Genomic DNA, 1,090,271 nt, shown 5'->3' with positions numbered 1-1,090,271 from the left:
ATGGAGGTGTAGCTTATTCCCCTCCCCTGTACAGGAATAAGCTAAATCCACATTTAGAGGGGTAGCTGTGTTAGTGTGGATCTGTAGAAGCAGCAAAGAGTCCTGTGGCACCTTAAAGACACAGACATATTGGAGCATGAGCTTTTGTGGGTGAATACCCACTGCGTCCGATGAAGTGGGTATCCACCCACGAAAGCTCATGCTCCAATACGTCTGTTAGTCTATAAGGTGCCACAGGACTCTGCTGCTTTTACTAAATCCATATAAACACATTTATTCCTGTGTCCTGGTGCCCCCGTGTCAGCACAATAACGTCTGTGTGGAGACAAGCCCTCGCTAATATTTCTAACTTTGGTGCTTAAAGTTAGGTATCTAAAGAAAAGTGGAGGTGCAGAGGGGAAGAAAAAGATGTACCTGCAGCCAGGCGTGCTGGACTAATGTGTAGAGCGGGTGCTGAGAGCCATTGAATCAAACTGTAAACCCTGTATATCAGGGGTCGGCAAGTGGTGTGCTGAGTCTTCATTTATTCTCTCTAAGGTTTTGCATGCCAGTCATACATTTTAACGTTTTTAGAAGGTCTCTTTCCTTAAGTCTATAATATATAACTAAGCTATTGTTGTATGTAAAGTTAACAAGGTTTTTAAAAAGTTTAAGAAGCTTAATTTAAAATTAAATTAAAATACAGAGCTCCCCGGACCAGTGGCCAGGACTTGGGCAGTGTGAGTGCCACTGAAAATCAGCTCACATGCCGCCTTCAGCACACATGCCATAGGTTGCCTACCCCTGCTGTATTTGATGGAAAACACTTCAAGCTAGTGGTGGGTGTAGGAGTACCCTTAGTTCCAGCACCTACGCCTGCAGCACTAGTAGTGACTTGGTAGATTTACACTTCCTTTGCACTGGTGCAAATGACTGCCTGTGGAAATCAAACCCTGAGGGTTTCAGAAAGCACTTTTGACTCCACATACAGATAGGGAGGCTTTCTAGGCGCAGAACTTTTACAAGCCTACACGTATTTATACACCAACGTAATCAGATACACTGCACTTATCCATTAAGACATTTATATTTATGCTGACATACATTTATGCTGATATTTTACTTTACCATCAAATACTAAAGAGCTGTATGTCTTCCAAGGTAGGCACCATTTTCTGCAGTGGGAAAAAACATAAGTGCTAAATGAATACAAGAGGCCTCATGCATTTCTTCCCTCTGTAAACACAACAGGTCTTTGCACTAATTTTTCAGACAGAAAAAGGAAAGGTATTGAACAGAGACCAAAAAGCACCAATTTCCTTTAATGTTAAAGCTCCTATTGTTTCCTTTCAGGTAAGCTCTCAGCTTTGTTTTTGTGACCTACAGTGGGTGCATTGTTGAAGATCCATTTACAAATTATTTCACATCAAATCTCTGGCAAAATTATTGAAGTTAAAGATTAAGGATCGAGGGCCTGATCTTGTCTCCCTTAATCATTTGTGTCGTTTTTAGACCTGATTCTGTTACACCAGTATAAATCAGAAGTAATTCCTCTGAAGTCAGTGGTGTTACCCCAGTATAAAGCCACTGAAAATGAGAGGAGATTCCGGCTCATTGCATGTAATGACACAAAATGCGCCGGGAAGACTTCTTCCAAGCCTCTTCCATAGCTTCCCCTGTTCATCCTTGGAAGACAGTCAGGGACAAAGTGGGGCCAGCAGGACAACACAGAAGAAATAGATCTGTACTTCTTAGCAACTCCCTTCCACGGGGTTAGTAAGTGGGAATAACTGCTCCTCCTCCTCCCACTTAAAGGGCTGATTTTCTGAAAATTCTAGAGGGCAACCTCAGGGAGTTTCCTGCCCTCATTCTGCAGATTTCGTCATGGGAGATGATGATTTAACCACCAATCTTGTAAAGGCTGCTCAAAAGATAATACCTAAATCATTTACTTTCACCTTCCAGTCAACCCTTGAATTTTGTTGAGAGCCTATAATTTAAAAATCTTACATTATAATCATCCATTCACTTCTCTTTCTGCACAACAGTGCAGAGATCTCTATTTAGGGTGGGTTCAGCCAATTGCCAAGAATCCATTACATTAATTTACCATACAATGCTGACAAACCTGCAGCTGCAGGAGGCCCCCAAGGAGGGCATGGGCCCCCCACTACGAGTAAGATGTTTACTTCTCATGTTTCAGTGGTACATGGGTGGTGCATGAGATGATTTGTGCTGATTGAGCTCTCTGATGAAAATAGTTTGAGTTCTTGGGGAATCAAGATGCCTTCCCTTTACCATGTCCCTGGCAGAGCACTTCAGGTCCCTTTTACCCTCTTGTTTACAGGAAGCATTCATTCACTCATACGCAAACACACTAGTTGTGGACATGTTACTGAGAGCTTGTCAACACTACTGGCTATGTTGGTATAACTTATGTCACTCAGGGTTCTAACTAAGCCACTCCCTGAGTGACATAAGTTATACGGACCTAAGCACCGGTGTGGACAGTGCTATGTCAGTGGGCAATCTTCTCCCGCAGTGCGGACATACATATTGCCTCTCGGGGAGGTGGTTTTATTATGCTGATGGGAGAGCTCTCTCGTGTTGGCATAAAGCATCTTCACCAAATGCGCTAGAGTGGTGCAGTTGCATCAGTGCAGCCGTGGCCTTGTCGTGCTTCTAGTGTAGACTAGCCCTTGAGACTCGCTGATTTCCCAGAGCTGGCATATAGCATAGGAGTTTGGAGCAGAAGGAGGAAGATAAGTGAAGAGAAGATCACACACTGAATCTTGGTCCATGCAGCTGGGTAGCACCATTCACTCAAACAGCTGTGTAAGTGTGAAAGCACTGAGCCTGAGTGTTTCATTTGATTGTGCAGCTGGCTATAATTTTACAATACTTAACTTTAGATTTTGTGAGACAGGATGGAGATAGAAGGTTTAACATGCTCCTCATGGTTCTAACCACTGATCACACAGTGCTGAAAGTTAGGTCAATGTTACTCTTGAGCTTTAAAGTACAGTATATAGGACTTACATTTGGCATGTAAAAGGTAAAGCTTGTACAAATAAATTTGAAGGGTAAACCATCAACTTGAAAGTCAAATTTCTGTCTGAAACTTTTTGGCCAACAATTATTACAAGTAATATCTGAGATAACTACAACTAAAAGAAATTAATGGGGGGAAATATTTTTCTCTTTTTTTAGTTTGGTTATTGTGTACTTGACAGCATAGTGTAGTAGAGTTTTCATTGTTTTCCTCTGTATTTTCAGTTGGATCCTGATCCACGCCCCTAAATTATGTACAGGAGTATCTTTTGGGGTTACCCATGACTTAAATTCATCCCGTGTAGAGAGCCAATACAAGGCTTGTCCACCACTTAAATTCCACTGAAGCTCTAAGCCGCCTGCAATACAGGAGCAAATTGTATCCCAGGAGTGAAATCCTAGCCCCACTGAAGTCAGTGAGAGTTTCTGGTGTTGACTTCAATGGGGCCAGAATTTCACCCCAGGTATGTAAAGTCAGTGTTTGCTGGATCAGAACATTGGTAATGTCAATTTCTCTCTTGCTGAAAAGATCTTCATAAATATCACCAAGAAAGCTGAAAAGTCTCTCTCTCTCTTTCTCTCTCTCCTTTTTGTTGTTGTTAGGAGTTTCTTTAAAAATTAAGGGATGTTTTAGCAGACCCTGGAATATTTTGAAGTAGCCATTTTGACACTTAAATCCCTTTAAGTGAAAATAAAATGATGTAATCCTTTGGGAGAGTTTATATAATAGACAGGGTAGATTTATGTCAGCTTATTTTAGCTTTTTTCTCAAGAAGCCTCCAAAGCTTTCCTTAGAGTCTCTAGGATCCTTCTGTTCTGTTCTCCAGACATACATTATGCTCCCTTTCCTCTCAAAAGCCTCACATCACAGCCGCTGTCTCTTCAGTCTAGAATGGTTGGATATGGCTCCCATCAGTGCTGCTTCTTATATCAACTATTGTTAACTGCAAGTAACAGAAATGGCACTCCTTCCCCTCACCATGCCTCCAGCTGAGTATGCTGCCTCACAGCCAGGGGATGATGAGCCTTCCCATTAAATGAGTGCACCATACTAGACTTTTCTTGGACATGATTTTGGGTTGTAGTCAAGGGGGGCACTGACCACCCGCAGCTTCACCCTCTGTCCTGGCATCACAGCCATAATACTAGGCCAATGTAGAAGGGAGGCAGTGGGTAGGAGGGTAGCCCTGCAGCAGGGTCTCCTGTCCAGTGGGGCTGGGCCCAGCTCCCCACTCCAGGCATCACAGCCTGGCCTGTGAGGTCACAGCACCATTCAGGTTCAGTGCAGCCACTCCTCCTTCATGACAGTGGTGTGGCTGGGCCAAATTTGAGTGAATAGTGTTGCAATCTGGCATACAGAGTCACAGCACCACTCAGGTTTGGCACCCTGCCTTGATTTTATGATTTCTGTGGGTGCAACTGAACCTATGAACCCATGCTAAAGTTGCTCTGCTCACAGCACTGACAGCCCATAGAAAACATGACTGTGAAACACACATTCGAACTTTTTTGCTGCAGGTCTCACTTGTCCCATCCTCATTGTCATCTTTTTGTTTGTTTGTTTGTTTTTTGCATGTATTATGTAATGAACTAGCTGCTGTAGAGATGCCGCACTGCCCTCTGTAGAACAGAATACCAGACATACTCAAATGTTTATAGGCTCTCCCTATTGATTCATCCAGTCCATTGAGCACATAAAGGACTGTGTTTTTGCAGCCATTGGTTGCAACTTCTATTACCTGTACCTCCAGTAGGTGGTTAGATAATTGCAATATACATTAGGAACTTCCTTTTAAAGTTTGGATCAATTTGCGCGACTCATTCTTCCAGCTGGCCACTAGATCATTAAACTGCTTTGTGGCCCCTAGACACTTACTTAGATCTCCTTGGCTGAGTCTACACTACTCTTTATTCTTAAAATCTCCCACCATTGCTAGCAGGATGACAGCTTCACCAGTGGCAGCAACAGGGAGCCATCATGTAGACTGGATGCTGGCTTTTTAACCACCATGTTCCCTTGCTCCACTCAGAGCTAGTCTCAGTGACATGCTAGTTAAAATGCTGCCAGAAGCTGATGGTCCGTCTATACTCAGACAGACCTGCCTGCCTTTGCAGACTGAAAATCCAGAGATTTTTCTCAACATCTCCTCCCATTTTCTCTGTGGCAAATGACTGCAAATGACACGTGTCTGACGAAGTGGGTATTCATCCACGAAAGCTTATGCTTCTATACATCTGTTAGTCTATAAGGTACCACGGGACTCTTTGTCGCTTTTTGCAAAAAATCTGACATTACTGGAATTTATACACACACACATATATATAAGTTTGTGTGAAATATCAGATCATCATGAGATGCCACCTAGTGCATAGTCAAATACCAGTCTCCATTCTGGGGGACTTTATTGTTACTCTACTATGCAGGCTTCTGAGGCAGTCCTTTTTGATTGGAGTGAGGCATACATACTCTATTGCTAAAGTTAATCATTTTGAGGCTGGTTTTGATCCTTGTCCTTTAAATAACTATTTTAGTTGCATTACAAAAACTTCATGCTGTGACTGTCATCTGGAAAATTAGCAAATCTGTGATCCATATTGTCTCCAGAGGACTCTGAGTCATTCATTCAAGCCTTTCCTTCATCTCAACTGGAATTTTGCCATTCATTGTTCAGAAGCCTCCTTGACTGGTTTACATTGTAAGTTACAACTTATTCAAGACTGCTTTTGGAGCACTAGCTGTCTAATACCCAGCCAAAGCATCAGAACAGAGTTGAAAGAGATTTCCACCCTTGCTTCTAATGAAATTTCAGACAGATTTTCTTTTCATTTGTCTGATTTATTGGCTTTTGAATTTAGCTGTACCAGAGAAACTGTTGATACCATAGGCCCTGCCTACAATAGAGAAAACTGGTCTGTTCACCATCACTTGGTCCCCTTAACACAACTGTGACACATCACATATTCATGCTCAAAAATACTACAGACTGTGTACAGGCAATTACACCAGCAGGTAGATTAGATTTGCTCTGAGATAACCTAACCACTGTGCTAGGCTCTCCCATTGTACTGCCAGTGTGAACAGGAATCGCTGCCATAACAACTCTAACAGTGCAAATAATTCTCCTTCCACCATTCCACAGTGCACTAGTCACTACCTGACCTGTTTGCTCTACTTTTTGAATTCTTCGGAACAAGAGTCAAGTTTACCAGAAGTTACTTTTCTGTGCACTGCAAATACTGTAGAACTCATTTGTACCCTTATCTGGCTAGCATCAATGTCTTCCTTAGCAATCTACTCCACTGGTAGCAAGCATGCCTGAGATAAAAATTTCCTTCAGATGGGCTGCTAGCTGACAAGATGCAGATGAGTGGCACTAGTAACTATCTGATTTGATGAAAACATTCAGTGCCAGTTTGCCTCAGTCATCTTGAACACTCTGGCCTATGGCAAATTTTACCTTAAGATCCAGTCTAGTAAGTCCCGGGGTAATAATAGTGTGCCTGGTGTAAGGAGAAAAACCTGTCCTTTCTTTGAAGAGCTGGATTGAATCCTCATTGTTTGCTCTATTGGACAGCATAGAGGCTCAGTGTTGTAGTGATGAATGAGGAAGAGCAGAAGGAGAGCACCATTTCCATGTACCAGGCAGTGCACAGGAATGAGAGGCTGGATCAGGAAATGCTGAAGACCTTGCCAGGATCTCATACTATTCCGGGAGTCTGGGAATCCATTCAACATAGCGAAGATGGCAGATGAGCCACTTCAGGAGAAAAAGGAATCAGGGCCCTTTACACAAGGTATTTATTGTAGTGTAGTGTAGTGTAGTGTAGTGTAGTGTAGGGGACCAATTTTGCTGGCTCAGGTCAGAATTATATAGGCTTAAATAAACATTGTAATTAGTGTCGTTGCCTCACAAGGTTGGAAGTGTCCATCTCTCCTTCAGCTCTGCTAGTCCTCCTTCTGCCCCACCTCAACAGGAGAGACAACAACTTCTGAGCCTGTCCCCAAACCACTCAGCTCTTCTGTATTTATCCAGGGGGGACAAAAGAATAATTTACAGTTTCTTAATTCTAGGGTTGATTCTGCACCAGCCCTGGTGCTTTCTCTCATTCAGAACAGCCTCACCTAAGTAGTTTTCATGATCCTAGCCTCCAAGCTCACCTCTGTACCAACCAAACTAAGGTGCACCTCTGCACTTCATTCTGTGCTACCCCAACTATTCAGAGGATCAGTCATCATGCTGTGCTGCTAGGCAATGTGAGAGCAGACGTCTAACACAATTCATAATCTCATACAGACAGCCCCAGACTTATGCAATCGTTCCATTCCAGAAAGCCTTGCATAATTCTAATTTTGCATAAGTCGGAAACATACACACATAAGTTATGCAAAAAATTCCGCAACTTGAAAATCCTATTTCTGGCTTATGGAACTTTTTCCATAAGTGCAAATTCGCGTAAGTTGTGTCTTGCATAATTGGGGAGCATCTATATGGAGATGTCAGGATTTAGCCCTGTGGTAAAACGGAGTCAAGGATATCTCTTTATTTTTGCTGGCTGTAAAAGGTCCTTGGTTTATTACTGACTGACTTAATGACACTTAGTAAAGGAATTTTATCTAGAATTATACATAGTGGAATGAAGGGAAGGGGAAGGGAGCAGAGCTCTGGTGGCATTAACTTTTCACTAGTTTTGGTAGATCAGTCCTTTTCCTGAAGCATATAACTAGCTTCTTGGATTCTTGTAACACAGTTAGGACTATAAAGAAAATCAAACTAAAGGTTAATGAACTTGCTTTCATTTCTCCTATGCTTATAACACTGTTATGTAAGATACAATGATCAAGGTGCAGGATGTATCTTGGGGATTACTGCTAACCACAAGGAGTTGAAGGCCTGGGGCAGAGACAGTCATTAATCTTCAGAAAATGCGCTTTTGCCAGGATAACTATTGATCTTTTATACTGAATAAGGCAGTGCTGGCAGAGATAGCTGTATACGTTATTTTTATGGGTGATACAGTTTCAATTGAATGCCTAGAGCATTTCTAGAGAATTGGGGCTATTGTAGAAGTCCCAGTATGCAAAAATGAGAGTGCAATGAGCTACTGCAATTGTGTTGAAAACTGGGTACTTTTGTATACAAATGGCACCAAAACACATAACTGGCTGAACAATTTGCATGCACAATTGCATTCATTGCACACACAAATTAGACACACAATGGCCAACTAATTTTTGCATGTACAAGAGTGCTTTAATTTCTGCAATTCTGCCCCACAGTGCTTTGCACAGTTGCCAGATTTCTTGAGTACATGTCAATGGGGAATCATCATCACATAGGGGCATTTCTAGTGGAGTTCTGCAGGGACTGACACTATTCAATGTTTTCATCAGTGATCTAGAAGTAAATATAAAATCACTGCTAGTGAAATTTGCAGATGACACGAAGATTGATGAAGTGGTAAATAATGACTAGGAAAGAATAGTTTTACAAAACAATCTGGACCACCTGGTAAACTAGACAAAGTCTTTTAATTCAACCAAATACAAGATCATAATCTGGAATGGATTGCAGATCCATCAGAATGTGGGATTGTATCCTGGAAAGCAATGGCTCTGAATAAAAGATTCAGGGGTAATAATGGACAAACCACTCAACATGAGCTTCTGGTATGATGCCGTGGCAAAAAGGGCTAATGCAACCTTTGAATGTATAAACAGGGAAGGGTGAGTAAGAATGGGAGGTGATTTTACCTCTTTAAATGGTTTTAATGATACTGATGTTGGAATACTGGGTCCAGTTTCAGCAGCCTAATTTTTAAAAGGAAGTTGAAAAATTGGAGAAGAGCCACAAAAATTATTTGAGGGCTGGAGAAAATACCCTACAGTCAGAGACTTACAGACCTCAATCTCCTTTGTTTATCAAAAAGAAGATCAAGAGGTGATTTGAGCGTGATATCTAAGTATCCTCATAGGGAGAAAATACCAGGTACTAAAGGGTTCTTCAATCTAGCAGAGAAAGGCATAACAAGAAACAATAGCTGGAAGTGAAAGCCAGACATATTCAAATTAGAAATATGGCACACATTTTTCACAGTGAAGATAGTTAAGCATTGGAACAGATTATGTAGCGAAGTGGTGGATTCTCATCTCTTGATATCTTCAGACTGGATGCCTTTCTAGCAAATACATTTTAGTCAAACACAGGGCTCACTACAGGGGTAACAGTGCAATTCTATGCTTGTGTCATACAGGAGTCAGACTAGAATTAGATGATCCAATGTTCCCTTTTGGCCTCAAAAATCTATGAATCGCTGAATAATCTCAACATTCCATTCAATTTGTTAAGAACACACCCTGAGCAGCCCTTTATTGAACTGATTGGGAGTGCATGAGATGAAGCAAAAGTTACTTAATATGCTACCTGTTCATAACAGACAAATAATAGGCAGGTGGGGAGGATCTTTTAGGTATTAATAGTTTGTTCCTTGTGAAGACTGTTTATTAGTGTAATGGATGCACGATTACAAGCTGAATAGAAAAGAATATGAGATGAGGGGTCAAGTGTGATTTTAGGGGGTTCACATCCTGACAGAAAGGTGCGAGTGTGAGTCTTCAGAAGGATCTGCCAAATTCTAAAAGGGCTGTCTTTTAGAGAAACCTCTGCTCTGGCTGAATGACGTGTAGAAAAGTCACCACCCTTATGTCGTCCCAGAAGTTTATACTAAGGGTACTTATCTTTGAGATAAACACTCAGTGAGAACAATGGAACTCAGGTCCCCATGAGTATTTAATTACATCAGATGGATGCTTTTTTTTACTGTAAAACCTTGTCTGGTTCTTTAATAGTGCTGACAGGGTAAGGGTGTGGGAAGGGACTGTGGGGGGGATCAGCTTGATCACAGCAGCTGGAGTCAGACTGCAAGTAAAATTTTAGTTTTTATTTCTTTTGATTGTGTTAGAGATCCACAGAGCACAGCAGTGACTGCTCTCTTTGGGCTTGAGGGATAAACATTTAACTAAAGAAATGCCTGCCGCTCTCACCCCTTTGGTTTTCTCCCTGTATTTATTCAATTAGTGGTGTTTTCATTGAACAAAAGAGATTACAATCTCCACAGCTCCCCCTCAGCTCAAGCTCTGCATTTCTCCTGCATGAACAAACCTGAAGGGAATGACCTTGTAGCATGTTGCTGGCATCAGATGAGTGAGGCTGAGATAGGCTACCTGCCTACTCTATGTTCATATCACAGGTTCAGATCCTATCAGGAGTGATTCAGTCTTTCATCCTTCTGAGGTAAATAAATGAGTTGTGTGCAGTTTGCCATGTGCAGTGTTTTCAGATGTGACCTCAACTAACAGGTTCTGGAGGCTGACCTCATTGCACACACTAGGGGGTCCTTGCATCCCTCCATTCCCCCAACAAGCTCCTTGTGTGGCACCCTCCTATCCCCCTCTATTTCAGGGACTTCCTGCAACTCCTTCCACCCCACCCTCATGCCTGGGGCATTGGGCATTCACCATCCCCCTCTGGCAAGGGGTCTGTGTTTTTGCCCCTCCGCCACATGCCATGGTCACTTACTTTCCCCATTTCCCCATACCAGGGGGTCTGTCTGCTCCACCTTCCCCTCTACCCCATGCTAGGGGCTCTGTTTGATTCCCCTACCCCAGTTCCAGGATCCTACATTCTCAGCCCATGCCAGGGACGGTGCCTCCCAACTCTCCCTCCACCACATGCCAGGGGCCCATATTTGTCTCCATAACATGGGCTCTGTGTGCACCTCCTTCCCGCTATCCCCCCTTTCCCCCATTCTCTTCATGCCAGTGGCTCTGTGTGCTCCACTTCCTCCTTCCTCTGTATCAGAGCCCCACAATCTTCCTCCTAACTAGGAGTTCTGTGTACCCTTCATCTCCCTCTATGCCTATTCCAGGTCCCGGTCCCCCTTTCTCCTCTCCATGGCATGGGCTCTGTGTTCACCCTCATTCTCTCTTTTCCCCTCACATCCCCCATTTCTCCCTTTGACCCTATGCCAGGGTCCCTCTTTCCCCCCTGCCAGGTACTCCATGTGCATCCCCTTTCCCACCTTTCTCCCCAATCTAGGGGCTCTGTGTGATCACCAGTCTTCCCCCCGAGACTAAAGTCCACCAGTCTTCTCCCTGACAGGGGTTCTGTCTGCCCCCATTGCCGCTTCCCTTATTCCAGGGTCCCCGTATGACCATTGCTCCTTTCATAGGAGTAGGTGTTTGCCTCAGTATTCTTGGACTAAATTTGCTCTCCTCTCACTGCTATGCATTATACTGACTGACAGTTATCCAGGGCTAGTAGCACCCTACCTCCCAGAAGTGATTACATTTCAGTAGTGCTTGCTTGTGAAATATTTTGAGATCCTTCAAGGTGAAAGGTGATATAGAAATGGTTTTTTTGGGAAACAGCAGGTCTTATGGTTAGAGCATGGTACAGAAATCAGCATATATACACAGCAGTTCTGTTCCCAACTCTGTCACTGGTTCTTAAAGCTACTGTGGATAAATCACTTAATCGCTCTATGTTTCAGATAATTATGCACACATACTTCTTGTAAAGTGTTTTGAGATCTTTATATGAAAAGCACTGTATAAGTGCATGATATTATAAGTATTTATTAATTAATTATGTGGAACTTTCAAATAGAAATAAAGATTCTTCACTAACATAATATTTAGCAGACTTAGCTTTAACTTTTGTGCATGTTTATATGTGAAAGGTTCACCCCTCCTTCATCCCCTGGTAGGGCTCTGTCCCTGCATGGGGTAACCCAAACACAGAGAGTGGATTTTCCTTGAATTGTCCAGAAACAAATATTGTTTTACAAATAAAATAGAAAGAACAAGACGCATGGATTCTTGGCATTACACTGAGGGGAAGTAGTTCATGAATAGTGTAACTTTACAAAAATATTGCTCTTGCAATGCTTGCCTGGGTCATCATCCTGCCATATTTGCTGTTCAAACTATATTCCTACAAATTAGATGATATCTGGAACTAGCTTAATATGCACATCCAATTTACCCAAACATTTTCTTTGGTTTTTGTTTGTGAATTGGTGTTCTTTGCTCCTTTGTGATGGATTAACCCACTCTTCCTCTCATTCCCCATTTTCTTTTATGCTCTTAGCTATCAAATAATTAGAGATAGTGTGGTCATCTTTTTGGTATTTGAACACTTGGCTTGTACTATTCCTTGTTCTACTCTTGACTGCATACTAGAGGTGTGTCTCAGCATTCCAAAGGCAGCAAAAATGAAACTCCCAAAACAATGCAGTTGCGCAAGCAAAGCGTATATAAATTAAAATTGAAGTTTGTGTGGGTCATTAATCACTGAAATCCCCCAGGGCTCAGTCTCATCATCAATCTGCTCACACTGAATTTGTTTGTTGTACCCAGTGGCATAAAACTCAAACCTCAATCAGCTTATGGTACATTTCTTGCCAGCTGTACACTGGAACAAGCAGCAGTCATAATAAACAACTTCCTGATGCCAACATACCATATGTGTTTTCTAGGTTTTCTTCATTATCTTTATGTTCTTATTAAGCACTTTTATGGCTTTGCTTCACACAAAGCAACTGATTGACAATTACCCCTCAGTCAGATAAGAAATGGGGATCACTTTAAAACAGTGTACCATTGTTTAATGTTTGGTTGCAGTGCTATCACATGACGCAAACAGATTCCTGGTTCACTAGTGACTGGTCTAACTTCTACGATATATTTAAAGTAACTAGATTTAACTGAAAATGTCAATTGATGCTACATACTCCAGGACTCCCTGCAAAGTATCATTTTGAAGCTGTCAGTTACAATTCTGCAGTGTTCACATTTCCTTTTTTAATATACATCTGATGAAAGTGCAAATCCATAAGGTGGCATAGACCCACTTTTGTTATTTTGGGGTCTATTTAAAATGGTTGAATGATTCACATTTGGAAATCAGCTTTTACAGAGTCAAGAAACTTTCCCCCATATGTCATCCCTACACTACGTTTTATACTCTGTTCTGTGGTATAGATTCATATGATACTTAGTTTTATACTAAATGACTCACATTTTCAGAATGATAGGCCTTGTTCTTATGTACACTTATGTATAACAATTTTTTATTTAATGCCTATTTACACAGCCGAAGTGTACATAGGCCTCGGTTAAATGAGTCTCTGGCCCAATAATTGTAAATGAACGCGTATTTCTATGTGTAAAGATAAACGGCACTGTAGTTTATAATCTAGGCTTTCAAGATTTTTCATCATAAATTTTCTGGTTTATTTATCTTTTAAATTCAGAAGAAATAATGTGAATTTGCCCAGCACTTCATCTCTAAAGTAATATTAAATACTATCCTAATAAAAATAAGTTATGAGAGCTAGCTAGGGTGTTTACAGCCATCTTTTTTCAAACTTAAAATAAACCAGTAATCTCAAATTAGGTGTTTTTTATTTTGCCAATTTAACAAAAAGTATTTTTATGATCATATTTTAAACCCTAACTTGTCTTTTTTTCTTCCTCATCTTCACTCTCTGCACAGATCTAGCTGTGTTTTTGTTAGGAAATGCACAGAAAAGTAGCTCAAGGAAAGAATATTTATTTGGGGCTAGAATGTGGGGCTCAGCACCCACCAACATCCCTCCTATCAGCTCTCCCCCACCTCCCCAGTGCCTCTTACCTGCCGGTGGGCCCCGCAAATCAGCACCTCCCACTCCCTCCCCACACCTTCCACCCTCAGCAATCAGCAGTTTCGCGGAATTCAGGAGGCTCTGGGAGGGGGGTGAAGGGGAAGGACCAAGGATATGGCATGCTCAGGGGAGTTGGCGGACTGCGTGGGTAGAGGCGGGGCAGGCGTGGAGCAGATGCAGGAAAAGGTGGGGCAGAGGTGGGTCCTTGGGGGAAGGGGTAGATTGGGGGCTGGACTTGGGACAGAGCCGGAGGTCGAGCACTGCTGGCACTTTGGAAAGTCAACGCCTGTGCTCCAGTCATCTCACATCATGTAAAATACAACAGTCTCTGTAACAATGAAAATCTTCACTGCAATACTTCAGTTATTGAACTATTGGACTCGCCTCAAGAATAATATAACTAACCACCAGACTCCAGCTATGCTATCCAAAATCCCACAGTTCCACCTCTTAAAAATTCACAGCTTTCTCCAAAGCCTATGAAAAAAGATGAGCTTTGGAGCATACCTGGAGGTATGTCTACACAGCAGTGAACACAATTTCTAGCACAGGTGGGCAGACGTGTGCTAGGTCTGCTCGAGCTACTGTGCTAAAAACAACTGTGTGAACCTGGTAGCACAAGTCACAGCTTAGGCAAGCCACCCAAGTACGTACCGAGTCACTGCCCATGCCCGGGGCCACATTGCTGTTTTTGGCTTGCTAGCTCAAGCAGTGCTAGTGCATGTGTTTTACTTGTGCTGGGAAGTAACCTACCATATGCTGTGTAAACATGCCCTAGAGGGTTAATAAATCCAGACTATGCACAAGTCCAATTGAAAAAGAGTTGATACATTAAAAATCATCGCACGGAGTTGACTATCTATGTTCTAAGTTTGTACCTTGTGAATACAGGTACGAATTATTAATTCCCAATTAAGCAATGTGTAGATGTTATGCTGTATTTCTTAATGGAGTGAATTTCCTCCACTAAGAATACTTTGTACTGATATATATTATTAATATGCAAAACCATCAGCAAATAAAATAGAATATATTGGGCCAGAACTTCAGCTGGTGCAAATTAGCATAGCACCATTAACTGCAATGGAGCTATGCTAATTTATACCAGCTGATGATCTGGCCGGAGTGCACCACAGATGGAATAACATTCAAAATATAGTATTCCTCTTCTGGAAAGATCACAGCTAAATGGCATAGCTCCACAGATAATGGATGATCCATAACTGTTCCATCTGTGACAGCACAATGACGTGAGTTACAGATGTAGTGATTTGGCACTTCCTAGCTTTTGTTAGTTTAACTGATACTCTGAATAGTATATGAATATAATTATGTCTGTTGATTTAATGCATGCTACAATGTTGTAACCTAGAACATTGATTTAATATGGAAAATATAAACTGAACAGCAAAATGCTTTTCTTTCTAACCATTAGGTGGTGCTAAATATCCTATGCGGTTGAACCTCTGAGTTACGAACACCAGAGTTACGAATTGATTGGTCAGTCACCTCATTTGGAACTCAAAGTACACAGACAGGCAGCAGAATACAACAAAACAATTAATTAATTAATTAATTAAAAAGCCAGTACTGTACAGTACTGTGTAAAATGCAAATGACTAAAAAAAATAAAGGGAAAGTTTAAAAAAAGATTTGACAAGGTAAGGAAACTGTTTCTGTGCTTGTTTCATGTAAATTCAGATGGTTAAAAGCAGCATTTTCTTCTGCTTAATAAAGTTTTAAAGCTGTATTAAGTTAATGTTCAGTTGTAAACTTTTGAAAGAACTACTATAATGTTTTGTTTAGATTTATGAACATTTCAGAGTTTTGAATAGCCTCCATTCCCAAGGTGTTCATAACTCTGAGGTTCTACTGTAAATGGAAAAGACGTTTTTTTGAAAGGTTCTCTCACAATACTAATGGGGCTTGACCAAGATTTCATTTTTTCTCCTCTGAATGTGGCATTGTACATTAGGTTGCATTCAGAAAATCCCATCCCGTATTTCAATATTATCTGAATAATTCTTTAGAAACTTAATAATAAAGTCTTCCTGAGAATGAAAATCTCTTTAATTATATTGTGTTTTTATCTGCCTGTATTTTTGTACAGAATTTGAAGTGTAGTTGATTGTTTTGATGCTTTAATGGTAAGTCAGAGTGAATCAATAAAAGACATACCAAAAGGAATGGCCAGCATGGATGCGTCAAGAATAAACCATGCCAAATCAACCTAATTACCTTCTTTGACAGGGTTAAAAGCCTAATAGATGGGGGGAAGCAGTAGACATGATATATCTTGATTTTAGTAAGGCTTTTGATACTCCCACATGATATTCTCATAAGCAAACTGAAGAAATGTGCTCTAGATGTACTTACTATAAGGTGGGTGCACAATTGGTTGAAATACTGTACTCAAAGAGTAGTTATCAGTGATTCTTTGTCAAACTGGGAGGGCATATCTAGTGGGGTTTCCCAGGGGTCATTCTTGGGTCCGGTTCTATATAAATATTTTCACTAATGACTTGGATAATGGAATGGAGAGTGTGATGGGTTCCCCCCACGGTGACACCTGGAACTGGGGTACTACTGAACCCTGAGACTCACCAGCGTGGGCTCCCTCTCACATTGTACTTCTGTGACAAGCTGCAAAGCCCTCCAATCTGCACTTTCACCAGCATTCACACAGGCAGGACACACCCAGTTGCAGTTATACACAGGTTCTCTAAACACCAGCTTCCCAACCTCGGGTCTCAAAGCAGTGCCGTCCTACTCTGGTCAAATCTGGCTAGTATATGGGTTTAATACCCGGTCCACCTCTCACTCAGTATAGAGAGGAATATGCAATAGCCTTTTCCCCTTGAGCTACAATTTTCATACACTTCACTCCAAATCACTGGTTTAGATAAAGCAAAAACAAGTTTATTAACTACGAAAGATAGATTTTAAGTGATTATAAGTGATAGCAAACAGATCAAAGCCAATTACCTAGCCAATAAACAAAAAACACAAACTAAACTTTATATACTAAATAGATTTGATATGAACAGGAGATTCTCACCCTAACTGATGGTACAGGCAGACTTGTAGATTCTTAAGGCACAAGCTGCATTAGCTTTACAGCTTGGGTTTCTCAGGTCTTCACACACAGGCTAGAAATCCCTTTAGCCTGGGTCCAGCACTTCATCCAGTTCAATCTTTGTTCCTCAGGTGTTTCCAGAACTCTTCTTGTGTGGGGACTGCATACGGCAAGAACCCTTTGTTTCAAAGCTTGGTTCCCAGAACAGTTTGTGGAAAAATACTGACATCCCAAGATGGAGTCCAGCCTGGTCACATGTCGTTGTAGAGTCATAGTAGTCATTATTTACAGGTTGTCTGTAGCATTCTCAGGAAGGCTCAACAGGTGAGGGATAAGCTTCTCCTAAGGCTACTGTTTTTCCTAATGGCCCATTGCTCTGAATAGGCCCTTCCCCATGCACTATAGACTGAAAGCATCTTGTCTAGTGGGCGTTACCCAGTATAACTATATTTGAAGTACACACACGGTCAGTATTTATAACTTCAGATACAAAAATGATATATGCATACAAATAGGATAATCATATTCAGCAAATCATAACCTTTTCAATTACATCTTGCATGACCCATCTTGCATAAAATGCATCATAATTATGCCATAATCATATCATAATATCACTGTGAAGAATAGAGGGTGCACTGTCACAGAGAGTAGTCTTGCAAAATTTGCAGATGACACCATGCTGGGAGGGATCGCAAGCACTTTGAAGAACAAGATTAGAATTCAAAATTACCTTGACAAATTAGAGAATTGGTCTGAATTCAGCAAGATGAAATTCAATAAAGGTAAGTGCAAACTACTTCACTTAGGAAGTTAAAAATCAAATGCACAACTTCAGAATGGAGAATAACTTGATGACTTCTCAAGGTCCCTTCGAGCCGTACATTTCTATGATTCTATGAGCTTTAAAATGCACTGTGGCCCAGGTTCTATGAAACATTTAAGCACTTGTGTAAATTTAAGCATATGAATAGAGTAATTGAAATCAATGGATTTATTCACATGCTTAAAGTTATAGTACATGTCTGGTTAAGTGCTTTGCTGGGTGGGGTTTAAATATCTGCCTCAGTGGCTTGAGCTTGATGCACATAAATTGCCTCTATGTTGAGAACGAAGTCAATGGAGCTAAACTCATTTATATCATGCTTTTAAGTGTAAGTCGTTCTAGATATCCTTATAATGCAGATTTTATTATTAAGTACCATGAGCTACAACAGTTGTCTTGTGTAAGGCCATGATCTTGCAGATGGATTCACATGGGTGCACCCTTTACTCTGTGCAGTGTTCTATTGAAGTTAACTGGACTCTACATGGGTATAGGTGTCTTCCCACACAGATCCAATTCCAGGACCATAATTTGGTATATGTGTATTCCAGCCTTGTGTCTCAGAAAAGATACAACTGCTCCGTGAAAATAATATAGTCTTGTGATTTACAGGTTTTGTTATGCACTGAGGAAAAAAATTCAGATCATTCAACTTTAGCATCATTTTTGTAGAATAAGGGAAAATAGTTCAAATTTATAGTTATTTCCCCAAGTCCCTTGGTAGTATGCTTTAGATGATAAATTATCCATGGACAAAACCACAAGCTAAGTGTATATTTTGCCAATGTTCCATGTAGACAGTATAAAAGATTCTTTCCAGTGGGAGAATTTTTGGCTATTTTTCCTCATCCTTCTACGGTAGCCCTTCATGGCTCTGTGTAATAGTGTTATTTTTAATCTACAGGGCATTCCTGTGGAAGTACTTGCAATGTCTTTTAATCCACCAAATAACATTGCAGGCAAAGATTTCTCTTGTGTCTCCAGTGAGACAAACTTCTTTATATTTGTGTCTCACAGGTGAAGAAGTTAATATTATTTTTAATTAAAAAGTTTAATTCATATATTTTATATGGAAAAAATAAATTAGTGCTGTTGCTGATGATTTACGTAAAACCAATATAATTGTGCTGAATAGGCAGGGTGACAACTGGCAGTCAGAGCTGAAGCTTCCATCTGGTTTTAGTGACAGTTTTATTGGGGGTGGAGGGAGTTTGAGCATAACTAGAGTTGTGTCCACATATATACTATTTCTGTACTATTTTAGAGACTCATCTTACAAATCATCATTCCCACAAATAGGGCTCAGTACTGCACCCAGTGAAGGCAAAACTTTCATTGTTTTACAGCACTGTAGGATCTGGTCCATAGTCTTTACTCTCTTCGAATGTAACGCATCTCTGTGCAGAAGGCCAGTATAAAACCTTGACACCGCTCACATCCGCTGAGGGCTTCAGTGGAACTGATGTGTTGCATATGTACTTTCCTGACCTTCTACACTGGGTCAAATTGCCCCCTCAAATGTCCCACTGAAATCCATGGGCATTCTGCCTGTGTTAGGACTACAGCATTTCACTAAAAAACAGTGATCTGACATCTAACATAGTGAATTCCAGTGAAAATAGGTAGAGATCAGATGCTAAAATAGGGAAAGAACAAATTAAAAATTACTTAGACAAGTTAGATGTCTTCAAGTTACCAGCGCATGATGAAATGCATCCTATAATACTCAAAGAGCTGACTGAGGAGGTATCTGAGCCATCGGCAATTATCTTTGAAAAATCTGTACAGGAGAGATTCCAGAGGACTGGAAAAGGGCAAATATAGTGCTAATCTATAAAAAAGGAAATACAGACAACCTGGGGAATTACAGACTAGTCAGCTTAACTTCAGTACCTGGAAACATAATGAAGCAAATAATTAAGAAAGCAATTTGCAAACACCTGGAAGAAAATAAGATAAGTAACAATCAGCATGGATTTGTCAAGAATAACCTAATAGCTTTCTTTGACAGGGTAGCAAGCATTGTGGTAGGGAGAAGTGGTAGATGTGGTACATCTTGACTTTAGTAAGACTTTTGATACTGTCTTGCATGACCTTCTCATAAACAAACTAGGGAAATTCAGTCTAACTGAAGCTCCTGTAAGGTGGGTGCACAACTGGCTGGAAAACTGTTCCCAGAGAATAATTGTCAGTGGTTCGCAGTCAAGCTGGAAGAGCATATTGAGTGGATCCCACATGGATCAGTTTTGAGTTTGGGTCTGTTCACTATCATCATCAATGATTTAGATATTGGCATAGAGAGCACACTTATAACATATGCAGATGATATCAAGCTGGGAGGGGCTGCAAGTGCTTTGGACGATAGGATTAAAATTCAGAATGATCTGGACAAACTGGAGAAATGATCTGAAGTAAATAGGATGAAATTCAATAAGGACGAATATAAAATGCTCCACTTAGGAAGGAACAATTAGTAGCACACATACAAAATGGGAAATGACTGCATAGGAAGAAGCACTGCAGAAAGTGATCTGGGAATCATAGTGGATCACAAGCTAAATATGAGTCAACAGTGTAACATTGGTGCAAAAGACCCAAACATCATTCTGGGATGTATTAGCAGGAGTATTGTAAGCAAGACACAAGAAGTAAATTGTCCATTCTACTCCGCTCTGATTAGATCTTGACTGGAGTATTGTGTCTAGTTCTGGGTGCCACATTTTAGGAAAGATGTGGACAATTTGGAGAAAGTTCAGAGAAGATCAACAAAAATGATTAAAGGTCTAGAAAACATGACCTTTGAGGGAAGATTGAAATAATTAGGTTTGTTTAGTCTGGAGAAGAGAAGATTGAAGGGGGGACATGATAACAGTTTTCAAGTACATAAAAGGTTGTTACAAGGAGGAGGGATAAAAATTATTGTTCTTAACCTCTGAGGATGGGACAAGAAGCAATGGGCTTAAAGTACAGCAAGGATGGTTTAGGTTGGACATTAGCAAAAACTTCCTAAGCATCAGTGGTTAAGCATTGGAATAAATTGCCTATGGAGGTTGTGAAATCTTCACCATTGGAGACTTTTAAGAGCAGACAAATACTTGTCAGGGATGGTCTAGATCAGTGGTGGGCTGCAGCTCGCAGGCCACACGTGGCCAGTCAGGGTAATCTGCTGCTGGTCCGGGAGACAGTTTGTTTACGTTGACTGTCCACAGGTACAGCTGTTCACAGCTCCCAGTGGCTGCAGTTCACCATTCCAGGCCAATGGGAGCTGCGGGAAGTGGCGGTCAGCGTGGCCTGTGGCTTTCATTGGCTGGGAACAGCAAACTGCAGCCACTGGGAGGTCTGGACAGCCGTGCCTGCAGATGGTCAATGTAAACAGGAGTTCAAGTAGGGTGGTACGCTCCAGTATGCAGTACCGGCAAGAGATTTTTAGTGGTCAGGAGTCCTCCGGGGGGTGGGATGGGGACGGAAGGTGTTTAAACAGTGTTTTTGATTCCTACTCCAGCCTCTAGACTTTGAACATATACTGATGAGAGCATTCTAACCAAAGGACTGAGGACATTAAAGTAATCTGGAGCCTTCATATTTCCTTGATCCTTTGCAGACTATTCTAGACTCACTGATTGCTGATTTCTCCCTTGCAGTGGACAAAGATCAGATGTCTGCTGACTTTCTCACATGAGTCAGCTGCCTTTGATACTTGTGGTATAAGCAACATAGCCCTTGCTTGAGTGGTTTTGTTCTTTCCTCTCCAAATGTCAAAGCTTGTTCCCACTAAACTCAACAGCAAAACTTCTTTTGATTTCAATGGTATCAGGATTTGGCCCCAAGAGATCAGAGAATGTGATTTTGATCAATTGCTTATCTGTCCAGAGACAGTTCTCATGCACATTCTGCTAGGCTGATTTTGCTTGCCCTTCCTGTATGTCATGCTGAGGAAAATAATAAAACAATTTGGGGTGTAGTTCTATCAAGTTGCACATGGCACACACACTTTTCCATCAAACCCAGATGGCGCAGCATCTTTGCATTCCTAGTGCCTGGCGGAGAGCAATACTTAGGCCTTTTCTACACTGCCACTTTACAGCCCTGAAACTTTCTCACTCAGGGGTGTGAAAAAACACACCCCTGAGCGATGCAAGTTTCAGTGCTGTAAAGTGGCAGTGTAGACAGTGCACCTGCGCTGGGAGCCATGCTGGGAGCTACTTCCCTCATGGGATTTTTTTTACAGCACTGGGAGAGCTGTCTCCCAGCACTAGTGCTGTGACTACACAGCCATGTTAAAGCAATTCCGCAGCAGCGCTTTAACGTTGGTAGTGAAGTCATACCCTTAGATAAAGTAAAGTAAGCCGGCAGAAGCATAGTTTGGACACAAGGGAGTCCACCGCCTAGTGTGATAAGGGAAAGGCAGTGCTTGTCCTTCCAATCCTTCTTTCATTTAAGAGTTTTCAGTTTGGGGTGACTGCTGGAACCTCAGTGGACACTTGGAAGTACAGGTGCACCAGCGGCTCAAGCATCATGTTACAGCTGCAATTGTTTAACAGATGTAGTTGTAAAATTTAAGACAAGTAGGGAGGGTGTCGGAGGGAACAGGAAGAGCATGGCGACCTTGGGCTGGGGGTTGGGCAAGGAGCAGTCACATGGAGGATCATATTGGTAGGTCACGTTCCCCCTCTTGTGTCCCTCCAATGAGTGCAGTACCAGCAAGAAATGATTTCTACTTGTACCACTGAATGTAAACAAACTGTCTTGTGGTTCCCCTGATGGGCTGCGTGTGGCCCGCGGGTTGCAGGTTGTCCACCACTGGTTAGTTAATACTCAGTCCTGCCATGACTGCAGGGAACTGTACTACATGACCTCTTGAGGTTCCTTCCAGTCTTACAATTCTATGATTTGGCCCTCTAAAAATATTCAGCCACTAGGGTAATTCAATTGCTGGTCATCCCCTTCGTGATTTGTAATAGAAGTGAAAATAGCAGAGCTAATTAGAAGAGAGACAAATAAATAGGCAGCATAAAAAGAAAAAAACTGATATTACTGAACACTACTAATGAAGCTATTTCAAAATACCTTATGCATAAACATTGATTTAACAGGAAAGATCTTTTCACTGCAACACTGAATATCTGTTAAAACAGAAAATACCTCTGTCCTTATAATGTGGTTAGAGTTTTCATATGTATTTTATGAAATTTTCTTTCATATGCATCACAAGTCAATATTTAGGTTGATGCAGTGGATAGATGGCTGAACATTGAGGGTCACAAGGTGCTGCAGTCCACACTCCAATCTTCTAATGGTGCAGACTCCCACCACGTTTGACCATCTGCACTGCTGCTCTGCAGTCACACTGTGAAGACTGGACTAAGCTAAATTTCTGCATTGTGGTAGCCACTCTGGCCATCTAGACAGCAGTCTGTTAAGCTTAGTCCAAGATCTGCATACCAAGTTGCAAACAGGTGGATATAAATTAGGGTTTCTGAAGTTCGTCAGCATGCCTGTCTTGCTATCCCTGAGCTGCTGTCACTCTGAGAAAACATAGCTGTTGCTGCTGATATACCATTGTTCATCTGCGACTGGCACTGGCCCACTTGCACTGGACATGAACACATGAAAGGCTGTGGCAAAAGGATGGTGCAAAGTCAGTCATGGCAAGTCAGCAGGAACGGCAAGGGAAAGTATTTTCTCCTGGAGTTGGGCAGATCTTCTTGTGGAAAGTGTGCTTATTTGCACCTACTAGAACTATTATTAGGATTCAGCAAGTTGTTTTAATCAACCTTAGGCCTCCAGGCATTTTTAAAGGTGATGGCACCTCATCGAAGTTTTGTGGAAGCTATATGAGCCAACATACACACATTATATGTTAATGTGTGGCTAATGGAACTACTGATGATATGGTCAGTTGTACTCATCTCTGAATCAGTGAGATCATATGCCAACTTCTGTCCCAGACTGCTGCACAACATTCCAATGGAATGAATACCAGTGCAAGGATGGAGGTATGTAGAACATTTGCTTCTGCTTCCCAGGAGATTCCTGCTAGCCTAGCTGCTGGATCAAGGCAGTGTGGGAAGTGATCGGGGGACATATTTACTGCCTCCTTGTTGTATCAGCCATGAGTAGTGAAAAGCAAAACAAAAGTAAACAAAATGCAGAACTTAGGTTACACTTTATGCAATGTTGCATGGCGGCTGTTGACTAATTTCCCCTTAAAATATTATTTCCACTTTTTATGGGCTGCATACTTTTATAGTGATACCTGTTTAACTGTACAACTTAACTATTACATAAGCCTTAACCTTTGGTCATTCTCGTGGCAATTACACATTTACACTACACATCTACTGTAGACTTTCACCTAGGGTAAAGATCCCAGATTTCAATGACGATGCCACTTGTGCTGTGTCAGAACTAAGGGCTTCTCTATATGGAGTATCTAGTGCAGACAGCGCCGGCTCCAGGGTTTTTGCTGCCCAAGCAGCAAAAAGAAGGAAAAAAAAGGGGGAGGGAGGAAAAGTCGCGATCGGTAGCTCTACCACCACTACTTCAGTCTTCGGTGGCAATTCAGCAGCTGGTCCTTCGCTCCAAGAGGGAGTGAGGGGCCTGCCATCGAATTGCTGCCAAAGACCCAGACATGCTGCCCCTCACCATTGGCCACCCCAAGCAGCTGCTTGCTGGGCTGGTGCCTGGAGCCAGTCCCGAATGCAGAGTAGCTAGTACACTTTAAATTCACATCCTAGCTCACTCTGCACTAACTTCCCTGTATAGACAAAACCTAACAAATGGAACAATTGCTCAAAATGGTTTTCAGCAAGAATTCCCTTTAAACCACAATTGAAAACAATTTAAAATGTGTTTCTAACCTCAAAAGTGACTTTGTAAAAATGTCACTGCAGCTGACTGAGCTCCATATCAAATTAGCTATTTGCAAGTATCTACATACATACTTATATAACTGTCAACTCCTCCTGGACTCTGACTGTCAAGCTTGGGTTCTTTACATCTCAGAGAACACTAGCAATAGAGGTTCTTCAAGCAAAACTATGCCTTTGGCTACAGTTTACCTCATTAATCTTGAGTGGTTGTAACCAGGGGCCATGGAGAATATAACCTGAAGATAATGGGGTTGCACAAGTATAACTCAGGGTCTCATTTGGCCTGGAAAACTGTGATTACTGGCAATGATAGATGAGATGAAGGTCTAGCTTGACTGTCAGAACCATGCAAAGTTTATGGGGCTGGCAATTAAAAAAAAAACTATTTTTAATCAGTACATTTTATAAAGAAATCAGATCCATAGTAAAAAGGAACCTCACAATGCAATTATAAAAAGACAGAATTGCACATAAAGTGTTAGTATAGATATATAGACAAAACTGTTTTCAATACTAGCATTTACACTGTTTTCAATATTAGTCCAGGGAGACTGTTGTCAAAAACCACTTCCAGCAACAGCGTAATTATAAGGCCTTGCCTTAGCAAAATTTGTATCTATAGTTCAGCTCTTGTTTAGTTCCGTCAGCAGTAGCTACAGTAGAAGGAGTAGTGCAGGCAGACTGCAGGTATTTTAACCACTGTATTTTCTGTCCCTGAGGCCCCATCTACACTAGGGAAATAATCTAAAAATGTCCTGTCATTGCTAACACTGTTTCATCTCTGCTGGTGTTAGCAAAACTGTGAGTACTATCACAAAGACGTTGTTGTTGGCTGGCACAGATGTTTGACATGCTCTGAGCAGGGTTACATGACCGGGTGGTAAAAACACCAGCAGCATCTGATGACTCATCTACTCTAGGGTCCCCAACATTGCTACCATCAGTGGAGCTGCACAGGTGGGGAATTACAAGTCCAGTAGATTCACCCAAACTCTGTTGTTGCAGATGGGAATATTGTAGCACATCCACACTAGTCATCCTATTTTGGTTGCTTGTGCTGCATTACATCCACACATAGCACTCCTTATCATCAGTAGAGCAGATCAGGATTGTTGCACATCTCCCACAATGCTATACACAGATCCTTGGAGCTTCTTGGTAGCAGGTGCATAATATGTCTTTGGTAGGTAGGCCTCAATTTGGAGCAAAGCACTTAACTATGCACTTAACTTTAAGTATGTGAGTGGCCTCAGTGGCTACTCAAATACTTTGTTGCATTGGGGCCACAATGTCTGTTTGCACCTTGTTCACATTTTTTTTTCCCATTAGCTAATTTGAATGGTTAGATGAAAACATTAAGTGCTGTTCAATGCACTCCTTGGATATGCTAGAAGCACATCACGAGGCACCTAAAGTATATAATAATTAGAACCATCACAAAGTCTTGTTAGTTCTTTTTATTATGTATTTATATGGTAGAAGTGCCCAGAATATGCTATACACTTTCCAGATAATAAGAAACAGTGCTGTAGAATGGAGTAGGGAAAACAAATATTGCACCACACATACACATACAAAATGAGAAGAGACTGTCTAGGAAGGAGTACGTCAGAAAAGGATTTAGGGGTTATAGTGGACCACAAGCTAAATATGAGTCAACAGTGTGATGCTGTTGCAAAAAAAGCAAACGTGATTCTGGGATGCATTAACAGGTGTGTTGTGAGCAAGACACGAGAAGTCATTCTTCCGCTCTACTCTGTGCTGATTAGGCCTCAACTGGAGTATTGTGTCCAGTTCTGGGCACCAGGTTTCAAGAAAGATGTGGAGAAATTGGAGAGGGTCCAGAGAAGAGCAACAAGAATGATTAAAGGTCTTGACAACATGACCTATGAAGGAAGGCTGAAAGAATTGGGTTTGTTTAGTTTGGAAAAGAGAAGACTGAGAGGGGACATGACAGCAGTTTTCAGGTATCTAAAAGGGTGTCAGAAGGAGGAGGGAGAAAACTTGTTCACCTTAGCCTCTAAGGATAGAACAAGAAGCAACGGGCTTCAACTGCAGCAAGGGAGGTTTAGGTTGGACATTAGGAAAAAGTTCTTAACTGTCAGAGTGGTTAAACACTGGAACAAATTGCCTAGGGAGGTTGTGGAATCTCCATCTCTGGAGATATTTAAGAGTAGGTTAGATAAATGTCAATCAGGGATGGTCTAGACAGTATTTGGTCCTGCCATGAGGGCAGGGGACTGGACTTGATGACCTCTCGAGGTCCCTTCCAGTCCTAGAATCTATGAATCAGCTACTAGACATTCAGCATCAACTTTAATATAGGCATGAACATTCAAATGTTAGAAGAAACATCAGACACTTCTTCATAAGAACAATCATACTGGGTCAGACTAAAGATCCAACTAGCCCAGTATCCTGTCTTCCAACAGTGGCTAATGCCAGGTGCCTCAGTCTAGAGGGAATGAACAGAACAGATAATCATCATCAGTCAATCACTTCATGATTATCTGTCACCCATTCCCAGCTTTTGTCACCCATTCCCAGCTTCTGGCAAACAGAAGCTAGGGACACCATCCCTGCCCATTACGGCTAATCGCCACTGATGGACCTATCCTCCATGAATTTATCTAGCTCTTTTTTGAACCCTGTTATAGTCTTGGCCTTCACAACATCCTCTGGCAAGGAGTTCCACAGGTTGACTGTGTATTGTGTGAAAAATTACTTTCTTGTGTTTGTTTTAAACCTGCTGCCTATTAATTTCATTTGGTGGACCCTAGTTCTTGTGTTATGAGAAGGAGTACATAACACTTCCTTATTTTCTTCACACCAGTCATGATTTTATAGAACTCTATCATATCCCTCCTTAGTTGTCTCTTTTCCAAGATGAAAAGTCCCAGTCTTATTAATGTCTCCTTATAAGGCAGCTGTTCCATACCCCTAATCATTTTTGTTGCCATTTTCTGAACCTTTTCCAAGTCCAATATATCTTTTTTGAGATGGGGAACCACATCTGCACACAGTATTTAAGATGTGGGCATACCATGGATTTATATGGAGGCAATATGATATTTTCTATCTTATTATCTATCCCTTTCTTAATGATTCCCAACATTCTTTTCGCTTTTTTGACTGCCGCTGCACATTGAGCAGATATTTTCAGAGAACTATCCACAATGACTCCAAGATCTCTTTCTTGAGTGGTAACAGCTAATTTAGATCCCATCATTTTACATGTATAGTTGGAATACATTTCACTCCATGGTTGTTCTTGATTTTTTTTCCTTTAAAGTTCTGCTCCTGTTCTCTTCAATGTCAATGATATAAATTTCATTTAAATCAATGGGAGAAATAGTGAGTCTAAAAATCAATCATATTTTCTTATAAACACTGTAAATCCAAATGATCTAAACATATCATATAGCACTGAGTATATCTAAATAAAATATATTCAGTATATTTAAACAATACACATAGATTATTCTGATACTAATAGTTTCTTAGAAGTCAGTAATAAGAAATCAGAAGTATTTTTTGGAAATAACATTTTAACTTTGTAAAAAAAACATTCATGTCTACAGTGACTTCTGTAAATCCATTATAAAGTCAAAGACAATTGCATAAAAATCATTTTCCAGACCATATAAAAATGTAGCAAATATGTATAACACTGAAATAGCACACATGAAACATGCAGAAACTGAAATGCTTTGAAAATAGCTTACCATTCAAATACTGTATCTTTCCTTTTTCATAAAAACAAACATTAGTTCTACAGTAATTGTGAGGCATTTTGGAATGTTCTTTTAACCCATTTCACTTCAGTTCAGCCATAAGTACGGTCCAAGCATTAACACAGAGTTCTCCAGAGAAAATAGCCATATTTGACTCTTACTCAGAAAGGCATGCCAGTGGTATGTCCCTAGGAAGAATGCAAGAGATCTGGACAACACCTCCAGGATGGAGTTAAAGTTAAGATGTGGAAGAAAGGAGTAGAATAGACTCTCATAAGCAAATCTGTGTCAATAAAGAAGAGAACAACTTTACTTGGTTCAATTTTATTTTTATACTTAGAAAAAGGCTTCCTAAGAAAAACAGGTCAGAAACATAGGGTGAAGAGAATCAAAAAACGTATCAAAATGCAGTCAAGTTAAGTCAAAAAGATCAACATTAATAATACTTATATATTTGTATAACTAGCTATTACCTAAGCCTTTAGTGCAGGGACTCTCAGTTTTTAACCTAAATACAGACTGTTGGAAATTTGCCAGGAACCCAAAAGCTGTGTCTAATTTGGATAACAGTAGAGGTCTAATCACATAAAAAGTTGATATGTACTGTGGGAGACCAGGAGTAGAAAGCTTATGAATAAGTGATTTTTTCAATTCACTGGCAGTTTAAAAAAAAAGTGGTTAAACTAGAACAAAAACTGAAATTTTTCAATTTTTTTAGCAAATCGAAAAAGTCGTAACAATTTCATTTTGAGTTAAACAAAACATTACATTTGGGTTATCTTTAATAAAAGCAAAGGAAATGAAAAGCCAGATTCTCACAAAAACCAACCTCCCACTCCAAAATGAGGAATTGGTGTCCCCGTTATACTTAATAGTCCAGTGGTTAGGCTCAGTTCCCAGCTCTTCCACAGACTGTGTGTGTGACCTTTGGCATGTCACTTTAAGATATCTCTACATTGCCCACTAAACCTGGGCCCTGGTTTAGGTTCTAGCCCAAGCCCACTTCAACCTACACAGATCTCAGTCTGTCTCTGGTCAGCAAGCATTCAGGACCTGCTATAAGGGTGAGTCAGAGGCCAAGCCCTAGTCCAAGCCTTATCATTTTTCAGTGTGGATGCAGCTCAAACTGCAGATCTGAGTCAGAAAGTCTGTGTAGTGCAGTATGGACATGGAAGCACAGCTGTGAGACCCAGGTCCAGCAACTGTAGCCCAGATTGACAAGGTAGGGTGGCTGCTCAAGAGTAGGCTTCTAAACACCAAGTCCACAAGCCTGGGTCCCACAGACCTGGGTTTACAATGGTGTGTAGATATTAGGGGGTAATTGAAAGACCCTTGAGGTCAAAGGGAGTCTTTTCATTGGCATCAATGGGATTTGGATCAGTATTTAATCTCTTTGTGCTTCAGTTTCCTATTTGTAAAAACTGGGATAATATTTCCCTTTGCCCACCCTTTGTCTGCCCAATTTCTTTAGACAGTAAATTCTGCAGCGCAGGGACTGTTTCTCACTATATGTTTGTACAACACCTTGCAAGAATGGGGCCCTGTTCTAAGCTAGGGCCTCTCAGTGCTACTGTACTACAGATGATAATTGTTATGGTCCTCAGCTACACTAATTTACACTAGGAAGCAGACCAATGCTTGGCCTACTCAGAAGCATAAGCTTGTAAAAATGGATTAGAACCAGCATTGCAATCTCCTTGCCCAACTGCTCCAGGCACACCTGGCCCACCTTTTGTAAATGCAAAGTATTTTTATGGTAGAGGATGTTGCTGTTCCAGTTCTCCACAGAAAGTGCCATCAATGTGCCTGAAGAAAGCAGAGTGAATTTAGAAATATGTAGTGATGCAGAGAGTTAATAGTAGAGAATGAGAATTATGCATGGCTTCTTCCGGTGTGTGAGGAATTTGCAGCTGTAACTCCCATTAGTTAATAGTTCCTAGATTTAATGGTTTTTTATGGTGTAATTAAAAGGACAGACTTTAGGTCTGAGGTTGCTAGGATCATATTGATACAACTGAATTCCTTCTGGGAAAAGTAAGTTTACAAAGAAAGGGAAAATATTAGTATGCTTCCTTTTGCAATAAATTTTGGCTGAAGGACCTAAGATTTTTTTTTAAATAAGAGATGCCTAAATCTTCATTACAAATTGGAGGATGGAAAAACATCGACCTAGGAGATGAAAGGTGGAAAACAGGGAATGAAAAGCTGACACTTATAAAATCTTCTAGGAGATGCAAGATGGTACGTGGTGGTGGCGGTTGAGAAGCACCCAGGCAATTCTGAAAGGATGGTCATATTTGGGAGGCTGTTGTAACACCCACAGGTTTTTTTAAATTCTAAAATGGAACCCTTGCGCCAGCAAATGCTTAGGCATGTCAGGGCCTGCAGATATATTTGTGAAGGTATCTGTAATGTTTGTTTCTGTTGCAAGCTCCATGATCCTCGAACTTGATAAGAAAGATGGCATTGTTAGTGAGGGCCTACTGGAGGGATATAACAAGAGTTAGGCCATTGACATTGGATATCTGTTAGTTGTAAAGGGCTGGAGAGGTCAAGGATTATACATTTGTTCCCTAATATTTATGTCCTCAGTATTTGTATCAGTGTGGTTACCTCCCAGGCAACTGATAAAGAAAGGGGGTGAGGCAGGGGATTGTTGTCATTAGTTACTCAAACTGTTCCCTTTCCTTGTCATCTTTGGTGATCCGTGGACATAGGTTCTGATACAGGAGGCCTTAGGACTTTTGAAAATAGCAAGGAGAAAGGTACAGAGAAGTCAGCAAAAGGTCCAGTGATTAAATATGACACAGTCATGGTAAGGCTCTGCAACAAGCCTGACGCACCCCAGTCCCCACCACGTTAGCAGGTGTTGATGCTGCAGGAAAAGGGTGAGTGGGTTTTTCAGACCCACTGAAGCATATGGTTTCTTACCTTCCACATCCAGTCGGCCTGGTTCTTTAGAAAGGGAGAATCTGGGATTTAACCTGAGCAGTTTTGAGGGAGAAACCCTAGGAGCCACCAACTCTGGGGAGAAGGGTGGATGGGTGCTTTTTTACCTTATTGTTTTCTTTCTAAAGAAAGCCACGCCTCAGGATGGGGGTGAATTTTGACTCTATATAGTGAGCAGATTTTTTGTAGAGCAGGTTAGCCAAAAACCTGCATTCCCACAGTGCTACCAAGATTGTGTATCTAGAGCAGGATTTTGACAAGGGGAAAAAAAGAGCAATAACTATTACAAAAGTCACTGGAGACTTGGCAACTAATGTAATAAAGAATGGGAGAACCTGGGCTCAAATTGGGTAGCGTTTGTGAAATAGTAGTACTTTCCCAAACTCTGTCCACAAGCCAATTTCCACCTGCTTGAGCTACCCAAGTGAGTTGCCACTCACAGAGATTTCACAGATGCTGAAACTGTGATTGCTCATGATCTGCTGGTTCCTCTTTGGTGAGGTGGGATCTGCGGGGCTCAACACCCCCTCCCCCTGGGCAACAAAGTGGAAGGTTGCTCATGTAGAGTCTGCAGATCCCTCCTTGCTTTGGTCAGCAATGAAGCAGTTAACAATATTCACAGATAAATGATAATTACTGGACCTCTGACTTAAGCCTCATTGAGGTGAATGGGACAGGTCACACCTCTAAGGCTATGTCTTCCTAGTATAGAGAAGCGTAGAATGAAATCCTGGCCTTGTTTTCATCAAGCAAAAAGGTGTTCTTACCTCCTATTAGTTAACACATGGTAACTAAGATGAGGTAAAATTCCAGTGAAGATAAGGCAGTGCCAATACAAGCTAACACATCAAGATAAACCCTAGGCTTCCCCAAATCTTTACCTCAAACTGTTACTATGTGAAAATTACAAACTGGCCATTCACAAAATGGCAGCCTAATAAAAAGTACCAGGTCACGGGGTGGCCTACCCAGCCCAATTCAAGACCTGGGGAGAATCATTGATCATCTTGTATTTAGGAGCTGTGGGAGGAATACATATGGTTTGGGGACTAAAGGATCCCGGAAATAAGATGGATGATTCTCAGCAAGTTCTCTAGCCTGACCTGCTCCTTGTAGTTCTTCACCAGACCCTTTCCAGAGACATAGCTCCTGTTCTCCCAAGAGTGTGTTCACAGCTCTCTTTAAGTAGTCATCTGTCTGAAAACCCACAGTTGGGGTCAGTCATTATAATTAAATCTCCATCACAGGCAAGACTGAGCCCAGCTTGTCATAAAGAGCCAGGCAACCTGTCACACTCCCATAGTCTTTAATTCAATCTGCTACCTCATGTGAAACCTACAAACTGCCTTGTCTGCACTAGGATTTTATCTTGAGTTAGTTAACTCAGTTGAGAAAACACCTTTTATTCCTGAGTAAAGACAAGGCCTCAGGAGCTTAAGATTTGATCCAGCATCCATTAATGTTAACAGGAATCTTTCCACTGACTTCAGTGAGCACTGGCTTAATCCCTGAGCAGGGAGTTATTCTCGTTTGCTGGCAATGAGGTAGGGGCACTTTTAACCAAGCTCCAGTGACAGAATGGCAAAAGGAAGAGTGATCAATAGATCAGAACCTAGCTGTATGCATAAAAGGCTAAAACTTGCCCTTCCCCCCTCTGCAGAGGGCCCTCTAGCAGTGGAACTAGAGCAGTGCCACTGCATAGCATAGCAGTGGACAGGGAGCCCATGTGGAATCTTACATCCCCTGCATGCCACACAATCCCTGTGTCAGGGTGGTCCCTCCAGTTATTGCACATGAAAGATTCGGGGTATCTGGAGCTAGTAGAGCCACTTTCACACCAATCCACAGACCATTCTGCCACTCAGAGGACCACAAGCAACACAAGTGTTTATTCAAGCCCTGAAACAGAATAGCCATTGAAAAGCAGCAGTTCTGCCACTCTACGGCCCAGAGGGATGTTGCCGCCTTACCCCTCTCAGCCCCAAGTGAATGCTTCAGCATATAGTGCAGATGTTCGGACTGTGCTCAAAGCTCAGGATTTAGGTCAAAAGCAGGGCCTTAAAATCTTAGATGACAATATCAAAGTAGAATTTCAAATCAGTGCCAAAACCAATTGTTGTTTACTAACCATTAATAAACCAGCTGCCCTTGAAAAAGTATCTCATAACAGACTACAGCAATTAACATTTAGACATCAGGAACAGAATTTCCGCCAGAGGTGAAATTTGCATCCTATCTTCACTGCTGTCTCTCATGGCAGTCCTCTGCATTTTGAATTTAAAGCCATCACCCCTACTACAGAACTAAACTACAGAGCACCTCAGAAAGTGGGACCAATGTACAGAGGCATCACAGTGGTTTAAATAGCTCATTGTAGAGTAGATTTGGGCCTGTCTGGGAGCTTCCAATCAGGAGACCTTTTTGCCAGTAACCTCCCCTCCCTGGTGATTGGTCTCTCTGGATCAGCCATGAGCTTTGTTTTGAATGCAACTGTCCTCTCTACCCCACAGCCTCTTTGCAGTTACTTCTGTCCCAACTGGAATGCCATGAAAGTGCAGCAGTTGGTCAGAGATTGCTTACATGCATCCTTCTTTGTCCATCTTCATGGTGACCAGGCCAACTTTCACCTTCAGTCAGACCTCCCTTGTACCTGTGTTGCACAAATATATCTATCTACAGTTATAGATAGGCCTGATAACAAACTTTGGATCAGAATTAAATCTTTCCCAAAATCTGATGGTGCTTGGTTAGATCTTAGTATTGTGTTTTGATCCCCTCTCTCTACAACATCCATGAAACCCACTCTTAACAGAGTGAGTGCTTTAATTATCCTATGTAAAACTGTATGAACAAGTTGCCTAAAACTGACAGTTTATTCTTATAGACTAATTAAAGAATAATAAAATAACAATAATAATAATTAGTAATTATATTGTTATCTCTACCTCCGTTTTCCCATCTGTGAAACTGGGATAATTATACTATCCTTTGTAAAGCACTTTAAGAACTATGGATGAATAGCACTACATTATCACTAAGAATGTATTGTTTACAGAGCACCTTTCACCAGAGGATCGCAAAAGAACTTTATGAAGCCTTTGATTAATTAAGCAAATAGATTAAACCTCACAACATCCCTGTGAAACTTTTTACAGGTGACAGTGAGAAATCAAGTGACTTGTCCCAAGATACACTGAATTAGTGTTACAGTTGGATTTAGAAACTTGCTCCCTTGATTTGCAGCTCTATGTTGACTGGCAAGACCATATCACCCCAGTTACACGATATATAACTCTGGTGGACCATGCCAACTGTCTGCAGTACATTTCATTAACTAAAAGTCAGTCCAAACAACATTGTTTGATTTAGCAGGGTAGTGACCTTTGTATTACAGCAACAGATGAGTCATTTCTTATGAATCATATCATCGGAGCTAAGGTCCAATGGAGTTTAACAAGGTTCATTAACATTTGACACATTACTTAGTTGCACAACAGTATCTCATGTTCTAAGCTGATTTCTTCTCAAAGGGACACTGTGCAACGTCTGCTCTGACACTAACATGCTCCTGAGAGAACCAAATCTGGCCCTGTTCAGCTGAAGAGAGACTCACTGAGATGTGGAGCCATCAAAGGATGGAGGGATTGGGGAAGAGACCCCAGAGGATCTAATTTCTGATGCAACAAAGGGAATCTTGCAATGTTGTTACCCCTAAAATTTGATTTCCTTTCCAAAGCTTTTAAGGGTAGATCCTCAGATGTTTTAAGTCAGCATATCTCCAATGAAGTCCACAGAATTACACTGATTTACACCAGCTGAAAATGTGGCCCAGTCTTCTTTTTCTACACCAAGGAAACCAAGGTATAAATAGAGGGAGTGTGAATGGGTTCATATCACTCAGTCCTCACTGCCCTTTAACTTCTCCTGTCATAACTTTTCCTTAAATATGTTTTTTCCATAACCCCCCTGGTAGCCTTCTTCACAATAGCTTCCTTTTATAGCAAGCCCTAGGGAAACATTTGTGGTTACTTGTATCTTTATTAATTAATGCTTTACCCTGATAACAATCACACAGTATATTTAACGGGTATATGTTACAGACTTCTAAAACACAGCCATCCCATGTGTTTGTGGGACCCTTGAGCTTAGTTAGGGCCTGTTAGTGATAGTATGATAATGAAGTGTCATATTATCAAGATCTATACAGTGTTTGCAAAAGCATGGAGCACAGAAGATGTATAAATTAAAAGTTGTAGGCTGCTAAGAACTTATGGCAGGACTGCAGGAGGTATGTGATTGGTTTCATTTTCCTGAAGCTTTCAAACATTTGGGAAATACTACTTTAAATAATTCAAAACTGTATTGAACAAAGCACTGGAAACGGTGCTATACGGAACAAGCCTGCATTGCTAGAGGAACAGACTGGACTAGACAACATAAAAGGTCATTTTTATTTCTACTTTCTCTCATTGCACAAGTCAGGAGCTCAGTGATTCATGGTAACAGTTCCAGTGGAAATCCCCTGATCAAACATTTTTGAAGGATGTCCAGCTACAGACAAGGATTCAAAGATCATCTCCCTGGGTAGCCGAAGTGTTATATTTTCAGTGATTGTAGTTCTCTTCAAAAGCAATGTCAAAACAAGAAAAACACCACTGATAAAAGTTAATAGCAACACCAGAATGAACCAATACACCACACAGTACTAATTCTATTAGAATTTAGCAGGACACCTATAAGTAAAGAGAAGCAGTTTATGAACTTGTAACGCAGTAAAGCTAAATTTTCAAAGGCTTTGCACCATTACAGTGGGTTTTTGCCTCCGCATTTACAGGTGCAAGTAGAACTTGGGTTGCTGAGTATTTTCAGAGATGCAACGGAGGCACAAGAGAATTGCACCTGCCAGGAGCGATATGGGTGAGTGGGGCTAGGAAAAATGTGCACACCATGGAATTTTCAACCAATCACACTGGGAGAAGCAGAATTTAGTCTAATCTGTATACAGTGAGAAGCCCACACTTGCCTTATTAATCCCACCATGTTTTATGGGGCAGATATAGGAAAACCAGAACCAACTGTCAACTGGTGACAGAGACAGCATGAAACCTGTAAACATTTTGAGTGACACTGGACACTGAGGTCCCTGAAGGACGAGAGATCAGGGAAGGTGAAGGAAGGGGCCCAAATGACCCAGGCAAAACAAAGAATCAAACTGTTCTCTGCTAACAGGACCCACTCGGGGGGTGATGGGGAAGGCTTCTTGGATTTATCTGAGGAAGAAATCATCTGAAGGTACAAGTTTAACTCTGCAGTTGTCCTGCATTTCTCTGAGGTGTTGGCCAGGTTTTGAGAGTCAAACACAGAAGAGCCATACGTTACCTGTAGTAGTCAAAATCACCTCAGCTCTGAGATTCCTTCACAACAGGAGTATTTCAGAGATTGAGTGGTGGCCATCACAGGACTAAACCAGTCTGCCATCTACACCTGTGTTAATCAGTTTCTTTATGCCATTCTCAAGAGGTTTAATTTATATTGATTTCCTCCCACCAGCAGATGGCAAGTCCTATAAAATGTGGCCACCTGTGATGAATGCTGTACTTGTGTTCCTCCTAAGGGTACCTTCAGTCATTGAAATCTCCTTCAGAGACAGAAAAAAGCTCTACTCTATTCATATGCAGATTACCTACCATGCTAATTACATCATCACAGAAAAAACTGACCTGGTACTCAGAAGAATGACACAACTCCTCCATCGGCAGGTTCTCTGGACTAGCTGGGGAGTTTGGGACTGGCTGGAGTCCTACAGTCTGGGTAAATACAGATAAGTTAGTTACGGTAGCCTTAGAAGTCTTGGTAATGTGTTTACCATGTGCAAGACTGGTTGATATGCACATTTCCCTTTTGTTGGGGTCAGGGCCTACCGCTTGAAAATATGGATCATAACTCACTCTACAAAGCCCCCAGAAATAAACTATAATGCAGCTCTTCCTGACATCATTCTGTGATGCTTTGGGGGTTTCACCCAGACCAATAAGGGGTTGTGTCACTCCCTGCTCTGTAACCTTGGATGCCTCTGTGCTGTGCAGCTTTGGCTCAGAGCCCTGGCATCAGCAGCCTGCTTACAGCCTCACCATAGCTTCCACCAGCCTGGTTACTCCTTGGAGGGTGACACCAAAAGCCCTTCCAGTCTCAAGTGTCCCCAGAACTGTCTTTTCTGCCGTGCTCAGCCCTTCTCACTGTAGCAGTTACAAATCCTTATCAAGTGTGTTGCTCCTTTAAAGAGACAGTCCACGGAACCAGCCTGTTAGTTTGGCTGAAGATTTTACTCCTCAGTTTGAAACACTGCACTAAGATGGTTGTTTAATAAAATAAGATTACGCTTACTAACAAAGAACAGATTTTTAAATGATGTCATGTAGAATGAATTGGTTACAAACAAACAAACATACATTACTTACTAAGACCAAAACCTAACTTAACAAACGAGAGTCTTTTATTTAAAGTAGTTTTCTCACCCCCATTCTTCCAGCATGGTTGGCCAGTTTTTACTCAAGAGCCAACATATAGCTGAAAGTGTTTGGTTTGTCTTTTCAGATGAAGGATGCCAAAATGGCTTTTTCTCTGTTTATATTCTGAAAGTTTATTTTTGTTTTCAAAGCCAGGAAGCCCTCCCGGGGACTCAGCTTGCTGTGTCCTCCAGGGAGCTGGCATCACATTAATTTTTGCAGTCTCCTCCCCGTGTCACGACAGGTAAGTGGCTATCTTCCCCACTCGCTAATTTGATCGCTTTGTTCACCTTTTATGTAAATGTGCTTCCATGATCTCTCCTTGCTCAATTTACATTGGAAACCAACATTCAAGCAGACAAAACCACACTCCTTTGTCTACTGCCAGGCACATTTTAAGAACATATTTCCAGTACACATTTATAATTCTTTGTATCCTAACCATGCCTACTTCACACAAGGCTATTAATGATCAGTGAGATACTAGTTTTCCAGTGATATACAACAAGACACGCATTAAATTAATATCATGACAACACTGTGTGAGGTGCAATGAGCTGGTCAGACCAGCTGAGACACTCTGCTATATACCAGCGAGCCCTCTGGCATTGGTGTGTTCTTATGATCACACATTCCTTGTAAATTGTCCTTTTTGGATCAGCTCTGATGTGTTTGTCCCTGTGAATAGACACAGGAGAGTCACAGTGCTGCAGTGTCAGGGTGTGTGCTGGGGTGGGGTTATTGTGACATGCTGCAGTATGACATGGAAGCCTATAGTGATCTTCCTGGGAGGGTATATTGCTGCCATAGCAACATGCTTGTTGCCTGCCCAGTATTCCTCTGATACCTGGACAACAGTGGCTGAAGGAATGGTGACCTCCTGAACAATATGCAGGTACATGTAATTGATATTGTGCCTACACCTCCAACATGAATGAGCCACACTTCACTTCCCCTCCTGTGTGTCTTATTTCACCATGCTTCTCTCACCTATGACATGGAGCACTGTGCTGTCCCCTGTATGGACAATGGTGTTTATCTTTACCTAGTGATATTTTTGTTCCTCCATGGCTATTCTGTTTGTCTAGATGCTATCCTCTAAATCCTGGGAGGGAACCACATTTGAACCTGGTGCATGAGCACAGTGAATGCAAACTGGACACTTCAACATTATATCTATCTGCAGATGAAACTTCCTTATGTGATCACTTCCACCCTCTGCAGTCCTTTTTGTGTTTCCTTTAGTCCTGCATCTGTATCTCTCCTGGAGGAGTGGGTCGTTTCCCTTCTTCTTGCCATGCACAGGAAAATAAATTCTTGAATTACTACATCTGTCCATGGGTCCTTAAGTCATCTGCAGCCCAGCAGATTGGTCTTCTGCAACCTGCTCTTGCAGCTTAGGGACTGATCTGTTCCCTCCTCCTTTCTGTGCTATATTTTCTGGAAATCAGATGGGTGAATGGATGTATAATAGATACAGACAATTGTGCAGTTCTCTCTCCACTTGCTTTTACTCCCATCCATTGTGCTGCTCATAATTGTTGAGTTTGAAACTTTTGTTCCTTTTTGCTTATTTAAATTGACAGGACATCAGTGTAGCTCTAGCTTATGGCCTCTGCATAAATGATCGTAACAGGAAGCTGGCACGTTTGAAAATTTAGCCCACAAGACGCAAGCTGGTGGAAAGATTTTTGCAGTGACAACCACACGCGAAGGAACAGCAGAATGAGACAATATCTAAAACCAAGATAACTTGTGAACAGGACATACTAAAGGTAATGGGAAATCTCAACAATCAGTCACAAATTAGGGTCAAATTCAACCCTGCTATAACTGCACTGAAGCCAACAGTGTTTCACTGTAGAAGTAACAGCAGTTTTAAGGACGCAAATACAGGGCTGCTTTCTTGTACATGGCCAGACTGACCCCTTTCAAACAGAAACCCACAGGAGGCAATGAGACAGTCAGGAAAACTCTGGTGCCCTTAGTGTTTAAGGAAAGAAATAGGAAAGGGACAATTCTCAACTATCACAGGAACTCAGTCACCGTAGAATAGGTGACAAAGAAAAATTAGAGTGCCTAACTACTGATGAGACAGCCTCCCAGAGAAAGTAGAGGGAATGTCTGCTAGAGCAGGGGTTCTCAAACTGGGGGTCAGGACCCTTCAGGGTCACAGTCGCAAGCTGTCAGCCTCCACCCCAAACCCTGCTTTGCCTCCAGCATTTTTAATAGTTTTTCATTTATAAGGGGGAGAGGTCACACTCAAGACAGTTGGTATATGAAAGGGGTCATCAGTACAAAAGTTTGAGAACCACTGTGCTAGAGGATATATGCAGGATACAGTGATCAGAAACAAAAGAGAGGAGGACTTTATAGGAGAGATGCTGTCATTTGTAAAAACAGTCACCATGGAGTCACAAAGAGATCATGCCTTAAAATAGGATATAATCTTGTGAAGAAAAAACAAAAGAAGCATAGCAGGGAAGCTATGGATATGATTACCCTAGACTAGGAAAAAGCTTTTGATACTGGAACACACAAAGGCTTATCCACAAAGCCAACAAGTGCAGTAAAGGAAACAGACTACTTAGATGAATAAAGAATAAGTGTGGAATCCAAAGACAAAAGGATGCAGTGCAGGATTGCAAAACCTAGAAAAGAATTATGTGAGACTGGAAAGGATGAGGAAATGTGGGAGGGCCAATGGGGACAATCCTGAGTTAAGTTTGATGATGGGTAACATATCCCAAAGAAGGACATATTGATTACCAACTCAGAAAGAGCTCTTTAAATCACAGCTGGAGCCCTGCCGCCACTACCCTGGGGCTGCGACAGTGGGGCTTGCCAGCAATTTAAAAGATCCGGGGCTCTGGCTGCTGTGGGGAGCCCAGGGCCCTTTAAATCACTGCTGGAGCCCCGCCACCACTACCCCGGGGCGGTGGCAGTGGGGCTCCACTGTCGATTTAAAGGGCCTGGGGCTCCCCACAGCAGCTGGAGCCTGGAGCTCTTTAAATCACCACCGGTGCCCTGCTACCCTTACCCCGATATAACGGGGTTTCAGCTATAATGCAGTAGGGATTTTTGGTTCCCCATAACCACATTATAGCAGGATAGAGGTGTATTTAAATTTAAGTTCGTACTTAAGTACCTCATGGGGCCGATGTGTGCAAAGGTGTGCAAGATTGGAGCCTAGAGCACATGCATTTCTCATGACCAGATGCAGTAACATGAACTTATGAAGAACATCAGCATGCTCTTCTGGAGCTAATCTTGATGATGTGATGTCAACTATGATCTGAGATAATTAGTTGTAGTACTTTGTAACCCCTATTTTGAAATGCTGCCATTTATACCAAACGGCATTGTGTTATTACTGCAATAATATTGTGTTATCTCTTTTTAAAAGCACAGGAGATAAACCCACTCAGAGAAAATAAAAAGACTAACAATAATTTAAAATTGCACAACCATAGTGTTGCAATTTAAAATGTTGCTAGTGGAGGTGAACCCCAGGAGCAGGGCATAGGCTAATTTCCACTAGTTACATCAGCGTAAAAACTAAAGTGCTTTGTCTCTATTAGGATTTTACATTGAGATAGCTTTCTTGATGTAAAGATGCACCTATTTTTGTAGTGAAGACTTAATTTGCTGGCTTAGTGTCTTCTCTCACACACTCTTCAGTAACCCACAGGTCCCCTCACACACTCCAGCTCTGAAGCTCCTTGGCTGGTAATTGTCTCAGCAGCGCTTTGTTGAATGGGAACAAAATCTCTGCTCCCTCACCATGCTCCCCATACAGTATCACCCATGCTCACAGCCATGGTCCCTGCTACGTATGCTATCCTGAGCCATTTCCCCTCACCTCCAGTTGATATTCCCCTCTCTGTTACTCAGCTAGCAATTGGCTAAACATTTAGCTCTGAGGAACCACAAGAAGTTAGTCCAAGTGGAAATAGCAGCAGCCAGCTGAGACTGCAGCAGAAGCAGAGCTAGTAATGTGCTCCTCACACTCCCTCAGCTCCTCAGAACAGGGTTACGAAACATACTGGTAGGAATGCCTGAGTTCACGTGAGTATTGTCTACACGTCCGTTTCTTCCATTGCTACCACTGGTGGAGGAGCATTACAAGGCCCAAGAGTCTGAAACTTGAGTTAGTGTTTAGTAGGCAGGAAGCTATGGTGAAGTTGTAAGAAACACTCAGCTGGCTAACGATACAAGCTGGTTATCGTCCTTTTCCTTATCTATAGGTTAGTACCTCTTTAGATGAGCTCTGACTGAGTTAGGGCTGGATATGTTTACATGTTAGGGATTTTCAGCCAAGCTCATACAGTGTAGTGATGGGTGTGATATAAGAACTTAGAAGTTGTTTTAATATTATTTCCTAATCAGTCTTGTTTTAATAAGATGCATGTGGCCTTACATTATCTTGTTTGAGAAATTCACACAGCCTGTTGAACAAGTGATAACAAATCTTCAATCACTAAGTGACACTAAAGTAACAAAGGTGCAGACCCCCAGCCCTGAAATTTGTTGCATGAAAGTGAAGATTTGCACTAAGAACCACATTGAGTTAAGTGAGGCTCCATCCAGACATAAGTTACAGGATCTAAGCCTTACCTCTTGAGGTGTAGGAGGTAGACAAGGACTATGTCTTATTGTACATTCATCTATCCTAGCACAATGGGTCCCGGATTTCAGTTGGGGCCACAAGCTGCTATTGTACTACAAATAATAATAATTAACGTGATCTAGAACCTAACTCTGCTCAGAAATGTCAGACTGCACTGACAAAAGGGAACTGTCCTATAAGGTGTGTTTTGATGCCAGGGATACATGTGTTACATGGGAAATACCTCATCACTGTGGATGAGAATCAAGTTACAGGAGCCTAAGAACTGTAATGCAAGAAGAGATTTAGCATGCTAATAAGCAGCCAAAGTGCTTGGTGTAGGTTACAGTGAAAAGGCAGAATAGAGACACTGCGCTGAGATGAAGGCACCCCACTCTGGCTGGGCCAGGAAAGGATTAAAAGAACCTTAGAAGAAAAGGAGAGCCTACAAGCTCCCCTACAAAAACAGCCTATGGGTGCTGTCTGGGATCCTCTGCTTAGTATCCCCCTCTGGCTACCTTAGGGTGACCACATGTCACATTTTTAAAAGGACAATCCTGTTTTTTCTAATATAGGCACCTACTACCCCTCCCTCCCATCCCTCTTTTTCACAGTTGCTATCTGGTAACCCTACTTATAGTCCCGTGACCCTCATGCCTGTTTTATCATTAGTTGTCCACTGGAATTGCTTGGACTTTGGATCCAGTAGCGCCTCCCCTTAGGCTGGGGTGGGAGGAACTTTTAGCTGTGGGTGGGCTTGTACCCTCCCATCCCTGGATTCCCAATAGGTACAGAAACGGCGCTGTCTGGGGTTCTCTGCTTGGTGTCCCCTTCTGGTTCCCTGCTTGTGAGTCTGTAACCCTCATGCCCATTCTTGCATTGTCATTTGTTGTTGCCTGACTTTATTTGAACCCTAGGCCTAGTGGCGCCTCCCCTTAGACTGGAAGATAGACCTGCGAATGCAGGACAGTGCCAGTAATGGGTACCCTTAGAGGCCAGGCCCAAGAGCTGACCACAGGGAAACATGAACTGATCATGGGATGTGAGTAGCATAGACACCTAAGCAGAGGTGAAAGTAACTCAAGGGACTTACCAGTACACAGGGCTGGGGTCCTCAGTGGGGGGCAGGGGAGCTTCAACACAAAGAGGCCAGGCCATTAAATCCCTGGGACTTTTAAATCCCGATTTAAACAGCCCAGGGCTCTGGATGCAGTAGCAGCAGCTGGGAGCCCCAGGTCCTTTAAATTGTCGCTAGAGCCCTGGGGTTTCCAGCCACTACCCTGGAGCTCCAGCAGCAGGGCTCTAGCAGCGATTTAAAGGGCCCGGGACTCCGGCTGCAGAAGTGGCGGCTGGGAGCCCCGGCCCTTTAAATCACCACCGGAGTCCCGGGGCTCCCAGCCACTACCCCAGGGCTCCAGCAGCGGGGCTCTGGCGGTGATTTAAAGGGTCAGGGGCTCAGGCTGCTGCCCGGAGGCCAGGGCCCTTTTAAATTGCCGGCCTGGGGAAGCTACCCCGTGCCGGTATGGTCGGCTGCGTACTGGCTCTTGCCCATACGCCATAGCAGCTTAAAGTACGAACCCCAGTTTGGTGGGAACACTTGAAACTAGCGCCTATACACAGATCACTTCAAAACGGCCTCCCTTCGCCTTCTGTTGCCGCCGATGCCGCACGACAAAGCAAATACCGGCTTGACCCTAGGGAAGGCAGCGGCCGCAGGCTTCTCGCCCCACCCCAATCGATCCCCGCCTAGCGGGCAGCCCGGCAGCAGCGGCCGCGCGCACGCCGGACCAAGCGCGCGCTCGCCAGCTGGGCCGGATCAGCTGACAGCGCGGCCCTTCCGAGCGGCAGCTAATCACGTGAGAGAAGGCGGGGGGAGCAGCAGCAGCCACGCTACGCAGCGATCTCGCGAGAGGAGAAAGCGGCCCAGGGGCAGCCGCTCTGTATAAATAGCGGGGCAGGCTGCCCTGGGTCGCTGCAGCGTTCGGGAGTCGGCTAGAGACAAGCGAGCGGTCTCAGGGCAGCTTGGCGCTAGCGCAGGGGGTGTCTCTAGGCACAGGAAGCCCAGCGGCGGATCAGCAGCGCTCTTTGCTCCCGGGTGAGTGAAGCCGCCCTTGGCAGCGCGGGACAGCCTGTCATCTACCGCGGTGGCGCATTTTAAGCGGCTGCGGAGCCGGGTTAACCCCCGTGGCTCGCTGCGGAGCGAGTCGCCGCTAATAGGGCTCGCCCCCCTTCGCGCACGGAGCTAGCATAGCGCTATGGTGGCTCTGGCCCTCCCGTGCCGCAGCGCCAGGTTGGCCGCCAGCGCAGCTGCTGACTGACACCCCTGCGGTACGCTTACAGGGGCTAGGGCACAGCGCACGCGGGTGTGGGGGGACTGGGGAGTGGCTGTATTTCTGGCATGTCCAGTCTAGCTGTCTTAATCTGCAGTTTCCCTTTCAGCCGCACTCCTGTGCTAACCTGGGAGGCTGTTCAAGTCCGTCTCCCTGGTGGCAGAGAGGGTTTTTTTCTTGCTTTAATGGGGCATTTAAAATTTCAGTCCTAACGTTGTGACGCCTGCTTCATTGAGGTGGCCCTAGCAGGAGAGTTCTGTTGACAGTGGTCCTTGTATCTGGAGTAGCCTGTGGGCATGACCGGGTGCCCCTCTCCTGTTAGCACACATTACTGGGCAGAAACTGGACCAGTACAGGTCACTGAAAAGCTGCAGTTGTGAAATCCATATACAGGTGTTTGTCTGCAGTTTACACAGAGCAGAGAGACTAACAAGTAAGTGGGCACAGGAATTTGTTCCTAAGGTGCCACAAGTACTACTGTTCTTTTGTCTGATACAGACTAACAGGGCTGCTATTCTGAAATGTTTACTCAGTGTATTGAGTGGAAAGGGGGTTTCTCCTCATCTTGCTTAAAAGTTGAAAACTATTCACTTCTGTTCCTTTTTATGAAAGTAGGAACAAAACTTCTGACTCAGTCTGCTTATTCATTTTCCTGTCTATGGATCTAAGCTGTCTCTAAAATATGCCTTCAAACATGTGGGTCTGACTCAAACACATTTCTCAAATATGCTTTCTTTAGTAAGGCCCACATTGACTCTTAACTAGAAGGGACTGTAAAAGTGGCTGAAAATACACTAGCATTATTGTGGGGTTATATTCATGTAGTGAACTCTAAAATATTTTGGGACCTGCAGGAAATAGTCAGGAGATGGCTTAAACATTAGGTTAGCTCTTGGAATGAAAGGTTAAAATCATGCCAGGAATGGCTTAACTCCATTTTTCCATGAGAGAAATTCAGTATGTCCTCTGTGGTGTGGCTCTTTTGGATGAGACCTTTTAAAAACTAAGGTCCTGTCTGGTTTGCATAGATATTAAAACTATGAAAAGCTGTGCAATAGTAGGTTTCTTAGTGTCTTTGCTTTTAGCTATGTGCTGCTATTCCATCCCAGTGTTGTGGTACTTTGCAGTCCAAAGGTGGTGGGTTTTTTTTCAGTTGTGCTCTATGCATATAGTTCAGAGTGGATTTGATTTCAATCTGAAATAACTAGTCAGGAAGACTCAGTTTAATCATGGATTTTTACGTAAGTGCATTCTTGTTGGATCTTAACCTTAATACATTTTTCACAACTCAGATATAGGTTTCATTTTTAGAAGGTACACACTATATATTTTTAAAGTGATCTATTTTGAAGACTTTTCAGATTCATTTTACAGCTATATCAGAAAATGAATGATTGGTTATCAAATTTTCAATTACCTTTTGGTAACAGATATTTATGAAGTCATTGGGAGGTGAACCATCTCCAGTTCAACAGGTTACTCCATTAATATTTAATCAATTTTCTTGCCATGCTGTATTAGGAGGAGAACATCACCAGACACTTAAATTGTTTAACTAAAACAACAAGATTATGTATTCTGGATTTTTTCTTCAACAGCAAACATAGAACAAAACAAGCATATGACTTTTTTTTAATTTAGTTAAACATTCAAGTTTTTGAATTAAGTTTAACTAAAATATTAAATCCTCTATTAAAAAATAAAACAAATTAAACTGACTGTCAGCCAGGTCAACATGAGAAACTTAAAATATTGGCTTCTGCAGCTAACAGTCTTTGCCTTCATTTTCCTGTTTGTTCATAATCTGGAAAAGGAAAAACAAGCTTTCCTGCTTTTTCAGGTCCCAAACAGTTTCTCAACTTAGAATATTTTCTTCCTTTGGACTAATTCATTCCTCCTCCACCAGCGGAAGAAGCTACTGCTATTAAAAGTGAGATTATTGCTTCAGCAGTCTCTGAATCCAAGTGCTTAAGTGACTGACTTCCACCAGTTGACTGGTGTTACTTTCTTTAAAACATCAGCAAACCTTTCTTATGGCCTGCTGTCATAGGTTTTCCCTCATAGTGAGAATGGTATGGTAGATCTCAAATCAATGAAGGCCACACTCAGACTTCTAGAATGTGCTGCTCAAACAGTTTCACTTCTGTTTCTACTGCCTGTCCCTCCCTTCTCACATTTACCTCCAGAGCTGTTCGGCCCCAAACAATCTTCTGTTCATTGAGCTTTTTGAAGCTTTGCACTTTTAGAGGGACAATGGGGTTGAGATCCATTTTCTCAACATAAATATATAAACATTTTTGCTGTTAACAAGCATGTTATCTCTCTGGAGACACAAATCCACAGTTTGAGAACTGCAAAACTAAGCATCTCTGATATCTTCTAGACTGAGACCCATTGGATAGATTAACCTAAATCTATACAGAAGCCCCTAGAACCACATAAGATTGGGTCCCTAATCCATGAACTATTTGAATTTATTTACAAAACTTTTCCTAAAAAATTACATGAATATATTGTCTCAGATGGAATAGGGATTGTAAATTCTATTCTCTGATTTTTAATATTGCTTTCTCCTCAAAGCATTTTATCAAGTTTTTTAAAATATGAATTTTATCCACCCTGATAGTCTATAAAGGAATTTAGTAACATTTTATATGACTACAGTATTGTCATCTGATGTGGAATCTATCCTGTAAGTCTTAACACTTAATATGGAGGTTTTTTCATGAGTCTTTGTATTCCTTAAAAATAGTCTGCTGAATGACACACTTGTTCTGCATACAAATAGTGGCTGATCTCTCTATATGAGAGGGGAGAAATACAAAAGGCATGTGTGCATGGTCATTCCCTGTAGGTCACCTGGCAGTGGCCACTGTTGGAAGGCAGGATACTAGGCTAGATGGACCACTGGTCTGACCCATGTGGCTGTTTGTATATGCCATCACTCTGTTTTGCATACTGGTTTGTTGGGCATTACAGGAAAAAGCTGTGCTTGTTCTGCTTACAGCTTCAATCAAACTGAAACAGGAACTCTAATGTGCCACAGAGTTAGTATAGTAGTTAACATTAAATGTGGAACTGCTTGTCAGGAACTCCAGACAGACCCACACTGAGGGTGGTGGGGTGTGGTTTTTGGCATGGTTCTTTTGTGGACTAAACTTTACAGTGGTATTCTAATGTCCTGAGACATGGGTCTTTTGAGAATGAACAGACCCTTAAAAAGGCATGGTCAAATCACACTTAACTCTTACAAATAAAGAGCACTTATTCTTGTGGCTTAGTTTCAGTGTCTTCTGTCATACTTCTCTGTACTATGGAAGTACACCATGGATTGGTCAGGAGTACTAGTATATCCAGTCGTAACTGAATTATCTACTCCCCCGATACCTCCACAGGCAGGGATGAAAGCCTGGCAGATCTAGGGGAGTTGTGTGGGAGGACTGCCAAACCATTTCCCTGGCACTACAGATGTCTGCCTGTGGAGAAGCAGGATGGGTGGGTCTTGGTGTGACAGCTGCTTTCTCTTCCAACCCATGTGACTTGGCAATAAATGTTTACTCTGCCAATTAATTCAGGGCTCTCTGCAGTGAGGAAACCCTGCTCTGTATGTGGGACAATGGCTTGCTCTAGAATGTCTATGTGGTGGGCATGACCTTGGCACAAATAGCTCAGTCCTAATGATCTACAGCCTACATGTCTTAGGAGCAACAGGCTGAAACCCCCTGCCATTTTGAGGCAGGTGAGGAAGGAAACAGGAACAGATGCCAGCTATAAAGACACCACCAGGCTATGAGTTTGTTTATGCCTCTACATTTTAAATCCTTTGTAGGGGGTGGGATGATACACTGCCTATTGTACAGCAATATGTACACTGGAATCTGATCCAGCCAAAACACATGTTGAACTTAATCTCATTAACAACACAAGTTACTTGTGTGCTTATTGACAAATATATGCAAGTGTCTGCAGGATTTGGGGCCTGAGATACAGGAGAACCTTGAAAAATGTTAGGCATGTGTGAGCTGACCACTTTAAAAATCTAGTCTATTTTGAAATATTACTTAAAAGTAGCTGCAGATATTCCATTTTACTCAGTCCTCCCACCTAAAATCACAATTTTTTAACTCTTCAGTATTTCTTTCTTTTGCTCCATGGAAGATACATCCAAACAGGGGTAACCTAGATTAGAGAGACAGAGCTGTCAAATTACTGAAGTTATTAAAGTGGAACCGTGGTATGACTATTTGGGACCTGATTTTTAATTTGGATTATCTTGTTCTTGTAGGCTCTACAAGATTCAAGACCTAAAAAAAATGGCATCAGTAGCAGCTGACTCACAACAGGTATGTATGAGTTGACAATCAGTCAGTCTTTGTCACCTAGCCAAGACAGATGTGGGTTTAACCTTCTCTCTGTTTACACAGAATGTGGTAGCCAGGGTTGTTAACCTTCCCTTGGTGAGTTCTACCTATGACATGGTGTCCTCTGCTTATGTCAACACAAAAGATAACCATCCCTATCTGAAATCAGTATGTGAGATAGCTGAGAAAGGAGTGAAGACCATGACTGCAGTGGCCATGACAAGTGCTATGCCTATCATCCAGAAGCTGGAGCCACAAAGTAAGGCATGACTCTACTTCTTTGTGCATTTATGCTTAACTATTCCATTGAGTTCAGATAAATATATAGGCTTTTTTGGGGGAGGTGTTGAATCTGGGGGCACTATGAGTTAAACCTACTTGTAAGAAGTTAGTGACAGCAGAAACTGTTACCTTGCTTTGTGCAATAAACTATGAGCAACTGTAATTAAATGAGCTTTCATAAATAAAGTCTGAAGTCAAGCAAGGTCTGTATCTCCAAGAGTAAACCTCTAATGACTTGTTCCTAACAAACATTGATTTCTAAGATGATTGTTTGAGTAAGAAGCCTCTGGCTCAACTTCTGTCCTAACCCTTCACCCAGTTTTGAGCTCTGCATCATACTTCCCTTTCACCTACTTCTGAGTAAAACTTGCAGTTACAAATTTGGCAACTGTTTCATGGCTGCTTGCTCTGGTGTTAGCTCAGAGCCTATTATGAAGAATTGGCAAATAGCCAGGAGATATTCATCAGTCTGTTCACAAGGTCACTTCCTTGAAAGAGATGTGAATTGTTTTTTACTTGCAAAGCACTTGAAAGCTGTTGTAGAATTAAGCTGCATGAACTTTTTCCTTCCTACTTTTTAAGGAAGAAACTAACCAAAATGTTACTTGTTTGGACTAGGCTTCCTGTTTCAACAAATGTTAACCTTTAGCTTTGTGTGGGTTTTTAAAAAAAAAAAAAATCACAAGGGCAACTTAATCATTCTTGAAACTTCTTTAGTTGCAGTTGCCAACAGCTATGCATGCATAGGACTGGACAAAATTGAAGAGAGGCTGCCTATACTATATCAACCAACTGACAAGGTAGATTCAATTACTGCATTTAAGTCTCTAAGTGGGACAACCAGAGATTCAGTAATTACTGAAATAGCAAGGCTAGGAGCAGAGCACAGCATTGAAAATTTGGAACCTTGGATTTGTCCTGGACGCCCTATGGCCTTTGGAGTGACTTAAGGCCTTCTCTTCCTCCCCTACCCCAAGGTGTGAGTAGCCATAACACCAACTGAAGTCAGTAGCTGCATGGCACTATTGTAATTCAGGCTCTCCGTTTCCCTCCCCCACTTAAATGGGGAAGAGACTTCTCCTGACCAGGGCTGTCCTTAGGATTTATGGTGCCCTAGGCAGGATTATTAAACTGGTACCCCTGTGCCTGACTTGCTCTTAGCAACACAAACATACGCTTACATATTGGAAAACTTGCCACATGCATGTTATTAAAACCAGTTTAACATAGTTAAGCCACTGTAATGCTGATGGACTAGCACTAAAGAAGTAGCACTATAGAAAAAATTCTGATTTGACAGAATGATGCAAATTTTTTTAATTTGTCAATCTTTTATTGGAAATTTCTATGCAGAGGTATTGAAACAAGGGTTGTTTTTAATTAAAAGCAATCTTTCTGGGTTTTGGCTGCAAAATCAGTAATGTCATCGTATGACAAAGACAAAGTGATGTCTTGTTTGATTGCAAGAATAGCAAGACCAGTCAAGTGTTCCTTACTCCTTGTAGAGCAAAGATAGTTTTTAATGAGCTTTAGTTTTGAGAAAATCCATTCTCCTGATGCTACTGTTACAGGAATTGTCAGTAGAATACAAGTGGCAACATACACATTAGGATATGTCAACAAGTTTGCTGGTATGAGTAAACTGGACAATGTCTGTCTATTTTTTTTGCATGTGGCAACATTGACAGTGTACTCAATTCTTGTGCAGTTCAAGTCCATTTAAATCAAAACGATTGCCGTGCTTCAGGAGGCTCTCTAGGTCAGGGGTCCCCAACGCAGTGCCTGAGGGTCCCATGACACCCACAGTGGCCTCTCAGTGCACCTGTGTACTGGCTGGCAGATGAGCATCCACCAAAATGCTGCCAAAATTCAGTGGCATTTTGGCAGCAATGCCTCTGGATGACCGCTTGCCACCAATAAGCAGCAGCATCCAGAGGTGTCACCGCTGAAATGCATTTTGGCGGATGCTCGGCTACCGCCACAGTCCTTCGTCTGGTGACCACCAGACCAAAAAGGTTGGGGATCACTGCTCCAGGTTCTTGCACTTTGTCATTAGTTGCTCTTGTTTTCCTATTTTGTTGAATTTAGTCCCGCTCAGCCCACATACTAGCTGAGTGAATGCAACCCCAGGCTGACAGCGGATTGAGTGGCTGAGCCACTCAATCAGCTGCTGGCCTACTTAGCCTGCTGCCAGCCTGGGGTTCCTTGGGGGTCCCCAGGCCAACAGCGGGTGCTGAGTGGGGCTGTCAGCTGGGACCCTGGGTGGCAATGGGACAGCAGCTGGAACCCCAGAGCAGTGGCAGGCTGAGCCACTCAGCCCACCACTGCATGCCATCAAAAATCAGCTCGCATGCCACCTTTGGCACGTGTGCCGTAGGTTGCTGACCCTTCCTGTATACATTAGTAAGGAGATGAGCATATCACAGTTGTTGGAAGGCTCTATTTAGTAGTAACAGGGCTATAGGAAAGTCAGTCAACATTTTTCGTTTCTCTGATGAAAACTGGCCCACTTCCTTCCCCATACCAGCCTTGTCAAAAATAATTGTCAACTTAATTTTCTGTTTTTCTTTTAAAAAAAATATATATATATATATATAAATCTAATTCAGGATTGTTAGCAAGCATTTTTGGCAAACAAATTTGTTAAATGACAATCTCAATGGCAACACAGTACTGCTTCCACGCTTGGCTCACCCCCCCAGCCTGCTGGTCCAACAGCTACAGTAGAGAAGGGGAGAGGTGGAAAACTGCACCTCTTGGGGTGCAGAGTGGCAACAGCAGTAGCAAACCCTCTTGTCCAATCACATGCCAATGGGCACTACCACCAGCCCAGCAGACCATGGTGAAGTTAGCACAGCATCTGATCTCAGGGACAGGGCACTCATAGAGCCACAACAGCTCATCCTGCCCTGTGCAGCTTCCCCCAAATGAGATGGATCACTTCCAGCCTGGGGGAGAGATGTGCTCCCCAGCTAAGGTGACCAGATCCAGATGTCCTGATTACCCCCACCAAGGGTGACCAGACAGCAAATGTGAAAAATTGGGATGGGGTGGGGTAGAATAGGAGCCTATATAAGAAAAAGACCCAAAAATCAGGACTGTCCCTATAAAATTGGGACATCTAGTCACCCTACAGGTGACTTCCTTCCCCCACCTCTTCCCAGAGACCCCAGCAGCCAATCCCCTCCCTCAGACTGTGCTGCATTCATCTCTCTCTAGGACCCAGCAGCCCTGCTCTTACATGCTCCACTGGTTCCTATCTGTCCAGGCTCCCAGCAGAGTGGTGCCCTAGGCAGCTGCCTGTTCTGCCTATGGCTAAGGACGGCCCTGCTCCTGACTTACCAGAGCAATATAAGGGTTAATACTTTTGCAGTGCTTCAGATATCTAGGCACTATATGTAAATTGAAGTAGAAAGCTTCCATGTTAAAAATGACTTGAACATATAAACACTTTCTACAACTTAAACGTTCTCTAACTGGAGAACCAACTATGAAGCAAAAGTTTGTAGCTTTCACTATTCATTTAGGTGGAAAGGAAAACTAGTGAATTTATAACTTGACATATTGCTGTAGTGCCCAAGGGTTCCATTTAGTATGAGGGCCCCATTGTGCTAGGTGCTGTCCAAGACAAGACAGTCACTGCTCGAAAAGCTTAATCTAACCTACTTCCCAGGGGCTTAGCATACTGCAAAGTAGGAGGATCTGCTTTCATCCACTGCTGCCATGTGAGTACGATGAAAATACCTCTTGTGACTGAGCTCACTGTTTGCTCTTGTAAGACTCCAATGAAAGTTAGGGGAAAAAAACCAATCTTTCAACTCAACACTGCTTCCTCCTAGCCTGAAGCCTTTCAAGGTCTTCTGATAAACCTAATTTCCTGGTCCTCTCTTCATATCGAGTTACTGTCTTTTCCTTAAGGTAGCTGGAAGCTTCTTTGCAGGGGTTTGTTTTTTGTTTGGGGGATTGGGGGACCTCATCAAGCCTCCTGTATAGGGCTACCAAATGGGCCACATAGCTGGGTTACTGTCTATTATGCTACTTGGGTTCCTTTTGGTAACAGTGCTTCAGTATTACCTAAAAGCTTCTCTTGATATGGAGAGAGACCTTCATTTTGACAATTTAGTATAAATAGCCTAATTATGGCCTGGTGGTATAAAATCCATTATAGGAAGAATAAATCTTCCTAACCCAAAGGACTCTTGATCAGAACAGGGCATTAACACCTGGTCCCTCTAAAGAGTCACAGGTTAGGCACCAAAAACTTCTTGGAAAATATGTTCCTTGAAGGAACACAAGTCTTGGGTGTGTTTTTTGTTTTTGTTCTCTTCTTCTCCCCCCCCCCCACCCCACCTACTCATTCTAGGCTTGCATCAGTATAAACTACTAATCCACTTGGTGGTGGAAATGCCTCCTCTAATGCTGATTTTGAGTAGCTATAGGTTTCTGCTTGTTAAAACAGACAAATTTCTATCCCTGTAGTGAATGCCTTTTAAAGAATCCTGAAACCAGTTGTACTAAACATTAGTTGTCTCTACTTTTGGAAAGTGTATAGAAATCCAGAACTTAAATACCTCCCATTATTAAATGAGGAGTCTGCGTCTCTTCCTTGCAGGTGGTCGCCAATGCCAAGGATGTAGTTGTTGGTGCAAGAGATGCTGTAACAATCACTGTGACTGGTGCCAAAGATACTGTTGCCCATACAATTACTGGAGTCATGGACAAGACTAAAGAAGCTGTGCATGACAGTGTGGAAATGACTAAGTCAGTTGTCAGTGGCAGCATTAACACTGTCCTGGGAAGCCGTGTGGTGCAGATGGTGAGCAGTGGGGTGGATAGCGCACTCAGCAGATCAGAGACTCTTGTAGACCATTATCTTCCACTTACTGAAGAGGAGCTAGGTAAGACTACTTGAGATGAGACCCTAACTGGGGATGGGGGATTGGGAGCGGGGGAGAGACAGTGTCACTTGACAACACTACTAATTGAATGGCATGACACTGTATTGACACTAATCTCAGACATGGCTCTTCATCATGCCAACTATGATGCCTTCTTGTCAGCAGGGAAGGTATACGAAGGAAAGTGGCATATTAGGAATGAAGGGGTAGGTTTTTGCCCCATCCAGATATAAATTGGACTGCCATGTAATCCTTTAGAGGCTGGACTGCTAACCTAACTTTTAGTCAGTCTAAACTAACTTTTCTCTTTCTAGCAAAAGAAGCTACAAAGGTTGAAGGATTTGAAGCTGGAGTTCAAAAGCCAAGCTATTACATTAGACTTGGATCCTTGTCTTCAAAGGTCCGCAGCCGTGCCTACCAACAGGCCTTAATCAGGGTTAGAGATGTTAAGTACAAAAGCCAAGAGACCATTTCACAGCTCAATTACACTGTTAATCTGGTAAGTTAACAAGAATTCTGATTTGGGGTGTTTGAGGTGTAAATGCAAAATCTCTTGGTAGTCTTATCTTTGAACTTATATCAAAGAAACATGGATAACAAACTAAAACTGTTTAAATCAAAGGTTCTTAATGGTCCAAAACACATCCGTTATCTTTCAAGTTCTCATCTCTTACACTGACAGATTCAGTCTCCACTCCCAAAATAAGTTCGCATCCATTTTGCAAGACTAATAGGAAAATGTAGTTATTAAATACCAGTTGCTGTTTAAAGGACCACCTTAGACCCTGAAGTGAAGAATGTCTTGCAATTCTATTCAAAATCCTACTCCATTCATTAGTAGAATAGGATTCTTTAAATCTTGCTATGACTCTTGAAGTTGCAACTACTTGTTAGAATCATGCAACAGAATACTCGTTCTGAGTCCATGTATATACAGGTTCTCACTACTTTACTTCAACACTTGCACATGATACTACTAGAAAACAAGGAGGCAGACATTTCTTCCCCCTGCCCCCTCTATCACTCTAAAACTGTCTACCCAACAGAACTGTCCTTCTTGAAGTGACTTTTTGGAAAGAGTGGGAAGGCTAGAGAACTTATAATCACCCTAAACTGTTTGAGATCCTTGCTTCACTACCTCATTGTTTTCTAGATCGAGTATGCCAGAAAGAACATGAATAGTGCCAACCAGAAACTTCATGATGCCCAGGAAATGCTATTCCAGTCCTGGGTAGAATGGAAGAAAAACACAGGCCAAAGTGATGGTGACTCTCTCAGTGCTGAGGTAAGTAAATGCAATATGTCACTTATACTCTTGGTACAAAGTGCATGCATGCATGCATACAAGTACTTTTTTTTTTTTTTTTTTGGTCCTTGTGTTTTCAAAATGATTCATGGAACATCTTGCTAAGACGCATTGCAAGCATAAAGAACCTGAATGGTGTCTTGCCCCTTTTCTCTCTCCCACCCCCATTGCTCTGCAAAATTAAATTTAGCTCTATTGTGGCCAGTTTAAGTAATGACTTGGTTATTGGCCCCAGACATAATTAGTGATGCAAGCTAATTGGCTACACCTATTGTGTTCATTTCAACAAATTAGTCTAACTAGATGCAGAGTTTTCTAGAAGAACCCTAAACATTGCATTAAACCATTATTGCAGTAACTGGGTGCCATTTTCTACTACATTCTCCAAGTGCTGCTATAATTTTAGCCAAGCTTTGGCATATTTATTGCAGCCTCACTCTTAGAGTAGCTTTTTAAAAATTGGCCTCTTGACCTCAGCTGCCATGACCTACTGTCCAGAGACTCACCAGCTCAAACTATTGTTAGGGGATAAGCTACTGATGACTTGCTCTCGCACACCTAGTCAGACACTCAAATCTGTCCTGGACATCTTCTCATCTAGCTTATCTTTGGAAGGTCAGAACAACTTGGGTGGGACTGACAGTGCAATTTTCCAATCCTCTACTCTTCTCCTTGCCCTGCCAGACTATTCCCTCTCCTCCCAAGCCTCTTAGCAACCAATCCTGATAACTGCACAAATGCAGTAATTGATTAGCTGAACTTAAAACACTATCTCAAGTGTTTAATGCTTCCATCTTAAAGCTGCAGTTGTTTCACTAAAACCAAGTGAATTGTTGAGCTTGTAATACAGTACAGTTAGCTGAGAAGGAACAGAACAGACCTTTTCTGTACATGACATATAATGTGCTTCAGAGACTTTTAGCCTTCAAGGGTTCATGTATCCTGGGTCTGTCAGATATGCTTTTCCAAAAGCAAGGACCCTAGTAAATTCTATTAAGCTGTTGGCTTTAAGGTTTCATTTCTATGAAATGAAGGCCCTGCTCTCATCTGCCACAGCTTCAGTTCTCTATCTCTCCTTAATTCCATGGTGTGAGCTTGCAGCAACTGTACTGTTGCTGCAGTGACCAACTCTCTGGTCAGTGAAATACCTAACTCTAAAGTGCTATTATGCTTTGTTTCCAGTACATTGAGTCACGCACACTAGCCATTGCCCGGAGCCTGACTCAGCAGCTTCAGACCACTTGCCTCACCCTGGTGTCAAGTATACAGGGGTTGCCACAGAACATTCAGGACCAAGCCCATCATATTGGGGCAATGGCAGGGGACGTCTATAGAAGCTTCCACTCTGCTTCATCTTTCCATGAAGTATCAGATAACCTTCTCACCACTAGCAAAGGACACCTGAAGAAAATGAAGGAGTCTCTGGATGACGTGATGGATTATCTTGTTAACAACACACCACTCAACTGGCTGGTAGGTCCCTTTTACCCACAACTGGCTGGATCTCAGCATGCTGAGCACAAGGGTGAAGGGGAGAAAAATGCCAGCCAGGATGACAAACAGCATGAACAGAGCACAGATTAAATTGCATAGTGCACACATACTCTGCAGTCTGAACTAACAAGGTGACTTGACTACTGTAGCTGTCAGGTGACCTATGGGGGGAATATCCACAGTTTGGGGATGGTGGAGGCCTAAAGATATGAATGTGTCCTTTCTCCTCTAAGAGGAACTTTCATAAGAGAAATGATTTTGCTGTCCTGTCTAAGTGCCTCTGAAAATAATGACCAGCATAATGTGCCTTGAGGCTTGAAACTTCAGCTTACAGCAGTGAATCATCTTGTTCAGTTACCTGTTTAAGAAGCCTCTTGTCTGACAGCTAAAGTGTCCAATATCTTAAATGGAACTAATTGCAACCAAAAACTTTGACTAGTCAATTACCTGTGCAGGAAAAATACTATAGTATCTCATTTGGCACTCCATTTAAGTCTTGCTGCTCAGCAAGAGAACCTTATCAAATTTTCACTGTTTTCAGTATTGCAGATGGTGCACTTGGCTAGGATGGCTCAGATTGTAAAATTGTCTTAATCACCTCATTGGACAAGTCACAAAAGCATAATGCCTTAATATGAATCTGCCACTTGCATTGCTTTCAAGTAAGGCTTCTAACTTGTTCAGCCAGAGTTGATTTAAATGTTGTCTTCATTGCCCTGATTTCTTTTCAAATCTTTTTCTAAAATCCTTATTTAACTACCCAATAAACTAAAACCAGTACTGAAAATTAAATCTGCAGTATGGCATATGAACACATGTTTGTACCAGGGTGCCTAGTTTCATGTGTCTCTGTAGTGCTTTTTCACTTTTTTTGTAATTCATTTTGTATGTTCAGTAATAAATGCTTCAGCAGCCAAAGTCTGTCTCATTTGAATGGTGTAAAAACAAACATTTTAGCACTTCCTTATTAAATATTGTGACTCACTGTCTCGTTAAATTGAATTGGGGCCAGGCAAAGGCAGGCTTGAAATGCCAACAAAGTAGATACAAACTACTAGTCAATAACCCACATCAGATGCATTACACAGAGATGGGTCAGATGTTGCTGCTGCATTTGTTTCCTATTCATGAGTCCCCATCCACCCTTCTGCTCCCTCTTAGCTTTATTCCAGCTTGTCTGTGCTTATTGTCTGCCTTAGAGAAAACTTGACTGTAGAAATGACTGCTCAGTAATATAAAGGAGATCTGTGCAGGATGGCCTGGACAGACGTTTGTCCTGCTTGCAGTATGGGCATTCCTGAATGTGACTTCTAATACCTACTGCATTGGCAGACTTCCCCCTGCAGTCAATATACTTAACCATTTATTTTCAGTTCTGATTTTTCAGACTAACATGTATTTTTAATCAAACATGCATTTGAAAATACATAGACTTAATCTGATTATTACATGTACTGCATATTGTACACTCTGGAGAAAAATGAACTTAAAAGAAACTTCTGATCAAGTACTAATGGACAGTAGCTAACTATTCTACCCTAGGTCAAGCTTAACCAACCTGTTCAGCATCTGGGCTCTCCCTACTGGCACAACTAAAGCCTCAAACCACTGAATATCCACTATTCCAAGTAAGGAATACCATGCCACCCTTCCTTCTGTGCTGCTGCCTTCACAGCAGGGCTCCCAGCCAGCAGCTGCCATTCTCCAGCTGCCCAGCTCCAAAGGCAGCACAGAAGTAAGGGTGGCAATACTGCAACCCCCCTAAAATAACCTTGTGCCCCCTCAAACTCCCTTTTGGGTAAGGACCCCAATTTGTGATACTGATCACCCCTGTAAAATCTGAATAGTACACGGTAAAAGCACACAAGACCAATTTTTGGGGAGAGACCAGATTTCATGGCTCATGACACACTTTCATGCCTGAATTTGGTAAGGTGATAGTTAATAGTGGACTCAAGTCTTCTAATGGATTTGTTTAAATGTACCATGACATAGGGACTGATTTCTGCTGCTCCCTTTAAAGATTTTACAAGGTAAAATACAGGCTAATCTTAGGTTTTTGGGGGTTGGTTTTTAATTTATTTTACAAATGTAAGGACTGTGTAGACACTGGAAAAATTGTTGGTAGCTCAGAGACAAAGTCCTAAATCAAACTAAGGCACTCACAAGCAGGTGTAACTTACATATTGAGGAGACCAAAAAGATGCAAGAGGAAAAGCCAACTAACAGGAGCTTATAAGGTAAAGTAGGTGTTATAGTGCCTCCTGTTGGACCCTCTTTTGGGCCTTTCTGGCATCAAGTTACATACCAACTTAGACTATGGGATGAATTCTGAGGATGTGTAAGGAACTATAGCACACCAAGAATGAGCAAGTCTGTCTGCTTAACTTGAAGGTATGGAAAATCTAAAGCATCTTTGATCTCTGAAGTGGCCCTAAACTTTCTGCATGGTCAGTTGACAGTTTAAGAACTCCTTTTAAAAAACAATAATTCCTTATACAGAAGCAACACAATAGTTTCATGATCAGTTGGAGTGTGTTTTTCATAGAGGATTATTAGTAAAAGCAGTTGTAGCTAGGACTGAAGACAAATGCGTTGTACTGGTAGACTGGGGTAGTCACTTGGACCATGGGCTAAATCCACACTGCCAGACGCTGAACAGACTGCAAAATCTTATTTACTTACCATTGTTGCAGTGGGAAATGGGTTTTTCTGTAGTCTAGACCCTGACTATACCTTGATCAACAAATTTGAACTTCAACAAAAAGTCAACTATCCCTATCCTAGACTCCCTCCAGATGGGTGCCTGTGAAAGCATGATGCTGTCAGGTGTCTCAGTCTGAGCCCAGAGACAGCCTTGGGCAGTAGAGGGAAGACAAAACCAACTGCTACTCCCAGGTAGGCTGAGAGACTCAGGATTGAACTTACAAATGTCAATCTGTTTAAGGTTGGTGGATCTCTGGGAGTGGAGCTCTTGAGCATCATGCTCAGCCATTCTCCTGAACCATGAGACTGAGCAAAAGTATTCAGCTGGCTCACTGAGCTGACCTTTTTTCCAAGAAGGTGAGACTTGCCTTCTGAGCAAGAGCTCAGAAAAGGTTTCCAGGAAGAGACAGCTACTACAGGACTAGAAGTTCTTTCCTTAGATAAATAGGGAATGAAGTTCAAACAAGTGGATATTCTGGGTTTTGAACCTTGCCCTCATAGCTGAAGGGGAGTAGTGTGGTTCACAAATGCCAGTTAAACTGAATCACAACTAACTCATTCAGCTCTTTCCTTGAGACAGTAGCCATCTGTATACAGCTATTCCCTAAGCAGCACCTGCTTCTGCCACATGATTCAAGACAAAAAGGTACTAAGATGTCAGCTGTGCTTAAGATCCCATTAGATAGCTCCAGCGCTAAATCACAATATGAAGTGCAGATGCATCTGTGGGCTGGTCTGCAGTTTGACTTCATTCATATTTGCCTGCCAAACCATTTTGATTGAAGAAACATTGTACTGTATTTGCTATGGGACTATTTTGAAGCTATAGACTAAAAGTATAATCTTCAAATTGGAAGAATCTGTACAGCACTTAAAGCCCTGTTAAGGGCAGAAGCTGTTCATATAAATGTCTCTCTTTTTTTCCTCTAACTTACCTCACTATGCTTGCATAATGAATAGCTCAACTACAGCTCATAGAAACTCTCCACTCTACCATCAGCCTGAGAATAAACAAGATTTCATCTTTTTTTAAACATTGTTTGTGGTTTGATACATTGTATAATGACCTACTGGAATAGTGTAAAATGATTGTAGTGTCACAATGATTAGGTGGTCAGAGAGTATGGCTTTAGCCCTCCATCTGAAACAACCACACACTTCTCTAGATGTGGAAAACAAAAAACCAAACCACTATACATCTCAGCTATTGATTTCTACAGTCAGCTTTACCTCATAGCCTCCTTTCCTATACAGTGACAATCATATGTAAACTACCAGTCTTAAATATACTGACCCCTAGAATGAAGTGTTATAACAGTAATTGGTAAAGTTAAGCCTCACTTAATTGTAATGCAAGATCTTTGACATGAAGATGAGCCTGACTGATGCTACACCCACTTTTAGATACTAGTTACTTCTATTATGACTTCAGGTTTTTGGTCTAGAATAACCATTTAAGGTTCCAGAAAACACTTGTGCACTGCAATAGTTTTCCACCCCAAAAGTGAATACTTAACTTCCTTAAGTTACATGCTGGAATCTGTACTTGGACATTATTACAAAATGTCACTACTTTACACAGTGCTTTCCAGAACACAGAGCTTTCAGTTTCCATAATAACATAGTGACAGCTTCATCTTTACTGGGGATCAAGATGGGTTGGAACACATTCTACTCGCAGCAGACTATCTTAATAAAACATCTGTATTATTACTGGCTACACCAGGACTCTAAGCCTCCCTAATGCATTGACTGAGTGCTGCTTAACAAATCTGTTTCCCCCCAGCCCCAATTGAGCTGGAAAAAATTGCCAAAAAGTGTCATCCATAAAAATGAGGACCCATATTCTAACCTGCAATTATCAATGAATTTTTACTTTCTCAATAGAGTATTAAACTCAGGCACTGCAGTGCTTGTTATTTTAACATCTAGTCAGTACTATTGTGAATACTCATTAAATATTGATATCTGTTCTGAATGTATTCTGTTCTGAAACTTACTAGATTGAAATTTGAGTTTTTTGAAGTTTTCAGTCTCAGATGCATGCAAATAAAGGCAAAATCCATGTGCTAAAACTGTAAAGTAAGGAACTGCTTTTTTTATGTTGATTGTATGTAGTTTTGTTTCAAAAGTCTCTTCATAACCCCCACATTTTTCTTACTAAAGTTACAAAATACACAATAAATTCTGATAAGATAGTGGCTAAATGCATATATCACTAGAGTACAGTCTAACTTTTTATGGATTAAAGTAACTTAATGGAGAATGTAACTAGTGTCCAGAACACAGAGCTTTCAGTTTCCATAATAACATAGTGACAGCTTCATCTTTACTGGGGATCAAGATGGGTTGGAACACATTCTACTCGCAGCAGACTATCTTAATAAAACATCTGTATTATTACTGGCTACACCAGGACTCTAAGCCTCCCTAATGCATTGACTGAGTGCTGCTTAACAAATCTGTTTCCCCCCAGCCCCAATTGAGCTGGAAAAAATTGCCAAAAAGTGTCATCCATAAAAATGAGGACCCATATTCTAACCTGCAATTATCAATGAATTTTTACTTTCTCAATAGAGTATTAAACTCAGGCACTGCAGTGCTTGTTATTTTAACATCTAGTCAGTACTATTGTGAATACTCATTAAATATTGATATCTGTTCTGAATGATTCTGTTCTGAAACTTACTAGATTGAAATTTGAGTTTTTTGAAGTTTTCAGTCTCAGATGCATGCAAATAAAGGCAAAATCCATGTGCTAAAACTGTAAAGTAAGGAACTGCTTTTTTTATGTTGATTGTATGTAGTTTTGTTTCAAAAGTCTCTTCATAACCCCCACATTTTTCTTACTAAAGTTACAAAATACACAATAAATTCTGATAAGATAGTGGCTAAATGCATATATCACTAGAGTACAGTCTAACTTTTTATGGATTAAAGTAACTTAATGGAGAATGTAACTAGTGTTGATGGAGGGGGGAATGAGTGCAGGAGAAGTTTTACCTGGCTTTTTTGGTCATAATCACACAAAAAATGAGGATTCCATGTTTTCCCATTCCTCATCAAATATGAAACAACTGAACTATGAAGGCAAATATAGAGATGATGTAGAAGTTAGACTCTCTTACATTGAACGCTTATCATTGGTAGGGGATTTTGCCTTGATCTATATGGGGGGGGTTGCATAAATGTATAAATATGTGCTCCACTAGTGCAACTTATCAGATTCAGAATAAAGATAAATCTGATGCAAACCCTGTTGTAGGCTAACAATAGTGCATTTACACAGGGTTTGCATCTGGTGTAGCAACCACTAATATTAATAGGCCCTAATTTAGAGTCCCTTAGAGCTACTTATATCCATTTTTCTAATATCTAAAGGATTTTAAGTGCAAGTAACTTGACAAGGTGACTGGAAAAGGTGTAAATGATTGTGACTTAAATGCAGAGTACCTTAAATATGAGTATAGTGGGTAGAAGTAGTTCTGCAGGAGTGTATTGTAAGTCTAAGGCTATGTCTACACTGCGCATCTTACAGCGGCACAGTTGTACTGCTACATCTGTGGCACTGTAAGGTTCTCCGTGTAGCCCCTTTGTTGGCAGGAGAGAGCTCTCATACCAAGAAAATAAAGCCACCTTCAATGAGGGGTGATAGCTTTGTTGGTGAGAAAGTCTCCCCCGTACACAAAGTGCTGTCCACACCGGTGCTTTTCGTTAGGAAAACTTTTGTTGGTCAAGGGTGTTTGTTTTTTTTCACACCCCTGACTGACAAAAGTTTTACTGACAAAAGTGCAGTGTAGACATAGCCTAACTTACGTATCACCTCCACATTTGGCTCCTGATATCTTGGTTACATTGTTTTAGATCTCCAAGTCTGTTACTAGCGGGGCAAGGAGTGCAAGGCACAGCTCCTGAAAGTATAGAGTTATTTTAAATGTGTTACTATGTGGAGTCTTTCTTACGATGTGGATCGTGCAGGGTGCAGAGTAAGTTCTGCCAATAGAGGGATAGAGCCTCATTCTTGCTGCCATCTGAAGTCAGTGGGATTAATGCTATTGATCTCATTAGAAGATCAAGCTCTATCTAAAACTAGTCAATGGCTGCTGTAAGCCTTCATGCTGCACTCCTTATGCTAAGTGTATCATCCTGGGGCTCAAACAATGTCTTTTGAAACCCAGTTTTATTTTACAAGAGGCACTCATATCTCTGGAGCCCTGTTCTAGATTCCCTACATGTAAATCAACTTCAGAGCCAGAGCTTCACAATCTATTCGAGAGGTTGCACTAAGTAATGTGAGGAGCCACTTCCTTTGTGGGCCCATGCCTCCCTGTTCCAAAGGTGTCATCCCCTGACAACAAGGACTGAGCATAGTTTGCTGCATAGCAGCACATACAGTGCCATCAAGATAGTTCTTTAAAAAACAATCTTAACAGAGGGGAAAAAATAAACTGGGTTGCTTCTCAGTCTAGCATGTTTCAGATAGTTCAATTGGAGTAGGAGATTTGTTGGTATTTGCTTGCTATTTTACCCTAACTGTAAACCCAAGCGCTATACACATACTGCAGTTGCTGCACAAATGCTGTAGCTGAGTTTGTTTTCTCAGCTTGCCTACATTTAAGCCAACTCTGCATTAAACTGTGAAAAATATATTTACTTTGCTCAGACTGGGTAACATTTTAAAAAAATGCCTGAATCAGCTAGCGTAAATCCCATTTTCAAATGCTCCCAAGCTCCTAAATCACATACATGTCACTGACAGGAATGGAAATTAAGCTCCTAACTGGCTTCTGAAAAATTTGCCCAACATCTAGATGTGCAAAGAGCTTTACTAACCCATTTAACGCACATATAATAATCACTTTGACCATCATTGCTCACCCATTAGCTAACAGTCCGTACTAATTCTACATACCCAGGTAGGGTAGCAATTGAATAATATGCAACATTGAAACTGAGGAGTGCATGAGTGATGGAATGGGTATTCTCCACTTGTAGTAGGGTAGTGTCAGTTCTGGTGGGGTGATGGTGGTTGGTTTAAAAATATATTATTAGTAGCTCTTGAGTTGATAACTATGATGAAGTTACTTGGTGGCAGATTTGAGCTTTTACAAATGAAAGTTTAGCCATGTAGTCTGTTTCTTAAAATGTTGATCAGTGTGAGTCGATTACAAATATAAACTTTCCTTGGCAAACTATTGTGAAATGTTAATTTCTCACAATTAGAGGCAATCACTTCCCCATACCATTTCTTCAGAACAAGACTGAAGCGTACTGCCTCAATTGAGTGCAGTGTAGAAGAGCTTGTGTTGATATCACCTGTGCTGTATCTGTTCTGTGAATAACCAGGCTCTCCAACTAGCTCCTTACATAACCATTAATTTTTTTCTCTATCCCTCATTCCCCTCTGAAGTTTGAAGAGGACTGAAGATAAAGATGATATAGCAAACATATATAACACCTCTAAATTGATGTGAGATATAATATACATTGTCTCTGCAAGAGACCAATCTTATTAGAAAACCTTCTTAACATACCACCCCAATATATTATGAAATGTTCTGTTTGAATGCAGTTCTGTTCCGCCTTTATAATAAGAATGTATCCACTAATACACTAAATTATATTACTTAAGATGTTTCTGTCATTCTATCTATTTATCTATAATAAGGCTGAGAATGTTTGATTTTTTTAATACTTCGGGGCTGATTTTCAGAGGTACTGAACACGTGTGGCCTTGGTTGACTTCAGTTGGAGGCATGAGTGTTCAACTCTTTTGAAAATCAGGTCTTTCAGTTTTTACCTTCACATTTATTTAGATTTCTTCCTCTGCAGGTGCCAGATTTCACTATCACAGACTTGTCTTCAGAATCTGATGATATTCCAGACATTTTGGGTTTGGATGAGGAAGACCAGCAAGATTTTTCACGCACAAATGGCCCTATCACCATGGGAACAAGAGCTGAATAAACATCAGGCACAAAACTGTTCTCTTGATTTGATGTGGGTTTTTTTTCCATGTTAACTTATATTTCTGCTTTTTAAAAATAAATCTATATAGCTCTTGGAGTGTACAGTTTTTGGATCAATTTTGTTTCACTTAGCTGCATTGAAATTCTGATTTGCATCTCTTTTTTTAAGGATGCATTTTAGTGTAACTCTCTAGCACGGGTGTCAAACTTCCATCTTCCTGGCCTCCTATGGCCCAATCAGTGTAGCCAATTGGTATACACACCCATTTAAAACTGCACTGCTATTTGGTTTGCTGTCAGAAACAGCCAAAACAGCACTCCAGCACTTTGCACAAATGACTGTCAGCAAAAGGAAACTGACTAGGATTTGCTGATAAGTTTCCCTTTTTAGTCTATGTGTAAAGCACTTCTGCATCTACCTCTTTGCTGCTGAAAAAGACTACAGGCTTGGCTTGACCATGGGATCCTAGTCAGCTTTGGTGAGACTGTCTAAAGAGCTTGAAACTGTGTCCTTTGTAAGAAGTGTTTATAATGAAAGAACTCCATTTCCCATTGCATCCCTTGCATGTGTAAGTACTTCTGCTGCCTGGGGGAGACTAAGAATGGGAATTGGGGTTAGAAGAGCCCAGATATGTGGCAGAGTGCCGAAAAAATACAAATAAGAAGGCAGGGAACACAAAGGGAGAAAGGAGACATAGGAATAAAAAAGAGTGAAAAGGGGAAAATGAAGTATGGAGGAGAGATACAAATAATCATGGGCAAAAGACAAACAGAAAGAAAGACAGAGGAGAAACTGAATAGAAGGAGAAACTTTGGTGGTAGTAACTTAGACACACACCATCTTTTGCTGAGTAACCAAACAGAGTGATTAACTTTAATAACTTAATGGCCTGATTCTGCACTTCTTGCACGCACCATTGACTTAGGTAGGAGTTTTGGAGTATGCAAGGAATGCTGCAGGATCAGACCCATTCAATGTTATGTTATTATTTATAGATCATGTTCTACTCTTATTCTTTGTGCAAAAATCTTAGTGTCATCCCTGGGAAGCCATTGTGGATTTGTGGGTTTTATATGGTGCTAATTTTGTAGACCAGGCCCACAGATCCTGAATAGGCTCTCGCTATAGAATGAGGTTGACACTCCTACTCTGTCATAATGTACTATCTGATTTTTGTGAAAGCTTTTAAGTAGTCACTGAAATGCCTTGAAATAAAGTTTGATCTATAAATTTTAGAGTTGGTGTGGTTGGACTTCTCTTCTTTGTTGTCTCTTGTACTTAATTCCTGTCTAAAGAGCTCTCATTTTGATTATTTGAAGCAGGGGAAAGAATGCACTTTAAAAGGACCAGATCGGCTTCTGATTCACAGGCTACGTCTTCACTACCCGCCGTATTGGCGGGTAGCAATCGATTTCTCGGGGATTGATATATCATGTCTCATCTAGACGTGATATATCGATCCCCGAACGAGCTCCTGTCAACTCCGGAACGCCACCAACGCGAACGGCGGTAGCGGAGTTGACAGGAGGAGCCACAGACGTCGATCCCACGCCATGAGGACGGTAGGTAACTCAATCTAAGATACTTCGACTTCAGCTACGCTATTCACGTAGCTGAAGTTGCATATCTTAGATCGATTTCCCCCCCTAGTGTAGACCAGCCCACAAATAGTCAGATATACACTGAGTTGCACCTGCCCCTATGCAGGCAAGGGACAGACTCACTTGTGGGGCTCACAGATATCCATTTGTGGGACAACCAAAACTGATTCCTGTATTCGGAATGCAGATTCACAAAGCCAGATAGGGACTGATTATATTTGTTGTAATATAACAGGTGCTATGGTGTGATGATTTTATTTGCAAAGTGATAGATAACTTACGACAACACTGTGGCATGAATGACTTTGACAGGCAAGCTATGTCTAAGCTTAAAATGCTACAGCAGCACAGCTGCAGCACTACTCCTGTAGCTCTTCAGTGTAGATGTTCGCTACAGTGACAGGAGCGGTTCTCCCATCATTGTAGTTAATCCACCTCACTGAGGCTATGTAGAAACTATAGTTTATGTTAATACAAGTTATGTTGCTTAGGGGCGTGAATAAGCCACCTCCCTGAAAGACATAAGTTACACTGACCTAAGTGCTAGTGGAGACAGCGTTATGTGGGCAGGGGAGCTTCTCTCGCCAACATAGCTACTCCTCCTCGCTGGCGCTGGATTAATTAAGTGAGTGGGAGAGTTCTCTCCATAGGCTTAGAGCATCTGCCCTAGCAGTGCTACAGTGCAGCACTGTAAGCTATGTAGTGTAACCATGGAGTGTTGCCTACACTGGGGGTTAGACTGGCATAGCTGTGTCTCTCAGGTGTGGATTTTTCACACCCCTCACAGATGTTGCTATGCCAACCTAAGTTTTCAGTGTAGACTGGCCTGTATTAAAATATTCCAAAATACAGCAATGTCTTTTTGGAGTTGCCCAAAATCTGCTTGGCAGAGGGAGGTGTGTTTAATATGCATTAAATGTTACAACTTTTGGTTTGTAATCTTCTTTAGTTTAAAGGTGGTGGGGGGAAGAGTTTGTCTGTTTGTTTATGACACATAGAGAAGTCCTAAACAGTTATTGGTGGGTTGGCTATATAAGAAAACAATGAGGAGTCCGGTGGCACCTTAAAGACTAATAGATTTATTTGGGCATAAGCTTTTGTGGGTAAAAAAAATACTCCTTCAGATGCATAGAGTGAAAATTACAGATACAGGCTTAAATATACATTGGCACATGAAGAGAAGGGAGTTACCTTGCAAGTGGAGAACCAGTGATGACAAGGCCAAGTCAGTCAGGGTGGATGTGGTCCACTCCCAATAATTGATGAGGAGGTGTCAATACAATACCAAGAGAGGGGAAATAGCTTGTATAGTGAGCCAGCCACTCCCTGTCCCTCTTCAAGCCCAAATTGATGGTGTTAAGTTTGCAAATGAATTGCAGCTCTGCAGTTTCTCTTTGAAGTCTGTTTTTGACTTTTTTTGTTGTAGGACAGCTACTTTTAAATCTCTTATTGACCATCCAGGGAGATTAAAGTGTGCTCCTACTGGCTTTTGTATGTTACCATTCCTCATGCCTGATTTATGTCCATTTATCCTTTTACGTAGACACTGCAGAGTTTGGCCAATGTACGTGGCAGAGGGAGCACTGCTGGCACATGATGACATCCAAGTAATAAAGCCTTTATCCCAAGGACAGGCACGTGTTTAGAAAGCCAGAGCCTTGTTTTTCCCTGCAAGAGTCTCTCTGAGAGCTTCTGATTCACCGCACCGAAGTCGGGGCTCCCCATACTCCTCTGAGGCATCCCCGGCCCCACCCATGGCCAGAACAATAACTTCCCCTAGTAGTTCATAGCCATAGAGACTTCAGTTCCCAGCTGGCAACACGGCTAAGACTACAGCTCCCAGCAGGCCATGCTGTATTCAGGAGGAAGGGAGTGTGCCGCGCTGCACGCTGGGCTTTATACTTCTGCATCTAAGAATTCGGGTAGTGGAGCGTTCTTCCCTACAGCTGCGCGGGAGGATTTGTTTCCAGGCTCTGATTGGTCGGCGGCGGGCGCGCTCTTATGCTGTCACTTCCGCGGCGAAGAACGTTCTGTGCGCTGTGTTTTTTCTTTGGCGGGTTAAACGAAATGGCGGCCGCGTTAGGAGGCGGGAGCAGCGGCGACAGAGGGCCCCGCCGGAGAGAGAAACCCTCGGAGTAGAGACGTACGATTCCTCCGGTCCCGCCCCGCGCTCCCGGCCCTCAGCATGAGCGTCTGGGAGAAGGAGCATCTCTGGCTCTACCTGCTGGCGCTGGGCTTCGAGCCGGGAGCGGGAGCCGCCGCCGGGAAGCTCAGCACCCACCTCAGCCTGGGAGTGTGAGTGCAGGGGGGAGCGGCCCCAGGCCGCGTGTGCGAGCATTTCAGCCGTGAACTCCCCCCCCCCCCAGCAGGGTGCCCACTACTGCGAGCCTGGAGGCTTCCCTGCTAGTGCTGGCAGATTTGGCGGGCGGGCGGGAGGGGGTCAGCGGGCCGCGGGATCGGTTGAGCAGGAGATGCTTTGCTTGGGTCTCTCCTGGCCTGGTCACCTGGGAGCATCACATGCGGCCCCGTCGGGGCTGCGGGGCGCAGGCGCTGCACAGTAGGGTTACCATCTTTCGTTTTTCCAAAAAGACGATGATGGGGGGTTGGAGGAGCTGAAGGGAGTATCTGCGGCGGGGATTCCACAGGAGGTGGAGAACAGTGTCACTCCCTAACACAGTGGCAGGCTGGTGCAAGCCCAGGACGTGTCAGTCAGTGCCTTTCTGCGGGGCCCCCTGCCCAGAGCTGGGTGCCAGGGCCTCAGTGGGCAGCTGTGGATGCTGGGGAGTGACCAGCTAGGAAGCGGACCAATCAAGGTTCTTTCTGAGCTGCAGCGTTTGCGCTGAAAAAAATCTGGCCATTTCCTCTTGTTTGAAAAATCTGCATGGAGGTTGGATCCTCCAAAAAGAGGAACTAGCCAGAAAAACCTTGACATATGGTGACCTGCACAGAACCTGGCTCTTCCCCAGTGAGCCCTGCCCATGACAGATGGTCAAAGGGAGTGGGGCGCCCATCTTGAAGGCAGGGTGGGGTGTGTCAGTTCTAACACAGTGGTTTGGAGAAGACAGTCCCTGACTTGCTGTGGCACCACAGCTCTTTCACCAACCCCACATCTGCCAACATGGAGCTAGCTGTCCCTGCAGTCCCTTCTGTTGTGGGTATCAACCAGTGAAATGTGATGTTATGCATGTTGTTGTTCACTGCTTTGTAGAAAGGCCTTTCACATGGAGCAGTCAGACTTTACAATGCCCTGCACCATATCTCTAGTAAACAAAATGGGCTTTTTATTGGGTTGCTTCTCACTACAAGTAATAGTGTACATGATATTTGTTAGAAAAAAATGAGGTCTGGAAATAACAGCTCTTGCTGTGTGGATTTGACACAATTGGATGCAGTTTATATGGAAACAGTCACTTTGGTAGTGTGTTGGCACTGAACTGACATAACTCTGCTTTCAAGACAGAATAAACTCTTGATGGGCTTCTCTAAATGTTATTAAGGAGACTAAATGCTGCAGATTCTTTCACTGGATTAAAAATTGTTAAAATAATCTGGAAGGGTTCTGCCAAATTTGAAGACCAAAGAATTTGAGGGGTTTTGTAGTCTTAAGTGCATACAAACCTTAAATTAGTTTGTTTGAATGCTTAAATGTCAATTATTTTGGATGTTTTCACTAACTACTTTATATTTCTCAGGAACATGTTTGACAAACCAAACAAGGATGCTTTTCATGTGGTTGCACGCTTCTTGTTTACTAAACTGGATCATCCACGCTCCATAGAGATCTTCCGGTACACACAATTTTTGTGTAATCAATAACAAAGTTCTGTATACACACCCAATAGGAATAATCACTGATGTAGTCTCTGGGATAGAGGTAACTTGTTTGGAGAATGCGTTACAAAAATCACTTACAAAACTACCATCTGTGTAGGTTTCTCACACTTGGATTACAGCTTCTTAATGCATGACAGACAACTGACCTAGCTCAAATTTTTAGGGCAGTAGTCGTAACGTAGACAATTTTGGAGAAATTTTCAGAGATGGCAAAAGGCACATCTCTTCACCCTCTAGCCAGATTTCAAGTATCAGGTTCAAGCCATAAAGCCTCTCAATGAAATAACAAGCATTTTTTTACTATGGGCAAAAGATTTTCTCTAATCTGGTTCTCAGGAAGCCAAACTGTTTTATCAGAAACTTTCTAAAAAAGAATTCCGTCTAAAGCAGACACCTGGCATGAGAAATTTGAGCCCAAACAGCTGGGCAAATTTATAAGCAGTTGGAAATAGGGCCTTATAATAGGAACGGGCAATTTTAAATATAGGTGGCACTACCAGCTCTGTCTATAATGTATTTACTATGAACCCTATAGCAAAAATCTGTGCGTGTGAACTGTTTCACTGCTAGTCATTTTAGAAAACTTCCAAGTACGGTTTGATCATAGTTTGAGTACTGCTACTTCTTTCCTCCCTTACCTTCCTCCTAAAAGGAATCACTACAAACCTTAGTTTTTCAGCTACATATTTAAATAGGTAAATTTAAATTATTTACAAATATACTGAAACTAACTTTTCTTCTTTTGAAATGGAAAGATTTTGTTGCCCTCCAGCAGATAAAAAGGGAGATGCTGAATTCAGGAAGCAATGCTGCGAATGGCTAAAAAAAATTTCTGTAAGTATTGGCAAGAATGAAATGATCACTGCAGGGAGTTCTTGTCTGTTTAGAGTACCGCATATATAGGTAGTGTTTTAGGTTATTAAACAAAGTATCTGCCACCAAAGAATAACTCTAACTTTCCCAAGTACAATATATGTCATAGATTTTTTTAAGACTTATTTGAACTAAAAGTTACAGCATGGTATGGTAAAGCTAAGACTGCAAAGTTGATACATTTGGGCTTCTTGCATGCAAAAAGCTATAGCCTTACACTTAGTTTTCTGTGTATTTCATGCCTCAGACAAACCTAGAGGTGAACAGGCTTTCTTAAGAGGTAAGTTAGGAAGAGTTTTTCAACATAGATATTGTATGTTTCAGTTAATTGCAGCCATCATAGAAGACATTGATATTGAGAGTGCAATTTTACTGATACAAGAAACTTTGCAGCTGTAGAATATTAGTCTGTCCTGGGTAAGGGCAAAGCTGCTAAAGTTTATACAAGCTTCTTGAATTGAAATGATGATCAGGCTCAAAGCAAAATTGGTTCCCTAGCTGTATCCTGGATCTTTCCTCTACATTAGCTTCTGTCTAAATGAGGTTCTGCTAATCATGGCCTTCATGCTTAGAGGGTTTCCAGTATGTCGCAAGATCCTAACCCCTTTCCATAATGGCAAGTTGGGTGAACTCTGTTATGCAAAATCATTGAAGAAAAGGAAAAAGTACAGTGAGCACCTTTGATATGGAAAAGAAACAGTGGCTAAAGTATTTTCTAGAACACTGTAATTGGAGTAGAGTACTTACCTATTAGGGGGTTGGGACAGCAGAGGAAGTCTAACAGGTATCCATAACTAATGCTGACCATATTCTTAAAAACAATTTGTTCCCATCCTGGAGGTGGGGAAGAGGGGATCCAAACTTTCAAATTACCATATCACAACTGTCAGTTCTTTTAACAACACATAGACTGGGTTTGCTTCAAAGTTATGTAGCAGCTAAAGGCCTTTATGCCATTACAATGTCCTTATTTAATTAAATATGTGGTAGTTTTTGCTTTGACAAAATCACTTCTTGGGAGAATTTATTAATAGAACCAATTTCATTTCCTTAGGATGAATGTGGAAACAGCTTTCCTCCGGTTGTAGCCTCACTGTTTCTTTCTCCTGGTGGTCCTAAATTTATTCATTTAATGTACCACTTTGCAAGATATGTAATAGTACAACATATGAAAAAAGATTCTGAAGGTAAGTTTTTGTTGTCTGTGTGTGTGGTTTTTGTTTGTTTGTTATCACTTCATTTATAGTAAGTAACACAGTGTGAAACTGTTTAGGGCTTAGTCTATTATAAAAATCTTAAAAGGGCCTGAGTTGTTAATCCAGATCTTCACAGGAGGTTGGAAGAGAGTGGGTTCAGATCTGGTCTCATTTTAGACCCATTTTCCATTACCAGTAGTATTGCTGCCCCATAGTGTAATAGTTTTGTTTGGAAATTGATTTATCTGATATTATCTTTTCTAGTTCCTAACAAAAAACGCTTGCCTGTATCTTGGTGCTAAAACTTGTGTGTGTTCTTGCTCTGTGTAGTTCTAAAATACTCATCCTCAAAGAAATGGCAGCCATTTAGAGCTCCCCCCCCTTTTTTTTTCTAAATGGAAAACTGGTAATCAGACAGTACAAATCTCCTTAAGTAATAAAGGTGTGTAAGGTTCTACAGGTTGATTTTTATTCATACGATGGAGTGATAAACAATACTTCTGTCTGCATGTTTCAGAATATTCTGTGAACTGAGCTGGTAGTTTGTCTCCAGTTGTCTGAATATCAGTAGCACTCGCTGATACACTTGTTCAGCAGTGAGTCAAGATATGTGCATGAGCATGGAGACTAAACTACTCATTTCACTCTTGCAGCTTGTGTTTAGACAAAGTACACCAGCTTAAATAAAGTGGTCTGGAAACAGGTTTGAGACACAATGACAGCAGCTTAGGGATCTGATGACTGTTCTGTCTTTATGTAGAGAATTTGTCTCCTAGTGTGTACATCAGGTACCTTTTGTAAATACTAAATGCAGTGGTATGGGATGAGACCAGCAAAGCTTTCTTCTGTTTTCAACCACCTCTGGTCCAAGCTGAATGAAACTTGATGAATGAAACTAAGTGAAAACATGACTTCTGAAATATCTTTTGCAAGTGATTCAGAAATCATAATTAAATTCATTCTGATTCCAGTGCAGGTGAGCTGACAACGCATGCAGGTTATAGCATTATACAAGTTGTGTAGGAGCTTAGGAACTGCAGTCTACGCTCTTAGTAGTGTTACCTACTTTTGTATTGTTTCCAGTGTTAAACTTATTTTGCTAATAATGGCTGCAGGAAGGGTCTTGGGAAGACGGCAGAGTTTTATTACGGTCTAATTGGAGACTAGAACAAGCATGTTGTCAGAAATAAGACTAGCCTGCTATTCTTGGTGGTCTGAGTTACTGCTTACTAAAATTCTTTATCATGACACCTGTTTTTAAAATGGGAACTAAAAACACTTAGATGGATGATTGTGATCTCACTGTAGTTTCTTTGGGTAACTCCAGCTCTTAGGAAAAGCTGCCTTAAGTTAAAGGGACACTGTCATCTTTGTTTTTCTATAGCTAAAGTAATTGTTTACTGTAACTGAAAGACCAGCTTTTCATAGCTGGGTTGCTGGGCACACCCGACAGCACTTTGTGCATTTATAGTGGGGTGGTAACACCAGTAGAGTTAAGATGGTCTTGTGGAAAGAATGAGATGAAATTTAAATGTGACTTATACTTAAACTGGCAGGGGGAATTAGTTTCCCTAAAACTAGTTAAATCATTTTCTGAAATTGACTAAGTTGAGTTTCCCTCTGAGCAAACTTAGTCAAACACAACCAAATACCCCTCTGTTATATGCAGGTACTGAAGTGAAGTAGAGGAACCAGTTTCTTCATGCTTTATGAGATTCTGTGTTAGTGTTCCCTAATCTGGGGGTGAGTAGACACCATATTGGTCCAAGAAGGGTAGTGGCATGAAAGTTACGTCTACACAGCAAGCAGAAACCCACAGCAGTGAGTCTCAGAGCCTGGGTCAGCAGACTCAGGATTGCACTACAGTACTAAAAATAGCTGTGTATATGTAGCTTTGGCCCTGAAATGTAGAGAAGGGGTTGGGATTCAAGCCCAAGCCCAAACGTCTACACCAGGGATCTCAAACTCAAATCACCATGAGGGCCACATGAGGACTAGTACATTGGCCAGAGGGCCACATTACTGAAACGTTTTCATACAACAATACAAAAGTATAGTAAAAAATGAAGAGTAATACAGTATGCTATTAAAAGTCAATGTACTAACTTTTAAAAACTGTAATGTGAAGAGGGGTTTAATAAAATATAAACACTCAGTAATGCACCTTAGTCAAATGACAAAACATGCATTTACTTTTAGAATTACTTCAGTTAAAGACCCCCGCAACTGCCTCCGGCCCTGCCCCCATTCCACCCCTTCCATGAGGCCCCGCCTCTTCCCACCCTTCCCCACCCCCATTCCAACTCCTTCCCCAAATCCCTGTCCCAGTCCTGTCTCTTCTCCACCTCCTTTCCTGAGAGCACCACCTCCCCACTCCCTCCCTCCTGGAAAGTCCTAAGTGCCAGGAGGTAAGCGGTGATGGGAGCTTGGTTGCCAGTGGAGTCAGCACCTATGGCAGGCTGCAGGAAATAACTCCCTGTGCTGCACGTGTTTGAGATCCCTGTTCTACACAGCTATTTTTAGTGCTGTAGCATGAGTCCAAGTCTGTAGACCAGGGTTCTGAGACTCGCTGCTGCGGTTTTCTGCTTACCGTGTAAACATGCCCTCTTGTACAGTATGCTGGAAGGGAAAGGTCTATGTCATACTAGTCCTCCTCCTCTGCCCCATTGCAAAAGTGCTCATGCAGCAGCAAGAGAGCAGGCAGGGTCTTAAAATCTGCCTTTCCTTCCCAGCTCCTATAGTGGTCCTTGCTGCAGGGGCACTTTTCCTCTACTCAGCTTGGACAAGCTTGGGCAGGAAAGCTACTGTCTTCTCTGTTCTGATGGCACTCTTCACAGCACATGTGGGTCGGCTCTGTGGAGTCCCCAAGGAGCAATTTCCCCGCTTTCCAGGGAGCGTGTAGTCTTCTGGTAAGATGGTGAGGGAAAAATGCAGAAAGAACAAATGTACCCTGAAGGGGAAAAAGGCAAAGAGAAATGGATAAAAGGACAAGGAGAATAGGAGCCGTCTAAAGAGATGGGAACCTCTGTTTTATATTTTTCATTTAAATTAAATCACCTAAATTAGAAACATGTCTTATTTACCTATAATTTTGAAGGCACATTTTGAACTTTGTTTAACTGATTTATATAGACACCAATATACATTTTCCGGAAGCTGTGAATTCAAGGCCTCATGACTCATATAAGGCAGCAGCAAGATACAGAGTGGCATGTATTAGATTTTTACAGTCTATACAAAGGGAAGATTTTGTAATTCGAGAGTACCAGAGAAAAGCACAGTAAGTAACTCTTGTTGGGGAGGATATTTTTAATTGAATGTCTTCAGAAATATTACTTATTACATGTGTGGCAATATAGATAGACATTTCCAGCTTAAGGTAACATTTTTGCAAATGTCTTGCTTACTAGTATTAAGAACTTCCAGCATTTTTTGCAATTGACAACACTTTGTGCATATAAGTTTCAATTGTTCCTTGTATAGTCTTGCTGTTTTTGTGGACCTTTACACATAACATCAGAGAAACTTTAAACATTAAAATGTGATTATTCATCCACCAAAATGGCTGGAGCACTCTGGGATGGGTATAGAGTAGACTTTAAGTTAATAGTGTACTTAAAGCCACTGCTGTTTAAAACACAACTAGTAATAATGTTGTAGTTATAACAGCTGTTTGACCTCTGAAAGCATATCCCAAACCAATGCACTATCAGTATCATCCTTTAGTTGTCTTACTAAATTATCCTCTTCAGTCTTCACCAGGGGACACACTCAGTTTTTTCCTGCTGGGGAATAATTAACATCCCGACTTCCACTGAGTGATATCTTTTCAAAGCTTCCTCTACTTTATTTTTCCTCTCCCATCAAAAAACTTCAGAATACTTGAAGATCCCATTGTACTTCTGAAAATCAGGCTATGTATAAATGGCAAAACAAAAAATCAAGCTGCTAGGCTCTTGGGTCTTGAAAAGTTTAGCCACTGCAGCTATGTAAATCCCAGTGCTCTGGCTCCTAGTGGATACTAGTCAATTGGAACACGGGTATTTGTAGCCAGACAGTTGAGAAACTATATATTAACATGTAAATTGGCCCTCAGCCATAATTTAAGTACTTGGATAGCTGAGAAACTATATCATTTCTGTAGCTACTGAAAATTGTATTTCAGTGTAATGCAATGGAAGACCGTCAAACTTTCAAGTCTTTGGTAAGATCTTTAGGAAAGATCTTGCACAAAATAACTTGTGTGAGCCTATACATAGTGAACTGTGTAAGGCTTCAGAGCTATCAGGATATTCAGGTTTGGGCTGGAACAGCCTGCAAAGTAAATGGCTATCTTCTTTCCTTCATATTTTCCAATGTCAATGACCATTAGAATTGAGATGTCAGAACAAAAATGAAAGTCTTCAACTTGATATATCAGCTCTGTTTTGCTCATTTGTTTTTTGCAGATTATTGACTAAACAAATAAGAGACCCAAGAGCTGAATGTGCAGAGCTGCACAAACTGCTTCAAAAGTAGGTATTCCGTCCTAACTGTTCTTCAGATTTATGAAGCTAAAGGCAGACTATTGTAAACTTTAATGGTAGTTTCATCATGGCTAACTCAATTATCTATTTTTTTTAACTAGAATGGAGCAAAATAGCCAAAAGCAAACTGACCAAGCAGAGAGAGTTCAAAAGGTGAGGATTTTCTTCTTGATGGCAGATGACTGACTTTATTTTTTTAGTTAACATACCCCTCCACCAATTTCTCCATCTCAGATACTTCTCTCTACTTCAAACATGCTAGTGTTCCTCATTTAACTGTATGCTTTGCTGGTCTTTTAGCCAAGATAGTGTGGCAAACGTTTGAGCCATGACATTTTTTTTTTCCTCCCCCATTAAGGTTCGCTCCAGGTGGGCATCTGTAATGGAAACACTTACATGCTTGGAAAAGGAGAAAGAAGTTGTAGATTCTGTTGTTGATGGTCACGTGGACCAGTATGCTTTAGATGGAACTAATGTCACTATCAGCGTTCCAAGGCTGCTGCTTGACAAAATTGAAAATCAAATGTACAAAGTATGTGATTGTCTGTCTTTAAAGTACCTAATACTTGTCTCTTCATGTTTGTGCTTTTTATTCATAGAACTCCTAGTTGCCTTACAAAAGCGACAAGTGAAATTATCACTTAATGGAGCTGCACTTCTGTTTTGTTATCTGTTATGTGCCCAGAGTAATGCAGCATACTGCTCATAGACCTGCGAACATGCCTTGATTAGTTTTGCATCAGATGCCAAGTATTCTTGCGTAGCTGTAACCTGCCCTACAAACATGCACAGATGCGGGAATGATATCATGTTTGGGTGAAGGAAAGGCCTAGCTTACTTTTGGAAAAAAACATAGGGGGAATTTCTAAGACATACATGAAAAACATGATCTTTCCTCAAACTTTTTTTTTTTTTTTTTTTTTTTTTTTTTTTTTTTTTTTTACGTTTAGAGGAGATGTTGGTCATTGTCAAAATTGAGGAATAAGGAAAAGTAACGAGACAATTGGTTGAGGGCTTATTTTCTTCTACATTCAAATGTGCTTGTAGGTATTGAGGTAAAATGTCTTTCAGTATGGTGTTACAAATATTCTTTATTTGAAGTCCTGTTTCAAGTGTAAACCTCACTAAAACTATTAAATCAATAACTGCACTGCTAATCCCATATTAAAATGAACGCTTAAAACTAACTTTATTTTTTCTGATTACATTTTGCATTTCACTCTGCTTGGACAACAAAACTAGACTGGTCAGACTCGTGCATTGTGTATGTTGTTCAGGTTCATAGAATTGCTGGGTGGTTACCAATGGTGTTTGTTAAAATGTTTTCATTTCATATTAATACTAAGTTAATATATAACCCCTGTAAGCAGCCTTAATTTTCTGGATCTAAACCAAGGTGAGTGTCTCTTAATTTAAAAAAAAAAAAAAAAAAAGACAGATTCATAATCATAATCCATAAGTTTTTTTGTTTTTTTTTTGTATCCGTATACTATATCTCTTCATAGAAAAGGTAGCGGTCTAATAACTGATGTATCTATGTAACTACTAATCGGTTTTCTCTTATTTTCAATATTTGAAGTTGCATATAGGAAATGTATATGAAGCTGGAAAACTCAATCTGTTAACAGTCATTCAATTATTAAATGAAGCATTGAAGATTTTAAGATATGAACGTCAACAAGTTGACCATGAGGCACTAAAACTAGATCTTCAGTACATTGAAGGGAAGACCAAATTTCAGAATAAAATGTTATTGGGTCTGAAGTCCATGAGGTAAAATCTTCAAATTTTTTTCTGAGGTTCTTTATGCTTTATTTTCTTGCACAAGGGAAGCTGTAGTTTCTTGTGTTCCTCTTCCAAAATAACACAACACTTCATATTTTGGCCGTATTTGCTTTACTGAGAGAACGTGCTGACATCAACTCTACTCTTGATAGATATTTTGACTGACAAATTCATTGGTGTTACTTGGGGTTTTACATCTACAGAGGCATCTGCAAACTTCAGCATTTCCCCTCTTCTCTCTTTACGAGCAAGCCAGCTTTGCTCCTGGCTGTGTGAAAATGGAGGCTGGGCATCTTAGTTCAGTAGTGAAGGTTTCTTACTCATTTGATCTTAAATGATAGGTGAGAAATCTATGGTACTGGCTACATTTTAGCATAGTAAACTGAAATTAAGATTTTAAATCTCTTGTATTCACCCTTTAATTATTTTAGGTATTGTGTTCTTTAAAGACTCTAATGACAGTTTTTGGTCAGCGTTGGTATTTTTAGTCTGTGCTTTCTTTGCTAAGCTTGTATTTGCTATGTAAAGCTGGTTTGTAAAAAAGAAACAGGAACTTAAGTGGATGATACTCTAGAACTCTGTGTCTTGTTACATTTCAGTGACTATATATTCACATTACTTGATGATTGTTACAAGATAAACAAAACCAGCACCCAAATATACTTTGTGACAGGACAAATTTGTCCACCTCAAGCCAATTGCAACATACCCAGGGAAAACATCTGATCTCTATCAAAGTCTGCTTTCTATGTAACATGATTTTACTTCCAGTATGGATACTTAAGGTCTTTTTTTTAACGTTGCAGGCACAAACTGAAGCGAGAGGATCACGTGTCCATAGTGGAATCAATTGCTGAAAAACAAAAAGAGTGGGATATGAAGTGGGAAAACTTCCTTGGCCAGTCTCCCTTCAGTTTAATTAAAGATCAGAATCCAGTAAGTAATATGAGCTTTTTAGAGAAGTAGACTATGGCTGTTTTCTGGGGTTGGGAGAGCTGAAGCAGGCTTTCTAACAAATATATAACTGCAGTAGAATCCTTTTAATGCTTCCAGTGTACCAGATATTAAAAATGTTCTAGCCTCTTTGGCCTTTTTAAAATGTGTAGGTGGAAGTTTAGTTCAAAGTAGACATAAGTCCTTTATGATAACCTATCAAAGTTGGTACCCTTATAGGTAATTCAAAGTTGGTCCCTTTAGGTCAGGAGTGAGTCATAGTAGCAAGTCAGTGAGCAAACTTGCATAGCAATTATCTCATGTTAACTCTCTGTAGTTCAAAGAGCACTTAATTTTCAAGTGGCATCTGTCTTTGAGCATAAAATGTACTTTATAAAATTTGACCAGGTAAGTTTTTATTCTGTTTGTTTCCAATGAATGTAAGATAACAGTTTCATAGCATCTGCTAAACACTTGCTTGTAATCTCGCTGTGTGCGGCCTTCAGTTAAAAATATTGTATCACTTTCAGTAGTGTCAAATATTACTGATCTGAAGGCTTTCACAAAAATAACTATTTAATCATTTATTTTTATTTTTAAAAGGTACTTGATTTGTTACCAGCTATGTCTCCTCTTTCTTTTGATCCTGCAACAGAAGAGGCTTATAAAAGCAGTGTCTTCTGTAAATACCCAGCATCAGTTCCAGGTGAGTAAATTGGATAAGGTGTTTGGTCATCCCTAGGGTGTTCCATGGCCTAAAAGGATTCTCTGCTTGCCTTTGATACTCCAGTCCTCAATAGTTCCTTGTCATGGCAGTCTTCTTTCTGACAGATGAGTGCTGAGCACTTATTTGGAGCCTTTCAGTACTGCTCTTTGTGTCTGCCAAAAAATAAGACTTTCTTGTTCATGGAGGAATAAGGAAACTTGGGCTGAGAACCAAGCTCTTATCAGAGGAAAACTGCTAATATGTCTAAAACCTGGATTTCAGTGCCACTTTCATCTTACTAATGCATGGGGAGCATTTAAAGTATATTGTCTCTTGCAATTGTCATGGGCCTTGTTTCTCCCCCATGTAGTCAACATTCATTTAAAAAAAAAAAAAAAAAAAGTAAAACCCTTATGGGTCTAGTTAATAGATTTCTAACTACAATAACTTAAACCTGTTTCTAGTAGAAACATTCATTCCTAGGCAGGATGGTAACACTACAAAAACCCAAGGAAGTCTCAGAATGCTGATGACACTTCCATAGCATGTATGTTTGCCTTGGCTTTCTTGCATACAGATTCCCTGCTGGAAGTTCTTTTAATTTGCAGTTTTTAATAATTCTAGAGAACCATCCTGGTTATTAACTCTGCCTTTGTGATCTGTCTGTTGCATTAGCAAAATGTGGTTTTTAAGTTGGTTAAAATTGTGTTCACTAACATCCATTTCTACAAAGAGCTGCCTGCATATTAACTGTAGCTAACTCCTAGAGCTTAATTTAGAATATATTGGCATTATAAATGTAGTGATATAGTAAGAGTTTCTTGTTGTTGAAGTGGCATTATCTTTGACTTAATTTAAAAAAACCCCTATCACTTGGGTTGAATTTTTATGCCTGCAATGAATCAAAATACTGAATTTCTGTTAATTGAAGAGCCCTTGTACTAAACTGTGTGTGTGTTTGCTGTTGTTTCATATCTGCACACTTTTCTGCCCACTAACTTCATGTCGTGACACATTTTCTGGTATTGGCAAATCACTGTAGAGTACATAAGGGTTTTGTTAAACTGGCATTTTGAATAGCCTTTTGAACTTGCTGCTTATAGCACTCCCAGATCTAAAATTGTTGTCACCTCTGGTCCTCTATAATCAAAGAAAACAGACCAGGCAAAAAGTGGTAACAAATCTCTTCCATTCTCTCTTCTAGATACGCCAAAAAAGGATTGTCAAGCAAATGATAAGAAAGAGGATGCAGCATTTGAAAGTATAATGGACACAACACCTACAGGAAGGTATGATTAAAAAACTATCTTGGGCCATTTAATACGTGAGTAAAAGAGGTCAACCGGTGCAGATGGTTACTTTCCTCATTTAAGATACTTCCTCTAAACACTTCCTTCTATGAAGCTTTTACATAATCCCTACAAAGGGATACTATATAACTATCCCTATTTTGAGGGTCCCAAGTTGCATGGCAGCTGTTTACTCTAAGAGGTTCTCTATGGCATTTTAGAAGGTTGTATTTTTCATGGATCCACATAAGGACTCCTACAAACACCTGAAAGCTGTTATGTTTGAAAAAATGAAGGGAGTAAAAATTTCAACAAATTTTGACTAGTTCTCTCATTCCTAGAAATCAGATCACTTCATATCTGCATCTGAGTTCTCTTTAGATTATCAAAGCAGTTAAAGCTAAACTTGTGTTATACTGAGCAACTTGATGTAATTCTCTGAAAATTCCAAGAAACTAAATATGTAACATTGATGAATACCTATGTTATAAAAGGTGGTAAAACAGGTAGAAATATTACTATACATAATTACTTGCTTCCTAGTGAGTGAACTGAATTTTAATAGCATAGTTTTTAAAAGAGAAATAGGTAAAATTACTTGGAAGCAGTGATGGTATTTAGTTTAGCTTTCTTCTGCTTTGCCCATCGGAGCTGGCTTAAATTTGTACTAGTAGCCAAGTATCTGACTTCATAAAACACCTAAAACACAATTCAAATCCACAACCACCAAAAGGCTTACAGACAGGTTACTTAACACTTGAAGAATACATACTTTCATGTGGTATGACAAGTGAACTGAAATACTTAGATACTTAAAATGGTGCCTTTATCCTTCAACCATTTGCTGTAGAACTCAAGTTGATCTCAATTTCCCAATACAAGTAATACACTTCTCTTTAGAAGTGTGTGGGGGGGAGGGGTTCATATTTATTACTGCTTGGGAGACTGATACACAAATAGGGCTAAAATTCGCTCTAATTGTCACAAGTCCCTCCCTATAGTAAAACTGCCTTCTGATGACCGGGATGAACTGAGGGAAATCATAACGGACAGATACGGGGCAGACAATATACTGAGCTTCATAAGACTTACATGCAGCGTGTTTGGTTTAGTTTCAATAACTGAAATCTTGTCTGTTTTTAGGATGCTCTCACACTTGCAGTCAGCTAGACAGAGCTTTCTCACAGCTGAACCCAGCAGTATAGTACTTGAAAAGGTCGGTTTTTAATAGCTTAAATTGTCTTTGGAAAAAAATTAAACACTTGAGAAGTTTATATTCTGTCTGCATTAAGAGATTGCAAGGCTAACTTGGAATACTTTCCTGGGTCCTGCTGGTAGATTGAAAATGGTTATGATGTTGGCAGAGCCATCTACCAGAGGATTCCCCAGCCATTGGGAAAATTGCCAGGCTGCATAGCACCTGTGATAAGTTTCCAAACCTGACTCTCAGCATAGGAAGTGTCTGTACTACACCATTAATATCTGGTTATTGAAACAGCTCCTTATGGGGACTGTGAAGTGGCAGCACAACTTGAGCACCATCCATAGGGACAATCTTAAATTATGCTTTGGGGTTTGCATGGTGGTCCCAGGTTGAGGAATGTAAGTATGGTCTAAAAAGCACTTTTGCTGCATCTTGGCTGCACTGGGCACAGAAAGGGCAAACCCAAGGGCTTGCAGTTATCTATATGCAATGCTTTACCTATGTAGGCTTGCTTTGTGTCTACTTGAAATCTGACTGGAACAAATGTTTTTCAGTGTTTGATTTACTGTTTGATTAAACTAATGCTGACAGTACAGGTGCTGTGCAGTTTAGTATGGTAGTTTCTTCAGGTTGTACATTTTCACAATAGAAGACTTAAAAACTTTTTTATATTCCTTTAGGATGTACATACTACACCTCCAAAAAGGAAGGAACAATCTGTTTCTCAAAAAATCTTAAAATATACAGTGCACAAACCTAGACCAATAGAAGCTTGGAAGAACGGAGATACTCATGTACTCCAATCACCAATTGCAGTTAAAAGAGAAGACCCCATTAAGAAAGCACAAGAGCAACTGGCAGAAGAGGTTAGGAGAGGCTTTACTTCTTAATTACACTTCATTCACTAATCCTGATCTTCTAAAGATAATTTGATCTTGGTACTCATTTGTTTATGATAACGGTTCTTATTTAATTGTAGCTGTCTAAGCTTTCTTTTCAGTCCCTTTAAGAAGAAAAGGATGAAGGCTATAATTTAAAAGTACACTTTGCTCAAATACAGTATTATCAGTAGCTACCGGTGTGGTGCTCTGCACTTGTTCAATGATAACAGTCGGCTGTGTACGTGTTCCCTCTGTGTGCTGCCCTGGCTCTGTGCAGATAGCTGACGCAGCAAACCCTGACAGAACCCCCAAAGACCACAGACTCTAGTAAGGTACAAAGGAACCCAAGCCAGGTTTATTGTCAAACGAAGCACAGTAATAGTTTCCTATAGACTCTATAGGACATACTACAAATATGTGCCCCCTGGCAAGGGACACAGCTCAGTCAGTGGCGGGACACTTCACTGCCCCCTAGGCTGGACAAAGATGCACACTCCGGGACCTACTTTTATACAGTTACAGGACTGATTACTCATCCCTACTGATGTATTGAGGTACAGCCCCTTGGCTCATTAGGGTGCTGTCTCCTCCTTTGATCATGTTGTTCTAGACAAACAGAGCTATCCATCATGCTGTCCTGTACTTAAGATGCACATGCCTGTTCCTTGTTATGTCTGTGGAGTGTCCTGATGTCATCTTGGCACAAGTTCCTTTTCTCGCCACTTCTTTGAGGTGAGGCCTGCCTCTGGCTCACAGCCCAGCATTTGCTTAGCAATGCCTGGAAGTACTTTGGTTCAGGCTTCATGCCTTAGACTGGGCCTCTGACACAATAGGTTATTTTTCAGGGCCTCATCTTACTACATACAGTACAATAGAATACTCTTAATTGGAATATCCTAGTGGGTGATGGCCTTTCTGATTTACCAGAAGAAAGGTAATGCTGCTGTGCATGAATCTATAAAGCCCATAATATTACTGGAGAGTATTTACAGTGCTTGGATATTTCTAAGGCATCTCACTTCTGTATTTGTATTAGATTTCTGTAAATAGGCCTACTTCCACTGGGCGGGGGTCTAAGCCTGTCCCTCTGTTGTATCTACTGCTGACACTGTGCAATAAATAGAATAATAGTCAAGTATATGTAGCTGTTGTTGATGGAACAAACTAATAGCTCAGAAGAGGGAGGGTAGAAAGTTTGAATTCCTTTTCTATATGACACAAATATAGAAGGGACTGAAAGCTATTGAGGCAACAAACTATTAGAGCCAGTATAAGATTCATGAAAGCGTACCAACTAAACTGTGCTGTTAATCAAAGATTACTTGTTCTTATTAAGCAGCTGTCGTTGATCTTCCTTGAGAGACACATGATTAAGCATACCCTAGGTGACATAGAGCTTACTGTACTATTCATGTATTTTTTTATATGCTTGATAGAGTTGATGATTTTCCTTTATTTCATTTACTGAAAGCTTTCTGCAAATTACAAAACTGATCTTAGGTCTATAACTAGTACATATTTTGGCATTTAGCTATAGCATCTGAATATTGTTGGACAAACATTTGGACATGGCAGATGTGTGCAGGCACTTTGTCCTTCGAAGGGAATTTTTGTTACAAGAACCTCAAAGTTGTGCTATATAGTGAGATAAAGACTAAGTGTCTTCATCCCTGAAATGGTGTAGTTATTTGTCAACTGCACTCAAGAATATTTGTTCATTAATAAAATATTGACATCCTAAGTGATGTGATTTTTCCCATAATTGTACAGATTGGACCTGTCGAAATGAAGGCTTAATACTTCTCTTAAATGCCTTTCTTCCAGGACTCTCAATTCCTGGTTAATAATTAATCTCACTTCTTTGTGTCTCGGGGAATCTTGTCTCCATTTTAAAGAAAGATAGGTGAACTAAAGCATGGGCTGAAACAAGTTAGTGGTAAATTAGAGAATAGAATGCAGAATTTGATTTCCAGTCTCGTATTCTGACCAGGAAGCTTTCTGTTCTTTTTCACACTTCCTCACTTTAAAAGGCACATTTTCCATAATTGTGTACACACACATTTAAACAAGAGTTGTGGAACTGCTAAAGCTCTGGAGTGGGTGGACAGAATGGGATTCATTCGGTGCTATTATTGGCAGGAACAAAAGTTATCTTCCTCAAGAGTTTCCATTCTCTAAACTTCCTCCTACAGGTTGCAGATGTAGTGGTGTCAGAATCGACTCAGGGTGATGGTGGAAAAGGAATGGAGTTAGATGACCTAATTGGCTCATTGGCTTCTAACCCTTTCTTAACAAGGAAACAGATCCCACGAACTCCAGAAAATCTGAGTAAGTTCCGTTTTCATAACGTAGAGTAGTTAAACAGAAATTCACTGAAGTTTAATAGAGATGGTGCCATGTTAAAGGACAGCCCCACTCCCACCCCTCCAAACACTGCTCAATCACAATGGCTTTAACTCCTAACAGTTGTCTTCAGGATGACATACCTATTATCTGTAACACAACATAGTACCTGTAGCAAAATGAACATAGTATTGCTAAGGCAACATAGAGCAGTGTTTCTCAGTGACGGGTGCACAGACCAGCACCAGTCCCAGAGATCTCCTTGACACAGTTTAGGAAGGCAATACGTGGTCTCTGGTATCTAAAAGGTAGAGAAACACTGGTATAGAACTCCTGTGCCATCACCTCTGTGCTGTCGGCATTCAGGGCATGGGTGGGGAAACATCAGTAGTTTCAAAGGTAGCATGTTTACACTTTTATAAAAGTAGAAAAATAGGTGGCTAAACAATAGGGAATTGCCCTTAAGTATGTTCTTAATTTTGTTTCAATCTTAGTTACTGAAATTAGAAGCTCATGGAGAAAAGCTATTCAAACTGAAGATCCTTCAGATATAGAGTTGGCTCAGACTGAAATGGTGACAAAAGAAGCTCCATTGGATCTAGAGTCTGCAATATGTAGCCGAAGAGATTCTAGTATGGCCTGCTTTATGTCTTCATCTCACATGTCTGACCTTAATGTTTCTAACTTACTAGAAAGGAAATCTGCAGTAAGCTGGATGACACCTGCACCTAAAAAGCAGGTAGTGGTTAGTCATGTCAGTGAATCGCCAACACAGATACCAGCTACAAGAATGCCAGATAACGAAAGATCCTGGGAGCTTGGATCAAAGCATACTGTTTCAAGTAAAAGTCTCACAGAAAACCTAGAAGAATCTATCTTTCCAACTGTAGATAAGAGCATGAATCCTCTAGATAATAGTGCAGAGAGAGATATTAAAACAGATGCTCTATCACCTTTTTTTTGTCAGAATTCTTCAGTGCATACAACTCTGTCATGGGATGCTTCTCAAATGGTAAGTAGTACTAGTTCTGACAGTAATGAAGTTATCCAGTTTGGAATACTACATGAGACTCTTCCAGAGGAACTTGGCAACATAAGTCTTAATAGCTCTGAAAGTTTAGAGACTGATGATGAAATTGAGTGTAACTCAAGGGATAACAAGTCCTTAGAAAACATAGTGAAAAATGAATGGGCTGCTCAAGAATGCAAACAGGATTTACAATCTATTCGCAACAGATATGAAGCATTGAAAAAGACAGTTTTCAGAAATGAGGAAGATTCATTTCAGTCACCTAGAAAACAATTTCTGAGGCACAGATCAGAGAGGAACCTTATTCCAGGATGCAAAGAAACAAAAGAAGTATTTAGTCCTCTAGGAAAACTCTATGCATTGGATGCAGAGTATATCAAGACACCTTCACATATGTCTGTTTTTGAAAGAAGGCACACTCTTTCTCCACTGATTGCATTTTCTCCAGTTCAAGAGAGACTAAGGTCAATGACACAAAAGAAACCTGGAGACTTCCTGCATAACTTGAAGGGTAAGCTCGTGTTTATGCTTTTGACAGGATTGTGCCATATGTGTACATGTGGAACTCTTCACTTTTGGGTTTCCTAGACATAATCTGACAACTTGGCTTCTGCTTTAGGAGTTAGGGGGAAGAAGGGAATCACCAAGGTAGTGGATTGTTGCCACAATTACCGCTACTGTCATTTTCCCTGGAAGGAGCAATGTAGATAAATATAAAAAATATGAGATCATGTAAGGAGTGAGAAAGATGCAGATCTGGTCTTTGGGTTATGTGCACTTTCTGATGTCTTAGTCTTTTCGGCAGTGGAGCAGAGGGAGCCTATTAAACTTTTTAAAAAGTGTATATTCAGGACAGTCATCCTCTAATATACTAGTTTCTAAAGATTTCACACATGCAGAGTTTTCCTTTCTTGAAAAATGACACTTCTCCCTAGAGGTGGGTGATTAAATTGATAAAGTCCATATCTTGCAAGTTACATTTTCCAAATATGGAACTATGGGAGTCTTTTTTCCAGACAATAGACAGCAAAATATGAGACACACCTAGGTAATACTTACACTAATGAAACACAGTAGCTTTCCACACCAGAAACAGAAATACAGTGGCACTAGGCAGTTACTGGTACACCTGTAAGCATCAGTCAGTATACTTGAGTAATTAGCATGACAGGAATTAGCTTTGTAAGTGCACTTGCATTTTATGTGGCCCTTATTCAACTGTCAGTCCACAGTAAGTATCCAGGACACTTTTTCACTTAAATGTCAAATGGAAAAGTGGATAAATTGAATTTAACAGGTTAATCTTAAAAGGACAATGACAGACTAGAAGATTGCAGTGCACTCTATGGGGCTGCATCCTGCAATTATCAAGAAACTGAAGATAGTAATGAATGTAACTGCTTGGTTAAGTGGTCCTCCATAAATTGTACTTGCTGTCGGTTAACTTATAAACAGCTTAGATGACACCTGAAAGCTAAATGTCCTAAATGGTTTGGGACCGGATTGCTTATTACAAATACAGGCAATGCCATGGAAGGAAATTAAGCAGATGCTTAAACTAGTTCTCCCTTGCCCTGCTTGCTGGGAGCTCTGAGTAATCTACATTCAGTAATGTTCTCATTTATTGGAAGTGACTTAAACATCATCACTCCTGTAGTCCGCATTTGATAAGCCTTTTCTCCCTCAGCAGCAGCGGGTAGTTAATATATATTGCTACATAACTGATGCTTTTACATATACTAAGCACCAATAACACTTTAAATTGGTTGCTTACAGGTTGTATTTCCAGTGTTGGTGTACCCCAGAATCCTCTCTAGTTATTAGTTGCAGCTTCTTTGGTTGTGCAGATATGGGAATTTTTCCTTTCCCTGATTTGGAGCAATGACATCTGTAGGAAGTGTCCCAAAACACTACAGTGTTTTTTCCTAAGGGTATCTGGTATGTCAAATTTTTTTAATACTATACATTTATATAACAATACATTCTTTTTCTAGAAGAAGAGAATTTGAAGGAGAAGCTGGATGCAAAAGAATCATCATCTGATATAAAGACACGTAAAGATGAAGCAGTTTCACACTTAATAGAATTATGATGCACTTGGATATGTAATGCTTGTGTACTAAACAAATTAGACTTATAATTTAAAATGCTATTTGTAATTCACATTTTTCAAACTCATTCTTCCATTTCAGACAGAAATTCTGCCAATACATCCATTTAAATGCTTATTTTAACTAACCAGGGAAGAAATTTCCTTAGTGTACAATGTCCATTAAGGCTGAATTCTTTCTTTGGTCATTGATCAGAGGGACTTATAGTCAGATGTGTGGAATCAAACATTTTGTTGGATTGTGTGGTTAAGTCATGCACACTGAAACTCCTGAGTCTGACACGACTTCCTAAAACAGTTCACATTTTAATTTGAAGTATTTTAAAAAAAAAAAAAAAGTCAAGGACCCTGTTGAAAAATGACATTTAACCACATGCATTATAAGAAATATCAAGGATATCATCCTCTCAATTTTCGAAGTCTAGCAAAATTGGAACTTTAATTACCACACAAATTGTGAAGGGATTTTGTAGGAGAAAAAGGATGGATTCTTGTAAAGGCCTCCTCTCCCCAGTTCCCTGTTTGCCTCCCAATCTGACCTGTCAGATTTATTTTATGGAGGCCCTTTTTCTGCCACCAGCTCTGGTGCCCTAACTCCACAGCAGCATGGTTCCACTGGTAGTACCCTTGGTTGGTTATAGCATTGTCAGGAGAAATGATGGGGCTGTTCAGAAAAGTCCTGGAGACCTTTCCAGGTTGGATACCTGGGACTGAAAAGGGATATATTTGTATCCATCCTGCCCTGCCCATTGTAAGCAACTGAAAACTTCTGTGTATTCAGATCAAGGTGGGGGTATGATTTAGCCTAATATATTGACTGGCAAGGGAAGAGAATCAATTTGGTAAGATGGAGCACTGATGGTCTATGGCCTCACTACTCACCTTCCATAAACAAACCTCTTGACTTAAAATTCTGGGGACCAGTGACTGTTCAAGTAGAACTAAAGGTAAAGTGAGGAAAGATTTAGGGAGAGGGGAGTCAAGTGGAAGAAAGGCACATGAAGAGTAGGTCAAAAGAGTGCTCCCAAACACTGTAACTAAGCCCACTAACAAGACCAATTAGAAATCCACTTGTGTGTTTAAAGTAATTTAGGATTTTTGTTTAACTTTAGATTTCATGTTTGACTTTGTCTTGTGTTTATTTAAACTTTTGTTTTTTAAATAGTTTATTAAAATGAAAAACAGTTTTCAATCTTGTTGCAGAAATATTTAATTTTATAAACTTCATCCTGCAAACCCAGTCTAAGATTTGTCTACTTGTGTTCTAGGCAGTGAAATGGGACTTGATATCTAAACTGACTCTGCATTACTATGAAATAAAGAGAATTAGCAGTATATTTACTCTAGAAATCATAAACTGAGCTCCAGTCCAGCACCAGGCTCAGGACTTTGTAGAGTTGTCTTTATCATGGTTAAACAAAATATGTTTACAAAATGTTTGTGAATTTCCATTTTAAATGGTCACAGTAATTGACACCAAATGGCCAGGATTTGCTGGGTAAGGTATTCTTGTAGAAGACAAGGAGGTGGAGCAAGTACAGCAAGGACTAGATAATCCTTTTGTCCTCAGGAGAAACAATTGGATATAAGGTTTTAATTATAAACATATTAGAAGGGTTGGATTGTTTAATCATGGAGACAAGTTGTTTTTTTCCCATCAAGCTGTGGCTGCCTCCCTTCATATAATTCTCCACTGCTATAAAAATGCTTACACAAGTATTTCTTTGCCCTTGTTTGTTTGTTTTTTCAAAATCTGCATTCCATGCACTAGGAAAGATGGAATTTCTCTTCAGCAAACAATGCAAGAGTGAAAAAATTAAGCCTTTTATACAAGTCTTTGACCTCTTAGGCCCTCTATGTGAATTTTGCATTGTGCCTTTGTGACGGCAAGTGATTTAGCAGTTCAGAAGGCGTTGGCCCTTTGCTAAGTAAAATGTCATCTTAGAAAATTATATTTCCATTTTTTTTGCCATCAAATTTCTTCTACCAGATTAATTCACTAGTCCCACTTTTTACATAGTGAATTCTGATGACAGCTAAGTCTGAATGTGGAAGGCAGAGCAAGATTGCTTTCACTAGCTGAAGTTGTTACTCTGGAAAAAAAAATGTACAGTGTGGGCTTGTTTATCCTTAAAGATTTTTTATATCGGTATACATTGATCCAAACAGTCAGTCACTCATTCTGTAATCCACATTTACCTGCCACTGTTGATGCATGATTCTTGCTCACTCTTCAGTATTAAACATGTAACTATCATATTCAGTATACTGATGCTTTGTGATATACTAGTGGGGTACAAGGTGAGGATATGGAAGAAAAAGATTAATGGTGCCATACTAAAGTTGCTTTAATCTAAGAATCTGAAATATGATATGAAGTACCTTTAAAACTGCATAACCCACTCATCGTATAAGCTATGTGGTCCAGACTCTACGTGTTTGCTATATTGGCAATATTGTTAATGGAAGCAGAGTAACTGTTGTTCAGTAGTCGAAGCTATGTTGCCTTCACATTAAACTAGTGTGACAAATCAAGATTAAAAAAGAACATAGCCTTCATGGAGGCCAGAATCTGTGCCCTGCAACAATTGAGCAGCAGGTGCTGCTGTCAAGGCCATTCAGAGTGCCATCAGCAGCAGGTGGATTGCAGAATAAGAATTTGAGCAGAGAAGGGAGAATTCAAATATACTTGCTTAATGTATTGACAAAAACAAATTTCCTAGTACCAGCACTGGTACTACATTGATAGTTGATCCAGTGCATTGACTGTTTGTTACATATTTAATACATTTAAATATAGGAAAGGTTTATTGTTAAACTACATTATGTGCAAATGCATTTTGCATGTTTACTACAGTGTATGTGTACTGCAGGCTACTGCCCCAGTCACAATATGGCAGTAATAGGTTGCAGTGACTTATTTGTAAGACAAAGCCATGGGATGTCTTTGCTGGTGGGGGAACCTTTCACACCCGCCACAATGAAATCATTAGCGGTGGATGTCAGTTCATATTTTATTGATGCCTTTTTATTTAATCCCATACTTTAGGTTATAAATGCATAACTATTTTAACCACTTCTCATAAAAGCAAATATTGTGTACTAATGATTTTACTTTTATGTACTTTAGCATTCTTCCACATCATATGAGCTCTTGCATGCTTCAGTTGCACATACTACTGCCATGTATCCATCTCTTTGGGAAGAAACATATCTACTGTCTACGAACCTAACACTATTCTTCTGTCCTGAATTGTTGGTGAAAGTATCCCAGTGTTTTTCTAACTCTTCTGAAGTTAGATGACTTCTTAAAACAAGATGTGCATTGCCTAACCTCCCACTCTGTTTCCTCTCTCAGAAATATAGCCTGGTGCAATGCCAGAGGAAGTGCAGGTAGAGTGTACTCAGGTTGAAACTGGGCCAGATCAGCTAGGGTTAATTGTGCTACCTCCTATGCAAAATGCTATTGTTGGAAAGGTCACGGCTGCTTAAAGCCTTGAGTTCATCTTATCCAAAAGACAGCTCTTCCAGTACCACAGGGCTCCCTAATACAGGATTGAGGCAGTCATTCAAGACTGACACAGAGAAGAGCAGGCACTGGACCATTTTCTGTAGCTCCGGTCCCTTTATTCTACAGGCTGGGCTGTGTTCAAAAGCATTTCTGAAGCAGTTTCAGGTAATGCAGTTTTGCCAGCCTGTGTACAGCTTTAAACTAATTAAACTGCTCACGCCAAAGGCTATGCCTACCCTAGACTTTTCTCTTCAACTTCCCCACTCTGGAGGAGGAAATTTCATTCTTTCTGATCCAGCAGTCCTACTCTACCAACTGTGGCAGTGCAGGTGGGCTAGTGCCTAGATGCCAGCATTTTAATGCTATCTAGAAGAACTGGTCCTTAAAACATTAGTGGCAAGTCTATACGTGTGTGTCTCTCTTCACCCATCCCCACCCCCCATAACATTTTAAAGTAGTGTAGACAAGGCCCACTGCCAATCCAGCCTCTTTCTGTCCATCCCAGGTGTCGGGGAGTAATTACCTACATTGTAGGGACTATGCTGACAGCAGAGCTGAACGCTAAGGCTTGCCCTGGTGACCTCACAAAGGCTCCCTGGGTGACCAGGTGGTTGTAATCCCTGGGACCCCCACAGTGCTGTTGCGGGCTAGATGAGAAGCAAGAGATTGAGGGGAGAGAGGCTCGAGAGCAGAGGTGGCCGGGAAGCAGGCGTGCGGCTGCAGGGAAGCGGACGAGCTGTGCTATGCTGTTCACTTAGTACCGTTCTCACCTGCTGCAGCGAATCCGGCTTCCGGACGGGTCTAGCCCTGTCCCTAGGCACTTTCTCTGAAACAAGCCGTTGGAGGGGCTGCTATTAAAGCAGCTCTTAGTTCCAGAGCTGCCGCTGAGGGGGACAGACGACTGCTCTAGCTCTAGCCCGTCGCAAGGATGTCTCCTCCTGTGACTCCGCCCAAGACCCTGCCCAGCAAGAAGTGCATCTGCCAGCTGTGCTCCTGCGGGTATGTAAGAGAGCTGGCCAGACTGGCAGCTTCAGGGCAGGACCCTGCTGTGCCGCCGCCATAGGAGTCCATGAGCATTTAGCCGCTCTTATCTAGGAGTATCAGGGGGTAGCCGTGTTAGTCTGGATGTGTGAAAAGCAACAAAGAGTCCTGTGGCACCTTAAAGACTAACAGAGGTATTGGAGCATAAGCTTTCGTGGGTGAATACCCACTTTGTCAGATGCATGTAATGGAAATGTCCAGAGGCAGGTATAAATATGCAGGCAAGAATCAGTCTGGGGATAATGAGGTTAGAGTAGTAGCGCCCGCGCCCCCGCCCCCCCTCCGCAAATCATAGGTTTTCAGGCTGGATTTTGGTTAAATGTTAAATCCCTGTGGGCCTGGGGCACGTGTGACTACAACCAGGGCCGGCTCTGGCTTTTTTGCCGCCCCAAGCAAAAAAACACCTGCGGATCGGCCGGAGCAGCAAAGGGGAAAAACAAACAAACCTGTGAGCCGGCAGGAGCAGCGAAGTGGGCAGGGGGAAACAAAGCTGCGGGCCTGCCGGAGCAGCAAGGGGAAAAACAAACAAACAAACCTGTGGGGTAGACGGAGCGTGGGTGCAGGGGGACTCCCGGCTCTGCAGATGTGCCCCGGGCAGCGGGGGGGAGAGAGAGAAGGGGGGTGGCCAGGGCTTCCTTCAGTGGGGCCCTCACCATGCCTCCTGCCAGGAGGGCTCTGCACCGCTCCGGTGGACGGGCAGGGAAGGATGCGGGCTGCCCTGCCGGGCTTGCTACAGATCTGGCACCGCTCCCAGCAGGGCACTCCCCTCCTCCACGCCGCCACACCCTACAGGGCATCCAGAGTAGTGAATGAAAGAGGAAAAAGAACCTGCAGGGAGGGGGCAGAAGCAGCATAGCCCCCCCCCCCCCCCAAAAAAAAAAAAAAGGATTGGCTGGAATGCCGCCTCTTGGAATCTGCCGCTCCAAGCACGAGCTTGCTCGGCTGATGCCTGGAACCAGCCCTGTTTGCAACTGGTAGGTAGTGCCCCAGTTGCTAAGAGTTCACAGGGGATGAGTAAAGGGAAGAGGGCGAGAGAGGAGTTTGAATGGATTTAAATCATTTCTAAAATAGTCTTATTAAAATAAACAGATGTAACTTTTCTGTGTTGTGTCCTCTGCGACTGTATCACTCCATTGTTTGTAACTTGTTTTATATTTATTGTAAAAATCTTCATTCTAACTGTTTATTATTTATTTCTAAACTTTCTTATAGGTAACTGAAATGTGCCCCCAAGAGCACTTTAAACTTCTTGGCTAGAGCCATTCTGGGGGACTGGTATTATTGTTACAAGTCTTTGCTCTCCTGTAGTGAAAAACAGTAGTGCTGCTAAATGTGCTTGTTCCACAGGGTATGCAGGGTGAGAACGTTCGAAATGGAGCAGATATCTAAAAATAACACTGTTCATTCCCAATTTTCTAAATCTCAATTCTCCAGTGGCTGCTTGTTCACAGCAGTGGTCCAGAAATAACCAGATCTCCTTTTTCATAGGATCCATCTTCCCAAATCTGCAAAGGAAAGAATAAGATTATCAATCAAAACACTCTTTCTGGCTGCAGCTCAGTTCCAATAGTCACCATAGATTTAAGACTATAAAACACATGCCTCAAGGCAAAGGAAAGCTCTGAATAATAAATGAGGGGAAATAAAAATACTATAGTTCATAAATTTATGTGAATGTTATCCTGAGATTCTGTGTTCCAACTTGCTTGGGCTTGTTAGTGAAAAGAATTCTAACACACTTTTGTATTTCAGCTATGACAATAGATAACTTTTTGCAAAATTTCTATTGTTCCCACTTATAGTCTGTCTAATCTGTCTGTCAACAATTTATAATTTTTTTTTTTAATTTAACATTTAGATTGTAGTAGAAACTAAAAGGTCACAACCAGGTTGGGCCCCATTGTGCTAGGTCAGGGGTCGGCAACCTTTCAGAAGTGGTGTGCTGAGTCTTCATTTATTCACTCTGATTTAAGGTTTCATGTGCCAGTAATATATTTTAATGTTTTTAGAAGGTCTCTTTCTATAAGTCTATAACGTATAACTAAACTATTGTTGTATATAAAGTAAATAAGGTTTTTAAAATGTTTAAGAAGCTTTGTTTAAAATTAAAATGCAGAGCCTCCCGAACCAGTGGCCAGGACCTGAGCCGTGTGAGTGCCATTGAAAATGAGCTCGCGTGCCGCCTTCGGTACCCGTGCCATCGGTTGCCTACTCCTGTGCCAGGTGCTGTGCAAACATAAGAAATGACCATCTCTGTTCCCAAGAATATAAAATCTAATATAATTGTGTGAATCTAATCTACCTGTCCAGGTACTTGTATCAAACTCATAGTAATATATGAGCATCTCTGTGTTCATTCCTGTCATCTTTCTAGCTCTACTTTTTATTTATTTATTTATATCTATGTTAACTCCACATTTGGCTCTGTCTGGGAAATGTAACTGAAACTTCAAGCAGTGGTGTAGCTCTGACTGACATTGTACTTGGGTTGTGGTGATGGAGTTAAGTTTCAAGCTTTATGGACTGGATCCACCATGAAGATGTGCATTTGTCCCCAACAGAGCAAATTTATCTTTAAGCATGTAGGTAATCTCATTGAAGTCAGTGGAACTACTCAAATGCTTTAAGTTAAGCCTGTGGGTGTTTTGCTGGACTCGGGCCTATTTTGGCAAAATCTGTGCCATGGTCTTTGGTACATTTTATCTTTTGATGGCAATGAGCTAAGAGTGTTGAACATCCAAAAATGTTTCCACCTGGGTTGTGAAGCTCAGGTATGCAGTTAAGGCTATGTATTTGGCTCTGAGGGTGAAATGGTTGTTCACTTCTTTTACTGCTTGCTGACTTGTGGAGTTGTCAGTGCTGAAGGCAGCTACTTGCCCACCTCTCAGTTTAATGAGGTGTGCAGCAATCTTGTTTTAGCTTAACTAATGTAAAGTGTTTTTATAATTATGCAAATTACTATTGGCATTTACCCAGTAATAAGCAATGTTCTCATTGAGGATTGCAGTGACTTGTGTCTCTAATGGCCAATACGAGTTTAAAAGTCAGTCTTGTATCTTTTTCAGAATTAAAATGGAACCTGAAACAATGCACTCTGCTCCTCTTGGGCAAAGACTGCCTCATGTTGTTTAACTGAACAGTTAGCGAGGTGGAGTGGGTAAGCCCCCAAAATATTCTTCCCAAGATGTTGGCTGGTGGGCATAGATACAGTGTTGCACACGTCTTTGTGCATCTTACTCTGAAAATCAGACCTTTAGTGTCTAAAGCTATATCCCACTGCAGAACTATGTCACAGCCCAGATTTAGCATGCTGGTGTATAGAGGACCATTTTATTTACATCTCACAATATCGAGCTGGAAGGGACCCTGAAAGGTCAGTGAGTCCAGCAAGACCAAGTACTGATTTTACCCTAGATCCCTAAGTGGCCCACCTCAAGGATTGAACTCACACACTAGGCTTAGCAGGCCAATGCTCAAACCACTGAGCTATCCCCAAACATCAGAAAGCTGTTCTTATGTTCCCTCCTCACCAAAGGGGATAAGCATTGTCACCAGAGGATGTTCCACAGTGCAGAGTATACATTGGTTTCAACTAACATTACCAAGCATTCACTTTCTCTAATATAACATCTGGTGTATGTAGCTAAACAGAATACATCTGTCTATAATTTTAAGCAGGACAGCAGAGATCAAAATTTGTGATGTTGTTGTAGAATAGTCTATTAAAAAATGCTGCACTTCCAGTGCCAATATATTCTCCCATGCTTTATTCTGTGTTTAAAAATAAATAGCCTACAGGATAACATGAGTGGGGTGAGGGTCCCAATGAGGGGCTTTTCCTGTATGTCTTACCTGACTTTCAAACATACATTGGTCCATAAAAAAGTACCCTAAAAAAGTAAGAAGGTGAAACATCCCCACTCTCAGAATAGGAATACCCATTCTCCTCTTCTGAGGGAGGGGATGGATTGGGCTCGACTGGGGGATGATGATGAGGAGGACCAGAGTAACCCCCAGGTGACTTGCAAAGCATCCCCTTATTGACAGAAACATCTAATAAGGGGGAATTGGACTGCATGGAAATGGCCAAATCACTATGTGCCATTGATATCGGCCCCAAGTGGTTCTGTGCTATAGGCTGACCTGGTTATAACAAAGCCCCTGCTGCCTGGCAGTGGTGGCTCTGCTGCTGGAGGAGTCAGAGCTCGTATGTTAAAACCAGCCACAGCAGCAGGCTCCAAATGATAAAGGCATAGAAAGTTGCTGCTCTGAGCATGCCTGGAGCAAGTCAGCGCTGCATGGGTCCCTGTAACTGATCTGAGTGTTGGAGGATGAGCATTCTCGCAGGGAGCTGGTGCTGCAGACTGACAGAGCTGACCCATAGAGCAGAGGATCTGGCAGCAAACATGGACACCAGTGAAGTCTTCTGGGTTGCTGCCTCCCGCTGAGAGGAGGAGTGAGGGGCTGCTTTTCTTCTTCCTGCAGATAGCAAGGGGTGAACCAACCCCTTTTCTTTCTGAGGAGATCTTTTGAGGAGATCTTCCTTTGTACTCCTCAGAGGAATGATGCCTGTTACTGCTCGCAGCCACAGAGACAGGAGCAGGCACCACCCTGGAGATTAAAGGCATTGTTGGGACACTTTTCATAGAGGACTCTCAAAATTTAAAGTTTATTTTTGGGGGGAGAGGAGACAACATCACACCTGATCCCCTTGTACAGAGCAAAAACTAACCCAGAAAAAGCTAAAACTTCCTAAAAGCACTATACTAATTACTATGCTAAATACCTCACCTAAATCAGTAATTAACCATTTGCAAAATTGTAATAAAATTTGCATTTGGGAAAAAAAGAGTGGACACTGCCACCTGGATCCACCTCACAGCCAGGAGTGGTTGAAAGGAACTGAGAGGCAGTTGGTTGCTCTGTCCCCTTGCTACCCTCAAAGGGCTAAGGGCTCTATGTCATCAGGGGAACAGGTGCTACCAATGGGCACTGCTGGCTGTTAGACCCTCTAGTCTCTGGTGGTGCATGCACACCGGAAGTGGAACACATGTAAACAAGTACTCAGAGCAAAAAAAGGTGGCTACTGTGTCCTTAAGAATGATTATAAGAAGGAGAACACAAATATAGTTGTATTCTGGCTTCATTCCTCATTCAGAACTTCCATTAATGCCAGTGCGATTTGTGCATGCAGTTTGAGCGAAGTATATGGGCCTTAAGGAAAACAAGTTATACATACTTCTGCACCGTCTTGTTACAGTACTCTTCTGGACAGAGGGAAGATATGATTTTTCTTCAACCACCAGGGGGAGTCAGAAGGACATTTTTGAAGCTCTAAGACAGTGTTTCTCAAACTTTTTTGTACTGATGACCCCTTCCACACAGCAAACTTATGAGTGTGACCCCCCCTCATAAATTAAAAACACTTTTTTAAATTTAACACTATTATAAAAGCTGGAGGTAAAGTGGGGTTGGGGTTGGAGGCTGACAGCTCGTGAGCCCCCATGTAATAACCTCATGACCCCCCTGAGGGGTCATGACCCCCAGTTTGAGAACTCCTGCTCTAAGAAGTTATGTTCAATTTTGTTAGCACTTTCAGAGGGTAGGGAAGGAATCTCATTTTCTCTAGCTTTAGTATAATGAGTGAATTGCTGGGATGTTGATCCCATTTGGCTTCCCCACATTTTCTAAAAATTGTAATGATGCTCAGCACTCATCTAACATGTTGTATCTGGAATGCTCCCAAACATCTGCTAATTAATTATAAATAGTATTTATGAATGGTTTTAGATCTGGTGTATATCTTTTGTTCCTTTAGGGGCAAACCCAGACACCCCCCGCGTCCCCCATGAGTTCATGAGAGCTGAACAAACGGTGGAATGGCACAGATTCTGTTGCCTGGAGCATGTGGGAAATGATGCTGGGGTTCTGTCAGGGTCTGTATGCCATGGATCAGTGCTCCACGTTGGTTCTCTGTGCAGTACCACAGTGAGGAGGGGGGGTGGGGTGGGGGAGGGAGCATAGTCAGTGAGTTCACAGCTATGTGGATTGTGATGGGGCCCACAGCGAAACAGGGCAGGGAGTAGAGAAATACTGGGCTAGGGAGGCATCACTTCTCAATAACTGGAAGGCATGCTCTCTGTAGAGGAACAGTTTAAAAGAACACTGGTAGCCTAGGAAAAGGGAGGGATTAGCTCTATATGGCACAAAAAAGAAAGACTGATGCTGAGCGCTGTGCAGGGAATGGCAATGGCTTTGTGAAAGCTGCTCTAGCAGCAGGGACTTGGGTCCCCGTGCCATTCAGAGTTGAAGGCCCTGGGAGAGAGGGACTGACTCAACTGGATGCTAAGAAATGGAGGAGAGCCTACTAAGTCTGCGGCCATGCGCCAAATTGAGGCACTCCAGACTAGTAGGAAAGTGACCTAGGAGAAACATTATTTTGGGGTAACTCAGTGACTGGGCTGGATGCTTTGAGAGACCCCTAAGACCCTGGGTCAGGGCCCAGTGGAGTGAGTGGGCCTGGGTGCCCCTACCTTGCTTTCTGCCATTGCCCCCAAGCTCCTTTAGTCCCTCAGAGCTTGGTTACTACAATCAGAGCACCAGGGGGTGAATGAGGCTGCAGCTGGGGTCCCCTTTGGATGCCTAGAGTGGCAGAAACTGTAAGGCCATGAGCTGACCAGTAGGCAAGCTGGCCACCAGACCTTCCTTCTACATGGATCCACAGGATCCCCTTGTAAGGAGAGCTTAGGGATGAGCTGCTGTGAAGCAGCCAGCTTGACGCACTGTAACCTGAATGAAAAGTTCTGTTTTCCTTCTCCCTTGAGTATCTTGTGCAAAAACTCTTTACGCCCATGGGAGCAACATTTGGCCCTTAATAATTACATTTGCCAGTTAGGGTGACCAGACAGCAAATGTGAAAAATTTGGACAGGGTGTGGGAGGGTAATAGGAGCCTGTAGAAGAAAGACCCAAAAATCAGGACTGTCCCTATAAAATCATGGACATCTGGTCACCCTATTGCCAGTAGAGTGAAGCCTTCTTATCTGGTCACTGAAAGGACGAACAAAACTCAATGGCGGTAATCTTCTAGTAGGCTGGAGCAGAATTTTGTTTACTGCATCTGGGGATATGTTAAAAGTGTCTCATAAGGCTGGAGGTTGTCTAACAATGACCCTGTGCTTTCACTGAATACATTACAGGGAGAAAGGACCTAATTCATCTCTGGCCTAACCCTCATGTGTTTTCACAGGGAGGAATTTGGCCAACAAAACTAACACTGCTTAACTATACATGACAGTAAGCGGGAATTCTTGACCTGTTGGCTTAAATCCAGTGCAGTATAATAGCGTCTGATGCACCCTCTCTCAGGCATCCTTGCCCTTGGGGTGGGATGGACTCAGTGGTATGATTGGATGTATTCTATCTACCACTGCCATGATTAAAGACCATCAAGCCCTGACGTCTGCATTTCAGTCTCCCACGGGGGCAAGCATTAGTATTCCTTCAGTGAAATGGATTTATTTCAAAAAGTATTTTAAATATCTGCAAAGTATCATTTTGTAGGTCTTCTCTTTTCATTTTAGAGGGGGAGTGAACGTGAGTAGATGATGGTCCTTCTGGGTATGTCTACACAGTAAATAAAAACCCATGGCTGGCCCATGCCAGCTGACTTGGGCTCACAGGCTCAAGCTAAGGGGCTGTTTAGGTGTTTGGGCTGCAGCTCTGAGACCCTCCCACCTCCTTATACAGCCCCTTAACTCCTACCCTATGATCCCAGAATTGGAGAAACTTTCTCTTCTTCCCAGCCCTACCCTACCCTGCAAAGAGGCCTGGATGTGAAGGATGGAAGAAAGGTCCTGAGCTCAGACCCTTTGCATGGCTGTATGTTCCCTGCCACTAAACCACCAATTCAGATGTTTCCATTCTTTGTTTATTTTATTTTTTAAGCTGGGAAGGAATCCTGAGCCATGGGATGGCTGTGTCAGTGTCATCTTCATGTTAATCGTTTGCTCTTGAAACTGTGTGCACCCAGTCTCAGTTGCCTTCGTCCATTAGGGAATTAACCTTTTTGTCCTTTTTTCCTTTTCTATTTTTTTTTTTAAATCCTACGAGGTGTATGTGTGCTTTGGTTAAGGGGTCCAATGGGATCTTTGTTTGCAGGCCTGAGTGCGTTTTTGGCTTGATAGATAAACCGTGTCATAAAGCTAGAGACAATACTTGCCCTGAGGAGGCTGCCATTAGTTAGAGAGAGAATTGAACAACTCCAGACTGGATGCTGAGGAGGGAAGAATGTGAAACCTACAATGTCTGAAGAATTACTCTTGTATTTTGCATTAAAGCTAGGGACCAGTATCATAAACAGATAGCTAAGGGTTAATGTTCTTTTACCTGTAAAGGGGTAACACCAGTAACCTGAAACACCTGACCAGAGGACCAATCAGAAAACAAGACTTTTTCAAATCTGGGTGGAGGGGGGTTTGTGTGTGAGTTCTTTGTCCTTTGTCTTGTGCCTGACCCTCTTGGCTATGAGAGTGATTTTTCTATCTCCAGCTTTCTAATCTTCTGTTTCCAAGTTGTAAGTACAAAGATAGGAAGACCATAGGTTTATATTGTTTTCTTTTGTATTTACATTGGTGTAGTTGCTGGAATGTGTTAAACTGTATTCTTTTTGGATAAGGCGGTTTATTCATTTTTTTCTTGTAAGCAAATGACCCTGTATTTGTCACCTTAATACAGAGAGACCATTTTTTTTTGTATTTTTCTTTCTTCTTATAAAGCTTTCTTTTTTAGACCTGTTGGAGTTTTTCTTTAGTGGGAATTCCAGGGAATTAAGTCTGCAACTCACCAGGGAATTGGTGGGAGGAAGAAGTCAGGGGGAAAATCTCTTTGTGTTATATTTACTAAGCCTGACTTTGCATACCCTCTGGGTGAAGAGGGAAATACTTGTGTTTCCAGGACTGGAAACGGGGAGGGTAGAGTCCCTCTGTTTAGATTCACGGAGCTTGCTTCTGTGTACCTCTCCAGGAACCCAGGGAGGGAACACCTGGAAGGGGGGGGGGGATGGTTTATTCCCCTTTGTTGTAAGACTCAAGGAATTTGGGTCTTTGGGGTCCCCAAGGAAGGTTTTGGGGGGACCAGAGTGCCCCAAAACACTCTAATTTTTTGGGTGGTGGCAGCTTTACCAGGTCCAAGCTGGTAACTAAGCTTGAAGGTTTTCATGCTAACACCCATATTTTGGACGCTAAGGTCCAAATCTGGGAAAAATGTTATGACAACCAGATGCATATTTTCTGTCTCGGGTACAACACTGAACAATTAACATCTGCAGATATAGGGTGAATATGAAAAATGGTCAGTAAGTTTAGCATTTATGGTTTAAAAGATGAAGGGAGGTCACATGGGCAACTCATGCTGTGCAGGGAAGTGAGACAGCTCCAATGGGTCCTGTGTAAAGATCAAATTTGTGTGCGTTACAATGAGTAACTTGCCTCAGGTGGCTCCCCCTTTTGACTTAGGTTGGCATAGTGCTCATCAACACAGACCGCACATCAAGGAAGATGGGCATACGTAGGCTGCAATTGGAGTTGGGCCAGTGCCATAGAGCATGGGGAGAAGGTGTGATCAGAGGCTGGTTCACCATGAAAGACCTAGGAATAAAGGCTTGGGGAGGGAAAGGGGGGGGAATAGGTTCATTCATCTGCGTGTAGTATATCACTTGGGTGGAGTTGCCATGGGTTCCAGCTGTGCTGTGTGTGGTCTGGTGTGAGTTCTGCCTACCCAGCTGCAGTGCTTGTGTAAGTGCAGCTAGGATAACTGGGGACTCTGCCTGGCACTGGCTGACACCTTGTTTTAAGAGTGCTGCTGCCTGCACTGCTTCCGTATGATCTGAAAGCCCCTTATGTACTGCAGCTCACTTGGCCATGTGCTTTCGTGATCACCCGGATGCTGTCCTCCTCCCTATGCCCTTCCCCCAGTTGCTCGTAAACTGCTCTACAATCCAAGTAGCCGCAAATGTCAGTGGCTGACAGCATTTAGGAGTGATCTGGTTGCCTTGAGCCGGGGTTCATAACCTTGACGCCCCAGTCTGTGGGAAGCTGTTTAGCTGTCTGTGTCTGGAGCAATGTGTGTGGCCTCACAGCTGGGGAACTCCCTGTAATTGGCACAGAGCAGAGACACACATGCATCACCCACAGTTAGTACATCTGTGTCTTTTTATTTTGGGTATATTAAACTTCCGCATAGCATTTCACATCTGGTGGTACTTTTCCATGGTACCGACAGTGGTTTCTGATCATTTACACACAGTCACACCAGCCGTCAATCTGGTTCATGATTGCCTTAATCACTGATTTACCTACCATCTGGCTAGTCAACCATCCCATCCAGCTGCACACATTTCAGCAGTTAACATTACAGATGTCATGCCATGATAGCTGCGAGAAGCTGGGTTTAGGTTACATGTACAATGCTGCACACAGCCAGTGGCACCATAACACTATTGTGCAAATGATTTGTGTTTGCAGCAAGATGTTTATTGTGTGCAACACAACATTGCCTAGGCAATATTTATTTTATTTATAATTAAGCACTTACAAAGTGTTTGATTCTGTACAAGAGGCAAATAGACACAACTCTTGTCCTAAACATCTTGTAGTCAAAAATGTAGACAAAGATCTAACAAACAACCTCCCCTAAACAACAACAACAAAAACAACCCATGGCAAACAAAACAAACAAGCATGCACACACCAAAAGAAACCCCACTGGGTGACCCAGAGGATGGATGTATTTTTAAAAAGTGAAATCAGGATGGTCTAGTGTTTGTGTGTCTCATGGAAAAGATTTGAATAAAGAGAGGGAGGATACTTGGCACCCTGGACTAGAGAGGTTGTTTCAGACATAAGGGATGGCACGAAGAGGCGACTGAGAGAAAGAAACAAAGGAAGAGAAGGGAGTGGCATCACTGTTGAAGTGGGTGACGTAGGACATAAGAGACAAGAGCATAGATGTATGCAGGAGCAATGCTGTGCAGAACATAGCCTTCAATGTGACAAGGCACATAAGGGACAACTTACCTGTACTTTGACATGGCTTGGACCAGGATGTGCTGTAGCACTACACCTTTATGGAGACACTTTCCACATTTTTCCCCCTACCGCTCTCTTATGTTATGCACAACTACGTTTAGGATCTAGGAGCTTGTGGTAATGGAAAGAATGCGAAGAACTCTTGGCAGTAACACATCGAGGAGTCTTGCTCTGATTAGCAGTATTGGGTGCTGTAGAATTCAGGTGAGGGCATATTCAATTTGTAGATCATGTATGCAGTCGGCTACATTTCTAATAAAGGAAAACCAAATAGGATCCCAATACCAATACCCATAGCCTTACGCAAAAGATGCATTGCCTTCAGTTCAGGTATGTAATTCATTTTTGTCAGAGGCTAGACTGCAGGAAAAAAAGGTGGTACTTTTCCAAACTTTGTCCACAAAATAAGCTCCACCCATTTAAATTGTCAAAACAAGACTCCATTCATAATAGATCCTGCAGATGTTTAAAACATGATTGTGCAGCTCTTTGAGCTCAGCTGGACTCTTTTGCACCCTTGTGGTGGAGCTTGTATATGCACAGGGCATTGCTAGGCTCCTTGGGCTTAGCTCTTTCTTGATTGGGGAAAAAATTAATTAATGGTGCGTGTATTGTTCCATGCCCTCTGCAGATTCACATAGACCTCTCTGCATTGGTTACACTGCCTACACAGTTTTGAGATTTTCTTCACAAACAGCTTCTTCCTGTCTTTAAAAGTTGAGATTCTGAAGAATAAGATAGTAGCTTCAGAGAAGTGTTAGCAAGATGTATTGCCATACGCTGGCTGTTACTCAGTTGTTGTGTTTTTTCAAATGATATTGTAGCCAAAATTGTTGTTAGTGGGGGCTCAGCCCCTCTGAGTATCAGGCCTTTTACACCTCTACCTAGATATAACGTGACCCGATATAACACGAATTCAGGTATAACACGGTAAAGCACCGCTCCAAGGGGGCGGGGCTGCGCACTCGGGTGGATCAAAGCAAGTTTGATATAACGCAGTTTCACATAACGCAGTAAGATTTTTTGGCTCCCAAGGACAGCGTTCTATTGGGGTAGAGGTGTATTTAGATCTCTAGTAAGAATTTAGGAATCTAAATTCAGGCTTCCTTTTCCTTTTGGAAAATCTTGGCCTATAATGTTATGATGGCAATTTGGTACTTAATTCAGTTGTTGCAGTTAGTGAAGCATGAACAATCAAAGCCAGTCAGATAACACTGTATATTTTGGTCAGCCTAGCTTTGCATATATAGGCATCTATAATAAAAAACACCTATTTTTTTAACAAGCTGCATGTCACCACTCTGTCACTTGCAAGAGAATTCTTCTTCCAGTGCTGAATACCAAGTCCAAAAATATTGCTAATAATTCTTCTCCTGACATTCTCTTATACCAACCCCAGACATTCAGTGCAGTGATACATCGCCAGACAGTAATGCTAGGATGCTGAATGATTTCATTCCCCTGTGAAAGGGGAACTTTCCAGATTACGCTTGCCAGTTGTTTCTCTCTCCTCTAGCAGACCTTGCCAGCTGGAGTGTGCAGTTTTTAACATTTATTTTTAGATTTTTCTTGAGCCTTGCATGGAGTATTTACTCTCTTTTGCAGTGAGAGCTGGTATGGGACAGGGGCACTGGAATGGTGGGGAAGGACCGGGGGCCATGACCCCATCACTTTTTACCTGCCTTAAGGGTGAGGAGACAGAGAGGAATGAACAGGGGAAGGGGCAGAGTGGGACCAAGTTCTGGCAACCAGTGCCCCCACCATACACACTTCTAGGGAGCTTCCAGTGCTCTTGCGATGGGAACCACGAGGCTGAGAAACCTGCTTAAAGTTTAGATAAGCATCTCACTATTCAGTCCCGTCACCAAACTTTTTCTGAATTGGGATAAGTTGACATTTCAAAACTTATTAAGCAACAGAAATTCTGATTTTTTTCCCCCTGAAACATTAAAATAATCCTTTTACAAATGTTTTTATGTCAAAACATTGTAATTATATGTGTGTATATATAATATATAAACATTGAATTCAAAGTTAATTTTTAAACACTATCATTTTGGTTCAGCTTCTAAACTCAGAACAAAATGAAACAAGCAAGTTGAAAGAAAATTGAAATCTTGCTGAAATTGACACATTCCACAAAACATTTCAGACAGTATTTTCCAACAGAAAACTGTTCTGTTGAAAATTTTTTGAACAGCTTTAGTTATAATAGGGCTTGGGAATCAGCTGTCTGACAGTTAACTGCTCTGAGATGCTTTTAGAGGCAGTTTTCAGGAGCTGTAGGTACTGGTATAGCTGTTCTGAGGCTGCTTAAGTCAGTTAGGAGTTTATGGCCCTCAATTCATTCTCCAGTTCCTTCCTTGGATCTTATCTTTCTCTTTGATAAAGTCTCCATTTGAATTTTTTCAGGAGATATCAAAGTATTGTATTTCTTGTTCCTTGAGGTACCATAATATTCTTGACAGCCATGTGCTGTCACTTACGAAAGCCTCAGCTACAATGAGGGGATCATTGAGGGGGCACACCTAATCCTTCGCTACATGACCTGCCAAAAGTGCCGTGGCAGACAGTTCTTCATGTTGTACCTTTGGTACTGTTTGAGATTTAATTGACATTAATCGGTAATGTCTTCACTGTGGTCTGTAACAGCAACATGTATTTTAGCTTAAGTGTCTCATAGATAGTAGCCCTCATACAACTTACTTTTTGATCAATGAATTAAGTTCTAATTAGGTAATATTTGTAAAGTATCCTGAGATCCTTAGACAAAAGGTCCTAAATGATTTCAAATTATTATTATTTATTTGGTGTTCTGTTTGGAAACTTTAAGTATCTAAACTGATGCAGGACAGCAAATTTCTCATCCTCATTTCTTATCTTCTCTCCTACTTCCACTGAGACAGAGAGCACTCATGTGGTTGGTTCTGCAGATGAGTAGCTGTTTGTTGGAGTTAGGTTTCACATGCACAAGTCAATTCTTGTCTCCCCTTGTAGAAGGGAATAATCTCTCTCAGATTTCTAGCATCCCTGTGTATTCATTGTCTAGTAAGGAGGAACTATGCCCAACTGTCTAGACTAACACAAAGAATGTAAAAGAAACAAGATTTCCTAGCTGGGAAAGTGAAATAATGGACCAGATCCTCAGCTGTTGCAAGTCAACAGAAACTCTACTGAAATCAGTGGAACACCAGTTTTCACCAGTTGAAGATTCGGTCTGAATAATTTATAGATAGAATTGAAGAATCCACAGTAAATGGCAGAATATACTTTGAAAAGTAGCTGGGCTGACTGATTTGGCTAATTGAGTACAGTAACTGGTACCTTTTTTAATTGAATCAGGTTTATAACTCTGAGCATTTCCACCCACGTTACTTAATTATGACCTCATTAAAGATATTGTATACAATGGGAAAACAAGAGCTATGAAAGGAGTCACAACTTCCCTGAAAAATCACTAAAGGGAGAGAATCATGCCTGGTTTGTGTCTCTTGAGGTCTCTTCTACAGCACCTCATATACTGCTTGGACACTGTAAAGTATGACACAATGAATAGCGAGTAGGCCTATCTAGCTAGATCAAGCCTCTAGTCTATGGTTCAGTCACCATAAAAACTCAAAGTTGTTTTTAGCATTGTAACTGTGTTGGTCCCAGGATACGAGACAGACAAGGTAAGTGAGGCAATATCAGTTATTGGACCAACTTTTGTTCCACCAACTGATGCTGATCCAATAAACTATATTATCTCACCCACCTTGTGTGTCTCATAAAGTTTCATGCACTCTTTAGCATCCTGACTTTTTCTAACCAGAAGATGGCAGCATTCTACTAACCAACCATGTGCTGTAACTCCAGCCAGCGACTTTGTGTCATGCCTGTGTTATCCTTTGGCATATAAGAGAAGGAACAAATAATTCTAATCAGGCATATTTCTGTCACATAGTGTTGTTGTGTGATGGATGGATATGGTGTTAAATAGGTTTAACTGAATAGCTTGTCACAGCTCAACAGTTCACGGCAAGAAAGAGGAAATTGCAAAGACTCAGGTTTCAAAGAGTTCAGTAGGTTTAGAGATTTATAAATCTCTCTGCATCACATAGCTTTAAATGGCACAGACGTTTAAACATAGACTTACTCAATTCAGACGCAAAAATGTGCCTTGTGCAAACTGATAGAGGGACTGCTATTTACTATATGTATGTAGAGTGACTAGCACAATGGGGTCCTCACATAGTAAAGGTCTCTAGGCACTTCACAATACAATAAAGAAATAATATAAACAGATTCAAATGGTTTATTAGGCTTTGTGGCAATCCTTACACTGATTGATTGGTATTAAAAGGGGGGGGAATTAAAATTCTTCTAAGACATATTTAATAGATTTCTGAAGTCCGGACGGGACCATTGGATCATCTATTCTGGCCTCCTGGCGACAGGCTGTAGAATTTCACCCAATAATTTCTGTATCAAGCCTAGAACTTTTGGTTAAGCTAGAAAGTCTTTTAAACTCTTGCTTGAATGACCCCAAATGATGGGGAATCCACCACATCCCTTGATATTTTGTTCCAGTGGTTAGTTACCCTTGCTGGTAAAAATGTGTGCCAATTTCCACTTCGATTTTTGTCTAGCTTCAACTTCCAGTCACTGCATCTCAGACCTGTGTCTGTTAAATTAAAGAGCCCTCTGCTATTAGAAATCTCCATGGGTTACTCGTAGACTGTGATCAAATCCCCTCCCTAACCTTCTCATAACCATTTCCTGTTGGCAATTTTGGAACCTTAGTAACTTTTCAAATTACCTCGAGGGGGAGCGTTTCTAAAGCACTAAGGGATTTAGGCACCTAAGCCCCACTGACTTTCAATTGGATGTGTTCCTAAAACACTTAAATTGCTTAGAAAATCTCCCCTTTAGCCTGTATATCTATGAACATCAAAGGCAGACAAAGGCCTATTCAGCCACACATTCGTCCTTTTCATGTCATATGAACCCACCCGATGTGCCAGCCAGAACAGCATGCATAGTCTGCTGTCCATACTCCCATCTGATTGGTGCCACTGGGCCTCAACAAAGCCAAAATTCTCTAAGGGCCTGATCCAAAGCCTTTTGTAGTAATAGAAAGACTCCCTTTGATTTCAATAGGCTCTGGATCAAGCCCTAAGTGTCACCTCCTGCTTTCTATTTGGAAAGCTCCACCATGTGGCCTCCTGATGCATGTAATAGGATCAAGAGAGGGTTCAGAGCTTCACAAAAGAGAAAGGTGGTCTAAGAGCCTGAGCAGGGCTTACAAGAAGACAGTCATGGTCATTGGGGTTCCTGACTAGGGACATCCAGTCACAGTTGTGGGAGAGAGGCCCAGCACTTGTACTAGAGAGAACCTTGCCAAAGCTAGGGTCTGCTCTAGACACTGTACATGTCATGGGACAGTAAGGAGTGTGGCACAGGGTTGAGTGTGACATGGAGTCATTGAGGCATCTAACAAGCAGTAGGCTAGAGAGAGAAACATGGCGACAAACAGAATTTAGGTAGCTCCTCTGAATAAGATCTTGAATGCAGCTTCATCCAGCATGTTGCTGTTTTATGTGGGGTTTTTCCCAGCATAGCGAAAGGAATCAAAGGGGCTGAAAGGAATCAAGCACCCAACTCCCAAGGAATTTTGGTGGTATCTGGGCTAGGGTGGCCAGTACTGGCATTTCAGTACTACTTCACCAGAACTGCAGGGCATGGCATGGGCACGCCTCTATGCATGGAGGATGCCATTTTGAAGAGCACATCACAACAGCCCTGCCCGCCTGACCGTGTACGAAGTCATACTGGTGGGCTGGAGCAGCACACTCTTCAAAGTGGCATTCTTCCTGCATGAAACTGGACAAAAATCACCTCTGATTTTATAGCAATATTGGAAGAGGACAAACCCCCATTAAGAAAACAGAACTGTCTGGCTTAAAACCAGATGAATGGCCTGCCCAATCTGGGCAGCTGACTCCGTCAGACTCTTCTGAAAATCCTGGCTTTCATTGTTCCATAAAAGCATTTAACTGAAACCCGAGAGTCCCTGCTCCCTGAAGAATTCTATGACAGACTAAGCGCTAATAGAGCTGCTGCTTAAATCGTATTGCATTGGTTATGTATTGCCTTTTAATTCTGGAAAATGTTTGCTTCCATGCTTGGAATTAATTTCCCTGGCAATAAACTTTATTTAGTTAAATACATTGTGTGTTCACTCTGAAACAAAGAGAGAAAATGAAGGCGAGAGGACTGGAGTTGATATTACATGTTACAGGAAGAATTCTTGTTTTAATGAAAAGCCTGTCTAAATATTGATTAAATAAAAGGTGACATTGAACAGCTTTTGCAGATACTGTGCAGTATCTCTAGTGGAAAATTGTCTCTGTGAGCCAAAAAGCAAAAGTTGTTTTTTTCTCCTGCAGCCTTGAAGTAACCTTTATTGTACTAGCTGTTTTCCATGTTAATCAACATGGTATGTCAGTGTCTAGATACGTTACGGGTTGTCTCCTTTCTGCAGGCTCAAAACAATTACAGATAATTTTGCTGTTGGCAAAATTTCCTCTGAAGAATGTAACCATCTGCATTTTGTTTTACTTCTCGTCTAAGCGAATCCAAAATATAACCTATTATCAACCATCAGATTTTGGTTTGATAGAACCTTATATCAAGCCCTGGGATTGCAACATGCAAGGCAAAGGCCCTGTCCTTCAAAGTGATCCATGCAAGCAGATGCTCTTGGGGCTCTGAGATCATTGGGGCTCTACGTCAGCTTGCAGGGTTGGGCATCAACTCACTGACTGAGCCAGAGTGGCTAGGCTAGATATTGTGCATAACTGCACCAGACTAACAGTAGCATAAGCGGTGTTCATGGCGGCTATTACTCCGTCGCATGAGTTGATATCTAGCCTACATCTTCAGTAGTGCCATACCAGCAGCCATTTTTACAAAGCTATTTGACCTAAATAATCAACAGTCCCAAAACAATGGGCCTGATCAAAATCCCTTGGAAATCAAGTCCTAAGGAAATCTACCCAATGATTTTCATGGCTTCCTATGGAAAATGTGGTATGTGATCATGAAACTGAAGACTACCTCATAATACAGATATGCAATGGGGCTGAATTAAGGTGCCACTAACTTTTTAGCGTGCATGGCTCTGCAACTTTGATGTTCTTTAATGTAGTTTAAAAAAAAACATAATTATATGTATAAGCCTGGGTGAAGTCCTCGAGAGAAGTATTATCTAAGTCAACTTTCAGATCCATAAAGTGAATGCATCATTTGCAGTGATTACAGCTTCTGATGGCTACTAGGGAAGAGGTTTAATTAATTCATGATTTGCAATTAATTTAAGATTTGCACCTTCACCGCTGAGGGGAAAGGCTAGTGCACAAATCCCCTCACTACACAATGTGTATGTCTGTGTATAATAAATACCCACATTTTCAAAGAGCCTTCAAAAATGTGCTTGCCTAAAATGTGGCTATTCATCTGTTTGCACACTCAAAATCTGCAATATCAATATTGGTGCACGTCATTACAAGATATTTGTGCACAGATGATTTTGTCCACCTTTATCTCAGAATTTTTCTCTTTTGGTTAGCCATACAATCATGGGTATCACTTTATTGCTGTGCTCATAAAACTATTGTTTCATCTAAAGCAGGTGCTTTTGTGTCTTGTTTCTGAATGAAATCAAGTTCAGACCTGACTGCCCTAATTCTCTTGTCTTCCTTTTCCCTTCAAATAGTGGTAGCAGCTCTGAATTATTTTTTTTCTCCCGTTACGTCTTTGAATAACTGTTGTCTTTTGCCCTTTGTACAACAATATTGGCATGAAGAAATACCATGGGCATGGTAGGGCCAAAGAACTATTTTCTCAATAACATGCAAGACCTATTTCTATATAAATACATTCACTGCAGTTCTGGCTTGTGGGCAGAACACCGTGGGCACCACTAGAGGGTTCACAAACTATTTAAAGGGATACTGTTGTTTTTTTGTTCCTTCCTTTAAGCTTATTGTGTACAGAACTACTTGGGTGCAATGAGGACCTAGTAAGCCTATTTACTAACTATAGATAATGTAGCTATATACACTGCTGCTCTGGCAGGGTTCTTTGATGACTTGTACCACACAGAAGAGAGGGAAGGCCGTAGAGGGCTCACAGACTACTTAAAGTGCTACCATCTAATTTCTATACACTACATCTGATTGCTAAACCTCTCAGAAAAGCTTGTTAATGTTTTCCAGCACATTCCAGGGCCCATATGCTGTGCGTAATTATTTGTGGCCTTGTCCAATATAATCTTTGTCTGCGTTACTTGTGAAGAAGTCTATATCTATCAACAAAAAGGTATTTAGTCTATGCTGTGGAGCCAGTTTTGGGATCTCTATCGTAGCTGTGCAGAGTGCTGGGAAGTGGTTCAGGAATGTGTGTGTCAACAACGTCAATACATCTGTGGTTATATATACCCTCCTGCATGGCTGTGTTTAAATTTCCAGACTGAGCTGCACTTTGCTGGAGAGATTTAATCATATGAGAAGCTATTATTCCAGATTAGAGTAAAAGAAAAAGAGCAATTAAAATTCCACTCTTGTACATTGTGCAAGTAATTTGGAAAGCTGGCCAAATGCATAAAAATACCCAGTGTGACAGATTAATATGACTTTGTTTACTTTTAAAGAAGTCATTCAACACCTATCGGGGTTCCCATAATTAATTTGGACTAACAAGTGAAGACTGGACCCAATCCTTCCTACTGAACTCAATGGGAGTGGCTTTGCTGGGAACAGGAACAGACCCAGTAGTGGTATGTAGAGAAAAGCTAGGTTAGGGCTAACTTTATCAGCATTATAAAATATATTAAAATTGCTGTTAATAGCATGATCTGTCATATTGATCCAGAATTCTGAACACCCTCCCAAGATTTGTTCCTGGTATATGGCTGAGAAGGCTACTTCCATGTCTATTATTATTAATATTTTACTTATTTTTATAGCACCCACATATGGCCAGGAACTCCTTGGGAAACACCCATCTCTCCCTCCGCAGAGAGCGTGCAATCTAAATATGCACCTGAGACACAAGGGAGAACAGAACCTTCTACAGGAATAGCTCTTCCCGAAGGCTGTGGTTACACTAATAGGATTATATGGCTATTCAGTTTAAGAAACCAAGATGATTTGGGTTTAATCTTATTGTTTATTAGTTGTATTACCATAGTGCTTAGGAGCCTGGTGCCAATTTCTTATCTTTAAGGAAGCCCTCCCTTAATCTCTCAAGTCTAACACTTCCTGTTTTACAGTTACATGCTATTAACTCTGGGCCCAATCAATCCCTCCTGCAGGAAGAGCTGTTAGGGTCACTGGGGGCTCTCTCTGTGAGCTTTACAGGCATTTCTCCCTTGTTCTGCCTTGGGGAGTGGCCTGAGGTTGTCCCCAGTGGACAAGCCACAGGGCCTGTCTGCAAACCTTATTGGTCCCTGGGCAGACATCAGGGGATAAGAGAGGTCAGAACCTTCCACACAGAGGCTTTGTGCCTCTGTAGCAGTTTTGGCCCCCTGTGCCTCTGGTCTAGCTCCTTGGCAGTGTGGATTCAATGGAGCTGCAACCCTGGCCTCAGCTACAGCCAGGGCCTTTGTGAAAGAGAAGCCCCAGTTGCAGGCTGTATTACTTTCTGTCGTAAGCTGGTGCTCAAGGCTGATAGGGGGATGACATATGTCTCCCACAGCTGTATTTCTGGCCAGCCCGCTCCTCCTCTGACCCATCCTTCCTATGCTGCCCATCTTCTCTCTTCCATTGATGGTAGCTGACCCCTCTTTCTGCCAAGACAGGGAGAACTGTGTAGGGAATGTCACCTCTGCACTGGGATCTTGGGACCACATCTTTGGACCATCACAGCAATTACTTTCCTGCAGACAAACACAAAGCGTCAAAGTATTGGTACCTTCTATGGCAATGCTTCCTTTCATGGTTCTTTCTGTATGCTTCATACATTTGTAAAACAATGAGAAAATTGCATTGTGTTGTTTATTGTTTGTATTATGGTGACTCTCCATTGCACTAAGCACGGTGCAAACACAGTGAGAGACAGTCCCTGCCCTGAAGAGTTTACCATCTGGATAGTCCAGACAAACAAAGAGGATGCAGGAGAAAGTGAGACACAAGGAGATGAAGTGACTTGCCTGAAGTCTCTCAGAAGGTCACTGGCAGATCTAGGATTCCTCTACTCTTTAGTATCACCATGTTTTGTTGGCAGTGAGTAGCTTGGGTCTGATTAGTTGAAATAGAGATTAGTGGAAACAATAGCATTTTTTCTAGAGAGGTTTTTCCTATTTCTCATCAATTTGACACTGCAGCTGGTTTCCACAGGGTGGCAATATACACTTTAAAAAGCCAGTGATTTTCTGTAATTGCATTTGCCTATTTTCACTGCACCCACACAGCTTGGTGCATGTATTTTAAACTTCTTTCTTTATTTTAGAACATTTTCTAAAAATTCAAGCCAAAATTTAATCTATGTTCTGGGTGCTTCTTGCCTCCACCAGGCTGCTTTAATATAAGTGGCTCAATATGGATTTAGGTGCCTAACTTTAGACACACATCCATGAACATTTTGGCCTCAGTTTATATTGATTATACTTTGTGCTACTGATGATTTATTACATACAAATACTGTTTGGGTTTTTAAAGTACCACAGACTTATACTTTTAACATGCTACATAATAATTTGTAGATTTCATTCCTGGTGGAGAAACTGAAAAAAAAAATGAGAAAACATATTTTTACTCTAAATAAGCTCACTGCAGCTTTTATTAGGGGAAGTAGTATTGTCTAGTGGATAAAACACAGATGTTGGACTCAGGGATGGGGAAATGGAACTGGTAAAATGCCAGATTATGTACCAGTTGTTAAAAGGGACACACGGTCAAGTTAAAAAAAAATAATTAAAGAAAAGTCCTTTAACCCAATAGCACCTTAGTTATAAAAAATGGAATGAATCATACAATCGAATTAATTGTCACTGATGATGCCAACAGCCTGCCAGAAGACAGATTCATAGATTTATTTTATTTTATTTTTTTAAGGCTAGAAGTGATCACCTAGTCTGACCTCCGGTGTGGCACAGGCCATAGAACTTCACCAAAGTAATTCCTATAGTAGCAGATCTTTTGGAAAACATCCAGTCTTGATTTTAAAATGGTCAGTGATGGAGAATCCACCATGACCCTTGGTAAATTGTTCCAATGATTAATTACTCTGTTTAAAAATGTGTCCCTTATTTCCAGTCTGAATTTGTCTACCTTTAACTTCCAGCCATTGTATTGTGTAACACCTTTCTCTGCTGACTGGAGAGCCCATTGTTAAATATTTGTTCCCCACATAGGTACTTATAGACTATAATCAAGTCACCCCTTAACCTTCTCTTTGTTAAACTAAATAGCTTGAATTCCTTTAGTCAATTACACTATACGACATATTTTCTTATCCTTTAATCATCCTTGTGGCTTTTCTCTAAACTCTCTCCAATTTATCAAAATCCCTCTTGAATTGTGGACACCAGAACTGGACACATTAATCTGGGAATGGCCACACTAATGCCAAATACATAGATAAAATAACCTCTCTATTCCTGGTAGAGATTTCTGTTTATGCATTTCAGGATCGCATTAGCTCTTTTGGCCACAGCGTCACAGTGGGAGCTCATCCATGACAACCCCCAAATCTTTTTCTGAGTCAGTGCTTCCCAGGAGAGAGTCCCCCATTCTGTAAGTATGACCTACATTTTTTGTTAACAGATTATTCTAAATCTGTGACCTGTCCTCTTCAATCACTCCCTCACTGCAACCGTTATTAGTGATTTTGTGTTTTCTTTCTTTATCTTTAAGGGCAAAGAACTGTTGTCTGTGAGACTGCACTGGAAACAGTCCTGCTCGATGGCAATTCCCCATTTAGTTATATTTTGAGACCTATCAGTTAGCCAGTTTTTAATCTATTTAATATATGCCATCATAATTTTATATCATTCTAGTTTTTTAATTAAAATATCATGTGGTACCAAGTTAAATGCCTTACAGAAGTCTAAATATATTACATCAGCACAATTATCTTTATCAACCAAACTTGTAATAATCAAAAAAACATATCAAATTAGCTTGATTGGATCTATTTTCCATAAACCCATGTTGATTTTAGCTAATTTATTAATTGAGTCCCATATCAGCCTCTCCCTTATGTTGCTCGGGATCAATGTCAGGCTTGACAGGCTTATAATTATGCAGGTGATCCAGTTTATCCTTTTTGAAAATTGACACAGCATTATTTTATTACCAGTCTTCTGGAACTTTCCCAGTGCTCCAAGATATTGAAAATCAACATTAATGGTCCAGTAAACTCCTCAGACAGCTCTTTTAAAACTCTTGGATGCAAATTATTTGGAGCTGCTGATTTTTAAATGTCCAACTTTAGTTGCTTCTGTTTAACATTCTCCAGAGGTAGTAGTCAAATGGAAAGAGTGTTATCATCATGAGATTGCATCACCCAGCCCCCCCCAAATACAGAACAGAACTATTTATTGAACTCCGCTGCCTTTTTTCCATTATTGATGATTCTACCATTTCAATCTAGTAATGGACCTATACCATTGTAAGAGTTCTCCCCACCCCCAAGATAGTTTAAAAATTCCTTCTTATTGTCCTTAACTCTGCTAGTCATAGGTTTCTCCTTGTGTCCCAATGCTCCCTTTATCAATTTTCTACATTTTAACTTCTGATTTATATTCATTACTACATTTCTTACAATTGCCTTTACTTTCTCTCTAAAGCAGGTTGGTTTTTAAAACCAGCACATCCTTCTTCTTTGATCATAGCTTACTGGGTATCTTGTAAGGTGGTCTTAAATGCTTCCCAATTATCAGTCACATTTTTCTGATTAAATTCTTCCTCCTAGTTGATTTAGTTCATAACTGTTTTCAGCTTTGTGAAATTGCCCCTGTTAAAGCACCAAGTATATATATTACTATTCTGTTTGCACGGTTATTAATGTGGTCAAGTCATGATCATTTGCACCTAAACTACCATCAACTGTTAATTCTGTGATCAGGTCCTCTTTATCTGTTAGGACAAGGTCTAATATAGAATTTCCCCATGTTGGCCACAACACTTTTTGAGTTAGGAAATTGTCATCTCTAATGTTTAGAAATTCCAAGGATGTTTTAGTACTGGTTGCATGAGCCCTCCAGCATGTGTCACTCAAAGTGAAATTCCCCATGCTGTCACTGGTTTTTTTCTTTCTCACTCATAGATAGGCACATAAGGAAGTGATCATCTGGTTCCCCAGGGTGATTTGTTGGTCTGTAGCAGACACCAATTAGTATCCCTCTTTGTGCTTTATTTATTAAGACATTTATCCATAAGCATTCAAGATCATTTTCTTCTGAGTTATCGGAAACAGGTAATACTATTTTTGATAGTGCCACTCCCCTCCCCTTTTGGTTCTTCCTAAATAGGTTATAACCTTCAATTTTTAACATTCCAGTTGTGCAAATCATCTCACCAGGTTTCAGTAATACCAACAAGATCAAATTTATGCTCATAAATGAGCAATTCCAGTTTTAATTTGTTACTCAGGCTCCTACTATTAATGTATAGGCAATTAAAGAATTTCTGCTCTTCATGTCCTTTGGTTCCTTGATTAATTTAGTTTTGAGCATCTTAAATTTGTGCTGAGTGCTTATATCTTAAGTATGTATGAGTATCTCAACCAGAATGGCAGATCCAAGCCCTTTCCCCTATGCATGTACCACACATAGCGGATGTTGGTCATGTCACTTTATGCACTACTGGAATGCACTCAGTTACTATGGTGATGAGGGCAATATAAAACCTATATAGACTAGAATAGCACAGTGGTGGTGATCTTGATCATATGATGGAGGCTATGTAGTTCTAAGCACACTGTGAGTTGCATTTTTATCTTTTCTCCTTACACTCAGCCTTGTTCTTAAGGCCAGATGAGACCATTATGTTCCCAGATTTGATCACAGATTTCTTCTCTTGCTGCCAGTTCAGTATGTCAGGCACTGTGTTCCTTAACAGGACAGAAACACAAGAAGCTTTTGTGTATGCACAATATCAATCCTGTTTAATTTTTATATTCAAACTGTTCTCTGTTTAAATATTCTGATATCCTGAGGCCTGTGTCTTGGTAGGCATGGTTGATACAATTGCAGATACTGAAGGAAGGCAAAAGGGAAATCTTCTATCCAGTCTAGTTTCTCTTTTGAAAAGATGTAACATACAGGCTATTCCTGTGTGGCTCCTGGGGTCATGATGTGATACCTTGCAATTAAAAAAAATTATTTGAAATCATACAGTAATAATGGACTTTAATGGGAACTGGGTCTCTAAATCACTTAGGTGTCTTTGAAAATCTCAGCCATAGTTCTTAAGGCCAGATGGGACCATTATGTTTATCCAGTCTAATGGATAATCTAATTTGACCTCCTATATGATCAATAGAATTTCATCCAGTACTTTCAGTATCAAACACAATAAGTTGTGGTTGAAATACAACTAATAAGCCTACCTACTGTCCTGCATTCAACACTCAAAGATCTGCTTGAGCAGGGTATCCTTGTGCTCTCTTGATGTGGTTATTTGTAGCTACCCTCACATTGATAAAGTAAGGTGGCCTTTGATTAGGGCATTGGGATGGGACTCAGGCGATCAGGGCGCAATTCCTGGCTCTGTCATAGGCTTCCTGTGTGACCATGAGTAAATCTTAATCACTCTGTGCCTCCATTTCTCATCTGTAAAATGGGAATATTATTTCCCTTGCCTGTCAGAGTTATTTAGATTATAAACTCTTTGTGGCATGGACTGTGTGAATGTACAGCTCTGAGCACAATGGGGCCTCATTCTTCGTTTGCACCTCTAAGAGCTGTGTAATATAAATCTCCACTGTACACTCTATAGTTTAAATGATCAGTTCATAGATCTCTCTTGCTTTTCTTCCACTTTCCAGAATTTTTGGACAAGATTTTAAAGTCATTGTTAGGAAGTAAAATGGCATGGTAGCCAGAGCATTCTGTTAGATGTGCTGCTTAGATGGCGCATTGTTTGGCACCTTGTAAATCAATTAAATTAGATGTCAAGTGTGCAAAATCTTATGTGCCAGTAGAGAAGCACAATACCCTTATCAAAAACATGTCTCTTTTACCTAGAAGACATTATCTGGGCTTATTGTTGTTTCTCCATTTAGTCGGATGTGAAAATGTTGACCATGATTATTCAGAACCCAGCTTTAATTTGACTGGTGAAAGTCGGCCAATACAATAAACCTGAGATGAAAAATATAAAGGCCATTTTCACACAATGTGATGCAGAGCTAGAAAATAAATCTCCCCCCAGGAGGACCGAATATTCTTTTCTTTGAGAAGCATGGAAATGTTGAAACCCAGCAGCAAATGAAAAGAAGCGATTGTTTCAGAGAGGAAGAGAGCTAAAGAATTTCAGGATTTCTGACTGATTTCCCATGGCTGAACTTCTGGTCAGGGAATAGTTCAACCAGAAAAGTTTATTTTTCCTGATGTTTGGCCCATTTGTTTCCTCAGATGATTTAAATTCAAACTCTTTTTTTTTTATGACTACGAAACCTGTGTGTGTGGATCTTTAATTGTTAGCCAAAAAAGTGCCTGTAGATCCCTCAGCTAGAAAAAGTCCTAAAGCCGCTCACCACTGGGGTTCTCTCTCCAGGCTGTTTATATAATCAGTGGTGTATCTTCCTGCTACTAGCCAGATTTTCCCATATTGAGTCAGGCTGCAATTGACAAAGTTGGGGTGCCAGAAATAGGGCTTTTCTTTTGCGCTGAAAGGTGCTGGGTTGGTGAGGTGATGAGTTGTTTCTCAATCTCTATCCCTGCTGCTTATTCCTGTGCACATTCTGCAGAGTATATTAGAAAGAACTCAGTTCACAGCAAATAGAAGTGGAGACTGTCTGGCACAGTTTTATCAGTGCAAACCCTGGGCTTCCAGAATGCTGGGAACAGTTGGTTAAAGCAGCTTTGGAAATTGTTTTGCAAAGGCTTTTAGTTTCATATGGCATCAAACAGCTCAGGTCTAATAGCTGAGTCCCCTGTCCCCATTTTACACCAGTGTCACTCCATTGACTTCAGCTGAGTTACTTCTGATTTACATCAGTGTGAGAAGAGAATCAGGCCCACAGAAGCATAGCCCCATCATCGGACCATCCACAGCAGTTTTTTAAGACCATTTAGCAAAATAGCTGTTTTTCCTTAAAACTATTGGGACCCTGCCTCCTGTGTATAAACAACTTTATTTTATGGGTCATCTTTTACAGAAACAGTATCCCCCAAAACCTTTACAGAACTAAAAATGACTAGACCATGATGAATATATGGATAAATTACAAAAACAGGAGTATCGTGTATGTGGTTAAAGCATCTGCTTGGTCAAAAGAACAACAACAAAGGGAGAGAGAAATAAAAGGTACACCTCTACCTTGATATAACGCTGTCCTCGGGAGCCAAAAAATCTTACCGCATTATAGGTGAAACTGCGTTATATTGAACTTGCTTTGATCCACTGGAGTGCGCAGGCCCCCCCCCAGCACTGCTTTACCGCATTATATCCAAATTCGTGTTATATTGAGATAGAGGTGTTTCTGCACAGCAAGCAAGTTATGGGGCCAGGTGCTCAGCTGGTGTAAATCAGAGTAGCTCCATTGTCTTCAGTAGAGCGTCAGCAGCTGAGGCTCTGGCCAGTATATTTTCACGTGAGGTTTGGAAAGATACGGAGAGTCCTTGAGCTTGAGGGATGAAGAAAGGCTGTTAAAAAATGACAGAGCAGCTCGCGTAACAATAGTAGCGAGGCTGTGAGAAAAGACATCTAGTGCTGCATGAGCGTGGAGAGCCATCCACCACGCTACTAACTCATTTTCTTCCCTGGTGCAGAGGGAGGTACTGCACTGCTCCAATGCAGGGAAAAGGGAACGTAAGGTGTGCTGGGAAGCTGAACAGGTTGGAAAAGAGAAACACGCATTTGTTACGGAAGCAACTGAGTGAATAATTAAAGTAATGGAGGATCAAACGCTGATGGTGAAGTCCTTAATAATGCTGCAGACTGAGCAGAACCATGCTCCAGCTTCATGGCAGCACATTTAGAACTCCTTTTCCAGGCCCTCTCCCAAACTCCGCCCACACATTACTTTCCACTTCCTGGGACTTCTTGGTTTCCCTTTCACTCTACCACCTCAGACAACTTTCACAATGATAACTGGACCTACATACAGCTGTGAAAGTCTGTGCTTCCCTGGTTCCTCCTTTCCCAACAAGCATCTGTGTGTTTGTGTGTGTGTGTGTTTGTTCTGTTTCTTGGGCAAAAGTAAAGTTTTATAATGGTAAATCATCTTCATTTTTTTTTCTATAAATTGAGAATGCAGGCACTACCCATACACACACAGGCATTTTAATCATTTTCTTCCTGGAATATAAGGCACCAAATGTCACCATTGCCTGCTAGGAAAACTATAGTGTAAATTCATGGAGGTTAAGTCCATTAATGGCTATTAGCCAGGATGGGTCAGGAATGGTGTCCCTAGTCTCTGTTTGTCAGAGGGTGGAGATGGATGGCAGGAGAGAGACACTTGATCATTGCCTGTTGCGTTCACTCCCTCTGGGGCACCTGGCGTTGGCCGCTGTTAGAAGACAAGATACTGGGCTGGATGACCCAGTGCGGCTGGGCTGGATGACCCAGTGCGGCCATTCTTATGTTCTTATGTAACATTGAAGCACCTCTGACAGAGAGCTATGTTACTGGTGGTGATTGTCAAAGTGCTGCCTCAATGCCTTCCTGATTCAAATTGCCCCCTTCTGGCCTCCTCTGACAGCCCTGGTATCTGGCCCCTCAAAATCAGTGGCCAAATGGTCTGCCTCAGCACTCTAACCCCTGAGCAAGCCTTTCACCCTTTGCTTCACAGAGATTATGAAATGTACAGCCTGTGGCTATGACGATGAGAATATTATCCTCAATAAGGTCTAACATGCCATAAAGGCATCACCAGCACTCCTTTAATCTGCCAAAGGAATATTCGGCTGTCATCTGGCAGCTACTCAATCTGCTTTCCCTGTGTCCCGTGTAAGGTTTCATGAGCCAGGACTGTAAGGGGTATTCTGAGTCTCCTAGGATCACTAGGGGCATTTCAACATCCCCCCCACTGTACTCTTCTGATTTGGGAAAAAAGTCCCTGCTTGCAGCTTTCTGTGGAGGCCGGGGTTCCTGAAGATGCATACGTCATGCACCTTCCTGGGCTGCCCCCTGTTGATGTCAGTGAAATGCTCACAGTGATCCACAAGCATCTGCAATACCATGGAGAAGTACCCCCTCCTATTGATGTTCTCAGTTGCAAGGTGGCCTGGTGCCAAAATTGGAACATGTGTGCCATCTATTGCCCCTTCACATTTAGGGAAACCCACTTCTGCAAAGCCATTCACTATTTCACGGTTCTTCGTAGCAGGACGTGATTGATTGTCCTGCACACTTGCAAGAACACAGCTCCAGTGGTTGACTTACTACCAATTGATTCGTGACCAACTTCTTGCAGGCTGGAGTCGCCAGCTTCCATACAGTGATTGCCACACACTTCTCTACAGAGAGGGCAGCTCTCATTCTTATGTCCTCGTGCTGTAGGTGCGGGGCAAGCTCCGTACACAGTTCAGGAAGGTGGCTTTCCACATCCAAAAGTTCTGTAGCCATGTCATAAACAGAGAGCTAAGGGTTAATGTCTCTTACACCTGGAAAGAAGTACCTGAAACACCTGACCAGAGGACCAATCAGGAAACCAGACTTTTTCAGATCTGGGTGGAGGGAAGTTTGTGTGTGAGTCCTTTGTTCTGGGGTCTTCTGCCTGTCCCTCTCGGCTTTGGGAAGGATTTTTCTATTTCCTGCTTTCTAATCTTCTGTTTCCAAGTTGTAAGTACAAATATAGTAAGGCAGTAAGGTTTCTATTGTTTTCTTTTGTATTTACCTGGGTATAGTTGCTGGAATGTTTTGAATTGTATTCTTTTTGAATAAGGCTGTTTATTCATATTTCTTTTAAGCAAATGACCCTGTATTTGTCACCTTGATACAGAGAGACCATTTTTATGTATTTTTCTTTCTTTTTAAGACCTGTTGGAGTTTTTCTTTAGTGGGGAATTCCAGGGAATTGAGTCTGTGCTCACCAGGGAATTGGTGGGAGGAAGAAGTCAGGGGGAAAATCTCTTTGTGTTAGATTTACTAGCCTGACTTTGCATTCCCTCTGGGTGAGGGGGGAAGAGAGATTAGCTCTCGGTACTTTTGTTTTCCAAGGCTGGAAACGGGGAGGGTGGAATCCCTCTGTTTAGATTCATGGAGCTTGCTTCTGTGTGTCTCTCCAGGAACATCTGGAGGTGAAGGGAAAAGGTTTATTTCCCTTTGTTGTGAGACTCAAGGGATTTGGGTCTTGGGGTCCCCAGGGAAGGTTTGGGGGGGACCAGAGTGCCCCAAAACACACTAATTTTTTGGCTTTACGGTCCAAGCTGGTAACTAAGCTTGGAGGGTTTCATGCTAACCCCCATATTTTGGACGCTAAGGTCCAAATCTGGGACTAGGTTATGATAAGCCACCACTCTTCAGCCCACACCTGCATGATGATACAATCTCACCATTCAATGCTTGTTTCCCGAGCCTAAAAGCGATGGTCTACCCTGCAGCTGCTCTGTGAATGCCAAAAGCAATCTAAAGTTGCTCCTATCCATATCACACAGAATGTCAGGTGCCTGCAAGTCATCTTCAATTAAGAACTTGATGATTAACTGCACTGCCCTCTGCGATGTCTTCATGACAGTTAACAGAGCATAGGAGAGCACTGCAGGATCCAGCCTGTCTCACAAAGATATTGGGGTGCCCAGCAAAGAAGGGCCATTGCAAAAATGCCATGAAAGAAAGCCGGAAGCCTATGGCATGCTGGGACAGACAGCAATGCATCATTGGACACTGAGCCTGGTCCCAAGATGCACTGCGATCTGCTCTGCCTTTCCACAACACCTAGCGACAGACGGTGTCAAGCTGGACTGTGGGATAAGTACCCACAGTGCATTGCTCGTGCTGTCGATTATGGTGCCCCCAATGTGGACGCGATCTGCCGACAGAGGGCGCAAGTGTGACCATGCAATTCTGATTTCTATTATGTTCACTTTTGGGTATCGACATCACTTTTGTGGACAAAAATTGGTAGTGGAGACATGGCATTACATGGATGTATCTACGTCTCTCGGGGTGTGTGAACAATCTCCACCCCTGAATGCTGTAACTCTGTCAACCTGACCCCTGGTGCAGACAGTGCTAGGCAGCTGAAAGAATTCTTCCATCAACCCAGCTACTGCCTCTCAAGGCGGTGGATTAATCGCAGTGATAAGAAACAACAGCAAATGGGAGGAAGTTGAGTGTCTACACTGAAGAGCTACAGTAGTGCAGCTGTAGCGTTGCATCTGTGCTGCTGTAGGGGTTTAAGTGCAGATGTAGTCTAAATGAATTCCAAAGAAGGTTCTGAAAAATCTAGTCAAGCACCATGCAGGATACCCGAATTCACAGCCACATTACGTAACAAAGCTGTTCTGACAAAAGTCTATTACAGAGGCATGTTTTCAGATTGCATAGCTTTTTCACTTCTAACTTACTGCCCTAAAACATGATGCCAATCAGACATCAAAAATAAAATCAATTTTTATCAAATCATATTCATCTTCCTCTTTAATATTCATAATAAAGTGGTACCGAGAGGCAATGATCAGCATTGGGGCCCTGTTGTGTTAGGCATAGAGGCCAACACAGTCCCTGCCCAGAAAAGCTTGCTTTCTGATCATTGTTGTAGATGAATTCTTTCTTTCTTATCATTTGTATTGTGGTAGCCACTATGAACCACAGTCCTGGATTGGGACCCCATTGTGCTAGGCATTGTGCAAACACACAAGAATGGGTGGTCTGTGCCCCGAAAAGCTTACAATGTTTTGAGATTTACACACTAACTTATGAGGCCATGATGCCCCCTTTCTTCTTGTTTTTTTAGCTAAACGGGGGCCCCAACTAAAAGTGCCCTACAGATAGCCATAATGAGCAGAATATCAGTGCAAGGTTAAAAAAGACTCCAGCAAATGCGGTGGTGGAATTATGGGGCCACATTCTGCACTCAGCTCCTTTGGATTTACACTGGTGTAACTGAGAGACAATTTTTGTCCAAGATAATTGTCACACGTCAAACATGGACTCAACCAACGAAAACAAAACTCTTTGGAAAAGAGCTCAACCCAGTCTGATTTACATCCCGTGTGTTTCTTCAAAAGCTCATCAAGCCCATGGCACAAATTATGATGATGTTTTATAAAAAGGTTCAGTTTTTATATTATATAGTTCAGTGGGCGCCGAAGTACAAGCAATTGTTTTCTGCTATAGGAACACAGGGCCTGGTTCTCATTTACACAGAGATTCCTGTACATCACTCCATCTGTGTAAACTGGCCTTATATAAATATAAATTATACTGCTTTTAAGGTCCCTTTAGATTGCCACAGCAGTGTAAAGGGGCCGTAATATAAAAGGAGAGTCAAGCTATGGAAATTAAGAAATAGTCTTGAACCAAAACTCTAGATCTGAACACCCTCGTATTTTGCATAAGTCTCAGTCCAGACTCAGATCTGACCTTTGTGGCTCAAACCCACCTCTTGCACAGACTTGTCCAAATCTCTGCTTTAGTGACTACTGTGTGAGAAACCTATTAATTCCGCAAATAGTGAGAGGCATGCCCTTTCCCTCCTCAGATCATTACCTCCTGTGGCTTGAGGAGATATGTTTCGATGGCTCAACCTCAGGAGATTAATAGAACCAGAGCTCTTTGAGGGAGACTGCACATTATTTACATCCTGGTGGGACACCGTGAGTACCATTTGTCTTTGACTGTTTATCAGGTGGTTCCTAAAGTTTCCCCTCTCTGTTTGTGCCATCCTCACAGATCACTGTAGTTTACAGATAATCTGCTGCTGCTGCTACTCCTGTGCAGATAGTGGGCAGAGTTTTGGGAGGCAGTGTTGATTAGTGGATAGAGGACTAGACTGGGAGCAGAAGCCCTGGGTTCTATCCTTGATGCCTCTGGTATGCTGAGTGACCTTAGGTAAGTAACCACAATTCTATGCCTCAGTTTCCCCATCTGTAAAATGGGGATAATGCTATCTTTTGTAAAGTGCTAAAGATCTACAGATGAAATGTTCTGTATAGGTTTTCCTCTAGGATAGTGCAGCTATATACTCCCCTTCCCCAGGGCTAGTGGCAAAATCACTTTAGCCCTAAATGAATGACAACTCTCATATTAAAGACCCCTTCCTGTTTCATGGCATTGACACTGTATTCAGTCTCATCTGAATCTAGGTGACATTATACCTGAGAATTAAACTTACTTAATTCTTTATTAAGATTAATTAACAGTTTACAGCAGTGGCTCTCAACCTTTCCAGACAACTGTACCCCTTTCAGGAGTCTGATTTGTCTTGAGTACTCCCCAAGTTTCACCTCACTTAAAAGCTACTTGCTTAGAAAATCAGGCAAAAAAAAATACAAGTGTCACAGCACACTATTACTGAGAAATTGCAGACTTTTTTATTTTACCATATAATTATACAATCAATCATTTGGAATATAAATATTGCATCTATATTTGTGTATAGTATATAGAGCAGTATAAACTAGTAGTATAAAATTTTAGTTTGTACTGACTTTTTAGAAGTGCTTTTTATGTAGCTTGCTATAAAACTAGGCAAATATCTAGATGAGTTGATGTACCCCCTGGAAGACCTCTGCAAACTCCCAGGGGTATGTGCACCTCTGGTTGAAAAACACTGGTTTACAGCAAAAAGAGGTAGGAAATGCCCAAGTAAGATTTTTTTTTAATTTTAAAATTGATGAATTTCCTTTTAAATGGACATCTCAGACCCAGAAGGCAATATTCAACTGATTATCCAAGCAGGTTCCATTTCCCACATCTAATCCAGCTGAGCACCTGCATATCCATATCTCCATCAAATTCAATGAAAGTGCCATTAAGGTCTGCTCATTCCAGAAGCCACGCCTTCTACTAGCTGAGCCCTTCTGGTTGCCAAGAAAGCTACCCTCTTGCCTCGGGAACGCTGTGATCTCCCACATCCTTCCTCAGGGAAGCCTCTTTGTTAGATTTAGTTTCACCAAAAGCAGAAATATTATATTCCTCCCATTTGATGGATATTTGGGGTCCTAATAGTTGCACCTGCTTGCAAGTTGTACAGTTTAGGCCTTGTCTATACTGCCAGCAGCATGAAGGGTATGTGTAGATACATAACGGCAGTGAAAAGCAGACTGCAGGGTGTAGCTACACGTGGCTGGGAAAGGCTCTGGCAAGAGGAAGGCAGTGAGGAAAGTCTCCAGCAGTTGGGCACTGTGCTGCTAAAAATAGATGGAGGAGGAACTGGTTAGGTGTGTAGAGCCATATAGGTACATACTGATAGGTTCTGGTGTGTCAGTCCTCTACTCGCCTAACCAGTGCCTCACCATCTACACTGCTATATATTCCTGTGCTAGCTGGGCATGCGGTGTATGGACTATACACACTGTGGTGTGTAGACATAGCCTTAGTTAGCTACTCTCTACAGAGAGCCTGGCTCCTGGTCCAATGCCCATCTTGTCTCATTTTTTGAAGAGTTTGGCCTTTCTGTAAATTTTTTCCCCCCCATTTGCTATCTAGAAGGCTTCCAGTGCATTCATTGAATTGTTCTTGTACTGTTCATGTTGGATCCGAATACGTGACTGACTATTTGCACTATTAAATTACAAAACTTTCAGATTCAGAGTCCCCAAAAGAACCTATTTTGGTTGGGGATGGGTGACACCTGCCCTCAGACAATCAGGGCCCTTTAAAGGGTCTATGGTGAGGCACCTCAAATGGGCAACAGGCATGACAGCACTACCCTCCACAGGGAGGCAGAGATTTTAATGCAAATCCCTGCTCGTTTCCATTTGACTGAGTTGTGCTTTGCACGGAAGGGAGAGGTGTGCTCCTTAGACTGCATATGGAGAAGGTCTTCAAGACCGAGCCCTGCCTCCATCTTCCCATGGGAAGGTCTGTGCTGCTATAAGCTGGACTTTGCATGTACATTAATGCTGCTTCAGTAGCGTTGGCTTCCATCATTGTTCATGGATCTATACCCTGTCCCCATTGTGGGTCAGAAATTGGCCCATAGCTTTTTAACATCCAATCAGGTTTTCTTAGGCCAGGAGAGCTTCCAAAGAAAAGTGTTCACATACCTTACTGAGTCTTATCATGATACATGAAATGAGGCCGAACAATGCTTGTTCATTTATTGGTGTATATACATAGTCAAACCATTTCTCCCTCATTTCTTCTGTAATGATAACTCTCATATTCACACAGAGACTGGAATTAGAATTAGTATTATATTAATTTTTTTATGGTAGGTTCTAGAGCTCTCACAAAAGTGTGGGCCCCATTGTGCTAGGCATTATACAGACAAAGGGCCAAATCAAAGGTCTCTGAAGTCAGTGGAAAGACTCCCATTAACCTCAGTGGGCTTTTGATCAGGCCTATACAGTAAATGATAGTCATTGCCCCAAAGAGCTTGCAGGCTAAAAGATAAGACATAACAGGTGGATGAATCAAAGAAGCAGACTAATGGGGCACAGATGGTGGGGTAACACAAAAGATATTTTTAGCAGAGACAAATACATACATGTGACTGAACACATAATTTATATGAGGAAATGTTTACTAGTAACCTGGTTTTCTGAGTTGTTTGACTTTGTGTAAGTCATTCTATGGCTCAGTATTAGGTCCATTTTACAGATGAGAAAACTATCTACTTTACAGTGCTGGAAGGCTTAGCTCACCCCTGGAAGAAATTTGATTTAAAAGTATCCTATATTTTACACAATAAAACATATTATTTTGATTGCCTTAACATTGAGTTGAAATAATGCTCTCCCAGTGATAGGCTAGTCTCATTAGTTTACACAGTACATTCAGAAGTTCAATATCTTCTTTCTTCACTGTTCCTCTTAAGTCTGCACAGTGGCATTTGTTATGTGCTACACCATGTTTATTTCCACTGCAGTCATGATTTATTGTTGCTGCAGATGCTAAATTACCAACATAGAAAGGAGTTACCACATATGCCAATGAGGTTCTCAGTAGATACGTGGAGGCTGCACTTTTTAAATGATCACTTGGATCACAGGGGCACTCGTTTTAGCTGGGACTTGTCAGTATTTTCTGCTGCCTATGGGGTGCCAAATGAAACCATCTGGAAGGAGGATCATCCAATAATCCGGGATGTTTCCTAAGCATGCATATGGGGTTTGTATGACAAACTCACGCCATGTGTATCTGTGCATGCATGAATGTATTGTGACAACAAAGGGCCTGATTCTTCTCTCTCAATGTTTTTACACCTCTGGCATTCCATTTCCTTCAATGGAGTTACTCTCCATTTACATGGGGGTGAGAGCGGCATCAAGCCCCATTATTCTGAAACTGGCAAGCTCATTTTTTCCGTAGAGCTACTTTCAGTTTTCACAGATGTTTCACTTCTCTCAGCCAAACTTCTACTGCTTCTCCCCCTCTGCTTCATCTTCCATGTATGTGTCATTAAAGAGGATTTTGCTTTTGTTCTTACAAGTGCATACAGCAAAACATTAATTGAAATGAGGAGAGCAATTAATACAAATCTAACAAATAGAGAGGCACTGGAATCGTAAAGTTCTGCTCAAGATCCGAATCTGCCCTCCAAATCTAGGTGGTGTTAGCATGCAGGGTTTTGGTTCAGCCCGATATAAAGATAGAGGCCATACATGAAGCTTGGGTCCATACTTAAAGTCTGGGAAGTTCAGACCCTGGGACGTGGTTCACATGCATCTTTAAATACAGAATCTACCCACCTCGCTGTGTGCTTGTACGGTCATCAGCACTGAAAAAGAGTAAATCCAAAAATCACACCCACCCCTTTATGAAAACTGATATTTTTCCACTGATCTTTTTGTATAGTTCTAACCTAGCCTGAAGTGTTGAACAAGTAACAAATAGGATGGGGTCTACACTTATTTCCCATTTGTGATGACATGGTGATTTTACTGCAATCAAATGCAAGTTAACATTTGAAATTTTGCCATGTGTTTGAGACTGAGACACACACACTTGCACCCTTCCTCCACCCCAGCCTCCATCCCACACAAAGACCAGTAATAATCTGGTCCATGGTATTTACAGGAATGGTTGGGCACCTTTAAACTAAATCATTTTATATTAGTAACTGTTCAGTATAAGGTGTGTATATTACTGCCACATGAAAAGCCAAATGATCATAGTATGCATAGGAAATTAGGCCTGAAAGAACCATTATCCATCTAATCCATTCCCCAGGACCAACTGGCCTTTCAGCAGGCACATCCAGAAATGTTGGAAAGCCCAATATGTGACCTTTGCATTTATTTATATTTCATTATAAAGTCAACCGCCAAGAGCCTTTTACCAGACAGAAAGTCAAATACTGCCCTCCATTGCACGCACAGTGCTCCCATACAAATCAACGGAAAATGCAATGCTGGTCCAAGGACAGAACCTTGTGGCAGACATATTGTTGCCCCTTCTTCTGACATCAGTGTCCCACTCTCACATCGGCATTGTCTCTCTGCAGTGCAATAGCAGAGGTCTGGGGTCTTGTAGGTTGGCTTCCCAGAGGTGGAGAAATCAGCAACAAGGAAACTGGGTATATTCTTAGCATACCTGAGTTTATTTATACATATACTTGTCCTGGAACAAAGATGATCAAACAGCATACAGTACAATCCTTTTTTCTCAGGAATCTCAGCCCCACACCAGTGCCCAGTTCCTAGAGAGCAATTTTGCTTCAAAAAGTGACTTATCAGAGATCAAGGCAGAGAGCAAACTCTCCTGCTGCTCTCACAGATCTCACTCCAATGACCACTGGCTCTACACAATGTCTTGTACAGCCCCCAAACTAACAGTGCAGCATGTCTCTCTAAGACTGAACATTTGCTCACACACTAGGAAAAAGAACTTGGAAAACTATATGTACATGCACCTCCTGGTGATGCTTGCATAACAATATTCAATTCATTATATGTCCTCTTTCCATCTATCAATCCATTTGTTGTTATGAATAAGTCAAGTTCCCAAATCTGTCATTATGGAAGTTCCAGTTATGGTCCCATAGTGAAAGTTAAATGAGTTCTGCATGTAAAATAGGGCTTCAATCCTTCAATGTGAGGAATACAGCATGTTTTCCACAAAATTACTGCACTAAACTTTGCATATAAAATGAATTCTCTGAGAATTTACAAGTAAATCTATTAATTAGATTGAGTTAAAATTGAACAATTTTAAAGTATTCTTTTATATTTATGAGCTCTCCAGCGTTCAAATACACATGAAGTGAGTGTGTGTGTGTGTGTCTGTTGAAAAGCTTACTTTATGGTAGAACTATACAAAATAAATCACAAATATGAGGGCTCATGAAAGAGAGAGTGCTATCGGATGTATATGGTCCTGGTTCTGAGAGAGCTGTGTACACATGGGAACAGAATAAGACCTCACCAATTTTCACAATGGTAAGGCACAAAATCCATTATCGTGAGTTTGTGCAAAACATAATACGCAATGCATGTATTAATGTATTTAAAAATCTAGAAACCATTCAGACATGCCATGAGGGCATTATAACATGTCATGGCAGATCTAATTATCCTGTGATTGCTCTCTCTGGGAGGATAAAATCTTAGTCCTCAATAAGAAATCACAGGTAAATCAGTATTTTTAGTTTCTGAAAATAAACTCTGCTGTCAAGATAACATCTTATACCTATTTTAAAAGATAGTGTTCTTGTAAATAATTTACTTAAATGCTTAGAACATAGTGTGCTTTCTTGTGCTAATGATTTGTGTCCAGCTGCCAAAGCTAAGGCAGCCTTATACATTTATTCTGCACTCCTACCAATAATTCTGGGGCTCCTTGAACTAGTGAAGCTCTGTGCTGGCATAATTTCATCACTGTTTGCTACATTTGATAAATTTAGTCAACTCTGAAAAATCCAAATCAGTCACTCCCCTTTAAATCTATACACTGTAATGCGACAACTTCCCCACCCCAAATATGAATAAATGATAGCTAAAAATAACCATGATAATTTCTATTGATTTCAATGGTGCTGGATCAATCCCTGAATCTCAGCACTTGGTTTGTGCCCAGACTCGGAGCTCAGCATGTCTGAACTTTGGGAGTATTCAAAAACTGAACCGAGCTGTGAATTTTGAACGTGGCCCAGCTCTTGATAAGAGGCTGAACCAAAACCCAAGGTCTGGACACCTCCAATCTTCAGGCAATCGGCAGGTGTATGCCGGCACACACATGCTCTGTCACAATCTTTAAAAGACGTAAACATCAAGGAGAGAGCGAGAAATTATTTAGGATGGTCCAACGGCGAATGGCTAGGAGTAATGGGAAGAAAAGCAATATTTCAGGCAGAATATCACAAAAATTCCCTAACATTGAGACGTTAGATTGTGGAATAGCCCAAGGACAATGGTGGAAATCCCAGCTCTTAGACATTTAAAACTTCCCTTCATGTCTGGAATGCTTTGATGACAAAGCTGCTGCTATGTTAGACCATTCTGTGCCAGAGCAGGGCAAAAATCAGTCCTAAGCAAAACCAACCCCCCTACTCCCCCATATTCAATTGAGTAGAATATATGCAATGATGAACCAATTCTCTCATTATCCCTCCTCTCAAAAGTGGTTGTTCATTATTACAAGGAGGCCTTACTGGACTGGGGCCTGATCCTACCCCACAGGAGGGAATGGGCTTTTTGCCTTGACTTCAAAGGGAGTAGGATCAGGCCCTGGTAAATGGAGATGAGCCCAAAAGTCTGTACAATCTCATTTAAGATTATTAGGTCATTTGAAATCACCTATAAGGCCTGTTACTTTTTGAGAAGCCATTAGTTTTAACCATCATTGCTATGCCCACTGGGCTTTCTGTTTTAAATGGTATATGTAGTTAATCTCTACTTATATTATTATTTTATTATCATGCCAAAGTGGGAGGACATAGCTGTCATAATAATCATTAATACATACTTACCCTTTATATACATTTGAAGCCTGTTAATGGGGAAATATGGACAGCAACATGAAGACAGACATATAGCACCTCTTGAAATGCATTGGAGCAGATGGATTATTTTGGTGTGAGACAGCATGAAAAAAAGGGGAAAACTTTTGCTCACAGTAGAGAGAGACTGTCCATCCCAAAAAGGGATATTTGGCATCTTTGGGAGCAAATCTATGGAGTAGGAAGGTGAGGTTTGTGGGTTTTTTTGTTTTGGTTTTGTTTTGTTTTGATTGCTAGTGCACTTTGGCAGGGGGGGAGAGTGTATTAAGAAAAGAGCTGCTAGGCATTGGGGCTGCCTTGTGAAATATAGTGACCTCCTTATGGATCTTTTGCTGACCCAGTGAACGTTCACCAAAGACGATGACCTTGGCATATTATCACAGCTTGTAAAGGGACAAAATTCACAATGCTGGTTCATAACACGCTCCAAACTGTTGTCCTCTTTTAGGATGTTGAGCTCATTCCAAATGAATAAAGTGTTCCAAATTGTTGATCAGTGGTGGCAGAATCTGTCATGGCCTTCAGAGTTGGTCAAGAACAGAGTCTAAGCTTTTGCCTTTCACAGTTAATCCACACTTGAAGAAAACCCACAGCTTTATTTTGCCCACACTGTGCAGGGTGTGTGTGTGTGTGTGTGTGTGTGTGTGTGTGTGTGTGTGTGCGCGCGCGTGCGCACATGCCAGCTTCATGTAAAATAGAATCTCTCTTTACATATTGACCCATATGTTTTAACATGTTGGGGTGGGGGGCAGAGAAGTGAGGTTTATCACCCAGTGTGTAACATTACATCCATGACATGACGAAAACTGTTTCTGAGCTTTGTGGGAATTACAATTAGCCTCGTAAAGGTTTCAAATTAAAGTCTTTTGTATAGTTATAATCACAGAAATGTCAGACTTCTGCTCTCCTGATGGAACAGTTGCCTTTTATTGTGCATTTAAGTCTTATTTAAAACCATTTAAAAGCAACAGATTCGACTTTCCATATGCCTTTATGCACAATGTGTTTCCATTTTCCTGGTGGTGGTATCACACCCAATGTATGTATGTAATACATTTTGACAAATTATGCATGTATGTTTTTTTCCCCTCCCTAAACATCTATCTATATTCATATGACTGAACCTCTGATTGTTTCTCCATTGCTTGGGCTGACACTAGATTCCTGCTGTAGTGCTAGAATGTGCTCCCCAGTCCTTTGTTACTGCCTCTCTCTCACTTCCTATGGTGTTGTCCTAGGGATGGTATCATCTGATCTGAAGTAGAGATTTGTATAAACTTGGCTAGGCCTGGCCAGCACTTGAATGAGAAACCTCCAAGGCAAACCAGCTCCTGCAGGAAGTAATGCTGGTGACCCAGCAGGTGGACCTCTTTCCTCTAAGTCAGCACTGGATCAATGTCTTAGTGTGGCAGTAGGGAAGATTGTGCTGTTGGATACAATATAAAGCCAAGGCCTTTGGGATGCTGTGAGAACCACTTCTGGTTAATTCATGAGATGTTGCCCTTTAGTAACAGTCATGGTACCCATTGATAAGTTATCCTCAGCTATGTGTCCAGCTATAGACAACGAGACGGAAATGCTTTAATTAATAACAACCCAGTTGTCCTGGCCAAATTGTAATGTGGGTACTTACATTTTGCTTGCCTTACATTCTTGCTGCAGTTTCAGCTAGATACAATATTCTCCTTTACTTTGTTTATTATTAATAAATTTTTCTATGGCATCATTGCTCTAGTATGAGATGCTCACAAACATTACTGAATTTAGTCTCAACCTTCTGTAACTGAGAAATGTTATTAGCTAACTTGTACAGATGGAGAACTGGGAGTCAGCAAGACTGAGGGACTTCTCCAATGTCGCAGAGAATAGATTAGAATTGAACCCCAATGTTTTGAGTCCCAGTCCAATGCTATGGTCACAAGACCATCCTTCCTGACCTAAACAATTGTGTGGTGTGAGCTGTTGAATTGCTACCCTGTTTCACTCCAGTGCTGACTGCATTCCAGTGCTTAATGCAGTGAGTCTTGTATATATGTGGTCAGAGTCTTTACTAGCATAAATGGGTGAAATGCTCTTGAAGTCAATGGAGCTGTGTCAATGGAGCAGAGAATTTGGCCCAGAGCTTGTAAGGCACATAAGTCCTACTTGTAATCATCTTGCAATTTGCTTTTAATTACCAGAAGTGCTCTGTGCAGGACAAGGAAAGCTTCAGCGAGCACTCAACTACTCTCAGCTCACACAGTGAAGGATCTTTAATCCATACCTTTAGTCCTACATCATGAAGTGCCTTCTGTAGTGCAAGGTATTTCAGAGAAGCTTATTTAGCCATCAGCTAACACATGTTCTAACTGGCAAATCATCATGGCACAAGAGCCAGGCGATGACTTAGTAGCTGAACATATGCTGTTCCATGTCTCAATAAGCTTTTCTGTAATACCTTGCACTACAGAAGGCATGTTATGATGGAGAGAGAAAGATATGGACTGCGGATTCTTCATTGTGTGAACTAACACTGTTAGGTGCTACCCCTTATGATTTGAGAGTTTCTAGGAAGCTAGGAATTGCATTCCAGATGACATCAGTGGTCCATCTTGTCTAGTATCCTGCTTCTGATAGCAGCCAGCACCAGAGGCATCAATGGGCAATTTGAAGTAACCCTCAGCCAAAAGGGAAAGAATTTTCTTATGCCCTGAAGCATGAAGGTATATCACCATTATATATATTGCCCTTATCAAACAGTAGATGATCTTTCTCATTATCCATACAAATGTCCAATCCTTTTAGGAATCCAGACATGCTCCTGGCCTAGTAGCAATGAGTTCTACAAGCTAATTACATGTGTGAAAAGATATTTAATTTGTCACCTTTCAAATTCTTTAAACATCCCATTGTTCTTGTATCATGAGAAAGGGTAAATAGAAGCATTCTATTTACCTTCCATCCTACACACCAGTCATAGTTCTGAATGCCTCTATCATGGCCCCTCTTATTTGTCTATTTGCTAAACTAAAGCATCTGGATATTTTCAATCTCTCTTTGCATGGAAGTGTCTCCAGGTCTCTAGCCATTTTGTTGTCCACCTCTGCACCCTCTGTATTGCTGATAAATCCTTTCTGAGATGGGCTAGCAAGAACTCCCCCAGCATTCCAGGTGAGGGCATATCATTGACTTATGTAATGATGTTAAAATATTCCCAGTGTCATTTTCTATTTTATTTCTTATGCACCTTAATATTGTGTTTGCTTTTCTTGTCCAGTGTTGCACAATGAGCAGAGGTCCTTCCTCTGGTGCACTGTTTTGGGAGCCTTTGGAATGAAAGGTGCTGTAGAAGCATAAGATAGTATCATTATAATAGGTGGCATCTGGTGGCATTGTTACACACATCCTCCCAAGTTCTTCTTCATATGGGCTGAGCAAGCTTTGACTCTTGCAAAGACATGCTGGGTTGGTTTAAGTTTTGTGTAGAGGTGGCTCTGGGAGAGAGGGATCTGTGTGATCAGGAGAGGTTGCTCTCTGCTTGGGCCTCTGATTAGAGTTAATTCTTGAAGCACTGGGTGTTTGGCATTTGGTTGAGATTCCTGGGAAAAGGGATTGTCCTGCATGTTGTTTGACCACTTCCCTTCTAGGACTGGCTTGTATGTGTAAATAAAGCAAGTTACACTTAGAGTCTATCCAGACTCTATGTCACTGATTTCTCCTCCACTGGGAAGCTGACCTGCAAGGCCTGCTACGCACTCAGCAGAGGGGCAACACAGGTATCAGAACTGGACTTCTGAATAAGGGAAAACAATATTATACTAAAAAGAACAGGAGTACTTGTGGCACCTTAGAGACTAACAAATTTATTTGGGCATAAGCTTTCATGGGCTAAAACCCACTTCATCAGATGCATGCAGTGGAAAATACACTAAGACGACACAGACACAAAACATGAAAAAATGGGAGTTGCCATACTAACTCTAATGAGACTAATCAATTAAGGTGGGCTATTATCAGCAGGAGAAAAAAAATTTTGTAGTGATAATCAGGATGGCCCATTTCAAATAGGTGACAAGAAGGTGTGAGTAACAGTAGGGGAAAAATTAGCATGTGGAAGAAACTGCTATAGTACTGTCACTAACCACTTATACCATGCATCATAGGCCAAATTTGGCCTTAATATAAGTGGGTGAAATTTTGCTGTAGCACCCTCTTACACTAGGACTGAATCTGACCCTATGTCTTCAAAGAGCTGCAAGAAAAAAAAAAACACCTCTGTAACTCATGAATCCTAGAGTCAAGATCACATTTTGGTGCTGGAAGAGAAGAATTCAAGATTCCGTGTTCCTTTATGGGGTCCCTGAAATTAATGGGCCTTAGTTGTACCCTACAGTGGGAGACTAAGGTTGCTGAAATCCATGGGACTTGGCAGGAGAGTAAGATCCTGCAAAAGCTGTTGAACTCCGAAGTGACAATCATAATCTCAGCTATTGGAAGATACAGATAGTAGTGAGCAAGCTACAAAACATTAAGTGATCAGCCACTGTTGTTCTAGCCTTGTTTCAGAGCAACTTCAGAACAAGCCTTTTCAAAACAATTTCTAGGAGGATGAAAAAAGCATCCCCTGGGTTTAGTGGCAGAACACTAGTGCATCCTAACTGGTTCAAGCAAAATATGGGGCAAAGCCTCAGTGGGTGTAAACTGTCATTGCTCCATTGATGTCTATGAAAGCTGAAAATCACTCCCACAGTATTTTAAGATGTCTTGGTTGTTTATCAGTACAAAACTTGTATTCTGTATCTTGTTTCCCCACAAAGAAAATATATATGCTAACCACTTTCATGTAGGCAACACACTTACTTGTTTTCCTAATAGTGTCCATATAATATTGACTATGGAACCTGTTTTCTTCCTTCTAAAAATTACAAAAATCCTATGTGGCTCAGAGTTCAGCAGTTGTATGAGACCATATTATGATGACTATCTTACATCTACAGCTCTTCTTCAATATGTGGTTTAGCTTTGATTTATGATTACAAAACAATATTGCACATCTACCTCTAGTAGTGAGGACTCCTCCTTTCTTTGGATTTACATTTGGTTTTTTATGTAAGTGCTCTAATTTCATGGCCAGAGGATATAAAATTTGCTTGCTCTGTGTCTAATGACACTTGGAGAGTTGGCTGCCCTCGAATAGGTCTCGATCCTGCAATATGATGAGCATCTTCTAAAAGGAGGTGAATGCCCTCAGGAACAAGGTTGGGCCCTTTTAGGAATGAGTAGTGATTGCCTTCACTATGCTATTTTCTAATCAGGAATTTGTAAACTATTGTATGTGTAATTTGCATTAATGTAAAGATGGCCATAAAGTGGTACCTCTACTGTATGATTAAGATTGAAGCATAATTCTAGTCTTTTGGGGTCACTGATGAAATGAAAATGTTAGCTATGGATGGATAGGGAAGTATGTATTTCTTCTTTTCTCAGAGCATCACCCTGGAGGCAATTAAGGAATTTATGTGCATTGTCTGAGACTTGTAACCTTAATTCTGCATTTTTTGGGTTTCTGATGCTGCTTATTCATTTTCAGTTTTAATGTCCTTGAAAGGTAATGTGCTCAAATTTCCGATATGTGCTTGCAACCTTAACCACACCAAGGTTTTGTGTGGAACTATAATTCTTTTTTTAACTCCTATTCCGTTCCCTAGCCTCATGACATTGCCTATAGAAAAATTGCTTGGTTTTTTTTATATGACAACTCTCCTCAGTAATTAGGTGTACCACTGCAAGGAAAAATGCTAGTGAGTTACATTTTCTTAAATGAAAGCTTAGGTCTCTAGCACTCCTTTGATGTCCTGACCTAAGCTTGTCAACACCTGTACCCCATAGCTACATTATCACTCTTCTTACAGGGGAAAAAAAAATGAAAAGCCTTTTTGAACACTACTGAATATCCCTCTGTCTAGGGTTCCAACATTCAGGAGCCAAGGCCCCATATCCTCAAAGGTATTAGGTGTCTAACTCCCATTGATAACAATGGGAGTAAGGCAGAAAAATACCTTGGAGGATCTAGGCCCAAGTGTCCAATCCACTTCATGTTTTGTAGCAAAATTCTATGTTAGGCCCAGACCTAACCTACTAAATTTGAAGTCAATATTACTTGAAGGATTTGGGGCTGCAAAGTCAGAGTTACAATGAAAACTCTCAGAAGGTACTACCATTGCTTCCTAATTATTAATAGAAATTAAAAACATAGGGACTGATTCTCCTATTACTTATACCAGTGTAATTCAATTGACTCCAATGGAGTCATGTATAATTTGTGCTGGTGTACATCAGAGGAGACTCAAGACTATGAAGCATCCATGGGAACATAACAAATGTCACAGTTTATGGATAATCAGGGGTTAGAAATTATGGTACCAAAACCAACAGAATCCATGAGGTAATCTCCCTATCATTTGCCCAGCTGCATTAACTATTAAACTCTCACTGACATACAGACTCACCATGTTCAGATAACAGTGACTTCAGAGCCTAATCACTGTGTAATTGTTTTATAAATATTTACAGGGCCAAAAGGAACAGTAAAGTAGAGCTCAAAGTTTGCTTCAGTATTGGTCTACTCCTTGTTTTTAAGTATCTTGCTCTGTGATTTACAGTAATGTCCATTTCAAACAGTTTTTAAGAAAGGCTCTCTCAGTGCAAAAGTGGCTTGCTTTATCAGACATCAGTGGTGAATTAACACCAGTTTATCCTTTCCCCTACTCATTGTGTGTATGGGATTCAGTAAGTGTTACAGTAACGTGTGCATATGTCACAATTTTGGGCAAAGAAGTAGAAGGCACAACAATTCTTAGACATTTACTTTTCTACCCTGCCATGGATGATTTATTATCAGTAAGCATGTGCCTCAACAGCTAACTTTCAGACACCTCCAAGTGTTGTTTTCAAAATCTGATATTAAATATAGAACATACAAGCGTATAGCTTGGAGAATGAAAAAATAATTGAAAGAGGCTGAGTGTATATATTGAGGCAGGCAAAGAGTCTGGGTTTAAACCCAGGCCTATCTCCAGACCAAGCTAGGCTCTGCTCAACACAATAAATATCTGCCCCAGGCTGCCACAATTCCATGGGCCTGGGATGAGACTGTTTGCAGGAGACTGAGAATATTTCCAGGCCCTTTCGCATTACAAGGATCATCTCCCTCTTGAGGTCCACATCATTCAAGCACTACCTTACCACTATCTTCAGGGGAGCGGATTCCTGTGACCCCCTCTGTTCAGCAAATGAATGAAGGAGAGAACCAATGATAGACCAGCTAGTGAGCAAGGTGTGAGGTCAGGATAGAGGAAGGAGTCTAGAAGTCGTATGGAACAATTTCAGCTCAATTTGGTCAGGGATTCTGAGGCCGGAGCTCCGAGCAGCATTAATCATTGCGGCATTTTGCTGTGGATGGTAGGTCTCCTGTAATCTTACCAGGAGAACCTGCAGCTTCACAGCTCTGCACTTTGTTGGCACGGCAAACTCACCTATGTGCAATTTGTAGCAGAGCCCTCAAATGACCAATGTTCACATGGAGGGGCTGCCTTCATCTCCAGGCAGAGTGAGGGCCTTGCGCACACAATTGCTGCCCCCTTCCACGCTGTGCAGATGACGGGGTTATCTGCACCTATTAGATGAAACTAGAAGGCACAATGCAGAGCACAGCTTTGCAGAAGGGCGACTAGAGAGGCAGGACTATTGGGGGTGATGTTTGGGAAAAGTAGGGAGTACGGCTTACTTCTGCTTGGTTACTTAGCATGATTGTATGCCGTGGGTTTCTGTTTTTCCTTAGATTGATATGTAGCTGAGGTGCCGAGATTGATCAGAAACGTGTCTCCTGCGTTTTTACAAATCCAAATAAGTATATGAATGAAATCACTCCTTGACTGAATATCTTCAGCCTTTTAGGACATTTGATTAAGATTGTTTTACAGAAGAACAGAAGGGACCCTTCTTTATTATCTACTATCAACGGTACACACAGGGCAAATGGATTTTTAGCTAATGCCAGTAAAGCTCTGTGTTAAGTATCTATGCTCCTTGTAAAGCACCTGTTAGCTTGGCACTACCCCTGCTTAGTGGCATACCCCATACTTAAAAGGAAGTTAGGACCCAGTTCATTGTTGCCTTGCATTGCGTGCAGCCACTTACTCCAGTGTAAAGTGAACTCTCTGCACTTTCTTTGCTCTGGTGTAAAAGACTGCACACAACGCAGGGCAATGACATGTCCATCCTGCTCTGAATGCCTCCAGTTTTTTGCAGTATAGATGTTTTCTCCATAGTCTGAGTAGTAAGTAACAGTTGCTGTAGTGGATTCAGTGTGGTTCTGCTGTAACTGGCTGGATATCAGGGCCTCATGCACCTCTTGCTCACTGCAAAGCTGAAGTCAGCAGGAGTTCACTGTGTCCAGCCCGCAGAGGAAGGAAAGGAGCTTAAGGTCAGGCATGATGCCAGCACATTTGAGGCTGGAAGGATCCAGTAGCCATTTCCTCCCCTGGTGGGCTAAGGAGGAATTGCTGGGGATGCTATGAGACTGCATTAGAGGTCACTGTCTGTCTGTTGCTTCTGAGTGGCCTCTTGTTTGGGAGGATTGAGTGTTTTCTCCATCCCCTCAAAACACTCTGCACCAAGGCCAAGTTGGGTTAGGAGTAGGGGGAAGAGTTGCCCCTTGTTTTCCTTTTTGTCCTCTTTCCGTCTGAATAAATTCTGGGATTTTCAAAGGCACTTAAGAGTTGACCTTGAATGGGGGAGTGGTGCCATTTTCACTAGCCTTTCATTAGAAGATGGGTGCCTACCTCTCTTAGGCTTTTTTGAAATTGCCAGTTTAAACTTAACTCTTCAAACATGGTAACAAACTTGGATGATCTCCTTCATTCCACTATCCATCCAAGCCCTGAGGCCTCTCCAAAGCAAAGATGAATCTACCGGGGCTCTTTCTGACTTACAGTTTCATGGAAAGATTCATAGCCAGAGTAGAAAATTGGCTTGTCAAGCAAAGGCTAATTTTATCTGAGAGCAGAGTCTGTCCTTCCCTTGTGACCTGCAGTTTGGAAAATAATTCTGTGCGACTCCATACATAGATCAGTGGCTACCTCTGTAACTTTGGGTAATCAGACATTGACTGATGCTAGATAGACAAACATTTGATTTAACAGCTACTTTATTAACTATGGAAGCCCCATTATTTGAATAACTTGAAAGGAGACTGGACAGAGCACTGGAGAGCATACAGAAGGGAATAATCACACACTGGCAGGGATGATACACTAGACATAAAACCATAGGTCTTTTCTAGCTGTAATCTCTGTTGGCTCATTCCTGAAGTCTTTACGCAGCAAAACAGGAGGTTGAGTTAAAAAAAAAAAAGAGGGATATAAATCCCCATGTTTCAGGGCATAAACTGGTCACCGAGTACCTGGACAGGAGCCTATCTGAGACAACATGAGTCTTTCCCATATTGGCTTGTGAACACTGATGCTTGGAACAAGGTGTAGCAATAATTAGTCCCTTCATGCACTGTCCAGCACTCCCAAAGAGATGTGTCTGCCTCAAGCCCTGGCTTAAGGCCACAAACGAGCCATTAAACTTACTTGTTCTAATCAACACTTCTAGTGTTGTCTAGAGAAATATCATTACAATTTACCAATTAAGTCTTTCATAACAACTATTCTGAATCTGGTTTGAGATACTTCCTTAAAGGATCACTGCCACCTAAATTTGTAACCCTCTCTTTGGGACTGGGCCTATCATCTTTGTGTCTTGTTTGTACAGCACCTAGCACAAAGGGGATCCTTGACTGAGATTCCTGGATGCTCCTGTAACAGCAGCAATAATTACTACAAATAACTTGAAATCCTGTCAATTTCAAAAGATGAGTTAAAAGTAGCTCCTCTCTACACCTACCTCCAAGTCCCTTTGGGGCTGGAGGCGGGGAGGGCTACAGTCACATTTTCTATGGGACAGTCTCTCCTTTGCTGTAATGTGAAAGAGCCACATAAACAAGAGGTGAAACTGAGTAACTAAACATACAGTGAAAGCAAAGTGCTGTCAAATGAACAAAGAAAATATTAACACTCCCACCCGCCTTGCCCAATTTCTTTTGAATTGATTTCAGGGGTTACTCAGTATGTAAAAGCTTTCCAGACAGAAAAGTGGCTTTTTAAGTAGAGGGAGCCTCTTTAAAATTACACATAGCATCAATCAAGCTTTGGCTAATGGTTTTGAAATGAGTATATTATTTGATGATTTCCATAAAGTCCCTGACTTACTATCAGTGAAAAACAGAGTGACCTTGACTTTGGTTTTGATTTGCTTAATCTGAAAGAGAATGTTTGTTTAGCTCAGCACTAGATTTCAGAATTTTTTAAGCTTGTGCAGAGGGTACCTCAGGGATCCATTCTGAAAGGTTTATTGTTTACAATGCTGGCTTATGACCTGCATCAACTTGAAAATCCAAAGGTATGCAGATGTTTCCAGGCATTATGCTACTTTGCCAACGCAAGACGTGTCGAGAGCCAAAGGAATGGTTTTAAATGTGCTAGATGCAAGTGTGGTTTGTAAATAAGTTTAAAAGGAAGTAAAGCTCCGTAAATATGCCATTTGGCAGTAGACTGTAATAGAGTGTTTCACAACCTGACAGGCCTTCAGGGTTTCAGAAGACACTGCCAAGTGTCAATGGGAATCGAGCGCACTCAGTGCCTTGCGGTATAGAGTCCCTTTGCTTCTGTTCCTATTGACGGCAATGGAAATGTCACTGCGTCAATGGGAGCAGGTTTATGCTGTTAGGGCTGGATTCTCCCTCGTCTTGCACTTACACAACCATTTAGCGCTGGTGTGACGTGAGTGTGAAATGCCACACAGGGGTAAGTGCTGACTTGGTAGTACTTCACACACACTTTGCATGGCTTTGGACCATTGCACAAGATGCAGGCTGTGGCGACTCCAATCCTTAACCAGAACAACTGAGCAAAAGGGTGTTAAATGGAGTGCCCAGTCTGGCACAGTAGAGTGTATTTAGCTAAATCTAGGATGAGTTAACTTTTTCTAGCTTGAGTTAACTTACTCTTCTAACCTAAGGATGGTGTTTTTTCATAGGTTGTCATTAGTACAGGCCAGGACTTTGCCTGATGATTTGTAATGTCCTATAGTTAGTTGTAATTAGTTACTTCTGATGGTGGGTGATTCGTAACCAGTGCTGCTGAAGCCCTGCACCAACATCTCTGCTCTTCCCTGAGGCTCAGTTGATAACATCCATGCTACTCTTTTGCACAGGCGCCACCATTGCCCGCATCTTGCCACCAGGATCTATGAGAAGAGTGAGAAACCATGCTTCCTGTCGGAGTATGTGGAGCAATACCCTCTATATCCCTATGCTCATCCCAGAGACTCGTTCAAGCCCAAGGCAGAATACCAGAAGCAGCCAGTGGCTGTGGAGGGAATGACAACTTTCAAGTAAGAAACAGTGGAAGGGAGGGAGGGTGAGAGAATGAATGTGGGGGTGGGGAATAAGCATTGCTTCCCTCAAGGAGTGCCTGAGGAGAACAGTTAGTTACGTGCTCCATAGTGGGGCTGTGATAACTTTGCTGTGGGGGACAGGGATGGGACATTGGGGGATAATGTAAGGAGCCAAAATTTGGGGTGAGCTGCTGCTGTGAAGGCAGCTGACCCTTCCAGGATGGGGAAATGTTATCTGCTGAGACAGGGCATGGTTGGGCTCTTGGCTTTCACCCTCGTTTTTACTCACTTGCAGCATTGGGCAGACTCCCTGGGAAGTCGACAGGAATTCTGCATGAAAAAGAACTGAGTAAGGCTGGAAGGCCTAAGCTCATTGGATCAGGAACTATCTTTTTATACAGTACCTAGCACAACAGGGGGTTGGTCCAAGAGTGGGACTTCTAGATGCTAAACCGTACATACAATAACTGGCCATGTGGTTTTAATGATGATGGGGAAAATGAGATACACAAAGTATCATGCTGTGCAATGCTGAACCATTTCTGAATCCCAGCTGTGCTGCTGTTCAGATTGTGAAATTTAAATACAAGACCTCAGGTTTAACTGTGCCCCTTCCTGACTTCCCCCTAAATTAATCAGCAAACCTGCTCCCTGCTAGCGGAGCATGTGTTGTGTTATGCTACTGAAATGCAAGACTCTGAATCTTCAATACACAGCTGGCAATTTGATTTCTCTTTCCTCAGCTGAAGGCCTCTAGTTGATGTTTGAATATATTGCTGTTTACTCTGTGACCTCAGGCTCTGTCATCAATAATCCCTTTCTCATCTGTGCTCCATCTAATGCGAGACCCAAAGAGCTGCCGGGGAGGGAACTTTTCAAGCCCTGCTTCTCTCTGAGGTGGATGTGCTGTTGTGTGATGGGTCAAGCGACCTCTGCTCTTTCAGTAGATCCCAATAGCAATTTGTGCAGCCATGGTTACATTCATTGCTGAAGCATGAGCAGCTGGATGTGGAACACTTGTCCAAAGTTCATACAAATGCCAGACTCAAGTTCCGCGTGCAGGAGCCACTCAAGGCTTTCAATCATGGTATCTCTTTGTTAGTCTAGTGGAAATGTAAATTTCCATCTGAAATTCCATTTCCCTATTTCCAAAGTCGCAGTCCTCTGGTTACATTTGGTGACTTTTGTATAATCCGCAAAAGCCAACGGCCTAGATTCTTGCTACACACAGCACCACTCAGAGTGGGCTATGCTGTTGTGCTGGTTTGGTCCCCTGGCCTGTCACCCTAGGGACAGATACAGCAGCTAGGGAGCAATAGGGTACAGAGATGCCCCCGCTGTGCTCCCTCCACCAGCAACAAGGTGTAGTGGTACAGTGGTTGCTATGTTGTCTGATGTTGGAAAGATCTTTGGGGGACAGTTACTGTAGCTTTTGGGCTGGCGGTTTGGTGCAAAGTGGCTGTGGTACCCTGGAGGAGCTAAGCCATGACATAGGACCATGTTAATGAAAAAACAATAGACCGGTCATCCAGCACTGGTCTCTGGTTGTTTAAATAGTTACCTTAGTCCAGCAAAACTTTATATATATATATAAAGATATTGCATCAATGTGTTTTTTATAATGATACACACAGTAGAAGTTGATCCACACAACCACACTAAGAACAGAAAAACACCAGTTGAGGAAATGGTTAACATCTTTTTCATTAATAGTGCCCCATCCAGAAATGCAGCAGCCCCTTCGTTGGCTGGGCTGCTGGGGAATGCACTGTCAGAGGATACCTGCCATTCCCCCTGCACAGAGGGGGGGGTCTTGCATGTTTCCCAAAATAGTCACAGGGCTGAAATACTTTGACTGGGATTTTAAAAAATTCCAGCCTTAAAGAAATTATTGCTCATAAATATTACGGAGTGATGGCGTTGTCTCAGGCCATGCCTATTACAAGCCCTGGCTCAGCTCAGTCCTTAAGAGAAACATGCCCACCTGTTCCACCAACGTGGACCTTACCTGTAACATGGGCCTCTAAATAGTGTGGTGGGCTTTGTGATGTGCACAGATTAGAAGGAGTCCACGAAACTCATTGGCTAGATTCTTTTTTGGTCTAACTTCATTGAAGTCCATAATTAACTCTGTGTAAACCCACTGAGTTCCAAGGAGGAGGAATTTGGCCCACTTGAAGGAGTCCATGCTCCTGTTTCACACATATTGTAATTACAGGAGTACTGCCAGCTTTCTACAAGTGAACGTCTTGTGTATTGCATTAGCCACCTTTACTGCATTATCCAAACTTTCTTTGGGTGTCCAGCAAAAGGAATATATACTTAGTCCTCCAGACAAAGACACGAGTAAGATGTATTGCCTTTATTATTCACAGGAGAGATTACGTACCTCATGAAGTGTTGCCAGTGAAATTCAAACCACCTGAAAAGTATGTCAAGAGTGATGAGAACATGGATTTAATCTCAGTATATAAACAAGACTACAACCCCTATCCTATCTGTCGAGTTCCTCCCTGCTTGCCCCATGAGACTAACTACACCTCCAATGTCAAGATGGACACAATACCTACATACAAAGGTACGTGCCCTCGCTGCTGTTTTGTAGGAGGGCTTCACTTGTAACATCTTGCTTCAAGAGAACAGAATGAGATACACAGACTTTTGCATTTGTTATTTCTTATATTGCCCTGATAGGTTGGTTCTGTAGGAGCCTTAAGAGAACGACTGGAAAGTCAACTAACCTGGGTGCTTTGGGCTGCACTGAGGCTAAGGACAGAATTTTAATCTAATTTAACTTTCTGCTTAGTGTCAAGTTTGTTTGGCCCTTTTTTCAGGGTGGGAGTGGGCTGCCTGTTGTGTCTTTGCGGTGCCTTTTCCTTCTCTTGCCCCTTGCCTAGAGCATCAGTGAGAGCTTCAGCACTGCCCTAACATCAGCCATGGGGGGAAGAGCGCGTGCTGAAACACAGTGCTGAATGCTCTACAGGTGTGGGCCAGGCTAGCCTGGGATCGTAAGTAACTGCTGATTAGCTCAGTCACTCAGTCAGTGGGGCCAGTCCAGTTCAGAATGTCGTCCAACACAAAGCAAGAATCAGATCCCAGTGATGCTAGTATCAACTGGGAGCCATTCCAGTGTTTGTGAATTAATTATATATATTTTAAAGAATGAATAATTGCTGCTGTTTCATGTCATGAGATTGGGGGGCGGGGAGGGAGGCTCCTGTTGGGGCTGGAATGGAAGTGGCATTCTCCTTTTCTGTCCCAGGTTAAGGAGTCCTTTCATTTCTGACAACTGCTCCCACAGATAAGGTTCACAACTTCTATTGCACTTTACAATCGTAGCCCACAAAACACTTCAGATAGGTGGGCAAGTATTCCTACCCCCATGTGATGAGTGACTTACTTAATCTCTCCCTCTGTGCTTTAGATCTCCATCCAAGGCCATACACCAGATCAGGTGCAGAGTCTGGTCTCCCAGTCTTGTGTCTTGTTTACTGGACCATTACACCCCATTTAATTGTTACTGCCCTCACCAGAAGGTCTCTCACTGCAGGGATCATCTTTCTTGGCTCAGTGAGTGCTAAATGCTACTCCCTTCAGAACCTGCAAACACTACTCGTGAAACAGCCACAGAATGGCTACAAAGCCACCTGCACTGCTTCCCTCTCCCTAAGAAATGAGCACATTGGGACAAATACTGCACTGTTACACCAGCGTGAATCCAGAGCAACTCCATTTGCTTTAGAGTTGTTTGTCATAGAACACTAGGGCATTTTGCCTCTGCTTCTAACCTCTGCTCAGTCAGGAACTTGGTCTTAAACAGTTATCTGCTAATGGCAGCCTGTCGTGCGACCACTAGAGGGCTGGGCTTGCACTTTGTGTGTTACTTTAAATAAGGGTGGAATATTTTATTTTTTTCCTGCTGTAGAACAAGAAGTCTACTTAGGCTGATTGTTAGTATGATGGTTTGGCCCTATTCAGCATAAGCAATTCTCTATTTAAAATAAAAATCAAGCAAGAAAATAAAAATGGAAAAAAACCCATGTGACTGCAATGTTATGTTTACACAATTAAAATGACAAACAGCCAGAAAATGGCACTCCATGTTAAAGCACTCAAAGCCTCAGTGCTTTATACCAGCTGAGCATCTGTCCCTACGTGTTTAGCTATGCTTCCATTCGACCTAAGAACCATATGTAAATCTTTTTGTTTTATCCGTGTTTAGGTCAGGACCTTTACTAGTGCGCTCAGGAGCTCTAATAAAATGCAGTACAGCCACATTTGGTTGCAATTTGCAGTATTTTTTCAAAACACTATGCAAATGGAAATCTCCATCTAACAACCCCACACAGATTTGGTTCCATATTGAATTAATTCATTTTAAATGGCCATAGGTCACAAATGGGAAGGTTTTCAATGTGCTTTTACCTATTCAGCCTTATGGCAAAAAAAGGCTTTATCAATCACCTTTCAAGGTGCAATTTATTTGTAATGTGCTGCTCTATGAGGTTTCAAGAAATGCCACTTTGGGAATAAATGCCTTTCATATGAAGTCATGAGTCCACCCAACCCAGTGGTATAGGGTGGTTTTAAACGATGCTATCAGATATCACAATTAACATCTGACAGCTTTGCAACTTGATTTCTTAACACTGCATGAAACATGGTTTCAAAGTTTTCATCTCCTCTTAGTCATGCGTGTCTATCTACAGGTATATAATCGAATTAAAGTGTTGTCTAGCCTGGTTATATGGAAAGCTGCCTGAGCCTAGGAACATGTGGTTTGTATCGTAGGCTCCTTCCCATACCCCCTAAAGTTTTCAGGCTGGTGATACATGGGAAACCATTAAAATCTACTGGAAAAGAATTAGTTTCAATAAAACTGTAACATATTTTGAAAGGATAGTAGCATTGTTGGCTTAAACTAAAGTAAATTCATAATGGCTAGGAGGACTCCAAATGAGTGGCACTTATAGAAGTTTAAAATTGAAGACACATGGACACTATTTCTAATACGTTGCAAAACTATAGTCTCAGTGAAGTGCCTGGACTCGACTATTACAACTGACGATGGGAAGCCCTGACTGGTTTTGGAGTGCAGTTTGGTTATGATTAGCTTCTAAGGCTCATCTGAAATGTCAGGCCTTTTCAACTGGATCTACACTTGCTTGGAGACTGCATGTCCTAAGCAGTGGAGAATCCAAAGTCACCCACTTATTAATAAGCCCCTTACAGCCTCTCTTTCTATGATTCATCTTAACATGCACTCTTCGTTTCCCCTTCTAGACCTCCTACCCTGGTAAAGTGACGTGGCCCACCCACCTTTCAGGTGCAGTTCGACTGGCTGGCAGCCCTCTTGGGATGGGGGAGCAGGGCCGGCTCAAGGCACCAGCATCCCAAGCATGTGCTTGGGGCAGCACTTTTCAAGGGGCGACACTCTGGCTTTTTTTTTTCCTTGGGGCGGCAAAAATCCCAAAGCCAGCCCTTGCGGGGAGGACAAATGACTTCAATGTGCTTTGCCCATGGGCACTGAAGGCACAGCAGAGCATTCTCCCCTCCCTCCATACCTACATTACTAGGCTTTAAAGGTAGGAGAAAAGGAATCAAGAGAGGGGGGTTGGAGTAGATTGGGGATCAGTGAGAGGCTGCAATGGGCAGATGAACTAACTTAGAAAGGACAGGTAGGATAATAGCAAAGGGAATTTATCAGAACTAACATCAGCCTATTTGGACCAGTCCTTATAGTTTCCAGGACTAGTCCACCCAGTCTTGATCATCACAATTATACCTTTAGCTCATGACTCTCATCCAGGTGGGAACCACACCACTTTATATACTTAACTGGTTGTGCAAGCTGCACAGAGTGGCCATGGCCATGGCCATGCCAACAGTACACTTCTTGAACAACATCAAGGCCACTGCTATTTAGGTTCCTAGCAACAATCTGAGCATTGCTGATATCTTTGAGTGTCTGGAAAAGTTACTACTTCAGGTGTGCTGCGGGTGGCAAAACACCCTTCCAGATCTCACTATGGCTAGACATCCCCACAGATCTAGTAGTGGGGCCTGATGAACTTAGGCCTGGACTTTAGGGCCATATTTTTAAAGGTATTTGGGCACCTAAAATGAAGATTAATGATTAGTGGGATTTTCAAAAGCTCCCAAACTATCTGAATCCCACTGATTTCAACAGTAGCTAAGCTTCTAGGCACTTTTGAAAATCCCATTAGGGACCTATCTTCACCTTTAGATGCCTAAATACCTCTAAAATCTGGCCTTTAATACCTAAATATAAGGAAGGCTGGTACTATGTAAACACTTAAAATAAGTAAGGCCAGATTAGATTAGACAGATCTTCACTCTGAGGCAGAAAATAAAATCCTGGCCCCACCAAAGTTACTAGGAGTTTTGCCATTGACTTCAATGGGGCCAGGATTTCATCCAAGCTGAATTTTCAAACATCAGCCATGGCACTTGGAAGGTCTCCATGCTAGCAGGCCCCTCCTTGCAGTTTTGCATGGAGTTCATTTTTGCCTGGTGCACTGGGGATGCTAGGCTGAGGTCAGAGTATGAGCAGCAGCAGTGCTGACTACTGCTGCCATTTCATGCTGGGTGTCAGGGCAGAGAGACTGGAGAACAAATGGTTAATTTAAAAATAAGCTTTAATTTTTCAGCTTTGCATTGTATCAAGCACAGCTCTAATATAATTGTAATGGTGCTGTATTATAGCACAATCATTCAGAGGGACTAATACTGTTTGGACTGGAAAATTCAAATATCCCACTGCCTAACTGCATCATTTACTTTCTGGTACTTTGAAATCCAGACTTCCTTCCAATAAAGAATCAGCTGGAACGTTATTTGTCTCATGCCTCTCAATGTGGTTTGAAAGCAAAAGAATAAGAAGTGGGTTACTGCCACTGCTATTTCATTTCAACTTCCTGCCAGTAACCATATTGCTCTCTAGGGGCAATTGCGCAAGATTAGTAAGAGGGAAGAAAGATGGCTTTGTGGCTACAACACTGGTCTGAGAGCCAGGAGTTTTTGCCACAGATTTCCAGTGTGCTCTGGAAGTCACTTTAACTCCCTGTGCCTTGGTTTCCCCATTTATAAAATAGGATATAACATGCACCCATCACACAGAGCTCTACAGGGAGTGTACTAATGTTGGCAAAGTGGTAGATTATACTTAGTCTTATACTTAAGACTGTAAGTAGTTTGGGGTAGGGATCAACTCGGTTCTATGTTTGCACAGTGCCAAGCACAATGCAACTAATTAATAAAAATAATTGAGGTCAGGGTTGTGCACGTGTTGATAGCACTGCTAACATATAAACAGTGCAAAGAAAGTGGGAAATGCCTCTCTCTGCACTACTCTAGATGTCATCAAGAAGAAACCCTGAACTCAGTTCTGGGCAAGGAAAAACTGTCTAGCCAATTGAAAAGATCAGTTGTCACCAAAGAGGAAGACACAGCGAGAAAAGACTGGCTTGTAGCTGAGACTCTAGATTGAGACTTAGGAGCTTTGCTTCAATTTCCAGATTTCTCCCCGACTCGCTGTGTCACTTTGGGCAAGTCACTTAACTCCCAGTGTCTTATCATCATCCCCATCTTACTGAGATGATGAACTAATCCTCTCTTCCCACCATTCTCTGTGTGGTCTATTTAGACTGTAAACTCCTCAAAGGCAGGGATGGCCTCTCACAATGTGTTTGTATGGTGCCTACCTAGCACCTAGTAGTATGGTGCCTACTTGATTGACACGACTAAGACACAACAAATACTAATAACTAAAGCATAGGCTGTTATATTTTTAAACTAACTTCCGAACTTGTACATTGATGGACACTTAAAACAGATTCTTATATTTCAGGTGACTATGTGCCATGGAATGAATCAAAACGAGAGATGATTAAACCAGACAATAAATACCATCCATCAGAAGCAAAATTTGACTACAGAACCACTGTCCAGGATGATTATATATATAAGGGACCAGTTGCCACTCACAGCTGCAAACCTCTGAATCCAGCCCACATGACCAAGGCACCTTTGGAGGATCTGACAAATTATAAGTTGAATTATGTGCCACATCCCTTGGAGAAACGCTTTGTCCATGAGTATGAGAAGTATAAACCCAGTGAAACTCAATTTGATGGCCTCACCACCCACAAACAATCATACAAGGGTCTGGCTGGCCCGCCTGCCAAGACAGTGAAACCATACCAGTCAATGCCAACCCACGATCTCCCATTTTCCTCTTCCACAGAGTTTCGGGAAAAATACCAAGCTTGGCCACAGCACCCCATGTTCACCAGAAAACCTGATGTGTACGTGCCCCCCGTAGAGAAAATGGACCTTCAGACAACTACTCAGACTCATTACACGTACCCTAAGGGACAGCCAGCCAAGGTATGTCGGCCCTTGGGCCATGTTCCAAAAACCACTGCACCCTTTGACAGCTGCTCCACCATGAAGGATGATTACAAGCCATGGCATGGTAAGAAAGCAAAACCCATCATACCTGCCCCAGAACTTACTTTGCCAGCAGAACCAATGGAGAACCTGACCACCTTTCGGGCCCATTACGTGCCTCACCCCCCCACTTTCACTAAGAGCCTTAAGCCAGGTTGGTCAGCTGCACGGCCTAACATGCCATTCGATGCAGAAACCACCTACACCACCAGCTACACACCGAAGGAACTTGTCAAATGCCTTGCTGCCTACAAAGAACCCCCAGGCTATGTGTTTCAAGAAATCGATGCTGTTGGTCACAAGTTCTACTGCCCTGTTTCGGAGGCTGAACGCCCAATCAGTTCGAAGAGTAAAGAGCGAAGAAGCAGCTTTTCTGGGAACGGACTATACCTACCAGGCCCAAAGGAACTACCAGTGACAGCCTGATTTTTTTTAACCCTCTTTTAAACTGATCATTGATTTTATTCCTTTAAAGAGCTTAAAATAGCTCCCAGGGCATAGCTCCTGGTGGAACACCTGAGTAATAAGAATCCTAATGTCTGGAGAAAGAACATTTTAATCACCTCATTGTCAGTGTTTTTTCTATCTCCCAAACTCTGTCTTTAGTTAAGCAATGTCTATGTTGTGGTGACAGATTTCTTGTTCATAAACGTATCGGGCACGAAGTTTCCTCCATGTTGAGTGTGGTACAGCAGCCTGGATCATAGGTAGACAGATCCCTTACATTATAATAAAAACAGAGGTTAGTTTCGAGTGCAGGTAAATAGCACAAGCCCAAGGTCCATCCTTATTTATTGAGTCCATAAAAGACAAGAAAAAAAAGTTGTTTAAAATTAGATGTTTTTCAGGATTGTGTCTCCCTGAATAATCACAGAATTGTAGGGCTGGAAGGGATCTCGCAACATCTAGCCCCCTGTGTGGAGGCAGGACCAAATAAACACAACCTCTGCCTTTGAAGTCTATTCCAGCGCTCAACTATTCTTATAGTTAGGAAGTTTTTCTTAATAGCTAACCTAAATCTCCCTTGCTGCAGATTAAGCCCATTGCTTCTTGTCCTACCTTCTATGGACACAGAGAACAAGTGGTCACCAACCTCTTTATAACAGCCTTTAATACACTTGAAGAATTATTAGGTCCCTGCTCAGTCTTCTTTTCTCAACATTAAATATGTCCAGCTTTTTATTTTTTTATTAAACGCTTTCCTCAGGGGTCATCTTTTTGTTGTTCTCCTCTGAAATCTTCCCAAGTGATCCTCATCTTTCCTAAAGTGTGGGGCCCAGATGCCACAGTACTCCAGCTGAGACGGCACTAGTCCTAAGTGGAGTGGACAATTACCTCCCATATGATACTCCTGTTAATATACCCCTGAATATTAGCCTTTTTTTGCAACTGCATCACATTGTTGACTCATTCGTGATCCACCATAATGCCCAGATCCTTATCAGCTATACTAGTGCCTAGCCAGTAGTTCCCAATTTTGTAGTTGTACATTTAATTTTTCCTTCCTAAGTGTTTTGCACTTATTTTTATGAATTTTCATCTTGTTGATTTCAGGCCAATTCTCTATTTCGCTGCAGTTGTGTAGAATTGAAATTCTATCTTCCAAAGTGTGTGCAACCCCTCCCAGGGTGGTGTCATTCACAAACGTTATAAGCCTACGTGCCACTTGATTATCCAGGTCATTAATGAAAATATTGAATAGTACCAGATCCAGGACTGACTCTGGTGGGACTCCATTAGATGTGCCCTCCCGGTTTGACAGTGTACCATTGATGACTAATTTTTGAGTATGGCCTTCAACTACTTGTAGACCCACCTTATAGTGATTTCATGTAGACCACATTCCCCTATTTACTTATGAGAATGTCATGTGGCACTAGGGCAAATATCTTGATTTTACTAAGGTATTAAGTTACATTACTCCCCAGAACATTAAATGGGAAATCTCACAAAATAGGAAGGGTCAGTACTTGGATAGGTTTACCTTCTCTTGCTACAAGAAGTTGTACTAGTACCAGGAAGTCAATACCGTTGGGTAGCACAGTGGTTCTCAACAGGGTGGTCCACGAGGCCCCATGGCTAAAACCCTGAGCCCACTAGCGCCTTCCATGGGTCTGAAGCCTCAATCCTTGGTGCCCCCACAGGTCTGAAGCCACATGCAACAGGGCTGAATTCCAGAGCCCTGGTGCTCCCCACAGGGCAGATGCCCTGAGCCTATGGGCAGAGTTGGGGAGGTGGGACACGAGGGTGTTGCCCCTCCCAAAATTACAGTGCAAGAGCAGTGCAGCCCCAAGGCAGCTCCACTCCCCCCACCTTCTTCTCTCCCTGCCCAGGTCGGAGGTGGGAAGCCATAGCCAGGCAGTGGGGGACGGCTGGTGCCATGGAGCAGGCAGCCACAGCATTTCCTCGCTTCCTGCTGCTGCAGGGGGTTGAAGCTGCTCCTCAGCTCCCAGCCCCCTTTGTTCATGCAGCCGGTAAGAGCTGCCTGAGTAGAGGATCCTGCTTTGTGGCTGCAGAGCTCTCGGGGAACTGGGAGCCCTCCTGCCACATAGCTCCTCCCTGCACCCTGAGCTACTCCCCTGCCGGCACACAGCCCCTACCTATCTGCTGCCTGCACCCTGAGTGGTTTTCAAACTTTTTGAGTTGAGCCCCCCACCTCTGAGTTATAATTTTTGGTTTCCCCACTCTCCAACCCAGACAGGCTGGGTGGCCTGCTGAGGTGAGTCAGGGGGTGCAGGTGGTGCTCCCTCCCTGGACCCCACCTTGTGGAGCTGACAGGAGACCTGCCAGCCCCTGCCCATCCAAAATAGAAGTCAAACTACACCTATGCCCAAGGGTCCCCCCTCACTGGGCCCTGGAATTTTTATAGCATGTCATGGGGGGCCACAGAAAGAAAAAGGTTGAGAACCTCTGAAGTAGCACATTTCCCTCCGAAGTCAATGCTAAAGCAGTGCCCGTGCATGTTACTAGGTGGGTCACGGTGCAACTGGAGGTGGCATCTTCTGGCTGTGATGGAAAACCAAGGTTCTGACCACGGGTGCTTATTTAAGTTTCGAGGGTGCTTTTCTGCAAGATAGATACATTAGTTCTGTTATCCAGGCCAATCTTCTAAAATCCCCCCCTGAAATCAGTTGTAACTTGAGCAGTGGTTCTCAACCATTTCAGGCTCTCGACCCATCTGCAAACCTTGATGGCCCATCATGACCCAGAAACTAGCTATAGTGCAAAAAAAATCTGGCTTATTAAATATTTCTTACCCGCACTGTATAATGTACACATTAACATAGTAAGTACTAAATAAGTGTACTGTGTGTTCCATAATGCATATCCTGTCTGGCTGGGCTGAGCTCTCTGCTCTCTAGAGTTAAGAGTGCCGTTCAGGTTTGGCCCAGGCTCCTGATGTGGGGGCTGGTTGGACCACATTTGTGAGCATGGCACTGCAACCTGGAGGGGGGTTACAGCAGCACTCACTCAGATTTGGTGTGGGCGGCTCCCCTTCCCCCCTCCCCTCTCCCGCTCCCCCCCAGCATCAAGACAAAGCGGTGGCTGGGAGAAACCTGAGCTGCATTCTGACCCATGCACTAGGTTGCAACACCTTATCTCCCCACCCCCGACTGCTCATTCCCCACAGCACAGGAACTCCCCCCCAGCCATTTTGGATGGCTACCCACAGGCTGAGCAATCATGATCTAAAGTATTGTTAATTTCTAATCGCAAGCGCTAAGCATTGTTGCTGTGCCGTGTGGCAGAGAAGCTCTGTTTCAACCACAGAAGTGGCTCCACTTAAATAGACTGAAGTGATCCCTATGTGTAATATGCATTTTAGTTACACACATGAAGCCCTTGGGAATGGAAGCTCTATATCAGTGGTTGGAAACTGAAGCTAGACAAATTCAGACAAGAAATAAAGTGAATATTTTTTTAACATTGAGCTTAATTAACCATTGCAGCACTTGAAGTCTTCAAATCCAGACTGGATGCCTTTCTAAAAGATATGCTCTAGTTAAGACAGAAGTTCTGGTCTTGATGCAGGAGGTACTGAGAGAGATTACAGGATCTGTGTTATACAGGGAGGTCAGACTAGAGGATCAGAATGGACCCTCTTGGTCTTAAAATCTAGTAAATATTCTCTCACCTCTGATGGTGCAAGAACTCTCTCCTTTTACAGCTCAGGCCATCTGTAACAGACTTCATGGCATATCAACACACTATTAAGGTAAAATCTCAACTGAAAAGATTTTACTTGCTAATCTCTTTCTCGCTGTTTGCTGCTATTTACTACAATTATTTTGAAAACTCTCTGGAACACAGGTTCTAGGAAAGAGGCTACTCAGGTTAAGTGCTGGGAAAAGGATTTGTCTTCTTATACAATAAAGCTGTTTGCCCATTAATTTAACACTCTCACTTTAACCTGAGCATGAAAATGGAGCAGAGTGTGTCTAGGATGTAAGCCTATCTTTTTTACTGTATTTTGCCATATGGAATTTATCAGTATCAATATGGGTCTAAGTATAAATGTTACAGCATGTGAGTAACTGCTGGTTTTCAAACATTAATAACAAAAGTCCAGATTCTGCAAACACTACACCAACTTTCACTCCACAAAAGCATGTGCCAAATCAATGGAACTGATTTTTTTCCAGGGAATTCACAGCATGGGAGCTAGCTATGTATTTTTGCTGACTTGTACCTTAATAAAATGCTTTAACGTTTTTAAACTAAACCAGAATAATACAAGGAGCCCAGTTTATTCACATGAATAAATAATTTGCAAAATCCCACTAGAATGTCCTTTGGCTTTTTTTGGGGGGGGGAGGGTGGGGGGGAGTCCACACAACACCTTAAGTGTACATGGTGCAGTGTAACAGGTAAAATGACAACAAACAAACAAACCAACGTTCCTATCCAGAAGAGCTACAAACTAAACACACAAAAGCCCCTCACACAACAGGACTGCTACTACTTCTGAGTACAAGGAATTTCATGGACAACTTCTAAATTGCACAGTGTCTGTATTGACTTTTAAAATGAGCTTTAGTGACGTATCTAGGTTTGTCACATGCATAACATGAACATAACTAGGATTAGGACTTAAATTAGACCCGGTGACTCCACAACAGTGACAGGGTTTTTTTTCTCTGCCCTCGTGATCTACAGAAACTCAGCTTCTTTCCCTACTTGGGACACTGTGTGCCCTCCCATTCTCTCTCTCCTGCATGACAGGGTTCCCCATTCTCTGTGTTCCCCTATTCCTGAATTTTTTTGCATTCTCCCTGTCATAAACAGATGGTTAGGGTTAATGTCTCTTTTACCTGTAAAGGGTTAAGAAGCTCAGTAAACCTGGCTGACATCTGACCAGAGGACCAGTAGGGGGACAAGATACTTTCAAATCTTGGTGGAGGGAAGTCTTTGTTTGTGCTGTTTGTTTGGTTAGTTGTTCGCTCTTGGGGCTAAGAGGGACCAGACGTACACCCAGGCTTTCCCAATCTTTCTGAATCAGTCTTTCATGTCTCAAAATAGTAAGTAATAGCCAGGCAAGGTGGATTAGTCTTATGTTTGTTTTCTTAACTTGTAAATGTGTCTTTTTGCTGGAAGGATTTTTACCTCTGTTTGCTGTAATTTTGAATCTCATGCTGGGGGGGTGGGTCCTTCTAGTCTGTATGAATCTGAATACCCTGTAAAACATTTTCCATCCTGATTTTACAGAGATAATTTTTACCTTTTCTTTCTTTAATTACAAGCTTTCTTTTTAAGAACCTGATTGATTTTTCCTTGTTTTAGAATCCAAGTGATTGAGTCTAAACTCACCAGGGATTGGTGGGGGGAAAGGATGGGGGATGGTTAATTCCTCCTTGTTTTAAAATCCAAGGAGTTTGGATCTGTGTAAGCCTCTCAAGGCAACCCAGGGAGGGGAGAATCTGCAGGAAAAAGGAGGGGGATGGTTAATTTCTCCTTGTTTTAAGACCCAAGGGGTTTGGGTCTTGGGCTCGGATCTTGGGCTCCGCAGGGAAGATTTTGGGGGAACAGAAAGTGTGCCAGACACAGACTTCTGGCTGGTGGCAGCATACCAGATTTAAGCTAGTAATTAAGCTTAAAAGTGATCATGCAGGTCCCCACTTTTTGAACTCTAAAGTTCAAAGTGGGGAAAAAACCCTTGACACTCCCCATGCCAGGGGCACTGTGTATCTCTTTCCCTCCCCACCAAATAGCTTTCTTTCCTTGGACTGGAAGGGACAGGCCAACAACTGGCATCTTCCCACTGCATGAAGCACGCACTGGAGATGTTGTGAGCTAGGAGGGAGGAAGGAATGAAGCCTCCTTTACTCTCCTTTCCCTCTGTCTCCTCCTGCTGACTAAACACCCATCCCATAGGTGTTAGGGACTTTGCAGAGAGTTAAGAGCAACTTTTAAAATAATGATAGCTCTTCCAGTTTTCACTAAAGTCAACAAGGGTCTGCCTATTGATGCATAGAACATTGCCTAAACATTTGCAATCCATCAGATTTGGCATTCAGAAGTTATCATGTTACATCACGGGCAAACAGAGAAATGCTGGGCCTCATTTCGCCTGGTCCATGCCCTCATCTCCTACTCACCCGCTCTGCCCCACTGAAAGTAGTAAATAAAATACCCCCCCCAAGCACAGCTGTACTTAATTTGCTGTGATTTGTATATAATGGGTTGACACAGAGATTTTCTTTTTTTGGTATTGAAACCACTAGGATGGCCTGTTAGTTGAAAACTGACTCCAGAAATGTTTCAGTAAGTGGAGTGTTTTAACAAGCAGCCACCAACCTCAGAGGCTACTTAAACCAATAATGTATGCTTAAAAAAACAGTGCATGGAAAAGGAAAAAACAAACCTTTTGCACAGCCCAAACCAAATTACTCCTCAGCCCAACCATTAAACGTTTCCTTAAAGAAGGCAAGGAAAATGTCCTGGCTTCTGGCTTGGTAATTAAGCTCTTCGTGGCTTGTCTGGTCTGATCTTTCTGGTTCAGGTTTTATTTTTGTGATTCACCATTGGCCCTGGGGATTTGTAAATGAGGTCAGCCCAAACCCCACATGAGATCTAGAGGTAGCAGATGGTTTTATAGTACTGAGGAGGGTGCTAGGAGAAATTGTTTCCCATGCCGGTGTGATCTTAACCATGTATGTGTATCTAAATGCTGACCATGCACTCAATCACATCCTGCTAAGTGTTCTGCCTAAACAAACCCTATTTATGTGCACCAAGAGTACAGGCTTCCAGTGCCCACTTCCTTCTCAGCCACATAAAACTGCCATGTTTTATGTCGGCACAGAAAAAAAACATTTTGTTAGTAAAGGCTTAAATGCAGAGTTTATAGAACACATTTATATGTACATCCTTAGCAGAAAGGCTGGAGGACCACATCCAAAACAAGTGACATTTAGCTTGTTCACCTCTGTAGGGGCTTTTAGCTAATAGCACACATGAGCCATGCTCCTCCTGGCTTGGACCAGCCAAATTGCCCTGAATGGTTGAGAGCAAGTGCTCTGCAGTGTGCAAAGGGCATGGACTCTCTGGGAAGTCTCACAGAATAGAACCATACCAGTTCTGCAGCAACTCCTGTATAGGCTGAAGGATTTAGCTGAGTGCATGGATGTCTCATTGGCATCAATGGAAAATCTGTATAAAGAACAAATGTGGAATGTCCCATAATGCTCTACAGTGCAATTCCAAGAGGAGAATTTTGTCTCTGGTGAGGAACAAACCCTTAGTGATATCAGGATAGCTCCTGCCCTTAGTTACAACCGTGTAAAACTGGAGCAAATCTCCTGAAGCCAAAAAAAAAAAAAAGTTAACACAAAACCATCTTGCCTGTCAAATAGCACAAGTGGACACATCACAGGAAGTGCAGTATTGTGGCCTCCTTCTTCAACCCACTTGATGATGGAGAAGATAACTTTGGAGGAGACAGGGAGGGTGTGTGGTGGAATGGTACCTCTCCTTTAAAACATTGTACTATGCTTCGCTCTTTAAACAACTTGGTCTTGAAGCTCATAAATAAGTTCTCACTAAGCTGCAAAAAAAAAAAAAAAAGGGGGTCAAATCCTAAGCAGCCTCAAAGTCAGCATAACTGGCCCAGGAGCGCTGCAGATGAGGTGCCTCAGCAGCCAAAGACTAAAGTAGCAGCGACTGTACCATCATTACACCTCCCCATGACTGGGACAGAAAACATGGTTAGGGGTCAATGGGCATCCCCAGAGGAACCCAATGGTCTTAGTGACTCCTGTCTTCCATAGTTGTTCATTAGGGCCATTGGCAACTGGTGCAATTTAGAGAAGCCTTCAGGCTGTTTCAAGCTGTGCTGGGGGACTTACCTGGTGTAGATCAGCAGAGAATCAGGGGAGTACAAGACAGTCTTAAAGCCACCCTTGCACCACTCTGTCTAGGGAGGTATGCCACGGATTCCTCAGCCACCACACAGGATCTGGTCCAATAAATGTACACCAGTGTCAAACTGGTGTAAGTGAGGGAGGGGGAAACCAGGCTGTGTGTGCCTGTTGCAAAAGAAAAAAAAGCATAATTCACATGGGAATGAAGAGTCCCTTTTTAAAGTAATGTGATTATTATATTCAGCAAATATTCCAGCTTTTCATAGAATCATAGAACTGGAAGGAACCTCAAGAGGTCATCTAGTCCAGTCCCCTGCACACAAGGCAGGACTAAATATTATCTAGACCATCCCTGACAGGTGTTTGTCCAACCTGCTCTTAAAAATCCCCAATGATGGAGATGCCACAACCTCCTAGGCAATTTATTCCAGTGCTTAACCAGTCTGACAGTTAGGAAGTTTTTCCTAATGTTCAACCTAAACCTCCCTTGCTGCAATTTAAGCCTATTGCTTCTTGACCCATCCTCAGAGGTTAAGAACAATAATTTTTATCCTTCCTCCTTGTAACAACTTTTTGTATACTTGAAAACTGTTATGCACCCCATCAATCTTCTCTTCTCCAGACTGAACAACCCATTTTTTTCAATTTTCCCTCATAGGTCATGTTTTCTAGACTTTTAATAATTTTTGTTGCTCTTCTCTGGACTTTCTCCAATTTGTCCACATCTTTCCTCAAATGTGGTGCCCAGAACTGGACACAATATTCCAGTTGAGGCCTAATCAGCGTGGAGTAGAGCGGAAGAATTACTTCTCATGTCTTGCTGACAACACTCCTGCTAATATATCCCAGAATGATGTTTGGTTTTTTTGCACCAGTGTTACACTCTTGACTCATATTAAGCTTGTGATTGACTGTGACCCGCAGAACCCTTTCCGCAGTACTCCTTCCTAGGCAGTCATTTCCCATTTTGTATGTGTGCAACTGATTGTTCCTTCCTCAGTGGAGTACTTTGCCTTTGTCCTTATTGAATTTCACCCTATTTAATTCAGATAATTTCTCCAGTTTGTCCAGATCATTTTGATTTTAATCCTATCCTCTAAAGCACTTGCAACCCCTTCCAGCTTGATATCATACACAAACTTTCTAAGTGTGCTCTCTATGCCATTATCTAAATCATTGATGAAGATATTGAACAGAACCAGACCCAGAACCAATCCCTGTAGGACCCCATTTGTTATGTCCTTCCAGCATGACTGTGAACCACTGATAACTACTCTCTGGGAATGATTTTTCAACCATTTATGCACCCACCTTACAGTAGCTCCATCTAGATTGTATTTCCCTAGTTTGTTTATGAAATGGTCATTGGAGACTACAACAAAAGCCTTACTTAAGTCAAGATATACCACATCTTCCACTTCCCCCCATCCACAAGGCTTGTTACTCTGTCAAATTCATGCTGGCTGTTACTTATCACTGTGTTGGGTTCGGTCACAGAGACCTTCTTGGGACTGTCACCTGATGCACTGAAACTACCCCGGGCCCAGTTTCCCTGTCAGCTTGGGACTCCAGAACCCTGTCCTGTTAAGCCAGACACGTAACCCGGCTGCAACACACACCTAGGGTCTGAACCGCATCCCCAAAGCTTCAGGCTTTAACAGAAAACCACTCAGCAGATACTCCTGTCTCCAGCACCCAGATACCCAGCTCCCAGTCGGATCGAAACCCAAAATAAATCCGTTTTACTTGGTATAAAGCTTATACAGGGTAAATTCATAAATTGTCCACCCTCTATAACACTGATAGAGAGATATGCACAGCTGTTTGCTTCCCCCAAAGTATTAATCACTTACTCTGGGTTCAATAACAAACAAAAGTGATTTTATTAAGAATAAAAAGTAGGATTTAAGTGGTTCCAAGTAATAACATACAGAACAAAGTCAGTCACCAAGTAAAATAAAGCAAAACACCCAAGCCTAAGCCTAATACATTAAGAAACTGAATACAGGTAAATCTCACCCTCAGAGATGTTCCAATAAGCTTCTTTCACAGACTAGACTCCTTCTCAGTTTGGGCCCAATCCTTTCCCCTGGTACAGTTCTTGTTAGTTCCAGCAGGCATCTTAAGTGAAAAGCAGGGGATTCCACATGACTGGGACCCCTTTGTTCTGTTCCACTCCCTTTCATAGCTTTGGCACAAGGCGGGAATCTTGTGTTTCTCTCTAGGTTCCCACCCTCCTTCTAAACGGAAAAGCACCAGGTTAAAGATGGATTGGAGTATCATATGACCTGTTCACATGTCCTGTGAGACTTCATTACACACTCACTGGCACACACATATACAGGAAGGCTTACAAGTAAACAGAGTCCTCTACAACCAATTGTCTTAGTTTATGGGGGCCATCAATTTCCAAACCACCATTAATGGCCCACACTTCACATAACTACAACAGGACCTCAGAATTATATTTCATATTCCTAATTTCAGATACAAGAATGATACATTCATACAAACAGGATGAACATGCTCAGTAGATTATATGCTTTGTAATGATACCTTACAAGAGACCTTTTGCATAAAGCATATTCCAGTTACACCATATTTACACTTATAGACTCATAGACTCTAGGACTGGAAGGGACCTCGAGAGGTCATCGAGTCCAGTCCCCTGCCCTCATGGCAGGACCAAATACTGTCTAGACCATCCCTAATAGACATTTATCTAACCTACTCTTAAATATCTCCAGAGATGGAGATTCCACAACTTCCCTAGGCAATCTATTCCAGTGTTTAACTACCCTGACAGTTAGGAACTTTTTCCTAATGTCCAACCTAAATCTCCCTTGCTGCAGTTTAAGCCCATTGCTTCTTGTTCTATCATTGGAGGCTAAGGTGAATAAGTTTTCTCCCTCCTCCTGATGACACCCTTTTAGATACCTGAAAAACCTATTTATAAAATATATAAACCTTATAAACCTATTTCCATAAACATATGGAGTGCAACATGACACCTTCCTCCTGAACTTACTGCCGGAGTCTTTGACACTGTCCATGGCAGAGGCAGTACACGTAAAATCCCTCTTTATCTCTGGTCACACCCCCTTCCAATACCTTTAAAGCCTATGATGTCATAGGTGTCTTAGCAAAGTTCTGTGTTCCTGGTCCCTGAGTGCCTGAAAACATGTTGGGGTGCAGTATTGCTAACAGAATGCAGATAGCTATATCTGTTAAAGTGTAGGTGTCTTGGCATTTAGCCACCAATGCCATGAGGCAGCATGCCTCAGTTTCCCCATTCACACAGCAGTGTAGGCCTGTTATGCTGCTGTGCCAAGCTCTAAGCCTGTTTACAGGTATAAGCTGAAAAATATGCTGTCTTGTTACCATCCCTAGCATGTACAAAAGTTTTTTTCCACAAATGAGGAATGTTTCACATCTTTAAAAGGTTTACCATTAACTCCCTTCTCTTGACCCATAGATGAAGAAGCAAAAGACACAAGATAAACAGCCAGTTTATGACAGACAGACTTTGTTCACACAGTTTGATTTGTTCAGTGTCTATTCCATTTTCCAATCCCTTTGTGTACTATGGTAGGTGCTCAGATACAGATTCTTCTGCCCCTTTGGAGAAGGCTCTTAATTCCCTCTCTGGGCTCCCCTCTGATGCAGACACTCCTGTGTCCCCTAAAAGGGAAGGTGACCCTTATCCAGCTGTGGGCTCACAGCTACCAGCTATGACAGACTTTTCACTGGCCAGCAAAATCTCCCCATCCCCCCGTTCACTCAGGTTGGACTTGCTTTCAGCTACAGAACCCTTGGGGTCTGTCCCCACTGCAGCAGTCACCAGGACCCAAACTTCCATCTCTGGGATACATGGCTCTGTGCACCCCAGGGCAGGACCTGTCCCCTGCTGGCCCGCAACTCCTGGCAGTCAGCAGCTGGGAAGGCCTCCCTGTTACAAAGAGGAACATCCCCCTCCCCCAGGGAGATGATCACAGGACAGGAGCCGGCTCTATCCAGCCCTTCTCGCAGGGATCTGCCTTGAGCCTCCGGGGCTGTAGGAACTGGTTTTGACCATCCTTCCCCAAAAGCTGCATTCTCCACTGCAAGAGGAATTAAAGAGACACTCTCCTATTCCCCCAGCAGCATGTGTGACTTTAGCCTCCCCCCTGGGGCTTTTAGCACAAGATTCCTTCTTGCTGCTAAGAAACCCTGGGACAGATTCCCCCACATCGAAGAAATCATTTCCCAGTAGAAACAGTGGAAAATTATGTGTCACTGCTGCAATGGTCAGTTCAGCCTGCAAATCACCAGTTTCCATGTGTGCCTTAGCTAAAGGTGCAAGGACTTTGTAACCTCCCACCAATTCTAATTCTGCCATTTTTCCTGGTAACAAATCCTTCTCCTGGATCAGGTCCCTGTTGACTACAGAAATTTCTGCATCAGTGTCTCTCCATCCTTGGATCACTGTGCCATTAAGCTTAACAGTATGCATATGCTCTCTCCTTGCTGGTGTAGAAGCAACTTTTACAAATCCTGTGTGGAAAGAGGCAGCACCCTGGGATACCCCTGTTCTCTTGAGAAGCAGCAGATTCATGTGTTACCTGCTGCCTGTTTCCACTCAGCCAAGGACACTTATTCCTCAGGTGTTTTGTGGACTTAAAATGATAGCACCTTCTGGGCTCCTCTGCTTGTACAGGAGACTTGGGACAAGTAACAGGGGAATGGGGAGGTGAATGCCAAGCCTCCTTTTTCCCAGGGATAAAACAGTGATTCTGCTTTCCACCAACCCTGTACCCCTCTGCCAGTGGTTTATATTTAACTGCAGCTTGTGACTGCTCGTGAGAGTCTGCAAACCCAGCTAATTCCCCCGCTGCACCCACCTTTTTGTCCCACAAATACTGCTTTACATGATCACTGCACATATTCAGGAAGTGTTCCTGAGCAACCAAATCATACATTTCTTCCAAGGCTTGTAATGCCTTTTCCCCTCACCCACTTGTCTAACAAATCTTTCATTTCATTTACATAAGCCACATTACTCAATTCAGATCCCCTCTTAAGAGTCCTGAATTTAACCCTGTAGGTTTCAGGTGTAATCTGAAACTGTTTCAAAACCAGTTCCTTAAATTTACCATAGTTTGAAGCATCAGCAATAGTCATTTTACTGAATATGTACAGAGCTCTCCCAGTCAATTTTGCAACCAAAGTGGTCATTTTTTGATCTTCAGGAATCGCATGGAGAGTGCACAGTCTCTCCAAGGTGATGAAATGTTTGGCAATATCACTGGATTCATCATACTGCAGGCATAACTGCTCCCATTTATGGATTTTTTGGGAAGTAGAGCCAGCTACTGAACGGTTTTGTCTCTTCCACTCCATTACAGCCAGTTCATGCTTCTGGGTCTCAATCTGGGCCTGTATTTTTCTGTCTTTTAACTCCAGGGCTAGCTGCCTCTCTCTTTACTTCTCCACCTGGGCAGCTTTCTGGTCTTCAAGTTCTTTGTCTTTTAGCTCCATGGCTCTTTCGTGAGCTGCTTTCTGTGCTTCAATTTGAGCCTATTTCTGGGCCTCCATGGTTTCCCCGGCCACATCTGCTTTTTTGAGCCTCATTTCTGCCTGCCACATTTGAAACTCATGGTCCTTTGCCTTCTCTTCTGCCTCCAGTCTGGCCAGCTCTAGTTTTGTAGCTGCCTCACTGGTAGTCATGTTCCTGCTGTCTTGTGCTTATTTCCCTCACCCAAAATAAACAAACAGAAAATAACAAACCAGTAACCACTTTGTCTGTTCTCCGGCCATCACACTTAAAATCACTACCAGTGTCTCAAAGCAATCAGCTGTGCCCAGATCCCGCCAACACCACCACTGTGACGGGTTGGTCACAAAGACCCCATTTGAGACTGTCACCTGATGAGCTGAAACTACTCCTGATCCCGTTTTCCCTGTCAGCTTGGGGCTCCAGAACCCTGTCCTGTTGAGTCAGAGACACAAGCCTGCTGCAACACAGACCCAGGGTCTGAACCACGTCCCCAAAGCTTCAGGCTTTAACAGAAAACCACTCAGAAGGTACTCCTGTCTCCAGCACCCAGACACTCAGCTCCCAGTCGGATCAAAACCCAAAATAAATCCGTTTTACTTGGTATAAAGCTTATACAGGGTAAATTCATAAATTGTTCACCCTGTATAACACTGATAGAGAGATATGCACAGCTGTTTGCTCCCCTGGTATTAATCACTTACTCTGGGTTCAATAACAAACAAAAGTGATTTTATTAAGAATAAAAAGTAGGATTTAAGTGGTTCAAGTAATAACAGACAGAACAAAGTCAGTCACCAAGTAAAATAAAGCAAAACACCCAAGCCTAAGCCTAATACATTAAGAAACTGAATACAGGTAAATCTCACCCTCAGAGATGTTCCAATAAGCTTCTTTCACAGACTAGCCTCCTTCTCAGTTTGGGCCCAATCCTTTCTCCCAGTACAGTTCTTGTTAGTTTCAGCAGGCATTTTAGGTGAAAAGCAGGGGATTCCATATGACTGAGACCCCTTTGTTCTGTTCCACTTCCTTTTATAGTTTTGGCACAAGGCGGGAATCCTTTGTCTCTCTCTGGGCTCACTCCCTCCTTCTAAATGGAAAAGTACCAGGTTAAAGATAGATTCCAGTATCATGTGACCTGTGCACACGTATACAGGAAGGCTTACAAGTAAACAGAGTCATCCACAACCAATTGTCCTAGTTAATGGGGACATCTAGATTCCAAACCACCATTAATGGCCCACACTTTGCATAACTACAATAGGACCTCAGAATTATATTTCATATTCCTAATTTCAGATACAAGAATGATACATTCATACAAACAGGATGAACACGCTCAGTAGATTATATGCTTTGTAATGATACCTTACAAGAGACCTTTTGCATAAAGTATATTCCAGTTACATCATATTTACACTTACAAACATATTTCCATAAACACATGGAGTGCAATGTCACAATCACCTCATTGGCTTCAGGGTGTTTGCAAATTGATTTCTTAATTATTTTCTCCATTATCTTTCCTGGTACAGAAGTTAAACTGACTTGTCTGTAATCTCCCTTTTCATAGGATGGGCACTATCATTTTAAATGTTTTAAAACGTTGCTTTTCACATCTAGAAAATGTCCAGCTACTGCCAAGTTCAGGTCACAGTATATGGTCTTCACCTCAATTTCCATAGCAACTGTGCTTCAGGGGTATCTTTTATTCTCAAACAATCTTAGCCACAAAATAGCATGAAGCCATTTTACTCCTGTCCCTCCCCTCATAAAATCATCCCTTACAGGTGGATGAAATAATATACAAAGTCTGGACTTTAGGAAGCTGTTGTTGACAACTCTGTTTTAAATATGGCTCCATGTGCTACTTTGTTTCCAGAGTCCATGGAGCAGGGTAACATCAGTCTTTGTGTAAAGGGGTTTTTGTGGAACCCTTGTGTCACTGCTGAGCAGTATTCAGCTGCCAATAAATTCAGAAGTGACTGTTAAGGGTGAGGTTTTAATTAATCTCTGATTGATTCTGATTTTAGATTACACCTCCACCTCCAGTCACAAGTTTCCTCTCCTCTTTTAAACCACAGACTTTTCCATGTGGAATTTCCTGTGATACTTACAGTTAAAAGCTACCTATTGGAAAAAAACTAGATCAGGTTTTGAATTAGAGGAGAGTGAACAAAATCTCTATTCCCTTTGTAAAAGAGCTGCAACCTCACTTGTTTGAAAAGGGCTCCAGCAGAATCTTGACTCAGGCCATGTCTACATCTAAAATTTTGCAGCGCTGGTTGTTACAGCTGTATCAGTACAGCTGTATAGGGCCAGCGCTGCAGAGTGACCACACTTACAGCAACCAGCGCTGCAAGTGGTGTTAGATGTGGCCACACTGCAGCGCTGTTGGGCGGCTTCAAGGGGGGTTCCGGGAACGAGAGAGCAAACCGGGGAAGGAGACCAGCTTCGCCGCGGTTTGCTCTCGCGTTCCCGGAGCCACCCAGCAAACCGCAGGGAAGGAGACCTGCTTGCTCGGGGTTCCGGGAACCAGAGAGCAAACCGGGGAAGGAGACCAGCTTCGCCGCGGTTTGCTCTCGCGTTCCCGGAGCCACCCAGCAAACCGCAGGGAAGGAGACCTGCTTGCTCGGGGTTCCGGGACCGAGAGAGCAAACCGTGGAAGGAGACCAGCTTCGCTGCGGTTTGCTCTCGCGTTCCCGGAGCCACCCAGCAAACCGCAGGGAAGGAGACCTGCTTGCTCGGGGTTCCGGGACCGAGAGAGCAAACCGGGGAAGGAGACAAGCTTCGCCGCGGTTTGCTCTCGCGTTCCCGGAGCCACCCAGCAAACCGCAGGGAAGGAGACCTGCTTGCTCGGGGTTCCAGGAACGAGATAGCAAACCGGGGAAGGAGACCAGCTTCGCCGCGGTTTGCTCTCGCGTTCCCGGAGCCACCCAGCAAACCGCAGAGAAGGAGACCTGCTTGCTCGGGGTTCCGGGAACGAGAGAGCAAACCGGGAAAGGAGATCAGCTTGATTACCAGAGGCTTCCTCCTTCCACGGAGGTCAAGAAAAGCGCTGGTAAGTGTTTACATTGGATTACCAGCGCTGGATCACCAGCGCTGGATCCTCTACACCCGAGACAAAACGGGAGTACGGCCAGCGCTGCAAACAGGGAGTTGCAGCGCTGGTGATGCCCTGCAGATGTGTACACCTTCAAAGTTGCAGCGCTGTAGCTCCCTCACCAGCGCTGCAACTTTCTGATGTAGACAAGCCCACAGACATACTCCTAACTGAGGATGAATACCTTTGCTTGCTTTTAAAGAATATTTTGATTTAACGACTATATCACTTTTGTCAGTCTGAGCCCAGTGGAAATCAATAGCTGGGCACAAACAGATGCACCATACCTGTGTGTGCTGAATTCAGACTCATTGTTTATTCAGGATTTGTAGGGCTGAGGTGGACAAGATATCTGCCATGAATGACAATCCTCCTTCCCAACTGGACCTGGAGTATGGATAAGCTGTACAACCACTACACAGTCACTGTTGTTTGAGGCTATTCTAGTGGTTGCAACATACTACCCTCTTCTTGCACAGCAGGTGTTCGTGAGCAAATCTGCGTAGTTCCTGACTCAGGGCCCCACTCCATGCTCACATGGGGAGAGTTAGGCACACCGCTTTTCAGGCTCAGTGCGCCAGTGCAACAGAGGCAGGATTTCCCCCCAAGTGTGCATTTGATTGTTCAAGAAACTTACGAGCTCCATTGGTGACGGCATGGAGATGATTAGCTTTGCAAACCTGAGCAAACTGTGGAGATAGAGAAGGAGGCTGGAGAACCCTGAAAGCTCTGCCACCCTGGTAGCTCCTGTTTTAAGGTTAATAAAGAATGAGTCAGACAAAAGTAATTAAATAAGCAAGCTGCATTATCTGTACAAAAAATGACATAAATACAGGTTTTCTAGGGGAGGAAATCCTCCTTCTATAATACTCAGCAATCCTCATCATCTTATGGGGATGCTGCCAAGTCACAATTCATAGGACAAACATCTGAAATTATATTTATATGGTGTGAAGGGGACACAGTGGCCTTGCCAGACCTTGGCTCCAAATGTTTATCCTAAGCATAGTTACATGGCTAATATCCAACATGGGATCATCTGAATATGTTTTGCTATTAAAAAATGTAAATACTTCCCTGCACTGCTTTTCATTAGCTATTGTACTAGAAACAACCACCAAATCATTAGTAAAGAATTTGTCCTCCTTGTTCCATGCATAACTATAGTTTCACAAGTAGAAAAGCCTCTCTCCCCCAATTGTCATAGTTTATGAAGCAATCTTTACACAGTGAAATGTATCCAAAGTTAAATGAAAGTGCTAATAAAACCATGAAAATTACACTATTACCACTGATTTTAGAGGAACAAAATTGCAGGGAGATCACAAAAAAAGTCCCCAAAATAGTTTTTATCTGGACAACAATGTACAATTATTAATATTGCACTTTTTATACAAGGAATCCTAATAAATATACACAAAAAGATATACATTTACATACATAAAAATACTTTTTTTGTTTGTTTTTAAATAAAAGTTACACTGATTCTTAGCAACGTGATTTCTCAGAGACCCATTTATAGAGAGAGTGTTCCCTGCCACACACACTTTGGAATGACCAAACTGGAGGCAATTTAATGCAGTGGACCTGGTGTTAACCTCACAGGAGAACTTCCAGGCTTGTTGAAAAATCCACATGTAAGGTAAGCTGCAACATATCAATACTTGAACAGTGTTTTATTACTGCATCACAAGACGAGTGTCCCACTGGGGGTGACACAAGAGGCACAGCCAAACCTTACATTTAGAGATAGTCCTAAACCAAAACTCTGGATCTGGGCATCTCTCCCTCAAACTTTGGGGAAGTTCAAATCCAAACTTAGTATTTCAGGACAAATTCTGCAAGGTGCTGAGCAACTTGGATTTCCACTGACTTGAGGATGCCCAGCACCTTGAAGGATGAAGCACTTAATTTTTGATTATCAATGCAATTAGGAGAGAGAATCACAATGAGCAGGCAAAATCATGTTACAAATGGGAAATCTGACACTCACTTCTCAGATCACCTCTGACTGTAGAGTTCTATTCATGGACTAGAACTGCTTCACTTTCTAGCATCCACTTTTTTGTGCATCTTTTAGGAATCTGTGCCACCACTTTGGGGCCAAAGCTGATGATGCAGCATTCTGCATGTCTACGTGACAGAAAGAACTATAACAAATCAGAGCAATTGAATTCTCCTTCTTGATAAATTAATAGTTATCACTGGAGGATCTGGCTGTAATTGAGAGAAAAATTCCACGCTGGCAGGACATAGAAATCATTTCTATAAATTCAAAGTTAGAAATAGACCAAAACCCCAGATCTGAAAGCCCAATAACTCTGGGATCTCAGGCTTCTCTCTTCCCCAGATACATTTTAATCATGTTAAGATGCAGCACGGTAAGTAGCTCTTGTTGCCACAAATATATACAAGTCCTCCTACAAGTGCTCTGCACAGAGCAGTGATGGCAGATATGCACGGAGGCCTGTCAATAGCAGATCATTCTGTCATTCACTTTCCTTTTCTGCGTAATACTGTACTTCACTTTTTTATGTTGGGGGAAAAGCTAGGTGCACTTATTTAGATGCATTTTAAACTCACGCATGTTTTCGCACAATGTTGAACCTCTTTTTCAGATACTATCAGAGGGAGAGAGGGAGACAGAGAACAGGAATACAGCTTTAGGACAGCAGTTTTAAAACACCAAAGCCAGATGTTTATGTTAACAAACCCTTCTAGAACAGAATATCATAGAATATCAAGGTTGGAAGGGACCTCTAGGGCAAATGATGTCTCTGCCCATTGCTTAGCTGAATGTTTAGTTTAATTCCTTTTTTCAGTAGCCCATGATCTGTCAAGCTGTTTGATCCATGCCCTGGTGGTCTGATCTGCTACTAATGGGAGGTTTTGCTTTGATGTTTTTCCCCATCTGCTGGTTGATGTGTATCACAAGGCCTGTATGAGGATTCGTAGGCAGCTCTGTTCCACTCAGGCCTGACATGTTGCTTGTCTTCTCTTTCTTTTTGGTCTCCCACTACGACTGTGCTTTGCTGCATTCCACCTCTCAGCCTCACTGAAGGGAAAACTTGCCAAGTCCTTTACAACACCAATTCAGTAAAGTTAAAAAATACAAAATAAAAATAAATAAATAAAATGAAGAAAACTGAATTCTGTCCCATTTGTTTTGTAACAGTCCTTTCTGTAGTGAAGCAAAGGCTGATGCCTCTGATTCCCTATCTCAATTGCTCTCATCTTCATGCTTTTCCACAAGTCCCACAGCAGCGAGATTTGAACTGGGTGAGCTGGCAGAGTTTGAGCTGCTTCACCTTCTCACAGTACCTGGTGGTGTCTCTGCACTCCACTGGCAAAGGGGGAACAAAAAGGAGATGCAATGAAAGAACAGTGACTTACCTCCCAGTAACTGTGATTCTTCAAGATTTCTTATCCACGTGGACCTCCCCAGAGGTGCACATGCACCTCAAGAATCTACACAGACATGGCCTTGAAGAATTTAACATCCAGCGGTTGCTTTTAGACCACACAATCAGAGAGGGGAGTACTGGGTTAGCAGTAGTACTGCTGACAGGTTAGTGGGATACCTGCATCTTGGGGTTGTCACTGCACTCGTGGGAGTTTTGCTCTCGGGCACCCACAGGAGATATCCCCATTGTCAAGTTGGCATTAAAGATATAAATAAAATAAGGAGTTGCTTTTTAAAGAGAATCGCTCCATGGCACCTTTATGTACTTTATTGGCTTGGGAGATCCACACTGGTTGATTTGGAGCTTGGATGCTCCATACTGGCTAGTTCTGAAGTTATCAGGTGAGATTCTGTGCTGTGTTTCTAACAGATGGAGCACTGAACTTGCAGCCCAGGGAAGGGGTTAAGCAACCTTTGCACTCTCCTAATCCTGGGCTGTTTTGAGGCCCAGAAACCCTCCCTAGGGGCCCATCTCATTTACAGCAGCCTCTTGGTGTTGCCCTATGGGCTGCGGCACTGCCTGGAATCTCCACAAGGCTATGTGTTGTGGCCCAACACACCCTTCCTCAAGCCTGCTTGTGAGGGGATCTTCAGAAGGCAGCTTTATTGTTGTATGCTGTAGTGCTGGTGCCAAAGGAATTTCCCCCTGGCTGGAGTTGTGGCTTTTAGGGTCCTTTTATGCCACCCCAGCCATTTTGCTGGCAGAAAGGTGTCACAGAGAGGGTGAAGGTCTCAATCGCCTCCTTTAAGCTCCACTTCTGACAGTTCTGTCCTCCCTCAGCAAGCCAAGCCATGCTCACTGCGTTTGGGCTGGCTTTACCGAGCACCTGTATTTGCCTCTAGAGGGGGGCAGAAGGCCTGTAGCAGGCCCTTCTGTAGTCTAGTGCTGCAGAGTGGTTCTGCTGCTGCTCCACAGTGCCCAGCCTCTGTGGAGATCCCCAGTACTCAGCCTCAGAATTGCTGGCTGCACACTAGACTCCAAGTTTTGGCCCTTAAACTCAATGGTTCAGAGTATTTGGGAGCCATGACTGGCGAAGAGGTTGTGATTTACACTCATGCTGCTTTGTGAATACTGACATAACACTAGGCTTGGTTTCCAAAGAGTCACATCTGTTCCAGATCGTTTATTCTTTTTGCAGTATTTATAATATGTGCATTTTTTGGCAGGCCCAATTAAGTGCTAGTCACATGAAAGCCACTCCAGGAATTCCCAGTACTAATCAACTCAGCCACTTCAGCTTTGCTTGATGTTAACATCAGCTAACTACTTGTTTATGACTTCTTACTTCTCTCCATACCAATAATGGAAACTTAGGACAGCACCTATTACTTTTAGCCCTATTAGCAGGGAGATGAGATCCCAACTCTTAGAAAACAACAAACAACACTGGAGCCATTCCAATAGGAACACTTGATTTTGCAGGCTGCAATTTGCCATTTTTCAGACAAATGTTTTCCCAAGAAGCCCGGCAGTGGGGCCCAACACTGCACTCTGGGGACCCAGCTCTGTGGTGAAGATTCACAGATGGCTCCTTTCTCCCACAGGAACGTACTGTTTTCGCAGGGGGTGATGTTGCAGCGTTGCCAGTTCGCAGGTCTGGGCCTCCAGGAACAGTAGTGCTCTAGCACGGGTTTGTTGGTGCGGACATGCACGCATTCCACTCGCCTGGACTGGAAGCCGTAGTTCCCACATGTAGCTGTACACAGAGTCCATAGACTGACCCTCCAGTGCACACCACAGATATCTGTCCAGCAGTTCTGTGTGCTCAAAGGCCTGTTAATAAAAAGGACAGAGAAATTATTATAATACCAGGCAGGAAATAAGAGGCTTAGTCACACTGGGTATTCCTCAAACACTGGGGATACTATAGGCCCTATAGCTCTGATCCTGAACCCCTCTGAACACTTACTGAACCTGATCCACAGTGATTGTAAACTAGCATAGATCGATTGTCTTAATGGACTGGGTTGAGGCTCTGGCCCATTGACTTCAACTGGCAATTACAGAACAGGACTCAGAAGCCAGATCCTCAGCTGTTGTCAATTGGCATAGCTCCAATGGAGTCTATGGAGCTATGTATCCATTTACACCAGCTGAGGATCTGTCTCAAACAACTTTAGCACTTCTTCTGTCCATAAAGTAGTTTACAACCCGATACTGCCTACAGATCTACTGCGGAGTTGTAACAAACCAAGAAGTGGCTGATGTAAGCCACTAGAGCTTCGTTACTGTAAATCAGGGATCGGCAACCTTTCGGAAATGGTGTGCCAAGTCTTTATTTATTCACTCTAATTTAAGATTTCGCGTGCCAGTAATACATTTTAACGTTTTTCGAAGGTCTCTCTCTAAGTCTATAAACTATTGTTATATGTAAAGTAAACAAGTTTTTTAAAACGTTTAAGAAGCTTCATTTAAAATTAAATTAAAATGCTGATCTTATCAGTTCAGTGCAGTGGTTCTTAACCTGGTTTTGGCTGGGCTTGGGCCGCTGCAGCAGCTCGGCAGGGAGAAGCCACCTTCCGGAGGCACTGGAAAGCCAGAGTGTCCCGCTTGCGGCAGCAGTGAGCCCCAGCCATGGAGAAGCTTGAGCGGTGCAGGGGGGCAGCAGCCCTGCAAAGGCAAAGCTGCACCCTCCTCGCCCTTCTTGACCAGGCTGCAGCCTGGCGCCCCCCCTGGGGGCTCCTGCAGGCTGCAGTGGATGTATGTGGGTGCCAGCCCCCATGCACCCCCGGCTCTCCCCTTGCCTAGGGTTACCATATTTCAACAATCAGAAAGAGGGGAGACCACTGCCCTAGCTCCCATCCACTCCCTCCCACTTCCCACCCCAATTGCCCCAGTCAGAAGCTCCAGCCCCTCCCACTTCTTGTCCCCTGACTGCCCCCTCCTGGGACCCCTGCCCCTAACTGCCCCCCAGAACCCCAATCTCTACTAAGCCTCCCTGCTCCTTGATCCCTGACTGCCTCCTCCTGAGACCCCCCCAACCTAACTGTCCCCCTAGGACCCTACCTGTTCCAACCCTTATCCACACCTCTGCCCCCAGATAGACCCCCGTGACACCCACGCCCCATCCAACCACTCCCTGTCCCTTGACAGGACCCCCAGAACTCCCGACCCATCCAGTCCTCCCCCTGCTTCCTGACTGCCCTCTGGGACTCTGCTTACCATGCCCATGCTGGTCAAATGCTGGCTCCACATGGAGGCAAAACTCCAGGTGGAGTGCTGAGGCAGCCGCAGGGGCAGAACCCGAGCACAGTGACGGGAGAGCTGGGGGGCATGCCTGCCCGGGCTGTGGCCCAGTGCCTCCCGGAGGGGGCTCCTGCAGTGGATGCATGCGGGCAGCGGTCCCTGTGTGCCCCCTGGCTTCCCTCCTCACCATGCCTGGGCTCTGCAGCTCCCGGGAGAATGAGCCACTGCCCCTCCTGCAGCAGGCTCAGGGCCCCGTGCCCCAGTGACTCATGCTCCCGGGAGCCGCAGAACCCAAGCGTGGTGAGGAGGGAACTGGGGGGCACGCCTGCCGTCGGTCTGGAGTCTCGGCCTCTGGCCCTGCTCAGCCTCCTGCTGGCTGAGTGATTGGAACCCCAGGCTGGCAGGATGCTGAGCGGGGCCGGTGGCCGGGACCCCAGCCAGCAGCCACGTGCCAAGCAAATCGGCTCACATGCCAAAGGTGGCAGGCGTGTGGTAGGTTGCCGACCCCTGCTATAAATGCAACAAACCTGGGTTTCAGGTATCCTTGTTATGGTTTTACAAATGGCACAAACAAAAACCTGTGTTCAGAATCCAACCTTCTCCTTCTGTACAGCTAATATTCAAGAGCATTTGGTGCTCATTTAGTTATTGCACAGGATGCTGCCAAGCAATGCTAGTTGGGATGGCTTTGGCAATGCGAATACTCATCCACTAGCAAAACATTTGAAGGGAGAATTGGGGTTTCTCTGTAAAAATGGTCTCAAACACATATGGATCCTGATTCTCCTGTAACTTGTACCAGTATAACTCCATTGACTGCAACAGAGTTATTCCTGAGAAGTGAAAGGAGAATCAGACCCTTAAATCCAAAAAACTACAAAGGCAGTAAAATCTCTGGCCTAATTCATAGGCCTCTGTACAGAAGAGTTGTTCTGATGATGAGGGATTCTGTAATACCTTGGCAGGGCACTGCACTGATCAGAAGAGACAGAATTCCCATCCCTGGTCTGGCAGAAAATCTGTCTGTGCTGTACAGCTAGTCGTGGTCCGATGCATGGCCCATTACACTGCAAAAGTAGAAAAAGGACACTCAGTGGCGTAAAGAGAGAATATGCCCTGCTTTTATGAAGCCCTTCTTGGGAGCTGATGAGCAGAGATGTATGTTGCTGAGCTGCAGACACTCTCACTCACTTCATAGAGATCAGTAGGTTTCTAAGTCCAAGTGCACAGTTTTCTTGTATCCCACGCAGCCTCCCCAAGGCAGCATTAAAACTTATTTCTGCTTCTGCTCTGTAGATTAATTCCCCTCCCCCTTTGCCTATTTCAATCTTAAATCCATCTGCTTGGACAAATAAAAAGCTCTTATCTTATTAGCCCAGAGCTTGTGATCCATACAGGAAATCTTGCTACAGTCCCTTTACTGTGTATTTTACAGCTTGCACTATCACAATTTATAGCCAAATGGTTCAAGCAAGACTGAATCAGGCCAGCAATGTTTTTTTCTTTAACACAAAGATGTGCTAACTTATTCAAACCTGTCATTCAGCCTCCTGTGGTTTAATTTGTTTCCACTCTTGCCAGCTTAAATCACAGACAGCTAAAGGCATGAAGCATGTGACTATGGTACCATCTTTCATCAACTCTTATGAAACTGCTTGGTTTCCAGGCAGCCAATATCTGGAAACTGCTTTTGGCAGGGGACTGCTGATTTGGAAATGGACGAGAAGGGACATGAATGTAGGGATCAAGGAATTTCCATCAGTACAAAGGTGGAGCAGGCTGGGATTCCTACCTGGCACTAGCCCTCACCTGTGCCACCTCCCTACTGCCAGAAACCCTCTTCCACCCTGGCATGCCCTCCTCACATCTGGCATTAGTTCTCAACCAACACCTGGACCAGGGTCCAGCAGAAAAGAGGAAGTTTGGTTGGGATCACAACAACTAGGGTGAACTGGAGTGGAGAGACAGATGAATTGATTGCAAGAAAGTGTGTTTTGTGAAAAGATAAGTAGACATGGCCTCAGAAGGAGGAGAAGGAGTAATCACTAGCGTGGCTGGGGTCAGAGAACCACTTAGGTGGAGAGTGTGGGATCGAATATGCTCAAATTCATCTGGAATGTTCACCAAAGACCTAAGTGGTCTACAGAGTAATACTCTATTGTTAGGCAGCCTAATGCTTTGGTGCAAGCATACTAAGGAGAGCACTTCCCTGCAGGCTGGGAGAGAGACGCAAGTCAATGCAAGGCTTTCCACAGGGGGTGTTGGCTCAGGTGTATGTAGGTATCATTAATGTGTGTGCTTAGGGTGGGACTGCTCGAGCTGTACATGCAGGCAATCTTCATCATAAACAAGCCTGAGTGAATGGGAGTCTTAAGGAATATGTCTTGAAGCTTTGTTGCACTGTAAGAAAACACAGGCTGTGGAGGTTAAATAGCCACAGTAATCCACTTAAAACTAAATGAAAGAAGATGGGAGGTACAAGAAAGTAACTCATTTTGGAGAGGTCTAGGTCATCTATTTATTTTCACTTTAGTCTGGGAAAGCTAATCACTAAACCTGATCAATATGAACCTGATGTCCCTCGGGGTGAAACCTATGTCACTGATCCACAGCCAGTGGTCTGTTCCTAATTGTAATTAACGTAATTGTCTTGTAGACATGGCTTGGAACAGAGCTGTATAGGTTTACATGGAGCTTGAGAAATGCTTTTTTTCAGGTAAGTAGGAGAAATATTATATTATAAAGCACAAAGGTCAGGTAAAACAGATGAATTCATGCGTCTTTGATGACTGAGACTAGGTATGACATCATGAGAAATGATATACACCACCACAGGTTACAACCACCCATGTGAGTTAACTGGCCAACAGCTAGTATTACACAATCCTTACCTGAAATTTCAAAGAAAGTACAAATTGAGCAATTTGTTCCTCTGTTTTGAAAGAATGTTCAGCTCTTTACTCATAAATGCAGCATAACTCAGTCTATGTTCTGAGTGAACTTTCTCCAAAATACACATACATAGCATTTAATGAAGTTATTTTCAGTTAGCTAATAGTAACAAATCTCATCTTGATGATGGCGCTGGATGCTTTGCAATAACGTTTGTCCCATGAACATTTCATAAAATGAGTTACTGACCTTGATGGAACAAAACAGTCAATGTTGTATGCTGTGTAATGAGTAGCTTTTGTCTACAAGGCTGTATTTAGTATATTAGTTTATACTATATATATGAGACTATTATGGTCATATCAGAAATTACAGAATTTATGTGGTAAGGTCTACTATCATATCACTATGAAATCTAACAAAATGAGATAATGTGATTTATTTACCATTGTTTCCACATTGACTTACCAGGCAGTAATCTGGAAAAGCTGCAAAATATTTCATGGTAACGCAGTGTATATTGAGAATGAAGCCAAACCCTGCATGCACAAAGCTGACTCTGCATAATGTTTTTATTAGGCTTTTTGTGTGCTTCCCTAAACTTAATTTCCTTATTGTTGCCTGACTAGTACTTTTTAAGGATATTGATTTAAACATATGACCTCTTCAGATTTGTTATAGATGAACTGTTCTTCCATTGAAAACCTTTATTAAGCCAAAAGTGATGTTAAAATAACAACATTAATATCTGACTTTAACTCATAAAATCAAGTAAAACTAGCCTGTGGATTAAACTCTGGCCTTCACTTATTCCACTCTGCCCCGGATGAGTCATCATCAGCATGGACTGACCCTCAGATGTTTGCATCTAAATATATAACCCTCTTCTACTTAAGCTAAAACTCTTATCAGCCTGTACATATGGCCCAGCTACAGCTGGGAGGGACAGAGACAGAATACCACACTGACTGGGCACGGATTACATTTACAGCACATATATCCCACAGTCCTTTCTGGAGATCTGTTGGGCCACAGAGATCCACAGACAATAAGGGGATCTCCCATGGATCTCCCCAAGAGGAGGATTTCACTCATAAACACTATGAATCATTTACTATTTACAGAATATCTTTTTAGTATCTGAGCACAACATGAAGCAGTAAGGATGGAGTTTCAGACTGACTTGTGCGGGATTCTTAAAATGCTTTTAACCCTATGTCTTGTATCATCATTTCAGTTTCCCCTACATAGCGGTTCAAGTAAATCCTGATTTTATGAGGTGTTAGGGGATATTTGAAACTTTTGTAAAACTGGGGGTTTGTTAAAAAACACATGACAGCCCAGAACAGGACCAGATATAAATGTTGCATAACACAGACAATCAGGGTCTGGAAGTGTGTGTGTTTCACTGTGTCCAGATACATAGGTGTCAGCAGAGATAGCAAGGATTGACTAGGCCATGGAAACTGATCAATTTCTCCAGGTCATTACTGAGGCACATTGGCGAAACAAGATGGGGAAGCTTGAGCTGTCAATGTCCATGCTGCTCTGGGAGAAGAGGGAGGACTTTGCTCTACAGGCTTGTGTCCATCACTACAAATAAATAAACACATAACAAGAGGCTGCAAGAAGAAGCCTCTTCTTCTGTGAAGACAGTCCAGCGGAGAGGTGTGAAGGGCCAAATTGTGACTAGCTCTTCTAGGGTGTACACAGGTTTGGAGATGGGAGAAGATGCAAGGAACTCTCCTCTGCTCCTTGCTCGCCCCAAGCAAAGATTGATCACCACCACAGTCACTGTACTTGGAGGAGGGCTGGGACTGTTCTCTCAAGATTGCATATCTCCCCAAAGGAAACTGGGGAGAGAAGGAGGCAGGATCACATCCACCTTACAGAGCAAGCTGAGCACACTGTAGGGGATAAGGAAAACAGGCCGCACCGTCCCAAAGGATGCCTGCTGCCTCATTGAGCACTGGTGAGCAGTTATGCCTGCTGGAGATGTAATCCCTCCATGAGCTCCCCCAAGACAATGTGCCTCCATGCTCTAGGCAGTGCCAATCTGGCCAATCTAGCCCTGCCTTTTAGGCTGCTATCTCTTTCATGAAATGTGTGAAGCTCGGTTATCCCAATCATCCAATGTGTTAAACAAAGGAGATGAGTTGCCTCTTAAAAGCTCATACGATGCATTAATCACAGACGCAAAATCATTGCTCTCATCTTCAGGCACCTCTTCTCATCCAACTGTACAAGAAGATTTGTGTGTCTGTGTGGCTCTTACCTGACCCCAGGAGGAGGCCACCCACTCCACACACAGCTGTCTGTTACAGATCTGGGTATCCACTGGGCGTTTGGCAACCTGGGCACATGCCTCATTTGACATGGGGACAGAACTGCCTATAGCGGTCAACCTCTGACATGTCACCCGCCGGGTCTGGACCCCTCCACCGCAGCTCCGTGAACAAGGGGACCAGGATGTCACCATCCACCTGATGGGAGAAATGCAAAGGGGTCAAGGAGCAGTACAGAATTGCCAGAGGCAGAAATGACAGTGTCACAGGGATCTCATAACACAGCTCATCTGAAATCATTTAGTCACTTGTGGAAAGCCAGCCATTTGATCACTTTGGGCTCGATCTTGGGGGATGCTGAGCACCCTCACCTTCCACTGAGGTCAATGGGAGCTGAGGAAATCCAGCACCTCACAGGATCACGGGCTAGGGACGAATGTATGTTACATTTTAGTGCCTCTGTCAAGGGGGTTGGGCCCAGAATAGAAACTATTCTATATTTTCTTGGCTCTGTTTGCAAAACCCATGTAAATACTTCTAACCCTGGGGTGCGATGTGGTCACTTTGCAACATCATGCTGGCAGATTCTGGACCTAAGGCCAGTATTGCAAGCCACGGGAGGATCAGCCAAATAAGGGGACTCTTCAGTTATGTAAAGACTACACAACAGCTCCCACTCTCAACTTGCTGCTGACATCGATGCATGATTTGTACATCTCTAGCCCTGCTGACCCCTAGTTGCTCTATTGGCTCCTTGGGGTCACTGGTTCCCTGGATAACTTACAGCAGCTTCTAGGCTGCTCTTACTGTGAGGGAATGGGCTGGTGCACAGCCCGGCAGGGATTGGGGAAGCATAAAGGGCATTGTACCATTTTCCCTGAGCTGCATGGATGAAATAGAGGATCTGGCCCTATATGTATTGATTTTTTAAAAACACTAAAACAAATTAACAAAATAACATTTAATAAATAAATACATATGATATTATTATTAATTATTATTATTATACTGGTCTATCACCTACTACTAACTGGGTAACAGATTTAGCTGGTTGTTCAGAGATCAGCAACCTTCCTCCAATCCCTGGCTAATGTGAAATAGCCAGGCCCTCCCACTCAGCTAGTCTGCAGCTTATTACTGGCTGTTAAAACTGCTCTGTGGAATGTGTGAAAGAAGCGAGTCCCTTGATAATCATGAATCATGGGCCATGTTCAGGCATGCACATTGCAGATAAGGGTGATGCTGAGCACTGCAAGAGCTGGGCCCATGTGCCAAGGAGGCAAAGAGAGTTGTTTCCCAATGCAGTGGTGCGATATTTACCCAGATGGTTTTTGGAGAGAGTTTGGAGGAAAGGAGGGAGGAAAGCAAGGTGAAAATAAGTTAGGCCACTTACTGGTACAGGCTGGAGCGGGAGGGGGTGTGGCGGCTCCAGCGCCCAGAAGCGGTGGGGCCTCGGGCAGAAGGGGCGGGGATGGGGGTCAGCATCCCCCAACCAGCCCTTTCAGGCACCTACGCACTGCCCAGAGCCCCGTGTTGATTTAAAGGGCCTGGGGCTCCAGAGGCTGTGGCGGGGGGGGGACGGGGACAATGGAGCAGGGACATTAAAGCACTGCAGGGCCCTTTGCTGTGGATGGGGGGTGCATGATCCTTAAAGTGCCACCGCAGCAAAGGACCATCCTTAAAGCACTGTCGCAGCAGCGTTTTAATGTCACTGCCCATCCCCTGCGTTGGTGGCCCTGCCTGTACTGACCCTACCAGCAGGGCTGCCAACAGGCTGGGTATAGGCCAGTGCGGGTTCTTACCGGTACAGAGTACCAGCCCTTTCAGTACTGGCTCACTTTCACTCCTGGAGGGAAGTGATTATTAGTTCTAGGGGGAGATTTCTGGTCAAGTCAGGAGCTCTGCTGAACTAGGCTTCAGGCTACTTTGCAGGATTTGTGTGTTCTGGATGGTGGGGGGAAAAGCTCAGCATCTCCCCAACCAGCAGCACCATATTTATGATTACTTTACAAAATAGGCAGTAGGTGCTTTGCAGTCCCTTGGAGCTCTGATATTCAAGTAAAGGCATCCATTATATTTTTATTAACGCTCTGCTGACTGATTCCCACTGTTACAGAAACAATAAAATAAATAGAGTTCTTGGCAAGAACAAAAAGTACTTCTCCTCCGTGTATCATAGAGTTTGGCAAGGTTGATTGTGAAGCTTCTCTGCCCTTTGTAAAGCTCAGCTCTGCATTTCAATCAACTTTTATTTCCAAACATACACTTCAGCAGCTTTCTCAGGAGCTGGGAAGAGAAGCGTGGGCTGCATTATAGCTCAGGAAGGGGATAAAAGGACATAAATCATTCCTGTGGAAATATTCCCATCAGCAAGTCAAACTGCTGATATTAATGAGTGCGTTTCATATTTCATCAAGTCTCTCATGGTTTCAGCTGCTCCTTATGACTCAGCTGGCAATCCAGAAAATATTTGCCTAAATAGAGGTGCAGGAACACATTACAGAAAGGTAATGAAATGGGAGCTAGGCCTCCTCCCCAAGCCACAGCCAAAGCAAATGGCTGGAAAGTTGGCTGGCTGCTCTCTGCTCATCAGGATACTTTCTGATTTTCAGCTCCTCTGCTAGTGTCAGAAATTGTGGCCAGATTCTGATCTCAAATATATGAATGAAAAACCAGAGTCATGCTGATGATGTTACTGGAGTCACTCTGGATTTTAACCTGAAATTTGCAGTTTTGGCCGATCTCTAATTTTGATTTGTTTATTTTTGATTTGTTACAAATGTCCTATCACATAACATAATATTAATACTGATACCATTCTCAGGGGAGTCACTAGTTGGTGTGGTTATGCAAGCAACATACAGTCGTTGAATATATTGTATATTGTTGGTTTTGGGATGCAGTTTCATTTGCGGGACCTGTTGTAGGCAGCTGGAGAATTTACTCTCTCCCTTTATCTCTCTATCTAAAATCAATTCTTGGGGCAGAGTGGCTTCTTGGGAACTGAGCATTGGTGCTGGGGCTGAATCTCTGAAACATGGGTTTGCCTGCATGCTGTTTGTGATCACCTCTGTTTAGGGGCTGGTGTATACAGAGTACACAAAACCAGCCATGCTAAGGCTACGTGCACACTATGGGGATTATCCTGGCATAGTTATGTTGGCACAGCCTACTTGACAGGAGGATGCAGGAACACCACCTCTCTGAATGACATTAGGAACACTGGCAGAAGCACTCTTCCATCGACACAGATGCATCTACACTGGATGTGGGTGTGGGTGTGGGGTTGGGATTCATCAGCATAAATATGTCAGTCGGGTGTGATTTTTCACACTCCTGCCCGACACAGATATGCCTATATAACTTTGCAATGTAGACCAAAAGTAAGAAAATAAACAGACAACACATCACTGATTTCCCCTCCAATGGGAAACTGACTTGCAGAGCCCTGAAATCTGCTACTGGTTGGCAGAGGGACAAAATACATATATATTATGATAGTACGCAAAGGCTCCAATCAGGATCAAGACTCTCTTTCCTGGGTACGGTACAAACAAATAGAAGGGCACGGTCACGCCCCAAAACAGCATATCTTTAGTTGACAAAGGTATGGTTAACTAATGAATCAAAGACGAAAATTCAGTCCCCTGGCCAGCCACCTATAACGAACAGCATTCTTGGGTACTGATCCTTCCTGGGAAGGGTCCAAAAGACCATTAGGTTGTGAACTTTGCTAATAAAAAGATGACAAACCCCTTTAACAGAGAGAGTAGACATAATCTCTGTCATGTACTGTGAATGTTTTCCCCAATCCACCACCATGACCTCTAATTTATCTGGATTAAGCTTCAGTAAATTTACACTCAGATACAATTGTTTCCTGCACAGACATTAGAAAAGCAAAGATAACACATTGTCAAGAGCAGATTATTATTGAAAGCTTCGTAAAAGCATACGCAATATACTACAGCGCAAAGACAAACCTTGAAGGGCAGTCTCTTCTGTTACAAGCAACGGGCTGTAGCACTGGCTTGGGCTTCTCCATGCAGTGGGATGCGTTGACCTCAGTCCTGTCCAGTAAGCACCTCAGCTGGGGTTGCTGCACTCCTTTGTTACCACAGGAGGCCGAACACGCCATCAGTCTGTCTGCTGACCACCAATATTCTGCCACAAGCACAAGACACCCAAATTAATATTTAAAAATCAATCAGAAAAGCCAATTAGTGGTAAAATATCAGTGATTGATGCCACAGTGCTCCTGTCATTTTGGAGATGTTTTGTAAGCTAAAAACAACGAGGAATCCAGTGGCACCTTAAAGACTAACAGATTTATTTGGACATAAGCTTCTTCAGATGCATTCCCAGTCCCCAAATCTGAAATGGTTCTTCAGATGCAAAGTGGGTTTTTTTAACCCATGAAAGCTTATGCCCAAATAAATCTGTTAGTCTTTAAGGTGCCACTGGACTCCTCATTGTTTTTGTGGATGCAGACTAACATGGCTACTCTGATGTAAGATAAAAGTGACTCCAACAGAAATGCTTAAAATAGGTGAACTATGTATAAGAATCATCAGGCACTGAGAACAAAGAGAGGTGGGATACCAGCTTTAGACCGACCATAAATCGTCTCTGATATGGCAAATTCTATGTTTTGGAACTCATCATGGTAAGGCATGGAGACTAAGTGATATGTGACTTCAGTGCTGGCTAGTGGATGGTCCAGTAGTTAAGGTGGAAGCCTGAAACTCAAGAGACTAATTTAATTCTCTGTATGTGTGACTTTGGACAAGTCTCCCTATATCTGAGTTCCCAGTCTTTAAAATGGGAATAATAGCCCTTCCCCGTCAATGGGGTGGTGTGAGGATAAATTCTGATCATAATGGTCTCTTCTGACCTTAAAGTCTATGATTCTATGAATTCATTCCAGTTTGTTAGGTGCTCAGATACTGTGGTAATGGGGGCCATATAAATACCTAAGATATATACATACCACACTGGGGAAACAGGGTCTGGGGACTATTGTATCAGTGCCACATGATACCTATCCCTTATGGAAAAGTCCTGCAGAATTTAACAGAAAATAAAAACCTTTCTACTGCTTTTTAAAAATTCATCCTGAGGAATTTAAAGGAAAACATTTCTGATACAGAAGAGTATAGGACACTTACAACAGTATAGAAATTATTTCAATGTATATTAAATTCTATCATTTTTTAGAAGAATTTCTGTAGAACTCTATAAAATTTCTATAGATGCCCTTTAAAGTAATCCTGTTAAATTCAGTAAGACTTTCCCATACTAGGTAGGAAATAATCATATTATTAATCCATGCTGTAAATCAATCTTTCCATTCCTTTGCAGAAAGGTAGCAATCCACACACTAGATGTACTCCTGAAAGAATTCTGTGCCCCTTTGGGTTGGACCACATTTTTCTGTGCCCCCCAAGCAGAAAAACACAAAAATAAATCTGCCAAGGGACACACACACCTCTTCCCTGGCAGCCCAGGGTGCGCTACTGTTCTAGTGTGCCTGGAGCAGTCTCAGAGATGGGGGAGGGGGATTGGGCGTGCATGCCTGCGTGGTTGATCACTGTCAGGGCAGGGGTGGCTGGGCGTACTGCTTGCCAACAAGGGAGAGCGAGAGACTCTGTCCCTCTTGCTTGCTACTGCAGCTCACTGGCGTGGAAGAGTAGGGTTTTTTATTATGCATGAGGCATGGTAGAGGCAGAAATGTAGCAGCCTGCCTGTGTAGTAACATTGTTAAAGTTGCTGTTAACGGTTAATTGATCTCATTCTCTGAGGCAGAAACTTAGCAGCCTGCCTATGTAGTAACATTGTTAATGTTCCTATTATTAGTTAACTGTTCCCATTCTCAGTCAATTCCCCCAAGAACATAAAACCTGTGAAAGTTTTAAGACCCCAACATTGCCAGAGTGATGTAAATGAGCCTTATAATAAATGACAGTAAGGGAATCCTCAGCTAGGAAGATCTGTGGGCTCTCTCAATTTTTTCCTGTGTTAAAGTGCCACAATGAGGTTAGATTACAGCTCAGGATTTATTTCATTTACCTATTAAAAAAAGAAGACCTTGAGGGCAAATAAAACATTCGCCTTCCTCTGCAGCATGGGGCACAGGTCACTTGCTGGAGGATTCTCTGCAGCTTGAGGTCTTCAAACCACAATTTGAGGACTTCAATAACTCAGACATAGGTTAGGGGTTTGTTACAGGAGTGGTTGGGTGAGATTCTGTGGCCTGCATTGTGCAGGAGGTCAGACTAGATGATCTGACCTTAAAGTCTATGAGTCTATTTACCAAGAAATCAATAAAATGTCAGGACAATCAGAACCAAGCACTTCTAAAACTACTCAGCCAGGTCCAGGACAACGATTAGCAAAACTGTATGACTTTCATGTATGAAAGTCTGAGCAATTTAAAATGATATACTTTTTTTTTTTCCTGTTTGGTGTTCTGTAATATAATTTAAATTACAATCCAGAATTATAACCGGAATGAAGGGTATTAGTCACCAAGTGTCTGGAACTTAACTTTCATGTGTTTAGAAAATGCAGAATAGTAGTTGTGACTTTTTTCTGTATTGTAGTTTAAATAAATTACCGAAACAATTGAAACTGAAGTGATGCATTATTTTGACAAATAAATACGCAGAATTTTACAGAATTTTGAAATTTTTGGAGCAGAATTTTGAACTTTTTGGTGTAGAATGCCCCCAGAAGTAAACATTCCTCTTAAAAATGGAAAAAGAATTCTCAAGTATCAGAGGGGTAGCCGTATTAGTCTGGATCTGTAAAAGCAGCAAAGAATCCTGTGGCACCTTATAGACTAACAGACGTTTTGGAGCATGAGATTTCGTGGGTGAATACCCACTTCTTCAGATGCATCTGTTAGTCTATAAGGTGCCACAGGATTCTTTGCTGCTTTTAAAGAATTCTTAGTGGGCCACATCCTGAGCTAGTGTAAATCATCAGAGTTCCATTGAAGGCAGTGGAGTTACACAGATTTACAGTACTTGATGATGTGGTCCAGCGTCACTTAGAGAAAGGCTCAAACCAGAAAATGTGGATCCAGGTTTCAGACACCAGCAAATTATGGTATTTGAATTTCATGTTTAGGTTTGGTCCTATTTCTAATTTCTGCATGAAATAGTTCACCCACACAGATTAATTAGAGGATGATTGTAAAGCACTTTGAAGATGCAGCTTCACTTTCTTCAAGTATAATGTGCTAAATAATATTATTCTAAGAAAACGTATCTAAATATAGAAAAGAAATCAACATTCTTCATTTTAATTGTACACTTGCATTATCGTTAACTCCTAGATGCAAGAATCTCAAAAGAAAAACACTCGGTAATTTTGATGCACTGTACAAAGTTCTAGATGCTATTGGTATCATGGGGCTGAAACTCCAATGCAGTGCTTTCAAGGGACATAATTAATGGGGCACCAGAAATATTTCGTGATTTCCTTTGAAAAACCTATCCTTAAAACTTTAACATCAAAACCTACATTTAATGGAAATCTCTACCCCCAAAGTAGTCTTTTCAAGAGGAAAGGAAATATATGAATCACGCATTAAAAGATCAACTAGCAAGATTAAGCAATTTTCTTTGTTAGCACCTAGAAGGGATGCTGCCAAAACAAAATTCACATATTTACAATTAAAAACCCATTACCTGTATTAATAACAAAAGACTCAGATCAGTTTCTCTCAATTGGTGGGTCATGACCCCCCACAGGAGTGATAAAAGGTATTCAGGGAATGGGAGATCACGAGATGTTGAAAATATTATTACAATTTAAAGGAAAGAAACCTTTCTCCCCTACTCCTGCACACCCTTACTCTTCAAGGTCAAGTATTCTGTAAAATTTCTTGGAAAACATACACACATACACACACACACACACATACACTAGGTAGCTTGATCATTTTTCTCATTGATACATATTTCACTCTTATTGTTATATCAAATATAAGATGGTAACAAAATTTTTGGACTTCAGATAAGGTCCTCAGCCTGAAAAGGTTGAGAAACAAACACTGTCATTAGGTTATTAAAATCGGTGGCTTCTAAGATTGGCGGCCCATCTTGTAACGCCTAAGGCCTGACTTTCAGATATGTTGAGTATGCACAAGTCCAGCTGAAATTAGAATGATTTGTATGTGCTCAACAACCCTGAAAATCAGGTCCAATGCATCTCAGCATAGACCTCTAAAAACCAAGATACCCAGAATCATTGGACATATCTACAAATTCACTCTTCGTGGACAAGGTACCATAACATCCCTTGGTTGCCATTTCCTGGGGCCTCAGAATGAAGGAATCCAGAATGATGATGAGCCAGTTGACAGCACCATCCTGGCAATGCCAAGATCTTATAAAGGCAGCAGGATAGAATTATTTTACCTCGGATTGTCAGAGATGTTTTTTGCAGAAGTGAGCCAGCTTCATTCTGAGCCAGGCAGCTGAATTCACCTTGATAACCATCACTGATGTTGAGTAGCTGAAGAATCTGACCAGCTACCAGGATGTTATGGCTCATGCTGATGGGCTGACCAGCATAAAACCAAGTGATGTTTGGAGTTGGATGACCATCCACTGGGCAACCTAGAAACCAGGGAAGAGAAATAAGCCTTCTGCCAGCAAAATGAGAATAAAATCATCCACGAGTTACCTACAGCAGAACATGGTGTTTTGAAATCAGTAAAAGGAAAAAGAGGAGTTGTTGTCTGATTTTCCCTCTTCCTCTCCATAATTAAAGATCTAAGAGATGTTTATAATGGGTGCCTTCTTATATACGTAAAAACAGTTTTTAAATTGCCAATAATGCTTTGCATTTCCATAGTGTCTTTTATGTGAAGTTTTAAATCACCATACAAACCTGAGTGAATAATTCATGTTAAGCCTTGTAACCCTCCTGTAAAATAAGGCAGTATTATTTCCCTTTTTGTGATGAGGAAACTGAGGCACGGTGAAGTTAAGTAACATATCTTTGGCAGAGGCAGAAATAGAACCCACGTTGTTTGATGCCTAGTCCTATGCTTTAAACCACATGATCATCTTTCCATTTGTGATTTAATGGGAAAGAATTAGCATCCATAATAAGTGCAGGGATGTGTCAGTGTGCAGGGATGTGAATATAAACACACACACACACACAAAACTTGCAAAGTCAAACTCTCAAAAACTAAGAAATGCCAGCATTAAGGCTGTCAATGTATTTCCTAACTTTTGAGTGCTTTGACTTTATGTTCTTTTAACAGTGCCCATCATATTGACATCCACATGGTTCGTCCCTGACGCAAAGGCCACACTCGTGCCAAATTTCAGGTCCTTGCTCCAAATGTGGGGGAGTTAGAGCATCTCAAAGCAAAGGTCACCAGAATTTTTTTTAACATTGCAGAAAATATGCTTTCCCTCCCCCAACCTCATTCTTGGAACTGGCTGAACCATTTTGGCTGACATTTACCTTGACCTCCCCCCACCCAAAAGAAAAAAAATATTAGCCTGATGCAAACACCCAGCACTGGAAATTTTAGCCTAAATGTTTAAAGTCTTATAATGGAAAGTGTTGGGCAATCTTATTAATAGGCAGGGTCACTGGCCCCACATATGACATTCTAACCTGTATATCGGTTTTTTTAATGCGATTACAAAGAAGTCTCTCAAAGATCAACATACAGACAAGCAAGTAATTCAGTTTTACTGTGTGTCTACAAAATCAACTACCATGGGTTTAAAAAGGGGAAAGTAGAAAGATCAACTCAATAACAAGCAAATACAAAGGGCACTGAAATTAAACTACAATCCATAGCTGAGCTCTTTTGTTTCTTTTGAAGATTTTTCTGCCAAATAAATTAATTACTGCTCTTCCCATCACTGTATATTTTATTTGCATCATCTATATTTCTTTTTTCAGATCTATATATAAAATAATAAGCTACAGGAATAACTAGTAGCCAATAATAAGGGGAAAAATCAACCCCCCATTCTTTCCATATGTGTTACCAATGAATAATTAGTAATATTTTCCATTTCTAATGAAAAAACCTTGCCTGTACCTATGAGGCTCGTATGTAATGGATATTTCCCATTTGTGTACGCAGAATGAGCATTAATCACCCTTCACAGATGATATATCCTACATGTATTCACTTGGACAGATGCATAAACTGTGGGATAATATGTTAGGCATATTTAGCAAAAATGAGACTGTAATGAAACATAACATCTCTGTTCCCCTCTCCTCCCAGCAATAATATGAATACCATTTAATACAGATTACCAACACCTATTTTCCATTTCCTCCCAAACATGTCATCATTGACTGTTTTATCCTTCCAGTGTTTAACACCTGCCCCAAGCATGGGATAAACAGTATGGGAGTGAAAAACTGTCTTCATCTCTAGCCAGTGCAGTCACTAAGGAGTGTCAGTACAGTGGGACTCTTATGGTGGGGAAGCAGTTTCCTGACTACAGAGAGTTCTGGCAGTAGAAGACTCTTCTCTATCAGCCCTTCTTAATCAGTGAAAGAAAATATTGCTTTTAGGCCTCCTCTTCCAGGTCCACTGTGACTCTAAATTGATCTGAAGCCAGGGTATGATTCACAGATGTGAGAGATATTTTTTCTCTCTTTTTTTTTTGGAATTGCAAACAAAAACTTATATAAATTATATATTTTTGCGGGCGGTGGGACACCGGGGGGAAAGGGAAAGTTAATATTTCAAAGTTAGCAAAAAGGGCTTGGCCGGCGGGAGACTAAGGTTTTACAGCAATGCCAATGACTGCATGAGAGGAAAGAATAAATTAACACTGCAGGCCAAATCCTGTTCTCAGTTACACTAGTGCACCCTCATTGCATGGCTGTAACTGAAGAACAAATCGGAGCCAGCAGCGCTAAAACTAAGGGAACAAATCACAGAACAGACATAACTTCTCTTTTTCACCTGAAGGACAGAAACAAATGAATCCAGCCACACTACAGTTGTTCATTGGGTCCAGTTTATTACTGCATATGAACACAGAGCTCCTTTTAGAAGCCTGTTACAATTCCCAGCAGAGCCCTATGGCCAGTCAGCAGTGGTGATGTCAGATGTAAGCCTGGCATTTGAAAAAAATGAATGGAATTTTCTTTAAAAAACAAAAACAAAACCTCCAAAACAGTTACAAATTGTGCTTAAGCTCCTGTGTCTGACTAACAAAATGTTCTTTGGGATTCTCAACTTAATACTAGTGCCCACCAGATCTTTCTAATTGTTATTAGAGATTGGTCCAAAGTACAGAGTTCAGATATGGACCGGACGTGGGATAAGGGGCCCCTCTGGATTTTGTGTTTCAGTTTGGGCCTAATAATGACATACCGCCTTTATGTAGTGGTTTTTCATCCACAGATCTTATAGTGGTTCACAAAGGAAGGTAAGTATCATAATCGCCAATTGAGCAATGCATAAACTGAGGCAAAGGGAGGCGCTCTCCGCCTTCCATGCCTGACTGCGCCCCCAGGACAGACCCACCTCTTCTGCTACATGGCGCTGTGTCTTCCTGAGGCAACACGGGGTGGGGAGTAGGGGACAGGAGGTCATGCAGGGTCACATAGCCCCCGTCCCCAGATTTCTCTCAGGGTTCATACCAGAATGCGGCCAGCAGCAGGATTTTGGTACTGTGCGGGAGGGAAGGGATGAGAGTTGCTTGGGGGGGGGGGAGGAGGGGAGGAGAGAGGGGAGAGGTAACCTAGCTTGTGACTTTGCAGAGCTTATCTCTTCTCCACCCTCCACCGCCCCCAGGGCAGCTGGAAACAGCTTGCTCCTTCCTGCCCGTACAGAGTCGAAAGGTAGCTAACACGTCCAGGCTGCTGCTGGCCACTGACATAACCCAGCTGCCTCCTGTCCCTCAGCAACAGCATGGGCACGAAGGGGTTAAGACCTTACAATGCATTGTGCACAAGTGTCCAGAGAACCTAACTGCAGGGGCCTTCAGTGAGGGTCAGAGATGTGACTCACCAGGGGAGGGTGGGGATGGAGCAGGGGGGATTGGGAGGAGAAGACAGGTGAAGAGGGTGCTAAGCCCCTGCCCAGGAGGCTGCTGTGGAACCTGAAGGTGCAGGGCCTGAACAGGCTCGAAATCACTTCCTCCTCTGCCCCCTGCCACTTCAGAGCTCAGCTGAGGGGAGGAGAGCAGAGGCAGTGGGGGAAGGAAGGAGCCTGCCAGCCAGGCTGTTGGTGAGCTGAGCACTTCGACCAGGGGCTGGTTCTCTGCACAGTGCTGAGAGGGGGACACGCACCAATGGGGGAGATATGGAGGAGCAACGGAGATGGTGGCATGAAGGGGCAAAGCAGGGAGAGAACAGCAAGAAGGGGAGCATGTAAACGTCTGATGGGTGGGCAACAGAGGCGACATGTAGCCAGCCCCTGCCTGGGGCCTGCCCAAATACACCAGCCATCGCAGCTCACAGCCAGTGCTGGCCGGAAATGGGACAGGGGATGGAGCCTTGCTGGTCTAGAGCTGGCACGCAGTGGGGTTGCACTAATGGACCAGCAGGGGGAGCAGTTGGCCCTGAATGCTGCATCTTCTCCCTGACACCAGCCTTGCACACCCACCTCCCAAAGTCAGCCACTAGACCCCCCACTCACAGCTGGTGGGTGAGTGGCAGGCGAGCAGGGATCTGTCCAGCAGCAGGACCTGCCAGTACTGATGGGGGGGGAAGGGGAGGAGGAACAGAAAATATGTGACAATTAGCCAGTTTTTAAGAAAAATCAGGACACCTGCAGGAGGGCTTAAATACAGGACAGTGCCTTTAAAAACAGGACATCTGGTCACCTTACCCCTTAGCAAGGTAATTAAGCCAACCTAAGTCCCTGTGTAGACTGCACTAGGTTGATGGAAGTATTCTTGGGTTTACTACAGAACCCCTCCTGTTGCTGTAGTAAGTGTCTGTGCTGAAGAGCTACAGTGGTGCAACTGCAGCTGTGCTGCTGTAGCGTTTTAAGTGTAGACACAGCCTAAACCTCTCCCTATCTCCATAAAATAGATAAAATAAAACCTCCAAAGGAATATTGCGAGGCTTTATTAATATTAATAACATACACAGAGATCCTCAAAAGGAAGAAGCTGTGTAAGTGAAAGTATTATTTTTCCCAAACTGTATGACAAATTAAAATCAGGCAGAATTAGCATGAATTAGTCTTAGCAGAGTAAAGCTGAGTATTTAGCATTTCTTAATATATACCAATACAGCTGATGACAACCGTAAAAACCCTGGTATTTTAAATAAAGCTTTTATGGCACCAAAGAAGCAGTTAAAATCTATGGTATTACGTAAATGACATGGCTTTTAAACAGTCCACAAACACTTATCATAGAATCACAGGACTGGAAGGGACCTTGAGAGGTCATCTAGTCCATTCCCCTGCACCCATGGCAGGATTATCTAGACAACCCCTGACAGGTGTTTGTCTAATATGTTATTAAAAAATCTCCAATGATGCAGATTTCTAGATTCTAGATTCCTAGGCAATTTATTCCATTGCTTAATCACCCTGACAGTTATGAAGTTTTTCCAAATGTTCAACCTAAATATCCCTTGCTACAATTTAAACCTATTGCTTCATGTCCCATCCTCAGAGGTAAAGGAGAACAATTTTTCTCCCTCCTCCTTGTAACAATCTTTTACGTACTTGAAAACTATTATCATGACACCCCTCAGTCTTCTCTTCTCCAGACTGAACAAACCCAATTTTTTCAATATTCCCTTACAGGTCATGTTTTCTAGACCTTTAATCATTTTATTGATCTTTTCTGGACTTTCTCCAATTTGTCCACATCTTTCCTAAAATGTGGTGCCCAGAATTGGACACAATATTCCAATTGAGGCCTAATCAGTGCAGAGTAGATCAGAATAATTATTTCTCATGTCTTGGTTACAACACTTCTGCTAATACATCCCAGAATGATGTTTGCATTTTTTTTTTAAACTCATATTTAGCTTGTGGTCCACTATGACTCTCCAGTTCTCTTTCTGCGGTACTCCATTGGGAGTCATTTCCCATTTTGTATGTGCGCAACTGATTGTTCCTTCTTAAGTGGAGTACCTTTCATTTGTCCTTATTGAATTTCACCCTATTTTCTTCAGATCATCTCTTCAGTTTGTCCAGATCATTTTGAATTTTAATCCTGTTCTCCAAAGCACTTGCAACCCCTCCAAGCTTGGTATCATTCACAAACTTTATAAGTTGTACTCTTTATGCCATTATCTAAATCACTGATGAAGATATTGAATAGAACCGGACCCAGAAATTATCCCTGTGGGACCCACCTCAATATGCCTTTCCAGCTTGACTATATATCTTGGTTATATAATACCACACGTTATTTTTCTTAGATATCATGTATGTAGTGCTGTAAATTTATACAATATTTTACAAATAGATACAGATATGTTCCCTGCCCCACAGAGATTGCTAAAAATGTTCCCAAATACCTACACACATGGTGGTCACTTTAAGAGGTCAAAGGGGTTTCAAACTGTTGGGGGAAATAAGGTGCTTTATAAAATAATTCTGAAAAGGAGAAACTTATACACCAAGATACAACTTTACAATACCATTAAGAGTCAGGCTGAAGCCACCTAACAGTTATGAAAAATGGAAGCTGAAGTCTGAGAGGATGGAAACTGAAGGCTGAAACTCCATCCTTAACTCACTTTGATTTGTCTATTCATGGAGTAATACAGATTGAAAAAGAATATGCTGTAGTTCATCTCTGCTCCATCACCACAACAGCCACAGGATAGCCACATATTTATACATGAGATGAAGGATGGTTGATATTCACAGCAGGTATCCTGAGAGGCGCCACTGCACCGTGTGGAGTTCAACAACAAGTCACAGGAAGGAATGACTGCTCAATATGAACACCAGAGTGGATTACCAAGGTCAGGGCTGCTATGGAAGCATGAAGACCTTTCTGTATTCATTAAGCTGATATAAGCCTGCTGAGTCCTGAGTTTCTGGCAGCCCAGAAACTTCCCAATGAAGCAAGGAAAATCAGAAGCAAGGAAGAGAGGAGGTCGTGGTGTAGAGCACAGGAAAGCTATCGCTGTGTGTTTCTAACGAAGCTGCAGTGTAACTTCTGTCTGGCTAACAAGGTGTTCTGGTAGTGATTGGCAGGCTTTGGCAACCAACCCAGGATAGCGTATGACTTTTCAATGCCTGTAGCAGAGGAGTCCTAGAGACCACAGCTCAGAAACCCTCCAGTATTGGAAAGGCCATCTGGAAGTTCTCTTCTGCTTATCCTACAGCAATGCTTAGGGCGTGCACAAGAACCTCAACATGGCTAAAAGATCTTTTGACTGTTGTAGTAGGAGCCAAAAGAATGACAGATGCCCAGACTGTGATACACACCACCTTTACACCAGAGTAATTCCACTGAGTTTAGTGGAGCTATACCTGGTTTACATCAGTGCGCGTGAGAGCAGAATCTGGCCCAGCTAGTCTGGATGGGCTTAAAGCCATGAGCTTGTGGGTTGCAACCCTTATTCATGATATTAATCAGAAATGGCCCCAGACACTAGTAATATTATTTAATAAGGCAGCATGTTGAACCATTAGTGTAGAAAGAGGGATCCCAAGTTGCTTCATGCTTGACCGGTTCTTAAAAATGGAGATCATCTTCCAGACCACTTCCCTGCCTCTCCCAGCCCTAATCCCAGACCCTGACTATAGAAACAGCATTGGTTATTACATGAAGACAAAACAGTACTTAGATAAATTTGATCAAATATTTCCCCTTGAACCTTCTTCCCAATGGAAAACTGGGTTTTCAATGGTATAGATAATTTTTGAGTGGAAAATATGAGCTTTCCCTAAGAATTTCCTATATTTTGGCCAGGTCAAAAACCTGAAATTTCATCAGAAAACAGAATTGTTTTGGTCTCTGGGCAGTTTTTGGCCACATTTTTGGTGTCTGGAAGTTTTGGGGCAAATATTCTTGTGTTTCGGGTGCTAAAAACTGGAAAAATGTTGGCGTTTGGGTTTCCATTTTGATGAAAAGTTAAAATTGTAAGCAGAATCCCCTTCCCCCATTTTCTGATTATCTCTAATATTAGAAGAGTATAAAGGATACTCCATAAGAATCAGATACTACAGTGGAAATACACATCTGGCTGGTTGGATACACAGATAGAGCCAAGATAAAAATAAACCCACTTATATGTGATGCGTACACTTCTAGAGGGTGTGTCTAGACAGAGCGGTAGCTGGCCAAATGCTTGCATCAATTAAATTGTCAGTGTGGAGTATTGTGGGACAGCTTTTAAATGTCAACTACACTTGATGTAAGCAACACAGCGTCTACACACACACACACTACATTGACCTAACTACTTCAACATCGACTCTCTGCCTCTAGTGGAGATGGAATTATTAAATTGGTGTAGTGGGTGAGTTACATTAGGGGGAGTGAAATTTTGGTGTAGAAACATAGTTAGGTCAATCTAAGCTGCCTTGCGTTGCCCTAACTCTGTAGAATAGACCATGGCTTTGGGTCTGTCCTCCAATATTGACTACACTTTGCAACATTTTTCAGCTTTGGTGTTGTCTGCTAATTTGATCACGAGTGAATTCACACCAAAGAAACATCAGGCAATGAATGACATTTTGAAGGGAAGAAAAGGACTTTTTTTAGGGGTTTAACTCAAAAAGTTTGAATGTTTACCTGAATCTCTTCAGTCTGCAAAACTGTGCTGGAAATCTCACAGGAGCAAGAATTCATGAGAGATTACTCATGTTTCCTGCTTCCAATGAAGCTGGACACACTGAGACAACAGTTTTTCTTAGGGCATTTTGTCCCTTCCACTTTTGGACCCAGCAAGAACCAAGAACTGAAGAGATGAATGAAAATAAAAAACAAAATAAAAAAGGGTAATTGAACTTTTATTTTTTTCTCTTTGAACCTTTGAGAAGGTTAATTTTAAGTTTTGGACACATACATTCTGCTCAGGTCTTATTTTATCAGAATCCGTCCAAGCCTCACTATATGAATGTGTCTTCCACCTAACTCTGTCCCTGGTTTAATTTGGTCAAATCTGCAGGAACTAAGCCATGTGTGTTACAGAAGAATACAACCACTACAATTTATTTTGATTTATTTAGACCACGTTAGACAGATATTATTGGAAAATCCAATTACTAGCAATAGGGACTATTTAGGGCTGTAACTGAAATCCATATATTTGAAAATGTAGAAAAACATCCACAAATATTAAATAAATTTCAATTGGTAATCTATTGCTTAACAGTGCAATTAAAACTGATTAATCGCAATTAATTTTTTTATTAAGATTAATTTTTTTGAGTTAACTGCGATTAATTGATAGCCCTACTTTATACCAATGCTTAGTATGAAATTAGAGTGATAGTATCATATTGGTGAATGAATGATATGGTCCTATGAAGTAATATATATCCAGTGAACTTCTATTTGTATTTAACTTTGATCTTCACAAATATACAACTTACATGTGATTTGATTTATTATTTATATTTAAGAATAAATATGAATGGAAATGTTATTACGCAATCTAAAATTGCTCAAGTAACATTATTTAAAATGAATTCGTGCTTTCAAAATACACTGAAGTCCAACTTCTTATAATAATAAAACCCTCTACAATGTTCTGAAAAACAGCCCCTTGGATATTCCTGAATTTATCTCACCCCTAATATGCAATTTCTGTTTTTCCTTCCTTGGTTTAGATACTACTTAGTCCTGCCATGAGTGCAGTGGACTGGACTAGATGACCCTCATGGTCCCTTCCAATCCTATAATTCTATGATTCTATTCCACAAGGGAGCTGAAACACCAGATTTACCATAATTATGTGAGTTTTTCCCTATTCTGTTTCCTTGTGCACAGTGTAAATTATTCTGCATTTCTATCAATAACTCTTAAATCATAACACTAATTGCCAAGCCTAGGAAGATTTACATGAGAGAACTGGGGAGTGATGGGAGAGGGAACAGGACAGGAAGGTATTTAGGAAAAATTCTGATGTTTCAAGAGGATGAATTAATCGCTTTTGCGTATATTATAGAGCTTCACATTGGACTCAGATTTACAGCTCTGATTTTATTAAAGAGTATATTATTTTGGTTCGTTTCACACTGATTTTTAACAAATATTGATATTCCATGTTAAGAAGGTGAATTTTGTGAGACTAATGTCCTGAGTCCAAGGAAGTGTTGATACATCAATGCTGGCCTCTTCTGGTCAGCCAGCCACACTGGACTGTACTCACCATAAAACACCCCACGACATCCAAATGAGATGAACAAACTTCTTCTGTTCATCACCTCATTCAGCTATATTCCCAGATCTCCAGAGATGAAAATATTAACAATACGCCTGAGCCAAGCCCCTGGATTTGAACTCTGAACTTGGAGTTCTGCAAAATCCAGATCTCAATTTTTGCAGATTTATAATTAGTTGTTTAACCATACTGTGTAAAGAGAATGTGCCTATAAACAATAGCCAGAGCCAAAAAACAACTAACGAAATGACACCTGGCTACTGAACCTGTGATATCTGCTCTTTCTGGGCTCTATTCTCCTGCCACATCATCAGAGCATAGGAGAGAATGACTCCAACGGAAAATTCATGTGAGATACTGTTGTGGTAGAACTGAGCCATTTGTATCTTTCAAGTGAATTCCACTTTCTCTACTGATGTAAACTGGGTGGTGGTGGTTTATTAAACTAGCATCACCACCAAAGAGCCTGTTTATTTGCAGAACAGGAAATTGTAGTCTAACTCTTCTGTCTCCTGAATCAAGGGTGAAATTGGCAGCTAAGTTCTGACTCTCCAGTCATTGGGAATAAGGTATAAAAGTCGAAAGGAGATTGCTTTCCAAGACTGTGCTCCCACTGCTGTCAGTTAGGAAAATCTTGCTCTGACATGTGAACTGAGCAAATTTGATATGGAAGTCACCGAGGGAGAGCACAATACATAGGGAACAGCAGGATTTCCTTTTTACAGTCGATTGTACTTTTCTGGTAATAAAAAGCATACTTCACCATCTAACTTTATTGTTGTTGTTCAGTATCCCCTACATACAGGAATTTTGCTATTTTTTAAGCATGCCACACTCAACAGGCACGTCATAGTTTGGACCCCTCCATAACGACTCCAGTGCCTTCTGCTGCGATGATGGTCAGGTTTCCATTGAAAGAGCTGCTCTGTTGTGACATCCACGCATTCTAAAGCTCATAGTTATATGACCCCAGAGTATCTGGGCACCTCACATCTTTTGATGTATTTATCCTTAGAGTGCCCCTGTGAGGTAGGAAAGTATTATTGCCCCCATATTACAGAAGGAAAATGGAGGCAGAAACTCTGCCTGCGTAACCTTGGACAAGTCATGGACCACTGACTGTGGCACTAGCCTTAGAGTCAGAAGATTCTAATTCAGTTCCCTGGTCCATCCTCTCCTCATGCTCTCAGATACCCACTTTGGGTGATGGTCTGTGAAGGCTCCTCAAGATAGGTGTTACTCTCCTAGATTTGAATCCAAAACATTATGATCTTTACCCATAGACTCCAGACAGGCTTTGAGAAAACCAGTCATATTACAGCCACTTTGCATCAATCTTCACAGTCCCACGGCCATCATTTCCAGCATGATTGCTAAACATACTGCATCCCAGGGGCATTCCTTTGGCTCCCATAGATTTCATTGAGTGGCACGGAAACATCTGAGGGCAGCTGAGTCCAGAACAAAGCGAAAGCACCAGAAATGCTGGCTAGAGAACCAGCAAGTACAGTTGTAAAAAAAGGATTTGAAATAAAATATTACAATGAGATTTTTAATTGAAATATCAACCAGAACAACTACAAAATAAAGGCCTACAATTTTCACAAAAATGTTGCATCTTGTATTTTGGCCAGCTTTTAAGCCAAAATGTTTAAAATTCAGAATATCGACTTTATTTTTGTCCAAAAAATTCTGATTGTTCCCTCCCCCCCGATAAAATACCATCCGTTTTTTTGATGAGCTCTTCCTGCACGTAGGTTCCATGGAAATGTGTGCTTTAAAAATATATACTGATGGGCACAGCAGACACCAGTGTCAGAATATATTGTAGGTATCATTAGCAGGGGTATTAAAATACCCAACATTTGTTTGCTATTTTCTCTCTTCTTAAGGATGATGCTTAAATTCTTCTCACAGCTCTTAAGCAGTGGGTGGAGCAGACAGATTTACGATCTTTGTTTCAGTTCCCAGCTATTTTAAATGTTACCTATGTTCCAGTCTCCCTCTAAATTGATGAGCTTGAGCTTCATTCCAAAAAACTGCAGCATCTCTTCCTGTGGCTGCCTTGTAAATGCTGTCCAAAACATTTATTTGATTATATACAGCGCATGCTGCTGTGCTTCTCCCTCCTTCTATACACTTATCCTCGGGTGTGCATTATATTTTCAAAAATCACCACACATCAGGAAGATTGTATTTCTGCTGATCTAAAAAAACACGTGCAGGTTGTGGACGGATGCTTTGGGGAATGATTTATCAAATATTTCCATATCCATTTTCCATGCAACAACAAGCTGCTAATCTACAAGGAAATATTTAAATAAAGAAACAGATGCCAAGTAACCTCATGCTATTTTAAAAAAGTGGTCAAAATATATTCTTCCTCCTTCTGCTGTCCGTCATCTCTGCATCTGATAGTTAATCACTGTTTTCATCTGCAATGCATCTTCGGACTCCAATGCGCCTGAAGGCAAATGCCCTCACGCAAAGATTATGTCTCATGTATACAAAAAGGAGCCATTAATGATTCCACATTCACTGTGCCAAGTATCTGCTATAACCATGGTATTTTACTATACTTTGAGGCGGTATCATTATACCACAGTCATTGGGGAATTACACATATTATATTTTTAATGGCAACAAACTTCACTTAGGGCCCAAGCAAAGCCTGACTCCAACGAAACGTAGCTTTTCCAGAGTAAGGATTTCAGGAGAGACTCTGAGTTTCTAGTTGACATCTTCTCTAATGTAAGAAAATGATGATCTAGGGCCAGAAATGAGCAATTCTGTCTCTGTTTTAAACCTGCAACTTTTACCCTGTCTTCCGCTTCATAAATGAAGACATGAACTCAGCACCTGGCAGAAAGCATCTCAGGGCAGCAAAGTGTCTTCTCAGATTCATCAATGCACCATTAGACCTCACTGAATTCCAGGGGACAATCAGGCACCTCACTCAATGGGAACTGATGTGTTCAGTATCCGGAGATGCCCAGTATTTTACAAGACCAGCCTCCTTGCTTGCACATGGAATACAAGCATGTGCAAATGAGTTTGTGTAGTTCCTGCCTCCCAAATACACTTAACACATAACATGCCATCACTGGTACAGTTTGAGATGAGAGTCCATTGCCCAATTCATTTCAAAAGGTTTTGCTCACTTCTAACATTCATGGGTATGATGTTACTCACAGATAAAACATCTGTCTTCTTTCCCCCTTATTACTGGGCAACCTCATTTCAGTAGCAGCTATCACATGACGTATCACTCTACAGCATCACTTGCCACCATACTTCTCTGTGACATCTCTTCAGCACTAAGCGTTAGCAGCAATTGTTGTGTCAAAATACACCACCGCATTGCAAGCAAAACTGCTTGCTGACTTTCTGAACTCCAAACTTGGATAGGCCAAGGAATGATATTCCAGTGAGACTGCTTCCCAGTGATCTCATGTGGGCAGGCAAAGACTTGGATCTAAAGCACAGGTCTTAAAGAAAGTCCCCACTCCTAGAAATATGGATAAGGATTGACTGACACTCCCCTTGAGGTAACATAGTAGAAAATGTGTCTCTGCCTATTGGCCCAGAAGGCAGAGCCAGAGAGGAACGTAGCTCATTTATGAACAATAGAAGTGATTTATTTCCTTTCTAGCTGTGGGGACCTTTGCAAGCACCAGGGCAGAAACAGCCTGCCCCCAAGTCAAAAAAGGCATCATAGCAAGAAGATGCTATTCTTCAGCATGAGGCAGATTGTCCTTCATGTTTTCTCATATATGGGCAAGTAAAATGGCATTTCCCACCAAATCTACTACATCTCTTATTGTTGAAATCAAGGGAAAAGGAGCTTTAAAAAAGCATGCATGAGGAACAGCCAGGCATACAGCAGCAGAAATAGGAGTATGGGCGTGAAGATGCCCTTTAAGCCCTCTCTACACAGCATGGCCCAAGTTGCACTCTGCAGTTTGACTGCAGCTCAGACCTGGCCCATAGGTTACTCTTATGATTACATTTTGACTATGAGCCAAAGGATGGGCAGACTGTGGTGACTCCCAGCAATGACTTCCCTAGAGCTATTTGTGTGGGTAACTGCTGTCACCAGTAGGAGTAAAGGAGTCACAGCCTGGCCCAGTATAGGCCATGTACTCCATATTTTGTTGCCTGCATAAAATGGTGACAAAATAAAAGTTAAAAACAAGACAAAACAATGTCTTTAGTTGTTTTTTGTTGTTTTTTTTTTAAAGAATCGGGTATCTCTGAAAACTCCCCTCTTGGCAGCTCTCTAGCAGCTCTATGTAGCAGCCTGCAGAAAAGGCAAGCTACAGTAAACACTTTAGGACAGCACCTAATAATTGTTCTGCTAGTTTCAGAATTTTGCTGCATTGGTCAAATTTGGCTCACATTTTAGGTTTTATCCAAACATATATTTACTAGGTCTGTCAAGCGATTAAAAAAATGAATCGTGATTAATCACACAGTTAAATAAATGGTATTCAACTACTGTTTAAATATTTTTGGATGTTTTCTACATTGTTAAATATATTGATTTCAATTACAACACAGAATACAAAGTGAACAGTGCTCACCTCATTTATTTTTTATCACAAATATTTGCACTGTATAAAACAAAATAAATAGTATTAGGTGAACTGAAAAATACAAGTACTGTAGTGCAATCTCTTTATCATGAAAGTTGAACTTACAAATGTAGAATTATGTACAAACAAGTTTGTTTACATTTACAGGAGATAATGCTGCCTGCTTCTTGTTTACAATGTCACCTGAAAGTGAGAACACGCACTCTCATGGCACTGTTGTAGCCAGCATTGCAAGATATTTATGTGCCAGATGTGCTAAAGATTCATATGTCCCTTCATGCTTCAACCACCGTTACAGAGGAAATGTGTCCATGCTGATGATAGGTTCTGCTTGATAACAGTCCAAAGCAATGCTGACCGATGCATGTTCATTTTCATTATCTGAATCAGATACCACCAGCAGAAGGTCAATTTTATTTATTGATGGTTCAGGTTCTGTAGTTCCCACATCAGTGTGTTGCTCTTTTAAGACTTCTGAAAACATGCTCCACACCACACCCCAATCAGATTTTGGAAGGTACTTCAGATTCTTAAATCTTGGGTTGAGTGCTCTAGCTATCTTTAGAAATCTCACATTGCTACTTTCTTTGCATTTTGTCGAGACTGCTATAGCATGAAATATATGGCAGAATGCGGGTAAAACTGAGCTGGGGACATACAATTCTCCCCCAAGGAATTCAGACACAAATTTAATTAATGCTTTTTTTTTTTTAACGACTGTCATCAGCATGGAAGCATGTCTTCTGGAATGGTGGCTGAAGCATGAAGGGGCACACGAATGTTTAGCATATCTGGCACATAAATACCTTGCAATGCCAGCTACAAAAGTGCCATGCAAATGCCTGTTCTCACTTTCTGTTGACACTGTAAATAAGAAGAGAGCAGCATTATCTCCTGTAAATGTAAACAAACTTGTTTGTCTTAGCGATTGGCTGAGCAAGAAGTAGGACTGAGTGGACTTGTAGGCTCTGAAGTTTTACATTGTTTTGGTTTTGAGTGCAGTTATGTAACAAAAAAAAATCTACATTTGTAAATTGCACTTTCACAACAAAGAGATTGCACTTCAGTACTTGTATGAGGTGAATTGAAAAATACTATACTTTTATCATTTTTACAGTTCAAATATTTGTAATAAAAAATAATATACAATTTGATTTCAGTTACAACATAGAATATAACACAGTATATATGAAAATGTAGAAAAACATCCAATATATTTAATAAATTTCAATTGGTATTCTATTGTTTAACAGTGCAATTAAAACTGCGATTAATTGGGATTAATTTTTTTAATTGTGATTGGTTTTTGGGGTTTATTGCTTGAGTTAACTGTGATTAATTAACAGACCTAATATTTACAAAACCCAATGCCACTAGAAATGGTTCCATGGGGTTGTTTTAAAAATTCCAGTTTTTTTATTGTAGTGTAGGCATACCCTAAATACACTTAAATGGTTACTGCAGCTATAGCACTTCAGTATAGACACTACCTATACTGACAGGAGGGGTTCTCCCATCAGTGTAGGTAATCCACCTCTCCAAGAGGTGGTAGCTAGGTTGTTAAAATAATTCTTCTATTAGTTTAGTGCTGTCTGCATTGGAGGTTAGGTTGGCATACCTACATCTCTCGGGGGCATGGATTTTTCACACCTCTGAGAGACAGAGCTATGCCCTTGTAAGTTCTCAGTATAGAAAAATTCACATCTCTGAGCGGCATAGTTAAGTCGACTGACCACTGGCATAGACAATGGTAGGTCAACAGAAAAATTCTTCTGTCAACCTAGTTACCACCACTTGGAGGGGTGGATTAATTAAGAGACAGAACCTTCTTTTCACTGTAGTAAGGTCAAGTCTACACTAAAAAAGTAAAGTCGACCCAGCTGCATCACTCAGGGGAGTGAAAAATCCACATCCCTCAGTGATGTAGTTAAGTCAACCTAACCTCTGGTGTAGACAGTGCGAGGCTGATGGAAGAATTTTTCTGCTGAGCTAGCTACTGCCTCTCAGAGATATGGATTAACTACAGTGACAGGAGAACACCAGTCATCACTGTAGTGAGTGTCTACACTGAAGTGCTCAATGGTAGAGCTGCAGCTGTGCCTCTGTAGTGGTTTAAGTGTTGACATAACCATAGGGCCCTAAGCCACTTAGGCACATTTGAAAACTCCACTTATAGTGCTTACTACCATGAACAGGTCCCAGTGAAGTAAAAGTGACTACTCATTGAAGTAAGCACTATGTTTGATAGCAAATGTATCTGGCATGAGGCCCTTAGTTATTAAAATTATTTTAATTTGCATGAGTTTTTATTGGGAGTGTAGGTAAAGAAATTCTAGTTGAAGTATATTATTAATCTTAAATAGTCCTTTTAATCCAGAAAAATAATTCTGCATTTTGACAGAGGCTTAGGAAAGTGCCAAGTGGCCATAAATATGGTTATAAAATCCCAGCATGAGAGAGTTAACAGTAACAGCTTCTCTTTTCGCATACTTATATCCTTCATAGTAATCTTGTGATCAACTTTTGAAGAACTGTGTCCAAAATAAAAATATTTTTGTACTCCTGACAGAAAATCTTGTAAGAATAAGGACTAATCTGAAAGCTTTCAAAGGAAATAAGTGTAATTGCAGAAATTTACTACTGTTTCCCAGATATAAAAAATACATGTTAAACTTTCTATTGGTTTTCCATGATCAAAATTGGCTAAATGCTAAGTTTGTGTCACTTTAAAGCATTTATGGAAATATAAAGCAAAGAACTGGACCTGTGACATGAAATCTTATTTTGCACATACCACAAGTTAAGTAAATCAGAACTTATTGGCATACGTAATATATGGCTCATCACTCATTGCCAATTTCAGTTAATATAAAAATTAGGTAAGCTTCCAAACTGAGAGGTGTTGCAGGTTCTACTATGAGAAAATCTTGTCCTTAATAGTAGGAGCTGTGTTTGGTAGATAGCTGAGCAGAGCCTGCTATAGGGACATCAGAAAAGGATTGCGGGGAGTATGGCTGCATAGCTGGATGCATCTTATTGATGATTTGATAAGGAGCAATGGTACCCTCAAGTCACTACCTGAGAAAGATAACCATGTGTGCTAACTAGACAGCTGGTGAGCACGGCTATGGAGACAATTCTCTCTTCACCTCTAACAGTGATTTGCTTCTGTGATCTCTAAAAAGGACATTGTTTAAGGTTCTGCTCCTCCACCTTGGAAGACAATTGGAGTTTTGCCACTGATTCCAATGGGCAAAGGATGAAGCTCCAAAAGAATTCCCTCTCTGCCCCTGCAGCCAAAACGACACAGTTGGGAAGTGTGCTACTGAAGGACATCTTTCACCTGGTGAAAAGCAGCCTCCAAAACTTGGTACCCATGTTGTGGCCCCAAGACTCAGAGCTTTACCACAAGGGAGGTCCACAGGGGTTGAGACAGGATGGCAAATGGATCCATGTAGTCACTGAAAATATATTGGGGCAGATACACTAGAAGAACATATGCAGCATAAATGACAGGCTGCAAGCCATATCCTTCTGCTTTTAATTCTCACTCAATTAAGTAGTACATTCTTCTTCTCAATGTGCAAATTTAACCTCCTCATCTTCTCATGCTGCACATTTTTTCTTCTTATTATTAAGGAAGTTGTGTTTAATGAAGTAGCAGACAAACCTCACCAATTCAGATTCTCATTTCTCGTAAATCCTGAGAAGTCTGGATACTTATTGGAATTTATCCAAGGGTTTCAAAGTTCTCTTCTTTCCCTTGTCTCTTAATTCCCTCTCCTCACTGGATCCTTCTGCTCCCAGGATACCCAACTTTTCCCCAAGAGAATTCTCCACTTACATCCTATCTCCCAATCACTTGACTCCCAGCGTCCTGTTTCCTTGCAATTCCCAACAGCATCCTCTTCACTCACCACACCCTCCCACCATCAGGTCTCTTAGAATTAAATTAGAATATCACCATCCAGAGCATGTGAGATCTGTGCATAGAACAGGGGTCGGCAACCTTTCAGAAGTGATGTGCCGAGTCTTTATTTATTCACTCCAATTTAAGGTTTTGCATGCCAGTAATACATTTTAATGTTTTTAGAAGGTCTCTCTCTATAAGTCTACAATATATAACTAAACTATTGTATGTAAAGTAAATAAAGTTTTTTAAATGTTTAAGAAGCTTCATTTAAAATTAAATTAAAATGCAGAGCCTCCCGGACCAGTGGCCAGGACCCGGGCAGTGTGAGTGCCATTGAAAATCAGCTCACTTGCTGTCTTTGGCACACATGCCATAGGTTGCCTATCCCTGGAGTAGAAACTGGCTCAATGCTTAGCAGGCATTAAAATAGACCTTTCGGATTACACAATAGGAAGGACTAGAGGGGACAGCCAGATGGGGTAGCTGTGGAGAGGGGTTATGGAGACAGAATGGCTATTAGACAGCTGCAGAGAAACAGAATTTGGGATACAAAGGGGAGGGAGTCTTTTATCCCAGTCCATGCTGACAAAATCTTAAAAAGTAATCTAGTGTCAGTTAAAAGAATGGCTGAGATGTGGGCTAATTCTTTTTGCAGAAGTAAGTGGTCTATCTGTAGCTGAATGCAGGTAGGAGAATAATTGTTTGGATAATTTTTATGTGTATTGAATGCTTTGCGCATATGTTTTGGCTATGCCATACTATGTCACCCACTTACGTTTGGACATTTCGGTTGTATCTGTATGAATTCTAGCAGACTGGATATTTCAGTCCCAGCCCATCTCTTATTAGAATATCTATCAAGAACTTTCCTTAGATTTTTATAATATCAGGTCAGCTTCAGCAATGTGTATCTCCATGGAATAAATAGAAGTACATCAAGAATAAATTTGGCTTGATATTGGGAACTCCTAGAGTTTCCTGTCCCCTAAGCAGGAGCAGCAGTTTAGGAGATGATATGGCCCCACGAGACTGAAGTAAAGGTTATTATGTACAAACAGATGCAAAACCTATTTTATGATCTCTTTCAAATCTCAATAAAAAACTTCTAAAGATTTTGCTTTGAAAACCTGCGATGAAACGGATGAAACAGAAGTGTGACTAAGTCCTAGGACTGAGAGTGCAATAAAAACCACACCTGAAATGATTTATTGAATGCTACCAAATACTTTCAGATAAGTTTTCCCCGCAAAGAGCTCCTTGACTGCAGGTTTGGTGGAAGCACAAATGCAATCCAGAGCAGCTTGCTAAGCAACAATTACAGATGGACACAGATGTCAGCATTGGGGAAAAAATAAATCCCAAACAAATGAAAATGTAAATACCAGCTCCTCTTATAAAAATATTTGCTACTGAATGTAAGCAAAGAGCTGATAGGAGGCCTGTGGAGAGGAATACAATCATTCTTATCAGCACTGAGACAAGGTACAGATCCTCTGCTAAAGATTTACAATCCTGCTTCTGCAAGGCTAAAATCAATACTGAACTACTCTATGATTTTACTGAGAGTCATATGCATGATAAGGCTGCCTGAAAAGCTGGTTGTTTAACTGAGCCTCATATTAAATATAACCTCCAAGACATTGGAAGAAAGGGAGCTTAGAAATAACAACAAAAGAATGAGAATCTTTTTGTAAACAGACTGTGTCCATAGGCCTGAAAACATCCTACAGTATACAACAGGGGTTGGAGGACAGAGAAAAGAAAGACAAAACAGAAACTAAATAGAAGATGGAGAAGAATGAAATAATGGAAGAAGATTATTTCATTCAGAATTATTTGCTTGTAAATCTGTGAGCACACTTTGGGTGCTGTAGATGTGGTACAAAGAAGATTAAAACAAATACCACAATGGCACAAACAGTTTACAAGAGAAGAGTAAATGTGGAGAGATGGACAAAGCTCTGGGAGAAGCTCTGCAGAAAGAACAACAGGAATGGATGACTTTGAAAGGTAGAGACCAGTAGTTATGTGGAGAGGAAAAAGAGAGAGAAGCACAATCTAGAGTACCTTTAACCTCATCCTGACTCCTCCATCCTTCTGTTTGTTACATCCATTTGCTGTGGCTCTTTCTTCGTGTATGTACAGTGTCCAGAACAAAGGAGCCCTGATCCTGCTTGAAGCTTTTGGGAATAACAACAATAAACCCCACACTATGGTGGTATTTAAAATTTGAACTTGAGTCCCTGAATCCAGAGCAAGAATTTTCAAATGGCCCCCATTTATCATAGGATGACCCAGTCCCTCCACCCTCTCCCTCCCAATGCCCCTGATCTGGATGAACATCTGGATATGAATTTTGCATGTTCAGCCTATTTCTCATACTTTAGAAATCAACTTACCGATGAGGACAGAACTTCCAGGATTTAGCACCATCCTTGTTCCTGAAGGAGAGGTCAGCACTGAGGGAATATCTGGCCCCGTGATTAAAAGCATTGTTGTCAAATCTTCTAATTGAAGGAGGGTTTGTGGGGGATCTGGAAACAGATTGAGAGACTGAGATGACAAAGACGACCATAGCGGATAAGATATTGAGGAAGTTTTAAACCAGCAGTCACATTATTTGCTGTGCTGGAACATCAGCATTCCAAAGGGGACATACTAGGTAACATTGGACAGCATTAGAGGTGTGCTTTGCCTGATGTATCAGGTACGTGAGGAGGCAGGGAAGAGATTAAAATAATAATTCAGGGTCAGACACAAGCCCGCAAATGCTAGGAACATTTGCATTAAGGCTATCACAGCATCCTTTTTGTGACTAGCCAGGCACTGTAGCACATTTTGTTCAGTAACAGATACAGTAGCTCATAACAGATGGTAAATTCACACAGCACAGCCAATACAGTATCTAGTCATAACATACTACTGCTTGAAGTATGCCAAGCCACACACGAGGATAGTCACTGCTCTGTAACTGTGTCCACATGGGACGTTATCGAGTAGCAAGCTGGTACAATATAGAGTCACACCTTGGCTTGCCACCCAGAAACTTGCCACATAAAGAGGCCTCAAATCACAGTGACAATACTCATGGTCGGATCCAATGCCCACTGAAGCCAATGGGAGCCTCTTTATTGACTTCAGAGGACTTTGGATAAGGTCATAATTCAGGATTGCTTTAGCACTGAGCCAAATCCTGAAAGCTACTCAGGCAAAACTCCAAATGCCTAAGAGGCCAAAGTGACAGAGAGTTATTACCGTGAATACAGTTACTCTTGTATACTACTGAAGTCAATAGGACTCTGTGCAGGAGTAACTGTCTGCGAAAGGATTGTTTTTCACAGGATCGGTCCCTAAAGACTGTAGGATTTGGCCCATTATTAATTCTGATGATGACATTTTTGTATTTTGTTTCCTGTTTTCCCCCCACTGGCATTTTAATGATGGTAAATGTCATCCAGGACAGAGAAAGGGGGTGAGGTGATCTCTTTTACTGGACCAACTTCTGCTGGTGAGAGAGACAAGCTTTCGAGCTTACAAAGGTCAAGACCTAGTTCAATTAAAGATACTACCTCACTCAGCTTGTCTCTCTAATATCCTGGGACCAACATAGCTACTACAACACTGTAAACAGTAAACTTGATGTAAGTGAACAGTGGCACCTTCCCATTCAGTTAAATGGCGCTGCATGTTGAGCTGGGGTTGCTACCGCCACGTGTGCTCATTATGATATGTATGTGGCCCAGGTGTTTCGTACTATTTATTTTTATTAAAATGATTGTGAAAGTGATTTGCCTACAAATGGGTATAAGCTGCCTGGAGAAGCAACAGTAACATTGTATCTTTAAAAAAGAAGCCATTTTTCGTGAGCAGGAAAAGAGTCTGAAGCCATGTGAGAATTATGATCTGTAAGATGAAACTCAGTTTTCTTTTTTTTTTTTTAAATCTAGGCAGATAATTTTTAGATCAAGTTTCTAGGATTGATTTGAAGTCACAGGGGACCCATGTTCAGGGTCGGCTTAGGCTTTTTTGCCGCTCTAAGCGGCGAAGAAAAAAAAAAGCTGTGATCGGTGGAGCTCTACCGTGCCGCTTCATTCCTTGGTGGCAATTCGGCGGTGGGTCCTTCCCACTGGCCGCCCCAAGCACCTGCTTCGTATGCTGGTGTCTGGAGCCAGCCCTGCCCAGGTGAACATCAAACAGAGGCTTCAGTGCTGTCCATAAGACTGCAAGAACTTTCACTTTCAAATCTGCCCCAAGAACTGGAGCCACTGAGGCAGCAGATTCTGCAGGGCCTAGGTTCACCCTGCAAGGTTGAGTAGTGGAGATTTAAAACAGGCTATACATCAAGCCCTGAAAACAGAGTTCTGTAATGGACACTTTTTAATGGTGTTGCTGCAATAATATGTACAGGGTTACAAACCGTGCACACTTCATTACCCAACGTACAGTAGCGTTTACATAGTCCTGCCGGATCTTTCATCTCTCAGACAGCAGGAAATGACACAGATGTGTTATTAGGGAAGAAAATCCATCAGCAAGCACAATAAATCAGTCGTGGGTAACATTTCCATCCATGCTTTGGGCCTGACAATATCTTTCTAAATCACCTAGCTAGACATTCAGCCTGTTACCATGAAACCCAAGACAAAGTAAACTTCACCCTTCAATGAACTGAGTTACTGTTTTGTAAAAGTGCACAGGGTTTATGCATCTGTTAGTGAGGTGTGAAATTGCTCAGTGTCACTCAGTGTTTTACCAGGGGGAGGTCTGCTTCTCAGAGATGGAGCATTACACAGGGTATTCCCTTCATTTCACAGGTGCCATTTTGGGGAATGGTCAAACGAGGGGAATGGTTCTTTTATTAGCATTAAAATCTGCATGTGTGAAAATGACATATTAAAGGTTTTTTTTAGCTTATACTTTTTTTCCCTTCTAACTCATGCACCCATCCCCCCAATTACAATATCTTCTGCCTTCTCCACAAATGAAGGCAGCCTTGTTCCTGCTTATGTAGGCTGCTAACACAATTAGACGTATTTTTTCCCCACTGGAATACAAGGCTGTTTATATCACTTTCTCGTCTGTTATGTCCTCTGACTAGCTCCAAAGAGAGAGATCTGTTTGGTGCCTAGGTTTCATTATTACAGTGACACGTGGGAAATGTCATGAACAAATAGCCCTTCCAAAGGCCACGTGCATTTCTGTAACTTACCAAGAATCAGTAGCTGTGTGCTTTCAGTCACCTCCCCACGAAGATTGGCTGCCCTGCAGGAGTATAACCCCTGATCAGACAGAGTTACATTCACAATCAGCAATGAGCCATCATGTAGATGATAGGCAGGGGGCAGCTTGATCCTATTCCTCAACCAAGTAACTTCTGCTTCAGGTACACCTGGAAAGGCATTAAAAAGAATAGGAGCTGGATGAAAGTTTTACTACTAGGGACAGACAAAACAGTTGAGATAAAATAATAATCAAAACAAGCCTTTAACCAGACTTCCAGCCCAAGGCTTTTTGAGGTTCAAAAGAGTTTGGTCAACTCTTTCAATACATTAAAATATATATTAAGATAAAATAAATGCCCTGGATTTCCTGGATCCACTCTGGACTGGAAACAGAAGGGTCACACTTTTTGGAGGGATGCTTTTATAGTAGGATTTGTGTTCTGACTATAAGCAGGCAGCACCACTGGAAATCCTAAGAGAAAGCCTGTTCTTATGAGATTTTCAGTCCAATTTAGCAGAGGGAAAGGACACCCTTTTCTATAGCTTCTTCCCATGTCATGCTCTAACACAGGGGTAGCATACAAAGAACAGAACATCCCCCTCTGCAGCACAAGGATGGAGGTACCACCACCTGCGTAGGACTGTTTCACCTTCATTGACTGGTCTCTATATAATATCACTGAAGAATGTTCTGTATTTTACAATACTGTGCAGATAAACAGGGAAGAGATACGTCAGGATAAGCAGCTGATTTAGTGGAGCTACGCCTGGCTAGAGAATTTTTCAGATTTCCACACCTCTGGTTCAAATTTCAATAACTCCTTCAACTTCTAATTTGTTGTCTAATCCCAAGGTTCTCACACTTTTTCCACAGTGCGAAGCGCACGTGAAAATGGCAACGGTCTTGCGGGTCACCCTTGCCATCATGATCATATAACATCCTTGTGGCAATCGCTTACAGAGCAAAGTAATATTTAGGAACATATTGTATTTTTACCATCTTTTAAGATGATTTAGAAGCTGAAAACATGGAGCAGGAGACAGTACCATGCAACGAGCCAGCGGTTCGTGGGCCACTAGAGAGTGCTCTACAGACCACAAGTGGTCGATAGATGACATTTTGTGAACCAAAGGTCTAACTCTTTGATATACATGGAGGAGATTCTTCCTTGGGGCTGTTACCCCAACAGGAATTTTAAGTTTATGTTTATCTGTGACTATCTGTTCAGAAAGGTAGGTGTTCCCAACAAACGAATGGTTTGAGGCAGCTGGGAGGGTGCTGTACATTCTATGGTAAGAAGTCTATTAGACTAGAAGAGGTCAGTTATTTTTGGAGAGTATTAAGACACAAAGTAGCCTTTTGAAATCCCCCAGACCTGCTGTAATTGACTATTAAAGTGTAACCCTACCTTCCACTTCACTACAAGTAAACTGGCAAGGACAGAGTACAAAACTTTAAACAGGGTTTGAAGTCTGCCTGACAGTTATCCCAGTTTGTAAAACAGACAGTCTCCACCTCTGATCTCTGTCTTCACTGGGTGGCTCAAAGGCTAGAGACTTTTGCCTCTAAATTAGTGGTTTAAAGCCATCCCAGCGCAGGTAATTCCTTGCCATCGGACAGCCATTCAGTAGCCTAGGTGGAAGGAACTGGTGGTCTCAATACAATCCTTGTGGTAATGTGCCCACATCATGAAAACCATCAGACAATTGGGAATTTTGTTGTCAGTCACAGCAGAAAGACAAGGACCCAGAGAATGAACATATCTCTAGGGACTAGGCAGGCACTGCGTGAAGTCTCAATGACTAACTTATTCTCAGTGTTCCATGGGGCCAGTAAGCACCATACAGTGCTGAGCAGCCAGAGCTTGAAAGAGAACAGCTTGCCCACTGCAGCAGCATCAGGATGCTCTGCCTGTTTCCCATCCCCCCTGCACCACCTGCTGACTTTGCCAGCATGTGGCCCTTGCCTTCAGTGCCACGCCAATATAGGCACAATCCATTCTATAATAGGCATTTCTGCTTTCAAGTCTAATACAGTAGCTGCACTACTTCAGGCTGCTTACAATGAATCACATCTTCATGTTACCAGCACTGCCAACTCCAATCACTCAAAAATCATGAGCCAGGCTTTAAAAAAGATTTAAAAAAATGTTTGGAGCTCTTTCTCTTTGCTTTCTGAGCCTTTTGGGTGCACGTGGTCACATTTTCAAACTTCTATCTGCAACTGTGAGGCTAGAAATTTGCCTTTTTTTGTTAATGAAAGCTGAGATCTTCCATAATCACATGACTTCTGGAGCTGGGACTTTAACAAAAACATCAGATATGGCAATACTTGTGATCACAACAGTTGCCAACACTGTGTTACATTAACTCCTTTGCAGATGGCTGCATATCTGTTCAGATGGACCAAATCCTGAAAGCCTTACCCAGCTCTTACTCTGGTAAAACTCTCATTCATGTCAGAGAGACTTTTGCTTCAATGAGTACCACCAAGGATTTCAGGATCTAGTCCGTAATGCCACTGTACAATCTGCAGCTACCTTTGCTACAGAACAGATAACTTTGTACAGCCAAAGAGTCCAGAACATCTACAAACGCCTTCTCTGACCACCTGTACAGAAAGGTCACTCTTACTTTCTTCTTTAATCTAAAGCTTCCAAGTTAAACATAAATGTATTGCAACCAAATGTTATAGTACCACAGAGCAAACTGGATGGGGGAGGATGAGAAGAAATGTAGATCTCAATGAGCAGCAACTTTGTTTTTGTGTATCCTTCTTACATGAGTGGCTTACACAGGTTTATACTACAGAAACAGGTAATGAAACCAAGATCATAGCAAGCTGGCAAACACTTCTAAAACTGAAATATAAAGATGCAGGTGCAAACGTGTGCAAAGCCACTCTTCCAAACCCTCACCACAAGGGGGAGCAAGAGCATTTCAGTCAGCCCTAGCTCTCTGTTTTGTCATGCAGTTGTTGTCCAGAGGAAAAGCAGCCTAAATAATAGTGTCCAATATAGGAGAGAATGCAGTTTAAAGAAAATAATAATAGAAAATGAATGGCTGAGAGAAGGGAACTGAAACCAAGTCTCCGGTGTGAAGTCATAATACAATACTTTTCATAAATGTGAAGGAAAGAGCAGTCTTCAGGGTCAGATCCTCAGCTGGTGAAAGTTGGCATCACTAATTTGGTTTCAACAGAACTACATCACTTTACACTAGGTGAATATCTGGCCCTAAGCCATTTAAATTCCCCTTTGGAAGTAAGATTCTTTTGTCTTTGTCAACTTTTCTTCTGTTGAGCTGATTGGACATTGAATGATGGTGTGTACCCCGGCAAGCCAATACTTGCTAATAGTATTTATGCCCCCTGAAGACTTCCCTTTTATCCATTCTTCTTCAATAGCAGACATCAACAACTTTATTCCTCTACCTTTCACTGGACTTAGTATATCCCTCACGCAAAAGGCTGACTGGTATAAGTGACAAGCAGTGTGCTAATTCCGCTGCTCCTTTAGCTATATGATGTGCATATTATGTTAAAGTCAGCAGAGCACTTTGGAGATCTTACAACAAAAACTAGTTTTCAGTACTGGGATGTTCTGAAATAGTGATACTTTTATGGACAGTGTCGTAGTCTGATGCAGGTGATAATGAGCAACCAAGGCGTAAAGAGGAAGCCAGGAGCCCAAAAGAAAACTCTTGTGTTTGAATGAAACACAGAAGGAAGAAACTTAGGGAAGAGTTGGAGGAATGAAGAACATAAAATACAAGGAAAAGAGAGAGTCTGCAAAAAAACCAACCATTTGCCCTGAGTTGTGAGGTTGTTGAGGTGTGGAAAAGGCATGGGTGGTTGAGCCCATGCTTGGTCATACTACAAGGGTTGTCCATACCGAGGGTCTGACTGGGCAGGCCCATGTTGATACTGGGAGGAAGGATGATGAGTGTGGCGGGAGAGGACCTTCTCCTGGTCACTATCTGATGCTTCACTGGAAAACAATGAAGCTGATATGGAGAGTGGAGATGCAAGATGTGGTGCCAGTAGTGATTCCTGGGCTCGCGATGTGCACAGTACCGGGGATTCAGTACAGATTAGAGGAGACATTGGTACCTCAGACAATGTGAGGTCCTTAAAGAAACTAAATTCCTGTGGTGCTGCAGTAGTTGGTACCATCAGTGGTTGCTGGTATTGAGTCAGCAGTACTGAGAGAACCAGCAATCTTGTCCGCATGGAGCAGTCCAATGACGGTTGTCTCGCAGCTGTCGGCACTGAGAATGTCCGTATCAATGCCACCTGCCCGAAAGTGGTATGGTCTCCACTTCAGTACTGCTGCTTTGGTGCCTGTTCCCACAGGGTCTTTAGGTATACAAGTGCTTTCTCTTTCGCTGGACCCACACGATTGGTGGGTAACACGCTTAGACGCCTTTAGTGCTCTTGGTACTGCAGAGACTGAACATGCCGGAGATCTCCTCTCATTGGTTTGGTGCTCACTATGAGGGCTCGAAGCTTTCTTTTTAATCTTACGTGGGGAGCCCAAGGATTTCTTTCTTGGTTCACCTGTCTTGGAGGTAGAAGGCTGAGGAGATGACTTATGTTGCCTGGGAGTCTCTAGGCATGGGACAGTTGCAGGCTGAAGAGCTCCCTCCATGAGGAGCAGCTTTGTTTCAGAGAAAAAACCAAAGGAACCCCCCTAAAATTAAGAAGAAAAACACTAAAACAAGCTAGGAATGAATTTCTAAAGTAGTAATGCATCTGTGAGTAGACTGCTAATTGCTCCATGTCTAGCCAGGGGTGGTTGAGAAGGAACTGAGGGTGGTTCACCAGCATAGTGCTAATTAGCCTCGAGGCAGAGCATGAGGAGGGGAGAGATCACATGTGGGCCAAACAGACGCTGCTACCAAAGATCTCCAATCAGAAGCACAGGAATGCACATACACCTACAGTGGAGCACCCATAGGGACAAGAAGAAGAATTCTTTGTCAACATAGCTACCCTGTCAGGGAGATAGATTACCTACACTGATGAGTTCTCCTGTTATAAGGTAGCACTTCAAGTGTAGATAAGCTCTTAGGCTTAGTACCAGGTGTATCCTAGGGTTGGCCACCATCACCTACTAAGTCTTTAAACACGCCCTGGCCTCTCTAGACTAGGTGCAAAATCCCATTTGTTAAAATGTGTTTCTCCAGTATGACGTATAGTCCTAGGGGTGCAAACCCACAGCAGAGTCCTGGTGAAATGAGAGCAGAACTGGGTCCCACAGCTGCACATGCCTTGGGCCACATTCATCCTTGGTGTAACTCAGTCAAGGTATATCAAGCATCAAGTTCGCCTCTTTTTAAAACTACTATAATTTTTAACTACTTTTAAAAGCATCTATAATTCATTTCAGAGCACAGAATTTGTCAACATTTATGCCCCCTAAAAGAAATTAAAGAGCTATATAAAAACAGTTCCCCAGGCTCTAGTAAAGGTCTCTTTCATTATCTCTTATTTTTGAAGAAACCAGGCTTATCAGCACCTGTCAGCAACCAGTCCCTATTTCTGTCTCCTGGCTGCAGCAGCTATAGCAAATGTCATAATTAAGCCTTGCAGCTAATATTTCTTTTCTGCTGCCCTGCAGACTTTCATTAAAAGTATTTCTCTGCATGAGCCAGAGCTGCAAGTTGCGACCCTAGAAGCCCTCCTTCACGGACAATTCAGAGCAGACCATCTGCACAAAGCTTCTAAGGATGAGGTGAATTGGGCTTTCAGCTGAAAGGAGAAAACAGCTCCAAGGCTGCTTTTTGGAGCAATTCTCCAGTTGTTGTGCTACTGGCTGTGGTGCACCCCTGAGATTCATAGAGAAAAGAAATCAGGTTTTACAAATTCTGGGAAGTTTCTGCCTCTAGAGATTCCCGACATTGGCTCTGTAAACATCACTTTGACCTCTAATTCTCTCCTCTTACAGCCAATATTCTGTTTCCTTTCCTTCGATGTCTATAACAGGCTGTAGGATCAAGTACTCTATATGAATTTAGTAGCACTTTCCAACCATTCCTTTGCCTCTAGCACGTCGATGTTCTGGAGAGTTGCTCATAACACCTGGGGAACTGTGACATTACATTTTGCCATCAACTTTGTCTACACTGGGAAAATTCATTGGGTTATAATACTTTTCTAACCAACACAATGTCACACATGATTTTCTTCTTAGACTGGACAAGGGCAGTTGTGTTAAACCACAATCAGATAACACAATCCTTCGCTACAGTAAAGGCAAAATTGTATTTCATGTCATGCTAGTTTGCTGACATGTTTTCTAAGGCAGTGCCTTTTCCCACTATAGACAAGGCAGCAGACAGAAATCACTTTGTTTCTATGGCCATGTCTACACTACAAAGTTAAATCGATTTTATGTCAGTTGACACTGAGCCCCCAATTTAAGCAAGTCCATCTCATGTGTCTCCACTGTGCTCATTGTGTTGGTGGAGTGCATCCTCACTAGCATGGCTTGCATTGACGCATGGAGCACTGAACTGTGGGTATATATCCCACAGTGCATGTAGCTGCGTGGAATTGTTCAAGGTCGCCTGGGGTTCCTGGGAGGTATCCACAGAGTGTTTTGGGGTAGTGGCGGGGTTGTCGCCAAGAATCACATGCAGTTTCTCATAAAAGCGGCATGTCTGTGGGGCAGAACCAGAATGACTGTTTGCCTCCCTTGTCTTCTGGTATGCTTCCCGAAGCTCCTTTATTTTCACATGGCACTGCTGTGTGTCCCTGTTGCAGCCCTCCTCCCCCATGCCCTGCATGATTTTGGCGTAAATGTCAGCGTTTCTTCTGCTGGATCGGAGCTCTGCCTAACAGACTCTTCTCCCTACACAACAATAAGATCCATCATCTCCTGAGTATTCCATGCTGAAGAGCATTTGTGGCCTTGAGTCTCCATGATCAGCTATGTTGGAAAGTTCCCCCCAGTGATCAAACAGGAAATGTGTCCTCAGAAGTAAAAGATACTGTGGCAACTTTGCACTGCCACATCCTCCTCCCTGGCAACATCTCCACCAGGGTAGATTTGTCCTTTGGTTTATGCTGCTGGAATCCAATGTTAACTAAGGGTGAATCTGGCCACAGTTCCTTAACAGTATTCACCATCTGAATCAACGGCATTTCCCAGGTGCTGCTGCAAACAGCCCGGCATCCAAAAAAGGGAAATCTACATGTCCATATTTAATCTGCTCTCTTTTATATTCCATCAATGCTGGTGGCCATGAAGGTGCTTTGGGAAAGTTAACAGAACCTTCCTTAGAAGGCACTGAAGATCAGTCTGATTGCAAGGGACTTTGGCACGAGAATGCTGCAGAATTACTGAGTTTAATCCTCCTTGAGCTGCCATAATACTATAATTGAGCTGCCATAATACTATAATTTTCTTTCATTAATCCCAGAGACAGTAATTAATTATCAGGGATCCCATCTGTTGTACTCCACATGCCATTTGGACTGTCTTTGTCCCCGCTGACCAGTACCACATGTACCTTGTTAATTTAAAGAGAGATTACGCAATGGAAAGATGCTTCATGCACTCGTCACAGTCAGGAATTTTGGGGAGGGGACTGGAAGGTGGGGTGGAAGAAGGAAAATTCACACAGACAGTCTTGTGGAGAGACATGCTGTTTCTCCATAGCTAAGGTTGAAACAAATCTCCTGTCAAAGAAAGCAGATTTCCCTCCTCCTCCAATTTGGTCAAAAAGGAAGGGAAACAATCAAACTTGGAACTTATCTTCCATGGCCACAACATGAACATTTCCTACCAACTTTGGTGTAGGTTGGAAAACTGGATTTTGTGTTAGTGGATCATATCCTCCACCCTCATTCCAGCTGCTCTGCATTATGAATAATTTTCAGGTATCCCTTACACAAAGAAGTCCCAGCATGGTTATACCACCTCTGCGCCACCCATTTCTGATCTTCCTGGTGTAGAGAGCATATTACAGACTGGAGGGGGTATGGCCAAAAGCACCCTGTACTCCAGTGAGGCCTGGATGACAGACTATTTCTTAGGGGGCTGTTACTGTCAGCATCATTTAGTGATCGCTCTATATCTGACCTATCTGTCCTCATCCTCAAAGGAAATCTGCACACCGCTTTAAAAAGATGAGCCTGAGAGCTTGAATTCATAACTTTGCTAGACACAAAAATCATGGTCTTAACAAAGATCCTGGATTTATGGCTTATTACAACAAGCTAACCCACTAAATCACCATTTTTGTCTTCTTGATTACAAGGGTGTTAACAGGCCACTTCACCTTGAATGGTCCCTTATAATATATGCTAACTACTTATGTTAAACTATCTGTCTGTATTTATCTGTGACACCCTGGGTATGTCTACACTGCAATTAAAAACCTGCGGCTGGCCCATGCCAGTTGACTCGGGTTTGCAGAGCTCGGGCTAAGGGGCTGTTTAATTGCGGTGTAGATGTTTGGGCTTGGACTAGAGCCTGGGCTCTAGAACCACGTGATGCCCAGGGTCCCAGAGCCTGGGCTACAGCCTGAGCCCAAAAGTCTATGCCACAATTCAACAGCCCCTTAGCCTGAGCCCCGCAACCCCAAGTCAGCTGGCACAGGCCAGCCACAGGTATCTAATTGCAGTGTAGACATACCCTCTGAGTACCTTTCCCAGACCAGAGAAAGAGCAATTTGTATCTCAAAAGCTTGTCTTTCTCACCAACAAAAGTTGATTCAATAAAATATATTAACCTCACCTACCTTCCCAGCATAATTTAGAGTAGTTTTGAGCAGCTCAGTGTGTCCAAAGAATGTGGCCTATTGTATCTGATATCGTAAAGTCCACTCTTTAAACAATTATTCCAGTGTCTTATTGGCTGTTTCTCTCCCACTTATTCCTTCAACGATACACTCCATAATTGTCCTGTTTTCTCTGTTTCCATAAGAAATGGGGCCTTTAACTGTCCTCTCTCTCCCCAATTTACTGAATACCCATTGCACCATTCTCATCTGTTATGAAGTAGACAGTACTCGGCATGCCTTATGAAACAAAATTACATGCACATTTGCTTACTTTGCTACTCTGGACGTGTATTTTTCTATACAAGGATATATACAAGAATAACTGCAGTCTATAATTAAAATCAATGACAAATTCAACAGGGAACCCATGCATTTGTATACGTACATGAAAAAAAATACAAGGGGTAATTTATACACAAGGTAGAATTAAAAATGTGTAAGGAATATCAGCTCTCATACTTCAGGATAAAAGCCAGCCACTACCTGCCTGTCAAGTAAAATTCCCAAATTGGCATAGAATCACAGAAATGCAGGGCTGAAAAAGATCTCCGAAGAACACCTGTTCCAGCCTCCTGTAAATCTAGACCATTTCTGACAGGTGTTTGTCTAAACTGTTCTTAAAAACCTCCAGCGATAGGGATTCCACCTCTCCCTTAGAAGTCTATTCCAGCGATCAGCTATCCTTATAGCTAGACAGTTTTACCTAGGATCTTACCTAAAACATCCCCCAAAGTGCTAGCAACCCTTCCCAGCATGGTGTCATCTGCAAATTTTATAAGCATACTCTCCACTCCAATATCCATGTCGTTAATGAAAACATCGAATAGTTCCAGAATGACCACCAATTCTCCATTACGGGGGATTTTACACTTTCATCTGAAGTAGTTGTTATTGACCACTATTGGAGACAGAATATCTGGGTAAATGGACCACTGATCTGACATGGGATGACAACTCCAATGCTCCCATAGTATGAAAACAAAGAAAATTTTTGCCCGAAACCCAAAAATCTGAAACAAAGGCACCTGTGCACAGACACTGACATGCCAAGGAACTTCAGAGGAAATCTATAGCTAAAAACACACTTGCTACCTGCTAGCTATAAGGACCGAGCTGTCTCTCACCTGCAACTTGGCAGCTAATGGTAACATTTGCACCTTGGATTGTTTTCACTGTGCTTCCAATGTCAACCGTGACAGCAGAGGACTTTGTGTTGATCAGTGTAGCTCTCGATGCCTTGATCAGTGGTTTTCCTGTATATAAGAGATAACATAGTTCACAAAGCAAAGTACATGGTAGTCACAAAGGGAAGACTGTGAACAATATGCCGGGTATAGAAATACAAATGGCTGATGTAGGACAACTGTCTGCCAGCATGTGATGCTGGAGTATGAGTGATGCAGGCCACCTGCTCTTGGGCTTTACTATACTATGCAGGAGTTGCTCAAATTTCATAGTTGATGTTGCTTTGAAAAAAATCACTTAAAGCAGTGAATGAATAGCATTAAAGTCATGCCAACACATCTGAGAACCAGCTGAACCAATGAACAACAATGCAATTGGAGCTGCAGCAAGCAGTTCACCTGATATTGCAAGGCAGACAGTACCATTTGCCAAGGACCAAACATAGAACAAAGCCCCCAAAGGGTGGATACAGGCTCTTTAGCAGTGCGGGAGGCTTAGAACAACATGTGATCCATTTCTTTAACATCAGTCATATTTTTCATAAACTCCGTTTTAGGTGCACAAAATAATTGATAACAGAAGCGAGACAACATCAGTTCTGCATGGGACCGAGGTAAACATGCCAAAAACGGACAGTCACAAGTTCTAGCCCTTGACTGTTGCTCTTCTGTTCAACTATGGGGTTGTGTACCGTGTTGCTCTGTGACATTCTCGTAATGTATGGCATGGTGGCACCCTAAATGTAAACAGAGGGCAGCTGGCAGAAGAGAGAGAAGGGCAGCCTGTGCAGCAAGCCCAGCACGTAGAAAGCTGGGCCCAGCAGGGACTAAGATGCAATGGCAGCTAGCAATGTGACTGTAAGAGTGGCATTGGAGCAGCTGGTGGTGGAGGTGAGTGTGATGACATGAGGATTGGTACAACAGCATGACCATGAGGGTTGGGGCAGCAGGGGAAGTGTGTGTATTGAGGTGTGCATGGGGCCATAGATGTGTTTGAGAGTAGTGGCGTGAGAGCTGTATGACAGTGATGTGAGTGCAGGGAAGCAGCAGCATGTGTCTCTGCATTAAATGGGACTTTGGGTTGGTGTGGTGTATGGGTCAGTGCCAGGTTTAGGCAATCTGGGGCTCTAGACACAGCAGCACGTGGAGCCTTGGCCCTGTATTTTGGCCCACTCCTCTTGGGGATTGCAGTGGCCACTCATACAACGACTGTCTGATGGGGCCCACTACTGCTACATGTTACACAGGCTGGGCCTCCTCTCTCTGTTTTGAGGAGGCCTGCGTCCATCTTAGTGGAGGGAGAACTCCACCAACCAAACAGATGAGGGGAGGGGATGTCTGTGTGGTCCCTGTTGACACTTCTGTAGATCGATGACAGGATGGTAACAGCAAAATCCATCCTTCTTGGGCGATGGTAGTAAGGGACTGAGCTGTGGGGTTCAAAGTTAACAACCCATTAAAATGGAAATTTCAAACCTCTCAGAGCTATTTTTTTAGGTTGTCTGCATGCTCAGGCAGACGACATTGCCTCAGTTACACCTGACTTACATTTTCCAACTCATCTTCACCACCATAAGGGTTGGAAATGTTTTTATAAATAAAAGCTTAGATTGTGACAACATCATGCAACTTCAGGGGCCACGGCCCTTGGCCTGTGCCTATATTTCTAATGACTTAATCTGGCTATAAATCTGCAATGGCAGCAGAAGAGGAAACTGGCCTAAAAAGCCTGAGTGGAGATAAGAAAGAGAGAGAGAGAAAAAAGAAGAGTCCAGTTTGTTTTGGTTGGATGGATGATTTTGCTCGAACTGTTTCAATTGCCCCTAATTAAAATCCATAAACTGCCATGTGGATTTAGAGTATTTCCAGGACTGTTAAAAGCACTTTTTATATGGAGTTGCTAGTGTATCAATCCATCTATCCATCAACCTACCGTGTTTATCATGTGAATGGAATATCCAGCAACAAATGTTTCGCTTCACTGATGAAATGCTCACAAAGTTCTGATGTTTTAATGTAACTACTAAATCATAAAAGAAGTAAAGAGATCTCAAATAGCAACTCAGCTTTTATTTTCCCAGTGGGGGTTTCATGATTTCTTCATTAGATTAAAAATCTGTCAACTGTTCAACCAATAAAAAGTAGCAAACCACTCCAAAAATGGAAGCACATTTTCTCTTTGTCTCTGCATATGCTAAATTCATCAGAGAGGCCAAGTTGTTCATTTTTAATGAGATAAGCTTTCCCCACATTTCCCAGTTCCTCTGAAGAAGCTCTCTGGTGTCCAATGCATTTGGGAAAATACCTCTTTTGTGCCAAAAAGTTTTGTTGCGTTGTTTCAAGAACTGCCCATTATCTCATCCGTACAACTGGGGATCATCTTGCAAGGTGCTGGCAGAAGATGAAGATGCATAGCACCTTACAGGAGGAACTCCAGGGCCACCAAGATCACGTCTAGGAAGTCTGCAGTTAATAATTCACCTCAGAAAGTCGACCAAAGTCTTGGATAATTCATCGCCTCAAAAGGAGCTCTGGGTCTGTAAAATCCCCCATGCATGTCAGAGTCTGTGTGGACACTACTATAGCTTGAGATCCATTTGTCTCCATAAATTGCCTGAGATGAAAACTGATTTGACCGTAGAGGCTTCCAAATCCACATACACTAGTTATCCCACAAGGAATTCACCCATCAGGACTATAAGGACTGTAAAGCCTCTTTACCACTATGCAACTCCCTAAAGATGCCATTTTAAAATTGCATGTTAAATTCATCTCTGATGTAATTCCAGAATTACACTATGCATGAACTTTGTCTAATATTTTATAATATAGTATCAATACAAAATTTAGGGCCTTGCACCAGTTTTACAGTGACATAACTCCATTGAATTCACCAGAGATACCTATGCCTGTGTAAATCTGGAGTAAGAGTAAAATCAGGCCCTTTGTTTTTGCTAACTTTAAATGTTTAATAAAAATATTATTTTAGGTCTGATTTAGCTCTTCCCTTGTCCCCCAAAGGGCTCCAGCTGCTTCTGCTCCATGGGGTAGGTAAGGTGTCTTTCCAACCAACCTTATTAATTAAATGAAAGAGCTGCTTTCAGCCCAGGCCATGTCTCTCCTAGTACTCCCTTGCTCTAGAGTCAGCCTGTGTTCTGTGTTGAAACGCTCACTCACAAGTCCAATGATGCACCTCTGCCTCTCTAGTCAGCACACCCACCGTTGAATATTACTACTTACAGAGACACATACTGGGAAGCTGCAGCAGTGAAAAATGAGTGAACTATACTGTCAGATATGGAATTTCAAACTACTTCTTGGTAGTTTTACTAATATGTTTTCTTCGCCCCCCCCCTTAATAAACACATTCCACTTCTCCTTGACCTCTTTGTCTTGTTATAACCCCTGAGCTTTGACTGTCCCTCCTTCCTACTCCCCACTCCCTATCCTTTGCATCCATTCCCCATTCACCCTCTCGCTGCGTTGGCTTTCTCCTAAATGAACAAAGAATATTTACTCTGCTGTGGAACTGAACGATTACTGGATACATATGAAGCAGAAAGTCAATCCTTTATGAATCTTTATTTCTCAGTGGGTGGAAGAATGTCAGTCATGCTTTGGTGAGAACAGGTTAGAAAGGACATAGGGCTTGATTCTGAAAAGTGCCGAGTGCTCTGGTCCAATCCAGCGAAGCACTTAAGCACTTGCTTAACTTTATCTACTTGAACACTCCCCTTGACTTCAACAAAATCATTCCCAGGTTTAAAGTCATGGTTTATGTGCTTAGCTGGATTGAGACTAGAATGCTCAGCAACTACAGGATAGAGCCAACAGTAACTAGAGCCCCACAGGATGCATGCTGTTCAAGGGTGGTGAGACAACCACTGACGATTTGAAATAGTCACTGAAAATGCACATATTTTATAAATGAAAGCTCTCTACATAATTTGAAGCTTGAGCTTGGGACATGGCCTGTGGCTGTCCAAAATCCTGGATATTATCTGTCCAGCCTCGACATACATCTTCCCTCAAATTTAGCTCATTCACTGAGGCACCCCAGCTAATAGAGCAATTTCCAGCGGGAACAAAGCGGATTGACGTTATTTCCATACAGACATGAGAGGGAATAACTTATGTTGTCCATTTTGACATTCGGCTTAAGAGATCCCATGTTTTTAGTCACACAAGATTTGGAAGGAGGAAATGTTTTGGGGCCTAAGCACCACAGAGACTGCATGTCTCCACTGGTGTTCCCAGGGTAGTTGAGATTGTCCAAGCTGCTCAGGCTGCCATCCCCAATTTTAATTATGCACATGGGGAAGAGGGGCTAGCGGCAGAGTGCTCTGGGTGTGGGAACTTGTAGAACTGTGGAATGCATTTCCAGTCTCAATTTGCTGTAGCTGGAACTTGCTGATCTTCAGACCATGCTGCAAAGCCTATTTGTCTTTCCAGGGTTTTTTTGGAAGGGAGGGATACATTGTTAGCAGGGGGTTGAGAGAGAGTTTGGGGATTATTTTGGTGAGCTTTGGAGAGTTTTATTATTTTTTTAGGATTTTGCAATTTGTATTTTAGTTACATAATATCTGAATGCATGAACCCATCTGTACTTGATAATAACATACCAGTAGCAGAAAGAGTTCTGTGTAATTGATATAACTTTTCCGTTACCTGCTAAAGTGACTGCAATGGAGACAGAGTCAGATCCCAAAGCATTAGTTGCATTGCAGGTGTAGAAACCCACATCAGCTTCCACTGGTGCTAGAATCTGCAAAGAGTCATCTGGCTGAAGGAGTATCCTGGAGCAACAGAGAAATACAGAGGTGAAGGTCTCAGCAAGTCTTTGTGAAAACACTTTCACAAGGATTTAAGAGTTATGTTTAAAGAGACACAGAATGACAAGTAAATTACACAGTTTCTCACACTTTGGGCCTGCAGATTTTGTTTAAATAAAGAAATAAAGTTATGAAAATCAGGGGTTAAACATCTTATGTGGCGATTGTGATTATATGCAGGTTAATTTCATTCTCAACCCTGCTGCAACAGGTTGCTGACGGAAGAGGCAGAATGGTCCAAAGACGAGGGCACTAGTCCAGGACTTGGAAAAGTGGGGTCTCCACTCTGTCACAGACTTCCTGTGTGATCTTGGGCAAGCCACTTAGCTTCTCTGTGCCTCACTGTACAAAGGGGATAATAGCAGTGCCTTATGTCCTGGGGAATAGTGAGGATAAATACATTAAAGGTTGTTTGGTATTCAGATACTATGGTACTGTTGGCCTGGTAGAGTACCTTAGCTAAACAGAGGCTAGCTAGCTGGTTTAGCTAGACATCCCTTGGAGCGTGGGGCAGGTGTAGCATGTAAGAGCAGCTAGCTGCACTTTTTGGACTGGTTTCAGTATGAAAGCCCTCTTTCATTTGTCTGTATTGGACAATGAATCTGGTGAATCCTGAAGACCAATCAACAGCAAATGATGGGTCTGATTCTGCTCCACTGATTTTAAGCAGTATCAGGATCACGCCCTACACCATAAATAACTGAAACCCTGAGAATGATTCAATTGATTTTAAAGAAAAAGGTACCTTCACAACTGGATTGTAAGATACAATTTGTTTAAACTCTCGCATGGAAATCTTCAATGCTACCATTACTTAAGTAAATCAATTCACACAAAGAGCAGGACTCCAGTTCATGGCCTATACTGGCAATAACTACAAAGGCTTTCTAAACCTTTTATATTTTCCATTCTTTTTTACAGGTCACATTTTAAAATAATTGCCAGATTTGCTACAAATGATTTACCCTACCTTTTAACAACACTGCACAATAAGGTGGTACATATTTTTATTCATTCAAATTTTAACATAAAATTTTGCTTCTTACAAACTCTCTCACAAAAATGATATAAATTGGAGACAACTGCAAGGCTTGAGGCACTGCTAAACTGCTACAGTAATTGCACTTTAAAATATTAATTTAGTTTTTAGAGTGATTACAGATTCCAGCAATATTCACCATTTTAAGTTTAGGGACTCTCTCTCAAATGGGTAGTATCTTTTAAAATGGAACAAACCTCTATAATTAGTTATTGTTTGTTTTTTGGTGGCATCTGGATGCCTCAAGTGAAACTGAAACCCTATTGTGCTAGGCACTGTACAAAACCATAGCCAGAGACAGTCCCTGTCTCAAAGTGCTTACCTTCTAAAGAGACAAGATAAACAGGGAGTGGGAGTGGAAATGGAGGTATCACTATCGCCAATGCCACGTCTTCAAAAGTTATGATTCTGGACGTCCTAACTCATAAGTTTAGCTTGCAAATCAGGAGGTTTTAAAAATAATACATTTGGGGTTCTCCTTATTTTCTTTGTCTTTTTGGAACCTTTTGAAGTCACATTGTCAAGCTTTCCTCTGAAATAGTGGGGAATAGAACCTACTTTAGAAAAAAGAAAACAATTAAAGAAAACAGATTCCCTCAGAATCAAAGGGCCCTCAACTTGGGTCTTTAAGGAAAACACTGAACATTGAGAGACCTGTGATTAAGAATTGTGAGAGTTGACAACACTAGGCACAGAGAGGTGAAGTGAGTTGACCCAGGCCACATAGCAAGGCAGTGGCAGAGGTGGGAAGAGACTCCAGGTCACCCTGATACATACTGTGGAACTTTGTATGAACTGAGAGCACTAAAGCTTGGTTCTACACCCTCTCAAACTAGTTTTACGTCAGTGTAACTCCACTGACTCCTGATTTATGCTGTGTAAGTGAGATCAACATGGGCCCCGAGAGTTCAACCACTGCGTATATCAAATGTCCTCAACTGCAGCACTAGGTATTTCCTGTTAAGATAGGAATATAGAACCTACTTCCATTCAGTCGTAGATTTAACTAATGACAAAACCTAATGACAAATTTTCTTTATTCACCAGAAACTTTCAGCAGCTGTTCTGCATAAAACCCTTAGCCAAGATGGTGATCAACACAGACAAGGGTGGGAGTGGGAGTGAGAAGAGAGATGGAAGGAAAAAGCCCATCCAAGTCATGCAATCGAAGTCTGATCCACTAACCCTGAGCTGATGAGAGTTTTCTTTCTTGAATGAAAACTGCTGTCTCATGGACCACAAGGCTAGGGATATTTGATCCTGCTCAACACCATGGGTGGTAGCTCTCTAAAACAAACCAGATTCAGGCCACCCATTGAATTCTATTAGGCTCTGAGAGGAGTCTGATTTCCTTTAAAACCCATTTTTTAAATAATAATCACAATAATAAAGATTCAGCTTGTGCCAACCATGTCTTGCAAGTGCTTAGCGAAATGCAGAGTTATTTACAAGCCAAAAGGTTATTCATATTTAAGTTGCTGACATGCTTGTGTAGCAAAAGAAAACAATAGTTGATAGATGCCCCTCCTCCAGATTTAAGGATTGTTTTATATCTTAAAAAAGTTGTGAATTTAAGGGGCAAATTTTTAGTGAGCCGGTGAGATCATGCCAGCAATTTTTGCATATGCAAACAGCTGTGCATGCAAAAAATTGGTAGTTAGAGGTCTATTGGTTCAATCTGCACATAAAAATGACTTTAAACCCACAAGATTTTGCAATTTCCCCCCGCAGTAGCATCCTTCCAAATAACAACAAAGAAATGGTTTCACTTTGCTTTCGGGTATATATCAAAGAATCCAGACAACAGCAAAGCAAACACATTAGTACTAAGCATTGTGTTGATGTCAAAATGAAAAACACTGTATGTTGATGCATAACAGGTATCCTTGTATCCATCATATTTAATCATGGCTGATTTAACTGGTTTAAGCATTTCAGCTGACTCTTGATGAGGCTTCGTGGGCTAAAAATGTGTATGTTACAAACCCACTCACCTCACAAATATAGACTCAGCGCTTTATATAAACAGACAGACTGATTGATCCCTATGGTTAAAGTAACACACACTTAAAAAAACAAAACAGATACGAATCTTTTCTAAAAAGTCCACATCACCATCAGGGTAGGGATATATTTCTTTAATTTAGCTGGTCCTGGTTTTAATGCTACTATAGTGCTGGTACAACAGTTAATTAACTCTGGGTGTTTCCAATTTGTTTTGGGGTGAAGACAAAAACATAGGGGGCTAGATCCTCAGCTGTTGTAAATTGGCTCCATTGACATCACTGGAGCTGCTGATCCAGCTCAAGTCCTTTTAGGAACAGGAAAAGGCCAAATGAGTTCAACACACTTGCCTTAATAATAATAATAATAAAAAAATCTGCTTCATCTGACCTTCTGGCTTTTTCAGCATGTCTCTCAATCCCCTCCTTCTCCAAAAATAAATCTAAGTTTCTCTTGAATTCATTAACACTTTTTGCTTCAATTGCTTTCCTTGGAAACTTCTTCAACATTATTATCCTTTGCATGAAACCATACTGCCCTGAGATTCCTATTTACTCCTAGTCTCCTGTTTTTATTGTTAGGTTTTGAGTGTCTTATCTGTTGTGAAAAAATACCTACCAGATGTAACAATCCTTTTTATAACCTATGCCATTTCAAAAACTGTTTTCCCCTATGAAAATACCCCAATTCCCTTCACATTTTAATCTGTCTGATCTTGGTTGCCCTACACTGCATTATCTCCAAGAAAATATATTTTGAGCCATACTGACTAATTCTGTAGTTCAGATGGCATCTAACAAATGCCTAATATAGAAACTTCTCGTTCTCAGGTTCCCGTATTCAAAGGGTTCCTATCATTGGAAATTAGAGAATATTTGGAACACAAGACACTTTTTATAAAGTTATTGAAGTTAGAGCAATTGAGCAATTCACAACCTCTTACAAAGATCTGTATTCCTCAGACTTGATTTTTAAGATAGCTAATCTGAATTCCTTCTTTGTCTATATTAACTTTTCATCATTTATAGAAGGCCCAGGCACCAGAATTTGCACTTTCCTCCTCTGAAACTGAGTTGGCTCTGAATAGTGGATGAAGCTAGACAGAACACATGATGGTGTCAGCCTGGGTAACTCTTCTTTTAATACTATAGTGTAAAAAGTGACAATGTAAAGTCAAGGATCAGAATTCCTGCAAGTGCCATCAAACATATTTGTCCAGCCAATGAAACTTTTTACGATGTATGTTTGTTTGCATGAGCAAATACAAAAAACAACCACTGCTCTTATTTTTTTGGCCTGTCCAATATACAGATAGAAGTAGAACTTTATATTAGTAATCATGTATGCTTTTGGGTTGACTAGGTGGCTTGTTGGGCTAGATAATGGGTTATAAAGGCTTCCATTGGAAGGTCAAACTGATTCGAATTGAGTCCATATCACACAGGCCATTACCCTCTGAACCCACTGAGGGTTACCAAAAGAAACTACATCATCTGCTCAAGAAATTCCCTAAAGAAGCACAGGAACAAATCCTATCCAAATCACCACAGTCAAGAGCCTCTTTCTTCAATGCTGATGCAGGAAGCAGGATCCACATTCTTTTTCTCTTTCCCTTCTCCCTGGGAGGTGGGCTGGCAAATTAACATCCTCTCCCTTGTGTGGTCAGCAGAGCATGAAGAGAACAGACTGCAGAAACTCAGGCATACCTACTGGCTACATGCAGGCTGCCTTGTCACTCCTAATGGAAAACACCACTTTTGTTCGCATTTACACAGGTGATTGGCAGATAGAAAGTGGCTATTTAGCCAAGAAAGGAATGCTGCTTTGAAGCACCTCAAAACTCATCTGTGGCTTGATTTTCAAATGTTCTGTGGTCGCTCAGCTACCACTAACTTCAAAGTTATTGGTCCTCAGCACACCGGAAAATCAGGGCACTGGCATTTACAACTTCTCCCATCCCAGTCTAGAGGGAAGATCAAGTGGGGGCAGGATGACAAAATGAGCACTGCCTGCCTGGCTGTCTGTAGTACAGCTGCCAAATGGTACTGTGGGCCACCAAATAACTGCACGCCCCTGATAACATGTTTGAGCATGTGTAGTAAGTAGTCTGTTGCCAGCCTACCCAGAATGATAGCATATCATTTGATGCTATTCCAGCCAAGCAGAATGGAAAAAAATTGAAAAGCATAATACAGACTATTGCCAGGTGTCCAGTTTTTGACTGGAAAGTCCGGTTTTCAGAGGACAGTCTCCGGTCAGAAGTACTGACTGGATACCAAAAGAGCGGTTGCCACAATTTTATGGTCAATCCAACCCATAGCTCCCCTTTAATCCAAGAGTGCTGGGCCCAGAGCCAGGGAGGGACAGAGCTGGAAGCATTCCAGGTGCTAGTCCTGGCCAGGCTGGCGAGGGACACTTTGTCTTCCCCTGCAAGGGCTACTCCCTATCTCTGGGACCCTCTTCCAGCTGCAGGAAGCTCCCCCCTCCGCCCCCACTCCCATCACTCCCTGCAAACTCTTTACCTCAAAGCTGTTGCTGGATGGAGAAGGAGAGACACCGTCTCTTTCAACCTCTCTCTTCTCTTTATGGTGAGTTCAGCCTTTGGACAGGGAGGCAGGGGGCCTTGGTTTTGTAGTGTCCGGTTTTAAGAAACTAGAAAGTTGGCAACCCTAAATATAGTAAATATATATTATTTAAATTAAATTTTAGAAATCAAAGGCTATTTGTTCTTTACCAACAAAACAGTAAACCATCTGTTGCTAAATTATGGTTTCTTATATGGTGTGGGATAAATATATATTTTTCTCATGAGTCTAATATTCAACATAAAGCACAGGTGGACTTTATGTAACCTATATTCCCTTTAAAGCATGCCACAAAAATCACAGTAGTTTCAAACAGAAAAAATCACTTGATGGCAGATTTCCAGCAGGATGTAACTACTGGCAATGGAAATCTGTGCATGCAACTTTTTGGGGGCCAAAAAGATGTTTTCACAGGACTATGTCCAACCAAATGTATACCATAGGCCCAAGTCTTGATTAAGATTGCATGTGGTTTCCACAAGAGATACATTCTTGTTCTCATAACCAAGAAAATAGTTCTCATTTTTTGTCAAACTTAGCATTCTATCTGCCAGAAAGAGAAAAGAAAAAGAATCAGAAAAAGCACAGTTGAAAGGGCAATGACACTGCAAGTGCCAATAAATTATAGAAACTATTGAGTCTGGAAGTGATTCAACCATGAAAGTGAGAAAGGAGCAAGCAAACTAACTGTATATCTAAACCAGGGACAAACTGCACCTTTAATAAATTAACAATTTACTAGATGTTCACAGCAACTGTGCTTGAAATTAATGTTAGCCTTGAGACTAGACTCCTATTTTCTTCTCATTTCCCAGGCCTACCCTGCTGACCAGATTTAGATGTTTAACCTCACTCCTATAACTTATGCAGGGGGAACTGGCTGCGTATTCTTGGACAGCTGGCTTCTTCTACATCAGCTAAGGTAGCTGCCTCCAAGCACACCATCACCTCTTGTATGCTACTTGGAATAAACCATAAAATCCCAAGTATATACAGGATAACAACATGTTACCAACACATAGCCAAGCACATAACTAGAATATAAAGTGGCTGTGTGTTTTTGTGTGTGTGTGTTTAAATAATGGTCAGTATGTACTAGTCTTACATAGTGCTCCCAAAAATTTGTTGCAAATGGGTACTTGAGGGGGTCAGTCTAAAGGTTTATAGGAGTGTGCACATTTCTTTTCATTTAGCAAATAACGGAAGATAGGACACAGCATTCTTCATGCAATGAAATATGGCATTTTCATACAGCAAAGTTATTTTAGCAACATTTCCAAGGTCTAAGGGTTAAACAAAAAATGTGGCTTTTTCAAATCCTATTTCCTTTACTTGCCCCTTCACTTGAACTCCCATCTAGTGAAAACACCCTGAAAAATAAATAATTGTTCCCATATCAATTCTATAGGGGCTAATGATGGCTAGAAACGCAGCTCAACCCAATCTGTGGCTACCAGTCTGCCACAAAGCAGTGCAAACAGCAATTGTGTATGTTCTGTATATGCAAAATGTATTAGAGAAATATGTGCTACGAAGGACAATGGAGCAATCAAGGATAAAGGCTGGACTCAGCAGACGTTGCAGCATTTCAGCCATTAGCAAATTAACATGGAGGACCATGGACAGTATTTTTCCTGCAGTTGTTCTCAAGCCACACTCAAAGAGTAAAAAGAACAGGAGTACTTGTGGCACCTTAGGGTATATGTCTGCACTATGGGATTATTCCAATTTTACAGAAAGTGATTTTTTGGAAACAGACTGTATAAAGTCAAGTGCACGGGGCCACACTAAGCACATTAATTCGGCAGTGTGCATCCATGTACCGAGGCTAGCATCGACTTCCGGAGCGTTACACTGTAGGTAGCTATCCCATAGTTCCCACAGTCTCCCCCGCCCATTGGAATTCTGGGTTGAGATCCCAATGCCTGATGGGGCCAAAAATTTGTCGCGGGTGGTTATGGGTAAATGTCGTCAGTCAATCCTCCCTCCGTGGAAGCAATGGCAGACGATCATTTCTCACACCCTTTTCCCTGGATTGCCCGGGCAGACTCCATAGTACGGCAACCACGGAGCCCATTCAGCCTTTTTTCACTGTCACTGTATGTCTACTGGATGCTGCTGACAGATGTGGTACTGCAGTGCTACACAGCAGCATCCCCTTGCCTTTTGCAAGTTAGCAAAGACGGTTACCGGCTCTACTGTACCGTCTGCTGCTTTGCAAGTTGGCAGAGATGGTTACCAGTCATACTATACCATCTACTGCTGTCATGGTGCTCCTGGCCGGCCTCGGTGAGGTCGGTCGGGGGCGTCGGGACAAAAATGGGAATGATTCCCCAGGTCATTCTCTTCTTTAAGCTTTGTCTAATGGAGAGTCAGTCCTGCCTAGAATATCAGGCAAGCCTATTAAAGAACCAGAGAGGCGAATGGCCACCCCAGGTCAGAGCCCAGATATCCCGCAGAAATGATGAGCTGCATGCCATTCCAGGGGGTGCCTCTGGAACAACCCCATCCGTTGCTTCCCTTCTCACCCACCACTTCTGGGCTACCGTGGCAGTTATCCTCCCATTTCTATGATGAGGTAATAAAGAATGCAGGAAGAAGAAACAACACTGACTTTATTGCAAGCAGAGATCAAAGAGGGGAGGAGAGGGATTCTGGCTTACAGTGAAGTAGAGTGAACCACCATTCTGCACTTATTCAGCCTATGGCTGAAAATGGGAATCTGTGACAAGCACTAGGATAGAAGCACAGGCAGGACTGAATCTCCATTTGTGTGGGGGCCTTTGGTTGACACTGGTATAATACAAAATGTCCCAGGATATGTATGTTGGGGGACAGTTCTAAACGGCAGCTTAATTTTTTTAGTTGCAGCAAAATGTAGAGGTCTAAGTATCTGATTGTGAGCACTGGTGGCAAGGGGTAGGCTGGGATAGGCACGACTGCGCGGTGCTGCTGACTGGGAGAGCAGCCTGAGGCAGAAGCCTCCAGCTGCCATGATATTCCAGGTAGGACTGAATCTCCATTAGACAAAACTTAAAGAAGAGAATGACCTGCAGTCATTTCTTTTTTCACCCAGGTGCCCCCGGCCGACTTCATCGAGGCCAGTCAGGAGCACCCACAGGATGATGATGACGGATATCAGTCATACTGTATCGTCTGCCATCCGCAAGGTAAGGGGATGCTGCCGTGTAGCACTGCAGCACCGCGTCTGCCAGCAGCATCCAGCAGACATACGGTGACATTGAAAAAAGGCGAGAAATGATTTTTTCCCCTTTCTTTCATGGGGGGAGGGGAGTGGCTGATGACATATACTCTGAACCACCTGCAACAATGTTTTTGACCTTTCAGGCTTTGGGAGCTCAGCCCAGAATTCAAATGGTTTTCAGAGAGTGCGGGAACTGTGGGATAGCTACAGCCATCAGTCGCCCCTCCCTCCGTGAGCGTCAATTTAATTCTTTGGCTTTCTGGTACGCTTGGCTCAACTCCTTAAATTTCACGCAGCAATGTGTTCAGCTCCTGTTGTGGCCTCTGTCCACCATAGCCTTGGAGATTTTTTCAAATGTTTTGGCATTTCATCTTTTGGAATGGAGTTCTGATAGAACAGATTCATCTCCCCATAAAGAGATCAGATTCAGTATCTCCCGTACGGTCCATGCTGGAGCTTTTTTTTGATTCTGGGACTGCATGGTCACCTGTGCAGATCAGCTCTACCCGCTGAGCAAATAGGAAATGAAATTCAAAAGTTTGCAGGGTTTTTCCTGTCTACCCGGCCAGTGCATCCAAGTTCAGATTGCTGTCCAGAGCAGTCACAATGGTGCACTGTGGGATAGCTCCCGGAGGCCAATACCGTCGAATTGCGGCCACACTAACCCTAATTCAAAACGGCAATATCGATTTCAGCGCTACTCCCCTTGTTGGGGAGGAGTACAGATATCAATAGTAAGAGCCCTTTATATCGAAGTAAAGGGCTTCGTTGTGTGGACGGGTGCAGGGTTAATTTGGTTTAACACTGCTAAATTCAAGATAAACTTGTAGTGTAGACCAGGCCTTAGAGACTAAGAGACTAACAAATTTATCTGAGCATAAGCTTTCGTGGGCTACAGCCCACTTCATTGGATGCATTTCTGCATACTGGCAGTCATGATGCACCTAGTCAAAGCAGAAGACTTTGATGGAATGGAGAATCATATTGTGCTTGTAGCAATGATGCCTGAAAATAGCTGTTAAACATGATCCTACTATATTAAGAATAAATATGACTGACATGTATTTGCAAACACAGTAGCAGCCAACTCAGTTTGGTTCTCTGGCATGGACCATGCTTTGCTAAGTTGCCCAGTTAACTGAAACCATGTTCAATACCAAGACAGTTACCCTACCAATGGACTGAGTATTGTTTCCAATCACTCTTATAGCGCAACTGGTGATTTTGGATACAAACTATGTTGCTGCCATCTTCTGAAACAGTTTTAGATATGGTTACAAACTCTAGGAATATAGCCTCATCAGAGAACCTGGATAAAGTGCAGTTACAAACATCGCTCCAATTCATAGTGGAGATAGGACCCTAATCAGCAACCACAGAATTCACTCCTTGCCAGAAAATTGTACCCCAGAATCTCATTTTTACTATTTCATTGCTAATCATTTTAGCAGAAATATCCAGCAAATGTGTTTAATCCACTACCCAAAATTGCTCCCTGCACCTCCCCATGTGGGGAATTTAATATCAAAATAAATAATACAGAGCACTGTGCTGATTGTCTCATTTTCACAATTAATTGATTTTTTTTTTATTTAAATGAAACTGTCCCACAGACTCCTGTCTGTAACACCAGGCTGCTCCAGAATCCAGGTACCGAGCTACAGACTTAAAGTCCAGCTTGCCACTGCATAAGCGTGGCCTTATCTGTGTCATGTAACCAGACTAAAGCTAAATATGGTTCTATTGGTAATGTAGACAGGCCCTAAAAGAAAAGAGAAACTGAAAGTACTTCTCCTACCTGTCATTGTATTGCACCTCTGCTCCATTTTTAGCCCAGCTAATGGTGGGCTTTGGGTTCCCAACAGCCTCACAATGAAGCAGCACACTTAGGGTCCCACTGGCTAAGACGACTGTCTGTCCCAAGTGGGTGACAACTTCAGAGGCTGAAAGCTGCTGAGCTGCAGAAATCTTCCTGAGGATTGCAGGCTTTCGATGGGGCCTGCGTGAGCCATTCCCCACCTCCACTGAAGTAGGCAGGTGTGCTTCGGCAGACGACGTTCTCAAGGAACTGGTGAATCCCGACACATGTTTGCGGAAAGGGAACTCTGCTATAGCTGAACCAATTCTTCTCCTCTGGGGTATGAAACCAGATTCTTGATTTTCCAAATGGCTCTTGAAGATGTCATCAGCCAGCTGCACAACAAGCTGCTTGCTGTAGACATCTTTAAGTTCCTCAGGCTGCTGAGACAAATTCCTTATGATATCATCCAAGCGTTTCTGCTCCGTGACCATGGTAAACGGAAGGCTGTATTCCTGACTCTGCTCCTCTTCTGAAGAGGTATTTCTCTCTGTCGACTCCTGAGCCTCCCAGAATTCCAGGTTTTCCCCAGGCCAGCCTCTTTGCTTCAGAAGTCTTGAGACAATGTCATCGTACTGGCTGCTAGGATCAGCCAGATGCCCTCGTTTCTCGGCCTTGCTCCTATTGAAGAGAATCCCATTCTGATGCTTCTCCTGAGTGTGCAAGGCTTCATTCAAACTGGACTTCCTTGTACCCTCTTCCTCTCTAATCCCAGCTGGCTGGTTGATGATGAGCTTATTGTTGCCTCCAATTAGTTTAATCACAAAATGTTCCCGGGCTGACCCTGCTGTGCAGGTGTACGTCCCAGCATCTGAAGGCTTTAAACGATGGATCTTCATGTACCCGTATGGTGCAATGGTAATGTGAACTGAGCTGAGGAGTTGCTTGTTGTCTTTCTCCCAAGTGATCATTGATTTGCGGAACCTTCTCACTGGACATCGGAGGACAACAGAGGTTTTGGGCAGCAGGTAGGCATAGCCACCCACGATAAAGTGTAGCTTCTTCTGCTTCTTTGTCTGGATATAAACATTCTTCAGAGCCATTATATGGGGGCTTTGCTTTTGAGCCGGCCTGTTGTGCCCTGAAATGTAACTAATAATATTAGCACAGGGGTACTGTTAAACAAAACAAGCCACTTATTTTGGCACTGGCAGTAATTTCACCTATTACGTTTTATGGGAGTAATAGGTTACCAGCTGCTGAACATCAAACTACCACCATCAAAAAGCAAGAAATAACAAGGTGCAATTTAGCAACACGAATGTCATCCTGCTGAGGTTAAATGAAGGAGCTGTAGTGTTAGGGATTGGACTGAGAGGGGAACTTGGCGAGGAAACACAGTCCCTGTTGGGTGAGTATTTAAATGAAGAATGTGGGTTAATAAACATAGAGAAAGGACAAAGGGAAGGAGAGTTCCTCTTGTTAAATGTTTACCATTCAGGCTCTGCATGGCACCACAACTTTTTATCTCATAGCACTGAGAAGGAGTGAAAATGTTGCTACCTCAGGGATTCATATTAAACAGAACAAATCTGTTTACAGTACGTTTAAAACCCCAGAGTGCATAATATTAGACTTAATTAGTTATGTGGGTCTCTCCAGCCAGACAAAGGAAAAACATGTCTCCATGGGAAGCACAGCATAAAGCCGCATAGGTGTATAATTCGCAGAGACGTCTTGAATCTGGACATTTGGTTCTGGGTTTGGCTCTGGATTTCAAAGCTTCTGCTTCTCTTTCCCTCTCCACCCAAAGTTTATGAGGTTTTGAATCTGGGATTCTGGTTCAGCTCATTGTAGAGGTAGGGACATATTTGTTTTTAAATCTCCCTGCACCAGACTATCTCGCTTCATCCAAGTGTATTCAGGAGTGCTGCCTATTTCATTTTGCATACAGGAGTGCTGCCTACTGTCTTCCCAAAGGGTCTCTACCAAGAAAGCAGGTTTAATTTCTGCTGTAAGGTTCCTTAGGAGCCCAGTTGTCACAGGCTGCTGAGGGGATGTGCTAAATGAGCATGTCCTCAAACCACCATGACTATACACTCTCCCCAGCCAGTGCTTCACTGGTGGCCCTTACTCCTTATGGGCCTCTGGCAGAGAGGACATTGTAACTTCCAAGAGGGTATTATGCCTCTAAACCCTAATTGTGAAAGTTAGATCTGGGTTTCAATATGGATTACTCCTCATCAAAATGGAAGAGGTTCCGGTTCAGGGGGTTTGTTTCAGACCCACCTCTAATAATGACCATTAGAGGTCCCATTCCCAATTTTGTCTTGTTGCTAGGTTCACAGCCAACACTGGCAAAGCATCAGCCACTCAGCTCCCCTTATAAACCATGGGAGAAAGGCTCAAATAAGGAAATACAGGACCCAGTAGTCATTCAAGGTGCTGAGCACCTTTGACTCCCAGTGAGGTAGTTGGGAGCAGAGGGCTCCCAGCATCTTGCAGTGCACTTAGCAATCTATAGTACCAGATACTTAGTGGTGGAGCTCCTGCCCTCTCCCCACAAACACACTCAAGTTTCTTATGTACTCACTTGTGCAAGCAACTAGTGCACAGGACCTGACTAAAGAAGAGAGAGGCAAAGGTGGGCACATTGAGGAATTGATGATGACAGAACCTCCAGTTTTCAGCATCTTCCTGCAAATGGCATTTCGAGTCTGGGTGCCCTCTCCACAGCTCACTGAACACTAGAAACAAAACAAGAAACAGAATGTGAAGCATTAGGTTTGACATATATCCCATTGCCCAGATATAAAAATTTTATTTAAGTAAATGTTTGAAATGAAATATACACAGGTTGAGAGGGAAGGTACTGTACATCTGGGGTCAGGCTTGGGTTATGGGGGGTTACAGATATCATTTGTAAGGATGAAAAGATACATACATATCGCATAACCGGCACAGACCCAGATTGGGGTGCAGGGGCTTTTAAAGTGTCAGTGGATAAGTGGGCTTGGGTACGCCACCCATGGAATGAATAAGGAGTCCAAGTCAGTATCGGTGGAGCAGATAAGTTCATGGGTGGGGTGCGCCCCTTGGTCCATCAGGGAAAGGAGTGGGTTACTTGGTGTGGTATTGGCGGTGTCCGGTGATGTGTTCGGTATAAATGTCTCTGCACCACTGATGGTGTCGGACACCATGAGCTGTCTCATGAGCCGGGCGGAAAGGTCATTGAGTCCAGCCCTCTGCCTTCACTAGCAGGACCAAGTATTGATTTTTGCCCCAGATCCCTAAGTGGCCCCCTCAAGGATTGAACTCACAACCCTGGGTTTAGCAGGCCAATGCTAAGGTTGCACTGTTAATTTAGGTTGTAGTCAAACACACTGTACATCTATGTTATATACAAAAAAACTATATATAGGGTCCTGTGAAAAAGCAATACAGGCCAATGTAATTAAAGACTTTATAATAATGGATATGCACAAGCAGGATGAATTAAGGTAGCATGGGTAACCATAATTCTGGCATTTCCTAACTTTTGAGCGTTTGACTTTACAACTTCAGCATTCTTTTAATGTAGATTTTTTCTATGTAATTTCCTATTTTTTTTTAAACAAACTGAAACAACTAAAATACTATCATGTGGAACTACATTGACTCCCCAGTTTGGGTCTTCAGAAGGGTTGGATCCATCACACAGATTTCTGCCTCTTAAGACAATGGAGTAACTGGTAGCAATAGTAGGTTGTCATCCTTTGTGCAGACCCTGCACTAGCAGGGGGATAAGACACACACTTGCCAAAGGGTTTCATACATATTTGCTGAAAGCAGAAGAACGTAGAGACTCAGCCACTCTTGAGATCAACTCCAAGTTTTGGAGAGGAGTGTCCTCTATTGATTATACAAGCAATTGAAAACTGGGTCTTATACTGGGAATTGTCAGGCAATCTCAACTATAGCAGTGATGTGAGTGAGCTGCACTTGTGTCTGTTTCCATTATTTATAAAATCCCACTGCCAGTGTTTCTTTTTTGTCCTCTTCAAAGCAGCTCGATTTTGGTACTACATGTACCTTAAGATCAAGCTTTTAAACCACATCTCTGTAGAAGGGGAAGTGTGGAGCAGGGGAGGCTCCAGGCACCAGTGCACCAAGCGCGTACCTGGAGTGGCAAGCCGCGGGGGGATGGTCTGCTGATTGCCATGAGGGCAGCAGTCAGGCTGCCTTTGGCGGCATGCCTGTGGGTGGTCTGCTGGTCCTGCAGCTTCAGCGACAATTTGGCAGCAGATACGCCGAAGGCATGGGACCGGAGGAACTCCCGCAGGCACGCTGTCGAATCTGCCTTACCAGCGGACCTCTCGCAGGCATGCCACCAAAAGCTGCCTGACTGCCGTGCTTGGGGCGGCAAAATACATAGAGCCGCCCCTGGTGTGGAGCCATGCTCCACCAGGAAAAGCATCAAAGGCACTCTCTCTCCCAGCACTGTTCCTTATGCCTGGGGGTTGAGCAATTTGATGCACTCATTGGCACAGAGCAGATTGCTCTCCTTGGAGCATTAGCTCAGCTCTGAGTGCAAAGAGAGCAGGGCCATAACCTTTCTTCTTTCCTGCTTTCTCTTCAGCATACTTCTCTCTGGAAAGGGGAGCAGAAGCAAGCAGCCATTGGGCTACTTAAAGTGTAGGTAGCACAGCTATTGCTACTGCGTGTGGCTGTTTTGCAGTCACACAAAGTGGAGGGAAAGGTACTTGCTCACAGACATACAAGGGCAACACACAGTCTAGCCCTACAATGTCAAATTTGATGCAAACTGGCAAAAACAGGGCCGCATGGGGGGGCGGGGGGGCGGCAAATGGGGTAATTTGCCCCAGGCCCCACAGCGGCCCCCACGAGAATATAATATTCTATAGTTTTGCAACTTTTTTTTATGGAAGGGGCCCCCGAAATTGCTTTGCCCTAGGCCCCTTGAATCCTCTGGGTGGCAAAAAAATTTCAGATTGCATCGAACCTTTGATTTTCTATTTTACCGTTGTAAAACTATTAAAAATTAACCTAGGAGATTAATGATGCAATGATAAGATGCAAAAGAGATGCCCTTGTGCAGTTTTCCTCAAGCTATGGTCTGTGGATTATGGTCCATGAAACAACTGCTGGTGGTCCATGCAGTGAAAAAGTTTGAGAACCCTAGCTCAGGAGGCTCAACCCAATCCTGGACCTGCCACAGAGTTTCTTGGGAGCCACCAGACCTAGTATTTTTCCAGCATGTGTGGCTGTTGGTCTGTTACAGAATTGGGCACGGGAGACAGAATGAGAGGAAGGAAAAGAGTGATCAGAGAAAAAGAAAGAACCAAACGAAAGGCTACTTAGAGGAGAAAAAAAATCAATTTAAAAAGTGCCAGCATGAGAAACATGAGTTGTATGGATTTTTAATGTAAATAATGTACAGTAAAAATGTTAAAGCTGTACTCTTTGCGATGGGGATAGGCTGAGGGATGGGAATAGAATTACCCCTTTCCTGCCAGAATGGGTGTGTGTCCTGGCAGCAGATTTCATTAGAAAATCCATTTATTTGACTGGAATGTCAAGAGAGATCGCCACATGTGGGGTCGAAGTGGAACAGCTCCTTTCCCCAGCACAACTGGTGCCTCCTTCATGATGAAGTTATTAACCATCTCCTTGTGTGAAGGAAAAAGGGGGAATTAAAAGGGGGAAGAGTTTAAAAATATCCTGCCATTAAAGGACCAGAATCTGTTCTCAGTTATGCTGGTGTAAATGTAGAATAATTCCTTTGAAGTCAAAGGACCGTTTTCTGCTCTCACCATGCAGCCCCTTGACTTCAGTCGGGTTGCATGAGTGTGAGAGCAGAATTTGGTACAAGAAGAGCAGGGGCAATGTATCAGGGTGTACTATCCCTTAAAGTGCAGGGACAGCCCAGCATTTCTGTCACTTGACCTTGGTCTCTTTGAGGCCTGGTATTCTGGGGGTTGTGGACTCATTATGGAGCATGTGCCTGAGAGCAAGGCTTGCTGGGAAGAGGGAAAGCAGGATAAAAGATGGGTTGTTCCTCAGTAAGAGGAAAGACTAAGGATTTGTCAGGACCTGGGGTAGGGCTCTGCTCTAAGACAGCTGGAGAAGTAGCCCATGGAGGAGTTTGTGAGAAAGGAATGCTGTGGAGGCAAGAGTGAGTTCAGTGGAATAAAAGTCTGCTTGTGACACTGAGGGGGTGAAGTTCAGAGGTGCAGGAAAAGCAAGAGAAAGCACTAGCCTGGGATGACAGAAGAGGTGTAGGACTGAGGCCCAGATGTGTGAACCTTTTCTCTTTTAGCGGCCCAGGCTGGTGCTTCTACAGAGAATTGGAAGACGTTCCATTAACTTCCCTGTATCTAGGGAAAATGCCAAGGTGGGCTCTATTGGCATCAGCCTGCACCCACACAGGGAACCGATGGAGGAATCCTGGAGGAGGGTAAACCACTCTTTGCAACCATCAACAGAAGTGAAGGCGGCAGCCTGTGAAAGGTCAGTTTATTATTTTGTGTTTGGATTCTTGCTTATCCCAGAAGGGAAGGTCTCTGTGGCTTGGCTGGAGGACTACTCCACATGAGTGGAGCTAGTCTCCAAAGAGGGCCACAGAGCGAGTGGCCATGCTTGATGCCAATAAGATAAGAACCCCACCATAGGGATATAGCTGGGTAAAACTGACTCCTCTTTTTGCAGTCTGGACATAGGATTCCCATTGTTATAAATGGTTTCTGCTTCATCAGACCCTCTAGTGATGAGGATTTGCTTTTCATTTCTCATCTCAAGAACTTTTACCAGATATTAGTAACTCAAAAAAGACACTAGGAGATGGCCCCTCTGGACAATGAGATCTATTTCCAGTATTGGATACCTTACTTATTCAGATACCACATACCTGTGTCCATTCAGAAAGAAGCCATTCGCTGGGACAGTCTTTGTTTTTGCAGGCTTGTTGGGCAACTGGCCTCGGAGTGGAGCAGAAGGTTTCTGGAAGCTCCAAAAAACTTCCATCTGCCATACGCTGCTTACAGAGCACATCTCGCTTCTGAGTGCCAGCTCCGCAGGTCTGTGAACACTAAGGGAAGATCAAGAGAAGCTGAGGGAGTGGATGTTATAACCTAGCCCCAGATTTGGACCTCAGCGTCCAAAATATGGGGGTTAGCATGAAAACCTCCAAGCTTAGTTACCAGCTTGGACCTGGTAAAGCTGCCACCACCCAAAAAATTAGAGTGTTTTGGGGCACTCTGGTCCCCCCAAACCTTCCCTGGGGACCCCAAGACCCAAATCCCTTGAGTCTCACAACAAAGGGAAATAAACCTTTTCCCTTCCCCCCTCCAGGTGTTCCTGGAGAGATACACAGAAACAAGCTCCGCGAATCTAAACAGAGGGACTCCACCCTCCCCGTTTCCAGCCTTGGAAAACAGAAGTACCGAGAGCTAATTTCTCTTCCCCCCTCACCCAGAGGGAATGCAAAGTCAGGCTAGTAAATCTAACACACACAGATTTCCCCCCTGACTTCTTCCTCCCACCAATTCCCTGGTGAACACAGACTCAATTCCCTGGAGTTCCCCACTAAAGAAAAACTCCAACAGGTCTTAAAAAGAAAGCTCTATGTAAAAAGAAAGAAAAATACATAAAAAATGGTCTCTCTGTATTAAGGTGACAAATACAGGGTCAATTGCTTAAAAGAAATATGAATAAACAGCCTTATTCAAAAAGAATACAATTCAAAGCACTCCAGCAACTACACACATGTAACTACAAAAAAACAAACCTATCTTTTTGTACTTACAACTGGGAAACAGAAGATTAGAAAGCAGGAAATAGAGAAATCCTTCCCATAGCCGAGAGGGACAGATACCAGACAAAGGACTCAGACACAAACTTCCCTCCACCCAGATTTGAAAAAGTCTTGTTTCCTGATTGGTCCTCTGGTCAGGTGTTTCAGGTTTCTTCTTTCCAGGTGTAAGAGACATTAACCCTTAGCTATCTGTTTATGACAGTGGGAGTCATCCAAGTTGACCTTGAAGTCTGACTTGTGGCCATTTCCATGTAAAACGCAAAGAAATAAACAGGACAATGGAAACTGCCTATTGCTCTTTCAGCTCACTCTGAAACCATTCATTAATCAACAAATCCAAACTTAACTCCCCATCTGAAAATCCTGAATCTGAAATAAGTACTGCATTGTGGGATTTCTCGGATTTTTAATTCGTGGGAAAGCTGCACATGGCCTCTGATCTGCAGCTACGCTAAACAATTGGTTTATAAGGTTAGTATAATAAACCATTAAGCAGCCACATAGTCCTTTTTATTTATGACCATCAGTGACAACAGTGTATGTTATTTCCAAAAGGGAAGGAGGAAGGTTTATTTGACTCAATGTAGATCTGGGAGATTAACTTCTAGGGATTCCAGCTACCCTCTCTCCTAATATAAATAACCTCCTCCATATCCATTTCCACCCAAGGAGGGCAGGAACTTTAGAACAAGCATATTTAAGAGCTTTCCTTGACCCTCTTCTATAAACATGGCAGCTCAGCCCTACTTCCTGATGCACTTGTCATTTGGCTAGAAATACGCTCCTTTTCTCCTGTATGATCCAACTAACACAGTTCCAGGTCTGTCTCATCCGATCAGAGGAGAAAAGAAAATCTAAACTAATTTTCTGAAATCAGTGGGAGCTGCTTATAATCTGCAGCAGGGGAATCAGGCCTGAGAAGTAGAGCATGAAGTGGAAAAATATTAACAAATATATTCAAGTAGTTAAAAAAAGAACGCTCTATAAAACATTGTAGACATCTTGGGTCTCTCTCTCTTTCTCACACACAGACACACTTAAGTGCAGGCCTCATGTTACTAGAATGTAATTGGTCTTGAAAGACAAAGTGGGAAGTGCAGACATTAAAATTGTGTAAAAAGATTTGCATTCAATTTTGTTTTGCTCTCTGAGGACTGAAAACAGCTTTTGCCCAACAACAAAATTGTTAGAAAGCACAGAGGCTTCAAGAAAAGTTTAACCAAATGAGATACTACTTGAGTTTTCAGCAGATGAAAAGATTGAGAAGCCTTGTATTCAAGAACATTGAACAAGTAAAGCTTATTATTATTATTGGTAGAAGTAGTAGTATTGCAGGACCACCGAGGTACTCCAATCAGAGATCAGAGCCTCATTGTGCTACATGTTGTACAAACCTCCTAACAATAAGATGCTCTTTGCTCCAAAGAATTGACCGTCCAATGTTGGGGAATCACTCCTTCTTCCAAACCCCATTAATCTATTGAGGGTAGAGGGAGACAATTTTTCTACCAATTCTTTTTCTCCAGCCAGTCAGGTAATTTTGTTCTGTGAAAATTAACCAGCTAGTCTAAATCAGCCTCAGTATTTCAGAACACTGGATAGAATGCAGAAACTGCAACAGATTCCTTCTCTGTCCTGATGACTGTATCTAGTGCAGGGCTAGACTAAAACATGGGCAGTGTTAGCTCCCAGAATCATGTTATTACTTCAGACTTTTTTTTAAATGGAAGTTTCTAGCCTTCATGGCTTGCGCCTTGCGTCTCTATGGTGTGCGTTAACTCTTTCTACTGTTCTAGGGCCCTCCATCAACACCACTCCAGCAGAGGCCATTGTGAGTGTGGTAGGAGGAGAAAAGCCCATTCACCTAAGCAGGCACACTGGGTAAGTACTGGGGGGCCACCATGCTGCTAATCCTGCATCCCCTGGGGGTGGTGCACAAACTGTGGAGAACAGAGAGGTGTGGAGAAAGAAGGTGGGGAAATGGCTCTGTGCTCCATTTTTGCCAGTTCATGAAGCTGGCTGAAAGTTCTCATAGACTCCTGGGTCAGAAGGGACCAATGTGATGATCTAGTCCAACCCCCTGCACAAAGCAGGCCACAGAACCCTACCCATCCACTTCTATAACAAACCCCTAACCTATGTCCAAGCCATTGAAGTCTTCAAATTGTGGTTTGAAGACCTCAAGCTGCAGAGAATCCACCAGCAAGTGACCCATGCCCCACGCTGCAGAGGAAGGCGAAAAACCTCCAGGGCCTCTGCCAATCTGCCCCGGAGGAAAATTCCCTCCCGACCCCAAATATGGCGATCAGCTAAACCCTGAGCATGCGGGCTAGACTCACCAGCCAGCACTCAGAAAAGAATTCTTTGCAGTAACTCAGATCCCATCCCATCCAACATCCCATCACCGACCACTGGGCATACTTATCTGCTGATAATCAAAGTTCAGTTGCCAAAATTAAGCTATCCCATCATACCATCCCTTCCATAAACTTATCAAGCTTAGTCTTAAAGCCAGATATGTCTTTTGCCCCCACTACTCCCCTTGGAAGGCTGTTCCAGAACTTCACTCCTCTTATGGTTAGAAACCTTTGTCTAATTTCAAGTCTAAAGTTCCTAGTGTCCAGTTTATACCCATTTGTTCTGTGTCTACACTGGTACTAAGCTTAAATAATTCCTCTCCCTCCCTAATATTAATCCCTCTGATATATTTATAAAGAGCAAGCATATCCCCCCTCAACCTTCTTTTGGCTAGACTAAACAAGCCAAGCTCTTTGAGTCTCCTTTCACATGACAGGTTTTCCATTCCTCGGTCATCCTAGTAGCCCGTCTCTGAACCTGTTCCAGTTTGAATTCATCCTTCTTAAACATGGGAGACCAGAACTGCACACAGTATTCCAGATGGGGTCTCACCAGCGCCTTATCTAACGGTGCTAACACCTCCTTATCTTTACTGGAAATACCTCGCCTGATGCATCCTAAAACCGCATTAGATTTTTTAATGGCCATATCACATTGGCGGCTCATAGTCATCCTGCGATCAACCAATATCCCAAGGTCCTTCTCCTCCTCTGTTGCTTCCAACTGATGTGTCCCCAATTTATAACTAAAATTCTTATTATTAATCCCTAAGTGCATGACCTTGCACTTTTCACTATTAAATTTTATCTTATTACTATTACTTCAGTTTACAAGGTCATCCAGATCTTCCTGTATGATATCCCGGTCCTTCTCTGTGTTAGCAATACCCCCCAGCTTTGCGTCATCCGCAAACTTTATTAGCACATTCCTGCTTTTTGTGCCAAGGTCAGTAATAAAAAGGTTAAATAAGATTGGTCCCAAAACCGATCCTTGAGGAACTCCACTAGTAACCTCCTTCCAGCCTGACAGTTCACCCTTCAGTACGACCCGTTGTAGTCTCCCCTTTAACCAGTTCCTTATCCACCTTTCAATTTTCATACTGATCCCCATCTTTTCCAATTTGACTAATAATTCCCCATGTGGAACAGTGTCAAATGCCTTACTGAAATCGAGGTAAATTAGGTCTACTGCATTTCCTTTGTCTAAATAATCTGTCACCTTCTCAAAGAAAGAGATCAGGTTGGTTTGGCACGATCTACCTTTAGTAAAACCATGTTGTAATTTGTTCCAATTACCATTGACCTCAATGTCTTTAACTACTTTCTCCTTCAAAATTTTTTCCAAGACCTTACATATTATAGATGTCAAACTAACAGGCCTATAGTTACTCGGAACACTCTTTCTCCCTTTCTGAAAGATAGCAACTATGTTAGCAATTCTCCAGTCATACGGTACAACCCCTGAGTTCGGAGGGATGGTGCAGCGTATGCAGTTCTCCCTGCTCACTGGGGCATTTGGGAAGGGACTGTACCTCTTAAGGACAATCCCCCTGTCCCAAGTTCCTCCTGCAGCAATCCAGATCCGCAATGCCCCCAACACTATGTTGCTACAGTCTAGCCTTCAAGCATGGTTTTTACTGTCTAAAATGACTTGCTTCTATGGGTCTGTAGCAAGGCAGAGCAGCTGCTTTGGGAGCCTAGAGTAGGCCTCTTCCTGCCAGCAGCTCTGCGGGATACAGCTGGCTTCTAAGGCCTGGCACTTCTTAAATTTAAGAAGACATTTTAAAATAAGGAGAAAAATAGCTTGGAAAAGTATGAAGAGGGCAACGGTTTTCCAGTGCTGATCTAGGGCAGGAAATTGTTCCAGAGTAACCTTAGTGACAGGACAGACTGAGCACGCACAGAGAGGGACATGCCTGAGACTTTGGCCTTTATTCAGTAATATAACCAAGACAGATGAAGATTTATTAATGTGACATCTCCCACTTGATCTCTGCAGAGCAGATATTTACTAGGGCTTGTAAAAATTGAATACTGGTATCCACTTTCCTTCAGAAACACACTACTGAAAACAAGATAAACATCCTAATGGCTCAATCCTAGGAACACAACATTTTTAAAATAAATATAGTCTTGAATTTATAAGGATGCATTTTTAATCATTTGGAATGTTACATGCTCTGATGATTATCGGGACTTCATTTGCCAAGAACATTGGGGCTTTTAAACACATCTAATTCAGACCATCTCTCTTTAAAATACAAAGAGCCTCAGAGAAGAAAATATCATTCCTGAACCTTTGTAGATTAAAACTTTTGCTGCTGTTTAAAAATTAGCAGGAGGGAATGGCTATGAAAAGCAGAACCACAGACATTATATGGGCAAGATTCACAACTAGTCAGGAGGCAAGCACAAGGACCTGTGTGGCACTTTAAGGATTGAAGTGGGCCTCAGGGCTTGTCTACACAAACACTTAGACTGTGGCAAGCTGGGGTGTGAATCTACCCTGCACTAGCCTGCCATGCTGTAGTTGTAGTGGACCCTGCTGACGCACATTAACAGTTTGTTAATGCGCTTTGATCCAGTTCCATTTCAAAGAAGATTTTGAATTGCTAATGTGCATAAGCAAGGTCCACATGGACAGCTAAATCATGGCAGGCTAGTGCAGGGCAGATTCACAACCCAGCTAGCCACAAACCAAGTGTTAGTGTAGACAAGTGCTAAGTGATTCATCAGCTTAGCATGGGCCCTGCACAGGAGTAGATTTTGCCCTATGTAAATTCTACTTCAGATAAAATGCTTATAGGGAAATTGCAGCATACCTTGTTGTGGGAAAGGTGTGTGTTCCTACAGGGGCTTGATTCACCTCTGCTGGAAATCAACCCTCCCCTGCACCCTGGAAGAGGGATTCACCCTGAGTGAGGGCAGGCAGTGTTTGAACTCTTCATGGAAAGCTCTTCAGCTTTAAACTGTGACCAGGCCTTCACAGGAGCTCTGCCAGTGGAGGCTCCCTGGGAGATAAGCTGAAACAGTACATACCCCATCTGTCAGGCCAGACCCTGTACCCCGTACCGTGAAGGCTGCACTGGCCAGTTGTGGCTTCCCCAAAGGAGAAATGGCTGCTGCCACCTGGAGCCATCACCATCCAACTCTGGGTGTCCTTTCTACCATTATATGCTCTGTTCCAGAAGCCAACCAGTGCACTGTAGATTCCACAACAGTGAAGAGTAAGAGAACTCACAGCTAGGGACACCAGTGGAAACCCCTACTCTTACAAAAAGACCCTCGCATGCAGATAGGGCCTCAGCTTTAAAGCCTGGTTCCAAAAACCAGCCTCCCTACCAAACTCAATGTCCTAACGTAGATGGAACTGCAGCATACCGATATTCTAACAGCTCTCAAATACATTAGAGCAGTGTGTACTCTGCAAGAACTTGTTACATGCTTTTGGGTAGGTACAGGCAACCTTAAATCTGGCATTTCCCAACTTTTGGAGCACTTGACTTTACCACCCAAACATCCTTTTAATGTAGTTTTTTGGATGTAGTTTATAGTTATAGCGTGTATGCCCAGGGTGTGGGATAGACACATTTAAAAATACGTATGTGTAATATACATATATGCCTTCATATTTTAAATGTGTAGATAATGTTGAGTCTTTTTAAAGAGAAGTGACGGACTCATGCTGTGAGGTTTTAGCAAAATCAGAACTTTGTTGCAAAGATGGCTGCATAAGCCCTGAGCTCCCTCATATATTACTGCTGTACAAGTTTAATAGCACTACTAGGTGAATATATATTAACATGTCATCTAACTCAACTGACTTTTAAATAAGTGGCATACATTACAGCTGGAGCCAGGCATAGCATGGGAAAGCACTGGATAAAACTCCCACTCATTTCCTACTGGGTAAAATTAACCACATACAGAGGGCCAGCAAAAGGCTGATGTACCACTTAAATCCTACTCAAACCATATTTTGAAGGTTTTAATGAGAGGTAAGTGGTGCACTGGCCTTTTTTCTGGCCTCTCTGTTGGGGAGTGAATTTCACCTTCAGTCCTGACCTGCAAGACCTCTTGCTGTGCAGGGTTACATCTAACTCCAGCACTCTCAGTTGTGTCAAGAAGCTGAGAGTTTTCTTTTGCATCTAGATGGCAACAAATTCATTTCAGTTGTGATCTAAAATAGATCTTCCAATTGCCTTCCAAAAACACAGAGCTACCGCACTGATCCAAATATCACACAGTTTAGAAGGAGATTTTTAGACAGAAGGCAACTAGGCACCTACCACTACTACTACCACCAACTCCCACTGAAAGTCACTAAGACTGAAGTGTCTAAACCAACATTTGTGCCTTTGAAAAATCCCATCCTTAAGTAGGGGAAAAATCTCTCCACAGCTAGAATATTACTTTAATTTTCAAGGAATGCCCACAAACTTGTTCTATTCATTCTCTCCTTCCCCATCTGGTATTAATACAATCTCTGTATAGCTTGACTCCTATGGACCTTTGTGTGGCTACCCCGCAAGCCATATGACGGCAGCTAAGAATTATGTGGTGCGGCATCTTTTTTCATTACCCGTGACTCTGATTTATGATCCTTTTAGATTTGAAGCTGATTCAGACTTAATAATAGTCAATATTTATTTGTGAAAATCAATTACAAATTAATCCACTTTAGTGAAAAAAAAATTCTCTGTCTCTTTGTTTTTATATTGACCTTGTTTAAGATGAGATAACAAGATACCACTGTCCTGGGATCTTCAAGGGAGACATCTATGTTTCATTTTTTAAATGAATTTACCAGCCTGCCCTGTGTGATAAATGAATCTTCTTGCCTGCACTGAACGACTATGTATCACCGACTAAACTAGATCAAACGGGATACAATGGATTAGGTGCATACTCTTACCTGTTGCCATTCTCTATGGTACCAGGATGGTGGGCAGTCAAAACGATTGCAGGCTTGCACTAAGGTGGGCTTCGGTTTATGACACAGCTCATCTGCCAAAATCACCGTCTCATTCGTCTCTCTTGAGAGGAGGTGAGAGCAGAAGACATCTCGAGTCTGCAGTCCAACTCCACAGGTGAGACTGCAGAAGCTCCATTTCCCAATCTCCCACCTGAGAAGGGACCAGAAAGAGGAAGCCTTGAGCATACAATGAAAACAACATCACTCACTTCTTAGCCTAGTGATAGCTGGACTGGAGAAGCTGTAACTGAATGGAAACTGCTGAAGCTTTACTTTCAGATTAATTTGGGTTATTTTGCCCTCCTCCCCACCCCAGCATCCTCATGTCTGCACTATAGAAGCTAAACAGAACCACTGATTGATTATTGTTGTTTTGTATTGTAAATTCAGGTCAAAAGTTCTTTGACTTCAAGTCTCTCAGCAGCCTGCTGTCCCATGGAAACACTTCCGCCTCATTAAAAAGGGTTATTGCTGGCTGTAGCACTTGAGACTTATGAGCTCAAGATAGAACGAGCTAAAACAGATTGGCTCTTTTGTGGAAGGGCAGGGAGGAATAATCTAGTAGCAATTTCATTAGCGTAAATGCTGCTGGTGCATTGGGGAGGAATCTCTGCCAGGAGACTAGGTTGTAGGATTCCTAATTTACTTGCTGTTGCTGTTGGGGTTGGGGAATGCCAGAACCTTCATGAACGGCAGTAGGATGGCACCACTAGCATTGGAAGTCACTGGCTGGATGCCTAGAGTTACAAACAAAATGGTCTGCGGGGAGATGTTGGATGGAATGGGAACTGAGTTACTGCAGAGAATTCCTTCTTGGGTGCTGGCTGGTGACTCTTGCCCACATGCTCAGGGTTTAGCTGATCGCCATATTTGGGGTCGGGAAGGAATTTTCCTCCAGGGCGGATTGGCAGGGGCCCTGGAGGTTTTTCGCCTTCCCCTGCAGCGTGGGGCACGGGCCGCTTGCTGGTGGTTTCTCTGCAACTTGAGGTCTTCAAACCAGTTTTGAGGATTTCAATAACTTGGTCCTGGGACAGGGGTTGTTATAAAATTGGATGGGTGGGGTTCTGTGGCCTGCCTTGTGCAGGAGGTCAGACTAGATGATCAGATTGGTCCCTTCTGACCTATGAGTCTATGAGTCTAAACACCACCTCTGTATCAACAGAGGAACTGTAGGTGCCAGCATAAATTAGCCCTTAAAAATACCCTAATGCTCATCACAATAAACACAAAACTTTCTTGCAGCTGGGCCCCTCCCCAGCCCCATAGATTAATTTTGGGAACATTTACTAACATGGTCAACTATGCACAGACCCCAGCACAAATAGCTGAGCCCCACTCCTTGCATACCAGAGAAAGCCAGGGGCTGAATTAAGGCTCTGACTTACACACACATTATTAAAAATGAATCTTACGTTCTTGACAGGAGCCCAAAATGTCATCTCATCAACCTTCCCCAAAACACTAGGGCTAGACTTGAATGCTCCTATGTATATTTGGAAGACATGAGGGCTGGATTCTGCCATCTTTCCTAATATTGAGTCATACTTTCCTTCCTGAGTAGTCCTACTGAAATCAGTGGGGGTAAGGCAATATTCAACACCAAAAAGGCTGGAAGAATCTGTCCCTGAGGAAGCAAAACAAGATAGAAACCAACTCGTCTGGTTCTATTGGAAGGCTAGGTTCAATATTTGTTCTCTCTCTCAATTATGTCTATATCAAATCGTTCAGGTTACAAGTAAAAAGAGTCCCTCCACCAAATGACAGGGCTGAGCTGCTCAGAGTGGGACCCAAAAGCCACAGTATGCTCTTTCTGGGCCTGATCTGTCAACAAGGCTATGTCATTTGACACCAGCAGAGGATGTGCTTTGTACATCATCAGAAACAAAGATTCTGTAGGTGGAACTTAGATTCCCATTTGTTGCTGAAATCCAGCTCACCCTTCTCTAGCTGGTTTGGCTCTGCAGAGCTAGTGATAATAATAAAAACTTGTTTTTGTAAATAAAATAACCCTATATAACATGGAGCACATATCGAGTAAGAAGGTGCCATTTTTATAGTCACATTCCTAACCACAACACATTAAATACCAGTAAGTCTGATCATTGCACCAGCAGCTATATTTCCATTAAACAACAGTGACATCTGGCAGCCAGTTCCACTAATCCAGTGTGCTCCCCTTACAAATGAGAGTATTAAATCAGATTTTCCTATAAAGTTGTCAATCAAAATTAATGTAGATATCAGCTACTCTCTGTTCATTGAACATCTTAGATTGAGATATTTGAGTCGGGTGCTAAAAATAAGGCATTTTCCTCCTCATGAATTTATTTTGATACGGGTCTCATTATATCAGCTGCCAAAATTTCTTGTCTTCAAGAGTGGCTAGTCATTGTTTCCTCCAGCAACTCCTTGTTTGTTTTGGTATAAATGTTTCTGTTGACAGTTCACATCCAAGTGGCTAGAGTGCCACCATAATGCTTCCTAACTCTTGGCTTCTGCAAAAGAGGGGGTCTGTTTCTTTATACAAAGAATAATGTCATTTTTCAATAGGAAGAAAAGATTTGTCTTTGCAGCATTTACATTTTTCTGTTGAAAGTTTCATCTATTGCTCCATCTGTAACACTGGCTTGTTCAATATTCTCCATTGGCTCCAAACGGGAGAGTCTTAGAGGGGATCAGGAAATATGGGGTCAAATTCTTCCTCCGCTTACACTTGTGCAACCCCACTGACTTTAATGGCGTTTCAGGGATATAAGTGAGCTTGGTCCTTAATGGGGAGGTCTGAATAACCAGAAAAAGCAGGAGTTATGTGGATAATCAGTAGTATTTACAACCTAATAATAAAAAAGGACAAAGACCAGTGATAATGGGTAAGTCTACACTATGGAATTATTCCGATTTTACATAAACCGGGTTTTGTAAAACAGATTGTATAAAGTCGAGTGCACGCAGCCACACTAAGCACATTAATTCGGCGGTGTGTATCCATGGTCCGAGGCTAGCGTCGATTTCTGGAGCGTTGCACTGTGGGTAGCTATTCCGTAGCTATCTCATAGTTCCCGCAGTCTCCCCAGCCCCTTGAAATTCTGGGTTGAGATCCCAGTGCCTGATGGGGCAAAAATCATTGTCGCGGGTGGTTCTGGGTAAATGTCACCAGTCATTCCTTCCTCCGGGAAAGCAACGGCAGACAATCATTTCGCGCCCTTTTTCCCTGGATTGCCCTGGGAGATGCCATAGTACGGCAATCATGGAGACCATTTAGCTTTTTTTTTTTTTTTTTTTTTTTTTACTGTCACCGTATATCTACTGGATGTTGTTAACAGATGCGGTACTGCAGCGCTACACAGCAGCATTCATTTGCCTTTGCATGATAGCAGAGACGGTCATCAGTCGTTCTGTACCGTCTGCTGTGCGATTGTAAATTGGCAATGAGATGACGGTTATCTGTCGTTCTGTACCGTCTGCTGCTGTCATGGGTGCCTCTGGCTGAGGTCGACCGGGGGCGCAAAGACAAAAATGGGAATCACTTCCTGAGTCAATCCCTCCTTTATGGTATCTAAAAATAGAGTCAGTCCTGCCTAGAATATGGGGCAAGTGTACTAGAGAACCAGTGTACCAGAGAACTAGAGAGCACAACCGCTCCGTGTCATATTCCACAGAAATGATGAGCTGCATGCCATTCACGGGGGGGGTGCCCCTGCAACAACCCCACCCGTTGCTTCCCTCCTCCCTCAACCTTCCTGGGCTACCGTGGCAGTGTCCCCCCCATTTGTGTGATGAAGTAATAAAGAATACAAGAATAAGAAACACTGACTTGTTAGTGAGATAAAATGAGGGGGAGGCAGCCTCCAGCTGCTATGATAGTCCAGGCAGGACATTAAGCGGTGTGGGGGAGAGGAGCTCAGCATACCACTGCTATGATAGTCCAGGCAATACAGAATCTTTTCTTTACACATGAAAAGGAGGGGGCTGATGGAGCTCAGCCCCCAGTTGCTATGATGAGGACGGTTACCAGCCGTTCTGTATCATCTACTGGGAATGACCGGGAACCATTCCTATTTTTACCCAGGCGCCCCCGGCCGGCCTCACCTGAGGCCAGCTGGGGGCACTCACGGGCTCATGACGAGGATGGCTATCAGTCCTTCTGCACTGTACCGTCTGCCACCGGGGAGGGGTGGAGAAAGGATGCTACTGTTTACTGCTGCAGCACCGTGTCTACCAGCAGCATGCAGTATACGTAGGGTGACATATAAAAAATCAAGAAACCATTTTTTCCCCTTTTCTATCATGGACGGGGGGAGGGGGGTGTTAAATTGACGAGGTAGACCCTGAACCACCCCGGACAATGTGTTTGACCCTACAGGCATTGGGAGCTCAACCAAGAATGCAAATTATTTTCGGAGACTGCGGGGACTGTGGGATAGCTGGAGTCCTCAGTACCCCCTCCCTCCCTCCATGAGCGTCCATTTGATTCTTTGGCTTTCTGTTACGCATGTCATGCAGCACTGTGCTGTGGACTCTGTATCAGCCTGGAGATTTTTTTTAAATGCTTTGGCATTTCGTCTTCCGTAATTGAGCTCTGATAGAACAGATCTGTCTCCCCATACAGCAGTCAGATCCAGTATCTCCCATACAGTCCATGTTGGAGCTCTTTTTGGATTTGGGACTGCATCGCCACCTGTGCTGATCAGAGCTCCACGCTGGACAAACAGGAAATGAAATTCAAAAGTTCGCGGGGCTTTTCCTGTCTACCTGGCCACTGCATCCGAGTTCAGATTGCTGTCCAGAGTGGTCACAGTGGTGTACTGTGGGATACCGCCCGGAGACCAATACCGTTGATTTGCGGCCACACTAACCCTAGTCCGATATGGTAATACCGATTTTAGCGCTACTCCTCTCGTCTGGGAGGAGTACAGAAACCGATTTAAAGAGCCCTTTATATCGATATGAAGGGCCTCGTTGTGTGGACAGGTATAGCGTTAAATCAGTTTAACTCTGCTAAAACTGATTTAAACACGCAGTGTAGACCAGGCCACTATCACAGAAAATTATCATAGAAAATATGGATAGGGTTGGTTGCATCACCATTATTACTAAAACTGCCTAACACTTCCCACTGTAAGACCCTATTTTCTCAGTTGCTTACAAAACTGTCCCAACTTTTATAATGTTTTTTAATGTATGCATGTGTGTGTGTAATTTTCTAGACTTTTAAAATACTATTTTTCCACAGGACTCCTGCCTCATCAGTGCACCGGATGGACCTGCTCTGAGGATAAATCAAATTTGAGTGATGAAGGCTGTTGTTCGTAGGAGCCCTGCTTCATTTGTTGCAGTAACTGGAAGGTGTGTAGTGAATGAGGCAGGGGATTTGAGGAAGAGAAAGGATGGTCGTGTGGTTAAGGCAGCTGAATGATGCCCTAGGGAACTGGATTCTATCCCTGTCTCTGCCCCAGAGTTCTTAAGTGAAGCCAAAGAACTGACTTAAACCAAACTTCTCATAGGTGGCCACTAATGGTGTGTTCTTCATTTTCTGAGCTTGACTTCAGACCCTGGAGTCTGAGTTGCAGAAATGCTGAGCACTCACAGCTGCAAATGAAGCCAATGGGAGTTGTGCTTTGAACATATAAAATGCTAAATAATGCTACATACTCTGAAAAACCAGGTTCTAGGAGTCTCAAATTGGGCACCCAAAATTAGGGGACCTTAATATCTGTGTGTCTCAATTCCTCATCTGTAAAATGGGGTAACAACTCCCCCTACATCTCACAGGGGCGTTGTGAAAATAAATTTATGTTTGTGAAGCACTCAGACACTATAGTGATGAATACCATAGTGAAGGCCATGAGAAAATTAAAAATTCTGTCTTCAGAACAGGGTCTGAATAGTGTGTAGTAAATAAAATTCGGCGCCAGACATTGAACAATGGGGAGAAAAGACAATATCAAATAGCTGCTGATTAAATGAGCACCTCTATTCTGTGCATTCAAGGAGGCAAGGATCCTGTGGAAAATATATCTGTATGATAACGCATATGCCCAAGGGGCTGAATAAAGGGTGTGCAGGCAATCTTAATTCTGACATTTCCTAACTTTTGAATGATTGACTTTGCAATCTTGATAATGTTCTTTTAATCTGGTTCTTTGCTGTGTAATTATGTGTGTGTCTGTCATACTTCAGGTATTTCAAAGGATGAGTTAAAGACTGGTACTGCAGAATGGCTGTATAGGCAATGATTATATTCTTCCTGCATTAGCCCTGGGCATTAAAACTTGTTTTACCAAAACAAAGAATACTGATTAGGACAAAGGGTTAAATCCTGTTCTTTGCAGGATGTCATGGGATCTTAACTTCTACTTCAGCCACCAGTGATAGGCACCTGATGAGTGTAGAGACTCATCTGAAGAATGGCCGCTCTCCTGACACTATGGTGAAAGTTGCTGTATTATGGTTAGGTTAGACAGCACAACATCTCTTCACCCCATGGCTGTGGGCATAACTCAAATCCTGTTGCTGGTAACAGTACTGAATTATTATAATCAGTAAATTTTAGAGTCACTTATACACATGAATAAAGTTTGCAGGATCAGGAACTGAACGGAGAGAGGTTTGTTTAACTGGAACTGGTGTCTTAGTGAACTGACTGTGGCAGTTAGAATAAAATAACATATAAAAAGCTATAAGGAATATTTATTCTTGCTGGTTGACAGACCAGCTGACAGTTTTTGGCTTTGTACTCTCTCTATTGTTTCCTGAAAGTGAAAGAGAAAGATTGCATGATCTCTGTGTGAAACACACTTTGTCTCTCTCTCTCTCTCCTCCCCACCCCCACATCTGCCAGTGCCCAAAGTAACATCAATAAGTAGCAGCAGAACTGCAATGCCATTCCGGCTTTTTCCACAGAAAACATTGGCATGTGTGCACATCAAATCATTAGGCTGTGCTTGCTCTTGGTCTGTTAGTTTACCTGTAAGGGCAATGGCTTAAACAAGTAACCTCCCCAAAACGTCTCCTCACCTCACTTAAGTCCTGGAAAGCAGTTTTATATTTTAAACACAAATGAGATGCCTAAAAGCTGTCAGTGACCATAGCTCACAAGGACCAGAAGCAGTAAGTTTTTGACCTTTGCATAGACTTGTGCACATATGCCACACTGAACTTTTGAACTGGCTGAAGAAAAACTGTTCATACTGCTACAGAAAAACAAAGGCATTCAGAGATTGCTGAAAAGAGGAAGGGTAAAATGCGGGGGAAAGACCATTCACAGCGCTTGAGGTGGTTGGGATTTTTTTCCCCAGAGTTACTTTGCAAATGAGCATAAATGAAAGGAGGTTTATTTTCAAAGGTTCCTATGGAACTGCAGAGTATGCCGATGACAATCAAAATAATACATCCTGATTATTGCCATTGCTAGGTTGTGTGAAAAGTTTATGACAAAACTGAAATGCACTTGATTTTGTATCTTTACAAACTCAAAACAGATCAGTTTTCTTAAAAAAGTTTATGATACTTTCAAGTGAAGCCAGGCTCAGTTTCCCTGCAGATCTTTATTATTATTTAGCATTTGCTCAGCACTCACAATGCACTTAGAGTTGTATAGTACACATAAAGACAGCCACCAGCCCTTGTATTGAACGTGGGCTGGTTCTGCAATGAAATGGTCAAACAGTGCAGCTTCCAACACATTTTATTTTGAGGTTATGGGTTCACCTGTATGCAGCTTCAGAGGTACATTGGAACTGGACAAAATGTCCATTCAAAGCCCTGAAAATCAAAAGCACTAAGTGTCATGTAACTCTAATAAGTGTTAAAGAATAAAAGGGGAGTAGTGATGTATGGTGTGATGGATGTTATAAAGTCTGAGTAATTACAATTTCCAGACAAATTATGTGCACAGAAAAACCATCCATTTAGGAAATCTAGAGATCAGCTCTTGCAAGGAGCTGGACAAATAATGCGTAATGAATAATTTATTTGACTAATTCCACCTTTTTTTCTATTTTTCAAATTGTCCATGAACAGACTGATTTTCCTGAATGGATTCATTGTCCAAATTTAGGCCTGATCAAGCCAAGTACTTAAGTCTGTGCTTAACTTCAGGCATGTGAGCGGTTCCACTGAGTAAACTGAGGACCAGAGTGCTCAGCAATTTGCAGGACAGAGAGAACAGGATAGAGATAGACAACTCAAATCTAGCAGCAAAGGAGCGAATGCACCAGAAAATGCCTTCATTCTGCAAACCTTCATTCATAATTTGGGCATTAATTATACTATATTATTACTATTACTCATAATGTGAAACAGTTTCTAAAGCAGAAGCACACGTAGATAGTAACTTAGAGCTGCTCTAAATTAAGAGTATGATTCTGTAGCTGCTACACAGGAAAAGCTCCCAGAACAGTCAATGAGACTTTTGCCAGCAGTCCCTAAATCAAATGTCTTCATCATGTTATAAGGCATTTTTGGTTGTGTAAGAGCCTATAGCTTGGAATGGGAGATGACCCAAAGGTTTACATCCAACTCTTAAGTTTTACATAACCTAATATGAATGGAAAGTTTTAAATTGCCTTTTAAAATAATTTCAATGAAAGCATATTGTTTTTTATTTTTAGAACTAAAGAAAAGTAACAGAAATTATGACCTTGCAATACTGGACTAAGGCTCAGGCCATCTCGGCTCAGTTCCTGGCTCTGCCACAAACCCCATCTCTGACTTTGGGCAAATCTTTGAAGGCATGATTTAGCAAAACACTTCAGCATGTATTTGTACTTTAAGCATGTGACTAGTCCTATTGACTTCCACGGGAGTACACAAGTGCTTAAGTGCTTTGCTGGTTCAGGATCAATTGTTCTGTGCCTCAATTCCGCATCTGGAAAATGGGTATAATGAAACTTCTGTTCTTTCATCCGTTGTCTGTCTTAAGACTATGCTATTTGAGGAAGGGACTGTCTCCGACTATTTGTTTGTACAGTACCTAGCACAATGGGACTCTGATCTTGACTGGAGCCTCTAGGCACTACAGCAATATAAATAATAGTAAACAGTTAATTTTATTAATAATCCTCTATTCACCAGAGCGATTGGTGCCAGTATAAGATCCTAGATAGAGACATAGATCATAGTTTTAAAGATATGGGAACTAGGAAGTGATGATAACTATTAACTAACTATTCATGGAAGGTAAAACTGACAAATCTAATTTCACAGTCAAAACTGTGCCAAAAAAATCTAGACTTCAGACACCATGGGGATAAGCACAGTATAGATAGATTAGATAGGCAGAAGTTTAAAGATGTGAAGTGCCTGCTCCAAAGCCTGTTTGAGGCCAATGGAAAGAAGTCTTTTGGATCAGGCCATAAATGAAGATCAGAAATGATGAAAAAACAAAGTAGATTTTAAAACATTCTTATAATCGAGATGTTATAAGAAAGGAACAATTTGAAAGATATACGATCGTCATCTTGACAGTTTCCCTTCAAGTAATGCCAAGAAAATTGAACAGCACATGAGAAAAGCAAACAGTCTTCTACACAAAGATCTCCCAGCCCAGTTATATAAAAAAAAAAATGAAATTATCATTTTACATAGTTAAAGCCATATGAAAGTGATACAAGAGGACTTATTCTTTTTAAAATAAGCATTCTTCAGTTTGGAGTGAGGTCTGTCTGTGAGCCTCTTACCTCTTAACATATGGCACCTGCACATAGAGACCCTCTCCTTATTGTTAAGGAGCTGCATGGCAACAGTGTATATTCACACACACACACACCAGAGTGAATTAATCACATATTACATCAATAGTGGGCTTTTTCTCTCTGCCTCTCACCCTACACATCCTGCACCTGACATTGGAGACAGAGAAATCTCTGATGGGACAGCACACAACCTTTTGATTTCAGTTACAGTGCTTGATTTGTATTTGTGGCAATGCAACCCAATTATCTGTGTGCATATATGCTTGTTGGACACTTGATTATAACATCCACCATGGGGTGAATCCAGGGCCGGCTTTAGGAAGTGCAGGGCCCAATTAGAACAGTTTCGACAGGGCCCCATCAGGGATGACTAAAAAAAAAAACAACACACATGTAAAAAAACACGTGGGGCTTGTACTCACCAGGCGGTGCTCTAAGTCTTTGGCGGCACTTCGGCAGTGGGTCCTTCACTTGCTCCAGGGTCTTCAATGGCACTGAAGGACCTGCCACCGAAGTGCGGCCGAAGACTCAGAGCACCACCGGGTAACTGAAAATTAAAAAGATACCTCTAGCCAGGGAAGGGATTGTCACTGGGTGTGGGGCCCGATTTGGGGGAATTGGTGGAATAGGCCTGTCACAGTATAATTCCCAATTCTGAACCTTAGCGTCCAAAATATGGGTACTAGCATGAATTCCTCTAAGCTTAATTTCCAGCTTAGATCCTGTAGTGTTGCCACCAATCAGGACTTAGAGTAGAGTGCCTGATAAACTCTGGTCTCCCCCAAAACCTTCCCTGGGGACCCCCAAATTCCTTGAGTCTCACAACAAAGGGGAATAAACCATTTCCCTTCCCCCTCCTCCCTCCAGGTGTTTCTTCCCTGGGCTCCTGGAGAGATACACAGATTCAAGTTCTGTGAATCTAAACAAAGGGATTCCCCCTTCTCCTTTCTTCCTCCCAGATCTTTCCCGCCCTGGGTACACTAGGAGATCACCGTGATTCAAACTCCTTGAATCACAACACAGAGAAATCAGGTGGGTTCCCCCCCTTTCTCTCCCCCTCCCTTCTCCTTCCCTGTTAAGTACAGACTCAATTCCCTTGAGCCTCAACAAGGGGAAAAATCAGACAGGTCTTAAAAGCAAAACTTTTAATAAAAGAAAAAAAGAATAAAGAAAATCACTGTAAATTCAAGATGGAATATTACAGGGTCTGTCAGCTTATAGAAACTGGAGAAAAAAGCCTCCTCCAGCAGAAATACAATTTAAAATACTTTTAGCCAAATACACATTAGACCCCTACCAGCCAGATACACATTTGCAAATAAAGCAAAAACAATTAAAAAGACTAAACAGCCTTTCTACCTTTTGTACTTACTAAATTGGAATAGAAGATTAGAGAGCCTGTAGGTACATGTGGTCACTCTAAGAGCCGAGAGAGAACAAAGCAAAACCCAAAAAACACAAACAAAGGCTTCCCTCCACCGAGATTTGAAAGTATCTTGTCTCCTGATTGGTCCCCTAGTCATGTGTTTGGTTCCCTGTTTGTTAACCCTTTACAGGTATAAGAGACATTAATCCTTAATTATCTGTTTATGACATGCCCCCCAAATCGCAGACAGTGGGGAACCTCACTGGCGGTGATTTCTTCCTAGAACTTTAGAACAAACAGCTTAAAACAACACATGCACCTTTACATATACTACTAAGTATGCAAACTACAAGACTTTCTACATTTCAAGGACAAATTTCAACCAGTGGATTCTGGGAAACTTTCACGAGAGAGTGCATCAGCTACTTTGTTAGAAGCTCCTGAAATATGTTGAATTTCAAGATCAAAATCTTGGAGACCTAAACTCCAACAAAGCAGTTTTTTGTTGTTCCCCTTGGCAGTATGAAGCCACTTTAGCGCAGCATGGTCGGTTTGTAGCTGGAACCGCCGTCTCCAAACGTATGGCGTAGCTTTTCCAGGGCGTATACAATGGCGTAGCATTCCTTTTCAATGATTGACCAGTGACTTTCCCTCTCAGACAGTTTCTTGCTGAGAAACACGACAGGATGGAAGTTGTGATCTGGTCCTTCCTGCATGAGAACTGCTCCTATACCACGCTCAGATGCATCTGTGGTTACTAGGAATGGTTTGTCAAAGGCTGGGGCTCTTAGCACAGGGTCAGACATGAGCGTTGCCTTAAGTTGGGTAAAGGCTTTTTGACACTCATTAGTCCACTTGACTGCATTTGGCTGGGTCTTTTTGGTCAGGTCGGTCAGTGGGGCAGCGATTTGGCTGTAGTGTGGTACAAATCGCCTGTAGTACCCGGCCAAGCCTAAGAAGGATTGGACCTGTTTCTTTGACTTTGGGACAGGCCACTTTTGGATAGCATCCACCTTGGCCTGTAGGGGGTTTATGGTTCCTCGACCCACCTGGTGCCCCAGGTAAGTTACTTTGTTTTGGCCTATTTGACACTTTTTGGCCTTAACAGTTATTCCGGCCTGCCTGATGCGCTCAAAGACCTTTTCCAGGTGTTCGGGCCACGAGTCTGAAAAAATGGCCACATCATCGAGGTAGGCAACTGCATATTCTCCCAATATTGCTAGTAGACCATCTACCAGCCTTTGGAAGGTGGCGGGTGCATTTCGCAGCCGTAAAGGAAGTACATTAAATTCATACACGCCCACATGGGTGATGAATGCGGACCTTTCCTGGGCAGGTTCGTCTAGCGGTACTTGCCAGTACCCCTTGGTTAAGTCTATTGTAGATATGAATTGGGCACGTCCCAACTTTTCCAATAGCTCATCGGTGCATGGCATTGGATAGCTGTCTGGACGAGTTACCGCATTTAGCTTACGGTAGTCCATGCAAAAGCGTATTTCCCCATCTGGTCTGGGTACCAGAACCACTGGAGATGCCCATGCACTGGTAGATGAGCGGATTATACCCATCTGTAACATGTTCTGGATCGCCCGTTCTATCGCAGCTTGGGCGTGAGGAGACACTCGCTAGGGTGGGGTTCTAATTGGGTGAGCATTACCTGTGTCAATGGAGTGGTATGCCCGTTCAGTCCATCCTAGGGTGGCTGAGAACAATGGGGCAAAGCTAGTGCACAGCTCCTTGATTTGTTGCCACTGCAGACGTTTCAGGGTGGTGGAGAGGTTCACCTCTTCCACGCCACTTTCAGTTTTTCCTTCGTAGTAGACACCTTCAGGCCACTCAGCGTCATCTCCTCCCTGGGCTGTAAACTGACAAACCTGTAAGCCTCTGGAATAAAAGGGCTTGAGAGAATTAACATGGTACACTCTGGGCTTTAGGGAGGAATTGGGAAATGCTATGAGGTAGTTAACAGCTCCCAGGCGCTCTTGGACCATGAATGGCCCTTCCCATGATGCTTCCATCTTATGGGCCTGTTGCGCCTTCAAGACCATAACCTGGTCTCCTACCTTGAAGGAACGCTCTCTGGTATGTTTATCATACCAGGCCTTTTGTTCTTTTTGAGTATCCTTTAGGTTTTCTTTAGCAAGGGCTAAAGAGTGCTGGAGGGTGCCTTGTAGGTTGCTTACAAAGTCCAGAATGTTAGTTCCTGGAGAAGGCGTAAACCCCTCCCATTGCTGCTTCACCAACTGTAATGGCCCCTTAACTTCGTGACCATACACAAGCTCAAACGGTGAAAACCCTAAACTGGGATGTGGTACAGCCCTGTAGGCAAAAAGTAACTGCTGCAACACTAGGTCCCAGTCATTGTAGTGTTCATTGACGAATTTACGTACCATGGCCCCCAAAGTTTCAGTAAACCTTTCCACCAGGCCATTGGTTTGATGGTGGTACGGGGTGGCAACCAAGTGGTTCACCCCATGAGTTTCCCACAGTTCTTTCACGGTCCCTGCCAGGAAATTAGATCCTGAATCTGTAAGGATGTCGGAGGGCCAACCTACCCTGGCAAAAATGTCTGTTAGGGCCAGGCACACAGCTTTAGCCCTGGTGTTGCCTAGAGCTACTGCTTCCAGCCATCGTGTAGCAAAATCCATGAAAGTCAGTACGTACTGTTTTCCTCTGGGGGTCTTTTCTGGGAAAGGACCCAGAATATCCACAGCTACTTGCTGAAAAGGGACCTCAATTATGGGGAGTGGCTGGAGAGGGGCTTTGACCTTGTCTTGGGGCTTTCCCACCCTTTGGCATACCTCACAAGACCGGACATACTTGGCAATGTCCTTGCCCATTCCCTCCCAGTGGAAGGACTTCCCCAACCGGTCCTTGGTTCTGTTCACCCCAGCATGGCCACTAGGATGACCATGGGCTAAGCTTAAGAGCTTTTCCCGGTACTTAGCTGGAACCACCAACTGTTTTTGCGGATGCCAGTCTTCCTGGTGTCCACCAGAAAGAGTCTCCTTGTATAAAAGTCCTTGTTCTACAACAAACTGGGATCGATTAGAAGAGCTGAGAGGTGGTGGGGTGCTCCGTGCCGCCGCCCAAGCTTTCTGAAGGCTGTCGTCTGCTTCCTGCTCAGTCTGGAACTGTTCCCTTGAGGCTTGGGTCACCAGTTCTTCCTTAGACTGGGGATTTGGGCTTGGTCCCTCTGGAAGCGATGCAGGTAATGGGGTTGTTTTCGTTGCTAGTGAACCGCTCTCCGCTGGTGCACCAGGAAGTATTTCAGTCTCTGGCTGAGCCTCTTGGGTGTGGTTGTCTGCTGCTTCAGCCAGTTTAGGCTCGCTGGCGCCCTCTGGCGTTGGGGTTGAAGATGGATTTGCAAGCGCTGGTGTCAGTGCTGGCAACGATTCTGGTGCTGGTTGCTTTTCCAGTTCCTGGTCTGGGACTGGAGGCACAGTGGCTGTTTCAGTCGTTGGTAGGGGATTCGGTTCCACTACCTCAGTCCGGGTCTCTGGTTCCACTACCTCAGTCCGGGTCTCTGGTAACACAGACGGGGTCTCTGTGGACGGCTCAGGAACAGGGATGGGTCTGGAAGCTTGCCTGGTTTGGCTGCGTGTAACCATTCCCACCCTCTTGGCCCGCTTTACCTGGTTGGCCAAATCTTCCCCCAGTAGCATAGGGATGGAATAATTGTCATAGACTGCAAAAGTCCACATTCCTGACCAGCCTTTGTACTGGACAGGCAGTTCAGCTGTAGGCACGTCTACAGCTTGTGATATGAAGGGGTAAATTGTCACTTGGGCCTCTGGGTTGATCAATTTGGGGTTGACGAAGGATTGTTGGATAGCTGACACTTGTGCCCCCATGTCTCTCCACATGGTAACCTTCTTTCTGCCCACTCTCAAAATTTTCCTTCGCTCAGAGGGTATTTGAGAGGCATCTGGTCCTGGGGATCGTTGGTGTGATGGCGGTGTAATGAACTGCACTCGGTTGGGGTTCTTTGGGCAGTTGGCCTTTATATGTCCCAGTTCATTATATTTAAAGCATCGCCCAGCTGACTGGTCACTGAGCCGAGGTGGGTTACTGGAGACTGGTGAGGTGGGAGAATAGGTCGTCTGTGGCTTCCCTTGGGTTGTAGGTGGGGTCTTGGGCTGCCCTTGGTTATAGGGTTTATTGTTGGTCTGCCCCCTGGGGTATTCGCTCCCTTTGACAGTAGCTTTTTTCTTTTCTGCCACTTCCATCCATTTGGCTCCAATCTCCCCCGCCTTGGTTACCGTTTTGGGTTTCCCATCTAGGATGTGCCTTTCTATTTCCTGAGGAACACCATTTAAGAACTGCTCCATTTGTATCAGGAGGTGCAGTTCGTCCATATTGTTAACCTTTGTTCCTGATATCCAGGCCTCATAATTCTTTGCAATGTGGTAGGCGTGTCGGGGGAATGACACATCTGGTTTCCATTTTAGGGCTCTGAACTGCTGACGGGCATGTTCAGGTGTTATTCCCATTCTGTATCTGGCCTTGGTTTGAAAAAGTTTATAATCGTTCATGTTCTCCTTAGGCATTTCAGCCACCACCTCAACTAAGCTGTGGCCTCAGTTCTATCATGTACTGGCCTTCAGAGATATTGTACTCAAGGCAGGCTCTTTCAAAATTTTCCAAGAAGGCCTCAGTGTCATCACCTGCCTTGTAGGTGGGAAATTTCCTGGGATGTGGAATAGTAACTGGAGAAGGGTTGTCAGGGTTGACTGGAGCATGCTGCCTAGCCTGCACTAATTCCAGGGCCTACCAGTGGGCCTCCCTCTGGAATTCCAACTCTTTCTCTTTTATTTCCAGCTCTCTCCTGTGGGCAGCCTCTCTTTCTCTTTCTCTCAGATCCATCTCTTGTAGTTTTTTTTCCATGTCTCGCCTGTGGTCTGCGTCTTTGATTTGTGCCTCTGCATCCAGTTTTGCCCTGGGCCCCCGCACAGCCGCCATCGCTCCACCAGGCCCCGAGCCTGAGCCCATGGAGGTGGAAGAGGGCGAGCTGGAGACCGTCCCCATGCGGCGCTCGCTGTGGGAGCTGCTCCTGGACACTAGTAGAAGGTATGAAAACAAAGCTGGAAGTTTCATCACAGGAATAGATGTCACCTCCAAGGAAGCAATTGAGAAAAAGGAGCAAAGAGCGAAGCGCTTTCATTTTCGAGCTGAAGTGAACCTTGCCCAAAGGAACGTGGCATTGGAACAAGATATGATGAAGAAAGCAATCCCTAAAGTGAGGCTGGATACAGTCCACGTTTGCGGGGTAGATGAGATGAGTACCCAGGACATCTTTGCCTATTTTAAAGAGTATCCTCCTGCTCATATTGAGTGGCTAGATGACACATCGTGTAATGTAGTCTAGCTTGATGAAGTAACAGCAACACGAGCTCTTATAAATATGAGCTCTATGCCTGATCAGGATAAACTCAAAAACAGAGAAAATAACGAGGAGAAAGCAACTGAAATAAACAATTAAAAAGACTAAACTGCCTTTCTACCTTTTGTACTTACTAAATTGGAATAGAAGATTAGAGAGCCTGTAGGTACGTGTGGTCACTCTCAGAGCCCAGAGAGAACAAAGCAAAACCCAAAAACACAAACAAAGGCTTCACTCCACCGAGATTTGAAAGTATCTTGTCTCCTGATTGGTCCCCTGGTCATGTGTTTGGTTCCCTGTTTGTTAACCCTTTACAGGTAAAAGAGACATTAACCCTTAACTATCTGTTTATGACAAGGCCTAAAGCCGGCCCTGGGTGAATCAGTTCAGTCAATGTTAGATTTTAATTGCTGACAGGAAATCCAAGATCCAAACCTACCAGCGTTAATCCTGCAGAGGAAAGCATTGCCTTCTAATAGATCAGATCAGACAGGACTCTTGAGTTCTATTCCTGGCTGCTTACTCGTACTTGTTTCAAACTAGGATGCTTAAAGTTAAGAATCTAAATCCATATTCAAGCACGTAAAGAAGTGGCCTGTATTACAGATGCTGAATATCTATATTTCCCATTCCTTAGCTATAGGTGCCATGGATCCTCAGCACCTCCAAGAGCCAAGCCATATATTTAGGTATCTAAATATAGATTTGGGGGTCTAACTTCAAGCATCCAAGTTTGAAATTTTTGAATTTTTTTATTTTAATATTTCCATGCCTCCGTTTCTCCATCTGTAACACGGGGCTAATAATAAATGCACACATACCTCAGAGGAATGTTGTGAGGTTTCACTAATGTTTGAAAAACTACTTTGAACCTTAGATTAAAAAGGGCTGTATTTATGTCAAAAGTTATTATTATTAACAGTAACAACCATAAACAACATTATAACCATTCATGTTTATAGCACGTCAGTGCTAATCTGACAAACTAAGGCCCAGGGACTAAAGGTCTCGTTGTTTGATTACCGGTCTTGGCAGTGGATCAGAACTGCTCTGTACAACCTAGTGAGTTCTAGGGTTCTTTGTGAGCAAGGTAAAGAGATGTGCTTTTTCTCAGAAAGCATCCATCTCACAACTGAGGAGAACCTATGAAAAGTGATAATTGTACAGCATTTCAGCCACATAAAGCCAGTGCATGTAGAAATATCAAAGGCTTACTGAGATTACTTTGGGAGCAGAGAGAGGTGGCCTGCATTGACTCTGCAGTTTTATCAGTATCAATGAACACTGCAGCTCAGTATGAATAATTGTGGGAGGGGGCAATATTTCTATAACAAAGCAAAAGAGAGAAAAATGGAGGAGGAACTCTAAAGCCAAAGAGGGAGAGAAGTTACACAGAGCTGGTACTGCTGCCTCCTGGAAGCAGCATCTCCACTACTGACCATCTTGATTAGCTGATTTTTTTGGACTTTTTGATGAAAACTAAAATATTTCAGGTAAAATTTTTTGGATGAAAACAAAAAATGTAAAAATCTGGACATGCTGCCACAGTACATTATGGCAATAATAGTTCAGGTGCCTTATGCTCTATTTCTCTTCTATAGATCGAGCTCTTTGGCTGGACTACATCTCCCGTCATGCACCATATTCTCCCCTCTTGCTAGGCTACCATAGTGCATCATGGGAGTCCCTAACCATAATGCATCATGTAGTCTGGCTGCGGAACACAGACAGTAGAGGAAAATAAGTATGAGGTATCTGAACTGCAATTCCCATGAGACACTGTGGTGGCATTAAAAAATTTTTTTTTCAATTTTTAGCCAAAAATGTTCATTTTTTAGCCAAAATTAAACACATAAAACCATTGGGAATTTAAAGCAGATACTTTTTGTGAAAGAAAAATTACATCTGAAGACACAATTTTCCATTAAAAACCGTACAAATGGAAAAAATTTGATCAGCTCTAATAGACATCTCTTTTCCCAGTGTAAGAAGCCAAACAGATGGATGCAGTCTAACAGACAATGAGAGTTTCCTGGCGGACAACACCAGAATTGCACACACTACATGGACCACAAGGGAATTTGCAACAGAAATATAAGCTCAGCAAATTACAACAGTGAGAGAAAATGGCAACTGCATAGTTACCACACACAATTTTGTGACCCAATATAACAATTGAGGCAGTGAGGTATGATGGTGACAAGCATGATAGAAATAGGCAGACAGATTAAGTTAAACAGACACACCCATCTTGCTGATTCAAATCTAGGCTTTCACCCAAAACAGCAGTGATGGACAGTCTTTCCCATGCATCTGACGAAGTGGGTATTCACCCACGAAAGCTCATGCTCCAAAACATCTGTTAGTCTATAAGGTGCCACAGGACTCTTTGCTGTTCTTTCCCATTAGAAGATGGAGAACTGGTGAAGGACAGTTACAGGAAGGCGGTTACTACAGATGACAAGAGCTGCATTTGCACCATCAGAGTGAAGGACTGAGAGACAGCTAGTACAGGATGAGTGTAAGGTACAGGGATGACAGAGAAGGGTGCAAGGCCTGTGAGACAGAGCAGAGGGTTTTAAGGTGAAGGGATGGTCTAAATCCAGTTTCTTAGTGGAAAAGTGTCCACACCACAAAACCTATTATCCTATTGGCATTCTTGTTCAGAGTATAAACAGAAAGGCTACAGACTGAATGGGCACAGGAACTGTGAAGCACAATTCTGTCCTAGAAATGGTTCCTCCAGGAGTCAGAATGAGGAAGTTTGCATGGTTACTGCCCACATTGTATATGCTTTTTGGTTGGATTGTAGATTTCAGCTGCCAAAACTATCCATCTAATTGATATCTCCCACGGCAGGGGTCTTTCAGGGACTCCATCTCCTTCTATGGTAGTCAAATAAACCAACACCTTTCCCCTGCACTAAGTTAACATAATCTGGAAAGAGTGAAAACGCACAACATAACCCCACCTCCCACTTTAAAATGACTATTTGCAAAAGGATCCATTTTTAGTTAACATTAGGGCACCCAGTAAAACTGAATACTAGAGGGCAAACGTGTATGAAAGTGTTCAGTCAGTGGGGGAGAAGTGCAAGAAACTGATTTCTTTGTCATGGAGAAAAACACATTTTAGAATCTGCAATGAAATGTTTTTAAAATGAACAATGTATCATGTGTCAGCTTGAATTGTCTGTGAGCTGCATGGAAAAAAAAATCACAGACATAGCCTCGACTTCATAACCTGAAAGATCTATATTCATCAACATGAGATTTTATTCCACCATGTAACAAGACACTCATCGAGTTGAAGGATGCCTGTGCGGAAATGGAGAACAAAGGAGAGAGACGAGGTGTTACTGAAACAAATGAACAAAGAGAGTAGATTCACGAATGAAACAATGTTGGAAAAAGTGGTCTATGGATTGAAGTAACTCCCTGTCCAGTCTCACTTCTGCAACCAGCGCTGTGACCTAAATGGCAGATAGTGCAACTCTTGGTGACCCTTGGCTGGCAGCATTACAGAGATAATATTTGCACTGGGATGAACTGTTCTTGAACTATTTCCCTAGTGGATCAGGCACAAACAGTCTCTCTCAATTTCAGGCATGCCGGTCTTCTTGCACATTTATTTAATCATAAAAATATATTTACAGCATTGGAATACCCAACCTCTGCTTGTATTTGAGCTCCCCATCCTGATGCCTCTTTTGCAACATGCTGGTAGTGATGCAGCATAGAGGCTTGTTCCAAAATCATGTCCAAAACCAGTGTTTTCTCTTTAATTCTCCCTTTGAGATAATGCTGCCATAGCCGGACTAGTACTCTGTTTAGTAACCACTTCAGTTTTTTGGAACAGAAATTGATTTTCCTCATCCTGGCATACAGAGATCCAAACACATGCGTGCAGCTGCTCCAGATGCAGAGAGCCAGACTGCAGGCTCAGTTACATCGCTATAAATCTGGAACTAGCTGATGACGTCAATGGATATATAGCACTTAAAATGAGATCAGAATCCTGCTCAGAGGGTCTGGAGGCAGCAGCCTTAATGGTATCCAGGATGATGGCAGCAGAAGTATCATTATGAACATAAGCAGACTTATGCTGAGGCACTTCTACCAGATGCCCTGAAATGAGCCTGTTAGGCCTGGCCTACACACAAAATTTGTATTACTTTAACTATATAGACATAGTTAAAGTGCTATGACCCAGCTAATGTGTGGATGCAGTTACACTTGTATAGAAGTGCCTATTCCCACATGGGATGGGGAATAAACCATACTGGTATAAGGCACCTTTATACCAGTATAACTGTGTTCACACTAGAGGTTGTACTATTAATATAACTATTTCGGTAAAAAAATTTCATATCCCTATCCAACATATTTACACTAGTCCAAAATTTGTGTGTACACCATGGGATGTGGTATTACTGTGTCAGTGGAATGTGGGGGGAGTGTTCCTTTGGGTGGGACACAAATGTAACGGTGGACTGGTGCAGGCCTGTGGCAACAAAAGTTGACTCCTACCAACAAAACTCTGTAGCGTAGACCAGGCTTTTGGAGAATTAGATGGTTCAAGTAATTGTAATGAAATGTAAAGCCTTCACCTCTGTGTAAGTGGTTCAAATATCTCTCAAGGTTGTTGTTAACCAAGAGTTAACATCTGCTGCTATTCAGAGGTCTGTATGAAGTGAGTTGATCTTAATCCTGTCCCTACTGGCAACAGTGCACATGACAAAATCTACTACTACAGTTGAACCTTTAGGTTACCAGAGAGGCCAAGGACTTAATGGGAATGGAGCCTGAGGAGCTGCATCCTCCATCCCTAGTGGAAAAGAAAGTTTGATGGATACATGTGAGGAAGCTAATCCTGCTACTCCCAGGCTGCACCTACTTTGTGGATACACAGCACTTTGTTTTATCAATCTGGCACTTTTTGTGGGAACATACTTTACTCCAAATTCAATTACAAATGAAAATCAAGTTGTTTCTTCCCTTTATTTGATGAATAAATGTGACTGACTGAATTAATTTTACAGTTCCTTTAGAGTATGTTGGGTCTGCTTTTATTTGTTCTTCTAATAGAAGCTGCCTATTTTCATTAGTAAATCTTTATTGATTCCACAAACATCAGACACTTCTCAATTTACTACAGCAACAAGATGCTTTAACAGAGCTGTGACTGGAAGATAACAGGATGCTAGTATACCCTACTTCATGTTAGGCCTCACAGTGGCACACTGCTGTTTTTTTTGTTTGTTTGTTTTTAAATTAAAATAGTGGTTTCACAGTCAGATAAACCAACTGGGAGATCATGCCAGGTATTTTGTAGGATAACACAATAAATGTGAAATTAACAAAGCCCATTTTTGTGAAACGTATTGGACTTTAGCAATTTTATTTTTGGCTTGAAAGCAGAGACTCCCTCTTTAGAGTCACGATTGGGAAATAGTTCCTTTTGTAGTAAAAAATGTGAATTCTTTCTACTGAGGCAATTAAGAGGAAACCAAGAATAAAAAGTGAAAGTAGAAAATGGGAAACGGAGAGCACGTCTTTCAAATATTGAAAAATATTATATGGCAGCAAGTATTCGATTCTGATTAGAGTGGGCACTAGAAAAGAGAGGGGTGGAGTGAATAGACTGAAGCAGGCTGGCTGCAACCAGGAAATCAACAGTGCCAGGAAAAGGCAAATGAGGAGAAATTTTCCTCTACATGGCTCACAAAGACCCTACCACCGTGTAAGCACAAGCTCATCACAAACTATTCTATGAGGAAAAGTGTCAAATTATCAAATTATACTCCAGTTTGGGGATGTACTAACATGTCTGTCAGCGCCAAGGTTCGTGACCATGAGACCCGTGCAGAGAAAGGCATCTGTCTATCTGGTTCTTCGACTGAGAAGGGTAATCTGATGTCCTTAGAAGTCAGAGGGAAATGTGGAATGTCCAGAAGTCATTTTCAAAGATTTAAAAATGCGTTCTAATATTTCACAAGCATATTGGACTATGAACTGAACATGAGCTGAAGTGAAGGAGAACATCCATGGGTAAAAACCTATATTATTAAAGAACCAAAATGGCCAAAGAAAAGATGAATATTAATCTAGAGGAGTTGGATTGAGGAAAAAACAATTGCAAGGGAGCTTCTTAAACTGTTTTATTCAAACCGACAATTTGGAAGTTGTTGCTTTATTGACGTGTAACTGACTCTCTGGTAGGAATCTTAGTGCTGGAAATGAAGTCTCTGTCTGGGCATGATTGGGTAGGTGTACTGGGACTGCTCCAGAATAAGATGTACAGGAGTACATGTTTGATATTGAATCAAAACTGATGGCTATGAAGCTACTAATATATCCAAGTATAGCTGGGAAGGTAAATTTAAAAAATGAGCAGCTCTGAGCATGACAGTTGCTTGGCACCTTTTGGACAGCCATTTAAGGGGATGGTACCCTTGAAACTAGAAGGGTTGGCAATGCTTGCAGAGATTACAGAGAAGATAAATGATTCTCCAGGTCACAGATTTATAGATTTTAAGGCCAAAAGGGACCATTAGGATGAGTTAGTTTGACCTCCTGCATGCATAGCAAAGGCCATAGATCTTCACCAAGTGATTCCTGCACAATGCCCCAAACTTCTGGTTAAACTAGAGCATGTTTTAGAAGACAGTCATCTTGACTTCAAGTGAGGGAGTGTGCACCATAGAGGTGCTGGAACTAGGAGTGCTGCCGCACTCCCTTGCTTGAAGTGGTTTCCATCATATACAGGGTTTACATGTTGGTTCAATGGCTCTCAGCACCCTCACTCTACAAGTTATTCCAGCACCCGTGGTGCACCACGTCCCTTGATATGTTGTTTCAATGTTTAATTACCACCCTGCTCTACTAGACAGTGGAACAGAGAGAAAGTGAAGATAGGCAATGCATGACATAACTCAGGCTTTTTCTGGGAAATGGCTGTAATGAGGATAAGAACTGGTATTTCCTGCCAATGGAGCTGTATTGTAATATCAATGTACACAACAAGAAATCACAAGTCACAATTGTTTTTCAAGAAAGAGACCGAGCGGCTTCAATTCAGCCTGGCTGTGTAGGATGGGCAGGTTCTTATGCTCTCCCCCATGCACTGAGCACCGATGTATGGATCAGAGGAAGTACCTCAGGGTTTGACCCATAATACATGCTTAATTCATTTCAGTGTATAGGTGGAATTCACTTATAGTAGGTTGGGCCCACAAACAATCTGACACCTCCTAGTCCCAAAACAAAACAAAAAAAGTAAATTTCTGTTTTCACCTGTATAGTCTGAATTCAATTGGGAAATGAGAAAGAACAAAACGGGGAAGATATACAGCATCCAGCAGAGAAAACAATATATTCAAATATGTCCTATGTTCTACAAAAATAGAACAGGCAGCATCAGAGGAAAAAAAAGGAAAAAAAAAACCAGGTGGTTGCTGAGCATTGAGCGGGTGGCCCAGCCTGGCTTATGGTGCCTTGACACCTCAGCCATATATTGGGTCCATCAATTTACTCTTACAGTTTGTTCTCATTAGAACTACCGGCTTGAGAAAGAGGAGGTAGGGAGAGATGGGAAGGAAAATCTTGTGTTATTCCTGGAATGATGTGCTTTTTCTTCACTGTTTATCTGTTCTGTACCATTCAACTGTTCTTTGTTGCACAGGAATAAAGTTTAGTTTTGAAAGTATGTGAGAACAAAGCTGCAGAAATTGCCTGGAATTTCCTTCTTTTTCAGCCATCTGGCTTTCATTGCTTTTCTTCTCGCCCCTCCTCCACACACGTTTACCAAATCTTTTCAACACACAGCGACCAAGCTATTGAACAGTTATAATTAAGAACACAGCCATGGCACACTCTTTCTTCCTTTTGGTAGTGCTCAAAGGTTTATCATGAGCTGTTCATGCCATAGCAGTTATAAGCGAGGGTGATTATATCTGATTAAACGATGACTGCCTTTGTATTTTGGGCAGGGGAAGGAAACGTTTTTAGACATGAGTCAATTTTGCTGTCAAGAAGAGTGAAGACAACACTGGAAATTAATTCTTCAGACTATTTTTAGAACAATTTAAAATACAAACAAAGCAAGCAGAAGAAATGTGTGTTTTTATCTCTCAAAGAATCACTGTCCAAGTGCAGTGGGGGGAAATCTTTATTTTTAACTGATGAGTTATTCTGAGTCTACTACTGGATAGAGCTATTCTATCTTCACTAATCAGTTGCTTACAGCTTGATTCTGCACTCCTGTTACACCTGATTTTCACTGATGTGTGATCAGAATTATGCCCTGGGTGTATCTCTGTTGCGTGCACTCAGAAATAACAAATAAGGATACCTTAGTCTAAGGACAGGCCATTCTATTCTGTTAATTTCTAATACACCAAAAACCACAGTATTGAGGCACCAAGTTCAAAAATAAGAACTGCCAGTGTCCTCTACATTCCATCATTCCTTGTTTCAACAGTTATTATTTATGGGGAGGTTTTGTTTAGCTGTATCCAAGAGAAGTCACTGGGCTTTCCTTCCGCCATTTTTCTTGAAGGAAAAACTTCCTCACAACAAAATCCAAAACCATGGGACACCCAGCTGCTTTGAGCTTTGCACAAGGAAACAAAACCAGGCAAGTTTTGTGTGAAACTTCTCTGGGTTCTGAAAATCTTCTGTCTAAACTCAAAACATAACTTTCTGTTGATTCCATATAGCTGTGAATTTTTTAAAACTTGAGTTTTGTGGTTTGGTTTTGGTTTCTCACCAACAGATGATGTACAGTGTAAAGGTTCTAAGATAGCAGGCCAGGTTTACAAAGTTCTTCAGGCACCTAAAAATGAGGGTAGGTGCCTGGTGTATTTACAAAAGCGGCTAAAGCAGGGTAAGTGCCTCATTCTATTGGGAGTTAGGGGCCTAACTCACTTAGGTGCTCTTATAAATCCCATAAGTCTGCAGTCCTTCAGCCTACTCACCTTATCCTGACTTAGAGGGAGAAAAGTTGTCATACAGTAAAGATCCCTTCCCTGGGTTATCTCAAATGCCCAAGAAAAATGATGGAATAAAATGATGGAATAACAAACAGAGTGAAAGCCATTCTTTTCAATTCCTCCTATGGTAAGTAATTTTCTGTTTTGAAAGCGTCTTAAAAAAAATGACCAATCATAAAAATCTTCTAGAATTCTACTGTCTTGCACATATGGTATGTAACAAATAAAGCTGGTTGTTGCCCAGGAAAAGCTTGTTTTTAAGCCTTAGGCGTGGATGGAATAACCCTTTGAGAAGATATGGAGATTGCCATTGGTAACCTGAGAGTGTCTGTAGCAGAGGCAAAGCCCTTAAGCCTACAAATGTTCTCACTCTTAAACCAACAGGAAGTTCTTAAAGTGGATTAGACTCAAAATGTAACCATGTTTTGTCCCTTTGCTGGCTGAATCTCCACTGAAGCAGTTTCTCCTGACTGCCTAAACAGAAAGGGAGGGAATTCTCATTTTATAGGGCAGGAATTCTCAGAGTTTTTCACAGTGTGAACTACATTCTAGTATCTTAAGGGCCACCTGCCACCCCATTTGCTATGTCCAGTGGACTCACTCTCTTCTTATTCACAACAAACACAATTACAGCAGGCATTTACATGGCACAGTCATATTAGGAAAGAATTAATATATTTTTAGCTTCTTTTAATGTAGTTTAGCAACTGGAAACAAGGAGGAAGAGCCAGTCCCACGAGACGAGCCAGCTCTGCCCATAATTCATCAGCGAGAATACTGGGAATCAGTATGGATTTTGGTTTGGAAACCTCTGTCACAGAGGCCTCAAAGCACTAGAGGTGAAATCCTGTCCTCAGTGAGGTCAATAGGAATGCTCCCATTGACTTCAGTGCGGCAAGGATTTTACTCTAGATTAGGGGTCAGCAACCTTTAGAAGTGGTGTGCTGAGTCTTCATTTATTCACTCTAATTTAAGATTTTGCGTGCCAGTAATACATTTTAATGTTTTTTAGAAGGTCTCTCTCTGTCTATATTATATAACTAAACTACTGTCATATGTAAAGTAAACAAGGGTTTCAAAATGTTTAAGAAACTTCATTTAAAATGAAATTAAAATGTCGATCTTACGCTGCCAGCCTGTTCAGTCCGCTGCCGGCCTTGGGTTACGTTCACCTAGGCCGGCAGCAGGGTGAGTGGGACCGGCGGCCGGGACCCCGGCTGGCAAGGGGCCAGCAGCCAGAACCTGGGGCCAGCAGTGGGCTGAGCGGGGCCAGTGGCCGAGACCCCAGACTGGCAATGGGCTGAAGTGGCTCAGCTCACTGCCGCTCAGCCTGCTGAGGGTCTGGGGTCCCAGCCCTGCCCACATACAGTGGGTACCTACCTTCTCCCTGGTTCTGGCCCATTCTCCTCTTCTCTCTGCATTTAGCTGAGGGTGGGAGTGCACTGAGCACAGGGCTGGGGGTGAAAGAGCAGGCTGGGGGTTGAGGTGTAGGGTCTGGCCAGTAGCTAAAATGAAGGATGGGGCTCAGGGTTGCAGCAAAAGGTTTGGGTGTGGAGTGCTTACCTGGGCAGCTCGCATTTAGTGCAAGCTGTGCAGGTGGGAATGCGTGTGTGGGTGGGGTGGTGGTGCAGAAGCTCGCATTTGGGAGTGCAGGGGTCAGGGCAGAAGGCTGGGTGTGTGTGAGGGGGGTGCAGGGATCAGGGTAGGGGCTTGGTGTGTGTGTTGGGGGGTAAGGCACGGAGCGGGGTGGGAGTTGGGACTCCCAGGCTCTGGGAAGGGGCTGGTGTCTGACGCTCAGGGGAGGAGTGCTGAAAGCGAGGATTCTGGATTCCTAGGTTTCCAGCTGGGCTCAAGTTGTTTGATGGGATGGGAGGCAGACGGAGACTAGGGTTCCAGACTCCTGGGTTCTGCCCTTAATGCCAGAGGGGAGCAGAGCCCAGTGACCTGGGCTGGGGAAAGAGGCATGACCCAGCTGTTGCCAGAGTCCAGCAGGCGGCAAGCCGCAGCCCCTGGGCTTGGGTTCAGGCTGTGGGACGCAGCCTGCCCCAGTACAGAGCCAAGCTCCCAGCACCGGGGCTCCAGCCCCGGGGCAGCCTGCCTGAGTCCAGGAAGCAGGGCTGGCTGTGTTCAGTCCGAGCAGGCACACGGCGCAGCTGAGACCCAGTACTCTTCCCACTTACAGGCCTCGCGGACGCTGCAACTCCTGTGGGGCCGGGTCCCTCTTCCTGCCCCTGCTGGCGGGGCTGCTCAGACTGCGCAGACAGCAGGTAGCGGTATGGACACACTAACCCAGAAACACAACCTCCTGCCCGAAGTGATGGAGGTCAGGAAAACGCGCAAATGCCGGTGGGAGAAGCAGAGAAGAGTGGGCCCAGCCAGGCAGGATTTTTAATGATACACTGCTGCCTGCTGGGGTCCCAGCTGCTGGCCCCGCTCAGCTCGCTGTTGGCCTGGGTTTGGCAGCGGGCTGAGCAGGGCCGGCAGCCAGGACTCCAGCAGGCAGCAGCATGCCATTAAAAATTGGCTCGTATGTCGTCTTTGGCACGCGTGCCATAGGTTGCCGACCCCGGTCTATAATATATAACTAAACTATTGTTGTAGTTTATAAGTAAATAAGGTTTTTTAAATGTTTAAGAAGCTTCATTTAAAATTAAAATGCAAGGCTCCCCAGACATGTGGCCAGGACCCGGGCAGTGTGAGTGCCACAAAAATCAGCTGGCGTGCCACCTTTGGCACATGTGCCATAGGTTGCCCAACCCTGCTCTAGATTGCCACCAGAACTCCTGGATCAAGATTTCTTGAGTTAAGATTCTGAAGGTCCTTTCATTAGGATGATAGGATTAAAAAGCAAACAAACCTTTCTGATGTCATCTGTGCCCCTTTGGAGGCTGCGGATTGTTGCTATTAATATTACTTGGTAATTTATATTTATATAATGCCATTAGTGTAATGGCACTTTGTAAGCTTCTAGGAAACAAGGCTCCTGTCCTAAGGAACTTACGGCTTGATTCTCATTTACACAGTAAATGTAATTTATGCCCACCTTAAGGCCCCTTTACATGGCCAGAATTGAGTTCAGAGGCCTTAGCCCAGAAAAGAACCAGTCCCTTACAATCTAACCTAGATATACTTATCCAATGGAGCTATGCCACTACATCGACCACAACTTCTGTGAATCTGTCCTATTGTACATAGCACAACAGGTGACAGTTCAACTGCAAAGCAGTGCTGACAGCAAGAGAGAGGAGATCAGTGTTGGAAACTTCCCTGAAATTATGTGGTAAGGGAGGATTTCAAAGGAGAAAGGGAGGTTGATTAGTGCACGAGGCATGGGAGGCTGCCCCAAATCCAGGGGGCAGTATAAAAAGTTACAAAGCCAAGAGTGCAAGGTGGGAGGTAGGCTGGAGAAATGCACAGGGAAGGAGGGTGGAGAGAACATTTAGCAAGAGGTAGGAGGAAATGCGAAGAGAGACATAAGTGTGAGCAGACTGGACCTACATACTTCTTTTCCCACTCCCACCCTGACCTTCCATCAAAGGAGAGTTAGATATGGCTATGTCTGGAGAGGGGCAAAATTGCCACCTTTAAGTCTGTTACTGAGTGGCCAGAGAGGTTGAAGTGCTCTCCTACTGGTTTTTGAATGTTATGATTCCTGATGTCAGATTTGTGTCTATTTATTCTTTTGCGTAGAGACTGTCCGGTTTGGTCAATGTACATGGCAGACCTGGCACATGATAGCATATATCATATTGGTAGATGTGCAGGTGAACGAGCCCCTGATGGCATGGCTGATGTGATTAGGTTCTATGATGATGACACCTTTTCATGTTCTCTGTATGTGTGTATATATCTCCTTACTATATGTTCCATTCTATGTATCCGATGAAGTGGGCTGTAGCAGGGCCGCCCAGGGGTGGTGGGGGCAAGTGAGGCAATTTGCCCCAGGCCCCGCAGGGGCCCCCAAGAGAATATAGTATTGCAACTTTTTTTTAATGGAAGGGGCCCCCAAAATTGCTTTGCCCCAGGCCCCCTGAATCCTCTGGGCAGCCCTGGGCTGTAGCCCACGAAAGCTTATGCTCAAATAAATTTGTTAGTCTCTAAGGTGCCACAAGTATGCCTGTACTTTTTGTGGATATAGACTAATATGGCTGCTACTCTGAAACCTAAATCTACTGATATACCAACATAACCATACACCCCTGAGTATACTACTCATATATATAGTACCATACATGTGCATATGTAAAGGCTAAGAGATTGTCATTTGCACCAGTGCCCCTTTTTATACCACTCTGTCAATGTAAAGGGGCATTAAAGTGGGCTTATGTTATGTTTAAACCCATTTTAAGGTATTTTACATTGCCAGAGCAGTGTAAAGGAGCTTTGATGTAAAAAGAATCAGGCCCTAAATAATTACAAACATATATAGTACATTTACACAGATAATACAGTATAATTACCTATAGATTTGGAAAGGCCTAATCACATCTAAACACAGCCCCAAGAATCTTTTAAAAGCCATTTTGCTTCATGCGTGACACAGATATGATACCCTGCCTTTTTCCTGGAAATGGGAAAGTGTGATATCGTTAGGGTGATGGTTTTCCACAGCTTCCTCCACCATAGTATCTAAGTACTGGGAAGAATAGATTCTGGAGGACTTTTGAGGGCAAGGTGGACTGAGAGGTAGGAGGGCGGACAATGTGGGCATCCAAAAGTTTCAGGTAAGTTTGGGTAAAGTTGAGATGAGCAACCAAACATTTGGATGCTCATCTGATTTCAATGCATGAGCCTTCTGAGATATGCACCTCCATTTTAGCACGGTTCTGTGACTCTAAGAAAAATAGTACTATACACTGAAAAAGTTATAATACATTACACAGTGTGTGTTGTGTGTGTGGGTATTGTTTAAATAGCTTACACTGAAATCACCTCATGACAGTATATTTGATTTGTTTCTGCTGTGGTATCTTTAAATTCCATTGAAAAATCTTCAGGCAAAGCTCATGATCACGAGTCTTCCATCACCATGGTACGCAGCTAATCATTTTTAAAGCCAGTAGGGAGCATTAGGTCATCTAGTCTTACCTTTTGTATAACAAAGGCCGTAGACTTTCATCCAGTTAAATTCTCTCTCTTCACTTTACAACAATTAAAAAGAACCACGTGGGATTGAAACAAAACATTTGTTTAGTTTATGAGGTGCCACTGGGCTAAAAACCTCAGGCCCTGATACTGTTCTCAGTTATACTCATATACACATAGAATTCCAGTGAAGTCCAAGTTCACACAAGCAAATTTGGCCCCAAATGTCCTAGTTTCACAGATATTCAAAACAGTTTTAAGTGGGAGTTTGGGACATTGCAAATTAGTTTCAAGTATCAAATAACAATAACTATTCCTCTCCTGCATGCACAGGAAAGTGTGCTGGTGCTGAAGGTAAGGATATAAGCTGCTGCCTACCTTGGGGGACAGGGCTCCAGATTACAGGCTTTCAGTAGCTGTGGAGGACGGCGGCTGGTCACACACAGAGTTTCATCTGCAATCTCTCTTGTCTGTTTGTTCAAGCAAGTCACGACAGCCTCCTGGACACCTGCACACAACATTCCGGTCAGGACTCAGTGCATAGAACCCAAGGGGTGATGAAGTGCAGACATGGCACCTGCAGGGGTCCTGCTAAATTGCTGTGGAGGCCTCTGCACATCAGAAAATACAGTTTGATACTCAGGACGATCAATGAAGCCAGTTCAGACATTACTGACAAACCTGTAGATGGGGGCAAAGGGAGGGGCTCCCATGCCCGATGAGCTGATTGACATGCTAGCGTGACGTTTTGCTGCTCGTGCTCTACAGCTATGTAATGTGCAGGGCGAGGTGTTCCATGCTGACTGGAAGCTCAGTGAGGACATTAACTTGAGCACCTAAAGGCTAGGAATGTCCCTCCTGGCATGTTGGCCCTGAATGACTGGGGTGAATCACAGGCCTCCACTCCCTTTTGTTTTAACAGGAAACCTCCACCTATAATTCTTCTAACTCTCCAGAAACAAACACGCCTCTGGCCACATTCACCATGGCTTCTCCTTTCCTCCTATTCCCCACCTACCTGAAGATAGGGTGACCAGATGCCCTGATTTTGTAGGGATGGTCCCGGTATTCGGGGCTTTGTCTTATATAGGCACCTGTTACCCTGCACCCCAGTCATGATTATTCACACTTACTATCTGATCACCCTACATGAAGTTCCAATTAAATAACTAAAAAGGAGGCCCCGGCTTTGCTTCAATCAGCCATTGCTGTCAATCTCTTAAGAAACCTTTATTTGGGTGACAAATTCCTTGGTCCTCCACCTTCCACAAGTGTCACTGAAACAAGCAGAAGCACAAAACAAATGTCCTTCTAACACTGAAACAATGAATGCAACCATACTGCATATCGGCCAAGGCAGCGATGTGATCATTCAGTTAAGAGCGGGAGTGGTGTTAAAGATGGCCCATTTATATGTTACATTTTAAGCAGAACAGGACTGTTCTAGGTGCACAAAAAAAAGTGATGTGATAATATTCATCATTTGTGAACAATAGCTGTTGTCAGACTGCCGCATCCAGAGACTAGAGCTCTAATAGCCCCCAAAGGTGGTTCTATTTGATCTGGTAGCTTCACTACCTCTTTGTGGCTTCCCCATGTAGGAGTTTCACAAATAAATTGCTGTCTAACGTTATGTGCAACACAAAAGTGTTAGCATTTTCACAGTGCTTGCCTTGGATTTGTAATCCACGAGTGGTCTAATCCTGAAGGTGCTGAGTCTAATCCCTCTCCCCAAACCTCACTGCAACTGAGGAGTCTCTACAGCTCAGGATCAGTCTCTTAGGCTACTCTTTGCTGTACAGTATTTTTTTTTTCCTTTTTAACTTCCAGGCCCTGTTTGTGTCTCCTCCTTGCTTATTCAGTCCATCTAAATTGTCTCTCAGTGTATACCCAGTAGCTTTCTTGTCTATCCTGCCAGGATACTGCCCCACTCATTAGAAAGCTTGCAAACTTTTTAAGAGAGTCCAGATTTCATTTCAAAAACAGTTATGTCAATGAAGGGTGAAGTGTTTGAAACTTTCTACTAAACATCCCCTACCCATATGCTTTAACACTGACAGCAGGTTTCAGAGGGGTAGTTCGTTTGTATTTTGCTGCAACAGGCCACATGTCAATATCAAAATATTTAGCATGAACTGCAGACATATTAAGTAGCATGTTCAATTACAGCTGACTGGCAATGCCAACAGAATGTTTAAATTAATATTCCAACATATATACACTATTGTAACAGATGTACCCAAATATTCAAGATGTGCTGCATGCAGTCTCAGAACCTTCCAACAATTATCCAAGATAGGAACAGACTCAGGTATTATTTATTGCTTGTATTTGCCATCTAAGCTAACTACAAGCCAATGACATTATGATAACTTTGTAAGCTGCACCGTACAACTTCTACTACACAGACATACATGGTGGCAGAAGGGGTGTAAGAAGTCAAAATGCAGTGTGGGATTGTGGCGCTCATGATGTGGACTGGATACAACATCTAGTCATAGTGCACAAACTTGAACTGGCAGTTCCCCCACTCCTAATATGATGGGACAGGCACCAGGGCCACAAGGGTCATGATTATTCAAGCAGGGAACATGGCTAGCACTCAGCCCAGCAGACATGATTTCTGCCATCATCAGCAAGTGTAAACGGCAAATACATGTCACAGCACAGTATTCTGACCCCATTGTTAACACCTTGCCCAATGACTGCAGGGTGTCTCTTGCCTGCCCTGAACATGTCTGGCCCCCAGGCTGACTGAATTTTGCTGCCACAGGGAGGATTTGGATTTGGTCTTGGGAAATAAAAAAAATCTCTATCTGTCTAATGAAAATGGAAAGTTCTCAACAGAATGCACTGCAAACTGGATTTTTTTTTTAAATTGTTTTTATCGCTATGCATGAAATGCTGATTTCTCAATATAAATGTTATAGGCTAAATTCACTGGTGTGATACTACTGATCTGAGTTACCACAGCAGCACAAAGGAGCTGGAAACCTGGCTCAACTGGCACTGGGGGACTCTCCGAATATAGGGGACTTCCAGTGGCACAGAACCACCATAGTGGCTCTAACATGACCTGCCATCTTGTCTGCCAGCATAAGTCTTGTGGAAAACGGCGCTGGTGGCTAAGGAGCCCCTGAGTCCATCTAGGCCTGTCATAACCTTAGTCCCAGATTTGGACCTTAGCGTCCAAAATATGGGGGTTAGCATGAAAACCTCCAAGCTTAGCTACCAGCTTGGACCTGGTACTTGCTGCCACCACCCAAAAAATTAGAGTGTTTTGGGGCACTCTGGTCCCCCTGAAAAACCTTCCCTGGGGACCCCAAGACCCAAATCCCTTGAGTCTCACAACAAAGGGAAATAATCCTTTTTCCCTTCCCCCCTCCAGGTGCTCCTGGAGAGATACACAGACACAAGCTCTGTGAATCCAAACAGAGTGACTCCCCCTCTCCGTTTCCAGTCCTGGAAACAAAAGCACTTTCCTCTTCACCCAGAGGAAATGCAAAATCAGGCTAGCAAATTCAACACACACAGATCTCCCCTGATTTCTTCCTCCCACTAATTCCCTGGTGAGTACAGACTCAATTTCCCTGAAATTTCCCAGTAAAGAAAACTTCAACAGGTCTTAAAAGAAAGCTTTATATAAAAAGAAAGAAAAATACATACAAATGGTCTCTCTGTATTAAGGTGACACAATACAGGGTCAATTGCTTAAAAGAATATTGAATAAACAGCCTTATTCAAAAAGAATACAAATCAAAGCACTCCAGCACTTATATTCATGCAAATACCAAAGAAAAGAAACCATATAACTTACTATCTGATCTCTTTGTCCTTACACTTAGAAACAGAAGATTAGAAAACAGAACTACTTCTCCAAAGCTTAGCGAAAGCAGGCAGACAGAAAACAAAGACTCAGACACAAACTTCCCTCCACCCAGAGTTGAAAAAATCCGGTTTCCTGATTGGTCCTCTGGTCAGGTGCTTCAGGTGAAAGAGACATTAACCCTTAGCTATCTGTTTATGACAAGGCCCTACTGCCAGATTGACTCCTGAAGGTTATGGTCATAGGGTACAGGCTGCAGTAACCTGTGCCAGGAACCAAACAGTCTTCCGGCTTGGCCCAGCATCAGGGGAACATAAAGGTGGCTCAAAACAACTTTTGCTTGCCCATCCCTCCCCACACTCTCACACTTAGTGTGTCACAGCAGGCTAACATAAATTGTCCCTATATTTTGGGTAGGCCAATGCTTGTAATTAAAGACAAGTTTTAAATCAATACAAGAACCATTGCTTATGTTCTCCAAAATTCTTCAGTTACCTGTCAGAAACTGTGCAGGAAAGTACTAAGAAAAAATAAGAAAAGGCCACCCCTTCTACTTTCCAGAGGACACTTGCTTCAGATTCACTTCTAAATATTATTTATCACACAACATTTCACCATAATGAAGCTGTCCTGCTTCAAACTGTTTTCTTTCAAAATACCTATCAATTCATGAATGGGAAATTAAAATGTAACAGGGTACGGGAGTGGGACATCAATCTAAGAAGTTTAAATTCACTTTCAATATACCATCAAATGGGATTTTCTTTGTTTATATCTACCAGAATAGCATAATTGTTACATGATATCTGATGACAGCTCTGGGAAATACAACCACTAACGGCAGACAAAATTACTAACTAGTTCCTTCTGGTTGCTACCTCTCCAAGGTGAAAGGTTACTTCTATGTCTATCCAATTTCATCTCACGAGAGTACAAAACCAATAAAATTAGCTTGACTGGTCATGCAACTTAGCTACAAAAATTTTGATTTAGAATCTATTTCTTAATCTGGCATATTTTTGGTTGACCATATAAAAATAAATAAATAAATCTCCCGGCTAACCATTTTTGTCAATAATCAAAAGATCTTAAATTGGTAAAGCAAACTGTTTCTGTCATCATAATGTATGTATGTTATGTATGTTATATATGAAAATGTATACATATATATACATATTTATACACTATATATATTGAAATTGTTTCTTTTCGGTTCAAGGGGACATTGCTTGAGCTATTCAAGATTCCAGGTTCAAAATACAAGCATTACAAATCATTATTGGCCAGTCAGACTCAAAATACAGTGGTTGCTATTAAAAAGTCAGCATTTGCCACTAGTCAACACACACTGGTATAGTTAGATATAATTAGAGCAGGAAATAATGGTGGAAAACTGTATGTTAACTGCAATCAAATGCCAACTACTGTAGACAGCACTTTGTGATATGCTTTACATCCTTTTCTATCTTCTGGAACTTTTTTCTATTGTATTTGACTGCTGGAGGATCAATATTTAGCCAACTATCAAACTTCAACCCACTACTGACCTCTTTCCAATTCTGCAATATCATTCCCATTTAATATAGAAAATTGATTCTTTTGGCCATATTATTTATCTGCATTCTTTTGTAAACAGTCTGAAAATTGCCTTTAAAAGGGCAGCAGCTGGGAAAGCCTAGGGTTTTAAACAATTGCAATGGGAAAATATTTGAGAACCAACTGGACAAAAGATAGCATAAACTCAAATTAATACTATACAATGTGTAAATAATTATCATAATATGCATAACCTTTGACTTTCATCAACTTTTAGATTCTCCAAATGCAAAGTCTGTTAAGCTTTAGGCAATCGAATGGTTGGCTATTTTTGCCATATGTTTTCTTTTTGCATTGGAATCCAAGTTAATGTCAGATGGTAGCATAAGCTACAGAAACCAGCTGAGCCTCCAGTAGTTCAGTAAGCAAATGCACCTGCAGTGGCAGAACTGTGCATATATGACCATGTTAAGAGACAAGCACAAAAAATGATGCTAGTTCGTCTTATTAGGCTGCTTTATGTTATTCTTCCTAGTGTGAATATAAAATATGAGGAATCAAGAACAAAATGTAAACAGCAGTATTAGCTGCATCAATCATTCACAGCTGAGAGCATGAGCATGGCATTTGATACTCAATGGGCCCCGAGTAGGAAATTCATGTAGCTTTCCACTGTAGCCTTTTTTATTCTTCAAACAGACGTAGCAAAACCCTCTTTTAGACAGTGCGCATTGCAAAGCATGTATACCGGAAAAGGGGAAAGCAAATTAACCAGAGCAAAAAGCAAAATTGCCCTCACCTCCTCCACAGGATTCTGAGCATTCCGTAAAGCCCTCGTATTCCCAGTCATAGAGTTCATCAAAATCCTGGAGGCCCCCATAGATCAGTTCAATTTCCTCAGGGTTAGATTCAGCAGCCTCCCCACTGCAGGGGCCGCTGTAACAGGCTCGTTGTGATGCAGGTTTGGGACCTTCACATTCGTCAATAGGCAGGTCAGCCACAGACTGAGAGAAAGACAGGAGCACCTGACACTTCACAGGCCGCACCTGGCTGCCCACCCCACATGTGACACTACAGGCAGACCAGGCCTCAGGAATAAACCTATGGTAAGCAAGAGAGAGGGCAAAGTAAGCAGCAGGTCCAAGATAATTGGGCAGCATTCCTTGTCCAGTGGTTGCAAAACACATCATTATTTGTCTGGGAAACTAGTGTTTCATCTCATCATACAAGTACTTCTGTAAAGTGCTCATCACAGCCATAGGTCTTTGATACCTTATAGTTCTTAGGGCAAATCTCAGTATAGTTCTAATGTCTCTCTCACCCCCTTCCTCTCCTCTCTGATCAACACACACAACATTCAGAATCCCAGATGTGAGAAATGAAAGACACTTGTTACATCATCTAGTCCATTTATACTTAAATATATATAATACACAAGCAGACAAAAAAAGAAATACTATGTTACAACATCTTGGAGCTCTTTGGAATAGGAGTTGCTATATAAATGATTATTATATAATTTCTATTATTATATAATTTCACCATGCTCAGCAGCTGATAAGGCAAATACTGGAAATAATTTCAGGAATTTATATTTTTTGTTCAGCTTCCTAGACTCAAATTTTACATTATGAGTTCTAGGTCTGGAAGAATAGGTTTCCTCTACTATAATCACTGGCCTCGAAAGAACATAGGAATTTGGTGGATCTGAAAGCAAAAAAAAAACCCCATACATGGGTTGATATTAGAAATACATTTACTAACAGCAACCTCATAATAGTATCAAAGATAGTGCACTTTCTCCATACACTAAAACCAGGAAATAATGATGAGGTTTCAGATACTGTTGTGTAGTTATCATTGGCAAATGTTACTTACTGATTAGTGCAAAAGCTCACGACCATGGGAATGCAAAGTTTTTTTGTTTGATCTATACCTAACATATCTGTCTTCACTGACACAATGTGCTTTTCTGTGTATGAGTGACAGAGTAGCAGCATTATTAGCCTGTATCCGCAAAAAAAACAGGAGTACTTGTGGCTAATAAATTTATTTGAGCATAAGCTTTCGTGGGCCAAAACCCACTTCATCAGATGCATGCAGTGGAAAATACAATAGGAAGATATATATATTTATCTTCCTACTGTATTTTCCACTGCATGCATGCGTGTGTGTGTGTGTGTGTATTTACACACACACACACACACACACACACACACACACACACACACCATGAAACAATGGATGTTACCATACACACTATAACAAGAGTGATCAGTTAAGGTAGACTTGAGGTAATGGAGCAGATCTACCAAGCAGCAGTTACTCTAGGAAATAAGAAGTAACTGTGGTGTTTCAGAGCCTATGCTGTGGTAACTACTGGTAAATGTTGCCTTCTCAATTGTGTTCACAATAATAGTAATAGTCATCATCATCATCATCAATAACTCCCTAGAAGCCAGAATCATGGACCAGAACTCCACTGTGTTAGGCTCTATACAAATGCAGAACAAAAAGACAGTCCCCTGCTTAATTCTACATTTTTTAATGAATTAATAAATAGCAAGTTTGGAAAGCATTTTGTAAGTAACACAAACAAAAAGAGTACACTTCTCTGGCACTGGTTCATTGCTCTGTCATATCTAAAGTCACTTTCTCCCTTACTCCGTGCAGCAAAAGTGATGCTGCTTCTTCCCCGAAGCAATGATAGTATTGGCTTGCCCTTCCAAATGGATTCTGGGGAGATGTCCTTTCTTCTTCTCTTCCCCTCCCACTTTTTAAGAGGACTCACTCACTCTTTCAGGGGACCCACTATTGAGAAGAGAAGGGAAAACTGAAAGGAGGGCACTCGGTGACCTTGTTCTGTTATGACTGACCTTATAGTCTCTGTTGTTACTGAATGGCTGAAACACAGTTGACATTATGGAGCCCAGCTGTGGGAAAGTCTGAAGGATGCCATTGTCTGCCACCCCCCCAGCAGGCGTCTCTCTATCAGTGGCACTGACAAGCCAGTAAAAGGAGAGGGGTTGGGATCAAAAGTGGAATACTTGACAAAGAAAAATATGAGTTAAAAATAAATGGTTCTTGTAAAGAAAGCTATGTACTTGTTTCTTTTAGCTGCAGACACTCATCTGGTGGGCCACACAGCCTTCTCATATTACAAGAGTTTTCTAGGCTCCCTTGCAATGTGACTGACCCTGTATTTAAAAGAGGCAGTGTATTTTCCTATATGATTTCTTAGTTGCTGCTGCTGGGCATAGTGCACGGGACCTATTTCAGCTGAAAAGATTTTTGCTATGCCAGTTAGTATGTATGCAAGGTTCATAAAAACGTAATAAATACAGCAGGCCAGACTGTGCATGCTGGTATGTTGAATAAACCCAGAGTAGCACCATTGACTTCAATAGATTTACTCTGGATTGATGAGATTTTGGCTCATTGGTTTTGTAACATAGCTAACAAAACTTGATGAAAATATATTTTAAGGAAATGTGGGAATTAAAACAAAAACAACATAGAACATGAATTTGTAGGGCAATCAATAAAAGTGGGCCAAATATTAAAGGTCCCACCATCCAGCCTTCAGTTTGCATATGCAATCAGTTGCATGTGCAAGTGAATAGTGAATAGTGCTTTTATGTGAAAACCCAGCTGCGCATGCCAACTGATAGAAATCCATTTATCTACTTTGTGTATATAAGCACTGTTTGAACATATAGGCTTTTGCATGCAGAAATAATTGCACCACATTGTGGACATGAGAATCTTTTGAAAATTAAATTCAATTTTAATTTTTCCAGACTCATACTCAAAACATAAGATGTCAGCTCGCTTCCCGTCTCATGTGATATGCTGCGTGGTATTTTATATCTCTCCCTCTTAGTTTAGACAGCATGATCTAAGATCTTCTATAATTACATAAGGGAATTTATTTCAAAACTCAACATGATTGGCAATTAGAATGTGGCTTTTCAGCTAAAGATCATCTCATTTATAAAAACAACAGAATGGACTTTGCTATTTTAACAGATATTGGTGGTGAGAATGTCCATAATTTGTTTTGGCATGAAATGATCATATTAATTTAACTTCAAAACTCTCCAGAGGGCAGTTGAGCAGCACTGTATACTTTGCTTTGTGAAAGTAGCTGCAGGGAAACGGGTGAAGTGGGAGGCTGAAACAAAGCCTGATCCAACATTCACAGTCAACTCATGACTTCAGTGGACACTGGATGAGACCCACAGCTGGCTCCATTTTCTTTATGAGGAGATCAAGACCATTCTATTTGACTGTACATGCCATGGGCGCTGCTCCTTGAGAATCTGCATATCTACAGGTATATTATGAAGAATCAAAATGAATACTGACTGACAGAACATACATGATCTAATGGGCATGGTGCAAACCTCTTCTCTCTTTCTTCACTGCCACTCCTCCAGTTGTTCCCTTATGCTTCTTTTTGTTCCTTTCTTAAGATGCTATTTACATTTTTTAAATCTTCTTTGGGTTACTCTGGGGTTTAGCTAAAGATCTGGGTGCTCTGAACCTTTGAAAAAAATCACAGGTGTCAATTTAGACACCCAAAAAATCAAGACATCCCAAAGCAATGGCTATTTTTAGTGACTTGCCCAAAGTCCCAGAAGGTGTCTGCGATAGACCCACATTTCTTATTGTGGCTCTAACTTTGTGTGCATCACTCTAATTTGCTGCATCAAGGTCAGATTTTTGCAGTCCTGGTGCAATCAAAACTCCTACTGGTTTTACTAGGAATACAGGTACTAAATTGAAGAGAAAGTATTTAGCATTTTTTAGCTCCCTTTTTAGGTTGTTGTTGGAATGTTTTGTTTTAATTTTGCAGCAGTAGCTGTAATTGCATATTTTCCTTTAGTTACACTGCTAATTTTTCCATAGAAGCACTGCAAGCATGAATGGGAAGAAAATATCTGTATGGTTTCGAATGCAATAAATGAATAGATTTAGAAAAAAGGCATAAGGACGTTCCTTTAGGAAATCCTTTTCTGACTTTTAATTTAAGGATGTAGCCCAATCTGTATCCAAACGTGCCTGCTGCATGATGCAGGGGTACTACCTGGTCAATGGGGAGCAAGGTGTTAACCAAGATCAACTTTGCATAGGCACAATCGGGAAGAACTATAAACCAGATGCTTGGAAGACTGAGGGGAAGAACCCTTGCAGGGGTGACAGGATTGGGTTAAACCCTAAGGCTGTAGAGTTTTTTGATTTATTTTCTGCTAATGGTCATTCATTTCACTTGTTACCAGTGAATTAGCCCTTGAGAAAAAAGTCCTTGCTGGCTGCTTCTGTATTTTTCTCTGCTATGTAATTTCAGTTTTCAGGGCCAATCCCCTGAAAGGACTGTAGAATCTGTAAAGCATGTGACTGAACACCATTTGTTTTAAAGTGATGCTGGTCATTGGTCCAATGTATACTTTCCCAAAACTACTGCATTGTGTCTACTTGAGAGGAAGGATGGTCCAGTGGTTAGGGCATTAGCTTGGGAGACCTGGACTCAAGGCTCAAGTCCCTGCTGTGCCACTGATTTCCTCTCTGACCTTGTGTAAGTCACTTAACCTCTCTATTCCTTAGTTCTCCCACCTGTAAAACAGGGATAATAGTGCTGCCTGACCTCACAGGGATGTCACGAGGATAAAGAAAGACTGTGAGATGCTGTTATAGGTTGAGACCAAAGCCCAGAAAAGCTGAGAAGCACCGCCTCGGGCCTTTGATCATTTCCCATGGACTGATATTTTCTTTCTTTTTGTGTTGCCAAAAGGCAAATACTTCAGGGCATGTCAGTCCTTTATTCTGGATTTTCTTCAACTGTTGGAAAACCTGTCTAGCTGCCCGGTTCAGGGTGCTTTCTGCTCAAACACAGTCCTTCCACTGTTGACTGTTGCTGATTCATCCTGTGATCTATAAAATTCTGTCTCTTTCTCTCTGTCAATGTTCAAGAATTTTGTTCATAATTAAGACAAAATACTTTTTTACCCCAAGACATTCAGATCTTATTAATGACTGTCCTTCACACCCATTTTTAAATCTTTTGTAAATTTTTGAGGGTGGTGAGTTTTTGTTTTATAGGAAAGAGAAAAGAGGTTTCCAGAAATGAGGAACAGGGCCATACAAGTACCATAGACAGACAGACTTTCCACACAGCGTTATGTTAAATGCCTTTAAATAAAAGACATCATGATTATAAGTTTGCTTGAATTAAGTCTAAATCTCCAAGTACACCATACTCCTGTACTCAATTTCTCCATCTCTTATCTAGAGCCTGATGCAACTTTCACTAAAGCCCATTAACTTCATCAGGATTTGAATAAGGCCCTTATATCCTAATGAAAGAACCAAATACAATTCAGGGTAGAGGATTATTTTAATGCAGGCCCTGAATTCTGATATTACTATAGCGTGTTTTCAACAAATTATGTTTTAAGACTTACGATGGTTCTTCAGACACCATTGCTCCATCTTCCAGCTCTTGTGCCTGCTTGTACCATGGCAGTTTAGCTTCCACAGGAAGTTTCTCTAGAGAACATACACAGGCACATGAAAACAAAAACTGTATAGCTATGCACACTGCTTTGTTTCTGTAAGCGACTATATCTGCATTTCTGTAATGTTCTTGTGTGTATGGATGTACATGTGCATACGGAGCAGCACAGAAGGGGGCAAGGGAAAGAGAGAGACACTCCACTATGATGCAGAATATATAAAGAAATATGGAGTTTCAATGAAGAAAGAAAATTTGTTTTTATAATGCTAGAATGGCAAATTAAATGCCATTTTAGAGGCAAGCCAAGTGGTCTACACAGGTGGGCACTTTAGCAAAGTATTTTTCAAAAACTCTTCTAACATCCATGGGGAGAATCAGGTTTTCATTTACACTGCAGAGCTACAATATTCATGGTGGTTGTATTGGCTTTGAGTTTTGTATTTGCACAATAATTGCATTGCCAATAAGTGTACTTTCCACATGGAGACAAATAATTGGAAACTGCAGTGCACCAAATTCATCTGCTCAAGTAACTTTTGTGGGGGGGGGGGCAGCCCAGGCCTAAGCATGAATGAACCTCATGTAAGCCCCCAAATAATGCTTATTGGGGGCCTAAGTAATACATAAACCCTTGTGAAGACCGCACCCCAAAAGACTTTTAACAAGGGGGGAGAAGCAATCTCCATAGTAACATTGTTGCTGACTCTACAGCAGACCTTCACCAACCTTGCATTGGCCCTCTGTGTATCCTTAAATTTTACAGCCTCATAAAGTACACTAAATTCACTTTTGATAGATTATGACATTGAAGAAAATCCACATCTGATGAGTGATACTGCAAGAAACAGAGAAAGCAGAGTGAAATAGTTCAGTGATGTTCTCTGACTCTAAGCTTATCAGTTCATCAGCTATGTGGATTTTTAAAAAATGAGTTGGATATTTTTTTCTGTCATTTTTGACAGAAAACAGCACAGATGCTTTTTATTCTCCAAGATCTGCACAAAACATAAGAAGTTGCTTTTGGGGAAAAAAAAGCACTTTATGAGCCAAATTCTACTTCCACAGCAGTGTGAATTCGGAGTATCTGCACTGAAGTCAATGGAGCTGTTCTGGTTTTACAGTGATCTAAAGGGAGAGCAAGTTTGGCACAATTTCTCTGAAATCAGCTCTGCATTTCTTCTGAGTTGTTTGGGTCAGGATTAGAAAAAAACTGATAAAAACACAAAGAGTGGCATTGAGCCCTATACAGAGAACCAGTGCAGGGTCTGTGTACCATCTGAGTCCCATTTAAGCCTTTTGGGTTTAAGTGGCAGACACACCTCGCCCTGCCCTGCCGCAGGGGATTAATTTCACCCCAAATACATGAGAATTTTCAGGAACCTGGTGCATACAACACTGGATTTTTTATATAAACATGCAAACTACTGAAACCGTCAGTAGCACCATTAGCAATGTACAGGGATCCTAACTTGTCATTTGATTTCACAGCTACTGCAGCTTCAGCTGAGCAATACAAAGTTGTTTGGGAGTAAACCAGTGGCTGGGAAGAAAGGGTGCAGTAACAGTTATTATGCCTTCACTTCCAGAAATAGCAAGGCCAGGTTTCTGCTCTGATATATTTATTAGTGACATTTAAGGATGAATATGTGCCAGCACAGCTCTTAGTTTACCACATTTTTTATCCATAATATGTAAAAGATATTTTTATTTATATACCATACAGCTTATTTTTATGAGCTTTGGAAGGCCAGGTCTTACTCATTTGCTTTCCTTGTTAAATGCAAAGTCTTGTAAAAAGCGGTTTGTGCTTTCTTACACAGCTGACTGCAAAGTGACTTTTATTTTAACTTTCCCTTTTTTTGGAGGGCAGGGGGCAGTGTTATATGTTGGTGAGGAGAAGCAGGTCAAATCAATTCCAATTAACTGAACTGTAAAACACACTTCTGCGTTAGAGATGTTCACTTTGATTAATTAACTTGTTACAAATAATGAAACAAAAAACAATTTTGAAAGTAATTTAGTGAAAGAACCAAGACTTTGGAGATAAAAGAAAAGCCCTCTGCTTTTACAATAGATTCATGTTTTTAGCCTAGTACAAACTCAAACCCTATGCCCTGTGCTGTGCAGGAGGACAACTATATGAACACAAAAACAATCAGGAGTCCGGTGGCACCTTGAAGACTAAAAGATTTTTTAAAAAACCCACTTCTTCAGATGAATGGCAGGCAGAGCCACTGAAGAAGTGGTTTTTTTACCCACAAATGTTTATGCCCAAATAAATCTGTTAGCCTTTAAGGGGCCACTGGACTCCTCGTTGTTTTTGTGGATACAGACTAACACAGCTACCACTCTGATATATGAACACAGTGGTTCTTCCTAGCATTAAAAACCACAAATCACTATTTAAGTTAGGGATATCTTAAATTTTCCCTAGGATTCTCCAGTACCTTATGAGGCACCTAAGAGCTTTAATGAGCAAAGAGAGGGATAAGTTTCAGCAACTGCATACCCTTTGTTTTTATTTAGCAGACATGTATTAAGATAAAGACTGCTCAGTATTTTTTTCTTATAATCTTGACCAGCCATAATCACTGATTTTTTACCCTGTGGTAATCCATCTTCAGAATGCAATGGCAGGCTTTGTTGAAGTGTTGACTAGCAGATGCATACTTTGCCACAGGTATTGACTCGTTCAACTGTAATTTATAACTCTAAATTTATTAAGCAAATCACCTCTTTTTGGATAGATTTCTAGCAAGATTCAGCCCTGCAAGTGCATAAGGCAGGAAACTGTATCACCCGGCCCTTGAAAGGGCAACTGTGAAAGAGGAGACATTTGACCTGGAAAGGGCAGCAGAATGTATTTTTAAAATCACACCAACCCCTTCCTACTCACAAAACAAAACTCTATCAAACCAAAATGCTACACTGCATGCTCAAGTCTCCCCTCTGGGGAGCTGATAAGAGAAAGAATGAACTACGTGTCACAGATGTTGGTCACATCACTTAATGCGCTACTGGAAGGCACTCAGAGATTATGTTGATCAGGGTGGCATAAAAACCTACATAGAACAGGATAGAATAGAATACTGGATCAGAAGAGTAATTTTGCCATGTGGTTGGGGTTCTATAGGAGCCCCACCAGCAGAGGTTTCATCTTGGCATTTGGTTCTCTCATTTATCATGGGCCACTGGGTATGGAAATAAAAATTCCAACTTTCTCCTTTCCATTTGCTGCCACTAAAAGGTTATAGGCCACTTTTATTAGATTTCAACCATTCAAGTGCCCTTAATGTGTATTATCTGTAGTGATTTACAAAATTATATTAGTTTTATTTATGAGTGGCTCGTGTTGGGTCTGGAGCCTCCAACTCAGAGAAATTAAGGTCATATTTATCGTATTTCAGCCAGGAAAATTTCCATTAAAAATAAACTCACACCACATACCTGGGAAGGCTATATCCATGTGGAGGTGTGTGTATATATAAAAAATTGTAGAACCATATGATAATTTATCAAGCACCTTTGACTGCTGGCCCTGCCCCTTACTCCATTTACCCCAGGATTTACTCTTACATTCCAACCCCATGAGCAGCTTCATAAAACTGCCTTATAGAAATTAACATGGCTCAGCAACTTTTCCTCCTCCCCTCAACCAAAGTGGGGAATTCCTCCCAATATCCCCACTAAGGGGGGACATAATAGAGGTATATAAAATCATGAGTGATGTTGAGAAAGTGGATAAGGAAAAGTTATTTACTTATTCCCATAATACAAGAACTAGGGGTCACCAAATGAAATTAATAGGTAGCAGGTTTAAAACAAATAAAAGAAAGTTCTTCTTCAAGCAGCGCATAGTCAACTTGTGGAACGCCTTACCTGAGGAGGTTGTGAAAGCTGGGACTATAACAATGTTTAAAAGGGAACTGGATAAATTCATGGTGGTTAAGTCCATAAATGGCTATTAGCCAGGATGAGTAAGGAATGGTGTCCTTAGCCTCTGTTTGTCAGAGGATGGAGATGGATGGCAAGAGAGATATCACTTGATCACTGCCTGTTAGGTTCACTCCCTCTGGGGCACCTGGCATTGGCCACTGTTGGTAGGCAGGATACTGGGCTAGATGGACCTTTGGTCTGACCCGGTATGGCCATTCTTATGTTCTTATCTCTTACTGTCTGAGGCTCAAGACAGAGACTATTCAATTCTGCAGCAGCCAAGGGTTCTCTACACATAAAACTGTTGTGATTTTCAAGTCTGTACAATCTTGCAGCCTGGCTAGTAATAGGAGCTTCTCCATGGGACATACAGTGCTTGCTTTTAGCTTAGTTAAAGCTGCTGATTTGCCTGAAGACCATTTAAACTTATGCGTAACTTTAAGCTAGTCACTTTAAACATTTTTGTTTCCCTTTAATAAAGCACTATGGGCAAACTTTAGCCTTGAAGTAGTCAGTGAAGTTGTACCCACTTACATCAGAGCTGAATTTGGATTTTTTTCTAGGTTGGTGGCTCACCAGCTGACAGTAATAAGATCTGTTTTGTTTTGAAAGATCTACAAGTTGCCAGCATTTCAAACACCACCACTTACATTCAAACTGGTACAACAACGGCAGTGTCTCTCGATAGAAAGCCATGAATTACTGCATTCAGACAGACTTGGGAACTTGCAGCCAACAAGCAAAAACAGTTCCTTAACGTGGCAGAGCTGTAAAGATTCATCTGCCTTTTTACCTTTGGGTTTGTAGCAAGGAGTGGGTACAATGCATTCTTCTTTTATGTGAGGCTTTGTTTTAGGGCTGCAGCCTCCTGTGTGAATCCCTCTGTGATCAATGCAGAGAACCACACGGTATCTCAGCCCCTGGCCACATGTCACAGTGCACTGAAAGAAGAGAAGAAAAAGTACAAAGTAGCAATTAAAAAAAAAACCCAAAAAACACAGACAGACAGACACACCCTGTGGGAAAAATGGAGTATACAGCAATAATGTAACAGCATTAGAGGGCAAAACTTGGATCAGAAATAGCCTATATTGGCCCATAGATTACTTGTTTGATACTGGTTAGGGATAAAGTTGACAAATATTTACTGTTTTTTCCTTTCTGTTCTGCACAGTTGTTTGATTCAGAGATTCAGCTGCTGGATTTCTCTCTCAGTGTCACTCTACTAACTCTCTCAGCATTGGTCACTTGGCCTGTGGTCATCAGTCCCATACTGGATGTATTCACTAACACCTTGTCAATTTCATCTGTGGCCACTCCTGCTCTGCTTGGACAAGGCCCTGGAGTTTATGGGTTAACGGGCATAATAACTAAGCATTCTGGAACATGGGAATAGAGTGTATAGAGTGGGAAACTATTTGGGCTTTAAATTCCATGCATTTTCTCAAGTTGAATTCTTTTATATAGCATGTCATTTCCCCCCAGGATAGTGGGTTTCTTAAGCTGCAAGCACCAACCAAACAGGAGAGAGCAGAGAGTAATAATAATGCTTTGCACATATCTGCAATCTTTAATCTGAAAATCACCAAGCACTTTATAGATGATAATCTACCACGCCCCACATTTTGGTAAGTTAGGTAAGTTTTTAAAGTCAGCTTTATAGGTGAGGAAACTTAGGCATAAAGAGGATAAATGACTTGACTAAGCGCAGACCTGTTGGGATAGGACCCAGACCTCATTTCCCTCCAGTCTTGTGCCTTCAGCACAAGTCTTAAAGAAAAAGAGGTGAGTCAGGGCTAGACAAGTAGGTAGCGACTGTGCTACTAAGTGGTGATTACAGAGCAAAGAGCCTCCTGACTATGCTTGCATGGCTGCTTATATTTCAGACGGCAAAGCGGCAGTCCAGGATATTTGACTTGTGGACAAAGAGTACGAGATAAATGTGTATTAGAATGTGTCCATGAAGAGCTTGCATCTCTCTGCATGTGCATATATGTTTCTACTTCATCATTTATATCTGATTGTTAAACATGTCTGATCTGATCTGCTCTTCCATTATTCTCCTCAGCTAATGTTATAAATCCTGAGTATTCACTCTGCAGTAGGATAAATGCCATTGCTTGAAGCAGAAAGATCAGAAAATTCCACCAGGTAAATAAGCTTAGTGAATATTCTTATGCTACGACATTCTCTCACACAGGGCTTTGGAGCGGAGCCCGGAGCTGGAGCGCGGAGCAGGTCCAGAGCAGTGGAGCTGCAGGTTTTTGCCTGGAGCTGGAACAGAGCTGGAGCACAGCTCCAAAGCCCTGCTCACACACATTAACAAAACATATTTGTTCCCAATGCCTGGCTTAAATACAAACAACAACGACAACAAAATCCAACAAAACACTGTGTACCGGAGACCACTCCTGGGCCAGCCATTTTGGGCAGTCAAATATGTTGCAAGGCTGGACAATGGGCATCTTTGGTGTGTACATGCACTTCCACTCTTCCACAGGGCTGATGTGCCCCTGAATGTCCTCCTCCACACAAGAGACTGTGCGGCTCTGAATGCCCCCTCCACATGAGGAGGAGCAGGCTGTCCATGGAGTACTCTCCCATCTGCAAAAAAAAAAAAAAAGGAATCAATGAAGGGGTAAAAAAACCCCAAATGCTTGAAATTTCCTTGCGGTCTTTTTTTGTTAAGATTATTATTATGAGCAAAACTTGGTCATTTATATGTATGGCCCCAACAACCAAGCACTCTTACATCTGGTGCCTTTAAAAGTTTTCTTGCCATTAGTATTTAACTTATAAGATGTTCCTCCTTCTCCCCCACACCCAGTAGTCCAGGTTATTACCACAGATAATTTAACTTATGTTTATTAGGGAGACTATTACATCTTGGCACTATGTGCCACATATTGGGAGACCCAAGTTCCAAATTGTTGAAAGCTCAGGGCATGTCTACATGTAAAATGTTACAGCGGCACAGCTGCGCTGCTGTAGTGTACATACTACCTATGCTGATGGGAGGGATTCTCCCCTCGGGTAGGTAATCCTCCTCCCCGAGAGGTGGTAGCCAGGGCAGAGAAGAAAGTTTCTGTTGACCTAGCACTGTCTAAATGGGGACTTAGGTGAGCTCTATGCCTCTGCTCAGGGGTGTGAATTCGTTGACACCCCTAACCGATGTAATTGAACCCACTTAATTTTCTAGTACAGATCAGACCTCAGTGTGCTATGAAGTTGATGTCCTTTTCATTGCAAGGGGAAAGAGCAATGCCATCCTGAACTGCTAACGCCATCATATGCACAGTGGGTGAGGGGAAAAGAAAGATGGAAGCAATTTTCTCAAGAGAATAAAATGAGTGTGTGACAAAGTGTGTTTGAACAGGAGACAGAACTATAGCTAGCGTTACCCTGATATGGTTACTGACTATTAGAGAAAGACAGGTTAGTTTGGGAAACACTGTTGCTTTTGTCTGACTGCTATTGAGTAATGAGAAGAATATTTTAATTTGATTTATAACAAGTGACATTTTGTTGAGAAAAAAACAGTGAAATGTGTGTGCTCTGGCTGTTTTATGAGAATGTCTACATATATATCCATATACACATAGATTTCAGAAAAATATATATACTGTATATATGCATAAACAATGTGTGTGTGTGTGTATATTGAATACACACAAATGGAGTAACATTGATTTTCTTGAAGCAGTTGTATTAGCCATTGTCACACATAGGATCGAAGACTAAATGGGCCCTGGGTCTGATCCAGACTGGTGATTCCTGTATATCTGCCTGCACAGCAAATATATATTAGAGATAGTCAACAGTATTCAGTGAAACATTTTTCCTGAAGAAAATGCCTTTTTAATTAAAATGAAAGTTTTTGCAAAAACAAAACAAATAAAGTCTATTTTTTTTGACAAACAAAAACAAAAATTTCATTTTTAGGAAAAACTAAAATCCTCCCATCCCGAATTCTTTATTCCGGGAGATAAAAAAAAAGGCAATAAAAAAGCAAGAGAGGTGTTCCCCAATCAAAACAAAATCAATATTTTAATTAAAAACAAATGAAAAAAATCATAGAAAAATTCTGACAGGATGAAAAATTTTCAATTCTTCTCAAATGTTTCACCAACTGCACTTACCTTTTCCTGACCAGCTCTAATGTATGTACATTTGCACACACACTAGCTAATGGCTGATTGCATTCTATAAAGATTTTATTGACAACAGGGTGAAATGGCCACATCATTTACCAGTGGCAAAGCCATAGATGCGTTATGTAGCTCATCTCAAAGGAGTGCCAATAAAACTTTTACACCAAACCTTCTATTCTGCAACTGCGACAGAAGTTAAAGAAAAGGTACTTTTAGAACTTAGTTTTAAAGTATTTTGCTAGGGAGTCTCCCCCGGTAGAGTCAGAGTTCCACTGGAGCCCACCTATACAGGCCTAAAATTGGAACTAACAAACAAACATTAAAAAAGCCTCTAATAATTACCTACAATAACTTTTCCACACATAAAAGTGTGATGATTGGAGTCTGAGATCTTGGGACTTTCCATGGGAATCCAAGTCTGCCCTTTTATGGAAACTTTCCAGCTGCTTTGTGCTACCTCAATACTACAAAGCAGCAGAAACAGGGGGCCAAGAATTGGCCCTCAGGCACTAAATCAATATAAAATTTTTGAAAGGGTTTCTGGGATCATGGTTCACAAAAGCAGAGGTCACAGTTACCTGAGACTCAGGGAGGATTACCAACTACTAGGAATTTGGGAACAAAGTGGTGCCCAGTGAGGACTCTGGTACCAAAAGTGCGTATTACATGCAATGGACCACGTCCTCCTCGCTCTGTGATAAAAAGCAAAGCAGAGGGAAGTTCCTGCAAAGATTCCCTCTCAGAGCTCATCCCAACCTGCTCCCAACCTTTCAGATCCCGTGGAGCCTTGCTACCTACTCCACTTGGTGATAACTAGCCTTGCAGTGACTAGGCTACACAGACAAGACAATATGGCCTGGGGCTGTAGGCTCTATAGGTCCAGAGGAAAGAATTTGCATCCCCCTGATCCTGGCCCTGCCTCAAGTCTTCCCAAATCCTCCTTCTAGTCCCTTTAACCTCAGCCTATTCCTTCTCCAAATGGATCCTAGACCTGTCACATCTGGAGTGGGAGTGGTGATGCTAAGGAGGTGTCTGACCCTGATCCATGCACAGAGGGTTCCAATCCATTTGTGGATTTAGGGGGAGGGAAATGATACCACCCATGTATAGAATGGTGGTGGGGTTGGAATAGTGGATCTGAAGGGATTGTTATAGGTTGAGACCTAAAGCCCAGAAAAGCTGAGAAGCACTGCCTCGGGCCTTTGATCATTTCCCATGGACTGATATTTTCTCTCTTTTTGTGTTGCTAAAAGGAAAATACTTCAGTGCATGTCAGTCCTTTATTCTGGATTTTCTTCAACTGTTAGAAAACCTCTGTCTGGCTGCCAGGTTCAGGATGCTTTTTGCTCAAATACAGTCCTTCCACTGTTGACTGTTGCTGGTTTGTCCTGTGATCTATAAAATTCTCTCTCTTTCTCTTTGTCAATGTTCAAGAATTTTGTTCATAATTAAGACAAAATACTTTTTACCTCAAGACACTCAGATCTTATTAATGACTGTCCTTTACACTCATTTTTAAATCTTTTGTAAATTTTTGAGGGTGGTGAGTTTTTGTTTTATAGAAAAGAGAAAAGAGGCTTCCAGAAATGAGGAACAGGAAGTGTATGTGTGTGTACATATATAAGAGCATGTATAGTGAGATAAATGACCAATATATTAACTCTGTGTACACATGTAAACATGCAGGCACGGGAAAAGAAACCTTAACCTACCCAATATATGTATCTAATATTATTAGAAGGTGAGAAAGACAGGCATTTGGCATATAAATATAAACTATACAAATGATAGGTCAGTGGTGACAATGTGAGCAGCAGCCACAAATGCAAGCAAGAGCTGTTTTCCTCCCTGTCTTCCTACTCTGGGAGGTCTGTTGTGTGGTCCTCCACCATATTTCAAATCCGAATGCACTGCCTTTGTTCACACATTATAGCAAAGCTCTGTGGTACCTATGGTAGGACTCACTGTGGTTGGGGAGGGATCACTTTCTCAGCAAGGTGAGTAACACAATGGCTAGCAGGTGCCTTTAGTGCTAGGAGGCCCATGACAAACAAACTAACAGCAGGAAACAAAGCAGAAAAGCAATACTATTTCAAGCTATTGCCTCAAGACAGTGCAGATTCTGGTTATTGATGGGCTTGCTTCAACTGGGAGAGCACCTTTGTTAGCGCTCTTACTCTTACTTTATTATTAATACAATCACCAATGTAACAGACTTATATTTCCTGTTCGTTTATGTTCCAGGTTTCCAATGGCACACAGAAACATAGCTAATAACATGAGATTTTCAAGCACCCCCCTTGTGCTTTAAAGACATTATTAACCATAAGGTAATTAATAGGATATGTCAGAACTCTCTTGCATTGGCCATATTTTTAACAGAGTGTCAGTTCATCGCAAGCTGAGGTGTAAATTTATGATGCTCTAGCTTGCTGCACACTAACTGCTGTATGGAACTTGCTATGGCACACTAAAAATTCCATAGTGTGCTTACTTTTAGCAGATGGTAGCGGGGTCCACCCAGCCAGTTAGTGCTTGGCAAGCTATAGTGCTGTAGATTTACATCCCAGCTTGATCCTTCAAACTCAAGTGAGTACATTTACCCATGGAAGGCAAGCTGGGTGCAAACATACGTAAAGAAAAGTTACTCGTGTGGAAATGTTTGCAGGATTGGACCTTTGAACACTATTCATTTTAAAAAATAAAACCTCTCACAATTAATAAACTTGTGACTTTTTAAAAACAGAATTTAATACACAAAATGGAACTACAGAATCTGGAGTTCTACTTTCATAGCAATATAATACACTATGGCATACGCTAAACACTTTTGAGGGGGAAAAGCTGAACAGTTAGTTAGCCACAAAGCCAGTGCTTTAGGTACCATTCATGGAAGGGCTGGAGGGTGCGGGGCGGGGGGGGAGGGACTCAGAGATAGATATCCAGTAGACAATCAGACTGAATTACTGCTTCAACTTACTTTGATGTAATTTTAGCTCTGCTTCAATAGTCTTTATAGCAACAAGTTTAGCGCTTGACCAACTCATGATTATTCCATAGGAGAGTTCAGAACAAGGGGAAGGCAGCATCAATTGTCTTAGTTCTACAGAAAAGCAGCAATGCAGGAAAAAAGCAGTAAACTTATTTGCTAATCCTAGCATCTGGTTGATTGTTTTACATACCGAGGAAGGGGATGGTAGAGGTCATAGGGCATGATCTGCTTGTATCCATCACTGTTAGGAACAATAATGCCAACCCTCTGAGTAGAAGGTACACATAATAAAACAAACACTAAATGATTACATTATACAATTGTTTTTACATGGTATTAAAAAACTGTCAAAATATTCTACCTACATTGCTAACGTTTTGAAAACAAAATGTAAGAAACCTTTCCAGAGTAATTCTCGCAGTTCACAAGTTGTTCTACAAGTTAACTGCTTAGCATACCAATTAACCCTCTGCTTTTTATTAAGCTACCCCACACGTGACCAAAAAGTTGGTTCCACTGTTACAAAGGACACTAATAAACACATAAATTCTCTCTTCACTTACACAGTAATTACATGCCATGAGAGATCATTTTTATTAGTACTCTGAAAACATACATTAGAGCTTGATTCAAAGTCCATAGAAGCCAATGAAAAGACTCTCATTGACTTCAGTGGGCTTTGGATCAGACCCTTACTTAACAATTACATGGTTGTTTCTGCCCTGCAGATGAAACAGTTCACTGGATTTACAGGAACTTGCAATGCATAACTAAGGGCATTTTCCATGCAGGGATCCCTGACACTGGGACTCTCATCTCTCCAGTCCAAAGAAACTCAATTGTGTTCTTCTTCAGGGCTCATTTATTTACTTGGCCTTTTTGGAAGAAGTGTTTGTGTGGAGTGAGGAAGACTGAGCTGTTGCATTTTTTGTTGTTGTTTAGTGACTGTTTTTGGAGAGTTTATGGCATTCTTGTCTGATACGATATTATTGTTCATGTGTCTAAAGATTGCAATAGGCACTTATGTAAATCAAAATATGTAAAAACTAAGAATACCATGTAACATGTGAACATTTATGAAGTTGATTAGTTAAAAGGTTGACAGCACCTAGGAAATGGCCACTTGAAGGGGGGAGGGTAGCAGGAAGGTCTAACTAGAGGGGTCCTATTTGGTTAGGCCAGGATTTTAAGTTTTGGTGGGGTGATGGGGTTTGATGAGCTTCTTGCCTGGAGTGACTCCCTCCCTGCCATTGGAAGCTCTCAATGACCCTTGGTCAGTGTTCCCAGTGTCACCCATATACCATCCATTATCATTTTGTCAGGCTGGGAACCTGCCAGAGGTTTGAAGTAGGAGCTTGTGGAAGAGCTGAAGCAAGTCACATTGGAATGAAGGATCTGGATGTAGAGGCCAAGGCTGGGATGATTTTAGAGAGGATCTGATAGCTAAGAAAGGTTGGGTGAAAGCAGATGAGGGCATCTGTTAGGGGAACGGGTAAGAATAAAGAATTGAGAACAAGTATTCTTCATCCTCGGGGCAATGTACTGAAGAGACATTCTCCAAGAGTTAAAAAGGGTCTTGGTATGTTCTGTTCTCCTTTTGATGGGCAGTGTTTATGTGGATAATTTCTCCACTATGGGAGAATAGATCCCACTGTATTTCCACAGTGAGGAGTCACAGCTAGGTCAGTGTGATGGAATTTTCCAGCTAATGCATTAGAAGAAGCTGAAGCCACTGAAGTGTGTGAAATGAGAACTGGACTGCTCTCTGTCAGGTTAATAATTCTCTGACATGACAGCAGTCGTGTGCGCACATTGAGAGAAGTCCGTGCCTCCTCATCGACTTATAATCTGAGAGAGTTCCAAGATTTGGATAGGTTTGGAAAGGGAAGGATGGATCAATTAAAGTTTGTTCAGTAAGCAAATCATTCCAGTTTTGTTCCGACTGAACAGTGAGAGGGGTACTGATTTGGGAAGCTCTTGGTAATATTGTAAATATAATGGACATTTTGTAATGCTCTTGAAAAGTACACCCTCCTCCCCATCTCTCTACTAGTGCTGCTCCAATCAAAAGTTGTTACCTCACTCCAGCGCCTCAACATGCTGAGAAACATACAGGAAAAGATTAACAGCAAGTCCAGAATTGAAGAAATGGTATTGCCAATGAGGCTACATAGTTTGAGAGCCAAATGGGTTTCAAATCCTAATTTGTAACTCTTTGCAGTAAACAATTAAAACTTTTAAATAAGTTTTTCTTCTAATAAAACTCGGTTTGAACAATTAGTCAGGAGACTGGGTCTTGAGGTTACACACTGCCACCCCAGGGCTGTTGTGAGGATTAATTAATGTTTGTAAAGCACTACTGAAGGGCCAAACAACACTCTTATTTGGGATGTACAGAGTATTTGACATTGTAAAGCACTTTGAGGTGACAGTTTGTATTTTCATTCACATGTAATTTGTATCATATTGTTTATTCAATCACTGTGTATTTGGGAAATATTGTCAAGGGACAATAATACCATATCAGCATATAACAACAGCAAAAGTGCCAGAGAGAAGCTGAAAAATTTATTGAACTAAACCCCAAGATGTGATTTTTCAAAGCAGAACGTATTTAGCCTATTCCTTTGACAACTTTTACTACAATGACTTTACTTTACCGTTGTTATATGCTGACTAAATCGCCCCACCCCCGTGCACAAAAACTACCTAAGGGTATGTCCGCTCTGCAATCTATGGTGTGACTGCAGTATGTGCATGCACACACACACACCCTAGCTAGCTTTGATTTAGCCAGCGTGAATACAATAGCAGTGAAGATGAGGCACCACGAGCTGAAGAAGCCCACAGCCTGGATGTGTACTGGAGTGGCTAGTTTGTACAGCAACTTCGCTGCTAATGATATCTCTACAAGTGCTGTGCTCACATCTCTGACTGCAGTGTAGACATACCCTAAAACCGGTTCCCAAATAGGGGTATGCATACCCTTTGGAGTACATAAAGGTCAGGATCCTGGGGGGGGCTTGCAGGACGGGTTTATGGAGGGATTCGCAAGTGCAGGCCCAGCATTAAGGGGTGGCAATAGGGCAACTGCCCGGGGGCCCAGAGAAGCTAAGTTACATGCTTCAACTCTGGGTGGTGGGGCTCAGGCTTCAGACTCCTGAAAGGGGTAGTCAGGAAAGGTTGAGAACCACTGTCCCAAAAGACACAAAACAATACAAGATGATTACTGTAACATAACTGCATCCTAGCTAGCCAGTTTACACAATGTACCAATCAAAATAAACAAAAGCGATTCACCAAAAAATACATTTACTTAAAGATCTTCTCTACAGTTCTGAATTGTCTGGTTTCTGACTCAGCAAAGGATATTTCTAGGTTTTTAAAACTCTTATTAATCCATTGTAGCATCATTGAAATTAATGATGGAAGAGATCTACGGATCACGGACCCTGGCTCTGTTCACTTTGTGGTACTCTGACCATGCCAAAGGGATGCAGAGCTGCTCTAGAAGGGCGGCTGGATATTCCTCTGATGTAATGGAATCCCTAGGTGGCGTGAAGCTGCCATAACTAGTGCTATGCCACCTGCTCCCCATTTTGGGCATAAGGAGCAAGGGAGAGGGGTGGAGACAGAGTAAAACGTGCACCAGAGGCAGAGAAGTCTCCCGGGGACTGCTTCAGCCAGTATAATTTAAAGCAGCTCCCAAACTGCACTAAGATATATTGGGGTCCATTATGGTCAAATGGAAAAGTGTCTTGACCCACCATTCCTCACCCCTAGTTTCTGCACTAAGCACGGCTCAACTAGACTCAGGGGGCTGGGCCCAAAACGTTTAGGTGACATTTAATGATACTTTGGAATTCTCACATATGGAGGGGTGGGGAGAGAAAAAATTGTTTTATAAGGCTGTTGTGGGAGTAACAAATGGGACTTTTCATGCACCACATGACACAATCCTACTCCAGCAGGGGCATGGGCATGGACTAGATTTTAGAAGGCTGTCCTCTCGCTAACATGTAAATTATGTTTTCTCTCACTTGACAAGTTGCTTCGTTCACACTGCAGTTTTGCTTTATTTCTGTGTGGAACCTGGCAGGTTTGCTCTTCGAGTGCATCTGCCCAGCTGCCTTGGGAATGAAACATGCCAGGACTGGGTGCACTACGAAGGCCGGCTATTTACCTAGAATGCTCCTTTTCACTGTTAAAGCCACAAAGTTGGTCCTAAAAGCTGCTACTGTTCAGCTGTATGGAAAAGCACCACTGAACCTCCATGTGATGAATCTACCTTCTTGACAAGTGGGGCCTTATTCAGCCCTATGTCAGTGCAGGTGCTGACATAGGGATACAGGGTAGGCAGAGTGCCTCTTCCCCTGTTCACGATGACCAGGGGCTCAAACAGCCCCATGGTGCTTATTAAAGCAGACCTCAGGGACACAGATTATCTGGGACACAAGCCTGTCCAGGCCACACCCCCTCTTGCCTCTGATCTGTTGCCCTCTTCATCAAGGGCTCATGTGAAAGTGGCTTGGAATATGCCCGCAGGGGGAAATTTACACCTATGGAGACAGTGGAGCATTGCTAATGCTAATGACCAGAGGCTAACGATGGTCTTTTGTCTGTCTAAATGGATGCCTATTATTAGTTTAAATCAGAGATAATCTTTTAGGGGCTGGAGCCCCCCTTTGTGGGGGATCTGTACCTGGGCCCTACATGTACTTAGAGCAATTGCTGCATCCCACCTCTTCCCCATTCCCTCTCATTTCTCATTTTTAAAGATTTTGCTGTTCATTTGTGACTCTTATTTTTCCTCTTCCTTGCTCCTCTGTGAAGCCACCACTTCTTAACCCCTCTCTCCAAGTTCTCTCCCCAGATTCCTCTCCCCACTAGTTTCTCTTCACTCTCTCTCCTAGATCCCACTATGAAAAATGTGGCCAGGGACAATTCTCCTAATAATCAGGAACTCTGGGGTCTGCCAGGTCCCCAGCCAATAGACAGTTCTTCTGGCTTGGGGGTGAATTACAGAGGTGTTTTCTTCTTAGGAAGTGAGTGAAACATGGAGAGAAAAATCATTGCAAACTCACTAGCATGCATATCAACCCCTCAGCTGCCCCAAATTTCTGCTGATGTTTAGTGTAATCCCCTGAAAACAGTGTTTGCCCCTTTCTTCTCCTATAGATCCCTGGTCTCCCCTCCATCCCTTGTGGCTTAACTTATCTCCCCAAATGGCTTCCTCCCATAGCTCAGCCCATCTGCCCTGGAGACTCTGAGTGCAGGCTCCTCTCCTGGCTGTGAGTGCCCTCTTCCCCCGAGTTCACTACATGCATCTGGCTCCCAGATCTGCCACCTATTGAGCTGAGCACAGTTCTAGAAGCAGCTGCAGAGAGTTGGAGCTGCGAGCAGCAACCAGCAGGAAATAGAGAAGGGGACTGCCAAGCAGCTGTCTTCCTCACAATCTCAGGATAGTGCGCACATGACTTCTCTGTGATGGGCTCCAATTGGGTCTGTTCTCACCTAACCAGGACTGCTGGCAAGAATGCTGGCAGCTTCCCCAGCACTGCTTACTGGAAGGATCTACACAGGAGGCAAGGGCAGGATCTCCCGGTTCCTCTGAACTGTCTGTGAGCTCCAAAGGGAGCAAAGAAGAAAAACTTGGCTGAGCAGCTGCTTGAAGAGAAGTCAGGTTGGTGGCTTAAACAGAACCACTGGGCCATCTCCTCTCCCTGGTTTCAGCCTTCTAGCTAAAGAGCACTGGAGGTCACTTCTGCACAGAGGGCAGGAATCCTGTAGATCCCTCATCCCCAGTTCTCTCCCCCAATCTCTTCAAGACTTTCTGCCCCCACCCCCAAATCACACTGGGCTAACTGGAGACAGAAGCAGCCCCCTTAGAAATTACAGCTTCCCTTTTTTACTTTTTCCCTTTTTTTTTTTTTTTTTTTTAAAACACCATGGTGCAGGCTACACGGCTCCGGCAGCTATGCAGCTGGAATTGCTGTTTCCTACCCCAGGGCTCTGCACTGAAGGGGTTTAGATCATAAACTTTTCAGGGCAGGGACTCTGTCTTTTAAATAACATTCTGTAGGTCATCAAGCATATTGTGAAAAAGAAAAGGAAAAAGAAAAGTAAAAAGAACCAATGATAGTTCAACTTGGAGTGGGGTGTCACTCCTGTGGAACTCCTTGCTAGAGGATGTTGTGAAGGCCAAGACTGTAGCAGGGTTCAAAAATCAGAGGGGTAGCCATGTTAGTCTGGATCTGTAAAATGCGATAAAGAGTCCTGTAGCACCTTATAGACTAACAGACGTATTGGACCATAAGCTTTTGCGGGTGAATACCCACTTCATCAGACACATGTAGTTGAAATTTCCAAAGGCAGGTATAAATATAGAGATAATGAGGTTAGTTCAATCAGGGATGATGAGGCCCTCTTAGAGACTCATAGACTCTAGGACTGGAAGGGACCTCGAGAGGTCATCGAGTCCAGTCCCCTGCCCTCATGGCAGGACTAAATACTGTCTAGACCATCCCTGATAGACATTTATCTAACCTACTCTTAAATATCTCCAGAGATGGAGATTCCACAACTTCCCTAGGCAATCTATTCCAGTGTTTAACTACCCTGACAGTTAGGAACTTTTTCCTAATGTCCAACCTAAATCTCCCTTGCTGCAGTTTAAGTCCATTGCTTCTTGTTCTACCATTGGAGGCCAAGGTGAACAAGTTTTCTCCCTCCTCCTGATGACACCCTTTTAGATACCTGAAAACTGCTATCAGGTCCCCTCTCAGTCTTCTCTTTTCCAAACTAAACAAACCCAATTCCTTCAGCCTTCCTTCATAGGTCATGTTCTCAAGACCTTTAATCATTCTTGTTGCTCTTCTCTGGACCCGCTCCAATTTCTCCACATCTTTCTTGAAATGCGGTGCCCAGAACTGGACACAATACTCCAGTTGAGGCCTAACCAGCGCAGAGTAAAGCGGAAGAATGACTTCTCGTGTCTTGTTTACAACACACCTGTTAATGCATCCCAGAATCATGTTTGCTTTTTTTGCAACAGTATCACACTGTTTACTCATATTAAGCTTGTGGTCCACTATGACCCCTAGATCTCTTTCTCCCATACTCCTTCCTAGACAGTCTCTTCCCATTCTGTATGTGTGAAACTGATTGTTCCTTCCTAAGTGGAGCACTTTGCATTTATCTTTATTGAACTTCATCCTGTTTACCTCAGACCATTTCTCCAATTTGTCCAGATCATTTTGAATTTTGACCCTGTCCTCCAGAGCAGTTGCAATCCCTCCCAGTTTGGTATCGTCCGCAAACTTAATAAGCGTACTTTCTATGCCAACATCTAAATCGTTGATGAAGATATTGAACAGAACCGGTCCCAAAACAGACCCCTGCGGAACCCCACTTGTTATACCTTTCCAGCAGGATTGGGAGCCATTAACAACTACTCTCTGAGTACGGTTATCCAGCCAGTTATGCACCCACCTTATAGTAGCCCCATCTAAATTGTACTTTCCTAGCTTATCTATAAGAATATCATGCGAAACTGTATCAAATGCCTTACTAAAGTCTAGGTATATCACATCCACCGCTTCTCCCTTATCCACAAGGCTCGTTATCCTATCAAAGAACGCTATCAGATTAGTTTGACACGATTTGTTCTTTACAAATCCATGCTGGCTATTCCCTGTCACCTTACCACCTTCCAAGTGTTTGCAGATGATTTCTTTGATTACCTGCTCCATTATCTTCCCTGGCACAGAAGTTAAACTAACTGGTCTGTAGTTTCCTGGGTTGTTTTTATTTCCCTTTTTATAGATGGGCACTATATTTGCCCCCTTCCAGTCTTCTGGAATCTCCCCCGTCTCCCATGATTTCCCAAAGATAATAGCTAGAGGCTCAGATACCTCCTCTATTAACTCCTTGAGTATTCTAGGATGCATTTCATCAGGCCCTGGTGACTTGCAGGCATCTAACTTTTCTAAGTGATTTTTTACTTGCTCTTTCCTTATTTTCTCTTCTAAACCTACCCTCTTCCCGTAAGCATTCACTATACTAGACATTCCTTCAGACTTCTCAGTGAAGACCGAAACAAAGAAGTCATTAAGCATCTCTGCCATTTCCAAGTCTCCCGTTACTGTTACCCCCTCCTCATTGAGCAGTGGGCCAACCCTGTCCTTAGTCTTCCTCTTGCTTCTAATGTATTGATAAAAAGTCTTCTTGTTTCCCTTTATTCCCATAGCTAGTTTGAGTTCATTTTGTGCCTTTGCTTTTCTAATCTTGCCTCTGCATTCCTGTGTTATTTGCCTATATTCATCCTTCGTGATCTGACCTAGTTTCCATTTTTTATATGACGCCTTTTTATTTTGTAGGTCACGCAAGATCTCAAGAGTAAGCCACATTTTCTATCTTTCCTAACCATCGGAATAACTTGCTTTTGGGCCCTTAATAGCGTCCCTTTGAAAAACTGCCAACTTTCCTCAGTTGTTTTTCCCCTCAGTCTTAATTCCCATGGGACCTTGCCTATCAGCTCTCTGAGCTTACCAAAATCCGCCTTCCTGAAATCCATTGTCTCTATTCTTCTGTACTCCTTTCTACCCTGCCTTAGAATTGCAAATTCTATGATTTCATGATCACTTTCACCCAAGCTTCCTTCTACTTTTAAATTCTCAACAAGTTCCTCCCTATTGGTTAAAATCAAGTCTAGAACAGCTTCCCCTCTAGTAGCTTTTTCAACTTTCTGAAATAAAAAGTTGTCTGCAATGCAGTCCAGGAACTTATTGGATAGTCTGTGCCCCGCGGTGTTATTTTCCCAACATATATCTGGATAGTTGAAGTCCCCCATCACCACCAAATCTTGGGCTTTGGATGATTTTGTTAGTTGTTTGAAAAAAGCCTCATCCACCTCTTCCGCCTGATTAGGTGGCCTGTAGTAGACTCCCAGCACGACATCACCTGTGTTTTTTACCCCTTTTAGCCTAACCCAGAGACTCTCCACCCTTCCGTCTCCTATGTCCATCTCCACCTCAGTCCAAGTGTGTACATTTTTAATATATAAGGCAACACCTCCTCCCTTTTTCCCCTGTCTATCCTTCCTGAGCAAACTATACCCATCCACACCAACATTCCAGTCGTGTGTATTATCCCACCAAGTTTCAGTAATGCCAATAATGTCATAGTTGTATTTATTTATTAGCACTTCCAGTTCTTCCTGCTTATTACCCATACTTCTTGCATTTGTATAAAGGCATCTAAGGGCTTGTCTACATCAGAAAGTTGCAGCGCTGGTGAGGGAGTTACAGCGCTGCAACTTTGAAGGTGTACACATCTGCAGGGCATCACCAGCGCTGCAACTCCCTGTTTGCAGCGCTGGCCGTACTCCCGTTTTGTCTCGGGTGTAGAGGATCCAGCGCTGGTGATCCAGCGCTGGTAATCCAATGTAGACACTTACCAGCGCTTTTCTTGACCTCCGTGGAAGGAGGAAGCCTCTGGTAATCAAGCTGGTCTCCTTCCCCGGCTTGCTCTCGCGTTCCCGGAACCCGAGCAAGCAGGTCTCCTTCCCTGCGGTTTGCAGGGTGGTTCGGGGAACGCGAGAGCAAACCGCGGCGAAGCTGGTCTCCTTTCCCGGTTTGCTCTCTCGTTCCCGGAACCCCGAGCAAGCAGGTCTCCTTCCCTGCGGTTTGCAGGGTGGTTCGGGGAACGCGAGAGCAAACCGCGGCGAAGCTGGTCTCCTTTCCCGGTTTGCTCTCTCGTTCCCGGAACCCCGAGCAAGCAGGTCTCCTTCCCTGCGGTTTGCAGGGTGGTTCGGGGAACGCGAGAGCAAACCGCGGCGAAGCTGGTCTCCTTCCCCGGCTTGCTCTCGCGTTCCCGGAACCTGAGCAAGCAGGTCTCCTTCCCTGCGGTTTGCAGGGTGGTTCGGGGAACGCGAGAGCAAACCGCGGCGAAGCTGGTCTCCTTTCCCGGTTTGCTCTCTCGTTCCCGGAACCCCGAGCAAGCAGGTCTCCTTCCCTGCGGTTTGCAGGGTGGTTCGGGGAACGCGAGAGCAAACCGCGGCGAAGCTGGTCTCCTTTCCCGGTTTGCTCTCGCGTTCCCCGAACCCCCCTTGAAGCCGCCCAACAGCGCTGCAGTGTGGCCACATCTAACACCATTTGCAGCGCTGGTTGCTGTAAGTGTGGCCACTCTGCAGCGCTGGCCCTATACAGCTGTACTAATACAGCTGTAACAACCAGCGCTGCAAAATTTTAGATGTAGACATGGCCTAAGATACTTCTAGCAGTTGAGGTGTGAACACCAAGGGAGGAGAAACTGCTTTTGTAGCTGGCTAGCCATTTACAGTCTTTTTTTAATCCTGAGCTGAAGGTGTCAAATTTGCAAATGAACTGAAGTTCAGCAGTTTCTCTTGAAGTCTGGTCCTGAAGTTTTTTTTTGCTGCAGGATGGCCAATGGGAGGCCAATGGGAGTTGCTGGAAGTGGCAGCCAGTAAGTCCCTTGGCCCGTGCCGCTTCCAGCAGCTCTCATTGGCCTGGAGCAGCGAACCACAGCCACTAGAAGCCACGATCGGCTAGACCTGTGGACGGGGCAGGTAAACAAACTGGCTGGCCTGCCAGAGGCTTTCCCTGCACAAGCGGCGACCCCAGTTTGAGAAACACTGAATATTACTATCTGAGATTACCACGGTTTCCCCCAGTCTTAGGAGATATCTGTGTTAACTAATGATTGATAATGGCTTTTTAATTCAAACTTCAGTATGTGAGTGTAGCAAAGTGGTCACCCGCTCCAGCCCTGAAGGGCTGCCCCAGGGAGCCAGAAGACTAGGCTGATTGGGGAAGCCGCCACAGCCTGGGTCATGCCACAGCTGGCCCTATAAAAGGCTGTGGGCCAGGAGCTCAGAGTCTCTCTCTAGCTGTGGAGAAAGGAGGACCTGGCTGCCTGGGAAGCTGAGGAGGGTACCTAGGGTGGAGCTGGGGAAGGGCAGAGGTAGCTGCGGAGCTCCAGCCTAGCAATGTCCCAGGCTGCAGGCAGAGTTTAGGGCCCACAAAGAGTACTAGGACTGCAGAGGGGCAGCCTAGATATAGGCAGAGGCAGCTGGCTCAACCCCCTTTGCAGTGAGTGGGGGCTAAATGGAGACTGGCAATAGCCACTGCGGCAAGATGGGGACAGGGGGTTGGAGGTTCCTCTGGGAGGGGAGACCCTGAGTGACAGGGTACTGCGGTGGGAAGAACCCCTGGCAAAGGGCACCAGGGTCCAGAAGGGACACGGGGGCCAGTGGCAGGTGAGACATCGACCTGCAGAGGGCGCTCCGGGCTGGAAGGAGCTAATTCCCTGGATGACCAGCAGGAGGGGCTGCGCCAGTGAGTTGTTGCCCCACTACAGCGAGCAGCCTACTTCTAAAGTAGAAGTACTCCCATTTCTGGAATCTAGATCATCATGCTTAATCCCTAACTATATAGCCAAAGAACAAGTGCCTTACGCTTCACCAGGGTCAAAAAGCCACAAGGGTAATATTATATTTATTAAGTTGACAGTGCCTTACATCTGCCAGGTGCATCACAGATAGGTAAAACCCATTGTCGGCTCTCTAAGGAGCTTATGAAACTGAGCTGATTATCAGTGGCTACTTAAATAGTCATAATAAAAAACTGCAGATCATTTTGAGAAAGCCAGCTTCTCTCATATCTCTGGCTCAGCATTCTAGAGTGTCTCATACCTAGATATTGATGGATTCTCATCTCATCTATCTAGAGCTATAATGTCTTGTCATTGTAACAAATGAAAGCAACCTCCCAGGGGTGCATCACTTTCATTTTTTCTTGCAGAAATGTATTGCTAGCATTTACAGGCCACTACCACAGACTTCTGAAGACTATTTCCAGAATCTTCATCAGACTTTCTGAAGCCCTCAAAAAACTGAGGTTAATCAAAAGTGGCAAATGACTTTTTTTTTTTTTGAGAAGGGTTCCCAGAGTAATGTCGTGGGTTCTGATTAGGCTTGGCAGTTTATTTAGATACCTTGGAATGGATATTGTCAATTTAAATTGGGAAGCAGCAAAAGCACAAAAGTTACTTTTCTTTCTGTGGCAGATATAATAAAGTCCCTTAAAATATGCTGTGCCACCAATTAAAACAGAAGATGTCAAAATCAACAACATTTTCATCTAGTCTAACTTTTCCATAGTGATTCAGATGAGGTCTGACGTACATAGAGATTAAAATTAGCAGTATCGTCTTCCACTAAACCACAGCAGAATATCCATTGCAAACTGGCCGTTTCTACACTAGCAAGCTTACAGCAGCACTTATGCGGTTGTGTCACTGTAAGATTGCTCGTATAGCTGCTCTATGCCCATGGGAGGGAGCTCTCCCGTCGACATACTTAAACCATCTCCAACAAGCGCCAGTAGCTGTGTCAGCAGGAAAGCGTCTCCCACCAACATAGCACTGTCCACATTGGCGCTTCTGTCGGGGTAACTTATGTCGCTCAGAGGGGTGTTTTTTCACACCCTGAGCAACATAAGTTATACTGACAAAAGTGCTAGTGTAGACATAGCCGATCCCAGCAGTTAACTCTCTTTCTATATTCGCTGGCGTTTCATTCTCAACAAGTGCTTGATTAAAATAGCCTGCAATCAACTTTAACATATCTTGCTCTAGGACAGACAGAAATCTGAGTTTGGTGCTAATACTAGCATGGAAACTCTTCTCTGCCATGTAGCTTATTAACTGCTGCTGATGGCACCCTCCTTGTTTCCTTTATCTTATCTCATCCTTTAACATTAATTACCACTTTTACACTGATGTTACTCAACTGCACATAGCTTTTAATACCTTCCAACCCACCCTCCCTGCCTGTCCTAACACAATCATTTTGTGGCTTCATTTCAGATTCCTTCAGCAATATGCAGCATTTCTGGTTTTTACCTATGTCTGCAAAAGAAAACTGCTTCTTCAGGCAAGCAGAGCATTCACGAGCACAATCCTATTTTATCCGTCCTCCAATGCAGCTCTAATGACCCACTTGCTGCTACTCTGGTAACATCCTTGACTCTAACCTCATTCTCTTCCCATATTTCCTGTGCCTACAGACCTGTATATCATCATCTCAACTGCACTGCTCATACCTAGTATATCACAAATTCAATTCCACCCCTACTAAAATCCTCATCCATACTTTCATATCCTCTTGCTTTTACTATTCAGTTAGTCTCTTCTGGCTCCTAAATCCTACTTATGAAGATTGCAGCATGTACAGTACACCCTACTGTTCACCTTCTCACAAATACCAAGAAGGATGAACAATTTCAGTAATACCACCCGACAGCTACACTGGCTCTGCATTCATTTAAGAACAAATTAGAAATTGCCCTCCTTACTTTTATAATTCCATGCATTTCACTCTACCTTGTATGACAGAGCTTGTCTCCCTACTGTTATTTATGCACTCCCTATGTTTAACTAATATCAGCCTCATTTCTCTAGTACACACAATTTCATCTGCACTGATGTGAGCACTGCCTTCTTTGCATCTCCTACCACCTGGAAAAGGCTTCCTTTGTTTCATCACCTCACTGACTCGATCTACTTCTAAATTTAATCCAAAATAATCTTTTTACCTCTCTCTGGTTAAAGTCTGCAATTAAATTATGTACAGTAACTATAAGGCATTTGAGCCATTTAATATGGAAGACTATTCAAAATAAAGTTTATTGTACATCCCCAATGGAGGGCAATAGGGATAAGTGAACCATCATCTCTCAGAACCTCATAATCACAGATTTACTGTTGCTACTGCACGCATCAGAGAGGGCCCCTTCTCTTCAGAAATGTGCCAGAACTCTAATTTCATTTATCTTCTGACAAAGAGTGCAGTGAAAACAGGAATACTGATTTACTGTGGTAGTTGCCTCATAATTGCTATCAAATTAAATACATTTAAAGGAGGTGATGACAAGCTAAAAGGAAGGCAGTTGGCAATTTCCTGCACTGACTGCCAATATGTAATGATCCAAAGAGACCTTTATGATTAGTTAAGAAAATATCTTAGTCCGCTTTTTAATTGTATGTGTTCATTCACGATACTGAAACACTAGCTGCCTCTCTTATGCGATTCACAAAAGGTCATCACATAAATGTCTTCTATTGTTGTTGAAGAAATACTAGTGACCTTCACAATCAAATCATCACAGAGTGAAGTGGACTATAAAGTCCATGCGATCTTATTCTCTGATGGGTTTCCAAGTACTCTGGTTTGATCTGAATGGTCATGACATACTAGGAATGCTTTCATGTGCTGTGATTCGTAACATGCTGCTGCTGGTAGAATAGCTAAAAAGTTAACAACTAAAAAAAAATAGGGACAACAATTTTTATTTAATACTGAAGTTTCATTTTGCTTCTTGGTATCTATCAGACACTGTGCCAAATTAATATTACATATATTACGTACATGCACATGCGCATACAGAAATGATACATCAGAATGCTAAAGGGAGATAGTTTGTTGCAATTTTGCTGGGAATGCTAAACATTGAAGATATGTTTGGGAATGACCAGGTGTTGAAGGCCATGTCTGAGCCAGAAAATCTTCCAAAAAATTTCCACCAGTGTTAGCACCAGTTCTGGTGGGAGCCATAGAGGCAAGGTTTCAGGTGACTTCTGGCATTGCTACCAGTGTCCGTTACGCAGCTTTAATTGATGAAGTAGTCCAGCTGCCAGGGGCTTGTCACAGGGAATATTTTTTTGAAGTATAGACAAGGCTTATAGGTGAAATTCATCTTGGTGAAGAGCACCTGCACAAAGCCGCACATACCACTGAAACCACTCAATAAAGCAGTGGTTCTCACCAGTGGTCTGGGGCCCATTGATGGGCTGTGAGCAGGTTTCAGGTGGTCCTCCAAGTAGGACCAGCGTTAGACTCACTGGGGCTTAGGGCAGAAAGCCAAAGCCCCACTGCATGGGGCTGAAGCCCAGGGCCCTGAGCCCCGCCACCCAGGGCTGAAGCCAAAGCCTGAGCAACATAGCTTTGCGGGGTCCCTTGTGGCATGGGGCCCCAGACAATTGCCCTGCTTGCTACCCCCTAATGCCGGCCCTGGCTTTTATATGCAGAAAACCAGTTGCTGTGGCACAGGTGGGCCATGGAGTTTTTATATCATGTTGGGGGGGGAAGGAGGGCAGGCTCAGAAGGAAAAAGGTTGAGAACCCCTGCAATAAAGGCTTAAGTAGAGATTAAATGACTCAAAGGACCTTAGGTTCAGAGACAAAGGAGTTAGGAATGGTATAAGATCATGGAGTAGATAGAGTTCTGCACATCAGTGAATGTCACCTGAGATAGCTTGGGAAGCTGGAATCTAGATGCAACTTGGATGCTGGAAATGGAGGTAGGAACAGTGGGGATAGGAACTAAATAGTGACCTGGAACGGTGTGTGAAGTGAAAACCTTTCAAACTCTTGTTCTCAACACTGCTTTGAAGAATGCCTTTGAATTATGAAAGGAACAGTTTGTTCAGTTTACAGCATCTCAAAGATATAAGCAAGTCCACAGCACACCCAGTTAAGTCAAGTCCAAACAGACCTCCTTTCTCAAACAGGAATAAAATTCCATTCTCTGGTCATTAGAAAAAGGAGTCATTTTGTGCAGCCATCGGGACACTATTGGTGACACCTGAACTTCCCATCAAGTCTTTTTTCAGCTGAAAAGTCTCATTGTGTGAATGTTTTGGAAAGTTAAAAGAGGGATGCTATGAATTTAGCATTCATGAAAACCTCAAGGAGTCCTGTGGCGCCTTATAGACCAACAGAAGTATTGGAGCATAAGCTTTCATGGGTGAATACCCACTTCATCAGACGCATAGTCTATAAGGTGCCACAGGACTCTGTCACTTTTTACAGATTCAGACTAACACGGCTACACCTCTGTTACATGAAAACCTCAGTGACTGAAGTACTGAATTTTGCCACAGAGCAAGTACAGCACAGGATTTGGCAGTGTAAGCTTCCCCATGCTGCTTCTCAACTCTGAGCTGGAGGAACAACCTCTAAGGAAGAAAGGGGTGGTTCATTTTCCATGTCCATTCAATCCTTGGCTTCTCTGCTGCTGACACTGCCAAAAATGGTGCTAATTATTGCCAATAGGGAGCAACAAGCTAGAGGTAAAAGACCGTATGCTTTATCCACTGTAAATCCCCAGAACCACCGAACACAATTATTCGAAAACAATGTTGTCCTTCCTCTCAGTCTGAATTCAGATATAAACTCCATTACAGTAAAGCCACTTCATTTCTTTTTTCAAAACCACTTACATTTATCAGCTTTTCTATGGCACTTATCACCACAGTATATGAGCACCTGGCAAACATTAGTGAATTAAGCCTCACAGCAACCACATGAGATAGGGAAGAATTATTATCCCATTTTTGCAGCTTTGGAAATTGAGTCACAGAGATTGTGTGTTTTTTAGCTACTCATATAGTGAATTCATGGTAGAGACTAGAACCCAGAAATCCTGATCCCCCCAAGCCTATGCTTTAACAACAAGACCATTCTTATTTTTTATAGTTTTCTGAATCTTCTTATCTTCTAATCAGAGACTGTCCTTGATTCTGAGTCTGAGTTACTGATTCTGTGTGTTCTCCAGAAAGTCATGGTTGTCAGCAACTTGGCATTCTGTGGAGACACTTCCATTAGGCTGAGTCATTTCTGGTACTCCCTGTACATTAGGATAGCATAGCTTTGTTTCTAAATGACTTTCCTCCTCAGGGTCTTTATGTCAACAGCTCTACCTAGTTATGTGCCTTGAACAAAACAAAAATTACTTCCTGACATCTGCCCAAAAGCTTTTCTCTCTCTCTTTCCTCCCACGTACCTTGCAGCCACCTGCCTTAACATTTGAGCATGTGCAATTTCAGATGATTTAAAAAAAAAAAAAAAGCCTTGGGGTAAATGCCAGAGAGAAAAAGACATGTGTGATCCAGAACTGATTTTTAAAAAAACAACAACAAAAAGCAGGTCAGGTAACAGTTTCTCAAAATCATCGCATTAAAGTAGGCGCTGCTCATGCTTCCCTTCGAGCCAGTGGGATGAGTCCGAGCTCACGTAAACATACCAACACGAGCTTGAATAAAGCTAGCCTGATAAAATAATCAAGTGTAGCCATGGTGGTGCAAGTGATGGGCGGGGCTAGCCAACATGAGTACATGTCCACTGGAGACACTAGGTACATATTGGGGGCAGCAAGCTGTGGCTACATTTTTTCTTTGGCCCACAAGCTCTATGAGAACTAGCCTGAACAGGTTTCCTTGAGTGCAGAAATCACATCCCTAACTCAGAGCGTAGACCTGCTCACAATATTTGATTTCTATTATAGCCTGCTGTTTTTCCATAGTCAGGCTTTCTGAAATATTTTAGATCTAATACTTGACCACGGTCAGTCTGTACTCACTGGGAAATTTGTTTTGGGAAAAATCACCCCCGCACCTCCTCCTTCTCCCTTCCCCCAAATATTCTAATTGTTTCAGTGGAAAACCAGAGAGAGCAAAACCTGTAAAAAATGTACAAGGACAAGAGAACACTGAATCCCTGGGAGGGAGGGAGGAAGGCAGGGAGGGGGAGAAACGGATCCAGCAATTTCAGTCTGTCTTCCTTTATCTAATATATTGAGGGTTTTATACTGCTGCTCATTGCTGTAGTATCTGACCATCTTCTATGTAAAAATCAACAGGCACAGCAAAGTCCTTGGTGGACTTCATGGAATCTCTGGTTCTTTTCCCTTTCAGGGGTATGAAACCTCTGTTTGGAGCATAGTTATGTTTTTTTGATTTGTCAGTTATTTTGATGGTTGGTTTTTGTTTATTTTGATTGGGGGCGAAGAAGGCAAGTAGAAGAGTATGTTGACAGTGGGCGTCATTGGGCTTTGTCAAGAGAAGGTTTTGCAGTGTTTCCTAAAGATGACCAGCCTTTGGATTGGCCTAATCTTCTCTGGAAGTCTGTGCCATAACCTATTCTCAATTTGGCTGCATTCATCAATATTATGCTATTTTCTAATCTTTCATTTTTTTTTCAAGATAATGCTGCTTTTTGTACTAAAGTTTTGGGCATTGTATTCTATTCCTGGATCTATAAGAATCACCAAGGGAATAGTGAGAGATTGCAGTACTATGACTTTCTCCAGCTTCCCAGCTCATTTCCCTTTGCCACTAATGCATGCCTAACTAAATATAACCCCTTATTGGGGTTAGATGCACACAGAGCTCACAGTAATACCAACTGAGAGCCAGCGCTGTGTGTTAGGGGGTGACAGAAACACACGAAAGCCAGGAATATCAAGTCCATCATCTCCCATTGCATACTCCCTTCTCATCACAAGAGCAGTGCAATTTAAGGAAGGTTGAGACCAAATTCTACCTTGACTTAAATCACCTGCAATCCTCCTGATGTCATCTTTAACTTTGTATTTCCTGCTTTTATACCAATCTGTGTCACATCATTAATCGTATCTCAGTGGGTTTTGTTCCCCTCAGTCTTTTTGAAAGATTCTACAAGGTGTATTTATAAGAGTAAGAGCAAATGTACTTGAGGTTTTCTGTCAAGTGTGTAACATTACCTGTCTCCATGACTGTAGGAGCTTGAGGGTTTTCCCAGTTGTGACTATACCAATGGCTCCATGTCATTTTTTAAAGGGCTCAAGGGGCAGAGTCACCTAATGTCAGAGCAACTTTGTGCTCCTCTGCTGGTGCAAAGCTAGCCAAAAGCCAGTTTACCTGATTAGAGGAACACCACCCACCACTGAAGGGTCCTTGGGTGGTGCAGAGAAACCATAATGGCTCCAGACCATCCTCCTCCTCCCTGCAGCTGGTGCTGGAAAGGGAGCTGGAAGCGTCCTTACACCCTGGCATATCAGAGGGTGTATGTGCAGTGGGGCCACGGGAAGCCATTGAGGCTGCTTTAATTTGAGTGTGGTTTGAGCTCGGCACTGAGCAACCCCAGGGTAAAGCGAGAAAATAGGTGTCTTTGAGGCATATTTGCACCCTTAACTTCTAAGCTGTGTTGGGAACACTTCTGGCAGAGCCATGAATTGGGACACAGATGTTTAGAAGATGTATGTAATACATGATTTGTGAACAGTTACAGCCCCACCATTCAGGGTGCTGAGCACCCTCAATTTTCACTGAGTTCAGGGTGCTCAGTACCTCACAGGACTGACCCCTAAGTGACCCCTAAGTGTTGAATTTTAAATGGATCAGAGAGCTCTAATAAGCTGGTGGATGCCCTGATTTTGTGCATCTCCTGTTTCTGCAATTAGTTCTATGGGAAGGGGTTCTTAGCAGGGGACAGGGAAGGGTTCTTTTGCTTTTGGTGAAAGGTCAGAGGATGTTGATGATTAGACTATGTTCCTGCACTAAATTTTCACAAGCTGCTGTTGTGGCAAGCAGTCCTTTTTCAAAGGTGAAATTGAATGCTTATAAAACCAAGATCTACCCATTGCTAACCACATGTTTTCCCCTTCAGGATTTGTTATTATCTTAACACTTCTAATGACATGTCATTATCATAGGATATTATCCTGGGTAGTTTGTTTTCCCACACTTTACATTATACAATGAGGCAGAAAGTAATCTGGAGGAAAGAAACAACCATCCCTAAAACTGTTCTCTGTACTGTACATGGGAAAAACATGCCAATTTTACTTTACCCAGTACACACTGCCCAGCGAAAAAAGTGGAGATATTCTGTACGTCAACAAACAAACAGGAAAAGGAATAAATAGATATTTGGTTCTGTTCAAGTAAAGCCTGGTCTCTTCTAATAATAGAGACGACTGACCTGGCAGGACAAGGGTCCAAGTTGCACTCCTGAAGTTTTGGCTTGGGCTTAATATTTTCAGGGTAGTAGTGACAGTATTGATCAGCTACCACCCGGCTGCTTCTCAGATCATAACACTCAGCAGATGTCAGCTGGTAACCTGTGACATTCAAAGAGTCAAAAGACAGAGCATCTGAGCTCAATTTCTTTCTCTATATCCGTATTAAATACAAGTAAACCCTGGTTTTGTACAACATTATCCAAAATGACGGCCCCCCTCAATGTAACAAAAGTCTAACCCCAGATTTAACACACTTATTTTACAAAAAGATTAGGTGTCCCCTCAAACCTTCATAAAACAGATTTGCCCCCTTACATTACACATTAAATCTATTAAATATAGATAGGATCAATGTTTATAAATAGATCTACAAACACACACACATACTTTGACTCACAAAAATGCCTACCCTACTGAAATTACTTCTTAACTTTTATTTATTTATTTTACTTTAGAGCCACAGGAGCACTATAATTCAGTTAGCACTGCAAAGGTAAGTAGTCATGCTTCACAGTTCATATTATTGTATTATAAAAGCATATACATTAAAGACTAAAGGGCTGATTCATCTCTTACATGCACTATTATTTGTAGAGCTCTGCGCGGATACAAATTTATACCTGCGGATGCAGATATACATGGATATAAATCGGTATCCGCAGGGCTCTCCTGGGCACCACAGCAGTGAAAGAAGCAGAACATGGGGCTGCTGCTCCCAGGAGCCCAAGGTCCCGCTGTGAGTTTGTGGCAGAGTCAGGAATGGAACCCAGATCCCTTGAGTAACAGTCGCAAGACAATATTCCCTGTTAATGGTGTTATGCTGGTGTAAAATGTATTTCATTTGCGTTGGTGTAAAAACAGTATAAGTGAGATCTGCATTAAGGCAAGAAAGCCCAGTTTTCAAAAGCTTATGCCTAAACTGCATGTGCAAATGGACGTTTAAATGATAACTGTGCACCTCAGTGGCCATTTAAATTATAGACTTTACGGTCAGATAGGAGCATCATGATCATCTGACCTCCTGCAAATTGCAGGCCACAGAACCTCACCCTCCCACTCCTGTAATAGACCCCTAACCTCTGACTGAGTTACTGAAGTCCTCAAACCAGGATTTAAAGACTTGAAACTGCAGAGAATTGACCATTTACACTAGTTTAAATCTTCCAGTGACCTGTGCCTCATGCTGCAGAGGAAGGTGAAAAACCCCAGGGTCTCTGCCAATCTGACCCAGGGGAAAATTCCTTCCCAACCCCAAATATGGCGATCAGCTAAATCCTGAGCACATGGGCAAGCAGTAACTCGGAGTCCTCCCATCTAGTGTCCCATCACCAGCCACTGGAGATATTTACATGAACAACAGTAGATATAGTTTTAGTTAGTAAGCTATCCCATGTCATTCCTAGCATTTCAGTCTGCACTCGAACCTTCTCCTCTTTTGTAACTGTAATGCTGCCAGGCTCACTTCATGATCATGTAATTTTGTTGTTTTATTTTCAACTAAAAAAAATAGTTAAAAAAATAAGAAAGAAGGAGGAGAAATCGACCATGCAAGTGTTGAAACGCATGCAGCAGCTAAATGTATGTATAGTAAACAATTTTTATTACATTTAAAGCTACTATGAATGTGCAGGCCAGAACTTTGAAGGCTCAGTTCTTCACATGTAATTATTATATAAAATATGAAGGCAGTCAAGACTGTATTCTTAGTTTCATTTTAAGAAATTTTACAAGGGCCAAAGATTTACCAATACAGTACTTAATAAACTGCAGCAGAGGCATGACTAAGAAACAGATCCAAAATGTACTGATGTCAAAGGCAGTCTTTCAGTGGGTTTGGATTAGGGGTAAAATTTTCAGAAATACCTGTGTGACTTGGGACCCTAAATCCCATTTACAAAAGTGATATAGGTACTTCGAAAATGGGACTCCTAAGTGCCAAAGTCACTTTTGAAAATGGTACTTTGATGCTTTTGAAATGTTTACCTCAGACCCTAACAACCCAATAAATAACACTGTATGTGGCCAGCACTGTACTGGTACTTCAGGGAATTTGCATATTTTCTTTTCACTGAGTTCCTTTTGATTTGACTGCATATCTAATTATCTTATATATTCATTGAATTGTGTTATCTATTGTTGTAATTAACCCATATGTAATCAGTGTGTGATGAATAGATTAAATTTGTAGGCATGAGTATAGGAATATGTAGGGTAGTATTATAGAGGCATAGGATTGATAAGGATGTATTATCGGTAAGAGTTTGTTAGGTATATAAGAAATAAGGCAGTAAAGCAAGACCTACAGGCCTGAGGCCTGCCAAATTTCAGTTTAGCCATATCAGGTCTTAGGTCTGAAAGAAGTTGACAACTAGCTGACCCAAGGGCAACCTTGTAACAATAAAGTTTTAAGATTATTGTAACAGATGTGATAATGGGTGATGGGAAAATATGCCACAATATGCCCATCACTATGACAAGATGCCCAGTTGTAACATGATGGGAAATTCTGCATTGACTGCAAGTTACAATGGGGGCTTATTGATTTAAATGTTAATGAAGATAAGGGGAATTAAGAAGATGGCCTCTGCAAAGTGGAGCATCCCAACATTTATTCATAAGGGTTACGAGCGTGAGTGTAACTCAGGATAAAAGGGGTTCCCTGGCATGAATAAGGGAAGAAGAACCCGTCAAGAGATGCACCACAGATGATCACCTGTTGAGAGATCCACCCATTTCTATAGTACCCTTGGGGATGTGAATATGTAAACATTAATAATAGATTCAGACTAAGGTCAGAAGGGACCATTATGATCTTCTAGTCTGACCTCCTGCACAACACAGACCACAGAAACTCACTCACCCACTCCTATAACAAATCCCTGACCTATGTCTGAGCTACTGAAGTCCTCAAATTGTGCTTTAAAGACTTCAAGGTGCAGAGAATCCTCCAGCAAGTGACCCATGCCCCATGCTGCAGAGGAAGGTGAAAACTCCCCAGGGCCTCTGCCAATCAGCCCGGGAGGAAAATGCCTTCCTGATCCCAAATATGGCGATCAGCTAGACCATGAGCATGTTGGCAAGACTCACCAGCCAGACACCCAAGGAAGAATTCTCTGCATTAACTCTGATCCCACCCTATCTAGTGTCCCATCACAGGCCATTGGGCATATTTACTGCTAATAGTCAAAGATCAATTAATTGCCAGAATCAGGCTATCCCATCATACCATCCCCTCCATAAACTTATCAAGCTTAGTTTTGAAGTCAGATATGTCTTTTGCCTCCACTGCTCCCCTTGGAAGGCTGTTCCAGAACTTCACTCCTCTGATGGTTAGAAACCTTCATCTAATTTCAAGTCTAAACTTCCTGATGTCCAGTTTATATCCATTTGTTCTTGTGTCCACATTGGTACTGAGCTTAAATAATTCCTCTCCCTCCCTGGTATTTATCCCTCTGATATATTTATAGAGAGCAATCATATCTCCCCTCAGCCTTCTTTTGGTTAAGCTAAACAAGCCAAGCTCTTTGAGTCTCCTTTCATAAGACAGGTTTTCCATTCCTTGGATCATCCCAGTAGCCCTTCTCTGTACCTGTTCCAGTTTGAATTCATCCTTCTTAAAGATGGGAGACCATCATAATGGACATGTTATAGTTACTCTCCATCTTGATTCACATACCTATAACTGGCATTAGCATTGATTATCTGCATAAGAAGATTTGCAATAAAGGGAAAATTGATAACTTGTGAATGTTGATGAGGTCATTGATACTGTTCTTGGTGAGTTTCACCTTGCTCATTCTGATAATGTAGCCATTAGGGAATGTGAACCTTTGGCACCCGTCACTGTGGTTTAAGATATCACTGGTAATACCAACCTATCAATATTATAAAAGGCTACAACTATATATCCTTTAAAATAAAATTCCAAGAATTTCCAAAATTGCAATGGAAACTTCTTTGTCTACTGCACTTAAGTATGGTTACAGGTAATAAAATAGAGCAAGATCAAGGGAAAAACCCATATAGGGCCAGGAACTGTGTTGCAGTTTCACCTGAAGTTTTAAGCAGAGAAGGAGGAGAAGGTTGCCACACACATCCCCCCCCGTGGAAGCAGCAGAGGGTTATATGTCCCCAAGCTCCCAAGGAATGCAACAGTGGCCCAGACCATCCATCCTGAGACCCTCTGCCTTCATACACCCTCCTAAAGCCCCGCAGTTCTCCCTTAGTTTCTGTCAGAACCTGCCCCTGGAGCTCCCTCAATGAAGTCACCAATGGGGTATTGATTCAGCAAAAACTAGAGCACCAATAATTCTTGGGTGGATTCCCCTTTGGGCTTGGGATGCTGTGGATCCCCTCAGCCCTCTTTTTCTGTAGTAGCTGAAGGAAGAGAGTCACTGCCACAGATAACCTCCTTCCCTCTCACCCAGGCAGGAGAAGATCTGTGTCTAGAGGTACTGCACCTGGGCCCAATGCCAATATCATATACCATGGGACCTGATTGTCGACTCACTCTCCAAGCATCTAAGTTGCAGGTTAGTGTCCATCTTTTCATTCTGGGTGAACCTTTCCCCTGCCCTCCTTTGCCTCATTCATCCTCCTCATTCTTTTATAGCAGCAGCAGCAGCTGTGGTGACACCCTCTCCTTTGTGGAATTCTTGTCCTCCCTAGAAAAGGGGCTGTCATCAAAGCTGTTTGACAGATTGGCCAGCAAGGATTTATACCTTTTGGTATCTAATTATAAACAGTTGTGACAATCAACTTTGTAAATTAGTTTTGCACAAATGCAGTGTAGAAACTATGAGAAGAACAAAAAAGCAGTAAAGCTGCAAGATTTTCCAATCTGATGTCACTATATGTATTACTGGTGTCATGATGACATTGCTGCATAGTATCACGTGTTGACAAGACAGCTTCTCTTATAGTTTTTGTTTTCATTGTTGGTCTTCAAATTGGGAAAAGACTGGACCAGGCATAAGCAGGTTACTGGGAACTCCCTGAATTAAAGCCCTGAGGCTTAATATCAAGCTACAAAACTGATCACGTGTGCACTGATTAAGAGAATCAACACAGAATAGTCTAACTTCCCCAGATCCCTGGCTTGGGATGCACTAGGCAAAAGCCTGGAATGATTCTGTTGACAGCCTCTTCTTCAGTTGTTCCAGAGTCAGGAATCTGGAGAGCATTTTGCCAGGAACATGGATTTTTCTGCCTTCATCAGGAGGGTTAGAAGGCAAAGGAAAGTCAGTTTCCAAACACTGTCAAATACAAACTCAAGAGCCCAAAAGAAGAAAGATAAACTAATTGTTACGATGGCTTGCATACAAAGGCCCATATCCTTAGCCCTGGCTGAGGCATGCATAGTACAGCTCTGGAAGGGGAGAGTAAAGAAGACCTTTGCACTCCCAAGATTCTGGGGCTGCTGAATGGCACACTGGTTCCAGGAGTAACAGCTCTAAGGGGCCCAACAGAGCAGCCACAGATCAGCATGAAAAGGAAGTCCCTGGCTATGCTCTGTTTTCCTTAGTCACATCCCTAGGCCATCAGCAAGGGAAGACTGGAGCTGTTAACTACTTTATAATATGTATTATGCACACCATGTATGTATGTATGCATTGAGTATCAATAACATTAAGTACAAATACTGTAACAGTGATATAACCTAAACTGACTTAATCCTATTCACTTATGCTTAATATCTCATAACTCCTTGCATTTACAGAAGTGAGCATTTGGCATAAGAAGACAGGAAACTTGTCAAAAATCAAGACACATCATTGTGACTTAGTACAAGCTAGGGAAATACCTTTAGTACTAGTTGGGACACTGGCAGACCAGGTGCCAGCTGATGCCAAGGCCCCAGGCCTCACTGAACAGTGACATATGCATAGCTGGAAACTAGTCTGACTCACCTGCATGTTAGCACTGTTAAAATAGATGTTAAGTTTATAAGAATGTGTTTAGACTTTAGGAAATATTTGTAAATTGCTGCATGCATTAATCTCAAGCAATTAAAAATTAATCACACTGTTAAATAATAATAGAATACCATTTATTTAAATATTTTGGATGTTTTCTACATTTTCAAATTGATTTCAATGACAACACAGAATACAAAGTGTACAGTGCTCACTTTATATTTATTTTGGATAACAAATATTTGCACTGTAAAAAATGGTATTTTTCAGTTCACCTAATGTACGTACTATAGTGAAATCTCTTTATCATGAAAGTTGAACTTACAAATGTAGATTTATGTATGAAAAAAACTGCACTCAAAATAAAACAATGTAAAACTTTAGAGCCTACAAGTCCACTCAGTCCTACTTCTTGTTCAGCCAATCACTGAGACAAACAAGTTTGTTTACATTTACAGGAGATAATGCTGCCCACTTCTTATTTACAATGTCACCTGAAAGTGAGAACAGGCGTTCGCATGGCACTGTTGTTGCAAGATATATGCATCACAAGATATTTACATGCCATCTGCGCTAAAGATTCGTATGTCCCTTCATGCTTCAACCACCATTCCAAAGGACATGCATCCATGCTGATGATGGGTTCTGCTCGATAACGATCCAAAGCAGTGTGAACCAATGCTTGTCCATTTTCATCATCTGAGTCAGATGCCACCAGCAGAAGGTTGATTTTCCTTTTTGGAGGTTTGGGTTCTGTGGTTTCCACATCGGAGTGTTGCTCTTTTAAGACTTGTGAAAGTATGCTCCACACTTCGTCCTTCTCACATTCTTAAACCTTGGATCAAGTGCTGGAGCTATCTTTAGAAATATCACATTGGTACCTTCTTTGCCTTTTGTCAAATCTACAGTGAAAATGTTCTTAAAATGAAGAACATGTGCTGGGTCATCATCCGAGACTGCTATAACATGAAATATATGGCAGAATGTGGGTAAAACAGAGCAGGAGACATACAATTCTCCCTCAAGGAGTTCAGTCACAAATTTAATTACAACATTATTTTTTTATTGGTGCGTCGTCAGCATGGAAGCATGTCCACTGGAATGGTAGCCGAAGCATGAAGGGGAATACAAACAAGAAGTAAGACTGAGTGGACTTGTAGGCTCTAAAGTTTTATATTGTTTTGTTTTTGAGTACAGTTATGTAGCAAAAAAAATCTAATTTGTAAATTAGACTTTCATGATAAAGAGATTGCACTACAGTACTTATATGAGATGAATTGAAAAATACTATTTCTTTTGTTTGTCATTTTTACAATGCAAATATTTATAATAAAAATAATAATATAAAATGAGCACTGGTACACTTCGTATTCTGTGTTTTAATTTAAATTCCTATATTTGAAAATGTAGAAAAACATCTAAAAACATTTAATAAATTTCAATTGGTATTCTATTGCTCAAAAGGGTGATTAAAACTGCAATTATTTTTTTAAATCACAATTAATTTTGAGTTAATCATGTTAGTTAACTGCGATTAATCGACAGCCCTAGTAAAGAGATTTAGAATTTGTAAAATCATCATATAAATAACACCAGCTGAACTTTGAAACTTGGGAAGCACATAATGCTATAATGTAACAGTGCTGCACAAGACGGCTTCCCGGAGACTGGTATCATATAGAACCTTTCCCCCTATACTATATTATTATTGGCTTAGAGTGATAAACCTGGCTGACATTGGTTATTTGGCATCTTGAGTATATTTTAAAACAAGGAAAATTGAGGTCAAGCAACTGACTACAATTTATCAACAGCAGCCATCACACCAGGTTTATACCACTGAATCTGGGCCATTATTTGATAGCTGCATCATTCACTATGACCACATAGACTTCAAAGGTTTCAGCAACGATAGAATTTAGGACCTTATAATCCAAAAATACAGGCTACCACCATTGAAGTGACAGAATAATCTCCCTTACCTGCAGTAGTATTCGTGCTCAAGTTTTCTGTAGACTAGCCACTAAAAGGCCCCAGTCACAAATAACTGAGCAGGTCTGAGCTATCTAGTAGGTGGGATCTCTCTCTCTCTGTCTCTCATACATGCGCGCACACACACACACACACACACACACACACACACACACACACACACACACACACACACACACACACTATATATTACCTCCTCCACAGGATGCTGAACAAGGAAAGAAATCAGTTTCCCTCCATCGGTGAATGATGGGCTGATAGAAGATAAACTGTACCGTGCTGTCAGCAGCACCAGCATAGCGAACCTGAAAAAGATGTAATGATAATGGTAAAGCTGCCATGGTTTGCGACACTAACACTCATTCTGCTGTAAGGATCTTGTAAATACCATACATTACATGAAATACCAGAGGCATTTTGTAATTAAAAACTGAGAGGCACAAACAGAATGTTGCCTTTTCGGGATTCAGTCTGAACCATTGCCAGAAATTACACTCACACAGTTAGCAAGTTGGGTCCATGGTGCTTTACAGCTTGTGTTTTGTAATGATGAAGGAACAGAAGTGTTATTGCTATTGAATAAATTTATGGAGAGCTACCATACAGAGGACCTGGACTGAACTTCACAACACCAGGAGATCATCCACTGGCATTTACCGATTTAAAACAACACACCTTTCCTCTGCCTCACTCCAATGAAGGAGCTGGTCTACACTATGGGAGGGGATCGATCTAAGATACGCAACTTCAGCTACGTGAATAGCGTAGCTGAAGTCCAAGTATCTTAGATCGAGTTACCTACCGTCCTCACGGTGCAGGATCGACGTCCGCGGCTCCCCCTGTCGACTCCACTACCGCCGTTCGCGTTAGTGGAGTTCCGGAGTCGACAGGAGCACGTTCGGGGATCGATATAACACATGTAGATGAGACGCGATATATCAATCCCCGAGAAATCGATTGCTACTCGCCGATACGGCCGGTAGTGAAGACGTACCCAAGGTTACACTCTTAAAAGGGGAAGTGGCTTCAAGACAATGAAAGGCTAGACACTGTAGTAGCATTGACAGACAGCAGATTGTACCACAGAGAAACACATGCGCATAAAAGAAACATGCAACTATCAATGTTACTTTAACATGTACAAGGAAGTAAAATACTTCAGCTAGAGCAAACTAAAGCTTTCAGGCAGGTGTAATTCTTTACTGTGCCAGGAGTATCTCTTATTCTATCTGTAACGCATTCATATTCTCTCTCTTTACTGTGGTGCTGTTATATATTATAAACTTGTCCTTTTATTTAATTAAATTTTGGATTTGCACATACAGTTTAGAATCCTACTTAGGATCTGATTGTATTTTAAATTATAGGCTCAGGTTCTTGGTGGTGGCTAAGGTGCATATGCTGACACTCAGGAGGAATGTGTGCGCATGTGTACTAAAGTCATTCTTTGTGCTCCTTCTCCCCATCTTGGGTGATCTGTATGCAGGACTGGTCCCCTGGCATAAAGCAGAGTGCCTGGCTGATAATGACCCCACGGGGTTGACAACAATGAGGGACTGTAGGGCACAGGGAAGCCCTGGTCCCACACCCTTTCCCCCAGTGATGCTCCTTATTACACCGACAGCTGGGAAGGGGATAGCATGGGAGCTGCTGCGCCACTAGAGAATCTCCCTAGTCTGGGTGTTATTGACAGGGCTGACTGAGTCAGTGTTGCTAGGGCTGTTCTGCACCAGTGCCATGGTGCAAAGGGGACACAGCACAGTGGAGAATCTGACCCACAAGTCAGAAATGGAAATGGCTTATTAGGTCACCTAGTCCTTCCCCTTGCCAGTGCAAGATTGTTCCCTGAAGTGAGTTTTCTAGTGCTTTATCCAGACTAGTTTTAAATGTTTCACTCTCTCTCTCTTTTTCCATATAGTCAACTAGTTGCCCAATTTTAATTTTTGGGACTCTAATTGTTTTTAACTCTGTCTTTATTTCTCCCTCAAAAAATCAAGAGGCACTGACAAAGAGAAAAGGACTAGACAGAAAAACAGGAATGAAAAAAAAAATGAGAAATCAAGCTGAACTGAACAGCAGAATCTGTATTGCGGGTTTCTCCCCTGCCCTCCATAGATGGACAGAAACATGATAACAAATCACAGCAAATCTTGAACTGCATGAAGGGAGAAAGAAGAAAATGAAAATGCTGCAGGATATGTTGGAGGCCACAAGAGTTCTGGTCCACTGAGAGTATGCTGGTCTCTTCTAATTAGAGTAAACACTGAGGTAAATTCCCAACAGAAAAAATACAGCTGTAGCAATACAGGTTCCTCAGCAAATGAGAGGCCCCTTGTATGGATTCATATCATTTAGTTCTGTATGTCAGAAACAGGATATCTAATTCCTTGTGCTGGGATGGTCCATTAATCACACTCTTCAGAAAGACTTTTCTTAGTTCACAAGAGCCCAGCACACTCCTGGGACTAGTACGGTATCATGCTGGAAGCCATTAGAGAAGGTCTCTGGTTTGAACACACAGAAACAAAATTCACTGGGGAGAATTTACTTTTCCTCTTTAAAATCAAGATCAACAATGATGCTTAAACGAAAAAGATCCACTCAGCTGTGCGGTCTTAGGTGGAATGAGATAAATGAGAAGACAGATTACACAGGGCTCAGTAAAAGGGGGGAAAAGAGGTTTCACATCAAAAGTCAGGAAGACATAATAACCCATCTCCCCAAAGAGTATCCCTGTATGTCTGTGATTGTCTGTCTGATCTGACAGAGAGAAAAGGCAGATGCGGATTTTTTCCAGAGCTAGGTGGAAGTTACCCACACAACCATGACAACCACATGGGTACAAAGGAATCGCAATGAGCTACAGATGCGAACTGAATGATACTAAATAAGTCAGGTGAAAGAATCAGACAAATCACTGTTTATTTTCTCTATCGAGTACTATAAGCACAGAAAAGCCAGTGTATACTGATTCCATGCAGCAACCACGTCTTTTGAATTTTGTTTGACAATTTGTTAAAACTAAGGGTTTGATCCAGCAGAAAATATCAGTGGTTGTCTAACCCAGGCAAGACCCAGAAAGTAACACATGCTGGCTCTGCAGCATATCAAATGCTTCAGGAGACAGTTCAGATTGTTGCATAGGGCCAACTCCCACCCATACAGTCCAAACTGGAAGACTGGGAAACTTGTGAAGCTGTCCCATCTCCAGTAGCCTAGCTGTCCTTGTCCTAGACTCTGCTCTACCACTGGTGGTAGCCACGATCCTGAGAAGAGGAGGCAACATCTTGTGTATCTTTTAACATAATAATTAGAAGAAACTCTAACTGATGTTGATTTGCTGTGTGGTACTAGGGATATCATTGAGTCTCAAAATGGACAAGATGGTATATACCCATTTAATAACTGCATACAATGCCGAAGAAGTGCATAGCACTATCAGGACCAGAAGTGGCTGAGATGGTAAAAGAATTAGGTTGCTAGTGTAACACCGACAGACCCTCGTTGCCGGTGCGTGGGATCAAATGTGGGACCTCTGGAGCTTAGTCCATTAGCCTCTACAGCATGGCTGTTATCTAAGGCTGTAGAGCAGACTCATTAATTGCTCTCTCTTTAAGTGGTCTCGGTGCCAATAGATGGGATAGAACACCACACCCAGAAGGTGCGTAGGTTACACTGGCACTGTGCTTAAACCTGCTGGCTCTGGGGTTAGGTAGGCTGTGCATCCCAGCTGGTTGCCCTTCACTTCCATTGAAGTCAGTGGGAATCAGGGGAAGGAGGCTCAGCACATCGGATGGGTGCTTAGCATCTTTCAGGAACAAAACATAACAGAAGACCACCAGTTTTATGAAGATTTGGGAGAATGCATATGCTCACATCTGCCCCGGGGGAACCAACTGGTTACTTCCTCTTTGACAAAACAGTCACTACTGATTTGTTTTCTCTAAGGCAGAAAGGATGGGAGGCCCCCGTAATCAATTCTTACCCCACATTTCTCTGCTTTTTAAAACTGTTTTTGTAAATCATTTATCAAAGTGGTGCACATGTGTGTGTACAAAGGCACCGGCTGTTTAGCTCCCTGATGAATAACTGCACTTTGATAAAATACTATATTGATTTGGGAAAAACTGCAGCATCCTGAATGAAAATCAACAAACAACTTAAAATTTGAAGTACAAAAAGAACTGTGTTTTGGAACAATTAAATTTTCAAATGGCCCTTCTCTAGCATCAAATTGATATATTTAGGCTTTATTTTACATAGTGCTGAGCTGTCCTTTGAGTCATCAGAACAAAATTTGCCCATATCATTAAAAAAAAACCCTATTTGGTTTTTGCAATGTGTGCCTCTGCAATCTATTTATGTCTGTTATAGATCACAGCAATCTGACTGCCAGGATTGTACTAAGTTTACATCAGCAGTTGTGCTGTTTAATCAGCAGGCATTAACAACTCATCCTTTCCTACCCATCAGGTAGTTGTCAGTGTACGATATATGGTCAAGTAAGGATGTCTGCATTCTAATAAAATGGAATTTGTATGTGTGCATGTGTGCATTTGTGTTCTTTTTATGTATAATCCAAACCAGGGGTTGCATCATTCTGCACTCTCTTTTGTCTAGTCAAGTTTGATCTGGCATGTTATGACCTAACTCAGTCACCACCATCCCTATCATAAAAGTTCTGAAGGATTTTTCTGCATCATCATCACAAATGCTTTTGAAAGTGCCAAATCCCAAACCATCAAGTTTGATTTCTTAATGGTAAACTGAACATTAAAGCCTTATATTAAGTAATATATAAAGGGGGGGGGTAGGGAGTGAGCCACATCTGGCATATGTAATTTTGACCTTTTAATGTTAATAAAAACAAAAATGGCAAGACTCTTTAATACAAGACTTTCCTTTCTAGAGTTACAGTTCTTTAATATTCCTAATTATATCTACAATTACAGAGCTAGGGTGTGTAAGAGACTAATTGCTGTTCCAAATGTGTATATGCAGGAAAAACAATTTAAGGTCATCATTTAAAATAAAACAACAAGCACAACAGACTAAATAAATAGAGATGCTGAAGGCTTTCAATTGTATAGTATAAAACAGAATTAGAGGCTGATTCCTTTAATAACTTTTCTTTCCTTGGAGGAATGAATGCATGGCCTTTGAGCCCCATGGATTGCTCTCCCAGTCCATTTTTGCCCTCAACTTCCCTTAGTTTCAGAGGTACCCAGAGTGGGGCCAGCTGTCTTTCTGACAGAGGAGAGCTCCCTCTGGTGCCTGTCAATGTCACTTCTTAATCAGTCAAAGGAATCACCAAAAAACAGACAGGAGGCACCTTACTGACCAGAGACCAAGCACAAATCTTTGTAGTGGTGTCAACCTCTGCTCACCAGGAACAAGGGATCAAGCATGATCAGTGCGGCGACTATTAATATGGACTCTTTAAAGTGTCTTTGAACCTAAGCTTTCTCCAAGTCTAAAATAAAAAGCTATCAGGTTCAGGTGACTGCTTGACTCTCAGTAATGTCCCCAAGGAATGAACCAGCATGCAAATGAATGGAATGGAATGAAATGAAATGAAATGGGGAAGAGGGAGAAACAAATCACTGCAATGAACAATCTACATCACTCACACGCACACACACCAGGCCAGGGACGTTCTGTTTGTTTTTTTCTTCCCCCAATTACATTACTGAAATAGGCCCTTTTTTGTTACTATGGACTTCATGAAGACAAGCAAAACAAATATTTTTGAGGGCATTTTACTAAAGTTAATTAGCAAGTGTTCATTAAGTTGGTTGTAACTGTGACATTGTGCAGTCTATATGGTTTTATAAAAATATGGTAATGAGTGAATATAATGTAACTGGAATATGCTTCATGCAAAAGGTCTCTTGTAAGGTATCATTACAACGCTTATAGTCTACTGAGTGTGATTATCCTATTTTATAAATGTACCACTCTTGTATCTTGGACTAGAAATATGAAATATAACTCTGAGGGCCTATCGTAATTATGCAAAGTGTGGGCCACTAATGGTGGTTTGGAATCTTAATGGCTCCCATCAACCAGGACAACTGATTGGGGCTCAGTTTGCAAGCCAGTCTTCCTGTGAGTCAGACTGGGATGAATGAAGGCTTGGGGTTTTACAGTGACACATGACCATGTTACATGAACTGGAATCCATCTTTAACCTGGTGCTTTTCCAGTGGGGGGAGAGGAGGGTAGAAACCCAGAGAGAGGCAAAGGATTCCCGCCTTATGCAAAAGATATATAGAGGGGTGGAACAGAACAAAGAGAAAAAGCCATCATAAAGAATCTCCTAGCTACCACCTGAGCTGGAACAAGAGCTGTACCAGGGGAAAGAATTGTGCCAGGCCTGGAAGGTGTCCAGTCTGAGGAAAAAAACTTACTGAAGCATCTCTGAGGGTGAGAGTACCTGTATTCAGTTTGATTAGACATAGATTTGCACATTTTATTTTATTTTGCTTGGTGACTTACCTTGTTCTGTCTGTTACTACTTGGAACCACTTAAATCCTACTTTCTGTATTTAATAAAATCACTTTTTGCTTATTAATTAACTCAGAGTATGTATTAATACCTGGAGGAGGAAACAACTGTGCATTTCTCCCTATCAGTGTTATAGAGGGCGAACAATTTATGAGTTTAGTCTGCATAAGCTTTATACATGGTAAAATGGATTTATTTAGGTCTAGACCCAACTGGGAGTTGGGCTTCTGAGTGCTAAAGACAAGCACACTTCTGTGAGCTGTTTTCAGCCTGCAGCTTTGGGGCAAGTAATTCAGACCCTCGGTCTGTGCTGGAGCAAACGGGAGTGTCTGGCTCAGCAAGACAGGGTGCTGAAGTCCTGAGCTTGTAGGGAAAACAGGAGCAGAGGTAGTCTTGGCACATCAGTTGGCAGATCCAAGGGGGGTTTCTGTGATCCAACCCATCACAGTAATATTCTGTACAAGGCAATTAGTACATATTCAGAACCCTGTGCAGAGGGACAGCACCCCTGAAGATTCATGTAACCCTACCACAGCTGTGACATAGCAGGATGTCAGCATCACCATCATGGGAATGCACCCTTATCACCCACCTAATTTTGCTTGACTCCTGCCAGGCCCATTCCCCACACCTCAGTAGCTCAATTCACTCTCCCGAGCGGCTTCTCTCTTCTTCATAGAATCATAGAACTGGAAGGGCTCTCGAGAGGTCATCTAGTCCAGTCCCCTGCACTCAAGGCAGGACTAAGTATTATTTAGACCATCCCTGATAGGTGTTTGTCCAACCCGCTCTTAAGAAATCTCTAATGATTGAGATTCCACCACCTCCCTAGGCAATTTATTCCAGTGCTTAACCACTCTGACAGGAAGTTTTTCCTAATGTCCAACCTAAACCTCCCTTGCTGCAATTTAAGCCCATTGCTTCTTGTCCTATCCTCAGAGGTTAAGAAAAACAAATTTTCTTCCTCCTTCTTGTAACAACCTTTTACATACTTGAAAATGGTTATCATGTCCCCCCCCATCACCCGCCCAGTCTTCTCTTCTCCAAAACAAACCCATTTTTTTCAATCTTCCCTCATAGGTCATGTTTTCTAGACCTTTAATCATTTTTGTTACTCTTCTCTGGACTTTCTCCAATTTGTCCACATCTTTCCTCAAATATGGCACCCAGAACTGGACACAATACTCCAGTTAAGGCCTAATCAGCACAGAGTAGAGGAGAAGAATTACTTCTCATGTATTGATTACAATACATCCCAAATGATGATTGCTTTTTTTGCAATAGCGTTGCACTGTTGATTCATATTTAGCTTGTGATCCACTATGACCCCTGAGATCCCTTTCCACAGTACTCCTTCCAAGGCATTTTGTATGTGTGCAACTGATTGTTCATTCCTAAATGGAGCACTTTGCCTTGGTCCTTATTGAATTTCATCCTATTTACTTCAGACCATTTCTCCAGTTTGTCTAGATCATTTTTAATTTTAATCTTATCCTCCAAAGCACTTGCAACCCCTCTCACCTTGGTATTGTCCGCAAAGTTCTAAGTGTACTCTCTATGCCATTATCTAAATCATTGAAGAAGATATTGAATAGAACCGGACCTAGAACTGATCCCTGTGGGACCCCACTGGTTATGCCCTTCCAACATGATTGTGAACCACTGATCATTCCCAGATAGTAGTTATTTTCCAACCAGTTACGCACCCATCTTATAGTAGCTCCATCTAGGTTGTATTTCCCTAGTTTGTTTATGAGAAGGTCATGCAAGACAGTATCAAAAGCCTTACTAAAGTCAAGATATACCAAATTTACTGTTTCCCCCTATCCACAAGGACTCAAATTTACCACTCACTATTACAAAGTAAAAGAAACCAAAACAATTATTTCAGTACAACTCCTGTAGGATTTGCATGCAGTTGGTCCTGCAATTCAGAGCAATCAGTACCTAACAGTAAATGTTTGCATACCTGGGATTATAACAAGTTTGCTAATTTGACTCTTCTAGATGAAAACATTTTCAGCCAATCTAATAAAGATTCTAGGAGTGTTTCAAGAGATAGCAAGCCCCTGAACTAGAGCCCTTTTTACTACATTTTCACTTAGCTCTGTTTGCACAAGAATTGCTTTTCCAGGAAACTAAGTCAGGGCACTAAAGAGAGGACACCCCTTTGTGAGCAAAGCTGGCTGCTGTGACTCTAGGGCCTTTCATTGGTTTTTCAGAGATACATTAGCTCTACACATTGCAGGCAAAACACTCAGCGCTCTTGTGGGCAGGAAAGGTTGCGGGCAAGCCTGGTTTGGTGTGGAGATGCCTGCATTTGTATATTCTGCCTTCTGCAAAGTTAGTCTTAGGGTAAGTCTAATAAAGAGAAAATCTAGCAACTAAAGATTTTTAAAAAAGGACAAATTAAATAGCAAAGAATTATGGAGCAGGGTTTGTTGTGTTTGAGGATAACTGTTGGATAAATACATGTTCATCCAGTCTGCTCTTACATTTACTGTGAGTAACAACTGAAATTGTCTACATATTTAAATAATGAAGTGTGAGAAGGATTTTATTCCTGCTTCAAGGGCCTGATCTAAAGCCCAGTGAAATCCTTGGAAGGATTCCCACTGACTTCAAAGGGCTTTGGTTCAGGTCCTATATGCAAATTTCTATGCAACCTTAATGAGAAATATGCTAAAGTGCCTCCATAATTTTCTGTGTATTGTGCAGCACCAAGTACTTTATCAGCATTTACCAAATATCTCCTTATCTTGTTTCTTAGTCTGCACGGAACAATTCCCTTTTTCATACTGTAACACAGGGACATTGTTGAGTCAAATTTGGCCACAAATTTACCAGCAGGTTTTGTGAAGATAAGTCTTTACATAACTTAAGACCAATAGACATGTTTCCCTGCATTTATTTATTTTTAATTCCAAATGAGTATATTATAAATAGAAAACAAAGCCATAACTTTATGCTGGTACAACTGGAGCCCATACATAGCGGCCTGGTGCTAGGGAAAACCTGAAAGCATTATGGACTAGAGACACAAGATACCTTCCATTGAAATCAATGGCAAAATTTCTATTAAGGTCAATGGCAAGCAGGAGCAGACTGTAGAAGCTAACTAAGCATTTGCAAATACCACCACTTAGCTCTTATATGGCATTTCTCAACCATGGGTCTCAAAGCACTTTATAAAAGGAAGGGAAGATTTATTATCTTCATTCTACAGATGAGGAAATGGAGGCATGGAGAGGTGAAGGGACTTGTCCAAAACCACACAACTGAGCAGTGGCAGAGCCCGGAACACAATCCAGCAATTCTGATGCTCAGTTCAGTGCCCTGGACCATGTTGCTTCCAGCTATTATATTTCAATCAATCATCGAAGCTGAATGAAATTCCCAACTACCAATAAATAATGAAAAGTAAATTAAATCTAATGTTATTTTGGCTTTTATAAGTGAGGGTGTAATTTGTAAAACAGGAAAGGATTTTTTTAAATATATAAAACATTTTAAATTGAGAAAAGTCTTTTGAGTTGGTGACATTTAAGGGGTTGAACTGCTCTCTTTAAACTATTCCCGCCTTTGACCAGGAAGATATAACTTAAGCTTGTTTTCCTTTGGCTCTTTGTTCACCAGACACTTTTGGTTGCGGGGTCTGGACTGGATTAGGGGCTGCTACCATGCTGAGAGAGACAGAGGACAGTGCTTTAATGCACTGCTCCAATCCAATCACCTATCACATTTTCCAATACAGCATTCATACTTCCAGCTGCCACAAGGTCATCAGCATTAGCTTAAATCAAACATCCTCTGGCTCTAGGTCCCCAGATGAAAAATTTATGGAGTCCTGGACATGGTACAAGTTTTACAGCTTTATGGACGAAATCCTTCAGGTCTCTCTGACCTACTGAAAAAAAGATTTTATTTTATTGTAATCCCCAAATGTTCAGTTTTGTGTGCGCGTTTTTCCTACAGAATGTGTGCATTGCTTCCAGCAGTGTGTTTTGTATTACCTGGAAGAACAGAAAAGCACTAATGGGAGGAAACAACTCGATTCTTATTGCCAGTGCAACACAAAACAGAACCTCCAAACAATACAATGGCTTCTCGACCAAAGCCATCCTGGTTACCTTGGAGTCTTGGAGCCTAGTTCTCTACTCTATTACATCCATTTTACACTTTCAGTGGGGCTAAAATGGTATACAAACAGCATAATGAAGTGAAAACTCGCGCCCTCGGTCTTCTTATTTTTTTCATGTCACAAAATAAGTAAGCTGCTTGGCTTTCAGTTTATACTAGACAGCATCCAAGGAAAGTAATCTGCCCTCTCTTGCCATTAGTCCATCTTTTCTGTGTAAGACACACATGGCATGTGTGTTCCTCTCCATAAACTCAGTCTCCTTCCCAAAGAGCTTCCAGTGAAACTTTTATAATCTATTTATCAAGAAATTCAGAGAGGGTGCAGGAAATAGCCTTCTCTAAGCCCTAGATATAAACATTTCCTGACAAAGGATGCTGTCTAGGAAAGATCCCTGTGGTTTTTCTGCTGTACCAACCTGGTTTCACTTTGGGTTTTTGTTTTTACAAAGCCATGTTTGAGCCACCTCACCTTGACTGTGAAGTCTGCACTGAGAGGCCCAGATATTCTCAGTATCTCCTTGTCCGGAAACTTCTGGAAGTCGATGCTAGAATTGTCCACCAGGAAGGAGCCTGTGGAGCTGAGGCTGTTTTCACCCTTCACACCTTGTAGAGTCTTGGTTTCCAAATCTGATAACCACAAAAAAGACTAGCCAGAGGAGGCAAGAATGTGACAGTGACAAAATAATAATACCATGGGGCTGGAGTGTAATAAATAGTAAGGGAAAACCAGGCCAAAATTAACCAATATGCACTCAGTGCCTCTCGGGTGGGTGAGGGGACAACCACCAGATTTGTGTGGCTGCCATTGGAACTGAGCAAAACTGATTGGCGTTGCAGCCTTGTACAAAGGGTCACAGAGCCACGCAGGTTTGGCCTGGATGCCCCTCCATCATGACGGGGAAGGGTGGAGGGGGGGATTGGTCAGGACAAATTTGAATGAGTGGCATTGTGCCAAGTGATCCAAATCCAGATCTCAACCTAGTGACTTCATCTGTGCCCCACTGTCTCAAATCTTCGCTGAGGCAACATCTCATTCCAAAATAAAAAAAGATCCTGGATTGATCTTTTCTCTCTTACTTCTAAAAATTTCCTCTCTTGGCTTAATTCTAGCTTTATTTCCTCTCACAGTTTAATTCTATTGAAAAAGTTTGCTAGGTTGGGAAAGAGCATGTATGCTAGGAGAGAAGGCAGGAGCAAGGGAAGAGGGGAAGTCATTTACAGGGAAAGGAACAACAACTACACTAGAGCAGGCCAGGAAAACCCAACGGCCCACTTAAAAATTATGCATTTCAGAGGACTTGAACTTTTAAAAAAAAGTTATGTATTTTTTGTTCTAGTTTATAACCTGTAATTTGCTGGTCATTATTCACAGCTCTAAATCTAAACAGCTATAAAAAGATTATTAAGTAACTACTGCTGTCTCAGCACAAATAGCAGATCATATACTGGGATTTCCAAACACACCCTTTCCATTGTACCAGGATGCAAGCACTTTGGCGTGATTGCCTATGCATTTCAACTCTGCTATTACTAGTGCTCTGTTAAGGTTGACATATGGCTTGCTGTCTCTTACTGGGGTCTATGCTGTCAGAAAGTTGTATCCACACTTACGGGAAAAAAACCACTACAGTATTTTGTAATTGCCCCATATGCTACATCTTACCAGTTACACCACTTTGAGTGTTTGGGGCTATTGTTAGAAAATACTGCAGCATTTCCTTCTATAAATGCATGGGCAGCATATTCAGCTCACTTCCATTTTGATCTATCTTCAGTGCCACTGCTGAAAAAGAGGCAGGAGGTGGCTGGCTACTGCATAGGTATGAAAGAGAGGGGAAGAGTGCAAAGAGCTTTACTGCCCTGCCCTGTGTCCTTTCCCACAGACCGGTCAAAGCTGTGTTCTGAGTGCAGAGAATGTTCTCTGCTTGCACACTCTGGGGTACATGGCACTCCAAAAGGTGCAGGGAGGAAGCAGGGCCACCATCCCCTCTACCACTCCTGCCACAACAGCTGCAGATGTTGCAATCATGAAAGGGTTAGTCTAGTCAGTGGGCTCATCCCCTCTGGGGCAGGGTGACTCCTTAACTGCAACATTTGGCTCTACACATGTGTATCCTTTTTATTCTTCTCATCCTGGATAAAAAGAGCAAGAGATTTGCATACAAACAGAAGCATGTGCTAAACTCATGAGCAGTTTGATGACAGAGCTCAGCAGCAGGGAAGCTTGTTCTCTAACCTTCTCTGTATCACTGCAGTCAGTGGGATTTCTTTTTTTTTTAAACAGAAGTTTGGCATCGAATGAGTCAGCCAAAAGATGAATACACAGAAATGGTTGAAAAATTGTGGAGAGAGAGAAAGATTCTGAGCCTCTGGCCTCATTCTACTCTCAGATGCATGTGCAAGTCCACTGATTTCACCGGGATTGTCCAGAGACCCCAAGGCAGGATTCTGTCCCGTGTTGAAATCAGTGATTTGAGAGAAAGAAACCAGACATTCCTGTTGTAAATAAAACACCAGAGGATACCAAGGTTCTTATAAAGCAACACCACACTGGCTTTTTCTACTTACGTAAGTGATCAGGTCCTTTCAACACTAGACGAACGTGCCTACTTCCATAGGGAACAGCAACAACAGTATCTTCCGCTGCAGAGAAATGCAAAAATGCATTGAGTCAGTAAGCAAAGGAAACCCTCCTATCTCCAACCAAGCACTGAAAGAGCTGTTCACGGGAAAATTAAAAGCCAAGCTTTTGGTACCGTAACTCTTCTGCTGCCACCGCCCTCCCAAGTCATGACAAAAGGCAAAGGTCAGCAGCAGGGAAACTTGTCCTCTAACCTCCTCAGTATCTCTGCAGTCAGTGGGATTTTTTTTTAAAACAGAAGTCATCTTAAAGGGACATTCACATTCTGACCTACTGATTTTATTTATACTCCACTATTACTCAAGTGTCTAAAGAGGGACTGACAGCTTTTTATTTCACCCAGCCTCCAATTAAAACAAAGCATATCTTACTCTTCCAAATTATTTTGGCATATATATTTGTGCTGAATTAGGGAAGTATAAAAATATTCAAATGTTCAAAGGAAAAAGTTAAAACACTGAACTCTAGAACTCCCTGTTTGTTCACATGCCACATGATCCTCTCCCAGCTGAACTCCCAAAACCCTTTCCCTTCCACATGCCTTAGCATGCCACGTGATCTCCCAGCTAAACTCTGTAACGCCTTCCTGTCTCACAGCACACCCTACTAAGGCATGTCCCTACTATGGTGGTATAATTGTGCGTTCCTTTCCATACCACCCACAAAAAGCCATGGTAGTACACGTGCCCATTAGACCTGCAACACAAACTGGCTCTTGGGGCCTGATCCTGCACCACTGAAGTCACTAGGAGCTTTGCCACGGTGAAAGCCAGTTTGCGCCCTTAATGAGTCCAAGGTAGTAGTCACTAATCTGCTCTCTCCTGCAGTTTACATGCTACTGTTAGATCAATGATGCTAAAGAACCAACTATCTCAATAGCATCTTGGTGCTCTGCAGAGGTACAGGAAGGGAGAGTGTTGTGGCTCCAGGCAGCAGATTCCCCACCTTCCTTCTAATCATCTGCTAAGCCAGGCACACAGGAGAGTGCTCAGCTACACTCAGTAGCAGCCTCAGGCTGTTCCCTCCTCCTCTTTCTGCTTCCTGTCTCCTTCCCTCCTCTCGAACTTGATGCTGACAGTTGGGGGACAGGAATCACAACAGTGTTGCCCCCCTCAAAGCTGAAATGTGAATGGGAATGTTCCCTTCAACCCCCAATAAAAATAATTCCATGGTTGAATCATGTGACTCCCTTCGACTAGGAGCTATGAGGTCTTGCTTTGAAAGCAGCAGGGTGCTATTTTGGCACATGAAAGCAACACAGCCACTAAGAGGCTAGCTTTCATCGGAAGCTCTGAACTGTCACCGGGACTTTCTGAACAGTGGTCAGACATGGGCAAGGAAAATAAAAAGATTTACAGTACTCAGGCCCAACCCTGGATCCTAGAATGATGAGCATTTCTATTAAAAACAACCAATCATGAAATAGTTAACAAGGTCAACATTTTAACTGTCATTATTGTGGTTCAGAATCAACACCCTGTTTTGATGACTAGGGCAGTTCAAACATCTCTTAGAACTATTATGTCTGTCTGCAGGCTCAGGAAGATGACGTGCTCTGTTCTCTCTTCTGTTTTATTCATAATCATAACAGCCAAAAAGTTATCCACGGTATGACACTGCCTCACAATGATTTCCCATAAAGGAAAGCTTTGGGTTCTTGGTAGATATATTTAAAATGTTGCAGACAGTGGGGAAAAAAGGTTGATGGAGCTTTTAAAACTACATCTATGAACGTTTTTAGTACAAATGTATGTTCATAAAAGTTAATGGACTGAGAGTGCTGAAAATAGAAAGTCTCTGTTTATTCATAGGTCATGGAAAGTGCAAGCAAAGACAAACTCTCCATTTTAGCCCTCAATGTGCTCAACTCTGCCTTAAAAGGGGTCCGCCCCCCATGATTCCCCACCCTTATTCTCTTGCAAAAAGTGATTCCGTGTCCACACTACTGTATGACCCTCTGATGACCAGATATTAGCACCTGTGTCAAATTCAGTGTATAGTTATGGAGTCTGTTTATAAGCCAAGTTAAAAGTCTTGTAACTCAGTTCACTGAGTCATGTCACCGTCTAGACTTGTAGGTGTAAGACCAGTTCAGTATTTACAATACTTTCTATCTAGCTGCCTGATCAATAGGCTGTAAATCTCATCTGGTCCAGACACCACAAAACTGTTCCCTTTTTTGGCCCAGTGCAGCTTTCATAGCATGAGTGAAACCCTGAATAGAAGATACAGCTTCCATTTATGATTGGTCGGAATATCACTAAAGAAAGCTTTCTTCCTAGGGAAAATATTTGGGAGCCATTAAGCCATAATCAATTTAGGACTGTCAGAGCTGGGAAAAAGTTCAGCAAGCTTCCCTGCTGATGTCCTAAAAGATCTTTTATTAGCTGATGCCAGTGTGTTTTTGTGGAACAGTGGCCAAATAAGAGCTGACAGTAGATGTAGTGCATGGCGAGGAGAGGTGGAGTAGAAAGCCGGAGGAGGAAAAGACAGGGATTCTTTTATACAGTAACAATAGTAAGTTCATTCAATTAAAACTGGATTATCCAAAGCCTGGTTAACTAGAACACTTTCTTATCCAAGGTTTGGATATGTCCCTAGGGGTTTGCTGAAACTATTGCCCAAAAGCTCTCACAAATACTCTAGGACTAGATCCTAGAACAGCACAAGTCTGAGCTGGGATCCAACAGTACTGGACTGATGTCTTCTGCAAAACAATTGTACAGAACCCTTAGGCTCTGCAGGGCTAAAGCTCAGTCTCATGGAGCTCCTACACTTTGCAGAAGAGAAGCTGCAAAGCCAGCTAGACTTGGTGAAGCTGGCTAGTGTCTATAACCGAGAGAGCAGCCCAGAGGATTTGAAGATTGTGTTCAGGTTTTCCAGAAGCTAGTTAGTTTTCAAAATCTGCTGGGATAATTTTCTCTATTACCCTAACCCAAAATAATCCAAGGCTTCAGGTGTCCTCAGAGACTTTTAGAAAATTGAAGTTAAAATGGTCAACTGTGTTTTGTAATGTATCCTGCATGTGTGTGTCTGGTATCATTCATGACAGCAAACACAAATTTCTTTCATTTTTACCCATAGGGTCTTGTTCAATTATTTGACCAGCTATAGATTCTTACCTGCTTCACTGTGTATTAACAGATTTCCATTACTCTTGTTACAATAATGTTTAAGGAACCCAGCAGCATAAGTATATTTTCTTGCATGAGGTTCATGACTATGACATATAGTTTCCCTGCTTATCCAGTTTTCTGAGTGGGTTTCAGAAAACAGAATATAGTGTCATGTTTCCAAAAACGTTAATATTCCCTTTACAAATGTTATATTTTAAAAAAATCACTAGACCTCCCCAACTGTATTAGAAAACTTACTGTTCAGTAGCTCACACTGACAGGGTTCCCTTTGTTTTATGAGTTTTGTGCTGAAGAAAATAGAGAAAATTGTCCCAGCAGATTTTGAAAACTGTGATTAGTGTCAGGATACCTTGAACACAGTCTTCAAATTAAAGACCTACTAAATGTGCCATGGAACAATTGGAAAATATTATTGTTTGAAGACCACCCAGCTTATATCGCATAACTTCTTTGCATTCTTTCTCTCTCCATTTTATTACTAGGGATATAATTCACCTGCTCTTGTTGCTTATTCTCCATGTGAAATCATAGCACACTCTTTGTGAAATGGCATCTCTCCAGGGGATTCCTTATTATCATAGCACATCCTGGAAAGTCTCAGCTTATGCAAAGCAGCAGCAAGACAGTAGGGCCATTTCTTGGGGCTTCCTCCCTCATCCCCAAGAAGAGACATGCAGCAGCAAGAGACATGCAGCAGCAAGACAGTAGGGCCATTTCTTGAGGCTTCCTCCCTCATCCCCAAGAAGAGACATGGTGGGAGTGGGAGAACACCTGGTGACTGAACCCTCAAACAAACAATATGGAGAGAAGAGGGTCAGCTGGCAGCCCTATGAAGCTGAATGGAGAGAGAGAGGGGAAGAATATGAGGCCTCTGGCTCCTTCCTCAGAAGATATATAAAGGTATTGTGAAGAGGGAGCCCTGGTCTAATGGGTGAAGAGAGACAGAGGAATTGTGGAGGGGATACAAAAGTCCATGATCCACCCAAGTCTTGATGTTTCAAGAGCATGCATAGAAATCCAAAGTCAGATCAATTCTCCTGGCTTTGAATTTTGATTAAAAAAAGTCTGTGCAGTCCTATCAACAATACTCATGCTTAAGGGCAGAATCAGAAAAATAATTACCCCCTCCCATTGTTTAGTAGCATTGTATTGGGATGGGGGAGCTGTAACTACATTTGAAGTATGTGAGAAAGACAAGGTATATAAAGTAATATCTTTTATTGGACCAACCTCTGTTGGTGAAAGGTACAAGCATTCCAACTATACAGTATTCTTCTTCAGGACCTGAAGAATGAATGGGCTCTTCTGTACCAAAATCTTTTAATTATCTTAATGGGTGAAAAAGGGCATCAGCACAGGTGTTTCTGCTGTAGAAAAATGCAGGAGGGAAATCAAGGACACATCTTTTCCTACCCTGCTGCATTTCAATTGCTGATGCCTTTGGCACAGATATACCATCCCAATAAATGCTGAGGAAGTCATTTCTGTAGCAAGTGCTAACTGTTTTAAAGCTCTGTGAACTTCTTCCCTTTCTGGCACTGTCCTTTCTCCACCCATCTGCATGGTATAAACAGTGTGGAGAACAGAGCTGGATACAAGCACTAAGAGAAAATGAATTCAGTGTGATGAGCACAACAGCACGTTTGGGATCGTTTTGAGAAAATAAACAATTTCCAGCAACTCTTGGCAGACCAGAAAAAAGCCACTGCCCAATTCCTCCAGCACAGCCTGAGAAATGTGTGTTTGTAAATGTTCCAATGTACATCAAGGGTAATAAAATCATACACATGCTCAGGGGACACCTACGATGACTTCTAGCCACCTGCTTCACATATGCCGCCTACTGATTCTTCCTATCTCACGTAACAACATGGCTCAAAAGTCTTATTGCTGCCCTCAGAGCTTTCCCTGGAGGACACAGGAAAGACGCATGAGAAAAGAAATGTGTCCTTCCTGGGTCAAGCAATTCTTTTTAAAGAGAAGGCCTGAGATTAAATTGGCCACTACTCAAAACTCAGCACCCATCCCAGAGGACAGACTAAACCCTGATCCTGTGAACACTTGAGTATATGCATACATTTTACTCTTGGAATTAGTCCTACTAACTTCAGTGGGGCTATTCAGATGAATAAAGTTATCCATGTGCTTAAGCGTTTGCAGGATCAAGGTCTAAGAGTCCAATTCTGCCTTCAGACAGGCATGCATGACTTGCACTGGGTGAAATTTTTGGTCAAATAATAAATTTGTTGAAAAGCTCAGTTTTGGGGCCACTGAAAATATCTGCAAATGCTGGTTAAATCAATTATCCCCTCAGTTCTATGCATGACTCCAGTTTGTACCTCTGGAAGTTACACAAGTATATCTGAGAGGGGAATTGGGCTCTAACAGAATTTGTTAACCTGGTTTTTCTTGTCAGATGTTTGGTGGATGCTGAATGATATGGAGGGAGGTTACCTGGTAACTCACCGCCATGTATGTGTTTCTGCCTGTTGTTTCTTGTCTTATACTTAATTGCAAGCTCTTTGGATCAGGGACTACCTTTTAGTTATGTGTCTGTACAGTGTTAACAGTGTCCTGGTCCTTGATGGGGGCCTTTAGGTATTACTACAGTACAAATAAATGATAATAAAAATGAGCTATTCTTAAAATACATTTGTAAAGACATTCAGAAGTGATTTCAAGTCTGAGGACTGTGCAATCTGCTCATGAACATTTCAGAGGCGAGATTCCACTCCTTGCTTTGGTATGAATTATTCCCTCAGCTCTGCCATACACAGTCCTACCTCAACAATGCCAACTCCTTCCACAGATGATTCCTTTCCCTCTTCTGTACAGCAGAAGGTTTCAGCCCTCTCCCTCCCACCTCAACTAGCACATTAAGATGCAGAAGGGCGATGTGCTAATGAGTGGTGTGTGCTGTGCTCCCTGCTCAACAAGTTATTCTCTGTCAGAGCAAAATGTTCTGCAAACAAACACCTCTCATTGTTCCCCACAGAAACCAAATGCAAATATAAAGAGCAAGATATCCAACAGGAATCCACAAATGTACATACACACCCTCATGGGAAATTAGTGTTATTTGAAATGTTGAGATCATGCACCATGCAACATTAAAAAAAAAAGAATTATAAAAATATAGACCTGGCCCATGTAACTCCAATAGAACTCACTGAAAGAGTAAAGCAGGTGCAGGTATTGTGGGGAAAAGCATGAGCTCCCTTAGGGTTAGATTCAACTTATAGCATAAACAGCAGCATAGCTGCACCATCCCAAGAGGAGCTCTGGTGTAGAAATGTGCTGCAGAAAGACATGACAATTCCTCCCCTGCTCCCTCTGGCACTGGTGGAGTGGCATAAGTTACTACTTCACCCATATTCAGGATGCAACACACTCCAGGCTATGTGCCCAACCAGCTAACCTGAGTAGTGAGTGGAGCCAACTCTCTTCCCATTCCCCACCCACTACCCTGAAAGGGGGAGTAACGGGCACAAGTCCCTGCTTTCCCACTCTCTTCCCTCTGCAGACAGCACCACAATCTGAACAGTTCTTACTTAGCCAAGAAGGGGTGCTTGCGGATGGGGATGACGACATGGCCTGACTACCTTATTCCCCTGCATGGCTTAACGCCTGGGAACAATCTAGCCCTTAAGAAGCTTGTGTACTTCACTAAGAAGAGGAAAGTTGCCATTTTACCCGCCTACTTGTCCCTCTGACACCTCATCACCATTTTCAGTTCAGAGGGCCTGTTCTACCCTTTGAGGTTAAAGTCAACAGCTTACGTTTATTTGCTGAGAGCTGGGATTTATACTGGCCTCGAACCAGCCGGCAGGTGGACCCATCGCCATTGCAGACCCCACAGTTATCTTCCTTGACAGTGCTTCCCAGCTGGTGATCACAACCAACGATCTGACAAGAAAGAAAGATGTGCAGTTCAAACTGAGCACCTACTGCCTGCTGGATACATCTCTGCAACTAATTACTGCCAAATTTCTCTCACATCATCTCCAGAGGGCCATAAAGTACATTAGCAATGAAAGAGTCTGAATGAATCTGGCTGAGAGCTTGAACTGAACTCAGGAGCTAGATACTCAGCAGGTCTGCACTAAATGGTTTTTGCAGTTCAGAGAAAGAAAAAGCATGTTGATTTTTTTAGGGTCTTGTGATTGCTTCTTGGTAAGTATCCTATCAGAGACAACGTTTTTAAAAGGTTTGTAAAGAAAAATAAATGATTCTAGTTAGATTGATAGACACATACAGAACAGATAACTAAAAAGCTCTGCTGTGATCCCAGTAGTGTCTTACCTGATATGCAGTTGGGAAAACCATGTGGTTTTAACTACATTTGACAATAATCCCATTCCACACAATCAAAGCCAGCATTTGGATAATGTTAAGGATTTGATGAAGGAGGGGAAGAATGGTTAAAACAAAGGTCTGAGAGCCAGGAGATCTGGATTCTATTCCCAGCTCTGCAAAAGGCTGTCTCTCTTTGGGCAAATCATTTTAGTTAAAAAATTTTAAACTTGGGTGAACAAACTGGGCTCCTATATCCAGATGTAAACTTCTAAACAACTTGTAGTGCCCACTGAAGTAAATAGGGTTTAAACTTTTTTAAGCCAGGGATGAATTTGGCCTTTTTTCTGAACTGATCCTGGACCTGAAATTATGGAGTTTCACCCAACATTGTTTTAAAGCCAAGAAAATAAGCAAGTCCATATTACACATATTAAATAAGCATAAAAGGCCTCCTAGCACTCTGGCTTTCAAAGCCAGCCATGGACCAGGTTTGTACATAAAATTCTTCTCTATAGTGTTTGTGCTAAGACTTCAGGCCAAATTTAGAATACATGTAAACAGTAGTGACTTATGAATAAAGTGTTAACCTTAATTCTAAATCTGCATGCTTCTGTGGGCTTCAGTTAAATCCAAAGTGCCAAATTTTAGAAGGCGATTACAACAGGTGCAGCTGTAAAAAATGTATGCTCATCAGCTGGGCTCATAAAAACCCACATATATATGTGCAAATTGGATTACTGAGCACAAAAATAATGGTGCATGCAAATGGGTTTTTGGACACGAGTCCCTGAGTTATACGTGCCGTGCATACGGTTGTTTGTGTTCTGCTGGGCTTTGCTGAAACAAGGGGTGTTCCCATTATTTTTGTCTGCTCCCCCTTTATGCTCTCCTGGGAAAAATGTGGAACCTGTTTAATGTTATGACTTAATATTAACATTTTAGTGGTTAAGTTTCTCTCTTTCTTTCTCTCTCTTTAAAAAAAAAAAAAAAAAAAAAAAAAAAAAAAAAGTAAATTGTGTAGTAACTGTGATCCAGGAAGTCCCTCAATGCCAACTGGCAGAGGGCACACCATACCATAACTCACATCAGGCCTGACACACTCATTGCCCCAACACGCTCTTGTCAATCTGTATCTAAAAGGTGTCAGATTAGGTATCATATGCAAATTAGTAACTTGCTGGTCAAAAATATATATGGGAGGTGTATAAAGAATTAGAGATGTGTAATGGAAATATGTTCTCAGAAGGTGTTTTGCAAGAAGGGCATACACACAGCCTGTCCTAAACAAAGAAATGCTGTTTTGCCTGTCTTCCTGCATATTCACTATAAACTGAGTCAGGTAACATCTGAGAGGACAATGAAAAACAATCTACATAGCCATGAAGCTAATTGAGTATGAGAAAGATCTCTGAACAATCACAGGGGATGGAGCTTGCACCTTCAAGAAGCCTTCTAGATTCTTGAAATGGAAGAAAGGCAGAAAGCCATTTTGGCATCCATGATAGGGGACAAAGGATGAGCAGTGTTCTATGAGATCATGAAAAGTGGATCCTCTTAACCTAACAACAAAGAATAGCTGGAATGGACTATAGGTGAGAAATCTGCTTAGATAAAGATTATGAAGTGCTGAAATTAAGTTTTAGTCACTAGAAAGAATGTTTTGTTTGACTTGTAACCATAACTGTTTTCTGTTCCACTTATAACTTAAATATATGTTCTTTGTTAATGAACATATTCTTAGTTTTATTACAAAACCATCTCAGTGCTGTATACTAAACTGAGGGGTGAAGTCCTCAGCTACACAAACAGGCTGGTGCACTCTGCCTCTTTGGAGACAGTAAACTTAATACCTTCTGTGAGTAACCTGTGAGAGGCACTGGACGCTGCAGGGTAGATGGTTTGTGGGGGGATCAGGACCAGAAGCGCTGTTGGTGTCACCCTGGCAGGAGTAACCAGGCTGATGGAAGCTAGGCTGAGGCCATTGTGCTGCAAAGAGGCTACTGGTGCCAGGGCAATGAACTAACACCGCACAGCACAGAGGCACCCAGGGTTACGGGTCAGATGGTGGCAGAACCCCTTACTGGTCTGAGTGAACAGCCTGAAATGTCATGGTAATAATGACATTACTCTCTGTACAATGAAAGCTCCTGGAATTAATGTTGGTCACATCAACACACTGTGTAGACATTTTAAAACATGATGGGGTCAAATTTAGACTGGATGGAAGCAGACAATTTCTTTGATTTCACTCACTTCAACCCTGTTCTATTTGGCATACTATACTTATGTGTTAGGTCATAATGACTCTACAGAAGCCAACAAAGGCCACGGGGTAAATGTTAAACATTTTTGATCTGATATACATGCACAAAAACTGCCAAGATATAAAGAGACACTGTTCAGCTTTGTAACTATGTCAGATAAAGGTGAAATAATCAAGTTTATAGTTACTTCTAACCTGGCTCGAAACTACTTATTCCATTTGAAGCTCCTGCATATATATGTTTATGAATCCTGTGGGTAGAGCCATAATAGACCTAATTTTACAGTGTCAATCTTGACCATATGTTCAAGGCCTTGTCTACACACATATTTGCACAAAAATAACTAAACAAAAAGTGCCAATTAAAACCAGTTATTTCTGTGCAAATTCTGTGTATGGACACTTTTATTCTGAAATAAATACACATACACAGGCTTGCACTGAAACAACAAAAAAGTGTGAATTACAACTGATCAGTCAGGCTATAATTGGCTTTTTTTTTTTTGCCCTCATATTAGGACACTAGGATATGAAATCAGATTGATACAACTGTATGACAAATGTTTTTGCATGGAGCTGGATTATAGCCCACACTTACATACTAAGCAAAAAGACTCCTGTTGAAAATCCTGATGCCAGAGGAACTGCAGGCATTTCCCCTTCCTAGATCCTGGCACCATACAACAACTTAAAGGTATGCTCCACAATGGAATGCAAATCTAAATGTGCCCACGCATACCTCATACTGTAAAACACATCTAAACTCCTTCGGTGTGAAAGGGCCTGGATATAAAAACAGATTCTGTTCCATCTATCCAATTTCAACATCAACTTTTATCCCCTTGAGCCTTCATAACTTTGCATGTGACTCATCAACAATCGTATCACCTCCGGCTGTGATCTTCTTATATCTCATTTATAAATTGAGCAATGTTGGACCAGGTCAGTACTTGGATGGAAAACTGCCAAGGAAAACCTCAGGTGCTGGAGGTAGTTGTGTTTGTGATTCAATATTCTTTTTGAGACGGTATGGAGTCATTGCCCTAGGAAGGCACTTTTCTGCTGGAAATGCTGTATTTTAAATGGGACAAAACAGCACTCTCTAATCGCTTGTGATCACTAAAAATCCTATGGGACTGTATACAAGATCAAAAGTGTTAACCTCTTCTCCTGGCCAAATTCTAGTTTAGATCATTATATTCTGCCTGAGTAAGTTCCTCTGCAGCTTTAACTGGACACAGTATTTTTCTTCAGTTCTTCTCCTAAATTGCTGCCCAGTTTTGTTGTACTCTAAGTTATTTATGTCAATGTATTTAAAATATCCCTATCCAACACTCTGGGCCCCTGTACAGATTATAATAAAAAAATCCCTATAACAGATGAACTGGACCGATTGTTCCTTACAAGACAACAACTGGACCAAAATTAAAAATCTCCCCTCTTTTCTCCCCCCCCCACAAAAAAAATTCCCTTCAATTCATTCTTAACCCCCTCTCGGCTCCAGGAAAAGCCTGGGAAAACAGATGTATTATCTCTTAAATGGCTGCCACGTTCCATTCCCCAGAAGCATCTGTATTTAAGTGAGGTGGCTTGGGGTGTGGGGGAATGAGAAGCAATGATTTCTGCACAGTTTGTAATGAGACTGGTGATTCTTTAGGATGAGAAAAGATGTAGAAAATCCTTTTGTGGAGTTTACAGGAAAGAACTGTACAAGTTGGGACTGTACTTGAATATGGTAAGTCAACCTAAAAAACCACAGAGTTCCTGAAATACCTAAGGAGGCTGAAGCAACTTGTCTGAGTATAGATCTCTCATCTTCCTCCACTAGCAGAGGGAATCCAGTTCTGGTGGAGCTGGGGTAGGGACATGGCAGTTCTGTAACATTATTTTCACCTCCCTAGGACCTCACAAAGTCCTCTGCAAAGATCAAGACCAGAAAGAGGGTGAGAGCAAGGATATGGATATGACCACTGTCCATGGCAGTGTATCCCCAGAAGCCTGCACAGAATCAATGAGGAATGCAACGCTCACTCAGTCAGCACTCTTCCTTGTCCATCTCTGTGATGTGAATCAATTCCAGAGAAGAGGTTCAGGGCATTCATAGGAGCACAACTCTTAGAGAAATCCTTCTGCCATCGAGTCCAGGTTCAGTTGGGTTGAAATGGTTATGAAGTATTGCCAAGGCATTCCAACCATCTGTAGTCAGGACTAACTACTGAAAAGTGTACCACTGGAGATGTACTATGGCCAGAGTTTGCTCCATGAGGGAGAATGGGGCCATGAGACACTTGATGTACAACTCCCCTAAGGCACTGCGGCTGCTCAGGTGGACAGAGATTAATGTCACCATGACTTTAAACAAAAAAGTTTGACATTTCTGAATGACAAAATTGCATGATTTTCATTCCACAAAAAGTTTTGAAATTTCCACTTTTAATCAACAAATAAAACAAATGTCAAAAAATTGGAATTTCCCTTGGATGGAAATTCTGCTTTTTGATTTACTTGAGTCCTGACCTTCATAGATCTCAAGAGAATATGGAATATAAGGAGATGAAATCCCCAAGACTGCCCGGGGGGAAGGGCGGGAGGGCAAATGGGGCAATTTGCCCCATGCCCCGCAGGGGCCCCCACAAGAATGCTCCGGCCCCATCTCTGCCTTCCCCCATCCACTGGTGCCTCAGTGCGCCGTGTCCAAGAGCAGCCCTGGACAGAGCTAAAGTGGCATGGCTCCAGTGGGGCCTGAGCTCCTCCTGCTCAGAACTGCATGGTAAGGGGGGGGGGGCTGCAAGCTCTGGTCCCACCGGAGCCATGCTGCTGCAGCACTGTCCAGGGGCCAGGGCAGCTCCTGGACGTGGCACTCTGAGGCTCCAAGAGAGGGGAGAGGCAGGGGAGACCCACGAGTGACCTAAGCTCCTCCCTGCTTGGAGCCGTGTGATAAGGGGGTGGGCTGTGAGCTCTGGGCTGAGCAGTGGGAGCTCAGGCCCCACTGGAGTCAGGCTGCTGCAGCACTGTCCAGGGCTGCTCCTGTATGTGGCGCGCTGAGGCTTCGGGAGAGTGGGGAGATGGGGGTAAGCAGCATGGTAAGGGGGCCAGGGTGGTTGGATAAGGGGCAGGGAGTCCCGGGGACAGTCAGGGGACAGAGGTTCGGGGTGGGGCAGTCAGGGGACAGGGAATAGGAGGTTGGATCGTGGGCATTCTGCGGGGGGCAGTGAGGGGACAAGGAAGAGAATGGGTCAGGAATTCTGAGGGGGGGCAGTCAGGGGGCAGGAAGTGGATGGGAGTCGGATGGGGCCAGGGCCAGGCTGTTTGGAGACGCACAGCCTTCCCTACCCTAAAGCTCATTCAGCAGTTTGAGGCTTGCAGACAGCTATTTAACACAAAGAGCCAAGCTGTTATCTTTTCCATGGGGTAGGGACCACATGAGAAGAGCAATATCCTACACCACCTATCTCCTTCCCAACCCTATCAAGGGAGGCCCCTCCTCCCCTGCATTCCCCAAGGCTCCAGAGGGGTTAAATTCAGTGGTTCTCAAAACTTTTGTACTGGTGATCCCTTTCACATAGCAAACCTGAGTGTGACACCCCCCCCTTATAAATTAAAAACACTTTTTAAAATATATTTAACACTATTATAAATGCTGGCGGCAAAGCAGGGTTTGAGGTGGAGGCTGACAGCTCACAATCCCCAGTAATAACCTTGTGACTCGCTGAGGGGTCCCGACCCTCAGTTTGAGAACCCTGGGTTAATTTAATTTTAGCACCCTGTGTCCATTCACATGCATGTGCTATTTTGAGCATTTCAGTTTTCACAACATTTTCTGGAACAAGCTCAAATGCTCAGTTCGTGGAGTATGTACATAAGCTGTACTAAAGACAAACTCACAGTAACCATCTCCAGTTTGTGAGGGACCCCGTGGAGCCAGTCTCTAGGAAACAGATACATTCATGGAGGTTAAGTCCATTAATGGCTATTAGCCAGGATGGGTAAGGAATGGTGCCCCTAGCCTCTGTTTGTCAGAGGGTGGAGATGGATGGCAGGAGAGAGATCACTTGATCATTACCTGTTAGGTTCACTCCCTCTGGGGCACTTGGCATTGGCCACTGTTGGTAGACAGGATACTGGGCAGTATGGACCTTTGGTCTGACCCATTATGGCCATTCTTATGTTCTAAGCTAAATGAACCCAAAGTTATGGAGACAGATATGTTGTCAAGGAAGCCAGCAGATATCAGAAACCTGGAAAAATCTCTAACTGGATGGGATCAGGCGTTTGGTCACAAGTTGAGGTGGTTCAAAAGCTTTGGATTTTTTTAAGCAGATTTTTTTTTATTGTTTCTTTAAACAAAAACACAGCAAGTAGCAAATATTTGGCCACACACTTCTGAAACCCCAAACCATGTTTAGGTTTTGGCAGACTAATTTCAGCTTTTCAATTAGAAAAACCACAACAAATTTTGAAGGAAAGCAGATATTGTCCGTGATTTTTCTCTGCTTTTTAAAAACCTCTAGTTTTCAATCCAAAAAAAGTTTTGACAGAAAATATTTGTGCAACCCTTTTAATGAGCTTCAGTGCCTTTTAGCGTTAGCTGATGCTGAGAACCAGTGATACCTTGTAAAGGTGACTTGAAAAGAAATTCTCTCAAAACTGAGTTTGTGCCAAGATGCAGAACATTTTAAAATGTTTATTTTTCCCAGGGCTGCTGGGGGGAGGGGGAAGCAAGTGGGGCAATTTGCCTCGGGCCTCGCAGGGTCCCCTACGAGAATATAGTATTCTATAGTATTGCAACTTTTTTTTAATGGAAGGGGCCCCTGAAATTGCTTTGCCCCAGGCCCCCTGAATCCTCAGTGTGGCCTTGGAAATCCCTGCCCATTTTGCAAAGGGTGGGGAAAAGAAAACCTGCCTTATTCCACCCAGATAGGAAGTTGGAATTCTTGGAGTTTCTAATCCCTTCAATGCACTATCACAGTGCTGAGACAATCTGTGCACTGCAATATGCTACAGCATAAAGTGTCACAAGTAGCAATCATGACATTCATTTTGGGCCTGATCCCAAACCCACTGAAATCAACACAAAGGCCATTATTACGTCAGTGGATTTTGGATCAGGCCCTTATTTAGTTTTATAGGCATTTCTATGGTGCTTATGTCTGTAGTACATTTAATAGTATGAGGTGATTGAATACATCATGTCAAGCCTTGGAGGCACCCCAGACTTTAGCTGTCATCTTCCTTATATTATACACTTTGCACACCATACAACGCTGGGGAAATTACCAGTTAGATCAACAATAGTGTTTGCTCTCTGCACAACAGATGTTACCAAGTGTGTCATCTTCTGACAGTGCACACCCTTAGTGGAGCTGACTTTTAACTCTCCTTTTGGGTTTAGTAAAGAAATAGCCCAACAAGAAAAATCCAGAACAATAACAGCTCAGCCTCAGTTGGCTCAGACTATATTGTTCTCTGGATGCAGCACAATGGCTCTGCTCAGAGTTAAAGATTCAATACTGCGTTTTAGGCTGAAGTCCCATACTTCATGCTGTGTTGGATTCCCTCCCACCACCATACTTGACTGAACTGACAGCAAAATAAGTTGGAGGAGTTGGGCTACTCCTGACATTTAGCTACATACATAAACATATTTTTACAAGACAACATGACAAAGGAAGGCCACTGAGCTAACTAGGGTAACCAAATGTCTCGATTTTAGAGAGACAGTCCCGATATTTGGGGCTCTCTCATACATAGGGCCCCCACCCCGTCCTAGTTTTTGACACTTGCTGTCTAGTCACCCTAGAGCAAACTGCTTTTGTGCAGCTTAAAGATACCAAGGTCTGAGAAGAGGACTTGGAGCTGAGTGTGTGTTGCCCTGGTGGACATGAACTCTGGCTCTGCTTAGCAGTCTTTTCCAGGAATAAAACTCCACCAGCAATGACGTGTTCTGGTTGAATCCTGCCTGCCTAAAAATGTCCTGGAGTACGAAGTTTTTGTAATAATTTCTTTTCAGCACTGAGAAATCTTGGGCAGGAAATAATATGCTAAAAGTAAGCTTGCAAATCTAGCCAATTATAAATAAATCTCCTTTCCAAAGGCCCCGTCTACACTACAAATACAAACAGGTAAGACCCCGTTAGCAACACTGTTAGCCCTTAGCTGGTTACAAATAAGGCACCAAAGACTTGATTTGTGTAAGTTGTCATAGCTCAGCTGAAGTCAATGAAGCTGTGACCACTTACAAACAGCTGAGGAACTGGCCCGTGGGTTCAATTTGTACCTTAACCACGTTTTATAATCAGACTGACATATTATGTGCCCTTGAACTTTAGTCTATTTATGAAATAGGACTACGGTCCAAGTTACTCTGAAAACTCATACCACGTTTGTTACTGGGTTATGGGACCACTGAGTTGTAGCCCTTATATTCCTGGTCATTGCTGTATCTGCAGTGCAGCTATATAGACCACTTACATTCTGCATTTGTACTTTTTGCATTCTCTCTCAATATTTTTAATATATTTAAAAAATGCAGTCTTAATATAGTAAGTATGAGAGCTGAATTTGGCCTGCAGAGCCTTTGTCTTAGATGATTTATTACTGGTGATGACATTCAAGGAGGAAAGAACCCCATTTGTGATACAGATTCCAAGGTGGATTTTGCAGAGCTAGCAGTAAGACAACACACTTTTGATTTGTAAATTGAGTAGTTTCTATAGAATTTTTTGCAAAACGAACACAGAACCCCACAAAATCATTTTTATAATTACCTTTTAAAACTGAATTGCATTTTAATATTGCTACCACATTTCTCGCCATCTTCCACTGTCATTATCATTATTATTCATTATTTGTATTATAATTGCACCTAAGAGTCCAAGTCATGGACTCAGGATCCCATTGTGGTAGGCTCTGAACAAACTCACCGGATGGCACCTCTTGCTTGTCGTCTCAGGGAATTAGCTTCCAGCCTTCGGAGCACCCCCTGTCAGCCAGTGTCATGATACCGCTGGCCCCCATGTCCCTCCTGGACCCCAGGTAACCCTTTCAGTGGGTGCTGCTCCCTGACAATACCCCCACTGTTTCTCCAGGTCTCCCCGCTCAGGGGAACCCCCCACTCACTACCCCCACCTTGCCTAGGCTACTGCCAGTCACCAACTTACCCCCATGCATTGGGGCAGACTGCAGTGTAAGCCACTCATCATAGGCAAGGTTGGGTCTGGACCTGCTGCCTTGGCCTATTGCTGGGATGCCCCTTTTCAACCCCAGTACTTGCCTTAGGCCCTCAGCTAGGCCAGCAGCCTGGGAGTTTTCAAGGCTGGAGCTCCCCAGCTTCTCTAGCCTTCCCCTAGCCCTGCTCCACTTCCAGTACCCTGCTCAGTTCCCTAACAGCCAGGTCCTTCTCTTTCTACAAGCAGAGAGAGAGAGAGGGTGTTTGGGCTTCTAGCTCGTGGCCTCTTATCTGGACCAGCTGGGCCTGATTGGGGCATGGCCCCAGCTGTTACTGCCTTCCCCAATCAGCCCAGGCTTTCCTTCCCAGCCTCAGCCCTCTCCCAGGGCTGGCTTTAACACTTCCAGGGCTGGAACGGGCAGTCGCCCCGCTACACCACCAAAAATATGGTCCCTGACCCAAAGATTTTACAATCTAAGTTTGCTCTGCCTTTCTACCTATTATTTGTTAATCCTTTGTTAAGCCCAGACTATGACCTTAAGGGGCTGCATGCAGATGCCAGGGTCCATCTACGCAGACCATGCTGCAGAATCAAAGCCCAGGAGACAAAACAGCTACTGTTATAGTAGTAGGAAAAACACTGTAGACATTCCCAGTGGTCAGAGAGGGGAGGCATGGTGGCCATCATGCATCTTTTGTTACCAGTTACCCCATATTTAGAGGCTTCACATTTACTAAGCAATCCTCAGTGAAGAGAAATGAAGCTTTAAAAGATGTAGCATCCTTGTGAAACCACCCTTGATTTAAATGAAAATTATCAGAGGTGACCCTTCCTATGTGAAAAATATTGCCTTTTCAGGTGCAACCATTATTAGTACAGTAACTCCTCACTTAACATTGTAGTTATGTTCCTGAAAAATGCTACTTTAAGTGAAACAATGTTAAGTGAATCCAATTTCCCCATAAGAATTAATGTAAATGGGGGATGGGGGGGCCTAGGTCCCAGGGAAATTATTTTCACCAGGCTATACATACATATAAAATAAAGTTTTAAACAAACAATTTAATAGTGCAATGATGATTGTGAAGCTTGACTGAGGTGGTGAAGTCAAAGGGTGGAAGAGGTGGGATATTTCCCAAGGAACGCCTTACTGCTAAATAATGAACTAGCACTCGGATGAGCCCTCAAGGGTTAACACATTGTTGTTAATGTAGCCTCACACTCTACAAGGCAGCACAAATGGAAAGCGTGGAAACAGCATGGCAGAGAGAGACAGACACACCCTGTGTGAGAGAGAGCCATGCATTGCCCCTTTAAGTACACTGACCCCACTCTATTACATTGCCTTTTTAAGTGGATCAGAAATTAGTGACAGCAGCTGCTGCCAGCAAGCTCCCTCAGTCCTGAGCACTGTCCTGTCTCCCTCCCCCCTACACACACTCTGTGGAGATGAGATACAGAAGCAGGGGGAAGGGGACACCCTGACATTAGCAGGAGGCTCCCGGGAGCAGCTCCAAGGCACAGGGCAGGGCAGTCGGCAGAGGGACACCTGACCTGGCCAGCAATTGATAGCCTGCTGGTTGGCTGCTGCACAGGGAATTCAGGGGGGCTTCCAGTGGACAAAGCAATGTTGCCAAACAATGTTATAAGGGAGCATTGTGAAACTTTAAACGAGCATGGTCTCTAATTGATCGGCAACGAAAACATTAACCTGGACGAATTTAAGTGAGGAGTTACTGTAGAACATAGCCAACCTACCCATTGGGGCTAGTCCACAGACAAGGACACAAGAGTCTGGGAATAGAAAACCATAGCTTGTTAGCTCTCTGGTTACAAAAGAAATCCAGAAGCTGTCACATTCTATAATAGGCACCATTTAAACAGGAAACATTCCCCTGTGGCTTATAAGCAGAGGATGAGAGGAAAAAACTGCTGTGGAAGAAAAAAGCTTCTGTAATGTTTACTAACTCTTTTCCTTTCTTTTACTCGGTCACTTTGTTCACAGTTTTCTCTCTTTATTTTGCTTCAGTTTGGTTCTGTGGCCTCTATTTTGCCAGAGCAAAAATAATTTTCTGACCTTATCCCTTGGCCACTCAGTAAAATCTGTGGGTTGAATGTTAGAGCTAGTGTTGACAAGTGAGAATGTAAGTGACTTTTTTAAAAAATAACTTGACTGTAGTAGATTCCTACTGAAATATTTACTGATTACCTCTGTAGGAATCCTGCAGGTCCCTCCCTTGGATATTTAGCTCATTTAACTTTTTGAGGGGAAAAAGATGCCAGGTTTTCCAGAGGAGCAGGAAAATATTCCAGCAGAAGATTCAAGGATTATCTAGCACAGGACTGTATAAATTAAAACACAATGTTACAAAATGGTCAGGCCAACTCTGCACCAACATCCTCAGAACAATGTGCCCTGAGAAGTTGAAAGTTATATAAAAAGTCTGCCCTCCAGTATCACTCTGGTCTCTCAGACTGTGAAGTATTAGAATAGTGAAAGCATTTAATTTGCCCTTGTTTCACATTACACTGAATGTGATCCTTTGTCAATGGTGGTGAATTTATGGCATATCTGGATATCACCACTGAGTCCCCTTTTCTCTTGGGCATACACGCTTTCTGTTTAAGCACAGGGCTCTTTTGTTGATAGGAGCCAGTCTTCTGTCCTGATGATAATGTGGATCCTGCTGGAGTATGTCGTTATTGACAGAGACAATGCCAATGCAAGTCTTTCTGATGCTGCAGTCCAACAAGCAACCTGTCCTCTTGAGGAACAAATTACATCCACAGCTCACAGACTTAGAGATCCCAGTTCACCAAGCCATTAATAAAACTCCCTGTGCTGTATCATTAAGCAATATGGTATCACAGTCTAACCTCCATGTTGTAACGGAATAAGTGTGTGTAAAAGGAATGAGATTCTCAACTACTTCAGGGGACTATGGCCTAATCCTGGGAGCTTTGCCATCAACTTCAATGAGAGTACAATCAACCCTATGTTCCTTTCTTTGTAGATTCTTAAAACTGCTGCTTATTACAGATATCTCATTGCAGCTCACACAGCATTCTGTACATGACTAAGTTCATTAAGAAAAGATACCTTCTGAGGAAAATAATCAGAGCACCTTCTTCCAGCTCAGCAGGGGATAACAGAAACATTCCCGACTCTATCATGACCCTGACAGAACAGGTCTCACCTGGAGCTATCACTTTTCAAGCATCTCCCAATTCTTTTTTTCTGAGGAAAAACTTCCCCAGGAATCCTCAACATTAAATATTGCAACGTCTTTCCTTCCAGAAAAGGAACGTGTGACATGTCTCTCTCTCTGTGGAGCTCTTCAGCGCTATACCTTCCAGCAGACAGACAGAACGCTCACTTCTGAGCAGCACAAAGTACTCATTCTATTGAGTCACACAAACACATTGCTGCTGCAGTGCTGCCAATCTCAACAGGCTTAGAACAGAAAGATCTAAGCTCCAGGCCTGGAGAGAAAGGACCAAGCTAATGACTCAAATTCAGATTTTTCCACATGGCAGGGCCAGCATGTCTCTTCACTTTCTAAAGCACCTATTCTCCTGCAAGCCCATACCACATGCATGTTGGTAGCTGGCACCATGATGGCTATATATGCATATAAGTGCATGGCCCTGACTGACTAGAATACCTGTTGTGCTCGCCGTTTCATTCCTTTAGGGACGGTGCTGAAACTACACTGAGCAAAGGCTGTTTCTCCATGACAGAATGATGATTTTAAACAACAAACTCAAATTTAAACTACCTTACACACAAAAGGTCTTTAGATGGGGATGAAGGTAACATGGAGAGTGCTGGCCTAAGGGTATGTCTAGACTCCAAGCTAGAGGCGTGATTCCCAGCTTGAGGAGAGCAATGAGCTAATGTGCTACAAATAGAATGTAGCTGAGGCAGTGTGAGAGTTGAGATAGGTGCCCCAAGTACATGCCCATCAGAGATGTGAGGCATGTACTCGAGGCAGCTAGTCCCTTGCGATGCCCAGGCTACTGCAGCTACATTCTGTTTTTAGCATGCAAGCAAGATGAAAGTGTGACGGGTTGGATCACAGAAACCCTCTTGGGAGCTGCCACCTGATGTGCCAAAACTATCTCTGCTCCCATTTTCCCTGCCAGCTCAGGACTGCAGCACCCTGTCTTGCTGAACCAGATACTCTCATCTGCTCCAACAAAGACCCAGGGTCTGAATTACTTGCCCCAAAGCTGCAGGTTTACCTGAAAACAGCTCACAGAAGTGTTCCTGTCTTTAAAACTCAGATGCCCAACTTCCAATGGGGTCTAAGCCCAAATAAATCCATCTTACCCTGTATAAAGGTTATGCAGAGTAAACTCAAATTGTTCGTCCTCTATAACACTGATAGAGAGATATGCACAGTTGTTTGCTCCCCCAAGTATTAAATACATACTCTGAGTTAATTAATAAGTAAAAAGTGATTTTATTAAATACAGAAAGTAGCATTTCAGTGGTTCCAAGTAGTAACAGATGAAACAAAGTAAGTCATCAAGCAAAATAAAATAAAATACACAAATCTACGTCTAATCAAACTGAATACAGATAAGTTACTCACCAGTTCCAGAATGCTCCCTTTTACAGGCTAATCTTCTTTTAGCCTGGGTCCAGCAAGCACTCACACCTCTTGCACACAGTCCTTTGTTTCAGTTTCTTTCAAGTATCCTGGGAGTGGGGTAGGGTGGAGACGCTCTCTCTTTAGCCAGCTGAAGACAAAATGGAGGGGTCCCCCAGGGGTTTAAATAGACACTCTCCCGTGGGTGAAGACCCCTTTCTCACTCCTACGCAAAGTCCGGCTCCAAGATGGAGTTTAGGAGTCACCTGGGCAAATCACATGTCCATGCATGACTCTCAGTTTTTACAGGTAACATCCATTGTTTACATGCTACCTTGAACATCCTCAAGTAGACTTCTTATGTGAATTGGAGTATTCCAAGATCCATTGTCCTTTAAGTGTTTCTTGATTAGGTACTTAATTTCAACATTCCTTTCTCCAGGAACTGACCAAATGCTCTAAGGTTATTTAGAAATCAAGCCAGTACACAGCCAACATTCATAACTTTGAATACAAAAATAATACATGCATACAAATAGGATTAATACATTGAGTAGATCATAACCTTTATGGAGATATGTTACATGGCATATGTAGCATAAAACACATTCTAAGCATATTTCCATAAAGCCTTATGGGAGGTAACGTCACAGAGAACTAATAGAAGTACATCTCCTCGAGCTGGGAACCACTCCTCCCCCTCAGCTCAAAGTGTACCATTCACATTCAAAAGGCAATTCGTGATTTTGGATGCCTCAATTTTGGTGCCTGAGCTGAGAGAACATAAAAGCATCTAATTTTCAGAGGTGGTTGCTCAGTACTTTCTGAAAATGAGGCCTCATTCAGATGTCTCAAGTTGGCAACTAAAAATCGAGGCACCTCAAAATAATCAGTAACTTTTTGAAGATATAAATCTGGGAGCCTAGCACATACTTCAAGAGTCATGAAGCTCTCATGATCAGCACAGGAGGATGTTATGCCAAGATAAAACTGATTAAGGACTGATCCCATCACTAATGCCTTCTAAATTTTTGGGAAGGTAGCCACCCTTGTATCTAGGAACTACAATAATGGGTGCATTATAAATGTCAAAGTTTCCATTTAAGAGGAAAAATTAAATTACCAAAAAAGGAGCCAAGGCAGCTGAATTACAGGAGACTGAAATCTCTGCAACATTTAACTAACTATGCTTTGTTTTCAATGCTCTCTTTCATTTTAGTCTGACTTCTGCACTACTTCTGTCATTGCCTTGAGAAAAGAAAGAAAAAGTATCAACAGTAGCAGCTGGCAAGGGGAAATGAAGTCCCTAAAAATGAACAGATCTTGACAGCAGCCCAAATGCTGCTTGTTAGATAATTAACCAGAGTGTGTTTATTTCCAGTTCACCATCAAAGGGCCTGTGACAACTGTTCCACTCCAGCCTCTCTCGCCATGGAAAGTGAAAAGCAACAACCCAAGTATGACAATCTCAGGGCTCAGTTACACTGAAACGTCAGTCTCACTTAGTTGTCATGGATAGTTAACATGTTCTATTTAATGATATGGACACCTGCCACATCTGGTCTGAAAATAATGGTGGTAAGTGTTTAATAGCACTTTGCTGAAGCATATAAGAATATTTGCTACAATCATAGTCATGATTTTGCAGGGTGTGCAGGGGTAACAACAACAAAAGAGAAAAAACACACTGGTGAAAAATACACTTACATAAAAAAGAAATCATTGAAATGAATGGTATGCACAGAATGAGAGAGAGAATGAAGAGAGGAAGTAGAAAATAAAGCAGTCTGGAACTTTCAGTACTCTTATACAATTATAGACAATTGCATTTATTCTTCATGTGTTCTGGTTTTTAGTGTGTGTTTTTTTTAATTCTTCTTATATCGTCCCAAACCTTACTGCATTATCATTCAATCAATATATCATCTGAAAGGAAGCCATTTCTCCCATCTACTGAAACTAATCTTTTACTATTGGTGGATCTGGATCCATTATCTAGGTAGTGGTATACCAGTATTACGTTTGGAAAAGTTGTTAGTGTTATATGCTTCTTCAACTGTGATAAGTTCTGAATTGCAATGAAATAATGCAAGAATATTAAACCATAAAACTTGATGTCAAACTGGCTGTATCTGTGATCAAATGCACAGGATAGGATTGTCCACTTGACACCTCCAACAACATATTTAGAGCTCAATGCATCTGATGCCTTATTTTGGCCTAGACTGGACTAGCCATATTCTACAGACTAGTTGAATGTTGAGTGTCCTTTTGAGCACAGCTAGTAAAATACTATTCCTCTATTTGCTTCAGAAAATCATTTCAGAGGACAACTGCACTAAACTTTCCCTTATTTTAGATGTTTATTAGTTGTTCCATTAAGACCAGTTTAATGCTACTGAAGACTATTTTACATTGAAAGTGGAAAAATTAGTTCTGAGAATGTCATGTATGTTTTCCCCCTCCCCCCAGAAAACAGAACAAATGCCAGTAGAAGCAGACAACAGGGACATTGTACATAACAAAGCAATCCTAGATTAGGTCACAATTTTATGAACACAAGCTGGGTTTGGTTTGTGCTTCTATAAAACATAACACATACCATAGCCAAATGCAGCCTGACAGATTAGCAGCTAAGAGGTCCAGGACTGGAGCAATCAGCAGTGTTGCAAGTCAGGACTGAGGCACATTGGCAGAGTTTGATGGGAATCTTGCAAAGTCCCTGCTCACAAACTCAGAGCTGCCCAGAGCATCTTATATTTGAAACTTAGTGCCTCACATGCAAGACTTGTCTAATTTCTCATCAGCCTTTTGATCTCCTGCTTGCCCAGCAACTTCCCTTTACCACCCACCTCCACCCCCATATCTGCGCTGCTCCACTAATCAATTTTTCTCCCTACTGTCACCACATAGTGAGAAGCTGAATGCTTATCTATCTGAAGAGCTTTCTATGGTCAGCGTTCCCCAATTTATTCTAGGTTCCCTTCTGATCCTGTGTTTCAGGCAAAACAGAATGTGCTGATGATGGATTCAGACAGGACGGAATCTGGAAGGGGGTATAGGAGGGTAGCACTCTTACCCTGACAGCAAGAAAGGAGGCAGCTACTAACAGGGGAAGAAACAAATCCACATCTACCTCAAGCCTCTGGTTGGAACTGGACAGCTCTTTGAATATTGGGTCTAATTCTGCACTTTGGTCTACAGCATGAGCCAAATGCTGCCCACTGTTACACCAGGGTAAATGTGGAGTAATTTCATTGACTTGAACAACAGGCAAGACTGTTCAGCATTAAAAAGTGGTTTGTCAATGGGCACAAAATCATAGATTAGAGTGGAATTGTTCCAGACTCATAGCAGTGTAACTGAAGGTAGAACTTGGCCTCATGCATCTTCCTTGATTCCTTGTGATATTTTATAAAATTAAGCAGTTGTTTTCTGCCTGCTTGTGTATGTACCAATCTACCTGAATTCTTCCATATCCAAACATGCACCTCTTCAGGTCTGTATGTAGATTAGTGACTGTCCAAAAAGAAGCAGAGTACTAACAGGTTGCAATTCTTCATGTGATCAATTTTTTGCAAGTGAGTTCAAAATCTGTTTCATATGCATCGGTTTACAGCTAACAGACTTTTGACAGAATAACTTACACGCTTGCACCTCTTCAGATATTTAGCTAACAGGAAGCTGTCTGCCTACATGTGTTTTCAAAGTCTAATCCTTTAACCCAGAGGTAGACAACCTATGGCACGCATGCCAAAGGCAGCACGCAAGCTGATTTTCAGTGGCACTCATGCTGCCCAGGTCTTGGCCACAGGTCGGGGGGGCTCTGCATTTTAATTTAATTTTAAATGAAGCTTCTTAAAATTTTTTAAAACCTTATTTACTTTATATGCAACAATAGTTTAGTTATATGTTATAGACTTATAGAAAGAGACCTTCTAAAAACATTAAAATGTATTACTGGCACGTGAAACCTTAAATTAAATGAAGAGTTGGCACCCCACTTCTGAAAGGCTGCCGACCCCTGCTTTAACCTGAAAAAGTTGGAAGTTTCAGGATGGGACTTCATTTAGTATTGAGACTATCATCACAAATAGAGATAGATAAATCTCTCCACAACCTGGAGCCTCACAGATAAACTGAGTGTAACACTGATTCATGTACTCAGTCTTGGGCTGTGTTATCAAGAAGACAATTTGTGGAGTCAGCAAAAGAAGGAGACAAAGTGAAAAAGAGGGAGAATAACGTGTGAGGGTTATGAAAACAGGAGGGACAAATAAAGGGAAAACAGTGAAAAGGCCAACAATGAATAAGAAGCATTTCTCTGCTCACCAGAAACAGAGCAAAATCCAAGGTTTTTGGTGCAAGAGAAAACAGGGACATGCTAGAAAGAAATCGGTCACTGTGTGACAGGAGATAATTTTTGTTTTTATTTTTAAAAGTCCTAGTAACTTTCATGGAATATTGTTATGTGTACACACTAATCAGAGGGGCCATGCACTCCTTTCTGCTTCTGTGCTACAGACATCCAGCACTAGCTTACAGTAAACACAGGCTGGGATTACGAGGGAAAGGAGAACTCCATAAAACAGGCAGTTGATTGTTTGGATAACCAAGGAAAACGCTGCATCAGTTACAATCGGGACAACAGATAAGAATGAAGTCCACAAACTAACCCAATTTACTGAATGAATGCAGAGAGAGAGTATAAATATGTAACTATACATGGAACTGTTCAAGAACTTACAGATTGTTACTGAAGAAAACAATTCCACATGCAGTGCAGTGTTACTGAACACTGACTGGGTCCCAGACACTGGTTGGGGCCTCTTGGCGCTACCAGAATACAAATAGCGCAGGAACTCCCTCACATGAACCTTACAAACTGCCCTTGGAATACTGCCCTTGCAGGAGATGAATTTGGAGTGGGGAATGGTGGAGGAGGGAGAGTATGAGACTTGCAAACTCTGCCAATCCCAGAGATCTTTGGGAAATGGAAGCTGCAGAATGGAATACTTATTAAAAGGGATTCACTGTCAATTTAAAAATCACACTTCTGTCTACAAAATGTTCACCTCATTACTGCTTGTTAGAAGATTTACTACAGCTTACTGGAACTGAAAGAGGTTATAGACAAAAAATATTCCACTGCATTTTCAGTTTGGATACTTTCAGCATAGAGCATTTTTCATTCTTTTCTTCTGAACAGATAATCACACTTCTGCTCTCTTTGCGTGGATCTTTCACACAGCAATGAAGGAGAGAAAGACATTTTAAAATACAGGAAAATATGTTTGTAAAACCACGAAGATTGGACAGGGAGGACTCACGGGCAGGTGTAAGACCTGAAACTACTTTAAATTCATTTAAAAAAAACAACCAACCAAGTATATTGTGAGATGATGGTATGTACCTTTAAGTCTGCTTTCACATTAGGTGTGAGCTGCATAAAACAAAGTGACAATATAAGTGCTTTAACAAATGCTCAGAGCAGTTGGCTCACCCTCTTTGTTGCTGCTGGTGATGATGATGATTGAAGTATGATGAAAAATGGCAACCTTGATTTCAAATAAGTGAATTTGATATTTTATAAGAAAAGCAGAATGAAAGAACAAAGAGCCCTGTTATACAACTTAACCATTCAGCAGCCAAAATAGAATTTTCCACTTATATTCAAATTCCCATTTATTTATTTTTTCATGCAATATATATAATATTTAAACATAGCTAAACTGCTTTCATATCAGTTTACTTTGATATAGCTTATGCATTTCTAATGCCAGGAGATTTTGATCCTTTGACGTAGACTGAAAATTGAAAGCTACCCAGTTATGACTCTAGCTAAAGTGACTGTTTCTGAAAGCAATTAGCAACTTCATATCTCCATCAGCTCACAAGCAAAGTGTCACAGGTGGCTATTGAATCAGAGATGAAAAGGCACCAAGGATATCTGCACACAGTGGATTCAGTGGGTTGGTTTCTGATGTTCGTTATCTTGGTGTAATTAAGGATCACTGGTGGAACAGAGATCAGAACGTGGCCTGTGATACCAGGAAATCAAGATGGACCCATTAGTTACTCAAGATACTGACTGGAGAGTGTCCAACAGCCTTTTGAGGAAAATCATCTTCACCCTCCCAAAGCCCAGATATATAGACTAGAAATAGGAAGAGCTCAAGTTAAAAAAGAAAAGGGACCGTTTTAAATTGCTCCAATCTTCCTAGTCTGCCAGGCTGCCCTTTCAGCAAGTGTGTTGCCCTCCAGACACTTTCTATTATAAAAACTACAATACCGATCCTGTAGACATGTATCTAACTTTACTCACGTGAACAGTTCCATTGACTTCAGTTCAAGGACTCATGTGGGCTAACGTATACATATGTAACGTACGGTTTGCAGAATGGGGGGTCTAAGATAGTAACAGCTCAGTATTTCAGACCTGGATTTTATGATAGAAAAAGGAGTTGAAGATAGGGACGAGAAAGAGCTGCCACAAGGCAAGATGGGCTTCTAGAAGATTGGAGGAAAGAGAAGGCGTTCAAATAGTCCAGGAAACCAAAGAAAAAAGGAGATTTAAAATGGTTAGAAACAACAGCAAACAGGAAGGGTGGGATTTTCAAAAGTGCTCAGTGTTGGCCAAACATTGCCCCAATGGAGGTCAATAGCAAAACTCCCAGCAGCATTAGGCCAATGCGGAGTGCTTTTGAAAACTCCACCCTAAGTGTGTTCTAAATAGTAAGGAAAATCTGTTTACAGCATTATCCACACTATTGCTATTCTTCCACTAGAATCTGCCTTTCCTATCGATGGACACATTGCATGAAGCGCACCAGAGCCACAATTAACAAATAGAGTTACGGAGGATAGGCAAAGTAGGATTCTTAAACTTCTACCGCTGCTAAGAATGTATGCTGTCGCCGAGGTTTATGTGAAACTCCCATTGGCTTCAATGGGCGTTGTACATCAAAACAAAGGTAGGATACGGCCCTTATGTGTTAGCAAATCATTGCATATTGTAATCAAAGGGATCTGGAAAAAAACAGGAATACTGTGTATCTTGTAGGACTCCCTAAATAGCAGAGCCATCCTCTCTGCGTGCTACCATAGGAAGGAATAGTCAAAAGTGAAAAAGAAGCATGTACTGAATCAGCAACAACAAATGAATGGTACATTTCTCGCACACACACACACACACACACACACACACACACACACACACACACACACACACACACACACACATGCTGTAAATAAAGATAACGTAAGCATCTCTCCAACATCTAAACGTTCTCCTAATGAGTCTAGGATTCCTGATACAGCTGCTTCTAACTCCATAACACTACATATGATGGTAGCTTTGCTTATTCCGAATATAGTCAGAAGTCTGTGTTGATTTTATGCTAAACTGGTGGGTGGTCATACGTAAAGCAAAAATGTCAGATTGCTTGCAATACTTATTACAAAAATCTTCATAAATATGATACTCAGCTACTGGGATCTCTAAACCTCTGAGAAATATGAAAAATAAGGGAGAAAAACCAGAAAAATATATCTTAAATTCTGTATGGAGCAACTTGAGAAGGTAATTAACAAATGCACACTTGCCAGTGCAGGGCAGAGAACACCACCTTCTACTCCGGGAATGGTAGTGAGTAACACAGAAAGAAAGCTAACTGTTTATTCCTGACATTACTACCTTTGGGAACAGCTTGTAAACACATGATATGCCACAGACTGACCCCAGTCAGATACACAGAGAGTCATCTAGTTGGGCTGAAATGTGACACATATAGCTTATTGTTGGATCCATTGGAAAAAAATGTGCCATTTCTATAAAAGCCCATACCTATCTTAATGTCACTGACACCAATGGAGAATTGTTACTAAGATTCATTAATCTTAGTAGCAATGTTTATATGCTTTACAAAGTGCACACTTTTTTTCCTAGCTTTAAAATATTAATTTCCTGCTCTACTGCCAGCTACAGAGTATAAGAAAGCTATAGTTGTGTAATCAGAAGAATGTATTCTGGGAGTCCATGGGGTTCTCTTTATTACAGAATCAGTCAAATGGTGCCCCAAGTCAGTGGAAACTTGCAAGTGAGCCAGCAAGACACTTTTTGACTTTCTTGGATTTTGAGACAATTTCAGCGTGAATAATCTAGAAAAGGTACCCCTACCTCCCTGTGACAGAGTGATCCTGGGGCTTGCAACCAGTCTATTCATAAACACGCTGTCACTCCGAGGTCATAGAAGGACCTCACGGTAAATGTGCAGCTGTGACCTTTGAAGGTTGCCTTTTTCTGTAGCCATGACAAATCCACATGGCTGCAGGCTTGAAACCGTCTGCTATGGTGCCCTCATTGATGCAATTCTGGTGTCATCTTCGGTGAAAATATCACAGAAATATAGATAGAAAAGGTTACTTTCAGTTTTGAGGTATTAAGGTTAAAGTTTATGGACCTGATTAACAATGGGTTACCAACTCGGATATGCTAGCTCTGCCTTAATATAAAATATTAACTTGAAAGGATTATTTTTCCTCCCCTAAAAATCTATATACATCCAAAATGTATGCAGCTGAGACTTTATCCAAATAGAACCTCCAGGCCTAATGGTTTCCCTATTACTAACTTTAAACAAGGATACAAGAGTTTTTTCCCTTTGCTCATCTAGACTTCTAGCCCTGTCCCATGCTCTCAGGAGTCACTAACTAGGTACATTAAAACTACTACTCAGATTGTGATTCTTCATCAGACACAAAGAGTAAATACAATTGGCCAAATGCAGAGGTGGTGCAATGACTGAACCCCTAAGTTGCCTTAAGTATAAAAGATACAGAAATCTCAATGTTAATTCATTATGAGACATGGAATTTTTTTTGGTAAAAATTATGCAATATTTATATAGGTCACAAATCGTGAGGAAAATTTTGGAGTAATAATACTTACGGTTAAGATAATTTCCAAGATCTTGGAAAAGAGCTGACCATTTATTTAGAAAATCAATAAAATGAAAGAATCAACAAGTAAATCTGAAAAAACAAAGTTAATGCATAGCATTTTGACAGCCCTTTCCACCTGTAGATCTCAAAGTACTTTGCAGAGCAGCGTTAACAATATTTTCCCTATTTTACAGATGGGAAACTGAGGCATAGAAAGACTACGTGACTTGCTCAGAGTTACTCAACAAATCACTGCTGAGTTTCCAGTTTAGTGCTCCATCCACTGTTGTTTGTGACTTGTAGAAAGAATAACTTGAATAGTAATATTTAAGGGAAGATTAATTTCCTCAATCTTGGGAAGTTCTAAAATATAATTAAAGATTAAATTGTTCCTTTTTAGGGTAATTTTTTCCAGTAGGATCACTTGCTATAGCTAAATGTGTAAAATGCAGGAATCATCAACCATATTTTTTCCAAGTGAAAAGAAGGGAAAGTCATCACCCCTCCCCTCCCCTCACCCCACCAAAAAAGAGAAAAATCCTTTTGTTTCATGAGTCTGCCCAGCAATTCCTATAGTACTTTACAGAAAGCACATTAAAATGATTGTGAAAACAGAAATACATAAAAAGAAAACCCTACAGCTGTGCAAATAATGGGGGGGATGAAGGAGGAGACAAAGAAGGAGTGAAAGACAGACAGTCAGGAAAAGAATCATTACGACATATGCTAGAATAAGAACTCCCTGCTTACTTGGCACAAGCCACTAATACACATATCCAGTGACTCAGTGTAGCATCGCGTGCCGTCAAGAACCTTCGGAGCCAGTTCCACAACAAGGGCTGTCCCTTTGGCTTGGCACTTCAGTGAACATGGGTTGTCAGGGTCATTAGAGACAGGAAGCCATTCATAAAACTGTCCCTGGTACTTGACATCGTTATGAGCAGAACACTGCTGGGCCCGAAAATCACCGGCTTCTGGAGGGCAATCCTGAAGAGGAGAAAAGGGAGAGAGAGAGAGAAAGAGGTCAGCTCCAAGGGGGCTAATTACATTTTTGTCAAGGACATACAGCTGGCAGCACCAGAGTAACACACTTAGATGTAGGAGTTTTTCACTTGGGCAAATACACTGGTCAATGTGTTCCATCCCATTTTATCTGCCAATAGTTCACCAGACTACTATGCATTCAGGGGATTACTGTAGCAATACTGAAAAACACCAATGCCACTAGGAAATATGTTTCAGCATAGGACAGACACGTGCTTGTCCTACCCATAAAACGTATCAGTCATGAAACGTTTTTATTAACTTTAAAACTACATACACACACAAATCTTTAGCTAACTTTTCTTTTTTCCTTTGGAAAAAAATATCACAAATTACTCAATTCAAATGTTTGTTTGTATAAGCATCCCTAACTAGCTTCCCCACCCCCCAAAGTGAGCTAAATCAGTCAGTGAAGCAACAAGAGCCAGAAATGCTACGTATATTTGTATTACTTCAACCTGGCTAATACAGGCACAGATTTCACCATCCACAGAATCAGCAATTTTTTAGGTTTTGCGGTACAAATGTTAAAAACAAAATCCTTTGTTAAGCTCTCTGGGAAGGTTTCTGAAACATTTTGGGTGCAGACATAAATGCTCTAATTTGCAATAAATTATGTGATAAGGACTGCTAGCTGCTGAATATTCAGACCACCCAGTACAGATTTCACTTATTGGTGAATACAGATCTTATTTGAGCTGCTTGCTCTCTCTGAGATGACAGTTGAATGCTTTCCATAGATCAGTATTGCTAAGCCTTAGCATTCAAAAATAATTAGTTGAGTCTCATGAAATCATGAGATCGACTTAAAATCATGAGATTTCTAAAAATAGTAAAATTTGTCTTCTGCTTTTTGATCCCTTAGGGTTCACATTTTTAAGCTTTTCTCTGCAACCACAGCGCTAAAAACTCCTTTTTTTATTAAATGGAAGCCAAGAGTCTTGAATAATCACATAATTTCAGGCTCTGGATCTACAGGACAAACACTAAATATCACAAGAACTGTGGTAAAATAGCAAGAATTTGCAACGCTGCTGCATTAGGATTTCAGTGATCCTGGAGTCCGCCCTAACTCATCCTGTTTCTGCAGTGAAAGCTATTCTTCTTGGTGTTTAAGTGATGGTTCAGTGTTATATCTGTTACCTCCTTTATCTGGGGGCTATATTTCTTATCTACTAAGGAGTATAAAAATGGACCCTGGTCTTGATTCAATAGGTCTTTAGCATATCTAACTACAACGATCCCAGTCTTCACAAAATTCTACAATATCCTTATTAGCTTCCTGTCTATCTAGTCTTGCTTTGAAGTAAACCTCTTCTCTGATGAAGATTGCAATATTTTTCTCAACAGCTTTGTCCAAAGAAAAGCCTTCTTGCTATTTAGCAAAAATGTGTCCTCTCAGTTTTATACCATCACTCCCAGTTTCAGCTGTGCTAGCTATTTACAATACTTCCCCTGCACTTCCATTTGTTAACTCCTTGCTGGTATTTTTAAACTGCTCCAGTTTCTACATTGTTTGGTAAGAAAGGTATAGTCGTGAGTGTTGCAGGTAAATTTTAGAACTTAAAAACTTTATGGCTTGTATCGATCAGGTTCTAAGCAGTAGTATTTCTTACTTGGCAAGCTTTCAGATTACTCTTGTGAGCAAACTGGGAGACACTTTTTATTGGTGCACTCGGACTGCACGGAAAACAAATATTCTGTTTCGTGAAAAAATGCGATGTTTCGACATTTGTTTTTGTTCTACTTTGGAACTAGAACTAAAACTAGACCTTGAAAAAAGTAGTGTTAAAAACAAGCAAGAACAGCCAATGACCCTGTGTTTATGGCACTTACCTGGGATACAGGAGACCTGGGATACAAGATACTGCTCTGACTGATTCAGAGCAGGATCAATCTCTCCTGTTGGAGCTATTCCACTTTGTATAAATAATTAACTATTCATTGAGCCACAAAGACTGACACAATAGCCTATTGGTTAGAGCACTTGCCTAGGAATCCTGCAGAGCAAGGATTTGATCCTGGGTCTCCCATATACTATGCCCACACTGGGAGGGGATGGACGTCTTCCATGCTTCAAGTGTGAAATAAATGGTGTCCCCATAGCAGACAACAGCACAACTTTATGACAGTCAGAGGAACGGTGGAAAAAGGGACTTTGGCTGCCCCCTACTCTAGAGTAATGTACATCGAAGTTCTAAAACAAGCCCCAATCACCTTCTCCCTGTAAGGGTAGTGGATGAGGACAAAGTGGGTCAACTTCAAGCTTTACTCCTGCAGAACTCAAACAATACTCAACTTCTGTTAATCCATAATGGAAGAATACACGTTATGTCTAGATGCATTTATTTTCCATTCTAAAACAAAACTCTGTAAAATTATGCACAAGTTAGTTGTGCTCCTCTTCATGCTCCTGGCAAACTGCCAATGCGGATCTGCATGTGGCAAAGTTTGTGCACCCTTTACACAGACTGAACAGAGTAGAGTAGATTCATATTCTAGGTCCAGTTCTGCCCCCATAGATGTGTATCTGCAAGCAAAATTGGGCCTTCCGTTCTACTTTTAAACAAAGGTGAACAAGGCAATCAAAGCTTGATCCAAGATCTGGTTTAGCTATGTGTTCAGGACAATTTGTGGCCTCACTTCCTGCCACAAAAACTGTACAGGCATATCCCTCTCTGAATTTTCCTGTCCATAAGTGTAGAGTCAGGTCTAATAGCTTGGCTTATGCTGTAGCTCACAGAGCCAAGCCAGAACTCTTGTTTGGTTCTAGCTTGGCTCTGCCTTTAAAACTTCCTGGCTTGTGCATTTTTATTTTTATAAAGACAAAAGGCTCAATAAACTGCACAACCTGGAGGGGTCATAATCCTGCTTCGTACACGTTTCACTACATTTGTTTATTTGGGTTTTACTTTTAAATCAAATAAATAAAAATACATAGTCAACATAACGAGGTCTCAGGACATTGCAGGTGACCAATACCAAATGTTAACTACTTCCAGTCTTCGATTTCCCTGATCAGAATAAAACAATGGATTTAAATAGCATATAGAGCTAGTTTTTTAAAGAAGTTTTCATGGGAAACTTGAAGCCATTGAAAGAATAACTGTAAGAACCCATACATATATGGCACAAGCTTACACATACTGGTATGCACGTGCAAAAGAATTTGACCCTGCTGTACACAGAACCATTACAAGTCATGTATGCCACTTCTTTTCCATTAATGCCCTAGGCCTGGCGCTAAACGTGTTTGAAGACCTCTTCACTGGGCTTGGGGTGAATTTCAGTGCCATGTACATTTACACACACAAACACACACACCACAGACACACACACACACACCACACACACTTTTATTCCGTGACTCTGCTTGGAAATGTAAGCAATTAGTATCTTTTTATACCCAAGGGAGACTATTAAGAAAAATAACAGCCCAAATTCTTTCTTACATTATATGGGGTACAATGATGACATGTGGAGTGAAAGTCAGTACAGAATTTGGCTCATTTTTTCCTCATGTCCAGAGGTGTTTTTTTTTAATAAGTATTATTTGTCGTTTGTATTATGCGCCTCACTGTGTTGGGCACTGTGCAACCACTCAATTAAAGATAGAATACAGTCCCTGCCCCGAAGAGCTTAGAGTCTAAAAATTGGTATTGTAGCTCCTGAATGAGCAGGCAAGACAAAGTCATGATATTTGGCCACATGTTTTGTCCACCCTGTAAAATATGATTTACTTCTAAACAACTATTACACCTTCATATAAGATAATGAGCTCTCTTTTCTTTTCTGTCACAATCTCCCTGAACCTCACTTTTTAAAATTTAAATGTCAGACGAGCAGTTTTTCAGGCAGCAGAAACCATAGGGTCTGATTTCATGATGCTTTTCCACCTGTGAAAATGCTTTGCTCCAACCATTAAAAAAAAAAGAATGAAGCTCAGCTGTTGCAAATGGATGGGGTTAGAAGAGTTGGACAATCCTCCACTAGTGTAAACTGGCATAGCTCCATTGCACCCCTACAGCATTAACGGTTTTACACCAGTTAAGCATCTAGTCCTGGAAGAGTAACCTGCCAAGCTGACTGAACCTGAGATGGGAGTTACTCCAGCTTAGCACTACATTCAAATTTTAATATTTTGTAGAAAAGATGGCTGTGGACTTGTGTAGAAATAGGGCATAAAGGCCTTTCCTCTCCCTGGAGAATCAGAAAGAGACAGATAGAATGAAAAGACTCATTCACCTTAAGTCTCTTTTCAGCTGTTTTCCCCTTCCTCCTCATTAAGGCTTCTCAGGGCAGGAAAAAGTCTAATGAGTTAAAAAAAAAAAAAAAAAAAGGCATCGGTTCGTGAATTAACTTTGCCTAGAATCACTCTGCTAGGTGAAGAAAGCTGTTTCAAGATAATCAACATGCAAAGGTTTGTGGAATATTTCTGACCAGCAGAGTCAGTGCAAGATGCTATAAACTCAGTTAATCCAGTCAGGTCAAGATTGTCTCCATTCCTGCGAAAACAGACTTCACTTTAAAGATGGCCAGAAATTCCCTTAGGTGTATGAAACCTACTATTTTAAAACAAACACAGAAGTTTCAGCCTCATCTCTTAAGCACCTAATCCTGACTGCATTATTAAGGCTTCATTCACTCCCCCCCCTCCAAATTTTTTTTTCAACCTGACCTCTTATTTGCCCCTATTGTAATTCATAAGGTCCGTGGAGTTCTGCTATATTTGAATCCCATTCAAGACACTTTCTATTAATCAACGAGCCAGTGGAAAAGATAAGATGAATCCCAGATGTCCCTTGATGGCGATAGGTAGATCAGATTACATGGGACAAAAGAGGGTCAGGCTTTTTAAAGTTTACTTAGTGGGTGAAATGTAAAAGATCATATCTAGGCTCTTATAAGGTGGAAGCAGTTGTGGAGTCTTTAAAACAGTTTACAGTATAGATACTTGTATATTTTCAGAGGCCAAGAGAGATTTACTGTAGATTGAGCTTTTCCTTTGCGCAAAAAATGGCAAACAACTGGACTATTCTGTGTAGCATCTGACATAACAGTTTATTGAATCAGTTCCATGACATATGTGCTCTAGTTTGACTCCACAGGCTTATTTATAAAAAGGACAAATCTTGAGGTCCTCCTACACTCGGAGTTCGTCTGAGTAAAGACTGAGTAAGCACGTCCACACAGCCTGCAGCAGTGAGCCTCCCAGCCCAGGCTGACACATCTGAGCTACCAGAGCTCACACTAGTAGTCTAAAAACAGCTACATAGACAGTGCTTTGAAGCTGAGCTTGGGCTGGAGCACAGGGCTGCCCAGAGGATTCTGGGGGCCTGGGGCAAAGCAATTTCGGGGGCCCCTTCCATAAAAAAAAGTTGCAATACTATAGAATACTATATTCTCGTGGGGGCCCCTGCGGGGCCCAGGCAAATTGCTCCACTTCCCCCTCCTACCCCCAGGCAGCCCTGCAGGAGTGTGGGCTCTGAAACCTAGGAAGGAGGTTCTCCACACTTATTTTTTGAGTGCCAGAATGAATCCTGTTAGCCCAAGTCAATTAACCCAGGCTGGGAGGCTTGTTGCTTGCCACAGGTTCTCTAGACATTCCCAGAGATGCAAGCAATTGGAGAAGAATCAGCTGCAATAGGGGAGATTTTCTATAAATGTAGCACTCACATTACAGAGCTCTCACTACTATTTTTTCCTCTGTACTATTCTAATTATTTTGCACAGTTTCTTTGGTATTACACAACCAGGGCCGGCTTCAGGAAGTGCGGGGCCCTGGCAGGGATGACTTAAAAAGAAAAAAGTGTAAAAAAAGCCTTCCATTTCTTCCATGTATTACTTACTTTCCATAACTATATAAATAATAAAATTGTATATTATGTACATTGCATCATATATGCTGTTGATTGGTTATTAATGACTGCCATTTCATGTGTGTAGGTCCACGCCACTCCCTCGGGGTTTGCACATGTGTGGGTCCCAGCTGCTTCCTGCCCCCCTCATTGAAGCAGGTGTGCAGGTTACTGGCCTGGGAACTGCAGGGCAGCAGTGGACATGGGGCTGGTTCGAGGCAGGGCAGGGGCTGACTGGAGGTAGGGTCTGGCTGCAGGCAGGGCAAAGGGTGTGGGGCTGGCTGGAGACAGGGGAGTGTGGGGAGGGCTGGCTTCAGGCAGGGCCACAGGGGGGTGCAGCAGGGGTTGGCAGGGCTGGAGACAGGAGTATGGGACTGACTGGCTTCAGGTAGGAGGATGCAGCAGGGGTTGGCTGGAGACAGGGCAGGGTGGGCAGTGCAGGGCTGGTGCGGGCAGGGGTGTGTGGCAGGGGTTGGCTGGAGACAGGGCAGGGGAGTTGGTAGGGGCTGGCTGTGGGCAGGGGGTGCAGAGCTGGCTGCAGGCAGCAGGGGGCGGGGCTGGTGTGGGCAGGGCAGGGGGTGCAGCAGAGGCAGCTGGAGCCCCAGCCCTTTAAATAGCTCCCAAGCCCCCAGCTATCCCAGGGCTCTGGGGGCTATTTAAAGGGCCCGGGGCTCCCCTGCTTCCACCCCCCCCCGGACCTTTTAAATAGCCGCGGGAGCCCTGGGGAATGGGGGTGGCGGGGCTATGGGGGCGGCTATTTAAAGGACCGGGGTGGCAGAGGCAGCTGGAGCCCTGGCCCTTTAAATAGCCCCCAGAGCCCCGGGGGCTATTTAAAGGGCCCGGAGCTCCAGCCGGGGGCACGGGGCTTGCTGCGCTCCAGCCAGAGCTCCAGCCAGGGCTGCAGGGCTTGCGGTGCTCTGGCCAAAGCTCCAGCCGGGGCCGCGGGGCTTGTCGCGCTCCAGCCGAAGCTCCAGCTGGGGCCGCGGGGCTTGTCGCGCTCCAGCCAGAGCTCCAGCTGAGAGAGCGGGGCTGTGGGGCAGCCGTGCTCCCGCCAGTGCTTTGGTCAGGGGAGTGGGGCCATGAAAGACCCCGGAGCAGACCACAGCCGGGGTAAGTAAAAAAAAATTTAAAAGGCGCCTAAAGCGCAGGGCCCTCTTAGGCGCGGGGCCGATTCCCAGGAATAGGGCAAATTGGCCTAAAGCTGGCCCTGTACACAACTTTACATTTCTTTAAGCCTTCCATAAAAAGTCTTAAAAAGAGAGAGAAATTCATTGCATGATGTAATCCAAAGAAAGAACGAACCACCACAGTGAGAGGAATTTTTTAAAAATAAGATCAGGTCACACCTATATTCTCTTTTGGTTTTTTGTTAAATAATTTAAAATATTACAGAAACTTAATAGGTTTCATGAAACAGTTTGAATTGGATTAAACAGTTTTTCAAAAGAGCAAAAAATTTCAGTAGAAACATTTTGACTAGTGATATTAGTTATGTAGCTGGGATAGTACTGTATTGTGCACAAAGCATTTGGGGTTTATCTATATAAAGATTTAGTGCATGGCAAGCTGGGGTGTAACTCTATGCTCTTAACCTGTCTACACTGCCTGGGTCTACAGACTTGGGCTTTCACTACAACACTAGGAACAGCAGTTTAGACATCTGGGCTCAGGCTGGGCAGCCAGAAGTGGGGGAAGCTTCAGATCCCATTCTCCAGCCCGAGCCACAGCACTGACACAACTGTTTTTAGCATCATAGTGCGAGTCCAAGTCTGTAGACCCAGGCTCTGAGACCCACTGCAGTGGGTTTTAAAATTCAGTGTAGACATACCCTAAGTATCCATGTGGACCATGCTGCCATGTGCTAAAAGGTCCATAGTGCACTTTAATGTACTGCTGTTTCAGAGGGACAAGAACAGGTTATCAAAGTTGTTTCTACATAAGGGTAAACAAAAATTTCAAGGGGGGCAGTACTTTGTTTGTAGACTTCTATTTGTTTCATTCCCAGTGCTGCTTATTTGTACACAGTGGTAATTCAACGGCTTTCCAAACAAACATGAATCACTTCTGTTATCAAGTGAGATCAGGACATGAGTGTGTACTTTACAGATGTACAGTAACTCTGTGAACAGCACTACTGATACCACACAAAAGTCATCACTAACTTAACAGCATATATATTGGGAGGCTTTGTCTTTCTGCTACCAGAAGCACCTGAGGAACAAGTTGATTAAGAATTCCCAAATTATCACGACACTAAGTTCATATATGAAGACTGCTTTTCAAAGTCTAAGGAGAGTTTTCTTTCCAATGATGCGTAGCACAGTACAACGTTCAACCTCTTATACCCAATGAGCAGCCTGTGGCTGACTATTTGAGGTCAAACCCAAAAAGTTATGAATAAAAATTTAAAAAAGATTAATGAAGATCTCGAGAAAATTACCTATCCAATTCTCTGACACAACCTTAACTCCTAACTCTCTAAGAAGAGTTTGTCTCTACCTATTACAAAAATACTCACAACTGTAAGTTATGGTATAAACGTAGGTAGCATGCTGTCAAACAGAACTGCTCTGTGTGTGTGTGTGTGTGTGTGTGTGTGTGTGTGTGTGTGTGTGTGTGTGTGTTCTCATATTTCACTGAAATAGAGTAATTAAATGTGCAGTAAGGAATCACTGATTTGATACAGATCAAATCACCTGCAGTAGACTCCCTCATTTGTTATTCCATGTTAGGTGAAGAATAGTAGATTGCAACCTGAATTTGCTTTGGGCTCTTGCTGAGTAGCACAGCTATGCTGAGAAACAATATTCTCTCCAGCTGCAGAGTGATCTTCAATATGCCACTCTGGACACTTTGTGGTCTGAAGGGTGTATGATAGAATAATATGCTACAAAGGTGCTTACACAGAAAATGGAAATACAAGGGCTTGAAATGAAAGACTTAACAGAAAAACTGAAATGAATCCTATTAAATTATCCAGATCAATTCTAGTCTGATCAGAATCCTAAAATGCCACTTGTGTAGAGGGGACAGGAAAGAACATCTGCAGTGCTCACCCTAGTCTGCCCTGTCAATCATCTTGATATATTTATTCAGGACAAAGCCTGCCTTAAAAAACAACAGTTGTGCACGATCATAGTTATTTTGCTAGATGACAGGGAGACACGAATTCAGACCTTAAAGCATCTATCATTACAATAACATAGTTAATGGCACTTGTTCACTAACATAAATAACTAATTCTTGGGCAGTTACTATGAAAATAACTTCTGAAAATGTACATGTCCAGAGGAAAAACACAAGCCAAACACCTTCCACAATAAGGGATGTAGCCATAATAAGTGGTCTGAGTGCAGGAGAACTGTCATTTAAAACATAATTCAGTTCCTACTCAGGAAGTTTAAGTAAAGTTGGTGTTAATAAAGAGATTCGAGTTAGCCTATGGTTGCCTTCTTCACATGAGCAAATTTGCACATGTTGGCAGCCTAGTCAAGTGGCTTACAGAATCATCCAAGTGGAGGAAAATGCCTACATTTGTAACAAAGCCCCAACCTAGGTGGTTTTGTTTCAAAAGATTTTATTGATATGCCAGCCACAGGAAGGTAGAAAAACTGAACACTGCTAAACCCCTGAACAGATCTGACATTCCCTCCGGCAAGGATAGTGCTGCCCACAGGTGCAAGCCAATATAACCTGTCTGAGAAGTGTTACTATGTAACAACATTGCCCCTTTTAAAAAATGGACAGTGGTGTTGATGCTTGTTCACACAAAAGGAGCACAGAGTGGTAAGAAGCAGGAATGGAGGATGTTTGTATGGAGTCAGAAAGTGGTGTAGTCAAATAAATAGACTCAGATTACAAGGCCAGAAAGGACCACAGTGATTATCTAATCTGATCTCCTGCATAACACTGGCCAGAGAACTTCCCCAAAATAATTCCTTTAAAACAAATCCAATCCTGATTTAAAAATAGTCAGTGATTGCGACTCCACAACATGTTCCAATGGTTAATTACTCTCACTGTTAAAAATGTACGTGCTATGATATAGCCAAGTAGAGAAGGTGGGATTTAGGGGGAAGTGGTTATGGGCTATGCTCACAAGGTTTGGTCTGAACTAACGTCCATAGGTTCAATCTTGGGTCTGTATAATTGATCTAAAAGGTATTACAAATATAGGCATTCTTGTGAGATTTATGGCACGTTCTTGTTTTCATTTGAGGAAACCACCACAAGAGCCTTATCTGTGGTGTTCAGTATCTGGGAACAATTCTTCAGTGTGTTGTAACATACTGGCACGCTCGTGGGAAGTACCAACCCAACAGGATGGAATGTCAAACCTGCTCAAGTGCTCGTCACTGTTTCTGTCTAGAACCAAGAAGCAGTATATCAAAATGAAAAGTATTTGTGACAAATCTGAACATTTTCAACTGTGCAAAAATGTTTGGGGACAGCAGATGTTTGGATCAGACAGAGGAAGCAGCGGACAGTGGGATGAAAGGTTGGTGAGGGAGAGGCAGAAAAAGGGAGAACAGGAGGTTGATAACATGATAAATAGGAGAGAATCTGGTAGGTGAGAAACAGACTGAAGGAAAGAAAAGGCACAATTCATCAGCTGAAAAGAAAAAAAAATCCATCTATAATCTGCCCACAATGCAGCATTGCAGAAGAATCCAGCTCTGGAAATTCCACCCAGAGTGTCACCCAGAGTGTCACTTTTTAAAATGTTTATTTTTCATACCATAAGATGTGTAGTTATCAACCAAAACATGTTTTTATTGCATTCAGAATAATTTTCTAAAACAACCCAACTAGGTTCACCCCCCCCCCGCCCCTCGAATTTCTACAATGGTTGGAACCATATTTGGAATTAATATTAGTATATATATATAAATGTTTCCTAAAATAATTAAGAAACCAAATCGTCATCAGATTCTTTCATTCCTACTTTCAATATTTACACATGTGGCTTCATATTCATAATATTTCCAGTTTCTGATCAACATAAGGCAGTAACTAGTAAGCAAGCCAAATCAGATGTGTTCCTTTACAGGACTGCTCAAAAGCTTTCTAGACAACAGTGTCAACCTCTCTCACAGCCCCCAGCTGTGATTGGGGCTCTCAGAAGAATAATACAGGTCACTGAAGAAACAGATGCACCTCTCTCTCCTCTTTCCTCTCCTCTCCCTTTTCCCGTTCTACATTTTTTCCCCTGTAATCTAATTTCAGGATGAATTAAAAACAGCTGTGGCAAAAATCCCACAAATGATAATGTCTGTGAAAATGTGGTCATTGCCAAACTCCAAGAAGTACACTTCCAATTCTCTTATTTCATCCCCCCAAATAAAGAGTTTGTTTTTAGCATTTATAACTGCCTTTTTCTGGAAGATGACAGTCATATAAACAAAGGCACATGAGCTCTGAGAGATAACACTTTGCAGCAAATAAAAAGACTGGCTAATTTTATGCCCCGTTATACCACTAGTGCAGAAGTTATCCATGCTAACATAGTGGTAAACGAAGCTCGTGCATAAGTTGATCCCTGCAAGAATCAGAAAGGAATTTTTCCATGTGTTAAATAATGAAGAAGTGGCTAGATTCATTATAGATTTTGAAAGCCCTTGGTAGAGGCAGAATGTTCATCCAGGATGGTGCCTTCTCTGTTTTCCAGGTTTTTATGGAGCAAAGTTTCAAAGCTGGATACTTGACATTTTTGAGCAAAAATGCACATGCAACTGTGTGTCCACATTCCTGTACCTGGATACATAAGTAAGTTATATGAGTAACTAGCCATTTCCAGGACCAGTTATTGGATTTGCAGGTATAATCATGATAATTGAGCATGCAAATACAGAGGGTATAGTTCAAACGAAACATATGACTCTTTTACTATTCTGAAAGACATTAGGGATATCCTACTACCAGAGCTACATAGGGAAAACATCTCAACTTATTAAAATGATTCAAAATGGAGAAAAGGTAAATGGAAAACACTTAATTGTATCCACTCTACAGACATGTAATTGTATGAGGTCATAAGGCTTCTTCTTTAAATATGTGACTATCTGGAACCTGTTTCTTGTTAATCAAGTATGCTGAGCATTCCAGTCAGATGCTAGGACCATCCAGATGGGCAAAAGCAAGCTCAGTGGAGGTCTGAGTACACTAAGGTCTGAATCTAGAAGGTCTAATTAGGTTTATTTTTAATAGCGCATGTGCTTCAAAAACCTATCTATTTATTGACAATAAGTCAACAATGGAGGAAAATTCAGCATTGCACCTTCTTCGGAATAAGTTCATGTTAGAGTCACACATTAGGGGTGAATCCAGGCCCCATTGAAATCAAAAGGAAAACTTTCACTGACTTCAGTAGGGCCTGGATTTCACACCAGTTTAAGTTTTCGTTAATTGGTGTTGGATAATCAAGAGAATTTTACATTACTAACGTGATCAGAAGTTTGGAGCCAATATTGTTAAGTATTAGGTAAGTAAAGACACTTCTTCTAGGCAAAACTACAGGAGCTTTTATTCAGAAGAGAAACCATCCATGTCCACAGGCCCAAAACTGAACCTAACCTAAAAATAACATTTACAAAAAAAATCCTGTGTCTTAGAAAATCCGCTCAGCAACTCCAAAACCAAGGTTATAATCTACATGAAATCACAGCTTCTCAGAAGGGTGCTCCAGCAACATCAAACTCATGCAGAGCAGGATCCTAGTACATTTTGTTTCCCTCAATGCTTACAGGAGCCAGGCAGGCAGGCGAGCTGACATGATGTGCATGCACTTGAAAACCAAACTAAAGCCGATGGGTCTATTTTAGGCCAATCAGCCTTGACAATGTCTCTTCCTTTTGTTCCATGTCATATTCCATGGAGCTACAGTTATGTGGCTTGACTGACACAAATTAACCTTCCTGCACTCTTCGGTGTCCTGGTGTAGTGTAAGTGCCTCACAGTTGGAAAACGGCCCACGAAGCAGCAGGCAGGCTTATTTACTGACTACTCAAGTTGTTGTCAGTTACTGCAGCAGATGTCTAGACTGAAGCAAGATTTCAGTGACCCAAAGAAACCCCCGGAGTCACACAATTTTTGACTGAAGCAGAAGTGAGAGAAAAAGGGACAATAATTCTCTCTGCATGAGGATGCTAGAGCTGTGCAGAAATGACCAATTCTTTGTGAATTGTGTTCTGTGGAAAACATGAGCCAAATCCAGAGGAATTTACTCAGTTTTTTACTCTGCTGTTTCTCAGACATAGTTCCTATTGAAAGGTGTCTCCATCTGACCCTGTGAGGTGTGAAAATTTTACTGAATGCTTTACTGGCTTTAATTTCCATTTTTACCAATCAAATTCATGCTGACCCATGTAATTTTTTACAATTTTTAGCATAATATAAGACTTTCCACATTATAGTCTTTGCCTCTGTTTTCACCAGTGTAAACAGCTTATTGTTCTGCTGCGAGAAGTTGGAGAGGCTTATTTTATAGTATTGAAAACTGCATTTCACCACCAGACATAACTGAAAACCTTTAGAATGGCAGACAATGGCAAAATATTATAGGTGAATGCAAAGGACCATCGCAAAACATCCTAATAAAATGTTCAAAGGGATTTCAACCCTAGGGAGGAACAGAAGAATGAGAGAGAGACAGAGTCAGAGACAGACATATTTCTCTTCAGCCACGAACTTCCTCCCATTCTCTGTGGAAGTCAGTCCTTTAGGGCTCAGTCCTGCAGCCAGACAAATCTCCTATTGAAGAGTTTTACTAAAGTAAGGACTAGAAGACGACCAGGCCCTTTCTGCCACTAAACTAACTATACAGAACAGTGAATCCACTTCTCCATGTTTCATGGGCTCAGTCCAGTTTATAAAGGAAGTAAATAATCCCGGCTGGAACGATGCAAGTATCATGGTTCTACCACGCTTGCGCCATACCCTCCAAATTAGCTCTAAAAATGGTGAGGTACATAACAGTATTCCCATGGCACCAGCATTATTTAAATAATTACATTATTAGTATTACCATCCAATTTTTATTATTGACTTATTTTACATAATTATATTTATTACAAATAAATGTTATTAGTATTACAATCATAAGTAAGGTTCACTTACCACATTGCTGCATGTTCTGTATCTAATGTTTCGCCCTTCACAGCTCCTGTGTCCAAAAAGAAAAATACCCCCCACATTAATAACTTAATATCACAATATTTAGTGTTTACTGTATATTGCAACTTTTCATCCACAGATCTCAAAGCACTTTTTACAAAAGAGAGTAAGGATCATTATGCATTTTACAGATAGGGAACTGAAGGCATAACTCTGTTTCTTGAATGCAACTGCATATTTGTATAGATACTTCTAGCATTAGTTTCTTTTCTCCATTCCTTCCCTAAAATACTCTCTCCTGATGTGGAGTGGGTTTCCTGAAGAAGTGGAAAGAAATGAGTAAAGAAATGCAGCATCAGAAACTGAGCTGGAAACCTATATCTGAATTTCATCAGTACTTTTTCACACCTCCCAAGAACGCATAAGTGACCTTGCAACAATGTGCGTCTGGCTGCACAACCATACTTCGCACCCACTTCAGCCCAAATCCTAACACTGACACATAGCATTGGCAGCCAGACTGCATGAGGGAGTATTCCTCATGGGCTAGGAGGAAAGGAATCCTTTCACTAAGCCACAGAGCAGCAGTGGAGCCGTATAACCTCCTCAGTGCTTGCCTCACATCTTACCTGGGAGAGCAAGAGGATAATTGTGTAAAAACAGATCTCCCAGCCCCACTTCACTCCCAAATCTGTGCTGCAGAGCCACTGAGCAGCTGGGCCTTCTGGAGCTTAGGGACTTCGCACCCTTTATGTGGACTTCACTAAATCTTTCTATTTCCTCCCACACAGAAGAACCACACTGGCGGGGCCTTCTAAAGGACATTTTGAAACAAAAAATAATTTCAAACCAACAAAGTTGTTATGTTTTGTTTAAGAAAATGTTGAAACAACACATTTTGATTCTGGGGGAATTTTTAAAAGGTATTTCCTGACCAAAACAATTGAATGAAACAGACATAAATTTGCAAAATATTTCAACAACATCAAATCTTCATTTTTGCCAAAAAAAGGTTTGGGTTGAAAAATCTTATCCAGCTCTATTCAGAATATTCAGCAGAGGTTCTCAGTGAAAAACAGAATGGAGACCTCGGACCTTACACTATTCTTCATCTCCACCAGAACAGAATTCCCTTTATTTTTAATTTCTTAATTTTTTACCAGATTGAGCAAAGCATGCGTTCCTTGAGGACTAAATGCCTGCCAAGTCAAAAGTTTTAAACCCAAACCATTTCTGAATTATCCAAGTGCCAGGACAGTATCTGCATGATTTTGAGGGTTGTTTTTTTTTTATTAAATGATCAAAAAACTTTTTCCATTCTGAGTTAACTCTAAAGTCACCTGAATAGGTTTTCTTCAGTCTACTCAAACAAACCAAAAACTCACAAGACGTAATTCTCTGCTGCTTTGCACTATGTGTAGCCATTTATGCTTAAGTGAGTACAAAATGCTACCAGATCAGAATGGTAGCATTATACTGTGTAAATAACTGCACACAGTGATAAGGAATGGAGAAAAATACCCATTCAGTCTTCTGGGATGAGAATGAGCATGAGAAATTTCAGCCCAAAGGTAATAAGTTTGAAAGTAATTAATATGTAGGAAAACGCTGTGTGAACCATAATTATAGCTCTGCTGGTGCAATGCTTTCATGGTGCAAGAAAATTAATTCAGAGAAAAGTTTGACCATTTTGATATAAAAATTAAGGACCTAATTCTCCTCGTGGGGCTTGTCTACACATACAAATCTGTCCTACTTTAAATATAACAGTATATTTATATAATATGTAAATGTTTAATTTATAAAACAGTTTATTTAAAGCAGTACAACTTGCCAGGTCTGAGCATAGCGTACTAGTATAAAAGTACTTATACAGGTTTAGCTTACTCTGGTTTGGGAAGCAAAACAAACAATATAGGTATATCTTTCTATTGGTAGAACTGTGTCCACACTAGTGCTCATTTTGATATATTAGTAAAAAACCACAACTCTAGCTGACATAGCTACACTGGGAATTTTTATTTGTAGCGCAGGGCTTTATACTAGTTAAACTGCATTATTAATAAAAGTGAGGGAAGAATGAGTCAGAAGACTCCCTTACTTAGTTTACAAGGCAGATTTTAGAACTTATGCTCCTTGCAAAGTCACTTTTTTCTTACTCCAGCCACACCCCTTTCTGAAAGCATAAGTGAGAAGCATATAAGGCAGGGTATAGACAAACTCAATGCATGCTTTGCAGCAAAAACTTTCATCAAGCATATGAGAGCAACTCATTTGGCAGGCCTGACACATACCTCATTCATTAATGCCATGCAAACCATCAAAAATCTCTACCTCACACAGACCTGCTGTTATTGGAGCTTCAATTACTATAATTTATAAACCTTAGAACTGATGAACAGAAGCCTTCCCAAGGCTGGATCTCTGTTTCTTCATATTGTCTGATCTAAAAATCAAGAACACCACTCATATTCATTCCTTGTATTTGGTGGAAAAACAAAGTACTGTACTTTGATTAGCCAACTGCTGCACCACCAACCATTTTTTCCTCCCACTTTCACTCCTTTGGCTGGCAGCTGTGCTTGTTCTGAACAAGCGTGCAGATCTCTGCATGGAACTAGAACCACTTTGACTCATGCAAACTAGGGGTCGGTCTTGCAAAATCATACTTATCCACTTGTCTGGAGTACGTAATTTTTCTTGTGTATGACTACAGCACCTTTCTTCATTATCACCACTCATCGTGATCAAGAGCAGGCAGGTAGATTTTGTCTGGGCTGGTGCTTTTTCATAGCACCTTGGCAAGGCTACTAAGATTACTGGGCTGTACAGGACAAGGTACCAGATAATCTTAAAAACAAGAGACACCTCTGCGGTCATTAATATTTTATTCAAAATGATGTAGGCTTAGGGAACCTCAAACCTGAAAATGACAATGCTAGTAACCTTTGTACTTTAAACACAAAGTTGTGTCTTGGACTAGCTCAACATTTAAAATAAGGCACCATGAGTATTTCATTTAGTTTGACAGAAACTTTTTGCACAACACTAACATTTATGTCATTTCCTCATCTGTTTTTCACCCTGTCGAGATGCTGTGCTGGACTGTGGCTGCTTTGCAATATACCCCAATCCAAAACAGCTTGAAAACTGGCATGGTGGAATTGGGAGCATCACCCTAGACCAGGGGAGAACCTGTGGAGGCACAGAACCTAGGTAGCAGTGTCTTGACTCTCCTGCCATTCCCTTACATCCTGCTGACAAAGAGGTGTGGCTGGGAAATCCTTATGTCCCAATGACCCTGGGCATCTGAAGAAGTGGGTTTTTACCCACGAAAGCTTATATCCAAATAAATCTGTTAGTCTTTGAGGTGCCACCGGACTCCTCGTTGTTGTTCTGTATACAGACTAACATGGCTACCGCTCTGATACTTGGTACCAGCATAAATATTACACTGGGAGTCTAGCCCCATATCTGGAAAGTGCAAAGGCTACTGTTACACCTCCCCTCTTGAACTGCACTGTGTGCTCCTTGGCCTTACCTGACTATCTGAGCCAATACATGCAGCAGTAGGCTGCCCTCTGTTGATGGATGTTGAAAGAGGTTATACATTCCTCTGAAGTCTTTGAGACCTCCAAATCACTGTATTTTTTCAGAAAAAAAGTGTCTAAAAGAACCATATGTGCTGCAAAAACACCTTATCGTGAGGAAGAGCTAAATGCAGAGTTGTGGTCTAATCCTGCTCCCATGAATGGTAAAAGCATTATTAACCCCTGTGGTGCAGGATCAGACCCTTGCTTCCATCAAAATAGGATTTATTACGGGTAGCTGGAGCCCAACAGATGTTTCTCCTGAAGGCTGGTGAACATTCTAGTATTTGTATTGATACCCTTTTGTTCTCTGACTGAGAAGGCATGTCTGAGAGCAATGATGATCCACAAACTGTGCATCTGTACAACTGGGGCTATTATCAGGCACATGCTGTAGTGGACTTTACATAGGAAGGGCTTGTTGGGAATGTGTCTTGATATGCAAATCGACTTGCAGGGTTGTATTAATATGCAAATATGGAGGAAAAACCCAGGCTGCTTGGACTTGAACAAGCAGACTTTTAAAGGAACACGAACAACTTTAAATCACGGTGAATATTTTAATAAACTTAAAGTAAACAATTCCAAAGCTTTTTATCATATTTTCTTACAACACTTTCCCACAAAAAAGAAACCTCACTTTTTCCTTATCTCTACAGATTGCTGTCTGCATGGGGGCTTGGTTCAAAGTCCCCTAACATTCACAATGGAGATGGCGATGGTGCTTCTTGTGCTCAGCTAAATTTAGAAACCTTTCAATGGTTCACAGGGGCGGCTCTAGACATTTTGCTGCCCCAAGCATGGCAGGCAGGCTGCCATCGGCAGCTTGCCTGTGGAGGGTCCGCTGGTCCCGTGGCTTCGGTGGACCTCCCGCAGGCACTGGACGTCCGCTGAAGCTGCGGGACCAGAAGACCCTCCACAGGCAAGCCGCTGAAGGCAGCCTGCCTACCGCCCTCGCAGCGACCAGCAGAGCGCCCCCAATGGCTTGCTGCTCCAAGCATGTGCTTGGCATGCTGGGGCCTGGAGCCAACCCCGATGGCTCATGCAGTACAACAACCCTTCTTGCAGTGCCACAGCTGGCCCCTTTTCCTTGTATCTAGCAAGGGTGACACTAAGATTCGCAGAGAGGGTATGACACTAGAGCCTATTGAAGTGTCCCTTCCCCCAGAGTTGCCAACATTTGAACTGTTTTTTTCCAGAAACAAGTTGGTGGGGGTCTGGGCCACTAGGCTCCAGTCAGTGATGGGAATATTAATTTTATTTTTATATGAATATCCAGCATTGGGGTCTGAAAACAGATGCAGCTTTTAAATTGTTCTCATTCTCCTTTATTTGCATACACCTCCCCCTGCCTTCCCTACCCCTTGCCCGCGTTGCCTATGGAGATGTCTGGTAAACTTATACGTCCTCTAGTATTTCAGGGAAGTTTGAGCACAGGCTACCTCCTTCCATACCCCTGGAGGGCTAGATGTTATGCATCCCCCTTGTACCACATAGAGGCAACACTTCAGCCCTGTCTTTCCCCATAAGGAGGCCCTGACTTCCCTGGTTTAAACTGTTCCCTGGTATTGTGCCCTCTCGCCTTTCCTGAAGTTCCCCACTTGCTCACCCTTTCCATACCTTCGCTTTCCTGTCTCCCTCTCCCACCGATTTCCCACTCTTCGTCCATGTAGACTTCCTCTCTTTCCCCATTGAAATGTTTATCCCCTGCTCTTTGCTGCTTCCTGTGTCTCTGCTCCTTTCTCACCTGTCCAGTCACCCAGGACAGCTACTGGAGCATTCTCTCCTGCTATGGATCCCACACGATTGTAGCAATGAGGCATGTGGCAAGAAGCCAGTGAGGACTAGAAAGACAGGCAGCTTTTGCAACCTATAGAACACACCTGGGAGGCGGGAGAAGTGAAGCAGCGATGACGTGCTTGGGAAGGAGGCGGAGCAGGGGTGAGCTGCTTCACTTCTCCCACCTCCTAGGCTTGTGATGCCAATCAGCTTATGCGCCACAAGCTTGAAGACGAGAGAAGTGAAGCAGCCACGGCGTGCTCAGGGAGGATGCGGGGCAGGGGTGAGCTGGGGCGGGGGGGTACCTCAGGGCGGAGAGCTGCCACGGTGGGGGCACCTCAGGGCGGAGGGGGGGGAGCCGCCGTGGGGGGGGTGCCTTAGGGCAGGGGCGCAGGGTGGGGGAGGGTGAAAGGTGGAAGTTTCGCCTAGGGCGCGAAACATCCCTGCACTGGCCCTGAAAACAGGTGGCTCATTTCTCTTATTTTCCTTTTCCTAGTCATCCAACGTAGCAAGAGAGCAGGCCCAAGTGCTGAAAATCAAGGCCAAAAAATTCTTTTTTTTAATAACTTGGTGGAGTGTGCCTATATTGTGTGTGTAAAACATGCTGTTAACATGCTCAACATGAGAAACTGTCCAAAGAACTTACAATTTCCTGTTGTTACGTTGCCACTGAGCTGCCCCATGTTTTGCGCATGCAACTTAACCTTGCAGATTTTAGAAAATTTAGCTCTTTAAATCTAGAAGATTAACAGCTTCTGCTAGACTCCCACACCTTGTCCCGTGAAACATCAGAAATGTAATGGGAATAGTTAACTTTAAAACAAGAAAAGTGGGCAGGGATAGACAAGCCAAAATGCCCTGGCAAATTTAGAAATACATCTTATGAATAACTTTCTGTAGCAGTAACAAAATAAACAACCAGAAGGCAAAATGCCAACTTCACTCACTGCAGTCAGCGACCTGGCTAGGAAAATCAAAACACAAGTCATACGTCTCAAGTTGCCAAAGGCCCACATGTGGGAAGCAGAGTAGGATAATGACCTAAAGTGAGAGCAAGTCTAGAAGTAGTAATGCAAGAGGCTTAAAATGATTAGAGATTAATACCTGGGCATAAATAACATTTCAGACAGTCTCAATTTTAGGGAATCAGCATTTCTGGTGTAAATAATTTATCACAATTAAATTGAAACAAACACTGGCCCTGTGTGTGATGGCAGTAAATTTAAGTTTAAAAGGGAGACTCTGCGCCAAATTCTGCTTTGTGTTACACTGATGTAAATCTACTGAAGTTAACTGAATTACTCTGGATTGACCCCAATACCACTGAACGCAAAATAAGGGCCGGTGTTATAACAAGAGAGCCATTGTTGTACAGAGTAAAGAGAAATAAATTACTTTAACTACATATAGGCCTGAACCAAAATGAGGATGCAAACACCCTGAGACCTTGCGAGTGTTTGAAAATCTCAATCATGCATGTAAACAATCTGCTTTTCAGCCACTGAGGGTCTTTTTAAGATTTAAGATTTGACATTAATGCAAGGAAAATATTTCTTTCCTGGTGTATGTTCTTTCATAGTTAGGAACTGACTGACTTAGATTAGAAGTTCTCCAAGTTTTTCCGTATGGCCCACACTTTAACAATAATCTTGTGGATTATATCATGCTCTACCACTCATGAACACACAGCATTCCTGCAGAAATTACAGCAATTGTTTCTATGGAAAAGTAATACTAGTGGTTCATTTTTAGTGGTTTTTAAATCCTCTTCAGTGGCACCATAGAGGAGAACCAGCACCATGTTGACCAACCATCTCTTCACAGGGCCACCAGTCAGAGGACCATTAACTTGGATATAACTAGCAGTAGAACTGATTGCAAAAGTTTTCACTTTTTGAATTTTGCAGGCAACTTTTATCAAAATTTGTTTTTTTTTTTGGTGACAACTCTGCCCAGTAGAGAGAGCTTGATCAACAATCAGGTGCGAGAATTAGTGAACTTTAATAGTTTAATATCTTATTGTTACCCAGGGTTTTCAGAACCCACAGCAGGGGAAACTTAACTATTTTACTCCAGATGGTGTCAGGAATAAATTAATAGGAACACAGAAATTCCATCTGATAGGATTTATGCAGGTAAGCATGCTTTATTTAAAACTGCAGTTTATTACATTTAAGCACACACAGACATAAGCAATAGGTTTAGAGCATCCCAGATATTTACCTATATTCTGAGATGATACTGAGTAATTAACGACGGGTCAGCGCTGGCCAAACGCCTCCCTGCTGGGAAGTAAAGATGTCAGGATAGCTTTCCCAGGATAGCTCCAGAGGACTGTTTCAAACTACACTTTTTTATTTAATCTTTTTATAACATTACAAAACACATAGGTTATAATGACCCCTATGAAATTATCAGGTTTTTTTAAACTTTTAATAAACTTTTAATATCAGAGACATTTAGACTTAAGCTGTTTACTTTTTTTTTTTCTCATTTTTAGTTATTTACTTTTTTTCCCTTCTCCCATTCTGATTAGCAAAATTGGCAGTAGTTTTGGCCTTGCTTCTGATAGCCTGTTTTTAAATTAACCCTTAAGTATGTAGTGTTTTATTTTATTAATTTATAGTGACTGAGTGCATATAATATGGTTGCAATTAGCTTGATTACATTCTGGGGTATATACACCCTTAAAGTTAAGGGCATTATAGGCATGACCTTACCCATCGCTGCATTTTCCCTTAGTCACTAGTGGAACAGCACATGAAAATGGGAGCACATACTCAGTGCTGCTGAGCAGCGGAAAAGGAGACAACATTGCTATTATTTTACTCTATTCAACCAAAAGAAAGTGACAAAGATAATGGTTAAATAAACTGTATTACCTGAAGATGTTACACGTGTTAAAACCTTACTTATCTAACCTCTCTTTGAGCATTCAGACAAACAAAGACCCTGGTCAATAACAGCCAGAATCACAATTTGGCCAACCAAATTCTTGACCAATGAATGAATGGCAAAACCCAAATCACAACCTTGTTTTTGCTTTCACTGAAAATTGAGAAAAATGGGTCTGAGACCCTAATCATGTTTGTCTTGGTTTTCTACAACCTTAACATGAGCGACGGGACTTCACAAAACCAAAGTCATGTCTGGTCTTGCCTGTCTCTATATAACTAAGGGTGGGATTTTCAAAACGGAGCATAGGTTTAACTCCACTCACAATGAATCCAATGGGGGTTTTACTATGGACTTCAACAGGAGCAAAGTTAGGCCAACACTGTACATTTGAACACCCCACTCTAAAAGTCTAATCATCTGCACCCAGGACTCCCATTGGTTTCAGCAACAGTTGCCGAAGAAACTACTGGAGACAAAGAATGACATGGCAGTCAGCACAGTGAATGTTGCTATCCCTTTGAAATGTCAAAATCAGGGATGAGTTGGAGACACAATTTGGATCCATATTTCGAACACACGGATATTTGTGGGCAAGGAGGGTTGAGATCCCAAAGTTTCATTTGGCCCATTACTGAAATAAAGGTTAGTTACAAAATTTGGATCCTAGTTCAAATTCTGATAGAGTCACCACACTCATGTCCAAATGTGGGTTTTGGTCTTGTAATGCTGTAGAGACCATAGTGTTTTGCTTCTCCCCACCCCCATGTGTGTCAGTTTCTACTTTCAACAACTCTTTTGCTGTCTTACAAGCTATCTGAAGAGTGACTGTTAGACTATAGTAATAATTAGTAAGACATCTCTAGTCTAACTAAATTGGCAACAATAAAACTTGGGAGAAAGTTAGAGACTAATACAGATGCTAAAGAAGAAAAAAAAAGTGCCCACACTTGGCCAGATTGCTTTTAGACTTATGTTTATTTTCATATATTTAGTCTCTCTCTGGTTTGTTTGTCACTTCAGTATCTTTGCTTTCCCTGAGAACAGTTTAAAACAATGCCTTTGGCTTTAGACTTATCAGTAAAATACACATACAGTGCATACTGTATATATACACAAAGCCCATTACATTTGCAAATATTTTTGCAGTTGCTCTCTAGCCAAGAGAGGCAGAGAATGAAAGGATTAGAATTAAAATAAATGTTTTTCAGTAAAAAAAAAACAAAAAAACAATCACGGCTTTCTTCATCACTCCAATGGAAAGCAAGCACAGTACAGCGAGTTACTCTTGGAAACCTAAACGAATATAACCTGGCCTACTGTAGCACAGAGATGGGTCTGAGCCAAAAGCATCTAGACTGTCTTTGGGATGCAAAATAATAAAATCCCAGATCTGACCATGCCTGACCTCAGTAAAACCTCAGATCTAGATTTAAATTTTGTGGCTGGTCCCAAGGGGTCAAACTAAATTCTAGACTCTGAAACACAGTAAACTTTGAGGAAGTTTGAATCTGGATCTGAACTACATGACTGCACTATAATGCTCACTTTCTTGCACATCTAATCTATTTCTCTCTGTAGGAGCTTTAGAGAATGACAGTATAACTTCTTGCCTGTAGATAATACAGTTGTGCAAAATACTTGCAATGAAACTCCAAACTACACAAAAAACTTGCCTGGTTTCATACTTTTTTGTTCAAAAATCTGAACAGATTCGTTGAAAGGATTATAAACATCCATAAACTGTTCAGGTGAACCAGGGCATATTTACCATCTAAATGAGGGATTCCCAAGAATTTTCATACTGTGGGTTACATCTCAGTAGACAGACTTTTAACTCAAAACTAGGATTTAAACTTGGAGTTTTTGACATTATCTTAGTTAGAACCTGTAACATCTATGGAAAAATGGGGATGTTTCCCCACCAAATTAAAACACCGGAAGTTCCCCCAATCACTGTGAAACCTTATTTAGCCCACAGCGACTAAAACAAACAAAACAAAACTCAGGCTAGGATGTTCAAATTAGCCAAGTGAAGTCTACCAAATAATGATATTCAGAGTTTCATCCAGATTTGAGATCTGTAAGCACAGGACAATATTACGTACATACACACGTCCGGTTTCTATTCTAGGATGATGGTGTCAGTGAGAATCATTCTCCCAAATCAAATAACTTCTCCTGTACAGGCTGCTTAATGATTCCACAAGTGTTATAATGACCCTATTTAATGATCATATGTGTTTCATTAGAACACCGTATCTAAACTTTTGGATACATATGTTATTAATAACAATGCCACTTTTACCCCACAAACATTTCTGCTATGCAGGGTATGGAATTTCTAATCCAGTGATAGCAGAGGGAACATTATAAAGAATAAATTTTAAGAGTTATTTTAAAAAAATCATTCCTACGCTGCTCAGAACATTTAAAAAGTGACTATGTAACAAAGGAAGCACAGGAAATAATGACTAGAACAGTTATTTATTTCAATTAGGGTGTGCACTTGTTACTTTCGAAGAGGACCCATCTCTAAATACAGTAACTGGGATGTTGTGAAATATGACTTAGAACAAAACTGAGACCAGTCCAGATGTTACCAGCCAACATAAACTTAGGAAAGAAAACAAAATTCCAAGGAAGAGATGATGATGTAAGTGATTAAAAACAGTCACAGAGGGTGCCAAGCAACATGGAAAAGCCAGTCACAAAACACTAGAGACAGCCACTGATGTCTACATTAGCCGCAGCGAGTCCTGTGGCACCTTACAGACTAACAAACGTATTGGAGCATGAGCATTCGTGGGTGAAGACCCACTTCATCGGATGCACGAAAGCTCATGCTCCAATACATTTGCTAGTCTATAAGGTGCTACAGGATTCTTTGCTGCTTTTACAGATCCAGACTAACACGGCTACCCCTCTGATACTTGATGTCTACACTGCAATTAAAATCCATGGCTAGACCTTGTCAGCTGACCTGGGCTCATGGGGCTTGGGCTGCGGGGCTGTAAAACTGTGGTGTAGAAGTTTGGGCTCGGGCTGTAGCCTGGGCTCTGGGAACCATCCCTCTCATGGGGTTCCAGAACTCAGGCTCCAGCCCAAGCCCAAGCCCAAACACCTACACTGCCATTTTATAGCCCCACAGCCCTGCTAGCCCAAGTCAGCTGATTTGAGCAAGCCAGTGTTTAACTGCAATGTAGTCATACCCTCAGGGACTCCAGATGTCATCCTCAGAGTAGGAGTTCCATTAAGAAGGTCCCTGAAGAACGGTGGCCCTACCATCCAGCCTACCTCTTGGAAAAGTCCCATACCGGGTTTTTGGAAACTACAAAAAAGAAAAAAAGAAAAAAAAAAGCAGAGCTTAACGGAGAATGACAGCCATGTTAAAGAAGGTGTCACATTCACAACTGAGACTAGGAAACCTTTTTCCATGCAATGCATAATTAGGCCTATGGAATTCACTGCCACAAGGTATGATTCATGCCAGGAGCTTACCAGAAGTCAAAACAAAATTAAACATTTCTAATGGATAATAAAAATATCCAGAGTTATAACAGTAAACATTAAAACAATAAGGAATTGTGGAAAGGCAATCAATCCTCATGCTTCGGAAAATTAGCCAACTCTCTAACTAGTTGGGGGAAGGAGGAGGAGACTTCCCTGGGGGCAGTACAGCAAGTGTGCACCCTCCTCTGAAGCATGTTACTAGCCTCTGTCAGCAATAGGGTATTGGGCTACTCTCTGATCTAATACAGAACTTCTTATGTTCTTAGAATTCTATAGGTGGTTTTTAAAAAAAAAAACAACTATAGAAATTTTATTTCTAAAGAAATTTTTTCACTCTCTACTAAATAAGTTTTGTACATAGAGTCTTGGGACAGAGAGAAAAATCCTAGCCATCTCAGTTGTACAAGGAGGACACATGCATTATATCTTCCTAAATCTAAGGTTTCCTTTACACTACAGTAAAAGAATTCTTACAATCTGTGGTGATCTGTGTTAAGATATTACAGATAAACCTATCTTCAATTTGTCATTTGGTTTTTACACTATTTGTTTCATGCTGAAAATATGCAAATAGACCCATTTTATATGACCCAACGTATAGTGTCATATTGTAAAGCTATACAAGGGCACCTCAGAAATGATCATCATCGTCACCCTCCCATCTTGTGATTGTTATTATTCTTTACATCAACAATATCCACCAGCTTTGTGTGACTACATTTCTAGCCCAGTGTTAGCTAGGCCTACATTTTTGCAGGTGCTCTGGCAATTGATATTACTGAGACAGCTAAGTTCATGATTGCATCCACAAATCAGGAGTGTAGACCTCAACAGTTATTCTGAATTGAGGCTTGGAAAAAGTGCTGGAGCACCAAGGTTAATAATGCGATAGTAGACTATGCTATGGACCTTAGAACCAAGGATATATTGCAGCAGTTCTTAAACAAGACATAGCATAACATATCTCAAACTCACAAATCCTTGGTGTACCATCTTCACAATGTTAATCAGTGTTGTTATAATGGATTCTTGTTCTGATATTGCATTTTAAAGCAGCCAGTGCACCGCGTGAGTGCACCATACACACAGCAGTTTCAGAATCACAGGTCTATATGAGGTAGGGTTATTTTAATTCCTTAACTGATAATCTGCAGCATCAAGAAGAGATGACATCTAGTGTCTGGTGGAACAAATCCACAACTAGACACTGCCCTGGAAAAATGTTACATAGGATACAGGCATCATACAAGTACGTCATTTAGTCTCTCTCACTCCACAAAGAAAAGGTGTCTATCAATGGCTACTATACTGAGTAACTGAATCTAGCTGGAGTAGAACCAAGGATGATTCTAACTTAGCAGAGCCATTAAATCCACTCTGCCATACGTAATAATAGGAATGCTGAGCGCTTCCCTAAAATCCAACTCACTACGTCACTAGCTTCAAGCCCTCTGAGTGATGTGCATCTGCCACTCTGGCTGAATGGATACCTTGCACCGTTTGTAAAGGCTAGTGAAAAAAGAGTGGGATGGGACTGCTCCCCAATGCCAGATGAATTCAGAGACCATTTCAGTTAGCAAAACCAGTGGGGCTGGTGCAGCTGGATTTGTGGTTTGGACATATTACCAAGGAGAAGTCATCATCAGGAAGGAAGGGAGGTACTTAATAAGGAAAAAATGAATTCAAACAAGTGACTGGACAGGCATGAAAACACTAAACAATGCTAGGATTGTGACTCACTTGTGTGGATTCCCTCCCTTTCTCACCCCCATTGCTTTTATTATTGAGGAGAGCTTGGCAGGAAGATGTTAATGTTACTTTCTTTCCCTACCACACATATATCACCCATCTAATGTCAAGAAAACCTCCATCCTGTGAAGCAGTTTATATAGGATTTCCTAGAAGAATGATAATGGATTTTGACCCTTAAACTCGGATTCAGCAGGTCAGTGTCCATGGGATTTCACATTCCACTAAGCATTCTGCTTTACATTCACACAGCTATGTTCCATCCTTCTGCCGGAAACAGCAGCAACAATAATGGCTAAGAATTCTAAGTAAATACCCTGGATTTTCAATTAACCTATTATCTCCTAAAATCATTCCTATGGTCCCATGAGTTTCTGCTTTCCTGATGTCTCCTCCTTCCTTCCTTATTATGACTTCATGAAGAATCTGGAAGAGTATGAGGGGGTGGGAAATCACATTTACCTTCCAGCTAAAACCAGAAGCAGTAGAACAATTTTAATATTATGGCAATGCCTGTTAACATGCAAATTATAATTCCAGAGCTCTCTGTGTATTTATAAGATCAGGGTGGGGTGAATTTACATTAACAGAATTGATGTGACAGCTCTTTGCAACTGTAAAATATTTCCAGTGAAAGTTGGACTCAAAATAGATATGAAATATATGAGGAGTTCTCAGCCACCTATTTTTCCTGTGCAAATCCACTTGCATCAACACACATGCTGCGAATATTCTTTACTTGATTGCAATGCACAGGTATTCTATCAGTCACAAAGCTGAAGGATATAATGTTATTTTCATTCCAGTTGGGTGTTGAAATAGCTTCAATTCCTATAGTAGGCAATAAATAAAGGCTAGGTCCTGGGGAATGGAGCCAAGCTCATGTATAAGGGCTTTTCTATCTGGTCTATCTATGTATTTCTAGGGCTCCCATAAACATAGTATTTAGCAGCTAATACAAATTTCCTCTGTGTGAAAGCAGTGCCATGGCTGCTACCACAAGGCATAGGAAGCAGTAACAGATGTGACCTGCTACTCTCCCATACCTGAGAATTTTGGATCAGTGGATGCATGTACTGTGCAGACCCACTGGACATTCCCAGGGCTGCAATGCTGCAGCAAAATCTTAATCGTCCCCTCAAGAAAACCTGTAGAGATACTGCATGAAGATCATCCCCACAGTGCCAGGGTGTGCGGAATCTCCCTACCTCAGGCCTCCATTGCTGATACTGTCTTGTGCCACCATACTGCAATTTAAGTACTTTGTGGTGTTTTGTTAGCATACAGAGTGCCTCACCTATCCCCTTTCCCTTAAGCCTCAAGAACGAGATTTAGAGAATATGTCATCCCTTCTCCATAGCTCATGGATTTTAATATTGTGATGTCTGTTTTTTTATGATAAAAGTCACAGTATAGAGAAGGCAGATTGAGCGCTTCTGTTCTCCCTGTCTCCCAACACAAGAATAAGGGGACATTCCATGAAACTGAAAAGACAGCAAATTCAAAAACTAAAAAAAAAGGGAACTACTTTTTCACTCCACATAAAATTAGACTGTGGAACTCACTGCTACAGGGCATCATTGAGGCAAATAATTTAGTAAGATTCAAAGGGGCATTAGACAGTTATACAGATAACACGAATATCCAAAGTTATAAAAATTAAAGCTAAGAAAGAATATTTGAATGGATTAAAAGTTGCATGCTTCAGGATTTAAATCCATCTAACTACTATGGATTAGGACAACATCTTCATGGAGCAGATTAAATCACATATGGGAGTTCCTAACGTTTATCTGAGGCATCTGGAGCTGGCCACTATCAAAGACAGTATACTGAACTGGAGAGACCTTGGGTCTGTACCAGTCTGACAATGCCTGTGTTCCTAATTTAGTTATTTTATTATTGGTATTACAATAGTTCCTGTAGTCCCTAAATGAGATCAGGACCCCTTGTGCCATGCACTGTCCATCCATGCACTGTATGACAGTTCCAACCCTGAAGAATTTATAGTCTAAAAGACAAGCCTGAACATGTGGGAGAGGAAACAGACACAGGGAGGCAAAGTGACTTGCCTAAAAGTCGCAGAGTCAAGATTAGAACACAGCTCCCCTCACTTGCAGCCCAATGGACTGTCCACTGGGCCAAATGCAAATAAGTCTCACACAGCTGGGTCCCACATCTTAAATGTACTGTACATGCAAAATACATGTGTGTGGGGGAGTGATAGCGAGATCAAAATCCACAGCTTCTCTCATTATTTCTCCTTTGCATTTGTAAGAACTATTAGAAGCAGTACAGCATAGCCCTTTTGTTTTTGTGGATATTATTTTCCCTCTCTTTTCTGCTCATGAAATATGCAGTAATATAATAATATATATTTGGCCAAACTCTTCTCTCATTTACACATGTGCAAGCCCCACTGACTTCACTAAGGGTTGTACCATATAACTGAGGCCAGAATTTAGACATCATATTTAAACCACCTTTTCAAAAGGAATTGGCGGCATTACTAATTAATTATCTCTTACTTAATGACCAAAAACCTTACACCAGATCTCACCTCCAATATTCTGCTCCTCCTATAGTACATGTATTTATATCCCACTGGTATCAAAAGTAGCTCTGCACAGAATATTAGTTTGGAGATAAACCATGCAGCTCAGAGGAGAATTATGTCCTACATACCTATTATGTTATTTTATTGACTTATGCAAACACTGACGTTAATTGGAGTGTGCTGAATGTAAGAGCATCAGAATGTCAGAGTTAGGATCTTCCATGGGGATCTGAAAACAGAATTTCAAGCTAACACTTCATACTTGCACAATTGCCACAAAAGTTTAACAGCAAAACAATACTGAACCTAACGAACAGCAGAAGCTCTGTGATACTAATCAGAACATTGGCAACTGCAGGTTGGAAAGAAATTGATTTCAGTTAGTCAGCTGCATTTCATTTAGAAATGGAGCAAGTATTCTTTGCATAGCTTCAGAACTGAAAAGATGGGCTCCCTATCTGTTTTCCCTTACTGTTCTGGGAGCCATCACATACCATGAACATTTCTCACAGGAGAAGAAATCTTTAGGTTTGCTTTGTGGGTTGGTTTGTTCCACAACATTGAGCTAACTTGCCAATTTTTAATTTGTATAAAAAATTGTAGCTTCCTCCTTTTAATTTTATTTGTTGTACAATTCTATATAGCAAATACATTTCTGTAATGTGATCAAATGTATCAAGCAATGAACTGTTCCACACATATACCCTCAGGTATTTCTTCACATAGTCTTGCCAGGTTTTCAACTGTCATGTATTTAGGTTTATTTCAAAATCTCCAATGTTCGGGTGTGTTTCTTTCCTCCCTCCCTTACACCCCACTGGCTTTTCTTTTTTTTTTTTTTTAATTGTAAAATGCTTGCCCAGCACAAAAATTAATCATTTAACACTTTTTAAATCTGGAACTGCATACAAACCAGAAAAAAAGGAAAAACAGTTCTACATTTATGACAGTGCTAGTTCAAGGTCAAATTTTACTTTTTACAATCTATTGTCACCGACTAGCAGAAGTTGCACACATAATAATCCCCTGCATTCCACATTAAAAATATGGAGATCAATCTCTATTTGGACACAACCTCTCATCTGGTTTCATAAGGCAGGAAGAACTGATTCTGTGTGAATGGGGCAGTAAAAACCTACTGTATTAAAGACCAATGGAACTTATTTATGAGTTGATTCCATAAACACTCTCTGACTCTGCCTTCTTCCTTCTCCTTATTTAAGCACAAGGACCTAAATTACAGCAGATCCACTCTGTAGAGCTGTTATCATTCTCACTTATACAGCCCAATATATTATTTTGTGTCTATGTGATGCATTTAAAATCTCTATGTGACTAAAGGTTCTAGGGTGCTAAACATAGAGAATTAGCTCCAGTCCAGAATGTGGGTGTGAAAAGGATTACCACTCAAACATAGATGGTGAATGGGAGTTTCACTTTTCAATAGCTGGCAAGGTACAGTATGCTTAGGTAAAACTGTGCAGAAAACTTTTGTTCCTCTATGGGTTTCATATTTTAAATGGTATAGTGGACTATCAAACCTGCTGGCTGGTTGCCTGAATTAAAAAAAAAAGTAAGCTTCTTCCACTGAGGCTAGAATTTCAGCACCATCCAACACATCCACTGCTCTTTATGCAGTGACATATGTCAGCGTGTTGAGTTCTCCCACTGTTAAGATAAAAGCATTTATCAACTTACTTGCTGCTCAGGCAGCGTCTGAGTGAATAGGAAGCCCCTCCTCCACAAGTGCGTGAACATTCACTCCATGAACCCCAGGCATCCCACAGTGTATCTCGGTCTTCTTCAGACCGAGCTGTTCTGGAACTCTAGAAGAGGAAAAAAAAAAAACATAACCCAGGAGATTAGTGAAGAAAAACTTGTCTTAAATCAATCTTATTGTAATTCACTTAGTCTTTCTGCATATCAGATATGCTGCAGGTCTTAGCAGACCCTGCAGAAAGATGTTTTGCTGAAATTCCTAACCGCTGGGCATTACGGTGGTGTTCGCAGTAGATGGCTATTTAGGGTACCTAATTTCACCCTTTTAGTGTTCACTTTCCATCGCAGCCTCGAGACAAGGGAGGATTAATATGAAAGAGCATTTTATACAGCAGTGAGAGCAGGCATTTTCTGTGCTTGCGGAGAAGGGGGCTGTCATATGGGATTGTTCGTATGAGTATTTTTGCTGCACTAGAAAAGAAGAAAATCCCATTTGAACCATTGGTTTTTCAAGGAGAAATTCCACAATCTGTGCAGGTGATTGGGCTTGTAAAGTATATGTGTACAAATGGAGGCCAACTAAAGTACTCATTGAAAAATTGGCTCATTGCACTTTGGCCCATCCCTAAAGAAAGTTGCATTTTAATTGTATTTAGAACAGACTAGAGGAATGAACAAAAATAGGGGGAAAACTTTTGCAGTGGACAATCTTAAGCATCTAACCAGTGGTATAGTAGTCTGGGAACCTGTGTTAGCTGTAAATCTGCAGGGATTCTTCTCAGAAGCAGAGACAGATCAACACAGAAATCACTTTACCATCATAAACAGAGCTATGTACAACTTTTGTAATGAAATCTGAATCCTGGCAAAGACTCCAGCGTTATTCACAGGTAGAAGAGAAAGCATTGACTGATCTGGGGCAGTGAACAGTTACATATCTGTCTATTCAGAATAGACTTAGAACATATCACAGCCCTAGACCTAGATCCAAATTCAAACCCTCAATACCTACTGAGTTGGGCATTATGCCTGCTGCCCTCAGTCTTTAAAACTGTTAACCAACTGGGACTTACAGTGTGAGAAATGTGTTATTCAGTGTAAAGGTACCATTGCTTGTATTTGTAATGCAGGAACCAAGAGTTTATTATTTATCCTAACTATTAATACTGAGGAAATGTACTAAAATGGGAATTTTCTAATCCTATCAGAGATGGCAGGGTGTGCTGTAGCAGATGTTCTCACAGTCACATATTATAAAGGGCAAGAACCCAGAAACAAGGTTGGTTGAAGAGAAGACAGCACTTTTATACAATGTGCCAACACTGAGGTCAGCTGGCTCTGCTCAAGCATTTGGACACATCTAGATCACATAGGAATGCTGAGGCTTAACTTTGGTAACGTAACCCCCGTCATATTAGTTACTATTACAATTCGCCATGACTTAGTGGTACATTGTATGTCCTTAACAACTAAATAAGGGGGAAATGAAAACTGTAGACAAGAGACAAAGCAGACTGCCTTCACTGGAGTTGCACTCATGGCCGCCCAGAGGATTCAGGGGATCTGGGGCAAAGCAATTTCAGGGGCCCCCTCCACAAAAAAAAATTGCAAAACTATAGAATATTATATTCTCGTGGGGGCCCCTGTGGGGTCTGGGGCAAATTGCACCCATTTACACGGAGATGAATTTGGTACTCTGTTCGTGTGTGTGAGTGTGTGTTTCTACGCCTGTGCTAATTCATGATATTAAATTGATTAACATTACAGAAATGTCTGATTTTCACAATGATCAGTACAGTATTAAACTCCCCTGTATATTACAGTATGAGTTCACTTTATTTGATGGGTCTCTATTCTTCCTACTTTATTCTATTTGTTACATAGTGGTTTCTGCATTTGTTTTCCTTTAAGAAGTTATTGCTACAAGTGTCTTACAATAAGACCCCTTATTAGTTTGACATGTGTTAAGAAAAGTTATAGGTAGCTTACACTTTGTGAAATAATTGATTAATCCTATGCATGCTGTGCTGCAGAGCACATATGAAAGCATTACACCTTTTTTCAAGGCATTCCTTTTAGTTTTATTGCCACAGATATCCATATGGCAATTCAGGTGTGGCTTCTCTAAGAACACAGTTAATCTGCAATCTCTAAAGGCACCAAAGGGCTAAATCGCTTAACAGAGGACAGATGTTTTCTAATTCTCTGATGCCTTCTGAAGAGCCCTTTTCTGAAAAAAAGCAACAAGTAAATATTTATAATTAAAAAAAATTGTGTTTTGAAGGCCCAGGTTTGCCCTCAGTTACATGGGTGAGGTATATGGAAACTGCACTTGACTAACACGTTAGTTCATGTAAAAATACTCAGACTGCACAGGTTGAAGTGATAATCAAACCATATTGTTAGATTCACTCCAAAGGCTTGATTCTACTTTAACTGACGCTGGTGTGAAAGTGCGGTTACTCTGTGGAAGTCAATGGTGTTAAACCAGCGTGAGATCAGAGCCAGGCCATAAATTGGCAACCGTTAAGAAAAAATAAGATTTTCAGGGTAGCGATCAAGCCAATTTTTCTTCTGTGTCTCTGTACTTGTTCTTTTATCTTACACAGTCCAAGCCCAGTCTTGGAAAATGAGTCACATATATATGGGCCGCATGGGTGAAAAAACAAGTTGTTACTCTCTGGCAGCAGCATTGAATATAGCTTTTTGTTTTTAAAGGAAGTGGTGGGGCTAAGCTGCAGGGCTGACGGACAAGATATATAACACCATTGTCCGCTGGACCCTTGCAATGGCACTGGTGCTGCATTCCTGATACTATTGCTCATGTATCCTTAGAGACATAACAGTTTGGTTTTTTTTAAATTCGAGTATAGATTTTGAAACATACATGTGTGTAGAGGCCCGCCCCCCAAGTAAAGAGAGCTGGATATATTCGCCGTTTCAGTTCTGAAGCAACCTCTATCCACTTGACATGATACTCATGATGCCAGATCCTCCTGGTACACCCCCCTTTTAGAGGGCATTAAGGGCCTGATCCAAAGCCCACTGAAGTCAATGCAAAAACTCCCATGATGTTTAGTGGACTTTGGATGAGACTTTAAAATAACAGGCTGCAAGCAGGCCCCAGCACAATTTTTAAGGTGGAGTGCAAAACAGGATGTGATGAGTAAGTGACATTGTTTGGATCTTCTTAAAGAGATACGCAAGTGAATCTAATGACTGAGGGATCATTGGCTTGAGCCAGAGGCATACGGCGGGCAAGTTTTTCTCATGCAGCTCTACTAAAGCACCTCAATTGTGACCCTACTACTCCATTCCCGGACCTCTCCCATGCTGAGGTTGCGTGTCATGCCAAATTGTGTGGTGGTTTTGAGGATGTGGCCAGTTTCCATTTTAACTCTGCTATATGGCAAGGATACTAGAAATGTGTCTTAAACAGGTGCAGCACTTTCTTCGCCAGATGCTGCTTTCTGAAGAGCAGATTCTAATTTAGATGGGTAACTGAATCATGTCTTAACCACCGTGACCATGCAGGACTATGTTGTTTTGCTTTGGATCCACCAGCTGTAAAAAATAGACTGAATTAATTTAGTGAGAGAGAACACTGGATCCAACCATTGTGTGTATTATACTGATTAGTCACACTAAATTCTATCCTCTCTTTCTCATCTTTATGAAAATGCAGCTCATCTTAATTTTGAATCAACCCTATAATTGCTAGGAATAAATGCAGCAATTAAAAAGAGTATGATAAGAGATTAAACTCTTGATTATAGCCAATCCACCTCCCCAGCTGCAAAAGATCACATATGCAATAGATTCCCAGATGCATTCCATCCCCTCTATGCAATCGTTTTAGCCTTTACACGTGAGATAAGAATAGCTGGATGCCAGTTCACTGAAGTTACTTCAACTGGCAGCTTTCTGGCTACCAGCTTCATAAAGCAAAAATGTGTGCTGCTTGTTTCTATTTTTCAAAGAAACAAATATCATCAAAATGCATACAGATACCTGTGCTAGTTATTCAGCATTAGTATCAAGTCCACTCTGAAGAGCAGCTAAACAGGGTTGCAAGGTGAGGCCACATAACTGAGGACTTTTCCGTCATCACAAGTTACAAGCAGCCCAGCTAGACATGTGAAGGGTCCACATTTCTCTGAAATAAATTGCACACCCACCCAGAAGGTAGTCATGTGCCAGTTATTTGCATTCCAAGATTTGTTATAAGACCTATATATTCCCAGAAAGCATGTGATCTCAAGTTGGAACAGGCTCCAAGTTTTCTTTTAACAAGTGGAATAAACATAGTTCATTTTCAACTCAATCCATGTTTAATGTTTAAGAAAGTAAAGTGAATTTCCCTCCTCTGAATTGTGTATTTGAGAAACCAATCCAAGCTATTTCAAATCTAAAATCGTTTGTTTATTGCAAATTTGAAGAGCCTGGAATATAAACAATACAAGTAGTTTAATCCAGTTGAATCTATTTTCTTTTTTGGTTTATGGCATTAAAACTTAAGGATTTACTCTACAGTACAGATTTAAGACAAAAACTTATACCCCAAGGAAAATAATTTCAGTCCCACATAGCCAATGACTCTAGAAAGCAGATTTGACTAAACTGAAGAATGCATATTAAAAAAAAAAACCTCTACATTATTAGGCCAGAACATTCTAGTTATGCTGCTTGCACACTTTTGTAATATTTCAACTATTACCATAGAATTCTTTAGCAAATGAGAAGAAACAGGACTATCCTACGCCAGAGCAGCTGAGAAATTCTGCCACCATTTGAAGCTCCCTTTCACTAACACTTATTTCCTTCTTAGAAAAGCCTTTATAAGCTGCTGGTTGCTTTCCTTCAGGTTGATGTTTCACTAAACAGCACCAAATGCCAATTGCTCAGGATGCAGACTCTGAGCATGGCTCATTGTATGTTTCCATTGAGATCAGAAGGGTTTTCCTGACACTGCCAGTCATAATCAGGACTCAGTTTGATCTCCCTTTTAGCCATCCACTGATTTGTCTACAGTCATTTCAATTATTTGTTATTTCTGCCCCAATATCTGAGATATCAGCTGCAGAAATATCACCTCATGCAAGAAATTCCCAACAATGGTTACAAATGATAAGCATTAAAAATCGGCCAGGAATAACTGAAAGCAGAGCTTTCCTTGTATATCATTGCCTTAACATAAATTTCACCTAGGACTGATCCTGTAACTACCATGTGACATAGCAACAGACCCCCACTAGAAGAAAGGAAAGTGAAAACTGAAAAATTCTTTAAGGAGTCAGAGAAATCCCCATCACTAGTGATTATGAAAGCTGGAAGAATCAAGCACATACAGGAAGAGTGGTGAATGCACAGGGCACATGGTCCCAGAGCCTTACAAAGGAGAATCGGGTTTTAAACTACAGAGCTATACAAAACCTTTGCCTGGCAGATAAATAGACTGGGTTTTTCAAAGGAATCTAAGGGAGTTAGGCACCCAAATCACAATAAACTCAGTGGGAGCTGGGTGCCATGAGCTACTCAAGGGTCTCACTTAGGCTTCCCAGAAAACCCCATCTTCATTGTTTAACGATCAGCCTTAAAGGACTGTTTATTACACAGTCTTCAGGTTTTCATGTTATTTGCAGAACAACAGGTCTTCCCTCCCCTAATACACAGCACACAGTAGTCACTCAAACCATTTGGAGTAGTATATGATACAATCCAAATGTCACACCTGTCATAACTTTCCTACTCAGATCTGACCCTTAGTTCAGAACATGAGAAGCTAGCATGAAACCTCCAAACTTAATTACCAGCTTGGATCTGATATCGCTGCCACCAGCCAGAGAATTCCAGTGTCTGGCTCACTCTGGTCTCCCCAAAACCTTCCCTGGGGAACCCCAAGACTCAGATGCCCTGAGTCTCACCACAAAGGGAAATAACCCCCTTCCCCCTCTTTACCTCCTCCCAAATTTCCCCACCCTGGGTACTCTAGGAGATTCCCTGCTTCAAGTCCTTGAAACACAAGTACCGAGAGATCAAATCTCTCTCTCCCCTCACCCAGAGGTTATGCAAAGTCAGGCTTAGTAAATCTAACACAAAGAGATTCTCTCTTCCCGCCTGTCTTCTTCCTCCCACCAATTCCCTAGTGAGTTGCAGACTCAATCCCCTTGAGCCCCCACTAAAAATCCAACAGGTCTTAAAAAGAAAGCTTTATATAAAAAGAAAGAAAAAGACATAAAAATGGTCTCTGTATCAAGGTGACAATATACAGGGTCAATTGCTTAAAAGAAAAAATGAACAAACAGCCTTATCCAAAAAGAATACAATTTAAAACATTCCAGCAACTACACACATGTAAATACAAAAAAAAATACAATATAAACCTATTGTCTTACTATCCTTGTACTTACAACTTGGAAACAGAAGATTAGAAAGCCTGGAGATAGAGAGAGCACTCTCAGAGCCGAGAGGGTCACCAAACCAAGACAAAGAACAAAGAACTTACACCCAAACTTCCCTCCACCCAGTTTTGAAAGTATTTTGTCTCCTGATTGGTCCTCTGGTCAGGTGTTTCAGGTCACTGTTTGTTAACCCTTTTATAGGTGAAAGAGACATTAACCCTTAGCTATCTGTTTATGTCAACACCCCTTGAGTTACAGCAGCCAGGTTGACCAAACAGGAGCTGTGCCCATGGTGAGAGAACCATGTTTCTTCAATGTGTGTGACAGGAGAATGGGATAGGGAGCAAGACCTCAATTAATATTCTAAGCTCTATAAAAGAAGCCCGTCCCTAAGAAAATGAATGTTGTGTTCACATACTGGAATTCAATTAAAAATTCTGTTTGAAATGGGAGTCTCTCTATCGAAACCAACCATTTGCCTGTGTCACACAGCGATCACCACAAACAAAGGTAGATCACATAAATTTAATTCCTCCACCAGTTCCAAGGGTTCAGATTTTCCTCCTCCTCCAGTAAATTGCAGCTGGAGTCATATCCTCCAAGCAGCCAGCGAGTTCTAGAGATGAACCAGTAATACGACCCATTGAAAATGCCATAAACCCATTGATGGATGAGGATGCTGATGTGGAATCTGAGTCACAGCTATTTCCCCGATGACAATTGCTGCTGGTTTTGGTTAGGAAATTCAGATCATCTGGTTCTTATCACAGCCCCACTGTTTGGGGACATGATGATCTGTCAGTGACAGGATGCAAGGCTCCTCTGAAGCCATTGCCCAAACTTGTCTTTTGATACTGCAGAAATGAAGCCAGTAACAGAAAAGAATATTTTCTCTATACAAAGCCCTCCCTCCCACCAGACACACAGAGTTATATCCTTATGTGGGTTTCTGCCAGGCTGTGTATCCTTTCTCTTTTGCAATTGTTGGTGTTTCTTATTCTTCAGGTATGTCTGACAGGTCAGGCATTTGCTACAGTATAACGATGCTGTCTCTAGTGTGTAAAGAAGTAACTGAACTCAGGGCTTATCTAGATGCATTATGTTAGGAGATGGGATAAGTGACCTCATCCTTTTGTAAGGAATAAAAAATTCAAAATTTTCCCCAGTGTTTTACAAATTTTCACTTGCAAAATATTGTGCATCTTTCTTGTGTTCCATCCAAGGTGACAGCTTCATTAAAGCTCAGCTAGGAAATTGCTTGGAAATCTCTGTTTTTTGACAGAAGGCAAAGCTAGACGATAACTTCACAGCCAGTTGAATTAACATTGATAAGTACTGTCAAACAGAAAGTTAGCTGCTAAGGCATTTCTGACTAGCTGTTGGAACTTTTGGGGCTATTATCTCTGGAAATCTCATGTATCAAATATTCTAACAATGTTTCCAGTGACCAGAGCACATGCTTAATATATTTAGAGACAAAAAGAGTTGTACACTGTCTGATACAGTATCACAATATTGAGGTACATCAGCTGTACCAAAGTATATGTTACCATTCTGCATACCTCATCACAGCAGGGAGCATAGTGGTTATCAAGAATCACCAGGCTCTTCTCTGAAATGCATTAGTGGTCTCAGTCCAGCTTCTAAAGGACACATGCCCATTTCATGGAAACCAATACCACCACAACGGGTGACCCTCTGATGGCAAACTCAGTGGAGTTGCAAGGACTGAATGGGTGTGAAGTCTGAACTAGTCTCTTACTCCAGAGGTGCTTCCTTCAGGTCAGGACGGAAGGATGGGGAAGTGGTGTGGGGTTGTTTGAATTTCTGTTCCCCCTACTGTTTCTCATCTAAGGCTAAATAGAAGACTACAGTTTTCAGAGTTGCCAGCCTGCCAACTTTCAAAGGAGCCGTACAAACTGTAAGAGCTTGATTTTTGGCTCCTTGCACATACAAAGCTACTGAATACAAAGGGAGTATTGCCGGCACAGAAGTTTTACTTTAAAAAGTAAACAGTTAGCTGTCCACTGTTGTTGTTAAAAGCCCACACGTGGGGTTGCTTCATGACAACCACTCTGTTAGAGGAGGTATGATTTACTTTATATTGCCTAATCAAAAGGATGTCGCTGCTTAGAAAACTACATAAACTCCTGAAAGCACTTCGTTTTCTGGCAAGTACAATGGAAGGAATCACAGAATATCAGGGTTGGAAGGGACCTTACGAGGTCATCTAGTCAAACCCCCTGCTCAAAGCAGGACCATCACCAACTAAATCATCCCAGCCAGAGCTTTGTCAAGCCGGGCCTTAAAAACCTCAAAGGAAGGAGATTCCACCACCTCCCTAGGTAACCCATTCCAGTGCTTCACCACCTTCCTAGTGAAAAAGATTTTCTTAATATCCAATCTAAACCTCTCCCACTGCAGCTTGAGACCATTACTCCTTGTTCTGTCATCTGGTACCATGGAGAACCGTCTAGATCCATCCTCTCTGGAACCCACTTTCAGGTAGTTGAAAGCAGCTATCAAATACCCCCTCATTCTTCTCTTCTGCAGACTAAATAATTCCAGTTCCCTCAGCCTCTCCTCATAAGTCATGCGCTCCAGCCTCTGAAACATTTTTGTTGCCCTCTGCTGGACTCTTTCCAATTTTTCCACATCCTTCTTGTAGTGTGGGGCCCAAAACTGGACACAGTACTCCAGATGAGGACTCACCAATGCTGAATAGAAGGGAACGATCACGTCCCTTCATCTGCTGGCAATGCTCCTGCTTATACAGCCCCAAATGCCGTTAGCCTTCTTGGCAACAAGGGCACACTGTTGACTCATCCAGCTTCTTGTCCACTAACCCCTAGGTCCTTTTCTGCAGCACTGCTGCCTAGTCGCTTGGCCCCTAGCCTGTAGCAGTGCATGGGATTCTTCTATCTTAAGTGCAGGACTCTGCACTTGTCCTTGTTGAACCTCATCAGATTTCTTTTGGCCCAATCCTCTAATTTGTCTAGGCCCTCTGTATCGTATCCCTACCCTCCAGTGTATCTATCACGCCTTCCAGTTTAGTGTCATCTGCAAACTTGCTTAGGGTGCAATCCACGCCATCCTCCAGATCGTTAATGAAGATATTGAACAAAACCGGCCCCAGACCAACCCTTGGGGCACTCCGCTTGATACCAGCTGCCAACTAGACATGGAGCCATTGATCACTACCCATTGAGTCCAATGATCTAGCCAGCTTTCTGTCCACCTTATAGTCCACTCATCCAGCCCATACTACTTTAACTTGCTGGCAAGAATACTGTGGGAGACCGTATCAAAAGCTTTGCTAAAGTCAAGGAATAACACGTCCACTGCTTTCCCCTCATCCACAGAGCCAGTTATCTCATCATAGAAGGCAATTAGGTTAGTCAGGCATGACTTGCTCTTGGTGAATCCATGCTGACTGTTCTTGATCACTTTCCTCTCCTCTAAGTGCTTCAGAATTGATTTCTTGAGGACCTGCTCCATGATTTTTCCAAGGACTGAGGTGAGGCTGACTGGCCTGTAGTTTCCCAGATCCTCCTTCTTCCCTATTTTAAAGATGGGCACTACATTAGCCTTTTTCCCAGTCATCCGGGACCTCCCGCAATGGCCTTGAGTTTTCAAAGATAATGGCCAATGGCTCTGCAACCGCATCTGCCAACTCCTTTAGCACCCTCAGATGCAGTGCATCCAGCCCCATGGACTTGTGCTCATCCAGCTTTTCTAAATAGTCCTGAACCACTTCTTTCTCCACAGAGCATTGGTCACCTCCACCCCTTACTGTGCTGCCCAGTGTAGTAATCTGGTAGCTGACCTTGTTCATGAAGATGGAGGCAAAAACAAGCATTGAGTACATTAGCTTTTTGTACATCCTCTGTCACTAGTTTACCTCTCTTGTTCAGTAAGGGGCCCACACTTTCCTTGACCATCTTCTTGTTGCTAACATACCTGAAGAAACTCTTCTTGTTACTCGTAACATCTCTTGCTAGTTGCAACTCCAAGTGTGATTTGGCCTTCCAGATTTCACTCCTGCATGCCTGAGCAATATTTTTATCCTCCTCCCCGGTCATTTGTCCCATCTTCCACTTCTTGTAAGCTTCATTTTTGTGTTTAAGATCAGCAAAGATTTTGCTGTAAATCAAAGCCGGTCACGTGCCATATTTACTATTCTTTCCATACATCGGGATGGTTTGTTCCTGCAACCTCAATAAGGATTCTTTAAAATACAGCCAGCTCTCCTAGACTCCTTTCCCCCTCATGTTATTCTCCCAGGGGATCCTGCCCATCAGTTCCCTGAGGGAGTTGAATTCTCCTTTTCTGAAGTCCAGGGTCCGTATTCTGCTGCTCTCCTTTCTTCCTTGGTAACACTGACAGTAACAGTGATGGGTGTCAGTTCTTAGAGATAGAAGTCATCATAGTCTGCTTGCCTTGTGGGTCTTCCACTTCCTGGTCAGCTGTAGTTTTCTCCCATTTGCCGACGTGCCACTAATGCAGCATCTGTTCAGTGCACAACAATGCTCAGCAGCTATTAGCGTTACTCGGCCTGGAAAATCCACTGCTCAGCTGTGTTTCCTTTAGCATCAGCTTAACTCGGGCAAAGGGATCACAAGTCCCCCCTGTGGAATACCCTGGTACAGGACACCTCCAGTAGGCTCTCTCTGATCCACAAGGGAGGCTCCACAGCAGAGGCACGGAGGGCATGTGCTGGGGGTGCAAGGGGCAACTGGCTATTTTGTGCAAGTACATTGTCCCATAAGCCCATTTTCTAAAAGGACAAGGTTTGTGCTCTGCTATGAATGTGTTAAAATTTTCTAAACAGAAGATGCCTAGTTATTCCTAGATGATTTTTATTTTAGCCTTTATTATTATTGGTTTGGATCATCCCTCCTCTAGAACAGGGAAAGGCAATTCAGAGGAGGAAATCTCTATGAGAATCCCCTGGCAAAGGTCTCCCCTGAATGTTCTGCTTGTGTCAATGTGGGACAGAGATTCCCTCTTCCCCCAGTGGAAAAGACTTGGCAGACCTGCACCAGTCCCAGCAGCTCCTGGCTCCTGGCAGTGGAGGTCAAATGGAGTTGTGATATTAGGGGCTCCCCCGACAGATGCCAGGCCATGAAAAGGGGGAGTGGAAAGGTGCTGCCGAGGTGGCCGATCCTCTCTCCTTCAGCACAGGAGCAGTGAAGATCTGCCAGGCAGGAACATCTGGACAAAATCTTGACTGTTATTAATTAGTATTAAGACCAAAGCCACCCTCTGAGCACCAAGGTCCTTAACACAGGATGACTTTAACCATAAGAATGGGTGGACACACACACATTTACTTCCTCTACTTATTCAGCAGCTCAATATGCAGAACAATATTTAACGGGAGGTGACTGAAGGGAGTACATTGTCCGTGTTATGCCCATTGGCTTATCCTCATAAAAGTCCCATTGCCTGAACATGTGCCACGTGGCTATACTGCCACACAGCACTTCAAAAATGTATCCCTTCATGGTTTACAATGCATGCACTAGTCCACAGCAATAAGTTAAAAAAAAATTTCCTTAAGATCCAAATAACCATTTCCCACAGCTGGACTGATGTTCGTATCCCAGGAAAAATGTGCCAAAGGTGAGCTGACTTGTTCCCCTTTAAAGAGCAGCAGCCATGCTGGTGGGGGGGGCGGGGGGGAGAGAGAGGGAGGTTAGCGAAGTATGGCGCTGACACTATATTACTTCAATATGTGGCACACTACGCTCACCGTAATATGTTATAATAATGCCTTATAAAATCAGTCACACACTCATTCTGCTTAACCACCAAAAATAGACACCACTGGGGCAACACGAGTGAGAATGAGAGAGAGAGAGAGAGAGAGAGCTCTCACACAGATGAAAGTTACAATACTCTCCCGTATTTTAGTCACTCGGTACAAGTGTCAACACCAGACATGGGTGATCCAATAGAGAGAAGAGTACAAGCTGGCTCAGTGTCAGCCTCGTTTTCTAATTAAATCAGAACTGTTCTAAGGCGTTGACTGGTTCACTTTCAGTATGGGTGAAATCATTTTTGCAGAATTCTGAACCCATCCAAACATTGCTGGGTTTAAAAGTTCATCTTAAACTCCAACCTTTTGGGTTCACATTCCATTTAGAAGACACTGGGGGGGAAGGGAGAGGCAAAGGAGGAGCATAGACAGGCAGAGTAATGAGTAAATTAAATTATTGTTTATGGTAGCTTATGTGTTAGGTGCTTTCCAGAAACTCAAGAAGGGAAGCTGCTCCAAGAAGCTCACAACCGAAAGGACAGAGACAAGTGGACAGAGGAACAATGAGAACAACAACAACGGGCAACTGAATTCACTGTAAATAGCACAGAAGTGGGTAATTCTTACAGACTTAATTATGCACAGGTCAGATCAGGCATGTAAGGCCTGTTACTGGTACCACATAACTGATTATAACCTGCCACGGGTTGGGTGCTCAGCAACTAAACAAGGAACCCCACCATTCACTGAACTATGTGGAGTATGCCAGACACCCACTGGAGTGAAAAACAATAGCCACAGAGGAATAACTCCATCTGGCGTTGCTGCCTTACAGCTAGCTCTTGATTGAACAAAGGATGGGGATGAAAACCCTGAACTAAGTCAGCTCTGGAGAAAACATCAGGCAGTTGGCCCTGTAACTCATTTGTGCCCTACATCAGCTACTGCAACTGTTCTGGCTTCCAAACATTTTGGTCTCCAACTTTTGGGCACAGTCCTTAGTGCCGAGGGTTCAGGTGAGGGCTTTGGTCTGAAGGAAAGTCTCTACCTCCTTTTCTTTTTTCTGCCTAAGCATGAATGCCAAAAGGTTGCTTGTTGGTATGTCAAATGTTCTAGAGAAGGTCAATGACACCATCACCAACAGAGAGCTGAAGAAGCTTGACATCAATGTAGCTGCTCTCTCTGAAACCAGACTAGCTGACACAGGCTCTTGATGCAAGATGCATTACACCTTCTGGTGTGGAAAAAGCAAACAAGACTTACAACACAGGATGGATTTTGCAGTCAAAAACTCATAAGCATCCATGGTTGTATGTCCCATTGCAACATCAGAATGTATCATACAACTAAGAATATCTACAACAGGTGGTTTTGCCATCATCAGTACATATGCCTCCCCACTTTCCTTCATCTTTCAAGAGAAAGAACTGTTCTAGTAGCACTTCTGCATCATTGTCAGTAAGCTACCTTTGTGTGATCAACTCTGTCTACTGGGAGATTTCAATGCTAGAGTCAGCTCAGATCACTGGATGTTGCTACTATATATAGGCCACCATGAAGTGGAAAAAAATGGCTTATAATGGGCAAAGACTACTGGAGCTCTACACTCACATTACCAGAACCTAATTCCAAGAGGTTCACCACTGAAAGTCTCACAGAGAAATCCTAGATCTGGACAGTGGTACCAAATGGATTTGTCACCCATAGAACTATATACAGGATGTTCTCCATACTCACTGTTTTTCACAGTGTAGACTACTGCACAGAGCATGTGCTTGTATGCTGCAAAATAAAAAACTTTCACCACGGAAATTTCATCATACCAAACAAAGAAGTTGCTCATACATTAATCATCAACACAAAAGATGACCAAAGAAGGTATCACCAATTCACTATGAATCTCAGGGAAGCTAAACCACTGATTGCACCCCCTCTGAACACCGATGCAGCATGGAACACACTCAGAATGAATATTCATCTAGGGGTAACCTTTGTTTTTGGTAAAAAGATTTACAAGACAAAGACTGGTTTGCAGCATATCCTGATGAAATACTTCCAGTTATTGAAGCAAAATGCATGGCATAGCACCACCACACAATGAACCCCACTCCTGAGACACATGTTAACCTCAGAGTGGCTAAGAGCACATTACCATGAACAGGAAGACAATACATTCAGTCACACTGGATCAATCTGCATGAGAAGGCACAAACATCCTTTGAGAATAGAGATGTAAGATGTATGATGGAATCAAGAAATCAATAGGAGGCTCAGTCAAGAAGACTGCCTCACTCAAATCTCTTAATGGAGACAATATTATTGATAGAAGCTGTCATGGTATAAACCCTCACTCTGAACCTTAGCGTCCAAAAGATGCTCTAAGCTCAATTACCAGCTCAGTACTTGTAGCACTGCCACCAACCAGGAATTCCAGTGCCCGGTACACTCTGGTCCCCTCAAAACCTTGCCCGGGGACAAGGAAAGTAAACCCTTTCCCTCACTGTTGCCTCTCCCAGGCTTCCACTCCCTGGGTTACCCTGGAAGATCACTGTGATTCAAACTCCTTGAATCTTGAAACAGAGAGGAAAATCCACCTTCCCCCCTCCTTCTCTCTCCCCCTCCCAGACTCTCCCTGAGAGAGAAAGTAATCCTATCACAGAGAGAAAATAACCTCTCTCTCCACTTCCCTCCTTTCTCCCCACCAATTCCCTGGTGGATCCAGACCCCGTCCCCTGGGGTCTCACCAGAATAAAAAAACAATCAGGTTCTTAAACAAGAAAAGCTTTTAATTAAAGAGGGAAAAACAGTAAAAATTATCTTTGTAAATTTAAGATGGAATATGTTACAGGGTCTTTCAGCTATAGATACTGGGAATACCCTCCCAGCCTAAGTATACAAGTACAAATTAAAATCCTTTCAGCAAAATACAAATTTGAACTCCTTCCAGCCAAATACACATTTGCAAATAAAGAAAACAAACATAAGCCTAACTCGCCTTATCTACCTAGTACTCACTATTCTGGACATATAAGAGACTGTATCAAAGAGATTGGAGAGAAACCTGGTTGCACGTCTGGTCCCTCTGAGAACCCAGAGAGAACAACCACCAAAAACTAACAGCACACATAAAAACTTCCCCTCCCTCATGATTTGAAAGTATCCTGTCCCCTGATTGGTCCTCTGGTCAGGTGACAGCCAGGCTCACTGAACTTGTTAACCCTTTACAGGCAAAAGAGACATGAAGTACTTTTGTTCTACTAACCCTTAACTATCTATCTGTTTATGACAGAAGTAAACAGATGCAATGCTGAATGGAACAATATCATAAACTCTATTAATGTGAAACCATAGTTTCTGAAGCAGCACTAAATGCGATCCCCAGGCTACACACTATTGAAGAACGTGATCAAGAACCATCTATGTATAAATGAGCTTGAAAAGGCAATCACATCCCTAACAGGAAAGACTACAGGAAAAGATAGAATTCCAAATGAAGTACTGAAACAAGAATGACAGGTTGCATTTAAACATCCTCACAATGTCTTGCTTGCCTCCTGGAGGGAAGGTGGTGTATCACAAGACTTAAAGGATGTCATCATCCTAATGCTGTATCGAAGGAGATGGTAGTTGTTGCAATCAATCCAGAGGAATTTCTCTTCTTAGTCTTTCTAGTAAGACTGAGATGGGTCATTCTCAAAAGATTAAGTTCTTTCTGAACATGTGTATCCAGAAAGTCAGTTTGGTTTGCATGCCAATAGATCAACTATCAGCATAGTCTTCACACAGAAAAAAGTGTCAAGAACAAGGAAAACCTCTCTTCATGGCCTTCATGGATCTTACAAAGGCTTCTGACCTTGTCAGCAGAAAGAGTCTTTTTCAACTGCTAGAGAGAACTGGTTGCCCCGCAAGTCCTTCTCAGTCTGCTTTGATCCTTCCACAATGGCATGAAAGCTAGCCCAATATAAATGGTGAGCAATCTGACAGCTCTGAAATCTGCAGTGGTGTCAAATAGGGATATGTTTTGGCAGAAACACTCTCCAGTATATTCTCTGTGCTGCTTTTCCATGCTTTTTCCATCTAGCATTGAATGCATCCATCTCCATATAAGATCAGATGGAAAACGCGTCATGACTAACAACAAAAAGCAAAGTCAGACACCTGCAAATAAGAGAACTTTTTTTTCCCAAATGATGAAATGCTCATCACACACTGTGAAGAGGAGCTCCAGCAAACTTGCAGTAGCTTTGTGCTAGCTTGTGATGAATTTGGACTACCCATCAGTCTAAAGAAGGCAATGATTATGGCACAAGTTGTGTTGACTGCACCAGAAATTTCAATAGCTAGACCACACTAGGCATTGTGGACAAAGTTTTGCTATCTGGGATCAACTGCATTGGATAACTTATCTCTAGATGATGAGCTTAATTCTCACATTGGAAAGGTGGCCGTCATAGTCAGTCAACTGACCGAGCACGTATGGGATAGCAGAAAACTAACACTGAACACCCAAGATATGGATTTACCAGATGTATTTTCTGAGCACGCTACTGTATGGTGGCAAGATCTGGACCACCTACCGCAGGCATGAGAGGACAATCAACACCACTTTATATACCTGCTGCCTCCATTGTATTCTAAATATCAAGTGGGAAACAAAAGTTCCTGATATCAAAAGTACTTGAAAAATCAAAATTGCCACATCTTATCCCTATTCTAAAACAGATGTCTCCATTGACTTGGTCATCTGTGCGGGACAGATGATGGATGCATTCTAAACGATCTCATGCATGGGGAACTTGAGAGACCAATAGTGACCTATGCTTAGGTTCAAGGATGTTTGCAAAAGGGACTTGAAAACTTTCAACATGGACACCACAAGCTGTGAAGATACAGCTAGCAACAAGCTACAATGGAGCATTTCACTGTGCCAGGGAGTCAGAAGAGAGGTGATTGAGAGAGAGGAAAACACAGCAGACCTCAAATGCTAGGTCTTGCATACTCTATGCCTTCCATATCAGAAGTGCACAATACACCCTGTGAAGGCCTCTGATTTGATATTAAATTTGAAAGAGAGAGTGAAGGCTGTCGTATCTGATTTCCAGGTAATATAATAAGAGGTAGATGGGGTCACAAGTCCATGAGATGGGAGTCAGGGCCTGAGTAGCAGCTATGGAGATAAAAGAAGGGTGATCACATGGAGGCTGGTTGATGGTTGGCAGAAAGAGTGGAAAACCAGGGAATAGAAGTGTAACAGACACATCTACTTTAATCTGTGGCTCAGCCATCCCTAGAGGGAGAGAGAATTTCACACTGAGTTGGTGTGGGTTATAGACTTCCCCCTGGCTAAGGAAGCTCATCCTGAGCTTTATAGTTTCACCCCACTCAAATCCCTGTATGGGTTACTATCTGTAACTCCCCCCCCCCCCACACACACACACTCACACGAGTCATCAGCAGCAGAACCTGAGATCTCAGGGCCTAAAAGCATGATCCTGTACTGTCTCAGCTAAAAATAGAGTGCTACACTAAGGCCTGGTCTATACTGGGTGGGGGAGGTCGATGTAAGATATGCAACTTCAGCTACTGGAATAGCGTAGCTGAAGTTGACGTATCTTATTTCGACTTACCTCCCATCCTAATGGCGCGGGATCAACGGCTGCAGCTCCCCTGTCGATTCCACTTCCGCCTTTCGCCCTGGTGGAGTTCCGGAGTTGACGGAAGTGCGTTCGGGGATCGATTTATCGCGTCTAGACAAGACTTGATAAATGGATCCCCGACAGATCAATCGCTACCCACCAATACGGCGAATAGTGTGGTCATACCCCAAGTGGGTGTTACAACAGGATGGAAGAGAAATAGGGAGATCTCTGGACAGTAGGTGGAAAATGTTTTGGAGTGGGGAGAGAGATCTTCAAAGATTTGTATAACTTCAGATAAGCAGCCACAATTTTGGGGCTTATCCAAAATAAACCAAACCTCCCAATCTTTTGAGCGTCTCCCATCACTCACAGTTACCTCATGGACTCATATCTGTATTTATTTTAATGACGATGGGCCATTCAGAGGGTTCAGAACTTTAGCTCTACCAGAGACAAAAAAGGGAAAGGCATGTGTTTATGTAAAAAAATAAAAAGAAATTAAAAATAAATGCATGATCTAAGCTCAAATTCCCACATCAGAATTAAAATAAAAAAGGGAGGGGGATGCACACAGAACACAAACGAACTACTATAAATCTCTGAGTTTGTCTACTACATTTTTTCCCTCTTAAATCATTGTAAAATATAGGTATGTTGACCTCATATTGGTGTCTGTATTTTTTAAAGATGGAAAATACACCTTATCTCATTATTAGTTTATATATACCAAGCAAAGCAAGGTTTGCCATGAGTAGCAGGGATTTTATTTAAATTGAATAACAGAAATAGAGAGGTAAAACCCACATAAGTACCAGGATATTAATTATAGCTGTCCTTACGAGTTCCCTCTGATACCACATGTGGAAAAATATATATTTGCACGGCTCGTGCTCTCTCTCTCTCTCTCTCTCTCAAAAAAAAAAAAGTCATCCACACATTGGAATCAAACTGTTTTTCATAAGAAACTGTTCTCCTATGTGTTCTACTCACTTTTGATATAAATCTTTGGTAAGAAGTTTCCATCTCCCTCTTTCCTCTTTTAAATCACTAGCTCAGCTATTTCTTCTTTGAAAATTGCTGCCTGGGCTAGATATTTAAGGAACACATTGATATCACGCAGACTTGAAATTTTCCTCTTGTTTTTTTTAAAGTTACAGTAACTATAAAACATCACATCCAAAATACAATTATAATCATAACCCATCCATACTGAAATGAAAAAGAAAGGCAGGGCAGGGCATGCATATCAGGGAGTTATATATGAGCCCTCAATGACAGATGGTTTTAACAGGTGGATGAAAGAAAGATTTAAACAAATAAATAAATAAAATTCTCCACTCTCATTTCAGTACCAGAGCAGTGGGAGTCCTTATTGCTTCCTTTATTCCTTTTCATTTCTGGCTCTATTGATACAACACAGGATTTGAACAATACTCTGGCAGACTTCAAATGGAAACAAAAATTATATCCAACTATGTAGGGAGGGGAAATCTGACACCCCTACGGTACCTTCGTGTGGAAGCAAAATGACTTGTATTTATTTTATGGGATAGTTTAAATTTATTATATGTTGCATATAATTTCCTGTCTCATTTCTTTAGTGTTCTTGGAATGTATTCTAGGATGTCTTACTTTATCACATACCCCTACCCCTCTGTCCTGACACCCTCTGTTGAACTTGCTGTAAAGGAAATCCCAGAAAGGCGAAAAGCCTAGAGCACCATTCTAAGGAACAGTTGAAGCCATAGAAGAAATTCTGTAAGACCAATGAAGATGAAAATGGAAACTCTGTGAAAATTAATGTACTGTAGAATCAGTGTATATACCACTTATTTCTCTACGCAAATAGAAAAAGGAACCCGCTTATGAGATGTATCCAAATAATTCACAGGTGGTGAAACTATTAGAGGGTTCTGCAGATGCTTGCCTCATAAGCAGAATAAATCTCACATGCTACATACACTGCTTTCTCTCCTTTTTCCCCGGTCACCCGTCCATAATGCCTTCCGATTTCACCACAACTATTTTGGTTATTTTTACAAGAAATTGGGACAACGTCTGTATCTGGCAGGCGAGAGAGGCTGCTCACATGTGAAAGGAAATTCTAACCAGTGTGTTTAAAGGAAATAAAAGTGTTTATCCATTTCTGAGAAATGCAGCACAATCTGGGTACAGTGAAGTCTGATACGGTGAAACGACAATGGATAGTGAAATAGAAGGAAAGTTCCAGATTGTTTCAATGGATTGCAGGGGGCCTGTGAAGTTCAGGTTATGATGAACCCCCAACTTACAGACAAGTTGTTCTATGAAATAAAATGTCTCCACAATAAGACGATTCACAATCTAACACTACACAGTATACAAATCATGGTAATTGTGAGTGATCACTTTTAAAAAATGGATACTCTCTACTATGTGGACATGCTACACATGTCAATGCTCACTTGACATAGGTATTTTAAGAAGATACTTAGGCCCAGATCCTAAGCTGGTATTAATCAGCATAGCACCACTGAAGTGAAGGGAAGTAAACTGATTTACACCAGCTGACAATCAGTTTTTGGCTAGCACCACATTTACAAATGTCCATTTAGTTTTGGCATCACTACTTTGAGTATAATATTTGCAGCTTGTGTAGAGATGTGCAGACGTTTAAACACCAACTAACCATGTCCGGTCATGGGACACACTGCAATTACACCTATGTGCAGAGTTTTCTCTCTCATTCTTGATAGGAAGGTGAAGCATTTGAGAATGACATTGCAGCACCATTAAATGGCATTCAATCTTTCCAGCACAACATAATCCCCACAAGAATCCTCTTCTGGATGTGTTCCTCCAGAATGAATATGTAACTACTTCTTCACAGGTAACTGGATACAGAAGCTATGTTAGATTTCCATAGTGCAGTCCAAAGCAGCACATAGCCTCAGATTTTATTACAAACGGAAAACCTCAGGCCTGCTGTGCAACTTGGAGAAAACCTGGAATAGGGTATATATTTGGGTGGAAACTACGTGACACTCAGTGAATTTTTCATGGGTTTTAGCAGAAACTAGCAATGCTAGGTGGCTTTAGCTGAGGCTTTGTTTGAACTTTTAGGGTTTCCCAAACCCAAAACTTCAAGGTGAAAGTCAAGGAGTAAGAACATACGGGCATTACATTTGCCAAGTTCCTACAAAGCTCTGCGAAAAAGCCAACCTTCTTGATGCTGAGGTGTGTGTATGGGGACAGGTAATATCCCCCAATTTTCAGAGATATCAAAATGTATTTGCAACATCATGTTTTGATCATATAGGTGAAATTTCCACCCATGCAGAGAGGTAGCACAATCATTAACATTGCTCCACAAGGAGGCTTCTAACTCTCCCCTCAACTCCTTCATGTCTGGGTTTAACCAAAGTTTAGCCCAATCCCGGATAAAAACCCAATATTTTGTTTTAAGATCTGGATTTGTTCCAGAGTCCTTTCTCTCTCTGCTGTCCATCCAAGACATCTCTAACTTCACTGATAAAGATGGAAATCTCAGCAGGTGCAGCAGTTTCTCTGCTGGGCCGCCAGCACCTCAACGGCAAATCTCCCAAGCTCTGATATACAGTGGAATCTTGGCACTCCTGTCAGAAGGGAGCAAACCATAAGAGGGGTTGATATCTCAAAGATTCAGGTTGAGACAAGCATTGGTCATCACCAACCACCCATATAAAGTCTTACTCATCACTAACTACCCTTTGCAAAGCTTTCTCCATCATTAAGCAGAGATGGGCTGGAATCTCTAATAGATCACAGTGTGTCTTTTCATGATTTATCATCTCTGCCTATTTCTTCTTTTCCTTCTCTCTCCTTGCACTGTATTCTTTTTATTTGCTCACTCTCACTTTTCCTACATTATATTTTCTACCTCCTCCCATATTTTCTGTATCCTCTCTATATTGTACTGCCTTTTTCTAACTTAACCCATATCACTCTCTCTTCCTCCGCACCCCATGCCCATGCTTGCATCCCCACACACAGTGTTTGGAAATGTTACCAGACACCTAAAACCTAAAGGACTAAACCTAGTAGCCAGCAACTCATATGAAAGATGATTCCCACTGACCAAGGCAATGGCCATGTGAGAAGCCAACTGCTCTCCTCTACAACTACTAGAAAAGGGGAAGGTGTTGCGATTCCTAGCCAAGTGCTGTCCCTCAGCCCTATTTTGATGACTCTAATCTGTCTACTAGCTTTTAGATACATTTGAAGGCTTCCTCCTCAACTCTCACTAGCTACCAAAAGAAAGATGGAACATTCTCTTTCTGCTGCTCTCTGTTCCCGGAGCATACAGGTTGCAGCAACTGATGGGAAGTGTCTTCACTACTCTACCCCTGCATCGGCTTCCTGATTGTTGATATGGGGATGACCTTGCTACTTTATCCCTCTCCCAACCTCTGTTTCTGTGCCAGCCTCTGCTAATGCTCAATGCCGTAGCAGAGTGAAATTGATTTGATTGTTTCTTTCTTTAAATCAGCTTCACTGCTGCCAACAGACTGTACAGCAGTTTGAGAAAGCAGCTAAGAGCAGCAGCAGAAGCAATGCAGCTGTCTGCAGTCTCAGACAGATAGCATTGAACCAGATAGCCCTGGTTCACATTTGGATGGCTATCTTCACAACTATAAGAGCTAGAGACTTCTTTAAATGAAAGCATATATTATGTAGAATTCTCCTCAAAAAGTTTCTTAGTTCCTCCTGGTGAGTGGACTGTTCAAGCATTACACTAATTGATTAGTCCATTAAGTTAATTATTGATTGACTAGTTCATTCAGTTAATACACAGTTTCTGGACCAACATGATTATGGCTAAATATGTTCCAGGCTCCAGATTCTTTAAGGTGTTTTATTGCCTGGTCTTTTTTATTTTCTCTCATCAGGCGTAAGAATTATGCTAAAGACAGAAAACCACCCAAAGAACCCAGCCCCTAATCCTCAAGAGACTAGTGACACCACTGAGCTAGCCTAATAGTCTTTATTCAGGTCCACATGGGCATTTTGCCTGAGTAAGTTTTGGGCCCAAAGAACAAAATCCCACCATTAACTCAGTTCATCTGATTACAGCAGTTCCCACAAATCCTTGCCCTCAGTGAATAGAGGGACAGTAAATGATATACTTGGAAAAGCAACCTGGAAAAGTTCAGCAAAGTGAGTCTAGACATGAAACTCTAGAACAAGATATCAAGAAACTGACATATTAGACACACTTACAAGTGACTCAGCCATTCATATAAAGAAAATGGTATGTTGTGTATATAGATGTGAAACATTCAGATTTAAAGTGTACTGGCTAGGTTTTCAAAGGCCAAAACTCTGCAAAGTTTTGAGTGCACCTCATTTGCATGAATAAAGCCTGCATTTGTATGTACAAACTGTGTAGTTCAGCGTGCCACTACCCAGTTGGAACGTTCAAATGCCAGTTTACCCACACACATGAGAGTGCATAGAAAGTGTACATGTGCAGTTTTGGAGTCCAGGCTGGACAATCCATCCTTGTACAGCTATAAACACAGAAACAGATGGGCATACATACAGTGATAGACAGACATCTCTGCACATGAAGAGGAATGACAGAGTCAAGCTTTCTACATTCAGCTGTAAACAAGGAATTCAACATTCAGTGCACACACTAATTGTGCTTATAGTCATCCAAGACAGATCAAGTTAGATAATAGAGGAGTCGAGTGCCAGAGAACCTGAAAGGAATGGACTATTGTGCTTGACTAGTTTCCATGTATAATGTATAATGAAGACAGAAAAAAAAAAATTCTACAGACCCATGTACTTTATTATAATTCCTAGTGTTATTCCTGCACAATTACCAAAACAGCAGGCCAGAGAGCTAAAAACCACTAAAAAGAAGCAAAGAGCAAATGCAAATTTCATTAAATGCCTTTCTGACAAGAAGTGCTTGACTTCAGGTTTGGATGAACACATGTCAATGGCTGGTCTTAGACACTGTGGTTTGCTTGTGATGGGTTTTTATTTTTAAATTAATAGAAAGGGAAATCTTTGGAAGAGAATGCCTGTGCATTTTTGTTTCCCCTCAAAAGAGGTGTGTTACAACTTCCTTAGCATGCAATAGTCTGTAGGACAATGAGCAAAATTCCCCAAATATCTCATTTTAGTCTGGAGAAAAATATATATTTTAAGTAAGTATCAAGTCTGCTTTAACTCTTACAGACTGAGACTCTGGGCGCATTGTTCCAGGGCAGTTAACAAGTTAAATACCTGACCCTGCAGTCCTTCCTCAGGGAAAACATCCCATTGAAGTCAAAAGGATTTTGCTCTGACTTGACCCTAAAGAACCCTGGAGGACTGCACCCACCAACACCAATTGCTACATCTTTTTAGAGGGTGCAAATTGGTCTAATGGTCTGTCCTGGCTCTGCTCCTTGGTGTGAGGAGGCAGGGAGACTAGCACCACAGCTGGCTCTAGATTCCTCCATTCTTTTAGCACCAGCAATGCAAGGGCTGAGGTTGCATCTGGACTGTGCCAACCCTCCCTGCTGGTGCACCCATGCAGACCAAGCCATTCTCTCGCCTTGAGCATGCTTTTCTTTCAGGGGGGTTTGCTGCACACACATCACACACAGCAACACGTGCGCTAAGTGACTTAAGAGACAGATCCCGTGAAGGCATTCTACTGGATATAAACTGCTTACTCCCAGGAGCAGTCCCATTACAGTCAATGGGGCTACCTGCTGTAGTAAAGACCTCTCACAGTTAGGGCTGGCTCCAGCTTTTCTGCTGCCCCAAGTGGCGAAGCAAAAAAAAAAAAAAAAAAAAAAAATCCTGTAGTCGTTACTCAGTCAAAACTTTCAGTGAAACCAAATAAGGGATTTGCCTAAGTGAGGACTGAGACAAAAATGCCCTAACTCCGAAAACGAAATTTTTGCTTGTTTCATGTCACTATTCTTAAGGCACAAAAAGAGTTTTATTTTAAAAATCTCTGATGGGGAAGGGACACACACACAAAAAAATCACACAAACTGATATAGTATTAAATATAATGCATAATGGTTGGCAGCAGAATGCACTATTTATTTTCATGAATTAAGGACTGAGTGCACAATTCACAAGCAGTGGAGTGAAGTAAGTACCAAGTGGTGAGGGTAGGGGTATTAACCTGGAGTCAAATCCTACAGCTTTTACTCAGTCCTAACTTAGGAAAAACTCCTACTGATTTTCCTTAAGTTAGAACTGCAGGATCTAGCTCATAATGCGTAACAGTTGCCAGGCTACTAAACTTTTCATTTGTTAAGGAGAGCATGTGCATGCCTCTCTAAATGTGTGGTTTACATTTTATTTTATTTTTGAAAGAGCCTTTTTAACCAAAATTATTTTTGTGGAAGATATTCATATTTACAATTATTTTGGAAACTCATATTTAATGACCTGTGAATAGCTGTTATTGAGACCTGACAAAGATCCATAACATGCATTTTGAATAGGGATATATTGTTTCTGATACTCTTGTGGCTATCAACATTAACATTAGCGTACAATAATTAGCACATTTTGTTTCATTCACAAGCATATGAAGATATAAGCTCAGTTTGATCTGAAAATAGATAATGAACTTTGGAATAAAATAACGATTCTTCAGTAATTAAGTATATAAAATATGCACTTTGCATTAGAGTCAAAGCTGTAAATTAATGTTTAAAAAAAACCAAGAGTTTTTGCTTTCAATCACTATTTACAAATTAATCTAACCTTCACATGAGCTCAGCTAACGTGCATGCCCATGACACTCTCCTGTTAAAAATGTGTGCATTACTACTAATGTGTTCACTGCAGACTTTCTGGAGAGTAAACGCGCAGCTCATACTCATAAAATTAAGTATGAGTCACAATGGAACATTTACTTTCAATCAAACAACGCAGCACTGGTGTTCAGCTGCAGAGCATCTTATCAGTCTCCTTGGGAGAGAGAATAAAATAAACATCCACCAAACAATAGCCACCAATGTTGCATCTGTAATGTACACCTGAGATCACAGAAAAATATTTTGCTTCCAAAACTTAGAGCTAACTTGTCTCTCTAATAACTTACAGTAATTATCAGAGATAATCCGAGCTGGCTGCAGAAGTCCCAGTACATGCTGTACCTGGTTTCTCTGCCTTTACAGAGGAAAAAATAGTTTTTAAAAAAGAAAAAAAGCCCAACCCCCTAGTACATAAGTTTCCAGGAACACTACAACATTTTACAGTTTGATTTCAACAGGGGAAAAAAAGGCTGTTGTCCAAATTCAAAGCACTCAATCCATCATTCACAGTTCCTCGCTCCCCCCCAGTTTATATAACCTATGCCAACATTAACCTTTTGGTTCTACCTGGAGCAACCTATACTACAAGACCCCTCATAGTGTCCTGGAGCCTCGACTTCTACACAGCAGTTTTAAAGCCCCACAGCCCAAGCCCTGAGAGTCCAAGTCAGCTGACACGGTCCACCCTTGAGTGTTTAATTGCAGTGTAGACATACCCCTAGAACCTGTGTTGGGTTAGAGGGGTTGATACCTGCAGAATCATTTCTTTTTACCTGGGTCTTAAAGATTTAGAAAAATGGATCTCTTGACTGCAACAGTTAAGTATTTAAATAAAAGAAATGACATTTACCAGGAGCAGAGACGCCAGGAGTAGGGTGCCAGCAGTTGCCCAACTGCAGCATTCCATGCTTGGATCCTTGCCGCAATCTGAATCGGACACTGAATAAGCTGCTAAGTGCTTCTCTGCCTGCTGTCACATCCAGTACTGGTGCTAACACTTCAGCCCTGCCTATCAGCTTCCATCAGCTCTGCTCACGTTTCCTGACTAAGGGTGGGTGGATGGGGGGGGGGGTGAGTTGAATGGAATCTCTCTCTGAGCAGGCAGCCAGCCAATCAGGCTCTTGCTAATCAGACATGCAGAATAACAAAGCCAAGGGTCCAGGGAAAGTATGAGAGAGAAAGAAAGAGGGGAAGGAATGAGAGAGAGAAAGAGAGAGAGAAAATGGCAAAGCTGAAGGGAGTGCTCTGCCTTTAGTTAACCCTGCTCAAGAGAGCTGGTCCTCTATTTGCCACAAGCTGTTTGTGGCTTTTGCTAGTACAATCGCGTTCCTTCTAACTGTGCATTGTTCCATTCAGGAGAGAAATTTAATCTGTGTCAATACAGAACACATGCCATAAAGGGCACAAATCATAAGAAACAGAAATTTGCCAGAGAAAAATAAATTCTACTTAAATAAGGTCCTCATGTATTCCTTAAGGGAACATAGACTGTGCAAATCATTTTTATGCCACTTTGCCAAAGAGGAGCATCTCTCCCCGCACCCCATCACCTCTTGTCATTCACAATCTGTTTTTAAACTGGTTTCAGAATTTCCTGCTTTACATGGATGATAGCTGCAATGTTGTGGTAACCAAGTCAGCTGGTAAAGATGCTGGTCTGTAAAACAAAGAATGAAGAAAAACGTCCCCATCACCTAAAGAAAAGCAATTTCAATTATCCATATTCAAAAGGGCCCCAGATACCGACTGAGGGTTGTGCTTGCTTAGCTCCTTCAACAGATGAGTTAGGTAACTACCAGACCAGAGCTATATTGACCAGTTTCTCACTGCTGTCTGTGATGCCTATTATACGTACCTGTTAGAGCACAGTATCACCGCCTATTAGTATGATTGCCACTTCCCATCATAATACCTTGTTTTCAGTGGCTTATACAACCTTGCCAAACTTTAAATGTTTTTAGGCAGAAATTTCCTGGGCATCTGCCTCATGCTGTAGCTTTCTGGAGAATTTCAGCCAGAACGGATCAGCCATTGCTGACAACAAGAATAAGGGCAAATAAGTTGTTTTGTCCATTTAAAAACTTCTGGCAACCTTTTCTTTCAATAGCTCTAGCACCTTCTGGTTTGGAGCAAGGGCCTTACGTTTGCCATGTGGGTGGCCTTTGTGATGGGCCTCTTGCTGTCTTCTTGAAAGTCTGCCATCTTATAAGCTTTTTTTTTTAAAAAAATTATAGGTCACACATACCTCCCCACCTACCTATTGGCTCCTAGCCTCCCCACAGCTGGTCCAGTTCTTGTCCTCTCGGCATTCAAGGGAGGCAGTTTTCTCCTCCATGTTGCAGGAGGGCCTCGCCAGTGCTCCCAATGACTCTCCTGCGGGCAGGACAAGAGCTGGACCAGGGGTGGGTATGGGGATGGGGGAAGGGGAGCAGGTGTGTATGGGGAAACTGGCATAAGGAGCCTGGGGGAGGATACTGGGACTGGAGGCTGGCAGGAGATGGGGGAAGAGAGACTGGAAGTGGCTTGGCAAATTGACAGGGACTGGAAGTCAGGAAGGGAAATGTGAAGAAAGGTGGGGAAGCTAGGAAAGGAGGAGTAGCTGTGAAGGGAGAATACAGTCAATCGCAAGGAGACTGGGACTGAAAACTAGTGAGATGTGTGCATGTATGGGGGCGAGGGAGAAGGGGAGACAGATCTGATGAGGAGCCAGGATGTAAGAAGAAAATCTAGACTAGCTTGGCGAAGAGACTGGACTGGAAGCTGGAGGGTTTGTGGAGCAGATTAGCTGGGCAAGGAGGCTAGTACTGGAAACAGAAGTCCAGAGGGGTGAGACTTGGATTTGGGCAAGGAATGGGGGACTCAGGCTGGCTAGGGTAAGAGAATGGGACTGGGATGAGGAGCCAGGGGTGGGAACATGGACAGGGAAAGGGCAAATGTTGTAAACCTTGAGGGAGAACGGGCAAAATCTAAAGGTTCTAGCCCTGCTGGTGAGCCACGTGGGTATCAGTATATGGAATTTCTGTTTTTTTTCAGTTTGCTTTTTAAAGAAAACCTAAGAAAATACACAAGTTTAAAAACACTATGACAAAAAATCATTAAGGTTGCAAAATCAAGTACTCAAAAGTAAGGAAATGCCAGAATCTAGACGGCTTGCACAACCTTAATTCGGCCATCTTGTGCCTATGCACTATACTATATTATGATAGCAATCATGTAATTAAAGATAGTATCGCAATGCATACACAGAAGGGGACCAAACTGAGGTTGCTTATGCAACCCTCAATTTTGCAATTTCCAATTTTTTTGAGTGCTTGACTTTGCAACCCTAATAATGTTGTTCACACATTTTTGGTGTATAATTATAACATTTTCAAAAGCAGCCTCTTCTTAACGAGTTAATTTTTCGGCACTGAACTACCAGGCAACACCGTCATGATTAATACATGGCTTGCAGTAGAGTTTATGAAGCGATTTCAGTAGAATGCTTCCAGACATGCACAAAACTCTGCTTTTATTTTTCAAAACCAAACCACTCAATTCCTGACTACCTGAATGGCAAGGGATGTACCAACTAGAGATGGGCATGCCCTTTAAAATTCCAGTTCATATTTCTGACTGAAGCCAAACACAATAATATAGTCACTTGTTTGGTAGCAAACAAACAGTTAATGTGGAAAAGCACATACTGATGCTATACATGCCCATCCCAGATTTACTGACTCTTGAAATGCCGTGTTCAGCTTTGGAAAAGGTAAGTTGTTGCATTTTTTTTTTAAAGACGACTTTCAAAAGGCAAATAACATCCTCTAATGCTAGTAAAACCGGAGCCTACACATGCACAATTTATAGTCCCACCATTGTTCTGTGCATGGAACTCTGATTGAAGTCAATAGGAATTTTGCACGCAAAATCACGGCAGAAGAAATATATTGATAGCGGCCAAATGGTGTTGCCTGCTATCCTCAGATGCCTAAAAAAATGTGATTTGGTCAAAAAGAGCTTGTTTTAATAGCAAAGCTGTCCAAGACTTTCATAATGAAACAGAAAATGGTGCAAAACTCACATGACTTTAGATTTTGTTGCACATTTAAAACTCAGACCAGGTTCAGAAACTTAGGTCCATTTTTGGTTCCAAGACAAAGTCATGTAAAACCCATGGTTTTGACATGAAGCCAGGTGAAATGTCACAGTTCTGAGAGTTTGGCTTTGAATTTCTGAATTTGAACCAAGAACTCAAAGTGAACCTCAGGGAGTGGAAACTCACATGAATCAAATCCAAAGTAAAGGTCCATGCAAATTCTTGCATTGCAATAGCATTAACTTTCATAGACATTTCAGTTCAATCCTGAAACCATATCACTCAAAAACAAAACTCCCATTAACGCTAGTGGACACAGGATTGGGCTCCAAGTTACAAGTGAAGAGCATCCACTCACAAGCCCTGAAAATGACCACTTCTGGTATCCATGTTGACCATTAACTACACTCCTTTTCTCCCCTTTCAAGTGTCTAAATTAAAGCAGTCTGCATATGTTTGTAAGCAGGGGTCCTGGTTAGCAGCACTGCACAGCAATGGCAGATTATATGAAAGGAGAGCAGAAATGAAGGAGAGTGTCAGGATTGTCTGAAACATCATTCCAAGCTGTACAGATTTTAACAATGCTTAATTTAAAAAACACTAGCCCAGGAAGGAGAAAGCTGGTAACATCAATATGCTTTATAGCAGGAAAGTGAACTAAACTGTGGAGTTGATCTCCCTGGGGAGAGTATGTTACAGTTTTCACTCAGAAGCCACCTGCCTCTTCCTGAAGCTGAACCTCCCTTTTTCCCCATCAGATCTGCAGCAACCAACATTTTTTATTTCATTTTATTTTTCAGTTAGCAGTTATTCTTAGATTGCCTCTTATTAGTCTGGACTTGTTTCTGGGATGTTGGATGCTCACATAACCATGGAAAGTGGGAGGGAGCCAATGCTTATCAAGTGTGTGTGCGTGTGCGTGAGTGAGAGAGAGAATGAATTTAAAGGCTGTGGGGACCACAATCTCCTGCAAGTACAGTTCACCCCTGTGCGCAAGGCTGACACAGCTCTTAAATCCTACATAAACCCTTTCTTGGGGCTTAAGTGATGCATAGTCTTTGTGCAAGCACTCCATACAGGAAGAAATGACTTCCCACTGAACAAACATATTACTCTGCACTGTGCAGGTTATCTTGCTTTTACCTGTAAGGACGGCCTCTAGGGATGAAAAGATAGTTCAGTCTCCAGACCCACTCGGTCCTTGGCCTTTATGCTGAGAATAACTGCCAAAAAGATTTCCAAATAGTACATAAGAGTGGCCACACTGGGTCAGACCAACGGTTCATCCAGTCCAGTATCCTGTCTACCGACAGTGGCCAATGCCAGGTGCCCCAGAGGGAATGAACAGAACAGCTAATCATCAAGTGATCCATCCCATCGCCCATTCCCAGCTTCTGGCAAACAGAGGCTAGGGACTCCATCCATGCCCATCCTGGTTAATAGCCATTGATAGACCTATCCTCCATGAACTTACCTAGTACCGGTAACCTGCAATGAGGAAGCTTGGGGATTGGATTGAGACTGTCTAGTTTAGGTACTTGTATGGCCCGCATCAGCGTAGCAACTGAGCACCTTACAATCATTAATATATTTATCTTCCCCACCCCTGTGAGGTACAGACTGAAGAACACAGCAATATATGCCTCTATATTTAACTGACTAGATTTCAAGCTGATGGCGTACCTTTAAATCATATGACACATTCTAACCCAACCTTGAAGAACTACAGTCTGATTCACCCTCAAAAATGTCAGGAACATTTGAGAAAAGGAATGGTCTCTCTTCTTTCTTGAGACGTGACTGCACTGATTGAATTGGTGAAGTTGGAGCAATCCCCTGCATGTATCATAATGCCACCAGCAATGCTGCTTTATAACTGGCTCGGGCCTTTTTCAAAGGTTCTCAGCATATCCACCAATGAGCCTGATATCAAGAAATAGGACAATTCCTCTGGATTACAGTTAAGGGAGTTAGTGGCACATCAGGGAGGTGGCTTGTGTGAAGTGGCTGTTTCTACTGCCTATCATACAACCTTGTCCAGCAGTAACAGTTCTTGAACCTTTGGTAGCCAAAAGACACCTCCCCCCCCCCCGCTCTCTCTCTCTGTCCCTCTCACACACACACGGAGAGAGAAAGAAAAACAGAAATGTTAAAATAGTTGATAAAACTTGCACTGCACTCTTCACAATAATGTTTTATTATATTCACAGTTTTCCACTGGTAGGGTGTGACTCAGTGGCTTAGCCAAACATCTTGAACAAGCATGCTTCAGATCTGAGTCACAATATCAAAACAGGGAAATTATAACATAAGAATGGTCATACTGGGTCAGACCAAAGGTCCATCCAGCTCAGTATCCTGTCTACCGACAGTGGCCAATGCCAGGTGCCCCAGAGGGAGTGAACCTAACAGGCAATGATCAAGTGATCTCTCTCTTGCTATCCATCTACATCCTCTGACAAACAGAGGCTAGGGACACCATTCCTTACCCATCCTGGCTAATAGCCATTTATGGACTTAACCACCATGAATTTATCCAGTTCTCTTTTAAACATTGTTATAGTCCTAGCTTTCACAACCTCCTCAGGTAAGGAGTTCCACAAGTTGACTGTGCGCTGCGTGAAGAACTTCCTTTTATTTGTTTTAAACCTGCTGCCTATTAATTTCATTTGGTGACCCCTGGTTCTTGGATTATGGGAATAAGTAAATAACTTTTCTTTATCCACTTTCTCCACATCACTCATGATTTTATATACCTCTATCATATCCCCCCTTAGTCTCCTCTTTTCCAAGCTGAAGAGGCCTAGCCTCTTTAATCTTTCCTCATATGGGACCCTCTCCAAACCCCTAATATTTTAGTTGCCCTTTTCTGAACCTTTTCTAGCGCCAGTATATCTTTTTTGAAATGAGGAGACCACATCTATACGCAGTATTTGAGATGTGGGTGTTCCATGGATTTATATAAGGGCAATAATATATTCTCAGTCTCTTTCTCTAAATATATTCTCAGTATTATTCTCTAAATTCTGCAATAGAAAACACAAAACTGCTTTTCTATCCTATTTAGGAGGGGAATCTCAGGTACAATAGACAAGCAGATTTCCATCACTACATTTAGGCATGATTGGCCTTCCATTGCTCTAGAATCATTCTCCCTCACATACGCTTAACACCTCTCCTCCCTTGCTGATAGCCCAGCATCTTTCTTCTGACTGAGAAGGTGAGCACAGGGTTCTACCTCAACTTCAGTGCCAATCTGTGAGCTAACACAATGTAATGCCCTGACATCACATCTCTATCAAGGTCTCCTTAAGAATAATCATGACATTTCTTTAATGCTCCACCTTTAACTTTGTCTCCAGATGAACTGACTGCTTTTCCCTAATCACTTCCTTCCCCCTCTTCCTCATACCTAATTAATCACACAGTGGAAATTCTAGCCATCAGCTTGTCAGATGCTGTGTATTGCCCACATTCATGGTGCTCATTCCAGACAACTGAAATATGTGGAGATACTAAAAGTAATTAGTTTTGTAACCCTAACAGCAAGTCCCTTAGTCTTTGAAGCTACCACATCATCTGAATGTCTTCAGCCTCCTTTCCCTGCCATTCTTAATAAACTGCTGCATATTTTACAATTCTGGAAACAGTTGCTTCCTATCTTAGGTACTTATATGGCCCCTCAATAGCACAGTATCTGAGCATCTTTTTAATGTATTTATTCTCAGAACAGCCCTGTGAGGTCGGGAAATACTAATTTCCCCCCTTTTACAAATGAGGAACTGATGTACAGAAAGAGACTAATTTCAGAGTAACAGCCATTTCTCCTGCTGATGACAGCTCATCTCAATTGACTGGACTCTTACCGTTGGTATCGTACTTCCACCTCTTCATGTTCTCTGTATGTATAAATATCTTCTGTCTGTGTTCCATTCTATGCATCCGAAGAAGTGGGCTGTAGCCCACGAAAGCTTATGCTGAAATAAATGTTAGTCTCTAAGGTGCCACAAGTACTCCTGTTCTTTTTGAGAAAGAGACTAAGTGATTTGTCCAAGCATAGTGAGGCAGGGAACTGAACATTGGTCTCCCAAGCACTCTAACCACATAGTACTTACTTTCATGTGTGCTCCCAATTAAGTGACTAGAACTACTCATGATACTAAGCACTGTGCCAGGGACAAGCATTTGTAAGATCTCACCCTTAATTGTAGCTCTTTAAGGCAGGGAATTTCTCACTCTATTCTGCAAAGTGCCAGCCATACTTATGGCATTATAAAAATAATAATACTGAAAGGACTTAAGGCCCCAATCCTACAGTGAGCATTGTTCACGCAGATCCCTGTGCAGTGCTGCCAATTCTTGTGATTTTGACATGATTGTTTGTGTCTATGTGGAGCCAAGACCGGTGCTAGGGGTTTTAGCGCCCTAGGCGCACGGCAATTTCGCTGCCCCGCGCCCTGGTCCCGCGGCTACAGTGGAACTGCTGCAGTCATGCCTGCGGAGGGTCCGCTGGTCCACGGCTCCGGTGGAGCTGCCGCAGTGGTGTCTGTGGGAGGTCCACCGGAGCCACAGGAGCAGCCGACCCCCCGCAGGCACGACTGTGGCAGCTCCACTGGAGCCGCGGAGCGGCGGACCCCCCGCAGGCATGACTGTGGCAGCTCCACCGGAGCCGCCTGCTGCCCCCTCTGGCAAAATGCCGCCCCCTCAATAATCCTGGCACCCTAGGCGATTGCCTAGGCCGCCTAATGGAAGCACCGGCCCTGTGTGGAGCTCATTGCAAGAAAAGGGCATGCTCCCTCCCCCCGCCCCCTTTGGACCCAGTTTGGGCTTTGAAAGTTATACCTGACTTTATTAAAAAAAAAACCCACACATTTGAGCCTCCTCAGGTCTTTGATCTGCAAAGCTGTGCATTTTTTCCCCTTGTAAAAAGTTTCTGATATCCACATAATTCTTTGTATGTTTTTTTGCTTTTCCAAAACAAGACCCTTCTTTTTATTAAAACAAACAAACAAAAAAAAAGCTAAACAGTCATGAGCAACCCTCAAATCAGCTGAAACTGTCAAAAATATCAACTGTAAGCTTTAATAAATAAAAAGGAAGAGAAAAGAGGTTTTAAACTAGAGAAGGACTCAAGCTGGGCACTTTGGATCTGGATTTGAAAAACTCTTAGGATAGGGGGAGGCAGAGCTGGTGTTTGGCCCAGTATAAAGATGGCCATTTGCAGTAATGACATCTGCAGCCAGATTCAGATTTCCAATGCTTCCAGAATTCAGGAGAGGGGTGTACTCAAGTTTATGGTTTGGGCCCATCTCTAGTGTTAACAGTTATGAAGAATGCCTGGACAGCATAAAGCAGCCTTTGAAATGATGCGGAAGGATTTTTGAATAGAGAACATTCTAAAGGAACCCCTTTTGTCATCTAACAGCTTTCATATGTCACAATATCAGTGAAACGCTTCTGCAAATGGAACTCTCATCAAAGCTAATGGGAGCTCCGCCTGTGGAGGACTGGTAGGATTGGACATCAAGTCAGCAGAATTAATGCATATTAGCATTTGAAATAAATAGTATCACAGATTACAGCATGGTCAATTTAAAAGCTGGAAACATTGTGGCTCCTGTGATTTGATGATAATGATTAGGGTTTAGTACTGGCAGAGAAGCCCCCAGCCCCTAATTTAAGTCAAAGCACATTTATATATAAAGAAAAAAAACTGCCATAATACATAAAAAAAGATAAGTGGTAGGATTTTGGAGCAGCACCAGGCTCAAACTGCTGCAACACATGCACATAAATGGAAAAGGTATTTGGTGAAATATTTGAAACATATGGTTTTGTTTGTGTTTCTTGCAGATGTTGGAGAACAGTGAACAATTCCTACCTGTATACAATCGTGACCATGAATGTACTATTATGTTGTAACAAAAATGTATTTATAAGCAACCAGAAAAATACTGGAAGAAATCATAATGTTAATAACTAAGAGGTTATCAAGTTCCATATTTAATTTCTCAGTGCGAAAGATTGCCATGCAAAGAGCAGCAATTTTTACTTGATGGATTAAACAGTTTCAATATGGTAAAAATACAGGAAACGATTAAATAAAACACAGATAAATTTCTCCCCTTAAGCTGAGCAGAAGAAATTCTCAGCCTCAGCTAAACAGGTGAAAAAGCAAATCTTTTCCGTATTCTCAGTTTCTCTCTCTAACTGGAACCCCACTTTGAAACCACAAGTTTAGGGGCTCTAAGTCCAAACCCAAACAGGGATCATAACTTCATCACTCAGTGCCAACACTCAGGTTATTGAAGACCTGCTGCTGCTGATGCATCTGTGAAAGACTGGCTTATCTTATCATAAAATCATGGAATATCAGGGTTGGAAGGGACCTCAGGAAGTCATCTAGTCCAACCCCCTGCTCAAAGTAGGACCAACTAAATCATCCCAGCCAGGGCTTTGTCAATTCTGACCTTAAAAAACGTCTAAGGAAGGAGATTCCACCACTCATAGACTCATAGACTCTAGGACTGGAAGGGACCTCGAGAGGTCATCGAGTCCAGTCCCCTGCCCTCATGACAGGACCAAATACTGTCTAGACCATCCCCGATAGACATTTATCTAACCTACTCTTAAATATCTCCAGCGATGGAGATTCCACAACTTCCCTAGGCAATCTATTCCAGTGTTTGACTACCCTGACAGTTAGGAACTTTTTCCTAATGTCCAGCCTAAATCTCCCTTGCTGCAGTTTAAGCCCATTGCTGCTTGTTCTATCATTGGAGGCTAAGGTGAACAAGTTTTCTCCCTCCTCCTGATGACACCCTTTTAGATACCTGAAAACTGCTATCATGTCCCCTCTCAGTCTTCTCTTTTCCAAATTAAACAAACCCAATTCCTTCAGCCTTCCTTCATAGGTCATGTTCTCAAGACCTTTAATCATTCTTGTTGCTCTTCTCTGGACCCTCTCCAATTTCTCCACATCTTTCTTGAAATGCAGTGCCCAGAACTGGACACAATACTCCAGTTGAGGCCTAACCAGTGCAGAGTAAAGCGGAAGAATGACTTCTCGTGTCTTGTTTACAACACACCTGTTAATGCATCCCAGAATCACATTTGCTTTTTTTGCAACAGTATCACACTGTTGACTCATATTAAGCTTGTGGTCCACTATGACCCCTAGATCTCTTTCTGCCATACTCCTTCCTAGACATCTCCCTAGGTAACCATACCACCTCCCTAGGTAACCCATTCCAGCACTCCTCCTCCTTGGAACAACTGTACTGCAGGAAATGGAGCTTTAACAGTCAAACACTGATGTAAATGGGAGAAGAATCATGCCCTCAATTTGTATTTTAGGCATCAAGGGATCAATTAATCATGCAACTCTATATGTGCAGCTACATTTTATTGGATAAAAGCCTATGTTATATTAAATAACTGAGCTGAAAGCCAAAGACCCTACCTCATATTAACTGAAATAAGTGGCAACAAGTGGGACAAAGACCGCCCCTGAGTAATAAGGCTAGTGAAAAAAATGGACGTGACCAACAGCATCAATGCCTCTCAACCTCTCATGAGGCTAATGTGACATTCCAGACAAATACATCTGCCTGATGGGCAGGATCAGGATTCTCTGCCCTGCAAATGGTGGGAGATGCAAACAACTGATAATGAAGGACCATCCATGAGAAAAGTCTTCCAAGGTTTGCTTTATAAAAATGCCTTTACTCTCCTGCAACACGTGAGCCCGGATCCAGCTCTGTCCCCAGATTCTGGGGGAAAAACACCTTGAGGTAGCCACAATTTTTTCCATCAATACTTTTTTTTGGGGTGGAAATTTTTCATTTTGAAAAACTCTACATCTCTTTTGCATTCCTGATTTCCACTCACTTGAGAGCAAATAGTCCCAAGATTGTCTCTAAATCCAAATTCCAAAACTGAAACCTTTGCAGAGTCAAGGCTTAGCACTCATTTTTTCTCCTGCTGATGTCAATGAGCATCACAGTCATCAAGCCAATTTTACCAACACTTTTCACTGTGTGGAAATGGGAAAGCACTTTGAATCCACTATCTTAGCAGGATTCCATTTTTGAGAAGAGAAAGAAAATCTGCGCTCAGTTACACTGGTGTAAATCCACAATGCTCCACTAAAACCAACAGCATAACTGTTACAGGATTTGGCCTAAAGCTGAGTGAAAGTGGACAGTATGGGTTTTCAGGGTTCATGCAAGCCTGTTTTGAATCAGTTTCATTTCAGGTATTCTGTGGTAGGCATCCTGCTGTCAGTTCTCTTGATTCTCCCAATAACTCATTTGCCAGCCCAAAGTATGTGAAGTAACATGTCCCAAATTTATTATTTTAATTTATTAAGTTCTTACACGCTACAGTTACCTCTGGCTCTTCAGACCCAAGCCTTTCTTCTTGGGGCTTCCGATCCACCTTTATTCCAGGCATTCAGGTCTCATGTCCCTCCCCTACCTCAGTTTCCTCTGAGCCAGGGAGCTCTGCAAGTCCCACTGTGGCCTGGAACTGTTAGGTCAGCTTCTGTTTGGTCTATCTATTTAAATATATTGCTTTCCTCAGTGCAGAACTGAAACACCTCACAATCATTACTAAATCTAGTCTCAAAACAGCCCTGTGAAGTAAGACAGCGTTTTTACAGATGGGGAACTGAGACACAGAGAGAGTAAATGATACACGAGAGTCTCTGGCAGATCCAGGAGTTGACCTCATACTTTGAGTCACAGTCCAGTGCTTCGACCAGCATAGGCATTTAGGCACAAGCCTGTCCTTTAAATAAATCTTTGTGACAGTCTGAGCTATGCCAACCACCACTGACTCCTGCACTATAAAGCACAGAAGGTGTGGGATTCTACCTCCCCTCCACAGGAGCGTGGAGACAGAAGAAGGAAAAGGCTATCATGCCTTCCCGCGTCCTCACAAAAGAAACTTATAGTCCCATTCCCCCATAGTCTCGGTTTGTCACCGATTCAGTTTGCTCTCATTAGATAGTCCCTATTTTGTGAGTACATTTGACCTGTCTGTTCAGTTGTCCTTAATTTTGCATCATCTAGCATCTTGGAGCAATCACAGTTATTGTAGGGTCTTCACCCTACACTCTTCTATATTCCCCATTATATATTATAACCCTCCATCTTTTTAAAGCCCCATGCCTTAGAGTTTTACAGCTTCTGCTGTTTGAATCTGATGCCATTTATTGCATCGGGGTATTTTATCCACACGTATTTTGTGTATGTCGGTGTCTATTTGTTTCCAAGTGCTGCTTCTGCCCAGAACACAGAATATCCTGCTGTATTTTTAGCTTGGAAGCATTTTTTGCAGAGCCATTTTAATGAAGTTTTTGGCTTTGCCTGCTTCCTTTTATTTGATTTATAATTGACTTTAACAATTGCTCCGAGCACTGCAGTCCATAATTGTATGCACCTGCAAATCAGCATTTGAGCTGGTAACCCCTAATCTACTGCTAGGTATGTCTATATTTTAACAGTGCAATGAGAGCATGGAGCAGGATTCACTTTCCTGAAAAAGCCTTGCTGCAATCATTAAAAAGAAAGAAAAGCAGCTGAACCAAGGAGATGCAAGGAGCAGAGTCCACTATAGGGAGGTCTAAATTAATCTTAATTGTTTATTGTATTTAGTATTCTGGTGATCAGAATTTTTCTGCAGCATTCACTGTATTTTACAATATAACCACTGTGCACAAATTTACACTGCTGCATCACAAGAGCTGCCACTTTTTTCTTCCCACTTTGACCATCCACCCATACAGTTTTGTTCCTCTGCTCGAGTTCAGAGTACAAGGTATAACAATGCAAACATGTTTGTACTGCTGGACTCCATTGTAATTGATCTGTGGATAACCAGAGGATTGTGATTTCTTTTGTTGGTAATTTTTTTTTAACATTTATGGGCACAGACTATACTACACATTAAAAAGAGAGAGAGAGAAAATCATACACTACTGGGTCATAAAAGGCTGTCAGCTCATCAATGGCTTCCTGTGATGTCATCATCAACTGTGATGCTAAAGCAGTTAAATTATAAGAAGCTAGAGATGAAATTACAGCTTTAGTAATAGCAATAGAGCTCAATAAGGCTAACAAAGTACACTTTAATATGCTTGCCTATCCCTATAAAATACATCAAAGACTTGACTTTCAAAGGCTTGAGTATAGCCTGCCATTTGGAAAGACATATCCAGCACAAACGACCTCATTTAAAAATGCAGCCAGCAGTGCAATGTAACAGGTGAGGTTTAGGAAGTGCAGTGCTCTGTCTACAGGATTGTAAAATCACTGAGTATTAGCACTGACTAGAACACTGGACAGAACTACCGATTTTAGGTAATCTTAACGTACCTATTACAATGCTTTCTAGATGTCAATAATACTTTGCACTTCTAGGGCCTTCTAAGTGAGAACTGAAAAGGGCGTGGACGCCATGAATTAATGTGACCAATAATAAAAACATAACCTTATTTACCACTGTGGAGTAGGGAAGTATCTGGATTTCACAGCTGCAGAAAGTGATGCACAGAAAAATAAAATGACTGACTTGCCCAAGATCATACGAGAATTATCTAGCAGAGTTGTGAGTAGCACCCAGAACTCCCGACTCCCAGGCCTGTGCCTTATTATAATTTGTATTAACATATCATAATCACAAATGTAATCTCTTCCTCCTTGGCTGTCTGGAACATAGATAGAGACCACTGTTTTAAGAATAGACTTAAGTGTAGCATGCTTTGTGTCAGACCGGCCTTACAATAAGGTGAACTGAGGCAGCTGCCTCAGGTGACAGCCTGTGTGTGTGGTGGGGGTGGGGGGACACCACTAGGACCCAGAGTGTAGAAAATTGGGTCTGCTGCTGGTGCATATGTTTCCTCTCTGCTCTAGATGTACAGAGATGGTGGAGTGATGTGCTGGAGGAAGGAGGGCACAAGAGACATAACAGGCAGGCAGGAGAAAAGGTGAGTGGAAATAACAAAGCACCAGGAGCTCCAGGGAGAGAGGAGGGGGGGCCTCTTATGTACCTCTCTAGCACCCCCAGGAGCCTGGACTGATTAACACCAGGTTCTCAGGGAGCTTCCTGTTTCCTGCTGCTTCCCTGAACCCACTTGAGGAGAACAGGCAGTCAACTGAAGTAGTAGGAGCCGGTTAGGCCCATAAGGCACTGATATCTTCCCTCACTCAGGCCCTGCTACCAGCCTGCTTATTTGTCCCCTTCAACTGAGTGTTGAGAGCCACTATAGCTGGCACAGAACAGCAGCCATGAGTGAAAGAAGAAAACACCCCTCTAGGGCAGCATTCAGAAAAAGAAAGCAAGCAAAGGAAGTTTTTCTATCTAAGCAGGAAGTCGCTCTCCTGAGATACATAGACACAAATGTTCACAGTGAGCCTTCCAGCCCCAGTGAGGATGTGAGTGGTGAGGAGATGCCTGATCTTCCAGTTAGTCAGAGTGCAGGTGACCTGGCAGCTACTGCAGAATCCATATCTCCATCTCAAATGGATGTAACCATGCACCATCCTGAAGAAAAGTGTAGATCAGAGAAGAGTGTGGTGGAGGCACAAGAAACAGCTGCTGCTGAGTTTAGTTCCTTAAGTCTAGATGATCCAGGACTGTGGACCCACTTGAGCAGTAGCCTAAGGGATTTCCTTGTACTATATGGGCCACAGCAAGTGAAAAACGTCATGTTCCCCAAAGACAATGAAAATAGACGTTTCCATCCAACACATTACTGGCATGAAATCCGTAATGGTGACAAAATGGAGAGGCTAGGGCTTATGTACTCAAAACCCCAGAATGCTGCATAGTGTTTTTGTTGCAAACTCTTCCAGTCTAATGTTCCAGCCACATTGGGGTCTACAGGAGCAAAGGACTGGAAAAATCTGGCACGCCATGAGAAGGCAGCAAATCGTCAGAGAGCATTCCATAAGTGGAAAGAGCTTGAGATGAGACTAAGGTTAAAGGCCACCATAGATGATCCACATCAAGAAAAGATTGCCGGTAAAGAGACACTGATACAAAATGTTCTAAAAAGGCTCATTGCCATTGTGAGAATGCTTGCAACCCAAAACCTAGCACTGCGTGGCACTTCAGATCAGCTGTATGTGCCAAACAATGGAAACTTCCTTAAATTTGTAGAGAGGATGGCTGAGTTTGATGCTGTACTCCAGGAGCATCTAAGAAGAGTCACCACCCTAGCAATGTACACACACACACCACTACCTTGGAAAAACAATTCAAAATGAGATCATACAGTTACTGGCAACAAAATTCAAACAGAAGATTGTGGCAGATCTGAAGTCAGCAAGATATTACTCTGTTATTTTGGACTGCACATCTGACGTCAGCCATACAGAACAAATGACTTTAATGGTGCCTTTTGTAACAACAACAGAACCTAGTGAAAATATCCCTACAATGGTGACGGTCAGACAGCATTTTCTAGAATTTATTGACGATACTACAGGAGCTGGTATGACAAATGTATGTCTTAAAAAGCTAGAAGATAGGGGAATTGTGATAGCTGACATGAGAGGTCCGGGCTACAATAATGGTGCTAACATGAGAGGAAAGAAAACAAGGAGTGCAGACACAGATCTGAGAGTTAAACCCTTAAGCTTCTATCATTCCATGAAGTTCTCATTCATTGAGCTTGGTGGTCAGTGATGCAGCATCAGCTTCTAGTGAGGCTGCTGAATTTTTTAATGTAATTCAAAGCATCTATGTATTTTTCTCTGCATCAACAGCAAATTCTGAAGTAACATCTGGGAACATCCTCTCTGACACTGAAACCACTGAGTGCCACATGATGGGAAAGTTGAGTGGAGGCAATAAAGCCTATCAAACACCAAATTAGGAAGATAGATGATGCCATAGTTGCCATTATGGAGGATAATGCTATGATAGGAGCTGTTCATGGGAGAACAGTGGCAGAGGGAAATGGAATCATGAGAAACATGCATAACTTCAAATTTCTTTGTGGCTTAGTGTTGTGGCACGATATACTGTTTGAAATAAATGTTGTAAGCACGAGACTCCAAGGTGTTCACCTTGATATATCTGGAGCAATGGAACAACTGGACAAAGCAAAGTCATACCTACAGTCTTAGCGGTCAGATGAGGGATTTCAAAACGTTCTGAAAGTGCACAGAAGTTGGTAGAGGATCTTCGCACTGAAGCTATTTTCCCACCCATTCAAGAATACAAGAGAGTCACCAAAGAAGACAATATTTTGATTATGAGGCACAGGATAATCCCATAAGAAACCCCAAACAACAATTCAAAGTTGAATTCTTTAAGCAGGTGCTAGATTGTGCAATACAGTCAGTTGAAGAATGTTTCATGGAGCTCAGGGAACACAGCAGTATATCTGGGATGTTGTATGATATTCCAAAACTCCTCACTATACCTGAAGAAAACCTACACAAGCAGTGCAGGGCACTAGAGACAGCGTTGACACATGACGACATGTGCGATATTGATGCGAGTGATTTAGGTGATAAAGTGAAAGCCCTTTCAAGATACATTTCTGCAGAATCAACTCCAAAGGCTGTTCTGGAATATATATGCACAAATAAGATGACCACCCTCCTTTCAAACACTTCTGTTGCTCTGCACATACACCTCTACTCTGATAGAACGTGACCCGATATAACACGAATTCGGATACAACGCGGTAAAGCAGCAGGGAGCCGCGGGCCCTTCAAAGCCCCACCCAAGCCCCGCTGCTTTACTGCGTTGTATCCAAATTCGTGTGGAGCACCGAGGGCCCTTTAAATCACTGCCCACGCCCTGCTGCCAGAGCTCCAGCAGTGATTTAAAGGGCCAGAGGCTCTAGCCGCTGTGAGGAACCCTGGGCCCTTTAGATCCCCATCCAAGCGCTGCTGCTGGAGCGCTGGCGGTGATTTAAAGGGCCCAGGGCTCCCCGTAGCGGCTGGAGCACCGGGCCCTTTAAATCACCTCTAGGGACGCCAGTATGCTGTACCAGACCAAACCCGATATAACGAGGTCTCACCTATAAGGCAGTGAGATTTTTTGGCTCCCGAGGACTGCATTATATCGGGGTAGAGGTGTACTTCTAACATTTCCTGTAAGAGTTGCCAGTGAAGAACGCAGCTTCTCCAGGCTAAAGTTACTAAAAACACATCTATGCTACACAGGAGAGGCTGGTCGGCCTTGCAACCATCTCACTAGAGCAGAGGTGGGCAAACTACGGTAAGAGGGCCGCATCCGGCCCATGGGACCATCCTGCCCAGCCCCTGAGCTCCTGACCTGGGAGGCTAGCCCCTGGCCCCTTCCCTGCTGCCCCCTTCCCCTGCAGCCTCAGCTCTCTCCATTGCTGGCACAATGCTCTAGGAGGCGGGGCTGTGAGCTCCTGGGGCAGTGCAGTTGCAGAGCCCGGCCTGATCCTGTCTCTGTGCTGTGTGGTGGTGGCATGGCCCAGCTCCAGCTGGGTGGCACGGCTGTAGTGCCGCCAGCCACTGGTGCTCCAGGTAGAGCAGTAAGGGGGCAGGGAGCAGGGGGGGTTGGATAGAGGGCAGGGGAGTTTGGGGTGGTGGTCAGGGGCGGGGGTGTGGATAGGAGTCAAGGGGGAAACAGGGGGTTGAATGAGGGCAGGGGTCCCGAGGGTAGGCAGTCAGGAAGGAAGGGGGGTTGGATGGGGTGGCAGGGTGCAGAGGTTCCTGGGGCAGTCAGGGGACAAGTAGAAGGGGTGGATGGGGTGGCGGGGGACAGTGAGCGCAGGTGTGTGGATGGGGCAGAGGTCCCAAAGGGGCTGTCAGGGAACAGGAGTGGGTTGGATGGGACAGGAATCCTGGGGGGGCAGATAAGAGGTGGGGGCCGGGCCACAACCTCCTCCCCTAACAAGTCATCCATACAATTTACGAAACCCAATGTGTACCTCAGGCCAAAAAGTCTGCCTGCCCCTGAACTAGAGCATGAGATGGCCCAGACTGTGAACCTTCAGTAAGCAGTTCAAATCTTCCCAAACAAGAAGGCACGGAAAACACCACTTTGATTATTCAAACAGATAAAAATACCAGTGTTTACTATGCAGACAAGTTAACTTTCAAACATCTGAGCAGCAAATGTAAGTGTTACTTAAAAGTTTTGAACAAGGCATTTTAAGTTATTAGTTCTCCTTTATTGGGGTAGGTAGCAGAGCAGTACCATGAGAGGAGTAGAACAGGAAGAAGGCAGAATTAAGACCTTTCAAAGTTTTGGCCCAAGCGAGGGGGATGAGCTCCCCGCTTCAGGTGCCAAAATGTTGTGAGCCGGCCCTGCTTTGGGTACAACACTGGAAAAGTAAAGCGCCTCATAGCTACCTTATTTAAATTGTAGCTATCTTGGTTGGGTATCCCAGATAACCAGGAAATCCAAACCCATAGATCCACACTCACCAGTGGGGGAATTTAACAAAAATAATTAGTTATGAGTAAATCTGCTACATGAAACAGTATTTTAAAACACCAAATTTAGCCCTGAAATGGGGGTACCCCTGGCTCCCTCTTCAGGTAGATTTCTGGTCCTTGGCAAAGTGTTAATTTGTTGGAAGGAGCTCTCTCAGTTCTTGACCTGATTCTCCTCTCACTTACACTCGTGTAAATAAATTAGGAGCAGCTCCACTGGCATCTAACTGGTGTGGGAGAGAGGTGAACCAAAATCCTTAGTTGCTCACATTTTCCTGCATTTTTAGCAGCAATTTTTAAAAATAAAAATAAAATATTTTATTGGGTAGCAAAAACTAGTTGGCCCAGTTCTGGCCTGACATGTATCCCCTCTGACTCCAACAGGGATGCACTGGATATCAGTCAGGGCAGACTCCTACTGTGTAATTTCAAATTCACTGATTTGAAGATAAAATCTTTTCCTGCCTATATTTTTGTTCAACTGAGGGTTTGTGTTCATGTTCATTCTTTTGCAGAAAATTGCATCCGCATGCTTTTACCTCTCTATCGCCATGCAACACATGGGCTCTGCAGCGAGTTTGTTTAGCAAAAGTTCATTGAACCTGTGTGGTGAGGAACCATGACATCACCCCAGTTTTCCAACACATATTTTGCATTGCACATATGAACAACATGCATAAGGTTTCTTGACTATACGTAGCCTAAAGGGAAAGTAATTAAAGCAATGTTTGTTTAGCAGCAAATTAGCAAGGATTTAATTAAACAATATACTTTTGAAAGTCCAAATAATTCATTGCTTTGGGAAAAAATTCTCTCTCTCTCTCTCTCTCTCTCTCTCTCTCTGTACTCCTTTCCCTTCAGTTCTTCTGTTTGTGATGCATGCAACATCTCAAAATTCAGGACCACTCTCACTGAATTTGCAATTCAGAAACCTGACTGCATTACATTAAGCAGCATTCTGGGGCCGCTTTCCCAGCACTTCGGGTCAAGAATGAGGCCTGAAACTCCTATCAAGAATAATAAAGAATAAAAATAGAGGGCCAAATTCAAACCAACTGACACCCTCTCCCAACCATACTAGCCTCAAAGATGCAGAATTTGACCCATATGCATTTACTTGACAAGAATAAAAGGATTTATCTTTAGAATTCTGTAGTATGTATTTTCAGAGTTGACAGAATTCTATAGCACACCTCTACCTCGATATAACGCTGTCCTTGGGAGCCAAAAAATCATACCACATTATATCAAACTTGTTTTGATCTGCTGGAGTGTGCGGCCCCACCCCCCCAGAGCACTACTTTACCGCGTTATATCCGAATTCGTGTTATATCGGGGTAGAGGTGTATGGATGTTCAGAGTTTACAGAATACATACTCAGCTACTGAACTCAGCACAGGGAAATTTCAATTTATTGTCACACATACAAATGAAATACCTTGTGTGACTGAAAACAGTCCACACGTTTCTGAACGCACACTAATGCAGGGGTCCCCAACGCGGTGCCCACGGGTGCCATCACATCTGCCGGGATGTCTAAGTGCGCCCGCGTACTGGCCGGCGGACGAATATCCACTAAAATGCAGCTGAATTTCAGCGGCAACGCCTCTGGATGACGCAATTTGTCGGTGGCATTTTGACAGATGCTTGTCCGCCACCATGGCCCTCCGTGGCTCGTTGTCTGGCGCCCACCAGATGAAAAAGGTTGGGGACTACTGCACTAATGTATTTCTAGCATCCTAATTGTGCATTTTAGCTTTTTCTGTGACTTGCCATGCTTCGTACCTGCACAAATCAGTTGAACAGTATTGAGCATAATGGACCAAATTTTCAAAATATAGCTGTGCTAGAGTGGGCCTGCAGTTTTCAGCACATCCAATGACTGGTGCTTGTGCCTGATTAGGAGGTTTGCACAGGCATATGCCTAGGCATGTATGCACTTCTCAAGTGCATGCCGATTTCTGAACATGTGAACCTAACTTTGCAAAGTCCACACACTATTGACTGTCATGCCACTCCTCAATATGATTCCAATCCTGTGAAGTGCCCTCAACTCTCAGAACAACAGAATCAAGTCCTGCATCCTCATTATGCCCTCATTTGCGTATTCCCAACTAGGAGTTTCCAAAGCAGGAGTTTGTAGGTAATCAAATGATGTGATTATATAGTTATGTGATTGATTTTACTATTAATTTGTGTATCTACCTATTCTTGCAGTTAGTTTACATACAAATCAATGTGTGATTAATAGGCTTAAGCTAGTAGGTAAGGATAAGTAATGTAAGGCTGCAAATTAAGGCCCACAGGCTTCAAGCCTGTAACTGAGATAGTTTGGCCACAGAAGGCCTTAAGCCTGAAACAGGCTGACATGACTAAATGACCAAGGGATAACCCTGTGCCAGTAAAGATGAAAGCTTACAGTAAAAGATGTGTTAATTGTTCGTGTTCTAGAAAATATGCCTGAATGTATCTGTTAATATTGCATGATGGCTGACAGTAACATTTAGGGGAATTCCTTAATAACCTCATGTTACCATAGTAACTCAATGTATATGTTAATGAAAATAAGGGGAACTAAGGGGATCAACTATGAGAAATGGGGCACCCGTAGATTAGCATGGTGTAGAAGCACAAATAAGGAAAAGCGACGGATATTTTTATGCAAATGCAGAAGTTTAGTGGGCATAAGAGTAACACAGGATAAAATGTGCTGCCCAGCCTGAATGTGTTAGAGAGGGAAGCACATGAGCAGACACCCAACAGGACAGCCACGGCCACCTGATGATCATCTTATTCATCTATATGGTTTCCCAAGCGATGAGCATGGATGCTGGATATCATATGGTTTATTTCCATCACTGTGTATGTTTCACTAGTTGCGGCATTCTTCATCTGCTTAACAACATTGCTAATAAAAGAACATTTGATAACTTGTGAGTGTATGATGTATGGTCACAGCTCTTTGTGTATATCTGGAGCCTCCAAATCTAATGATATTCCTAAGCATGATTGTCATCCTGCTAATTCCAACATTATTCATTCAGGAGACCAAGCCCTTCACAAAGGTCACGGGTTTAAGATACAAATACCAATTATTGGTAATGGGTAATACCAACCCAAACATACCGATATTACAAAGGCTACAGATACATCCTTTTCAAAATATAGCACTGAAGATTAATTCTAAAATGGCAGCTTTAATAAAGCACATGAAATACCTGTAAAATTGCTGCGCCTTCCAGAATGAGTTTTGGATTAAGAAGCGATTTGCAAATTGGAATAGTATATCCCTTCTGATGCCATAAAACTTACAGAACAAGACTTTTGAAGCAGCACCAAACAGACACATGGATTCACGTTCCATGTACAGACACCCTAGTCCTGCACCGTAAGAAATAATGGAACCAGCTACAAAAAAAGGTCCAGGAATGCCATGCAGAGAGATGCAGCAGGCAAGAAGTCATCTTGGTGATTATTTTTTTGACTTACTACAATACTTATTTCATTTGTTAGGCAGGAAATACCCCTGGAGTATCATTTAAGGCTAACGCATGTTCCTGTGGCATGCGCACACACAAACATAAACAGACATTTAAAAACTGCTACGAGTATAGAAATTTCAAAAGATACGGTCACTGTGCTTTTCAACAGCAGGGCCAGCCATCTGTGCTCTGACTGCAGACCATAGCTAGATAAGGGAAGGGAATACTACAAACCACAACTCTATAGAATGAGAAAGCCATGCAGGAGCTTGATTTGCAGAGAGCAGTTCCATTAGTGTAGACAGAGTGGCCTAAATTCATCAATGGGGTAACTCCATTGAAGCCACTCAGGCTTGGTATGCCAGGGATGAATATGGCCTTATATGTGTACATAAGCACACAAAGTGTGTAAGTGCACGAGTAAGGGGAGAGCAAAACTTCAGCGCTGATGAGCTGGCACAGAACCTCACACTAACACCCAACAGCAGCAAGCGACTGCTTTCAAGAAGCAGCCAACAGTGCTACAGTGCCCTCCAGGGTACCACTGAGGAGCTAAAGAAGAAAGCAGTAGCAGGATGGATGTGAGGAAGTAGTGGTGGTGGTGGGAGACTTGGAAAGGGAAAAGGGAGAAGGAAAGAGTGTGCAAGACGATAGGAGGAGAGAGAATAAAAATACTTCCAGGAAAGGAGTCTGCAAAGTCCTGCTAGACATATAAGGAATAATCCTCCATTGCAGTCCACAGGTATCTCAGTGATAAAGGTCAACAGCACAGCCGGGGTCTGGGCCTCCCCAGCATGTGCCATTGGAATCAACGGGAATGACAACAGGGGCTGTTAAAGAGATCAAGCAAGACTTCTCCAGGTTAGAGAAAAACTCCACCATGCAATAAAAACAAGTTCCAGCACGGAATATTTTTAATATGAATTTCCATTAAATTGTTTTGTCTCCATTGGGTTGGAGGGTGGTGGTGGTTTTTTTGTTTGTTTTTTTTAAATTTGGCCTTTAAATAGGTCATTACTTAGAAGTGGCTTGTCTGGGTAAAAAAAAAAAGATTGGCAAGTTGGTGCACCAGTACAACCTATCTTGTCTCTTCAGATGAAGGAGGAACACATACAGCATCTGTGGGGTAAGTGACTGTCTGCAGTGTGTGTGTTTGTGTTTGGGGGTTACTTGCTGTGTGCTGAGCTTGTGTTTGTCAGTCTGTTTGGTTGTTGTGGTGGTTTGTTTGTTTGAAGGACCGTGTGCTGTAGCTGGCAGTTGGAGACGGAGCTACCAAGGAAGGTTTTAAAGCTAGAAGCCTCTGGTAATTGGCTGAGCCTTAACCAGTTGGCGGAGCATTCACTCAGGCCAGGGCTTTATAAAGCTGTGCACAAGCGACCAGGAGCTTAGCGACCAGGAGCTGCTAACAGGGAGTTTCGCAAGGGAGTTTGGAAGGGGAGTAGGAAGGGAGTGGGGGTCCCTTGTCGGTCTCATCTGTGACCCATTGGTCCCCTGAACCTATAAACCAAGCCATATCCAAAACCTTTCTGTTTAAAGCAGAGCAGAGCGGACAGGGAGCTGCAGACGAGAATTTGAGAGAGTTTGACAGAGGGAGGCTTACGATGGTGAGGAGGACCCGCAACAACTGTGGCGGCACTGTTTCTGTGTTCTCCATCTGCGCCTGTAGCCAGACAGAGCACCAAAGCACGGATGCTTTTACCCAGATTCTGGTGTGGGCTTGCAAAGACTGTAACTTGCAATTTCCACTTACTTATATCCAGGCTGGGGGTGGCATCCAATGTGAAAGGTGCCTACTGGTGGAATCTCTCAGGCAGCAGGTGGGAGAGCTACAGGAGGTGGTGGCTAGGCTGAGGAACATCTGTATGCATGAGCAATTCCTGGACAGTATCCATGTGGAGACAGCTGATGTAGCTGTCCCAGTTCACAGGACTACTGACACACCAGGGTAGGAGGAGATGGCTCAGGGTGGACACTGGCAGCTGGTTACTTCTGGCAGGAGGCAGTGCTCCAACCCTGCTGCAGACCCTCCTGCTGTGGTAATAGATAACCGTTATGCTCTTCTTGATGCAGGAGAGAAGGAATCACCCCCAACAGTTAGGGAGGCAAAGCCTCGTACCCCTAAGGCTGGGAGGTCTGCTGCCACCACTGATAATAAGAAACGCAGGGTAGTGGTGGTTGGAGACTCTCTGCTGAGGGGGACGGAGACACCCATTTGTCGCCCTGACCATTCATCCCGGGAGGTATGCTGCCTGCCAGGGGCCCGTATCCGAGATGTTACAGCGGCATTGTCGAGGATTATCCGGCCTTCTGACTACTACCCCATGCTACTCATCCATGTGCGCACAAATGATACTGTGAGGTGCGACACTGAGCAGATCAAGAGTGACTATAGGGCTCTGGGAGTACAGGTTAAGGAGTTTGGAGCGCAGGTGGTATTCTCTTCGATTCTTCCTGTCGAAGGTAGGGGCCCGGGCAGAGACAGATGCATCGTGGAGGTGAATGCCTGGCTGCGAGGATGGTGTTGCCAGAAGGGCTTTGGCTTCCTCGACCACGGGATGCTATTCGAGGAAGGACTGCTAGGCACAGATGGCGTTCACCTTTTGAGGAGGGGAAAGGCCTTATTTGCGCACAGAATGGCTACCCTAGTAAGGAGGGCTTTAAACTAGGTTCGACGGGGACAGGTGAGCAAACCCCACAGGTAAGTGGGGAACAAGACCTGGGAGATGGGTTGGAAACAGGAGGGAGCATGGGCTATAATGGCAGAGAGAAAGGAGGGTCAGGGCAAAGCTGGGAGGCAAGATCAAACCAGTATCTTAGATGCCTATATACAAATGCAAGAAGTATGGGTAATAAGCAGGAAGAACTGGAAGTACTAATAAATAAATACAACTATGACATTGTTGGCATTACTGAAACTTCGTGGGATAATACACACGACTGGAATGTTGGTGTGGATGGGTATAGTTTGCTCAGGAAGGATAGACAGGGGAAAAAGGGAGGAGGTGTTGCCTTATATATTAAAAATGTACACACTTGGACTGAGGTAGAGATGGACACAGGAAATGGAAGTGTTGAGAGTCTCTGGGTTAGGCTAAAAGGGGTAAAAAACACGGATGATGTCGTGCTGGGAGTCTACTACAGGCCACGTAATCAGGTGGAAGAGGTGGATGAGGCTTTTTTCAAACAACTAACAAAATCATTCAAAGCCCAAGATTTGGTGGTGATGGGGGACTTCAACTATCCAGATATATGTTGGGAAAATAACACCGCGGGGCACAGACTATCCAACAAGTTCCTGGACTGCATTGCAGACAACTTTTTATTTCAGAAAGTTGAAAAAGCTACTAGAGGGGAAGCTGTTCTAGACTTGATTTTAACAAATAGGGAGGAACTCGTTGAGAATTTGAAAGTAGAAGGAAGCTTGGGTGAAAGTGATCATGAAATCATAGAATTTGCAATTCTAAGGAAGCGTAGAAGGGAGTACAGCAAAATAGAGACAATGGATTTCAGGAAGGCAGATTTTGGTAAGCTCAGAGAGCTGATAGGTAAGGTCCCATGGGAATCAAGACTGAGGGGAAAAACAACTGAGGAGAGTTGGCAGTTTTTAAAAGGGACGCTATTAAGGGCCCAAAAGCAAGCTATTCCGATGGTTAGGAAAGATAGAAAATATGGCAAAAGACCACCTTGGCTTAACCACGAGATCTTGCGTGACCTACAAAATAAAAAGGCGTCATATAAAAAATGGAAACTAGGTCAGATTACAAAGGACGAATATAGGCAAATAACACAGGAATGCAGAGGCAAGATTAGAAAGGCAAAGGCACAAAATGAGCTCAAACTAGCTATGGGAATAAAGGGAAACAAGAAGACTTTTTATCAATACATTAGAAGCAAGAGGAAGACCAAGGACAGGGTAGGCCTACTGCTCAGTAAGGAGGGGGAAACAGTAACGGGAGACTTGGAAATGGCAGAGATGCTTAATGACTTCTTTGTTTTGGTCTTCACTGAGAAGTCTGAAGGAATGTCTAATATGGTGAATGCTTACGGGAAGAGGGTAGGTTTAGAAGAGAAAATAAGGAAAGAGCAAGTAAAAAATCACTTAGAAAAGTTAGATGCCTGCAAGTCACCAGGGCCTGATGAAATGCATCCTAGAATACTCAAGGAGTTAATAGAGGAGGTATCTGAGCCTCTAGCTATTATCTTTGGGAAATCATGGGAGACGGGGGAGATTCCAGAAGACTGGAAGGAGGCAAATATAGTGCCCATCTATAAAAAGGGAAATAAAAACAACCCAGGAAACTACAGACCAGTTAGTTTAACTTCTGTGCCAGGGAAGATAATGGAGCAGGTACTTAAAGAAATCATCTGCAAACACTTGGAAGGTGGTAAGGTGATGGGGAATAGCCAGCATGGATTTGTAAAGAACAAATAGTGTCAAACTAATCTGATAGCATTCTTTGATAGGATAACGAGCCTTGTGGATAAGGGAGAAGCGGGGGATGTGATATACCTAGACTTTAGTAAGGCATTTGATACGGTCCCGCATGATATTCTTATAGATAAACTAGGAAAGTACAATTTAGATGGGGCTACTATAAGGTGGGTGCATAACTGGCTGAATAACCGTACTCAGAGAGTAGTTATTAATGGCTCCCAATCCTGCTGGAAAGGTATAACAAGTGGGGCTCCGCAGGGGTCAGTTTTGGGACCAGCTCTGTTCAATATCTTCATCAACGATTTAGATGTTGGCATAGAAAGTACGCTTATTAAGTTTGCAGGCGATACCAAACTGGGAGGGATTGCAACTGCTTTGGAGGACAGGGTCAAAATTCAAAATGATCTGGACAAATTGGAGAAATGGTCTGAGGTAATCAGGATGAAGTTCAATAAAGATAAATGCAAAGTGCTCCACTTAGGAAGGAACAATCAGTTTCACACATACAGAATGGGAAGAGACTGACTAGGAAGGAGTATGGCAGAAAGAGATCTAGGGGTCATAGTAGACCACAAGCTTAATATGAGTCAACAGTGTGATACTGTTGCAAAAAAAGCAAATGTGATTCTGGGATGCATTAACAGGTGTGTTGTAAACAAGACACAAGAAGTCATTCTTCCGCTTTACTCTGCGCTGGTTAGGCCTCAACTGGAGTATTGTGTCCAGTTCTAGGTACCGCATTTCAAGAAAGATGTGGAGAAATTGGAGAGGGTCCAGAGAATGCAACAAGAATGATTAAAGGTCTTGAGAACATGACCTATGAAGGAAGGCTGAAGGAATTGGGTTTGTTTAGTTTTGAAAAGAGAAGACTGAGAGGGGACATGATAGCAGTTTTCAGGTATCTAAAAGGGTGTCATCAGGAGGAGGGAGAAAACTTGTTCACCTTAGCCTCCAGTGATAGAACAAGAAGCAATGGGCTTCAACTGCAGCAAGGGAGATTTAGGTTGGACATTAGGAAAAAGTTCCTAACTGTCAGGGTAGTTAAACACTGGAATAGATTGCCTAGGGAAGTTGTGGAATCTCCATCTCTGGAGATATTTAAGAGTAGGTTAGATAAATGTCTATTAGGGATGGTCTAGACAGTATTTGGTCCTGCCATGAGGGCAGGGGACTGGACTCGATGACCTTTCGAGGTCCCTTCCAGTCCTAGAGTCTATGAGTACAGCCATGTTTATTTGATCTGGCCTGGAATGGAAAAGTGGGAGGCATGAGTCATGTAGCGGGCTCACTAATGAGCAATACTGCTCTCCTTCCCTATCCTCCCCAGAATGACTCAGGAATGCAGTGGAGATGGTAAAGTGCCATGGAAATGCCATCTGGTGCTGGCTCTGAGACAATAGCAGAGATAACAGCTGGATTCATAAGTCATTTTCAAAAAAGGATTTAGTGGTAAACCTGAAGTGTTCAGATTAGGCTGTATATCAAACAGCTGTTGCTTTCTAAGCAGCACTGGGCAGTGGAAATGTCACATGGTTCCCTGGGATCAATACTTGTATTTATTAAAATGCCTCTCATCACATTGCTAGGTCAATGGCTGTGTTTCTAATTAGAAGATCACTTCTACAAATAAACAATGAGACATGGCAACATGTGCTATTGGTCTAACCTTTCAGCAGAGTTTATCCATTCACCATAAGCAGAAAGCAAGTGAGCATCCTGGACACAAATTTGCTGAGCCAGATCCCCAGCAACTGTAAAGTGGGGTAGCTCCACTGACTTCAATGAAGTTGCATAAATTGAAACCAGAGCGATCTCAGTACCAAAGTGTTTTCAACAGCAGATGAGTATAAGAATTCACAGCAGGTTATACTGATACTATGTCAAACTAAAACTTATTTAGACTGAATTGATTCAGAGGGCATCCGGCAAAGATTGCGTGGGAGGGATATGTAAACTGACACATTCATTTTTCAGTATCCCACAATACATTACACTTATTTGCAGTTGGCCAAATTCTCACCTCGAATGAATACTCAGGTGGGCACAGGAATACAACAGGCAGAATGTGGGCACAGGAATACAACAGGCAGAATGTGGCCCATTGTACAATAGAGTTTTCTTGCTGGCCCCTTCCTCCTAAAGAAACTAAGAGCAGGAAAATATACACTGAATATCAGGAAACGCTTCCTGACAGAGAAATCTATTGGACTGTGCAACTGTCTCTAACCTGGGAAGCGCAAACAAAAATTCACTTGAGATAAGAGACAAAGCACCTAGGCAGCTCTCAGGGGCAGGACCATCTTTTTGTTCTGTTTGGGGACAGCAACTATGACAACGGGGTCCTGGTTCACGGCTGAAGCTCCTAGGTGCTACCACACAATAATAAATACTGGACACAGCAAGAGGACAGGAAAAGGCACCTAATAGTTCTTCTCCATCTCTACTTTCTGTCATTTCTCTCTCCCGTTCAGGAGAGAACACTAAAAAAACTTTGTGAACTGACAGAACAAAATCGATGCAATCCTGTCAGCTCAAAGAGGTAACTTTCTTCACAAGTAATTAAGACAATGTTGATGCATCAGAACATTGTCACAGGATAATGGTTTCCTGCTGCTTGATTAATGCTATGGTAAAGCAGGGATGTTTATTTGCCCAGCAGAAGACAGGAATCCTGCAACAGTGATCAATTAAAATGACATTGTTTCTCTTGTATCAAATGATGAATGCAGAAAGAGACATTTTTGTCTCATACTGTTGATGTTGATACTATGGGGTGAGAGCTGGCTCCTTTTACTATGATTGATTTAGAATTGGCTTGGGGAACACATTGTGTGTGTGGATCTGTGTGCACGCACATATACACTACAACTAGTCAGAAAGTAGATTATCCAAACACAAGGCCAAGCTTCACCTTTGGATATGCACAAACTGCTTCAATCGACTAAAAGGGGAGCAGCACTGAATGCAGAACTTGGCCCATGGTATTACAAGGAGCATGATAATTTGGCTCAGTAGAAACTCTCTTCCCCTCAGAAGCAGGGGTCAGATGGCCAGCAACACAGAATGCCTGGCAGAGAAATTATCTTTTAGTTTGTCCATTTCCAACGCTGACACCGTCTTGATCCTTGTCATGTTCAGCACCGAGCATATTGTTGGTTTTTTTATCAAATAAATAAGTGATTATCCTCCATAGCACCTCAGAGTTAAATCGGTTTCAGTCCAGGAGCACCAACTCTCCAAGACTGCGATGAATAATGTATTACTTGTTTTATGACATGGAGTGTTATCAAGTAGAGAGACTCCTCCCATCTCAATCAAAAACGTTATATAATGTGTGGTTACTATTTTAGGAATTTCAACAAAATAAATACAAAGTTAATGATGAGACTGACCAAAAACAAACGGGGGTTTTAAAGATAACAAAGATGGGTTCATTTTGATAATATTTGTATGAAAAGTTCATGCGTGTTAATATTGATTAAATAATTTTTTCAAAAAAGGGAAATGTCTATATTTTTGCGATCTTTTTTTATAGGGACAATGCTGTTGCTTTTATGTAAGGGTTTACCCCGGGTTCCTTAATTATTCTTGGCATTGTGCCAAAAGCTAATCATTTTTCTTATGAAACTGACAAGTAATTGCTTTTTTTATCCTCTAAGGAGACGTTAGGAATAATAGACGAAATGTCAGGAATAAATAAGAAAAATTGTGCTGTGTATATATCCCCCTCCTAAAAGAAGAAATACATCCCTTGCCTTTAACCTTATTTTTCTTAAGAATATAATCTGAGCTCAAACCAAGAGCCCAGTAGGGAAAGACTATTTTTTACCCACTAAATCAGCCTGCAGCATTTAATGACTTTTCTTCCAAAGATTACAACGATAATGTGATTGACACAAAGTGTAACCTTTATAGTGTAAGCAGAAGACCATGAACAGCAGTGGTCAATTAACAAGCCGATATTTGGTGAAAAACAGAAACTCATGAAAAGTAAATTTAAAATTTGACTTATTTTAGGTAGTAGTTCTGAATAGCGAAAAATGATCTCATTACAGCTGGATATCTTGGATTCAGGACTCCAGAGGTCACAATTACTTCCAGACATCGGAGATTTTAGCAGCCAAAGATACATTACACAATATTCCAATTACACACACTCCAGGATTTTCTCTTGGGCAGAGAATATTTTAAATACTAGTGATGCCATGGCACTTTTCACAAGCTTAGCTTGCTTCACTGCCCTGGCCCAAATCTTATCTCCTGTAATTATCTTGTACCAAACTACATTCTCTCCTTTAAGACTAACAGATTTATAAATCAGATTTATGAAAACAAATAAACCTGTTAGTCTTTGAGATGTCACCGGACTCCTCGTTGTTTTTGTGGATACAGACTAACATGGCTACCCCTCTGATAATTCTCTCCTTTGTTTCAACTGGATAAGTTCTTGTTCATCTTCCCTTCTAAAGCCACTCCTTGATCACCTTCTCTTCTAAAGTGGCTGTTTGTTGCTAGTGGGGAACGACTGCGGCATTCCATCTCAGAGGTGGATGCATTTCAACAGAGGATGGCAAATTGATCCCTGCATCTGCAAAGCAAGGCACTCTGGGATGTAATACATTATAGCAGGGGCGGGCAAACTTTTTGGCCTGAGGGCCGCATTGGGTTTCAGAAATTGTATAGAGGGTTGTTTAGGGGAGGCCTGCCCCGGCCCCTCCCCCTGCTTCTCGTCCTCAAAACCCCTGCCCCATCCAACCACCCCCTCTCCCTGACCGCCTCCAGAACCCCTGCCCCTGACTGCCCCTGACTGCCCCTTGCTGCCTCATCCAACTCCCCTCTCCTTCCTGACTTCCTCCCCACCCAACCCCCCCGTTCCCTGCCCTTTGACCGCCCTGAACCCTATCCACATCCCTGCCTTCTAACCACCACCCCGAATTCCCCTGCCCTCTATCCAACTCCCCCTGCTCCCTGCCCCCTTACCACACTGCCTAGAGCACCGGTAGCTGGTGGTGCTACAGCTGCAACGCCCAGAGCACCAGGATAGGCAGCCACGCCACCGGACAGCACAGAGCACAACGTCAGGCCAGGCTCTGTAGTTGCGCTGCCCAACTGTCCAGAGCATTGTGCCAGTGACACAGTGTGCTAAGGCTGCAAGGGAGGGGGAACAGCGGTGGAGGGGCCGGGGGATAGCCTCCCAGGGCAGGCGCTCAGGGGCCAGGCAGGAGACAGGAGGCCCTAGTTTACCCACCTCTGCACTAGACCATGATACATTAATGACTAAAAAAGTACCACAAAAATATCTGAATCTAACACAAGGCCTTTTCGTTTGAAGAGATTGGACAGCCAGGTACAGCTGGTTTGCCTTCTGCTGCTGCTACTTAGATCAAAGCAGTGATTTCTAAATATGAATTATTGATTTTTTTTTAAAAGGAACACAAAACATGGATTGTAAATATGCTCTGGTTTTCTGCATTTTTAGTGAGCTTATGCAATCATAGAAGAAAGAGCCTCATTCTCCTCTTGGCTTTTATCCATGCAACTACATTGACTGAAATTTGATGGAGGCAGGCTACTTTCATGTTTAATTCATTCCTGTGCTTATCACTGAGTGAAATCAAGCTCCAAGAATTGGTATTTAGGACACAAAACCCTGTTTACCGCATACAGTTGGTTGTACTACTAAAAACAAGATGTCTACTAATCAGAGGAGGTACACTTAGAGCAGTGTTAGCTATATTTCCCATTTTAAGGCACATATTAGAGCATCTCGTGGCAAACCAAAACACCAGGGCATGGCAATTGTCCATTTTCAACAACATCCACAAAGATGCATGTTTTATAGTTATTGTTAATGATGCTCTGAATGCCATTCACCAGCTAAAATAATTTGCGAGTGTTACTCTTTTTGCAACTGTGAAGGAAGTGCAAGATTTTAATCGACGATACTTCCTAATTGTAGTACATTAATTTGATTGGATTGCCTAGTGCTACGGAGACAACGCAATTCCCTTATGCCCTCATTAGACTAATGTGAGCATAATATTTCTAGAAGCCACAATTTTCATTTTCACTGATACCAAGTTAACTGAAAGCACCTCACAGAGTATTATTACAAATATTATGGAGAGTCTTACTGCTTTGGTTAATTGTTCATCAAGTAACTCCAAACCATTATCTCCTCCTCCAGCGCCCTAAAGAAAAAAGAAGAGAAAAGTAACCACAAGAGGAAAAGCTTTAAAAACTAGGAGTTAAATTAACATTTGGAGTTGTACTGATGATTCCTCATCATCAGTATAATTTCTTGCACTCCTACTACTTTCCAGTTGTCTCAAAGACATCTGCTGGTGATATACTGCAGCCTTTACCACAGCTACAGTAAGTCAGCTATGTCACCCAGAAGCCAGGCTGTGTTCTTGTACTGGAAACCAAACGGGAATTAGTTTATGCAGGACATAGCTTCCTTTAAATAAATTATAACCTTTCCATCCCATGAATGCTCAGATCCTGCATCTTAACATTTATTGTAGTTGACAAAACACTGGCTGAGCCAGCATAGTCTGGATCATGAAGCATATTCATGATCATGAAGCATATTCATAATATAACCTACCCAGTTTAGAAACCTACACTCTTTAAAAGGAGGACAGGAAAGCTATAAGAAAACTCTGAGGGAAAGAAGTTTAAATATTTTGGACACTGAAAAACAAAATAGAAAAAGAAGAGCATGAATATGGCACCAGAATATTCGGATCTTAAAAGATAAATATACAAGGGAATACGGACGACTCTCATAATAGATTTGCACAAGACTAATTTAAAATAAATTTGTGATGACTAATGCAACAAACTTTTGGCATTATCCAGGATGCAGATACAGGATTTGATCAAAGGTTCAGTGAAGACAATGGGAGTCTATTGACTTCAGTGAGCTTTGCATAAGCCCATAGAATCCCTCTCTTGCTAGCAGACACAGGCACCTTGAAAGTCATCAGTCTTGAGCCTCTTGATTTGCATATTGCCTTAAGGTTAGCACCATTTTGAGCATCTCCAACAGGAGATTTTTAAAACTAGATTAGTCCATTCTCCCTTTTCACATATATGGGAACAGGGTTTTAAAAGCACAAATATGAAATTATTTGAAAATCAGAATGAAATACTCAACCATGAGTTTCTGAAATTTCCCATCTGTTATTTTGAGAAGGGCTGAGTGGTAAGGGAATTTGGGACTGTTGTTGTGCTACTTAATCCAAAACATGCCATCATCCCTCTATCAAACAGAGGTATATATTTACATGCACGTCATAGGGCAACCTCTTTTGGAGTGCCTCCCTGATGCAGATCATGGCATGATCTAGACAGTTTCCCTTCTCAGACCCACAAGTAATTCCATGCAGGTTTATCTTCTCATTCAGCAATGTGATTATTAGCAGAACATAGTTGAAAGCAGTCCATAATAAGAGTCCCAAACATGTAGTTCATTTCCCAGTCCAGTGCAAATGGTCATTAAGATCCCCTGATGTCTCTTCCTATGAGGCTCGACGTATCATATCATGCACCGGTGCCTTTGACCATGCCTAGACTGTTGGTCCTACTCTGGTCCTTGTACCAGGACAGCCACCCAGGCCTTCCAAAAGGAGTGAAAACCTGCTCTTCCCAGTGGGAACCCCCAGTCTCTCTGCTGGAAAATCATCCTTGCCAGGGGTGTATCTGTCACTTCCTCTGGTCCTCTCATGGCTCTTCTGGATCCAGCTCTCTGGCCGTAGAGATGTCAGTGAGTAAGCTCCTCCACTACTCCCCTGCCTTCAACCCTCTCCTGGCCTTGGCTCCAGCTCTTCAGCTTAGAAACATCAGGTAACTTCTTTTTTCCACTGTTCTTCTTACCTTCAGCCCTGTCCAGCCCTCTGATCCTGGCTCAGGGATGCCAGCCAGCAAATCCCTCTTGCTAATGCCCTGCCTTCAACCCTCTTCCAGGAACCAAACATATAGTGTCCTAGCCAATTCCTCTCTCTGCCAGAGAGAGCTCACAGAGAGCTTTCTGCGGGTTTCTCCAGAGTGCTCTTCCAGTCTCCTGATCTTTTCTGACTCTCACCAGGACTCCCCCTGATCCTTTATAGCCCCCAGGTACTGCTCTAATTGGCTAATTAGGAGCACTGGCATATTGAGACCCAGTGTAAGCCACTCTGCTGCACAGAGCAACATAACACAGAAGAATGCATAGATGGGGTACTCTGGAAATACAAGAGGACTGAGTGTATTACAGTGATCTATGGGATTCTTGTAATCAGTCTGCAGCTCATCAAATACTATAATATGCCAGATGGAGAAGAAGAGGAGGGTAGCGGTGAGCAGCAGCGCCACCATTTAGCAGAAGGCGGCGAAGATGAAGGCCATCGCGGCGAGAGCAGGCCGCACAGCCAGCAGGGTAGCAGGAGAGCGAGGGATGCTGGGCTGGCTCTGGCTTGGGGCACTGGATCTACTTTATTTACAGGGGACAGTCACCCTATGACAATGCACATACACATCATATATCTCACTCTAATGCTATATAGTCATTAGTAGTATTCATATATAGTTTACTTTTTGTACACAATGTTCAATGTCAACAAGAAACCTAAAGACAAAAAGATTAAAAATGACTTCACTTTCCTGGAAACATTGTTCACATTTTAGAGTTATTTTCTGTTAGTTTTTTAATTATTTGCCTTTCTTTACTCTCCTTCCCACTCACGGGTTTACTTGTAACCAGTTGAGCTTACCTATTATCTCAGTTTTCTTACTGAGAGTACTTTTATTTTTTGCTTCCTCTCCCCTGAATTCATTTTTAGCTAGAGGATAATCACATGGCCACTTCAAGATACCAATTCTAAATCATTCATATAAGTTCTACTAATATAGTGATGATTTGTCTTTTGAAAATAGGCATTATTAGCTGAATTCCATTTGAAAAGAACTGTAACCCCAACTATTTTCTCCTTCTCCCTACCTTTTTTAAACACAAGCTTGTTTTTGATTTTGAAATTATAAAACGTTGATACCAATTGGTTCTGAAAAGCAATGGAGCAATACATGCTAACAAAGCATCCATAAAATCGAAAAAAAACAACCCCCAAAAAACAGCAGTACAATACATACTTCTCATCATGTTTGAAAGAGACAGAAAAAAGTGAAGAGATATGAAAGGTCTGCATGATCAAACCCTAGCTGGAATTTCTGTCAACTTCAGCTGGAGTTCAACATGTGGTGGGCTTGCAGAATCAAGCCCCCAAAACACATGTGGAACCAGTAGGTGACTTTTGCACATGAAATCTGAGGCAATTAACTTTCTTCACAGAACAACAGTGAGGCCTTCAGGGTACTCTAAGTGTGATTTAACTTAAATCAAATTAGTGGCTGTAGAAGTGAAAGATGAAATTTCATTTTAACTTAAAGACAACAAACACCTTCCTACCCTCAGTCTTCCCCGATCACATACACAAATTCTTCCCAAGCAAAAATGTAAACTATTTTTTTGGGGGGTAGGGAGGGGAAAGAGGAGGTGTGCGCAGATTTCCATTGTGCCACAAAATCAGTCATTTATTATGCAATAAAAATAAAGTTTTTGCAAACGTAGTACAATATGTGATCAAAGCTGCAAAAGCTATTAAGTCAAATTTAGAAAGTCTAAGCTTGTGATTTCCAAGTGGAGTTCTGTAACATTGCCCAAAATAGTTCTGATATTCTAAGAGTGAGAACACAATGTATTTATTGTATGCATAGGTATAAAAGATTCTCCTTCGGGAAACTACTATTCCCTTTCATGGGAACATAAGTTGGTATATTATGTACATTAAATATCTCACTTAAAAAACCAGGAAAACATTGTAGCCTATAGGTTACTTTTGATTTTATTTTTACATAGTCCCAGCACACACAGTTCCAGAGAAGAGCAATAGCTGAACTATGCAGTCTTTGAACTACTGTAACTGTTTTCAATTATATTTGGAAGATTTATAATGGGCACAGTGAGCTTTTCATGTATTAGACACCACATTTCAACAATACAGACTGATAAAAATATGAAAAGAACTGGCTTCATTTTTTGAACACCTAAATATAATGTACTCTAGCATGATGACATGACAAGCCATGCATGGCCCTTTAAGCTATACCCAATAACTTAGGTTGTACTTGTAACAACATGGCATGGTGCAGGTGTCATTCTACAAACAAAACAGCCTGGTGGTTGGGTGGAGACACACCAATCTTGACAAGTAGTCAGGAGAGCCAGGACATGTCTAAAATGGGAGGGACGAGTTCAGCTGGTGCTCTTCTCACCAAAGCTCCCCAAAAAGGTTATTGCGTAACAACATACTCAGCCAATGAAATGTAAGATGGAAACATTACATCATCAGAACAAACTTTCACTGCCAAATAAGTGATTTTGAAAGCAAAGAACTATTGCCTGACAATTTCAAAGTGTTGTTCTCACTTGATTACCATTTTTGTGAGTGTCATTTACTCCCACCCTGACATGTCATATACAGTACACGACATGTGTGACACATGCCACAACATTTTGCAGCTTCATCTTCTATTTTAGATAAATCAATCTTGTCCCTGGGTGTTTGCCCACACATGGTGCTTCGAACTGGAAAACTGCACCCCCCCCCATGCTCCTTCTGGAAGCTTTAAAAGATGACAAATTAAGTTCATAAATATATCAGTTTATTTCTGCTTTGAACAGCTTTTTATCTTTTGAAATTTCAAAGTGCTGGTCTTCTGAGGAAAACGAGTCAGGTTTCCTTTGACATAACGGGAGCAAGATATAACTGTCACGGAGGAAAATACCATATTTATGTCTCCACGTAATCCATGCATTGCTTTATGGAATTACGGTCTACTAAGGAGTGTTACAAATCCAGTTAATGCTTCTGCATGCTGTATTTTGTGTTTGGTTCTGTGACTGAGCTGACAGATGTGGAAAGGCACATAAAAGTCTCTAAAGTAAATGTATACATATGCTGATGAGCTCAGTTTATTTCTGCTAAAGCTGGCATCAATCTGAGCTTAATTCTTTTCCTCCAGATAATGTTGTTTGGCTTGATGTGCGTTTTCTTACACTAATTCCACACATTCTGGGGCTCAACAACATGAAAACAGAAAACACTGGGATACCACGTTAGTGCATGAGCTCGTACTCAGTCATCTCCCTACAGACGACAAGAGAGACGATATAGTTGAAAAAGACATGTAAGTTAACCACTCCATTTCAAGGTCACAACTCAAACCCACAGCATTTGAGTTTTCTGCATTCAAACATCAGTGCCTCTCGTGAGATCTGTGATTCACCTAATGTCACTCAGGGCCATCTGATCCCATCACAGCTTGTCATAAACAGATAGTTAAGGGTTAATGTCTCTTTTACCTGTAAAGGGTTAAGAAGCTCAGTAAACCTGGCTGACATCTGACCAGAGGACCAGTAGGGGGACAAGATACTTTCAAATCTTGGTGGAGGGAAGTCTTTGTTTGTGCTCTTTGTTTTGTTCGTTGTTCGCTCTTGGGACTAAGAGGGACCAGACGTACATCCAGGCTCTCCAAATCTTTCTAAATCAGTCTCTCATGTTTTAAACTTGTAAGTAATCAGCCAGTCTAGGTGTGTTAGTCTCATGTTTGTTTTCTCAACTTGTAAATATTTCTTCTCGCTGGAAGGATTTTACCTCTGTTTGCTGTAACTTTGAACCTAAGGCTAGAGGGGATTTCATCTGGGCTATATGAATCTGAGTACCCTGTAAAACATTCTCCATCCTGATTTTACAGAGATAATTTTTACCTTTCTTTCTTTAATTAAAAGCTTTCTTTTTAAGAACCTGATTAATTTTTCCTTGTTTAAGATCCAAGGAGACTGGGTCTGGACTCCCCAGGAATTGGTGGGGGGAAGGAGGGGAAATGGTTAATTTCTCCTTGTTTTAAGATCCAAGGGGTTTGGACCTGTGTTCCCCAGGGAATTGGTGAAGTCCCTCAAGGCAGCCTAGGGAGGGGAAAGTTTTGGGGGGGACAGGTAGTGCCCCAGACACTGAAATTTCTGGGTGGTGGCAGTGTTACCAGATCTAAGATAGTAATTAAGCTTAGAAGTGTTCATGCAGGTCCCCACATTTGTACTCTGAAGTTCAAAGTGGGGAAAAAAACCTTGACATAGCTATACTGTCTTTCTCCAAAATGTGGGCGAGAGATGTTCAGGGCCTGACTTTCAAAGATACAGATGAAATGACATGAGACTAAGTTCCATAGGATCATACACGAGTCATATTTGTACAAATGAGCACACTGAACATAAATTTAAATAATAGATTTTGCACATTATACATATATTCTTGAGTATCTTGAATAGGGAAAGCCAAATTTCAAAGTACCACCTTGTGGTTCCAAAGTTCACATATGGGCATGTGAATAATCAGACGAATGTAACAGTACTTCAGAAAAATTGATAATCCAGTACTGAAAACTTCTAGTTGTTCTCTAATATTTCTAAAAAAGCTTGGGCGATATAGATTTCTTGATCTTCTACATTTCCTATCTCCTGTAGATAGAAGACCATAATAAAGAATGCTGTACTCACATGAGCATCAACTACCGTGAGCAGAAAATGGAGGAGGACAGAGGACTTAATGAAGCAGGGCAACAAGGGCTTGGATCCACTAGTTCTATTAATACTAACTAGTGTACAAAGAGCTACAAAACGTGACTGACAGAAATGGAACTGCTATGTAATAATGTTACGAATAGTGAGCTGTAACAATTTTATGAACTTTGTCTGTGATCTGGACAGTGAGGATAAGTTGTTGTCAACTGGGGTTATAAATCCTTCCTACGTGAATGCATTGATCTACTAAGAGAGGACGAACCAGCAAGCAACACAGTGGCTTCCCAGATAAGAACATCTAGGTCATCACTTGAAAGATAATGGAGAAAGTTACTAGCTTTATAGATTCTGTGTCCTGCCACCAACATGCTATAAGCCTTCTTTTTCAGGAGCTGCCCAGGGAATGTCAGCGAGCTCTGACAGAAAGACAAGGTAACACAGTGGACAGCTCTGCAGAAAAGCCTATAGGCAGACATTCCAAAGTCCCCACATGGCAGATGGTCGAACATCTGGAAAACAGGCATGCATGTAGGCCGTTTTATTGTTTTTAAGATGTTTTTCCTCATGTGCTTTTGTTCTAAATAAAACAATACTTTGCTTTAAGAAGGCTGTTTGATCAATGATTACAACTGTCACTGCTGCGTAGGGAGTGAAACTGTAAAGTCCGAGCCTAAGGTCTGGTCTACACTACAGAGTTAAGTTGATATAAGGCAGCTTATGTCGACCTAACAATGTCAGTGTAGACACTCCCAGCCTTGCTCCCGCCAGTGTAAGTGTCCTACTACTCTGACATAACTCCACCTCCATAAGAGGCGTAAGGTTTACGCCAGTGTAACTAGGGCAACACAGTGTCTGTGGAGAGACAATATTCCTTACACCAGCTGTTGGCCGTCATGTCAATGTCACAGCTCTGTTGGAGCCATGAAATTGGGAAAAGCTGCTGGCTCCCGGCTCCCCAGCTGGTCTGCTTCTAGGTCTCCACTCCAAGGCGGGCTACCACCCAGACTCCTGGCTTGACCCACTGCCCCTGGGTTCCCAGCTCCCCGCCGGGAGCACAGTAGCTGACTGGACTCTGGGTGAGGCTTCCTCCCCACACTCTCAGTTGGGAGCACAGAGGCAAGAAATCCTGTGGTGGCAGCTGGGCTCCAGAGCTGAAAGCCCTGGCTCTCAGCCCCCTCCCCCCCGGCCCTTTTACTCAGTGGAAGCACTCCTGGTGAGGACGTGCACCACAGACAGAAGAAGGGTAGTGCGGACATCGGGCCAATTTCATATTGTGGTGTAGACATGTCCTAAGTCAGACTCGCTGAAGTAACCATGGGGACTACAACTGAGCATCTGCGCTGAGAGTGGGAGAATCAAATGATTCCACCCTGAAAGACAAGTGACTGCCAGAAGCCAGAGACCTGCAGGGGGTGCACTTAGAGACACTAAAAGGGGTCAGAGGTACAGTGTGTTCAGTAACTGTGACAGTGATATCTGTGGTGTGACTCACAGGATGGCAGATAATGTGTACAAACAAATATTGTTTTTAAAAAACTGAAACCAAATTAGGAATGAAGTCCATCTGGAGAACCTTCCTTTCTGCTCTTACTTGATGGAAGAGAAATCTCACATTATCAGCATGATCTCCCTCCCCAGTAAGGATGTCTGCCACGTTCAGGAGAACTCTTCAGGCATGAGAGCTGCTTCAGGGGAGTTGGGAGATTTTGAGCCCAGTGAGAGAAGGGAGTGACCAGATACATTGTATAGCAATTTAAAAGCTTTTCTTTCATAGACCACTTGATTCAGGACAAACCTTTTATATATTTTACATACATACATACATACATACATACATACATGTATACACACACGCATACACACACTGAATTTCTATTTAAATTGAGCAGAAAGTAATATCTCTCCATGAAGCAATAAACCACCATGAGGATTTGGGCATGAGGCCAGATTTGCTTCTGAACATGAAATCCCTATGGGCCTTTAGGTCACCAGTAAAACGCCTTGGAAAATTTAATTAAAGTGGGTTCCAGGAAGAACTATGAGGGTGATATAGTTAATCAGCTACCACTAAATAAGAGAGTGTGTTCACATACAAGTGTCTTATAAGCATGACATGCCCAATTCTGCAATGAAAGTTACATATTTCAGTGACCTTGCTACAATAAAAGTAATATGGTAACTAGATGACAACTAACACCATTTCTAGCTATTCTTAAATACAATTTTTGGGAGTAAAATTATTTCCTGCTTTTCCTCAAAGGAAACATTATTATTATTGGACACACAAAAAACCCCTGATGCTACTCATTTTAAAAATGATTATATTTTCTCAGAATGAAATTATTATGAACTAATCAGCAAAAGTGGAATCAGCTAATCCCTTTATATATGAACTAGGTTTCAAACTATTTGAGAACCAAAACATCTGCCCAGTGCACAAACTATTTTATACAAACAATATTAGAATAATTTTAAATGTAATTTTATTGGGGGAGGAAGAGGAGATGAGACTTGATAATGTCTCAATAGTGAATGAGCAAACAATAATTGGATAGCAAGAGCATGACATTTATGAGGTATTTCATATTAGTAAATCCTCAGCTGAAGCAAAGAGGTGTGTTTTGTTTTTCCATACATAAAGAGCAACCTTACACTTTCATCCCGAATGTGCTTAATAGAAAATAAAGAGAACCACCAAAACAAGAAAAAAAGATTTTCATAGACAGCACACAGGGTTTGAGTCACTTTGGAACAAAATACAGACTCCTGCTGTATCTGCTGATGGACCTTCTCTCCACTTAAAATGCAGTTTACAGCAAAGAAATCATAACATGAACAAGGAACATATACCAGAGTCAGCATTCACCTTCAGTTCCCACAGACAGATACCTGGGATAATACAGTTGTTCTAATTAAATGAAGGGAAACTATTGTGGCATTCCAAATACCTCTGACAACTCTGGGTAAACGATTTTTTTCAGGGGCAAACAAACAATTTAAACATTGTATAATTCAATAGTTGTAATAGGTTTTTGCCTGGAAAAAATAAAGAGGGTGAGCTTACAGGAGCCCCGAAAAATCTGCATCCAAGTTAACACAGAACCAGGGCTATCAAGAGATTAAAATAATTAACTGTGATTAATCACACTGTTAAACAATAATAGAATACTATTTATTCATGTATTTAATGTTTACCACATTTTCAAATATATTGATTTCAATTACAACACAGAATACAAAGTGTTCAGTGCTCACTTTATATTTATTTTATTTGCATTGTAAAAATAAAATAGCATTTTTCAATTCACTTAATACAAGTACTGTAGTGCAATCTCGATCATGAAAGTTGAACTTACAAATGTAGAATTATGCACAAAAATAACTGCATTCAAAAATAAGGCAACAAAACTTTAGCGCCTACAAGTCCATTCAGTCCTACTTTTTGTTCAGCCAATTGCACAAACAAGTTTTTTTACATTTGCAGGAGATAATGCCGCCCACTTCTTATTCACAATGTCACCTGGAAGCGAGAACTGGAGTTTGCATGGCACTGTTGCAGCCAATGTTGCAATATATTTATGTGCCAGATGCACTAAAGATTCACATGTCCCTTCATGCTTCAACCACCATTCCAGAGGATGTGTGTCCATGCTGATGATGGGCTCTGCTTGATAATGGTCCAAAGCAGTGCAGACCAATGCATGTTCATTTTCATCATCTGAGTCAGATGCCACCAGCTGAAAGTTGATTTTCTTTATTGGTGGTTCATTTTTTGTAGATTCCACATCGAAGTGTTGCTCTTTTAAGACTTCTGAAAGCATGCTCCACATCCCATCCCGATCAGATTTTGGAAGGCACTTCAGATTCTTAAATCTTGGGTTGAGTACTGTAGCTATCTTTAGAAATCTCACATTGGTATCTTTTGTGTTTTGTCAAATCTGCTGTGAAAGTGTTATTAAAACGAACAATAAGTGCTGGGCCATCATTCAAGACTGCTATAACACGAAATATATGGCAGAACGCAAGTAGAATAGAACAAGAGACATAGAATTCTTTCCCAAGGAGTTCGGTAACAAATTTAATTAACATATTACTTTTTTTAACAAGCGTCATCAGCATGAAAGCACGTCCTCTGGAATGGTGGCCAAAGCATGAAGGGGCATACGAATGTTTAGCATATCTGGCACGAAAATACTTTGCAATACTGGCTACAGAAGTGCCACGCGACCATCTGGTCTCACTTTCAGGTGACATTGTAAATAAGAAGCAGTCAGCAGTATCTCCCATAAATATAAATAAACTTGTTTCTCTTATTGATTCACTGAATGAGAAGTAGGACTGAGTGGACTTGTAGGCTCCCAAGTTTTGCATTGTTTTGTTTTTGAGTGCAATTATGTACCCCTCCCCACCTGCATTTGTAAGTTGTGCTTGCATGATAAAGAGACTGCACTACAGTACCTGTATCAGATGAACTAAAAAATACAATTTTTTGTTTATAATTTTTACACTGCAAATATTTGTAATAAAAATAATATAAAGTGAGTACTGTATACTTTGTATTGTGTGTTGTAATTGAATTCAATGTATTTGAAAATGTAGTTAAAATATCCAAAATTTTTAATACATTTAATTGGTATTCTATTGTTTAACAGTGCAATAAAACTGCTATTAACCTAGATTCTTTTAATCACGATTAATTTTTTTTAGTTAATCGTGTGAGTTCACTGCGATTAATCGACAGCCCTACATACAGTATAATAATGAAGCATTACTGTTAATATATTAGAGCTAAGCCTGGATGGGTCACAAACTGTAAATTGTACTGCACTGCTTATCTTCTACCACAGTTCAGAGCTCTGGGGAGGTTTATTAAAAACATTCATATCAGACAAAAAACAATTCAGCTGCCCATTTGCAATAAAGTAATGCATGTATGTCTCTCCTGAGATTCAGAAATGTAGCTACAAAAAAGGCTTCTTGTTGTAGACACAGAAATTTCTCCTCAGATTTCTTCCTGCTCATAATTGCTTAATTTACCAATAATTTCTGGGTATCAGGGTCCTGCAGCAGGGGAGGGAGGTGGAGAGGCAGCAGGCCCAGGCCTCTAGTCCCTAGAGCTAGAGGAGGGAGGCTGAGAATCCAGGCACTCTGTTTTGTAAAAAGGGCATTTTTCATCAGAAAGTCACTCAGATGACATTTTTGACCAGCTCCAACTGTGATCCAATATTCCAGATTAAATGCCTCTAGTAGAGATGGACCTAACTCATGAAATTTGGATCTGTATCATAACTTCTCCAAACTCTGAATGGATTGGTATTTAGTGTTCAGCTCACAACCCATCCCTATTCTTGATTTGTACCTTCTGAGTAAGAAATCTCTGCAGCTAATTTTAAGGCCTATCTGGACACGTTTTCAAAATGTGGCCTACACATTTGCACAGGATCACTTGCTAATCCCAGTGCTGGAATATAGCCATGCAAAGAGAATTTGTACATTCTAGATTAGATGCCTGGTTGAGCCCTTCTATTTTAATGTCGTCCTTAATGCATGTTGCATTTGAATGTTCAAATCTGCTTTCCCAGCACAAGATGAAGAGGTGAAAACCTCTGCAAACTACCACAAAATATTCCTCCTTAACTGGAGCAAATCCAAAATGGCAATCAGGATTTGATTGCTCCTGCAAAGGTACATATTTACTGCTGAATAAGACAGGACTGTAGCTAGAGATGAATAAAGTGTATTTTAATTTGCCTCACACCCAGATAATGCAACTGCAAAAAAAGTTCTGAGGGCCAGATCCTCACCCAGTGTAAACCAGCACACTGAGCTCGCTAGAAGCTCAATACATATATTAGCATAGTCACATCTATTTTAGTGTTGTATCATCTTGTTTGCAGTCACCCTGATAGCAGTAATTTGATACCTGTTTCACAACTGTGCTTCCTTAAAGGGGGGGGGGGGAACAGCTTCATTTTCAGATATCATTTACTAGTATCTGAGTGAGGGTGAGTTTGCTGTGCTGGCAGTTAGAAACATGTTTTAACTTGTAGACTGAGGACTTTTGGGAGGAAGGCCAATGAGGGAGAATAAACGTGGATCGGGAAAGTGCTCTTTTACTGCCACTTTTTAAACTGTATCTACCCTTTTTCAGATGTGATACTTTTCCTACAGGATGCAGTGCAGCTGGAGCAAGTCACTGGTTATTGGAGGAGTTAATTTATCATTTTCTATTACAACCCTCCACCCTCTCCCAGCCTTAGAGCAGTTATTGTCTCTTTGCATTTTTAAATGACATCTGTCCAAAGAGAGGCTCTTTTAGGATCACTCGGAATTAGGAGCTCAAATCCTATTTTCAGAAGTGATTTAGGAACTTAAAAGCCTTATATCCATTGACTTTGAATGAAACAGGCTCCTAAGCACCCAAGCCATTTTTGAAAATGTCACCCCTTGTCTCTGATCAATACTGCTTAATTTCCCATGCTAAGAACCTGTGCCTAAAGTCATCTAACTTTTTCTGCATGCGCTTTCTTTCCAGTTCTTATTTAACACAGTATCTCCAGTCTAGCATGCCACAATCAAATACAAAGTCTGGTGTTCAATATTACTTATCTCCAAGCACATGATCATAGTTGACAGAGATGCCATAGCCAACGTAAATTAGCATGCAGTGGCCTCCAAAGTTCACAGTGGCAAGATGAGCTTTAGAGACTCATGACTTCCAGATGCCAGCTGCACACTTCCAGTATCAAATGAGTGGCCACTGACTTCAAAAGCCAGATTGCAGGCGGCAGGGTTTTGACTAGGATTTCAGTGAAATGAGAGTTTGTTAGTAATGTATAAACATATGCTTTCCAACAGTCAGAGGCCTTGACATGGCTTGGAGAAGTGTTGCTCTTGCTCTTCCAAGCCTGTACGTCACTGAGTATTTGTCCCATTTATTGAAGAGAATTGAATATTAATGAAATTTGCCATATTCATAACTCAGGATACTCAAGTTCTCCATTTACAAAACTGATGCAGCACAAACACGTTGCCTTAATGTGATTCAGCTTTCCCCAGAGGGGAAATTCTGGCACCACTGAAGTCAATGGCAAAACTCTTACAAACTTAAAATGGAGCTAGAATTCCTCCCCCAAGACTAGGGGTGGCTGGGTACTTTCCCCACCTACCTCCAGTCAATCCTTGGTCTCTTTACTTAGCTGGCCATTAAATGTGTCCCCTGATGTAAAATCTGATCTTAATATCTGTTCACTAGGAACTCCCTGCCCAATATGGAATAGTCCTATAGTATTTAATAGAAAAATTATAACTTTTTATAGGTTTTTATTAAAAACCTTATGATTGTATTCCTGCTGAAAAATCCTATGGGAAAGCGCCAAAATCCTATAGAATGGATTTCATTGCCTACTGAATTCTGTAGTATTTAGAGTAATTTCTATAGAACCCACCTGGTTTAATCCCTGCTAAATTCTATAGGATGTTCCCAAAATGAAGGGCTAAGACCATCAATTTCATTCACATAGATCACTGCTAACCTGAGACCCAGACCTGCAAACACTTAACGTACATGACTAACCCTTTGTTGATATGAGGAGTCATCTCACTGAAGTAAATAGGACTACTTGTGTGCGTAACGTTATACACTTGCTTAAATGCTTGTGGGCTCAAACTCCTAGGCTGGATTTGAACCTGTGTCCTAAAGGTGAAAATAACCCCAAGGTAAACCTTTTGTTATCCTTAGTGTTCTTTGTGGAGAGCACCAGGCACCTTTAGGAGATACAGGGGAAAGGTGTAGTAGCTAGGAGAATTTATTATGCACTCCATTTCTTCTCTCTGCTAAAGAACTAGACAAACAGCAGCAAAGCAGGACAAAAATTCAAAGAAATTACACAAGTATATAAATGATAACACTCCCTTTCTGGAGGTGGTGGAGTTTTTCCTGACTTGAGTCATCATAAAATTCCTGAAGACTGTTAATTGCTATAATTTCACAACAGATTGTGCAAACCCAGGGATGTCAATCTTGGACTTTCCCCAAGAATTATATTGCCTTTTAAAAAAAGGTACTGTGTGCAGAAGTTATTAGAAACATTAATCAGAGATTGTATTATATAGCTTCCAGTCCAGATTTATACACTCATATGGGCAGTGTGGTCCAGTGGCCAGAACACTAGCTTGGAATCAGGAGTCCAAAGTGCTATTCCTGACTATGCAGCTGACATATTGGACAGTTTTTTTTAGTGTACCTCAGTTTCTCCATCTGTAAAATGGGGATAATGGTACTTAACCTTCTTTGTAAAGCATCTTCTGATTTGCAATGAAAAACAACATATACAAGAGTTAAATACCATTAATTGAAGTCAAAGTGTTACAAAACTAATGTTGACTTCATGTGTATCGGATTTTAAATAGTATTATATTCTGGTTTTCTGCCTTTTTTAGGAAGTATATGGAGTTAATTTATATATATATATATTAAGAAATAATTGCTAATGGTAGCTTTTTTAATGTTCCAAATCAGAGAAAACAAAACATCTACCATCCATGCTACACACCCTTAAAGAAACCCTGAAACAGCAGCTCAGGCAGTATAGGAACTGGCTGGATTATTGTTGCTCAGATGGGCACTGTTTAACATAAGTAGCAGATGAACAGCTGTTTTGCTTGCAGGTTTCGGCATTTTTCACTGCTTTTTTGTTTTAAAAGTATGTATTATCATTATTAGTATGAAGGAGAAAGAGAATGAGTAATTATTTTATTTTATTGTTTTTAATCTTTGTGAACCAACACAGTTAAAGAGCAATGCAGGGTTAGAGCTTTACATGCCCAGAAATGTTTGGTTAGAAGTGTGATTGCTTTTATATAAAATGCATGAACGTCTCATTCTGCCTAAGATTCATTAGCAGCTGAGTAAGGTATGAGAAAATGTTTTGTGTTTTTTTTTTAAAAAAAACAGGTCTGCATGTGTAAGTAGCTGCACTCATACTACCCACCCTGCAAACCTGTGTACTTCATAGTGAGTTTTTGTTGATAAACTGATATTAAAATATCATCAACTTCATGCTTCTCGCTAATATCATTCTTCTGCATAAAAATGTGTATCCCAAGAGCCCTATCTTGTAAATATTCTTTTCGAACCTTAAGACATACTTTCCCTGCTTTATTTATTCTGTTTAAAGATTCAAAACTTAGACCCAATACTGCAAGATTCTGAGCATGCTCAACTTCCATGAGTCTAAGACAATCAGCATCTTGCAGCATTACACTTTATGCAAGCTAACTCGTTTCTGACACCAACTCTGAAATGACAGAAAAGCTCCACCTTCCATAAGGGAGTGTAATCTGATTGATTTTACTGTGGTGAAGGTATGCCCATAGGATACCAATAAATTTGCTAATAGCTCATATGTGTAAGAAGTAACCTTGGTTTCTTTAATTCCTGTGGGTAAGGGTGGGGAAGGTTGTACTTTACATGTGTTGACCACGGCTATACAGTTTTCCTTGAGTGCCAGATACTAGTACATTTTACTTATGCAATATTTGGAATGTAACATAGCACCATTTATAAACATTAATAAACATTTATTTAACAAGTTGGACCTAAGTGCTCATTAAAAAAGAAATGTAATTTCTATACCATTTATATCTACTCATAACAACTTCAGCAAAGATTCTTTAACAATCTGTTCTTTTGATTTTCTCAAATTAAATCTATATTCAAAGGAGAAAATCTCATGCTTGTTACAACGTATCAAACAGGAACCCTTATGTGTTTTCTGTTGGCAGTGGAACAGTTGTCCTTAAAAAGCTACAAATCACTGACCATTATTTTCTGGGGTCACTCAAAAATCATTTTGCATTCATATCTCATGACTCCTCATTAAAATATACTTCTCTACAGACCTATAAACCCTCTTCCACCTCTCAAAAGAGTGTTTACAAAATATACAGAAAATGCATTATAGAAAAAGAAAAAACCTATGGAACCAGGACAAATGTTTCAGCATTTTATGTCTTGTTGCATCCCATCTCCATCTGTACGTGTTCTCTTGATTTTAAGCTCTTTGGAAGAGGGGTTGTGGGCCAGATCCTCAGCTGATGTAAATCAGCACCGTTTACCAATTTATGCCAGCTAAAGATTTGGCCTCATAGCATCTTATTGTCTGAAAAGTACCAACCACACTTTTGGCACAACATTGCTATATCAAATTAATAATGTAATGGATGCGTTTTAAAACAAAACAAAGGATGAAGCTGAATGCTCCATACTGTGCTCTGAAGGCAAAATTTGGCTCTGAAGCATCTAAAATATAAGTTCTCCACTTATTCAGCTCCACTGGAGCAAAGCAGATTTAGGCAGAACCTTTCAAAGTCACGTGTGGTTAGATGCATATTAAACCTATGCAAATTCACACGGACTTAATGTGAGCTCTTTTGAAAACAGGTTCACAAGACCCTATTTCTTATTTTCCATGACATAATGCATTTGGATGAAATAATACTGAACCTGGTTATGGCTCAGAATGAGAATCAGAGAGAAATGACTGACAAAACTGTTTTGGGAATTGCTTGAGCTATTTACAAAATCTGAAAGTCAAACCTCTCAGCACACACAGATCTAGTTAAATCTGTATTTTCCAATATTAGCCATCAGTCAACTCTTTGTACCTAAAACGAGCATACAGAAGAACCAAGCAACAGTAAATATAACATTACAACACTAAAATTTGCCTGTATGTTTATTTCCCCCCATCACAGTGTTTATAACTTGAATATAATGGGAAGCTTTCTTTTGGCAAAAATAAAAAAAGAAAGAAAGAAAGGAAGGGCTGATTAAGTGTTCCATTTAATAGTGTAATGCAAAGAATACTTTCTTCTGTCAAACCCATTGCTACTTTACTGGCCAAATGGAGAGCTATCAATGTTTTTGTTTGTGCTTGTTCAACTTGTATACAAAATAATCAAATTGAATAATTCAATTATACGCACACCAAAGTAAATCTTTCTGTGGCTAATACACTAAATGTCAAATAGATTAGACCTACTTTCCTCTTCCAGCCCTATTACCACCTAATCTCCAGACACATCTGACACAGCTTAAATCTGATTCCCTTTGGAACTCATCAGTGCCACTTCTTAATAATGCTGCAGGAGGTAACTTGAGTTATGTGGGGCAATTCTCCTCCATTTTCTCCCCACAGCTCACACAGAGCCTAAGTGTGCTGCTGCCTTTCTAGATCTACCAACCCTTGCTGGCCAAAGGAGCCAGGCTCACAATCACTTGGACCTAGGTGATTTGCCAAGGTCACATAGATAGCCTGTGGCAGGGCTGGGAAGTGAATCCATATCCCCTAACACCCAGCCTAGCACCTCAACCAGTGAGCCACCCACCCTCTTTAAACCTTTTAAAGGTTTTCATCCACATTTACTGCCCTTCCCCTATTCTCTGTTCCCATCCCATTCCATTTTCCCCACTACTCCCATTAAGACTCTTTTCTCCCTTCTGTTCCCACATTATCCAAGCAACCAACAGGTACATGGCTCCCCTGATTAACATACCTTCTTCTTAAATACCTCAGCACAATTTCCATATTCCCTCTAGTTGATGGCCATGTGCTCTGGAACAAATGTTTTCCTTTGATTGGTATCAGCCACATGAAATCAAAATGGGGATGGAAGAAAACTGGGGGCCATTGTGATTCATTTTGATTTATTGTTTTTCTCTCCCCCTTTCCTTCATTTTCTGTTGTTTTGTGTGTCTGCTTTCTCAGTCTTCTCTCTCTCATTTGTGGCTCAACTTTCTCTCCTGTATTGTCCTTTATCTTGTTTTCCTGCCAGCTCTGCCATCATTGCCTCCATTTCTCACGATCGGCTGATCCTTGATTGCTTCCCTCCCTACCATCCCCCATTCTCCTGCATCTTGCTTGTAATCAGAACAACATGTTAGAGCTTCTGAGCCAGTAACATCCCAGAAATCTGAATCTTCACATAAAACCAACAAGCTAAAGTTGATGAGGCAGTAATCGCACAAAGACCGACTGCACCTTGACATCACACCACCCTACATCTGTTGGTCCAGTAACACTCATGGAGGCCTGTGCCTGGACATCAGACCAGCTCTTAAGAAGCACAAAGGCATTTCCCTCTCAGAGGCGCATCTCTTGACATCAAACCAGCAGGCAGGTGGTGCTGATAAGCTAAGGAGCTAAAGAGACCTTGACATAAGCTCTGCAAGCTAGTTGTTTTGCCAAAACCTCAAAGAAAAGTCTTTGCCTTGATATCATACCAGCAAGTTAGAGGCACTGACCCAGAAACATTATTGAGGCTTGTATGTTGATGTCAGAGAAAGAAGTTAGAGATTCTGAGCCAGGAACTTCAAAGACGTTCCTGTCTTAACATTGTCACAGCAAGGTAGTTGTATTTACCAAGTAATCTCACAAAGCCCCGTGCATTGGAATAAGCCCAGCAAGCTAGAATTACTAAACCTGTGAGCTCAGAGAAGCCTGTCACTTGTCCAACTAGAGGTACTCAGTAAGAGCAGCTTGTGAGGGAGCGTGTGGGAGCATTGTTCCACCTGTACACCCTCCCTGAGACTTGGGGCAGCTTAGATCCCTCAGAACTCTCCTGCCTCTTCCTTTGTTGGCTGGTGAAACAAGGACTCACGAGGCAGAAGAACCCTACGCGGGAACTGCAGAAGGAGCTGGTGCCTGGCTGGGGAGTTTATGGATCTCCAGAGCTTTCCACTAGAAAGCTGGAGGAGCACCAACACCTGATGGGAGAACTGTCCAAAGTGAGAGTGCAACTCCTTTCTTTTAGAGGAAGATTTTCCACTTTCTTCCAGCTCCCACTACTCCACACTTCCCTCCGTTGTTTGACTGGAAATACTTAACTAAGAGTTTTATTGCAGAAAATATTTATCATGTAGCTAATGAAAGGCACAAAGATTCTGGAAAGTGATCTGCTGTTTTGTCTTGAGAAATTGGTCTGAAAGACAGCAGCACTTGGAATGCCAGTTGCCCCCAGCCCACAGTCTACCATTTAACTACCTGAACTTTGTGAATAGTCTTTCTAGCACAGCAAAGAAAAATGATGCCTAAGAACAAAACAATACACTTACTGTGTTGTTAATAAATTCCAAAGTCTCATGCCAAAACTTTGAGGAGGAATGAACTGCAGTAACACAGATGCAGATGTTCTGAAATAAGGGAAATCCATGCAGGTGTAAAGATCTGTCCATATGAACCAGAATGCAAGAGCTTTGCTTTGAATACTATGTCAGGTTGCTAGCTTCCAATGATAAATGCATTTCTATCTCATAAGCCAATATGAATTTCTTTATTTTACCGCCATAGAAAGGCAGGTAGGGTAGGAGTGGAGGAACAACTGAAAATATTAAGGTCAAAAGGTAACCGAAGTGACAGACAGTCCCATATCACTAAAACAAAATCCTGCCACTGTATTCTTAGAACTGTTTTCTTGTGCCATGTGTTGCTGGTTAGCAGCTCTAAATGTGGCAAGCATCAGAGAAAGTGAAATGTCAGCCAAGTTCTGCTTAGCAGTGAAGTACAAACAAGAGCCAAACGACATTCTTAGATACTAGGGATTTTGTTTTTTAAAGTAATTAATAAAATGCTGCTTGCTACAAGAATCACAGGTTGCGATAAAAAAAATTAAACTGGACTGATATCCCTAGATTTAGTTTAATTACTATTGTTTGTTATTAATTAAATCTGTGTGTGCAAAGTGCCTTGAGATCTTTCAATAAAAGAAGCTATTATATGCACACATGTATGTATTTCTTTTGTCACAATAAGACTGGGCAAAGTGAATACAACTCATCTTGCAGCCCTTTCTCAGACGTAACTGTCATAGTCACCAAGGGACTCATGTCAGTTGGATCAGGCTTAAAGATCACCTATTAATTTTGTGAAGCTAACTAAGGGCCTGGGCCTGGTCCCACTGAAGTGAATGAAATAATCCCCATTGACTTTGATAGCAGAAGGCTCAGGCCTTCTGTGTGAATAAAAGGCCAAAATTTCCAAAGTGAGTTTAAATGGCCTCTCAAACTGTGTCTGCTATTTCTCCGGGTAACATTTTTGTGTATTCAAAAACTTACAGATGGAAAATGCACCACCAGAAAGTTGGAAAGTGAAAAGTTCTGGACTACTTTTGAAAGAAACTTGGCCTTAATAAACATGAGGTAGAATGATTAATTATTATTAAAACAACACACAGAGTGAACACAGAAACACAGTGCACTTTACAAATACAGGCCCTGATCCTTTGCATTTGAGTAACTTTAAGCACCAGGGGCCCCAATCCAGCAAAACACTTAAGCACGTGCTTAATTTTAAGTACCTAAATAGTCCCACTCAATTCAATGGGACTTCTCCCCAGAGTAAAGTTACTCACAAGCTTGAACTCAGCAATTAGGATCACTGTGCCAGACATGACCCCTCACCCAAACTGCTTGAAGTCTTTATATTCCTTTTACAACTTAAGTTTAAAAGTGGGATTTCCACCCTCTGCTTTTACCAGGATGACTTAAAACACATTGATTTTTAAATGAGACACAATTTTATTTATAAACAAAACTAACTTTTTTTTTTTATAAAGAGAACAGAAAAAATGGAAGTTCTTGAGGAAGAAAAAGGAAAAAAAGATTTAATGTTTACTAAATCTCTGTTGTATTAAAATCATGTATGTGATGCACCCAGTGCAAAATAGCATGAGCCAGAACCTCTTATGCTGACAGTCATTTGTGGTTTCTGTTTAAATTGAGTTTTCTCTATTTCTCCAGCTCTTAATGCTGTTCAAGAGGACAGTACAGAGTGTTTGGATTCAAAACACTCTTTTCTAAATCATCAAGCAAAATGGTTCCCATTGAACTGTTGCCTCCTAATGGCTGTAAAGTACTCTTTTGTTCAGCAGGATATATTAGCCAAAGAAAATTACTGGCCCTCTACCATTAAAGAAAATTCATTCTCTCAGATACCCGATCCTGTTCCCATTGAAATCAATGGCAAAACTCCCATTGACTTCAGTGGTGCAGAGACCCTAGATGAACTCTAAAGTTAGGCCCTTCTTATTTTCTTGCTGATTCTGATATTTCTGATATGACAGTAAAATATCAATAATATTTATAACATTTATAAGCAGGCCTTCTCCTACAAAGCAACCCAAACAAAACATACATATTCTGTGCACACAACCAGAAAGATACTAAATGGTTATGTTTTATGAAAGGAAAAATGAAGCCTTTACATTACAACCGGGGTTGGAGGGAATGGATAAGCTTCACATTTGGCCTGGATTTTGGATTCAGACCCCCACAAACAATTGGTTGAATTTAAAATTCCAAATTGATACTAAGCCTGAAAAGAATGCATAGTGGAAAAAAAACCCAAAAAACCTAAGAAAGGAAAAGAAAGGAGGGATGGGGTGAGTATATACAATGCAATGGTTAGCAATGGATTTGGCAAACAGAAATATTAATAACACTAAGATACAGGGTGATTATTTTCTCTGTTCACTCTTAAAACATTCAGACATTTAATCACTGGCCCTTCTTTACATCTGCAACAACTCAGAACGCATTCCCATAGCCACTGCTGCTTTAAAAGCAGCGCTGATCAACTCCTGAATCTTGGCAGCAAACTGGGTTGCTGAATGATGGAATTTTTCAGTACTCCTCCACCACTCTGCCTACCCCCATAGTGAAGAACCAGCTCCCTGACACCTACTAACTCCTGCCAATAGAGATGAGAACTGGAAGCTCACTGTGTTAACAACATGGAGTATCAGCTTCTCATATAGACAACTCTCCTGGGATGTAAAGTAAAGCTGCCACAGACAGGGGAAAAACCCAACACACCATTTAAGGTAAAGGAGTAAGTTCAGCCCCACTTTATTAAACAAATACAACTAACACCTGTAAGTGGGCAATCTAGAACTGCAGAGCCATTACAAGGACATCGCACCTGTCTTACAGGAGGTCAGCACCTGAAATAACAGCTGGTTCAAACAGCCCAGCCAACTTCAAAGAGATACTGGTTGGAAAGGGGGTTTCAAAGATCAACCCAGAACACTGTCCTCCACTGCCATGAAAGATGTCTGGCCCATTCATTGGATTGAAACGAAGACTTGAGGACCTGTATAATTCATTTCTAAACCTACATGATCCAGTAGAGTTTGTGGTGAAAATTAATTTTCCCCTACAGCTTGTTAGGAAACTCCTTACTCCCTGCTCTCAGCCATCCATTAACTCATCATCTCAGCATTCTGCCTGGACATCATCTGAGCACACCAGTAACCCAAAACATCTGTGTCTCGACATCAGCCAATCATGATAAAACTGTTAAGGTAATGACCTTATTGAGAGCCTTGTGCCTTCATAGCAGACCAGCAAATAGACATTCTGAACCAGTAGATTCTGAAGCCTGTGCCTTGACAGTACAACAGCAAGATAGGGAGAGGTTCTTAGCCAGCATCCTTACCAAGGCCTGTGCCTTGACATCAACCAGAAGAATGAAGTGAGGTCACTGAGGTCTGAGCCATGGCATCCGGCCTACAAGCTTAAGCTGTTGCAACAGATAGTTTAAATGCTGCTTTCTAGTTGTCCCTCCTCTGCAGGATAAAAAGGGAGATCTTGCCACCCGATTCCCTAGCTAGAACCCAGAAACAGAGTGGTCCTATCTGTTCTTTCTGCCCCCTTGGCATTCAAGTAGGGTGTATGGATGGGAGCATGAGAATTGATCCCCAAGAATTGAACGTGCTGTGTGAACACATGCACGAACACACATAGAATCCTAGAATATCAGGGTTGGAAGGGACCTCAGGAGGTCATCTAAGTCCAGCCTCCTGCTCAAAGCAGGGCCAAACCCCAACTTAATCATCCCAGCCAGGTCTTTGTCAAGCTTGACCTTAAAAACCTTTAAGGAAGGAGATTCCACCACCTCCCTAGGTAACCCATTCCAGTGCTTTGCCACCCTCCTAGTGAAAATGTTTTTTCTAATATACAACCTAAACCTCCCCACTGCAATTTGGGACCATTACTCCCACATGTGTGTCTGTCTACATGCTTGCTTGAGGACATGAACTGTTTAGGTACAGCTTGTGCCCACTTTCTTCTCCTAGCCTATCCCATCTGCCAAAACAGACATTGTGAAATTGTTATCAGCACATGAGACTTATGCAAATAGTGTATTTGAAAATAGATAGAAAGTAAATTTGGTGAGCGAAATACAGTGATAGTGTCAAAATTTATTAAAGGGTCAAAATTCTCACTTAACTGCTGATTCCCATTGGCTATAAAGTCACGAGGACCAGTCAGTCCTTACTCCTGGAAATCTCCCATTAGTGGCAGTTTTTCCTAAGGATAGGAGAACTGGCCCACGGAATGCATCGGATCAGCCTTTAAACTGACGTTAAATGGATAACTTTGAAGGTTCCAACGTCCTCCAACACCGTATACAGCATTTCTCATTGGCTGCACAGACACAGCGCTTGGGAAAATCAGAGTCAGAGATTCCTTCCCTCATCATCAGCGATTTGATTCTGTATCCTCAGTTGTATCTTTCCTTCATCTCCCAGGAACAAGTGATAGCAAGGCTATGGAACAGAAACTTGTCTCTCAACACTAAGAGCTAGACTAACCCAAAAGGCAGCAGTAGAATGTGAATCATGGCAAGGATAGGGGGCTCTGGGTGGTTTGGAGGGGCAGGGGAGAAGAGGGAATTTAATAGATGGAAGAGAATGTTTCATTGAATAGCATGAACGTACTCTCTAACCATAGTGACAGATTAAGTAAAGGTCCACAATCCCACATGCAGCACTGTGATCCATAGCTATTCATTGCACACTCCTGTACAGTACAGTATGGTAGTGGCCAGTGGACTCCCTGTGATTCTGCACATGGGAGATAGCTTATGCTTCTAACTGGCATAACCTCTCATTGTATGTCTAGTTTGGTGAACACATTGCGCAGTACATTCTCACCTGATTGCCTCGCCAGAGTCATCTCAGTCCTGCTCGAATACAGAGAAGAATGTTTTCAGGCCTCCATTAGGAATGCAGTGTGTACAAAACTCAAGTAACGAATGCTAAAACATTAACATACTGTGAGCTCAGTTATGGTTGCTCCCAGGATCCTACTCCATCAGTGTACTAATGCAGAAACCAGTCAGCATTCATGTTGCCGTGAGGCCTGTTAACGTATCTGATACTACTGCTCAGGCACACCAAGCTGGAAATGTGACCAGTCCTCATATGGCATTGGGCAGGTGCTGAACACTGCAGGAGGCACTGCCTCCAAGACCTCCCAAAGCCATTTTAACAGCATCTGACCTGCATTTGCAGAAAGATTTGGGGAGACTACTGCTGCTCTGTTCCCTTTTCCTACCAGTGCACTTCTGACAACAAGATTACAGAATAATGACTGTTCTCAGTGCCAGAAATCAGCATGGTACTTGCTATAGCTGAGCCAACCTCAAGGCCCATTTTACACACATTAGCCCTGTGGCACCAAGAAAGAGATTGCTTTCCTGAAGTCAGGTCTGCATTTAGCTAGATGCTATACAAACATAAGATGACAGTCCCTACCCTAAGGAGTTTATTTTTCCTGTGTACTGCAGAATAACCTGCTGCAGAGCCAGTGTCAGAAGCCATTTGCACCCACACAGCTCAGCTAGGGCCCTTAGTTGGTAAAATAGCTTTTAACTTCTTACTCTTCCTAACAGCTTGTGATTATTGCTTGCTTATAGCCATCTTCATGTGTTACCACAGCACTGATTATTATATACAGTCTCAGTGTTGCTCTTGGAATTCAGTGAGAAAATTGCATTCGATCCATGCACAATACAGCTGCAGGCTGCTAAAGTTTATGAAAACGAACATTCTTTTGCCTGCTACAAGCATCCCTTTCTCAAACATAGCTATTACACTTAGAATATTATTGGTCCCTTCATAAGAAACTGACACCTTAAGACAAAGAACTTCCTAAGCTACTAGGTATAAAGCCAAAAATGTTTAAAGATAATTTGCTCTTTTTCTAATGCTAAGAAGTGTTTGGTCCTCACCAGAGATGTAGCATTTAGATCTGGACCCAAACATCCTCCAAACTTTGGATCTGGTAATCTGACCCAGGTTTATCCATGTCTATTATGCAAGACACAGGAAAGCATCTTTATCTAAAAAGAGAGTCCTTTAGATACCTAAAACAGAGATGACTATAAGGGAGGAGGGATGGTCTTACAATTAAAGCCTACTAGGACACAGGAAAACTGGGGTGAAATTCTGGTCTCCATGTAGTTTTGCCACTGACTTCAGCATAGCAAGATTTCATCCATGGTTCTATTCTGAGCTCTGCCACAGACTTCCAGGGTGACCTTAGGCACGTCAGCTTCCCCATCAGCAAAATGGAATTTAAAACATTTAATCCATTAATATTAGAGCCGGTTGAATAACGCTAATGACTTATGAAGTTGTGAAATAGTTTTTGTTTCACAGGCTCTGAAAAAGGATTTTTTTTTCAGTGATTCAAATTTTGTTTTAGTGTCCACATTTAAAAAAAGAAGTTGAAAAATGGGAAAGGGTATATGGAAGAGCCACGCAAATTACTCAAGCGCTGGAAGATATGCCTTATACAGTGAGATTTCAGGAGCTCAATCTGTTTAATTTATCTAAAAGACGACAAAGAAATAAGTTGATTAAGGTGTACGTACCTTCACTGGGAGGAAATACTAGTCAGTAAAGGACACTTAAATCTAGTGGGAAAAGGCATAAGAAGAACTGATGACTAACTTAAAGTCAAACAAATTCAAATCAGAAATAAGAAACACATTTCTCCCCCTCCCCCATACATTTGTGGTTTTCTTTTGGGTGAAACATAGGAATTTGATAATGTTTCTGATTCCATATTTGCTAGTGTGACACACATGGCTGCCCTACCTATACAGATGGAGATAGTGTTTTTCATGCACATTAACAGCTTGTACCATGAGCACAAGAGCCAGTTTGTTTGGGAAGAATGGCACAAAATAAATACTCTTTTTTATTTCTTTGTGCAAGGGATAGAATGGGGCCAGAAGGCAAAACTTGCCCTGGACATGTCAGAAAATGCTACTGCTGAACCTGGTTAGATCTAATACTGTAATGAGGAGTATGCTGATGAAATTTGCTGATGATACAAAGTTGGGAAGCAACATCAATACAGGGGAGGATTGGAATATTATACAGGAAGTTCTGGATGACCTTGAAGACTAGAACGACAGAAATGGGATGCAATTCAATAGTACCAAATCTCAGGTCATGTATTTCAGATCTAATAATAAGAATTTCTCCTGCATGTGGAGACTCACCTATTGAAAGCAACAGAGGTGGAGAGAGGCCTGGGCATGTGTGTTGATCACAGGATGACTCAGCTATCAATGTGATGCAGCTGTGAAAAAGACAAATACGATCCTAGCAGGTATTAGGCACGGCATTTCCAATAGACACAGAGAAGTATTAATGCCATTGTACAAGGCATTGGAGTAAGACTTCACTTGGAATACTGTGTACAGTTCTGGTCATCCATGTTCAACAAACATTAATTTAAACTGGAACAGGTGCAGAAAAGAGCTACTATGATGATCAGGGGAATAATCTTGTGAGAGGATACTGGAAGAGTTTGGCTTGTTCAGTACAGCAAAAAAGTGGTTGAGGACAGATATGATTACTCTCTATACAAACATTAGCGAGGGTGAAGAATTTAAGCTCAAGAACCATGCTGACACAAGAACAAATGGATATAAACTGGCCATGAACAAACTTATGCTGGAAATTAGAAGAAGGTTTCTAATTATTGGAGGGGTGAGGTTCTGGAGCAGCTTTCCTGGAGAAGTTGTGGGGGCAAACAACTGAATTCGTTATGAGAGGGCTAGGCAAATTTCTGAGTGTGACTCTATGATGGGATTGCTTTTGATGGTAGAAGGCAGGGCTCAGCAACCCTGGAGCTCTCTGCTGGTTTCTGTCTTATGATCCTAGAGCTCATGCTTCAGGGTTCCAGCTGGCCATCAGCAGGGGGTCAGGGAAGGACATTCTCCCTCAATGTATTGTGAGAGCTTTTTTGTTTGGTTGTATATCGCCTTCCTCCGAAGCATCAGGGATAGCCACAGCTGGAGATGGGACATTAGACAGGGATGACCAAAGCTCTGAGGTTGCACTGACTGGCTAGTTCTTGCTAATATGCTCAGGGTTCCACTGATCACCATACGTGGAATCAGGAAGGAATTCTCCCCCAAGGTCAGATTGGCAGTGACTAGTGGGGGGAGATTTCACCTTCCTCTGCAGTATGTGGGGTTTTGTCACTTGCCAGGATTATCTGGGTGCATCTCATTTACCTCCCATTTATCTGCCAGTGTGGGGGCCTCAAGCATCCAGATCCCCCCTCTTCTCTGCCTGTGAAACATAATAGTTGAATCTCCCAGCGGTTGGCATACTTTGGTCTCATTTCCATTGCTGGGTTTAGTGTGTGGGTGCTGGGTGATGCTGGTGACCTGTGATATATAAAAGTCAGACTAGATTATGAGCAGTCACTTGTGACCTTAAACCGTATGACTGTGAGGCATAGCTAGAGTTTTAGAGAAATTTAAATTGACATATATTCAACAAGTCATTACACAAATGATTGCTACATGCTTTAAGGAGTAAGGAGAATCTGTTTCACGAGGTGCTGCAGTCAACAGATGCAGCACAGAGCGAAACAAAGAGTGTGGAAGGAGACAATGAATGAAAGACTTATTAGGCCTTGGCTACACTGGACTTTACAGCGCTGCAACTTTCGTGCTCAGGGGTGTGAAAAAACAACCCCCTGAGCGCTGCAAGATACAGCGCTGTAAAGCCTCAGTGCAATCAGTGCCGCAGCGCTGGGAGCGCGGCTCCCAGCGCTGCAAGCTACACCCGTAGGGTCTGGCTACACTTACAGTTGTACAGCGCTGGGAGTTAAAGCTGTCTTTGTACAGTTGTGTAGGGAAAGAGCTGCAGTGTGGCCACAGTGACAGCTACCAGTGCTGCACTGTGGCCACATTTGCAGCGCTGTTGGGAGTGGTGCATTGTGGACAGCTATCCCAGCGTTCAAGTGGCTGCAATGTGCTTTTCAAAAGAGGGGGTGAGGTGGAATGTGGGGGAGAGAGAGAGTGTGGATTTTTGGATCTGTCAGCTCCCTGCCTTGCAAGTTCTAAGGACTGAAACATACACATCACCAACCTGCAATCAATTTAAAAGTTTCGAGCCCTTCCCCCACCCCTTTCTTATTCACTAAATGCAAATTATGCACTCCTAAATAGCCTTCAGACCGCATAAGCAGCTGCTCAACATGGACTTCCCCCTCGCCCACTGCCGTGTGACTTCTCTCTTCAAGCAAACAGCTGTGAACCTTCCAAAGCAATTCCCCTGCCTGCCTCTGCTCGCTCACTCCAGCAAACAGGAGCTGTGTTTGTTTTTTAGATAAGCAGCTCGGGGGAGTTTGGAGTTCAGCCATTCTTCCCGTTTGTTGTGAGCAGGCATTCTGGGATACTTCCTAATACCCTGGAAGCCAATAACAGCGCTTTTGGTGGCCACACTTGATGAGCAGCGCTGCATCACCAGGTGTACAGCCAACACTGCAGCCAGGGAGTTGCAGCGCTAGATGTGCCTTGCAGGTGTGGACAGTTACTAAGTTGCAGCGCTGTAAACCCACCACCAGCGCTGCAACTCTCCAGTGTAGCCAAGCCCATAGAGGATGTGGTTCACATGCAGCGCTGGGAGAGCTCTCTCCCAGCACTGGTGCTCCGACCACACTCACACTTCAAAGCGCTGCCGCGGCAGCGCTTTGAAATTTCAAGTGTAGCCATACCCAAAAAAACCAATGGCCCCTGTGCCCCTTCATCAGACGGTGTGCAAGAGAGAGAGCACATGGTCAGTATAGCCAAGCCCAAAACAAGAAAATGTGCTTCAACCTCAGTTCCCTGTTACACTTAAGACATTCTCATCCAATCTCCTGCAAATTACCACTATACCCAGGTCACTGCGGACAGCAGTGAGTTCTTCCCACCAGCTTTCCAAAATAGCAGTTAGATTGCATCTAAAAAACTAACTCCCTTTAGCCATATAAAGAGTAATTTTGGCTTTGGATATATTGTGTGTTATGCTACACTTCCCAGAAAAATAAAACTAAACAAACAAAAAAGCAGCAACAGTGAATACATGCAAGTGAAATAGATGATTTTACAAGCTTTGTCCCTGCCTGCACTCACGTATCCACGTCAGAACCAAGCCATACATATTTATCTGAAATTCAAGCAGACTTTATAACTGTTTTTTTTAAATCATCACTACAAAGTTATTATTGAAACAAAGCAAATCTGGCTCAAGAAATGTTTCTCAAAAACCAAAAGATGGTCACTCCACCCACTCCTACTGTCCAGATATGTGGTAAGCAATGGAAACTTGTATCTGAGATAAATGAATACTAGATTCGTGTCAACATTCAGGGTGACGTAGTAAAGAACAGATTTCAGAATGTCAATCTCATCATGCTTAAAATAAATGCCTGTTTTTTCCATTGCTATTTATTGTTTTGTATCCAACAATAGTTGGAATTTCCAAAGGAGCTGTATAAGGCCATACATCAAGAATGCAATACGTTTTAACAAACATGTATTTATAAGCAAATAAAAATTCCAAGCAAACCTAACAGTAACAACTAAAATAATATCATATTCCATTACAAAAAATCCTCCAGTGGTTATAGCTTGTATTTAAGGTTTGGCAACATAAGCACTTTGCAATGTGATATAAGTTTCAGATGCACTCCACCCTTGTTAAAATACCAACTTTAGGAGACAGGCATTTTGCGTGTTAGCATAATGTATTATTCTAATGATGGTATGTACGATAGCTCTACCAGAGCCTTATACCAAACAGCATGTTAAAACAGAGAGAGCCTCTTAATGAGGGGTACCGTGTTTGTGTATGATAGATTATACAAGCCTTCAGCTTGTAAATGGGATTTATTTGAAAACCTAACAGAATCAAGCAAAGTATGATGGTAATGTATTGTTTAAAAATGCAAAATAATTTCCAGATTGTGGGGAACGTTCTTCCTTTCATTTAGAAATCTACAAATAGAAATCTTATTCATAAAATAAGGTTAACACACATTAACCAGTCACTTCTGCTATTTCTTAGCAAAGGTACTGTAGTATTTTGTAATTTAAAAACAAACATACATCACATATTACAGGAGGTAATTTGTTGTTTGCAATATCTTATTTCATCCTGAAAAGATTTTTCCTCATCTACTTCTATTATTTGCAAATTGAGACATACTCTAGTACAAGAACTGAACTGTCTTGGTGTGTTTTTTTTTAAATGGAGTACTCTAAAAGCAGGGCTGGCCTTCTGGCTTATTGATGCCTGCCCTCTCCCATCCATCCCAACACATTCACCATATTTGATGTAAGTATCTATATACCTAGAGACACAGAGGGAAACTCTGATTTTTTGAACCTCAAATATCAAAATCTCTACGTTCAGAATCAGTGATTGACCAAAAGTATGTGTGAAGTCAGAACTTTCCCCACCTAATTAGAAACAAAATTAGTCACATGGACCCAGTCCTGAAAACTCAAAGACACAAGAAACTTCTAAAGTGCCTGTGCAGGGAATACTATACACCCCAAAAGCAATGCACTGATGAAATACCATGATGACCCCACATATCCCAGTGTAACCCCACACACCTCCTGGGTATGGTGTTCTGGCCTATCTAGTGGCACTGAAACCACTTAGAGAGAGATAATGAGTCTGCTCTACAGCTTCAGCTGCCAGCTCATGCGGTAGAGGCTCATCCTTTAAGCTCTAGAGGCCCCAGGTTCGATCCCACTTGCCGATGACTGGGGTCTGTTGGTGTTACAAGTGGGACTCATCTGGGATTTCAACTGGGAAGCTTCTGAAGCTTGGGACGTGCTTCCTCAACTAGGGGAAATATGTAACCCACACACCTCCTGGGTGTGGTGTTCTATCCCATCTAGTGGCACCGAGACCACTTAGAGAGAGAGAAAATGAGTCTGCTCTGCAGCCTCAGCTAACAGCCCGCTGGCTTTTAGCTCATGCAGTAAGCTCCACAGGTCCCAGATTCGATCCCGCCTGCCGATGACCGGGGTCTGCCAGTGTTACACCAACAACTGACATACTGGTTCCAAAAAGCTTCATGGGAGCACACTTTATTCACAGGATCCTGATTCTCTGGTTAACTCAGACAGCTAACGTGTGAAGACAGGAAGCCAGAAAGTTGGTGAAGGGAACCCGGCTGTGAGCCAGACTGCTGCTGTCTAAGGAATTCTAACAGAACTGTCACAGTAGCCAAACAGATCCTTTTTTTTTTTAAACATCTGCCACATGCTGAACAAAGGCACTGTTTCACCTCATAGGCCATCTAGTAACCCTGACTTCTTTCAACCACAGGCCTAATCACATCGTGCAGTGATGAGGGAACATCACTGGGGTAGGGAAGAGCAAATCCATGGAGTCTTTTGGGACTGGAGATAAACATAGTGGAAGAGAAAACAGCATGCACGCAAGGATTCCAATCCTCTGACACATAGGCCCAGTGTGGTATTAAAAATACTGGAAGAAGTCTGTGATGCTACTATGATGCAAACAAATTCATGATCCTCCTGGCTGGTGAAAAGCAGTGAGGAATACTTTGGTCTACGGCTGATAGAAATACCACCACCTCCTTCATGGAAGGCACGCTTAACTGCCATGAAATACTAGCCTATTCTCAAAACACCATTCAACTCTTAGGACTTCCCGCACTACTGTCTAGTCTCAAACCACTCATTCCTCAGCAAAATTATTGCAGAAGACTCGTAGTGAAGCACCTCCAACAATACATGACCTTCAGTTATGTCCTAGTCCCCCCAAATCTGACTTCAGGCCAGGGTATGGCACAGAAACAGCATAGAAACTGACGGACATGCCTCATAGCACTGGAGAGTTGTGAAACATCTCTGCTGATATTACTTATTTGCCTTTGCCGCTGGTGATCACAAAAGCGCAGCTCACCCACCTCCATGACCAAGTGGGAGACGACAGAATTGCATTAAAGTGAGTATGCTCATTTCTTTCAAAGAGTTCCTATGATAGGTTATAGGCAGCTGCTGCTAACCTACAGAGATCTGACAGGTAAGGCCCAACAATGCTCTTGTCACCACTCTTATTAAACATCTACATACAACCAGATAAAGGATATAATGAAGTGACATGAAGCAAAATTCCACCAATACATGAACTCTCTGATCTCTGGGTATCCTAGTCATCCACTATAGATAGGGAACTCCCAGCTGTCTCAGTGCATACAGGAAACTTCAAGATGAACTTTTGTAACTCTCTTTATCGAGGTCTAGATAAGAAGTCTACAAAGAGGCTGCAGTTAGGGTATAATGTAGCTGTAGTTAGGGAATAATCCCTGAGTGGGATGATCTGTGACAGGTGAAGTGAGAGAGAAGATAGCACACCAGTGACAGAAGTCTTGTACTGAAACTGATCAGCTGCAGCAATTTTTTTCCATGGCTAAGCAAGAGGGAAATAAATGTTTCCTTGCTTCCACACTAGTGTCTGCAAATTCTCAGTCAGTGTATTGGTTCAGAGTGGTGGGCGCACTTTCATTTGACTTTTTTTCCAGCTGGTTGTTGCATTGTGAGGAAATTTCAAGTTACTTATTGATAAATTTGGATTCAGACCAGACTGTTTGTAGGAGGTACGACAATATCTGGAGGAGTCATACGTTAAGTCTTCCCTGCTTAACATTTTGGGGGAGACATTCTGGATGTGTAGAGAACTTTGCGCCACACCTCGTGCTTTGGATCCTTGCCCTCCCTGGTGAAGCCTGTGGGAAAGTAGCAAGCCCTTTGTTGGTGGAGTCTGTCTTCACTTCCTTTAGAAGAGGGCAAGCTGCCAATTGCTTTAAAGGAAGCATGTGTTTGACCTCTGCTCAAAAAGTCATCCCTTGATGATGACAGTCTATTTAATTCCTGACAGCATTTAATTAGCTCTCTTTGTTAAGAATACAGAAAAGGTAATGGTGAGACAACTCATGCAGTATTCAAATACCTCCAATTTTCTTCATCCTTATCACTGGGGTTCCAACCAGCAGATAGCACAAAGACTACACTTGCAGTATTGGTTGATCTTCTCTTGGCAATGGATCAGTAATCTCCATCCTCATATGATTAGATCTATCAGCTGCCTCTGATGCTGTGAATCATGAGGTGTGGTTGACTCACCATTGATACTTGGTGGGCATGGACAGAAATGCCCTCAGTTGGGTACATGCTTATTTCATGGGAAGAACACAAGGGTTGGTTTTAAGCAATTTCTCTTTGTTCCTAGAGCTCCTGTATTCACCCCCTCTATGTAATATATAAATATGAGGCAATGCAGGCTGACATACCTACAGTTTGCTGATGAGAGCCAGCTTAGCACAGCACAGAGAGTACTTTCAGTGGTTTCATTGGGGCAGTGACCCTCAAACTCCATTTCAAATGGCCCAAAGCATCCTTACTGCTTCTAGGGGTAGTAGCCATTCCTTCTTAAAGAATATTTCAACTTAAGGTGAGATCCTGCAGACCATAATCCAGTCCTTTACTAGCCACTGAGACTATTTAGATGAATAAAAGCTACTCAAGGGAGTGAGAGTTCATGCCCTTGCATTTGGGATATGGATGCAAGGGTGTTGGAACACAGGGAGCAGAGGGCCACGGTCCCATCACTTTTAACCAGCTATAAAGGTGAGTGTCGGGGGAGAAGGGGTGGAAAGGAGCAAGTGGGGCCTCTGGGGGGAAGGGGTGGTACGAGGGTGGGGCCTCAAGGAGAAGGGGCAGCCTGGAGAGCAGTGCCACAGTATGGGCAGCAGTGCCCGCCCCCACTTTTAGGAAGCTTCCATCACCCCTGTGTGGATGCTGGCTTGTATTTATCTGTATAGTTTATGCTTATGGTACTTTATAAATAATAATTTAGTGGGAACTGTTATATAAGTAGGCCCCACAACACCCAGAAAGGATACATAACCACACATAGTCAGCTCCCCAATGTAATCTTGATACCAGCTCAACCATATAAGGACAAATGCAAAGTACTCCACTTAGGAAGGAACAATCAATCGCGCACACACAAATTGCTGCAAAAAAAGCAAACACAGTTCTGGGCTGCATTAGCAGAAGCGTTGTCAGCAAGACACGAGAAGTAATTCTTCTGCTCTACTCCATGCTGATTATCCTTCAACTAGAGTATTGGGTCCATTTCTGGGTGCCACATTTCAGGAAAGAGGTGGACAAATTGGAGAAAGTCCAGAGAAGAGTAATAAAAGTGATTAAAGATCTAGAAAACATGACCTGTGAGGAAAGATTGAAAAAAATTTGCTTTTTTTAGTCTAGAGAAGACAGAGGGAGGACAACAGTTTTCAAGTACATAAAAGGTTGTTAGAGGAGGAGGGAGAAAAATAGTTCTCCTTAATCTCTCAGGATAGGATATTTGGTCTTAAACTGCAAGGAGGCCAGTTTAGGTTAGACATTAGGAAAAACTTCCAAACTTTCATGATGATTAAGCGCTGGAATGAACTGTGTAGGGAGGTTGTGGAGTCTGCATCACTGGAGACTTTTAAGAGCAGATTAGATAAATGATCTAGATAATACTTAATCCTGCCATGAGTGCAGGGGAGTGGACTAGATGACCTCTTGAGATCCTTTTCAGTCCTATGATTCTATATGCAACCACGACCATCCACATAGACAAGAGATTGACGTTCCCATCTAAACAGAGGGATTAGATACTCTCCTGTGCAGTACAGAATTCGCAGTCCAGGACAAGGTAAGATTAAGGTGGCTTTAAGCCACCTTTGCATCTTTCTGTTCCAAGTTACAGCTACATTAGGGAGTTCCAGCAATCTCTGCAGTCCCAGCCTCACCGTGCCCCTCTCCGCCGCCCCACCATGGAACACCCCTTTCACAAGGCCTTGGAAGGCAATCTTACTGCTGTCTCCAGCTGTGCCAGCACCAAGGGAATCCTCTCTCAGTGGAGGCTTTTAGAGTCCCTTTATGCTTCTTTTACCTGGTATAAAGGGTCTGGAGTGTGTGTGGGAGAGGCTACCCCCCATGTATTATATGTTACGTTAACAAGTAGTAGTGTGATCATCTCTACTGAATCTCACTAATTCTTGATTCTTGGGGGCTGTTCTAGAACCCAGTTTCTGGTAGTGACAGTTTACAACTTTGTTTTGAACTCATGTCTTATTCCATCTTTCACGGCAGTGGTCATAAGACATTTTTACCCCACTCCACCGTTTTGTTGTATTTACAACAGGGTATAAAATGAGAGATTCTTAAACCTTTGGGATATTGCTCGTGTACTAAAAACAATCCCCTTTTTATTCAGTTAAGCTTTGATTTGATTGGTTTTTTTTTTTTTTTTTTTATTCAGAGCGAAATGCAACAATGTATAAAATGAACTCCTCATTTTGGGTAGGTCAGTTTGTTGTTCATTTAAGCGTATTTTGAGAAGTGCCTGCATTTTGAAAGTCAGTAATGTTGCTTCTTTGATCCTTGGCCTGGCCCAATTTGTGCTGTAGCTTTTGGCCATTAGTTTTGAAACTGAGTCATCTCAGGGATGAAGAAAATAGTTTCTCTCTCTTCAATTTGTGAAGTCACACTTAAACTTGGCTCCAGAATTTAAATCAAATGCATGTCCAGCGCTGTTTTATAAAGCAGTAGCAGCATCAGTCCCAAGACGCTTCAGTTTCAAAGCGAGTGGGGAAACATCACAGCTCAAGTTGGTCCAGACAAGGGATCAAAAGAGTACATTTAGCTGCACTTCTTCAGCAGGCACATCTTCTTGAAAACAAACTTAATATCTTCTGAGAACTGTCATTTGCTGTGAATTTGTTTTATTTATTAATTTTGATTTAAATATAAAGCACCCATGCCAAGCTCTAGGCACCCTGCTATCAATAAAAAATACTAACAAATGATAAAATTAGAGCAGAACAAAATAGCAGCAAATCCCCACAACATTATCATAGACAATCAGCAACAAAATACTCCAAAACAGAACCTCACCATCCCTCAGAGTCCCTAAGAACTCCTGCTGCACATGTGTGAGACCCACAGGTCTTTGTTTGTGATGTATTGCCCTCTATGCCCGATCCACAGAGGATGTTTGTTTGCAGCAGGTCTCAGCTAGACTCACTGGCTTTTAGATCAAGCTGTAGCAGTTCACCCTTTTAGCTCTGGAGGCTGTCACATTAGTTGGACATCCAGGATTCTAACTGGTGCGTGCCTCAGATACTCAGGACATACTTTCTTTGATCAAAAAAAAAAAAAAAGCATTTAACCTACTGGTGAGTGTTACAGTGCGCCTCGGTGGCACGTCTGCAGAGAATATGGGTCTCGCTCAGTCTTAGATACAGAGCCTGCCTTTTCAGCTCAGGCTGTAGCAGTTCATGCTTTTAACCGTGGAGATCCCCAGTTCAATACTTGGGTTGGTTGGCCACAGTGAGGCACATCTTGCATGTGCACACACATATAGCCACTACAGCCCATAAGTAGCAATAATAAGGCCTGGGAGGAGAGAGTCAGTCTCTAAGATAGGCAGGTACCAGGCCAATTAAGAATGTACACGTTTTTTAAAAAAGCCAACACCAGAATTCCTGAAATACTGGCACCATCTTCTCCTGAAATAGTATTCAGCAAGTGATCCACTGCATTCTTCACCCTTTTCAACTTCTGAATGGATGGTAGGATTTATTCCCAGACAGTGCCTGGCAGGAGCCTACCCTAGAGGTGACAAAGGAATAGATCTCAGTAGCAAGATCAGTATCTTGAGAGATAAGGTTACAAAGTGCTGGGCTGCTGATGTTTAAAAAATAAAAAAATAAAAAGGAGGGGGCAGTCTTGACTGATGCTGCAATTTGATCATCAGTAGCAGCTGAAAATCTAGTTAGAGCCCAAGTTGCAAGCTTTGGTCACAAATTATGGGAGAGCTGGAGGGGAATAGTATAATCTCAGCTAAATCCTCCTGTTTTTTTCTCACAACACACCACCATGACAACACACCACCTGGATTGAAACTCAGCCAACTTGTTCTCATCCATGCCCTATCTGGCCCAGCCAATGAGAGACAAAAGATAAGTGGGGGTATAGGGGATACTCCAAGATTGATAGTGGAAAAAAAGAGAAAGAGAGAATGAAGAGGAGAAATGATAGACAGCGTCCTTCCTACTAAGAGTGATTAGGAAGTATTTTTAAATAGGACTCTAGGATGCTGCAATTCTATCAGAAATAGACAAACCCTGATGTTGTAAAGATTGCTTTACAAGACTCCGAATTACCATCAATCAGGCCAATCATTCGCTCACGTGTCCACTTGATAATCCTTTCTCTCTCTGAACTTAGGGCTACACTCTCTCCTTGGCTTTCACAAATCTGAAATAGGAGTACTTCAGCTCATTACATTCCCATCTCTTGGAGTCTCTCGAGCTGTGGAAAGTTTTTTATTTCTGCTTGCTCAGGTTCCTACTCATATATAATCTGTTAACTCTCATCTACCTTTTAGTGTTCTTCCCATATTTAAATAAAGATATTCCATCTCATGACAAGCTACATTCCTCAGCAATATTAACAGAAGCCCCATCTGGCAGACCTACCATGTGAGGCTGAGTATTGCTTTCGCAAGGTTACATTGTTTTCCCTCTTAAGTGATATAATTTAAAGGACAGTGTATTTTTAATGAAGTTCTATTGTTAAGTGTAGAATTACAAGTGCCTTCTCTGGATCTAATAAAGAAAGTTTAACCTTCATATTAAGAGGAGGCAGAAAACTAACTGAAGGGGCAGGTTCAAAGCTTTTGCCTGAGAGAGTAAGACACATATAGTGTTTCACTTTTCTGCCTTACATCACCTTTTGTTATTAATCATTTCTTCTATAATTTGAAATAAAGCCAAAACAGCACCTACAAAATAAGATCATTCTTTGCAGTAGTCTTGAGTATTAGTTATATGGAGAAAAATGAAAGCAGTTCAGTATGTTCGTTATGCTCGATATTGGCAAGTCATCCAGGTTGGGACATCCAGTTTTTTTCCCCCAATGAGGCATGTGGAAGATTCATATTCCAACTGCAGGGTTAAATTTTTTAAATGTAAACAACTGGTCAGATGTAGTGCCTTATAAATGTTTAAGATAGCCAAGATCTTGGCTAATGTAATTCCAGTGATCAGTGGAAATGTCCTGTGTTCCCCTCTGTGGCTGATACACAGAGGACACGGTAACCGCGTTAACCAAAATGGCAGCATGCAAAGTAGCTATGTACACGAGAGCAAGCCACCTCCCTTTCACTCCTTTTGAGGGGCCAGCCATACTACTGCTGGGAAGTGGTGCCATTGCTCCACGGTAGTGACACTGCAGACACTAGCCTCCCCAAAGGGGAGCACTCACTACACCTGTTCAGAGGGTGGCACAGATGCCACTGCAGTGTGTGCTCACCAGAGCTCCAGGAGGGGTTCTGCTTGAATTGCTTTTCTCCCTCCACCCTTTCCATGTCTTTGCTTCTCACTCTTTCCCCCTAGAGAAAGTCTCTTTCTAACCACAGGCAGAAAGTGGTCGGAGTATGAGTTATACCCCATCTTCTTTTATCCTGTCTGAAATATGGACACTCACATTATCCATATAATTGTTGAAATCTTTTGTGACTCTGATTGATTCCTTGCCTGCTATGATACCTTAGCACAGCAAGTCCCACAGCTAGTTATGCTTTGAGTAGAAATAGTACTTGTTTCCTTTTATTAGGTTTAAAATGTGTTGTTTTTCCAGTTTCTTTGCATGTCTAACTTGTACTATGAGAAAAGGTAAATGAGAGCACCTAATTTCCTTTCTTTATACCAGTCATTCTATGTCCATCTTTCATATTCCCTCTTATTCGTCTCCTTTCAGACTGAACACTCTGAATCACGTCTTCCCATGCCTCTAGTCATTGTCATGATGGACTGCTGGTGCTCTTCTACTTCTGTAGCACTTACTTATTCCTTCCAGGCCTCCAAATGCTAAGAACATTCACTACAGCAGAGTGCATTGGCACACAAACGCAAAAGCCAGCCAAATACACCATGTTCAGGTCATGTGAGCTACATTACAAAAGAAAAACAAAACAAGTTACACAAGCATACAGTAAGAAAAAAATTATTCTATTCTGCCCAGGGCGGCAAAACAAAAACTGCTAAGATCACTTTGTGACATGGGAATTCCTGCTTTGTTTTTTTTTAATGTCCATACTTTATCCATCAGTATACCATTATAATGTGCATTTCTTTAAACAACAGGCAAAAAATTTATGCTGCAACATAGAGAGAGTTGATAGTTGCAGGGGTTCTGACAGGGATAATATGTACCTTCAAGTCAGTGGCACTGCTATGGGTACCCGCATGGCCCCACAGTATGCCAACATTTTTATGGTTGACTTAGAACAACACTTCCTTAGCTCTTGTCCTAACACCCTTACTCTACTTGCACTACACTGATAACATCCTCATCATCTGGATCCATGGAAAAGAAGCAATTTCCATCCCACCATCAACCTTAGCCTAGACCAATCCACACAAGCGGTCCATTTCCTCGACACTACTGTGCTAATAAGCTATGGTCACATAAGTACCACCCTATACTGGAAACCTACCAACCGCTATACTTACCTACATGCCTCCAGCTTCCATCCAGGACACACCACACGATCCATTGTCTACAGCCAAGCTCTAAGATACAACCGCATTTGCTCCAATCCCTCAGACAGAGACAAACACCTACAAGATCTCTATCAAGCATTCTTAAAACTACAGTACCCACCTGCTGAAGAGAAAAAACAGATTGACAGAGCCAGAAGAGTACCCAGAAGACACCTACTACAGGACAGGCCCAACCAAGAAAACAACAGAACGCCACTAGCCATCACCTTCAGCCCACAACTATAACCTCCCCAGCACATCATCAAAGATCTACAACCTATCCTGAAAAATGATTCCTCACTCTCACAGATCTTGGGAGACAGACCTGTCCTCGCTTACAGACAGCACCCCAACCTGAAGCAAATACTCACCAGCAACCACACACCACAGAACAAGAATACTAACCCAGGAACAATCCTTGCAACAAAGCCCAATGCCAATTCTGTCCAGATATCTATTCAAGTGACATCATCATAGGACCTAATCACATCTGCCACACGATCAGGGGCTCATTCACCTGCACATCTACCAATGTGATATATGCCATCATGCGCCAGCAATGCCCCTCTGCTACGTACAGTGGCCAAACCAGACAGTCTCTATGCAAAAGGATAAATGGACACAAATCTGACATCAAGAATCATAATATTGAAAAACCACTAGGAGAACACTTCAACCTCTTTGGTCACTCGTAACAGACTTAAAGGTAGCAATCTTGCAACAGAAAAGCTTCAGAAACAGACTCCAAAGAGAAACTGCTGAACTTGAATAAATATGCAAAACTAGAAACCATCAATTTAGGCTTGAATAGAGACTGGGAATGGCTGAGCCATTACACACATTGAATCTATTTCCCTATGTTAAGTATCCTCACACCTTCTTGTCAAACTGTCTGAAATGGGCCATCCTGATTATCACTACAAATGTTTTTTTCTCCCGATGATAATTGCTCATCTTAATTAATTAGGCTCTTAGAGTTGGTAGGGCAACTCCCACCTTTTCATGTTCTCTGTAGGTGTATATAAATTTCCTTACTATATGTTCCATTCTATGCATCCGCTGTAGCCCACAAAAGCTTATGTTCAAATAAATTTGTTAGTATCTAAGGTGCCACAAGTACTCTTGTGTTTTTGCAGATACAGACTAACACGGCTGCTACTCTGAAACCTGTTATTTGGTTTGGTGTTTCAACAAAAGCTGTCCAGATAACCTGATGCAGTAAAGGATTCCCCAGCAAGCCTACATAAGCATACCCACCCTCCACGCTACCAGCGCATGGGATAATAGACCTGGGTTTGTAAAGTACTTAAGACCAACATGCACAGGATATGAATTTAGTGATGTTTTTTCAATAAAAAAAATCTTTACCTAAAACATCACAACAAAAGGAAAGGTTGAAGAATGAGGCAGCGCCTTCCCACATATATGCAGAATCTTTGAAGAGGAATATAAATAAGTAGTAACATATTTCAAAGGATCTCTCTCTCTCTCATACACATGCACTATTATAATATAGTTTCCAAAGAAGCTATTTACAATATTGATGTTCTTGCACATCTCCAACAGACTGGTGGTGATCTGAGGATCTCTTGCAGTTCTCACGACTGCACCACCTTCCCTTTTAATTTTGTGGATATCCCTGTAAATGTACAAATAGTCTTTGGTATTCCAAGATTATCGCTAGATCTAATTCTGGAGTCAAGATGCTAAGAGGGCTGCAAAGAAAAAATAGGCTTAAATTGGACAAAGCGAAAGAAACCTCTGACTTTTAAAAACCAGTCTCAGCCAGGACAAAGAGAGAAGCTACAAATAGCTGACTCTATTCTTCCCTAGAGTAACACTGGTGAAATCAGCAGAGTTATTCCACTGATTACCTTGACCTATTGTCTTATCCTTTAAAATGTTTCACATTTATATAGCGCTAAAAGATTTACAATCTATTGAACATCATGACTTCCCAAACAAACAACTTCATTTTAAAGGTTGAAAGTGTATTTCAGTGGAGTCTGATGTGGAACAGGAAGTGTTTTGAAATCTTGTAAAGTTTTATGGGAAAACCATGTCACACCCAGCTCTAGTTGAGATTCTCATTTTCTTAACCACACTTGGACAGTATGAATCAGGGCTAGCGACATCTGAATAAAAGCTAATAAAACCGCCATGTAGAGGTGAATCCAGAGGTAATTTAATATTAAACAAGTGAAGTGACTAGTGAACCTGACTTGAACAGGAAAGAGAAAGGCCTGCTGTGAACACCCTCCTGTGATTCCTAAATACCAGCAAAGACTTTACATTTGTCCGTTGTTCGGATACAGCACAACAGTTGCTAAATCAACAAGTCCTTGACAACACTGCTCTGTGTCCATGATATACCCTTGACCTAGGAGTACTGCTCCCTCTAGGCATGGAAGTAATTCAGTCTTCTGTAGCTCAGTCCAGAGAGCCTCTTCTAAACAGGGGCTGGCAATTGTACCAAATTGCACATAATTGTGTCTGATGAATTTGTAATGCAGGCTAAAGCTTGCTAGCAACTCAGCTGAGACCACCATACTCATTTAGTTTGGTTTGGTTTGGTTTGAGGCCAATCCTTTATTCACTAAGCTATGAATTCTTTGGAGGTTTTTTCTGTGCTCACAAAAATATCTGGATCCCAAACCAGAGCTTTCCACTCTATGAAAACAAAATCAGTTTGTAATGTGCTCTGAAATCACTTCATCAATTGACTATCTATAACGCAGTGCTACATGATTTTTTTAAAAAAACTAGACACTACTGAATTTCACAGCAACTAACAAACCTAAATTTTCTCTCCACCTTGGCACAACACAGCAGCATTTATGGAGCAACTAAGCAACATTTAAGACTGATTCCTTGAAAAAAAATTCAGGATCTTTTTGTTTTTAACCACATGCTTTGGTTCTGCAGTGTTTATACTGAACAGTACAGTATGGAAAATAAAACTGCTGGGTTTTGAACTAGGGATGAGTGAATGACTACAGAAAACTAAGCAACAGCCTGAATGCTGAACTGAACTTTCTTGAAGGCTTGGACAAAAGTAAGACATCCCTTTCACCTGGAACCGAGATCTACTCTGTGTCCTTAGTCGCCTTTGGTGTTATTCTGCTACATATTTTGCAGGGTCTTAGCAGGTCTAGCAGATTTCAGTGAGTCAGATGATGTCTTTGAATCTCCTTAGTATTACAGGCACAAAATGCATTCTGCGGCTCCACTGGCCTTGAGAATCCCAAGGACACTGCAAGATTTGGAGGCATCAGAGTATGCAAAACAAGTCAATATAGTAGATGGGGTTGAGTATCGGCAAAGGTAAGGAGTCTGCTCAAGGTAATGAGAAGTATTAGCATTATGTAGGGATAAGAAGGGGACACTCAGTCTATGCTAGTTGGGATTGACCTCCAGTATACTTAAGTACTGTCTGAACAGTGTTTAGGGAAGGATCAGGCAGAGGGAGGAATATCAGTGATGAGCACCATATACATTCTTAGATAGATGCATACATCCATAGATAGGAAGAAGACTTCAGCAGGCATCCAGTTTTGTGAAGCAACCCCTGAACATTTAGAGGTTTGCCTATTATTTAAAACACTACTTACTGACACAAAATGGAAGGTTAGCCTACACTCCCAAACTACTCTTCTAAACCATGATCAGATCTTGGAGTGAGACTTGTCCACTCCACAAGAGGACAAGTGTTTAATGTCTGATAAGGAACACAGGAGGCTTATACCACCAAGTCTGTCTTCCCACAACCGTCACAACACAGTTCACTGATTTTACAGCAGTATCACCATTTTGGTGTCTCTAACACACAGTCTCCTTAAACAAGCAATCACCAAAGGTTTCATGTGAGAATGGTGGCTTCCTTAAGGAAAGATAAATGGCTCTTTTTTTCTGAACCAATTCCTTTCTCTGTGGTTTTAGAAGTTACAGAGCAGAAGTGGGGAAGAAAAATAAGACAGGTTACCTCCCTGCTTTTACATTGCATGACATCTTTATGAAAATGACCAGCACGATTAGCTAAAAGAAAGCACTGGTCCAGCTGACTCAACGTATCAAGGAAAGTCTAGCTGTCTTATAACAACCTGTTTTCCATTTAACAACTATTTGGATACTACAGCAAAAACGTAGGGTATGCTTATTAAAGTACGCCAGGACATCGTATGATAAAGGGCTGTATCAAGCAGCTAAATTAACACACTCTGCTTTAGGAGGTTATCACCACTCTGTCTTTGATCCCCCCTGCCCATCTCAATTTATTATAAAATATAGCAATTCTTTAGTGTCGTACAAATGTAGGGGAGGGGGGAAACTGCAGCTGATATGAGTAATTTGTCTTCTACAAACAAATAAATCCTTATATTTATTATACTCAATTACCAGGGCTTATTAGGATGATGTACAGAATGTGTGTGTTATTAAAAATAATTGATCTATGTGGTACATAGTGAACCAGATGCTCAGTTGGTGTAAATCAGTGCAGTGTCATGAAGAGCAGTGCTATAGGTGTCCACAGAGGGGAGAATATCACATGCACTAAAAAAAATTCAGGGTTGTAGGAAAGCTTTAAGTTATGGCTTCTTAAAAAAGTATGTCTGGATTTTTCAAAGATCAAGGGTGTTAACTGCCCAACATCCAATTCAATGGACTGAAATTTGGACACCTTACTCCAGTAGGCCACTACACATTTTGAGTCCCAGCTACACATTTTGAGATGTCTGAAGCCTTCTGTTGAGAGGTCAAAGAGTTATTTTCATACAAGGATTCATTTTAAATATAATACCAACTTTTTTTAAGCAGTGCAAGCAGGGAGATCAACTTTTTGCAGTGCCCCTTTAGTGCTGAGAGCCACAGAGTAAACACCACCAATATATTACATTATCTGTAACAGTCACTCCGTACAGAGATTATGTTCAGGATGGTGGCTTTTAGCTCTAACGGTCATTGCATATATGTCTGCAACATATTTGGAATGTGATAACATTAGTGTGTCTTAACAGCTTAATTAATGGGCCCAAATGTTTTCTTTCCCAACCAGCTCAATTAGTGGCACATACCAAATTCTACTTCACTTACTTTATCTTTGACCGCAAGGAACCAATGGTCAAGTTCTGGCATTAAGCAGTGTCAGCCCTTATCAGCTCATTTTAACACTCTGCTCAGTATCATAATGCCAGGTGAAGTATAGGGAAGTTAAGCTGGTTTATTCTGATGACAGTTATGTTCACAGGCAGTCTGAACCTCTCTCTCACAGGACCTCATCATGGTGAAATACTGTGCCTGGGGGTTGAAAAGATGTGCCTCTCTGTGAATACAGCACTTGCTCTGCTCACAGGCATCATCCATACGTGCAATAGTAAAGGGACTGCTGTAGGTTGCTTTCTTGGTCAAAAAGGCAATATTTGTAACAGGAATCAACAAAGTAGAGAGTCATATACTCATTTCCTGGGTGACCCATGTTTGCTTTCCAGTAGACATGTATCATACCACAGCATTTCTTCTATAACCCAATGGCTAATATGTGCATTCGTATTGACCAAAATGAAGACGACCACTCTTTCCCCCCTTCCAGCTAGCTCTTTAATGTCATAATATCTAATGTAGTGACTTCTGTCCAGTGAAATACAGAATTCATCCTAGAATTGGTGTAGCATCTCCACGCAGACCGGGAGAATGCAGAGGCCAGACTGTACATTACGTCCAAGCAGCTTCTCTTGGAGGTTTTCTTAAGAAAAGCAAATATTTAGGGTGTGCTGTTTATAAGTGCTCAAACATTGGCTTAAGTGTGCTCCCACTGAAGTCAATGGTAAAACTCCCATTGGCTTCAAGGAGTATGAAGTTAGGCCAGGGCTGGGAGCTTTAGAAAATCCTACCCTAAATATTTCAATACTCATTATGTTGTCTCATTTCAGCTACCTTAGTGGGATATTGCAGGTAAGAGTTTCTGTGAGGAGGATAGAAAAGTCACCTTGCTATAGCATAGAACTCTGTAGGGTGAGTGCCAATCTGGATGGAGTAGTGTAAATTTGCACATGTCCAACTTCATCCCCAATCTACATAACTGCTGAATAAATCTTTGTAGTGAAGTTTGGGGAAGCAAAACAAACGCAATTCTCTCCTGTGGCTCGTGGTAAAGAGGCCACCCAGAAAGGGGAGAAAATATTAAAAGGCTCATCAGGAGCGTAAAAGAAATGTAAATGCAAGCTATTAAAAAGCCACACAAAGACAATGGGATAATACTGCACTGTTTCAGAAAAACACAAACCTTCCATTTAAAACACATCTTTGGTAAGATCAGAAATAGTTAGTTTACTTAAGTTTTAATTTCACACCGCACACGGTGACAAGTACAGTATTCAAAGCTAAAACGCTTATAATATTTTGCGAAAGAAAAAATATTTAGTGCTCCCCCAAAAAAGATCTCATTCCCATTTAAACTGTTTTATTTGCAGGTGTCAAAACTCACTAATGCCAGTGTGCTAAATGTAATCACCAAAGAACAGAAACAGTTGAACATAAAAAAAAGCTGTCCATAGCACACATTGTCTTTTTATATGTAATATAGCTATGAGAGTAAGAGGTTTGGAAAGAGTGGTTCATTTATTAGCTAATGCAGTTCGTTTTACAGAATCAAATGGCAATTATACAAGACCAAAATACTCATGGACAAGGAGGAATATCAAGACTTGCAGAGACCTATCAGCCTTGGAGAGTGTATGAAGGGTGAACTCAGGTGCATGGAAACTAGCACCAGTCTGAGGCCCCGCAGAGTATAGGGTTGCCAGGTGTCCAGTTTTCAGCTGGAATGCCTGGTCGAATAGAGAGACACTGCTGATCGGGCTGCTAAAAATCTGGTCAATGGCACAGTGAGGCTAAGGCAGGCTCCCTGCCTGCCCTGGATTCACACAGTTCTGGGAGAAGCAGCAGCATGTCCCTGCTCCAGCCTTCTACACGTAGGGGCAGTGAGGGGGCTCTGCACACTGCTCCTGCTCCAAGCACCAGTTCCACAGCTCGCATTGGCTGGGAATCATGGCCAATGGGAGCTGCGGAGGCAGTACCTGAGAACGGAGCAGCATGCAGAGCCGCTTGGCCTCACCTCCAAGTAGGAGCTGGAGTAGGGGGATATGCTGCTGCTTCCAGGAGCTACTTGAGGTAAGCGCTGCCCAGAGCCTGCACCCCGTGCCCCAATCCCCTGCCCCAGCCCGGATCCGCCTCCTTCCCTCCGAACCCCTTGATCCCAACCCGGAGTATCCTCCTGCACCCCAAATCCCTCATCTCTGACTCACTCCAGAGCTCACACCCCCTCCCACACCTTAGCCCAGAGAAAATCAAGTGAGGGTGGGGGAGAGCGAGCGACAGAGGGAGGGGGGATGGAGTGAATGGTGGGAGGGAACTCTGAGGAGGGACAGGGCCTGGGAGGATGGGTAGGGCAAAGGTATTCAGTTTTGTGCAAGTACAAAGTTGGCAACCCTAACAGGGTAGTGAGCTGACACAAGGATGAATTCCATCTACAATAGAGGTAATCTACAGAATTTCTACTCCATAATTCCCATTCTTTTGCTAGACGCTCCTCCTTCAAACTAAGAACATTGCCACTGCTCGTTCTTTTATCATGATATTTGTGGGTGTTCTTAAAGCTCCTGCTCCAGGAAATCAAGTGAATTTGTGAAAATCTCAGATTTTATTAATTTTTAAAGGACATTTCTAGCCCTTGTGGTTCAGGATAAAAACTTGACAACATGAATCCTAAAGGCCCAAAACCCAGAAGGCAAATAAAAAGAATCCAACATTTATTATTTTTTCCAACATTTACTATTTTTAAAATCTCATTATTTTTAAGCCAATCTCATAAATCTGGGGAGTCTGCCACATGATTTTTTCATCGCTGGGGGTTGGCAATACTTCACTCCCCTTCCTGTCCTTCCTTGTTGGGTTACATCTATTTAAAGGCTGGATACTGCTGTGTTTTTTCCAGACAGAGTGCAGAGAGGCTACACTTCAGCCAGAGCCTACAGGAAGACTAGGGGCAGACTCAGGACTTATGGGAAATACCCACCAGTGTGGTGCCCCAGAAGAGGCCATAATTCACTCCCCTTCTATGCCTGACCAGCTCCTTTGGCTATCTTTTGAGGGACTGGAGGGTCAGCCAAGACTTTATTCTCACCTTATTCCCTCACACTCAGTGTCAGAAAGCCAGCATCATCGGGGTCCCGAAGGGACTGGGACTGGCCTCTCTGAAGGAATGCAAGAGTCAGGGAGGCTCACTGACTTGCTGGAAATATATCTGGAAAATTGTGGCATATTCAAATTCCCTGCTGGGACCACAGCTAGCATTAATTTTGGGGAGGAATGAATGGAGGCAGCATATTGGCCCAGATTCTCATCTCACTTACAAAGCAAGGTACATCAGTAACTTCAAAGACGTCACTTCATACTTGGAACAAAGTAAGTGAGATCAGAATCTGGTCCCTTAGGTTTGTAAGGGAGTACATACCAAATCTCATTAAAAAAAAATAAAGACAATGTTGAACTGAGAGATGAGCCCAAACCAAAATCCTGGTTCTTAGCCCTTCTGATCATTGCAAGAGTTCTGATGATCCTGATCTGAATTTTGCAGCTGGTTTCTAGCTCTTAACAGGCCAAACAAAACCCAGAAGTCAGTTCTTAGCTAATGCCTGTAGTCCCCAGGCAGAAGCTGGCATCTGGCCTGCCAGCATCACACTATTCCCACACTTTGGGGAATTTCAGATACAGATGCAATCTCATGACTTGGTCCCATCTCTAGCTGGCAAGGATTGATTTGATGTGGTACAAGAAGTCGGAAAGAGAGAGTCAAATTCAAGGTCACAAGTCCTTATCTTCAAAGATCAGTGGGCTGAGGAGAGGATGCTTTCACTGCTACTGTTCGTGCTATATGTATTCTATGGGGAAATCTTCAGTTTCCAGAGCTGTCAAATCCTGCCCCTTTCACCAGGTCTAAATTAATGGATATTTATAGAGAATAAAAAGTGAAAATTGTAAATGAAAAAATTGCCACTTCTTGCTGTGATACAAGAGTTCCTGATGAATCAGGGTTTTGCCAATGCCCACTGCTACTTTTGGTTGGTTATTTAACAAACAGCACCTCCCTCCCCAGGGAACAGATGACTCCATGTGACAGAGAGTCACCATGCTCCCCTCCTGCCTTAAGCGAGAGAGAGTCTTTCTGTCAGCTCCCTGACACGGCCAGCCTTTCAGCCACTCAAGCACTCTCATCTGGGCTCCGCCAGCCAGCTATGTTACCATGGAGATTAACTCTGGGCATACTTCCGTCCCCAAAGTTTTCCGAAGCATCCCAGTAATATCCAGCACCTGTCACTGGACAAATTACCAGGTCTGCTACTCCCAAGGGAATTGATTCAGCTGAGTATCATCTCCAATCTCCACAAGGCTGTAACCTATTTATAGTAGAAACAAGTATAAGTTTGTTAACAAAAGTAAAGATTTAAGAGATAGTGAGAAAGGGTAATAAGAACAACAGGTTACAAATAAAACAAAAAAGTATAAACACACTTCTACCAGATGAAGCCTTAACTTTACTAGGCTAACCTTGACTAAAGCAACTTCTTACCACACCCTTTTTTGCAGCATTTCAACCAAAACTGGTTGAGATCCTGTTTTCATGAGCTCAATCACACTGCCCAGTTACCCTCTCAAGTGCAGGATAAAAGAGAGGTCGTTGTGCTTTACTCTTATACCACAAAGTCCATTGTTTTTGTCCCCAGAGTCAGGATAACTCCCTCTGTTTTCTTTTGCAGAGTGTTGTCTCCAAGGTATCTTCCCCTGCGCCTGCTTGTTTCACCTCCCTCCATCAACCCATTTCTCCGATTGACTTTCACATATAAATTATGCCTCCTTTGTGGTGGCTTTAAAATGATTAATTTACATATGAACTGAGGCAGGTGATTTCACACCCCTTTGTCCTGCAAAACTCTGCAAACCCTGCCTGGGACACAGATCCTAAAACAGACTTCAAGTACAGACCTACAACTTCTCAAATATCACCTGTACGTACACCACACAACGATTATGAGGATCCATGTGACATAAGCTTCCAACAGACACTTCACAGGATGCTTTTGAAGTAAATACTATGAAAGCAGTGTGTTAGGAGTTGCTGCTACAGAACAGTGAACTCTTCTGCCAGTTGGCATTGAGGGGTTTTTAGGGTTACATTTCATGAATTAAAAGCATAAGTGCTTTAAACTAATGTGCCTAATCAAACAAAGACTGAGCTCAGGTGGTGTTACTTACTCAAAATCCCATAAATCTATGACATCAGCTTTCATCACTGCTTCTCTCTACAGGAATTATTTTTAAAAAATAGTTTCGTGGGGAAGGAGAACAGCTGAAGTTCCAAGGCAGGCATTGCAAGTGACACAAATATTCTCCAGGAGTAATCCCTGAGGATTATATATTCTCCTGGTTTGCCAGGAGAGGTTGATTTGAAGCTAATCTGGCTCCTGTTGGGCTACAGTTTACACTCACATCATTTAACGCTGCTCAGGCACAAAAAACGGGCACAGGAAACATCATTTTCAAATAGTAAAACTGGGGAAGGAGGAAAAAGGCAGGAAATAGGTATAGTGAAAGAAGAGAAGTTCTTAAACCTGTGGGATGAGGGGAAAGGGACAACTCCAAAAGGAATATTCCAGTTGAACATGGGTCTAAATCAAACTCCCGCTCCACAAACCACCCATCCAATGTCAATCAGAGTTTGCAGCTTGGACTTTTTATTATACTGGGCTAAATCCAAACATCATGCATTTCAGGAAAGTTCAGATTGGGATCTAGGTTCCAAATCCTCAAATTTAGATCCACAGTTTGGGTCTCTAATTTCAAAAGCACTAATCATCTGCTTCTTGACTGAATAAACAAGCTGGACTGTTCATCAAGGAAGAAAGAGCATTTGAGAGACAATAAAAACATACAACAGGGATGAGCCATGCCCACCCTATTTCCTTTACAATAACATGCTTCCTTCTTCAATGGTCATGCTTTGAAGCTGACGCAAATTTAACGTTCTGCAGTGAACTGCAAGACAGAGAAAGTGAATAATCTGAGAGTCAAAGAAACAGAAGCTGAACCTGTGGTGTATTGAAAACTGTGTTAGAATGATAAGATAGTCACTTTAAATTCTCAAGGATTTTCCTGGTCAGCTAGGGGTCTCTATAAGGAAGCATGCAACTGGGTCTTCAGAGTCAGTCTGAAAAGAGCCAGCCCAGAGCAAGGTGGGAGAGCCTCGACTCTCTGCCTTAACAACCCGCCTGCTTTCTCTCTCTCTTTCGGTTCTCGCATGTCAAGGTTCTGGATTTTAAGAAATAGAGGAATGTTTTGTTGCAGCCTTCCAGGAAGAATATTTTATGTTTTTAATCTAACTTCTGTTTGTATGCTGCAAACATAAGAGAGCCATAGCTCATTTGTTTTACCACTCATTTTCAGTTAGAATACAACAGTAGCACTAGGACCGGATTAACTCTCATGGTGTAATAGTAGGTGCTGGAGTCATTGAATACTGACACCCGTCATGTGACTGAGGCCAGGAGACAACTTCCTGCTGGCATCCCTGTGACTTAGCAGATCTTTATTACAATCGGCACTGGCAGAAACACTCATCCTCCGGGGAGGCAAATGACTGTACCAGTGAGAAGGATGGTTTATCACTCGGAGGTACTTATATGACCTCCATTACCACAGTATCTGAGCAGCTCACAATTGTTAAGGTATTAGTCCTCACAACATACTGCAAGGTAAGGAAGTGCTATTCACTGTATTTTACAGATGGGGCACTGGGAAACAGAATGGGTAAAGGCCAGATTTTTAAAGGGATTTAGTCTCCTACAGACGAAGATAGGTGCTTAGACGGATTTTCAATGGCCCCTAGGCACCGAGATCTCATCGATTTCAATAGGGGTTAGATGTGTAGGCACTTAGGAAAACTCCACTGGCTGCCTATATGCATCTTTACATGTCTGAATATCTTTATAAATCTGACCCTTAGTCACTTTCCCGAGGCCACATGGAAAGTCTGTGGTGAAGGAAGAAATAAGGTCTTCCAAGTCTCAGGCTGGTGCCCTAATCATTGGATCACCCTTCAGCTCCAATATCTAATGGCTAGGATAACGGACTAGGACAAGGGGACCCAGACTCAATTTCTGTCTGAGCCACAGACTTCCCATCTAACAGCGGGCAAGTCACTTAACCTATGCCGCAGTTCCTCCATCTATAAAATGGGAATAGTACTTCCCTGTTTCACAGGAGTGTTACAAGGCTAAACCCCATTGATGACAGTGAGGTACTCAGACACTATGGTAATGAGGGCTAGGTAAGTATATAGATCGATATGACCACAGGGCTCCTCCAAGGCAGCAAAACTTTATTTTACAGCCAGGACTCTAGAGAAACCTGGCTGGTGGAATTTATCAAGCAGAGATTCTGAATTATTTAATTTCCAGGCCAGCCCTGTCCTTTCCAGGGCTCTCTGATGGAGCTGGATTCTTGTTTCACTATGTATATGTATTTATTCGACCATTGTCCCCTTTCTCAACATCTGAGACCCCTTGGAATTAGTTTCTAGTTGTGATACAAAATAGAGAATTAGTTAATGGATACTTACCTTTCCTATACTCAATGTGTTATATACATTCAAGTTGTTTTTTAAAAATTCTGGATTTCAATTATCTGTATATTCTTTGTTCTTTTTTGGAGTTAAATTCACAGACGTGTTTGTACAACCATACTGAACTTTGCCTTTCTATGAAATAAGTCAGAGAATAAGTTAGCAAAGAAATCAGTAGCTAAAAATTAAGCACAACTTTCACCTCCATTAGTCTAATTATGCTTGCATATTGATATACAAAAATAAGATTATTCCCTCTGCTAATCAACATGCCAGAAAGAATGGCCAATTTCTGATGCCATTTCAACCAAAGCAATACTGCAGATCACACTGAAGTCAATGGGAGTTTTGCCATTGACATAAATGGGAACAGAGGTAGGCCAGTACGGAGCGCTTTTGAAAATCCCATCCTAAGTGACCAGAAACACAGACTCCATTTTTATTTGGCAACACCGAAGTCTCACCATTAGTGGCATCCAGGACCATGATATAAACCACCAAAGCAGTATATGAAACCCTAAGAGATTCCATAAATACTGCTGGAAAGTAAAACTAAAAACAACATCTGGATTGCTGTATGTCCCTATACAGGAACATCTCACTGAGCTTTGCAAGCTTGACTGCAATAGAATAGTGTCATACCAAACCCAGAATTTAGCAATCACAAAGTAGTACTGTGAAGGATCAGCAAAATAGATACATACATGCTGGAACTAGGGTTGCTGGGGGTACTGTCACACCCCCTGGCTTGAAGTAGTTTCCATTACACACAGGGTTTACAGTTTGGTTCAATGGCTCTCAGCACTCTCACTATACAAGTTATTCCAGCACCTCAGATAGATATCAGTTATACTTTAGTTTCGTGAAAATGGTAACATTTGGCAACAGTAAAGTTTATTATACAACAGCTTTATGTTCTAAGGGGAAGTAAGGAAAATCAAGAATGTGGGAAATAGAACAGTAGGTTCCAGTTTGGTGTGTTCTGATTTCACATCAAGATATTAAAGCTCTTACTCAGCAAAGCACTTAAATCACAAATTTAAGTTCTATTGATGTCAATAAGCACGTGCTTACTTGCTTTGAAGAAACAGAGCATCAGAGCGGATTCCTTTCTAAGGCCCTGTCTACACAGGCAAGTTTCTAAGCAGTAAAGCAGCTTTCTGTGTGGTAGCTCCCGAGGTATACACATTGCCAAGCCATTTAGTGCACAGAAACTGTGCAGTTGCAGCACTGAAAAAAAACCAAAAAAACCCCAAAACATCCCAACGAGATATGTACACCTTTTTGCGCCGGGGATATAGCGCCATGGTGCCAGCGTAGACACCCTGGTCAATTACAATGCTGCGCTTGGCCTCCAAGAGGTTCCACAATGCCTGTTCTCACCTCTCTGGTCATTGGTTTGAAGTCTACTACACTGCCCTCAGGTGACCAACTGTCATCCCCACCCTGTAAATTTCTTTGGAATTTTGAAAGTCTCCTTCCTGTTTGCTCAGTGATTGGTGCAATGGTCTCACTGCATCTTTCCAGATGGCCATGCATGCTCCACGTACCAGGCGATTCCCCGCTTGGAGCAATGCCGATGGACTGAACCTGGGGAAAGGAGACTGTTCAGTCCCAGCTGCACTCCAGCCATAGGAATTATGATACCTACAGACAGATTTCACGATGCATGACAGAAACAGGCCATGACCAGGACACTACTGTAGTGCAGAGTCAAAGTGAGGGAGCTGTGGAATACCTACCACAAGGCGCAGGAGGCAAACCGCCGCTCCGGTGCTGCGCCCACAAGCTGCTGGTTCTACAAAGAGCTGGACGCGATACTCAGTGGCGACCCCACCTCCACTGCGAAGGCCACTATGGATACTTTGGTGGTTCATGTGCCAGTTGAGAGTGGACTGAGCCAGGAGGAGGAAATTTTGGACAAGGATGCTGAGGGGGAGGACCACCCAGAGGCAGAGGATGACTCAGAGGTCAGTGATGCATGCAGCCAGGAGCTTTTCTCCCAGAGGAGGCTAGCCAATCACAGATGTCGGATCTTGGCAAAGCGCAAACAGGATAGGAAGCCCCTGGTAAGTGGATTTCATTCTGGGATTAACTGAAGCAAGTTGTTGGGGGCAGGAGGGATGCAGAAAGCAGGCTTGTGGCTGTATGATGTGCATACCACCACATGCCTAGGTTGAGCGGTGGAACAGGCTGTCGACTGACTCCTTCACTTCATTTTACCTCACATAAATCTCCAGGAAACTCTAATGGAGATACTGGGCAATCCGCTGCCGCAGGTTCTTTGGCAGAGCTGCTTTGTTTCTTACCCCATGAACAGTAACTTTCTCGCACCACTCTGCCCCTCTAATAGCCCTGGTCTCTGGCTGTTCAAATTCAGCCTCCAGATGCTGAAGGTCCAGCCCTGAGTGAAGCTTTCACCCTTCCCTTCCCATATATTATGGAGCTTACAGCACACGGCTATAAGCATAGGAATATTGTCATCGGCCAGGTCCAACCTCCCATATAGGCAGCACTAGCGGGCCATTAATGGCCAAAAGCACACTCAAGATCATTCTGCACCTGCTCAGCCTGTTATTTAGCTGCTTCTTGCTGCTCTCAAGCTGCCTCGTTTATGGCTTCATAAGCTATGGCATTACGTGGGGTCTCCCAGGATCACAATAGGCATTTTCAACTTCCCCTACGGTGATCTTCTGGTCCCTGCTTGCAGCTTCCTGAACAGGCCAGTGTTCTGAAAGATGAGTGCATCATGCACCTTTCTAGACCAGCTTGCATTAATGTCCGTGAAACGCCCACAGTGATCCACAAGCACCTGGAGAACCATTGAGAAATATCCCTTTTGATTAATGTACTCAGTGGCTAGGGAGTCTGGTTCCAGAATTGGAATGTGCATGCCATCTATCACCCCTCCTCAGTTAGGGAAGCCCATTTGGGCAAAGCCATCCACAATTTCACACACGTTGCCTAGAGTCATGGTCTTTTACAGTAGGATGTTATTAATGGTCCTGCACACTTCCATCAACATGAGTCCAACGATCAACTTTCCCACTCTGAACTGGTTAGCAACCAATCGGTAGCAGTCTAGAGTAGCCAGCTTCCATAGTGCAATCGCCATGTGCTTCTCCAACAACAGGGTAGCTCTCATTCTCATGTCCTTCTGCTGCAGGGCTGGGGCAAGCTCATCACTCGGTCCCATGAATGTGGCTTTCCTCATCCGAAAGTTCTGCAGCCACTGCTCGTCGTCCCAGATGTGCATGACAATGTGATCCTTCCACTCAGTGCTTGTTTCCCGAGCCCCAAAGTGGCACTCCACTGCGGTCAGCACCTCTGTGAATGCCACACGTAATCTCATGTTGTAGCTAGTACGCGTGGCAAGATCAATGTCACACTACTCTTGCCTTTGTAGTTTAAGGAATAATTCTACCTTAACTCATGATGTATTAGTGAGCAGCACACTGGTCAACAGTGTAGGATCCATTCCTGCAGACCAAAGAGGCAGAGTGTGCAGTACACAAACGTAAGCACAGGGATTGCTGGGATGCGAAGCAATGCATCACGGGGCATTGGAAGAGGACCAGGGATGCCCCACGACCCCTTCTGCCTCCCCACAACTCTTAGCGACAGAAAAGGGAGAGAGATGCTCTGTGGGATACCTGCCCAGAGTGCACCACTCCAAATACCGCTGCAAGTTCTGCAAGTGTGAACACACTATTGCCCAGGCAGCTGACAATGTGAACACACAACAGCAACCTCTCTTCAGCGCTCTTTGAGCAGCACTGTAACTGCCGGCGCTGTAACTCTACCAGTGTAGACATACCCTAAGATTTACGGACTACAGCTGTTAGAACAGTACATTGTATATGTCAGGAGTTAAGCCTGCTGTTATCTTCTACTGAGCGGAGTCAATTACAGCTGAACAAAAGCTGACGCATTAAAAAATGTTTACAAATATTTAGATATCTAACAGCAATTCATTACATAAAAGTTATTGCAACTCAAACTGAATAAACATGCAAACTAGATAGCTATTAATGAATGTTATATTAGATATGACATAGTAAAAAGATGAGTTAAATGTGTACACATTTAGGTGTAGATATGCATGCTGCATACGGCACAATCATGTGTAGAATCATTTAATAGTACATTGCACTTACAATCATCTTCACTAAAAGTTGCACCAATTGTCTTTATAAATGTAGGTAAGAATTATCACTATCGGGGGTAGAGGGGGTGTGAGTGTGGCAGGTGTATGAAACCCTGGTTTCACTGAAGTCAAAGGCAAAATTCTCATTGACTTCAACGGGGCCAGGATTTCACCCAGACTGACTTGCCACAGGTCACATAGGAAAACAGTAGCAGAGTAGAGAATGAGTTCCACCTGTCCCAATTCCGAGAACTTTGCTCCTACCACATACTATGCTGCTGTAGGATGTCAGTGTAGGCAAGATGCATTTGAGAACGAACCCTGGAAACTGGTAAGTCACTACTGAAATAGAATTCAGGATAGCAGTTGAATATTTAAACAAGTCTCTTGATTGTTTTGTAGTACTTTGTAGCTACGAAGCAGGAGGCACCAGAGAGAAGGACCCTTTTGAGATTGCTCCCTGACACAAGGGGGTGCTATGTATGATGAGTGAGCTACCTTACAATGCACTACAAGTCAGCGAAGGTGGTTGTTAATATATACTTAGCCACAATGTGAAAAAGAAGAAAAATAGTAAATACTTCTTAGCACTTAGATAAAGTTTTACATTTCCAGATCACTGTGAATGCAGCTTATTAACTTCGGAAAATGAAATTCTTCCCTTTCTCTTCAAGGGTTTTAAAGTGGTACATCATAGTAGTGACAAATGTCTAAGCAGAGTTGGGAATAAATATGGATCTACTCAGCGTATGAAATAGTCACTGATCTAGGGAGTTGCTAGCATAATGGGACTAGAGATCCAGGACCCAATCCCGTAATCAGTCGGTCTCTTTCTCTCTCTCTCATGCACACACACACCTCTCCCCTATGATTTAGTCAATAGGATTTCTGCATATGGGTGGTTTGCTGGATCAGGGCCACAGTGCAGTTTGTCAGAATGAACTGACCAAAGCTTGCATTATGTGTAATGTAAACACATGGAAAGGTGGCCTTTTTTCCAAGTCTAGAATCACACACTAGGTTTTGAAGATCGCAATGTACCATGGCCCCAGTTCAAAGCTCATTGAAATAGTTCATAAATTTCAATGAGCTTTGGATCAGGCCTTATATGATTATATGTATTTGGATACATTTCAGCATGCAAAAATTGATCTATTTCACAGTATATTTATATGGTGATTTTCCAGGAGAGTAATTTTATTTTCATATTATCTCAGGCTTTAGTTCCATGTTCGCTATATGGAAGACATTAGTACCTGAATAAGCAAGCACTCCCTTTCTTTTACTGGATCATTAGGCATCAATGAAGTAGTTTAGAGCATCCAATAAAACAGGAGCAGGCCTGCAATTTTGTTCAAAGCTTAAGTCTAATCCAAATGAACCTCTTCAGATCCTAACAATCTCTTCTTACATTGTTAATTTTACATACCTCTGCACTTCCTGGTTCTAATTAAGACTTGAAGCAAAGTGATAAAATACCAAGAGAAATCCTGTTCTTGTGAGAAATGCCTCAGAACAACAGGACAACTTGCTACCACATCAGAAATGCTAAACAGACCTGAAGCAATACTGCACAGTTTGTTCCTAGACAGACAGTTGAAGTAATCGATATATTGATAAACTTTTGGCTATACTTGTATTTGTTGCCATACCAATTAAGAGTCTGGAATTGAACTTGTGCAATTTCCATCCCCAACTTTCTGATCAAAATTCTCTCTTGGTTTGGATCATAGCTGGAGTTAAGCATCTGAACTTTTGGGGGGGGTTTCCAAACTGAATCTAAATTGCAAAGCTTTTGTGCTTTGTCTGCCTTTAAAAAAAAAATCACAATTTTAAAATACTCTGCAGCCCAAATTTTCGAATGCAGGTACCTCATGTTACACACCCAAATCTATACTTAGGCATCGAATGCCTGATCTAAAACTGATTTTTGGACCACGATAACTTTCAGTTAGCGTTATGATTTTTTTTAAACCAATATAGTTATACCAGTAACTACTGGAGTTATATGGGTTTAAAAGAACCTTATGCTGGTATAGATTACTCCCCTTCCTATATAGGAATAAGTTGTACAGATATAAGCCACCTTTATACTGATATACCTGCATCCACACAGATGTGGAGGATTCAGGGGTGATTGTATTGTTTTGTAGAAACCAGTATAACCTGTGTGTATAGATGAGGTTTAAGTAGTTAGCCTAATTGTCAAAGGTGCTGACCATCTGCAGCTCCCATTAACTTCACTTATTAAACTGCCAAAATATGGATTTAGGGAACTAACTTTACTCACCCACTTGAAAATACTGGCCTATATGCACTAGTCAATGTACTTGACAAGGATAGGTTAAGCAATCTGGAAAAAAAAGAATAACCAACAACATTTCCCCCCACAAAAACAAATGAACATTTTAAAAATAGTTTTTAAAAAATGTGTGCACCTCTGCATTTCTTGGTTTTAGCTGACTGCATATATAATGAAATATCATAAAAAAGCTGTCATCATGCAGTATTTAGGAACCAGGCAAAAGCAGAAAAAAAACTGATCTCTTTGGAAACCAAACTGATCTCAAAACCTGATTAAAGAGGGTTGGAATAAGTTTTAAGTGAAACTCCAAACTTCAGGATGCTTTTCTGAACCAAATCTTTACAGAAAGTTTAAAGTGCCATTTTACTCTGAAAAATAACTATAAACAACACCATCTTACTCACCCAGTCTGTTGTACGTGCACATCAAAATCATATTTTTGTCAATGTTAGACGTCTTAAGCCTTATTATTCTAGGTAGCACTGCATGACCAACATAGCTGAGAGAAAGCTTTCTGCATCATCTGCAGAATTCTTCACGAAGTTTATGCCTGTACAGACCATGAGGTTGAACGGATGTGGAAGACAGAATGGGAAGAGACATATCTGAGGGCTTGAGACAAGGGTTTTGTCAACACAGATGAAATTGGAGTGGGATTTTGAAGAGTGCTTGGGTGTTGGCCTAACTCTGCTTTTCACTCTCCATAGCCTTTACTACTGGTGATGATGAATGAGAAAGAATAAACCCAGCTTGGCTGTCAGATCCCAGGTTGAATTGTTAGAGATAGTAGTTAGGAAAATACAGAAGTCTTTGCGCTCTAAACCAGTCATGGGGTGGAGAGAAGCTCACACTGCACCCTCTTATGCCATTCCTGCAGTGAAAGGCCAAAGAAGGCAAAGCTTCTACATCCTGCCAGTTTTTTCAACTTAACATTTTTGCACTGGAGAGTCATCTATTTTTAAACCCTGTGCTGATGGGGAAATAGATTAGATGAACCAACAGCCTCTTCATTGTCTATGGTTCTATGAAGATGTAAACCCCAAAATGCCCACAGCGGTTCTTCACCACCCATAGAGAAAGTCTAAGCCTCATTCCACAAAGCATCCAATAAAGTGAAATGATTTTGCTTTTTTTCTCCATTTAAAGGAAGTTAGCCAATTTAAAAGTTGCACTAACCTTCAATTCACTTGCAGGTCACCAACAGAATTGGTGTAAATTACAGAGCAAAATGCTAAGAATAATACACAAAACCCCACTCAATCTTTTGATCAAATCTGATTAAACCCTAAACAGCCCTGGCACTATCTCAAGTAAATAACATTGTTTAAATAAAAATCCATCAACCATCCATGCAGTGGAGTGTTACATTTAGATAACATAATGGATCTGATTTTGAGTTCCCATGCAAAAGTCTGAAAATCCATTTCTTGTCCATCCCGCTCTGTTTCAGTATAACAAGCAGCACATGTGGTACCTAAACTATGTATGGCTGAAAGTGACTGGCAGCGTCAGAATGCAAAGCAACTGGTTGCTGGATGAATTGGAATTAATTTTCAAACTGGACACCATTAAATTAGGCTTGAATAAAGACTGGGAGTGGATGGGTCATTATACAAAGTAAAACCATTTCCCCATGCTAACTTTTTCCCCTACTGTTAATCACATCTCCTTGTCAACTGTTGGAAATGGGCCATCCTGATTATCTCCAAGAAAGTTTTTTTTTCTCCTGCTGATAATAGCCCACCTTAATTGGTTAGTCTCATTATAGTTGGTATGGCAACACCCATTTTTTCATGTTCTCTGTGTATACCTATCTTCCTACTGTATTTTCCACAGCATGCATCCAATGAAATAAATTTTAGTCTCTAATGTGACAAGTACTCCTAGCGTTCTTTTTCCCACTAAAGGGTTATTTTTGTTCCCTATGTTGGAACAGTTCTCTATAAACCAAAAGTCCCAGTAAATATACATTTTATTATATCAAACACATAATGCAAGACCAGGATGGACTACCTCTCACTGAGCAACTCCTTCCCCTCTTTCTCTTGGGTTTTTAAATTCCTTCTTCTCTCCCAACTCCCACACAATTTCTTACTGAGAAATCTCCTACATCCTGTAAAGAAGCCTTGGGGGCTTCCCCAATTTTTCACACTAGCCAGTCTTAAAGGCCAAGCCACAGCAGCTAGTGGAAAGAATATCTTGGGAAATGAGAGCCACAGAGGTGGGACTGCTGTGACTGAATAAGAAAACAAAAGATCTAAGGAAAAGGGGGCGGAGGGGGCCTGGAAGCAAGGTAGGACATCTTACTAAAGACAGTTCAACTTGCTAGGACAGAGTTATGTGACTAGGTTCATGCTCTGGGCCGGAGGACTAGGTGTCAGTCAACACACCTTGTTTCTATTTGAAACTCTGATGCTGATTTGTCAGTGTGATCTTTGGCAACTCAATTTACCTCAATATGCCCACCTGTAAAATGAGAAAAATAAGCTTATCCATTTATGAAGTATGAGCAGTCATAATAAATTCAAAGTCCTACTTTCCCAAACCATGGAAATGTTAGTTTTCCATTATATTTTATATTAGAAATGGCACTCCACCAAAAAGCTAGATAGTAAGACTCCGTAACTTTGAGGACTCAAGATCCATAACCAAATGTTTTGGCTCATGCCTGTAATCTATATCATATAAATGTACTTTTTATTGCACTTATGAACATGACTAAGTTGAATCCACATCAATGACATCGTTGCTTCCAGGGTAAATATACTCCTTCAAAAGGGGAAAATGAAGCAGCAAAGTTACTGCCATTTGTTTGCAAGGACCTTCCCAACTCAGTGATGCTGTCACCAATTACAAGTAAGCAACTGTCATAAACAGATAGTTAAGGGTTAATGTCTCTTTTACCTGTAAAGGGTTAACAAACAGGGAACCAAAAACACCTAACCAGAGGACCAATCAGGAAACAAAATACTTTCAAATCTCGGTGGAGGGAAGCCTTTGTTTGTGTTTTTTGGGTTTTGCGTTGTTCTCTCTGGGTCCTGAAAGGGACTAGACGTGCAACCAGGTTTCTTCCCAATCTCCCTGCTGCAGTCTCTTATATATTCAGAATAGTGAGTATTAAGTAGAAAGGCGGTTATAGTCTTTTGATTGTTTTCTGTATTTGCAAATGTGTAGTTTGCTGGAAGTATTTTAAATTGTATTTTGCTGGGGAGAGGCTTCTCTCTAAGGTCTATAAGCTGAAAGACCCTGTAACTTTTACCATCTAAATTACAAGGGACAACTTTTACTTTTTCCTCTCTTTTTATTAAAAGTTTTGCTTGTTAAGATCTGTTTGATTTTTTCTCCTTGTTGAGGCTCAAGGGAATTGAGTCTGTACTTACCAGGGAATTGGTGAGAGAAGGGAAGGGGGAAAGGTAGAATCCCTTTGTTACATTCACAGAGCTTGAAACTGTCTCTCTCTCCAGGATAGCCCAGGGAGGGAATGCCTGGAGGGGGAGAGAAGGGGGGGGAAACAAACCTGATTTCTCTGTGTTGTGATTCAAGGAGTTTGAATCACAGTAATCTTCCAGGGTAACCCAGGGGGTCTGGGTCTTGGGGGTCCCCGGGCAAGGTTTTGGGAGGACCAGAGTGTACCAGGCACTCGAATTCCTGGTTGGTGGCAACTTATCAGATCTAAGCTGGTAATTAAGCTTAGAGGAATTCATGCTAGTACCCCATTTTTTAGACTCTAAAGTTCAGATTGGGGAAATATACCATGACAGCAACCATCCTAAAAAGAATGGATTTCAACATTTACAGTATCCCACAAGATATTCTGTCCCTCATTTCTATCGGTATTACAAGAAAGGATAGTTAATCAATTCATGTCTCAATAGTGGTGACAGCAAAATTTTCAGAAGTCTTCTTGATCCATAGCTAACGTCATACACTCAGCAGCTGATTTCCAAGTGATCCGCCAAACACTGTCTATCCATCTTTATGCTGGTCATTCCCTGCTATGATGACCTGCCACCATTCCCTCCAAGATAACTTCCTCAAGGTTATTTCCATCTCTATGTCTGATGCAGTCAAAGGACATAAGATTGGACCGATTTCTGAGAGCAGACTCTGCTTCGCTCCAATAAGAATTTCTAATATAAGTAGTGCTGTTGATTAATCACAACCAACTCAAGTGATTAACTTAAAAAATTAATCATGATTAATCATAGTTTTAAATGAATTGTTAAACAGAATATCAATTGAAATTTATTAAACATTTGTGGATGGGCGTATGCAGGAAGAAAAGTATAGTTTTGCAGCAGACCTGATCCAGGTGGTGAGCATGAAGGTGAATCTTCATTGTTGCCATTTAGTAGCAGAGTTAAGTATTTCTGACTGTAAGGTATTTTAAATTAACTTCACAAATTGCTTGGATCTGGACCAAACCTTCAGTATCAATGGGTGCAGTGATATTCCTAGGAGAGGCAAATGTCCTTCAGCCAGTATCAATCAATGAGACACTATGGGTGCTGGAGAAAAGCAAGCCCTCTCCCTCGATATCTTATGCTTCTTTTCAGGAAAGCAGGGTTCTAGCTTCTAAAAGAATCAATCATTAGGCTCTTACTGAAAGCACTGATAAACTCACCAATCATAACCCTGTTGCTAATCTTCCTTCATTCCAGACAAGGTTGTAGTGTAGATTGTGTTGAAGCAACTTTACTAATTCCTAGAATCCTCAAATTTCCTTGACATCAAGGATTCCACCTGTTTTTAGGCCCAAGTATATTAGAGACCACAATGGTTGATGATCTGCTCCCGACAATGGACAAAAATAAAGCCTTTGGGCTGATTCTTTCAGATCTATCAGCTACCTTTGATACTTCTTTTTCTTGTGAAAAGACTGCTAGGTTAGTGCTGGGGTTGTTCATCTGACCCCTGGGCTCTCTCATCCAGGGCTCTATTCTGCACAACCCTCTTCCGTGCGTGCATGTGTGAGAGAGTCAGAGAGAGAGACGGGGGGGAGGGGGGATCATTAATCAAAGACCACATTACACCAGCACTCCCTGATCCGTATTGGTTACTTGCTTATTTCCAATGGCAATTTAAAAGGTGTGTGTCATAACTTAAAGCTTACAATGGGTTGGGTTCTGGTTACCTCTAGAGGCCGCTTCTCTCTTCATATGACAATATAGTAGCTGAGAGAAGCCGAGGCACTTGAGCTAACAGTCGCCTTTGCCACTAGCTTTCTTCATGACTGAGTATTTTCAAAGAGGAATCTCATTGATTCTCACAAGATCTAATTTGTTAACAATCAGGGCATGATCACAAGCCTGTCTGTGCTCCTGGGCCTCTCTTCAAGGGAAAAGAGGAAGTGCTGAGTAGATGGGAGCTGGTGGTGGAATGGTTTAGGATTTGATTTGGAAGAGTCTATTTGTTATGTAGTTTTACTGACAAAGCTTAGCAGGCACCTGGAGCATCAAGTGAATCTTTATTTTAATAAATTATATTAAATAGTGTGTGTGAATGAAGGTAGATTGTACATACACTCATGCTTATACTGAAGACAGAATGGCTTGTCAAGTCATATAATGTTAGGGTTTGTTCTACAGGAATTATTCCTTGCCTCCAGCTCTTGAATTTACTACAGCTGCCAAACACTTCCAAACCTCTCAGTCTCAATTCCAGTGTCAAAGAAATTCCATAGCCCAGGCAGATCAGATTTCGCATCAATATTTTGGTGGGCTGCTTGCCAGAGCCTTATCAAGAAAAAACATAATTACAGGCGAGACTGTTGCAAGTTGATTCTACAATACAACCCCCGTCTGTCTCCTCAGCTAATATAATAAAAGTGTTATGAGATATGGTATCTGTTTTTTCTTTAATCTTATTTTCATTTTGGTTCAATTGCTGAATTGGGGAAGGCTCAAAGTAACGTCAGAACTACTGACACTCATGTGCTTTAATACAGAGGCATCTTGAAAGTTAACTTGATAATAATGAAAGAAAATATTTTGTGGGGGAGCTCCCTGTATAGGACTTACAAATACATGCAACTGTAAACATGATATCTAAGACACCTACAACTTTGCTGTGATCTCTGGCATTTTGCATTTCTTTCTTTCCTCTACTCTTTGTATGTCAAAAGGCTCTGCGTTACTTGACTCAGAATTTGGGTCTTGACAACTTTCCAGGAAAAAATGGATTTGTAATTACTTGCAAATTCACTTACCAATGCTATACTTAACCATTTCTTTTTCTTATTCCTTGTATTATGTAGCACTGTCACCCTTCACGTTTTGATAGCGACAGTTCCAACCCAGGGCACCTAGATGCAGGCCATAATTTGCAGCACAGTAATATCTGCTTCTGCTTGGAAAAACAGTCAGTGGGTAGCATAATCTTGCATTTCCTTTCCTCTTGCACACTGCACTGGCATAATTATTTCAGGTCCAACACCCATGAATGTCCTTATGTCTGTTTTTAATGCCAGTACTCTTCTTTAGCAGCAACAAGTGCCTTACTCTTTTTGCAATATCTCTGTATAGACAATCATTTTATGAGGAAATGTAGTCACACTGGCAACTCAGTGAGATGCAGTGTTAAGGTAAAATTGCAATTGCAAGCAGGTCTGGCCTGGAGCTGAGAATCTGAGCCTACATGGGACCTTTATAGAGATCCTGTTCCAGATGATAGGAGAAAACCGTGGGGGAGGGAGGGAGGGAGATGGACTACACTGCACTCTGCCTCAGTTAAACCGTGTGTCCACTGAGCAAAAATATCATATCTAGGGTCCTCACAGGACAGCACAGAACATATGGACATTGGGCAGGCCTCACATTTTATAGATAGGTCTTTTGAGCCACTTCTGTGTATTAGCAGTATGTGAAAAATATGTCGTCACTGGAAACTGTCAGTCTGCTTCCATACTTCCTCCAGTATATGTGGAAAAAATAGCTGTCAATGCCCTCTTGCACTGCTGGCTCCTGCATAAACCAGGAAAGCCCTGCTGTTTAGAGAGGTTGAACACATAATTCAGAATGATACACACCACATAAATGGATACAGGCACGTGAACTATTTAGTTGTCCATAAAAAATCCCAGAATTTAATATATCAGTTTCTGTTACTTCAAGCTAGCATCAAAATCTGATCAAATCCTCTCTACAATGAAGCACTAAGGAACAGACCTTGAATACAACACATTTATTTTTATATTTTGCAGAGTAAGTTTTCCATTACAGTTCCATCCAGGACTTTGCTGATCGAAATTCACGTGCCTATTTGACGCTACTTGTCATGCCTTGGCACATAACAGGGCAGACCATGAGAAGGTTGTCGTTACCTTATACTACAGAAGGCCTAAATAATATACCAATCCAGAAAAAACTTTGGACTTGTAGTTCAAGACCTTGAAGAGTCAGGGTTTTCCCTGAAGATCAATGTTAAGTAAACTGGAAGGATACCAACGTTCCGAATAAAAATCTCTTCAAGGACCCACCGAAAGTACCCAGTGGCTTTTCACTCCCCAGGAAAATATGATTCACTTTGAATCTTATCTGCACATTACCTGGCAGATGTGCTTACCTTCTCCATAAATGAGGACTGAGAGACGACCCTATTTTTGACTGAGGAACAGGGCCAGCTTCAGGCACCAGCTCAACAAGCAGGTGCTTGGGGCAGCCAACGGGAAGGGGCAGCACGTACAGCTCTTCGGTGGCGGGTCCCTCTCAGAGGGGAATTGCCGCCGAAGAAGAAAGTGGCGCAGTGCAGCAGGTGAGGAAACAGACTTCAAACTATGGAACACCTCATCAATGTCCCAAATGATTATATTGGGATATCTCTGCCATCCACGCCATGTCACCTGCAGCAATCAAATGGATCACCAATTTACACTTGGACATCTAACATTAATACTTCATATGACTTAAAAACAGCACTTTTTTTTGCGCCATGTGTGGAAATGAAGTATTATTTTTCTTTTACTTGGACTTGTTAAGCAAGGGAATTGGGGGTGTGTGCAAAATGAAGAATACCCATTTTATTTTAATCAGGGCTGAAAGACAAAGATCATATTTTACCTGAGTAACGACAACTAGACTTATTTTGTAGAAATTCTTACATGAGAGTTCCACAGTGAGGAACAAAAACAAAAAGTGAAAATGCAGCATAAATGTGGGAAGTAGAGTTCTGATCAGCAAACCAGTCACAATCACCTGCATTCATGCAAAAAGATGGAAAAGGCAAGTGTGAATGCACCAACACAGTCCTGGAAAAATCCATAAATCACTTTGCAATGCTTTATATTAATGTTACTGCATGTTAAATGCCAACTGAATGTTTAAAAAGACTTTTCTTGAAGGTTCAGGGAAGATTCTTGGCCCCTGCTCAGTGGATCAAGACAGCCAAAGAGTTGCACTGAAGAGGCAATCAAGTGTTCCCCTTGGGTGAAGTACAGTACAAGATGGGGGGAAAAATTTGAACTTACTCCCCAAGAAGACAGAGTGGAGAAAGGAAGCATTTTGATGATGCAAGTATATTTTTCAGCTTTCTATTCTGGAAGGTGCTCAGATACCACCATGATGGGCAGGTAAAATAATCTAATAGAAGAGAAAAGGTATGGGTGGTGGTGCCAGATTGCCTGCTGTTGGGTTCCCCCAGGCAGAACACACATGTAAGACCACTGAGAGCAATGGATAAGAAAAGAAAAGCATAAGAGAGGGGCCTAGGAAAAAAGGAGACCTTTGTTTTCCCCAAAGAAAATGGCACTATTTTCCCCTACTCCTAGTAGGCTGTTGATAGGCACTCAACTACTATCTTGATGAGCACAGACATGCCAGTCAAACCATAAATCCCTTAGAATTTAAGGCAAAATTTGCAGTGGCAAAAAAAAAAAAATCACTGATGCAGTTAAACAACAAAGAAGAGTGCGTGTAAGAACTGACACTAATTATTGAACCGAACATGTTTTCAAGGATTTCTAACTTCATATTAGAGTGAACATCTGAGAAACTGTAGCACTAAAGATGACCAAATGCAGCTTAGGGTAATTTACCGTTTGCATTTTCCAAACTGAACAAAGGCATCTGTAACGAGTATGAAAGAATTCAGAGCTAACTTTTAGGAACTCAAAATGGGAAAAAAACCTCTAGTATCTATATTTTACCTGATTTAGTGCAGACACGCAAGTTATTACAGCACGCAGTTCTTAGCCATAGAAAGAGGCCTGATGGATAGCAGCTGACAGAGATTGCTCAGAGCACACAATTATACATAAAACAAAAAGGATTCAAAACAAAAAATGAAGGCTTGGGGTTTTTTGGTCTCCACAGCTTGTAACATTGCTTAGGTTCATATTACTAATAAGGACTCAATCTGTGTTACTCCAGGTTTTCAGCCAAAACTGTTAACTTAAATGCATATTGTATCAAATAATATTTAATGTCTGTAAACACGCACTGTAGTGTTGTAAGTGTATGCACATTTGTACACACACACACCAGAGTCTGGAGTTTTATAAAGAGTATATTGGTGAGAGTTTGTGATGGCTACATTACTGGCAACACATAATGGATATTGAAGATGCACATGTAATGCTGACAGACCCTGGTCATCAGCAGGCAAGATTGAACCTAGGGCCTTGGGAGATTAGTGAATGAGCCTCTACCATGTGAGCTACAAGCCAACTGACTGTTAGCTACTGCTGTAGAGCAGGCTTATTTTTATCTCTAAATGGTCTTGGTGCCACTAGATGGGGCAGAACACCATATCCAGAAGGTGTGTGGATTACATACACACACACACAACCACATGCCAACCTTTCATAAATCCTCTATAGCTGTCAAAAATGCATGTATACTAGATCATATTCAGTGCGCTCTCAAAAACTTTTTAAGTATTACTAACTTTCCTTCTTCAAGCCTGTTGGTATTACACCAGTTAACATTAAGAAATGACATTTTTGCAATAATTTTTTAGTTGCCAAAAGAGTTATTTTGAGAAAAAGGAAATCTGCACTGATTCCTCCCTCATACACAGATTGGGTTAGTAATCTCTCTACTACTACATTAGTAGAAAAAAAAGCCACTTCGTCTAATAGAAACACTTGGAAAAATGAGGATGTCTGGTCACATATGGAAGTATTGCATACTTTTGCAGTTTAGTATATATTAGTCCTGGATACTCATAGTTATGTTTTCATTTATCTATTTAATCATTTTAACTATCGATGCCCTGCATGACCTCTATGTTTATTTGTTTTGTTCCAGGTTTTACAAATAATGAAAGTTGAATAGTGTTATTTAATGCTATTTCTAACATGCACATGTATTTACATGTTTTGTTTTGCTGTATATTTTATATGAAAAAATTAAAACAGGTAAGATCTTCAAATATCTTCCAATTTTCACACACATTATAGTTTACAAAATGAGAGCAAAACCAGGTAACATCTCATCTTTCTTAATGACGTCCCACAGAAGTACCACATTTTACTCAGTATGACTCCTCCTAGCAAATCATCTTGTCCTAGATCACAATTTATTGAATATAAAATGAAGGAAGGAACCCTGCATAAGCACAAAGCTATGGGGATTCTGGTGGCTAACAACTCTGAAGATCATGATTGGATTCAGAATGTGGTAAACCCACTGATTTTGTCATTAGAAGATGGCAGCAGAACTGATCATTGAAATCTGGTTATTTCAACAAGTTGAGAAGATTATTATTAAGAAGATATCACTGGTAAATTAACAATTTTCCAGTCCATGATACCTTGGAGATCATACTGTTCTCAGAGAATAGTACTTCAGAGTCTCTTTCATGTAATAAAAGTTATTTCATCAGGCCCAGTGAGCTCACTCTTGAGATGATCAATATCTGATGTATAAATGCTCCATAGGTTTCTGTGGTACAGGAACTCCCAAGTCTGAGAGAAGCTGTTTTCCAAGAAACATATTTTAAAAACAAATTGTTGAAAAAGATAAATCAGAGTAAAATTCAATATTCTCCAATGCAACATAAAACTAATAAATATTAAATATTGTAATATAATAATATTCAATGTTCTCCTGAAGGGTATAATGCTTCCTTCTTATGATGTGGAAAGAGAAAATAGCTTACTTAATCCATTTACATATTTTCCTGCTAACTTAAAACAAAATTACACCAAAGTCTACCTGCAATTATTAAGAGCACTTCAGGCATTTTAATGCCTTTTTGTTATTTAAAAACGGACATCTATTTCAGAAGCACAATTTCTCTTCAGAGTAATACTACGTGGAATATGGTCTCAGGCTGACAGCATTCACGGATCTCTGTTGCTTTAGTCTTTCACAAGTTGGCTTTAATTTTTTCAAAACATACTAATTTTTGAGGGGCAGCGGGGATTTTGTGTGTGTGTGTGTGTGTGTGTGTGTGTGTGTGTGTGTGTGTGTATTTCCTCTTACCTCAGCTTCTTATTCCATCTTAGTGATATTTTATTTCTCTCAACTGAAATTCTACCAGTTTTTCTCCATGCTCAAACTGTTATTTATTTTCCACCAATTGCATTCTAACTGCTTCTGCTGTAATTGCATCTGGGACAGGTGATGACAGACCCTGTTTTCTGATCACTATCTGGTGGTAGATTTTCCAGTTCCTGCTCTGGGGCTCTTCTTAAAGGATAACCTCCTTTGTAAGCATAACTATTCAAGGGCATTTCTGTCAAGACCCTCATATGATCACGACTCACTCACTGTAACTAATCTTTAACCCTTAAAACTCTCAAGTAGCATGCAGGTTTTGATCCAAACTCAATTGACCTGGTTCTGTGGATCCTGCCAACTATGCCAAATGTGACGAGATGTCTGGATGGGCCACACTGATAATGCTATACTCAGGGCAGACTGGAAGGAATAGAACAGACAATCCTTCAAACTATATATCCTTCAAATTATATGGTTTATTCTAGAATTAGATTCACCAAGGCAATAACAAAATAGCTTCTGTAATATCACACTAATCATCAAGAAGCCAAATACGGTCCCCTTTAAGAATTCCAGTCCTCAACTTCCATCTAGACAGCAAAGTCGAATATAGTGAGGGGTCATTGAAAACCTGATGCACCATATGCAAGGTCCATCAATCCCAAAGCACCAGACACTTATCCCCAGGTCAATACGAGTCTCAGATTTTACGCAGATGCCAATCCTTTAAAAACTATAAGACTCAAGGTTTAACAATAAAAGGAAGGAAAGAACAGAGTTGCTGTAGTAAAAAGATCAATATACATACAGATATCTGAAAAGCCCTTAGATCAGTTTCATAGCAGAGAAGGTGAGACTGCTGCTTTGTAAATATATTTCTTGAATAAATTTAAAAGGTTATAGTCCTATAAGCAGTCCAGGTGTACCATTTGTTCAAGTTCTTCCATTAGAATTCCAGAGTAAATCCAGAGTAAACCTGGAGACCTCAGTCTTGTCGCTTAGCCCTTCCCAGTTAAAGTTTAAGCAGAACTGAGATAAAAAGGATCAGGCCCAAAACTTTCTTTAGAGTTCTCTAGCAAGCTGATAAGCCTCTTGACAGCAATTGTCACAGCAGAACCTTCTCCCAGTGAAGAACAGTCAGTGCAGATTGTTGCTTTGAAGCTAAACTTCTATTTTCTATGCATACACAGGTAAACCGGTTGCATTCGTTTACATAAGGCACTCAGCCATTCCAACTATCAAGACAGTTCACAAATAGTTTACCATGTGGAATTACAAGTTTCAAGGAGAGATTAGGACAATAATATTATTACACCAGAAGTCCCATCTAAATGATAATATCCTCTTTTGAGCTCTGAAGGAATCAATAGAATACAGTAATAATGCTTTATGAGACAGGAACAGTATTTAGCAATCTACAAGCTAATTAGATCACATTGTTAAACTTCTAACAAGATACAGGTAAATACAAACAAATACACTTAGCACCTATTCTTGAACCCCTAACAATAGAGGCCAACACAATAAAGATTCACATTTACTTAACAAGGCTTTGACAAGGAACGGCCCTGTTTACTATTTCAATACCCTTTTGATATGTCCTTAAAGGGTTGCTTCCAGGTTAGCCAGCTTGTTGATTTTTTAACTTCCACTGGTGCAGAGTGGCACTATGTTAAAATAGTAAAAACAGCAAACAAAGAAAACAAAGAAAAAATATACACAATTCTAAACTGTTTAAGGTGTGTCATACACAAAAGGACACTAGTAGCTCTAACTCAGATCATGTGGCGTTGAGAAGGAACTGGAGATGCAGTCAGTACCCTCTATCCAAGAAGCCAAGGTGATAAACCATGAGGAGAAGCAAGGATGTATGCGCAGACCAATGGACACTATTACTTTCAAATTCTCTGTCTCCAGACATAGGGTGCGCATGTGTGAATGCCACCCACCCACCCCCTTGGACCATTACCTGAAGAAGAATTATGCCTTTTTGCAATAACGTATTTCTTCACACAGTCAATCTGTGGAAATCCTTGCCAGAGGATGTTGTGAAGGCCAAGACCATAACAGGGTTCAAAAAGAAACTAGATAAATTCATGGAGGATGTGTTCATCAATGGCTATTAGCCAGGATGGGCAGGAATGGTGTCCCTAGCCTCTGTTTGCCAGAAGCTGGGAATGAGCAACAGGGAATGGATCACTTGATGATTACCTGTTCTGTTCATTCCCTCTGGGGTACCTAGCACTGGCCACTGTCGTAAGACAGGATACTGGGCTAGATGGACCTTTGGTCTGGCCCAGTAGGACCATTCTTAAGGTAAAGGTAAACAGAATTCCATATTTACGCACAACTTCAATAGGAAAAGACAAAAAAATCCTTTTTAACAAGGAGGCCTTTATCCCATCAATTCTACTCAAGGGTTTGAACAGGAATTGTATGTCTGTGTTTTCAATGTGGTTTTTTCTCATGGACTTTCTTTATGTCACAGGGATGTATAAGACTTGAGGCATTTTTTTTTTGTTCCACAATTTTAACATGTTTCCTTCATGCCCAAATGTACTATTTCTTGCTTACAAAAGGAAACCTGTCCTTAAAAAAAATAAAGACTAATAATTAATGGTATGAATCTTGATTGTTAACATGGTTAGAAGCACGGGCTCAGATTTTACTGCTAGATTCACTACTTTTGCAAAAAGACCAAAACAAAACCAGAAACAAAAGCACAACATGTAACTCATCATCATCATCACAATACACCCCAAATGGACATGGCCTACTCACAAACCAAGAGCCACCTGAATCTATCTCTGGCAAAGTGCTAAATTGGTCTGATTGTATATTCAGTTTATCTCCATCAGTGGCGATCTTGTGCCACCGAAGCTTTTGGCATCCACACGATTGCCAGCTGTGTAGCAGCTTTGGAATTTGTTGGTATTCTAGTCTTAGAATATCTTCATATCAATAAATTTAAATAGGTAAGCTCCTCTATTATTTACAGGACATTACTTAGCAGTTATCACTGCAGTACCTGAACACCTCAAAATCAATGTATTCTCACAAACATCACTGGGAGATAGATTGCTGTTATAATCTCCATCTTACAGTTTGGTGATTGAGACACAAAGAGGTGAAATGACTTGCCAAGGGTCACACTGAATACCACAAAGTCACAAGATAGTATATTGTACTAGTTAAATGTAGCGTGTAACCAGAACTATACATAACCCTTCAAAATGTATAGCCATTGTGTTTATTTGCAAGGATAGTTATGGAGATACAGGGGTCTCTATTCATTGGAATAATATATGGAATGATATAAAAATAAAAGCCAAATATTCAAAAACCTCTTCACGATGAATTATAGTGGTGTCCTAACCCCATTGTTTCCAATAGCATCGATAGTTCGTACTTTATAGAACTCAGGGCAGATCCTTTGATGGCATAAAATGTTATAGCATGTAGCTATGATGATTTGCTTCGAGGATTTATCTAAGACATGGAAATTGCTGATGTTATTGTAAGAGTCTGAAGGCTACTGATTTCAGGCTCCAGTGTTGCATGTCAGTTCCTGACTCAGTGCTCTCTCTCTCTCTGCATACAAGATATGTCAGCTCCCAAATAGGCTAAATGAAGTCACAAGATATGCCAAATGTTCCCAAATCCAGCCAAGAAAAAAACAACAATTCGTTGTCATTGGCAATCATCCAGTTCCCTCATGTCTGATCAAAGATAATCTTGGAGGAGGATGCAGCAGTGTCCTCTATTTGCTTCTTTTCTAGAATGTATGTATCTCAAAGAATGTCCGTTGTGGGGTTTTAAAAAAAAAGTTGGTTTGAAAACTAAACTTTTACCAAAAACCATTTGCCAAATAAATAAATAAATATATAAATAAATATGCTTTTCAGATTTCATCTAAAGATTGACAATTTTCAATAGGAAAAAAAAAACTTCCTGCAAAAAATGATCGACTTTTTTTACCTATCCTAACAGTTGAGGAGCTGACTTTCTATTGATAAAGCTTCAGGCATGGTATTTAAAGCTCATCTGTCATGTTTACATTCAGTTTTAAAAGGACGATTCAGAACAGGATGGAACATCAGCAGATTTCCCCCTCTCATGATGGCCTACTCTAGATAAAAAATGCCTCCACTCACCATCTTCCCCCTAGCTTGTCTAGGTTTTCCTCTGAGTTTTGCACTGACCACTTATACAGATTTTCTAGTTTCATATATAGTAATGTATATTCAGATCCACAAAATCTATTTACAACAGATGGGGGGAGGGAGGGAGGAGAGAAACCAATCATCTCCATTATTTCTTGGAGATGGATAAAATGACAATGATCCAAACTGTCAAAGAAGCCTCTCAATACAGCTTCTAAATTTGTATGCGGTTTTACACATGCAGTGACTTGGAGCTCAGCAATATAAACTGTGCTCACAAACTGGGTAATCTATCTACCTGACAGGAATTCAAAGACAGTAGTTTGTGACTTCCTGGTTTTGCACACACTATTTATACAATTTTTGCTCACAACATTATACATGCAAATAGAAGCCATTTTAAAAAATATACCTCCGATCTAGTTTATACATTTAAATCACTTCCTTTCCCACTCCATGGCTGTCCATGCTCATCTATTACCTGGTAATCTCTACCTCAGCTACTGCAACCTCAGTTCTTCATCTTTGACCTGCCTCTTTCCCAGTCTTGCCTCCTTTCACCCATCCAAAACACCACTGCTGAAATCATTGTCCTCATCCACTGCTCATTCTTCATCCAGCCTGTATTTGACTCTCCACACTAGTTTCCTCTCATCTTCTCTATCAAGCTCACACATCTACAAAGCCCTACTCCAACTTACTGATGTTCTCATTTCTTCCTCCTCCTGTTTCCTCAACTCCTGTCAAGTCACCATCCTAAACACTTCCTTTGTTCCTTTATTCCCTTCTACTCTTCAGGCCTTCTTCCATGCTGCCTATTATGCTCAGAACTTCCTTCCTTTCATTGTTCAAGTGACCATTCTTTCCCAAACATGTTTTTAAGATATTCCTTCTCTGGAGTTTAAGATTAATCTGTAAAGCAATCAAAGAAATAGATATAGAAATAAACAATGGTTATACAATAAACGAACCACATTCCCAAACCTATGAGATTCAGGTCGTCTGGTGCATAACACTGTCTGTTACACCTATGTCCCTATTCCATTTTGTTTTTTACAGCTGTCCCCATACTCCATTTTGTTTTTGTTCTCCTCCTGTGGCCACCTCTCCCTGGCTGTTAAGTTGTTTACCAGGGCCACTGCCCTTCTCAAAGGGAGGGCCCCTTAAGTTGTTTACAAGAGCCATTGCCCTTCTCAAAGGGATGGCCACTTGTGCTGCGTGCTAAGTGGGACCACTGCCCTGTTCAAAGGGTTAGTCCTGTTATCACCTTGTTGAACCTGGACTCGGTGTAGGGCAGGCAATGTTTAGAGCTGCAAGACCTATTGTGTTTTTAAGATCCTGGGCATGAGTCATAGGACTCATGTGCTCTTGAGTCACCTATTGCACAGAACTCTGCCCAGGCATGTCTCCGTGCTCACCTGCAGTTTTTTCCCTGTGCCTCCTCCCCTGTGACATAGGGAGCCTATCAGGATTACTGGCGGGAAACTGCCTGAGTTTGCCTTTAAAAACAGACATTTTTGAAACAAACATCAGAAAGGTTCCTGCATTGCTGCCTGGTCTGATCAGCCAGGGGTTTTGGGGGGGTCCTTTCTCCACTCTCGTTTTATTTTTGAGTGTACCCCTGGTTTTTAACACCCCCCCCCACAAAGAACGAATTACTGCCTGAGAGATCTCCTGATTATCAAGACCCTACGGAGCCCTCCTTGCTTCTTCTGATGTTGCTGCTGCTTCGGGGACTGGTAAGAATCCCTCTGTGAAACTTTCCATACTTTTATTTTATTACTTTAGCTGCTGGCTCTGTTTCCCTAGCACACAGACTCAAGCTAAACCTTGGTCTGTGTTTTAAAACTTCTCAAACTCCGCCGCGCTTTGCTGCTAAAAATAAGCTTGTGCAGCTGCTAAGCTCTGCTCCCTGCTTTCAGCTGTATCCACTGCTGCAGCCACCATCCCTTGGCTTACTTGGGGGCTGCCTTGGGAGCTGTATCCTGGGCACATACCACTCTGCCCTCTGTAACTTCCCCATAGCATAAGGTGCACCGTAGGTTTTGCTTTTTAGTTTAATAAGTCATAGTTTGCTAAGACTGTAGCGCTTGTAAGTTTCACCTGCCTTGTTATAGTTTGCTGTTTTGTTGCTCTGTATAGTTGCTTGTTATAGTTTGCTTAGAATTGTGATATTTGTTGTTTTGCCTAGTCGTTGATTAAGATAGATTTTAAAAAAAACCATTGCCTGGTTGTATTCTGTACCTGTTTTATTACTTTGTATAAGCTGCTTGTAATATATATAAGTTTGATTAAGTTAGAGGATAGATAAGGTATTTACTGCTTGAATTCGTCTTCCCGCTGTCCCGATCTCTCCCTGAACTTTCCCGTGTCTGGTTTTCCCCCGCTCCAATCTCCCCCTCTGTGTACTTCTCCGTGTCTCCCTGTTGTAACCCCTTGCTGCTTCCCCCCCCCCCCGTGTAACTTCCCAAACCCTTTGCCGCTTCTTTCTTTTTTTTTTGCATGTCCCTCTAGCCCTTCTTTACACCTCTCTGCTGCCTCTCCCTGTATCCCCTGTGTTTGTGCCCCCGCTCCTCCGCTGCCCCTCCCCTACTGAAGATCACCATCACACTGCTCCGTTTGTCTTCACCCCGCTGCTCCGCAACTTCCCTGAAGTGCTCTCCGCTGCTGCAGCCTGTTTCTTCCCTCAGCCGTCTCCCCCATTCTCCACGTGCCTTCCCATCGCTCACACGTTCAGCACCCTCCCCTCTTGCTGCTCCCAGACTCCCCTTAAGTGCGCTCCAGCTGCTCTTGTCTCCCGTACCTCCAGCCCGCAGGCTCCTGAAGACTGCTGCTCTGGGCTTCAGAGTCTCTCGCTGCTTGCAGCTGCACTCTCTTCTGGTCAGATACCACTAATCACTCACTCCCCTCCCCCCTCCTGTTTCTTGACCCAGCTTTTAGGTACACTCTTGCTATCACACCCTCACAAATTAAGTCAGTAATTTTCTACATTGCATAATTTCACTTATCACCCATATTGTATTATTGCACCATGACTCACATTTTACTTGTGGTTATAACACCCCATTAGTTGCCTACATTTTTCTAATATACTTTGTATACCATTTTTATATAGAAGCTACCATTTTATTTTGCATTTTCTTTTGGGTACGTTTTGCATTCCACACTATATCTAGAGTTGTTCCTATATAAAGTTAAGTTGCTTATTGACTGTACTGTATCCCATTGTGCTGAACCCCACTTACTGTACCCCACTGTTAAAACTCCCTACACTGTTCAATAAGAAGAACCCTCCCCCCATCATTGTCTATTGTAAACACCTTATATACCCCATCCCATCGCATTTCATCGTTAAATTCCCACCACTTCCTTTTCCCTTTAATAAAGAAATTAATTGGCACCCCACCTGTGTGGTAATTGCTCCCCAAGATCCCATATACCTGCAGGCAGGGACAAACACAAAAAGGCCCTGATTTTGATCTCCCTTATATTAGTTTTATACCTGTGTAACTCCATTAATTCCAGTAGTTACACTCCCAAGTCGTGCCAGAATAGGCAAGATCGCATTCAGGCTTTGTGTCTCTACCATATTGTTCACTTTAGAAAGTAAGTTGCTTGTGGAAGGGACCTCATCTTCCTCTTTTGTTTGGTACAATACTGAGTGCACTAGACACTACATCTATGAATGATCATTTTTTAAATGAAAATAAGGAATATCTTTTTCCATCTCTAGGTTCTTTTTATTCGCTTTAAGGACTTATCTATACTATTTAAAACATTCCTTCATGCCATCCAGTAGAAAAACACAAGAAGAGGGGACAGAGGGAATTGAAATACGTCTCAGGTTTTAATCATACCTTCCTCTCTTTCTTAGCTGCACGGAAATTGAATTAACCAAACAGTATCAAAAACAAAATCCTGATAAGCAGATCACATTACTGGCAAATTTAATTGAATTTCATCTTCCTAAATATATATATGCACAAACCTTCATTGCTATTTTAAAAAGAAAGGGTTTCTGGAACAATGCAAGAGTTTTCTTCTTATTTTTGGATTAAAACTGTACCATAATACTAGGTACACAGCATTCTTTTTTTCTTTTTTATTACACACACCCCTTGGTGTTTCCTGCATTTTAGCAGGCCAGCATCACCAGTGACGATGCTTAACAAAAAGCAAACAAAAAAAATAGCAGACACCGCAAAATATATTAAATTAGAGACCCACAGCATGTGCATTTAAGAGAAACTAGAATGGGGCAAAGATTCTGCATAGATGTATTTAAATTGACCACAATTGTAGGGATAAAAGTTACCTGTCTTTGTTCCGTATTTTCACCAGCCTCCAAATGAAGACTGCAAGTGTTTTCAAAAAGGCTGAAAGGTTGTCCGGTGCCAGGTATTGTTACACCTTTCTATCACCAGCACTGCAAAAGGTTGTGCTAGAAATGATAACGATACCTCGGCAAAAGGGACAAACAGAACTAGTGGAAACAGTGTAGGGGTGTGAGGAGCAAAGCAGGATCTGACCAGTGCATAGGGGGAGAAGTACAGCTCCATGGGGGAATATCAGGTATTCCAGAGCAATCAGGGCCCTGGGCACATTAGAGCATCACATCATGGCTCCACCCCCACACAATGGCCCTGCCTCGCCCACCCCTGCCCCTAATGGCAATGGCAGAGGAGACCTCCTTCCTTTTCAGAGACAGAAACTCTTCTCCTCTCTCTGGGAGCAGCAATTGACATGCCACTTCCCTCCTGAGCAGCAGGAGTGGTCGCAGAGGCCTATACTTACCCCAGCAGCTTGGTGTTTAGCACTGACACCCCTGGATAGGCTTGTCAGCAGTGGAAATTGAACTTGGGACCTCTGGATCTTAATGCATGAGCCTCTACTGTCTGAGCTAAAAGCCTCACCTCTTTCAGCCAAGGTTGTATCAGTCTCATCAATTGCTAGTTGACTTAGCCATAACTTGACAGGGACAGATTGTGATACTGACTAGGGGTTGGGCTGGGCTTACTGGACTCCTCACCTCTTGGCACACACTGAATCCTCTTCTGGAGCAATATTGACAACCCATAGAGGTGAATGAGGCAGTTCACACACTTCCCACAGCTATAATTTCAGGCTCTCTGCAGGTTGACAGATGTTACTTGCACTGGTTACACTTAGTGTAACATTTTTCAAGCTTCACTTCATATCCACAGTTGCTAAAAACTTACTTTTAAAAATGAAAGCTGAGAGACTGATGTAAACACACGAATCACAGAGCTAGGGTTATAGGCACCCTGCAGTGCTTATGCTTCAGTCCAGTCCCGTGTGCCATAAGCACTTGGGGGAGTAGCTCGAGGGGAGCCACTGGCTCTTCTTATATTTGGATTCTCTAGTCCTTGTTCTGGTGGAGTAGAAACAGTGCAGACGTGAGTCTACTCCAAGCCTGGAGGTGGAACAGCTGCTGCGCGTAGGTCAAATGAGGGGGTTTCCTTCCTTCCTAGACCTCCAGAGATTCCCACTGCACAGCCCAGCTACTCAGACTTTGCCCTACTGAAAGGCCTTTGGCATCAAAGAGAAAACCTTAAATAACAGGAGTTTATGAAGATCCATAAGGCTATTTGGTTTTGTTCTGAGCCAACTTTCATCCATCATAACCACAAGTTCCTCTGGCCTCATTCCATGGCTCGATCCCAACCCTCCATTCTTCCCCGAAACAATGCTCTTCTGGGAACTAGGAAGCAAGGATTAGGCAATGTAAATTCTTAGATTAACATCAAGGCTGCATGACAAACTCCTTTCCAACAGAAAAGCTCTCCTAACTCACAGGGCACAGCAGCAACCATCAGCAGAAGCATCCATGTCCTGGCTTGCATCAAATCTGTGCCATGGCATCCTCCTCCTTAGGCAAAGGCTTCCTGCAATGTAATATTCCATATCTAATTCTGCCAGTAGAGACTGTTACGATAGCATCATTTAACACCCCACTCCCCATCAGAGCGGATTGTATAAATTCATCTCCACAGTGCTCCCACAAGGCTCTGTACTGAAAGACCACAGGGTACAATGTGAACTTAGATCTCTTCTCACTACCACTAGATCAAGCCCCTATACCTCACTTAATTCACTTCAGAAGCTGCCACTTTTAATTTTAAAAGCAAAAACCTCTCCTTTTGTGGAGGGAAATGTTGGCAAGCCAAATTTCTGCTCAGAGTGCTCACTTTCGGCCAAGCTACAACCCCCTGAAAATATAAGTTTATAATGGAAGTGCCGACACAACCTAAGATACAGCTTTATGAATGGCATGTTACTATCTTTTATGAAATTCCCGTTTCACTGCAATGATCTACCTCGCTCAAGGGTTTTCTTGTTTCAACTTCAAAGGAGTGATGCTAAGCCCCTATTGCCAGGTGCTTGTAAATTAACCCTGAGCGCCTCAGAATAAATATACTCATCCAAATGAGATGAAGGAAAGCCTGGTACATTTAGCTCCCATTTCTCTTCCTCTTTCTCCTCAACTCTCTTTGCCACTAGTTCTACATTGCTCTCTGCTCTTCCCTGAGGCCCCATTCCGACCTAGCCCCCTATGCTTCTGTTGAAACACGTGCGGGCCTTTTTACTTCTATGACTATATATTCAACCATGCGTTTGTTTTAAGCTGTGATCCTCTATGCCGGTGAGCATTCAAACATAACAAATGCCTGTATTTGCATTTCAGATTGCTAATTTGCACACATCCATTACATATTCAAATGTATTTGAATACGTGATCAGAGTTCTCTTACATTAAAAAAAGTAAAGATGTTTATGCAAAAACTGTCTTAAGCAACATTACAGTTTAAATTCTTCTAGGAGCAAAGTGTTATTCAATTTTTAAATAATGTGAACAGCATCAAAAATTTCAAATGTACACACCAAAAAAATTAAGCATTTAAATCCATAATTAGACACCTCAATAAGTGATCTGGTATTCAGACACTGAGCACCTTCTATTGTCTATGAGCTAAAACTGTCTTAAGTGCTGAGCTAGTCAAAAATTAGACCCCACTGATAGCTTCCTAATTTTCAGCACCCAAAATTGGGACAATCAATTCAATACAAATGCTACATTAAGGTGTTACGGCAGTATTTCTTGGACAGTGAAATAGTAAAATTATGCTTAAACTATATTTTCAAGAAAACAAATACTATAGAGGCACTGGTTGTGGCTATGTATTTAAGGCCGAGATGAATTTTACACTTAAAGCAAGAATTCATCATCTTGACTTTTCAAGATCACCATATGGTCTTTTTCGCTGCTTAGGTAGCTGTAAAGATAACACATGCTTTCAGGAGAAAATGGAAAGAGTAAAAATATATTGACCGATGTACCTGTAGATATCGGAGGACATAGAACTAGATCTGAGCAAGAAGTGTATCCTCTCTCAGCTCAGGTCCAAAAAGAATGGTTATTGTGAACACCCAATAATGGCGGAATTTGCTTAAAAAAATCTCTTAGGGCAGATATCAACATTCTCAAGATGGCCATAAACCCCAGGATAAGTTCTACGAGCTGAATGATCCCACTTCACATTTCAGAAAGCACATTATGGCATACTGACATCTTCAGGGCTTTTCAGTGGGATGATAAGAAAGCAAGGCTATAGGCAGATAAATAATACTGTATTGCTCGTGTGCCAAAGGAAGAAAAAGAACTATCTGACATTCATTTATACCAACTAGATATTACACAAAACATTTTTTGCAATTGCAAGCACTTCTCCTGGGATCCCAAATAAACACTGAAATATAATGGATTACAAACATCAGTGAAATAAAATGCCCCAAAAGATCAAATTGTAGCCTTAGGAACATTTATGATGATTCAAATGAAAGATTTGTATGTCAAAGCCATCAAGTTAATCCTTCATCAAATTTTGTGGGCACCATTCTTTTTACAAAGAATGAGTCTACTTGCCCCTGAAGAATGATGGAAATTTTAAGGTTGAGATTTTAAATACTAAGAACTGCTTCCATACACCCATGTCTTGCATATGTGCAAGCACAAAAAATAACATAACAAATAGTAATTTATCTCCTTTGCTTTAGAACCTGATTGTCAGATTCAGTCAAGCCCTACTTCAAGTAGGAGACAATATGGAGCTGGGGGGGTGGAGAGGGTGCATATGGATACGGGGCACAAAGATGGCTCTCTGCTGCCTTTGCAGCTACTGCATTCTGCCTCTGGGGGCTAGTTCAGTTTTCCTTGTTTATGGTAAAGCAGCCTATTAATTATTATAGTTAAATTCTTGCACTATAATTGCACCTAGCAGTCCTAGTCATAGACCATGCACAGCCTCCACTGGCAATGGTGCCACAGAATCACCTTGGGAACCAGGCATAAAGACATATTCCAAACACTTACCCTTTGCCCCAGTTTACACCAGGGCCACAAAGGGGTGTACGTAAAGCTGCTATGCAGACCCTATGTGATATACTGGGAGAATGGCACAAAGGAGACAAAGTACACAGAATCATACCCATTTAAGTTTGTATATTTTTAGTATTTACCTGGGATCCAAGGAGATATGTTTGCAATTGCAAGGATAAATTTTAAATATATTAGCATGTACAATGTTATTGTTGCTGTGCAAATCAAGCTGTGTTTATTTAAAATCTTCAAGGGCCTTCCCAAACAAAGTCACATCAATGATTAATATCTATTTGTGTATATACAGAAACATAATATCCATTAATGGAGGACTGTATAGCTGTAATTTCTAGACTGCAGATACAAACCCAATTCAAGGTGTCAGTGATCAAGGATTGAAAGCCATCAAATGGAAACAATGTAAAATGGAATAAATCTGTAGTCTGTTTACAGTCTCTTGAGGGCAAGTGTCTATAAAACAAACAATCAGAAGTGGTATATTGCCAACAGTCTCATTCAGTGCTTGGTCTGCTGTAGAAACACATTGTAGTCCTTAAGTTCAGCATAGGGAAGCTCTCTCTGTGGACCAGAAGAGGATTCCAGGTGTTCTCCATCACTCACAATTAGAGCTAATCCAAAAATTGGAACTATTAATAATTTCCTGTGTGTACGTTTTTTGACCTGTTACAGTGGTCAATGTTTTTTCAAAAACTTGTTTTAAAAAAATGTAAAAGTGTTGTCTGAATTTTTTGACAACCGCTTACACATAAGCAACTCCAAATGTACCTTGACACAAAGTTCTTAGGCTCAACTAGACGTTCTCTTCAAAGATGGCATACTATCTATGGCCTCTATTCAGCAAAGCACTTCATACAAGTTAACGCCACTGAGTTCAATGGGATTTAAACACATGCTTACACTTCAGTAGGTACCTAAGAGCTTTGCTGAATTGGGACATATTTTCCACACTTCTAGAGAAGAGCTAACTAACATTTAAACACCACCTTGTCTTATTTGAAAAGATTGGAGGTAATGGTAGCCAGAAAATAGGATACTGCAAGTGGCATTCTAGTCATCCAGCAGTAGGCAGACCCAAAACCCACTACAAATACCAGTCAACTGCTGCCATATTCACAAGGCAATATCCCAAGTCGTGCCAATGAAAATTCACTTCACAGAGAGTACACAGAGCATGTGAAAATAGGGTAGAGCTAAATATATGGTAGGGATGTATAATAAGTGACAAAGAAAAAGAGGAAATGATTTCTCAGTGGAGTTTCCCCACTTTGGTTTGTGGTAGCAATTCAGTTTATTTCAAGTTCTGGGAAAGGTTGAGTGGGTTTGGGGTTTGAATGTAGCCCAAACCTAACTTCAGAGGTTTGTCCATCCCCTTTTTCATGGAAATGACATTTTTATGGCTCACCACCCTTTGAAACAGATTTGTTGTCAATTGAAACTCGACCTTCTTTGTACAACCAGTTAGTGACTAACACTGTTCTGCTGTTTAAGAACTGTACACATTAAAAGAATATTCAAAATGTCCATAAACAGGCCATATTTGTATAATTTTGAAACTAGCAACCCTTCTAACTTATAAATAATATTCTATTATCAAGAATATTCATGGTGTCCTATTCTATCACCTGAGGACAGGTTTTTTTTGCCTCTCTGTACTGGTGCTCAACAAACTGACTCAACACTTCTAATACCAGGGATGGGGCCATCCCTTCCCCCCCAGTATATTAATACTCACACAATGGTACAATTTATGCTTTTTGACTGTCATTTCCTCCACCGTTAAATTGTTATTGGGTGATTCTGTTTAGCTACAAAGCAAGGGTACATACTCTCATCATCACTGACATCCAACCCTTGAAAGCTTAGTTAATTGTGGGGCCCTTGGCAGTCAAGGTTAGATATAAAAAAGAAACAAAATGTCAGACTTCCAGGTTTTCCAGTTCTCTCATTTTTCTGCATCCAGGCAAAATAAAGTATCCTCAAAGTAAAGCTGCTAGACACTGTACCACTTATAAATAATCCAGCTTCATGCTTTCTTATCTATAATGTACAGTGAACCTCGTCAATCAATCTGTCAGCTACCGAAATAGTTCACAATTTAGGGAAGAGTATGTTGCCCTTTTTCTTTCGTTCTTATTTTTAGTCAGACCTCTCTCTTGGAAGGAAGCAAGAGAGAATTCCCAATAGTGTATAGGGAAATGAATAGAGGTATTGTTAGCACAGAGAGGATCTGAATGCTTCATAAGAATATCAGCATTTGCTTGTCATTTTTTCTCTTTTTCCTTTAAGTGTTTAGAAATTACTAACATGTTACCAAGAAGCAGCTTCTTAAATCTCATCCAGACTAATTAACCAGGGCTCCTGTTATGCCGGCAACCAAAAGAATAATTCAACAGAGCATGTTATCGGTCGTGAGGGGAGGGTAAAGTGGTGCACGCATGTGGGAAAGTGGGTAGTTTTTTCTGTGGTTTTGTTTTTCCCCTTTTAATAACATGTCAAGCATAACTCCTGTTATCTGCATCTACAGGACAAGTTTTTAGTCACAATACCTTGCCTAGCATGTAGATGTTAATGCTCCTGTGACTCTATTCCAAGCAGTCTGACTCTAAAGACGACAGGACTCTTGCCAAGATCCAAGTATCAGAATCCCTAGAATGACAAGACAGCCCTAAATGACTGAGATAAGAGAACATTACACTGGAGAAGGGTACGATTAAATTTTGGGCCCACGGGTTAGAGATCAATCTATTTGGGATGAGGGACTTTGATTCAGGATTTTGAGTGTAACCTGCCTATCCTTAAATTTTAACAACTCAGAGTTCTGGGTAAAATGTTTTCAAGGCACAGGTTCAGAGGACTAGACCACTAATACACTTTTGTAAGATCCTTTAAAATAAGTTAACTGGCATGTGTACCTAGAACTACAACAAGATCATAGCTTAAATTCGCAAAAAGTCATTACTGTTGTAAGGAATGAAAGTTCAGAATGCATGAAGCAGCACAGCAAGTGAAGTCACCTGGTGTCATAAAGAGATTGTTAAGGGTTAATGTCTCTTCTACCTGTAAAGGGTTACAAGCAGGGAACTGGACACCTGACCAGAAGACCAATCAAAAGATACTTTTAAATTTGGGTGGAGGGAAGTTTGTGTGTGTGTTCTTGTCCGTTGTGTGTTATTCTCTCGGAGGGTCAGAGAGACCAGACATTACTACAGGCTCTCTAAGTTTCTTTTCAAATAGTAAGTCAAAACAGGTGGTTTAGGCTTTTTGATTGTTTTACTCGATTTGCAATTGTGGATCTGGCTGGTTAATGTTCATATGTGTAGTTGCTGGGAATTTTTGATTTGTACTGGTACTGGGGAGAAGTCTCTTTCTGGTGTCTGTAAGCAATAGGACTCTGTAATATTTACATCTTGAAGTTACAGAGATAATTCTTTACTTTTTCCTTTCTTTTATTAAAAGATTTCTTTTTAGAGAACCTGATTGATTTTTTTTCTTGTTTCCCTTGTTTTATTCCAGGGGATTGGGATAACTCACCAGGACGGGTGGGGGAGACGGGAGGGGGGAGAGAGAGAATCTCTCTCTGTTTTCCTTGAATCTGTTTGCCTCTTTGTGGAAGGAAAGGGAGATGCTTCTCTGTATGGTGATTTAAGAGGTTGGATCAGTATCTTTCAGGATAGCCCAGGGAGGGAAATTCTGGGAGGGGGAAAGGTGGGGGAATGGTTTATTTCTCCTTGTTTTAAGAACCCAAGGGATCTGGGTTCTTGGGGTCCCCAGGGAAGCTTGGGGAGGTCACAGTGCCCCAAAACACTATATTTTTGGGTGGTGGCAGTGCTATCAGATCTAAGCTGGTAATTAAGCTTAGAGGATTCAGGTGCTAGTATCTCATTTTCTGAACTCTAAGGTTCAGATCTGAGAGGGGATGCTATGACACCTGGCAATGAGTGTTTGTGGTTTGATGTCATTATCCGGGGGGGAGGGGAAATCTACATATAAACCTCCAACAAGGACTGAAAAATTCACCAAAACATTAAATATCTCAGTGCCTTCCGGAAAAGGAGAAAGACAGAGTGATGCATATACACTAAAAACATCACAGCCTACATCACACTGTTCCTTCACTGCCCTGCTAGAGGTACTATTGGCTTTCTAATTGAGAAAAACATTCATTCAGATGGGTTAAGTTGAGGGATCAGATCTCCCAATGCCCAGAGAAAAATATTTTGTCTTGAACATTCTGTTTGGGGTTTGGAGAGCAAATCTGGATGTTAATTAAGAATGAACCCCTGTGGCTGATTTTGCAAGTCACACACTTAAGAATGGAAATGACCGACTTTTAAAATTCCCTGCTGTTTGTCTTGTTTTTACTGGTGGCCTATACATTTCTGATAAGCACTTGGCAATGAACCAATATGAATTTGATTTAATCACTTTACAGACTCATCCTCTGAGCATTCAAGGCATTTTTACCTCTGAGGACAAATGATACCTGAAGAACCACATTTTAGAGTAATGCTTGCTGTTATATTCAGTTCTCTGCAAATATACAACATACCATATATTGACAAAAGATCCTGTGAGACTGCACCAGCTCTAGAATTACCCAAAAGGTATAAAAACCCATGTAATTGAAGGCTTATACTAGAACTACAACTGAATTGCTTCTGGCTCACTGTAGGTTGGTATGCAGAAGCAGCCAGGACATGAAATTAACAGAAACTTCATGTTGGATGAGATCAAAAGCACGTTTTGCACCAGTGTTTCAACTTTATCAAAGTTTGATAGCTCTCCTTGGAGAAGTCACTGACACTAATTCACAGCAATTCTTGAATTGTGGACAGAAGGTCAGGTTTTCTTTGGCAAGTTCCTTACTTTATGGTATGAAATACCAAAAATAAATACCATATAGGGAACACATGATGGCAAGGTGTAAAGGTTTTATCAGCATCAGTTAGAGAAGGCCGCGTCAACACCCAAATGGCAAAGCCATGAATTGAGCTATGCAGTTCATCCGACATGAACAACAATAAAATATTTATGCCCTACCACACCGTATTATTTTCTCTACTGTTGACTCACCTACTCCAAAGTCCCATGGTGCTTTGCGGCCAGGACAAAGGCAAAAGGGAAAAAACCCACTAAGTTTTAGTTACAGATATTGCTAACTACTGTAGGAGCACCTGCCAGATAAAGAATGGATTTTATCAAGGTTTGTGAAGCTGACTCTTATAAATAGACTATACCAGGAAACCAGTTCTCACAAACAGAATTAACAACCAAGGATTGCTTACTTATTAAGTACCAGACAATAGACTGCATCAGCTCTCAAGCAAAATGTTATTAAACAAAACACGGGAATTTTTTGTGGTTGTAGTTATAAATATTATTTAAAAAGAGATATGTAACCAGAAGAACAAAGTGGTTATTAAGGAATTAGTATAGTATATTTAGAATGCTAAAGGATGTTACTTTAAAACCGTACTATAGTTAGGTCCTGTAAACTTTGCACGATTGTTGCTCTGTCTATTGCAGGAAAATACAAACAGGCTTAAGAAATACACTTCTACCCCGATATAACGCAACCCGAGGGTGGAGGGGGAATGCACACTCCGGCGGATCAAAGCAAGTTCGATATAATGTGGTTTCACCTATAACGCAGTAAGATTTTTTGGCTCCCGAGGACAGCGTTATATCAGGGTAGAGGTGTATACTCAACCCTCTGCCTTTAGGTATTCTGCTATATTTGGCTACAGACTTCCGATCTTGCAAATATGTATGGAGTCAGATAAGATAAAGTCTGTAAGGATTATAGTGTTAAACAACAGCCCATACAATATTATATATAATATCCAGATATGTTTTGTATAACTATGCATTTTATTCATGTTAATCTCTTCCAAAATGCTTTTTATTTAAGTTAAACTATCTAACTACAGGGAGCTGTAAAATATTGTAATTTTAGTGCTAGTGCAGAGGGTCAGGACAAGGCATACAATCTACTAATGCATAGCTAATGTGCCCTCTATATCAAACTATAGCTGGTGCAGGATGTCTCTAAAGGTTTGCTGACTTTTGGTATGCTAGGGTCAAAACAAGATCAAACGGTTACAATCTCTGCCCGGTATATTGCAGAGTTTGTGCCAGCTAGCAAAAAGTTTCCAAAGACATGTCAGAAAAAGATAGAGAAGAAAGATGTGTTAGGTTTGAAGTAATGCAAAGAAATACTGAAATCCTCATCTGTTGTAAACAGCCCTAGGATATAAAGAGATAAAGTGTAGTTCAGATTTTAAGACAGCTGACCAGCTGCACTGCTGCCTCACAAATCAGTTGGTAAAGTACTGGCCTTCCTGTCTATATTAGTTTTTTAACTAAGAACCTATATTAATCAAAGTTGATTAAGCTTACCTATTTGACAGCTTGTTATCGAATTAAATTGAACCTGTAGCAATATATACCATATTACACAAATAAACTATTTCAAAACAGAATTATTGAGATTATCTTGCATACCCTTCCACTTATAAAATGAGGCCTCCTTAACACCATGAACCAAAGTGTTCTACACTCAGAGGAAGAAAAATTATACCTAATACTTTTTGAACCCCCCTAAAATTACAAAATGCTGCTGCAATTTTAAGGGCTGGTATCTTCTTACCAGGGCTAAATAGAAGTGCTTTTCACCATTACACAAACTCCCATTTCTGGTCCAGATGGGGTGCTAAGATATCAGACTCTAAATCTGTCACTGGTTCAAGATGCAATATTACTCATCATGCACTTATGATTACTGTAATTTTAGGGGGGAATCCCCTATTGTGGTGGTAAGAAGAAAACATTTATGTGTTGTTTATTTTTTTAAACAGCTGCTGTTTGAATCTTCCAGGAGATCTGAAACATTACTGTGCCTAGCACAACAGGACCCCCATCCACAAGTAGGGCCCCTTAATGCTACCACAATACTTTAGAATAAGTCTCAGGGTGATAGTGCACACAGTGCAGATTAGATATTCAAATATACCTGGTTAAAGAAACAATTATTTCAGGCTAAATAAAGGCACAATTAAATCCTTTTTTTTTAATGAGATCGCTAGAAACAATGGGAGCCACCACCCAAGGCAACGGGCAGCATACAGTCTAACCTGGTGCTAAATTCTATGGGCTGAGGGGTTCCTTGGCTGAAAACACAGAGGCTTGTTTGGCAAGCTTTGCATGTTTTGGGGGCAAAGAAAGACAGCAAAAAAGTTAGCAGATAGCAAAAAAAAGACAGACAACTCTTTGGGCACAGAACTGGCTGGAACTGGCCAGCTTAGCGATCAGTGCAAGGAAACTGTCTGCTGCTGTTTGTTTCTACTGCTTTCAGGGAAACACGATTCTGTGTACATTCTTTGTAAATACACAAAATTGCACCAAAGAGTATATCTTTCACCCATCTCTTCTCCTAATTGAAATAAACATGCAAGGCTTCAAATATTGGCTAACTACTTGGGCCAAGGCAGTAACAATACAAATGAGAGATTCTCAGCTTCCCAATAGGATAGACTTCCAGCTCTGGTGAAAGCTATTTTAAAGGACTTCAGTTTTAATGCCTCCTTCTGCCCTATAGTTGGACTCGTGGTGATTACAGCATCTACCTTTACAGTCAGAGGATTAAAACAAAAACAAACAAACAAAACACAGTCCCAGCTGATGTACACTGATGTAGCTCTACTGAATTTCAGACTGGGCTATATCAATTCACACCAGTGGAGGATCTGGCTTAATATTTATAACTCTTGAAAATGTTTGTAAAATAATTGAATTATGGCATATACAGAATACATGACAGCATGGTGGTCTGCACGGGGTTTACTGGCAGTAGTTTAGAATGACCCACCTAATTCACACGTGACATCAACATTCATGAGCGTTATAGTCATCCCAAACTCATATGATGAAAACCTTTTTTGCTGCACTTTCATATATTACACAAACATCTCTGCCCCCTTCCACTCCCCGAAAAGTTTTACAGATTGGATATTTCCACAGAGTGGAAAAGCATCACAAAGTTTACCATGAAACAGGTTGTGATTAACGGTGACCAATAAAACCTATTAAGAGTATTGCACATCCTCAATGACTTCTGAAACCATACTGTAGCGTACTAAGACTATCAGTTTTTCTCCCTTTTATCACATGATTACATTCATTTTCCCCAGGCCTTTTCCACTACTCTCTGTGCCATTTACAGTATCAATGGAAACTGATCAGAGAGAGAAATTTGTCAAGATTAATTTGATGAAAGGACTTAAAAGCACAGGAGGTAAGAAAAAGAGATTGTGTGAAGTAAGAAGCATCAGCATCAACAATGCTGAGCAAAACAAATAAAATAACTTGAAAACTTACATCTCTTCCATTACAGGTATTAGTCATCCCAAACTTAAGTGGAAAAGATTGACTCTCTTAAAACACTCTTTCTGCCTCACACAACTAGATACAAATGAGGAGTAACAGTAAATCAAATAATTAGACAGATCAAGGCAATATAAGAACCGTGCTACTAATAAAGCTGCATGATGTTCCCTTTAATAGCCATGATACAACCACCAAATTAAACATTTCAATTCTCCTGTGAGATATGTTAGATAAAATATTTAGTGCCTGATCCTATGAAGACTTAAGCACCAAAGTAACTTTACTCACATGAATGGTCTTGTTGAAGCTACTCACATGATACTCAAATGCTTTAATTGTTGTGGGATTGGACCTATGGAGATATTTACCTACCAATGATAAGAAGTTTAACTGCAAAGCAATAGTACACAATATTTCAATATTTTTAAAGAAGCAGCAAGCAATGTGCATGGTACTGAAGAGGGAATGTAAATAATCAGAATGTAATTACCTAGAGTAAAATTATTTATACACACACATACATACACACAAACATGCCATATCACTGTGACAATAAGTGCAATGGGCTTTTCAATGACAACTTGAGGTCAGGACTGCATTTCTAAATATCAGATACCCAATTCTCCTGAACAAAATGAGGGTCTATAAAAACAAAAATTACAAGGATTGAAATTTCTTCTTAATCATCTCTTGCTCAAGGCCCTGGTATGCAGCTGTAGCACCAAGGCTTCCTCCCTGGAGGAACTGTCTTCTTTAACAGCCCAACAGGGGCCCGTCTTGATGCCTTCATCTGCTGCCCTTTCAGGAGCCCTCCCTGAGCTCATTTTTTAAACAGACCAGCAGGGCCCATCACAGTCTTCTTAGGTTCCGGGCTCAAGCTGCCTGCACTGTCCTGCCTATGGTTCTGCTACCAGGCACCTAGTTTTCAGCAGCCTTCCCTGGGCTCAGTCCTGCTGCAATGTGCTGTCCACAGTCCTGCTGCTCTTCCAGCCAGCCAGGCAGCCAGTCCCCACCTCTTCAAGCTCCATGCAGCAACTGACTGCTCTATCTCTGCTGCTTCCTTTTATATGGCCATTCTGCCCTGATTGGTCACTCTAGAAGTCCCTCTGATTGACTGCTCTCTTGCAGACACTGGCTGCCTGGAGGACTACTTCTCTTCTCTTTTCTGGGGCAGGGTGAGGCATGACTGTGAGACCTCCAGATCTAGTCCACCCCATCACAATCTTTTTTTTTTTTTTTTTTTTTTTAACAGGAGACATTAAAAACAGGGGGTCACTTTTGCAAGTTCACACTTTTAACTGCACATTGACACTGATTTTTGTTTGCAGGACTTAAAGTCCATAAGTCTTTTATGTGCAAATGTCTTGGGACACAGTAGTTCCACCTTTGGAATTTCAATTGTTAAAGCAACTATTGGACACCTGCACAGAACATCCTTTCCCAAGGCCTCTGTGGTCTATAAAAAGACCCTCACTAGTCAGGGTGGTGTAAACTCCTTGACCAATTTATTGTATAGTGTTTTGTGTTCCTTTTCAGGTTGAAGTTTCTCTATCAGCAACTATAATTCCTTGCAGATAATGTCCATGCTGAAGCTTTTTCTAGTCTTTATAAATATGCAATATAAGCCACTGAATCATCTGTTCTCCAACCATCTTAGCATGTGTCAGCACCAGCAGGATGCAATAGCTGGATAAATTATTAATCTCTGTATAAGACCATAAGAATGGCAACACCGGGTCAGACCAATAGTCCTGCTAGCCCAGTATCCTATCTTCCAAGAGTGGCCAATGCCAGATGCTTCAGACACAGTGAACAGAACAGGGTAACTTATTGAATGATCCATTCCCTGTAATCCAGTTCCAGCTTCTAGTAGTCAAGATTTAGGGTCACCCAAAGCACGCATCCCTGACCATCTTGCCTAATAGCCATTGATGGGCCTATCCTCCATGAACATATCTAATTTTTTTTTTTAACCCAATTGTACTTTTGGCCTTTACAGCACCCCCGGCAACAAGTTCCACAAGTTGACTGTGCACTGTGTGAAGAAATACTTCCTTATGTCTTTATTCTGCTGCATATTTTCATTAGATGCCCTTTGGTTAGTGTGTTATGTGAAGAGGTAAATAACACTTGCCTATTCACGTTTTTGATGCCACTGATTATTCTGTAGACCTCTATCATAGCTGTCTTTTTTCTAAGATGAACAGTCCTAGTCTTTTTAATTTCTCCTCAGATGGAAGTTATTCCAGATCCATAATCATTTGTATTGCCCCTCTTTGTACTTTTTCTAATTCTAACATACTTTTTTTGAGATGGGGTGACCAGAACTGACCCAAGATGTGGGCGTAACAAGAATTTATATGGTGGTAGAAGTAGTAGATTTTCTGTCTTATTATTTATGCCTTTCCTAATGGCTTTTTTTTTTTTTTGACTGCTACAGCTCATTGACCAGATGTTTTCAGAGAACTAACCGTAGTGCCTCCAAGATCTCTTTCTTGAGCCATGACAGATAATTTAGACCCCATCATTTTGCATGTATAGTTGGGATCATGTTTTCTAATGTGTATTACTTTGCATTTATCAACACTGAATTTCACCTGCCATTTTGTTGCCCAGTCAACCAGTTTGTGAGATCCCTTTGTAACTCCTTGCAAACTGTGTTGGACTTACTATCATAAGTAGTTTGGGATCACCTGTAAATTTTGCCATCTCACTGTTCACCACCTTTTTCACATCATTTATGATTATCTTAAACAGCAGTGGTTCCAGTACAGATTCTTGGGGTCCCTGCTATTTACCACTTTCCACTATGAAAACTGATCATTTATTCCTACCCTTTGTTTCCTATCTTGCAACCAGTTACTGATCCATGAGAAGACTTTCACTTTTATCCCATGACTCCTTACTTTGCTTAAAAGCCATTGGTGATGGACCTTTTGAAAGGCTTTCAGAAAAAGTCCCAGTGGATATCACGAACTTGATCACCCTTGTCCACATGTTTGTTGACACCCTCAAAAAATTCTAATAGATTGGTGGGGCATGATTTCCTTTTATAAAAGCCGTATTGATTCTTTCCCAACAAATCATGTTCATCTGCGTGTCTGATAATTCTGTTCTTTATTATAGTTTTAAGCAATTTGCCTGGTCTTGAAGTTAGGCTTACCAATAGATAATACAATAGCCAGAATCACCTCTGATTTTTCTTTTTAAAAAATCAGCATCACATTAGCTATTCTCCAGTCATCTGGTACAGATGCAGATTTAAGTGATCATTTACATATCCCAGTGAGTAGTTCTGCAATTTCCTATTTGAGTTCCTTTAGAATTCTTAGGTGAATACCATCTGGTCCTGGTGACTTATTACTGTTACATTTCTCAATTTTTTCCAAAACCATCTCTCTGACACCTCAGTCTGGGACAGTTCCCTAGATTTGTTACCTAAAAAGTATGGCTCAGTTATGGGACTCTCCCTCACATCCTTCAGCAGTGAAGACATATGCAAAGAACTCTTTTAGCTTTTCTGCAATGACCTGGTCTTCCCTGAGAGCTTCTTTAACATGTTGCTCATCCAGCAGTCCCACTGATTGTTTGACTCCCACTTCTGCTGTGCACTTTTTTCTGTTGCTAGTTTGTGACTTTTGCTAGCTGCTCTTCAAATTCTGTTTTCGCTTGCCCCAATTTATATTTTCCTCAGTAGGATTTGACTTGCCCTTTAAAAATTGGATCTTTTTGTGATTACCACTTTTTACTCTGTTGTTTAGCTATGGGTATCAGCACCTATTTATTCTCTCCTTTTATAAGGGTGGAATTAATTTCACATCTATATTTATGAGCTGTGTATCAATATACGATTACACTGGGAGTAAACAAACCTTGTGGCCAGTCATTTATGACAACAACTCACTTTGGTTGGGCTTACCTTGAAACATTTCACTTCATGTTGACTTTGACATATAGAAAATTATACATTTTGCCTAGTTACCACTGACGTCTGAATGTATTGTATGTTAAGTACATTAGTTACCATTTTATTGTACATGATGAGTGTTTGTGATTACCATCTTCCAGCAATAGACCGTCCTGTTAAGATATCCTCTGTCATTTCACAGAGTTTGTAACCACAATAATTGAACTATCTTTTTCAATAATAAGTCTCTTATGAAAGGAGATTTTATTTCCTCAGTCTTGACTAAAGCACCAATATGACAATTTAAACCACTGTACCATATTTCAGTGAAAACCAGATCACAAAAAGACTGTTCCTCTTGTGTAAGTGTTACAGAAATGTGCACTTAGCAAGGAAGCGGTTTCTCAGTCTGAAAACTCATCTTGTATGAGTCACAGAAAACAGCTTCTGTTAGCCAGTTTAGGGGTTCAAGCCCAGAATCATTACTGATATACAAAGCTGTCTATTATTAATCAAATCGATATTTTCTGGGTACTAACACACCATCCATAGAAAAGTTTTCCAGTACTGAAAGTTTTAACGATATACTAATTTCTTGTAGGGTATGAAACCAAATCTATTAACGAAAAATCACATCTTGCTTTTTCCTTCCTGCCCACTCCAACTTGGATATGTTTTTAAGAACCAATTTCTCACAAACTCCTTGAATTAGAGATTAGTGCTTAGTGCCATTTGAAAACTGGGCTTTAGTCTTTTATATGGGATAAATTAGAAACTACTTCTATAGCTATAACAAGATTTTGCGAGCAAGAACATAGTTTGTAATGGCCTAACTATGATCCCATCAACTTCAATGCGAGCAGCGATAGGTGAGGGCTGAGCACTTTGAAAATCCCATCCTAAAATTATATTGGAAGTGGATAAAGTCAGACAGGAATCAGACTATATTATATGATTTTTAAAGCTTTGATGCTCACCTGCTAGGAATATTTTTTGCTGACAGGACAAAAATGTTCAGAACCAGAAAAAGGGTTAATGTTTATAAAGAACTTTGAAAATGTCAAGCACCATATAAATGCTTAGCATTATCATTCTTTCTTTAGAACTATCAAGGTACGAAAACTTAGCTCTAAAAATCTGAGAAGATCCTAATTTTTTCAATTGTATACAACAGTCATCCATTGCTTTGACAGTAGGTGATATTTTATACTTCAAAAACAGTCACTGATCTCTTACTGTAGTAGTGGTTTTTTTGTTTTTTGTTTTTTTTTTTACATTGGGCCAGGTTTGAGCATAACAAAGCCACAGACGCTGGACCAGTTTAATTTCTTAAGCATGAGCATATTCAAAATTAAATACAAAGGTGAGTTTATAAGCTCTGCTTGTGAGAGAATTTTTCTGAATGAAAAATACCCTTCATCTGTGCAGTAGTGCTAGAATTCTATGCACCAGGTGTGTGTCCATCATTATTTCTATTATTGATAATGACTGGGGGAGGGAGGAGTAAAGCTTTGATTGAGACTATTCCTTAATCAACTGCAGCACACAAGGTCTCGGTCAAAGATTTACCTTTATCCATTTTTGTTTGCTTTTTTTTTTTTTTTTAAAGAAATTCAACAGTTTTTATAAACAATGACCTGTGCTTGTCTGTATATTGAGACAGTCAACAGCAGTGATATTTGTGGTGCTAGTTATTCCAATGGGAATATCCATCCACTGGGAAATGAACTGCATTCAAGAACGTCACCTTTTTAAAATGTGAAAAACCACCACCGGCAATCAAATGGGTTCATAAATTAAAAATGGTCTATATATATTCTAAATATCAGCTAGCGCCAATAAACTGCATGTTCCACAAAGAAAATTATACATAGTATGTAGCCAACATAGGTCATTAAACAAACCTGCTCATGTCATGAAAAGGATGGGTAAATACCTTATATAACCAATAGACTCAGAAGGAAATGCTTCAGTTTATTCAGTATACACATCTTTTAGAAAATAAAACAAATATTTATACTCCAACATGGACTAGAAAGAACAGATTCTGGTGGATCTATTGCATAAATATGGATTGTTGGGGTTTCTCTCACCCCCCAAACTGCTTTGTTACTCTAATTAGGTGAGTCAGGGAACAGGCAAGAAAGGTGTTTACTTCTGGGTCATGCCACTAAGTCTGATTAAATGAAGTTTCTGCCACACGATTTCAGTCCCCTCTGAGTACGTCAAGCTCTTATAAAATCAACCTCAGTGATAGGTTCATCCTTCATCCAGGTTAGTAATAATGTAAAGTAGTTTACACATGATTGTTGTCCAGAGGTTTTATGAGATTTGTCTCAGTCCATCTCCTTGTGGACAGTTGCCAGGAACAGAAAACCACACCACACCACAATTGGCTTTAACTGACAACTTGTGGGCAGACTGAACAGACAGATGGAGAAGTAACTGGACATGGAAACTGAACTACTCTCTCATTGCTTGTGCCTGCTGCATACCTTTCTTGTGAATAAATAGATGACATCATGACTACCAGTCTACCACCTTCAATGAGCAAGAATAAGACTCCTATCTAATTAACTATTTACCTGAGGGATTGATGTCTAGACTTAGGGCAACTCACATTGGTATTAAATAAAGACAGGACTTCTGAGCTCTTAGAGCAGGGGACTGAGAATCAGGAATCCTATATTATACTCCCAGCTCTGAGCTTGAGCAAATTATATAATTTATCTGATCATCCATTCATAAAATGGGTATAGTAATACATACATCACAGGAATGCAGCGATTCTCAGTGTTTACAATGACCTTAGAAGAAAGGCACTAAGAGTACAATCACCATTAAAACCTTGAAATAAGGTGTTTTTTTTCTTAATTATATACACAAACCCCAAATCATTTCAATATAAAACCAAGGCTTTAAATGAGAAAAAGGCAACAAATCACAGGCTAAGGATAGTGGCTCTGTTCTTAACCTGAATCACTGGACTTTCCTGCCCCGTCATTATACGTATTCACAGGCTAGGAACAGGATATCACTGTTAAATCAACCAGAGTCAGAACAGTCAAAGTCAAGTCAGATTCTAAATGTTAAACATAGTGTTTTGCATTTAATAAGAAACACACTGTTTCCTTAGGAAACAAAAAGAAAAAAATAAATGCTCTTAAGTAGAACAGCAGAATCTCTTTACTTTTATCTACATACAACTTGCTAAACACACGGAGCTGAAAATAGCCAGAGCTGAGCAAGAAAAAACGGAAGAGTGTTTTAACAGTGAAGTAAAACCACAACTAATGACTTTAGGAGACAGGAGCTAGGTGGACAAGCAAAGCATTAGGATTTTAAATATACGGTATTTGGCTTCACCTCCCAAGTAAGTGGGCTGGCACAAATTCAAGTAGGCTGGTCTGGCATGCTACTGCCTCTGAAAGGGACCACACTGCCTGATGGAAACAACCTCAAAAGCCACAGAGAGCACTGGTTTCCAAAGCCAACAAGGCGGCAACCAGACTGGCAGACCAACAATGCCAGAGGTTCTGTCTTGGCAGAGAGGAGCCAGGCATTGGGAATGGGTTTCTCTCTCTATAAGAGGGATGACCATCTATGATCAGTAGAGAGGATACAGGGCCATCAAGTAATATCATCAAAGGCCACAATGAAAGTAAGTTAAATCCAAGTATACTCCCAGAAAAAAAAAAACCCTAACACCCTGATTGCAGAAATTAAAGAAGTCATGCATATATTTAAACTTACCACTATTTTGTCAAAAAAAAAAAGTTTTTCATATCTCACTGATGATTGCCAAACAACTTATATTTCAACTATTTTCCCCTGTGCCATGTGAAACACTGCACTGTTGATTAGTTTCCTTTGTTGCAGACACCTCCTGAGCATACAAACCAGGCACCATGGTTTCCCATGAACTTCTATAAAAAAAATTCTGTTTTTCCCATTTCAATCAAAAACTAAAATTCTTAGTCTTTTATTTTAAATTTTATCTTTCACTCTGCCACATCAGAAATGAATTTGTAAGAATTTGATCATGACTGATGAAACAGGTGGTGCGATGAACCAAGACCTTTCATGTTTTATCAAAACTTTGCAGGCAGTCCAGAATTTGAGAGAGAGGTCCCAGTTGGTCATCCCTTTTACACACACACACACACACACACACACACACACACACACACACACACACACACGAATACAGGTGTGTCAAACACCTGAGTAGGGGCTAGGGTCTAACGCATTTGATACCTCTGCAGAATCCCAACTTCAGTTACAAAGAAATTGTTTCTAGCCTTTATGGTTGCCAAGATGATGTGAGTGGACAGAGCTCAGTATTAGATAGCTTAAAACCACATCTCTAAGAGAAGCATAAGAGTACACCCTTTGCATCTCAGTAGTATGTTATCTCAAATGTAATGAGGATATTTAAGGGACATATTTTCAAATGTTTTAGGCATGTAACTGAGTGCCTAATTTGCACAAAGTTATTTCAATTATGCATCTAAATCCACCATGCAAATGGCCAAATAAAGAAATATCAAAAACAGTGCTGATGCTAGGAACATCCCAGACCATTCCTCCCCAGAGTGATGCTGAATACAGCAGTTACTTTGTATTTGCTTACTACATACAGGCTATATTCTACATAGTTCTAGTGTGAGCCTCCCTAGTGTCATCAGTGCAATCCACAGAGAATCAAAAGTAGTGTATGGCCTTAACTTTACCGCTCTAACCAACATACCATAATTACAAATATAAATTTGGCCCTCTACCGAGTGAGTTTGACAGCTCTAGCCTACATAAAAAGACGTGCTGACACAATGGTGTCAACTTCAGTGATACACTATTCACTTTCTGTAACAGACCATTAAAGCACCACAATGATGATGGATGTGTGAAAATGATGTGGAAGTGTAGTAAAGATCACAAATAATCTATACAAAGATTTGGAGCTGAGCAGTTCAATTTGTTGCTCTTATGCTTCCATAGTAACATGCTTGCTTTGGGTGTTACAAAAATCAGGCGTGTCTCTAGTGTAGTGATGGGATTTTGAGCAGGAGAGATCCTCTTGGGAAGAGGTTTCGTCTTGTCACACCCCCTACACACAATTTAGCACTTTCACAGTTTATTTTTAACTCTCTGGTAATAATTTATTTACCCAAGTAGCTCACTCCCTTCTTCCGGGGTATATCCAGCTTGGGAGGTAAATGACTAACAGACAAAAATCTTTGTTTAAGGGTTTCAGAAGCGACTAGTGATTTTGGGAGCCCAACTTAAGACACGTTAAAAGGGCTTAATTTTCAGAGGGTGGGTGGTTAGCAATATCCAAAAGTCAGGCTTGAGAGAAATCAGTGAGACAGGTTGGGCACCCAAAAAATCACCAGTCACTTTTGAAAGTATTGACTCCTCTCCTTTCCCTTGCTGACAGGACCCAGTAGTCACTTCACTGTAGTGCTTGTAGTATTTGGCAATTTGATGAGTGTGCCTTGAGTGTAAAACACCATGAGAATCTATTTTTCTGCTGAATCGCTCTACCATTTGAAAAGTGCCCAGTGGGAGAGGGGTGCAGAAAAGAAGGGGAAGGGACTGGAGCATTCTGTTCAGGAGACTGGGTTTCAGTATATTACTAAGTAGTTTTTCGGTACAGATAGAATTTTTTCTTTTTAAAAACTAGCCTTCAAAAGAGAGATCATTTTGAAACTTTGAATTACTCATGTGAATGGTTACTTAAGTACAAAGGAGTGGAAAGACATTTATTTTAGTTTCAGAACTTAGAGTCAAAAAGTGAGCCAGTTCCATTTTCAGAGAGGGGATGAATCCAAAACCAATCATGTCTTTGCAAAACCAAAACCAAGCTGAACATATTTTGATAAAGACAAAACTACCCTGGTTTTGCTTATTAGCTAGAGCAGATGTAATTAATTTGAAGAAAGTGAAAGTCGAGAACACCGAGGTTTCTAATGGCACAAATAGTGAACATGTGCCAATATTCAGCTTTTATTCATATGTACTTTAATTCCTATTCATGTTCCAATTAATCAGGTAACTACTTCAGTTATCCATATCACCCTTTGTAATACCTTGTTTTGTTTAGTATTTCTATTGGTCAGTTTTAATCCCTCACTTTAGTAGCAATTGAAATAGTTCAAAATGGAAAATCAAAATGGCCACTTTCTTTTTGGTGCGTATTGTCCGACTGTAGCCCCTTCTAATTTTGCCAGTAAACCAGTCTTCAGACTCTGCCATACATACACTAACTTTACTAGAAGTTTTTAATATACATCAGGTAGATTAGATAGTTAAGTTAAACTACTTCAGTTGAATGCGAGTTGCCTAAATCTACTTCTCGATTTTCAGCACAAATTGACACATTTTGATGTTCTTGGTGCTGCACAAGTTCTGCCTACAATTGATCATAACTTTGCTGTCTTGAGGGGCAGTTTGTTCTTTAAAAGTTTAGGTTTGCATTCTCAAATTCACACACTTCCGCCCTGGCATGTCAGTGCTTTCTGTCTCTTTGAGCAGGCAAGTGTGAAATTATGTGATCTGTACACTTTTATATAAAACCACTCAGTAACTTTGTAACTACAATAATTTTGTTTTATACAATCTTAATCATAATGCAGTGTTCACTGAAAAGCAACAGCATTTTTCTGTCTCTATAACAATCACATTTTGAGAATTAGACACAAAGTTTCATCTGTTTTTACTCTCAGTCTTATCTTTTTAAGTTTGAAAGTAAACATATATCAAATGTAAATTATTATTACTGTGCCATATTAGCACCAGTTATAGCTAGCATTTTCTACAGTAAGTATATGTAACAGCACCCCCTTGTGTCTGATGTATTTGATGTTGCAACTTGTGTAACAGAACCTAACTTTCATTGTTTATCACCAAAGCCTCTAAAAACCAGAACTACTCTTTGAAATCAGCATTTGTAGGAAGTTAAAATGGCACAGAAATTAACAACTACAAAAGAAAGTCTAGTTGGCTCCTAGAGAAAGACGAAAATAATTACATAGTGTATAACTTGACTAAAAGACAAGCTTCAAGAGAAATAAAATTGGGCAAGAGTATTTGAAGGGTGTAAGCATCAACTGGGGAGAGATGTTCAGAGTGCTCCAAAGTGGTATAATTAGAAATAATGTGTGTATAAATAATAAAGGTTGACTTTCAGGAAAGCCTTCATAAGAGGCCTAAAGGTTTGTGGAATAATTTCCCAAGTGACATGGTGAAAGGGTAGACACTCAAGCCATTTACAAAATGGGCAATACAGTCAATTATATACAGTAAAGTACTCTTTCACTAGTAACCAGCATCTAAAATAGCCTAATTCTGCAAGGGCCTGATTTTCAGATGTGCCAAGCACTTGCTATTCCCATTGGGGCTACTCAGTACTTCTGAAAGTCAAACTCTAAAACTTTTTAAACTAATTTATTTGGTCCCAAAATATTTGTTTAAAAGAAAATATTCAATTAAAAAGACCAACAATGAACTATGTGGCAATGCAGGGTGAATCCACTTCTCTACAAGAGTACACGATTCAGGACCACATCAGAACTCTCCTTTCAGACTAATACCTATTGGAAGAAGGGTGAATGCGACTCTTTGGGACCTACTACACCACAAGGGTCCTTGTTTGGAGCACCTTGTACAAACTATGGATGAAATGATACGTATCAGCTTCAAAACAGCTATTTCCACAGTGGGATGTGGCCTAACCAGTTCAACTGGAGAAGGTGAATCTATTCAGGTGCACAACAGAGTCCCTGTATTTGTTTTCCTGCTTAAGAAAAAGTAAGTATGGCAGAACAAAGGGTAGAACACTGGTCCCGATGAACCCCTCTGTGAAAGAGTAACCTGCACAAGGCTGGGGAGACAGTTTGTATGCATGGTTTCTATCAGATTTTTCCATTGGGAATGTGGGAAAGGATTTCAGGGGAATCTGCCAATGTTAAAGGAGCATTCACCATGGACAGGGTTACCAGATAGCAACTGTGAAAAAAAAAGATGGAGGTGGGGGTTAATAGGCGCCTATATAAGAAAAAGTTCCAACAAATGGGACTATCCCTTTAAAAATGAGACGGACGGTCACCCTAACCATGGAGAACTCCCACATCACCAATTGCCCCCTCACCCCAGGCTTCTAAACATAGCTCTTGAGATGTTAAAACTAGTGGCTTCCCCTGAGACATGGCCGCACCGGGGAAGGTTTAAGGTACTGCAGCATGAGCTAAAAGCCAACTGCCACTTAGCTAAGCCTGTAGAGCAGACTCATTTAACTCTAAGCGATCTCGGTGGCACTAGATGGGACAGAACTCCATATCCAGAAGGGTGTGGGTTACACAGTAACAGAGATAATATGCTATAATTAAATGCTAAGTGTATGTCTTGAGAAATGCGACCTGCTTCTAATTCAGGGGTAGGCAACCTGTGGCACATGAGCTGATTTTCAGGGGCACTTACACTGCCCGAGTCCTGGCTACCGGTCCAGGGGGCTCTGCATTTTAATTTAATTTTAAATGACACTTCTTAAACATTTTTAAAACCTTATTTACTTTACATACAACAATAGTTTAATTATATATTATAGACTTATAGAAAACAACCTTCTAAAAACATTAAAATGTATTACCAGCACGCAAAGCCTTAAATCAGAGTGAATAAATGAAGACTCGACATAGCACTTCCGAAAGGTTGCCAACCCCTATTCTAATTCCTAAGTCACTTCCTGAGGGAAGTGAGGGTCCCATAGAATATACAACTTGATTGACGTTGACCAAAGAGGTCTTCTACAATGCAGAGAAATGAGGAAAAGAAAAGGAAGACTATTGGGTATTGTGGACTTTAAAAAAAAAAAAAAGTTTAAAAATATCTCTCTCAAAACATTTGGTTTGGAGGTAAGCATTCCTCTGCAATTCCACACTAATTCATGAAAATCAAGTGAAATGACTAGTCTATTTTAATTATTCAAGCTGAGTGAAATGAATCTGGTAAGAAAACAGCATAAATGAAGTGCTAGCCTCTGAGTCAGGTAACCTACATTCAGTTCCCTGTTCTGACACAGACTTCCCCTCAGACCTTGAGCAAGTCACCTCATCTTTGTGCATTTCAGTTCCCCCATCTGTATAATAGGGATAAAAGAAATTCCCTGCCTGATACAGGTGCTGTGAAAATAGATACATTAAAGATTGTGAGGTGCTCAGACACTATGGTGATAGGGGTCACATGAATAAAAGATTAGAGACATCTGATAACCTGATATTGTCCCTTTCAACACTATTTCAGTTGTACAAGAGCTTATTCAGTCATTTTATGCACTGTCCATTATGTACAGACCACCATCCTCAAGTCAGCATATAATAAGGCCACACCCCTCTCCTCCTCCAAAACGCTCTACTGCGATACATACAAGAAACCAGCCAGATCAAGTGACAGCCCAGCTGAGAAGCTGGTTTTGGCTGATATTGTGTTTATTTTTTTAAATGTAAACAAATACTTGGAAATGATTTTGAAGTATCCATTTATGCCTTAGCCAGTTCAATTTACCATGTGATCTTATCACGGCTACTCTCAAGCTCTCCCCACCTTCTCTCCTACTGGTTGTCACCATCACTTGTTGCACTTCTCAAATTAGACTCTAAAAATCTCTGGAACAAGGGACAGTGTTTTTCTGTGTGCTTGCACAACACTTAGCACAACATGGCCATGATCTTAATTGTATTGCTGTAGCTCCCAAAAGCCCCAAATTCAGCATGCACTCAGTCTCATCTGCATTGATGGGAGTTCTGGTGCATGGGTACTGTGACAGATGGCAGTTATAAATTGTGAACTTCATTTCATTTTGGTGAACGCTGCTTCTTTTCTGAGATTTCACTTGTGTGTTAGAAGAGGCTTGATGTCTAGTTGAAGGGCTATGTCTGGGAAGCTGACACAGACCAAGCTAGGGACATCAACTCTGTTTGTTTTTATCATTGGGTTGGTAGTTGACAATCAAGTTTCTACACAGAAGTCAATGGTGGTGAGAAGACGGGGAAGAAGCAGCTGGAACCTGAAATTCTCCCAGTTCATGCATGTGGCCAAAAGGGTGAGACTATATTTAAGGTGGAACGTGAAGGTGACCATCTCCCCATGCAAGAAAAAAACAGGCTAAGGAGACGGTCTAGGGATGCTGACCGAACCCTGGACTCTCAGGACAGGTTGAGATCAAATATAGTGTGTCATATTCAAGATGGTTTGTTATTTTTCAAAGATCAGTAACTCTCTAGCGTGCTTTGTTAAGAGCAAAGTGGTTTTGATTAGGAAATTCCTTTGTTGTTCCTTGCTTCCCTGACCTGTTGTTCCTGAAGGGGTTAATCAAGAAGCTCAGAGCGCCCACAGAGAAATGGAATTCTGAGGGAGCATGTATAAAAAACTGGGGTTTGATAGGGATGGGTCACTGCTTCTGGGGCCGAAAGCAGCAGGACTGGAGTGCAAGGTCTCATTGCCCAAGAAGTGTGTCAGATGTGGGGTTTAGTGATCAGTAATTGGGGGCTTAGAGACACATTTGATTCAGCAGTTGGGTCCACCTACAATAGACAGGTGTCCATCCAGAGAAGGAGACTGGGCCAGGTTGTGACAAGTACATTTAAAAAAAAAAGTGCTCTTAAAGTGTGTTAGTAGGTGGCTAAACAAAACTACTGGCACCAAATTCTGCAGTCCTTAAGTGAGGAAAACTCCAGGAGTTTCACCTAAAGACTGCAGAATTTAGCTGTATAGAGGAACATGGACAGAGGTCATATTAAATAGAACTAAAACCTATAAAGACTCCTCATTCCTAATGAGAAAAGGTTTTAAATTTGTGTCTTTCATCTTCCTAGACATCTCCATAAATGCAACTGGATAAACCATTGTGTTTTGCCACCTTTCCCCATCTCTATCCCCTAGACACCAAAGGTAGACCTCTAAAAATGATCATTAACACATTTTGGAACTTTTATTTGGCCACTCATCCATCAATTAATTCATTCCAGAATTTACACTCCTCATATCAATGAAGGCATTAATTGCTTAATATTATGCAACCAAATTACTGACATTAGTAGTATCCAAAAATGTTAAGAATTCATCTTTTTTTTTTCTTCTTTTTGAGATTTAGCACCATGAACCAGATTTGTCTTTTCTGGTTTGTCATTCCAAACCTCCTTCCTCTTAAAAACAGAATACTGCAAGAAATAAAAACAAAAAGCCATAGCATCTCTGTTATACAAAATTACCATATCATGATTGCATCATTATTTCCTTCAGCCTGCTTGAGCAAAAGTATCTTTAAAAAGTACTGCTTTTAAAATTAATCTCTAGTCATATTAGAGATCTGCCACCCAAATCATATTGTGGAAGCCATTATTTAATCTTTAAAAAGCGTATACTGTGACCAACTATAGCCAAACTTTATGTGATACACGCTCTGAGCTACAGGTTTAGAAAAATCATTCATTAAAATGTAATCAAATGCTTGAAATTGTTCTGCTCCATGGAGGTCTGTGGTTAAGAATCAGACCATAGTACCTGTAATCTAGATATCAACAAGAGGCATAGGCTGGCACTGTGCCCTCAGCATTCACACAGGAAAAATAAGAGAAGCGTGCACTGTGATTATGATATAATGCAGTGAACCTGTCCATTTCTGAGTTGTTGGCATGAAACTGCACCTCTCTTGAATAGATCTGTGTAGGAAGAGATGAAAAAAGAGACTATGGGAAATTTAGGATTATTTTCCTCATTAAGATAAAGTGATGCATGCATTTTCCAAAGATTAATAGTCTCATTTAACGAGAAGTGACATTTAAAGTCAGTCACATAACTGATAACAGATGTTGCTAGCCTTATTTTCATGCCATGATGTCCAACTACCTTATCTCAAACCCTTGGAAAGGTATTTATTTTTATGGTTTAATTATTTCTTGTGTGTAGATAGTGTGATATAATTTGGGGTTTTTAAGTTTTCTTTTAATCACTTCTCTGACCCACAGCATAGAGCGGATGTGATGAAATAACACGATCATATATTCACACTGGGATGAAGAATCAAATGGTATGACAGAGAGGAATCAAGGTTATATTTACTGGTGTGAGAGTTTCTAAACAATAGGCACCAAAACAAGTGACCTGATTCTCAAAAAGTGCTGAGCACCCAACATCTTGCACGAATTTCAGACTGCCATTTTTGAAAATCTTGGTTTATTCTCTCTTTAAAGCACAATTTTCAGACACTGTTCTCCATTTTTGCAGGTGCAAGCCTTAGGAGGTAAATTATGAATGTGACTTTGTGCCCATTATTTATACAATCTAACTGATCAGCTGAGACAATTTAATCTCTGATTTATGGGACTTCGATATTTGACTGACCTAAATTGCAGGCACAAAAAAATGTAGATGAATAATTTCATTATTTACTCCAATCATTGTAGGACTGCAAATATAAAGGGCTGCTGAAGGCCAGGCTGAAAATTTGATCATAGGTCTGAAACTTTTAGAGCACTTTAAAAACCATTAATTAAGCTTTACAACACACCTGCTAAGTACAGTATCATTAAAAACACATTTGTCAACATTTACCACACACTGGCATCTTAAATACCACCATTCTCCCTATCTTAAGGGTACTGCAAATCTCTCTCAGAGATCTCGAATGTCACTTGATAGCAAAGGTTTGCTAATGCTGACTTTAATATAGATCAAAAGAGGGTAAATATTACTAATAAACTGAGAAAGAGGTTCAATGGGAGCAGCAGCAATTCTTTAAGCCAATAGGAGCTTTATTATTGATTTGATGGGAGCAATATGAAGCCTCAAATGGCTTTCCAAAGGTCACACTGCTGTTCTGTTCAGAATTGGTTTCAGTTCCCAGGAATTCTGACTCCCAGTCCTTATAACCACCATTAGACAATACACGGTGAGTGAAATCCTGACCTCACTGAAGTCAATTGGGGTTTTGCTATTCATTTCAGTAGAGCCAGGATTTCACTCAATGTATCTGAGACCATAGGGATGGTGTCCTTTTGTTCTGCATTTGTGCAGCGTAGAGTGCAATGGGGTCTGGTCAATGATAAGAGAAAATAAACATTTTGTTGCCTCCCAAAAATGTGCAATAAAGCACCCAAAACAATTTTCTCTTACCTAGGTTATCTATAGATTACTACATACTGCAATATAACCTTACTTCTTTTTAAAAAGAACTGAAAACTAGTCATTAAAGCCTTAATTCAGGAAAGTTTTTAATGTGAATACTCAGGCACAGGCTTAAGTACCTGTCTGAATTGAGGATTAAATAAGAACCTATACTGTACATAAATGACTCAAAAAATTTTTTCTTTCAGGCTTGACAAATCATTGCAGCTCTTGCCCCAAAACTAAGTAGCTAGGAAGCAGTTCTAACTCCTTGACACAACTCTGTTCTCAGGATTTAGAAACCATAATTTCAATCACATCTCAATCATGACTCATTATAGCCTCATTCTCCACTACTAAAAATGCCAGCTAGCTCTGAAGAACCACTATAATGGATTGCAGATTTGCAAAGCCCAAGCAAGTTCCTTGTGAGTAGCACATACTGTAAAGTAATTACAAAGAATTATGATGCTGTGTTTTAACATGCATGCACCTGCCTCCTTGCTTTGTACAAACACCACGCACCACATTTCCTTTGCAAAGAACCACTTTCTTTAAGGTGAAAAAATATAATAGAACAAAACAGAAGTAACAACTTTTCAAAGTGTTCTCTTCGTTTTAATGAGGAAAGCTGTGTGGGGAGGGGGTTGTGGTGGTGTCTTCAAGTGATATCTCTGCTTTTACAGAGCCACAAGTTCCTTTCCAGATGCGCACTATTAAACAAGGCCCAGGTCTACATGACTTGTATCAGATGCACTTTGCTCCCTCATACTGGGGCATCCAGGTGCAAAACCTACAGACATCTTCCCTCTCTGCACAAATAAATTAAGGGGCAAAGAACCAAAGATAACCTTGGGAGAGGTTAGATTGTAGTTTCCCCCACTCCCTATTTCCTCTGCCTGCCATGCCCCTCACAGTTATCTGCAATACAAAGAAGCCTTAGATGGCTAACCTATTACTTTTGACCACAATGGTCAGGACTGCCTGGGGCATTGGCAGTGCCACAACCACAAGCCATTGCATCTTTGATCAACAGAGGTGTCAATTAGAGTGAAGGGCAATGGCAGCTTTTGAGGTGCAGACATCAGGCTGATACTACCAACTGATAGATGCTGTGAAGATAGCCCAGGGAAACTGGGCAATTAAATGAATTGGGAATGAAGCGGTTACGTGGACACTTAGAATTCTATAGCTGGAACATCATTAAGAATACAGAATAATTCAAAACTCATGCAAACAGCAGCCATTTGCTTTGGCAGGTCAAATGTAAAACAGCGATGAAGGATAAAACTGAACAACAGTAACACTATAAAGATAAATTATTTAAGTATATCAGAACCAGGAAATCCAAGGGAGATTTAATGTTTGCAGGCTATCAGGGTGTACAAAGAGTAAAGAGGATATAAGAGATTTCAGAGAAGCTAAATCATTTATTTGCATCAGTCTTCACCATAGAGGATAACAGGAAAATAGCTATCCGGTGGTTGCCCTACAGTTAGAGGCACTGTCGATGACAGCAAAATTAGTGATGCAGGTGATGAAACCACTCAGGAAATTAAACTGGATAATAAAAATATTTAATTTATTTATACACCCAGCCTTTAGGTGAATTAGCAAAGTACATTCGGGGGCGTATCACATCCAGAAGGTGTTCATTGTTTTCCCACAGGAAACGGGAAAAGAAAGGATGCTGGCAACACCCCAAATTAGATGGTGCCAGGCAATGAGGGTTCTGAAGCTTAATGGGGTGAGGCGCCTTTCATGGGTGGGGCTCTGTTGATGAAACTCATTTTCATTCCGTAACAAAACAAGTACATTTTCTCCACTGGAGTGTCACATAGTTCTGGGCTTGTATAAAAGCAGATCAAACCCACTGTTGTGTGATATTGTATATACCTAAAGCTATTGCTGTCATAAGCGCAACTAGGAAATGCATAACTGTTCAATGCTAGTCTGGCTCCAGTAATCAGCCTTAAGAGGATTTTGTGTTTTATTTAAAAATTCTTTCTTCTTGGTCTTATTCTATATAGAGAATGTGACAAGTACTAGAATACAGAAAGCTTCACTGCAGCCAAGAGTGAAAGCAAGCTGTTAGCCGGATATCCTGATCAGATGGCTACTATCACTCTTGCCTATGGCTCTCCACAACACTGCCAACACCCATTAGTCTAGACCCGCAGAGAATTCAGAGTTCAACCCTGCCAAAGGCAGATCCTTCCAGGCCTCTGCAGCTGCTTAATCACCACAATATTGAGTACTGAGCAAACATTGCAAAACGTTTGCACTTTATGTTTTAGGTTTTGCAAAACACGTGACATGGCTATGTATGTCAACATCTTGGAAATATATACATTTGTTTTTCCAATGTGCAAATACATATGGGTAACATATTCAAAAGTACTTCAGGGCTAGATTTTAAAGATATTTAGATATCTAAAGATAGGTACCTAGTGGCATTCTCAGATGTGCTTAGGTACCTAATTCCCATCGATTTCTAACTAACCTAACCTACTTAGGCTCTTTTGAAAATCCCACTAGACACCTCTCTGCATCTTTGAAAATCGGGCCTTAAGAGCCCAAGTTTTGAAAAATAGTATGTAATTTAGAGAAACGTTTATACCATGGTGTAGGTTTATGCACACACTTACTGACCCTAGAACAAACAATACAAAGAAAAAGTATATTCCTAAGAACCATGTAAAATTACTATCAGTCTTCTAACTATAATGATTTCAGCTGGAATACAGTGATATTTACTCTGCCCCTTATAAAGATTTGTAAATTGTAAAAAAGAAACAAAAATCTTTTTCACAAGAGTTTTAACTGCCTCATCTTATAGTTTTGGGGGTTTCAAAGAATCCAGAAATGCTTCTGCTACTACCAAATAGCTAATGTTACATCTATGGTATGTAGAATCACTATCTGAGTTATAGCATGAGCTTTAAATATGAAGAGAATAGTTGTTTTCTACTGAAATTATCTCATACAGCCCATAATTTTACTGATTCACAAAGATTAGAGCTTTCAAAAAAGCTAAGCATAGAATATTACCTCAACCTGCCATACTGTTTGCATGATCACAACCTACTACAAAAACTGAACCAATACCAAAAACCAAATCATAAGAACAGAAAATTCCAAGCAATGCATATATATTGTGTATGCATATTCTGTATGTACCAATCCTAGTGATCTCAGATAGGCAAAACTCCCATTGAACTCAATAGTTTTGCTTGAGCAAATGAGTACAGGTTGTACATCAATGTATAACATTTTATAATACCATTTTAGCATTTCCTGAAGGATTAAATAATAGTAACACAAAATGAGACAATAGCAGATCTTTGTGAAACACTTGGACCCCAAAGTCGGAGGCTGTATTAGATAATGAGGAAAGAGTTGAAATATATTCTCCGGAGTAAAATAAATGCTGAAACTGCAATGACAAAACTCAAAGAAAGAAGCGTAAAATACAGCTGTAGTATGCATGGTTATTGTGATTCTAAATCTGGAACTTATCACTAGTAACTACATTGTTATGCAGATGTGTATGAAAATGCATCATATGCTGGCTGATAACTGGCCAGGACTGGCTCCAGCTTTTTTGCCACCCCAAGCGGCGAAGAGGAAAAAAGATAAAGCCGCGATCGGCGGCTGCTCTACCATGCCACTTCATTCTTCAGCAGCAATTCAGCGGCCAGTCCTTCCCACCAAGAGAGACTGAGGGACCCACCACCGAATTGCTGCTGAAGACCCGGACATGCCACCCCTTTCCATTGGCCGCCCCAAGCACCTGCTTCCTGCACTGGTGCCAGCCCTGACTGTGGCTACAAATATCTCAGAATGATAAACATCTACATTAAACAAACAAAGGGAAGAAGTTCTCCATCTATGGTTACCAGGGCTGCTTTGAATTTAGCCATTATACACACGGTCCTTCCCCTCACCGAACAGTTTTTCAAGCCCTGTGCAGTTCTTCACATTTGCAATTAGATATTACACCCAAAATTGTCATGTGCATCCCAGACATTCAAAATATATTTTAATGGTCATTTTGATATTTTACCAGTAGTACTGTATGTAGTATAAACTAGTGTTATAGGACCCTCTAATGGAGGAACATATGATCTGCAGTGCCTACAGCTAAGAAGGCGCTGGAGTAAACAGGACTGTCAAAATTCCCTAACTTAATGAGGGTCTGTCCCTGAACCACATATGTTAATGCATTTTTAGATTTCTTTGCTTTTTAAAAAACAAAAGAAACATTTATTCTGAAGTCTTTTCTTTTTCATGTATCATCTTAGTAGACTTGCACTTGAAGGCACCGATGCTGTGGTTTGTAATAAATATTTGAAGATGCAGACTGAATCACCAGCATCTCACACTGGCAAATGCCTGCACTATCCCATCTATCCCTACTCTCCTCACTAGAGCACCCTGAAGTTTGCAGCCAAGCATCTAAGAGATGGATGGCACAACAGTCATTTTGCAGTTCTTGACACTCACCAAGACAGCTTAGGGTCAAGCCATCAGATTTGAATATGGATAGCAGCTTCCTCAAATCTTTAGCGTATTTGGATCAAAGCTTTTGCTTTGGGTCATCTCTGCTGTACTATTTTTTTCTGTATCTGATTACTGTACACCTGTGGCGAGGTGTCTCGATCTACCGAATGTCTCACTAAATTGGAACAATTAAGAATATGGGTTTAAGAGGACTAATATCAGGGTGACTCAAGATGGTAAGAAGTGACAAACATGTCTTTTCCATAGTAACTGCAAATCTACCTCAATCCTTTTGTACAAGACAAAGAAAGTTATTACAATTGAATGCGGGCTCAGGATAATTCTCCTGCTTTTATAAAACAAGAACAAAAACTTCACACAGTCTCAAAACTTGTTTTCCTATGAAATGCTTTGGTGTCTGTAAGGGAGCTGGCCACCACCTGAGCACCTCCTCACGGTTAAAGGTTGCTCTGCAACATCTTCCGTCTCTTCCCCTACACCACTTCTATGGGCACCAAAGATCCAACCCCTCTTCCTTGGTATCAGTTGCCTGAATTTGACACACAGCATGGCTTCTCCTTAGCTTAACAAGGACTCTCTGCAATGCCCAGTCTCCTTTATGTAAGTTTATTTGTCCAAACATACTCACAAACAAAAACAGTTGCTCAGCTCACCCTTTGTCTCAGGGGTCTCGGGTAACCCTGCTCTTCCAGTTTGTCAGTCAGCTCACTTCTCCCAGTCAGTTCTCATTTGGCCAGATCTGTTCCCCTTCTGGAACACCAGCCACAGAGCTACCTCCCTGAGCTCCTGGACCCTTTTCCCAGGGACCCACAATCAGAGTTAGCTTCACTTCTCTGTAGTTCCCATCCCCAAGCACAGCCTGTCCAGACACTGCTTCTCTTCCCACTTTCTCTCAGGCCTTTATAGCGTCAGGTGTAGTCCTACCACCCCCCACCTCCCTTAATTGGCTCAATTGGGTCTACCTGCTGTGACATAGGGGCTCTGGGCCTGGTCTACTCACAAAACAAGCCACCCTATGACATATTAAGGACATCAAAAACAAGAACAGAGGTAGGGAGGGAGAGAGAGTCAGAGACAGTGCTGTAGAAAAGTGGTTTTGATTTTTGCTTTCTTGTAATTTTAATTTAAAAAATACAATGTAAACACTATAAAAGCAACAAAGAATCCTGTGGCATCTTATAGACTAACAGACATTTTGGAGCATGAGCTTTCGTGGGTGAATACCCACTTCGTCAGATGCATGTAGTGGAAATTTCCAGGGGCAGGTATATATATGCAGGCAAGCTAGAGATAATGAGGTAGTTCAATCAGGGAGGATGAGGCCCTGTTCTAGCAGTTGAGGTGTGAAAACCAAGGGAGGAGAAACTGGTTTTGTAATTGGCAAGCCATTCACAGTCTTTGTTTAATCCTGAGCTGATGGTGTCAAATTTGCAGATGAACTGAAGCTCAGCAGTTTCTCTTTGAAGTCTGGTCCTGAAGTTTTTTTTGCTGCAGAATGGCCACCTTAAGGTCTGCTATAGTGTGGCCAGGGAGGTTGAAGTGTTCTCCTACAGGTTTTTGTATATTGCCATTCCTAATATCTGATTTGTGTCCGTTTATCCTTTTCCGTAGAGACTGTCCAGTTTGGCCGATGTACATAGCAGAGGGGCACTGCTGGCATATATTACATTGGAGGACATGCAAGTGAATGAACCAGTGATGGTGTGGCTGATCTGGTTAGGTCCTGTGATGGTGTTGCTGGTGTAGATATGTGGGCAGCGTTGGCATTGAGGTTTGTTGGATGGATTGGTTCCTGAGCTAGAGTTCACCAGTAACTGCACACCGCACCATAGGAACTCTAGCTCAGGAACCAATCCATGCAACAAACCTCAATGCCAACTCTGCCCGCATATCTACACCAGCGACACCATCACAGGACCTAACCAGAACAGCCACACCATCACCGGTTCATTCACCTGCACGTCCACCAATGTAATATACGCCATCATATGCCAGCAGTGCCCCTCTGCTATGTACATCGGCCAAACTGGACAGTCGCTACGGAAAAGGATAAACGGACACAAATCAGATATTAGGAATGGCAATATACAAAAACCTGTAGGAGAACACTTCAACCTCCCTGGCCACACTATAGCAGACCTTAAGGTGGCCATCCTGCAGCAAAAAACTTCAGGACCAGACTTCAAAGAGAAACTGCTGAGCTTCAGTTCATCTGCAAATTTGACACCATCAGCTCAGGATTAAACAAAGACTGTGAATGGCTTGCCAATTACAAAACCAGTTTCTCCTCCCTTGGTTTTCACACCTCAACTGCTAGAACAGGGCCTCATCCTCCCTGATTGAACTACCTCATTATCTCTAGCTTGCCTGCATATATATACCTGCCCCTGGAAATTTCCACTACATGCATCCGATGAAGTGGGTATTCACCCACAAAAGCTCATGCTCCAAAACTTCTGTTAGTCTATAAGGTGCCAGAGGATTCTTTGTTGCTTTTACAGATCCAGACTAACACGGCTACCCCTCTGACACAATGTAAACACTGTTGTTGGAAGGTAAACCCTTTGTCTGCTGCTCTCCTTGGTGCACCATGTCCTTTAGAATCATTTACCTTACATACTCTACCACAAGACAGTCAAAGGGCAATACAGGCCTCCTTATTGCTGAATGTGTAACATACGCATTAAGACGCTCAAAGGTTGGGGCATAAAATAACAGAACCAAAAAATACTCTTCAATCCCAGCTTATTCAAAAGAAGGTTACTTTACTTGCTTTTTTCATCAGAACTGTAACCCCTGTTCTCTCTCTCAAAAATGTTACAACACTATATTGTACAAATAGGGATTTACACCAACTTTGTATCAGTCCCCCTGTCCCCTTTTCTGACAAAGCTTTGCATTCTCCAGACATATTGAGATACAGCCAGATTTTGTCAGACAGCACTGAAATTAATTATTTGAGTCAGATCCTTTTCAACCTAAGGCTTCAGTGAGGAAAAGTGAAGGGAAGAATAAAATGAGGGTAACTGTCATTTCTCTAAGACTGCCACTCATGTGACATACTAATTGAATTTCCAGGCCTATGATGTGCTTTTACTAACCCAAACAGCACTGCTCTTTACAGCACTCGTTTTGCAGTTTGACAGATAGGGGGTACTTTGACCTCTAATCCCAATAGAGGATGCTGGGTCATGAGTTGTGTGTTTTGTGCTGGACTGCTACCTGCTGCAAATTCGCATCGGAACATATGTTTTTGTACATTGCTTTCAACACTATCAAGTAATTTGTAAAACAGGCCTGATGTCATCATAGAATAGTCCCAGAGGCGAGACTGGGGGGTGACAGGAATCAAGTGGAACTCATTTTGATGTTGCTCAACAATGAACAACTTTCTTTGTTAAACAGACAGGTTCAAGGGTGAAATAAACCAAGGTAAGAATTTAACAGGGAGCTGGCAAAAAAGAGCCCAACACAGGACTTAAAGTTTTGGGGGTTTGCTTTAAATAAACTGAGGAAGTGTGTGCATTCATTTCAGTGGCTCAGCATCAAAATCTTATTTTTAAAACCTGCCCCCTATTTTCTGTGGTCCGGTCTACACTTACAAGTTAGGCCAACATAGCTACAGCACTCGGATGTGAAAAACTGAGAGCTGTAGCTATGCTAACTCTAATCCTTGTGTAGATGCAGCTAGGTCAATGGAAGAATTTTTTCCACTGATCCACCACCACTCAAAGAGCTGGATTATCAACAGTGATAGAAAAACAGTAGAAATGTAGAAAATGTCTTTACTGCATCGCTATAAGAGCATAGTTGCAGTGCCATAGCCAGACCGCTGTAATGCCTTTAGTGTTGGCATGGTCTCTCTCTTTGATGCAATGAATTCATCTACCAGCTGTAAGAGGATTCAGTTTTACAGGAAAGCTATGGCACATCTTTAGATTACAGCTGAGCTAGCACAGGAATTAACAGGAAATGTGACCATCGAGGTTAGTATTCAAATAATTTCTTTAAAAAGGAAGAAAAGAGAAAAAGATCTATCCTGCATCAACACCCCACTCATCAGTGTAAGCTGGTGTCTTGGGGGATTTGTAATGGGATACTGAGACTTTCACCTACAGATCGCCAGCTCAACTCTTGCTCAGACCAAAAGTTGTTACCCCATCTGCAAGCCATTTCTAGTGCCTGATGTCAAACAAGGTGGTGGTGCTTAAGGGGTGGCACCCGCAGGCAAGGGGAGCGCGTGGTGAAGTCACCTGTCCCACCCCACTCCACCCCCAGGAGCCACTGCCGGACATACTGGCCACTTCCAAGAGCAGCATGGGGCCAGGGCAAGCAGTGAGCCTGCCTTAGCCCTGCTGCACGCTGCTGCCACCCTGGAGCTGCTCGAGGTAAGCGGCACCAGGCTGGAGCCCGCACACCAAACCCCTGCCCTAATCCCCTGCCTTGAGCCCCCTGCTCCACTCCTCCTGCACCCCAACCCTCTGCCCTGATCCCCCTCCTGCACTCCACACCCCTCCTGCACCCCAACCCCTGCCCCAGCCCTACATTCATTGCCCTGCATACAATTTCCCCACCAAAATGTGGCCCTCAGGCCAAAAAGTTTGTGCCCCCCACCCTAGTTAGTGAATCCCACTAGGGCTTCAAGGGGAGTTAAATGCTGAGCTGCTTGGTAGTGTCAAGACTCAGGCAGCTGTGCATATGCCCAGAAATTTAGGCACCCCAAAAGTTTGGCAGCAGGTAAGCATGGGTTTTGAGAATCTAAATTTTGGATTTCAGTGCCTAAAGTGGCAGGTAGGTGCTTTCCTAACTTCCTGCGAACACTTCCTCTGAAAATCAGGCCCCTTTAAAGTGTCAAATTGGGTCACACAAAAACTGAGGCACCCAAAATCCCTGGTCAGTTTAAAAAATCTTGACTTTATTCTTGAACAGAAGGATGTAAAGTATGTATGTGTCTGCTGCTGACTAGGAGATGGTGTCTAGCCCAGGTGAAAAGCTCTAAAGTTTTGACAATATTTGGAAGTGACTGGATTGACAGAGTCATGAAGTCTTAGCCCTCGTCCAGACTAACCCACGGCATCGGCGGGTTAAAATCGATTGCTCGGGGATCGATATATCGCGTCTAGTCTGGACGCGATGTATCAATCCCCGAGCGCGCTTACATCGATTCCGGAACTCCATCAACCCGAACGGAGTTCCGGAATCGACACGGAGACCCGCGGACATCGATGCAGCGCCGTCCAGACGGGTGAGTACCTCGATTTTAGAAATTCGACTTCAGCTACGTTATTCCCGTAGCTGAAGTTGCGTATCTAAAATCGATTTTAATATCTAGTCTGGACGTGGCCTTAGAGATGAAGGCTTGCTGACCGCAGCTTGAAGTGGCAGATTCTTCATTTATCATCCATGCCTGTGTCAACTTTGAAGGAGAATGTTGAATTGAGCTCAGTATGTGCCCATCTTCAAACAACAGGCTCAAAGGTAATTCTACAGAGGTGACTTACTGAAGAAGACATCATACTGCATACATTTCAACTTTTGTCAAAATATAAAATAAAAGCCATCACTCAGAAGGGGAACATGCAGGCAGAGAGAGAACATACCCATTCATATGGTCAAGAAAGTGAGACAACATAACGGATATTATGATCAAGGCAACTCTCTGACTTCAGATTACAATAGCATGAAAATTAGGCAGAAAAAACCCCAAAGGACAGATTGCACATTCCTGAGGTATACTCCAGCTGCAGTCCTGCCTTACTGAGGACAAGTCAGCATAAGAATCATCTAATGGCTCTAATATCATATTAAATTGTTCAAATAATGAAAGCTAGTTATTTTTGGTATTTTCTTTCCTCCCACCCTCTTTTGCAATACATTCATAACTGGACATTCATTCATAAAAGGTGCATCTGCCCATTTGCTTAGCATGGCCCGAATGTCTTTTAACTGTTTTTCTCTAATAATTTCAAAAGGCACAAAAGATGGTTGTGGAGGAACAAGTGTTACTCATTCCCGGTAAATGCAAAACCAGAAACTGTCTATTACTCTGTATGCCCAGCAACTAGTACAATTGGTCCCTGATCCCCTAGGAATAACAGCAACAACTACAGAAGCTGAGAAATCTCTGTGCTACATCAATAAGAGGACCAACTTTTAAAAATATTAGAGTTGATGATTTGCATTTGGACTGTAAGATCCTCAGAGGGGGGAGAGTTTCTTACAGTGCGTTTGTCAGCAGCAAGCATAAGGTCAGAGTTTAAACTCAGAGCCTCTGGTCACAATCACAGTATTAAAACAATAAAGTAACAAAGCTCAAACTCAAATAAAGGATAGTAAAGAAACTGTTCTCTATTCAATTGTATTAAAAAAACCTAGAAATTAATACAAGTCAATAGGTACATATTCTTCCCACATTTTCTTCTCTCTTTTAAAAGCTAACCATAGCAGACATTGGCACTAGCTTCCACAAGCTGAAATGTAGAAAGTAGCTAAAAAAAATTAGCCATCTATATGAATGAATGCTGTAGGTCTTCACTATTTCACAGTATTGGTAAATATTCTACACTCTAAGTGGTGTTGCAAGAAAAATGCACCAGGTGGCTCCATGGTGACATTTCCATTGAATAGAGCAAACATTAATACTCTCTTCAAAACATGTTTAGAATATGTATTTTGAAGCTCTAGATGAAGATTTTAAAATGCATGTTGTTGTTCTAAGTCCTGGCTCAGAGTGAGGAGAGCAGAAGAAAGGAAGTAAGAGAGGCAGACAAAAATATAATCTTAATATGAACTGCCATTTTCAGAGTTATGGATAAAACCAGAACCTTGAATATAAGAAAACAAAAACCTCAAACAAGCCAGAATTGATGCTTGGGATAGGAGGGACAAGTTGCATTCGCATCTCCAGATCCTAATTTGTTCCTGTGCCATTGGATCTAGGTTGGATATAAAACCAAAAGAGAATTTCATTGTACATGTATCAGTTTGAAGAGTGAATTCTCATCTATGAAGAATGGGGAACTGGTAGTCATATAGAAATTTCCATAATCACATTATTTCAAACCACCTCTTTGTATCCTGGTCACAGGATAGAGTAAAGCAAAATAAAAGTAGTAGCCATGCTCCTCCAGATAAAATCATAAAGAAAAAGATTCTAATATCAGATTCTATGATAAAATGTAGGTCCTGTTGAAAATTCTACAGACACAGAACTCCACGGTACTTAGGAACATTTGGTTACAATGTGAGGCACTGAAACGCTGGTCACAATAGACTTTTTCTGAGTCATGACCATGAGTAAGCCTCAAAAGGCTCAGAGGTCTGATTAAGTTGTGGGGGAGGGTCCAAGAGACAAAGATACTCATCCAAATTTTTCCATACTATGTGGTTGAGAAATTTTGCACAGACAGGTTCTTGACAATCCTGTTCAATCAGAACTACTGCAAAAGCCTCTGTTGTATTATGAGAAAAGCTGATAGAGAAATAACCCTGTTTAAATCCCTCAGCAATTTAAAAATGAAAAATGTTTTGAGGAGTGTCATCAGTGGATAGGGCACTGGATGGGGAGTTTTAGGTGACAAGTATCTATTCCTGGTTCTCTCACAAACCTACTGTGTGACCTGGGCAAGTCTCTCTACCCCTTTACCTCTGTATTCTCTCCTACTCTTGGTTGTCTTATCTATTTAGATTAGAAGTTCTTTGGATCAGGAGCTGTCTCTCGCTCCATGTTTGGAGAGTGCCCAGCACAATGGGGCCTCCATTTTGCAATTTAATATCAATCATAATAATCTTCCATTGCACCAAACCATTCAAACTGCAAAACATGCTTAATTTGATAAAGCAGCAGCTCCGATATTTTTCTAGGGAGCAAACTAGAATAGATCTCGTTAATTAGTCAAACTCTTGAATGAATAAAAACAGAAACAGTGCAATAAATTTATCTGTAACTAGTCTTCTATCATAACAGATGATAATTAGGAGCATGGACATTCCTTTATATCAGTCATGTAATTAACTGTAAATAATGAAATGCAGTCTTCCCACTTAATCAGGATGCAACTAACCAAGATGCAATAAATCAGAATGCCTCCAATTTAGCTTAATAGTGAAATTATAATGACAGCTCTTAACCATCACTGAATTACAGTAGCATACATTCCATGAACCTACTGTTCTTATGTGACTTGCAGCGAGAGTAAATTATGGACAACTACTATTGTACACCACATTTCTGCACTTTAGCTTATCTCTTTATTGAAGCACAGGCCAGAACTTCATTCTTTACAGGACTTTGTGTAAATGCTTTTGCAGGGCTTCTGTACTGCAAAGTCTCCATGTTGGCGTTAGTAACAACTATCAGTCAACTTCAAAAAGAGAGAGTACTACACACAACTACTTAGTAAACAGATATTTACATTTAAGATACAAAACCATTTGTTGAGCCGTTGCTCTCTTGTCATAAACAGATAGCTAAGGGTTAATGTTCTTTTTATCTGTGAAGGGTTAAAACGGGGAACCAAACACCTGACCAGAGGACCAATCAGGAAACAAGACTTTTTCAAATCTGGGTGGAGGGAAGTTTTGGGTGTGAGTTCTTTGTTCTTTGTCTTGGGTCTGACCCTCTCGGCTCTGAGAGTGATTTTTCTATCTCCTGGCTTTCTAATCTTCTGTTTCCAAGTTGTAAGTACAAGGATAGTAAGACAATAGGTTTATATTGTTTTTTTTTTGTTGTATTTACATGTGTGTAGTTGCTGGAATGTGTTAAATTGTATTCTTTTTGGATAAGGCTGTTTATTCATTTTTTTCCCTTAAGCAATTGACCCTGTATATTGTCACCTTAATACAGAGTCTATTTTTAATGTATTTTTCTTTCTTTTTATATAAAGCTTTATTTTTAAGACCTGTTGGAGTTTTTCTTTAGTGGGGACTCCAGGGAATTGAGTCTGCAGCTCACCAGGGAATTGGTGGGAAGAAGAAGTCAGGGGGGAAAATCTCTTTGTGTTAGATTTACTAAGCCTGACTTTGCATACCCTCTGGGTGAGGGGGAAGAGAGATTAGCTCTCTCGGTACTTGTGTTTCCAGGACTGGAAGCAGGGAATCTCCTAGGGTCATCCAGGGAGGGGAGCCTGGGAGGAAGAAACAAAGAAACAAGGGGAGGGGGTTATTCCCCTTTGTTGTAAGACTCAAGGCATCTGAGTCTGGGGGTCCCCCAGGGAAAGTTTTGGGGAGACCACAGTGAGCTAGGCACTGTATAATTCCTAGCTGGTGGCAGCGTTATCAGGTCCAAGCTGGTAACTAAGCGTGGAGGTTTTCATGCTAACACCCATATTTTGGACGCTAAGGTCCAGACCTGGGAAGAAATGTTATGACATCTCTGCACAGCGTTAAGAATATGGGGAAGCCACACTGGTAAAGATGGATTCCAAATAATCCTCTCTCTTAACTAAGGTTGCCAACTTTCTAATCACACAAAACCAAACACCCCTGCTCGCTCCATTCCCCCTCCCTCCATCACTTACTCTTCCCCACTCTCACTCACTTTCACTGGGCTGGAACAGGGGGGTTGGGTGCAGGAGGAGGGCTACAACTGGGGGTGCAGGCTTTGGGGTGGGGCTAGGAATGAGGGCTTTGGGGTGCAGGAGAGGGCCCAGGTTAGGGCAGTGTGTTGGGGTGTGGGGTCTGAAAGGGGCGGCTCTAGGGATTTTGCCACCCCAAGCATGGCAGGCAGGCTGCCTCCGGTGGTTTGCCTGCGGAGGGTCCGCTGGTCCCACGGCTTCGGAGGACCCTTGGGAGGGGATTGGGGTGTGTGAAGGGGTGAGGGCTCCAGCTAGGTGGTGCAGGCTCTGGGGTGAGGCTGGGGATGAGGGGCTTGGGGTGAAGGAGGGGGCTCAGAGCTGGGGAAGAGGGTTGGAGTGTGGGAGGGGGTTCAGGACAGGGAGTTGGGATGTGGGAAGGGTGCAGGCTTTGAGAGAGAGTTTGGGTGTGGGAGGGGACTCCTGGCTAGGAAGGGGGGTTGGGGTGGGGGTGAAAGGTCACAGTAATGCTAACAGCAGCTCCCAGGAAATGGCCGCCAGGTCCCTTCAGCCCCAGATGCATGGGTGGCTAGGGAGGTTCCACACACTGCCCTCGCAACTGCAGGCGCTGCTCCTGTAGCTCTCACTGGTCGCAGTTCCCAGCTAACAGGAGCTGCAGAGCCGGCACTCAGACCAGGGGCAGTGCGCAGACCCTCCCTGACTGCCCATGTGTCTAGGGGCCACAGGGCCCTGTTGGTTGTTTCCAGGAGCCACGGCAGGCAGAGAGCCTGCCTTAACCCCAGACCCCCACTGTGCCGCTGACTGGAATTTTAATGGCCCAGTCAGTGGAAACCGGATGCCTGGCAACCCTATTATTATTATATACAAATATACAAGATTTAGCTACCCATGTACATTGCTGCTCCAGCAGGGTTCTGATGGCTTCTACAACAGAAGACAGGGAGGCCAACTACAGGGCCCCAACTCATTTAAAGGGATGTTACCCAATTCCTTTACACGACATCATTTTAAATGGTATTTGGGATATGTCTGAAATAACTTTAGTTAAACATTAAGTGGGAAATCTTCCAGTATTTCTTTTTATACAGACTTCTAACACTCTGCTGCTATTATCCATATTACAATGTAAGTACAACATTAATTTTCTGTACTTTAGCACTATATATAAACTTTTTTTTCCTTTCTTTACAGAGATGATTCTTAGCCTAGATAATGTGACCTAAAATGTAGTATGTCACATGATTTTCTTTACAATGGCTCAGTCCTTATCAAAAGACTTGTCTTGTCAATAATCAAAAGTCTGGGGGCTCCTTGTAGCAAGTAAGTTTGCAGTACATAGATTAACAGTTGACTCATTCCACTGTTTGCAGTCAGCTAGAAAATCTGTGGCCGGTATCCAAAATGTTTACAGGTATTGTGATCCAGACCAGCCTATAGACACATTTTATAATTTTGCATAATTTTCTAGGATGGTCACTACCAGTTATATTTATACCCACCTCCCCTCTACCTAAAGCTCTGATTGGATCTTCTCTCTGGCTGAAGACATGTCAGCCATGCAAAAAAATAGCTCAAAATGAAAGCTTTCCAGAAAACTAGCTAAAAACAGCTGAGCTTGCTTAGTAATTACAACACCTTTCTGGTTACTTCTGGGCCCTTCTAGTTGAGTTGCCCTGCTCTGTTCTCTGTACATGTGCAAATATGCAGATAATTCAAACAAACGCATACCTCCTCAACACGGCTCTTCTCTCTCACTTTTTTTTTTTAAATACTAGACTATATTTTTTAAATACTAGACTATATATAGAAAATGTGGCATAAGACCACCTTGGCTTAACCATGAGATCTTGCGTGACCTACAAAATAAAATGGCGTCATATAAAAAATGGAAACTAGGTCAGATTACAAAGGACGAATATAGGCAAATAACACAGGAATGCAGGGGCAAGATTAGAAAGGCAAAGGCACAAAATGAGCTCAAACTAGCTATGGGAATAAAGGGAAACAAGAAGACTTTTTATCAATACATTAGAAGCAAGAGGAAGACCAAGGACAAGGTAGGCCCACTGCTCAGTGAGGAGGGGGAAACAGTAACGGGAGACTTGGAAATGGCAGAGATGCTTAAGGACTTCTTTGTTTCGGTCTTCACTGAGAAGTCTGAAGGAATGTCTAATATAGTGAATGCTTATGGGAAGGGGGTAGGTTTAGAAGATAAAATAAAAAAAGAGCAAGTAAAAAATCACTTAGAAAAGTTAGATGCCTGCAAATCACCAGGGCCTGATGAAATGCATCCTAGAATACTCAAGAAGTTAATAGAGGAGGTATCTGAGCCTCTAGCTATTATCTTTGGGAAATCATGGGAGACGGGGGAGATTCCAGAAGACTGGAAGGGGGCAAATATAGTGCCCATCTATAAAAAGGGAAATAAAAACAACCCAGGAAACTACAGACCAGTTAGTTTAACTTCTGTGCCAGGGAAGACAATGGAGCAGGTACTTAAAGAAATCATCTGCAAACACTTGGAAGGTGGTAAGGTGATAGGGAATAGCCAGCATGGATTTGTAAAGAACAAATCGTGTCAAACTAATCTGATAACATTCTTTGATAGGATAACGAGCCTTATGGATAAGGGAGAAGCGGTGGATGTGATAAACCTAGAATTTAGTAAGGCATTTGATACAGTCTCGCATGATATTCTTATAGATAAACTAGGAAAGTACAATTTAGATGGGGCTACTATAAGGTGGGTGCATAACTGGCTGGATAACCGTACTCAGAGAGTAGTTTTTAATGGCTCCCAATCCTGCTGGAAAGATATAACAAGTGGGGTTCCGCAGGGGTCAGTTTTGGGACCGGCTCTGTTCAATATCTTCATCAATGATTTAGATGTTGGCATAGAAAGTACGCTTATTAAGTTTGCGGACGATACCAAACTGGGAGGGATTGCAACTGCTTTGGAGGACAGGGTCAAAATTCAAAATGATCTGGACAAATTGGGGAAATGGTCTGAGATAAACAGGATGAAGTTCAATAAAGATAAATGCAAAGTGCTCCACTTAGGAAGGAACAATCAGTTTCACACATACAGAATGGGAAGAGACTGTCTAGGAAGGAGTATGGCAGAAAGAGATCTAGGGGTCATAGTAGACCACAAGTTTAATATGAGTCAACTGTGTGATACTGTTGCAAAAAAAGCAAACGTGATTCTGGGATGCATTAACAGGTGTGTTGTAAACAAGACACGAGAAGTCATTCTTCCGCTTTACTCTGCGCTGGTTAGGCCTCAACTGGAGTCTTGTGTCCAGTTCTGGGCACCGCATTTCAAGAAAGATGTGGAGAAATTGGAGAGGGTCCAGAGAAGAGCAACAAGAATGATTAAAGGTCTTGAGAACATGACCTATGAAGGAAGGCTGACGGAATTGGGTTTGTTTAGTTTGGAAAAGAGAAGACTGAGAGGGGACATGATAGCAGTTTTCAGGTATCTAAAAGGGTGTCATCAGGAGGAGGGAGAAAACTTGTTCACCTTAGCCTCCAATGATAGAACAAGAAGCAATGGGCTTAAACTGCAGCAAGGGAGATTTAGGTTGGACATTAGGAAAGAGTTCCTAACTGTCAGGGTAGTTAAACACTGGAATAGATTGCCTAGGGAAGTTGTGGAATCTCCATCTCTGGAGATATTTAAGAGTAGGTTAGATAAATGTCTATTAGGGATGGTCTAAACAGTATTTGGTCCTGCCATGAGGGCAGGGGACTGGACTCGATGACCTCTCAAGGTCCCTTCCAGTCCTAGAGTCTATAAGTCTATAAAGCTCTTATAGATTAATAAGAGTTTTGCCTCATTACGTGTAAGTAATGGATTTTCCTGAGTAAGGACTACGGGATCAGACCCCAATTAGGGATTTATTTACCAAGTGCCAAAGGGTTAAATGGTGTTTAACCATAAATTTAAAGGTGTAAAATTCTAAGTTGTAGGTTTGGTTTTATTTAATGCCACAATTCTGAAGTAAGATTAAGAGAAGAAAGAAAGATCGAACAAATTAATTGCACTGTATTTTCTTCATTACGGTATTTTATTTGGTTTCAAAGAATCTCTGAAAAGACTTTGAAGGCTTCTTAACTGTGGCAATAGGCTTTCCATGGGCTGTCCAAAATTAGAGGTTTCTGCTGTAATTAAATATAGGAACAAAGTCAGCCTTCTAAATGCTATTCTAAGTAAGTACATTTGTATTCTGAAACAGGTCCTCTATGATTGAATCACTTTGTAATACTATAGCAACACAATCTACAGTCACATTTGGGATTTTTTCCATCAACACTATGTTCCTGGGGGAAAATTGATATAATTATAATTGAAAATGTCAGTATTAATGAAAAAAATGGTATCAAATAAGAGGCTCTGAACAAAAAAGTATATATTTGGTCATATTAAACCAATTTCTCACATTCCTAAAAAGCATCAGTTTTAACCTCTGTCACCATTACCCTAATAACAGGACCCTACATCTGCATCCAAACCCAATTATATTATATTATATGCAGTTATATATCTTTTCCGTTATTATTGGCTTACTTCAATAAGTAAAAACCAATGTACCTAATGGTATGTTGTGATGGATTAGGGTGTATGTTTACAGTTTGATATATGCAAATACAAACTCCATTTTGCTTTGTGAATCCTATTTTGAGTATAAACGGCCTTGTATTAGGAACTCAGCTGCCTCTGGGCTTGGCTACCAAGCAACCCAATATGCTCGGCTGTGCCCAATAAACCTGCACTAAGGGATTGTGCAAGTCTGCAGTGGCATCAGGCCTGCCTTCTGTCCAGCTCTTGCTGCACCCTTTTCCTGCTCCACTCCAGCCCTAGTCTCTGCCTACTTCTGAATTCCTGATTCTTAACTCCTGGCTCTGACCATTGGCTTGTCTCCTGACCATGACTCTGGCTCTGCCCTTTGGGTCTCTTTTGGCTGCTGACTTCAAACCTGGGCTCGACTCCTGACCACAACTCCAGCTCTTCCCGTTGATTCTGCACTGACCATTAGGTCTCAATGGCCGGTAGCTAACCAGACCATCGGCTTTCCCTAGCTATTGCTCTGATGCCACAACATGTAGCATTTCCCTAACTACCATTTACGCTCCTGGGGAATCTGGTAAAAACTAAATGGAGGGGAACCAAACCCACCAATCATAACCACATTGCTGGGTATCTTTAAGAAACAATCTTGAAATGGTTTAATAGGAGAATGATGATAAAAGCTCTGTATGTGCAGAATGTAAAGGAGTGCAGCAGAATAGTAATCTAGTCATCTTGTGACGCTACTTAAGGAAAACAGCTAATGGAACATGCACGTACTTCAGTACCACATATGAAAGGTACCAGGACAAGTGGAGAGTCATGCTACAACACCTCTATAGTCTGCCAATTGCCAAGCAGCAGCAGGATTCTGTTTTGATTCCCATCAATCTAAATTAAATCTACAGTTATAAAAGACTAATGAAAACATACACAGGCTCCACTGTGTTGTATAATAAGGGCCCAGTCCTACTCCCAGAGAAGTCAAAGACCAAAACTCCCATTGACCTGAATGGAGGAAGATCAAACCTTTAATGCCCAAGAACATGTTCAAATAACGTTCGGAATGATAATAATTTTGATCATTCAGAACAGCCACTAGATTTTTTTTAATCAAGAGGTTAAGTACTGCCTGGCCCCAGTAATTATGAACTCAGTGTGAAAATACTAAGCTACAAAAGCTAAACCAATATTTAAGGCTACTGAGAGAGAGTCAACACTGGGTCCTCAGTGGATGTAACTGACAAACTCCACTGGAGTTAACTGAGTTATGTTGACTTATAGTCACTGGGGATTTGGAGATGAGAGCCCAATCCTGCAAGGCGGTGAGTGCCCTCAACTCCCATTGCATTCTCAGGAAGTTTAAGGCATTCTCAGCATTCCAAAAGAGGCACTCAGCAGCACTTTGCAGGATCAGATCCTTGAATATGCTATTCTCCTATAAGACGACACTGAAGCACTGCAGTCGTTCAGTGCCTTACACAGGTATCCAGCTGCAAGTCTTGTTAGTTTTTTAAGGGGATCTGAACTTCTCCAGACCAATGGCAAGATCTACTAATGATTTTCAAAGCAGAAGAAACATGCTAAGGGGTGGAAGGGGAGAGAGAAGAGGAAGAAAATGAAACTCAGGATCATTACTTAACTCAGAGTAAATCATCCCTGTGTTTCTTATAGTGGTAAAGTAAAATCATTGTGCTCTGTGCAAATCTTCTTGTGGTAACAGTAATTTATATTGCTGTCACGAGTAAATGAAATCTAGTAATAAAATACAGAAACTAAAGACAAAAGGCTAAGCTTGGAATCTTGCTCTGAAATCAGGGGAGTAGCCAGATGAAAGCCTATAGCAGAAGGAGTAAAATCCAATAACACAGCAGGATGCAACACCATATGAATTATTCCCCATTGTAGCATATCATTGTTGTGACACTCCCGATGTCTCAACTTCCCGTGCTTTCAGCTCTGCTTAAAACACAGTGAAGCAGCCACAAATCAAGGAAACTGTTGATAGCTAGGGAATGCCATTGAGCCTTTTCTCACGCACATGCACACTTTGAGTCATGAGAAAAAGTTGCTGGTTATTAGAGAATCAGAATCTCACTCCTGGCTATGACAGGGGGCAAATCTGATTTGGGGAAAAATTATCTTGGAAGTTGTTCAACATTTACTTCGTGTCTGCAGACAGAAAGGAAGTGGAGAGAAGCCAGAGGAGGAGAAGAGGAAAAATGCTTGCCTTTATGGAAAGAAATATCAGATGGTATGCAACATTATCACATTAAAATGAAGCTTGCATGTTGTTGCTGCATGCCTGGATTAATTATATAACTTCTGTTCTGTCACTACCAGGAATTATACATTTCTGTACAGTAGCTGTAGGGGTTTTCCTGTCAGGCATCTGCTGCTGTTGCTAACCCTCAGAAATTGACTTATATTGGCTGCAGACAAGTTTGTGTCAATTTTTTTTACCTTTAATACTTTTATATGGTTTCCTCATACAATTTAAGAAAATTAGACTCAGTGAAAGATGGTCGATAAATGACTAAGCGGGTAGAGCTTCTGTCCCTTGCATCCAACGGAATCAAGGCTCATCAGACAAACATACATAACTCTAAGAAACGGAATTACACCAGTTTCTTTTGGCAAAGTCCACCACAGGAGGGTAGAAGTGGTGGTACAGGCTAAAAAGTGTGCAGCATTGGCCTGGAAGAAAATATGGACAAGACAGAGAATACAATGAAAGCAATGTGACCCAATAAGCTGAGTGAGAGTTTTGATCTCAGATCTACCACTGGAGAGGTATAGTTCGGACAGCCTCACCCACAGGAAAAGAGAAACTAATTTCCTCAGAAACAGGTGGACTAGAGTTGTAAGGAGGGTGCTAAACTAATAATAAAAAGGAGAGTAAGAGATGAGCACTCAGCACAAAATCAAGATGTTGAAGAAAAAAATTAATCAAGGACCACAGAATATGAAGAGAAGAAATTCTTTAAAATCTAATGTTGTGCCAATATTTAAAAAAGAGTAAACAAGATGACTGTACAATTACAGGGCTGCTAATCTGACATCAGTCATGGGCAAGACAATGGAATAGCTGATACAGGACTCAATTTATAAAGAATTAAAGGAGGGTGATATAATTAATGACAATCAGCATGGGATTGTGGAAAATGGATCCTGACAGACTAATTTAATATTTTGACAAATTTACATGTTTCGTTTATAAAAGTAATGGCATTGATGTAATATATCTAGACTTCTGGAGGCATTTGACTTGGTACCATATGACATTTTCATTAAAAACTAGATTATAAAATTAACAACACATTAAAGGGATTAAAAACTGGCTAACTGATGGGTCTCAAAACATAACTAAAAGTGAGGAATCATCATCAAGCAGGTATGTATCCCACAGGATGTGTTCTTGGCTCTATGCTATTTAACACATCAATGAACTGGAAGAAAGCATAAAATCATCACTGATAAAGGTTGCAGATGAAACAAAAATTGGGGGAGTGATAAATAATGACAAGACAGACCACTGATATAGTGCAATCTGGATCACTAGGTGCAAAAAAGCAATGCACATTTTAATGCAAGGGAGTTCTCCAGGTGAAGAAGGAGCAATTATGTGACCCTTGGAGTAAGTTTGTTGTCTGTAGTGTGCGTGTTTGTGGTGTGCATGCTGCTTGACTGAAATATACTGTTTGGTCTGTTTGTTTGGAGTTACCATGTGCTGACCATGTGTGAGCTGAGCTAGCAGCCTGGTAGGCAAGGCTGAAAGCTTCTTAAGGAGGTTTGATCCCTAAGCCCTTTAGCACTCATCAACTATTAACCAGGGGGTGGGGCTACTCAGGAAGACCAGGGCTTTAAAAAGCCTGCTCCTAAGTGACCAGAGGAGCTAGGGAACAAGAGCAGTTAATAGAGGAGTTTTGCAAGGGAGTTTAGACGGGGGAGTGTGTGGGAGGGGGCTAGATAAGCTTAGCATTCTTTAAACTTAAAGCCAAAAACACCCCATGATACAAACAAACAAAGGAACGAACTTCAGGAGTAAAAAGATAATGCAGGCAGAAGTGCAGCAGCAGAGTAGAGGCTATACAGTTTATTGCACCCAATACAGCATGTATGATTACCTGCTCTCTGGACAGGTGGCATATGTGTGCATTCAGTGCAAGGAGCTCTGGGTCCTCAGAGACCATGTACGGACTTTGGAGACCAAAGTGGCTGAACTGGAGGCGCTCAGGGAGACAGAGAGGTATGTAAATGAGACTTTCCAGGACACAGTAGAATGGTCCCACCTCTGGTATGACAGCCTCTGTTATATTGAGGAGGATGAAAGTCTCAGGGAAGGAGAACATCCAACTGGAGCAGAGGGAAATGATCCCATAATTGGGACCCTCCTGATGTTGTGGTATCATTTCACACTGAGGATACCCCTCCAGGGGAGGGAACTCCAGTTATTAGGAAGAGATAGGTAATAGTTATGGGGAATTCGATCATTAGAAACACAGATAGCTGGGTTTGAGATGACCAGGAGAACTGCATGGTGACTTACCTGCCTGGTGCAAAGGTTGGAGATCTCAAGCCATCTAGATAGACTTGTGTGTCGTGCTGGGGAGGAGCTGTTGGTCATGATACATGTAGGTACCAATGACATAGGGAAGGATAGGAGAGAGGTCCTGGAGAATAAATTTAGGCTACTAGGTAAGAAATTGATAGTCCAGGACCTCCATGGTAGCATTCTCTGAAATGCTTCCAGTTCCACATGCGGGGCCAGTTAGGCAGAACTGCAGTGTCTCAATGCGTGAATGAGATAATGGCGTAGGGAGGAGGAGTTGAGATTTATTAGGAACTGGGGAAACTTTTGGGAAAAGGAGAGCCTATACAGGAAGGATGGGCTCCACCTAAACCAAAATGGAACCAGATTGCTGGCACTTAAATTTAAAAAGGTCAGACAGCAGTTTTTAAATTAAGGGCTGGGGGAAAGCCAACAGATGCGGAGGAGCAAATGGTTCGGTCAGCGACATCCCTTAGGGGAGGATCTATTAATGGAGATTCTCTAGGTCCTAGTAAGGAGAAGAGGATAGAAGATGATAAAATATAGATAGGATCTGATGAGAAACAGTCAAATGAAAAAAGGTCCCATTCAATTACATCACATAATGGCAGACAGCTAAAGTGACAAGTTTTTAAGGTGCCTATATAGCAATGCTAGAAGTCTAAATAATAAGAAGGGTGAGCTAGAGTGGCTCATATTAAATGTGGATATTGATACAATACGCATCACAGAAACTTGGTGAAATGAGGATAATCAGTGGGACACAGTAATACCAAGGTACAAAATATATTGGAAAGACAGACCAGGTCAGGCTGATGGGGGACTGGTGCTATATGGGAAAGAAAGCATAGAATCAAATGAAGTAACAATCTTAAATGAACCAAACTGTACCACAGAATCTCTAGTGATAGAAATTCCATGCTCTGATAAGAATATAGCAGTAAGGATATATTACCAACCACCTGACCAGGATGGTAATAGTGACTGTGAAATGCTCAGGGAGATTAGAGAGGCTATTAAAATAAACTCAGTAATAATGGGGGATTTCAACTATCCCCATATTGACTGGGTACATGTCACCTCAGGACGGGATGCAGAGATAAAGTTACTTGACACCTTAAATGCCTGCTTCTTGGACCAGCTAGTCCTGGAACCCACCAGAGGAGAGGCAATTCTTGATTTAGTGCTAAGTGGAGCACGGGATCAAGAGGTGAATATAGCTGGACCGCTTGGTAATAATGACCATAATATAATTAAATTTAACATTCCTGTGGTGGGGAAAACACCACAGCAGCTCAACACTGTAGCTTCTAACTTCAGAAAGGGGAACTACACAAAAAATGAGGCGGTTAAACAGAAATTAAAAGGTACAGTGCCAAAAGTGAAATTCCTGCAAGCTGCATGGAAACTTTTTAAAGACACCATAATAGAGGCTCAACTTAAATGTATACCCCAAATTAAAAAACAAAGTAAGAGAACCAGAAAAGAGCCACTGTGGCTAAACAACAAAATAAAAGAGCAGTGGGAGGCAAAAAGGCATGCTTTCAAAAGTGGAAGTTAAATCCTAGTGAGGAAAATAGAAAGGAGCATGAACTCGGCAAATGAAGTGTAAAAATATATTTAGAAAGGCCAAAAGAGAATGTGAAGAACACCTAGCCAAACACTCAAAGTAATAGCAATTTATTTTAAATACATCAGAGGCTTCCCTTTTAAAACCCAACTCTCTCTGCTAAAAAGCCCCTAGCAGAGAAAAGAAAAATATAATATTCCTACTGGCTTCTGGATTCTGTCTATCCCAACGCTGCACACCATGTCATATAACCTATTCCCAGATTTGGACCTTAGCGTCCAAAATATGGGGGTTAGCATGAAAACCTCCAAGCTTAGTTACCAGCTTGGACCTGGTACTGCTGCCACCACCCAAAAAATTAGAGTGTTTTGGGGCACTCTGGTCCCCCCGAAACCCTTCCCTGGGGACCCCAAGACCTAAACCCTTGAGTCTCACAACAAAGGGAAATAAATCTTATCCCTTCCCCCCTCCAGGTGCTCCTGGAGAGATACACAGAAGCAACCTCCGTGAATCTAAGCAGAGGGAGTCCATCCACCCTCTGTAATTCCAGTCCTGGAAACAAAAAGCACTTTCCTCTTCACCCAGAGGGAATGCAAAATCAGGCTAGTAAATCTAACACACACAGATCTCCCCCTGACTTCTTCCTCCCACCAATTCCCTGGTGAGCTGCAGACCCAATTCCCTGAAGTTCCCCACTAAAGAAAAACTCCAACAGGTCTTAAAAGAAAGCTTTATAGAAAAAGAAAGAAAAATACATACAAATGGTCTCTCTGTATTAAGGTAACAAATACAGGGTCAATTGCTTAAAAGAATATTGAATGAACAGCCTTATTCAAAAAGAATACAATTCAAAGCACTCCAGCAACTAGAGACATGTAAATACCAAAAAAACATAAATCCTATCTGATCTTTTTGTACTCACAACTGGAAACAGAAGATTAGAAAGCAGGAAATAGAAAAATCCTTCCCATAGCTAAGAAAGAGTCAGGCAGAAGACAAAGAACTCAGACACACAATTCCCTCCACCCAGAGTTGAAAAAAATCCTGTTTCCTGACTGGTCCTCTGGTTAGGTGGTTTAGATTACTTCTTTCCAGGTAAAAGAGACATTAACCCTTAGCTATCTGTTTATGACAGGGGCCACTGGATGATCGAGCTGCTAAAGGAGCACTCGAGGGGGATAAAGCCATTGAGGAGAAACTAAATGAATTCTTTGCATTGGTCTTCATGGCTGAGGATGTGAGGGAGGTTTCCAAACCTGAGCCATTAGGTGACAAATCTGAGGAACTGTCTCAGATTTAAGTGTCATTAGAGGAGGTTTTGGAACAAACTGATAAACCAAACAGGACCAGATGGTGTTCACCCAAGAGTTCTGAAGGAACTCAAATGTGAAATTGCAGAACTACTAACTGTAGTCTGTAAGCTATCACTTAAATCAGCTTCTGTACCAAATGACTGGAGGATAGCTAACATGATGCCAATTTTTAAAAAGAGCTCCAGAGGTGATACCAGCAATTACAGGCCAGTAAGCCTGACTTCAGCACCGGGCAAACTGGTTGAAATGTTAGTAAAGAACAAAATTGTCAGACATATAGAGGAACATAATTTGTTGTAAAGGGAAACCATGCCTCACCAATCTACTAGAATTCTCAGGGGCAGGGGAGGTCAAAAAGCATGTGGAAAAGGGGGGGGTGGGTTCAGTGGATATACTGTACTTAGTTTTTCAGAAAGCTTTTGACAAGGTCCCTCACCAAAGGCTCATTAGCAAAGTAAACTATCATGGGATAAGAAGGAAGTCCTCTCATGGATTGGTAACTGGTTAAAAGATAGGAAAAAAGGGTTGGAATAAATGGTCAGTTTTCAGAATGGAGAGAGGTAAATAGTAGTGTCCCCCAGGGGTCTGTACTGGAACCAGTCTGTCAAAAACAGATAGCTAAGGGTTAATGTCTCTTTCACCTGAAGCACCTGACCAGAGGACCAATCAGGAAACCGGATTTTTTCAACTTTGGGTGGAGGGAATTGTGTGTCTGAGGTCTTTGTTTTCTGGCTGCCTGCTTTCTCTGAGCTTTGGAGAAGTAGTTCTGTTTTCTAATCTTCTGTTTCTAAGTGTAAGGACAAAGAGATCAGATAGTAAGTTATATGGTTTTTTTTTTGGTATGTGCATGAATATAAGTGCTGGAGTGCTTTGATTTGTATTCTTTTTGAATAAGGCTGTTTATTCAATATTCTTTTAAGAAATTGCCCTGTATTGGGTCATCTTAATACAGAGAGACCATTTGTATTTTTTCTTTCTTTTTATATAAAGCTTTCTTTTAAGACCTGTTGGAGTTTTTCTTTACTTCAGGGAAATTGAGTCTGTACTCACCAGGGAATTGGTGGGAGGAAGAAATCAGGGGAGATCTGTGTGTGTTGAATTGGCGAGCCTGATTTTGCATTCCTTCTGGGGGAATAGGAAAGTCCTTTTTGTTCCAGGACCGGGAACGGAGAGGGGAAGTCACTCTGTTTGGATTCACAGAGCTTGTGTCTGTGTATCTCTCCAGGAGCACCTGGAGGGGGGGGGGGAGGGAAAAAGGATTATTTCCCTCTGTTGTGAGACTCAAGGGATTTGGGTCTTGGGGTCCCCAGGGAAGGTTTTTCAGTGGGACCAGAGTGCCCCCAAACACTCTAATTTTTTGGGTGGTGGCAGCAGGTACCAGGTCCAAGCTGGTGACTAAGCGTGGAGGTTTTCATGCTAACCCCCATATTTTGGATGCTAAGGTCCAAATCTGGGACTAAGGTTATTACATGAGTGGCAGCAGGTGGATTGGTAACTGGTTAAAAGATAGGAAAAAAGGGTTGGAATAAATGGTCAGTTTTCAGAATGGAGAGAGGTAAATAGTAGTGTCCCCCAGGGGTCTGTACTGGAACCAGTCCTATTCAACATATTCATAAATGATCTGGGAAAAGGGGTAAACAGTGAGGTTTCTAAATTTGCAGATGATACAAAGCTACTCAAGGACAGTTAAGTCCCATGCAGACTGCAAAGAGCTATAAAAGGATCTCTCAAAACTGGGTTACTGGGCAACAAAATCGCAGATGAAATTAAACGTTGATAAATGCAAAGTAATGCATATTGGAAAACATAATCCCAACTACACATATAAAATGATGGGGTCTAAATTAGCTGTTACCACTCAAGAAAGAGATCTTGGAGTCTTTGTGGATAGTTCTGTGAAAACATCCTGGAAATGTGCAGCAGCAGTTAAAAAAGCAAACAGAACGTTGGGCATCATTAAGAAAGGATTAAATAAGACAGAAAATTTCATATTGCCTCTATATAAATCCATGGTATGTGTACACCTTGAATATTGTGTGCAAGATTTTGTCACCCCATCTCAAAAAAAAGATATATTGGAATTGGAAAAGGTTCAGAAAAGGGCAACAAAAATGACTAGGGTGTATGGAAGGCCTTCCATATGAGGAGAGATTAAGAAGACTGGGACTTTTCAGCTGGAAAAGAGATGAAAAGAGACGACTAAGGGGGGATATGATAGAGGTCTATAAAATCATGACTTGTGTGGAGAAAGTAAATAAGGAAGTGTTATATATTATTTATTCCTTCTCATGACACAAGAACTAGAGATCACCAAATGAAATTAATAGGCAGCAGGTTTAAAATAAACAAAAGGAAGTATTTTTTTCACACAACGCACAGTCAACCTGTGGAACTCTTTTTGTCAGATGATGTTGTGAAGGCCAAGACTATAACAGCATTCAAAAAAGAGGGTAGGTCCATCAATGGCTATTAGCCAGGATGGCAGAAATGGTGTCCCTAGCTTCTATTTGCCAGAATCATGGAATGATTGAAAGGGAATGGATCACTTAGTTACCTGTTCTGTTCATTCCCTCTGGGACACCTGGCATTGACCACTGCTGGAAGACAGGATACTGGGTTAGATGGACCTTTGGTGTGACCCAGTATGGCTGTTTTTATGTTCTTATATTCTAATTTAAGACCAAAGACTCTTCAAAAAAGTAAGCAGTCATGAATAAGAGGGACAGTCATGTCATGGATCCATAAGAGAGAGGAAACAAAGGATAGGAAAAAATGGTCAGTTTTCATAAATAGTAGAGTCTCCCAAGGATTTATAGTGGGATCTGTGCTGTTGAACATATTCATAAATTATAGACTCAGACTTTAAGGTCAGAAGGGACCATTATGATCATCTAGTCTGACCTCCTGCACAATGCAGGCCACAGAATCTCACCCAGTCACTTCTATAACAAACCCCTAACCTATGTCTGAGTTATTGAAGTCCTCAAATTTGTGGTTTGAAGACCTCAAGCTGCAGAGAATCCTCCAGCAAGTGACCTGTGCCCCACGCTGCAGAGGAAGGCGAAAAACCTCCAGGGCCTCTGCCAATCTGCCCTGGAGGAAAATTCCTTCCTGATCCCAAATATGGCAATCAGTTAAACCCTGAGCATGTGGGCAAGACTCACCAGCCAGCACCCAGGTAAGAATTCTCTATAGTAACTCAGATCTCAACCCATCTAACATCCCATCCCAGACCACTGGGCATACTTACCTGCTGATAACCAATGATCAATTGCTAAATTAATTGCCAAAATTAGGCTATTCATCATACCATCCCCTCCATAAACTTATCAGGCTTAGTTTTAAAGCCGGATATGTCTTTTGCCCCCACTACTCCCCTTGGAAGGCTGTTCCAGAACTTCACTCCTCTAATGGTTAGAAACCTTCGTCTAATTTCAAGTCTAAACTTCCTAGTGTCCAGTTTATATCCATTTGTTCTTGTGTCCACATTGGTACTAAGCTTAAATAATTCCTCTCTCCCCCTGATATTAATCCCTCTGATATATTTATAAAGAGCAATCATATCCCCCCCTCAACCTTCTTTTGGTTAGGCTAAACAAGCCAAGCTCTTTCAGTCTCCTTTCATAAGACAGGATTTCCTTTCCTTGGATCATCCTAGCAGCCCATCTCTGAACCTGTTCCAGTTTGAATTCATCCTTCTTAAACATTGGAGACCAGAACTGCGCACAGTATTCCAGACGAGGTCTCACCAGTGCCCTATACAACAGTACTAACACCTCCTTATCTTTGCTGGAAACACCTCGCCTGATGCATCTTAAAACTGCATTAGCTTTTTTAACAGCCATATCACACTGGCGGCTCGTAGTCATCCTGTGATCAACCAATACTCTGAGGTCCTTCTCCTACTCCGTTACTTCCAACTGATGTGTCCCCAATTTATAACTAAAATTCTTGTTATTAATCCCTAAATGTATGACCTTGCACTTTTCAGTATTAAATTTTATCCTATTACTGGAAAAGGGAGTAAACCAAGGTGGCAAAATTTGCAGATACTAATAAATTACCGGTACGCAAGATAGTTGAATCCAAAGCTGACTTTGAACAGTTGCAAAGGGTTCTCATATAACTGGGAATGGATGAGTCATTACATAATCTAAAAACTATTTCCTCATGCTAATTTTCCCCTACTGTTACTCACACCTTCTTGTCAACTGTTTGAAATGGGCCATCCTGATAATCACTACAAAAGTTTTTTTTCTCCTGCTGATAATAGCCCACATTAATCGATTAGTCTCATTAGACTTGGTATGGCAACCCCCATTTTTTCATGTTCTCTGTGTGTATATATACACACACACACACACACACACACATCTTCCTACTGTATTTTCCACTGCATGCATCTGATGAAGTGGGCTTTAGCCCACAAAAGCTTATGCTCAAATAAATTTGCTAGTCTCTAAGGTGCCACAAGTACTCCTCGTTCTTTCTGCTGATATAGACTAACACGGCTACCACTCTGAAAACAGTTTTTAAAGTCTCTCAGGATTTGGGGGATCTGACTCTTGGTTTTTGAATGCTTGGGGTTGGCAGTGCAGCAATTCTCCAGCAATCAGCTAAACTACATATGTAAACTCTTACTCTGCTTTTCTATTCCCAGGTTTACTATCTTGGAGGGAGGGGAGGATGAGGCTTACAGGAGACAAATTTACTGCAAATGTCATGTCAAATTATATCCAAGATGAATTTTATAAAGCACCAAGAATAAAATGTTTCCTACACTAATTACAAAGAATTAATCTACCCATGGATGTATGCCAGTCATTCGAAGACCAAGCCCTGAGATTTGAATAGGCTCATATAATCCAATTTGTCAAGGCAGAGAATGTAATTGGCAAACAGTATTTCCAGGTTTAAAACTAAAAACATGCAGACATTGAATTCCTTTGGGGACTTACAATAGATACCAATGTATTTTAATTAATGTTACATGACATGACGTGAGTCAGTATAACAAACTGCAATTAAAATTAACTAAACTCAGCACCAGAAATGTTTTTAAAATGAACACTTCTGGATTTGATCTTTGCTAACAGTTCAGCAAGAGATATTATGTAATGAAAGGCAGGTTGTTGCTGCAAAACTGTCACTTCCCTACATTGCAGCAAAAAAAAAAAAAAAAAATCTTCATTTCCCCTACTTCTATATAAGTCGATGGCAAATTGATTGACTTTGATTGGAGAAGGACCTGGGCTAACATGATTTATGTACACCATTTAAGTATGAGCTAGGGATAGAACAAATTTAAACTACAGGGTCAGTTCTTCTGTCTGTGACATAAATTGCACATGACAAGAAGGGTGCAAGCCAGGGTGGATAAAAATCAATGATTTAAGATTTTTTTTTTAAATCGGATTTTTGGATACAATGCTTTTTTGAGGAAAAACCTATCTTAATTAAAACAAAGATATCTCATCATGCAATAGGGATTATAATTTCTTATTCTATAGTATGAGGCAATATATCCATGTAATGTTTAAGAAAAGGTTTGTGAATTGGTTCCAATAGTTCATGGATTAGGGATGCAATTTTATGGGGTTCATGGGGCTTCTGTATAGATTATTTAGGTTAATCTTTCTATCTACCCAATGGGACTCAGTGCTCAGTGTAGAAGATACCATCAGAGATGCTTAGTTTTGCAGTTCTCAAACTGTGGATTTGTCTCTCCAGAGGTAATATGCTTGTTAACAGCAAAAATGTTTTAAAATAATATAATATAATATAATAATTTAATATAATATTATATAATATATAGAGGTGAGATATAAAAGACCTCAACCTTATTGTCCCTCTGCAAATTTGTGTACACAGAGCCAATCCCTTACTTCTCTCTAAAAGCGAAAAGTTAAAAAAAGTTCAATGAATAGAAGATTGTTGGGGGCAGAATAGATCTGGACCAGGAGAAGAAGTCTGGAGATAAATGTGAGAAGGCAGTAGAAACAAAAGTGAAACTGTCTGGGCAGCATATTCCTGAAGTCTTGGGGTCTTTCTGAGTGTAGCCTTCATTGTTTTGAGATCTACCACACCGTTCTCTCACTAGAAGGGAAAACCTATAATGGCAGCAGGCCATAAGAGAGACCCAGTTTGGGAACATTTTAATGAAGTTCCTCTACCTGTAGGTAAGACAGTCATGCGTTCAAGATGTAAACAGTGCAACAAAGAAATGCAAGGCTTGGTTGCCTGAATGAAACACATCATGAGAAGTGTCCCTTCTCAGAAGGAAGCTGCATTGGAGATGATGAAAGGAACAGGTCTGAACATGCAGGATCTTCAGGTTGGTAAACTTTTTTATTTCATACTTCTTTCTTAAGGGCTGCTTGTCTTCCTTCTGGACTATTCTTGAATTCTCATGTTTGAGCAAAAAATATAGTTGTTCCTCTATGGTATTGTGATAAAAAATAAAAATGAAATAGGCAGATCTTTCTTTTACAATTTCACCCTTAAAGGAGTACTGAGTGTCAGCGAATGCAATGAGTTGTACTAACTGAGCAGTATGGTGATAATAATTAACTGCACTGACATTTTGTTTAGGAGAATCCATCCTCAACATACAGGATTCTGAAGATTATCCACCTTCAAGATCACCATCATTTTCTATAGTTTCAGAGTTACCTGCCAATGACAGTGTTTCAGTAACATCATGTATGTCTCATAACCACAGTATATCACCTGTAGCAAAAAAAACAAAACAAAAAAAACTCCATCATCCAGAAATAACCATATATAAGTTTGTGATAAGAACCAACAGATTACAAAAAGAGGTAATTGATGAAAAAAATGCCTGGTTTGTTTATGCAACAAACTCCCGTTCCCGTATGATTGAGAACCCACACTTCACTAACATGGTTCAGTTATTAACACCAGGATACAGTCCACCCAGAGCAGATGTTGCAGGCAAACTGCTGGATAAAGTGTATGAAAGAAACTGAGCAGTGTGCAAAAAAGGTCTAGAGGGTGAAATTGTTAACCTGAGTCTTGATGGGTGGAGCAATGTCCACAACCATCCTGTTGTATGTGCTTGTGTGACAACAGAAGAAGGGAATGTCTTCCTTAGAGAAACAATTGATACATCAGGAAATGCACACACAACAGAATACTTACAAGAAGTAAACTATAACAAACTGTGGAAAAAAAATCACATGTCTAGTACGCAGCTTGGTCACAGACAATGCTGCAAAATGTAAGAGTGAAGAGAGTCCTAAGCTAACAACATATGGTTGCAGTGCTCATTTGCTGCACCTCCTAGCTAAAGACTTCAATGTTTCAGAAATAAAGGCTAATGTTGAAATTACAAAATACTTCTGTAACAACTGTTTTGCAGCAGCTGCTCTGAAAAAGCAAGATGGCTGACTAGGCTTTCTGATCAGAATCTCCCACAACTCCAAAATGCTCAGTTCCCCTGTCATCTTAGGTGAAAGATCACTTCGGGTTCTTTGCCCTTCTCTGAAGTTCATTCAAGCTGTGAGGAAGGTGACCTGGAGTCTAGTGGTGAAGGAAGTGCCATGCTGGTTTCTTACCTCCACTGGAATCTGCTAAAATACTAATTGATCAGTTCTGGCCCTATCTCAGGCAAATGAATGACCACCTGATGTATGATTGCCCATTGATTCTGACCACACCTGGCTGAAAGCATCTGCTTGTCCTTTGTTTGGGAGAAACCTGCTTACCCAGACTTCCCAGACTTGTCCAGTAAACACATTTTAGTTCCACATATCCTTCATATTTGTATGGTCCCTTGGACATTTACCATCCACACACCATGAAAAAATATTAATCATCAGTGTAGTATTAGTTTTCCAATGATACTTCACAGGGCACATATCAGATACAGACTGTACAGTAATGAATTGGGGTACACTGAACTGGTCAGGACAACTGAAACTCACAACCAGACATCACTGAGCACCTTGCCATCTTTCACAGGGATGCTGTTAGGTCACAGCAGGATACCAACCCACGGCCTGTGCAGCACTTAAGTCTCTCATACAACTTATATTGGACCTAAATGCTATAGAGACCTTGGAGTGGCCCCCTTCACAGGGTGAATTTCACTCCAAAGCGGTAAGCTAGATCAGAAAAGAAGTAACCCTATGCCCAAAAGGGGGTAGGTTGAGCACGATGGTTTGCTCAGAAAATGTAGGTGAGGCTAAAGTAAAATCCCTTACTTGGCATGCTCCCCTCCAAACAGCCTAAGGAAGAGGAACAAGTTAAAGCTGCACATTTTACAGTCTGCATAGGCAACATCATAGCAGACATTAATGCCAGTGCAGAGCTATATGTCTGAAGAACTGTGGATACTTGATGACTACTGTAACTAAGTTTAATATGCCCTCTACAACACAAACAATTTCAGTGACAACACAGACAATGAAACATCTATGTGTTCGGGTGCAGTCCATTCGGAGCTTGAGAAGAAGGATGGGCCAGCGGTTAGAGTGCTGACTTGGCCAATAGGAGAGACACATTCAATTCCTGCTCCACCACAAACATCCTGTGGAACCTTGGGCAAGTCACTTAGTCTCTTGCTGCCTCAGTTTACCATCTGTAAAATGGGGATAATAGCAATACCTTAAATACATGAATGATGGTGAGGAGCTCAAATACTATGATGATGAAGGCCATATAAGTACATAAATGAATTAAATAAATAAATAAATAGGTATTTGTGAGTAACTAATGCAGTGTGTAATGCACTCTGATTACTAAACATTTATTTATTTTTATTAGTCTAAGTAGGTTAGATGCCTGTAATAGATGTGATTCTTGCTTATTTTACTGCATTGCTGAATACTTTGGTGGAATACCATACGCCTCCCTTCCCAACAACAGGTGCATCATTGAGATTATCAAGCTGGAGCTGGCAGCCAGACACTGCACAGCAAATTTAATATTGTACATGCAGCATTGTTAAGACATGCTACATTGCATCAGTATCTGGATATATTCATACCTGAAGCAAAGGAGCATTTCTCCTTGTACAATTCTGATTTACCTCCACTTTCATTGTTCTCTCTCCTGGGATTAAGTACAACAGCCCCACTTTTCACTCATCCGCCACACTTTTTCTATCTGTTTCTGGTCCTATCAGCTGCAGCTATCCTTGCTCTCTGCCTGACAGATGGCTTTCACATGCAGGCTGACAGCTGTAGTTCAGGCTTTCTCCAAGAGCCATAAAGAAGTGTACTTTTGGAGCATTTACGTACACATTCTCTCTTTTCTTCGTTCCTTACATGGAAGATCCACCCTCATTTAAACCATGTCAACTGTTTGTTGCCATTACTGCAATTTTCTGCAAGTCGGATGGATGGATAAAATGCAGTTATCATCACTTTCCTGATTTGGAGCAATTTTTAGAATTTTTCTTCTTTTTTCCCTGCTGCACTTTTAACTCAAAAAAGATGTCATTAAATGCTCCCGAAGTCCAGCTGAATTTCTAAAACTGACCCCACAGTAAGAAAGCTGAAAGGAGAGAGAGGGCGACATACAGACACATACAAATGGAGTACGGGAGATAAAACTGGGCTAAAGCAATCCATCACTATCTACAGCCTGTTAAACTCTTAATATCAATACCTGGTAAATTATTTAAAGCTATTTCTCAAAACTGTCACTAGGCAGCTGTTTCACAGTATCATAGGCTGTAATATGGCACCTTGTGTTATGTAACTGTTAGCATGTGTCTGAATTTACAAGAGCTGTAATGCCATATTGTAACATGGTAGATATTATGAAATTCTAGGAGATAATCTGGTGGTATAATAGTAGCCAATTGACTTGGTGCTAATTCAGAGTATTGCATTCGATCTCCAGTCTCAGTCTCGCAACTCTTGGCCCAGTAGAGAGTGCTTCAGAGCCAGCATGCTCAGATAAAGGAATGCCTTACACCATTCAACAGCAGTCCCGCTGACAGATGAAGTATGGGCAGGCTCTAAAAGGATACCTGTCTAATCATTGTCAGCGGGAGAGATGATAGGCCTCCAAAAGGTACAAGGGGTGGGTAGGAAAAATAGAGGTCTCTCTCTCTCTCTCAGATACTTAGGGAGTGCCAAATCTCCATAGTATCTGGCCCCAAAGGAAACTTCAGCTACAAAAGGACTCATACCATCAATCTAATCTGAAGCCAGACGCCTAATCCATTAGGCCACGCAGACAACTGTCAGGGAAGCAGAGAACCGCAGGAAGAAACAAGGGAAATAAAATGGACTAGCAGCACACTGCGGTGCTATTATCCAATATGAGTGTTTAAATAAAGTCACTGTTTATTAAACCTAGCCTTTGTCTATCATTGATAGATTCTTCCCCATAACACTTCAATTTTAAGACCCCACAAAATATCCCTGTAGCCAGCTGACTGTAAATACTGTGGTCCTTGAGTGAACAGTTTAATTATACTTCCAAATTAAGTCTTCTGATCCCAATAAAAAAACACAATATGTTTTGCTGACTTTCCATGTTTGGCCTAGACAAGGTCAAAGGCTAACTGAGTAGGAAGACTAAACAACTATATCATTTCGGTGAAGGGCTCACACGTCAAGTCAGGACTGAAGCAAATGGACAATGCCAAGTAGACAACTTCACCCTGCCTTTAGACTACCTGTCAGTTGGCTGTTTGAAGGAAGGTTGATCCTCCACTTTTCACACATCATCAGAAACACAACAAGACTAAGCAGTTAACCCTTTGTTAATTCAATCAGTTCATCCTTAAAGTCATAACCACCTCAATAAATGCTGGAATAGAAGGCACCTTTATGTTTCTCACCCCACCCCACCCACTGGGCCAACCGCAATATAGAGAGGCACTCTTGTGCTATGCAGAAAATACACCAACGCTTTCCTTACACATAGTCTAGCCTCTAAAAAGTTGTGGTTTCCACTTGACGCTGCCCTGTAAGTAGACTTTTTTCTGAAGACGCCCCAACTCTTCCGATACATTAATCTCAACAAACAGGGAGCACATACTCCCCCTTAAAAAAAAAAGATAAATAAAAAAAGAAGAGGAAAACTCACAGTTTTAGCCGCATCCCATCTTATGATGGCCATATTACTGCTTTGCAGCAAGACTACTGTACTGTGAACCTGTACAACTGGAGGGTCCAAGTCACCAAGAAGCTGCTCATCTGGACTTGAGTCAGCAGAAAGGCACGCTCCATTTTAAGCTGCCCTGGGCAAACACTGCTCACATTCCCTGACACATACTAAGCATCTTGGTGCTTTAGACATCACCTACACCTCTATGAGGGGTGGCTCTGGTCAGCAGCAAGCACTGATACCTTGCAGCCTGTCATGGTACAACTTCCTTCTTTCTCGTGGTCATGGCTTTGCCTTGATAGCTTCAGCTATATCCATTCACAGTAGTGACTAGTGGCTAGAAAAAGGAAACAGACACGAGCCACGCCTGGCTAATTCAGCCATTTCTTAATTAAGGAAAAGGAAAAAATGTGTTCCCTATTCCAACCACGATATAGAAGTGACAGAAGGCATTAAGATGGCAGCGTTAGTCCCATCACGACTGTAGCTGCCCATTCTTTCCTTTATTTACCCACGATAAAATATTAGTTTCGTGCCCCGAACTAGGTTGGTAAACTCAAACTTGGCATTTCTTCAACAGAACAGCATTTGTAATTGTAGATGTCATGCTTTCTTTTGTTTGGACTAAATCCTTGGGGCCTGGTTTGAAAGGCATGACAGTAACTATCCACTCCCACTAATGCTGAATGAAACAACACCCATCTAAAGTGCTAGTGTAAATGACACCACAATTTAAATCCATTGGTCCAGGTTATACCACCAACCCATTTTCCTTTGCAGACCCCGAAAACATTTTGAATGGATGTGTGAACCCCCAATCCCAGATTCCCAGGGGTCCACCAACCACAGGTTGAAAACCCCTGCGCTAGGCAAACATCAGAATGATTTCCTTTTACCTTGGAGTCCCGGTACTGCCCTTTCCCCGGAGGACTCTGATTCAGTTCCTCTGCGGTGACAGTTTTACAAAGGAGGGTAAGAAAGTCTGTGTGCTTACTAAACTCCTGGGGAAGCGGGAATGAGGCCTCCCAATCTCCCACCCCATGAGGATGGAAGAGTTGAAAAGAAGTCCTAATATTCAGCATTCTGCATTATCGGTCTAAGGTCACACTCCTCCTCAACTTTCTATCTTTCTCTCTGGCTTCCAGACAAGCCAGCTTCTTCCTGACTAACTCTCTTAACTTACCGGTTCTTACTATTAGAAGGAGCTGGCAATTGGGATTTCAAGCCACAGCATCAATTGGGTATAGGTATCACTCCCTGATGTGTGCGCACGTGCACATCTAAGGGCTTGTCTACATCACAAAGTTGCAGCGCTGGTGAGGGGGTTACAGCGCTGCAACTTAGGAGGTGTACACATCTGCAGGGCATCACCAGCGCTGCAACTCCCTGTTTGCAGCGCTGGCCGTACTCCCGTTTTGTCTCGGGTGTAGAGGATCCAGCGCTGGTAATCAAGTGTAGACACTTACCAGCGCTTTTCTTGACCTCCGTGGAATAAGCAGGTATCCCAGCATACCTGAGGAAGCCTCTGGTAATCAAGCAGGTCTCCTTCCCCGGTTTGCTCTCGCGTTCCCCGAACCCCCGAGCAAGCAGGTCTCCTTCCCTGCGGTTTGCAGGGGGGTTCGGGGAACGCGAGAGCAAACCGCGGCGAAGCAGGTCTCCTTCCCCGGTTTGCTCTCGCGTTCCCCGAACCCCCGTGCAAGCAGGTCTCCTTCCCTGCGGTTTGCAGGGGGGTTCGGGGAACGCGAGAGCAAACCGCAGCGAAGGTGGTCTCCTTCCCCGGTTTGCTCTCGCGTTCCCCGAACCCCCCTTGAAGCCGCCCAACAGTGCTGCAGTGTGGCCACATCTAACACCACTTGCAGCGCTGGTTGCTGAAAGTGTGGCCACTCTGCAGCGCTGGCCCCATACAGCTGTACTAATACAGCTGTAACAACCAGCGCTGCAAAATTGTAGATGTAGACATACCCTAAGTATAAACACACAAGCATCAGGGCCCATCAGAGGGGGCAGGACGGCCATTTGGCCTGGGCCTCAAGCTCAAAGGGGGCCTCAAATTTAGACACTTATCAAATGCCAAAAAATTAACAAGTTTCGCAACTTGTTTTCATGTGCATCCCTTTCAGACCAAAACGTGACACACACAGCTTAGAACTGGAAATGTAAGCAAATAAGAGACATGATTTGGTAAAAGACAATTATTTTGTTAACTGATATATATATATATATTATATATATATATATATATATATATATATAGTCATATTAAAGAATTAGAAATATTCACAAATATTAATAAAAAAATATCGGTTCTGATGGCATAAGATTAGACCGTGATGAACATGTCCTCTCAGATCAGCTGATTATATAAATAAACCACTACTAGTGGCTGGTGCTGGATCAATTAGGTGTTGAAAGGTAGAGAATTGTTACATTTTTGTGTCTATATAGTTTTACATCTAGTTGATTAAGCAATTATTTGTGTGAGAATTCCTTATCTTCATATGGTAGCTAAAAAGTGACTAGTTGGTTGGTTGGTTGAGCCCTAGGTTGGCCATCATCATAGGCTTTCATGGTCTACAGGTCCAGATTCAAGGTGAAAATTTGTGAGGACAATCTTGTACAGTGAGTTTTGTGAGGACACATGTTTGAAATTTTTGGACGTTATCCTTCTATCTGTATCCATGTCTATGTCATCTCTTTGTCTTCAGTTTAGCCTGTTATACTTTGTGCTTGAGTTTTGATTCAGTGATATGATGATAACCTGTCTGTTTCATTTTGTGTTCTTAATTAGTATTCCTTCATTTTAAGTCTTTTCAGCATTTGTGTACATGTTTACAGAAGAAGATTTCAAGTGTAGATAAGCTACTTATTTACAGCAGATTATTTCAAAGGTGGATAGGCTACATATTTACTTTAGAACATTTCAGGTTTAAATAGATCAGAAAGATCACTATGAAGAGGAGATTCAAAAGTGGTGCAAGCAAGAGACGGCGAAAACAACTGAGTGAAGCAGCAGCTAAGAGCTCAAAGCCAATAACTTCATTTTTCAATAACTAGTGCATTTGCACAGAAAGGCTAGAAAAGCATTTGTTAAATAAAAAAATATTCAAATTATGTCTCTCTCTTTTTTTGGTGCCTTATTTTCTTTTCATGCGCTGTCATTTTTTTATCATGGCTAGTGGCCTCAAAAGCTGGAAGTGGTCCGGGCCTCTCTATATCTCTGAGAAGGCCTCACAAGCATCAGCTATGAGAGGAAAGATGACTTCATGGCTAAGACATTGAACTGGAACTCAGGAGAACTGGCTTCAGTTCCTGGCTCTGCCACAGATTACTTGTGTGACCTTGGGCAAGTCACTTAATCTCCCTGTTACTCATTTTTCTACCTAAAATGGGAATAATGCTCCCTTTTCCTCACTCTCTGTCCTGTCCATGTCAATCATAAGGAATTTGGGAGGAGGAGTGTTTCTGCACTTTTGTACAGTGCTTACAATCAACATAGACAAGAGAGAGAATGGGGAAAAGGGGGCATTATCCCCACTTTAGGTAGAAAAATGAGAAACAACAAAATTATGATAATGGCCAAGGTCACACAGTCAGTCTGTAGCAGACTCAGGAATAGAAGCCAGTTCTCCTGAGTTGCAATGCAATGCTTAAGTCATCCTCATTTTGACAGACAGATGCAATCAGACATATCCAATATCCATCCAGTGATAGTATCTAGTCTTAATACTAAATTCTCCTGTTGCCATTTTCATTAATTTTAAAAGCAAAACTGGCAGGGTTCTCTCTCTCTCTTTCCCTTCACTTGCACATAGATCCAGCCCAGAAATTAAGAAAAGTGAAAGAATGCAGCTTGCTGACAGAAGCTGCTTTAGTGTGGAACTTTTTGCCTCCAGTCACATATTTCAGTGCATTTTCCCCAGTGCACTTTTTTGGGGGGGGGGGCGGGGGGAGCGGGCAGGACATTTGACATTGTTACATCTGGAAATCTTTTCAGTGGTCAAGTTTTATGTCATCATCTATGCCACATCGAGCTGATATTTCAAAACATTGTCCAGTGAAGAGAACAAAAAAGGTATCACTATAACAAAATCTCAAAGTGCTGCTGGTTATGCAGAAAGGACCCTGTGCTAGAAGCAGTATATAAGCTGACATCAGAAGAACCGAATGATCATTTGCAGGTGTCTTAATTTGCCCCTTAATTTATGTTAGCTTAAATATTGAATTTAGACAGCTTTTCTCTTATTCACCCAACCAAACTGGGCTCTCGCTCTCTCTCTCTCTCTCACATTTCTCTAAAGTACGGTCTGGTACATGAAATTAAGCAACAATGCATCTTCCTTCAGCACTAAGTTAATGGAATATTTCAATAGATGCACTGAAGTTCTAGCTAACTCCAAAAAGTTTAGAAGTGTCACCACTGAGAAATATTAATAGCACCTTTTACAGCCAACAAAGAAAGCATTGATATAAATGTAATCTACTGTTCACCTTTCTTCATCTTTCCTATTCTCCCAGTTCAATTTGGACAGTGACATTGACCTGGTCACTTTCGCCTTTTTGTTCTTATGAACTTGCATAAGTTTCCAAACATTGTTTGAAAATGTTCAAAAAAACAAACAAAACCCACACCTTGCACTGATATTTTAATTTTAATTTTTAAGCTGTTTCATTTTAGTTTAATAAAACTTACATTTCAGTTTGGAGCTGCTTTAAAACTACACAGCACTTTAATTTGAAAACACACATGCATGAAACTGTTTCCTACTAAAACCTTTCTGCCAAAATCATTAGCCAGGCATAAGAGTCTGCAAAGCCTTACACCCGTGGATTGACCCACTGAAATTAATATGATAAGTTATGTCAGTCAGGATTACTCACAATGGAATGGTCTTGAAGGATCAGTCGCCTAATGCATACAATAAAAAGCGGAGAGCTAAAGTGAATAAATTAATTAATTTCATTTGTTTTACATAGTAATCCCTTAGATTTATATATTTAAAAAAGAGGTGCTCTCTCTTATTAGCTTTACCGGTTCTTTACAAAACAAGGCTATATCCTTTATCATTTGTTCTGGATATCTGAGGGATTACAAATTGAAGTCTTGCCTAGTACAGTACATCCTGCATAGATTCAGGTATAGTACTTCAAAAGAGAACTTGTGCATTTGCCTGCATGTAAGGCAGAGAATATGCTATTTATAGAATAGGCATGCAGCCAATTTAATACTTATAATTGTGATTTTTTTTTTTTACTACTTGATGTAATTCATTCATGCATGATGTCACAAGGAGTTAAATGCAAAAAAAAAATCATATCTGTTGGGCCAACACAGTACCTTGAAAAAAAAAAAAAAACCAAAAAAAACAACCTGCCTTCCAAATATTTACAAGGGACTTTATCCAGAGCCCACTGACGTCAACAAAAAGACTCTGACTAATGTCAATGAACTCTGGATCAGACCCTCTGAGAGAATAAAAGTATTAATTAACGTAAAATATTATTATATATAAATTCTTAACCACAACGAGTATATGAAGATGAGTATTTGAGAATGTGTATGGTGAAAATGCCACAGTGGACTCTGAAAACTGCTAGATGTTTATTGCTTTTTCATCAGAATGTTATTTGTGAAATCAGAAATAAAATGAATAATTCACTATACAGTAGAATTTAGTATCCTTGCACCTGGTATGTACACTACCTGACTGAAAATGCCATATATGTTTCTCTGAGTTCTTCTTACACATTAAGGATATTTACTAGTACAGTACAACCTCCACAGTCCCTCTGGATTACACTTCATCATAAGAAGAACATGTCTTGCTGTTGCTCACGGACAGAAGTTGAGTACACAGTATATCGTAATGTGTATATAGTCTATAGCTACTCTTGCACAAAGTCTGGTCCCTGCACTAAAACGAAGGAAGCGGGCTGCACTGTGGTTCACTGGTAGTTGTATGGAAACAGAATCCTTCCTCCATCTCTCCTCCTAAAGGTACAAAGGAGTAATACAGTGGCTCTATACCCCACCTGGCAGCTGCAGTCCCTATGCAGGGGAGAAGGGGGAAATGGGCTGATGTATATGCATAATTGTGGATCTACCAGCTCCATCTCAACCCTCCATGCTCCACCCTTCTGTCATTAAACCCTTCCTATGACAATGTAGATGGGACTCCCATAGAGTACCACCGTCCCTGTGCTACTGTTCTTGCAGCTGTGCACAGTTTCTGCTATCAGACAAGTGCACACTCTTGAAGAGAGGATTTGCCCCCAACGGACCAAGTTTTCAGAGTGCCCTTAACCCAGGCTCTGACTTCACACACTAATTTGTACCCCTTTACCTATGTATTATCATGCCTCAGAAGTGCAGTCACTCACGCCATTGCACCCACAAACTGGGCATGCAATTTCAAGGGCCCAAAATTAAAGGCCCCTTTTGAAAATCTGCTGCCTCTATATTTGTTCACATCATCCTAACTAGAAAAAATACTTTTAAACAGACATTTGATAGCTGCTAATTTGAATATTACATGCAAGCAATGCCTGGACTCGCATTAGTAATGACTGTTGTAGCATATCACAGCTTTACACAAGTTTTAAATGAGGCCAACACAAGAACATAAATACTTGAAATGAGACAACTCTTTCCTGTTTGATACCACCGCTGTATTGAATAATTCTACATGAACAAGTAAAAGCCTTAGCAAGATGCTCTGCTTCAATTAAGCAAAGCTACACAAACCTGTGCCGCAGCTCCTGACATTCATGCACTTGGCAGTCCTGTTAAATCGGTCCATATGTCAGGTAAAATCTCACATATTTGAGAGATAGAGACCAAGAATCTTCCTGCATACAGAATCCTGAAGCCCACTGGAAGATGCACTAGATTAGGAACCCAGAGACCATTGTCATAAACAGATAGCTAAGGGTTAATGTTCTTTTACCTGTAAAGGGGTAACACCAGTAACCTGAAACACCTGACCAGAGGACCAATCAGGAAACAAGACTTTTTCAAATCTGGGTGGAGGGAAGTTTTGGGTGTGTGTTCTTTGTCTTGTGTCTGTGCCCTCTCAACTTTGAGAGTGATTTTTTTATCTCCTGGCTTTCTAATCTTCTGTTTCCAAGTTGTAAGTACAAAGATAGTAAGACAATAGGTTTATATTGTTTTCTTTTTTGTATTTACATGTGTGTAGTTGCTGGAGTGTTTTGAATTGTATACTTTTTGGATAAAGCTGTTTATTCACTTTTTTTTCTTAAGCAATTGACCCTGTAGATTGTCACCTTATACAGAGACTATTTTTAATGTACTTTTATTTCTTTTTAAGACCTGTTGGAGTTTTTCTTTAGTGGGGACTCCAGGGAATTGAGTCTGCAGCTCATCAGGGAATTGGTGGGAGGAAGAAGTCAGGGAGGAAAATCTCTTTGTGTTAGATTTACCAAGCCTGACTTTGCATACCCTCTGGGTGAGGTGGGGGAGAGAGATTAGCTCTCTCGGTACTTGTGTTTCCAGGACTGGAAGCAGGGAATCTCCTAGGGTCGTCCAGGGAGGGGAGCCTGGGAGGAAGCAACCAGGAAACAAGGGGAGGGGGTTATTTCCCTTTGTTGTAGGACTCAAGGCATCTGAGTCTGGGGGTCCCCCAGGGAAGGTTTTGGGGAGACCACAGTGAGCTAGGCACTGTATAATTCCTGGCTGGTGGCAGCTTTACCAGGTCCAAGCTGGTAACTAAGCTTGAAGGTTTTCATGCTAACACCCACATTTTGGACGCTAAGGTCCAGATCTGGGAAAAAATGTTATGACAACCATGGGTTCTGTTCTTAACTCTTTCTGCTAAGCGCCCTGAATATTTCTGTGCAATCTAAAACTTTATTACTTACCAAGGACCTCTCTGTCTTCTAGTACTAGTGGAAATTTTCCAAATTTCAATTTAACTCAGTTTTTCATCAGCAACAAAACTTGATTTTTTCATAAAAATTTTGAGACATTCACTCTGGTTTTCGACCAGCTACATAAGTGGTTGAAGTTTTCCAAACTTTGACAGAACATTTAATCAACATTTTTTATTTTGATAAAAAGGATATTTTTTCCTTTCAACATTTGCCTTTTTTTTTGAGCAATACTTCTCTCAACCCTACAGGCCAGCAACTATTATCCATCCCATTTTATATATAAGATGAGAGAGAGACTGCACAGAATGAATTCAGACAGAACTGCTAATAGAGCCCCAATCTCATCCATTCTCCAATGTTGGTCTTTGAGAAATAATGTGCCAAATCTGTGTGCTTTGTTTTCCTGATTGTAATCACTGCTATAACCATTAGACAGTACTCCCAGAGCCAGGATTAGAACCCAACATTTATTAACCCCTAAGAAATAATTGTGGCAAAGTAAGTTTTATGTCTCCATTTGATAGGGACTGGTCCTCGGAGGATAACCACCTACTTCAGCTGGCATTACCCCATTAGCCCAAATACAGAGGTCTATGTTATGGATCTGAAGGTTTCAGATTCAAATTCTGCTGGCCATCATATGGGGGGGGAATAGTATACTATTAAGTGATTGAAGATACATCTTATGTGCAAGAAGACATAATTCAGGTTACACAGATAAACTTAATTCTAGCATTTCCTAACATTTCAGTGCCTGACATTGCAAACTTCATACTCTTCTAATGGGTGGGTGGGTGAATGGGTGGTTGTATTTACATGTGCTCAGGGTCTAACGAATCACCATATTTGGGTTTCGGAAGGATTTTTCCCCTGAGTCAGACTGGCAGAGACCCTGGGTTTTTTTCACTTTCCTCTGCTGTATGGGGTACAGGTCACTTGCTGGTTTGAACTAGAGTAAATGGTGCAGTCTCTGTAACGAAGTCTTTAAATCAAAATCTGAGGATTTCAGTAACTCAGCAGAGATTATTGGCCTATTGCAGGAGTGGGTGGGGGATGAGGTTATGTGGCTGGTGATGAGCAGGAGGCCAGACTAGATGATCATGCTGGTCTCATCTAGCCTTAAAATCTATCAGACTATGTAATAATCATATTATAAAAAACAAATACTTAGAAGCAAATATTGGCAGCTCTTCCTGGAAGATTAGGGAGGGCATGTGATTACAGAGCGGTTTGCAGGAGAATGGGAAAAGTGGGGGGAGGGAGAGTTTGTGGAAGCAGTGTATGGAAGACCTTGCCTGACTATGTAAGCTCCAATCTCATTTGGGACTGGTTGACTCAGGGAGTTGCTAATGAGCTGCCAAGTCTTTCACCTGTGCATCATCAGTTTTAATCCAGACCAGCTCAACAGAGATAAAAAACTGTTTCCATCAGCATTTATCAGCAGATAAATGCTGCTACCACTAGGAAAAGTCTTCCTTCCGGATTAGTGCTGATGTATGTTGGCAGGGCAGCATCCAGCTACCAAAACACAGGACTTCTTCTACCAGAACTATCTGATGCCTTTCCCCAGCACTATATCCACAATTATTTTTCAGCAGCAGTTTATGGTTACATGCAAATTTTGTGTATTTTAATATGCAAGTTAGCACATTGGATAATTTACATAAATGTCACATGGAATTGCCCAAATCTGGACATTTATGAGTACACAGAAAAACACGCTATGTATTGTAAGTAAAGAATCTTATCTCTAAATCTGTAAGAAGAGACTTGTATAGGACAACTGTGAAATTAACATTTCATGTTCATGGCTCAGTTTCATTTGCAGTTTATCACTAACATTACACCGAGCCTGAGTAGGAAATGCAAAGAATATGCATGAATGTTTAAGAAAAATTTTAATGTTGCTGTAAAAGCTGAGTCCTTGAAAAGCTTGCAATTTATGGACACATGTTAAATATTAGTTGAAATTTATGCAATCATTCCTCATTCTAGGTATGGTGGTACCATAAATAGAATAAATAATGGTAACAGTGTTAAGTAGCAGGTTTTTAAGGGAACTCACTGGATATGTGAAATACAAAATAGCCGAAAGTAAGTAACTTTGTATAGTTTTGGGATACTGTCATGTACAGTAATATAATGTAACACAATTTTTAGTTGTCCTCCTATCAACATCCCCCAGCATTCAAATAAATGCCCCGCCTAGTCAAGAAACCACCATTGCTAAATGATATAAAGTAATAAACATTGGCAAGAGCAAGCGAGCAATCTGATTGGAAAACTGGACTGGTAAATCTGATTGGCTGGACCCTTCATTAGCCAATCTCATTATGAGACAATCCTCAGAAGGTAGCCTGAGTCCCTTCTTCATAAAATCCAATCCATATACCCAAAGAGAAAGGAATGTTTTTCTTTTCATTTATTTTCCTATCCATTTCAAAATGCATTAAAAAAAAAGGGAGGCCCCAGGATCTTTAGGTTTCCTCAAACTAGTTGTTTCAGCTTCAGCCTGAGTTGTAGTGTCTGATGTTTTGAAGCCTTTGAAGTATCTGCAGATTGGATTGACACTGCCCAGGGCAACAGAAGGGTGGAACTAGTGGTTTGAAACGTCAGTTAACAGCCAAGTTTTGACTTATCCATCAGCTTCTTCAAATGGTTTCAAAGTGCAGACACAGTGGGGTTGGGGCTAAACTAAATGCTGGAGATCTTAGGATCCTAGGCCCAGTAGTGTTTTTTAAAATTAAATTATATCCGAGAGAGAGAGATTGATTCTAATCCTCTCTGAGATCTACTGATGAAAAGCACTGAAGAAGAGCTAGGTATTATAATACCACAGCCATTTAATTGGGGGTTTTGTTTTAATTAATAATGATACGTGAATTAACATGAGGGGTGAACGGTTACTGCAAAGTAACTGTTTGCCTCAGGTGCTGAAAGAACCTGGCTTGGTGCCTCACAATGACACAAGCAAGCAGCTCTCACTCAGAGACACCCTGCCTGTCAGGTTGTTATATATACACATTATGCATGTTTACTTTCTGTTTACAGATGTCTGAACGCCTGTGGCAGATGCATCAGCTAAGTTTTAGAGGGTGTAATCAATACAAGAAAGAATAAATTTTTTAAAAATTATATATCATACCAAGATGTGCACATGCCAAAATTAAGAAATGGCATGGTCTCACTACCGTAAGACATGTCCCTCCTTGCCTCACACCCTCTTTTTGGCTTGTTATTTTCATTTATCACATCAAATCTAAATTTTGGCTTTGATCTACATGTACACCCAGACACCTACACTGGGAGTCACTGTGGGTGTAAGGATTTCTTTGTATAGATCAAGGCTTTCTACTGTAAGCACTTCATGGCAAGGACATTGGGTCTGATTTTGATCTCATACTAGTGCAGATCAGGAGACTCCACTGAAGTCAATCAATTTACACTAACAAAACTGATGAGATCAGAACCAGGCCCTTTGTCTATTTCCTTCTGTAAAGTATTGTTCTCTACACTGTCTCTCACGCTCTTATGTAAATGATAGAACACTGCTGTATAATATAAAAATAGTAAATCATAAAAGTGTTTATTATAGTTATGCCAGGATTGGTTGTATTTAGCTAGAATTCTAATGAAGATTTTATTGTATAGAATGTGCATTTTTTTTAAAAAGTACATATTATTTGCCTTGGAATAGACAGAAACTCCGGCAAAAATGATGACCAAAATATTGTTTTGCTGTGACCCAGATCCTCTGCAATGTGCTTCATGCAGGCAGTCCCTGGTGCCATTGAAAAGTCACATTATGGGGCTGTGTGCAGAGGCGATATACCATTACAGGTCTCCAGACTAGAGCAGGATTCTGCCTACACAGGGCATGTCTACGCTGCAAGTAAATACCAGTGGCTGGCCCATGTCATCTGACTCAGGCTCATGGGACTCAAGCTCCAAGGCTGTAAAACTGGTGTAGATGTTTGGAGTGGGAGGGTCCCAGAGTCCAGGCTCCAGCCCGAGCCTGAACATCCACACTGCAATTTTACAGCCCCATAGCCTGAACCCTGTGACCCCAAGTCAGCTGACATGGGCCAGCCGTGGGTGTTTAACTGCAGTGCTCATTGCAGGATGGAGCCCATGTGCCTATTTATTATTCAAAATATTAACTCACACCATTGCTCTGCATTTAATAGCCCTTTAAAATCAAACTAGGATGATTTCAGCTTCTCTCTCTACATCCAGACATTTAAGTTTAAAGATAATACTATATAAAATGAAAAGCCTGGATCCTTATGGACAGAAACACTCCATTATCAAGATATTCTGTCACTTCTAATCATAAGTGCCATCTTCATACACAAATCAGTACTCAGCATTATGTATTCTTATACATCGGGGCGAGGGGACTTTTCTTCATACACTTAGGTACCTCAGTGCAGAAGGCAAGTATAAGCAAGCTACAAAGCAAAGAGAATTAGCCAAAATTCTCATTTGAAGCACATGTCCTAAGCATCTATTACAGGTCATACAACAAGAAAATGCCCTAGATTCCACAGGGTGTTACTAAATGAGGACTTCTAAAATTGTATTGGTAACCACTTCAGTTTCTCAAATGGCATACATGAACTGCTACCACGCAAGTGGGAAATAGGCCCTAGAGGTTTATGTACTGATCCAAAAAAACATCTATTGAAATCAATGGAACTCCTCCCACTGACATCAGTTAGCGTTGGGTCAGATTCTTAGAAATCCATTCCTTCCATAATCACTGGCTTGCTCCCTATCTGGAGAGCTGGACTCCCCACCGAGTGAATGAAACCAATTCAGATTTATTTAATTTTAAATTGTGAACGCACGCCCCATCTCTCTATCGACAATGTGCTGGTCCGTAGCTTTACGTTTCTGACACTGCAGGTGCACCTAAACTAAAGCCTCGCTAAGACAATTTTAATAAAATAGTAATACACTGAGATATTTCTATATAACGCATGAGAGGGAACAATGTCATATAATATAACTATGTACTGGCATGGCTCCCTTCCTTCAAGGATCTAAGTATGGGTTATAGTCAACCTCCTTTCAATACACTTTGACAGCTAGATAGTTTAAAAGTATTCTCCCACTACCCAGACCTAAATGCACAAAAATCAGTTGTACAAGCACATGTGCACTTATACAAACACGTAAGTGCTTAAGCATGTAGAAAGCAGGTGCACACGCTTCAGAAAAATGTCAAACACCACACCACATACAGCTTAGGGATGTGCAAGAACTAGAGACAAAATAAACAGGACATTCCTATAACATGAACCTGTTTCTGATATTGAATTCAAACTGTGACTTTCATACATGGTATAGTACAGAAATAGGACTGTGGAGAAAAGGAACATTCATACTCATCATGAATCCAGCTCAGAAAGCTGCCCATTTTAAGGACAGATCAGTATAGTTTCAAGCGATTTCTTAAATCAGGACCCGGATTGACTCCTTTTGTGTTTTTAGTCATGTCTGCAGACTTCAGGGGTTTTTTTTGCTTTTTTATTCCCAATAGCCTTAATATGCCTAAGAAATTCTACTCCCACATCATTAGAATTGTTAGCTCAATTTAAATTCCAGGGCCAAACTTTGCCCTCATACCTCTGCAACCTTGGAGCTCTTTCAAAATTATGCCATTTTACTTATGCAACCCCAAAGGACCACACCATAGTGGCATCAGTGTAAGTGAAAACAAAACAATTTGAAGACAATGGAGCTGCACATGTGTAGCCATGGGCAAAATATGGCCTGTACATCTATTATTACTGGTGATGAGAGAAGGAACAGATCTCAGAATTTGTTTGAAGGTATGGAATTTAGAAAAAACATCATCTTTTTACACTTATAAAAGCAGCACATTTGATCTGGAAGCTATTGACACTCATTTTCAGAACACTGCAACATTTAAAAGTTTCTTAACTATACAAACACAAGGACAGTTTTTCAAAAGTGCTTTCTTTTCAAACACCAGCTCAGATGCTGGGTAGAGAGTACTTTGAAAAGCTGGCTGCTTTAGTTAGGTGCCTGAATAGGATCAGAATTCTTTTGACCTTCCAACGACTAATTTAGGTACCCAAAGGGGAGCTGTATAGCCGTTTTGAAAATGCAGACCATGTGTGTGTCCTGAAATGGAAATTTCAATTCTCAAGCAACTGCCAACTCTGTTTTGAGATTCAAGGGAGTTGGACAGTTCTGGTGTGCCTTGAATAAGCGTCTTAAGTATTGGATGCTTATCTGAGCCATACCTAACAATCAACCACTAGTGTAACAACAACAGGGTGACCTATCCTGCCACTTCTTGTTAATTATCAGAGGGGTAGCCATGTTAGTTTGGATCTGTAAAAAGCGACAGAGGCACCTTATAGACTAACAGATGTGCCTACGATGTGTGGCACCTTATAGACTAACAGTGTGGACTAAGATGTCATTTGTCCCTCCCTGGGATTCTTCCATCCTAAGTGCAGGACTCTCCACTTGTCCTTGTTGAACACCACATCAGATTTCTTTTGGCCCAATCCTCTAATTTGTCTAGGCCCCTCTGTATCCTATCCCTACCTTCCAGCATATCTACCACTCCTCCCACTTTAGTGTCATCTGCAAACTTGCTGAGGGTGCAGTCCACGCCATCCTCCAGAGCATTAATGAACATATTGAACAAAAACAGCCCCAGGACCGACCCTTGGGGCACTCCACTTGATACCGGCTGCCAACTAGACGTGGAACCATTGATCACTATCCGTTGAGCCCGATGATCTTGCCAGCTTTAGCCAAGTCATTAGCCAGATATGAAATAATTACCTGGATATTAATAGAAATATAGATTTGACTGGCAACAGATGCTAACATCCATGAAGTTATGATCTATAATAAATTAGTTCAGATGCAAGATTTTAAAATCCACAATCTTTTATTTACCATCAACTGCAAATAAAGGGCCAAATTCTGATCGGGGAGGGAAAAATGACATCCTAGGCCACCCTCACTCAGGCACGTCTATATGCTGGAAAAATGTCAATGCTTCCAGTGGTTTCGCCAACAGTGACATCATCTGTGACTGTCTGCAGCAGGATACTTATGGTGGGAGCAAGAATAATGTGTACAGGAGCGTCTGCAAGTAGGTTCAAATCCTGAATCGGGGCACTGGTGCACACCCATCCATGCTCCCTCTGATCATGCTGCAGAATGCTTTTCCTGGCCATTGTGGAAATGACATGAGGTGGCCTCTCTGTGGGGCTTTGGGGATGGGGAGGGAATAAAAGAGCTGATTTCCACCCCATGCTTTGCCTGCAAGCTGTGTTTTTTTCTGGTATGCACAGTGCCTGCCAGAATTTGGCCAGACCTGCAACAGCAGCCTCACTTACCAAGAACCACATACCATGAGTCTCATTATTCCATCATTTATGGGAATGTCCTCCCATTAAAATTATTTCTGGCCACAAATTCAGACACTTTATAGAGCTAAAACAACAAGCCCCTAAAATAAACCCCATGCTTTATCTGCTACAGGCTTGAGTTATACGACACCCTACATGGAGCTGGAGATACTTAACACACTTCCCCTGAAAGCCAAGAAACTAATCCTGAATATTTATATTATAGTAGTGCCAAAAGCCCCCCAAATCAGGATCTGGGTCCCATTGTGCGAGGCCCAGTACAAACAAACAAAGGAAGACATGGTCCCTGCCCCAAAGAGCTTATAGCCTAATATTATTACTAGGAACGGTAGGACTCGAGAGCTAAAAGAGTTATTTTCTACCTATACATTCAAGACAAATTCTGTAATGCCTGGATTTCATTCACTGACAAACTACAGCTGGAGTGCAACTTGGGATGGACAGAAACATAAAATATTAAATCCTCCAGTAAGCATTCCCAGGTTTAAAATTTGTTTCTTTTTTGGAGGGCTTTGCTTTTTTAAAAATTTATTTATTTGGGGAGGGACTGAAGAGGTGTTCAATTTATATCTAGATTTTTGCATAATTAGGAGCAAAGCATACATCAAATGAAGCAGAAGATAGAATATGTCACAACCACTCTGCGTAAAATGTCACAGGCTATTTAGAGAATACATTGCATACAAAGCTTTCCAAGATTATTTTGGCTGGACATGTCTAATCAATATCAAGCTACCTGGTGCAGTTAGTATCTCAAAGTGTTGGTGTCTTCTGAAATGTAACTACTCAAGTAGTCTGGTTTTCCTCAATAAACTTGTGAAATGGCAGCAGCAGTATGTGGGAAAACAACTGTGTATTATTCTTTGCATCCATCAGCATTTCCACGATTAACATTTCCCAAATTCCCATAAACCTTTTATTAAGCTTAGAGCCATCCTTCCACTTCCAATTGGCTGTGATTTCATATCAGGTTGCCACTAGCTAAAAATAAAAAACCAATCTCCTGTTTAAGTTCTATTTTCCTTTAACTGGCATCCTGTGCATAGCAGAGTGACCACTGGGTTGAATAGAATGTGAGCTTCAGATTTTGGCCCAGATGTCACTCCAAAAACAGAGGGGACTGGCTCTAGATCACCTGGCTGATTCTCAGTGAAACAGCTGGCCCAGAGCTGGGTGGCGGATAGGGGAAAGCGATTGCAGCTGTCTGGACTTTCACTTTGTGCTTAGAGAGAAGAGGAACCAAGGGAGCAGAAGGCATGCAGCTGTAAGTAGCCACAGAAGTGCCAGGCCAGGAGGGCAGAGACAGCACAGCTCAGAAAATAAAGCTGCAGCCCGGAAGCAGAGACCAACCCAGCAGCAATAGCACCAGAATCAATCAGTGCAGAAGTAACAAAGACATGCCCCTCTGAGCCCATAACATGCCCCAGAGAGCATCAGAAAGGGAACTAACAGGTCTCTTTGTCCAGAGGCTGAGAGTCTGAGAATTGGGTTGTTTGAATAATTGATCACGTTGGAAAGCATTAATATGTATATTACACATTGCCCTGTTGCTAGGGTAGGATATGTGTAACTTCCTTTAGAAGTCTCCTCCTGGGATTCCCCTGCACAGATGGAGGACTCCTCCCTCCTCTGATAAAGGTATTGCTCCATGGTTAAGTGTAGAGTTCATTCCTAAGGATTAACTATTGCCTGCTGAAAAAGAGGCTGCTTTTTAGTTAGACGCATGTGATTGGAGCTCTGGGAACCACTTCACCAGCCCCAGGGGTCCTCCACCTCCACCTCTATTCCCCACAACATTTCATTTACTGACAGTGATAGAACAGTTGACTTTTGGCTGTTGAGACTGTAATAAAGGGATTCAGCCAATCAGCATACTGCTGATTTCAATTCATTTATTTAAATATTAAAGTCCTATTGGTCAAAAATGGTTTGTGGGGGATGGGTTCAACACCTGGCTTATTAAAATATTGTATTTCATAGCAAGGTGTTCAGAGACATGAAAGAGAACTTTCTAATGACATCAGAGATGAAATCAGACTTATCTGCCAGCTGCCATGGAATCTGGCTTTATCTTTTAAATATGATACATGTATATAGATCAGTGTAGGTCTGTATGTATCTATATCAAAACTATCAACTCCATTTGATTCTATTATGCCTATGCTTTGGCTTTTTACCTTCCATCTTGTGCTGAAACCTCCAGGGAGGTGTCAGGAGAAATATTTACATCTAATAGATGGCTAAAAATGCAGAACCATCAAGGGTCATTTATCTGAAGGATCTCCCATTCAAATGCAATCACCCTAAGCCAAAGTTAGTGCCATCCAAGGAACCAGTTCAACAAGGTGAGCTTGTAACTAAGCTCTGGATCACAATATGAGGGACTAAACCTTATATAACATGGAGGCTCTCTTGCGAGCCATTTGAGAGAGGGGAACAGACCAAGACCTGAAGTAGACAAGGCTGAGCAGGAGGAGAGGAAGTGTTGTCCGTTCAGGTGTCCCGTCTTACTTGCTTTCAGTGTCATGTAGTTCCTGGCACAGGAACAATAAACCAAAAGAACACGTTTCAGTGGAACTCAGAAGATACAACACCTACTGAGGCGAGAGCCAGCACTGGCCTCAGGGTCTAGATGACTGAACTGAGGGGTCCTTTGCTGCCAATAGCAGTATCAGACCCAGGGACTGTATGCCTAGAAGTCTACAACCAGAGTGAGTGCCTAAGTTCTGCACAAACCCAGCAATCCAAGATTTGGATCCTATACAGCAGCCTGGTGAGTATCCGTGAGGGAGAGCTCCTCTAGCACTGTAACAATGCCCATACAGTTTAAAATTTTCCTAAAGACAACATTATATTTTCACTTTTTATCAGTAATGGCCAAATGTTTATGAGTTTGAAGGCTCATTTCATCTCCAATAACCGACCAAACTTTTGGATACCTATCTCAATTTACAGAAACTTCTTCAGTCTAGAAATCTCATGAGAACACAAGATCTCAATACACCACCTTGTGGTAACAGTAGGCTAGGAATATTGCAAGAATGTTCTCTCTTGCTATCTCAGTACTGCTATGAATATACAAAAACAGGAAACGGGCTCTGAAAGTTAACTATGCTACCTTAGAAATTTTTAAAAGTTCTAAGAGTTCTCAGGTGTGATCTTATCGTATCTGAATTGGTCCACTCATCCTAAAAGAAGGGTATTTTCAAGGGGTCAGATCAACTTCAAATATTATTTCATAGAGTCTTAGATGAATTTGTCAGCTATAGCCCATGTGGGGGAAGCAACTGAAGGATGGCACACAAAATAAAAGATGAACATGGAGAATTGTAAAAATATGGATGCATAACACTCTCCTCTTCTTTGAGTAAATGTAGCAAAGCATTATCGCAAACGGTAAAATAAATCTTTAGGCCAGAATTACTATTTTTCAGATAATTTCCTCAGATCAATATAGACATTTTATTTGCAACGTGGATGTGCTGTTTTCATTTCTGGACTTGTTCTTGCTTACCGTGGAAATCCCTTTCTTTCCTCTAAGTCCCAAAGATAATTTATCTGCACTGTACTTTCTAAGAGAACATTTTGAGATCAGTCCAACGGGCAGGCAAATTTTCTGGGGATGAAACCAAAAATATTTCCAGATTGCACACTGGCCCTCTTATGGGGAAGAAAAGCTTTGCAAAAGGTGCAGAAATAAGTAAAAATGGGAGTAAAAATTATCTGGCACTGTCCCTGCCGGACTTCAAATGAGTTTTAGGGGGCCACAATTCTATCCTTAATGAACTAGGCTCAAAAGGAAATGAACATATTCTCTAGTGTTAATAATCTCAGCACCCCTACCCCCACTCCTTCACAGCCTTTTCAGTATATTGTAAAGCACTTATCCAAGATTTAAAGAGCAGAATAAAAAAGAAAAAAAAAAAGGTGTCTCCTTTTCTAAAGTACAGAGCAAGAGCCTGTTTTATTATGTCTCTACTTGTTTCTAGGTTCTGAATCAAAGTACAACATTTTGTAAAACAGCCATGAATAATTAAGTCATTATATCTGAGTGATCAATTAAATTGTTCCACATACTGCAAAATGTAAGCATTTTTATTTACTGTTTAGGGTGTATCATATGATTTTTTAAAACCTGACCTTTTTTCCCTTCAGGTAAACGATATAAAACAGTAGGTAAATTATCTAATGTCCTACAGCTTAAAAAAAGTCAAGACACATCCTAATTAAGAAGTTAGGATGACTCACAATACAATACACAATATTCTCCAAGTGATGGGATTAAGTGTGGAAAAGGTTTCCAATATAAGTACTTAAAGAGATTTTAGTACTTGAGGATATGCTAAAGCAAAATGTCTGAGTGCAGTATGGTTTACCCAAAGGATTTTCAAACCCTGCATTCTGGTAAGAGCTCTTCTCTTTGATTGTTGGGAGAGGTAGTATAGGGGTTTTAAAAGTACTTTATATCTTTTGTTAGCCTGGGTTAACTACCTGAATAATTCCCTTTTTGGTGGATGCCTTTATATTTACTCATTTACACAAAACGTTCCTTGCTTCACAATAATATTTCAGCTGCACTTAGTTAACAAAGTTCCAGGAGAGAATAGCATTAGATAGTAAAACAGCACACACACAGTAAAACAGCATAAACACATTAAAAAATGTACGAAATTCAGAGTGGATTTGCATGGGGTATTATTTTTTTATTTTATTTTTTACAGGTAGCTCAAATTCACATCCATATTTCAGTCAAAAACTAAACTCTAACTTGGGTTAAAGTTTTTCCTTGAAAGTGAACTAACGGTTCTGAATACACACATATGCAGAATGCCTAATTACAGTCATGATTTGTTTTCATGGTATTACAACCACTATTCAATTATGCAAACAAAGACTACGAGTTACAAATTAGGACTAATTTTGCAAGCTAATCCAGTATAGTGCACATTCACAAATGGGTTCTGTTCGCTGTCAAATTAAATAGATACAAATAGATACAAATAAAAAAATATAAAAAATAAAAAGCTGTAGTATCTTTTATTGGATCATGTTCTGTTAGTGAGAGAGACAAGCTGTCAAGCTGACACAAAGTTCATAACCTGAAGAACTCTGTGTAAGATCAAAAGCGTGTCTCTCTCACCAACAGAAGTTGGTCCAATAAAAGACATTATCTCACTCACCTTGTTTCTGTAATATCCTGGGACCAACAAGGCTACAACAACATTGCATAAAACCACAATCTGTCATCAGGCACTAGCTAACTTGATTTATATCTGCAATGTAAGCAGATGAAGCTGCTTACAAGCCTAACTGTTTTTCTTTGTCCTAAAGTACCTGACCTTAATTTCTTCTGGAGATGACACTGGATATCTGTAAAGTTTTCCACAAGAGAAATACCACAGTTCAGAAGGAAAGAAACATCTGAAAAATCTGACTGCTGCTCACCATGTCATCTCAGGAAGTGGAGGGCAAGGACAGCAGAACCTATGAACATAAATAAATGCTATCCATTGAAAAATAGGGGGAGCATTTGTAGGATTTAATGACTGTCTCATTAAAGCCCACAGAAACCTAGGCATGGCTTTTTTTGCCTCTCAAAAGGCTCACAGTAATTTTCAGTGCTGGGAAGTGTCATGCAAAACCTACCAGTTAAGTCCAGAGCAATGTAAGTGAACCCAAAATGACAGGTTCATTTGACCTGAGTTCACATCTCCCAAAGTTCAATTTTGAGTTTAGGTTTGTATAGTCACTAGATTGAGAGTCAGGAGACATAGGTCCTATCTTTGGCTATGCCATGGAGTGCTGGTTGCCACTGAGCAAACCATTTCACCTCTCTAAGCCTCTACATTCCTCCCCACTCCTCTTTTCTGTCTGACATGTCTATTCAGTTTGTAAGCTCTTTGAGGCAGGGACTGTCTCTGTCTGCTACATGTTTTTATAGCACTCAGTTCAAATGGAGCTTCAGTCTCAGCTGAGGACTCTAGGGGCTACTGTAATACAAATTAAGTATAACAGAGGCAAACACTTTAATAAACTTCCCAGTTTTGTAATAAGAGGCATATTTTGATAATCCTAGTAAATATACCAATCCCTCATCCATCCTACAGGTCTAGCAACCACTCCCCTGTTAACTGGTTTTGTCTTTACAGGGTTGGGCAGTAACTTGCAGCCAACCTTCCCATTCTGAAGTCTTCATGTGCAGCCATCTGAGCCTATCCCATCCTGCATCTTCAGGGGTCAGCCATCTAGTTTAACTGTTAAACCTTTACTGCTATAAAAGCTGGCTATTAGGTCGACTACCTCATAAATCATAGTTATTTCAAAGAAGCAAGTTGGCTGCTTCCTTTCCACAGTTTTTGTTTGGACTTCCCATTCCACAAGCACAGAAATAAACTTAGAACAACCTGAGCCCTCTCCTCTTCCCCAGAAACTGGAAACACTGTTCCCTGACTGGATATGCACAGTACCTGGACAAAAGGTTCAACAGCTACCTCCTGTGGATTCCTTCGTCTCTGCTGAAGTCAAAGGCAAAAATCTACACAGGTGTGAATGTGGTACAACTACATGGAAGTCAATAGAGTTATTCTAGATTTGTACAGCTGTATCAGAGTAGAATTTGACCCCAAAACTTTGGGGCTTAACGGTCAGAGTAGTAGCAGGTGGACTGTGTGCAAGTGCATGGGGAAGTCTAGAATTGTTTCAGAAGGGATACGTATGAGAGCAGGCCAGCCTGGACTCAAGCCATAATTGACCTCAAAATGTAAAGTCAGCTTTACCACTGACAAATATCTGGTGATCTCAGATAGCAAATGTGCTAAAAGCTGTATACACTCAGGCATCATGCTGAGATCTAAGGATGACAGTGGCAGATTTATCAAGGATTTCTTTGATGCCTTCATTGTAAAATACAGTTTGAACATCATTCAATCTGCCAGTGAAACTGCTGCATCCGGTGACCTTTTAATGTAGACAAATACAGATCCATGCATACCCCCAAAATCTTACAACCTAAACTCACAATTCACTAAATGAGCTGCTTATCTGCTGTTCAATTAAATTGAATTCCATTCCCCCACCCACTTCCATCCCTTCTCTCCCCCAAAGAATTGAGAAGGAAAGAGAAATGCAGAAAAACTAAATGATGAACCCAGGGATTCTCAGTACAGCATATTGTCTTGCAGTAGGATAGGCTGACAAGCGGAAGGGAAGAGGTGGTGATATAAAGCAGTGGGTCTCAACCTTTCCAGATGACTGTACCCCTGTCAGGAGTCTGATTTGTCTTGTGTAAGTTTCACCTGATTTGTCTTTGCCACGTTTCACCTCACTTAAAAACTATCTGCTTAGAAAATCAGACATAAAAATACAAAACAAGTGCCTCAGCCACACTATCACTGAACAATTGCTGCCTCTCTCATTTTTACCATATAATTATAAAATCAATCAACTGGGATATAAATATTGTACTTACATTTCAGTGTATAGTATATAGAGCAGTATAAATGAGACACAGTCTGTATGAAATTTTAGTTTGTACTGACTTTGCTAGTGCTTTTCATGTACCCTGTTATAAAACTAGGCAAATATCTAGATGAGTTGATGTACCCCTTAGAAGACCTCTGGGTACTCCTGGTTGAGAATCACTAATATAAATGAACTTTTAAAGGGGTGGACAGTGAGCACTGAGAATCCAATGCATTTCCACTTCCTGACCTGAAAAATCAGTACTCTGCTGATAGGCTAGGTACAGTTGTAGGTTATGGGTAGGGTGACCAGACAGCAAGTGTGAAAAATCGGGATGAGGGTGGGGGATAATAGGAACCTATATAAGAAAGACCCAAAAATCGGGACTGACCCTATAAAATTGGAACATCTGGTCACCCTAGGTATGGGACCTGCCTTTAAGTGCTTGACTCTCATAAACAAATAGGGAGAGTTATTTGTATTATTAAACATGCATAAGCCACTGCAGCCAGGATCCTCAGTATGGGGAGCCCAGAGTTGGGTTGCAGGCTTGTTGCTAACATGACTACCGAGGGAATTTTTTATTGGCTGCTGAAGAAGAGCTAAACCCGACAGGGTGGTTCTGAGAAACAAAAGCAGTAATCTGGGATTGATTTGAGGGGATGGAAAAAAAGGGGGTTTACTAACCTGAAACATCACAAATAAGCTAAAGCAACCTCCACCCCAACCCCCAGAGGTCCATAATGAAGTTATACATTTATGGAAAGCTGAACTGCAAGGTCACACTCAGCTCAGGGAGCTAATTAAAACTTTTGTAAGAAGTCTGGTAAACTGGCACAAGGTTTGAATTTCATCAAGGAAAACTCGTCTAGGAGAAAACAATTTGATAGAGAAAAATCAACAGATTGTCATCTGCAAAGCCAATGTCTTTGCGCTAGTTACAAATAAGACTTGTGGAGAATGACATCTGCTTTATACAGAATTCTGTCCACGGTGATAAATTCACCCACGAAGCCAAACTTCAACAGTTGCTAGGCCTTTGTGATCTTTAGGCAAAACAAACAAACAAACAGAGCATCACTAAAACTGTTCCTTCTGTAGCACGGAATGTTGTAGTATTAAATTTCCAAATCTCAAACCTTCTCTACATGGGAATGTTCTTTCAGTATAATCTCAAATGTCATTTAATCCAATGTAACCCCCTGTCCTCCCCCAAATTCACACACTTAAACTGAAAGTCACATTTATTCCAGAATGGCATATGTTGCCTGGGAAATGGTTTAAACTAAATTGGAGAGTTCTTCTTTTACCAGAATAAGAGTGTCCACATTGGTTGCTATACAAGTAGAGTTATACAAGTGTAAAACTGGCAAAAACCTCCCTATGCTGACAAGGCCTAAAGTCATGGATTCCTTGCCCTGAGGAAAAGGAAGGGTAAATAAACTGGTGAGCTTCCACTGATACAGCACAGATCAGAGTTGAGCATGGTTTAAAAACACAGTTCAGTGAGGAAAGGGAATCAAGTCCCAGATATTCAGATCACTTCCTGCTCCCTTCATCCTGTACTGTAAAAATGAGAGTTACGAGGGATGTGCTTAAGACAACTGAGGTTCAGATTCATCTTGGCCTTTTCTCCTTCCCAAGCCCCAGACGTGCACAGTTACGCCCCAGCTTTCCCAACTTTGCCAACGGACTCCATTAAAAAGTCATTCATTTTTTCCCCCAAAACATCTTTGCTGACTCTCATTTTGAGCTCTTTTCCTTGCAAAGACAACCTTGAAAACATAAACCACTATAAACCAGAATAAACTGATTACTAGAGCTAAAAAGGAACGAGCAACTGGAATGAGTACCACTTCTGGAGCTGGAGACTAGGGAGGGAGTCAGATCTGAAGATCCTCCTCCTACAAAAAGCATTTTGTGTAAATCAAGACTATCCCAAACAGAAGAACTGGCTGAAAAATGCAGAAATATTTTCATTAATAGTTCAACATCTCTTTTCTTTTTAGCAGCACTTTCACATTTTCAAAAAAAAAAATTGATCTCTCTATAGGTTGTTAAAAATAGCAAATATTTTTCATGAACACTGGGGTCTCTGAGCAGAGAACTCATCCACCAGGTAAATCTAGCCTGTAATTTGTCTCCAAGCTGTTGAAACAACTGTTCTAGATGTTAACAGAAAAAGAGACTTCACACAGGATCATTTACTAACCAGACAAGTTCTTGAATTAGGGGAGGAGGAAAAATTAAGGATCAGAGGCCAATATGAAATTCTATCATCTCCACCATAATAAAGCTGACTTGCTTGAAAAATAAATGTAGTTTGCATGGATTAAACAAAGTTCCTGAGCAAGCTTCTCTCATTCATACAACATTCTACTCTTTTTGCCATGACTTCCATCTGTCTCCCTCTGAAAGAAAGCTGCCTTGTCGTGTGCTGAGGTCAGAAAAGCAAACGTTGACACTAAACCAAAGATTAATTTCTGCCAGATTTAAAGTACTGTGCAAGGCCTATTTCTTTAACGTCCTTAGCCTCTGCACAGAAGGCTAAGAAATTTCAAGGAACATCATTAATTTTTAGTTCTGAAATTACTTAGGTTCTGTACCAATTTGGTGCCTCCTCAGTTTCATTGTTGAAAATTATTTAAATCAGAAATAAAGAACATGAAACCAAAGTTAATTACAATAAAGGGACAAATATAAACGATGACATTTTAAAGATTTCTACATAAATAATTTTGTACGCCTCTCATTTTAGACCTGTCATAAATTGCATCCAACATTTGGAATTCAGCAGGCTGAGAAGTGTGCTCCTGCAACTGTGCATCACACTACACCATTTGGAGTGGTGGCTTTTCCCCAGCAATAAGCTTGCTAACCACATTCATTCTGTTTTAACAAATTGAGTGCATTTATGTGCATTCCCGACAAATTCGCTAGCGTTAATCAAACAAATTCACTGGAACACAATGTTCAGCTAACACACCTTAAACCAGCACAAGTTATAAAATGTCTATTGGACTTGCCTGTCTCTAAAACAAAAAGCACAGTGATAATCATGCATGTTTCAAAAGGTGTTTCTGACTCAAAGGGTAATAAAGTAGGTGCCTCAGTAAGAAAGCAAAACCCAGTAATCATCTCCTAATTGATAATTTCACAAAAACCTCAAATGGCCTTTTCCTGATGTCATCTCCTTCGCTGATGTCTGTTCCATTTTTAATTCCCTCATGAAAGAATTTAATTGAGTCTGAACTCTCCTGTCTCTTCCTCGGCAGTCTATGTCCACAAACAATTTGAAATCAAATACATTATTCTAGCTTTCTGCTCACACAGACCCCTCATTTTGTCGCTTTCTCACCTCTTGGGTGGGCTCTGGAGACATTATATTCACATGTACCCGAGGCAAACATACATCTTCTGAGATATTTAAAGCATGCTCATCAAAGATAACTGTAGAATTCTAAAAGGGAATGACACATTAGAACTGATTAGAGAATTAGACCGTTTAAGAGCTAATTAGGAAGGACTAGTATCAGAGGGTAGCCGTGTTAGTCTGGATCTGTAAAAGCAGCAAAGAATCCTGTGGCACCTTATAGACTAACAGACGTTTTAGAGCATGAGCTTTAGTGGGTGAATACCCACTTCCTCAGATGCATGTAATGGAAATATCCAGGGGCAGATATATATATGTGTGCTAGCAAGCAAGCTAGAGATAACGAGGTCAGTTCAATCAGGGGGGATGAGGCCCTGTTCTAGCAGTTGAGGTGTGAAAACCAAGAGAGAAGAAACTGGTTCTGTAATTGGCAAGCCATTCACAGTCTTTGTTCAATCCTGAGCTGATGGTGTCAAATTTGCAGATGAACTGAAGCTCAGCAGTTTCTCTTTGAAGTCTGGTCCTGAAGTTTTTTTGCTGCAGGATGGCCACCTTAAGGTCTGCTATAGTGTGGCCAGGGAGGTTGAAGTGCTCTCCTACAGGTTTTTGTATATTGCCATTCCTAATGTCTGATTTGTGTCCATTTATCCTTTTCCGTAGAGACTGTCCAGTTTGGCCGATGTACATAGCAGAGGGGCATTGCTGGCATATGATGGCGTATATTACATTGGTGGATGTGCAGGTGAATGAACCAGTGATGGTGTGGCTGATCTGGTTAGGTCCTGTGATGGTGTCGCTGGTGTAGATATGTGGGCAGAGTTGGCATCGAGGTTTGTTGCATGGATTGGTTCCTGAGCTAGAGTTATTATGGTGTGGTGTGCAGTTGCTGGTGAGAATATGTTTCAGGTTGGCAGGTTGTCTGTGGGCAAGGATTGGCCTGCCACCCAAGGCCTGTGAAAGTGTGGGGTCATTGTCCAGGATGGGTTGTAGATCCTTGATGATGCGTTGGAGGGGTTTTAGCTGGGGGCTGTAAGTGATGGCCAGTGGAGTCCTGTTGGTTTCTCTCTTGGGTTTGTCTTGCAGTAGGAGGCTTCTGGGTACACGTCTGGCTCTGTTGATCTGTTTCCTTATTTCCTCGTGTGGGTATTGTAGTTTTGAGAATGCTTGGTGGAGATTTTGTAGGTGTTGGTCTCTGTCTGAGGGGTCAGAGCAGATGCGGTTGTACCTCAGTGCTTGGCTGTAGACAATGGATCGTGTGATGTGCCCGGGATGGAAGCTGGAGGCATGAAGGTAGGCATAGCGGTCGGTGGGTTTTCGATATAGGGTGGTGTTAATGTGACCATCACTTATTTGCACCGTGGTGTCAAGAAAGTGGACCTCCCGTGTAGATTGGTCCAGGCTGAGGTTGATGGTGGGGTGGAAGCTGTTGAAATCATGGTGGAATTTTTCCAGAGTCTCCTTCCCATGGGTCCAGATGATGAAGATGTCATCAATGTAGCGTAGGTAGAGAAGAGGTGTGAGTGGACGAGAGCTGAGGAAGCGTTGTTCCAGGTCAGCCATGAAGATATTGGCATATTGTGGGGCCATGCGGGTGCCCATAGCAGTGCCACTGATCTGGAGATATATATTGTCATCAAATTTGAAATAGTTGTGTGTAAGTATAAAGGCACAGAGCTCAGCAGCCAGTTGTGCTGTGGCATCATCAGGGATAGTGTTCCTGACAGCTTGTATTCCATCTGTGTGTGGGATGTTTGTGTAGAGAGCCTCTACATCCATGGTGGCTAGGATGGTGTTTTCTGGGAGGTCACCAATGCATTGTAGTTTCCTCAGGAAATCAGTCGTGTCACGGAGATAGCTGGGAGTGCTGGTGGCATAGGGTCTGAGTAGAGAGTCCATATATCCAGACAGTCCTTCAGTGAGAGTGCCAATGCCCGAGATGATGGGGCGTCCAGGATTGCCGGGTTTGTGGATCTTGGGTAGTAGATAGAATAACCCTGGGTCGGGGCTCTAGGGGTATGTTGATTTCTTCTGGTGTTAGTGTAGGGAGTGTCCTGAGTAGATGCTGTAGTTTCTTAGTGTATTCCTCAGTGGGATCTGAGGGAAGTGGCCTGTAGAATTTGGTATTGGAGAGTTGTCTGGCTGCCTCCTTTTGATAGTCAGACCTGTTCATGATGACAACAGCACCTCCTTTATCAGCCTCTTTGATGATAATGTCAGGGTGGTTTCTGAGGCTGTGGATGGCATTGCGTTCTGCACGACTTAGGTTGTGAGGCAAGCGATGTTGTTGTTCCACGATTTCTGCCTGTGCACGCCGGCGGAAGCATTCAATGTATAGGTCCAGGCTGTCATTTCGACCCTCAGGAGGAGTGCATGTGGAGTTCTTTTTCTTGTGCTGTTGGTGGGAGGGCACCCGTGTATCAGTGCACTGTTCAGTGTTGTCCTGGAAGTATTCTTTGAGTCGGAGACGGCGAAAGTAGGCTTCCAGATCGCCACAGAACTGTATCATGTTGGTGGGGGTGGCAGGGCAGAAAGAGAGTCCCCGAGATAGAACAGACTTTTCTTCTGGGCTGAGTGTGTAGTTGGATAGATTGACGATATTGCTGGGTGGGTTAGGGGTACCACTGTTGTGGCCCCATGTGGCAGGTAGGAGTTTAGACAGCTTACAGTCCTTTTTCCTTTGAAGAGAGGTGAAGTGAGTAATGTAGATCTCCTGTCTTATTCTAGTGAAGTCCGTTTGTATAGAAGTTTGGTTATTAATGAGAGTCTCCAGGTTGGAGAGCTCTTTTTTGATGTTTTCCTGTTTGCTGTATAGGATGCTGATCAGGTGGTTCCTCAGTTTTTTTGATAGAGTATGACATAATCTCTCACTGTGGTCTGTGTAGTATGTAGATAGCAGTGGATTTCTTACCTTTAGTCCATTTGGTATGATGTCCATCCGTTTGCATTTGGTAAGGAAGATGATATCTGTCTGTATTTGTGCAATTTTCTTCATGAGGTTGATGGATTTCCATTCCATACGGCTAAATGCAGTGCCTTGCATGGTGTCAAGTATCAGAGGGTAGCCGTGTTAGTCTGGATCTGTAAAAGCAGCAAAGAATCCTGTGGCACCTTATAGACTAACAGACGTTTTAGAGCATGAGCTTTCGTGGGTGAATACCCACTTCCTCAGATGCATGTCAGGAAGGACTAGCCACTATCAATTGTACAGTCTTGTCAGAGCAGTACACCTGTAATTAGATAAACTCAGAAGTTCGAAAGCAACCTCTTCAAATCCATGCAATAATTTTAAATACTTAGTAACATGTTGTCAAGTTGTCTATCTGTATTAGGAAAGTAATCTCTTTTGCCATGTAGCTCTGAGGAAGAGCACACATTTTAGGAAATGCAGACTTGTAAAATGAATGCCTGCTTTTGAGATTAACATATTTGAAAGCCAAGGACAACATTTTAAAGAAATGGTTACCTAAAGTTAGTGACTGAATATGGGCTTAGAAGACTAAGTAAAAGGCCTGATTTTCAAAAGTGCTAGAATACCCTGCTGTTCTCACTTTACTGCACATTAAAATCAAGTTAAAAATTAAAAGGGCAAATTTTGCCCCTTGTTTATGGCCACAGAGGGCTTTTGCCTAAAACTAGTCTAGTTCTGTTAAGCAAGGGGGTGATTTGAAGAGGCAAGACTGGTTTGCAATTCCTGTTTGCCATATAGCTCTTCTCCACAGCTGGGTTGCAGGATGAACAAGGAGAAAGTGACAGTAAAGTCAGATGATTCATGCGTAGTTCAAGTCAACAAGTTACTGCAGCCTACAGGGAGGGACTATTACAGCCTCAGAGTTGCAGTAGTTGACATGAGTGCCTCAGATATGGACATTTTATTCACATGCTGTGGCTTCACCACCTAGGGGGAGAGGATTCCTAGCTCTCCTCTCAACTGAATCCCCCTGCATCAAACCTGTCTCCTTAGGCTCAGAGTGGACAAGGAAGGTGGATTTAGCACAAAGAATTATACTGTGAAATTAACACATCAAATGGCAATTTTCATAGCATGAATCTGGAGATGAATAAAGTAAAAACATTCAATAAAACTTTGCTTTTAAAGCTGACACTAATCTTAGAGTATGTCTTCACTACCCGCCAGATCAGCAGGTAGCGATCGATCCAGCGGGGGTCAATTTATCGCGAGACGCAATAAATCGACCCCCGAGCGCTCTCCCATTGACTCCTGTACTGCAGCTCAGCAAGAGGCTCAGTCAGAGTAGATGGAGGAGCAAGAGCAGGAGCAGTCATGACGTGTGGTGAAGACACCACAGTAAGTCTATCTAAGTACGTCAACTTCAGCTATGTTATTCACGTAGCTGAAGTTGCATAACTTAGATCGATCCCCCCCACAGTGTAGACCAGGCATCACTTGCTTATTACTTAGTCAAAGTTGGCAATCGTGGCAATAAGCACTGATGTGTTTGTACAACTGCATTTTTCATCATTGCAACAAATCACTATGACCTTCCTTCCCCCAAAACTAATTTTATTGCAATATCAAATACGTTTTATTATAAAATAATACAATACATTAAACATATAAAGCTGTTCAAAATATTGCTTGCAAGCTCTTTTGTTGGCAGTATAAGTAAAGAATGTAATCAGTGTCTCCTGCCATCTCTCAATTCCAATAAATTGGATGATAAGCTGGTGGTTTACCTATTACATATCTGTAAATAAATATTTTCCATTAAAAAAAACTTCCCTCTGTTTGGTTATGTTAGATTAGCATATGAACATAGCCAGAGATGTGTACCAAAGTCAGTTCAGAACAAAACTTGCAAAAACTTTATGAAAAAGCCATTCACTGTGGTACAGATGAAAATGAAACCAACATGACAAGATAGCTTATTATAAGTTAAAATGGGTTTCTTAGCCAACTTTATTCCTCAGAGTTTATAAAAGTCACATGGTCCCATAAAACAGGAAGGAAAATAGTGATTTTTTTTTAAATTGCAGCCCAATCCTACAGTCCTTCAGGAGTTTTGCCTGAAAAAGGACTGCAAAGCTGGAACCTAAATGCATGTGTGGTGGTTGGGAGTGGTGGTGGGACTTATTTATTCTTTTAAAATCAACAAATGACCAGTTCTAGAGATTCTACTGGGAATTGTTTCAGCGTGGTAGCTGTGTTAGCCTGTATCAGCAAAAATGATGAGGAGTCCTTGTGGCACCTTAGCGATTAACAAATTTGTTAATTAAAGACTGGGAAAAAAGATCAAGTTGAAGTGTCTGATCTAATACTCTCTGAAGGCAATAGGAGTCCTTCTGTTGATTTCAGTGACGTCGGATCATGCTGCAATTGCACAAAGACAAGACTTGACCCTGAGGAGTGCTGAGCACTGGCCCCTCCCACTGACTTCTCAAAGGAAGGCCCTTAGATATGGAACTCCATTCTACCATATATAAGGACACAAATTGTATCTTACTCCTTTCAGAAAAAAAAAAAAATCTAATGACCCCCCAAAAATTGGCTTCAATGATAAAGCTTACACATGGTCCCAAGTACAAATGGGAGAAATGACGGGATGTTGAGTTAGGACATATTTTGGTGGATTCTGAGAAAACTTTATTTTCTTGTAAAATGTTTTTATGTTATCGTGAAAGAGGAAGGAAAGGGAAAGTAAGAAAAATACATGATGCATAAGTACAGGTGTGCACAGAACTAGTCACATGCATAAAAGTTAGACATTTACTCAGTAAATTACGGTTAGAAAAAGAGGCAAAATAAACTTCTGCTGACTTCAGTGAAATTGTATCAGGAATGAATTTGGCCCAGTATGTTTAATATATAAATAATACAAATCACATAGCCCAGAAACAAAGGACCATATTCCTTCAAGAAATGTCTTATCCTTCAAACCATATGACATCCTCTCTAAAATTCACCCCAAAAGCTTTTGTTTCATTATGCAATTCAGATATATCTAATCCAGATGCAGGCTCCCATTTTTTTCCCCACTGCTGTATATTAAATTGTGCTGTAAGAGGCATTTTCAACAAGAATTATTTATGTAATTCATTTTAAGACATTTAAAATACAGATATTTTTCAAAGTCTTGCAAAACAAAAGTCCTTAAATTGTTCAGAATATCACCATTTCATATACCAAACATGGATCTAATCTTTACCCAATGTGCTTATATTAGCACACACAGGAAAAGAAGATTCTCAAATCAGATGTCACCGAGCCAAGGGAGTCACGCTTCTGATTTATTTGGTGCATTAAGTTTGTGGAGAATGAGATGGGTATCTATTATTTTTACTGAATATTGCATACTTCAATTTACCTGCTAGATATTATTGTATCCAACTACATAGAGTTAACTTAAAAGGGGTTGCTAGGAAGAACAGAAAGGAAATGAAACAATAGCCAGAGATAAGACACCTCTGGGTAAATAACTTCAAGGATTTAAGAGAACATTGGCTTGGCCATTAATTGGCAAGATGCTATTTCAGGGCACCAGCCAAAAGTAACACAGCTGGTTTGCCATGGCTGAGGGCCTAAGATCAAAAAGACAATGGTTAAAAACCTATCTAGAGGGAAAGAGGAGTTCAGCCATCAGCAGCTGCTCAAGGGGAGACACTGGCAGACCAAAACATAGGGTCTGAGGAAAGAATCTGTGGCAACTTGTTGCACAAGCTTTGAGGGAAATCATAAGTTTAGGTAAGACCCAGATGCACCTAGGCTTTTGTCATTTTAATTCTGTTCTCTGACTGCTATGTACCTTTGAGTGAAAAAAAACAATAGCTTTGTTTTGAAGAAGCTGTTTTAATATCACTTTAGTCAACCATTGTCCGAGGCTCCTGGAGAGGAGATTCTTACAGCTGCAAAATGCAAGTTTGGGCTGTTGTGGTGACATGGCTAACAGGGGGCTGCAACCTAGATATCTAGTCAAAGAGTGGTTGGACCATGAGGTTTCAATCTTGAGAGAGGTGAAGGAAACAAGGTCTGCCACCTGAGGATCTAAAGACACAGCTCATCCTGTAGATGACAGTTGTCTAATGAACATCTGTTTACATAACCAGTGGATTATAAAACTATTTCTGTTACAGTAAAACACGGAGGTATGATTAGGGCCCCATTCTGTTAGGCACAAACAGAATACAAGGCAGCCCCCCCACCCACCAAGAAAAGCTTACTGTCTGTGGCCCCAATCAGCATATTATCTGGGCGTCTCACAGTGTTAATGCATTTATTCTCTTAACACTCCTGTGAAGTAGGCAATTGTTTACTGATGAGGACAGAGGCACTAAGTATCTTGCATAAGGTCTCAAGAAGTTTGTGGTACAGCAAGGAATTAAATCCACATTTCCGCTAGAGCCTGAACTATCCTTCCTGTTTCTAAGGTCCCAGTCCAGCAAATTAGTTATGTATATTCTTAAGTATTTGTAGGATTTAGGCTTAGAATCATAGAATATCAGGGTTGGAAGGGACCACAGGAGGTCATCTAGTCTAACCCCCTGCTCAAAGCAGGAGCAATCCCCAGACAGATTTTTGCCCCATATCCCTAAGTGGCCCCCTCAAGGATTGCACTCACAACCCTGGGTTCAGCAGGCCAATGTTCAAACCACTGAACTATCCCTCCGTGGCTCAAAACATTTAGAGCTTGAATGAGCAAAACACTTGAGAATATGCTGAATAAAGTACTCAATTGCTTTTCCTGCAGTGGAAGTAGGAAGGATAATATGGTTTAATAGGCCTTCTCTGTAGTAAGTATCCACTATTCCACAGTCACAAGTCAGTCTTTCATGGCAGTTGCTCATTAGCATTCCTGTTTTTTTTCCCCCATTAAATATTAAAGCTATTCATGTCTCAGTGTGATGACACATTTTTAAAATACCTTTACTAACAGCAGTCTTTTTACAGCATCTCCCATCATTAATCTCCATTATTATCTAGTTACACGTCTCTAAAGCACTCTGCTCCTCTGCGGTTCACACCATATATCATTTCACACACTGTGCTGAGACATTACATTTCTCACGAGAAGAGCAAAAAAGGAAAAGATTATTATAGAGCGCATTAGGGTACAGCCCTCTGGTGATACGCAGATGCAACAGGTATCAAGATATTTTCTAAAGACCAGATATTGTGGAGTCAATATAGTGAGTTAAAATGAAAGCCATGTCACAAGCTTAAGTCTGATTTACTCCTCCCCTTCCAACTTTCTAACCCCAAAAAGGTTTTTTTTCCTGACATAATAGAACACTGCAGATATATTCTGTGAAGAAGATTTTTTCTTTAAACTTAAAGTTAATTGGACAAGTCATTTTTGAATTATGAGACTTTGAAAAAGTTATGTTTTCTAGTTGTTAGAATTTGTCCTAACATTTTTTTCATCCATAACAACCTTCCATCCAAAAACCTCTTTATGACAAAAGCTTCCATCATGTCTTATACACTAATGCCCGATGATAACTGGTGCCCAGTGTCATACCTTTAGTCCCAGATTTGGACCTTAGCATCCAAAATATGGGGGTTAGCATGAAAACGTCCAAGCTTAGCTACCAGCTTGGACCTGGTACTTGCTGCCACCACCCAAAAACTTAGAGTGTTTTGTGGCACTCTGGTCCCCCTGGAAAACCTTCCCTGGGGACCCCAAGACCCAAATCCCTTGAGTCTCACAACAAAGGGAAATAATCCTTTTTCCCTTCCCCCCCCCCCCTCCAGGTGCTCCTGGAGAGATACACAGATACAAGCTCTGGGAATCCAAACAGAGTGACTCCCCCCCCCTCTCCATTCCCAGTCCTGGAAACAAGAGCACTTTCCTCTTCACCCAGAGGGAATGCAAAATCAGGCTAGCAAATCCAACACACACAGATCTCCCCCTGATTTCTTCCTCCCACCAATTCCCTGGTGAGTACAGACTCAATTTCCCTGAAGTAAAGAAAAACTCCACCAGGTCTTAAAAGAAAGCTTTATATAAAGAAGAAAGAAAAATACATACAAATGGTCTCTCTGTATTAAGGTGACAAAATACAGGGTTAATTGCTTAAAAGAAATATGAATAAACAGCCTTATTCAAAAAGAATACAAATCAAAGCACTCCAGCACTTATATTCATGCAAATACCAAAGAAAAGAAACCATATAACTTACTATTTGATCTCTTTGTCCTTACACTTAGAAACAGAAGATTAGAAAGCAGAAACTACTTCTCCAAAGCTCAGAGAAAGCAGGCAGACAGACGACAAAGACCTCAGACACAAAATTCCCTCCACCCAAAGTTGAAAAAATCCGGTTTCCTGATTGGTCCTCTGGTCAGGTGCTTCAGGTGAAAGAGACATTAACCCTTAGCTATCTGTTTATGACACCCAGCACTATTGCTATAGAGCTAGAGTGTCAAGGTTCTTATAGATAGTTGAGAATGTATTTTTGCCCATCCTTAGTTGGTATTTTAAAAATCAAGGAAAGGTCTAACGAATGCTACAAATGTTAATAAATAGCTGACTACTGGAAAGTGGCGAGTTTTAATTATTTCAATCAAAAGATGCTGTACTGTTCATTCACACACACACACCCTGGCAAATCTCTGTAAAAATTGCATGCAGTAAACAAGCATTATTCAAGTACTGTTTATCATTGAAAGTGGCAAATGTGAATAATCAATATCCTAGTTGGATCTGCAAAGGCTTACGTTTCCTGTGGGATCTATCTAGGAGTTAGAATATGTTCTTATGACAAAAAAGTTTCATTTCTTGCTTTGTTTTTCATTTTGCTTCTGATTATCTGACCATTTCCAACATTGTGATGGACTCCTACACAGTACAATATATATCACACCATCTGAATTTATTTTAATCCTCATTGTTCTTTGCCCTTTGTTATCTTCACACTAGGTTCAGGAATAGGTTTGCACAAATGTACATGACAGCAACCTTTGGCCCATAGAATCCTTACGGTAGTAATGCTCAAAACAGAAAGAAAACTTGACTTTCATATCCCAGATGGACTCTGAGGGGTTGCATTTTAGGGCGAGTAGTTAGAAAAAAAACATTTTACTTGCAAAATGATTAAATCTGATGTGAAAACCACCAAGACTCATTAAACTTGGAACACTGGGATGCTGTTTTATAAAGTGCAAAGTAGACCCATGCTTTAAAGTAGATATTCTTCACTTGAATGGGAAAGCAAAGAGGTAGTAGGTGAAGATACCAAAGAATACCAGTTAAGGAAAAAGCTGGGATAAAATAATTTAAAAACTGTTAGATATAATTAAAAAGATAGAAACAGAAAATAGGGAAGTTTGATCTCATTGATGGACAGGTAGAAGCTAGTTATACGCATATTTTTCTCATCTATAACACCTATTTCACTCCAAGAGTTTTTCTTTAAGCAGAAAACAGAAGTACATTTTTTCTGTATATAATTCATATAACCAAACTGTCAAATAAGTAATATTGACTATCACTGCTCTCAGGGTCCATTCTACTTAAGCATTATTTTCTTACGAGAATTACAGGATTTTCCATTGAGTGGAAATGAAGCAGCAGGAGACTTCATTATAAGACCAAATCCTTTCAGCAGCCCATTTTCAAAATTTTATCACTGTTTCATCAAGAGAATAACTTTTCTCTTCAGACACCGGACTTTGAATTTGACTTTTTAAATCTAACCTTATGTCTGTTCGTCACTTTTAGATGAGCTATTCGACTATACACTACATTTCTTCCACTTAAAAAAGAAAACTGAACAGAGATCTAACAGTTAGTAGCACAGTTATGAGTTCATGAGCATCATCATCAGGGTTCAGAAGGAGACTTTAAGGACCCTTTTGAAGTCCTGCATTTTGCATATAATTCAGCAATTTTATTTCCAACTGCAATATGCCCTGAAAGATGACAGAACTTTTAACTAGAAAATACATGGTTTTCAATTTTCAGTTCCCTGCACTACCACAGACTTCCTGTACGACCCTGAGCAAGTCACGTAATTTCTCCATAGAAGTATTCTTGATTTTTTTTCCTTATTTTAATGCAAATAAAATTATAACCTTTTCAAACTTTCCCCACCTCCATTCACTTGCCCCAGCCCTTAACTTTTTGTTACGGATAGTGGATATTACAAGTCAACAGTGCTCTATATACTGCACTTTTCCATTCATAGTTCAGTGTGTTGGTTTTAATTTATAATGCCCTATATAGCTTAGGTCCTAGCTACCTTTGACTTTTCTCTCTTTCTTTGCACTGTATCCCAGCAACTGAGGTCATTTAGGGCAGTGGTTCTCAAACTTTTTTTTGCAAATCACTTGAAAATTGCTGAGGGTCTCAGCGGGACACTTAATGAACTTTCCAAATATTTTTTGTACTGTAAGCTAACTATTGTGAAGGGCTTTGAATAAAAACCCTATATAAAAAACCTTAATAATACATGTTCTTTTGTTATTCAAATAAAAGCACACCACTCATATTTTAATATCAGTAGTCTTACCTTTCTAATGCAATGGATGTGCTCTCTCTCTCTTGCCACAGCAGCCCCAAGCTGGGGCTGGGAAGGAGAGTCTCTCCCTTGCCACAGGACCCACAGAGCTGAGGCTGGGAAAGAGGGCCGTCTCTCTCTGGCAGCCGCAGCACTAGAGCTGGGGAAAGTCGCCTCTTTCTCTGGCCTCCACAGCCCTGCACTTCGCAAATTCTCCCCACCTCCTCTTCTCACCCCACTGCTGCCTCCTACCTATTCCCTCTAAAGCCATCACCTCACCTTATGTGTGCATCTGCTCCAGGGACCAGGCACCTAATTAGTGGAGCCACACAGGTGTGGCTCCACTAGTTAGGTGGGTGGCCTTTCATTCTCTTGTGTGGCTGCCCAGGCGTGCACCTTAGAGGAAACTATCCGCCGATCACCTGAATGGAGTTTGTGAATCACCATTTGAGAACCTCTGATCTAGGGGGCTCCATTTAAAGACTAATGTCGGTAGATAGCCCTTGATTCCAGAATGAGCCCGCCACAGGTCAGACTGAATCAAACTGTTCACCAAGCTGCTTTTGGAGTAAATGGAGGAATGAACATTAGGATGGGATATGGGCATGAAATATTCTACATTTGGCACATATGCCTAGAGGTATTTATAGATACATTTAATAAATCAAAAATAGCCAATACACTAAGACACCCTAGAATCAGACATTTTTACATCAGAGCACTGGAAATCTCCTGCAATTAATCCTTTGTGAATAAAAACCATATATGTAGTATCATACATTTACACAGAGCTTCACAAGAGAATAAGACACAAACTTTAACCTGAAGAATCTTAGTGATGGAAATCAAAGAACAACACTGCTCTTTTCCCCAAGTTTGCCCCTACCCCTTCACATGAAAATAGACAACCCCTACTAAGGATAAGTCTACACAGCACACTAAGCCCAGGCCTGCTACGCCCGGGCTTGTGGACTCACATTTCCAAGCCCATACATGAACATCTTCATCTTCATCCTCCCTGTGGAAGGAAATGGCCCGGGTAGAAACCATCAAATCATGGAAGTAAACGAATGGCTACACAGGTGGTGTCAGAGAGAAGGCTTTAGATTCTTTGACTATGGGATGGTGTTCCAAGAAGGAGGAGTGCTAGGCAGAGACAGGCTCCGCTTAATGAAGAGAGGGAAGAACATCTTCGCAAGCAGGCTGGCTAACCTAGTGAGGAGGGCTTTAAACTAGGCTCACTGGAGGAAGGAGGCTAAAGCCCTAAGGTAAGTGGGGAAGTGGGATACAGGGAGGAAGCACAAGCAGGAGAGCACAAGAGGGGAGGACTCCTGCCTCATACTGAGAAAGCAGGATGATCAGTGAGTTATCTTAAGTGCCTACACACAAATGCAAGAAGCCTGGGAAACAAGCAGGGAGAACTGGAAGTCCTGGCACAGTCAAGGAATTATGACGTGATTGGAACAACAGAGAGTTGGTGGAATAATTTACATGACTGTGGAGAACTGTCATGGATGGATATAAACTGTTCAGGAAGGACAGGCGGGGCAGAAAAGGCGGGAGAGTTCAATTGTATGCAAGAGGGGAGTAAGACTGCCCAGAGCTTCAGTATGAAACTGCAGAAAAACCTGAGAGTCTCTGGATTAAGTTTAGAGGTGTGAGCAAGAAGGGTGATATCATGGTGGGAGTGTGCTCTAGACCACCAGACCAGGGGATGAGGTGGACTAGGCTTTCTTCCAGCAACGAACAGAAGTTACTAGATCATAGATCCTGGTTCTCATGGGAGACTTCAATCACCCGGATATCTCCTGGGAGAGCAATACAGTGGTGCACAGAAAACCCAGGAAGTTTTTGGAAAGTATAGAGGACAATTTCCTGGTGCAAGTGCTGGAGGAACCAACGAGGGTAGAGCTCTTCTTGACCTGCTGCTCACAAACAGGGAAGAATTAGTAGGGGAAGCAAAAGTAGATGGGCAGTGACCATGAGATGGTAGAGTTCAGGATCCTGACACAAAGGAGAAAGGAGAGCAGCAGAATATGGACCCTGGACTTCAGAAAAGGAGACTTTGACTCCCTCAGGGAACTGATGGGCAGGATCCTCTGGGAGAATAACAAGAGGGGGAAAGGAGTCCTGGAGAGCTGGCTATATTTTAAAGAATCCTTATTGAGGCTGCAGGAACAAACCATCCCAATATGCAGAAAGAATAGCAAATATGGCAGGCGACCAGCTTGCCTTAACAGTGAAATCCTTGCTGATCTTAAACAGAAAAAAGCAGCTTACAAGAAGTGGAATATTGGACAAATGGCCAGGGAGGAGGATAAAAATATTGCTCAGGCATGCAGAAGTGAAATCAGGAAGGCAAAATCACACTTGGAGTTGCAGCTAGCAAGAGATGTTAAGAGTAACAAGAAGGGTTTCTTCAGGAATGTGATCAACAAGAAGAAAGTCAAGGAAGGTGTGGGCCCCTTACTGAATGATGGAGCAAACCTAGAGACAGAGGATGTGGAAAAAGCTAATGTACACTATGCTTTTTTTGCCTCTGTCTTCACAAACAAGGTCAGCTCCCAGACTAAGCACTGGGAAGCACAGTATGGGGAGGTGGTGACCAGCCCTTTGTGGAGAAAGAAGTGGTTTGGGACTATTTATAAAAGCTGGATGAGTGCTTGGAGTTGGCGGATGTGACTGCCGAGCCATTGACCATTATCTTTTAAAATTCATGGTGATCGAAGGAGGTCCCAGATGACTGAAAAAAAGGCTAATGTAGTACCCCTCTTTAAAAAAGAGAAGGAGGAGGATCCGGGGAACTACAGGCCAGTCAGCCTCACCTCAGTCCCTGGAAAAATCATGAAGCAGGTCCTCAAGGAATCAATTCTGAAGCACTTAGAGGAGAGGAAAGTGATCGGAAATAGTCAGCATGGATTCACCAAGGGCAAGTCATGGCTGACTAATCTAATTGCCTTCTATGATGAGACAACTGGCTCTGTGGATGAGGGGAAAGCAGTGGATGTATTATTTCTCGACTTTAGCAAAGCTTTTGATATGGTCTCCCCCAGTATTCTTGCCAGCAAGTTAAAGTAGTATGGGCTAGATGAATGGACTATAAGATGGATAGAAAGCTGGCTAGATCATCGGACTCAGTGGGTAGTGATCAATGTCTCCATGTCTAGTTGGCAGCTGGTATCAACTGGAGTGCCCCAAGGGTCGGTCCTGGGGCTGGTTTTGTTCAATATCTTCATTAAAGATCTGGAGGATGGCATGGACTGCACCCTCAACAAGTTTGCAGATGACATTAAACTGGGAGGCATGGTAGATACACTGGAGGGTATGGATAGGATACAGAGGGGTCTAGAGAAATTAGAGGATTGGCCCAAAAGAAATCTGATGAGGTTCAACAAAGGACAAGTGCAGAGTCCTGCACTTAGGATGGAAGAATCTCACCCACTGCTACAGACTAGGGACCGAATGGCTAGGCAGCAGTTCTACAGAAGAGGACCTAGGGGTTACAGTGGACAGGAAAATGGATATGAGTCAACCGTGTGCCCTTGTTGCCAAGAAGGCTAATGGCATTTGGGGCTGTATAAATAGGGGCACTGCCAGCAGATCGAAGGACATGATCATTCCCCTCTATCCAACATTGATGAGGCCTTATCTGAAGTATGGTGTCCAGTTTTGGGCCCTACACTACAAGAAGGATGTGGGGAAAAAATTGGCAAGAGTCCAGTGGAAGGCAACAAAATGATTAGGAGGCTGCAGCACATGACTTATGAGGAGAGACTGTGGGAACTGGGACTGTTTTGTTTGCAGAAGAGAAGAATGAGGGGGGATTTGATAGCTGCTTTCAACTACCTCTTTCAATTCCAAAGAGGATTTATCTAGATTGTTCTCAGTGGTACCACATGACAGAACAAGGAGTAATGGTCTCAAGTTGCAATGGAGGAGTTTAAGTTGAATATTAGTAAAAAACGTTTTCACTAGGAGGGTGATGAAGCACTGGAATGGGTTACCTAGAGAGGTGGTAGAATCTCTTCCTTTGAGGTTTTTAAGATCAGGTTTGACAAAGCCCTGGCTGGGATGATTTAGTTGGGGATTGGTCCTGCTTTGGGCAGCGGGTTGGACTAGATAACCTCCTGAGGTCTCTTCCAAGCCTGAAATTTTATGATCTGCATAGCAGTGGAAACCTAGAGTTCACAACCATGCTGGTGCAGCCATACTGCAGTACGCATACCCACGTCAGGACTTCGGCTTAGGTGGGAGTGTACTGTCTCTGGGTTCCAAGTGCCATTGGCAGTGAAGCTACTCTGGGGCTTTTTTTATCATGGGTTGTGGAAGAACTTGTCTGTCTGTTCTGCGAGAGTTGACCAGAACTGTTTTGTGTGGTTTTATACCGCACAAACATATCCAGCTATTTTTTGTCTGATCACTCTTTGCAGCTAGAGTCAATATGGATCCACCCTGGGGAAAGAACATCTCTACCTAATGGTGTCAGTCCTATTTCAAGACATAGGTGGAGCATCTTCAAGATACTGGTGGACATTTTTGAACTGCCAAAGGCACCTCTCGTAGAAAGGTGCTGACATGGCAGCTGTGAATAAGCGAATGCTGATTATGCCTGTTATTGCTTTAGCTACAGATTCCCTCTGTGTAGACTGGTGCTTCTGAATCAGGGCCACAAGCACAGACTGATGGGATCACATATTCATGCGGGCCTGGTATGACCAGCAGTGGGTCCAGAACTTTCTCATGAAGAAGCAGACATTCCTGCACATGTGGGCATCCATGCTGGTCCAGAAGCAGGTTGCTTTAGACACCTGGAAACTGGCCATTCCAGGTTGCTACAAGTCCGTGGCTAGCCAGCTTGGAGCTGGCAAATCAGCTGTTGGGATTGTTGTGGCAGAGGTTTGTGAAGCAATCAGGACTGTGATTTACCCAAAGGTGATGGGCATAAGAAACGTTCCTGAAATAACTGCTGGTTTTCCGAGAATGGTTTTCCAGTCCGCACCAGAGCCATTCATGGAACTCACATGCCTATAGTTTGTCCACAACAAGGACGACAAGCTTTATCTTTTTCAAACTTGTTTTGATTGTTTTTGTTAATGATCCCATCCATTTCAACAGAAAACCATAAACTCACAGCTCCAGCTGGAGTTAATCGGGGGGGGAGGGGTGAGGACTTGTTACAACATCATATTATCTTTGACACTGGGAACATGTGCTTTAGATATCCGCACAAGGTCTTGTAATTAAAAGCAATGGAACGTTTCCCTCACTGCTATGTGCTCCTTGCTAATGAGAAGAAAGGTCCCTCACCATCCAAGCTGAGCCCAGTAAAGAGCCTCGGAATGTGTAACTGGTTTCTGTATATCTGAGATTCAGGAACAAATGTATTATTCTAAAACATGTGAAGATATAACTATTAAAAAGGCATGCACTAGAACCACAAAATTGGCACAAACAGGGAAAACATGGCTCCAGATTCCCATTTTATGGCTCAGGACCATCCTTCCTATATTATCTCTGTGTTTGCATGTGTGTGCATACATTCACAGAAATCCTCATTAAACTAGTGCTAAGGTCTGAATTACAATATCCCCATGTGGATAGAAAAGTCTGCTGTAATTTTTAGCCCCTACCATTGCTATTTAGGTTCCATTACTCTTAAAATTTGACTGCTTCCCTCTTGCCACCACCTTTTGGAAGGTCACTTTTCTTATATGGGAAGATATTTCCTTCCTCCTGTGTTTGAAGCATGTAACACATGAGTTTAATTCTTCATGTTGACAGTTCCAGGGGTATGTAGCTGCTGTAGAAAATCCTGATGTCTCAGAGCGAGGCAATCCTTCACTTGACATGGGTCAGTCCAAAGTAGGCCTTTAAAAGTGAAGCCTTGAAGCGCTGAATTTGACACAGTATACCATGGAGGGAGGCGACTCAGCAAGCACATGAGCAATTTGTTTTTAGTGGTCAATGTGACAGCAGACAGCAGTGGTGGATTAGCCACTGGGCCAATGGGGCCTGTGCCCAGAGGCCTCGGTCAATTGGCAGACCCCTGGAAAAATTTCTTCCCTTATAAGCTAACTCCTGGTACTCAGATATATTACTGATGCTTCCAACAAGGGACCCTGAATGTGAAAGTAGTCGACTGTACATCCATAAGGAAACATAGCAATGGTAGCACAACTCAAATGATGAGCTGAGGCTATCATAACCTTAGTCCCAGATTTGGACCTTAGCGTCCAAAATATGGGGGTTAGCATGAAAACCTCCAAGCTTAGCTACCAGCTTGGACCTAGTACTTGCTGCCACCACCCAAAAAATTAGAGTGTTTTGGGGCACTCTGGTCCCCCTGAAAAACCTTCCCTGGGGACCCCAAGACCCAAATCCCTTGAGTCTCACAACAAAGGGAAATAATCCTTTTTCCCTTCCCCCCCTCCCGGTGCTCCTGGAGAGATACACAGACACAAGCTCTGTGAATCCAAACAGAGTGACTCCCCCTCTCCGTTTCCAGTCCTGGAAACAAAAGCACTTTCCTCTTCACCCAGAGGGAATGCAAAATCAGGCTAGCAAATCCAACACACACAGATTTCCCCCTGATTTCTTCCTCCCACCAATTCCCTGGTGAGTACAGATTCAATTTCCCTGAAATTAAAGAAAAACTCCAACAGGTCTTAAAAGAAAGCTTTATATAAAAAGAAAGAAGAAATACATACAAATGGTCTCTCTGTATTAAAGTGACAAAATACAGGGTCATTTGCTTAAAAGAATATTGAATAAACAGCCTTATTCAAAAAGAATACAAATCAAAGCACTCCAGCACTTATATTCATGCAAATACCAAAGAAAAGAAACCATATAACTTACTATCTGATCTCTTTGTCCATACACTTAGAAACAGAAGATTAGAAAAAAGAAACTACTTCTCCAAAGCTCAGAGAAAGCAGGCAGCCAGAAAACAAAGACCTCAGACACAAAATTCCCTCCACCCAAAGTTGAAAAAATCTGGTTTCCTGATTGGTCCTCTGGTCAGGTGCTTCAGGTGAAAGAGACATTAACCCTTAGCTATCTGTTTATGACAGAGGCTGAAACAAAAAGTCTTCTTCCACCAACAGTTCTAGACCCTTTTCCCATTGAAATTAGCATTAATCATAGAATTGTAGGACAGAAGGGGACCTCGAGAGGTCATCTAGTCCAGTCTCCTGCACTCATGGCAGAGAGTTAAGTATTATAGATATTACAACGTGTAATATAATAGATATTACAATGTGTTTCTCCAATCTAAAATAGAAATTATAATCACCAGGAACCATTAGGAAGTTAATTGTACACCCAAAACAGACTAAGAATCAAATCTATTTTTTAAACCATTCTAACTGAAATAAGGTTATGGCTAGTTAATTCTCCCTTTGCTATGAACTGTCTAAAGGCAGTGGAGCTTATGAAGCCATTTTTCTTCTATTTCATCAGCCAAAGCTGATACAAAAGATGGAGTAGGAAAAATAATGTTGACTGTATTATTTCAGTTTCCCATTGACATTTATTCAGTTGCACACAGAGATATTGAACAGAACTGAAAAACTAAGTGGTAGACAAGAGGGCAAATTTTCAGGGGACTCTCCTAAATTGTGCTCTTAAAATTTGCTTATAAGCCTGTATTCCATAATTATGTGCATATAGGAAATTTCTGTTTGTGTACTGAAATGTGGGTTTGTACATGCACAAAAAGAGTAACCGAGCAAATTTTGCAGGCACAATTTCAGAGGCTCCTTTGAAATTTGGCATGTACAAAAGAGGCAAATGAATGCATAACGTAGCAAATACATTTTCCTGTGATTTAAATCCATGTTTCTCCCTTCAGTGGAGATTCAATTTCAAAATACAAATTCCCCCCTGTTTTTGTAGGTCCAGGGAAGCCTGTGCTTTGGGTTAGGGATAGTAGCTAGCCCATTCAAAAGTATAACAAGTAGCTGTCCTATTTGCAGGGTTTATTTTTCATTAGGATTTCTCGTCCTATGCAATCTTACCTAAGACGACTGCAACCCTGTTTGATTTGGGGCAAGACTTTTCAGCCCATGATCATAAAATGGGTTTAAAACTAATCAAAACAAATTCACCCACCCTTACAATACACACAGCCAGTCATATTTTACATATTAATAACCTACATTTGAGAAACCAGTCAACTCAGACACAGTGGTAGCATGGTCTGCATTTTCTGTGAGAATTTTAAGAAACAAACTCTTTCATACAGGTGCTCCTTTAATAAATTACTCAGGTCTCCTCCTCTTTGTAAGCTGGAAAACACTCTTTTGGGCATGTTCCAAACACAGCGGGAATAACTTTACTACATCCCACCCAGCCTTATTACTAAATCAACCTTTAACTTAGAATTTTGAAAAAATCCCACACTTTTCTTAATATATTTGAAATATTAATACTTTGCACTTTTATAATGCCTTCCATCTGAGGATCTCAAAATACTTTACAAACACTAAAACTTTTTAAAAAATCCCTATGAGCTATTTTACTTCTCTTCCCATTTTACAAACGGGGAAACAAAGGCAGCGAGAAGTCCTTTGCCTGTGGTCACACACCAGATCAGTAACAGACCCCGAAATATAATCCCTAACTAATTGCCCTGTGTTGGGACATTTGGTTCCCCAGGAACTCAGTTTGCAACTCCAGTCTTGTTACTCAGGTTCCTTACTTGCAAAGCTATGCTGATTTAATCAGACTCAAGCATAGAGGTGGGTATGTGGCTTACCATACATTTGATGTTACATAGCAAGATGCTTCCTTTATGTACATTTAAACATTACACTGCATTTACTATACACCGCATCACACTTGGTTGCTTTGTAGGAACCAATCCTCGTACAGCACGCACTGTACATGCACGACTAACTCTTTACCTCATCTTATGTTCCAAGCTTACTTTATCCATTATCAATTTGTTTATTTTAAATGGTTCTCTGGGTGGTCCCCCTTATCTTAACTAGTACAGGCATTCTGTTTAGAGCCTGCTGATCCATTTACCTCCCAAATACTGTCTCCCAAGAAATGAGGCCTCACCCATTACTCATGTTAAGCCAGGCATACATCCTATGATAAAAAAAATTATTCCTTCTCTGTAGGGGGTAAAAAGGAAATACCCTTCAGGATAAAAAGAGAAGGCCAAAAATTCCAGTGGTGCTTAAAGGAGTTGGGTACCAAACTCCTTTGAAAATTCCAGTTTAAGTGATCCATCCCCTATTGCCCATTTCCAGCTTCTGGCAAACAGAGGCTACAGACACCATCTCTGCCAATAGCCATTGATGGACATTCTCCATTAATTTATCTAGTGCTCTTTGGAACCCTGTTATAGTCTTGGCATTCACAACAGCCTCTGGCAAGGAGTTCCACAGGTTGACTGTGCGCTGTGTGAAAAAATACTTGCTTTTGTTTTAAACCTGCTGCCTATTAATTTCATTTTTTCTTTCCTAGTTCTTGTGTTATGAGGAGTAAAACACTTTTTATTTACTTTCTCCACACCAGTCATGATTTTATAGACCTCTATCATAATCCCTTTAGTAGTCTCTGTTCCAAGCTGAAAAGTCCCAGTCTTATTAATTTCTCCTTGTATGGCAGCCATTCCATACCCCTAATCATTTTTGTTGCCCTTTTCTGAACGTTTTTTAAGTTCAATTTATCTTTTTTGAGATGGAGCAACCACATCTGCATGCATACCATGGATCTATATAGATTCATAGACTTTAGGGTCAGAAGGGACCAATGTGATCATCTAGTCTGACCTCCTGCACAAAGCAGGCCACAGAACCCTACCCATCCACTTCTAACAAACCCCTAACCTATGTCCGAGTCACTGAAGTCTTCAAATTGTGGTTTGAAGACCTCAAGCTGCGGAGAATGCACCAGCAAGTGACCCATGCCCCACGCTGCAGAGGAAGGCGAAAAACCTCCAGGGCCTCTGCCAATCTGCCCCGGAGGAAAATCCTTCCCGACCCCAAATATGGCGATCAGCTAACCCCGGAGCATGTGGGCAAGACTCACCAGCCAGCACTCAGGAAAGATTTCTCTGCAGTAACTCAGATCCCATCCCATCCAACATCCCATCACCGACCACTGGGCATACTTATCTGCTGGTAATCAAAGATCAATTGCCAAAATTAAGCTATCCTATCATAACATCCCTTCCATAAACTTATCAAGCTTAGTCTTAAAGCCAGATATGTCTTTTGCCCCCACTACTCCCCTTGGAAGGCTGTTCCAGAACTTCACTCCTCTAATGGTTAGAAACCTTCGTCTAATTTCAAGTCTAAACTTCCTAGTGTCCAGTTTATACTCATTCGTTCTTGTGTCTACATTGGTAGTAAGCTTAAATAATTCCTCTCCCTCCCTGATATTAATCCCTCTGATATATTTATAAAGAACAGGCATATCCCCCCTCAGCCTTCTTTTGGCTAGACTAAACAAGCCAAGCTCTTTGAGTCTCCTTTCATATGACAAGTTTTCCATTCCTTGGATCATCCTAGTAGCCCGTCTCCGAACCTGTTCCAATTTGAATTCATTCTTCTTAAACATGGGAGACCAGAACTGCACACAGTATTCCAGGTGAGGTCTCACCAGTGCCTTATAACACGGTACTAACATCTCCTTATCTTTGCTGGAAATACCTCACCTGATGCATCCTAAAACTGCATTAGCTTTTTTAACGGCCGTATCACATTGGCGGCTCATAGTCATCCTGTGATCAACCAATACCCCAAGGTCCTTCTCCTCCTCCTGTTGCTTCCAACTGATGTGTCCCCAATGTATATCTAAAATTCTTGTTATTAATCCCTAAGTGCATGACCTTGCACTTTTCACTATTAAATTTCATCCTATTACTATTAGTCCAGTTTACAAGCTCATCCAGATCTTCCTGTATGATATCCCGGTCCTTCTCCGTGTTAGCAATACCCCCCAGCTTTGTGTCATCCGCAAACTTTATTAGCACATTCCCGCTTTTTGTGCCAAGGTCAGTAATAAAAAGGTTAAATAAGATTGGTCCCAAAACCGATCCCTGAGGAACACCACTAGTAACCTCTTTCCAACCTGACAGTTCACCCTTCAGTACGACCCGTTGTAGTCTCCCCTTTAACCAGTTCCTTATCCACCTTTCAATTTTCATATTGATCCCCATCTTTTCCAATTTGACTAATAATTCCCCATGTGGAACCGTGTCAAATGCCTTACTGAAATCGAGATTGTCATAAACAATAGTTAAGGGTTAATGTCTCTCTTACCTGTAAAGGGTTAACAAACAGGGACCCCAAACACCTGAGGACCAATCAGACCAATCAGAGGACCAATCAGAAGACAAGCTACTTTCAAATCTCTCGGGGATGGAAGCCTTTGTCTGTGGGTTTTGGGTTTGTTCTCTCTGAGTCCTGGACTGGGCTAGAGGTGTAACCAGGTTTCTGCCAGTCTCCCTACTACAGTCTCTTATCTGTTCAGAATTGTAAGCAGAAAAGGCAGTCATAGTCTTTTAATTTGTTTTCTTTTTCATTTGCATATGTGTACTTGCTGAAAGTAGCTTAAATTGTGTTTCTGCTGGAGAGAGTTTATATTTCTATTGTTTATAAGTTGAAAGACCCTGTAACGTTTTACCATCTAAAGTGCAGAGATAAACCTGTTACTTTTTTCTTTCTTTTTTTATTAAAAGCTTTGCTTTAAGACCTGTTTGAGTGTTTTCTCCTAGTTAAGGCTCAAAGAAGCTTGAGTCTGTATTGCCTGAGGGAGCGAATAGTAAAGTTCCTCTGTGTTAGATTCATGGAGTTGAATCAGGTGATCTCCTAGTGTTCCCAGGGTGGGAAGGAGCTGGGGAGGAAGGAGGAAGGAAATGGTTTATTCCCCTTTGTTGTGAGACTCAGGGAATTTGGGCCTTGGGACCCCCAGGGAAGGTTTTTGGGGGAGATTAGAGTCGATCAGGCGCTCTACTCTAAGTCCTGATTGGTGGCAGCCTATCAGATCTAAGCTGGTAATTAAGCTTAGGGGAATTCATGCTAATACCCATATTTTGGACGCTAAGGTCCAGAATTGGGAATTATATTATGACATGGTGTCAGCGGTGGGAAAGATAAGAATCCAAAAGCCAGTAATATTATAATTTTTTTTCTCTGCTAGCTGCTTGTAAGCAGAGAGAAAGAGTTTTGTTTTAAACCTACAGCCAGAGATTTTTTTTCCCTTTGCTCGGTCTGGCTGTGCATAGATATGGCCTCAGGCAAGGGCCATTAGGTTTAACGATGGTCGTTTGTTAAACAAAGCAGCCTTAAGTGGTCAGCAATGCACTACACCAGCAAAACACACATGCAAATGAAAGGTTTCTTTTTGTTCTAGTTTTATTCGGGAAGGCTTGTTAGAAAGACTCTGTTGCTTAGCAACAGAGCAGACAACAGAGAGCCAGCAGTTCAGGGGAAAAAAAAACACCAGAGGGCACCCCAACACAAGAAAACAGGAACCATGACTTCCAAGGCAAAACTGTATGCAGAGGCACAAATCAAAGAGGCAGACCACAGGCGAGATATGGAAAAAAAAACTACAAAAGATGGAGCTAAGAGAAAGAGAAAGAGATGCAGCCTACAAAAGAGAACAAGACGACAGAGAGGAAGCCTACAAAAGAAAGCAAGCAGCCAAAGATGCAGACCACCAAAGACAGCTGGAACTCCAGATGGAGACCTACCGGCAGACCCTGGAATTAGAAAAGGCTAAGCAACAGAACACAGCCAATCCTAACAACCCTTTGCCAATGATTGTTCCACATCACAAGAAATTTCCCACCTACAAGGCGGGTGATGACACTGAGGCCTTCTTAGAAAATTTTGAAAGAGCCTGCCTTGGGTACAGCATCTCTGAAGACCAGTACATGGTAGAATTAAGGCCGCTGCTCAGTGAACCCTTAGCAGAGGTGGCAGCTGAAATGTCTAAGGAGAAAATGAATGACTATAAACTTTTTCAAACCAAGGCCAGATACAGAATGGGGATAACACCTGAACATGCCCGTCGGCGGTTCAGAAACCAAAAATGGAAACCAGATGTGTCATTCCCTCGACACGCCTACCACATTGCAAAGAATTATGAAGCCTGGATATCAGGAAGAAAGGTTATCAATCTGGACGAGCTGCACCTCCTGATACAAATGGAGCAGTTCTTAGATGGTATTCCTGAGGAAATAGAGAGGTACATCCTAGATGGGAAACCCAAAACCCACAAACAAAGGCTTCCCTCCCACGAGATTTTAAACTATCTTATCTCCTGATTGGTCCTCTGGTCAGGTGTTTGGGGTCCCTGTTTGTTAACCCTTTACAGGTAAGAGAGACATTAACCCTTAACTATCTGTTTATGACAGAGGTAAATTAGATCTACTGCATTTTCTTTGTCTAAACAATCTGTCACCTTCTCAAAGAAGGAGATCAGGTTGGTTTGGCACGATCTACCTTTAATAAAACCATGTTGTAATTTGTTCCAATTACTATTGACCTCAATGTCCTTAACTACTTTCGCCTCCAAAATTTTTTCCAAGACCTTACATACTACAGATATCAAACTAACAGGCCTATAGTTACTCCGATCACTTTTTTTCCCCTTTCTTAAAGATAGGAACTATGTTAGCAATTCTCCAGTCGTACGGTACAACCCCTGAGTTTACTGATTCATTAAAAATTCTTGCTAATGGGCTTGCAATTTCATGCGCCAGTTCCTTTAATATTCTTGGATGAAGATTGTCTGGGCCCTCCGATTTTGTCCCATTAAACTGTTCAAGTTTGGCTTCTACCTCAGATGTGGTAATATCCACCTCCATATCCTCATTCCTGTTTGTCATCCCTCCATTATCCCTAAGCTCCTCATTAGCCTTATTAAAGACTGAGGCAAAGTACTTATTTAGATATTGGGCCATGCCTAGGTTATCCTTAACCTCCTTTCCATCCTCCATGTGTAGTGGCCCCACTTCTTCTTTCTTCATTTTCTTCTTATTTATATGGCTATAGAACCTTTTACTATTGGTTTTAATTCCCTTTGCAAGGTCCAACTCTATTTGGCTTTTAGCCTTTCTCACTTTATCCCTACATGTTCTGACCTCACTAAGGTAGCTTTCCTTACTAATCCCACCCTTCTTCCACTCCTTGTAGGCTTTCTGCTTTTTCTTAATCACCTCTCTGAGATGCTTGCTCATCCATCTTAGTGTACAACTCCTGCCTGTGGTTTTTCCCCCCTTTCGTGGGATGCAGGCTTCTGATAGTTTCTGCAGCTGCGACTTAAAGTAATTCCAGGCCTCCTCCGCATTTAGATCCACAAGTTCTTCAGTCCAATCCACTTCCTTAACTAATTTCCTTAATTCTTTAAAGTTAGCCCTTGAGAAGTCAAAAACCCTAGTCCCAGACCTATTTTAGTTTATCCTTCCATGTAGTTTGAACTGAATTAGCTCATGATCACTCGAACCAAGGTTTTTCCCTACAACCATTTCTTCTATGAGGTCCTCACTACTCACTAAAACCAAATCTAAAATGGCATCCCCTCTTGTTGGTTCTTCAACTACTTGCTAAAGAAATCCATCTGCTATCACATCCAGAAAAATCTAAGCCCTATTATTCTTGCTAGCATTTGTCTTCCAGTCTATATCCGGGAAGTTGAAGTTTGCCATGATCACACATTTCCCATTAGTATTTACTTCATTAAAAACGTTAAAGAGGTCTCTATCCATATCCAAATCAGATCCCAGCGGTCTGTAGCACACCCCAAGCACAATCTCAGGGGAGGCTCTAGTAGCTTTCTTTCCCAGTGTGATTTTTGCCCAGACAGACTCCGTCTTGTCCATTCCATCACTTCTTATTTCTTTACAGTTAACCTCCTCATTGATGTACAATGCTACTCCACCACCTTTGCCTTTATTTCTGTCTTTCCTAAACAGCACATAGCCTTCAATACCTGTACTCCAGTCATGACTACTATTTCACCATGTTTCTGTTATCCCTATAATATCCGGTTTCACTTCCTGCACCCGTAGCTCTAGTTCCTCCATTTTGTTCCATAGGCTCCTCGCATTAGTGTACAGACATCTTAATTTTTGCCGTTTGGCTTCACTCACATTCTTTACCCTGTTAGGCACAGACATTCTACCACCAGCATCACCTGTTAGTCTGCTATCTACACTACCCTTCCTCCTTATGCCAATTCTTCTGTCCACAACTGTATCCCCTCTTACTTTGTTTACTTCCCTCTCAAGGTTAAATTCCGGTGTGGAGATCTCCTGGACATCTCCCAACTATCTCCCCCAAATTCCTAGTTTAAAGCTCTCTTAATCAGTTCCACGAGCCTCCATCCTAGAAGTCTATTTCCCTCCTTACTCAGGTGAAGTTCATCCCGAGAGAACAGTCTTCTGTCCGTAAATGCTTCCGAATGGCCGTACATCCGGAAGACCTCCTTATAGCACCACTGCCTGAGCCATCTGTTGATCGCCATAATCTTGTTACACCTTTGTTGCCCTTCTTCAGTGGGATTCTGACAGTTCCTAGAGATCACCTGAGCCTTGATTTCCTTAAGCGTCTTTCCCAGTCTGGCACAGTCTCCCTTGATACATTCCAGAGAGTATCTAGCCGTGTCATTCGTTCCCACATGAAGGACAATCAACGGATTCTTTCCCACTCCCGCCAGGATCCTTTTCAGCCTCAGATCCACATCCTGTATCTTAGCACCCGGCATACAGCACACCCTTCTGTTCTCCCGATCAGCTCTAGTTACAGGTCTGTCTATTCTTCTCAGTAAGGAGTCTCCAATCACGTAGACCTGCCTTTTCCTGGTGACAGTGTGATTCTCCGGTCTATCCCCTGCGCCCACTGGCTGCAGGTCCTCTCTATTCCTATTCACCCTTGCAATCCTCCTGGGGCTTATATTTGGTGTTGCCTCCATTGACTCCTCCCCTCCTCTTGTAGGACTATCAGCTCTTCTCTTTTTCCTTGCCCTCTCTCCTTCAGCGACCACCTGCTGTGCCCCCTCTTCATTTTCCAACTCTGCAAACCTGTTCCTGAGTTCTATTTCTCCTTCACTGGCCCGTCTTTTCCTCTGCCTGGTTCTGTTAGTCACATGCTTCCACCGTCCACTTTCCTCACCCAGCAGTCTCTCCTCTGAATTCTTTGGTCCTGCTTCCATCTGCACATCTGAGCTTATCCCTTCAGCCCCCTCGTGTCTGTGCTCCATCATCTGCTCAAACCCCCTTCTAAACTCAACCAGAGAGTTTCCACCTGCATCTCCAGTCCTTGGATCTTTTCTTCCATCAGCTCTATCAGGCGACACTTCATGCAGACAAAACTCTTTTCAGGTACCTCCTCCAGGATCACGTACATGCCGCAGCTTCCACATCCAGTTATCCTCATTGTGTCTTTCACTGCTACCTCTGTATCAGTCATAGCCTTCCCACCTAAAGCCTGGTATTCCACAGAGCACAACACAAACCCCCAGCAGGCACCGGACCACCACCCACTCCCTTACCTAGCCTCTGTCCTAGTCTCCCCTGCAACCTCCCCCTGTAAACGCCCTCTGAAACTCCCCTGTTTACAGCTCTGTTTGCTGGCTACTGTGCCGCTGCCTGACTGGCTGGCTACTTTTATAGGACCCCTAATCAGGTAAGCCCCACGCCCTAATCAGGGCTCTGCTGCTCTCCCAGCACATTGTCCCTAGCAGCCTCCACACACACACACATACACACACTCTACACAATACAATCCACAAACTACAAAAACCTGCTCCTCCAACAGAACTCCCTCTGAAACTCCCGTTTACAGCTCTGTAATATGATAATTTTCTATCCCTTTCTTAAAGATTTCCAACATTCTGAACATTAATGATTCCCAACCTTCCCATTAAAGCTTTACAACGACGGCTGGAGTACAGCACTGTGATATACCTGTGCACGAAGACCTCAGCACTTACGAAACACCAACTAGGACAGAACACTGTAATGCAGCTTCTCAAAACACAGGTTATTGCGAACATCAGATCAGTCCTCTGCTCTGTACACTGGCTTCACATAGAATTTCTAATCAAGTTCCAAGTCCTGGTCCTTATTTTTGAAGCACTTCATGGCCTGGGTCGAGGATATCTAAAAGACCATCTAAAGGTCTGAGATGAAGACCAGAGTCAACAGCCACACTCCTCTGTAGCACAACGAAACTCCCTACAATAAAGGTAAAGCTTATCTGTGAGAGAGAGAGAGAGAGAGAGAATTTTCTCGGTGGCCAATCCCAGGGTGCAGACAGAGCTCCCTCAAGACCTGTGGGCCATCAAAAACCCCAGCACCTTCCACTCCAAGTCCAAGGTGCATTTCTTTGACCTGGCCTTCTCTAACAAATACATAGCAACATGTATATTTTTTTAAAAAGTCCAAACCCTACCAAAAACAGACACTCCACTGCACACACTTCTCCCCATGGATAGAGGATGAAAGAACAAAATAGGTGACAGCTGTTAGTCACATACCTTAATGCAGTACTGGAAAGCATTCAGATACTATGGTGATAAGTGCAATATGAAAACCCTAGAGAACAGAATACAGTTTTCTCTTCAAATCTTGTAGATCATGCTGAACAACAACTACTATCCTGTTGGATCTGAACCACAAGAATGCCTCGGCAGGAAAGAGGGGTATGCAAAGGATTGCCTTGGCCTCTGAAAGAAAATGCAAAAATCTAAATGGCTCTAGTTTCCAAGTTCACTAACTATAGCCTCTATACAATAGAAATAAAACTACAATGAACTGGCACTTCTTAACTAGAAAGTTTATTTGTATTAGATCTCTTAGGAAAATCCTTCTCAGACCCCAAGTTCAGACTGTATCAAGAAGATCTTACTGTCTGCTTTTCCTGAAAATCTGAATCTGGAATAATCAGAATCTTACAAACATCTCACGATAAGGATTGATGGAGCAGAGCCAAGATATATGGATATGCATCTGTCTCACTGATCTGCACGCAAGATTGCTAGCTGCCCACAAAGAAAAGTAGAGAAAAGCTTCTAAAAATAAAAATCTGGGGCTTACATTAATGCAATCCTCAGATAAGGATTTAATAAGAATTATGGAAGGTTAATTAAATGCCATTTGATTAACTACATTATGATTTAACAATTATGGCATGTAGAAACTCATTATTAAAGCCACATTGTTATGTTTGACTGTACTGCAGCAGCAACACTGTATTTAAAATGGAGATGAGCATTTTATTCCAACTCCATTCATGCATTGCTTTCTCAATCAATTACTTTTTAAATATGTGTAATGGAAGCTGGGCAAATACCACCTAAATGTTCTGCAAGCATCCACTTGATTTTAATAATGGATTTGCTTGGCCACACTTGCACTCTGTTTTATATTCCTTTATCGGAACATTCAAAGGACTGAGTTTTGCTCACATGAATGTTTGTGTGAAGTGTTTCATTAACTACTTGAATTATGGTAGCCCTGAGTTCAGGACTCTATTTTACTAGGCCCTGCACACATAATAATATGAGTCAATCCCTGACCCAGAGAGTTTATAGTTTAAATAGACAAGACAAAGGATGGGAGGAGAAAGAGGCACAGAGAGGCAAAATGACTGGACTAAAGTTACACCGGAGGTCTCCTGACTCCCAGTGCAACACAATGTCCACTCTGCTTTCATAGAGAATTTGCCAGCACTGAAAATGATGGTAGCCTGCTTAACACAGCAGGGCAGGGTTCCCAATACCCCTCATTAGCTTCCTGGATCAATGACAATTAAATGAACCAGACTAGGATTTGACAGCCACTTGATCGCTAGGAAATGCACAGGCATACACAATTACTTTGTGTGAATGTTACAAGAGAAAACTACATTTAAACTCTGAACCCTGCCAATAAATTTTACAGTACTATAATTTTTTCTAGAAATGATGCCTTCACAAGGCTCTGTGTGATCCACCAAGGAAGAGGTTTAAACATTTCTAATATTCTGTAATCCTTTGTGACTGCTACCTCTTCCTGAGTCTAAAAGCACCAGTGACTTCTCAGGCCTCCTTACTGGCTATAAATGTCTTATGCTCATGCAAACAGGGAATAGGAACAAATATTGATTTGCTTTACAGTGCTCAGAGGCTCCTGTGAGGATCAAGGTGGCACTGGGCACTTTATATACGAATAGCAAGAGACAGTCACTGCCCCTAAAGTCCTTACAGTCTTTGGCTCCAACGTTAAAAGCACTTGGTGCAATTTGGGATGATGGCGCGAAGAATTTTGCAAAGGAGACTTTCAACTCCTCTGAGGCTGCTCCATCCCCCAGGCCAAGGTATAGCAACCTGAAGGTTGGCACTGGCAGGCAACATCTCCAGTTGGCTACAATGGCAGCTAGTGATCACCAAGGGATAAGGTCATCTGGTCACATCCCATGTCAGCCACAGGGTGGAGGGCAGCATAGGGGCTGCTATATTAGTGGTGGATGACCAATTAAACCAGTTTTGTGCCAGCAGAGGCGCACAAGGCTGCCCTAATGCAAAGGAGAATCTAGGCTTACGTGTATGAACACCACCAACAATACAGATCATGTTTCATATATTACAGTATCATACTGCTAACAAGAAATTCATTGAATTAAAAATTCTGGAAACACAATCATTGGGTTAATTTGAATAATGGATGAACTGCAGGAGGAAATTGTGATCTGCTTCTCTATTCATTTCTAGACAGCTTAGCTGTAGGCAGTTTGATTAAAGGAGATCCCACTATCTTTATATGAAACTTCAGAGTTCTGAAATTCACATTGTAGACATGACCTAAACCTGCTATCTGCTCCTTTAAAAACCATCAGCCTTCAAAGAAAAGTGACAAAGTTGTATGCTGACTGTAACACAGAAATAAGAGGGCATAAAGAAATGCAAATTTGTGGGCTCTGAAAGCACTGCAATCAGTTTTATATCTGTTAATTCCCGTGAAGGAAGGAAAAACATTTTTTAAAAACGCAACAAAAAACACTGTCCTAACCAAGCAGGCAAAAAGTTTTCCTGTTACTTTGGATTAATACTAAGTCCCAAAAAAGGGAAAACTGATCACCAACACATTTAAATTAGCAATTTGTTACACCATACTATCTGCCAAAAACTTTTAGCTGTCTAGACGCAGGTTTTCATCTACTCCAGAAAAAACAGAATTTGTAATTCACCACCAGAATGGCTCCAGTAGTGGCAGCAACAAAGGAAGATGTAGCATAGCCACAAATCTGTTCTTACCACTTTATCATCCAACTCTGCTCAGAGTCTTTTTGTATTATTTGTCTGTCCTTACTGGTATTTGCATCTACATATCATAACAGTCATACTGGGTCAGATCAATGGTCCATCTAGCCCAGTATCCTCCTTTCAACAGTGGCAGGTGTCATACTTCAGATGGAATGAACAAAACCTGGCAATTATTGAGTGATCCATGCCCTGTCATCCAGTCCCAGCATCTGGCAGTTAGAGGCTTAGGGATACCTAAAACATGAGGTTACACTGAATTTTATGTGCCATTTTCCTGCCCAGTTACCCAGTTTTGTGAGATCCTTTTGTAACTTTTCAGAGTCAGTTTTCGACTTAATTATCTTGAGCAACCTTCTGTCATCTGCAATTTTTGCCACCTCACTGTTTACCAGTTTTTTTCCAGATCATTCATGAATATGTTGAACAGCACTGGTACCAGTACAGATCCCTGGACCCCGCTCTTTACCTCTCTCCATTATGAAAAGTGACCCCTTGTTCACTAACTTTTAACCAGTTACTGATCCGTGAGAGGACCCTTCCTCTTATCCCATGACTACCTACTTTGTTTAAGAGCCTTTGGACCTTGTCAAAGGCCTTCAGAAAGTCCAAGTACACTATATCAACTGAATAAACCCTTGTCCACAGGTTTGATGACACCCTCAAAGAATTTTAATAGATTAAAGGGAAATCATGCCTCACCACAAAAGCCTTGTTTACTATTTCCCAACAAAACATGTTCCTGTGTCTGCTCATTTTGTTCATTACATAGTTTCAGCCAGTTTGTCTGGTACTGAAGTTAGGCTTATGGGCTCGTAAAAGTCACAGGATCATCTCTGGAGCCTTTTTAAACATCAGTGTTACAGTAACTATCCTGCAGTCTTCTGGTACAGGGACTGATTTAAGCAATAGGTCACATATCACAGTTAGCAGTTCTGCAATTTCATATTTGAGTTCCTTCAGATATCCTGGGTGCATACCATCATATCCTCGTGACTTCTTATAGTCTCTTCCCAATTTAGCTTAATCAGCAATTTTCACAAATACCATTTTAACAACCATGTGCTGAGGATATCAAATTGACAGGAGTTGCAAATAGAAGACAGACTAACAAAAAGGCAGTAGGAGAGGGGTAGCAGTGCATAGAGAGAGGGACACAGCAGCAAAGGCAGTAGTGTGATGGAAAGGGGCCCACAGTCATTTCATAAGCGAACAGAAAAGCTACCCCATACATACACACACGTGCTGTGTCTACATTAAGGAAATTATCCATTGCTGAGAACAAGTGTCAGTGAGAGGTGCATATGAACCGGTTTGAACACTGATTAAGTGTAGACCAGGACAAACTGTGTTCCAGATCATTTCAAAAGTGGTAGTTAAATCATGCTCAGTTCATCACCAATGTCGGTAAAGGGTAGTTTTCCAAATGCGGAGAAGGCTAATAACATGGTCTCTCTCAAGACATCCTCCCTTTTCTCCTATGTCAACTCCCACACTAGATACAGTTTTGGCTTTGGAGTGCAATTTTCATTCAGCAATGGTATCTTGATTGGCTTTCCAACAAAGAAAAAAATATATAGCCACAGTAATGGGCCCCAAATGTTAAAAAGGTCATGCTCCCATTTTCAAAGAGACAGAGAAAAAATGTCATTGTTAAGAGCAGATCAGGGAAATGGACCAGAAAACAATAAGAACCTTTAAAGTCTGAGTACATCTAGAAGGGCTGAAATTGAGACACATGGGAAATGCCAATTCTCTGTCTAAGTTTCTGAAGATTCACAGATCCCTAAACATATTTTAAAAACTTTGCCTTTTTAAAGCAGATAAACCATTAAGATAACAAAAGGCTTTAGCAATTTAGAAGTAATTTAATCTGCAGGAAGCAAGTAACATTTTTATAAAGTAAATATAGACCCAGAAATATTTATTGGAGACATTTATAAAGGAAGGTTCTTTAAACAGGCTGTTTGCAAAGAAGCAGCGCCTATATTCAAAAGAACTGTGTGGACACAGGGACACTCACTCTCCTAGCCCAACTCACGTTCATGAAGTTTAATGCTATACATATTTTCCAAATAAGTTGAGGGACGTCAAAGTGGAGAGCAGTTTATCACCTCCTTTGAACTTTAATGTAAACACATCATGGTACTTACAGGTGAACAACAATATGATTTATGAGACACTAGATGATCAGTTCTCTTACATGATGAACGCAGGAACAAGCTCAGATAGAAGAAGAGAATTCCATTCATTAGAATTTTGTTTAAATTATATGGCACTTTCAGGCTGCACTTATGTGCAGTGATTTTCAGATTCTCCTCCAGCAGTGGGGACCAACCTGTGGCCCTGGAGCCATGAGGGGTCTTGAGGGTGACAATTAAGAAAATGTTTATTTGGTTATGAATTGAAAATGTGCTCCCTAAGCCTTAACATGGAAGGGAAATTAAGTGTTTGAATGAGTCCTATTAATAAAGAGAGAAGGTAGGGCGTATCACCTCCCTAACTGCCTTCTGCTGCTTCCCCTATTGCCCCGGGAGCAGCCATGGCATGAACTGGCAGCAATCTGAGCAGCTGTTATCCATTCCTTGATTCTTTGCCAGACTGTGGATAGGAGATCAGCGGACTCTGCATTAAATCTCCTTATTTTTAAGCCAGTCTCATGATTTTAGTGGGCCTGACTCACAATTTTCAGATGTGTGGTGTGACAATCAGGGTCCAGACAGCCCCTGGAGAAAACAGGAGACCCGATCCCCACAGAACAAACAATTGAATCAGCCAGTTGTATACTATGTTATTGTGTATAAATAGATGACAGGTAAAGTCTTATGAATGCACATAAAGTTCTAAATCTGATGGCCATCAGGAGGTGTGCGCACACAGTAGGGCTATGAACGTATGCACGTTGTAACAAGGGTGCTACTCCAGCATCACCTCACAGCGATACGGGGAAGCAATCAGGCATGGAGAGGCACCTCTGAGACTAGTGGTTCACATGAAGCACCCACCATTGTACAACCTGGGAAATACAATGGGTGGACCATGAAAGTTAATGAAAACTAAAAAGCAAACCCCAGTCTTGGAACACTAAGGAAGGAGGGAGTTTCCTTGCACCATGTAACCATGAATTATCATAGCTCGAAAGAAAGAAAAAACGTTACCCATCTTGTTAAAAAGGGAAGGAGTTTGAAGTGAAGGTGATCCCAGAAATGCAGGGTCAGCACGTAAGCAGGGTGCTGTCCATGAAACTCCAGCTCTCCTCTATGAAAGAGGGCACACAGGGAAAGGAAGGCACACAGGAAGTTCAGAGGCAACAGGTAACTTGTATTAGAGATGAGAACATAGCTAATATAGAAGCGTAAAGCTTGAGGTGACATCTGTGTGTTCTTTTTTCCATATAACTTGTATGCGTTTGCTTTATCTTACTATTTCATCTTTGAATCTGTGATTTTTCTATTACACACACACACAAATTATTTTTACCCTACACAGGTCTCTGTTGTGCCAACTGGGTGGAGCGTGCAATCCCAAGTGGACTGATAACTGGGGGAAGGTTTCACTCCTTCAGGGTTGAACAACCATAAGAGAAAAGTCTGGTAGTGAACAACACAGGGTGGGGTGGGAGATGGACTTGGGTGGACTAGGACAAGATGGGCTATAGGTGGTAACCCTGCAAGGAGAAACTAGCCTATTGGAAGCCAGTACGAAACCTTTATACTTGTAGGCTGGCTACTGGTGTCAGAGCTCTAAGCCACAGCAATGCAGCATTAAGGCATGTACAGTTACAAGGCAGGCAGTGACAGACCCTTACTGGTCAGGACAAATCGCCAAAATGTCACACTTCGGGTTAGCAACACTGCTGGTTCTAGCACCTAGGGGATGCTCTAACTAACATCCAAGCATTGATGGATAGTTAGTAGGATGCTGATGCCTCCACTCCCTCCTCCCAAACGCATTCCTCTTCACCTCCTAAGCCAGGGGCTCTGGGGAAGGCGGCATGGGAGCAAGCTATGCTGTCTCTGCACCTGCTAGGGACTCCCCCATTACCAAGGAATCACTAACAGAATTTAGAGGTTGTTTCCATTTCCTTTGTGCCACTCAGGGCAGAGAAACTGTCAGAAAAGTATCAGTTGTGACCTAAACCTTTTTGAAACAATGCATTTGTACCTCAGCCTAGAAAGGCCAGACAGACACTGCTTAGCTAAAGGGTAGGTAAGTGTTCTCTTATAGATTAAACTAAACACTATAAAAACCAGAGTAAAACCTATGCTAAGATCAATTACTGAACACAGAGGGCTTAAGTCTACTGTACTTTACGCTGGTGGAAGCCCGGAGTAATTCCACTGTGTCGAAATCAGACATATCCATAGAATACTTCAAACTTTAATTGTCTTTCTTTTAAAAATCATTGCTTGCTACAATTAATTCTTGTACTGATACCTTCAACTCCCCTGTGTGCGTGTCACAGACATTATTACTGCCATTTAACAATGGACTGCAACACAAAACTGTAAAGCATTTGGAAAAATAAGAACACTTTCTGAAAAATAAAATAAACCTAGTAAGTCTGTAAACTGTTTGTATTTGGTTACTGCTAAAGCCTCAAAATGCATGTGCGCTGATAACTGTCTTAGTTTAGTTAGTTCTGTCCTAGCTTCCCTCTGTCCATCTCTCTTTTTAATAGTTCTTTGTTTTCTCTTTTTTCAAGAAAAAAACTGTTCAGGGGATAGGAGATTCATCATTCTGCTACATTCATTATAATTTTAATTATTGGTTAGAACAGAATGGAAACTATTCAAAATATAAAATCTTTCCCCAGCTAGAGAAGCCTTTTTAAAATCAAGTATCTGAGGTTAATGCTTGCAGTGCTATGTCAACAGGCTTGTTTCTTGATGATAGTATCAAAATGAGAGTTAAAGGTCACAATGTCAAAAAGCTAAGATTTACTGCACAGAAGAATAGGCAAAAAGGAAGAAAACAGGAGCATTCGTTTGAGGTCTCAGGCCTTTGAGCAAGTGGCGCACAAGCTCATGGAACTGGGGTTTGTGTGATACAGTAGTTGAAAGATGGGAATTACTGCGCTGTACTGCACTATACCAGGTGTTATATCCAGTGAAGTAAAAATTTGGGTAACTCCATATTCTACTTCACTCAAGAGTTGCTAGTAGACAGTGACTGCACAACTCACCAACCACAGTGGCTGCAATAGTTACTTACGTGTAGCACAACTACACCTGAACACTACCCAGCCCTTAGGGAAAGGCTGCATGAGGTAGTTACAGTACCAGTGCAAAGTAAGCCTGATTATTCACCACACAGCCACACACATTACACATTACCCCAATTGTGCCAGGTAAAGAAGAAAATTAATTGCTGGTTAACATCTCTCTATCCCTCCTCCTTCAACAGGATTCTTGACAGGGTATCCCAAAGCCTACATCTATTTGAACGGGAGTAACTTCTTGGGCTGGAGTAACTTCTTCTAACACATGCATAATCCTTAGGTTAGATGGTGCATGTGTTAGTGGCAAGTCCCTCCTTTCCCATAACATGAAAACTCTAAACAAATCATCACACTAAAGTGCAGTGATTTTAGTATCTCAGTGCAGTTTGCAGTTAGCTTGTTTATTTCACTAACTCAGAAGATCAGGAAATTAAATACAGTGAATGGATAATTCAGGTGACAATTAACATTTATTTCTTTACCATGTGAAATACTGAAGAGTAATTAAATTTAAATCTTTGAGGTAGAAAGCAAGGAAGCCAATTCTCTGCAGGAATCAGAAGAGAACTCCCTCCACCACCACTCACTGATACATAATTTCATAAATATATGGAGGGTTTCACAGTTCCCTCTAAAGCAGAGATATTGGCCTCTGTTGGAGGCAAGATACTAGAGCAGACAAATTATTGCTCTGATCCACTATGGCAAATTCTATGTTACCAGAAACCCAAGATGAGCTTTCCTTGTATTCAACTGTCACTTCATATTTTTATTAGAAATGTTTTTATTTGAAACATTATCTGCTTGCATTTCTTATTCCAAAAATGGATCAGGATTCATTACGTGTTTTGCAAATATGTCTACTCTCTATACAAAACTTCTAATGACAATAGACACTTTCAGAAAGAACGTCTCATGTTATTTTACATGGTGCAGGTAGCACTGTCTGTAGTTAAGATCAATCCACCACTTGCCATTAAAAGAGCTTGTTTTCCAGCTGCTTAACAACTTTGTCGAACTTAAACCACCCAGCCTGAAATTTCCAATGCTTGGTACCTTTTTTTTTTTTTTTTTTAAATAATGCCAGCAAAAACGGTACAGCTGTTTCCCAGAACAAGGTTAGGGGGAATGTTTAGCCCATGTTAAAAAAAAATCTTGCAAACATTTTGTTTAGAAGCTGCTCACACAACCTTAATTCAGCCCCCTATGTGTGTACGCATTATGATACAGTCTTAAGTTACATGATCACAGATCTTTTTTTTTCCCCCCACAAGACCCCTGCCTCAATCAGTGCACATGATGAATAAGGGTTGTGCAGTGAGGAAGGTTATTATCAGTAGGATCCCTGTCATTTGTTGCAGAAGTTGGAAGGGGTGCAGTGAACGAAGCCGTAAATTACAGTCGGAGAATGGATGATCTCATGGTTAAGGCAACTGAATGTTACCCTGGAGAACTGGATTTTATCCCTGCCTCTGCCACACAGTTCTTATGTGATGTTAATCAAGTCACTTAAAAATCAAAACTTGCCACAGTTGATCACTAATTGCGTGTTCCTCATTTTTGGAGTGCTTGACTTGAGATCCTGGAGTCTGATGTGCAAAAGTGCTGAGCACTCTCAGCTGCAACTGGAATCAACTGGAGCTGTGCTTTGAACATATCAAGTGCTATATAATGCTAGGTCCGAAGTGCCTCAAAAATCCACTTAAAATTAGTGGATGCTTTTGACCTTAATCGTTTTCTGTGCCTCTGTTCCCCATCTTTAAAATGGAGATAATACCCATCTCATCTCACTGGGGTATCATGAAGATAAATTCATTAATGTCTGTGAAGCACTCAAATTGGTAGCAATGGACAAGTTACAACAGCCTAGGAGGATATTAATAATTTTGTCTTCAGAACAGGGTTTGAATTGTGTGTAGAAAATAAGGCCACACCGAACAACGAGAAAACAAAATATTGAATAGCTGTTCATTAGTTAAGCACCAGCTAACCTATTCAGCTATACTGAAAAAGGCAGGGGTATTGTGGGAAAAAACAGTAAGTGATTATGTCATTAAAGACTGTGTCAATATACATATGCATAAGGGGGCTGAATTAAGGTTGCACAGGCAATCTTAGAGCTGGCATCTCCTAACTGTGGAGTGTTTGACTTTGCAACCTTAATAATGCTCTTTTAATGTAGATTTTGTGGGATGGAGGAAAACTTTGGGTAATTTACACAATGCTTTCACTTGTCAACAATATCCTAATACACTTGCAATCAGGCACAAGACCAAGACATTCCAAGACAATAACAGGCCAAGTCAGTGATACAGACAAAACTGTAATAAAAAAGCTGCTTGCTAGACTAGGCTGCATGGCCTCAATAGTTCTAATACACAGTGATTCAGGCCCCACATCATTAATCATTGCGGGGAGGAGGGGAGGAATTATAGTATCTTTACAAAGAATCTTTATTGCACTGGCAGTAAAGCAGTTGCTTGATACTGCTCTGAACTCCCTATAAAATTACAAACACTGATAAAGCATAGTGTTGATTTTCCCCAATCTGTGAACTCTTAGTGGGATTGTAAAATGCCAAAGACAGTTTGTCAGAAAGCAGATGGATTAGCACAAACACAGTGGATTGTTTAATGTTTTGTATTCCCTTTGTTAACTGGGTTCTTTGACCTAAGCAACAAGATTTATTAAAAAGTCATCCCTCCAACATCCCAGTACAATTATGTTCTCACAAATGGTAATTGGCTAGTCTTTCATGGCCTAGAAAAGATAACTTGAGGCATTGCTTTCCTAGACTACTAGATAAGTAGATATAGTATGCAGTAAACATCATCGCTCCAACACATGATTATTCCATGCTGAATCTTCTTTTCAGCTTCTTGTTCTTTCCTTCACTCCCCACAGGATCATTATTCTGGGCTATAACCTCTAAGACACATCAACAATCCAGGAATATATCAGCTGCTGATTTGCCACTATTTCAGTTTAACCACAATGTATTAGAAAACAAGAAGTCCGCCATTGAAAGGATTAGGCTGGCAAATTTACTGTCATGATAAAATCATCTGCTTTGTTTCGTTTCAAATTAAAGCACAATTCAACATATCACTCAGAACTGTTTCGCTTTGTAAATGTTTTCACTTAAAAGTATCAGAGAACAAACTGCTAAATATTCAGTTTGAAATCCCTCACACTTTTGAACCGGAATCTTGCAGAGACACACACAAAAGAGGTAGTGGAAAAAGAGTCCAGCAGACTTTGAATAACAAGAAAACTTTTTCTTCTAAATCCATTCTTCTCTCTTCCTTTTTTGTACCATTCCATCTACGGACTCTTTGCAAAACATCGGTAGTTTTGTCTATTGTTCCTTCAAAATGCACTTCAATGCTGAAGTAGTTTTCAGGATGGTATTTTCAAATAGAGACGCTGAAATAGCAAGTGTTTTCCACAACAAAGCTTTTTGTGGAACGCAAATGCCTTGTGTGCACAAATGGAATTAAAGCATAAACCTAGACACCCAAAATCTCAGAAGAAGAATATTGCTGCCCTAATTTTAGGGACCAAATTATGGCTCCTTTGAAAAAAAATGTCCCTAAATGTACAGCAGGTATATCATGCACTAGAAATTTTCCACACAAGCCTGTCACTATTCTAATTGCATTTCTATTCTGGTCATATTTGTTGTTTTCTTCCTAACATCTAAGGCCTGAACCTTTCCATAAAGGGACAACAGAGCAAAGAACCGGATGCAAAATTTCACAGTCCAGAAAATGTTCATTTCAGTATGAAGTATTAATAAAACAAATATTTAAAAAAGAGTCCTACCGGATCTTCAGTTTTATGGTTATTCAGCAAATCGGACAAGAAATCGTCATGGAGGCTCTCTCTCCGAATCAATGTAAATTCACGTAGAAAAATAGCTCCTTGGTTTTGGTCTCCACAAACCTAGAAAGATATTGACATCATCAAAAGCACTGCCCCAACATTGCCATCAGGAATGTATTCAAGAAAGAAAAAGAGGAGACCTAGTGAACTAGCATATTTGTTAATTGCCTTTTGTCTCTTACTAAATTAATTCCTGCTTTGACCAGAGTGGCCATTAATGAAAATGGAGACCTGCATTTAAAAGAAATAAGTAGTTAATAGTTTACTCTAATGTTCAATGATACAAAAGCTCTGTTGATGGAACAAGTTGGAATTTTGTTTCTCAAGAAGTATGGCCTGCAGAGCGGTAGTTCACAGTTAAAATGCTGTTTAGTGAAGCAATATCTTCTTAAAACACATTCTGAACTATACAGACAGAACTCCCAGAGACGTGCTAATCCATTGGGCCTATGTAAAAGTTGCGTAGTAAGAAGGGGAAATGTTTAGGTATGTGTAGAGATGGATGCTACTAAGGCCAAAATCATATATGTATACAAGTGCATATGCACCTTAATGAGTAAGGAAAATAAAACACTGCGCATGCATGGTTGATCATTTTAATTTAATTTCTGAATTAGTTATTTCCAAGCCTAACAAAGTTCGTAAGCTGTTTGAGGCAGAGACTGTCATTTCATTACATGTCAGAACAGTGCCTTAGGTGCTACTGTAATGCTACTAACGATAATTAATTTTCATTATGTTCCTTGGTGTTGTTATAATTTTTAAAAATTAGAACGTTTTAAATTCTCAAAACCAGTGATACTTGTGGTTTTTTTCCTTCAGAGTTCCAACAAACAAAGCGCTACCTTTGGGCTGAAACAAAGAGAAAGGTTGGAGGAAGTTAGCAACAGAAAATAGGGAACTCATTATTAACTGGAATTCTAGTAACTTTTCCAATTTAATTTCTGTTGCAACATGTTTTGAACAAGGCTCAACTTGCTAAAGTACATTCTTGCTAGATTTGTTTTTATCTAAACAGCTCCAGGCCTGTATTTCAGTAACTGGGACTACAGCCTATACATCTAACATAATATACATCCTTCAAGAGTCAACATTTATGATCAGATACTAATGCATGTTAACTGTTGATTTTGGAATGGCAACCACTTTGGGTATATATGGAATACCAAGTGCTATAGTAATGTACGATATCACGGGTAATTGCTTGCGAGCTTGAGAAGAGCACATTACTTACAAATGGAGAAGCATTACTCACAAATCTGTTATTACACACCCATCTACCAGCAATTTTGTAAACAAGAAAAACTAGTTTCGATTCTCCCCTCCCCCCGCTTTTGCTGATACTATTTCTTGTATCCCTGCACCTGAAAAACTAGATGCCATAATTACTGTGAATCTAGCTCTAGTTTTAAAAGGCGGAGCAGGAGAAGAGTGACGTTGCACTCCATGTGTTTTACGGAAATATGCTTATGAGAGTAAATATAATGTAAATGGAATATGCTGTATGCAAAAGGTCTCTTGTAAGGTATCATAACACAGGTTATAACCTACTGAATATATTCCTCCTATTTGTATGTATGTATCATTCTTTTATCTGAAGCTAAAAATATGAAGTATAACTATGAAGTCCTATTGCAATTATTCAAAGTGTGGGCCATTCATGGTAGTTTAGAATCTTGATTGCTCCCACTGACACAGACAATTGGTTGTAAATGGTTTATTTACCTACAAATCTTCCTGTGTAGGTGTGGACCAGCACAGGAAGAATGGAGACTGGGGATCTTACAGTGACATGTGACCATGCCACATGATGCTGGAATCCATCTTAATCCATGTACTTTTCCACTGATGAGGCGGGGATGGGGCACAGACAAAAGATTCCCGCCTTGTGCCAAAACTATGAAAGGAAGTGGAGCAGGAAAAAGGGGGCAGCCAGTCATGAGAAAACCCTTGCTTACCACCTGAGATGTCTGCTGGAACTAACAAGGACTGTACAAGGGGAAAGGATTGGGCCCAGACTAAGAAGGAGTCTAGCCTGGGAAAGCAGCTTATTGGAACATCTGAGGGTGAGATTTACCTGTAATCAGTTTCTTAGTGTATTAGGCTTAGGCTTGCATGTTTTTGTTTTATTTTGTTTGGTGACTTACTTTGTTCTGTCTGTTATTACTTGAAACCACTTACATCCTACTTTTTATACTTAATAAACCCAGAGTAAGAGATTAATACCTGGGGGAGCAAACAGCTGTGCATCTCTATCAGTGATATAGAGAGTGAACAATTTATACAGAGTAAGATGGATTTATCTGCGGTTTGGAGCCCATTGGGTGCTGGAGACAGGTAACCTGCTGAGCTGTTTTTAGTTAAAATTTGCAGCTTTGGGGGCATAGCCCAGACCCTGGGTCTGTGTTGCAGCAGGCCAGCATGTCTGGCTCAAAAAGGTAGGTTTCTGGAGTCCCAAGCTGGCAGGAAAAACAGGCTCAGAGGTAATTTCCGCACATCAGGTGACAGTCCAAAGGGATCTCTGTGACCGAACCCGTCACAAGAAGCATCTGGGAACACTATGACTATGACATGCAGTATGTCCAATGAGAGGATGAAGACTATATTTATCACTCCTTGGGAGACAGCTGGTATTGCAGTCTGAGGGGAGGGAATCTTCCCTTCCAGCTGGGCAGTGAGAGCAGAGATGCTGCAAAGTCAGTATGACTATAATAGGGTGTTTGGAAGGAGAAAAGCTAATAAGAAAAGAAGGGAGGTATTAGGAAATAATACAAAAAGGGGCAATGGATGGAAAAACCTGGTGTGTCTGCACAGAACCACCTGAATTATTTTTATACTGCTTAGGAGAGCAGATAGCCCCTTCTGGATACACATCAGACTCAGTAAAGGGCACCTTACTCATCTGAGCTACTCAGCTATAAAAGTTTCTATGAAAAGGATATGATTTTATGATGTAAGGTTTAATTTATATCCAGCCTGATACACTGTAGTGAACACTGAGTAACACACTCATGTATCGTTGTGTCATAGCAATGAGGGATCCATTAAATATACCAGTTTTCACAACCAAAAATTACCACTAAAATACATTTTCCATTAAAAAAGATTATGGATTACAGATTTTACTACTACAAAATCTCCCAAAAGTAGCATTTCATTAATCCTGAATGGTTCATCCCATTGGTGGCAGCTGTGATTCAGCAATAAAAAGTAAGTGACTTTGGCAGTAGACATTGTAGGGTTTGGGTTTTATTTATTTATTTGCCCCTCTCTACCTGTGATTTAACACTTAAGGTAAGTGAGGCTAAGAACATAATTAAGGTCAATTAATTATTCAGGTAAAGTTTTGGGAAGCTGAATACAGGAGCTGATAAGCTCAGGAGTAGCACTTCACTAAATTTGCATGTGTGTGTAGGGCCCACATGACAGGTTCTGATTCTGCAGAAACTACGTTTTCATTTTAAAAGCAGTGAGTTACAAAGGAAACCTTCCAAATAGGAACCAAGTACAAACCAACCCCTGGTCATCTTCCAGACCCTGCAAACAGCCTGAAATAAAGGCTCTGGAAGCTCCCAACTGCCCCATTCTTCATTAACATCATTGTGCTGTTAACTGTGAAGCCTAGCAATACCACTTGACATTTTAGCATATGGGATGAAAAAGCGGGGTGGGAGTTTGAAGCTGCTATAGGGAAGGAGATGTGGAAGGAATTAAGGAGAAAGAAGACAATGAGAAGGCCCTGCAAACAATTTTGAAAGCAATGTTTGATGAAGGTGAATATGAAAGGAAGAAACAAACAGCACAATTGTTGCTCACTATAAGGAAGGAGATCAGAGCATCATTTCATGAGTGTTTTACGGCTCTCATTGGTGCTACTAAATGATGAAGGTGCTCTTCCATTCCTTAAGGTTGCTCAATACTCTGTAAAGTGCTTTGCAGTAGAGGGCTAGAGTGCTATAAAAAAACAAAGTCTTGTTTTATTAGATGGGAATGGGGTAACATTAATTGTGTAAAAATCAAAACAAGGCTCATTTGGCTCATTTCCCATCTCCTCCAGATCTGTGTAAACCATGAGTAACTATTACACCTAATGGTAACAACTCAGTGCAGATGAGAGCTCTGAGCAGCCTACAGAACAAATACAGAACAGCAAGAGAAATGAGTTCACATTAAGTAGAAGGGAAAAGATGCAACTTCTACTTTTGTTGAGTAGTGCCTCCCGCTACAAGCAGTCTCATTGACTTCACTGGGACTAGTCATGGAGTAAGATACTAATCATCCTGAGTAAGGATGGCACAATCTGGCCCATATCAAATATAAGTATAATATTATAGGACTAGATTTTTACATCTTTCTTTATTCATGCATGTAGCCCCATTGATTCCAGTAGGGCTACTCACAAAGTATGAGTAGCCGAATGTGGTCCAAAAAATATATATATACACATCCTATTTCAAAATCTTTTTACACCTGCCAAGAGAAGGTTAAATATAACACCATTCAGTCCAAAGAACTCAAACTATTTTAAGTCTATTTAAAAATCAAACAGGAAACTCATTACTATCAGAATTCTTGGTACAAAGTATGCAATGCTTGTATTATAAAAAGCCCCCATGGAAGAAATTTCTCAGTCTCTATGTGCCTGCTCCTCCTACGTAAAAGAGTGCGATATTCTTCCTCTTCTATGAGCACTAAGTGAAAGTCCCACTGCAACTCTTGACTCTACACAGCAGTTACTTAAACAGGAAAAGGCATCCTGGAGCAGTCACAAGTGTGTCCACATACCTGCTAGCTGCCAAAGAGACTTGCTGATTAGCACTACTATGTTGCCTCAAAGGAGGATTTAACAAAAATTCCCTAAAGGAGTGCTGAAAATTATGACTGCATTTAATCTCTGACAATTTTGGACCCTCGTTTTGATCTGAGCTCTTCACTTTTGTTCTTGACTAGACCCGGATTCAAAATCTGAATAAAGATCTGAATTTTGTAAGTTGACCTCATTTTTATAATGGGCCAAACCAAAACTGCTGAATCCAAACACTTCTTAAATATAGAAGGGAAGCTGCAGTTTTGGGGGCTGAGTCTGTCACCCTTAATCACATTGGGCAGCATTGGGTTGATAGCCAGCAGGCTATGCACTGCGAAGCCCTATTTTGAATGTTGCCTATTGGGAAGTACCTTACTTGTACAGTCCCACTGTCATCAGTGCAGTTAAGGTTGGCAGAATCAAGCCCCCAAGATGCTAAGTTTACACAACTCATCCTGGATGCTCCTGGAGGGATACTAAAGTGATAATTTAGGAGCATTCGAGGTGAACTATCTAGATACCCAAAGGAAAAGGCTTTGGTATGTGTAAGTCATCTTTTCAGATTAAACCAAGCGAAGCCTGAGGATGGCTCCCCACTGGAACACTGAAAAGACCAGGTATGACCAAAATACAAAAATCTGTCTCTGGTGTATAGGTAGCATGAATGCTATTGGAACACTCAATCAGTCCTACCTCCCGGCTCTCTGGCAGCCACCAGTTGCTACTCTGAGGTACAGGACGCCTATCAACCGTGCTCTTCCCCCTCCTTTAACATCAAGATCTCCCACGCACAATCCAGTGACATAGCAGCAGCAGCACCTCTCCAAAAGCTGCAGATAGAGAGGAGTAGCCCTGTGATAGCAATGAGCTTTGCCTAGCTGTCACAAAGCAGTGAGCTTTAATGGGATACCAATCCATTTCAATTCTCTATGATCATAAAACAAAGACACATGGCTAAACAACCAGCTGAGACAGGACTGAACCTTGAAAACTGCACTATTGTTACAAATAGGGAAGGATCAACAGGAGAACCCTTTTATTCTTGGGGTTTTATAAGGACAAACCAGGTGATAGATGGCAGCATAAACAAATTACTGGTAATTTACCTTTTAGAGAATTAACCAACTCTTTTTTACAGCCAGTTTTTAGACAGAGAAGATTAGATGTGACAGAGAAACAATACGAAGAGTGAGGAGAAAAATTCAGTTTCCAAAATTCTTCCAATGTTCATACTCTAAGGCAGTGTTTCCCAACTTGGGACGCCACTTGTTTAGGGAAAGCCCCTGGCGGGCCGGGCAGGTTTGTTTACCTGCCGCGTCCACAGGTCTGGCTGATCGCAGTTCCCACTGGCCGCCGTTCGCTGCTCCAGGCTGCTTCCTGCAGCTCCCATTGGCCTGGAGCAGCAAACCGCGGCCAGTGGGAGCTGCGATCGGCCAGACCTGTGAACGCAGCAGGTAAACAAACCGGCCCGGCTCACCAGGGGCTTTACCTACACAAGCGGCATCCCAAGTTTGGAAAACACTGCTCTAAGGCATTGGTAATATCACATTATAATTAGCATCTTGGCAGCGTTACTTTGAAAAGAAATAAGAAACAAAACTTGGAGAATTACACGCCACTAATTTTTCCATTTAAAAAGGCATCACAAGCTAGGAACAACTAAAAAAAGTTACTAGATTTGATTAAACTCTCATTTTGACTGGGGTAATACTAATTAACTCCATTGATTTATTCCCCTCTCCATTCCATCACTTAACACGCTACATGCTTCTGGATGTATGGTGAAGCCACCTATTTGGAGCTGAATGTCTTGGGAGCAGACAGAAGAAACTTGGGGTGATGGCTTACTGCCTGTACACATAAGATGCCTTGGTAGCCAGGAAAACTAAGAGTCCCAACAGGAGTAGGAAGGGTAACAGACTTTTAAGGAGCCACCTGTCTCTATACCTACAGATTATCAAATGGCTCTTCAGAGGGCTAACTCTGGAGTCTCACTGCTTTCTTCATCTACAAATGTTCCTTTCACCCATTCCATAATCCCCCATTCCCAGAACTATTCTGGCACCACCAAGACTGGGAAACCCTTAAGAACACAAGAACACACATACTGGGTCAGACAAATGGCCCATCTAGCACAGTGTCTTGTTCCACAGCAGCTGGTGCCAGATGCTTCAGAGGGAATGAACAAAACAGGGCAATTATTGGAGTGATCTATCCCGTCATCCAGTCTCAGCTTCTGGCAGTCAGAGGCTACAGACATTCAGAGCATGAGGTTGAGTCTCTGACCACCTTAGCTAATGTCCGATGGACTTATCCTTGAACTTATCTAATTCTTTTTTAAGTATCAGAGGGTAGCCGTGTTAGTCTGGATCTGTAAAAGCAGCAAAGAATCCTGTGGCACCTTATAGACTAACAGACGTTTTGGAGCATGAGCTTTCGTGGGTGAATACCCACTTCCTCAGATGCATGTAATGGAAATATCCAGGGGCAGGTATATATATGTGTGCTAGCAAGCAAGCTAGAGATAACGAGGTCAGTTCAATCAGGGAGGATGAGGCCCTGTTCTAGCAGTTGAGGTGTGAAAACCAAGAGAGGAGAAACTGGTTCTGTAATTGGCAAGCCATTCACAGTCTTTGTTCAATCCTGAGCTGATGGTGTCAAATTTGCAGATGAACTGAAGCTCAGCAGTTTCTCTTTGAAGTCTGGTCCTGAAGTTTTTTTGCCGCAGGATGGCCACCTTAAGGTCTGCTATAGTGTGGCCAGGGAGGTTGAAGTGCTCTCCTACAGGTTTTTGTATATTGCCGTTCCTAATGTCTGATTTGTGTCCATTTATCCTTTTCCGTAGAGACTGTCCAGTTTGGCCGATGTACATAGCAGAGGGGCATTGCTGGCATATGATGGCATATATTACATTGGTGGATGTGCAGGTGAATGAACCAGTGATGGTGTGGCTGATCTGGTTAGGTCCTGTGATGGTGTCGCTGGTGTAGATATGTGGGCAGAGTTGGCATCGAGGTTTGTTGCATGGATTGGTTCCTGAGCAAGAGTTATTATGGTGTGGTGTGCAGTTACTGGTGAGAATATGTTTCAGGTTGGCAGGTTGTCTGTGGGCAAGGATTGGCCTGCCACCCAAGGCCTGTGAAAGTGTGGGATCATTGTCCAGGATGGGTTGTAGATCCTTGATGATGCATTGGAGGGGTTTTAGCTGGGGGCTGTATGTGATGGCCAGTGGAGTCCTGTTGGTTTCTCTCTTGGGTTTGTCTTGCAGTAGGAGGCTTCTGGGTACACGTCTGGCTCTGTTGATCTGTTTCCTTATTTCCTCGTGCAGGTATTGTAGTTTTGAGAATGCTTGGTGGAGATTTTGTAGGTGTTGGTCTCTGTTTGAGGGGTTAGAGCAGATGCGGTTGTACCTCAGTGCTTGGCTGTAGACAATGGATCGTGTGATGTTCCCCGGGATGGAAGCTGGAGGCATGAAGGTAGGCATAGCGGTCGGTGGGTTTTCGATATAGGGTGGTGTTAATGTGACCATCACTTATTCGCACCGTGGTGTCAAGAAAGTGGACCTCCCGTGTAGGTTGGTCCAGGCTGAGGTTGATGGTGGGGTGGAAGCTGTTGAAATCATGGTGGAATTTTTCCAGAGTCTCCTTCCCATGGGTCCAGATGATGAAGATGTCATCAATGTAGCGTAGATAGAGAAGGGGTGTGAGTGGACGAGAGCTGAGGAAGCGTTGTTCCAGGTCGGCCATGAAGATATTGGCATATTGTGGGGCCATGCGGGTGCCCATAGCAGTGCCACTGATCTGGAGATATATATTGTCATCAAATTTGAAATAGTTGTGTGTAAGTATAAAGGCACAGAGCTCAGCAGCCAGTTGTGCTGTGACATCATCAGGGATAGTGTTCCTGACAGCTTGCATTCCATCTGTGTGTGGGATGTTTGTGTAGAGAGCCTCTACATCCATGGTGGCTAGGATGGTGTTTTCTGGGAGGTCACCAATGCATTGTAGTTTCCTCAGGAAATCAGTGGTGTCGCGGAGATAGCTGGGAGTGCTGGTGGCCACACTATAGCAGACCTTAAGGAGGCCATCCTGCAGCAAAAAAACTTCAGGACCAGACTTCAAAGAGAAACTGCTGAGCTTCAGTTCATCTGCAAATTTGACACCATCAGCTCAGGATTGAACAAAGACTGTGAATGGCTTGCCAATTACAGAACCAGTTTCTCCTCTCTTGGTTTTCACACCTCAACTGCTAGAACAGGGCCTCATCCTCCCTGATTGAACTGACCTCGTTATCTCTAGCTTGCTTGCTAGCACACATATATATACCTGCCCCTGGATATTTCCATTACATGCATCTGAGGAAGTGGGTATTCACCCACGAAAGCTCATGCTCCAAAACGTCTGTTAGTCTATAAGGTGCCACAGGATTCTTTGCTGCTTTTACTAATTCTTTTTGAATCCAGTTATAATTCTGGCCTTCACAACATCTCCTGGGAAGTTCCACAGGTTGACTGTGCACTGTGAGAAGTACTTCCCTTTGTTTCTTTTAAAAGTTCCAGATATTAATTTCATTGTGTGACCCTTGGTTCTTGTGTTATGTGAAAGTGTGAATAACATTCCCTACTCACTTTCTCCACTCCATTCATGATTTTATAGACCTATCATATCCCCTCAGCTGTCTCTTCTCTAAGATAATCAGTAGCAGTTGTCTTAATCTCTCTTCATATGGAAGCTGCTCCATACGCCCAATCATTTTTGCTGCCCTTCTCCATACTTTTTCCAATTCTAATACATCTTTTCTGAGATGCGTCAACCAGAACTGCACACAGCACTCTAGGTGTAGGTGTACCATGGATTTATATAGTGGCATTATATTTTCTATTTTACTACTTATCCCTTTCCTAATGATTCCTAACATTCTTTTAGCTTTTCCCCCCCACTACTGCTGCGCACTGAGTGGATGTTTTCAGGGAACTATGACAACTCCAAGATCTCTTTCTTGAGTGGTGACAGCTAATTTAGACTCAATCATTTTGTATGTATAGTTAGTATTACGTTTTCCCATGTTCATTACTTTGCATTTATTAACTCTGAATTTAATCTACCATTTTGTTGCCCAGTCACCCAGTTTTGTGAGATCCTTTTGCAACTGTTCACAGTTCACTTTTGACTTAACCATCTTGAGTATTTTAGTATCGTCTGCAAATTTTGCCACCTCACTGTTTACTCCCTTTTCCAGATCACTTATGAACCTTAGTGCAGATCCTCAGGGGACCCTGCTCTTTACCACATTCCACTGTGTTCTAGTTTAAGTATTGGCTGCATTCCCTCTACTTTCTGCCCCAAACTGGTTTTGAAGGGGAGTTTATGTTCACATGGATCACAATGGGGGCAATGTTCAAAGGCACAAATGGGAGTTATATGCTCAGCTTTCACCGATTTTCAGTGGGAGCTGGGTGCCTCACTGCTTTCAGACTTTGAAAATCGCCCTTTAATTTTGATACTGTTGCATCCAAGTTTGAAAAATTAGTTTTTGAAATGGGAGAAATTGCTGTTTCATCAAAATCAATCCTAAAATGGCATTTCTAGATATTGCAACGTGTTCTTCAGGTAACTGAAGATAAGAGTACATACCTTGAAGAGAGGAGGAGGACAAAAAAACAAAGACCCCCCCCCACCTAAACTCCTACCCAGCTGCAGTATAAAAAATATTTTTAACAGTGGAAAACAAAATTGGGGGGGGACCTGTATATCAACAATTTGGTTTTCTGTCTCTGGCCTTTTCAAACCATTTTATTGTAATTTAATTATGTTTCTGAACCAGCAACTTTCTAGAAACTAGCTATTGTGTGAGGTGGTTTTATAGATTTAGTTCTGTGAAAGAAAAGGAGACTTATTTGGCTCATCTGGAAATACTCAGAAATGCCACAAAATACAAATACAAATAGCAATATATTTCCCCAGGGAATGTTTTTATTCAGCTGGGAAGCATTCCCACCAGAAAACCTTTCAGCTGGGCTTGAAATATATTTAATCTTTTCCCCCCCCTCTTTCTTCCACAGAGACTTAATTCATGATTCTCTTAATGGTAATGCCCTGACTTCTTTTAAAAGTTCTGTGATGGAAAAGTGGCTTTGTGCTAATTATTTTCAGTTCTTAAACCATCACAATAGAAGAGTCTGGTTAATGTATTCATTGGAGGAATTATTTCAGCTCCATTTCAGTCTATCATTATAAATGAACAAAAGAAACAAAGTGATTTGCACTCAAGAATTACAGCATGAAGTGTCCCTCAAACAAAACCACCAGCAACTAACATCTTAGAGAGACATTAGCAATGATGGGGATAAATTTGTAAAGCATACACACGCCTACACTTGACCCACAGTGTTCTGACAAGAGAGAAAGCCAATATGGCCCCATCAAATGGAGCGGCAAAAATTCAGAATGTACAAAACACATCAGTCATACTGCTGCCCAGCAACCTTTGCTGAAAAAAAAAAATATGAGGCCCAGACTGTGGGAAAGAAAGATGAACTAACATAGAAGCAAACAAATCAACGCTAAACAACTACTTTTAAATCCTGTTGATTAAAGCCTTCTTCCTAGCAGTTAAATTACCACAGAATGTGCAGGTGCAAAAAGGTCCTGTAGTAATTTGCTGAGATTCTGCTTAACAGTATCACCTATTTTTTAATTTACAGGTACTTCGTAGACAAAAATTTATATTTCTTTAAAGCCCAGTTTAATAAAACAGGATGAAAACTAAACAAAACAATCTACTCTACTTTGACAGTGGGATCCATCCAAAGCTGGTACTCCATCCATGTGTTTCTTGGCAAAATGTGTCAAACTGTTGTTGTTGTTATGTATTGGAGATACATAAATTGCTGTGGGATATGCCATAGAAAAACCCAAAACATACAACCAAGGGAATTCCTGCTGTCTCTTATCTCAATGCATTATTCAGCTTTTCTCAGACATGTATAAAACCTCATCATGCTATTCTTAGTCACTTTTCAGAACAAAAACACATTCTAAAATGTGTGTAAGATGAGGAACTAGATCAAGGCATGGTTTGGAAAAGTACTGTGTAAACTTCAAAACACAGCTTTACCAATGTACTTCAGTCTTAACCTGCCACACACCTCAACCTTCAATCTATTCCAGGACATAGGCCATAGAGAATGCAGATTACATGGCAGTTTAGGGCTGTGGATAAATATTTATTTGGGATTAGCAAAACTCAAGTCATTTTTAGTTGTGACCTACTCAGGATTAGTTAATTATCAGAAAATGCTAGAATTAGGTCAAAAAGTACAATTACATTGCAGTACACATTGTTATGAATGTACTTGGGTTACTATATATTTTATTTCACTTTGTTGTTGTTTTTAAGAGCACTAGGAAAGGCCTTTGCATATTAGGCTTGTTTTAAAGATCTGACAAACCATACAACCTCCAGTCTCATATGAATCATTAAAAATAAATAAAAAGTGAATTAGATACAATGAAAATATTTAGTAAAGTAAAACCCAGGGGCGGCTCCAGGCATCAGCACGCCAAGAGCGTGCTTGGGGCGGCAAGCCACTGGGGGCGCTCTGCCAGTCGCTGCGAGGGCGGCAGGCAGGCTGCCTTTGGAGGCTTGCCTGCGGAAGGTCCGCTGGTCCCGTGGCTTTGGCAGACCTCCCGCAGGCGTGCCTGCAGAGGGTCCGCTGGTCCCGCGGCTGCCTGCCGTGCTTGGGGCGGCAAAATGCCTAGAGATGCCCCTGGCAAAATCCTTAATATCTTCTTGTACCGCTCAAATTTCATGTGACAAATGGAAGGCTTGATCCTCCTCCAGTGACTTACAGAGGTTTTTCCTCATGGCTTTATTTCTCAGCTTGAAAAAAGCAGAAGCCATCATATTATTTTGATTTCAACTGAGAAATAAAATCCTTTAGGCTTCTTTTTTGTTGAACTTAGTTGAGATCCTGGAAGATGAAATAATAAGCTGTTCTGCAGAAGATATGATCTGTCTTCCTCCAAACTCATTGCACTATATTCTATATGCTCTCAAAAATAAATCTTCCCATTGACTTTAATTTGCTTTGTATCAGACCCTAAAGTGCATTTTCCCAGAGAAATTCAATAATTGTCTGTGAAAGTTCCAGACTCTCTTACTGTATTTCTGTCACATTAGATGGTATGAAAGGAGAGAACTCAAAATAACAGTATCATCAGTTTGGTGATTCCTAGGCAATTACAGCTCGTCTTTGCAGTCTTGTCATAGTATTGGTCATCACAACAGTTAACTGATTAAATAGGAATTAGAATTTCAACAACAGCCTATGTATTGCAGAGGAAAAAATGTCTTGTTTTCATTGTTTCTACTGAGCAAATCTTATATGTAGTGTAGCTGCTGGTCCCAGGATGTTCTCATCCTCTGGATGGACAACAAACTCCCTCAAATTTCTACCACCCGTACATTCTCTCTGGAACACTGCCACACCAGCATCAACCTCCTGGGCACCATGATCAGTTTCAGCGATGGAACACTACAGACAGCTATACATAAGGCTTGGTCTACACTACGTGTTTAAACTGATTTAGCAGCGTTAAACTGATTTAACGCTGTACCCATCTACACTATGAGGCCCTTTATATCGATATAAAGTGCTCTTTAAATTGGTTTCTGTACTCCTCCCAGACAAGAGGAGTAGCGCTAAAATCGGTATTACCATATCGGATTAGGGTTAATGTGGCCACAAATCGACGGTATTGGCCTCCAGGCGGTATCCCACAGTGCACCACTGTGACTGCTCTGGACAGCGATCTGAACTCAGATGCAGTGGCCAGGTAAACAGGAAAAGCCCCGCGAAATTTTGATTTTCATCTCCTGTTTGCCCAGCGTGGAGCTCCGATCAGCATGGGTGGCAATGCAGTCCCAAATCCAAAAAGAGTTCCAGCATGGACCGTACGGGAGATACTGGGTCTGATCACTGTATGGGGAAACAAATCTGTTCTATCAGAGCTCCATTACAGAAGACGAAATGCCAAAGCGTTTGAAAAAAAAAATCTACAGGCTACACAGTGCTGCGTGACAAGCGTAACGGGAAGCCAGAGACTCAAAAGGATGCTCATGGAGGGAGGGAGAGGGTACTGAGGACTCCAGCTATCCCACAGCCCCCAGCAGTCTCTGAAAAGTATTTGCATTCTTGGCTGAGCTCCCAATGCCTGTAGGTTCAAACACATTGTCCGGCGCGGTTCAGGGAATAGATCGTCAATTTACTCCCCTGCCCCACGTGAAAGAAAAGGGAAAGAAATCGTTTCTTGACTTCTTTCAATGTCACCCTATGTCTACTGAATGCTGCTGGTAGACGCGATGCTGCAGCAGTGAAGAGCAGTATCCGCTCCTCTCCCCTCTCTGGTGGCAGATGGTACATGTTTGATAACTGCTGAATATCCCTGGCTGGCCTCAGGGGCGCCTGGGTAAAAATAGGAATGATTCCTGGTCATTCCCAGTAGGTGGTACAGAACGGCTGGTAACCGTCCTCATCATAGCAACTGGGGGCTGAGCTCCATCAGCCCCCTCCCTTTCCTGTCTAAAGAAAAGATTTTGTACTGCCTGGACTATCATAGCAGCGGCATGCTGGGCTGCTCTCCCCCAACACCGCTTAATGTCCTGCCTAGACTGTCATAGCATGGGGAGGCTGCCTCCCCCTCATTTTATCTCACTCACAAGTCACTGTTTCTTATTCCTGCATTCTTTATAACTTCATGACACAAATGGGGGGGACACTGCAACGGTAGTCCAGGAAGGTTGGAAGAGAAGGGAAGCAATGGGTGGGGTTGTTGCAGGGCACCCCCCATGAATGGCATGTAGCTCATCATTTCTGCGGGATCTGACATGGAGCAGCTGTGCTCTCTGATACACTGCTTCTCTAGTACACTTGCCCCAAATTCTAGGCAGGACTGACTATTTTTAGAAACCATAAAGGAGGGATTGACTCGGGGAGTCAGTCCCAGTTTTGCTTTTTCGCCCCCGGCCGATCTCAGCCAGGGGCACCCATGATAGCAGCAGACAGCACAGAAGGACAGATAACCGTCATCTCATTGCCAAATTACACTGGCAGCAGACGGTACAGAACGACTGGTAACCATCTCTGCTATCACTCAAAAGCAAATGAATGCTGCTGTGTAGCGCTGGAGTATCGCTTCTGTCCGCAGCATCCAGTACACATACGGTGACTGTAAAAATAAAAAGCTGAACGGGCTCCATGTTTGCCATGCTATGGTGTCTGCCATGGCAATCCAGGGAAAAGGGCATGAAATGGTTGTCTGCTGTTGCTTTCCCAGAGGAAGGAATGAGTGATGACATTTACCCAGAACCACCTGCGATAATGATTTTTGCCCCATCAGCCACTGGGCTCTCAACCCAGAATTCTAAGGGGCGGGGGAGACTGTGGGAACTATGGGATAGCTACAGAATAGTTACTCACAGTGCAATACTCCGGAAATCGACGCTAGCCTCGGACCATGGACGCACACCGCCGAATTAATATGCTTAGTGTGGCCATGTGCACTCGACTTTACACAATCTTTTATAAAACCGGTTAATGTAAAATCGGAATTATCCCATAGTGTAGACGTACCCTAAGAAACCCACAGACCACCACACCTTCTTTCACAGATCCCGTAACCACCCCAAATACACCAAGAAATCGGTTATCTACCAGCTGGGCACCATGATACCACAGAATATGATCTGAGGAGAAAGTCTGGGATATACCCCTTAACACACTCAAAACCACTTTCACCAAACAAGGACACTCCACGAGAGAAGTATATCACATCATGGAACAGGCCACCCTAATACCCTACGAGAACCTACTTCAATACAAAAATAAAACCCTTTCTGACCATACCCCTAATTGTCTGATCTACCACCCCACGTTGGAACCCACATGGGACATCATCAAACAATGACAACCCATACTTGAAGGGGACCAAATCCTGAAAGAAGTCTTTCCTGAACCCCCACTTCTGGCCTTCAAACAACCCTCTAGCCGCTCCAGCTCATCATCAGAAATAAGTTCCCCACAGACCACAACACACTGACTCAAAAGTGTCACCAGACTCAGCCAGAAAAAACAATGCAAAATTGCAGATATATCTCTACTGCTACAATGATCAGCAACCCCCTTCAAGATCCATAGCTCCTACACATGCCTATCATAACATGTGGTATACCTCATGCAGTGCACTAAGTGCCCCAATAACAACTACGTGGGTGAAACCTGACATTCACTATGCTCTCGAATGAACTCGCACAGAAAAATAATAGAAGACACACACCTATGGGTGAAAACTTTTCACAAAGCAATCACTATATCTGACCTATCAGTCCTCATTTTCAAGGAAACACACATAACGCTTTCAAAAGACAAGTCCGTGAGCTTAAATTCATAATATTGGTAGGCACTCAAAAATCATGGTCTTAATAAAGACACTGGATTTATAGTCTGCTATAACAATATGTAACCCACTAATCCCACTATGACTACAGTGTTGTTAACAGGTCACTTCAACTTGAATGGTCCCTTATAATGTGCACTAATTACTTATACCAAACTAACTATCTAACCTTCTATTTAGCTGTGACACACTGAGTACCTTTCCCAGACCTGAGAATGAGCTCTGTGTTGTTCGAAAGCTTGTCTCTCTCATCAGCAGAAGTTGGTCCAATAAATCATTTGGAGAACCCTTGTTGAGAATGTTCAAAGAGATGACATCTTGAAATTATTTTTTGAATTTTTATGCCTGTGTTTCTTCTTGGTGGTAGTCACTTACTAAAGTATTATGGCCTACATCCCCCCTTTTGCAGAGATCATGTGTACCCAGGAAGAATCCTGGCAGACAGGTGCACAACAGAACAGGACCCACACAGCCCCCAGGGCTGGTGCTGCATATCCTCCTCTCCATGTCTGGCAAGTGAGCCCAGCCACTTTCCCCACATACTTTCAAGCAACTACCATCGTCAAAGCACCACCATGGTCCATCCTCCTCAGCCACATTTTAGGGATGTGCAAAAAGAATACTTTTTGCACCCTTTCCCTATTGTGTAACCATGCAAGGATTAGCCATAATCTATCCACATAGTATCAGGACAACAATTTTTTGGAATGCTAATAGTACTGCTCCTTTAACAGAGTTATCAGAAGTTTGTTTTTAACATGCACTTCTCAGTTTCAGCAAATAATGCTTCAGAGCATTTACACAGATTGATAGATTTCTGAGTCCAGAAAGCACTATTATGATCAACTAGTCTGACCTTCTGCATAACACAGACTAGAAAATTTCACCCAGTAATTCCCGCATCAGGTCATCAATGCATTTGGCATCATTCATCAATAACTTATGGTTGAAGTAGTGCACATCTTTTGGAAATGCAACCAAAATTATTGAAAGACTCTGGGGGGTCTCAAGACACATCTTTTCCATGGGTTTAGTGAGCATGTAACCTTTTATATTCATTTAAGAATACCGTACTGGAGATACAGCCATTGCTGTTCTCTCCTTTTTTCACCCGCCCTGAACTAGAGCTATTTTCCCCCTGGATTTGAGAGTGAAAGAAACACAACATAAACTGAGAAAAAGTAGCATCCAGCAGCCACTGAGAATTATCAGGAGAGTCCACCTTTGATTTAAGGTTATGACAGAGAGGCAGCAGAATTCCACAACTTTGAAATTCTGGAAAGAGACAGACCACTAAAAAAACTGAGGAAACTCTTAGGAAGCTAGGAATTTGTGCAATATGGTCTGCATTGTGTCCCAACTTAGTTCTAGGGAATTAAGTATTGATTCATTCTGAAGACTCGGAAGTTGTTCGAACTGTAAACTACCTGTGTAAACCGGATGAGTTTATTGCATCTATTCAAAGCTCGGCATATATTCCAAAGTAAAATATCTTGATCTGGAATGCTAATAGCTAATGTTGACTTTCAGCTCTTCTCCACGTATTACAATTCAAGGGTAGGGTGCAGAATTCCTTGCTAGCATTTACTTTAAAAAAAGACAAAGGATACATGTGAGCTACCAGAAAAGCTATGTGGAGAGAAATTGCTCATTTAATTGCAATCTCTCAACAGTTTAAATAGGATTCTTCACTATTTCTGATGGTCTTAGACAACGCTTCTAGCTAATGTGTTTATCCTGTGTGGCTTCATGTTTTATTAGTTTGACAGGACATTCCATAGAAACAAGTGTGCAAGTATTAAATATGCAAATAGCTAAACATTTTGACAGATAAAAAATGTCTTGTTTCACCAGCACTGAGGGTGCTTCTTCCCTCCTCCTCTCTCAAAACACAGGGTGATCAGCTTACTAGGTAGCTAAGAAAGTCCCAGTTTCCTGGGGTGAGCCACAGTGATCCACTTCCAATGATAGCAAAATCCAGATTTTGCCTGCACACCAAACACACACGTGCTACCTCCTGCATTGCAGGATTTGGAAGGTCCATTGGGCTCACCTTGCTGAATATGAAAGTGTACAGGGGACACTCAGGCAGGAAAAGCCAGGATGACTCTACAGAAGAAAGCTGGAGCAGGAGAGGAGCCATTGGGTGCGGGATTCTGGAATGTCTGGAGCAGGGCTGCCCAGAGGATTCAGGGGGCCTGAGGCAAAGCAATTTTGGGGGCCCCTTCCATAAAATTGTTTTGCAATATTGTATTCTTATGGGGGCCCCTGGGAAAAATAAACATTTAAAAACCTTCCATATCTCAGCACAAACCCAGTTTTGAGAAAACTTCTTTTCAAGTCACTTTTACAAGGTATCACTGGTTCTCAGCATCAGCTAGTGCTAAAAGGCACTAAAGCTCATTAAAAGGGTTGGACAAATATTTTCTGTCAAAACTTTTTTTGGATCAAAAACTAGGGTTTTTTTAAAAACGGAAAAAAAATCAGACAATGTCTGCTTTCCTTCAAAATTTGTTGTGCGTTTTTTTTTTTTTAATTGAAAAGCTGAAATTAGTCTACCAAAACCTGAACATGATTTGGGGTTTCAGAAGTGTGTGACCAAATATTTGCTGCTTGCTGTGTTTGATTGTTTAAAGAAACAACACAAAAATTCTGCTTAAAAAAAATCCAAAACTTTTGAAACACCTCAGCTTGTGACCAAACGCCTGAGCCCATCCAGTCAGAGATTTTTCCAGGTTTCTGATACTCTGCTGGCTTCCTTGACTCATATCTGTCTCCATAACTTTGGGTTCATTTAGGTTAGAACATAAGAACATACCGACAGGGGCCAATGCCAAGTACCCCAGAGGGAGTGAACCTAACAGGTAATGATCAAATGATCTTTCTCCTGCCATCCATCTCCATCCTCTGACAAACAGAGACTAGGGACACCATTCCTTACCCATCCTGGCTAATAGCCATTAATGGACTTAACCATCATGCATTTATCTGTTTCCTAGAGACTGGCTCCATGGGGTCCATCACAAACTGACAGACCCCCAAATGCCCACGATCCAACCCCCACTTCCCCTGACCACCACCCCCCAGAATCTCTGCCCCCTCCCTGTCCCCTGACTGTCCCCAGGACTCCCTGCTCCTTATCCAACCACCCTGGTCCCTTGTTGAGCTGCGAGGAGAATGATATTCTATTTTGCAGAGGATTTCAATAGGGAGGACAGAGCATCATGGGGCCCTGATCTTACCTGACCTCTCTAAGTTCTGTTGCAACATTAATAATCCCCCAAGAATGCACTCCTGTGCACCAGCTGGTCCTGGATCTCAAGAGATGAAAAGGCAAGTCCAGGAACCTCCATGGCTATCTAGTCCCTATATCTTTTCATACCAAATTTCCCTTGATTGTGACGGAAACACACAGACTAGGCACTAGCTACATTGGTACAAACCTTAACAGTGTAACTATAGTACAGAGGTAAAAGGACTCTTCAGTCCCCGGGACTCCCTGCTCCCTAACCAACCCCCCCCCCCGGCCTCATCCACTTACCCCCTCTCCCGGAGCCTCAGCACGTGCGTCCAGGAGCATCCCTGGACAGCGCTGCAGCCACGTGCCTCTGGCAGGGCCTGAGCTCCTCCCCACTCAGAGCCGCATGGTAAGGGGGCGGGACTGTGAGCTCCAGTGGGACCTGAGCTCCTGCCACTTGGCCTGGAACTCACAGCCCCGTCCCCTTATCATGCAGCTCTGAGCGAGGAGCTCAGGCCCCGCCGGAGGCACATGGCTGCAGCGCTGTCAGGGACACTCCTGGATGTGCGTGCTGAGGTGCCGGGGGGATGGCAGGGGCAGAGCCTTAGCCTTTCTCGTGGGAGCCCCTGTGGGGCCCAGGGCAAATTGCCCCAGTTGCCTCTGGTCTGGAGGAATGAGTGGCAACCCTTCTACTCATCCCAGCCCAGTGGTAAGTATCCCTAAGCTAAGTGCTTTCAAAGGACCCAATCCAAAGCCCAAGGAAGTCAATTCCATTCCTGATTCAAAGGCTTTCCATTAACTTTAGTTGGCTTTTGATCAAACCCATATGCACATACCATGGATGTGTGCGCATCTCTGTGCCCCCGAGTGGCTAATCTATATAAAAGGTTTATGAACCTGCACCAGTTTCTAGTTAATTTAATTTAGTCATTTCACTCAGTAGGCAGAGACTCATGCTTTTAGCAGTGATGGTCTGCAAATCCCTAACCTTTTTGTTAATGCAAGAATGACTGGTTAGAAAAGTCGCACCCCCTGTAGGGCTTGACCTCATAACCCTGGGATTAAGGGTCCCATGCTGTCCTACTCAGCTAATCAGTTATACATGATATGACAAAGTTCCTCCTCTATATTGGTGCGTCCTGCGCTTATTGGCGGATTTGTTTGCCTCAGAGATTCACCATGTGGGTCAGGGAACAGCCGAGAGACTTTCCCTTCTGGTATAAGCCACAGTCCAGGTCAATTCCTCCTGTTTCTGATCAGGACTTGGGAGGTTTGGGGGAAACCTGGGCCTGTCCTCTACTCTGGGTTCTAGCCCAGGGCCCTGTGGACCGCAGCTGTCTAGAGCACCTCCTGGAACAGCTGCACAACAGCTACAACTCCCTGGGCTACTTCCCCATGGTCTCCTCCAAATACCTCTTTTATCTTCACCACAGGACCTTTCTCCTGGTGTCGGATAATGCTTGTACTCTTCAATCCTCCAGCAATACACCTTCCCAATCTCAGCTCCTCACATGCACGCTACAAACTGAAGTGAGGTCCTTTTTAAACTCAGGTACCCTGATTAGCCAGCCTGTCCTAATTGATTCTAGCAGTTTCTTTTTAATTGGCTCCAGGTGTCCTAATTAGCCTGCTTGCCTTAATTGGTTCCTGCAAGTTCCTGCTTGTTCTGGAACTGCCCCTGTTATCTTACCCAGGGAAAAGGGATCTGCTTAATCTGGCACTAATATATCTGCTTTTGAACACTCTCCTATATCCATCTGGTCTGAACCCGTCACAATACACATATGTACATCAGTGACCACATGCTCTTTACCAAGGTCCGCAGCTTTGAGAAACCTATAGCTTCCCTACTGTACAAATTTCACACACATCCCAGAACCTGAACATCAACACTGCAATTTTATTGCCCCATAGCTCAAGATTAAGTCAGCTGATATGGGCCAGGCACATGTTTTATTGAAGGGTAGACAACCCCCACCCACAGATAAAAAAAAATCCAGTTATTATAATTAAGGATAACAAATGTCATGATTCATCCAGTCACTGTTAGAGATCAGTTTAAGACCAAATAGGAAATGGAAAGGGGGCGCACAGATTATCCCACATCTGGAGGGCTCTTAACACCTTCCAGTAGAGCATCTGGAACTGGCTACTGGCAGAGACAGAATGACCTTTGGTCTGGAACCAGTCTGGCAGTTCCTGTGTACCATGAAGAAAACTGTGGGAATGGTCTGAAGTTTCTGTTGCAGAGCACTGACCGTAATTTTAAAAGGAACTAAATGTCACATTAAGTTAATAGTGGCAAACAAAATAGTTGTTTTATATAAAGGGAGAGATGCTACAGTTTTTAGAATCTTAAGGAAAGAATTCAAAATAGAGCTGCACAGACTCTAGTATTTTGTACTGAATAAAAAAAACAAACAATGTGGAGCAGATCAAAATGATTTTTAATCTCCAAATCGTCTGGTTCTATTAAAAAAAGAAAAAAAATGTAACAAAAGACGACTGTCATGTTCAGAAACACATTTTTATGTGGATCTGTTTTTCTTTCATTTCTGTTGAAGAAAAAAGTTACCTTGAATATACTACAAATTAGTCAACCCAGAGAAGGTCTGAAGTCACCAATCATTAAGCAGGAATTGAAAAAAAAAACATGAAATTATAAAACTAAGATTTTTCTTTTTGGGGTTTTATTTCAGACTGTCTTTGGGGTTCCCTGAAGCAACTGTGAAACCCCCAAGAGATAAATTCAACTAGTACAGAGTAACGAAATGTGTGCTGAAAAATTCCACAACCAGTTTTATTACCATAGGCCATTCAACAATTTCTCTCCATGCTCACAGATTTACAGTTAAACCATTGAGACTTTGGTCCAAACTGGTGTCTTCACATTTACAAACATTAAAACACTTCCAAAGAATATCCTTCTGTATCACTACCCAACTTAAAACAAGAAAAACACGAGGGAAATAGAAACAGGGAAAATAGAAAATTTCTCTGTTTTCTGCAATTTACAATCCCTTGTTGTTCTTTTATAAAGTGAATTTTGTAGTAATGAACAGACAAGATACATTGAGTGAAGTCATCGGTCCCTTAAGGTCGAGGATGATCTCTTTCACAGGTTTTACTTTTGATGGGTCCTTCGGTGACTGAAGAGTCCGATCCTTGAGCCACAGGCTCATTGGCAGACATTGCAGATGGCGTTGGAAGACAGGGTTGGTCTGCGATTTCTGCAGGACAGTCATCTTTCCTTTCTTTTCTGGCATTTTTCTGCAACCAAGGCAAGGCAAATTTTCCTCAAAAGTGGACATTTCCTCTCAGATAAGTCTTCACCAGTTACCCCTATCCTGCTGTCTCCCAGTATGCGATGTCAATGCCACATCTAGATGTTTATCCTGAGGATGTCTTTAAAGCATTTCTTTTGGCCTCCCCATTTCTTTTCTCCTTTGGTGAGTTTGGTATACAGCAGTTGTTTTAGTAAGCGTACATCAGGCATGCGTACACAGTGCCTGCTCCTGATAATCAGGGCCTCGACTCTGAAGATGTTGCACTAATGTCAGCGTCCTCACAGAGGCCAATTATCCTCCCACTTTACGTTGAGGATCTTCCAAAGAAAGCGCTGGTGATGGCATTTCAAGTTTTTCAGGTGTTTTCTATAGGTCACTCAAGTCTCTCAAAGGAGAGTTGGGATTACCCCCACTTTATAAACTAAAACTCTAGTACTTGTTCTGATGTTGTGATTGTTGAATGTCCGGTGAGAGAGTCTGCCAAAGGCAAGGTTGGAACGGTGAATTCTGTGCTGAATCTCAATGTCTATGTCTGCCCTATGTGAGAGATGGCTGCCAAGATAGGCAAAGTATTCTACATTTTCCAGTTCTTCTTTGCTGATATACATCTTCCTTGCTAGGTCTCATGATTGACCGGGAACTGGCTGGTGGAGAACTTCTGTTTTGTCAATGTTCAGACTTTTGTAAGCTTCAGCGAAGCAACGGATGGCTGTTTGAAGACCCTCTTTTGAGTGTGCAACTACAGCACAACCATCTGCATACTGGATTTCAGTTATTGTTGATGATGTTACTTTAGTTCTGGCACGGGGACGAGAAAGGTTGAAGAAGTTGCCGTCAGTCTGATATTAGATGACCATCTACCACAGGGCATTGGCTTGGGGTAATGTTTTCATAGCTGCTAAGAAAACAGAGAAAAAGGGTGAATGCCAGTACACAACCTTGTTTTACACCAGTTCAGATGACAAAGGGCTCAGAGGTAGAGCCAATGCACAGGATGGAGTCATCTGGTCATGGAGGAGTCTTGCAATGGTGATAAATTTGTTTGGGCAGCCAAACTGGCATGATTTTCCACAGATCGATAAAGACCATATACAGATCCTGGTGTTATTGACATTTTTCCTGGATCTGCTTGGCTGCTAAAATCATATTGGTTGTACCTCGTGATGGTCTGAAGCCACATAGACTTTGGAAGTACTTGATTTGCAAGACGGATCAGGCAATTCAGTAAGATTCTAGCAAGAATCTTCCCAGCGATGGAGAGGAGGGCAATGCCTCGATAGTTGCCACAGTTGGCCCTGTCTCCCTTTTTGAAAATGGTGACGATGTTAGCATTACATAAGTCATCAGGGATTTCTTCAGTGTGCCAGATTTTGTAGAGCAGGAAAAGAAGCTGGTTAGCCAGTGAAGTAGTCATTCATCGAACAGTTACAATATGGGAGACCCTCACTGCTCACCAGCATGCTTCAAACTGACCTGGAAGAACCTGTTACAGGAGTGAGAGGAGCTCATTCTCCATCATGCCTTGTCAGTCTTTGGGTTATCTACAGTAAGACCGAGAGTAACGATCAGTGTCATTTCATGAGATGGGCACCTGCTAACTACACTCACTGCCCAGTGGCAACCAGATGTCTGAGTACAGCCTGTGGAAGTACACTTCACATATCATTGTTGCTAGCTGGAAGCTCAGAATTAGGACTTGAGGAGGAAGGAGAGGAAGACACTGGCCCAACCCGTACCTTCACCCATTGTCCCAATGAAGGGTTGCAAAGGTGAGAAAGAACTGGAATGCTTCACAGTAGAGGAATCAGCAGAAACAGACATGATAACAGGAACAAGACTGGCATTACACATCACCAGGATACACGCTCCTTGGCCCATTAAGTCATATCACAGTGTCATATTGTGACCATAGAGGACAGCAACAGGTTATAACACCTAGGAAGTCCTCGTGTCAACTTCTGGAGAGGCTGAGATGTTTGTACTAAAATGTACTACTTTTCTTTGGGTAATAAGCAATGTGGGTAACCACTAACCTTAAGGTAGGGTACCAGACAACAGTCTGACCTGGATAGCTTGTAGAATAGAAAACCACCTCAACCATGTTCAGCCCTGCTTACAGACTCCAAGACTTGTCTCAAATCTCAAGTATGGAAGATGAAGGACACCTTCTCATCCACCTACCAAGAGGGGGCTTATGTGAAATGAAGTCCTTTGGGTGGCTACACAACCTGCAAATCTAGAGACAAGACTAACATGGGTAACCTCCTAATCTACAGGCCTCACAACACTGAAGGTTTCTGAGAGAAAGTGACAAAGATATCTATATGGCAACAGTATTCACAAGGGTCATCATGGCAAGAGACTTCAACATCCATGCAGATAATGCCTTGAACACAGAGGCACAAAACCTCCTACCCAAACTCCAGACAAAAGGCAGTTACCACTGTGGCCCACCTCCAAAATGTTCATGGAAAACCATATTTTAAAATTTACTTAAAGAAAACTATATAGTGAACCAACAGACCAAGAAGCAGAACTGATAAAGTGCACACATACTCCTTAACTACTGCTACTAATACAACTCTCACCCAGCTCCCACACCCCAGCAGGGTTCTCAAATGACCTACAACAGAAGCAGCAGGCAAGATGAATTGTCAAACGCTGGTTGTGGAAAACATCACATGACACAGTAGACTGTGGCACAAGGGATTCTCACAAACAATATTATTCACTACCTTGAACCTGAGAAGTGAAAAGTTTTGCTGTCCTGCTGCTTTTCCCACTTCACACATATACAGTATTTCTATTTTCATGTTTCACACATTACTTGCTTAAAAATGGGTCCCATTATTACATACTGCTGATCCCCAGCTTCAAAAACCTCTTATTTTATGAGTTTCTGTTTCTCAACACATTTAAAATGTAACAAAACCTGATACCTTTCAACACATGCAATTTTTCCCAAACTTTAAACTTATGGTCTACTTAAAGTGCAATGTTTATGCAAAGGAATATCTTTAATTAGCACCTGCAGAAATGCCCATTTAAGAAAATTATAAAAGGCAGGCAGATTAAGGGCTTGTCTACACAACCCAGCAGTGTGGACTATGAGGGTGTGCGTTGCAAGCACACTGAAGTGTTCCACTGCGACTGCCTCGTGTAGACACTGCTACTGTGAACTAAAATGTACCTCGTTCATGTTAATATAGTCTTGATTCAAGCAGGACTGTCTGCCTATTCTATCAAGGAATTTAAGCTCTCTCTCTCTCTCTTTCACACTCACACACACACCGGACACTAGCTGGCTCAGGGGATTGATATAAATTTTCACCTCTACATCACTGGTTCAAATGCACATCAATAGTGAAAACAGCTGAGCAAATACTTTAAAAAATGTATTCCTAATTATTCATTAGAGTAAAACCCATCAGTTTGCTTTGTTGATATTCACAAAGCTCTTTAATTCAAGTTCCAATAACATGTGTGTGTGATTTGTTTTGTTTTGTTCCCAAGAATGTTTGCTTGAAATCTCACAAACACCCATGCAAACATTTTTGCATAAAGATTCACACCAGAAGTTTGAAATCTTATTTCCTCATCCAGCTAAGAAGTTGTCATTTAGTCAGTTCCAATAATCTAGTCAAAAAGCAGAAACACTAGGAACACCACACAGTTGGAGATATTGTTTAAGCAGATAGTTTGAAAGCAATGCATAGGCTGGAATAGGTTCACATAGGATATTCATTTCACAGTTCAATATAACAAACATTTGTTTAAACAACAAGGAGTCTGGCGCACCTTAAAGACTAACCGATTTATTTGGGCATAAGCTTTCTGAAGAAGCGAGGTTTTTTACCCATGAAAGCTTATGTCCAAATAAATCTGTTAGTCTTCAAGGTAACACGGCTACCCCCTGATACTTGACAAACATTTCTTTTGTGTTTAATTCTCAACAGAAAGAGCTAACTAGTTTCATTATTTAGAACACATAGTTTGTCAAGCTCTAGCGGCTTCTGAAAGTTGACTTTTCAGTGGCCAGTGACTGATGATGTACTGGTCTCAGTCCAATTCATAGAGGTCGGGTGATCCAGATAACAAAAATCATCATCATAACTGGGGCACTTGTCACAAGGCTAAGGGCTGCATGGGAATGGAGACTAAACTAGCACACTACAACATGTTTACGTTGAGCACATGCATAAGTCTTTTCCTGAATCAGGGATGGAGTGAGATGTGATGCTATCTAAAGGGGAAGGTGGCTGTCCACACAAATATGGTCACCACTGTTACAAATCTGTGATATATCTTGTACAAAAGTATGCCTTGTGAGGCATCATTGGAAAAATTGTAACTTGCTGAATATTATCTTGTTATAACATGTATAATCAACACTGTATGTAGAATTACGAAATTTTGCTATGTTTGTAACTCAAACATGTTATGAGTCCGAGAAACACCCACAGGTTAGCTCTTCAGGGATAACAAAACAACTAAATGTGGGCCTCTGCATATTATTTCCAAAGACATTTAAATCACACATATTTAGGAAGTGCCGGAAAAATCTGTAATTCATGTGAGGGACTGATGGCAAAGCATGTATGCCATGGAACTGCCTGACCCACAACACAGCCAGGATTTTTCCAGCAGAAAAAGAGAGTCAAGATGTAAAAAGGAGAAGAAAGGCCCCCAGCCATCTCTTTGCTATCCCATCTATGGGCTGATGAATTCTAACTGGAAAAAATTCAAACAAAAGGACTGAAGTTTCCAAAACTATTTGAGCAACCCAGAGAGACTTGTAGAAAACTAGCAGATTTAACATTCCTGCTATCATGTTGGACTACATACTTTGAGCCAACTATAATGTATTTTATTTGCTTAGACCCTTTAGCATAATTTCCACTGACTTCAGTGCAAACAGAATTGGGCCCTATGATGTCTATATAGCAATCGGAAGGTTGTGCATGTGTGACTGCAGCACATGTAGAAATACCCAAGCTAGCTTTAATCTAACAGTGAAGCATAGCAACCCACTTGGGATTAGGGGTCCTTACTCATGGGACTAGCCCAGGATGTCGTCTGTGCTGGTGTGGCTTCGTTACTGGCACCCGAGCTAGCAAAAATTAAAGTTAGCTCAGAAATATCTACACATGATACAATCAAACCACTTACTGCAGGGTAGGCTTACCCACTGTGTCTATGAACATAGGTTATTCAGACAAAGGAGTGGCCACAAGTTCATTAGAACTTTTCTCTGACATATGGAAACATCTGCTCCATTAGAAAGCCCAATCATAGTTTGATAAATCAAACTCTCCTCCCAATTCCTATTTTCATTCTTTTATTACAACCTAATCATTTATCTTTTTATTTATTAAAACTACCTATTCCTTTTTTTCATATGCGGGTTGCTTTGGATTTCTCTTCCATTTCTAAGCAGTCTAGAGTACTCACAGCAAAAGAGGTGTCTCTCCCACTATGCTTCGGTCCATGTTTTGGGATACTACTATCATCAAGAATCATCTCAGATTTCACCTCAACACAAGCAGCAAGAAGGTATAAAAAATTTTCTTGCTCAGAATATTACGGTCCTGTGTAGATAGGGAAATTGACGGATTTGGCAGAGTAATTATTCTGGAATAAAAGTGATCTTTATTTTGGAATACAGTGTTCCTAAGGGGAGCTACTTGAGATTAGCTATTGCAGAATAGTTTATTCCACAACAGCTCTGCTTGTCAATTTCCCCATCTAGACAAGGCCTTAGAATGGCTATTGTATTGTCATACGTTTTATTTCAAGGGCTAGGTTTTGTTCTCAGATGCATAACATGAATCACCCCTTGCATATGCTCTCTTACAAACCACTTTCTTCTTGAAGAACAAGAATGAATTCAAAGTACCTTTTGGCAAATTTTACAAATGGATTATTTAAGGCTGGTTTAAAAAAGAATCCTGGCAAGTTTCAGGAATATTACAGAGCAGATGAAAATTAATGGAACCTCCTTGTAATGCCTAAAAATGTGTTTCTCTGAAGTTTTTATGTAAACTTTAGGAAGAATTTAAAGACTATCATGAACCAGAGATTACCACTTAACTCATGTCAAATAATCATAAACCCACTCTACAATATACACTCTCAGCTATTACTCTTTCTCAGCCATTTGCAAGAGCTCTTCCTGTATTTAGTAGAATTAGAGGGTTCTTTTCCTATACTTTTAATTTTGCAAAATGGGAAATGTGATCACTATAGTATATTCATATTGCAAAAATAATGCAAGGAACAGGTGTGCTCTAATAATAACTTGATTCCCAGTTGCACTATTCTATTAAATAGATTTCATTGTCCTGATTCCAGAATTATTCATGTATTTATTTCTAAGACAGAACAGAAAGCAACATACGTGTTTAATTACTTAGCATTTTGTTTGGAAGTCAAATGATCATTTGAGTTTGATGCAAACCCTTATGTGGATAACTATTGTGCCATCCGCCCCAAACTGGATTGGGGTTTTATTGTGCTAGGTGCTGTATAAGAACAGAGTAAGTAACAGTTCCTGCTGGAACTACTCACTAGGGACCCATGAACTGGTTTGGAAAAATAAATACCTCCCTCTATTCACAAAAAAAAAATTCATGTTTCTAAAACCAAAACCACAAATGAAACTTTTTGAGGTTTCAAGTGTTTGGGTTCATGTTTTTCCCATTAGTTTTCATTTCTGTCAGGGTCTGGAAGTGCAAAACACCTTAAGACTGTTCTTGCAGCATTTCCAGCTCAACAAGCAGCAGGAAGTACTGGAAGACTCACAAGAAATTCTCATGAGATTTCTGGTCAAATTTTGCAGATTCAGGCAGCACAGACACAGTACTTGGGATAAGCATGAAAACTCTTGGGTGCTTATCCAATCTAAGCTGAAATCCAGACCTTCTGTGGTTTGCCCATTCCCCGTCACTCGTATAAACTGATCACCCAGGGCACAGTCCTGCAATGTTCTCATCATCCCCAACACCTACTGAAAAGGGAGCATATCTAACACCTCAGAGGATTAATCCTAATGCATTGTCAAACATGATGCACTCAAGCCAACTTTGAATAATGCTGAGTAAACTGGCATTAACCATAAACATTTATCATTTTATTTCAATTATGACTTTTCATATTTTATTTAAGCTGACTCATTTGATTTGTTTTTTTTAAGCAGAAAAAATATCCAATATTGGCTCAAGGATTTCCTTTCTCCTTTACCACTTGACTTGTAAATATCATTTAAAAAAAAGAAATTTAAAGTCAGCAAAGAAATTCCTATTGGGTAAATTTTTATTTTAAATGTCCAAATGCATTAAGGAGTTTAAGTCCCATTTTCTATAATGAGGCTAATCTACACTATAAGCACTACAGCAGCACAGCTGCAGCACTGCAGTTATATCACTATAAGGTAGACGCTTGCTGCAGCCATGGAAGGGATTTTTCCTGTCATGCTAGTACTGCCTCAAGAGGCAGTAGCTTGGTCACTGGAAGAATTCTTCTGCCAATCTAGATGCATCTACAGTGGAGGCTAGGTTGAAATAGCTACATTCCACAAGAGTATGAAATTTTCCGTAGCCCAGAGCAATGCAGGTAGATCATCCTAAGTTTTAAATATAGTCAAGGCCTGATTTAAGTGCTTGAAGGCCTAAGTCCCATTGAAAAATCAATGGCATTTAGATTCCTAAGTGCCAAAGTCACTTTTGAAAATGGGATCTAAGCTCATAAGTAACTCAGGCTCTTTTCAAAATTTTACCCATTATCTTTCCATCATGCATCTGCCAGATTTGGACTTGCACTATATGTCGTATTTTATCATTGAGTTACTCACTGCCTCTGCTTTTCTGACACAGAGTGGGAAGTTAAGCCAATTGAACCTCTTTGTGCTCGACATTATCTGAATGGCTGGTCACTTCCTGATGGGGGGGGGGGGGGAAGAAATCAAACATAGCTCTAGTCAAGTAAAGAGATTTAATTTTACCTGTATTGGGCAATGTATGCAATAAAGACGTTATAGTCATTAACACCTGTCTACCAAGTATATACTGTTCTAGCAGTATAATGCATCTCCAGTTTCCTTCAAATTCATTTAGTGTACTGATGCTTAAAAATTCCAAGACACTGATTAATAATATGATTGAGAAAGATGATTATTAAGGTTAATCATAATTTGCCTCAATAACATTTTGGAAAAAAGCCATTCAATGGTTGCTGAAGAGAGTCAAGCCACATGTATCTACCAGCGTTGAAATGGAATTATTTTTGCAAAGACTTAGCAGGTCATTTTTTTGGCCTGACTCTCTATAGCACGCCATGGCTCAACACACTTCCTTGGAGCCTTAATTCATTTTCTAATCTGAAAATAAAATGACATCTAACAGAGTAGTTCAACAGTTCATATTATAAAGGCAGATCCCAAATCAATGAGAAGATAGGGAAAGCAGCATTTGTTCGCCACATTTTGAGAGCTGAAATATAAAACAAGGATGATAAAAAGCAGAGCCATATGGTCATTTCTTAATGAGAACCAGAAGATGTCACTGGAGAAGAATGAGACTCATTTTTAGCACTTTCTCTTAAGTATTCCGCATAAAAAGCATTATCTTTTTATTGGATTTACCAGCCTAGTAGCACAGAAGAAATAAAAACCCTCATTGTCATAAGGACAATAAGGTTTCAGAGCGACAATGAGATGCTTACTATATTTTATCCTCTCTTGTTCCCTGAACCTCTGCCTTGGAAATCTCAAACATTGGGTCTCCAAGGATGAAGAGCTGCCAGCAGTGATCCTCTCAAAGCAGACCTATGCTGCTAATTCATTAAGCATCGATAAAAAAAGTAAAAAAAATAGAAGATTTGTTCATTCCATTCCTCCAGCTGGCTGTCTGCAGTGGTGGGTGGTGACTAATAGAATGATGTAATCTGAAGTGGCCGTCTGTAGGAGGTCACAGCTCATCTTCCACTAAGGAACTGCAGCTATAGAATTGGCAGCTTTTACTTGGGAGTAGCTTGGCCGCATCTTGCATTGAAGAGTCTTGTAGCAGTTGCTTCTCTTCTCCAATGTAAGACATAGGAAAGGAGGAAATTACAAGGAAACATAACGGGTCAACAGTATGGCTGACATCCAACATCAATGAAACAAGGACCATTAAAGTAATCCCAATGTAGTAAAACGTAGGGAAGAAAACTTGAGGAATAAGAATACTAAATCAAACACAATGCTTTTTAAAGTTAAGTCAGCTAAATTAAAATACAAACCAAAGCAGCTTCTGCTTCCCTTCACCAGGACTGCTGAGACAGGCCTAAAGGTGCCCAGTTGAGTTTGCTTGTGCTGGACCCTCTGCACCCTTTCACCAAGGTTAGGACATTACACTGCTCACACTGACACTGCTACTGTGTAGCCATCTGTTGCATATCCAACCTGCTGTGCTGCTTCCCTGACCAACTGCTGATAATGGCATTACTAGGACCAGGCCCCTGCTATCTGAACCGGTTTCTACCTATGACTCTGGTAACTTGAAAGTAACACCAAGACAAGCCTTTTTGGAACCTAGGCTCTCCTCCTAAAGCCTCGTCTACATTAGGGACTTTTCCACTGGTTCAACTATAATGATGTAGCTGCACCCAAGCTAGGGTGACCAGATGTCCTGATTTTATAGGGACAGTCACGATTTTGGGGTCTCTTTCTTATATGGGCTCCTATTACCCCCCACCCCGTCCTGATTTTTCACATTTGCTGTCTGGTCAGCCTAACCCAAGCAAAGCCCTAACACAGACATATAGCACTGGTGTAAAACACGGCATGCACATTGCAGTGAGTCCACAGGAGGGGTTTGCAACAGAGTTGGTTGAAAATTTTCCCAACAGAAGAGTCTTCAGGCAGAAAATGGTGATTTGACAAATTCTGAACATTTCACAGGAACATACAGATTTCAATGACATTTTTAATGAAAATCATTGAAGCATTTCACTTCAATGAGGTCAAAGCACTTGGTTTCAACTTAATATATATAAAAGCTGAAACAATACAGCCAAAACAAGGTGCTTTGTTTTTCTGAAATTTTGTTTCATAGGAAATTTCAAAAAAAATGTTTTTCTGATTCAGGATGAAAGGAAATTTTAAAATGGCAGAATTTCCCATGGAATGGAAACTCAAGAGTTTCAAACATCTCTACCTTGCAGTGGTGCAGCTACATCAGGATACCTACACTGAGGCAAAAATCCCAAGTGACCTTAAGCGCCAAGACACCTAGCTAGCCAGTGTTTTCTTCCCCCAGGTTAAGGGCCTGTTCCTTCAAACACTTGGTAATAACCGCAATGCCTGATAGAGAGTCATCATGCCCTTGCAGTACAAAGCACTATACATGTTGTCACAGCTCCCGGGCAACCGTACCTGTATTCCCCCTTCCCAACCTCCCTCTGTGGTTCACTCCAGGAGTTAAGATCTCCTGCTATCGCCTGTCTCTAGATAGGGACTCTTGTCCTACTCATTTCTGACTGGAGGATTTTAAGGCTGCATAGCGCCCTGCCTTCCACTGTGACAGTCCAAGCAAGCCAGTCTGCCTCAGAGCCAGAGCCTGTGCACTGCTTTCTCGCTGAGGCAATGAACCATGTATTATCAGCATTTACAAGTTACCACACAGCTCCTTCTAAGAAAACACCTTTATTCTTAAGGGGAAAGCATTACAAAAACAAATAACAATAAAAATTCCTATGCACATGCTAAAAGCTCACCATAGGTCACCCAGTCTTCTGAAGGTGCCATAGAAGTTCAAGTCCTTCCAACCTTTCCACATGGATTGGGAGCCCCTCTTTTGGACAAAGGTCCTTTTCAATTGCTGGGATCAGAAGGAAGGCCCTAAATCAGTTCAAACTCATCCTTTTACACCAAAAGCCCTTTCTTTATCTCCTAGTCTCCAGAAAAAAAGAGTTTGAACCAGTACACGTAGACCACTCCATGGGGTGGTACAGCTCTCTGGAGGTGGTTAATCTCAGTGATTCAAATTAATCACCTCCCACTGTTTGATTCCTACAGGCGTTGCGGTCATGCACTCCCCCCAACCCCCCCTTGAAGTGGAATACAATCATACCTTTAATACAAGATGGTCCCCAAAGATCCTGCATGTGATTGCAATATCTGTCACACACGCTTGATGGCATTTGTAGGCATTACATTTGTTTATACACAGTTTCTCTTTTATAGATGTGGATAGAGGGATTGGCTTGAAAACGAGGGACTTTTTATAATGGTATTACCCAGCAATCAGCTTGTTTCAGATAATTGTTTCTGTAAATCACTGAGAATCTACTCTTTTAAAATGTTAGTCTTATTTCAGAGCAAGTCTTCTAAAAAAGAACCAGCAGAGGCATATGGACTGTTGTTTTTATACATCCGCTAGCCCTGGAGATGAGAAAGCATTAGGGTCACCCAGTGCCATCGCACCACTCTAGAGTAAAAGAATAAAAATAAAAAATCTCAAGTATTCAATGTGTACAGTGGTAATTAAATCTAACAATGGTAGACTGGATGCTCTCAAAACCTAGGATAATTTTAACCCAGGAATGCATGGGTTCATCAGTTAAATCTGAGGCAGAGATTCTCAATCTTTGGTTCATTATGATTAGGTTTACGATTCCAGAGACCTCCCTGTCAATTTCTGCCCCAGGGCTAGACTGCTGTCAGCAGGCAGGCCCCCCAGCTCCCAGATGCTGCTGGCGGGACCCCCAGTAGCTCCAAGCCTCTGGGCAGCAGGGAAACCCCAGGGCTCCCACTTGACATGGGCAGCTAGAACCCCCTGCAGCAGCCCAGCCATGACGGGCAGCAGGGGAAGGGGACTTCACAGCAACTCAGCCATAGCAGGCAGGGGGACCCCAAAGCAGTCCAGCCAGTGTGGGTGCTGGACCCTCCTCCCTCCCCATTTTGTCAGGGATACTTTTAGTAAAAAACAGGGACAGGTCACAGGCTTCCGTGAATTTTTACTAAAAATATCTGCGACAAAATCAGAGCCTTAATTATAATGCAGTAGTACCTAAGGCCCTGAGGCTGTAAATAGAAGCCTGCAGGAGAATCCTGGTGCCTCCACACAGACACATTGAAGCCATTTTCAGGCCCATTTGAAAAGAGCCCCAGTGATGTCAGTTAGGTTCCACGTATGCAAAGAGATCTTCCCAAAAGACTCAATCAGGGCCTTAAAATGGGAATTATTTCCTAGAATTTCAATTCCATTAAGACCTGATCCTACAAAGACAACAGCAGAGGCAGATCCCTAGAATTTGCAGACTCAACAAGAGGATTATTTTGTTACTTGGGGGAGGGGGAATGGAATTCCAAAATTGCCAGTTGCAAGGGTTCAAAAATCTTAATTTGGATCCCAAAAAACACGAGATTGGTTTTTAAATCATGTAAAAATAATACTATAAATAAAGAGTCAGACTGGCTTTTGTCTGCCTTTTGATGGTTTTCAGTTGTAGGGGGAAACTGCCATTTTTGTGTGGTCATCTCAGGGTCAAAACACAACCTTAAACACACTCAAATCCCAGTTCACTGCTCACAGGGTATTTCATTTACTGTCTCCTTTCCTCTGGGGTGGGAGCAGCCGTTCTCTCTCCCCCCCATACCTACACACAATAGGTAGATGCCCCACTTACGTGCTTCTTATGTGCTGCTCCACAGACTCCTGCATCTCACATGCCCTCTACATTCACATGTTCCCAGTATTCCTCTATTCTTCTCACAGTCACCTGCCCATCACATTGTGTCTCTGCCATGGCACATTCCCCTGCAACTCCCCATCACCAGCCTCTTGTCCCCACATTCTCCTGCACTCCCCCTCAGTTAGCCTCCTTCTACCTTTTCACAGGCTCCTATACAGTCTCCCAACACCTCCTTTGTCTGCTTTCCTTGGAGTTTCCTTACAGAAACCTCTACGTTCTCCTCCTCTTCCTGGCCCTTACCTGGAAAGCAAGCCATCACCCATTTTCCCTGAGGGCAGCCTGACTTCAGCCCCATCGGGAAAAAATAGAAGAGATCCTTCTTTGGTGGGGACAGCCTACGGGTTCAGTCCCACTGACACTGGTGGGAGATTGTGACCATTTTGGGTAAGGACAAAATTTCAAGTCATTGAAGGAAAATCAAGAAATTCTTAAGAACGTTTTAAAAAAACCGTCCAATATTGTGAGATTCACAATAAAATTGTGAGCGAGCAACATCAACCTTTATTTGCCAGATACAGACTGAAAACTTTAGGTTCCAGAGAATTGACTTTAAAGAACAGACAACAAAAGTATCAGATGCTGTTTCTTTTTCTCCTATTTATTATAAAAATGGAATAATTATTGTGAAGAACAAACATTTTAAAAAGTGAACCCACTTTTCCCCCTGATGTGATGAAAGAAGCAAGATGTTAATAATGTTTTACTCCTGGGGGGTAGTGTGCAAGAGTAGAATTTATGTTCCCTGCATATTTCTTTGCTTCCCCACAGAAAACTGACTCTCTGATGGGGAAACAAAGGGAAACCAGAAGAGCGGTCATGCGACCCTTCCCAGCTGTATGCTTTGGTAAATCAAGCAGAGAAGTAAATCATTGTGGGACAGGAGGTGGGAATGAGGAAGACTCAGCTGGGGTTGTGGGAGGGGGTCGCAAGGCTATTGGGGTGTGGAGGAGTCACAGTATTTCCACCTTTACTTCTGCACTGCCTTCAGACCTGGGTAGATGGAGAGTGGCGGAGGCTGGCTGGCCGCCCAGCTCTGAAGGCAGCACCGCAACCAGCAGCAGCGCAGAAGTACAGGTGGCAATACCATACCATGACACCCTTATTTCTGCACTGCTGCTGGCAATGGCGCTGTCTTCAGAGCTGGGCTCCCAGCCAGCAGCTGCAGAGCTTCCTGCAGCAGGAGGAAGTTTCTGAAGGTAGGTCTTCCCCATCCCTCAGCAGTTTGGCCAGGGCCAGCAGCTGCAGTCTGGCCTACAGTAGGAGCCTTCAGTCAGGGCACCCCCAACCCTGCCTCTCTCTGGCTTCAGGCTCAGTACCCCAGCACTTGGGAGTTACCCGGTACAGGAGCGGGGGCAGGTGGGTTTGACCTCCCCCCCGCCAACCACAGCGCCCTGGGCGGTTGTCTATGTCGCGCCATCCATCAGGCCAGCCAACGAGGACCCCCCCCATACCATGCCACCCTTACTTTTGCACTGCTGCTGGTAGCAGTGCTGCCTCCAGGGCTGGGCTCTCAGCCAGCGGCTGCTGCTCCCCCACCACCCATCTCTGAAGGCAGTGCCACCACCAGAAACAGCACAAAAGTAAGCGGGCAACACCGCAACCCCTCTACAATAGCCTTCCGACCTCCCTGTGACCCCTGTTTGAGTTGAGAACCCACAATTACAACACTCTGGAATTCAGATGCAAGTTTCCAAAATGGTGAATTTTACTATTAAAATCTTATGACCATGAAATTGACCGAAAATGTGGTAGGGCCCTACCCATGAGGCATTGCAAAAGCCTAGGCAGATGCAGTTGAAGGTCAAGCTGACTGAAAACTAAATGCAGTATGTATTGCTCGCCTCAAGAAAACAAAATCAGCAGGTAGACCCCTAAAGACTGAGCCTAAAATCATGGGATTTTTAAAAACAGGTTTTTTTTAAGCCTGCCTTGACTTTTTTCTTCTACTCCTCTGACAACGTGTGAAATAATTTCAAATTCAAACAATAACATTTATTGCATACCTCACCCTGGATGCTCCGAAGGAGACTCACCTATCTTTCACCTCATCTCTAAGAGAGGAGCTGCCATTCATTTCTTCTTGTTGTATTGACTCCCTATTCTCTTACTTTCTGACCCTCCACTCAGATAACCTTATTCCCCGAATTTCCACCGCGGCATTCTCTTGCCCTACTACACAGTCACCTGAACCTTCCTAAAACAAAGAATCATGAGACTATTTTAGAAATCACTAGATTTGTCCCCACACACACACCCCGGAACTGAGGGGTTGCTGTACAAAACCCTAAGACAGCTAGATAATGTGCACTGAATTCAATAGTGATCCTTATATGATTAAGATTTAATGCCAGAGAGAGTTACTGTTTTAGGCCACAGTTTAATATAATTACACAATCCATTTGGAATGCAATAGCTATATTTATAATCTTAAAATATTTTTAAATAATTTTTGCATTCAATCATTTAAAAAATGATTTTTGTATTAGTTTGAGTCAATATAGTTTATTCAGTGATTAAAAAAAAATCTAATGACAATTAATTGTACAAAGAGCCAAAAATTAAAATGTTAGGTTTTCTTTATCCTGCTTATTCACTGCTCCTGGACTCAGCTCCAGTTCTTCCTACTCCCACCTTGTGCTGCCCCAACCCACTACTCCTTTACACTCAAAACAGACCCTGCCTTTAAGGACAGGTTTATGTTCTCCATCTAGAAAGTTTTTTTGAGAGTTAGAGATACGTGGGAACCAGAACTTCCGTTGCATGGGAAATTCTGCAATTTCAAAATTTGTTCTTTTTCCAAACTGGAACATCAAAAATATTATTTTGGCAACAATCAGTTTTCCTTTCAGTGTACTCCCACAGTAATAATACCAGTATGCAAAGAAAGAGCTGATCTCCAAAAACTCAAATCCATGTTGCAGTTGCAAATACTGAGCCCCATGATGTGTCTAAGTTCAGACTTTGTACAAATGTTGATTACTCCCTCATCTTCCTCCTTCCACAATTATCTGAGCTACCTGAATCTAAAAAGTTACAAATGGTTCTGGTCCTATGATACAGTGGAGTGAATTTAACATGTTTTTTCGGTTATATCACTTTGTCCGATTTACTATAGGAGTTTTGTAGTTACAATGCAAAGCATTTGACAACTCTATATAAATAATTAATACTTGGCAGGTTTTCAATTTATATAAAATACAGCGGCCATCTGCCAACTCTGACCCTGCTTCCTCCCTTCCTGCAATCTCCACCGATGAGCTCTCTTCCCAGCCTTTAACTGTTTTGCCGACGCCTTTAGAATTGTTTCTGTGAAAGATCTCTTCTCTCTAAATACTGCTAAAGAGCAAAACAACTATCCTTACAGAAACAGCAGGGTACTGCATGCACTGCATGTCCAGTATTATCTGTATGTTACCAAAAATGCTACATGCATCTCATTTCTGTAGAAGTAGTGAACTGGGCTCCAGAAACTGCAAGTTTCCTCATGACTGTTTCCCGCTAATAATCTGAAAGTTGCCAGAGTAACTTGAACCTCTCCCCTCTCCACACCCAATCCCTAGGTCACTAACCTTCCCAGCACTGACGGCAAGGACTCTCTGAAAAAGAATGACAAAATCTAAAATAACTTTGCATATACAGGGAACTGTTTGCCAGAGATCTGAACTATGATAAAAAAAAAATCAGCCCTTCTGAGCCTACCATTATTTTTAAGAGCCCTTTGGTTATAGGCATATTAGGATTTTGCACTTTACAGTGAAACAAAAATACAAAAAAACCCCCCAAACCTGGCAACAACTATGCAACTATTTGTTCAACTTGCCCTTAATTCTCCTCCTTCCCACATTTTATTTCCCTCTCCTCCTCCCCACATTTTATTTCCTTATTACATCAGATAATGCTACGTCAGTGATGTAGTACAATATAGTGCAGTACATCTGGTGGCTTAGGTAATAAATCACAAGTCTATTTTTTTAAGCTTTTAAAAAAAAAAAGTTATGATTTGCTTCTTTCCTAAGAGCAGCACTATAGATTTAAATGGCCTGCTTAGCTTCATAAGCTAGCTCACCAAGCCTAGCACAAGAGTTTCACAGCTGTGTCATATGCTTGATAATGTTAAAAATGAGTCCGTAGTTACATTATGAAATTTTCATTTCACAGTGTTTAGAAGTCTCCACATGCCACATTATACCAAGATGAGGGACAGATTGAGAGATCTGTCCTGGCCTCTCATCTGGCAATAGAGGCAGCAAACACTAAAACCAACCTTCCTGTTTGGGAACTCCCATCATCTTCTCAAAATGCAGCTACAACATCCAGCACTGCAACGTTTGATGCATAGGGTCAGATTTTCAAACCAGCCTCAGGAATTATGAGCATAACACCCATTTCTGTAGTTAGATCTCAGTTACTCAATTTGCACACGTAAACAGCTGCTTGAACACACAGCATTCACATGTGCATTTCAGAGGCTTAGTTTGAAAAATTGGCCCCTGCCACAAAGAATGTGCAGAACCAGGATTTTAAAAACTTTAAATCTGTTCCTACCTTCCTTTTACTTCCTAGTCCTATCCTGTCAAACTACCACAGTTTGCAGATTGCTTAAAATACCACATTTATTGCACTTCAACTGAAAGTAAAGTGCTTAACAGTAACTTCAGCTCAGTCCAAGTAACAGCTGTGTAATCAGGATTTCTGCCACTGGTTACATGGATGTGCTTATACTCTAGTGCATCTTCAAATTATCCCAAAGAGGAGACGAATGCCTGGATTTCGCAATGGAGTCTCTTTTTAAACACATACAAAATATTTTAATCATCATAATATCAATGGATTTTAAAAATTGAATGTCTGGATTAAAGTATCAACTAGAAAAACTTGTGAGCCACACTGCAGCACATTTAAATCCTGAGTTACTAGCTCAAAGTTTCAATATGTTTAATTCGGACAGTCACCAGCGAATTTTAAAGCATTTATCCATTTTACATTTTATCAGACATCGGGCTGGAAGGGAACACTTTGAAGATGAAGTGGATGCAGAATGAGCATTGTACAGAAGGAATCATCACTGTAAATGGGAAAGTAATCAAGGAGGTCAATAAATATATTTACCTGGGTCAACAGCTGACCAGGAGGAGGAGGAGAAACGCGGTGTGGGCAAGTTTCAACAAAATAAAGACCCCTCTAACAGATGATGAGCATCCATGAAGAAATGGAAAGAGCAGTTTAACTCCACTCCCAACTTAACTTTAACTGCCAGCAATGATATATGGAGATGAAAGCTGGCCAATGACGAAAGCGGAGGAAAAAAATTTCACTGTCACCCAGAGAGCAATGGAAAGGGGAATGTGTAAGATATCACTCTGTGATCACATACTGAATGAGGAGATCAGAAGGCATACAGAGCAGACCTGTCAACCAATTAAAAAAAAATTAACTGCATGATTAATCGCACTGTTACATTTTCAAATATATTGATTTCAATTACAACATGGAACACAGAGTACAGGGCTCACCTTATATTTCTTTTTGATTACAAATATTTGTGCTGTAAAAAACAAAAAAGGTATTTTTCAATTCACCTCATACAAGTACTGTAATGCAATCCTTTTATCATGAAAATCGAACTTACAAATGTTGAATTATGCACAATGAATAACTGCATTCACAAATAAAACAATGTAAAACTTTAGAGCCTAAAAGTTCACTCAGTCCTACTTCTTGTTCAGTCAGTCACTCAGACAAACAAGTTTGTTTACAATTGCGAGAGATAATGCTGCCCGCTCCTTGTTCACAATGTCACCTGAAAGTGAGAACAGGCATTTGCATAGCACTGTTGCAGCCAGTGTTACAAGATATTTATGTGCCAGATGTACTAAAGATTCATATGTCCCTTCATGCTTCAATCATCATTCCAGAGGATGCGCCCATGCTGATGATGAGTTCTGCTCGATAACGATCCAAAGCAGAGCATACCGAGGCATGTTCACTTTCATCATCTGAATTGAATGCTACCAGCAGCAGATCGATTTTCTTTTTTGGTGGTTTGGGTTCTGTAGTTTCTGCATCAGAGAGTGTTGCTCCTTTAAGATTTCTGAAAGCATGCTCCACAGCTCATCCCTCTCACATTTTGGAAGGCACTTCAGATTCTAAAACCTTGGGTTGAATGCTGTAGCTATCTTTAGACATCTCAGATTAGTACCTTTTTTGAGTTTTGTCAAATTTGCAGTGAAAGTGTTCTTAAAATGAACAACATGTGCTGGGTCATCATCCAAAACTGTCAGAACATGAAATATATGGAGAATGATGGTAAAACAGAACAGGAGACATACTATTCTCCCCCCAAGGAGCCAAGTCAAAACGTAATTAATGCATTTTTTTTTAACGAATGTCATCAGCATGGAAGCATGTCTTCTGGAATGGTGGTTGAAGCATAAAGAGGCTTACAAATGGTTAGCATATCTGGCATGTAAATACCTTGCAATTCCAGCTACAAAATTGCCATGTGAATGCCTGTTCTCACTTTCAGGTGACATTGTAAATAAGAAGCAGGCAGCAGTATCTCCCATCAATGTAAACAATCTTGTTAGTCTGAGCAACCGCACAGCAGACCAAAAACATGCTGGACCGATCCCATTAAAAAAACGTCTTTGGTCAGAAATGGAAAGAATGTGCTCGCAAAAAAATGGAATGGTGTGCTGTCAACTTGCATTCACGGAGGGACGGACGAGGACAAGCTGAACAAAAGGTGACATTGTCAAGTTTTGCTCCCACAAATGCACTTGCCAGTTTCACTGTTAAACAGTCCAACAGATATTTTTAAAGTGCTAATAAAGCACTGAGAATCAGAAGGATAGAGTGGTTAAAATATCCCTGGGGAAAGCATCACAAACCCTATCTCAAGAATTCTGGCTCTACCAAAAATCAAAGCATGAAATAATACCAGTACAGAACAAAGTGTTTCCCTGCTTTTAAAACATGCATCTGCAGTGAAGCAGAGAGACAGGTTACTTTAGGAATAACTATTTAGTGTTTTTATTTTTCTAATAAAGTGTCTTTTACTGTGATTCTTCACTGTTGTCATACCATCTTATTCCCCCAGCTCTACACTGCTTTTTTGTAGGGGACAGATAAAGGGTGGTACTCTCCTCCCAAGCCCTATCTATACCTCAAGCATTTGACATTTATAATGCCAGAAAGCACCACTCAGTATGGCTCTTCATGACACGATAAAAGCTTTTTCCATTATGTTTGTTACTTTGATCATCAGTGAAAGTACACAATGTTGGCAGTTAAATCATCAAGCTTCAGAATCAACACATGATTGAGAGAAAGGAAGCAATTCACACCTGTAGGAGCTATCGTTTAAGTCTCTGTGCAGACTCAAGTAGACAAAACAGCATTGGCTTGCATTCAGTTCATATTCTGCAGATTATCTTCACAGACATAGGAACCAGAGATTTAGGGCCAGATTCTTGGACTGTGTAAATTGTCATAGCTCCATCTCACTCAGTTTTTGTTTTTAGTGAAAAGGTTTTTTTCCTTGAGTACAGCGTGTCATCCACAAACAGGAGGTTACTTATCTGTAACTGGAGGATCTTCTAGATGTGTGGTCCATATCTGTATTCCATTGAGTGTTACAAACACACACCATGCTCCCAGAGTTGGAGAGCTTTGAAAGTCCGTTCTGTGTCCCCAGAAAATAGGTAGCAGATAAAGTGATCTGATGATCGATGCAGCAGTTTCAGATATTGACTGCTTCTGTGCAAAGAATCTTGCTTCAGGTTGCTTGTTGATATAGAAAATCGAGGTGGTGTCTGACATGATGAGAGTGAATGAGTGGGAGAAATGATTTTCATGCCCTTCACACAGCTGTAAGTTCCAGACTATTGATGTACACCCTGGATTCTTGAAGCCTTTAAGTGTCTTGCACCATGAAGGCCTCCATATGGGCTTCCCAGCCTTCCAGGGATGCATCAATTATGATCTTGCTCAGAGAGGTGAGGAGAAAGAGAACACACACGTGTACATGGTGTGGATATGTCCACCATAGAAGAGACAACAGTACCTTGGCTGGGACTGTCAGCCCGAACTCCAAAGAGTCACTGCTTGGAGAATACATGGACTGGAGCCATGTCTCAAGACAGCGAAAGTAGAGCCTTGTGAAAGGTTACAGGGAGCACAGAGCCACATGGCTCCAAGAGACAGGCAAGTCCTGGCTGGTACTTGTGGGTTGCTTGTGATGTGAGAAATGGTGTTCATTGTCTGAAATCTGTCTGGGAGCTGGCCCGCCCAAGCTGTGATAAAGTTTAAGATAGTCCTGATGAAGTCTAGTGACTGAGTGGGGCTGAGGATCAATTTCGCAATGTTAATGCTGACTTGCTTTGAAGCAAGGAGACTAAGTAACACACAGGTTGACACAAGGGCTTCTTGAGGGAACTTGACTGCCAGGAGCCAGTCATTGAGATATGGGAAAACAAGAAGGCCATAACATCTGGTATGAGCTGCCACTACAGAAAATACTTTGGTGAAGAGTCTGGGATCGGTAGCTATGCCCAATGGAAGCACTCGCTATTAGAAATGGTTTGCACCCACTGTAAATCTGATAAAACGTCTGTAGGTGGGATGGATGTCAATGTAAAAGCAAGCATTCTTCATATCGCAAGCCATGAACCACATGCATTTTTATAGGGATGGAATTATTGCTGCCAGCATTATCATGTGAAACTCGAGTTTGCGGCTTGACGCAACTGAGGTGGTAAAGGTCAAGGATTGGTCTCCAACCACCTTTCTTCTTGGGGATTAAAGTAGTAAGTTGAGCAGAACCCTGTTCGTTGATATTCTATTTATAGGAATGTGTTACTGTGCCTCGCTGCAATGAAGTATTCACCTTGGATGAGGATATGGTCATGAGAGTGGTCCCCAAAGGGGCAAACGGAGGGGGGGATTTGGAGGAGGTAGCCTGACAAGCTTGATTGTATAGCAAATGCAGATGACATTCAGCACCCACTTGTCAATTGTGCTAAGTGACTCTGAAAGGAAGTGGAGGAGTCACAAGCTGTTAGGCTTTGTGCTTGGCAGCTTTCGAGCTCATGCCAAAAATACATCATGGCCTGAGGCTGGGTTTGAGATGAGGAAGCCAGCAAAAGAGGGGTGGGGAGGGAACCAACATCTTTGAGTTCTCTGACATTTTCACACAGGGTTCCTGTGGATGAATGACGAGCGAAACTTGTGTTGGGGCAGGAGTGTATATGCCTAAGGAGCTGAGGTCTAGCCCTAGATTTTTTTTTAATGTATGTAAAGACTCATCTGTCATTTGGTTAAAAAGATAGGATTCATCAAAGGGGAGGGGCTCAATGATATTCTGGACCTCCCTCAGAAAACCAGAAGCATGAAAGCCAGAACTCCCTATGCAACACAATAGCAGTGGCCATGGCCCTGGAGGAGGTGTCAGTCATGGCTATGGTGGATTAGAGAGGAGTTCTGGCTGTAAGCGCCCCTTCTGTGATGAGGTTCTGGAACCAGGCACAGTCTTGTTGAGGTAGGGCGCCAGCAAATTCTTCGGTGTTAGCGTAATTCAGGATGTCGTATTTAGTCAATAGGGCTTAATAACTGGCTATCCTGAACTGCACACTGAAGAAAGGGAAGACTTCTCCCCAGAAGGTTGAGGAATTTTCCTTTTTTATCCACAGGAATGGACTGAGGGGGATGCTGCTTGGTCCCCTCTGCAGCAGCCTGAAATACTAGCAAGTTTGGAGCAGGATGGGAGAAGAATTCTGATCCCTTGGTCAGGATCTAGTATCACTTCTCCATTCCTTTGGGGTGGTGGAACAAGTGTCAGGAGTATGCCATACAGCTTTGGCTGGCTCCATTGTTAATTGGGACTGCAATTCTTGCCAGTGCCGAAGTGTGTAGGCTATCCAGGAGTTTATTCTGCAAGTCCTGAACCTCCTCCAATGGGACCTGGAGTTCTCCTGCAACTCTCCTCAGAAGCTCCTGAAAAACTGTCAAGTCATCTGATGGGGAAGGAGATGATGTAGTAACCAATCATACAGTGAGGAGGATGGGAACCTAGCAAGTTCCAGCAGAACTTCCAGGACCAGGGTGTATGATTCTTCCACCGCTATTAGATTGACAAATGTGAATGATAGATCTCTTGGGGTTAGGAGAGGGGAGAAACAAGAGTTGATTCTCTTCTAGACAGGTTGATTCCAATGGGGGATACTGAGTCCAGGAACCTCAATAGGTACAGTAAGCTAGATCCACTGGAGGTTATAGAAGTCCCCTTGGCTTTGGGTACCAATGGCTCCGAGGAGGGTGATGGGGTAAGTTGTTCCCACGGATGAGCATGCATCCTTGATGGTACAGAGGAGCAGTATGGAAGAGGTGGTTCTTTGTCTGGCTCCAATTCATCTGATGAAGAGAAGGCAGATGCCAGTTCTAGTGGAGGTACTGCCAGAGCCAATGGAACAGAGTATAGTATCTGTGAGGAAGATAAAGACACTGTACTCTAGAACATCTCATTGAGGGTATATGACATCCCTGGAAGTGGAGGAGACCAATGGAGGAGGGGAAGCTGGGTCTGGTAAAACAAAGACCTCATGAGGTTCGGGCCTGGATCCGGATGTTCCTGGTATGAGGGGCACTCTTTCCCTCTTGGTACTGGCGTTGAGGACTTCCCCAGTACAGGCAGTTGTCGTGGCCTTGTGGTGTGCTGCTAATGGTAGTATGGCTGTTCAAACCTCAGGACTGTGGGACATCAAAGTTTCTGGGTCTTTTTGTGACCATGGGACTTGGACCGTGCGCTGTTCCCTTGGATGTTCCCTACACGAGCTCAGCACATTTTTTTGGACTTGGCAGAAGATTCAATCCCATACTTATGGGTGTGCTTCCGAACTTCCTGACTAGGCCCCACCATAGGATCAGTGGGAGGTAGTCCTGCCAGCACTGTAGTCAGACATAATAGCTGAGGTTTGCTCCTCACTGAATCAGGCCGCTCTACAGTGGGGATTCCCTGGCCTAAGTCTGAGTGCATCCTCACAGCCATCTCCATGAGATACTTGCAGAGATAAAGAGCTGGTCTCCATTGGTTTGTCTAAGAAAGGATTAGCAAATACTGCACCTAGCCATGACATGAGCTTCTTCCAGGCAGCAGAGGCAGCACTGATAGTCGTCACTACCAGAGAAGGATCATGGGCTGGAGGCGTAGAGTTTGAAGTCTCAGGTCCTGGGAATAGTGCGGCACCTGCCTAGGAGTTTGGGGGAAAAAACCAATGCAATCCTAAAACTAATGTTAAGAACTATCAAACTAGGAGAGATAAAAACTAGTAAAACTATAGATAAAACTGGTAAACTAACTACAACTACGATCTTTCAGAAGTACATCAGAGACGAGGACACTAAAGTTCCAATCTGAACCATGCGGCAGTGAGAAGGAAATGGAGACGCGGTCAATCCACCCTGCCCTTTGTTGCCTTGGATGGAACCACAAGGTGAGTCATGGTGCATGCACGGACCAAGAGATACTACTTTCAAAATTCTCTGACTTCAGGCCCATGGGGCACACACACAACCTATAAGGAGTTTATTGGAGTTATTCGTTTAGTACTCTGTTTACCATGCTTATTACAACAAACATCAAAATATTCAGTAACTACTAGGCAGTTTTCCAGAGTGTCACAATCTTTGTATAATCAGAGATAGCACTCAACAGAAACAGTGTTTATACTGGTACTTATCTTGTTCTAGAGCTATGACTAGGGCCCTACCAAATTCAGTGTCCATTTTGGTCAATTTCTTGGTCACAGGATTTTCAAAATCATCAATTTTATGTTGTTATAATTGTAGTTGTCCTGACCCAAAAAGGAGTTGTTTGTGGGGGGAGGGGTTTGCAAGGTTATTGTTTATGGGATCAAGGGGGGTGCGGTACTGCTACCCTTACTTCTGTGCTGCTGCTGGCAGCAGCTGCTGTCAGAGCTGAGCATCTAGAAAGCGATGACTACTGGCCAGGAGCCCAGCTCTGAAGGCAGAGCCACCGCCAGCAGCAGTGCAGAAGTAAAGATGGCAGATATGGTATTGCCACCCTTACTGCTGTGCTGCTGCCTGCGAAGCTGGACCCTCAGTCAGCAGCCACTGCTCTCCAGCTGCCCTGCTCTGAAGGCAGAGGCATGGAAGTAAAGGTGGCAATATTGCAACCCCCCCTAAAATCATCTTGTGACCCCCCCTGCAACTCCCTTATGGGTCAGGACCCCCAATTTGAGAAACACGGGTCTCCCTCCATGAAATCTGGTCTTGTGTGCACTTTTACCCTATGCTATACAGATTTCACAGTCCATGACATGTTTTTCATGGCCATGAATTTGAGAGGGCCCTAGCTGTGAACTATTCAGAAAGGATATTGTCAATAACAGTCCCAAAAAGGGCACCCTAAGAAATTATAGCACTAGTGCTACTACCAAAATAAAAGCAAAACAAATTCAAGATTTTGGAAAAAATTATTTTGGAGTTCCTTACACACACACACACACACACACACACACACACACACACACACACACACACACACAGTAATGCCAGCTTCTGCTCTTCTTCCTATTTATGAAGCTTGTACTAAGTTAGGCATCATCCTGTGGTAATGCCACACAATTCCTCCTTTTATTTAAATAAAGGAACGAGTGAAGGTTGAAAGAAAGAGTTAATCTTTCAACATAACTGAATCCAGCTCACTTGAATTTTCAATCAATCACATTTTGGATGATACTGCAGTTTTCAGGAGCCCCCATCTATTCTTAAGTATCGAGAGTAACTGGATAAAATCATCATGTCTCCATTATGTGATTAAAACAGCTCTTGACCATGTTGTTTCTACATCTCTTTTTGTTTTCAACTTCTCCATGGCTCCAAAGTTTCACCCCTTGTCCCCATTAAAGGCAATCTCAGACAGAGTTGGCCGCTCTGCCTCTTTACACATACCACTCAGATCTTGAGTAATGAGGGGCATTTTGTGTATGGGGTGTTCCTAACAATGGGACCTCATCCAACTGCCGCGTATTGCCTTAACTGAATGTTAAAACAAGATAGGCTAACATTAGACAAGTGTCCTTGGAAAATTATTAGCACAAGCGATAGTTTATTGCTGAAACATTCTTAAACAAAAATAGAAATGTATTTAGCACAGAGTCTTAGATTTCCAGCACAAAAAAAGCATCTGAATTATTTTGCATGGTCTCTGCTCTTCTTACTAATAGTCACTACCTGCACTGATAACCTCACTCTCCCCTTCCCTAAGCCTCACAAAAACAGCTTTCATAGTTTGAAGTACCAAAAACGGTTTCAAGACTCTCATATTATATCACTCTGCTAGACATTTATTAAAACAACACTATGCACTAGCTTTACTGTACCAGCTTTAATCCCAAACTGTCAAAGCTTCACTAAATCTCATAACAGCCTTGTGGGAAAGGAAGTTATTACCCGCATTGTACAAAAGGGAAAACTGAGGTCCAGAAAAGTGGCTTGCTTGGGATCACAGAGAGGGATTAGCAAAAATCAGGTCAGAAATCTAAAACACCTGACACAAGGAGAGAGAAAAAAAAAAGAGTGAACCAAAGTGAAACAAACAATTTAAAATAGTATGGAGATAGAAATAGCTGGCCTGAATCTCCGCCCACACTGGATTTACAGAATTGTACTTCCATAGTCTTAATGGAGAAGAAACTCAAGCTCAAGGAATCAAATGGAGAGAAAAAGCGGTGAACAAACATTGGGGAAACAAGCCAAGAAAGAAACCAACCTGAAAGTTGTGTATTTTACGTACCTGACTTCTGCTCGGGTATTTTATTTCTACATCTAACACTATCATATATCTGTACTGGGAAGGAATGGATAGGATGGGTATTTTAAACACCTCTTTACAGAAAATTGCTGGCTATTTTGGATTCTTTACTTAAATATTTGGAAAAGAGACCAAAAATAATCTGAAATTTATAGAAAGGCTCCCAGAATACTCCTGCAGATGAGGGACCAGTGGCATCCAGAATCCTGCTTTATTTAGACAATAGCTCTTTGAAATGTTTAATTTTTTTTTTAAATAGCTGCACTTATGCAAGGCCCCCAGGTGAACATACCGAGTGCCACATGCCTTGGAGTAAGGGAAATGGATGGTAGCCAAAAGAAGCCCTCTTACTGTATAAAGGGACCCATACTGCATATTTATTTTTTATATATATATATATATATATACACATATACATATACACACACACACACACACACACGTAAATTACCACCTCACCTTAATTCCCTTCCCCTTTCTTTCATTAAGAAAACCAATGGGACAGATGTCTTTATCCCCATCCCGCCTCATGTTTCATCAGTACCAAAGTGAGAGCAAGGCGTGGTAGGTGGGGAAAGCAGAAGTGGAGGCTGGCAGAGTCTAGCCTTTTCAACACTGCATAGCCAAGTGCAATCTTGTGAGGAAGGAGCTGTCAACTGGCAGGCTCCAGCCCCTCCAGGATAGTAGTGTCACAGAAACAGTCATGGGTAGACAAAGCATGTAGGAAACCCAGCTTCCAACCACTAAGAGAGCTCCTCCCACCACTGAAAATTCAGAGCTGAGCTGAGATCAGAGCATGCTCCTGGGCTACCTTCTCAGTCCTCTCTGGGGCTAAAGAACATTTGCTTCAAAAGCATGAGCACAGGCATAGCCTCAGTAAAGAGCTCAGGGGCAGCACTAGGGAAAGAGAGGCACTGGCCAGCCTGTGATTTGAAGGAGGCAGCGGGGACGGAGGGGCCAGGAAGCCTGTGAAGGGACATGAATTGGGGAAGCTGTGATCTGCAGTGGGGAGGGGAACAGGGAGCACAAATGGGCTGCCTGCTCATCTTCAGGAGGAGATGGGGAGCAGTGGTGGGAGTTACAGCAGAGAAGAGATTGGGCGATGAAAAATTCGTGTGTGTGTGGGAGGAGGAAGTGCTACCAACTGTTCAGCAGGCCTGAAACCCACTCCTACTTTTAATGAGTTGTTGAGTTGTTCTTGAAGTTCCGATCACATAAGTTACTGAGCAACCTCTACTCACAGCTCTCCTACTCTGCACCCACACTGTCCTCCATACTCAGGGCTTCTGCCTTTCTCCTTCCAACTTCCTTTCTCTCACATTGACAAGAAGGGGCTTCGGGGCAACAGGGAGGACAGGCAGTAGCCAACAGCAGTACTGGGACTGCTGTTGCAGAGAGGGAGGAGCCCCATCTACCAGGGCTACTATGAAGGTTGGAATTGCAAGATTTCATTTAAAGAACACCTTCTGCTCAGTCCTCAGTGCTCTTACTGAGGAGATCAAATTATCACCACTCTAGTCACCTGTCTCACTTTGTTTGATGCAGGTCATCTGTACATGGAGGTGACTTGTGAGAACAAAGCCATGAGGGGCCACTTACTTGATATTAAGGGCAAAAGACTGCTACATAGTCTCACTGAACTGGATCCAGAGGGGAAAAAAATTCCTCTCTGAAAATCCTCTAATTGCACCAGGCTTGGAGGACAGAAACAGGTCCCTCACCCAACAGAAGAGGTGTCTCTCCACTTCAAGCAGGAAGGTCTTCATCGGAGTTGCCAGTGCAGAAAAATCCTTATCTGATACAACTGACCTGAAAACTGAACTTCTCATCTATGTCAAACAAATTTTTCATGTGGGTTTTATAAAAATTGGGCCCTCTCCATTATATATTATGTGCAGATGATTGCTTCATGACTGGGCTTCAATGCCACACTTATAAGTTCCTAGCCCTGGAAACAGGAACATGTTCATCTTAAAACCCTTTTTCCCCCCTTCAAATAGAGGTTTTGGGGCTGTTTTTATCATCAGAAAGCTGAGAGGATCCTATGGCATAGCAACATGCCAGTTGTAAGTACAGTGCTATCTAACTTACTATTTAATGCCAGTAGGGGAATGTGACTTGAACTGAACTGAAGTCCACAACTGGTCTGAAATGGTCCATGTTTGATAACATTATGGGCATATTGCAAACACCATTTACTTGGCAGGGTTTTGAGAGGTGGCTGACTGTATCCATTCCAGGAAAGATGTGCTAAAGGGGCTATTTAGCTGCTTTGGTTAGCTGGGTAAGTTAATTATTTTTTTGCTGTTGTTTTTTGCTACTAGGTTGTGACCATTTGACTACTTAAAATAATTGTTAGGATGCATTTTTTATTATTTATATCTAAACAAAATATAGCAAGGAAATAGGAATACTGGCTTCAAAAAACAAGACTAAAATGCCTCTGCTATATTGTTCTCTCTCTGTGCTTAGCCTCAGGAGCATATACGCTCTCAGCAAGAATACATCACATACAAATGCATATGCCAACACAAAAAATGTTTGCAAATAACATGTCCAGTGAAAAGTGAGAAAGACAGGCTACAGTTAGTTTTATCTTCTTTTTCTTATCCTCTTTTGACTGCTCATTTTCATGAAGAAACTGGTATCTACTTATATATTAGTCAGGAAAGAGACAGCTGGAACCGCCTTGAACTACTTTCTGTAGTCCACAGTTCATGCGGTGGGAATTACTTCAGTTTATTATCTTCTAAACATGTTGCTCAAAAACTCTTTGGCACATATTCAATGGCCAACAAAGTTGGACAATTTACTAATAAAGCATAAAACTCATTTTCCAAAGTAAAATAAAAATTTGTTTCCAAAACAAGCAGTGTGTTTAGATTAGAAAACAAAACCATTCAAATCTAAGAATGGCTACTTCGAGGCAGCGCAAATTTGCATTGCACTACAGTAATAAGCCTGTATTCACTGAAGGGAATCCATGAGTACCAATTCTAGTCAGTTTTTTTTAATTACAAAATATTTGTACACAAATTTAATGCTAGAGAAAGTTACCACTTTGACAGCTGTGGAGAGTTAAATCTTCAATTCTTCCGTGAAACAAGCACAGTAATGCCATGACAATATGTCTAGCACAGAGGAAGAGGTTCGTTTAGACTCCATGACCACTTAGTCCTTGACCTCTCTACTAAGACTCTTAACATGGGTGGCAATCAGTACTAGCTATAATGGCAGTTTTCACAATATAGAAGCAGACTGAACTCAATCTCTGTTACATTAGTCACTGAACAGCCGTCAGATGATATGTTTCAGTCACTATAATTTTCCCCTCAATCAATACTTACTGGTAAGGTTTTTAAATACTTTTGTCACAACACACTCCAGAAGCAATACAAATAAATAGTAATAGTTTGTTCTGAACTCATTACCACCATGGATTCTGTTGTTCCAGCTGTACAAAGTCCTTCTGCTTTGCCTGGAAGAGACTGCCTGCAGGAAAGTCTCTGGATGGTTTCCAAGACCTTGAAAGTTAGCTAAGTGAGTTTTAGTGTACATTTCATTCTCTTGACATGCAGTGAAAAAATATCATTGAATTAATGAGAAAAAGATGTCTGATAGGAAGATTCATTAATAACTGCAAGGAGAATGCAAATAAGGAATTGTCCTTATGTTTTGAAGGGATGGAAATCTGTTCAGAGTTTTCTAGAAATTCAAAATCCAATTTTGGCCTCCTAATGTAATTTCCCCATTTTTTATTGGGCTAGTCAAAATTAAAAACAAAAATCCAACACTGACTGTTACATCAGATCTATGAATCCATCCCATAGCTTAGCAATGATCATCTCGTCTAATTATTGCTAAACCTATGTCTGTTAGAGCAGACCACCGTACTCAATACTCAATGTGTTCACTTACCGTAATAAAATAATAAATGATGATGATTTTATATAGCACCACGCTGCCACAAGTGCTATAACAACTGTTAGAGCTAGTTGGGAATTTCCCATCAAAATGGCTTTTTAAGACAGAAAATGCAGTTTCTGCAAAAAATCAACAATTTCTGTTGGAAAACTGGAAATGGAATGTTTTGTTTCAGATCAGTTCAACCTAAAAATCTGAACATTTTGGTTTGCTGAACTGAACCAAAACATTTTTTCAAGTCAGTTCAGCATGAAACTGCATCTGCCTACTATGCCAGGGTGTCTCCCAAGACTTCTAATTTAGAAGCGTCATGTGCCCGTTCTCCTTTGTGGGCCAAGCTTTTTTGGTCACACTACATCCTACATGATGCACTACAATCTGCCCTCTGACTAAGCCAGTGTAGTGGACCATCAAGGGTCCATGAAGGGGGTACACAGGTGCAGCTGCCCTGAAACTATGACAATCAAATCCCATGGAAACTGCAGAATTTACATAGGGAGAATTCTAATACATTATGCAAATGGTGCATTGCAACCCCTGCTTAACATGCTCACTATTATCTCACCGCTACCTTGTGCTCCACTATCTGGTTTTTGTGATCGCTTGTCTCTTTTCCTATATTTAGACTGTATGCTCTGTACAGCAGGGTCCATCTCTTGGTTATTTGTTTGCATAGTGTTTAGCATAATGGAGCTGAGGCCTATAGGCACTACTGCTATCCAAATAAATAATTGAACAAGTTGTCATTTGGCCAGGACACCAGAGTTAACACTTCTACACTTTGAATGCAAAGTACCATGGCATGTGATATTAAATGATCAGAAATAGCAAGGAGCTTCAGATGAGATGTAAAATAGTACATCTAGCAATACACTGCCTTCTAATGCCATGTTTGAGTATTGGTCTAATTTAGACTCAGATGGAAGAGTGCAGACTGCTGAATTGACAGCAATTACACAGACCACACTGGGGAACTTCCAAGGAAAGCCATTCAAGTACACTAACCCTGCTCTTCTTGTAAGTTATGATGCCATGACAGTGAACTACAGAGAGGAAATCAGTTTTTATTAAACATTCTCTCAAACTTTTTTGATCCTCCTCTCGTATGGCAAGCATTGCTTCCCATTTCATCCACTTCTGTTGGACAAAACATTTATTTGTGTGCAAAAGCCATCTCACTTGTAGTTTAGGTGAGAGAAGTTTCCTTGATGTGTTCTTCAGATTGCCAGCAGTTTAACCAGAAGGAAATTATGATACAATCTTTCTTCCTGGCATTGCAAAATCCAGAATCAGTCTCATCTCACTATTCTCAAGATACCAAGCATCAAATGATATGGAACCAGCAGGAGATTTATCTTGAACAGCATCACTAGGATCACATTCTGTTGCGGAATTTGTACATTGCATCAAAAGGCATAGGCCCCCTACCGATCTTCATGGCTTTTTTGTTCATTCAATTAACACATTTATGACAAAGTCAGACAGATAATGGAGAATTAAGTCCTTGAGCACTGCAACAAGGCTGCCAGTTAGTACCATTTGTGACATGAACTAGGAAGTGGATTGAAAGCAACCAGTTCATTGTTTGCTCATCACCAAACATTCATCATATAGTAATGACAACCACAATCAACCTGGGTGAGACTTAACCCTGTTAGGGCATGTCCATACAAGACATAAACCTAAATGTAATTGCAGACATTTGTATCCCAGAACAGGGAAATGTACAAACTAGCATTTATGAAATTATTAACTGCCAAGATAACTGGCAATCAATTAATGGAAGGTGAAAAAAACTAGTATGGATAATCCCTCAGGGGCTGAAATGGGGCTAATTGTGGTAGTAGTAAAAAAGTGGCAATGGTATCCAAATCATCAGCAGTTTCCACACACCCCATTTCAAATGTTTCCATGTGCCATATCTTTTCCCCCTTCACTTCTGTAGGAATAAACAGTCACATTAGGGTTAAATGCCTCATCACCAGACTTAAGGGTATTAGTCTGTTAATGACAGTTACATCAGGAGATATCTAGGATGTTATAGAAACACTTTTCAAAATCAGCAATATAGAAAAATAAATGAACTGGGTATATACAGATGCAATCCTCTATGCTTCCTCATTTGACTGGTTGAACTAAAATAAAAATGATTAACGACTTTTAGGTGACCTCTAACAGTAAGTATGACAGATACTATGGACATACGGAACATCTGAGACTATTGTACCAACTTTATACATGTTATACGTATCTGTATGGGTCAGAGATTGTATTTTAGTGCCATGGGGGTGTTCCAGGCATTTCCTGAGGCGAGGATGTGTGTAATTAATCCATATTCCTAGGCCAGTAACAGCTGTGAGAAGACTCACCCTCTGGGATAGTTGTCAGGCTTCTTCAGCCAGGTCAACTGGTATGTGCAAACAAAGAACTGAGAACTTTATAAAGTGAGCACCCTAACATAGGGGGAGAAGTCACTCACTGAATTCAAGAACTGACATGCAACTGTGATCCACAGACAAGCCCTATACAAAGGGCCAGATGTACTTAGTTCCTATCAGGGTCTTCACATAGATGATGGAGACTGGTTGGTAAATTAAGATCTGCAAGTGAGTTGGGTATGGTTTTTAAAGCAGGTTTTCTCTGTAATGCTTTTGTTCTGAAAAAATAACACTTTGCTTTATGATGTCTGATTGGACATTGGTTAACCCCATCATTGCCCCTGAGAAAACAGGACTGCAGATGCTGAACTAAAGTCAGGCCTGCTACACTGATCACAGTGAATTGCAGCCGAAATCCCCAGTCTAGAGGGAGAAAATATCACAAGACCCCACCTCGAGAAAGGTGACAGCTAGAGGCCTGAGACCTGAATGGGATGCCCCAGAAAAGAGTGTAATGCAGTTACCTCAGGAAGTGTGACAGTCAGATCAGTTTTGAATCATCTCTCTCACATACACATATTCAGATCCCCCCGTATTCAAAGACTGCACCAGATTTCAGCTTAGCTAGAATCTTAAAATGTGGCTATGCAGTGTGTCAATCAACCAGAGAGTATCGGCTTGTAACAGGTCAGACATCATAGGGAAAGAAATGTCAACTGCCATAGAAATAAAATATTTCCATTATAAATTGTTTTCACAGGGCCATAACTAGCAGGTATATTGACCTTTTGGCTAGAAGTTATGGGTAAAAATCCCAGCCCCCTTTAAGGCAATGACAAAACTTCCATTACCTTCAATGGGGCCAGGATTTTGTCCCCTCTATGTAAAGGTGAATTTATGTTTATTTTTTAAATAGACAAGAATATTGCAAAAATAGCTGCATATTTTGAAACACAGGCATAGTACACATGCTGTGCCAAGTATTCTCTATTCTTTCCTTTGTTCAACGTGAACCTTAAATATTTGTTATTATAAACAGAAACAGATTGTACAACAGCACAAGATTACCAGTGAAGGCTTAAGGTTGTTCTGGCAAAGTAAATCTTGCAACCTCAACAATGTATCAGGGGATTTTGTTTTGTTTTCTTTTGGGGGGGGAGGGGAATGCATGGGGGTAGAGGAGAGAAGGAGGAAACAGAGGGTGCTCCTTTGAGTTCTATACAATCTGTGTATAGTATGTAGTTCTTTTAAAAAAGTGTTTGTCATAAACAAATAGTAGGAGTTAATAGAACAAAAGTACTTTATATCTCTTTTGCCTGTAAAGGGTTAACAAAATCAGTGGGCCTGGCTATCACCTGACTAGAGGACCAATCAGGGGACAGGATACTTTCAAATCTTGAGGGAGGGAAGTTTGTGTGTGTGCTGTTAGATTTTGGTGGTTGTTCTCTCTGGATTCTGAGAGTGACCAGACGTGCAACCAGGTTTCTCTCCAATCTCTCTGATACAGTATCTTATATTCCAGAATAGTGAGTACTAGGTAGATAAGGCGAATTAAGCTTATGTTTGTTTTCTTTATTTGCAAATGTGTATTTGACTGGAAGTTCAAATTTGCATTTTGCTGAAAGGATTTTAATTTGTACTTGTATACTTAGGCTGGGAGGGTATTCCCAGTGTCTATAGCTGAAAGACCCTGTAACATATTCCATCTTAAATTTACAAAGATAATTTTTACTGTTTTTTCTTTCTTTAATTAAAAGCTTTTCTTGTTTAAGAACCTGATTGTTTTTTTATTCTGGTGAGACCCCAGGGGACGGGCTCTGGATCCACCAGGGAATTGGTGGGAAGAAAGGAGGGAAGGGGGAGAGAAAAGTTAATTTTCTCTCTGTGTTAGGATTACTTTCTCACTCAGGGAGAGTCTGGGAGGGGGAAAGAGAAGGAGGGGGGAAGGTGGATTTTCCTCTCTGTTTCAAGATTCAAGGAGTTTGAATCACAGTGATCTTCCAGGGTAACCCAGGGAGTGGAAGCCTGGGAGAGGCAATGGTGAGGGAAAGGGTTTACTTCCCTTGTGTTAAGATCCAGAGGGACTGGGTCTTGGGGTTCCCCGGGCAAGGTTTTGGGGGGACCAGAGTGTACCAGGCACTGGAATTCCTGGTTGGTGGCAGCGCTACAAGTACTAAGCTGGTAATTGAGCTTAGAGGAATTCATGCTGGTACCCCATCTTTTGGACACTAAGGTTCAGAGTGGGGAATTATACTATGACAGTGTTTGAAGTTGCTTACTCATTTAAATACACTACTTCAGAGTAAGCCTCAAACTCGATTTCTAGTGTATACAATATAATGAAGCTTTAACAAGGGAGCATGTTACTGCCTAGACTTTAGGGTAGGCTAATGACAATGCTACAGACTTAATACCCTGGTTGCCAGTTTGCTATTGGATGCAATCTAAGATGTTTATTATTTACCAAAGTCCTTAATAGCCTAAGACTGGGTTACTCCTCTTTAGCTTTTCTCCTATATCCTGTCAAATCAGTTCCAGTTGGCTTAGAAAGAATATGGTTCTTGGTGTGAGATGACAAAGAGCCGTTATGTACATCTACAGAGCAAACAAATCTATTATATTTCTATCAGCCAACACACACATTCCAGCCATTGTCCTACATGGCATCCACCTTTCCCACATACTGTTTTCCTCTGACCACCATGATGATAGGCTGCGTAGCTTTCAACTACGCGACAAGGAGCTTATACAAAGGGTGATGAATTTCACCCAAGGGGTAGTTTTATGTATGTAAATACCCATGCAAATACCTGTTGCCTGAGCAAACTAATTTATAAGCTTTCTGAATTTAAGTGAACCCATTAAAGTTCTTCTTTGTTGGGGCCAAATTTTGTGTCTCATTGTATAAAGCCAGAAGACAAAGTGCTTACAACCAGAACGAGAAAGATGGTACATTCCAACACTGATATAAATACATATAAACATACATTTTTAGAAAGTTGATTGTCAAAAGCAGAAACCAGTACCACCTCAAGGAGTATTTACAAGGAGAAGGGGAATGTGGTGAGGGGTGTTCATGGCTTGTCTAATGCACAACCTGACAGTAGTTCCAAATTCACAGATTTCCTTCTAACTTCTAGAGAGAAATTTACCATCTCAGCTATCATCTCATATAGGGCAACTATTCTCTCCTGGCCACTGATCTAAATGGGATTATGTCCATATCCATCTACACTGTCTAAATATTTCAGGTGTCTTTTCTGTGGAAAAAATTCCATGATCCTTTTGTTAAGGTTTGGCATAATTAAACTCAATCCTATTAAGCTGTGCTTCTCTGGATAACTAAGTTTACTCCATTTCTTCTTTTATGTTGCTTTGAGAGTTTTACAACATGCTGTACAAATCCTTGGAGTACTGTGCCCCCTCCCCTACATCAGACAATCCAGCATCCCAGACACAAGGCTGGTCTCCTGACTTATAAAAGTACTTATAAAAGTACAGTAAAAGTTCAAAATAAAAAATGTGGTTTCCCAAAGTTATGAGATAAGTGTGGGGCAGCAAGAAGGACTGGTTGAGCCAAGAGGAGATATATAGGCTTCTAGAGAGCCAGGAAAGTGTCAGACAACCATTAGGTAGGTGTCCTGAATAGTCAGGGGAGCTCTGAAGAGGTCCTAGAAACTGTTTTATTCTGACTCCTGGAAAATGAGAAAAAAAATCTTTCCCCCTAGATTGTGGATCATTGTAGTTAGACCGAACAGAAATCCACTTTAACTAGAATTAATTAGTATCTTAAAGTGATAATTTTGCCACATCTTACACAATACTGCTTCATTTGTTCAAAACATCTTTCAAAAAATGTTACACCGAAATGCACATTTAAAGGTATTACACACTGTGTGAGACTACAATGCAAGTGTACAGTCAAAGCAGTGATTAGCAGGAATGTACTGTAACACAATGAGGATAGATTTCAGCCAGGCAACTGCCTATCTGGTATGTTTGTTTGCCCTGGCATTAGTCCTGTTTAAAGGCAGCTCCAGTATTTCCAATACCACAAAGAGCTCCTTCTTAAGATGTGCACTTAAAATACTAGGACTATTCCCCATGAAGTGCTGAGTGAGACCCCTAAACTGAGAGCATTCATGATCAGGGCTGGATTTAAACCTCATGTGCCCTTAGGGGCAGCATCTTCAGTGCCCCCCTGCCTACAGCTGACCTTTATGCTTTCTGTAAAAAAATTAAACTTTTAACCTACTTAATTTTTAGGTGCCTGTAGAATGCCAGTGCCCTAGGCATGTGCCTACTGTGCCTAATTGGAAATCTGGTCCTGTTCATGATCATGCCCTCAAATTCAAATGCTATATTGTATGCCATGTTTATTTCTTGGAGAACTGAGAATTTTTTTTTATTATTATTATTTATATGAAGATATACCTATCTCATAGGACTGAAAGGGACCTTGCAAGGTCATTGAGTTGAGTCCAATCCCCTGCCTTCATAGTAGGACCAACTACTGTCCCTAACAGATTTTCGTCCCAGATCCCTAAATGGCCCCCTCAAGGACTGAACTCACAACCCTGGGTTTAGCTTGTAATTATACAAGAAGATAGATAAGTTAAAAAATTAATTGAAAAGATTTGGGGGTTTTTTTTCCCTCCAGAAGTTTCTTCTTCAAAGACACTCATTCTTTATGCCATGTTTGTGCTAAGCATGATCAGTCACTGCGTTAGTTTGCAATTAGCTGTGTTTGTCAAATCTGCCACCAATGCAACTCCCTCCCTGTCTCCACCATCAGCACTCATTTGCTGGTCTCCCCATTTTTCCACTCTAGTCAACACCACACCCAGGCCCATTGGTCAGTTTTAAAAATGGCTCAGCTGCAAAGCTAGGGTCAGTTATGATTCATCCCTAATTTTGCCTGTCAACAGCCTTGTTCTACTTCCCAAATATTCCTGCTTGTTGCCAAGTCCATTTTGTAAACAAAATCTCCCTTTTGAAAATCACCATATGAATATGTCAACAGGTCATGAAATATTTCATTCAAACCTTGAAGAACAAACTAACTCTAAAGTAACAGTTTGGAAAAATGTCTATTTCATTAGGCATGAGTCTTGCTGGAAAACATTACTTGGCAAATCTCTTTTCTGTTGGTGGCCCAGAGGTATCCTGACTAGACTATCCTGGTGGGAGGCTGCACTACCTCCAATGAGGAAATTGTAGCAGATGAACAAGTCATTACAAGGTGCATTCTGGTGTAGGAATTAGTGGGGCACAAGTGCATGAGCATCAGCAAGGTAATTCCCAGTACTGGGAATTTAAAGGCTACTTTAAGGTAAATTATTAACATTAGTAAAAAACCATGTTCACTTATTTAGAATATTTCATTTGAGGATCTTCAAGTTCCTTAGAAGAACTCACAACACTACTGCGTGGTAAGTATTATGCCCATGTTTATGGCAAAGCTAAGGCTGCAGGCACAGCTAAGTGGTTTAGGTGCTTCAGACACACGATGAATTTAATAGGCTTGTGCCCTCTCCATGAGGCACAGGATGTTTGCTGGGGCCCTTCAATTGCCTGCTGGCTTTAGTTGGCTTCCCAGGGTTTCCACACAACCAGAGAATGCTCAACAACCTCCCACATGAGCCAGAACAGGCTCATCTAGGCCAAAAAGCTCATGGTGGCAAGGGGTCAGGAGTGGGCCCTAGTCAACTGCCTAAGGCATGGGGTAGACCCCCAACGAATCTAACTCTGCTGGGGAGGTGAGCCCCAGAAAGCCTCTGAACATTCACAAAGGGGCAGTGACCATTATGGGACTCATCAGAAGATGCTCCCCCAGCAAACATCCTCCCTAAGTTCAGCAGAAGGAATGGATTGCCTCCATAATCAGCTCTCTGAACATACTTGTTCTCTCCTGCCCACCATTGCAAATGGCAAGGTCTACAGGAGCAGGACCCACTTGCTACATACCTCGGGAGGCCTGCACAGAGCAGGAACTGGGTGAGACTTTTCAGAGGACCATTCCCTTTTTCCTGGGAACCATTGACCCTGCAAGAGGGAAAGCCCTCAGTGAGCCTTGGGAGAGCTCAGGCTCCCTTGTAAAGCCTGTGGAGGCTTGTGGGAATCATACCCCATGAAACTTAGGAGCAGCTGGGAGCTCTTGAGTTCTGACTCTACTCTGTACTAAATACACCAGTTCTAAATGTGTTTAGCAGATGGAATTTTTAGACCGATAATACAAGTTTAAAAGTAGCTAACTGGCTAAAGAAAAAAATATCAAGTGGTGAAAGCACATGACTGGGAAAATCAAGAGATTTACAGCTTGTCAACATTTCGTTTACATCAAGCTCGGGTATCAATCTACACTGCACTAGCTTGCTGTGCAGTGTCTCTGTGGACCCTGCTGATGCACACACGAACAGTTCATTAGTGCGTTTTAATCCACTCCCGATTCAAAAGAGGGTAAATACCTCATTAGTGCATTTTGACCTATGCTGCTTTGAAAACAGGAACAGATTAAAGTGCATTAATGAACCGTGCACTACAGCAAGATTAACATGGGCAGTCAGAATGCTAGTGTGGGGTAGATTCACACCTGCTTGCCATGAACTAAAGTGTTCATGTAGACAAGCCCTAACATTTGGTTTCCTGGTTCTACCATAGACTTCCTGTATGACCTTGGGCATATCTATATGTCTAAGTTGCTCCATCTGAAAGATGAGGATAATACTTACCTACCTTACACACACAATTAAGCATTAACTCAATGTCTGTAAATGTTTAAAATACTCACATGAAATAAAATATTGCATGCCAATTGTTGCATGAAAAAATATCAATAAAACTATTTATTGTGTGCTCTCTCTTCACTCCTTTACTTATTCATAGTTTTATTTGTTATTTAAATCTCCTTTTAAGTTGCCTGTTGAAAAGTGTCTATGTCACATACCATACAACCCCCAAATCCCAAAATATTGATTTTTGTAAACAGGCATGGCAAATGTGTAATAAAATGAAGGAATCTGGCGGAAGGAAACACAATGACCTCCACAGCAAATCGCCCCACCAATAGAGGTGGTCAGAAGTTTTAATTGACACATTCAGGTGGAGAGCTGGAGAAAGGTAGCGGTCTTATTTCCTGGGAAGTGAGAAGTCATTCCTCAATCAAATGCAAGGTAAAGAAATTGGATGAAGCTTCCTGAAGGAAGCATCTTGCCCCTGCAGAGGATGGGACAGAATTCTTAATCCCTCTCTAAATACTGTCAGCTAAACTGTGCTCTCTGTTACACTGGCATAACTCTGGAAGGATTTCACTGATTTCAGATGTACAGCAGGGTAACAGAGAACAACTGTGTGTTACGATTCTAAGTCTCATTTCACCTGTTTGATAATTCTCTCTCTCAAGCAATTTGTGGAGGTCAAGAAAACTGTGCCAGAGATCTGCAAATTATAGAGATGTTGCCAGTGACTAAAATAAATACTACACATTTAAATAGTGCTTTTGATCCTAATTTGCAAATAGTATTTGAATCTATGGCACCTTCCATCAGAGGATCTCAAAGCCTTTACATATATTAATTTAGCGTCACATCATCTATAAGGAGGTAGGTAAGTATCGCTGCCCGATTTTACAGACGAAAATGTAAGTGAGGCATAGAGTGAATAATGGCCACTGATTATAAAAGCGTTTCAAGTTTTGAGTGCCAGACTGACTCACCAAAGGGCTGATTTAATGTGCTGAGCAACTGCACTTCATACAGAGTCCTAAGGAGTTGTGAATGTGGGCCCTCAAAATCAGCTCAAGTTGCCTCCTGATAGGCACCCCAAAATTGAAGATAATTTGGGCTGTAAACATTTTACCTACAGTTGCACAGTTTATGACTCAAGCACGAGCAAAACCCAATCTCCTGACTCCCCATTCTGTTTCTTACATAGAAGACCATCTACAGAAGTACTTAGAGGCATATAATGAATTAATACAAAAAAAAAGTCACTTTTGTATGTAATACCTGGCTCTTTTATAGCCCTGTTCATCAGTAGAGCTCAAAGTGCTTTATAATGGAGGAGGGGAGTACCATTACCCCTATTTTACAGATAGGCAAAAAGAGGTACAGAGGGGTGAAGTGACTTGCCTGCGGTCACCCAGCAGGTCTGTGGCAGAGCTGGGAATAGAACCCAGGTCTTCGAATCTTAGCCCAGTGATCTATCTGCTATGCAATACTACTTCTCCAAAACTAAAAAGATATATAATCACATGAGAGTGTGTCATTATGTTTGTGATTTAAACATTCACATAATCCCCATCAATGCATACAAATGTAGGTTTCCATTATTACACAGCCACATTAATGTAACCCAGGTCATAAGCATTTTCCCCACCCTCCTCTCCACCCACATCAAAATAGCTATGCTGCTGCTGTAAACAAAGAGCGATCCAACATAAATCTTAGGAGAGCACTGTAATGATACTGTTAGCCTGCTGCAGATAATTAGCATTTTCAGAAAACCAAAAAGAGGAGAACTATGTACACGGACTATATTAGAGCTCAACAGAACGAAAACTAACAGGGAGCTGGAAGGATTTGCCAAAACTAATATGGTAGTTTCTGATTAGTACCATCTTGCAGTATTTTGCTCTGTTAATGAAGACAAGTCGTTAAACAATGTCATTGCTATACAATGCAATGTTTACAAATTGGACCCAGTTTGCATATATTAAAAATAACTAAGTTTGTTTCAATGGATGTGATTTTCCCCCACCATCCTAAGCATAGCAATCTCCATTTTAAGTGTTTTATGGAAGGATTATTGTATGTTCTTCTGTAAAGAGCTTTCAAAATGGGTACAAACAAGCCACAAGAAACTGAAATCTCCTTTTCACTTTACAAGCAAGGAGGCCATCTCAACAAAGGGGGTACCTAGGCTTGAGGATTCCTGTTTTCTTTCCTCTTGACTAAAGACATAAGCATTCAGTGAGGAAAGCAGCACTGTTGGACCTGTTACAGATCCTTGACTGATCTTGGACATAGCAAGTGGAGAGTGAATGAATGATAAAATAGTCAAACACGCAAGCAAAACATACTGAATTTTAAATTACTCTTACCATGATCCACCTGCATGCAATTTTTGCAAGACTTGTTAAATGTTTAATAGGACTATAGAGTACTATGATATACAAGGTCAGATGTAGGCTTGTTAACTGTTCCTAAAGATTGAGAATGCTTTATAAAGTGAGACTAACAGAAGGCAAGGGAAACAATGAGAAGTTACTTAAATATCATGTTTGGACACAGCAGCTCTTCTCTCAGTGTAAGTGCTGAAGACTAGAAATATAAAAGTCATCTGACCATCTTACTGGGACATAGACTACTATTCACGTAATATTCATATCCTTGATGTTCTGCTTGCCTTTACAAAGCAGACTTCTTAAGTTGTACCATTTATTCAAGGATAGATTGTTCTAGCTTTGCATACATTACTTGCAGAGATTCACTGTTGTATGTTGAACTGATTCACACCACACCAGCAGAATATACAGATGATTTTCAACAGGTGTGAACAAGATGAATCTGTACTTGGGAGTTTAATTATGTGCATATGGTGCTAGGGGCATTCCAAGGGTGTGGTTGCCCAATTAGGCATTTCAGTAGAAATCTTAAGCAAGCACAGCTGGGAAGACTTTTCCAATTAGGGATTTTAAGGGGGCTGTACAATTTTCTCATAGAGTAACTCAATTTCATCCTAAAACTGCTTCATATGCCCCATTTGAGTCTCCCTTTCCCCAAACATGAGACAGGTCAGAGAGATTAAGTACAAATGTATACAGCATTGGAAAGTAATAGCATTTAAAATGTAACTAACATTTAGATGAGAGGAGAGAAGGGAATTTTACTTGTGGTATTCACTATTCCACAGATAGAGTTACCTCCCTAAATATTAGAGGCCTTTGGTCTGCAGAACATGGCCTGGAGTTGTTATCTAGGTTTTTACAGTGGTTAAATATCAGAGTACCACACAACAAAATGAGGAAACTGATTTACCCAGAGACTTTCTAATGCAGGTGGCTTCCTAATGACTATTATTTGTCCAGTGCAGGTTTGGAAGGGTTCTGTTACCAGAACTACTAAGGTGATTATTATCTTGATGACTAATGTTTGGCTGATGTGTCTGACTCTCCAAGTGCCCTTTAACTTCCTCAGGAGCTCAGCTGTTTGCTTTTTCACTTCATGTCCTTGAAACACTTGCTCAACTGTATAGTTGAGCAAGCTGACCTTTGGCCTCTAGATCCTGTGTTTCAGGCCACAACATGCTCCCTCTCCCATCTCAGTTCCAAAATGGTAATGAAGACATTTTAAATACGACTCCTCTCTCAGATGGATCTGTAACTCTCTGGTCTCCAGGTGGGACTTTTGCCCTCAGTGGAAAGGGAATTAGGTAATATACTGGCTGCCTATGACAGCATGATGATTTCCCACATCAGATAGGATTTCAAAGACACCACCATTAGCCTCAACATGAACACTTTTTCCCTCCATTGTTCTTCCTGCTTTACCAGTGCATTAGTTAGCCTCATATCTCCCCTCATTCCACTGTATTGTTGAGCAGGCTGCTGTTTTCCCATAGCAGGTGCAGTAGTTCTGCATCTGGCTATATCATGTAGCATCCTTTCCCTGTTCCTCCTCCAGTTCAATCTCAAGAGTTCAAAGTCCTCAGCTGTCTCTTGTTTCTTTAACCTCTCACAACCAGAGCTCCTATTTCCTGCTAGTCATCTTTTTTTAGTTGAGTCCCAAGGGAAGGAACATTAGTTGTACAGTATTCAGTTTACTCCCTGGATCGTAATCATCCACCTTTCCTTCCTTAGAGGATGCTGATGTTATTTCCCCACATGTAGACCTGAATTCAGCATCTCTAGCAGCACTTAGATATCCCATATAAAGTTTATGTTCCCTCCTCCACACCCTGCAGGCATCTGATAGCACAGCAAAATTGCCAACGATAAATATGTGATAAATGTTTTCCAAGTTGTACTAAAAAAAAAATCTCCATACGAATCTCTGACTTTCTTCTGATCTTTCTGTGGCATCCAAGCCTGATAACACATTTCTTCTTAGACCTTCACCTCAGTCGTCTGGCAACCATTTCCCATAGGTTTGTTAACTCCCTCCTCAAGGATGTGTATTAAACTGGCTACTTTGTTTGGAAAGTCATTCTTCTCCTTTTTAATTATTTATTATTGAAAGAAAACTTTCAGGTTTCTAAAGACTTAGGCCTTGTCTACACTACAGGGAAAAGTCAATCTAAGCTATACAGTTTGAGTTACATGAATAGCAAACTCAAGTCGATGTAGCTTAAAACATCCCTAGAAATCCAGAGCATAAATGCTTGGATTCCCCTCACAGCATCCTAGTAGGTGGCCAGGAGGGGGCACTTGCTAGCATCTGTGAAAGAACCTATCCTGCAATGAGCTTCATACAAGGATATCCTTGCATGCAGCCCCCTTAAAGTCAATTGGACGATGAGTGAGCATAAAGCTCATCATAGGATCAGAGTCGTATTAGACAAACAACTCAGCCTGCAGAGCCGTACTACTGAACTGTAAGAAAAATGAAGAAATAAGAGACAAAGCAAAACCCCCTGAAGTTAATGGGAGTCTTTCTATAGACATCAGTGGACTTTGGATCTGGCCCTATACAATTAATTGGCAAAGGGAAAAAAGATGACAAGGCAGGAAATAAATGTTTTGTTGTTTTGTTTTTTTTTAACTTTCCAGGAGGATTATTACACACAATGGAAAAAGAAAAATAATTTAAAATTATTTTTGTAAGTATTTGACACTGCTTTCCTTTAAGTGAGTTAGCTCATCTTTTTCACTGTGGGTCAGAACAGTTATCCCCACTCTTGGATTTTTACTTATTTCTTAAAATCTCTTTATTATTTCACTTACCACATATATCTTTTTCTGGCAGTGCACAGACATTTGGAATTGAGCTTCATTTTAGTTAGTTTAGTTTCATTCAAAGAAGTGACCCATGAATTCTAAATATGCTTGGTAAGCAAATAAAACCATAACTGAAGTTATTTTGGTCAGAGGGCAAACCCTTTACTAACCAAGTGGCCTAGCTTTCTCTCCATATGGCTTAAGCAAGAAGTCTCTTCTGGCATGCTCACTACAGTCCAATCAATGCTAAACCAGTATACAAATGCAGACCACTTTACCTGAACTTATACTTTCCCTTGCTAGGAATTGGTCAGGATTCTACACTAGTGGGACAAAACATTAGAATTTACCCTTGCCAATTACTTCACTTTTGGGCTGGATCCTCTGTCCTATCCATTCACCTTCCCACTACTGGTCAGATACATCACAATACGATGTCAGGCTATGTACCAACTTTTTCATATCCATTCTGAGCACAGGGTAGAGATACTCAATAACCTATAGATAGCAGCAAGGTGGGCCCCAGGAGTGGAGTGTACCCATTGTTGCCCAGGAGCGCACGTGCAATCCACTCCCACTCAGTGTAGGGTGTAGTAGGTTCATCAACCTTTATCTGTGGCCTAGCCACCATTAGAGAGAGAGACAGAGCTGCCACACTAAGTTGATGCAAGTCACACAAGCACAGGTTCTCAAAAATATTGTATGTATTTTAAATCATATAAGAAGATAAATTTCATGTAGTAACTGGCTGTGCATTTGCTGGAAAGTGTGATGGAAGGTGTGTGTTATGGACACTTGATCATGACTATTGATGCGTTTGATAAGGTGATATTAAGGGAATATTGCACAAGCTGAGAGGATGAACCAAAATAGAGGATTTCCTAAATTTTTATGGTTTGGCTTTGCAGCTGATGAGTTTGAGTAAACCTTAATCTTATACAAATGTAGCATTTTGGCTGGATTTCTGAAATATCAGGAAAGGTACTCTGAGCAAGAGATGTTAAGAAAGGAATAGATTTAAGATTGACGATGGCAACTCAAGTGAATATCTGTGGTATTTAGGCTTTGAACTACACTCTTCTAAATTCTTTGCTAAAAAACCACACACACACAACGCTACAAATTCCCTGACTTTTGACCTTGTGTTACCACACTTCACGGTTCTAATGCTGTCAATTAATGGCCTATTTGCAAACTTAACTCTTCTTTAATGGGTATTTTTTTCAAAATATTACTCATTTTACTTATCTTAAATGTTAAAACTTTGGAATATTGACAGTAATTTTAATATCTAGATTGTAACTTTTAACTGCATGTTTACTTTTGGCATATATCCCAGCATGAACATTGAAAGCAGCTCATTCCTCTGTTTTTTATAGTCAGTTCCTAGTTAATTAGTTACAGATTACTCACACTGCACGCAGTTCACTAGATCCATAAGTCTTTGGAAGGATACGGGCCTTTTTATTTTATAAATCTGACATGTTGGGCCACTGACACCATGTCTACACTACCACTTACGTCGGCAAAATTTATGTCACTCAGTGAAAAAACAGACCCCTGCACAACAAATTTTGCCAGCATAGGTGGTAGCGTGCACAGCACTATGTCGGCAGGAGAGCCTCTCATGCCAGCAACTGCTGCTCATCGAGGTGGTTTAATTATGCGGATGGGAAAGCTCTCTCCCATCGGCATAGAGCAGCTACACGAGAGATCGTACACTGCCGCAGTTGCATTGGTACAGCTGTGCCACTGCAGTGTCTCTAGTGTAGACACAGCCTTAGTTTAACAGGGTCACTTTAAAATATATGGGGCTTGTGGGTAGTTAAAAACCAGAGCATTTATCATCTCACCTATGTACAGTATTTTGATGATACCTGGGCACAGTTATTAGTTAGTGATTTGTCTATATTTCCATTATAAACCCTTGGTTTACTCAGAGAGAAATTTCCTGTTGTGAAACTTGTCTTTGTAGTCCAAGACACATGAAGCCTTTTTTAAAAAAAGGGAAGGAAGAGAGTGTGGGCATTGTAAAAATTACATGGGCACACCAATGCAGATGCTCCCCAAACTCTGATAAGGTTTTCAAAAAAAAATTATTTAGGATTAAAATATCAGATTAATTTACAACCAATCACAGAGAATATTCATTCCTGGAGCAGAATGCTGGTGCCTGGACCTCTGAACCACTTATGCATATCTACCGCATCCTTTATGGGTGTACATTTATCTGCCATATGGTGTGCCCACACTAGCCCCAAATAAGCCAGTATGAAGTTGAGAGGGCCACTATCTCCATGATTAGAGTGTTACCAGGGCATAGAATCATGACATCGGAGAGGAGACATAGCAATAACTACTATTCCAGCAGCCAATGGAATAGGCAGGGCAGCGCTGTGATCTGTTTGTAATTTGGAGGTGTGAATTCCAGCTTCCATGGAGATTGCCATCTACAGTTCAATCATGAGATAGCTGGAAGGGAAAAGGGGTGAGAGTAGGGTAAGGTTTTACTGCACTCCAAATGTTATAACTGATATAAGATGTAGCATAACTATAAGCTTGACTGAAAATGTGGGCCTTGGTACTACAAAAAGGGCAGTAAAATCAGCTTGCAGTTGGAGCCATTTTCCTTTTTCACTAACTTGAGGCCTCACACTCTTAAAATCCAGAGAATAATCTTTATAAAAGCATATTGTATAAAAGCAGCCATTTCACATGTGTAATAACGCCTTCTCAAAGGACTATCATGAAGACTTTTACAGTGTGGCCAAGTTAATTGGCTACACCACAGATGTTAGCAGCTCCAAAAGGTACAGTACGAACAAAAAAATCCTTCACAGGGATTATAAATAACCAAAATCCCATCAAACATGATAATTGAACAAATTATACAACAAAACCCATTTCACAACCATATCTCTCCTTCTCCTCCTTTCCCTTTCATTATTACAGACACACACATTTATGAAGCCATACACATGAGAAATTGAAACAGTTTTAAACAATCTAAATTTCCCTTGCACTACTTCCAAAACACTCTGCAAACGATGCTCAAGGGACAGCACAAATCAAGACCTCTGCAAACTGTAAGAGCTTTGCAAACACCACAAAACAAAAATAAAAACCCAAAACTTTGTTACAAAACTATCTGAAGCTTGTATGGATTCAGGTTTCATTATGCAAGAGAACTTCAAGACTAAATAATCTAGCCCTTTCCAACAGCACTTGGGAACTCTCCCACAAATGGCTGCTGTCATCTGGTGACTAGCTGATGGCCTACAATCCCCTCAAGCCACAGTATCTATAAAATGCTGTCTGGAGTCCTTCTAGATACTCAATAGTGGCAGGCTTCCCTGCCAATTTCAGTAGATGGGCAGACCACCTCAGATACACCCCTTGGGAGCAGCAGGACCATGAATACACAGCTTCTACCTGCTTGTTCTGTCCTTTCATGCATCCCAGAATGCACAGACAAATCACTCTGATCAAAATAGGTTATTTTAATCTAGTCTGTTTTGGTTTAATATGAATCTGAAATTACAAGCCAGTCTGAGGTATGAGCAAGTTGAACTTCATCATCGGTTTAGGTTCACAAAACTTGTGCAAACCAAACCAAACTAATTTCACACAAGGTCATTGCTAGTGTATTCTTCCACAGCTTCCATTGAATGGCGATGCTCAGTTGTTTGTCAGTTACAGTTTAGTTCAATCCGAATATATCAAAGGGCTTCACCAACTTGAATTAAATCCAAGTTCACAATGCTCTTGCAAGGTGGGTGTTAACCCCACTCTACGGAAGGGTCATACAGAGCTGAAGTGATTTCTCCAATGCTATACAGGGAGACTAAGGCAAAGAATGAAGTAGAACCCCAATCCCGTCTTTTAGTCCAGTGCTCAAACCACTAGAGCATGCTTCCACTTCTAAACATGGATCAGTTCCCTTGAAAGCCATCTGATTGTGTTCAAAGTTACCTGACAAAGCTCATCCTTCTCCCCATTCCCATGCATCTGAAAGAGGAAAATGCTTATAAGGGTGCTTAAGGGTGGGAAAGTTTTGCTGGTGGTTGTTCTTCTCTCATCACAGGGAATACCACAGGGATCAGTTCTTGGTCCTAAGCTATTAACATTTTTATCAATGACCCGGAAGAAAACCTAAATCATTGATAAAGTTTGCAGACATGAAAGTTGGGGGAATGGTAAATAGTAAAGAGGACAGGTCACTGATAGAGCATTCTGGATCACTTTGTAAGCTGGGCACAAATGAACAATGTGTCTTTTAATATGGCTACATGTAAATGTATACAACTAGGACAGACAATCTAAGCTTTACTAACAGGATGGGGAATGCTATCCTGAAAAGCAGTGGCTCTGAAAAAGATTTGTGTTTATGGTATGTGTCAACAACATGAGCTTCCAGTGCAACTCTGTAGCCAAAAGGGCTAACGTGATCCTGGGATACATAAACAAGGGAATCTCAAGTAGAGAAGTTTTTTCATCCTTTTATTGGGCATTGGTGTAACCGCTGCTGGAATCCTGTGTCCAGTTCTGCTGTACAGAATTCAAGAAGGTGGTTGATAAATTGGAGTGGATTCAGGGAAGAGCCAAGAAAATGATTGAAGGATTGGAAAACATGACTTAAAAGATAAGATTATAAATAGATGGTTAGACTCAAAGAGCACAAACAGCAGGGTAAGAGATGACTTGATCACAATATAAATAGTTACCCGGAGAGCAAAAAATGGATAATAGACTCTTTGTTCTAGCAAAAAAAGGTATAACATGATCCAGTGGCTGAAAGGTGAAGCTAAACAAATTCAGACTGGAACGAAGGCACAAATTTTTAACACTGAAAGTAATTAACTACTATTAACAATTTACTGACGGTCATGGTGGATTCTTCACAATTAGCCATTTTTAAATCAAGATTAGATGTTTTCCTACAAGATATGCTTTAGTTCAAACAGTAACTATACAGGGAAAATTCTATGGCTTGTGTTATACAGGAAGTCATACTAGATTATCACAATGTTCCCATCTTGCCTTGGAATCTATGCATCTAGGACACTAAGCATCATTTAATCAAGGTTCAGGACTCTAATGTACTAGGTACTGAACAAATAAATAGGACAGTCCTGGCCCATAGTCTAGAATGGCTGCAGTCTTGTTTTAACAAAAGGAATTTTATATACCGTATATACTCGATCATAAACTGGCTAGTTTATAAGCTGACCCCCCCAAGATGGATAAGTAAAAATGGAAATATTTTATGACCTATTCATAAGCTAATCCTATAATTCAGGGGTTGGCAAACTTCGGCTCCCAGGTCATCAGGATAAGCCACTGGCGGGCCGAGATGGTTTATTTACCTCAAGCGTCCGCAGGAATGGAGGTAAACCTAAGTAAACAAAAAGTGTCCCAGTGCATCAGCTGCTTACCCTGATGGGCCGAGATAGCAACTGGTGGGGAAATGTTTTTTTTTTGGGGGGGGGTGAGAAGCTGGGGTTTAGGGGAGTAACCCCTGTGACTACCCCCAGCCTGGGCCCCCCACACTCTCCCCATCCCATCCCTTCCCACCTTAGCTGCGGTGGGCCAGGTAAGGATGTCTGTGGCCAGGCTGAAGCTGCTCCGGCAGGCTGGGCAACGCAGTCGCAGCCTGTTGGTCCCAGAGCTGTAGCTGCTTTGGAGGCTTCAGGGAGAGCAGCATGGCCAGAAGCGGAGAGACTCTGGCCCCACCTCTTTTCTTCTGGCTCTGCTGCCTCTCCTTGCCTTCTCTGTTGGGGAGGAAGGGCTGTGTCCCACCTCTCCCTCTCTATACCCGTTCATAAGCCGACCTCCTTCTCTGGTGCTTCCTTTTTTTTACTAAAAAAATCTGGCTTATGAACAAGTATATACAGTATTTGTATTTTCAGTTATATCAAGGGAGCCCAGAGCAAATGATTAGGTACCCTTTTTGCTCTATAAACACTGAAAAACAAAATATGTATTTAGTAACTTCTCTCACTGGGCTCTTCATCAGACTACAATAATAGAGCAATAGTGATAAGTAACAGTAATACATTACTGGGCAGAAATCTACACTGAGCTGCTCTACCTAATGAATAATCTTCCTGAAGGCCATATTCTTCTCATTCAGTAATACCCTGCTCCAGTTAAATCCATGGGACTACTCACTATGGCAAATACAACTCACCACGAGTAAGTGTGCCAGAATCTGGCCCTAAATCATACCCACAGTATAAGATATGACCTTCCCCCACCCCAATACCTTATTTATTGTGCACTGTAGTGCAGAAAGGTTCTCACTAAAGTGTTCCTTTTTATTTTTGAGTGTAAAATGAACCATAGTAATTTACTTTGTTTTCAAGCCAGGAGGCGGAGCAGTTGAATAACATTCACTAACAATTCATTAAGTTGTTTATGCCAAAACATACACTAATTCCCTCTTCAAACTTTGCTTAATCATGTATTTTTGGCATGCCATAAACTGCAATGTTTGTTCTTCTATAACAGTTGCATCTCTGATCTACCATGAGCATTCACCTCTACTGCTCCTTCCCTGCACTATTATCACTCAGTTTCCTTGCTACGCACTGTTTCTCACAGCAAGCTGTGCATCCTGTGTATGTTGTGATCTATCCTATTAGTACCACTGAGCTGAATCACATTCAGCAATTTCCATGAAATTGAGGGAAAAAGGAAGTGCAGGAGTATGTAACTCATCTCAGCACTGATGACATTTGTGCTCACCTTAGCTGTCATTACATATCCTTTCTAAACATCTACAGTATTTATCCTAGGGAACAGGCTACTCAGGTGCTTCAGATGAATAATATATATTTTACACAATCTGTGACAGTTTTGTTATGTGGAGGAGAGGAGGGATTTCTACCTGAAGAAACCTGAACACAAGAAACTAAACACGGGGCCTGAATCTCCATGTATGACACTGTAAAGTTTTCAGCTCCGATAACTTTTAAAAATGCATGATGCAAAGTTATGATGTAGCACAACATGTAGCAGCATAAACAGCATCACCAAACAAATCAGATTTAGTCACAATCTAAAATCTCATCTGAAGTTTATTAAAACATCTGTACTCACAGGGCCCTGTAATACCAGTGGACACTGCTCAAGTTGGATATGATGGGCAGGAATTCTTGACAAAGAAATGAGGATCCAGAGATCTCCCTCAAACAACAAGAACACAGCAATCAGTTCACTTTCCCCGTATTCCTTTTTGCTTTTTGCTATTCCTCAAAGCAACAGAATCAATATGGTTAAGTTTACTGCTTGCCCAGAGGATGCTGAGTATTTTCAGAGTAATTTTCCAGATAGTCAGAGAAAGCTCCACTGGTGTATCGTACTTATCTCCCTTTACTTTTAAAAATTCATTTTTAAAAAAAGAACCCTCAAGAGATGCAGTAACAGAGGAGAGGTAAATGTAATTAGCTTGCTTTGCCTTTTATAACCTAGATGGAAACTACAGTGGAGCCTGGCTCTTACATGGAACACTCCCTCTACAGAAGATAGATAGATTGTTAGGCTAACAGCAAGAGGCATTTGTAAAAGAAGAGGTTGTGTTAGGTGACAGTCAAGCTATTCAGCAGAACAGTTTTCAAACAAGGGCACATGCTGGAAAGAGTCCTAAAGTATCTTTTTTCTATCAGTTTAAACTCAATATACTTTTCAAAACTCTTAGATACTCTAGTAGTGGCATTTCCCAAGATAAAAACTCTATTTCATGCATATATAAAAAGGAGAAGGAAACAAAGTAATGCCTGTCCTTTAAGAACAGGTTAGACAAACACCTGTCAGGGATGGTCTAGGTTTACTTGGTCCTTCCTCAGCAAGGGGTGGTGGGGGGGGGGCGGGATTGGACGAAATGATCTCAAGGTCCCTTCCTGCCCTACATTTCTAGGATTCTCTAGTGGAGTACACAGTACTGAACCAGTTCACTATTCTTGACATGTGATGCGCTCCAGATAGAGTGGCCAAGTTAGAGCTTGTGGAAAAGTACATGGCTCCCAAGGCAAAAGTTTGCCTATTACAGTACAGTGTGCGACTGAGATGCACAAAGATGCAATTAAATCATTTGTATTTAAGTAGCACCCAGAACCCCCAAACACCAAATGCGGACAAAGAGTGACAGACAAGGAGCGTGAGGGGAAACAGAAGCAACAAGAGATGACATGAGATTTGTTCAAGGTCACACCGCAGGTCCCTGGCAGAGGCATAAATAGAACCCAGATCTCCTGTCTACTAGTCTAGTGATCTGTCCTTGGCCCCCCTGGCTTCCTGAAAGGATCAACCAAAAATATTCCTGTTGGAAAAGCAAAACTAACTAACTATACTTAAACAACAATGAACCTTGGGTTTTGTTGTAATAACTCTTTTGTGTGTGTCAATATTATATAGTATAAACAGGTCGTCTGCCCCATGCAGGGGCCAATCCTGCAAACAGCTATTATTAGTAATAGTATTTACTACGCGAACAGTAACACTAACATGAACATTCACAGTAACTGAAGGATTTGGAACCATACTGTAATAATTTATACATACTATACGTGATCTGGATCTTGGATTGTCTACTGTATGCATACACTGAGTTAGTTTAATAGCAGAAGAGTCAGGAAATGCCCTCAAAAAGATGGGAAAGTAGGAGATGGAACAAGACAGACGCTTCTCCCCAAACATCTGAAACACCGCAGGAGCCATTCACTTTGATGTTCTGGCTCGGAGCCCACTAAGACTAGCAGAGCTAAGCAAGAGAAGAGAAAAGCTCTGACTAGTTTTTACAAGGATACACTTTTTCTGAGGGGTAGCATTTGTTGCAGAGACTTCTGGGGAACAGACTGATCCCCAAACTCTCAGAGATTAGAGACTTTAGGTAAAGTAGTCAGACATGCAGTCATTTCGGGGCATTTAGAATCCCTTTTCCTCTTAATGTTAAGAACAAAGTATAAGATTAAACAATACTTTGGTTTAAGGCAGCCTGTGTGGGGTGTCACTGTACTCACCACTGGTCAAACTTTGAAAAGGAAGAACCCAGATAGACCAGTTGGGGTGAGCACAATTGACCTGCAGGTTACTGTAGCCTAAGACCTGGCCTAAGAACAGGAGAATCATGGGATTCACCCCAGAAAATAAAGGCATGAAGACTTATTCCTGAGCAAGATGCACACAAAGGACTGCAAAAGGTCAGCAGTTCAGCTACCCCATAATAAGCACTATACCTAAAACTGGCTAACTGATAGGCCTCAAAATGTCATTGTAAATGGGGACTCATCTTTGAGCAGGTGGCTTTCCAGTGGGGTCTATGCTATTTAACATGATTTTCAATGACCTGGAAGAAAATACAATATCATGGCTGATAAAGTTTGCAGATAGCAAAAATTGGGGGAGTGGTAAATAATTAAAAGAGTAGGTTGCTGATAGAGTGATCTTGATTGCATGGCCCAAGCAAACAATATACATTTTAATATGGCTAAACGTAAATGTATACATCTAGGAACACAGAATGTAGGACATACTTATATGTTGGAGACTCTAGCCTGGGAAGTGATGACTGATAAAGATTTGGAAGTCATGGTGGATAAATCAGCTGAACATGAGCTTCCTGTACAACTGTGGCCAAAAGGGCTAATGCAACTTGGATGCAGAAATAGGGAAATCACGCATATGAGTACAGTGGTTATTTTATCCCTGTATTTGGCACTGGTGCAACTGCTGCTGGAATACTGAGTCTAGTTCTGGTGCCCACAATTCAAGCAGGATGTTGATAAATTTGAGAGGCTTCAGAGAAGAGCCAGAAGAAGGACTAAAGGATTAGAACACGTACCTTATAGTGATAGGCTCAAGGAGTTCAATCCATTTATCTTAACTATGAGAAGGTTAAGAGGTGATTTGGTTATGATCTGCAAGTACCTACGTGGGGAACAAATATTTGATAATGGGCTCTTTGATCTAGCAGACAAAGGTATAACACGATCCAATGGCTAAAAATTGAAGCTAGACAAATTCAGACTGGAAACAAGATGTACATTTTTAGCAGTGAGTAACCAACCAGTGGAACAATTTACCAAGGTGTAACCGGGTGCGACTCACCCCCGCGGCGCCTCCTGCTGGTTGCTTCGGGAATTAGCTCAAATTCCAGCTCTGAGCGCCCTCTGCAGGCCAGTGATCCGCCTTTCGGCTACTGGTCCCATGTCCTCCCTGGACCCCGGGGCCCCTTTTGGGTGGGGTTCTGCCCCCTGGCAGTAACCCCTTCCTCTTTCTTAGGGGTTTCCCTTTCCTGGGAACCCCCCACCCTCTATCCCCATTTTGCCTCAGTGTCTTGGCAACTGCCCAGTCATTAGTTAGCCCCATGGCCTGGGGCAGACTGCGGTATTAGCCTCTCATCATCGGCAAAGGGGGTTGGACCTGTTGCCTTGGCCTACCCGTGGGTTGCACCCTGCAATGCCCAGTACCTCTTAGCCTTCTGCTAGGCTGCAGCCTGGGGCTTTCCAGGCAGGAACTCCCCAGCTCCTCTGCCTTTCCCCAGTCCTGCTTCACCCTAGATACCTTATTTAGGTTCCCTCCAGCCAGGCCCTTCTCTCTCTCTCTCTCTCAACGCAGAGAGAGAGACTGTGTAGGCTCCTGGCTTCTCTGCCCTTATATAAGGGCCTGTTGCTCAGTTTGGGGCGTGGCCCCAGTTGCTGCCACTTCCCCAATCAGCCCAGCCTAAAAGGCTGCTTTCTCCAGCCCCAGCCCCTATCCAGGGCTCTTTTAACCCCTTCCGGGCCAGAGCAGGGGTCCCACCCTGCTACACAAGGGTCCTAGTTGGGTGTCTGTCACTGACATTTTTAAAATCGATATTGCAGGTTTTTCTAAAAGATAGGCTCTAAGAATGGTTTTGGGGAAGTTCTGTGTTATACAAGAGATCAGATTAGATGATCACTATGGTCCTTGTGGCCTTGGAATTTATGAAAACCTGCAGATATTGGTCAAAATTAGCCCCCCCCTCCCGGTTATTTGGTGATAGATTAAATTATGAACTATGTACATCATTTTCTCTATATTAATCAGTTAATAACATTCTTCTCTGCTCCTTGAAAAGTGTGCTGACCACTTGACAGCCAACATGCACAGAGAAAAATCACTTTCTAAAGGCAAAATGACTACATACCAATGATAATCTCTTTGTAAGGCAGTAATATTTAGAACTGTTTCATGCCCCCAAAGACTTCCAGACAGGTCCTCAGCTGTTATAAATAATCTTTTCACTGTGGATGTGGCCCATTATTTCCTAGGGTAACTTCTCTCAGTTAATAAAACCCACAAACATATGTAGAATATAAAAATTGTCACAAGGAGGAGAATGTCCCTGCTTTTTGGGGGGTATTGATTTATTTTGAAAATCGACTATGGAAAAGTGGCACTTTCATACTCACCTGATCTGCTCCCTCTATAGTCAACATTGCATATTTTGAGCTGACAAACGTAAGCGTCTGCTGCTTTCTACTCTGTTAGCCAACCAGAGCCAGCACAGGCAGGACTGAGCTGCATTCTATTCCTTCTTGTGCATCATTAGAAGAGTGGTTTCAGAAGTTCTGATCCCAAGAGCAAGCAGCCCCCCTCATAGTAACAATGTTGCACAGGTATTTAAAAAAAAAACAAAAAAAGTATCATTGTCCAACAGAACTCTTCTCTCTGGTCAGGAAATGAGAACCCCAGCTTGATTCTCAGATCCTAATTGAGTTCGCACGGCTGGCAATTAGAAATGCCAGCTTTTTAACTGGTAAAGTCAGATGCATTGCATTGCGTGATGCCATTTTTCAGAGTAGGACAGCACTTACAGATGAAGTTACTTATCACATCTAAACCACAAGGGCATCCTTGACTGTGTAAATATTTTAACTGCGATAAGGTGACCACCTCAGGGCCAGATCCTTGGTTGGCATAAACTGGCAATATAGCTATGCCAATTTACACCAGCTGAAGATCTGGCCTGCAATTGTGCTATGTTCCTTTGGAGCACATTTCTGCTGTTCTCCTAAACTACAATTGCTTAACCATCCATCACAGTTAGCAGTTTTAATGCATTTACATTATAACACCAATCACATTCAATACCATATCCTGAGATCACATCATGCAGAATCAGGAGACAGGTGTTCCCACATTCCTCTGGCATGTATGGTTGTGAATGTCTGGAAGTTTATGCAACCCCAGAAGATAATCTAGGATGCCAGTGTGTCAGGTCAGTTCAAACTCCCCATGAATTTCTGAGGAGTCGTCTTGCCTCTTCCTAATACATTAGGAGACCCATGTTGTCTTCTTTAAATAATGAATTAGCTTGCAAATGAATAACGACATCAGAATCAAGACAGCAACGTAAGTGGGCTCATTTGTCACCTTGAGATTCTGAAGCCATGGCACAGACTTAGATTCTGAATGCAATAGATATTAGAGTGGCATTCAGGACAGGAACATAAGGCTAGGCAGAGATTCAAGATATCAAGAGATTCAGACCAGCTAGATTTTTCTACCAAGCAGCATCATTTTATTGGTTTTTTGTTTTGTCACAAATGCACACATTTTTTTGCTTTGCAAACACTGATAAAACAGGAGTAATCCACCTAACACCTACTGTATGGGTCAGGTTAAAGTAGTGTGCAGCCTGCAAGGCAAATCCTTTCAGGTAGGTTTCATGCTGCATTTAATCATATTTGACAGTGATACACAAATGAAGGGATGAAGTTTGTTTGAAGTTTTCAGTAATACCTTCAATGAGCAGCACCAGGATGGGATCAAGTTGAAGGGAGATATTTAGAACCCTAATCCTCAGCATGAAAGACAAAATGAAGAGATTCAAACACAAGGACTCACTGCTGCACTTCTTTCAATAAAGTTTTGATTCTGTCAGGCAAACAATCCAGAAAGCTAAAATGCAGGCACCCCAATTGAATTTCAGAGCAACACAGACTTTGAATTTGGAAGCTCACATGGGACTGGCAGAGTAATGTGTTAGAAACTTAAGACTGGCAGTTACATCTGTGGTTTCTTTTGCTGGAATAATTCTGGTAAAAGATTTATGGGATGCAAACGTTCCTCTTTGGCTTATTCATAAAAGGAAACACCATATACACAAAAGACACGCAGGCAAGACCTGTTTTCTCGTATTTTATCTGTGTATGTCTACACGCAGCTGTTTATAAACAGGGATTTTTCTTTCAAAAGTTAGACAATGAGATAAATTTTCTGGGTAAAAAGTCCTCAGTCTTTTGGGTGATTATGTTAATATTTTATGCTAATAGCTTTATTCCTGAAGGATTCCAAAGCATTATTCAAACTAAGTACTGTTTGTGCCATAAAACAAATATTATAGAATACATACACACCCAGAAAGTTAAATGTGGCTGAGTCAGTGTCACTGTAGAATTTACATTTCTGCATTTTCTAATTTTAGCTGCTCAACTTTAGAATTGAGTCATTAAGCCTTATAGACTGTAATTTCCTTTTAAAAAAGAGGGTGGGAAATTTCTTATTTTTAACAATATTCACAATTGCATAGTCCAAAATAAACTTTGAAGCTCACATGTCACAGATGGGAATGTAATTCCCATCTTTGCTGCCACTATTTCTGAGCGGAGTCGGGTGAGTTTGGAAATGAATTTCCCAAAAGATGGGTTAAAAAGGGAGCAGCAGCACTTCAATTAGGCCAGGATTTCACCCAAAGTCACAGTTAACGACAGAAGTAAGACTTCTCTCTGCTATCCAGCCATACATCTGAAGTAATTCCTCAGTTCCAAAGAAGTCTGGAGTCATTCCAAATTTACCCCCCTAGAGATGACAATATAATCTGGTCAAAGCTATTTTATGTTTTTAGAAATTGAGAATGGTTTTCAATATTGGAGAAAGCAATAAAACAGTGCTGAGAGAGCCATCAAAGGGTCCACAGTTTTTCCTGCACCCATGATTATCTTCTTTTCCAGATTGAGGATTCTGTTATGTTTGTTTAAATGAGACATTTTAAATTTCCCCATACAAAATTTCCCATCAACAAACAGCCTGTTGGGCCAACTGCCACGACTGGAGACAGGGAGAATGTACTGTCATGTGTCCCCTTCATTGGAAAGGGAAGCATCTCAACAAACAAAATTTCCCCAAAATCTTTTTCAGCATTAAATTTAGTAAACCACAGTGTCTAAAATCAGATTTATTCAGCAAATAACTCTACTGGAATAAGGCAGTATCCCATGAATTTGTAAGCCCTCCAGCTCACTGTGATCGAAGTTTTAGAAGCTGCCAGAAACCAGCTAGAGCAGCAGTGTTTATATGTAACTAGGTCTTGTATGTTTGCATAGGTTTAGTAAATATTTATCTGGGACCCAAGTGTGCCAGGGTGTTTCCTTATATTGTTTTTAATTGGGTTAAGAGCAATAGACACCAGCAGGAAAACATATCAGCCCTTAACTCAATGAGGACTCTACCAAATATATCTTGAGTTGCAGAACTGTTGATTAAACCAAATTCAGGAAATAAGCAGGACAAACCACCCCTCATTCTACAACATTATCATTCACTATCTATATTGCACTAGCACCTAGGGGTCCTAGAGTAGTGGTTCTCAACCAGGGGTATGCATACCCCTGGGGTTATGCAGAGATCTTCCAGGGGGTTCATCAACTCATCTAGATATTTGCCTAGTTTTACAACAGGCTATGTAAAAAGTACTAGCGAAGCCAGTACAAACTAAAATTTCATACAGACGTCTTGTTTATACTGCTTTATATATGATATACTGAAATGTAAGTACAATATTTATATTCCAATTGATTTATAATTATAGGTAAAGAAGCAAACTTTCAGTAATACTATGCTGTGACACTCCCATATTTTTATGTCTGATTTTGTAAGCAAGTAGTTTTTCAATGAGGTGTAACTTGGGGGTACACAAGACAAATCAGAGCCCTGAAAGGGGACAGTAGTCTGGAAAGGTTGAAAGCCACTGCCCTGCACTAGGAAGTACAAAGAGTGAAAAGAAGCTCTGAAGATCTTGAAATAGAGTCTGTTCCTCCCAAGCTCTCAACATGAATAGAAAAATAACCAAACTATAGAAAGAAGGACATTCAAAGTTAAAGGTTCACCTAAAAACAACAAAATAGAACTAAAAAGCGGAAAGAGTCAGAGAGGAGAATGCCACCTACTGAAGCCACAAAATCACTTCCTGTAAAACTGTGACTTTCCCTCTGAGGTCTCTCCTTTATGTATTAACCAATGCCAATTCATCTTCTCTTCTTCACATATCACACAATCCTTGGTGCAAGTTGGATTGGCGGCAAACTCAGGTAAATATGGCAATAAGGGATTTCAGCTCTCCTAAGAAACATGATGTTGGATTAACCAAGAAGGAAAATGGTAGAAATATCGTGAACATAAGCATTTATGGAAGCCTGATGGGTTGCTACTAACAGGGCCAGCTCTACTGTTTTCGCCGCCCCAAGCAGCGCGCCGAACTGCCGCTGCAGACGGTGGGGGCAGTTCGTGTGCCGTTAGGGTGGCATGTGCGTTTCCATGGTGGGGGCAATTCAGCAGCAGCTTCTGTCTTCAGCCAGAAGACAGAAGCTGTGCCGCCGCGGACAGCTGAACATAGACGCTGCTGCCGAATTGCCACAACCGCGGAAACGCGCAAGCCACCCTAACGGCACATGGACTGCCCCCGCCATCCGTGGCCGCAATTCGGCGCGCTGCTTAGTGGGCAAACACACACAGACTTTTGCCCCTTGCAGATTGTCGCTCCAAGCACCTGCTTGGAATGCTAGTGCCTGGAGCCAGCCCTGGCTACTAATCTAGGATTAAGAAGTTGTAGATTATTATAATTCACATGAATATTCCAGACTGGGCATTTTGATTCAATAAATAGTAATGAATGCACATAAACTGGACTTACTGTATAGTTTTACATCTTGGCAAACTTGCTTTTTTAAAGAGCTGAACTGCAAAGTTTTGTTTTTGCTTTTTTTGTTTTAGATTTTTTTTGTACATTTCTCCACACAAGAGATACAAGTAGCAGTTTTCTAAACATTTGAACTAAGTTGGTTTGAACAAAGTTTTGAGCCATCAATAGGAGGAAGTCACCTTTAAAAAAAAGGTATGTTTTTTGGTCCTTTATCAGTTTCTTTTTATGACATTTTAATGTCACACTTGCCATGGACTTAGCCTTCACTGCAAAACAAGTACTTTTAACAAATCAGAGGAAACCTGTCTCAAAATTAATCAAAACTTATGAGTGATTTAAGATGATATATGGTTGTATGTACTGTTTCACAACTTTCACTCTTTAGCCATATTTGTGAACTAAATATACATTTAGCCTCTATTTAGCTAAGAGTCCGATAAAATGCAGAACACTTAAATATTCAATTTCCCATATTTTTTTCCTCCTGTGTACATGATATAGAAGACTACCCCTAAAAACTCACTATTCTTCAGTGTGAGGCCTCTTTTTAGAGAACTGTATCATATGTTACATGAAATTTAACAATATATTTAAAATATCTTTTGAAATTAGACGTTTCTCTTCTCTCAGGGAATACAGATTTGAACTTTAGTATTAGATGGTAAAGGAGGTTCCTTAATCAAAGGAATTAACCAATGTCTAAACAATTTAATATATATAAAAAGAACTAAAGCTGTTGAGTGCGCATATAATCTTGTCCTTTTATTTGTTTTGGAGAAGATTAAACCATCACACAGCCCAAGAGACCAAATACAGATCTCCACAGTGAGACTTTACATTGCCAACAAATACTCCTGTAGGCTCACTAGAAAATGCATGGCCCCCGAGCCTTAATTGCAGTGATTTTTCTAGAGTAGAGATAGCTAAATTCAGCATTTCCCAAGACTGTTATAGGTTTTTACAGTGCATACTTTTTGTTAAAGTAAACCTGATTCCATTCTAAGTTAAAATAAAAACAAAAACATTCCTCTGTGCACTTGCCCTCAGTTATATTTAGGTTTACTCTGAAATCAAAGTTTTGTTTCTTTAAAAAACAACCTTTATAGCTTTTGGGGAAAAAAAGTCAACATATACTAACACAGGCACTTGAAGAATGTAAATGAAGGGCTCAATTCTGCTAACACATACTCAACAGAAACTCCTGCATGAGGAAGGATGACTCACTGAAGAGCAAGAGAACGGGCAGCGGCAGCTTTCGGCACCAGCGCTCCAAGCGCGTGCCCTGCCAGTCCCCACGAGGACAACAGTCAGGCAGCCATCGGCAGCATGCCTGCAGGAGGTCCGCCGTTCCCGCAGATTCGGCGGCAGGTACGCCAAAGCCGCAAGACTGGCGGACCTCCTGCAGGCAAGTCATCAAATCCACGGGACCGGGAACCTCTCGCAGGCAAGCCGTCGAAAGCTGCCTGACTGCCATGCCTGGGGTGGCAAAAAAGCTAGAGCCGCCCCTGAGAACAGTATTTGTTTGTTTCAGACAAGAATAAATTTTAGTTTTTCCATTTCACTTGTTTTTCGTCTCTGAATTTCACCTGCCTGAATTTGCACTTATTTTGTCCAACACAGATTTTTTGTAGAGGCCATCAATAGCAACATTTAAAGTTTATTATTACCAAGTCCCTTTCTGGCAATTTCCCAGGTGGTGAAACAGAAGCTATGTTGTCCAAGCTCACAAGCAAGCTAGTGTCAGGCCAAGTAGTAGAACCCAGGCTTTTGACTGGTCAATCTAGTTCATAGAGCTCCTAAGGCAAATCGCTTAACTGGTTTTCCTCTCCATTCCCTCGTTGTGTGCCCTCACATGCAGTGTGTGGAACTGTCCAGAGGAACATCCCCTGTGATGTCAGCCACTCACTCCACCCTATCAGAGTGAGTCTATGGCTCAAGGGGACGGGGACATGCAAACAGGAGTAAGGGGTCGAGACTGGGGCCACAGCTGGGGCCCCAGATGCAGGACCGGGGACCAGGAGCAGAGTCCCTCCCCATCCCCAGTGGGGTCTAGCCCAGGCCCCAGCCATGCCCCCCCCCAAATTCCTCCATGTCCCTCAAGGGGGGGCATACCCAGAGTTTGGGGGCCTGTAGAGATTGGGAATAGAGGGAATCCATTTTCCCTGGATTTGGGGGTAGGAAATAAGAAGCCACTGGAAGGGCTCCTTTCTCCTCTGGAACAGAAGGAATGTTGGATGATGCAGGATCCCCCTCCTCCCTTTTCCCTGGAAGGCCATCCTGTAGAGAGAGGAGGCAGGCAGAAAATGAATTGCCCAAGAAGAGAGCCTCCATTAGGAACTAGTGCTGTTTCACCGACTCGAGAGAAAAGACTTAGGGCCAAGAACTCCACAACCAGGCACCAGCTCCTCCTACTGTCCCCATTTCAGATTGTACATATTTCACCAGCAGTTGAAAAAGAAGATACAAGGGGAGCTGACCAACCTCAAATGACTTCTTCCTCTACTTTTTGCAGAGAAGGGGATACTGCACACTTTCCCTTCACTTTAGCCCCTACACAAGCTATAGTTAAGGTTGCCTAATGCTTTCCCTTAGAAGATCCTGTTTTCAATTGCTTATAACTGTGCCAAAACTCAACCATTCAGGCTGAAATTGCTCATGCCAAGTGTCTTCTCAGGATGACTATTTTTTGGAAAGTTTCATCAAAAAGAGTTCAGCTTTCTCTCTCAGAATAAGGTTAGGGAAAACACTGTGGAAAAATGCATTGTTTTGCCCACGTTAAAAAATTTGTACAGCTATTTCATTGAGAAACTTCAGTGCCTCCATGTTTTGGAGCAGGGACTTGGAATTTCGCCAAAGGGAGCAAGTAGGGGTGTGTGCGTGTGTGTGTGCGAAAGAGAGAGAGAGAGACACACACACACACACACACACTGCTGTAAGGATGTGATTTTTAGCCACAACTAAGAAAATCCACCCAAATTTGCACAAGTTATAACCCTGTGAAAACAAATTATAGTTTGCACATGCTCAGTAATGCATGCTAAATTCTCAGAAAGTTTCACTTCCACTGGGCATGCTCTATCCTAAGGCAGTAGGGCCTAAGCCAGACCTCTCTGGCAATTGTTCTTCCAAGGAGCCAGGAGCTGCTGTGGCACCAGGCTCAGGAACCAAGAGCACTGAATGAGGCAGGGATCTTATATAAAAATGCGGAATGTGATCGTGTAATTACAGACTAACACAATGCAGACACACACAGGCATCAAATTAAGGTTGCACAGACAATCTTAATTCTGTATTCCCAACTTTTGAAAGTAGAGTTGGAAACCTTAATGTTCTTCTAATGTAGTTATCTTGGTTGTAATATCAACGAACAACTGTAGCACAAATCAAATGATTTTACTCATGAAATTCTTATACTTTTCAATCTATTATCCCAAAAGGACACACTTAAGAGTCACAGCCAAGACTAGGGTAAGAGCTACTACACCATATTTAAAGTAGAGAAATTATCTGGTCTTGGTACAAGTTGCTATTTTTTACTGCATAGCACAGGACCAGAGAAGAAAAATATTCACCCACAAAGCCAAAATGCATCACAAGGTGAAGGGAAAGTAGGGCTGGTCAAAAGTCTTCCACTGAAACTCTGAGGGAAAAATTGGATTTTCAACCAAATATATATGTTTTGTGAAGAGTGCTTTCCATGGAAAAACCATTTTCAACAAAAGCTTTTGGCTCAAACCAAAAAAAAAAACCAAAAACAAAAATAAAAAAAAACTTTCAGTTGTCAGCTGACAATTTCTCAGTTGTTTTGATTTTTTTCCCCATCAGTATTTTTCACCTCCATCAGTATTTTTAGTGGGCTCCCTTCCCCTAACTCCAAAAGCCTGCTCCAATAAAAAGCCATTTTACCAAGGAGAAAAAAGCAAGCACTCTCATAGCATACTCCTTTCCCAAGGACTGTGTGATGGCAGAGAAGGAGTAAAGGGACTGTAGACTTCTACGGTAGAGACCTCTTCCTGAGGCACAGGGCCAGATCCCTGGTTGTTATAAGTTAACACTACCAATGGAGCTAGGTCAGTTTACACCAGCTGAGATCGGGCCCAGAGTTCCTTCACTTAACCAAAACATCTACCCTGATCTGAGCAATCAGCTAATCGGCCATGTACAGCAGCATTCATACACAGGCTTGAGGATTAAATATTATGTAAAAATCAGTCTCTGTGGATTTCTTCTCTGATTTACCTAGTCATCACAAATATTGGAAGTGACTTTTTCCTCAAGTGTCTACTCCCACAGGGCCCAATCCTGCACTTAAGTATGTGGGAATCTGGCCAGTGAGTTTGATGGGAGCTATCAAGCTAAGCTGTATAAATTCATGCCACATACCACAATGCCAGCTCTAGCTGCTGAAGTAAGGAATGCTTTACAAGTATCATGGCAACCAGATCATTCAAAATAAGCACCACCAGTCCTCATGCAGTACAAACATTGTACATACTATCTCCACAGCAAGGAGTTTGTCTGCGTTCTCTTCTGACCTGGGAAGTCCTCCCAAGTTTATTTGTGGCTCCGGGCAAAGTGAGAGAGTTAAATCCAAAGGCCAAGTTACTGCAAAGTTTAACAGCTGTAATCGCTCCAACAGTATTATTCACTTGGCACTTACTCACATTAACTGCACACTAACAGTGCATCTATTGTTGGATTATAAAATCTGGGCCAGCGGGCTCAGTTGTTTACTGTAGGCTAAAAGGTATAAAAATATCAACAAGAAATACTGGTCACAGTTGAAACCACAGAAAACAGAGTGGGGAGAAGCACAATAAATGTATGGATTTTTCCAACACTGCATATGTGGAGAAATGCCGAGGAAGATCATATAAAGCAGAAGGAATGAGAAATACTTTAAGATGTATAAGGTGGAACACCCCATCAACTAAACATGTATTCAAGTGATAGAATTCATTTTTTTGGTATACAAGCCGTGAATTAACATGGATAGGGAAACTATTTTTATTTCCTTAACCATTTGACACTCAAATAGAGAATGCAAAATTAAACTGGGCTCTCCATTTCAGTATCAGTTTCAAATCTGATTGCACTGAGGCATCGTGATATCAGCGTATTGCAACACCAAGTAAGTGTTAGCTCCCCTAAACTGACTGAAAATTCACAGGTTACCCACATCAAGGTGCACATTAGAACAAGGTGATGGCTAAACTAATATAAAGCGGTAGCATCCAAACAGAAGACAAGCTATAAATTGAATGCTTTGATGAGCAGTGATATGATACCAATATTGGTTAATTCACATATGAATCAATTGGTTCCCATCTTCATAAATTCAGAAAATACCAATGAAATATCTATGACTGAGAAAATTGCGAGGAAACTGCCCAGTTAGCTGCACTTGTTCCAAAAGCTGCTGAAAATTTTCAATTAAAAACTTGCAGGAAATACTAATAATTTTCGGTGGTCCTGTATATTAGGCTATCGTGACTCATTACTTGTGAAATGTCTCATTGTGCAGAAACACAAGTAGCTGTTCATTTGTGCAGCATCCCTGTGAATCTGACACCTTACTAAAAGCAAAAAAAGGAAAAGAGTTTCCATGTAGACATTCCACTCTTAGTGCCTGGCCAATGAAGTTTGACAAGTGGACACAAAGGGATGCCAAGATTACTGAAACACAGAGGCTCAAATTTTTAACAGCGCAGATGTATCTTTGCATACACAAAATTGTTCCTTGCATATGGCACAAGTCAATCTGGGTAGCGTGCACACTAATCCCAGACTCATGCAGTATCACACATTATATGAACACTTAGAATTTGATCATGCTTTTCTAGGAGAAAAGTTCTCTAATGTGGAAGGACTATTCAGTGCAGATTAATGAGTGAGGAGGACAAAGCTTTATTTACTCATGAGCCAGCCAAACAGGGCAGGACTCAGGACAATATTCAATAGTAAAAAGATATACTCAGATGATTCTTCATAAGCATTTCCATTTCAAAATTATTCACTCATACACTGACTTCTGAGTCTGTGATCATGATGAGACTAATTCAGTTTTCGATGTACTTGAAGTATTCTGTTTGCTCAATTTGGTACCATACAGTCAAGATCAGACAAGAATTGGAGGCCGGAAGCAAAATTTTTATCTGAGTTTGGGGAAATAAAAGATTCATGATTGCAGGAGGGTTCCAGTAATGGTGAGCAAAGTTTCTCCTTTTCACATTGCAAAGAACTCACGGCAAAACTGGAAGATGTTGCAAAAGTCACCAAATTAGTTAAAATAAATAACTTTTGCAAATTTCACTCTGTGGGCTATATTGTTGATTGTTTCAGCTTTTTTAAATTATTATTTCTTTGTTCAATTTAACAGGAACCTTACAAAGAACCAGATTCTAAAATCTTTGCACAGTCTTAGTAGTGCCTTACTGAGAGCAGTCCTGCTGAAAAAAACCAATGGGAATCAAAGTTAGTTACTAGTTAACGTGAGCAAGGATTGCATAATTTGGATATATGTTTTAATGCAAAATCTTTCATTAAACTCCAGTTAAATGTAATTAAGCTGGTTAAAGCTACCTCCCAAACATGAAAGTGCCTTTAAAGAAAAAAAGGTATAGTTTTTCATTATGCAAATAACTGTAGTTGAAGGAGACAATATGAGAACTGGAGGGAGGGGTGGGAAGAAGTGTTTTGTTAGAGTGGCAGCAAAAGCTTTTTATAAGGCAGACCTAATGATTGTTTCCATGTCAAGGTTTGATCCTGCTCTCTGAAGTCAACAAGAGAGTTTTGTCATTGACTTCATGGGGAGCAAGGTCTGACTCCTGTTGCTTTTTTCTACCTTCAGTCTCCAAAATAGCTAACACAAAATAAAGAGTGCCCTTTAAATATCATTCAGGCTCTGAATGACTAAACTAAAGGTCAATCCAAAATTGTAATTGCCCCAAATACTCTCAGTTATTTAAAATCTCTCTTGTCCAGTGAAGATAAGTGAGGCTGGTCAGGGCGAATAGAAGAATTCAGCAGATGGAAAGATCCATTTATATTTAGAGCAGAACACTAACAACCTAGATTCCATGATCCTATATGCAGCAAAAGGTGAAGTGGGTTGCAGGCCAGGATCCTCATGATCCTGTTAAGAAGAATAAGGAAGGTGTTGTAGCTAAAGCACACAGCTGGGACTCAAAAGATTTATATTCAACACCATACTTGGCTGCAGTCTGACTGTGAACAACTGACTTGCTCTCCCTGTGCTTGAGAACCCGGTCACTAAAACAAGGAGACTATCTCCTTACTTAACACAAGGGTATTTGTGAGGGACTCTGTGAGCAGAGCCATACAAATACCTAGCTCAATCCTTGGCCCAGATTATGACCAGACCTTGTGGGTAGTGCACAAGAGCATTATGGTAAGGACTAGACAATCTTGAGATGTAACATGAACGCTTTATGTGGGCAGGTTGGTGCCACACTGCCCTGGGTTAAAAATGCATGAAACCCAGCCTCTTTCACTTCACAAGTACCCTACGATATCAATAAAGGGACAGAGGTAGGCACCATTGTCTTTCCCGTAAACATCACTGCTGCAGCTGACTGTGGTACAGCACACCATCTCACCCGTATCATCTTAGTTATACAGCATCATGAAGACTAGAAACTAAAGCAGCACTGAAAAGGCCTCTAGTGGCAACAGCATCCAGAATAAGCAATAGCATCTGCTGGGAAGATCAATCTCTGAGGCTACATTCTCCAGCATGCTCTGTGGTGCCAGCTGAGAATTCCCTTTGGGTAAGGGGAACTATCAACTGGTGTAAAACTGGTGGAAGTGGTGTAGCCAGCTTCTGAGCCACCTGGTGTAGGGAGGCAAGACATGTGTAGCAGGGGGAGATGTACCAGAGTTCCACTATATCTACCTTGCACTGGAATAAGGGCACTTACAGATCTCCCTTTGAGCTGCACTAAGGAGGGGTGGTGCACAACTCAGGAGCCATCACTGGCTTACTGTATCCTCCAAATTCTGCTTGGGCACAATGGAAAGTCTATCATCAAAATGTTCTATCACTTGATATTTGTATCATGCAATGCAGTTAGGACCTTTTTAGTTTATGTATTTCTAACAAAGGCACAGAGCCATGAGCTCTGATGGCAAACGATCCCCATTCATTAAGGAGGATAGCCATAATTCTCTGTCCATTGAGACCCAAATGCTAGAGAGTTAACATGGTGGGTTCGTTACTTACTGATAGTGAACATAGATTTATATTATGGCTCACTATTACCTAAATGGAACCATCAAACTATTTACTGTGCACAGCGAGCACCAACGAATACCAGACCACAATATTGATTTGAACTATTTTCTGTATTTAGAATGCAAACATAATAAGTTTATATAATACCACAATAAATACATAGGATACTATTTAAAAAGTATGTAAAAACACATCCACAACTGAGCTGAACTGAGCTCAAGGCCAAAATCAGCCCACAAATATGTGCATTTAACTCTCATTAGAATCCAGGGAAGTTCCACATGGTGTTTAAAGGCAGAATTTGGCAATTAAATTTTTTTAAACTATAAAATCGGTTTGAATAAAGGATTTTGTAGCCCTACAGGCAGCCTTTGGGGTACACCACCCACAAAATATAAGGATTTGTGATCTTATTTACACACAACAGCAGCACTCAAATCAAGAAATGCACTGCCACAGAGCCCTTCAGATCTGTGTGCGCCAGCTAGTGACTGACAAGCCAAACTACATGGTTAGATACGTAGACCTTAAATTCATTTAAGCTACTTTATTCAAATAATATTATCCACAACTGAAATGAATAAATCTTTATAAAATAATTCTTTGAAGTTTTATCAAGCTTCAGACAGCATATCTAAAAATGTGGTTTTGGTTTTGTTACCGCAAGGTTTCTTTACATCAGCAACTCCTGAGATTTGGCATTGTTTATTTTAAATTAATTATTTTCCCATTGTGAGGATTATGGATTTATTAGTTGCCTCTCTCTCTCTCTCTACAGATTATGCCATGGGTTTTAGTCCAAGGAAGAGACACAGACTAAGGCCAGACTTGGTTTTATCTATATGCATACATACATACACACACTCCCCACCCCACATTATTCCTACCTGCAAACTGCTGACAAAGGGCTGGGGGATACACATATATATTTTTCCTCGCTCCCCCACCCACCCATGGTGGAAAACAATAGGAATGTCAAATCTACTTCTCCTTGATAGAGGAATTCCTGGAAGTTTTAGGTAGGTATGTTGTAAACTCACAGTCGATAGCACTGGTGAGAACATTACTGGATTCTAGTCCAGTTCTGGTGTCCACAGTTAAAATGAGGATGAAAATCTGAAAAGTGTTGATTAAAAAAAGCTACAAGAATGATGGAGGTATGACACCTGAATTTCTGATGCGAAATAGAAGCAAGAAAAAGCCCCTTTATAAATCATGAAGCAGACAGGGACATGAGCCTTGTTTTGGTTTCCTTTGCAGGTTACCATCTTCACCATGTCACATCAATCTGAAGTGTTTTATAAATGAGGTAATAGCTGTGACAGTTCTGGAAACCTGTCTTTGTAAACGTACAGATTCCATTTGATTTTATGAACTCTTTTAAGGACTATAACCTTCAATGTAGATTAAAGTTTCCATTTTATAGTTGGCAGACAACTGATTAGCCTTAGCCAGATAGTATTAAGGGGAAAGGGGATGACAGGCTGAGCAATTAACTTTTAGTGATCTTCTGCCAGCATCCCCACTCAAGGCCAGAAGAATGAAGCCATAAGAAGAGATGTCAAACCCAGCTTTTAGAAGAGCCAGGTTCTCTAACAAAATGGCAGAGAGATCATTGCCAGAACAGGAGGAATGGGGGTAGGATGCACCAGACCTCCCCAAACACTACAGTTCAAAACCCAAAGGCTCCCAGGACTGAAAACATTGGAGAGAGAGGGGTTGCAGTCAGGTTTTTGTTATTTTGCCTGGATCTGTATCTCTTCTGTGCTATCTATGAATCAAGTGAGCATTTTAGAAGTTCCTTTGCAAAGCTTGTGTGTTCCTTGCTTTCTCTGTCACACGATCCTTGGAGAGTTAAACTGGAATGCACATGAGACTGGAGCTCTGGGGAGCATGCATAAGCTACTGGAGAGACTGGGAGTAGTGTGAGGGTTCAGCACTGACCTTGAGGCCTAGGGCAGCTGGACCACAGAGTTCCTCATCTCAATGAGGGGGCCAGACAGGGAGTCTGCACCCTCAGAAGTGCACCTGAATTGCCAAAAATAGAAATCGTGCCACTCAAGCCCAATTGCTGGAACCAAAGTTTGAGTCTGTGGTTAGATGTTTGGCTGCGTGTGTGTTCTCCTTGTCTACTGCCCCAGCTCTGCGCAGACAGCACAGCAGACCTTGAGTGAACCGCCCAATGATCACAAGATCCATTAAGATACAAAGGCGCCAGGCCAGGTTTATTGTCAACAAAGCACGGTAATAAGGCAGGTATTCCCATGACAATGGATGCAGCTCAGTGAACGGCAGGACTTTCCATTCCCCCTCTGCTGGACAAAGATATTCTCTCTGAGCTGGTCTACACTGGGGGGGGTGTCGATCTAAGATGCACAACTTCAGCTACATGAATAGCGTAGCTGAAGTCGAAGTATCTTAGATCGATTTACCTCGGGTCCTCACGGAGCGGGATCAATGTCCACGGCTCCCCCGTCAATCCGCTATTGCCACTCGCTCCAGTGGAGTTCCGGAGTCGACAGGGAGCACGTTCAGTGATCAATATATCGCGTCTAGATGAGACGCGATATATCGATCCCCGATAAATCAATCGATAGGGTGGGTAGTCTGGACGTACCCTCTGAGATGCATCTTTATACCCTGATACAAACATGTTAGTCCTGCCTCTGTGACATAGTTAGCTATTGCTCCCTGACATCGCTGTTTATCACTCATCTTGTACATGTTGGTTTGATCAAAACATCTCTATTATGTACTGTAATCCCAACCTTATCTTTTAGGAGGGGTCCGTGTGTTCCTCTTATCCTTGAGGAATGTTTTTGTACTACTTATATTGGGATGTGTTTTCATGACCACTCTGTGACTACTACTTCTTAGGACTGTATATTTCTGCAGAATCAGCCCTGTTCTTGCCAAATTCTGTGAGCAGGTCCTGCCTCATACCAGGCCTCTGACACGAGGGATTATGTCTCAGGTTCTCTTCCTACTAGAGGTCCACTTACGACAGCCTGGTATCCTGGCCGAGTCCCCACCTTGTGCATGGTCAGTAACATAGGCACATGGTAAAAGGCCATATAACTAGCCAGTGTCAAAGTAAGGAATTCCTGGCTCTCCTCCATTCACTCCCACTAATTATGGTTTTTATTTCCAAAAACACGTTGTTACTGTGTGCCACAGTCACATATACAGGTTTTATATACAGTGCACTACTATGCAGGGGAGAACTCACTTTAACTCTGTAGTCCAAAGTTTTCAAAAATAGAGGCCTAAGTGACCTATTTTCAAAAGTGATGACCATCTATAGCTCTTATTACCCAATGAGATACTTCCCCACCATCCCCAGCATAAACAACTTAGTCCTCAAGCTTTGCCATTTTCTGCAGATCCACTCAGTGCATGTGATGGTAGCATTAAGGCCTATGAAACTTACAATTGTTCTGATTTTGTAAGAAACATACAACAGTCTCCTGCACCCTAATAAATTGCAGAATGAGAATTAATGTAGAGTCTTTAGTGCACTGTCCCACTTAGGATTAACAGATGCCAAACATTCAATTTGCAGGAGTGCAGATAATTACTTGTTTAACACAGCAAGGAATTTATGACCTAGGGTAAAACTTTCAAGAGCACCTAAGTTACTTAGGATTCAATGGAACTTAGGTGCTCTTCAAAAATTTTAACCTCTAGTATGAAGGACAAATCAAAATATAGGAAATGGACCAGTTTCCAAAGCACACAGCATTGTTCATTTGATTTTGGGTGAGAGGGAGCAATTTGCTGTAAAGGAGGAACTAGTATCAATTGTGTGTGTCTCCCCCTCTTTTTTTTTTTGCCCTCAAAGAGTCAAGCTGCTTTGCCAAAATATAAAATTTGTATTGAAATTTCACAAGTTGTAACACAAACCATTTCAGGTTTTCATCAGAGTTATGCGTATTTTATCGAACACTGATCAGCAGGGAAGAACTAATGCATCTGTCTGTTGACCCCAAGAAGGGTTGCCAAATTTCTACTGGTACAAACCTGAACACCCTTGCCCCGTCCCTCCTCAAAGCCCCTGCCCCTTCTCTGAGGCTCCGCTCCCACTCACTCCTTCCCCCTCCCTCTTTCGCACGCTCTGCCCACCCTTACTTGCTCATTTTAACCGGGCTGACTCAGGGGTTGGGGTGCGGGAGGGGATGAGGGCTCTGGCTGGGGTTATGGGCTCCGCGTTGAATCTGGAAATGAGGACTTCAGGGTGCAGGAGGGGCTGAGGGTTCAGAGTGTGTGTGGGGGGGTGAGGGCTCCAGCTGGGCGCGTGTGGTTCAGAGTGCGGGGGGGGGTGCGGACTGAGGGGGTAGGGGTTTGGGATGCAGGAGGATTGGAACAAAGGGGTTCGGAGGGTGGGAGGGGGAGATCAGGGCTAGGGAGTGGGGGGTGGTGAGGGCTCCAGCTGGAGGTGCAGGCTCTGGGGTGGGGCTGGGGATAAGGCATTTGGGGTGCAGGAGAGTGCTCCAAGCTGGGATCGAGGGGTTCAGAGGGCAGGAGGGTATCAGGGTTTGGGCATGGGAGGGGGTCAGGAGTGCAGACTCTGGGCAGTGCTTACCTCAAGCAGCTCTCAGAAGAAGTGGCACATCCCCATCCGGTTCCTATGCAGAAGCACAGCCAGGCAGCTCTGTGCACTGCCCCATCCACAGGCACTACCCCCATAGATCCCATCAGTAAATGGTTCCTGGCCAATGGGAGCTGTGGAACTGGTGCTTGGGGCAGAGGCAGCATGTGGAGTCCCATGGCTACCCCTACACATAAGAGCCGAAGTAGGGACATGTCGCTGCTTCCGGGAACTGCTCAGAGCCATGGCAGGCAGGGAGCCAGGGCTGTCCTTAGGATTTATGGTGCCCTAGGCAGAATTATTAAACTGGTGCCCCTGTGCCTGACTTGCTCTGAGCAACACAAACATAAGCTTGCAGTATTGGAAAACTTGCCACATGCATGTTATTAAAACCAGTTTAACTTAATTAAGCACACCGTAATGCTGATGAACTAGCACTAAAGAAGTAGCACTGTAGAAAAAATTCTGATTTGACAGAATGATGCAAAAAATAATTTTTTAAATTTGTCACCATTTTATTGGAAATTGATATGAAGAGGTATCGAAACAAGATTTGTTTTTAATTAAAAGCAATCTTCCTGGCTTTTTTGGCTGCAAAATCAGTAATAATGTCATAATATGACAAAGACAAAGTGATGTCTTGTTTGATTGCAAGAATAGCAAGACCAATCAAGCATTCCTGACTCATTGTAGAGCAGAGATAGTTTTTAATGAGCTTTAGTTTTGAGAAACTCTGTTCTCCTAATGTTACTGTTACAGAAATGTTCAGCAGAATATGAGTGGTAATGTACATATATATATATATATATATATATATATATATATATATATATATATATATATATATATATATATATATATATATATATATATATATATATATATATATCAACAAGTTTGCTGGTATGAATAAACTGTACAATGTCCATCATCGATTTTGCATGTGGCAATACTGATGACAGTGTACTCAATTCTTCGTACAGTTCAAGTCCATTTAAATCAGAACTATCACTGTGCTTCAGGAGGATCTCTAGGTTCTTGCACTTTGTCATTAGTTGCTCTTGTTTTCCTATTTCGTTGAATTCAGTCCCGCTCAGCCTGCTGCCAGCTGAGTGAATGGAACTCCAGGCCGATAGTGGGTTGAGTGGCCCAGCCGGGGTCTCAGCCATCGGCCTGCTTAGCCTGCTGCCAGCCTGGGGTTCCTTGGGGGTCCCCAGATCAGCAGCGGGTGCTGAGTGGGGCCGGCAGCTGGGACCTTGGCTGGCAATGGGGCAGCAGCCGGAACCCCAGAACATCAAAAATCAGCTGGCATGCCACCTTTGGCATGTGTGCCGTAGGTTGCTGACCCCTGCTCTGTACCAGTGGTTCCCAAACTGAGGTTCACCTGGAGGTTTGCAGAACGTTACAGGGGGTTCGCCAGAAAAATTTCATTAATGGCAGCCAGAGGACCCCAGGCATTGGAGACAGCAGGTGGGACCCGGTTGCAGGGTAGACACCCCGAGCCCCAGGGACAGCGGGGCTGGGCAGTTTGGGCTGACAGCCCGAGTTCTGGCGGTCAGCGCGGGAGCAGACAGCCCAAACCCCAGCGCTCCACGCGAGGCTGGTAGCCCAAGCCCCAGGGAGAGTGGGGCCAGGCAATTGGGGCTGGCAGCCCAAGTCCTGGTGGTCAGCAAGGGAGCCGGCAGCCTGAACCCCAGTGCTCTGTGCAAGGTTGGCAGCCTGAGTAACAGGAAGAGTGAGGCTGGCAGCCTGAGCCCTACCCCCATCAGTGGGGGAGCCAGCAGCCCGAACCCCAGCCTGAGCCCCAGGAACAGCGGGGTGGGCAGTTGGGGCATCCATCACACTAAGGAAATTTAAACTTAAATCCCTGAAAATATTCATTTTTAGGAGGGGGTTCATGACATTTCACAATTTAGTGAAAGGGGTTTGCGGGCTGTTAAAGTTTGGGAACTACTGCTCTATACACTAGTAAGGAGATGAGCATACTACAAGTGTTGGAGGGCTCTATTTAGCAATAACAGGGCTATAGGAAAGTCAGTTAACATTTTTTGTTTCTCTGATGAAAACTGGCCCACTCCCTTCCCCATCCAAACTTCTCACAAATAATTGTTAACAACTTAATTTTCTGTTTTTGGCTAAGATATTGATTTTTAAAAAAAAAATTGAAATTGAATTCAGGCTTGTTAGCAAGCATTTTTGGCAAACAAATTTGTTAAATGACAATCTAAATGGCAACACAGAACTGCTTTCATTCTTGGCTCACTCCCCAGCCTGCTGGTCCAACAGCTGCAGTAGAGGAGGAGATAGGTGGAAAACTGCAGGACCCCAAAATCCACCTCTTGGGGAGCAGAGTGGCAACAGCAGCAGCAAACCCTCAGGTCCAATCACACGCCAATGGGCACCACCGCCAGCCCAACGGACCATGGTGAAGTTAGCACAGCATCTGATCTCAGGGATGGGGCACCCATGGAGCCACAGCAGCTCATCCTGCCCTGTGCAGCTCCACTTGAGGGAGAGATGTGCTCCTCCCCAGCTAGGGTGACCAGATCCAGATATCCTGATTTTATAGGGCCAGTCCCGATATTTGGGGCTGTGTCTTATATAGGCACCAGGAGCCTATATAAGAAAAAGACCCCAAAATTGGGACTGTCCCTATAAGTCCTATGATTTTTTGGATATGCTATCTGGCTATCCCCAGCCCAGACCTGTGCGACCATTCCAATCCTGGCTGCTTGCCAAGGAAGTGAGTTACCTTCACTTTCATTCCTCAGTAGGCAGCCAGGGAGGGGAGGGGAGAGAGAGGGGTGCTCCATGGGAGGAAGGAGAAAGGTAGGGAGCTCCGTGGGATAGGGGAAAGAAGAACGGATGTTATGGGGGACAACAAAGGATACTGCCAGAGCCACGGAGCCTGCCTCACCTCATGCCGGGGGAAGGAGTCACACTCGCAGGTGAGTTCCTTCCCCCACCCCTTCCCAGAGACCCCAGCAGCCAATCCCCTCCCTCAGACTGTGCTGCATTCGTCTCTCTAGGACCCAACAGCCCTGCTCTTACATGCTCCACTGCTTCCCGTCTGTCCGGGCTCCTGGCAGAGCGGTGCCCCCAGACCTATTGGTGCCCTAGGCAGCTGCCTATTCTGCCTATGGCTAAGGATGGCCCTGCAGGGAGCCTGCCTTAGCCCCGACTGGACATCTAACAACCTAGTCAGAAGTGCTGACCGGAGCAGTCAGAGTCCCTTTTCTACCAGGCGCTCTGGTCAAAAAACAGACACCTAGCAAGCCTAATCCCAGATCAGAACTGTCCTGCACTGAAGTTATTATTGCTTTACGATAAGCATCTGTAAGAGATATTCAGAAAGAAAGGCTCTCTTTTCCTCCCCAAAAGCCCAGCAAAGGCAGTCAGTCTCAACACTCCAAGACATCAACTCTGTATGACATCTCTGGCTGATTTAAAAGCAGCCCTGATATACTCAGAGGTGCTTAGCACGAGGAACAAAATTTTTCAATTGGCAGAAACATCTGAGCATACTCAAGCACTCTTTTTACCAGGATTACTATGTGGCTACACTCCAGAGCAGAAAGGCTTTGTCCATTCAAAGAGTGTGTGAACAATGGGCTGGGATTTTGCTGCATTTTATCCTGCTTGGGATCAGTTTTTGAGCACATATCATACTGTATCTGTTTCTCTCCCACAACAGCTACAGAATTGTTGGAAAAACAAGACCAACTGCTTATGAGGTAAAAGAAATGGCTTCAGGTGATTGATATCTTCAAAACAAACACACATAGGTCCTCCCTTCGATTCTATTACATTTCTCACAAATGCAAGGGAGTTGATCCCAATATCCACACTAGAATTCAAACAGGACAACTGTGTTTAGCCTGTCTGTGGTATTAGCAACCCCAAATGCTCAAAAATCATGAACCAGACCTCTTTAAAACAAAAAATATATGAGAGTATCTTAAATAATTGGGAGATGGGAGCCTCAAATTTGTTTTGTTTTGTTTTCTGGCACACAAGTCACAAGCTTTTCTCTGCAACCATGAGAGTTACAAACATACTTAAAAAACAGGGAGGCTGACATCACCACATACACAACTGCAAAAGGAGGAACTTAAAAAAAAAAAACACAACCAACACCTAATATCACAAAACTCATGATAAAAATCACAAGAGTTGGCAACTTTGCTTTAGTTTCAGATGGATAAACTAGCCTGGCTTGTCACAACTTGGCTATGTGCTGTTAAACAAATGCCCCTGTCCACTCCAGGGATGGATGATTTACTTCTCTTTTTTTTAGAAAAGGGAACACAAAAATGCAGAAATTTTGAATATATTTGTGAACTCTGGCTCCTGTCCTCACCAGGAAAGAGAGGGGATGTACATACATAAAAAATAAAAAATTACCTACTCATTACAGTGAGAAGCAGCAGCTAAATTTTCTAAGAAACCTCCCTGCAGTGTCATAAATGACAATAATGGTTCTTGTAAGTGGCTGTATTTCATCAGCAGGTGAAGTGATCATGAATCCTCCCCAGATCACTTTACACTAGGAGTCATGCTTTAAAGTAAAAAAAAAAAAAAAAAGCCAGTTTCATTTTTCTTTCTAGAAGCACTGAAGGGGGGATTGTGAGTGATCCATCTATTCCGTATGAAAAGACATAAATGGGATATTAAAATTGCAAGGTCAATCACTCAGGTCAGGAAATGCCAACATTAAGGCTGTAGGCACCTTCATAATGTTCCCATGTTTACACTTCATGATGCAGTCTTCAAATGTGTGATCACATCACTCAGTACTGCCAGATCTCATGATTTTTTCTTAGTGACGTGATTTTGGCTGGGGCTGGATCCTGTCTGGGATGACTGGAGAAGCTCCAGCCCTCTAGTGAATTTCAGCCTTCTGACTGACTGCCTGCCCCCATCCTGGGCCACCTTGCAACATCCATCCTGAGAAGGGGCAGAAGGGGGTCAAGAGCCCCTGGAGCTGCACCCACAGCCTGGAAGAGGGACCCTGTTGCAGCCCCGAGGCCTAAGAGAGAGGGTGAAGAACCACAGGACGAGCAGAGGGGAGGCTGAACTGAGAGGGGGTAGCGTCTGAGGGTTGCTGAACTGAAGTGGGTGGACAGAATTAATTGCTGGGCAAGGGATGGGCAGACGTAGAGGTGAGAGCTCCTACAACAGGGGCCAAAAACTATCTTAAAAATTTACCTAATAGATTTGGGAGCACTGGCAATACAAACTGTTTATTTGGCATGCATAGAATAGGACATGGTTGTACATAGTGTTACATGCATATTAAAGTTTTAAGAAATATTTAATTTAAGTGAATTATTGGAGAAAGAACCTGTTTTTAATTTTCAGGAATAGTTTGTATTCACAGTGATAAAAACTTTCTGCTGGATCAGAAGATGAGAAGTAGAGCTGAAAGCCTAGACTGGCTACCTCTACATGCTCATGTTCCAGCTTGATCCTGAGATACATGGTAGAGAGTCTGAGGGCCAGATGACACCTATCTCTATCCAATTTTAAATGGAGCTAGGATGTAACATATTTGATAAAAGCACTTCATGGATTTTTTGGTATTGTCTCTTTCCCCCTACTCAGAGAAATTCATAAATAACTACAATAATATTTACTAGGGATAAGTCAAAGACCTAAAATTAGGCTCATAAATTTTTCTTTAGGTGTGAGAGCCACCATCTCAGCCAACAAACCAAGGACCTCTAGAGCCAAAAAGCATGAGTTGCTACAACTGGAACAGTAGAGCCAATCCTCTTTAGGTTGGGACTGTCACAACTGATATCCTCTAAAGACTGGAGGCAGTAGGGTACGCAACATGTAACACAGTCACCAGTAACACTCACCAAAACAAGTGGCCTGATCTTTAATAGCACTGCGCACCATGACTTCAATGCACATTGTTAGAAGCTCAGCATCTTTTTTTTTTTTTAAACAGGCTGCTTATTTGCATACCTAAATTTAGTAACATAACTTTAGACACCTACTTCTGAAATAACTTGGTATTCGAGTTCTGGGAGTGGTTGTATTCAGGTTTGTCACTTTAAGCCTCAGATATTCTGTGAAATGCATGCATTCCAGAAGAGACTGGATTTTTGATGAAAGGACCATGCTGTTTTGTTCAGAGATTAACAAACAGATACTGCAGGTTCCGAGACTATTTTTCTAACCCGTGGTATGAAATTCTAACTAGCCAGACAGCTCAGAAACCAGGGTGACTGATGCAATATAAGAACCTTAGTACAACAGAAATACGCACATCTGACAATTACTTCATCACCATTCAACCTTTTTCTCCTTGTTTCACAGTGATCACTCACCTCACCTCTCTACAAAGATACTAAATACATCAAAACAGCACTCTCACCAAATGCCTCCAAGCTGCTGTGGCAAGGTAAAACTTCTGGCATCACTATGATCAGATCTTACTACCAGAGGTAAGGAATTTGACCAAGCTTTTTACCTTGGACTAATTTCTTCAAGTGAAACTACTTTTGCAAAAATTCAGCATTGTAGGAAGCAAAAAGCTGGTGACCAATGTTTTAGTCACAATGAATTTATTAAGTGGTTTTTTTTGTTCAAGAAATTATACGCACTGTACTTAAAATACACTGATTATTTTTGTCTCCACATTTTGGCTGCAGACCAGTTTAAATGTCCGAGGACTAATGTGAAAAGTTTCTAGCACGTCTCACAGGCTTGCAGGGGGGAAGAGCAGATAGCAAAAAGTCAGTATTTTATCATTTTGGCTCCAGGAACAAACTTTGGGGGGGGGGGCAGGTAGAGGGGGCTTATGGGGGGGTGATAGTCTATACGAAAAAGAATTACCCTCAACATCAACTATATGGAAAGTTAGAAGATACTGGGTGAAATCCTGGCCCCAACGAAGTTAATAGGAGTTTTGCCACTGACTTCAGTGGAGTCAGGATTTCACTCTCTGCATTTATCCAAAAGCACTGTATAAAGGGGGAAAGAAAATCAAAAAGACATTGATTTTTCTTAAATAAAACTTATACAGATTTGCACACAATTTGGTCTTATTGATGTGAGTCATAATTAATGGTGCTCTGTTAGTGGCTAGTTTCCATTTACAAATGATTCAGCCTGACTTACCATTTAACCTTAGGGAGTTATTTGGTTTATTTCATGATAATGTTTTCCAAATCAGATAGTTTGAGAGTTATTGCATCAAATAATATATTGCACTTATGCTGATCACGGTGTCATTGTGCTAGGCATGGTACATATGTATAGTAAGAGTCCGTCCTTCCCTAAGGGCCTTAGGATCAAAAAGTTTAAAGTACTATCCTCATTTTAATGATTGATAAACTGAGGCACAGAGTGTGTCCTAAAGTCCACTAGTAAGCCTGTGTTGGAGCCAAGAACTGAACCCAGATTTCCTGAGTCTCAACCACAAGAAAATCCTCACTGACTATATTTATTCTCTTCATATTTGTTTTTAAAGTTATTGCTTTTTTCTTACCATATTCTAATTGTGTGCAATTCAGCAGACGATGTTAGATTGTTGTTGATTTTTCCTTATTGAAATTAATGAGTTTTCGAAGTGTACACCTGGTGACCTATTCCATACCATTCCCGTGTATTCATTAAGCAGCTTCAAACAGAACTGTCACTTCAGTTCAAATGTTATCTCCGGTCTGTTTTTTAATGCAACCCAGTGACACAGTATTTTTGTTTAAGTGCTCATGATGCAAAAGGCATCATAGGACATGTTTGTTGTGTTAATGATTCAGCACTGAAATTGATTTTGTTTTCAATTAAAGAGACTAAGCCTGGCAGTTGGAATAACAAACGCATCTTTAACTCTGAAAGTCTAGCTCATACATCCTCACTAGTATGTTAGCTAAATTCTGCCCTCAGTTACACCCATGCAACTCCATGGTCTTTACCATAGAAGCACAAAGTGCTCAGCACCAATGCAAAATACCATACTACTACTTTTTAGATGTCTAATTTTAGGCACCCAAGTTTGAAATTCTTGGCCTGAAGTTCTTACAGTTAGAAATGTCTCCAACATCACCCAATGAACCAAAATGTTTTTAGAGCCAAAACACACACTAATGCAATCAAGGTGGAAAATATGGGAATAAACCTAGTCATTAGGATATTTCCTCCTATTTTAAATTATTTGTTTGAAGTAACATTTCACCATAACTGAGAAGAATGAGGTGTTAAGATTTTAAAAATTGTGAAAAGTAACCCTTGACAAGCACTTTTCAGACCCAGAGCTCTATAACAATGAGCAACACAACATCACCTGAGCTGCAGCCTCAGAAGTCAGAGCTCTTTAATTTGTCAATGGTTGCTAAATCCACTCCAGTGAGACGTGCACTCTGATGCTCCAGCATGCAAGAGAGGTATTTGCATGTTTCAGTGATGCCGTTCTGAATTCCAAGAAGCTACATGCCTGTTTCTTCGGTAAATGGATGCCTCTGTTTTCACACACCGCTGCTAAGCAAGCAAACAAACCAATGTCCCAGCAGTGCCTAGCAATAGAACCATTTTGTCAATCAACATCTGTTGCTAATATGGCAACCTGCTCAATTGGCTAACCAACAGGTGTTCTTAATCTAGTGAGCTATAAAACCACTGTGACAGCTGTCAATAACTAATTTTTTCCATCCTCTGCCAAAGCTCTCTAATTGTACATTTTACATACAACAGACATTAAACATAAAGTACGTACATACTTATTAGGCTGCACTAGTGTAACCGTAACCACACCACGATATTCCACTTAAAGGAAAAAACAACTTCAGTTGGGCTAACTGAAAAAACAGCTAACTAATTTATTGGCAGTGATACTATCACCCCTGATATTTACTGTAGCCTCATGATAGCATAAAAGGCTTATATCAACAGTGTGCTAATACTTCACGATGACGATTTAATTCTTTTCATCTGTTCCGTATTTTCTATTAATGCTATTTTTAGAAGGTACTGGTATTTGCAGAGGGATTTTATGGCCAGCTTTACCTTAAAACAATAAAAATCAGATGTTTAACTTGTGATGGAAAATGACTGACATTCATTTTGACTACACTGTTTGCACCAATATAATATCTCAGAACAGAATTAATACAGCACATATTGGCTAAGTTTCCCCAAATGCCTTAAGAAAAATCAGAGGGCCAAGATCTGCACTCACATCTAGTGGCTTCCATGCATTTGCACTGGGAGTAAGTCAAGGCAGGATATGACACCAAGTCTGACAATAGCCTTGTGAGGTAGGCAGTAAAGTCAAGCACTTCCAAATTAGGAAGTGACACAATTAGGGCTGTTAATCCAACCTTAAAACTGCCCCTTTCTGTGAATACATTATGAGGCAGCACTTAATTATATGAACACATGCTATTCCCCCTCCACCCCCTCACAAGGCACTTTACTTTGACCGCTCTGGATACAGTGGCCCCAGAAACAATTTTGTTTGTGTCTCATCTGGATGTTTGGTTGTCTGTGGCTACTTCAGAATTATGCAGGAGACTCAGCAGAGGGCTAGGAGCATAGGCAGTATAGTTAGGAGCCTGAAAATTGAAGGACATGTGCAAATGCAGGGTTTTTTTTAGTTGTTAAACAGGATTAAAGTTCAGCCAAGTCTGGATGCATTTCCACGGACACAGGAAAAGGCATGTCTCTGCCAAATTTTGCATTCCTGCTTGAAAAAAACACAACTCTATTAAAGCTGCTAAAATATATATCAGAGAGTCAGAACATTTTTACCATTTGCACAACTGCCAATAGCCATTCTCAAAAATGGCTTCGTCAGTTTCAGTCAAACATTAAAAAAAATTTCATACATAGAGCCAAGACCAAGCATGGAAAATTTCAGCCTGTATAATTAAAGTCTGCCCTACTTATATGCAATTGCAAATTAGGTTATAACAGAAACTTTGGGCAACTTGCTACCAATAAACATCTACTTCATTTTAACAATCTTAAAGAAACACCTGGCCTCAGGAGTTCAAACAGAGCCAGCATTTCACCCCTTGTTTTAAACTTCTTATACTAGAGAAGAGTTTAGTAATAACACCACCCAGCTAAGATGAGTGAAAAAAAGATTAGTGAAAATGTATCTCATATCTAGTTGGTTAAATTCCATCATGAAAGGAAGGGAAACCCATACATACAACATCATATAGTGAAATGGTACTGCATCACCCTGTGTGACAGGACATAGCACAGCGAAAAGAATGGAGACAAGGGAACAAGTTTATCTGCAGAGGACAAGATGAAAGTAGGCTGGTATGAGCCGGTACCAGTGCTTTAACATCGCTGCCTCTTTTGCTCCCCTCCTCCGGGATGCATGGGCGGGGGGCAAAAGGGGCAGCCGCCATGAGGCTGGTGATTTAAAAAGCCCTGGGCTCCTGGCCACCACCACTGCTGTGGGTACCCGGTAGCAGCCAGAGCCCAGGACCCTTTTAAATCATCGCCAGAGCACTGGGCTACACGAGCCAGGCAGCACGGATAAGCAGACTGGGGAAGGCTAACCCCCAGCCCTGCCCCTTTCCAGGGGCCCAGAGCCAGGCCCCCATACTAGTAAGAGATTAATATTATTTTCACCTCTGGTAAAGGAGTTCATTTTCCTAGGTAGGCCCATAGCCAGCAGGGACCAGATCCCGTGTGTTGAGTATAACAGAGCCCCAATTCTGAGGGGCAGTATTGCAGAAGTGATAAAAATAAAGCATGTTCAAAACTGAAAGCTCTTGGCTCTGTTTTAGTGTCACGTGTGCAACTCATCACATAATTCCTTATAATCTCATATTGTTCACGCCACAGTCATTTAAAAAATGATTTTTTTAAACAATAAAACTAAATTACAACAGTATTGTGAACCTTTCAGAGCTAGATGCAAGTTGTTATTGGTGAAACTGAGCCTTTAAAGCTTTTCCCTTAAGAGTGAAGGGTTCTATAAAGTTACTGTATAACCTCTAGCCTTTATGACATTTATTCGCATGGGCAAGCCTCACTAAGTCCCCTCTAAAAGAAAAATGGAGGAACACCATTATATATGAACTGATATGAAATCACAAAAGGTTTTCACGGGGTCATTAAAGCTATTATGATGTTTTATAGGGGAAATTTTTGAAGTGAGGGAAGGTTTAACCCATTCATCTGACAAAGTGCTAGCATGACTGGAATGATGAAAGACCAAGAATCTTTGCACGTCTTAACATGGTCATTGTTAAATATAAAGAGAATATCAAGTGTCAAAGTATGTTGTGCTAGGTGTTGCAAGGACGAGCTGCATAAGCAGACTTGAAAGATGCTTCACATCTGTGCATGAACTATTTGTTCACCACCTCGTTTTCCCTCATCAATATATCAACTACTGCTCTATTATAACTCAGCACTTTGAGAGGAAACAGAAGAGCTGACTGCTGGGAACATAACTTGGATGCCTATGGAGGTCCTTGAAAATAAAAAAAATTGATGGGGCCTCTACTGTGGTAGCAGAGCTGATGGGACTCTCAGTTTCAAATATTGTATCACATTGTGACCTTTCTTTGATGTATCCTGGTGTGGCTGACAGATGTACTTCAGCATTGACATTCAGAACGTTTCAAACTAATCTTGCTCTTCATGATAGGATTACAAGGCAGAAAGGGCCTTCTGTATGACCCAGTGTTATAATAAAAGTGAAAAAGATAAGTGAACCCCAATTTGGCTACAGGGGACTGTCAAGATGCAATTCTACACCTCCTCAACAATATCAGTCCCAGTCACTCTAGATGCTGGAATGGTAGCAGGGATAAATTAAAGAAGAAAATTTTGTACGTCAATTTGATCACTCTTTGGTCTGAGGTTCCCCTTTAATTCATTTTGTTTGTCCAATCACAGTGCTGAGAAAAACTAAATCAGTTTCCAAATGAAAGGATACCAGGGATCATAATTTGAAAGGATTGGAGAACTAACGTTCTAGAAACTTTCAAAGAGCTAACAGAAAATTTCGCTGCTTAAAGAAAATAGGTCTACTTGAGAAGTATTTTTTTCTGTAGTTTGAATGTTTTAAATGCAAGTACATGCAGTAACAACTAATATACTGGAACAAAACAAGGGTTCAAAAGGGGTCAGAGTCAGCTATGGCCAGGGGCGGCTCTAGGTATTTTGCCACCCCAAGCATGGCAGGCAGGCTGCCTTCGGCAGCTTGCCTGAGGAGGATCCGCTGGTCCCGTGGCTTCAGGACCAGCAGACCCTCTGCAGGCAAGCCGCCAAAGGCAGCGTGCCTGCCGCCCTCACAGCGACTGGCAGAGCGCCCCCCGTGGCTTGCTGCCCCAAGCCCGCGCTTGGCGTGCTGGTGCCTGGACCCGCCCCTGCCTATGGCACACAATTCAGAGGCAAGGGTAAAACAACCTATAATGTACTTCACTTAATGGTATAGTTCTATAACATAGGGAAAAATCTTATTCAGTCCACCCGGTGATTAAGTTTACACCCTGCAATCTAGTGATTTTTAGGAATGGCACTTTACACTTGGAAAGGCCATATGCAAATGGTTACAGGTGGAGACACCTAGGTCTGTTTGTGTATTTCAACAGTAAACTAGTCTGTCCTCCTGCATTACACAGGTCACAGAATTTCACCCATTAATTCCTGCAGTGTGGGGAATCATCTTTTCCAAGTCCTCCTACGCCCTGCCATGGATTTGCAGCATAGTACCTCTTGGGTCATCAAGCCAATTTCCCTACTATTGCAGACAACCCACTCATATAATCCTGTTCATATACTTAACAAGCTACATCTTAAAATTAGTTAGATTGTTTGGCCCTGCTCCTCCTATTGTAAGGCTATTCCAGAACCTCACTCTTCATTTCTAGCCTAGATTTATTCATGACCTTTCTGTGCTTCAGTTCATCCATCTGTAAAGCACAGAGCTGCATCAGAACACTGAAGTTCTGATTTAGATCCACAGTTTGGAGGCATTTCCGGGGTTTTGGTTTGGTGCATTACAGACACATCAAAGGGGCGAACCACACAGTTCGGCTTGAGGTCCAAATTTGCCCCAATTTCAGAGTTGTTCAAACAGAGGATTCTGGTTCTGACCCACCCTCCAGTATACTACTAAACTTTTTCCCACGGCTCTATGTAATGTTTGCTTGGGGCTTTGAGATCCACAGATGAAGCGTTCTACCATACAAGGGAGAGAACTGATTTTTGGTTTGTTCATTTAAAATAGGACAACAGTTTTAACCACCATCATCCTGGTTTCCATGGCTATTTTTAGAGTTCCATGATAATAGCTCTGGGCAAAGAATAGGTGAAACAGTCTCTCAGCCAGTGGCTGTGAAGATTGTTTCTCTCCAGATGGGAAAGTCCAGTTCATACTGGTTTATTTGCCTATTGATAACTATACTGGCTTAATATTTCCCGTTTCATTGCCTTGCTGGGGTACTGTATTCCTGGTCCTTCTCATCTGTATTAGGAAGGTTACTAGCCTACAAGGGGGAGAGATAGCTCAGTGGTTTGAGCATTGGCCTCCTAAACCCAGGGTTGTGAATTCAATCCTTGAGGGGGCCACTTAGGGATCTGGGGAAAAAAATCAGTACTTGGTCCTGCTAGTAAAGGCAGGGAGCTGGACTCAATGACCTTTCAAGGTCCCTTGTAGTTCTAAGAGATTGGTATATCTCCAATTATTATTATTAATGGAAAAGTCTTATAGGATTCCATAGAAAAAAAGTCAGCTGATAATATTGGATTAGGCACAGTGTTGCAATCTTAGAAATGTTCATCATGATGCCCCGCGCTTTCCTCAGTGCCCATCTTGGGGAGGGGACTAACGTTCAAAACCAGTTTAAACACATGCCAGTTCAAAACAAAAGAAGAAAGTTGTATAAAATAATTTGGTAATATTTTAAGACATCCTAGTGTGTGTCAATGAATTTACTTGGCTATGGTAGTAGCACTGGGAAATCCTTGGCCATTAAACATCTGGGCCAGTGTGTTGTACACACCACTATAGAAAGGCAAATACGTGATTTTAAACACTATAGAGCACTAGCTATCAAACTTTTTTCATTTCTGGACTCCTAAAAAATTTCAGGTGGACCCTTTTGGAAATCTTAGACATAGTCTGTGGACCTCCAGGGGTATACAGACCACAAGTTGAAAACCATTAGTATCGAGTGTTTGATAGTGGCATTCTCTCAATATACGGGAAAGAGGGAAGAGAGTCAATGTTCTAATGAACTATCTTTACAGGAAGTATAGGGATTCTCTGCTGCAGTTTACTGAGGGGGTACTGCTCTAACAAGTTAGAAAAACAACCACAGATACACAAATAGCAACTGCCTGATTTTTTAAACAAAACATTTTCTTCCATCTGCCTCCATTCTACCCCTCCAAAGAGCTCTAGTTTACTGTATGTCAGTGGTATTTAAAACTATGCATATTTCCCTTCCCCATCCCCCGCTATCTAAAAGCATTTAAATATTACTGTAAATGTCCCTATTTACAGCACCTGAAGTGCTGGTAGGGATACAGGAATTCTAACCAAAGCTAGGAAAATTAAGATAATTTTTCAGTCAGTTCAGAGCACCCAGTTCCCTTTTTCAGAAAGAACAACAACGAGACCCTGAAAAGTTAGGACTTGATCCCGCAAAATTTTACTCTAAAAAATAGCGCTTACTCACATGACTAAGGCCTGGTCCACACTACGCAGTTAAATCGATTTAACGCTGTACCCATCCACACTACTATGCACTTTATATCAATTTAAAGGGCTCTTTTAATCGATTTCTGTACTCCTCCCCGAGAGGAGTAACGCTAAAATCGATATTAACATATCGGTTTAGGGTTAGTGTGGCCGCAAATCGAAGTTATTGGCCTCCAGGTGGTATCCCACAGTGCACCACTGACTGCTCTGGACAGGTATCTGAACTCTGATGCACTGGCCAGGTATACAGGAAAAGCCCCACAAACTTTTGAATTGCATTTCCTGTTTGGCCAGCGTGGAGCTCTCATCAGCACAGGTGACCACGCAGAGCTCATCAGCACAGGTAACAATGCAGTCTCCTGAGAATAGAAAAAGAGCTCCAGCATGGACCGCACGAGAGGTACTGGATCTTATCACTATATGGGGAGAGGATTCAGTGCTAACAGAACTCCATTCCAAAAGACTAAATGAAAAAAATATTTGAAAAAATTTCCAAGGCTATGATGGGAAAAGGCCACACCAGGGACTCAATGCAGTGCAGAGTGAAAGTTAAGGAGCTCAGACAAGCCTACCAGAAAACCAAAGCAGCAAACGGAAGATCTGGGTCAGGGCCAAAAACATGCTGCTTCTACGCTAAGCTGCATGCAATTTTAGGGGGCTGCGCCACCACTACCCCCCCCCTTGTCCGTGGATTCCGAGGTGGGGGTTATAATCTCAATCATGGCTGAGGATTCAGCAGAGGGGGAAGATGAGGAGGAGGAGGAAGAGGAGGAAGACCTTGCAGCGAGCGCACAGCACTCAGTTAGCCCCAACAGCCAGGAGCTTTTTGTGACCCAGACAGAATTACCCTCCCCGCTCTCCCAAGCCCCTAGCCCAGACAGTGAAGCCATGGAAGCAACCTCTGGTGAGTGTACCCTTTGTAAATATAGAACATGGTTTAAAAGCAAGCGTTTTTTAATGATTGATTTGTCATGAGGGCTTGGGATGCATTCACAGCCAGTAAAGTTACTGCAAAAGTTTGTTAACATGTCTGGGGATGGAGCGGAAATCCTCCAGGGACATCTCCAAGAAGCGCTCCTGGAGGTACTCCAAAAGCCTTTGCAGAAGGTTTCTGGGCAAGGCAGCCTTGTTTCGTCCACCATGGTAGGACACTTTACCACGCCATGCATGTAGCAAGTAATCAGGTATCATTGCATGACAAAGCCTAGTTGCGTATGGTCCCGGCGATTGCTGGCATTCAAGAAACATCCGTTCTTTATCTCGCTCTGTTATCCTCAGCAGAGTGATATCGATCATGGTAACCTGGTTGAAATTAAGGAATTTAATTAAGGGGACAGAGATGGCCATTTTCCTACTGGGCTGTTGCTTAAAAGAAAGCCTTCCTTGCACGTAGCAAAGCGGGGGGAGGGGTGGGGTAATGGGGCTGAGCTTTTTAGCGTTTGGCCAGCAGGAATCTTCCCAGCTACCAGCCACGCGGTGGGTGAGGGGAAAAAAGGGGCTGATTAGCAGTGATCTTCCATGATACTAGCCATGCGGTGGGGGGGAGGGGTAAAGCAATCCTAGAGAATTGGATTGGGGAGGGGAGAGGTTGGCATCTGCTGCTGCCTGTTAACAGGAAGAAAGCATCAGAGGGCACTGTGTATATGAAGGCTGGAGAAGCTGTGGCTTACCATGACCGCATGCAAGCTGAATTGTGATGCCCGGACCTGCGTCTGTGAGATCTGTAACACCAGAGCCGCAGGCACTCAATATTAAAAGTTTCCAAATGCGACCTTGTAGTGAAATCACATGTGCTATATAAGGTGAATAGTGTTGTTCACTGTGAAAGAGTATAACCATTGTTCTGTAAAATGTATCTTTTAAAATCCTTCTCTCCCTATTTTCCCTCCCTCATGCAGCTGCACATTTTTCAAGCCTCCCTACTCCATCCCAAAGGCTAGCTCAGAACAGGCGGAGGAAGAAGAGGACGCGAGATGAAATGTTCTCTGAAATAATGGAAGTAACCCGCAATGAAAGAGCTCATCTGAAGGAGTGGAAGGACGTGGTAGCAAAGTACAGGAAAGATGCCAGTGAACGTGAGGATAGGAGGGACGAACGTGAGGAGAGGAGAGACGCTCAAGATGAGAGGTGGCGGCAGGAAGATCAGAGATGTAGGCAGGAAGATCAGCGATGGCGGGATGCAACGCTGGAGCTGCTGCGTGATCAAACTGATATCCTCCGACGTCTGGTGGATCTTCAGGAAGAGCAGCGGGGTCACAGAGTGCCGCTCCAGCCCATGTTTAACCACCCTCAGTACTCACCATGTTCCATATCTTCCTCACCCAGACGTGTAAGAACGCGTGGGGGAAGGCTTTGTGCACCCACCCACTCCACCCCCATGGACAGTCCAACCAAAAGGCTGTCATTACATTGAAATGTGCTTAATGGCCTTTTCCTTCCCTCCCTATCCTCCTCCCAAACCACACCCGGGATACCTTGTGTCATGGTACAATTCCCCACTCTGAACCTTAGCGTCCAAAAGATGGGGTACCAGCATGAATTCCTCTAAGCTCAATTACCAGCTTAGAACCTGTAGTGCTGCCACCAACCAGGAATTCCAGTGCCTGGTACACTCTGGTCCCCACAAAACCTTGCCCGGGGATCCCCAAGACCCAGACCCTCTGGATCTTAAACACAAGGAAAGTAAACCCTTTCCTTCACCGTTGCCTCTCCCAGGCTTCCCCTCCCTGGGTTACCCTGGAAGATCACTGTGATTCAAACTCCTTGAATCACAAAACCAAGAGGACAATTCACCTTCCTCCCTCCTTCTCTTTCCCCCTCCCAGACTCTTCCTGAGAGAAATTAATCCTGGCACAGAGAGAAATCAGCCTCTCTCTCTTCCCTCCTTTCTCCCCACCAATTCCCTGGTGAATCCAGACCCCGTCCCCTGGGATCTCACCAGAATAAAAAAACAATTAGGTTCTTAAACAAAAAAAGCTTTAATTAAAGAGAGGAAAACAGTAAAAACTAGCTTTGTAAATTTAAAATGGAATAGGTACAGGGTCTTTCAGCTATAGACACTGGGAACACCCTCCCAGCCTAAGGATACAAGTACAAATTAAAATCTTTTCAGCAAAATACCAATTTGAACTCCTTTCTTCCAAATGCACATTTGAACTCCTTCCAACCAAATACACATTTGCAAATAAAGAAAACAACCATAAGCCTAACTCGCTTTATCTACCTAGTACTCACTAGTCTGAACTTATTAGAGCCTGTATTGGAGAGATTGGAGAGAAACCTGGTTGCACGTCTGATCCCTCTGAGCCCCCAGAGTGAACAACAACCAAAACTAACAGCACAGCACAAAAACTTCTCTCCCTCAAGATTTGAAAGTATCTTGTCCTCTGATTGGTCCTCTGTTCAGGTGACAGCCAGGCTTACTGAATTTGTTAACCCTTTACAGTCAAAGAGATATAAAGTACTTCTGTGCTATTAACTTTTCTTATCTGTTTAAGACACCTTGTTAATTCTCTTCCTCTTTTTATAATTACATGCTTTTTAAACAATAGTGACTTTATTTCCTTAAGCAAGCTGTAATCGAAGGGGGAGGGTGGGTTGCTTACAGGCAAGGAGTCAATAAAGGGGGGGGGTTTCATGAAGGGGAAACACACACAGGAGTCACACTGTACACTGGCCCGTGATGAAACTCATTTTCAAGGCTTCTCTGATGCGCACCGCTTCCTGGTGAGCTCTTCTAATCGCCCTGGTGTCTGGCTGCATGTAATCAGCAGCCAGGTGATTTGCCTCAGCCTCCCACCCCGGCATAGAGGTCTCCCCCTTACTTTCACAGAGATTGTGGAGCACACAGCAAGCAGCAATAACAAAGGGGACATTGGTTTGGCTGAGGTCTGAGCAAGTGAGTAATGTGCGCCAGCGAGCCTTTAAACGACCAAATGCACATTTTACCACCATCCTGCACTTGCTCAGCCTATAGTTGAACAGCTCCTGACCACTGTCTAGGCTGCCTGTGTATGGCTTCATGAGCCATGGCATCAAGGGGTAGGCTGGGTCACCCAAGATAACGGCAGGCATTTCAACATCCCCAACTGTTATTTTCTGGTCCAGGAAGTAAGTCCCTTGCTGCAGCCATTTAAACAGAGTAGTGCTTCTGAAGACGCGAACGTCATGAACCCTTCCTGGCCATCCCACGTGGATGTTGGTGAAATGTCCCTTGTGACCCACCAGTGCTTGCAGCACCATTGAAAAGTACCCCTTGCGGTTTATGTACTGGGTGCCCTGGTGCTCTGGTGCCAAGATAGGGATATGGGTTCCATCTATCACCCCCTCACAGTTAGGGAATCCCATTGCAGCAAAGCCATTCACTATAACCTGCACATTTCCCAGAGTCACAACCTTTCATAGCAGCAGCTTAATGATTGCTTTGGCTACTTGCAGCACAGCAGCCCCCACAGTAGATTTTCCCACTCCAAATTGATTCCCGACTGACCAGTAGCTGTCTGGCATTGCAAGCTTCCAGAGGGCTATTGCCACTCGCTTCTCCACTGTGAGGGCTGCTCTCATCTTGGTATTATGGCGTTTCAGGGCAGGGGAAAGCAAGTCAAAGTTTAAAGAAAGTGCTCTTACGCATGCGAAAGTTTTGCGGCCACTGCGAATCGTCCCACACCTGCAAAACTATGCGGTCCCACCAGTCTGTGCTTGTTTCCCAGGCCCAAAATCGGCATTCAATGGATAGAACCTCTCCCATTACCAGCAGGAGCTCCAAAGCGCAGGGGCCCACAGTTAGGGAGAATTCAGTGTCCATGTCCTCATCACTCTTGTCGCCGTGCTGCTGTAGCTGCCTCCTCCTCGCCTGCTTTTGCAGTTCATGGTTCACCACAGACTGCACGAGAATGCGCAAGGTGTTTACAATGTCCACGATTGCGCTATTGATCTGAGCAGGGTCCATGCTTGCTGTGCTATGGCATTTGCTCAGTTCACCCAGGAAAAAAGGCGCGAAATGGTTGTCCGCTGCTTTCAGGAAGGGAGGGGTGAGGCTGTACTCAGAACCACCTGCGACAATGATTTTTGCCCCATCAGGCACTGGGATCTCAACCCAGAATTCCAAGGGGCAGGGGAGACTGCGGGAACTATGGGATAGCTACAGAATAGCTACCCACAGTGCAATGCTCCGGAAAATCATGCTAGCCTAGGACCATGGACGCACACCGCCGAATTAATATGCCTAGTGTGGTCACGTGCAATCGACTTTATAATAGCTGTTTTATAAAAAAGGTTTATGTTAATTCGAAATTATCCTGTAGTGTAGACAGAGCCTAAGAATAAATAAAGCTAGTAAAAATGGATTAAAGCAGACAGACCTGTGCCCTGTTTACATTTATTCAGCTTAAAAAAAGCAAACTTTTGGTGGTTTGTTTTTCTTCCTTTGTTCCACGCTGCACTTCTCATTTTGAATGTGTCCTTTTAGCCATCTTTACCATCCAGATGCAGCCAGCAAACTCATTTTGTATTAGGTGTTGATAAAATTTGCTTTAGCAAGACTCAAAAAGAAGTTGAATTCTTTATTGGGCCATTGGATTTGTCAGATGCAGCATGCAACCTGTCGTTATCAGAGCTTTTGAAAGAAAAAAAACAGCAAGTTTTACAGATTTTGTAATGTATCTACCCAGTATCTGAGCTTGTTCCAAATTATCTCATTTTGCAGAATTTTCTGCGTATATCATCAAAAAGAAGGCCTGCATGCATGTTAAATTCATATTAGGTGTTTTATGGACAATACAGCATTTGACAAGTTACAGAATTCAGATATTTGCAACTGGGGGACAGGGAGGAAAACAGAGACATCTCAGTTGCATCTGTTCCTTCTTTGATTATTAAATACCTTGCTCTCCTTATTGCTTTCCCTCTCTGTAAGAGTCGCAATAAGACCTTTTCATGCTGCTTATTCCACTCTTCTATTAACTCTACATAGGCAGCATCCACATTCTTGGAACAGAAAAGTGTACTTGAAAGTTCTCTTTTAACATAATTGATGGCTACTTTATCAGAACCACTGATGTTAGAGTCTGTAAAATACACAAGATTTCCAAACCATAACCTCAGCAGTGTTTTCTCTACTCACTGGACATCAGCTGTTTATAGATCTGTCTAGACCAGGCTTAAAAAGTGTGTTTTTAAGATAGCTGGCTAAGGTGAAGCCTAGACTAACGTGTCTTGCCTTCGCTATGGTTTTATGTTGACAAGTTGTAACGTTAGTTAAAATGTCTGAAAATAAAAAAAACATCTTCCATTTTAGTCCAGAGACACAGCTTAGATGTCTGGTTCAGATGCACCAAAAGTAGAACCTGAGCAGCCCACAGTGATGGGTGTTCTTTAAGACCTCAAATCAGGTTATTTGTATCAAATAGTGACACACAAGGATTGACCTTACCAGCTCACTAAAATTAATTACGAGCCTGGCAGGTTAGCTTGTTTATTTACAAACTATTCCTGTTTTGTGTTCTGTATGAGTTTCAGCTATACTCTAACTGATTGGAACAAATCCAGCTCCATACACTAATCCTCTAACATAAGGACCCTGCTGAAGGCTAATAGCACTAATGGAATGTAGTAGTGGACTGGGCACCCCATTATCACAGGATCAAGTTTTAGGCGACCTGACTAAGTAAATGGAAGTACTATTTTTTCCTCTCTGAAAAGAAATGGAGTTCAATTAAGTACTCTTATCTCCAGTTAAATGGAAATACTTGTATATTGATGGTAAATAGTGGAGCATTCATGACTCCAGGGGATTCTCTTACAAAGAGTAAGAGCAGAAATTTCCAATGTGCCATTGTACTGCACCATTTTTGTATTGGCCATTAAAATGAAAGGGAGAAAATGGAGATGAAAGGCATAGTATAAAAGAAGGAGCATAAAGAAGACTGAAGTGGGGCAAAGAAGAAATCCCACAAGATTTAGGTAGAGTAATTTACAGCCCATAAAAAAGTTTAAAAAAATATTTATAACATGCAAAGAATTGTAAATAGACCTGCAGCATGCTTTAAACAAATCTAAAGACTAACCATAATAAAGTTTTTGGGTAAAGTTTGCAAAAGCACTTAAAGTGACTTGAGTGCCTAAGTCACTTTTGGAAATGAAATTTCAGCTCCTAGGAGCCTATGTTCCACTGCGAAAAAAAAAAGTGAGACTTAGCTGTGGTCTACACTACATGGTTAGGTCAAATTTAGCTGCCTTAGGTCAATTTTATAAGCAATGCAACTAGACAACCAACCTTGCTCCGTCGACCTAAAGGGCTCTTAAAATTGACTGCTGTACTCCTCCCCGGCGAGGGGAGTAGCGCTAAAATTGACCTTGCTTGGTCGAATTTGGGGTAGTGCAGACGCAATTCAACAGTATTGGCCTCCGAGAGCTATCCCAGAGTGCTCCAATGTGACCGCTCTGGACAGCACTTTCAACTCCGATGCACTAGCCAGGCACACAGGAAAAGCCCTGGGAAATTTTGAATTTCATTTCCTGTTTGGTTAGCGTGGCAAGCTCAGCAGCACAGGTGACCATGCAGTCCCAGAACCGCAACGAGCTCCAGTATAGACCAAATAAGAGACACTGGATCGGATTGTCGTATGGGGAGAGGAATCTGTGGAGGCCAAACTCTGATCAAAAAGAAGAAATGCTAATATATATGCCAGAATCACACAGGGCATGGTGGACGGAGGCTACAACAGGGACACACAGCAGTGCCACGTGAAAGTTAAGGAGCTCAGGCAAGCCTATGAAAAGACAAAAGGAGGCAAATAGTCGCTCTGGGTCAGAGCCCCATACATGCTGCTTCTATGATCAGCTGCATGGCATTTGGGGTGGGGAGGGGGGGCCTACCACTCCCCCACCACTGTCCGGCAACACCTGCAAGGGGGGGGGGCATCTCATGCAACAAGGAGGAGGATTTTGCGGATGAGGAAGAGGAGAATGCACAGCAGGCAAGTGGAGAATCTGTTCTCCCTGGCAGGCAGAAACTTTTCATCACCCTTGAGTCAATACCCTCCCAATGCAGGTTCCCGACCCTGAAGCCAGAGAAAGCACCTCTGGTGAGTGCAAATTGGTCACTACACTACAAGGTTTAAAAGCAATTGTGTTTAATGTCTGATTTAGCCTGAAGACTCGGGATGCATTTGCAGCCAGTACAGCTACTGAAAGTCTGTTAATGTGTTTGGGGACGGAGCGGCAATCCTCCAGGGACATCTCCATGAAGCTCTCCCGGAGGTACTCTGAAAGTCTTTGCAGAAGGTTTCTGGGGAGGGCTGCCTTATTTCAACCTCCACAGTAGGACACTTTACCATGCCAAACCAGTAGGAAGTAGTCAGGAATCATTGCAGTACAAAGCATGGCAGCGAATGGTCCTTGGTTTTGGCCGCATTCAAGCAACATTCGGTCTATATTTTTCTGTGTTAGCCTCAGGAGAGTGATATCATTCATGGTCACCTGGTTGAAATAGGGGAATTGGTGTAAGGGAACAATATAAGGAGCCCATTCATGCTGTGCTGTTTGCACTTGGCTAAAAGGGACCATCCCAGAGAATAGCCACATGGTGGGGGGAGAGGTGAATGCATCATCCCAGAGAATAGTCACACAATCGGGTGGGGGGGAGAGGTGTGCTGCACATCCACCCGAAAACCACAACCCCTTCTTTTAAATGGCAAACCCAACTGGCATTGATTGCTATGGGAAAGGAGGGTGCTGCAGTTTGAAACCATTCCCACGTGTTATGAAGGCAGAAGAAGCCAACCCCACATATCCTTTAGCTTACCATGGCTGCCTGGAAACCAAATTCTGTTGCCAAACCACATGTGATGTGTCCCCATACCAGCAGACACTCAATATAAAAGGCAAAATGCGACCTTGTACCTAAAGCATATGTGCTGTCTGCTGTGAATTGCTTGATTCACTGTGAAAGTCTCCTTTTTGTTTTCAGAAATGTATCATTAAATTTTCCTCTCCCTTTTTATCCCCCCGCAGGTGCAAATGTTTCTATGCTTCCCCTATCATCTCTGTCCCTGAGGTTATTGCGGATTAGAAGGCGAAAAAACCCACGTGTTTTCCAAGCTCATGCAGTCCTCTTGCACTAATAGGGCACAGCTTAATGCATGGAGGCATCCAATGACAGAGGCCAGGAAAATTAAGTGAATGTGATGAGATGAGGCAGAATGCGATGCTGAGGCTAATGGGAGAGCAAACGGACATGCTCAGGCTTCTGGGGGAGCTGCAGGAAAGGCAACAAGAGCACAGACCACTGCTGCATCCACTATATAACTGCCTGCCCTCCTCCCCAATTCCATATCCTCCTCACCCAGACACCCAAGAATGCAAGGGCGGGGGGGAGGGAGACAGGGAAGGCTCCGGGCACCCAGCCACTCCACTCCAGCAGATGCCCCAAGCAATAGAAGGATGTCAAACAGTTTTGATTTGTAGTGTAGCTACAATAAGCAATGTGGCCTTGTCCTTCCCTCCTCCCCCACCCCACTTGGGCTACCTTGTCAGGTATCTCACTTTTAAAAAAAAAATTAAGAAAGAAAGAATGCACAGTTTCAAAACAATAGAGACTTTATTTCCTTTGCCAGCTGTGATTGAAGGGGGGAGGGTGGTTGGCTTACAGGGAATTAAAATCCACAAAGAGGGTGGGTTTGCATCAAGGAGAAACACACACAACTCTCACACAGTAGCCTGGCCAGTCATGAAACTGCCTAGCTGTGCTCTTCTAATTGCCATGGTGTCTGGCTGCTCAAAATGGGCCGCCAGGCAATTTGCCTCAACCTCCCACACCGCCGTAAGTGTCTCCCCCTTACTCTCAGATATTATGGAGCACAGAGCAAGCAGCGATAATGGGAATACTGGTTGTGCTGAGGTCTAACCTAGTCAGCAAACGGCGCCAGCGCGCTTTTAAACGTCGAAAGGCACATTCTACCACCATTCTGCACTTGCTCAGTCGATAGCCAAACTGCTCCTTACTACTCTCCAGGCTGCCTGTGTATGATTCATGAGCCATGGGAACAAGGGGTAGGCTGGGCCTCCCAGGATAACTATTGGCATTTCAACATCCCCAACAGTAATTTTCTGGTCTCGGAAGCAAGTCCCTTCTTGCAGCTATTCAAATAGCCCAGAGTCCCTAAAGATGTGAGCGGCATGCACCTTTCCCCAGCCATCCCACAATGATGTAGGTGAAACATCCCTTGTGATCCACCAGTGCTTGCAGCACCATTGAGAAGTACCTCTTGCAGTTGACGTACTGGTTGGCAAGGTGGTCTGGTGCCAAGATAGGGATATGCATTCCGTTTATCGCACCACCCCAGTTAGGGAACCCCATTGCAGCAAAGCCATCCATTATGACCTGCACATTTAACAGAGTCACTACCCTTGCTAGAAGGTGGTTAGTGATTGCCTTGGCTATTTGGATCACAGCAACCCCCACAGTAGACTTGCCCACTCCAAACTAATTCCCGACTGACCTGTAGCAGTCAGGCGCTGGAAGCTTCCACAGGTGTACTGCCACTCGCTTCTCAACTATTAGGAAAGCTCTCATCTTGGTATTCCTGTGCTTCAGGGGAGGGGAAAGCAACGAAAAGTTCCAGGAAAGTGGCCTTATGCATACGAAAGTTTCACTGCCACTGGGAATCATCCCATACCTGCAACACTATGCAGTCCCACCAGTTTGTGCTTGTTTGCCGGGCCCAGAATTGGCGTTCCACTGTATCAACCTGCCCTACTGCCACCATGATGTCCCAATTGCCATATTCTGTGCTTTCAGGAACGATTGTGTCCATGTCCTCCTCACAATCGTCCTTGTGCTGGTGGCTCCTAGCCACGTTCCGCACATAGTGCAGGATAATGCATGAGGTGTTCACTATGCTCACAACAGTAGCAGTGAGCTGAGCGGGCTCCATGCTTGCCATGCTATGGTGTCTGCATGGGTAACCCAGGAAAAAAGGTGCAAAAATGATTGTCTACTATTGCTTTCATGGAGGGAAGGAGGGAGGGGAGACCGACGACATGTACCCAAAACCACCCGCGACACTGTTTTCGCCTCATTAGGCATTGGGAGCTTAACCCAGAATTCCAATGGGAAGTGGAGGCTGCAGGGACTGTGGGATAGCTACCCACAGTGCACCACTCCATGAGTCGATGCTAGCCATGGTATTGAGGACGCCGACTTAATGAGGACACATACAATCCACTGTATAAAATTGCTTTCTAAAGATCGACTTCTATAAAATCGACCTAATTTCATAGTGTAGGCAAACCCTTAGGCTTCTAAGTCTCATTGATTCTTCAGTGGGACACAGGCCCCTAAGTCATTGTTTAAGATAGGCAAAATTTGCAAAAGTGCCAAGTCCTATTTTTTAAGTTTTCCTAAATATGTCTTGTTCACTGATGCCAAAACTGATGTGAATCTAATACTGTTGCTTATTCTGTATAAATTACCAAAGACATTCATCACTATTTCTAAAAGTAGCTTGTTGTAGAATCAGTATCTTGGGCCTGATCTAAAGCACACTGTAGTCAATGGAAAGGAACTCTGGACTTCAGTGACCTTTGGATCAGACACTTAAATGACTGCAAACTTGTTTACAGTTTGAATTTTGAATGCATAGGAGGATACACCTACCTGGACCCTAAAAGGCAAAGGTCTGTGTGCAACTTTTCAAGCAATATTGGAATGTGTATGTACACACACAGACACAGACACACACACACAGTCTCTTAAGTCTGGGAACAATGACTCAAACTAAGTTTTAGAGCTGGAAGTTTTTCATCGGAACCTTTCTTTGTTCCAAATAAGCAGATGTGAGTCAACCAAAACATTTTGTGAATTTGTGTCGATCTTGGCTAATCACTTCAGTTGAAATTAAAATGGAAAGAAAAGACAAAAATCATTTCAACATTAACAAAATATTTCATTTTTCAGGCTAGATTCATGAGGGGATTTAGGTGCTATTCACAAAACCAAAAAGAGGTGGCATTGGCCACTGCACCTTTTACCACACAGTCCTGTGGTTAGGGCACTGGCGCATTGAACCCAGCTCTCCCTCTCCCAGGATAGTCCTCCTAACCACCAGACTATTGGCTATTATGGGGCGAGTCTCAATCTGTCCTGTTGAAGCAGCTCCACTTTGTAGGATAATTACTGAGCCAGACAGAGGGAATGAGAATGACTTGCTCACCTGGTGAGTAGGGCACTAACCCGCAAGGGAGGACCCCTCGGTTCCAGTTCCTGCTCTCATGAATATTTATTCACATGAATTGGAACATATAAAACAGGAGAGACTGACACTCACCCTGGAATCACTTATTCAACACAGTTCTATTCAAATACTGCCAATTAGTGGTTATTACCTCAGCAGAGAACAATATTCATTTGTTATTCCTCCCTTTTAAAGAGATAAGACTGCACTTTTAGCTTTCTGACTCACATGTACTGACTTACTTCCCTTTGGCCAATAGACACAGCATGGTATTTTCTTGTCAGTACTTACAGGCCCTAAAAGGCCAGATACTGTAAATGGCCTTCCCAGTTTCAACAATATATTCTGTTTTTGCATCTGAAGGTAAAGGGTTTCCAATCATTGTCATGTTAAAGAGCAGCATAAATTTAGAAACAGTAAGTCTGATTTTTTTTTTTTTTTTTTTACTATGTCACTAATTTTGCAAGCACAGTTTTGTACCTGCAAGAACTGCACTCACATTTCATTCATGCCTTCAGTTAACAATTCAACTCTCTTGTGGGTACAAATATCTTCAAAAATAAAGGAGCAGTTTTAATATCGGGCTCTTATTTTACTGTTAAAGTAATGAACCATGACAGACTTTACTCTATCACAACAGCTATTACAGAACTTTCTTTAAATATAGTTTAACTATTTCATTAACTATATGCAGGTTCCACTGCGTGTTTTAAACTATGGCGCTAACTGCATTCTTAAGCCTATTTCAGTTATTAAACCAATGGATTTTTTCCCATGATGATTAGCTTCCTGATGTCAGTCGTGTTACCTATCTGAAAGAATGTTTATTGGATTAGGCAAACAGAAAGCCTACTAGACAGGGCTGTTAATAGTATTTTCATAGGCCCCTAAGCACAAATTCAAAGATGTTTTCCCCACCCTTAGACAGCTTTGAAATTAATTTTTTCCAGCAACATGGTTATTTTATATGGATTCCTGAGACAGACAGGCAGATAGGACAGACACTCTAAGTCAACTGGTTGCTAAGCTCTGTGCCTTTATCCTCACACACAACTATTTCAAATTTGATGACAATATAAATCTCCAGATCAGTGGCGCCACTATGGGCACTTGCATGGTCCCACAATATGCGAACATTTTTATGGCTGACCTGGAATGCTTCCTCAGCTCTCGTCCACTCATGCCCCTTCTCTACCTATGCTACATTGATGACATCTTCATCATCTGGACCCATGGGAAGGAGAGACTGGAAAAATTCCACCACGATTTCAATAGCTTTCACCCCACCATCAGCCTCAGCCTGGACCAATCTACATGGGAGGTCCACTTCCTAGACACCACGGTGCAAATAAGTGATGGTCACATTAACACCATCCTATACTGAAAACCTACCGACCGCTATGCCTACCTTCATGCCTCCAGCTTCCACCCCGGCCACATCACACGATCCATTGTCTACAGCCAAGCACTGAGATACAACCGCATCTGCTCTAACCCCTCAGAGACCAACACCTATAAAATCTCCACCATGCATTCTCAAAACTATAATACCCGCATGAGGCAATAAGGAAACAGATCAACAGAGCCAGATGTGTACCCAGAAGCCTCCTACTGCAAGCCAAACCCAAGAAAGAAACCAGCAGGACTCCACTGGCCATCACATACAGTCCCCAGCTAAAACCCCTCCAACGCATCATCAGGGATCTACAACCCATCCTGGACAACGATCCCACACTTTCACAGGCCTTGGGTTGCAGGCCAGTCCTCGCCCACAGGCAACCTGCCAACCTGAAACATTCTCACCAGTAACTGCACACCACACCATAGGAACTCTAGCTCAGGAACCAATCCATGCAACAAACCTCGATGCCAATTCTGCCCACATATCTACACCAGCGACACCATCACAGGACCTAACCAGATCAGCCACACCATCACCGGTTCATTCACCTGTACATTCACCAATGTAATATACGCCATTGGTATATGCCAGCAATGCCCTTCTGCTATGTACATTGGCCAAACTGGACAGTCTCTACGGAAAAGGATAAATGGACACAAATCAGATATTAGGAATGGCAATATACAAAAATCTGTAGGAGAGCACTTCAACCTCCCTGGCCACACAATAGTAGATCTTAAGGTAGCCATCCTGCAGCAAAAAAACTTCAGGACCAGACTTCAAAGAGAAACTGCTGAGCTTCAGTTCATCTGCAAAATTTGACACCATCAGCTCAGGATTAAACAAAGATTGGTTTTGTAGTTGGCAAGCCATTCACAGTTTCTCCTCCCTTGGTTTTCACACCTCAGCTGCTACAAGAGGGCCTCGTCCTCCCTGATTGAACTAACCTCGTTATCTCTAGCCTGCTTCTTGCTTGCATATATATAATTATGCAAAGTTTATACATACACATACATATATATACATACACATACATACACATACACACACACCCCTCTGCCCCTGGAAATTTCCACTACATGCATCTGACAAAGTGGGTATTCATCCACGAAAGCTCAAGTTCGAAAACGTCTGTTAGTCTATAAGGTGCCACAGGACTCTTTGCTGCTTTTCCTCTAAGACAGTCATTTTGCAATTTAAAACTGTTCCTCCATTCTGTGACGTATTTTAACGTAAAGCCTGCTACAGTGCAATTAATTTCACTGAGAGGAAATACTGGCTTTAAGACACTGGACTAGGCCTAAGAATACCTGGGTTCAGTCCTGGCTCTTTCACTGAATTCCTGTGAGACCTTGAGGAAGTCACTTCATCCCTCTGTGCCTCATCTGTAAGATGGGGTAACACCTGCGTTTCCTCCTACCTGTTGACTATCTAATGTATTGAGATTGTCAGGATTTTGAAATAGGTTCTTACATTTTGGATAAGACATTGTATAATGGGGCCTTTGCTCCAGCAAGAGGGAATAGGATACTACACATTTTGGGTGTTTTTGATTCTGGGAATGCATCCTAAAACAGACAGGGCACAGAGACAAGAATACACATACATACCAGGAGTCATAGATTTCATAGATACCAAGGCCAGAGGAACCATTGTGATCATTCTATATAATACAGGACACAGAACTTCCCTGGATTAATTTCTGTTCAAGATAGAATCAGAACTTCACCTGATTCATTAATGGAGTTGTTGTGATTACTGTAACCAATGAGATGTATACATGGTAGCCACCATCTCAGCCAGCACACTGGGGAATGAACTAGGGACCTCCAGAGTTGAAAGCATATACTACTATAGTTTGTGCTAAAGAGCTGGGCTCTATAGCTAGAACTGTAACAGACTCTCATGCTTTATGGTCAGGCAAAAAAGAGACCTGTAACACATACTGACTAGTGGGTTACATCGGCTAGTGGTCTGACCCTTCCTGTCTAGTCCAACAGTGGGCATTTGAGTTAACTGTGATTAGATTAATGTAACTCAGTCAAAAAAGCAGCAAAAGTTCTTGAACTTTAGTATGACCTAAAAAGCAGTGAGAAAGTATTATACTTATTTGAAAAGGCCAAGATCTATTTTTACGGCATTTTACTTGGCATAACTCCTGTCAGTGTCAGTTGACCAGCTAATCCTCCTCTCTCATTAGGTGAAAACTTCTTCACATGTCTAGCAGACAAGATTGGCTCCCTTTTATGAGACTGTGGATTATCCATTAATGCCTTCTATAGCTTTGAAAGATCTCAGGCCTGGTCTACACACACTAATTTTTACCAGTATATTCATTTCATTTCGGGGCATGATTGACCAAAAGAGTTATTCTGGTACAGTCCCTAGTGTGGATGCAGTTATACCAGTACAAGTGTGCTTGTCCCAGTAGAATTTATTCCCCTTGTCCTAAAGGAATAGCTATTCTGGAATAACACACATTTGTACAGCCATAACTATCCACATTGTGGAGATGCAGGGAGGCATGGGTGTTGTACCACTAACTACACTGGCATTGTTAAAGTGGTACCACTTATATGTAAAAATGCTCATAGTAAAAAGAGCATAGGTCTTCCCCTCTCTCAAGAGGAAGTAATATGAATGAGCATGAGTGGACATGTCCATTTAAGGAAAGAATATATTAAGATTGCCCAACAGCAGACATGAAATCACAGGTCAAACCCAGATCTCAGTTTCCCGCTTAAACTCCCTCCTCCTCCACAAAATTAGTTTTTTCTTTGGGGGAAGGATCCTGGTTTGGTTTTTAATATAACCTTCATGGATTCTGGAGAGAGATGCTCATTTTCACTCTTTCACCACAACAGTACTTCACCATTGCACTTAGTACTTTTCAGTCATCCTTCCCCTGCCCACGCACCAGCTTCAAGCTACCTTTTTCTCTATGAGAGAGACATTCTTCCCACCAATAAATGAACATCCATCTTAAAGAAATCCTCAGGTACCAGCCTTTGAAAAGCTGCGGGGGTGTCATGGGAAACATAGTATTGTTTATTTCTATTTATATGACAGAACTGCTCGCACTGTGCTGGGTGCTGTAAAAACCCACAGGAATGCAGAGTGCCTGCCACAACAGAACTCAAATGGAGAATTATCTGGGGCAAGCAGCCTCCTGCGAAGATCAACTGTTAAGTGGCTAACAACCACTAACCTCACCAGAACTGTATCCATGCAAGACATGGAATGTGAGTCAGACACAGCAATAATCCATATATGATGCAGGCGGACCAGACAAAAATGATTATTATGTGTATAAAAGAGTATTTGGTGTTTAGAACTTCAGGAAAACTAATGGCATGTCACTTGCACAGTCTTCAATTATCTGTATGCTGTTATAATGTAACAGCAAACATTTACATTGTGTATACGCCTGTAAATAAATAACCCATCAAATGAGAAAGAAGCCTTGTGGAATGCAGATGAAGAACTCTAACAGAAAAGACCGGATTTCAAAGCAAGTGGTCATTGTGTGATGATTGAACGTTAAAGACTCGAAATGCATTCTTCACTCTGTCATCAAAAGGAAAAGCCTATGTGGGTAGTGACACTGTCAGCTTGTTTTCTGTGACAAGCAGCTGTAAGTATGGATTCAAAAAGGATCCTGCATCTGTGGGCTGTTGGGACTCTTCCAGGGAAGCGTACCAGATTCAAAGCAGAGATCCCCAGAGACAATCTGGGAACCCTGAAAAGACTTTGGGGAAATAGTTTGTTACACCACCGCTACCATTTGGAATTATGAACTCTAACTCACCTGTACATTCTACCTGCTTTGACCTCTCACTTCTTTTTGTTAGCTAATTACCCACAGGGGGAATTCTGCACCACTCGGCATGCACAGAAATTATGTACCCCACAGATTTCTTTGCTTCCCCACAGAAAGATGATTTTTTGAGGGGAAGCGAAGGAAAGCCACAAGAGTGGTCATGCAGCTCTCCCCAGCAGTATGTTTCTGGTGCCCAGGGCAGCCGGCAGAGAGGTAAATCACTATGGGGCAGGAGGAGGGACTGGGGAAGACCTGGATGGTGGCTCCTACCCTGCACCAGGCTCAGATGGTAGTCTGGACTGGGGAGGAGGCGACTTCCTCTTCCCCTGCACAGCATCCACGGTTGTGTCAGACTCATCCCCAGATTTCTCCCCCAGCTGCAGGAAGCTCTGCAAACTCCTTGTCTCCCCCTTCCTGTGCCCATCACTTCTTAGCTGCAGGGGGAGGTATCTCTGTACAGGAAGCTGCTCCCTCATCCACTCAATGCACATGCATCCAGACCTCCTTATACCTAGACCCTCCCAATGAGCCTCACTGCCCCTGGATCACTCCAACAAGCCACCTGTACCTGAATCACCAACCCAGAGTTAGACTCCCTCAGCATCTGGACCCCCCACTGAACCCCACACATTAAGACCTCCTACCGAGCCCTATCCCCCCCACACTCAGACCCCTCTCCCCATTTAGCCCCAACCACCTTCACTCCCCTGCCGTGTCCCATTACCATTGCACACACACCCCCAGCCCCCCCCCAAGCTCCTGTGCATCAAGACCCCTCTGCACCCAGATCCCCCAGTCAGCCACCCATACCCAGATTGCCCACACAGAATCCTCTCAACCCTCACCTGGATCCCCCACACTAAGTCCCTCCACACTTGGATCCTGCCTTGCTGAGCTTCCCTGCCTACACATACCTGCTGCACCTGGCATGGATACAGGACTCTAAAGTATTTCTGGGGCAGGAGCAGCCCCTGCACTGTGTCAGGGTTGGGTGCAGCCTCACTGCTGAGTCCATGTTGAGGGGAGGAGGGGGGCAGCAGCAAGCTGCACAATGATCTCCCACCCTCTGTGCAGCCTCCACAGTTATTTGACAAATAAAATTTGCAGAATTTTAAAATAGTGTGTGCAGAATTTTAATTTGTTGGCATAGAATGCCCTCAAGAGTAAGGCTAATAAACCTTTTGTTAGTTTACTATAGAATTGGCTACTAGTGTTGCCTTTGGTGTAAGATCTAGAGTACCAATTGATCTAGGGTAAGTGACTGGGAGCAACCTGATGCGCTGTGATTTTTGGTTTAAGTGACCATTTTATGACTAAGTCCAGTTTGTCTGAGTGGCAAGATAGACTGGAGAGTCTAAGGGGACTGTCTGTGATCCCATGGTAAGACTGTTATAGTGATCCAGGAGCTCACATCTGTCACTGGTTTGGTGAAATCTAACACACCTCCAGCTTGGGGTGTGTGTCTGTTTTCTGACAGTCTGCCATGTGGTAGGCACTCGTAATCATGAGCCATTCCAGACAGCATAATACCATGCCCTTGCTCTCCAAAAGGAACGAGCACACGCGCACACACACACACACACACACACACACACACACACACACACACACACACCAGAATTTCTAGATAATTCCTCATTCCAACTCATTTTACAACTATTGCATACTTTGTACTTTTTGCATCTAATCCGTGGTTGGGCTGGATCAAGGGAGCTCTAAACCCAGCCTCCTCCTCCTCTTGTACAATTAAAGAAATTCATTCTAATCTACCCAAGATCTCAGCACCAGGCAACAACTTTTTCATGAAATGAACCCTTTATGCAGGTTTCAGCTGCTTGGAGCCAGATGCATACAGACAGACTACATCCACAAGGATCACCTTTCTGGTCTTTCCAAGCAGATTCACTGTCTCTTTCATCATCGCTAATTCCACCATGTAGCAGTAGAACATAGCTGATTGTGTCCGATTCTTGTTGGACAGCTCCAGGACAATTTATCTTGTTCACATGTCTGATCACTCAAGAGGATCTTCCCAACCTGCCTGCACCTTATTCTGTCTAATGGGAACGAGCACCTTCATGTCTGATCCCACACGAGCGGGCACGAGCACTATAACCGAAATAGTGCATCTCTGAATGTGACACAATAGGACTGTGGAATTTTTCATGTTAATACCATGAATTTTTCTTCAGGATTTCAAACAACACTCAACAAACAGTACCCTTTTATGGCAATTATGCCTTCTTATAGTTCAAGTCCCCTGTCTGTTGCTTTTAAAAGATATGCAATAGTACATTTGTACATCAAAGCAAAGTATGAGGTAATTATACTGTACAGATAGAAATCTAAGAAAAAATATTGTATCTGAATTATTCAAACAGCTAATTCATTTATTCAAAAGATAAATTGCCATGCCAGCAAGAAACTATGGTTATAGCATATCAAAAACGTGTTCAATATTTTTCACTAATAAGATCTCATTTGGTGTTTAGAGCTTCTTGATAGGAATGGAAAATCAGAACTAAATAGAATAGCAACAGAATAGAAGTGGCGAGTTCGACATGGAGAGAATTATTAATAAGCCATTTCCTACCATTAATCATCAAATAAAGGCTTGATCCTTAATGGATACAAATAATCCTTACTCTCACAAGTAAGGACTGTAGAATTGGGCATTAAGATTCAGATTCCAGTTTTAAGTTGATTTTTGATAAATGAATAGGTGGTGGATATTTAGAATGCAAGTACAAGAAACCTATCAGTGTGTGATAAACAACATTAGATATGAAAATTATGTCAAGTTTATTTAGGAATTCAGTGTATTCAAACATATCAGATAAAGGATCTTAGCAGTTAAGAAAATACTAATTAATCATAATCATTTCTAGAAAGAGGCTGGGTAGCCACACTATCCCTAATACACAAATTCCTCAATCCTTTCAAGAGGTGCAAGCCTATCTAAACAAAAATACACCCATCTACCCACCCCCCAACCCCAGTTAGGGTAGACATTCCAAGCAAACTTACACTGCCCTCACAGAGTACGGTGCTAATGATCTCTTTAAGAACACTGGCTTCATCAACAGCCTCCCTTTGTGCATTACACACCCTATCTCAGAAGAAAGTATTGTTTTCATTAAATTGCTTTCTTTGTAAGCAGGCTTTATTCTTGAAAGCACATGACAACTTGTCAGCTTGATGGCTTTCCCCAGGCTTGAGGTATCCCCTTTTAGTCTGGAGGGTTCTTAACTATACTCCTAAATTGTCTAAGACACAAAGAAACCAGAATGATGCCCTTTTTAAAAAAAAATAATTGTTAGTTTAATTGAATAAAGGTGAATCCAGACTATGAAACCTCTGAGAACGGTTTCAATTACCAAAAACAAAAACAAGCCTTCACCATACTACACCTAGCATTGACAAATTTCTAGTTCTCCCATTACCATAGTTTCTAGGCTCCAAATCATTTCTTCATTAGTTTCTAGCTGATCAAGTAGAACATGATACGTATACACTCATGCATGCACATATACTTACACGTGCACAATTTGTTTCTCTGTAAATTGTCAGTCTCCTTTCACTGAGGACTGGGAATGGTAACACCCTTTTACTGACGTAAATAAAAAGGGAAAGTAAAATCATTAACAGACGTTAAAAATTTATTTGGCTACTTCTGACAGGTGAAGTCAGATATTTTATTTTTAAAATAATTGTTTTGGCTTTTTTGTTCAATACATTGATTTAATGAGGTAAGGACTAATAAGGGATTTTTATATAAATAACAACACATGGCCCTAGAGTGAATACTCTTGTGATTGATCACGTCAGCAGAGTCCCTTGAGTGGCTTACAGCATATTCAACCTGGAACCATCTATTGTTTTATCTCACATGTTAACCAGATAACTATATAAACTTTCCCACAGTGGGAAGTTAAGACTAACAAAACCAGTTATGTAAGTTACATCATCTCTGCTGTGAGAAATAAATGTACAAGTACAGCACTATTGTATGTCTTGCATGGGGGAAACCGCTACCAAGTTTGAAAGCTCCAATCTTCTAAATGTAGACAATAGTTCTGATTTCACAGTCAGAAAGGAATCTGTACAAATAAAATAGTACCCACAATTCACTCTCATTCTTAGCCTGCACCTGTCACTTCAGTTATTACAGCACATGACTTCCAATGTGAAGTACTGACTTAAACATCAGAATGAAGGGGATCCAATAATTAACACCAGATAGTGAAGATTCAGAGACACTGAACTATACTGATACACTCTACAGGAGTCACCATTTTAGTAGCCCCAAACACATGTGTAATTTAATAGAGATGCAAAAACAACTCCAGGTCCCTAATGGAAATCTCAGTCAAGATTAGCTTGCAAGCCCTTCCCAATTAACACAGGTAAACCTGTTCCAAGAGCAACTTGGGTTCCAACTCGCGGTGGCTAAATCAGCACTTTGTTTTTACTTTTCAATAGCAAGTTTAAGGATCTTGACTCTACTGATGTGTGTTCTACAGAGAAAAAGGAAAACCGGTCCATAAAATTCCCAATGGCTGAAAAGCAAAACCAGAAATGTTTGCTGGAATTAAGAGCAGATTGCAGAGTGAGTTTCACCACAGGGAATTCTGTAGTTGATCAGCCCCCTCCTTACCAAGTGTCACTTGAAGAATTATTTCCAAGCAGTTCACTGGGTAATTGGGCCTGCAGAAAAAGGAAAAGCGCTGCAGCTTGGTAGCCCACTACAAGAACCACTAGATTGTCCATTTGTTAACCCTCTTCATGTATGAAAAATGAGACAGTTCCCCTCATTGTCACCACCTGCAATAGGAATCTGTAAAGGATTAGGCCTATTTTATAGTGCCTTTTCCCTCTTGGACCACGTTCTGTTCTGCTCACTCCCCAGGCTAATTCACATGAGATACCTCAAGAAGTCCAGAAGCCACTTTCAGCAAGGATCTTTCCTTTTAAGTAAGGCTTAACAACATAATCAAAGCCTTACAGACTCCTTCTTCAAAGTCTGCCTAAGCATAGTAGTCCCTCTCCCAAATACCTCTCCAACTTTAACTTCAGTATCAAGATTTCCTGGCTCTTGCCTGAGAGTCTCGCCCTCTTATCTGTTTGGTTCTCTGGAGAAGTTCCTCTCAGCAGTAACTCCAGTAACAGTCCGTCAGGATGACCACCTCAGATTCCTCAACTTCTTGGAAGGTGTTGCAACTTTCATTTTGCTTCTGCTTCCTCATTTCCTGCTCCCCCCCCCCTTTTTAAAAAAAATAAAATAAAATAAGAACCAGATAATAAAGTTCCACCTTTTTCTCACGTGCAGTGGGCAGGGCTACTCAGACACATAGGCCAGCTCAAGTCTTCCGACCCCAGGGATATAGTCTCCTTTGCTCTTTCATAGAATCATTACATTTGGACATTACATTCCCCTATCTATACCCTGCCTGTGAACTTACTGTTATTTATGCAACTAACCACCCTTTATCCACCTACATTACCGTGAAATAAGCTATTCTCTGGGTTACTCCACCAAGTCTCTCCCTTTACACATCCATTTTTTTCATATTAGCACACTGTTTACTTTTATAATCTCTGCCAACTGTATTGATGTTAAATATATTCTTAGGTAATGTTTGCACCCAGATAACAGTCTTTAAATCTAGTCATCTGTCAAGGGAAAAGTCAAACACTGGTACTGCTTTCACACCGGGTGCTTGAACAAACCCATTGTACTGTACTTTTATAAAGCCACACTATGAGTAGGAGTTATCGCTTGCTCGCACAGGAACAGCGATGGGAGAGATCTCACTGAAAAGTCCTCCATTCATCATCTTTGTCAAGCGAGACCTCTGCACAGAGTTTAAGATGTGAAAATGGCTATTACCCACCATTCCTACCTAAACTGAAAGCATTTTTCATCAGCCTGTGTCATAGTTCATTTCCATCCCACCCTCAACAAATACTTGGAAGAAATTTACGCCAGTATTTACTTACAGATCTACGGACAACAGCATCTACCTGTCCCACCCCTCTTCACATATTTTTATGGATATCTATTAGCTGTTCTCAGTTTTGTTTTGTTTTTTTAATTTCCCTACTCCACCAGTTTCAACTGCAAGTCCTCCATCTACTCCTACCAGCCAATGGTTCCCTCTATTGACTCTAACCTACCATAGCAAGAAACTACAGCAAGAGCAACCAGTTCAACAAATCAGGATCAGTAAGAGCCCTTTAAGCACTGCCAATGGGCCAATCTAGCACTAACTGGTGTACCAAAAAAGATAAAAGGCAGCATTACTAGGCTCCTCCTTTAACAGCTACTCAGTATCCTCAGTATATTCCTGACAAGTATCAACTCCTCAACCTCTTATGGAGGAAAAAAAAGATGGTCACATGCAGTTAATACTAAGCTGAAAAAGATAAGAACCCTGTTAATAAGGCAGAGCAGTCAAAGAAACCAATATTTCTTTAGATTACAAGTACTCCTCAAAACTGATACTTTGCCATTGCAACAGCAAAGATCAGTAGAATACTACAGCAGCATGGATAGACTACTCAGCTGAAATGAGAATTTGGTTTAGTTTTGATTTCATTTAAATAGACAAGTAAAATAAGACTAGCTTTTTTCATTTTGATCATCATGGCACAGACTGATGAGAAATGCTTCCAGGGCCAGGCAAATAGATTATGTCCTGGAAAGGGTTTCAAGCGCTTTGGTGGACAGGATTAGAATTCAAAACTATCTTGACAAACTGCAGGGCTGGTTCTGAAATCAACAAGATGAAATTCAGCGAACACAAGTGCAAAGTACTATATTCAAGGGAAAATAAGGCAAATGCACAAATACAAAATGGAGAAGAACTGGATCGGCAGTAGTGCTGCTGAAAGTTCTGGGGACAATAATGAATCACAAATTAAATACGAGCCAATAGGGTGATGCAACTGTGAAAAAGGCTAACATTCTAGTGTGTATGAACACGAGTGTCATATGTAAGACACAGGAGGTAACGGTCCCACTCTACCTGGCACCAGTGAGGCCCCAGCTAGAGTACTGTGGGCACTTCTAGGCATCACATTTAAGAAAGATGTTAAATTGGCAAGAGTCCAGAGAAGAGCAAAAAAACAAAAAAAAAAGCTGTTTAGAAAATCTAAAAAAACCTGGGCACGTTTAATCTAGAGAAAATACGACTACGGGGGACCTGATAACAGTCTTCAAACATGTTAAAGGTTATAAAGAGGATGGTGTTTGTTTGTGCTCCACATTCACTATAGGTAGGACAAGTAGTAATCAGCTAATCTGCAGCAAGGGGGATTTAGGTTGAGATATTAGGAAAAAATTCTAAACGGAATGTTAAGTTTTGGAATAGGCTTCCAAGGGAAATTGTGGAATATCTGGTCATTAGAGGTTTTTAAGAGCAGGTTAGACAAACACCTTTCAGGGATGATCTAAGTACACTTGGTCCTGCCTTAGTACAGGAAGCTGGACTAGATGACCGCTTGAGGTCCCTTCTAGCCATAGATCTATGATTTTATGCATCATATCAGACAAGTATTCTGAGGGCTCATTTCTTCATCTCATTTTGTGACTATCTGTTCCTTTCAAGTGTGCTTTCTTAGAAAAATCATCAAAAAAGTTGGATGGGTAGCGATGTTTTTGGCTGGTTGGCTCCCCCACCCCCCATTTTTAAAAAAAATTCTTTCTTTAAAAGAAGCCTCCAATGAATGCTGAACAGGTCACACCACAGACCTTACAGTACATATTAATCAGGAGCAGAACATTGCATAGTATATCATGCACAGGGATTTCAGCATCTTTGTTTTAGCAAGGACTAGAAAAGCAAAGCCTAACTGTTGCAGCTCTTAACTCACACGTCTTTCTGATACATGGATGGTAGTTCCACTAACATAGTCAGAGACCTTTTCAAAAGAGTGTATAACACTTATTTCCTAGTAGTAGCTACTTTCACTACATCTTTAAACTTACAGTTAATGCAGCTATTCAGCAATGCATACTTTTATAAAGCCTCACTGTGGCCTCAAAATCCTGCACTGTTGAAATCAGAGTTTTGCCATTGATTTCAGTAACACCAGGATTACACATCAGACAGCTATACTCTTGCCTTATTTTCCACTTATTCCCTGTGCGTTCTGGAATGATTCCAAAGCAGAAGCAACATTAAGAAAGTTTTTTTTCTGGCTACTTAAAATACCTTCCCGTAGTACTCAAAATATCACCCACCTACTGGAATGCTTGCTTCATTAGCTCGATCACCTCCATCCCGTTGTGGTAAGATCTGTCTCTTGGTACTACAGTCTGCCATGGGAATGGCTTTACAGGATCCCTAAGACCTTTGAACACCCAAAATCATTGTAATGGTTCCTCCCAGGGGTTACAGTGCAACACAAGCCATCCTTCACCCCAAGTGGCAATGCTGTCTTGCTATTCTCCACCATTTATGCATTTATTTTTTAACTACAGGTGCCATTCTTTTAGCTATTCTTTAGGCAGTGTTGTCAGACAGACATTCTAAACTCAAAATTCCACAAGTTATTGCTCTAGATGCGAAGATCACCAGGTGACATTCTAGTCCAAATGGCTTAACATTTTAAGGGCACACACCCTGTATTTAAACCAGTGGTTCTCAACCTATTTACCATTGGGAGCCACCTATTCAGCTTTCTCTGTGTTGTAGGCCACATCTACATGATATATATACACACTACCTGTATATGGCCCTGATGACATCACATGTGCCATAGCTGTGTGCTGATTGGGTCGCTGGTCCCACTTCCTAATATCCAGATCTTTTGCACTGAAAAGCCTGGACACCTGAAGCAGCAGCTGGAAACAAGGAGGACACCATAAAACCAGGAGGCTCTCTACAGATCACTAGTATGATCACACTTTGGGAAGGGCTGATTTATACTGTCTTTTTAATTATATATACTGTATATATAAATAAATAAAATGGGATGAGGGTGTTGGGGAGAGATATATGGGATGATTATACATCTTGCTTTTTGTTTCACAGAACCTCTGAATAATTTTATCAAAATACCTGTAGAACTCCTACCCTCATAATGGACCAAATTTATCCACGATTTAACTCCTTCAAAGCCAATGTCGTCACATTTGGCTCAACTTGTTGCATATTCTGGTGGTTCTAGCATAGCAAGAGAATGTTTAAATACAGAACTAAGCTTTCAGATAGCTGTCTGGCAGCCCCTGACTAATAGGGCAAAAAAATTGTTTTAAACCACAAGCCCACACATTAGGGATAAGACTGAATTTGTTCCTGTCAGATGAGGAGATAAATGTGTCTTTTTACAAGCTGAAAAACCAATTCCTGACTAGGAAAATTCTGACTCGATGCCCAAACTACATTTGGTATATTGTGTCTAAAAGCTTTCTGTTGGTCAAAATGCAGTAACTGGAAACAGAGCTCTGATTATACAACCAAAAAAAAAGGGAAAGATGGACAGTGCTCTGAGCCTCAGGTCTGAACAGCCATTAACCCAGTCAATCAAACAGAGCTGGGCGCCTAGCCACCAGCCGCTGCTGCTATCCAGCTCTGAAGGCAGCAAAGTAGTAAGGGGGTAATACTGCAGCCACCCTAAAATAACCTACCACTCCCTTTTGGTTCAGGACCCCCAATTTGAGAAATGTTGTTCTCCCCTGTGAAATCTGTACAGTATAGGATAAAAGCACGTGAGCGCGCACACACAAAAAAATTCATAGTGAGAGACTCGATTTCATGGTCCGTGATGCATTTTTCATGGCTATGAATTTTGGTAGAGATCTACGTATTAACTAGTACATAGTTTCCTTTGCCCAAAGACATTTGTAGGTGGAAATCTGTCCAACTCATTCACAAAAAAATAAAATTGAGTGTTTTCTTCAAAGGAGAAGTTAAATTGGAAGCTGATGGTCCGAAGTGGGGGTAAGCTATTCATTTTGTCCCTCATCTGGCAGACCAGCAGTGTTTTTCTGGGAAGCAGAAGAGTGAGTGGAACTGGAAAACTGACTCAAGGTGGGTGGCAGGAAGAAGAATGGAGATGCAGGGGCTAGAGAAGTTGTGGGAAGACAACTAGGGCCCTTCCGCTTGAGTTGAGGACCCTTCCTCTTTTCAGGTGTAAACTGACAGCCAGAGAAGCCCAAGTGAAAGGGAGAATTCAAAAAGAAAAGAAAAAAAAGATTTTGGCAGAGCTCTGTTCAGAAAGGAAAGATTTGCCTAGGAAAGAAAAGGAGCAACAGGAGAAAAATAATGACTTATAACAATACAGTTCTATTTGGCTTCTAAAGCAAGTGTTTCTGGGTCCGTATATTCCTCCCAACCCTCCCTTTCATTCAGAATGCAACATATTGTTCCATATTATTACTCGAAATGCCTCCCATGAGATCAGAGATTCTTTTGCCTGCTTGTTAATGTTCCAAAAGGGCTAGATTAGCTGAAAATACAGCTCATGGTCTATTTCATTTTCACAATTTCCTTTAAGACTTGTATTTTGGCCTGCTAGCAAGGATGTTACATACCACTAATCTGTGGATAACCTCAGCAGATCCCTGGGTTTACAAAACATTTGTAACTGGCGGGCACATAACAAGTAATTATATATCATTAGAGCCCTACCAAATTAATAGTCATGAAAAAAAACACATCAAGGACGGTGAAATCTGGTCTTTTGTATGCTTTTACCCTCTACTGTACAGATTTCACGGGACCAGGCCAGCGTTTCTCAGTTGGGGGGGGTCCTTACCCAAAAAGGAGTTGCAGGGGGGTCATGGTATTGCCACCTTTACTTCTGTGCTGCCTTCAGAAGTGGGTGGCCAGAGAGCGACAGCTGTTGGCTGTCACCCTTACTTCTGCGCTGCTGCCTTCAGAGCTGGGCAGCTGGAGAGTGGCGGCTGCTGACCAAAGGCCCAGCTCTGCAAGCAGCAGTGCAGATGTAAGGGTGGCAATACCATACCATGCCATCTTTACTTCTGCGCTGCTGCTGGCAGCGGCTCTGCTTTCAGGGCTGATATCCCGACCAGCAGCCGCCTAGTTCAGAAGGCAGCGCCATCGCCAGCAGCAGCACAGAAATCAGGGTAGCAGTACCGCAACCCCCCCACAACTCCTTTTTGGGTCAGGACCTCTACAATTACAATACCATGAAAGTTCAGACTTAAATAGCTGAAATAATTAAATGTATTATTTTTAAAATCCTGTGACTGTGAAATTTACCAAAATGGCCCATGAATTTGGTAGGGTCCTCTATATAATGATATTATGTATTAAGGATGCCACATCTAGGGAGTTTCTATTTGAAACAGTACTGTATGTATCCACTTCAACCACTGTATTAGACACAGCACTGTTCTAAATGCTATTTCTTCTCTTTTAATGCTCAAACACACACTTCAGTGGAATTGTGGTTTTAGCCAATTAAACCAAACAAGATTGTGATTGTAGTTAATCAAAAATTATACAAATTGGCTATATTAATTTATTCCTTTAATATGAATTTACACTGACATGCTTTCCAATGACCTCAAAACTAGACAGTTTTATACTGACTATCTTTAAATAATGAGAAATATGTTTTTAATTTATTATAACCTACCATTGCAAACTACTTGTTGCTACCTTGCTGAGATACGATTGATATTAACTCAGTTATTGGCAAATCAATTGCAAATTGCTGACACCTTTTATTTAAATACATCTGAAGTGAGCTTGTGATTATCCAGTACACAATTGAACGCATGAAAGAGTGTATATTCTATATTAAAAAACCACAAAAATTGTGTTCCGTCTCCGCCAACTTTTTTTTTTTTTTTTTTTTTTTAATTTCAATGACTGTTCTGCCTCATTCTGTAAACCATTCAGATATTTCTTTTGATCCTCACCAGCAGAGGCTGGAGAGTGTTCAGTATTCAATACATTTTTGCACATTCTTTCTACATACTGTGGTCATGGGGGAAACAATGTAGAATTAACCTACATGAGCTATAATTGCCTCACAAGTTTGCCAGCTTGTCACTCCCAAAGCTTCACATCCATAAACTCATTAAAGAGAGAGTCAGCTGATTCCGATTTTCTTCAGTTATACCTCAAAGAATATAGTTTTATTATGTCTCTAAAACTGGGTTGTCAATTTCTCCATTAAGCGGATATCAAACAAGATCTCTCATTCCAAATATTCATATTCCCTTTCACAGTATAAAAGCACTTTTCCCTTTCATGTGTGTTACTATACGGTCACTTGTTGTTGTTCCTCCCCTCTGACATGGCTTCTTTAGCAGTGACCCCATACTGACTTACCACTTTCCAGGTTTTATGGAAAGGTGGAAGATACACCTCATTTAGAAGACATTATGTTCAATTCCACAATTGTTAATTTGAAGACCTCTAATAAGAGCATTCAAAGATGCTTTCTAGATATTGATGACCTCAGTAAGGCCAAATTTGTGACTGCCTGATCCCACTCCTAAAAACTGGCAAAAGAACCCACCAGAACTATGTCTGTCTGTCTAGAGGCTTGATGGACTGCTCCCTTCCTTTTGGTCTCACCTCAGTTTCAAAGACAAACCTAAAGAATAACTCATTTCTAGCTTCACCTTCTAATGCCGTTGAACCCAGGAACAGACTGCACCTAAAACCCAGCGGTGTGCACTCTCTCTCTTCTCCTGCACTCTTTCAGATCATTCCCTCAAACCATAGATTTGGATTTCCCAAACCTGGCTAACTCTGACTTCAGAGGAACCAAGTTACACCATGATAAAGAAAAGGACAACTCTCAAAGTCAACAACAGGGAAAGTCACCTTCATCCTTTCAATAGGGAATAATAGGCTCTAGTCCCTGGCTCTAGATGCACCCTTCAACTCTACTTCTCTAATTCCTTCAGGACACGCAACAGCATTGACCACCATAGAGCAATGGCTGAAATAAGAAGCTCTCGGTTACTGACTTACAAGCTTACGAACAACCAATTTAAAAACATCATCATTCTTTTAGAGTAGCCCTTGTAAAGTCAGAGATATGGGACCTTTCCTCATCAATGACATGCATTCTGAAGGTTTGTATTCAAGTTCTGGAACTTTTGTATCATCTTTCATCCATTCTAAAGTGGGTTTCAGAGGGGTTAAAAATGGACTTTTCTTTTTAATCCAGTACAAGGTGTTCATCCTTCACAAAATTAAACACATACATCTCAGGTTCTATAAGACCTCACACTTCAAGAGGATCAAATAAATTCAGTGTTAAAATGGTCTTCATCTCCACTGGAGCTTTTACAATAGCAATCCCTTAAGCCTTTTTACGAGTTCAGCCTTTCACAAGGACATTCTGAAAGACTTTGTATATCTGTGAACAGAAGGGAGAGTCTTACAAATAACATGACTAAATGCTTCTGTAGTACAAGGGAAAGACAATGGAGCAAATAATTTTTAAGCATCTAGAAGATAAGACAATAAGTAAATCAGCATGGATTTGTCAAGAACAAAAACCATGTCAAATCAACCTAATATCTTTTGTTGACAGGGTGGCATAATGATTTGGATAATGTCAGAGGACATGTATAAAGTCTGTGGGTGATGCCAAGCCAGGAGGGGTTGCAAGTGCTTTGGAGGCCAGGATTAGAATTCAAAGTGATCTTGACAAACTGGAAAAGTGGTCTGAGATAAAATAGGATGAAATTCAGTAAGGACAAATACAAAGTACTACTCAGGAAAGAATAATCAATTGCACAAACACAAAATGGAAAATAACTGCCTACGAAGAAATACTTCAGAAAAAGATCTGGGAATTAAGGGATCACAAATGTAATACTGTTTCCCCCCCAAAAAACAAAAAAAAACAAAAAACCCACACATAATTCTGGTATGTATTGGCAGTTTTGTAAGCAAGACACAGGAAGTAATTCTTCCACTCTGCTGAGCATTCATAAGGCCTCAACTGGACTATTGCATCCAGTTCTGGACAACACACTTTGGGGAAAAATGTGGACAAATTGGAGAAAGTCTAGTGGAGAGCAACAAAAATGATGAAAGGTCTAGCAAATATGATATATGAGGAAAGATTGAAAAAAAATGGGTTTATTTAGTGGAGAAGAGAAGACAGAGGGGACATGCAAGTTATCAAATACGTATAATATTGTTATAAAGAGGAGTGTGATAACATTTTCTCCTTATCCACTGAGGACAGGACAAGAAACAACAGGCTTACATTGCAGCAAGGGAGGTTTAGGTTGGACATTAGAAAAAAAAATCCTAAGTGTAGTTACGCATTGGAACAAATTACCTAGGGAATTTATGTCATCTCCATCACTAGAGGTTTTTAAGAATAGGTTAGACAAACATGTCAGAGATGGTCTAGATAATACTTAGCCCTGCCTCAGTGCAGTGAACAGGACTAGATTAACTAGATGTCCCAATTTTATAGGGATAGTCTTGATATTTGGGCCTTTGTCTTATATAGGAACCTCCATCCCGATTTTTCACACTTGCTGTTGAGGTCCCTTCCAGTCCTACATTTCTGTGGTTCCTAGATATGCAAGCTACAAACAAACTCTAATATTCTTCTGGAAAAGGGTACTGTAATAGTGGATCGCTGTTGGTATGAATAATGGATCGCTGTTGGTATGTGCACTGTTCTCAGGACACTTACCAGGATTATGAGGCCATTTGTTTGTTTCCAGGATTCTCAGACTAAATATGCTAATTCATGCAAATGAGACTTTCATTGTTCCACAGAAATATTGCTCAGAGCAGAGACTTGAACTTGGGTTTTCCATATCCCAGGTACCCACCTTAACCACTGGCCTGTTGACTATTCTGAGGCAGGTGGATTGCTCTTGAATTTTTTGTGAAAAAAAATAAATGTCTCATTTGGTCCTGATACAGAACAGGAAACATTTTTGAAATCTCATTTCCATGGGATGGGAAAACAGTTTACTACCCAGTTCTAGTCAAGAGTTCACATTAGATGAATTGAGCAAGGCTGTTACAGTCTGATAGACCTTACCATCCACTTCTCTTAGTTCAACCTCTCTATATTATAGAATAAACAGAGGGGTCTATTGCATACAGAAAAAAAACTGATATATCTTTTCAGTTTGCCTTCTCAAACCTCATATTGGTGCAGGGAGAACTGCAGTGTTGTTATTAGGCCCCACTCCTTTCTAAATTTTCATACTACAAATGCCAGGCAGATGTCAAACATAGGCTAGGCCTTATTTGATTACCAAAAAGCAGACAGCCTGCAGGACCACTCAGGGTACTTTGTTACACTTAAACAAGATAGACATGCATTGAATTTTGAAAGCTGTTAGCAGGTTATGGATTCCTCAGGGCATTACTATGTCAGAAAACAGTGCTGTAGTGTCTTACCTTACAAAGCCAAGGGGAAGCAGGTCAGAGAGTGAATAACCAGTCTGACAATATAACTCTTCAAGTTATGCCAGAATAGGAAGTACAGTCTGTATAACTCAAAACCTTCCTGGGACAGAGCGTGCAGAAGCCAGTGCCTTGTCCAGATGCAATGGCCTGTGGAGAAAAGCCTCTGTAACACCAAGTTATTCTTCAAATTGAGCCAATTCCAGAGCTGGATATGCCTGCCAGCCTTCAGACTCACAACAGTGAAATTCTTCATGAGGTTTAAGTCTGCAGCAGGAGGGCATATTCCTTGTTTCTGTTCCTGTCTCTTTCATTCCAACTATGTCAGAAGGTTTTGGCAAAAGCAATAAAGCGCTGGCAACAAAAGTGGCCCTTGACTCTATCCTATAGGCTTTTTTTCCAGATCATGGTTTGACTCAATCTTACAAAGACGACCATCAGAAATTGTTGTCTTGGAGAAAATGAATATAGTGACAAGGCAAATAAGAGCGAAGGGAAAACTCTGGAGTGAAGGATTTTCTGATTGTAACATTATTGTTAAGGATTCTTTGCAAAATGAAGAATTTCAGGAGACATTAAATCTTGATCTTACGGGTAGTAAAAATGCAAATCAACAGATCCTACAACAGTGAGATTTGGAATTGTCTTATGGGCAAAAATCTAAATCCAAAAAATGTTAGAAAATCATTCTTAGTAGTTAAATGTCTCATCCTAGAATAGTTGGCCAGCAAGCAGCAGATTGTAAATACACTGCCATTAACACCTGTGCTTTACTTGCTTATTACAGTTATTTTAATAGTGTAATCTAGAGGCTGCAGCCAAGATAGAGGTTTTCATTTGAGCTGGGCACTGCACAAATAGATTAAGACATAAAAGATACAGTACTATCCTTATTTTACTGGGGTTAACAAGAAGAAAAGTTCTGAATGGGAGCCTTCATGACTTGATTTCCAGGTTTGAAGTCTAAAGCAGAAATACATCCCGCTTCTATAAGGTTTTTGACTGTGCACTAGTTCCAAGACTTTCAGAGACACAGCACGAGACTTTCAGCCCAATAACAGGGGATTAAAGCTCAGCCACACCGAACACATCCTTCCCACTCTATACCCCACTGTCAGCACACATGCTGTACCAGGACTTGCAGAGGGGTCCTTAGAGAAAACTATGCTGTGCTAACAGAATTTTCTCCAACCAGATAAAAGGATTATAAGTTCTCTTCACATTGCTCTTGTCTTTTTACCTGCTGTAAAGGGCCAGAATCTCAATCACTGTATCTACACTTCAGTGTATGCGGAACAAAGCATCTTTCCTCTCTACTTCTTAAGGTATGTTAATTTCATATGCTTAATCCCCCCCATCCCTACCATATTAGTTTAATAGCTCTAATATAGAAAAAAGTGTCACTTTCTCCTTTCCTTCATTACTTTAAACTTCCTGTTGTATATGCATTAGTTTCGAAACCGTGTCTTCCGTAGGTGGGCGGAATTTGCACTTACTTCCCAAGGTAACTTTTCTTCCTAACCCATCATCTTAAAAGCAAAAGGTGATGGCATTTTTCTATAACAAAGTTTCTCTCTCTCCAACACAATTATCTATTCTTAAAAAAAAAATCTAATCAAATAATCTGTTTTAACACATCCCAACTAGTTAAGATCCTTCCTCAAAATTCTGCCGTTCCTCACTATGGCATTACAAACAATTTCATGCCCTTCTCCACCCTCTGCAACAGTTATGGATACATGCTAGTTATTGCAACTTGGTCCTTTGATATCCTTTCAGCCTTCTACAGTACTTGCTTCCTTACCACAATAAAGTGGAAAGCTTTCCTTTCATTGGAAAGCTAAGGACTTATTTGTATCTGGGAGATTAGATAATACAACTTAGGGCGAATTTTCCAGCCCTCTGGCTTGTCTAAATTTGATCCCTGACTATTTTTATTATGGGCAGCCACTACTGTGTATTCATTTCTATTATGAAATTAAAATATTTTAGGTTTAGTATAGCAGCTTTACTAGTAGATATAGTTATAGACATAGCATGACCAATGTTTGTGTTTATTATATTGTTTAGATTACATTAACAAGTCTTTTCTCTTTGCTGGCATACTGAACATCCAGTGTAAGCAACTGCACAGGTTTGGTTGAAGGTTTTATGTTATGTTAATCCTCTTTTGTATTCGAGGAAATATTTATTTTGTTTAAACAACAAACAGTACAACATTTGACAAGCATAGCAGAATCAAACACCTATACAGAATTCTCTTTGAAACACTGGCAATAAGTCAAATAGCCCATCCTAAGAATTCTTTTTTAACCATCATACTCCAGCAGTGGCTGATCTCTAATAGCAATAGTTTTTGTGATGAAATGTCCTCTCAATACCTAGTGTAAATTCAAGAAGTGACAAAACTATTCTATTATTTCTTCTAATAAAAAATTCTTAACGTGTATTTAGTGCAATACATCTTTGTGCTTTACAAATCTATTCCTTCTCACAATACCCTTTGACTTTAGGCACAACACCAGCATTTCACATATGGACAATCCAAAGAAGTTTAAAACGATTTACTAAAGGTCACAAAGGGGGACAGTGAAAGCTGGCATGGAATTCAATTCCTGTGCTCAGATCATGAGTCCATTGTCCCATATATTTCTCTATTTCAATTCTTAGATTGCATTTAGAATATGCATTACATAAATAAATAAAATTTAATTGCTATGTTTTCTTTGTGGAAAAATGGCATTTCATTATATTTACCTATTAATTTGTTATAATGATGCAGATCCTCTGCTGATGTAAATCTCACCAAGTTGGATCTATGCAAATTAACAACTGAGAATCTGCCCGCATGAGACAGATGTTTGTAGACAGGGTAGATAGCCTTTAAAATGGAGTTATGACCTATCACCTATTAATGTACTTAAGATGGACATCTCTCGATTGTGCTGAAATTGGAATCTACAAATCCATTTCCAATCAATAAATATATCTATTATTTAACATAGTTGCAGTGAATAATAGATATTATAATCAACAGCTATACTGTCTAGTTAATCTTACATCTTGGGTATAGCACACTGAGATTCCAGTGAGTGAATGAGAATTCTTTAGAAATGTATTTCCAAATATCCCTTGAAAAGAACACACAGAAGGGAGTACCGTATATCAAGTTTTTCTTACTGATTAAAACATATCACTACTTTCCTTACTGATCTAGACAATTACAATTTAATACAATTCTAGCATACAACATGCCTTTACAGTTAGTCTGCTTACACATTTCCAAGTGTATTAGCCACTTGTATTCCAATTTACTTATCATACTTGAATGCCTATGGACATCCTCTCATATTCATGAAATAATGTTTTTGTAAGGTGGCATTTATACATTCTTAAACAGCCTCACATAAAGAGGAAGATCTCCTTCAGATTTAATATAAGGGGTAAAAGATGAAGTGGCACATCTCAAATCATAACTACTTGATCCAATAATTCAAAAATCTAGTCAGTTATTTACCAGTCCTCAGTTTAAAAACAAACTCATACTGCAGTATCATATTCCTCTTTGTGGAAGGATTATAAGAATTAGGGGTTGGCTAGATTCACCCCATTTCCTCAAACCCTGTTCTACCGCAGATGTCGTACCGCTTATAACAATTACAGAAATGTGTTGTCAGATCTGATGTGCATAATCTGATCGCAGCAAAACGTGCCAGCAGCAGCCCAAAGTGTTTATAGCTGTCTCCCACTTGAGTCCCAAGTGTACTGATGCCGCACGATGATCCTGCTACTATACACCAATTGACGTTAACTTGAGCTAACTTTAGCCTAATTTAAATATAAACTACTTCAGGGAGATCATCATGTACAAAAGGATAAGAACTATTTAGACTTGTTCTGAAACAATTTAAATAAGTTTGCATTGTTAGTAATTTGGAGGAATATAATTTGTAACACTCAGTTTTGTCCACTCTACTTGAGGCATGTCAGTTTGAATCTCCTTTAAAAAGTATGTTTGCTACAAACACAGTAAGGGAAATTCTGTACAGCAACTCTACCCAAAATGTGGCTCATGCCAACTGTGTCCTGAAGAATCCTAAAAGCCAGCCCACAATCCACCTCATTCTGAGCAAATCCTTAATACAGAGTTGCAGCTAGCTGATTCTACGTGATTCAACATGTACTGCTTCCTTCCTAGCAATTTTCCATCCCATTAGTATACCAATTCATCACACCAGATGGCTTGGTCAACAGATGATTATATATATTTGGATCCAAAAATCAGGCCTCCAGAGCTGACTTGGTAAGTGCAAATAAATACATCTTTGGGGATTCTTGGGTGACTAATAAAAATGTTCCCATCCACATCTGAGCTTTGTAATTCCTGCCTGTGACTGAACTATTTTTAGGTCATCATTTCATCCCATTGAGGGGGAGTCTTCTGCTTACAGACAATATCTTGCATTTCTCTAGTGCCTTAGGAGCTTCAAGTGCTTCACAATATTAATTTCTACTCATACCAGTGTTGGGCCACAAGACCTTGTATGTTTCTAGTATTGTGTAAACAAACACCCCGTGCAGAAGTAATATCCCCATTTTTAAGGCCACGTTGAAGAGTTGACTTACTCTTGGCATACCTCTTCTTGGCTGGGCACAGTGTATCAGGCTCTCCTCATTTATCATCCCGGGCTGATTGCCACTCTAGCCCTGTGGTGGTCTGCCTCTTCTCATAATATGGCACTCAGACCACATCACATTTAATCCTACCCCTTCCAGGATAAACAGAGTCCAATAAACTAAACTCAAGCAAACAACTCTTCACCCCTACCCAGACCCAGTCCTCCACAGACCTTTCAGAGCATTGGAAGGGGTGATCCTCTCACTCTTGGGCAGACACACATCTTCCAGGGCTTTCTCCCTGGAGATCTGGTTCCAGCTCAATAATCCTCCTTCCCTTAGTGTCCGAGTGTTCCCACACAACCTTTTCAAGTGGACCAGTAGGGAAACCCAGGGCCACTGTCTCCTCTGGGTTCCAGTCCAGGGACTATGTGGTTAGCAGCTGCCTCAGATTCTTCTCTGCCTCCCTGGACTTCTTTCAATCTTCGCCTTCCTTCAGGCCCTTTCCTACAACTCCTCCCTTAGCTCACTGTACACCTGCCTCTCTCTAGGCCTTTCTTCCACTCCCACAATCAGAGAGTTGCTCCCTCTCTTCTTGCTCCTCATTTGGGCTTCCTCCCTTTATGCTTACAACCAAGCTCCTCCACAGGCTGGACTTTATCTTCAGTTGGGCCTGGCCCACACTCCAGGTGCAGTAATTGTTCTCTGTCCCCAGTTAACTCCTCCATTAAGATAATTATTACAAGGCATTTTATTCAAGCCTTTGCCTGATTAGGACTATTTTTGTTGGTCCAAATCAGGCAGTTTAATGTTGTCTATAGTCATCTAAATTTTAGCATTTTAAAAACTGTATGCAGCCATTTTGACATTTTTATAGATTTTAAAAAAATACATGAAGAAATAGAAGCATGGAGAGGTTGAGACCCAGACCATCTGAGATACTTAGGTGCCTCACTCACATTGGTATGAATGGGAGTGAGGTGCCGAAATACCTTTAAGGATCTGAGCCGAAGGGTACCTCTACTCTACCCACCAGATCGGCGGATAGCGATCAATCTATCGGGGATCAATTTATCGTATGTAGTGTAGATGGAATAAATTGATCCCCAATCGCTCTCCCATCGACTATTGAACTTCAGCTCAGCGAGAGATGGAAGCAAAATTGATGGAGGAGCCACAGCCATCGATCCCACGCCACGAGGATGCGAAGTAAGTAATTTTAATTCGATCAAAGATACGACGACTTCAGCTACACTATTCTGCAGCTGACGTTGTGTATCTTAGATCGATCCCCACCTAGTGTAGACCAGACCTAAATGACTTGCTCCATGGTGCACACAGGAATCCTGTAGCAAAATTACAGCTAAAGCCCAAGTTTTCTTACCCACAGTCCTTTATCTCAACCACCAGGCCATGCTACAGCAGTTAAATACAGCTAATGTGAAGACTGTTGGGAACGATATTATTGTGCTGAAATCTAAAGCAAAACTTAAAGTTAAAACATTGCTTCAACTTTTGATGGTGTTGATGATCTTAGCGTGTTTAATTGTTGGCATCTAGGATTCTACCAGAAAAACTTCCAGAGCCGAATTTTTAAAAGCAGCCTCTAAAACAGCATCTGTGACTTCACGTCTGACTTTTGTACCTGTATTTGAATGCCCAATCATCTGCTTGATTTGTGCACAAGTTAATTTGCATGCACAGCTCCATTGGTCAAAAGCTTACCTCTATAAAAATTGTGCAAACAAAAACTTTTAAAATTGTGCCTGCAGTGTCTGTTTTGAGGCCAAGATGCGACACCTTAGACAATTTAACCCCAGTATTACCCTCATCAGGTTCCTGTTATGTAGGGTGACCAGATAGCAACTGTGAAAAAACAGGACAGGGGGTGAGAAAAAAACGGGACTGTCCCTTTAAAAGCGGGATATATGATCACCCTACCATTACGCCTCTGGCATTTAGGGCAGCGACGAAGCTCCTCCACTGCTGCTGTCTGTTTCTGGCAAGTCTTTCATTGGTCCCCGTCCCCCAAGTATTGTACTCTCTGCTTTAATAATAATTAAAACAAGAAAATGAAACTTTGCTTTAAAAGTTTCAAATTAAGTAAAAATTACTCCAATTAAGTTAGCTAATACGCATTTAAACAATTTTTCACACTCTCTTATGGCAAAAAAAAAAGTGTACAACTATGAATAGAAGGCATCACATCACTTCTTTAATATCATCAAAATCTGCCTTTTCCTATCATCCCTGTCACTATTGCCCTTCCCCATACTGTGCAACTCTTGAGTTTACTGCACAGATTTTGCCTAAGTCTTATCTGAGCTGCTTCCAGTCCATCTAAAATATTGCTAGATGAAGACCTTTCCTTCCTGCCATTCTTTTCACTGGCCTCCTTACTTTTAGTGTATTAATGCAAGCTTCTTATCCCAAGACCAATTCACAGTCTCACATGTATATCTTTGTTCTCACATCCCTCATACCCTTCCCAGTCCTTTTAACATTTCTCCCATTTCAGCTTTTCTGTCATGCCAATCCCTTTGCCTCGAGCAGTTTCTCGTGTACTTCTCTGCCAAGTGTCCTCCCTTCAGATCACTCTTTAGCAATTCCTCCTACCTTTTTATCAAGCATTCTGACTGATTGCCTTTCTAGAACACTTTTGTGTAGGTTTTTCTTAACTCATTCAAGGACTATTCAGTTTTCTCAAGGCAGGAAACATGTCTTATTATATATTTGTAAAACACTGCTATAAAAGCAATTTTTAATAATGGACAGCAGTATGTAGTTCAGTAGTAAATATTTCCACAAAACTTATTTTTTTAAATTTAGCCCCCACTGTATGACAGTATGGTTACCAAAAGGACACTTATTTGGACCAGTGGTTTCGTTGGTTGTGGAAAATTCTACTTACTTTTTAACTATCATAGCTTTATTCTACCTTTTAAAAAAGAAATCCTAAAAACAAATCAATGCCTAGGATCAGTGCTAAAAATAAGAGAGACATTAAATTAAAAATCAAGACACCACTTTTACGCAGTCCTGCAAAACATAACACAATTCCCTTGGTAGATCAAATACTCTTAGACTGCTATCCAATGTTACATATCATTTATACTCCTTTATGGGCCAAGGATGTCACAACAAGGTTTACCAGGCATTTCTTCATTTAACTTTAGTGAATAAACACAGGGCGGGTGCAAGGATGTTTCGCGCCCTAGGCGAAACTTCCACCTTGCGCCCCCTCCCTCCCTGCCCCAAGCCCTGTAGCAGCTCTCTGCCCCCCATCCCGCCCTGAGGCGCCCCCCTCCCCGGCCCATGGAGCCATGCGGCAGCTCCCTGCCCTAGCTCACCTCTGCTCTGCCTCCTCCCCAAGCACACTGTCGCCACTCCACTTCTCCCGCCTGCCAGGCTTGCAGCACCAAACAGCTGATTGGCACCTCAAGCCTGGGAGGGAAAAAAGTAGAGCAGGGCAGCGTGCTCAGGGGAGGAGGCAAAGCAGAGGTGGGCGGGGAGCAGTTCCCCTGCATGCCGCGCCCCCCTACCCCAGGTCCCTCCGCTTAAATGCCGATGATGACCAGGGCGAAGATCAGGCCACCGCGGTTGCCACCAAAGGACCCGAAATGCCGCCCCCCCCCTCAAATGCTAGTGCCATAGGCAACCGCCTAGGTCGCCTAATGGGTTGCACCGGTCCTGAATAAATGCTTTAACAAAGGTGCCAGTTTAACTGCGTTTTACTGACCAACAGTTGTATCTTTCTGGAATTAAACGGTAATTAAGCTGCAGCACTTTGTCCATGCACACGTGGTTTTATGTAAAAAGGATTAACACTGAGAGGCCCTAAAGAAATACATATAGTGCAAACAATATGTCACTATCTTTAAATCAATATCCTGAATGCATTTAGTCTAAGCATATTCCTGCATATATTTCACCAATTAACCACGGTCCTAGGTCTGTTTTTCACACATTTATGCCTACAGACAATTATTTCCTTTGAACATTTATTTCAAGGGAGAATTTCCTTTTTATTCTGAACTGCAGCTTTTGTTTCCTTTGTGAATTTGTTCAAAAGCACTGGGGGCAGAGAAGTTACAGCTGAGAACACTCCTCTTACATCATAAAATATGCATAAAGGGACAAGATACATTTGATATGATGCAATATAAGAGGATATAAAATACCACAGAAAGCAACAAGTATCAAAAGCTAAAGCAGCAATATCTAATCTATCACCGGGGTAGCCATGTTAGTCTGGATCTGCAAAAGCAGCAAAGAATCCTGTGGCACCTTATAGACTAACAGACGTTTTGGAGCATGAGCTTTTGTGGGTGAAAGCTCATACTCCAAAACATCTGTTAGTCTATAAGGTGCCACAGGATTCTTTGCTGCTTAATCTATCACCTTCTTTTAAGACCACGCTCTCCTCAATGTATAAGATTTTACACTTTAACCAAATATTTTAATGGCCAAGTGCAGATCTGAACAGAAATGCCTACAGTAAGGCAGTGGGAGGAAAGGGAAATTGACCATTTGCCCAGGACTGCAAGTTTCAAATCTTTGGTGATTAGGAAAGGAAGTTTCAGAAGATGGAAGGAAGTGGAGTGGAAAATTCAGCTCATCACCATATAGATACAGACGGGTGAACTTTAAAGATTAGTGAAATCTGATAGCAAGGATACCAGAGCTGCAAAGCGAGCTGGGAGCCTGGGCAGAGTGCCATAGCCAGAGATCCCAGGAAAAACTAAACATAGATAACAAGGATAGGAGGCACTGGTGAACATGGGTAGTGAGATGGCAGATTAGCTGAGACCAAGGGAACATAGCTGACACCAGTGTACAAGTATCAGAGGGGTAGCCGTGTTAGTCTGGATCTGCAAAAAGCAACAAGGAGTCCTGTGGCACCTTATAGATTAACAGATGTATTGGAGCATAAGCTTTTGTGGGTGAATACCCACTTCGTCAGACGTCAGCTTATGCTCCAATACATCTGTTAATCTATAAGGTGCCACAGGACTCCTTGTCGCTGTTTACCAGTGTACAAGGTTTCACATCCTTGGGGGCTCCAGAGAAAAAGTTAGAGGGAACAGTCTTCTACAGCCATCTTAAAGATGCAGAATCCCCAAAAAGGCTGCTTCAGGCAACGGCAAACAAGGTATTGCAATTTTAGCCTTGGGGTGATCAGGCATGGGTAAACCTCATGGGAGACCCATCCGACAAAGTTTGAAGGGTTGTGTGTTTAAGAGGGCAGGAGGTGCACAGACCTTAGAGAGGCATTAAACTCTTGATTAGGGGATTCCTGTTTGGGACGGTTCTTAATACACGGAAAGAGAAAATTTACACCAAAGGCTTGTGAATTGAGCCATTTGGCATTCTGGCCAGAGGAAGCTACCTGGCACCATATCAGATGTGGAATTTCCATGGTGAAAGTTTGGAGATGCTCCTAACCCAGTTGTCTCCCCTATTGAGCATAAACTCAAAGAGAGGATGAAGGACTAGTCCCTATGCTATATTATAATATGCTGATGAAAACAAATGGAGGACACTCAGACAACAGTCTTTGGGTTTAGCTAGGGCACCTAAAGCCTAAGGACCACAGACTTTATTGCTCTCTAGACCATGATCCAGCAAATCACTCAGGGACGTGTATAGCTTCAAGAATATCATTAGTGCCAGTGTCATCCCTTAAAGTTATGCACATGCTTAAGCGCTTTGCTAGATCAAAGCCCACCAATGGGGTGGACTTGAAGAAGCATTTCAAGTACTAGACGTGATAATACTCGTGGGGCAAAGTTATCCTTGCACCCCCACCCCTTTTTGAACTGCTAGGACTTAATCTGTGACTAAGCTTTTCCTACAACTATAAACGGAAGAAACACTTCTGCATGGGGTTTTAAAAACATTTTAGATACACTTCCTCTCCGATATGATGCTGTCCTCAAGAGACCAAAAAAAAATCTTACCTGTTATAGGTGAAAATGCGTTATACTGAATTTGCTTTGATCTGCTGGAGTGCGCAGCCCTGCCCCCCAGAGCACTGCTTTACAGCATTATATCCGAATTTGTGTTCTATCAGGTCAGGTTACATCGGGGTAGAGGTGTATTTCTAACATTTATAATATATGAGTGAAATTTGAGTCAAGAATTTATAGACATTGGAAAAAATACAAAAAACACACACATACCTTGTGTCAAGTTCGTTCGTTTGTTTGTTTTTTTAATAATTGGAGATATACCAATCTCCTAGAACTGGAAGGAACCTTGAAAGGTCATTGAGTCCAACCCCCTGCCTTCACTAGCAGGACCAAGTACTGATTTTGCCCTAGATCCCTAAGTGGCCCTCTCAAAGATTGAACTCACAACGCTGGGTTTAGCAGGCCAATGCTCAAACCACTGAGCTATCCCTCCCCCTGATTATCAAATACATAGGATATATGAAAAATCTGATGTATTTTAAATATTATTTCAAAAAGGAAAGGGGCAACTGTGTAATATTTCAAATACTATTTAAAAGCTGAAAATATCTTTAATATAATTTAAATACTTTTTTCCATATGGGTAACAGCTGTATTCAGAAAGTGTCTCTACTAACCAGAAGTTAAATAAGAGGGATTGCAGTTCTCCTACGCTGATAAATACTGAAGGGCAACCCCACCTCCTTTCTCTTGCTTGACGGAGCAGGACTCCCTCTCCCTTCTGGCAGTTGAGGTAACCGCACTCCAGGGAATAGAAACTTAAAATAGGAACTGCTGGTGTCTGGCTCAAGAATTTTTGGGGGCTCCCAACCTTTCCCACCAGTAGATGGAGCCGCAACTGTGCCTGATAGGGGAATTAGATAGATCCTTTAGAGGAGAGGAGAGATGAATAGGGAATAACCAGGGAAAGAGGGAGAATGTCATGTGGCTTCAGACTCTACCTTCCAAGGAAGGTTTTACTCAAAATCAGTGGATATCTTGTGGGGGTAAGGGGTGGCAGATCAGTATGTAAGAAGTATCTTGTGCACTACCATCACTTACAATACACAATATTCCTATGAAGGAATCAGTTAGCCTTTCCCATTACAATCTGAGGTTTGTTCTTTGTGATTCAGTGCTGCATAGTGGACTTTATTTTATTCTCAGTCAATGTGAGTAGGTTAGATGGAAGCAAAGGGCAAATGAAGTGCAAAAGGGATCACCACAAATTCCATGAAAAATATTGGCTATTTCCTCCTAAATTGAGGAAATTTCACTTTTTGTGAATTTTTTTTTAAAAAAGGAAATTTCACTTGAAAATATTACAAAATTTAATTTGGGCATGATCATGTGTTTATAATAATCTGGATGCAAAAATAACCCCACATTTTGAAGTTTCAAAAATGTTAATGGGATTTGCTCATAAATAGGCCATTTAAAGTGAAAATGGATTTCACTTATTTTCATTTTTGAGAAAACATCCATTTTTAGTCAGTGGTCACATTGAAGGGAAAAAAATCAGAAAACTGAAATTGCACACTTTTTTGGGAAGTTATTATGTGTTTATGAATTTGAAACAAATTCATAAACACATAATAAAGCTAGATCTCCAAGTTTCTTTCAATTTTAATGCATTTATTTAACAATGCTCTAAAAAACAGTGTGCGCAAAACATTCATCCCCAACCTGAATACACAAACTGTAATATTTTTCACTCAGCTTAAAAATATATTTATTTATTTTTAAGACATCCAAAGAACTCAAAGCGCCTTATTTACCCTAAACATAAGAACTGTTATGCTGCATCAGACCAATTGGTCCATCTAGCCCGGTATCCTGTCTTCCAACAGTGGCCAATGCCAAGTGCTTCAGAGGGAATGAACAAAACAGGCAATCAAGTGATCCATCCCGTCATCCACTCCCAGCTTCTGGCGATCGGAAGCTAGGGACATCCAGATCATGGGGTTGCATCCCTGATCGCCTCGGCTAATAGCCATTGATGTACCTATCTTCAATGACCTTATCTAGCTCTTTTTTGTACCCAGTTATAGTTTTGTTTTTTGCAACATCCCCTGGCAACAAGTTCCACCAGTCGACTGTGCATTATGTGAAGCAGCACTTCCTTTTGTTTTAAGCCTGCTTCCTATTCATTTCATTGGTGATCCCTGGATCTTGTTACGTGAAGGAGTAAACAACACTTCCTTATTCATTTTCTCCATACCATTCATGATTTTAGAGACCTCGATAATATGCCCTCTTAGTCGCCTCTTTTCCAAGCTGAAAAGTTCCAGTGTTTTTAATCTCTCCTCATATGGAAGCTGATTCATACCCTTAAACATTTTCCAATTCTAATTTGTATTGTTTTTTTGAGATGGGGTGACTAGAACTGCACACAGTATTCAAGGTGTGGGCATACTATGGATTTATATAGTGGCGTGTCTTAACCCTTGGGAGAGACAGTATCATAATCTTATCTGCATTTTACAAATGAGTACATTCAGCACAAATGGTTAAGAGCTCAGTCCTTTACACACGAGTGCTATCATACACTTCTATGATTGCAGGATCCAACACACAGCAAGTAACCCAGGAACAGAACACAGGAATTCCAGCTGCTCGTCACCTTATTTTTAGAGACACGCTCAGTATTCCAGCACAAAATGGAAATTCCTGAAATGATTCTTCTGCAGATTATTATTAGATTTCTAGTTGTTTCAATGGGACAGAAAAAAATAAGGCTTCTCTGAGAATAAAAACAAACAAAACTCCTGAACAGCTCCCAGATAAAACATTGTTTTGCTAATTAGTTGTCTCACAGCGTGAATGCATGTATCTCTTTCATGCTTATAAGTGCAATTTGTTCATTTAATTACATCATTTAATTGCTATCTCAGGAAAACAAATAGGTTCCTAATGAAATTGTTCACAGGATGCAAGAACATTTTCTCCCTTTTACTCTCCTGGGAGACATTTTACCAAGATAGTAGTAACCTAAGCTGCTTCATTGCACTTGTATCAATCTCCCAGGTCAGATAATCATAGCTGCAGCAACCCCCAACAGCAATTACATCATGAAATATTTTTGGGTCCTATAAATGCTTGATTAACCACCCACTAAATCATTTTGCCAAGTATCTTGGCAAACGGTTTTACTTTATATTACTGTGTGTCCAGGTTAACCCTGTGATATATCCATTATATATAGCTATGGTTTCTGATGCAAAGACAAGACGATATATTCAGATTAGTTACACATAGTACAGAATCCTGATGAGGGTTTAAATAAACTTTTTATAAAGCTTTATATTTTACCTTTGTTCTATGTCCCCTCTTACTTTTTGTTATCTTTGGCTGCTAAGATTGTCTAACAGACCTAAGAAGAGCTCAGCAAAAGTACCAACATCAAAATTAGATCCTGTTCCACGCAATCAAAAAGAAATCAGCTACGATTTAGGCATTTTGTGGCAATAGGAGTCACTCAGTATACCAAGTTCTGTATTGAAATAGGCTCCTTCCTTCTATTAGGCTGTGTCTGTGCTGGGGAAAAGGTGTGTTTTTAAAAACATGTTAACTAACATGTTAAAATCTTATTATAGATGGGAGTTGACCCCCTACCAACTAAAACATTAAAATACAAATTGGCCCTTTTAGGGTTTTGACATGTTTTTAAAACATGCATCTTTTTTCCTAGTGTTCACATTGGAGCTGAGCGAACAACTCATTTTTCAGTTTGCTGGCAGTTTCAACAAAATAAAAAGCAAGGTTTCTGAGCAAGGTAAACAAACTGAAAAAAAAACTAATTTTCAGCACGTTAAAGTTTTTAAAAATTGTTTCATTTCTGGGCATTTTTAACTTTTAGTTTAAACAGAAGCAAAGGAAATTAAGGGCTAGATTCACAAAACCAATGGTGCTGATTGTGGCGGCTGCCCTCTTATTACCCTCTCTGGTTGAAGAACTTGAACCCCTCACAGATGAAGGCGAGTTCCCTCACCACCAGACTATTGGCTCTCTCAATTTCTTCTGCTGACATTGTTCTACTGCATATTAATCTTTGGAGCAGGAACTTGAACTTGGCAAAGGACAGGACAACCACTAGCAGTTTTGTGAATGGTATCTAAGTTCTTCATGAGGTGACCTCCCTCTTCTCCTATCCAAAAAAGGCACCTGAAACTATGTGGCAAATTTACCTAAATTTGCAAACAGTTTGTTGAGCTAAAACTGCTTCTTTCAGCAAATAAACTTTTCATGCAAAATAATATTTCACCCAGCTCTACTGGATCCAGTTTAATATAGTCTCAAACTCCACCGTGTCCAGGACCAGGACCAGGGCCAGTTCCAGGGTTTTTGCCACCCCAAGCGGAAGGAGGGGGGGAAAAAAAAAAAAAAAAAAAGCGCAGCGGCAATCATCGCAGCTCCACCACGTCACTTTTTTCTTCTGCAGCAGGTCCTTCCCGCTGAGAGGGACCAAGGGACCCGTCGTCGAATTGCCACTGAAGAGCCCAACGTGCCACCCCTTCCCCTTGGCCGCCCCAAGCACCTGCTTGCTGAGCTGGTGCCTGGAGCCAGCCCTATCCAGGACAGAGCTGGGAGTAAGGGAGAATCTATCTTACCCATTCTTAACTGCACATTTTCTTGCTTTCATGGCTCTAATTCAAACTCTTCAAGTTATTTTAACTAACTCTTACATTTTCCTTTTTATATTTTCATCTATATATAGGCCCCGATATCACACAAATGGTATGGTTTATAGATGCAATATATTTTGCAGTAGTAGAACAGCTTTAAAAGGGATGCAGTAAATATTCATGTTAACTATGTTCCAGCATACAGAAGTCTTTAGAAGTGATTTGTGAAAACATGTTTGCAGCATTGCTCTAGTCATGCTTCTCCGAGATATTACCGAGACAAGGTGGGTGAGGTAATATCTTTTTTTGGACCAATTTCTACTGTGAAAGAGAAACTTTCAAGCTACACAAAGCTGTTGGTCATGTCTAGGAAAGGTACTCAGTGTTTAACCATGAAAACATGTCAGTCCACAGTCTCAAAAACCAGGATAAAGGAGGTGCCACACCCCACAGTGTTTTAAGGATCATGTTAAAATATCAGATCTCATTCTGTCCAGTCAGCTATTTCACAGGAAAAAGTGCCAATGCTAAAAGTCTGACAATACAGAACAGCAGTAGTTGCTCCTAATAAAAGTTGAAGGTTGTGTCTCCACTCTAAATCTGAAGTCCAGCTTCCCCAGAAGAGAGAGAAATCCCAGTGGAATATCACTCCCCATATGTTATGCCAAAGTAGAATTTTTCCTGAAAGTCTGGGGGAAGCTCGGGAAAACAAATATGGAAGTGATAGTTTTTAAAAGTTTCAACTTTTTGACACTTATCTTAAACTGAACCAAATTATGAGCTTAACCTCTGTATCCTCCCACTTCTTGCACGCAATAAAATTCTAGCTCCTACTAGACCCTCTACTCCAGTTCTACAAGTACCATTCAATCTCATGGAGAAATTATTTGATCTCACAAAGTGCACTGGTCAGTTACCCTTTAGAGTTTCAGTACTGGAGGGAGGGATTTCACATACTTTGTGATTTTGTAACACTATGATGTATCAGCTCCAGAACACATTAAGATGTTTAAGCAGCACAGAAGCAGCATTCAAGAGAGACTCATCTTCACTGGAACAGGATACAGTGTGGGGACCATGACATTTAGTCTAATCTTTTACAGAAAGTAAGCTACCATAGTAGTCTTGAGAGAAAGCCAAATATGAAAGCATGGGAGCAGGACACCCTCTTGAGGGGAGAGAGAGTCACTGGAAGGGAAAAGTAAGATAGCTGCCAACTCTCTTCCTTTAAAAGCAAAGAGATGGCCAAAGGCTCACTAAACTTCACCATACAGATGAGAGATTTATGAAGAGGGGCCACAAAAGTTCAGTAAACAAACATTTGTAAACCATCACCATTGCAGGTATGGCCTCCAAGTAAGGATTGAGGCTGCATTAGCAGGTCATTGCAGGGAATCCTGCATCAGTGTGGTCCCTGCTGTACTAGTTAGGAACATAAGAATCACTATACTGGATCAAACTGATGGTCCACCTAGTCCAGTATCCTGTGTCTGACAGTGGCCAGCACCAGATGTTTCAGAGGAAGGTGCAAGAAACCTCACAGTAAGCACGTGTGGGATACTCTGTCCCTCATACAAATCTCAAGATAATCCCTAATAGTTAGAGATTATTTTAAGACCTAAACATGATGTTTCAGAGCCCTTTCAAAACTTTTGCTTTAACATTAACTATACCAACAACAACTCCGGACATTTTTGTTTACCATATAGGTGCCCAATACCTCTTTAAATCTTGCCAAATTCTCTGCTTCAATGACATAATACAGCAAGGAGTACCACAGTCCAGAAGTATTGCAAAAAAACCTGAGATTTTCAAAGGGGCCTAAGGGCAAGTCTACACTTAAAACACTGCATAAGCATAACTGCACTGATGTAGCACTTTAATGAAGACCCTCTAAGCCGAAGGGAGAGAGCTTCTCCTGCTGACACAGCGCTGTCTACACCAGCACATAGGTTGGCATGGATTATTCAGACCTCTGAGCAACAGTTATGCTGAAGTAATTCTGCAGTGTAGACAAGGCTGAGAACTAGGCACACAAATCCCATTGATTTTCAACGGAAGTTGGGCATGTAGTCCCTCAGACCCCTTTAAATATCCACCAAATTACTAATTAAACCCTTTCTTCACTACAGCCACCACCATTGCTAGCACTGGAGGAGTTGCAACAACAGGGACCTATGGATTCTAAGTTTACGAGTGGAGATTCAGCCCATTTGAATCAACCCAGCACCTGCCACAAGTAATGATTTCACTTTAGAGAAAGATTACCCCTCCCTTGAGATCAGTTTCCTCTTCCTTCACACAGAGAAATGTTCACAATTCAAAATGCCACGTTCTGTTTTACAAGGAGCACAAATTAGAAGCCAAAGCAAGAGGACAGCCTAATATGGGATTCAACAAGCAGAGGCCCATGTCTCAGAAAGCAAAACATAATGACCTTTTACCATAGTGCCAATGTACACTACTGTCAAAGGGATGTGCATTGGCATGGTTCCTGCATCGGTGTGGTTCCAGGGGAAACCTTCCTCGAGGTGCTTTCCCCTGGAACACTGTAGCCTTTGTACCTTGAAACAAACTAAACAAGTGTGCATGTACACACACCCCACAGAGAGTGGGCATTGATGCTATAAGTGCCCGAGAACACACACAGGATGGAGAAAGGGCATGAATAGTCTCATAAAAATATAGATACAGCATCAGCAACTGGATAAAAAGAAAAGGTACTTTCCTGCCTGCACGACACCTGTGAGGTGATGCTTTCAAACTCCCTATTGCCTTTTGGTTTTTTAAATACATGTTAACTGTATGTCATTTCTATTTGTACATAGCAGACCAGTGTGCTGAGATGAGCTATCTAAGGCATTCACTACCTCCTCAGCTCTCCATCTATAAAATGGGGTAATTGCACTTCTCTACCTCACAGGAGTGTTGCGAGGATAAATATATTAATGATTGCGAGGCTTACTCAGATACCATGATAATGGGGGGCATGAAAACTCTAAGAGATAAATTCTGCCTTATTTCACTTCTAGTGTGGATGTACTTTTTTCTGGCTGCAGCTCTGAATGTATCACCCGTATACATTCAGAATGGAATGTGACAACTGTTAACAGAAGTAAGAGGCCATCTAGTGAGACAAAATTTTGGTTACAAATTTAAAAAAAACCTAAATGTACATAAAAACTATGGAACACAAAAATGGTAAAATTAAGTTAAACCAAATATTTCACCATTTAATCATCTGAGCTGAACTACAGTATCAACCTCTGAATCTGCAGAAGTCTGCCACTTTCATGCAAAGGGCAGCATTCTCCAAGATCAGTTTTCAACACCTTGGAGTATTCCTCTCAAACTTCTTCATTGCAGGTACTTGGCCATATATGAGGCAGATGTAATCCATTTAAGTAAATGGGTTGATAAGTATAAAGCTGCCTAGAACTCAAAGAGGATCTCAGAGAAAGGTTTGAATCATGAAGTCTGAAAAGCACTTTCCCTCAGAGCAAACACTGCCTTCAATTAATCATTCCAGCATGGTATAGAAACTCCGTAGATAATTTACTAGTTTACTTTACGTAGCTTACTTCTTGGCAGCCATCTGCCACTAAACAGAATCGATAAATGCACTGTACAATTCACAGGTGAAGCATTGTCCTAACAATCAGGTGCCTCACAATAAGCCAGACAATATCTAGTGCCATTACCTAGAAGCTTAAGGTTAGAAGTAAAGAGGAATTAGAGTGAGCATACCAAACATGGCGCTCTTATTCCATTTTTTAGGGCGGTGCAGACTTCGTGCTCAAGTGCTGCAAAGCATGTGTTTAACTTTACTGATATGACTTTGCTGGGATTGTTCAGGACTAATGTTACACTCACACACAATCATTTCCAAGATCAGGGCCATGGTGATTTGGGGTCGGGAAGAAGGGTTTAAGATAAATTATTTGGAATTTAATTCCAGACTTTTTAGTGGCCCCATCTTTTTGCTGTGTGTGACCGTCATAGATCACACCTGCTGCAGAGAATCCCTTTGCGTTCTCCACATGCAATTTATGCAGGCGGGCCATGACCATCCAGCCAGGCTCTCCGTAAGGTCTGGCCCCTTTAGGTGTTACAGAGTCTTTACTGTCTTTCAGCTCACCTGCTCAACAGTATCCCAAGGACCAGTCTTTCAGTGACTGGGTGGCTGGAGTCCGAATCACCCTGTCTTCCCATAAATTTCTTTAGTTCTGACCCTTCTTTTATGATCCAATTTCCTTCAGTCCAGACCTTCTTCCAAGTCCCAGTTTCAGTTTAGTTTTGCCCTTCAGTCAGGGCTTACTGCCCAGAGATGTTCCTCTCCCCTACACCCTACCTTTCTCTTCTAAACCTTCTCTCCTCACTCACTACCATTTCTCCCATCCCCTTTTAATTCCAGCACTTCCTCTTCTTGAGTGCTCTCTCCTCCTGAACCACACCCACCCCTCGTGATGGTCAATCACATTAACCCTTTTAGAGGATCCCTATGTCTTAATTACCAATCATTAATCCTTTATTAGCGCCATTCCAGGCTAACTTCTCCCCACCTCCGGGAGACAGAACAAGACCCTGCAAAGTGGCCGCACCACCCCATGACAGAGACATTTTGCAAAATTTGGATTTCACATGGAAACATGCCCAAAAAAAACCAAACACCTTCCCTAATGCCAGATGCTTCCGATTTCAAAAAAGAGAATGCTATCATAACAGAAGTGTAACCTGAGGTGGCTTTCATAAATGGAGGTAAACTTGGGCCCTGATTCACTCAAAGTTGTCATATTCGCCACTCACATCCTTCTAGTTAAGCAAGGAGCCACGACATTTTAGGTATTTTCACAAAACTGAGAAGAAACATGAAAAACGTAGTCATTTTACAAGGATGCTCTCCATTTTCCCACCAGTAATTCCCTAGAATGAATATGTATTCATTTACACACGCAGGATTGTCTTCTGCTCTGTGTTCCACTCACCAACCAATCATAAAACATTTAAGCTATAAACACCAACTTTAACCCATCTAAAAAGAGCATGATGTCATCCATCCATCCAAAGACTCTCTTCTGCTTAACTCCCCACCCCAGGATGTAAGGCCAGATATTTATATGGAAAAAAGGGAGGGGTACTTTTCACATTTACGTAGCATAACCCAGATGTTGGCCAGGCATTTCTTTGGAAGTTAATACAGCTTAAAGCTAGACTGACTCCCCCACATTTCTCTAAAAAATTAACGATGGAAATAAAAAGAAAATGTGTACAGCCATGGAGGGCCAATTTTCACTATTGGAGCTACACAGAGGCAGTGAAATTCATTTAAATGAAGTCTGTCTTCTATGCCAGCTCTCCACAGAAAGACACCTGTGCAATCTAAAGAAAGGATTCTGCAGGCCGTGTGTATTAGACACAATGGAGACATTATAATCACATCAAAAACCACAAACAGGAAATTCAGTTCACTACAGAGTATTCACATGATACATATAAAAATAAATGCAAAGCTAGAGTGCAATAATTATTGACAATTTTGCACAAAGCCATTCTCCCACTATTAAACGCCTCATTAAAAGATCTCACATTTATGTGGTTAGTTTAAAAAAAGTATTTGTATGGAAATTCTGGAAACCTTTGTGTCAAATCAAGAGCAATGGTATCAAGCTAGATTCCATGACCCATATCTAAGACTGATGTAACGCAGTCATTGTTTATAGTACATAGACACATAGGACTGAACAAGCTGAAGTATGGATGCAAGAACAGGATTTGTTTTCCAATATCATCCATCAGAGAAATTAGAGATGAGAAAGGCCCATCAGATCATCCAGTCAATCCCCCTGCCAGTCCAGAATTCTTCCATACAGCCTACATGCTACTCCTTTATCCCATCTATATTTTAATAGGTTTAAAGCAATTGGTTTTCCACTACTTCCCTTAGAAGGGCTACTCCATAGTGTAATAGAGCTCAGTGTTTTTACCAAACCTACCTTCGTTATCTTAATTCCAAATGACACTAAACTTTCTAGTTTAGAGAAACTCATCATGAGTGTAATGATTTAGGGGATCAGTCTGTATGAATTATGAATCCTGGCCAATCCTATGAAATTACCTCTATGAAAATTGCTGTATCATGAATGCAGCTCTGTACATGTATCCACCATGAGTGGGCAGGGCTGTGTCACTTCTCTGCCAGATGAGAAACTCTGGTGGTCATTAGAACTCAACAACCATCTATTCAAGGTAAAGTACCTTGGAATAATAGGTCTGCTAGAGCGTGGGAAAAGACACTTTCTTCTCCTGTCTGAAAGATACAGGGGGGAAGTGGAGAGCAGTGGAAAGGTATTAATACCCAGGGGGGACAAACAGCTGTGCATCTCTCTGTATCAGTGTTATAGAAGGCAAATAATTTATGAGTTTACCCTGTATAAGTTTTATACAGGGTAAAACGGATTTATTTGGGGTTTGGCCCCATTGGGAGTTGAGCATCGGGCATCTGAGTGTTAAAGACAGGAACACTTCTTAAGTTGCTTCCAGTTAACTCTACAGTGCCTGGCCTCTGTTCAGACTCCAGAAGCTTCAAACCCATGAGATCCTGCAGATGAGTCCCCTCAGCAACCTGGTGAGCTGTCAGCAGGGGGAAGCCAACCAGATCCGTGACTGCGTGTCAAATCCAAATATGAAGCTATTTTTTAATGCAATTTAAGATCCACAAAGCAGACCTTCCTGGTACATTTCCTAACTATTCTATTCTGTCTCTTCCCCACCTGCATCCCCTTCAGAACATCTCCCCGACTATACATATAGGACAATTATATTGACTGCACAATATCCCTCTTAAAAGGCATACAAAATACATAAACATACAAGTCTGGGCAGACTTTAAAGAATGATTTTTTGGATAGGGTCAAATTTCACTTAGATAATGTATTCTTCACCAGCTGTTGTGAACTAATGTTGTATCTTTGCTACGTGCTATTAAAGACACGTCATGTATCACCCCAGAGGTGCAAAGTGCTTCAAGAAACATGACAAAAGAAACTATATCAAAAGCGTAAGATAGTAAGTGAATATTTAAAATACCTGCATGTTTGATTTCCTTTTTTGATCATATAAGGCAAAGCTGCATGAACAATGTACATTTTATGCTATTTTGCTGAGGAGTTGCAGCCTTAAATCATGGACCTACTATGGAAAATCATGAAAAATGGCATTTCACATTTATTATGTCTCCATATTAAGTTGATTTAGTTTAAAAAATAGAAAGATAAATTTTCTACCTACCAGAGCTACAGCCACTATCTCAATCAGATCTACCAACCAACCTGAATTTGGTCTTCCTCAAGCATCAGCAATAGTAATAAATATCCCTCAGAACAAACTGTCTTCAGTTATACCTGTGCAGTTGCATTAGACTTCACAGGGCGTGCAGAGAGTGGCCATTTAAAAAAAAAAAGGCAACTTTTTTCCCAGAATAGAACTGCAGTTTAATAAAAAGATTCTGTTTATATTCATGGACGAGGATTTGGGTGGACAAGAAATTGGGCGGAACAGGGCAGCTGGCTCATTACAAGGAACTGGGCTCAGCTCTCCTGTTCCAGACTAGGTGCCCCCAGTTGGATCAATTAAGAGGGTGGAGCAGAATGCAGGGGGCTATGCAAGATTAGCTAGGAGTCACAGCAGACTGAGTCAATCAGGAGAAGGGCAGGAGAGGAGAGCTTCCCAAGACAGACAGTGTTGCTGGATGGCTCTAGGCCAGAGAGGGCAGAATGAAGGAGGAGCAGTAGAGACCCCACTGATGACTCCGTGCTGGAGAGCTGGACCCTGAGGAACAGTGATCGGGCCAGAGGAAGCGAGGGGTGCTCCCAGCAGAGAGGCTTTGGGAGTTCCCAGTGGGAAGAGCAGGGTTGCACCTCAGAAGGAAGGGGTTTCCTGGCAGAGTGATGGAAGAGACTGACTAAGGAATCTAGTTGTGACAGAAGACACTGGGGCATGGTAAGCACAAGAATTAGGTGCACTGGGGTAATATGGAATATATGTTGGGACTGCTATGGATTATTTGCACTATGATTTGTTAATAAACTGTGTATATGGACTAGAAGACAAACTTAAATAGAGTTACTGGGGACCTAAGAAGGAAACTGAGTCAAGGGGCCACCTCCATGGCTGCCATGAGTGGGAGCCTGGGAAGAGGCCACAAGTTTACCCTGGGCAATAAGACTAACCAAACCTAGGTTACCAAAATCAATGCGGTCACTTTTGACTCCTGAAGAATGTGGTCTTCACAATCAATGCTCCTGTTAACACAGAGATAAGATATGTGTGGATTCAGAGTGCTCTATCTGGGTGACGATATTGTTAACCCAGCTACTGATGGAAATAGAGAAGAGCAACACTACATACTATATCTTTTGCTTTATGGCACTGACATCTTGAAATAGGAATCCTGAAGATACTAGTGCAGAACCAAATCCGGTACACACATACCATCTGCTCCTATGCCAAGGAAATTAGACAAACATGATCATATCCTTGCAACAGCCACAATTCACTAGCCTGAAAAAAACTAGAGACTGAAGACCAGGTAATGATGTGCATGAAAAGTGTCTGAATTTAGTTTTTACACACTTTCTCCACTGTACAAAACTGTGATCCTTATTCTGTATAAATCCTGCACGGTCCATGAATCAGATGTGCCTGTTGACCATAAAAATTCAATCTTTAATTTACACACCTACTTTCCACACTGAGATTTGGAGAAGATTATCTATATTCTGTCATTTTCAGTATTGTCCAGTTTCTACCCTGCCTTTATTCCCTTATTGGATCTTGTCAGTTTGGCCAATTTCCTCAGCATCTGCACCAATGGAGGGCTAATGCCAGTGTAATTTGAGACTGTAATCCTTTTAAAGGCCAGAGTGGCAAGGTTTTTTATTATTATTATTATTATTCAGCTTACATAAAAATCTATTATAGATAGGAAACAAGTAAGACATCTTTCAAATGTGGGCACCAAATTTGAATCAGCCAAATCCCTAAGTCTTCCTTTCAACTTAAAGAAAAGAATTATTTCTTAGTTCAAGGAAGTATTGTTTGTTTCTTGTAATTAAAAGTAGTGATGTTCTTGAAGTGCAAAATAAAATGTTTCTTTTGAGTAACATCTTCCCCATTCCAGGAGAGTCTGAATCATCTCCTTACCAGACAAAGATGGATTAGGAGCTGCTGAGAGATTAAAAGGCTAAAACTTTCTTTGATACAGTTTTTCTAATCTTTTAGATGAGGTTACCATCACTGGTGGGAGTTGGGCCATTACATCACTATTTTTCTGTCTCTCTCTCTCTTTTTTTTTTTTTTTTAAAGAATTTGCCCAAATTCATTGATCAGCTCCATCCCTAAACCCAGACTGCAGACAGAAGTGTTTTGTTTTGGAATAAGCAAGTAAAATAGATCAGTCAGAGGATGATGGAGCCCATACAACTAAGATATAGGATAGAATTTCACAGCCCCCATCCACAGATCCCTTCTGTCTTAAGAAATCAAGTGGGAGAGAAGAAAGTTAGGCATGCTGTACGCCATCTTTTACAAAGAATTCAACTGGTAACTTGAATGGTGGGTGAACTAGTTTCTATTTAATTTTCTTCACACTTCCTCATGTAAACTCCACTTGGCATTTGCCAACTCTTGGAGTGCCAGATTGACCTACTGGGGGGAGGAAGGGTTCCTATCCTAGGGACTACAACTGTATGTAATGGCTACCAGAAGACCCCAAACCCACTCCAGAGTATTCTGACTCCACTTCCCATAATGCTTGGAGCCAGAGGAGGGGACAGATGGAGTAGAAACTCCTGCTGAGGCCAATATGGAGATTTCTGCATGGAGTGACCTGAACAAGCAGTTTTCTGGGCCAATTATGAGCCAGGGCTGCTCAGCCCCTACAGTGGGAGGTGGGGGGCAGCCTGATTCAGAGACAAGGGCACATCTACACTTAAAATGTTGCTGTAGCATTTCAATGACCAGAAAAGCCCTCACATCGACATAGCACTGGCTACACCAGGGCTTATGTCAGTACAGTTGTATCACTCAGGAGTTTGGAATTTTCACAGCCCAAGCAACAGTTATACCCATATAAGTTTAGAGTTTAGACCTAGCCAAAGAAACTTGTTGTAACCTCAAAACTGAAACTAAACCATGGGAGCTGTGACTGAAGCAGAACAGCATGGTTAACTCCCTCTCTCCACAAAGGGAGTCTTTGACTTGCTGCAGGAAATGGTGCATGGGTCAGGCAGTTCCAACCCTGCAGAAAGCAGCAGAGCTCCAACTTGTCACTGACTTGCAAGAGCCAACTGAGGCCTCCATAGCACTCCCTACCAGGCTCCCTGGTAGGAGGTGGGTGAGGACTCTGCCCCGCCCAGGGGTAGGAACAAGTGAGGGAACCCTTGTTCTTTAAGTTGGGCATTATTCACAGCTCTGCAGCACTGATCTCAGGATTCCAACCTGTGTGCACTATCTGCCTGGGAAGGTGCCAGGGAGGAGCTGGGGTTGGGAAGATTTGAGTGTGTTGGAAAGTGGTTGATTTGGTAGTGTTTAGTACTTGTTAGCTAACCCTATCCCTTTCCTTCCCTAGATCCTATTTTCCTGGTCCTAATAAAGTCCCCCTTTTCTATATTGTTATTTTTGGGTGTGTCATTCTTCCGGTGTGGTTGGTGCTGAAGTATTTTTATTGTTTCTTGTGCATCGGATTTCTAACCCTTGTCTGGGAGTAGCATTATTCATTTTCCCAAGGGACAGCACCACATATGTTTTGGGGACAGTGAGGAGTCACCTGGGTGGAGGCACCTGATATCTGAAAAAGAAACTAGGATCCAACCCAAGGGAGAAGCCATTGCAAGTAGCAAATACCAAGAAGGAGTCTTGAGCCACCCCTAGAGGGATGGAGTGCATTAAAAGGGTGGAGTTTGCAAGATAGTATTGACTTGCAGATACCTAATCAAATGAAGGAAAAAAACCACATCGAGACACCGAGAACAATGCCACAGGTAGTCCAGCAAGGGACTGCTTATCTAAACATCTCAATAGCCTTTGTTTAGAGTCTAAAAGCCTCATAAGAATTGGGGACACATTGTGCTAGGTGCTGTACAATGTAGAAGACAACACTGTTAGTGATACAGTCAAGGAGAGGAGCCTTAACCCCTGTTAATATATGGCAAACCTGAGTCTGTAAGTAAATTTAGCAAGGCAATAAGAATGAAATTCCATGGTGTAGAACAGTAGCACATATTCAGAACCAAGCAAGCACTAGGAGCTAATAAATGGCTTAGAAAAAAATCCTGAGTCCTTCCCTCAGCTATAACTCCTAACTTGCACAAAGAATGAAACTACCGAAATTACCATCAGCTTATTTGGTGAGACAGCTGGGCAGCAAAGATGAGTGGATAATTCGCACAGATCAAATCCAAGGCAAAGTATTTCTCCTTCCTCCTCCTCGCCCTCCCAAAAAAGGTGGTGCCTATTACCCTCAAAAGGGAATAAGGTAGAATGGCATCGCAGCAGATACAGGGAAGCCCAAGTCCTGGGAACAAACTTATGGGCCAACAGCTAGAAGTTTGACCTATTGCATGCAGACCTTCTCCTCTCCTGTCCCTGAGTGAGGCATCATAGCAGAAGAACTGGTTCTTCGAGGCAATCAGAGAAAGAGATGACCTCTTCAGAGGTCAGAAAACATCAAATCTTAAAAGAATCAAACTGTATCAAAAAATCTCTATGGATAGAAATTCCATGCTTTAATAAGACCATGACAGTGACAGTGATCGTGAAATGCTCAGAGATTAGAGGCTAGGAAAAAAAACACCCTCAACGATAATGAGGGATTTCAACTATTCCCTTATTGATGGGCACATGCCACCTCAGGACAGGATGCAGAGATAAATTTCTTGACACCACTGATTGTTTCTTGGAGCAGCTCACCCTGGAACCCACAAGGGGAAAAGCAATTCTTGATTTAGTCCTAAGAGGAGCACAGGCTCTAGTCCAAGAACAAATATGGTTGAACTCCTCCATAATAGCAACCATAATGTAATTAAATTTAAAATCCATGTAGCAGGGAAAATACCAAAGAAACCCACCACCGCAGCATTTTACTTCAAAAAGGGGAACTATTTTTTTTTAAAGGAAGCTAGTTAAACAAAAATTGAAAGGAACAGTCACAAGAGTGAAATGCCTGCAAGCTGCATGGGAACTATTTAAAAACATCATGGTAGAGCAGGGATAGGCAAACTACGGCCCGCAGGCTTTGGATCCGGCCCGCAGGATTGCCACCCCAGTGGAGCTGTGGGGCTAAGGCAGGCTCCCTGCCTGCCCTGGCCCTGTGCCACTCCCGGAAGCGGCTGGCACTATATCCTTGTGGCCCTGGGGGGGGGGGTGAGGGCTCTGTGTCCTGTCCTTACCTGCAGGCACCGCCCCCCTCCCCCGCAGGTGTCCATTGGCTGGGAATGGGGAACCATACCCAGCTAGTCCCAGGTTTCCCCCTTGCACCCTTGCTCATTGTACAATCGGTTTCCTTTCACCCCAACTGGTCCCTAGCCTTTGTCCAGCCACTTCCAGGCTCCTGCCCCTCCCCCAGCTTCTCATTCCATCAAAACCTTCCCCTCCCTCTCTAAGCTAGTTCTCAGCCCCTGTCCTCCCCATCCCAGTCTCCTTGCCCTGCCAGTCTCTCCTCCCTCCCTCCAATTCCAGTCTCACCAGGCTCCTTGTCTCCATCTACTCCTTTTCCTCTGCCTAGGCTCCAAAGTTTCACTCTTGCCTCCCCTGCATTCAGGCCAGGCAACTCTCTCCTCCATGCTGCATGGGCACCAGCAGCAAGGTCATTGTGAGAACAGAAGAGGCAGGCTCCCTGCTCTCAGTTCCGCCCTATCCCAAAGCAGTCAAAAGCAGCAATAAGGAAAGTCCAACTTTTCCTCTGTAGGCCTGGGTTGGAGCACACTTACTTGGAGGGGCCAACGGGAGATTCATGTGAAGTTTTGCCACACATAGTAGCTATAAGGTGATGAAACCTGCTCAGCCACTCTGTGCCAATGCTGCATGAGCAGCCTGGCCAACGTTAGGAGCTGTGAGGGGCTGGCAGTTATTTAGGAAGGACAGAATCTTCTCAATGTTCAGCAGCTAAAATCTCAGAAGTCTCTGCTAGGCATATACAAAGAGAGATTTTTCAAAGTTTTAGAGCTTGTCTACACAACAAAATTAAGTCGACTTAAGTTGATGTACAGCCACCACAACAATTAAAGAGGTGGTTGATGTCCACACGTGCTCCTTCTGTCAGTGGTGCACATGCTCACCAAGATGGCTTCCATTGACTGAAGTGGGGCACTGGGACACTGACAGCTGGAGCCCAGCAGCCCTGGGGCTGACAGCCTCAGGCACGTCAGCCAGGCATGGGGCTTACAGCTGAGCCTCCTCTTCCCCCACCCCAGCACCGACAGCCCAAATGCCCAAACCCACCCCAGGGCTGACAGCTCGAGCTGTCAGCTGAGAGAGCCCTGTGCCCAGCTAACTGTTCATGCTTTGAGCACCGGGGCCGGGTGGGGGCCCAGTTGTGAGCCCACATCTGGTTGACTGCTCAGGCTGTCATCACCGGGGCAGTTAGGGGAGGACTCCAGCTGTCAGTTCCACTTGTAGACGCTGCATTAGTTAAATTGGCTGTTGGCTGCCAACTGCACCGACACTGCATCACCCTAACTACATTGACCTAAGTACCCCTCTCATGGAGGCGGAGTTACAATGTCGGTGTAGCAGGGCACTTACTTCAGCAGAAGTAGCATTGTAACCTACTGACATAATACATTGGATGTAAGCTACTTTATGTCTGCCTAACTCTGTAGTTTAGTTTATACTTTGATCAAATTTGGGTGGATTTTCATAGAAATGGCAAAAGGCACATCCCTGCCAAATTTCAAGGCCTTGCTCCACAGCATGGGAGCATTAGAGAGTCTCAAAGAAGAGAGTCACCAGAATTTTTTTAAGTGACAAGACAATTTATTTCTTCTTAACCTCATTCTCTGAAATAGCTCCATTGTTTTGGTGAAAATTTCAGATAATCAGCCTGAGGCAGACACCCCTTATGGAAATTTTCAGCTCAGTTTAAGTTTAGCAAAATTATAAGCAACAGAAAACAATCTCATAGTGGAAACCATTAGGTAACCTTAACAGGTAGTGCTATTAGCACTGCATACTTTAATGGATGTTGCTGTAAAGAAAATATTCTCCTATGCAGCTCACACCTTCATCACATAGTATACCAAGATCCAAATCTAGGATACAGTAAAGCTCAAAAAGAGAGGTTATCTATTAAAGAAGACAAACATCTAATTAGATTGTAAGCTTTTCAGAGCAGGCAGCATCTTTTTGTGTGTTTGCACACCACCTTGCGTAACAGAACCTTGATCCAGAATGCAAGGTACTGTCATAATTCACACAATACACGTACATTAGATTAGGCTGATAGATACTAATGATTTCTGAGGCTATGTTGCTTGTAATAAAGATTAAAAAAAATCAAGAGGGATGTTTTGATATCAAAGTGCTGGTTGATTAGATAATTTAAGTTTGCTATTCTCATAGGATTCTGTCTCCAAGTCATTTTTGGAGATAAAAATTGTCTTTACAACATCCTATATGTTTTAAGGCTGAAGTAGTTTGATCTTTCAACCTAACTAACACCCTAATTGTAACGTGAACGTAGTCTTCAAAACATATGGATTGCAAAAGTATCTCTATTGACAGTGAATTACCCTATTTAAAATTGAACTTAGTTTTTAATTAGGTCATTTTTCTGTGTAGCAAAATACAAAACAACATGTCCTTGGAGTAGACTACCATGAAGTAAATATAGCATGGAAGAGAAGGCAAAGCTAGATGTAACCTTCTGCAGCTTTCAATGGGTAATGTTATTGTACTACAAACATGTATAGTAAAAGGATGTCCTTCACTCCCAAGAATAGCTTCCTATGCCACTTATTAATATTTTATAATAGTGCCTAGAGGCCCCAATAAGGATCAATATATTGTGCACATTCAGCGTCTAGTACAAAGCGAGATGCAGTCCTTGCAAAGAGCTTACAATTTAAATGCACAACACAGAGAGGGGAAACAAAGTATAAAGAGGGGCATAGAGATTAAACGGCTCGCCCAAAATCACATAGGAAGCCAACAAAAATGACTATGGGTATAGAATGGCTTCTGTATGAGGCGAGATTAATAAGACTGGGACTTTTCAGCTTGGAAAAGAGGCGACTAAGGGGGGATATGACAGAGGTCTATAAAATTGTGAGTGGCGTGGAGAAAGTGAATAAGGAAGTGTTATTTACTCCTCCTCATTATACAAGAACAAGCAGCCACCAAATGAAATTAAGAGGTAGCAGGTTTAAAACAAACACAAAAAAGTATTTTTTCATGCAACCCACGGTCAACCTCTGGGACTCCTTGCCAGAGGTTGTTGTGAAGGCCAGTACTATAACTGGGTTCAAAAGGGAGCTAGATAGATTCATGGAGGATAGGTCCAACAATGGCTATTAGCCAGGATGGGGAAGAATGGTGTCCCTAAGCCTCTGTTTGCCAGAAGCTGGGATTGGGTGATAGGGCATGGATCACTTGATGATAACCTGTCTGTTCATTCCCTCTGGGGCATCTGGCATTGGCCACTGTCAGAAGACAGGATACTGGGCTAGATGAACCTTTGGTCTGACCCAGTATGATTGTTCTTATGTTGCAGAGCCAGGAACTGAATCCAGATCTTGAATCCAGCACCATCAGTGTAATATACTGACGAAGTTAAAGAGTCAGAAATCTGCTTTATTTTCTGTTATCTGACACTTCTAGCCTTCATAATTCCTCAGGGAATCTTATTAAACACAATAAACAGTTCAATTTTATTTTCAAATCAAAGTGGGGCAACAGAGGGCTTTGAGTGTTACCATAAGATATTTTAATGCCATTTAAACCCTTAGTTCATAGTCAAGATAGCATTTAATGCAGAAAAACCCAAATATTAATATGTACATTTTTATACCATTCCAAGAAACTGTAAACTCTTCAAGGCAGGGGCCATCTTTTAATTATTGTATTAATAATTTTATTATTATTTTTATTATTTAATTGTGTGTGTGTGTTCTGTGCCTAGCACAATCAGGGGATCCTCACCTGGGAACTCTTGTTAGCACTTTACAAAGAAACAGCAACGATGTGCTGGGTAGCCCCAAAAGAAGTTGTTCACCAATCCAAACCATCTAAATGTAAAATTGAAGGCAGCCATACAGTGAAGAGGCAATGCCAAATTCCATTACTTCAATTGTTACATTGAGAATCTAAATGAATTTCAATTTAGAGTTATATATTCAACGTAAGAGCCAAAGAAAACTTCACTGCATTTCTGTTGCAGCTCTAACCCAGCCCCTCTGTGCCCTACAGAGCTACTCCACAAACTCTGAGACATGATTGGAATAATTTGGAAAAAAAATCCTTATACACAAAAGCAAGGAGTTACTTTGAGCTCCCTCCACCCCAAAGAAAAGTTGCTTTGGAAGCAGAGGAAAGTGGAGACCCAGATAAACAGTGGGAGCAGGTGTGCAGAGACAGGATAAGCAGTGACAGAACCCAGTGCCAAGAGGCAGATCTGATTGGTCTAAGGGCAGGGCTGAAAAGGTAGATAAGGAAAGGGTAGGCAGGAGTTCCATCAGGGAATCCAGGCTAATGTGGCTTTAATAACCTGTAAAATAAGGTGCAGGGCTTACTTTGTCTCTCAAAACAAGTCTCTTCCAGCATCAGTTTCCATATCATGGTGCAAAATATTTACCTAAGGAGGCTAATATGCAAGCTCTGTAAGTGCACCAATACTATCAGAGCAGTATTTTGCCCAACTGTACTTCATGATGCACTTATGAGCCAGTCCAGAAAGGATCATACTTCTAACATCAAAACTTCAGTTATTTTGTTCATGACACTGTTTTCTTCACAGACCTCTCAGTGTTATTTCTCAAGCCTGGGAAACTAACCTATACCTTAAAAACACAATGATCCAAGACACACACAAACAGCTGAAAGTGATTTCATTAACTGTTTGTCCCAAGAGCACTGAATGGGGATGCCCTGTCTTATTTCCCCCTGACTGCACTCCCTGAAGTAAAAGCTCCGCAACAGTGAATCCATGACTAAGCAAAGTAAATTACTTTGCAGAGCATGCAAGTGGGTGTAAGTTACACTCATGAGAACCCCACTGAAACAGCCCACTTCAGCACATTGCTCTCAGAAAATGAAATACTCATTTGAAAACACAGAAAGGATACATACTATCAAAGTTATTCTATTTCTTGGAAACATTTCCTCCCCACAAGAGGATAAAAACCTGCACTCCTGACATTCAGCAAAGCTATAATAAAAGTTGTGTACTATTAAAAGACCCTCCCATCCTCCCTTTCTGAGAGTTATAAAACTAACCTCAGTTTGAGTTTCAAAGACATTTGCTGGGAAAGTATGACTGTAATACAGGGACATTTATAAAAAGGGATGCACAAAATCAGCCATCACTGATGTTAGCGTTAGTGCATCTGGCTATAGATCAGGAAGGGAGGGGATAAGCCTGCAGAGCATAGTGGTCAGTTTTGGACACACAAGTTTGTAAGAACTGACTATTATTTCTTCTCTGTATTTTGATGGAGGTCCTTTTGAGGACTGGAGAACCCATTGTAGCACCATACCTAGAATTTAAGGTATTATACAGGTTCTTGTATCACCTTCATCCAAGCAGTATCCACTACCCTTCAGTAGTGCATCAATCATCCTTACTACTATTGGCAACAGGTGGCTCATTTGCTCTCCCCATTGGGAGACCTGTGTTTACAGTCTAGAGTTTGTTTTGATAGAGTTTCTTGGTTTTCTCAAAGAAGACACACAACATATCAGCAAAATGTTACCTATACAAATACAAAACTAATTAGCTGCACACTCACCTTTACTGCTGCTGTTAGTTTCCCCAAAACTATCCACTCCCTGCCTGACCAGAGCAATCTGCTCCATGGCTGTTAACCCAGAGGCCTTTCTGCCTGCCTCCCCACAACAACAGCTCCCCTCTTTTACAGGATGAGCAGAGACCTGATGACATCACACCCACCAGTGTGCTAGTTTCCAAACCAACAGTGCCTAGGGTGACCAGATGTCCTGATTTCAGGGGCTTTTTCTTATGTAGGCTCCTATTACCCCCCACCTTCTGTCCTGATTTTTCACATTTGCTGTCTGGTCCCCCTAGCAGTGGCACTTCTAAAAAAGTCTCTGTAGGTGCGCCCCCCCCCACTTACCGGCTGCTATAGGTGTTCTAGCAGCAGCCAGGAAGTGTGTCTGCCCCCCCAGATGAGGGAGGAGCTCCTGTGCTGCATGGTCCATTTGAAGAGGATGGGCCACTTGGTGCAGGGGCTGGACGCAGGGTGTGAAAGGGGTGCTGCTCCTGCTGTCCTGCCCCGGGAGGAGGGCACCTGCCCCAGATGGTGTAGGCCTCCCTGATCTTATTCTAAGCTGAGGGGCACAACCTGACCCGGATCTACCTGGTCCCCCACTACTACAGGCCTGCTGCATGCAGAGTTGTGACCCTGTCCCCAGGAGATGTGCGGGGCTCCTGCCCCACGCGGTGCCCCCAAAAGTAAGGAGTCGCCACTGGGGTCACATGTGAGGAGAGTGAGGACCCCCAACCTGGCTCCTCCCTCCGCCCCATCCCAGCTGCTCCCGCTGCAGCAGCCAAGAGGCGCCGGCTGCCAGAGCTCCTACCAAGCCCCCAAACCTGCCGGGATGGCAGCCGGCCGCGCCAGGGAAGAGCCGGGTGGGCAGGGGCAGGAGCAGCAGCAGCCGCCGCTCAGCACCGAATGCCGCCCGCCTGCGAGAGCCGCCCCGGCCTGCGCCAAGCGCAAGCGGTGCGCGGGGGCTGAGCGCACGCGGCCTCGGGGGTGCGCGCCGGACCCGGCTCCAGCCAGCAGGAGTCACCCCGTGCGGGGAACCTGCTGCAGACGGCGCGATCCCGGGGCCGCCCTCCGGACGCTGCTGCCCCCCGGCAATGGGGCGGCTCGAGATAACCGTGCCCGGCCTCACTGGGGCGGCAGCGCGAAGCCCGGCACGCGAAAGGCCAGCGGAGGAAATGGGAAGCAACTTCTCTTACCTGCGTAGCGGAGCACAGGAGCCACAAGGTGGCTGAGAGGATAGGGGTCTTAGTAGCCCAGCGGTGCTGCACCCCTGGCGCTGACATCCTCGCCCCGGGATGGGGAGGTGGAAATCTGCCAGCAAACCCCCACACACACACCTCGGACCTCCTGCCTTAGTCCGTCCAGAGGCGACTGCTGCTGCGCCTGCTTACGCTCCGCTTCTGGTGGCGCAGCTCAAGCTCCAAGTGTCTCTCCCTTGGTGGCAAGGCAGTCTGTCCATGGGGCATAGGCAGGCTTGTGTGAATGGTGCATGGGGGGGGGGGGTGCTTGTCCTGGGTGAGAAGGGCAGGATAATGTGTTGAAACGCTCGCCCCCTGCTCCTCCCCTCCTCGTGTCCGAGCTGCTGGAAGGCGGAGAGTAACAGATACAGATCCGCCCGGAGCTGCTGCTGCGGTGTTAATTTCAGGATCCAAGCGCCTAAGACACATTGTTACTAAATTTATAAATTTGCTGAGCGGGCGGCTGGCTGGGGAGGGACTAGCCCCACCTTGCAAGCCTTAAAGAGACACCGCTGCTTTCCCTGGTGGTCTGAGGTTTTCATCTCACCCACTTCCCGGTCAACTGTCACTCTCCTCCACTTCTGCTCGGGAGGCTTCCCCCGCTCCCCATCTCTCTCTCCTACAGCTGAGCTATTCATCCTATTGCCTTTCAGCTGAAAAAATCTGGGATTCCAACTGGATCCCACAGCATTCCTAGCCAGAAACTGTAAGTAGAATTAACCACTCTCCTGATCCAGTAGGATTTCAGATGGCAAGTAAGGGGATTCCGAGTGAGGAAATGCACGAGTCCTGTAGTAGTATTTGAAATGAGAAACTGCTACTGGAATTTCAAACGGAAAATCGGGTAATATTGCTATCGATAGTCTAACTAAGGGCTCCTGTTTAAAACAAACACATAATCCTTAGCTTGCAAAAATCCCCTAGATCAGTGTTCAACTTGTGGGGCTGGGTGGGAGGAAAAGCAAGGAGTTTAAAACCATGCTGGGAATCATAGCCCAGGAAATTATTTTAAATTAGCTGATGCTCGGTGCAAAGCAAAGGCCAAATATTTCCTGTTAAGTGTTTTTATGAGTCCCAGGGGAACCATCTCTTGTAAGGAACATTTAGCAGTTTGCAGAGAGAGGTGGTGAATTCCCATGGGAGGCAGGGAAATCCCCTGGCTGCCCTGCCTGCAGTCTGGTAATGGAATTTTAACAAGGGTCTGGCAGGAGCCTCTGAGAGCCAGGACCTTATAGTATTTCAGAGGAGAAACTTGTAATTGGGAAATCCACCAGCCCTGTAGTATTGTTTCCATCAGCAAGGGAAATGCATATTAAGATACAGAAACAAATAGAACAGTTTATCATTGGTGCAATAATTCACACCTGCTAGTTGTTCCTGGGAATGGAGGCAAAGGCCCTATTGTTGTAAGACACAGTACTGTTGTCAGTTTTTTGTTTTGCTCTCTTAACAAAACTCACATTATCACTTCATCATTACAGCAGACCAGGAGAGTCCATCTTTCTCTCCTACAATGTCTCCTTGTAGATATTTTTTGCTCCGGTATATTTCCTTGGGTGGTGGTGTTGAAAGTTCTCTACCACAGAGTACATTTTTACCCAGGAGGTTTTCTAAAGGATTACAACACTTGTCTTCCCATTTCTTGGCAGGATGGATGTAATAGGAATCTATCATTCAACAGAAATCTCTGCTTTAGCTAGTATACAGTCTCATTAATTGCAATGTGTTCTTAAGCTAATTTAGAGTCAGCCAAATATTAAAAAAAGAGTAGCAGTAAGTTAAGGAGGACAATGATCCTACAAACACTTACACAAGTGCTTAGCTTCAAGCATTGTGAGTAGTCCAATTGAATTCATATGGGATAGATAATAAGCACGAGGCTGAGATAAGCTTTGGAATAAGATTCTCCTGGCCTGTTCTCATTGGTGATACTTTCATAAGAAGCACTTAGGTCCCCATTCATCCCTACCTGCTCCCTGTGGAGTCTTTTGCACCTGTTCAACATGGGTGTAAAATGTTACCAGAGCAGAATGGTAGTGTTACATACTTGTTTGTGTAAATAACTACACAGAATGCAAACAGTCGAGAATCAGATTCCCAGACGGTAATATAAAGTCTCAGGCCTGCAACCACTTATGCTCATACTTAACTACAATTACATGAGCAGCCCTGTTGTCTTCAAAGTGCTTATAAATATATACATTTAAGCACTTAATTAGAACTGGTCTGATTTGTAGAGGTGTACTTAGCCTCTAATCCCACTGAAGTCAGCACAACAGTTGCTCAGCACCTCTGAAAGTCAAGCCATTTCTAGTCAGGTGCTGACCTATGGATTTATCAGCCTAACTTTAGGCACTCAGGTTTGAAAATGTTGGCTTGAATGTACAGCTACACATCTGCTAATGGAAAAGTCACAAAACAAACTATAGCAATCAAACAGGAATATCAACCTGGATGAATTTGTGTTGGCAGCTTGTGAAAGGTTCAGTGTATCTCCCATAAGTCTCTTCCAAAACCACAAGAAACTGTATTATTATTATGCACATTTCTAAAGCTCCCACCATGTGTATATGTGAATGCTCCCTTAGCATCTGGGCATTTATTATTTACATACTTGGATTATCCATGGAAAATGCACACCTCATTGAGGAGCCAAATACATCATATGGGAATCCTACTAAAACTATATGTTGATGAAGCACCATTTGTGTGTGCATTAAAGACTGCCTCATCTTTCTTCATCTTTTACATATCATGTCAGCTATTGTTGAGACATATTTTTGCCTCCTGAAGAGAAAGCGAGATGTTTTTAATGTTTCGATTTGAATGTGTATTTTTAGCAACTATTTTCTATTGGGATTCATACCCTGTTTCATCTAATAACTTTCTATAATCTGTTGTTCATATGATGAATATCCCCCCCAAAATTATAGTAGCTAAAATTAAAAAAGCAAGTGCTTATTCAAATACATCCGCATAAAATCCACAATGTGTGTGTACAGTGAATAAACTGCTAGCTTCCTTTGTTTACTTAAAAAAATACTGTTGAGTGAATATGTAAACGTTCTGTTTGCAGTTCTTATTTTTATCGCACATAATTCTTGAGGTTGAAACTCCTACAGCTTTGGAATAATATGGATGGAAATAGGCCATAGAAAATGCATGGTCCAAGAAAAGTGATTTGATTGAACAGAACATGACACCCAGTTGGTTAGGAATGAGCTGTTCACCTCACTGGCAGATTTCATATTGCCAGATAAGCTTATCTACTTAAAGAAATAATGACCAACAGAGAGGGCATTTCCTGGCATTTAAATAACTGGTTGAAAGATGGACTGAGGCTTCAAGGCAAAACCAAGGTGGACATTAAATGCCAGGAAACTCCTTCTTTATTGACAGTTACTAATGTTGTAAATAATGTGATGATAGCCTGGCACAGGCACCGTTGCCAGCTCTCACACATTACCTTTTGGGGAAGATGAGATTGCAGTGACTATTCACGTGCACTAAGACTAGTTTGGCTTTCATCTGGAGCAGAGAACACCCTGATTAAGGTCATAAGTAAATTTCCTGTGGATAGTAGAGCTATTGCTGCTGGTTATATTGGCCATGCTGGATCTTTCTGCAGCTTCTGATACAAATGATGCTGGGCTGTTGCTTTGGCGACAAAGATACATTGCTGCTGTGCCTAGAACTGCGCTCCATTTTTTCGAGTTATACTCAGAAGAAAAGGTCACTGTCTTGTCTTCTGTTTTTAAATCACACATGAGGCCACTTGGCAAAATGATTTCTAACCATGAGGTAGAATAGTAGGATGCTCCTCGTTCATATTCTGCAAAGTCTGATGCCTGATCTCTGGGAATGTTGGAACAATATTGCCAACTGAATGTATCAAAGGTACTTCAGCAGTAGCCCTTGAATGTGGGAAACAGAAGGTTTGGACAGAGATAATTTAGATCAGCAGTTCTCAAACTGTGGGTCGCCAGGGCTGGCTTAGACTTGCTGGGCCCCAGGGCCGAAGCCAAAGCCTGAGGGTTTCAGCCCTGGGTGACAGGGCTCAGGTTATAGGCCCCTTACCTGGGGCTGAAGCCCTTGGGCTTTGTCCCCCCCTCCCGGGCTTGTTGTCAGAAGGGGGTCAGGGTGGAATGAAGTTTGAGAACCTCTGATTTAGATAAAGAGGCTCATTCCTATGTGACTCCTCTTGTTCAGAAGTACTGAGTCAGGTTAAGAATACTGGTGTCAGTTTCTGCCAGACCTTTAGCTTGACAAGCCATGTGGTTTGGCATGGTATTAAAGTGTTTTTTCCCCCACCACGTGCACCATTTGTGTAGGCTGCACTCTTATTTAGAACACAATAACCTTGAGCCCTCATGATGACCCTGGTAGTTATAGGACTGTCAGTCTGACATTGATCCAGGGTATGATAATGGAACAACACATATGGGATGAAAATAATAAAGAAATAAACAAGGATAATTAATTATTTAAATAATTATAATTAATGACAATCAAAATGGGTTTATGGAAAATAGATCCTGACAGACTAACTTGATATCTTTTTATGAGATTGTGAATTTGATAGATAAAGATAATAGCGTTGATGTTATATATTTAGACTTTGTAGGGGTTTAACTTGGTACTGCATGATATTTTGATTAAAAAACTAGAATGATAAAAAATTAACCTGGCACACTGTGACACTAAGCATCCTTGTATTCACACCCTACACACCATTGTAATAATCTTTGTACAAAATGTGCCTTGTGAGCTATCATTTGAAAACTAATAACTCTCACTGATCATTAATATTCTTGTGACGTATGTATGCAATGGGTATGAAGAGTTATGGAATTATAACTGAAGTGTGTGTGAATCAGGTATGTTGGAGAGTTGTTAAATAGGTCTGTCCTAAACAAAACAATGTGTGTTTACCTCAATTTTCATATAAGCAGTAAACAGACCCATTCCGGTAAGAAGGTATAGAGGCAAACCTCACATTAACAAGAGGGGGAGAAGACAGCATGGCATCTAGATCCAGCCAGACAGAGAAGCTTGGTCTGGGTTTTACTTTTCAGAAAAATCCATTTCAAAGGTTTACTATTCTGTTAAGATGGTGCTGAACCTCAAATGATAAGCAATTGAATCCAGTGATTGTATACAATATTATTGTATTATAAGAGTGCATAGTAAGGTTGTTTCTGAAAGCTAATGACACAGTGCTGATTAATATCATTGTGAAATGTATGTATTACAACTATATAAGGAATTATGGATACTTACAGATATTAGGTTGTACAGTCTGCCCAGACTGGAGGGAATGTCCAACTATCTACCTGTCTCCTATGTCAATTAAGCATGATGTGACCAGATACAGTGGAAGCTCCATTTACACAGAAACCAGCAGGGGAATAGGAAGCCCAAAGGAAGGGAAAAACACCATGAGGTCATCCTGCCTCTTGAAACAAAGCCTTGGGCTTTGGAAAATATAAGCTGGGAGGGAGAGCGGGGGAGGGTGATGAAGTGTCCGGAACTGAATATAGGTGAGAAACCTGCTTAAGCATAGGCACCAACTCCATGGGTGCTCCGGGGCTGGAGCATCCATGGGGAAAAATTGGGTGCTCTGCACCAACCAGCAGCTTCCTGCTCACCTCCGCCTCCGCTCCGCCTCCTCCCCTGAGTGTGCAGCGTCCCTGTTTTTTCCCCCTAGCTCCCAGCGCTTGTGCCACGAAATAGCTGAGAGGGAGCAGGGAGGAGGGGAACGTGGCGTGCTTGGGGAAGAGATGGGGCAGGGGCAGGGATTCGGGGAATGGAGCCAATAGGGGCATGGAAGGGGCGGAGTTGGGGCAGGGACTTTGGGGAAGGGGTTGGAATGGGGGCAGGGCAAGGGCAGGGAAAGGGTGGAGTTGGGGCGGGGCCAGGGAGTGCGAGCACCCACGTGCACCAGGTAAAGTTGGCACTTATGTGCTTAAGCAAAGATCTTTCACCTAAGATGACATGGGAAGCCAGCAGCTTGTATTTTTGTAGAAGGTCCTTACTGAGGGAAAGTAAATTGTGGCTGGGAAGAAAATGACTGATGAGAGAAACCATCTTGAACAAAGCCTGTGTCTTGCTAGGTTAAGTTGTAGACTTTTAGATGCATGTTTTCACTTTTATTTGCTTGTAACCCTGTCTAATGTTATTCCTTTTACTTATCATCACTTAACCTATGACCTAGGATTAATACATTTGTTTTATTTTACTGGAAAGCAACTCAATGTGGTATTTAAAATGAAGGGTGTATTCACCCCAGTTAACTTAATTAAACTATGATGTGGTTTTGTTTCTTTACAGGAGCAATGAACCTTATGATTTCTCTGAATTGTCCAGGAGAGGGCTGGACATTGCAGAGCACATGGTTCTGGGAATATGCAGAACTGGGAGTATGTTAGGGCTACCTTGCAACTAGTAACCAAGGCTGGTTGAAGCCAGAGTGGGGCTGTAGCCAGGCTGTTGGGGGTGACTGCTGCTGAATCAGGTCTGTCTTGAACACAGATTCTCAGGGTGTGACCTGCAGGCCGACAGGCTGCTTGAGTGGCTCACGTGGGAGCTGCAGCAGCAAAGCATTGTGAGATTTCCAAGGTTACAGGACAGGTGGTGACAACCCCAAATTGGTCTGGATTTGCACCCCAAAAAATATTTAGACTTCTATAGGAGTTTGACTTAGCACTGCATGATATTTTGATGAAAAAACTGGAACAATATAAAATTAACATAGTGCACATTAAATAGATTAAAATCTGACTGATAGCTTTCAAAATGTAATTGTGAACAGGGACTCAACATCGAGTTGGTGTCTTTCTAGTGTGGTCTTGCAGGGATCGGTTCCTGGTCCCATGCTATTTAAAATTTTTAACTGTGACCTGGAAGAAAACATACCATCATGACAGATAAAGTTTGCAGATGTCACAAAAATTGGGGGAGCACTGAATAATAAAGAAGACAGGTCACTGGTATAGAGCGAGCTGGATCGCTTCGCAAACTGAATGCAAGCAACAAACAATTTTAAAATGGCTAAATGTAAAGGCATATATCTAGGAACAAAGAATATAGGCCATATTTACAGCATTGGGGACTCTATCCTGGGAGGCCTGATTCTGAACAAGATTTGGGGATCATGGTGGATAACTAGCTTTACATAAGCTCCCTGTACAACTCTGTGGCCAAAAGGGCTAATGCAATTCTTGGATGCATAAACAAGGGAAGCAGAGAGGTTATTTTACCTCTGTATTGGGCACTGGTGCAACTGCTTCTGGAATACTCTGTCCACTTCTGGTGTCCACTGTTCAAAGAGGATGCTGATAAATTGGAGAGGATTCACAGAAGAGCCACAAGAATGACTAAAGCATTAGAAAACTTGCCTTATAGTGACTGAGCTCCTGGAGTCTATCAATTTAGCTTAAAGAGAAGGTTAAAAGGTGATTTGATCAGTGTCTATAAGTACCCACCTGGGAACAAATATTTGATAATGGGCTTTTCAATCTAGCAGACAAAGGTCTAGCATTATCCAATGGCTGGATATTGAAACTAGGCAAACTCAGGTTGGAAATAAGGGGTACATTTTTAATTGTGAGGATAATTAACTATTGGAATAGTTTACCAAAAGCCATGGGTGAATTCTCCATCAATGGAAATTTTAAAAGCAAGACTGGATTTTTTTCTAAAAGGTACGTTCTAGGAATTATTTTGGAGAAGTTCTATGTTCTGTGTTATACAGAGGTCAGACTAAATGATCACACTTGTCCCTTCTGGCTTTGGAATCTATGAAACAAGATAAGATCACGACCATAAGACATGAATACTCTAATTCCCTCTTTCTCAAGCTGTGAGCAGGTCTTTTCCATTGTTGCTGTTGCTGCAGAATGCTGCAGCATCTTTCCTCACGTTTGCCTCTGTAAATCTATTATGCGTACCCTACATTCTTTACAGAGGCTGTCTGTAAAATGGTAGATTGATTTTAAGTTGCATTCCTGGGACACACAGCCCTTTGTGCTATAGGCCATAGCAACACCATGGCACAACTGTCCAAGTGCCCCTTAGTACCATAATGCCAATGGGAGTTGATGTTCCTGAACACTATGCCTGAGGTTCTCAGAACTTTGCAAGATCAGACCCTTACAATCAGTTTTTTCAATTGCTCAGAAGAGTGCAGCTTCCATTTAGCATTTAAATAAGGGACCAGAATTCAAGAGAGAATCACCCAGCAGCATCTGTTGTGGACACTGAAATCTTTAAAAAATTTGGTCACTTAGCATCATGCTTAAATGGGAGCTGAGCTCTTTTGGCTCCGCTTGTGTGTGCTAAGTGTTCTGAAAATCTGAAGTCATGGTATAATTCCCCACTCTGAACCTTAGTGTCCAAAAGATGGGGTACCAGCATGAATTCCTCTAAGCTTAGTACTTGTAGCGCTGCCACCAACCAAGAATTCCAGTGCCTGGTACACTTTGGTCCTCCCAAAACCTTGCCAGGGGACCCCCAAGACCCAGTCCCTCTGGATCTTAAGACAAGGAAAGTAAACCCTTTCCCTCACCATTGCCTCTCCCAGGCTTCCCCTCCCTGGGTTACCCTGGAAGATCACTGTGATTCAAACTCCTTGAATCTAAAAACAGAGAGGAAAATGCACCTTCCCCCCCTCGTTCTCTCTCCCCCTCGCAGACTCTCCCTGAGAGAGAAAGTAATCCTAACACAGAGAGAAATTAACCTGTCTCTCCCCCTTCCCTCCTTTCTCCCCACCAATTCCCTGGTAGATCCAGACCCAGTCCCCTGGGGTCTCACCAGAATAAAAAAAACAATGAGGTTCTTAAACAAGAAAAACGTTTAAATAAAAAAAGAAAAAACAGTAAAAATTATCTTTGTAAATTTAAGATGAAATAGGTACAGGGTCTTTCAGCTATAGACACTGGGAATACCCTCCCAGCCTAAGTATACAAATACAAATTTAAATCCTTTCAGCAAAATACAAATTTGAACTCCTTCCAGCCAAATACACATTTGCAAATAAAGAAAACAAACATAAGCCTAATACACCTTATCACCTAGTACTTACTATTTTGAACCTATAAGAACCTGTATCAGGGAGATTGGAGAGAAACCTGGTTGCATGTCCGGTCCCTCTGAGCCCCCAGAGTGAACAACAACCAAAATCTAACAGCACACACAAAAACTTCCCTCCCTCAAGATTTGAAAGTATTCTGTCCCCTGATTGGTGCTCTGGTCAGGTGACAGCCAGGCTCACTGAACATGTTAACCCTTTACAGTCAAAAGAGATATGAAGTACTTCTGTTTATTAACTCCTACTATCTGTTTATGACACTGACCCTTTGTGTCTCACCCAGGTTGAACAGAATGAAGCCCTGCTTTCCTATATTTCAGATGACTTCTCACCATGGACATGGCACTTTTTGTAAGAACAGAGTTTGCCCTGGGGCTTTGTCCAAATTTCCCCTTTCCCTTATGGTTAACAGCTAAAGGACTGTTTGCAGGTTGACTGCAACCCTCTTCCCTGAAAGTAGTGGCATTTCAGATGTGCATTGGGGTAGTTTGTGATGAACGGCTCTTTGTAAATGTAAGTTATTATTGGTTAATGCCACTTCCACTAGGTTTGTTTACAGTAAGATGCTCAACTTGGAACTAATTAATTTAAAAATCATATTAATGTTCTTCAAATTTCTATATTCCATGTTTATTAATTTTCCATTGTTTAACATAATAAATGACCAGCAAAAAAGGCATTTCCTGGCAGTTAATGTCTGCTTGGTTTTGGCCTCAGCCTTCTGTCAGATGTTAAATAATCAATCAACGGAGAAGGCATTTCAGTAAACAACCATAACTTATAGTATGAAATATTTCAGTGAGTTAAGATCTCAATCCTGACAAATTGGATGTCATCTTCTATTCTGCCAAATCATCTTTCCTGTATTAGGCTGTCTCTATGGTATATTCCTGTCCACAGCTGTAGGAGTTTCAACCCCTAGAATTATGTGCTAATAAAAATAAGAATGTTTACATCTTCACCCAACCATTTTTAACATAAACAAAGGTAGCAGTTTGTTGGTTAAACACACATCTCCTGGATTTAATGTGGCTGTATTTGAATCAACACTTGTCTTTTAATTTTAGCCACTATATATTTTTTTCTCTTGTCCATTGTAGCCCTGATCCAACACCCACTGAATTCAGTCATAGCCTTCCCATTGACTTCAGCAGATTTTGGAACACGGCCTATATGAAAAACAGAATGTGGAAAATAATTAGATAAAATGGTATAGTAATCCCAGCAGAAAATAGCTGCTAGAAATTCACATTCAAAATTTAAACATTAAAACTAACTTTTTCACAGGGGCAAAAAAAGTCTCAATGTTATCTGGAGCTTATCAATAGGTTATCCTTTCATTTTGCAACCTACAGTTTATGTGAAGAGGTCTAGAGAGTGAGCCAGAGAGAAGAGGGCTAAAATGAATTACTGGCACTTACTAATTGGATAAAATATTAGTGTGTTTGGAACATATACTCTTAATCTCTTGAAGTTGGCTTGGCTAAATCTCAGACTCAAAATGTGACATTTGTTTTTCTTAACACATTAAAAAAATGACATCACAAACTGTTAAGAGGTTAAACAATACAGTGCAGCTTCAGTATTATTCTTTTTTTAATCCTTGCTTGCATCATGGAAGAAAACCTGTTCTTTATATAAAAGCTCCCAAAAGGGACTGCATCTAAAACACTTAACATTCCAAAGTATAACAACATATATAAACTGTTCTGGGTGAGGCTTTCTGGGTGAGGCTTAACCAGCCACACAAACTCTAGGATTAATAACAATAAAAAATTGTTGAAATTGTCACTCACTGTGTTTAAAGATCTCTCCAAATCATAGTCCTGGGGCACAAAAGATGGTAAGTGCTGGAGGTATGCAAAGTATTAAGGTATGAAGTGGTTCATTTGCAGGTACAGTATTGCAAGGTTTTCCTCTAAGATTCTATACTGACATATCTGGGTAACTAGGATCCAGTTTTTAGAAAACAGATATAATGTACTGACAGGTAGTTATTAAAAAGCTTGCATCTTATCACTAGAGACCCCATGACTACCACAGAAATCAGATGGCAAAAGGGACAATAAGTGTCAAAAGCTACATACTTAACACAGAAGCAGCGTCAAAGTATCTCAGAAAGAATTGTCCTAAGCCGTAATGACTATGCATCTGCACAGGAAGAGACACCTTAGAAATACCAGGGGAAACCCTGTATGTTGCTGGCCAACATACAAAACACCATCAATTTCCCTAAATATCGGGTGGGATTTCCAAAGACAACTAAGGGAATGAGATACCCAGCTCCCATTAAAAGTTATTGGAATTTGGGCACCTAACTCCATTAGGTTCTTGTTAAAATCTCAGCCGAGGTTCATTCTTCTCTGTTTAGATTATAAGCTCTTTGATGCAGGGTCTGCCTCAATCCATGTGCCTGAACAGCATCTAGCACAATGGGGCCCCAATCTTGATGATTGACCAAAAGTCAGTGTTGGTGACCAGGTAGTGAATGACAAGCCAGGAGATAAGTTGATTATGGACATTTTGTGAGCAGCCTCTGGGAGCAGAGCTTCACCATCATTAAAGCAGAGGGAGGACAGGGGTGCAAGAATTGCCTGCCCCCACGCAGGGTAGATTCCCTTAGGTATTGGGATATGAAATCAACCCCCTCAACGAAATGAATGAACTCAAACGAGCAAGGCACTATTGACTGGCTTGTTAAGAGCCCACTGCAAGGGGGCAGTGTAGAGCCATCCCAGGGCTTGTGGTACACACATTGTACCACAAGTAATACAAACTCTCTCAGGGACGCTCTATGCACGCAGAGTATACACATGCTGTGCTGTCCATTGGGCGGGGGGGTGCAGCTTGATCTGCTCCCTCCTTCCCTAGTACACTGGCATTGTTCCACACGCTGGTGTGGGAACCTCTCCCCATGTCCTTTCAAGTGACTTTCTCACCCATTGGAGGAGGACACAAGCAGGACTTCTATTGTGAACAACCCTGTTCAGACCACGCAAGGGGTAGCAGTGAATAGCCTTCCCTCTCTCCTGCTTGCTTGCACAAGGCCACTTGCAATATAGCCCTAAGTGTTTTAACACAATGCATGATGTATCCAATACAGGAAGTTTAAATGGCATGGGAAACATTCTAGTGATACAGTAGTTCTCAGACAGTCACACATTCCAGCACAAAAGGCAGTTTTCTACTATATTAGAATGGCATTCTGACATGAGCCAAATATTTTTGCATATTTTGGTATGTTTTCCTTCATTACAACATCATCCAGGCATAGGAGTAATTTGTGTGTGTGTGTGCTTACAGGCATACCTGGAAAACTCATAGTTGAACTAAGGTACTTATTCCAAAACAACAGCTGCAACTCCTACACTCTATCTGTAATATACCCCTTGGAGCTTGTTTTTGAATGTTTCTTAATAGTCTTTTATGTCTCACAATAGAAGCAGGCAGTCCAATTTGCCTTCTAAGAAACTTTTCAATATTATAAGCTTCTACTTATATTCTCACCCATACTTTCTATCTGGTTGCAGTCAAAAGCAACATAGGCTTCCTTACTTTGAAGTAACTTATCTGTAGTTTCTTCTTGCAGCACCAAAAGATGGCAATGACTTCTTTTAACCTGCTGCTTCAGCTCCTTTTAGAATAATATTTAATAGTCTGTTGCATATAATCTAGAACTATTTGTTTTAAGTCAGTAAACAGACATTGATTAAAGACAGGCTAACAATGAGGACATATTTATAAATTAAACACACCAATATGTCCTCTTCATTATTTTTCACCCCTCAGTCTTTGTGTCCTAAGCAAACTATTAGTAATGATTTCATGTTTTCTTCCAGGTCATTGATAAAATGTTAAATAGCATAGGGCTGGACTTGCAGGACACACCCGCTCAATGATGTTTTCCCATTTACAGTCACATTTTCAGACCTATCAATCAGCCAGTTTTAATCCATTTAATGTGTCCCATTTTGATTTTGTGTCACTCTAGTTTCTTAGTTAAAATATTGTGCAGTTCTAAGTTAAATGGCCTACAGCAGTCTATTATATAATACTATTACCTTTATCAAGCAACCTTGTAATTGCATCAAAAAAGCTAAAGTTAGTTTGACAAGATTTGTTTCCATAAACCCATATTGATTGTCCTCAATGCTGCTGGCCATAGATTTCTTCTTATGTCCCTTTGCTTCCCTTATCAATTTTCTACAATAACTAGTTTCTTTTTCCATTTATTCTAATATATATATATCATGCTGCTCTCTCATCCAATCTGAGCCAGTGTGGTGGGGTGGGGTTTCTTTAAGCATGAGTAGCCTGTAGTATTGAGGCTTTTGGTATTGAGTATAGCCTGTAGTATTGAGGCTTCTTAAATGGTTCTCAATAATCATCCATATTTTTTTTGTTTAAATTCCTTCTCCCATCTAATCTGGCTCATTACTGTTTCAGCTTTGTGAAATTGCCCCTTTTGAAGAACCAAGTACATATAAAGTTTACTGGTTTGGACTTTATTCTGTTGGCACATAACAAGTGTAATCAAGTAGGGATCATTTGCATCTAAGGAACCACTGATTTTTAGTTTAGTACCAGCAGTTCATTTAGAGAATCTTTTGCCTTATGTCTTCTTTTGTCCATGGGACAGGAAGGATCTCCAAGAAGACCACATGGACAATCTTCTCCTTTAATACCTTTCAGAGTTCCCTGAAGGCATCTATAATCTGTGAGATATTCTGCAATCATACTGACCTCCTGATACTGAATGTACCAGGCCTGATCTATGAAAGGTTTTGATCACCCACTGCTCCAAATGAAGTTAATGGGAGCTGTGAACACTCAGTATCTCTGAAAATCAGGCCCATCAATGATGTTCATTGGCCTGATTCTCCACTCACACCAGCGTAATTTAAATAACTTCAGTGGAGTTACTCCTGATTTGCAGAGGTGCAAGATCAAAAAGTCAGGCCCAGTACATGTACCTTTACCAGATTATGTCATTTGAGGGAATGTGGAGATTCTATGGAAAAATTGCCTGCATGGAATCTCTTTTAAGATGTGTTTCTTTACCTAGCATGTACAGTGCATGCATAGTGAAAACATTTACATTCATCAGTGGCATGAAGAAATAACTGAAATGTTTTTCTTTTTGCCAGTAATAATTGAACAGGGGCTTACTTTAGTCTGAAAAACGAAAGCAATCTGAACAGTTTAGACAATCTTAAGTAACCTTCTTTTGGAACTGAGAAGCACTTTCTGTATTAAAGTACAAACATAAAATAAAGCAGAAATCCTGTTATCTGTACTAATTCTTGTGAAAATGGAATCAGTAGCCAACAATAATGCACATTATATCTTGATAGTTTGAAGTAGGACGTTGTGAAATTCTACAGGTGCATCTGACTTTCTGGAACAGTGCTTGGAAAAACTTGATCTCTTCCCTATTAGAGCAACAGCAATAATTCTGCACTAGTGATCATGAACTGATTCACTGAGGAGTGAGCTGCAAATTGGAAATACAGCTTATACTACTAGTGACTAGTGAAAAAGAAATCCATTTCCCTTTTTAACTGATTTACTGCTTGTAGATCCCAGTTAATTTGCATAATAAACAGACATTTAAATGAGAAAGTACTTTTAGAACTGCATGCAAGTACATAACGATACCAAGCTAGGAGGGGTTGCAAGTGCTTTGGACGATAGGATTAAAATTCAAAATGATCTGGACCAACTGGAGGAGTGGTCTGAAATAAATAGAATGAAATTCAATAAGGAAAAATAAAAAGTACTCCACATAGGAAGGAACAATCAATTGCACACGTACAAAATGGGAAATGACTTTCTAGGAAGGAGTACTGCAGACAGGGATCTGGGAGTCATAGTGGATCACCAAGCTACATATGAGTCAAAAGCGTAATACTGTTGCAAAAAAAAAAAAAAAAGCAAACCATTCTGGGATGTATTAGCAGCAGTGTTGTAAGCAAGACACGAGAAGTGATTCTTCTACTCTACTCTGCGCTGATTTGGCCTCAACTGGAGTACTGTGTCCAGTTCTGAGTGCCACGTTTGAGGAAAGATGTGGACAAATTGGAGAAAGTCCAGAGAAAAGAAACAAGATGATTAGAAGTCTAGAAAACATGACCTATGAGGAAAGATTGAAAAATTTTGGGTTTATCTAGTCTGGAAAAGAGCAGACTGAAGGGGGACATGATAACAGTTTTCAAGTACATAAAAGGTTATTACAAGGAGGAGGGAGAAAAATTGTTCTTCTTAACCTCTGAGGATAGGACAAGAAGCAATGAGCTTAAATTGCAGCAAGGGTAGTTTAGGCTGAACATCAGGAAAAGCTTCCTAACTGTCAAGGTGGCTAAGCACTGGAATAAATTGCCTAGAGAAATTGTGGAATGTCCATCTCTGGAGATTTTTAAGAACAAGTTAGACAAACACCTTTCAGGGATGGTCTAGAGAATACTTGTACTGCCATGAGTGCAGGGAACTGGACTAGATGACCTCTCAAGGTCCCTTCTGGTCCTACAATTCTAAGATTCTATCATTCAAAAGACTGAATATTTTCTTACTTTTAAGGAGGATTTTCCCTTCCCTTCACGCAGCACAGAGAGCACAGACGGACATGTGATGCTGAAAAAGGGATAGTGGCACATTCACTGAGGAGGGTGGGTAAGCAGCATTACTCTGCAGCACCAACAGCCACTCTGCATCACTTGCCTACGAAGAAGCACACAGCAAATGATCTCTGTTTGAAGCACATCCCCGTTCCAAGTATGTATAATACGAAACAAACATTAATGGTCTGATCCAAAGCCCACTGACCTAGCAGGCTTTGGATCAGGCCCAAGCTTCTTATATATTATCAGAGGAGCTGAGCAAGACCAGTTGCAGTATGCTTACTGAACTAGCAAAGCTGCCATTGCTAAGAAGAAGAAAGAGGCATGTGAAACCACATCAGCAGATCCTTGGCCTACGTGTATTCCACTGACCATACTCCTGTCTCTTTCTCACCAGACAATCCCACTTCCTAAGGGGACAATATGGTGGAATTTCAGTAAGAATAAAGCAGCAGATGTTTATGTGTCATTCTAGCAGAGAAGCAAAGGAATAGTTATAGATACCAAACTACCCTCTCACCCCTCCATGGTCAAGGCAGAGACATATGAATAGAGCTGTGTGTGGTTACTGGTGCTACTGTCTGTCCAGTGACAGCATTTTTCATTAGAACATTTGAACACACAGTGTTTTAAAATAACTTCCATCTGATAACAGCGCAGTTTTGATTTATGCTAACTATTTAACCTACTACAAAAAAATAAGTATGGCTTCTATTTCTCGGGGTTTGTTAATTTAATGGGGCTGGGGGGTTATTTTAAAGAACTTTTCATTTTTTATGTGTATGTCCAAAGAAATCAGGGTTTTTCAAAGTTTTCTTTTACTGTAATGAGTAATGTGTATTACACTAAATACCACTGTAAAGAGTAATGGCTTCCCTAGCGTGCTTTCATGTAGTACTGTTTCAAATAGAACTGTGTTAAAGTACTCTAGGGAGCCTTTCGTGCACACCAGCAGGGTCTACATGAACCAATTAACATATAACACATTAGTGCACTTTAGAAATCACACCCCTGTAGTCCACAACGCTGCTCCAAGTACACAAGCCCTTAGAAGCAAATAACTATTTCTGATGTTCTTCCAGTATTTACCGGATAAATACCTTTTTTAAAATTCGAGTGTTTTATCATAAGGCCACCTCCCCCTACCCCACATCCAAAAAAACCCCCACAAACAGCTCTATTTTCAAGAATAGTCAAGCCATAAAAATTACACCAGCTTTTGTTGAACTGTACATGAACATTTGCATGTTCAAAGCTCTGACATGTTAAAAAAAAATTAATCAGAGGTCCCAAATAATACAAAATAGTTCTATTTATGTAAGAACTTTACATAGGAATTTGTACATGTATTTTGATTGATGCTTTGCAACAGAAATTGCATATGCACATTCTTAGAATTTTCTCAGTAGCTTTCTTTGTGCTCTAAGTATATCAAGCATACAGAATGTGATTTAGAAACATCCAAACATTAATGGCCATGCACTGCCCTCCATCTGCACACCCAACTTTTATCAAATTATATGTACTATTGTAACACCCAACGTGGAGACCCCAACCTAGATTGTGGGCCCACTGTTCTGGGGACTATTCAAACATACAGTAGAAGACAGTTCCTGCTTACATTCTGTCAATGGGAGTTCTGCACTAGGAATGAGAAAAGCTGCATTGACCTTAGGTTGTAGGGGACATTGACGCACTCAGACCTGGAGAAAAACACAAAATATTGATCTCAAATATTTAGAAGCAATTAAAATCTACAACAATGAAGAACATTTTTGGTGCCAGGGGTGTGTGTGTGTGTCTGATCGCGCTGGAGACTGATCCACATAACAAGTAAAGCGTGAATAATGGTGGTGCTCCCTTCCTCACCACTATGCCTGGAGAAACCTCTGCTGGAGTGAGAAGGTAGTTCAAGCTCCAAGGCTCATTCAGTCTTTGGTCTGTTGGCTGTGGGTGCCTACAAATAGTGTCAACTTCTGTATTATGGACACTCGCTTATTTGGAACAGGAGTCCCAGACTAGTACCATAAACTCATTGAGCACCACAGGGCAATAAAGAGTAATCATACAGCAACAAGAACAGTCCTGGGTAGGAAATGTGGAAAATTGAACCACATTATAAACTAGTTCCCTCTTCTTTAAAAAAGAAAAAGCCAGAATCTGTACCTCTGTGGAAAGCACAGGAAAACTCTTTGAATCTAGGAACAGACTTCTCCACCAGGGACTGCCAGTGCAGGTGCTGCACAGCCCACACATGGGTCCTTTGATCGGTGGAGCCACACGGCTGTGGATCCTTTGGCCACATCTTACTTTTCTCACAGCCCTTGCTTAGCTGCACCACTTCCTTTCTGCTGCTGTATAAACAGGTTGCTGACAGGTAATAATCACATGCAGTAGGAGCGGTCAACGGGAGGTGCAGTTGAAAAGCAAGTGCTTTGTACTTGTGGGGATATGGCTACAAGTTTGCAGTTTCCTATTCACTAATATGTAACATTCAATACTGCGATTTCACATACAAATAATCATCCATGCCACCCCTCACCCACCTTTGCAAACAGCAATTTTTGCATGTACAATGAAAAGTGCACTCTAACTCAGATCAATTAAAAATCTCCTGAATGCAAACATTGCAACTAACTGGCACATCCAATAACATTTGCTAAACTCTGTGTTAGCCTTGTAAGCTGAATGTGGTTTTTTTTTTATATTTTCTCCTGAGATCACACTTTGAAATTTCTCCAAAAGCTAAAATACTCTTATCAAAGGCTTCACTACAATGGGACTATCATCCCACTTAAATGAATTCTATATTTCATCTGGGGGTGGGGAGTGTGGGAGGGAAAGCTCGGAGTTCACTTGGAGTGTTAATCTTAAGAGTTAGAGGGTCTTTGTGAATTTACTTGCTTGTGCAGCATTCCACACTTTCCTAAGAAAGCCTATTGTGGAAGGTGCCTAACTCCTTCATGAACTGAACCCTTCAGGGCTAAATCAAAATCAATACTCAGACTGAGTGAATCACGAAAGACATGTTTCATTACATTGCCAAGAGATATTAATTTCAAAATATATTAAAAGGCTATAGCCCATCAATCTAAAGAGACAATTTTAAAGACTCAGTTGTCCCTTTCTTTTTGGACTTAACCAGTTATGTGTAACTTGCTTGCCAGAAGCGATTACATTTTTAGATGTAATGGAACAAAAAGTTAAAGGACTTTAAATGGTTAGGAATATATTGAGTATTACAGATAGCGTTCACATATTTTCCACAGATAGTCTCCTCCTTTCATCTGTACCCATTTTTTATTAAAAGAAAATGAGTATTGCCAAAAATTTCTTATGAGATCTTTTCAACAGTGAAAAACATCTATTTAGAAAAAGAAATGATAAAGGACAGATGGATAAACCAATCTTTTTTTAAAAAAGAATTCAAGATTTTACATTCAGAAGACTACAGGAATATTTTAGCACTGATATTCTGCCAAACAGTTACATGATAAACTGTAGAGTACGTCTCTGACTTTAGATTCCACTTCTTCTTAATCACCGCGAGAGTACGTTAAAATCTGTCCCAGACAAAAAATTATTGTCCAGTTACACTTATTCAGTAGGCTTTGAAATATACTGGTGGACTGTTTTTGGAGAGCAGGTGTCTAACATCAGAAATAAAAAACAAAAAAACCACCACAATGGAGTGATTGAGAGAGACAGCAGAGAGACTGAATGAAATGGAAGCTGAACTGTACTTGTAGTAGGCTGACGGGTCCATAAAGATCAGGGTTGACGCACATTGGCAAAGTAATGTATGTGTACTGCTGCTGCATGTGCTGTACTTCTTCTATGGGCAGCCCTTTCCAATGCTGTTGAAATGGCACCTTTCATGAAGATTGGTCACAATTCTCCTTCTGATTTTACTGGTGTGAATCTGGAGTAACTCCTCTGACTAATGATGTAACTGGTGTAACCAAGAAAAGAATTTGAGCCATTAAATTGGAAATTAAAATAACTAGTGAAAGACCATGTATTAAGATAAACTGGTTAACAATTTTATAGTGACTGAGCCAGCATACAGCAGTAACTTGTTATGTTTATGCATCGTTTGTACTTTTAACAATTTTTCTTTTAATACCTAGCTCTTCTATAGATTTTTCAATTGATCTCAAAGCACTTTATAAAAGGAGGTAAGCATCATTATCCCCATTTTATGTATGGGAAAACTGAAGCACTGAAAGGTGACACAATTTGCCCAAGGTGTAATAATCCACTGAAAATATGGGGCTAGAATGGATATGCTGCAAATTTTTAACCATAGATGGCAGGACCAGATCCTAGCTGGTGTAAATCAGTGTAGCTTCAGTGACTTCAGTGGAGCCATGTAAATTTATGCCAGCTGACGATCTGGCCCTATACTTTTATAGTGTTACACCATTTTTTTAGAATTAAATCTTGTTTTGCTAAAAAAAAAAGTTACTTATATTGTTTTCAAACAATGCTCACTTTTAATCCCTATCAGAATGTAATTTAGGATACTTTATTTTATATACATTTTTCCAGAGCATGAGTATGGTTGCTTGCAGAAATAATTCTTTTATAATATGAAGTCAACCAGAGGTAAATCTACCTTAATCAGAAGCAGATCCAGGATTTCAGTACATGCATATATTGGAGGAAGCCATAACCGTGCCATAATGGAGATATGTGATACCAAGTGGTCATACAGCTATGACATTATAAAAGGGAAAAAAAATAATAGGTATTAGGTAATCCATGAGGATTATAATTAAGAGTAAACTGGGCCAGAGTTTAGTGCCAAAACAGTTGGCTAAGTATAGCAGTCATACTGGAGGGTGCTGTGTATATGGGCAGACTTATAGCTATTTTACAGGCATTATGACAAAATTGTTGTTATTCTATTTATAAATGGCATTTTATCAGATAGGATTGTAGAATCACAGGATATTACATTACTCGAGTGGACTGAAAGAGTCTTTTAGTAAACAATAAATATTTTCATGGCTAGCTTTTGTGTCAGAGAACTGTAACTCCATGGTTTGCTACTAGTGCTTTTCACGAAGTCTTGAAACAGACACACTGCAGATTTCCTGAGAAATTGTCTAAATTTAAGATTATTTTAAGCCCACTTTCAGTTAACATAAGTTTCAAACTAAAATCTCCCAAATGACTTAAGCCCTGTCCTGAATAATTATTGTAATATGGATAAGAATTTCAGAGGAAATAAAGTTCCTAAGTATCTGATTCTGCAGTTCTTTCACAGACAGAATTCCCACTAACTTTAGCACTGCAGGACTGAGTCCCTAGTAAATTGATTTTCAAGCTATATAGGATCAAATCCTATTCCAGAGATATTTATTGGCTACTAGATTGATAAGTGCTTACAGAGCTTGTTAGCCCTAGGCCACTAGTTCCAATTCAGCACAGACTAATAGTCATAACATGTCCATGATGTTTCAGCTTCTGAAATGAATAGCTGGTCTCTCTCTCTCTAAGTGTACACCTCACAAAAACATAACCCCCACCATCATAACTGGTCCTTTGGTGGGGAGTCCCAGAGAGGACAAGGAATGAATGGGCATGAAAATTAAAGGTCATGATGACCCATCCAGTTCAGGGTTGATGCAGGCTCGTGGGGAAGCTTGCTTCACTGCTGTCTGTACTGTACCTGCTTTATGGATAAACCACGAATCTAGCACTAAATTCACTCATGCCAAACCATAAGAAAGTCTCACCCAGTGATGTCTGTGTTTGAAGATGGGCTTATTCTTCATATCAGCAACATCCCTTTTTACTTGTTCCTGAAGTAAAGTCCCGCTGTTGTATTTGGGACATCACAATTGACTGTGATATAATCAAGACACGGCTAAGCTTTTCTTGCAAGTTACAGCACACAAAATATAAAAGAAGAAACTGCGTAACCAGACACCAATAGCCAAGGGAACACCAAATACTGCTCAGGCATATGTCATGGTTGCGTAAATATGCTCTTTCCCTCCCCTCCAAGTTTACACCAAGGCTATGTCTACACTGCAGACCTTACAGTGGCACAGCTGTACCGCTGCAGCTGCACCACTGCAAGGTCTCCCATGTAGCCGCTCTATGCCAACAGGAGAGAGCTCTCTCGTCAGCATAATTAAACCATCCCCAGCAAGCGGCGGTAGCTATGTTGGTGGGAGAGCATCTGCCCACACCGGTGCTTCTGTTGGTGAAACTTAACGTGATTTTTTTCACACCCCTGACCAGAAAAATTTTACCTACAAAAGAGCTAGTGCAGATGTAGCCTAAAGTTCCTCTTCAATGTAATCCCTATAGCTAATATAGATCAAATAAGGTCCTAATGACTGCATGGTCATAATGTCAGAAAATAGATAGCAGTAGTCCTGACAAGGAAAGAGATTTAGTTCAGATCCTGGCCTATAGTCAAGGAGCACTTGGAGCTGTCAGGCCTCATTTCAAGAAAGCACTTTAGTGCTTGCTTAATAGAGCTGGTTGGAAAATAAGAAAAAAATGGTGTGTGAAAAATTTATACTTTGTCAGGAATTCAAATTTTGATTTATTTTTTATCGGCTATAAGCTGGCTGAAAAAAAGGGGTGATTGCTTGTGAAAATGTTTAGGGGGGAAAACAGGTCATTTTTTTCTTGTTCAGAAACTTTAAATGTGGATATTTTTGGCCAGCTCTCTTCTTTATTGTTAAGTGCACAGTTAAATCTCAATCGACTCCAATAGGATTTAAACACATGTATAGCGTTAACCATGTGCTTAAGTGCTTTACTGAACAGAGATGCTTTCCTGAATCAGGACCTCAGTATGGGGGTAAAAAAAGCCTTTTAAATCTCATGCTTGCCCCTGATCCTGGACCATCCTTATTCTTGATGTAAACTAGAGCAGCCTTCAGGCCCTTCTAAATGGTGCTGGCTACCAAAGGCCTCAAAGAACCATTGCAGAAGCAAGTGATCAGCCAGCTATAAAGGAGCTGTGGCTACACCCTTTAGCCCAGCCACAGAGGCATCTCAGAGGAGGCTACTTTAGCACCCTGCTGCAGCGGAATCCTTCAGTAAGCAGCTTGACACTGGCAGGCTGGCGCAAAGCTGTCCCAAAAGCCTAGAGCATCAGACCCCGTTGGCTTTTGTGTCAAGGTGTTTTTAAAATCATGTAAGCTGTACTACAGTCAGGGGCATCTGAAATACCTTGGGCAAAACAAACTATTTACACATCCTAAGGGACAAGTATCAGAGGGGTAGCCGTGTTAGTCTGTATCCACATCTGAAGAAGTAGGGTTTTTTACCCACGAAAGCTTATGCCCAAATAAATCTGTTACTCTTTAAGGTGCCACCGGACTCCTTGTTATCCTAAAGGAGAGTAATTTTCAGGATCTCTGCTGAACAGGACAGGATTGATCAAGAGAGAAACTTGTTGGATTGAAAAGAACAGCTTTAAGAGCACAGCCTGTGATTAGTGCACAGGGGTGCCCACATACCTTGCTTGTGTATATGATTTCAGAGAAATGCTGAAAGTAAAAAATGACCATCTGCCAGTAAAAATGACTCTGAAGTGGTTGGCAACCTCAGCTGTAGCCATTTCCCATTTACTTAACATTATAAACATTTCAAAAGATTTAAACTATTTCCTGTGCTTCATGGTATGGCCTCCCACACCCGAACTACTTTACATCATCATGCTAGAATGTACTACAGGGAATATTCACTATTCAGCAAGGATCAGTTTTATTTAAGCACAACTGCATGGATTTTAGGAAGCTTCTTTATACATTCAGGCACTCCTTAAATAGCTGTACTTCAGTTTGAGCGTACAGATATAGCCTGATTTTCAAAGGCGTGGGGCACCAGCTGCTGCCGTTGATTACAATGGGAGTTGGAGTTAAATTAAATTAATGGAGATATTCTATCTCCCAGAACTGGAAGGAACCTTGAAAGATCATTGAGTCCAGCCCCCTACCTTCACTAGCAGGACCAAGTATTGATTTTGCCCCAGATTCTTAAATGGCCCCCTCAAGTACTGAACTCACAGCCCTGGGTTTAGCAGGCCAATGCTCAAACCACTGAGCTATCGTCCAGAACCTTTGAAAATCAGGCCATTAACATATTTTTATTACTGTAATTTTGTTACAGCCCACTTATTCTTTGATATAAGGGACCCTTTCAGGCAGTATTATACTGTATACCATTTGCAATATATAATTATGTACATTTGTTTATAGTATGGCAGCACCTAAAGGGCTTCAAATCAAAATTGGGGCCCCATTGTGCTGGATTGCTGTATGAAGTTGACCTGGTTGGAAAATAGGCTTTCTTTCCTGTGAAAAAAGTTGAGTTTTCGGTGAAAAGTTTAAAAACAAAATATTGCAGCCCTTATTTCAATTCTGAAATGCTGCTGCAATGCCTCATGGGAATTGTAGCTTGGGTACTTCATGCTGCCATTCTCATCTATAGGCTGGGCTCCCTTGCTGAGCTACATCTTCCAGGATGCACCAGAGTTTCCCCTCTTGGTGAGGGCAGGCCGTGAATCAAGACAATACCATCATGGCTGCAATGTTTTATGGAAAATGTAGTTTGCCTTGGGTTCCCAGAATCAAAATATTTCTGGTTTTGGCTGAAAACTTCCTTCCTCCTCTGCCCCCATCCCTGAGCATTCAGGGTTTTTTTGGTTTTATCTTAAAACAGAAACTCAAAATTTTCCTCAGAAAAGTTACAAAGTTTAACAAAGGCTGCATCCAAAAGCATTTCACCAGAGAACCACAGCTCAAAAAGCAGATTTTTTGCGAACAACTTCCGTTAGTCAAAAATCTAATTTTCCATTGAAAAATAGTTGACATAAAATTTGCTACCAACCTTAGTACAAACAGAGGTGCTTGAGGCTTCAGTAATCAATGTTTGTAAACATACCAAGTGTCTCAGATGAAAGGCTCTATAAAAACACAAGTTAATATTATGAATTTCCAAGACACTCTTCATAGAAAAAGTGGTTCCATAAGTTACTACATCTGAGCTCTGTCAGAATGGTCTCCATGAACAGAACCCACACACAATCTTTTAATAGCCAGGTTTTAGCAGCATTACAGGTGATGTTTTGGCTACTGGATGTTGAAAATGCTTGCATGAACAGTAAAAGGAAGGAAGTGCATGGACACGTGAACATGTCCAACTGGGGTCCGTGTTATTATATAGCAGAATCTGTACCTTACACAGCACTCTGGCACAAAGAGATGTCTCTCTGCCAGTGAGTAACGTTCAGTGTTATGAGAGTGCCGTACAAAAGAGATATAAATAAATAATACGGAGAGAAGCACTAAACTGCTGGTATTCTAAGAATACATAGCATTGTTAATGAATGTTCAACTCCTCAAGAGTTACTCACATTTATAGAAAATACATGGCAGATCAGCCTCAGAACAATACTCAGTCCTAATTCTGTCATTTCTATGTTCTGCCTTCACAGCCCATACTGTCGTGGTTGGTTGTGCCTGTGTCCACCCTGAAGAGATGGAACAAAAGGCATGCTAGAATCTTAGGCAGAGATGAGGCTCACTATCCCTCTGCTTCTGAGTTTCATAGCTAACGATAGGAAAGAATAATATTTTTCTCATCAGCACCGAAACACTAACGAGGATCTCTCCAAAAAGATGTGAGAGCGAAACAGGATCATAGAGTGTTTCAGCTCAGAGAGACAATGTAAAAAACACATATGTAGACAATGCGATTTTCCGTGTAGGTGCTAAAGTCTTCTGTCTCCTTAACCTCTCACTACTTGCTGTATCTTTACCAGTATCAGTTAACCTTTTGGTAATACCTTCAGGTTTGGTAGCTTTGCTTCCTTCTCCCTGTGGTCAAAAACAGATTTGTCTGTTGAGAACAAAAGACAGTGAATTATGCCAAAGACATCTTAATATCTTAAATAAATGAAAGTTTATTAGAAAATGGAGAGAAATCAGATGAAATATAAACAAGATGAAACATGCTTAGGTCTAAACCTTCCCTCAGACTTCACTCAGGTAGGCCAAAACTTTTGGGAACAGAAAATAATCTTTGGCTATAGCCTTAGCTTCAGTAAAATGACATAGCTCCCACTAGGGCCTCATTTATTTAGAGTTCCTGTCTTTGTGTCAGCCTCGTATGGTGTGTAAAAATCTTTCACTAGCTCTAAGACTTTGGGATGCTGCGATGCCATTTCAGAATTAGTGGCCAACCTCTATATCAGTCCCCTCCTACATTCCTGATAATCTTTCAAATCAAAGTGTGAATCTAAATTTTTATATTAGCTCTGAAATCCTATATTGGATTCATAAAATGTTTGCTCATATACAATACTTTTGGAAAGCAAAATAATCCTTGATCCCTTCCCCATACAATAGCCATGATATAACATTTATTGAAAGCTCTCCTCTCTGTAGTTATTGTTCCAATTTCCTCTCGGCATTTCAGGAGGCCCTTTATTGTGCTAAGATGCTCAGTTACTGTGGTGAATGGTTCTATACAAATACCTAAAATAGATAGAAGAATAGCAAATATTGCATAGCCCACCATTGCATATACCGCAGTTCATTTTCATATTATCCCCTCCTGTGCCTATGACACCTGTGGAGATATTTTTTTGAACGGTCCCACAGCCATTCCCTTTCAGTCCTACTCTTAATGGCAACCCATAAGCCACTGGTCTGCACTGGAAGCAATGCAGAGCCACACTGCACCAGATGGAGCTCAGGGCAGCATTTTGCCTCCCTGAGCTTCCTGGTGTAGAGTAGGAGTGCTCCCACAAGCTACTATGCTGACAGGGATACCATGTGCACTCTGCTGGTTGGTCCAGGATGAGGTGTGCTACAAGGGCATAATTCTGTCTCCTCTCCACCCCTTTTAAAGGTTCTAACAGTTTATATTGGCGCAGTCCTTGCTTCAGGGACTGCAGTTGTGGCTGGCTCCTGTATATGAGGTGTAAAGGGAGGAGGAATTTCCTTGTACCTTTCTCTCTTGCATACTTGTGCTGGCCCCAGTCAGGTCCAAAGTGGCAAACTTTCTTTTCAATTCCTTATTTTTAATAGCACCATGGTATCCACTTCACTAGAGCAGCCACAATAACTTATATTTGTTGTTGTGGGAGGGAGGAAAGAAAGAAAGGAAGAAAGAGAGAGAGAGAGAGAAACACCAGCATGCTTAATGCAGGAGGAAAGCCTGTTTGTGCTTAATACTTTGGAGAAATTGTTAAAGAACAGCCCATCCATGTGAAAACTATAACCTTTATATTGTTGCCAAATTCAGTAAGGCCTAGTCTGATGGGCTGTGTAAGTGCCAATCCTATGAATTAAAGCTGCCTGGAGGTGGTTTCAACTTATACACCCAATTTTTCCAAGACTATAGAACATTTGAGAGAGAATAAAACTTGCTTATTTAAATCAGCTCCTTTAGTCTTTTCTATTTGCTCCAACCTAATTTTTTTAAAGATATGTTATCTGGCAAGTTCTACAAAATCATCACCTAATTCCAGGAGCTGGAATACTGACATCACATAATTAAAAGGGACCTAACAATACTATAAACATTACACAAGGATTATGTATTTTCATTCATATTGAACTCTTCTTCCCAAGAACCACTGCCTTCTATGCCCTCACCTCCTCCAAAATAGGTTTTCTAATAGGAGGGGTACAGCAGAATTAAAATACTCTACTGAGCAACCCTCCTGCTAGGCTGAATAGCAATTTTGAGTAGGGGGGAACCATTAGGGAACCGGGTATTTTTGCAATGCGGTGACATGTATGACATGATATATGAGTGGACGTATGCATGTAGGTGACAGGTATGTATGTCGTGCCATGGTGCTTCTTATTTAAAAGCAGACGAGATTGAGAAATACATGAGAGTCATAGAAGATTTTTTTTTATTTTACTGCCCTGCTCATCAGAATGGAACCAGACAGCAGACTTGAAACACAGTGCAACATGAACACACCTGCATAGCAGAACACAGCTGGTACAGGTATCCATTAGGCTACACGTCATGACAGCATCCCTTTAAACAAGAGTGCTGCATAAAGCATTTTTTTCCATTTGAATTGGACTAAATCCCAAGCTATATAAAACATTGACCTGAAATCAAAAAGGAAACTTTTGTCTAGTAAGCTGGGCACATTCTGGACAAGTTGAGTGCATGCAAGTGCTTTGTAACAAAGTGTTTTTTTACTATAAAACCTTAAAATATATATTCCATAAATGTAAACAGAAAAGGATATTCACTTACAATATGCTTTCCCTCTCTCTAAAAATAGAAGTATTAAAAATAAACTGATGAAAGCAGCAGCAAGGAAGCACTTTTTTGTTTAAAGTGAATCCATATCCATGCCATTCTGTCATAAAAGAATAATGTTTGTCCAAAACAGACCAACTGGGACACTAATATACATTCCTCTTGATTGCAACAGGAGCAGGAGCAGTCCCAGAATGAAGAGGAATGGGAAGAAGATTCAAGCCCATTCAGATCCCCAGCCTAGAATAAAACATATTCTAATTAGTTTATACAAGTTCTCAGCTGCTGAACTGAATCAGTGCACACTTACCTCTTTTCCTTTGGGGTTTTGGACAAAGTTCCACTGAGGTCTACTACAGCAAGTCCCTACTGGTATTGAGGGTATATAGGGTCACAAGTCCTGCAGGTTTATGCTGGCTTGGTTTTTATTTCTGACTACATCACTTATGATTTTACATACCTAACGACAACTCTCATTTCTGGCTGAAAAGTTCTACATTGCAATTGGTAGCAAGTCTTGATAATTCCCTAAAACCTTGCAAAAACACTAGCAATAAGCTCAAACAAATTTTGAATTGCCGTTAAACCTACAGAACCTAGAGGTCTGAAAGTATTAGGTTAAATAATCTCCCTAGATACATATCAAACCAAGATTTGAGCATATATTATTTGGAATGAAATTGTCTATTTCTGTGAGGTATTTAGCCATCTGAACTAAATAATTATTAATAATAGGGAAGTCCACAAAATGACAAAATAAGGGCAGGTAAAGGTTTTCGTTATAAGAATGCTTAAAACTTAGTCAGAAAGCAGTCATATAGCACATGGAAAACCTAAACAGATGCAGCATTTCAGAAAAAAACAAGAGTAATTTGCTTCATTTGTCTACTATCATCCAGGCTCTCATCACACTAGTGAAACCAGATGCCAAGCCAAGAACTCACATAGGCCTCTGCCACAAGAGAACGAATGAATTCCCATCAAAGTCTATGTTATGTTGAGAGAAGTATGGAGGGCCATATCCTCTTCTGGTGTAAATGGGCACATCTTTGAATTCAGTGGAGTTTTTCCCTTTACACTGGCAAAGAATTAGACTCTGAAACTACCTATTACATTATCTAGTTCATCCCCCAGACAATGCATTGTTGTTTCCTAATACAATGCATTTTGCAGTACTTGATCCAGTCTAATGTCAAAAGTTTCACACTACTGGGCTTTTACTATGTACCTTGCCCTTGGGAGTTTCTTCCCCAATTGGTCAGTCTATTTTTTCCCTTTTTTCATTTCATCTCATTACTTAGAGATATATCGCATGGTATCACCCAGAACAATTAACTCTCCTGCCTTACTGTTTATTTTCAACACCTTCTCAAAATTTCAGGAAAAAGCAGGTTCCTCTTTTCACTATGTTAACCTGTAGATACATTATTGTTCTGTAAGTTGTCTCACACTTGTTTCTAGAAGGGCAGAATTAGGCAAACAGGTGTCTTTGATATACCTCATGTGCAACATTTGATCTGGGATGGTGTAGTCCTCTGGTGCATTGTGCAGAGGGCAGAATTTCATCTGGACTGCCCTTTTTTATGCCTCTCTGTTACAGCTGTGTGGAAGGTGAGTTCTACTTTGCCAAAAAGATTTTGAGATTTCATAAACTGACTTTGTCATGAATTGGAACAAAAGCCAAAGATATCAAAATTCTCCATAAAAGAAAAATAAAAAAAATTGTTTTGACTATATTATATTACACATATAATAATATAATAAAATTAAAAACAAAAAGTCATTTCAAAATGCAAATTGAAATGTTTCATACTGAAAATGTTGAAATGGGACCTTTTGACACTGTTAGAACTTTTTGTCTCTGGTTTTCTTTCAAAATGGAATTGCAACGAAATCCCCAGATCAGCCCAATTTCACAAAGCATTTCAGTTTCAATGGACCTGCATATTTTGATGGAATAGGGTTCTGTCAAAATTTCTCTAACCACAGATATACTATTTGTGCTTTGGGATTTATTAATTGTTTCATGCACTATAAGAGGTTTTCAAGTTTTCCTATGTGGCCAGAGAGCGAGTTGTTTCTTGTCTGAATTCTCACACATCCACATTGTGGGCGAAGTTCTCTGCATCAAGCTGGGCCAATTTACATCAGCAGAGAATCTGGCCTTATTTAATACTTTGCTAACTCTTAGTTGCTCCAGATAAATATTTTCAACTTTCTCACCATTATTAGCATTAAGACCTTTCTTCTTCACAAACACTAACTAATTTATCTCAACAACACTCCTATAAGGTAGTTAAGTATTATTAGCCCCATTTTACAGATGGGAGAACAAAGGCATGGAGGAGTTAGGAATTTGCCCAAGTCACAGTGGAAGTCAAATGTCAGAATCGGTATTATACAATTAAGGACTTCCTGCCTGCCAGCTTGATACTTTCTTCACTAGCTGACACCTCTGCCATACTCTCTGAAGGCAATGACCAGTTGTGATCATTTAAAGTCACATTTATTTTTTGTGAGTGTCAGAGTATTAGCTTTGATGTCCAGGGCAAATTCAAATGTGGGCAATACTTTTTGCCTCCTTCAATTCTTGAAGTTCCAACTGGATACAACAGCCAAAATGTTGCTGTCTTACACTCTCTGACTCAAATACATGCATTTGTTAGAATACAAGTGTCAAGGTTCCTTCCCCATTCTGAACTTTAGGGTACAGATGTGAGGACCTGCATGGACACTTCTAAGCTTAATTACTAGCTTAGATCTGGTATCGCTGCCACCATCCAGAATTTTCAGTGTCTGGATCACTTCCTGTCCCCCCAAAACCTTTTCCTCCCTGGGTATCCTTGAGTGATTTCACCAGTTCCCTGGTGAACACAAATCCAAACCCCTTGGATCTTAAAACAAGGAGAAATTAACCAACCCCCTTTCTTTCCCCCCACCAATCCCTGGTGAGTCCAGATCCAATCCCCTTGGATCCAAAAACAAGGAAAAATCAATCAGGTATTAAGAAAAAAGGCTTTTAATTAAAGAAAAGAAAGGTACAAGAAAACCCTCTGGGAGAGATTAGCATACCAGCTACTCTCACAGACAACAGATTTCAAACACAGAGGATGTTCCCCTGGGCACAAATTTAGTTACACACAAAAAAAAAATACCCAAATACCCAATTTGATTCTACCTCTAATTGCATGAGACAGGTTACAAAGAAATAAACATAAACCTATTTATTCCTTTCTAAAACTTACTACTCTGATAAGAGGCTGGTTCCTTGATCTTTTTCACTCTGGCTGAAACTGAAACTCTAAACAAAGGAAAAAATTCTCTCCTTCCTTTTGAAACATCTTGTTCCCTCATTGGTCCCTCTGGTCAGGTGTTAGCTAGGCTAGGTGAACTTTTTAACCCTTTACAGGTAAAAGAGGCATTAACCCTTAACCATCTGTTTATGACAACAAGTCAGGACACTGCCCGCTGCGAATCACACAGGCACTTCTACTACTGCCAGCCTGGGTGGCCAGGAATCTTCGAAAGTTTCTTCAAAACTTTACTGGTAAACACAGGGTTTTAATTAATTTTGTTTTCCTCCTTTTTACTCTGCCCCTCTCCCAGCATCTAGAAGATTTAAAGGACTAGTCCTACCACGTTGGCTACCCCCCCTTGCTACTGTCACCTAATCCTCTCATCTGCATATCTTCCCCACAACAGCAGCCTTCACAGAAATGCAAAGTGCCTCTTGTTGATGACGAAGACGAGAGTAAAAGGAGAAGGGACAACATGCATCCTACCTCCACACCAGAAACCGCTACTCCAGCAGCAACCTTCATCAACTACTTCTGCTAAAGGACCATCTTGCAAATCTTCTGACCTATAGCACAGCACTGCCAGACCTCCAGGATCTGGAGAAGTGGAACACAACTCCTTCAGAAGAATTTCAAACCACATTACCCCAGCCCTTGCCAAACCCCAGCTATCACTGGGTTGAGGAAACTTTTCCCACGAACCAGGATAAATTCTAGAACACCACACACTAGCATAAATCCTAAAACTAGGCATTCAAAGCCAATTGTTCAATTATTAACAATGTGAAACAGCAGAGTACAAGAAAACAACAGCCTGAAGCTGCTGAATGCAAAGTCAGTCATCAAACCAGCACCATGTCATTTTGGATGAAGCACCTGACCTTCCTTGCATAGCTGAGATATGCCACCTCCAGCTGCATTCTCGTACAGCTAGTCCACATGGGATATTCTATGTCACAAGCCAAGACAGATTCCAGAATACACCAGGGGGAAAAAAAAAGAGGAGGTGGAGAAGTAGTTCTACTCTAGCCTCAGCTAAAGAAGACATTTCATTTCAGGAAAAAATATTAGAGTATATCCATATGATTAGTGAGGTGGAGGGCAAGAGACACCTATGACTGCTAATGATGTACACACCACCAGATGGAAACCCTGGCCCCCAGACTCCTTGTCCTCAGTGACCTCACCTTTCACATAGACAATTTCAAGAGCACAGTAGTACTTGATCTTGTGGCCTACAGGGAAATCATGGGATTCTCCCAGGCATCCTTTGGACCTACACGTGCAGCTGGACATACGTTGGATCCTAACTTTAGCCTAGGTCTGGATACTGGAGAAGTCATCAACATACTAGTCTCCTTGCCCGATCACTACTTCATCCAGGCAAAGATCAGAATCTTTCCCACTTCTCATCAGGGTGGTGAGCAACCAAAGCTGGTTTGCCCCCGCCCCATCAAAGACTGAATTTTGATCTATGAACCACCATAACAGCTGAGCTTCTCTGGGACAGCAGAGACCATAAAGTCCAGAATTAAGCACATGAGAGCAAAGGACAAAACAGTCTCAGTCAAGGGAATCTTCCAGAGACGATCAAGTGAATCCCGAGGCTGACCATCTTTAGAAAACAGGACAAAACCTTCCTCTTAAAGAATGTTTTTCCATCACAGAGGACTTCTTTCCATCATAAGTGACTGTAACATAGCATACCGTCTCCACCCTCTGATGTCCAGAAACCTCTCAGGTTCACTAGTGAGTGGCTTCTCCATGTTATTTATTTATATTCTCATCACCACCAATACAGCCCCATGCAGCCAAGTGGTTTCTTGCCCTTTCCCACAGGCCAGAAAGGACAGAGATCTCCCTCCTTTGGGACCTCAGACCATGCTGGGATCAGCTACACAATCCTCTCTCTGCCACTTCCTTCCTATCTTCTTTTACAGCCCTCAGCTGATGGCTAATTGGTTCATCAGCCTTCAGATTGATCAGCTAATTAGCCACATATTCCCCAATCAGCCTTCTCCAGGAAAACTAATTGATGCCTAAGTGATCAGAAGGCTGGCTCATTTGTTAACCTAAAGCACTCTGTCACAACGATGCTCACAATATAGATACCCCTTCTATTGCCTAAATCCTATCATCTCTCTCCCGCACCCAATAATAAACAAACTATCCCAAATATAGTTTTGATTCCCAAAAGAGGGAAGAACCGGAGAGACTCCATAAAATCTGCTAGGGACTTCATTGTTGATATTTATGGTATGTGGAAGACACTCTGATGCTCCCATAGAAAACCATTGGATTAGATTCTGTCCTAAACTGTTGGGAAGCATTGCTGTGCACTGTTAAGTTGGATGCTGAGTTTTGCCCCAGAGGAGGCCACCTGTTTAGTGCTGCATGCAGTATATACAGTTAACACCATCAGCTGGAAAATCTGTAAATCATTTGGATATGTTTTCATACACAAAGTGTTTTAAAATGGAAAATCATTGCTGTAGCATGCTGGAAATTATGTTGTGTGAGGAATGTCCAGTATGATGGTGGACAATGCTTATGAAGTGCAAGATCTAGGGATACTTAAAAACCATCTTAGCACAACCAGTGAATAACGAATGGCCTTTAATACAGGACTAGACCTAAGCACAAGACCCAGAACTGCAGCCCCTGTGTAGAGGGGATTACAGAGACTATTACTGGGCTGTTACCATGATCAACTTGCCAGAAGTGGGAGGAGAGTAGGTGGAGGCATAACTCTTCCTTCTATGTGCTGACAAACGGAGATGGCCAGCCACACTAGGAGCACACCTTAAAGGGATGCAGATTGCACTCCTCCCAGTCCAATTGAGAAGCCTCTGGCTTCTCTTCAGGGGCCAGTGTAGCTCCATGCTTCCCCCAACAGAGCAGTGTGGCCAAATGCTACAGATTAAGCTTACATAAATAGATTAGATGTAAGGCTGGTCCTCCTTTACAGCCTGCTACCCTTTACAGTTCTGCTACCCTTACTTACTTTGAATAGTAGCTCATCATGCCAATATCCCCACTGAGATCAATGAGACAATTTGTGAAGTAAGGCATTACTCTAGGGTGACTAGATGTCCCAATTTTACAGGGACAGTCTCGTTTTTTTGGGGATTTGTCTTATATAGGTGCCTATTACCCCCCTACCCCGTCCCGATTTTTCACACTTGCTGTTTGGTCACCCTACACTGCTCAGAATGAACAGGGTGGCAGGATCCAGCCTTATGAAAGAAACAGTGTGATCCTGAACCAGTTTTATTAAATGGGTGCATAGTGCAAAGAGTCCAGTAGGATTTTAACCTCTACACTCCCATTGCAAGTAAGTTTTCAAATTATTATAATAAAACAAAGAGACAGGTACCGCTCTTTCTCTCCCTCAATAAATATCTGCTTTACAGAAATACGTATCCCTGGTTAAACAATACAGGACATTGTGAGTAGTTATTACTAGCACACTGTGAAGCAGATTAAACTGAGCATGGTTTGATGCTTAATATAAAACTGGGCTCTATAAAGCGAGAAGTCAGAATGCTGTGGTTTTGGCTGTGGAGCCTCACTGGACTTCAGCAGCTCAACTGCTGGAGCCCAAGTGTGATTCCAGTGCCAAACATTTGTCCGCACACAGTTCCTGTTCAGCTCAGACTCAGCTTTGTCAACATCCCTGTGATATAGAGGAAGGCACTCGTTCTCCTAGCCCCACATGTGGAAAGTGTCCCATCTGAATGAAATCATACTGACTGCATTTAACATGCTCCAAGTGAACACTGATCCTAGGACACGGGAGACACGGAAAGAATGAAAAAAACAACAACCCATTCTGCTGCTAATGATTTTCTAATGGGAAAGCAAAGTCACAAGTGTCATGGCTTCCTGTATTCTGCTTACAGGTGTTTCCAAATCTGGCTCCTGATTATTACCACCTGCTGTTTGTTTTTGCAGGGGATGAGTATGTTTAGAGATTAGATAATGCATCTTCTCCGTTTGTTTATGTCCCACATGATGAGGAGTGTTTTTCAACTAGACCCTCTTCCTAGATGAAAATCCCCACACTGCACAGCCTCAATAAGAAGAACAATTATTTACACGTTTATTAGCTATTGTAACATGGTGTATTTATTGTTCAAATTCAATATGTTGACACAGAAACACACACCCACGTTTTTGGCTTCCAGGACCTCATCAGGGCTTAGTTTATTAAAAAATGAAAAACAATGGTACAACTAAGACATGTGGTGATGTCATCAAGTTATCCCATAAGGATTATTTTTCCCAGGCTCATTTTCATAAAATATTCAAACTAGATATTTGTCAATCGAAGATAACAGCACTTTCAGCTAAATTGCAATTATTAATGTTTACAAAACAAGCAATAAATCAGCCACAAATGATAGTGCAACAACTCTAGTTCCTTGCCCCTCTGGATTATACTATGTCCCCATCCCTGTCTAACCCCTGGCCCCCTCAGCTCCACATCCCAATTCCCTTCCCATGATGCTCCTTATCCCCCCATATCCTCCCTATCCTCCACCAGCTCTTCATTCTAGTCTCTCCCTTCCCCCTGCCCCCTGAATTCCTTTTTCCAGTCTTCCCTGTTGCCACTCCCAAGGCCTAGTTCCTCAACCCTACGCATTCCATTCAGGCTGCTCCTCCTCCACACCTTACTACCATCAGCAGCAGTATTGTGAGCACAGGAGAGAATCTCCCTGCCCCTTAGTTCCTGTGCCCAGGGCCGCATCAGTTTCCAGAAGCTAGGAAAAGCAATTGCAGGGAAAGTCCTGCTGCCCTGGGCTGAAGTATGTTCAGTGCACACGGAATCTTCGGAGAATTTAACTGTCAAATTCCAACAAGTCTCTGTTGAACATGTGCAAACTGAGATTATCAGAGGCTCATAATTTAGCCAAATTTGGGCAGATATTCACAGTGATGGCAAAAAGCACATCTTTGACACCAGAACAATTGTCCTGCCAAATTTCCAGTCCTTGCTCCAAAGGATGGAGGCTCTAGAACTTCTCAACAAAACACATGAGAATTTTTAACATGAGCAGAACAACGTATTTTCCCCATCCTTGTTCTGAGAAATGACTAAACCATTTTTGCTCGAGCTTTCACCCAAAAAGTCAGTTTGAGACAGATATGCAGCACAGAAAATTTTAGCCTGAATGGTTGAAGTTTGGCAAAGTTATAAGCAACTGAAAAACAGGATCTTATAATAGGAAGGGTCAGGCAGCCATAACTATTGGCAGTGCTACTTGCACTGCTTATGACATCAATGGAAGTTTGCACTTGTGAGCAGAATATTGAAGTCAAGAGCTGCCCTGTGGATCTGAGAGGAAAATACAGCCTGTAAAAAGTATTGCATGCACAAATGGAGGCAGTGTACAACTGCATATTCAACACAATTGCATGCTGTATTTGGTGCCTGAGCTTAATGAATATATTTGTTTATTTCAGTACTGAAGGCTTTTTTAGACAGTGTTGTGCACTAACTGGCCCCTGAAGACTTTGCTAGCATGCACTAAAAGTTCCCTAGTGTATGTTAATATACAACTATGTGCATGCCAGCAGGGGTCTACATGGACCAGTTAATGTGCAACATATTGGTACACTTTAGAATTCACTACCCTCTAGTATGTATTGCTTCATCATCTAGAGAGACAAGCCGTAAAATGATGATTTACTTGGAAGGAACAGTTGATAAATTATTGCAAATTGAATTACCCTAGAATACATTTAAATTTGAAGTGAGAATTAATGAAAATGAGAGATTTTCAAACTAATAACATATTTTTTTAAACCTGTAAAGATGGGCAAAAGACCCCTCATGTCTCAAAAAACACATACATAGGGGAAAAAAACAAAACCAAAGTGTAAGATAGTATAAAAAGTAAAGCAGAAGAATTCCAATTAAGCATAGGCCCAAACAAAAATCTAACATCTGGACACTCCAAACCCTGAGGAAGTTACAGTATCAAAATCCAGACTTTGCAGCTGCCTCATAACGAGTTGAAGCAAAACCCTGGATCTGAACACATCTGAATTTTAAAGACATTTGGATCTGGATTCAAACTTCACAGCTCTGGCCCATCTGTAACTATAATAAACATGTCTTTGACATGTCTGATCCACTAACACATACTTGAGTTTTGTGGGGCACAAAAGAAAGGTGTTACCACACCATTCTCTTCATACCTGTAAGGAACATCAGAAAATTAGTCCATGTTGTTTCTCCTTAAGTCGCAATAATGCACATACATGTATATTTGTAACTTTGCACACTGTGAGTAGCCCTTTGAAACTAAGCTATATAAAGTAAAACACACATGCAAGTGTTTGCAGGATCTGTCCTAGGTTACAAGTCTGTATATGCATATGGGTAGAGCTGTCTGAATAAAGGCTTTTTTGGTTAGCCAGCAATTCTGGGGTGGGAAAAAATTATGTTGGTCAAACAAACTAAATATTTTGTTCTGACAAAAATAAAAAATAAATCATTTTGATTTTGACTGTTTGATTTTTAAAAAAACATGAAAGCAAATTTTGAAACAAACTCTTTATGATCCAAAAACTCAAAATGTTTTATTTTGAAAAAGTAAAAATGAAATATTACAATTTTAAAAGTTTTTTTCCTGCCAAAACCATTTGCCAAAACCAAAACGAATTTGTGAAACATTTCAGTCCCACCGAAACTGCATTTTTTGCCTAGCTCTTAGTATAGGTAACCTAGTGCTTCTCTCACTCTTGTACGCATATAGCATTACTCATTTGTGATAAGCACAATGGAAATATTAAACATCACCTATTGAATTAAGCGTCTCTTTATAGTGTGTGTTTTCTCACACAAGAGTCAGAATTCTCAACACTGTTTCTAAGCCTTTTAAAAAAATCTTGAAGATATGTGGTATTCACCAAAATATTCTCAATAGTAAGATAAGAACCTTTTCTGTTTGAACAGAAATATGAGCAAAGAACACTTCCTTTTTTCCCTGTTTACTGTTGTACAGATCCATTCGTCCTGTCATGCCGGAGATGAAAACAAAGCTTGTTCAAGTGTGGTTGGATTCTTTTTAAAGTCAATTATTTCACAGAGTGGGAGAACTACAATCGTGCCATAAAAAATACTTCACAAAACACAAAAGACTGACCACAGAGCTCAGAGACTAACAAATTCTGTCCAAAAATTAAATCCATAAAATCTGAACCCCACTGTAATATGTGTGGGACACACAGGTACACTGCTGAGAGAGCCTGAACTTTATTATTTGCCCCAATATCCTCAGAAGAGTGACCATAGTTTCAAAGGGGTGATACTACTGTCACACAATGGGGGTGAGTATCCACTAAACCCAGTGGTTGCTCTTCCCCCACCTCCACCCTCACTCCCATTCCTGAGTATACAGAAAGGTATGCCTGGGATTCTCTTTTCATTGCTTTGATCTCTCATACAGAGAAAACATGCCAGTCAAAACCATGGAGACCTGCCAAGTATTTTTGGTATTTGGAGGATGCTTGGTGTTCTTCTCTGCCTTTAAAGTGAAATTCAGTTCCTGCTGCAGACAATTCACATAAGACTTAATGATGCTCACATTGGCCCAAAGGGTAAAATTTATGCTGGTGCAGAGACACTGCATTTAAGCTTGGGGGGCCCAATCCTGCTCTTGTTGAGGTCAATAGCAGATCTCCCATTGACTTCAATGGAAGCAAAATAGGATTCTTAATGTGGGAGATTAGGTAGTATGCAGATAGTATAAGGGGACTGTACATCATTGATGCCCTCATGCCCAGCTCCTGTGGGACTTAAATTGTGCATAGGCCTTGCTCTGGCTTTCTCCACAGGAATGAATTTCACCTTAAATGCAGAAATGGGCTCTGAAGACTATCCCAAATGCTAAGAACACTCAGAGGGTGCTTGCTTAGATTGACTGTTTTCATTATACTAAAGAGCAAATAAGAAGGAAACCAATTTTCTACAGCCCAAAAAACTTTCGCCCCCTATTGAAGCATATAAAAAAAGCCTTTAAAAAACACACACCATAGAACTTGCTTTAAGGTTTTTTTATGTCTGTTGAGAAAGATATGCATCAGGTAGTAGTGCCAATCACTCAAAAATCATGAACTGGACCCCAAAAAGAAATCTCATGATTTTGGTTTTAAAAATTGTGGGATTCTTCTATTTTTTGAGGATGCACATTTTTGGGACACATTTTTTAGCTTTTTTCTGTAACCATAAAGGCTAGACACTTTGATTTTTTTGAAGGAAGGTGAGATACTTGTATAATCTTTTGTCTCCAGGAGCTGGGGCTTTCAGTAAAACATTACATAGTGCAAGACTCATGATACAATTCTGAAAGTTGCAACTCTGATTAAGTGAGCCAAAACACCAGCAGAGAAATAATCTAATTCCTGTAGTCTCACCATGTAGCACTGAAATCATGTCAGAAGTATCGGCATGGAGAACCTCTTCTCGAAAGTTGATTCAAAATGGGATTAACACTGAACATAATATCCCCCTCTCCACCATCCTTTGGTTTATATAATAAGAGCTGGCAGCAGGTGCAACACCAAAATAAACTTCAGATCATTTAGGCTGAAGTTCATGTCGAGGCACAGGTGTGTAAGTAATTTAAGTTTTGAGGCTTAGTGGAGGGCAAGGAACTAGCTATTGAGTGTTAGTCCCAAGGGTCCTTTTACATTGGCACCAGTATGTTCAACCAAGTCAGCACAAAGGGATTGGATTATTTCAGAACTGAGGAGAAGGAGCCAGGACATTACTTGATTGCACAAGGCGAGACTCTTTTCACTGAAGATCAGGTAAGACGAGTGAAATTTAGATCCTCAGTAATCATGATTAAGGTAATAGGATAACATGCATCTGCTCTCACTGGAGACTGCTACTGTAGCCCTGAACTATCCTTTGCCCATTGAAACATGAAGCAAAACATAGGGTTACTGTTCTATGTATTAATAGTTAAATTGCCTACTTTTCAAACTAGGAATGCTTCATGAGTGATGTGGAAATTAGGGGAGGGGGAATGCCTCCTTTCAAACATCTCACTCACCCTCGTATCTGCAGCCATTTCATTTACAAGATGAATAGATGCAATTAAAGTGGATAGTGGATCTAAAGTTTAAGACAGTGGCAGCAGAATGGATGCCAATTCATGTCATATAATGAGTGATATCTCAGAAGACTGGTAATGAGATATGGTGCTTTTTACATCTAGCTCAAAGTTATCTCAGCCCAATTCCAAATGGACAGATTCCTTGGCACAAAAGCTATTATAACTGTCAATACTAACTGACATCCTTGCTAGCAATTTCAGCAGAGAAACCTAGAACTTAATGATCCTAGAGACTGAGCTACCCTCTTACCCTTAGAAGTGATCTGACAGTTTAGGACTGAGAATAATTGATAAGACAATAAGGGGAAGTTTGTCTGCCATTGGATCTGGGTTTCCACTACTGGTACCACTCATGAGCACTCAAAAGAAAACACATAATAGTGCATTATAGATGTCTTCACATTTTAAAAAAATCAGTATTGGAGCTTGGAAAATGACAGAAAGGCCAACATGAAACCACAATAAATAGAATACAGACTCAAACAATATGTAACCCGCTCAGGCATTTCAGCCACACTGGGCTAGTGACTAGAGCACTGGGGTCTCAGGAGACAGAGGTCCTGTTCCCAGTTCTGCCGCTGGCCCTGGCTATGTCACTTCACCTCTCTGTGCCTCTGTTTCCCCATTTGTAAAATAGCAATGATATTTACCTCCTTAGTAAAGCAATTTTAGGTCTACTGCTTATCTAGCTGTTCAAAGCTAAGTATTACTAATTGTTTACTAGAATATGGTAGCTGACTTTTATTCCAGACGTTGTGCCAAATTTCACATTGTGTAATTAAGGTAAAAAAAATCTAATTATTCAGTGTATCCAGATACGCAGGACTGGATGAGCAGTGCTGAGCGCAGAGCTGGCTGGAGAAGTGCAAATGCGACATTATACCACTATTGTGGCTCTCTGATTGTGGAGGCACTTTGTAAGTTAGAGTAGCTTCATAGCCACTCTAAACTAAGCCTGATTACTTATGGTCCTAACAGTTAGTTCCAGTAGCTGGGAAAATGGAGCACAGATTTCAGAGGGGTAGCCGCATTAGTCTGCAGTAAAAACAAAGAGGACCCAATCACATCAGCCACCATCAAGGGCTCGTTAACTGCACATCTACCAATGTGATATATGCCATCATCTGCCAGCAAGGCCCCTCTGCCCCGTACATTGTCCAAACCAGACAGTCTCTACGCAAAAGAATAAACGGACACAAATCAGACTTCAAGAACTGTAACATTCAAAAACCAGTAGAACACTTCAATCTTCCTGTACACTCAATAACAGACTTAAAAGTTACCATTCTTCAACAAAAAAAACTTCAAAACTAGACCTCAACAAGAAACTGCAGAACTGGAATTACACCTCTACCTCGATATAACAGTGTCCTTGGGAGCCAAAATATCTTACCGTGTTATAGGTGAAATTGTGTTATATTGAACTTGCTTTGATCAGCTGGAGTGTGCAGTCCCGCCCCTCTGGAACATGCATTATATCCAAATTCGTGTTATATCGAGTGGCGTTATATCAATGTAGTGGTCTAATTTGCAAACTTTACACCATCAAATTAGGCCTGAATAAAGACTGGGAGTGGCTGGGTCGCTACAAAAAATAATTTTCCCTCTGTTGATACTCACACCTTCTTGTCAACTGTTGGGAATGGGCACATCCACCCTAACTGAACTGGCTTCATTAGCACTGACCCCCCACTTGGTAAGGCGACTTCCATCTTTTCATGTGTTGTATATTTATACCTGCTTACCGTATTTTCCACTCCATGCATCTGATGAAGTGAGTTATAACCCACAAACGCTTGTGCTCAAATACATTTGTTAGTCTCTAAGGTGCCACAAGGACTCCCATTTTTATATTTCTATTTTTTTTTTTTTGAGCACAGAGATGCTCCAGCCATGGCCTCTATGCAGGGCACTGTAAGGAGGGGTTAGCCCACACCAGTTGGAGATTCCACTTAGGAGGTATGATCCTGCACCACTGAAGTCAGCAGGAGTTTTGCTATTCACTTCCGCAGAATCAGGATTGAGACCATGATAGGGGAACTCCCAGATAGCTAATTAAACTGGATTTAGGATGCCGTTGCTCTGTCAGTTCAGCACAGAGGAAATTTAGCTGACCCAGTAATGGTCCCAGAGTTGTTTTGCACGTTAAAAATATTTATCTTATTTCATACATGCCAGGCTGAAAACAAAGTCAAGAACACTTATTAACACTTATTGAAATAAATACATTGAAATAAGCAACATCTGAGTAGTTTGGCTGATTTCTAATTGTAATCACACAAACCAAATGGAATTTATTGCTTCCTTCAGGCTAAGATTTTGGCTGCAGTGTTTACTACTCAAAGGTGCAGAAAAGTAAGAAAAGGAATAGCAGTGCAGTGAGGTTAGGTAGATGCTGCCCTGCTAAATAACTCTTTTCTAGGGAAACTCTCACGGATTCTATACAAAGGACACCTGATCACAATGATCCAATATCCACTCCTGAAAGATTCCTTGCAGGTCTGTGTTGTGAATAATTCCATAGCATTCCTCAAGGTTAGTGAGAGTTAAATTTAGTAAGAGAAAATAGTCTGCATTAAAAAAAGTTCCCCTCAGGGCTGGCTCCAGGTTTTTTGCCACCCCAAGGGGAAAAAAAAGGGTTGGAGTGTTGCTGCTGAAGCAAAAAACAAACAAAAAAAAGCTGGAGTGCTGCCGCCAAAGTGGAAAAAAAAAAGAAAAAAGAAAAAAAAAAGCTTGGAGTGCCACCCCTTGAAAAGGCCACTCCAAGCATGTGCTTGGAACGCTGGTGCCTAGAGCCAGCCCTGATTCCCCTTCAAAGTTCTTCTGTTAAAGTGAGATTTTCATACTGGAGTCCCTCAACAGGACAATATCCTGCCACTTGTCCCAAGGATCCAACCTCCAGAAAGAAGCCTCCTACCTTAATTGACCATTTTAAAAAGTATCCCTCAGCTTTCTAGTAAAGTTTTGTTTGACTGGCAATTAAAGGCATCCACTGCTAAGCGACCCATCTTTGTTGATCTCTTGGGTGGTCACTTAAGACCGATTTCTCTATATTTATATGCAAAATAATGTAGCTGGCCCATCATTTTCTATATTCCATTTGTAATTTGTTATCTGACATATTTGTACTTAGATAAGAACTTATTCCCTGACAACCATAATCCTACATTTATGACATTGCATTGTGTTGCCATAGAAATTAACATAGTGTTACAAATACAGCATTATTACAACTTGATCCAATTATCTAGTCGGAAGATGCTATGGCCTGGAAAGGAGCAAAAGTCTATTAAACAAAGATATCAGTAACTAATAAACTGGGCAAGAATGGTTTTGAGAAAGATGTGACTGCATTGTAAGTGGATTTGATTGATAAATTTGACACAATTGTAATGTTTCCTCTATTATGAGTTGTATTTTATGGCTTGATCCTATTCTGGCAAAAATCCCACTGCTTTTAATAATGCAGAATCAGGCCTTTAAAGAAAAAAGGTCATATTCCAAGATGAAAGAGGGTTTGGAGAGATTGTGAGCAGTGGAATACCCATTAATGGTCCTTTGGATAGCCTACTTCTCCTAGAAAACTGTCACTGTCTTTTAGAAGCAGCTAGCTAGACATAGTGTACACACATTGAAAAGCACCCGGATATAGTTCATACATCCATAATGATCAATCAACTCAGACATGAGTCTTGGAGGGGGAGGCAAAAGACAGTAATGGGTGGAGGGAAGAGATTAACAAGAAGTAGGATTGCCAACTTTCTAATAGCACATAACTGAACATCCCTGCCCCACTACATGCCCTGCTCCTTCTCTGAGGCTCTGCCCCCACTCACTCCATCCCATCTTTTTCCATCGCTTGCTCTCCCCCACTCTCACTCTCTTTCACTGGGCAGGGGCAGGGGGTTGTGGTGCTGGGATGTGTGTGAGGGCTCCGGCTGGGGGTGTGGGCTCTGGGATGGGGCCAGGGATGAGGGATTTGGGGTGCAGGAGGGGTCTCGGTCCGGGAATGAGGGGTTTGGGGTGCAAGAGGGGGCTTCAGGCTGGGGCAGGGTTAGGGCTCCAGCCCAGTGTGTGGATTCTGGGGTGGGGCCAGGGATGAGGGGTTTCGGGGGCAGGAGGGGGCTTATGGCTGGGGGAATGGATTGGCTTGGAGGGGGTATGGGGCATAGGCTCTGGGAGGGAGTTTGGGTGTGGGAGGGGCCTGTGGGCTGGGGCAGGGGGTTGGAGTGCAGGAGGGGGTGTGGAGTCCTAGCGGGGCTTACTACAGTTCCCAGGAAGCAGTCGCCAGGTTCCTGTGGCCCCTAGATGCATGAGTGGCCAGGGAGGCTCTGCAGCACCGCATGCTGCCCTCGCACCCGCAGGCACTGCCCCTGCAGCTCCCATTGGTCACGGTTCCCGGCCAATGGGAGCTGCAGACCCGGCACTTGGGTAGGGGTACCACGCAGAGCCTCCTTATGCCTACAGGCCACAGGGATCTGGTGGCCACTTCTGGGAGCTGCACCTACCAAGGCAGGTAGGAAGCCTCCATTAGTTCCAGGCCTCGGCTGCACTGCTGACCAGACTTTTAACAGCCCAGTCCGCGGTGCTGACTGGAGCCTCCGGGGTCCATTTTTGACTGGGCATTCCAGTAAAAAAATGGACACCTGGCAACCCGAGCAAGAAGCCCTGAATATGGTTGAAGTCACTTCAAAATGGAACTGATGGGTGGGGAGCAGGCATCCCAGGAAATAATATTTTGCAGTGAAACTTCAACTTCGAACCTATTGCGGACTAAACCAGACCACTGTGTAGTGTAGTATCCCTTTAAACAATAGGAGCAATAGAACAGCAGAGTTAGAATTCTGAAAATTTCCATTGAAGTTAGGATTTGACAGTTGGACTTCAAATGTTGGTTCTTAGAATGTAGGGCTCCTGAAACTCTGCCAAGTAGGGCAGGATGTATCCTACATGGCCTTGGGGAAGGAAAGTTCTGAGCTGAGAGAGAGAAGTTTTGAGAGTTAGTTGACTCTGTCTGAAATAACACATGGGTTGTTCTCAGGTGGGGAAGGAAAGGCAAACCAAGAGAAATGAGAAGGATAGGACAGAAAGTAACTAGGCAAAGAGAAGAATAAAAAGGCAGAATGGAGAAAAAGAGTTTAAAATGTATTTATTTGCCTGAGGGAAGAAACTGAACACAGAGAAAATGTAGGGATAGAACCAAACAGGCTTTTACCTGCAGAACACTTGAGAGAAAAACTAATGGAGATAATAATTTACTAAGTCCCGAATTCTGTCGTCATTAAAATGGAGTTCAGAGCAGGCACGTCGGCTTATAGATATGCAGTTTTGACACTAGCTAAAGTTATATCAGTCATTAAATGTGACCCTCCCTCTGGCACAGAAACATAAGCTCCTGCAGACTCCTTGAGTCTAACACATAAGGTGAATTTACAAAACGCTATGCCAGCTAGGATTGGCTGCAAAGTTGAACTGTATTGTCACGAGGCTTTGAGGCCCTAAGATGAAATGGAACTAGATGAATGAATGGATATTCGGGAGCTCAGTAACCCTGTCACAGAGTGAGATACAATGTAAAACAACAAGTGCTGTACACGTATTAGATTAAATGTGGTCAGTAAAAACTATTCCCCATTATTTTACAGGGGATGTGCTCAGAGTGGCATGCTATTTCATGTTCTCTCGTCATGCCCAGCCAGGAAGTATGTGTATAAGCAGACTCAGTAGGGTTTAGACTTTAATGTTCTGTCAGACTTCTTTGTAGATAGTGCTGGGTGTGCCAAGCAAGTATTTAGCTAATAACAGACATAACTGGAAAAGATCTATTTGAACACTGAGTCTACGATGCTAAGTATAGGATTTAGAGACTCACCCAAAGACCACTGAGGTCAGTTGAAAGATATCCATTGAGTTTAACAGGCTTTGAAGGACATATCAAATCCAAGCTTTGTCTTAGGGCTAGTCTATACTACTGTGATACACTGGTGCACTCCCATCGACATAATTACTCCCCCTCAATGAGAGATGAAAGCTATGTTGGTGGGAAAGCGTCTCCCGCTGATGTAGCATGGTGTAGACACCACTTTTAGTAGATGTTACTGATGTTGCTCAGAGGGATGGCTTTTCACCCAAGTTGAATAAATTAAATAAATGGAAGGATTATTCTTCACAGGTACAATAGCTGTGTTATAGTTCAGCCATGCAGGAGGATTCAGGTGCCCATTCATACATAATGGTAACAGTTGGAGAAAATTGGCATTTGGAACTAAGGGAAAGAAATGATAAAGTAATTAGCATGCATATATAGCAGCATTCCACAGCAGCTCTTAAAGTGCTTTACAAAGGTGGGTGGCATAGGGAAACCAATGCACAGGAGGTTAAGTAAGTCAATGCTGGAACCAGAAACAGATCCCAGGTCTCTTGGCTCACAGTTATTGAATCATTTGGCAAAGTATGTAGGCCATTTGTTGACCAAAAGGAAATGCAGAGAAAGTAGATAATAATTTGGGGTGGAGAATATAGATCTGTCACTGAGATGGGTAAGTCTGCTGTATGCAGGTGGATTACATATTTTTGTAATATTTCTTTTTTCTGCAATGAAGTATTTCTTCCCTGATCTAGAGGATTCCAGAATACAGGGCCTAGCTATTTACAGTAATCACTTACCATACTGGTATAATGTGGAAAAAACTGGAGTAAGCAAATTCAGGAGAGATGAAAACTGTGTTATGAATGCCTAATGGACAGTATAAGAACCTATTGGCCAGATTTTGAAAGATCTCAGTTATATCAGTGTAAATTTGGAGAAATACAAGTGAAACTAATTGCAATTCTACATTTACTTTGGTGTAAGAGAGATCAGAATCTGGCCCTGTGTAAATAAATGATCCCTCTGAATGACACAGAAAGTGTTTTTAATTAAAGAGAAACCAAAACTGGAACAAACCACATGTCTGGAATCCACCTCCTCTACCGGAACTGTAAGGGTATGGATGAAATACAATGTGGTTTAATATAAAGCATGGTTCTGGTTTTAAAAAATCAAAACCCAAATAATGAGATTTTGCAAAATAAAAAGTACCTCTAGTATTAGCAAAGAATACATATGATTGACTTACCTCTCTAAAGGTATGATGCCTAGGGATACAAATTATTGCAGATTTTTTCATGCATATTGTTTTTAAGGGTAGGCAATCCATGAACAAAACAATTTATCAGGGAAGAAAAATGAGAGTTAATTATAGGACTATTAGAAAGTTTAAATTCTTATTACCACCTGGTATCCTGTAAGAGAAATTTGTAGTAAATGGAACTGTGAGTATAATGTGGAGTTTTGATTTTACCTAAACTAATGTCTGTGTAACGTTTGGGAAATGGAAAAGCTCTATTTTAGTGCCATTATTAAAATGAACAATTAAAGATATGCTGAATATCTAGATATTAGATAATACATTACGGTACCTGGTATATAGTGTGGGGTAGGGGTTAGACTAAACAAAGGACTTGAGAAAAGGGTTCACTTCTCAACTCTGCCAATGACACAATGTGTGACATGGAGCTCTGATTTCTGCCTCAGATCTATCCTCTGATGGGTTACTTTGAAAACCTTGGGGAAGAAAGCATAATGAGTGCAAAATATTAAGGCTAAAGTATTACAGCCACTCATGAAAAGCGAATACAACTTAGATTTTCACTGGTTAATAGATGCTTTCATTGGAACAAAGCAAAAATGAAACAACCTACTAAACACTGTTTAGTGCAAACAATATTTCCCTCTTCATCTCTGAGATTCTTGCAAGGTACTTTGACTGGATGACATGTAAGCCTTGCCACTGCACTACAGGTATGTGCAGATATCTATTCCTCTCTGTGTTGGCCTAATGCCAATGGCTCAAAATTGTTAAGTAGCTCAGAGGAAGACAAAGCCTGCCTAGTTTTGCATGAGAATGGGCATGATATAATTTGTTAAAAGATCTCTCATTCTTCCTTTTGTCCTTCTTGCCATCCATCAATTGCTTTGATATATCTCCAGCCAAAAGCCTGTGTGATATTTTACATTATATTCTTTTCTCATTTACACTGACTTCAAAAATGGTTTGCAATACTCCATTTCAACAGTTCCCCACATTTTTCTCTCTCTTTTTATATTGGGTAGAAGAGAGAACTGATTTTTCTTTCCCCTGCTACATCAGAAAGAACTAGGACAATGGAGCTTCTTTTATAAACTGCAAATATGCAGAGAATCCAGAAGGTGTGCTAATGCTGCTTGGACTAGGAATGTTTCTTGTAACAGAAAAGAGAGAGCTTACACATGAGCAAGCCAGAGATCCTGAATATGATAACATTAAGAGTTATTCCACTGTGCAGGTAGAACGTAAGGTTACAAGATTTCCAAATACTGTGGATGAATATATTGCAGTTCCAGTTAATGTGCTGTCACATTCATTAAATAATTGTAAAGGTATGTTCTGTGTGGGGAATAGATTTCCTGGTTCCTCAGTTACAACAGCAACTTTTATGTCAGAAACTGAAAAAGATTCAACCGGGTAAATTTTCAGTTAAGAATATGTGTGGAGAGGCTGAAGATGGTTGCCTCCATCATGCCAAATGGCCTTTTTCCATGTTGTAACCTCTCCTATTTGAGATATATATAAATGAACATGTGAGAATCTGAGGCTCACAAAGCACTGACCAAGGCCAAGTATCACAGAAGGAAATTCAGTGCAAGCTTTATCAACAATGCATCTCAGTCCTGCTCCACATCACCTCTGTTGTTCCAAGCTCTTGAGCAAAGATTGCCAGTCACGGTCAGTCTTACCATATTAAATTATGTAGGCAAATGTGTGGTCAAATGCTAATTAGGGGGCATGGGAAGGCACATGCTTGGGATAGTTTGTGTCTGAATAAATGCAAATTTGCAATATTTTTTTATTAGAGGACACTTGTCAAGTATTGGGACAGATGGTGCATAACAGGACTCAGCAGGAGTTAATGGTGGCATAGTCTGCACCAATACAGTGAATGGTGTAATATGAAAACCTAGACAGAACTTTATCTGCACAAGTCTCCTATTGCACAGATGGCTTCTCCTCCTCCCCTTCCCCACCCCACCCATCTAGTTAGCCATGCCACAAAGCTTCAACCAGGTGATGTTCACATGAACTGACTTTTGCAGGCTTGAAAAGAGTGGGAATCCCATTGGCTTTCCTCCTATCCTTCTGAGATATTTGGACATCACTACTCTCACTCCATTGTGCCACTGAGCAGAGGGAGGTCTGACGTGACCCTGGATCTATGTGCCCACCTGAAATGATTCCAAGAGCACACCTATTCAGGAAAAAAAACAACATTCATCTTAGTTAGCTTAGCTATTTCATGGGTTCTGTTCACACTGAAAGATCAACACCCTGTACATATTTGCAGACAGAAAAACAATCTGGCAACTTTTGGAAAACTAGTGAAACCATATCCAGTGTGATTTAAATTGCAAGAGAAAATAATTTAAAAATCAGTATTCATTCTGGATTGAAGAGATACCTCTTCTTTATCATTAAGAAGTTCTGCCTTAGAAATGTTCATCTGTAGCTTTTTAAACATTCCTCCTACAGCTATCTAGCTAAAATTTTAATCTGCCTACTACTCTCAGAAGTTAAACTCCAATATTGTCACTGCAAATTGGTATAAAGGCACTATGTCTATGATATGCTTTCTCTGTGACATTAATTTGAATTGCAGCATCCAAAGAGTGTCATGACTGCTAGTATGAAAGGCAAGTTTGGGGGAATCTCACCTGATATGCATCATAATATATTGCTCCCAGTGTGGAATTACAACAGCACTTTATGTTGGCTTTCTTACTACTGCAGAAAATGTCAGTATGACAACTTCAGAGAACATAAGGGAAAAAGATGGAGAAATTAAAATTGAACAAAGGATCCTAAAGTTGGAATTATCAGGGCAGATGAGGCAGTGATCCATCTTCTCTAGTATCCAATCTGACTGTGGCCAGATACTTCCAAGAAAACCCATAAAAAGACATTATGGAATAACCTCTAGTTCATATTAGGATTGAGTATTTGTGTTACAATAGCACCTAGAATATGTGGGAAGGGAGTGAAGATTGTCAAGTAATTCAAATTTAATATGGATATAATTATATTATAGGAAATATGCTTTAAAGTGCATGATACACTTAATGAGATGGCCTAGCATGGTGGGAAACTTTTTCCTCTGTTTTCCTGAGCATATCGTTAAAAAGTGAAAATATAGAGGGGCGCAGTGTCTCTAGATTTGCTCAGAATCATGTAGTTGATCAGAGGGTTATTGACTTGATAATGTAATTAATGGACCTGGAAAATTCCATTACAGTTAAAAGAATAAAAGATAAATTTTATCGTTCATAGGATCACATTTGCCCCTTAAATCCTACTGGCGTTACTGTCCCTTCCAAGCAGAACAGTGTGCCTGTATATTGCACCTTGAAAAAACAAACAAACCCCACTACAGCACCAGTAAACACTCAGACTCTTCAACAGTGACTGCCAAGCCCATTTACCAGCACTCAGACTTCTCAGGCAAAAACAGTTAATTAAAAAAAGTCAACTTTGTACGGCAGGAAACTCAGAGTGGCTGAGGAATTGACCAGTTCCTAAGCCTAGGGAGACAACAGCATGTAGAGCAGGGGATTTCCTTAGCCAACCTAGCAGAATGGGAGCAATGCTATTTATTCCCAGGCAAAAAGAAAGCTCCAGTGGCCCACTTCATGCCTGGTAGGCTACAGATGCCAGAAATAATGCTAGCCACACAAATTTGCCCACAGGTTGGTGGGTGGGTGCTTTATTGCAGCCTTTTGGGAGCATGACCATATCATTTCTATGCACAAATACAGGCAATCTTCAGTTGACAGCTAGGGAATGTTCATTCTGGAGGCAGATAAATCCTATCCCTGTTTAGTTTCTGCTACTTCCATGTCATCCAATCTTATTTACTCTCTTGGAGTTTACCAAACGCGCACCAGGAAGGCTATATCTAGTTATGTATATTTTATTGTTATTTTACAAAAATACATGAGGAGGTGACTACAACCTGTGGTGTTTAACATGCCCTACAAGCTCGTTTTCCTGAGAATTCCAAACTTTCCCCCAGCACACAGGTAAAATCAAATTGATAGAAAACAATATGGTGTCCTCTAATGGACAGTCTCAAAATATGAATGAAAGATGTTAATCTGTTAGGGACTGTGTAACAATTATGTTATGTCAGACATTTTATAACTATACCAATTACCCTGGGTGGTAGGATGGATAAAAGAAGAGGTAGTTCCTAAATGAAGGCTCCTAGAAGGCATGAGAAGAATGCAATGCAATTGCAGGAAATTCTGGAGCTGATACAAGAACAACTTCATCTTGGTGTCCCTGACTGTCACAATAAAACCATGCTACTTGCTGTTAAATAAATAAATAAATACATAAGTTTTGGCAAGGATATTAATGCAAATGACTTTGGCAAGAGCCACCCACACAGAAGAAATGTGGTTTGAACAGATGGGGGAGAATGGCTCTCCTATCATTAGTCTAAAACTTCTATCCCATCAAATGAAAATTCATTAAATACAGTTTATTGAGAGATCAATTTTAGTGGCTACATCAGAGGACCGAGAGTGAAGAATCCTGAGTTCTAGTCTTGATTTCACATCTAGCTTTCATCTGACTTTTGAAAATGTCACTCATAGCCTCATCTTCAGAGGTGTTGAGCAGTCAACTGGGGTTGTGGATGCTTACTACCTCTGAAAAAATCAGGCCCTTACTGGGGAATTTTCTAAGGACCTTTGGGTGCTCTGCAGACAAGTAGGTGGTCAGCTTTGGGTGCTCAGGACACAAAGAGGCTGTTTCAGAGCAGAACATGGTTAGTGCTTGTTCGCTGAAAACATGCTCATTTTGCAGTCATGTCCTTAGCACCCAGTAAAACTTCATGGGATCTTTTGAAAATCCTGGGAGCTCAGCCGACGTGGGTACAGCCAATTGCAGTCAATTGGCTAGTTATCTGGCTGCCCACTTCTGGGATTGTGAAATATCACTACTTTATGACATGACTGTCTCACTAATTCAAGAAGTCTCAGTCTTCCCCCTCCCTTTCTAAGGTCTTCAAGATACTTCAGAAATTCTCTGATACGGCATCTGCACACCTGCTGGAACAGCACAATGACCTCACCAGGACTTGAACTGGTGGAGAAGGCTCAGATACAGATAGGGCAAAGGGAACAGGAATTGGTCATTGTTTTTTAAAAAGTAATTATAAGGCAGATTCTCTCATTCTGTAGTTGAATGTGGCAGAAATAGGATTAAACCACATAACGAGTGCAAATTATGCAATGTGTTGCCCATCTAGGAGCTCAGGTGGGAGCTGCACAACCAAAGGGTTTTCACAACTAGTGACAGGCTTTACCAAAGTTGGCTGTGCAACCTGGATTTTCAAAAGAGCTGATTAAGTTTTACTGGGTGCTGATTGCATGATGGTAATGCATATGAGGTGCACATTATAGAATCATAGAAATGTAGGATTGGAAGGGACCTTGAGAAGTCATCTAGTCCAGTCCCCCGCACTGAGGCACAACCATGTAAACCTAGACAGGTGTTTGTCCAGTCCGTTCTTAAAAACCTCCAATGACAAGGATTCCACAACCTCTCTTGGAAACCTATTCCAGTCCTTACCTACTCTTATAGCTGGAATTTTTTTCCTAATATTTAATCTAAATCTCCCTTCTGCAGACTACTTCTTATCTTACCATGAATGGACATACAGAACAATCGATCATCATCCTCTTAGAAGAGTCCTCAAATATGTTAAGGGCTGTTATCAGGTGTCCCTCCCCCGCCTCCATTTTTTTTTCTCAAGCCTAAATGTGCCCAGTTTTTTTAAGCTTTCCTCATAGGTCAGGTTTTATAAACCTTCTGTCATTTTTAATAATGTACATATGTAAATTGGGCAATGGTAGGTAAGAGGTGTTAAAAAGGATTATTTTCAGACTCCATTTGAGAGTGAGGATTTGGGGCAGGCATGGGTGATGACAGAAGATGAGAGGACAAGATGTATCCTAATTGCGTAGAGCCAGAACTTGATTACCATAATTACAGAAGTAATCCTCCATTAGGAAAAGCTACTGAGCAAACTCTCCAGGCCCATATAAAGCACAGGATGTGGCATTAATGTGTAAACTGGATAAGTGCTGTGGTAGCAATGGCATAACAGAAGAGTTGTGGCGTGATCTTGGATTCTACACCTGTGCTATTTGTGTGCAGTTGTTAACAAAAGAGTATATTTTTGTTGACTTCCTTCCCCACACTTGCCATCTCTTTGTTTACTTGTCTATCCAGGATAGTCAGGATAGACAAGGCATGGCTCCTCCAGCACAGCCTCTCTTGTTTCCCCTTCAGGCTCAGCTCGTTGCAAAGGGGCATGACAGACTCTAGGAACTGAGTCTCTGTATGATATGTGTCTCTGTAATGTTGAGAAAAGTCCCCTGAGGCTCCTAGCCCATGTTGTGAGAGTAAGGCCTCCACTTCCTTTACACTCTCTCTCAAACGTATATTTGGGGTGGATCCTAGCCTTGGGGGTTGTCAGTTTTAAGGGTGCCCAACAATGAGGAGCTGCTGTTTCAGCAACTTAACTTGTGCCTCCTGGTGTAGACATGCCACTGACATGACAATTTTAGAGCGCTCCTTGGGCATTTATCCCCACGACCAAACCCCACCATTTGGAAAGCTTAAGGCAGTGGGTGTTCAGACAACTTGGGCATGGCCAAAAAACAGCATAAAAAAACTCTGTATGCCCACTGCTTTCTTGATCCTTTTAATAGCCAGGGGCGGCTCTATTTATTTTGCTGCTCCAAGCATGGCAGTCAGGCAGCTTTCGGCAGTGCACCTGTGGGAGGTCCGCCAGTCCCGTGCCTTTGGCGTACCCACCGCCAAATTGCTGCTGAAACTGCTGGATCGGCAGACCTCCCACAGGCATGCTGCCAAAGGCAGCCTGACTGCTGCCCTCATGGCAATTGTGCCTTGCCGCCCCAGGCACGCGCTTGCTGCGCTGGTGCCTGGAGCCGCCCCTCTTGATAGCTACCTGAATGAATATTTGAACCCATCCTCAAGCTTTTGAAAATGTTGATCTTAATTGCTCTTATGCCTCAGGGGTCCCACTTGTAAAGTGGATATAATAAAAATTCTTCCCTCCACAAATGATTTAATTAATATTTGCAATTAATTGTGAGGCTTAATTAATGCTTGTAAAGTATTTGGGGACTCAGAGGAAAGGTGTTATATACATGCAAAGTACGAATATTACAATACCATGTGTGCAACAGTTTGACTGGAACATGAACAACTTTCCTTGCAGCTGAAGGCTAATAAATGCAGTTCATGATGAATAGTTTGCACTTGACTGAACAGCTGCAGAAGCGATTCCTATTATTTATCTCTTCTGACGGTAAACATCTTCAATTCTCTTATTGTAGCAGGGGAGGAAAAAAAAAATCCACCAAGCACGTGTGCACCTGACTTAAATTCTTAAGCTTTGTGCTGGAAGGAACTGTACTGTAGCAGCTACAGACAACTAAACATAATTTTAGTAGAGCAGATGGATGGTCTGAATAGCAAGGTGCTAGTCAGCTGCCCCATTTCCTATCATTTTTCAACCACTAAATGGGTTGCATTAGCTAAATCTCTAGATGTGTATGTAAAATGTTTCCATTCTGACACTATGAGCGCAACTATAATAAACTTAGCCATTTTCATGCTTAGTTTAAAAATCTAAGGTTCATTCAGCAAATGCAAGAGCAGTCTTTGTTGCCTTCCTATATTTGACCTTGCACAGTAGCCTTTAGCAGAATTTAGTGAGGGCCCCTGCTTTTGTTAACAAAAATCTATTAAACATGTTAAGCTAAAAAAGAAAATATAAACCTTAAAGTTAAATCATATTCCTATAAAATGCCAGAGTGCCCTCTACTGGCTGTTATGAAACACCAAGCAACAGGAAAAACAGTTTTTGTAAAACCAGTGTAGAATCATGGGATGAATGCTAAGTAAGAACTAAACTGCAGGTGCCTTTATGGTGAAACATTCCGTAACAGTTACACAGATTTGGTTCCTTCTCATCTGTGCTGAAGAAGTGGAGAAGGGAAAGGCAGCATCCAGCTGGAAGAGACTGGTGATCAGGTCTGTAAATGTGTGCAACTCACCCCTGCAGCACCTCCTGCTAGTCATCTCAGGAATTAGCTCACCAGTCATTGAAGCGCCCTCTGCAGGCCAGGTGTCTGGCCTGTTGTTGGCCCCCATGTCCCTTCTGGACCCAGTGCCCCATTATCTGGGGTGCTGTGCCCCTCAGTCTCAGGGTCTCCTCTCCCCAGGGAACCCACCCACTATCCCCACCTCACCTAAGTATAAGACTACTGCCAGTCATTGTCTAGCCCCCCAAGCCCTGGGGCAGACTGCAGTATCAGCCTACTCATCACTGGCAAGGTTGAGTTTGGATCTGTTGCCTTTGCCTACCCCTGGGCTGCCCTCTGCAACCCCCAGTACCCGTTGGCCTTCTGCTAGGCTGCAGCCTGGGGCTTTCCAGGCTGGAGTGCCCCAGCTCCTCTGCCTTTCCCCCACCGCTGCTCCACTCAGGTGCTCTGCTCAGGTCCCTACAGCCAGGTCCCTCCCTCTCAGAAGCTAAAGGGAGTCTGGTGAGTACCTGGCTCCCAGCCTCTTATACAAGGCCGGACAGCTGATTGGGGCGTGGCCTATTAGCTGCTTTCCCTGCCACAGCCCTCTCCCAGGGCTGTTTTAAGCCCTTCGGGGCAGGAACAGGGTTACCACCCCACTACAGGGTCTGCACATGAATCATATTGATCTTGCCGCAATCAGAGTTTAATCATTATGCAGCAGCAGCAACTGGAAATAGCCTTTGTAGGGTATGAAAATAGAAACAAAGTATTTCTCATTACACTTTATAAAGCTTGTGGGACTTTATCCCCAAGAATTCATTGTGACCTTCCCCACCGCCCTAAAGCAATCCCGCCCCAATCCCATTCCTTGGGGATCAATGACAATTATGGGCACTAGCCTATGGTTAATTTGGTAAAGAGGTTTATAATTTGAACACAGAAAGAAATCTCCTCAAACACCAGGTTGAGGTCCCTGACATAGTATGGAACGATTTCCTGAAAATGGCAGGCATGCGGTTTCTCTGTACCGCACATTTGCAACATGGTGTAAATTTATAACAGTGAATAATTAACCACTGGAACAATTTACCAAGTGTCATGTTGGATTCTCCATCACAGACAATTTTTACAATTTTGGATTAAAAAAAAAAAAGCTGTTCTAGGAATTTTGGGGGATATCTATAGCCTGCATCATACAGGAGGTCAGACTAAATGATCACAATGATCCCTTCTTGCCTTGAAATCTATGACTAGGGAGCATTTTAGAAACAGGCTGTTTGCAGACCAGGCAGTTGATGTGCTGCCAATTTGGCCTACAAGCAGTCATTTACTGGGAGAACGGCAACTTGCTTATAATGCTACAAGTTAGGTTCTCTATATGTACAGGTGGAACCTGCTTATAGTAAAGTTTCAACTAGCAGCAAAAAAATCCAGAACTTATGGAACCCTTCTTCACTTGTAGGGAGGGAAGGACACTATTATCTTTCAACTTAGCTTTCCCTCAGTAACATCGTTATCCACTGTCTTTCAAACCAGAAATCTACAAACAAATGAAATCTATTTCTTATTTTTACAAGAGGAAAGAAAGACACTGTTGCTATTATTTATATTTTTAAATATTTGTTAGGTATTCAGATATTGAGGGGTGGGAGGGCCACATTTGTACCTAAATAGACAAACAGTCCTGTGAAGTTCATTCACACAGACACATGCTGAAGCAATGGCTCTGAATCCAAGTCTTCTAGAAATCTACCAGATACATTCTGAATTTGCAGGGCATTAGTACCACCTGCTGCTCAGCAGTTTCCAAGACTACAATACAGGAAAACCTGCAGCTTGATTTCATTTGGGGCCCTGTAACCTTTTATTACACCTTTGCTGCCTAATATTTCTGTAACATTGATGAAAGAGACTTCAGGCCAGGTTTCTAGCCTAGGGCAACTACAGCAGTTATTTATTTAGCTACATAAATAACATTTGCAAAGAGAAAATGGTCTTTAGAGCCTACCAGGGTCACTCCCTGTAGCTGTTTATCTGGCTCCCCCATCATTTGAGTGACTTATAAATATTAAATTATTTCTTAACATCTCTGTGAGGCAGGGAATTAGTAGCTCCATTTTACACATGGTGAACTGAGGCACAGAGAGACCAAGTGACTTGCCCCCCCATGGTCACACAAATATTTCTCTATTACAGCAGGGACTTGAACCTATGTTGCCTAAGTCACGTGCCAAGTGCCTTGGCCATAAGACCATCCTTCTGCTACGTAGTATCAGTGTGGGGAGGGAGGGGGGGCAGTCTGAGGCTGAGTGACCTGAAGTACAGACTCTGCGCCAAGAGGCTCCCAGGGCAGTCAATATATTAATGTTTAAATGTTCAGAGACAAAAAGCAAATGGCAGCAACTGAAAGGAAGAATTCCAGCTAGATCATGAGCTTTCTGTAGCTCTCAAAGCCTTCTCCGTCAGCAGTTTTCCCAGGATCCAAACCCTTCTCAGCCTTTTTGCAATCTCATCAGGTTACCGTCAGTGTTACCTCTTACAGGGAGATGCCAGTCCTGCCTTTATTACTTCTCCTGTTGTGGCCTAGACACCTCAGACAAACAAGAGGGTGTTAAAATGTCAGGCACAGTCAGATTTAAGTGAGCTGAACAGCTTTCTTGTCATCATCTTTACTTTCCCACTGCTCATCACTCAGAATCTAAACTCAGCAGTACACCAGAAAGTCACCCTGATATCAGGTGAATATGCTGCACTTCCAGACTCATTTAATTTAGGCCTCATTGTAACAGAAGAAAGAAAAGTGATATGCTGCAGTCCAAGTCGATCATTCTCACCCAGATATTTTCACTCAATTAGTTCAAGTTTGCATTATTTAAAAAAATAACCCAGAGAACATCCCAGTCACTAGCTGTTTGTATGCACTGGAATGCGAATACCAGTCTAGGGCCTCAACCATAAGACTATCCTTCCTTTAAGTGCTGAGAAAAGGGCAGAGGGGTTAGTGTGTCCTTGTCCTTGTTTTGCAGCTTGTGTTTTACTCTATTGTGGAAGTGCTGAGATAAACAGAGTACCCGATTCTGATTTCACTTTGCTTAGGGGTTAAGAGAAAGGAAGTACAAGGGGAGCACAGCTCCAGTCCCATTGTTAAAATGAGATAAGACAAGTAAGAGCTTCCCTCCTTATTTTTGCCTCCTAGGCATCCCCTTGGTCTTTAGCTGGTGAGGCAGGGGCATCGGAAGAGAATGTTCTAGAAAAAGATGGAGCCAGGTTTGGGGAGCTTCTGGGTCTTGAACCTTTTCCCATCAGCCAATGGAGCAGCAGAGGGATCTGAAGAGGTGTCCTAAGTGGGAGTCTTTTATTCACCTCCTTCTCACAGAAGATCTGTCCCACTAGGTACCTGTCCTCACCTTTAGGTGCCTAAACATTTTAAAACCTGGCCCTCAGAGTATGGTGATTGGTGTTGTATAAAGCCATGACTAGTCCCCAGATTGTTCTCCTTGCTGCAGGGTGCTGTCAGAAGGTAAAATGACACCTCATTCCCATATGATCTCAAGACCTCTGATGACAGCCACTATAAATTTAAGTTCTCCTTGTATGTTGATGTACTTTAAACACCAATTTTACAGCATGGGAATGCCATTGATCAGTAAAAGAGCTCAGGTTGCTTAGGACCTCTGAGAATTTCTATTTCATAAACTAATTATGGCATTAGGAGCCCCACTTTACCTGCCCAAATTTGAAGATTTTGGCCAAAGCTACTTAACCACCTTTGTAAACCACTTTCAGTTCTATGGAAGAAAAGCTCTGAATAAATGTTTATGATTAATTATTATGGGTATCTGGGTTTTCCTCTGAAGTATCATATGTAGACCATTCTCAGAGACAGGTTACCAGACCATATGGATCATTGTTCTGTCCTGGTACAACAAATACAAGGATCCCGCTAATAGGAAGTTCATGCATGAACAGATAGCGTGTTAGTTAACAGAATTTTTGAGCACTGAAAAGTTCAATCATAAAATAAAGGAAGCATTGAACATATAAGAGGTAATTTACACACAAACAATTTACATTCCTTTTGGGCAAATTTTCATGTTTTGCTTTAAATCATATGGTGCATACTGTGAACTGAAAGAGAGAATTTAATAAAACATCATTCAGTTGTGTCCTGTTGTGGAACCCTTTTCTCTGAAATCAGAATTATACATGGATTTATCAAATCAACAAAACAATATACTCAGTGAACACCAATAGTTTGTTATACAGAAAAAAAAAATCAGTACCGGATGGAGAAACAGTTAAGCTTATAGTTGATTAAAACCAGCAAGGAAAAGATTTTCTGTGCACTAAAAAACTGTGGGCCAGCTCCTTAGCTGGTGTCAAGTGGCATATCTCAGTAGACTGATGATGCTGTGCTCACTTACACCAGGCTGAGACTGACTCCACGTTGTTAAAGCTTTGTAAGTGGGACAGAAACTTCAGTCTTCATTCTGCAGCATGAGGAAGCTATCAGTTAAAACAGAGAATGTTTGTTCGTAGACGTTAGTTTTGCCACTAGAGGGCATTCAAATTTCCACAGTGTGAAATATATACTTCGGGATTAATTCATGCCAGATGCAAGCCCTTTAAAGTCAATGCAGGATATATGTCACTGTATTTGTCACATAAAGGACTCTGTCAGCCTGACTCACAAGGAGTTGCACTTACATGCTCCAGTGGTCCCATGGAATTCAAAGGGGAATCCCAGAAAGTATACGCTCCTCACTGCAGGGTTAAAGTAAAGTGGAACTCCCCCATCTTCATCCCAACACACAATTTCTGCTTAAAATAAAGAGTGCACTCCCTTCTTCTCCCTGCCTTGGGATAGCAGCACTCCCCAACAGCACCCACTCTTCTGCTGGGAGATCTCTCCCCCTCCCCGTTTCAATTTGCATTTATTATTGACTCAGCAGCTGAAGCATAATGCCCAAAACATTGGTAACAAACAACCTTGGGTCTGCAGAGATTCTCAGCCCCCCATCTTTAGGGAGATATATTGTGGAATTAGCCACAGGGGGACTGCTGCAGCATTTTTTAGTTTGCTCCCCTCAGTGTGTCTGATCAAGAGCCAGTATGAGGGAAAGCAGGGGCATGGAGCCCTATCTCCTCCCTAACCCTTTGGGATAGGTGCACTGTCAGAGACATCACTTGTGATTGGTTGGGTATGAGACTGAGATGCACTCAGTCTGGCCCATTGGGGATGTGTGTGTGAACTATTTAGAGTTCAAAACCAAAATACCAAGCAGGAGTAGTTTGTAGTGAATACAATATAGCTGGAAAAGGGCAAACATGGGAAGTAGGGTGCCAGCTCACACCCCAACAGCCATGGCTAAAATAGTCACTAATTTCATATTATAAGAGCATGGCTCTCAACCTTTTCCTGGTAAGGGCCCCTGTGAGGGGACCACTTGTTTCTTGTGAGTGCCTCCTGTTGGGTGTGTCTGCACCTGCACTCTGTCTCTCGGGTCTGCTCACAGGGTCCCCTGTTGGCAGTTAAGCTCTCAAGCAGGTTTCCACTGACTCAGCCCTCTCACCAAGGTGCACACACTCTGTAGGTGTGTAACAAAACAGACTTCTGGGTGGTATCAAAGTGCATAAATGCTGACCCTATTCAGGGTCTTCAGCCAGCTCCATGGGCCTGTTTAGATTCCCCTTCTTCAGGGCTTTGGCCACTCCTCCAGTGGGTAGGTGGGTAGACCCAGGCCCACCCACTACTCTGGGTCCTGACCCAGGGACCCTACAAATAGTAGTCACACACTGCAGCTCTTTTAATCTGCAGCTACTGTTCCATGGGCCAGTTCCCCACAACCCCTCTTTTACCTTCACACTTAAGCTAGGGCTAAAGAAGCCAACCAGCAACTGCTCTGTCCAGGTACTGTAGCCAGCCAGGAGCACCATCCTTAGCCCTCATGCTCTAGCTAGCAGTTCCTTTTTATAGGAGTCTGCTGGGCTCTGATTGGCTGCTCCCAGCAGCCTCTCTAGGCAGACTGGAGGACCAACTCTGCTGCTGCCTTTTTAGGGTAAAGTATGGTAGGACCAGGATTCCTCCAGCAGGGGCTCAGAGGGTCTAATACACCCTGTCACAACTCCCCATGGGGTGGACTGGTGAATGGGCATCTTCTATCTTCCCATCATCCGTCGCACCATGTCCTGATACAGTGGCTGCCATCTCTGCTTCTTTCTATGTATTTTCTCTCTTTTCTCCTTTTCTGTCCTCCTCCCCTTGCCTTTTTCTATGTATTTTTCTTTTTCTGTTTACTAGTCTTTTCCATGTAGTTTCTATTTTCCTTACTCTTCTCTTCCCAGTTTGCCTCTGGTTGCTCCAGTTCCATCCTAATCCCTCATTCAACAAAAGACTACAGGATGGTCTGAATGTCTATGTCAGAGTAGTGCTTATTCACTAATATTTCTAGTTCTTCTAGTTTATTCCCCATTCTTCTTGCATTAGTATACAGACATCTAAGATACTGATTTGATTTCCCCTCTATGTTCCCTCGTGCCTCTGCCTCTGCTAGAATTGCCTATGCTCCCCAGCTCCAACCATTCTCTCAGGTCTCCATGTTTTTTGATTTACCTGTGAGCTTCTGTCTCCTAATTTAAAGCCTTCCTGACTAGGTTAGCCAGTCTGTATCCAAAGATATTCTTACTCTTCCTTGATCAGTGCACTCCTGCCTTGAGTACAGGGGCCTGGACTAGATGATCTATTGAGCTCCCTGCCGGTCCTACAGTTATATGGCTGTGGAAGCAGAAAGGAGAAGAGTGGGATAGCAGAGTCTTTTCTAGGCCTCTAGCCCTGTACATGTCAGCTGTTGGTACCACCTGCTACATTGGGGTTCAAAATAGGAACAGGGAGGAAAGGACTCCCTCACCTATCACACAGCAGCAGGATTGAACCATGTACGTGGGTGGGATGGGATGTGGTGTCTTGCAGTCTCCCACCCCAATTTTCTTCATCTCTCCCCAGCATTCCCCCTTTCATTCATTTGGTGTCTCCCAGCTTGGGAAATACTGATTTAAGGCACCCAAGAGAGATTGCAGCCATTTAGACAAGGATAGCAGCAAACTTGTCATTTAAAGTCTCAAGGTTAAAGCTTGAGGCAGATGTAACCCATAGATTAGTCAATTACTAATGGATGGCAGAAGCATCTCTGATTTTTAAAGTGTCTTTCTTATTTGAACCTCTTCCCTGGAATGAACACATTTCTCATAGCAGGAAATCAAAGCTGAAAATAAAATAGAACTGGGCAAAACATAAAGTTGGAGGCTAAAGCCAAAGAAGACCAAAGCCAAGAGAAGTCCAGCCAGTACTTCAACGATCCACGTAAGAAGGGGAAGATACGGAATATTAAATTGAAACATTTATATACGTTTCAGCAACAGCAATGCATGGGGGATGGAAGGCGGGGTCATGACCCCACCCCGATTGCTCGGTCACATGATGTAGATGGGCCCCCTCCCTGCAGGGCAGCTGAGCCTGCAAGCTGTGCTGGGCAGGGAGAGGCAGAGGCAGAGGCAGGAGGAGCCAATGCTTTCCAAAAAGGGGCAGGGGGGCTGCTTTCGGGGGGGGGAGGGGAGCTGCCTTGGGTGGCATGAGTCGAGCTGTTCCAGGGTTGTGCCCCCCCATCTCCACTGTCAAGAAATATTATTGAAACACTCTCATTGACTTGCCCTAAATTCATGCACTGATAGCCAAGTTACTGTCAGCCATTCCACCCTAGCCTAGCTTCTGCTGTAACTGCCTGGCCACCTTTCCAAACTAGTACTAACAGCTTGAAATGCCATTAATCACAAATGATTTTTCCAAGTTACACTTATTCACAAACTAGTCAGATACATGAGTAACTTTCGCATTGGAATTCACTGGTATTCTTACTTTCAATTGACTGTGTCTGTTTGTCTCTCTAAGATATTTCTAAGGCACCCCTCATCCACTTTACAGCTACCACAGTGTATAAAACTATGTAGAATTATTTCATTCTCCCTTGCTGTCATTTCGTTCTCGCTTGCTGTCATTCACTAGCAGATGTGTCAGCACATTGGATTCAAATATAGATCACTTGAGAAATTAATTAGAGGGATGTCGAGACAATTATTAACTTCGGATGAATTTTCAACCAGATACTCCAGGATTAAAAACAGAATTAACATGTAGCAAATGTGATTATGTAACTGAGCGAGACTCTGCTGTGTCATTCTAGCTCTGTTTTGTGATTTAAGTAGGAATCAGAAGGGTGGCAGGGTTAGAGTTTCATTATTTAGATTGTCAGAAGGCCACTAGTGTGTTGTCTTTACAGTTCCAAGTAAGGCATTCATTAGTTTTGGGGTCTGTTAGTACTAGACACTTAAAGGTAAACAACATGGAGAGCACACCACAGTGCACAGCCATAGTAAATCGTAACAAGGATATTTACATGTTCCATTTGTAGCCAAACTCCCCAGGCTTACATCAAGAATACATTTGGCCCTTGGAGGGCAATTGTTTATGTTTTATTTGAATCCTACTCTTAAAACTGTTTTGGGACCTGATAAGGTTGTGAGTTTTTAATAACAAGGAATATAAGGGAAAGGTGAAAGCCCCCATGGTGACCCTATGAGCCCCTTTATGCCAACTGGCAAAGGGCACCACTGACATACTGTTGTCAGACTATTTAGCCAAACAGTGTCTTGTAAGGTGTCAGATAAAAACTGGTAACACACTGGTCATTAATATTATCGAATTATGTATATATGGTTAACATGTAAAGAATTATGTATGTATGCTGGAAATACATTTCTAAAATATGTTCAGACCAAGCACCCTGAGTAGAGAAGATAAACATGTTTGTCATACAAAGGAATGTTGTTTTGCTTCTTTGCCTGCATCTCCAACGTAAATTAAGCAAGGTGAGGCTAGAGTCAATGGAAGTATCTTTACATCTAAGGTAAACAACTGATTAAGCCCATCGAAAAAGCAAATTGATCAGAGGACAGGGAAGACAGCATGACATCTACACACCAGCAGCGCAGAGGAACTTTGTTTGTGTTTAGTTTTCCAAGAAATTATTTCAAAGGTTTATTGAACTATAAAAAAGGGCAGGAGAGAACCCCTTTTTTATCCATCACTTCCAGAACAAAGGCACCAGACCCTCTGATTCTGATCCTCTGGGCTGAAGGTTTCGGTATGCTAGTAATTTGATGTGAGAAAACTGCTTAGGCAAAGATTGTAAGTTGCTAAAATTGAGTTATAGTCAACAAGCATGGCTTGTTTTGTTTTTGTTTGTAACCATATGTAATGGGGTGTACAAATCCCATACTGAACATAGACAGAGGGGGGAGAAGAGTCCCTTCTGTTTACAAGCAAGCAGCTGTCAGAGCAGCCACTCATAGACGCAGGCCCCAGCAGCTGCAACTATTAAAGGAAAGAGGGCCTGCTATAAAGGAAAGAGGGCAGAGAAGGAAGAGGAGACAGAAAGGCCTGGGGGTAACAAGGTGGTGACAGCCCTGCACCAGGCTGCCTCCAAGAAAAAAGCCAGGTGACTGGCAGAGATGACCAGCCTAGAACATGACAAGCTAATCTGTTAAGGAGGGTGTAGTGAGGCGGTGTAGCTCCCCTCCACCCCGGAGCGGGACAAGACCATCCAAAGACCAGAGTGGGCAGAGGTAGGGAGCTCGGAGCCCGCCCCTCAGAGGGTCAGGCGACGACCCAGAAGTATAAAGGCCAGCCCTCAGAGCTTGCTGGGGAGCCAGCCGCAGGGCAGGCCAGATGTCTCCAGCCTAGCCCACGACTAGGAAACCCCCATGGCCCAAGGTGCATGCCAGGACTCGCCTGACTTGCCCTGCGCCCGCTACCCCGAGGAACCCATGGTGCTGGACCCCCCGGAGGACAACACCCTGACCCAAGTAGGGCCCGAGGGGAAGTGTGGAAGTAGCCCAGGAGCAGCCGACCCTAGTCTGGCTACAGCACTGCTAGAGTCCATGGCAGTGTGTTGCGGCCAGCATCCCCTCTGACTCAGCAGCGGGTTGTCTACCGCTGCTAGGGCCCTAGGCCAGGATGCAGTGGAGTGGGAGGGCCTGCGTCTCCCCTGCCACCCAACTCCAGGCCTTGGAGATTTGGGCCTACTGTCATTGCTCAGCCCTGCCTGAGGGCCTGAGCTCCTGACTCCCTGTTGCCCCGCCCTGACCTAGGGCCTGGGCTTGATACTACTTGTACAGTTACTGCTCAGCCCTGCCTGATGGCCTGAGCCCCTGACTCATTACTGCCCCGCCCTGACCCTGGGCTTGGGCTTATTGCTACTGTTTATACTGCCAGTGCTCAGCTCCTGCCGGAGGGCCTGAGCACCTGACCCAGGGCCTGGGTTTCTTTCTATTGTACTGTGGTTGCTCAGCCCTGCCTGGGGGCCTGAGCACCAGACTTATTGTTGCCCTGCCCTGATCCAGGGCCTGGGCTTACATTGTTTATTCCAGTTACTGCAAGGGCCGCCAGGAAAGACTCCCGCGGCCGGACTAATTTCCCAAACCTCAGCAGTGTGCAGTGAGCCGGTGTGATTCCCCTCCGCACCGGAGAAGGTCGAGTCCCAGCCAGCAACTCTACAGAGGGTGATGGTCCAAACATTGACCTCACTGACACCAAAGTAAGTGGGGCCAGTCTAGTGAAGCTGAGAGACCGAAGAGGCTGCTATACCATATCTGTGCCTTTTTCTCTTGCTTAGTATCACTTAAATCTCTGTTTAAACTTCATTTTACTATAAACCAGCTCAGTGCAGTTATGCTGAAATAAAGACTGACTCCTCTGCTAACCCAACGGGCTGGTTTGTATACTGTCTCTTTGGAGTGAGTGGCCAGTTAGATGGATGGGACACTGCAGAGAGATAGCTCTGGGGAATGTGGGAACTGAGATTCATTGATTGTTACCTGTGAGACAAAGTTGAGACTGCCAATGTCTTGAGGAGTTTGCTGGTGTGGCACACAGACTGGCGCATTGGAACTGACAAAGTTTAAATTCCAGGAAATCCCCCACCCCCTTGTTGAGGCAGAGGGGTAATACTGGCTTATAGTTCTGGGGGTGCTGAACAGAGCCTTATGCCCGCATAACCTCAGTGTATATCTTAATATGTAAGAACATTTTGATACATTCTGCTGCTAATATTTTAGTGTCAGAGGATTTTCTATTTCCCTTTCAGTGGCAATGCATTAATTGAAGTTTGTAATGCCAGGTCCAGCAATTAGGAATTATGAAATGTTCCTTAAGGCTACATGTACCCAGCAAAGAAAAGTGACAACAGAAGTCAAAGTCTACCAGTTACTGCAGAAGCCTTTCTTCAGCAGTAGAGGATCAGGCATGCTTCTGGAGGCTGACAGCCATGTGGTTCCACACATAAAGCTTTGAAGTACCTGAAGCAATAATGAAAGGGGAGAAAGCAGCTCCTTGATTTAAATATCTCTCATCCTGCTAGGGTGACCAGATGTCCTGATTTTATAGGGACAGTCCCAATATTTGGGGCTTTTTCTTATATAGAGGCCTATTACCCCCCACCCCCTGGCCTGATTTTTCACACTTGTTCTCTGGTCACCCTACATCAGGGGTGGGCAAACTTTTTGGCCCAAGGGCCACATTGGGGTTGCAAAATGATATGGAGGGCCCAGTATGGAAAGCTGTGCCTCTCCTAACAGCCTGGCTCCTGCCCCTTATCTACCCCCTCCCACTTCCCATCCCCTGACTGCACCTCTCAGAACCTCCGACCCAGCCAACCCCCCTACTCCTTGTCCCATAACTACCCCCTCCTAGGAGCCCCATCCCTATCTAAGTCCCTCTGCTCCCAGTCCCCTGACTGATCTGACCCCCATCCACATGCCCAACCCCTGATAGCCCCCTCCCGGGACTCCCACGCTTATCCAACCCCCCATCCCCCTACTGCCCCCCAGAACCTCTGCCCCATCCAATTGCCCCCTGCTCCCAGTCCCCTGACTACCCCCCAGAACTCCCACCATTTATCCAACCCCCCAGCCCCGACCCCCTTACCATGCTGCCGAGCTGGAGCCAGACATGTTGCCATGCCACCCAGCCAGAACCAGACATGCAGCCATGCTGCTCGGCAGGAGCACGCAACTCTGCTGCCCAGAGTGCTGCCCGCGCAGTGGCGTGGCTGCAGGGGTGGGGCCCAGGGCTATCCTCCCTGGCCAGGAGCTCGAGGGCTGGGCAGGATGGTCCCGCAGGCCAGATGTGGCCCACGGGCCACAGTTTGCCCACTTCTGCCCATAAGCCTCTGGAAGACATGTGATCTCTTAATTCGTCCAGGAAAGGTACTGGAAGGACTTTAACTCTTCATGACCCAGGATAATCTCTGAAGCCTAGAACCCTGAAATCTGCCTAAGCCTCTTAATAAAGGGTTTGATTTTGCCACCCTTACGCATGGAGTAAGGTGCTTCTTAGTTTGAGTACAGGTAACAATTTGGGGCCTACAATGGTTGGCAGTATTGAGTCCTAGTTAGCCTTCTCCTTGAATCAGATGCAAACTTAAGTCTCTAAGGCTATTGCCTTACCATTGCACCATCTGGAGCAAACACTGATGCACAAATAAAGGAAGGTCTCACTGGATGAGATCCCAACATTGAGTAACATCTGATTTCAGATGGGACCAATTGTGTGGTAGGATACTATTTGCCTTGAGAAAGGGTATCAGAATCTGGCTCTTTGTTTTGGGTTAGAGTAGGGGTGGGCAAACTACAGCCCGCAGGCCGCATCTGACCTGTCAGGGCTTTGTATCATTCCTTATTTTTTGAGGAGCGAGGTGGTGGATGTAGGAAGATGGGTGAGGGATTCATATGATGTACATTTGTTTTTATTTAATTGAAAAATGTCCATCATAAATGCAATGCCCGAGATGAGTTATACTAGCTTGACACCAATTTGGTCTGCATTATTCTGTTTATGGGCAGCTGATCTGGTAGCACAGATGATGTAGAAGCCATGAACCAGAGGGTACAATTATGAATGGTAACATATTTAGAAACTAATTTTGCCTTTCTTTACACTCCTACACTATTCCTAGGAAAATTAATGAGAGCTGCATTGAGCTGTTAGCCTGTAAGATTCTTGTTAGTGTGCTGTAGTGGGGTGATCATACCGTTCCAGCCCTGGAAGTGTACAAGCAGCCCCGGGGATGGCTGCAGTGGTAAAAGCAGCCCTGGAGAGGGCTGCAGCTCTGAAAACTGGGCTGACTGGGAAAGCAGCCACAGCTGTAGCTGGCTTAATAAGGACCCAACTGGCCTTTATAAGAGGGCAGTGGGCCAAGATCAAGCAGTCTCCCTCTGGTTGAGGAGGGAGATGAACCTAGCTGCCTGAGTGCTAAAGGGTACTGGAGTGAAGTAGGGCTGGGGAAAAGGCCAGAGGAGCTGGGCAGCTCTGGGCTAGCAACTCCCCAGGCTGCAGAGCCTTTTACAAGGCCCCTGGAGGTACTGGGTTGCAGGGAAAGGCAGCAGGTCAAAACCTCCCTTGCCTATGATGACTGGCTTATACAGACTGCAGTCAGCCCCAGTAAAAGGGGGCTAGATGGTGACTGGCAGTAGCCCATAGGCTGAGGCAAGGTGTGGATGGAGGGTGGGGGTTCCCTGGGGAGGGGAGACCCAGATCTGTGGGGTATTACCTGGAGGAGCAGCACCCCAGGTAAAAGGGCACCGGGTTCCTGGGAGGGACATGGGGGCTAGTCGCAGCAGGACACTGGCCTGCAGAGGGTGCTTTGTGCTGGAAAGAGCTAATTCCCTGAGACAACCAGCAGGAGGCACCGCAAAGGTGAGTCCTTGCACCCTTATAGCTATATACAAAGCAAGCAACTAAATAAAAATAAATAAAAATAAAGACTATTAAAAATAAGACTGAAACACAATACTAAAAAAAAAAAATCTGAACTCATCTTGTCTTTAGGTCTTAGTAGGTGAGTTGCGATCCACAGTGCTCTTTAATGATAGGTATTGTGTCACCAGAAGATTGCGAGCTGATGCATCACACTGAGCATAACATTCAATTAATACGCTGAATGCTTGTCTTATCCTGTTTACTTGGGTCACTCTAGTTATGGCTCTGACCCTGCTCTGACCACACTCCCATTGACTTTGATAGAAGCAGTGCTGGGTCTGATAATACTAAAAGGGAATTTACGCTTTAGGATTGCCGCTCACTTTTAATGAAATATGCTTTCTGAAATCAGACACTGGATGAACTGGTACTTTGTATAAGAACAGTGATTGTACTAACAGCACAATAATTCACAGCATCATTCTGGTTATTCTGTCGGCATTATTTATTTGAAATATCAATACTTTCCACAATATAGTTTATACATTAAGCAGCAGGATTGCCTTCATTTCATGGGATCCAGGACTGAAGTGGCACATCCAAAGCAGCACATTCAACCTCTGAAAGAGTCTGTACAATTTAGATAAATAGAGCTCTGGATAACTAAACTAATAGAACTTTTACGACTGTTACAAAAAGAATGCTGATAAGCTAGGCACAGCACTGTACACACAAATGCAGGAAGGGTGGGGAAGATTAAAGAGAACTAAACTTATGGGAAACATTTTTGTGTATACGGCCACAAGTCTATAATTGCTCAGCACAAAAATCAATTTTATTTAGTCCTCATTGAGGGCAGAATATGCACAAATGATGTTCAAAGAACACAAAGTAGACAAAAATAAAAAGGACTGTTGGTTGTTGGGTTTTTTCCCAGTGTATGAGTATACTGAAGGCTCCCAGTGCTTGAATGATGTGATTTTGTGCCAAAACTTTACATAAAATACATAACACCTATGATAGTTTTATTCCCCACCCTGCCCTCTTGCTGGCATTTTGTTTATTGTGTTCAAAGTTTCTGAAGAGCAGACACATTTGGCTTGTAACCCAAGCTCTTTATTACTGGCCTTTTCTTTTTATAGTTTGCAATTTACCTGAAGATTGAACAGGCCTGTTATTAACAATCCAGACTATAAAACCAGTTGCAAGTAGGCAGCACATACAGTACAATGGTAGCTCACTTTCAGAGAAACCGTAGGGTCAACATTATACTGGCTCTCTGAAAACAGTAACTGATTCTAAATCATTTTGATCAGAAGAGACAATGCTGGTGAGTCAATATTAGACCTGCGTGAGCTGTATCCTTGTGAAGGGAAAGATGGAATGTCAAGAACTTTTTCCCTCTTTTGATCAAGAAGTAAGACTTAAAAGAAATACAGTGGTGATAGGCATTATCTTCCCAACAACACACTTGATTTTCTCTACTTCACCATGAGTCATCACTTTTGCTTGCCATTGTTTTCCCAATACCATACAAACAATGGCTCTGGTTACCACGGGCTGGCACACCATAGCGTACAAATCCACAGGCCATGTTGTGCTGCCTCAGAAGATACCATGCATCACCACTATGCCGCTTGACAACATGTAAACCAAAGATGCTCAGTGGGACTTGATGACTTTAACCACTGCAGTTTGCACTTGTGAGTTGTAGTAAGCAGCAGTTTGAAAGCAGTGGTATCAACATGACTATCTGGGTCAAGAGGTGATGAGTCAGCCATCCTAATGGGGCAAAGGTACCAGAATATCCACATAATTGATAGGGAAGAATCCTGACTGGCCATGAAGCATCCCTTCATACCAGTTCTCATCAATCTGGTTAGTGAGGGTAATGACATCACCCTCTTTAAAGCCCAACTCCCCTTCATTTTCAGGGTCAAAGTCATACAGAGCTCGGCAGCATGGCTGATCCATTGGAATACCTAAAAAGAAGGGACACAATGAAAAAGTGCTTAGAAATCTTGGTAAATACAGACTCTCCTGGTTATTATCATTAGCATGTTTCACCATTTCTATTACAATTTCCATTGTGTTTACGGATCCTTGACATCATCCAAAACTAGAACTAATAAAATGCCCTCAAAGCATGCATCAGTGTATGGTTCAGGTATTTCTCAAATTCCCGTATCTGAAGCTTTGTTAATCGGGTTTTCTAGAACCCTGAAAACAACAAGCTAAGCCAGGTCTACATTTAAGTGTTGCCAACACTTCTCTGTTAGTTTGAGGTGTGATTTTTTTTCATGACAAAGCAAAAGTCCTGTTGTAGATGCATTTATACTGACATAAGAGTACTCTTCTTGATATAGCTCAGACCACATCTGCACTACACACTTCTGACAGCACAGTTATGTTGGTCAGGAGCGTGAAGAGGTGTGATCCCCAGCCAACATAGTTATTGCGGCAGAAGCCCCTAGTGTAGACACAGTTATGCTGGCAAAACTTCACTTTTAATAGCATGTTTCACTCAGGGCATTGGGGGGAGGGGAGGCGGTTGGGACTCAGCTTTGCCAGGGTAGATATGTCCACACTAGGAGCACATTGCTGGTACACTGGTGTTCCTGGCGGGCATGGATAAGCATTCATGTCACACTCACTGTCAGGACCCAGCCTGAGCTGGGGAAGCTAATGATCCAACCAGCAGACCAAATTTGGTGATGAATCTGGTCACTGAGGCAGGGCCGTCCTTAGCCATAGGCAGAATAGGCAGCTGCCTAGGGCACCACTAGGTCTGGGGGCACTGCTCTGCGAGAGCCTGAACAGATGGGAAGCAGTGGAGCATGTAAGAGCAGGGCTGCTGGGTCCCAGAGAGAGCTGAATGCAGCACAGTCTGAGGGAGGGGATTGGCTGCTGGTGTCTCTGGGAAGGGGTGGGGGAAGGAAATCACCTGTGAGTGTGACTCTTTCCCCTGGCGTGAGGTGAGGCAGGCGCCGCGGCTATGGCAGTATCCTTTGTTGTCCCCCATAAGGTTCATTCTTCACCTCTCTCTTCCCCCTCCCCTCCATCAGGGCTGGGTTGGGTGAGGTGCTGAGGGGGAGGGGAGGCTGGCTGGCTGCCTGCCTGCTGAGGAATTAAAGTGAAAGTAACTTACTTCTTCGGCAGGCAGCCAGGATTGGAATGGTTGCACAGGGCTGGGCTAGGGATAGCCAGATAACATGCGTGAAAAATCAGGACAGGTGGTTGGGGTAGGGCAAGCAGATGTCCCACTTTTATAGGGTCAGTCCCAGTTTTTGGGTCTTTTTCTTATATAGGCTCCTATTCCCCCCCACCCCCATCCTGATTTTTCACACTTGCTGTCTGGTCACCCTAGATAGGGGTAATTGCTGCCTATATAAGACAATGCCCCAAATATCAGGACTGGCCCTATAAAATCAGGACATCTGGATCTGATCACCCTAGCTGGGGAGTGCATCTCTCCCCTGGGCTGGCACTGATCCATCTCATCCGGGAGGAGCTGTACAGGGCAGGATGAGCTGCTGTGGCTCCATGGGTGCCCCGTCCCTGAGATCAGATGCTGTGCTAACTTCACCATGGTCTGCTGGGCTGGCGGTGGTGCCCATTGGCGTGTGATCAGACGTCAGGGTTTGCTGCTGCTGTTGCCACTCTGCAACCCAAGAGGTGGATTTTGGGGTCCTGCAGTTTTCCACCTATCTCCTCCTCTACTGCAGCTGTTGGACCAGCAGGCTGGGGGGTGAGCCAAGCATGAAAGCAGTACTGTGTTGCCATTTAAAGTGTCATTTAACTACTTTGTTTGCCAAAAATGCTTGCTAACAATCCTGAATTCAATTTCAATGTTTTTTTTTTAAAGTCAATATCTTAGCCAAAAACAGAAAATTAAGTTGTTGACAATTATTTGTGACAAGTTTGGTATGGGGAAAGGAGTGGGCCAGTTTTCGAGAGAAACAAAAAATGCTGACTGACTTTTCTATAGCCCTGTATCTGCTAAATAGAGCCCTCCCATAACTGTAATATGTTCATCTCCTTACTAATGTATAGAGCAGGGGTCGGCAACCGGTGCCACATGTGCCAAAGGTGGCATGCGAGCTGATTTTTGATGGTATGCAGCGGCAGGCTGAGCAGCTCAGCCCGCCACTACTCTGGGGTTCCGGCTGCTGCCCCATTGGCACCCAGAGTCCCGGCTGCTGGCCCACTCAGCACCCACTGCTGGTCTGGGGACCCCCAAGGAACCCCAGGCTGGCAGTGGCTGAGCAGGCTGGCGACTGAGACCCCGGCTGAGCCACTCAACCTACTGTCAGCCTGGGATTCCATTCACTCAGCTGGCAGCGGGCTGATGGAACTAAATTCAATGAAATAGGAAAACAAGAGCAACTAATGACAAAGTGCAAGAGCCTAGAGCAGTGGTCCCCAACCTTCTTCGTCTGGCGGGTGCCAGATGAAGGACCGTGGTGGCGGACAAGCATCTGCCGAAATGATGCCGAATTTCGGTGGCATTTCGGCAGATGCTCGTCCTCTGGCCAGTACGTGGGTGCACTGAGAGGCCCCTGCAGGCACCGCGTTTGGGACCCCTGACCTAAAGAGCCTCCTGAAGCTTGGTGATCGTTTTGATTTAAATGGACTTGAAACTGTACGAAAAATTGAGTTGTTGCCACATGCAAAATCGATAATGGACATTGTACAGTTTATTCATACCAGCAAACTTGTTGGCATATATCCTAATGTGTACATTGCCACTCGTATTGTACTAACAATTCCTGTAACAGTAGCATCAGGAGAACAGAGTTTTTCAAAACTAAAGCTCATTAAAAACTATCTCTGCTCTACAATGAGTCAGGAACACTTGACTGGTCTTGCTATTCTTGCAATCAAACAAGACATCACTTTGTCTTTGTCATATGATGATATTATTACTGATTTTGCAGCCAAAAAAGCCAGAAAGATTGCTTTTAATTAAAAACTAATCCTTGTTTCAATACCTCTTCATAGAAATTTCCAATAAAATGTTGACAAATTTAAAAAAATGATATTATTTGCATCATTCTGTCAAATCAGAATTTTTTCTATAGTGTTATTTCTTTAGTGCTAGTCCATCAGGATTACAGTGTGCTTAATTAAGTTAAACTGGTTTTAACAACATGCATGTGGCAAGTTTTCCAGTACTGTAAGCTTATGTTTGTCTTGCTAAGAGCAAGACAGGCACGGGGGCACCAGTTTAATAATCTCACCTAGGGCACCATAAATCCTAAAGACGGCCCTGCACTGAGGCATGTTGCGCATATACTAACAAGAACTGGTACTCCTATACCAGTAGAGCATTTTCTAGTGTAGACATGTCACTGAGGGAACTAGCATAAAAAATAGCACTTTTTTTTTGCTAGTATAACTGTATCTACACTAGGAGGGATGGCAGTATAGATACACCTGTACAGCTATATTGGCAACACTTTTAAACATAGACAAGGCTAAAGTCCTTGAGACTCTTTTTTTCCAATTCTCTCCAATTCTCATTTTTGTAGTAAATGGTTTCTGAAGAGCCTCTTATTCTACAGCTTTCAAAGCATTAAACTCTCTGGAGGTGCTCAGCACTTCGCATGATGGGGCTCCTACTGAGGAACCTTAGCAACCTATTCTTTGCAAAGTGTCTTAGTGAAATGCCAGTATCTACCATGAGATGAAAATATAGTTTGTGGAAGATATAGCATCATCTGCATTTAACTCTCTTTGTATTTCTGTAGCACAAAAGAGTTAAACTTACATCACATCAGTCCTAGCCCCAGCACAAAAAAATGTGAAGAAAAAACAGCTGGTGTCGTGACTGGGAGAGCATTAATAGGTCACTGGCTGCACTCACGCACTAGGAATCTGCATCTCATCCCCTCTGGCACTGTGGGGGTGAGGAGGGGTGTTTGAAATTACAGAGCAGCTTCTAGCTGCTATTACAGAGTACAAAATGCAGGTTGTGTTGTGCATCCACGTTGAGGATTCAAACATGCACATCAAGGTCTGATGGGGAGGAAGGAAATCCTGATTACAGAACTAGGGGGAGAAAACATCCAGTCCTGCAAAGTGGTGTGTGCTTGCAATTCCCCCTGGTATCAATGGGAGTAGAGGGTACTCAGGGCCTTGCAAGATTGGGTTCAGGAAGAGAGAACACCCCTTATCACAATGACGTGTGATGACAAACCATTCCTGCAAGGAGTAAAGTGATGTCATCTTAACATATGAACATTTTAAACAAAGTGATTACTTAAGTTACTAATAAGACATTTGTCACTGTTTATGCACTTGGTTTAATTTGCATTTCTCTCATCTGAACAATGAACATCAGTTCCGTCAGTTTCACTTTTGTTCATTGTCATTTTCACTTTCAAAATCAGCTGCAATATCTGAGTTTCAACGACTGCATAGGAGTACTTTGGGGATGGGGGCGCAATACATTTTCATGGAAATCTTTTAATTGATCTCTAGGTTTTCTAAGTATCCATTTTTACAAAATCTAAATTTTAAGGCAAATGTAATGTGACACCATCACTTTAGGATGCTGTGCTGGATGGAATCACTGACCACTAAGCCACATAATTAATAAAATGGATCATCTACTATCTAGGTGCTTGTACTATACCCAACACCATAGTCACTGAGCCCTTTATAAGGAGAACTGTGCCAGAGTTGGCCCTTGGACTAATTCCTTCAGTGCAATTGATAATTTGTTTCAATAGTTCTGCCCTCTTCTCCCTTATACCTTTACCCCTCCTCCCTTTGCAGTGGTTGATTACATTCTGGTTGTGGGAAAGCTAAGTCGAAAAAGTGATCTTCACGCTTTTGCATCATAGCAAAAGATTCAGACAGACAAGACTACATTCTCCCTCCTCATTCCTTTTACCTGTTGGTTTAGGGGTGCTGGTCTGGGATATCCCTCCATTGTACTGGGTATTGTCACCACTGGAAAAATCCAGACTCATGCGGGGTTTTGGCTGGTATTCTCTTCTGGGCTGAGTTGACGCTTCTTTTATTCTGCAAAATGTGAAGAAAGTTAAATATACAGAGCTATTTTCTTGTCAACAAACCACACACTGAGGTTAGTAAAAGATGGAGGTTTTTCTTCCTTTACTGCCAAGGCTGAAGTTCGTGCTCAGTAATGGGACAGACTAAACAGAGTTTGGTACATGGAGCGGCTTCCAGCTGCTGGATTAGACTGAACTGCAAAAAGCACATCGTTTGACATCACTGTGTGGGGCTGCTAATCTTCTCCTCCACTATGAATTAGCATATTAGATTGGTTTGCCTTTGACTCATAGGCCTCGTCTTCAATTGCTACAAAAGGTGAACGTTTTACCTCCTGATAACTAACACAGGTGAAAACACAATGAAGACCAGGTACTTTCATTTTACTGTGAGGCAACATCACCAAGATCAACCCCTGGAAGCAGTAAAGGGCCGTTTATCTCATGGCAAAACTGAAGTGCCTATTCTTCACTGTGCTTTTGCCTTAGGATAGCTATGCATATAAGTTACTTCCAGGTTAAACGTGTATATATATATATATTTTTAGCAGTTAAGATAAGACCATATTGAAGGGAGGACAGGATTAGAATTCAAAATGATCTTGACAAACTGGAGAAATGGTCTGAAATAAATAGGATGAAATTCATTAAAGACAAATGCAAAGTATTACACTTGGGAAGGAATAATCAACTGCACAAATACAAAGTAGGAAATGAATGCCTAGGAAAGGGTATTGCAGACAAAGATCTGGGGGTTATAGTGGATCACAAACTAAATACGAGTCGATAGTGTAATACTATAGCCAAAAAAAAAAACAAAAAAAGCAGCAAACATCATTCTCGGATATATTAGAAGGAGTATTGTAAGCCAGAGACATGAAGTAATTTTTCCACTCAGCACTGTGTCATTAGAGGTTTTAAGAACAGGTTCGGCAAACACCTGTCAGGGATGGTCTAGTTAATACTTAGTCCTGCCCCAGTGCAGGAGACTGGACTAGATGACCAATTGATGTCCTTCCTGTCCTACATTTCTAGTATTCTGACTGCTAAAAATAAAAATCTCTAGAAAAATAATTTCAAATTTCAGGGGCTAAATCCAGGAAGGTGGTGACTCAATGGCAGCTGCATATGCTATGCGCCTCTCAGGATTTAGCTCAGAGACTTCACTGGGAACTGTACCTTAGTAAAGACTTTTTGATATGACTCAGTAAGAGTTTTGCGTCAGTAATGTTGCTCAAACTTTGGTGTGAGCCAGGTTTGCTGTCATCAGTGCTAATGGTACAAAGTGCATATATTAATATGTCTGTTATATGGCTTTTGTTGAAAATTCCTGTCTCTCACTTATGGCAGTTCTGATTCTTATATCCAGGGTCTGATCACCCTTTAAAATACTATTACTGAGCCCCAGATAGGTCTTTTCCTCTTCAGAGTGCTATAAAAGCATTAACTGAATAATAGAGGTGGTTAATCGTCACAAAGCTCATGTGAGAGAGGCAAGTATCACATCTCTCAGATTGTGAAACTGAGGCAGCTAGGTTTAGTGGCATGTCAAAAAGCATCAGAGCCAGCATCAGAGTTAGGACACGAACTCTCAAGCACTGGCTCCCAGAGTGATGGTCAAACCCCTCTACCATGTCAGTGTCTTCAAAAGTGTGATCCAAGCCTGTTTTTAATTTTTTCATTAAGACTAAAACAAAAACATCAGTCCAGTATTGTAAACTCTCATGATTTCATTGCAAGTATCATGAAATTTAGTATTTTTCTTACAGCCCCAGCTCCTGGAATGGTGTTATTTCATGGAAATCTCAGATTTCATTTAAAAATAAAATTAGTTTCTCGCCCTCATGGTTGCAGCAGAAAGCTTGGAAACGTGACTTATATTTACCCTAAAAGCTCAGAAAACAAATAAAAAGAATGTGACATTTATTTTTAAAAGCTCATGATTGTTTAAACCAATATCATGACTGCTGGGGACTTGACTCATGGATTTTGAGCTCACGGGACTAGCAATATTGGAAGACCTGGGCTGGACTCACAGTTCTTGTCTCAGGCTGGAAGAAGCTGGGAGTCTGGGGGTAGAAAGTGCAGGAAGGGGCCGCTTTGCCTTATTCAGCGCCAATCCCTCGGGTTGATTAAGAGGTGGTAGCAATGGGATCTTTAGGATCCAGAAGGTTTGTGGCCATGAAAAATGAGTGACCTAGGGGATGCAGATGTGTGTCATTCCCAAATGAAACCATTTTCAATGGTAACTGCAGCTATATCTTGAAAAGTGGCTGTAAAATTGGCATTGTGAGATTCCATGTTTGTGTCTTAGTGACTAAGGATCAAATCTACTCATTTTACAAGTAAGAAGCTTTCCCCCAACTGTGATCGTTTTGCAGTGTACAGGAATCTGAAAATTCATTTAAGTTCTTTGCTACTTGCATAACACCACCAGTAAAAGATCACGTAGGTCCAATCCTGCCATTAATGACACCTGTACAAGTCTATGAGTGTGAACGCTGTGCAAACCCAGGTGCAACTGAGGCATAATTTGTTCTGCAGAATCTTTATTACTGGTGCTGATGAACAGTAACATATTTAAGCCACTACTGCTGACCAGACTGGTGCAAGGTGCTCGAGATGCTGAAAGCATCCTGACCAGTTATATAAACAAAGTAAAAATTCTAGACATTTACCAGACATGTGATGAGAGCAGAGGTGGACCTGCACTAGGTTGGAGGCTGGCTGTGGGTCTTAAAGGGAGAGGAATCTGCAGTGGGGAGGAGGCATGTCCACTTTGGCCTGTGCTTATAACAACATCTGGACTGTGACCCAACATGTCTGATCATTTTAATGCTTCTATACAATACGTGAACTACGGTATTCATGCAGAATGGCTTGGCAATCCTCCTTTGCTGGCTGCTTACACTGTTCTGTAAACTGCAGCCAAAACCACCCTGCCAAGCAGTCTAACTGCCATAACAAGTTCTGTACATTATGCTCAAGCTGCAGCTGAGCTAAGACAAATGTAGGAGTCAGGACATTATAGGATGTGTGTGCTAGCAAATGTGTGCGTTAGCAAATAATGAAATGGCAAGGCCTAGCGTTACCAGAAACTATATTCATAGCATTGACAGCAGAAAACAAAAACATGAAGATTTTGCTTTGTATTAATTTTACTGAATGTGTGAGAACACTATATTAACATCAGCAGCTGTTTGGATTTATGGTCATTTCCTTCCATGTCTAAGATTTTAGGAGAAGAGTCATTCAGGATTAAATGGAACCAGAGAAGGCAAATAAATCCTTTTCATTATTATCTGACTCTCTCTCAGATCTGTTTTCCAAAGTGTATGTATGTGGGGGTGGATGGGAGATTTTCGTTTTAAACAGCAATTGTCCTCTTTTCGAATGGAACCAATCTGTTTAATCTAGTTGGAAAGAACTGTGTAAGTAACAACAGGTTTGTAACACTAAAAAGACACAGTCAGTTCTGAGATGATATGCACAGCCACAGGGGAGTAGTGGAAAGGAGCAAACTCAGTGTGACAACCCTTGTACGAATTGTGGCTGTGATACTAGAGCTGAGAAGAGGGATTTTTTTTTTTAAATTGGCAGATCATAGGGATCCTTAAGACCCCTTTTTGGTTATGGAGTTCAGTGTGTGCAGGGCGATGGGGAACAGGATAAGAAGATAGCGTCCTTCAATTAGGATAATTTACAACTCATTTGTTTTTTAGAAAGCCAATGCAAAAATTGATACATGCCAAGGCTCTGATTCCTGAAAGCAAATTAAGTCCATCCATCCAGCAAAGCACTTAAACATATGCTTAACTCCCATCGCTTCAACTGGATGTAAGCGCATGCTTTCAGTTAAGCACATGCTTTACTGAAAAGGAGAGGTTTTTTTTCCTGAATTGGGGCATAAGTCAGGAGCACTTGAATAAAAGTGCATAATTTTACTTGCTAATGTCTCCAGCCAACATGAACCTAGACTTATAACTGCCTTAGAGGACAGCACTGTTATGATTATAAAATGGAAAAAGATCTTTTAAATGTCTTACATCCAGCACATATTTTGCCTTTGTACAGAAGAAGAGTAAATTCCAGAGTCTGATGAGAAGTGAATGTTACCTCTCTTCCAACTTGGCAGTAACTTGCTGTAGGATCTGGGTTGCCTGTCTGTGGTACTTCAGCTGGGCTTCTACAAGAGCAGAAAGCTGACTCACTTGTTCAATCTAAGGATCAACATGAAAAATCAAGTCTTAGTTCAATACTGTTGAGCAGCAGCGTTCAAACAGCTTCCATGGAACATTACTGCTCTGACACCGCAGAGGTACCTTTCTCTCTGCAATCTTGCCTGCTCTTTATAAGTCAGATAATAATTAGGGACCAGTTAAGCTTGGCTTATCTATTTGTTACTGCACATGGTTAGGTCACTAGACCACATATATGGGGGCTGCAGCTACAGCTCTTTCTCAACTGATCACCTCCGTGGGCTTGGCCTCAAGACCCAACTCATTCTGAGAATTCTGTGTACAGAAGAATGAGAAAAGGGCAATAAGGAGGGAAGGCAGAAGGAACCTTCCCTCATATTGTGTAGCCTGAGTTTGAGGCATGCAGGATGACAAGGGCCATGGTTCTGCTTTCCTTAGGCACAGGCCAGTAGAGCTGGCTGGCCACGTAGGGAAAGAGTAAAGTGCCCCTCAAAATGGGGTGTAGGTAGTGGAAGTGCACTCATTGTCTCTTCCTTACAGAGAACCAACGCCTCCCAGTGCTCCCTCTGGGGCAACATGACTCCCCACAGAACTTCTTGACAGTGTCAAAATGGTACGATCTAGGTCAAAACAAACTAGCCATTTGGGGATGGATGGAAAAATTGGTGAAATAATAAAAAAAAAATCCAGATTGTATTGTGCAGTTACTCCTTTCACTTGTATGCACTCCAAGACAGCTATATTTATTTTTATATACATAGTTTAAGGCCCCTTTCCACTGCTCTAACAGTATACAGAGGCCTTAGAGTGGGTATGAAATTTAAATCTAAATAATTCCACTCATTTATCTATTTCACTTGAAACATTGAATCTGTAGATTCAAGTGCATAGAAATGAAATAGAATAGATTGTAGTGTAGAGGAATTCCTTCCTCCAAAAGGAGGAGTACCGTTGTCTTCTTTCGATTTTGCAGTTTTCAACCTTATTTATGAAGGGAAAAGAGACCCCAATGTCTTTGGTTTCAGTTAATGCTGCTCATTTTTCCAGCATAGTGCTCAAGTCTCAGCTATTCTATAAGCAGAAGTTACATTGCCATGCCACGTTTGAATAGTCATGTACCAGAGTTTATGGGAAATCATGACTTGTGGACAAGCACTTATATAATTCTGATCATGGAGATACTTTCTTTTGCCATAAATAACCTTAAACTATTAGTGAGAATGCAATATTAACAGTGGAATAATTTCTCTCTCTCAGGTATTTATATCGTCCCCTTTAGCAAGACATCTGAGTCTCTCATAATCCCCTCTGAGGTAGGAAAGTGCTATTATTCCCATTTTACAGATGAGGAACTGAGCAACAGAAAGGCTGAAAGATCGAAGTCACACAGGAAGTCTGTGGTAGAGCAGGGACTTGAAGTCAGTCTTTCAAGGAGGGGAAAGGCCTTATTTGTTCACAGACTGGCTAACCTAGTAAGGAGGGCTTTAAACTAGGTTCGACGGGGACAGGTGAGCAAACCCCACAGGTAAGTGGGGAACAAGACCTGGGAGATGGGTTGGAAACAGGAGGAGCATGGGTTATAATGGCAGAGAGAAAGGAGGGTCAGGGCAAAGCTGGGAGGCAAGATCAAACCAGTATCTTAGATGCCTATATACAAATGCAAGAAGTATGGGTAATAAGCAGGAAGAACTGGAAGTGCTAATAAATAAATACAACTATGACATTGTTGGCATTATTGAAACATGGTGGGATAATACACACGACTGGAATGTTGGTGTGGATGGGTATAGTTTGCTCAGGAAGGATAGACAGGGGAAAAAGGGAGGAGGTGTTGCCTTATATATTAAAAATGTACACAACTGGACTGAGGTGGAGATGGACATAGGAGATGGAAGTGTTGAGAGTCTATGGGTTAGGCTAAAAGGGGCAAAAACACAGGTGATGTCATGCTGGGAGTCTATTACAGGCCACCTAATCAGGTGGAAGAGGTGGATGAGGCTTTTTTCAAACAACTAACAAAATCATCCAAAGCCCAAGATTTGGTGGTGATGGGGGACTTCAACTATCCAGATATATATTGGGAAAATAACACCGCGGGGCACAGACTATCCAATAAGTTCCTGGACTGCATTGCAGACAACTTTTTATTTCAGAAAGTTGAAAAAGCTACTAGGGGGGAAGCTGTTCTAGACTTGATTTTAACAAATAGGGAGGAACTTGTTGAGAATTTGAAAGTAGAAGGAAGCTTGGGTGAAAGTGATCATGAAATCATAGAGTTTGCAATTCTAAGGAAGGGTAGAAGGTAGTACAGCAAAATAGAGACAATGGATTTCTGGAAGGCGGATTTTGGTAAGCTCAGAGAGCTGGTAGGTAAGGTCCCATGGGAATCAAGATTGAGGGGAAAAACAACTGAGGAGAGTTGGCAGTTTTTCAAAGGGACGCTATTAAGGGCCCAAAAGCAAGCTATTCCGATGGTTAGGAAAGATAGAAAATGTGGCAAAAGACCACCTTGGTTTAACCACGAGATCTTGCGTGACCTGCAAAATAAAAAGGCGTCATATAAAAAATGGAAACTAGGTCAGATCACAAAGGACGAATATAGGCAAATAACACAGGAATGCAGAGGCAAGATTAGAAAGGCAAAGGCACAAAATGAGCTCAAACTAGCTATGGGAATAAAGGGAAACAAGAAGACTTTTTATCAATACATTAGAAGCAAGAGAAAGACCAAGGACAGGGTGGGCCCACTGCTCAGTGAGGAGGGGGAAAAAGTAACGAGAGACTTGGAAATGGCAGAGATGCTTAATGACTTCTTTGTTTCGGTCTTCACTGAGAAGTCTGAAGGAATGTCTAGTATAGTGAATGCTTACGGGAAGAGGGGAAGTTTAGAAGATAAAATAAAAAAAGAACAAGTAAAAAATCACTTAGAAAAGTTAGATGCCTGCAAGTCACCAGGGCCTGATGAAATGCATCCTAGAATACTCAAGGAGTTAATAGAGGAGGTATCTGAGCCTCTAGCTATTATCTTTGGGAAATCATGGGAGACGGGGGATATTTCAGAAGACTGGAAGGGGGCAAATATAGTGCCCATCTATAAAAAGGGAAATAAAAACAACCCAGGAAACTACAGACCAGTTAGTTTAACTTCTGTGCCAGGGAAGATAATGGAGCAGGTAATTAAAGAAATCATCTGCAAACACTTGGAAGGTGGTAAGGTGATAGGGAATAGCCAGCATGGATTTGTAAAGAACAAATCGTGTCAAACTAATCTGATAACATTCTTTGATAGGATAACGAGCCTTGTGGATAAGGGAGAAGCGGTGGATGTGATATACCTAGACTTTAGTAAGGCATTTGATACGGTCTCGCATGATATCCTTATTGATAAACTAGGCAAATACAATTTAGATGGGCTACTATAAGGTGGGTGCATAACTAGCTGGATAACCGTACTCAGAGAGTAGTTATTAATGGCTCCCAATCCTGCTGAAAAGGTATAACAAGTGGGGTTCCGCAGGGGTCTGTTTTGGGACCGGCTCTGTTCAATATCTTCATCAACGATTTAGATGTTGGCATAGAAAGTACGCTTATTAAGTTTGCGGACGATACCAAACTGGGAGGGATTGCAACTGCTTTGGAGGAAAGGGTCAAAATTCAAAATGATCTGGACAAATTGGAGAAATGGTCTGAGGTAAACAGGATGAAGTTCAATAAAGATAAATGCAAAGTGCTCCACTTAGGAAGGAACAATCAGTTTCACACATACAGAATGGGAAGAGACTGTCTAGGAAGGAGTATGGCAGAAAGAGATCTAGGGGTCATAGTAGACCACAAGCTTAATATGAGTCAACAGTGTGATACTGTTGCAAAAAAAGCAAACGTGATTCTGGGATGCATTAACAGGTGTGTTGTAAACAAGACACGAGAAGTCATTCTTCCGCTTTACTCTGCGCTGGTTAGGCCTCAACTGGAGTCTTGTGTCCAGTTCTGGGCACCGCATTTCAAGAAAGATGTGGAGAAACTGGAGAGGGTCCAGAGAAGAGCAACAAGAATGATTAAAGGTCTTGAGAACATGACCTATGAAGGAAGGCTGAAGGAATTGGGTTTGTTTAGTTTGGAAAAGAGAAGACTGAGAGGGGACATGATAGCAGTTTTCAGGTATCTAAAAGGGTGTCATCAGGAGGAGGGAGAAAACTTGTTCACCTTAGCCTCCAGTGATAGAACAAGAAGAAATGGGCTTAAACTGCAGCAAGGGAGATTTAGGTTGGACATTAGGAAAAAGTTCCTAACTGTCAGGGTAGTTAAACACTGGAATAGATTGCCTAGGGAAGTTGTGGAATCTCCATCTCTGGAGATATTTAAGAGTAGGTTAGATAAATGTCTGTTAGGGAGGGTCTAGACAGTATTTGGTCCTGCCATGAGGGCAGGGGACTGGACTCGATGACCTCTCGAGGTCCCTTCCAGTCCTAGAGTCTATGAGTCTAGTGCCCTCACCACTGGACCATTCTTCCTCTCATTTCAAAACTCAGTTCAAAACATAAATAAGGGATTTCCTCACATCCATCTCCAGAAGGTTATACATGCTTGACTCAGCTATTTCTTTGGATTCATCAAATTTCTCCAGAGCTTGGCGTAGCTCCTCATCAGGGAGCCTGCCTTGTCTTTTCTTTTTGTAATCGAAGTCCAGGCGTCGACCTTCCATTTTCTTCAGGTGGTGCTGAAAAATATGAAAGGGAAATAGTGTGTATATGATGGAAACAGTTTCCCAACTCCTCTTTCTTTGCTTTAAGTCCACTACATTCAGTCAATCAACAGAGGTTGGAAATATATGCTGCCAAGCTACTATACATCACAGGTTTATGGGAGTAAAGGAGCACAGAAAAGTGAGGTAGGTTTACACTTCAAAGGGAGCACCATGGCATTTTGTGTCAAAACATCAAAGCAGCTCCATCACAGAGTGTTTTACAGAAAGAGAACACAATGGCAAATTGCCGTGACACCTAGATACATGAGAGTTGATAGTAATTTATAGTTTTATTTATAATCTAGAAATATCTGCATATTGTGCATATTCCCCAGGAGGTTAGGAACAATGTTTTCCTTACATTCTAGTTTTCTTTCCCAGTACAACTAAGGGGATAATTTTTGCAGTTCTCACAAGATTAGCAATGCATCTTAATTTCTGAATGATTTATTAACTTACCAAACATCACTGCTGTCACTGTATTTAGTTAGCAAATTCCATATTAGGTTCACTAAAGCTTTTTTTTTTTTTTTTTTTTTTAAGAGAGCAGGTTAGAGAAACACCTGTCAGGAATGGTCTAGATAATACTTAGTTCTGCCATAAGTGCAGGGGACTGGACTAGGTGGTATTTTGAGGTCTCTTCCAGTCCTATTATTACAAATGCCACTGCTGGCTCAGGGACTAAGTAAAGCACTAAAGAATGAGTATTTTAGGTTTTCATTACCGAAATACAAGAAATAATTTGTGATCTGACATGATTCACTCAGCAAACATTGAGTGCCAAACTTTTAAAACATCAAGGTCCCCTTCTGAGGCCTCAATTCTACACTTACACCTACACTTAACTTTATCCCGGGAAGTGTCATTGAATGCACGTGTGAAGTTACTCACATATGCAGGGGTTTGCAGAATTGTGACACAAATTTATACCGACAAGCATGTGTGTGATGTCACTTGCACCAGCAAAAAACAAATGTGTGCATACACAGCATTGGCACATGTAAATAAAGTAGCTGGCTAACTACCTAATTTGCACACACAAATGATGATTGTGTTTCAAATTCTGGGGAGTTTGTGGGTGCAAATCACCAGGCATATAGAACTGGAAGTGCAAATTCAGAGGCAGCTATTCAAAATCTGGATCTAAGGTAAGCCACCACTAACACTGACCTAAATTATTTAAATGCACACTAGAAAACCACTTATAATCTGCAAGTGATTTTTTTATGCTAGAATTAGAATACAGGCCTGCACAATAATGGATTTTTCAAGGCAGACAATGTGGTTTGTCACTAAAAATAATGTTGGCATTTTGCTCCTGATCATTTTAAAAAGCCACTGAATGGAAGGAAATTGATCTGACTTTCATTATTCAAAGAGGAAAAAATGAGGCCTTTTAGGGATTTACAAAGACCTTGAGCCTCACAGCTAAAGAAAGAGTTTTGAAAATATACAGGGTGTTTATTTGGCTTTCCAAAATCATGCAACTTCATCTCTGGCAATACCTGTATTTCTCTCAGATCTTTATCATGGAGATTCTGCAGGGGATCTATGAAGTTCTGCTTCACTTCAATGTCCAAAGAATCTTTGACTTCAGAAAGTTCTCTCATCGCTTCCCCAACATCACCCAAGGCTGGGCCTGGAACAGAAGAGTGTGTCTAGTTTACCTTAAATACAAATAGTGGGATGTGGTTCTGAATTAATACAGAACAGAGCTGAGACACAGACCTCAGTTAAAAATAAAATTGAATCTTCAGTTTTAAATACATAGGAGAAAAATATGAGACATTGTGGGAAGGCCACAATTGATGCCACAGTTTTGCTGCTACAGAAATTGAACTGTACTTCAGAATCCAAGCTTTTTTTAAAATCAAAGGCCCATATAGTGGTAAAAGAAAACCTGCCAGAGATAAACCATCTACACTTGATGCAGGGTTGTCTTTTGTAGGCTGCAGATTTTGTGAAACAGTCATTCTGTCAGAGGTCTGACCAGCCCTAGTAATTTTAAATGGGATATGTTGACTCTGGCCATTTACGTGTCAAAATCATTAGCAATCTCACTGCTGAGCATTTTATCAGAAACATCAAACTGACAAACTGACTATATATCCTGTAATTTACGATATTCCTAGTGACAAAACCTCCAGAAACAACTTCTATAATTACTCACAGCCCAATAAAAAAATTGTTCAGTGCTCTGAAAATACAGATTTGAAGGAAAGTGCAAAATAAAATGAATATTAAAAGCACAGGGTATCCCCATGTACTGGCTATATTATTGATTTTTACCATTAATTCAATAACTATATATTAAATTTAAAATCCTCAGTTTCAAAATTTAACTGAAGTCTAGTGTATTCAGCAGGTGATGTAGTTTAGCCCATCTCCAAGTACCTCAGCTGCTAGGTAGGAATCCAGCTCTACTGCTGGGAGAAATGATGTTCATTGCACCCCCCCCAGTATAGCCACCAAACATAGGCAAGATCTGGCCCCAGTGTTTTTGAACCTCCCCCACAATTGTGGTTCACAAAAACTACTCTTCTTATCTGTCCCATGAAGCAGTAGCAGAGAATCCAAGCCTGCTTTGAGACTTGGAATGGAGGAAAAGAGTCCAATTTTAAATAAGCTGCTTATGAAACTTAAGACCTGCCCGCCAAAAAAAGTAAGCCCGCCTAACAACGAATCCCAGTCATTAGTTTGGTCTCCCAAACAGAGGGCCTCACCAACATATTGTATAACCAGAGAGCCTGCCGTAGGCATCCAAAGGAATGATGACTAATACCTAGAAGCAGCATTACTAGGTAGGAACCTATGGTATAGCCATGCTGTCTTTTGCCAGCATGATCATCAGGATTACACAGGAATTTGTTCAGATTACACTTTATTAAGCCAATTTGTTAAAAAGATGTTTGAAATTTATCACGTGAGAGAGAATTGATTTAAAAAAAAAACAAAGCACTGTTCAGCAGAATCAGTCCAGGGCTGCTAAATTAATAAGTAAGTAATTTGGGTCTAGGAGGATTAAACCAAACCAGAAGGCACCTTTTCTTCTGTAGATGTCTTCATGCCAGGAATAGAATTTTATTAAAGCTTAGAATAGAAGAGAGTTTTTGAGCTATTGTTCAAGCAACCTACTAGTGTAAAACTGTCTGCACAGAGCTCCACACAAATGGGTTATGGAGACACAACAAGAACCTGTTGTAGATGTGATCTCACTGATTAGGCTGAAGATGACCTCCACTGTTGAAACGTAACTTCAATATTCCTTACCCAACAAAACTCCCAGTGGCTTCAATGGGAGTTTTGATGCATAACGAATGAGAAATGAGTGTGGACTAGTACCCTAAAATGTAGAGTTCATGCAGCAGAAAGACCAGGTAGAGTGAGAGGAATTAACATTTTCAACTCATCATTGTCCATTGGATTTTTATTTGTTGTTAGCCTTTATTCCATATCTGCAGTGAAGGTAGTGACATCCTCCTGTAAGGAGTCTGAGGACAGGAGAGCTTTTAGCATGACTGTAGGAGGGTATGAACTCCCTATAATAGTATCACTTCTGACCATTCTACTCTTTTGGTTAGAATACATCATCACAATGTACACAGTAAGGTGGTATAAAGTCTATCTAGATATCACCCCAAATGAAAATGGCGTGGCTTTCACCAGTCAGAAAACAATCTCCACTTCCCATCCTGGGAAGATACTGGATCTACATCATCTTGATTGACATAGGCCTGCTGGGAATTGAACAGTCTGACAGTATCTGGGCTTTGCATTTATTGCAGGCTGTTCTCCAAAGCTCTTACTCTACACAAGCACTAATATACTCGCATAATTCAAAGGGAAGAAACCACATTACCAAAGTTGCATTCATCTCCAAGTTCTCTTCCGAATTTCAGCATAGCTTCTGCCAATAAGGCCTCAGCCTGTGGGTAGCCGGGTCCTTTTTCCTGCCCTCGAATTTTTGACATTGTGTTGATCATGTTGAGTTTAGCTCTGGAAGCTGCGAGCAGACCAATAACAGAGTTACAGAAGAGCAGTAAATGGGGTATAGACGTTATAAGTATTGTATCTTAAACTGCAATAGGTAGAGTACAGGAGAGCTCCCTTGTGTTCTCAAAAAAAAAAAATTACTAAGTAACATATTCAAAGTACAGTAGAAGTTGCTGTTGAACATGTATGTCAGATAAATTGAAAATTCACTGTCAATGTTCAGCACATTTTTGGAGAGAAGGGGTGAAATCCTGGCCTCACTGATATCAACAGGAATTTTGCCATTGACATCATAGGTGCCTTAATTTGACCTGGAATGTTCAGAGTGGAGACCTTATACTGCTCCCTATGAAGTCCATATCAAAATAGCCCTGGATTTCAAGAGAACAAAAAAAAGCCCCAGGAACAGTCTAGGGACTAGTCACTGATACCCATTGCAGCTCAGGGAGTGGAAAATGAAGGAAGCTCTAACCCATTTACATTCTCCCAGTCTTCAGGTCACTGAGCAACAATCCAGTCTCAAGGTACAATCTAGGCTGGTACAGCAGCTGGGGACCAGCATGGTATACTAACTCCTCTGCCACACTCCCATATTCCTAGTCATATGCCCTATACTGCAGTTGTGGTGGAGAAGAGGGGGCACAGAAACCACTATGTTTTGGGAAATCCTTAGATAGCCAGTTAAGCCATCACTGCCGCAGCTTTGCACCAGTGGATGACCAAAGATGATGCAGTAGGGTCCAGAGTCTGGTCCTCCATATTTCCTAGATGTAATATTTGTCTTTTTTTATTTATTGAATATAAAACATATCAAATATTAGCTCAGAAAATTTGGGCATATAAAAGCCTGCAATCCCCTTGTTATTTTTACTAGGATTTTGGGAAGATGCCTGGGTTGATATAAAAAAAGAAATTGTGTTGCAGCTCATATGTTCTCTTCAATACACCAATGCAAAAAACTCCCTCACCAAAAAACAATGATTATCTAAAAAGACACCTGGACTATCAGAATTGATAAAAACAAAAACAAAGATGAAGAAATGAACTAATTCAATAGCCCATATTGTGTGGTGAATGCTGCCACTGCAGAAAGAGTTTGTGAATGGCATATACAGTGTGCTTTCATAGAATCATAGACGATTAGAGTTGGAAGAGTCCTTAGGTCATCTAGTCCAACCCCCGGCTCAACGCAGGAGCAACACCAACCAAATCATCCCAGCCAGGGCTTTGTCAAGCTGGGCCTTAAAAACCTCTAAGGATGGAGATTCTACCACCTCCCTAGCTAACCCATTCCAGTGCTTCACCACCCTCCTAGTTAAATAGTGTTTCCTAATATCCAGCCTAGACCTCCCCCACTGCAATTTGAGACCATTGCTCCTTGTTCTGTCATCTGCCACCAATGAAAACAGCCGAATTCCACCTCTTTGGAACCCCTCTTCAGGGGATAGTAGTTGAAGGCTGCTATCAAATCCCCCCCTCACTCTTCTCTTCCACAGATTAAATAACCCCAGTTCTCTCAGCCTCTCTTCATAAGTCATGTGCCCCAGCCCCCTAATCATTTTCGTTGCCCTCCACTGGACTCTCTCCAATTTGTCCACATCCTTTCTGTAGTGGGGGACCCAAAACTAGACACAATACTCCAGATGTGGCCTCACCAGTGCTGAATAGAGGGGAATAATCACTTCCATTGATCTGCTGGCAATGCTCCTACTAATGCAGCCCAATATGCTGTTAGCCTTCTTGGTAACAAGGGCACACTGCTGAATTGTATCCAGCATCTCATCCACTGTAATCCCAGGTCCTTTTCTGCAGAACTGCTGCTTAGCCAGTCAGTCCCTAGCCTGTAGCGATGCATGGGATTCTTCCGTCCTAAGTGAAGGACTCTGCACTTGTCCTTGTTGAACCTCATCAGATTTCTTTTGGCCGAATCCTCCAATTTGTCTAGCTCACTCTAGACCCTATCCCTACCATCTGGCATATCTACCTCTCCCCCACAGTTTAGTGTCATCTGTGAATTTACTGAGGGTGCACTGTACTGTATTTCTAATTTTATATTATATTTCCAATATTTTATTCTATTTTTAATTTTGTCAACTACAATAAATAAGCAAGTGTACCATTGTAAATCATTGCACAATAGGAAAAATTTAAACCACAAAACAAACATACATTTAAATATTTCTGTGAGTCTGATCTGATTTAAATTTAGAAGAGCAAAGGCAATTCAAAATTAAGGATGATATGCCATCTGTAATCCTTCCTGTTGTGCATCAGTATTGCAGCACAGATGCAAGATTATTCAGTATTTGGACACCACAGGAGTATATAAGCACAATGGATCCAAGAAGTATTTTACTCTTGGCTTAATTCACTCTTAGTTGAAATACTATGAATGAAGATCTGGAGACTGCTGCTGCTGCTTTTCACATTGTGGCTTTTATGTGCTAAAACCAGGAAATTGTCTAAATACATATTTTGCCTGTGCAGAACATTATGAAAGAGTAGCATATTTTTAGCATAGTGTATGTTTTTGTAAGAGTCTTCTCACTACCCAAAAGTGCCACTGGACCATACTATTCTGAATTTTTGATGCTATAGAACTACAGGCAACAAACTGACAATCCAATGAGAGAGACTCAATTTTAATGAGATGTCAGCAGCACACTCCACCTCTGTGCTGCAAAAGGGAGTATTCCTCTTCTATTGTTGGGTTGGAAGATGTATGACACTTTATTATCTTAGAGCCTGATCCAAAGTCCATTGAAGTCAATGAAAAGATTCTTGTTGTCTTCAAAGGGCTTTGAATCAGGTCCTAAATATGCCAGGGTTAAAAAAAAAAGGCAGGCTGCTAGCCCTCATGTTACCCCCTGGCTAATAATCCTGAGATGGGTGAGGAGAAAAAAAGAAGCTGGGGAATTATGGGAAAGAAAAGAGATGAGGGCTCTGACAACGGAGCATAATGGAGAAAACAGAACAAGGGGTTGGGGTAAAAAATAAGAGAAAATATTGGAGCATGAGGAAAGAAAAAGTACAAATAGCAGAGAGAGGGAACGGTGAAGAGAAAGACAAAGAGGAGGCAGTAAGTTGTATTTAAACGGGAGACAAGGGAAATGTTTTTTAAGAATGAAAAGTAGAGAGAAACAGGAAAAGGAGAAAAATAGAAGACAATAAATAAAAGGAGGGGGCACACTCTGGCCAGATAGGAAGGCGGTGGGAGGGGGATCAAAAGCAGAGAAGAGAATTGTCAAGGCTCATTCCCCAGTCTGGCACTTCGAGTGCAGAAGGTGGGGGCCTGCAAGGATTCTAAAAATTAATACTGACCATTCCAGGTTTGTATTAACTCCCAAGATTATAGTTTCTCTCTGAGCTTGCATGGGTAGATGCTGCCACCACCCAAGTGCAAAAAACCCCTTTGGACCCAGGAAGGAGTTCTTGGGAATTCCTCCCCGTGAGGTACTCTCAAGTTCTTTCACACCCTCACCCCTCCAGGGAAGAGCTGGGAAGAAAACAAAGGAAATCAGCTGTTGCCAGCAGCTAATTAAACAAATATGCACAAACCTCTTAGGACACCAAAAATCCAATCCTGTTCTTAAAAAAGATAAATTTTATTAAAAACAACAACAACAAAAATTCCATATATACTCGTTCATTAGCCCGTTCGTTTATAAGCCGACCCTCCAAAATGGATAGGTAAAAATAGCAAAAACTGTATGACCCTTTCATAAGCAGACCCTATATTTCAGGGGCTGCAAAACTTTGGCTCCCGGCCCATCAGGGTGAGTCGCTGGTGGGTTGGGACATTTTGTTTACTTGGAGCGTCTGCAGGCATGGAGCCCCTCAGCTCCCTGTGGCCGCTGTTTGCCATTGGCTGAAAATGGCAAATGGTGACCACAGGGAGCTGAGGGGCTCCATGCCTGCAGACACTCCAGGTAAACAAAACTACAATGTATTAGATCAAGGATCAGTAACCTTTGGCATTTGGCCCACCAGGGTAAGCACTCTGGTGGGCTGGGCCGGTTTGTTTACCTGCCGTGTCTGCAGGTTCAGCCTATCGCAGCTCCCACTGGCCGTGGTTCGCCGCTCCAGGCCAATGGGGGCAGTGGGAAGTGGTGGCCAGCACATCCCTTGGCTCATGCTGCTTCCCACTGCCCCCATTGGCCTGGAGCTATGAACCGTGGCCGGTGGGAGCCGCAATCCGCTGAACCTGCGGATGCGGCAGGTAAACAAACTGGCCCGGCCTGCCAGGGTGCTTACCCTGGTGGGCCGTGTGCCAAAGGTTGCTGATCCCTGTATTACATATTCAATTCAATGATTCCATAGAGTTTAAAATCATCAAATTTTGGTGCAGACCCATTTATAAGTCGACTCCCACTCTTTGATGCGTCACTTTTTTATCAAAAATATTCAGCTTATGAACGAGTATATATGGTACATCTGGAACTTAGGCTTTTGCTAGATTTAAAAAAATACTTAAAAAAATTAAACACGAAGAATAACCAAGGTCCAGTTTCAAGGTTACAAGCAAAACAAAAGCACTTGAGATTAGCACAGAGGAGTCCACACACCAATAAGAAATAAACAGAGATAAACCTAATTGCGTCTTTCTAGACATTTTCTGATCTACTTATATATCTGGGGTTTCAAATGAGTAGTCTCTAAGTATGATCTCATAGCTGGCTTAAAGCTGCTTATAGCATTGCTGCTCTGTGTCTCCTCTCTCCAGAGAACCACCATGGATAATGGGAAAATTTTTTCCCCAATTTTAAAAAGTTTTAGCCCTCCCATTGGCTCTTTTGGTCAGGTGCTTACTCCCTTCCTTTTACCAATGGGCTTTTTTAACCCTTTTACAGCTAATTGGCTGGCTGGGTGTTCACAAAAGGGAGCTACTCCCCCTCTTCATTTATCACAAGAATAATGAAATGTGGAGATGAAAAGGAGAGTAGGGGAAGGGGACAAATAGATGAACAACAGAGGAAAGCAAGCATGACAAATACATTAATTAATTCATACAATTATGAAGCCAGAAAGGACCATTGTGATCAAAAACATGTCACCTGCAATTTGGACCCTGGATCTGCAGATTAAGAAATTGATTATATACCAAGTGAGGGGATCCACGTTCCTACATTTCACAACCTGCTGACATGATACTAAACACAAACACAGTCTGTGTCTGCACAGTGTTTAACATTGAATTCTAACACAATGTAATTTTCCAGTGTGTACAGACCAGTTCTCCATATCTCATTCACTTTGGCAGAGAGCTCACAACACTGAAATATATAAATAAGAACAACAATCAGTTTTTAAAACGGCCATAATAGGAGTTTAAAACAAACATTGCCAGCGGCTTCAATTTCTCACTCTTTATATCTGATGTCACATTCCTTCTGCTTACTTTTTAAGTTAGCCACATTCAACTCTGGACTTTCATCCTATTCATTTTTTGTCCCCTTCAATCTCCTGTTAGGTTATTTTCATGGTTAGGCAGTTCTGTAATGATTTTTTTTTCATTTGTGCTATCCTCAAACCCAACTTCCCTTTCAGCGAATTCACTGCTCTTCTGTTAACAATATGCTTTCTTTTCCCTGGAGTGTGACTTCATTAGCTTTCGAGTAAGGCTGATCAGTAATGCAAAATCAAGCTAATCATACCATCATGAAAAGCTTGTCCTACTTCCCATTTCTTCCCCAAGTATATACCAATGCCAGGTAAAAGAGTTTTTAATTTCAAATTTAAAAAAAAAAACCTGTGTCAAACTCAAGCTTTGCTAAACTCTCACATCCCAGCCTGCAGAATCAGATCTCCTCAGGGTGCATCATATTAATCAGTAGAGCTGTATTTCATCTCAATCTTCCCTTCCCCACCCCCGCAACAAAAAATATTTTATCGAAGAAAACAAGTTTGTGCAGAAAATGTTTGTCTCCTTAGAAATCTTCTGGATTTTCAATGAAAATCAAAATCCAAGCCAAATAGGAAATGTTTCTGTTTACAAAGCCCAATAAGCCTGTGTTTTGTTTTCTGAAAGCTAGCACTTTTGTGGTATCGTATCAAAAAACAAACAAAAAAAAATTGTAAGAGGAAATTTGGGGGAATTTTAAAAAAAATTCTGGGAGAAAAAAAATGTTTTTTCTCAACCTGTTCTATTTACCAAGCAGACTTCCAATGAAGCCATGGCCAGATTCATTGTTATCTCCAGTTGCTTTATGCTTCTGCTTTGCAAAGCAACTATAACCAAGCTGGGTGGGTGTATGACTACCTTTGCACTGCCAGATAGCTGTAGAGCAGCTGGAGCTTGTGGCTGAATCTGGATCACACTGTTGAATGCCTCAGGCTTGAAAGGAGCTAACAATTTTACCACTATGTCCATAACATGTATCAACCTTATTGCTTTCTCTGCCGAGTGCTTGTTGATGATGATGAACAATGAAGCTTTGGACCCTGTAATAAACAGTGCTCCATCAGCTGACATAAAAAACATGTTAATTAGCATTGCTTTCGGTTTAGTGCTTAAACTCATAAATATACTTCTCTCCAGTTTTCATCGTCAGTGTCAGTGTCATCAAATTCCTTACTGCCGTGGTCTTGCACACAAATATCTCCAATTAAACTGTGCCAGTCACATTCTTTGATTCATCAAATTAGAGGGAATCTGTATCACACAGATTCAAGTAATTTTCCAGTAGTTAGAAGACCGCCAGTGATGCAGCATTCCTAGTCACTGTATTTGCACACAACTGTATGTCATTAAGTGAAAACACAGGGCCTAATTTTCCTCTCGTGCTAGTTTTACACTGGCATAACTCCATTGACTTCAGTGGAGTTGTCACTGATTTGCACTGGTGTAAGTGAAAGGAGAATCAAGCCCTTAATTTCATGGGTTATTTTGGAAATCTTTGAACCGGGTTTGAGTTGTTTAAGTTACTCTCTCATTTATGACTGCACCATCAGTGGCTACTTTCTCAAGTTTGGCAAGTACGTTCTGAAAGGTCTTTCAGTGGCAGCCTTCTATTCTTTTAATAGTTTTTAAATAATGCCTGCTAAGTGATCAAAGATCATTTATGGCCTAGCTTTGTAGACTCCAATTCCAGTTCCAGTCTGCAGACTAGTAAGATTGGTATTGGTTTAGCATGTAAGAGGCACACACTCCTCCATGAGCCTTGTCAGCAATCCCTCATGTTCCCCACTGTGCTCAAAAACCAACCGTTTGGTTTCTGATTGAAAGATCGAGCTCAGTCACTCATGATCCCATTTGGCTTGCTTATCTCTGAACAAGAAGTTACCAGAAGCCTCTGCTCCCTTCCCCAATTCATTGCCAGAGTCTCTTTCCCTCCCCATCACTGCCAGTGACTGCAATGAGGAAGGGCAGCTAGCTGAACAATACAGGACAGCTTCATTACATTGTCTCTTCTCCACATAAGCTCACTGTAGGGCAAAAAGAGCTGCTTTAGCCCCTCGTCCCTTCTCCCAGTTCTCTGCAGGCTGGGCTGGCCAGCCCTGCATCTTCCTTTTCCCACTCAGAGTGTGAAGACCTGAGGAGAGGGAAGAGACTGGGAAACAGATAATTTGCCCTATTCACAGGCAAGGGATCTTCACCCTCTTCCTTCAACTTGAAGGGCCTGCAATTCTGCTCTGTTGCTTTCCCCTCACTTGGCTGCATTACCTGGTCTCTCTCGGTCAGACACTGCAGGGGTGCTGCAGACAGAGCGACCTGCTCTTTTGGCTGGAGAGGTGAGATGTAAAGTGATTTTGCTTAAAACATTTATCTGACCTAACTGCACCACCTCAGCCAGAAGACCATTCAGCTCTCTCTCTCTGAAATAGACTATCTCCTGGAATCCTTCTTAAGTACTTGAATGTCTGCTGTTAACTCAGCCCCTGGACTCCCAGTTCTAGTTTATACACTGCATTCATGTTCTATTACATGGAGCAAGGACTAGAGGTCCAGTATCTAGTTCTCCCCTCAGTCTTTCCACTTACTCCCTTTCACAAATCTCTCAGGTCTCAACCCTGCACCCATTGAAATTAATGGGAGTTTTGCAATTGATTCAGCAGGAGGAGGAACAGGGCCCTGGCCAGTCACTGAAATGGGGATAATAAATAATAATCCCCATCTCATAGCAATATTGTGAGCCTCCAATTCCCAGCTGTTCAAATGTGTTGACTGCAGCCTCTGAGACTGCGGTGGCTCGCATGGAAACAGCTTCCAGCCCCACAGAGAAGTCAGCACTTCATAAAGAAACTAACTTTCCTATTCTCCTCACAGCACAATTTGAGTCAATACTCAAACGTGAGTAGAATAGAGCCATCTACTTTGTTAACTGCAGGTTTTTTGTTTGAATCAAAAGTAGTTTCGGTCAGAGTCACAGTTGCTCACCTCTCAGCAGCAGGCAGCATGGTGAAGTAAAAACTGACAGTGCTGACTGCCACACAGATTGGACTTTCTAGGAGCTAGGGATGTTATTTATTTAGGCTATGACTATAACCATAGGAGTTGTGTTTGCAGCTCTCCCTGCTGCTAGCAGAGAACTACCAAAAATGTAGAAATGCAGCTGCTAGTGGGATAGGGCCCTCCCAGGCATAACTCCTCACCTCTGCTGTAACCACCAGCTATGCCTTTCCCACCTAGTGTTACGGTGGGAGGATTCCTGCCTGTGTCACGGTGTGAGGCAGAGGAAAGGAACCATGAAACACAAGCACACACCTGTGTCATAGTACAAGGACATCTACACGCCAACCCCCTGCTGACTACTTCTGTGTCATTGTACAAAACAGGAAGGAGGAAAGGTGGTAGCAGGGAGACCACTCCAAACCCCTCTGCCTCTTCTAAGGGGAAGAGACTTCTGTGAATATATAAAGTTGAAATAAAAATGTGTGTGGGGAGCTGCCTAAAGTGGGAATTGAATTCACAAGTGAAGACTGCACTGCATAGCAGCACCTGAGAGCTATAACTACTTTTGTTAGTAGGCTTGCTAGTAATCAGCTTTCTCCAGAAAGCCTCATGGCAGGGTAGGGGCAGTCAGAGAAGTAATGACAATATGTTAGCTGTCTATTAATTATACATGTTTTACATCACTGTTCAATTATTGATCTGTTTCACACAGCATATAGAATTCTTACAGGATTCATATATAGTATTGATACATTACATATGACTCAAATGTTCCAGCTCTATAATATTTAAAATAGATTTTTATGATTCTGCCTTGGTTCCTCTTGGTTAAGCTGCCTGCCTTTTGCAACTGCTGTCTGTTCTTTCTGTCTGACCTCTGCAAGTCAACAATTGCAACACTCATATGGACCATTCTGTCACACTAGCCCAGTGTTTCTCAATGACCAGTCTGTGGTCCAGAACCAGGGTTCCTGAGATGTCCCTAACAGCACAGGAAGGCAGCAAGCCTGTCCCTGGTATCAAAAAGGTTAAGAAGCACTGCAGTAGTCTATCCTTCCACCAAATCTGAGTCTTCTGAGTGCCTGTAGCCCCAATCTGACAATGAGCTCCATGCTGGCAGACCCTGCACGAGCCTGGAGCCTTACTAAAGCACTGTGCAGCAGCAGGGCCTGAGGAGGGAATCCTGTAAGGTGCAGCAGCCATGTGTGTATTTTTAAATACGGAGCAAAGATTTTCAGAAGCGACTTGGGGTTTTTCAAATTTTGAGTGCTTAACTCAAGAGATCTTTAAAGGGACTGATTTTTCAGAAAGTGCTGGTCATCTTGTTTTGTATTTAGTTGTTGTGGTAATAGAATCTTGTGTTGCTATGGCAAATGAGTTAGATTATTAGGGGATAAGTTCTGGAATGGCAATAAATCACTGCTTCAAGGTTTACAGCTCTCTGTCTCCAGTGATTTCTTCCTAAAACTGTTGCCCCCAAGGATATAACACACCTGACCTCTGCAAATCCGCCCTTTATAGATGACTCAGGTTGGACCCCAAGAGACTGAGGCACCTCAAAATCATTTGCAATGCTGAGAATCTTGGCCAGAATATAACCAATGTAGGCTCCCATTCAGCAAGTATTTCCTGAACTATTTTCTAGAATCACATTTGTAAGATCTGATTTTGTTTCTCCCTTTTCTGTTTATATATGTTAATGGTCATATTTGCCCGTTTGCAGAAGTAAGATCCACAAAACAGGAAGATATGCACCTTAATACTCACTCACTGAAGGAGAATGAAAATTGGCCGTCTACCCTCATAAGAAATTTGTCTGGTTAATGGCCTTTTATTTTATTTTATGCTACGGCACATGTCTATACACTTCTGCAGACACACAAACTCATTCAGCTGTTAAATAATTACTGCACAACATGCCTCAAATAATATTTATTCAAATGAAAGCAACAAGTCCCAGGGACTGAGTCTTATGTCACACAAACTGGTTTTATACTACTGCAACATCACTGAGTTCATAATTATTCCATGGTGATTTCAGCGGAGTTACAACTGATGTATACAAGATCAGAATCAGCCTCCAGGTTCTTTCATGATGCAGTCTTTTTAGCAGGGTAATGTGAGAGAGGAAGGATAGCCTAATGGCTAGGGCACTCTAGGACTTGGGGGACCTGAGTTCAAGTCCCTGCTCCACCACAGATTTTCTGCATGACTTTGGGCAAGTCACTTAGGCATTCTGGGTCTCAATTCCCTGCTTATAAAATGGGACTTATAGCACTTCCACACCTTACAGGGTGTTTTATGAAGATGAATACATTAACCATGATGCAGTGCTCAGATATGTATGTGCCCTCCATTGCCATCTTATCTAAGATAGATAGAACAGGTCTTCGCACACTAGTCTGGGAACAGAGGAGCAAAGGGTACATCTACACTCGAATAAAAGACCTGTGGCACAGCCATGGGTGGCCTGGGTGAGCTCGCTCAGACTTGTGGGACTAAAAATTGCTGTGGAGTCATTCAGGCCTGGACTGAAGCCCGAGTTTTGGGGAACTCCCCGCCCTCGCAGGGTTCCAGACTTGGGCCTGAATGTCTATACAGCAATTTTACAACCCAGTCTCACGACCCTGAGTCAGATGACCTGGGGCAGCCACAGGTGTATAATTGCTGTGTATACATACCCAGAAAGGCAAAATGATTTGCCCAGGAAATCTGTGGCAAAGCAATGATTGGAACCCAAGTGTCTCAAGTACCAAGCTATTGCCTTAACCAATGGACCACCTTTTCTCTCGGGACTTCCATCTTCTGATTTTATTCCTGTCATGTATTTACATATGCTTTAAAACAGCCCACTGAAAGCTAAGCAACAGCTTTCCAGACTAAATTGAACTTGGATGAGTGTAAGGTAACTCATGTTGACAAAAAACAGTCAAACTTTTCATATGTACTGGCTTGGCCAAATTCTTCTTATAGTAAGTCATTGGTGTTACTGGGAGACTGCTGTGGCTGTGTATGATCTTACGGGAATGCCTGATGGAAAAGGTTTAAGAGTCATGAAGCCCAAAGGAAATACTTCAGTGGAAAAGTTTGGCGTATCCTGGGAAGCTCAATAGAGATGTCTGCTCAGGATGCAGTGGCAGTCAGAAAAGGAAACTGGATGTGTGAGGTCTGTTTAAAAAATGCAGTTTGTTTGAAGGCATTACAGTGGCAATGGAATACTTCTTTGACACTGCTACATTCACCTGAATTTAAGAAACATGCAAGTTGGAATTTTCAAAGAAGTCTGGGTGAATTAGGTATGTGTGGATGTGCTGGCTACCCCCTGTCCCCTCTTGTGGCTGGGTGCCTCTGCTCTGCCTTTATTCTCCCTCTTCCATGTCCTTTTACAGAAACCCCACACACTTGCTTGCCCAATTACCACCCTTTAGGAGCTTATTCAGATAACTCAAAAGTAGAACTCGAAGTCCAAGGCATGGCTCTTACCTCGGAGCCTGATGAGTGAAAGGATTCCTTCATCTAGCCTTTTCCCTTTTTTCAGTGAATTTTTAGGGGGTGATCCACCTGGGTTTCGGCTTGCCACTGTCCTGCTTGGAGCTAACTCCCCTGTAGACTTACAGAGTCAGCTCTCTCAAGCAACTGCTTCAGCTCTCTTATAAAGGAACTAGCTGCTTGTGGTTCTCTCCCCTCGCCAGGTGTCTCTGGTTAGCTCATCAGGCAAGCCTACCAGGTTTCAGGTCTCCTGCTGCCATCTTCCACTCACTCCCTTTTCTCTCTCATAGTGCTCAGAACCCCATCAAATTTCAATGGGAACAGGGTGCTGAAGTCCCTTTGGTTCCTTTGAAAATTTGAGCCATAACTGAGATTGAAAACAGCCAGATAAGAGCAACAAAGATGGTTTACATATGAAAGGAGAGGCAAAAATTAGGATTATTCAGTCTTGAAAGAAAGGAAGAGTTAGGTGGATTGATTTAAAGGTAAAGTTCAAAGGGTTTGGCTTTTCAAATTTGTTTGTTTTAAATCTCCAAGATTCCAAAAGTTGATAAATAATATGTAGCCATTGCTCGCAAATATACTGAGTGCTGTATATGAACAAAAAATTACCCTAAAGTATTTGCTGTCTTGCTAAGGGCCCGAGATACAAACCCTTCGGTCTCAATGGAAGTCTTTCTACTGACTTCACTGGGCTTTGGATCAGGCTGTAAGGATACCTTTACACAGGAACAAAAGACCTGCAGCATGGCCACAGCTGGCCCAGGCCAGCTAACTTAGGCTCTGGGGCTAAAAATTGTCATAGATATTGGAGCCCAAGTTTTGGGACCCTCCATCCTCGCAGTGTCCCAGAACTTGGGCTCCAGCCTGAGCCCAAACATCTACACAGCAGATTTTCAGTCCTGGAGTCTGGCCCCATGAGCCTGAATCAGCTGACCTAGGCCAGCACTGTTTTTTTAAATCCCTGTGTAGACGTCCCCTGGACAATGAAAAATGTAGAAGTGTATAGTTCCAGGTTTCTCTGTCAACCCAGGCTTGAAATAACTTTCTCATTCTAAACCCCTATCTTGATTTCCCTCACATAGTATTTCTGATGCCACTCACAAGGTATCAAATATCAGAGGGGTAGCTGTGTTAGTCTGGATCTGTAAAAGCAGCAAAGAATCCTGTGGCACCTTATAGACTAACAGACGTTAGTCTATAAGGTGCCACAGGATTCTTTGCTTTACTCACAAGGTAGGAGTCTCAGGTTCTTTTTGGGAAGGTAGTTTTATTAAAATACTTTACAGTAACATTCACTCAGTGGGTAGCATTAGATTATAACTCAGGTTACATGGGTTCTAGTCCCAGCTTTACCATTGTATGACTCTCAGCAAATTACTTTCCCTCCCTGTGCCTAAGTTTTTCTATCTATAAAAAGGAGAAAATGATTTATGGATAAAGCACTGTGAGATTTACTGATGAAACATGTTCTGTAAGAGGTAGGCATGATCATCATCTCCTTTTTTGGAATCTTATAATCAAGTTTTTAACTTTCAGCAAAACCTTTTCAGTTCACTTTTAAGATCATGATGCAAAAATTAATCAGTCTGTACTTTCTACATTGTCCCATAACATGAGAGTGGAGGATAAGTGAATTTAATAATAATCAAATCTCATGCGCAGACACTGCAGTAGCCAGGAGAAAGCATCTGCAATGAAATCGATACAACAGATTAACCTTCCTGGGCAACCTCCTTTCTTAAACAACTAGCCAAAGCATCCTGAAATGTATTGAGTGCAACTCTATTTCATCGGTTTTAGGAAATGACCTCGGTTAAACAAGTAATTTTTGTAAGGTCTTTGAACGGTCACATGAGATAGACTTCACCAAGCTCAGCTGAAAATTCAAGACTACTTCTTCACTCACATTTTAACTCTCAGTGTACCCTACACTGATTAATTGCTGGCTACTGGGAAGTATAGAAAACAATACTTTATAATTTGATATGGATGGCTGTAATTCTTAATAATCTGATGTTATTATTGGCACAGCTGGCCTTGGTACTACAGAAACCATCAATACCACCTGATCTCATTGAATGTATTTCACTCCAACGTAACTCCATTAACTTTGTGTTAATCCTAATTGACACCAGCATAACTGAGACCAGAATCAAGCCATGTATGTGCAAGACAGACACATACACATGATACACTGAAACATACTCCACCGGAATATACAAAAAAAAAACTAGTTCCCAAGAGAAGGGTAGTTAAGTAGTTACAGTGGCAAAGGCTACTGACAAAGTATCCTCTAAACTAGAACAACCAAGAAAAGGTAAATATCTTTAAAGCATTCTGTGATTCACTTAGAAGTTTCATTACCTGGGTTGGGCTGAAGATATTCTACTGTCTTCGTCATTATTTCCATCACAGCCCTGCTGGTGACATCTACTTTCTGAAGTTAAAATGAGAAGAATATAAAAAGAAGAGAAAAACAAGATAGACAAAAGTGAAATTTTGAAGAAAATTCATTTTTCTTCTTAGGTTTATTCCCCTGAGGGTTCTCGTTGGGGAAGGTGAGTGACAAGTGCAGCAGTGGTGCTGGGCAGAGTGATGATCAGCTAACATACCTGGTGAACTGTTATATTGCACAAAAAAGCCATCTTCTGAGTTGGAGCAGAACCACATGTTTGTAGGCCCTGGTTCCCAAGGAGATTTCAAACCCTAAGCAGCAATGAGTGCGGAGCAGTGGTACAAGGAGAAAAGAGATCATTTTCTTCAAGGGAGACCTGGCCATGGTAATCCATACCTCCCTGCTGGACTACTAGTTTCTCTATGTCTGACCACTTAGCTCCCTGCAGTTGGTCTCTTGAGAGAGCCTGATTGACGAGCTGCTATCACACCAGGACATCATACCCTGCACAGGCTTCCCAGCCAAATTCCTCTTTTTTCTAGCTAGTGATGCCAGACTCAGATACCCCTCCTCATTTTACAGTCAGCTGAACAATCTGCCTGTGGAGATGAACTGACATCATATTACATAAATCCAGAAAAACATGCTGCCCTTTTTTAGAATCAGCTGACATGTTCTCACTTGAACGATGGCAGAAATGTGTTATTGTGCAAAGGTCCTGCAGCGGCAATATAACCTCAACATATTGGCTGCTGTAAGAAGTCTGCCATGCACTTGGGTTTTCGTGGCTCTTTGGATAAGAGCAGGAAGTTATCCTGAGTAGTCTCACTTTCTTTTCACAAAAGCAGCAATTCACAAACTACCAATATATTTATTTTGACTTTATAAATACACCTGTAACACAACAAAGAACAAACAATAGGTCACGCTGAAAAACATCTCAGAAATACCTCTCCCCAGCATGCTTTCACCTTCACAGTTATGTTGAGACTCTGGCTTTGTTTCCAAGAGTATATATTTGAATTTGGTTCATAGTAAACTTTTCTGTTATAATTGCTCATATTTTTGGGGTCGGTGAGTTCTCATGTACCTTTTTGATATCTGTTCTTGAACCCATTTTCTTTTTTAAAAAACTCAATTGTTTTTAATGTGATGGGAGCATTTTCTAATTGTATCTTCTCCATAAGCTTTTCAATAAAGTTATATTGGGGAAAATGTGTGTAACTATATTTTATATGTTTAAAGAAATATTTATTTTATAATTTATTTATTTAACAAGAAGAAAAGAACAGTTTGAGATCCCAGATCTGTAAGGGCCAGATGGATTTGATTCTGAGCATCCTTAACACCCACTGACTTCCTTGGGTGTTCCAGGTACTCAGCGCTTGCCAGGGGCTACACAACACCTCTAAAGATCTGGTCCAAAGAGAAATATGTTGCTCTTAGTCTGCTTCCGTTGATCTGTGGCTCTCTATTATGTATTGTGCATGCTGCACTTATGCAATTACCTTGTTGTACTTCTCTACAGTGAGCTTCTCCTCAGGGCTGCCCAGAGAGGGGGGCAAGTGGGGCAATTTGCCCCAGGCACCGGGTCCCGCAGGGGCCCCCATGAGAGTTTTTCGGGGCCCCTGGAGTGGGATCCTTCACTCGGCCCAGGGGCCCTGGAAAACTCTCTCGGGGCCCGGGCCTCCGAAGCTTCTTCTGCTCCCCGTCTTCGCTGGCGGGGGGTCCTTCCGCCCCCCACTGGCAAATTACCGCCGAAGCGGGACCCGCCACCAAAGTGCAGCCGGGTCTTTGGCAGTAATTCGGTGGCAGGGGGCCCTTCTGTTCTGGGACCCACCGCTGAAGTGCCCCGAAGACCCACACTTCGGTGGCGGGTCCCGCTTCCGCAGTAATTCAGCGATGGGGAGCCCCTGCCGTGGGTTTTCGGGGCACTTCGGCGGCGGGTCCCGGAGTGGAAGGACTCCCCACCACCTAATTCCTGTTGAAGCGGGGGCCCCCCGCCGCCAAAGACCCTAGACCCCCGCCTGGGTGGCCCTGCTTCTCCTACAGTATATCTTCTGTCCTGCGGAGTGAATTTCTCCAAACAGTACATTTTTATTTTAAAAAATAACACCTGAGATGAGCTAGTCACAGCTTCCTCTGCCTGCTCTCCCTCTCATTTTATCTTGTCTTTATTATCTGCCAGCTCTGGCTCCCTCCCAGTAGCAAGGGGCAGCAGGGAACTGGTGGCTCAGAGTAACAGGAGTAGCTGAACTTCCTGGTACCAAGCCCAGAAGTGGCTCTGTGTTGAAGAGCTGAGTAGCAGAGGCTGTAAAGCAGGCAGGGACTGTGCATCAGGGGACAGAATACTTCCAGTGTTTACTGAAGGGCTGGAAGCAGGTATCTTGGATAACGAAGAAAGACAGGAGAGGAGTTTTCTCTGCTCCAATCCTTCACTTTAGCAGTCTCAAGAAGAATAATCTCATCCTCACATTACTAAGGCATGGCTACACTTGCAAGTTAAAGCACATTAAAGAAGCCCTGTGTGCTCTAACTCACGATGCGTCCACACTGGCAAGGCACATAGAGCGCCCGGACTCCACGGCTAGAGCGCTCCTGGTACTCCACTTTGGCGAGTGGAATAACATTTGATGCACCCCTGCTGGAGCGCCGCCGTGCCTGTGTTGACACCTCAGTCTGTTAATGCACTCAGATCGGCCTCCAGAAGTGTCCCACAATCCCTATTCTAGCCACTCTGTTCACCACTTCTCTACTGCCCTGCCCTCAGGTGACCAACCATGAGTCCTACCCTTTAAATTCTCTGGGATTTTGAAAATCCCCTTTCTGTTTGCTCAGCCAGGCGTGGAGTGCTCTCAGCACATCTTTCCAGGTGACCATGCCTCCACGTGACAGGTGATCCCCAGTATGGAGCAATGGACCTCATCAGTGTTTGTTTTCAATAAATGAATTTTCTTTCCAATAGATGGATTTTTTGCCTTTGAAAACATTCTTTGTTATTGCATAAAGTAAAAGATACCTTAGCCCAGGAAAGCAAGGAATTGCAAGTCAGCGTAGAAAACACAGATTTCTACTAACATTGGAACCACTGCAGGGCACGAGACTTTCCTCGTGACTTTCACCATTCCTGCCCAGCTAAGCCTTCTTTCTGTTAGCTCCCTGCTCTCAGCTCCTCCTCCAGGTGCAATCTGTAGAGTCAATTACACCCACACAGTATTGTGCTCCCTTTTCTTCCAGGAGGGATTCACAGCCATGGGAAGGCAGGTGCTGTTGTCACTTTCAGCATCTGTGTTGGGGGGAGGCATCTCTTAACTGAAGCTCTAGATCCAAAGGAGCCCTTTCCAGTGAAGGCTGCTCGGGGGATGCTCTGAAATTGCAAATATCCTAAGCATCTTGGACACATTCTTTCCTCAGCCAGCTCTGCTTCTTTTGACTGGCCTCAGTGAGCTGAGGATTGTGGAATCTTTGTGCCATAAGAATATCTGTCAATCCAGGCAAACTCTCTGCTTCCAGGGGTCTACTACAGTGGATTAACTCATGGCTAAATTGAGGCCGATATCACTGATCTCTGTAATATTTGCTTTTTTATATTTCTCGATTAGCAAATAAAAGGGGCTAACAGACCATAAGTGCAACTGTGCTGGATAATGATTTAGGAATATAAGTCAGGAGACTTGTGCTGCTAAGTCACTTATCTTTCTATGGTGGGATTTAAAAAATAAACAACTAATATTTATGTTCAGACTTACCCTCTCCATTTCTTTGAAGTCATCATCTAGCTTAGTTCCTTCTGCACCTCCAACCTTCTCACTCACTTTCTGTGGATTAAAAAAACAAAAAGGTAAAATCAGTGATGACTGAAGATCTACCCAGAATTCTCATATATTCAGTGGTTTCCACTGCAGAGGTATTTTAATGTAAGAAACTAGCTGGTAGTGTGACTGGATGCATCGGCCATTCACTTCTGCAGATCTGAGTTTAAATATGACCTATGTCAGGAACGAAAAATAGCTTTGTGGTCTATTCTCTTAGGCCTCAATCCTACATTACTGTCAATAGGACTGCATATAGCACGTGAAATGAAGCACACACAGAAGTCTTTGCAGGATTGGGGCTCTATTCCTTTACATCTGGGGGGGATGAACCCAAGATCTCAAAGAACAAGTCTTTACTGCTTGAACTAAAGGACCATATCCATTACCTCTGAGCAGAATCAGCCTCACAATCCCCTATATGTGCTCTAGCTACTTGAGGGGGGCAAACAGACACACAGTGTGTTAGGATGGGTTGCACACTCCCCCTGGAAAGGGATGCTCCTCCTGACCTTCAATTGCATACCTGGCTCAAGCCAGAACTCAGACTCGTATCATTACGAATCAAATTTACACCCCAATTTTTCCCTAAATAAAAGAAACATCCATAAAAAGAAATCATTCTCATACCACGTATGGGCTTGTAGTAAGTACATGAACAAACACTTTGTATCAGAAAGCAGTGATGGTCATATGAGCTTTGAATAAATATAGTAAACTCGATGAAATTTCAGTTGAAATAAGGAATAAAGTGAATTCCGGTGACATAGCTTTGACAAGTCTTCATTTCTCACAAAATGTTCAGTGTGGAGATGATTTTGAAATGATTTTGTGCTATCCTTTCATTTTCCTGAAACATGTTGGAACATATTAAATTAGAGCTTCCCTTTCTCATCAACAATACTAATGATAATGGATTGTATTGATGACCTTTATACAGCACCAGTGACCATGAATATGTAGGAAACTCCTACTACAAGACAGGCCCAACAAAGAAAGTAACAGAACACCACTAGCCGTCACCAACAGCCCCTCAACTAAAACCTCTCCAGCGCATCATCAAGAATCTACAACCTATCCTGAAGGACGATCCCTCACTCTCACAGACCTTGGGAGACAGACCAGTCCTTGCTTACAGACAGCCCTCCAACCTGAAGCAAATACTTACTAGCAACCAGACACCACACAACAAAAATACCAACCCATGAACCAAAGCCTGCAACAAATCCTGGTGCCAACTCTGTCCGCATATCTATACAAGGGACACCATCATAGGACCTAACCACATCAGTCACACCATCAGGGGGCTCGTTCACCTGCACATCTACCAATGTGATGTATGTCATCATGTGCCAGCAATGCCCCTCTGCCATGACATTGGCCAAACCGGACAGTCTCTAGCAAAAAAATAAATGGACACAAATCTGACATCAGCAATTACAACATTCAAAAACCAGTAGGAGAACACTTCAACCTCCCTGGTCACTCAGTAACAGACTTAAAAGTGGCACTTCTTCAACAAAAAAACCCTTCAAAAACCAGTGTGAAACTGCAGAACTGGAATTAATTTGCAAACTGGACACCATCAAATTAGGCCTGAATAAAAACTGGGAGTGGATGGGTCATTACAAAACCTAATTTTACCATACTAATTTCCCCCTACTGTTACACCTTCTCGTCAACTACAAAATTGATTTTTCCTCCCTTGGTATTCTACTGTTAATTAAATTGTCTTGTTAGACTGATCCCCCACTTGGTAAGGCAACTCCCATCTTTTCATGTACTGTGTATATATATACAGTGCTGCAAGGTACCCACACTTGAGAACTTACTAATACAGAGCCATTGCACACACATTACCTGCCAAATAGGACATAGTTGTAGCTACAAAATTGATTTTTCCTCCCTTGGTATTCTACTGTTAATTGAATTGTCTTGTTAGACTGATCCCCCACTTGGTAAGGCAACTCCCATCTTTTCATGTACTGTGTATATATATACAGTGCTGCAAGGTGTGTGTGTATATATACACACCTTGCAGCACTGTATATATATACACAGTACATGTTATATATACACACACACACACACCTACCTGCTACTATATTTCCACTGCATGCATCTGATGAAGTGGGTTCTAGCCCATGAAAGCTTATGCCCAAATAAATGTGTTAAGTCTCTAAGGTGCCACAAGTACTCCTTGTTGTTTTTGCTGACACAGACTAACACAGCTACCACTCAGAAACCTGTAATAGCACTGTTAGTCACAATGGGCCAAATTTATGCCTGGTGTAGCTCACAGAAGTCAATTATATGGATTTGACCCATTGCCTGTTCTCATCATACACTGTCTGCATTTGTCATAATAAATTACACACTACTTTCAGTTTTTCACTGTGATTTGCAGTTCATTATACTGTACATCATTTAATTGTACATATTCTTCTATGAGTCTGATTCGGATCGCTCTTTATACACTTGTTTTATATCAGTATAACTACTGAGTTCAGTAAAGTTACTCCTGTTATACAAGTGTAAGTGAAGTCAGAATAACACTTGTGTTTCCACTTGGTTTCAACTTTTTGGCTAGCTTGGCAAGCAGAGGGAGACCTCAGGGGAGGTGCAGTCTGGCATTTTACTGTTTCATAGGAGAGGGGCACAAGTCCCTCTTTCTATGCTTGCCTGTGGTGAACAAGATCCAGAAATGTGATTAATCTCATCAAGTTCATTCATTCTTGTAAATCTGCAGTGCTGCAAAGTACCCACACTTGAGCACTTACTAATACAGAGCCATTGCACACACATTACCTGCCAAATAGGACATAGTTGTAGCTGCTCTTTGTTTATTGTGACAGGTTGGATCACAGAGCCGCCCTTGGGAAGTGCCAACTGATGTGCCAATACTACCTCTACCCTTGTTTTCCCTGCCAGCTTGAGACTCCAGCACCCAGTTTTGCTGAGCCAGACATGCTAGTCTGCTCCACTACAGACTTGGACTCTGAACCATGTGCCCCAAAGCAGACTTAACTTAAAAGCAACTTACAGAAGTGTTCCTGTCTTTAACACTCAGATGCTCAACTCCCAGTGGGGTCTAAACCCCAAATAAATCCTTTTTACCTTGAATAAAGCTTATACAGGGTAAACTCATTAATTGTTTGCCCTCTATAACACTGATAGAGAGAGATGCACAGCTGTTTGCCCCCCTCCCAGTATTAATACATACTCTGGGTTAATTAATAAGTAAAAAGTGGTTTTATTAAATACAGAACGTAAGATTTAAGTGGTTCCAAGTAGTGATAGACAGAACAGAGTGAATTACCAAGCAAAATAAAATAAAACATGCAGGTCTATGTCTAATACAGTAATAAAACTGAATACAGATAAAATCTCACCCTCAGAGATGTTTCAATAAGTTTCTTTCACAGACTGGTTGCTTTCCTAGTCTGGGCACAATCCTTTCCTCTGGTACAGCCCTTGTTCCAGCTCAGGTGGTAGTTAGAGGATTTCTCATGATGGCTCCTCCTTTCTTCTGTGCCACCCACTTACATATCTTTTGCATAAGATGGGAATCCTTTGTCCCTTTCTGGGTTCCCACCTCGCCTTCTCAATGGAAAAGCACCAGATTAAAGATAGATTTCAGTTCAAGTGACATGATCACATGTCACTGTAAGACTTCACTACTCTCTTGCCAGCACACATGTATACAGGAAGACTTACAAGTAAAACAGAGCCATCTGCAGCCAATTGTCCTGGTTGATGGGAGTCATCAAGATTCCAAACCACCATTAATGGCCCACACTTTGCATAATTACAATAGGCCCTCAGAGTTATATTTTATATTTCTAGTCTCAGATACAAGAGTGGTACATTTATACAAATAGGATGATCACACTCAGTAGATTATACGCTTTGTAATGATACCTTACAAGAGACCTTTTGCATGAAGCATATTCCAGTTACATTATATTCATACTCATCAGCATACTTTCATAAAATCAGAGTGCAACATCACAGTTGTCAACTCCTCATTGAGTAGTATCCAAAACCCAACTAGTACAGCTTCATTCAGCTGTGTTAATCATGCACCAATACTAGGTGGCATGCACCAAAAAAAAGAGGAAGCGCTTTACTTATCTCATTCCCCCAATAAAGACTGGATTCGCAGAGCTGAAAAGCTTCTGTTCAGACGCACTCCTGATGTCACTCTGAATACGGATGAATCTGTGTGGTCTGCACTACTGAATCAACATGAGCAAGCACTCAAAGAAGAAAAATGGTTACTTACCTTTTTGTAACTGCTGTTCTTCGAGATATGTTAGAATCATGGAAGATTAGGGTTGGAAGAGACCTCAGGAGGTCATCTAGCTCAAAGCAGGACCAACACCAACTAAATCATCCCAGCCAGGGCTTTGTCAAGCCAGGCCTTAGAGGTTTTTAAGGACGGAGATTCCATCACCTCCGTAGGTAACCCATTCCTGTGCTTCACCATTCTCCTAGTGAAATAGTGTTTCCTAATATCCAACCTAAACCTCCCCCACTGCAACTTGAGACCATTGCTCCTTGTTTTGTCATCTGCCACCACTGAGAACAGCCTAGTTCCATCCTCTTTGGAACCCCCCTTGAGGTAGTGAAGGCTGCTATCAAATCCCCCCTCAGTCTTCTCTTCTGGAAACTAAACAAGTTTCATAAGTAATGTGCCCCAGCCCCCTGATCATTTTCATTGCCCTCCACTGGATTCTCTCCAATCTGGCCACATCCTTTCTGTAGTGGATGCAGTAATCCAGATGTGGCCTCACCAGTCCTGAATAGAGGGGAATATGCAGCCCAATATGCCGTTAGTCTGCAGTCTTGGGGGAAGGCCTTTGCAGGCTCACAAGGCTATCTAGAGCCATAACTGTCCATGTGCACACACACTCAATGAACACATTAAGCAAATGCAATTGTGCCTTTGCAAAGCAGGCTCAATATTCCTCCATAGGTTTCAGAACCTTTAATTTGTCATAAGAAGAAACTCCCTTGGTTTCCAGAGAAGGAACATATGGATGAAGGAATATTAAATATTATACTCCATCTGCATGAGGAGCTGTTTAGCTGTCTAACCTAATTATGCAGGGGAAATGATCCCAACCCCCAAAATCACAAGTCTTGATTCTGTCTCTTATATGGCAGCTACTTGTTTTAGAACACTGTGTTTGACTTAGTTTCTTAAGGCAATTAAGCGGAGCCGCAGAGGAATGAGTCATACAAGAATGTGATCAGTTTAAAATGTATGAAAGATTCTTTGCCAGAATGGAGCTGTCCTTGTGCAAGTTCAAATCTAGAGAAAATCCCAGATTAGCTGGGACTGAAAGGCTGAAAGCCCTGGCATCCAGGGGCGGCTCTAGGAATTTTGCCGTCCCATGCATGGCAGGCAGGCTGCCTCCGCGGTTTTCCTGCGGACGGAGGGGAGGAGCAGGGGGGAGGTCCACCGAAGCTGTGGGACCAGTGGACCCTCCGCAGGCACGTCTGCGGGAGGTCCGCCGAAGCCGCGGGACCAGCGGACCCTCTGCAGGCAAGCCACCAGAGGCAGCCTGCCTCCCGCCCTCATGGTGCCGGCAGAGCGCCCCCTGCAGCTTGCCGCCCCAAGCACGCACTTGGCATGCTGGGGCTTGGAGCCGCCCCTGCTGGCATCCGTCACAATGCTGACTGCAGGCTGCTGATGTACTGAGGAACACAGAGGTTTCAATGCTGGCAGCTTATCAAGGTGATTGGCATTTGATTAAACAGTTAAAATGAATTTTTTTTCACAGCATTATAGAAAACCTGCCTGTATAAAATTCCTACACAGAAAACTAATTTTTAAGACAATACTAAAAAGGAACAGTATACTACAGCAAGGAGTGTTTCCAAGTTGTCAAATCAAGGCATTGGCTGTTCTCAAACTCAGGACCAAGTTTTGCCACTGAGTTTTGTAATTTGTGCTGTGGCTCTGTATAGCTTTTGTTGTCACTTGGGGCATGTCTACACTACAAAATTAAATAGACCTAGCTTACAATGGCATACAGCCACCACAGTAATGACATCACTTGTGAATATCTACACCTCGTTCTTTGTGTTGGCAGTGCACATCCTCACCAGGAACGCTTGCACTGATTGAATGGTCAGTGTGGAACATTGTAGGCTGGCGTCTGAAAGCCCACAACAGTTGACGTAAGCAACACAGTGTCTACACTGATGCTGCATCAACCTAACTACATTGACTCTATGCCACTTGTGGAGGGGGTGTTATTAAGTCGGCGTAGTGGGTGAGTTACATCGGTCGGAGCGAAATTTTAGCGTAGACACTTACAATTAGGTCAACGCAAGGCTGCTTACAATGACCTCTTTCTGTAGCATAGACCAGGGCTTACTCTGTTTGACATACTGATATAGGTCTGTAGTGTAACTGAAGCTAGGTCTACAACTATGCTGCCCAGAGCAACGTATTTATACTGACCTAATCCCCGGTGTATACAGCACTATGTCCATGGGAAAGCTTTTTAAGGCACTCAGGGTTACAGGACAAGCAGTGACAGTCTCTCACTAGTCTGCGTTGAACCCAAAAACATCACAGCCTGATTCACCTCTCATTTACACCAACGGATCTTCAATAGAGTTATTTCTGTTGTATAAATGTACCAAGGAGAGGTGTAAGGACTTTGTGTGTGTATGTGAGAGGGATTTTACATTGCAAAAGTTTAAAAAAACCTTCCCAATTAGGGAACTACCCTACCAAAAATAGTAAGAGGACCAAAAAAGCGTCACCAAGGGTAAACAACAAAGTAAAAGAAGCAGTTAGAGGCAAAAAGTCATGCTTTAAAAAGTGGAAGTTAAATCCTCTTGAGGAAAATAGAAAGAGCAAACACTCTGGTAAGTGAAGTGTAAAAATGTAGTTAGCAAGGCCAAAAAAGAATGTGAACAGCTAGCCAAAACCTCAAAAAGTAATAGCAAAAAAAATGTAAGTACATCAGAAGCAAGAAGCTGCTGAACAACCAGTGGGGCCATTGGACGATCAAGATGCTAAAGGAGCACTCAAGGACGATAAGGCCATTGCAGAGAAATTAAATTAATTCTTTGCATCAGTGTTCATGCATGAGGATGTGAGGGAAATTCCCAGACCTGAGCCATTCTTTTAGGTCACAAATCTGAGGAACTGTCCCAGATTGAGGTATCATTAGAGGAGGTTTTGGAACAAATCGATAAATTAAACAGTAATAAGTCACCAGGAGTATTCACCCAAGAGTTCTCATGGGACTCAAATGTGAAATTGCAAAAAACTACTAACTGTGATATGTAACCTATCGTTTAAATCAGCTTCTGTACCAGATGACAGGAGGCTAGCTACTGTGATGCCAATTTTTAGATAGGGCTGCAGAGATGACCCTGGCAATTTCAGGCTGGTAAGCCTGACTTCAGTACTGGGCAAATTGGTTGAAACTATAGTAAAGGACAGATTTATCAGACATATAGATGAAAACAGTTTGTTGGGAAAGAGTTAACATGGTTTTTATAAAGGGAAATCATGCCTTACCAATCTACTAGAATTCTTTGAGGAGTCAATAAGCATGTGGACAAGGGCGATCCAGTGGATGTAGTGTACTTAGATTTTCAGAAAGCCTTTGACAAGGCCCCGCACTAACAGCTCTTAAGCAAAGTAAGCTGTCACAGGATAGGAAACAAAGGGTAGGAATAAATGGTTAGTTTTCAGAATGGATAGAGGTAAATAGTGGTGTCCCCCCCAGGGGTCTGTACTGGGACCAGTACTGTTCAACATATTCATAAATGATCTGGAGAAAGGGCTAAATAGTGAGGTGGCAAAATTTGCAGATGATAACTATCTTGAGTAGTTTTTTAAGTCCAAAGCAGACTGCAAAGAGTTACAAGGTGATCTCATAAAACTGGGTGACTTACCAAAAAAATGGCAGATGATATTCAGTGTTGATAAATGCAAAGCAATGCACAGTGGAAAACAATCTCAACTATACATATAAAATGATGGGGTCTAAATTAGGATGGTTCTCTGAAAACATCTACTCAATGTTCAGTGGCAGTCAAAAAGGCTAACAGAATATTGAGAATCAAAGAAAGAGAGACAGAAAATATCATATTGCCTCTATATAAATCCATGGTATGCCCACATCTTGAATACTGTGTGAAGATCTGGTTGCCTCATCTCCAAAAAGATTTTGGAACTGGAAAAGGTATAGAAAAGGGCAACAAAAATTATTAGGGGTATGGAACAACTTTCATACAAGCAGAGATTCTTAAGGCTGGGACTTTTCAGCTTGGAAAAGAGATGACTAAGGGGGGATAAGATAGAGGTCTATAAAGTCATGACTGGTGTGGAGAAAGTAAATAAGGAATGTTATGAAGGCCAAAACTATAACAGGGTTCAAAAAAGAACTAGAGAAGTTCATGGAGGATAGGTTTGTAGCCAATGATTTTAGTTTATAATCCATTTATTGGGTGATGTTATGATTAATCTATGTTATATTACATATATTCATTGTATGTTAGAGTTAATTTGTAGGATTATAAAAGTATAAGATTGATCAGTATTTAGAGGAACCAAGTATCAGACTTCAGTAAGACAAGCTGAAATGCAAGAAACCGTAAGCTGAGGCCCGCAAGACTTAAGCTTAGCTATTTTAGGCCTTGAAGACAAGAAATGATGACTTAAACCAATGAACAAGAAATAATCCAATGCCCTACAATTATGGGAAAAGAGATACCAAGTGGTAATATTGCACAAAATTACACAGAAGGTTACTATTAGATCATAAAAATATCGTAAAGGTGCATCTTGTCTCAGACGTGTCTTAACCACGGGATACAGGTTATGCATCAATGCTAATGAGAACAAAGAGAACTTACACAGCCTATAGAAAATTTGGGTCCTTTAAGTTTCCAGGGGACACAGACCAATAAGAGAAAAGAGAGTTGACACTTTTATGGGGATGTGCCAAATGTAGACAGAATCACTTTATAAAATAGGGATGCTCAGAATGGGAAAATTGAGCTCCCTATGGGAGACTCCAGCAGTAGTTCTGATGATCAAGCCATGAGAGACCCATCACATCCTAACCCTGTTATTAAGGATGTGAGTATAACTTTTATTTGTAACTTGTGCATAGGTCTGTATAGAATTTCCATGTGCTTGGGTAATCATAACTTTAACTGTAACTTTAATAAAACTTGTAAAATAGACCAGAATTTGTACTGGTGAATGTATGTGTGGTCATGACCCTTGATCTTTATGTGTTCCTAGAGACTAACTCTGAAGCAAGTAGCGGAAGTGACTTTCACTCTGGTAAGCTTGAAACAGTAGCTGCTAGAGCCGAACCCAAAGTGGTATAACATCACATTACAAAATTAACTTTAAAAGGCTACAGGTCCATCAATGACTAGGATGGGCCAGGATGGGCAAGGAATCAAAACTATGCTCTGAAGTGCCCTAGCTTGTTTCCCATAAGCTGGGAAATGGGTGACAGGGAATTGATCACTTGATGATTACCTGTTCTGTTCAATCCCTCTGAATCACCTGGCATTGGCCACTGTTGGAAGACAGGATACTGGGCTAGATGGACCATTGGTCTGACCCAGTATGGCTGTTCTTATGTTCTACACTGTCAAATAAATAAATAAGCAATTAATCTATATGTAACTTTTGTGAGGCCAGATGATCAGTTCTGCTTAGCCATTCAAGGACATTGTGATGTTCAGTTTAAATGTTTCATTGCATAGTTAACTGTTGTTAAGACTTAACAAGCTTCTCTCACTGCTAGAGGCCACCAGGAATTATCGAACAACTTAGTTTATTGAAGTGTAATGAGATGTTTGAACTATTCCACAGCACCCTGCTGCACCTAATAAAGGGTTTTTACTTTAGCAACTTTTCCAAATGATAAGGTAAGTGCCAGTTACTCACTGTGCCCATTCAGAAGGAATGCTGATTTTTCAATTACCCATGTCCATCTTCTCAACGGTGAAAGGCCTCTGTAGCTTTGGGGGGATTTTGGAGAAATATTTTGATGCAGTACATGGCATTGCCATTATCTCTGCTCAGTAGGTTCCATGATTTAAGGTGTAAAGGACTTGTTTTGTTATTCAAAAGCCATTTGTTTTCTATGTCTTCTGGCACTAATTGATCATTGCTGGGGCTAAAAAGGACCAAGAGTCAGATTTTAAAGGTATTTAGGCATCTAATGATGACAACAGGCGTCTCATGATATTTTCAACAGCACGTAGGACCCAAAACACTTTTGAAAATTCCACAAGGTGCCTATAATACTCTTTGGATGTCTAAATGCTTTTTAAAATCTGACCCTAAGTAAAAGCCTTTGCTGATTTGAGAGGAAGAATGGTTCTGTAGTTAAGGTACTGAACTATATCAAGAGATCTGGGTTCAAATTCCACGATTAGCACATACTTCCTTTCTGACCATAGACAAGTCACTATGGCCCAGAAGCTAGTTAGGTTTTGCTTCACTCAGAATTGCAAGACCTCAATGGTTTAGGAGCCTAAGTCTCATTTTCAAAAGTGACTTAGGTACTAGGCTCCTAAATCCCATTGACTTTCATCTGGGCCTAAATCTCTCTGTCCCTCAGTAGTCATGATACTTTCCTTGTTTGTTTACACTGAGAGCTCTTCAGGGCAAGGACTGGATGTCTAAGTGCTATCAGGATACAAATAATTAATAACCCAGTTCTAAGTTTATGCAGTACACATACTATATGTAGTATTTTAAAATTAATTTCCATCTTATAATTTTTTTGTAAATTACCAGTTTGTTTACAACATTAAATTTATCTTAACATTTTTGGTTTGGGACAAAGTCTTGGCTTTGTCTCAAACGAGAATGTGCTGGCTGGTTTTAGATAGCAGAAAAAGAATTTAAGCTTAAGAATCCATTTGTAAGGAAAGCAAATCTAAAAAAAAAAAAAGATGGAGTTCTGAGTGATTACTGGTGCAAATTAAAAAACTACAGAGCATCTCAGCATATGTGAAACCGTTGGCATGACAAAACCATCAACACTCAGGAACATTTTCCTGTACGGTTTGCAAATTATCTGCAAAAAACTGGGAAACATACCTTGTAATTTTAGGGAAAAAACCTGAGTCTTATGATCAGTTTCACATGCATCATAACTTATACTCACACATCTTATTGTGGCATATGCAAATATGCTGGGACCTAAGTCAGAATCTTTTAACTTAAATATGCATTTGTTATTCATAAACAATGCACCTAGATCCCTAAAATCAATTGTGTTATATAGAAGCAGGAAACAGAACAAATCTTATACTGCAGAAACAAAATGATGTGGATCAGTGCAATTAACTTGCAAGCTATGAAGGAAATAACAGGCTGTGATGACCTGTGGCAAAATATTTCAGCACAGATGGACACCCCACTGATGACATAAAAGTGCTGCATGTATCACTGCTATGGAAGACAGAGCATGAATTTTTCATTAAGCGTGAATACTTGAACCTCTCAGGATTTATATTCTCCATAAGGAATCCAATTAAACACGGTGTGTACGCAATGCAGTATATTATGCTGTACTATATTCAATACAATCTAATATAATTCTAACAATCCCTCCCAACTTTGTTTTGGTTTATATTCTGTCAAAGTCAATCCTTAAATTCTTGACCTGAATTATTATTATATGTATAATTGTGCCCTTGGAGCTCTATGTATTTACTACTGAGTTTCATTTCTATATTTTAAAAAAATCTTTCCTTAAAGAAGATGAACATAAGCCTCCTTATTGGTGTAGGTCATTGTCAAACTGACTTTTACTTGTTACTTGCTACTACAGTACAGATAAATGTCACATGGATTTTAAACGTGCTGGTAGTTCTCATGACATGTGAGCTGCAGAGCCTGCTGTTACAAGTAAGCAATGGGAAGACAGACCTATTTGCTGCCTTCAGTCTCATTGATCTAACTTTTGTATTAGGCCAGTTCCAAGTTGGAATTTCAATGGTGCATGGCTCCTAAATTAGCCCAGAATGAATATTCAGAGAAGAGAGGGCTTTAAGGGAGCAGGGCATAGCTTTGCAATGCAGAGCCATAAAAGTGCCATCTTAAAATATGTGCACAAGACTAAGCATATATGTTGACTTCACATCTGATAATTTTCAAGCACTGAGTGTTAACATGAATTCTGAATCAAAGTGCTTATACTACTGCTTTTTAAAATCCTTTTAAACAGTGGGTTTTTTTAAAATACAAAAGCAAATCTTAGGACCCTCAATTGTATGGCAATTTGATTAAAATACTACGGTAGGCACAATTAAAAATGCAACCTTTGCTACTACATAGTGATTGTGGTAACTATTGAAAGCACTGGAAGATAACAACAGTAGCACAGTTCAACCAATGATGAATATCAGCTTTTTATAGCACCTGTTGCACCTACTACTTCAGGCACATATTGCCTAATTCATCCCAATTAAGACCTTGATTCTCAAAAGAATCCCTGTTCTTGAGCACACGCAGAGCTTTAAGCACATAGTTAAATTTCATTGACTTCACAGCTTAAATGGTCTATATTGTCAGAGTTACACAGCAATGAGTTATGTGTGCTCCATACATAGATATTCCTGTAATGCAGTATCTCTGACAAACTATGAAATCATGATAGGTAGAGGATTATAGGAATAATTCTGAAGACATATGTAAAGCATATTGTCTTGTGTAGGAGATTTATTTTTTTAAAGAGCCATTATGCTATTATACAATTTTAGGCATGACTAGAATATTTCTCTGTCAAAGAAAACTACTATACAGAAATAGCAAGAGAATCTATCCCTCACTCCAACACTGCAACCCATACTATTACTTAGAAAACAATTCTTTTTTGCAAGCATTACCTTTGGCAGGTAATTTAAAATGTGATAAAACACATAGATAGCTGTCAAATTTATTTCTCAAACACGAATGTTTGTCAAAATCTGCTATAATTTAATATTATTACATACATTACAACACACTGGAAACTGGTAAATATGCTAGCTTTTCTTCCATCAGTATTAAAGAGATTCTCTTTCAATTTAGGTCATATCACATAGTTTGTTTTGCTTAACTGTCTCTGATTCTGTGATTTGTGCTCTAAATTCTGAACAATATTTTATCCTCAGAAATGAACCTAATTAAGCTCCACATTTCATGTTTCAAGTTCTGAATGCTTAATGAGCAGCATTGTATAATATTCCTTGTGTTAAGAACTCCTTCAGTATCAACAAGGAAAAAAAATAGCAGAATCAACTGATAGGTCCCCAGGACAGGAATATATTTGTGGAAGTCTGTTCTCTTCCCTATCTCATCAGCTTTCAGTATTATTCAGTCTTTTCTTCTCCAGCTTACACAAATGTGTAAATATGCACACTACAAGAGGTAGCCCTGGGGAATGAACTCAGGTCTATCATTCACACCGGGAGCACTGCTGAAGTCACAGACCCGCAAGAGCACAGCTAGAAGAGGTATGAACAACAGCAGGATCTCAAAAATGAACTCGGCCATGTATTCATGTTAATTTTGTTATGTAGAGTCCTGCCCCATTCCCACTGTTCTCCCTTCTGAAAAGCCATCTGAGATAGCTTGCACTCACTCGCCAACCCCCACCACTCCCACATCACACGAACAGGGCTGCTATCCTGCCAGTTTCGTTACTGGCTCAGCCACAATGATGTTTTTATTTTTAACTCAGGCCTTAAGAGAGACTGGGAATGGCTGGGTCATTACACTAATTGAATCTATTTCCCTATGTTAAATTCTCCTCATACTTTCTATGGGTCATCTTAATTATCACTTCAAAAGTATTTTTTCCCCTGCTGACGATAGCTCATCTCAATTGATTAGACTCTTCCTGTTGGTATGCATACTTCCATCTTTTCAAGTTCTCTGTATGTATAAATATCTCCTGTCTGTGTGTTCCATTCTATGCATCTGAAGAAGTGAGCTGTAGCTCACGAAAGCTCATGCTGAAATAAATTTGTTAGTCTCTAAGGTGCCACAAGTACTCTTGTTCTTTTTGTGGATACAGACTAACACGGCTACTACTCTGAAACCTGGTTTTATTTTTGTTCATAGGGAAGTCAGATGGACCGAGCCTGAAACCATACATGAACAAAAACAACAATACCAGACCTGAAAGAGAGAGAAAACAGAGTCTCTGTCTCTCTGGATGCTTTTTAAAGTATCCCAGAATAGTCCTAGGTCTGAGACAAAATGAAAGCAACCACAATACTCCTGCAAAGCATTTGCACAGAGATCTTTTCACCAGTTAACATTAAGGTAACCGCTGCCCAGGCTCTCCTTGTCCCCATCAGGAGACAACAGAAGACAGTTTATTTTGTAAGAAGTCAAGTATAATTGGGAGGGTTTGAGAGTGGGAGAGTGTTAGGCACTAAACTAATATGATTACTTTGTGGTGCATTTTGTTTTATTTCTAAACATGGGGCAGTAACCCAACCCTAGCCCTAGAATTTTTGCACCCATAGGCAATCAACTTTTCTGTTGGTATTTTACAGCCACCTCCACAGGAGCATAGTCAGAAGTCCAAGTCCTGTTTTCCTATTCCACACTCAGAGTTTTACATTAAAGATGAGTACCACAGCTCCCTCCCTTTTCACAAACACCCTAAATCTTAGTTAGAATAATAGAATATCAGGGTTGGAAGAGACCTCAGGAGGTCATCTAGTCCAACCCTCTGCTCAAAGCAGGACCAACCCCGACAAAATCATCACAGCCAGGGCTTTGTCAAGCCGAGCCTTAAAAATCTCTAAGGATCAGGGCTGGGCCACAACATTTTGTGGCTCATCTCTCTTGCTTGGGCCAAAACTTTGAAAGGCCTCAATTCTGCCTTCTTCCTGTTCTACTCTCATGGTACTGCTCTGCTACCTACCCCAATAAAGGAGAACTAACAACTTAAAATGCCTTGTGCAAAAATTGTAAGTAACACAACTTTCAAACGCCTGAACAGCAAATGTAACTTTTCTTGTCTGCATAGTAAACACTGGCATATTTATCTCTTTGAATAATCATAGTGGTGCTTTCCGTGCCTTCTTGGTTGCAAAGATTTGAACTGCTTCCTGAAGGTCCACAGTCTGGGCCAGCTCATGCTCTAGTGAGACGGTTACAAGGCCGACCATCCTCTCCTGTGTCATTGTGGAGCGTAGATGTGTTTTTATTAACTTCAGCATGGAGAACTTGCATTCTCCACTGGCAACTCTTACAGGAAGTGTTAGAAGTATTCGCAGAGCAACAAAAGCATTTGGAAAGAGGGTGGTCATCTTATTTGTGCACATATATTCCAGAACCGCCTTTGGAGCCGATCCTGCAGAAATGTATCTTGAAAGGGCTTTCAGTTCCTCACCTAAATCACTCGCAACAATATTGCGCATGTCATCATGTGTCAACACTGTCTCTAGTGCCTTGCACTGCTGGTATAAGTCTTCTTCAGGTATAGTGAGGAGTTTTAGAATATCATACAACATCCCAAATATACTGCTGTGTTCCTTGAGTTGCATGGAACATTCAATTGACTGCATTGCACGATCTAGCACCTGGTTAAAGAATTCAACTTTGAATTGTTGTTTGAGGTCTCTTATGGGATTATTCTGTGCCTCGTAATCAAAATATCGTCTTCTTTGGTGATTCTTGTATTCTTGAATGGGTGGGAAAATAGCTTCAGTGTGAAGTTCCTCTGCCAACTTCTGTGCACTCTTCAGAACGTTTTGAAATCCCTCATCTGACCAGTAAGGCTGTAGGTATGACTTTGTTTTTGTCTAGTTGTTCCATTGCTCCAGATATATCAAGGTCAACACTTTGGAGTTTCTTGCTTACAACATTTCAAACAGTATGTCATGCCCCAACACTATGCCACAAAGAAATTTGAAGTGATGTATGTTTCTAGTGATTCCATTTCTATCTGCCACTGTTCTCTCATGAACAGTTCCTGTCATAGCATCATCCTCCATAAAGGCAACTATGGCATCATCTATCTTCCCAATTTGGTGTTTGATAGGCTTTATCGCCTCCACTCGACTTTCCTATCATGTGGCACTCAGTGGTTTCAGTGTCAGAGAGGATGTTCCCAGATGTTGCTTCAAAATTTGCTATCAATTAGTTGATGTAGAGAAAAATACATAGATGCTTTGAATTACATTAAAAAATTCAGCACCCTCACTAGACGCTGATGCTGCATCACTAACCACCAAGTTCAATGAATGAGAACTGCTTGGGACAAAAAAAAAAAAGCTTGAGAGTTTAACTCTCGGATTTGTGTCTGCACTTCTCTGTTCCTTCCTCTCATGTTGGCACCATTATTGTAGCCCTGACCTCTCATGTCAGCTATCGCAATTCCCGTATCTTTCAGCTTTTTAAGAAGCACATTTGTAATACCAGCTCCTGTAGTATCATCAATGTCAATAAATTCTAGAAAATGCTTTCTGACCGTCACCACTGCAGGGAATTTCACTAGGTTCTGTTGTTAGAAAACGCACCATTAAAATCATTTGTTCCGTATGGCTGATGTCAAGTATACAATTCAGAATAACAGAGTAATATCTTGCTGACTTCAGATCTGCCACAATCTTCTGCTTGACTTTTGTTGTCAGTAACTGTATGATCTCATTTTGAATTGTTTTTCCAAGGTAGTGGTTTGTCTACATTTCTTGGGTGGTGGCTGTTCTTAGATGCTCCTGGAGTACAGCATCAAACTCAGCCACCAGCTCCACAATTTTAAGTAAGGTTCTATTGTTTGGCCCATACAGTGGGTCTGAAGTGCCACGCAATGTTAGGTTTTGCGTAGCAAGCACTCTCACAATGGCAATGAGCCTTTTCAGAACATTTTGCCAGTAAAGAGACTCTGATGCAATCTTCTCTTGATGTGGATCATCTTTGGTGGCCTTTAACCTTACTCTCATCTCAAGCTCTTTCCACCTATGGAATGCTCTCTGGTGATTTGCTGCCTTCTCATGGCATGCCAGATTTCTAGCCAGATTTTTTCAGTCCTTTATTCCTGTAAAATGCGGCTGGAACATTAGACTTGAAGAGTTTGCAACAAAAACAGTATGCAGCATTCTGGGTTTTTGAGTACATAAGCCGTGACCTCTCCACTTGGGGATTTCACGCCAGTAATGTGTTGGATGGAAATTTCATGTTCCCCAAAGACAGAAGTTTCCATCCAACACATTACTGGTTACTGCTCAAGTGGGTCCACAGTCCTGGATCATCTAGATTTAAGGAACTAAACTTAGCAGCAGCCGTTTCTTGCCCCTCACTACACTTTTCTCTGATCTACACATTTCTTCAGGATCGTACATGGTTACATCCATTTAAGATTAAGATATGGATGCTGCAGTAGCTGCCAGGTCACCTGCACTCTGACTAACTGGAAGATCAGGCATCTCCTCACCACTCACATCCTCACTGGGGCCGGAAGGCTCACCATGAACATTTGTGTCTATGTATCTCAGGAGAGTGACTTCCTGCTTAGATAGAAAAGCTTCCTTTGCTTTCTTTCTTTTTCTGAATGCTGCCCCAGAGGGGCGTTTTCTTCTTTCACTCATGGCTGCTGTTCTGTGCCAGCTATAGTGGCTCTCAACTCTCAGTGGAAGAGGACAAATAAGCAGGCTGGTAGCAGGGCCTGAGTGATGGAAGATATTAGCATCTTAAGGGCCTAATTGGCTCCTACTACTTCAGTTGACTGCCTGTTCTCCTCAAGTGGGCTCAAGGAAGTAGCAGGAAACAGGAAGCTCCCTGAGAAGCTGGTGTTAATCAATCCAGGCTCCTGGGGGTGCTAGAGAGGTACATAAGAGGCTCCTCCTCCTCTCTCCCCCTGCAGCTCCTGCTGCTTTCTGTTATTCCCTCTCACCCTTTCTCCTGCCTGCCTGTTATGTCTCTTGTGCCCTACTTCCTCCAGCACAGCACTTCACCATCTCTGTGCATCTAGAGCAGAGAGAAAACATATGCACCAGCAGCAGACAATTTTCTATACTCTGGGTCCTAGTGGCGACCCCCCACCGTCTGGCACCTGAGTGGCCACCTTAGTTTGCCTCATGGTAAGGCCAGCCTGCTAAGGATGGAGATTCCACCACCTCCCTAGGGAACCCATTCCAGTGCTTCACCACCTTCCTAGTGAAATAGTTTTTTCCTAATATCCAACCTAGACCTTCCCCTACTGCAGCTTGAGACCATCGCTCCTTGTTCTGTCATCTGCCATCACTGAGAACAGCCTAGCTCCATCCTCTTTGGAACCCACCTTCAGGTAGTTGAAGGCTGCTATCAAATACCCCCTCACTCTTCTCTTCTGTAGACTAAATAACCCTCGTTACCTCAGCCTCTCCTCATAAGTCATGTGCCCCAATGCCCTAATCATTTTCATTGCCCTTCGCCTGCCATATTTGCTATTCTTTCTGCACACTGGGATGGTTTGTTTCTGTGCCCACAATAAGGCTTCTTTAAAATACATTATACTCTTGTATCCCTCCCCTTCTCATAACCACCCTCTGGGCATTAACTCCCCCTCCAAAACCCAGCATGCTGGCATCTTCATTCCTCCTCAGGACAAGCTCCCTACTCCTGTCTCCCTCATAGGCTTCCCTCCCTTTGCAGTGTCCAGCTACATCTCTGAGACATCCCAGGTGCTGTGTTTGTAAAATCTTGCACTATTTTGTGAACAGGGCCATGGGGAAGACAGAATGGCACTGAGGAAGCAGTAGGGTGCTACAGAAAATACACCACTCTCTCAAATGCTACAAAGTTTATGAAGTTTGACAGGAGAGGTGTTAAGGTGCCTCACAATGAATTTTCAAAAGTTAGCTTACTATGAGGAGATAGGAGCGAGCAGCAAGCTATGAAAGGTCATGCTAAACGTGTCAGGAAAGGCAGGCATGAGACACCTCCAGTTGTTTGGCATCTTGTTATGACTGAACCTGCAAACTGATCACTAGTTCTGATTTCCTATGTGTGGTGTCAATTTTTATACATTCAGTGTAGGAAACATACAGTGCAGTGATAGGCAAAGACTAGAGTTTACTGACTTGTGCATTTCCAATCTCAACCATATTGTTGCTCCCATATAATTTTTCTGCAATTAATTTCCTTGATTCTTAAAATGGATAAACAACAACAAAGATGAAGCATATGGCTGCAATATATTTATTTGACTGTGCAATGATTCAGCAGCACATTTAAAAGTGTGCCTGTTAGCACAAATTCAAACAACTATACATGTCTGACCTAATGATTCAAAAGCATACATTATTACCTGCAGGAAGAAGTATTTCCATTTACATCCAGAATGTGGTCATATGGTTATTTTAAGGGTTGAATTTATAAAATGCTAATAATAGTCATGTCTTCTCAATAAGAAATCACTTCCTTGTGGCACTGAGACAGATGATGAACCAATGATCTGTTACAAGAGATTATATAGTTTAATCACTACAGGAAAAATAGTCCCTTCAATATTATGGTACCACTGCCATTAAGCTTCAGTGGAGCCAGTTCCTTAAAATATCTTCAGTGTTGATTAAACTTTAATCACACACAACTGCGGGGGTTAGACTGTTATTGCTGTTGTCAATTAATCCACCTACTCTATGCAGTAAGTATATCTCTCAGTTCTTAGGTGAATGTTTAATATGCAAGACTTGATCATTTATTCTGAGAATCCTGCCAATGTGTTATCCAAGTTCCACCAGCATTTTTTTCCTGTTGTTTTGTACCATACGGAGCTGCCCTGTGCTGCAGCTATTAGCTTCTTTCCAGGTGCAAGAAGGAGCATTGTCTACATTCAGGTCAGAGTAAAATGCAGGATTAGAAGAGTGATAACAGTGTAACATTACATCCTAGCAGCTTCTCATCCTACAACAGGGTTATCCAAGTCATGAGCAAATGGGACTAAACCAGGGCCGGGCAAACTTTTTGGCCTGTGGGCCGCATCAGCTTTCATAAATTGTATGGAGGGCCGGATAGGGGAGGTGGTCGTGGCCCGACCCCAACCTCCCAGGATCCTGTCTTCCTGTCCCCTGACTGCCCCTGGAACCCTTGCCCCAGAATGCCCCCTGCTGCCCCATCTGATCCCCCCTTCATTCCTGATTGCCCCCCTGGGACCCCTATCCCTAACCACTCTGACTCCTATTCACACCCCTAACCCCCCCACCCGAAACTCCCCTGCCCTCTATCCAACCTCCCCGCTTCGTGCCCCCTTACTGCACTGCCTGGAGCGCTGGTGGCTGGCGGCGTTACAGTCATGCCACCTGGCTGGAGCCGGGCCATGCTGCCACTACCGTGCAGCACAGAGCAGTGGGTCAGGCCGGGCTCTGCAGCTGCGCTGCCCTAGGAGCTCACAGCCCCGCTGCCCAGAGTGTTGTTCCTGCGGCAGAGCAGTGAGCGAGCTGAGGCTGCAGGGGGAAGAACCAGGGGCTAGCCTCCCAGGCCAGGACCTCGGGGGCCGGGCAGGACAGTCACACGGGCCAGATGTGGCCCACAGGCCATAGTTTGCCCACATCTGGACTAAACTGATGGAACTTTCAAAGAAACAAACAAAAGCCAAAGAAAATAACCATAAAGGCAAAATGACTCCTGAAAGCATCTCTGTGTTATTTCTATGCATGTGTCTTTTTATAGACACACGATCCGAATTTGTCTTTTGCGGGAGGATGTCTAATTCCTTGAAATTGCTAAACCTCTTGGACAGGCCCTCTGCATCTGTAGTCTTGATTATTGAACCCACTTCTTCTTTGGCCTCCCCCACATTGCCTCCTTCTTCAGTCCACATGAAAAGACACCACTGAGAGTATCTTCCTTGTGCATCATTACTTTGAACACTTTAAAAATAATTGGCACTGAACAAAACTCACAAAAGCATTTAAGCTCCATGGTATAGGGACTATCTTTTTGTTATGTGTTTACCCAGCACAAAGAGGAACTGGTCCAGGACTAGTTCTCTTAAGTACTATGGGGTTACATATGACAATAATAATAAATAATAATAAATTGGTTTTTCTATTGGTGTGAAACAAGATGTCAATCTAGAAAGAATGGTTTACTAAATTATATGCTGGCTAATATTTTGGCTCCATCAAAGGGAGAAGTTTTCAAGTCAGTTCCCAAGACAGCTCTGGCTGAACCATTCTCTCATATGGTTTTCCCGTTGATGTATCTGTAGCTGAGCAATGCTAGAACTTCATTCAGAGATGTATCCGACATATTTCTGAACACGGTTTAGCTCCAGCTACAGCATTGGGCCAAACCGTGGTAGACTATGGTTCAGTAAGTGCTATGTTTAAACTATGTTTTAATTCTAGGACACAATTTCCTCCTCATGCTGATAGGGGCTTCGGAAACTTAGCTCCTAGACATGCCATGAAGTAATTATACCTGCATCAACTCTTTGATGTCTAATGCTACCAAACTGAGGGCTAAGTTATGAGAATTTTATTAAGTTCTTTTCAAATAGTAGCTATAAACAAAAATGGAGAAGGGTGATATTATACTTTGCTGCGCAATGGACAATAATGAGGAGTCCATAGCCTTTGTGTGTTAAAAAAATCCTCTCTAGGTTTAGTTTATGCAATAAGCTGGTGTGTGTGCACTACACTTTCACCTCTCAACGCTTGGTTTCAAATCCTCCTTAACTCTACAAGTGAGAATGTATTTGGTGTCAGTTTTGTTGCTAGAGATCACTTGTCCATATCATAAGAGCACCACCAAGTTCAAAAAGGGGAGTAATCTCCACCTGAGAAAAGTTCCTAGAAGGGGTTGAAGTGCACAAGCAGAGCTGGAACTTACACAGGGCCTGTTGCTTTATGTTTATCATAATCCTATTAGTTATCGGCTGTCATGGCTACAAAATGGAGCAGGCTGATTCATGCTCTCATTAGTCCAGGGGATAGAAGAGGTGATGTGGCCTAAAATCACAGAGGCTGAGAGCTTTTCAAGTAGCTGTAACCAATCGCTGGCTTGGCAGATATTATTATGCTTTTCCTACCTTGAAGCTCTTAACAGGAAAGAAAAAAAAAAGTCAGCTTGTAAGTGCAAAAGGCAGAGAGCATCCAGTGGACTGAAATGGATCAGGACAAGGTTCAGTCAGGCTCTTGGAAGTAAATGAAGTAGAGAATTTAAGGCTACGTTAAGCGCTGATTCCCACTTATATCTGCCCTGCACCCAAGGGACACAATTGCTGGGAGGGATTACTTATAGAGACAGCAAAATCTCTACAAAAGATTACCCTTAATGGGTCTCCGTCCCTCTTGAAAAAAATCTTTATTAAAAGTCTCCTTCTGTTAAGAAGCTGATTTTTGTCAGCTGAGCAGTTTCTTGAGCCAGGTTTTACTATATATGAATAGATCCAAGTTATTCTGATTTTTTGTGTGTGCATAAACATCTGATTTCACAGATCTAGATTTTTAGCTGAAGTTACTGATAAACATCCATGTCAGAGAGAGAAATTAAGATTTGACATTTCCAGTCTTCTTACAGACTGTCAAAACATTTCCATTATGTTTTTGTTCAATACATATATTTTAAAGTATTCACTATCTTCCAACAATGTATTGGTATAACAGGCACTTGGAATTTTAAAAATCAGATGAGATTAAGTGCTAAATATGTACTGCAGGAATCTATCTTTGCTGGGAAGAGGATGGGCTAGTTGTGTCTTTTCCATCCAAAATTACCACAATGTTACAAAAGGTAATAATGATTCACCCTATTATAAGGAGAGAGCAATACTCGGGCAAAGGGAGCGATTCTGAACCCTACAAAACCCAGGATAAGGAGAAAGTCTGGGACAGTGCAATAAGGACAGCTCATATTCACCAACATGGTAAAACTGAGCCAGATGAGCGATACAGTAGGAGGAAGCGAGCCACCAGACAGGAGAAATGATAGTGAAATGACAGATGGAATCTTTTAAGTGAGATCCCTGAGAGAGAGAGAGAGAGAGAGAGAGAGCAAGTACAAGACATTGTCTTTAGGCCTGTGGCTTAAATTTCTGCAAAATTGCATAGGGAAAGGTTTACAGTACCCTCTTGAAGGAGTCTGGCCCAAATTCTTCTCTTTTGGGGTGAAATTTACCTCGATATAGAGGCACATGTTCTGTGCACCACATAAGACCTACAACAGTGCTGAATTCAGTGCTGCACCAGGGAGTTTCTCTCAGCGGCAGAGGGACAGAAGGAGCTGAAATGTCATATTATTCAACATCTTCATTAATGATCTGGATGATGGGATGGATTGTACCCTCAGCAAGTTCATGGATGACACTAAGCGCAGGGGAGAGGTAGATACTATCCCTACCCTCCAGTGTAACCTAGACAAATTGGAGGGTTGGGCCAAAAGAATTCTGAGGAGGTTCAACAAGGACAAGTGCAGAGTCTTGCATTTAGGATGGAAGAATCCCATGCACTGCTACAGGCTGGGGACTGACTGGCTAAGCAGCAGTTCTGCAGAAAAGGACCTGGGGATTACAATGGATGAGAAGCTGGATATAAGCCAACAGTGCGCCCTCGTTGCCAAGAAGGCTAACGGCATATTGGGCTGCATTAGTAGGAACATTGCCAGCAGATTGACAGAAGTGATTATTCCACCCCTGTTCGGCAATGGTGAGGCCACATGTGGAGTAATATATCAAGTTTTGGTCCCGTCCCCGCCACCACAGAAAGGATTTGGACAAATTGGAGATAGTCTAGAAGAGGGCAATGAAAATGATCAGGGGGCTGGGGCACATGACTTATGAGAAGAGGCTGAGAGAACTGGGGTTATTTATTCTGCAGAAGAGAAGAGTGAAGGGAGATTTGATAGCAGCAACCTGAAGGGGGATTCCAAAGAGGATGGAACTAGGATGTTCTCAGTGGTGGTAGATGACAGAACAAGAAGCAATGGTCTCAAGTTGCAGTGGGGGAGGTCTAGGTTGGATATTAGGAAAGACTATTTCACTAGGAGGGTGGTGAGGCACTAGAATGGGTTCCCTAGGGAGGTGGTGGAATGTCCGTCCTTAGAGGCTTTAAGGCCCGGCCTGACAAAGCCCAAGCTGGGATGATTTAGTTGGGGATTGGTCCTGCTTTGAGCAAGGGATTGGACTAGATGACCTCCTGAGGTCTCTTCCAACTCAATATTCTATGGTGCTATGATTCTGTGATCTTTCAGAGAACAAATGAAGGAAGCTCTTTAGCTCAGGATCAGAGTGCCAATCTTGCAGAGTTTAAGAGCTATGCATAGCAGTTGCCTATGCCAGCAAGCCACCTTCTGCCCCTCTCCCATTCCCTAAATAATAAATCAGTCCCTTATGACTGTACTGTTGCTTCATGCTCCCCTCTTCCACAGAGGACCACACAGCTCAAAGAGACTCTTTTCAGCAGAACTCCTAAGTCTTGCAAGACTAGTGCTGTTGGAATACTTTTTATAGTGGGGCTGTCATAAACAGATAGCTAAGGGTTAATGTTCTTTTACCTGTAAAGGGTTAACACAGGGAACCAAACACCTGACCAGAGGACCAATCAGGAAACAAGACTTTTTCAAATCTGGGTGGAGGGAAGTTTTGGGTGTGAGTCTTTTGTTCTTGGTCTGTTCCTTTTCTCGTCTCTGAGAGTGATCTTTCTATCTCCTGGCTTTCTAATCTTCTGTTTCCAAGTTGTAAGTACAAGGATAGTAAGACAATAGGTTTATATTGTTTTCTTTTGTATTTACATGTGTGTAGTTGCTGGAATGTTTTAAACTGTATTCTTTTTGGATAAGGCTGTTTATTCATTTTTTTTCCTTTAAGCAATTGACCCTGTATTTTGTCACCGTAATACAGAGATTATTTTTAATGTCTGTCTTTTTCTTTCTTTTTTTATATAAAGCTTTCTTTTTAAGACCTGTTGGAGTTTTTCTTTAGTGGGGACTCCAAGGAATTGAGTCTGCAGCTCACCAGGGAATTGGTGGGAGGAAGAAGTCAGGGGGAAAATCTCTTTGTGTTAGATTTACTAAGCCTGACTTTGCATACCCTCTGGGTGAGGGGGAAGAGAGATTAGATCTCTCGGTACTTGTGTTTCCAGGACTGGAAGCAGGGAATCTCCTAGGGTCGTCCAGGGAGGGGAGCCTGGGAGGAAGTAACAAGGAAACAAGGGGAGGGAGTTATTATCCTTTGTTGTAAGACTTAAGGCATCTGAGTCTGGGGGTCCCCCAGGGAAGGTTTTGGGGAGACCACAGTGAGCTAGGCACTGTATAATTCCTGGCTGGTGGCAGCAATTACCAGGTCCAAGCTGGTAATTAAGCTTGGAGGTTTTCATGCTAACACCCATATTTTGGACGCTAAGGTCCAGATCTGGGAAGAAATGTTATGACATGGGGCTGCTGAAAGCCATTGAAGAAAACTTTAAACCCTTTATATGATGGAAACCAGTTCAAGCAGGGGGTACTATTGTACTTCCAGCATCCCTAGTTCCAGCAAGCCTGTGCAGGACCGGTATTCCTCTGCTAAAATGCAAGTAAACAACATGTATTAGTTCTGTATCTTCCCACTGTTGTGCATTTTTAGTAAAAGTGGAGGTGAGTAAATAATTTCATACTTGGTTAACATTGCCACCTAGTGCAGGTGACATGACTGAGCTGCACTGAAACACCTTTCTCCAGGTCTCACAGGCCTTAAAGACTACACTGTATATGAGATTTTGATAATGGGTTTCCACTCCACCCCAGTTGGGTCTGGTTAGACCAGTGATGTAGATATGAAAGTTTACATATAACGTTATAAATTAGTCCTCTGTCCTTTTAGTATTTAGTTATTCAAACAAACCACTGTGCAATCAAGAAGGGAAGCCTAAATAAAGTGCAATATAGGAACATGGCTACCTTAGTGATATTCTTGCAAAAGTAAATAAATCATCATGGAAGAGTTTGGAGTTCTAAACCCAAGCTCTCTACCTGAAGTGTAATATCAAGCCTTTTTAATCACTATCTCCCAGAGCAAATGACTGTGACCAAGTGAGACAAATATTCAGTTCTAAAAGTTCTGCTAGAAATCACTCTGTATTATCAAGTATCAGAGGGGTAGCCGTGTTAGTCTGAATCTGTAAAAGCAGCAAAGAGTCCTGTGGCACCGTATAGACTAACAGACATTTGGAGCATGAGCTTTCGTGGGTGAATACATCATGCATCCGACGAAGTGGGTATTCACCCACGAAAGCTCATGCTCCAAAATGTCTGTTAGTCTATAAGGTGCCACAGGACTCTCTGCTGCTTTTACTCTGTATTATGAGAGTGACTCAGGACTAGTATACCATGAATTCTGAGTCTAAACAGTATATTAGGCTAGGACACCATACAATCAGGGCTTTCTGCATAATGGGATTATTCAGATGCATAACTGCAGATTATTTTGAGACTGCTGCACAGTTGTATTTCAGATTCTAGGCTTTCATTTAAAAAGAAAAAAAACAGTTAAGGCCTTGCTTACATCCAGACAGGCACCAGTTTATCTACAGCTGTTATTTTAAATCAGGAGGAATTGAGGCATGACCACACAACTCCAGAATTCTTGTTGTATAGGACATTGGGATATGCATTATTATTTCATTATTAATATTTTGTTGAAGAGGACCCCATTGTGCTATTAAAATGGTCACATGAGTGCTAATTGTTATACTGATTTTGGGTGGTTTTTTTTAACTTTTGGAAATAAACTTACCATGCCCTTAATTAAACTCTCCTTTGTTGTGACAAGTACTTATTGAGTTCATTTCTTCTTTCTCAACCCTTACACCATCTCATGTAGACTCAACGCTTTTTGTTTATTAAGCTGTAGCTACAGCATCTAATAAGAGATTACAGCCCAAGCAAAATATTCACTATCCTGAGTGGAATCAGCTTTGCTTGTTTCTATTCCAAATTAATCGCTCTGTGTACTGGCTGGCTGTGTAGCTGTAAAGTAATCTCAAAATGTGACTATGCTTATGAAATTGTCATTCTTTCAGTGATGGGAAGTATTAGAACTATCAACATGAAGAGGGAAAAAAGAGCTGTGTTTGGACAGGAAGACAGTCCAAAAAAGCAATTGAGTAGCAACAAAAAATCTCTCCACATTATAGTATTTGTAGTAACATGTAGAATCATAGAATCTCTTCTACTAGTTACAATGTTTACTGTATTTCTCTAGTAGCCTGTCTTGTTGAATCACTGAGAAATCTAGACTCTTGTAGAGTCCTGAACTGCAGAAGCTCTTGACTCATTTGCAGTCTTGTATTCAGTTGCACACGCTGTAATGTTCTCACATTCTAACTTGTTTTGATTTACTGATTCACTAGCAAAAGTTGTTTGCTCATAGCTTAACAAGCAAAGAAATATCCCCATTCTTCAAGGAGGAAAGAATTCAGTATTACACTAGTCTAAAGTGAACAGTTATTGCCACTAAAGTGTCAGCTTTACCCTCTATTGTCATACTAAGTAGAGTGCTAGAAATATTTCCCTCTGTTAATACTGTGATGGTAATGATTTCAATGAGAGTTAGGCCAGGTCCAGACTAGAGCTTTAAATCGATTTTAAGAGCTTTAAATTGATTTTAAGCTGTAACCGTCCACACTACAGAGTGCATAAAATCGATTTTAAGGGTCCCTAAAATCGATTTTGGAACTCCATCAAAACGAGAGGAGTAACCCCAAAATCGATTTTATAAAATCGATTTTATGCTAGTGTGGACGGAAACAGAAGTTAATGGCCTCCGGGAGGTATCCCATAGTGCACCAGTGGCCGCTCTGCACAGGGAAAGGAACTCTACTGCTGGCCAGGTAAACAGGAAAAGCCCCGGGAACTTTGAAACTTCAGTTCCTGTTTGCCCAGCGTGGAGCTCTCAGCAGCAGAGATAACAATGCAATCTCCTGAGAATAGGAAAAGAGCTCCAGCATGGAACACACAGGAGTTACAGGATCTGATAGCAGTATGGGGAGAAGAGTCAGTGCTTTCAGAACTGAGGTCCAGCAGAAGAAATGAGAAAACCTTTGAAAAGATTTCTAATGCCAGGAGACAGAGAGGACACAGCAGAGACTCGTTGCAGTGCAGGGTGAAAGTGAAGGAGCTCAGACAGGCGTATCAGAAGACCAAAGCAGCAAAGGGCAGGTCAGGATCTGGCCCCAAAACATGCCGCTTCTACAAGGAGCTGAACGCAATATTGGGGAACTGTGCAACGACAACCCCCCCCTTGTCTGTGGATTCAGAGGTGGGGGTAGTGATCTCTGCCACTGCCGAAGATCACGATGAGGACCAAGAGGAGGACGAAACAGCAGAGAGCACAGAGCATTCAATTCCCCCTAACAGCCAGGATCTTTTCCTAACCCTTACAGAAGTACCCTGCCAGCCCTCTCAAGCCAGTAGCACAGAAAATGATGCTGTGGAATTGTCCTCTGGTGAGTGCACTTTTTTTATTAAAAGCGTAGGCTGAATGAATGCAAGCCTTTTTTACTGGGTGATTTGCCATGAGTGCCTGCATGCAGTAGCTGGAATTAGAGTTACTGGAACAGTCTGTTAACATGTCTGGGAACAGAGATGACCATTCATTCCTTTCTTCTGTGCTGAGCCAGTAAATGAAAAACCTTTCCTAAAACAATGACCCAGGTGGTGGTTGTTAGAAAGCTGTTCATTCCTACGGGGTGGTGTCTCCTAGCACTTGGCCAGCATGAATCATCCCTATTAACTGCCATGGCAGAGGGGGGATGGGGTTAGGTAGATGGCATTAAAGCTAACTCCAAAGTGCAGCACAGATGATTGTGGGAGGGAACTTGTATTTCCCTGTGCTGCACCTTTTCCATGGCTTAAGAAAAGAAACCAGTGTTTTTCCTCAAAGCGCTTTGCCTCACTACTGTTCATGCTACCTGATAAAAGCAGGGGGTGCAGGGTACTACAAGCCACTGCACGGTTCACTACCAAATAACTTACCATTGTCTCCGGACACGGTCTGTGTGCTCCCCTGACCTGCGGCTGAGCTGAAATCTCAGTCCTCAGCCACAAGCAATAAGTATTAAAAGAATCCTAAGGCGACCTTGTGGTAAAGTTACATGCTCAAGGTACGGTGAATAGCGCAGTTCACTGAGAAAGACTGTATCCATTGTTCTATGAAATGTCTCTTATGATTCTTCTATCACTCTTTCCACCCCCACCCCCCCGCACAGCTGCACATTTCTCCAGCCTCCCTCTCCCTTCTCCTGTCCGACGGGGAGGTCACATAAGAAGGCTAAGAAAAAAGAGGACGCGTGAGGCGATGTTCACAGAAATTATGGCAGTAACCCGTACTGAGAGAGCTCAGCAGGGGGACTGGAAACAATTGGTCGCAAAGTACAGGGAGGCTGCCAGTCAACGCGAAGACAGGAGGGATGCTAAAAATGATTTCAGGTGGCAGGAAGATCAGCGCTGGCGGGCAGCAACGCTGGATCTTCTTCGTGATCAGACCGACATACTCCGCGATATGCTGGAAGAGCTGCGTGGTCTCAGGTTGCCTCTGCAACCCATGTATAACCTCCCTCAGTACTCACCCTGTCCCACACCTTCCAGAACCAGGCGTGTAAGAACGCGTGGGGGAAGGCTATCTGCACCAGCCAACTACACCCCTGTGGACAGTCCAACCAGAAGGCTGTCATTACATTGAAAACCCCTTAATGTTATGTTTCTTTCCCTCCTGTACTCCTCCCAAACCTCTCCCTTGGCACCATTTACTTACTTTACTCTCAGGACATGCTATGCAAAGGCAGTGTGAGGGTGGGTTGTTAAAGAAATAAAGCATGCAGCTTTGCAAAGCTTCAGGGAAGCTAGTTTGCAGCATCAGGAGTAAACACATGGGAAGATGGGTAATACAGGGAAAATAAACAAAGCAGTCATACCGTACCATGGTCCATGATAAATCTTGTTATGTCTTCTCTGATGCGCCTTCTTCTTACCAACCTCCCTCCCCCTTCCTCCAAACCTCCCTCACTCCCTTCCCCGGAGAACCCCGAGTTATGAAATGTCATGCACAGGATTGTAACAGCAAGCATGATGATTGATTTGTGAAAGGGTCTGATTTTTAATAAAGAACTCAATTTCTTTAACAAATACCAGTAACTTTATTTTCAATAAGCAAGCAGTTAAGGAAGGGTGCAGGGAAGCTCGTTTGCAGCAGCCAGAGTCAAGACATGGGGAGGTAGGTAATAACAGAGAAAAAAACATACCAATCACACCGTTCCCTGGTCCATGAAGCCACTTCTGGGCTTCCTTAACTGACTGTGTCTTTCCTTCCTACATCCCTCCCTAACCCTAGCCATTTACTATTCTTCTCCCAAAAAAACCCTATTACTGTAATTCTATTCGCAGGGTTCTAAATGCAAGAGGGAGGGTGCGCTGCTTACAGTGACTGTCTTTTAATAAAGAATTCAATGTTTTCCACAGACACAGACGGCTATTTTAATTACCGTAAGCAAGCAGTTGTGGAAGGGTGCAGGGAATGCAGCTTGCAGCAGCAGGACTGAATACATGGGGAGGGTGGTAATCAATGGAAAAGAAACTCAGCATTCAAACTGTACCCTGGCCCATGAGGAAGCTACTTTTCAGGGCTTCTCTGATGCGCACAGCATCCTGGTGTGATCTTCTAATTGCCCTGGTGTCTGGCTGCGCATAATCAGCGGCCAGGTGGTTTGCCTCAGCCTCCCACCCCGCTATAAAGGTCTCCCCCTTACTCTCACAGAGATTGTGGAGCACACAACAAGCAGCAATGACAAAGGGGATATTGGTTTGGCTAAGATCTGAGCGAGTAAGAAGCGTTCGCCATCTTCCCTTCAATCTGCCAAATGCACATTCTACCACCATTCTGCACTTGCTCAGCCTGTAATTAAACAACTCCTGAGCACTGTCAAGGCTGCCTGTGTATGGCTTCATTAGCCAGGGCATCAAGGGGTAGGCTGGGTCCCCAAGGATAACTATAGGCATTTCAACATCTCCAACTGTTATTCTCTGGTCAGGGAAGTAGGTCCCTTGCTGCAGCCGTTTAAACAGTGTAGTGCTTCTGAAGACACGTGCGTCATGAACCCTTCCTGGCCATCCCACGTGGATGTTGGTGAAACGTCCCTTGTGATCCACCAGGGCTTGCAGCACCATTGAAAAGTACCCCTTGCGGTTTATGTACTGGGCGCCCTGGTGCTCCGGTGCCAAGATAGGGATATGGGTTCCATCTATGGCCCCCCCACAGTTAGGGAATCCCATTGCAGCAAAGCCATCCACAATGGCCTGCACGTTTCCCAGAGTCACAATCTTTCGAAGCAGCAGCTTAATGATTGCTTTGGATACTTCCAGCACAGCAGCCCCCACAGTAGATTTTCCCACTCCAAATTGATTACCGACTGACCGGTAGCTGTCTGGCGTTGCAAGCTTCCAGATGGCTATTGCCACTCGCTTTTCCACTGTGAGGGCTGGTCTCATCCTGGTATTATGCCGTTTCAGGACAGGAGAAAGCGAGTCACAAAGTTCAAAGAAAGTGCTCTTACGCATGCGAAAGTTCCGCAGCCACTGCGAATCGTCCCACACCTGCAGGACTATGCGGTCCCACCAGTCAGTGCTTGTTTCCCATGCCCAAAAGCGGCGCGGAACGGGTAGAACCTCCCCCAAAACCGTCAGGAGCTCCAAAGTGCAGGGGCCCGGGGTGTCGGAAATCTCGTTCTCCAAGTCCTCATCACTGTCGTCCCCGCAGTCAAGCATTCTCTCTTGCATTTCTGACTCATGGTTCAGCATGGATAGCATGAGAATGCGTGAACTATTTACAGCATTCGCGATCAAGGATAAGAGCACTCCTGGATCCATGCTTGCTGCAAAATGGCGTTTTCTCACTGCAGCCAGTAAAAACCGCGCGAAGTGACTGTGTTCCGCTGACAGGAAGGGAGGGGGTGAGGCTGTACCCAGAACCACCCACGACGGGGATTTTGGCCCCATCATGCACTGGTGTAGTAACCCATAATTCCAAAGGCCAGGGACCCATGCAGGAACTGTGGGATAGGTACCCAGAGTGCAACGCTCAGGGAAAAGATGGACGCCAGGGAACATGGACGCTCAACATCGATGTAAGTAGCCCTAGTGTGGACGCGCAAAATCGATTTTATAAAGCCTGCTTTATAAAATCGATTTTAATAACATCGATTTTACCCTGTAGTGTGGACGTGGGCTTAGACACCTAGCTACTTTTGAAAATCCCATTAGGAGCCTATCTGGACCTATATATGCCTCAGTGCCTTTAAAAATCTGGCCCCATAGTACCTGACCCCACAGCCTTTAGTTACCCAAGTAGGCCCATTGAGACTACTTACATGAGTAAGCAGTGCAGAATTGGTCTCTAAATCCAAGGGTACATACCATAAGGACAGTACACCAAAACAGATACAACAAAAAGGACATTCAAGTAATTATACTGTTTGATCAGACTATGAGAACTATGTAGATCAGTGCTTTATACTTCCATACGTTTCCCATAGGAAGTTTGACAACTGCTGGTTTACAGACCAATTAATCCAGCCAGTGTCTGTTCTAACCTTAGGCAAAGAAAATCAGAAGATCTATATGGAAAATGTACAGGAAAGCAATTTGTTCTGAACATTGTAATACAAGCAAAATCAGAAAAATGTTCTTGCCTGAAAACTAATTTATTTTAATACCTAACATATCTGTTATGTTCAGGGATAAAACTGTAAAAATGTTCATCAGTGTAACTTAATTTACAAAGCTAGTAAATTGGGTGTGTAACCTGAAAAAAATATTACTCTTATCCAAGAAACACTGAACTAGAGCAATGAGATAATTGTATGTTTCATGGAAGAAGCATATTATACTAGCAAATCAATGTCACAGCCAGCACACTGATGCGTTGGCCTCAAACATGCCACAGAAATCACATAATTAGAAATACAGCAAATTGAAATCGCTAACACAATACAGACAAAAACTTTACAGGATTCACTCTATCAAAACATAGTGCTGCCTGACTACATCACCTCAATTCTCTACAAGAACAACAACAGAACTATTACAGTGGACTCCTCATTGTTATTACAGTGGAGGGGCTCAGTATTATCCAAATTCAAAATATGAAGGTGCCCACTATAAAGATAGTACATTTTCTTTTAATAAAGGACTCATGTAATGTAGGACTCATGTAAATTGTCAGGTTGAGAGCCCTAGTAAAAAAAATCCTCTATACACAGAATGACAGTAAAATGTTCCCTAAAAGTTGCCACCACACTTTTTTCTGGCAGCAACAACTCTAGAAGTAAAAGATGAATTAGATCTCCTTACAATTCGTGTTCTCCAACAAGTCTGCCAATTAGCACCAAGTAGATGGGAGATCACTAGGAACTGGACTGAAATAATCAGTTAATGGTAACAATTTTTAGTTCTTCTTACCTACCCGATCATGATATGAACAGGTGACTCAGCGTTCGAAGGCTGTGTGTCCCATTTCCAACCCCACGAACTATAACTACCTTCAATCAGTGCATTTTTATGTTGAAAGAAACTCAGTCACAAGAGTCCATGTGAGAACAGCCCTTACCTTGTCTAGATGGATAATTTCATTTTAGCAATCTATTGCAGATCTGGTCAGAAAATGGGTGGGAGGCGTATTGTGAAAAATATGTTCCTATTTTTACATCAACTTTTTCCAGTGGACTTGAAACAATTGCTTTTCCTTCTCTTGCCTAAATATTCTGTAGCCCATTTGCTCAGGCCATGTCTACACTTACAGTTTTGCAGCGCTGGTAGTTACAGCTGTGTTCGTACAGCTGTGTAGGGCCAGCGCTGCAGTGTGGCCACACTGACAGCTACCTGCGCTGCAGAGTGGCCACATTTGCAGCACTTGCAGCGCTTTTGAGAGTGGTGCATTGTAGGCAGCTATCCCAGCATTCAAGTGGCTGCAACGTGCTTTTCAAAAGAGGGGGGTGGGGTGGAATGTGACAGGGAGTGTGGAGGAGACAGACAGAATGGATTTTTGGAGTTGACACTTCTCAGCTCCCTGCCTTGCAAGTTCTAAGTATTGTGCCTACCTTCAATCATTTTAAAAGTTCTACTCCCTTCCCCCACTCCTCTCTCATTCACTAAATGCAAATTATGTACTTCTAAATACCCGTCAGACCAGATCAGCAACTGCTCAACACGGACTTCCCCCTCCCCCCCTGCCATGTGAGCGTGCTGTTTCTCTCTTCAAGCAAACAGCTGTGAACATTGCAAAGTAATTCCCCTGCCTGCCTCCGCTCGCTCAGCAAACAGGAACTGTGTTTGTTTTTTAAATAAGCAGTTTGGCTGAACTCCGAGCTCTCCCTTTCTTCTGGTTTGTTGTGGACAGGAATTCTGGGATACCTCCTTATACCCCGGAGGTCAATAAAAGTGCTGGTGGGCGTCCACACTTGCTGACCAGCGCTGGATCACCAGTGCTGGAATCCCTACACCCGAGGCTCGACCGGGTGTACAGCCAGCGCTGCAACCAGGGAGTTGCAGCGCTGGCCGTGCTTTGCAAGTGTGGCCACATCCTAAGTTGCAGCACTGTAACCCCCTCACCAGCGCTGCAACGCTCTAGTGTAGCCATGGCCTCAGATAATTTATGTAGTGTAGTATCTCCTAGGAATCCCTAAACACATCTCTCTTTCTCCTGGGGAAGAAACTGGGCAGGAGATTTTTTTCATTAATATCAGAGGAGGACCTGTAGCCAGCAATCTGAAAAGTGCACCCAGACTGTCCAGTGAACTGTCTCCACTCCTCTACCTACAGCAGCCTCTCAAAGACGACGTGTGGTTCTGCACAAGGGGCCAAATTAATTCTTGGTGTAACTTTGCAGAAGTCAGAGATTCTCAACCTGTGGCCCAATTTGTACACAGTTATGGACTAGTTCAGCTGTGTGCTAATGGCCGCAGGGTCTGGGCTGCCAGTTGCTGCTCAGCCCCACACAGCGGGGTCCGGGTTGCCACCCAGGCCCACACAGCGGGGTCCGGGTTGCCACCCAGCCCCACACAGCGGGGTCCGGGTTGCCACCCAGCCCCACACAGCGGGGTCCGGGTTGCCACCCAGCCCCACACAGCAAGGTGCAGGATCGTGGCAGGATGCAAGATTGGTGTCCTAGGTGTCCCCTGGCCCAGCAGAGTTCAGGGTTGGGGGGTCCCATGCAACAGGGTTCAAGGTCCCTGCCCTCTGCCCCGTGACCAGCTCTGTGCTCCTGGCCTCACTCTGTGGAGGGGTCTCTAAATAGAGGGCGCTGGACATAGGGCTTGGAGGGGTGGGATGGGTAGGGGGCACTGTGGTTCTCATCCTGCAGCCCATATGTGGCCCACGATGATCAATAGGTTGAGAACCACTGAGTTAAGTCAATGGGAGTTGAAGGCACTCAGGACCTTGAAGGCTTGGGCTCATGGTTTCTAAAACAGAAGGTGAGGCTAGATATACTGTAGGCATCTAGAATGGGTCAAGAGAAATGTTAGATAAAGAACAGAAATAAACCCTGTCGTGTAATGACACACAAAATGATATCCCAGAAAAACTGTAAGCCCTGTCTTGCAGGCTAAACAGCTGCCTATACCAAAGAGAGGCAAGAACATGGATCCAGAGAATTCTAGATTTTCTTCTTGTTGTTGCAACCTTTAACGACTTTCAGGTAGCCCTCAACCTAAAAGATAAGCATACGTGTCTGCTGCATAAATACAAGGGATGTCCTAGAATGTATGGAGTAGGTCATTGCTTGAAAAAAGTAGTAGAAGCAGAGCAGTGACTATTTATATTAATAGCCAATCCAGAAATGCTACACACTAGTGTTCAGTCAAGCAAAGAGAGAGATGAAACATAGCAGGAGCCTGTTTTAATGAACTGAAGCCCCAGGGGGGTACAAAAACCAAAATCAGCCCCTAAAAATAGATAAGAGTGTTGGTGAGAAGATCCATCACATACCTGCTGCAGATCAGGATTTCTCCTTCACACCCAAGAAATAAATTTAATAAAATCCCAAAGTAATTATTTTCAACACCCTTGGAGGCCTCATTGCAAACTGCTCAGCAAGTCGAAACTCAGATATTCACTGATAAGATTTTCTATGTCCCTCTCTAAGTGGGCAGTACCTAAGACCTGGTCTACACTACACAGTTAGGGCAAAGTAAGGCATCTTACATTGACCTGATTGTGTCAGCGTACATATTACAGCCCTCCTCCCACTGATGTAAGTGCCCTACTACACCGACATAACTCCACTTCCACAAGAGGTATAGGGCTTATGTCAATGTAGTTAGGGCTACACAGTGTCTGTGGGATGGGGAGCCGAGAGTTTGGGGGCCAGCTGGGCTCTCAGCGGGGAGCTGCCCTGGCTCTCAGCCCCACCACCGACAGAAGGAGGGTACTGTGGACATTAATCATCTCAGTAATTACTGTGGAGGCTGTAAATCAACCTAACATAGGTTGACTTATGTCTGTACTGTAGACCTGTCCTAAGTCTTCCTGTCATAATAGGTCTTACACTGATGTTCTATCCTCCTGGAAGATCCAAATCCACTTGCTACAGACTATGGAAGCAAAGATTTGTACTCCAAGAGATTTATCTGTTCTCTTATTAACATGCTTTGCAGCTCCATAGCACCTTCCATCAAAGGACCATTAATGGCCTAAATCTCAAAACACTTCTGTGGACATTTGTCATTGTTATCCTTATTTTACAAAAGGGTTGTTTGAAGCACAGAGAGGGTGCTTTCAAAGGCACAAAGGGCAGCTAGGCATAAAACTCCCACTGAAAGTCAAGGATGGTTAAGTATCTAACGCTCATCTGAAACATTAAAAATCTCCCCTGGAGAGATTGAGAGACATGGCCGAGACCACACAAGGAATCCGTGGTAGAAACAGGAAGATCTACTAATTTTCATTTCTGTTCAAGTCCAGTTTTCTCCCTATTTCATATGTTTGTGTATTATATACATATGTAACCCTTTTGCCCCTCTGAGTTGGCAGCAACAAGGGCCGGGTTCAGTATCCAGGGGTTCCGTTTCAATAACCCAATGCCAAACCAACTCGAGCCCCCACCCAGTGACCTGGGAAATCTTACACACACCCCTAGGCACCTCAAAGAGGCAATGCTTCCCCTCTCGCAAGCACAGAGTCTCGTTGTAGCAGAAAAGGTTTAATACATGAGATAAACAACAAACACTAAATTGGGAAAAACACCTCAACTAGAGTTCATAGACCAAACCGTGAGCAAAGACCCACCCCAGGAAATTGGGCTGTGTCCTCTTTCCTGGGCTCTTGAGTCCAGCAACCCCCAAATCACCCACAGTCCCAAAAGTCCCACAATCCCAAAAGTCTCTGTCCTGGGTCAGTGTAGCCCCAAAGTTCGAGAGTCTATCTGCAGAGGTCCCCCCCCCCCAGCCTGGGCAGAAAGGGGCACCTTACGTGGTCCGGGGCCAACTGCCCTGACTCTCCGTGGGTTCTGCTCCCGCCCTCTCCACGAACTGCTCCGCTTTACCAGCCGCTCCAGTCTGCTCCTCCAGCCGTCCTTACAAACTGCTCCGCTCCACCAGCTGTCCCGTGAGCTGCTCCAGTTGTCCCTGCAAACTGCTCGGCTCTGCTCGCTCTGTGGGCCGCTCCACCCGTCTCACAGCTACTCCGCTCTGCCAGCCGCTCTGCTCCACCAGCTGTCCCATGATCCACTCCAGCCGTCCCCACAAACTGCTCCACTCCGCCAGTGGCTCTGTTCCACAGTATAGCTTTGGGCTCCCCACTAGTTAGCACAGTATTCAGTGCTCTCAGCTCAGTAATTTCAGCTCTTAAGTGATTTTCAGCTCTTAGTGATTTCAGCTCATAGTAGGGGAGCCCCACTGCTAGTGCACCATTAGCCCAAAGTGAGGTCAGCTCAGTAACCTGCATTTAGATTCTTAAGGGAATAAAAAATCAACTCTAACATTCCACAGTGGAGAGAGGAGGGGCTAGAACTGGTGCTTCTGGCTCCACAAGGAGACTGCACCACCAGACACAGATACCTGTCCCCAGCCTCTCTCAATTCATTGGGTTTTGGAATCCATGTCCCTTGTCTAGCAAGTATCACTCAACAGAGGGTGAGTCATTTGTCACCAAGCAGTCCCACAGCTCAGCAGTCTGGGATAGGGTAGGCGTGCCTATGCAAATATGCTCTCTGAAATTCTTTCCACCAGATGTCAGGGTAGAGCTTATCCTGACTCTGCTTACACATACATATAATCTACCTTTAAGCTAGATTCTGCAACCTATATTTGCATTGACTTCTACCCTACCCCTTGAGCAGTCCTATTGATTATTGACATGACATCTAACTCACAAGCATAGATAGGTGCTATGATATATGTGTTCTGAAGTCATTTTTCTATATATATTATCAGGGAACACTTGCCCACTTTGGAACATGGGACCAATTATAGTGGCAGCTATAATGGGCCAGATCTTCAAATGGTGTACATTGGCACAGCTTTGTCAAAGTCAATGGAGCTACACTAATTTGAACCAGTTGACCCACTAGATTTAATATCTGTCTACTTGTTGCCTTGCAGAATGCAAACCCCATCTCTTTAACACAGCTTTCCTACAACAACCCTCTCAAACGTATCAGCATCCTTGCCCTTTGTCTCTTACTCTGTGCACAGTGAGTTACCCCAAGAGTACATCAGTGTAAAATGCTAGCAAACCCAAATGATAGTGTTTTACACTCACTTTCCACTGGTGTAGGAATCAGGACATACATATGTTTAAATCCCAACTATAATCTCAAGGTTATTCATGCTGGCAAGGGTGATAGGAAAGTATCGTTGAGTTTATTCTGTGAAAGACTACTCTGATACCACAGTGACCTTATAAAAGCCTAGTTAGACAAATCCATTTTTTCCTCAATATGGCCTTGGTTTTCAGACTTAAAGCAGCTCTACTCAGTTCTTTCTGCACATCAGACAACCATTTTGGGTCCATTGAATTGTCTTGGAGACCTTCACTCTTGGATGTTGTGCCTCTTTCTAAAACGGAACTCTAGGCAACAAGTGCTATTGATAGGAAAATCGGAGATGACTGATGAGGAGTGGGGAGTAGGTATTTATTCTCTTTCTAGCAATCCTTTTGATAATTAGAATATAAACCTTCAAACCTGAGAATGGCAGGTATCATTTTGGAACTGGAGCTACTTTTCACAGCTCCTTTAATGAGCCTTGAACAAACATTTTAATCACTTATGGACTACTGCCAGACTGAGGTGCCTACTTGACAGGGAAGTCCTGGAGATGCTGATTTAATGACTTAGCTATTCTTAGCTTCATTACTGTAATTCATTATTTGCAGGGCACACAGAGGGTGACCTCCACAAGCTCCAATTAATACAGAATGCAGCTGATCAGCGTCTCACTGGGACCAGCAAGTCACCCTTAATTCTTATCTGTCATCACTGGCCCGCACAGAAGTTCTGAATCAGCTGTAAGATTTTATTGTTACTTTTTAAAAATATCAGTACTGCAGATCCAGGCTGTCCTTTGGAAATTGCAAGATTAATAGGAGTCAGACATACATCAAAGGAACATTATAATGCTAACAAACATATGTGCTTGCTCACTCATGCAAGCTACTTCTCCCCAGCCCCATGCAACTACAAAATAAACCTGCACCCATGAGGAAACTGAGGGAGAGGGTATATTTTCACCAGATTCATGACAAGAACAAGCAGGTTTCCCCTCTGTTTTCACTACTGAATGACAGGGAATTTTGAAAAATAAAAATGGCTTCTTGTCCCTGCAAACCCACTCACAAACCAAAGAAAATGCTACATAAAGCTTGAGTCTAAAGAAAAGACAAGGAGATAACTTCTTCAGGTCTCCATAAGTGTTTTTAATTATTGCGGAGATAGTTTTCTCATATGCCAGTGAGGATCGGAAAGTGGAAATGTTGAATGCACTAGATTCATCGAACTAAAACAGTGTAGATCCCTACGCTGCCAGCGTTATCCTCAGTGCTTAACTCATCTAGTACCTTCCTCAACTCCCTAAAAATCTGTCACTGTCCACTCCTTGATTCTGGCACTCTAACTCTCCTTTCCTCAGCAAGAAAGAAGGGCTTCTCTTCAACTACAGGAATATTCTCAAAGACAATTTCATCACCTGTAGTTTCCCTCTCAGCTCAGACTCCTCATTTCCTTCCATCATCCATAAACATAACCCTGACAATCACCCTTGGCCCAGAATTTTCTTTCTTCTCCCACATCTTCTATATCTAAAAAATCTGCCTGTCTCCACTACCACAAAACTTCCTGTGCATCTCACTGACTTGACTCCACCTCTGCTGAAATCTTCACAAATAGACTGTTCGTGCAGCCTCCGTAGCAGCCATCTCACCAGTCTAGAGCATGTCCAGAATGCTGCTACTGGCCTTTTCACACCTACAAAGAAACATGATCATGATTCTCCATCCTCAAACATCTTCAAAGCCCTTCCCCTCTGCATTAAATTTCAGGATCCAATTCAACACTGATATCCTTAGACAAGACTCTGTTCTGCCTCTCTCAGGTGGTGCACCATAGAAGATAGCACAGAAAAGGGCCGGTCAAGGTGGCTTTAAGCATTTTAGAAGCAAATATGCTCTGGGGGCCAGTGCTACCCCCTTCATGTGTTAGAGGAACCCATCAGGAATTGCAGTCAATTTCCAACTTTCATTATCCTCACTTCCCATTAATTCTTAATGATTTAAATTGCACATTTTCTGGAATTTTTAGCTCAGGAAAGACAATTTCATACAGAACAAGTAGCACCAGAAGCTCTAAAAAGAGTCCAGTTCTGTTGCTTGGAAACAATTTTGCCACAACTCCCTCTCAATCCATCCTCCAACAGCAAGTTAAGCTAGATGTAATTCTTACTATTCAGTTGAAAAATGGATACAGCCTAAACTACAATCACATAGAATCTCCAGATAACTAGTCAAACAACTGCCTTAGGGTAAGAGTCATATTCAAGATTACACACAAATAATCATGTTAAAAGAACATTAAGGTTGCAAAGTCAGGCACTCAAAAGTTAGGGAAATGCCAGAATTGCAGTTGTCCACGCAACCTTAATTCAGCCCCATTTGTGCATTACTATACAGTCTTTTATTACACGATCGTGTGTGATTTTTTTTTCTGCTTCATTCAGTGCATAGGATGGATGCTCACTTAATGAGCAGCTAGTCAATATTTTGTTTTATTCTCATTGTTCAATGTGTGGCCCAGACCTTATTTACTTTGCACTATTCAACCTCTGTTCTGATTAAATTCTTCGTGGGCTTGTCTGTGGCACTCTTCACTATAGCAACTGCATGTTTTACAGACATTCTTTAATTTATTTCTACCACACTCCTGTGAGGTACAGGCAACCTTAATTCTACCATTTTCTCTCTCTGAGTGCTAGACTTTACAACCTTAATGTTCTTTTAACATTTTTGTGTGTGTTTTGTTTATCTACACACACAAAGAATAACTAACGTGTCCTAGACAGAGTCACTCACTGAGCGTGTCCTCATTTTGAAATATTAAGTATACAGTCAGACATTCGGATTACTCCAACTTAATTTAATTGGAGCTATGCAGCTAAAGGTCTATGCAAATGTAAAACAGTCAGGGTAAAAGATACAAAATTGAAAAAGGACCTAGGCCTCCCAAGAAAAGATTTTTAGAAGTTTTTTTTAACCTTGATTTCTGCTCTAAAGTCATAGGTCTTGTTGAAATGTCTGCTTGATGGATGATAGGTTTTTCTGTGACTCCCAGGTGTAATTAAAACTGTATCAAGTTGTTGTAAGGCTTAAACTACAAGATCTGCCAACAGTCATTGGCACAACCCTACAAGGTCAGCTGAAAATTTTGTTTATTTACTATAAAAGATGTGCAGTAATTACATGAAGAGAGATTAGAACATTGTTGTTTCAGCAAATTTATCAATTTCTGCTTGTTTACTGCTCCAAAGTCATCTCAGTTTCAAGAGACCAACTATGGAAATGCTTTGCCAGGTGTTCTGTATCCTTCTTCCTTGGCCCATTTCAGCACTCCATGAAATTGCCTGTTTGAACGGGGGCCATTCAAATGCCTCTGAAGCTCAGATGGTGAAGGGAAAGGGGAAAATAAAGAAGGGAAGAAAGTAATATAGAGGAGGGCCTGACAGAAGGAGAAAATAGAAAGAGAAACAATGTGCTCATTCCTGCAGTTCTTACTCCCACACAACAACAATTTATTTATTGGGCAAATGACTAGTGGAATAAGAAGAGAGATGGGAATCAGAGTGTCCTGATTTCTAATGAAGACTCTGCCAACTAACTTGCTCTGTGCACTTGGGTAAATCAATTCTTCTCTTTGATTCACTTTCCCTATCTGTAAAATAGGGGTAATAATATTTAAAAAACCCCAACCTGACACAGGTCAGGAGCGGTGAGGATTACATACATGCTGAATGAACAACCTTGTTTTATTGGGCACACACAGAAGAAGACCTGACGTTTCTGTGGGAATTATAAGTGATTTGTCTGACGTTTGTATGATTTAAATCTTAACCTGAATGTTATTTTAACAGTTTTTTTTAAAATTTATTATTTGTATTATTGTAGCTTGTAGGAGCCCCAGTCATGTACCAGGACTCCATTGGGCTAGGCACTCTACAAACACAGAACCATTACAACCTAAATAAATAACAACATTGGTGTCTGTATAAACAGAGAAAAGAGACTTACTCAGGGTTGCATTTCCATTTGCACACATTTGGTGAAAGCATTTTTAATGTGTCTTAAACTATCTCTGTATAAAAACACATACAGTGTCGAGTGTGGATGCCATATTTAACAAAGAGTGAATGGAATGGCCAAATCTGTGGTCCTAATAAAAAAAACTCTTAATGCAGCCCATTATACTCACATTTTATTACATATGGATGCAGACCAAACTGTGTGTTTTTATAGATTTATTCTTTTTAAGTTATACAAAAAGTAGCTTTAAAATATCTACATTTGCAAATACATAAGAGTTTTACAGAATGAAGAGACAGAGTCTGGCTCAGTGTAACTAATCCAAAAAGGCAAGAATATACACAGCGCGGACTATTTTTCTACAACTGTGTTTTATTTTTCCTTAAGGAACGGGACAATTTCCTTATAGCTTGGGCGTAAAGCAAAGTTCATTCATGCATGGATAATCTCATAAATCCCTCCCTGCTGAATTTTCCATGTTCAGAAGCCTTCATTTCATTGTAATGAAACATCTAAAAGCTCTCTCCTCACTAGAGCAAATTGGATATGTGACTGCACTGCAGGACTTGACCTGATTTTTCCTCCAACTCTTTGTTCAATTCACATTTCAGTTAATGACAGTGACTGGGCAAGTACAGGTAGATGAAAAGTGTGTTTAATGCTGAGAGCTAGATTTCCAGCTGATGTAAATAGGTGTAGCTCCTGTGAAATCAATGGAGCTATGCAAAATTTACACCCACTCGGAACCTGTGCCTCAATCAGCAACCAAACCCACTTTTTGGCCTAAATGTTGTTATACATCAGCCAGGCTTGTTCTTGCATCTTGCTGAAGCTACGCTGATTTATAGCAGCTGAAGATCTGGCCTCCAGTGCAGTGAGACTCTTGTGTGGACACATATTCCCGTATTTACTTTTTAGGCACAAGGTATGTTTTTCCTTAGTTAAGCCCTGCCTGCAAAGAGATGCACTTGAACTTTTCCAAGTCCTAGTGAAATGTTTTCCACACTAAACCATTATTAAGCTGAAAGCAGGGCTTGTCTACCCCAGAAAGTCAAGATGGTGTAACATAAGGTGTGATTTTAAACAAGTTTACTTAAAATGACTTACAGTAAACTGAAAAGAGCCTGGTTTGAACAAAAAGAAGAGTGTCCACACCAACTTTTGCACCAGTTCATTTACAGAATCCAGGCATGCCCCAGTGAAATGGATTGTCTGAGAAAGAAGAAGCACAGATTTCTCCTAGGTGACAAAGATGCTTAGGGAGGCAAGGTGTGAGCAGCAACAGCTGCCGTCATTTCGGCAAGGGTTGGTGCCACCAGGAGCTAATCATCCAGGTAAGAGAACACAGTGTCCCAGGCAGCAAGGATGGGCTGCAGTGACTGCAAAGACTTGGGGCCATGGTGATGCCGAAGGGGATGATTCCATGTAACCCATGCAGAAGCGGAGGAACTTGGGGTGGTCTGGATGGGTATTGATATGGAAGTACGCATCTTTCATGTCAAGGGCTACAAACCATGCCCCCTGGGAAGGGAGAGAATGATTGATGCAAGTGTCACCATACAGAACTTGGTCTTCCCGATGAAGATGTTGAGTAAGTGAAGATGGATTATAGGAAGGAGGACCCTGCCCTTTTTTGGGATGAGAAAGTACAGAGAGTAGAAGCCCTTGCCAACGAAGAGGGCAGGTATGGGTTCAAATCATACCCTTTGTAAAGAGGGCTTCCACATCATGTTGGAGGAGGGCATGGTGGGCAAGGCTCCCCAGAGGCATCCAGGGAGGAGTGGCTCTATGGGAGGGGAAGGTGAGGAACTCTATAGAGTAGCTGTGTTGAATGATTTCCAGGACCCAGCAATCTGTGGTGAGCTTGCCCCAGTGGGCTGAATGGGGGCATTCAAGATGGGCAGAAGCACTGATGCAGGGTGTTCACAGAGCTCAACAGATGCATCAAAATTGGGCCTTCTGTTGGTGCCATGGTGTGACGGGGGAAATGATGGTGGCCAGTGGGTGTGGATGCTGGGAGCTAGGGCACTGTCAGGCAGGCTCCTGGTACCAGGTGTAGGCAGGCTGGTATGGGCGGGTAAGGAATGCTGACAGAAAGATGGCTTATGTTGCTGGCGATGGGGTGGTCGGGTTTTAAATCCCCAGAGACTGCAGAGTAGCCTGAGAGTCCTTCAGGTAGTGGAGGGCCTCATCCATCTTAGTGAAGAACAGTTTGTCCTCATTGATGTGAAGGTCCTGGATGGTGGACTGGCCCTCCCTGGGACAGCCCGAGGATTTCATTCAGGCTTCTTGGCACATAACACCACCCATAGCCAGGAAGCGGGAGGATGTGTCTGTTGTATCCACTGCTGCCTGGAGGCAGATCTAGGCCATCAAATGGACTTCATCCACCAAGGCTTGGAACCTGTGCTGATTGTCCTGCGAAATATCCTCCAAGAACTCTGCCAGCTCAGCATAATTATTAAAATCATACTTTGTGAGCAGAACCTAGTAGTTCAAAATGCAGAACTGCAAGGCTGTCGACGAGTAAAGTGTGCATCCGAGCAGGATCCAGGCACTCTGCTGTCTTTTCCGGAGGAGTGGAGGTGTGAGAGTGCTGTCTTGCCCATTCTGTTGCCATGTGTACCACCAGCAATGCCAGGGCAAGGTGGAGAAAAAAGGAAATCGGCTCCCTTGGATGCCACAAAGTAGTGACATTCCACCCTCTGAGATGTCAGGGTGCAGGATGCTGGTGTGTGCTGGTCTTCTCATGCAGGGTGGAGAATGTATGGCCTTGTTAATGGGCAGAACCACATGAAGAGTGCCTGGCAGCTGATGGGGCTGGTCCTGGACCTCCTGTAAGGGGATACCCAAATCAAGGCCCACCTCCTGCAGAAACTCCCAGTACTGGTGGTGATCATCGGGAGGTGAGAGGATTGGTAGAATCAGGACTTCAGTCAGAGAGGAGGATGCTGCCTGCAGGACTGGTGGCACTGCATCGTGCTCTGATTCTGCTTCCAGGTCTGAGATGGTTCTGGTGGAGGGGCCCAGATGGAAGGGTGTGAGGCCTGTGAGGTGGGTACAGGTGGTGGTACAGATCCTTTGCGAGCCACACTGCAGGAGCTGGGTTTGGTGAGTACTAGGGGCCCAAAGAATAAGGATACCACCCCAGGGGGACCGGGGGTAGCCTTTCTAGTGTGGTGGACATGTCCAGGAGTCCAAGCTGTGCCAGGACAATGAGAATGACATTTCTTCTGCTCAAAAGCCCTTTGAGTCCAAAGAGGCCTCCAGCAGTGACCGGGCCATTAGGGCAGGCGGTTTCACGACTGTTGGGTGCGGATCCTGGCCCAGAAACAGTGGTGCATCCATCAATGTAGGTGGTCACAGAGCCAAAATGAGTGGGGAAGGCAGGTACAACAGATGAATCTGTGCCGCGGGGAGCAGTAGTTCAACCCATCCGGGCATCCAGGGCACATCCTGGTGACTGCTAAAGGGGTGGAAGGGTGCACAGAGCAGAGCACGAGGATTCCTGTTGAGATGGAGGAACATGCCTTGGAGGGTTGTTGTGGTGCATGGCCAGCACAGGAGCCGATAGTAGGGAAAGGGCCTCTTTCCCTCTTGGCCTTCCCCCTCCTTTCATAGCATCAAAGGGGGTGGTGCATGGGTTCTGCAGGCAATATCTTGCCTACACAGGCCCGGCTCAGAGAGGTAATGCTGTGCATTGCAGCAGCCCACGATAGAGACCTGTTGTGATGTCCATGGGAGCACTTGCAGCTCTCCTTGGCCTTGTCATGCTTTGGCAGTGTTGCCGGATCTGGGTGGGAAGTAAAGGGTGGGGTGCTCACTGCCAGTGAAGGGCAGTGATCCACCGGCTTCGCCAGTCCAGGATTGGACACCACACTGGGCCCCAAGTGCTTCCTCCATGAGGAATTTGTGGAGGCAAAGAAAGTGAGCCTCGCTGGCAGATAGAACCTGCAGACATCACAGCATGCTATGAAATGTGCTTCCCCCGGATTATAGAGGCATCAGCTGTGCTCATTGCTCACCAAGAAAGAGTGAGGGCATGAGGCAAAGTTTTTCAATCCTGGGACATGGGGCACAGTCCCCCAACAAAGTCAGGGTAGGCCCCAAATGGGGCAACTATCTACACTAACTACAAGCTATGTACTCAACTAAGAAAATAACTGAACTAACAATATACAATGGACAATCATTCTTGTAGAGGCTATGAGCATGGGGAGAGAAGATTCCAACTCTGACCATGCAGCAATAAAAGGGAACTGAGGGTGTGTTGCTCTGCATGGCCTCTCATAAGCCCACCTGGAGCATGAGGCAATGTAAGAAACACACGCGAGGCAACGGACACTGCTGCTGAAAACTTCTGGCTCCAGCACATGGCACACAAATGCCCCCTCATTTGGAATATATATAGGGACCATCACTCAAAGAAGTGACATTAGCATTGGCAAGAAATCATTCTCATTGAGAAATATACTTCAGCACATGCGTAAGCACCTTCCCCAGTATAGCTTAAATTACTTGAGTCCATATTTGTTGTCCATAACTGATCGACTCTACCTGAACCATGTGAGTTTAGAGTGGAAAGGATTCAAAGGTATACTTCTGAATACGGAATGTTGCAAGCGGATGATCTGAAATGGTTTTTAGATTATTTGTCCCAGTTGCATTTTTAAGCAAGAAGTGCTGGAGGCTGTTTTGTACCACTCGGTGTCAATAAGTTTCCTTTCTAATTGGGGGAAATGTGTTACCCTGTGATTTCAGTTTTAGAGAAAGCTTCCCTTAAGCACAGAAGATTATGGTCCCATAAATATGATAATTAATGTTTTTTGCATTTTGATTGCTTAACTAGAAGGTTGAGTGATTTGGGTTTTTTTCCGGAATATATACACAACTCATAGTTATGATTTTATATGCACAGTTTTATTTTTGAACAGGACTACATTGTTATTGAGACAGTCATAAGAGCAAAATGTCAATGGTGTCTAGTCCCTCATTGATTAGTATTAATGTGAGCTGCCCTTGTAAATGTAAATTGTAAATTTGACAGGAGAGGAGGCTCCACAGGGCTAAATTCTACCCTGATTTACAACCTGTGGCTTTCGGGTACTGGCAAATGGCACAAAGAGGGACATATTTGTCCTCCAGTACCTCTATAAGGTCTCAATAACACCCAGTACATACAATCTTTTTAGAGATGTAGGGGAAAAAGTTCTCACTCCTCAAGAAACTCGGCCCCAAAAAGAAAAAGAAAGACAACTCATTACATTTTACTGTTGCACTGAAAGAGCCTTGAGCTGAATAGCAACAATGGGACAGGCGTATTTGTGAGACCATTTGAACCTCAATATATAATTGACGAGGATATTTTTCCTTAATTTATGTCTCAAGGTGTTCTAGAAATTGGTGTTTTTTCTCTGGATTGGGAAAAAAGTGGTGCACAATAGAGAACATGAAGAGAAACTAGATGGTTTCTAAGGAGATTAACAGAGCTGAGGAGAGCATTAAAGTCTTTCTGTGAGTTGGAAAGTTTAAAGTTGTCTCTGGTAATAATTCTACCTCCCTCAATCTTTGCCTTTTATGTTGTCTCATTCTGATATTAAGACACAGAAAAACAACATTCAAAAGGAGACACCTGATGAGCTAAGCCTGTGACCAATTGGTAACAATGAATATTGACTCAAAGTTGGTGGGCTTCTTTTTAGGAAACACACATTACTTCGTCAAGGTGGAGATTGAAGAGTACTTCATGCCTCACCCCATGGGCAGATAAAAGACCAAACAAGCCAAAGAGATACATATTTGTATATCTTGCATGTTACTGAGAAGCAACGTTGGCCTACCAAAGAAGAGGAGTTTGCAGAGGTGACCATGCTAAAACTTGTTAAGTGGGGAATCTCACCTTAAGTGCAGTACACCAGTGCTCTGAGAGATCTGCATTGGCTGCCTAGTGGCTTCCAGGTGAGTTTAAGGTGTTAGCTGTGACCTATATAGACATACATAATTTGGAACTTGTCTACTTAAATGACTGCCACCTTCCCCAACCCCATACTTGTTTTTAAAGGGAGGGAGTTAGTGCCAGGGAATTCTCTGTGAGGGCCCCTCAACTTTGGAATTTGTTCCTCCACCTTAGATCAAAACAGAGTGAAAAGATAGTAGAGAAACAAGCCCCAGAAATCTTGATGTAATTCATGGACAATGGGCCCAACCTTCTGTCCTTAGGGTATATCTTCACTGCAGAATTAACAGGAGTGATCAGCACGTGTGTGTGAGCACTTGAATTGGCTTAGTTCAGGCAAGAGCAGCCATTTGCAATGTCATACTCCACACTAGTGCTATGGCCAATCATGCAAGGTGCTAGCCTTCTGGGGTCATATCCCATGGCACCTTGCAAGGCACCACTCTGAGCCACTCTGTGAAGGTGGCTAGAAAATATAGCCCAGGGTGAATTGTAGGAAGGCACTGGTCATTCAGCACTTGTATGATTTGGGCCTGTGTCCACACGGCAGAGTTGTCAGGTTACCAGCTAAAGTGTCAACAGCATACATGCTTTTAACCTATACCCCTGGAAGAACCAGCTAGGTTAGGTATAGAGCACCCCCACACTCGAGATCTGTGTGAGAGAATGGGACTCAGGTTAAGAGCAACACCCCAGTAAGAACCCGAGTTAATTTAGCAGCAAAGACAAGCCTAGCCCACATTACGTTGTACCTCATGAATAAGGATGGCAGAATTGGAGCCTGTATTTGTGATGTAACCAAATGGCATACCCTGGGATAATGAAAGTGGACCAGGGAGTCAGGAGAGGAATGTTTATAAAGAGGGAAGCTTCTAGGTGCTACAATACAAATAATAAATATTAAGAGGAAGAATTTTAAAAGCAATCAATTAAAATTTAACTCTATGCTGCTACGGTCTGGTTCACAGTGATAGTGAGAACAGAAATTGATACTTGATTCAATTTGCTTTTTTGCTTTTCAGTTCAGTTCTTTTCTTTAATTCTAGCTCATAACAGAGAGATGCATCTTATTTTAACTTTGCCAATTGCTTTAGACAGTGAAAAAAGTTGAGTGTTTGTGTAATTCCAGGTATTCACTACAGTGAGTATAGAGACATACAAGAACAAGAAACTGAAATAACCTTATTTAAGGTAAAATCAATACTTCTTAATGTGAACCATTATATGGTGATGTTGCATTGTAAGTGATGGGTATTGTATACATGCCCCAGATATACATCTAATATACATATTACATTGATTTCACCAGAATCTCCCCCCCTAGTCCCAAGCAAATGAATATTATGTAACTTTAGATGCAGTATTGGAATGAGTAACCCTTTTGAAGCCTGTCACAAGTTTTAAAATAATTCATAAAAAATACAAAAAGAGTAGAGAACATAGATGTTAATTAGCCATAAAGACTTTGAAGACAGAATACTAACATTTAAAATAAAAACAAATATTATTCAGTAACATGTTGAGCTCATTTCTGCTGTAACCCCAGTGACATTGCACCAGATCTGAGCTGGGTCCCTAATCTTCTTAGGAAGATGCGTTTTGTGTATAAGCCTCATATATGCACTCTATACACGATCATACTTTGCATTAAGGATGCAACTTACACTGTCAGAAAAATGGTATTTCAGGCCATGGTCATTTTCCTCATAAAGAAACCACACAGACACAGAGGCAGTTGGTATTCAGGGTTGCCTAGCAACTAACCCAGTGGGGAAAAGGGCAGGGGAGGGTGGCTTAAAAATTAGCTATAGAGTCAGTTAAAGGAAGCCAGCCACTTTTCGGATTTGCCCAGCTTAGTTGTCACTTAGTCAGCCACCTGAAATATTTCTTAAAAAGGTGCATGACAATCTATGTAAGCCATTTGCATCTTCCTGAAAGTGTCAGGGATGTTCATTCTGCATCCTGCTGGAAAGGTTTGTTTCCCGTGGCTGATGGGCTGGATTCGTTAGATCAGCACTGACTCCCTCACTGCATAGGGCAATTGACAGTCAAGAGACTGATGTCTGACATCACTGTGGTGAATGGGAGAAGAGGGGAAAGCAGTCAGAACCATTTACAAAACACAACCCCGTAGGAAAAGGATGTCTGTTGGAAGGAAGAGAGAAAACAACTCAGATCAGTATTGCTTTTCCTCCTTTCCATAGCTAGAGAGAAGAATTTTTAAAATATGGTACTGCATGAAGAAGTTACCCCTGAGTGGGCATGCTCTGGCTTTTCTCCCCCTCACATTCTGAATTTATATTTATATCTATACAATGTGCTAACCTCATGCATGTCTATATGCAAATATGACTATTAACAGCTTCTATGGAGTCAAGTAATTTATACTCCAAATATAACCTGCCAGAAAAGTTATACAACAGGGAATATGCTCCTTACTCCAATTTGAGGTGTAGGGGGTGACAAAATTAGGCACAATCAAAATACAGCACTTAATCTCTGTTCTACACACAAACAAAGCTGTGTGTATAACATAATGGCAGATGTTCTTTCTGTAGCTGTTTACTCGCTCTGCAAGTGCTGACATTTAAATTTAAAGTTGGAAAAGTACACCTTGCTCCCGTTCAAATGGAGTAACTATAATCATAACATGCTGCATTAAAGGAAGAACAAGCATCTCCAGGGATGCATATCAAAGTAGGAGGAGGTGAGAAAAGAACACTAGCTACTGTCTTCTGATTTGTTTCAAAAGATGTATTTTTATTTTATCCCTGAACAAAAATGGATGCCAATTATCTTTCAGAGACACTTCCAAAAGGAATGACAGGATCTTGCTTGAGTCCCCGCAACATTACATGTGATAAACTTACTGTGCAGCAACTTTTGGAATGTTCAGTCTGTTTCAACATTGAAAAATCAGATTCAAGAAATACACTTACTGCTGCTCATGTTAGCTGGGTACCTAACTCACTTTGGCTCCTTTGAATACTCCCAGGCACAGTTTTTAATTGCACACCACCAGGTGACTCTAGGGAAGCATATTGTATGATTATGATCTGTTGCTGCTGAGTATAACTCCACCTGATGAAGTGCCATGGAAGGAAAAACAATCCATTTCCAGTTTACAAGAGGCTGCTTTCTTAGTCTGTACATGACTAATGTGACAACAGCTGATTCCAAATTAACCTCCACAAGTAGACAGGTCATGGGAAGGAATAACTAAGACAAAAAAAGAGAGACAGAGGCCCAGATTCTCAAAGGTATTTAGACACCTAAATACCTCTGAGAATCCGGGCCAGAATGTCCCCAGGTTACTTATTGAATGATTATTCTTAGAAGGTTTCAGGATATGAAACTGCCCTATTAAGAGGCTATAAAGGTTGTTAAGGACTGTCACTGATTACTTCCTTTTGTACTGGGTGACATATGGATAATAAAGTCAAAGGCTAAGTACCTGTAGATTATTAATAACCCCAACACTAGCTAGGTAATTTCAATAGTGATTCACTGTTACTAGAGAGACAAGGTGGAGGAGGTTATATCTTTTATTGGACCAACTTCTGTTGGAGAGCGAGACAAGGTTTCAAGTCACATGGAGGTCTTCTTCAGGTCTGGGAAAGTCACTGGCAGCATCACAGCAAAATGTAAAGTGGAACAGATTATTTAGCATAAGTAGTAAGTACATATGTAAGGAACCATTCAAGGTAGAGCGGCCTGTTAACTCTGCAATCATAGGACAAAGACGGTGTTAGTGGTTACAGATTGTTGTAATAAGCCATAAATCCCATGTTTCTGTTCAATCCATGTTTTTTAGTGTCTATCAGAGTAATGAACTTAAACTCCCTCACCAACAGCACTTGGTCCAATAAAAGGTATTACCTCACCCACCTTGTTTCTCTAGTATCGTGGAACCAACATAGCAACAACTACACTGCGTTCACTGTTACCGTCATTGGCTTGTGCGTTTATAAAAAACACATATATGTTGTCTTGCAAAGTAATTATGAGGGATTATACTACTCAGCTGATAAAAGAAATAAAAGGAATGCAGCTTTTAATTAGCAGCATGATGTTCTTTTCTTAAGCTCTTGGTCTATTTGGAGGAGGAGCAGTCTTATTTTGATAGTTTACAGAGGATTTTTGACTAGCACAGATATGAATAGTTGTAAGATCATTACACCTCTGCCTTTATAGTCACATCTCTTCTCCATTCCTCTGCAAATAGAGGTTATATTAACACCAGTCTTTAAATAATAATGTTGCAAGAATTATCCTGCCTATTGTTAAATACTGGAAAGGACAAGAAATGAACAAGAGACATGTATCTAGGAAATACCACTGTGTTTGAAGGGATAGAGTCCAGGCTGACTAGCTCAACATTTGAACAAGCTCAGTAGTTAATAGGTTTTTTTTCCTTCAAAATATGGTTTTTGGTTCTGGAAAAGTAGGAATGAAACAGTATTAAAATATTGGTTTCTCTGCTGGACAGCTACTGTACTACAACAAGTCCAGGATGTTGAATTTTAGCCAATATTAACTTGCGTGGCATTTCCTGTCATTACTGTGCTTGGTGGCTCCATTATTGTGAGAAGTCAGGTCGTTCTTCCTTAGTGACATTAGTCAGGTCCTTTTCTCTGCCTTCAAACCAAAAAGAAGCAGGGAACATCTACATTTGGGCCTAGCAGACCTGACAGTGCTTTATTACAGTCTATGATCACGTGTCTCCTTTGGGTGCTACTAACATGTGTAAAGCTGGGTTCAAATCTTGGATGAGCTCTGAAGTCAATGGCAAAACTCCCTGTGACTTTAGCTGAAGCAGATGCAGGTACCAAGAAAGAGTGAGATGGTCTTGTTGTGCGAGTTTGGGCAAGTTACTTTATCCCTGCCTCAATTTCCCTATCTATAAAATACAAGTATGGCATCCATTACTGTAAAGCACATTGAGATTATCCAGTGAAAGGCACTGTAAATAAAGTGATGTTACTGTGTAAGTGAGGATTTAGCTAGGTGAACATCAAAGAATTTCTTGAGGCCTCTGTCCCCTGCATATTTTACCACAGGAGGGCATAATATGGCCAACAGGTCAAATTTCAACTGTTGAGCACCCACAATTCCAGCTGAAGCCAAATTGGTGAGATTAAAAGAGATTCAGGGCAACAGATGCTATGCCACCAGTCTCCATCATAAAAGATGAAGCAATTGCTAAGTTCAGCTTTGTGGAACATGGATGGTGGAAACTGGGGGATAAGATTGTGATGCTGGCAAGCCAGATGCCAGATCCAGCTCAAGATGCAGGCATCAGTTAAGAACTGACAAACGCATAGCTGGAGACCAGACCAGTTCACCGTTATGCTAATTTGGCTCAAAATAAGTTTTAGCCATATAAGAATGTATTTAGTATTTAGACTCTGTGACATGCTTGCAAGTTGCTGCACGCATTAATCTCACTTGTAATGTCTGTATTTCGTGCTATAAAAAAAATGTACATTTTGCTTTATAACTTTGAAAATATTTGCTCTGAATTTGTGAGCCTAGGCATAGGAATTGTCCCCAGACCCACTCATCTAGGAGGACTTTCAAAATTTCAGTGGGCCAAAGTTAAAAAAAAAAAAAGCTTTGTTAATTGCCCCATCCAACCACAGAGAAGTATGTACAGAAGGCCTTGTCCCATTCTTTTGAATGCTGGAGCAGGGGAAAAAAGTAGTTGATGTGAAGATTTTTCATCTCTGCTGTCTGAACTCTCACAGGGCCACATACACCATTCTGAAGCCAGAGATTGCCAGGGGCTGCTTCCTGGGTCCTCCCTGAAAGACACTTTGAATTGACAGGTGACTACAACTCTATTACTCAGGATTTAGACTGCAACTCATTTGTGCAAATATTTGCTTGCTTTAGCCTTTAAATAACTCTTATTCCTCTTTCCTAGTTAATAAACCTTTAGCTAGTTCATTACAAGATATACTAAAGACAGTGCCTGTAGCCAAAGATCTAGGATACCAATTAATCTGGGGTAAATTACTGGCGTCTTGAAACTGGAATCAATCTAAATGTTGTGTGAATTTTGGAATAAGTGACCAATTATCACTTAGGCTAGTTTGCCGGGGTGGCATGGTGGACTAGAGAGTCTAAGGGGACTGCCCATGGCTCCATAGTAAGACTGTCAGAGTGATCCAAGAGTTCACATTTGTTACTGGCTTGGTAAAATCTGACTAGAGAACATATCCCCAGTTCAAAGTGTCGGCCCTGAGGTAGGCACTCATGGTCTTGAGCCTCTCCAGACAGCGTGACAAAGATATACAGGTTTTGCTTCTGGACTATCTAAGAAAAACAGTCAGGATCTCTTGTTGGTAGCAGTATCTGGATAAAGTAAATCAGATTTTGCTACAAACCTGTCATAATTTAAACTGATCTCCCTCCTCCAACTCCCTCTGTGCTGCAACAGATGTCTACTAAATCTGTTTGAACGGATTTATTTGCTCTAAACTCACAGGACCACATCCAACCCAATTTTACACCAGCTGAGGATCTGGCACAGCACACATCAGTCATTTAGGTATACAAAACACTATACTTTAAATTCTTCACTCCAGTTCTTGCTAAAAAATATGTATTCTTCCTAGGACTGCCAACAGGTGTCATTGTCTTGTGAACTGAACATTAATGATGCTTTTGTAATGAGGTAAATGCACCAGGTCCCTTCATCTGGGGACAATTTACTCTAATAGCATCCAAGTTCCATTAATACACATCTACCAGAGTGAGCTCAAATTTTCAGTCTTATTTATTTTTTCTTCACATATTTCACTTTCCATTTACAACCAGAGTTCTGCTCCATTAGCAATGCTGCAGCCCTCAGAGAGAGGGGAACGAAAAGTAGTTTTGGTACACTGCAGTTTTCTTGATATTCATTTAGCTCTTCATAAGGACTGAAACGTTAAAGAAATCTAGAAGGCCTTAGTGAGTGTTAAATTAGGATGGGTTACAACTGCAAAATGATGTGATGCAGCTCACTGCTGTTATCCAGGGAAAGATTTTTAAATTAAATTTAAAAAGAGGGGCAAAGAGACTGGAATACTGGGGACAAGATGACTCAGGCTCAACAGAACTATAGGTACACACATTGAGAAAGTTAAGCTCTTGTGATTAGGATTCATGTTGGTGCCAGTTACCATCTGATACTCTGTGGTGAACTATGTTTGAACAAGCTGCTGATTTCAGTCCTGTTCCTAGTGATGTCCACAACATAAAAGCAAACACCACCATGACAGCCTTTTGCAGGGCAGCCAAGGCCTTGGATGAATAAGGAGACTGCACTACCCTCCACCTAAAGGTCTATTCAGGTTGTGCTTGATGCACATTAACAGAGCAGCGTTATGAAGCTTGCTTTTCCTGTACATATTCTTTGGACAGAGGTCTTCAAATCACCTGGTTATCAATCCAGTCCCTTTCAGAAGTACTAACTAAATGTCATATTTTCTGTTTCAAATGCCTTTGATTACTCTCAAAGGACTTCATTCTCCTTGCAGATTGTAAAGAATTAAAACATTAATTTAAAACCACGTATATTCAACTGCAGAATTCCTAAAGATGTCCCAAATCCAGTGAAAGTTGGAACATCAGGTGAAGACATCTTGATTTATTATCTCAGTGAAAGGGCTGAATCATTTGTCTCCACTGAGAAAAGATCCTATCATTTTCTATGCTTTAGATGCAGAAGAAATTAAAGGGCCAGAAAACAATTTTTACAAAATAAGGCTCTCATCTAGTTTGCTTTTAGTCTGAGTGCCTCCTTCTCCCCATTTCCCAGCTGTAGTAGAGTAAAACTGACAACTTTATATAAATTAAAACTTCCCATTAGTGAAGAGACTGACCCTAACACCAGATACTGGCTCTGACACCACTGAAGTAGTTGAAGTACAGTTCTGCTCTGACAAGTGACAATGTAAAAACAGCACAACAACTTTTGACTCCACAGTTCTGCTCCTTGTATGAAAACCTGGCTCTCCTGGAGTCAATGGCAAAACTCCCATTGATTTCAATGAGGCCAGGATTTCACTCCGGGGGTCCAACAAGTCATATCTGCTTAAACTAGTGACAAAATACTAGTGACATTTACTCCTGGATAGCAGTGCTGGCCTTGCAGGACTGAGAGTAAGCAAGATTCTGTGCCTTCTGCATCATCAATAGAATTCTCTACCGACTCCCAAGTACAAAGCCAATCATTTATACCCATGCGAACCCATCAATAGCAATAGAGTTACACTGGTACCGCTACATGAACAATTTAGCCCATGGAACCTTGCAGGAAAAGGAGAGAATCCAGCTTGATTTACAGGCCCCAGGTTACATTTGAAGGGCTGACAGTTAAACACAATTTTACTCAAACTAAGCACATGTGATGTGGAAATCACTGAGATACAACAGACACGGAATCCCACGCTGTCATATCTGCAGCCATTTTCTCTGAGTAGAACTACACTTTAAAGGATCAAGGACCATTGTACCGTAACTATATATTGTGACCAATATGGAATTACTAAGTAATAGTCTATACTAGAAAGCTTACAACGGCACAGCTACACTGATGCAGCTCCACCACTGTAAGATCTCTCGCACTGGCTACATTAGAGTGTAGCTGCTCTATGCCAATGGGAGAGAGCTCTAAATAATCCACTACCAACAAGCGGAAGTAGCTATGTCAGCAGGAGAAGCTCCCCTGCCGACATAGCACGGTGCACACCAGCGCTTACTCTGGCATAATTTATGTTGCTTGGCGGGGGGGGAGGGATGTGTGGAATATTTATGCACCTGAGCAACGCAAGTTTCACCAACATAAGTTGTAGCGTAGAAATAGCTTAAGAATACTGCAGTATAATAATTTTATGAACACTGTGTGTTGGACAGAGAGATGATGTTATCGTATATTGGGCTATAAGACTTCCCTGGATGAATGCATTGTTCCAGCTTAATAAGGAGCTGAGGGGAAAGCAAACAGGAGAGCAACACAACTGCAAACCTCCCAACAAACATGGGGAACAATTACAAGACAATGGCATACTTCAGCGCACTAAGCTAAAATGACACCGCTGTTTTGCCAAGCTAGGAACTAATAGATCAAAGGTTATAAATAGTGGAAAATCTCTCAGGAGTGAAAGGAAGGGGTAAATTTTAAGGTGACAGGTTGACATCGTGTCTCCAGAGGAATTTGAAAGAGTTGGATCTTTTCCTAGATTCAAGGAATAGTAAGCTTTGGGGAAAGTAAGGTAGGTGGGTAGACTGATTATTGTTTCATGATCTGTTTTCTCTGAAATGCATTTGTTCTAAAGAAATACCTTGCTTTGAGAAGGTTGTTTGATCACTGGATACCTCAGTCATTGCTCCTGAAGAGGAGGGGAGGGCACTGCAAGTGCTGAAGATAAATCAAGCCTGCTGAGGTTATCACTGTTAGTACCAGGGGACTGCAGCCCAAGGCCTGCTCTGAGAGCAAGAGAGAGGTGATGGCTCCAGGCCCAAGTCATTAGGGGTGTGTACTTAAGAGACCTGGTGGGGTCAGAGGAGCAGTTATCCCAATAACTGTAATATAAGTTTTCATTCTCATTCTTTAAAGCAGAATTTCATATTCTTTTAGTACTATGTTATGTGGTATGTTCTGTACCATCTCAGATTACACTGGGTGTAAAGCATTTTGAGATCCTTTGATGTAGGATGCCACATAAATACATAAATGAAGATTTTGATTTGAATTTGGGAACTTGAATAAGATTCTGCATTCATCGTAAAAATTTGTTCAAAAAGACGTTTCAAGCTTATGTCTCCAGAGAAAGACCTTTCTTGAGATGACAAGGATCAGTACAAGAAGTTCTGTTGCTACAAGGCCATAATCACAAAATGTCATAATATATATTTAAGAAAGAAAAGTTGATTAATGAATGCATACAACAAGCCAAGCCTTGTCATGTACAGCAAAGACCAGGTGAAACATTTATTTCAGACGATAAACTAAATTAAAGTCTCTAACATAAGCCTAATAAAATTGTGTGATTAGGAAATTAATGACAATGCCTGTTAACTGCTTGAAGCAAGCAGGCGACAGACAGAATTAAACTAAGTTTATCACCCTGAGAAAAGAAATTCATTTATTGTGATTTAATGACTTCTTGCTACATTTTTATATCACATTCATTTAAATATTGTGAACAGTGATGTAAACACCTTTATTTTACATTCTATAGCTTCTCATTTATCTTTACATTTTATTTTGGTTAATAAAGCTTTATGTATTTAAAAGAGGTCTCAGGCTGGCACTTCATCCTAAGCAACAGGAAATTCAATGAACCTGGGAATGACACATGATGTACAGGCTTAGATCAAAAAAGGAGCCCTTGTCATGGCAGCTCCTTTAGTTTCCCTGATGATGGGAGGCAATATCCATTAAGGGCTTGTCTGCATGGGGAAATTAACCAGAATAGCTTCTTGTATGGACACTTTTATTCTACAAAGTAACTTCAAGTTGAGATAAGCCCTTTAGAGAGTGGGAAGCTAGGACCCCAGAAGAGTTCCCTCAGAAACTCAAAGGAAGAAGGCACGGAAAGCTACATATACAGAGATGATGGTCTCCTAAGAAAGTTGCTGCAGGAGAAAGCAAGTCTATGTTCCCTGACAGACTGTAACATATATGTATTATTGTCTTGCTTATTTTGCATTATGAATTCTGTTTGAATAAAAAGTCAGAGGAGTAGAAGGTCTTTATGAAGGGTCTTCAATCTGTTCTGGTCTCTTAAAAAAAATAACCAGATCCCTTTCCCAAAAGAGGATTTTTTTATTATTCTGTACCAAAAAAATGCTCTCCTCTTGTTTATGGGAAGGACTTTGGATCTGGGTTTGACCATATTTAGTAGGGATAATTAGTTAACCAAATTGACAACAAAATGTGTACTGTTTACTGCCTCTACCCTAATGGTTTCACAGTGTCATGTTACAGTTGTATCACATTATCCAGTAAGCAGTATCATAAAACAGTTCCTTTGGGTAGCGATATAAGGTTGGCAGCAGTCGTGTTTCTACTGCATAAAGTAGCAGCCTAGGCATGCGGGAAAAGATTCAGAGATCTCAAAACATAGCACAAACAGCAGAGTTCATACAATACCCCAGGAAAATAAATAAGCTGCAGTAGACTTATTGTGCAGATAGGAAAACTGAAGAATAAAAGAGGGTAAATCAATTGCCATGGGCTATATAATAAATCATTCGCACAGCCAGTAATAGATTCTCATTTCCCTGAACTAAGCATTAGACCAAACTCTCTCTTCATTATCCGCACTTCATTGTGGTATACAGCTTGTGAAGTGACGAGATATCTATTGTGTGTGAAGTGTACCGTATCAGCGGGATTTAAACCACTGGAATTCTAATATATACACAATTTTTAAAACCAGCATTGCACTCTCTCAGAATATTCTGGCTTCAGTAAAGTGCATTTGCAAGCGATGGGATATATTCCCATCTCAGTATGCTGGAGTTTGTTACATAAACGCCAATTGACAAATTCCTCCACATTAAGAAGAATATCCTGCACCCCTCATTAATTAAATCAAAACCATAGTGTAACTGGATGATCTACTGGGTCTTTTTCCATTTCTATTTCCGATGAGTATAAAAGAGTTTGCTGTATCAAGACTAAGGACGGAAATGACTGGTGCTCCAAATCACACCTCAGATTGTGATGTAGATATACCCTGAGTAAACACTTCAGGATTTGGCCCACACTACAGCATTCAAATACTTCAACAGAACAATTTTACCAGTGAGAATATTGTGTAGAAATCTCTATCTGCCCACATGTGGAGATAGGCAAATGAAAGCAATTTCTCTTTTACATTCTTTTTTTTTCCCCAGTGGTTTTCTTAGTCATCTTAAGCCACTGTGCATTAATTTAACCAAGAGATTCAAATGCTTCATTTATACCTTAAACCACAGAATAGCTTTGATGTCTTGAAAAATTTTATGTAAATGTGAAATTTCTTATGGGACCTTTTGCTTCCATACCCTTTGAACTTAGCAAAACCTACCTAGTTTTACTAAGTAAAGGTAGATGTTATTATCTACTAAAGATGCTATCATAATTAGCAAAACTAGATTATTATTAAATTACAAAGGGGAAATGTCCTCTCCCGGGATACTAACCATGATCTCTTGCAAGTTGTTCACATCTTCTGATTCCCCTGCAACCTGTGTTCACATACGGAGGAAAGATCAGTAGCTAATTCCTGTTCTGTAGACCTTTAGATGTGTTCTTATTTTAGTTTAAGAATTTCTTTTGTTATGTGACAGGAATTACATCATTATTACTATGGCCTTAAGCCCCATATCAATTTAATTTAGTGACTCCTCCTTAACAAAAACCTCTTTGACTTTGTGTATTCTAGTGCTACTACAATCAAAATTTCACTCATCAAAATGTAATTCAAAGTGTTTCTATTAAATCTGAAAGACTTTGAGATCTTTTAATGTTTATGAAGGCACAACAGTTTTCCATCTTGTTTATAAACTAATTGGGAATAGCCTTGTAGAAAGTCTATGGTGGATATAATATTTGTCACTATTTGTAAATGGTTATACTACTGCATACTATATTGACTTCAGATTCCTTTGTCTGTATTTCAAAGCATTCACCACAGCATTCTAATCAATCTTTGAAGGATCTGTTGCTTTAGATTAGGAAGAGGAAAATATGACTAAAGTGTGTAGGAAGATTCCACTAATTTAAAGGGACAATTTCAAGGCTGATGAAATTAAAAATCGGACCTCTTTACAAAGTCCATGTTTATGTACTGTATATAGAGTTTTGTCATAACAGATGCTTTAAAGCTGTTTATAGGGTAACCACACATTAGAAAGTCTCTTTTGCAAATTGTCATAAGCCAGTGCACATAAAGTATGGAGAGAAAAATATTCAAGAAAGATTTCAATTACAAGCTTCCTAGAGAAAGGAATTCTCAGTCCTTTCAAGTGCCACCAATCACTTGTTTCACTGAGAGGTAAGGTTTTTATATGTACTTTTTGAAAAAAAAATCCACTATTAAATTAGAATTGGTGCTTTCTGAAAAATGATACATAAAAGGAAAGTGGGCAGCATGGATCCTAAAGACCTGCACAGTGCATCAATACCTACAGAATTAAGTGTTTGGGCTTCTGTATCTTTAAAAGAATTAAGCAAAAACAAAACCAAAAAACCCACAGCCATTACCACACAATCATCTCCATAAACCCTACAAAGGAATAGTTTGTTTTTAACATTTTAAAATAATGTTTGAAGTAAAACATCTAAGAACGTCAAGCAAGTGTTGCACGCTGGATAACGTTAAGTTAGCCTCTGGACACCTCTGTTCTCAGTTACACTTTGATTACAATAGAAGCCATTAAACATTTGGCAAATGTTACCAGAGGCATCTCAAGTGATATCCTGGCTCAGTAAAGTCAGTGGGAGTCGATTTCAAAGGAGTCAGGGTTTCCCTCTTATATTTAAGTATGGAAGCACAGAGGAGACACTTTCGGCAAATGGTGAGCTTTTTTTATCATCATAATGCCACTGAAGTCAATGGAGAGAATCCATGTGTGCACTGGTACAAATGAAAAAAGAATCTGGCCCCTAAGCCCTGTCTCATCACATGAAGGGTTGCGCCTGACAACCCCAAGAAAAGGTCACAAGAACTGGAACGTCTAGCTTTTAAGTAAATGGGAAATTCTGAGTCATGACAGTGATGCTACAGAAAATACTTCTAGGATATTTGTCAGAAAAATAGCACAAGAAATACTGAGTTCCCAGCAAATGTTTCTGAGGCTGAGTGTCTGTACTTATTATGTAACAGATATGTAAGTTATACACAGTTTTTTCAAGATCTTGACTAAACAAAGCCTTCCTTCACATAAACCAAAAAAAGAGAATCCAAAACCAAACTGTGCCACCACATCTGGTAATAAATAATTTTAAGGAGAAAAAAGATTGTCCCACAATTGGTAATTAAGCTGTAATTTCTCTATCAGTTGATCTCAGATCTGCATCTGTCTCTTGGGAGATTGCAATAATGGGTGTTATGTAAGTACTGTAATGCTCTTAAATCAACTGGAAGAGGCCAGGCTGAGGGTAATATAGTTACCTTTATTCCTCCCTTCCCTCAGTTTTATAACTAGCTGTAACTGGACTGTGTCAGAAAGGGTCTGAATCCAAGCCCATTGAAGCCAGTGGGAGACTTCTCATTGTGTTCACTGGGCCTTGAATCAGACCCCAAATGCTTTCACACTACATGTTTTTCAGAAAGGGAAATCAACGATTAGTCCATTGTGGCATTAGTGTGATCGAAATGTATTGATTCTCTGTTGGCATTTGCAATGGCTCAATATGAGCAGTCAAACACATGCAGGGAGAGAGTGTGTGTGCTCAGATTTACAAACCACAACGGAAAATATACCATGCAGTCATAGGACGCTATGCCAGCATTTAAACCAGCTATTCATTACCTTTCCAACAATTAACGGCTGGAACTGAACCTTTAGTCATATTATTCAACACTCTGAAAAAGACCTCTGCCAAAAACTGACAGTATTCTGTGGTGAATGAGTTTAAATGGCAAAGAGATCAACAAAGTGCTTTCAATGGTGATAAGGGAGAATTTGATACAAGCCCAACAGGGCATTAGGCGATTTGGAGACAACCATGATGACTAGACAAGAACAAATGGATATAAACTGGCCATAAACAAATTCAGGCTGAAAACTAAAAAGTTTCTAACCATAAGAGGAGTGAAGTTCTGGAACAGCCTCCCACAGAAGTTGTGGAGGAAAACAACTGAATTGCTTTTAACAGACAGCTGGAGAAGTTTATGAGAGGGGCTGTATGACGGGGTTGCTTGTGATGGTGTGGGGGGGCTGTCATAAACAGATAGTTAAGGGTTAATGTCTCTTTTACCTGTAAAGGGTTAACAAACAGGGAACCAAACACCTGACCAGGGGACCAATCAGGAGACAAGATACTTTCAAATCTCGGTGGAGGGAAGCCTTTGTTTGTGTTTTTTGGGTTTTGCTTTGTTCTCTCTGGGCTCTGAGAGTGACCACACGTACCTACAGGCTCTCTAATCTTCTATTCCAATTTTGCGAGTACAAAGGTAGAAAGGCAGTATAGTCTTTTTATTTGTTTTCCTTTATTTCCAAATGTGTAGTTTGCTGGAAGTATTTTAAATTGTATTTTGCTGGGGGGGAGGCTTCTTTCTAGTTTCTATAAGCTGACAGACCCTGTAACATTTTGCCATCTAAATTGCAGAGATAAACTTTTACCTTTTTTCTTTCTTTTTATTAAAAGCTTTGCTTTAAGACCTGTCTGATTTTTTTCTTCTAGTTAAGGCTCAAAGGAACTGAGTCTGTACACATCAGGGAATTGGTGGGGAGAAGGGAAAGAGAGCAGGGGGGAGAAGGGAAAAGTGAATTTCCTCTTTGTTTTAGATTCACGGAATTTGAATCTGGATTGCCTCTGGGTGAAGGGAAAAGAGGAGGGGGGAAGGTATCATTCCTCTCTGTGTGGTGATTCAAGGAGTTTGAATCACGGTGATCTCCTAGTGTACCCAAGGCGGAAAGGAGCTGGGAGGAAGAAAGGAGGGGGAAGGGAAATGATTTATTCCCCTTTGTTGTGAGACTCAAGGAATTTGGGTCTTGGGGTCCCCAGGGAAGGTTTTGGGGGAGACCAGAGTTTATCAGGCACTCTACTCTAAGTCTTGATTGGTGGCAGCACTACAGGATCTAAGCTGGTAATTAAGCTTAGGGGAATTCATGCTAGTATCCATATTTTGGACGCTAAGGTTCAGAATTGGGAATTATATTATGACAGGGGCACTGGACAACGGCCTTGGGGATAATCTTAGATTACTAACTATCACTAGCAGGAGTCCCGAACAAATACTTTCCCTTCAAGTATAGTGGTTTATTTTTGGTCTCTGTAAACGGGTTGGGACTCACCACCCACAGCGCCTCCTGCTTGTGACTCTGGGAATTAGCTCAATTCCAGTGGAGCGCCCCCTCCTGGTGGTGTCCCGTCCGTTTTTCTGCCCTCGGCTGGCGTTTCTGGACCCACGTTGCTCCCTGCTCGGTGGCGTCCTCTTCAAGGCCACTGCCCTGCGGCAGTGCCCCTTAGCCCATCTGCACCCCCTTCCGGGGAATCGATCATCAGCAGTCCTCCATTCCAGCCATCATGTGCAACCACACGCCCTACAGTCTAATCCCTCTTGGCAGGGATCTGGCGTGGTCTATAATGGCCACTCTCTGCGGCCAATGCCTGGATGTACTGCAAGGAGGAAGGGGGGGACCCAGGCCCGCCCTTTACTCTGGGTCCCGGCCCAGGGACCCTCTGGCGTCAGCCTCGCTGTCCTCTTTCTTCCCCTCCTCTGTCTGTTTCCCTAGGCCGCTTCCCCTACAGCCCCTTGCACCCGCTAGGCCCTTCCCCTCAGGGCCTGCAGCCTGGTAGCTATGGGCTAGAGCCTTCTAGCCTCCCTGAGCCTGCCCAGCACTGCTCTGTCCACGGTGCTACTCTCCCCCCCTTGGAGACTGACCTTTCCCTCTCGAAGGCCAGGGACAGACTGACCGCTCCTGCTCTGGGCAGCCTTTATATATGGGTGAGCCTGGCCCTGATTGGTTCCCTCCAATCTGGGCCCTGATTGGCTCCCCATATGCCCTTTTCTGATTGGCTCCCAGGCTGCGCAGGCTCCCTGGCCTGCCACAGCCTATCCTCCCAGGGAGTGGGGCAGTCTGCACCACTACAGTCTCCTTCCTGTGAAGCATCAGAGATGGCCACAGTTGGAGATTGGACACTGGATGAGGTGGGCCAGTGCTTGGACGTGTCCCTGGAGCATTCTTTCACATTCAATAGTTTGGTCTAATTTCAGCTGTAGGTTTTCATGTAAGAGTGTTGGCAGCCTGTGATGTACAGGAGAGACTAATGTCACTTCTAGCCTTATACTGTGAGCTTTCTACCCCAAGGACCCAACACTCAAAATGCACTGTAATAGAAACAAAAAGCCATGACTGGTTTAAGGAACTTGTGCCTCCTGTCATTGTTCTAGGAATTGCACCCATTTGAGCTCTTCCTTCCTCCCCCACAAAAAAGAGTATGAGGTCTTTTACAGACAAGGGATTGATAGAATTAGACATCTATCACTTACTGGTGTGTAAGGCACCTTCCGTGCCCAATCCACGGAGGATATGAATCTATTATCCCCTCAGTTAGAGAACTACAGCTCAAGCTATAGCAGCTTGCGCCTATTGGGCCTGGAGGTCCTCCATTCAGTGCTTGGTGTGTTGGCCCTCACATTGGCTACAGGGTTGCCAACCATCCAGGATTGTCCTGGACTCTCCAGCAATTAAAGATTATGCCATGTGATGAAGTCTCCAGGAATTCATCCAACCAAAGTTGTCAAGCCTAAGTGGCTGTCATATACATAAGGGCCAGAGCCCAGGCTCTCGCAGAGACTGTAACATGCAACAAACTCAAATCCACTATGGGTCAGTACAGAAGGGAACATGTAAAGCACATGCACCAGTGTTCTACACTACACCATGAGAACCAAAGTGACTGAGCAATCAGCGTTCAGCTGCCATCTTGTTCACTCTGATTTTTGTTTAGGATTTCCATTTCTCTCTTTTATAAACAAATATATGAAATCACCTACATTATGCAAAAGTGAACCTTCAATTTTGTGATGTTACCTTGACTGTGCAGCTAATTTATTTACAGCTAGACTATGAGGCAGAGTGAGTAGAGAGAGCCCCGTTCCACCTGGAACATGCTTGCAGGAGACAGTCATTATTTCTGGCTGTAAAATGCCGGGAAGTGCAAAAGCAGAACAGAGGACAGGCTCCCACTTCAATGTGGCGGAGGGAGTGCAAAAGACAGTGAGTGCACCTTCCAGCATTCAAGAAATAGTATATCATACACAGGGAAAGGACTAGAGTAAATATTTTCATTCCTCTGCTCAGGTATGAGAGGCAAGTAGAAAATAACGTTAGAAGAGAGAGTTAGTCTGCTGCAGTTCACTGGGGAATCTCCGTTCACATCACTGTCTATTCAGCAGAGAGGATACAGAATAATGAGGTCTCTCCTGGTTTAAAGCAATAAAGCTCCAATTCAAAATTATTGTTTGTCACAAAACAATTTTCAAACCATAGCAGATACTTGGGAAAGCCCCAACTGCGTAGAAGGTCTGAATTACCCTGCCATACATGATTACACTGTAAACAACAACAGGGTCCATGTGGCTGTAGAAGAAAGCTAGGCAGTGACATTATATATATAGTACTTGTTCTGTAGATAGAGGACTTGAACCATCCACAAGCAAGAAATTCACTTTTGTTATTTCCTACCACTCCCACCTCCATCTGGGCGGAGATCCATTTCAGCAGCACAAAATTTGCTCTACAGAAATACTGCATAAGATTCAGTGATAAGTCACCTTGGTCTGAGAGGCTTTAGAAATATCTGGAAGGACAGTGGCTCACCTAACAGAAGGCTTGATCTGATGGCAGATTTTCAGATAAGGGATTCCTAGGCCAACCATGCAGCACACTGCAAATTAGTTACACATTAGCTATACAATCTCTCCATCCGATATAGAAAACAAAGCTTTGTAACATCTTCACCCTCTTATAGGCTGCCAACAGTTTTCTACTTTGCTATCTGAATACTTCAAGCAGGAAGATATTTGCAACATAGGCATTTGTTCTTAATCAAATTTAAAAGGCTGCAACTCAACTCACTTCTACTAAATGCTTTTTTCTAGGTATATGCTAAAACCATTGTTATTATTGCTGTTGACATAACTTGTTTACTATTAGGGTCCAGTTACTACAACATTATTCTCATTATCGAGGTCTCCTAGCATATAGTCTAACACAGTGGTTTTCAAATGGGAGTCCACAGCCTATGTCTAAGATTTCCAAAGGGATCTGCATTTTTATTAGAAAATTTTTACGGGTCTACAAATAAAAAAAGGTTGAAAACCAGTGGTCTAGTACAAGAAGAAAACAAGGCATATGCAAATATGGTAGCATATATCTGCTTCAACATTTTCCTTTTTTTATTTAATATAAATAAACCAAACTACAATCAATCAATTAGTTAAAGCTCTGCCATTGGACTTTCTTTCTGAAATGAGCCTCTGTCGTCTTTGAGGAAAATGGGTCAACTGAAGCACAGTGAGTAATGGATTACACACAGTGTCATTTTGTTTTATTTATATCCTTCAGTGATTTGGTTTTATCTTTAATTATTTATATGAGGACACACAGGAAGTGTAACATCCTGTCCAATATGTCCCCATCTCATCAAGCAACATGATTTGTTATCATTTTCTGTATAAAAGGTTGACTGTCTTTTAGTACAATATTATCAATGAATTGCCTCAGTCTCTTCTGTTGCTAAAAATAAGCAATTCCTCTGTTTACTTAAAGAATTCAGCCACCATTATGAAAAAAATCTTACAAAATTTAAACCAGCTGGGTTCCACAGAAATGACTCTAAAAACCTATATAATTGAATGTTTTTTTTAGTTTCATTCCACAGAAAGGATCTCATAGTTTGTTAAATTCTGCAGGATTTTTCAATAAGGTCAAGCATTATTTTTAAATACTCATGTTATTATACCAGAACTTGTTTCATTAAGACAGCTGCTAGACTTTTCAGGGAAAAGGAAAAAAGCAAATGGTGTGTTGCGTAGCCGTTTCCATAAACCTCTTTCTCCATGTCCCCCACATTAGACACCTGCCTCCTGTTGTGATGTTACACAAATCCAAGGACATGACCAGAACCAGATTTTTACTCTGCCGTCTTACTGCAACATGGTCAAACCCAGTTGATTTCCCCAATAAAAGCTTAATTTAATTATTTTATCTTCCCTAACTGCTGTTGATGCTTTGTTAAATTTTTCCCTCTTGAAACGCTGACAATATATCTGCATCTGAAAGAGAGCTGCATCAAGCAAAGGAGAGAGAATGGTGTTTTTCTTCATTGCAAGAATCATCTGCTTTAGTCCAAGTATAAAGCAATAATTCTGACTAGAAAAGGGATCTAACCTAAAGAGAGACTTGCTGGAAGGAATATACATGTAAACCATGAAGATAAGTTAACATTTTCCCTCACTGGGCCCTTCCTTAGGTAGTGAAAGAAAATCCCCTGAACAGGGGTGGATTTCCTTTAAGAATAGAATCTGTTACAGTGGTGCAATATGCTTTGGGAAGTCACTGTGTTATGTGCTCAAAACCATGAGTTTGATTGAGAGCGCTCTCAGCCCAATGAGACAGCCCTACTCAGTGTCACCAATCTTTAGTTAGACAAGCAGGGGAGGGCAGGAAAGCAGGTGAATTATTTTTCAGATTTCCAGCGCTTTTGGGAAACCTCGAGGAAGAATTTTTCAGTGACCTTGCAGCAGAGCAGTGACTAAAGCACTGCAGTGAATTTAAGGTCAGTGCTAGGATCTCTCAGGAGCTGATCATCTGCTCCTCTCATGTTGTGATTCTTGAACTGCCAAAAATTTAGATATAAAAGGCATTTATTTTAACCAACCATTTAAAAAAAAAGGGGGGGGATTTTAGCAGTTTGAAAATTTCCTAGGGTGATAGATGCCCCCCAAAAGGTTTTGCAGCTACTGACTAGGATAAAATAGAGTGTTGTAATTTGCTTAATAAATGATAGTGAACCTCGGGGGAGGGACCACAAACCACCTTTCTTTGGGGAGAAGTTTCTGGATCTGTAAAGCCAAGGAACAGAGCATTTAGATAGGAATGGCTTCCCACCCCTTGGAAATGGAGTCACTGTTTATTCAAACACACTCTTCAGCAACTTCAACCAGGGAAATGGCCACTGTTTTTGTTGTTGCAAGCAAGGCAAGTGTTATAGGACAAAAGGAAGCTGCTGATTGACCTGATCTTCTGGGGCAGATAGCTTCAGGTGCTGTGCTGGGCTCTCACTCTGCCCTCCTCCCATTGGCCACCCCGCCCCTCCCCGCACAGCAAAGCAGCTGCAGCCATGGAGGGGACTCCAAGTAATACAGATTGTAGTGGTTTTAACTCTTGTTTGTTTGCATTTCAGCACTGATATCTGCTGGGAAGTATGCTGCAGAAAGCTGCTGCTCCACACCAACTGGCAGACCCTGAATTCAAGCACAATTCAAACCTTGCAGTGCGGACTGCTTACATTTGGAAAAGCTACTCTAGAGGAGGAAAACAAGAGTGCTTTCATGCTACATCTTCTCTTTGCCAGCACTTTCCCCAGTCCACTACCAAGGCAACGTCCTTCAGATGCCCCTGCTTCCTATGCCCCCATCCCACATTTGCCTCAATGTAGCCCCCCTGTAGTTGAAAGAGTTGAAAAACCTGCCAGCAACTTTAATAGGTCCTCAGGAATCATGGCATCAAGACAAGCTCAGCTCCACAGCAGCTCCTGCATACATTTTAAGAAGTCTTAAGGGAGGCAAGTTTAGGAGTGAAAGCAGGAATGAATGCACGGAAACCAGGAGACCAGAGGGAGCTTGGAATAGGATGAAACGAATCAGGGAAGCTGGCTTTGGAAATGGAGAGCCAGACGGGTTGCAGGATGTTTCAGGGACAAGGGAAGCCTGGGGGCTTCAGTGGCTCTGCAAGACAGTCTGAGGTGGTGGTTTGGGAAATGCATCAGAGAACTTAGGGTTTGGCTATACTTGCAGCTGTACAGCCCTGGGAGTTAAACCTGTCTTCATACAGCTGAGTAGGGAAAGCGCTGCAGTCTGTCCACACTGACAGCTACCAGCGCACTGTCATGGCCACATTTGCAGCATCTGCAGTGGCATTGAGAGCAGTGCATTATGGGCAGCTATCCCAGCGTTCAAGTGGCTGCAACGTGGTGGGGGTGGGGTGGAGTATGACAGGGAGCCTGGGGGAGAGAGAGAGTGGGTTTTTGGAGCCGACACTGGGTCAGCAGCTGCAAGTTCCGACCCCCTCCCCCACCCCTCTCTCACTCATTGAAAGCAAACAGCAACTGCTTCTTCCCTCACAGACCAGATAAGCAGCCACGCCGAAACAACCCCCTCCCTCCACTCCCGCCTGCCGTGCTGCTTCTCTCCTCAAGCCCTCTCCCTCTCTTCAAGCAAACACTAGCTCTGGGCATTCCAAAGGGAGCCCCCCGCCTCTGCCCATTCACAGCAAACAGGAGCTGGGTTTGGTTTTTTGATAAGCAGCTTCAGGAGCCCGGAGTTCACAACAAAACAAAGAGAGTAATCTTCACTTAAAAGGATTATGGGAAGCTTCCGGAGGTCAGTCACAGCGTACTAAGATTATTCTCTGTTTACACTGGCGCCCCAGCGCTGCAGCAGCAGCGCTATACTCTTTATTCCTCTCATGGAGGTGGAGTACAAACAGCGCTGTAGCCACAGAGATACAGCGCTGTATGTGCCTTGCCAGTGTGGACGGGGAGTGAGTTACAGCGCTATAAAGCCACCAACAGCGCTGTAACTTTCAAGTGTAGCCAAGGCCTAAGTTAGAATTCCCTTAGGGCTGCAGTAGTCACTAAGGCCAGGAGAATTGGGAGTCCCAGTACCTGTTTTGATCCTGGAGGGAATAAAGCTTTTAACTCACTCGTGGACATTCCCAAATATGCCTTTCCCTGTCTCCATACTGGTACTGTCCAGTACACCCAGGTGTGCAAGTAGGGTGGTACACACCAATATGCAGTACCAGCAAGAGATTTTTAGTGGGTATGGGGTACTGGAAAGACTTGGGCTAGCCCTCCAACCCCTCCAGAGCAGAATGCATCTAGGGAGGACATTCATTCTTTATAGGGCTTTAACAACACAATACATATGCAAACTTAAAAAGGGGTTTGTTTAAGTTTGTTTGCATATGTATTGTGCTGTTACATTGGTCAGAAGTCCTCTAAAGGGGAAGAATCGGGCGGAAAGTGTTTAAACGGTGTTTTTTATTCTGTTTCTCCCCATTGGTCCATATTGCATCACATCAAGTCCAAATCATTAGAGGAATGCCTCTGCTTGCACTGACCTAGGATATTTGGATTCTGATGTCAGCTGAGTTCTGTAGACTGATGGAAATCAGGTATTGTCCGCAGTGTACAGAATTCTTCTTTGCAGCCAAACTAGTCTTACATGCATTTTGTTACCTGAAAGTGGAGCAGCAAAACCAAGGGTCAGAGAACTATAAGTAAAGATTATAATGCCGGACACTGACGGCCTTAAACCAGCTGCCTCAGGAATCTGCCAAGAACTTTGCTGAAAATAAGATGAGAGACATAACGGAGCTAAGACTTATCACACATTTGCCCACCTTTATTCGAATGACACTCCTTCAGATCTGACAGCTCAGGCTTGTCAGTTTCACCCAGAGCAAATTACAAACTTGGAACCTAATCCTGTAAACCCTTAATCATTTGATCAATCCCATTGAAAACAATGGGACCATTTGCATGACTATGGACCACTTTTGTGGGCTGGTAAGAGTTTCAGGAGTCTGTTCCTATAAAGGAAGTTGTACCCAAACATTGCATTTCCATGGGGGATTCAATACCATAAAGCAGTTTAGGCTAAAGTCACACATATGCTGAAATGACTCCTCACCCAACTCCCATATAAGCAGACTGAATGCTACATATCTGGGGGGGGAGTGAATAGTTAATCATGTTGATGTTTGTATATAGAAAGGGGAGGTGTCAGAGGGGCTGAGGAGAGCATGGGGCTTGGCAGGGTGAGGACGAGTCATATGGAAGATCAGGTGGGGAAGACGGTGCCCCCTCTTGTGTCTCTCCTATGAGTGCAGTACCAGCAAGAAATGATTTCTGCTTGCACCACTGTGTACACTTTGCAAAGAACTCCCATCAAACATTTTCAGTTCAGGCTATGTGTGTGATAACAGCTGTCCAAAACAAAACAAAAAAAAAGCCTTTGTGGTTTTTTCCCCCCAAAATATGATTAATATATAAAACTGGTCAAAAAATGCATTTCCCTCACCCACACCCTTAGAATTTTAAGTTTACTGAAAAACTGAAATGAAAATTTTGGCCAAAGACCAACACTTGAGAATCAGAAAAGCTGCAGTAGCGACCTGCCTCTCTTGCCAGATATTTCACATGATACACCATGGTCTTCCCTCTTGCCAAGTGTCATGGTGTATTATGGGAGATGTAGCTGACGACTCCTACCCTTAGAGGGGAATGGGGGTAGGAGGTACCCAAACTACAACCTCCATGAGGCACCACAGGGGCATTTTCCAACCACAATTTTTTTTTGAGGGGGATGCAAAAAATAGTTTTCAACTGAATATTGAAAAAAATGGTTTCCATGTTTTTAATGAAGTCAAAATTTTCTGTAGAAAGCCGACACTTTTCATGAAAATATCAATTTATCAAAAATCCAATTTTCTGATGAAAATCAGTTTTGATAAAACATTTTCCAACAGCCCTATTAACACCTCCCATCTCCTGCCCCTGCATCTTATTTCAAAAAGGGGCTTACATGCATCATCACAGACTGGTGTGAAAAAGAAATTGTTTGGAGCACACAGGCCTCATACTGAATTTTAAGTGGAAGTTACCTTTTTTTGAAAAATTGGATTTATGACATAGTTCAAGTCTCTTCCTGATCTATAGACACAGAATTACTCGCCGTTTTTTTCTTGATGGAATAGCTATTTATTTTTTTTAATTAGTATAGTTTTCACATCTCTCTGCCCTTCGCAGGATCTAGGATTACAGCTTTTGTTCTGGTGGCTTTCTCAGACTCTAGACATTTAACCATCTTTTCCTTTTTAGAAGCAGTTTATCTTCACTTCCTTGGCAATAATTTGCAGATTGGAGGAAGCTTACTGAAAAAAAAATCAATTTTTTTGGAAAAACAAAATTATTTTATTCTTCCCTCAGGCTAGTTTAAAAAATGCAGTAGCCTAATATTGTTAATTTAGATACACATCATAGCCTTTTCTAGCTTCCCAAGTAACAAAACAAGCCTCCACATTTCTATATAGATAAAGAAATGAGAGCTGTTGAATTGTACTGAAGAAATAAAATCTTTAAAAATTCCTCTTTTATTTGCCCTTAATACAAAAGAAGGGTGTTACAACTTAGATTCTTTTAAAATGTTCTCTTTAAAAGAGTTTATTTTAAAAGGCAGCATGTGATAGGGAGCAATTCCATAACAGAAATTCTTCCAAAACTCATCTTTTGCAAAATGAGAATGTGTGTATAGGGCAAATCAGAGGCTGGCCTGGAAAGATTGGGGACATTCTTCAAAGCTCTGAATTTCAAAATACACATTCTCCAAAGGCAGTTTCAAGTAGCTTGCAGCTTCCTCCAGAGCTAGTTAAAACTCTGCCAACATCTATTTATTTGAAGGTCTAACAAGCAAAGTGACTTGAATTAAGCATAAAACAGAATTTCCAGCTTAGGGTTGCCAACCCTCCGTGGATGGCCAGGAGTCTCCCAGAATTGCGCTCTATCTCCCAGAGGCTACCGAAGCCAGTCCAGGAGATTTTAGGCTGCTAAAAGTCTGGTGGCATGGCAGGGATAAGGCAGGCTCCCTACCCACCCTGTTTCCGTGCTGCTCCCAGAAGCCACCAGCATGTCCGGTAGTGGCTCCTAGGCAGAGGTGTAGCCAGGGGGTCTCTGCACATGCCCCAAGTGCTGACACAGCAGCCCCTATTGGCCGGGAACAGGGAACCATGGGCAATGGGAGCTATGGGGGCAGAGCTGCCAGGCTACCCCTGAGCCTAGGAACCGCTGCCAGACATGCCTCTTCCAGGAGCCACCTGAGGTAAATGTCACCTGGTCAGAGCCTGCACCCTGAACCCCCTCCCACACCCCAAACCCCTGCCCCATCCCTGAGCCCCATCCCACACCTAAACTTCCTCCCAGAGCCTGCACCCCCCCTTGTAAACCCCAACCCCCTACCCCAGGCTCAGCCTGGAGCCCTCTCCCACATTCCAAACCCCCCAGCCCCACCCCCTAGCCCAGAGCCTGTACCGCCTCCTGCATCCCAACCATTTGCCCCAGCCCGGTGAAAGTGAATGAGGGTGGGGGAGAGCGAGCAATGGAGGGAGTGAGTGGGGGCAGGGCAAGGGTGTTTGAGTTTGTGAGATTAGACAGTTGGCAACCCTATCCCAACCCCCTCACAAACTGTCTGTTCCTTTGGGCCCATACCTGCCCTTATTTAGCCCCATGCAACTCAATCTCTTCTGTCAGGCTTCAGTACTTGGCTTATTTGCAAAACTATTGTCACACTAAGTCAAACCATGGTGTGCTTTAGTAGGTTACTGGGGCACATCAAGAAACCAAAAACTTTCAGATAATCTAAAAGCTTACCAAAAAGAGTGGTAAACAGAAACTTTAACAGGGCCTGGAATTTGGCCCTAAATCTTTTAGTAAAATACATTTCTGCTATATAAAAAGAAGTGTCATCAATTTCTCTTCATTTCAGCAGAGAATTAAAAATCAAGAATGCATGAAGATTAGTCCTGGCTCTCATCCCTTTTACAGTCTTGACCAAATAGTTTAACTTCTCCATCTCTGGTTTCTTCATGTGTAAAACAGGAATGAACTCACCTCCCTCACAGAGGCATTTGAAGCAATTATTATGGGCCAAAATTTGAAATTTAGGTGCCTCAAGTTAATCACCAAAAATCAAAATTAAGGCATATAAATGTAAATGGGTGAATTGGTGTTGAGCACTTGCAGTCCTCATTAAGTCAACAAGAGCTGCTGTTGCTTAGCATTCTGGAAGTTATCATTCATATTTTTAAACTTAATATGTGTGGGCTATGTGCCCACATTTGAGCATTTTGGACATAATGTTTAAAGTGTTTAGAACATAGCCATTGCTACAGAAATGTTAAATGTTATAAATATTTCAATAGCTCTACTGTAGGTCAAAAACATCATGGGACTCATTTTCTCCATAAATCTGGTATATTGTCCTGTAACAGGGTGCTGGCTAGGAGAAACAAGCCAGGCCCCTGTTAGCCCTGTTCCAGAGGAAGAAGGATATTAGTTAGGCTGGCTGAGGGGCCACACTCTAATTACCAGAAAGGATCCACCTGCAGCCCTGGGTAGCCAGCCTGCCCTATAAAGCTGGCTAAGACACAGAAAAAATGGGGAGACAGGAAAGGGAGCAGTGTGGGCTCTAAATCCCTGCTGGCTGGGAAGTTAGTAGTCTCCCAGACTGTTGGTCTCTGTAAATAATAGGTGGTAGGAACGGACACAAACAATAAAAGGACACAGGTGCTGCACTTCAGTTGGTCTCTGACTGCGTTTGTGGAGGTGTCAGGAGCAGGCACCACTACATGTCCTTTCAGAACACTATAATCTAGAACCTTTCCTAAACATGATTTCTTTAATATCTTTATGCAACCCTTTGTGTAGGCTTGGTAGTGAGAAGGTAACTTACAAAGCCTCTCAGCCAATCAAATGGTGTTAAAGCATCATTAGTTTTCGTATTTGACAAATCCTCCCTCTCTCATGAGAAAGAAGAGAAAACAACTGTTGGAGTTGTCTGCATGGGACAATCAAATTTATTTCTTTAAAATTGTCACTTTAAAAAAAAATCTATACTGTAATCTGATTTTTACTACTTTCTCAAAACCCTTTGCAGGATGTCTACTGAATGAGTTCATTTGCTTATGATAGGAATTAGGACTGTGGATCAATCACATTTAACTCATATAATTAATTTAAAAAATGATTAAAAATGAATCATGATTCATTGCAGTTTTAATAGTACTGTTAAACTATACCAATTGAAATGTATTAAATATTCTTCTGTTTTTCTACATTTTCAAATATATTGATTTATTACAACACAGAATACAAAGTGCACTGTGCTCACTTTATATTTATTACAAATTTGCACTGTAAAAATGAGAATAGTATTTTTAAGTTCATCTGATACAAGTACTATAGTGCAATGTCTTTATCATGAAAGTTGCAATTTACAAATGTAGATGTCTGTTACATAACTGCACTCAAAAACCAAAAAATGCAAATCTTTAGAGCCTACAAGTCCACTCAGTCCTAATTCTTGCTCAGCCAATCGCTAACACAAACAAATTTGTTTACATTTACGGGAGAGAATGCTGCCCACTTCTTATTTACAATGTCACCAGAAAGTCAGAACAGGTGTTCGCATGGGACTTCTGTAGGCAGCATTGCAAGATGTTTACATGCCAGATATGCTAAACATTCACATACCCCTTCATGCTTCAGCCACCATTCCAGAGGACATGCTTCCATGCTGATGAGGCTCATTAATGCATTTATTTTTAAGTTAAATTTATGACTAAACTCCTTGGCAGAGAATTGTGTGTCTGTGGCTCTGTTTTACCCACATTCTGCCATATGTTTCATGTTATAGTAGTTTTGGATGATGACTCAGTACATGTTGTTCATTTTAAAAACACTTTCACTGCAGATTTGACAAAACGCAAAGGTATGAATGTCAGATTTCTATAGATAGGTACAGCACTTGACCCAAGGTTTAAGAATCTGACGTGCCTTCCAAAATCTGAGAGGGACGAAGTGTGGAACATGCTTTCAGAAGTCTTAAACAAGCAACACTGTGATGTAGAAACTACAGAACTCAAACACCAAAAAAGAAAATCAATCGGACTCAGATGAAGAAAATTAATGTGAGTAGTTCTGCACTGCTTTAGAGTTTTATCAAGCAGAACCTGTTATTAGCATGGATGCATGTCCTCTGGAATGGTGGTCGAAGCATGAAGGGATATACGAATGTTTAGCACATCTAGCATGTAAATATCTTGTGATGCTGGCTACAAAAGTAGGACTGAGTGGATTTGTAGATGATAAAGATTTGCATTGTTTTGGTTTTGAATGCAGTTATGTAATAAATAAATAAATAAATAAATAAATAAATAATCTACATTTGTAAGTTGCACTTTTTGATAAAGAGATTGCACTACAGTACCTGTATTAGGTGAATTGCAAAATACTATTTTTACAGTGCAAATTTGTAATAAAAAATAAAGTGAGCACTGTACACTTTGTATTGTGTTGTAACTGAAATCAATATTTTTGAAAATGTAGAAAACAGCCAAAAATATTTAAATAAATAGTATTCTCTTATTGTTTAACTGCATGATTCTTTTGATTTAATTGCATGATTAATCATAATTATTTTTAATTGCTTGTATCATAAACAGATAGTTAAGTGTTAATGCCTCTTTTACCTGTAAAGGGTTAAGAAGCTCAGTAAACCTGGTTGACACCTGACCAGAGGACCAATAAGAGGACAAGATACTTTCAAATCTTGGTGGAGGGAAGTCTTTGTTTGTGCTCTTTGTTTTGGGTGTTGTTCGCTCTTGGGACTAAGAGGGACCAGACATCAATCTAGGCTCTCCAAATCTTTCTGAACCAGTCTCTCATGTTTCAAAATTGTAAGCAACAGCCAGGCAAGGCGGATTAGTTTTATTTTTGTTTTCTCAACTTGTAAATGTCCCTTTTTTGCTGAGAGGATTTTACCTCTGCTTGCTGTAACTTTGAACCTAAGGCTAGAGGGCTATATGAATCTGATTACCCTGTAAAGTATTTTCCATCCTGATTTTACAGAGATGATATTTTTTACTTTTCTTTCTTTAATTAAAAGCTTTCTTTTTAAGAACCTGATTTTTCCTTGTTTTAAGATCCAAGGGGACTGGATCTGGACTCACCAGGGATTGGTCGGGGGAAAGGACGGGGGATGGTTAATTTCTCCTTGATTTAAGATCCAAGGGGTTTGGATCTGTGTTCACCAGGGAATTGGTGAAGCCTCTCAAGGCTGCCCAGGGAGGAGAAGGTTTTGTGGGAGACAAGAAGTGATCCAGACACTGAAATTTCTGGATGGTGGCAGAGTTACCAGATCTAAGCTAGTAATTAAGCTTAGAAGTGTCCATGCAGGTCCCCACATTTGTACCCTAAAGTACAGAGTGGGGAAGAAACCTTGACAGCTGGACAGCCCTAAGGAACCAAACCTGGGAAAACTGTTTGTATTAACATTCCTTTTTGAATGGAAAGTTCTCATTTAAGATCTCTAAACAGGGAAAATCAAAGTCAAAATTACTATATCCCTGCACAAAGCCAGAGAGTGAGTAAGCCTTTCACAGGAGATTACCATGACAATAAAGAATCCTCTCTGTGGGAACGGAGTACCACTTGACCTGTAGTTGCAGCTTCATGTGACTCTTCACACAGCCATGGGGTTTTGTTCAGTATATCTATGCCATTGCAGATCTACTGCCACACCACCATCCTACCCATGTGCTACAGCTTCACTGCAGGTGTTCAGGGTTCCCAGTGCAGCCTTCCAGAGGCTCCTTTGTTCTGCACAGTAGAATCACCATGACATCTTCCATACTCAGAATCTAATTCTATCCAATTAAAGTAAATAGGTCACCGACTTCAGTGGGGCAGGCTCAGGGCCTCAAAGAAGGGGAAGGGATAGGATGTGGTCCTTAATGCTGACATGAAAAGAAGGAGGAGACTAGTCCTTGGGCACATACTGCATTTGACAGTAGCTCCCTCTGTCTTACAGTATTGAACCGCACTGGCCCACAGTCAGGCTTTGGGGGACAGTTTGCATTGCTACAGGCTCACAGACAGCGAGTACACTGGGGCTTTGTTTCTAGCTGTCAGAGCCCTGTATTTCTAAATGATCTTTTCCACTCTACGAACTTAAAGCTGCTTTAACAGGAACAGCTGCCCATCACTGCAGTTCCTCAGACAGCTTGGGCTTTTTCCTTTACCCTGCCAGACCCTAGACCATGAGTCTGCCACAAGGTTGAACAGCGTTGCCACAGCAGTATGGGATGTGGGGTAGTCAGTGTGAGGGGAAGTAGTGGAGGGATGTTGTGTCCCCCCTCCCCACAACTATTATTCACCCCTACCTATGAAAGGACCTACATTTTTACCCCACATGGATTTCATGCACACTGAAGAGCCACCTCACACAAAATGTCTCAGGGACCAAAGTCATAGCTGATAAGAACAGGCAAGCCTCATTCTCAGCAGCTGCTGTAGTCATACTCCCAGGCCTAACTAATGTTAGTGAATGGGGCAGGTTTCTCCCCCAGGAAACTGAATGCATCACCATTCTGAAGCTAGCCTCTATTGGGCTGTAAAAGAATCCCAGAAGAGTTCCTAAATTGGGATTTTCCTCTATGGACATGCTTAGCTCTGGCCTCCAGATCAATGGCTTTGCTTTCATTTATGCCTTTAGCAAAGAGAAATAAGGAACCCATACAATCAAGTATATTCCAGATTCTTCTTCTCAGTGTTGTTGTATTGCGAAGCCCTAGAACTGCCTGTTGCAGGGATGAAATGAAGGAGATGGAATTACTGTTTTCATTTATTTTAAGCTTGTCTGGGGCATTCATCACTGTACCATGGAAGTGCCTCACAAACATTAATGAATGCATCTTAATACCACTCCTGTGCTCTAGGGAGGCATTATTTCCATTTTACAGATGAAGGAACATGAGAGAGACAGAGACACGTACCTAAGAGTATACAGAGAGTCTGAGGTATAGCTGGGAACAGAGCCCAGATCTTCTACACCCCAAGCCAGTGCCTCAACCACAAGGGCAGATTTCCTTTCTATAACATCCTACCCCAGGGTTGATTTTACTGCTGGCTATCAGCCATTAATGAATTGGTGACAATGTTCCGGTTTCTGGGAGAAGCATACCACAGAGTAGTTGCACCTAGAGTCTGACCCCCATTAGACTATATCCCTGCTGCATGCAGAGGAGCTGCCAGCAGGAAAAAATCCAACAGTGTGACTACCTTTCCAATTGGCAAAGCCTCCACAGACCCATTTCCATGTGATTCAAGCTGTTGCTCCCCGATACACAAGAAAGGGGCCAAAAGGGGAGAAGAAACAACATTCTGAATGTGCCACACTAAAGGTGGCAAGAAACAGAGTATTGTGGTAAGTCTTTATTTAAGATAGCTGTAAAAGGCAATTAAGCAGTTTGGGTATTGCCCAAAACAAAGGAATGTGTGAGCCCTGTCAGGAATTTGAGCCATCTGGGAAAAGAGGCTTTGCTGCTGGATATTGTTTCTGGCTAGGGGGGTGTATGAGAAAGAGGAAGACAGTACAAGAGGAGAGAGAGGAAGAGATGGAGGGAAACAGAAGGAACAGAAAATGAGACACAGACTGAACAAGCTCTAAGGAAAGCCTAGACAGAGTTTTTGGGCGATGCTGGATGAAAGAGGTTTGAGGCATGAAATGATCTCCTGTTGTGTGGTTCATCCTGTGTTCAGGGAAATAAGACTTTGTACATTCTTTGTAAATCAACAGAATTGCATCAAAAAGGTATCAGATTCCGTCAATTTCTCCTCCCAATTGGAACAACCTACATGATCCCAAATTGTAGCAAGCTGCTTGGGTCCAAAAAGGGGGGTAATAGTATTGAAAGGTGTAAGGAATGTACACCTACTAACCCTTTGGAAAGCTATCGGCATTAGCTTCCACTGATGCAGAAAAATTGCACCAGACTGCTGCTGCTTTATTAATAAAATGAGACTGCTGTGACCCCTTAACTTAGATCTTCTTGTGTCCTAAAGCTAGAAATAGACTATCTTGCTATCCTGTAATCACTTGGTATATTTTTCTAAAACTGGTGAGTTTTAGTTTTCTCTACACTTCCCCTCTAAATAGTTCATATCATTACTAGGTCAAATAAAATATATTTGAGAATTCAATGATATAAAAAGTTCAAAGAAAATCATTGTACAGAATATGTGAAGTAGAAAAATAATCTCCCATTTTCCTTCCCAAAATGGGCATAATACTTCCATGATGGAGCACAATAGATTACATTAGTAATCATTAAGATTAAGAGCTCAGAGACCTTTAAAAAAAACAAAACCAAAAGACACCTGTAATTGCAATGCAGTACTGTAAGGAACCCTAAAAATTACCTACACTGACTTCAGGAGATGTTGCGTGTGCCGGTTTAAAACACAACTCACGAACTCCTGTTAACTTCCAACCACTGCAATGCTGTTGTGTTTCTGGCCTTGTGGTCCCAAGAGGGGTCCTGATTTTCCATGTTATATAGAACTGCAGAGACCAGTTTATCACTATATGTCAGGTTGCATAAAGGATTATAGGGAGGAGGATTTAAAACACACCACACACTTTGCAGAAGATTTGAGAAGAATATTCTTGGTGGCATACTGTACCTTGTTAATCTCAAGAACATTCAAAGGAGTTTTCCCCTCCACTGGTTTTTAAAAAAAATGGGGAAACCCTGATATAATAAAATAAAGAAATGTACAATAATTGATTAAAGCCTGTATTTACTAAATTAATCTGCCTGGAAGAACATTGGATAGAGTGCGATCCCTGACAAAGAAAGGGAAATGAACGAGACATTGCCCCTGATGAATGATAGAAGGACACAGTTAATTCTGAAAATGAAGTCTAAAAACTTTCGATGCAGCCAATTCTTGTGATTTTATCATAAGTCTCATGATAGTTGGTCTTTTTTTAAAACTCAAAGATCCTGGAGTCCTGTAATTTGGGGAGAATCTCAGCTTTCATTTGAAAAAATGAAAGTGACTTTCTAGCCTTCATAATGATGAAGAAAGGCTTGAAAACATGAACCGTAAAAATCTCAAAAAGAAGGCAAATAAAAACAACCCACGTATATGTTTTTTTTTTAAATCTTGTAGTTTTAACCCAATCTTATGACGTGTAGGGGCTCATGATTATTAAATATCTATGGTTGGCAATACTGCTCAGTGACTGAAAACTAATATTTCTTGTCCTGCAAAACAAGCGTACTTTACACACACACACACACACACACACACACAGTAAAGATTAATCAATACTTCAAAAGCCACTTACATCTCTTAATACATAGCAGGGGTTCTGCCTTGTCAAGTTCTGTTAAACTAGCATCCACTATTTTCCCCTCCCCACTCCCAAGTAATCACCATATTCAAGAATGATAGAATTTGTGTTCAAACCTTATTCTGTTAAGCTATCCAAATGACATGCATCGTACACAATCTTACTGTACTTAACTACAACAGGCAACCTGGACACATACCACCATGGAACTTCCACTCTTAAAAACACGAGTTGAAAGAAATTGCATAAGATCACAAGCCCAGAAGTACAAGCTGAATGCCATTTTTAGACATGTGACCAGCCCATCTCAGGCTATGGGAGGTAGATTACTCAAATACCCTCATCTGACCACAAGTAGGTCTTCCAGACAAGATCCTGCAGCATTTTTGTTAGAGGATCCGTTTCCTCAAAGATCTCCTCCTCATAATGTTGTGCAATATGCCATGTGGTGGCAAATGGCATTTTAATGGATCTGTGTATTTAGCACAATTTTCCGCAAGCTTTGGGATCCTTCAGGATGGAAGGTGTCATGTACATGTAGAATGTTAAGGGCCAATAGACAAAAATATGTATAAACATCTAGTGAAGATTCAGAGACAAGTTGGCTCAAAGAGATCCTCTGAAATCCATCATAGTGAGATAATAGCAGCAGATCCTTAATATATAGGCATACAGTAGAACCCAGAGTTATAAACTGATCGGTCAACTGCACATTTCATTTGGAACCAAAAGTACACCATCAAGCAGCAGCAGAGACAAAAAAACCACAAATACAGTTCAATACTGTGTTAAACGTAAACTGCTAAAAAAAGGGAAAGCATTTTTCTTCTGCATAGTAAAGCTTCAAAGCTGTATTAAGTCAATGTTCCGTTGTAAACTTTTGAAAGAACCATAACATTTTGTTCAGAGTTAAGAACAACCACCATTCCCAATGTGTTTGTAACTGAAGTTACAGTGTATTACTCTTTTGATAATGCCTAAACGTCAAAGACCAGCTGCACCAACATGCACTAGCTATCCTGTGCCAACCAGGAATACAGTTGCTTTGTGTCACTGAAGCAGCATAAGGCAGTTAGAGTTTACTAGCAAATCTGGCCCTAGAACCAGAAACATTCCAATTAGTTCATATTGCTCAGAGATGAACTTGACATTTTCCCCTCTCCAAAACCTTGTTCTAAATTTTCCCCCAAGAGGTGTTAGATTCCCAGAACTGTCATGGGGATGCCTGCAAGTCTGCCATCCCAGCATTTGGAAAACAAGACGTTAAAATACACAATTGCATTGTCTGAGTACAATAGGCTCATATTGCTTGCTGTGCGTGCTTACTAAATAATCATATACTGAGCGGTGGCAACATGATTCCATTCCTTGTAACATGTAGGGCTTATATAAAGGAAGAACTGGGAATGAGAAAAGACTGTCTCCCCACAGGGACTCTTATTAGATTCCAGAATTTAAATTCTCTTTCTCCAAATGCACGGGGAAAGGGAGCACGTGGTGATGGAAATCAAAGCCATGAGATTAGCCATGGAGATGTTTCAAAGAGCTGTGGGTGGAGTGGTGGAAAAAACCACTGCCTGTAAGCAGCCAGATTTGTAATGAAAAAACACAAATAAGAGTAGTGTAACAACTGCACAACTTACAAGCCAGAAGAGGAATTATGGGCTAGTAATTACCACACATTCCTTCACCTCAAGAGGCGCACACTGCCACAGCATCTAAAAAAAATCCTGTAAGTATCAAGATTCTCCAGCTCAGCCACTTTGCCACATCACATGTGGAACCTGCTGTGCAGCCATATTAACCAGCCCAGTAAGGATCTTACCACTGCATAAAGGAGACCACTGCAGAGTGACTCTCCTACCATTCCCTTTCCTCTTCCAGTAGCAGGGTAAATGGGGCATAGCTGGAGGAAATGAGGTGTGGTTGGGATATCCCTGTCTTACATTAATCCTTGCAGCCATTTGCAGCCTGCATAACGGAGAGCAGCCTGAGAACTGCTCTAATTCAGCCCTACACAAGGCTGCATCAACATCAGGTGGGTGCCAAGGTGTGATACGTCTCAGACCTATGCTCTGTGCAGATCAGCTGCACCTCAGTATCTGGCCCCAAATGTTAAGCACAGCATTCATTGTTTCACTCTGCCAATTCTGCAAGTGACCAGTTTATACTAAAGAACAAGAGATGGCTTGTATCATGGCTTGAGCAGGCAAGAACCTTTCAGATTTAGGCAATATAGTGTAAAGAAAACCCGACAGGAAGCCTTGGCACGACCACCAAAAAAAGACAGTATAGAGTCCAGGAAACATTAACAAACAGGAGGGCACAAGCTCTGGGGAAGGATGTATGCATGAATTCACGTTAGCACCCCTTCTACGGCATGTTCAATAAATTATGGTCAACTGAATGAAATATATGGTTAGGATTTTAAGTAACACATCACAGAGATGACCTTTGATTAACTGTTAGAAACAGTTTAAAAAGCTGTCCAGTTTACGTTACTACACTTCATCATGAGGAAGTACGGTATGAATATACATGCAAAGCCTTGGAGTTTAGATTCAGGGATAATTATGGTAACTATAGCAGGACCGCTTGGAAATAGTGACCATAATACAATAGCATTCAACATCCCTGTGTTGGGAAGAACATCTCAACAGCCCAACACTGTGGCAATTAATTTCAAAAGGGGAACTATGCAAAAATGAGAGGGTTAGTTAAACAGAAGTTAAAAGGTACAGTGATTAAAGTGAAATCTCTGAAGCTGCATGGGCACTTTCTAAAGACACCATAATAGAGGCCCAACTTCAATGTATACCACAAATTAAGAAACATAGTAAAAGAACTAAAAAAGAGGCACCATGGCTTACCAACCGTGTAAAAGAAGCAGTGAGAGATAAAAATACTTCCTTTAAAAAGTGGGAAACAAATCCTAGTGAGGCAAATAGAAAGGAGCATAAACACTGCCAAATTAAGTGCAAGACTGTAATAAGAAAAGCCAAAGAGGAGTTTGAGGAATGGCCAACCCAAAACTCCAAAGGTAATAACAAAATTTTTTAAGTGCATCAGAAGCAGGAAGCCTGCTAAACAACCAGTGGGGCCCCCTGACTATCGAAATACAAAAGGAGCGCTTAAAGACGATTAAGTCATTGCGAAGAAACTAAATGGATTCTTTGCTTCAGTCTTCATGGCTGAGTATGTTAGGGAGATTCCCAAACCTGAGCTGGCTTTTGTAGGTGACAAATCTGAGGAACTGTCACAGATTGAAGTGTCACTAGAGGAGGTTTTGGAATTCATTGATAAACTCAACATTAATAAGTCACCGGGATGAGATGGCATTCACCCAAGAGTTCTGAAAGAACTCAAATGTGAAGTTGCAGAACTAAGGTTGTAATCTGTCCTTTAAATCGGCTTCGGTACCCAATGACTGGAAGTTAGCTAATGTAACGCCAATATTTAAAAAGGGCTCTAGAGGCGATCCCCGCAATTACAGACCAGTAAGTCTAACATCAATACCAGGCAAATTAGTCGAAACAATAGTTAAGAATAAAATTGTCAGACACATAGAAAAACAAACTGTTGAGCAATAGTCAACATGGTTTCTGTAAAGGGAAATCGTGTCTTACTAATCTATTAGAGTTCTTTGAAGGGGTCAACAAACATGCGGACAAGGGGGATCCAGTGGACATAGTGTACTTAGATTTCCAGAAAGCCTTTGACAAGGTCCCTCACCAAAGGCTGTTACGTATATTACGCAGTCATGGGATAAAAGGGAAGGTCCTTTCATGGATTGAGAACTGGTTAAAAGATGGGGAACAAAGGGTAGGAATTAATGGTAAATTCTCAGAATGGAGAGGGGTAACTAGTGGTGTTCCCCAAGGGTCAGTCTTAGGACCAATCCTATTCAATGTATTCATAAATGATCTGGAGAAAGCGGTAAATAGTGAGGTGGCAAAGTTTGCAGATGATACTAAACTGCTCAAGATAGTAAAGACCAAATCAGATTGTGAGGAACTTCAAAAAGATCTCACAAAACTAAGTGATTGGGCAACAAAATGACAAATGAAATTTAACGTGGATAAATGTAAAGTAATGCACACTGGAAAAAATAACCCCAACTATACATACAATATGATGGGGGCTAATTTAGCTACAATGAGTCAGGAAAAAGATCTTGGAGTCATTGTGGATAGTTCTCTGAAGATGTCCACGCAGTGCGCAGAGGCAGCAAAAGCAGACAGGATTTTAGGAATCATTAAAAAAGGGGATAGAGAATAAGACTGAGAATATATTATTGCCCTTATATAAATCCATGGTACGCCCACATCTGAAAAAAGATATGCTAGCATTAGAAAAGGTTCAGAAAAGGGCAACTAAAATGATTAGGGGTTTGGAGAGGGTCCCATATGAGGATAGATTAAAGAGGCTAGGACTCTTCAGCTTGGAAAAGAGGAGACTAAGGGGGGATATGATAGAGGTATATAAAATCATAAGTGATGTGGAGAAAGTGGATAAGGAAAAGTTATTTACTTATTTCCATAATATCAGAACTAGGGTTCACCAAATGAAATTAATAGGCAGCAGGTTTAAAACAAATAAAAGGAAGTTCTTCTTCACGCAGCACACAGTCAACTTTTGGAACTCCTTACCTGAGGAGGTTGTGAAGGCTAGGACTATAACAGTGTTTAAAAGAGAACTGGATACATTCATGGTGGTTAAGTCCATAAATGGCTATTAGCCAGGATAGGTAAGGAATGGTGTCCCTAGCCTCTGTTTGTCAGAGAATGGAGATGGATGGCAGGATAGAGATCAGTTGATCATTGCCTGTTAGGTTCACTCCCTCTGGGCACCTGGCATTGGCCCCTGTCAGTAGACAGATAGTGGGCTAGATGGACCTTTGGTCTGACCCAGTACGGCCGTTCTTATATTCTTATGTTATCTCTGTCTACAGATCATGGAAGGAGTAGATTGCAAGGATTTCCTAGGCATATAGGGGCAAATAGTTAAAGACTTAATTTTCTGGGGTGTGACTGCTGTAATTGGCAGCACCAGACTCTCTCTTGTATATACAGATAAAAATACCCTGAAACAGGTTACAGTAAACAGAAGGAAAAAGAGACCATAATGTTCCAACCTCCCCTCTTTACAGTTTGTTAACAATTTTCTCACTTCATTTATCAGTTTACCACATTAATATTGGTGCTCCAAACAGTGGTTGAGTTCTGAGAGTCAGTACCACCCACAATAATTACAGGCTAAAACAAACAATGAGACATCTAATTGTTCTAGGATGAAAACATTCACTTTTAATGTATCTTGTTGCCACCATTGTACTGTTCCATTTCCCTTGCCTACAGTGAGCAGGAAAGCTACATGATTAATATTTAAATGTGTCTCTGAAGAATCTAACTGAAAAAGAAAATGCATCAAGACCAGCTGTGTTGTTCTGACATTATCCAGGGGTTAATTGTTTGTTGGTAGGGTTTTTGTTTCCTTTTATGAATCTTTTAAGTGTATTTTTTCTTACTTTGTGATTCTTTGGCCTCTTTCCTCAAGCCTCTCCACCATGGTTGATAACTGAACTCTTACAAAAAGACAGTACTTAAAAGCAAATAATATTCCTGGTTCCTGAATTTCAACCTGGAGTCGAATGGGCTTTTTTGAAACCATAATTATCTGCATTTAGGCCTTGTCTCTATTAAAGGAATTTCCCATTCTAACAGTCATTTTGTCATCCTAATTCTAACAGGCTCATAAACACACACTCACACCAAAAACTCTGTGTCCAGCATGCATGAAACTGAAATAGTTCAGAAGTGCCTATTGCTACAGTCCAACAGTGGCCTTTTTGAGATCTCCCAGAATTCACTGCTTCAGATCAGGGAGCTGTGGGATGCAATGCTCTCTATGCATCGCAACTGAAACTATATAATGCTAGTGTGGATATGGGGCAATGCTGAAACTACTCCAAACAAGACCACCACCACCAATGAGGACACAGTGAACCATTTGTACTTAAAAACCATTGCAGCTTACTGGTTCAGTAAGAAGGAGCTCTGCTCTCCAGTACTGACATGGCTTTAGGGCTTCATGCAAAGACCAACGAAGCGAATGGACTGCTTTCCATCAATTTATGTAAACATTGAATCAAGTTTTTAGACTCCCAGCTACCAGACTGTGCCTTTTCAGGTAGTTAGAAACTTTACAGAAGTTGCACTTATAATGATTTCCACTTGCAAAAGGGTAACTATTTTTTAAAATCTGGGTTTTAATTATGCAGATTAGAATTGCAAGTAATATTCTAAATTTGCCAACTTTCAAGTCCAAGATTGTACTTCTGCCAAACCTTAAGGGCTGGATTTTGATGTGACAAACTCAGACAGCCATGTCATTTTGGTATAAACATGACAGAACACCAGTCCCCTCTCTAACTGTTCCATTTGCTATTTGTAACCAGGCCTATAGTCACATTCCTCCTGGGATTTTGAACAATCCCTGGCCTCAGACCACAGCCAACTTCCCTGAAACACATCTTCTCAAAAGGTTTTGCTCTGACTCTGTGCCTAGCCCAGCACACCTCTCATTTGTCTCTCTCCAGGGGTTCCTGACAAGAGTTATCCCTTATTGGACAAACATGTTGGTGAGAGAGACAAGCTTCTGAGCCACACAGCTCTTCTTCTGTCTCTCGCCAACTGAAGTTGGTCCAATAAAATATATTTTATTTACCTACTTTGTCTCCAATATCGTGGGACCAACACAGCTACAACTACACTGTATACAGCAATTATCCCACCACGTAATAGCCACCATTTCCGAATTCAGTGTTTTAATATAAAGTGTTTATACCTGTATGGTTTGGGTAAGAACCAATAATCCCTCTCCCTGATTGCAGTCTGTCCTTGAAGAATAGAATGAAGAATGACACATTTCAAAGTCTGTGTAGGTTCTTATACCCATTGGATTAACATGTGGCCACTTTGGAGCTCTTGCCGACTGGCCTTAGCTGACCTCAGACTGGAGTAAACAGAGAAGTTGATCTTCTATGCACACACACTTCCAAGCCACAAATGTACAGAGAAGTTGTACTCTAAATCTGTAACTCACACAGCAGATACACATGCTACTCAACCCACTAGGTTCTTTTAGACACACATGTATTACAGTGGGAGTAGGAAAGGCTAAAAGGTGCTGTGAAAGGTGGAGTGGTAATGAAGCCAACGAGGGGGCTAAATCCCACTCTTCTCCATTTGCAGTAGAGGCTGAGTGAAGAAAGAAATGGCAGCGCCTTTGTGGTGATTACCAGAACCTTTGTGATGGTACAAGGCAAGATGTCTCAGGCTAGGTGAAACATGATAGAGCGCAAACTATATTTCCTTTCTATCTAGCACATGACAGCAAGAGTGCAGGAGGCTTCACTGTGTCCCACTGTTGGCAGGCCACATCCTGAAGGGGTGGTGGAGCATCAACAGGTACAATAACTGAGACCTGCTTTGGAGTACTAGATAAAGAAGGAATACTGTGTTACTGTTACATGGGTATGCTGAAATTGCTCTAGAATCTCTCTTTTTGCATCCCTTCAACCACATCCATGCAGCTCAGGACAGGATTTACTCCCAAAAGTGTGTAACAACCCCCGCCCCCCCCCCCCCCAGTGAAGATAAAACATCTATACCAGTCAGGATGATTGTCAGTGTGGAAAAGGCATAGAACTCTCTCTCTCCCTCCAAAATATACACACACACCCCAAAAATCACCTCTGTATAGCAATCAGTCTGCTACTGTCCTCTCTAAACAGGGAACTGTTTTCAAAATATATATTGAAAGAGTAATAAATTCCATGGTGGATTAAAAATTTATTTAGGAGAAGTAGAGTTTATAACACTCCACCAGTCTTATATGAGGTCCCTGGTAAAATGCAGCCAGGAATTTTAAAAGTTGGCTAATTAAGATCAACTGGGTCTCAATGCAGGCGATTTTTCATCTCCAAATAATCTCTTTTCATCCAAATCCTCATCTCTTTTGAGGGATTAAATGCAAGTCCCATAAATAACAGATGTATTGTAGAGGGTGTCCTTGTCACTCTTACACATACAGCTAAATAGTTTAAGGGCCATATTGAGGCTAGAAACTAAGTGGGAGAGTCATGCTGGGGTAGCAAATGTGCACGCAGTGCCAGAGCAGCAGCACTGACAGGTATTCTGCTTGAGGAGGCTGGGTGTAGAGTTATGCCTGAGGAGGCCAGGAACAGGCATCCTGGTGCACAGATCACTAATTCACAGCAGCACTTTTGATATCTTTTTAAAAGATGGAGCTTTTGGGCCTCACACCCCCATTGTCAGGAGTAAGGCCCTTATGTACACTTGCTCTTTACTCCTGACACCTTAACAAGCCAGCTATGCTATCTGATGGACTGCCAAGCCTGATTGTCTAGGGAAGCCAGCAGGCCAGTTCTCAAGCCCAGCAGCAGCAGCTTGCTGGCTGCTCAATGTGCCTGCCCATGGACTATCTCCTTGTGCTTGTCTCTCACCAAGCACTTCGCCTGCACTGCTCCTCCACAGTTCAGTCCAGATCCTGCTGTTCACCCAGCCATGTTCCCATCTTGTCCCAACCTTGCTCCTGTCTTGGAACTAACCCTGCTCCTGCCTTCCCTGACTCCTGGTAATCCAGTTCTTACTCTCAGCTCAGATTTCTGTCTTTGTCTTGGTTCTGGCCTTGCCAGAGCCAGGGGTTGCGACATTTGCACTCCAAACACTAGGCCTGACTCCCATTCTAACCACTAGGCCTGACCACCTATGACCTGGTCTCCTGACATCCATCCCTCTTGTGCTCTTATCCCTATAAGAAGCCTTGCATGATTCAACAGGGATTTAATTAGTCAGATCTTCTAACAGAACATTGGCCTTGATGACTAAGGCAAAACTTCCATTGACATCATGGGGAGAAGGACTGGTCCCACAGTCTACTGGAAAGAATACTTATAAATAATTGTACACGTCAATAACTGACCAGAGAAATCTTCCACAAAAAGTAGCTCCAGTCAATGGCATTGTACATTCAGGTGATTACAATGTGCTGTGTCAGGGAGAGCCTCCTACAAAACCTGAAATTGGGAAGCAAAATTCTTCAGCAGGAGAGCCAAACACAAAATCAAAGAAGCCGGTGCAGCACATGTTCTGATGGCATAAAAGAGTTCTGAAACCCATCAAGAATGATTAAAGAGATGCTATCAAAAAATGCAACACTGACAAAACATCATAATAGCCTGGCAGCCACATCTCAAAGACCACCAGTGCAAGTGCTGCTAAACATGCAGAGAGACTCCCTCTCACAACCTTGCAGATGGTCTTTACAGGCCAGGGCTCTGCACATTGGAGAGACAGTGGGCATGGAGAGAAGCTAGCACTGCCAGTTTCCACACAGTAGATGAACAGAATATTTTAGCCACCAGGGCTATCCATCTGGCACCTTTCATGAGCACTAACATCACTTAGTGTATGTCTACACAGCATCTCGACACCCGCAGCTGGCCTGTGCCAGCCGATTTAGGCTTGCAGGGCTCAGGCTGCGGGGCTGTTTCTTTGCTGTGTAGACTTCCAAACTTGGGCTGGAGGCTGAGCTCTGGTACCCTCCCACCTGGCAGGGTCCCGCAGCCCCAGCCCTGAAGTCTACACAGCAATGAAATAGCTCTGCAACCCAAGCCCTGTGAGCAGAGTCAGCTGGTACAGGCCAACCACAGGTTTTTCTTTTCTGTGTAGAGATACTCGTAGTGACAAATATTGCCCAGCTCTTACTTGGATGTACAGTGAGAGGGAGCAAAAAAGGAGCCGTTCCTCCACCTTCCCTGGGCCAGATAAGACCCAGGCAGAACTGCAAACCCCACACAAAGGAGAGCATGGAAATTGCTACCTAACCAGTCCCCAACAGTGTGTAGTGCCCCAAAGGCGTCAAGGAGGGGTGGAGAAGCAGGAGAGCCCCGGTCCGACCCTCAGTATTTTGATGAGTTGGACTGACTAGCCCCACTGAAGACAAAGTATTCCTTACCCCTTAATAGAAATGTAGCAATGCATGCATTTCATTCTGAGCACTGGGAGGCCAGGGAGATATGCTACCTCCATGAAGCTGAGTGCCTCTGCACAACTCCCAGTTCAGCACTGTGCCTAAATGGCACAATCTAGTCCTTTAAAGTATAGATAGAACAAATAAAGGAACTAGTTTTATAGACTTCCAGCTATTCAACACTCCTTCCCCCTTTTCCATTTATAGTCTACTCTTGCCTTACTCCTAAAAATACAGGATCTTTTCCCTCCCCCACCACCCAATTCATGTGATTTCTCTGAGTTCTGTCAGCTTCTCTTCTTTTAGTTATCTGCATTCCTCTGCACAAAGGGAGTTAGTGGCAGTCACGAGACTTGCTATATTTAAAGATTAGTCAACACTTCAACAGAACAGACCATATTTTAGAGCTTTGTAAGAACTAGGCCTCAAACATCCACCTGCCACAGAAAATCCCTCCTACGCTCAGATCATTTTATACAAAGGAAATTAAAGAGGGGCTTATGGGTTTCAAGTTCCATTTTTTGGTAGATATATAGATCAAAAATTGCTTCAGAGGAAGAAATTCCATTTGCAAGACACTTAGCCCATTACATGACCAAAAGAATTTCAGTAACTGGAGGGAGGAGCGGTGGGGAGAGGAATGTACATCCACCAATCAAAGAATTGCCACATAACTGCAAACAGACACAGCTCCTAATGGAAATTTAAAAAGGCATTTTGTTGAGACAAAATGACAAAGTTTTACTAACTTTCCTTGATATTATCAGGAATCTCATGATATATGGTGTTTTTCTTAAAACTCCAACTCCCAGTGTTGTGATTATATATGAAAATTAGCCTTCACATTTTTTTAAAAAAGTTGAGAACATGAACCCTAAAGACTCAAAAATCAGAAGGCAAATAAAAAGAACCAAAAATATCATGATCTGGGGGCCTGACTTACGATTTCTGAATGCCTGGGATTGGTAATACTGCAAAAGCATATAGTTCAAACAATACAAAAAGTCTGACTCAAGATGACTATTAAAAAAAAAAGCAGCAAAATCTGCAGAGTTTAGGCTAACACACTGTTCTCCCACTGCCATGCTGTTGTAGCACATATGGCAGGCAAAGTCTTCCATCAGCTGTCTCAGGAAAAAGCAAAATTCTGGTAACAGCTTTGAATGTCTTGGCTTTTGATGGCTTACTCCTAGACCCTTCCCCATTATATTGACATGTTTTGGTTTTAAATCACGTTGCTGTACAATTAAGATCCATGTGTTGCTGTTATATAATTCAGGGAAGTTATATTTACATAGGGTATATTTTTACCTGACCACTTGCCATTTAACATACACTGTACTGCTGTTCAACCTAGAAGCGAAACATTATTTCAGTAGAGTCAAGGGACCACACTCATTTCTTCTCAACTCATTCCACCTCATCCAGGGGATTCAGGTGGTGCAAAGGGAGTGAAAACCAGCCCCAGTATCCTGTCTTCCGACTGTGGCCAATGCCAGGTGCCCCAGAGGGAATGAACAGAACAGGTAATTATCAAGTGATCCATCCCCTGTCACCCATTCCCAGCTTCTGGCAGACAGAGGCTAGGGACACCATCCCTGCCCATCCTGGATAATGTCCATTGGTGGACCTATCTTCCATGAACTTCATCTAGTTCTTTTTTGAAGAGAGAAATGGGGCTGCCAGAGATATTGTCCTCCCTCCCCTGAAGGGCAGCAGGCAGCCAAGAGGAAAGCTGCTGAATCTACTGGAATAAGGTGAATCCAGCTCACTTCCTAGAGCTGCAGGGGAAGTGGCAAGGATATTTCCTACTTCTTCCCTGTAGCAAAGGGACTGATTCAAACACTTCACTTTAAAAGCTGCAGACATGGCTCAGGGAGCATGTTTTCAATTCAGAATCAAATAGACATTTTTTTCTTAACACAGTCACCTTCGAGGGCCACACTTCTGAGCCTTGATAGCCTCAGAATGGCCGCCTCTGCTGAAGTATTCTTTGATTAATACAGAGATGCTTCTACGGTTTTCTACCTTGCTATGGCTACATCCACATGGTGGCACAACAGGGAGAGAAGAGAAAGCACTATAGTGGAGCAGTGACTCTACTCCATTCTTGAGCACATGAGGAAGGCTCCTTAGTTGTGCTGAGAATCACCTCAAAAGGGGTTGTGGGAAGGCAGGGCCCATAGTCCCACCCCAGCCAGAGCTGCTGCTTCAGCATGTGCTCCCAGAAGCTCAAGGACTCAGAAAGGATTTGTCCTGTAGCTTCCCTTATAGTGGAGCCCACACTCCCTCTCCACCACAGGGCTGTGCCTTGAAAGCACACTCTAGCCTTCATCATCTAATGAAGATATGTTACTTCTCTCCTAGCTGCCGAATGTATATTCCCATGTTTAATTTAACTGTGAGGAAGTGAATAAATAATTTCCCAGAAATACTATTCACAGTGACAATTTTTTATAGAGATTTGAAAAACTATTTGGAGGACTATGCAGAAAATGAATCTATGCAAGTTTGTAAAATCCATTAAAAATTTCATTTGACATATGTGCAATAAATCTCCAAAAAGCAAATGAGAAAGATATAGAATTAAAATAGTCACTTTATTGCAGCTTCATTAAATTTTCAAGCCTCTCTTGCTCGGATACTCTGAACAAGAAAGAAAGAAACCTTCACAGACTGAGAATGAAAGCGATATAGCAGCACAACTCACCATATCTCAAGAGCCTTCTAAGTCTGCTTTGGAAACAGATTTCTTTTTATATAAGTTGCTGCCAATCTCACTTGCCACTTGATTTAAATGTACAACCATGGGACTGCTTCTGATTTCAAGAATACTAGCATCAGCTATAACTCCACTGAAGCCCATAGAGTTACATCAGTGTAAGTGAAAGGAGACCATGTCCTTTGTGTGGTTATTTTCTCCTTTGACCCGCTAGTCAAATTCTCTCCTCTGCACCTGCCACATATTTTCTGACTAGAAAGCCAATTAACAATAGATGAGAATGTAGAATAAGTCATTTATTCAGTATTGGTATTTCAGTAGTGCACAGGGACCCCAACAGTCAACCAGACCTCATTGTGTTACATGCTACAAACACAGAAGTGACTGTCCCTGCCCCAAAGAACTCACATGTGCTTTAAGCCAAGATAGTTAAAAGTGTTACTGGTGCATGAAAATACAAAATCAAAGCCTCTTCACCATGTGCAAAGTGTGACCAAGTTTGAAAGATGAGGCTTCAACCATGCCTTCCACATGCAGAGAAGCACTGCTGGATAGCTGGTAAACCAGTTACTATGTTCTGTGTATAAATAAGAAACTATGGCGATATGTGCTACCACCGAATCCCAGGATTCAAAAGGGTACACCTTTTAATAATGGGAGGCTAGAGTTCCCAAGGAAATATGCTAATGTTTTTTTCTTAAAACGATTACACAATAGTCTCTAAAGAAGTGAAATAAAGCAATTCCTTCCTCCTCCTCTGTTTTTCATGGTGATTCAGGGAGGTGGGTCTAGTTTCCACGAGACAACATTTGGAACAGATGGGTCAGAGTCTGAGGAAGACAACAAGATCTCTCCTTTCCCATCATTTTAGGCTCACCTGTTCCCTACAACTATCCCCTCTTGCCTTCACTACAAGGCATTTTTATCCAGACATCATGAAGTTCCATGCAGACTCTTGAAACCATGTGTTGGGTGTTACTTAGACTGTAAGCTCTTTGGCACAAGAATCATCTTTTTGCTCTGTGTTTCTACAACCCCTTGCCTAGCACATTGGAGTCCTGGTCCATGAGCAGGGCTCCCAGATATTACAGTAATACAAATAACCAATGATAAATAGCAGGAAATGCTACATGGTGGCTTCCTATTGGTGCATGTGATCCCCATGAATGGTAATGGGAGCTCTTCACACTCAGAGAATGATTTTATTTCAGGATCCACCGGATGAGGACATGTCTAGTCATTTTCATTCCAAGTAATTGAATATAATCCCTCAGGTGCCAACTCTACAGTTAAATTAAAAAGAAGAATGAACACTAAGAACTCTGATTTATAGCAGTGTAGCCCAATTCCATTTCAAATTCCAATTTTCACGGGTTATCACTAAGCCATAAAAATTCATCCATTTTGACACTTAATACTCCAGACCTTTGTCAAGGCATTTTGTTGTCAAAAGCACAAACTAAGAAAAAAGTCTGTTCAGCCCTTAAATTAAAACAGTAAAACAAACTTTTACCATCAGTCCAGGAGGTTGAGGGGTTTAAAAAAACAAAAACAAAAACATCACCACACACACACACACACACACACACACACACACACACACACACACACACACACACACACACACACACACACACACACACTAATGCCCGTGTAAAGTTCACATGGAAACAGGCATCTAGCTTTGAGTGATGGAGATGGGTTTTTAGTCTGCAGTGTACAGTCTACAGTGGGGATGGAGGAAGGTGACATCTCTGCAGAAAAAAAGTTAGATGGAAAATTCTCTACTCCAGAAGTGCCTATGCTTGTACATTCCTTCAGCATTTAAGCCATCTATGACCCTAATAGCATCCCAATGCAAGAGTTCACTGAGATCTAGTAGTAAGTTTCAGCTGGCTTGAACAATTCAATGTACCCCAACTCACTAATGTCATAACATTTTATCTGGAACGCAAAAGAATGACTATATTGGGTCAGACCAATGGTCAGTCTAGGCCAGTATCTTGTCTTGTGACAGTGAACAGTGCCAGATGCTTCAGGAAGAATGAACAGAATGGTCTAGCCCCAGTCATCCACTCCCACTTCTGGAAGAAGTTTTAGGGACACACAGAGCACAGGGTTGCATCCCTGACCATCTTGGCTAATAACCGTTGATCAACCTATCTAATTCCATTTTGAACCCAATTACAATTTTGGCCTTCACAACATCCTTGGACAACAAGTTCCACAAGTTAATTGTGCACTGTGTGAAGACATACCTCCTATTAATTTCTTTTGGTGACTCTGGGTTCTTGTGCTATATGAAAGGATAAACAACACAATCACTTTCTCCACACTTTTTATGATTTTATAGACTATCGTTATATTCACCCGCCCCCAGCTCTTTTTGAAGATAAAATATCCGTCTTTTTCATCTCTCTTCTTATGGAAGCTTTTCCATAACCCTAATAATGCATTGCCTCTCTACTTTTTCCAATTCTAACATCTCTTTTAAGATAGGGTGACCAGCACTGCATGTAGCATTCAAGATGTGGGCATACCATTGACTTATATAGCAGCATTATAATATTTTCTGTTTTATTTATCCCTTTTGTAACCATTTCTACCATCTGTTTGCCTTTTTGACTGCTGCAGCATGTTGAGCAGATGTTTTCTGACAACTATCCACAATGACTCCAATAGCTAATTTAGATGCCATCATTTTGTATGTACAGTTGGGATTATGTTTTCCATTGTGCCATGCAAGATATCAGTAAAAGCTAACATTGATCGCTAATATTATTGTGTGATGTATGTACAGAAAACATATTCAAGATTACCAGTGTGTATTGGGAATTATGTTTTCTAAGGGTGTCTGCCAGGTAGGGCTAAAATTACACCACCCTAGATGAAGGAATGTGGGTCTGCCACCTGGAATGTTTCTCAGTATACCTTTGTGTTCCTATTGTATTTTATCTACATTGAAGGTAAACAGGACCATCAAGCCAACAAGGCCAGGAGATAACCACTCAGCATCATGGCTGTCAAGGTGTTTTTCCCCCACTTTGAACTTTAGAGTACAAATGTGCAGGACCTGCATGGACCCTTCTAAGCTTAATTCCTAGCTTAGATCTGGTAACGCTGCCACCAGCCAGAATATAGTGTCTGGCACACTTTCCCCAAAACCTTCCCTGGGGAACACAAATCCAAACCACTTGGGTCTTAAAACAAGGAGAAATTAACCATCCCCCTCTTTCCCCCCCCCACAGACTTTCCCCTCCCTGGGTTGCCTTGAGAGGCTTCACACCAATCCAAACTCCTTGGATCTTAGAACAAGGAGGAATTAAGCATCCCCCTTTCCTTTCCCCCCACCAATCCCTGGTGAGTTCAGACTATCTCCAGTGGCTCCACACAGAGCGAAGATCAACATGCTGTGACTTATTAGAGTAAAACTATGAAATGTTGGGGCAGGAGAGGCTATATATTCATGTTTATGATTAGTATTCCTTAAAACAAATGAAAATGGCTTTAACACTCAAAAAAAGGTATCATGGAAAAAGAGTATCCACATACAACTGGTAAAACTTTCCCATGTTAACAATGCCTTAGTGGTGACATCTAGTTTGTTTTCTTAAAGTCCTTTACCAAGCTGAACCTGCATTCCTTTAGCTATGTTGTAGCTGGCATGCAAATGGCATTTTAAGGCCTGGTCTTGTGCCTATTGAAGTGGATGGGCATTTACTGTCTTTAGTATTCTTGACTTTCTAAAAGTGAGTATGTGTTTCAAAAACTGGGGAGAAAATTCCTTTCAGGGAAAAGCCCTTGGAGGAATATTTTATTTTACCTCTGTTGGCATGTGTGTTTGCTTTCATGGGTCAAATATATATTTTTTCAGGAGTAGGAGCAGGCAAGTCATGTCTGGCACCTGAGCCTTTTTTAATATAGTGATTAGCTGGGGTGTCACTTGCATCCTATAACATACACAAAGTAGCACTCAATAGTGTACAAAAGTAAGGCAAAGCATTACTGGAATGAGGTATTTCAAAGTGCTAAGCTAAACCATTTTTCCCATTTAAAGCTGGTAACAACTGGAATTTAAACAATCCTATTAAAGACTAAAATCAAAAAGGGACAGAAGAGGGTGAAAACATTTGAACAGCGTCTGGTGTAAATAGCTTTTCTGACATCAGAGAAGAAAAGGGAATAAAGGAAACAATTCACTCTATTTTAAAACATCTGCTCATAAAGCACGCAGCATAATAGCTTAATTTCAGCATGCTTACAAATTCAAGAAAATTGTGAAAGAGAAAGTAAAAACCCAGTGGAAGTTACCTCCATCAAATGATGGCTGTTCAGTGGCCATTGAAACTGGCAGTCTCTGTCCATTTCCTAGTGGGTAGAAATTCACATCGCAAACCCACCAACTAATTATTACAGGTTGGCAGCATTGTTAGCAGAATCAGCAGACAGGCCTTTCACGCTTATGAGTGGTTTCTCCAGGACAGGAAGAAGTCACCTAGACAAGTCAGTGCTGGAAAGGCTACATGGGTTACTTCCTCAGCTGTACCTTTTTCAGGGCCAAATAACGCCTGACCCTCGTATGAATGCACTGGAGGGGGAAGTTGGGGAAGACAGCTAAACCCTAACCTCCCTGCCACCTGTGACACCCATATAAAGCCAGGCATAAATGCAGGCCAGGAGCATGGGGGCTCAGCGGCAGCACCTTTCAAACAGCACAGAGGCAACTGCACCCTCACAGGTGTGAGGAAGAGGCAGGGGCATGGCCTTCATATCCCTCTGCACTGGCCAACCAAGTGGGATCAGCACATGTTGGGGAGACTATGCTGTACTCTATAAAAGCATGTAGCAGCAGGTGCATTATCCATGTCCCCAGGGCTGGCGCTTCCATTTAGGCGACCTAGGCGGTCACCTTGGGAGCCAGGATTTGGGGAGGTGGCATTTTGCTGCCCTCGGCGGCAATTCGGCGGCAGGTGGTCCTTCCGCGCTCTGGGTCTTTGGCAGCAATTCTGCGGCGGATCCTTCACTTGCTCCAGGACCCGCCACTGAAATGCCCCTGTCATAAACAAATAGTTAAGGGTTAATGCCTCTTTTGCCTGTAAAGGGTTAAGAAGCTCAGTAAACCTGACTGACACCTGACAAGAGGACCAATAAGGAGACAAGATATTTTCAAATCTTGGTGGGGGGAAGTCTTTTGTTTGTGCTCTTTGTTTTGGGTGTTGTTCACTCTTGGGACTAAGAGGGACCAGACATCAATCCAGGCTCTCCAAATCTTTCTGAACCAGTCTCTCATGTTTCAAACTTGTAACAGCCAGGCAAGGCGTGTTAGTCTTCTTTTTGTTTTCTCAACTTGTAAATGTTCTTTTTTGCTGAGAGGATTTTACCTCTGCTTGCTGTAACTTTGAACCTAAGGCTAGAGGGGGTTCCTCTGGGCTATAGGAATCTGATTACCCTGTAAAGTATTTTCCATCCTGATTTTACAGAGATGATTTTTACCTTTCTTTCTTTAATTAAAAGCCTTTTTTTTTCTTAATACCTGATTGATTTTTCCTTGTTTTTAGATCCAAGGGGATTGGATCTGGACTCACCAGGGATTGGTGGGGGGAAAGGAGGGAGGATGGTTAATTTCTCCTTGATTTAAGATCCAAGGGGTTTGGATCTGTGTTCACCAGGGAATCGGTGAAGTCCCTCAAGGCTACCCAGGGAGGGGAAAGTTTTGGGGGGACAGGGAGTGATCCTGAAATTCTGGATGGTGGCGGCGATACCAGATCTAAGCTAGTAATTAGGCTTAGAAGTGTCCATGCAGGTCCCCACATCTGTACCCTAAAGTTCAGAATGGGGAAGGAACCTTGACAGCCCCAAAGACTGGGAGCGTGGAAGGACCCTCCCCCACCCCCCGCCGCTGAATTGCCGCTGACAGGGAGCACCGCTCCTGTGTGTCCCACAGAGCTCCAGGTTGCATCTGGAGCTCTTTCTAGGTGGGCCAGTTCTGCACCACACCAAAAGCAGTGCTGTGCTTTAAAGGCACAACTGAGGCCTCAGTGAAGAACACAAGAACAGCCATGCTGCATCAAACCAATGGTCCATCTAGTCTAGTATCCTGTCTTCCGACAATGGCCATTGCCAGATGCTTGAGAGGGAAAGAACAGGGAAATTATTGAGTGATCCATCTTCTTGTCATCCATTCCCAGCTTCTGGCAGGATTCAGTTGCCTGAATGGTTGCAATACCTTCTTTTTGAATGTTAAAGCCATTTTCATTTGTTTTAAGGAATACTAATCATAAACATGAATATACAGCCTCTCCTGCTCCAACATTTCATAGTTTTACTCTAATAAGCCACAGATGTTGATCTTCGCTCCGTGTGGAGCCACTGGAGACAGGGATCCTTTGATGTGAACCAATTAGTGCAAAATGGTAATACTGTAGTAATATCCTTCGCTCCAGAGGACAGAGTACAAGGAGCTTGTCAGCCTCGTTAGACCAGCGACTTATAAAAACAACCACTATTGGCCATCTATCTACTTATCCAACTATTTATATGTCCCTCATCATGGGAGTATCAAACCACCATCTTAGTTGAAACCTAGAGGGTTTGCTGGAAATAGTGCAGGTAACTGGTATGTACATCGCCAAATCTTCACCAGCATAGATCTTCTGATATGACTCATCTTGCAAAGAAAGTACATAAAATCCTATTGCTGCTCAAATAAGGGACAGTTCTCTTTAAAGTATAACCTGATGGAAACTGATGGGGAAAATACAGTGAATGAGAATGTCATCCTTTGGTTCAGAGTAATTCATTTTGCAGAGAAACTATATTAAAGTGCTTTCAGTTTTGTGGCATGTTGGATAGGTTTCTGAGACATCTGCCACAACATTAGGTTTTTTAAAAAAGCTACTACTTCTGTTCCAAGATTAAGTACAGGATTAGGTAAGCAATGTGAGGTTAAGTAATTCTGCTTGTGGCAAAGAGAATGATAAAAATACTTGGTACTAGTTTTCCTTCCTATGCTGGTCTCTGCACATTTAAGATGGGCCTAGCACCACCTTTCTCCAATTCTCCATACGAGGTGCAAGGTAAAGAGAAAATGACTAGCCATATTCATAGAAGATAGTATGGGAAGGTGTAAATTAAAGGCTTTTTGCTCTAGAAGGATTCAGTAGGGGAAGGCAACTTTTATTCCTGTTGAGGGTTCCACAGGAGCTGCACTAGGAGAGGATAGCTAGGGCTGTGATGGATCATTGTTCTTCCTAGTCATTCTGGTCCCATCCCCTCTCTAGTCAACTGCAGCTACTTCAGGAGTCCACTGGACCCCTATGTCCTATCAAACTGTTTTCCACTGCAACTGCCTCCTTCCTTGGTGGACTTTTCATGCTGGGGACCTCCAACGGTAAGCTATTGGGTTGTTGTTATTGATCTTCAAGATCCTTTTGCCTTCTTCCCCCTAGTAAAGGACAAAGACCACTCCAGTACTGCTGCCATATTTCCATTTGGGAGCCTTAGCAAGCTACAATACCTTCCACACGGTAACCTCTGCAAAGTCTCTAGATTTGTTAATGGTGCTTCAGCACTTTTTATGAATACTATTAACATACAAGTCTCAGGGATGGGAGGTGAGTTAAATCTCTTAAAGACACACTTGTGCATTACTGACCAGCAGCAGTCGAGCTCTATTTCATCTTGCTATGCAGTATTCTGGAAGGACCTGATGGCAGATGAGACATAAAATAAGACTGTTATTTTAAGGCTGCGTTTTGAACATTGCATTCTTTATTTTATGCCTAGAGAGATAATGGGGAAAATTTGTAAAGGGGTGTGTCATAAACAGATAGTTAGGGGTTAATGTCTCTTTTACCTGTAAAAGGTTAAGAGGCTCAGTAAGCCTGGCTGACACCTGACAAGAGGACCAATAGGGGGACAAGATACTTTCAAATCTTGGTGGAGGGAAGTCTTTGTTTGTGCTTTTTGTGTTGTTGTTGTTCACTCTCAGGACTGAGAGGGACGGGACATCAATCCAGGCTCTCCAAATCTTTCTGAATCAGTCTCTCATGTTTCAAAATTGTAAGTAATTAGCCAGGCAAGGCGCGTTAGTCTTATGTTTGTTTTCTCAACTTGTAAATGTTTCTTTTTGCTGGAAGGATTTTACCTCTGTTTGCTGTGACTTTGAACTTAAGGCTGGGGGTGGGGTCCCTCTGTTCTATAGGAATCTGATTACCCTGTAAAGCGTTTTCCATCCTGATTTTACAGAGATAATTTTTACCTTTTCTTTCTTTAATTACAAGCTTTCTTTTTAAGAACCTGATTGATTTTTCCTTGTTTTAAGATCCAAGGGGATTGGATCTGGACTCACCAGGGATTGGTGGGGGGAAAGGAGGGGGATGGTTAATTTCTCCTTGGTTTAAGTTCCAAGGGGTTTGGATCTGTGTTCACCAGGGAATTGGTGAAGTCCCTCAACGCAACCCAGGGAGAGGACGAAGTTTTGGGGGAACAGAGAGTGCCCCAGACACTGGAATTCTGGGTGGTGGTAGTATACCAGAGCTAAGCTAGTAATTAGGCTTAGTAGTGTCCATGCAGGTCCCCACATTTGTACCCTAAAGTTCAGAGTGGGGAAACAAACCTTGACAGGGTGTCAATCAGGTCTTTGGCTCTGTTCATATAACTGGCAATTGCATGCACAAATTGGATAGACTGCTGCCTAGACATGACAGTGAGGAATGTATTAGAAATACCTAAGATAGACAGTTATCCTTTTTACACACACAGTGGCAATTTCTATAATCAGATTTGGAGGCGAGGTTAGAAATTTGGCCCATATTGTTAAAAACAAACAAACAGAAGACTTCCACAATATCAAAGTAAAAAGCAACTTAGAGTAAGGTCAATTTTTCACCCTTTCATTTAAAAAAAATCAATAAAACTACACAAGGGAATGATGGCAAATGGGAATCTGTATCCAGCACTCAAGCCAAAGTGGACAAAATGGGAGGAATTTCCCTGCCTCTGGTAGAACTCATCCTTTCTCCAGACATTGTTGAGCTTTTCCTGCCAGTGATGACTTTCATTCTTGGATCAAAATGATAATTCTGAGAGGCAATTTGTCTGGAATGGTGTTGAAGCATGAAGGGACATATGACTCTTTAGCGCATCTGGCCTGTAAATATCTTGCGATGCCAGTTTCAACAGTGCCATGCGAACAACTGTTCTCAATATCAGGTGACATTGTGAACAAGAAGCGGTCAGGTTATCTCCTGCAAATGTAAACAAACTTGTTTGTCTGAGTGATTGGTTGAACAAGAAGTAGGACTGGTAGGTTCTAAAGTTTTACACAGTTTTGTTTTTGTACAGCTATTTTTGTGCATAATTCTACATTTGTCAGTTCAACTTTCATGATAAAGTGATTGCACTATAGTACTTGTACAAGGTGAATTAAAAATACTATTTCTTTTTATTTTTACAGTGAAATATTTGTAATAAAAATAAATACGAAGCGAGCACTGTACACTTTGTATTCTTCTTGTAATTGAAATCAATATATTTGAAAATATAGAAAACATCTAAAAATATTTAAAATAAATGGTATTCTAGCATTGTTTAATAGCATGCTTAATCGCGAATAATTTTGACAACCCTACTTGTTATGATATTCTAGTCCTCTTCCCTATTGGCAGTAACTCCCAACTTTGTATCATCCACAAATTTTATTAGTACCCCAAAACTGAGGCACCCAAAATCACTTGTCATTTTTGAAAATGTAAGCCCTAGCTTTTAAGCTAATGCATATTAACAAACAGAGCTGTTCAATTATTTCCACTCAAAGAATTTGAGGCTGAATCTTGACTTCCTTAACACAGACATTCCCACTTCTGTCAATGGGATGCGCCTGAATAAGAACTAAATCAGAACAGAGCAAAGATGTCAGCATGTGGTCCTTTGATATGGTCTGTTAGTTCCTATACAGCCACTCCAGCTTTGGTCACACAGTAAGTGTAGCTCAAATTTTTCCACTTCATCCCATATAACAAATCACAGAAGGAAAAGACCTATTAGGTCACCTAATCCATCTCCAGTCAATGTGAGTTTGTTTCCAATTTTGTACATTTACTAGAGCGCTGTCCAGTCTAATTTTAGATGTCCTAAGTGACAGTGCTTCTGATGATGGTAGAAGATCCCACCACTGTGTGATGTGAAGCATCACACTGCAAATGCCTTAATAGACCAAGGAAACCTGGTCAGAGTTTTAACATGTCAGGTATCACCAAGAAGCTTTTATTCAAGATGGCATGATTTTTTATAAGCAAAACAAAGTAACAGCCATATTGGAAAGAATGTTACATTATGCAGCTTCCAGTACAGGCTCACACAAGTTGTGGAAACATAAAAACTTTCTTGTAATTTTTTTGGGTGATGTGGTACACAAGGAAAGAGGACAAGACACATACTTGTTCTGGGCGAGATGCAGCTCCCGTTGATTTCACTAGGAGTTGGATCAGGTCCTTTCCCCTTTATATCTTGTATTTGTCTATTACAGCTATCCCCCTGTTCCATTTTGTTTCTTACAGCTGTCCCCATACTCCATTTTGTTTTTGTTCTCCTCCTGTGGCCGCCCTTCCCTGGCTGTTAAGTCGTTTACCAGGGCCACTGCCCTTCTCAAAGGGAGGGCCCCTTGAGTTGTTTAACAAGAGCCATTGCCCTTCTCAAAGGGATGGCCACTTGTGCTGCGTTCTAAATGGGACCACTGCCCTGTTCAAAGGGTTAGTCCTGTTATCACCTCGTTGAACCTGGGCTCGGTGTAGAGCAGGCAATGTCCAGAGCTGCAAGACCTATTGTGTTTTTAAGATCCTGGGCATGAGTCATAGGCCTCATGTGCTTTGAGTCACCTATTGCACAGGACTCTGCCCAGACATGTTTCTGTGCTCACCTGCAGTCTTTTCCCTGTGCCTCCTCCCCTGTGACAGAGGGAGCCTATCAGGATTACTGGCGGGAAACTGCCTGAGTTTGCCTTTAAAAACAGACATTTTTGAAACAAACATCAGAAAGGTTCCTGCATTGCTGCCTGGTCTGATCAGCCAGGGGTTCTGGGGGTCCTTTCTCCACTCTCGTTTTATTTTTAAGCATACCCCCATTTTTTGAAACCCCCCCCCACGAAGAACGAATTGCTACCTAAGAGATCTCCTGATTATTGAGACTGTACCGAGCCTTCTGATGTTCTTGCTGCTTCTGCCTTTGCTGCTGCCTTGGGGACTGGTAAGAATCCCTCTGTGAAACTTTCCCTACTTTTATTTTATTATTTTAGCTGCTGGCTCTGTTTCCCCAGCACACAGACTCAAGCTAAACCTTGGTCTGTGTCTTAAAACCTCTCTTAAACTCCCGCGGACCTTTGCTGCTAAAAATAAGTCCGTGCCGCTGCTAAGCTCTGCTCCTGTGGACTTTGCCTCGGGGCTCCCTGCTTTCCCCTGTATCCCTTGGCTTCAGCCACCATCCCTTGGCTTCCTTGGGAGCTGGATCCTGGGCATATACCACTCTGCCCTCTGTGACTTCCCCATAGCATAAGGTGCACCATAGGTTTTGTTTTTTTAGTTTAATAAGTCATAGTTTGTTAAGATTGTACAGCTTGTAAGTTTCACCCGCCTTGTTATAGTTTACTGTTTTGTTGCTCCGTATAGTTGTTTGCTATAGTTTTGCTTAGAATTGTGATATTTGTTGTTTTGCCTAGTCGTTGGTTAAGATAGATAAGGTTTTTGCTGCTTGAATTCTCTCCCCACTGTCCCAATCTCTCCCTGAACTTTCCCGTGTCTGTTTTTCCTGTGCTCCAGTCTCCCCTTCTGTGTAATTCTCCGTGTCTATAGATAAGGTTTTTGCTGCTTAAATTCATCTTCGCGCTGTCCTGATCTCTCTCTGACCTTTCCTGTGTCTGTTTTTCCCCCGCTCCAACCTCCCCCTCTGTGTGCTTCTCCGTGTCTCCCTGTTATAACCCTTTGCTGCTTTTTTCCCCGCATCTGCACTCTCTCCGAACTCCCCAAACCCCTTGCTGCTTCTCCCCCTGTGAAACTTCCCAAACCCTTTGCCGCTTTTTTTCCTTTGTTTTAGTTTCCGCTTGTTGCTTAAACCTCTGTCTAGCCCTTCTTTACACTTCTCCGCTGCCCCTCCCCTATCGAAGATCACCATCACGCTGCTCCATTGTCCTTACCCTGCAGGGCTTCAGAGTCTCTCACTGCTTCCAGCCGCACTCTCCTCTCATCAGTTGCCACTAATCATTCACTCCCCTGCCCCCTCCTGTTCCTTGACAGATTATCTGCTATCCTAGCCTCACAAATTAAGTCATTACTTTTCTCTTATACCGTTACATTGCATAAATTCAATTATATTCACATTTTACTTGTAATTATAACACCCCATTGGTTGCTTCCACTTTTCTAATATACTTTGTATTTGCATTGATACCATTGTGTTACATTGTGTATAAGGCCACCAACCACTTAATATATTCTATCTAAGATTGTTGACCATTTTATATAGAAGCTACCATTTTATTTTGCATTTCTTTTTGATACACTTATTGACTGTACTGTACCCTATTGTGCTGAACCCCACTTACTGTACCCCACTGTTAGAACTCCCTACCCTGTTCAATAAGAACCCCCCCATCAGTCTATTGTAAACACCCTATACACCCCATCCCATCGTATTTCATTGTTAAATTCCCACCACTTCCTTTTTCCTTTAATGAAGAAATTAATTGGCACCCCACCTGTGTGGTAATTGCTCCCCAAGATCCCATATACCTGAAGGCAGGGACAGTATTATGTAACACTCAGGAGGCCGTATGGGTTACAGAGAGGTTAGCAGATGAGTGGAATCAAGAGAACCAGGTTCTAATCCTGGCTTTGCTATTGAGTCCCAGGGTGGCCTCAGACAAGTCATGGAGCCAACATTTTTAAACCTGGTTGCCCAAAATTAGGCTCCTAAATAAACGCAGCTTGATTTTTAACAGTGCTGAGCACTCGCAGCTCCCCTTTGAGTCAATGGGATATTTGGATGATAGAATCTCATAGAATCAGGCCACTTTTATTGAGGACCTGAATATGGATTTAGGCACCCACACTGGGAAATGTTGGTATCTAACTCTAACTCAGATTCCTGATCCGTAAAAGAGGACTAACAATATAGTAAATTCTTTACCTACTCCACAGTGGTGTTTTGAGAATTATTCAGGTGTGCAAAGCACTTTGAATATGTGAAGGGTATGGCTTTGGTCTTTTCATTTCCTTTCTCTATCAGAACAAACAATATTACACTCTGACCTTGGCATCTCTTTTTTTATTTGGTCAGATGGGCCATGATCTAGCAAGCCCTGAAGTATGAGCTGAACTTTAGTCAGAGTTCAATGGAACTACTCATGTGCTTAAGATTCAGCATATACTTAAGTATTTTGCTGGATCAATGCCATGGAGCAGACTCTCTTCCAGAACACTCACTACATGCAGTACCTAACAACATTCATTATTTCTGTCTTTACACCCACCACTCCTAAGTACCCAATCTTGCAACTGGAGCTGTGTAGACAGAACCCGCACAGAATCCCTTTAAAGTCAACAGGGCTATGTGCAGCTTGAGTAGATATACTTGCAGAATCAGAGCCTAATTTTTATGCCAACTGATTTTTGTTATACACCCAGTGTTATTTAGTTTAGATAGTTACCAAGCATTTTAACAGGCTGTTTTGTTAAGGAGAAACACTGTACTTACCATCTAACAGGTCTGCTTCATAACAGGTTACTGAGAGCTATAGGCAAAGTGGCAACATGTATGATACAGTGAAAGTGGAAGTATTTTTCTTCAAATGTTTTTTCAGTAATAACCACATTTTTCACAAGAATACACACCCAAGTCTGCTTCAATGTCTACATTAAAAGCAAACACATTTCTCTCTTAAAGAGACATTGCTGAGTTTAAAATAATAGGCCAAATCCCAGGCCTTATGGAGTAACCTGACTCCTTTCACTCTGTCCATTTAAATATCACTCATTTTCACTGATTCCCTTCAACCTCATCACTAGTGCCCAGGTGGGATGGAATGATGCACTCAGCTGCCAGTGTTTCTGTTAATTGTTTTCACTATGGAATTATTACTTTTCTAAAAACTCAGTCTTGATAGCGTGTTTGAGACACCAGATTTATTCCATACTATACAATACATGCTGCCATGAAAAGATAAAGCTGTGATTACTTTAAAGCAACTCCATTTTTTACATGCTAGTAAGTCTACATGTAAATCAATGCCAGCCAAAAAACAACTTTACTCCAGTATTTCTTAAACCAACACCAGGAATCTATTCTCTCCTTGATATGAACATAATTCCCAATAATATTAATGAAGCTAGGTTTGTGCATCTGGGGGAGAACAGACCTTTTAGTGTGTACCAATGCAAATTACATTTATTTGCCCCTTATATATTCCTGGGAAAATATTTGAAGTAGTCTGTATAATTGCAGATTGTATTCACAGCAGATACATAATAGATTCAGTTAACATTTTAGTGGTGTTACCTTTGCTCCTCGGGTGCTGTGTGGTCACAATACGAATGAATTCCATACTGTGCAGCCTCCATATTTTGTAATTCTGTATTAAACTCACTCAGGCGGCCTGACTTACCCTCATTTATATCATTGCTACTTTCACTGGAAGGTCGGGAATGCGACGTTCAGTTGCCAGTTGACAACATTGGAATGTTAGAGAATTTGCACAAAGCACAAAAAACACCAACATTTAACAGGAGCTCCACGTGAAGGTTGTCGTCTTGCAACCACCAGGTTTTGATTTATGTCAGAAAGACTGATGCAGGTTGCATCGCATCAGGACATCTCATGGGAGATGTGGACCAACCCTTTTTAAATGGGGAAAAAAGGCAAACATCTGTATGCGACTGTGGTTACTAGGCACAAATGATGGAGCACATCATATCTGAGTGTCCCCTTCACTCTTTTGCCAAGGGTCTGAAGGACATTCACCAGTTCACTGCGGTAGCAATGTGCTGGATGGCAAATCTAGATATACATTTGTAACCATTGCTACCTACGCAAGCCATACGAAAGAAGACCCTCATTTATACAGGTGTAAATCTTGAGTAATTCCTCTGAAGTCTAGAGAGTTACACTGCAGTAAAACTGTTGCTAGAAAAGAAACTGTTCCACAGAATGGAAAAAAAATTGCACTGCTCCTTGCTAGCAAGTGCTAAATTTGTCTCCACTTTTCATTGACTAACTATTGCTGCTCTTGATGCAAGGGCTTCAATATATAGGGAATTTACTCCAATAAATACCTTATACACAGTGTGTAAAACTCTGTAGACTTTTTTTGTTTTTCATTCTAAAATGTTGAAATTGGATAAACATAGAAATTTAATTCATGTGATTTTGAAATTATGATTGGTACACTAAATTCCTTTGTATGGAAGAAAATGAAGTTAACATGATTTTTAGTAGCGCCAGAAAGCTTTATATTTTGTAATAGGGAAATATTAGTGTGCTTATAATCAGGAATTGTGTACGTGTGTGTTTGAGAGTGACACACACACACACACACAAAGGGGAATAATGTTATGAATGAGTATAATAGCTTCAGAGGTCGACGTGTATAAAAAAAATTAAATGCTGTAGAATGTTTCTCTGGACTGAAGGACACAGTCAGCCTAGAAAATTGCTTTACAACTTAATGGTATACAAAAAGTTTTCAAGAATTTGGGGTCTCTTAACAAATGAAATGTAATCTTGCTGGTAAATATCTCAAACATTTCATTTCTCAAGCAAAAATTGCATATTTGCTGTGGTGGAGGATATAACATTCAGATACCTGTATGTATTCTATACTACTTCCCACAATAGGACCTAATTTTATTTCATAGATTTTAGCTATTTGGTCCATGCAACATCCTGACACATTTAGAAACTAATCCTGTGTTTTCAAGAGAAAACAAACTTCAAGAAAAAAAAAGTGAAAAAGTGGAAAGTACAGGTATAAAAACAGAATATGTGAGGACACAGCAAAAGCAAAAGTTCCAAAGTTTTAAAACATTCCCTGTATGGTTTAGGACTACACTGCGACAAAACAGGTCACTTGTGAGCTGGTATTCAGAGTCCAAGGCCAGAAGGGACCATTGTGATAGTTTAGTCTGAGCTCTTGTATAACAAAAGCTATAAAAATTCCCCAGAATAATTCCATTTTGAACTAGAGCAAATCTTTTAGAAAAACAGTCAGTCTTGATTTACAAATGACCAATGATGAAGAATCTGCCATTAAGCTATCATACAAAGTAATACCTGCCAGGTAAATTCCCTACAAATTGTGAAAACAAAGGTGTTGGTTCTTAGTTGATAGGCTTCATTCATACTGCAAATACAGGCCCATATCCTGAAAACCCTAATGAATGGGACCTCTCATGTGAGTAGGGTTGGCAGGGATGGGCCCTTGATTTCTCAATCAGCAGCCAGGGTGAAAACAAGTAAATAAAGGGACCAATTCTGTGACTCTTACTCATTAGTAATTTTCACTCATGTTAGCATTTCATGGCAAGAGTATGAATTAATTGTATAAATCAGGATTGGCCTCCAAAATCCCTAGGTTGTCTCTGGACAGGTTGCTAAATTTGGAATTAGACTGCTATTTTGGTTTCAGCTAGTTCAAACTCTTCCAACTTATAAATGGCAGTATTGCTGCTTAAAGGAATCCTCAGAACCAGTGATATAGGCCATGTCTACATCTAAAATTTTGCAGCGCTGGTTGTTACAGCTGTATTAGTACAGCTGTATAGGGCCAGCGCTGCAGAGTGGCCACACTTACAGCAACCAGCGCTGCAAGTGGTGTTAGATGTGGCCACACTGCAGCGCTGTTGGGCGGCTTCAAGGGGGGTTCCGGGACGAGAGAGCAAACCGGGAAAGGAAACCAGCTTCGCCGCGGTTTGCTCTCTCGGTCCCGGAGCCACCCAGCAAACCGCAGGGAAGGAGACCTGCTTGCTCGGGTTCCGGGACCGAGAGAGCAAACCGGGAACGCCGCGGTTTGCTCTCTCGGTCCCGGAGCCAGCCAGCAAACCGCAGGGAAGGAGACCTGCTTGCTCGGGGTTCCGGGACCGAGAGAGCAAACCGGGAACGCCGCGGTTTGCTCTCTCGGTCCCGGAGCCAGCCAGCAAACCGCAGGGAAGGAGACCTGCTTGCTCGGGGTTCCGGGACCGAGAGAGCAAACCGGGAACGACACGGTTTGCTCTCTCGGTCCCGGAGCCAGCCAGCAAACCGCAGGGAAGGAGACCTGCTTGCTCGGGGTTCCGGGACCGAGAGAGCAAACCGGGAACGACGCGGTTTGCTCTCTCGGTCCCGGAGCCAGCCAGCAAACCGCAGGGAAGGAGACCTGCTTGCTCGGGGTTCCGGGACCGAGAGAGCAAACCGGGAACGCCGCGGTTTGCTCTCTCGGTCCCGGAGCCAGCCAGCAAACCGCAGGGAAGGAGACCTGCTTGCTCGGGGTTCCGGGACCGAGAGAGCAAACCGGGAACGACACGGTTTGCTCTCTCGGTCCCGGAGCCAGCCAGCAAACCGCAGGGAAGGAGACCTGCTTGCTCGGGGTTCCGGGACCGTGAGAGCAAACCGGGAACGACGCGGTTTGCTCTCTCGGTCCCGGAGCCAGCCAGCAAACCGCAGGGAAGGAGACCTGCTTGCTCGGGGTTCCGGGACCGAGAGAGCAAACCGGGAACGCCGCGGTTTGCTCTCTCGGTCCCGGAGCCAGCCAGCAAACCGCAGGGAAGGAGACCTGCTTGCTCGGGGTTCCGGGACCGAGAGAGCAAACCGCGGCGAAGCTGGTTTCCTTTCCCGGTTTGCTCTCTCGGTCCCGGAACCCCGAGCAAGCAGGTCTCCTTCCCTGCGGTTTGCTGGCTGGCTCCGGGACCGAGAGAGCAAACCGCGGCGTTCCCGGTTTGCTCTCTCGGTCCCGGAACCCCGAGCAAGCAGGTCTCCTTCCCTGCGGTTTGCTGGCTGGCTCCGGGACCGAGAGAGCAAACCGGGAAAGGAAACCAGCTTGATTACCAGAGGCTTCCTCCTTCCACGGAGGTCAAGAAAAGCGCTGGTAACTGTCTACATTGGATTACCAGCGCTGGATCACCAGCGCTGGATCCTCTACACCCGAGACAAAACGGGAGTACGGCCAGCGCTGCAAACAGGGAGTTGCAGCGCTGGTGGTGCCCTGCAGATGTGTACACCTTCAAAGTTGCAGCGCTGTAACTCCCTCAACAGCGCTGCAACTTTCTGATGTAGACAAGCCCATAGTGTCATCTGAAGGACAGCACAGTATATGTGCACTCATGTAGCATGCTCCAGCCAGAAATGCTTCTTATTTATTCCTACTGTTCATGAAAGGATTCTCTTTAGTACTATAAAGAGGAACCTGAGTAAATTTTGCCATTGCAAAGTTGGCTTCAACATACCCTCTCCTTAGATTTGGCTAGTACTGCACTGGAATTTTTACTTTGAGTACTAGATTTCACTGCAGTGATGTTGATTTTTTGGCTTCTAATATGCATTGGAGGAAATAGAGGGAAAATAATGGTTGGTTGCCCCATGAACTAAATTGTAACTGCTGTGTATCTGTCATTACCATGACAGGTTCATGTGAAGGATATTTAACAAACGGTGCAGCTCAGTATGATATGAATGACAAGATGCAATGTTTTGTTCTACGCACAGCTGTCGATATAAACCCCAATAGACACCATTATGTTAGTAATCATAATGCCTTCTATTTATTTATAGGTTGGAGGAAATCACAATTAAAACCAGAATTTGGATGAGTCCTCTACTGGATGGAGTTAAGGAATTGTTGCATTAGATCAAAAAAGCAGGCACACTTTTCCTAGAAACCTAGAAGAGATGAGAAAAGGAGAAGACACAGGTTCCCAAAAGGTGTTATGCCATACTGAATTTTGCAAACCTACTTTTGGAGACTATTTACAATGGCCTTATGCTGTTCCCTGAAGACACTCCACAATATGGATTACTATGTAACATCTGATATTTTTACCCATTTTATAGGTGAATTGAAGACAGAGTCAAATTTTAATGTCAGTCACAGCAATGTAAAAGCAGAGTAACTTCATGACTTCGCTGAAGCTACATTGAATTTCCACCAATGTAAATGAGATCAGAATATGACCACAGATTGCATTTTAAGTACTATTTTAAGTTATTTTTAAAAATAAATTTGGGTCTGGTGAAACTTCCATCCTGATCTCTCTAAAATAACGTAAAGCACCTACAGCAGCTGTAGGCCTGCGACTTGATCAATCCCCCAGCTCCATATGAAACTAGCCAGGGGTGAAACTCAGGGAGTTCACCACTAAAATTGAAAAAAAGGAATGTTTTGCTGCGGATAAAGCAACCCCACCTCAGGAATGTCCCTAACGAGAGTTATAACCATGAAAGTTGTAAAGTAGAGACTCCCAGGTGCTGGGAAATTGGGGCAGATACAGAAAGAGAAGCAATAAATGATAAAATAAGCTTTAACGAGTATTTTTATGCTGATCATCTGCATAAACAGAGAGGGTCACAATTAAGTTACAATTTAGGCATGAAAGATAACATGTAAAAACTTGGGCAGGAAGGAGGACACGTAGGTGCCAGTGTGTAATTGATTAAAATTTCTGTTATTTAGGAGTGTGGGATAATGTGATAGATTAGTAAATTTGAAGGATGTAGCTGGTTTTACCTATATTATGTAAATGAAAAACAATGTCCTTTGGGAACCATTTCCGGATTGTAGTTCAACATCAAGCTACTGGAACGCTGACCCCTCTGTATGACCGTGACATCGCCGGGAACCCCCTGATGAGTGGATCCTGACTGGCCATCAGGTGAAATTTGTCTGTATATTGGGAGTGGTGAGCATAAGAGATTTGCTTGGTATATGTATTTTGTGTTGCTAATAAATAGCTGTATAGAGCACAGCTGTTTAAGGTTCTTTCACTGAGAAAATATTCCACAGACCGGAAAGGCCTGAGCCCAGAGGGGAAGGGCGGGTATTTAAATTGCCTAGGTTTCTTCCTGAGCCGCATGGGTAAGGATAGGTGCCTCACACCCTGAGCCCTTGGAAGGGAAAGTGTGAGGGTGCCTACATTGATTGGGTCACGCCTTGTGCTCTCGGTAGGGTATAGCTGGGTGCCCTAGATTTTTGCGGGTAACACAGCTGGTTCTCCTTACGATACACCACATCACCAGCCAACATATTGGCTGTAATCTGAATATTACAGTTTATTGTTGATTTACAAAAACAATGAGAAGAAATCCAAATGAAACCCAGGCTTGTCAGACGCATAGTGTCTGAGGTCCCTGTTCTAAACCAGAGTGTATGTAACATCTGAAATCCAACAAAATCAATTCTTAAATTAGTGTAAAGTCTATTTTGGGATTCAAAAATCAAGCGTGTCCTTAAATTAGTTTAACTGTAGATAAATCTGTCAGAGGTCTGAGTAGGGCTATGCAGTTAAAGAACAAGTGAAACCAACACAGATGATCCTTTGGGAGGGTTAAGAGGAGAGACAGAGAAAGCTAACCATAGCAGTTGGAAACACTGTGCAACTGCTCATATGATGGAGATTTCAGAGGGTGCTCCTAGTACAAGGTCACAGGAGGAGGAGGACTTTACATAATCTCACAGACGGCCACACAACTAGGCGCAGTTTTCACGATGAAATCATACCCCAAGCAGCCCAGGGAGCAGTTGTGGTAGATGCATCCAAGCGCATCCTGGGGGAGAAGGGAGGCAGAGCGGGTCCTCATGGAGTACAGTAATTCAGTTGCTAAGCCGCTCTGCGAGAAAGAGTAGCCTGCAGCGCAGGACCCGGCAGCAGAGGCGGCTGCCATCCGAGCCTGGGCTCCGCCTGCTAAATAATGCAACTGCGGCTGCAAAGCGGGGCTGGAATGAGGGATCCAGTGACCCCTGTGCGCGCGCCTCCTCCTTCCCCGGCGATGCGGTACCTGCTGCAGCGCCAGATTCACCGGCCCTGGGGGGGGGGGGAACCAACCGCACAGCTCCCGCAGCCGCACACGCACCCGTACTCCCCAATTCCTCGCAGCGCACTGGCTACTGCAGATCAGCTGGGGGTGCAGGGGGGAGCTCAACTCAGGCGGGGGGAGGGGGGTCTGACTCCTTCCCTTGGCAGCTGTCCGCTTTCAGAGCAACGGCACCAGCCCCACAACTTTCCTGTGGCAAAGCAAGTGAAGGACACCCCCGCCCCCCTGATCACTGGGTCCGACCACCCCGGAGACCTGCACCCTCCAGGGATTGCCTCCGAGCATCGCATCACCCCCACTCCCAGCGCTCCCCACCAGAGCTCCAGCTTCCAGGGTCCCTCTGGCATCCCCCACCCCCAGCCATGTGGGGCTGCAGGAGCCCGGCCCCTCCCCCCCCCAGAGCCTGCCTCCCTCCCCCCACACTCTCCTCTGCTCCAACTTCCTTCCCCGCACCGGGGGAGCGGGCGCCGCAGGCAGCCTGAGCCCCGGGGGGGACACACAAGATATTCCACCTCTTCCAAGCCCGCTCCTGTACCTGGGTGGCTTTGTGGAACTGCTTCTTCAGCCCGGCCACAGACATGGTAGGATGCTGCAAGGAAGCGCCCCGGGACCAGGAATGCTGCTGCTGCTGCTGCTGCTGCTAAGGGGATGGGAGCGACTCGAGGACCAGATGGCTGATTGCAGCTGAAAGGGGGATTTCGCTCGCTCGCTGCTCTCAGATCCTCTTTAACCCAGCGAACAGGTTATCAGACGCCAGTCTTTGGTGCAAAAACCCTGACGTCAAAGAGAGGGAATCCAGCCTCTTAAAGAGAAAGCTGTCATCCCAGTCCTCGTTTCCTTCCTTCGCCAATCCACAAACCCTGGGCTTAGAGCAAGCGTCCCTGCTTCCCCGTTTGTTCTTCACAGTATTACATCAGCAGCCCGATTTCTCTGTTGTAGAACTATTTAAATTAGAGCATGGAATTAAAAACTAATGAGACTGAGATCTTGGAGTGATCGGGGATAGTTCTCTGAAGATGTCCACGCAGTGTGCAGAGGCGGTCAAAAAAGCAAACAGGATGTTAGGAATCATTAAAAAGGGGATAGAGAATCAGACTGAGAATATACTATTGCCTTTGTATAAATCCACGGTATGCCCACATCCAGGGCCGACTCTAGCCATTTCTCTGCCCCAAGCACGGCGGCACGCCACGGGGGGCGCTGTGCCGCTTGCCGGTCCCACGGCTCCGGTGGACGTCCCACAGGCATACCTGCGGAGGGTCCACTGGTCCCGTGGCTGCAGTGGACCTCCTGCAGGCGTCCCTGCAGCGGGTCTGCTGGTCCCGCGGCTGCGGTGGACCTCCCGCAGGCATCCCTGTGGAGGGTCCGCTGGTCCCGTGGCTGCGGTGGACCTCCTGCAGGCGTCCCTGCAGCGGGTCTGCTGGTCCCGCGGCTGCAGTGGACCTCCCGCAGGCATGCCTGCGGAAGCTCCACTGCAGCCATGGGACCAGCGGATCCTCCGCAGGCACGCCTGCGGGAGGTTCACCGGAGCTGCCTATCGCCCTCCTGGCAACCATCAGAGCGCCCCCCGCGGCATGCCGCCCCAAGGACGTGCTTGGCATGCTGGAGCCTGGAGCCGGCCCTGCCCACATCTCCAATACTGTGTACAGATGTGGTCTCCTCACCTGAAAAAAGGTATACTGGCACTAGAAAAGGTTCAGAAAAGGGCAACTAAAATGATTAGGGGTTTGGAGAGGGTCCCATATGAGGATAGATTAAAAAGGCTAGAACTCTTCAGCTTGGAAAAGAGGAGACTAAGGGGGGATATGATAGAGGTATATAAAATCATGAGTGGTGTGGAGAAAGTG

The 1,090,271-nt window shown here is 41.9% G+C and overlaps 5 protein-coding genes, 2 long non-coding RNA genes and 1 other non-coding gene across 15 annotated transcripts; 5 read left to right on the top strand and 3 right to left on the bottom strand.

Moving 5' to 3' along the window:
* Positions 1 to 35,037: 35,037 nt before the first annotated feature.
* LOC115653463 lies at positions 35,038 to 43,627 on the bottom strand. Its single transcript, XR_004000929.1, has 3 exons — positions 43,400 to 43,627; positions 36,912 to 36,998; positions 35,038 to 35,812 (listed from the first exon to the last, which is right to left on the bottom strand). It is a non-coding gene; the product is annotated as an uncharacterized LOC115653463 (long non-coding RNA).
* A 548-nt stretch (positions 43,628 to 44,175) lies between these two features.
* On the top strand, positions 44,176 to 66,888 carry PLIN2 (perilipin 2). 2 transcript variants are annotated; one of them, XM_030566266.1, is made up of 9 exons: positions 44,176 to 44,401; positions 48,922 to 48,979; positions 49,061 to 49,256; positions 49,997 to 50,079; positions 53,892 to 54,177; positions 54,492 to 54,676; positions 55,331 to 55,462; positions 56,666 to 56,956; positions 65,516 to 66,888. In XM_030566266.1, the coding sequence occupies exons 2-9, from the start codon at positions 48,950 to 48,952 to the stop codon at positions 65,648 to 65,650; spliced, it is 1,338 nt and encodes a 445-aa protein (XP_030422126.1). In that variant the 5' UTR covers positions 44,176 to 44,401; positions 48,922 to 48,949; the 3' UTR covers positions 65,651 to 66,888. The 2 variants fall into 2 exon arrangements, with proteins under 2 accessions (XP_030422126.1, XP_030422127.1); XM_030566267.1 differs by lacking the exon at positions 65,516 to 66,888 and having other exon boundaries at positions 56,666 to 57,890.
* A 2,294-nt stretch (positions 66,889 to 69,182) lies between these two features.
* Positions 69,183 to 90,336, top strand: HAUS6 (HAUS augmin like complex subunit 6). 3 transcript variants are annotated; one of them, XM_030566072.1, is made up of 17 exons: positions 69,183 to 69,549; positions 70,947 to 71,042; positions 71,844 to 71,922; positions 73,016 to 73,148; positions 76,290 to 76,437; positions 77,606 to 77,671; positions 77,785 to 77,836; positions 78,042 to 78,215; positions 79,263 to 79,456; positions 80,275 to 80,404; positions 81,005 to 81,107; positions 82,312 to 82,396; positions 83,540 to 83,612; positions 84,281 to 84,466; positions 86,674 to 86,809; positions 87,319 to 88,365; positions 89,852 to 90,336. In XM_030566072.1, exons 1-17 carry the CDS (start codon positions 69,440 to 69,442, stop codon positions 89,944 to 89,946), a joined length of 2,907 nt encoding a protein of 968 aa, XP_030421932.1. In that variant the 5' UTR covers positions 69,183 to 69,439; the 3' UTR covers positions 89,947 to 90,336. The 3 variants fall into 3 exon arrangements, with proteins under 3 accessions (XP_030421932.1, XP_030421931.1, XP_030421933.1); XM_030566071.1 differs by having other exon boundaries at positions 69,184 to 69,549; positions 89,849 to 90,336; XM_030566073.1 differs by lacking the exon at positions 69,183 to 69,549 and adding an exon at positions 69,698 to 70,405 and having other exon boundaries at positions 89,849 to 90,336.
* On the top strand, positions 83,335 to 83,466 carry LOC115654131. The gene has a single exon (XR_004001114.1).
* Positions 90,337 to 91,257: 921 nt separating the features above from the next.
* On the top strand, positions 91,258 to 155,782 carry SAXO1 (stabilizer of axonemal microtubules 1). Its single transcript, XM_030566074.1, has 4 exons — positions 91,258 to 94,474; positions 146,166 to 146,345; positions 148,724 to 148,926; positions 154,219 to 155,782. Exons 1-4 carry the CDS (start codon positions 94,404 to 94,406, stop codon positions 155,244 to 155,246), a joined length of 1,482 nt encoding a protein of 493 aa, XP_030421934.1. The 5' UTR covers positions 91,258 to 94,403; the 3' UTR covers positions 155,247 to 155,782.
* A 16,210-nt stretch (positions 155,783 to 171,992) lies between these two features.
* ADAMTSL1 (ADAMTS like 1) lies at positions 171,993 to 864,917 on the bottom strand. 4 transcript variants are annotated; one of them, XM_030566852.1, is made up of 31 exons: positions 864,479 to 864,917; positions 686,134 to 686,253; positions 473,198 to 473,254; positions 414,014 to 414,141; positions 396,236 to 396,281; positions 381,969 to 382,205; positions 357,732 to 357,858; positions 350,743 to 350,817; positions 348,644 to 348,801; positions 337,720 to 337,831; positions 329,580 to 329,718; positions 309,949 to 309,999; positions 305,015 to 305,219; positions 303,409 to 303,556; positions 298,627 to 298,711; positions 292,962 to 293,263; positions 287,179 to 287,308; positions 256,220 to 256,430; positions 248,042 to 248,221; positions 243,728 to 243,881; positions 241,135 to 242,275; positions 230,340 to 230,467; positions 225,612 to 225,740; positions 215,685 to 215,864; positions 212,875 to 213,009; positions 192,070 to 192,270; positions 187,627 to 187,807; positions 183,634 to 183,841; positions 179,424 to 179,533; positions 176,833 to 177,053; positions 171,993 to 175,159 (listed from the first exon to the last, which is right to left on the bottom strand). In XM_030566852.1, the coding sequence occupies exons 1-31, from the start codon at positions 864,563 to 864,565 to the stop codon at positions 175,053 to 175,055; spliced, it is 5,493 nt and encodes a 1,830-aa protein (XP_030422712.1). In that variant the 5' UTR covers positions 864,566 to 864,917; the 3' UTR covers positions 171,993 to 175,052. The 4 variants fall into 4 exon arrangements, with proteins under 4 accessions (XP_030422712.1, XP_030422713.1, XP_030422714.1 ...); XM_030566853.1 differs by lacking the exon at positions 309,949 to 309,999; XM_030566854.1 differs by lacking the exon at positions 473,198 to 473,254.
* On the top strand, positions 596,397 to 614,875 carry LOC115653492. The gene is made up of 4 exons (XR_004000934.1): positions 596,397 to 596,407; positions 607,340 to 607,344; positions 614,120 to 614,466; positions 614,724 to 614,875. It is a non-coding gene; the product is annotated as an uncharacterized LOC115653492 (long non-coding RNA).
* Positions 864,918 to 934,425: 69,508 nt separating the features above from the next.
* SH3GL2 (SH3 domain containing GRB2 like 2, endophilin A1) lies at positions 934,426 to 1,089,210 on the bottom strand. 2 transcript variants are annotated; one of them, XM_030567833.1, is made up of 10 exons: positions 1,088,960 to 1,089,209; positions 1,075,034 to 1,075,084; positions 971,912 to 971,980; positions 968,132 to 968,204; positions 953,750 to 953,893; positions 951,396 to 951,529; positions 949,705 to 949,863; positions 945,064 to 945,167; positions 940,827 to 940,957; positions 934,426 to 935,910 (listed from the first exon to the last, which is right to left on the bottom strand). In XM_030567833.1, exons 3-10 carry the CDS (start codon positions 971,918 to 971,920, stop codon positions 935,711 to 935,713), a joined length of 954 nt encoding a protein of 317 aa, XP_030423693.1. In that variant the 5' UTR covers positions 971,921 to 971,980; positions 1,075,034 to 1,075,084; positions 1,088,960 to 1,089,209; the 3' UTR covers positions 934,426 to 935,710. The 2 variants fall into 2 exon arrangements, with proteins under 2 accessions (XP_030423693.1, XP_030423692.1); XM_030567832.1 differs by lacking the exon at positions 1,075,034 to 1,075,084 and having other exon boundaries at positions 1,088,960 to 1,089,210.
* Positions 1,089,211 to 1,090,271: the final 1,061 nt, after the last annotated feature.

This window comes from Gopherus evgoodei, chromosome 6 (assembly GCF_007399415.2).
Source record: "Gopherus evgoodei ecotype Sinaloan lineage chromosome 6, rGopEvg1_v1.p, whole genome shotgun sequence".
Lineage (NCBI taxonomy): Eukaryota > Metazoa > Chordata > Testudines > Testudinidae > Gopherus > Gopherus evgoodei.
Note: the sequence above shows the minus strand (reverse complement) of the source record. Positions and strands in the feature narration are given on the sequence as shown.

What these genes read in the sequence shown, in the direction of transcription:
- HAUS6 (XM_030566071.1), top strand. Translation starts at nt 69,440, where the DNA reads ATGAGCGTCTGGGAGAAGGAGCATCTCTGGCTCTACCTGCTGGCGCTG. An exon ending in GCAGTATAGTACTTGAAAAG is followed by an intron (nt 83,613 to 84,280) that starts GTCGGTTTTTAA and finishes ATATTCCTTTAG; the next exon opens with GATGTACATACTACACCTCC. An exon ending in AAGAGCAACTGGCAGAAGAG is followed by an intron (nt 84,467 to 86,673) that starts GTTAGGAGAGGC and finishes TTCCTCCTACAG; the next exon opens with GTTGCAGATGTAGTGGTGTC.
- SH3GL2 (XM_030567832.1), bottom strand. Translation starts at nt 1,089,004, where the DNA reads ATGTCTGTGGCCGGGCTGAAGAAGCAGTTCCACAAAGCCACCCAG. An exon ending in AGTTCCACAAAGCCACCCAG is followed by an intron (nt 971,981 to 1,088,959) that starts GTACAGGAGCGG and finishes TTTAATCCACAG; the next exon opens with AAAGTGAGTGAGAAGGTTGG. An exon ending in CAGCACCCCTAAACCAACAG is followed by an intron (nt 935,911 to 940,826) that starts GTAAAAGGAATG and finishes CCTTCTTTTTAG; the next exon opens with GTATTCCAATGGATCAGCCA.
- PLIN2 (XM_030566266.1), top strand. Translation starts at nt 48,950, where the DNA reads ATGGCATCAGTAGCAGCTGACTCACAACAG. An exon ending in TATATCAACCAACTGACAAG is followed by an intron (nt 50,080 to 53,891) that starts GTAGATTCAATT and finishes TCTTCCTTGCAG; the next exon opens with GTGGTCGCCAATGCCAAGGA. An exon ending in TCAATTACACTGTTAATCTG is followed by an intron (nt 54,677 to 55,330) that starts GTAAGTTAACAA and finishes ATTGTTTTCTAG; the next exon opens with ATCGAGTATGCCAGAAAGAA.
- SAXO1 (XM_030566074.1), top strand. Translation starts at nt 94,404, where the DNA reads ATGTCTCCTCCTGTGACTCCGCCCAAGACCCTGCCCAGCAAGAAGTGC. An exon ending in TGCCAGCTGTGCTCCTGCGG is followed by an intron (nt 94,475 to 146,165) that starts GTATGTAAGAGA and finishes TCTTTTGCACAG; the next exon opens with GCGCCACCATTGCCCGCATC. An exon ending in CACAATACCTACATACAAAG is followed by an intron (nt 148,927 to 154,218) that starts GTACGTGCCCTC and finishes CTTATATTTCAG; the next exon opens with GTGACTATGTGCCATGGAAT.
- ADAMTSL1 (XM_030566852.1), bottom strand. Translation starts at nt 864,565, where the DNA reads ATGTCAGCGCCAGGGGTGCAGCACCGCTGGGCTACTAAGACCCCTATC. An exon ending in GTGCAGACTTCACAGTCAAG is followed by an intron (nt 337,832 to 348,643) that starts GTGAGGTGGCTC and finishes CATCTTTTTCAG; the next exon opens with GTTCGCTATGCTGGTGCTGC. An exon ending in ACCATAGAGAATGGCAACAG is followed by an intron (nt 248,222 to 256,219) that starts GTAAGAGTATGC and finishes ATCTTCCCTTAG; the next exon opens with TGTTCACAGACCTGCGGAGC.